General features: G+C 41.5%; 1 protein-coding gene and 2 long non-coding RNA genes across 4 annotated transcripts; all 3 read right to left on the bottom strand.

The window, feature by feature from the left end:
* Positions 1–251000: 251000 nt before the first annotated feature.
* Positions 251001–276983, bottom strand: LOC123365976. 2 transcript variants are annotated; one of them, XR_006577865.1, is made up of 3 exons: positions 276913–276983; positions 253715–253926; positions 251001–251122 (listed from the first exon to the last, which is right to left on the bottom strand). It is a non-coding gene; the product is annotated as an uncharacterized LOC123365976 (long non-coding RNA). The 2 variants fall into 2 exon arrangements; XR_006577866.1 differs by lacking the exon at positions 276913–276983 and adding an exon at positions 258029–258104.
* Positions 276984–390496: 113513 nt separating this feature from the next.
* Positions 390497–420149, bottom strand: LOC123367294. The gene is made up of 5 exons (XR_006578394.1): positions 419916–420149; positions 396810–396983; positions 394071–394169; positions 391836–391895; positions 390497–391294 (listed from the first exon to the last, which is right to left on the bottom strand). It is a non-coding gene; the product is annotated as an uncharacterized LOC123367294 (long non-coding RNA).
* Positions 420150–429294: 9145 nt separating this feature from the next.
* Positions 429295–964208, bottom strand: RYR2 (ryanodine receptor 2; the record flags this gene model as incomplete). The annotated part of the gene is made up of 105 exons (XM_045010317.1): positions 429295–430501; positions 433793–433844; positions 435264–435364; positions 436809–436873; positions 446324–446480; positions 451882–452016; positions 457091–457237; positions 459353–459413; positions 467445–467578; positions 469266–469308; positions 479137–479267; positions 482326–482544; positions 484524–484610; positions 487058–487205; positions 490342–490409; positions 491411–492714; positions 494208–494289; positions 497358–497462; positions 500599–500727; positions 503249–503337; positions 504867–504947; positions 516114–516187; positions 519797–519873; positions 522424–522503; positions 524173–524272; positions 536347–536370; positions 537125–537178; positions 537326–537377; positions 538121–538224; positions 545807–545903; positions 547583–547695; positions 558282–558416; positions 565431–565490; positions 570970–571140; positions 574234–574326; positions 580299–580386; positions 580817–581057; positions 583293–583613; positions 585323–585453; positions 589584–589665; positions 593579–593817; positions 595482–595542; positions 611141–611190; positions 614584–614705; positions 616451–616515; positions 621029–621144; positions 623082–623205; positions 629289–629364; positions 634549–634626; positions 638029–638166; positions 639712–639801; positions 640533–640611; positions 644895–645058; positions 646529–646669; positions 652441–652531; positions 654627–654847; positions 656911–657080; positions 662591–662711; positions 664390–664492; positions 665455–665641; positions 666669–666804; positions 668851–668954; positions 671623–671755; positions 672539–672653; positions 679828–680101; positions 680819–680962; positions 684793–684898; positions 685948–686148; positions 689077–689878; positions 691852–692078; positions 694438–694524; positions 694795–694954; positions 696582–696742; positions 697612–697726; positions 699098–699444; positions 701362–701570; positions 709985–710159; positions 712711–712919; positions 720117–720264; positions 732362–732521; positions 747901–747984; positions 753492–753595; positions 758006–758110; positions 761648–761864; positions 763966–764158; positions 766999–767240; positions 768225–768358; positions 768574–768692; positions 787988–788083; positions 794891–795026; positions 796032–796215; positions 797170–797291; positions 799409–799573; positions 817699–817855; positions 823498–823572; positions 853925–854021; positions 858091–858190; positions 873482–873594; positions 875360–875438; positions 876558–876632; positions 880579–880593; positions 891255–891275; positions 921856–921960; positions 959839–959958; positions 964143–964208. Coding segments are annotated over 105 exons (14904 nt in total), but the record flags the coding sequence as incomplete, so codon positions are not given.
* Positions 964209–1153433: the final 189225 nt, after the last annotated feature.

The raw sequence follows: 1153433 nt of genomic DNA, 5'->3' as shown, positions 1-1153433 counted from the left end.
GTATAACTAAAGAGATGAATTGGGCCTTTTGAGTTTTGTCATGAATATATTGCACAGCTCTGAGTACTACTGAATTAAAAAAAAAAGAGGCAGAGAAAACCGTGATATATTAATGTCAATAAAAGAAAATCAACGAACCCCCAAAGCTACAGCTCATCCCAACATCTCAGCAACTCCAAACAACTTGATTATTTATTACTCTTCTTTGACTTTAGCTCTCACAGTGGCACCATCCAGATTGGTGAACCAAGTTTAAACACCAAAATCTAGCATCCAAGCAATGGGTGGAAACTGAGGGGAACAGTCCAAGGTGTTTTGCACATGCATTGTATTCCTAGGATGAAGGGTCTGAGGCTCCTCTCACCTTGTGGAACAGGCATTAGTCACATGCCTCAACTTCTCAGCTGCTGTTTTCTGTTTTTCCTTCTCTTGGATATTCTCTATACAAAACATATGTAAATAGCATGTACATCTGTACGATAATTCACAGATAACATCTACAATAGCCCAGCTCTCTTACCGCTTTTGGCCCGACTCTGAATTTCTTACCCTTGAGAAGTTAAAGTAACCTGTTGCATTACATTAGCCTATGCTTTTCTTTGTCTCTACTAAATTGTTTATCCTGTTTTCCTGTTGAGCCCGAAGCAATCTGTTAGATGCACTTTAAATAGAAAGTTTGCAAAAGAAATGTCTAAATCATTAGGCTAGGGGAGCCAGTTGCAGGTACTCAAGAGAGAAGTCACATTCAGTGCAAGATCACTCCACTAAGAGTTCCCTCTGTAAAGTGAACTCTTATAATAATTTGAAATTACATAGTGCTCTATCATGTCAAGCCATCTTAAGGTGCTTTACAAAAGATGTACAACTATTTAATAACATAGTTTGCAATGAAAAGCTGACAGTTGAAAGTAGAGGGGAAACAACTGGGTCTTCAGTTTTATATGAAGAATGAAAGTGGAAGCTTCTTTAACATCTCTGTGGGTAAGGAGTTCTAGAAAGAGTGTTGGTACTAAATAAAAACACATGTACTGGTTTGGAAAGAAATAAGAACTGCACTGGTATAGTCAAAAACTTTCAACCATTTCTGGAACCACATCTTTATGATGATTTAAAATGTTCAGATATGTTTTTCAATTGTCCAAACTGCAGCCAAGAACTCAAATAACACACGAGGGAACTAGTTTCCTGGCACTTCTAGCCCAATTCCGCAGTCCTAAGACTTTTGAGTAAGCAAACAAAAATGATGATGTCCAACACTGTTAAATAGGAAGGTGTGTGAGCTAATTCAGACTAAGTACTCATTCTAAAAGTGGAAACTGGTCCAGATGAAGCCAAGAGAAAAGCACATAAGCTGTATTTGGAAAGGTTGCGAACCCTGGTTCTAGCAGGTTCCTGATTGCTCTGGGGCAGCCCCTGCTCTGGTCACTCAGGGAACAGAAAACTGTTCATCCAGTGACCAGTATATTTGCCTTCTACCAGACTCCTGTACCCCACTGGTCTGGGTCTGTCACAGTGCCTAAATACCTTTTAAAAATCTGGCCCATTGCCAACAAGCGAAATGATTTATATGCACAATTTCTGGTAATTTTTCAGCTACATAGTGCTTTTAAAAATAATTCTACATTTTTATTTCTGACTTTGTGATAGGGACCTGGAGACCTTTCAGTATGAGGAAGTATCTGAGCATGTATTGTTTTCTTTTTTCTGAAGTGGTTTTTCAAATATATTTTAGGTGAGATGCTGTTGCTTGTCAAGTTCCAGTCTGCAATGAATAATTGCTTGTCACTTTTAAGCCACTGAGTCCTGACACAATCTTAATTATAGTTAAAGAAATGCTAATTATATCATAATACCATATTTTCTCTCAGATGTGTAAAAATATATCTGATTTTCTTGTGTGACAAACTCTGATTCTAAAATAAGACTTCTAAGAACAGGAAACCTGTAAAACTTTGATATCACTTCCTAGCACCATTTTTGTGAGTCTCCTTTTTTTCATCACATAAGGAGGAAAAGGAACAGTTTTTTTCAATCATTTCCCAGTCTACTTTATTCACTGAGAACCCCTAGGAAACATTATGAAGATACTTTACAGTGTTAAATCAGAGATTTCACAATTGGAAACCAAATGTTGTTTTGTTAAAAAATGGTATTATATGAATATATTAAAAAACTCTTTTGAACAAATAAAGATAAGAATGATCAGTCCAGTGGTATTTTCAGAGGGATGTTTCTGAATCTGTTTCTGAGACTCCTCCCTCATTAGCTGATAAAATGCTTTCCACAAAAACACAGGAAATCATACCAGATCAATAATCCTCCTACTCTGGCAATTAGTTTGGTGTCCTAGTCTCTGCCTCACGCTTGAAAGTTAGGTGTTAAACCCTCTCATTGAACTGAACACCAGTTCACAATCCAATGTAATGGCTAAGGGCTTGTCGACACTAGAAACTTGCATTGGCACCGATACAGCCGCGCCGCTATAGCGCTTCTGGTGAAGACACTTTAAGCTGATGGTAGCTCTCCTGTCGTCTGAGTAACTCCACCTTCATGAGAGGCGGTAGCTATGTCTCCCACTGGCATAGCACTGTCTACACCAGCACTTAGGACAGTATAACGACATTTCTCAGGGATGTGAATTATTCACACATCTGAGTAGCGTAGTTCTACTATAGTAATTCTGTAGTGTAGATCAGGGCTCAGAGATCAAATACTATCTTTGGATGTATAAGTAAGGGAATTTAGAGCAGAAAATTAGAGAGGTGTTGTTACCACTTTCCACAGCATTAGTGAGACCATTACTGGAATATTGTGTTCAGTTCTGGTGTCCAAACTTTCAGTAGGATGTTGACAAATTGGAGAAGGTTCAGAGAAGAGCTACAAGAATATCTGGACGACTGGAAAACATGCCATATAATGAAAGACTAAAGAAACTCAGACTATTCTGTTTAGCTTTACAAAGAGAACGTAAGAAGTGAGTGGATCACAGCCCATTAGTACCTGGGGAGAAAAGTTTTGATAGTAGTAGAGGTCTCTTTAATCTAGCAGACAAAGACCTAACAAGATCCAATGGCTGGAAGCTGAAGCTAAACAAATTTAGACTAGAAATAAGCTGTATTTTTACTGTATTTATTATTATTTTTACAGTGAGGGTAATTAAGCATTGAAACATTAACTGGGGCGTGGTAGATTTTCCATCACTTGAAGTATTTAAATGAAGCCTGGATGTCTTTCTAAAATACATGCTTTATTTCACCCAGAAGTTATGGGCTTGATGCAGGAATTACTTGGTTGAATTCTATGGCGTGTGTTATGCAGGAGGTCAGACAAGATGATCATAATGGCCCTGCTGGCCTTAAAATCTGTGACTTTATGAATGTATATTTGACAATTATGCAATCCCATGCCTATCAGGAAAGTTTCTTCCTACTCGAAGCACTTCGTGGTTAGCATATGTTTGATCCTGAAGCGTGAGTGATGATATCCATTATACATTTTAGCTTAGCTAGTGTAATTATATATATTACAATTAGCCATATAAATCTCTAAGGTTTTTGGCAATATCTTCTGTCAGTGAATTTCCCAGGCTATTTATCCTACTGGGCAAAATGTGTATTTCTTTTTATCATTTTAAAATTTGGTGCTTTTAATTTCATTGTGTCCACTTGCTCTCATAAAACAATTTTTATTCCTTTTCAGTATTATCTGTTTAAAGTTTTAGGGCAACATTCTATATATTACTGAATAATCTTATTAGTGAATGGTAGAAATAGCATCCCTGGAATACCTGATGTACGTTATAGATGATAAGAGAGCCAAATTTAGTGAGACTGACATGTCCAACATTTTCCTACACTATTAACCCCCTAATTGTACCAATACAAGGAGACCAGTCAGTGCTGCAGTGAGGTGAAATTTTTCAATCAGAAAGCAATTTTTGAGACCAATATATTAAAAGAAAAAGAAAAATTACAAAAAGCATATAGATAACAGCAATTGTATCTGTCCCTTAGCAATCTGACAGTGTTACAAGCTAAGGAGCAATACAAGATTCAAAAAATATTGTATCAATGATTATAAAATAGCAATGCACAATATGTGAAAGCTTTACCTATAGCTGAAATGTAGGTCATAATAAAATAATATTTAGATCTTGTCCAGTGCTTTCCATCTGTAGCTCTCTCGATTTACAAGACAGGCCAAGTACCATCATCTCCATTTTACATAGGAGGAAAAATGAGGCACATAGAAGTAAAGCGACTTGCCCAAGGTGTGTCTCTCTTCTATAGCTAGGACCAAATCCTAGGTCTCACATTCCAGTGCCCTATCCATGTTGATCTACTGTTTCAACACTAGCCCTATATTCTCAAATCCTTCTTTGTAACATGTTCCTGAAAATTCAGTGCATAGGAATCATAAAAAGGTAGGGCCAGAAGGGACCTCAAGCAGTCCTCTAGTCCAGTCCCCTGCACTAAAGCAGGACCAAGTAAACCTAGATCATCCTTTATCGGTGTTTTTCCAACTTGTTTTTAAAAACCTCCAGTGATGGGGATTTCACAACCGGCAGCCTATTTCCAGTGCTTAACTACCCTGATAACTGAAAGATTTTCCCTCATAGCTAACCTAAATTTCCCTTGCTGCAGATTAAGCCCATTGCTTCTTGTCCTACCTTCAGTGGACTTGGAGAACAATTCCTCTGCATAAGAGCCCTTAACATATTTGAGATTATTATCAGGTTCCTCTTCAGTCTTCTTTTCTGAAGACTAAACATCCCCAATTTTTTTAACCTCGCCTCATCAGTCATGTATGCTAAACCTTTTATCATTTTTTGTAGTCCCTCCTCTGCCTGATGTAAAGCAAGGATTTGAACACAGCTCTCCCATAACTCAGGAGCGGGCCCTAACCATTGGCCTATTGGGTATTCTGGGACCATTCGGGTTTTTCCACTTTGTATAAATACTAATTCATTGGGCTGGGAGGTGGAGGGGGGGAGAGAGAATGATTCTATAGCCTGGTGGTTAGAACACTCACCTGGGGTCCAGTCCCTGCCCACAGCTGGGGTGAGTGCTCTAACTATTGGGCTATTGGGTAAAAAGAGGGCACCTCTTTCTCCTTTAATGGCAGTAAAGTCCACTTGTGAATCTAGACCCTCCCCCAAAATAATTTAAGCCAAAACTATCTGACAAATTCAATATGAGTTCATAAATAGTTTCAGGTTGAGCAAAACTGTATTTTTCAGTGAATAAAATATTTTTCTGAAAATTTCACCCAGTTCTACTCTCATTGGCATTATTCAACATTTACACTTGTGCAAATGAGAGAAGAATTTGGCCTTCAAAATCCCATAACCAAGATAAAGGTAATTAGGGACAGAATTATATGAATTAGAATATATTCTTAATGGCAACTTTGCTAGTTCATGGAAGGCACAAGATATTTCAATACACCAGAAATTGGATTGACAAAAATACCAGAGAAGGAAAACTGGGATAAGATAAAATCTATCAGAATAATGGAGACATACATTGTTATTTTAAAAAGGCTCGGTGAAATTATTGTAAGTAGAATAATTTTCTCGTAGGGATAAAATAATTTTTGGTGGCTTTGCTTATAAATGTCCTAAGAAAGAAATGTCTTATTTCAGTTTAGTCTAGAAAAGAAAAGAAAAAAGCCAAGCCAGTGGCATATATTAACTTTCTTATGTCTGATGCAACTTCTTTTCCTTTGGCTACACAGTAAGACACAAGAATGTGCTAACAGTAAAACATAAAAATGAGGAATGCAGCTCTGTTAGTGTCCAGTCCTACAAATCATATAAACCTCACTTATATGATTAGTCCCATTGATTTAGCAGGATTTTGGATTGAGGCCATAACCTTAAACATTTAGGGCCTAATTCTCATTTACACTAAGACTCTCTACACCATTCTACCAGTGTAAAGCGGCCTTAAATGCAATGCATGCCCACAATTAAGGCTATTTTACACTCCCAAAGTGGTGTAAAGGGGCCTTAATGTAAAATGACCTTACTATGAATAAGAAAAGGCTTATTTGAATACCTAAACTATGCCCAAGATAAAACACCAAAGCCTTACTTCACCTGTGGGAAATGTAACAAAAATTCATTGAAAAGAGTTAATTTTGTGACAAAAGCAGCTTGAATGGGATTTACATAAAATTACTTGTAGGCAGATTCTTCAACAATAGCATATCTCCTCATGTAGACTATTCAAATGAACCCAAAGCTGGAGACTTGTATTTATTTTGTTTATTTCAAATCAGGCATGGTATTTTACTGTCTTTAGATGCTGAAGCATTGTGTCTTATGCACCACTATTGTGAAATAGCTGCTTTTCCATAAGAAATTCTGTGTTCAGGTTGGAGGTCATAGACTGTATGTTGTAAGCAAATGTTCGAAGCTTAGGTGCTATTGTGGTGTGGATAATTTGAATACCTAGATAGATAAATAGATTCATGCACACTTACTGTATGTGTGTTTAATTTAAACATTAATATATTAGACCAAAATACAACAAACCCAGATGTAATGAAATGCCTCAACAACTTGGAAATTCCTCAGGGGTTTATTTACTTTTCTGTAAGACTGTACAACTCCCATTGACATTCCTTTGTGTACCAAAATTGAAGAGTTCTGGAGTATTTGAAATGGAGATATCTTTCTGGATTTATTTCACCTATTTAGTGTAGGATAGTGCCCCGTTAATAGGATTTAGAATTTTCCAAAAGTCCACCAGCTAAGGCCTGGTCTACACTACATAGTTAGGTCAACATAAGGCAGCTTATGTCAACCTAATTATGTCACTGTACACACTACAGCCTTGTCCCATCGATGTAAGTGCCCTACTACACTGACATAGTAACTCCACCTCCAGAAGAGGCATAGGGCTAAGGTCAGCATAGTTAGGGCGACGCAGTGTCTGTGACAAGAAAGCCAGGCAGCTACAGTCTGGCTGCCCTGGGCTCCCCATTCCCAGTCAGGCTGCTGCCTGGAGGCTCTCCACTCTCCTTTCATGGAGAAGCCTGGGCGGCTGCCCCCCACACCCAGCTGGGAGGGGGGAGCTGAGAGCTGGAGTTGGGGGACAGCTGGACTCCTGCAAGGAAGGCTCTAAGTGCCCCACACACTGCCCCTCTTCAGTCGGTGGAAGTGCTCCTGGTAAGGACGTGCACCACCAACAGATGGAGGGTAGTGTGGACATCAGCCACCACAGTAATTACTGCCGTGGCTGTAAGTTAACCTAACCTAAGTTGACTTAGGGCTATAGTGTAGACATGCCCTTTGGAAGTTTTGGGGTGTGTGGGTGTAGGCTGAGGGGAGAGAGAGAGTGTGCATGTGAACAAAACACTCAGATTTATAAACATGCTTAACATGCCAGAACTTGAAAGGTGATGAGAATCTCCAACAGTAGGAGGTGTTAGTACTTGGCAACTTTCACAGTCACACCCAAAAATGAGAAAATAGGTCAAAGTTTTGAAAATATTAAGAATTCAAGATGCCATAAAATGAGCAGGGTTGGGCTGAGTCAAGAGTTTTGAAAACAGATTTCTAAGGAAAACCTTAGTGCTGTCAGAAATGTTTGGGGTAATTTGGTAGCTCACGGTGGCATTATTTCCCTGAGTTGATACTGTTATATTGAACCAATGCCCTAGAGTAGTGTAGAAGAGGTCATATTGCAAAAGGAATCATATCAGCTCCCGAATGGTGTTTAAAACTGGAATAATAAAGTAGCAAATCTGGCCCAATATGTATAAACAAAGATTCTTATTCACAGCATCATTCTGGTGGAAGTTAGAGGAAATAGATATGAAAACTTCTTTTTTTGGTTAAGATTAAGAGAATCGCTAAACAGGAAAATACAAAAGTCAAATCTCCATGAGAAAGCACAGTGTAAGTCTCTTGTCTTATAATCTGTCCTGATGTGAATATTAAATGACTTCCAGACACTGTAAGCAGCAGAGCTCTTAAGAGATTTTAAAGGCAAACTACACAGAAAAGGAGACATAGCTACATTATTATTTTGAATTTACAATACAATAATTCAAAGAAGCCCCAATCAAGTTTAGAGGCGTGTACAAACATGTACCAATGCATGAGAAATCCACCATGTTGATGACATTTTAAAATATACTGTCCCTTTTTTGTGTGTGTGTGTGTCCTCTCTTGGGCTCTTTCTGGTGTATGCTAGGAGATTTTCAAAGAAAGAAAACCTATGGTTGCAAATCAAGCACCTTGGTGAAGGACTAACTTATTAGCAAAAGGGAAAACTCCTTTGCCAGCTTAGTTTATGGTCCAAACCTGTGTCTCTTATTCTGCATTCAGCTGAATTACTAAAGTTAAATAGCAAATCTAGGATTTTTTTTCTGCACTGCTGGATTTAGCTGATACCTCAAGACCGACAGTTCAGCAGATGGGCATGGAAATTCAAAGGATGTTGAAAACAAGTGTTATTCCCAGAAAAGTGTTTCTTTGGATAGAGGCTTTTTATAAACTCTCATTAGGAAACTGTGTGTGTGTATCTGTATGCACACACACATATTGGACCAGGGTAATGCAGAGTAACTTCGTTGGATTTAATGGGAATAATCCAGATTTATACCAGTTTAACTGAGAACAGAATCTGGCCAATTATGCATATACTTATTTGCTTAACGGGGACAAGTTTGGTCCTTTGGTGCATTTTTAGCAATGCAAAGAGGCCAGTAACTGAGCAAATCTTGCCATGTGAGAATTCACTAACATGGAGGAGTCCTCAGGTGACAGAGTATAGCTCATTTCTATGCCCTTTCCCATGTAAATGGTGTGCCTGGCAGAATGAGGTGGGCTGGAAAACTACCATGTCCTAACTATTCTCAGCTGATGGATGGTCCCTAAAGGGCCATTATCAGGTGGCATAGGATACAGCAGCACCTGGCATAGAACTAACCTGAGAATCAGGTAATCTGATGGTACACCCTCACTTTGAATACTCTGTGGCAAATAGAGGAGTTCTGACTGCCTCATCCAGAGACAATGCATAACTGTTTTGTTTTTGTTTTAGATGGGGCCAGAAGTGACATGTTGGGGGCACATGACCCCACTTTCCCCCCCCTCCATGCATTACCTCTGGCCCCATCTAAAACAAGAACAAAAAAAATGTAAGGCACAGCAGAAATAGAAGCAATCCAGAGATAGGAAATAAAAATTCTGAAGGCCTTTCTCTTCTTTGCTACAATGCATTGTAAAAATACTGGATGCACTCTCTTTGAAGTCTGCCTATACATTAATTTCCATGGAAATTTACCCAATTTAGTGGACTTCCATAGTGCTGACATTTTTTGAATTTTCATGAAAAGAATTGATTTTGCTGTGAAATTCACCAAGAAAAATCAGCATATTCCATACAATACTCTTCACAGCGCACAGTGAAGGTCAGATTTTCATTTTTTCCATTCATGTAGGAGACTATTAAAATATAACCCCCACTGTAAAGAAAGTAACATGTAACATCTTCATCAACCGCAGAATACTGGCAATGGGAAAAATTGATTTAAAACAGATTCCTTGATTACACTGGCTCACTTTCTATTGTAATTACCTTTTTGGCACAGTAGGAAATTAATTCTTTTAAGTGTATTATTTCTTTTAAAGTTAAATTGAAAAAACTCAGCACAGTAGTAAGTGAGTAATGCAAGTGAACTTATTTTTAAAGTTGACACATTCCACTGATGGTATTAGTTTTCAGGTTTTTTACTAAAATTTCGCTGTTCACCTTTTGTCTTATTTCATAATTCAAAAGACAATTCTGATATAGATCCTCTAAAAATTTCAGGATTAACTAATTACGATTACTTAGCTCTTTCTCAGATACAGTATTTGCACCTTTTTCCATTAACTTGGATGAGATAGGGTACTAAAAGCATCACTTATCAATATGCATGAAAACTTAATGTCCAATACCTTCTGCTCAGTATAATTAATTTCATAATTTAATCTAATTTCTCGTAAAGTTTACACATTATACACTTACCAAAGATAATTCCATATTCTGTTGGTGAGTTTGGTTACATCATAAGAAGGATCCCTTATCCATTCTTTCACCTTTGCAGTCCAATTAATGAGCATGCAATTTACATTTAGATTAATATATATTAATGGGGATTTAAATGGTTGGCCAAGTGGTGAAACATGAATATATAACTGAACACATATACACTTCTAAAATGCTGAGGTTTTCAAAGTGTTTTACAAATATTACCAAACTAAGCCTCAGACCCACCCTCCTGAGAGAGGGAAGTAATATTGTCCCTATTTGGATGAAGAAGCTGAGGATAAGTGATTTACCATCCATATGTTGTGCCTAAGAAATGCATTGAAAGGCCTTTTTTGTTTGTTTGTTTTTTCAATTAGAAAGAAATAAGGCTATTTAAAAAAGAAAGTTTTTGTTATTTGAAAATACGACCTTGAGTGTACACAGTGCAAAATGTTATGCAAATTTTAAGGGGCAGATCCTCAGCTAGTGTAAATTATCACTGCGACATTGAAGTAAATTTTTCACTGCCTGATAATCTGCCCCAAGCACCCTCAAAGACAAAGAGCCAAATTCTCTGATGGTGTAACTCCATTAACTTCAATGAAATTGCAAAAGCAGAGAATTTGACCCAACTAATGTTGATTTTAGAATGACAGAGATGTGCTGCTCTCAAGCTAACATTCTTGCACTGAGATACATAAACCAGTTTTATGACATAAAGTCAGAACTCAGTCTTAGGACAGTGGCACTGGGCTTTTATTGGACCCAGTTCTCCAACTCCATGGGACTTGAGGGTGCTCAGCATCTCATACATTCTCTAGTAATTTGCAATATTAGAACCATTTTTACTGTTTGTCCTTACAACTCAAATTGTATCAAAAACTTTCATCTTTCACTATCTAATCCGTGTGGGGGAACAGTTAGTAGATCTCCTCATGGAAGAGTCCTATAGAATTTAACAGGGATGAAACCAAGAGGGTTCTATAGACATTAATCTAAAAATCTATAGAAGTTAACAGAGGATGTGCTCCTTTCTGTAGGATTTTTGACCAGGGGTATAATTTTCTACTAATTCTAAATGATTGTTTTACAAAGAGCCTGTGGAAACGATATTATTTTCCATAAAGGTTTCCTGTGTGCATCTATACCACTGTACTTTCTTCCCCTTTTCTATTAGAAGAATTGTCCTGTCCAATTCTGTTTTAGACTTTCATGCTCTTTTTTATGTAATAATTCTCTTTGAATAAAAGCATTTTCCATTTAGCTTTACATAAATATTTCATAACCTCTTTTTCTTTTAATGGGATTGTTCAAGTCTCTGACATTCCATGTAATTATGTTTGCACCTTCTGTATTAAGGGAATACTGAACAAAATCCCCAGAATATTAGCTTTCCACAGTATTCTCTTGACTGATTCATCATTATCAAAACCTTTCATAAAAATCTAAAAAATCTATTCTAAATTTTTTACATTTATTGCTTTCTATCCTGTTTTCCACATTAACCTTTCTTTTCCTATGTAGTAAACTTTAGCTGGCAGCTAATATCGCACATAAGCTATAACATTAAAAGTGCCTTCCAAGCAATATTAGCTCCACCTGTACACTGAGGGTATGCCTACACTGCCGTGTAAGGCCAGGGTTAGTAGAACTCGAGTTAGCAGATGTTGCATTTGTTAACCTAGAGCTTGAGCATGTACACTCATTTGTAACCCCAGGTTAGAAATTGTTGAAACCTGGGTCCCAACCTGAGACCCCAGCATCTACACTGCATTGTGCAGGCCAGAGTTCAACCACCCATATCTCAGACTTCCTAGCACTGGCTCAAAATGCTCTAGCCCTTTGTTCATGGGGCAGTGTGATAAAACTTGACTGTTCATCAAATCTGACTGTCCAGAAGACAAAGAAAGCTGTCCCTTGGGATTGTGGAATACTTTTGGCAGACTGCTGGAGCACAAGTCCAGTGTGGCTGTATGATTCTATATGACTAAAATATGACCATTGATACCATTAATATTGCTACCCATAAACAATTGTAACCAATCTTGTACAAAGCATGTCATGTAAGGAGTCAATGGAAAAGTTATGATTTACTAAGTGTGATTATCCTGTTTATATGCATGTATCATTTTTTGTATCTGAAGTTATGAATATGAATATTGGCTCTGCACTGGTATCTTATGTATGTACTGTGACACCTACCAGATAAGATTTACATCAAGGATAGACACTTAGCTCTCACAATGGGCCATAGAAGAAACTTATTCAACCCAGGTCGATCTTAGTTCAGATGCCTCAGCCTCCAAGGGGCCAGTGGCTTCCGCCTGTGAGTCATCAAGCCATATAAGGGCATGTGATATGCTCATGTGACCCTGGACTCCATCTTGTGCCAGTAACTTTCCACTAACTGGCTTTGTTTGAAACAGAAAATTTCCAGGCACATTGCAAAGAATATAAAAGACCTTTTGGGTGACTCCATTTTGTCTCTTTCCTGCCCTTATTCTCTGGACTGTGAATTTACAACTAAAAGGAGCATATTGATCTATGGACTGAGGCCCTCCCAATCTTATGGAAGTTGCCAGAGAAACTTTATAAGACAGCAGTCTATCATATCACTGCTGAAAACCTCATATAAGGACATTGCAATTATTGTATGTATATGATCTATTAACCATTTTAATTCTCTTATTCTATTTTTTATTAGTAAACCTTTAGCTTTTAGTTACAAAAGGATTGGCACCAGCATGATTATTGGGTCAGATCTGAGTTATATATTGACCTGGCTATGTGGATGATCTCTTAAGGTTAGAAGGAGTCTATATGTGATGAAATTGGTTTTCAATAACCACTCATCATAGAGTCCAGTGTCTGGCTGGTGAGATAAGGACTGGAATGCATAAAAAGACTGCATATCCAACTTTTTGTTAACTAGTGTGGTGAAATAGAAGTTTATTTTTGTTACTGGCTTGGTATATCTAATGATAGAATAATCACTAGTTTGGGGGTAATCTGCCCTATTTCTCAGCTATTTGTCCTGAATATGGTAGTCTCAGATGTGACCCACTAAGGCACGGTGACGGGCTATGTCTACATTGCAAAGCAATAAGGCTTGAGCCCTGGGTCCTGGCTTGACTCAGGCTCATACTCTCCATCCCTTTGTGGTCCTGGGACTCTGGGTCTGAGCCATGGGTTAGCACTATTTGTCTATGGGTGGAAGGGATGTGTGTGGAGTTAGGCTTGAGCCTAAGTTCCAACCCTGGGTCTACATTGCAGTGTAGACATATCCAGAGGATCAAAGAATTGCAGCTTTTATATAGTGTAAAATTCACTACTACGCAGAGAGACAGCACGAGTCCTAGGCAGGCCTGATGTCACAGTTAAGCCGTGCATAGACTTGAGATACACAGGCCTTGCACTTGCCCTCTGCATAGGGAAGAATTTATCTATAGTGTCAATCACCATGTAATCTATGGTGTTCTTGCAAATGGCTTCCATGTTGTGATGCCACTGACAGCCAAACTCGTCATTTTAAAATCCCCTTTCTGTAGCAATGGGTCTGTTTCCAATGTGGTATAATGCAAACATATAGCACACCATTCCTTATTTAAATAAATAAAAGTACAGCTAGTAAACATTATAGATAAACATTCTTATCAGCAAGGTCTACCACTACACATACACAAATTAAAAATGCAAGGGATGCACAAAATATTCCATATCCCCAGATATAATAATGTTTCCCTTTCCTTTCATTAAAGGTTAGATTGTGTCCTAGGACCCAGCCCATAGTAAAAGATGCTACATTGCTACATATGTCCAGGAGCATCCAAGGGAAGGCTTTGTGGCTCAGAAAACCACATATACCTGATCTCTCCCCAGGCCCCACATCATCCCCTTCTTGCTGCAGGGGAGTAGTGATATGCTGCTGGCTTATACCAGCAACAAATTACTGCCCCTGTCCCCATTGCTGACTCAACTCTTCCAGCTGGGATGTTGGTGGAGAGGAGCCTGGACTCTCAGGGGCGGCTCTAGGTATTTTGCCACCCCAAGCACAGCAGGCAGGCTGCCTTCGGCGGCTTCCTGCGGGAGGTCCCCAGTCCCACGGATTCGGCGGCAGCCTGCGGGAGGTCCGCCGAAGCTGCGGGACCAGCAGACCCTCCGCAAGCATGCCACCAAAGGCAACCTGCCTGCCGGCCTCGCGACGACCGGCAGAACGCCCCGCATGGCTTGCCACCCCAAGAACGCACTTGGCGTGCTGGTGCCTGGAGCCGCCCCTGTGGACTCTGCCTTTTCCCCACACACCTGCTCTGGGGGCAGCATGTGCAGAGGAGTAAGGGTGAGAGGGGAGTCTTTCTCCCCCTTACCTCCTGGTGCAGGCACATAAGCCAAGGGACAAACTAGCACTAAAACAAATTACTATTCAATGAAAACCAATTAGGAAAAGGAAAACTATGGAGCTCTGATAAATGCTAATATAGCCTGGGACTTATTTTGCCTTTAAATCTTTTTTGTATAATGAAATCAATGTCATTATTGTGTTTACTTGTCACAGAAAGTTCTCAGATACAACAGTGATGGGTGATCTTATAAAAACCTAGCCGGATAGATAGAATTCTTTCTATATCTACCCAACACAGAACACAGCATGGAGGCAGCATTAAGGTTGGCTGGGCAATTATACTGTCATAGGGTGAAGAAGTGAAAGTGAAGAAGGGATATACAGATTGAGTGAAGAGGCTGCATCTCTTACCTGTTCATTTCCAGACTTTCATATTTTGAAAAAAAAAAGGACAATTGGAAGTAGAAGAATTATTCTGTGGAAACTCTAATACATTTTCTCTGTGTTAGGAACACATTGATGCACACTTTTATCAATTATTGCATAATGAAGTTTTTGGTTTCTAGATAGACAAATATCTAAATGCTACTATTGGGTAGCTCACTGAATAGTTCTGCTCCTTTTGCTAATAATTTTGCATCTGTAGCAAGGACAGGAAGTTCGAATCCTAGTGACTCCAGTTGCTATGATGTTAATGTAATTGGAACCAGAATTTATCATTGCTCAAGTTGAGTTTCTTATAGATGGGAAAGTTTGCATTTTGAAAGGAAAGTTGGGCAGCCATGACTGTGAAGCAAATGCCCTCAGAGCTCTGCCAGTTTAAATCACAAGCCCACTGGTTTCCAGGACTTTATTTATTCCTAAAAGCACTGATCTCAAGATGTTTTACCATGTGCAAACTATCCCAGACTAGTGTTCATTGTCTTTGCTGATCAAAGGACATTAGAAACCGCTCAAATTACTACAGTTCCTATTATTGAATTTCTTTGCAAGGAAAACAGGAATGAATTGAAATAGTAAAATAACCATAATACAGATCCATTTTGTGCCAAACTGTTCTGTGCTGCATTAAGATTGCTGAGGAAGCATGATGGTATACTTCATATAGTTTTAGTGACCTGGTTTCAAAGTGTTTCCCAGAATGCAAAAAGAATTAAAGATAATACTCATGATACCTTCCTCTTACATAGTACTTTTCATCCATAGAACCAAATGTGCTTTCTCAAGGAGGGTAAATGTCTATCCCACATTTTGCGGACAGAGAAAGTGAAGCATGTGAGACGAAGTTACTTGGTCACTATCATATAGCAGGTAACTGGCAGAAACAGGAACAGAAACCATTGGTAAAATGGCGCCAGAAATTTTACTTCAGGTTTCCTGATTCCTAGTCCAATGCCCTATCTAATATCCAAGAAATATTTTCTGAGGAAATCAACCACTAAAGTGACAATGAGCAATAATAATTAATAATAAATAAATAGAGAAAAAGAAAAAAGAACCACAATCATCACTGACTTATGGGGTTATACCGAATGAGAGCAAAATATGACCCAACATACCCTTTATTTGATTATGTTCACATCTAAAATAAAATGAAATTCAGATAGAGCAGTAAGAATAGAATTTATCACAATGGTATAATCTTCTGTCATGCCTCCTCCTCACCTCTCTAATTATAATCAATTTATTATCTCAAACCTGCTGGATCTCTGGCAAAGATAAATGAGGTAATTTATAATGGCTTGATTGTAACTGTATCTATCCATCCCGTGACCTGTAGAATAATGTAGTTTGTTTATTCTCTACACAACAATCACCATTCTGATGGTTCTTTTGTCTCCTGAACTTTTCAAGCATTTAAGAATGTATGGGCCAAATCCAGTAGTCACCACCTTTTTTCAGGCAGAAAGTCCAATTGACTTCTATGTGTCTATATATTATTTATTTACCAACTTAAATGAAGTCAGCATTTCACCACTTCTACTGGAAAAAATAACTTTTTGAGATTAAATATAATTCTAAATTTTTAAGACCAAATAATGAATTTACATAAATATCTACAAGTCATGTATCATTTTCACAGAGCTATCTCATCCTTTTCCTAGTGACATGTGCAAAGCTGGCAATCTATTTTCACAGCTCATCTGTAGAATTTTTAACAAATGTCATATGGTTACCCGGGTGATATTATCCTTCCGGAATACACAGAATTAATTCAAAGGAGCCTTTAAGGGAGGAACCAACAGAAAATGAAACAATGGCAAACATAAGCTAATAAAATTTGGCAAGAGTTCATGAGGAAACAATGGGGAAACTATTCACTGGGGGAATACACCCTGTCTGCATTCAGCTAGTCTGGCAAGGTGTATTCATCCCAGACCAAAAGCCCAGGATTAAAGAGAATACTAAAACTTTAAAGATGGGGGCATAAAGAAGACGGGCAGGTTGTCCGCAGATGGAGCCTGACACCTAGACTGGCTGAGGTCTTTGCAGGGCAGAGAGCCTGCTATGAGCAGGACTGCTCTGCTTCTCCCAGCCAGAGATGGGGGTTAGCCGGGTGGGGGGAACTTGTAAATGCTTGCAAGGAAAGAGTGAGGTGTATGTAATGTGTATAGGATGTTTTGCTGTTTTAACACTTTGCTCTGCCTGCTTTGTACCTTTGGGTGAAAGAATACATAGTGCTTTGTTTTGAAGAAGCTGGTTTTCAGTCCCTAATCAGTTGTTGTCCCAGGTTCCTGGGTGAAAAGGCTTACAAGTGCCAAACGCAGGGCCTGTCACATTAACACACTTGGGAAATGGGGCGATGGAGGCTTTGGCCCAGAGATCCTGTCCTGGAGTGACTAAAATGTGTGATTCCACCCAGAGTGAGCTGGAGAAAGGCAGGCGTATAACCTGAGAGGTGCAACTGAGAGGGCCAAAAAGAGGTCTAAGATGTTTCACCCATTAACCATGACAGGTCTATGGTGGTCACAACTTTGAGCTGTGGTAAATATATGAGCATCCTCTCTTTCTTTGTGCCGTGTTACAGACTTATAGTCACTTTTCCTTCAGAGTAAGGGAGCAGGTGGATCATTTGCTTATCTATCCAGGTGCTAGAAAGCAGACTAATGGAAACAGAAAGGCTTTGCAGATTTATATTGGGTAAAAGAGCTCTTATCTGTAAGACATTGGTTCACAGGCGGCCATAGTCAGTAGTGATGAAAAGCTAGGGCTGTTCACAGCCCTACGGAGACTGAATACAATATTCTTAATGCAGTTCCTAGTGGATATATCCACATTCTTTATGCCAATATTCCCCAAATTTCTGAAATCTGAACACCTGCTTTATGGATAATCTGAGAGCTTCAGTTTCCAGCGCTCCATTCCAGCATCTTTCCCGAACAATAAAATCATACACATAAACATTGGGTGTTTATGGAAACAAATCCTAAATATATAACAGAGAGATGAATGTCCTGGGGAAAACATTGCTCACTCCTCAATCTCATTTTCAGCTGCTTGTGAGATGTACACCTGGGAAGTTGTTGGCAATGTATTTAGTGATAATTTGGAAGGTTCCTACAGTCACAGCTACTCAAGTATCTTTGTTCACTCATGTAAGCTGTTTCCTGTATATTTTTGTTCCAATGTCACATAGACTTTCATGGCCTCATGTAAGTATTTTAATAGCATACTAGATGTATGTATTCAAACAGAACCAAATGCTATGTTTTGTACTTTTTTCAAGTAAAAGCAATTTGTTATACCTGCCAGTAACTGATTACTATTTCTACAGTTAATTACCTATGTGGACCTCACTTAAAAAAATGTACTTCAGGTCTTTTAGCAAATTGAAGTCTTATTCTTTGAATCAGAATGATATTACATTAAATCTTTTCTAGACATAGTACATTTAAAATTATTTTACTAGTGCTACACAATACAGTGATCTATTTTTTTAATCTTGTTCACCTGGAAAGCCTTGGGGGTAGAACTGGCCAAATTTTTTCACCAAACGTGTCTCTTTGACAAAATGGAAACTATTTCACTAAAATTTCTTTTGTTGAAATCGTTCAGGTTTTCATAAAAAACCTCAAACCAAAAGAAAATTAGATTAATTTCCCAACCAGCTCTAATTGTACAATGTTCATTTCACTTTTCCTAGTATTCCACCAGAGTATGCTGATGGCATTGAACTGGTGCAATCCTCTACAGTACCTGGACAACTGTGATTTGTGCCAATCAGCTTACCTCCCTCTTGAAAGGTCTGCACTAGGAATTTACATTTGTCTAGCTAAGCCAATGACTTAAAAACTGTAGTAGAGATAATGCCTCCTCTCTCTCCTACAGGTAGCCCCTACGGGTCATTATAGGAGCACAATGGGGGACAGTAACTGAAACGTGTAGTTCTGCTTCCTATGCTGTATCACTTATGTGGACAGATGTCAGTCTCCACATCTGCATATCTGAGGCCTTTTATGAGAATAAATGTTACTATAAAAATGTAATGATTCTTGGGGTCAGAATTAGAGTGCACCAGATTTCCCCCTGCACCCCCCTCCTCTTCCTGTAAATTTTAGACTTAGATTAAATATATTTAAGTCTCAATGTGTCAGATCCTCAATTCTGTACAAAGGGCCTGTTTCTGTATTACATGCAGGGTAAGATACTATTCAACCAGAGAATGGGGAGCAGAATCAGGCTGTGGCATTGCACTCTATATGATTTTATGAAAATATGCTAATGAGTGTGAATATAATGTAACTGAAATATGCTTCATGCAAAAGGTCTCTTGTATGATTACAAAGCTTATAATCTACTGAGTGTGGTCATCCTATTTGTATGTATGTAACATTCTTGTATCTGAAACTAGAAATATGAAATATAACTCTGAGCGTCTATTGTAATTATACAGAGTGTGGGCCATTAATGGTGGTTTGGAATCTTGATGGCTCCCATCACCCAGGACAATTGACTGTGGATGGCTCTGTTTGCGTGCAGGCCTTCCTGTGAGTCAGGCTGGGAGGAATGAAGGCTTGGGGTCTTACAGGGACATGTGATCATGTCACCTGAACTGGAATCCATCTTTAACCTGATGCTTTTCCATTTAGAAGTAGGGGTGGGAAGCCAGAGAGGGACAAAGGATTCCCGGCTTGTGCAAAGCTCCATAAGGGGGTTGAACAGAACAAAGGATGGTGCAGTCATGAGAAATCCCTCAGCTACCACCTGAGCTGGAACAAGGACTGTACCAGAGGAAAGGATTGTGCCCAGGCTAGGAAGTCGTCCAGTCTGTGATAGAGGGTGAGATTTTATCTGTATTCAGTTTTCTTACTGTACTAGGCTTAGATTTGCATGTTTTGTTTTATTTTGCTTGGTAATTCACTTTGTTCTGTCTGTTATTACTTGGAACCACTTAAATACTACGTTCTGTATTTAATAAAATCAGTTTTTACTTATTAATTAACCCAGAGTATGTATTAATACCTGGAGGGGTCTCTATCAGTGTTATAGAGGGCAAACAATTTATGAGTTTATCCTGTATAAGCTTTATACAGGGTAAAATTGATTTATTTGGGGTTTGGACCACATTGGGAGCTGGGCATCTGAGTGATGGAGACAGGAACACTTCTTAAGCTGTTTTCAGTTAAGCCTGCAGCTTTTGGGGGATGTTGTTCAGACCAGGATCTGGGTTTGTAGCAGGCTAGCGTGTCTGGCTCAAACAGGCAAGGTTCTGGAGTCCCAAGCTGTCAGGGAAAATGGGTTAGAAGTAGTCTCAGCACATCAGTTGGCAGTCCCAAGGGGGTTTCTGTGATCCAACTCGTCACACAGGCCCTTAGGTCTTAATAAAAAACAAACAAAAAAACCCCAAGTACTGAGTAAAAACACTGTAAGGATTCCAGGATATGGCCCAATAGTAATATAGGAAAAAGGTTGATTGGAACAAGCAAAAAAATCCACAATGACTACATGGACTGATGATTGTACATGGTGCATCATCTGTTCCAGAGAAGCCCAGTGTAAAACCTGGAACAGGAAATTGAAATGAATCTTATTTCAACACCTGATTTCCAATTCTCAGCTGAGATTGGAAAGGAACAACAAAATGTCCCTTAAGACTAGCATTGTCCCTAAGAAGCAGGCATATTTATTGAAGCAATGAGCCACTTGATGGCTGAATGAACAGCAGAAAATCCTGCAGATGTTCTTCTCAGCTGCAGCATAGAGACAAAGGTCATGGGATTACAAGTTTCAGGGGAGATCAATAATGGATTTTTTGCCATCTTCTATTCTGGCTCTGCAGCCAAATGAGTTGTTGTTGTTTTTTTCTGTTTTGTTTTATTTTCTCTTCTATTTACAAATGCTGTTATTAGGACAGTTACTGCATAATTAGTATTAAAATTATTTGTACTAAGCTTTTGATTCAGCAGTAAGATTAGTGGGCAAAAATGGACTAGCCTATAAATTCTTATCCTGAAAAACACTAATCTACGCAGGAGTAGGTCTTCAGAATTACACTGTAACACAGTAGATTTTATGCAATACCGTACTATGCAAAAGAACCCAAAAATATCAGATACATTTAACAGCCTATTAAAATAAATATCTCTCATGTTTATTTACAAGGATTCTTTAAGTTAGTGGATAACTGTGGCTTCAATCCAAGACACTTCAGAAATACTATAAAGTAATCTTCATAATACCCCTTTGTGGTACTATTATCCCAGTTTTGTAGAGGTGGAAACTGAAGCACCAAAAGATTAAGGTCAATATTTTCACATTTGGTTGTCTAAAATCAGCTACCTAAATCCATATTTAGGTTCCTAAATAAGTGGCCTAGTGTCGAGAGATGCTAAATATCTCTGAATTACTGTTGAATTTAATAGTTGCTAATGGTCAACCCCTCTGAAAATCAGGCCATGTCTAAATATGGATATATGGGCCTGAATTTATGATCACGGATGTGAACATTTTGGCCTAAGTGATTTGCCCAAGATCATAAGGAGTAGCATGGCATGGTCTTTAGAGTAATGTCACAATTACCATCTCTCTTTCATGCCTACGCTGGCATCCTGTCCACAAAACTATTATGGTAATCGAGTCAAGAGATGGCTGTATATAATTAGAATGACACTGATGTGCAAAATTGGAAAAACTTCTTTATAAAATATTTTTTCTAAAGAATCCATAGGCTACATGTTTAAACATCACACATCGTTGTCAGTATTGCCCTACACAATCTGTCATCTCTAAACTGTTGTGAGCCCTTGCTAGTGGAAGCTCTTTACATCAGACTATTGAGTTGCTGGTAAAATACCTAACTATGAGCTTTATCGAATTGCCTATGACTATTGATAAAGGTCTATTCCAGCATGCACTGGACAAGGTGTACAATTTAGGATTGATTCTATGGGGCAGTGTCTTCAGTTGTTCCAGTTACTAGGTCAGGAATCTGGGGAGGATGGCCTCATGTGGAAGGCCTAATGACCTAATGTAGCTATAGCAGTGTTGAGTGCTGAGTAATTCAATATAATTCAAATAGTGCTGAGTAATTCAAATCATTGGCTCCATTTTAGGGAGATGAAATGCCACTAGGTACTATGAACAGAGATAGTGAGACACAATAAAGTGACCTCTAGCAAGATCTTGCAGAAGCTGGGCAGTTTATATGACACAATTACTGTGACGTTGCACCCCATAATGCTTTATAGAAATATGCTTATGAGTATAAATATGACATAACTGGAATATGTTTTATGCTAGATATGCCATGTAACATATTTCTGCAAAGGTTATGATCTACTGGATATATGCAACCTATTTACATGCATGTATCATTTTTGTATTCGAAGTTATGAATATTGGCTATGTACTTGTTTGATTTTAAGTAGCCTCAGTGAAGCAGTTGGTCAGCTTCTTGAGAAAAGAGTATTCTCAGTAACTGCCCGATCTAGAAACACTTAAACTAACAATGAACTTTGAGAGACGTCAATCCACATCTGAGCTTTCCTGGGATTGTAGCTCAGCCTGTAAAGTTCTGAGTCATGCATGGACATGTGACTTGCCCATGTGACTCCAAAACTCCATCTTGCAACTGGATTCTGCATAGAAGAGGGGAAGGGGTTTCCACCCACAAGAGAGAGTCTATTTAAGCCCCTGGAAACCCCTCCATATGAGCTTCATCTGGCTCAAGAGGTAGCCTCTCCACCCCCAAAGGATATTGAAAGAAACTGGAACAAAGGACAGTAACTACAGGGGTGTGAGCGATTGCTGGATGCAGACTAGAAGCAGGCTAGTCTGTAAAAGACGCTTACTGGAACATCTCTGAGGGTGAGATTTCATCTGTAATCTCTTACTGTATTAGGCTTAGACTTGCGTGTTTTGTTTTATTTTGCTTGGTAATTCACTTTGTTCAGTCTGTTATTACTTGGAACCACTTAAATCCTATTTTTTGTATTTACTAAAATCACTTTTTACTTATTAATTAACCCAGAGTATGTATTAATATGTGTGTGTGTGGGAGGGGGGGAAGCTGTGCATATCTCTCTATCAGTGTTATAGAGGACAAACAATTTATGAGTTTACCCTGTATAACGGATTTATTTGGGATTTGTACCACATTGGGCGTTGGGTATCTGAGTGCTGGAGACAGGAGCACTTCTTAAATTGTTTTCAGTTAAGCCTGCAGCTTTTGGGGGATGTTGTTCAGACCTGGGTCTGTGTTTGTAGCAGGCTAGTATGTCTGGCTCAAACCAGGCAGGGCACTGAAGTCCCAAACTGGCAGGGAAAACAGGCTCAGGTAGTCTAAGAACATCAGTTTTGTTAAGTCTGCAATGTAACGTTCCATCAAAAGTAACATTCCTACCTATTCGAAAATTAAATCAGTCACTTATAGCAGATAAGCAGCTTCTCAGAATGTCCCCATTGGTTACCCCCATGAAACAGTGGCATCAGACAAATCCAGTAGGGCCAGGTAAACCAAAACTGGTGCAAGTTATGCACATGTATTTTTCCCAGCAAGTTGTCCATACATCAATGGATGTAGCCATAGTCACTGCCAGTTACTACAAATTGTTTTCTCTTCAGGACAATATAGCATTCGATCCATCTTCTTGGACAGCACTTGCGGTGTAAATATACAGATATGCAAACAAATGCAGCATTTAAAAATACCAGAAGTAAAAGAGATTAATATTCACTAGTTCCTATTTTTGCACCCATTTTTGTTATGTTTACTTTGAATTGAAATACAAGCTCTCTCCTAGAAGGAAATTAAAAAAAAAAGCTTTTGGCTGTTAAATTTCAGGTTCTGCTTTTCAGCAGCCAAAGGCATCAGTTACTGAGGCAGCAAAAAGTCTTACATAATGCAAATAGACCCTTACACAAAAATATGTAAACCCTCAAACAGAGCCCAATGGGAAGGAATGAAAAGCTCATGTTAATAGGGACAGTGAGAGCATAGTTAGATCACAATCGTGCTTTCAGATAAATGACTGGTCAATTAACCTACGTGATTGTGCTGTGACTGATGGAACTGACAGGACTGAGGAAAGTCACTGAGATGCTAGGAGGCATTGAACTTGAGGTAAGAAACAGCAACCTTCTGTTAAAACATAGGCATTCCTAGAGTTACATTTCCAGTGGACTAAGAAGTCAGTCACAGGTCACTCCTTACAGTCTGCAAGGTGAATTAACAGAGTGAACACAATTATACTTGTTTGACACTAGTGCAGAGTTTGCAAGCCACAGTGTTCTTTTCAACTGTGACAACTCCCAGATGGTCTATGTACATTCTTCGGCAGCAATGCTTTATTTTATTATATGCCATAAGCTTTATTGTATTTATTATGTGCCATAAACTCAAATACCCATTTTGTTAGAGCTTCAAAAATAACAGGCAGGGAAGTGTTTTGTGTGCTTTTGGTCAGATTTAAAATACTGTACAGTATGACCATGACCTGAGAGGGACACGCTACAGGAAGTCTGTGCAAGAGCAATATCCAAAGTCAGTACTTACAGTTTTCTGAATGCCTTTGCAGGACAGTGAAAGCTTTCCTTGGATCAATGCATACTGGATGTCCTGTTGCATGTCAGTTTCAGGCCTGGTTCTGGAATTGTCCCACCTTGACTCTGTTTGATGGGATCTGCTTATACTTGAGTTCTCCCAAGAAAAATAAGCGGGAACAGGGAATGTTACGGTATATCCATTAAAGTTGGCTTGGCTGTTCTCGGATCAATCACATTGGCAAGGTGCATAATAAATAAGGGCTTTGGATACTTCCCTGTAAATTGCACTGATGCTTTACAGGAAAAGTGGAATGAAATATTACCAATTATGCACTCAAGGGAGCCAAGTGCTTTTGCAATCCCTTTAGGGCAGGTATTCAAAGAACACTGTCTTCCTGCTACTTGAAAAACATCAGTTAAATGTCAGAAAGAAAAGAGTGTCCATGTCACCAGGAGAGGAGTGCTGATAGGCTCCCCAGCACCCTACCAAGGGCTTTTCTGTGCATGGTTCCTACCACCCCCACCACTGCGATCTGGGGATACCAGCCACAGAAGCAGGCCCATATAGGGCTTTGCCTAAAGCTCCAGACTGTCTTAATCCCACCATAGCCAATCTCGAGGAGTTACCTTGGACTGTCATCTTGCACCTGAATCTCCAGAAAAGCCCTGCACTGCACCGAAGGTTACCCCTTTCATACTTCCTCTACACCAGGAGCTCTCAGCCTTTTTCTTTCTCACCTCCTCCCCACACCATTATACTATTAAAAACTCCATGTCCCAACAGTTTTTTCTGCATATAAAAGCCAGGTCCAGCGTTAGGGGGTAGCAAGCAGGGGAATTGCCCAGGGCCCCATGCCACAGGGGGCCCTGTGAAGCTAAGTTGCTCAGGCTTCAGCTTTAACCCTGGGTGGTGGGGCTCGGGGCCCCAGGCTTCAACCCCATGCAGTGGGGCTTCAGTTTTCTGCCCTGGGCATCAGCAAGTCTAATGCCGGCCCTGCTTGGCAGACCCCCTGAAACCTGCTTTCGGCCTCCCCAGGGGGCCCAGGTCGCTGGTTGAGAACCACTTCTCTGTACTACCTACATCTAGACTATGAAGTTCTTCCACCTCATATTAGGCTAAGATGAGGGGATCGGTGGTTCTGCGCACACATTCTTTCTTTTTGTCCTATTTTAGCATCATCAGGGGATGCTGACAGGATTTTTGTTATGTTCAAAGTATACAATTACAAGTTAGATAAAAAACATAACATACTTTTTTCTGGACAGTTGCAACATAACATTACTTTGTCTTAAAATCCAGAATTTTAACACACAAGAACCAAAACCAGAAAGACACAAAGCAGGCTGCTCCCTAAGGCAGAGTGGCACAATTCAACCCACCTGGCTCTAGGCAGGCTCTTTTTGCAGATGGACAGCTGCTCAACCAGACTGTACATTTCCTTACAGAGACTCCTAGCCTGCAAGCTGGGGCAGGAAAAACCACATAGCATTTAACATGACAGCTTACAATTATAGCACAATTTTCAATATGTTGCCTTGGATTTGAGGGATGTGTATACCCCAGAATGTGATCAAGTTAATTGCAATCATATTATGTGCATTCAGCCACCCTGAAGTAATGAAAAAGAACATCACATAGTTAAGGGTTAATTTGGAGATAGGCTTTAGAAGCATGGTCATATCTAGCTGGCAGTTTCTGCTAATCAGAATGGGAGGAGGGGACAAACAAGAAAACAACTGAGACTGAAAACTTTTGTGCTTGGAAAACCTTGAGTCTAGACGCCTCCGATATTAAAAGTTTATTGAAAGTTAGACAAGTGATGATATCGTAGGGGTCATTATGCCCTATGTGTTTTGTAGAAGTTAGTTATAAAAGATTAGCTAATACAATCTTTGGAGCAATCCTCTGAAGCCATCTTGAGAGACGTTTTTCCTGACACCCTTTCTCCCCTGAGGGTGAGCAACTGGCTACTGTGAGCCTGCTGTTAATTACTCAATACCATTCCAGATGTTAGATAAATATCCGGGATGTTCTAAACCTATCACTTATGTTTGTGCATGCTTACATCTAATAAACTGCAGTGTTAGACGAGAGCATGCTTACTTGGATGAATCTTATCAGATGGAATTGCTGTGTTCCCGTTGATTTATTCCTTACATCACCTGGAGTGAAACAGTTGCCCCTGTTGGGGGTTCTGAAAACCCTGGGTAACATATACACCGCACCTCTCCAGCTTCTATAGATTTTCCCCCTTTCCACACCTGAAAAGAAATTGAGGAATGCTGGGATTAATAAACAGAGGGTTTTGTCACTATTATCCACATATTACGGATATAAACACAAGGAGGGGTTAAGGAACTTACCCAAGGCCACACATAAGAGATCTATGGCAACGTAGGGACTGACTAGCAATGCACATTTAAATAGGAGACAGTCACCCTTTATTGTTTTAATTATGTGTAAATGCAAGATTAAGCCTGGAGACACAAACTGGTATGAATCTTATATGAAACAGGAGTGGCACAGGGAGCAATATATTCTGTAGAAAAGCCAGCTGTACTGGTTTTTAAAACTACTTTTTCAGAGGTGGAAAATGGGAGGGAAATTGTCAGTTCAAGCCAACCAGAACCATCCATATCATAGCCAGATTCCTCTGGCTGTTAAACAAATGTTTTGATTAAGAAGAAAAATTCAGATAAATGTTATAAGAGTCTCATTAATCACTGAAACCACTGCTACGCAGCAATCCATAGTGAAATAAAAGACACCAAAGTCAAAGTCCATAAATGCCAACAGCCCAGCTATTAAATAGAATGCAAGGCTATTTTCAGGCCCCGAAAGGAAATAGATAAAACTTGTCATCTTGTTTATAAGTCGAAAAGTCTCTCTTTCCCCCGCTTCACTCTTCTGTGTGTGATCCAAGCCAGAACATGCACTTTAACATCCACTGCATTAAAATGAGCTGTAGAATCCCTCAGATTGACTGACTGTGTATGAACTGGGGTTCTTCTGAAAAAGCTGTAGGTTTACTATAACATAAATAATTATAAATAGCCTTTCTAAAGTTTTCCATTGTGTTTGAAATAGTTGGTAGAAAATATACACGAGCTAGCCTGCTTTAAAGCCTGGGATGGTGAAACTGCTCTAACACCAAGGCATTTCTGTAGAAAGCCTGCTCCAGTACTGCCACATACTGCTGAGATAGGATGATGCTTCAATCAGCACATTAAATCATGAATGGGCACAGCAGGCTTATGAGTAGCTTTTTTTTCTAAGCTGCTGAAGAAGAGGGAAGAAATAACAGAGTCCAAGCAATCTCAAACCCATTGAACCATGCTGTGTGCTACTGGAGTAATGCCCTGCATGCTTCTGCTGTAGTGGAGACACTGAACATATGTTATTCTGTCTTTGTTTCACATGTTTCATAAACTATTCATCTCTATCCTATTGTCATGAGCCAGCAATGAAGAGTGACTCAGACATTCTGGTATTGGAAAATGCGCACTTTGCAGTCACATTATTTCAATAGAATTCCCAAGTAAAAAATAAAGCTCCCCAATGTTATCCAGGGCCTAAGTTGTCCAGTCTTCCTCTGTCCCAATGATTTAGTCATAGAACTCCCATGTACAGGGATTCTCCCTTCCATTCTCCTCTCTCTGAACTTCTTACGAGCTGATACCAATATGAGACAGCTGTATGGTGCCTGCCACCACAGTGGAACCAGACAAACTAGGAAAGAACAGCTGCAATTATGGTACATTTGAATGCAAGAAAAGCCAGAGGTTAATTGAATCAAAGTGCAAAAGGAAGATGGGCAGAGGGTGGGGGTAAGAATTTTGTCTAAAAACAGTCAGTTAATTATTTACTTTGTACATTTATAAGTCACCATAATATCTGGACATATTTTACATAATTAGATGAGAATTCCAACCTGTTAGTTCAAAAGAGGGAACACCAGAATTTCTTTTAGTGGAACATTGCAACAGATGCATGTTATGGCATGATCCACCATTTACAATGACCTCCTTCTGGAACCCTGGTGGTCCACCCTTGAAGTAGACAGTGAAAGCCTTCTTACTTCATGCAGGTGGGTCACAGAAATATGTGTGTTCTGAGATAACTAGGATATAGATTATTTAGTGCTCTGGTGAACTTCAGGATGTTGAAATTCAATCAGAAAATAGGTAGACACTTCAGAATAGGGAACTCAGTTGTTTGTTCTGCACTACTTAAAAGGCAAACATCTGTCCTCTTCAGTAGCTGAGATGATTGGGGTGGACTCAAGTAGCCTTTAAAGAATGAAGGTATTAGGCGTGGATAACTTTGGTTAGGTCCACATGTGAAGAGAAAGGATGCAATCTGTTGGCCAACTAGATGAGACTGTGATAGGGTGAGTACCTCGTCACATTGGAGGTACTCCAACCGTCTATGGGGTGGAAATTAAGAATCAGGCCTGGTCTACACTACAGAGTTAGACTGAAGGAAGCCGCCTTAAGTCGACCTGTTAATGTATGTGTCTACACTACTGGGTACTTTACGTCTACCTAAGTCACCTCTGATGTAGACTTCTTTAATATACCTCTGCAAGAGGCATAGTGCTTAGTTCGATTTTGATGGGCCAACTGTGAGGTAGTGCAGACTCAGCGTTGTGTAATTCAACTTAATTGGCCTCCAGGTGGTGTCCCACAATGCTCATCCAGCAATGCCCCTCTGCCATGTACATTGGCCAAACTACACAGTCTCTACATAAAAGGCTAAATGGACACAAATCAGACATCAGGAATGGTAATATACAAAAGCCAGTAGGAGAACACATCAAGCTCCCTGGACATTCAATAACAGATTTAAAAATAGCCATTCTTCAACAAGAAAAAACTTCAAAAACAGACTTCAAAGAGAAACTGAAGAGCCACAATTCATTTGCAAACTTAACATCATCAATTTGGGCTTGAATAGGGACTGGGAGTGGCTGGCTCACTACAAAAGCAATTTTTCCTCTCTTGATATTGACACCTCTTCATGAATTATTGGGAATGGACCACAACCACCCTGACTGAATTGGCCTTCAACATTGGTTCTCCACTTATAAGTTTCAAAGGGGTAGCCGTGTTAGTCTGGATCTGTAAAAGCAGCAAAGAATCCTGTGGCACCTTATAGACTAACAGACGTTTTGGAGCATGAGCTTTCGTGGGTGAATACCCACTTCGTCGGATGCTCCAAAACATCTGTTAGTTTATAAGGTGCCACAGGATTCTTTACCACTTATAAGTTAACTCCCTTCTCTTCATGTGCCAATATATAGTTATGGCTGTATCTGTAATTTTCACTCCATGCATCTGAAGAAGTGGGTTTTTACCCACGAAAGCTTATGCTCAAATAAATCTGTTAGTCTTTAAGGTGCCACCGGACTCCTTTTTTGTGTGGATACAGACTAACACGGCTAGCCTTCTGATACATTTTTAACCAATTTCTTTAGTGAAACTAGTTTAGATTGTGTGTTTGGTTTCATTTGCTTAGTAATCTGCTTTGTTCTGTCTGTTATCTCTTATATTCACTTAAAATCCACCTTTGGTGATTAATAAACTTTATTTCTTGTTTACAATAAAACCCAGTTTATGCAACTTCTAACTGTGGGTGGGGACAAGAAGTGTGCACATCTCTCTTCACATTGAGGAAGAGGGTATATTTTTATGAGCTTGAGCTGTGCAGATTTTTCTATACAGTATAAGACAGTATCATTTTGGGTTTATCTCCCAAAAAGGGGTGCACACATGAGTCCTGGGGGGGAGTCCTCTCACACGGAGCTGACTTCAGTCTGTGTCTGCAGTGGGGTGTGGCTGTACCTGTGTGTGTGTGCTGCAAGACGCTGGAGAGCCTAATTCAGCAAAGCAGGGAGATGGAACCCAGGCTGATTGAGTAGGGGAGGCTCAGTGAAATCCCAGTACATCAGGTGGCATCCCAGAAGGGGCGTCCAACCCATCACACTCTGCATTTACCCTTAGTGTAAATAAGGGCATATTTGATTGTATTGATCCAATTTCTTATGAAAACAACGAGGTGTCCAGGTTTTTTACCCACAAAAGCTTATGCTCAAATAAATCTGTTAGTCTTTAAGGTGCCACTGGACTCCTCGTTTTTGTGGATACAGACTAACACGGCTACCCCTCTGATACTCAATTTCTTATGAAACAGCTTTTAGAAAAATATATCATTTAAACTCTGTGGAGCTGATTGTCTTCTCACTGACACTATTGTAAAGCAGCAGTAACTTCATGAAAGTTAATGGAATTACAAGTATGAACTCACATTTGATCACAGTTTTATCATTGTAAATCCAGAATAACTCCATGAGAGTAATCTGAGCATTCTGGATTTAAACAGATGTGAATGAAAGCAGAATTTGGCCCATTGTGTTTATGTGAGTGATAACATTTTAAGGCTTTCTCTCTATTTATGTAGAAAGTTCAGAGCTGTGTGTCAGTTTTTTCTCTCGAGCTGACTCCTGTTTCGCTTGAATGGATATCTGACATTGAGATATACACAACCTTTTTCATTTGCATTTGGATGCTGATCAAGATAATTGGAAGCTATGATATTGTAAATTTAACAGCATATGCCAAGCATACAATAGCAATATAAAAATATAGCTGTTAATTAACATTATGGCAAGGCTTCCAATATGGATAAAGGATAAATATGTAAATTAACTATGCTAATAAAATATATAAGTACAGGAACAGAACAAAAATTTAAAAAAATCTTATGGAAATTTGTCACTATGGTGTGGCATAAAGAAATGTAGAGTATATACGCTGTAGAGCTGTTTTGAGATTCAAGGTGAATGTGTTGGGTTTGTTTTCAAAATGCTGCTATGAGCTTTATCCTATAATGTTTCACATTTCTGTACAGAAATTAGAGACATTACATATAAGTATCAAGCATATTAAAAAGGCCTAAGTGTGGGGCACTTTCTGCAGAAGGTGTGAAAAAGACTTAACATTCTGTTAGTGGTGTCTGACATGATGTGATACAACTTAAATGAACCACAAAATCCTAATTGGCACTTGTTCTCCTCAGCTTATCTTACTGTTCTCTAAAACTGGGGAAAATTTACCTGGTTTAAGTTTCATATATAGTCCAAACTTGACTAGATTTTATCATGCTCAGTGGAACCGGAGCCAGAGGGCTTGTGCTCCCTGAAGGGACTGTAATCAAGGAGACACCAGCAGAACAGGAAGTGTGGGCAGTTAGGCTGGAAGCAACTCAGCCACATGGGCAAAGAAATGTGGGAAGGCAGTGAGACACTACACTGCTAAAAACAGCAGGGGAGGCACTGCTTGGGCACAGAGAAACCCCATGTATATACCCTGAGGGTTCAGGTTCAGGGTTGTAGGCACGCTACTCAACTTACCTACATTGAGCCTTACAGTCTACACTGCTATTTACACCGGTGCTAGCTGGGCATGCAGTGTCCATACTCCACATGCTGCCATAAGTGTACATGTATACCTTTTGTTGCACGTGCTCTGCTGGCAGTGTGAGCCATGGAACTATATCTGAAGTCCATCAGAGCCCTGCATTTTGCAGATACGAACGAAGCCGAGAGATGGATCCCCTGGAAGGAGAAGTTCGAGATGTACACAGACCTGGCCATGCAGGACGATGATGACGATAAATGATGATAACAACAACAACAGGAAAGTAAAATTATTATTCTACCTTATCGGGGGGACAAGGCAGAGAGGTCTGCAGATGTCTGAATCTCACCACTGCCTCAAGCCTCACAGCAGTCCTGGGAGTCTTATTGCTCCCCCAAAGCAGAGCAAAGCTAGAGTGACAGATTTTTCACTACAGACCAATCTGAAGTGGGAAGGGATAGACCATTGTTGCTACCTGACGCATGTTGGCTGCTACATGCAGGTTTGGGGACTTGACAGACTCACTAATTCTGGACAGGATAGTCTGTGGCACTTGGGATCACCACCTGCAGGAGCAACTGCTCTGGGAAGGTGATCTCACATTAGACAGATGCTTAGTCATAGGGCGTGCAGCAGAAGCCTCCAGAGAAAGGAGTCACAATACGCACAGAAGTATATGCAGTGACACAGTAGCACAGGAGAGCAGGAGGCCAGGGTTCCCTACCCAAAGTGAGATGCATTTATTGTGGGAGACAGCATGAGTGGGTAAAGAAGAAGTGCCCTGCACTAGGATGCATTATAAGGCACATTGAACCATTTTAGCAGCATGAGCAAAAGAAGAAGGAGGACTCAAAAAAATTCAGTCAGACTTGTACAAAGGGGGAGGGCACATCAGACAGTGGTGACGACATCATGACTCTCATCTTAAGAGCATATCAAGTTCAGACTGTCCAGACAGGAAAGCAGCAAGGGACAATACTTACCTCCGTGCAGGTAAACATCCTGTGCGATTTCAGCTGAGTAGCAGAGCTGAGATTCCTCTGTGTGAACTGGACTTCAACACACTTATTAAAGAGCAAATGCAGTCTAATAATGGACAATGAGTGCATAATGCCGCCTATAGGAAAATGTGACCTCAGAGTAACTAACCCAAAAGTTAACAGATGGTATCAACTGAAATTTGTGGTGGTGGGTGGTAAGCACCACATATCCCATTTAGGGAATACAACCATGCAGCCTTGGATCTGATCAGGGTGCAGAATCAGAATTTTACACCTTAAGTGTAAGATACAAAAAGGAGAGTCCCACCTGTAGAGGCCAGTACAGCCTTGGTAAGCAGCATCGTTGTCATAAAGAAGCCATTAGACAAATTACACATCTGCACAGGGGCGGCTCCAGGCCCCAGCACGCCAAGCGCATGCTTGGGGCGGCATGCCGCGGGGGGGCGCTCTGCCAGTCATCGGGAGGGCGGCAGGCGGCTCCGGTGGACCTCCCGCAGGCGTGCCTGCGGAGGGTCTGCTGGTCCCGCGGCTTCGGTGGAGCATCCGCAGGCACGCCTGCGGGAGGTCCACTGGAGCCGCGGGACCGGCGACCGGCAGAGCGCCCCCCGCGGCGTGCCGCTGTGCTTGGGGCGGCGAAATGGCTAGAGCCGCCCCTGCATCTGCATAAACAAAAAGACAACTAAGCAGGTATTAAAAAGGTGCCACTATCCACTGCTCAGTTGATTACATCTTGGCAGAACTCTCCAGTGCCAGATTCTTCTCAGTCTGTAATGGGAGGAATGGGCTTTGTACATAAGACTGGATGAATAGTCCCACATTCTGACAACCATTTGGTCACTACAGATGTGCATGCCAATGGGCATGCCCAGCACCGGAGAGGCTCCAGAGAAGAGTCACCGAAGCACAGGAAGGACTGCCTGGATGAAATAATTACAGATGACATACTCAGTGTAGATTAAGGTCATAATGATACAAGAGCTGACTGAGACAATGATAGAATAGCATTTCTATCACAATGCAGGGACCAGAACAAAAACTAAACACAGAAAAAAATGCAACTCAAACAGCACAAAATGACATATATTGAACATCTGCTCACATCTGAGAGACTGAAAGTGTCCTACTGTAAAGAGTGAAGCAGACATGCCAAACCCACGGAAAAAAACACATATATTGGGCTTGTTTTTGGCTTAATCGGCTTGTGAGTTGCTTGTTGGCTAGTTTTTGGCTTGTAACTTGTTGCTTGTTTGGCTTGTAGCTAGTTGCTTCTTTTCTTTGATCAGCTCCCGGCAAGCAGGGGCAAGTGGCAAGTAGGGGGCAAGGGGGGGAGAGAGTCAGGGGTGCACAGCGGGCCCACCACAGTCCCACGCTGAGGGGATCTAGTCACATAGAGTGTTGGGGTTCTTAGGGATTGGCTTGTTTAGCCTTGTTTGAAATGGGATTAGCTTGATTTTTGGCTTATTGTGAAAGTTGGGGTGCTTATTTACCGCATGAAATTTGGCAACTGTGGAGTGAAGCTGGTGGAAATCAAAGAGGCTACAGAACAGGACATCCAACTACAGGCAGTCAAAAGACTGATACCAGCAGTGTGGTCCAAAGACAAAGGCCAAGTACCAGTAGGAACACGACCATATTTTTAAATTAAAGATGTGCAGAGGAATCATATTCTGAGGACACAGTTGTTGTCCCCATCTCAGTATATAAAAGATATCATGCCAAAAAATATGCCTCACACCTGAGCATTGAGCGTTTACTGGCCAAGAATAAATGCACAACTCCACTCCTTGTTGAAGGTTGTTACACCTGCCAGTAGCATGATAACTGTTAGCAGAAACAGATTCTTATCACATGAACTGCCCACCTGACATTGGAAAAAGATGGGAGTAGACTCATTTACCTTAAGTGAAAAGCAGTGCTTGATTACAGTGCACTGCTATTCCAATTTTGGGGAGGTTGATGCCCTGCCTGATAGAAGAACCAAATAAGTGATTGGCAAATGGAGAGCCCCCTTTGTGAGATATGGCATTCTGGATGATGTATTCATTGACAACAGACCCCAGTTTGTCTCAGAAGAATTCAAGGAATGTTCAGGCATATTGGAGTTTGACCACCACACCACCTCCCCTGTATACTTACAGAATAATGGTAAGATGGAATCATGTGGGGAAACACCTAAAAACAGGGCTGCACAGAGGTTTTTGGGAGCTGGGGCAAACTGAGGCCCCTGCCCTTTTGAAATTGAGGCCCATCCCCCTTGAAAACCAAGTGTGCAAAAACATAGGAGGGTGTTGGGGGTGGAAAGGTTGAGAGGGAGCCTACCTTGCCCTCACCTTATAGCAGTGTCTCCTGTCCTGTGGTGTTGGGCCTGACTCCCTGCTTGTGGGTGTTGTGACCTGGTACACAGAGCTGCAGCACTACTCCAGTTTAGCCCTGCCACCCCTCCAACATGATGATGGAGCAGCTGGGACAAGCCTGAGTAGTTCTGTGATCCTTTGTGCCAGGTCAAAATATGACTCAGTTTCAGGACCATCTCAAACAAGAGTCTCTAGATAGACCTTATAATTTTCAGTGCATATACATAATTCCCTACATAACATCTGTGCATGTGTTTAGCAACAATATTGATGATCATTGTGACACCAGCTTTTATCTGAGATCTCACGTGACAGTCTTTGCTGAAGTAGAATGCACATACCAGAGTCAGAAGAGTCCTATAATTCCTATCTAGGCATTCAGAAAACCAACCTATTTCAGACTATGTAACCAGTTGAGTCTGTGGTAAAGACGAGGCTCCAACTTGGCTATGTGTTAATATCCTCTATCCAAAAAGGCACGAGATGGGTGTCTGGGCGTCAGTTATTTGTTTTTGTGTTTATATTAAAATGTTTGTAAAATAGGGAAAATATATCATGGTCAGTGTAACTGGAATCAGGGGCCCCATTTCCCTGGATGGATTGTTATCATAGGAATACCATCAGAACAGAGAATGTGTGGTTAGGCTAGAAGCAACTCAGCAACATGGACAGAGAAGTCCACAAGGTTTAATAAAGCTCTACTTGTTCGTCTTAACCTGTATCCAGCTGCACCCTTTGCTAACGAAACAAGTTTCACTTAAAGTGTCCTTAGCCTTTGAATTTTCCCATTTTGAACACTACCTCAATTCATTCAGCTATCTTTTTCCCCAACAACAGACTCCAGTACTCCACTGCTTTTGTGGGGAAAATCAGATAATCTGTAGCTCCTCCATCCTCTGATTTCTTTGGGTAGGTGTGGCAGGTGGCTCATTCCTTCCATTGCAGAGTACATCATTTAATAGAATATGCTGGGCCTTTAAAGGCACGTGTGGCTCAGCATACCTGTTATGGGCCATAGGCCCTTTTTAAGGACTGGCAGTCAGGGACTTCTAGTGCTCAAGGAACATGCAACAGAGTTGTGACTATACATAGCCATTATTTTTGGTGGGACGCAGCATTTGTGATAGTTGAGTTATCATGCAGTGTATAAAATTATGGACCCATGGATTTGCTGAAAAGTTGTAAAAACTAATAGTTACAGAACTAAGTAGTAAGGAAAACAAGGTTTTAAACACACAGTTCTTAGCTTTTTCTTCTCACTTTCCTTTCATTGCTAAATTCATCAGTAAACATTGCTCAGAGGTAGCATCACTAATAGTAGCTGGCATCAGTTTCCTGCTTCTCAAGGCTCTGCCGTGGCTGTCTCTAATAATTTAACCAGTTTGGCTTGATCATCAGGGTCACAAAGGAATAGTGAGGCTGTGTGAATACTGCAATAAGTTCTTACAAATATTCACTGGCATTTGTAAACAAGTTCACTTTGACTGTGTTCATGTCTTTTCTGTTTGCCTTCTGTGAGTCTTCAAACAAATGTGTTTAATGGCAAAAATGCTTGCAGAAAGAGAATTTAAAGCAAATATTGGAGAATATTCATAGACTGAATGTTGAACTTGTAAACATGAATATTTACACTAGATGTCTGGATTCTAAGAGTTAAGCTTATCTCATCAGGGAGCAGAAACATACCATGTGACCTATACATCCAATCAAAACTCACCCACACAACTTGGATTAAAATGAAAGAATATTGAATACTAACAACTGACTACTCTCAGACGCAACTTAGAAACCAAAACTCCTTTACCAAGCTCTAGTAAAAAGAGAGCTCTTTAAAGGCCTGATCCAAAGCCTTTGGAAATCAATCTGAATCTATTTATTGACCTAAATGGGCTGTGGATTGTTTTGGCATAAACAGTCAAACCAAACAGTTGAACTTCTAAAGTCTTCAAGTGGAAACTTAAACAATTACCATTGTAATGGCAATCTAAAACTGTAATTTGGAAATGATCCCATGTGATATCAGCTATCAAAATTCATTTATTTTCTCGTTCTTTTGGCTGTCTGTAATAACATCTCCAGCAGCAGAGAGAACGAAAGCTTCAGTCCCAGAAGGATTAGTGAGCTTGGCCTCCTCAGATAATAATGCACAATGAAAGCAAATTTGTAACACTTATATAACTCTCCAAAATGGGAATTTAACTTGCATCTCTATGATAGTGACTGCTCACATTCTGAATCTGAAATAATCCCTGGACAATTTCTTTTTATCCCTTATAATCTCAGCTTGTTGGAGGGAAAATTTGCTTTAAAAATCCTGCAATAACTGTATTGCAGTAAATAGGATTGCTAGAACTCATCAGAAAAAATGATTATTTTTTCCAAGGAAAATTGACTTTTCAGTGAAAAATGGAAAACCAAATTATTTTGATATGTTTGGTTTTGGGCTGAAATATTTCCATTTGGGAATACTGCCACAGTGCCTCATGGAATGTGTAGTTTAGTGCCTAAAGTTCTCATTCTCCTGTATGGGCCAACCTCACAGATTGGGCAACATCTCCCATGATGCACCACTCTCTTCCCCTCTTGGTGAAAGGAGGTGGTGTGTCATGGGAATCCCATAACCATGGTGCCTCATGAGAGACAAAGTCTGGCTGGGGAGCCTGGCTCTTAGAGGAGGCACCCAAACTACAATCCCTGTGAGGCTCCGCAGTGGCGTATCTTTCTGGATTTGGAGTTTTTTTTAAATGTAAAGTTGAAATTTTCTGCAGACACTTAACTAAATAAAATTTAAAATTTTTCACCATCCCTAATTATTGTGCCTTATTAATAAAATATCTATTTAACAAGCCTCTCATCAGGGGCGGCTCTAGACATTTCGCTGCCCCAAGCATGGTGGCACGCCGCAGGGGGCACTCTGCCGGTCGCCGGTCGCCGGTCCTGCGGCTCCAGTGGACCTCCCGCAGACGTGCCTGCGGAGGGTCCGCTGGTCCCGCGGCTCCACCGAAACCGCGGGACCAGCGGACCCTCCGCAGGCACGCCTGTGGGAGGTCCACCGGAGCCCTGCCTGCCGCCCTCCCGGCGATTGGCAGAGCGCCCCCCGTGGCATGCCACCCCAAGCACACGCTTGGGGTGCTGGGGCCTGGAGCCGCCCCTGCCTCTCATATTAGAGTGAGAGTTTTTTACCTTCTGTAAGAGCAGTCCTGTCATTCCCATATTATTCTTGCTTACAAACAGTTGCAGACAAACTAGTAAAACAAACAAAATATACTCTCATTTTTGTGTATTCTAAGCTGCAATTTAGTCCTCAGAGGTTTTCTGAGACAGGGTCAGACTTTCAGTGCCTTCTGGGAACAGAATTTTTCCCATGATTTCATTCCACTAAGAAGTGGAATGTTTGCCCAAATTATAGAAAGAAATATCTAAATGACGTATAACATTCATACCGACTGTGGTTAAAGAACAGCACTGGAAGTTAGGAGATTCATCCTTCTGTATCTCAGGTTCCCATTTGGAAAATGGGGTTACTAATACTTAAAGTTAATATGTACTTTGAGATCTCTGACAAAAGATATTATATAAGTGTAAATTATTCTATTATTGGCAGACACAATGATCAGGTACGTTATTGGGCAGAGAATTGTAATTTATTTGCCAAGGAATAAGCTGGTTTTTGGAATGGCCGCCCTATCACTGATAACTGTTTTGTCCTCTCTCATTTGATTCATAAATATTGTTCCCCTAAGCAGGGAAAATTGGATGCAGCCTTTCTTGACCTGAAATTGGCTTTTGATTCTACTGACAAAGGTCACCTCTGGGAGAAATTTGCAAGGGCCTGGCATAGACCGTCAGCTACTTTGTATCCTGAGAACCCTTCATAATCAAATGGGAGCTAAAGTTAGGACAGGACAGAACAATATGCTAATGGACCCTGTCCATCAGGGTTTCTTACTACTACAAGTTTTCTTTTATAATTTTTATATTAATAAGGCGGTGAAAGCTTTAGAAGGGGTGCGTTTCCCTCCAAATTTCTGAACCCATTTGTGTCAACCTTTCTTTATGCAGACACAATGGTTTTGCTGTCCTCAACTCCCCTGCGCTTGAAATACTTTAAAGGTCTTTAGCTCAGTTTATGGTCAGATAAAAATCAGAAAACTGAAGTAATTGTCTTTGGATGCAGACTAAGGCTGTATAAATGGATGATTGATGGCCATTATATTGAACAGGTAATTTTTTTCCCTTATGTGTGAATTTCTTCTATATGTAATAGCTAGTGGGATAATTATATAGAAGCAGTAAAGAAGAAAGCCTTAAATTCTATGGAAGCAGTGCTCTGTTTCACTCAGATCCATGGGGCGTAATCTAATCACTCAGGCTCTTAAATTTTCAAAGATAAAGTCTGCGTCCAGATATTACACAGTGCAGAAATTTTGGGCCGGGAGTATTTTAGCAAGTTAGAGGTTGTGCAAAACAAATCTATTCAGGAGACTGCTCAGCCTCCTAAATTATACAGCAGTTTTATTCAGGGCAGAGATAGGGGATTGTGCTAGTACAAACAAGGACCAATGCCTTTATATTAATTACTGACTCCATATTTGGCATATGAATCAACAGCACCTTCCAAGGTTATGTCTGGAGGAACATCTCAACAAGATATATACCCGAAAGTCCCCTTGGCTTTTGCAAGTATACTGTTCCACCATTCTTTGAGCTTTTCAGAAACTGACTTGGGTAGGACTGTAGGTAACAGTATGAAAATGTTAATTAAGCTGAGAGCACAAGATAGCTGCAAACAACTGGATATGGCAGATGTTCATACAGCAAATATGTCTCCTTGTCTTTCTGACTTAAAGAATGCCCATGGTTATAGGAAATAATTGGATTGTATGTTAAGACAGTCCTTTACAGGTCTCAGTTTCCAAACTAGGCAGACACCCTATTTAGAAGGGAGAAATGATGGTATTGAGACACAATTGTCTTTGTCTACATGGGTCCAGCCAGGTTGAAGACTTAACAGACTATTTATTGTTTTGTACTGCCACCCAATATATAAATGTTTACCTCCATTCCTGTCCCAGATGTATTTTACCAGACCACCTCAGAAATTAAAATACTTGCTACATAGTAAAAATGTTTCATTTATATGGACCGTTGTCCTATTTGCCTGGTCAGCCATAAAAATAAGAAAGAAGTATATGAAGGAGGGGCTACTTTTGACTGTCATTTTTATATCATTTTAGAAGTGGTGATTTTAAAGGTGTAACTGATTTTAGAGAAGGATTCATCTTGTGTTTTTATTTTTTTCTTAACATTTGTTTTTTTTTTCTGTTTGTTTTTGAGTTGTGTCAATTTAAAATTTGTATTTATTGTATTATATGCAATGGCCTATAGCTAAGATGCTGTATTAATAAACATCAGTGATCACATAGATTATCTTTCGGGTTGGTTAGGTGGTGAAGACAAAAGTAAGTACTGGGGTACCTGGCTATCCCCAGAAGAAGATCCCCAGTGGAGAGTGTAGAATCAGGACATTGGGCTGTTCCCTGAAGGAAAGACCAGACTGAAGAATGATGAGAATGGGCCAGCTGGTTGCCTCAGGAAGATTGCTTTCTCATACAGAATGGCAGGTTAAGGGGTGTTGGAACCTGTTGTGGGAGCAGATGTCATCTGTTCAAGTTCACTTTCTGCAAACATAGCACACTCAAATTTTACTAAATAAAAGTTACAGAAAAGCTGGTTTTTAGCTCCAGCACTTGAATATTGTGCTTGCCAAAGTGTATACTCAAGAATTCAAAATTTGCACTGTGTTGGATAGAGGATTAGTCACACGGTAATTATTATTCCCAGGCTTGATGACTTACATAGCTAACCAACAGAGTAGGAATTGCAAATCAAGAATAATACAACTTTATAACATATTCAGTGCATTAAGGGCTGCTTCTGTTCACCCTGAAGTCAATAGGAAAGCTTCCCACTGACTTCACTGAGAAGAGGATGAGACCCAAAATGGGTCAATGTTCCAGATGTATGTAGTTATATTAAAGAATAACTAAAACTTAAATGTGAGCTAGGCAAAGAAAATGGTCGCTCACCAGCTACTATCAGACTGTACATGCAAAAATGTGTATAAAATTAATAATATTTAATCAGATGTTTAATAATGCAACACGTTTCAAAGTTATTTAATAAAAAAAGCCTCACCCTGTAAGTTAAAACAGTGGTAATATAACCACATAAAATATTAAAACACTGCCTGAAATGATATTAAATAATTATAAATTGCAAAATGGTCATTATGTTTGTATGGAAATGACATTTATTAAATGCAACAAAGAGTCCTGTGGCACCTTATAGACTAACAGATGTATTGGAGCATAAGCTTTCGTGGGTGAATACCCACTTCGTCAGACCACGAAAGCTTATGCTCCAATACATCTGTCAGTCTATAAGGTGCCACAGGACTCTTTGTTGCTTATTACAGATCCAGACTAATATAGCTACCCCTCTGTTATTTGTTAAATGGTGATCCATTAAATGCTGCCCCCATTCCTTGGTCCCTCCTACAGAAGTTGACATCAAGTTATTGTTACATAATTAGGATGTAGAACTATATTTTCCTCTCAGTACCCTAGAGTTTTTCCCTCACCCCTCCAATTGTCTGTCATACCTGCTTATTGTATCTTGTCTTAATTTAAACTACATAGTATTCAGGACAAGTACTGTCTTTGACAGCTCGCCGGAGAACAACAATTCTGTTTCATGGAAGTGTGTGTTAGAGCACTCACGTTGGGAGATTTGGGATCTGGTCTTCCTTATTCAGAGCAGAGTTTTTCATCACAGACATTCTGAGTAAGGCAGGTAGAATAAGGATGTGAACTTGGGTCTCCCCCATCTCAGGCCTGGTCTACACTAGGACTTTAATTCGAATTTATCAGCGTTAATTCGAACTAACCGCTCAACCGTCCACACCAGGAAGCCATTTAATTCAAACTAGAGGGCTCTTTAGTTCGAATTTGGTACTCCACCTCGACAGGTGGAGTAGCGCTAAATTCGACATGGCTAGCTCGAATTAGGCTAGGTGTGGACGCTAATCGAACTTAGTAGCTCCGGGAGCTATCCCACAGTGCACCACTCTGTTGACGCTCTGGACAGCAGTCTGAGCTTGGATTCTCTGACCAGCCACACAGGAAATGACCCGGGAAAATTTGAATTCCTTTTCCTGTCTGGGCACTTTGAATCTGACGTCCTGGCTGGACATCGGGGCGAGCTCCGCAGCACCTGCAACGATGCAGAGCTCTCCAGCAGAGGAGTCCGGCCAATCCAAGAATAGAAAGAGGTCCCCAGCATGGACAGACCGGGAAGTCCTGGATCTGATCGCTGTGTGGGGCGAGGAGTCTGTGCTCTCGGAGCTGCGCTCCAACAAGCGGAATGCAAAGACCTTCGAGAAGGTCTCTAAAGCAATGATAGAGAAAGGATACAGCCGGGATGTGATGCAGTGCCGCGTGAAAGTCAAGGACCTGAGACAAGGTTACCAAAAAGTCAGAGCGGCAAACGGACGCTCCGGAGCAAAGCCCCAGACATGCCGCTTCTATGAGGCACTGCATGCCATTCTCGGTGGGTCTGCCACCACTGCCCCACCAGTGACCGTGGACTCTGAGGATGGCATAGTGTACCTGGACAGTTCCTCGGCGATGTTCGCCGATGGGGAAGATGAGGAAGGGTTTGTGGAGGACGGCGCAGGTGACAGCGAACACAATACCGCTTGCCCTGACAGCCAGGATCTCTTCATCACCCTCACAGAGATCCCCTACCAACCCTCCCCGCCCGTTAACCCGGACTCAGAATCAGGGGAAGGATCAGGCGGTAAGTGCTATAAACATGGAAACTTTTATTTTTTAAAAAACGGGTATAGAAAAAATAGAAATACTATATACAAAATTTTACATGTCAAACTATATAAATAGTAGGTCCACACATATAGGGATTGAACAATAATCCTCTTGGGACAGTTCAACAAAGCTCTCAGAGAGCAGCTCGAAAAGCCTCCGCAGGAGGTTCCTGGGGAGAGGTGCCTTATTCGGTGCTCCATGGAAGCACACTCTTCCGCGCCAGGAGATCCTAATGTAGAGAGGAATCATCGCCTCCACCAGCATTGCTGCATATGGTCCTGGTCTGTGCAGGGCTTCCAGTAGCATCCGCTCTCTCTGACTGCGAGTGACCCGCCTCAGGGTGATGTCGGTCTGGACAGGCTGCATCTAAGTCGGGCAATTAGTGTATTGTTACTATTGTTAATGGTTTACAATTAGGTTGCATAACAACGACCCTCGTTTAACAGCCACGTGCTGGAGGCCACAGAGAACAAGCAGACATTGATCTTTCCCGTGCACTGGCGGGAGGGGCTGGAAAAGGCTCAGCCTTTCTGCTTTCCAGATTGCCTTTAGCAGGAGAGCACAGCTATCCACTAACTGATAAGCATGATCTACTTTAAGGCTTACCAGGACTGTCTGCAAGACGGATTCAGCTGTATCTCCCCGCTTGTCCGCTCTCCTGTGCAATGGCGCCGCCAATGAGAGCATATTCCGAAATCTCGAACTTTTCCTGAGATCTCGTGAGACTTGGTGCCCTGTATGGTCTTGTTCAGAGAAACTGACTAGACTGTGTTCACTGTTCGCAAACATGTATCTGTTCAAGGAAATCATTTACTGTTTCCCATCACACAGCTTCTGCTCTTTCCCGGACTGCCCCGGCATCCCCCTCGCAGAGGCTGGCTCAGATTAGGCGGCGAAAGAAAAAGACTCGGGAAGAGATGTTCGCGGAACTGATGTCCTGCTCCAGAGCCGAAGCGGCAGAGCAGAGACAGTGGAGGGAGAGCCTATGTCAACAGCATCGCACACACATCGAACGGGAGGATAGGTGGCGGCAGGAAGACCATCAGGCGACTCAAACGCTGCTTGGGCTAATGAGGGAGCAAACGGACACGCTCCAGCGCCTTGTTGATGTGCTGCAGGACCGCAGGCAGGAGGAGAGAGCCCCCTGCACTGTATCTGCAACCACCCTCCAACGCCAAGAAGTCCTGTCCCCCCCTCACCGAAAATTACAAGACGGAGGGGCGGTAGGGGCCGTGAGAACTGTGACTGCACCACAGCTGAGCGCTAATGTTCCACACACCTCTGACGCTATAACTGTTTAGAAGCGCTTCCCTTACAGGATCACCCAGTCCCAAATCCAAGTTTCATCACCCCACTATGTAGTAGATTAATAAAAGCTGTTTGCTGTTGTTCACTCTTTCCGTCACGTCTTTCGTGTCAGAAGACTGTGTATGTAGGGGGGGGGCAGGGGATTTATAATTGCACGGGATAGCCTACATTAGCAGGGTACAGACTATCGGGGGCAGGATCAACTGCAGGTCACACACAGACTGCATTCAGTAGTCACCAGGGTCCCTCTGTGTGGTGTATGCTGCCCCGGGTCATTCTGTGATGTGTACGCTTGTCCACGGTCCTAGCGCCTGCCACCCCCTAATGTTAAGGCATGCTGCCCTTACCATGCACTTCCACCGTAGGCGCGATCCTCTCCGCTGCCCTGAGCCCCAACAAGAGCCCTCATCCACGGACAGATACTCACCCTTCCCCCACACCCCTCACCCCTTCCTACGCCCAAACCCACAGCCCAGAGTCTGCATCCAAATCCCTATGCAAAGACGGCACCACTCGCCCCTTCCTGCAAACCCACCCCTACATGCACAACCACTTGAAACCGTCCCCCACCCCAGAGACCTATGTAGGAGCAGGAGGCTGTCCGTCCTGTATTGTACAAGCGGTCTGTACATCAGTGCACACTGTACCCAGCACAGTATGCGTCCATGTTTCAAACCCTGAACAGAAATGCAAAGTAAAGGAAAGATTTATTAAAAATAAGTGTTCCATTTAATTTGTTTAAAAACGTGTTTTGGAAGTGGGGAAACTTGGAGAACGGGGTATGTAACTGCAGATCTCACTCAACACATAGAGACACAGGCCCAGGATCAGCTTCTCTTAAAATCAAGTGTAGAGTCATCGGTTACCCTGCTCTCCGAGGAAACTTGCTTTCAAAGCCTCCCGGATACACAGCGCTTCCCGCTGGGATAGTTTTTCGGCACGGGTGTCTGGCTGAGCGTAAACAGCAGCCAGGCGTTTTGCCTCAACCTCCCATCCGGCCAAAAAGGTCTCGCCCTTGCTCTCACAGACATTGTGGAGCACACAGCAAGCAGCAATAACTACGGGATATTCTTTTCGCTGATGTCCGAGCGAGTCAGTAAGCTCCGCCACCTCCCCTTAAGACGTCCGAAAGCACACTCCACCACCATTCTGCACTTGCTCAGCCGGTAGTTGAAGAGTTCCTTCTCACTGTCCAAGGCGCCTGTATAGGGCTTCATGAGCCAGGGCATTAGCGGGTAGGCTGGGTCCCCGAGGATCACTGTAGGCATCTGCACATCCCCAACCGTTATTTTGTGGTCCGGGAAGAAAGTTCCTGCCTGGAGGCGTCTAAACAGACCAGAGTTCCTGAACACACGCGCGTCATGAACCTTGCCCGCCCACCCGACGAAGATGTTGGTAAAACGTCCCCTATGGTCCAGCTGTGCTTGCAGCACCATTGAAAAGTAGCCCTTTCGGTTAATGTACTCGCTGGCCTGGTGGGCTGGTGCCAGGATAGGGATGTGAGTCCCATCTATAGCCCCACCGCAGTTTGGGAATCCCATCGCAGCGAAGCCATCTATGATGTCCTGGACGTTTCCGAGAGTCACTACCTTTGAGAGCAGTTGCTCAACGATTGCGTGGGCTACTTGCATCACAGCAACCCCCATGGTAGATTTGCCCACGCCAAAGTGGTTCGCTACTGACCGGTAGCTGTCTGGCGTTGCAAGTTTCCAGAGGGCTATGGCCACTCGCTTCTGCACAGTCAGGGCTGCTCGCATCCGTGTGTCCTGGCGCTTCAGGGCAGGGGCCAGCAAGTCACAGAGTTCAAGGAAAGTGCCCTTACGCATCCTGAAGTTTCGCAGCCACTGTGATTCATCCCAGACCTGCAGCACTATGCGGTCCCACCAGTCCGTGCTGGTTTACCAGGCCCAGAATCGCCGTTCCACACCATGAACTTGACCCATTGCCACCATGATCTCCACGGCGCGGCGTACCCTGCTTTGTGAGAGGTCTGTGCCACTCTGTGAATTCCTGTCCTCACCGCGCTGCCGGAGCCTCCTAGCCCGATTTCTCAGCAGCTGACTGTGGAAGAGGTGGACGATAAGGTGCGAGGAGTTGACAATGGCCATAAGTGCAGCGATGATTGCAGCGGGCTCCATGCTCGCAGTGCTGTGGCGTACGCGCTGTAACTGACAAGAGAAGGGCGTGAACAGATTTCCCGCCGGCGCTTTCAGGGAGAGAGGGCAGGAGTGACGGTTCAATAATGACAGTTACCCAAAACCACCATCGGCACATTTTTTCCCCCAGCAGGCATTGGGGGCTCTACCCAGCATTCCAATGGGCAGCGGGGAGTGCGGGAACTGTGGGATAGCTTCCCACAGTGCACCGCTTCCAAAGTCGACGCTGGCCCCGTGAATGTGGACTCAGAAATTCGAATTAGTGTATTTAGTATGGATACACAAATTCGACTTCATAAGGTCGAATCCACAAATTCGAACTAAGTTGATTCGAAATAGTCTTGTAGTGTAGACAAGGCCTCAGGCTAGTGACCTAACCACCAAGCTATACAGCTGTAGCCCCCATACTTTTCTTCTTGTGCCCCCCTTACCAGTAATGGAATGTATCCATGCCCCCACCCCAGTCCAGGAGTGGAGTTGCAGCCAGACTGGGGACCAGTGGCCAGGAGCAGGGGAGCCGGAAGCTCGGCTAGGGGGCTGTGGCTGGGGGTTGGGGACAGGGGTGAGGTCGGAGTGGAGCTGTGGGCAGAGCAGAGCTGGGTGGCCCCACCATACCTCCGCCGGATGTTCCTCTATGACCCCCTAAAGAGGCGCATCCCACAGTTTGGGGACTACTGCTATAGAGTTAGTCTCTTGTTCTGTCTGTGACAAACTGACATTATACCTCATTGAATTAGGGTGAATGCCTTTGGGGTACATTGTATTAAAATGCTGTTATGTATGCATTATTATGGCACTGTATGTACTTTTTCTAGTAGGAAGCGGCATGCTAATGTTCTTCCTCTGTTACCAGCCCTTTGAAGCCACCCTGAAGGGAGGGAGGGACACACACACACACATACACACACACACATACACGATTCTCCAGGGACCAACAGACAATGATACCATATTTTGGATAAATAGCCTGGTTTTTAACTGGCTCATGGCCTTCTTCCTGATCCAGCAAATGGCCTGTTTCATGTAAGGCCTCAGTGCTTTGGAAAGGGTAGGAAGTACTGGGCCTACTGAGGTGTCACAAGAAGGGGTGCTTGTTCTGAACTAAATCTGTTGTGAATTTGTGACCAAAAGGAATCCCTTGGGGTGGGCCTTTGAAGGATTGTTCCTGCCAGAATCCATGTTAGGGTTGGGGTGAAGTCTGGTAAGCTATTTAGCGTGTGTGCATATTCTTTTAATATCCTTTCTCTGTAGTTCTTTTACCTTAATAAGAAGTGCTGTTTGGTATTTATATCTGCAGCAATTACCCCTGTTACCCATTTCCAAAGAGGTAGCAAACAGATGTGCTTGGGCAACGTGTGTGTGCTGGGAATAACAAGGTGAAGGCAGGACCTGTGCAGCCTGGAGATACACCAGTCAGAAGGGAAAGAGATGCACATCTCCACCCAAGAGAGGTGATAGCCAGGGGAGCCAGAAGCCGGAGAGCAGGTGCCCTTGCTGAGGAGGAATACCAGGGCATTTCTCCTGAACTTTGACACTCATTTTGCTGAAATTTAATACATACCTGAATTAATTAATACAAATATATTAATAGTTATAACAGTATTTGTGTTAGCATCTGAGTTTATTATTAACCAATTTATTTTATCTTGTCATTTGACATTGGTTCAAGAACTGGACTGAAACTACTAACTCAACTCACATAGCCTCAACTAATTTGGGACGGTAGTGATTTGGGTCAGCAGTACCAACCTAGGCTAATTTGAGCCAATGAGATAAAGGTCCCCTATCCCATTACCAATCCTCTCAGCAATGCAGTCTCCTATGTCAAATTTACCTGTTTAACTGAAGTCCTAAGGATGAAAAATGTACCTGAGCCATGTAAGGTCTGAATCTTGATCAAACATCCTGAAGTCAATGGGAGTCTTTCCATTGACTTCAGTGGGCACTAAAACATGTAAGTTTTGGTGGGTGATAAACTCAATTATAAGACAAAATGTATTTTTCTGTTTAAGACAGACACAAATGGTAGCTTTGCATGCTAAGTTTCAGACAAAAGAAAATTTTATGTGACTGTCAGAATAATCCCAAAGAGTCTGAAACAATGAAAGTTACTGACAACTTCAACCCTGTGGACAAACAGTTCTATCGTTGTACACGGCTTTCAATTTTGAATTAAAGCTGTACTTGTGGAAGAATTTAACGTCAAAAGACTCCCCCTATTGATATGGCTTCCAGTGTCCTTTCTACAGTGTTTCCTAAACTTTTTGAAGTTACCAATCTAGCCACACTGGGGAGATGGGGCTTGGATACCCAATATGCCGTTGCGATTTTTAAACAATGCATGCCACTTACAGGTATTTGCATTGTCTGTTTTCTAAATGTCAGTAGCCTAATTAAAACTTTTATAATTATTAAACAGAGTTTATACATCTGCTGTTTTTGCCCTTGCCATTTGAAGCTACAGTATATCATCGTGTGCCTTGCTGGCAGCCAGATTAAATCCAAAACCTGTTTATTGCTTAGTGATGTAGAATATGTAATAAGACATTGCATTAGAGCAGAGTACTGTGACTGGTACTAGAGCATTGTGGTAAATGACAGAACCATGTAGAGTACCTATCTTCCATTTCACATCTGGCGTATCCTTAAAAAGAAATGTTGCACAATAAAGTTAAAATACTCAGTGTTGATTTTTGCCACTGATTCTTATTCTGTTTTCCAAGTGTTAAAATAAAAATAAAATGTACTCCTTATGATGTTTTGTGGGTTTTTTGTTTGTTAAATTTTAGCTTTAAAAGACCTTTTCTAATTATATACTTATTCATCTGTTTTTCTTCTCTTTTCTTTTTCCTTTTTCTGGTCCTTTGCCAGTTTTAAATACTAAATTAAGTTGGTATAGTGACCATCCCCGTGTAATCGACTTTATACAAAACAGCATTTGTTGCTAAGTGATGATGAGTGTGTAATGAGGCATCAAAAACAGCAGCAAGATTAGACAGATCATTAGGTGCTTATTTCGGATTGTTGACCCTATAGATTTGCTCTTTGCAGAGATGGTGCTCTCCTCATAGCTAGGTTGTGACTAAGAAACTCTTATTTCTGTCTCAGACCCTTGATGCCATTCTGAAGGCATAAAGAGATGACAAAGGGGCTGGAAATGGTACACGCTTTGGGTTCTAGGGTTGTTGTAAAGCTGCCATAACAGCTCTCACCCCCGACCTCTCTCACTGCTGGGTTGTTTCAAGGAGGTGTGGGAGGAGCATGCTGTGGGTCAGTTAGTCCCATTTTCCAGCTTCCCCCCCCTCCGCACATCAGAGGCAGCTGAGTAGAAGTTTGAGAAGCCCAGAGGCTGCTTCAAGTTATGCTAGAGGCCAGGCAGGCTGTCAACAGGACAGAGAATGGTAGAGGCATAGAGAACAAAAATATTAAATAACCATTAAAATAAAAATGTTGATGAAAGGTATTGATAAAAATGCTGCAGAAACGTCTGCACAAAGACATACAATGGGTCCATTTCAAACTCTGGTATATAAAGAGTTGTGAGATTTCCTTGTAAAACAGTTTTTCCTCTTTGTGCTCAGCTCTGGTTATAAGTCATTCTGTGTATGAATGTGCCAAAAACATTCTGACAAATGCCCTAATTCGGGAAAGTATCCCTATTCAGGAAAGCATTTAAGAGCATGATTGAATGTCACCCAAGTCAATGGGATTTAAGTGTATGCTTAAGTGCTTTCCTGAACAGGGGTCAAAAATTGTGTTACCTTCTGGATATGCTAAACAGTTGTAAGGATAAGTAAGACAATCAGCCAATATATTCAAGGTCCCTGCAGCAGTTTCCTTTCTAGACTCATCCACAGTGTTTACTGCTTCCTTTAGAAATTACTGTTCACATTTCCAGGAAGCTATCAGATAAACAACACTCATTTTATCTCCTGGAAAGTACAGCCAACTTAACCGCCTCTGTATTTCTAACAATTCCCAGAGCACATATGCAAACAATAAATATAGCTAGAGACAACTAGCTAGCAACATGTTCCAGAACCTCATATATCCACTCGTCTGTAGAAGGTGGGATTTGATAGCAGCCTTCAACTACCTGAAGGGGGTAGGGTTCCAAAGAGGATGGAGCTAAGCTGTTCTCAGTGGTGGCAGATGACAGAACAAGGAGTTATGGTCTCATGTTGTAGTGAGGGAGGTCTAAGTTGGATATTAGGAAAAACTATTTCACTAGGAGTGTGGTGAAGTACTGGAATGGGTTACCTAGGGAGGTGGTGGAATCTCCATCGTTGGAGGTTTTTAAGGCCCGGCTTGAAAAAGCCCTGGCTGGGATGATTTAGGCGGGGTTGGTCCTGCTTTGAGCAAGGGGTTGGTCTAGATGACCTCCTGAGGTCTCTTCCAACCCTAATCTTCTATGATTCTATATAGAAAGAAAATCAAAGGCCTTAACTTCAAAATAGCCTAACAGAATATACTGAAGCTCCCTTCACTAACTGGGTTTGTGCCATGGGAAATACCCATTTTCTCCTTTTTTAAGTACTGAATTACACATTAACAAGTATTTCTGGAAAAATCCTTATGGCAGAGAAAGAGAGAACAATTGCCCTAGATTTTTAATGTAAATAAGAACTTGTTTATAAGAATATCATACCCACATTCAGAAAGGTCAAACAAGATGACCTGGTTTATTGTAGGCTAATTAGCCTGATATCAATCCTGGGAAAATGAATGGAAAACTTGATATAGCAGTCAATCAATAAAGAATTAAAAGATGGTAATATAATTAATGCCAATCAACATGATTTATGGAGCCCAGACCTTGTCAAAGAAACAACTTTATTTTTTGATGAGATTTCAAATTTGGTTTGAAAGTTAACTGAACACAGGTAATATATTTAAACTTTTGTAAAGGGGTTGACTTAGTATTGCATGGCATTCTTATTAAATAATTAGCGCTACACAATATCATTAAAGCACATGTTAAATGGGCTAAGAATGTGCTAATTGGCACATATCAAAGTGGTTGTGAATGGGGAATCATCACTGAATGGAGGTATTTCTAGTGGGGTCCTGCAGTGCTATTCAACATTTTCATCGTGAATTGGAAAAATAGTGGGTGACAAAAGATTAGTGGAATGGTAAATAATGATGAGACCTGGGCAATCACACAGAGCAATCTGGATTGATTGATAAACTGGACCCAATAAGCAAAATGGAACAAGGAATGGAGGCCATAACAACAGAATGGGGGACTGTTTCTTATCTTAGAAAGCAGTGGCTCTGAAAAGGAGTTAGGGGTCATAGTGAACAAACAACTGTGGCAAAAAGGGCTAATGTGATCCTTAGCTGTATCAACAGGGGAGTAACGTCGTGAATAGGAATGGGTGGGGATTAAGTGTACCTCCATGGGGAAAAAATACCACGGACTCTTTAATCTATTGGAGAAAGGCATAACAAGAACCAATGCCTGCAAGTTAAAGGAAGACAAATGGAAATTAGAAATAAGGTACAAGCTGTTAAACAGTGAGGGTGTTTAACCATTGAAATAAACTGCCAAGGGAAGTGGTGGATTCTTTAGATTTCTCTTGAAATATTCAAATCAAAACTGGATGCCTTTATAGAAGATATGCTTTAGTCAAACACAAGTTGTTAGGCTCAGTTCAGGTATAACTGGATGAAATTTAATGGTTTATGTCAGTGGTTCTCAACCTGGGGTACATATACCCCCAGGGGTACACAGAGGTCTTCCAGGGGGGTACATCAATACATCTAGATATTTGCCTGGTTTACAACAGGATACATAAAAAGCTCTAGTAAAGTCAGTACAAACTAAAATTTAATACAGACAATAACTGGCTACTGTTCTATATACCATGTCAGTGGTTCTCAAACTGTGGTTGAGTTCATTTTAATGGGGTTGCCAAAGCCAGAGTTAGACCAAGAGAAGTTGGTCGAATAAATGTATTACCTCACCCACCTTGTCTCTCTAATGTCCCGGGAAATTATAACAGTTTGCAGATTTGGTCTGTTCGGGTCAGTCTTTGCTTTCACAGAAACCAACGGCAAACTTCCATTGATTTTAATAGGGCAAGATCAGTTCCTTCCCTTCAGTTACTATCCTACCATTGATGACTCTCCCACAAGTGGTCATTATTATGGCTAACATAAATGAAAGTGAACTTTAAAATAGCCAAACAAACAAGGTAATCTTCCAGATGTCATTTATTAACCTCTTTCTTTTTTCTAGCTTCAGCATATTATAAACTTCCCACTTAAATATGCACAAATGCATTTTATGGATTAGATAGTTCTTGGACTGAGACCTTGAAAATAAAGAGTATTCTCAGATTTATATCCTGGGGAAATAACTGATATGAGAAAGTGGGTGTAATGGGGGACGGGTTTGGGGGAGGTTATAGAAATGACAGCTTTACATTATTAAAATCTGGAAGATAAATATTTAATATCACTTATGTAATGTTTGAATTTTAATATCTATATTATAGAAGAATTCTAATTAGCAGTGCTTCTGATTCAAAATCTCCTGCTAATTTCAATATTAACCATAAATACATTTAAATAAAACAGATTGTAGTGCATGGAGTTTAGAAATTTCAGTGTGAAACATATATTTTATATAATTTCAATATGTATATATTTATCAGTGCTCCATCATTTAAAAAACAGCTGTTGACAGTAAATGGAAAATGAGAAATAAGTTGTATTTAGAGGTATTTCAGCGTATTTTATATTTTCAGCCATTCTTATTTGCCTTATTTTTAATGCTAGGGTCAATAGCACCATAGCTTTGTTTCATAAGATTCAGTGTTCATGCTGCTTATTCCTCACCTAATATGATTACTTTTCCCTCCATATCAACAGACCACGATTCACAAATGTGACTTTAATGAGTTATTAAATGAAAGAATCAGGTGGACTGTAGAAAAGGAAGGAGCAGTTTTCATGAAAATTTCTGTAATATAAATGGGAGAGAAATAGAGCAAAATCTGTAGACCAAATTCCAGACTCATTCACAGTACTTTAAAAGCAGAGCATTCCATTGTAATCAGAAGAGCCTCACTCTAGATTTGCACCACTATAAAGAGGATTGCAATCTGGTCCAATATATTTGAATAAAATTGTGTCCTAAATTTGTGCATGAAACATTGTCAGCAAAAGCGAGGAGATACTAAAATACACATCCCTTAAGAGGAAAGTGTTTAAAAGATGAGGGTTTGATGCTCAGTTTTGTTCCATGTGTGTTTATTGTCTTTACATTATAAGGTCCTAATTCTGTATTTCTTGTGCAATCACAACTCCCACAGACTTCCTTACCTGACCAATCCTATTCGTCTTCTATGGGTCCATAAGGCCCAATGGACAGTCAAATCTTGCAGGTCTGCTGCATGGAGAGAGGGGCAGAATGTCAGGGATCAGCACCCCCTGCATGCTGCACATTTTGCAGCACAGAGAGGTGTGGGGGGGGTAATGCAACTACAAGGACCAGCTGCTTGAGACCTTCCTTACAAAGTTTGCAATGCCTTCTCCCACCTCGACACCAATGGCTGGAGACCTTACTGCTTCCATGAGGGTGCAGCATCAGGTGCAGAGATTTTGCACCATTGCTCGGAAGCCTGGAGTAGAGAAGATTCACGCTCCTGCCACGTATCGGTGGAACTGTCTTGCAGAATGCTATAAGCAGGAACCAGGATTGTGCCCTAAATTTAGCTTTCCTTAATATCACTTTGAGGGAATCATGCTGTCTGCCACACAGAGGTGGCTTTAAAATGCCTCTGTGAGAGCTCCCATGAGCTGGGGATGAGGAGAGAATGAAAACAAAACAGTTGAGGCTAATTTATTTAATCTGACTGTTTACAGGGATAGTTAGTCTAGATAATTCATCCTTTGATTTTTATAATGGCTGAAAAGTTCCTTTGCAAACTTGCCTGTTAAGTCTGTATTCAGGCTACGCACACCATTGGACTATGTAAATTCATATTCATATCACTGTTAACCTCATTATCCTTCCCCTTTCCCAAGTCCTTTACACTTGCTTGTTGGGTCTTGTCTTAAGCAGACCCTGATCTTGCAAAAGGATATGGGTGGACCCCAGAGGGGCTCCATGTGCACACAAAGGTCACTGTTCTCTTTCCAGGATTCTGGCCCAGATTGTAAAATCCTCACGGCAGGTACCATGACTTAATAAGGCCTGGTGTATATGAGAAAATTAGGTTGGCATAACTAAGATGCTCAAGGGTGTGAAAAATCCACATCCTTAAGTGAGATAGTCAAGTTGACCAAAGTGCCCATGTAAACAGCGCTAGGTTGACAGAAGAATTCTTAGAATTAGAACCCCCTCCTGTCAGTGTGAGTAGTGTCCATATTGAAGCGCTACAGTGGCGCAGCTGTGCTGCTGCAGCGTTTTAAGTGTAAACAAGCCCTATGTCTTTTTGTAGCACTTAGCACAATGGAGTCCCAATCCTGAGTGGGGCTTGATTCTTCCTCTTCCAACACAGGCACATCATGCTGTCTGTTAAGGATTTCTGGTATGTAGTCCACTAAGCATATTTCTCTAATAAAAAGTGCTGTCATTAGACCTATAGATAGAGGAAATGAACACAGCAGAGTGAGAGTCACCCCTGTGCAATGGTCCAGTACAACACCCACTTGTACCTGTAAGTTCAGATCCTGAAAATATTAGCAAATGTGAGTAATTTTATGCAAATTAAGCATATGCCTTGTGCTAGCCCTTTGCCATGAATTTTTCTGTGTTCTCATATTACTATATGCACCACTGATGTCACAGAATATGCTAAAAAATAATGTCAAAAATTAATTGTAATAAAATAACTTTATTATATTTCCTTCCTTTCTACAAGATAAACAATATAAATAAATATTTAATTAAAATATCTACATTATGAAATAAACATATTCTAGTAATCTAGTTAGTACTTTGTAATAGAGACTGTCACATACATTATTTAACGGACATCTGATTCATTAGAGCATAAGAATGGCCATATTGGGTCAGACCAAAGGTCCATCTAGCCCAGCATCCTGCCTTCCGACAGTTGCCAATGCCAGGGGCCACAGAGGGAATGAACATAACAGGTAATCATCAAGTGATCCATCCCCTGTCGCCCATTCCCAGCTTCTGGCAAACAGAGGCTAGGGACTCCATCCCTGCCCATCCTGGCTAATAGCCATTGATGGACCCATCCTCCATGAACTTATTGAGTTCTTTTTTGAATCCTGTTATAGTCTTGGCCTTCACAACATCCTCTGGCAAGGAGTTCAACAGGTTAGCTGTATGTTGTATGAAAAAAATACTCCTTTTTGTTTGTTTTAAACCTATTGCCTATTAATTTCATTTGGTGACCTCTAGTTCCTGTGTTATGAGAAGGAGTAAATAACACTTCCCTATTTACTTTCTCAACATGAGTCATGATTTTATAGACCTCTATCATATCCCCCCCTAATCGTCTCTTTTCCAAGCTGAAAAGTCCCAGTCTTATTAATCGCTCCTCATTTGGAAGCCATTCCATATCCCTAATCATTTTTGTTGCCCTTTTCTAAATCTTTTCCAACTCCAATATATCTCTTTTGGGATGAGGCGACCACATCTGCACACAGTATTCAAGATGTGGGAGTACCATGGATTTATATAGAGGCAATATGCTATTTTCTGTCTCATTATCTATCCCTTTCTGTAAGCTTTTTTGACTGCTGCTGCACAATGACTCCAAGATCTCATTCAGCCAGTTTAGACTGCATTACTTTATATGTTTAGTTGGGATTATGTTTTCCAATGTGCATTACTTTACATTTTAAAAAAATTACATAAGTGATATTAAATATTTATCTTCCAGATTTTAATAATGTAAAGCTGTCATTTCTATAACCTCCCCCAAACCCATCCCCCATTACACCCACTTTCTCATATCAGTTATTTCCCCAGGATATAAATCTGAGAATAGTCTTTATTTTCAAGGTCTCAGTCCAAGAAATTTGAGTTAATCAGTTATGATCTGTTTCATAATTGCTGTAGAAAATACCACTGCATTTTTTTATATGTATTTTATCCTTGGTTCAGGAGTAAACACCCATTTTGTGCTAGTGCAGTGCTAGCAACCATTTCTTCTTCCTTTTTCCAGGGTTTCTTTAACTCAGAAAAGGCAGGTGCCTCAAAGACTTTTCAGTGATAAATCCTGTTGTTTTCAGAACACTTGTCACAAAAGAGAAATATACATTTTACAGATAGCAACTTGCATTTCTTTTAGAGCATGTATGGTAGTGTTCAGCAGAAGTGGTACCATTACAGAGTAATTCATGCATATCCATAGCATAACACACACTAAAGCCATAGCTACACTACAGAGCCTATGCTGGCATAGCCAGCCCCCCCGGTGTTGATGCAGCATATGCTAACAGAAGGAAGAGTTAGGAGGTGGTATTCAGCTGCAGAGGCCTCAAGTACCTGGCAGGAGAAGCAGCTCCAGACCATCCCCCTCTGCTTCCAGCCCGGGCCTTTGCTTGGGGAGAAAAGGGGGCAATGCCCCCACAAACTATGCCCATGGACTCCGGCCAACACTGCTCGGCCCAGTCCTGCAGGGGGCGGGTGAGACCGCTGGGCCCAATTCTATGCTTCCCATTTTTGCACCCCTGCCGGCTCTGAGCCCTGGGCGGCTGCCCCTCTAGCCCTGCCTTAGTTACAGCCCTGACCAGGCCTATGCTCCACTGAGGTCCCACTTAAGTTCTCAAGTTAAATAGAGAAGACAAAGAGTAGAATCCTATCCTCATTTTACAGATGATTACAGGAGTTTCATAGAGTTTAAGGCCAGAAAAGAAGCTTTACATCATCCAATCTGACCTCGTGTACATCACAGGCCATTAAACTTCACCCAGTTACAGGAGTAACTTAAGTCCAATAACTTGTTTGACTAAAGTCTATCCTCCAGACTTGCTAAAGGTCATGCAGATAGTTCGTTGCAGAGCTCCTGAATTCCAATCCAGTGCTTTAACAAGACAGCAATCCTTCCTCTTCCTGCTGCTTTTAAAAAAAAAAGCCAAAAAAATATTTCTAAAATATTTAATTGATTGATTACATGTATTGATTGATTGCCATGATCAAAAGCTTATTACTTTGGATACTGGCAATCAAGATAGTGCTTGGTGTTTACTCTCATTAGATTTTCAACTTTGAAATTTAGATGTACCGAGGTAAGTTCACTCAATTTTGGTTCCAAATAAATCATCCAACTAATTTAGCCTTTTTTTCCCCATTTACAGATTCTTCACAAATAGATCAATTTTTTAATCATCTACTCACTATTCAGAAATGTTTGACAGTTCACTTGAAAAAGTTGAGCCTAGGGATTGCTTATGAATTGTTAGCTTCATCCAGTTGCGGTTCCATATTCATGATGTGCGATTGTTCACTTAAATCACATGATATTAGTTATTCTCCCTGATTGGATATCATACCTTTTTAAGAGCAGCAAAGAGTCTTGTGGCACCTTATAGACTAACAGACATCTGTTAGTCTATAAGGTGCCACAGGACTCTTTGCTGCTTTTACAGATCCAGACTAACATGGCTACCCCTCTGATACTTGATACCTTTTTAAATGGGAGAACAATCATGACTAGTAAGTACCAAATAGCCTTGTTAAAAGAGCACCCATGTCCCAAACATGTATGGACTTAAAAGTATTGCTGAGAACAATTGATATGCAGATAAAAACATCTTGATGATGCTGTATAGGGCACTAATAAGACCAGTTATAGATTATGGATGCTAAACCTTTAACTCAGCCTCTAAATCAACACTCAAACAATTAGAGCTGATCCAAACCCAAGCTCTGAGAATCACGTGTGGTTCTATGTGGTATTATGACACTGTTCTGTGCGATGCAGGTAGCAACCAGAGAAATGCCTATAAATTTAAAAATGAAATTATTATGTTTAACCTTTTGGGCTAAGGTAAGTGGAAATAGTGAAGACAAGAGTACTAAACAAATGTACAAGGACTATGGGGAATTAAGTACGCAAGATGCAACTTGATGCAACAAACTCCCACATGCTATTAGGGTCAAAAGGTGAGTAAAAGACTTGAGTGAAAGGGCAGAACTGGAAGAGATTAAAATCTTTAGTCATGGGAAATCAAATTATAGCTGGACAGTTGTCTCTCTAATTGCGGGTTTAGAATTATACCATAAAACAAAGGGACGAACAGGACCATCAGATATGATGGATAAAAATGTATGAGTTTATACATGGCAAATTGGGTCAGCATTGCCAAATCTACACTGACAGATCTAAAGATGACAAGACAGGTAAAGTGAAAATGGCCTTTTGTATCCTTGAATTTGAAATTAGGAGATCTATCAGACTATCCAATTTTGTGACCATTTTAACAGACAAATTGGTGGACATGCTGTTGGCACTGACCTGGATAAGGGATGTACGCCCAACTATAGCTGCTATACTATCTGACTCTTTGTTGGGTATAATGGTGATCAGAAATAGAAGCTCGGAAAGCAGGAATGACTTAATTAATAAAATATTGCTCCTGACTATGCAGATAGTACAACTAGGTATACCACAGTAATAGCATGGATTACAACACACATCAGGATATCTGGCAGCCTTAATAAATGAGGAGGTTGATATAAAGATCCCGCTGAGTGCACAGAACTTCAAAAGTTTGGTTAAGAGAGAACTTAAAAAAGAATGAAAAGAAATATGGGCCAAAGAGAAAAAAGGACAAAGGTTCTATGAAATATGGCCTAAGCTTGAGGATAATGGCATACTTCACACCATGACAGAAGAAACAAGGCCCAGATGGGATGGGCCAAGATGGGATGTGCAAAACATGCAAAGTTAAAGAAACAGATGACCATCTGTTACGGCAATACAGAGACAATTATACAGAAAGAAAGATTATTTATGGAGAACTGTGATGCCTCAAAGTATAAGAATATGGTCTGAGAGGTATGGTGAAGGTACCAGGGAAGTGGGGTAGCATTAAAAAAGCATGAGTGCCTTTTTTTAAGGATACAGGGCAAGATGAGAGGATATAGATTTTGATTATGTGAAAATGGTGGTATGTGGTCATAGCTTCACATGCTGATGCTGATGCACCATAAAATGACAAGACAAGAAAGAAAGAAAGAAAGAAAGAAAGAAAGAAAGAAAATAAAAATTACCTCTATGCACCATGTAAGTCCCACTTAAACTTTCATGTTAAGTGGTGGATAGTTCTTGTGCTGCCCCTTCACACAGGAATGACTTTCAGCCTTAATACATCAATGACTTTTTCCCAAGGACTGCAGATGCAAACACCTTTCTGTGGGAGTTTGCTGCTTCTGCTATTTTTTTAATCCTGCATCTAAATAAGTCTCAGTCTGTGAACTTTGCCTCTTTTTGAAGTTTTATCACTCACGGGAATAACTGAGGGATGTTCAGTTATAGATTTGACAGATGGTTCACATCAAAAGGAAGTGATACTTTGTAGGAAATAAGCAAGTTCTATGATTTTCAGGTGTAACAGGATACTGTATTAACTTCACAGAAGTGGTCTGTATATAAAAATATAATGTTTTGAATGAGATAGTATAAAGTTCAGTGATGGAACTAAAAAGCACAGGACTGATGCATGTCTTATTTTGGGGTGACCACAATTAGTTGTATTGATAAGCTGTTCCTTGCCTGATGGTGAAGTTTTGTTTCCAGCACAGGGCTCTATCTTGCCCTCCTTACTCAGGCAAAACTTGTATTTGGAAGCTCAGGACTGAGCCCTAACACAATAAACACAATATAAGTGAATCTCCTTGAGGTGATTCCCTCCCCAAGAAATCTCTCCCATGGGGGGATGTAATCTGCCCTTCAGATTTCTGTGTGCAGTTTTCCACAACCCTTTATTAGTGATTCGAAAGGAAAGTTACATGAAAGCACAGAGAATATACCAGAGGAATTTTCCCAAAGAAGGAGAGGAAGTGGTGGTGTGAACCATTTGGAAGATATTTGTCCCAGCTGTTGTCTTCTGCAAGATTTTGGAAGTCTAATTCCTATTTCTCTTGTACAGCCAGTAACTTATCTGTTTCTTTATTGTTTAAGGTTGTATAATATCTGGCCATTAGTTGTTTAGTTCTTCCATGTTGTCTAAGTCTTCTCAACTCAGTTCCAAATTTGAACTTTGGTTGATGTATATTTTCCTAGTCAGCAATATTGTGAAGATATTACTGCAACTGGAGATAGTTATGAAGATCTGATCATTCTAGTTTAAAGAAATGATCCACATTTTAGAAGTGACTTGGGGAGGGGAGAAGATTATCAACCAAACCTCCAAATTAATAAGGTTTTGTATAACACCACAGCAAGAGGCTGTGTTTAAAGACAGTGCCACAGAAATAAAGGTGGAAGTGTGAATTTTTCAGATTTGCAACAAATTCTTCTGAAACAATATCCACCTAGTGTTTCTAGATCTAATACTTAGGCTGCTATGAAGTGTAATTTTAACATGTATGAATACAAAAGACCTAGCAAGTATCTATGGGGAATGGAACATAGATTAATGCTAACTGTCTGAAACTGAGCCCAGAGAAGACTGAATTCATACTTGCAGTTTGGGGAAGGCAAACAGAAGAAAACTGTGTGACACTGGCAGACCAGGTGCCAGCTCATGCGAAGGCTCCAGGCCTCACTGAACACTTACAAGACACCAGTCTTGCTTAACTGTATGTTAGCATTATCAAAAGAAGAATGTATTTAGTTTTTTATAAAATGCTTGTAGGATACTGCATGTATTGTTCTCCCATGTTATAACGTAACAGCAAACATTTGCATTGGATATATCCCTGTAACTAATTAACCTAACAAATGATAAAGAAGCCGTGTGTAATGCAAATGATGGTCTCTTACAAGAAGATGTTCAATCCTTTTCAATAAACACAAATGACTGTTTGGATTCTAACAGGGCAGAATAATCCAATGAGAATAAGGAGATCCCCAGAGTTACTCTGGATAGACCTAAAAGACTTTTGGGAAACAGGCAGATTACTACATCTCTGCTACCTTTTGAAATTATAGACTGTGACTCACTTGAATATATATTTTACTAGCTTTCACCTCTCAGTAATTATCATTCCTTTTTCTTAGAGAATAACCCTTTACTTAGTTTACTCTAGAATTGGCTATATTTGAAGTGAATGCAAATTGAGCTGGGTGAGTGACTGGTCTCTTGGGACTGAATATTTTATGATTTGTGGAGTGACAATCACATAGTCCAGCTTGTCTGTGTGACAAGATAGACTGGAGTGTCTAAGGGGACTGTCCAGGACTCCATTCTAAGACTATTGCAGTACTTTGAGAGTTCACATTTGGAACTGAGTTGGTGAAATCTAATTCTAGAACATACCACCTAGTATGTTCTGCTTTTGTCCTGCTTTTGAAAGTCTGCCCTGAGATAGGCACTTATGGTCATGAGCCACTCCAGACAGCCTGACAAACAGCAGTGATTATATATTTCACCCTTGATTGGAGTTGTCTGCCCATCACTTGTTACTTGTTTGCAGTTTGGGGGACTTAAATCTCTAGCTAAGATTTCCAAGTAGCAATGGTTGGAAAGACCACTTTTAGCATTTGCACCTGGCAAGAAGGTTGTAATTTTTTTTTAACAGCTGCAGACCTTGCCACAGTTATCTGCCTACAGCCTAGAAACTGAATTACTTTAATGTGCTCTACATGGAGCTTCATCTTAAAACTATTATGAAATTGCTGAATATGGATGCCTACTCATTAAGTGGTTTTTGTAATAGGGAGCACATTAGCATCCCAGTGCTCCATTATCTGCACTGGCTGCAATACCAACTTAATTTTAAGGATTTAAAAAGTCCTAAATCATTTTGGTCCTGGTTACCAACCATCTCTCTGCTCCTGTGACATTACATCATGTATGACCAGGGAGGCATTCATGCTAACAGACCCTGATTTAAATGGAACGGGGATGGTGACAGGGTGTACTTAGTGATGGCTCCAGGGTCCAAAATATTGGAACAAAGCCAGGATTTGGTGACCTTTAGGTCATGCTACCAGCTGCATTTATTCTCCTAGTAGTTTCCTGGGACAGGTGGAGTGAGAGAGAGAGAGAGAAATGTGATTGGGAAAGAGCTGAATGTGAGGAATAACATTGTGTAGGGTGGATGTGAGGATGTCCTTCTGAGCTAATGAGTTGTTTCTAACTTGCTTACAGCAGCCAGAACAGTGGAATCTATTATATCTGTCAATAAATAAATATCAAGGAGACAAAACCCATGCACCATGTAAGTCTCACTTAAGCCCTCAGATAAAAAGCCTTAGGAGTTTTTTTGCTTGGTGAAATTTAAGCTTAAATTTGACAAAAAAAATAAAGCTTCTGGTTCACAGATTGTGTGGGATTGGTCCTCCGGGTTTTGATTAACCAAATAGCAATTGGCATCCTACAAACCCAAGTCTTCTTCAGCTACAGTTGCTCTATTAGTAATTCTATTCTGCCAGTGGGAAATAATAAGTTATCCTTAACAGCAGGAATCCTGGGTGCACCAGAATCTAGGATAAATAATACTGTGTGTATAATTCAACAAGTTTTTCAGTGAAAATACTGGAATGAATGTTGATCCACATATTGCATGCTTCTTTCCCTAGTGTACATAACCACCTATTAGTTTTGCATCAAAGAACATATAAACTAGTTATGGCCCTGTTCATTAACCCAATGGAGGACAAAAAATGTCCATTTAAATTCTGATGAATTCATCAAAATAGTAACACTGCTTAGCATATCATACTTCTTTATATCTTTAATATACTATATAAACACTAGCTCTAGGGTGACCAGATACCAAGTGTGAAAAATCAGGATGCTTTTCTGGGGGAGGATATGATTGTGTATATAACACACAGTCCCTAATACTGGGACAGTCCCAATAATATTGGGATATCTGGTCACCCTAACTAGCTTCCAGTAACTAATCTTCATTGGTAGGGGAAGTAGAAGTGGGTGGCAACCTGGGCAGTGGTGACCATGAGATGGTTGAGTTCAGGATCCTGACACAAGAAAGAAAGGAGAGCAGCAGAATACGGACCCTGGACTTCAGAAAAGCAGACTTTGACTCCCTCAGTGAACTGATGGGTAGGATCCCCTGGAAGATTAATATGAGGGGAAAAGGAGTCCAGGAGAGCTGGCTGTATTTTAAAGAAGCCTTATTGAGGGCACAGGAACAAACCACCCTAATGTGCAGAAAGAGTAATGAATATGGCAGGCAGCTAGCTTGGCTTAACAGAGAAATCTTTGGTGGGTTTAAACACAAAAAGGAAGCTTACAAGAAGTGAAAACTTGGACAGATGACTACAGAGGAGTATAAAAATATTGCTCGAGCATGCAGAGGTGTAATCAGGAAGGCCAAAACACAGTTGGAGTTGCAGCTAGTAAGGGATGTGAAGGGTAACAAGAAGGGTTTCTACACTTACGTTAGCAACAAGAAGAAAGTCAGAGAAAGTGTTTGACCCTTACTGAATTGAGCAGCAAAGAATCCTGTGGCACCTTATAGACTAACAGATGTTTTGCAGCATGAGCTTTCGTGGGTGAATACCCACTTCTTCGGATGCAAGTAGTGGAAATTTCCAGGGGCAGGTATATATAAGCAAGCAAGAAGCAAGCTAGAGATAACGAGGTTAGATCAATCAGGGAGGATGAGGCCCTGTTCTAGCAGTTGAGGTGTGAAAACCAAGGGAGGAGAAGATCACATAGATTTGAACTTGGAAATGGTTCCTGATTTTGATTGTATTTTTTGTGTATTATATTATTGAAGATTGCCTCATCCAGGGGGCAGAAAAGGCATGGTTACACACACACACCCCAACAACCATAAGTGAAATTAACAAGGATTCCAGAAATAGGCCCTAATCCCGGTTCAGACCGCGGAGTGAATAGCTAAGTTTAAACTGTTCTTACGCAGGCACCAGGCTACTGGGAAGGCTTCTCCCTCAGCCAGTCCCCCTGCTCCCTGCTACAAGCTAGAGGGGAGTCCCTGCGTCCTCTGCTGAATGCGGGGGTTGCGGGAAGCACTGAGCCTAGCCCTGTCGGCAGCCTGGCTGGAGGAGCAGTGAGAGAAACGGATGTGACAGTGAGTTTTCCCCTTTCACTGGATTTTATTAGCTCTGGATTTAAGCTGTGCAGTCAAATGCCTATTGTATTCTGCCCCTGCCTTGGTCTCACACACACACCCTCCCCTGCTCCCACCAACAACCATGAGTGAAATTAACAAGGATGCCAGAAATAGCCCCCCTAAATTTAAACTGTTCCTATGCAGGCAGCAGGCTAACTGGGGAGGCTTCTCCCTCAGCCACTCCCCCTGCTACAAGCTAGAGGGGAACTCCTGCAGCCCCTGCTGAGTGGGAGGGTCGGGGGAACACGGAGCCAAGCCGCATCGGGCAGCCTGGCTGGAGGAGGAGAGGGAGAGAAACCACAAACAAATGTGACAGTGAGTTTTCCCTTTCCAAGCTTTTATTAGCTTTGAGTTTGAATTTTCGTTATGTAGCCAAAAGAGGTGAAAGTAAGCCAGTACTGAATGCTCCACTATTTGCCGGTACACTACTGCACCTTTTTTTACCGGTACTCCATACCAGGCCAGACCTGCTTACTTTCACCTCTGGCCCCGCACCCTAAAGAAGAGTGCCTAACTTTTTAATTTTTACTCACCCGGCGGCAGTCCAGGTCTTTGGCGGCACTTCGGCAGCGGGTCCTTAACTCACTCCGGGTCTTTGGCGGTATTTCGGTGGCGGGTCCTTCAGTGCTGCGGAAGACCTGGAGCAAGTGAAGGACCCGCCACCGAAGTGCTGCCAAAGACCCAGACCGCTGCCAGTATTCGAATCAGGCCCTGCACTTCCTAAAGCCTGCCCTGGGTCTAGGTTGGATATTAGGAAAACCTATTTCATTGGAATGGGTTACCTTGGCTTCTCCCTGGTTCATTCCTTCTGCCCCTAAAGTCAATGGGAGATTTACCCAATTAAGAACTGCTTTTTTGACCCATAGTTTGTAAAGAATTGGGGGATAAAAGGTGCTCTATGAGTGTGCAATAAATTCCAGCTTTACCCCACATCCACCCAGTGCCTGTTGCAGGACAGTCTTCCAGCTGAGGAAGGCTACTCCAAAGCACAAAAACCCTTTTGTCATTCAAAATAAATGTGTGAAAATTATACAGTTATAATTGTATTACTATTCATTGTATTAATTAGACATATGCAAAACACAAGGTTCATTTGTGGATACTTTACAACAATAACAGTTTCACTGACACCAGAGGCCTACAATGGGACACATTAAACCTCTAGCAAGTGCATAACTACACTTAGATTTTTTTTCCCAACTTACATTAGAACTAAAGAATAATAATAGCTAGTTGGCCTTCTTTATCTACATTTTAACTAGATAACTACTTACTTAAGTAGGCCTGAAATTATATCTAGGAAGTAGAAATAAAACAACTTTATAGTATTTTACTAGATGACTAAAAGACCAGCCACATAGCAAAGTTTGCAACCTGTCTGCTAATGCCAGTTCACTTGTGCTGCCACTGCTGTATATAATGATACAACACCATTTGTTTATATTTACACCGTGATTGTTAAATTGATAGGATAGATGCCCAGAACACTGGATGGGAACCTTACTTGTATTTTAAAAATTTGATCTGATAAATAAAATATAGAAATAGAATAGAATTAATGGAAGGATGATCTCATTTTTAAAGGCATAGACAAGACTGCAATCAGGAGAGTCTGGGGCTTGATTCTGATTTTCTTATGCCAGTATAAATCAGATGTACAGCTGGTCAAACTATTGATTATATAATCTAGATTATGACTGTAATCCCTTTTTAATACATGATTTGCTCACAAGCCATTCCTGATTTTCGTTGTATTTATTCATTATTAATAAGCATTAACTGATTAGTTTAGATGAATAATTATGAGCCTGTGGGTGGTTTGCCTTGATTACTTGCCATTTGGTATTTGTGTTGTGTGTTTGGTAACCTCAGATGCATGATAATGTTTATGCTCCATGACTGGATAAATAAAACATATTTAAAAACAAGAGAATGACAGACATGAAATAAGGGACAATGTACTTCAGGTACCATTATGGACAAATAGTCATTGAAGACAAAATCTGTGAAACTTTCCATAACATGTTCAAAAATTGCCAAAAGTTGACCAAATAATTGTGAATAACGAATAATATGATTCCTTCAAATCATAGTGTGCTAAACTCAGGAGTTTATTCACAAATCATTTTTAAAATCATTCAACCAGGTCTAATTAGAATTAACTCTGCTGATGTCATCCGAGGTGTCATGGTTCCTTGGTAGGCTGAGATCTTTTCCAGTCACCCAAGCACACCTCTTTCACGTAGCAGGCCTGTACCCTTTGCTTCTCTTTGGAGTGGGATCCCACAATCCACCGACTCTCCAAAAAGATCAGAGTTATTCCTCTCTGGGTGCCAACTGTGTCACCTAGCAGGCCAAACTGGGCTTAGACCCTGCCAGAGTGGCCCCTTCAGGAGCCTGTGGTCATTAAGAGTGGATAGTTAAATAGAAACAGTTTTTCCAATACAAAGTATGATTTATTTGCCCACATGGTATACAGAGCTTAGAGAAGTGGGTTTAAAAATAACAAAGAGCCCTATATGCTTCTTGACTTACCTATAAGCCTTGGGTAGCCAAGACTTAACCTTAGTGTCTCCCTCCCCTCCTATTCCTTCTCTCTGGGCACCAAGCTTGCTGCAGACACTGGTTCTCAGTCAGCCTGCTTGTGTTTCAGTCTCACGGCCTGCTGACACTTTCTTCTTTCCTTTTCTGCCAGGACCACTCTGCCAGACCCCTTCAGGGTCTTTTGATCTCAGGTTTAGCCTTGGAAAAGAAAAACATGTTAATCTGAATGGTGCCAGCTAGGTTGTCTCTTCCCATAACTGATGGCTCAGCCTTTGTTGGCTTAACTTCTTTGAAGCAGTGTACCTGAAAGGTTGTCTTATGTATGTCATTGTTTTACCCTTCCTGAGTTCCTTAGCAACGGCATTACTACAACCTCCTTTGATTTGGCTCTTTACATATAGGCAGGTAACAATCCCAAACTGAACAGGGAAACAGGATCATACATGATAGTAATAAGAAATAATACAAACGTTTCCTCGATTTCTCACAGGAGGTAAAGAGGCATACAACCGATGCGAGATCAGAATCAGGCCAGTAGACTACATTCCTGGCTTGTGTTCCATGTGCCAGAAGTTTATGGCATCACTAAACCTCCTTATGTCTCAGTTTTCCCACCTGTAAAAATGGGATAATGATATTTATCTACCTCATCAATTCCATATGTCACCTGAACCCCAAACACCAGAATGGTTTCACACTGCATAGTCACACTGGGAGTCAGTGACAGAGCTGGACATAGAATCCAGAAATTCTAACTTCTGGTCATGTACTTCATCCTTCCTCAGATGGGATTAAATTTATGTACTATACATTGACATATTTTTCATATATTGAAATTCTTGGCTAAATATGTAACCACTGACAACAATTTTGATCTTGATTGTCTTAACTCCCAGTTATATCTCCTTTGCTTATCACTTTATTAGGCCAAATATAGTAACTGGACATTACTTACCATATAGAATCTAGTTTTCATTGCATTTATTCTATAACTTGAATATGCTAATTATTATGCACATACATATCTGTGGATACATTATAATTATAATGAGGATGAAGTTGGGTTCTATGTAAAGCACTTTTACAGTGCAAAATTAACCCTAAGCGATAAATAGGTGCTTTTAAAAAAACTTGTCATTTAGCAATGTTAAAATGTAAGCCCAAGAAGCAACTGATTTCGAGAGAGCATCCAGACTTTTATTATAGAACCATTGTGCCAAAGGATAACATGAGGGCATAGCAAACTCAAACACACCAGGCTACTGTTCTGAATACTCCAGATATTTTCCATCCAGATCCCTGGCTGTCATAAAGATAGGAATTCAGCCTTTTCCTCTGTGACTGCCTGTTTGCCACCAAATTCATGCTCCTCCAGTAGCTGGTCCTTTAAATCTGGAAAAGACAAGCAGGTGCAGCACGAAGGTAGCCATTTTGTACCTGATTGCTGTTGCCTGCACCATCCTTCTTTTAAAATGGTAAGCTGTAAATTGGTTCTTTTTTCTTTCTGTTATACATGAGGACTTGGCACTTCTTCACACAATCAACTTACATTATGAGGTAATTCCTGTATTTGAGGTTACTGCTACCAAGCATAGCCTCCCTCCTGGGGCAACTTTGATCCCAAGGCTGGTAGGTTCCCTTATTCTTGCCTTCTTAATAACCCACTTTAGAATTAATGGGCCCTGGGTTCTTTGCACGTGATGCCTCCACCTTGCTCAAATCCATGCCTGGGCAGCCACTTGTAATGCGATGCCCATAGGCAGGTTATCAGCACTGAGGACTGAGGTCAGAAAACATAGGTTACACAAGTAATTCCCACACCATTGGTTAGACATGACTAAATAACTGGTAATTTATAATCTACTGAACAATTTGTGGACTTCATGGATTGCTGGCAACCAGGCCATGATTTTTCATTTTATTCATTATTTGTTGGTCTGTAGCTTGTTCATAGTGATTATTTATTTGAAATTTGAGCTGTTTTTGATTGGATACTTTGGTCACATTCTATTTTTCTGTTCCCTATTGAAAGTGGGGTTTTTTTTGGTTTCCCCCACCCCACCTTCCCATTGAGTTAAATGGGATTTTGATCAAGGATGATGGTAACTCTAAATGGAGGACAGCAAATATGCAATAATTTTGTCAAATTGTAGCATGGTGGAGCATGGAAAAAATATAGAGGAAGTTTAGTTGCTTGCTTCTCTGCATTCCAGCCTTTGGTGCTCTTTTTAATTTAGTGCAAATGGCTAATTATAGCATGTGTGTTGGGTGTGTGTTTGTGAGATTGAGCTGATAAACACTAAAAAAAACCTAACCACTAACACATTCTTAAAATATACTAAGGTCACAGCCATAAAAATTCTGGCTACAATGATGATAATTGTTCAAAATATAAAAAAACTTTTCTTAAGTTTCTCACCAGACATGAAATGATGAGAACAATAACACAATACTCTGGCATTAATACGTTGAAAAAAAAAAGTAATCTTGAAATAGAGGGGTTTGATTTTTTTTGTCTCTCTCTTTTATTTTTAACCTCTTGGGCTCCTGAGGGCTTCTAGGGAGAATGAGAGAAATGTTTTATCAAGTCCCTCTGAGCCTGGAAAAAGGATTAAAACTCAGAAGAGGAGTGTTTAAAATCATGAACAAGTGAATTTTACAGGATACCAAACAGTCAATCTGATGTCTTTCTTCCTTAACTGATCTCTGTAACAGTTCCATTCCCACTGGCCTCTTGAAGTCTCTGCAGTTAGGTCAGGATAAAAGATCTTACTGGTCTTGAAAAACAAAGTGCTCCTTTTTCTTACTTCTCTCAAAACTTGCTCCTTCTCCTGAAAATGCAGTGTTTTAATTATTAAAGCTCTAGATCATTTGTCTTTGATCTGAGGGCTTAGTGTACACTGTCAATTTTAATGACTGGTGAGTCTGCCTTTCTTCTGATGGGTGGTATTGCCAACCCCCAGAGTTCAAAAATCGTGAGACTGTTTTTAAAAAAATGAGATCTAAAAAATAATAAACCCTTTATGTTCTTTTCAATTTGCCTTCTCGTTTTGAGCCGTTAGGGGTCATGTTTTCAAGCTTTACTTGATTTCTAATAATCACCTTGTGACAGGTTGGATCCCCGTTTCCGGGATGCCACCAGATGTGCTGGGGTCCCATTGAGCCTGCCTGTCCTACCAGTCTGGGTTTCTCTTACTCTGTGCTGCTGTGACGGGCTCTCAAGCCCCTTTCCAGCACACACACAGGCAGGGACACACCCAGCTGTAGAATCACACAGAGTCTGTGATTAGCTCTCTATTGGAGAACTTAGCTAGGGGAATGACCCAAAATTATATTGTCTTCTGCTGTACAGAGATCTATATAGCATAAGCTGATAAAAATTGCCCCCTCCCTCAATGTGGAGGGAGATATGCACAGCTCTTTTACCCACACCTCCTCAGTTATGAATTGCACAAACTGGCTTTTGGAATAAACCACAAATAATTGAATAACTACAAAAGGTAAATTGTAAGTGATTATAAAATATAGCAAACAGAACAAAGCAGATTACTGAGCAAATAAAACAAAACAGGCACCCTAAACTTAATTCAGTAAAGAAACAAGTTACAAATAGTAATTTCTTATCCTAAATGTTGTTTTAGGCAGGTTTCAGAGTTTCTACAGAGTAGAGTTCCAGTTATTTCTCTTCACAGGCTACACCCCTATCTCAGCCTGCATCTGAAGAAGTGGGTATTCACCCACGAAAGCTCATGCTGCAAAACGTCTGTTAGTCTATAAGGTGCCACAGGACTCTTCGCTGCTATCTCAGCCTGGACTCAGCCCTTGCCTTTCCCAAACTTAGTTCCTTTGTTTCTTCAGGTGCTTTCAGCAGTCTTCCTTCTTGGGCGGGGAAGCAATGGAGAAAAGCCCTGATTGACTCACTTCCCAACCTTAAATAGGATTTACATAAGGTGGGAATCCTTTGTTTCCAGTGGAAAAATACCAGCAGTGACCAAGGTGGTACTCTGTACCAAGTGACATTATCACATGACTTTGCAGTGTTAGAGTGACCATAAGACAAGGAAGATGAGAGATCAGCATCTTCAAAGACCCATTCTATTGTCTTTCCTAATTTCCCATTCAGGCTGATTGCTTACTGTCTGGTGGGCATTCTCCAAGCACACACACAGTTGTAATTGTTATATAGTCAATAATCCTAACTTCAGATACAGAACTGATACATGCATACAAATTGGATAATCACATTCAGCAAATCATAATCTTTTCAATGATACCTCACATGACCCATCTTGCTGTAGTGAGGCAGTGTGGTTCCCCACTGCCCCAGAGAGAGATGAGTTCCTCTGGACACCAGAGTGGGCAGAGCCAGGGAGCTCTGATCCCGCCCCTCAGAGGGTCAGGCATTGCCCCAGAAGTATAAAGGCCCAACCTCAGGGCTCACTGAGAGAGTAGCTGCCAGGGAGGCCAGACTCCTCTGGCCTAGCTTGCAATTGGGAAACCTCAACGGCCTGCAGTAAACCCGAGGACTGGCCCGCCCTGTTCCGCACCAGCTATCCTGAGGAACCCATGCCGCTGGACCCCCCTGAGGACACCACCCTGACCCAGGAACCTCAAGAGTGGGAATCTGGAAGTAGCCCAGGGGCAGATGACCCTAGTCTGGCTGCAGCACTGCTAGAGCCCATGTCAGTGTGTTGTGGCCAGGATCCCCACTGACACAGCAGCGGGTCTTCTGCTGTTGCTAGGGCCCCAGGCTGGGATGCAGTGGAGTGTTTTATTCAACTCAAATTTTCTTTTTCATTTTGGCAAGAAATTGTTTTTAAAAAATCATTTTCAAATTGAAATTAACGAGCTCTGTTTTTATTATATATTATTGTTTGATTCAGCCACCAAACCAAAAAAAATCAATTATTTGCTCAGCTCTAATTACAATTAAAGGTGAGGGTTACAGGCAAGGTTACAAGCAACATGGCATCCACAAAACAAAATGGAGGTACAAGTTGACACAGACAAATGCCCCAGACAGTCACAACTTTCTCAGCATAAATCCTGATTATATTTCTTTCTGCGAATGAAATGAATTTTACCCCCTGGAAAACATTTGTATAAACAGGAATGCCAGTTTCTATTGTGATATTCAATGTTCCAAAGAAAAAAGTAATTTGGAACTCCCACATACATATGTATGAGAAAGTTTAAAGAAAAAATGGAATTTTGAATTCATTAATCTAAAAATGGAATCTGAAAAATACACTATACTTATAAATTGCGCAGTAGGGAACATGTAAATAATAAATTACACAAGGCTCCAAAATAGATGTTTAAGAAACTCATTTACTCAAATTTCAAGTAGATGGATTAAGCCATTAACATGAATAAAAAAATGAACTTTGAGTTAAGGTGAGATTCAGTCTTCATACAAACTTTTTTTAGAAAGCAGGCTAATAAATCTGAATGGCCAACTGCATCCATTTCTGTAGTGAGATTCAACAAAAGAAGTCTGCTCATATATTTAGACAAAATATTTGGCACACAACAGCTCCTATTGTAACAATCAGTGACAGATTTTCAAAACAGCTTAGTTTTAAACATGCTGAGCTCTTCTAAAAATCTGGCCACTTATTTTGGTGTTCAAATCGGAGTTGAGCTCTTTGGAAAATCTGGCCCTTACTTGTCTTTTTGCCCATGTCCACATGGAAAAATCTGTGGCTAAATCAGGTAGTAACCCCATATCTCCTATATCCTAATCTACCACTTAACTACAAGAATATCTTGTCTCAGTTATTGTCAGTTATGAAAACACCTTGCTGATCATTTAGAAGAATGGGATCAGTCACTTAGTGAAATTCCCCTATCAGGCTCTAACCAAAGGGGCAGCTTTTCCATTAATAAAGAAACTAAAATTTCTTCATTAAAGGAGAGGATTTTTTCAATAAAGCACCATTTTAAATTAAATAACAAGTCCTGTAATGACTCCATGATCCAGATTTTGTAGTTTCAACCACCCATATCTATTTTTTTGAAACGGACAGTTATTTAGTCCTCATTGCCCTCTAAAGTAATAAATGGGAGTTATGTTTAAATAATGAAGCTTGCATTACTATTCTGCCTTCCACTTGTTGGTCTCTAATTATACAAATATAAATTAAACCTGACAGCATACCTGTGAGTAGAACTGAGTGAAAATCAGAATTTCCATCCTATAGCTAGTGCCAATATTTCAATATTTTTGTCTGAACCTGGACAAAAAGTTGAAAATTTATTTTTGCATGTAATGAAAAGATCAGAAAAAATTTGATTTGGAAATAGCAAAACATTTCATTTTGCCATTTTCAGTCGAAATGAAATATCTCAGTATTCCTGATTCAAAAAATTTCAATTCAATTTGTTGAACTGATCCCAAACTTTTAATTTTTAGTCAGCTCAACATTACACTGCATTTTCCTGTAGTGTTATATTGCCTCAGGGGCACTGTAGTTTGGGTCCCTGATCCCTCCATTTTTCCATAGGATCCAGGCTTCCTACCCAGACTCTCATTATGTACCAGCAGTCATGTGACTCCCATGATGCACCATAAAGCTTGAGCAGAGGGAATACTGCATTGAATCAAGGGAGATTAATTTGGCCCATAAGAATCATGACATGAGACATCTGAATTACGATGCCCATGAGGCAATGTGGCCCTATAGGGAAATGCGATTTAATGTTGAATTGACCTGAAATAAAAATATCAGGTCTCTTCAAGACAGAGAAATATTTCAAATCTGCTCAAACAAAATATTTTGATTAGATTTTTCCCAAAAGAAAATTGAAAAACTTCACCAAAATCAAAATCTTCTTGTGGAAAATATTGATTTTTATAGAAACTGCATTTTCTGTCCAAAAAAATAAAATCATTTCAATGGAGAATTTATGACTGGCTCTACCTGTGAGGTAGATATTTGTAATCTCGGGGAAACTGACTTCATTGGGACCACAATTTCACCCCCTGTTTTTCCACAGATATAAACCAAGGCACAGAGAGGTTAAATTACTTGATCAAATCCTCACACAAACTTGTTGTATAGTCAGGAATAGGAGGCAGAGCCCTTAACTTGAAGGCCTGTGCTTGAACAATTATCCCATTCTTCCCACTGTGATAGTAATCTCAGCACATCATGATGCTTGCTGCCAGCCTTAGGGTTAACATGAGCCACACACAGAGGCAGGATGAATTCCCTGCCAACCCATGAGCATACTGTTAGGAAATGTTAGGATACAAAGGGTTTGCATTATCTTCTTGAGCACAACTGCTCAAATAGTAGAAAAAGACTATTTGTGAATATATTTCATCCCTTGGAAAAGGTCAGCAAATTGTTAGAAAAATAATTGTCTGACCATCTGTGGACATGCAGGATAATGGAAAAATGACTCAAGTACACTTATTCATCTGATGAAGGGGTGGGATGAAGGGAATCACTAAACTATTCAAGGATGTTATTTTAACAGCTTTAATCTAGAGGAATGAGCAGGGATCATACATCAGTAATAATAAAACAATGCCTAGGTTTTATATAGACCTTTACATCAAATTGCTTTACAAAGAAGGCATGCATCATTATCCACATTTTTACAGACAGTGAAACTGAGGCACAGGGAGGTAAAGTAACTTGTCCAAGGTCACCGACCAGGCCCCTGGCTGAGCTAGGAATAGAAATGAGGTCTCATTAAGATCGTCTCATCTCTTCTTTCTTTATGTTTCTGTGCCCTCTACACTTCAAATTATATTACAAATTACCATTTTAATGATATTGCAAACTATTTGCAAAACAGTTATTTAATTGCAAGGTTAAATAGACACAATTTGTCAGGAGGAATGCAAACAATTATCAGGAACTGGTAAAACAGGGTTATCTTGTACCTTTTCACTCTGACCTCATTATCCCTTGGATTTAGATAGATTTAGTGCCTCAGCGTCATTAAAAAGAGTGAAATGTTACACTTAGTGATTTATTTAGAGGACTTACAAATGACTTTGTACTAACATGTGTGAGGTATTTCCAATTAAATGTGGCAAAGAATGTACAGGTTGATTAAACTTCATTGATTAAACTACCCAGATAAATGAAATTAATTAATAGGGTTAATTTAATGCTGGTGTATATCTGTCATAGAGGTCAAAGTTTTCCTAAAGTTTATCTGGGATCTGGACAATAAAACCTCAATAAAGAGAACTTGTATACCAAAGCAAGAGAGAACTGGAAGACTAAATAGTATGTTTAAATGCCTGATGGTGTTCCTTATATTTTGAATAATAATCTCCTCCCACTGAATCCGTATTTATCTATTTAAAATGGCAAATAAATATAATCCAAATATTTCAGGGCATAAACTGGTCATAATTTGGGGTCAGGAAGAAAAACAAACAAATAATGTATTAGCAGAGTGCTTTAGCATTTGAAGTTGCTCATTTATCAGAATATTTAAAAAGGAAATGTCAGAGTTACAATGTCCAAAGTGTATTGTCCACGGAGAAAATTTTCACCAAGCTCATGGGGGAATGATGTGCATTCCTTTATGGCCGGCACACTTCCTGCCCCGTACCCTAACATAGATCCCTGGGCCGCTAAGGAGTCCTATGCAGAAGAAGTGGGAGAATGCTGTCATGGAAACAACTAAGCCCCTTTTCACATGGGAAAAGTGAGATCCACAGAGAGAGAGCATCACTTCTGGGCGTTTTATTTTTGTTTTGTTTTGTTGTGGCCCTTGACTATTAGCTCACATATCACCTCTTCAAAAAGGGTTGCACACGTGTTAAGCTCTGGTAGTGATTCACTCTGACCCCCCGCAACATGAACAGGCAAATAGCAAAGTAAGGGAACTAAGGAAAAAATAAACAGTGACAAATATTTTTATTCCAGTGCAAACAAGTAATTCTAATGTAATGTCAGAAAGACTGTGAGATGTTCATTTTAGGCACTGTGGGGAAATTGATGTATATTAAATAAAGGTCACATATTGGCAGAGGGAAAGCATTGCTATTGTGCCTCAGGAAAAGTGGAAGAATAAAAAAATGAATATAAAGGATGTAAAAATACATTTTAAAAAGTCATCTCATTTATCCATGCTACTCTTGTATGCTGAAAGTCATGGATTACTTGCGGTGGATCAGATTTCCAAAGGTGTTTTAATTAGTGGGCAGCAGCACAATCTTTCTTCTTAGATGACCCTGTACCCCATTAAAATTTACTCCATTGACAGAAGAGTTTTAGGAGAGAAACATCGGTGGCTCTACTGCCTAACAATTGCCACCACCATAAATATAACACTGTTGTAATGAAACTGAGTATCGGTTTGGGAGTATTAGTTATGATGGGTGAACATCAAGGGCCAGATTTTAAACCAGCTGGCCAGATTCTGATAACCTTACTCATGCTCTCTCGCTGTCTGACTACTGAAGTATTCATCCACATAGGATCAGTCATTGGGCCAGAGAGATAGAGAAAGAGAGAATGGTTCTGTAGTCCATCTGGTGGGGCAGGGGAGACTCCAGGGCCAGTTCACCTGCTCCAGTCACTCTTTATTTATTGATCCACAGTGCAAAAGCTTCAAATGGCGAGACTGAGGGAGCCCCACATCAAAATATCTCAGTGGTTAGAGCACTCACCTCAGAGGTGGGACACCCCTATTCAAAGACTCTGGCAGAGATGAGGTCTCCGACATCTCAGCCAAGTGTTCTAACCACTGGGATAAAACCCATTACATGGGCACCACCACTTCCTCCTCTGCCAACCTGATTTTGAAGGGGACAAAATCTGGCAGGCATCCTCTGAGCAAGTCTACCGGATCAGAGCCCACATGTGACTTAGGTTGCTGTCTTCCTCTGGTTCATTTATCACACTGGGGCATAGGCAGGAGATAGTCCTTCAAACATCTACAGGGAGGCAGGGGTGTGCATGCTCAGGGGAAGAAACCTAGGCACCTAGGGAGCTTTTACCCTGAAAATGTAGGTGCTGAGTGAGTTTAGGCAACTAGAGAGCTTAGTAAGAATTTTATGGCTCGCACTGGAGTCAGGACTGGGATAAAGGCTCCTAAACCCGAGACTTAGGTGCCCTAGTAGCCCTCAGATATTACAATAATGAGGGTGATATAAGAACCTGTATATAACAAAAAAGAATAGACTACCCTGTGCATTGTTTTGCATACATTTTGGGATAGTTTTGTTTGAAAAAAGATGAAAATGCCTCCTAAATCTAAACTTAGTTGTCAGCTGGGGCAAAAATATAAAACTGAATATGTTGTAGGAGTCCAGAGAGAAAACTATGTTTTGGTTTTTTTTCTTTTTGTTCAGCCATTGATTCCAGGAACTGTGAATCTCTAAGAAGAGAAATTCACTTATTGGTGGAAAGCACTTACAACATCCACAGTCCCCCTGTACAAGGGTACGGTACAGATGGAGAGGCAGTACATGGGCCTAGGCACAATCACATAGTAGGCTGTGGGCTTTGTGCCAACCCTGAATAAGACAGCATAGATAGAAGCATCGGGTGGGAGAAGGGAAGGCCGGCTGGATCTGCACGAACATGGATCCAGTTGTCAGAGACACCTCTTTAGGGTTGTGAAGGAGCAACAACTTCTACCACTGCTCACACACTGCAATAGCACCGATGTTCTGTGTTGTGGCCTCTCAGGCAGTTGCGTAGCCTCTCCCTGGGCTGGAGAACAGATTTAAATATCTCCAATGCCCACGGGGGAGAAAAGTGTAACGCTCAAGTGCCATATGTCTCCAACAGAGATGATACAAACAAAGGGAATTGGAGAATATTGCTTTGTCTCACAAACTAGGCTAGATGACTAATTAGGGACGGGCAAACCAGCTCAGAATGAATAAACCGGCCCAAATGTCACCCTAAATGAAAAACCAAAGCCAGAATGTTTGGGTAAATCTTTCCTCTACCTCTTCTAAAATCCCGTCCTGACATGTTGAGCATCTTCAACATCTATCGACTTAAATGGGAGTTTTGGGTGCCTTGCACCTCTCAACATTAGGTCCTTAATTAATACATTTGTGTTTTAAGGACATGGGAAACATACATATTTATCAGATACTCAACTCCCAGTGAACCTTAAATATATATTCTGAAAATTTTGTTTCGCAAGTAAAACTCAAGATCTGGTGACAGAAATAAATGTTGCATTTTCACATTTTTATGAGCTGAAGAGACAGATGCTGCCTAATTGCCCGAGTCTGTACAAAGTTGACTTAATTTGAGGGCCAATTTTGCAATAATTTTATCTAATGGATACACAGAGTGAACTGAAATCAATTAGCCTGTGTGGATCTAACCATACATTTGTTAATTTAGACTTAATTGGTGTTGAGTGCCTGTCAATTATTTAAGGTCCTTCAGAATACACAAGGAAAGGGATACTATAAATGTGACCTGGGGGGGTAAGTCCCACTCCACAAAGGTGCTTAGGTGCCTAAACCCCAGACGTAGGCACCCCTAACTCCCAGTTTTAGGTTCCACTGTGATCCACAAAACCCCCACTTAGCTGCCTAACCCTGTAGGTGCCTAAACTCATTCAGTGACTAAATTTCCAGGGTAAAAGTTCCCAAGGCACCTAAGTTTCTGCTTCTGGACATTCACACTACTGCCTCACTCTAGGTGTCCAGACACCTATCTATAGCCTAAACCCCAGTGTAACCCACAAACCAGGGGAAGGCAGGTGGAGAAGTGCCTATCTCACCCATGGCGCCCAATTTGTACAGAAGCCAGCTACCAAATCAGGTCTCATTCAACATCTGTGGTGGTGCCCACCTGATAACTTTTATCTCAATGGTTTGAGCACTCACCTGGGATGTCAGAAACCCAGGTTTAATTGCTCCCTCTGTCTGTAAGGGAAACAGGAGTCTCCCATATATCTCAGAAGAGTTTTCTACTCATTCAACTATGGGATATTCTAATCTGGAGATGGGCTCACTCATTTTCTCCGGTTGATGCTGTTACACTCTAGATGACACTTAAAGAGTTATTGTATCAGAGAGAGAGACTGTGTGAGTGAAAATGATTCCACGGACTGGTGATTAATGCACGCAGGTGGAAAATGCAGGATACAGTACAATGACTCTTTAATTATTTACACAGTGGTACTGCTGGGCTAAAAGTTTTAAGGTGGTTGGCACCCAGGGCCGGTGCAAGGATGTTTCACGCCCTAGGCAAAACTTCCACCTTGCCCCCCCACCGCAACCCCGCCCTGAGCCTCCCCCCCCGCCCGCGGCAGCTCCCTCTATCTGCGCTTAGGCATTGCAAGCCTGGGAGGCAGGAGAAGTGAAGCAGCCACGGCGTGCTGGGGAGGAGGCGGGGCAGGGGTGAGCTGGGGCAGGGAGTTCCCCTGGTGCTGCCTCATCCCCCTTACTTGCTGCAGGCAGCCCTCCCCACGCTCCCCTGCCCCAGTTCCCTCTGCCTAAATGCTGGCGGCGACAGGGGCAGCAGAAGATCTGGCTGTCGCGGTTGCTGCCGAAGAAAATGGCGCCCCCCAAATCCAGCGCCTTAGGCGACCGCCTAGGTTGCCTAAATGGTTGCACCGGCCCTGTTGGCACCACTACCACTTCCTCCTCTGTCCATTTTGTGTGGCATGAGGCAGGTGCTAATTCATTCTCACAAAAAATGACTTAGGGACCTAAGCCACATGCTTCCAGGAGCGGGATTCCCAGTTCATGGATCACAAGCAGAGATAGGTGCCATGGTGCAGCCTGGAGTTAGTCACCTATCTCCATGACAAAAGTCATTGGCATCTCCCATTGGCTCACTTAGGTAGCCTAGAGTGCTGGCTTTTGTGAATCCCATTCTTAGGTGCCTGTCTCTCCCCATGTATTGTATAGGAGCCTAGGCACCTAACTAAAGCTGTGTGGATGGCAATATTTTTCCTGTGATTTTTCTAGACACCTAAAAGATAGGTGTTGCAATTCTCAGGGTTTCAATGCCTACGTCCCTTGTGGATCCAAGCCTTAGTGTCCTGAGATGTCTGCTGGGAAAGGGAATGCTGCATCTCTAGAGGGAGGGTATCTCATTGCTCTCAAGTGACCACTTCATTCTTCCCAGTAGTGCAAATTGATGGACTCTGCTGAGAACTTTCACCATGTCACCTTGGCTGAAAGGATAGTCTTTGAAAATAGAAGGACTGGAGGTAAATAATAAGAGAGAACTTGGGAAAACTACTTCTACAACACAACAGTGAAATAGCTAATGCAGCCTTTGAGTAGGTTTGACTTGGCCCTTTATTTGTGTCAAGCAGTGTGCACTAGATTGGGTCTGTCTGGGTAACGAAGTAGCTATTCTAACCTTGTAAGTCTGCAGTTCTACATTCTCTAAAAATGCTGTCATTTAAAAGTTGTTTCAGTAAAAATGCCGTGGTTTTGGAGTAGCCATTGCTCAAGTCTGCCACAGATAGGCAGCTTGCTATGGCCAGAGATGCACATAAAAATATAAAATCCTGACTGTCTCAGGCAACTCCCCTCATCAAGAATTTGCAATAGCAAAATGTGGTTATCTATTTATCAGGTAAATATAGGAAAAGAGTAGTAAAAACTGAGCCAAATGGTTATTTTTATAGGCTAGATCATGTCCTGCCCTTGGATGAGTTCACACAGTATTTCCCCCACTGCCATCTCTCACAGGGGCCAGAGAGTGTTCAATCACTGAACTCTCCTGAGTGGAAGGGTTGCGTCTGTTGTAACCATCCCTAGGAGGCAGAGAGGAGACAGAACCCTATGCCCCTCCCTTTGCACCTGAGCAGAGCACATGCTGCATTATCTTTGAGGGTACCACCATGGCTGAACTGCTATCTGTCTAGGTAATAAGATGCCCCCCTTCACTGTAGTATGTCAGCATCTCACAAACATTCATGAATTTTCCTCACAACTCCTGTGTGAGGCAAGGAAACATTGTCTCCCTTTTACAGATGAAAAACAGAAGAGAGAGATTGATTTGCCTTATGGAAGTCTGTAACAGAATGAGAGATTGAGATCTCCTGCATCTCAGATCATTGTTCTGACAGCATGTGAGACCATCCTTCCTCTCTGGGAAATTCGGCTGGTATTATGTCTTCTAGTGATTCCACAATGCCCCCACTGTGGCACTGTGCCTAAAAGACATGATAGAACCTTCTACTCTATAATGATTTGATTCAAAACAAATTCTGTTTTCATGGTATTTGCATAACTAATATAAGGGAAATCAGTTCCTTTCTATACAAAATAATGTTACAATCAGAGGTCTCTAATTATAATTGACTTGCTTAGGGTCAACAAACTGTCACTTGGTTATTGTTAATCAGTACACTCATTTTCAAAGCTATTTGGCACTGAAGTTATATGAACATAGGTTATTTTTAAAAGCATTAGTGAGTTCAGCAATTTTTTTTTAAAACCTTATTGCTGCAGATCTGTTTGATTCTTTAAACCCCAGGTTCTTAAGGATGATTGCAACATGCCAAGAAAATCCCAACATCTTAACTATTATTGTTTGTATTCTGGTAGTGCCCATTATATGCTAGGCACTGAACACGGACAGAGAAATTACAGGGCACATATAGTCCTTGGTGTGAAGAGTTTGCACTCTAAGGAGACAAGCAACATATATAGGGTGGGGAAAATATGTACCATTTTTATAAAAATTATACACATTTGGTATAACGGTAAAAACACTGTGGGCTGTGGTAAGGACAACAACATACATGGATATTCACCGCAGGAATATAGTACACCTGGGAGATAGTACAAATACTGAAAGGGAATTGGGGATCTGAGGCTATGAAGAATGGGGATAATGATGCTTATCTGCCAGTGTAAAGTGTTTTGAGATCTGTGAATGGAAAAGCTCTATGTAAGAGTGAAGTTTTATATCCACGGCACAAAGATGCTGTAGAAAAATAGATGAATACATATGAGGTAATTCATGAACAGATATAATCATTTATATAAATATTTATACAAATATAATTCATTTTCCTGTGTCTTGCCTGGAGATGGTTTATTTAAATTTTTTCCTCCTTTTATTTTTTCAAATACATACACAAATAATCAATAAAAGCAAGAGAGAGTGGGATTTTCTCCACTATTTTGAAACAAACAAGATTTTTAAACAAATTCTTGGCTTTTTTTTAAATTTTGAAATTTAATTGGAAATAAAAGATTTCAATTAATTAAAATTTTGTGTGGAAAATGTCTCTCTCAAAATTGCTACAAAATTTTGATTGGCGCTAGTTTTTACATTGACTTAATAGGATTGCATGGGGGAGTAAGTCAGTGCAGCTTTTTCCTCAGTACCTATTTCGATGGAATGAACGTGTATTCATGCCATACGCACTATTGTAATAATCTTTGTACAAAATATGCCTTGTGGGGTATCATTTGTGAAGTTATGAAATTCCCCCTGTTTGATATTAAAGGCTCATATTCAAACTCACATAGCTCTGATTAGGTAGAACTGGTCATGCTGGCCTGTCTTCAACAAACAGATGTGTGTTTACCTGTGTTTTCATATAAACTATAAACAGAGTCCCCAGACAGTGGGAGGGTGAAGAAATAAGACAATGAAAATCTGCATTTACAGATTAAAAAAAACAGCATGAAGCCAGCTGGAAAGAATTTTTATCTCTGGGTCATTCGCAGGAAAATGCATTTCAAAGGGTGACTGAACTATAAAAACTGAGGGCCAGAAACAGCTCAAGTTCTCTCTCCCTGTCCATCTCTCTCTTCTTCACCTAAGAAGACAAAAGAAACAGCCATTGGATCCTTAGGAGAAGATCCTGACCTGAAACCTGATCAGCATTCTATTGAAAAACTGTGCTAATTATTTCACCTTGACTCATGGCTAATGTGTTTCGTTTAGTACTAGGAAGTGTTTTATCTTTTTTTTTTTTTAACCATTTCTGACTCTTAATACTTGCACTCATATAAAATGTATCTCTCTGTAGTTACATAAACTTGTTTTATTCTTTAATCAAAACTAATCCAGTTTTGTGAACGGTGTGGGTAATGCTGTTTGAGGTGGCAAGCTGCTGTATCTTGATCTCCTGAGAGGGGCAACAGATCTAATATATTTGAACTATCCATGAGAGGGTTAGACAGTGCAGAACACATGTTGTTGGGGAAAAATCTGGGACTGGGATTGCATTGGGGTCACCCTGCATGTAGTAACCAAGGCTGCTGGAAGTCAGCATGTGGCTGGTGTTTGCTGACAGGCAGCTTGCTTCAGAGTTGCTGGAGCAGGGCTCTGGCTTTGCACAGACACTGTGAGTGTGACCAACATGCTGGCAGGCTGATTGTGAGTGATCCACGTTGGAAGCTACAACAGCAAAGCATTGTAAGACACCCAAAGTTGCAGGGCAGGGATGACATACCCCAGAATGTCATACCTATATTATAGCTGCAGCAGCTTCTATATTGAAGACTACATTTGTTTTAAAACTTTGTGTCATCTTAAGTACCTACACTGTGTAAATCTCTGTGGAGTGTTTGTTTTGAGTTACCTGAATACATATCACATACATTTTCGATCTGTCTGATCTCAAAGTAAAACTCATCAAAATAAAACCCATCAAAGAACACCATTTTTGTACTGTTTCAAATAAAATCATCATTCCTTTCCCTAAACCCATAGAGTAGAAGGGGGACCACTCAAGACTTGGCCCAAGTTACTCAGAATGTTCCTGAATTCTGGTCCAAGTTTTAGGTGTGAAATATAACCTGTAACTAGGCAATGTGTATCACCATATCTTTTTCTGTCTTCTCTTTCAATAGCATAGGAAATGTGGAATAAATGAATTAAATGAAACAACTTTAAAAAACAAATACATGTTTTTGTATTTTCTTGTGACAACAGCCTCAAACATGTTAATAATGTTAATACTTTAGTTGGGGTGTTTTGAATGGCAAGATAAAAAGGAAACAAATACAAACAAAGCAAGATGTATTAATCCTGGCAGCTTCTTGGCAAGTATCTCTTATGCCAAGACTCTCTCCTTGTTTCTTTCTCTCTCTCTTTCTTCTATGTAGCTCAAACTGTTCTCTAGCCTGTTTTTAAATAGTAATTTAAATGTCTTTCAGTAATTAGTACTGACACAATTTAGAGTAACTAACCCTACTTTTCAACAGTTAAATAAACACTGAGTAGTCCATAAAAATTCCAGTAACATTTACCATTTGAAGGCAGTGATATTGCTTCTTGAGGACTTTTTGACATACTTAATGACATGGTGTTTCTATGGTCTTGACTAAAAGTACTTTGTGGAGTTCAGTATCACTATGTTTAGGGCCAGATCCAATGCCCATTGAGAGTTATTCTATTGACTTCAATGGGATTTGGACCAGGCCTTTAATTATTAAAATACCTTAAATTTAGAGACCAAGTCCAAGTGGAATCACAAATCCTACAGTGTTTTCCCTTTCCCCAAATTAGTGTGGGGCAGATGTGCCTGATGGTTTTGACTCAGGTCATATGTAAAATTAGAAGATGCCTGTGACAGGGCGGATTGGCCCCACGCTGGTACCGAGGGGGTTAATCCTTCCCGCCTAGCAGAGGAAGCCCCACCCCTAAGGCTCTGCTGGGCATGCTCCAACTTGAAGTCAGGTATAAAAGTGTGCAGAGCTGCTCAGTCAGGGCTGGCTGCCGAGGAAGAAGGACACTCAGCAGAGGCTCCAGCCCAGGAGCTGCTACAGCCCTTACCTATGAGAGCTGAAGAGCCAGAAACTTGGACCAGAGGCCTGACGCTATCAGAACCCCAGGGGATGTCGGGTGCTGAGGATCCTGGAGATCCCAGAGCTGAAGAGCCAGAAACCTGGACCAGAAGCTTGCAGCTATCAGAACCCCAGAGGATGTCTGGTGCTGGGGAACCTGGAGACCCCGATGCCATATGGACTACTGCTGCTGGAGAACTGGTAGGAAGTGACCCAGGGAAGGTAAGGGAGTGGTACTTCCCACCATTATGAGGTCAGTGTGTTTCAGTAGGATTCCCTGCTGACCCTGTGGTGGACCGCTTCGCCACTGGCAGGGCCCTGGGTCAGGCCCGGTAGAGTCAGGTGGGCCTGGGCCCCACTACCAGGGGCCACCGCCCCATTGCGACAGCCCCAGATACCTGACTTCTGTTTTGCCTTCAAAAGGGGGCAGCATGGACTCCAGCCGCTAGGACGCACTATCACACTCAGGGAGGGGGAGTTAGATGGACTCTGGCCATTAGGCCACACTGCCCTAGGGGCACATTGCATGGACTCTGGCTGCTAGGCCGCATTACCCCACTCGGGGAGAGGCAGTATACAGACCGTGGCCATTGGACCACACTTTGCTGACTACCGGGGGAGATGGGGGAAAAACACACGTAAGTGTAGAGAGGCGGGGTTACCACTCACCCCTCCATTGACTTGAGGGGTCGACAAGGTAGTAAACCTGGCCACAATGCCAGTATTTGGATCCAGTTCAGCTGAAGTCTCTCTAAAATGGTTGATCTGAGTAGAAGTCTAGCAACAACAGCTTGCAAGATTTTGGAGCCTTCGAACAGAAGCCCTTCTGGCTTTGAACAGAAACCAATTTGGGCATTCATTTGAACTCTGAATCCTAGCCCTTCTCCAAATCTGACCACCACCACCTTTATTTACACTTCATTGGTTAACTGGCAAGGAGTTACAGCAAGTCTGAATAAACAGAGAGAGTTTAAAAGATAGGAAGTATCAATTGATTCCAATTACAAAATATGTCTAATGAACTAATAATAATCTCTAGCCAAATGACGCTTGGGGCATAGCCTACCCTTACTCTTTGGTGGAAATGCCATTGATATATTAATTTTTAAAAATGATCTTTTGATTTTAGTGGCAGCCCTGGAGACTGAGACTACACTGCATACTCTCAGGAGAGGTAGAATATAGGGAGAAGTAGTGCAGACTTCCCTACGCCACCACACCTATGTGTCTTACCTTTGACTTGGAGGGGACCACTTGAGTTCACTCTCCATGTCCATTCAGCCCTCATCCTCCCTGTTAAGGCTGTGGATAAGGGTTCCAGTTAGTGCTCCAGCCTGTTTAGATCAGGATACTGTTAGCTTGACTGCCTGAGCTGAGCTAAACGGCTGCATTATTGCATGAGAAAAATGGTGTTCTCTCAATTTGGATATTATCGGTCAATACCAATGTGAGCAGCTCTCACCAGTTTCATGATATTTTGTGTTGCTCTTAAAGCCCTAATAGCTGGAACGACTAGATTGCACCCTAAAGGCTCAGAGACCAGAAGACATCAAGAAACCAAAATGTATTTTTTTTAAAAATAATCTCATGATTGTTAAGACAATCTCATGATCTGATTTAACGATTTTTGAACTCTTGGGGTTGGCAATAAAACAATACCAAGGCTCTGAATTGCACCTGGAAATAAAGTTGAAATCAGCATAGGTCATGGAGCAATGTTGTCTCGGCAGGTCATACCACAAAGCAAGCAAGAAGCGGCATCGTGTAATGGATGAAATGTTTGGATAGTCTCCAGGTCTAGACCCATGTACAGTAGATTATCAAAATTGAGTCTCTTGCCTTTAGAGCATTTCAGGGTGAACGATGCTAAATTGTGAAGTTAGTATAGTTACTATATCAGTTTGAGAATTTCACAGACTCTTCCTGCTTTGCCATTGCACTTCACATCTATATGTTTTAGGTGCGGGGAGAGGGGGGAGAGCATGTTTTGAAATGATAGCAGCTGAGCCATCTGAAATTAGGATACTTTTCATTTGCACAGAAGTTGCAGAAAATTTCCACTCTGTGAGCCAGCCTTGTCATTACAGGACACACAGCTGAGCAAGGAGTAAAACTGTAGATTTTTTAGAGCTCAGCAGCTGGAGTTCTAAAGAAACCAGAATCTAGTAATATTTTCTCTGGAATTCCAGTTCACAAACTCCTTGTGGATTCTGCAATGCAAGCTCCTAGGGATTTTGTCTTTTGTCACCAAAGCTCTTTTCTGTCTGTAGCAGAGACTGCACATAGCATTCTTTTCAAACCTAAATTTGCTCAATACCGCTCCCCACCCACAGATACTTAATGACTTGTTTGACAGGTATAGCAGAGAGAGAGCTAAAGAAGAAATGGATTTAACTTGCATTTTCATTACAGGAATTAAAACCTGTTTTGTTATCTAAATAATATAAAATGCTAAAGGATGGATAGTTCTGTGACTTTTAAAGCCAGAAGTTAATTTTTTTGTTAGCTAACAGCAACTTACGAGTGCTTACTAGAGATGAGTGATGAGTGAGGGTTTGGGTTAATTCAGTTTTCATGGCATCAAAAGCTCTTCTCTTGAAATCTTGGATCAAATTGGTGGAAACCTATTCAGTCAATAGCAAGTACAAATAGACATTGTTGAGATTTTTTCATAGGAATGATTTTCTGACGAAAAATGCACTTACAGCAAATTTCAGATTTGCTGAAAGAAAATTTCAGGTTTGCTGAAAATGTTCAATTTTTCCTTCAGATAAATCAGAATGCCAGCTCCCAGCTGCACAGGTCAAAAGTTTGTTGTCAATTTCACTTTCTGCCCATGGCATTGACAAAAGCTTTCCCAAAGGGGTGTGTGGTAGACAGCCCAGGGCACTCTGCCTCTCAGCTCTCGGAGCTGTGCAGGAAGGCTGAGCTGCTGAGCTTTCTGCCTCTATAGATGGGCAGCTGGGAAGCCAAAAAGATCCATTTCAGTTCTCCTGAAAGAGAATTTTCTTTGAAATCCCTCCTTGCAAAGAAATATCCTGGTTCAGGATAAATTTTTTTCCAAAACCATGAAATTTTTCACTGGAAAGGATTGGCATTTTTTGGCCAGCTTTAAATACAAATTCAACTACTGTGCGCCTGGGGCTAGTGTCTGCCACAACACTGCCGCTGCATCTTCATGGTCACAAAGTGGCTGCATCTGAACAGTATGATTATAAGGTGGATAGAAAGCTGGCTAGATCGTCAGGCTCAATGGGTAGTGATCAATGGCTCCATGTCTAGTTGGCAGTGGTATAAAGCGGAGTGCCCCAAGAGTCGGTCATGGAGCCAGTTTTGTTCAATATCTTCATTAATGATCTGGAGGATGCTGCGGACTGTGCCCTCAGCAAATTTGCAGATAATACTAAACTGGGAGGAGTGGTAGATACGCTGGAGGGTAGGGATAGGATATAGAGGGACCTAGACAAATTAGAGGATTGGGCCAAAAGAAATCTGCACGTAGGATGGAAGAATCCCATGCATTGCTACAGACTAGGGACTGAGTGGCTAGGCAGCAGTTCTGCAGAAAATGACCTAGGGGTTACAGTGGAAGAGAAGCTGGATATGAGTCAACAGTGTGCCCTTGTTGCCAAGAAGACTAATGGCATTTTGGGCTGTATAAGTAGGGGCATTGCCAGTGTTACCCGGGGTTCTTTCAACCCAAAGCTCTTGGTAACTTTTACTCTGTGCAAGGAGGTGTCAGGAAATAAATCAGGGGACACAGGCATCCGATCGATAGATGGCTGGCACAAACAAGACAACACGAGTGCTTTCACTTAAAGCTAATCTTTACTAGTCTCAAGCACTTACACATGTCCGCACAAGGCCGGCTCCAGGTTTCCTGCCACCCCAAGCGGCGCAAAAAAAAAAAAAGCCACGGCAGCGCAATTGTGCTGCTCCAATCTTTGGCAGCAAATCAGTGGCTGGTCCTTCGCTCCAAGAGGGACTGAGGAATCCGCTGCCAAATTGCCACCGAAGACCCGGACGTGCCACCCCAATAGCAGCTGGAGGGCCGCCCCTTGATATTGTCTGCCCCAAGCACCTGCTTCTTTAGCTGGTGCCGGGAGTTGGCCCTGCGTCCGCAACAAGATTAGTAAAATACCCCCAACCCTTGATAATTACCAAAGCTGAGTGTGGCTTTCGAGTGACACAGTGGCAGGCTTACGGTGGCCAAATCTTCCATCTGCCGGTGGGGACTGCAAGATGTATCCAGAGGGAGAGTCCAAAGAGAGTCCAAAAGAGTCCCCAAACAAGTCCAACTATCTCAAGCTTTTTCCCCTTATTTATACATGTCCCTTACACAAACTTTGTTAAGTAAACAATTTCAATGATCCAGCAAGAGGTTCCTTCTGATTATTGATTAACCAGGTGTGGGTCTTTCCAGGGTTTGCAGCCTTGAGACCTCAATAGAATTCCTGAGGGTACTTACTGCTCTTTTAAAATGCATGTATCAGCAACTTCAACACAATTCTTATCAGGAAGGACGTGGGGTCAAGCTGCCCTTGCTGTGACACCCCAAAATTCCCTCCTCTCCTGCCTTGGTCAAGCTGAGATTGCTGAATGGCCAATTTACAGCTTGCTGACTAGTCTGCCTTTAACAATAAGCCATAGTGGTTTTCAGCACTTTACTGGTTTGCCAGAGTCTCCCCGTACACCAGCAGATCGAGGGACATGATCATTCCCCTCTATTCGACATTGGTGAGGCCTCATCTGGAGTACTGTGTCCAGTTTTGGGCCCCACACCACAAGAAGGATGTGGAAAAATTGGAAAGAGTCCAGCGGAAGAAAACAAAAATGATTAGGGGGCTGGAGCATATGACTTATGAAGAGAGGCAGAGGGAACTGGGATTGTCTAGTCTGCAGAAGAGAAGAATGAGTGGGGATTTGATAGCTGCTTTCAACTACCTGAAAGGGGGTTCCAAAGAGGATGGATTTAGACTGTTCTCAGTGGTACCGGATGACAGAAAAAGGAGTAATGTTCTCAAGTTGCAGTGGTGGAGGTTTAGTTTGGATATTGGGGAAAAACTTTTTCACTAGGAGAGTGGTGAAGCACTGGAATGGGTTACCTAGGGAGGTGGCACATTTTGTGAAGCTTGGATAATTGAGTGATCAGCAGATGGACGAAGTTGTATGCTTGCCTGTGGTCCTTTATTGTCAGTGTCTTATCTGGAGTCATAAACACCCCCAAACTTTACCCAATAGGGCACTATGAAGAAAAAATTGATCAGAGAAGAATTAAGTGAGATACAGACTCTTGGTGCAAAGGGGCCAGAGAGCTGATCTTAGAGGGTAGCTGGGGATTCCCCTGATTTAATGAGAATTACTGGTGACATAAAATGAGTGTAGCAGATGGCTTCAATCCACCTGCTTCCCCATCCTTGAGTAGATGGGGTGTGAGAGGATGGAGAAGGGTGTGATGGGGCAAGACAGGATGGAACTAGAATGCAATGCACTCCAGCAATTCTCAGGAGCATTCCCTAGGAAACTGCTGTAGTTGGCTTCATTTAGAGCAGCCCTTAACATCATACTTTATTTACCTTAAATGTAAGTGGCCACCCAATGCTAGCAGTTCCATTTTTGCTGGACAGTTCTGATCTCTCCCCACTTTCTTGGCTATCTGAGATAAAGCAGTCCCACCTTTCCATTACTTGAAGTGGCTGTGAAGGCTGCAAAGACTGCTTGGTGTCCCTCTCACTCCCTTCTCTCCCACTACACAGGCTTTTTCACTTTAGTTTTGCAAAAAAATGGAGGGACTAGGCACCAACCAAAATCCTCTCCAGGCAGAAGATTTCTCCACTGCACCCCTTTGAGCAAATACAGAAGCAGGGAGGACATTCTTCAGGACAGGGGGGACAGAATGGGGCGAATGTCCCAGATAGACAGGGGGAAGTTGTGTCACTGAAAGTGTGTCTGGTGGAAGGTTAGGGACAAAGGTATAATTCAACAAAGGCAGATGTTGTAGGATACTTTTGAAGAGAAGTACCACACCTTGGACTAATATATCCTTCTCAGATAATAGTTTCCAGTGTGATCTGGTAAACTGAGTTTATGGCTCAGGATGCCTTGTACAACCTTGAATGTGAACAAAATTAATAAATTGTCTAGGTGTGGGTCACCTTTACTTTAAACTGTTACAATATCTAATATTTAAATAGCTACATTATGTTTTGTATAATAGGTTTTGTATTTCAGCATTAATCAGAATGGTACTGGACCGTACCTGCCTCAAATCACTCTTTAAAAAAAAAAAAAGCAAAAACAACATCAAAACCATTTTTGTTTGCTATTTCAAAATACTGAGAGTATTTTCCATGCTGTTTTTTGTAATTAATTTATCTAAAGAAATGAGGTACAGATCTTGGGACATCACAGACATTTGACCCACCAAGCACATAAGCATACCTGGAAAACAATTTTAAGAGACTGTAAATGTTAGAGTTCACCTTGTCAAAAATCAGCACACAAATTGGATACTCACATATTTGAAAATCCTAGTACTTGTGTTCCCTCTTGTTATGAAAATCAAGTTGACAGGATCAAAGTTGCAGCAGGCAGTCTGTGTTTTCCATTTAAACTTTACCTTTGTTCTTTGTACAATTGTTCTTTGAAGAATTTTCTGTAGTTTGTCACCAGGTACAGTATATGTTATCAAGATGCCATGTGATAGTATAGCTCTATGACCGCACATTACTTTATCCAAGTAAGGTATCAGTTTCTTCAGAGTTGAAATACAGTAATCTTCTATATGAGTGAGTCTTAAAATACAAAGAATACAGGAAGAGCTCCTGATGTTGCTCCCTTTGAATTCAGTGGAAGTGTTCCCATTTACTGACTGAAGAAGGAGCAGGCCCCAAAAGTGAATGATACTGACATTACAGGACATAATTTATTGACTTCAGAGATGATGTCTAATTGCTAGCCTGAGCGCAATGTAGACAAGTGTAATAAATACGGGGTGAAGAATCGTATGTTTTGGCTGACCATTTCTAAGAAACCTTCCAAAAATTTCAGACATGTGTACTGTAGTTCTTTTCACAGAAACAGATGTTTAATAGGATGTCAGGTATGCCTCTGATACTTAGTACAAAATGGTAAAGATATTATGCATAAACAGTAAATACAAATGCTGAAATCTGTAATGCTAATTCACTCAGTGCTGCGTTTAGTGCTACTGCTCTGCTTCTTTCTAAATACGTGCATATTAAAAGTAAATAAGATTCCATCTTCTGATCTGCTTGTTGGCATAATGCACTTAATGAGTATTAATGAGACTACTTGATGTGTGCACCGCCACCTCACCAAAACACACTATAATGGATAGAAGGGAAAGAAAACTTCAGCAAAATATGGCTGCCGTCAGGATGGGTATTTTTAAAAACTGTTCAGTAAAGATTACCTCTCTTGAGTTAGTTTTGTTTAAAAAGATAAAAGTTAAACTCCATGATTATTGGGCAATACACACTGCGGATGGGTCAACCACTTCAGCTAACATAAGCTTTTACCTCTCAAATTGCACCTGAATTGAATCATTTTAATTCAAAGTCAAAATATTTTGTTACATCTGCCCCCCCACACACATTTCTATGTCTATATGCACAACCATGCTCTTCCAAGGACCAAATGTAGAAGTGCCAAAATATCACATGAGAAGCTGTTCTTAGGACAGATTATTTCTGTCCCCAAGCAGAAGTACTTGAAATCATCGGGAAAATCTATTTGTAAGAGTATCTCAGTCTATTTTTGCAGGCCAAAGGGTTCAGGATAATTGAGATCAGGCCACTTTATGCAGCTGAATTGTGATGCATTTATCTGGACACCATTTGAAGTTGTCCCATCACTAGTATGTTGTAAGGGCCCAATTGCATGAATTCTTATTAACATTAGTAAGGAATGGTTGCAGGATCAGGCCCTAAACCAATGAGAGCATAAGAAAAAAATATCAGTTAAAATAGCCTGAGGATTTTTACCTTCCTACTCATCTTCCACTTAAATTGACATCTGGGAAGTCCCAAGAATTGGAAAAAGTTATGGATATGGGTGAGGGGACTTGATTGTTTTTACCAGTGTAAATCAGGGTAGCTCCACTGCAATCTGCAGAGATATGCTGGTGCAGTGTTGGTGAAAGTGGGGAGAGCATTGGTTCCCAGGACTCTCCTGCACAAGGAGAGTGGTAAGCTGATAAAAATATCAAAATAATATCAAAATAAAGTTTTACATTTCTAAATCATAGCTCCTAGATACGTCAGTGCCTGTCAATTAGTTTTAAAGTTTTTAAATTAACAGCATTTGTTCCCTACTGGCATTAAAATCTTGTTTTGCTAGTGGATTTTTTGTTTTTTTACAGACTGAGACTGATTCTGAACCCACCACTGTAAAAGCATAACTCAGCTGAGGCCATGGGAGTCACACTGGTTTGAAACAGGAGTAAGAATGTTAAGAATCTGGACCCTTGAATTCAAATAAAAATGGGAATTAACATTTCTGTTAAACCACTATTCTGTGTAAAATCCAGCATACAAAGGCAAATAGTCTCAAGTGGTTACACTTTTATATAATGTACTGCTGATAAAGATGATTAGTTAGCATCTGTGCATCTTTATCAAAGAAAGCAGCATATGGTGATTGTCTGACACCCAAGTGATAGCTATAATTTTGCAAAACGAAATGAACTCACTCTTGACTGTTCCATTAGTCAGGAGTGTTTTCCCTCAACCATGCTACAAGCATATTCTTTATGACTCTGTTTAATAATTCTAAAGATTCTTGGTGCTGTAGATTCTGAGATCTTCTGTTCACAATTCCAAATTCTTTGCATATTTGGTTGGCCTCTGTAATAACAGCTGCAGTGTACCTAGCTCATCACTTTGGAATATATGCTCTCTTTCGTATGCCTCTCTATTCTATGCTGAACATAGGACTTTCACCGATGCCTCTCATCTTTGCTGGTTTCCTGCTGTACTCTTAGTTTCTGCCAATGTCATCCTGATAGATTTTAGTTCTGCTTCTATTGTGCATTTCCATGTTATCCTTGGTCTACCTTAGGGGATCTCTTGCCTTAGGGGATCCAGTCTTATTCCTATCTTGCTATGTTATTTGAGTCTTTCCTCCATGTATGTCCTAGCCATCTCCATTTGTGTTCTGTAATTTCTTGCTGTATCAGTTTCTGTTTTGTCCTCCTCAAGAATTCTTCACTTGTGATTTTTTTCCAGCCATCTGATATTCAGGGTTTGTCTAAGGCAGCTGTTTATGAAAACGTGGAGTTTAGATAATAAGCTCTTAATGAGGCTCCAAGTTTCAATGCCATATAGTTAAGACCAACTTTACAACAGTGTTAAATATTCAAAGATTATTTTGGAAAACAAGATTTCCGTATCTCCAGATTGGCTTTAGAGTTACATAGGCATGTCCGGTTTTTGATCTTCTGGCTTCAATGTCCTTATCTGTTTCACCTGTTGTGCTTACAGTGTTGCCAAGATATGTGAAGTATAGGACCTCTTCTATGTGAGTCCCAGAAAATGTAATTGGTGTTTCTTTTTGCATGACAATTCTCATGGTTTTAGTTTTCTCTTTGTTGATTTTCAACCCTAATAATTGTGCATAGGCCTGGAGATCATTTGTTTTGGCTTGCATGACACTATAGGTATGGAATAGCTGATGTCATCTGTAAAGTCAAGATCCTCTAACTGTGTGAAAATCCATTGTATGCTCCTTTGTGTTGTATGGTTTTCTCATTATCCAATCCACTATCAGTAAAAAAAGATCATGGGTGACATAATAGTACACTAGGGTCACCTAAGTGTAGGAAGCTATCTGTCAACAGGTATGAAATCTCTGCTGCGTTTTTAAGTGACAGAAGCCACAGGGTACACATTGGATCAAATGTTCCTGCTATACACAGTGCATTTCTATGAGCCACTAACTTTCTTGCACCATTTACATACAATATTTATTTAACTTTTTTTTTAATCCTCTTTTGTCTGCCATGACCAGTGGCAACATAAGCTTGATTTATGATATCATGTATATCTTCAATGCTAACAAAGTACACTGATTGTTCATCTGGTCAATGCATCTTAGTGAGTTTTTTCTGTCACCACACTTTGGATCTCATTTCTGAAATAAATGCTATTTTAATTAAACTATGTATTACTGTCAGAGTGAAAAAAGATACTTAAAAGCAGATTACTTTTATGAAAATGTGATCATTTCCATATGAAAGTATTTGTTAGTTATACATGGGGAACAATAATTCCAAACAATATTAACACAACCTAGGCCTTAGTCTTCCAAACACTTATGCATGTGCTTAGCTTTGTGTGGGAATAGTCCCACTGAAGTCAAAAGGGACTACTCAACATGATTACCTTTAAGCATGTGCTTAAATGTTAGTATGACTGTTAGTTGTATTTGCAGTTACCTGCTCAGTACGGAGATCATTCAAAATGACAAAACCTGCTGTTTTATTTGATTGTGTTGTAAATATGTTTCTAACCGCTCTGTTATCTGAAGGATTATATGGAGTGTTCATATTCTGCTAAGGTATAAGCCTAATATAAATATTTAATATACATAATAACTACATTAAAGGACTTTATTAAGATTATAAAGTCAAACCATTCCAAACATGGAAACAAAAATGGAGGTTGCCTGTGCAACCTTAATTTGGCCACTTTTGTGCATATGCATTATGATACATTCTTTAATTACATGATCACATACTATTTGAATGAGAGTTACTTGAGAATGCACAGCTTGTGATAATAAGCAGACTTGGGCAAAACTGGTTGTTAAAAAAAGTGAAAATTCTTGCTACATTTGCCATTTTGTTTAGCCTTATATAAACTTGGCCACATTTGTTTGCATATTTGTTTATAGATTTAAGTGCTTAATTTTAGGCACTCATATTTAAAACTACTGGTACAGCAAACCTGTCTCAACCAGGATTAGAAATCAGATCGCCTAACTACTAAAACCATGATTAATTCGTTGGATTAGAGTGCCCATCTAGGCAAATAGTTCAACCTTAGACTTTTTTCATCTACAGAATGGGGATAATGATGCTATTTTGTAACTATTGTTTGCAAGGTGTTATGCAAATTCAAAGTATTATTTAAAGTCAGTCAGTAGTAAAAGTGGAATAAAACTATGGACCAAATGGCTCTCAGCCATGATCTTAATCTACTTGAGTATCAGATTTTATAAACCAGCAACCCCAATTTCTCTTTTCAAAATTCACAAGGGAGAATTTTCAAGAAACATGACCTTTTGAGGTTCACAGAAACAGCCTTTAAAATATTTTTCAAGAAATGTAGTAAAATTTCTCCAACTGTTTGGATATTTCATACATTGGAAAATTAGCAAACTCCATACCAAAGAAATTGTGATGACTATTTTGCCCAGCCTTGTGATGTAGCTGGTGTGTCTTGGGGAAAGGAGGTATACCCGGATTGTCTATCAGTCAACATGTTATTGTTGCCTGCCAACATGAGCACTTAGAGCTATGGGCAGCTGAATGTAAAATGTTTCTCAATAACCAGTCTGTGGAGACCTCCTGAGATCTCCCTGACACAGTTTAGGAAGGCAGCAAGCCAGTCCCTGGTATCAAAAAGCACGGTGTGAAAGAATCCTTAGCTATCCCTAAAACATATGTTTGGGGTTGAATCACCCATCAGATGACCCAAGAATATGGGAGGTGTAAAGGTGTTATAAACCTACGGTTTTCCTGCTTTTGAGCATTGCACCAAGCATTGGCCTGATCCAGTGAATGACCTAGACTCACTAGGTTAACTTTTGTCATTCATAATGTAACAGCTCTAAAGTGGAAGTTGAAAACTTAATGGTTACTTCTGTTGTGTCTGTGATGTTGAGAATATCCTACATGGGGGTGGGGGAATCTAGTGTTTGGATGGCATAGGGAAAAAAATTATAAAACCGCAGTGCCATGCAATACACAAATAATTCCACCTGACTAGAAGCAAAGACTGAAATAAGGTGGCAGTCTCTGACTCAGACAAAACTCCTCTTGAGTTCACTGGCAGTTTTGCCTGACTCAAGGCTGAAGGATTGGGCCTTTTGTTTGTATTCCTATCAGTCCTGATCCAGCAAAGAACTTAAGTATATGGAAAAACTTCAAGAACACAAGAGGTCACTTTAAAGTTAACAGTACTACTCAAGTGCTCAAACGTATGTACAATGTGCTTAAGTGCTTTGCTTGGGCAGGGCCACAGAAACCAAATCTATAACCCAGTTCTGCCCAGGTCAAATCACTCAGCACCTTTAATAGGAGATTTGGGAATGCACCACATTCTGGATCCAGCTTCTGATCTTTAGTTATTTTCAGACTTAAAACTAGAAATGAATGGAAGCATCAGGCAAAAGAAGATCTTTTTTTGAAAAGTTAGTGTTTCGTGAGCATGCATGGCTAGTTCAGGTAGTTGCCTACAAAACTAAATGTTACTGTGCTGTGGGGCGATTCCAGAGTGTGGACTGGGTTAATTTTAGAAACCAAAATAAATAAATTTAAAAATGAGATGCTAATTATTATATGTGACAGAACAACAGGAAAATGCATGAGAATAGGGAAGATCTCTAAAGAACAAAATGTGTTCCTTTGCTTCAGAAGCCACTCTCTTTTTGATGTAATACACAATGTCAACATGCTAGGCATGCAACAGGAAATATTTGCATACACCCAATGACCATAGGAAGGATGCATCTTTGAAAGTTTCAGCAGTGTAGTAGCATCAAAGCAGCCAGAGCCTGACTGTCTAGTATTTAAAAAAGAGTAGAATTATAAAAACAATTTAAAAGAACTATGTGTCTCTTAACTGTTCTGTGCCTCAATGTACCCTTCCATACATATAATAATATTTACTGATTGCTAGGGTATTGTGAAGGTTAGTTGTTTGTATAGCATGTTGATGTCCTGGGATTAAAGATACAGTATATAGCAAGAACAAAGTATTTCCACTTAATGGATAGGGAAGAATAGCATGAAAATGCAACTTGGTAGTGAGCATGTCTGGTTCTATGTCTCTAGGTACAATAAGCTTGTGTCTGTCTACTTTCAACACACATCTTAAAACTTCAATCCTGATTTGTTTTTTTGGCTAAAAAAGTAGAAGTTAGGATTACTTGCTAAACCTTGATCAACTATTTCCAGGCTTTCAACGGTTTGTTCTAGGAATGTTGTTTTCAAATTAGACGCAGTTCTCTCAAAGTGTTTTGTCTCAGTTCTTAACTTTTTATGTCTTAAAAGGGAACTATTTTAACCCTGCTATGAAAAGATTGCACAGTTTGTACTAGTGGAAAGGACAAAGAGTCTGGAATCTTAGCACTAGATCAAAATAAAACAGCAGGATGATTAAGGTCCATGTACATGGGAGAGAGAGAAGCTCTAATACAGTTTCAGTGGGTGATATTTTATTTAAACATAGGTAATTCTTAACAAGATCTTACAGATATCGATAATAGTCAAGAAAAGAAAATAAGGAATACATCTGTGGAAATGGTTAATTACATGATAAGTGGACATTCTGTATAGAATTCCCAGGTGATTTCAGAGCTTACATCCAACTAAAAGTAAATGAAGTTTAGGCTCCTCAGTCACCTAGGCACTTTTGAAATTTTTACCCTCTCAGTGTATTTTCTCTCTCTCAGATTCCTCCAAACACCTTGCTCTCTATCTTCAAGATTCCATTTTACCTTGCCAACTGCTTGTCAGGGATAGTGTAACTAGTAAGAATCCCATACTTGCTGTTTTACCCACAGACTGTTGTTTGCAGGCTGCTGCACTCTGTGAAAGAACCTTCATGTATTGAAATATTTCATTTAGCAAGACATAACACTTTGTGTCCATATTATCAGACTTCATTCTGTGCCATGTGATTCAATATAACCCAGTGGAACATGGTATATGGTTTGAGTCACAATGCACTGCAAATTGTATGGTCAGTCCACCTCCAACATAGACAGATGCAAGAAGCCACCAGTGTTGTATAAGTGCATAAACAGATTACTTACACTGTACCTGTTAAGCAGCTTAAAAGTGGTAATGATAGGTTCATAGCTCAAATTAAACTAATGTTTGGGGTGACCCTATGTCCCAATTTTATAGGGATAGTCCTGATTTTTTTTCTTATATAGGCTTCTATTACCCCCCATCCCCTGTCCCAATTTTTCACACGTGTTGTCTGGTCACCCTACTAATGTTCTTTGTGTGTTTGTAGGCACTGGTGTCAATTTCTGTCCATTACTTATATATTAAAACAATTCTTTGGCCCTTGGTATTGAACAATTCCATGTCTGCCAGATGAAAGGTTATTTTTTCCTGTTTAAAGTTCAAACAGGAACATATAGGCATAGAAACACATTTCTCCCGTGAGGCAGTAAAGCTATGATTCTGTCACAGAGCAACGTCATTTCACTCACCCACAAAAGTAGTTCATAGTCAAACAGTGAACTGTCCCCAGGGCTGACCAAATTGCCAATTTTCTCCAGCACAGATCAGAGTCCCTGTCCAAAGGAGTAAGGTTTGGAAAGCTGTAGACGTGGCCTTAATGCATGTTGGGAAATGGGTAGGGATATAACAGTGAGATGTGCTTTGCAGTAGAAGGCAGTGCTCCTGCTGCTGGTGGCCTAGAATACAACCCTTAAACAACAAGCAGGTCCCTGAGCTGAGGCTTCCAAGAAGACTTGGGAGGAAGCCCCCTTCACTCACCTGAATCAAAGGGGGAAGCTGCTCCCACCTGTGAGGGAAAACTGTGGCCCAGCAGGTGATGACAGGTTAGTTGGAGCCATGATTTAGTTTGGACATTTGTTACCCCAGGAATATGGAGGTTCCTTAATTTAGTCAGTGATCTGACTAAACTAACTGATCCAACTATAAGACATAAACTATCTAGGAGGAGGGCAAATTGAGGCAACAGACACATGATGCTGGATGAGGTAAATCACAGAGAACAAAGTACACAGGGTGATTTAATGTGGAAGCTAAGCACCTGCCTTAATACTGAATGAATGTTGTATATGTTTGTTTAAGTGTACGTCGTTATCCCCAAGTAAAAGGGGAGAGGACAAAATGTTCTCATTGTTGCTCCTTGGTTCAGATTAATTGCATTAGGTGGTGCTGTTTCTGTTCCCAGATGGAATGGATTTTGTAACTAATCACCACAGTGCAAACTGTGAAGTTGATAGCTGAGCATACAATTTGAAATTTGCTTTCTGCAAATGTTTGAGCTTAAAATTAGCTTTTCATAAGATTTCATGCTAGTAAATCCAAGCACTTAATGGTTTGTGGAAAGCAAATATGAAAGTGTTGGCAATATAATCAAAACCTGCTTTTGAATTGGGATACTTTTTCAAACTGTTTACCCAACTCTTTTCCTAGGAAGTTTTTGCCACTAAGGAGAAAAAATGAGGAAGTAGAGTGTGTAGGATTCTCTTCCCCAAGACCCTTAATGAGCTAAAGATTAATGATGGCGCCTCAGGCCCACGAAACAGCTATTATCAAGAAAGGAATCCACATAGGGAAATTATCATTTTTAGCATCAGGGAATTCAGGGGGTTTTATCAGTAATGCAAGAAGACATTCAAAATAACACTATGTTTTCCCTACAGTCCATCCTAGAGATCCCGTCACAGGAATAAAACATTTTTATTGTGGACATATTAATCTCTTTAGACATGAATATTACCCATTGTTCTGATTTTCATTCAATGAAATCTGACATTCGCCTGTAAAAAAGAATTGTCGTGCTACAAAGGTCCACAATGAGCATTTTGCATATGGAAAGCTGAGGGGATATGTATCTTCTACATAATCTACTGTGTGATATCTAGGAAATGTCAAAAGCGATTTCATATACATTTGTTCTGGTAAAAGATGGCAAAATAAAATGTGACAGTACTAATAAAAAAAAACCTGAGGAGTCCCAATCAAACACAGTCAGGCTGTCATGCTTTGCCTGCGTTTCTTGTTGAAAACTGGTTGAAAAACAAAAAACGTATTATTTTCTTGACAAGCCACATAAGTAATTAAATGCCTTTGCACTGGTTTGCCTAGAGTGCTTCAATAGTTTTGACTTCTCTCAGGTATCAGCTTGTCTGTTGTACCAGTCAGCTTTTATGTTTCTGTGTTAGCAGGGTGATAGTAAGCTGACAAATTACAATTAATCTTCTCTGCAAAGCACTGTGAGCCTTTCTCTCTTTGTTGCCTAGAGCTGCTGACTACCACTAACCTTGTGTTTTAGGTTTCAGAGAGGTAGCCGTGTTAGTCTGTATCAGCAAAAAAACCAAGGAGTCCTTGTGGCACTTTAGAGACTAACAAATTTATTTGGGCATAAGCTTTCGTGGGGTAAAACCCACTTCATTAGATGCATGGAGTGAGTTCAAAGCACTTACACAGAATGTAAGGTGTGGCTGTGAATTGAGCCTATGAAGTAGGGAATCCATGAACTATCTTGGAAAATTTAGGGCCCTTGTTAGAAGCCGAAGCCAATCCCAGTCTCTGCCCCAAACTGAAACTGAACCTGAAATTAATTATTTTCAAACTTGATAAAGTTCAGTTAAATTTTATTGTTTTGTCTTGTTTCCCAATGCAGTCTCTTGTTTCTGTCTGAAATGGACATGTCATCATAAAAGAGCCTGTTTTGGAAACTCTTCTGCCTGTTTTGGGAATCTTGGGATTTTCATATATAACCATACTTTGTGGTGTTCACCTGAACTCCTTACCCAGAGCTTTTGGGCTTCACCAATCAGTACTATAAAATAGTTCCAAGAGTTCCACACACAACAGTAACACTACAGAATTAACTTCCTCACATCTTCATTGCAACCCAATAAAACCAGTGATCATAGTACTTGACCATAGGGTGTCCATCTCTTGACAAGTCCTTATCGTAATAATAGTGTTCACTAGTAAAATGTGAGAATTTGCCACCAATTGCCAAACAGAGGTATCTAAGATAAAACCATCTTTTTCTGGCCCTCAAGTAGAAACCATTTGTGGCAATGGTTGGCAAATGCTCAATTTTTTAGTGGTAACCATTGTACATATGTGGCATGTGCCAGTTGTTTATCTGAATGAATCCAGGAGCCCTCCATTGCCAGAGTCAGTTTGCACAGTAAGCAACATTTCATTGATCTCCGAACAACTTGATACCAACCAGATGTACAGGTCGACTGTGAGTTTGTGGAGCTAGTGGATTTCTAGTGGCCCTAGAATTTTCAATTAATTATTCAATGTTCTTATATGAGAAATGATTCCTTCTCCATATTTACACTTGCCTACTGCAAATCAGCTGGACTATGTGAGGAAAATAGATATATCCTCTCCCCACAAGAAGAACGTATGTGCAACATCTCAAATGTTGCATCTTAATAAAAATGGGGCCAAGTTTTTATAACAAGACAGAAACGAGTGGCCAGAAGTGTACCAACTGACTTTGTGTTTACCTGTTTTTTGTTTAGAGTCATTCGCATATGTGCCCTTTCATCTCAAAGGGGTAGATGAGTTTTGCATTTTTTAAATATGTATCGGAAAAATATAAAAAAATGTTCATCACTGAAGCAATAAGGCAACAGTCTCTGTGTGTGTCTCTTGCCCACCCTCACATACCTTTGTAATCAACCATGCAGAAAGAATACAAATTCTGACAAAGGAAAATGTTGCCAAGCTTTCTTCTGATGCTTTTCAGCAATAGAGAAGGCAATTAGTAGAAATGTCCCAGGTGCAGGATCCAAACTCTGAACAGTGATATTGGTGGGGAAATAACTTGTTTATCCTCAAATACGAATGGTATTTTTTGCTTTTATTCTTAAATAAGATTCTGCTCAGTATCAGGAGTCACTCTGTGGCATAAGCATGGATACATTATTTAAAAGCCGGGAGGATGTGAAAACACTAGTAATTGTGATTTGCTGATATCCTGTTCAGACAAAGAGCTCTGCAGCTGCTATTCTAAGGACAGTCTGTAAGTAAAGCTACATATCTTGTGGCTAAAACACCTGCTACAGCATTCCAGTTTTCAGTGGAAAATGTTGTTAGCTCTTACAATTGAAAATACCTAACTTTCTAAACGGTTTCAATGCAATATGAACTGTTGGGAAGGTAGAAGAGCAGTTATCTATTATCAAATGGCTTGTTCCTGTTCTCACTGAAGTCAATAGCAAACCTCCCACTGTTCAAAAAAAACGTGTAGGATCAAGTGATATAATTCTTCTTCTTCTTCTTCTTCACTCCCTGTGGAGCATAAGGCGCCAACCACTCTCCTCCATTCATTTTGTTCTTGAGCGAGACAGCAGATTTCATCCCACTTCATTCCCATACCTTTCATTTCCTCTTCAATGGTCCTTCGCCACGTCCCCAATGGTCTACCTCTCCTCCTTCTTCCTTGTGGTGTCCATCGTAGGGCAATATGAGGGTGTCTGTCAGCATCCATTCTCAACACATGCCCCAGCCACCTCCATCTTCGTTGTTTGGCTTCATCCACTATATTGTTGATGCCCGTTAATCGGCTCACTTCAACATTGGTGATATGCTGCGGCCAATGTATGTTAAGAATTCGCCTAAGACACCTTCCTTCAAAGCCCCGAAGCCGACTTTCTATCTTCTTGTTGGTCCTCCATGTTTCCGCCACATAGAGCAACACAGAGCAGACGTTCGACCTGTAGGTCTCTACCTTGGTTTTCATTTGCAAGATGGTTGACCTCCAAATATTCTGAAGTCTATAGAATGCATTTGCTGCAAGACCGATTCTGGTAGATATCTCCTTCTGAATATTGCCATCAGCCGACATGTAACTACCAATATATTTGAAGTCGTTCACCTCCTCCAATTCTACGTCACATAACACTGTCTTCGTCGAGCTGGCTGTTTTTACTTTCATTATTTTGCTCTTACCGGCATGGATATTAAGTCCTACGCACCTTGCTACTCTACCTACTCTATCAGTCTTCTCTTGGAGGTCCATCTGAGAGCTTGAAATCAGGGCGATGTCATCTGCAAAGTCACAGTCTTCAATATGACCAGAGGGTCCCCATGCGATCCCTCTTGGCCTATCTTCAGTGGCTTTCCGCATCACCCAATCTGTGACCACAAGAAATAGAATGGGCAAAATAACACACCCTTGTCTAACTCCCGTTCTCACATGGAACCACTCGCTCTGCTGTCCTTCATGGCAAACACAACACTTATTGCCGGCATACATATCTTTGAAGATGTTAATCACTTTTGAAGGGAATCCATATATTTTTAAGATATTCCAGAGAGATGGATGGTGGACACTATCAAATGCCTTCTCGAAATCGAGATAATGAACAGTGGCGAGTTCCATTCAAGAGATTGTTCCATTATCGTACGTAGTACAAATATCTGATCAACACATCCTCTCCCACTCCTAAATCCTGTTTGTTCTTCCCTCAGGATCTCTTCTACTGCTTGTCTTATTCTCTGTAACAGAACTCTGCAGAAAACCTTCCCGAGCACTGATAACAAGTTTATACCTCTCTAATTACCACACAAAGACAAATCACCCTTCTTTGGTAATTTCACGATGATACCTTTCTTCCATGCTTCAGGTACCTTCTCTTCTTCCCACACCTTGTTGAATAGCTCCTTTAGAATCCCGGCACTCATATTCAGGTCGGCTTTTAGCATTTCTGCGGTTATTCTATCTTCATCTGGTGCCCTGTTTGCTTTTGTCTGTCTAATAGCCTCTTCTATCTCTCGCTCTATGATAGGCCCACATTCTACCTCCATCTGAAAACTCGTTTCCTCTATTTCAACTACCTCTTCAGGATTTGATCTATTTAAAGTCTCTCTAAAATGCTCTGCCCATCGATTGATTTGTTTGATATAATGCAAAAGTTTAATAGTGACTTTATACTCCCTTGTATTAACAGATCAACACAGGAAAGTATGAGGTTGCCATTAAGGTGTTGTGTATTTGGTTGTTATTTTTTTTGTTCCTGTGGCAACTGAGTTAGATTATTAGGGGATAGCCCAGCCGGTTTCGGCCGTTTGGGTGAGCTCTGTGTCTGTAAATAAAATGTTAGTTTTGTTAGCTGTCTGCTGTCTGGCTTCAAGTGATTTCTTCCTAAACCGGCTGCCCCCAAGGATATAACAAGTGGCGACGAGGGTGGGATTCCGGTGCTGCTCCAGTAACAGAAGGAAGTAGAAGTCAAGGTAAAGAACAAACAAACAAAAAAAGCTGCTTGTTTGCACTGACTGTGAAAGTGAAACTAAAAATCATGGCTACTCTGACCAGGCCACTGGAACCTTTTGATGAGAATACAGAGCAGTGGCATGTGTATACTGAGCATTTTGAGCTTTTTGTTATTGCAAATGACATTACAGAAGCGAAGAAGGTGCCAATATTCTTAAGTGTTGTAGGGGCTAAAACCTACTCCCTGCTACGCAGCTTACTACACCCTGTTAAGCCAGCGACTAAATCTTACAGTGACATTGTGGAAATCCTGGGGTCTCATTTTTCCCCAAAACCACTGGTAATTGCTGAAAGATATAAGTTCCACAAAAGAGACCAAAAGGAAGATGAAACAGTTGTACAATTTGTAGCAATTTTAAAAAAGCTAGCAGAACACTGTGAATTTAAGGAGATGTTAAATGATGCCCTGTGTGACAGGTTAGTGTGTGGCCTCTACAGTGAAGCTATACAGAAGCGCCTACTGACAGAGGCTCAGCTTACATTACAGAAGGCTGTTGATATTGCTGTCTCCATGTAACTGGCTACAAGGGAGTCGCAATACATCGGTGCATCCCCTAGGGTGCAAAAAGTGTCACAAGAACCGACCCACAAAACTGTGCAGAGTCAAGAATGTTACCGTTGTGGTAAGCCGGGTCACCAAGCATCAGAATGCTGGTGTAAGGACCTGGTGTGTCGACCCTGTGGCAAAAGGGGACACATTGAGTGTGCCTATAAACAAAAGAAAAAGAGGCCTGTTTTCTGGCCGACAAAAAGAGGAACCCTGCATACCCTAGAGCAGACCCAGGATGATCAAAGTGACACCTCATTGCAAGAGGAAGTGCCACTGCATGTTTTGTCTTTGGCAATGGGCTCACATGAATACTGGGTAACCCCGTTGTTGGATGGCAAACCTATACGCATGGAACTGGACACCGGTGCAGCCGTCTCGCTGGTCTCCGAGACTGTGTATAAAGAAAAGCTACAGCACCTTCCGCTTAAGGCAACAAAAACTGTTCTGAAGATGTATACGGGAGAAGCTGTGCCCATGTTGGGCACTATTGATGTTAAGGTGGAGCTCAATGGACAGGCTGCTAAATTGCCACTATTTGTGGTGAGAGGTAACTACCCAGCCTTAATGGGTAGGTCTTGGCTTGGGAAGATTCAACTGAACTGGACAGAAGTGCACCGGATGACTAAAGAAGAAACCAGTCTAACCCCTAGACTAAGGAAACATGCTGCTGTTTTTGGAGATGATTTGGGAAGTATGAAGGGAATCACTGTGACATTGAACATTAAACCTGACAGTCCACCAAAATATCTGAAAGCCCGAACTGTGCCATATGCCATCAGGCCAAAAGTCGAAGCGGACCTGGAGCGCCTGGTCACCAATGGAATCCTAATACCAGTTACCCATAGCTCATGGGCCACTCCTATCGTTCCAATAGTGAAGAAAGATGGCTCTCTCCGGATTTGCGGTGATTTTAAAGTCACTGTCAACCCAGTGTTGTGTGCAGAGCAATACCTGCTTCCCTGCATCGATGACCTCTTCGCAGGCCTGGCTGGGGGACAAAAGTTCAGTAAGATTGATCTGAGTCAAGCATATTTACAGATGCACGTCGATGAAAAGTCCCAAGAGCTGTTGACTATTGTGACTCATAAGGGGCTTTATCGATACTGTCGCCTACCCTTCGGAATAACGTCTGCTCCCGCCCTGTTCCAGAGGGCTATGGGCCAGATCTTGTGTGGCTTGTCAGGAGTTCAGTGCTATCTGTATGATATCCTGGTCACTGGAAGAAATGAAGAGGATCACTTAAAGAATTTAGAGGCTACCTTACAAAGACTGGAAGAGTATGGCCTACGAGTTCGCAAAGACAAGTGTGAATTCTTCAAGCCCTCTGTTGAATATTTGGGACACATCATTGATTCTGCAGGTCTTCATAAGGCCCCTGCAAAAGTTAAAGCTATTGTGGGGGCTCCCCCACCTCGAAATGTAAGCCAGCTGCACTCGTTTCTAGGACTACTGAACTAATATGGAAAGTTCATCTCACAGTTAGCCACACTGCTAAAACCACTTCATGAGCTCCTTGGGCAGAACAAGGCCTGGAAGTGGACTGAAGCCTGTGATGTTGCATTTAACAAAGCTAAGGATGCATTGCTAAATTCTGAAGTTCTAACGCACTTTGATCCATCCTTACCCCTACAATTGGCCTGTGATGCCTCCCCTTATGGAGTGGGAGCAGTCGTGTCACACATTATGCCTTCGGGAGAAGAGAGACCTATTGCTTTTGCTTCACGCACTCTAAGCAAAGCAGAAACTAACTACGCCCAAATCGAACGTGAGGCATTAGGAATTGTTTTTGGAATTCGGAAGTTTCATCAGTACCTGTTTGGGCGAAAGTTTACTCTTCTCACAGACCATCGACCTCTGACGTCAATTTTTGGACCCTACACAGGCATTCCCCCATTAGCTGCTAGTCGTATGCAACGTTGGGCATTGTTACTTTCAGCACACACATATGAAATCAAATATCGGAAATCCACTCTGCACGGCAATGCAGATGGCCTCTCAAGGTTGCCTTTGCCGGTCAAACATCAAGATAGTGCCCAAAAGGAAATCTTCTACTTTGACCAGGTAGAGAATACACCCATCACTGCTACTCAGATAAAGAAGGCAACTTGCATTGACCCAGTATTGTCCCAAGTTATGGACCTGGTGATGCATGGAAAATCTCGACAAACCTCTCCGGTCTCACCCGACCTTGTTACCTAAATGTCCAGGAGGACGGAGTTATCAGTCCAATCTGGTTGTTTGTTGTGGGGGAGACGTGTCATTATTCCACCACCACTGAGATCACAGATGTTAGAACAGCTACATTCCGGTCACTGTGGAATAGTGCACATGAAGGAAATTGCACGAAGCTATTTTTGGTGGCCTGGATTGGACAGTGCTATTGAAGAGAAGGCAAAAGCTTGTATGTCATGTCAGGGTGTGAGGAATGCACCCCAGTGGGCACCCCTACACCCATGGGACTGGTCTGAAAACCCCTGGCAACGTATTCACATTGACTTCGCTGGCCCCCTTGATGGAAGCATGTTCTTGGTGGCAGTAGATGCCCATTCTAAATGGCCAGAAGTCTCTATAATGCAGTCCACTACTGCAGAGAGTACTATCCAAAAACTATGAGGACTCTTTAGTCGTTTTGGTCTGCCAGAACAACTTGTGAGCGACAACGGACCGCAGTTCGTCTCTCAGGAGTTTCAAAATTTTATGAAGGCAAATGGGATACACCACATCACGTCAGCACCATATCATCCATCCACCAACGGATTAGCTGAAAGATTTGTGCAGACAATGAAACACGCTTTGAAATCAGCAAGGGGACAACACTCCATTCAAAAGCATCTGGATACCTTCTTACTTTCCTACAGAAACACACCTCATGCTACGACCAAGGCATCTCTGGCCTTTCTAATGATGGGACGACAGCTGCGCACTTGCTTTGATCTGCTGAAACCTTCTGAACCCCGACAAATTGTGCAACATCAGCAGCAAAATCAAGTTATCAGACGGGCACCCAGAGCAAAAGAGCGAACCTTTAGCCCGGGACAGCCAGTTTTGGCTCGGAATTATACTTCCAGAGCTAAATGGTCCCTGCCACAATCATCACTCAAACAGGGACCTGTTTCCTACACAGTCCGGACTGCAGAGAATCTTACCTGGTGGCGACATGTAGATCAGCTGTTGCCAGGTCATGCCAGTCCTCAGGACACATCTGCAGTTGAGTGGTCTGACTTCACCACTTCTGGTGAGACACCGAATCACAAATCACCTGTTTCTGACTGTTCTCCTCCATTACTGCCGGCAGCTGAGATACCCCTTTGCCCAGCACGAGCTGATACCACCTCCTCACCTGTTCGTGCTGCGGACCCAGAGCCCATGGTACTTTCGGGTGCAACAACACCAGAAGTTCGCTGTAATCCACCTAGAGACAGAAGGCCTCCTCATCGGCTGGATCTTTAGCTAGGGCGATCCCACGGTTATGGGGCAAAATAATCCCCAGGGTTTAGCCGGGAATGGAAGCAGTCTACCCTCCTTCTCTAGTCTAGTGTGTGTTTTATTTAGGGGATGTTCTTATTAGGGGGGGAGGAATATGTTGTGTATTTGGTTGTCATGGTTTTTGTTCCTGTGGCAACTGAGTTAGATTATTAGGGGATAGCCCAGCCGGTTTCGGCCAGTTGGGTGAACTCTGTGTCTGTAAATAAAATGGTAGTTTTGTTAGCTGTCTGCTGTCTGGCCTCAAGTGATTTCTTCCTAAACCGGCTGCCCCCAAGGATATAACATAAGGTTTTGTAGTAGAGTACAAGGTTCATTAAGCTGGGTCTCATATTGTTTTTTGGCATCTGTTGGAAGGATGGAAGTGAATGTCTTACGGAATGTGTAACTGACAATATTGTAGGAAATGTGAAAGTGGCAAGGAATTCTTGAGACTTTTCCCTTAACTGGGGGTAGGTGTGGTACATCTTAAGGCAGCAAAACTTCCCATTTATGAATGTAAATGTACCTGAAGCTGCCTCAGAACTCAACACTGAAGTGCCACAGCAATCAGGGGCATTGCCACAGAATTTTAATCCACTTTGTTACGTAGTACAAAAGACCTTGCATATGAGACTCCTTGGTCTTCATATTGACACAGCAAAGGAGGAGAGATGCAAATATGCTCTTTGCATTTTTCCAATCCTGGGGCTGCTCTGCATGGGTCCATTATCCTAGTGCAGGATAGAGCAGTCTGACAGCTGCTATAAACTGTGCCAGGTGCCAGAGGTCCCAAGGAGTCATTATAGCAGCCTGGATTACTGGAAAAAATGCGGGCCAAGATCATGCCCCGTTTTCCTAGCCACACACCTCAAACTGGCAGCCAGGAGATGGTGATGTAGGAACCACTACAGCAGCTCTACACCACCCAAAGAATCCCCAACAGAAAGGAGATCTTCCAGAAGCTGGCCCAGGACTGGAGAAGTGCAAAGCATCCAGGTGATGGCCCAAGATTGGTGCCTTAGGCCTGGTCTACACTACCGCTTAAGTTGATGTAAATTACATCACTCAGGGTTGTGAAAAAATCACCTCCCTGAGCAACGTAGCTATACTGACCTAATGTGGTGTCTGCCATCAACTTATTGCATCTTCACCAGAACCACTAAATCGACGCTGCTGCATTGATTGCAGCAGCGCCAATTTTGCATGCCAATGTAGACAACTCCCTGGAGTACAACATTTGGCACATGTCAATGGTGCAAACAGAACTTTATTGGGAATATTCAGAAATCCATATTGCATTTGTTGCAGGGTTGTATTTTAATTTGCTAATATAATTAGTTATAGAAGATTTCTTATGTGCATTCAGTAGTCTCATTCCAGAAACATACTTTTCTAGCTCTTAATAATCATATCTCCTCCAACCTTGCCATACTTCCATGATTGATTTTGTTTATTCAGAAACAGTTAGTCCCAGTGGATAAGCTTTAAGCTTTATGTACCCCTCCTACATACACACATTCACTTCTTTTCACAAACCAACACTTGAAACGTTGAGTACCACAATCTGTTTATTTTGAAAAACTCTAAAACTACTGTACTCTACACAATTCTGAATTGTTGGGATGAGTAAAAATACCTGGAGTGTAAGGACAAAAGAAGAAAGCACAAGGATTTATCAATAGCTGAAGATCAGCTAAATAGCACTTAAGCATGCACTTAAATCCTACTGAAGTCAATAGGATTATTCACATGCTTAAAGTTAAATATATTCTTAAGTGTTCTGCTGAATCTGTGACCAAAGTCCTTCGATATATTCCTTCTGCCAAACATATTATCAGCTTGTTCTGGTTTTGTTTTTTATTTAAGTGGAATATGTACATTCCTTGAATCTTCCTTTTTTCTTCCCTAATATACTCCCATCATTTGAGAGCCAAAACATGGGGAATTATCTAGAGAACTTAAATTTTAAACCAAACAACTCTGAAGAGACTAGACTCAACTTTAACAGTCATTAATAATGTGAGGTGCATACTAATTCATCATAACCTCAGTGAGATTTGCTTGCATTGCTCTATTTTGGTGCCATTTGGTTGGTACAATCTTGCCTTGAAATTGTTTTGAATTTGCTTGATCAATTAACCTTCTGAAGGAAACGGAAAGGCTTTTTTCACTTGTTTTAGTTGGCAGCAATTTCTTCAGATGTTACAGTAAAGCAAATAATTATGGTAGAGAGTCAATGGCTGAGTTTAAACAAAGGAAAAAAATGGTTTCTATGGAGTTAGGGGACCAAAGATGAATCCAGATAATGATGTGACTGAACAAACTAAAAACTGAACAAGCCCATAGTACATTAATAATGTCCAAAACTAATACTGGTAAAACACCATTTCAGAAACATCGACTATACTGATAATATCAATGCATAAGAATGAAAAGCTTTACAGGAATGCAGTGAATTTCTTCTTTCAGGACCTTTTAAGCTCTATGAAGTGGACAAATGTGTCCTTCAGATCTATTGGAACTCTGTGAAAAGAACATAGAATTGCTCTGCTGGAACAGATCAACAATGCATCTAATATATTATATACGTCTAATATATTATTATAGTCAGGTTTTACATAGATGGAGTTCCTTTGCGTTGGAAACTCTTTGGGGGCCTACAAAAATTGTGTCCTCACATGAAATAAAGGTGGGGGGAAAGGCTTAAAGAAAACCTTGTGGACTGAAACCATCAAGTTTTACATAGCTCTCTTTCCAAACACAGACAAGCTGCTTTATTTAGCCTGAATTACAAGAAGACTCTATTAAAAAGAAAATTCAGAGAAAAATTAATCAGTAAGAAGCTTTTCTCTTCTTATCTATTGTTCTTATCTTTGCTTATGTTTGCTTTATCTGTGTCCTTGTTTTTCCTTTGGCTCAGATCCTGGTCTCCTTAAATCAAACAGCTGAATAATCACCTTCTTTTCTTTGTATTGTGGGGCTGGGAAGGAGAACCAAAGGAGCTTGTTCCTCCCCAGCTGGTGCATGCTCAAGTCCTCTAAACTGCAATAGTACAACTGGTTGCTCTAATTTTAGACATCAGCATCTACAAGGAATGAATCCCTACAAAAGCACCAGCCAAAAATAGACTTGAGAGCATTGCTGACGAGGTTGAAATTCATCTGACCTTCAGCCTGCAAATTTGGATAAATCTAGCATTAATCTTGAGTGTCAAATTCTTTCCATCAGAAAGGCTGTGAATTCTATTAACCAGTAACATTTATTTAATCTCTTACTCCCTTGAACAAAAAATTGAACATTTTATTGTCTGAAAAGTGTATTTTCCAAGTAAACATTTGACTACATTCTTCTTTTTGAGGGTTTACTTTCATTTTTGATACACCTTTAAACTATATGGACCAGATCCTCAGCTATACTTCCATCATGTTCATATTGTTTTACACCAACTGAAGAGTTTCATGTTTTAAACTTCCCAACAATAGGGTTGTAATAGCAGCATTTCAGTTAATCTAAAAGTACTGTTTTTGCCCTTGATATTTCAGGCCCTGATTGGCAAGGTGCTTCCGCATGTTGAATAGTCCTATTAAAGTTAACAGAATTACCCACGTGCTTGAATGTCTTGCTGAATTGGGGCAACGATTTTCAAAGGGGTGTAATGGAGGTAGGCACACTTGAAATTTTTAGCACTATGACTGTTTTGATTAGGGATGTGATTTTTTTTTAAATTATACTAATAAAACCCCTAGTGTGGACACAGTTATGCCAGTATAAAAGGTGGCATATATTGGTATAGTTCCTTCTTTCCCATAGTGAAATACCTATGTCAGTATAAAGCACTTTTATACCACTATAACTGTGTGCACCCAAGGAGGCTGCACCACTTTAAATACATTGGTATAGTTAAAGCAATACAACTTTCTAGTGTACCCAAGGCTGTGGGTGCCTGACTCCCATTGACTGTCAACAGTTGAAAGTGTATTAATTAACAACTTGTATACTTCTTTCTTTTAGAACCAGAGTTCTAAATGTAAAGAAAATATATAGCAGTATGGATTGATTCATATCTGTTCCAGTCTTGAAAGGTGCTGAGACCCAAATACCATCCTGGGAATCAGGTGCCTGAATACTGCTGGGGATCTGGATCTTGAGTGCCTTCCACACTTACCTATTTGTATGAGAGCTGAGAGTGCTCAGGTTGTCTAATAGAAACTGGCTTCCCCTGTAGAAAACCAACTTCCAATCTCACTTTTCCTCTAAATACATCAATATCCGACCATTTGGTATGTGCATTATCTGTCTGAATTTATCTGTGAAGGAGAAATTTTTCTGTCATCAGAGGTCATGGTCTCCAAGACAATACAACATTAATGTCATATGGTGCTTGTGATGTTAAAAATGTAACTGTGCAACTGAATTCTGCATGTACTGAATTCAAGGACAGTGAGTTATATAAATATAGTTTCAATGCATTTTAAATTTTTTGGCTGTGTCCACTTACTTAATATAGTTGGTTAAACAGTTCCACATTGTGACTGCTGACTGAACTGCTGTCATTGTACCTAGATTTGACTTCGAAGTCTGCCTATGCTTTCTTCTTCTTCTCCTTGCATTATATATTAATAAATGTTCCCATCCTGTTTCTTTCTGCAATCATGGAAGTATGGTAGTACTTCTATAGATCATGTTGAAACACAGGATCAAATTTAGCTCTTGAGTTAACAGGCACATGTTCTCATGCTTGGCCTGAGCTTGGTACAAAGCTTTTATTGTATATCACACTGGGAACACATTCCTTTAAAAATAGTTTAGGCTAAGAGGTCTGCTATCTCATGTTTACTCTCAGGCCAGAGAGCACCCATGGAAAAAATTAGTGGGTGCTTAGCACCCACTAGCAGCCAGCTCCCCTCTTCCCTCCCAGCACCTCCCCTTGGCCAGTGGCCTCACCAATCAATTCCTCCCCCTCTCTCCCAGCACCTCCTGCCTGCCGTGGATGAGCTGTTCCATGGTGTGAAAGAGGTGCTGGAGGGGAGGGGGATGAGCAGGGACAGTGGGTTTTGAGGGGAGGAGGCAGAACTGGGCAGGAAGAGACCTAGTGGGGGCAAGAAGAGGCCGGATGGGGATAGGGGCTTGGAAGAAGGGGTGGGGTGGGTCGGGGTGGAGCCAGGGCCTGGGTGAGCAGGGGGCTTGAGCACCCTTGGGGCCCAGAGAAAGCCAGTGTCTGTGGTGCAAAGGACCAGTCTGCTAGATCAGTGGTTTTCAGTCTCTGGTCCACAGACCCCTGGGGTCCACAGACTATGTCTAAGATTTCCAAAGGGATCAGCAACTCCATTCAAAAATTTTTAAGATTTCACAAATGAAAAAAGATTGAAAACAGCTGTGCTAGATACTCTCATCAGATAATGAGATGACATCTCTATGGACAAAAAAAGTGTCAGAATGATCAGTCGGTCAAGCAATCTGCTTGGTTGAGTATTCATAGGAGCTTTACAATAATCCTTCAAATCTGTACATTTTTTGTTTTAATATCGGCCTGATCCTACATGCTGCTTGAAGTTTCTCTGATTTCAGGAGTTCTGTGCGTGAAGGGGGCCACAGGAAATTTGTATGAAATCATCTTCCACTATTAAGGTTTAAGGATTCATTTAAAATTAAATATTACAAATGTCTTTTTTGTTTTACTATTTTAATGATTTAATGCCTTCCATCCAATTCTATATGTAAGCAATCAGCATACATAGAAAGCCTTGGCAATACTTTTCAGGTTGGCATGCTTTAGAACATCAAATAATCCATTAAGATATAGTCTTACAAAAGAGAGGTGGGATGCCAGAGAATATTGGGTGTAGAGAAAAAATCATATCACCAAATCTTAAATAATGCTCACATTTTAAAAGATAATGTCATAACCAAGGTGTGGCAGTGTGTCCAACTGCTAGAAATCCTGCTGTAATTTACAGAATAAATCAGTAGACATCAAATCATATAGTGCATATTAAATTATTAAGCATGCAGCTATTATCACCAATATATTATAAACACAGTTAAGATTGCCTTACATTTTCCATTGAAAGACCTTGTTTTTGTGTGCTTATAACCTCGACAAGCATTGACAGTTTGACTTGAAATTTTTCATGCTGAATTTGTTTGGAATATTTCAACTAAAATGATTCAGCATTTTCTGAGAATGAGACTGGCAAAAAATACGTAGTCTTGCCCATGTTAAAAAAAAATGCAACCATTTCATTGAGAAACTCTACTGCCTCCATTCCATGGAGCAAAACTTCTAAATTTGGTGGTGGGTGATATGTCACCTTGGTATCCGAGATCTGCTCCTTTTGCTATCCCCATGAAAACTTGCCCAATTTAGCCAAGTTATAAGACTGAAAAAATCAGTTCTCATATGTTCAGTAGAGACTTTTTGGAGAGTTTAGCTGCCAAATTCTAAAGATTCCATCTGCACTGAGCATGCTCCAGCCCAAGGGTGCAGGGACTGAGTGGAACTTTCCCTGCAATTGCTCCTCAAGACTGCCAGAGAAAGCTGCAATACTGGTCACTGAAACTGTGAGGAAGAAGCCTGGCTCTTCTGTGCTCTTAATGCTCTCCCTGCTGGAACCCAGGGAGTGACGAAAAGGGGGAATCTGCCTGGCTGGAATGCAGAGGGGTGAGCAAATTTGGGTGTGGGAGAGGGATGCAACCTTAATTTTGTCATTTCCTAACTTCTGAGTGCTTGACTTTGCAAGCTTAACATTCTTTTAATTCATTGTTTTTATGGACTAATATAAAGAGAGTGGCCAGTGTGGGTACTCTAATAGTTTGTCTATTGAAGTAATGTACACTCGAATGTCCAACAGCTTAAATAAATCAGATCATATATTATTGTTCAAATGCTGCTCTCAGGTGCACACAGATTCTTTCACCACACCCATTACCCATGGTATCTGAGTCCCAGAATGTCCATTCCAACCATGCCTACAAATTTACTGAATGCTATCAAAACTTGAGTGAAACAGAGGTGTACAAGTGATGACCTGAATGGTAGTGTACCTAAAATGTCCTTTCCCCCATAGAAAGCTCTATAGCAGCTGAAAGTCATGGACTTGCAGCACCAGATAATGACAACTGATTGTTATGGGTAGCTTGGAGACCTAGTTTTATTTTTCACAAGGGCTAGCCAAATACAATTATTTTATTAGCTACAATATTGAAATATCCTGAGACTCGGGTGTTTACACCTGCACTTCCCTTCAAGCAGCTGTCTTTTCTAAAAGCTCATTTCTCTCACCTTGAATCTGATATAATAAAAGTCTGCCTGAGAGGCAGCATTGATGGAACTGATCTTTCATTCTGATGGGCAAAGTAAGAAGGAAAAACCTCATGAGTTATAAATTCCCTTCTCTGAAGTGAATTTCTTTAAGATGTTCTTCCAATGATATTCATTCTTCAGGCAAGGTTTCTTGGATCAGTTATTAGGTAATAGAAATATACAAAGACTTTGTGCCTCTTCTGAAAACAGTTAAGTACCAAAAAGCAGTAGTTCATCAGGCTATAGCTATTTAAATTAGATCAGAACAATTTAATAGTAGCATAAAATAGTGCAGTTATGAGTCATAAATTGCTGTGTAGAAAACCTTTTACATAAACTCTGAGTTGTATAAAATGCAGGTGGGGGTGAACAATATATGTATATATTTACCACAGAAATGAGTTTTCAAAATTTGTAGGATATTTCCTTAGAAATGTCAGGAACTAACAAAGCTGCATAGTACATCTCAGCTCATTATAAAGCTAAATTTGATGCAAACTAATTTAAATTCTTCTGTAGTTCAGGGCCTGAAGTTGGCAATTTCCATACAACATGAAAACATAGTTTGGCTTCCAGGTACATTACTGTTTTTAATCTTAAAACATCCAGTGCATGGAAAGGCAAGTGGCATACCCATCTGTTTATCTTACTTTAACCATCCTTAATTTCCATATACCTTAAGAACCAAATGGTTCATGCAGCTTTTTGCTTTGTAATCATGTTTAACACTAAGCTGTATCATTTGAAATGAGGTGGGTGTTTTATTAGCAAAGCAATAATAATCTGTGTGCTTAGTGACGTTCTAAAACTATTATTTCAGTTTCTCAGCCTGCTTCTTTACACACATAACTCTACACTTTGTCTAACTTTATGGGCAATTCAAGCTCTTTTTTTTCTTTGTTTTGTTTATTTTCATAGTTTATGAAACACAGATGTACAGTGTTCCCTTTTTGTGTTTGTTCATCATTTTCCTTAGTGTGATTCCTCCAAGAGCCATGTTTTTATAAGTTGTCCTACCACCCATTTCTTCTCAGCCATCCTTCTCGTGGGGGTTTCCCACATGGAGATAGCTTTAAATTACCTACTATCTTTCCAGTACTGTGTCCAGTTTTGGGCCCCACACTACAAGAAGGACGTGGAAAAATTGGAAAGAGTCCAGCGGAGGGCAACAAAAATGATTAGGGGGCTGGAGCACATGACTTATGAGGAGAGGCTGAGGGAACTGGGATTGTTTAGTCTGCAGAAGAGAAGAAAGCAGCTATCAAATTCCCCCTCATTCACCTACCTGAAAGGGGGTTCCAAAGACTAGATCTAGACTGTTCTCAGTGATACTAGATGACAGAATAAGGAGTAATGATCTCAAGTTGTAGTGGGGGAGGTTTAGGTTGGATATTAGAAAAAACTTTTTCACTAGGAGGGTGGTGAAGCAGTGGAATGGGTTACCTAGGGAGATGGTGGAATCTCCTTCCTTAGAGGTTTTTAAGGTCAGGCTTGACGAAGGCCTGGTTGGGATGATTTAGTTGGGGATTGGTCCTGCTTTGAGCAGGGGGTTGGACTAGATGACCTCCTGAGGTCCCTTCCAACCCTGATATTCTATGATTCATTAACTTTCCAGCTACAATCCTGCATACAGTAATCATCCCCACTTCCTGTTCTTTTTCCCCACTGTGGATCCTGACCCTGCACAGATGGTATTGTGGAAAGAGGCAAAAATGATTTTAAGCACCTGAGTTGTCCCATTGTCTTAATTTTAGGGGCTTAAAGTTAAGGCACATGCTTAAGTACCTTATTGAATCATAAGATCCAAAATAAGCCTACGCCACTCAACCAGTAATGAACCAGTTAACACTTTATTTCCAAATACATAAGTTACAGCCACTATCTTTCATGATACACATCAAAGCTTTTCTAAAGCAATGAATAGAGAAGACTTCAGGGTGAAATCACTTTGCAGAAAAGCTCACCCTGCTATTTTAATATTAAAACTCCATATGCGGAAATGAACAAAAGTGTGTTTGCTCTTTCCTCTGTTCTTCATTATGCGGTTTTAGCTGGTTGCTATTTTCTTTTCCTCTTCCTGTCCTGTGGATTACAGCAGAATTTTTACAAGGTCTGTTCAATCAAGCTGAATGCATCTTCACAAATCTCTCTTCTTCCCCTGTCACCTCAAGTAGAACAGAACACTAAGAAGCAGACGGCAGAGCAAGGCTGATCTCAGTAGCCACTGATTTCCTGGTTAAGATAAAGTATTTTTCATAGGAACTTGAGTTGCTAATCCTTTACTAAAAGAACATTTCCAAACATGCTTTTTTGCTCTCTATAGTCCTCAAACTTGCAATATGTTCCATGCAGACACAAGCCTGTGTTTACACAGAGTGCCACGGAAGTCAACATAGTGGACTTGAGAGTCAAGTCTGAAATCTCATTTTTTCTATATTGACATGAAAAATAAAATTAAATGGAGAAATGAGAGAGAAAATAAAAATGCTGAAAAATATACAATGAGGAGAATAGGAAAAGAGATTGAGAGAGCATGGATCTCATTTTCAGAATGCCTACTTCCCTTCTCCTGTTTCCAATGTTAAAACTTTCCACCATCCCTTTGGAATGTGACATAGCAAATCAATTGGGAAAGCATGACAGGCTTTTATTCAGCTGTGTGCCTTTCTGTGCCAATGGGAGGGAAAGGTTATTTGTAGGGGAAAAATGTACAAGCAGTTTGCCTGCGCATTACTCTTTTCAATCATGTCAACACACTGTTTTTCAAATCTTTCCTTGCCCCTCTGGCTCTTCTGCATCTACATAAATATCCCTGCATACTGGGCCAGACTGCAGAACATTCTGCTTTTCAAACAGTCAAAACAAACATTTTTAAGAGGGATATGCAAAGGACCAATTTGTCTTTTAAATGTCTTTCTGTAATAGTCAAGTACTATGTTTGCGGGGAGACGCCCTTTCAGCTGTATTTATATCCATGGCAAGTGAGAAAAGTTAAAGGCATTGTGATGGGGTATACAAACCCCACATTGGGCCAGAAAGGGTTAACAGTCAGTAATGGGCCCAGGTAGCTCTGCCCCTCCAGCCCTGCTGATTGTGCTCTGACTGGGGACAGGGCTGAAAAGGGAGCAACCCAGCTCAGAAAGGGGTGGCCAGGGAGAAGTACAGACCTACCCTGAGTGGGGCTGGAGAAGCCCCCGAGGGAACAGAACTCTGAGCGCAGTTTGGACTGAGGCTTGCATTCTGTTTCTTTCTCTTTTTCCTTTATCTGGGAGCAGAAGCTGAAGAAAGAAAGGAATGGTAGGAAGTTTGATACAGGGAGAGTAACTCAGAGTGCCTCCTTGGAGGCCAAATTCTGTTGCCCACCCTACGGCCCTGGGTTGTAGCCAGGTGGAGTGGGTGGGCTTGGGGTCCCCTACCACTGCCCCTACTACTGGGTACGTTCTAGCTATTAGGCCACTTAGCTGACCGAGGACCCTATTACAGGCATGCACTGAATATCCTCTGTCTTCTCAAGAAAGATTCCTCAGCAATTTCTATTATTCAGTAGTACTAGTTGTTAAGTTTTACTGTCACTTTATCTTCCCTTGTCCTCCATTATTTGACATTGGTTTCACCTGTTGTGTATTGTGTAAACCCTAGATTGTGACCACTCCTCAGGGGAGATGGGGTTTGTGTTATTTGCTGTGACAATGGGGCTCTGGTCCCTATTTGGCATCCTTCAGCACTACCACAATAGAAATAATTTAAAAAAATATTAAGAGTAGCAGATTAAATTTCAGTAGGAACAGCCATTTCAAATTACCATTTTACTTGGGAGAGTTCATAAAGGGGTAAGTGTTACCTAAAGAATTTAGTCCAAGACTGTATGGTCATATTACTTCCTAAGATGTAAATGCCTGTGCAAACAGAGGTGGCTGAATACTAAAGATATTGAATCAGCTCCACCTTACCAAAAAAAGTGCCACATTGACTAGCTGTGCTTCATGGGGTCATACTAGTTGTTAGTTTGACTAGATAGACTTATGTGTAGTGCTGGGGAGGAGCCGGTGGTCGTGGTACATGTAGGTACCAATGACATAGGGAAGGGTAGGAGAGAGGTCCTGGAAGCCAAATTTAGGCTGCTAGGGAAGAGACTGAAATCCAGGACCTCTATGGTGGCATTTTCAGAAATGCTCCCAGTTCCACGCACAGGGCCAGGTAGGCAGGCAGAGCTTCAGAGTCTCAATGCGTGGATGAGACGATGGTGTAGAGAGGAGGGGTTCACGTTCATTAGGAACTGGGGAAACTTCTGGGATGGGAGGAGCCTATACAGGAGAGATGGGCTCCACCTAAACCAAAGTGGAACCAGACTGCTGGCACTAAACATTAAAAAGGTTGTAGAGCAGTTTTTAAACTAGGAGATGGGGGAAAGCCGACTGCTGCAGAGGAGCGTGTGGATCGGACACAGACTTCTCTTAGGGGAGAGTCTGATGATAGAGAATCTCCAGGTTATAGTCAGGAGCAGAGGAATGAGAAGTATAATGTAAGGGCCGGATCAGATGATAAACAGTCACATAAAAAAGAATCTGGCACATCAGAAAAAGGCAGGCTAATAAACAGGGACAAGTTTTTAAAGTGCTTGTACACAAATGCCAGAAGTCTAAATAATAAGATGGGTGAACTAGAGTGCCTTGTGATAAAGGAGGATATAGATATAAGAGGCATCACAGAAACCTGGTGGACTGAGAGCAATCAATGGGACACAATCATTCCGGGGTACAAAATATATCGGAAGGACAGAACAGGCTGTGCAGGGGGAGGAGTGGCACTATATATTAAAGAAAGTGTAGATTCAAATGAAGTAAAAATCTTAAGCGAATCCACAGGTTCCGTAGAGTCTCTATGGATAGAAATTTCATGCTCTAGTAAAAATATAACAGTAGGGATCTATTATCGACCACCTGACCAGGACAGTAATAGTGATGATGAAATGCTAAGGGAAATTAGAGAGGCTATCAAAATTAAGAACCCAATAATAGTGGGGGATTTCAATTATCCCCATATTGACTGGGAACATTTCACTTCAGGACGAAATGCAGAGATAAAATTTCTCGATACTTTAAATGACTGCTTCATGGAGCAGCTGGTACGGGAACCCACAAGGGGAGAGGCGACTCTAGATTTAATCCTGAGTGGAGCGCAGGAGCTGGTCCAAGAGGTAACTATAGCAGGACCGCTTGGAAATAGTACAATAGCATTCATAATACAATAGCATTCAACATCCCTGTGGTGGGAAGAACATCTCAACTGCCCAACACTGTGGCCTTTAATTTCAAAAGGGGGAACTATACAAAAATGAGGGGGTTAGTTAGACAAAAGTTAAAAGGTACAGTGACTAAAGTGAAATCCCTGCAAGTTGCGTGGGCCCTTTTTAAAGACACCATAATAGAGGCCCAACTTCAATGTATACCCCAAATTAAGAAAAACAGTAAAAGAACTAAAAAAGAGCCACCGTGGCTTAACAAGCATGTAAAAGAAGCAGTGAGAGATAAAAAGACTTCCTTTAAAAAGTGGAAGTCAAATCCTAGTGAGGCAAATAGAAAGGAGCACAAACACTGCCAACTTAAGTGCAAGAGTGTAATAAGAAAAGCCAAAGAGGAGTTTGAAGAACGGCTAGCCAAAAACTCCAAAGGTAATAACAAAATGTTTTTTAAGTACATCAGAAGCAAGAAGCCTGCTAAACAACCAGTGGGGCCCATTGATGATCAAAATTCAAAAGGAGCGCTTAAAGAAGATAAAGTCATTGCGGAGAAACTAAATGGATTCTTTGCTTCAGTCTTCACGGCTGAGGATGTTAGGGAGATTCCCAAACCTGAGCTGGCTTTTGTAGGTGACAAATCTGAGGAACTGTCACAGATTGAAGTGTCACTAGAGGAGGTTTTGGAATTAATTGATAAACTCAACATTAACAAGTCACCGGGACCAGATGGCATTCACCCAAGAGTTCTGAAAGAACTCAAATGTGAAGTTGCGGAACTATTAACTAAGGTTTGTAACCTGTCCTTTAAATCGGCTTCGGTACCCAATGACTGGAAGTTAGCTAATGTAACGCCAATATTTAAAAAGGGCTCTAGGGGTGTCCCGGCAATTACAGACCGGTAAGTCTAACGTCGGTACCGGGCAAATTAGTTGAAACAATAGTAAAGAATAAAATTGTCAGACACATAGAAAAACATAAACTCTTGAGCAATAGTCAACATGGTTTCTGTAAAGGGAAATCGTGTCTTACTAATCTATTAGAGTTCTTTGAAGGGGTCAACAAACATGTGGACAAGGGGGATCCGGTGGACATAGTGTACTTAGATTTCCAGAAAGCCTTTGACAAGGTCCCTCACCAAAGGCTCTTACGTAAATTAAGCTGTCATGGGATAAAAGGAAAGGTCCTTTCATGGATTGAGAACTGGTTAAAGGACAGGGAACAAAGGGTAGGAATTAATGGTAAATTCTCAGAATGGAGAGGGGTAACTAGTGGTGTTCCCCAAGGGTCAGTCCTAGGACCAATCCTATTCAATTTATTCATAAATGATCTGGAGAAAGGGGTAAACAGTGAGGTGGCAAAGTTTGCAGATGATACTAAACTACTCAAGATAGTTAAGACCAAAGCAGATTGTGAAGAACTTCAAAAAGATCTCACAAAACTAAGTGATTGGGCAACAAAATGGCAAATGAAATTTAATGTGGATAAATGTAAAGTAATGCACATTGGAAAAAATAACCCCAACTATACATACAACATGATGGGGGCTAATTTAGCTACAACGAGTCAGGAAAAAGATCTTGGAGTTATCGTGGATAGTTCTCTGAAGATGTCCACGCAGTGTGCAGAGGCGGTCAAAAAAGCAAACAGGATGTTAGGAATCATTAAAAAGGGGATAGAGAATAAGACTGAGAATATATTATTGCCCTTATATAAATCCATGGTACGCCCACATCTCGAATACTGTGTACAGATGTGGTCTCCTCACCTCAAAAAAGATATTCTAGCACTAGAAAAGGTTCAGAAAAGAGCAACTAGAATGATTAGGGGTTTAGAGAGGGTCCCATATGGAGGAAAGATTAAAGAGGCTAGGACTCTTCAGTTTGGAAAAGAGAAGACTAAGGGGGGACATGATAGAGGTATATAAAATCATGAGTGATGTTGAGAAAGTGGATAAGGAAAAGTTATTTACTTATTCCCATAATACAAGAACTAGGGGTCACCAAATGAAATTAATAGGCAGCAGGTTTAAAACAAATAAAAGGAAGTTCTTCTTCACGCAGCGCACAGTCAACTTGTGGAACTCCTTACCTGAGGAGGTTGTGAAGGCTAGGACTATAACAATGTTTAAAAGGGGACTGGATAAATTCATGGTGGCTAAGTCCATAAATGGCTATTAGCCAGGATGGGTAAGAATGGTGTCCCTAGCCTCTGTTCGTCAGAGGATGGAGATGGATGGCAGGAGAGAGATCACTTGATCATTGCCTGTTAGGTTCACTCCCTCAGGGGCACCTGGCATTGGCCACTGTCGGTAGACAGATACTGGGCTAGATGGACCTTTGGTCTGACCCGGTACGGCCTTTCTTATGTTCTTATGTTCTTAGTTTCAAGCACCCTGCTATCCGACAGGGTTCATGAACACTATCTGCTGAAAGTTTCACAAATTTAAACACATGATTATTGGTCTGAAAAATTGTACCAGAAAAGTGCATTGACATTCCAGTCACCGAGGTAAGGAGCAGTCATAGTATCGGGGTTCTGCTCAGTGGTGCAAGGAGCAGTGGGAGACTTTAGTTAGCCTTTTATGCCTCCCAGTCTTTACCCTGGAGTAGATTACAGGGGCTACTGTAATTTATGCCACTTGACAATGTTCTAGAAGAAAGCATGTGCCTGCTGGGAAGAACCAGAGTAGATCATAGCTCAGCCACACCCCATGCCCAACATATCCCCTATGCTAGGAGCGCTGTACGTATGCTGTAGCATCTGAGCCATCTCCTACTCTGGGGATATATTCAGAGTCAGATGAATATATCCCCAGATGAATATATCCCCTTGACTATACCTTGACCAAGAAATTTGGACTTTTTTTCTGATCTTCATGAAGCTAAATTTTATGTATGGGATTTTCAAAAGCACGTAGGTAATTTAGGAGCAATAGTTACCTTGGAAGTCTATTGAATTTGGGCTCCTAAATCACATAAATGCTTTTGAAAACCTTATTCCCCTGTTTTTCTCTTAAATGCACTCAACCCAGTTTGTCTACATGGGAAAGTTATTACAGAAGATAGGGAGTAAATTTAAAGCATTATAGCTATTTCAGAATAACTCCATGTGCAGACACTGTCTCTTGTCCCTTAATAAGAGTGTCCACATGGGGAGTGTCATGGTCCCTTGGTGTGGGCTTTTGAAGGGCCCCAGCTTTTCCTGACTGATCCTCCTTAACTTGTCTTCAATCAGGTCAATTCCTGGACCCTCCCCTCTAATTAAGGCTAGAAGTCCTTCAGTTTTAGGCTTAAAGTCAGCTTTTGTTTCTTGGTTACTTTCCTGGAGGTTGCCTCCCCTTTGCTGTCCCAAGCCTTTGTACCTCCCCATTCTTTTCTCTACTCTCCTCTTTATAGCAAGCCTTGTTCCCTCTATTGGTTATAGCTGCGGGTGTCTGTCTCCTTGACCGGCAGCTGTGTGGGGCATGGTCAAACTACTTGCTTGTAAACACAAGAGGTTCTCCTTCCCTATCTGTCTATGCTCAGTATGGGTTTTTTAGACCCTATTACAGAAGTTATTCTTGACCAGCTCTAGTGGAATAGTTATTCCAGAATAGCTATTTTGGTCAATTTCTCTGTGTAGAAAAGCCTTTAGTTTCTCAGGAGACCTCATGTCTCCCTTACCCAACTCATTACCAGGTTGCTCTCTTCCCCCTACAGTGGGTGCAGTGAAGAAGGTTAGTTACCTGAACAGCAGAGGTCAGCTTCATCAGGCTCTCCTCTCTGCATAACACCCAGTGGAAGAAAGGAGATATTGTTGCAGCCCTCTCTCCCTCTCCCACTTCCCTTTCAGGATGGAAAATGCAAACCATTTAGTTTAATATTCCATTTTTCCTACAGGAATCTTTGCAGCCTTTTTTCATCCTGATTTAGAGAATACTTTATTTATTTTATTTACTCTGGTCAGCAAAGCAATAACCCTCATGTCATTTAAGTCCTTCCTCATTTCTGCAGTGCTGGCCACCATAGATTAGTCATTAAAACTCTCTCTCACTCTCATCTTAGTTACTTTGTTTTTGGTCTTTTAAAAAACCCCAAAAACAAATCCTCCAGAACCACCAAAACATGCACACCCAAAACTGAATAACCATGTGATCACATTACTGTAAACCTCATCCTCCTATCTTTTTTTCCCTTGTCTTTGCCATACATACTAATTGTGTCACATCTAAAATGCAGGCCCTGCTCCATTGACTTCACGGAGCTTGCATGGGTGTAAGTGTCTTCCCACTTGGACGAGACTGCCGTGTCAGAGTCCTGGACAGTAATCTTTCTGGGACAGGAGCTAGGCTTTTCATGTCTGATGTATAGCACTCAAACTGGTTTGGAAATGACTTTATGTGGCTTTGTCAACCAAAAGCAGAAAATCAATTTATTTTTACAAAAATTGATTTTTGATTTTTTTTAAAACATTTCTATTTTGTCTAAAGGCCATTTTCTATTTGAAAGAGGAAGAAAAGCTTTTAATGGAAAATTTTGACCGGTTTTATCTAACACACATTTTAGGAGTTTAAAATAATTAATATTGTTATCACCATTCTCTTTTTTTTAAGAGCAAGATTGTTTTATTGCTTTATTGGATTTTACTTATTTTTAAATGTTTGTATTTTACCTCTTATGTTGACTCTAATTACAATTTTAAGCATCAAATATTCTGTTTTCATGCACATAGATTTAATAATTCAGAATGAGGAATAGATACACCCCACTGGAAAACATATTTATGTATCTAAGCCAAATTCTTTCTAAATAGTCTGGTTCTCCAGGTTTCCTAGAGGCATCAGTGCATTTGTAAGCACAAATCAAATTGTTATTCACACTTTTTCTCCTCACTAGCAGCTCAAGTGTTTTTATTGAATTCTGTCATGGATAAATGACATATTATAAAAAGTAATTAAATATATTTTTATAAAAGTTTTTTGCTAGTGACTTAAATCACTTTAAGTTATGAATATATGCTTTTATGTAGAGCTGTTTGGCTAAGAATAAACTGAAAGTGTGTATTGAGTGAATCTGTTCTGGTTAACAACCAGCCAACAATGTTAACAAAGTTATTTGATATTCAAGTGGACAGTTGAACATAAGGCATTATAATTCTGACTGCTTAGGGGAAGGTGTATGTTATGAAGAAAGTATGCTTGAAATATAATTTGATTCTATTACATCCACAGTTTGTAACAAACCTTCTAAAAAAGATTTACCTTTTACCCTATAAAACCATAACACACCTTTTGGAATAGAAGCTGTGACTTAAAACGACCATTGGGATTCTAGGTTTTGTTTTCACAAAGAATTTGATGAGAGAAAAAGAACCAAATGGCAGCTGTTCCTTTCTTCCCTCTGATATGTTTGCAGTATCAGGTTCAAAGGATATTAGCTTTGGTGAAACTTTTGCCTGCGTAAGGACTGGAATATATGGTCTGTGATGGCAGAATTGTCAGTTGTACAATTGAATGGAAATTCCCTTGGAAAGATGGTTGGTGAGGTTTTTCTAAGTAACTACTTGGAACATGATATAAAAGATAGTATTTTATAATTTAAGAGGGTTCTAGAAATTGTATAAACTGGGGATGTTGATATTCTGTGAGTATCTTCCGCTCTCCTCCAAATACTTTGCCTTTCCATCAATACTGATGAGGAAACTACACCAAATTCTTCAGTCAGTTATGAATGTAAGTCTCATTAAAATATGTGAGGGTTGTATGTACATACAGCTGTAGGTAGAATTTGGCCCAGTGGTGATATATTATTCTCAAATGGCCAATAAATTGGTGTCAGCTGGAAAAGAAGTGATTTTGAGACTGTATCAAAAGTAAAAAGCAAAGCAAATTTAAAATTTAGGATTAGAAATGCAAAAACAAATATGAAATTCCACTTTCTCCAGGTAGCCTTAGAAGAATTAATGTTCTTCACACAAAATAATATACAAACACATTGCAACATATTAAGTTTCAAATGTTGAATAACATATGGAGGAAAAGACAAAGGGTCCTATTCAGGAAAGCAGCTAAGATGTGCTTAAGTCCCCATTGAAGCCAATGGGACTTAAACATGTGCTTAAGTGCTTCACTGAATTGGGGTCAAAATGAGAGGGACCTAAAAAGCTAATAAAGTGAAAGTCCCAGAATGATGTGGGATTACTATAGCACACAGCCAAAAGTCTTTTCTATAACCCCAGTTTCATGTTTATGGCTTTATGGTAGCAGTATTATTATAATATGTTGAGATAAAATCAAGATGTTGAAAGATGGAGATAAGTAAAAATCTAAAATAAGTTACAGAGCCTAAGTATAAATGTACTCAACAGGCTGTGTACAGAACTGAAAAAAGCACAAATGTATTTATTGTGTCTGGAAATACCAAAAAAAAGAAAGAGAAAAAAAAAGGTTGGGCAGCTGCATTCAACAGAGAGCATTAGAAACAAACAAACAAAAAAGACAATCCTGATGACCCAGATTATCATATTTCCCAGACTTTATCAGAAAATCAACAAAATCCCAATGTCTTGCCAGCAAATATTTCTATTTCTTTAATAAAATGAGTCTTCTGCTGAAGAGTGTGTATGAAGAGTGGTATCTGATTTTAAAATCTATGCAATTCTATGCTGGTTAATGTAATGACAGTATGTGGCATAATTTCTCAGTTAAAATTTTTTTGACGGTTTTTTTTGGTGTGTGTGTGTCAGCTGAGACATCTGCTATCATGTGAAATGGCAGCTGTCCAACCTGAACATTTGAAGCAGATTGGAGCATCATGCATCTTTGGTGTCTGACTGATGCAAATTTATACTGAAATATTTCTTCTGCCTTTTTTGGTTTTGGAAGGAACACGCTGAAGCAATGCAGTCACTATCTCTCAGAGCAAATAGATATTAAGCTGTGAACAACAACTGTGCTGCAATATCTTATGTCCATACATTATCATCATAATCTTGCTTATTATAATTGGGCACCAGCTGCAGGTGCTAGACATAAAATTGCAAAATATCTTCTATTGTAACCCGTTTACAATCTTATAGACTTGTAGACTTTAAGGTTAGAAGGGACCATTGTTATTATCTAGTCTGATCTCCTGCACATTGCAGGTCACAGAACCTCACCTACCCACTCCTGAAATAGACTCCTAACCTCTGGCTGAGTTACCGAAATCCTCAAATCATGGATTAAAGACATAACGTTACAGAGAATTCACCATTTACACTATTGTAAATCTGCAAATGATCCGTGACCCATGCTGCAGCGGAAGACAAACCCCCCAGGGTCTCAGCCAATCTGACCTGGGGGGAAAATTCCTTCCCAATCCCAAATATGGTGATCAGTTAGACCCTGAGCATGTGGGCAAGAGACCTGGCAGATACCTAGGAAAGAATTCTGTGTAGTAACTTAAAGACCTCACCATCTAGTGTCCCATCTCCAGCAATTGAGGATTTTTGAGTCACTCATAATTTATCTAACATTTCATCCTGTATGCTGAAATATTCCAGGTTTAGTTTCTATCTGAAGGGTTTTTCCCTTTTTAACTTCAAGCAAAAAAAGTTGAGCTGTTTTTCATCACAAGAAAAGAGTTTTGAAACAAAAACTTTTACTTAATAGCCCTAGAGCCAAAACCCCCAAGTTAAGCATCTGTTTAAGTGCCTTGCTGGAATGAGGCCAGAATTTGGACTGCGCCCTTTAAGTGAATACATGGTTTCTTAATGAGAAGGAAAATTGAGTAGCAGAAAAACATCAGTGGTTTTCTGCAATTATTTCAAATTACTCCCATGAATTATTATTTATTGGGATTGTGGTAGCACCTAGGAACTTTCAATCCAGAATCATTGTGCTGGGCATTGTACAAACAAGTCACAACAGAGACAATAGAGTTGAACAGAAGTCATAGATATATATCATTTCTTTTACTAGATTGACTACTAGAGCAACATACCTTGGGAGAGTCCCTAGTATTTTATGCTAATATATACCCCGCATCTCTTTGTTTTTTTAACATCACTGTAATTCTCACAACTGTGAGTGCCTACTTCACAAGCTGACAGTGTCTCTACCCGCATAGACTTTTAATTGATGATGGTGAGTGAAGAACGCACTTTGAGTCTCTGACCTCCAGTCCTCACACATAATGCCTATTTGTTTTGGAATTAGCATTTTTTCCTTCGTTAGCATTCCACAGGGCTTCTTTGATGTCTGATGAGTTATTCAGTTACAGGAGTATTTACAATGTAAATGTTTGCTATCATGTTAAGTCAGGACACAGATAAGTATAAACAATGTATGTAACATCCCATTAGTTTTATGAAGTTTAAACACCCAATACACTTATACATTTAACAATCGCTTTGTTCTATACTAATACACAAGTGAATTGACCTGATCTGCCAGCGTCACAATCATCACGATCTTTTATATGTCTTTTCATATGTTCTGTAGCTTCTTTTAATTTAGATTGAATTTAGTAATTTTGTATTAAATTATCATAGGTACACTCCTGTTTCTACAGTTTCAAACTTACCAGAGTGAAAATCACCATTGATGCTTTTCTTAAATTTGGAGACTCTAAGGACACACAGAGTCCAAGGATAGTGACCACAGACACAAACACAAGTATAAAGTCTTATCTGTATTAAAGATTTTATGAAAGCAATAAGAAAAGTTGCAATACCCAGGTATATAGAAATCCTACAAAAAGCCATGCAATGACTAAGACTGTGGTCATACTCACATCCTCAAAGATTTTCTAGGGTCTGGTGGATCTCTCAACAGACAATCATCCAAGAGGGATGGTTTCTGCTGGAGTTTCCCATGGGGTCATCCCATGTGGTTGTCCCGTGCGGTCTTCCCACTTCTACCCAACCAGAGAACCTCTTTTGTATTTTTTAAAAATAATTGGAGATATACCTATCTCTTAGAACTGGAAGAGACCTTGAAAGGTCATTGAGTCCAGCCCCCTGCCTTCACTAGCAGGACCAAGTACTGATTTTTGCCCCAGATCCCTAAGTGGCCTCCTCAAGGATTAAACTCACAACCCTGGGTTTAGCAGGCCAATACTCAAACCACTGAGCTATCCCTTCCCCCTATTGTTGTTTTGACCATACCTAATACCTTATGCATTTGCATGAGAGGTTCAACCCTCTTTTCCTTATGTGTACTTCCATAACCTATGAATGTTGGGGTGTCCCATTTTTCATAGGTTGTTTCTTAGTTCCACTTTTTCTCATTAGCAACTATGCATAACATGTACCCTGCAATCAGGACAGGATATTCCATTATGTTATAATCAGGTATCTCATGATCTTGGACAATACCTAGAGGCTTATTGCAATCTAGTTTTTTGTAACATTACCTATTGGCACATCTTTTACAGTAAACTTGTGACCTGACTGGCATAGGGTTATTTCTAGGTCATCCACTCATGTCAAGCATTCTTAAGCTTATGGCCTAATATGGCTAAGATAAAACCTTACAGGTTTCAGCCCTGCTTCACTTATATTTCTAATACACACTTGTCACTCCTAAATACTTGTAAATCTTATACACCTCTATCCCGATATAACGCAAATTCAGATATAACATGGTAAAGCAGCACTCTGGGGGGGCAGGGCTGCGTGCTCCGGTGGATCAAAGCAAGTTCAATATAACACGGTTTCATCTATAACGCGGTAAGATTTTTTGGCTCCCGAGGACAGCGTTATATCGGGGTAGAGGTGTAAGTTTATAACCCTAGAATTTAAATCTATTTATCATACATTAATTATATATGAAATAACATATGAATTGACCATGAGACTACATAACACATTGATAAATGGACAATAAAATCAATTAACTAGCTACTGTTCTTGTGTGAAAACTCACTGCACAGTGGATGCTCTAACCAAACAGAATAGCTCCCCTAAGTTCCCTGTGCTGCAGCCACCCAGCAGGCTATCAGTTGCAGCTATCCCTCCCCCCACTGCCATGTGCTGCTCCTGCCCTCTGCCTTGGAGCTGCTCCCAGAGCCTCCTGCTTGCTGTGCAGAGGGGGAAAGGGAGGGGGGCTAATGTCAGGGTGTTCCCCTCCCCCCTGCTCCTACACCACACTTACCCCTTCTTCTCCATATAGAGCAGGGTGGGGACAAAAAACGGAGAGAGAGAGAGAGAGCGTGGGGCAGCAGCTGCTGTCTCAACTTCCTGATCCAAGACAATGCACTTAAGAGTGGGTCAGCTTACTTAAAGGGGCAGTGTGCATTTCTCTCTCTCTCTCCCACATACACGGTGTCTGTCTGTCTCTGTCTGTATGCTGCCTCCCCTCCCCTCCATTCCTGCTGCCTTGTAGAGTGTGAGGCTACATTAACAACAATGTGTTAACCCTCGAGGGCTCAGTCAAGTGCTAGTTCATCACTAGCAGCCAGGCATTCCCTGGGAAATATCCCACCCTCTTCCACCCTCTAACTTCACCACCTCAACCAAGCTTCACAATCATGAACAGTATTAAATTGTTTGTTTAAAATGTATACTGTGTGTATATCTATATAATATGTAGTTTTTTTGTCTGATGGAAAAAATTTCTCTGGAACCTAAACCCCCCCATTTACATTAATTGTTATGGGGAAATTGGATTTGCTTAACATCATTTCACTTAAAGTTGCATTTTTCAGGAACATAACTACAACGTTAAGTGAGGAGTTACTGTATGTGGTTGTGAGGGGGAATAGACCTGATCTTTGAATTGTATATTTCTCTAGTGTAGACAAGGTCTGATTGTGTGGATGTTATCCACCAGCTCAGAATTTGTTTCTTTTTGTCCCAATTTCAAAGTTTTACATTTCAGACAAGGGTAGGACAAAGTCATACTAAGAATTGTAATATTTATTGATCCAAGCCTGAACATGTACTAGTTGATAGAGTTTAAGCATTTTACTGGCAGAAAATCAGAGATCACCTCACCAGTGACAACTTTCATAAATTCATAAGCATTCTCTTCTAGGGAATGTTCATCATGACTTCCTGGCAGGAAGGCTGTAGTGATGATCAAATAGATATAACATGTAATCTGGCTGCCCCTCTAACTGCTGCACCTGCCTCTACCACCGTGGATGGTGTCCTGGCAACAGACTTTGTGCGTTCCCCTGCACAATGGAGGAGGGCAGGCTTTAGAAGACAGCAATAAATTCATTAAACACTCTCCTAATATTACTCATTTGTGTGAGTCATTACTGTTAATGCCATACAGATGTTTTGCAGTCACAAGTGGGAGATGGCAGTGCTTGCAATTATAAATGATAAGAGCACAACAAAAGTTTCCTAGAGTTTATCACACAACAGAGACAGAAAAAAGAAATGTCATCACTGAGCGACATGAAAAAAATACTACTGTTTTAATATCTCCTCATTTCATTTTGTTCCCAGTAAAAGCTGGAGAATAGTGTGACATGTACTTTGGAGGATTTTCTGTTTCTCATTTTATTACAATTGCTACTTAGTAATTGGATAGCAAGATAGAAAGAGATATAAATATGACTATAAACACAGCTATAGCAAATGAACTTTAGCACTGCTATGATGACACAGAACAATAACAATCTCCTGTTATTTATGGCATCAGCACTGCATTATCCCTCTGGACTATTATTGCAATAATGGACTATACATTTTACTTCAGCTTCAGTTACTTGAGTAATACATCAATATTTGCTACGAATGCCAAGTTTTTCATAAAGACAAGCAGTGATAAATAAAGCACCCATTCCAGAAACATACATCAGGAGCATGGAGCTAAAAACAATGTGCTCCATTTCCAGCTGACTTAGGTGCACTTATTAAAAGGAATCCCAAAAGGAGGTGGTGCAAAAAAAATGATAAATGAATCAGAAGTTTAGGAACATGAGATATAATTAGAATGTTAAATCAGCTTGGGACTATGTCTTAATATATAACTGTGATTGTCTAGTGTGCTATATGCTGAGAAGTGGAATCTCAACACTTTCCCACACGAGCAGTGGGAATAATGCAGTAGGGTGGAAGAGGAGAAGTGGGCTTCAGTTTGCGAGTACAGACCTGTGGGGTTCTAAACTCAAACAACCTGTTTAAAGCCATAGCCCATCCTAAATCCACTACTTTTATCATATACTATGTGTCACAATCCCTTCTAACAGATACATAGTGTCTCAGTGTGTATTATATTAGTATATAAATATAGATGTTAGTAAGTGCAATTTTGCATGATTCATGAAGATGGTCAGAGTAATTCAAATTCCTCCACACATAGGGCTGGTTGTTTACCTGCAGATAGATTTAGAGCTGGTTCTACTCTGTGCTTAAAAGGTGGTGTGGAGGCAGAAGGGAATCATCCTGTTTCTGGCTTTGTCAAGCAGCACCCCCTATTGCTTTCCCTCCTTCTTGTCTGGTACAACAAAAGTTCTTCCTCCTGTTTCAATCTACTTTAACCACTGGCTCTACTATATGTAGTATATTTTATTGTCTAGGGACAGCTACATGTTTGATGAATGTTGCTGGTGTGAGTGACTGCAGGCTATTGAATGACAAACGTTTTCTGCTTTGCCTAAGGCATATAAGTCCCTAAAGCAACATTCCCTCAGCAAAATTCTCTCAGTAGCCTCCTTTAGTATTTTTCAGTAGGGTGCCACCATTCATTTGCTGAAGCATTGAGCAACTCACAGGTTGAACTACTACCAAAAAACTTTCAAAGAACCAATAGGAGCCTGTGTCAATTGCTAAGCTTTCCTTGGCTTTAAATATATTTCCCTTTAAATATATAGGCAAATAGCATAAAATGCTTTCTCATTCCATTTAGCATCTCTGACAACTCTCATTCCCTCTTTCCATATAAAGTAAAAATCCCATTTATTTCAATGTGGAGTTTCAGAGGAAAATTGCAAGGATCCGTGGGAAGGGGATGGAGCCCACATTACATTTGGGTAGAAACATTTTGACCTGCATTTGACCTGCAATTTGAGATGTCAGATCAAACATTACATTTTAATGGTACTTCTGGAAGAACTAAATATTTCAGTTCCTACAATCTGTATACCAACTGAGCCTAGCATATAATGCCTCTTCAGGCTTCTGGAAACTAAAATCCTGACCCTGCACTCATTAAGTCAATAGCAGTTTTGCCATTGGCTTCCTGGGGAGCAACATCAGACCCTAAATGCGGAAATCTTATTGTTAGTGCATTGCAGAGACTTTTTCCCCAGGCATGCCATCTCATGACGCTATAAATTGGTGTTACTCTGCTGTTCTGTTACTATCAAAACAGAAGGGAGAAATAGGGATAAAACTAAGAAGCTGATAATACATCAAGAGCAGTCTTTTATTTAAAAATGTATTAATCTCAAAAAGTTCAGGAGTTTTAGCCTGTTCTTATATATGGGACTATATTTATGGAAAGAGTCATATATTCATCAAATTCATACCCAAGGGACTGCTTCTCTGCAGGTACTACCAGAAATTAGAGATGAGCAACAATGCACAATCAATAATTTAGTCATCGCATTTAGTTTGTTGCTATGCTCATGGAATAGCCACAAATATCCAAATGAGAAACAGATTTGATCTATCTTTTAAAAATCTTTATCTGTGGATCAATCACAGAATATTCTAATTTTGAGCTAGATTAATAGGTTCAAAGATTATAAAACCCAAAGGTATCCTTGTGACCATCTAGTCTAACCTCCTCCATAACACAGGCCATAGGATTTCCCTGAATTCATTCCTGTTTGAACTAGAGCATATCTTTTAGACAAAGCATCCAATATTTCCAGTGACTGAGAATCCACCACACTCATGGGTCAATTCCAGTGGTTAATTACCATCACTGTTAAAAATGTGTGCCTTATTTCTAGTATAAATTTGTTTAGCTTCAACTACTAGGCTCTTGTTATATCTTTCTTTGCTAGATTGAAGAGCCCTCTATGATCAAATTTCTGTCCCCCCATGTAGGTTCTTATAGACAATAATCAATCACTTTTTAACCTTCTCTCTGATAAGCTAAATAGGTTGAGCTCCTTGTGTCTTTCACTAAAAGGCATGTTTTCCAATCCTTTAATCATTCTTGTGGCTCTTTTCTGAACCCTTTCAAATTTCTCAACATCCGTCTTGGAGTATGGACAGTATCCCAACAGCAGTCACATTAGTACCAAATACAGAAGTAATATAACTTCCGTACTCCTATTCTCCTGTTTATACATCCAAGGATTGCATTAGTCCTTTTGCCCACAATGTTTCACTGGGAGTTCATGCTCAGCTGATTATACCCCACATCTTTGTTCAGAGCCACTGCTTCCCAATACAGAGTCCCCCACCCTTCATTGCAATTGATCAGCTAAGTCACATGGTTTTGTCTGAGTTCCCTGAGGAAAGGTGCATGCAAGCATTTCTATACTGATTACTGAAATCCATTTTGAAATTTGTTTTCTGTGAACATCCTGTCAGAAAACCAGAAGAGTTGAATGTTTTGTCAGAGGCAAACACAAATGGTGTAAAAATGTCCAAGGTTAATTCGTTTTAAGTTAATATTTGTTCACGTTATTTGGCTTTATTAACTCAATGTGCAAATCTAGATGACATGGTGATAAGAGCAAATTACTTCTAATCATAGAATCATAGAATCTCAGGGTTGAAAGGGACCTCAGGAGGTCATCTAGTTCAACCCCCTGCTCAAAGCAGGACCAATCGCCCTAATCTCCTCAAGAAGGCAAACAAACTCAAGCCATCTCCGCTAAGTCCCAAAACACTGAGTCCACCCTGTCACACTAGTGTCCTCATGCCTTCCACTTACTTTTATAATGAACAAGTTGATGCAGAACTTAAATCCTTACTCATATAACCCACTTTGGGTACTTATTTGTTTATAAAAATCAGATTTCCTCGTCTTCCAAAAGTTTATAATTTAATAGGAAACAACTCAAGCAAGAGGAGAAAACACTCTAATTCAGTCTTTTTATATATAACAAGTACATCTCATATAAGTACTATTAATTGGTTGATAGTACAGATTTAGTTAGGTAACTATTACAAAATTATTTATTTCCCTCTCAGTATTCTCTCTAGAAAAAAATGCAAGGCCAGATTCTCAGCTGATATAAATCAGCATAGCTTCATTGAAGTAATTATGGCTACACCAGTACATACCAGCTGAGGATCTGATCCAAAGACTTCATAGCTTCTGGTTGCTGACTATGCTGTTGCAGAGTATGCTTGATACTTCTTTCTGTTTCCATTTGGCTGCAATTTCACAGTGAAGAGTTATTAATAGATAAGAAACGTACCTCCAATTTTTATTTTCATAGTTCTCTTTCTGTGGGTGCCCTGGTATCCAAAGCATATACAGCTTTGTGGCTTCTATTGTCAAGGCTAAAGTGGTAAGCTGCTGCAAAGTATGAATCAAGAAACACAATTTGATGGGCCTCTTCATCCAAACAGTGTGGACTCCTGTGGATTTTCCTTCTCCCTCCTTTCACTTTTCCTGACTATTCTGGAGTGTAAAGCCTGACTCCCTGCCTTTGCCCATAGAGATGACATACTGAGAAATGAATTAAATACATGCTGAGGCAAAATTTTCAGAGGCACATTTCACACAGAGATTTTTCTGGGAATATCTATCAGGTTTCTGCTGAAAGGCATTACTAGTCTTTGGATCATGAAGATCTTAATTCACTCGCTGCATTTTTACCATCTATTGCCTGCCTAGATGAAAAGGTCAGATAATTTATCTTCTGTATTCCCACCATCCCTTATCCTGTCAGATAATGGTAAGGGATCTCTCGCAGAAGCAGCAGCTGTAACATATCTGGAAGTAACTATAATCATGATACAGCCAGGTTCCTAACATATTGTCGTCGGGTTTTTTTAAGATTTGGGGCACAGCTGCAGTGCAGTTTGGGGAGAGCAAATAAACAGGACTGGGCATCTGATGTCAGGAAGACTAGAAGAATTTTGATAGTGAGGGACTTGAGAACAATGTTATGCAGGGATTGTGTCCTCCCATAGAGCAGCAATAGTTGCAAGAAAACCCCTGAATAAAGTGCAACACTTTTATGAGGGTAGGAGAAGAGCCAAATGTGTGGGAAGCCTACAGGGCAATGTTGCACCGGGAGTTCTCCCCTGATGCCAGATAAATGCCTCTAACAGGGGGATGAGGAGTAATGCATGATGCCACTATGGCCCTAATGGTGAGACCTAGCCTCACAGTGGCATCGTGAAAATAGATATTACACTGCATTGACTTCACTGGAGCTAGACTATTTTACATTAGCTGAGGATCTGGCCTATTATTTCTATTTAAATGGATATTGAGCAGGAGCAGCATGACCAATGCAGGTTCTGTTTTCAGGTGGTTACGCTTCTCAGAACAAATGTGAAACTTGGAGTTTAGCTCCATCATATCCCGGTCAGCAAGGGCAAAGTTCTGTTGGGCTTAACAGAACACAGTCCCTCCACATGAAAATATGACATGCTCATTTGCACAAAATTTAGCCCTAATCTTATCCTTGCGAGCAGTTTTAGGGGAAGCTGGAGTGCTGGCATATGCATACTGTGCTCCTCAAATCCTGCTTGTCTGGGCAAGATTCCATGCAAAAGAGAGAGAGAGAGAGGGGCAGATGAAGTGCAATGGTTTTGTTTACTCTGCTGCTACTTTGTGCCCTGGCTAATACATGCTGCGCACCACAGCATACAAGCTGGCTGGCTGGCTGTGAGTGTGTAAACTTACCACCATGCCACCAACCTGGCAGATTATATAACACGGAATCAAGGTTCATGGGCAAACAAGGGATTTGAGCTCTGAGAACTCTCTAGAGCACTAGATTGGGATCATGCCCTGTGTCTTTCAATGGGGAGAGAGGAATCCCTATACCCCGTTTTCCCCACTCCATCCATGCAGCATAAGGTAGACCCAGCTCTTGATCTTTTTCCATCCCTATCAATAAAGAAGTGGGGTGGGGAAAAGACACCTGAAATATAAAATGGCCCATGTATATATGTGTCCACAGGCATATCAAATGTTATTTTTGTTTCAAGAAATGTTTTTTGTCCACACAACCCTCATCCCACACTCAGATTTGCATCTCTTTTCTTTGGACAGAGCTTTTCACTGAGTGAAATGTTTCTGTCAATTTATCTCCCAGATCCACTAAAGAATAAACAAACTGAAAACACATGATTCAGACTTGCTCATTTTCACCACAGGTTTGGGCTGTAAACGCTATTCCCTGATGCAGCATGTGGTGAAGGCAAATAAAACGGGTCTATTTTAGTTTTACATGCTGCTTTCTGCAGGCTGTGTTACCAAAACAAACAAACAAAAAATTCAAAAACCTACTCATTTTGTTCAAGTGTAACACAGAGTACAAGCAAAACCAGTATTATTTAGAGTAATGCTTATTTTCATGAACTCTAAAGAAGAATTAGTAAGAACTTTGAAATTTTGACTATCTTGTTAAGAGTAAACACACAATTTAGATTCTAAAGACCTAATTAATAAATCCCTGATTGACACGTAATTGAAAGTGTGATCAGCTGAACATAGCTGCCGGTTGTGATACAGCTGAGCCATCCTAGTGGTACGGTACAATACATGGTATAAAACCGTCATCGTAATAGTTTAGTGGTTATATGAAATACAATTATGCAAGCAAATTCCCAATAGCACTGTCTGAAAGCAATTTCAAAGGTATTTTTTATAAAAAGCTATTTGTTTCCAACTTGCTCATGTTATGGTGGGAGAAGCTTTATGCCTTTAAGGATTTCTGAATGTAAGAGACAATTGTTGGGTATGTCGAGCTTTCCTCAATTATTAAGAGCACATCTGACACTTCAGTGAGCCGGTTCGCTCCTCACCTTCCCACTGAATAACCAAAAAATAAAAATAAACAAAGACTCAGGGGGATTTTTCTGTCTTTGATAACTGGAAAATATTGATCCATTTCACTTTCTGTGTAGACACCATGTTACTATTCTCAAGAGTGAACTGAACTGTATCTTCTGATCTCCAGTCTTACACCTTCTAATTAAAGGCCTGCTCCTGCCAGATGAATGGTGAGCCCTCGTCTAACTGAGTCCGGAACACTCAGCATCTATCAGGGAGCATTCAGAACCTTGCATGATCCAACCCTAAACAAATGGATGTTAGCAGACAAAATTAAAAGCATCAAATATTTTACTATTCTGATTAAAAAGTGGAGTTCATAGTTAAAGGACTGGGCTATCTTTCTATTTAGAATGTTCATCACTGTGATAGTCACAGGATCCTCTTCAAAATAAGTGCAAAGTAAGTTTAAAATGCTACAATTCTAATTTGGTGGCATTTTGCAGTCACTTTGCAGAGAAATCCATTCGTACATGGAGTGCAAGGCAGCAGAGAATCAGGCCCCAAACAGATATTTCTTGGAATGACTGGAATTGAATCATTATTTATTTGTATTGCAGTAAGCACCTAGAGACCTCACCTGAGAGTAGTTGCTAGGCACTGTACAAACACATAATGAGAAACAGGTCCTGCTCCAAAGCGCTTCCAATTTAAATGGATAAGACAGACAAAGGATGGGAGGGGAAACAGAGACACAGAGAGGTGAAGTGACTTGGTGAAGGTCACACAGAGAGTCAGCAGCAGAGTCAGAAACAGAATCCAGCTCGCCTGACTCCCAGTCCTGTGCCCTACCCACTAGAACACACGATCTCTCTCATAAGTTACAGGGGTAGATTGAAGGAGAGTCTTTAAAAATACAGATTATTGATTTTCTATAGCAAGTCTTATCAATGTACACAAAATAAGGGAAATAAATGTACGCAAAACAGCCTCCTGGGTTTCACAGCCCAAGCTCCAGCCTGAGCCTGAATGTCTGCACAGCTGTTCTTCGAACTGTAGCACAAGCCCCGCGAGTCCAAATCTGTAGACCCAGGCTCTGAGACTTGCTGCCGTGGGTTGTATAATGCAGTGTAGACATACCCTCAGAGCAACTGCATGTTTGCTCTAATTTAAGCCGTTATTGTAGGGTCCTTAAACCAGTGGAAGATAAGTATAGTGGAGCTCTGCTTTGTCATCTGCCCCCCCCAAACGTCATATACCACATCCTCTACACCCTCCAACCCTCCGTACATCAGAAGCATAGGAGTTGTCTGCCATGGGCAGTGTCACCTCTATCACTTTTGTACCATTCAGGGTTTTCCCTATGCCAAGAGAATTCCTTGCTGGCTGCTTATGCACCCCTTGAGTGGCTAGGGTTGACCACGTTCCATTATTACAAAGGACATCCCTTATTTCGTCGTCTCTGTACAAGACCAGGAGTTTCTGAGTGCTGCAAAAAGCAGCAAGAAATACCCCTGGCAAAGGTATGTGAATACTGCTTATTATAATTAATTATATCAGGAGACGGGGTGCTAAGAAAATAATCCCTTATTTTTGAAATACAATGTTGGCAACCCTAAGTGGCACAGAGGGATTTAATCAGTAAAGTATAGTAGAGGATCTGGCCCTAAGTTAATTTTAGAATTCCAAGGACTCAAATTATCACCTACCGGCAGTGAGGCAAACTCTACTTGCCTCTGGCTGTACTCAAGTCACTCTGATGGAAAAGCTGCACTTTCCGGGTTAATTGAAACCTTTTTCTCTGCCTGCGGATAGATGGCAAGTGACAGCATTGGGAATGTCGCGTGGCTGGACACTTGTTATAGCAATTATACTCTAGAGCAGTTTGGGTTTAAATAACTCTATCAGCCCTGAAAAGTCAGTCTGTTGTGTGTCAAGTAAACTGTAGAACAGGCATCCGCTTTGTAATCTTAAGCAAAGCCTTTGCATTTCTTTTTTCACATTATACACTACACACAAACACATTGGGTCAGGTTCCCTCATAGTCTCTGCTTGCTTTGTGGTGCTCTGGCAATGTAAATGAGCTGTAAACCCAGTTTAATGTCCAATTGAGCCAGGTTTATGATTGTGTGCCACTGACTCAGCACAAAGCAGCCAGAGCATACCAATGAATCTTGATCCATTGTCATCGTGTGTTATTCCAGACAAGATCTCATTTTCCATCAGCCTCGATTTGCAGAGTGAAAACTAAACAGTGATGAAGACAGAACCAAAACATTTTACCTTGGTCACAGTATGTTTAATCCTTTCTCAAACCTGGATCAGAAAGGTGTTTGCTTCTTCAGAGAAAACAGCGCCCCCAAATCCATCTTGCACCATCTGCACCTTCCCCAATGTGATTGTGTGATTTCCACAATAATATTTAGCATTATTATAGATTAGCAAATGCTTTAGATAATAGCTTGAACTCATTTTAATTACTGGGTCAAGATGATTCGTGCTTCAAATGCCTTTAGTCCTGAAGAATAAAAATCCAGCAAGACGACATGCCCATTTTTATGTCCTGTTTTATGTTTAGAATCTCCTAAATACAATTAGATAATAGCACAAAAGGCCTTGCTGACAGTACTTCAGCAGAGCTTTAGCTATATTGATGATTACCAAATGCTGTGCACAATGGTTTAATAAATCCATGTTCAGTAGAAAATAGGGCAATTTTTTGGCAGAGTTCTCTAGCTCATTTTGGGATTGTGAACAGGGAAGTTACACAGGGATTTCCAACCTATATATGCAGCAAAGAGTCCTGTGGCACCTTATAGACCAGGCCTGCACAACATACGGCCCGCGGGCCGCATGCGGCCCGCGGAGCCTCACTCTGCGGCCCGCGGGGGGATTCTAAATCCCCCGCACACGGCGCTCTGCGGGCAGTCCAGAGCCCTTTGAATCCCAGCCGCGGCAGGGAATCAAAGGGCTCTGGGCTGCCTGCAGGGGCAGGGAGCCCAGAGCCCTTTAAATCTCAGCCGCAGCTGGGAGTCAGAGGGCTCTGAGCTGCCAGCAGCCGTGGGGAGCCCAGAGCACTTTAAATCCCAGCCGCAGCCAGGAATCAGAGGGATCTGGGCTGCCCGCAGAGATTCCCAGCCGCAGCTGGGATTTAAAGGGCTCAGGGCTCCCTGCGGCTGCCAGGAGCCCAGAGCCCTTTGAATCCCAGCCTGCGGCCGCTTATTGCCCCCTCCCCGGACCCCTGCCCCAACTGCCCCCCAGGACCCCACCCCCTATGTAAATGCTGCTGCTCCTCAGGGCCGGCTCTAGACCCCAGCGCGCCAAGCAGGCGCGTGGGGCGGCATTTTGCCGGCAGGGTGGCATTTGGCTCCGGCGGACCTTCTGCAGTCATGCCTGTGGGAGGTCCACCGGAGCCCCGGGAGGAGCGGACATGCCGCAGACATGACTGCGGAGGGTCCCCTCTTCCCGCGGCTCTGGTCGAGCTCCCGCAGGCATGACTGCAGTGGGTGCGCTGGTCCCGCGGCTTGGACGGAGCTCCCGCAGGCATGCCTGCGGATGCTCCACCGGAGCCGCGGGACCACGGGACCATCCTCAGGCACTTCTGCCCCGGCCGTGGGACCGGGGAAGGGTGGCGCGAGCGGCGCGGCGCGCCACCCTGCTTGGGGTGGCGGATTTTCTAGAGCCGCCCCTGCTGCTCCTTATCCCCCGATTACCCCCTCCCAAGACCCCTGCCCCTAACTGCCCCTTGGGACCCCAGCCCCTATCTAAGCCTTCCTTCTCCCTGCCCCCTCCTGAGACACCCCCCAACTTCCCCCCAGGACCCCACCCCCTACCTGTCCCCTGATAAACCTCTGGGACTCCCATGCCTATCCAATTGCTGCCTGCCCCCTGACTGCCCCTCCGAACCTCTGCCCCATCCAACCCCCCCTGCTCCCTGTCCCTTGACTGCCCCCCGGGATCCCCTACCCCTTCTCCAATCCCCAAACCGCTTACTGTGCCACTCAGACCAGCGTGTCTGGCTCCTGCAGCTCCAGACAGTTGCTACCATGCTCCTCTGTGGAGCCCACAGCCCTCTCCCCCACCCCCCCACCACAGAACCTGCCTTCCAGATTTGAACACCTCAAAATTCAGGAGTGCTCAAGCTCAGTTTGGGCAGCTTTTCTTCATTTCTCCCAAATCAAATATACTGATCCACTGTAACTTGTTGTAGAAAAAGTAGGATAAAATTGAGCAAGAAATGCTTATTAGGACTGGAATTGCTATTTTCAACAGTCATTGCCTTTTCGTTTGTTTGAAAGGAAGACAGTGATATTGCATTGGCAAATCCCCCATAGAAAGAGAGAGTGGAACAAAAGAATAATAAAGGCACCTCAACTTTTCCTCATTTATGGAGGACAGTCTTATAATATGCATCCAGATATCCTCCAATCACACAAGCTGAAAATTGTTCCACTTTACTGCAGCTCTGTAACCATATGGGAACCAATCCTGTCTGTGTTTTGTGCACATCCAAAATTCCTGCTGAATGACCCACCCTGGGAGCGAGTTACCAGTGACCCAGGGCTGGGGCGGCAGGAGGTGTGGGGGGGCACTGGTGGGGGGGAGCCCAGGGCTGGGGCAGCAGCAGGGTGGAGGGAGGGCACTGGTGGGGAGGAAAGGGGGAAGCCCAGCGCTGGGGCGGCAGGGGGTGTGTGTGGGTGGGGGGAGAGCCCAGAACTGGGGCAGCAGGAGGGTACGGGGGGAGCCCAGGGCTGGGAAGGGGGGGCAGCCAAATTTTTTTTTGCTTGGGGCAGCAAAAAACCTAGAGCAGGCCCTGCTGGGTTCCCCCAGCCGCCAGAGCCCCGGGCCCTTTAATTTGACCCTGAGGGCTCCCAGCCACCTCTTTAGCTGGGAGCCCCTGGTTGATTTAAAATAAAGTATCACCTCCCCACCCCCAACCTTCCTTTTTGGCCCACAGCTGTTTTGGTGAGGTGGCGCTGGGGAAGGAGGGTTTGTTTCCGCAGGGCTGGGCGGCCCTGGGGCGGGGTGTTTCCGCAGGGCCGGGAGGTTTCGGCCCTCAGCTGTTTTCTTTGGAAGAATGTGGCCCTCGCCGCTTTACGAGTTGTGCAGGCCTGTTATAGACTAACAGACGTTTTGGAGCATGAGCTTTCGTGGGTGAATATATATGGAAGGTGGATGGGGTAGATTGGGCCTTTTAGCTCATAGTCTAATGTCAGTGTCATTTTTCTAATAGTGATTGGAAGAATGGTGTTCTTTTTGGATTACAAATGGAGAAGAATATGCAATATATCATGGGATTTTGATCATGGTGAGAAGTTGGTATGGGGAAAGATTGCCTTTCTGGTCTATACACATATAATAACAGGAAAGATATTGATCTTGATTTTCTGACACTCTGCACCAGATAAAGTGAGAGGGGTCAGAATCTTGAGCACCAAAGGCAGAAAACAAAGTTTTATACAGGCAGGCTGAAGCATAAATAATTTCTCCAAGACAATGCTGAGGTGCTGTATTACAGGCCTAGAGAACCTTCCTATTAGCCTCCATTGAACCTGTTCAATCCTGCCCTAAGGAGCCATCCAGGGTGATTAAACTTGAGTACCTACAGTCCACAAGAGAATCAAGCACTACAAGGAATTGTCATCCTCCTTCACTGAAAAGATCATGCACATTTGGGAAGGCTTCTCAAACTGCCTGGATTTGCCCAGAATCACATTCTGAGAGGTACAGAATGTCTGCAAAATTCAAGCTGTTTTTTTAAAGAAACATTAAGTTCCTAGCTTTTAGAGTTTCTGAAAAATCTTCTAGGTGTAAAATAGTAATAGTGTCTTCCTGTCTGTAGCCAAAGAGCCTGGAGCAATAACTCAAAGAGAGATGCAAACTTCGCATATTCATCTCAATGAGAATTTAACTTAAATGTCAACACTGCTCATAATTGTAGCACAAATAACTAATTAATGTGCTTATATCCATTGTGATTGGATACTACAGATGTTAGAAAAGAAAAAACCTATTGAATATTTTACTCAGAGCCCCCAGATTTGTTATCTCTCAGGAGAGACAGAGTATTCCTGAGACGGGGCAGAGTTGGAAAGGAAAGAACATCTGTGTGAGCTGATCAGTGGGTTGCTTCGGCAGCTGGGTGGGTTAGCTTGAGAAAGACATAGTTTGAGGGTAATGTTGCATGCCTCGCTTCTCTCTGAAAATGTGATTGAGGCTCTGCAAATCCTTTTCTTCACTTTTACCATCTGGTAAGCTGCTATTTTATGTAATTAAAAATATTAAACTTTGGAAGGAATTGAGAAATTGTGCTTACAGCTGCTAGAGAAGGAGAATGGATGAAAGGCCTTTGTGTGAGGTTGGGGCAGAATAGAGGTGAAAGGGAATTATGGCCTTTGTCTTTATGAAGGGACGGGCAATGTTGAAAGGAGGTTTGCGGAGAATGTTAGGAGAGGTTAGAAATTAATGGCAAGTGCTCTTGCCACAATAAGGCCCTGTTCAGAGCAAATTGAACTGGCGTGATGCAACATGATGATGACAACAATGTTGGTATCTGGCAGCCTGTCTGCACTAGCGCTCAGGTGAATTGGTTTTATCAATGGTGGAAAATGGTTGTGGGATGTCATTGTTTGCTTGACTTAGGATGGGTAAATCTATCCAAGTAAATTAAGAAATGAACCAAACCTTTTAAGTGACGAATATCACAGGTGTCCCCATAATTCAAAAATGTAGTGAGACCGAGGGGCTCTTATCCAGTTCCTCATAGTATTAACTTTGAGTTTGATGGAAGTGTCAACAGAGTGAAGTATGTAGATTTGGCCTACTACATAGATAGATAGTTATAAACATTTAAAACTTCACAGCAAACCTAGTAAAAGAAGCATACATGATTATGACTGCCTGTTTTATTGCTTTTGTTGCTACTGGTGTGTTCTTTCTCTTACACTACAGTTTCTCATCTTTGTATCTTTCTGCATCTTTTTTTATTTCTAAAAAGCAGTGACACACATAAGCAGTTACTTTCAGCATTGATTTAGCTTACCTAAATAGTGTCCAATTCTTTGAGTCTTTGAACAGTAATCGTAGTCTCTCACTTGATTTCATTACCCACAAGTGCTGGTACAGTAGCATACTTCCCATAGAGTAACAGCATGTGTGGACTGTAATTCAAACAATAAAAGTTATGGAAGTTTTATGCACATAGGAAAAGGGATTGTTAGACATAGATTGGCTCATAATTATAATCCATTTTTGTACAAAGTTGTTTTAAAATTAACTAAAACTTGGGTTTTAGCATAAAAATTGTATATGAGGGATGTTTTATTTTTAATTTGAAAAATATATGTTGATTGCAGAAAAAATGTTTTAAATGCTTCTTGGTTTTTGGTTTTGTTTTTGCTGCTATGTACTGAACAAAATCTTTGGAGGTTTCCAGTACCTAATCCTACTGTTGTTAAAATGTACAGGAGATTTTTTTACTGTCTGACCGTTTGATACAGAAGAGTTGTGTTTATAAAATTAAGAACTAGCACCATGAGGATTCATTGTGTACTATTCTTGGGGCAGTACAGCAAAATACAATGTGAAGAGGAACATGTGAAAGGGCTGCTATTTTTAATGGGATTGGAGCATGAAAATTAACCAGTAGGAGAGGCTTTGAAAATGTAATTTGGCCCCCTTATCATGAACACACATGCAAAGTTAAGAGTTTGGATCTGAGATCTTGATGCTGCCGTTGGGTGACCTGCGACTCCCTTATCATTTTCAATAAAGATGGTGCTTAATAATTTAAAGAAGGATGACCTTGGAAACCAAAGAAATCTTGATAGCTGTTAAAAACAAATTGCCGCATAATTTATTCTTCAGCAATAGAAAATCAAAAGTCAACTTAAATATTTAAAGACCTTATTCTTAAATGCATTTTAAAAATATTTGCACAGACAGGTCATGTTCTTTCTTCTGTGTGTTTATGTGTGTGTGTGTGTGTGTGTGTGTGTGTGTGTGTGTGTGTGTGTGTGTGTAATCCTGATGCAGACTATACAGAAAGAAAAAATAATGGTTTAGTTTGTACAGTTTCTAGAGAGGTACACCATGAATTTAATGTAGAAATAAAAAACAAGCATGGGGGAAATATATTTGCATGCAATTTGTGTTTTGTAGTTCAAACTGTTTCTATACATCAATGTATAAAACACTCTGTACACATCATTCACATTATTATTATTTATTATCTGTATTACCGTAACACCTTGGAGCACTAGTCATGGATCCCTTTATGCTAGGTGTTGCACAACACAGAACAAAAAGATGAAGGTCAGTTCAGGATCACAGATTTCTTACGAAACAAGCAGGACAACAAAATCATAGTAGGCGTCCCTCTCATCAAGATATATGGTGTCTGTCTTCTAAATATTCAGTTACACATTTCCCAGCATTTCTGTGGGTGTCGGAATGGCATGTCTCTGATTCAAATTTGTCATCCATTGCAGACTGTGACAGACATCTGGCATGCATTCTAAAGCATCTGTTACAAGTAGCCACTATATATATATATAATATATAAAAATCTTCTTTCTGGGGACCACTAAAATGTTAGCTGCACAGATGACAATTGGTGCATCATACATTCCAGGAGTCTTTTAAACAATTCCAGTACAGCATCAAATGTAATTCTTTAGAGGAAAGGTTTCATTCTTTCCACAGTTAATTTTGTAATGGAAATCAAGAATCAGACAATAGAGTAAGATAGTATATAATTCAAAGCGAATTGGTTAATACAAAAATATTTTTTTAAATGTTAGGAGGACTTGAACCGAGCTCTCCCACATCTTGAGTGTGTGCACTAACTACTGGCATAAGGAGCGGTAGGGGAAGGGAAAAAGCACCACCACCTCCTCTATGGTTGTGTTTGGCATCTCTCTCTCCTTCAAGGCCCAATCCTGTAGACATTCTCAGAGGCTGTCTCCTGGATCAGACCCTGCTGATGAGATAGGAAGCTAGCTGGAGGATCCTTCCAGATATTAGGCACTGAGCTGTTTAGTGACATCAACACTTAGACATGTCCACTGGCAGAAATTTTGGTGTCTAGGGAATTTAGGTACGTACAGTATAAGGTGGCAGCTGAGTAGGGGTTTTGAGGATCTAAATTTTTTTTGTTGGGATAGTAATTTTTCCCAGACTTAGAGTTGATATTTTAAAAGAAGATTGTATAATTGTACCAGCAGCTGAAAACCTAGAGTGCAGATAATAATTGAAATGAGCCTGATGTTCAATGTAGAACAAAACCCTAACTACTTACATCTAATGGGCAGCATTTATATTCTCTTCTCTGGCACCACACTCTGAAAATTACCATTGTCTAACACTTTAGGTATCATTACACTGCTTGCACCCACTTTTTTTAAAGTGTGAACCTCATTCCTAGGGGAACCGTCATTTGTTCCAGCTTAGGAGAAACTGCTGGTTTTCAGGAGAGTCCTGGGCTCCCGGTCAGGATGGCTAAAATAAAAATCAATTCTTGGTGTTTGCTCAGTCCAGGACATACAGTCGTGGAGATCCTGTTACAGCTGTGCTTTACATTGCCAGGGCCTAGCTCAGCAGTTCCCACACAACCTGCCATCTATTCCACTGCAGCACAGGGAAAGTGCCCTGTACCCTGCCTGCTACAATACAATTCATCCAGTGTCCACCTGGCACTGACTAAGCTGGGATCAACAGTTACTATTCTTCCCTTCTCAACTCAGCATCCCACACCTCTGATCTCAATTACCTCCTCCCTCCATTCATCTTCCTCCAGACCTCCCAACCAGCAGCATAAACTGCTTGTCACTACTGTGTAGACACCAGAAGACATCAGCCTGTATCCACCATGGCCAGAAAAAGCTGCAAAACACCCATGGACTACCCCTGTTGTTGCTTTGAGGAACAATTAAAAGGTAGGGGGACACTTAATGGAACTTCCATCAGGTGCTGGGGAAGGAAACTTGGTGACTCTAAAGGAGTTCAGTGGGAAAGGGTGAGGAATTTTGGAGAAGAAAGACTACGGAGTACATGTTTTTTTGGAGTAAGGAAGGGGAATATTTTACAGGGGGAATGTAACATGTATCACTGGAGGTGGAAAATGTTTGGAAGATTCTCTTGTTACACTTTTGCCAGTACATCATTAGTAGATACAAAAAGGTCCTTAATAACTGCCATAAACTTGTACCTGTCGCTTTTGCCTTCCTGCTTTCAGATGTCCCCTTCCTTTACTGTGTTAAAAAGGAAAGTTCCCATTGTTGGGCCCAGTTATGCAGGCCCTTGTAGTGTGGGGAAATTGCATTGATTTCAACACAGGGAGGGTTTGTAGCATGGGGCCCATCATTAGTATTTATATGGTGGCCAAATCTAGAATTGTTTGTTACTTGCATATGCATCTTAATCCTACCTTTTTAATCTTAAAAAAATGTCTATAGTAGCAAGCCTTCCCCTGCTGGCCAACTTTTCTGATCTATGGGCCAGGCTCTCACCCCCTGTTCCAGCCACTATGCATCACTTAGACAGTGCAGAGTGGCCAGTCTCTGGCCCCAACTGGTGTAAATGTCCACAGTGTTGGTGAGCTCTAAAATAAATTACCACTGTGCTTTGAAGCACTAGATTTGTATTGGTAAATGCCAGTAAACATTGTTTTCACTGTACACACACAAACTAATGAAAAGACATTCCCATCAATAATAACTGAGATTTACAGATAGGCAAAGTAAGCAAAAAGCTGCTTGAGAACTTATGAAAGTTTGATTAAGGATATTTACTTTGTAGATGTTGACATGTGATGTTGACAGTTTGTATTTCAAAGGCTCTAAAGCTTTAACTTTTTGAAGCTCAACATCTGTCATTAAATAATTATTGTCTGACTCCTCCCCATTGTCTGATAGCCACATAATTTCCCACAACTGTGAACATTTGAAGAGATACAAGTAATTTTAAAAATGTTTACAACTCATGATATTGCACAACTGTGAAAATGTAAATTGATAAAAATAGAAAAAAATGCTTAAAAATAAACAGCAACATTATCAGTCAAAATTATATTAAAAAAAAATTCAAATTCTGCCACACATAGTTACATCTGACAACTCCATTCCTGCAATGAGCCAGGAAACATGGCAAGAGCAGGAGAGAGCATTTCATGGAAGGGTGTGGGGCAGAATGTACCAATGGTGCACCAGTTCTCAATGGCATATGGTTCCTTGTGGGAGACCAATATCCAGCTGGCACAAATTAGATCAAAACTTCAGCTGCTTTAATTTATGCCAGGCCTGGGCAGTTTATGTTCCCTGATTGCTCCATCATTCTCCCTTTCTACTGTGTCGAGTGAATTTCTGTGTAGGGAAGAATCTGGGACTAAATATTTAGATTTTTCTAAACTGCTGATATTGTTTGTTAACATAAGAACTCATGGTTCTGCCTGAAAAGAGCTACAATCTCTGTTTTCAGTCCTGACACGCTGCCTCTTTCCCTCACATTGACAGGTAATTTAGAAAGCTTGCCCTACCTTTTCTCTGTCTGCCACATAAATGAACACAGTCAAGATGGATCAGAATGTCAGAACAACTAAACCAAGTGAGAGAAGGAAATGGCACTAGAAAAGGGAAGAGGTTTGAGGTTCTTTAGTCACCAAGGATGATCACCCGCAAGGCAAATCCCTAACTCGAGCGCTCTCCCCTCTCCTGCAATATGCTCTCTTATATACATCTCACACTTTACAGTTCCATTTTGGAGATCTGACAATCTTATAATTTTCTCATGAGTGTGATGTGCAAGAAACATTTATTTGTTTGAAAGTACATTTTCTACATTCAAAAGGAATATAACCCAGCCTGAGTAGACAGACCGCAGGATTTCATGACTTAGATTTTTTCCTTGAAATATTTATTCACCAAAAATCTATTTTTAAGAATGTGATTTTTATTTATTTTGATGCCCTGCCTCATCTTTTGTTTTTAGTTGCTGTCATGTTTTATGTTAACTTCTACAAGCAGGCAGCTGAAGTTATGTTAATGCAGAGCATGGGAACCAATATACTGCCTCTTCCTAATAAATATTGCAGATAGTTTGGGAATGGGGTAGTGATTAAATTATAATTCTATAAGAATTATAGGACCAGGCTATGGTCTATTTTAGCTGTCACACACCTCACAAAGATGTCTCCCTTGAGACAAGTTTCACAAAGGTGATTCTTTAGTAGTCTAATAAAAACCAGGAAGCAATAGAGCAGTACACAGCTGAAATACTCTACTAGTGTATGTTGCTGCAACACAGAGATTGAAACAGGCAGGGCGTTGCTGGGGTGGGGCCTCGGGGGAAGGGATGCAGTAGGGTTAGGGCTTGGGGCGGAGTAGGGGTCGAGCACCCCCCGGCACCTTAGGAAGTTGGTGCCTCTGCCATACAGCTAGCTGTACAGGTAGCTCTGTGACACAAACCATCTTGTTTCAGAAAACCTGACTTTCATTCATCTATATTTAGGCCAGGATTTGCTTGTACCTGACTAGGGCTGTCTATTTTAGTAATTATACTCACAACCGATAGGTAGGACAGAGTGACAAAAAGAGAGAGGGCCTAATTCTCTACTGCCTTCAACTATGTATAGTCTGACCTGTGGGTGTGGGTCACTACTGTTCAGATATGGTAACATTCTACACCCGCTTTCCATCGGTGTAAACAGCTGAGCGTCATATGGTACAGCTCAATGGGGAATCAGGCCCATGGCCACAGGCTGGAATGTGTTGAAGCTAGTGCACTGGTCTGGCAGTCAGCACGCCAGAATTCTATTCCTGACTCACGGTGTGACCTTGGTAGGTTGCTTGACCTCTCTACACCTTGGCGTACTCATCTGTAGTATGGGTCTAATAAAAATTATCTATCTTGCAAAAGTGGTGTGAGGCTTAATTAGCATTGATAAAGCACTTGGAGATGGTCTTGAATTAAAGGCACTATATTGACGCAAAGTATTATTCTTAAATGGCTAAGCAGGAACATCATAATTACCAAAAATATTCCACATTGATGAAATAGACTACATTTAAATTAACTGCCAAAAGTACTGAATGTTATGGTATCATCTTATATGCAAAGTAATTGATAGTTTACTATTATCTTCTTAGAAATCTACATATTCCTTTTAGTTTTGATATAAGAAGAGCCTAAGGACATATTTACACCTTATGTAATTGTAATACACAGCAGCTACTATAAATATGAGTTAAATTTCCTTTCAAATAATGTGGGACGTGGCAAAAGGAGTTCCTGTTGGCCCACGGCCCCCTCTCTACATGAAACTCCCTCGCCTTGAGCCCAGTGTTCCACTCCTTCCAACAGACTCAGGCTTAAGTCTTCTGAGGAGCTTTCTCAAAGATGTGTAATTTCCCCTCCTATTTTGATTTACTTTCTTCTGGGGTTGGTGGCTCCTTTCTTGCTCCTCTGGATCTTCAGGATGCACTTAGTCTCTGCTACCCATCTTGTGCCTTGAGGGTCAACCTGCTTATCTTATACTGTACCAGTACTGAAAAGTCTTTTGTGGTGGCTGTGAAAACTGTGGCCCACTATACAGCTGGCCAAAAATTTTGTCTGAAATTTATTTTTGTATCAGTTTGAACCTGCACTCCTCAAAATTCCAAAAATGTCCTAAAATATTGTTTTGACAGTGTCAAGATGAAATGTTCCAATTTTTCAGCTCAAAGTGGCTTTTTGTTTTGAAATTTTCTTCAAATTTATTTTTTAAAAATAACACAAGCTCAAAATTGAAACAAAAAATACTGTTTGACCCAAATCTACTTTTTTTTAATTTTTCAATTTGCCAAACGTTTTAAAAAATTCCATTTTCCATTTGACCCAAAACTATTTTTTTTCTCCAGAATTTACAGCATATTTAAAAATCCTTTATTCGCAGAGCTCTAACCTAGTGAGGCTAAATCACTTGCCTTGTGGTCTTGGGAATAAGCCTATTAACCAGAATACCTTGGTTCTAAACCCAGTCCTGATATTAGGTTGGTGATCAACACTGAGCGTGTCACTGAAATATCATTTTTTAAATGGAGTGTGATGCAGTGTAAATCCCACATAGGTCAACAAAAAAAAGGGTTAACAGGAGTCCCATTAGCTTACCTTGTTGCTCATGAAGGGTTTGTCAGGTTCAATTTAGATATCAGATACCACTGAGGAGAACTGGGGGACTGCCATAAAGGAAGGAGTTCAGAGCAGTACAAGGAGGAGATTCAGAGGTAAAGATGTCCTGTGTCCTTTCTGTATGGAGCAGGTCCTGAAGAGAAACTGGATAAAAATCTTCTTCTAAGTGGAGAGACTAAAGAAGGACCCAGGTGTGAGATGATATTTTTTTTTCACTTGATGTCACTTAGTGAAGACACAGGAAGAAAAGTAAAATCCCCTAGGTGGGGCAGAAACTTTTGTTGTTGTTCACTACCTGTGTTTTAACAGTGGTGAAGGACATTTTTCAAGACTTGGATGCCCTGGAAGGGCTAAGACACTAGGGGGACCTGGCTGGAGGAGATGGATAGCAATGCCACCAGGGGGTGCTCTGCGATGGTAAAACCATTATGTGGGGATAACGACACTTCAAAGAGGCATTGTGACAAGTAAGCTAAATAATATTTTAAAAGTGCCTGACAGAGGCAGGAACATAAGTCAGGAGTTCCTGGCTTCTAGCTGTCTGCTTGATCAAAAAGATCTGGTGCCCTCTAGGGGCCAGCTGTCATCATCGTGTAAATTCAGTTCTGCACATTTTCAAGCAAAAGTGGCTTCCCCGTTTTGCATCTTTCAATGTGAAGAAATTCCAGTCTTCTGATATTTTGCAAAAATAATTGGAACATTGTGGTTGAAAAACTCCATAGTATTTTTTTTCTCCACAGTGTTTCATTAATTTCATCCCACTGGAAACATATTGACTGGTCTGACAAGGGAGAGACACCTGAAAGCACAAAAGAAGTTAGGCAGCTAACTCCTGCTATAGGCACCTAACTCTCAGTTTTGGGACTACTGTGATACACCACAGAACCGCTGATCCTAGTAGGTGCCTAAATGCTCTAGGTGTCTACGTTTTTGCAGTAAAATTCCCTAAGTGCCTATGTTTCTGCCTCTGGGCAGGACTACTACTACCTCTCTAGACACCTAGTCACCTATCTCCTGCCTAAGCCACAGAGTGTGTCACAAAATGGGGATTGATAGGCATTTGACCACCTACTTTGCTTATGGGGCCCGATCCACAGAGCCCTGAAAATCTGCAGATATCCATGGACCATGGTTGTGGATCAGATGCAGATACTAATTTTGTATACACGCAGGGTTCTACTGATCCAGTAAGTGTTCTTGTGAGGAACCTACCAGATCAGACCCCCTCAGGAAAGCTCACACAAAGCAGATATGGGGAGGACTTTGTCATAACTCTTAGCCCATTTGTTAGTATACTCACATGGGATGAGGGAGACTCCTGGTTCAAGTCCTTCCACCCCCGGAAAATGATTTGACACCTCTCAGGTGAGTGCCCTAACCACTGGGCTCTGGGATAGTCCCATATGGAGTTCCCTCACTCTCTTGTGTTGAAGTTGTTACACTGTTTGGATAAATAATGGAAGACAAATTGGAACCAAGGGACTGGATCCTTGGCCTTCATTGCCTAGATGAGTGCCCTAATCACCAGGCTATCGAGTCATTTCCATCTTTCTCTATGGCCCAAGTGCCTCTTTAACAGTGTCCCACATCAGACTATCTCATAGCCCAGTGCTTAGAGCACTTATGTGAAAGGTGGCAAATCCCATTTCTCTCAAAGGAACGGGGGTGGGGTGGGTTTGAAAACTGGCTCTCCCGCAATCCAGCTGAGGAACCTAAACACTGGGCTACATGTATGAGGGATGCCTCCCTTCCCTGCTTCCCTCTCTTCACCCTGATTGTTGCTAAAATAGTGCAGGTGCCTAACACCAAGAGAGGGTTTGCAGCTGAGAATCCCAAGCAGAGATAAGTGCCTTTTTGCCACCCAAATTTGAGTATCTTACTCAAAGAGAGAAGCAGAGCTAAGCACAAACACGCCGCTGGTCAACATCTCCCATTGGGTAACTTAGGCAGTTCCCTGTTTTGTTTGCTGGCTTTTGTGACTTGCAGTCTAAGGCGCCTCTTTCTCCCCAGTCATCATACAGGAGCTTGGGCACCTAAACCCAGGCTCTGTGAATCCCAGTTCATCTTCCAGGTGCCTAAAAATTAGGCATGGTGACCTCAGCATTACAATGCCCAACTCCTTTTGTGCGTTCAGATCGAAGAGCCTAGTAACTGTGAAGACCTAGAGACAGATTCTGAATGTACATATACTAGTGTGAATCCAAGTAAATCTATTGACATCACCTGTCAATAGAGTTTACTGGTTTTACGTGAAAGAGAACGTAGGCTTTAGACTCTTGGCAAGAGAATTGTGTTTCAATGATGTGGCATGATGGAGTGCTTTTGAGACCTTGAAGTCAAGTGAAGTAAGTGAAGTAAGGCTTGAAATAATGGTCTCTGATTAAATAACCAGTGTTTGAATTGGAGTGTAGGTATTATAGCATATCCCTATCACTTGTTGAGAAAAAGTGAAAGCTGAAACACATGAGTGAAAAAAATAATAATTTGGGAGCTGGAGTATACTGGGCATAAGGAGTACAACTTTTGTGAAGTGTGTTTGTACTCATTAAATTAATTATTACAGCTTGGTGAAAAATTGTTAAAACGTTTGTATATGTTTTTTTCACTATTTCACACCCATGACATTTCTGTCTTTTGTAAAATGTCTCAGGATTGGCAATTTTCCTCATTTCAGTCTCGGAAACTGAACAACAGGGTGGACTGCTGGGTTAAGATAAAAGAAACAGGAACATCCTTGTGTGAATAGCTTTTAAATATCAGTATATTTAATCAGCAAATTGGGCTTTGCATTCTCCATTGGGTCCACAGGCAGTTCAGTATCTGAACAGGATTCTTTCCTGTAACTACTGATAAAACATGCCTTATTTTCACATATCTTTGGCCACAACATAGAAAACACCAAGCTAAAGCTTGAATTTTACCTGTTTTCCAGCTTGTATGTACTTTAAGCTCTTAACCTCCCTAGCCAGACTGGCATTAGCATTCTGCATTGGAACTTGATATCTGAATTACTTGAGTAAGTTCTCTTACAATGCTTGGGCACCGTATCAAGTTTAAATCTAAGAATGTGAGTATCCGAGCCAACCGACATGTCAGCAAATACTTAGAGGTTATCCTCATGTACAGCAGCACAGCTGGACCAGTGCATCTGCGCTACTGGAGCAATTTAGTGAAGATGCCACTATACCGACAGGACAGCTGCTCCCATCAGCAAAGTCAATCCACCTCCCCGAGAGGCGGTAGCTCTGTCGACGAGATAAGCTCTCCCATTGACATAGCTCTATCTAGACGGGGGGTTAGGTTGGTATAATTACGTCAGTGAAGGGTGTGAAAAATCCACACCCCTGAGCAGCGTAGTTATACCAATACAGGTCGGTTGTGTAGATCTGGGCTTAGTTTGTACATGCCTCGTTCCTTGTTTGAGCACAGTTGATTGTATCAATACAATATTCATCAGGATCAGAAACATTATCTTCTGCCTCCTAGCGAGCAATAATATAAATATATGCGGGATGGATCTGAACACATTTGGAAGTGATTGTATTAATTACACTTTCACATCAGTGACCTTTTGCAGGACCATTTTCTGCATCAACAGCTTTTTGTGTTTTGTGATTTAATAGGTTATAAAGATGTTCCCTGTGTTTTTCATCCCTGATTATTGCAAACAAGATGAACTTGATTTGGCTGAGCACCAGTGTTGTGTGATTCAATTTAAATTACTATAATCTACCAAAACTTATTTTAAACTTTCTCAGATAAGCATTCCTCTTAACCAAACATTCTAATTAGCACTTTGTGTTTAACAGCTGTTTTCCCTCCAGTCATCTTAAAAACCATAAGAGAAAACTCTTGTTTTCAAGGCCTTTTGTCTTCAGATTTCCAACATTTAATTGCCTCTCTCATATGTTCTTCCCTTTAGCAACAAGGCTACTTGCCTCTGCTTTCCTATTCCTTCTTAGCGTAGTTCTAAATAAGATTTAAGCATTTCATGTTATTTTTAAGCATACAGAACTTAGGGCACTTTTTTTTAGTCAAATCACCTCAGCTTGGCCATTACTCTATTCAAATGAACACATAAGCCTTGAAGGTGGCCATCGAGCATATCTATTGTGTTTCTCTTAGATTACCCAGAGGATATTGTTAATTAATTAAAAAATACTATACTACATTCCCGTACAATAATAGGTTCAAATGACAGGAACTGTTCAACAGCTCCTTAAAGCACTGAAGACAAATACAATTAACATGCCAAAATATGATTTTTTTTTCCAACAGAAAGTACTGGCCAGAAAATTGTCCTTGGTAGACTGCATTCTGTCCCAAAGGGGCGAGATGAGTGAATTCTTATTTTGAATATGCTAATATCCACTGGCTCCAATGAAGTTTGGGGAGCCGTTGTGTTAGGCACTCTTCAAACACATAGTAAGAGACAGTCCTTGCTAGAAAGAGATTACAAGCTATATAGACAGAGTAGACAAATGGTTAGAGGGGATACAGAAGCATAGAAAGGTGAAGTGACCCACCCAGGGTCAGATTGCATATCGGTGGCTGAATTAGAAATCAAATTTAAGTCTCCTGACTCCTAGTCCAGTTCCCTCTCCACTAGAGTTTTGACCTGGCTACCACTTCTATTTTATTTTGAAAGCACTGCAATATGCAGAATGATAGGATCCGATGAAGAGCGGCCTGAGGCTGTGCTGGTACTGAGTTGATTATTTCTTGGAGGAGAATAAAACTGCACTACCTCCATATTGGAACTGCCAGTTATTAAGAGTGAGGTCTTTAACTGGGACTGTCAGCAAATGAATTCCAGATATCACAGTATAGTAAGAATTGATTTACTATACCAGACACACTCATGCCGCAATGGGCATGTTTACACTGCAGTTGGGAGGTGTGATTTCAGCAGGCGCCGACAATACCTGAGCTAGCTTTGATCTAGCTGTTTGGAAGCAGGGTCTACAACACAACCAGTCTCTGGGCAACCTAACCAGCACAACTGGCTTGCAATAAGCTGCCTAATTGGCTATATCATCTGATTTGTTAGAAGGTTCGGCAGACCGGCCCTTAAGCACAGCATCGGTTCACTGGCTGCTCACAGCATTTGCCTGTGGCTGGGATAGCTCCTGCCTTGGACCCAGCTTTGCCCCATTCCAAGTAACTGGGTTCTGGCCCTCAAATCTGATTCCTCACTTCTGACCTTTGGCTAGTGATGTCTGCTCTAACCACTAGGCATGACCACCCACAACCCAGTCACTGAAAGTAGGGAGGATGGGACAAATTCATGCAGCCTCCTGTGCTGCTGCAGCTTTGGTGCTATTTCAAGAATCTGGCCTGAGTTTTTTGCGGGGGGAAACCCACACTAGACAAATTTCATGTAGTTTGGGATTTCATTGTGAATATTTCCCACTGCTTTACTAATCCAGCCAAGATTATTGAAAATGAAAGAACATTACAAATACTCATTTCATTTTCACCATTGACACTGTTTGTTTCTTGGGTATGCTTGGCTCATTTTGGACAGTGAAATAACTTGGATAGCTTCACTTTCCGGTTCTCATGTGCGGTGTGCTGTAAGACCCAGCTTTCTACATATGCCTTTCCCTAATATTTGCAGAATGGACCAACCACATTTCTCTGGTAAATAGACAACTGCAGAAAATATCCACTTGAGAAATCAATGGTGTGAGGATGGAGCCATGGAGAGCATGAAACTTTCAGACAGAAATTCTGCTTTTTCACTATAGAAGTTCAACAAGACATAAAGGCACAGAGGTTTGATTCAACACCACATTACTCCAGGTTTATGCCAACTATGATTATGGGTATATTATAAATATGTAGGGCCCGATTCTGCTCTCATTTACACCAGTGTAAATCTGAAATAATGTCATTGAGTTACCACAGCCTTACACAAGTGCAAATTAAAGGAAGAACTGGCTCATATTGCTAGTTGTAATAACAAAATGTTTTGTTTGTGTTTCCAGCAGCACAGGGTAACATTAAATAAAAAATATTTACACAAGCTCTTTAATTTACTTTTTACATTATTGGAACCATTGCAATTAATATTATTACTTTGGGGCAGAAGAATAGAAACAATGAACTACAATTTTTTAAAATAGTAAATAATGTTCCTACATGCTTAACAGTGTCTCTTTTAAAAGTTATCAAACACATAAGAAATCATTCAAAAAGACTACTCCTTTCTATAAGTAAATATGTCAAATTGTAGAACAAGTGCCTCGCCGCATTTTGGTAAAGTAGCTAAGGATTATTTTTATTGACTCGATTTAATATTTGAGCTGCTTTTGTAATTCATATAATTTATTCCACTAAGCTATTTTAATATATATAATGATTGGCATAAGAATTATTTAGCCAAAGGAAATGAAAATAGCATCTATTATGAAAGTAGACTTCTAACGTTCATTATTTTTTCTTTTGGTGTAATTTACTTTTTTATTTGTTTTGCTCAGTGCTGTAGTAGAGCTAGTAATGTAATAATGGTGCTGATACATGCTAGAATGTTTCTCTATAATGAAGCTAATTTAACATTTTGTGCATTAAGTAAATAGCATGTGACTATCTGTTTCTCATTGGTGTTAATAATATATTTCTGTCAACATCCTGGGCTAAATGCAGTGAATTCATTCAAGGAGTTATTCTTATTATCTGTCTGTGTTATTGTCTCACTATATTTTAAACGTTTGTCTAATTTCATATGAAGGCCCTGATCCAGCAAACACATATACATGCGCTTAGGTTTATACTTTGTGATTACTGTAATAGAAGTCAACGGTACTACTTCCAGTTCATAAAATTAAGCACGTGTATCACTTTGCAGATTCAGGGCCTACATTATTTTACAACAGTCCATCTTACTGTAACATAAGAGAGTGGCCATCCAGAGCACACTATAGACCAGATCTTGAAAACTCTCACACACATGCTTAGCTTTACTCATGTCGTGTAGACCTCAATGGAAATGTTTTCATGCCTAAAATTAAGCATGTGCATAAGTGTTTGCAGGGTTGAAGCCTTGACTGTGATACAAACAGCAAGACATATCTGCAGTTTGCATAGGTGTATCAGCCTCACAATGGCACTTGTATATGCAATGCATAGGTTAATAACACTTTAAAATAAGTATTAAATGTAGTTTTAATTTATTAAAACAAAAATTACATCCAGCAGTGAGGTCAGGCTGAATTCTGCAACATATGATATGATCAGAAGTCACGCAAGTCCTCTGATAGCCAGTGCTGTGTTCTGTCCGCTGGATCATGCTGTCAAAAAAAAATTATTCATGCTGGGAGGGCAGAGAAATCAACAACAGATGATGCATTCTGTTGAATTATAGTGAATAAATAGGAGAGGAATTTAAGAACAATCTCTGAACTGAGGAAGCTAATCTCTGATGCGTAGGTAGTACTCACTAATTAGTGTTTAATTTAGTAGACTGGTTTAGGAGTTAATCACTGATAAAGCCAACAAAACAGCAATTTAGGGAGCAATTATTAAACAAAATTTTTAAACAAAATATCCAACAAATTTTTTTTTCTCAAATTTGGATTATTTAGAAAAGCTGGATGAGCACAAGTCCATGGGGCCAGATGCGCTGCATCCGAGGGTGCTAAAGGAGTTGGCGGATGTGATTGCAGAGCCATTGGCCATTATCTTTGAAAACTCATGACAATCGGGCGAGGTCCGAGATGACTGGAAAAAGGCTAATGTAATGCCCAGCTTTAAAAAAGGGAAGAAGGAGGACCCGGGGAACTACAAGCCAGTCAGCCTCACCTCAGTCCCTGGAAAAAATCATGGAGCAGGTCCTCAGGGAATCAATTCTGAAGCACTTAGAGGAGAGGAAAGTGATCAGGAACAGTCAGCATGGATTCACCAAGGGTAAGTCATGCCTGACTAACCTAATTGCCTTCTATGAGGAGATAACTGGGTCTGTGGATGAGGGGAAAGCAGTGGATGTGTTATTCCTTGATTTTTGCAAAGCTTTTGATACAGTCTCCCACAGTATTCTTGCCGGCAAGATAAAGAAGTATGGGCTGGACGATTGGACTATAAGGTGAATAGAAAGCTGGCTAGATCGTCGGGCTCAACGAGTAGTGATCAATGGCTCCATGTCTAGTTGGCAGCCGGTTTCAAGTGGAGTGCCCCAAGGGTCGGTCCTGGGGCCGGTTTTGTTCAATATCTTCATTAATGATCTGGAGGATGACGTGGACTGCACTCTCAGCATGTTTGCAGATGACACTAAACTGGGAGGAATGGTAGATATGCTCAAGGGTAGGGATAGGATACAGAGGGACCTAGACAAATTAGAGGACTGGGCCAAAAGAAACCTGATGAGGTTCAACAAGGACAAGTGCAGAGTCCTGCACTTAGGGTGGAAGAATCCCAGACACTGTTACAGACTATGGACTGAATGGCTAGGGCAGCAGTTCTGCAGAAAAGGACCTAGGGATTACAGTGGACGAGAAGCTGGATATGAGTCGACAGTATGCCCTTGTTGCTAAGAAGGCCGACGGCATTTTGGGCTGTATAAATAGGGGCATTGCCAGCAGATCGAGGGACGTGATCATTCCCCTCTATTCGACATTGGTGAGGCCTCATCTGGAGTACTATGTCCAGTTTTGGGCCCCACACTCCAAGAAGGATATGGAAAAATTGGAAAGAGTCCAGCGAAGGGCAACAAAAATGATTAGAGGCTGGAGCACATAATTTATGAGGAGAGGTTGAGGGAACTGGGATTGTTTAATATGCAGAAGAGAAGAATGAGGGGGGATTTGATAGCTGCTTTCAACTACCTGAAAGGGGGTTCCAAAGATGGTGGATCTAGACTGTTCTCAGTGGTACCAGATGACAGAACAAGGAGTAATGGTCTCAAGTTTCAGTGAGAGAGGTTTAGTTTGGATATTAGGAAAAACTTTTTCACTAGGAGGAGGTGAAGCACTGGAATGGGTTACGTAGGGAGGTGGTGGAATCTCCTTCCTTAGAGGTTTTTAAGGTCACGCTTGACAAAGCCCTGGCTGGGATGATTTAGTTGGGAATTGGTCCTGCTTTGAGCAGGAGGTTGGACTAGATGACCTCCTGAGGTCCCTTCCAACCCTAATATTCTATGATTCTATGATTCTATTAAAAATGTCCATATTTCATTTTGACATTTTTTATTTAAAATAAAACATTTTGACATTTGGAAATCAAAAGATTTATTTTCATTTTGTGGAACTGACCTGAAATGCTGGACCTGAAATGGTTAATTACAGAAGACCCGAGCTGGCGCCTTCTTCCCCCTCATCCCCTCCCCCCTGCATGTGGGGCAGAAGCCCTGATTTCACACACACACACATGGTGGCTGAAGTCTAGAGCTCTGAGCCCCCTGCTCCAGCTGAAGCCCTGAGCCCCAAGATCCTAAACACCCCTCCACACACACACGGCAACCAAAGCCAGGAGCCCCGAGACCTCCCTGCTGGGCCCTGGAATTTTTTTAAACATTTTTAATACGAACCTCTGGATTAAACAATCTTAGTGAAAAATCAATGCAACTCAAACTCTCTATTTTTAAATAGCTAGGGCCCCATTGTCCTCTTATGTACACTACCATAAACAGGGTATAATACATTTAATGTCAACGCAGTTGGAATGGTGTAGAACTGCTTTGGCTGGAGAACTGGGCCTTTAGCTAAAGTGCTCCTTACAGCTCTATTAAATAACTTATGAGCCAAACATTTCTTCTTACAGAAAGATTCTCTATGAATTCTCTTTTCTTGCCTCTGAACCACTACAAGCCCTTTTCTATTTTGTAAACAGAATTAGATGGCTCAGGCAACAAGGGCTGGCCTACAAAGCCTTTGATAACCACTGTGGTTCAACAATTCAAACTGGCTGACAGGTTGGTTGTGTATGAAACTGTTATCATGTGGAGGCTGGTTCATGGCATATGTGAAATTAATTGATATGGTCTCACTTAGTTCCTAGTGAAAAGTTCTCTACATCATATGCTCTGCCATCAGAATTGATACTAACTGGCATCCTTATTGGAACTTTGGAAGTCTCAGAAGAGAACCCAAGGACTGAATGGATATAAAGTCTGAACTAAATTTTCACCCTTCAAGGTGCCCCTCCTGGGCATAGAATTGAGAATACATTGAAAGTGTACAGAGAGGGATCTCTGCATTACTGTAACCCAGGGGGAGGCAACCTATGGCACATGTGCCAAAGGCGGCACACGAGCTGATTTTCAGTGGCACTCACACTGCCCAAGTCCTGGCCACTGGTCCCGGGGGCTCTGCATTTTAATTTAATTTTAAATGAAGCTTCTTAAACATTTTAAAAACCCTATTTACTTTACATACAACAATAGTTTAGTTATATATTATAGATTTATAGAAAGAGACCTTCTAAAAATGTTAACATGTATTATTGGCACGCAAAACCTTAAATACGAGTGAATAAATGAAGACTCAGCACACCACTTCTGAAAGGTTGCCGACCCCTGTAACCTGTCCTATACGTTAGATGTGGATAAACAGAGAAGTTCAAACTACAGGGCTGTCAAGGCACTGTTCATCTGAACTAAACACACTATAGATTTTTTTTGGAGAGATTTTTGCCCTACCAATTGATAATTCCAGTCACTTCTGTCTAAATTAGAAATTGCTAAGGATCACAATACATCGGTGTTTGGACTTTTTACATAGGCCTCACAGAACTGCTTAGTAGACATTAAGTTACTGATTAAATCTAGCAATCTGATTAAGAGAGGTGGTCACAGAGCAGAATACGCTTTGTCTTTGAGTGAGTCTCTATTATTTAAGTGCTGACAGTGTGTTGGTGCTGTATGGAACAAGTAGAGACTCCTTGCTTTGAGGAGTTTACAGTCCAAGGATCATGGACTGCTCATGTATAAGTGTAAAAGGGGCTGAGGAAGTCATCAGGAACTCTCCTACTGTATTTTTGTCCAAGAGTCATTCAGATTTTTGGTGATTATGGTCCCAGGCTGCAAGTGCCAGGGGAATCGAAGCATGGCCTGTGACAGTAGAAGGTATGATGGGTTGCAGGTGGTGCAGTGGCCCACCTCCCCTCCATTTATTTATAGAATATGCATACAAACAAGTTGACCAAAAGTAACTTCAGCTATAACTACCCAGCCAAACTTGCCCTCAGACAATTTATTCAGCACTGGATAGCAGAGATGTGCTGGAGAATGTTCTTAGGAGTTCCTTTTTTCAATTCCACCAGCAAATTGAAATATTTTTTTATGTTCCAGAGATAAATCTTCTCTTGCAGGAATTATTTAGAGATACATAATTGGTGAACTTCATCAGAGTCAGTGAAATCACCCTACCCGAGGAGACTTATCTCTGGAGCTCATAAAAGTGCTTCTAAAGAGCATTTTTCTTTTGTCCTTAGAGTGGGTCAGATTTCACCAAATGGCAGACATTTTAAAAATTGTTGCTAATATTAACCATTATTTGTTAAATGACAACAATGTGTTGAGAGCTGTACAGAACGCAAAGGAAGACAGTCCCCTTCTGAGGACATGGGTGGCAAGTTTGTAAAAATTTTGGTGGGGCCCAGAACCCGCCCCCAACTCCGCCCCCCCCAACTCCGCCCCCACCTGCCTAAGGCTCTGGGAGGGGGCTCGGCGGGGGAGGTCTGGGGTGCAGATCCTGGGCTGGGGATTAGGATGCAGGAAGGGTGCTGAGTGCAGGCTCTGGGCTGAGGCAGGGGGTGGGTGTGCAGGAGGAGGTGAAGGGTGCAGGCTTTAGGATGGAGTTTGGGGTTGGGAAGGGGTGTGTGGGAAGGGGGAGGGAGTTTGGGGATAGGAGGGAGTGCAGGGTGAGGACTGTGGGGCTGAGGATGAGGGGTACATGATGCAGGAGGGGGCTCAGCGCTAGGGAAGAGGGTTGGGCTGTGGGGTGAGGGCTGTGGATGAGGGGTTCATGATGCAAGGGGGCTCAGGGCTAGGGAAGAGGGTTGGGCTGTGGGTGAGGGCTGTGGATGAGGGGTTCATGATGCAGGAGGGGGCTCAGGGCTAGGGCAGAGGTTTGGAGTGTGGGGTGAGAGCTGTGGATGAGGGGTTCATGATGTGGGGGCGCTCAGGGCTGGGGCAGAGGATTAGGGTGCGGGGGGATGAGGGGTTCATGATGTGGGGGCGCTCAGGGCTGGGGCAGAGGATTAGGGTGCGGGGGATGAGGGCTCTGGCTGGGGCTGAGGATTAGGGTGCAGGGGGATGAGGGGTTCATGATGTGGGGGCGCTCAGGGCTGGGGCAGAGGATTAGGGTGCGGGGGGATGAGGGGTTCATGATGTGGGGGCGCTCAGGGCTGGGGCAGAGGATTAGGGTGCAGGGGGATGAGGGGTTCATGATGTGGGGGTGCTCAGGGCTGGGGCAGAGGATTAGGGTGCGGGGGGATGAGGGCTCTGGCTGGGGCTGAGGATTAGGGTGCAGGGGGATGAGGGCTCTGGCTGGGGCTGAGGATTAGGGTGCGGGGGGATGAGGGGTTCATGATGTGGGGGTGCTCAGGGCTGGGGCTGAGGATTAGGGTGCAGGGGGATGAGGGCTCTGGCTGGGGCTGAGGATTAGGGTGCAGGGGGATGAGGGCTCTGGCTGGGGCTGAGGATTAGGGTGCGGGGGGATGAGGGGTTCATGATGTGGGGGTGCTCAGGGCTGGGGCTGAGGATTAGGGTGCAGGGGGATGAGGGGTTCATGATGTGGGGGTGCTCAGGGCTGGGGCTGAGAATTAGGGTGCGGGGGGAATGAGGGCTCTGGCTGGGGCTGAGGGTTTGGGGTTGGAGAGGCTCAGGGTAAGGGCAGCCTGCCTTGCCAGTACTGGCGGAGGGCAGGCACTAGGACCCTGCGGCAGCAGACAGCAAATCTGCTGGGAGCCCCCCGGGCAGCAGGCAGGGGAGAGGCGCGCTGCGTTCTGTCAGGCAGGGACGCAACACAACGCGGCGGAGGGGGGGGAACACGCGGAGGGGGGGTGGCAGGCGGGGGCTGGGGCCTGCTCCAGGCAGGGTCGCGGCGGCGGGGGGAGACCTGCGGTGGCCGGGGCCGATCCAGGCAGGACCGGGGGGGGGGGCCGGGAAGAGACCCAGCTCCAACTATTGCTGGAGCAGGGCGCCCAGCCCTGAATATTGCTGGGGCCCGGGCCTCACACAAATATATAACCTGCCGCCCATGTCTGAGGACACTTCTAAACTAAGCCCTTACACTGCAAACACTAAGGCATGTGTTTAGCTTTAAGCATGAAAGCTGATCTGCTACAAGATCATTGACATAATGGGCCATCAGGTGTGCAACTTCCTTAGTTACCATTTTTATGGTAATCAATATTGTATATTTCCAAACCTGAATTTTGCAATGAAGTCCAAATGATGGGTCTTATTTTAGCTTGATTTAAGTTATAAACATTTTTGGATAGGTGCAGTTAAGCTACCCAGAAAAAGGGCATTTTATCACTTATAAGGCTCCACCGCTGTGCTTGGAGGAGAGGTCTATAAAACAAGTGATCTGTTTAATGCCATTGAGACTGTTGCCATCAATCAATGAGAGAATCTGCCAGTTGCTCCATGTTATCAGGATGCATTCTTATGGGTAAATGTGGAACAAGCTCATCTGTAAAGATGCTTCTGCTACTTCAGAGGCTGATACATCTTTTGACACTGATGATGATGAATGGTGTGTACTGTCAATCAAAGAGGAGAGGCTACCAAGTCAGAGGCTCCCTGAACACCAATCAATCTCATGGCTCTGAAGCAGCCCTTTAAAGCCTTGACTTGTCTATCTAGCTAAAAGGCCACAGTATTAATTAATTACCATACTTTTGTTTTTACCATATATAATAGTATTCTGTTCTACTATCCCCTTTTCCCCCATATACATCACTTTTAAGTGACATTTATTTTGATATAGGGGATTATGATTCTGACGGATGGAATCCTGTGGAATATCATAATACCCGAGGGAGTCTATTTGCATGACATGGTCACATTGCTTGGAGGGGCTCACAACCGTGAAAGTCAGGGCAGACTGTTAGAAAACAAGGGCAGACCCCCCAAACTGGTGGTATGTGCTGTAATTAGATTTCCCCAAACCAGTAACAAATACGAACTCCTGGATCATTATAACAGACTTACCACAGAGTCAGATAGGCCCCTCGGACTCTCTGTTTATCTTGCCACCCACACAAACTGGACTTTCTGATAGAAGATCACTTAAACGAAAAATCACACCGCATCAGGTTTCTCTGGTACTCTGGATCTTACACCAAAGACAACGCTAGCAGTCAATTCTATAGTAAACTAACAAAATGTTTATTACCTAAGGAAAAAGAATGAGAGTTACTGGAAGGTTAAAGGTAGTAAAATATACGTACAAGTGAATCACAGTCACTAACTCCAAATGATGGCAATCATGTAATAAACTGCCAATTTCCCCCAAAGTCTTTCAAGGTACGCAGATTGTCTCTGGGGATCTCCACTTTCTATTGGTACACTTCCCTATAAGAGTCCAGACAGTTCAGAGATGAAGGATCTTTTTTGAATCCATTCTTACCTCTTCTTTTGACTGAAGACAAGTGCACAGTGTCTCTCTCTCTATGCACATGGACTTTTCTTTTGATGATGCTGAGTGAGGAATGCACTTTGATTTTTGACCTATGGTCACCCTAAACAAGGGCCATTCTGATAAAGTCCTTCATTAGAATTTCACAAGGTTTCTTTGATGTGTGATGAGTTTTTTAGTTACAGGAGTATTTGCAAAGTAAATGTTTGCTATTATGTTATGACAGGACACAGATAAGTAAAAACAATCCAAATAACACCTTCTGAACTTTAAATACCCAAAACACTTATACATTTAACAATTACTTTGATCTAATAAATGAGTGAATTGGCCTGAATACACTCTGACATGACCTGGTCTGCCAGCGTTGCAACCTGCTGATAATAGTGAGTAGCAAATTGTGCATGTCAACCGCACATATTCTTCTATCACAAGGTGAGTTGGCATCCGTTTCTAATGGGAATAGTAGAATCTGATTTCACAGAATCCCAAATGCCACCAAATTCTAGTGGTATTTGGGATTCTGTGGTATTTGGGATTCAGTGAAATCTTTAGAATTCCTCTAATGTTGTGGTTTCGTGAAACTATTGACTTCAGAATGAAAATGTTCATTATTTCATTCCATTACAGTTGCTATAGATATTACTATAATTTCTTATATTTTAAAAATAATAAAAACCGTCCACCTCTGCCTCAACTTATACACAATTTTTTTAACAAAATGACTTTAATTTAAAGTCTATAACAGAACCCTCACCTCACCCGAAATAAAATTGTTCACCAACTAAGACTTATACTCCTAAGTCACTTAAGTACAATTGGGTAGTTGTTGTTTAGAAAAGTATTTCTGCTAAAATGGAAGCCTATGCTGTGAAGACAAGGAGGCTTGGAAGTAACCTTTTGCTCAGATTCAGATATTACAAAGGGAGATACATATATTAAAATGGGGAGTGGCCAAGAATTTACATTCTCCAGAATCAAATGAAATTTGAAACTCTAATTTGTGGTTATGTTCTAAATCTAAAATCCACAATATAAAATAATGTTCTAAACATAATATTGCACTCTTATTTAGATTTCATTTTCTCTAGACCTTAAGGCACTTCACTGAGGAGGATAAGCATCACTGTCCTAATTTAACAGGTAGGGAATAGTTGGGAAAAGAGAGGTGACATAAAATGCAACAATTATAGGTTGGGATTAGCTCACAGCTATCTTGACTCCAAGTTTAGTGATCTAGCCACTGGCCCGCATTGACTTCCTAAAGCAGGCTGAGTATGTTGCTACATTGAATTTCTAACTTTTGACACTTAATAAAGTTGCAAAGTGGGTTTTGTTGCTGGTTGTTTTTTTCCAGCTACTAGTCTATACATCTTTATTTAAGGACCTTTAAAATGACAGAAAAACTTAAAAAACAAGGCAGATTTATGGAAATAAGTGAATCATGGGTGATATTTCAAATTCCAAAAGGGGTTACAAAATAGAATCACATTGTCAGTAGTTATTGCAAGCATTTCTGATAGCAGAAGGAAGAAGGAAGAAGTTTTGCTGAGATGTGGTATGTTTGTGTGTATTTAATCCATACTGGGAGTGGAATAATGATGATTTAATAGCTTAAAAGACAGACCAGTGGAGAATAGAATGAGAAAATGAGGGCAACGTGATAAATATACAGTAATTATAAACTCATGCAGTATTAAATTCAAGCTTCTGCTAGCCTCTTGACCATGTCTTCTGATCTTTCATTAGTACTGTAATGGGGCCAGCTTTTTTTTTATAGTAAGTACTATTGATTCATGACTCTGTGTGAGTGTGTGTGTGTGTGTAGTGGCCTATATTCCCTCATCATTTTTTCTCTCAAAAATAAAGAAAGATATGATTATCAGTACAAATTTAGGATGTAATATCATCCTCATCAGGTGGTGCGCTGGCACTATGACAAATGAGTATGCTTAAGAAAGCAATTATGATATAGCTTTTCATGTGGAATCTATAATGCTATACTGAATTCTCTCCATGTTAAGGGTTTAGTTTAAAGCAGCAGTTGTTTAGCTTCACCACATGACTGACTTTGAAATTATTTCAGCCAGATTAGTACTACAGGCTCCATTATCACCAGAAAAGATAAACCCTCACAAGCCAGATGGTGGCTTTTACTCTTGCTGACCTCATCCTGTGCTTCAGAAGCACCTCTTCTACATGTGAACCCCACAGATCAAATTTAGTGGGTAGAGATATTCCCTTTGTTACATTTTCCCCCCCTCTTTATGGATGATTCAGATCTCAGGAGGCAGGGCTGCCTGGGGGTGGGGCAAGTGGGGCAATTTGCCCCGGGCCCTGGGCCCCACAGGGGCCCCACGAGAGTTTTTCGGGGCCCCTGGAGTGGGGTCCTTCACTTGCTCTGGGGGCCCCGGAAAACTCTCGTGGGGCCCGAGGCCCCCAGAGCTTCTTCCGCTCTGGATCTTTGGCGGCAGGGGCCCCCCGCTGCAGGTCTTCAGGGCACTTCGCGGCGGGTCCCGGGGTGGAAGGCCCCCCCCCGCCGAATTATTGCCGAAGCGGGGGCCCCCTGCCGCCGAGGGCCCCAGGCCCCCTGAATCCTCTGGGCGGCCCTGTCAGGAGGACTGAAAGTAAAACCCTGCACAGACTCTTGACAGCTGAAGGTCAAACTACATTATTCATAATGTAGTGATTATATATATATATATATAAAAGCAGCAAAGAGTCCTGTGGCACCTTATAAACTAACAGACGTATTGGAGCATGAGCTTTCATGGGTGAATACCCACTTCGTTGGATGCATGCAGGCGCCACAGGACTCTTTGCTGTTTTTACAGATTCAGACTAACACGGCTATCCCTCTGATACTGTGTGTGTGTGTGTGTTTACAGGACACGTAAAGGCACACAGGTCAATTAATTGTGAGTTATTTCATTGTCAATGGGCGTGAGATGCCTAACTCCCACTTGTGCACTTGGAAGTCTCCCCCTACACCTTTTATATGGCATATAATGTTGACAACCTTAAAAGAATGACAGTTTTCAGGCCACATTCTCTCCTATTCTACTTGGAGTCAGTGTTTCTGACTGTGAGGTGTGCTAGGATAAATAAACCCCAAAGGGGGTTAATGGGCTGCTCTGGGCTCAGGAAGCTCCACCCCACCACAGCTGCAAGGCATGCATAGACTGGAGGAGGAGCTTAATAGGGGAGCACAGCAGTTTACTTGTTACTAGACTGGAAAGAGAATAGATCATGAGTCCTCAGCCCCTGAGGAAAAGGCTGACTGAAAGTGCTGCCCAAAGGCCCCTCCCTGAGGGAAGGGAGGACCAAATCCTTGATTTTCCCTGAGAGGGAATCAGTTCTCTCTGGTTCCTATTAACTTTGGGGGTTTTTATGTTAATTCCCCTTTCTTTTTGTTGGTGGACTACTGTGGAAATGGAGAGACTTAAAAGTGACCTGGATGGAGGGCCAATCACAGGAAGAGACAGATTAGCTATTGGCATCAGACACTCAGTCTGGGGAGCTGCAATGCCACACCCAGCCAGAAGATGGTACCAGAGGTGAGTTAATCCCATCACAGAGCTCAAAATGTAATGTACAAAATGTGAAAGTGGTTATTAATAAGCAATATTTCCCAACTTGGAATATTAAACAATGGTATCTAAGGTAATATTGTATATTAATTGTTAGTAAATATTGAATCTTTAATGGTGACCACTACAGCAAACACTAGATGATAATCATGCATTACATATGCCATTGAAAAAGCTGCATGAGGTTGTTAAGTTACATATGTTTCAAACTTGTATGTGTTAGTGTCGCAATGGGTCTTGATTACTGTGAAGAAGTTAGCTGCCATGCTTTCTTAATCATTTTTTCTTTTTCTGAAGTTGTTCAGTGTATGTATTCATTTTTCTAAGATTAGCACTTTCTCCCAGAAATGTAGAGTAGATTTTACTGACACCTCTTTTTTTGGTTAGTTATGCTTCAGACCAACTATAGGGCTTGATTTTTATAAGCATCTCCATTTCTGCAGATGTAGTCATTCAAGTAGTTAGGCATCCAAATGATAGTATTTATATCAACAATTAATTGTTTGCATAAAATTACAGGCACAGATATTGTAGGGGTAAAATCATGCCCATAAAATAGAATAATGGCCTGAATAAATCACATATTTTCAATGGTTATCACCCAGTTCAATGGGGTACATATCAAGTGATTTGTGAACCAATTCCAGGTATTACTTTTCATTTGTCAAAATTTCATCTGCCATCATGATGCCTCATTGCCTAGCATTATCTTAACTATCCTGAATAATTTTATCATCTGCAAATGTTGCCATCTCACTGTCCACCCCTTCTCAAACACTAATAAATATACTTTAACAAGTTGTCCTAGTATGGTACCTCATGGCTTCCTACTGTTAAAATTTTGTCAGAATACGTGTTCAATTTTCATTATTACTCTTAGATTTCTGTCTCTTAGGTGCTAGTCTAAACTGCTAAGTTAGGTCAGTTTAAATATATAGCTCAGGGCTATGGAAAATTTCATGAGACATAACGAAATTGGCTTAAGCCCCAGCGTAGATGCTGTTGGGTTGACAGAATAATTCTTCCATTGACCAAGTTGCCACCTTTTGGAGAGATGGATTTACTACCGCGCCGTAAGAACCCTTTCCATTACTGTAGTAACTGTCTACACTCCAGCAGTGCCATTGTAGCATTTCTAATGTAGACATACCCTTAGCCAGTATCTAATCCATAACAGAACTTCATCTCTATTTCTAGGACTACTTAGTTTCCTTCATAGCCTCTAGTAAGGTACTTTGTCAAAGGCTTTTAATTTGATTTACCAGTTTCTTTTACAACGTTTTTGTTGTCATGCTCAAGGAATGTTAGTAAATTGGATAGGCATGATTTACTTTTACAGAATCCTATGCTGGATTGTCCTAGTCATAGTGTTTTTATCTAGGCTGTTTAAAATGCTGTTTTTACTGGTCACACAACTTTCTCGCTACAGAAATAAGGCTCACTCCTCTGTTATTCCTAGGATCATCCATAGTGCCTCTTTAATGACTGGTAGATAAAACACTTGTTAGCTTCAATTATAGAACAGAAACTGATTTTTATAATCACTTCTTTGTTAAGTTCCTTCATTACACTGGGGTGTATATCACCCATTAGTGTTGATTGTTAACAGTGAATTTATCAGTTTATTCTGATATCTTCTCATATGACATTTAGTCTTCAATTATCCCAAAATTGGATTAATCTTAAATAAGGAAAGTGAATCCGCATAAATCCATCTAAGTCAACGTTACAGTAATTTACACCATCTGAGGATCTGGCCCTATATTAATAAAGCCGGATGAAAGGTAAATTTTATGTGTTATACAGACTTTTCCATATAATTGTAAAGAATCACAGTCAAGGAATCATTGGTACTCCAAATGACTTAATTAATATAGCTCTGCCATCCCAAAATATATGAACAGTGGAAATGAATTCTTAAACATGTTTGAAAGTGATTTGTATAAAACATCATCTAAAAGAAAACATCTGTGTTTTGCTAGAGGCAGATGCAACATTTCCTTGCTTTAATAATTATCTCTTGCAAGCCATTTATGAGGACGGGGGGAAGAATGATGTAAGAGTTTGGGGCATTTTGTTCCAGGTAAAAAGCTCTTTGCTTTCACTCTTATAAACTAAAGAATATAAAAGCCTCCATTGTATCCTCTTAAATTGCAGCTTAAAACCTACCTTTGTTGTGATGCCTACAAATCACTACCTTCTGACATTGGTTAGGAAAGCTGTGACTTCTGCTTTTGTGCTAAACAGTTCATTTTATTTTTACTTCATCTTTCCAGGTGACCAGTCTGTCTGCTTTGCCAACGTATTGCCTTATTGCTGATCAGAAGATAGCGAGCTCTTGGGGTAAGGACTGAGCTTTCATAAATTTTCTATGTAATGCCTGGCACAATAAGGTGGTTCCCAAGAGCTACCCTAATAGAAATAATTATCTTTAGGGAGACGATATGTACTTCACTGATATTGAGCAGACAGGTCTTGAACTGGAGCAATTATTAGTGATTGAGGGGACTCTGGTTAGATCCCAAATCAGTGTAAATTGGCATAGCTCCACTGAAATCAATGGAGTTTTGTGGATTACACCAGCTGAGTTTCTGGCCCCTCATTTTCAGTTAAGATAAATACGTCAGACCTCAGATCTCCATATCCAGTGCTTTTTCTGAAATCATGGTTCCAATTTTGATCCCAGTGAAGTCTACGGGACTCCTGATCATCTTCGTTCTGCATAATTATGTTGGCAATCTCTTAATAAGTAGGTTAACTCGTGAGACTTCCTGCCTCCGGTAACATCATGAATGTCAGGAGAACAGCCTTTCTCACAGTATGTCAGTACTTCTGGCACTGGGCTGAAGCTAGGAAGTATAGTGGTGTGAAAAATGAAAACTAATGGAGAGAAGGAAGTGTTACTCAATTTCTCAACTTCCAAGAAGGTTCTGGATAAAATCAGAAATGTCTTGCATCTTTCCCACAACTCAAACAGAACTTTTTTTTTAAGGTTGGAAGTCTTTTAATTTATCCAAACTAGCTTGCAGATCCCTAGCAATCGCCTTTTCTCCACTAATATTTCCTGCATGTTTTTTTTTAATTTGTTTTATAAATATGTTTCATGGTAGAATTCCAATTTATATGGGGTAAGGGGGAAATCAGAAAATGAATTTCCTCCAAATGTTCTCCCTTGTGTTTTTATTTTATTATTATTTTTGGGATGTGCTCTAATAGACATCTATTAAATGTTCCAGCTGAATACCTCATTTAATAGCATAAGTTTAAAAATATCCCCTTGATTGTCTTGTTTACACGGTACAGTTACACTGGATAAATGAAACAATAAGGGTCATGACTTTGACTTCCTTTGATATAGTTGTTGACAAGGCTGGAGTCACAAACGGAAGAATTGATTAGATAGCGTATAGATCTTGTTAAATGCATACAGTATCTATTGTACCACATCAGGTTGATTGTGATTTAATAACAATAACAGTTTGAAAGTCTACTTTCCACTTCAAAATATTTCCTTTGTTCTGGCTCTAACGGTGCTCTCCGAGAGGAATAATGCACGTCAAGATTTTAAATTAAATATGCATGAACTCGGCATGACAAAAGTCAAATACTTTAAAACTATTTGAGATTAATGTCTTAATGTCACCTATGTTCCCTAAAAGTCTTTGTAGCAAGAAAGCAGTTCCAGGCCAGCAAGTTGAACAGTGGTTCCCAACCTTTTTTGCTGGAGCCCCTGTATTGAGATTTATTGTTCTCCAGTTACTCTAGTTACCAACTTGCTTCCCCTGATCACCATTATACCCCTATGAGATAAGAGTGTTATTATCCCTCTATTGACACTGAGACAGAGTTCCTGATTCAGCAAAGTACAATAAGCATAAGTCAGAAATGTGCTTGAGTCATCCCATTGAAGTCAATGGGTCTACTCACATGCTTTGCTGACAGAAGGCCAGAGAGATTAAGTGATTTCACCATGGTCACAGAAGTCTAGACTAGCCAAAGTGTAATACTTTACATTCATACAGTGTCTTTCCTTTGAGGACTTCACACTGCTTTTAAAAGGCGGGTGGTATCATGTCCATTTTTCAGAGGAGACAACTCAGCTTTCCATTGATTTGCCAAAGGTCACACAGCAAACCAGTGCCCGAGTCAGGAATAGAGCCCCCAAACTGTCTTAGCTCAAACTTCATTCCTCTCAAATGCAGGTTAGCTAAAAATGACTGAAAGGCAAGGTCTGTGCGAAGGAGAGTATAACCAGGGGAGATGCCACAAGGAAGGAGGAAAGTGGCCATATATTGTATGTTCCTCTTTAGAACTGGCTTTCTCCCCTGCCAACAAATCAGTTTCATCATTTCTGCAGCAAATAGGGATGCAGCCTGTGGTAAGGAAAGGAACCATATTTTTTACTTTCTCCTCTAGGAATTTTGACCTAGAGCAAGTGGTGGGATGAAGGCATATAGATCTACTGCACTCTGATTTTTATCTTCCCATTTTGTCATTGAGAATGCTACAAATGTGCTGATAGTAGACTCTCCACTGCACACCACAGGGCATACTTTTCAAATGAACACAGCATACCCAATGGGGACCAGACTTCCAAAACAGCTTAGATGCAAGATAGTCATCAGAACAAGTGTGCTTCTTTCCCATAAGATCGCAGCATAATGGGGGCTTTTGGATGCTGAGCACTTCCGAAAATCTGTCTCTGAACTCTTTGGAAGTCTGGCCCTAAGAGGTCTGTTTCTACCCAACCACCACAGCTCGATGTGGTCATTCCCTCTCAGCTAGGTCACATGGTAACTGACCTCGCCATACTGCCATTGCTAATGGGAAGAAGGGAGTGAATGGGAGCATAGACTAAGAGTATCTCAACTGTGCATGTCTGTGGGGTTTGGAACTAAAAATCGGCAGTTCCCTGGCCTCTGCAGATTTTACTGGCCCTTCTCACCTTGGAATCCTTATGACAGCTGGAAGGCAAATGAAAACTCTGGCTTTTACAAAGTTGAACACCCTGCATGTAAGTTTCCCCTTTGCACAAAAAGAGAGTAAACAGGCCTGTGTATTGTTCTTGTAATTATAAAATATGTTGAGATGGCAGAGTAAATAATAAAGTTTGTCCAGTACCTGGGGCTATGGGGTCTTAGTCCATGACTAGGGCTCCTGGGTGCTACACTCAGACAAATAAATAATAAATACGGTAACTCTTTCTTGCCCAACAACTTACTCTAGAAGGTGTCTCTTGCTTATGAGAATCCGGCTGTCTCAGATTCTATCAGATCATTGAAGAACTCAGTCCTTCAAAACAAAACAACAAAAGACAGCTACCTAATAAAAATGCCTCCCTTGGAATTCTCGCTGACAAATCCAATCAATCATCCTACCCCTAGAGATTCAAGATGTGCTGCCAGTTCAGAAAGAGAAAATGTTGTGGGAAGAGAGAGGGTGAAGGCTTATAAGGGGAAAAACAAAACAGGGTTTTGCCCATGTGGGAGCTAAAATCAACTTCCTCTATTGTCTTCATATGACCTGCGAGACAGACTCTTCTGTAGATTCTCTAACTGTTTAGAGTCAGGCCATGAAAAATGTTGTTTCGTCGCTCTTTAAATAAAGCTCTGCCAGTTATCAGGAATGAGATGCAAAAATCAATTCCCCTTAGAGCCACTGTCTAATCAGTGTGTAATGGGAGAGAGTCCTGTGGATCGTCCCCAGGCCTTAGGGAAAGGGAAGCAATGAACACCTCTCATACCATTCTGGTACTTTGCCTCAGCAGTCACACAGATAGCGCAAAAGTTTTGTCTTCCACTAAGGCAGCCTATGAGGGGAGTGGAGCACAGAATACACAGAGATCCCACGATGTTCAGCAGCAAAAGCTCCTTTTACCTCTGGCCTGGTATTTTCTTGTCTACTGGCCTCTAATTTGACAGTTATTTTTAAAAAATGAACTAGCAATTTCTAACTTTTTTATACATCACCCTTACATTTTAAATAATGGAAGGGGGCTTGGGGGGGGGGGTTGGGGGTGGGAGGTTACCTGTGCTTTGCAAAGGCAGCTCTTAGTCTTAGGAATATATCTCTATAAACACACACTGCAACCATGTCACATTGTGAATCAATTCCATACCTTTATATATCCAAAATCACAAGCCTTGTTTAAAGCTGAAGGAGCAATACAACAAAAACAGATGCAATTACTATGGCATATAAATCAACATGCATGGAAAACAATGGCTAGAACTAGTTCTTCAACTCCAAGGGAAAAAATTCTTCCAGCTGAGCTAAAGGATGCCTCTAGCTGCTAGTAGTAATAACAAGAGAATAATACCTAGCTCTTATTTAGTGCTTGTCATCAGTAGATCTCAAAGAGCTTTATGAAAGAGGTCAGTCCTATCATCTCCATTTTACAGATGGGCACAGAGAAGTGAAGTGAGATGCTGAAAATCACCCAGCAGGCCAGTGGCAGAGCTAGTAAAATAATCCAGGTCTCCTGAGTCCCAGTCCAGTCCTCTACTCATAGATCCCTTGAATCTGTGGGCTAGCCACTAAAAAGCAGCCTTACATCTTCATCCATATTTGGCTTCTCATGGCTTCAAATGTGTGCAGGCAAAGACCTTGTGGAAAAACCCCACCAGTTGGGTAGGTTGATCATTATGTTGCTCAATAGCCTCTACACATTCTGAAATAAGTGTTTGAGTAGTTAAATTTTAAATACATATTAGTAACTAATACACACTCACAGATTTGCCAGCCATCTGACACTTTATTGCAACAAACTTTACAATGCATGACATATAATTTTACTGTTTCTTAAGACATTTTTGCAGCTCTTACTCCACAGCTTTAGGTATTTGACTGTTCCTGTACATCATGCATTATCATTAATGAACAAAAATCGAAGTGTAGCGGTGGATTCAACAAGCCTGGTCCTGTGGCAGAAATATACCAGTTAAATACCACACAGGAAAGAAGGGTCTGAGAATTATGTAAGGGGCATAGTAATTTATTAGAGCAATATGATTTTTAGAACTTCATTATAGAATACTTGGGAAAGTCATTCTCCCGTTGATGTGAAAAGACAGTTCTTTAGACAAATAGCTATGTCTCTGCATTTCAAATGGCTGAAGAGAGTTGGTTCTTTTACAGAGTAATTACTAGATAACAAAATTATAATCTCTGTCTGGACCATTGAACCTTGTTAAAGGTGACTTAAGTAATCTCATGGAAACTGAAAGCTTATTTAGAGAACAGATATTAAGCAGCAATAATTAAGTAACACAGTGGGAGTGCAAATCCCAGCAGAAAATGGTGTAATAACACCACCGTTTCAATTACTTGTGAGTAGCCCCTATAGCTTTCTTCAACAGAAATCTACTGTCATTTGTGATCTCCAAGAACAAATTGTGCCAAAGAATATATGGTCTGATTATGCTCTCTTGAAGTTAATGGAAGTTTTGCTATTGCCATCCATGGGAGCAGGATATGGGGCCTTAAAATGTTGCTTACACATAAGTGTGTGGAGGGATAGCTCAGTGGCTTGAGCATTAGCCTGCTAAACCCAGCATTGCAAGTTCAATCCTTGAGGGGGCCATTTAGGAGAGTGGGGTAAAAAAAACTGTCTGGGGATAGGTCCTGCTTTGAGCAGGGGTTAGACTAGATCACTTCCTGAGGTCCCTTTCAACCCTGATGTTGTTTGATAAGTGCATCCCTGAAATTCTGTGCTTGTTTTCTATATGAAAAACAAATAGAAACTGCTTTTTCATTTGTCTTATGTTAAAAAAAAGTTGGCACAGTGTTCTGTGTTCCAAACTTGAAGCTACATCTATACTAGGAGTATATTACCAGTATAGGAATACCAGCATTCTATACTGGCACACATCTCCCAGTGTAAGCACAGCTGAACCAGTATAATCAAACCACTTCCCATGAAAGAACATGCTATGTTGGTAAAAGTGAAGTTTTCCCAGCATAACTGCATCTACAGAAGGGGGTTCTGCTGGCCCAGGACAGCTACGTCAGTCAGGGATCACACCTCCTCACACCCCAGGCACAGCTTTAATAAGTATGTAGTGTATTCATAGACTGAGCCCCACTCCTTGGGGTAGGAACTCTATAAGATTCAAGAGAGGAATCTGCTCCAGCCACTTCTACAACCCGTAAGGCTACATTAGCTTCTGTCCTGCTGTGCCTTACTCTGTTTGGAGAGTGGGGATGAGGTCAGTGTATCCACATAATCCTACATCCATCATGCTTGTTCCAACCCCCTCCTCAGAATGACACCACATCAGCATGGGAGGAGCCTTTTGCTAGGGTGGGCTCAACATGTAGAGCACAAATTCCCTACAAGAAGGTTCCAAGCACCTTCCCTCCTTTCTGCTAACCAGAGGCTGTGGATAGGGCTCTCTGTGGCTCTACTAGTATTTCCTCAGTAAGAAAAAATTACAGACCAGATTCAACAGTATGTGATGCAAGTAGCCACAAACCTGGCTTAGCTAGACATTCTAATGGCAAATCTGGCCTGAAATAGGTTTAAGTGCAATAATTCACTGTTGCAGAAATAAATCAGAGCAGCAAACAGCAGATGAACTGAAAATAATCAGACAGTGTATTTACCATTTTGCTAGAAGCTACAGCCACTGGCAGTTTTCCCAGCACAAAAACAAATAAGTTTTGGACTCATTTGTACAGTTTTAATACAGGAAAACAGTTTCCTTCTGTCATTAATAGCATTAATTGTATTTCTTCCAATGCACATTACTTTTAGAGTCATACCAAAATAGATCTGATTAAAATAAATCAGTGTTTGGTGTATGGCTGTTTGCATGATGAAGTTGCTCAAGTGTGTTAGTGTATCAAGCAAATTCTGTTGTTTACTATTCAAGCATAAATTCTTTGCAATATAGACCACAAAACATACATAAACAGATATGAAGAAAATCTCATTATGGTAAGCTTAGCCTACAATTGCAGAGTCACACCTCACCCCATATTCTCCATAATGATATTATTATGATATGGTTATAACATAATTATGATGCATTTTATGCAATATGGGTTGTGTAAGGTGTCATTGGAAAAGTTATGATTTGTTGAATATGATTATCCTATTTATATGCATGTTTCATTTTTGTATCTAAATTTAGAAATATGGACTATGTAACTGTACTTCAAATGTTGTTATATTTGGGAAACACCCACTAGACAAGATGCTTTCAGTCTAGGTAGCTGATTGGGAAGGGCCTATTCAGGGCAATGAGCCATTAGGGAAAACAACAGGCCTTAGGAGAAGCTTATCACTCACCTGGTGAGCCTACCTGAGAACACGCTAGACAGCCTGTAAGTAATGGCTGCTATGACTATATACAAGGACATGTGACCAGGCCACATGATTCTAGACTCCATCTTGGGATGTCAGTATTTTTCCACAAACTGGTCTAGGAACCAAGTTTGAAACAAAGGGTTCCTGCCATATGCTAAAGCTATATGAGACAGGGAGTGGCATCATCTGTTGTTCTTCACTTTCCCACACAAGAAGACTCCTAGAAACACCTAAGGAAAAAAGACTGAACTGGAGGAAGTACTTAACCAGGCTAAAGGAATTTCTATCCTGTGTGTGAAAGACCTGGGAATTCCAAGCTGTAAAGCCAGTGCAGCCTGTCCCTTAAGAATCTGTAGCCTGCTTGTATCATCAGCCAGGGTGAGAATTTGCTAATTTCTATCCTATGTTTCTAATATCTTAGGCTCAGGTTGCATTTTTGATTATTTGCTAAGTAATGTGCTTTGATCTCTTTGCCATCACTTAAAATCTATCTCTTGCAGTTAATTTATTTTGTTTTAATCTAAACCTGTGAATTTGGAGTGAAGTGCATGGGAATTGTAGCTCAAGGGGCAAAGGCTTATGCATATTCCTTTCCACATTGAGGGGGAGGTGAACTGGATAACAAATTCATACTGGTTGGAGTTTGGACCAGGGCAGGACGGTACAGCTCTGGGGTCTGAGGCTAGGAAGCTGGTGATTATTTTGGCTGTACCCTCTGTATGGTTGGTTCACATGCAGTGGTTGGTCAGCTGGTGGAAGTGTGTGACTGGGAGTGGGTCTGCAGCTTGTCACAGCACCGCAGTAAGAGAAGGAGCCCAGGCTGGTGGGTCAGAGGGCTCAGTGAAACCCCAGTTCCAGGTGGCACTCCCCTCTCTCCCCTTTTTTTTCCTATGACAAATTCAGATCTTGGAAAACCTGCTCAGGGTAAACTTTGACAAACATTTTAATTTATGAGACAGTTGTGCATTTCTCTCTGCCACACCTGCGCAGACAGCTGAGTAATGTCATGGGAACAAGTATCAGAGGGGTAGCCGTGTTAGTCTGGTTCTGTAGAAGCAGCAAAGAATCCTGTGGCACCTTATAGACTAACAGACGTTTTGCAGCATGAGCTTTCGTGGGTGAATACCCACTTGTTCGGATGCAAGTGGTGGAAATTTCCTGGGGCAGGTATATATAAGCAAGCAAGAAGCAAGCTAGAGAAGAGTCTGTTGCTATGCTTATCTCAATTGATTAGACTCTTCCTGTTGGTGTGCATACTTCCACCTTTTCATGTTCTCTGTAAGTATAAATATCTCCTGTCTGTGTGTTCCATTATATGCATCCGAAGAAGTGAGCTGTAGCTCACAAAAGCTTATGCTGAAATAAATTTGTTAGTCTCTAAGGTGCCACAAGTACTCCTGTTCTTTTTGCGGGTACAGACTAACACGGCTGCTACTCTGAAACCTATAATACAGATGCTTCACCGGTTTATTTGAAGGTGTTTTTGGTGTGTGTAACTATTATGAGTCTGCTTTTATGTACTACACCTCAAAATGTTGAGGGACTCTGCTGTCTGCAAAGACAGGTAGCCATTTTGTGCAGTGGAGTGCAGACTGCAATAGCTGAAGACACAGCAGGTTCTTTCATAGAACCATCGCTTCTGTTCTTTCATGCACTCACAATATTTTCTGACTGGATATATCTGTGTCATTTTTGTATATGGAGAAACATAACTTAAACCAGGTAGACAGACATCTAAATGGCATCTGTTGTACCAACTTTTATTTGCACTTACAGATACTTGCTATTGCAACATGAGACTGGGTTGAGGTTCCCTTCAAATTCAGCAACAAGGCAGATTGAATTAAAGTTACAATAAATAATTTACCATTCATTACCCTTTCGACAAAAAGGTGACATTCGGTCTCAAACCTATGCATATTGTATATAATGTATTTCTTTACTATAAAGAGACCATTCATGATAGTACACCACAACACTTTATTTATAATATGCAAGCTTTCAAGGAAGCAGCAAAGAATCCTGTGGCACCTTATAGACTAACAGAAGTTTTGCAGCATGAGCTGGTGTGAAATCAGGATATGACTCTGTTTTGTGTTCTGCCACACATATAATCAGCCTCATTGCAACAATTTCACTTAAACATTTTGAAAATGCTTTTGAGGCTGGTGCATTAGGTAGAGTTCAGAGGAAACACTTCTTAATTTTCAGGTCATCACATTCCAACAATCAATATTTTAATTTATTTGCTTGATAAGTACCAGTATTTCCACTGATGTGATCATTCTACATGTTCTTATGTTGCTTTGGTGTTATTTTATTTATAATTTCTTTTAGAATAGAAATTAAGGGACAAATTCTGTCCTGATTTACATTGTATTCAATTCCATTGGAAAGATGTAAGGGCAAAATCTGTCTCAAAGGTTTACAGCATTTTTAATGCAGAACAAAATTTAGGATAAAGAAAAATGTATCTTCTAGTTGCACTATTGTTCAGTTTGGGGCAGCTCCATTTGTTAGGAACTGCATCCAAACCTACTTGAACAGACAAGGCTTTGCCACACTCTTCAAGCTCCCACTGGCCTCTCCCCCTTAAGCAACATGGGCTAGGTTTTTCTTTAACATGTCAGAGAAGAAGATGGAGAATTAACAGGAGAATAAAATAAACAGATCAGGCACATAATCCAAATCCAGGTGTTATAATGACCCGGGAATCCATTCCAGGACAAGAGGAGCTAAAAACCTCAACAAAAATAAGTACAAAGCCACTAAATTGGGAGGTGATGTAATCTATCTGACTCACAGCTATCCTGACACTGCTTTATCTTCCCCTTTAGTTACCTACTTCTAGTTATGGCCTGTAAGAATTCAAAACCTGGGACTTATCAGATAGTTAGAAGTACCTGTGAAGATTTTAATTATGTCAAACATAGGGTAGATGGTAGAATCAAAAGCCTCATAGGTGGATGCATTCATATTATTACTGCTACCAACATAATAATTAATATGGGTTATGCTCATTATATGGTGACCACATCTGGTGCCAGAACAATTGTTTCAAAAGAACTGAAATTACTGCACTGGAAATTCTGAGGATACCCAAGGGTAAATACAGGCATCTATAACTGAAATATCCATTTAATTTCGTGTGTGTGTGTGTGTGTGTGTGTGTGTGTGTGTGTGTGTATATATACTCTTTTTTTTAACTGATAAATACCCCCAAAACCAAAAATGTATGAAATTGGCATTTATTTAATAAACACCTGAAATGGTTATCCATATCTAAGGGATTGTCTACACAAAGCAGTAATGCAGCTGACAGGGAAGTGATTTCTAAAGTGCACTAATATTTTGCATGTTAATTCGTTCATGTAGACCAGGGGTAAGGACCTTTCAGAAGTGGTGTGCTGAGTCTTCATTTATTCACTCTAATTTAAGGTTTCGCATGCCAGTAATACATTTTAACGTTTTTAGAAGGTCTCTTTCTCTAAGTCTATAATATATAACTAAACTAGTGTTGTATATAAAGTAAATAAGGTTTTTAAAATGTTTAAGAAGCTTCATTTAAAATTAAATTAAAATGCAGAGCCCCCCGGACCGGTGGCCAGGACCCAGGCAGCGTGAGTACCACTGAAAATCAGCTCGCGTGCTGCCTTTGGCACACGTGTCATAGGTTGCCTACCCCGATGTAGACTCTGTTGGTGTCCCCTTAAATTTCCCTTGTGTGCTTGAACATAGTGCTGTTGAAAAGAGTTGTATGTTAAAGCTCACTAGGGAGCACTACAAAGAGATTATTCATTACAGGATATACTTCTGCAAGGAGTAATGTATATAAATTACTCATTACAGAATATTAAGAGCCCCCCCAAAAACTGCATGTAAAGTGTATTTTTGTACATGGCTAAAATGGTTTTTAACTATTTCCATGGCCAGCATAGGATTTTCCATGACTGCTCACCTGGCTGACTTTCTATGCAGCCACTATGCAGGGCCTTGTGCCGGCTCTCAGCACATGGGGTGGATTTCATACTCCTGTGAGTAGGCCTATTAAAGTCCTTGGCAGTTTTCAGTTGCTCGCCAATTAAAGTGTTCTTCCATCTTCCCCAAATTAATTAACAATTGCAAATAGCTTGGCAGAGGAAACAACTTTGCAAGTGCTGATTGAGATATAAAAAAGGGGAATCTCAATCCCATGGTAACTGGTTTTGGACTTGTGTGGCTGTAGTAAAGGTATGGCTTTGGTACTTAGTGGTAAGAGCAATTTGTATTGTGATGTTTTATGTGCCGTGAATAAAAATTCAATCAAATAACCCTATTGTAAGGCTAGTTTTCAGAATTCAGTTGGTATCTCACTAGTCATCTCTTTCAACTACTTCCTAAACTAATTGCCACATATTTTGGTAATAGCTGCACTAACCCAGACAGTGGTCAATTAACTAGGGACACCTGAGTCCAATTAAGGGCTGCCTGGGACCTTTAACACTACCCCACACTCCCACTTAGATAGGAAGAAGAGAGATAAGCTGCTGCAGGGCTAATTGTAGCAGTGAGAAGGGCTTCTCCAGGGTGGAAGGTAGCTTTCCTCCCTATAAGGGAAGCTATTTAACTGCCTGCCCCCTTAGGGGAAGGACCAGCATCTGGGGCTGATAACAAGGCCACCTCCCATCCCCAGAGAAAGAGGGGTAGAAAAAGGTATTTCAATTTGTTTTGTGTTTGTGACTTTATTTCTTTTTGTTCGGTGGAGGAGCTCTTCCTGGGCCTGCCCTGAGGCCCACCTGGGAAATATTGAGACATAAACCCCAAATGGGAAAGTAAACAGCATCTGGAGTGGGGCTACCTTACTCTACCCCCACCACCACCAGCAGAGGGAGAAGTACTGAGCCTGCTGAGGTGGTGCCTTGCTATGTGCTCTTATTCATATCTCCCCTGAAATCAAGATAAAAACACTAAACCCTTTCAAGTGGCAATTATCATATGCAGACCACTCATCTAATCTAATATGGTTAATATCCCCAATACAGCATCATTAAAATATTTGTGACAACAGACAGAGCTGAGAATACATGGAGTGAATGTAAGTTAATGGTAGTGCTGGTTAGAACCTGAAATTCCCTTTCTGCTAGGAATTCCTAAAAATAGTCATTGTTTTTTTTGTTCTGAATCTGAATTAAAAAATAGAAATTTCAAAATTTCCCCTGGAACAAAATTTGCTATAAAAAAAATCTAAGTAATACTTTTTGTTTTGACCTTACTGAAATGTTCTGAGCTGGGTTGGAATTGCAGATCTGAAAGTTCTAACCATGTTCACATCACATGTAGAGGGTTGTTACACTAGTTCTTTGCAAACATAGGACCAGATCCCCAGCTGGTGTAAGTTGGCCTATCACCACTGAAGTTAATGGCGCTAGGCAGATTTCAGCCTGCTGAATATCAGGCCTACACTCAGCATCTCTACTAAGCTGATAAATAAAGATAAGATGAAAGCCAAAAAAAACCTCAACACGATGTTATACCATAGCCCTTGTAAGGGAAGATGTTGACGAGAAGATTGGAGGGACTACTGGAAGGGCTGGGGTTTTTTAAGGAGAGAGGATGCTTTGTGGATGTCAGGAAGGCCATTCCAAATATAGGAGGCAACATAACAGAAGAAGTAAAACTGGGCATAGGAAAAGTGCCTGATTTTGATATGTTAGCTGAGCAACTGAGAATCTAATTACAGCACAGAATTCCCATGACCAGTCAGAGCAAAATGAGTCCCATTCATTTACTAAGCAGCCCTTCTGCTGGGGGGAAGGATGGTTGTAGAGGCTGGAAACAGCGGGTGGGAAGTGTGCTATGGCAGTAGCCACTATGGAAGCATCAGTGCAGTCAGAGAAGGAACTGCAGCCTGGGACACATGACCATCTTTGGGAAGAGCCTGGTAGGACAATTCATATTGAAATTGCATTAGTATTTTGGGAGTTTCTTTCATGGCTTTGGAGGGTAATGTTTGGCATTTCTTTCACAGGCTTTTGCGGGGCTTTACTATTTTTTTTAGTGATTTTTTTTTTCCCTTGAAGACTCTATTAGCGACACTGGATGATCTGATTTTATTCAGTGTATAAGGTGACTCTGAAAGCGATGCAATGACAGGAGAGGCGATTCTACTTTTCAAAGCAAGGAGAGCGAGAATAAGTATAGCTGACAAGGTCTGCAGTTTCATGCCCTAAATTACTTTAAATCATAAGTTTTCAAATTGTGGGGCATGTATGTCCCTACTCCCATGCAGGGACCCGATAACGTTATCGAGGGAAGAGGCACCTGATGTGAATTAGAACATTCCTACATCCTTGCTACTTTCTGAGGAGCAGAAGTCAGCAGGGGTAACACGTTTCTGTGGGCAGTGGCAACAGCCAGAACACAAAGGGAGGCTCCAGAAGGAGGGGCTGGAGAGTGAGCCCACCCCAACAGTGCTTGTTATTTCCCTGTCCCCTCACACCGAACCTGCATGTGCCATGGACACTGGGCTGGTAGCAGCGGATAGTGGCACAGGGAGCAGCAGTACAGAGGAAGCAACTGGAGCTAATGAGTGGAGTCAGCAGGTTCCTGATGGGGATTGTGGCCTGGCTGTGGGAAGAGTGGGGCTGCAGGAGGAGGCAACAGGCTGATATAATGAGAGAAAGGGGCCTGGGAGGAGCTAATCTGGAGGGTGGGGACAAGGAGATGGGGGGTGCACATGGGACATGAATCTCCAAAGGGGGATGCAGCAAAAAGGTTTATGAATCTCTTCCTTAAATACTTGCATGTAAATGGGTATCTATGGTTTTTGGGACACCCATATTTTTTTAAATAATTTGATCCCAATTACAGTGTGACAAATTCACAAGGGAACATAGATTTCATATGATCTATGGCCCAATCCTTCAAGTTTTGGAAGTCATAGCAGTAGAAGGGTGCTGAGAACCTCACAAGATTGAGCTGATAGATACTAGGATGATAGTCTACCATTGGGCTATTGCAGTTCAGCCAAAATCTGATTGAAGGATAAAAATGTATTAGAATGGAGCCTTGTACAAGTAAATATAAGTCTCTTTATATAAATGCAGTATTGCGGGCTGCATGGTATTGATTCTATGACTTAAATTAGTAAATACCCCTGACTTATTTTGTTCACTTGTCAAGTACATTTCTCTAGGCTGGGGAAGTGAGCTTTGTTTATCCTGTTTTATGAACTATACTCAAGGATGCAGACATAGATCTGACTTTGATGCTATTTCCTATATTTCCATCCTTTTTGTCTTAAAGTTCGAGCTCTTGTCTCTTGTTGTGACCTTTGGCTATGTTGTTTTTAAGCCCTATGAAGCTATGACTTTTTGAGAACAGTTCATATTTTATCCACACCCACACATGATGACTAATAAGTTGTTGTTTGATCCAAGCTTCAGTCACATTCTGTAAGCATTTGCAGCAGCAAAATTCTTGTTTTCTCTTTTAATATAACCTATTTGTCTAATTGCAAATTGTAACACTGAGAAGTTAAGGGTCACATTTAATTTTTTTTACTGAATTTGGACAAACAATCTATTTGCATCCCCAGAGTCTTTAGTGCAGCGTAACGGACCTATTCATACCTTGAAAATGCCTTAATAAATATCGAAGGTGCTAAAGACAAAGGACATTATTGTTAATCTGTTTTAAATTATATTTCATCACTGATTTTTAGTGGGAAGTTCTGATTTAAAAATGATGGCATAACATGGCCTCAGAGATGGTTTAAGTGACTAGGAGTAGAGGCATGGAATTAAGAAACCTAAATATGAGAAAATCTTCCTGCTAATGAGAATTGTTAAATTGTGGAACTGTCTTCCAAGAAAAGGGCATGGAAGCTGCTGCAACTTGGAAATTTCAGAAAAAAAACTGGACCACACTAGTCAATGTACAAGGTGGAATAGGGGCCCAACCTTGCAGCCAGGAAAAACACCTTTGACTTCATTGGGTACCATGTGTAAGAAGGAACTAATGGATTGGCAGAGAAGTACTAAATGACCAAATAGGTCTTTTCCATGTCCTCTGTATAGCCTGAACGTTATCTAATTCAGATACCCTTCCCAAAAAAGTTTTTTACCATGGATGTCTTGACCCTATTGTGACATGGGCAGACCAGATGCCAGGTCATGCCAAGGTCTCCATGTCTCAAATGGACACTGACAAATACATAGCTGGAATCAGTCTAGCTCACCTTTTTTAATATTGTTAAAAAGATATTAGAGTTAGAATATATTTAGTATTTAGACTTTATTGAATGCTGCTGGGCGGCTGCATGTATTCATCTCACTTATACTATCTGTATCCCATATTGTAAGGGAATATTTGAGCATTTGTATTATGGATCTTTGACTGTAAATCACCAGACAGGAAAGAGACGTTAACTTGACATTAAGTTGTTGGGCTCCAGCAGAAGGTGTTATTTCCTGCCCAAAAGGGATGGTTGGTTGACACCAGATGGGCTATTGTGGAACACTATAGAGGACAAAAGATGTTTGTTGCTTTTGCCTCCTCTCTTCCCCAATCCCTCGTAAAGATGAGTCATGCAAGTAAATTCCTCCCATTAGGTCAGAGCACAAGTGAGGAAGGGCATAAAATTGCTAAGATGGAACTGTATCTCTGCCGCTTGGACTCTGAGGGGCAAAGTTTCTAGACATAAGCAAGGGATCCTCAGGTACTTATGGACATATAGAGCTTGCTTATTATAGAAGCTTCTATTACCTTTTGAAATTTAAGATTGTAATTCTTTTTTTGTATATGTGTTGCCTGCTTTAATCTTGTAAATATCTTTCATTTCCTTTTCCTATTTAACAAATCTTTACATAGTTTACTATAGGATTGGCTACAAGTCTTTCATATAACTCAGGAAAAAAGCCCACTGACGTCTAATTGGACTGCAAAATCAAATCCACATTTAATCCATGTAGCTGGTAATGTGTATATGAAAAGGAAAAAAATATATTACAGACCTTATAAATGTAGCTTTTATCAAAAATAAAAGATCCTGTCCTGCAGTCCTTTATTCATTCCTTATTCAGGCAAAACGCCCATTGACTTACCCAAATCTGCAGAATTTGGCCCAAAGTTCCTACACTTAAATTATTTTAGTTTTATTATCACACAAAAGTGTATGAAGATCATTATATCCTGTTTCTCTTTTGCTCAGTTAACAAATGCAATACAAATGGGAAAAGCTTTATTCCAAAAATTACTAACATGATGGAAATATATTTTCAGCAAAAATATAAAGGAAAAGGTTGACATTTCAAGGTAGAAATTACTTCCTGTACAGATCAGAGTCTCAAATACCCTATTTATCATCTGTTAAAAGCTATCAATGTTCTACAGAGAAGTCGCATTAGCAGAATCCTTTCCCACATAATACTATTATTTCAGCAGAAATCCATACAGTAGTATACATTGTCTTTTCATTTGCCTATGCGAGAAATTCAGCTTGTTTCAGAACATAAACAAGATTATTTGAAAGAACTTTTTGGGACACTTGGCCTTGCAACAATGCATGCGTAGTTTTCTATTTAAAGTTCTGTGAGGAAATATGGAACCCTTTCATTCTTAATATCGATCATTCATCCCCAGAGATTCTCAAGGATCCATAACTGCCAGATTGCTTACATGACAAAAAATTCCCTCTTAGCATATATTCTTCACCACTGTCATTACTACATGACACATTTGGCTAATGTAAAAAGATTTACCTTTCTGGCATCACTTGAACATTTTGTAAATACTTGTTTGGGCATTGTATATCTTACATAGAACACATACAATACACATGATGAACCTGATGCATAGATGTATACTAATGAAGGAGCAAAAGAAAACTAAGTATTTAGTGGTGCCTAGAAAAGGATAGGAGATGACTAATTAATTTAGAAATGGGGTTGAAGAGATTTGTGGTTCCAGGCCAGGGGTAAAATTTTCAAATGTGCCAAAGTGATTTAGGATTGTTATTTCCATTGACTTTACATGAAATTTTGGCTTATGTTCATATGTTCCTAAGTAACTTAGGGCTAGAGCAGGGGTAGGCAACCTCTGGCACGGGTGCCGAAGGCGGCATGCGAGCTGATTTTCAGTGGCACTCACACTGCCCAGGTCCTGGCCACTGGTCCAGAGGGCTCTGCATTTTAATTTTATTTTAAATGAAGCTTCTTAAACATTTTAAAGACCTTATTTATTTTACATACAACAATAGTTTAGTTATATATTATAGACTTATAGAAAGAGACCTTCTAAAAATGTTAAAATGTATTACTGGCACGCGAAACCTTAAATTAGAGTGAATAAATGAAGACTCGGCACACCACTTCTGAAAGGTTGCCGACCCCTGGGCTAGATTCAGAAAGGGAGCATTGCAGCCTAACTTTTGGGCACCTTGAAAGTCACAGGAACAATATTTTCAAGATAGGTATGTAGGTTCCTATACATTTCTGGTGTGTGCGCGCGTGTGTGTTGCCTTCCTGCTTACTGAACACCGTGTTTTTGTTCTGGTGTGTGTGTGTGTGTATGCAGCATTAGGTGTATGCAGTTACTCAGAGCCTGCTGCTACATGCCATTTGGACTGTTATGTTTTGTTCAGAGTGTTGCTGACTTAACTGGTTTATGTGTATTGCAAGTTTCGATTAACCACCTAACTGCACGTCTTGCTTCAATTTCATTGTGCTTTGGGATTGCTGTTCTGGGGCAAGTCAGAGTGAAACAACAGTGAAGGGCTCCATGATTCATCAAAACCAGCAAGTTAAGCAGGCAATTACCTAAACTAGGCAATGTGAAATGAGGATCAGAGCCTCACCCCTCTGACAGAGATAGGGCCTAAGTCCAGAGAGGTGCCCGTCTCTGCTAGTCATTCACTGCCTGGAACCCCTCTCTTGGAACCAGATGGCTTAAGTCTATCTTATGAGAATAAGTTGGGCACCACCTCCAGCTGACTTTTTTGGGTGGAATGAAGCAGGCACCTATCTTTTAACTCTTAGCCAGTGATCAAAGCACTCAGCTGGGATGTAGAAGACCCAGGTTCAATTCCCCACTCTGTCAGATGGGGGAGAAGGGATTTGAGCAGGGCTCTCCCATCTCACACGGCAGTGCTCTAATTATTGAGTTATAGGTTTCAGAGTGATAACTGTGTTAGTCTGTATCTTCAAAAAGAATAAGGAGTACTTGTGGCACCTTAGAGACTAATATTTATCTGAGCATAAACTTTCGTGGGCTAAAACCCACTTCATTGGATGCATGCAGTGGAAAATATATATCTTACTACTGTATTTTCCACTGCATGCATCCGATGAAGTGGGTTTTAGCCCACAAAAGTTTATGCTCAGATAAATTTGTTAGTCTCTAAGGTGCCACAAGTACTCCTGTTCTTTTTACTGAGTTATACGACATTCTGATATAGGGCTTCCTCAGTCTCTCCTGTTGACGCTGTTCTACTTTGGATAACTAATTAAAGACTCACTAGAGCAGAGGGACTGGGTCCTGGCTCGCCCAGCTCCCAGGTGGGCTATAAATTCATCCTCTCTCTCTCTCTCTCTCTTTCTCACCCAGTGACTAGATTCATACCAGCACTTCTGTGACAAAAGTATTCAATCTAGGCAGTGTAACAGCCAGGAAAAAGGAAATTCTCTGTCTTAAACCAGAGACTGACCTTGCCTTGAAGTGAATATAAATTGTGAATATTTCCCCCCCCTCCCTTTCTAAATTAATATCACCACATCCTCCCGAGGAAACCAGTCTTGTTTGTATACTATAATTGAATTCAAAACAAACCCAGTTCTTGTGTCAAAACACACACCTCCTGAGAACAATCAGAAAGCAATTAAATTACAAGGTGAATGTTAGCTCATCAGAAACATGACAGGACTTCAGTATGGAATCTCACTGAAAAGCGCACAAACCATCAAAATCAATACAACCTTTTTTTCCCTTCACATTGAAATTGCCAAAGATGCCAATGCTCACATGGGGGGTTAATAAAATGACATATATAGGGTACAAATATACTGACTTTAGCAGTAACCCTAGAAAACAAAGAATAGTCCTTGCAGCAGCTGTCAGCTGCTGCTGAGCTCCCATGAATAGGACATACCTTATATTGCAAATGATAATAAGGAAAGTCAAAGATTCTCTCTGGCCTGATTAAGAACTCACTTAGCCATACCACCTATCCTGGCCTGTCCCCTGGCTTGGATCTTAAGCCAGCCAATGCTACACCATCATCATCATTAAGAAGGCTCAAGTAGCTTTGGAGCTACACCACAAGTCTCTTCTGGTGAATGTTACTATCCTGCAGTATCACAACCCCAAGCTCCCAATTGCCATAGTGGCAAACAAAGATAACCATGTCTCCTGGTGTTAATGAATCTGGCTTGGAAACCCCCTCCCCATCCCCAGTTCTTCCCCCTATGCTAGGAGCTGTGCACACCCTATTCCTCCCAATTTTCTTTCTCTTCTCTCTCCCTTTCCTGGTCCTACTGTGAGGATGGGCAGAACTGAGATGGGGGTGGGGATATTTTTATGTAAGCAGGGTCTGAATGAGCTCTCCAGTGCCATCCAGTGATGTACTGGGAGAAAAGACTTGGGAGTAGACTGTGTTTGCATAGATGTGTCTGCTCTGCCTAGGTGCACAGCATGATGGAGCTCCTTTGCAAAAATGATCAATTCTGGCTGACGTTACAAATCGCCCTAGTATTCGAGTGCAGGGTTAATGAAATGTTATCCTTATTGTATGAGTAAAGGGCAGCAGAACTGTGCTTTGCATGCCTTGATTGAGGGGGTCCTAGTGATAATGAGAAGGGGCATGGGTATGTATATGTACACCTACCCTGGATTCTGTCTGAAGAGGCCTGGACACCATTTGTCCTTCCCCTCTACTGTTTAGAGACAGAGCTGATTAGACTAAACTGAGTCATTTCTGTTCAGTAATTACCAGAGTTGACTCCCTGATAAGCAGCTCCCAGGGCTATGCCTTATACCTGGTGTAGGGACAGGGGTAAAATGAAAGACAATGCAGAGGCTGTACTTGCAGTAAGGTTCCCTGCTGCGCAGTGAAATCGTTAGGAGCTGAAATTACTGAAGACCTGGGTTAAGCAGTGGTGGAACTTCAGAACACTGCATCGCAGAAGTAGCAGTGAGTGTCCAACAGTGGCAGCCTGTGACCAGCAGCAGCAGGGGAAAGCAGCGGAGGCAGCAGCAAGCAGCAATTGCAGAAGCACAGTGACCCCAGAGACATTGCTCAACACCCCCGTCCCCCCACTTCTGGGGTGGGAGATGAACCCCTATAAACACATCTCTGAACTCTGGGTCTTTGCTAAACAAGAACAGCTAACTGTAAGTGGGGTGCAGTGGAGGAAGAGGGGAGTGATGTGTTAAAGTAAAGTTTGTTCATTGGACTTTGCTACCACAAGGTGGTAAACTGAGGCAGAGGACACTGCCCAACACATTGTGGGGTAGGGTTTTTGCTTATGGTTGCATGCTTTTGAATATGGTTGTGATGTTTTCCCAGACTAATGCTTGGTTTCCTTTCCCTTTTATTAAAAATTCTCTTTTGTTATACGCAGACTAGGTGCTTGTGAATGGTGTAGTATTGCTCTTAGAGGCGCGTGGGGTGGTAAATTTTCCCAGATTACAGGGTTGGGGCTTGAGCCAGTTCTGCTCTGTATTGTTAAAAAGAACCCCTAGATATTGAACCTGGCCCTTGTTGCTATCAACTCCAATGGAGCAGAGAGGTTACTTTTATGTGAGAAAGGGTTAATGACTGCCATCAATCAATACTCCTGAACTATAGACAACTACAGAAGTGCCTGAAGTTGTGGTCATGCTAATCGGATGCCAGAGACTCCATGTATCTTCACATTTGCCAATTTCTGTTTTTGGTGGAGGAAAAAAAATCAAGAGAGTTCTGTCCACTGATGCCTAGAACAGTCACTGAAATATTGGAATGGATAAGATGTGGCATTCAAAAATCATCATGTTATAAACTGACAAATGCCATCAAGGTGAGTTTTCTTTTCTAACACAGAAGGGAAAACAACAAAGCAGAACAAACAACAAATAGCAAGAAATTACGACTTGCAGAACCAGCTGAAATTAGAGAAACTCCCTTATCTCTCCCCCACAAAAACACACAAAAAAGAGCACTTCTCTTCACCTTCATTAAGAAGGGAGGCTGTACCTGAAAGTGTACACTGGCTCCTATTGGTCTGCACTTAAAGCAGGGCCAGCAAACAAAAAATCTGCTTGACAGGGAAACCAGCAGAGGGAAATATTTTGCCACTTGGAATGATCTGGCAGCCACAATAATACATGCTGGTAAAAATATCCCACTTGTTTCATTCAGAAGGAGTGAAAGTTTATTAAACCACGTAGTCTGCAGTGTCCATGTCACTGAGTTGCTTCTAGCCTAATTCCCCACCACATTCCATGCTCCTTCCGCTGGTGTCTTGTCCAGGGAACATTGGCTCTCTGACACCAGTTCGACTAATCAGGATATACCACGCTTTGAATGTACCATGGAGTTTTTGCAATCTTATTGTCTATAGTGATTTGAAGCAAAGCACCAAGGAAGCTGAGGTGTTACTTAGGGCATGTCTACACTGAAAGAGTTACAACACTGGGAGTTATAGCATCGCTCAGAGAGCATTGAAGGGAAACCACTGTTTTGTGTTCATACTGTCAACTGCCTGCGTAATAGCGTGTTCACACTTGCAGCACTTGAAGAGGTATTTGGAGCGGTGCACTCTGGGAAGCTATCCCAGAGAGCATTTCATCCTCTTCTGCTGCTAAGAGTTGTGGGAAGCCGGAGGGGGTTGCGGGGCAACCTGGGTCCAGTCCCAATGCCCCGTGATGCATTACTTCACATGCCAGCAACCCCTATGATTCCGTTTGCATTTGGCACCATCTTTCAACAGTTTGTGTACAGTGCACCCTGCCTCTTCGGATTGCAGGAATGGATCCCAAACTGTTGACGAGTATGCTGCTTGCTCTGACCAACACATCACAAGTGGCAGTGGAGTTATTCCTTAAACTACACAGGCAAGAGGAATGCAACATTGATCTTGGCACACATAGTAGCTACGACACGATATTGCTTGTGGCATTCACAGAGGTGTTGACCACAGTGGAACATCGCTTTGGGGCTTGGGACTGAGTGGTGGGAATCACATCATGATGCATGTCTGGGATGACGAGCAGTGGCTACAGAACTTTCGGATGAGGAAAGCCACATTCATGGGATTGTGTGATGAGCTCGCCCCAGCCCTGCAGTGCCAGGATACGAGAATGAGAGCTGCCCTGTCATTGGAGAAGCGCGTGGCGATTGCACTGTGGAAGCTGGCTACTCCAGACTGCTACCAATTGATTGCTAACCAGTTCGGAGTGGGAAAGTCGACCGTTGGCCTTATGTTGACGGAGGTATGCAGGGCCATTAATTGCATCCTGCTCCGAAAGACCATGACTCTGGGCAATGTGTGTGACATTGTGGATGGCTTTGCAAAAATGGGCTTCCCTAACTGCTGAGAGGCGCTAGATGGCACAGCCATTCCAATTCTGGCGCCTGACCACCTAGCCACCAAGTACATTAATCACAAGGGGTATTTATGGTTCTCGGGGCACTTGTAGCTCACCGGGCATTTCACAAACATTAATGCAGGCTCTTCCAGAAAGATGCATGACACACATCTTTGGGAACACTGGCCTGTTCAGGAAGCTGCAAGCAGGGACTTTCTCCCCGGACAAGAAGATGACTGTAGGGGAAATCGAAATGCCCATTGTGATCCTGAGAAACCCCGCCTACCCCTTAATGCCGTGGCTTATGAAGCCATACACGGGGTAACTTGACAGCAACGAGGAGAAGTTCAACAACAGGCTGAGCAAATGCAGAATGACTGAGTGTGCTTTTGGCCATTTAAAAGCCTGCTGATGCTGCCTGTATGGGACGTTGGACCTGGCCGATGACAATATTCCTAGGCTTATAGCCGCATGCTGTACACGCCATGATATTATGAAGGGAAGGGTGAAAGCTTCACTCAGGAATAGACCACTGAGGCTCAGTGCCTGGAGGCTGAGTTTGAATAACTAAAGACCAGGGCTTTTAGAGGGACACAGTGCAGTCCATAAAGTTCAGGGATGCCTTGAGGCAGCAATTTGATGCTGAAAGCCACTAATATTTGTTGCTATGCTTGTGAGTGTAGTGCTTGTAATGCTAGCAGGTGATTGGTGCAGACACTGAAGCATGTGGCTTTAACATCATAAAATGTTGCTTTGCAGGGCTCTTTTTGCTTTCAATTAATAGAATTGTGCTGGTTTGAAAGCAATCTTATTCTTTTATTAAAAAACAACAACCGGAGGAAAGAGTCAAACCAAAAAAAATCAGCAGTGAGGGGCATGGGGGAAGGGAAGGTCCCAGGAGGAGGAGGGGGTCCCGAGATGGCTAAAGATTGGTGTATGTCCAGGGATCATATCCAACCTTCTCCTCTGGAGTAAAATGCAGTGGGTACTGTACTTCAGCAGGGCCAAACTACAGAGGGATGGGTGTTGAGTGCGGTGGGTAATGGGAGTCAGCATTGCTGGACTGTGAGAGGGGAGGAGTGGAATGCCGCGGGTATAGACTGGAGCCAGGAGGTTGATAAGAGTGTGTTGGCGGTGTCTGGGGGGATCACGGGAAAGAGTTTTTTGTGATAGTGGCTGCAGGGGCGGGCAGGCGAGGAGCTGCTCGGTTTGAAGGGCTAGTGTCGCCTGGAGCACGTCCGCTTGGCACTCCATAACCCTTAAGAGCCACTCCGTGGCTTCATTCTGGCATGCAGCGTTCTCCTTTCGGTCCCTCTTCTCGCTGTCCTGCCACTCCTTCAATTCCAGGTTCTTGGCCGCACAGCATCATAACATTACTCTTTAGGTATTCTTGCTCGCTTTCTAATTCTGTGCAGCTGTTCAAACACCGATAACAAAGAGGGAGGCTGGGGTCCCAAGCTCATCTCTGTGAAGTTTTAAATGCAACATTTTACAGAAACAGTATTGTTGCAACACAGAGAACACTGAATCAGTGATTTAAAACACAGCCAGTACACTCTCACCTGTCACAGGGCAGTAGCGCTCAAACCGATGACCAGAGAGGTGAGAACAGGTGTTGTGGGACACCTCCTGGAGGCCAATCACAGCACTGTAATCGCCATGGTGTCTACACTGGCATTGCAGTGCTGTATACCCGGTGCGGACTCTCATTGGGGTAGGTTTTTTTACAGAGCTGCAACTGCACAGTTTCTGCACACTAAGTGGCCTTGCAGTGTGTTCACCTCAGGAGTTACAGCGCTTAAAGCTTCTTTACTGCACAGAAACTTGCCAGTGTAGACAGGGCCTTAGGCTCTGTCTATACTGCCACTTTCAGCACTAAAACTTTAGTCATTCAGGGGTGTGAAAAAACACACCCCTGCTCAACAAAAGTTTTAGGGCTGAAAAGCGCCAGTATAGACCGCTACCACCACTCGTTCGGGGTGCGGGGGGGGCGTTAATCGCCAGGCGAGCTCTCCCCCGGAGATAGTGTTACTACACTGCCCACATCACAGCACTGCCACAGCATCTCTGTAACATGGGCAGTGTAGACATCCCCTTATAGTTAAGTGTCATGGGATAAAATTAAACAGAGAACTCTCTGGCTGAACATACAGCTAAATGTTCTAACTGTGAGGACTATTAAGCTGACACTTAAAACTGCAAGGCCAGAGTACTATACACTCTATTGTAAGGAACACTCCTACACTGATTAGAGAAAGGAATAAGTGGGGAGACTGAATGAAGGGCAAAAATAGACATTGCATCAGATCCTCAATTTGTATAAATCTGTATAGCGCCAAGGATTTCTAGGCTGCCTTCAATGGAGCTACTGTGATTTACATTAGGTGAGGATGTGACTCACTGTGATTTCTTCTTCTTCTTCCAAAAACCATTTTATTTCACTTCGAGTTGTGGGTGCTTATTGTGACTAAGTGGAATACTTTGAGTCCTGGTTATGCCTCAGTTTCCCCTATGTGCTTCATTGTTACCCAATAAGTGGAAGGGGACTGTTTTCTCTCTGGGCATTCTGAGAGACATAGGCGTGGGTGTCGCCTAGCTGTCTGGACCTTAGTCTCCATATCAGCGGTGCATAAGACAATGGCAAATGCAATTGCCAGGACACTGAACAATCCCCAGCTTGAGCTCAAAGGACTGGAGGGGTATGAGGTGGGGGATAAGAGCTGGTTGCTGGAAAGAGGAGGGGCTCTCACTTGGAGTCTAACAAAGGAGGCCAGGCGGGAAGACAAAACTTGAACCAAGGGGTTCACTACAGTTTGGCAGGGCTCTGGGCTAACCAGAATGGGCTATGCTTTCACCTTCAGTTCTCTGTGCTAACAAAAGGGCTTCCTGTGCTGTGTTCTAGTTGACTAATAAATCCAACACTATCAGTTAGACTCACTGAATGGAGCTCATGGTGTGAAGCAAGAGTATTGAAGGCCTAGAGGTCCATTCTGAGGAGGCGGGGAAACAACATGGCTTAGTTTAGAGGAAGCATGAGCAGGGGTGGCTATAGCTTTTTTTGCTGCCCCAAGCACGGCAGTCAGGCAGCCTTCGGCGACATGCCTGTGGGAGGTCCACCGGTCCTGTGGCTTCGGCGTACCCGCCGCAGAATTGCCGCCGAATCCACAGGACCGGCAGACCTCCCGCAGGCAGGCTGCCTGACTGCTGCCCTCACAGGGACTGGCAGGGCACCCCCGTGGCTTGCTGCCCCAGGCACGCACTTGAAGCGCCGGTGCCTGGAGCTGCCGCTGAGCATGAGACACATGGAGGGCTCTGGCACACTGAAGGGGCTCTTCCCAGTGCAGTGGTTCTCAACCTACAGGCTGCTTGCGCCCAGTCAGCACATAGATGCTGCTCATGTGACACCCTCCGAGTCGTAACTAGGGCAGGGCAGGAGGGGCACTTGCTCCAGGTGCAGAGCCAGCCAGGCGGGTGTGTAAAAATGGGGTGTCACAGGATCAGGCCCAACAGCATCAGCCTTCCCCCAGCAGGATCAGGCCCAGCACATCTGCAAGAGGCTAGGGTGCTCTGTGCCCATGCCCCCCCTCTCCCCCCCACAGGATCATGGGTCCAGTGACCCCAGCTGGAGAAGGCTCCCTAGCACTAGGACAGCTGAGCTATGTGCAGCTGAGGTAGGAGACCAGCAGGCACAAGAAGGGGAGGTGCAGGTGGTTAGGACTGTGGGGAGGAGGGTGCAGCTGATGCATGGTGGGGACTGGGGGCATTCCCTGGATGGGGGGTAGTCCATAGGTAGGGGACTGGATGTTGGAGGGGGCAGTTGGGCATTCTGCCCTGTATGGGGCATCCTGATTCTGCAAGGCAGGCATGTTTTCCAGCCCAGTGTTGCAAAGGGGGGCAGTCTCAGGTAGTGTGGGTGATGGAGGGGGCAGTCTGGAGATGGGCTGAGGGGCAGGCCTTGGTTGGGGTGGTCTGGGTACATGGGGGGCAGTCTCTGGCTGGGGGGCAGTCTGGGGAGGAGCTGGCGGGCAGTCCCTGAGTAGGGGTTCTGGGTGCATGGGAGGCAGTCCCTGGGGACTCATCTTTGCAGACAGGCTCTGCAGCCACGCTCTGCAGCCACGCTCTCCAGGCACTCAGCCCAGCTGCTCTGCCATCGGTAGCGTAGAAGTGAGGGTGGCAATACACCATGCCATGCTACCCTTACAGTAAATTAATTAATTTTAGCAGTAAATGTGTCAACTTATTTTGCTAATTTAGAAAGCTCTTGATAGACATTTACCAGTGTTGAAATGAAAGGTGCTATATTGCTTTGAATCATATTTCTGTCATATAACACATACTAAACTTCCCTTCCCTTCTTTTTTTTTGGGGTAGATGTACAGGTAGTATATACATAGTGTGGATGCGGCCCAGATAACATACAGAGAGCCATATATGTGGCCCACAATGGTAACTAGGTTGAGAACCACTGTCCTAGATACTGTTCCAAAGCTGGGGCTCTGTGACACTCCACACTTGTGAAAACCAGCCTACTTATCTTAGTATCTAATTATGGATTTATTTTCTGAGTTTTAGGCACCTAAATGTGAAACTGTTGGCCTTATGGTAAAGATACATAGAACATCATCATGAGAGGAATGTATTTATGTAAGCTATTGCCTGTCCTTGCCACAGGGATGGTCAGTAGACCTGTGTGAAAGTCAATGGAAGAAGAGATTGTCCACATGACTGCAAATGACAGGGGAAGTGTCCACAGGACAATCTCTGTTACAGTGTGGGGCCAGATTTACAAAGGCGCTTGGGCTCCTAAAGAGTCAGAAGCCTAGTGAGATTTACAGATTCACCTAAGTGAGTTAGGTGCCTAACTCCCATTGACTTTCAATAGCTTTTTAAATAGCTGTGTAAGTCTGGCCCATAGTCCATACTATGAAAACATTTGAGAAACCCTGGACCAGACAACCAGTTGCATAGGTCTGTTCTTTCTTAACTTCTATGATTTTATACTTCATCTATTCAGTTTGACTATATGGCTGCCAGTATAACTCTTCTTTATATTGTAATGAGGTACATTGCTAGGGGACACGTGATTATACAAAAGAATCCCATATTGGATGGGGCACAAAAGGGAGGTAGCACAAACATGGGTATTGTTTGATGGAACTTCAGTCTGTGAAAGCAGAGAAAAGGATAAAGGGAATTTGAATGGAGATATCTTAACTTTTAGGGCTAAAGAAGAAGTTAGGCTAACACTAGCTCTAATAAGGTGAGATTTCAGGCAGGGCCTGGGCAAGTGGAAAGCAAGAAAAACAAAAACCTGTAAGAGATACTGTTTTTTGACCTTGTGTTAGATAAGAATGGAATACAGACTGTAGCAGGAACTACTGAGAAAAGTAAGATATCAGAAGGAATATGTATAAACAAAATGCAGCTGTTGATCATTATTGTCTGTAACAAAAGATACAAATGCTTGCCCTAATTGTTTATCTAACGGAGACCTGCCTGGGACAGGGGTAACCCCTGTCTGGGTGTACTCTTCCCTTGCAAGTGTCAGGAAAATAAACTGACTCTGACTTGTTGCAACCAACCTGAGAGTGAAGACTCTGTTTTCTTCCACAAGTCTGCAACGTGATCACTTTAGGGTGACCAGACAGCAAATGTGAAAAATCAGGATGGGGTGGAGGGTAATAGGAGCCTATATAAGAAAAAGACCCCAAAATTGGGACTGTCCCTATAAAATCAGGACATCTGGTCACCCTAAATGACTTTCAAAAGCACTATACTAACTGAATGTTTTTAAATTGGGGAAAATATGGAGGGATAAAAACCTACTGCCTATCAGCTAATTAAAATTTCTCCTAATTTCTGACAGCCTTCATCGCCAAATGAGCTTACCTTAAAAAATCTTGAGGAGGAAGGAAATATGCAAAGAGTGTCAATTATGAGGATTAAATATGTTCATTTGAGACCATTGGAATTAATTTCAAAAGTTTGAATGACAGACAGTGAAATACTATGAAGAGTGTAAGAGAAGAATTGATTAATCTGTGATCTGCATTCTTTAGTGAATATAAAAGGCTATGTGACGAGACAGATTAGTTTCCTTTGTCTGTCAGGGTAAAATCCCAAACTTTCCACACCACCCTTTTTTTTTTCCTGCCCAAAATCAATGTTAAGGGGGGAAAAAAGCCCACTCCCTAACTCCTTCCATATAACATTTCATTTAAAATTGATTTGCAATTAATGACTGAAATAGTAGATGTATCAGCCACCACCCCCAATAGCAGTAATCTTATGGCATTTACCAATTCCCTGGTCTGAAGTGTTTACATGGCAGGAGAATTCATTGATCATCCAGAGCTGGTTAGCTTGTGAACAAATCAGAGGATGAGTTAATTAAAAATGGGAACTCTTAAAATTCCCAGATTGTAGTTAGAAATCTCTCTAGCCTGAATTGTTCTTTTAAGGATGGGAGGTTATTAAAGATTATCTATAAATATGGTTACAGGTTTAGATAAAAAAGCAGTTTCCTCAAAGCAAGAAGTTGGCAAAAAATTAGATAACTTTGATATCAAACTGCTGATTAAAACACTGATGTCAAAGTTCTGGCTTTCACCCAGTTGCTTGTGTTTAAACAAAACCATCAGCTTCCCTGTGTAAAAGATGAACTTCAGGACTTCTGGAAAGGAAGATATTTGCATGATTGGAGCCAGATTCACTCCCTGATACACAGTGCACACTAGCAAGGAAACAAGGAAAAACCACTGTCAGGGTTCCTTCCCTACTCTGAACTCTAAGGTACAGATGTGGGGACCTGCATGAAAGCCCCCTAAGCTTATTTCTACCAGCTTAGGTTAAAACCTGATACGCTGCCACCACCAAGTGATTTAAGAAGAAACAGGGAAAGGACCACTTGGAGTTCCTCTTCCCCCAAAATATCCCCCCAAACCCATGCACCCCCTTTCCTGGGGAGGCTTGAGAATAACATCCTAACCAATTGGTTACAAAGTGATCAAAGACCCAAACCCCTGGGTCTTTGGACAATGGAAAAAATCAGTCAGGTTCTTAAAAGAAGGATTTTATTAAAAAGAAAATTTAAAAATCATCTCTGTAAAATCAGCATAAAAATAACTTTACAGGGTAATCAGATTCAAAGAGCCCAGAGGAACCCCCTCTAGCCTTAGTTTCAAAGTTACAACAAAACAGGGATACCTCCCTCTAGCAAAGGGAACTTTCACAAGTTGAGAAAACAAAGATAAACTAATACACCTTGCCTGGCTGTTACTTACAAGTTTGAAATATGAGAGACTTGTTCAGAAAGATTTGGAGAACATGGATTGATGTCCGGTCCCTCTTAGTCCCAAGAGTGAACACCACCACCAAAAAAGAACACAAACAAAAGCCTCTCTTCTCTCCCCCTCTCCCCCCAAAGATTTGAAAGTATCTTGTCCCCTTATTGGTCTTTTCGGTCAGGTGTCAGCCAGGTTACCTGAGCTTGTTAACCCTTTACAGATAAAAGGATTTTGGTGCCTCTGTCCAGCAAGGATTTTATAGTATTCTATACAGGAGGGTTGTTACCCTTCCCTTTATAGTTATGACAACCGCTAATAGCTACTCATCACATATCAGTCTGGCATGCTAATATTCCCCGATAGGATTCAGCACAGATAAAAAGGCCAGTTTTTCATAGGACCAGCATTAGAGGAAAGAAACTATTCCAGCTCCAAATACAGCATATGTTATCAGATGCTGAATGCTCCCTTTTGATGTTTAGATGGGTACTCAGTTTGCCATCACTCTTTTATCTCGTAACCTATAGAGGCCCAAATGAGATGTACAGGCAAGGTTGAAACTCCTGAAGTTCAAGGTTTTGCTAATTACTTTTGTATTTCAAAACTAGCTTCATTCAAGTCAGTGACATTTTTCAACCCATGTTTTTCTCCAGATGTAATGCATTTTATTTTTAGATTATTGTATTTAACTAAGGAGAAATCTTCACTATGTCCTAGTGTTAGGGACAGAAGAGCGGTCTGCAAAAGCTAGGCAGACACAAGTTTGTGTTTTATGAAATAGGTTTTTTTTTCTTTTTTTAAGAATTGTATATTAGCTGCTGACTTTTTTTGAAAAATTAGCCCTAAATGTCACAATGGGAGCTGGATACTGAACTCTTTTCGGCCACACACACGCGAGATGTTTTTATTTGTTTTGTTTTCTCTCTCCCTTTCTCTAATGCTCCCTTTTTTGTGGTTTTCATTTTACCTCCCACAGTTTTGTGAGTGGGATTTTTTTAGTTTCTGCTTTTTTTGTTGTTTGTTCTCCCAAAGGGACAGTGAACCTAACAATAACAACATTCTGTTTGACTTGAAGCTTGTGTGAGTAAGTGTGAAATTAGATAAAAGTAGTTGAACATGCCTACTTTTAAATCTATGACTACAGACAATAGGCCAGATCTTCACTTGGTGTAAATGGGTGGCAAATAATTCAATCTGTAAGAAGAATCTAACAAGCAAGAAAGTTCCTTCTGATCAGCGTTTAGGTAGAGACGTGTAGGAAGGTTTTACTCCTGCTTTGACACTTCTGTGGCTAAATAGTTTGCATCATTTTTCGCTGCTGTCTATCTGGCACAATGAATAAACATTACAAATAAAGTTCAAAGGGCTCATGCCCTTATACAACACTATTTCACATATGTCTACTAGAATATTGTCCCTTTTCAGATAGTTTCAGGACTAGATTCTGCTCCCACACTCACCCCTTTTACACTTGTGTAACTCCATGGAAGTCTGTGGAGTTCTATTAGTGACACTGAGGGCAGAATTTGCCATTATCACAATGGCTAATTATTAAGATTAGGCAATGCATTTTCTAAAACGTTTTCTAGAGAAGACAGGACTGTTGTGCAACACAGGCAGTGACTGCAGTCGATCTGATGGATGTGATGATTGTATATTGTTGCATGTCTAATTGTGTACAGCTTATTCTGAGCATGTTCCCAGGTATGAGTTGCCCATTTAAGTGCTTAAGTAGAATTTCAGAGCCAGAGATGGAAAGGTTCTTGCAGTTAAACTCCTTAAAGTAGTGGGAAGATTTGCACAAGGAATTACTCAGGATAGCTTTAAACATTCCATGTGCTTTTTTTGTGCCTAACAGCTCTGCACATAGCCCTTTTATGTAAGACATATAAGCACACAGCCAGTAGGCTATCTGAAAAACAGAGCATTAGAAAAATCAGACTTAAAGCTTTAAATCTTTGCCAGGTTTCAAACAAACAAGAAAGAGAAAATGTAAGTTAATGGCTACACTATCCATAATCTTGATGCTGAATTAAAAGTGGACCCAAAGTGCCAAGTGTATAATACTCCTGCTCAGTCAATTTGCCTATCTGTGTTCTTTGCTAAACCCATCACTGTGTTATCTGGTCTACCCAGGTGGTAACTGCCTGGGGATTCCTGGCAAAGGGACCCTCTGAAACAATGAGATCTCACAGGTACAATATTATCCAGTCAGCCATCTTTTACTCTATAAGGTATTTTTGGGTGATTCTTTAATCACTTTCCTACAATGCTTCTACTTTTCAGAGGCATAATGGGTAAAATCCTCAGCTGGTCTTAATGGAAGTCAAGGGAGCTATGCCGGTTTACATCAACTGAGGATGTGGCCTAATACCTCCAGACAATGACATACAGGAAGTGCAATTCCTTCTGCTCCACAGTAAGGCAGAGGGCCATAACTGAGCCCATATTCTATAATGTTGTATATCCAAATATAATGAATGGGTTACATAATTTTCATTACTAATGAGTGACAATCAGGTGGGAAAGAAATGAGACTCCTGAATTTCTGTGTAACCCCCACTTGGAGTTCTCCAGCTCCTAGAGTAACAGACTGAGACTCGAGGGGGTCCTACCCTATGGGCCACAACAATAATGGCTACCAAAGCTTCTGATGACATTGCCCAGGATACTTGGATTGAGATGAAGGAGAGGTTAGGTTCTGGAAGGGACAGATAAGTCTGTGATTCTATGATTGCAGTTGAATTGCCTCCCAGTCCTGTAAGTCTGTTTCAGCAAACTTCTGATATAGTAGAAATTCCAGCTGGGTCATGAGGTTTAACAGTGCAAATATGCTTGGTCCACATTTGTAGATGACCAAACACCTCAATTCAGCAATATATAGAAGGGCGACCATTTAGCAGAAAATCCAATTGGCACAGACTGCCAGGGCTCATCCACAACACTGGAAAGCCACCTTGCCTTTGTGTTCTGGTACCTTGAAAATCAGTATGTTCTCCAAATGTTGAATCTTTAAAGAAAAAAATGCAAAGTGGTTACAGAGCCCCTGAAAGGAACTGCATCCCTCTTTCCCCTCCCCTCCCCACATCCCTCCACATCCTCATTTGGGACACACTGAACATTTTAATTTTTAAAAACAATTAGTATGTGTCTCTTACCATCAATAGTCTCTGCTCCTTCCTCAGGGGCAGCAAAAGTTGTCTGAGAACCAGGGATTGTCCAACAGTGGAATCCTGTAATGCTGAAAAGTATCAATATTGTAACCTTCCACAGCAAAGTTATGTTATATAGGGGGATTTCTCAGCTTCTTCCAAAGGAAAAAAAAATGCTGCCCTTGCCTTTGAACTGGCAGGACCTTTGGCTCTGGAGACGAAAACCATTCTGCTGGAAGAGTAGGAGCAGCACCCCAGAAACTGCAGCGACCAACCGAGAAGGACCTGGAGGATCTGCTCCTGGGTGTGGTCAGGAGGAACCAGGAGCAGTTTGAGTTTCTCAGAGGGTGGGAGGATTGGGATCTTCAGCAGGAAGAGGCATGGAGGAACTGTTTCATGGAGTAGCAATCATAGGGAACAGGAGCATTCCCTGATGGAGAAGCTGATAGAACTAGTGGCTGAACGAGTGCAGGGTCTGCCTGCTGCCGTGGCCACTGCACCTCTCCATGCACTGACAACAACTCCTCTTCTTGCTCCCACCCAGTGTGCTGTTGAGGCAGAGGCCCCTACGCCTCCTTCCCCCATGTGACCAAGAGGACCCTGCAGGACTTCAAGGACACCGACCTCTTAAATTCCTCACAGGGGAACCCTCTGCCTGTCTAGAAGGGGAACGATGAGCCTGTGGCCCCCCTAAGTGCCTGCCCCCCAAACTGTGTGCAGGAGACATCCCCAGTTATCTCTAGTCATTCCCCCTTGGTAGGGGGCGTGCAAGGAGATGGGGTCAGAGATGTTAACATTAGGCCATTGTTCACAGATTCAGTCTTATGATGTTTTGTTGGGTTACATCAGGAGTCAGCAACCTATGGCACGCATGCAACCTATGGCATGTGTGAGCCGATTTTGCCTGGCACGTGGCTGCCAGCTGGGGTCTCGGCCGCTGGCCCCGCTCAGCGCACTGCCAGCTGCGTGAACGGAACCCCAGCCAGCAGCGGCTGAGCGGGGCTGGCAGCCAGGACCCCAGACGGGCAGCAGGCGTGACCCCCCTGGCACCCCGCTCACTGTGCTCAGGTTCTGCGGCTCCCGGGAGTGTGAGCCACTGCCGCCACTGCCCCTCCTGCAGCAGGCTCAGGGCCCCGCGCCCCCGTGGCTCACACTCCTGGGAGCCGCAGATCCTGAGCGCGGTGAGGGGGGAGCCGGGGCGCACATGGAGACTGCCATCCGCATGCATCCACTGCAGGAGCCCCCCCCCGGGGGGGCACCGGGCCGCAGCCCGGGCAGGAACTCCCTCCGGCTCCCTCCCTCACTGCACTCGGGGTCTGTGGCTCCTGGAAGTGTGAGCTGCCGCAGCCACTGCCCCTCCCACAACTCTTCCCCCTCCCGCCCCCCGCCGGCTGCCTCAGCACTCCACATGGAGTGTACTAAGTCTCTAATTTCAGTGCTGCACTGTAGGATTTTTCAGCATTGCATATTCAGAGTTTCAGCAGCTACTTGCAGTTAGGCAAGAACTCCATCTGCCTTTGGCCAATATTAAATAAGAGGAAAAAATACACCCAAGCAATTGTGGTGGAAAAATAGTCAATAGTTGGGGATGTAACTTTGTTGTTGGGAAGACAGGTGACTCATCTTTCTGTAGCTGAAAGCTAATGGTCTAATTTCCCTCTCACTTACTTTGCCACAAATCAAGAGTAATTCCATAAAGTTAATGGAATTACACCAGTGTAAAATGACAGTAGTTTTCTTGAGTTGCCAAGTAGCAATAACTCTCAACTGTTCTTTAAGATTTGTTCTTCTGATGGATACACCACCAGGACTAATCAATTGAGAGAGAGAAAATGCAGAATGTCTTAAAATGAGACCCATAGCATCAGCTGTGGCCAACTTTCCTTTGTGTGATTTAACCTTTTTATTTTAGACTAAGTGCTTCACTGCCTTGCACTTTGTGCAGTCATTAAAATTTGTGTAAAGGTTGTAAAAATGCTACTATTCTAAGTAGATACAGTTTTATATCTCCTTTGCACAGGTGTAAATTGTGACACTGGCAGACCAGGTGCCAGCACATGCCAAGACCCCTAAGCCTCAACTAAGATTTCACCAACCAATCATCATGTGTTAACTCCTCAAGCATGATAACAGTCTTAACTGGAGTCACAGACGGTCCCTTTGGGCTCTCCAGTCTATCTTGTCACACAGGTAATCTTGCATTTGTGTTAGATGGTCTCTTACACCGAAAATCACCACAATATTCAGGTTACTCCCAGTCTCAAAGGACCAGTCACCTACCCGAGGTCAATTGCACCTTCAGTCCCAAACCAAAGACAACACTTGTAACAAAGATTTATTCATTAAGAAAAAGTAATGAGTTATTTACAAGGTTAAAACAGGTAAACAAGCACACACAAATGAGCTGCAGTTTTAGGTTCTAAAAGGTAATAGAAGGATATATAATAAGCAAGCTCTGTATGTCCATTAGGGCTAAGCAGCTGAGGATCTCTTGTTTATGCATAGAAGTCTTTTGCCCCACAGAGTTCAAGCAGCATAAAAATGTAGTTTGTTTTTTTCCTGTCAGGGATTTTTATTTCCTTCCCCCAGAGTTCAAGCTGCTGGGACAAATCCCCTTGCCCGTCTCTTAGTGTGGCACTCAGAATCAGTTTGTGGTTTGCGCCCTGGTTTGTAACAGTCTGCCCTAAGGTTGATATTCACGCTCTTGAGCAACTCCACACAGATGAGCAGTGCAAACAGTACACATCAATAGGAACATTTACTGGTCAGGGCCAGTAACGAAGAGACTTCTTTGGAAAGCATTCAGATTTGGGAGGGTTTGAGTCCCACCCAAAGGCAGGAGATGCTGGCCCTTTTGAAACACCACAGCAGGTATTTTCGAAGAGAGGCAAGCCAGAGACCGATGAAAACTCACAGTACTGGAGCGGCAAAAGGAGCTTCCACAGCTAGGGCATTACCCCCCCCAATGAAATTTGTATGAATGGGATATAAAATATTCAGACTAGATAAAGTTTTCCACCTCCTTTGCACAGGTGTCCATGACTACCCCAGCTGCAACACTGCAGAGAAAAAATTCACAACTGTAGCAATACAGGCAAATGCTGCTCAGAATTCTGTGGTCATTTACCTTGCTGTAAATATGAAGTAACTCCACTTAAGTAAATGGAGTTACTACAGAGTCACACTGGCATATGAGCAAACTGTGAGAGTTACATAGCTTTCTAGTCACTACCAGACTATCTGAACGATGTGACAGGAATTCAGAATTGTTAGTTTTGGTAAAGAACAGAAGTGTATTGTGTCTAAGTGCAATTTATATCACAATTTTTACATTTACAGATTGATATTTTTTTCATGCTAGTACAGAACAAAATATATCTTCTATCTGTTGCTTTCTCCAGTTGTGCTTTCTGTACATTCTACTTCCAGTTTTATATTTCTACAGGTACACAAATAGTTGGGGAAACCCAGGGAAACAGCTGTGAGAATAAAATATTGTATACCAGGATAAACTGATTTTTTTAAACCAACACGATGCAGTTGTAATTACACAATTACGACGTTTGTGGGCCCGATTCTCATTTACATTACCTGAATCAGAGATACGTCTGATGCATACTGATGTAAATGAGATCAGAATGTGATACAGTGTCTTTCCTGGAGTTCACAAGACTTCATTAATTTGGGATCTGATTAATTTTGGCCTCATAGGACCTAAATTAACAAGGCTTCATTCTAAGAGTAATCTGTCTGCCTCTGCTAAATGTACTGGAGCTATTCCCTTTGTGAGCTATTAATGTTCTCATGGTTTGCCAACTCATGGCATTTTCATTTGGATGGTATTAAACAAAACACAGAGGCTTAATACCTATCACAGCATCCCCAGTGAAACCTGATGCCCACCCTCTGTTACACTGATGCACCTTTTGGCATTCACAATCAATATTTGTATTAATTTGTCAGCATGCGGATATCAAATTCACTCGATACATACCTCACTTTTATCGTGATTTCTATGTGACTGGATTTGTTCTAAGTCTTACCTGTGCTAATCATAACTCCTTAGAATCATTTCGAAAATCCAGTTTACAGTATTTTATGTGATTTTTTTATTTTATTTTATTTTTTTTTTGGTTGGTTGGTTCCTTTTTTCACATATCATCCAACTTGGAAAATCACACTAGAAAGATCAAGTTTGGGGAATGAGAGTGTTCAAACTACATGATCGTATCCCTTAAACCTATTTATTCTGTGGGGTTTGGGCACTTGGAAAGGTAAGACTGGCCCAATATTAAAACACACATGCAAGTAGGCATTAAGAAAACTAATGATAGAAAAATTGTTATTTGAAACAATAAGGTCAGATCCCAGCTGGTGTGAATCAACACTGTTCCATTGACTTCAATGCAGCTATGCCGATTTACATCAGCCAAAGATGATGGTCACCCATTCCACAGGTGTGGGGCCCTGGCTTTAAAAAGCACTCAGGCTCCCCCTGTCTGGTACGACAAAGGCAGCTGGGAGACTGGGGGAGTTTGCCAGCAGAAGACGGCAGGGAAGTAGGGATCTGTGTTGGTTTCTTTTCTTTTGCTTTCCTTTCCTTACCTTGCAGATACTCTACAAGGAAGAACCTGCAATGTGGGGGAAAATGGCGTGTTGCCAGCACCACCGCTAGCTCTTCCTCTACCTGCACCTGTGGGGCCCTTAGGCAGACAGGGGCATCCTGACCCTGGAGGCTTCTACCCAGGTTCTGGGCTTGACTTGCTGAGAATAAGGCCTGTCTCCCCCCAGCCAGGAGTGGTGAAAGCTTCCTAAAAGCATGTGGGGGGCCACCGGCACCAGAACCATCATTCCCCCCACACTGCCCATTCACTGCAACCTCTGCCCCCTCTTTCTCTGAGCTCCAACCCTGGTGCCACCCCTTCTCCCTGAGCTCCTGCCCCCGCACCACCCTCTCTCCCAAGGCCCCGTTCCTATGCCGCCTCTTCCCCCCACAAGACCTTGCCCCCGCTTGCTCCTCTGCCCCTCCCCCCATCACTCACCCTTAGGGCCCATAAAAAAGGGGGGGCATGAAAGCCAGATATGGGATACCACCTGGTGCAAGTGTCATCTGTTGGTGGAGTTGCTCAAGAAGCAGGGTTGAGAGCTGCAGGAGAGGGTGGCTTATCTGCGCAATCTGGAAGCACAAGGACTTCATCAACAGGACACATGAAGAAGCATCTGGGCTGGAGAATGCTAGTCAACTACAGATGACACAGCAGCATCCTCCACCCAGGTCCCCTGTCCATGGCAGTAAAGAACCAGTATGCTGTACTGGCCACAGAAGCAGACCCCAGTGGCTGAGAAGGAGACACCTTCCCCCAAAGCTGATAGGCTCCCAGCCACCACACCCAAGAGGAGGACTCAGAGGGTGATAATAGTCAGGGACTCCCTTGTGAGGGAAACAGCAGCATCCATCTGCCAAACTCACGTGCTATCCCGGAGGGTATGCTGCCTGCCTGGAGGAATGTAAAAGAATAAAACAAACATGAAGAGACAAAATCAGAAAGGCTAAGGAACAAAATGAGTTACACCTAGCACGAGACATAAAAGGCAACAGGAAGACATTCTTTAAATACATTCTAAGCAAGACAAAGATGAAAGAAAGTGTAGGTCCTCTACTTCGCAGGAAAGGAGCCCTAATAACGTATGACATCAAGGAGGCTCAGGTGTTCAATGCCTATTTTGCTTCATTCTTCTTTAAAAGGGATAATGGTGGCCAGATAGTCGACATAATTAATAATCACAACAAGGGGGAAGGAACACAAGCCAAAACAGAGAAAGAACTTGTTAAAGAATACTTAGATAATTCAGATGTATTCAAGTCAGAAGACCCTATTGTAATTCATCCTAGGGTACTTAAGAAACTAGCTGAAGCAATCGTGGAACTATTAGCAATTATTGTTGAGAACTCATGGAGGATGGGTGAAGTCCTAGAGGATTGGAGAAAGGCAAACATAACACCTATGTTTAACAAGGGAAACAAAGAGGTCGGCAGGAATTATAGATAAGGCTAAGTTTTTGTCACAAACATGTTTAGTAAAAGTCAGGGACAGGTTGCAGGCAATACACAAAATTTCACGGAAGGCTGGGACCTGTTCCTGACTTTCTCTAAATATATCCCTGAAAAAATTGGGAAGTGGGTTCAGCACCCACTGCTCCTGGGGCTCCCGTGTCCCCCACCATCACGGTCAGTGGGAGCTCTTCCCCAGCCCCAGGGAATGAGAGCTGCAGGGTCCTCCTGCCCACAGGGTTGCTCTGCTGCAGGATCCCCTTGCCCCCATGGCAGCTGGGCACTCACAGGGGTCCCCCACCTGCTCACCATGGCTGGGCAGCTGTGAGGGGTCCTACCCGCTGCTGCTGGGCAGCTTCGCAGGGTCCCCTACTGCCTGCCGTGCCTGGGCAGCTGCGGGGAGTCCCAACTGCTCCTGGCTGGACAGCTAAAGGGTTCCCCCACCAGTGTGGGGGATAGGAGCTGCAGACAGCCGAGGGAGGGGAGCTGGCTGAGAAGTAAGAAATTCCTCAGAAATGTGGAAGAAAATGTCACAGAAGTCAGTGGAAGTCATGGATTCTGTGACCTCTGTGACATAACCAGTCAGTCTATACCTGAAAAGATACTGGAACAAGTTATTAAACAATCAATTTGTAAGCATCTAGAGAATAATAAATTATTAGGAATATTCAACATGGATTAGTCAGGTATAAATTATGTCAACCCAATCTAATTTCCTTCTTTGACAGTGTTTCTGGGCTACTGGATGGGGCAGGGGGAAGCAGTAGACAGGATGTATCTTGATTTTAGTAAGGCTTTTGACACAGTCTCACATGACAGTTTCATAAGCAAACTGGAGAAAAGTGGTCTAGATAAGTTACTATAAGATATGTGCACAATTGGTTGAAAGACCATAGTCAAAGAGTAGTAATCAATGGTTTGATGTCAAACTGAGAGGATGTACCTAGTGGAGTCCCCCAAGAACAGGGGCAGCTCCAGGCCCCAACATGCCAAGCGCATGCTTGGGGCGGCAAGCCACGGGGGGCGCTCTGCCGGAGGGTCCGCTGCTCCCACGGCTTCGGCGGACCTCCCGCAGTGGTGCCTGCGGAGGGTCCGCTGGTCCCATGGCTTTGGCGGACCTCCCGCAGGCCCGCCGCCGAAGGCAGCCTGCTTGCCATGCTTGGGGCGGCAAAATTAGAGCCGCCCCTGCCCAAGAATCTGTTCTGGATCTGGTACTATTCAATATTTTCATTAATTACTTGAATAATTAACTTCGCAGATAACACCAAGATGGGAGGAGCTGAAAGTACTTTGCAGGACAGGATTAGAATTTAAAAGGGCCTTGAGAATGGATCTAAATTCAACAAGATGAAATTCAATAAAAAACAAGTGCTAAGTACTTCACTTAAAAGGAAAACTCAAATGCCCAACTCCAAAATGGGGAATAATTTGTTAAGTGGTAGTACTGCTGAATAGGATCTGGGTATATTGTGGATCGTAAACTGAATACGAGTCAACAATGTGATGCAGTTGAAAAAAAAAGCTAACATCACTCTCTGTGAATTAACAAAAGTGTCGTTTATAAAATATGGGCAGTAATTGTCCCGCTCTACTAGTTACTGTTGTGGCCACAGTTGGAGTCCAGTTTCCAATTCTGAGCGCCACACTTTAGGAAAGATGTGGACAAATTGGAGAGAGTCCAGAGAAGAACAACAAAAACAAAACAGGTTTACAGAACCTGACCTATAAGATCTTTTTCAATTATAATTACTACAGTTGCAAAATAAGAATACAAATATGTAAATCTTCTAGCTCTAGTTTAATTCATTAAAGCTAAATTAAATGAAGCCTTCATTTCTTCTGCATTTAGTTATAGCTACAGTACCTGCAACAATAAAATCAGATTTAATTCCACAAAACACACTGGATAATCTGAGGCTAAGCACAGTAATAAAGTAAATGATACACAGTGGGAACTTGGTTCCCAATACTGAATTAGCTATTAGCTATAAAATGCTAATGAATACGCACATTTCATTAGGACTCTAATGCTGATTCCCAACAATGGTGCCATTGAATTATACAACAAAAACAGCAGCGTTATCAGAAAGGACATATGGTAGACATGCAATTCCCAAGAAAGGTTGCCTCATTAGCAATATGTTGTTTCTATGGAAACACAATCATAACATTTTAAAAAAGGAAAGGCCGCTTTAGTGTTAAGTGCTGGCCATTCTACTATTTCTAGTACTGCATGAAGGTAAATATAAATAAAGCATCAAGGGTGTTACAGGTCAGTGAGTCATGCCAGGCTTTTTTGTTTGAATTGCATTTTTCCATTTTAAGTTTGGTAAATTTAGGGGATAGTTTTGTGCATTTTCCATCAGGCCGATTGTACCTTTGTTTTGTTTCACTAGTCGTGCCTATAGTTCTGTGCACAACTACATGTTTTTTGTCACTTGTGTTTCATCCTGAAACTGAAAAAATACCTTACACTCAAAGCTTTTTAGCTTCAAAAGTAAATTCTGATTCTGAATCAAATCATGTGTACATATCATCAATTGTCGCTGTCTGCAAAAAAACCCAAAACAGTTACTAATTACTAAAAATATCAAGAGGGTGAGAGATACAGTCTAATGTGAGTGCTTTATCTTACATACTTGAAGGTAAGTTAGCTATATTCCGGCACACTCACTGAATGCCACATTTCTGCAAATTACATGTCGCTGTACCCTTTTGATTCCTCATTAATCATACAGGTAGCTTAGGTCTGATGTACAGTAAAGAAATTCACACCTGTGAAACAATATCAGCATAGTTATACCAGTGCAAAACCATAATGTAGACATGCATCACTGGTGCAAAGTGAAGCTTACACTGCTATAGCTTACTTTGATACACTGATGCATCCCAAACTACACTGATATAGTTGCATACATGCAAATTTCCTTAATGTAGACCTGGCCTTACACTGTTTTTAAGCCACCATTAATTAGTTCCAGACCCTAGCATGGTAATTGTATTGGCTTGAAATTGGCCCCGTGTCTTCATCTTGTCACAGCTATCCTATAAGAACTAGACTGATTTCCATCCAGAGCCCAAATAAAGCTCTTCCTGATCAGCTAGACCTATGTACGAATGAAAGTACAATGCTATCTGTGGTTGGCAGGGGTGAAAGTAAGTTAGAGGACTTATCGGTACACCAGACTCCTGAGCAGGAGCGTGGCATCAACTGGAAGAGGCGGGGCCAGATTTAAAGGCCCGGAGCTACCAGCTGCAGAAGCAGCTGGGAGCCCTGGGGCGATTTAAAGGGCCCCGGGGTCTGGCTGCCACTACCGCAGCCCTTTAAATCACCACCAAAGCCCTGCCGCCACTACCCCAGGGTGGGCTCGGGAGGCGATATAAAGGGCCCTGGGCTTCAGCCCATGCCCTTTAAATCACCAGCCTGGAGAAGCTGGTCATACCAGCTCACTTTCACCTCTAGCGGTTGGTACAACTTCCTATGCTACTCTCATGCCTTAATGAAGCCCACTTTGTAACAGTAACTATATGCTGTAGTTAATACTCCATTCTGTCTTTGTTTTATAGAGTTACAGTTTACCTGGTTTTAGAGACCAATCCAATTCTGTTCAGCAGAAGTTGGATTGGGCATTTAAATCACAAGCTCTTTGGGCAGGGGGAGGGGAGCACTACGGCCCAGCCTCCTCTTGCCTATTATACCTGCCATCAGTAGATTTCCTCTTCCTCACTCTGTGCTTGAGAAGTGGCAACCTTGACACAGTCTCCCCTGTTACGTACACCAGCAAGACCAATATCAACACGGTGACAGACCGGCAATTGACCGCCTCACGGTCTAAAAGCAGCTCAGGCAACAATCATTGCTCTGTGCCTATCTGTGCAAACCTTACTCACATGAGTAGTCCTCTTGCCATATGAGCTTGGCATGATCTGTGGACTTTTTTTCCACATTTCTGAGGGATTTCTTACTTTTAAAAAGAAAAGGAAAAAAAATCTTTACATCTTCTCTCTATTTGCTAACAAACAAACGCCCACTTCTAAAAATACAGGTAGAATGGACAACAATACAGAGAACAGGTAATTTTTATCCCTCTGTAGTAAAATGCTGGCAGTTATTTCTCAACTTCTTTTCTCTGAAATGCACACACAAGCTCTTTGCTCCCCAATTTTTCTAATGGCAAATATGTGTGACAGATTGACAATATCCTGTAATATCCTGAACACATTTTATGGAATTAAGATAAACTTTATTGAATTAAGTTACATGTTATTGAATTAGATTTAATACCTTTGGGGTACGTTGTATTAAAAATGTAATTACATATGTGTTATTGGGGCATTATATGTACCTTCTCTAGTAGGAGGGGGACGATAATGTAATTATTTGGGTTATCAGCCTTTTGAAGACACCCCTGGGGACATATACATATACTAGTTCAAACTGGATTTTTCAGAGACCAGCAGCCAAAGAACAAATTTGTGGAAAAATAGCCTGGGTTTAAACTGACGCAGCACCTTGTTTCTCACCCAGCAAATGGACAGGACCCCTAGTCCATTGAGGGCCCCAATCCCTAGGATAGGATTGGAAGGACTGGGCCTACTGAGGTCTCATAAGACTGTGTTTTGTTCTAAGTTGAAGCTCTCTTGAACGTGTAACCACAACAAGCTTCTAGGCTGGGATATTGAAAAGCTGCTCCTGCCAGACCCATGTTAGGTTTGGGGTGGTCTCTGGTAAATTTATTAGCATGTGTGTAGGTTCTTTTACTGTTGTTAATTTGTTTTCTCTGTAATGTTTTTTACCTTAAGACTAAAATAGGCTTGCATAGGAAGTGCTGTGTGGTACTTATAACTGTAGCAATTACACTTGTTAACCATCTCTGAGGAAAAAGCAAGCATGTATGCTTGGGTAACCTGTCTGTGCCGGGAGTAACACAGTGAAGGCAGGGACGTGAGCAGCCTGGAAATACCCCAGTCAGAAGGGAGAGTGTCACAGGTCTCCACTCAAGCAAGGCAACAGCTGGGGAGCTGGAAGCCTGGCAGTGAGTGTCCCTTGCTGGATCACTGAGGGGAAATACAGGTGCAGTTGCCTTGAAATGTGACATATATGGTGGCAGAGTTTGTGGGATCTGTAACAGTGTGAATTGCATAAGTGCCAAGAGCAGCAAAAACATGCTGTAGACCGAAAAGCACAAAGGAAAAAGCCTCAATAGTCTGTTTATGGGGGGAAATAGCAGAAAGAGGGAAAGCGGAAAATGAATTATGACCAGCTGAATTAAAATCAGGTGGTTGAGTTATGCTGAGAAGGACAGATCAGCCCTGCGGATAGAACAAAATCACAGCTTGTAAACTTCCTGTATTTGAACAACCAGTCAAGAAACCAGGGCTTTGGAGCTGTGCTCTGGTTCCACTCCAGCTCCAGGCAAAAACCTGCAGCTCCACTGCTCCGGAGCTGCTCCGTGCTCCAGCTCCAGGCTCCGCGCCAAAGCCCTGTAAGAAACGATGGTCCAAGTTCACAAAGAACCTGCAGTCGGCTCTCTGAGAGTCCAGCACACAGGGGAAGTCTTGGAGCCAATGCCCTGGAGGGAAGCAGGGAAGGGGTTGACAGATGCAGCAATTATATTCCGTCCAGACAAAGCATATCACTGAAACAGGAATGGTGGACAGCTCAGTAGCTGGAGCAGAAACAGCTGTAGTTGGAGAGGATCAGTGTGCATCTGGAAATCCAATAGCTTGAAGACTAGGAACAAGAGAGAGCAGATCGGTTACCATGTGTTAGAACACACCTTTTTTTTCCTAATGAAGATGCAGACACAAGGACAGGACACAATCCAGGCATACAGTATGCATACAATATTTCTGAAACAGTCTCAGTGATCTCTTTCATATAATACACATCATTTTCTTTGCACTGCTATGATAGTGCGAAATAAGTAGTCTGGTGGCCTGAGCTCAAGAGAAGCATCTGTGTCTCCTGTTCTAATCCTACCTCCCACAATTACTCACACTCTGTGCTATGGGCAAGGCACTTAAATACTCACACAAAAGTCTTCCCCTCCGTAAAACAGGGATAATAATATTTACTTATCTGTAGGGAAGATGACTTACTTAATCCATGTCATGTTTGAAGTTCTAAATGCTAAAGAACATTTAATCAAACCCTGCAGTCCTTACTTCCATGGAACTGCCTTGGAAATCGGTGGGAGTTTTGCCAGAGGGACTGCAGAAGTTGGTCCATGTTTAGAAGCCCCAAAGCCATTGTCAGTAGCTAGTATAATCCAAAGGACTATAAGGCAAATGCAGTTTTTAAAAAGCCTTTCTTTCTCACCTGCCATGTTTAACATTCATGACATCCTAAAGAACAGAGATGTGTCACTATTCAGGCAGACAGCTAAGCTAGCAATGCAGTGAACCTTACACACATAAACAGAGCTTGACCTCAATTAATTAATTATGCTTTAGTCATTAGATAGTGCACCCCTCACTGTGAATCACCAAACTAATGAGGCGCAAAAGTGACAAACTCTTAATCATCCCAAGAGCTGTGGCAAACCTTAATGAGGCAAAATAAACCTAGAGGAGAAGAATGTGTCACGTTGCTTTTTTGTTTCTTTGGGAATTAACATTTTTAAAATATGGCATGAAAAGAATGATTGTACAGATTGTTATACTGTCAGGTTATATTGTCTATTCAAAGTCTGCGTTTGTATGCAATTAAATTAGATGTAAAAGAACCTAAATGATACTCATTAGGAAACTGCAGCTACCCAGGGCTTGTCTTGTCTTTCTGAACAGCACTGAAGCGGCGACAGTGAATTTTTCATACCCCTGAAAGATGTAATGATGCCGATATAGGGCTGTGATGTAGACCTGACTTTAGAGTCATTGGGAGTTAAGAGGAATGCGCAGTGTGTGTTTGTGCAGTGTGTCTGAGACCATCAAAGAAAGTCAAATGGGCAAAGCAGGGCTGTTGGGAGTTTTACAATCAGTAGCATTTTCTCACCTTACCAAAACTCTTCATTACTAGGCAGATGTTTCCCACACTGAGTAATACATACTCACATGAGGACATACCACGCAACAGCCCAGAGCCTCCCCTAATACAGCCCCCTTATACCACTCTGCTTTGAATGCCAGGATATACACCCATAAGGCTTTATGCAGACAAGCTTTGGAAAAATTGGCCCAAAGTGTTTAGTTCTGCTTTGTTTTTCCTCATCATACACCAGTCAGTTCACGGTGGTGTAAAGTGTGAATTACCAAAAATATAGGATGTGCAATGCATGTCCCGAAACAAGATAATCTGAACCAAATGTGTGGGCTGGTACCTTCTTCATTGGAGATGTATGGCACAGGAAAGGCAGCAGGGCAGCCGGGCTCTTCACAGGCACACAAGCTGGAAAGTTAGCTTGGTAAGCTTAATAGTAATCATGCCTAATGATGCCTGGTCCAGCTCTGCAACTTATCTCTGAGGCCCAGATTGCTATACGAATGCACTGTAAAGAAGGCTGAGACAGCTGTAACTCATGTATGAAGTATAAGTGCTCAGCACTTCTCCAGCACAGTTCAAAGAGATGTCCATGGACATGACCAATACTGCATCAGCCAAAAACCCCAGGGAGAGAGGCAGTGCAAAAAGGACCAGAGTCTGGCAACAGTATATATGAGTCTCCCTGGAACACGGCTAATGTACACATTTCTCTGCCTAAGGAATAAGGATATATTCCAGAATATCACTGCATGCTCCTGTACTTCCCAGGGCTAGAATTCTTAGAGGAATGGAACTCTCTGCTCCCCCAATAGAGGAAAAGAGCAATGGCCAGCATTAGCCAGCTTAATTTACATGAATTATAATATTGATTAGCCATAGCTCCACATACTGCCTTTAGCTGGAATTTATCTATGTTCCAATTATATAAATAATGGATTGTTACTGTGAATGCACTAATAAAAGGCAATAGGAGTTGTGCAAGATGTGCCTTGGAGTAAGTGGGTCACCAGGACTTTACAGGTAGTAGATCCTGATTTAGGAATGGGATTCAAGCTTACCGAGAGGGATATAGAGTGTTGTGTCCGAGGCACAAGGAATGCTATTTCATGGACTCTGGCAAAGGATCCGATTTTGCTCTGAGTTCCTCACATTTTGATTCTGAACTCTGTGTGGAGAGATTCTGTGGGACTGGACTAGGCTGATTGGGAGCAGTGGTGCAGAGGTGACTTTGCAATGAAGGCTAACTAGACCAGTAGCAGTGGCACAGATCTGACTTCCCAGTAACCTGACAGTGAAGTGGGGGTGGTGCAGAGCTGACATAGCAGTGAGGATCAGGCTAGCACCAGCAGAATTGATGTCATAGAATGGGACCAGGTAGCTGCACCTCAGAGCAGGACTTGCTAGTGCAGCTTCCTGTGGAGTGGAGAGGTCTTATCCTAGTGAAACAATCATGACATTTGGCTACTACCTCCACAATGAAAAAAGTTGTAGGACAAAGGAGTTACCTAACAGGGGTGAAGATCACCCATAATCAGCACACCTGACATATGAAATTTCCAATATCAGTCATGCTAGGCTAATTTGTTAATTTTATTGACACGTCCTAAGTTTTAAGGATAAACATAAATGTTTTCCCCACTACCAGGCCTCAGGACACAATTAACATCTATTTTTCTTGATCTATAATTATAGAGCTAGAGAGGAAGCATAATTTCAGTTTCTCAAAAATTGTGAGTTTCCTGAAAAATTTTCATCCCAAATTAGGACATAAAGCCAAACTTGAATTTCTTCACGGAATTGAAATTCCATGCTATTTTGTATCAGAAATACTGGGTAGCCCAGGAATCCAGCTAGCTGAGGAATAGAGTAGCCCAGGGAGCTGGCCAACTGGCTAGCTAGTCAGCCTATGGATACATGGCTCCCTGGAAGACTGCAGGCAGGGAGCAGGGGATTTCAGGAATCCTGGGATTCCACCCAATTGCCAGCCAGATGGTTGGAAAGCAGGAAAGCAGACAAGTAGGTAAGCTGGCTGGCCAGCCTGATTCCCTGCCTGGTTTCTGTCAAAAGTTTGGATGGAATTGATATGTTCCATCCTGTTGAACATGTATCAGAAGGGTAGCTGTGTTAGTCTGGATCTGTAAAAGCAGCAAAGAGTCCTGTGGCACCTTATAGACTAACAGACGTTTTGGAGCCTGAGCTTTCGTGGGTGAATACCCACTTCGTCGGATGCATGTCATGTATTCACCCACGAAAGCTCATGCTCCAGACCTGTTAGTCTATAAGGTGCCACAGGACTCTTTGCTCTAGTTGAACATTTCTCTCTTCCCATTGTATCTGCATCTGAGTGCTTGAGTTGTCATTAGGTTGGAATCGCCTCCTTTCAGTTCCACTGCTTTCTGGCAAAATCCTTTCAAATCACTGCAGAAGAGTGAAAATAACTCAGCCTTTAACAATAACAGAAAGGTCAATCTTATTGTTTGCAAAGATGACAGCGATCCTCTGATTGTCATTGAGAGAGCAGCACACCATTGAGCCCTAGTGAGAGTGGCATTTCACCTGCCTGAGATTGCCTCAGGTCAGGAGAATCCTCAACTGGCCTTTTAGAGCAGCTTTCCAGCTGCTTTCCACTGCCTCAGCAATGGGAAAATACAGAATGTGGCTGAAGATCTGGCCAATTTAATGCAATGAGTTACACCTGATCTATATCAGTGTGAGGCCAGAATTAGGTTCATCCCAGTACCTTCCAATTTGGGTGTCATTTCAATCAATGGGAGCTGCAGATATTCAGCAGCTTTAAAATTCAGATAATTTATTTAGGAGCCTAAATATGGATCTAGGTGCTGCACTTTCAGCTGCTAAAAAAATCTGCCTAGATAAGTGAATAAGGATCACAACTTCATCTTTCTGTGTTACGTAAGCAAACACATAGATCAGAGCAAACATGCAATCCATTTGTTAACATCTGACTACAGCTGTTGGATTTATGCACAAATCAAACTGAATATGTTGATCCATAAACTCTATTTCCAAATCACTGGAGCACAATATGAAACCATAGTTACAGCAATGGCAAACGTCAGCCTGTTTGCCTTTTTTCAGCCCTCAAAAATGTAATGGTGGCCCTTGAATTTACTTAGTATTTCATAATAATAAAATCAGAAATGAGAGAGACCTATTAGGTGACCTAGTCCATTCCTGTCTTAAGATTACTGGGCTAGCACATTGTCAGGACGATGTTTACCCACATTTGAAAAGCATTTGGAGCTTCTGGGATGAAGTGTGCTATATAAACACAAAGTATTATTATTTTATTATGATGATTACTATTGCCTAGTACCAACCAGTCTTGCTTCTCTTCTCTATAGCATCACGTGTTCTCAAGTGTGAGCTACACCAACACATCCCAAGGTGCTAAGTTCCAGACCTCAAGGGGTCTCTTATCCTGCACTGCTGCTTGGAGAGCTTCCCGCTTGCTTGGCTCCCTCAGTACATAGGTGTTGGCCATTTCACACAGCCAAACTAAACTGATCCAATAAAGAATGCGTGCTGTGCTCAATAAACGCTGAAATTGTTGCAAGTACTGGGGAATGAGATACAGGACTTTTCAGCATGAGGCATATGTGAGATAGGGAAGAAAACACATACTGAAAAGTCAATTCATAAAGATTAAATGGGTATTGTGGTAACTTAAATGCTTCTGATTTTTTGTCACTTCGGAAAAAAACCCCAAAATTATTAAAATATCTTCTATAGTTAATGAAAGACTTTTGCAGAAACACATACTTTCAGCAACACTTCATAACCAAGCTGAATCAACAAAATTATTTTAATAGGTAAGAATGTGTCTGGCAACACTTTCTTTCAACTCCATTTAAATGCATAGATGTGTGCTACAGTGCAGACTTCTATTTCTAGCAAGCAACAGTTCTTTTAGCTTTAAAGTTAATAGCTCTGATGCAGTTTGAGACAGTTTGCGTTAAATCCATTCTTATACTTTAACAGAACAAATAAAACACATCAAGGTCGTTTAGGACATGAGATTTGAGATGAGATTGCTTGGCATCTGGTTTACATGGGTTAAGATCAGACTTCCATTTAAAAGAAAAAGAAAAGGTACGATCTTGCTATGCTCAGGAAAATTAAATTGATTAGCGTGATTCATTTTATACACCAATAAGAGGATATAAATCATGTTGCATTGTTTAGCCACAGTTTCATTATAACTGCAACTTGCAGACTAGCTGTCATAAACAGATAGTTAAGGGTTAAGGTCTGTTTTACCTGTAAAGGGTTAACATGTAGTACCTGGTGACCACCTGACCAAAGGACCAATCAGAGATGAGATAATTTCAAATCTCTGTGGAGGGAAGCCTTTGTCTTGGTGAGAACTGTTTTTGGATTTAACAGAGGACAGTCATGTCTCCAAGTTCTCCTGGAGTAGTTTCTACTAATTAATAGTGAGTATTAATTAGAAAGGCGAATTAGTCTTATGGTTTGATTTCTATATTTGCAATTGTGTGTTTGCTAAAGGAAATGCTTTATTCCTGTTTGCTGATATTGCTTTTACTGAGAAAAGGGGGAGAGGGGATTCTCTCCAGAGATTGATAAGGTTATACCCTATGAGTGTCCAGCTTGGGCTCATAGAGATTCTGTATATTTTCTTTTGTTCTCTTAATAAATTCTCTCTTTTCTTTGGACTTGGTTAATTCCTTCCCTTGGGGAAATTCAGGGGAAGGGGAGGGGGAAGTGGGCTGCTTCCCTGTGTGTAGAGATTCAAGGCGTTTGAATCCAGGCAACTCTGTCTCCAGAGCAGGCTGGAGAGAGGGAAGAGGGGGGGAGGTTCCTCCTCTGTGAATTGATCTGTGTTCAAACAGGGGTGTCCCGGCCCACGGAATTGACCGGGTGGTGGCAGGCGAAGGGGAGACCTACCCTAGGATTTTGGGGTGGGGGAAGACATGCGGGTCCTCACTTTGAAACCGCCCAGTTTCAAGTGAGGGTAGACTCCTGACATGGTGGCAGTGGTGTTTCGGACCCAGAGAGAGAGGCAAGGCTTTTCTACCAGAGGCACTCTGAGGCAGTTTCAGGGTTACAAGTATTTTCAGTTTTTTGCAGGGCTTTCTGTTACAGTACTTGCGTCCATTGTGATACAAGGTACCACTCAGGATTCCTGAGGTGGGGGGAAGTGCTCGCCAAAGTACATTCCCATCCAACAGGAAAAGCAGGTTTGGGGGTTGGAGAGAGAAACCCTCCAGCCAGGTTTTTTTTCTCCCTGTGTCTTTTGAAAGGATCAGAAGACAGTAGAACAAATCCCTGAGGAATAGACCAGATTTTTCTCAGGGGTATTGTTAGCAGCAGCCTTTCAGCTGGGCTGCTGAGTACAGCAACTCAGAGCAGAGGCAGTTTACAGTTTCAGCCAGGTTGGCTGGAGGGAATTAAGTTTCCAGCAGGCTTTGTTGGGAAACAGATTTTCTTTCTTGAAGCAGTTTTCAGGGAGGAGTTTTTTTTTTCTCTGCTGGCTATGCTGAGGAAAAACTCTTCCCTAGAGGTGTGTCCTTCCTTTGTGATATCAGGTATCACTCAGGATTCCTAAGGTGGGGGGAAGTGCTCGACAAAGTACATTCCCATCCAACAGGGAAAACAGGTTTTGGGGGGGCAGACAGAAACCCTCCAGCCAGATTTTTTTTCCCTGTGTCTTTTCAAATCCTCTGGAGCCAGGGAATACAAATCTCTGAGAGGATTTACTACACTTTTCTGCAGGTACTAAGTAGCACCAGCCGGTCCGCTGGGCTTATTAGAAATATTGTTTTTTTGGAAACAGATTTTCAGCTGGGTTTAGCTGAGGCATAAGGTTTCTAACAGGCTGTGTTAGAAAAGGATTTTTTTCCTTCTTCTTTTCTTTTTTCTCCTTTTTTTCTTTCTGTCTGCTTAGAAACAGCTAGGAAAGAGGTGCAAGTTTTTCTAGGAGGCTTGTTAAAAAGGACCCCCACTGTGAGGTACTTAGCAAGTGCTAGAAACAGGACAAACCAGTTTTTTTGGTCTTCTCAGTATATCAGCAAACAGCAACTACACATTTGCAAATGAAAAGGTTTTGTTTCTTTTCTATTCAGTCTCTCGGGAATAGAAAGGGTTAGGAATTGGAGAAACCAGTTCACTTACTGCAGAGGGGTGTGGCCAGCACCAAAAAGCAACACCAGCAAGCCACACATAAAATTCACTGACTGCAGAGGGGTGTGGCCAGCACCAGAAGGCACTGTTCCCCATCCCAAGAAATTTCCCACCTACATGGCAGGTGAGGACACTAAGGCCTTCTTCAAAAAGGTTAAAAGGACCTGCCATGGGTACAGCATCCCTGAAGACCAGTACAAGGACTGGTCAGGAAAAAGGACTTTTGCTGTCTATTACAATTATTCCATCCCCATGCTACTGGGGGAAGACTTGGCCAACCATGTGCAGCTGGCCAAGAGGGGGGGAGTGGTCACCCGCAGCCAGGCCAAACAAGCAGGCACTCCCATCCCTGTTCCTGAGCCATCCACCAGGACCCTGTCTGTGTTACCAGAGACCCAGACAGAGGTGGTGGAACCGGATCTCATGCCAACAACTACAGCAGCCATAGTACATCCAGTCCCAGGACCGGAACTGGAAAAGCAACCAGCGGCAGAACCAGCGCCAGCACTGACGCCAGCGCTTGCAACTCCACCGCCAGGGGGCGCCAACGGGCCTAAACTGGCAGAAGCAGCAGACAACTCTACCCAAGAGGCTCAGCCAGAGCCTGAAATATCACCTTGTGCACCAGCGGAGAGCGGTCCACAGTCAATGGAAACAACCTCATCACCTACATCGCTCCCACAGGAACTGGTGTCTCCCGCCTCAAGGGAACAGTTCCAGACAGAGCAGGAAGCCGAGAACAGCCTTAAAAAAGCTTGGGCGGCGGCACGCAGCAACCCACCGCCTCTCAGCTCTTCTACCCAATTCCAGTTTGTTGTAAAACAAGGACTTTTATATAAGAACATTCTTTCTGGTGGACACCAGGAAGGCCAGCATCCTCAAAGACAGTTGGTAGTTCCAACTAAGTACTGGGACAAGCTCTTAAGCTTGGGCCCTAACATCCCAGTGGGCATTCTGGGGTCAACAAACCAAAGACAGCTTGGGGAAGTCCTTCCACTGGGAGGATGGGCAAGGACAATGCCAAGTATGTCCGCTCAAATGCATACAAAGTGTTCTTCAGTGTCAAATATCTTGTTGTTTACATACTTAGTAGTATATGTAATAGTGCATGTGTTTTGTTTATCTGTTTATTTTACAGTTCTAGGAGGAAATCACCACCAGTAGTTCCCACTGTTGGCGATTTGGGGGGCGTGTCATAAACAGATAGTTAAGGGTTAAGGTCTGTTTTACCTGTAAAGGGTTAACATGTAGTACCTGGTGACCACCTGACCAAAGGACCAATCAGAGATGAGATAATTTCAAATCTCTGTGGAGGGAAGCCTTTGTCTTGGTGAGAACTGTTTTTGGATTTAACAGAGGACAGTCATGTCTCCAAGTTCTCCTGGAGTAGTTTCTACTAATTAATAGTGAGTATTAATTAGAAAGGCGAATTAGTCTTATGATTTGATTTCTATATTTGCAATTGTGTGTTTGCTAAAGGAAATGCTTTATTCCTGTTTGCTGATATTGCTTTTACTGAGAAAAGGGGGAGAGGGGATTCTCTCCAGAGATTGATAAGGTTATACCCTATGAGTGTCCAGCTTGGGCTCATAGAGATTCTGTATATTTTCTTTTGTTCTCTTAATAAATTCTTTCTTTTCTTTGGACTTGGTTAATTCCTTCCCTTGGGGAAATTCAGGGGAAGGGGAGGGGGAAGTGGGCTGCTTCCCTGTGTGTAGAGATTCAAGGCGTTTGAATCCAGGCAACTCTGTCTCCAGAGCAGGCTGGAGAGAGGGAAGAGGGGGGGAGGTTCCTCCTCTGTGAATTGATCTGTGTTCCCAAGGGGGGAAACAGGGGTGTCCCGGCCCACGGAATTGACCGGGTGGTGGCAGGCGAAGGGGAGACCTACCCTAGGATTTTGGGGTGGGGGAAGACATGCGGGTCCTCACTTTGAAACCGCCCAGTTTCAAGTGAGGGTAGACTCCTGACACTAGCAGATTATCCTCATTCAAAAAGAAGTCATTCCAGGTTCAAATATTTGTTAAAAAAATTCTATCTTCATTATACTTTAATTTTGGATAGATTTTTGATTTATGGGGTTGTGACTTACAGTTAAATGCCTGATCCTAAAATGCGCAGAGCATCTAAACCCTGTCCCCCTGCCAACTCTCCAATGTCAGTGGGAGTTGCAGGTGCTCACTATTATCTTTCCATGCACAAGAAGAAAAATACTTTGTGACCAATCCTTGTTCATGCACCAACTGCTTTGTGCCACTTCAGCAGCTCAAAGTCCCCTAACCCAGGTCCCCTGATTATATCACTCGGTGTAGGGAGCACTGTCAGATAGTGTAGAGATACCATAGGGGATTCTACACCCCCACCTCTGCAACCAATATAAGCCGTGTGTACAGGGGGAAAGGGGCCATGCACCATAGCCCAGTAATCTACAGCCGCTGTAAAAAAACAGTGAACAGTTGGCCCATGAACCCTGCTCTGGGTGTGGTCTATACTTTCATTCTAAAATTAGTTTTTTAAAATTTTAGATTAAGCATTAGCAAAAAGAACTAATGTGAGAGAGCACAATGTGTCTCTTCTACACACCCTGAGAAAAAAGTGAGTGCTGTTTCTGCAGACAGGCTGAGTTCTTAAAAATGTAAAGAAGCAAGAGAAAGAAATCAAATGCAGAACAGTTTCAAGCTACACACACTCTTTGGAGCCCCTCTCAGTATCAGGCTCTGCACTGAGAATCAGTTCAGCAGATACAAAATCCTGCACAATAGCACCTATAGAGCCGTACACTGATTCTAAACATTCTATTCCCCTCCATCCACCCACCTGCATATACATCATTTCAAATGGCTTCTCCCAAAAGGTCATACATCACCGCATTAGTGGCATCAATAAATCTCACCGATTATGGTTAGGAATTTCCCTGATGTCACTGCAAATGATTCAGTCTCTAGGAAAGTTTGGTAGCCAAGTATTTGTTAGGCAGCTGCTGATTGCTGTTAACACACTAGAATAAGAAAAAAAATGGTAAGAAAAATTGTTAAAATAAATCTTAAGTGTCACGAACATATTTGGCCAATAGATAACAGTATTATGTACAGTAAGTAATAATTTAAGAGACCTTGCATTTATTGATCCAGAGCCTCAGCCCTGATACCATTTTCCATTTCTCTGGTGGTGCAGAGGGGAAAGCTGCCCTACGTGAGCAGCCAAGGGTGCCCTGACATTGGAGATCACTAGAGCTGATGTAAAGCCACCTTGACCCATTTGTTCAGCTTGGACAGACCCAAAGACTGGGCCATAGGGCTTGATTCTGATCTTAAATCAAGAGAAATTCAGTTAGGTCCTTATAGTCTAGCGCTATTCATGTGAGAATCTTGAAGAATTTTACACAGGTCAGTATAAATAGCCACATGTTATAGGCAGGGAATCTGAGACACAGGGCATTAAGTAACATTCCCATGGTCAAACAGTACATTAGGAACAGAACCCAAGTCTGCTGAAACCCAATACTCTCTCCTATTCTCCAATCAGCTACCTTAACTCTTCTCCAATCCAATATCAGTATGTTTCCAAAGTAACGTTAGATTCCAGACACCTATGGTTTGAAATAGTATGCCCCAAAGAGAGTAATTGGGGTGGGGATGATATGCCATTTAGCTATTTCACACAGGTAAGTTTACCATCCTCAGCATCTATATATAGCAGATCAGCTTGGTCCCATGGCTGCAAGTTATGTACCTAGTCAGCTTGGTCCTGTCACGGTTCCCAGATAGCGTTCCCCTTCCAAGACCCTGTTCCAGGCCCTGGAGCACAACCCTCTCAAGTGGCTAGGCCAGGCTCAACATCTCTTTGGGGTAGTATCCTGCAACCCAATCGCTCTTTGACAGGGTCCCCAGCCTACATCTCCCTGGGTGCCAATGGTGTTACCTAGCAGTCCCAAGTGGGCTTGGACCCTGACAGAGTTCCCCCCTTTGGGATCCTGCTCAATAACAGCATCCAGTGACACAGAAGCAGTTTCTCCAAAACAAGAGGCAATTTATGTAACCAAATGGGACACAGAGCTTAGAAAAGTAGATTCAACAAAGAACCCTATAGGCATATTGTCTTACCTACGCTTGGCATTCCCCTCAAGCCTTAGGTAGATATGACTTAGTCTTGATGTCCTCATTCTCTCTGGTCACCTCACCAAGTTGCAGCTTGCTTGCTGCGGGCCCCATATCTTCATTAAATATGTTCAACCCTTAAAGTTTAGACTCAAATTGGCCAGCTTCTACAAAAGAATTGTGCTCAATTAAATGAAGGTCGACAGTTGACAGCAAGAGCTTCCTTCTGTTTCTTTCCTCTGAGCCTAATTTCATTGCTCCTCAAGAGCCACCAGAGGAAGGGACCATCTGTGTGAGCGTCTCCTGTGGCAAGAGACAAAGGGGCTCCACTGCTGCTGCTGCACTGACCCCCAACCTTGGACCCAGGAGAGGATTTGTGTGCGGGGAGCAGTAAGGCCAGAAGGGATACACATTGTGCCCCCCATTGCAAACCCAGTGGTTAATTCATGCTGAAGTGGTACTGGGGTGTGTGTGTATACAAATATATATTTGGTAAGTACATGCAAAACCTGTTTTTGTTTTCATTTTGTGTTGTAATGGAAACCATGAGCTCTATAGGAAATCAAGGAACTCACTCCCAAATTTTTACCCAATATACTCCTCTCCTTCCAGATCTAGGTCATGGCTCCCTTTCTTTTGGGCAAGGAAAATTAAATGGGACTCCCTTCCTTTTTCTTTTATTTGCCAGAGAAGAACTTCCTCTTGCAATGGCTGAATGTACTAGCCCATGTTATTCTGGGGAGAATTAGAAATTGGACTCTACTAGTGTCTACAGGTTTATTGTGCAACAAAACAGAGCGCTAATGGCAGGAATAACAGAGACAGTGGGACCAACCTGGAAGACATCAATAAATATCAAATGTTTGATGTTCTGAGGGGAGGGCGTGTTTTCCCCCCAGAAGCAGTAGTTCTCTTGTGAAAGCAAGGTCTTGTCTCCACTGCCCCAGAGCGCAGACTACAGGGGTGCGAGTTGCAGCATGCACTATGGTATTGGTCTGTAACTGCCCCCCTGTAGACCCTGCTAGCACAGGGATACCTAATTCATATTAACATCGTCCCTGTAGACCATGCTAGCACAGGGATACCTAATTCATATTAATATAGTCCCATTTAAAACAAGACTACATTAATGCAAACTAGATACCTTTTAGTTCACACTAGCAGGGTTTACAGGGGGTCATTACAGCACAAATGTTAGTGTGCACTGCAAGTCATACACCCCCAGTCCATACTGTGGGGCCATATGGACAAGTCCTAAATTATGTGTGCTATGCTGCCTGCAGTCATGGGGTTGGTTATTTGTGTGAAAGAGGGAAAAGAAAAGATGAAAGCAGGGGCATGCCCTACTCCCTCGGAAAAACCCAGAGGAGAAGGTTTTGGAGAGGAAAATGCTCTAGGTTTCTCTTGAATCCTTCCATCAGGGATGTGGGGTTTGTTCCACCTATGAAGGATACAGGAACCCCTACCCACCTGAATTTGCAGAGATCTCTGTAGATTACTGGGATTTGCCAGGGGCCCAGGGCCACATAGTCAATGGCTCTCTGTGCTAATACACTGGCTACAGGGCACAGAATGTTCTTATGTCTATCACTAATCAGAATTAAGGGCTCAGACCTGTAGGTTGCTGGTCACTTCTATCTCCCACTGACTGACATTTTAAAAAAGTTTTAACAGGTGAGATGCCCATCACAGGTATGTTTATACATGTTCCCATGTTAAAGTGCCTTGTGAGACCCAAACAGAGAGCTGATCAGCTGACTAGCTGGTATCCACTAACGCAGGGATCGATAACCTTTGGCACGCGGCCCACCAGGGTGAGTACCCTGGCAGGCCAGGCTGGTTTGTTTACCTGCCGCGTCCACAGGTTTGGCCAATCACGGCTCTCACTGGCTAATGTTATATAACACTTGTATTCCCATAAAACTATTCTCTCACAGACTATATACATATTACATTGTGGGATTCCCTGCTTATACCTCCAGTAACTCCATCTGATATTTGCTCAGTTTATAAGTAATAAATAAATAAATAAATAAAATAACTCCTAACTGCTGTTGCTGCAAACTCAGCTTGAGATCTGGAAATGAAGTGTTTTCCTTTCTGTGCCTCACATCATCACTGGCACTATAGATATTGTTTTGTTCACAATTCGAGGAGATCAAAGATAACCTTACTCTCTGTGGCCTACATCCTGCATGCCTTTGCGTGGCGCAAAGCAGGCAATGCAAAGGTCTTGAGCTCCAATGCAAGCATGACTGGAGGCTGCGGATGGGAGCAGGTACGTTTAAATACTAGGAGCCATACTCTGCACTAAGAATTAAGTTCAAGTTCCTCCTATACTCCTCCCTTCTGTTCAAGAGTGCAAGGTATAAGGGTGATAGGATGGATGCACCAAGCAAGTCTGAATTCCTTTTCAGTCCTCACCATCAAATAAGGAAGTCCTTCCTATCTGAACACCTTCCCCTAGGTAGTAGAGCACAAGTATGTGTGTGGGGAGGGGGTGATGGAGCTTTAAACATCATTCTATACAATACCAAAGTTATGCACCAGTGATGCATCTACTGAATTGCTCTAAACTGTATTGAATTTAATTTGTTCTCTGTGGAGAACAGCTTTGAGATGTTAAATACACCATATAAAGAACTGTAGAGTGACTATAAAAGCTTACATTCATCTATGATCTTTATGAAGTTTGCCAGAGCATTAAACTAGAGGTGGTTTGAAAAGCCACTGACAACCCTGAAACTTAAATTATAACAATTAGTCTCTGCTGCCTTTTGAAAGGAATAGGAAATTAACAACATACAGTTTGAAGACATTTACAGCAATTGAGTTGTAATGGTCAATCATTTTTAATGCATCAAGATAGAATTTAAAATGCTTTATACTGAGCAGCTTTATAAATGTTATTCAGTCACTTTATAAATATTTATTTTACAGAGTATTATTTATTTTGCACAACTTATAAACCTATTTTGGGTACTAATCAGTGATGTGCCAACCAGTTCAGAGAAAATAAGAACCAACTCTACCCTCCTCCCTGCTCTCAAACTGCATTTGGTGCAAGATTTGTGATTATTTTAAAACTTTTTGTTTTGCAGTTCCGATCAAGAGTGGAAGGGAGGCTGTTTATGCTGTATTTCCAGCCTGTCTGGAGTAGGAAGTCACAGAGATAGCACAAGATCGCCCATTAGGGCCAGTTAATGTTTTTCAACAGAAAGGGACTTTAAAAAAAAATAATCAGGAAAAATTCTCTTTTCAGAAAAAAGCCAGTGATCAGCAGAGACAGCAGCATTCTAGCTCTATCCACCTCCCTGGCCATACCTCCAACACGCCAACTTCAATGCAAAGGGAGGAGGAAGTGGCATACACCTCTTGGAGAACTTGCCTGTACTGGGTACATTCTCAGCTGGTTGGTTAAGACAAGTTATGGCCTCTTATACCACCATAGTTGTGAAAAGAGGCAATATTAGGGGCCAGAATCTGGCCTCGAACCTCTCGTGATCATGGGATGGCTATAAGTCCCAATGATTTCAGTGGGCTCTACGCAGAGCAAGGTACTACTCAGAGTGAATAAGGGTGGCAGTACTGTGTCCCTCAAAAAGTTCAATGGGAACAGAATTGGGCCTTTCATGAGCCCAGAGAATAAGATAATACACAGGAAGATTTCTTTTGTTTCCCCTAGAATCCATGAATTGGGATAAAGAGTCAGAATTTCTAAACTCAGTCTGGAGATTTAATAAAAGCATTAAGTCAGTCTAATCAGATGGTGGCGATACTGAAAGTTATACTCACAGGCCTTTATCACTTTGAAGCTGATTACAAAGCCAATTGAGGTAAATGGGAATCTTTCCACTGACTTCAATTGGCTTTGGATCAAGCCCAAATTTAACAGCATCCCATAGGTCTGGTTTTATTTCCTTTTTATTACTGTAAAATGTTTACACCAGTAATGCTGGCTCATGAAGCAGAGAAGTGAAATGCTCTTTAAGAAAAAAAAATGATTCCCATACCATTTTAAGCTTCAGTTTTTGATCATCATTTGATGTGCGTGTGGCTCAGTGGGTACTTAAAACATTGCTTTTTGAATGTTTATTTAAAGTTACAGCAAGTTTATCATTTCACACACTTAGCTGCTGGAATGTCTTTAAAAGCTTGTATGGGATATTAGATTACTCCTAATTGATCAAGCTTGCAATATAGTTAAAACCTATTGGAGTAGTAAAAGAACTATTTAATATCCTGTCTTTTCAGAGTCGGCATGGTATTTATTCATCTACAGTGCCTGAATCAATATTTCCGTCCCATAAACTCGCTGAATTTGGCTCATCGTTTCTCCAGAATAAATATCCTTTGTTGATTTAGGAAATAACGATCCCCCTCTTTCTCTCCTTAAATACTTCAATATAAAATGGTTACCATGCTTTCCATTACCGTTGTTCTTTGAGATGTGCTGCACATGTCCTTTCCATTGTAGGTGACTTACAAGCAAACACACATGGAGTGGGTTTGCAGTCTGCCTGAGCAGAGATTGTAGGACAGCTCATCATCTCTGGACTGATGGGAAATAATATTACAAGAAGGAAAAATGTGGACCGAAGACCAAGTGTCTGTGATAGTCACTTGCACCAAGAAAGCTGCAGAAGATGCTCTGATAAAATGCTCTAACTGGCAGGGTTGTATTAGACAGTTGGTAGCATAAACAAATACATGAAGAGATCCAGCATGAGAGTCTCTGAGTGGAAGCTGGTGGGCCCTTAGCACTATATACAACCACTACAAACAACTAAGGTTTAAAAGATTTAGTCCAATCCAGGTAAAAAGCTAAAGCCCCTCTCACATCCAATGAGTAAAGGTTTTCCTCCTCTCTGTGCTCATGGTATTTCTGAAAGAATGTGGGAAGTAGATTGCTTGATTAACATGAAAATTAGAGACTACTTTCATGAGAAATTTTGGATGAGGGTGGAGATAAACTTTATCCTTATAGAAAACTGTGTAGAGGGCTCTGATAGCAGAGCTCTCAACTAGCCTACGCTTCTGGCTGAGATAACTGCCACCAGAAATGTTACCTTCGTGGAAAGGTGAAGGAGAATGGCAAGTTGCCAGAGGCTTGAAAGTAGGTCCCATCAATTTTGCTAGGACTAAATTCAGATCCCAAGGAGGAAGGGGTCTCATACATGAGGGTATAATTTGACTAAGCCCTTTAGGAATCGGGTGACAATGGGATTTGAAAAAAGGGATCTATTAAGCCCCAAGACATGGAAGGCCGAAATAGCCATGAGATGCATCCTTATAGGGCTAATGGCCAAACTCTGTTTTAGATCTAGAAGGAAGTCATGAGGTCCAAGGGTGCCCACTTTGGAGATACACCTTTCCTATAAGACCAGATGGAGAAGCGCTTCCACTTAGTCAGGTAAGTATTCCTAGTTGAGGGTTCTCTACTATTCAGAAGCACTTTCTGAATGTCCTTGTGACAGAGTGCTAGGTATAAAACCCTAAGTCAGCACTTTGTTCACAGCAGCTCCAATCAGGCATAGCAGATTGGATCTGAGGAGGCAGACCTGTGCCTAATTTGTGGATGGGGCAGAGCCCACAAATAGGCACAGGAAGGAAATGAAAATGGGGGGGAAGCAGGCAGTGAGAGGGATGGAGAGAGAGAGAGACAGACTCTGCTCCCCCCCTGCTTGTAAAGGTGCAAGATATGCTGTGAAGGTTGTAAGACTCAAGTATAAATAAACTGCACAGGGTGTTGAACCAGGACAAAGGTCTCTGCGTGGTTTGCCAACTGAGACAGAAGCAGGACCAAAGAGGCCCTGTTATAGTCCTTCAAACAGGACTTTTCAAAGACTGACAGCTATGAAGCATCCATGCTGTCAAACGGAGAGCTTGGAGGTTGGGATGGAGCAGGCACCCACGTTCCTGGGAAATTACATCCGGATCCAACGGGAGAGACAGGGGGAGGTTCGACCAACCAGGATAACAGGGTCGAGTATGAGTGTTGATGAGGCCATGCCAGTGCTATAAGAATGAGGTGAGCATTGTCTTGTTTCACTTTGAAGACAACTCTGGAAAATAAAGGAATCGGAGGGAAGGCTTACAGGAGGGATTTCTTCTAGGATAGGAAACAAACATCTGTCAGTGAGCCTGGGCTGAGCCATCCCCGGAAACAGAACTGATGACATTTTCTGTTGGTCCTTATTGCAAACAGGTCCACTTGGGGAGTCCCCCAGAGTTGGAACATGGACCTGCCTATGTCTGGGAATAGTGACAAGTCAGAGAGGACCTGCTCAGTTTAACCACTAATCTGTTCTGTTTTCTGGAAAGTAAGCAGCTCTGAGATTCATTGAGTCCGCTATACAGAAGTCCCAATGGCGAACTGCCTCCTGGCACAGTTAGTTCAACTGTGCCCCTCCTTATTTATGTAAAACATGGGTGTCGAATTGTCTGTCAGAATTAACAATTTTTTCCCCCACTATGTGGAGGAGGAATGCCAAGCAGACCAGATGTACCACTCAACTCCCTGACAATTATCTGAATCTCTAGATGTTAAGATGACCAAAGACCTTGAGTCTGCAGGGACCCCACCCCAGAGAAGATGTGTCTAGAGTGAGGTTGCTAGCAGGAGGGAGAAAGGGAACCTCCCACTCAAACTTTCAGACGGTCCATCCACCAGTCTAGAGATGACAAAACTAACATTGGCACTCTAGCCAGTTTGTCTAACTGGTGATGACTCAGGGCATACATTGATGATAGCCAGGCCCGCAGTTTTCTGAGGTGTAACTTGACCTGCTGAACTGCATAAATACATGCTGCTATGTGACTGAGAAAACTCAGGCAGCTGCATACCATTGTGAAAGGGTATCCTCCGAGTCACATCACTAAGGCTTGTAAAGTTTCAAACCTGACTTGTGGTAGAAAGGCCTTGACCTTCATGAAGTCTAAGACTGCCCCCAATGAATTCTATTGTCTGTACCAGCTTTAGGATTGATTTGTCTCGATTTACTGGGAGCCCCAGTGTGTCAAACGTTGACAAGAGAGTTCATATGCTGAATAGGACTTGAGCCTCAGACTGACCTCTGATCAACTAGTCATCTAGGTATGGGAACACATGGACACATTATTTTTGTAGATAAGCTGGTACAACTGTCATGAACATTGTGAACACTTGAGGAGCAGCTGACAGACCGAACAGAAGCACTGTGAACTGATAATGGCAGCCATTCGGCATGAATCTGAGAGATACTTCCAATGGTTGTGGTGTATTCTGACATGGAAGTAAGAATCCTTTAAGTCGAGGGCAGCATACCAGTCCCTCTGGGCCAGAGAAAAAATAATTGAAACTAGGGTTAACAGTGTGGAATTTTCTTTTCTTTAGGAATTCATTAAACTATCTTAGGTCCAAAATAGGCCTGAGACCTGCTTTTGCATTGGAGATCAGGAACTAGCAGGAACTGAAGTTCTTCCCATTGATGTACAAGACTTCCTCTATGGTCCCTGCCTGCACAAGAGATTGGACCTCTTATTGAAGAGCAATCTCATGAGACCAAGTATCAGAGGAAGGGTCTGAGGACTTGGACCATTGACTACATTTAAAAATGTCCAAAAGCTCCAGCTCTGCACAAATGTGACAAGAACATGAAGCAAGAGCTCTATTCAAATCTGTCTTTCCAGCAATTTTATTTAGCAGATTCTTTAACCTGGGTCCCCAATGAATCATCTTCCCTCTTGGGATCATACAGGATTTGTATTTTCTTGCAAAAATGAACTTGGCTGTCTCCTTGCCTGTAAGGCAGTAGGGATAAAACTCTTGTTACTGCAGCTTCAGTGTATGATCCACTTTCTTTGAAGGGGTGAAATCAGGGGAGAAAGACATTTGGGAATAAGAACGAGAGCTGCTGCCCTGCAGGTTGAGCCTGCTACTCCCTGCTGCAGTGTGTGATGTACCCAGGGCCAGCTGCAGCATTTTTGCCACCCCAAGCAGCAAAAGGGGGGTGCGGGAGGAAAGGATAAAGCCATGATCGGCAGAAGTTTGGCGGCAGCTCTACCGTGCCGCTTCATTCTTCAGTGGCAATTCAGTAGTGGATCCTTCGGTCTGAGAGGGACTGAGGGACCTGCCCCCGAATTGCTGCCGAAGTTCCGGACGTGCCGTCCCTTTCCATTGGCCGCCCCAAGCACCTGCTTCCTTTGCTGGTGCCTGGAGCCGGCCCTGGATGTGCCACAGTTCATAAACTGCATTATGTGATGTAGTTCAATCTGCCCATAGCTGATGAGTTGGACAAAATGACTGGAAGGGAAATAGGCCATTTCAGAACTGTGACATTATAAAAATAAAGCTCATCTACCTTTCAAGCAGCTTTCCCCTGGCTTGTGGTAATTTCATTTTACACAACCATTTAGGTGCGATTCTGGTCTTGCTTACATTGGTTTGACAACTGCATAACTCCATTGGACTCAGGGGTATCACTCCTGATTTACAATAGTGTAAAGGAGAAGAGAATCAGGTTTAGAGACTCCCAACTTCTAGAACATAGATGCTTTGTTATTGTTTTCATGCACCGATTTGAGTAGTCTCTGCATACATGAGTTTTCTTCCCTAATTTGGAATCTTGGGGTTCCTACTCTGGCACAAAATAGAGGGTGAATCTGCATCATACATTATGTCTCAAAAAACTAGGGCCAGATTCTGCAAAATGCGGAATGCCTCCTGAAGGCCCTCAATTCCCTCAGTACAATGGGAGTCAACAAGAGCTACTTTACATTCCCTACCACATCTGCGCAGCTGCACTCCTTGCATCAAAAGGAGTAATTGAAGCTTAAGTCCTTAAAGGTAATCATTTCCTATTTGGGTATATGAATTGTCACAAACTGTTAGAACAAAAACTCCCTATTGTATTTGGAAATAAATCACTTTCTGTTTAAAGGCTTTAAAAAAGAGCTTGCTTCAGAATCACTTCTAAAAGAAACTAAGTCTATGATCAACTGAATAAATTACTGTGTTATGTATACATCCTATTGTAATCTTGGACTTCTTTTCATGGTTTAAAGCAAAGATATTTTTGTGGGTCAATAAACTGAATCTGGTGTAAACTCAGACAAGCGCTACTAGAATATAGCTCATGTTACTGTTCTCTGTAGATAACCAAAGCACACACTGCTTCTCCAGTAACGATAACAACCATGCAGAAATACAATGTATTTACTTCATTTGGAAGAGGTACTTAACATACTATAACTAATGGTTCTTGGCTATAAACAACAGTGTTTATGAAGTAAAGGATACTATAAAACCCAATCCAACCCACTAAAATGAATGGGATCCTTTCCATAGACTTTAATAGGTTTTGGATCATGCTCATAATGTACAACAGAAGGTCATATCTAACCTGGTGTAGTTCCATTGACTTATTGAATGAATACAGCCCTTTGTTATAAGTAGGCTTGGCAGAACTTGATTTCTTTTCTTATTGCAACAATTTAATATTGATTTTTATTTTTAAGATTTTTTTTTCTATTTTTAATGATTTTTGTATTCCAGTTGCTGGAAATTATAGGGGAGTTAGGACAGCTCTGACAGCAAGGGGCTCACTGCATGGCTGAGGAGCCCAAGAAAGCCAGGCACAATGTGCAAGGCATGCTGTGGTCTTGGCCCAGCAGAGCAGAGACTCCCACCATGGCTGCAAGGAGGAGAACAAGCCCCTGGCCCTGGGGTTCTGCTGAAGAGTTCCTGCTGGTGAGTGCGTGGAGCTGCATAGGGCTCCCTGCACAGCCGGGGGGTCAATGACATCTGATCCTGCAGGCACAAGGTGAGGGGAAGGCTGCTGTCCTGGCTGGGCAGAGCAGAGCAGAGGCTTCTGGGACTCTTAGCTGATGAGCGAGAGAGCAGGTCCCTAATAGTAGGACTGCACAGGGCTCCCTGCACTGCCACAGGAGCCATTCAGCAGCGGGGTGACCTAACCTGCTGCTGGGGGGGCTTCATCCTCACCATGTCCCCATTGCACCTTGCACCTGCAGGGATTGGGTGTCACTGGCCCTGCGGCTGTGCAGGGAGCCCTCTGCCATCCCTCTAGGGTGACCAGATGTGCCAATATTATCGGGACCATTCCAATATTAGTGGCATTGTCTTATCTAGGCAACTATACCTCCTCCTCCTCCTCGCCCCACCCCCCCCAAAAATTTGTCCTGATTTTTCACACTTACTATATCTGGTCACCCTAAGTCCCACTGTCGCGCACCTGCTTGCTCACTTGCCAATTGGGGTTCGCACGCAGTCTCTGGGCAGCAGCCATTCAGCAGCAGGATGCCTTCCTCCATGGCAAGAGGCTCCTCCTCTTCTTTGCAGTTCTAGCTGGGAGTCTCTGTTCTGCCATGCCAGGACTGCAGCCTTCCCCATAACTTGCACCTGTGGGTATCAGGTGCCACCAGGCCTGCAGCAGTGCAGGGAGCCCTCTGCAGCCTGCTGTCACAGACCTGCTCCCTCCTTCCCTCTCTCCTGTGACAGGAGGGCTGCAGAGAGCTCCCTGCATTGCTGTGGGACTGGTGACACCCACTCCCTGCAGGCGCACTGATGCTTACTGATTGATTTTTTTGGGTTGATTTTAGTGTATCAGCTGAAATTTGTTTACTGACATTTATTGACTGAAATCAAATCCTACCAAGTCTAGTTATAAGGCTTTACTGCTTAAGCAAAACAAACTATATGAACAATCAGACATCTTTTTACTGGAAAAAGGGAGATGGTCTTACCCAATGGAGTCCCTCATACGTCTATTATATTTGGGAGCAGAGAGGATATCTTTCACGAGGATCCTTATTTCTTATTTTAAACATTCTGTGTAACACAGCAAGGGGTAGCCATTCTTCCAATACTTCTTATGCCCTCTATGATTAACCCCAGTGGAAAAAAAAAGACAATGATATATATATAAAAACATCATTAGTGTAAGCAGCTACTTGGAAAATAATTTGATCCTAAGTAGTCTGTTATTTCACCAATCCTGCCAAATGATATGAAGCAAAAAAACATGTGAAGAGGAAAACCCACAACCTAACACTTAGCATCTGCACCCTGCAACCTACAAAACTGTTGGTGTCAGAATATGGATGGGAGGTGAACAGTCAAGAGAGAAAAGTCATAAGAACAATGAACTTTTAGTAACAGAAACACAGTAAGTAATTTGTTTTCAAGTACTCAAATTATAGTAGGATAATGTTAATTAGTAAGATATTTGAGGTAGTCTCTCACCCCAGGGTCAGAGAAGACTGTATTTAACTCAAAGATGGAAAAAGACCAGTTAGGTTGTTTCCTCTTCCATCATTAGCACTTTTAAGGAAAATAAAATAAATGAAATGATTTAAGAAGGGGCTCGGCTCTGATAGCCACATTTTCTCAACATTATCTCATCTTGCATGTATTTGTTTCATTGTGAGAGAATGTGATAGATGTCTCTGTGGACACAAATATCGTCTGCAATCTACAAATGGCTAGAACCAATAGAAAACTCACTTCCACAGAAACCAAAATTTCATAATGGCAGAAAGGGGTGATCATTCACAAGCTCTCTCTCAACCTTACTGCAATATATCCATAAATCAATGCAACTTATAGAACAATGTTTAAATTAAATGAATTTATCATTTCAGATTGTAACAAAAATAGGTTACTTTTTCCATTCTCTTAACACTCAGTGACATGAGAAAAGGGATCCATTTTGTGATGCTTTATAACCTCATCTCATAATCCCAGTAGAACTACAAGCCACTCAGGATGCTCAACTACGAATGGCTTAAAAAAATCAGCTCCATCACCTGGATGGTTTGCCCCATTATATTTTGAATTTATTGAAAGAAAAAAAAACACCTCAGAAAAAGGTACTCTAGCCTTTGTCAATCTTCTATGCCTTATGGACAACAAGCATGTTCTGCTGACTGAGGACACAACAGATGTCAGTGTTCCCTCTCAAATAGTGGATACTACCAGATGTTTCAGAAGAAGATGCAAGGAAACCTTGTCTTGAATAAATATAGAATGACCTATCCACAGAGCAGTTTCTTCCTAGCCTTCATAAACTAGCATTTGGTTTATGCCTTGAAGAATGAGGGATGCTCTTCTATACTTACAGGTTTTATTTTGTCATTGTTTTTAATGCACTATAATTTAACTGTGGATGTTCCTTAAGGGGCCTAAATCCTTTTCTTCAAAGCCTAATACACACTTGACCTCAATAACTAATGTCAAGCAGTACTATGGCTTAATTGCAACACAGTGTATAAAAATCTTTGCTTTCAATGTGTTACCTTTCACGGGATGTGCTCTATTTTTTAATTTTTAAGAGGAAGCTTTCCGGTGTGAATAGCTGTTTGCAAGTATTTGTCAACAGAAACTTACTTGGCTTCAGTTTTAGCTTTTATCTCTCCTTTGTCTCTTAATAAACATTCTCTGTCCTTTTGCCCTATTTTCTCTCTGCAAGAGCACTATGGAAACATAGTACAAGTCATTACTCTGTCACACTCCTACACCTTCTTTTTCTTATCTTCAGCAAAGCGAGTTACTTTTTTATTTGACAAAAATTACTGCAAATTAGGCAATTTACCCTAATTAATTCAGATTTTTTTCTATTTCTCAGAGGTCTGACCTGAAGCTTCCCCCTGACCTTTCTCTGTGAGCTCTCATAGTTAAGAGTCAGCAAGGAAAACATGTCACAGTAAGCAAATTGCCCTTTAACATTCAACTCTGCTGTGATGCACAGGTTTCTTCTTTGCTAAGCAAAGAACCCTTTTCAAAAACACAAGCACACCAGTGAAAAGTGGTCTTTTTAGCTGCCTTTTAAAATTTGTTTTCCTGAAATTTCATAGTGAAAAATTAAACATACAGCACCATATAGTAAGGACTATATGTGTACATGCAGATACAAACTTGAATATATGCCTGAACTATACACACAATTAAGATTATCTATTGGGATTGATCCTGATCTCATTTATATCCGTGTAAATCTGGGGTCCACTGGAGTCAATGAGAACAAGGTCAGACACGAGTTTCTCTGATACACAGTGATTGATAATACAATTACGTGCAGGTAGATGCAATACAAGTGTTTGAAGCTTGAAAGTGCGAATTCGGGGTGGAAAGGAAATACTGCCTGGTGTATACTGGGGCATCTGCTACACCACCCCACCCCCCACCCCAGAATTATAGGGCCAGTGTCACTAGTGGGAACAACAGTATTTCATTCCTGTTTGCTGCTTTTGGTAAGAAGGAAATTCCAAAGTGGATCTAAGATAGGTGATAAAATGAGAGTGTTGGGGAAAATGGATCGGTTGGCCACCACCCAAAGAAGTCAGGAGAAAAGAAATGGCTTATCTGCAACTCCTCAGAGATATTGGATGAACTTGTAAAAGATCATGAAGCCGCACTTGCACCAAGAGAAACTGCAGGAAAATAAAAAGGGTTGTAGGACCTTTCACAGTGGCTTAGCTCCTCACGGGAATGGCCTATTCCCAAGTTTCCCCATCTTGCTGTGCTTCAGTTTCTCTTGTTCTTGGGTAGTTTAGCTTTCAGGCCAAACTGAAAAGTCCTTCTTTTTGGGGTAAATAGAGATCCAAACAAAAAAAAAAATCCAAACCTTCTCCTCTTGGGCAAGGGCTCCATTTATTTATGTTAACTCAGTACTATCATACCCATATTGCGACCTCCGCTCCAGCTTGGTTTTCATGAAATCAACATTCATGTTCAAAAAATTAAGCTTTACAAGAAAGAATAAATAAATGGCAAGTGGAGCATTTATTTTAAATAGACAATGCAAAAAAAAAAAGAGAAAGTTGAGCAAGGGAGCTGAGAAACAAATTAAAGAGTTCTGACCCCATGAAATTAAAGGCATGATCCTTGCCTGTTTTATATGCGATGCTTCACCCACCATGATAAGGAGCTATAATTCTAATCATATGAAAAAAATTAATCATATTTCAAGGGGAAAAAAGAGCAAAAAAGTTGAATACACTAGGGCTGTCTTGGTTTAAAATCCTCCTATGATAAATGTGTATTTTATAAGGCATGTACTATACCATAGTTAACTTTGTAATTAAGTGCTAATCTTTGCGGCTTTGTAGTAAACAAAGCAATAAACAGCTGCTGTGATTGATTAAATGCTGAAGCAATGCTGAGGCTTTAATCAACTTAAAAAAAACAATAGCTTTTTCATATACAGTTGAATGAACATTTAAAATTAAGAACAATATGGGTCAAATTAGAACCAAAAACAGTGGAAAATATTTGCCAATTTTTGGAAGCCAAAATCGGAGGAAAAGAGAAAAAGACAGAAAGAGAAAGCTAGAACATAATAAAAGGAAGATATATTTCATAATGAGAACAGGTAACTTTTTTCATTTGTGGAGAATATTTGACACTACAGTATTTTTCTACATATGAGTTAGTGTTTGGCACCTTTAACAGTAGGTCTATGCAATGTGGTAGGGTAGGTCTATGCAGTGTGTAGAGTAAAGACACTGCTCACCCAGCTAACACAGGTATAAATAGCAGTGTAGATGGCAAGCCACTGCCTATGTGAGGGTATGTATCCTAGGGCCTAGATGGCTCTCTACACACCCAAGCAGTGCCTCCCATATCTACACTGCTACTTTTAACACTATAGTGTCTCACTGCCTTGGGTCTGTGAGAGCCTTTTCCTGCCACAATGACAGACTTTGGCAACAGGGAAAGGTTCTGGAAGAGGGGAGGTAGTTCGGACAGACTCCAGCAGTGGGGAGCTGCTGGGCCTTCTTCCCATGCCTTCCCCCACCATATGTAGCTACAGATGGCAATGAGCGTGGACTCAACCTGCCTTTTATTACTGCATATAGCTACACGTATTTTAAACAATGCCAAACGCATAGACAAGACCTTTGAAGCATCAGGTGAGCATCCCTCACATCAACATTTGAAATTCACCACATCCTAGGAAAGGGGTCTTCTCTCCAGAGTAACAGACAACTCTCCAGAGTAACAATAAGACATGAATGACACAAGTTGCTCTAATACATGCAGGGCCAAAATCATGCCTCTATAACAAGATGCAATGGCTGGATACTGAGGCTAGACAAATTCAGATTGGAAATAAGGCATAAATTCTTAACAGTGAGGGTAATTAACCACTGGAACAATTTATTAAGAAATGTGGCAGAGTCTCCATCACTGGTCATTTTAAAATCAAGATTAGATAGATTTTTTAAAAAAAATATGCTCTAGTTCAAACAGGAATTAATTCAGGGAAGTTCTTTACAGGAAGTCAGACTAGATGATCACAGTGGCACCTTCTGGCTTTGGATTCTATGAAATTCTATTTGCCTCAACAATTTTAATATCCCCCAAATGAGAAAAAAGACCACCATCATACTACAAATTTGCATATATTTGGTCTTGTTATAAATATGAATATAATTTAATGTAGCCAATTCCTTTTACAAAATTAAAAAGAACAGTATATGTACAATAGGTCTGAACTTTTGTATGACTTCAAATGTTGGGCACTCAGGAAGAGACAGAGATTGAATACAGGGAAAATGAAAAATTTAAGATGGATGCTTGGAGTTACAGGGATAGACCATGTTTGGAGTGAAAGAATTAGGGAAAGTATGAAGGTGGTACCAAGTATAGAAAAGCTGAGGGAATCCAGGCTTAGATGGTTTGGGCCCATGAAGAGAAGATCAGAAGAATATATGGGAAACAGGATGTTAAACTTGGAGGGGAGTGTAAGAGAAGGATTTGGAGACCCAAAATTAGATAGATGATCAATGGATGGATGTCAAAATAAAGGATATGACAAGCTGTCTTGAAGCTGTTTCTCGGAAACTCTGCAGACTGTAATGGAGAAAACTCAAAGATCCAACCCTATATAAATGGGACCACAGCTAGAAGAAGAAGGTGCACAATAGGAATTTAGAGTGGTAGCCGTGTTAATCTTTACCAGCAAAAACAATGAGGAGTCCTTGTGGCACTTCAGAGACTAACAAATTTATTTGGGCATAAGTTTTCGTGGGCTAGAACCTACTTCATGAGATGCATGAAGTGAAAAATACAGGAACAGGTATAAATACATGAAAGGATGGGACCTCACACTTGGTAAAGCAACCCCCATCCTTTCATGTATTTATACCTGCTCCTGTATTTTTCACTTCATGCATCTCATGAAGTGGGTTCTAGCCTATGGAAGCTTACGCCCAAATAAATTTGTTAGTCTCTAAGGTGCCACAAGGACTCCTCATTGTTTTTGCTAATAGGAATTTACAATCACTAACCATCGCAGATATTCATATGTTTATACAAAGTCCTTCAAAATTTGTACCTAAGTACAATCAGAATGTATTACTCTAGAATTAAAAATTGCTAAAGTTACCCAATGTAGCAATAAGCCATGACACAGCCTGAATTAATAAGCTACTAGTCCACAGGAACTGGGTGACATGGAACATAACTTAGTAAGGGTGCTTAAAAAGCACTGCATAGCAAAACAAACCTTCTAGCTGAAAGAGCTACTTCTATCTAAGGGTACGGCCACACTACCCGCCGGATCGGCGGGTAGCGATTGTTCTATTTGGGAACGATTTATTGTGTCTCTTCTAGACGCGATAAATCGATCCCCACCACACTTCCCATCAACTCCGGAACTCCACGAGGGCGAGAGGCAGAAGCGGAGTCGATGGGGGAGCCGCGGCCATCGATCCCGCGCCGTGAGGACAGGAGGTAAGTTGAAATAAGATACGTCAACTTCAGCTACGCTATTCTCGTAGCTGAAGTTGCGTATCTTATATCGACACCCCCCTCCCCCAGGGTAGACCAGCCCTAAGGCATCTGGAAGAAGAAACATTGGGATGTCTAGTTAATCAAAATAAAGCTATGCATTGTGTATTTTGTCAACTGTCTGCAAAGTCCTTAGAAATCTTTTTGCTTTTGGGATATAGCACCCTGAATTAAGAGAAGCTATTTATACAAAGGAATTCAGTCTTGGTGTAAATCAAGCTCTAATGACTTCAGATGGTAAATAATAAAAAATTCTATATTAAAAGTATTTTGATTTTAACTCATTCCAAAACACCATAATAAGAATTTCACTGCATCCAGGTGAGACATACAGTAGAATATCTATGTGATGTCAGCACTAAAACAAATGTATTGTAAAATTGCTCTTGGTTTATGAAAGTGGCAGGCCAAAATTCATTTCAAACATTTTAATTTTGTCATCATAAATAATTTTGCCTTTTCCTTCTACATGTTTAGCACATGAAAAGCAAAATCCCAGATGAATTTGCCTCATGGCATATCTACCACCAGATATACAATAGAAGAACTGTACAATCTGGATGTTGCATATAGGCATATATTAAATACATACTTAAATCATATTTTGGAAACAAACTTTTGTGTAACAAAAATTATACTTAACTTACTATACTTTTCTCTTCCTCATTTCAGTGTTTTTTTCCTTTCATGTCTAGCTATTTATGTACGGAGTCTTTTGCAGCATGTATTTTCCATTCAATTGGCTGTTCTATTCCCTTTTCCTCTTCTTAGAAAATTTTTGCTTCCAATTTCTTTTAGCTCCCTTTTCTGTCAACCTTCACCACCAACCTCACTTTCTTGGAATCCCATTAGGTGCATGTCTGCATCTTTAGATATATTAATACTTTTAAAAAGTTGGCCCTTAGTCTCTGTATGCCTCAGGTCACCATCTGTAAAATGTGGTTATAGTACTTCCTTCCCTCACATGAGTGTTGGTGAAGCTAAATACATTCAAGACTGTGAAGTGCTAGGATAATTATTGGAAAGGCAACTATATACGGATTTTCATAAATTGTAAGGCCAGGAGAGACCAGAGGCCAGAAGATCATCTAGTCTGACCTCCTGTATTACACAGGCCATAGAATTTCACCCAGCTACCCCTGTATTGAGCCCAATAATTTATGTTTGGCTAAAGCGCATCTTCCACAAAGGCATCCATTGTTTACCCGATGACATCAAGAGATGGAGAATCTAGTACTTTCCAAGGGAGTTAGGCTCCTAGATGCTTCTGAAAATCCCACTAGGTGCCTATCTACATCTTTAGGTACCTAAATACCTTTTAAAATGTAGTCCATAGTGACTTATGAAAGTTACATAGGAAGTGTGTGGCAGTTGGTAATTGAAATTAGATCTCCAGAGTTCCAGGTAAGAACCCAAACCCCTGGACCAACCTTCCTCCACTTCCTGAGTCTTCTTCCCTAACTTCCCATAGCCAGATCTGAATGTGTGGCATGCCTTCACTACAGTGTTATGATAACCTATACATACAAGAATTCGTCTGCTAAAGCTTCCAACACCAACACCGTCTTCATTTACAAGAGAAAAAAATATCATCATACAGAGTGCACCATTTTAATAGAGCTGTTCATTTTGCATCAAGTATTTTACATCATGATGCCCTGGAGATGAGCTATTTCCAATAGGGCTCAATTAGGTTGACAGATATAACTTAATAGCTTCATGGGAATGGTAACCATGTATAACAACATCACAGACACACATCTTGAGTACTGAAGGTTTTCTAAGCATTTTAAATGCTTTGGTCCTCACTGAGTCCTTTTCTCATTTGCATTTGGACTTGATAGGTTTGGAAATATGCTAATCATTGGGAAGGTGTTCCTATTCATTAGGACTAGATCACAAATGAATTCAAATCATCATAGGTTATGTAGAGTATAGAAATAAGAAATAGGGCTAACTGTACTGCTGCAGATATATTTGGAAGATGATAAAATAACCGGATTTTTTTCACCTCGGGTAACTTGTTTACATAACATATTGATGGCAGTGCCCTCTCTCTCAGTGTATTTGGTGATGCACATGAATTTAGGAGTACTGCAGTATTTGGGGTTAAAGAATAGCTTGATTTCAACTGCAGATTCAAGGGCCAGGGTGGATGAGGATCTCAGCCTGGCACTCTTGCACTGGGGAGAAGGTGCAGGTCTCTGGAGGAGATGAGAGATGACAGACCCATCTTCCAAACACAACACCCTTTTGTTATGCAAAATGAATCAGAATTGCCATTCTATGTTCTGTCCTTGCTCATCCTACGTCATCAGCAGAAGATGGAATTATTTGCCTGAAGCCAGGCAAGTAAGAAAAGACCAAAATTCATCTGATGCTTCCCCAGGCCTTCCTAAATAACAAAGAATCACTGTACCGAGCAACGAAAACCCCAATACAGGCACGTTTAGTGTGCTATGGGAAAGGTTTCACCTTCCTCTGAACCATTAAGTTTAGCCCACTGCTGCAGGCACAATAGAAGATCCAAAGACTAGTGTTGGTATGGCCAATCCTATGAAAAAAAATGTAAATACCTGGTACAAGTTTTCATAGTTTCTTATATGTATATTCATTCTTGATCGTCCAAAAACAAAGCTTTTTAATACCATTAATTGCTACATAAAAAGACAGCCAGCACAAGAAGACATTAACATAGATTTTTATTGTTAATTAGGAGTTTGAGAAGTTGCCATCCAATTTACTACTAGTGGTCTTAGATGACTGGAACTCTCTCTATCCCATATGAAGTGTGTGTAGCACAGAATGAAGTATGTAATTATTTGTTGTGTTTAGCGTTTCTGGAATTTTAAGTTAACAACATAGCAACTGGCAAATGGCTTTCTTGCATGTAATTAAAATTTAGTGAGTTTTCTCTCATTCAGTGATTGTGTAATTAACATATAATGAGGCCTTATCATATCTAAATGAAGCATTATTGGGTTACAGCTTTACTGTTAATCAAACTAAATTAACTTGCCCACCTGGATCTGCAAATAGTTTAGTATACCATATTTTCCTCAAATCATTTTTTTCATTATTATTAGGTATAAGGAGTACAAAGGATACTCCCTCTTTTTCCTATAGTTTTAACTTCTCCACTTAGAATTTGCTGTCATCTAACTTCTTGCTATGCTGTCCCCATGGATTTATGTCTCCATAAAATTACGTTCACAAGCACTCCCTCTTCAGTAGGAACTGCTACATTCTCCCTCTGATTTTTCTACACTACTAAGCCTTAGACAACAGAATCCAGGACGCAAAAACATTGGACAGGCTTCTGGCAAAAAAAAAGGACTTGAAAAATCTGAATGTCCAAAGGAGGAGTTTTTAGAAATCTACTGTTATGGAGAGTAGCATTAATCTGCTAGGTATTGTAGGTAGTAGGTCATTGCATGACTGCTCATTGCCAACCAGAACCCCCTGCTGGCTAAGTAATTTGACACCTGTGGGCTCGGCTGGCGTGCCAGCTGACTTGGGCTCACAGGGCTTGGACCACAGGGCTCTTTAATCGCAGTGTAGATTTTCGAGCTCAGACTGTCCCACCTAACAGGGTCCTACAGCCCATGCTCCAGCCTGAGCCCAGAAGTCTACACTGCAATTAAACAGTCCCGTAGCCCAAGCCCCATGAGCCTATCAACTGGAAATGCAATGTAGATATACCCTCAGCATTGGAAGGAGGAAGCACTCAGTGTTACTTCAACCTCCACTTCTGGCTCAGAAGCTGATTTTTCTTCTCCTAACCCATCTCCATCTCCTTCAAACCAGCCTGAAAGCAGGAAGAGAGAAGGAAAGCATTATTGTTACCCCAACTAGAAATTGGAAGAAATTCCTCCTACTCAAAATTATGATTATTCATACATTATGATTTCAGCTATCATGTATACAGTAGAGCTGACTGAACAAAAATTGACAGAACAATTTTCAATAAAAAATGCAGTTTGGTCGAAATCAAAATGTTTTCTAGAAATGTTGATTCAAACAAAATTTCAAAAGGAAAAAGTTTGTGTTTCATTTTTTTACTGTTTTAATTAATTTCATTTTGATTTTTATATTATATATTAAATACTATGTATACTATATTATTTTAATGCAATGCAAACATTGAAAAAATTAATTGAAACAGAGTCAAAATGAAACATTTCCAACACTATCAAAATGAAACATTTTTGACACTATATAAACAAGCCAAGTTGATGGTTCCAAATGGACATTTTTGGGAATTTTCATTTTGAAATTTTGACTTTTTATTCCAATTCAGGGTGACTTTTTTTAAATGTCAGAATATCCCATGGAACAGAAATTCTGGTTCTCAACCAGCTGTAGTATACAGATTTGAGTTTGCTTAGCTCATAGATTTCTGAAGATTCATTTCCACTTTTGAGCATTGAGGACCCTGAATTTTTTAATTGTAGCAGGTTATTCTTGTCAGACTTGAAAAACAAGGCAGGGATGCATACTTTTCTTGATTAGATGGATGGTAGAGTAAATCCTAAGGAGGTCTCTGGAGGTAATCTGTATCCCTGAAGGATTTTTTATGTCAATCTGTTATTCAACCAAGATCAGTTGTATTCTATTGTAGTCTGTGCACTGTTACCCTAATTTGCACAATTACCCATGAACTACTGTCTTTTGCCTTCATTCCCACTCACCTGATCTGTTTTCGCTCTCTTTCTCCCCCCTCCACCTTTGCCTTCATGTTGTGGGGGTTTTTTTTGCTTCTTTTGCTACCCTGCCTTCCTTTTTTGAGCTATAATATTGTCTGCACCATTCAATTCTGGCTCCCAACACTTGCAGCCTATTAAAATGGACAGGCACCATTATTTTTTAAGTGCTGTCCATGTACCCAGTGCATTAAGACACAATACAGAAGATTTTACTTCACCAAGCTTTAACTTTCTGTATGGGGTAGACAAGCAGTTACTTCCTTCCTGTCTATTCTGTATGAAGAATTTGGAGATGATGCTTACGGAATAATTCTACCACCCTTACACTCAGGGCCGGCGCTTCCATTTAGGCAACCTAGGCAGTCGCCATGGGCGCCAGGATTTGGGGGGGGGGGTGGCATTTTGCCGGGAGGGCTGCAGGCGGCTCCGGTGGACCTCCCGCAGGCGTGCCTGCGGAGGGTCTGTTGGTCCCGCGACTCGGGTGGAGCATCCGCAGGCACGCCTGCGGGAGGTCCACCGGAGCAGCGGGACCGGCGGCGAAATGAGTAGAGCCGGCCCTGCGCCTAGGGCGCCAAAAACCCTGGTGCCGCTCCTGCTTACACTGAGTAGTACTTAAAATTTCAAGCAGTCTCAATGATTTCAATGGCCCTACATGTGGAATGAGGTACTACACAGCATGAAAGAGGAGAGCTGAAATCAGCCCTGATAGTCCATTGCCTTGCAACTTGCATAGGCGTTCTACCCCAGAGCAAAAGTGAAGGGGTGTTAAATGCTTTCATTCTGATTGAGTAGGCCTATAGATCCACTTTGCTCATATGACTACACAAGGTGCAGGGCAATGGCAAATCAAATGCCAGGATTCTAGTGGGCCAGATTCTGCTCTCATTTACATTGGAACAAATCAGGAGTAATTCCCAGTTTACACCAGTACAACTGAAAGCAGAATGTACCTAGCAGGTTTAAAATCAAGTAACTTCAAACTGTGCAGTCACCATGCACTGGGTTCATTTTTGTCATACTATTATTATTTATAAAGTTTTTGTTTGGTTGGTTATTTGGAGATACTGTCCCATAGAAAGGAGATTAAAAATTCTGGAGGGTAAAATTCTGCTCTCAGTTATGATAATGTAAATGGGAATAATGCCAACAGAAAATCTCCAACTGAAGGCAGAATTTGGCCCTAAATATATGTTTATACAGCTGGGTCAAATTCCTAAGCTACACAGAGGATGCAGATGGTTATCAGAGAACTTGGATTTCAACTTGTGAAAGAAAGAAATTCATTCTGTAACAGTATTTAACTTCTTGGCAGGCTCCTCAAGCCTTTGTGTTGAGAGCTAGGAGATTCCCGCCATCTGGACTGTCATGTGACTGAATCAGAAACAGCTCAGCTGTCTTGTCCTTTCTACAAGCCACACCCCCTACCTTTTCAGTCATGTTATGTCCTGAGACTTGGTTTACTTTAGCCTTTGGAAATAGAGTCCCTGTGTCATATCTATTTATGAATGGTGTATCAACTTTACTTTTACAGATCTAGGTGAAAAAGACCTCATTCACACATTGTGGTTTTCCCCAATCTTACGGAGCCCTACAGCTTCATTAACAGAATAGTTTGGGGCCTCAAATTTTACAGAAAATCTGATGCAAGGGAATGAAAATAGCAAAAGGAAAGAACAATCTCCAAATATTCCTACCTTCTTCCTCAGTAAGAGCCACAGAATCATTATCGGCTGAGCTATTCCAGATATTTGCAGTCAACCCAGCCTGCCTTCAAACCACCTCAGATCCAAGTGCATCCTGCTGTGATGAGCTGTTGTTGTACTTTACTACTGGAAAGATTAACATCTGAAATGACTTCACCAGTCCTGGTTCATTCTGTTCTCTGTCCCCAATCACATGATTACCTCTGAAAAATAATTATAATTCATCAGCACTTGGCCCAGACACACAGACACAAGCCGTAATTGGGGATACCACTGTTATCTCATTCAAGATAAATCCTTACCCTGAATGGCTGGTAAAAGTGAATGAAGAACTTCAATGCAACCTGAGAGTATAAATACCTCCCGCAAAGGGAATCTCCTAGTGGTCCCACAGCATGAAATAGTCAAACTGTTTCTCAAAAAACACATAATTAACAATTGCTATTTCCTGCCTCTTCTCTAATCTCACCTTCTTAGGATGTCATATAGAAAGTGATCGTGAATGAAATCGAGCAGTTCCTGATCTTGGCAACTGTGCTGGCCCACCCAAGCTGGGCTTCACATTTAGATGTGGCAGAGTCCAAGAGGTTGCTCTACTGAAGGTACTTCCTGAGTTACGGGACTAAGGAGAAACATCTATGCTACGAGGCAAAGCAGCAGCCTTTGGCATACTTATCAGGCTAATTGCTTTAAAAGTTGAAAAAAACTGAAAATAAATAATCCTACAGTATGTGATTTCATTAACATTAATTTCACTCTGCTTCTTCAGCTTTCAACAAGAGTAAATATAACAAAATCCTGCTTATCTTATTTACATCACACAATGAACAAGGTTGTATGACAGGGTTGCCTGCAATCACAGGGGACTGGACTTGATGTCCCAAAAGGTCCCTTCCAGTCCAATGTCCCTATGACTTCTGTGGGATTATTCATGGGTAAAGTCACCTATGGGTTAAATTCACACTTGTGCAAAGTGTCAACATGAGGTCTATAAACTAATGGCCTACACTGAGATCCTAAGTGGCTCTGATGTGATGGATAGTCCTTGTGCTGCCTTCCCCTTGGAACTATAGCCCATATGAATCTTCATTGAAGTAGAATTTGGTCACAGTTTGTAACAAAAATACCGTATTTCCACTTGCTCAAACTTGATTAAATATGTTCCCAGTCCAAATTCTGATCTCACTTTCACAGGTGAAAATTTAAAGTGATTCCATTGACCATGGAATTCTCTGGTTATCTGTGTCTGTTTTGTGTTGTCCCAGTGACACAAAGTGTTGTTGTACAGCTGCTAGCACAGTAGAGCTAGGATCTTGGAATGAGTCCTCTAGGCGCTACAATAATATACAATAAATAATCGAACTGGCTAGATGAGATGAGTTTACAGCTTCTCTGTTCATAAGAGTGGTGCACAGTAGCCAGAGTATACTGGTGAATCTGCCTCCAAATGTATTCGATGGGGGTCACTCCACAATTACACCAGTACAAGAGCCGATTGTGGTCCATTGTTTGGTTAATAATCATAGCAGCTCTTGGCACACTCTATGGTAATAGGACTTTAGGCTAAGGTCACTTGGGTCCCAGAAAAAGGCTCCTAAGGAACCACTCGGCTGGCCCAGATCACCAGAATGCATCACAACCTGACCCCACCTCCTCACAACCCTGACACATATGGGAGGGCTTGTCAGCTGTCTGAAGTTTCTGCTATGCTAAAAGAAATCCTCAATTGTTGATTTAAGGCAGCTTTAAATCCCCTGAAGTACAAAGGAGACTTCAGAGGAGCTGAAAATCTTGCCCCATACATTAATAAAGAAAACTGGCATTTTTTACCTGTTACAAATAGCACCTTGGACTATCAATCAGTAGGACATTTTTTAATGGTTTACTTTCACAATTAATTCTGTTTGTTTGCTATTTACATTTCACGTCACTAGAACAATTAAACCAAATTAGTACATGAGGTTTTGCTACAATCCCTTTTTAGTCTATTTTGCCTCTTGGTACTCATCAGTAGGGAGATGTTGCAAACACTCCTGGGATTGCTCATAGCCAAAAAATAAATGTATCACTTAAAATTTCCTTAAACATTTGTAATACATCTGATAAAGCTTTAAACACAGCAACAAATAATCCCCAACATCTAAATTTTGGGCGTAGTCTACTTGAAAATATCTGTTTCATTACAATTAATCTGTCCAATGCTATGTAGATGCCAGAATACAAAATCCTCCTAAACAACATGAGAACAAGTCTAGCAACAGTTCAGCTGTTTTTATGAGTATCATTACCATTTTGCCAGGTGTTTTTTCTTTACTGCAATCACGGCTTCAGAGTTTATTTATTATAGTCAGAGCTGGTAACATTACTTATAGTTAAGGTTTCCTGACGCTTCATTATAAGCCCCTGTTTTCAGTGCTTATAACTTTGCCACATTTTAGCTATTCAGACTGAAACTTTGCATGCTGGGCAGTCTGCCTAAGGCTGAATTTTTTGTGGAAAGTTTCAGCTAACATAGTTCATAGTTCAGCCATTTCTGAGAATGAGGTTAGAGAAAATAGCTGTTTATCCTTCATCTAAAAACCTTCCAACTGTTTCACTGAGTAACTCCAATGCCTCCCAGCTTTGGAGCAGGGTTCTAAAGTCTGGCACAGGGTTGTCATTGTGTTCCCTGTGGAAATTCACCCATATTTCACAAAGTTATAAGTCTCTGAACAATTTCAGTTTGCACATGCTTGGTAAAGACTCGATAGGGCTTGGCAGGTAAATTCTCTGAAGATTCAGTCTGCAATGAAAATGCTCCACTACTTCACAGCTCCTACTTGCAAACCAGACTGTGCACCTGCCATCCACAGATAGCAACTGAACTGTACATGCTTCATGTTAAGGCTGCAGGAATTGAGCAGGACTTTCCCTGCAATAATTCTTCCCAGCTGCAGGGCTCTACTGTGTCTCTGGGAACCACAACTGAGAATAGTGAGTGCTCTTAGTACTTACCCTGGCTGACATCCAAGCAGCAAGGAGAAGGAGGAAGCTTCTAATTTTAATACTGAAAGATGATAAAGAGAGTGGATATGCACTGGGTGATGTGTGTGGGGGGGGGTAGAGAATAGGGGGGTAGAGCCAGAAAATAGGGGGGGGGTAAGAACAAAAGGCATTAGGAGTTGGAATTGGGGCACTGAGGTAGAATGGTCTATACCAGAAGAGCACACTCCACTCCCAAATCTGAAATTGAACCCAGGAGCCCTGAGTCTCAACATCCCTCTGTTGTGAGCAAATAGCTATGAAACCCACAAAGTGAGAATCTCATCCCCCTCTACTGGCTAGTCTAGATAAAGGATAACACTGAACTATTGCTACCACTTACCGGTACTTGGTTAGCTAAAATGATAAAGATCTGTGCCGTGGATCTAAAGTTCTGAACCCATCCGATGACCCAAGATGGCAGTCAATATGGTTCCACGTGATAAAATTTATATTTTTCAGCTTACTTTTTTAAAATATGAAATTACATCCAAAAAACTATGCTGAAAGAATGTTAAGGTTGCATAGTCAAGCACCCAAAATTAGGAAACACCAGAATTAAAGTTGCCTGGGCATTAGCATACAGTTTTTTAATCACATGCTCACACATTTTTTCTACAGGACCCCTGCCTTATTTAATGCACAGGATGAACCAGCCCTGGGGTGAATCAGGTTGTGTAATGAAGGAGACTGCTGTCTATAGGACTCCTATCTCATTTGTTCCAGAAGTTGGGAAGCGTGTAGCAAAGGTGACAGGAAACTGAAGGAAGAGAAAGGCAGGGCCGCCCAGAGGATTCCGGGGGCCCGGGGTCTTCGGAGGCGGGGGGCCCTTCCGTTCCGGGACCCGCCACCGAATTACCGCTGAAGCGGGACCCGCCGCTGACGTGCAGCCCAGTCTTCGGCGGTAATTCGGCGGCGGGGGGCCCCGCCGCGAGTCTTCGGGGCACTTCGGCGGCGGGTCCCGGAACGGAAGGGCCCCCCGCCGCCAAATTACCGCCGAAGACCGGGCTGCACGTCGGCGGTGGGTCCTGCTTCGGCGGTAATTCGTCAGTGGGGGGTCCTTCCGCCCCGGAGCAGAAGGACCCCCCGCTGGCGAAGACCGGGAGCGAAGAAGCTCCTGCGCCCTCTTGCCCCGCCCCCTCTGGGCGGCCCTGACCCTATCCACCCCCCCCAGAACACCCACAATCCAACCCCCCCATTCCCTGCCCCCTCCCCCAACCTCTGCCCTGACTGTCTCCAGGGCTCCCTGCCCTTTAGCCAACCCCGCCGGCCCCAGCCTCTTACCCCCGGCTCCCTCCTCACGCGCAGCCTCAGCGCTTTGCTGGAACAGCTGCAGCGTGCCTCCGGCGGTGCCTGAGCTCCGTCCCGCTCAGAGCCGCGTGGGGAGCGGGTGGGGCTGGGAGCTCCGGGCCCAGCGGAGGGAGCAGAGCTCAGCCCGGAGCTCCCAGCCCCCCCCCTCACCACACGGATCTGAGCGGGGCGGGGCTCAGGGGCCCCGCTGGAGACAGGGCGCTTGATGCGCTAAGGCTCCAGGAGAGGGGCGGAGGCGGGAGCCTCCGCTCTTCTCTTGGGGGCCCCTGCGGAGGCCCCCAAATTGCCCCATTTGCCCCCCCCCTCTGGGCGGCCCTGGAGAAAGGATGGGGGAGGGATAGCTCAGTGGTTTGAGCATTGGTTTGCTAAACCCAGGGTTGTGAGTTCAATCTTTGAGGGGACCACTTAGGGATCTGGGGCAAAAATCAGTACTTGGTCCTGCTAGTGAAGGCAGGGGGTTAGACTTGATTACCTTTCAAGGTCCCTTCCAGTTCTAGGAGACTGGTATATCTCCTATTATTATTATAGTCTTGTGGTGAGGGAAGTTGAATGCAACCCTGGAATTTTATCCCTGCCTAGGCCACAGAGCTGTTGAGTGATAGCAGGCAAGTCACATAAGTCAAAATGTTCAGTTGGCCACTAATTGCATGTTCCTTATTATCTGATTATTGTGAGACATCTGGGGCTAGATTTGCAGAAGTGCTGAGGGTTCACAAATGCAACTGAAGTCAGCAGAAGCTGTACTTAGAACAAATAAAACACTATAGAAATGCAGAATCCTCTGAAAAATTAGGTCTGGAGTGTCTGAAGTTTGGCACTCAAAATTAGTGGATGCCTTTGACAACTTTAGCTTTAATCTCTCTGTGTCTCCGTTCCCCAGCTGAAAAATGGGGATAAATAGCACAACATAATTTCACTGAGGTGCTGTGAAGATCAATTAATTAATGTCTGTGAAGAACTCAGACACTATAGTGAGGATCACCATAGAAATGCCCAGGTGGAAATAAATAATTCTGTATTCAGTGTAAGGTGTTAAATAAGGGCTGGAGCCACACACTAAATGAGGAAGCTAAAAAAAAAAAACTGAATAGCACTAGAGACAGCTGGAAACTGGAATTCCCATTCCAGAGGAAATTCTGAAACCTTAAAACATTTTTCATCCCAAACCAGAACAAAAAATGACATTTCAAAATTTCCTATGGACCGCAAAATTCTGAACTTCTGTTTAGAAAACGTCAAAAGAACATTATGTTTCAACCATTTCAAAATGTTTCCAAAGCTCCCTGAGTTGCTCAAAACCTTGGCAGCCCACCAGGCAGGGAGCTGGGCAGCTTGTGAAACCTGGGAGCCAAGGTTGAGGAGCCACAGACCCCGGAATTCCTAGGAGCCCTGGCTCCTACGCAGTTTGCTTGGCAAGTGTCCCTAGAGTCAGGAACCCTTGGTGCCCAGGCTGTCAAGGAGCCAAGATCCTGGAAGTCTGGGCTGCAGGCAAACTGACGAGGAACCAGTCACAGTTCCATTGTAATTTTGTCAAAATCAACACACTCCTGTGCAACATTTCAATCTCAGCAAAATCAGCATTTTCCAACAGAAAAGCGTTCTGATGGAAAATTTCCAATGAGTTTTAATAACTAGCCTTTCACTTACTGAGACAGGGGCCCTGAGGAAAAAAACTGCATGTAATTCAAGACTGTCATAATGCACATGCAGAAGGCAGCTGAATTAAGGTTATACAGGCCTGTCAGGGGCAGGCTGTGTCTGGGGAGAAGAACCACAGGGGAGTGGAGTTAATTCTGGAGGTGGGTCCCTGGAACAAGGGGCTATGTGCTCAGGGAGGTAGCCCTGGGACTGGTGTTCCAAAAGAGGAACAGCACTAACTATGAGAAAGAACCTGGCTGAGAATGGAAACTGCAAGAAGCAGGATTATCAGAGATCCCTGGGAGAAGAGGCTGTGAAACTCTAAGGCCCAGCCTACACTACAGAGTTGGGTCAATATAAGGCAGTTTATGTTAACCTAATTATGTCAATGTCTTCACTTCAATGCTGCTTCTGCCAAAGTAAGTGGCCCGTTACACCAACATAATAACTCCATCGCCAGGAGAAGTGAAGCGCTTATGTCGATGTAGTTAGGGCGACACAGTGTCCATGCAGACACTGCATTATCTACCAAATGAGACTGACAGCTGGAGTCCTCCTCTCCCTCCTCTCTCTTCTCCTGCTCCAGCACTGATAGCCCTGGTGTCAGTGCTGGGGTGGGCTGTGGGGACTCCGCGTGGGGAGTCCCCACAGGGACTCCGCTGTGAAATCGTGCCTGTCAGACAGCTCCATCTGTCAGCATCAGGAAGCCACCTGTGAGCCCCAGGTGGGGCTGAGGCTGTCAGCTCCAGCTGTTAGTATCCCACAATGCTCCACTTCAGTCAGTGGAAGTGCTCCTGGTGAGGATGCAGACCACCAACAGAAGGAGCAACTGTGGATGTGAACCACCAACTTCATGACTGTGGTGGATTTATATTGACTTAAGTCAACTTAATTTTGTATTGTAGACAAGCCCCCAGACAAAGGGTGAGCTAATGAACTGTATTTTGTATGTTATGTGCTTATAGTTGGACAATAAACCCAGTTAAAATGAGACTAGGCATGGGGAGAAGCCCTGCCATTTTACAGCCCCATTGTCACTTGGCACTGTTCAAAAAACACTGAGGGATAGTCCCTGCACCAAAGAGTTTACACTTCAATAGACATGGCAGACAATGGGTGGGAGAGGAAGTGACTTGCCCAAGTCATCTTCCAGCTTACTGCCCTATCCAATGGGGGTGCTCTGCCTCTCATACACACTTCTTAAATCTTCATAGATTAATTTATTGAATTTTAAGCAGCAAAAAACACCTTATCCTTAATTAACCCTATTTCCCAAAACATCAAAGGGCCATATTCTAGCCTCATACACCTGGTTTCATTAAGAGTTTGCTCATTTATTAGAAGAGCTAATTTGACCCCTTTACTGTAATATCTGGTTCTGGATTACAAATTTTGGGTAAATTTTCCCCTTCAGATTCATGCACATTCTGTGTATTCATGTCATTAGGAATTGCACAGTGAGCGGGAGAACAGAAAGTGTACTAGAAAAGATCCATAGCACAGAATGGTCCCAATTAAGTAAACTTTAGTGATGGTTGTTTTTTTCCCCATGACTTGAACTGCCTTCAAGGACAAAAGCAAATTCATATTTATTGTAAACTAAAATATATGGCCAGATTCACAATTACATTCTGTCTGCTTTGTGCTACAAGGCAATCATTAACCCAGTGTAAGCATTTAAATAAGCTTATGGTTGCTAGCATCTCTGGAGTGGCAAAACTGGAATTTGCCAGTAAATGCGACTGTTAATTTTTTGTCACAATATTTCTAGTAAAAAGATTTAGCACTCTCAGACATAAAACTAGACATGATAAAAATAAGCCCTTTTCTTACTAGATTTTAATTTAGGCATTATGACTGGCGTGATTCTTTTAAACTCTCTGTATGTATTCATGTCTTCTGACATGCATAAAGCTTATTAGCAGACCCACCATGTCAGCCTAATAGAAGAATGCCCTCCATGTTTTATTTATGCTTTAGTACATAAAGACTTTGGGTCAGAGTCTCGGCTGATGTAAATGGTATCGTTTCTACCATTGCTTTACACCAGCTGAGGATCTGGCCTCTATATATATTTTTTTCAAATGGAGATTTTTATTTTTTTAAAGAAAGTTCTCTGTATCAGGGAAGCGTAACAGCTCCGTTGTTTAATGTTTTTTAGCCTATTGATCAGCCTGGATTTGTTGATATTTGCAATAATAATTTCTCAAAATGCCATAACCTCAGGTCAGGTACTGGATAGAGCCAAAAGAGCTTCAGTGATGAAATGGAAGGGAGTGTGGCTTATGTCTCCCAGTAGGCCTGGTTTGTGTCACATGATCCTTCTGTGACATGACTCTGGTACTCATCTGGTACTCACGCAAAGCCTGTGACAGCTATGAGCGATCCTGAACCCCGCGAAGAGTTAGCTCACCCTTTGACAGTGGGCTTCTTGGTAACAATTTGTTACTAGTTATTAAAGGGACATAACGTCAAAAAAATACACCTCTGTCTGATGACTTTTTACATACTATTGTTACAAGTGACAGATAAATTTACTATTAGAAAAAAATATTTTCTTTATTTATCCATTTGCTTACTTTGTGAAACCGATAGTGCTATGTGCCAGCTTTTCTTTTTCCCCCTGTAAAGCTGGTTAGTCAGTTTCCTTTGCTTTTTTGGGTCTCCCCTGTTTTTTTTCCCTTCCCCCTGTCGCACAACAAAGTGCTTACATTTCTCTCTCATATATCCCAATTTTGTTATAAATGTCCATATGGTGCCAGAATTACACACAGAATAAAGTGAAGTAATAAGATATTATAGAGGAATATAGAATATTTGGCTGCAAATGGATGCTAGAATATGCTGCCTAAGGGGCTTTGATTTCAGTTAGCCTGGAGATTAGAGGGATTGGAAACAGTAGATCATCCATGACAGGCTCGATATGAAGCTGAGCAAGGAGAATGGGAAATATACTCTTGGACAGAAAACCAGACGGCGTCAGGAGGCCTGACTAGAGCTGAGCAAATGTCAAAATTTTCATCCCAAGAAAATTTCTGATATTTCAACATTTGTTTTCATTCAAAATAGTTATGAAAAGTCAAAATATCAGTTATTTTCACAGAACAAAAAAGTTTCAAATAATTTTGATTCAGAAATGTCAAAACATTCTGTTTGATCAAAACAAAATGTTTCAACACTCTTGAATGGAAACCTTTCATTTTGCTTTGTTGAACTGAATCAAAATTTGTGTTTCAGGTCAGTTCATGATTAAACTGCATCTGCTAATGGAGCTTTAGTGCTTTATGGGAGTTATATTCAGGTACTTCATGCTTTCATTCTTCCTTTTAGTTACAACTTCTTGGCTGGACTATATTTCCCATGATACACCAGTCACCTGACTCAGCTTAGACAGTGAGGACACCATGGTGCATCATGGGAGATGTAGTACAGCCCAGAAGCCCAGCACAGAGGAAAGAATAAACTTTTACAGAAACTGGAGGTGGAATGTGACCTGATTTTAGAAAAGGTTTGACAGGCAGCACAAAATGCTCAGTGTGTGTAAAGCTAGCTAAATGATAAAGCAATGAAAGGACTGACTGTACGAAAAAAACTCAATAAAAGTGGCAGATCCTCCTCAAATTCAAAAGCAAGCCACTTAATGCATTCTTTATGGCATGAAATATGCACTTAATGCCCACTGCCTGCTCTGCCTAACAGAATGCTGTAAGTACATTAAAATGGCTTTGCTTTCATGATTCATGGGGCAACTTGCTTCAAGGGTCAGTTGCCAGCTCAGATTATTGTAATGCATCTTTGACAGTCCAGAGTGAAACTTGAATATAAGGTGCAGAGTGGTGCCCTGTCTATGCATGTCTGTGTTTTCATAGCACAGTGCACATTCAGAGGCTATATCCTTAGCTGGTGTAAATGGGGTTAGCTCTTTTGAAACCAGTGGAGCTCTGCTGATTTATGTGAGGCTTTAGCCTCTGATGTATATATCTGGCCACAGCTACAGTTAGTGCTGTTTTAGAAATGCTAATGGCCAATGCTGAAGACAAGAGTTTCAGGATAAGGTAGTCAAAGATGGAGGATGGATGTAACGCGGTTCATTCAGACTGACAACAAGGGGCAACTGGAACCAACTGTTATATCCACACATACCTAGATAGTAAGCTGTTTGAGATAGAGTCCATCTTTTTGCTTAGTGTTTGTACAGCTCATAGACCATTGCGTCTGACTGGTGCTCCTAGGCACTCCCATGATAAAATAAATAATAATGTACGTTATGCAACAATAATCAGACTTGTTTGGGTGTTCCAAGCCATGCATCATAGGCTTGCATATCAGTGTGGTGCAAATACTTTGCACACACAATTTGGTTCCTTTTGGATCCAAGTCAAGTTGTTCTTGCCCTGCACCTTCCTTTATGAATCTTCATTGCCTCTATTCACTCCTTCAACTTCTTTTCCCTATGGCACACCTCCCACTGGTTTTCAACTACACCCTACCTGATTCATGTGGTTGCCACCTGGAGCCATGGGTGGTGGTGGTTTAACAGATAAAGTCAGAGCCATTACAGACAGGCCAAAAATGTTAGCATGGCCCTTGATGCATCCATGTACAGGAGGGCCACCTACTGAGTTGTGCACAAACAAGTAAATTGAGTTTGTCATTTCCCCCTCACTTTTCAGAGTATTTGTAGATGATCAGTCATTTTTTTATTCCTCCACTCAGTCTGGAGAAGAGAGGCTGAAGAAGTCTGGTAAATGAAAAATCAGGAGAAAAAAAGAGAAAGGAGAAAGAAAATGTAGGCTCAATGCCTTAGTTCTGTGAAGGGGAAATTAGCTTCTTCTGTTATCTGGCAGCTGCTAAATGTCTACTATAAATCTCCATTTTAAGGCATATGTAACTTGTTCATAAAGAGTACTGCTTGCAGATATAAGAAAATGAACTCCTGAAAGGTTAGGGATGTGTTAACTCTCTTTTTAACTCATCTGCTCCAATTGCCAGAACATCCATCACATTTCCTGGTATCTTCGGGGATATGACATACTGGGGTGATCAGTAAGACTTGGCAGCAGGATGGGAAGAGAATGGATGCACCAGGAAACTAGAGGGACAGAGGAAAGGGCTGAAGAGACTAAAGAGCAATAGTCAAAAATTTGAAAAAATGTTTGAAAACTTTTTGAAAGTTTCTAATTGAAAGTGTTCTCAAAGAGCCAATTTTGAACATGTTCACAAAATGTTTTTTGTTTTTCCTTTTCATCTTCCCTTTTTTCCCCCTCTTATCTCTCCCCCACATTTTCTATTTTGTCACTATAAAAAGGAAAAGAGGAGGGGGGGATTATTGGGGGAGGAATGGAAATTTTCTAAAGACAAACAGTTTTTAAAAAAGTGTTTTGTTTCTGAAAAAAGGAAATTTTTCATTCAATAGTATTAGATCTTGTCAAAACCTAAGGGTCAAGAGGACAGCCAGAGAAGGCACGGGAGAGAATCTGATGCAAGGGAAAAGAAATAGTCAGTCAGTCATATTCTAGAGATCCAGAAAGGCAGGGGAAAGACTCCCACACACCAGGCTTTGGGAAGTCAGTGAATAGTGAGAGAAAGGAGGGAAGAGGATCTGATCCCCCAGGGGCTTGGAAAAGCAGCTAGCAGGGATAATAGAAAGAAGGTATTAAGACACACCGAGGATCAGGAAGGGCTGACAAATTCTATTAAGGTAAGGAAGACACAGGAATGGATGGATCATGGATGTGGAATGGCAGCTAGGAAAGGGAGAGGAGAGGGAGGGAAATCACATATTTGTCTGGTGCTGCCCCTAAGAGAAGAGAAAAGAGAGAGAAGAAGAAACAGACAGGAAGAAAAAGAAAGGAGGTGGACCCAGAAAACAAATACACTTTTTAAGTAGCATAGTAACCCAGCAACTCAGCTCAAGGGAGTGCTGCTAGGACATTAGAGTTAGAAAGGTTGAACTCCCTGGCTTAATACCATTGTGAATGGTGGAGTTGTGCATAAACGCAGGCATAATCAACAATTTTATCTTAATATGCCAAGTAACTGCTCCCCTGGATCAATCAATTAAAGAATCCCCAGATTCATATTACCATAATATACGCTAACTGCACCCAAGGAACCATTATCATGTAGCATACTGCAGTCTAAGGACTCCCCAAGTAGGCATTGTCAGGATACACCCTAAGGGCTTCATTCGAGCTATTATAGCATAGTGTCTAAAATCTATGGATTAAACACTCCCATAATAGGCACTGATGTGATAGAATGTAGCAGCTACTGCCTATAATGTCAGTCACCCATGGGTAATAGGAAAAACCAATACACTTCCAGTGAAATTGAAGAACCACAATCAAATCAAAGGAAGATACACAATCACTATCAGTGTCATTCGAAATTGTAATGGGAGCAAAATTTTCCTACTAGGATTTAAAATGACAATTTGTTTTATATTACCATAAAAAAACCTCTCAAAATAATGCAGACTGTGACAAAAGCTCACAAAACATTCATGTCTCTCTCAGTCCTCCCATTGTACAAACGTGTGAGAGCCAACATTTTTTATTTCTTGGGCAATTTTGCACCATTGTTCTACATTATCGTTAATTTCCTCACCCTGATTGTTAAACACATGAAAAATGTAACCTCCTCCACCCCAATTATGAAGCAATCCTCACTTGAAAACAGGTTCATTTTTAAATGGTTTTACTTTCAAAATTCTCTTCCATGTTTTGTTCAAAAAATTTGCCCCTAAAAGTGATTACTTATGCTAGTTCATAAATTGGGGGGGTGAGTAGAGATTGAACACGTTTGCATTTCATATTTTGTACTAATCTATACTGCTTTAAAAAAAACCCTGTACGTATGCAAGATTATATAATGGTCCCCAGTCCCTACAACAGGACACTGCACTACTTCAAGATGCTTTACGAATGGAATTATAATGAGCACCATTCTAGAAATCAACAATTAAATTTTAATATAAAACAGAACAAGACAATTTAGATGCAAGCACATAGTGATAGCCCCTCCCCCAATACAGACTGCATCTCCACAGGTCTAGGGTAGTAAATATGACTGTGCTCTGTCCACATTAACCCTCCCACCATTGCTACCAAGGGTGAAACAAACTGCATTGGTGTTACTGCAAAAGTGGAAGATTCCACAAAAATGCTTAGATAAGGCACTAGAGTGCAAATGTATTTCTAGCTTTCTTCCCCTGCTTTCCCTGACAGTCCTAGCAGCTACAGCACTAGCTTTTGCTTCTGTCACAAAAGACCATGACTTTGGCCAGGTCTACACTAAAAAGGTTTGCCAGCATAGCTATACCAACACTCTCCTCGTCTAGATGCAGCTTCAAAGGGCAAAAAAGTGTTTTTGCCAGTGTAGCTTATACCAATCCAGTGATCAAAAGGAGCTATACTGGCAAAAGACACTTTTATGTCCTTATAACTGTGCTGATGCTAGTGTGTTTGCTGGTATAGAAATGTCACAAAAGAGTCTGACCCCGAACAAAGTCACACCCCAACATTATTATACCAGCAAAAGTTTGGGTGGGTGCAGCCCTGGCCTTAGCAAAAGAAGAAAAGTGCTTCAGCCACAGTAGTGAATTCTCTTGAATGCCTCCAGCCACATCTGCTGGGGTGGGGTGAGTCTCACCCTCATCAGAGCCATCAGTAAGCCCTGAGTCTGCAAAAATAACCTAGAATTATATAAAGAAAAGTATCCACTGCTGAAAAAAGTACTGCTAACCCCAAGCATTCAGAGTTCATCCCCACTGTCTGCTCCTCTATTGTGCTGGCCTGTTCTCCTTTCCAGCTCCTTCTCCAAGCTTTGCAGGTGTGGTCAGGTAGGGCCACTTGGTCTTAGAGATACTGCTTAACCCCTTCTTTACCACAGCGGGGTTTGTATACCCTGTCACATCTCCGCAGCTAAGAGGGCTAGAAACTGACTTTAAAAAAAAATGAAAAAAAAAAAGAAAAGTATGTGATACTCTCAGCATTTAATACGTGCCTCCAGGAGTGGGGCCTCTAACCAAAACACCAAATATTATGAGACTTGTGATACATTCATGAAATATGGCAGTACTGAAAAGGACAAAGTCCATTTTCAAGTTCCTTGGTTCCTCGGAGATCTGGAGGGAATTTTTATTTCACTACATTATATTGCCCAGCAGGAAGCTCCCCTGCAGGACTCAAGGGACCTGCATGAATAGATGCTGCACTTTTCAGTGATTGCCTCAATAATTGTGGGTTCTTTTTTGTGTTAGTTTAATTATTTTTAAATTAAAGAGTTAACAGTGGAAAGAAATACATTTCTCTCGTGTTCTCTGCACTCTGAGCCAGAGTTTCATAGATTCCATGCTTCAGGACTTTGCCATCAAATGCCACTGGAAAGGTCTCTAAAAAAATGCAACACAGATTTTTATTTTGTTTCAATTTTAACCAACCTTGACCAGGAGTGCTCTGAATATTCTCAAGCCTCTTTAATCAGGTAAAGTCTGTGAAACATGTCACAGCCAGGATGGCCTCTGACACTTGTGGAGTTAAAGTGAGCCATGCTACTTGGTAAATTAAAGAAATATTTGGGTAGGAAGATACAGGTTGAACTTCTAACTTGAGCTGAATCACTGACTCGGGTCACTTGGGTGAATCACTTATTCACATTATGCCTCAATTAGCGGTAAATCTGACTAAAAGAAAGGAAGAATCTCCCTGGAATCACCATGCTCCATTCTTAGCTGATTATCCTACATAAATACATTTCATAATAAGAAAGCTCATCCAGAAACATTTGCTAATTGGCAAAAGGTGACATTTTCCAAAGTGCCTAAATGACGTAGGAGTCTAAGTCTTATATTGAAAAGTGACTTGGACAATTAAGCATCTTAGTCCCATTGACTTCATGTAGTGACTTAACAAAATTTTATCCTAAGCCCACATAAATAAATGTGTCAAAAAAAAACCCAAACTCTCTGACTAGTATTAGACAAAAATGTCTATGGACATGGCTACAAACCACAAAAATATCAAACAAGAGCTCTTCATATCATAGGAGGAGATAAACAGGCGAGGGAAAATTTTTAAACCAGACTGTGCTATAACAGTTGTAAAACGTCTGTTTACAGTGAAAGCAACAAAGAATCCTGTGGCACCTTATAGACTAACAGACGTTTTGCAGCATGAGCTTTCGTGGGTGAATACCCACTATTTGGTTCCTAGAAGGCAAGAAACAAATGCTTAGTACACAATGTGCTAATGTGGCTATCTGAACACCACAGAACAGAAATAGTGGGGGCAGAACCAAAGATCCAGACTAACACGGCTACCCCTCTGATACTGTTTACAGTGAGACTTTAACTGGGACTCCATATGCAAAAGAAGTAGCTCAATTACTTGAACTAAAGGAGAAACTTAAATCAGCTCTGGCACTCCTTTTCTCCCACGCATGCATGACTGCAGTAGGCAGCCTTTAGTGTATGCTTGGTCATGTCCCAGATATCATGCCTTGGCTGAGGTGTGAGCAGTCTGTGAGATCACCTGTCTGAGCAGGAAGATTGGTATTTACTCAAAAGTATTTTGTGAACCTGTATTTTTTTTTTTTTGGTAAAACCTCTTATGATTATCACTTCAGGTTCTATCAGTGCACACAAAGCTGCCCCTCACCAGTAGAAACCCTGGCTTCTTACTGGCTGGAGACCTAAAAAAGGGAGTGTGACTACTGTTTCTAATTAAGATACTCCCTTTCAGAATGAGATAGGGCTCGGTTTCAAAAGAAACAGCGGTCTTGGTTCAAGGGAAGTCAACTTCTATGGTCTTTCCCTTATTTGCCCAGCAGAACCATAGCAATGGTGGTTCTGCTTTTTGGACCATCAACTCCGTAGCAATATTTGGTTCCTAGAAGGCAAGAAACAAATGCTTAGTACACAATGTGCTAATGTGGCTATCTGAATACCACAGAACAGAAATAGTGGGGGCAGAACCAAAGAGAAAACTTTGCCATTCACTGAAAAGTGTGGCACACTTCGGGGCCACAGGTGAACATTTTTCCTAATAATCCCAGCGTCACTGATCCCTCACATCCAGTGCACAGAAGAGCTTGATTTCTGTCAGCAGTAACATGGTAATTGCCAGCAGCCAGTCCCATTCAGGGAAGGAAGGGGGGAAATTAGGGAAGAGAACCATGATCTTTCACACATATGACAGCATGCAACTAGAGATGGTCATACTTTTTTAGGGGGGTGGGGGGTGCAAAGTAAGATTTTTATCCAAAAATGAGGTTTTGGCAACACACTTTTTAGTGGTTTTATTTTGTGATGAAATTTCAAATGAAAATTCTCAGGATTTTTTTGGGGAGGAAACAAACCTGCTCTTACTCCCCTGCCCTCTTTCCACTGGAAAAGGTTGCAAAAGTTGAGAGAGAATTTGGAGGAACGTCTCCCCCTCCCACCCCACCTGTACTTTCCAGAAGGGAAATATTCAAAAGTGACAAGGTGGATTTCCCCACCCCCTCCTCATTTTCTTTTTTTCTCCTTTAAAGAAATGATGGAGGGAAACGGGTGGTGACTGGAATGAGACCCATGGAATGGGAATCAGGAGAACTGAATCAGTCTTCACTTTTGTCACTGACTTGCTATGTAACTGTGGGTCAATTGCTTATGACAATTCAAATCAGATCAAATTGATTTTAAAAGGAGCAGTGGGAAATGAAGCCATTATACTTCCTGTGGCCAGTTTCTTTAATTGTAAAATGGGGATAGTGTTGCTTATGCATCATGGTAATTTTGAGGCCAACAGATAAAAATGCTGAAGAGGAATGGAGGATGAGTTTGTGGTTTAACACACAGTGCGTGGACTCAGTTCTCAGCTCTGCCACAAACTCCCCATGCGACCATGGGCAAGTCATTTAGGAACTGATTTTCACAGCTCCCAGTGAAAGTAACTGAGGTTTTGGGCATATACACACACCTTTGAACATCAGGGCATTAGTTTTTCTGTGCTTTCATTACCCATCTGTAAAATGGGGATGATAATCTTCTCTTTCTCCAACCCGTTCTGTCTAGTCTATTTACATTTAAAGCTCTTCATGGCAGGGACTGCTCTTATTATGTGTTCCTACAGTTGTACAGTTTGCATACCATGGGGTTCTGATCATGTTTGGGACCTCTAGGTAGTAGTAATAATAAAAATGGTTACATGTTATTTGACTATTCTCCCAAATATGTGCATGATATTCAGTTTTCAATATTCAATCTTTGTAAAGGCATAAATTTAAAAAATTCCAAATCATGAAATGCTGGGTTTTGTTCAGTTAAATTATACTAAGTGTATAAGGCCTGGTCTACACTAGGACTTTAATTCGAATTTAGCAGCGTTAATTCGAACTAACCGCTCAACCGTCCACACCAGGAAGCCATTTAATTCGAACTAGAGGGCTCTTTAGTTCGAATTTGGTACTCCACCCCGACAGGTGGAGTAACGCTAAATTCGACATGGCTAGCTCGAATTAGGCTAGGTGTGGATGCAAATCGAACTTAGTAGCTCCGGGAGCTATCCCACAGTGCACCACTCTGTTGACGCTCTGGACAGCAGTCGGAGCTTGGATTCTCTGACCAGCCACACAGGAAATGACCCGGGAAAATTTGAATTCATTTTCCTGTCTGGGCACTTTGAATCTGACGTCCTGGCTGGACATCGGGGCGAGCTCCGCAGCACCGGCAGCGATGCAGAGCTCTCCAGCAGAGGAGTTCATGTTATCTCTGAATAGAAAGAGGGACCCAGCATAGACTGACTGGGAACTCTTCGATCTGATCGGTGTGTGGGGCGAGGAGTCTGTGCTTTCGGAGCTGCGCTCCAAAACACGGAATGCGAAGACCTACGAGAAAGTCTCCAAAGCCATGAGAGACAGAGGATACAGGCGGGATGCAACGCAGCGCCGCGTGAAAATCAAGGACCCCAGACAAGGCTACCAAAAAATCAAAGCGGCAAACGGACGCTACGGAGCCTGCCACCACTGCCCCACCAGTGACCATGGACTCTGACGATGGGACAGTGTCGACGGCCAGTTCCTCGGTGATGTTCGCGGACGGGGAAGATGAGGAAGGGTTTGTGGAGGACGAGGCAGGCGAGAGCGCTTACAACGCTGGTTTCCCCGACAGCCAGGATCTATTCATCACCGTCACGGAGATCCCCCAACAACCCTCCCCGGCCATTAACCCGGACCCTGAATCAGGGGAAGGAGCAGTCAGTAAGTGCTTTAACCATGTTAACTTTTATTCTTAATATAACAGGAATCTTAACTGTGTGAAAAGGAGGTCTGTCTAGATATGGGGATAGAACAGAAATCATCCTTGGAGATCTCCACGAAGCTCTCCTTGCGTTAATCGAAAAGCATCAGCAGGAGGTTCCTGGGGAGAGCTGCCTTATTGGGTGCTCCGTGGTAGCACAGTTTTCCGCGCAAGGCTTTCATGAGGTACTCAGGGAGCACTGCCTCCCCGAGCACGGCTGCATCGGGCCCTGGTTCGTGCTAGCTTTCACGCAGCATGCGCTCTCTATCTCCTTCAGTGACCCTCCTCAGGGTGATCTCGCTCGGAGACTCCTGCATCTAATTAGGGTAATTACTGTAATTTTACGCCTGGTCCAAAGTATTTTTAAAAAAATCTACGGACAGACGGCATAGCACAGACTCAGCACGCAGCTGCGTGACGAGCATAACGGAAAGCCAAAGAATATAATGGACGCTCATGGAGGGAGGGGGGAATGAGGACGCAAGGTATCCCACAGTTCCTGCTGTCTCCGAAAAGTATTTGCATTCTTGGATGAGCTCCAAATGCTTCTAGGGTCAAACACAGTGTCTGCGGTGGGTCAGGGCATAGTTCGGCAATTTGCGCACACACCCCACCCACCACCAGAAGTGAAAACAATCCTCTGTTGACTCTTTTACATGTCACCCTATCTTTACTGAATGCTGCAGATAGACGCAATGGTGCAGCACTCAACACCAACATCCTTGCTCCCCCCACGCTATGGATGCCTGATGGTACAGAAAGATGGAAATCCATCCTCATCATCAGCCTATTGGCACATGGGGCAGTGCAAAAGGGCTGGTAACCATGCCGACTAGCATCAGTAAGGTCGATCAAGGGCGCCTGTCCCTAATTTTTGATGGCAGATGGTGCAATATGGCTGGTAACCGTCCTCATCATTGCAACAGGGGGCCGAGCTCCATCAGCCCCCACCCTTCATTGTAAATAAAAGATTCAATTGCCCCTGGACTAGCAGAGGGATGATGGGCTCCTTCATCCACACTCCTTAATGTCCTGCCTGGACTATCATTGCAGCTGGAGGCTTCCTTCCACTCATTTCTCACAAACAAGTCACTGTGTCTTATTCCTGCATTCTTTATTACTTCATCACACAAGTGTTGGGACAATGGTATGGTAGCCCAGGAAGGCTGTGGGAAGGCCGGAATGAACAGGTGGTGTTGTTGCAGGAGCACCCCCTGTGAATAGCATACAGCTCATAATTTATGCAGGATCGGACACAGAGCAGCTGTGCTCTCTGGTTCTATGATACAGTGGTTCTCTAGTACCCTTGCCCATAATCTAGGCAGGACTGATTCTATTTTTAGATACCAAAAAGGAGGGATTGACTCGGAATCATTCCCAATTTTTGCTTTTGCGCCCCTGGCTGCTCGGCCAGGGGCACTTATGACAGCACCAAATGGGGCAGTGCAAAAGGACAGGTAACCATGCCCATCTTATTACCATCTTATTACCAATTTATGGTATGGTAGATGGTACAATATGGCTGGTAACCATCTCTGCTGTCATGCAAAAGCAAAAGCATGCTGCTGTGTAGTGCTGCTGGCCCGCCTCTGTCAGCGGCATCTAGTACACATACGGTGACATACACAAAAGGCAAAACAGTGTCCATGGTTGCCACGCTATGGCGTATGCCAGGGCAAATCTGGGAAAACGGGCTTGAAATGATTGTCTGCCGTTGCTTTCCCGGAGGAAGGAATGACTGGCGACATTTACCCAGAATCCACCGCGAAAATGATTTGTGCCCCAGCAGGCACAGGGGTTTCAACCCAGAATTCACAGAGACAGCCTAGACTCAGTTAATTGTTCGCAAAAATGTATCTTTGCAAGGAATTCACTCCCTGTTTCCCATCTCACAGCTTCCACTGTCTCCAGACCTGCCACAGCATCCCCCTCGCAGAGGCTGGCAAAGATTAGGCGGCGAAAGAAAAAGACAAGGGACAAGATGTTCGAGGAATGTATGGGCTGCTACCTAGCAGAGGCGGACCAGCAGAGCCAGTGGAGGGAGACCGTCTCTCTGTGCCAGCGCTCACACAGCGAACGGGAGGAGAGGTGGCGTGAGGAAGACAAGCAGGCGACTGAAACAATGCTTGGACTAGTGAAGGAGCAAACGGACACGCTCAGGCGCCTTGTGGATGTTCTGCAGGACCGCAGGAGGACAGAGACACCCTGCAGTGTATCTGCAACCGCACTCCCCCGCCACAAAGTCCCATACCCCCCTCACCGAAAATAATCAGGAGGAGGGGCAGCCGGGGACGTGAATACTGTCACTGCACCACAGCACAGTGCTCAAGTACCCAAAAGCTCTCATACCCTACATTTGCCGAAGTCCTTCACTTCCAGACTCACAGTAGTCCCAATCCCAGTCCCATCCCCTAACTGTCTACTTAATTAATAAAAATGCTTTGCTGTTAATTACTGTTTCCGTTATGTTTTTTCAAAGAAGACTGTGTTTGAATGGGGGGCGTGGGGAAGGGGGTGGTTAATTGCATAGGACAGTCACCTTTCCCAGGGTACAGACACGGGGGCAGGATCAGCAGCGGGTCACACACACGGTGCAGTCAGTAGGCACCCTGGTCGGTTTTTGGAGGTGGTTTCCAGGATCTGTGTGGGCGGGGGAGATGTGACTTTGCAGCGGGGGAGGGCGGTTACAGATCTTATACAGCGGTCCTTGTCCTGGACCGCTGAGTCATGCAGCTGAGGAATCTGTATCCGTCCTCCTCCACCACAAGGTCACATATCCGCCCGCACACAGAATTCCATAAAGAGGGATGGCAGGCTCCGTTGAAAGAAGCATTCCGGCACTGCGGACCGCTCTAGGAGCAGGAGCCTGTCATTCCTTGAGTTTAGAGGCGGTCTTTACATCACCGCACACCCTACCCAGCACAGCCTGCGTCCCAGTTTCAACCCTTTCACGCAAAGTCATGAATAAAGAAACCTTTGTTAAGTAATAATGGGACATGTATTTTATTTTTACACGTGTGCTGGAAGTGGGGGTAACAGGGTGAACGGGGTATGTAACCGAAGAGGAGAGTCAACAGTAACTGGGTAAAGAAACAGGGGCAGGTTCAGCTTCTCTGTAAAGAAACTGAACAGTCACAGGTCACGCTGCTCGCTGGTATTTGAAGAGTTCCTTGTCGCTGTCCCAGGCGCCTGTATAGGGCTTCATGAGCAAGTGCATTAGCGGGCAGGCTGGGTCCCCGAGGATGACTATAGGCATCTGCACATCCACAACAGTTATTTCGTGGTCCGGGAAGAAACTACCTTCCTGCAGGCGTCTGAGCAGCCCACAGTTCCTGAAAACACACGCATCATGAACCTTGCCCGGCCACCCGACGTTGATGTTTGTAAAACGTCCCCTATGGTCCCCCAGTGCTTGCAGCACCATTGAAAAGTAGCCCAATTTCTCAGCAGCTGACTGTGGAAGAGGTGGACGATAAAGTGCGAGGAGGAGAAAACGGCGATGATCGCAGCGGGCTCCGTGCTTGCAGTGCTGTGGCGTCCGCGCTGTCACTGACCAGAAAAGTGCACGAACAGATTGCCCGCAGGCGCTTTCAAGGAGGGAGGGAGGGAGGTTGTGATTGACGGTTCAATGACGACACTTACCCAAAACCACCCTCGACACATTTCTCCCCCCAGCAGGCATTGGGGGCTCTACCCAGCATTCCAATGGGCAGCGGGGACTGCGGGTACTGTGGGATAGCTTCCCACAGTGCACCGCTTCCAAAGTCGACGCTGGCCCCGTGAATGTGGACTCAGAAATTCGAATTAGTGTATTTAGTATGGATACACAAATTCGACTTCATAAGGTCGAATCCACAAATTCGAACTAAGTTGATTCGAAATAGTCTTGTAGTGTAGACAAGGCCTAAGTGAATTATGTCTTTGAGGCAGCTGCAAGACCTCCCTGTTAAAGGAGCTCAGGTATCCCTGTTGCATACAATTTACTCTTTGGCAAAGACAGAGTGTACATTTGTTTTGCAATCTACTAAATGTGCAGTCATTAAGTGGTTGTGCCCTGTTCCAATCTGAGAAATGTAATGGTGCACTGCCATTATGAAAATCACATCTTTTGGATGGATGGACAGAGACTGAAAGATAAGATTTCATTTCCTGTGTTACTAATAGTTATAAAAATCTAGGGTGAGATTTTCAACTGGACTCAGCATCAGTCTAGTTCTTCTCTCCTTGAAGTCAAATATCACCTTTGTAATAGTCATTAGTGTAGGCTACTTACAATGACTAGCTATCTGAATTAAACATGACTTCAGGACTTCACATAAACATCTTCTTGTGTGACTGTGCAAGGTTTGATTTCATGAGCCAATTTTAAAAAGAGACTAAAGAGCCTGATTCCCATTTGCATTAAGGTTCCTTTGCACTGTTCTGGAAATGTAGAGAGACCTTAACAAACAATAACCAACCTCAGACCACCTGATCACAGCCTGTGTGCCGAAGTCCAGGTACCACTGATCTTGTATACCCTGTAGTCCAAAGGCTCTCTACACTATGAGCTAGCCTGTAGTAAAAAGACAAAAGTAGCCTCCTTCCCCCAGACTCTGCTGCTGCATAAAGGCAGGTATAATTGCATTCCTTGTATTCCAGCAGTGCCCAAATCTAGCACCCACAACAACAATAGCTGGTGGAGAGGAGTGGGTAAGGAATGTACAGCTGCCCCCACACATGGAGGATCGTCTGCTGCACCCTTTCAAAAAGTGTATGGGAGCAGCCACTCTCACCCTGCACTGCAGGGGGCATTATATTGAGGGGATACGCCCACCCGCGATCAAAACTGAGCACACTACTGGCCCTTCTAGATCCTTCACTGATACTGTAACCAAGATGTCTGCCGCTGCTATAAATGTCTTCTTCCATATGGCAGGACAGGAGGCTATAAACTCACCTGACAGATAAGGATTCAGCCATGGTGGTCCATGCATTTGTCACCTTCAGGCTTCACTATTGCAACGCCCACTACCTGGCAATGAAAAGCTCCAATTAATTTAAAATGTATTAACCCGACTAGTAAGCATCACAAGCTTCCACAAATATATCAGCCCAGTGCTTCAGATCCTGCACTGGTTCTCCACTGAATAGCTCCTGGAACTCAGGTGCAAGCATTAGCAGGATACCCTAAACAGGAGCCACCTGAGCCTATATACGTGGGTAGTCTAATTTTAATGACTCCAGCAATGGTGCTGCCTCTTACTCACCTGAAGATTATTCCACAGCCGAACAGACCCCACCATCAGGAATAGTTAGCCTAAACTTTGCTTTTGTGCATTTCATTTCAGTACTCCAAGTTACGCCCCCTTAAGCCTTGCTAATGAACTCCTCCCTCCCTTTGGTTCCTCCTTTTCCAGTTCTCAGGCACTCACACAAGCACCCTGGAGCCGCAGATGAATGTTTCAATCTCCATGTAAAGAACACTTATTTTCATTGACTTTTTTAAATCATGCAAACATTTCAATGACATTTTTCAAACCCCTATTTTTAAACATACCATAAAAAATGGTGTCTCATGTCAGACTGGAGTTGTGAATGTTGTTTGTGAGTCATGGATGCCAAAAATATGGGCATGACAAAATATTGATATCCAGATCAAGTCTCCTTGATGGCGGTCCAATAATAGATGTAAGCATGTATGTGCTGAGAAGTGTCTAAGGCCAATGAATGTTGTACTGTTCATATTAACAATGTGAAACCACACAGAGAATTGTATGCTACTAAATCAGGTTTGTCAAATGGGTAAAGCAGAAATCATTTGTGGTGTGTCGATGGAGTTGTGCCACATACATGAGTTAAAGACCCAATTACCAATTACCTTGTAAGTTCCCTTATCCCTGTGCAAAGTATGTATACCACACTACCATTGTGATTTAGTAGCATATTATATATACTCTTTGCACAGATGTAAACACTGGTTGTTGCAAGGCCATGGGGAATCTGGCCCTATAAATTTGCCATTGGTTGTGCTTATGTAGTAATTCAGGCTCTACTGGTTAATTTCAAAAAGAAAAAAAATAAGCTGGCTCCTGGGCACTATAAACAGTATTTACGACACAGGTTGGCATCAGAAGCATGTAGGGACACAGCAACTTTAAAAAATACTGTGGGGAGGGGGAGGAAAGCAGACTGCTACTATTGTTACTCAGCTTAATTAACAACAAGAAAAGAAGACTGAATGAAATTCTCAAGGAAGGTGGCATCAAGGCAGTAACTTTGCAAAACCCAGCAGGCTCCAGATGGTTCTCACTTCACAGGGCTGCCTCAGCTGTTTGTGACATGAAGCACACACTTGTGCCAAGCTTTCAGAAATAAAGTTTGCAGCGGTCAACGGGAATCACAAATACTGTTTCTGAATGTACAGTATAGAGTGTCAAATGTGTTCTTAGCATTTTCTTTCTTGAGGCTACACTGCAAGATGTCAAAACACACATCTATCAAAATGCTTCCTGGGGGATTTAAGTGATACAAGAATTATTCACCCTACAGTATGATTCACACAGGAAAACTGACCTAACCTGCTTTCAGCAGAGTCTGTCAGGGGTGATCTCTCTCAAACACACAGTATTAAGAAGTCTTTCTAAGGATCTTGTTATTTTACATAGATTTCATGTACCATCCAAATATGTTAATGAGCAATTTTTAAAAGAAAATTCTTAGTATTGGTTTAAAAATTTCCCGACTGAGAGACATGGAAATTATCTACAGAATTTATACAGCATGGGCAGCAGCAAAACAAGTCTCCTTCAAATGATCTACCAGTACCTTTCATCCTGGACCCAAAAGGCCCAATCGGCAGGGTTAGAATAATTTCTCGCAGCTATGTGTGACAATAGCACTGAGTTGTGTCAGTCATAGCTGCAATTCTGTGATGGAAATAAGTACTCAAATGAACAGCACTGAGTCCCCAACTCGTTGCATGTAAGTCACCAAAATGGTAATCATATGATAATAAATTTTGGTCACTACCATTGCAGGATGGATTTAAACAAGTGACCTAGATAAAACTTCTTATAGTCTCTTTCCAAGCCCCTGTCTCATCTTATGTTCTTATATGTTCTAAGCATGGCCAATCACGTCGGACCAATAGTCCATCTTGCCCAGTATCCTGCCTCTGACAGTGGCCATGCCAGATGCTTCAGAGGGAATGAACAGAACAAAGTAATTTTGAGTGATCCATTCCCTGCCATTCAACCCCAGCTTCTGACAATCAGAGGTTTAGGGACACCCAATGCATGGAGTTGGATCCCTGATCATCTTCTATGGACTTATCTGATTCTTTTCTGAACCCACTTACTCTATTTGCCTTCACAACATCTATGATGGGGTGTTCACCAGAAACCAGCCCTGAAGGGGTTAAGGTGGCTCAGAAGGGGTCAATTAACTTGATAGGTATCACTGCTAAACCCTAATTGAAGTTGAAGTCCATCTGGGCAAGAAGCTGAGGTATAAAGCCAAGAACTTTGTCCCAGAAAGGACTGGGTGGGGTAAGCTAGAGTGAAAATGAAGGATTTTCTAACCTTCAAACGATGATATCAGCAAAAAAGGCAAAGCCAAAGAAGGAAATAAACCAAAAATCTTATAATTGTAAGATCACTAGTCAAAGTAACATGATGAAGTGGCGTTAACCCTATGAAAATAACAGACTGGATTAAAAAAGCATAGGGGATATAGTAAGAGCCATGAAGCTGCCAGATGAAAATCTTATAGTTGAATATAAAAACAAAGAGCAAGCTGATAAACTGCTAAAAAACTAAAACGCTAGGACAAATTAAAATAAGTTGCCAGCTACCATAGGGAAATGAAGGGAGAAGTCTTTGGAGTGCTGTTAAAATGGAACAATGATGAGATAACCAAAAGCAAAGGAGGAAAATAAAGTGTTAGCAGGTAAGCAACTAACTAAACAAGGAGGAGAAAGCTAGCCATCAGTAGCAGTGCTGATTACTTTAAGGGAGGGAACTCTACCTGGGAAAGGAACACTAGGGTGTCAGATGTTCAGAACCAAGCCATATACCCCTCCCCTAAGATGTTATATGCAGCTACTGCTTGCAAAGGGAACACAAGATGCAGTAAATGTGAAGGAGTGGGTTCCTATGAAAATTGTACAGAAGGGACATAGGTCAAATGTAGTAACTGTGATGGTAATCAAAGTCCAGCATATAGAGCGTATTGCAGAAAGACAAGCTAAAGAGATATGAAAGGCAAACATTGTTAAGAGATATTATGTGGAAGCTGTAAGGCGACTCTCAAAGTATCAGGCAGAGAAGGATGAGAAAATCAGCACAGAAAAAAATGGAACCACAGACAGATTCTCATTCTATAAAGAATATGATAAACACTGTGGAAGGAATAGGCAATAATATATTAGTGGTGGAAAAAACATTTATTGCATTTATGAGAGCAGTGATAAATTGTACATCACAAACGGGAAAAATCAGAAAAATGAAAATTATATCGAGGGCAGTGGAAAAATACTTGTATGTTAGCAATTTGTCAATGAACTGTATTCATGCAATTTTTAATGAGGTTAATGGTGAAATATGACTAGTATGGGAATCACAATCTTTTGCTGGAATGTGCACAGTTTGATAGCACATGGTCAAGTACTAAAAGAAAATATCTTGGAAATGAAAACAAATCAGATGTTATATTTATCCAGGAAACTTGGCTGGTTGAAAAGCTTGCTTATAAAATTCCAGGGGATATTGCCTTTAGGAAGAAGAGGAGGCATTTGTACTTTCATAAGGGTAATGTTAAACTACATAGCAGTAGAGCATGAAGATGTAAGCCTAGGATATAATGCTGTTGAGTTCCCAATGAAGAGAAATATTTCCTTAAGAATTTATAATATCTATAATCCATGTGGGAATTGAGAAAGCTTGGAGCTATATGAAATAGGAAAGACTGCTAAAAGACCATATATTATATGTGATGACCAAAACAGAATAAATTGTGGTGAAGTAAGACAACTGATTAAAATAGTGCATGCTTACAAAATAAATGTAGTGGTTTTAAATGGCGGCACTCCAACTAGATCTAGTGCAAGTAAAGTGTCGCAAGTAAAAACAACATGAACATATATAAGGAAAAAGGAATGAGGAGTGATCATTTCTCTATACTTATTACTTTTCAAAAGCAATAAGGTAATGGAAAATTGCCCACCTGTAATTTTAAGAAAGCCACCTGGGAGCTATTTACAAGTTAATGTACTGTATTTTTGAATAATCATGTGATGACATAGAAAATTTCAGTGATAATATAATAGGATTAATAGCAGTAGCTACTGTAGACACACTTAAGATATTGAAGTACCCCAAAACTAAAAAACTCACTTCCATGGTGGATGAGGTGTGCAAAATGGCAATTAGAAAAAGGAACAAAGCCTATAAAAAAAGCAAAAAAAATGCAATGAATACCAAAGATATCATGAAGTATACAAGTAGTAAGGAATAACAAAGAATTATTAAAAAAAAATCAGAGACAGAGTTGGAGAAAGTACTATGAGTGGATAAATAAAGATACCATGACATCAGAAATATACAAGCAAAAGGACTAATTCAAACGAACAGTAGTCAAGTCCTAGGTTTTCTTGGGAATGACAACAGTTAGAAGTTCTGATAAGGAAGCAGGAGTTCTAGCACAGACTTTCTGAAGGGTGAGTAATGATGAAATCAAAGTGACTTTTCCACCAGATTAAAAGACAATTCATTGAAGAGAGAGTCATGATCTACTATGTAGTTGGGATAAATTTGAAGCTACTATATTGAATGAATGGTTTTGTATGTGAGAACTTGAGAAAGCTATTGATATCAGCAAGAATATATCTGCAGGTAAAAATAACATACGGTGACAAAGTTCCTCATCTACCTTGGTGGGTCCTGCACTTATTTGTGGATTTGGTCGCTTCACAGATTTACCCTGTGGTCAGGAAACAGCCCAGAGACCTTCCCTTCTGGTAGAAGCCACAGCCCAGGTCAATTCCTCCTGTGTTTGATCAGGAGCTGGGAGGTTTTGGGGGAACCCAGGCCTGCCCTCTACTTCGGGTTCCAGCCCAGGGCCCTGTGGACTGCAGCTGTCTAGAGTGCCTCCTGGTACAGTTATACAACAGCTACAACTCCCTGGGCTACTTCCCCATGGCCTCCTCCAAACACCTTCTTTGTCCTCAACATCAGACCTTCCTCCTGATGTCTGATAACGCTTGTACTTCTCAGTCCTCCAGCAGTATGCCTGCTCACTCAGCTTCTTGCACACCTCTTGCTCCCAGTTCCCCACACACACACACACTCCCTCCCTCCTGGAGTGAGCCCTTTTACAGCATCAGAGGGACTTTAGAGTCAGGTGCTTAACAACCTCACCTGACTCTTAGCAGGTTAATTGGAGCCAGGTGTTCTCAGTAGCCTGGAGCAGCCCCCGCTCTGGTCACTCAGGGTATGGCTACACTGGCGAGTTGCAGCGCTGGAAAGCCTCCACCAGCGCTGCAATTAGTAAGTGGCCACACCTGCAGGGCACTTCCAGCGCTGCAACTCCCTGGCTGCAGCGCTGGCCGTACACCTCACTCAGCATGGGGAATAAGGATTCCAGCGCTGGTGCTGCAGTGCTGGTCATCAAGTGTGGCCACACACCAGCGCTGTGATTGGCCTCCAGGGTATAAGGTGTATCCCAGAATGCTTTTATAAATTACTCTCTTTGTTTTGTTATGCAGCCTCTCTTTGTTTTGTTATGAACGAGCTCCAATCGGAGCTCCGTTGCTTATCTAAAAAACAGAGCTCCTGTTTGCTGTGATCATATGTACCTGGCTGTAAACAATCAAATGAGAGGCAGGCAGGGAGTGAATGAAACAGCGGGGAGTCGTGTTGGCTGCAGGCTGTTTGCAATTAAGAGTTAAGACTAAGGGGTCAGAAACATGTTCTGATTTTTCAATGCAGGAAGCTAAACACACAGTGTTGGCTCCAAAAATCCCCTCTCTCTTTCCCCCCGCTCCCTGTCACACTAGACCCCACTCCACCCCCCTCTTTTGAAAAGCACGTTGCGGCCACTTGAATGCTGGGATAGCTGCCCATAATGCATCACTCCCAACAGCACTGCAAATGTGGCCACACACCAGCGCTGGCAGCTGTGAGTGTGGCCACACACCAGCGCTGGCCCTGCACAGCTGGATGACCAGCGCTGCAAACCGTAAGTGTAGCCATACCCTCAGGGAACAGAATACTGCTTATCCAGTGGCCAGTATATCTCTCTTCTACTACTCTGCTGTTCCCAGCTGGCCTGGGTCTATCACACATATTAAAATCTCCTTGAAAGCAGTTAGAGGGTTCTCTTGGAATTATATAACACTATATAGGAAAACTGAGTCATAGCATTAGGGTGGAAATATGAAGTAGTATCTCCATTAAGAAAATCAGGCAAACTATCCACCATAGTGGATGCCTAATTGCCCTTACACCCTGTCTGGGTAAAATTACAGAGAGAATGGTGAATGAAAGATTGGTTGCCTATTTGGAAAACAATGACACTACAGATAAGGTGCAGAGTGGCTTTAGGAGAGGAAGATGCATGGGGGACAGGGCTCCCACTGTCCATCATTTTCCCCTCTTTTCTCCCCAGCTGGCAGCCTTTGGGGAAATTCTCTGTGGGCTACTGCCCACTAACCAGGAGTCAGCTTCTCTTCTTCCCCTGCTCCCCTTTGCAAGAGGAGAGGGTCTGGCTGGAACAAGGACCAGTCTCTCAGAAAGCCCCCAGAGAGTCAGCTCTCAGGGCTTAGTCTCTGAGTCTATTGTCCCCTTTTGTGGGGTTTACCTTCAGCCCGTCTTCCTGGGGCATATTGCTTTACTGTCAGTCAGGGTGGTTTCGGAAGTGGTGCATCTCACAGCAGTCTCCTTCTTGGCTAGACTCCCTCTGTTGACAGCAGTCCCTGCGCAGAGCAAGCTTCTTCCTGTTCACCACTCCTGCCTGTGGTAAATTCCTCCCCCTTTAATCTCCTCCCACTCCAGGCTGAACAAGACTTGCAGGTGCATCTCATTAGCTTAGAAGAAGCCCAGAGGAGCTTATTGGCCTTCTCCATACCACCGTGAGTGTTTGTCCTTTCACAATACACCATTGTTCACATTATTAAATTAGAAACAGAAATACAAAAAAGTAGGAGGCACAAAGGTTTCACGATAACTAACATTCTAGATATTGAAAAGGCATATGACATGCTCTGGAGGGAAGGTTTGTTGGACAAAGTAAGTGCACTAGGGAAAGGGGAACAATGGATGGATGTATGGATGGATTAATTAGAGAATTTTTGTGTAAAAACATGAAAGTGAGAGTTGGGAAAGCTATGCTGAATATATATATATATAATATTAAAAATGGTGCACCACCGGGAAGTGCTACCATCATGACTTTATTTAATATTATGGTCTCCCAAAACAAATCAGTTAGGAGTCACTCTAATTCCCAGGTGATTGTAATCTGTGGGTTCAGAGTAGGAATATTGAGTAGCAGAAAGGAAAATCAACAAAGTGTTAGGAGAGACCTCTGACTGGGGAAATGTATGGGGTTTCAAGCTCTCCATTGCTAAATCCAAAGGATAGGCCTTTACAAAAAGGGGAGTTACAAAGAAATGCAAATTGTATCTATAGGGAGAACAAATAGACAAGGGTAATATCTGGGGTAATATTAGGGGTAATATCTGATACTATTTACTTTGGATAGATCATATAAATTACATTAAAGATAAATGTTCAGGAAGGATTAACCTGCATAAAAGCCTTGCTGAGATTAACGAGGGTGAGAGGCAGATAAGAAAAAAACTGCTGATAGCATACAAAGCCTTAATCAGACCAGTTATTGATTATGGATGCCAAGCCTTTGGGTCAGCATCAAAATCAGAACATAAAAAAATAGATTTAATACAAGCCCAGGCACTACAAATTGCATATGGTACATTTATTACAACACCTATATGTACTACAAATAGCTGCTAGTGAAATGCCAGTTATACTACAAATGAAACTACTGAACCTTACTTTCTGAGCCAAAGTTAATGAGAACTGCAATGATGAAAGGACCAAACAAATATATACCAATGGATCCAAAAAAGAAAAAAAAAGAGTGGTGACATAATGTATACCAAAACTGGGAATTAGTACATCTGATTATGTAGCTGTCACGACAGCCAAACTTGTAGCAATAATGCTGCCATTAAATTGGATCTGGGATATACACACAGCAGCATGGGTCATTTTTTTAGATTCAGTCTCAGGCCTGATAGCAATAAAAAGGGGTGTTTCGATATGCAGAAGTTATTTAATCAATGAAGTGATATTTCTAATAACAGAGTTGGTACTGATAGGGACACGTAGTATTAGCTTGGATCCCAGAGCATATTGGGATAACAAGGAATGAAACGGTGGATAAAGCAGCTAAAAACATTATAAGAAATGGAAGGGTTTTCACAGAAATACCCTTGAGTAAACAGGAATTCAAAAGGCAAGCACAGAAAAATGTAATAGAGGACTGACAGAAAATTAGGATTAATGAAAGAAGAGAGAGAAGATTTTTTTTCAGTTGTGCCCTACCGTTGAGGATAATGACATACTTCAGGGTCTGGTTAGGAAGAATGAAGTGCTTTGGTTTAGAGTAGTAACTGCCCATTGCGGCTTAAAAAATCATTTCCTAATAAACAGACACAAAACTAGACTATGTACACCCTGTAACATGGAAGAAACAATTGATCACTTTGTACAGGTGTGTGAGGGTTTTGGTAAAGAAAGGGATTCAAATGTCTTAAGGTAAAAAAAAAATACATTGTGTTATTCAGTAAAAACATTGGGGGAAATGAGGTGTCATTAAAAAGGGGTTGGTTACATTACCTGAAGGATACAGGGCAGAGTGAGAGGATATAAACTGCTAATTATTGAAGTTGGTGGTGGCTATAGACTATTCAGTCAAATCTGCTTTGCCATATAAACAAGAAAAGAGGAAAAAAGAAAGGTGCTCCAGGAAAAGTGTCTGCAGTTGCTCTCTGGGCACAGAGAAGTGAGTAGGAGGAAACCCAGGGGGAGCAAATACCCTGGGAGCCTGTCCCTGATGGAAGGAGTTTACCCAGAGGCATTGCAGGGAAGAAAGCCTGTGGAAGGCAGAGTAGGAAGGAGCCCAGGGAAAGAGCAGTGAATGGGTGAGACTGCATAGACCTTGGTTGCTGATGATTTGGTCCCTGGGCTGGAAACCAGAGCAGTGGATGGGCCCAGATTCCCCGGCCAGCTACAGGGGAAGTAACACAGACTGGGAATTGGCACAGAGGACAGCCTGGACTTGTGTATGGACATTTGGTCAGGAGGGACTTTGATACACTCAAAGGCGAGGACTATAGTGACCAGGCCGGAGGGCCGAACCAGGAAAAAGGAGGGAGGGCAACCACAGGGTGAGCAACTGATGGGAGGGCCAAACTGGGAGAAAGCTAATCCCCAGATGTAGCCACTTGGAGGTGCCACCTGCAGCGACGTGTCAACCAGTTTACAACATCCCATGGCAATAAGTTCCACAGGTTGACTGTGTTTTGAAAATCAGAAGTAGTTTTCTAATGGTCACTTAGGACTCAAGAAGGGTGCCATATGAATATCCCTAGAGACTGAAATCTTCATTTTAACTACCAAAAAATACATCAAGTTTAGTAAGAGCACACACTTCCCTGAACTGTGTATTCCTCACATGCTTCTCCATACTCCAATTCTGGCCCTCCAAGAGGGGATATTCTTTTTCATATGTACTCAGTGTTGATCAGTGGAATACACCCTACAGAAAATCCCGTGCAGGACAGATGGAATTTTAAGACATTTTGGAATTGTGTGGAAATCTCTATGCCTTAATGTCTCCCCAATTCTAGATAAAAGACAGGTCTCTACCCATGGCCCATTGGCTTCTCTGCTGAGGAGGATACCAATGCAATGGAAGTTTCATGAACACTTATCCATGAGGACCAGGAGCAAGATCACCAACTTATTTCACATAGGTTTCCAAAAGGATGTGTGTTTTCTTTTATGCAGGGAGAAGAATATGGAGGAAATCAATGCATATTTTGAAGAGGAAGTTAAAGCTGATGGGAGAGTATATCCTTCATTTATACAGGCTGCCACAGTTAAAGATGAGTACATGCAGTTTAAATCATTTTTTAAATGAATGCTACACCCTGGTATACATGACATATGCTACTGTCTCTTCTGTAATCAGTGAGTCCAAGAGATAGTTCCTGACATGGCCACTTCAGTTTAAAATAATGACAGGGATCCCTGCTGTATTCTCTGGGGAATGTTTCTTGCCAAAAAATCATCTGAAATTCAGCCTGAAGTATCCTGTAAGTAGAGCAGCACAGAATAAACTTGTGAGACTCCCCGGGCTCTCGATGACATGATGTGAATTGAGTTTCAGGAAAGGATTCTAACATAGATAAAGAAGACTGGAGTAATCTCTTGAAGTTTGCTGCCTTGAAGGATATCTAGCTAGACACTTGTACCAAGCTCATCACCATCCGACCTGTGCCTCTGACAATTTCTAAAAATAAATAAAGCCAGGCCTCACAGAATCCCACCAATCTCAGCATTCGAGATCTTTATTAAGCCATTGGGAAACTTGGGGGACAATAACAGACTAAAGTGCCAGTAGTTCCTGGATGACACCCAGTTTTATGTCTCCTTTATGTTGAATGTAAAGAGCACCATTGCCTAGGTTTCTGGTGCCTAGTTTAGATCAGCACATGGATGAAGAGCAGCTGCTAGAGCTGGATCCAGGAAAGACTGAGGTGATGTGGTAGGAAGAGGACCATGTTTCTAAGACCCCACTTCCTCTCTTAAATGCCCATCTGCCCTCAGCTTGTCAGTCTGCAGTCTTGAGATCCTGTTGGACTCCTCAGTGTTACTGAATGCCCAAATAGTCATAGCAACAAATAATGCCTGCTGCCATCTATGATCAGCCAAACTGTCTCTGGTTGGGCACAGATCTGGCCTTGGAGAGCCATGCAATTTATGACATCAAGATTTGATTACTGCTGCTTAGTATACCTAGGACTGATGGCCCACACCAGCTTATACAAAATGCAACAGCTCATCTACAGCAGTTGCACCTTAAAAGTTCCATCCACATTGAAAACTGTTGCCTTCTTGAGAGGTATTCCCCACACCAAAAGTACTAGTAGAACTGGCAATATGTCAAACAAGCGGAAAATTTTAAAGCAGACGCACAGTAGTCACCAGAAAAATTGTTGTGAAAACATCATTCTGATTGCTCCTCCCTCTGCACTGGCTCCATATTAAATATAAAATCCCTTTCAAGGTTTCTGGCTTGATAGCCAATTTTTTTCATGGGATTAGCTTCAGCTTCCTGAGAGACTGACTCTCCCTGCAGGACAACGGTCTCCAGTGATGGCTACATTCCACACTATGATGGAACTTGCTACCAGACAAGGTAAGAATTGCCATCAGCCTTACTACATTCACAACTAATGCAAAATTCATTTCTTCAAACTAGGGTTCTCACAATAAGTACTGGTACTACCTTCAGGGCTTAAATTCAGCTGAAGCTGTCCAGTAAATATTTTCAAACTTGCAGAGCTTCAGCCCAGCCCTGGTGACCCCTGCAGGGCTGAAGCCCCAAGTCCTGGGGCTCCAGGAAATAGTCTATGAAAATTTGAGCCCTGACTACTTTCTCTCCTCTGTCACACACACACACCAGAAAACCAACAGAACTTTAATTCTATTCAAGTATTTACTCCTAGCTGTGGGAAGGAAGGAAGGACGGGGTGTTATTGCTGTCTCTTTTAAATATTTGGATAGTGCCTAGAGAACACAGTGATGGGCAGCAATATAAGAACCCAGATAGATATTTGTTCTGTATTCTTTAGTAATCTTGTCTTACACCTGCTTTCACAGCATGAAACTTCCTCATTACGCTGACCTTCAGAGATCAGCCCTTGAATAGAAAAGAAGGCTGCATAATTTTTAGTGTGTATAGGTAAGATTATCTAAAGCACGTGAGTGACTTAGGAACCTAACTTGATTTTCAATGTAATTTGGGCTCTTATATCACCTAGATGCTTTCAAAAAGTTAAACTTATTAAACTATAGATTTTCATTTATTTACATATGGTCTGAAAATCTCTAGTTTGTTAATCAGTCTTCATGATGGGGCAGTTTCCGCCTCCCTTACTCACACAGGGCCTAATACAATGTCATTGATCAGACACACCAATTAAATTGGACAGTGATGGAGAGGAGATCAGTAAGGAATAACTAAACAAAAGCACTGAGTTCTAAGGAGAGATGTGAAAGAACACATGGAGATTGCTTGGAACATAAAATGAGAGTATTTTTCCAAACTGCTAGAGTAGCATGAAAAATGGTTCAGATGTGAGCAGAAGGAAACACAGGTTATTTACAAAAGCTTACTTGCTGAGAAAACAGTTACATTATACGTTTGCTGTGAAAATAACTTGTGCTCTTAAACCGTAGATATGAGCATAAATTGGAGAACTATGTAATACTGCAAACTAGTGATAAAAGTAGTGATCTAGCATTTATTTTGCATGTTTCAGGCAAACAGCTCCTAATAGTTTGAAATACTGTACTTATTGTACATAGTAAATATAAGCCAAATATATACACGTGTGCGTACATATACATACACACTACATAAAATATGAAATATGAGTATGTGTGTGGTATAAAGGTTTTATCAGCATAAATTCAGATTCCTGCCCAGTGGGGAATCCACTGAGTGATGCAATGAGTGATGCAAGTCTTCACAAACAAGTGCTGATAGAAACATCATACCCCCATCTATAAGATGCCGCAGGGCTCTTTGCTGCTTAAGCAGATCAACTCCTTTGGACATGTTCTAAAGAGTTTTACAGAACTATTGGGACTATTTTTATTTCCTCATATTCCTGGGGTACACAAAGGTTTTGATCCTGCAAGGTGCTGAGCACTGTGATCCAATCCAGCAAAACACTTAAAAAACCTGTGAGTGTTTAATCATCTGAGTAATCCCACAATGGAACAGTTTGTGTTCTGAAAATTAAGCAGGTGCCTAAATGCTCCACTGGATGGGGGCCAGAATGCTCCACATTTAAAGAGCACAGCGATTCTTTTAGTCTGAATGACTTTTCTTAAATTATGAGACATGCAAAGTATGAAAGAATAATAATAAAAGGGCATGTACAATGCCTGCCTCCTCTGAGACAATCTGCACTAAGCTAAATAAAAACAGGGTCCCTGTCTGTAGAGTCCTTGGAGGTTTAAAGAAACAATACACAGAAAACAGACATAATAGTGAGGTAGCTCAGCAATGTTTGTCCAGCACCTAGCACGTTGGGGCCCCAACCCTGAATGAAGCCTTTTGTTATTACTGCTGTTCAAACAATAATAAATACTTGACACTTCCCACTTGTAAAGCCACACTTCCTTCATTATTAAATGATCAAATGGGCAGTACTCATGGCATGATAAATATATGTAACTCCCCTACCACTGCTACAAGTGTTATAGGAGCTTTAAGGATCAGAGAGTCAGGAACTAAGGTTACATATCATCCCAAACTAGTTTACACTCTTTATTTTACTAGGCAAAACACTAGAAAATATACTGTAAGGAACAAACCTGCTTTGGCAATGGGATGGACTTGATGTAGGACTTTTCCCGTCAACGAGTCCTATGATTTATTATTCATTCAGTGTGTGAATTGCCTGATATGACAGTTCTGAATGCTATGCTGTCTGACTCCAGCAGATATAATTTACAATTAGACCTAGAACTCATAAAAAGCAAATTATTTCAAATAACTGTGCTTATTACAGTACACAAACAATGTTTCCAATGACTCCAGCTCCTAGATTTTTAGGATGAGAGTCCTAAAATGTTATTTAAGGTGGTGTGGGGGAATGGGAAATTTGGGAGTGCTCGTTATTTTTCATAATGAAAGCTCTGATATTTTCTTTTCTTTAGATGGATTTGGAGAAAAAAGCATCAGCAGTTTGGAGAATTTTAATTATAAAACCTTCCACCTTGGAATGTTTCCTGAATAGAGTCCTGTGATTAAAGAAGCCAGTTCAAAGAAAAGGTTTTTGCTTCAGGAAATGAAATTTTAAAATACAGAAAAGGGAAAAGAAACATAGGTGAAATTTGAGATAGCTTAACCTATGGAGCCAGTACAGGCGTACTCTCCTAAGAAATATAAAAGAGGAAAGAACCAAAAGATGAACCTCTAATTGGGAGCACTGCATTTGCTCTTTCTCAGCCAAAAGAATTCTTGTGCATGATAAAAATATTTCTGTATAGCAACTGAAACACAAGGAATGAGGAATTAACATTGAAGAGGATAGGAGATTCAGTATGGATAAGTGTCCCAAAGTACAAATGCTTATCAAGATCTCTAGATATCCATCTCTTCCCACTTCTAACCCATTTTATGTATCTCCCCCTTTCTTCCACTCCCTGCCACTCTAAGACGTCACTCCCTCCGTTAAAGGTTAGTAATCTTTATGGCTGACCCCTCTCCATCACTGGCCTAAACTCGGTGTCTCCCTTTCGGAGACTCCCAGTGTTACTTTTCTCTCTCACTCCTTCCTCCATCCATCCAATAATTCTGTACCAAACTCCCTTTATTGAAGCCAGTTTATGTCAGGTGGCAGTGTTACTATCTATGGTGATATAAAGTACCCCCTGCTATCCATAGGCTGAGCTAGTACAGTCCATTCCATCTACCCAGTGAGGATGAGAATGAAGTAGTAAATGAAATCTAGTTGCCCAAATGGCACCTCAGCCACTTCATATTGTCTTTTTTAATTTCCTTAACTCTCTTATGGTCCTTAAAGTCACTTTATTTTTGGACAATATTTTCAAAAATGTTCTAATGTTGTACTCACTGAAATCAGTAGGCGTTTTGCCATTAACTTCTATTGGAGCAATTACACCAACATCGGGTACTTTTGAAAATCTTACCCTTTAATTGTGTGTGTGTGTGTGTGTGTGTGTGTGTGTGTAAATCATAAGTTTAAACTGCATCACATTGTGGCTGAAGTCTTTGGCCCCATTGACATCAGGATTTCACCGTGTGTTTATTTGTCTTAAGTATAATTTACTTTAGGTTTCAATGCACCTCAGGAAGTTTGGGATCTAATTTGGGTGGGCCAGAAAGTTTTGCAGAATCAGAATTGGAAATCCAAATCTTGGTTTGCGTTTCACGGTGTCAGGGCCTCTGTGAAATGCCTTGGCCTCCTAAACTGCTTCCTACATCAAAACATTTTGCTAGGTCCTCAAAGCTTCCATAGAAAATCACCCCTGCTAACATGTCTCTTTCCTCTACCCCTAACAGTTTCAGAACTTCTCCTAATTGTTTCCTTGCAAATTCCTAAATTCCTTCTCCCACCCAATTCTTTTTGCCTGCAACTATCCTCAAGCTCCAAGGTTCAGTAGTCAGAATAAGGCTCTCCAATTGCACTCACATCTGCACCGTGGGTTTTTTTTCCCTACTTGCTTCTGAATTGAGTGTATAGGTTGGGGAGGAGGGCAACAGTCCCAGATTTCCTCAAGTCTGATCCATCCCTTAAAATTATTTTGGGGTCTCCTTGTGATTCAGTCAATTTCTGCCTTGATGAGTGAGGATGGATGAATTTGTTTGGGAAAACATAAGACTTTTATCTGATATTTCAACCTTCCCTGCGATTTAGAGCTGAACTAGAGCAAAACCATGTGTAGGATTCTGAAATTCTCTGATATGTTTACTTCACTTACAGTTTCTGAGTCCAAGATCAGAACTGCCCAACTTCTATTGTGGCATTTCCAGATGTGACTGGTAACAACATCACAGGAAACATCATGAAAAAGCTTGTTCTTACAAGAATTGCATTCCACTTTTGGATATCCAAATAGTCTGGATAGTGTGCATGAGCACGCAAGTTTTGGATGCACATCCAGTTGAAGGTGGCTTCCAAATCTTTTTGGCTCTCCTCTCTCTAAATGAGAGTCTGACTGATTTGTACCTGTGATTACATTATGTGATCAATACCGCTAGTTGATTCTGCATCGAGGCAATATCATTTCCAAACTCTTTTCTGCTTCCTGTAGTTCTAGTCCTTAGCGTGAACATATGAACTTCAAGTTTGGCTTAATAAACACAAATTTAATTTGTTTGGGTAGATGGTGAGTTTTCATCATACACTCCATTCACCCAGTCCTAGTCAATGATATGTTATTATCAGGCAGTTTCAAGATACCTGGCAAACTTTAAGTGAATTAGACTCCCCACTGGTTAATTCATATTTGCCAGCACTCCTCACTAATTGAGAATTTCAGAAGTCCAACAATAATTCTATCAGTGTGTCCCAGACTCCCTGAGATTTCTAACTATGGTGAGCGGTAAAGAGAAAATGAATCATTGGCTTGGAGGTTCAGTTTAGATAAACATCCAAAAGCGCACATGATTTTCCAAAGTTGGCCCAAATTATTAGGAACACTTTAAGTTTCCCAACTGGGCCCAAGTTGCCAGCTTCCACACACCTTCCCTTCTACAATCTCACTACTCCTGCCCCTGAAGATCTGCCACTCCAACAAAAGGTTCTGTCTGGGGAGTGGAGTGATGTGATTCCTGCCCTACCTCACCTGGAAAATTGTTGGTTTGTGGGGGTGTTTTCACGCCAGTCCTACCCTTGAATAGCAGGTCTTCTGGGAGATGATTCACTGGCTTTCTCCCCCTCCTTTTGTGGCAGCATGTAGGTGATGGGACATAGCATCTGCTCCTCTAGGTCCTATGCTTCTTCACCATTTATTCCTCTGCACTCTAAGGATTTCTTAGCATTTGGGCCATCCAACAGTCAATTTTTAACCTTAAAGAGGCAGTTTAACAAAAGATAAGAGGCTTGTTCACTGGTACCATATTTGACTTTAATTTCAGTGCAGGATAAATAGATGCTAAGCTGACTTCTGATGTATCATAATTAAGGCTCTACTTGGATTGTGGGATGATCTTCAAATAATTGCGGGTGAGTTGTAGACAAGAAATGGAAAATTGCAGAAATGTAATAATGGAGCTTTATTAATAGTGGTAATTTGGAAAAGCTAGAGTAGATCTATTTTGTTTAAGAAAAAAATTGCTGGAACAATATAAACACTCAAGTATTATGTTATGCCTGCTAATTTTTTTTTCCATAACCAGACATTTTACTGCAACTATATCATTTTGGGGGTGGGGGAAATGATTGGTACAATATAAAATTCAGAAGACTAAGTCTTAACACAATGGCTGTAGAAATTGAGTCCAGTCACTTTAGCCTTTTTCATTTGACAGGCATTGAATGTTAATGCAGTACTAATTGCATACTCAAAAATGTATGCAAAATTGTAGTCTGTGCAATGTAAGCTAATTATAATCACAATTGTGGTGGAAGCCTAATATTGCAGGAGCCACAATTTCTGCAATATTGCAAATGAAGTAGGGCCTTAAATATAATATATAAACTTCTAAAATACTGTACTTATGGTATAGAAAAACAACATTCAAAATGTTTAAGTTACATTATATATAAATTGTACTCTGATGGTCAAATTCTACCGTCAGTTACACCCATGTCAATCCAAAGAAGTCAATGGGACAAATTCAGAGCTGGTGTAAGCAATTGCAACTCCACTGAAATCACTGGACCAGATTTCCAGCTGGTGTCAGTAGGCATAGTTGTACCAAAGTCAATGAAGTTACACCAATCTACAGCCACTGAGTATCTGTCCCACAGTATCCAAGTCACACATCCTCTGCACTTTGATTTCAACCCTTTCACAGCTGCAATCTAAATGTTCAGTCCAAGTAAGAGTTAACATTCTAACACTTGAAAGGCAAGTTAGACAAAATTATTTACTTTAGCCTTCTGTGAACATGTATGCATATGCAGGGCCGGCTTTAGGAAGCACGGGGCCCAATTCGAACAGTTTCGACGGGGCCCCAGCAAGGATGATTTAAAAAAAAAAAAACACGTAAAAAAACACATGGGGCTTGTACTCACCAGGCGGTGGTCTGGGTCTTCGGCGCCACTTTGGCGGTGGGTCCTTCACTTGCTCCGGGACTTTGGCGACACTGAAGGACCTGCTGCCGAAGTGCCGCCGAAGACCCGTAGTGCTGCCAGGTGAGTAAAAATTAAAAAGGTGCCTCTAGCCAGGGAAGGGATTCTCACTGGGTGCGGGGCCCTCTTAGGTGCGGGGCCCGATTCAGGGGAATTGGTGGAATAGGCCTAAAGCCGGCCCTGTGCATATGCACACACATACACTGTGGTTTGGGTCCCTTAATCTGGTAGTGGTGAACATAGTTTAATTTCAGAACAAAAGATGATTAGAAGCAGTATTGTCTGAAGCTCATCAAATTAATGTAGCCAAATGTATATTTATTGGTATAGAGATTTTGTGACTCTGACGTCAGAAAAAGCTGAATAACCAACTTTATTCATTTGCTTATTTGGTGAGAATTCACACAAGAGACTAGAAACAAGTGCTCAGCACTATGTTTTGACACTATTTTATGTACCATAGTTAAAATCTCATCTCAAAGAAAAGTTATTGTGAAAGGCTCTAATTAAAAAAGAGGAATATATAATTCAATTTAGGAAAGTATTTAATTATTCTCAAACCTTCCCTAAGGCTTTCTTTTTTCAAATTGTGTTTGTGTAATGATGATTTCCAATGCAAAATAATAGACTCTTATTGATGTACTGTGCATAATTTATTTAGATGGAATATTTAGAATTTTCTCTTGATCACTTTGAATTGTATACAACACAGAATCCTCTGTGTATGTCTAAGCAAAGTACCTAACAATTTTTCACATTTTTACTGAAAAGCCTTTTTTCTTGATTCAAATACTACTCTAATATCATTAATTTCTTAATGCTTCTAGGCTATCATTCAAACAGACGGGTCTATTTTTGCCAGCAGCAGTTTGTGTTCATTTGATATAACATTTGTTAAGCTTGACAACTGTTTGTTTAGACACAAACACATAGCTGACCTTAAAGTCACTGTGACTTTTATGTTCATTACCCATTCCCCAATAGTTAGAAATGATTATCCCAGGTTAGAATATGAGCCTATAGAACTATTTTTTGTTGTTGTTCTGTCATCTGAGCTACTCCTGTTGTAAATTAAATAGTTTGAGCCTGATTTTATACCAGTTTAAGCCCCATTGGGCCAGATTTTCTGGGACATTTCAATTGCTTTGTTCTACTGCAGCAATGTGAAACAGCTTTAAACCTAGCTTTACTGAGGAGTTAAACTTGGTTTACAGCTGTTTTGTACCACCAGAATAACACAAACCAGCAGTAACATACTAGCCCCTGCTAGCCAAGGGAATGGAAACAGTCTAAGGGCAGGTCTACACTTGAAATGCTTCACTGATGCAGCTGTGCTGTGCCACTGTAGTGCTTTAATGAAGACGGGTTCTTTCATCAGCATAGTTAATCCACCTCCATGAGAGGCAGTAGCTATGCTGGTGGGAGGAGTTATCAGCTCTGTCTACACTGGTGCTTAGGTTGGTATAACTACATCACACAAGGGTGTGGATTTTTCACACCCCTGAGCGATGCAGTTATACCAGAGTAATTCTGTAATGCAGATCTGCTCTAATATTCAAACCCTTATAATAAAGATTAGCTATATTAGGAGGATTTACTAGGCAAGTTTTACGACTAGAAGAGTTTTAAATTATTTACTCCTGTGTAAATCACAAATTGGTATCTACTTTCCATGTGACATATTAAGTTTTCTATTAGTCATGTCTAGGCTATTAGGGTGACCTGAAAAGCTCAATCTAAAACAGCATCACATCTTGAGGTCTCTGAATCACCATTCTGACACTACATTGCATACATTCAGGGATGCACAAGCTTCATTAACCAGATTCTACACTACGCGTTTAAACTGGTTTTAGGAGTGTTAAACCGATTTAATGCCACACCCGTCCACACTAAGAGGCCCTTTATATCGATATAAAGGGCTCTTTAAACCGGTTTCTGTACTCCTCCCTAACGAGAGGAGTAGCGCTAATATCGGTATTACCATATCGGTTTAGGGTTAGTGTGGCCGCAAATCGACAGTATTGGCCTCCGGGCAGTATCCCACAGTGCACCACTGACCGCTCTGGACAGCAATCTGAACTCGGATGCAGTGGCCAGGTAGACAGGAAAAGCCCCGCGAACTTTTGAATATCATTTCCTGTTTGCCCAGCGTGGAGCTCCGATCAGCCCGGGTGGCGATGCAGTCCAAAATCAAAATCCAAAAAGAGCTCCAGCATGGACCGTATGGATGTGATCGCTGTATGGGCAGGCAAATCTGTTCTATCAGAGCTCCATTACAGAAGATGAAATTCCAAAGCATTTTTAAAAAATCTCCAGACAGACGTCATAGCAGGGACTCAGCGCACTGCTGCATGACAAGCGTAACGGAAAGCCAAAGAATCAAATGGACGCTCATGGAGGGAGGAGGGACTGAGGACTCAAGCTATCCCACAGTTCCTGCAGTCTCCGAAAAGCATTTGCATTCTTGGCTGAGCTCCAAATGCCTGTAGGGTCAAACACATTGTCCGCGGTGGTTCAGGGCATAGCTCGTCAATTTACAGCCCCCACCCATCCCCAGAAGTAAAAGGGAAAAAAATTGTCCCTTGACTCTTCTAAATGTCACCCTATGTCTACTGAATGCTGCTGGTACACGCGATGCTGCGGAACTCAATTGCAGTATCCTCTTTCCCCCTCACTGGTGGTAGATGGTGCAATATGACTGGTAACCGTCCTCATCATCAGCCTTGTGGCAGATGGTGCTGCACAATAGGACTGGTACCTGTCCTCATCATCAGCCCGTGAGTGCTCCTGGCTGGCCTCAGGTGAGGTTGGCCGGGGGCGCCTGGGTAAAAAGTTCCTGGTCATTCCCAGTAGATGGTACAGAACGGCTGGTAACCATCTTCATCATAGCAACAGGGGGCTGAGCTCCATCAGCCCCCGCCCTTCATGTGTAAAGAAAAGATTCTGTACTGCCTGGACTATCATAGCAGCGGGATGCTGGGCTCCTCTCCCCCACACTGCTTAATGTCCTGTCTGGACTATCATAGCAGCTGGAGGCTGCCTTCCCCTCATTTTATCTCACTAACAAGTCACTGTTTCTTATTCCTGCATTCTTTATTACTTCATCACACAAATGGGGGGACACTGCAACGGTAGCCCAGGAAGGCTGGGGGAGGAGGGAATCAACAGGTGGGGTTGTTGCAGGGGCACCCCCTGTGAATGGCATGCAGCTCATCATTTCGGCGGGATCTGACATGGAGGGGCTGTGCTCTCTGGTTCTCTGATACAATGCTTCTCTAGTACACTTGCCCCATATTCTAGGCAGGACTGATTCTATTTTTAGATACCATAAAGGAGGGATTGACTCAGAAAGTCATTCCCATTTTTGTCTTTTGCGCCCCCGGCCGATCTCAGCCAGGGGCACCCATGATAGCAGCAGATGGTGCAATATGACTGGTAACCGTCTCTGCTTGTCTTTTGCGCCCCCGGCCGATCTCAGCCAGGGGCACCTATGACAGCAGCAGAGGATACAGCACAAAAGGACTGGTAACCGTCATCTCATAGCCAATTTACAAGGGTATGGTAGATGGTACAGAACAGCTGATAACCATCTCTGCTATCATGCAAAAGCAAATGAATGCTGCTGTGTAGCGCTGCTGAATTGCCTCTGTCAGCGGCATCTATTACACATACGGTGACAGTGACAAGAGGCAAAACAGGCTCCATGGTTGCCATGCTATGGCGTCTGCCAGGGCAATCCAAGGAAAAAGGGAGCGAAATGATTGTCTGCCGTTGCTTTCCTGGAGGAAGGAATGAGTGACGACATTTACCCAGAACCACCCGCGACAATGATTTTTGCCCCCATCAGGCACTGGGATCTCAACCCAGAATTCCAAGGGGCAGGGGAGACTGCGGGAACTATGGGATAGCTCCGGAATAGCTACCCACAGTGCAATGCTCCAGAAATCGATGCTAGCCTCGGACCATGGATTCACACCATTAATGTGCTTAGTGCGGCCGCGTGCACTCGATTTTATACAATCTGTTTTATTAAACCGGTTTATGTACAATCGGAATAATCCCGTAGTGTAGACGTACCCTCAGAGGGGTAGCCATGTTAGTCTGGATCTGTAAAAGCAGCAAAGAGTCTTGTGGCACCTTATAGACTAACAGACATATTGGAGCATGAGCTTTCGTGGGTGAATACCCGCTTCATCGGATGCATGTAGTGGAAATTTCCAGGGGCAGGTATATATAAGCAAGCAAGAAGCAGGTTAGAGATAACGAAGTTAGTTAATCAGGGAGGATGAGGCCCTCTTCTAGCAGCTGAGGTGTGAAAACCAAGAGAGGAGAAACTGGTTTTGTAGTTTCTCCATTCACAGTCTTTGTTTAATCCTGAGCTGATGGTGTCAAATTTGCAGATGAACTGGAGCTCAGCAGTTTCTCTTTGAAGTCTGGTCCTGAAGTTTTTTTGCTGCAGGATGGCCACCTTAAAATCTGCTATTGTGTGGCCAGGGAGGTTGAAGTGTTCTCCTACAGGTTTTTGTATATTGCCATTCCTAATATCTGATTTGTGTCCATTTATCCTTTTCCGTAGAGACTGTCCAGTTTGGCCGATGTACATAGCAGAAGGGCATTGCTGGCATACGATGGCGTATATTACATTGGTGGACGTGCAGGTGAATGAACCGGTGATGGTGTGGCTGATCTGGTTAGGTCCCGTGATGGTGTCGCTGGTGTAGATATGTGGGCAGAGTTGGCATCAAGGTTTGTTGCATGGATTGGTTCCTGAGTTAGAGTTACTATAGTACAGTGTGCAGTTACTGGTGAGGTTGTCTGTGGTCGAGGACTGGCCTGCCACCCAAGGCCTGTGAAAGTTGGGATCATTGTCCAGGATGGGTTGTAGATCCCTGATGATGCGTTGGAGGGGTTTTAGCTGGGGACTGTATGTGATGGCCAGTGGAGTCCTGTTGGTTTCTTTCTTGGGTTTGTCTTGCAGTAGGAGGCTTCTGGGTACACGTCTGGCTCTGTTGATCTGTTTCCTTATTTCCTCGTGTGGGTGTTGTAGTTTTGAGAATGCTTGATGGAGATTTTGTAGGTGTTGGTCTCTGTCTGAGGGGTTAGAGCGGATACGGTTGTACCTCAGTGCTTGGCTGTAGACAATGGATCTTGTGGTGTGCCCGGGATGGAAGCTGGAGGCATGAAGGTAGGCATAGCGGTCGGTAGGTTTTCGGTATAGGGTGGTGTTAATGTGACCATCACTTATTTGCACCATGGTGTCTAGGAAGTGGACTTCCCGTGTAGATTGGTCCAGGCTGAGGTTGATGGTGGGGTGGAAGCTGTTGAAATCGTGGTGAAATTTTTCCAGAGTCTCCTTCCCATGGGTCCAGATGATGAAGATGTCATCAGTGTAGCGTAGGTAGTACGCTTCCATCCAGCTTCCATCCCGGGCACACCACACGATCCATTGTCTACAGCCAAGCACTGAGGTACAACCGTATCTGCTCTAAGCCCTCAGACAGAGACCAATACGTCTGTTAGTCTATAAGGTGCCATAAGACTCTTTGCTGCATTAACCAGATTGTTTATACCGGTATATGAAACCTAGATGTCATTATGCTTGTTTCCCATAGTTTTCCTATTTTAACAAGAAAAGAGAAGAGAGAAGAGAAGAGAAGCTAAATGAAACCACTCTTTGGTCTTGTTAGATTTTGGCTTATTTCTCCACATCCTGATGTGTTCTTTCCTCTTGCTGATCCACAATCTTCCTCTGTTGATGGGACGAATTGGCTGCTTTAAATAGTTCAGAAGAAATCGTGCAGTACACACCAGTCCAGACTAGTGTAGTACAAATATGGTATAAAGCTGCTGGTAAGGATCAGAGCCGAAAGTTTTCTTCTCACTTGGAAAACTGCCCTTTCAATCCTTTATCCTCTCTGTATTGTGTCATATCTAGGAGTTTTATTTCAGTTCAGTCTGAACACTTGCATAATCTTTTCCTTCTATGTGAAGATTTTCATCAACTTTTACAAATTCCTCTGATGATCAGAACTGATTGGAGAGCTATTTCTTAGCACTTATGTTCAGGGATTTTGTATTTCAGTACATTTCTGGATGTGGGTAGCTCATTAGCTTCCATATTCAGACATTTACAACTTGAAACAGACTCTCTTACTCTGGAGGGAGTATCAGTATTAAATTCTTAATTATCTGTCATCCTTGTCAATGTATTCCCACAAATTCTCAGCCTGTCCCTATAGCTTTTACTTCCTGATCTGTATAACCAGCTCAGTTTAAACTTTCATGATTGGGGGAACCAACATTCTTGCCCAAATTAAGTCACAAAGTCTTTCCTAGGACTCTCCCCTGCTTCTCTCTAACATATTACTCTGGCATGGTTAAAATCTAATGCTTCCTTTAAAAGTTCAGAGGTCTCGTATGAGTTTAGTCTTTGGGCTTCTCAAGCCAAATAATGTTGCCATATTTGGGTCTTCATGTCATGACATAGTATCCGAGTTATGATATTACAACATTTTGATGTAAATAAGGAGCAATGAATTGTGACAACCCCATGTCACCATAATGCTTAAGATAACATTTCAGAATGGGTAGAAATCTTGTCTGATTTACTGCTCAATTAAGTTAAAACCAACAAATATTAAACAATAATGAATTAACCAACACAAATTGAGTGCAGTTCTCCTCTGCACCAGTATAACCTCACTAAAACCAATGCAAAATGTCAGTGTATATCTCCAAATTGAATACAACTCAAAGACTTGTCTAAGACCTACCATGCACCGAGTACAACTGCACCATCCATCTAAAGTGACATCTTACAGTCATTCTTCAGAGTATAGCCATAATGTGGGATTGCATAAATAATTTCTCTCAGCAGCTTCCAGATCTGATTTCTTCAGTTATGAATAAAATTATGATTTTTGTAACTGTCAGCCCTGCAAAGTCACACTCGGTCTTATGAAAGTCAAGCATTGTCATTTCTGGCTGGTACACAGGCACCAATAATAACAGTTCTGCACTATGGGGATTAGATCAGAATTCCTTTGACTATGCAAGAGATTGGAGGCAATCCAGCTCACTCCTCTATAGCTGTACTGACTCTTCAGGGCTGCAAAAGTAATACAAATTTGCTTTTGTCAGTAGACTGAACAGATGGTACCTGGACTACAAACGGGGAGAAGATCTGTAAAATAAGGATGTGTCCTTCTTCATAGATTAATTTATGGTAATAACGCCACGTGAATACCCACAAGAGACTGATTTTCATAACAGGCCAGATTACATCTATCCTTAATGACAGTGTGCAGGGGAGAAAGAGGGCAAAAAGAGTCACAATCCCTCCCAGAGTTTCCCTGGGGTGTTTTAATTCCATGCCATTGGCAGATTCGTCTACACCGAAGGAAGCTTCAAGTGGCTATTTCTGCTGGCATTAGGACTGCTTTGAGTGATCTCTTGGCAAAAAAGTATTTGGAGAGCTAGGGCCATTGTGGACAGTGATGAGAGAGTTTTTTCTAGTAAATCAGGGAAACATCATTACAGGATGATTGAGGTTTATATATAAACATATAAATATGGCCACTTACAGTGCAGTTTGGGACATCTGAGGGCATCTGATAGGCAGACCCATTTACTTATGCAAGCAGTCTCACAGAAGTGAGTGGGAATAAGTGCCAGTATCACCCACACTGGATGTTCAAAAATCATGAGTCAGGCTCCCACAAAACCAAGGAGAATGGACTAAAAATCATGTGATTTTCAAAAAGTAATAAATGTTGAGTTCTTTTGATTTGCCTGCTGAGCCTTTAGGGTGCATTTGGGTCATATTTTCAGTCTCCTCAAATATGAGAAACTTTCACATTTTTGTGTGATTCTCATCTAATCACATGATTCCAGGAGCTGGGACTTTAAGTAAAGTATCAAATATCACAAGACTCTCAATAAATCATCCAGAACTGGCAACACTGAAATGTTCAGTAAAATAAATGGAGTTGCACAGTACAGTCTTTAGTTCATGTATGGTTTTTTCCCCCCTAAATATGTTGAACTTCCTTCTAGGAGATGCTGCCTTTCTTGTCAATAAAGTTCCTTCCATTTCACACTTGAGAAAACAAAAATGATTCTCTGAGCAGAAACAAATCCTGTTCCATGCCCAATATGTGGTGAAAGAATAGCTTTTGCCATAGTCTATGCTCCTAATACTAATAGTGCTATTTCTTTATATAACTTTTTCTTTTCCTATTTTGACTTTTAGACTTACAATGATGGTTCTGATTGCAATCACACTGTAGTTTGATATACTACTATTACAACATAATTATACGGTTGTTATGCTTTGGGATATTTGTAATTGCCACTAATTCATATTAGCAGAAGATTAACTATATGACTGAATAACTTAGTTTGGAATTCTAATTAATATATTACATTGTAATTACTCCGAAGTTATACTGTTTGACATGTGTACTTAGTACCATATCCTGAAACAAAAAAAGTCAATATACGGGTTTCATTTAATGGACCAAACTCTCTACAGATGTAAATTGTAAAGTTCCATTTAAGACAATAAACCAATTTACACTGACAGAATATTTGGTCCAATAAGCTCCGTGTGAATACAGCATAATGACAGTCATTATATTATGTTACTCTGACAACTGTACAGTTGTTATCCCATCCATTATTCTCATTTATGCAAGATGGCAAAGTTAATATGAATAAAACCATTTTACAGATTCTATCAGAGAAGCAGATAAGGACAACAGCAGGCCACACAGAAACACATATAAAGCCAAGCTCATGTCTACATAGTAAGACTCTGCATATCGACCAGGCTTTTGCCATAGTAAATAATTCAAAACACAAAGCTGGCTCTTAATCCCTTAGACAAGGAGGTAGAGGAAGTTGGATACTAGGTAACGTCTGTTATAGGTCATCTGTCTAAGAAATGTAATCCAACCCAAATTCCACAAATCTTGCCTTCATACTAAATTGGCAAATGAATGTCAGTATGTGTCCAGTTTCTGGGTTTACATCATCTCTGGGAAACATTGACTGTTTTATATTCTTTTTTATCACTTGCAATGAACAATTTAGTACAAAATGAAATAGTTTGATTAAATGTACACCTAGCAGGCTAGTTAATGTCTTACAGTAACTGACAAGAAAATTCTTAATTTCAGTTCCTATTTTTAATACATTTCCTCTGCCTGTCTTCTTTCTATTGAGCTGTATTTACTCCTCACAGAACTTTAAAATAAAATAAAATAAAAGGAAAGGCTGATCTTTCCCACAGGTTAAAAATAAAAAAAATAAAATTAATGGAGATATCCTATCTCCTAGAACGGACCCTGAAAGGTCATTGAGCCCTGCCTTCACTAGCAGGACTAAGTACTGATTTTCCCCCAGATCCCTAAGTGGCCCCCTCAGTTATTGAACTCACAATCCTGGGTTTAGCAGGCCAATGCTCAAACCACTGAGCTATATCCCTCCCCGAATCTTATGCTGACAACTTATATTTTGAGCACAGCTTGAATCAAAAAACATTTGGGATCTTACCCACCTTGGCATTAAAAATTTTCTTTGAATGAAGGAATGCAGCTCTAGGGGTGTTGAAATAATACAGTGGCAGAAATCCTAAATACAGAATCATTATTAAGATTTTTCTGCTCACTCACATCACTGTATTGCCATTCTTTAAAAATGAAACCCTATGCACAAAAAAATACATCAAACTTGCACTTGGGGGTGGGGAAAGGTATTCTCTCTCCAAATCAATAACCATGGTAATTTCAGACCTTACTGAGTACCCTTTGGTTATAAAAATGCTTTGTCTACTCTTTATGTGTTCTCTTCTTTTACAATTCAGCAAATAATACAGTAGGAAATTCAGGTCACCAAATCAGATACAAATGTATATTTAACAGTCCATATTTTTTTCAAATAAAATCCCAATCAATTAGAAAAAGCCTCCATCTATTATGTTATCCTCTCAGATGTTTCAACAATGAGCAACCTATTATATGGCATAAAAGGGCACCTAAACAAAGAAGAAAGTTAACCCTGTGTGTGCATTCTGTTTCACATCATTGAATTCTTTTAAGTCCTGATTCAGTGCTCATTGAATTCAATGGAAAGATTCCCACTGACTTCAGTGGGAATTTGATCAACCATTAAATGACTTCCTGAGGATTTCTTTAAAGAATCATTGTAGTAAATTGTACAGTAGATACAGAGGTCAGTAGATAAACTGCAAAGTCTACAGAGGGGCTCAAGCCTGCAAAATACAGGTGTGAATTTAAAAAATATATGCTTTTGAAGTATTCAAATTGGGAATTTTGATTCAGGTAAATCTCTGAGAAAGAAGTCTCAAAATATTTCCATAACCTGTGTTTCATCAATAATGGGCCTGCTAGCACAAGGCTTCAGAACAGTACACTTAGCCATTACTGCTCTAGCACAATGGCTTGTTTTCATTTTCTTTCCTGTGGCAAACATTTGGAGTAAAATCATAGCCCCATTTTGTACTCTTGGTGGTAGTTTTGTGAGTTTATATGTAATGTGTTACAGGCATAGTATGGAATTACAATGGTGGTTTTTAATACCCAAATTCTCTAGTGCAGAAAATGTGTTCTAGGAAGGTTTAATCCCATTCAGCCTGGCCAGCCAAATTGTGTTGGAAACTGATTTAGCTACAACAAAATTTAAACTGTGCATAAACATAGCAGATAAACTCACTTGAAAGCCTTGTGAAGAAGGGGCACCACATTGCCTGAAGAGCAACTGCAAGAGACCATTGCAAAGTAACTAAGCTGGTCTCTTCAGTGAAGTCTTTTAATCAGGATACATACTCTCCAACAGTAAACGTGTCATGACAACAAAGAAGAAAACTATTGTTCTGCTTTAGAATTTATTATACACTATGGCATCTTATACATATCCTTTTTAGTACATTAGCAACAGTTACTTATTTTTATTGCAACAAACAACCATATGTTGGTTGTGATGAACTGTTCCTTTACACACAGCTAGAGCAGGGTACAAACCAAAATCTGAATATCCCCAAACTTTGGGGGTATTTGGAATCCAAACCTGGATCCAGATCTGAATTTTGCCGCTAGGCTCTCTTTCTAAAATATGCTAAACTAAACCCAAGATTCACACACCCCTACATTTTGTAGGATTTGAAGTCTGGATCCTACTCTTGTAGCCTGGACCTGATTTTACTCTCAACAGCTGCAATTGCTTTCTTTATAAAATAATAATCAGCAGTTGGTTTTATATGCTTTGTTGCTAAACCTGTTTTTTTTAAAAAAGGCTAGTGCACTGATATTACCTTTGTAATTCCAGTGACTTTGAACCTGCTGGCTATGTTAGCTCTCAAAGAAACAGATTTTTTAAACTACAGCTGGTCTCCCTTAATCTGATGCATTCTAGAACTATTGGAATACCAGTTCCTTTGGTTTCTTTCATGCTTAGAAGGGAATACTACCAGAGGATTGAAACTCTTCATTGTCTTTTATCAGTCCTTGACTTTTATCTTAATCAGGCTATCAAGAGTTCTTTCTTAGAGATGATGATGTGGCCACTCAATGTATCGCTAGAACAGGAATATGAGCACTTCTGATTTTTTAGCTCAGGTGAGTTCATTGCTACTTTAAAGAAGACTGATGTGGAGTGGCGAAGTGAACAGAGAAGCTACTTCATGGATAAAATTGATTCTTATGACAGAGACATATATGAAAATAGGGCAAAAGCTTCTTCACCAAGGGCAGTAGACATAGCCCAGTGGGACCTAACAAGGTAACAGAACAGAGACAGGAAATACTGAGCTTAATGTAGACATCTCAAGGAGTTGGACAAAGACCGCAAAGATCTACACAGCTTAGCTATTAAAATTTCTCTTTCCACATGATTTTGATGGGATCAAGCTATTTTCAACCTCAAAAAGGTGCTGTGGCTTGAATTCTATATATTTTAAGGCATGGATACAATTTTTCAACCAACCATGTTACAATGAAACATTCTTATTGGTCCAAATCCTTACTCATTCTCTCTGTGGGCATGGAGCCTGGCCACAGCTCTATGTCCTGCCTCAGCTTGCCATGGAGCAGGACACATAACCAGAGGGCACAGGATTCCTCATCAGCCATGGCTCTGTGCTTACCCAAACCCCATCGCTCCTCCAGAGGAGGAATCCCAGACTGCTCCCTGCAGTGTCATATATTTATGGAGTGGCACTGAGGGAGGCAGTGCCTACTCAATGACCCTGTGGGAGGGGGAAAGCAAAAGTGACTATGTACAAAGTTCTGTCAGATACACCAGGTAAACAAACTGAGAAAATAATGTCTCCTCATCACAAGTTGGATTGGGATTCCCCTGCTGGTCACCAACCTGATGACTGTGAGGGGAATGCAAGCCTCTGGATCCACACGTGTTTTAAGCTTCCCTTGGTCTCAGGAGACTGTTGCATCCCTTGGCTTCTCTGGCACATTTCCTGGGCATCAATACTCAATCAGCTACCCCATCCTGGAAATGGAGACCCTCATCCAACTGGCCTTGGGGCCCAGGATCAGCAATCACCACAAAAATACCCTAGTATCTTAAAAAAAAACCCACCTTCCCCAGAATCCAGAGTGAGACTTCTGGATTCAGTTCAACTTGTTTCAAGGGGCACATGGGAGTTTTAGCATATAACACACAGAGAGACACTTTGCACAGAGTCTAACACATTCTTTGCTTGTTACTTAATCACATGAAAATTACACAGATCCATACAAAAAATAATAAACCCTAGGTGCATTTCCCTTCACTGTACTCACCCTTCCGTTGGAAGTCCTTGGGGGACCATCTGTGTTTGGGTAGGTTCCCCCCAGACATGGTTCATCCAGCTCCTGTAGCATCTTACCTCATCTTAACACAGTAGAAAATGTCCAAAGGAGAAAATAGAGAAGCTTCTGTCCTTTTATAACCTTCCAATCACTCAGTCAGGTGTATCCCTTGTCAGCCTCAACAGGTGACCACAGAGTTCTACCAGGTGTCTTCATTGCTAAGTGACCTCTCCACTGAAAAAACAGTTCCTCTGGACAGAAGCTAGCCTTTTGTCTAGGGTGCTTCCTTCTTGAATAGAGGACCATCATGATTTAATAACCATCTATTGTTAGACCTTTTCCACTAACACTGTTGCGATTTTAGTTCAACATGCAGGTGAAAAGAAAACAGAAAACAAGACTGAACAGAGTATGCAGCTTGGTAAAGATATATACAGAATCTCATAATCTCATACAGAATTCACAAACTGTACAGACAGATTCCCCAGTTCATCACACTCCTAACCTCTTTCAGGTATAATAAACTGAGGTACTACTAGCAACAACAGAATTTAGAGCAGAAGTGGCAAACTACAGCCCACGGGACCCTCCTGCCCGCCCCTGACCTGGGAGACTATCCCCTGGCCCTTCTCCCGATATCCCCCCTTCCCCGCAGGCTCAGCACGTCGCGCCACTGGCACAATGCTCTGGGCAACCGGGCAGCGCAGCTGCAGAGCCACAGCCTAAACTGGTGCTCTGTGCTGCGTGGTGGCATGGCTGGCTCCAGCCACAGCTGCACCACCAGCCACCAGTGCTCCAGGCAGCACGGTAAGGGAGCGGGGAGGTTGGATAGCGGGCAGGGGATTTCAGGGTGGTGGTTAGGGGTCGGGGCAGTCAGAGGGCGGGGAACGGGGGGATTGAATTGTTGCAGGGGTCCCGGGGGGCAGTCAGGAAGGAGGGGAGGTTAGGTGGGGCAGTGGAGGGCAGTCGGGGCAGGGGTTCTGAGGGCGGTCAGGGAGAAGGGGTGGTTGGAAGGGGCAAGGGTCCCAGGGGAGCATTCAGAAATGAGAGGATGGATTGGATGGGGGGCAGTCAGGGGTGGGGGTTCCAGGGGCAGGGGAGATGGGGGGACAGGGAGCGGGGGGGATGGGGCAGGGGTCCTGGGGGGTCCCCATCAGGCAACGAGGGGGTGGATGGGCAGGAGCCTTGGGAGGGACCATCAGGGGGCAAGAAGCGGGGGGGAGGGGGGGTAGAGGGCAGGGGCCGGGCCACACCTGGCTGTTTGGGGAGGCACAGCCTCCCCTAACTGGCCCTCCATACAATTTCCAAAACCCGATGTGGCCCTCAGGCCAAAAAGCTTGCCTGCCCCTGATTTAAAGCATTCTAAATATCGCCATGTGATTACAGAGTTGGCATTATCCCTTTAACAGAACATAATATGGCACTGGCAACTCAGATTAAATATTACCAATAAGTAGCAAGTAAAATTCCTGGTTATATTTTTGATTTTTCCATAATATTTTGGTCTAAGATTCCTAAAAACATGCAACTGGAATTTCAAAAGTTGCCAGTTGAGGATCCCCAGAATCTCCTATTACTATTTTTCTTGCCTCAAACAGAAGTTCACAGCTTCCCTGCTTTTGTTTGCTACAGGCATCACTAATAGTAATGCTTCTGCATGAGGAGATACATTATTAAGGAGAGAGAGAGACACACACACACACAGAGGTAATTTGTTAAGCATTTTTGTCCATAATTTTTTTTGTAATTAGACTTAACTGAAGAATGCGAAAGTGATAAGATAACAAAAGGAAGGGCTGTATTAGAGCTGAGTTGAAAGGTATATTCTGTAATCAAATATTCTTATCCATAGGGATGTGTACAGAAAGTTATATGCGCCCCTCAAACGTTGTTTGTCCACTGCCTGTGTAACTAGCATGCACTGTTTGTTTTTTTAACTATTACATAACAATTATAGGTCATCAGAGGATTTCCTGTTCAGAGCATTGTGAAATAAATTGCAAACTTATTAAATCAGTAGCTTTAATTATGATACACATTATATCTTTCTGGATTATTCTAAAAATCAGTAGCTGAACCTTAATGTTGTTTACTTATTGACATTTTCTGTTTATTTTACAATAGCATCCAGAGGCTCCATCTGAGATCAGTCCCCATTGTTCTAGTCACTCTACATACTCACTGTAACGCAATCCCCGGGTGATGCTCTGGAACTGCTCCCCACAAAGCCAGTCAGGACTTTGGGGAGCCTCCTCTCTCGGAGCAGACTGTCTTCAGGGCAAGAAGCTCACATGGCTTCACCTCCTGGGTCTGACCTTGGAGCATTCAGCATATGCCCCTCTGTGCGCTTCCCACAGCAAGTCCACCCAGGTGGGATCCTGGGGAAGCCAGAGGGTCCTGCACGCACCCCCAACTTCCCAGACGTGACTCTCAGCCAGCCAGTAAAACAGAGGTTTATGAGATGACAGGAACATGGTCTAAAACAGAGCTTGTAGGTACAGAGAACGGGTTCCCCCAGCCAGGTCCATTCTGGGGTCCAGCGAGCCAGACAGCCCTGTCTGCCCTCACTTCCCATCTCCAGCCAGCTCCAAACTGAACCCCCACCTCCAGCCCCTCCTTTCTGGCCTTTGTCTCTTTCCCGGGCCAGGAGGTCACCTGATCTCTTTGTTCACCTTTAGCTATTCCCTTGCAAGGGGGGAAGGGCCCTGGCCATTTGTTGCTAGGAGACAGATTGTCAGCCATTTACGCACACTGGAGACTTTTAATGCATTGGGGAAACTGAGGCACCTACACAGTATTCAGAGGAAACATTAAGAACCATCCCACTTCGTCACACTCACAATGAGAGACAGTGCATTGCCAAAAAAACACCTAAAACCCTAAAGAGAAAAAAGAGAAACAAAGGGTAGAAGAAAAGGGATCATTATTTTCCCAATTTTACAGAACGGGGTTTATCAGTGAGACATAGGCCCAGATTATTATGGACACCAAGGCCCTTCTTTTCCACCACTGTGGAAATGGAAAGTGGCTTTAATGGGGGAGTAAATTACATTTACATCCACTTTAAAACTGCTTTCCATTGCCTGAGTAGTGCAAAGTGACATTTGGAGTAAATGAGAATTCAAGCCTAAGGTTGTATCCTCTGAGGCATTTGAGCACTTAATTCCCACTGATTTCTTTTGAGAATATGGGCCAAAGTGACTTGCACAATATGACATGGGAAATCTGTGCAAGAGCTTAGTGGTGAACCCAGATCTCCTGTGTCCCAGACCAGGCCAGGCCAGCACCTGAACCACAAACCCATTCATCCCCATTCCCCATGGGTGCCCCCAAGATGGCTATATTTTACCTACGCAAATTACCAATACAACAGTCTAGCCCAGCCATGACAGATTAGTATGCTACAAATAAGAACTTTCACAAGTTCCTTGTAAGGTTTATAGTCAACCTTCTTCCAAAACATATTATTTTTCTAAAATAGGTTTTGTTGCATTAGCACCAGATAGTGTCTCAGAAGAAATGTTAACACACTTGGCATAAAAAACTTTTGAAGACTGAAGTTAAAAGCTGCCTTTCAAACAACTCAGTGAAAAACTGTCTGAAAGAAATCATAAAAAATATTAGTTTATCTTTTCAGGGTCATGATTAATGCCAGGCAGTATTTTATATTTGATGTATATAACCAAGGCTTACCCCAAATCAGAGGTCTAATCAGGTTCAGCGCTTACCTTCAGTTAAAGCTTTCTGAAGGTCAGGGTACATGTTGTTTCAATAAAGAACCTTCCATAGAAAAGTGGAAGAAAAGTTTTACAGTCAGGAAATGTAAGAACCTGTTACCCCAACCATCATTTCTCTTTCTCCTTATTAACACATTGCACACAATGAGAAGCCGGAACCATTTGGTAACCAAGGCTAGAAGTTTTTTGTACTGTGCATTCATAGTTTATTCATGTAATACAGAAATGAGTTCACACAAGTGTTCTGTACATTCACTCATTCCACTCACCTAGCCTTCTTGATACTGTAAGCACGTTCATCCTCTGGGTATTGAACTGAAGGTCAAGCTGAATTTACTTAGAACATTTCAAAATATCACTCCTTTCTTTTAAAAGAACATTTCCATCCTAGCTTGCCTACGGGACTTGGTCCAGCAAACAGCCTCAGAACACATCTAGTCTTTACAAAGGAAGGTGGAGTATGCTTTCCTTTGACCTTCATATGCAATAGCCCAATGTGTAGGGCCCTCATTGGACATTTGGGACACCCTGGTTCAAATCCCCACTCCATCTGATTTGGAGCAGGGAGCTGAAACCAGGCCTTTGACATCTGACATGAGTGTTCTAACCACTGGGCTATAGGATGTAAGGGGTCTTCCCCCAGCTCCACAGTTTCTGAATGCCTCCCAGTGGCCATACATCCCAAAGCCCTCCTTAGAGCACCACTGCCTGAGCCATTTCTTGATCATCATAATCTTGTCACACCTTTGTTGCCCTTCACTAAGAACAGGCAGAATCCACTGAAGATCACCTGAGCTTCGATTTCCATAAGCGTCTTCCCCAGCCTGGTATAGTCTCCCTTAATACATTCCAGTGAGAATCTAGCCATATCATTTGTTCCCACATGAAGGACAATCAGTGGATTCTTTCCCGCTCCCGTTAGGATCCTCTTCAGCCTCAGGTCAACATCCCGTATCTTAGCACCCAGCAGACAGCACACCCTTCTGTTCTCTGGATCAGCTCTGGTTACAGGCCTGTCTATTCTTCTCAGTAAGGAGTCCCCAATCACATAGACCTGCCTTTTCCTGGTGATGGTGCAATTCTCCGGTCTATCCCCTGTTCCCTCTGGCTGCAAGTCCTATTGATTTCTGTTGTTCCTTGCAATCCTCTGCAACCCATCCGGTATCCTCCTGGGGCTCATATTTGGTGTTATCTCCATTGACTCTTCCCCTCTTCCTATAGGACTAGCTGCTCTTCTCTTCTTCCTTGCCCTCTCACCTTCAGTGACCACCTGCTGTGCCCCGTCTTTATTTTCCAACTCCACAAACCTGTTCCTGAGCTCTATTTCTCCTTCACTAGCCCGTCTTTTCCTCTTACTTAGTCACATGCTTCCACTGTCCATTTTTCTTACCCAGCAGTCTCCCTTCAGAGTTCTTTGGTCCTGCTTCCATCTGCAAGTCTGAGCTTTTCCCTTCAGTCTCCTCATGTCTTTGCTCCATCACCTGCTCAAACCCCCTTCTAAATTCAACCAGAGTTTCCACCTGTATCTCCAGTCCTCAGATCTTTTCTTCCATCAGCTCTATCAGGCGGCACTTCATGCAGACAAAACTCTTTTCAGGTACCCCCTCCAGGATCATGTACATGCCGCAGCTTCCACATCCAGTCATCTTCCTTCTGTCTCCCACTGCTTGGGTCACTACAACTGCTGCCTCTGTATCTCTCTTAGCCTTTCCTAAATACTGTTAGTCCAGGAAACACAAACCAAACCAAAACATCACCACCCACAGCAAAACAAACCCCAAACGAGCACCAAAATACTGCCAGAGCACCACACACTCCCTTCACTAGCCTGTCTGTTCCTCTGCCTGCCTCCCTTAGTCTTCCCCCCAAAACTCCCCTTACAAACTCCTCTTAAAAACTCCCACTCAAATGCCCCCATTTACAGCTCTGTTTGCTGGCTCCTGTGCTGCTGCAGCTGTCTGTGCTGCTGCCTGACTGGCTGGCTACCTTTATAGGACCCTTAGTCAGAGAAGCCTTGTGCCCTAATCAGGGCTCAGCTTCTCTCCACACTGCCCCTACCAGCCTCTACACATACAAATAGCTACAAATATCTTCAGCAGTGTGCCCTTGTTGCCAAGAAGACTAATGGCATATTGGGCTGTATTAGTAAGAGCAATGCCAGCAGATCAAGGGAAGTGATTATTCCCCACTGTTCAGCACTGGTGAGGCCACACCTGGAGTATTGTGTCTAGTTTTGGTCCCCCCACTATAGAAGGGATGTGGACAAATTGGAGACAGTACAGGGGAGGGCAACAAAAATGATTTTGGGACTGGGGCACATGACTTATGAGGAGAGGCAGAAGGAACTGGGGTTATTTAGTATGCAGAAGAGAAGAGTGAGGGGGGATTTGATAGCAGCCTTCAACTACCTGAAGGGGGGTTCCAAAGAGGATGGAGCTCAGCTGTTCTTAGTGGTGGCAGATGACAGAACAAGGAGCAATGGTCTCAAGTTGCAGTGTGGGAGGTCTAGGTTGGATATTAGGAAACACTATTTCACTAGGAGGTTGGTGAAGCACTGGAATGGGTTACCTAGGGAGGTGGTAGAATCTCCATCCTTAGAGGGTTTTAATGTTCGGCTTGACAAAGCCCTGGCTGGGATGATTTAGTTGGGTTGGTCCTGCTTTGAGCAGAGGATTGAACTAGTTGACCTGTTGAGGTCTCTTCCAACTGTAATCGTCTATGATCATAATGGTCCCTTCTGACCTTAAAGTCTATGAGTCTATGATTAAAATTGTGTTTTTGGCAGTATAAGCTTTGCCAGTATAGTATACTGGTAAAGCTACACTGAATTGTTAAGGAAAAGGAGATTTGGTGGAGAGAGACACCACAGATGGGATCCGTTGAGTCTCCCTAAATCACTAAGTCTACACTGCAGTAAAACACTCATGGCTGGCCCATATCAGCAGACTCAGGCTCATGGGACAATGAAATTGCAGTGTAGACATCCAGGTTCACACTGGAACCTGGGCTCTGGGAACCCATGAGTAGGGATGGTCCCAGAGCCCAGGCTTTGGTGTCTACACTTAAGCTAAAGCCCCACATACCCAAGACAGCCAATGTGGGCTGGGCACGGGTGTTTTATTGCAGTGTAGACATACCCAAGGGTGTTCCTGGTACATTTTCTTCTTATTGGATGAGGTGATGGGAAAGTGCCACGCATAAACAGGAAAACTTCAGGTTACTAAGAAGACCTGGTGTCCTTCTCAGCCCTGTTTTGGGTCTATTGACATTTTTATACATTAAGGAAGACTTTTCCATCTCTTAATTTTTCAGAAAATAGCTAGGTATGTTGATGTTATAGTCCAGAAATTTTCATAAATCCTGTTGCAGAAATTTTAATCTGTACTGTACACAATATTTAATTTAGATGTAGTCTAAGAATGTGATGAAAATTACTTTTTGCTATTTGTTTGAATACCAAATAAGTAGTTCTTTGCAATGAATAACAACTGAGTAATGAATATGAAGCATTTATGAGCTAGTGACACCTTTTGACAACAGGAAGATTTGGCCAATGGGATTATGTTTCACCAACAGTGAGACACCAGACCATTTTATTTGTAGCTATGGCACTCATCACTCTAGTATCTGTGCATTTTTCAAACATATTTATCACACTTCTGTGAGGTAGGGAAGGGAAAACTCAGGCACAGAGTTTTGGTGACTTGCCCAGGGCTATATGGCACTCTGAGATAGGCAGGAACCAACGTCACCTCATTGCCAGTCCTGTTTGTAATTTACAAGGTAGTCCTCCCTCCTTTAAAATATAACAATGATCGGTGCATGATCCTCAGCAGAAGTATGGCTGAGGTAAATAGTGCTTAGTGGAAATCCCATTCAGGACTGTTGCAAGTAAAGGTTAAATTGGGACACTTTATTTTACAGTAGACATTTGACCCATAATTAGGTTACATATGTGTCCTACAAGGTTACCCCCAGCTTCTCTCTTCTTACTCCCCCACCATGCACAACTGAGGAAGAAGATACTTCAGGACCATACGAAGATGGCAGCCTGGACTGGCTGCTCACAGCATTAGCCAGCTGCAAAACAGTTTAAAGCAACAGTTCCCTGGGTGCAGGAAATGAGGAGCAGATGAATAGGCACTGGCTTCTAGTTTTCCCTAGGGGTGCTCCATCCCCACACCGCTCTGAGGCCCCACCCTAACCCCACCTCCTCAAGATGCTAAACACCTGTGGCTAGTGAGTGCTGAGCACCCACTATTTTTTTCCGTGGGTGCTCCAGCCTCAGAGTACCCATGAAGTCAGCGCCTATGAGCTGATGCAACCTACATCCAGCCGTAATTCATCACTTTGAGACCTCTTCCATCTCCTCACTCAGCAGCAACCACTCTCTCCATCCCTCTGTATACAGCACTCCTTCAACCAACAGCACCTTGTCCCTCCCGTCTGTCACTCCAACCAGCATCCCACAAACCACCCTCACCTACTAATTGCCAACAATCCTTCTGTCTTAAAAATTATAAGATAACACAGAGATCAAAATAATGTAGTCAAAACAAAATATTTTGACCTTATGGGATTTCACCTTTTTGTCCTTTTGAAATCTTGGCTGGTGAGAAAGTCACACATTCTTCACACATGTTCAGTCCTTGCACTCAAATGAGAAGAGGGTTGATTATCTAGGCGTCCTTCTTTTGGGAAATCCTGCATTTTCCTCATCCAACGTGTCCTCCAAATGCTGAATATTGTACTAGTGTGACATCTATTGGAATACTGTGTCCAGTTCTAGTATCCACACTTCAAGAAGGAGGGCTTGGATTTGGGGTCTAAATCCCATTCAGCACAGGGTTAATTAAATTGAAATCCATAAAGAACTTTCCAAGAATAAATAGATAATTCAGGAGTGCTATTTTGGTGCTGGGTTGCCAAAGTCACCTTCTGTCCCAAGTACCACAGACTTCAAGGAAACCTTGTAGGACCTGGCCCTCCCTGACTGATTTCACCCTCAGATGGAAGTGCTGAATTTAATCTGCAAATATTCCTTTTTGTCCTTTGCCTAACTAGAAAATAGCAATGAGTGGTGCCAACCTTTCCATGAGAGACAACTTAAAGGAGAGAGACTTCATTCATCATATTTCGAGCACTGTATCAGCCACACTGCAGCACTACAGAAAAGATTAATTTCTTTTATTTTGTCTTAAAACATGGCTCTAAGCTTTGTTGAAAGGAGCAGAGCAAGCCATCACAGCTCAGTATCTTTCACAGAGTAGCAATGGATTTTTCTTTTAGACTCATTCAGCTACTGCTGTACCTACTCTAAACATGTTTTGAAGTTGGCAGGCTCTTGCTTCCTGTAGGAGCATCACTGCTGTGCCTCTTTCTACCTCCAGACTTGACAGAACAGTTCAGGTAGTTTTTTTGAAAGAACGGGGCTTTGCTTTACTTTAAGTCAAGAAAGGAAGGGATGTGAGATCAGATCCTGGTTACATCCCCTTTGTGAATTTGGAGAGCTCCCCTACAATAGTTCGTGCAAACAGAATCCCCAGTGGCATAAAATTGACTTAGCCAGCTCTATGTGACCCAGCCAGAAGCAGTCTGAGGCAGGCAGGGGTATAGTAGCAGGGGTGGAGCCAGAGCACACTGCACTCTGCCTATTCCCAGCCCACAGAGGAGTCCCTAAGAGAACACTCTAGATAATGTAAATTAGAGCAGCACTTAGGCTGCTCTAAATTATTCTTGAGATTCAATTCAGCCCCCTCACTGGCCCAAGGATCAGCAGCTTAAAGCAGCTTAAAGACACCTTTCCCTCCCCATCCTTGAACCTGCACCAGGTGCAGTTCACCCAAGCCCAGGGTTCTGGCCCATGGATTTACCAGCATCCATCTTCCCCAAAAAGGTTAGGTACAGTTAATGACACTATAAAATAAATATTTCTTCTGCCCCTAACAGACATATTAAAATCTCACTAGACAAATTTATATAGTTTATGTTTCCTGGAGACAACTATTTTTCATTCACAGATTCATAGTTTTTAAGGCCCAAAGGGATGATTTTGATGTAATCATCAAATTATGTAATCTCCTACATAACACAGGCTTTGAACTCTCTCCAGTTGAGTTGTGGACACAGAACTGGACACGGTATTCAAATAGCAGTTGTACCAGTACCAAAACACAGAGGTAATATAACTTCCCTACTCAACTAATCCACTGTTTATACATACAAGGATTGCATAGTCCTTTTGACCACACTGGTTGCTCATGTTCAGCTCATTCCCAGGATCCTATAATTATGGCCTGCATTCTTGATTCCTAGATGTACAAACTTGCATTAGCCATACTGAAATGCATATTTAAAAACACATTTTAAAAAATGCGTATGCCTTAATCTCCAAGTAATTAAACACCGTTTTTTCTAATACTCTCAATAAATTCATTTAACAACCAACAGCAAACAAATCCTGCTTGACTGATCTCCTGATGGAATTTCTGCAAAAGCAGACAGAATTGAAAATCTACTACTCTAGTTTGCTTGTGCAGTTTAAATGTAGGCTAGTGAATCGGAATTTAATGAAGTTTAATATTTTACTAACTCACTTTTGCATTCTTTAATATCCTCAATACAATGAGACCCCTACGAGAGAGACTCAAGAGCAACATTTTAGGGCTTTGGAAGATGCCACATCTAGACCTTCTGAGACAGAAGAACACGTTACTCTGACCTTTAAAGATGAGGATGAGGTGAAAATAAAGGGAGAAAAAGGGAGTGATCTTCCGGGAGGGGCGTGGGGGGGAAGACAATTCATCCAATCAGATTTCAAGGTTGTGCTATTTGGAAGTTCCAAATGATGAGGAGTGACACACCTGGAAACTACTTGATTAAGCTTCACATGTGCCACCATTGGCTATATAAGAGGATGTCCACTGCAATCTGATTGTGCTTAGAAGAATGAGAAAGAGGTAGGTTGGGGATGAATTACACTAATTAAAAGTGGCTCTGACTGTATGAGATAACAGCTTCTCCAAGTTACATCTAAAAGAGTCTAGTGTGAAGGCTGCCAAGTTGCAGCATCATGTCTTCCTAAAGACGCTGATGGCAATAAATGAAGCTCCGGCTAGTTCATTTATTTTTATCAGATTTCTTCTAGGTGAGATATTTTGTTATCAAGCTGTTGCAGAAACATCCTAAAAGGCATCAAGATATTGACTTAGATAGACTGAGCAAAGATTTATACCTGACAGATGTTTGATTTAAAAAAAAAAACCCACACACAACCTTCTCCTCTCCCTAGAAATAGCTATAAAGGATGAGGCTTCCTGTGGTTAAATATTACAAAATGTACATAATATTCTGAAGACATCAAACAGAAGAGTATTAGCAGAGTCCTGATGATCTGTCAATGATATAATGGGGCAAAAAGTTGCTTCATCAGCAAACTAAGCCAGGCTCAAGGGCCACATTTTAATCTGTCATTCATATCTAATTCTGATTTCACACCAGCATAACTCCACTGACTGCAGTGGAGCTACTCTACAGTTCCCAAAACACAGATGGACCAAGCTTGTTGAAGTTGTTGAAGAATCACATTTTAAAAAGTGAATACATTTTGTCACTTCTGCAGAGACCTCTTGCCTCGCTCCAAATCAGATAACACAAACCTCAAGGATTTCTTGTGGGGAAGGGATTTAGAAATTGTGGAAAGGAAGAATAAAAGCAGAGAAGCCGACACTGCAATCCAGAGCCACAGAGGGATTTTTACACCTAAATCCTAGATTTAGAGCAACATTCTGACCCACAAAACCACCATTCAGCTGCCGCCTAGCCCTGCAGGTACCTAAACTCTCCCTTGGTCTCTCCTGCTGAAGCTGTTCCTCTTTGGATAAATAATTAAATAAACATTTGCGCAGGGGAATGTGGAATCTGGTCTTCCCTCCTCCCAGGTGAGTGCCCTACCCACCATGCCATAGTCATTCTCATAAACTCTCTCTTTCTGGCCCCATTACTATTTAAATATTTAATCCAAAGGGGAACAGCTTCAAAGGAGTGACTGAGGGAGCCTCCTCCCCATCAGAATATCCCACAGCTCAGTGGTTACAACGCTGTACTGAGAGGTTGGAGACCCCTGTTTAAATCCTTTCTCCCCATCAGACAGAACGGGAAATTGAAACCTGGTCTCCCACATTCCAGGTGAATGCACTAACCACTGGGATAAAAGTTAGAAGGGAGGCACTGATACCACCACTTTCTCCTCCTCTGGCATTTCTTGCATACACAGCCTAGGTGCTTAAGCCCAGGGCCGCCCAGAGGATTCCGGGGGCCCGGGGTCTTCGGCGGCGGGGCCCTTCCGTTCCTGGACCCGCCGCCGAAGTGCACCCTCGGCGGGCTCGGGGCCTGGGGCAAATTGCCCCTCTTGCCCCCCCCTCTGGGCGGCCCTGCTTAAGCCACATGACTTCAGGAAAGATCTTAGGCACCTATTTCTCCTCAGGCATTAAATAGCTTGGAAGCTTTGAAGATTCCAGTAATTGTCAAAGCACCAAAAAGTTAGGCATTGCAATGCTGAGTGCTGCCCCTTTGTAGATCTGGTCCCCCTTCCTTACGGCCAGTGCCAGCTTGTGTCTGGCCCTTACTCAGCTTTGCAGAAAGAGGGAGGACAAAGGAGTTAACATCTTTCTTCTGCCCACCTAAGAACTAGCCCTGGTCCCACCCACTCCCCCGCAAATTTAGTGCACCACAGAGAGAGGACTGCACTACTCTAAAAGGCCTTGCAAGATACTGCATACATGACTAGATGTGTGTAAAAAAAAATATTCATCTCTGTCTCTCAACAAAAAGGTCTAGCTTACAAATACAATTGAAACCCATTGTGTCTGCTTGGCATTAGAACAGGTTTTATTAGTGGAGTCTCCATCCCAAACCAGTGGCTGGAATAAACATTACTGGTGACAAACTCAAACTGGAACCTTCATAATCTCTTAAGCAAGAATTCTATTAAATGAGCCAAAAGGACTCTTCCTCCAGCTAAGCCCCCCAGGAGCTCCTTTAAACTTGTCCCAGCTGGAAATCGCTCTTTGCATATATTAATATGCCATGGCCACAGAGACTATTGTTTTTTAAAAAGTCACACACTGAGGGAAAAAAAACCCAACAGAGTTTAGTTTTACCTCAAGAAAGTCATCAACATAAAATCCCTTAAAGAAGAAACTGTAGGGAAGATCCTCAGCTGGTGTTAATCAAATAGCTCCATTGAAGTCAATGGTGTTACACTGATTTCCACCGCTGACGATCTAGCCCACTATATTCAAAATATAGTTGTGCCTACCAAATCTGAGCAGCACTGAAAGAAATAGGAGGCATGATCTCATTTTTGCATTTACATCCTAATTGCTCAGTATAGAGTTCTCTCATTACATGTGCCATGTCCCATGCTTTGCTCTAGTACTGCAAAGGGGCTAGAAAGCAGCTGGATCTCACTACATGATGATTCCCCTGGTGTGAGAGCGTCCCCAGTTGGCATATAGTCAGTGTGACCGGTTCTTATGCCACTTACCTGCATTCTTCAAAGGAGACGATATGTTCGAAGCTTCAGGGGACAGGGGCAAAAACCTACAGTCTATTGGAGACAATGGGAGGTGAGCAAGCTCAAACTGCCTTTGAAAATCAAGCCACTGATTTTGGTGTCCAAATTATTATTATTATTATTTAATTATTTGTATCACCATAGAACAAAGTATGGATCCTGGTGCCTAACTTCAGGGATTTATGTTTAAAAATTTTGGCCACAGTTCGCTAAAAATACTTTGCACAACTTACTCAGAATTTATATTACTTTTAGAGCTCCAGTAGGGAGCAGCTCTCCCTGCCAGACTGCTCATCATATACACCCACACGGTTCCCAAATGACAGAAACCTCTCTCTTCTAACTCCACTGTAAACACATTACAATTTCTTTTTAAGAACTTGTTTGTGGTTCTCTCAAAAATATACTCTACACATATTCCCAGCTAGGGTGAATGCAATTCAGTAATACTCTCCTGGTATAACAAACTGCACCAGTTTTACCAGCCACACAGGGATTTAATGTGGTTTAACCAATACACTTTAAATTCACACCTTTAGTTAATTTGGACAAACTTTTCTGAGACCCCCTTGAAGACAAGCCCCCAATTTCTTCTTCTTCACTGATTCTGTGCTTGGTAAGAATCTGCCTTAGCTTTGTGCAGTTCATCAACATGAAGTAGTCTGGTCATGTCTAAGTTCCTTACAGTCTAGCTTGTTGCTGGTTTTGATTTATTTCTCCTATTGCCTTTCATATTGGGATTTTAGATGTGGGCATAGTAGCTTAATCATTTGCGCTGCTTGTCTGGAGATTACTGTTGCCAAGACGAAGAAACTATGTTTTCATTTGGATTTAATTTTTGAAGTGAAGGCAGAATTTGCTGTTTTGGATGAGCTGGCACCAGGAGCTGAATGTTATTTTCCTATGTATGTTGAGTAGGAAGGGAGAATAGATGCATTTCTGCTGTTGTTGCTGGTGTTCCTGTGCACATGTATTATTTGTTTGGAGAGCTGAATATGTAGGGTTCGTGGAAAGAGACACACTGTATTCTAGTTATCCCTGGCTGCTGGAAAAGCCACCCCCCTGGCCCTCCTAGCAAGTGGAGCTCAGTCCCATTTGAGAATCAGGCTCTAAATTCAATAGCATATGGTCAGTCACACTGCTGTCCTTTGCTGAGCTAAAGGTTCATCAGCCTAGGAGGTCTGCTCTTGCTTTGCCAGACTTAGTCTGCCTACTTAGTAGTTTAATTCCACCCACCATGACAAAGCTGTGAAAGTTCTGTGCCTTTATTTCAATGGGCTGGTGTGGTAAGGTGCATCATCTCCAAATATATGCTTATTCTGCCTAGTGGGGGGTGGAAGCTGGTTCTCTGTCTGTGCACATATTCATGTCTCCACAGATCTTTCTAGTGCTGGAAAGCCAATACTTTCAATTTCAGGTATAACCTTGAACACAGCAGGGGGATTTTGTAGGTGGAAGATATCAGAGTGCAGAGAGTCTTAGGATAGTTTGACCCACAGGTGTGTGCTTGGCCCTTTTTTTCAGTAGCGAGGGAGCATGATGTATTTTGCAAGAGGCCACTGGAGCTGATGGCCCAAAGCTCTATGAAAGCTCTGTGAGTAGGGTAAGTGCAGCATTCTCCCTGTCTAGGGCTGTTCTCCAACATTAAACAAAACACCATTGAATTTAAGACAAATTATCCTCACTTTTAAACACAAGAGCTGAAGTGTTGGCTACTAATGGCCCATTAATCTCTCAAGTATCTATTGTCCTAATCAATTAAGTCTATTTGATATTGAGCTAAGCAGATCTGAGCTGCTTTTAACCCTTTTGTTGCAAGGGGAAGACATCACAAATAGGAGCTAATCTAACAAGTTTTATTATTTTAATGTTTTCCAGCTGCTCCCGTTACAGGGCCACTCCTTCCCCGTGCCACTCCCACATGGTGAACAAACATCAGCAGGTGGGAGGAGCTTGCTGTGGGTGGGCATAGTCCAGTGGATTGGGCCCTGCCCTACAACTGAACTAGATTCTGTTCCTGATTCTGCCACTGAATCGCTGTGACACCATTTCATTTAACGTCTCTGTGCTCAGTTTCCCCATCTAGAGAAATGGGGGTATCACTACTGACCTCTTCAAAGCACTTAGAGGCAGTGCATCCCACTGGACAGAACACTGGCCTGAGCTTTAGAGAACCTGGGTTCTAGACCAAGTTCTGCTACCGGTTTTCACGATGACATTGAACCAATCACTTCTAAGTCCTGTGCCTCAATTTTTCTATCTGTAAAATGGGAATAATTATAGCAACCTCCTGCGTAAAGTGCTTAGAAATATACTGATTAAAAAGTGCTACATAAGAGCTAAGTATTAGAGAGAGATGAAAAGTGCCTTCTTTCCCAAAGCACCTAGTGTCTACAGGTACATTTTGCCTGCTGGCAGCAGTAGATTCACTACAAACCTCTGTGGCCTTAAATTGAAGGAACCAATCTCAGAAATGTTGAAATAACCACTTATGATAATAATCCCATTTTGTTGACATGAGACCCTTTACCATCAACTTTTGCCCAGCCATTTATCTATTCAGTTCATGAATCTAACCATCATCTTGTGTAAAGTAAGATGAAATAGACCCAAGTGCACTAATCTCCATGCATTTTTGAGGCACATAAACGAAACTCCAGAAACGAATGTTTTTTCCCCCCACTCAGATTTATTTTTTAAGTAATAACATATATATACATTTGAGTGTTTATGAGAAACTTAGGGAAGATTATCTTAAATCTATAGAAAGGGATGTTATTAAATACTTATTACATAAGTAGGATTGCAACAGCAGCTAACCTCTCTCAAAATGTTACTAAATTATGAAGGTAATATTGGAAGATCTTTGAGGCAGGGACCCTCTTTCTGTTCTGTGTTTGTAAAGTACCACAGCCTAGCATAATGTGAACCTGGTCCATGACTGGGTATCTAACCACAATATAAATATAAATAATTATAATTAATAGTAATAAACTATAAAACATCAAAATATTCACCAAATCTTTACAAAGATTGTGGCAGAGGTATTGCTAAACCCTATAGTTTTTGTTGGCTGATACATTTTTTAAAAAGCTTTAAATTATGCATTAAAGCTATCTTTGTTGCACACATCGATAGGGCAGCTATCGCCATGTATCTGCTCGCACATTACATGGCTTAAAGCTGGGTCAATTAACATTTTTCCAAGTAAGAAGAGTAGACATACCACACTCCCCTGCAGGCCACAGCTTTAAAGAAAGACATGGCCAGTCTGCTGCGTTCCCAGGATTTCATGGTTATGTGAAAACCAGAACAAAGAGATGCATCTTGCCCAGGTTCATGTGAAAACCAGAACAAAGAGATGCATCTTGCCCTTTTAAAAGTTCTATGTGACCTCACTACAGGGTGCTACACTAGTGTGACACTTCGCCTTACTGGTAGCTACAAGTTTAAAGACAAGCATGGTCAGTGCTCCAAAAACCTATGGTTAACAAACTCCTGCCATTATTGAGTTCCCTTTTCAATATACCACTGAGTTTCACAGCACTCAAACGCAGTGGGTCTCAAGTTGTGTGCCTGTGGGAGCACTTGCTGGTGGTCCCTGGCAAGCTGGCTCCTCAGTGTCCAGCTGCTAAATCACATTCAAGGAAGCCCCAAAAGCATTAAGTTTTATTAAATTTATATCTGCATTTAAAGTTATTAATCTTCCATGGAAACAATTGGTGCAACTTTATAGGAATGTTATGCGAACACAAATGTGAGGGACCCTAGTCCATTAGAGAGTCAATTGGATGAGATATGTCCATGAAACATTCTATCCATTAACTTGTGGTCCATTCTATGAGGGGGAAAAATATACAAAAACTACTCCTGCTCTAATCATAAAGCTGAACTGATCACGTTATATTCACAGCTGTACCAACACATGATCTCACAAATGCAGAATGATGATTTTCATTGAAGAATCATGCAGCGGAGGCAGCTGGGCTGTGAAGGAGAAAGTTATTAAAAACTTGAACATCTGACATAGTAGCAAACAGAATAGAAACAATGACTGCTCTGAGGAAATGACTTTCTATAATGATATTTTCTTGTAGCAAGATTATTTCAGTATCAAAGTCTCCCTATAAAACTTTGAGCTTAACTCATTCCCTTCTATTTCCTTGAAAGCATGGGAAGCCACTCAGGTAGATCTTGCTGGGGCTGCAAAAGTAGAAGAGAAGTTCTACTTCAGTGTCATGATTCCGCATGCCCTGCCATAACCCTGCAAAATCCCTTCTGCTGGCAATCCACAGGGTCAGAGTTCTGCAGAGTTTTTGGTGGGGGGGGGGGGTAGAACAGATCCTCACAGAATTTGCCCTTACTTAGATAGCAGAGCTTTATGAGTCTACATTGCAATAGGAGGTATGATTGCAATTCATGTAGACATAAGCAAACTAATTTGAATCTACCTAGCTCAAGTACTGGACTCCACAACATAGGCTGGACAAGCCCATCTGAAAGCCTGGTTAATTACTTGAGTGGCCCACCCGCACTGAGCCTGTACTGGTGCAGCTTCATTCCTACTGGTACCCGAGATAGCTAGATAGTTAGCTCAGGTCTGTCTACACAAGCTGCAGTCATACCCCTGGGCTTGCAATGTAAGCATATCCCAAATGAATGCTTTTTAAAGTGGCATTAACGGTATTTGCACCCATCTCTGAGACAAGTATTGTGCACAGGAGGGGACTCAGCAGGTATGCAGGGAAGGAGGGGTGGAGAAGAGGAAAACAGGAAGGAGACAAGGATCAATTATGCAGGGGCCATCCTGGGAATTCCAGATGGCTCTGAGGAAGGATACCCTTTAGGCTGGTTGGCTGTTCTATCAGTGGTCCAGTAACATTTTATAATCTTTTGGCATCAGTACCGTAGCCCTTAAATACCCTTTTCCCTGGCTTTGCTCTCTTCATTCACTAAGTGCTTGTCTACATTTGAAATGCTACAGAGGCACTGCTGCAGCTGTGCTGCTGTAGCTCTTCAGGGCAGACACTACCTATGCCGATAGGAGGGGATCCCATCAGCACAAATAATACACCTCATTGAGAAGGGGTAGCTAGGTCGATGGAAGAATTCTTTCATCAACCTAGTTCTGTGTACACTGGGGGTTAGGTCGCTATAGCTTCATCTCTCAGGGGTGTGGAGACAGCTATGTCAATGTAAGTTCCAAGTGTGGACCACCCCTAAGTATCAGTGATGACCTGGGTGAAAGAAGCAACAGGAAAGATATCTACAATATCTATGGGGGAACTCTTGTGCTGAGTCTGATCATCAGCACCATCAAGAGGGGTTTCAAAATATTATAGCTAGATGATGCAGGAGGCTAAGCAAGGTTTTCCTGCCTTCACCATAGCATCCAAGAATGCTCATGCCAAGAAACAGTTCCAGGTGGTTGGTAGCTTGGTAAAGTTATGTTGCTTCCACTCATTTACCACGTAGAGTTCTTCCAATGACAAAGAAAATTTCAGTAACTTTGTAGTTATTTTATTTTGCTGAGTCCATTTGGTTATTTGCATGGGTGGTCAATTAAACGTGTAATAGCTAGTTTAGAAATAGTGTAAAGCTACCAAGGCTAAGTATGAGTATTAAGAAGAATCAAAAATAATTTAACTAAATAGAGCCTTTGCAGAACTGAGCAGCCTTTCTTCTTGGGGATCAATAGGATAAGGAAACTCAATCCTCTGAGGGGTGGACTTGCAGGAAAATTTCTGAGAGATGAACCTTGCAGTTTCTTATACTCCTCCTGTGGGTCTCTCTCCAGGAGGATACAATCTGGGCTTGGGCCTTGTTTTATTTTATTAAAAATCAGGAAACAAAATGTTCACTGTTTAGATATAATATAATCTACAGATAACAATATAGATGCACGATCTCGCTTTTTGTACTGCAGTAACTTTTTATCTTTCACATCTCCTTGCTTTCATTTTGCAAGATGTCTTCATTTCAACATGATCACTGAGGCCAGAACTTTAGCCTTAGCATTTCTAAAAAGATTTAAACATTATCGGCCATCTCGGAATGGTAAACCCACTACAGCACCAGGATCCTGGAAGATCATTTGAACTTGTGTGAAAAGTTTGTCTTCTATGCATTTTATTAAGTTTCTCATCATTGTTTTTATATTATCTTAGGTTATCCTCTTTATTTTCATTACAGTTCACAGAGCCTGGATGACAGTTGTTGGGGGCAGGGGAAGGCTTTACAGCTATTAGTCTAAAAAGGTTTTGTAGGCTTCTTAAGAACTGCCATTAAAAGGGTCTGGTTTTCTACTTGTTTTCACCTTGTAAGCCACAACTATGTGAAGTGAAACTAAATCGTTGCCATACAAGACTGATAGCACTGCTGTAAGTAGCTACACAACACAAGCTGCAAGGCAATGAAGAATTAAGCCTCTTGTATCTATGCTTAATGCTTCAGATCAAATTCCTCAGTAGTAATTCATACAAATGGCTAGTCTCATTCAATAACTAGAACTGTACAGCTATAGAGACAAAAAGGAAAGTTTTCAGAAGCATCTAAGAGTCTCAGGAGATTTTGAAAATTTTGCCCAAAGCAAGAGACTAGCACTTCTAGCAAAAGAAGAAAAATATCTGTCTACAAAAGCATAGCACCATTCCATCCCCAAAATTTAAGAAATACAACCCTTCAATACTTTTACAATTTGTACAGTGAGCTACTATCATAGCAGTTAATTTAATATTTTAGCAACCAACTAAACGTTTAATGATGCCATTAAGTCCCATGCATAGATGAAGCAGAACATTAGATAGAAAATGCTATACAGCAGGGGTGGGCAACCTATGGCACATGTGCCGAAGGTGGCACAAGAGCTGATTTTCGGTGGCACTCACACTGCCCGGGTCCTGGCCACTGGTCCGGGGGGCTCTGCATTTTAATTTAATTTTAAATGAAGCTTCTTAAACATTCTGAAACCTTATTTACTTTACACACAACAATACCTACAATACCCACCTGCTGAAGTGAAAAAACAGATTGACAGAGCCAGAAGAGTACCCAGAAGCCACCTACTACAGGACAGGCCTAAAAAAGAAAATAACAGAACACCACTAGCCATCACCTACAGCCCCCAACTAAAACCTCTCCAGCGCATCATCAAAGATTTACAACCTATCCTTAAAGATGATCCCTCACTCTCACAGATCTTGGGAGACAGGCCAGTCCTTGCTTATAGACAGCCTCCCAACCTGAAGCAAATACTCACCAGCAACCGCACACCATACAACATAAACACTAACCCAGGAACCTATCCTTGCAATAAAGCCCGATGCCAGCTCTGTCCACATATCCATTCAAGTGACACCATCACAGGACCTAATCACATCAGACACACCATCAGGGGCTCGTACACCTGCACATCTACCAACGTGATATATGCCATCATGTGCCAGCAATGCCCCTCTGCCATGTACATTGGCCAAACCGGACAGTCTCTACGCAAAAGAATAAATGGACACAAATCTGACATCAGGAATCATAACATTCAAAAACCAGTGGGAGAACACTTCAACCTTCCTAACCACTCAGTGACAGACTTGAAGGTGGCAATTTTGCAACAAAAAAACTTCAAAAACAGACTCCAAAGAGAGACTGCTGAACTTGAATTAATATGCAAACTAGATACCATTAACTGTGGTCTAAATAAAGACTGGGAATGGTTGGGTCATTACACCAATTGAATCTATTTCCCTATGTTAAGTTCTCCTCACACCTTCTATGGGCCATCTTAATTATCACTTCAAAAAGTTTTTTTTTTTTTTTTTTCCTCCTGCTAACGATAGCTCATCTCAATTGATTTGACTCTGCCTGTTGGTATGCATACTTCCACCTTTTCATGTTCTCTGTATGTATAAATATCTCCTGTCTGTGTGTTCCATTCTATGCATCCGAAGAAGTGAGCTTTAGCTCACGAAAGCTCATGCTACAATAAATTTGTTAGTCTTTAAGGTGCCACAAGTACTCCTGTTTTTTTTGCGGATACAGACTAACACGGCTGCTACTCTGAAACAATAGTTCAGTTATATATTATAGACTTAGAGAAAGAGACCTTCTAAAGAGGTTAAAATGTATTACTAGCACGCGAAACCTTAAATTAGAGTCAATAAATGAAGACTCGGCACACCACTTCTGAAAGGTTGCTGACCCCTGCTATACAGAAAAGGAAAAAGAATTTTTCCCCATAGATCAGAAGCCCTAAAAGTAAGACTTTTTCATATTGCTGTGGTTTTCTCAAATGCAAAAATCAGGCATGTACTTTCAAACTTTACTTTTGTTATTTCTTATTCTCTATATTAAATAAGGTCTTCAGCACTGAGAGCCCCCAATGTAAATCTCCTCTGTAGAAAGCTACATGTGATCTCAGAATGGCAGATGCCTCTGTAGCAGAAAGGGGATTCTTAATTTAACAGTGTTGATTGCAAACTCAAGTCATAATAGATTTAAGTTTCATATTCCACACAAATACACATGCTATATGTAAATTCCTAAAAGTAAAAAGCAGGTATAAAACAGTTAAGTTTGCTTAAGGAAACACCCACCAATACTAACCCCTCAAAACACAAGAAATGCCCAATTAAGATATCTTCTCACACACATTGACCCCTACACACCACAGTCACCATTTTTAGTGACAGTCCCCACCCTTATAAATAGCTCCCATACACTTCTAACCTGTTGTGACATATGAGTGCACAAACCAGACTGAGCAAGGAGTGTCACCCCTACCCTGTAACCTGGGGTGCCCTTCACAGTGCCTTGCGGTTGTAGCTTCCAACCTGGGCTGCTCACAAACAGCTTCCAACATGTAAGTCAATCCCAACTTTGTCTGTGTGTCTGCTGTAGCCAGCCAATGATACCTTGGCTCTTCCCAGCCCTAAACACACTTCCAGTCCCAGATTTTCCCCCAGAAAAAATATGTCCAGTACTGCCCAGTGCTCTCCTGGGCAGTGTAAATAGTCAAGTCCATTATTTCTTTAAGGGAATAATATGCACACAACTTGTTACCCAAATGGAGTCAACTTGAACACACTGGATTAGATAAAACAACAAAAGTTTATTAACTACCCTCCCACATAATTCACCTAATCAGACGTTAGGAAAGAATCTCACTCTGGCAATCTAAGTCCTCAGCTTATGCCCTGAGGCATGAGATTTGATTTCCCTTATGTTTCTCTGGATAATGTTGCTGGTAATAAAATTATTCTGTCATTTTTTCAAATCAAGCTCAAGTATTTGATTTGATGGCCTCCTGTGGCAATGTAGTCCAGAAACTGATGTCTTGTGTTAAAATGATATATTTGTAAGATGATATATTTGTTGTATATGCACCATAAAATTGGCTAGGGTATCCATGGAATAAACTGCTCAGCCATGTGATAAACTATTTATTATGCACCTTTGACCAGTGATGAGCTGCCAAAAAATTAACAACCGTTTCCCTCCTCCTCACCCTATGAGGGGGTCGTGGGCCCCCCCACCTGGGACCTCTGCCCCATCCACTCCCCTTCCCTGTCCCCTGTCTTCCCCCTGCCACCCCTACAATCTCTCCTCTCATTCCTGATGGCCCTCCGGGACCCCTGCCCCCATTCAATCCCCCTGTTCCCTGTCCTCTGACCGCCCCAACCCCTATCCACCCACCTCCAAACTCCCCTGCCCTCTTCCAACACCTGTTCCCTGCCCCCTTACCGCACTGGAGGCTGGGCCAGGGGTGTTGGGCCGGGCCAGTGCCGTTCGGCTAGGGGTGCCCAGTCAGAGTCAGGGCCGGAGCCACTCTACCCGACCAGCTGGAGTCAGGGCCGGGGCCAGAGCTGGGCCAGGAATGGGCTGCGCCGCCAGGACCAGAGCCATGCTGTGCAACTGGGACCAGAGCCGGGGTCGGGGCCGGGCCACACCGGGGCAGGGGTCGGGGCCGGGGCACGCCGCCCGGCCGGGACACCTGGCTGGGGCTGGGCCAGAGGTGGGCCAAGCCTCCAGGGCCAGAGGAAGCCGGGCCGCGCCGGGGCCAGGCCACACCACCCGGCCGGGACCGAAGCCAGAGCTGGGGCCGGGGCGCACCGCCCCTCCCCGGAGCCCTCCTCACTCCCCCCCCCACACACTCTCTTGCACAAAGCCGCCCTTCTCAGCCCTCCCAGGCTTCCCGCGTTCATGAGAGGAGGCAGAGGTGAACTGGGGCCGGGGGTGGGGCAGGGCGGGGAGCTGCTGGAGCTTTACAGGTTGTTAAATTTAAAAGCCCTTTTAGAACCAGTTGTCCCGCGTGGGACAACCGGTTCTAAAAGGGCTTCTAAATTTAACAACCGGTTCCCGCAAACTGGTGGGAACCGGCTCCAGCTCACCACTGCCTTTGATCATGTTTTCTTCTGCCCACCAATCAATCTGCTCCAGAGCTATTTCTAATATTCTAAACCACTGAGCAGTTTCAAAAAGCCACCATTTAGAAAAACCCTGCCATAAAAATGTTGCCCTCTTTCCCCCAAATATAGAATTACATACATGCCTAGAGACAGAGATTATATATTCTCCACATATAGCACACTACACACTTATATCAAAACCCGATGATCCGTTTAAGACAGCTGGTCTAATCTACTACCTCAGTTATCATGCACCATAAAGCCTACATTGCTATCATTCTAACTCAGAATTTGCTACTTTTATCTTAGTAAACCAGTTAAAAATATGTGGCTGACAGTAAATTTACTGAAAAAAAATGATCTTGTTCTTCACCTAGTGAGACTCTTAACTACCACTCATATTTTACAGCTGCACATCATTTTTCATCCAAGTATCACAAAGAGCTTTATGACCATGACTTGAGAAGCCTGAAATGAGAGGGAGTTTTTAGAGTGCAAGGAATGCAGTTACACCCCTGAATAAATTCAGCTTTTTGCCCCCTCAAAGAGATAGAGAGGGAAAGTTTTGACTGAGGTTTCTACAGGACTACGTAACCACTTACTGTTTGACTTTGTTTAGAGTATCTGCACTAAAAAACACAATTGTAATTGTAGTTCTTCCCATTCTGTAATTTTCTATGTAAATTAGACAAAAAGTTTCAAGTTGTGAACTGAAAGAGTCCTGAAATTATGTTTTTTTCAGTGAATTCATATGACATGTGTCATCCTTAATAACCAGAAAGAAACCAAGGTCTCTAAAGTTATAAATGTTTTGCCCTTATAGAGGAGGGTAAATATTCATTTTTTTCTTCTTGTGTTTACACTTTTATTCTCCCCCCCACCCATAGTTTATGAAGAAAAAGTGATGCCATCATCATGTTAACAAAATCAATTGATGGTTGATTTAGTGCATATGAAAAGAATAAATTAAAACAACTAATTGTTGTCAGAGACTGGGATGTGGGTGGCCATACCTAGGGACTGGAGCAGGAATCAGTAGCCAGGAATCACGGTCAGTGGTCAGAAACAGAGCTAGAGGCCAGATGCCAGAGTCAAGGGGCAGAGCCAAAGTCAGATGTCAGGAGTTGGAGCTGAGGGTCAAAGCTGGGTTACCTGGAGTGAGGCAAGGCAGGGTTGGGTCCAGGGCAGGAGCAGGAACTATTTCAGCTGTGGTCAAATGCTTTGAGCAGCCACCGAACTATTCCTGCAGCTGGGCTTAAGAGCTGGGCTGCTGACTCTTCCCACCAATCAGGCAGCCTGCTACAAACCAGCTGTGCTCATTCCGTTTCCCAGAGACTGGCTGTGCAGCAGGCCTGAGTCCTGATAATTGTTCTCCAAGGAGCAGTTAAAAATTTTGTTTTATAATTAAAAAAAAATCATTGTCGTTATCACACTCATTTTTGATTGTATGAAAATGATACTTGGGAGGTTTTTTACCCTGTAAAAGCTTTTTGAGCTGTAAAAATGCTAAACATAGTGGCAATACATTTCTCGCTTCCACACTATAAAACAAGATGCTATTTCCTCTTGGAGTAATAATAGTGTCTTTGTGATCTATAGAGATGCGCGAAATAAAATAGATGATTATGGACTTGGATAGGTCAGGAGCAATGGTACATTACTGGTTTTTATGTCAAAAGTAATTTTTAAACAGATCTCTATGTCTGGAGGCACTCTCTATCACTTCTGTTCCAAAGTGCTACAAGGGCATCCATCATCCAACAAAATTGTTATGATACGAAGAAGCCCATTCTTCCTGTTTACCCTGAAGAAAATAAGAAGCACTAGTGAATAATATGGAAAGAAACCCAGCTCCATACTAATAAAGTTTAATTAAAGCAACTTCTGGAGTGCCAAAAGACCATGTGTTCAGAGTTTTTCTTTAACAGTTTCTACAGCAGGTCACAAAATCTCAGTGAAACATGAAGACCTGTGGTGACCATTCAGTCAGACACATGGTGGCTGCTATTTTATAGGTGGGTAGAGGCTCTATGTTTATGTGGCAAGGAAGGAGTAAAATGTAATATTCATGCCTATAAGGATAAATGTAGCCATATAGCTTGAAATCAAAAGTTCAGAAAACAAATAATGGGAGACAATTTTAACAAATAGATAAACTATAGTGTCTTGGAAATGAGGAGAAAAAAGGGTATAACTAAAATAAAGTGAATAGGCCAAATTTACCCCTGGGTAACTACTGGCTGCAATGAAGTGACACTTGGGATGCCTTTTGCCTAGAAATTATAATATTGATTTTTAAAAAAATAATTAGTTATGAAAAGGTTTTGCAAAGAAAGAAATCACACCAAAGCCATTTTACCTGCTCTAAACTCTCCATGTGAAGGGGAGGGGATAAGAAAATATTAATATTTATATACATTTCCACAACAGAAAATAAGCTGAAATTTTTCATTGCTAATACCTAAATGTATAACATTTCCTATAGTTATGAATTGCAATATAATTGTATTACTATTTTAACTAATATTGAAAAACATATTCATTATCTTTGTAACCTATCTGGTAGGTGCTTCTCCCAACAGATGGACCAAGTTCACTAGAATATACCTGACTCATATCACCAAGATTTCATCCTAATGGAAACAACCCTGCAAGGCCCTGAATCTTGGCGAACTACTCAGGGCAAAGGGGCAACAATAGCAACACAGATTCTAATATAGGACTAATTGAGAAAAATCTAATATTCTGGACGTAAATTAGCAGTTCCAGCCTTTTCCAGTCTCACTGCCTGTGAAATCTGCCCACGGGGTACAGTGGCTGCTTCCCTTTGAAGTATCTGCCCTTCAAAAGGGAGACAGCCACCAACCTGTTCCAAAGACAGATATGGGAGGAAAAGATTCAGAGCCCGCCTGTGTTAAAACCAAGTCTAAAGAGACAAGAGCCTGGATTACACAGCTAGGACATCAGGCATTTAGTGAGCAGGCAGAAGTTCAAGTGACAGATCAGCTACCCAGGGCAAATCCTCTCCTGGTCTCAGGCCAGTTCCTTCTACTGGACATATTTACACATTGCAAAAAACACCATCAAAGTTGGCTGCCTGGACAGAGAGGGCAAATGAATGAATCGACATGGAAACTGAGGTATCCTGTCATGCCATCAGCATGATGACCTCTTTAGGTCCAAGTAATACAACTTGCACTGCTGCTGCCTGTGATTTACCTGTTATTTTGGTATAGGGAGATGTAAGTTTTTAGTGCTGCCAGTCACGCATTAAATTCCATTTCCCCAAAAATTCCCACCCCAATATCTCTGAACACAAATGTAGGCATTATAATTCTTCTTCTTCTGATCTTCTATTGAGAAAATAAAGTATAAGATGCGCTTTATCAGAGAAAAGCAATCTTTTAAACTTGTAGCTGTTCAGCAAATACAGATCCTTCTTTACCAAAGAACCAGAATCTTTTCCATTATTATAAATTAAATTTGGGGAGGAAAAGATAGATATGTTGTATGTAGAGGGAGGGGGTAAAATGTGGCCATACTGTCATGTTCTTAATTTTCTGTTCTGGGGGAAAATGGTATTTTGATTAACTTTAATTATTAAGACGAGCAGATTGTTTCACTCTGCCAGAAAGACACTGTAATATTCATTTTTCATTAACAGCATTTTTAATATAATGTGTGATATATCCCCCCCAAGATGTTTATCAAATCAGTGCCTATGTGGGGGATTTTAATAAGCCTGGCCGATAGTATCTCATAGATTACATCCATTCATTATCGAATGTCTTGGCCAATTTGAATCTCAGTTCCCTAAACAATCTGCCTCCAGCTGTTATTCAAATTTGTCCTTGCAAAAGGTTTTCATCAATCCTGACGAATTTCAGAAAACAGGCTAAATGTGTTGCGTGATTAGGATGGGCATAGATAGACAAGAGGAAGAAAGCATTTGTAGCAGAAATAGTAGCGACTTCAGTTCAGCTATATGTAAGGCTTTCCCTGTTCAGTAACCGAGTATCAGAGGGGTAGCTGTGTTAGGGCTTGGCTACACTTGCAGATGTGCAGCGCTGGGAGTTACAGCTGTCTTCGTACAGCTGTGTAGGGAAAGCGCTGGAGTGTGGCCACACTGACAGCTACCAGCGCTGCAATGTGGCCACATTTGTAGCATTTGCAGTGCTGTTGGGAGTAGTGCATTATGGGCAGCTATCCCACAGAGCACCTCGTCCCATTTTGGCGCCGTGGGTTGTGGGAAGGGGACGGAAGGGTGCGGGTCATTCCACTTCCTGTCCCAACGCCCCGTGATGCATCGCTTCACATCCCAGCAGTCACTGTTTTTCCGTCCACGTTTGGCGCCATTGTGACTCTCCCAGCGGTTTCTGTGCAGCGCGATTTCTGTGGGAAATGGAGCCCGAGCTGCTGAGGAATATGCTGATGAGTCTCGCCAGCACATCACGTTTGGCAGTTGAGCTATTCCTTCAGCTCCAAAGTGACAGTGAGGAGTCCAACGATGATGATATAGAGTTGCCTGACGCATATGACACTAAATTGCTTGTGGCATTCACGGAAATGCTCAGCACCATGGAACGCCGCTTTTGGGCTTGGGAAACAAGCACTGAGTGGTGGGATCACATCGTCATGGAAGTCTGGGATGATGAGCAGTGGCTGCAGAACTTTCGGATGAGAAAAGCCACTTTCATGGGACTGTGTGCTGAGCTCGCCCCCACCCTGCGGCGCAAGGACACGAGATTGAGAGCTGCCCTGCCAGTGGAGAAGCGGGTGGCTATTGCAATCTGGAAGCTGGCAACTCCAGACAGCTACCGATCGGTTGGGAACCAGTTTGGAGTTGGAAAGTCGACCGCTGGAATTGTGTTGATGCAAGTTTGCAGGGCCATTAATCGCATCCTGCTAAGAAGAACCGTGACTGTGGGGAACGTGCAAGACATTGTGGATGGCTTTGCACAAATGGGTTTCCCTAACTGTGGAGGGGCGATAGATGGGACGCATATTTCTATTGTGGCACCACCCCACCTAGCATCCGAGTACGTTAATCGGAAGGGGTATTTCTCTATGGTTCTCCAGGCACTTGTGGATCACCGTGGGTGTTTCATTGATGTTCACACAGGCTGTCCTGGAAAGGTGCATGATGCATGCATCTTTCGGAACAGTGGCCTGTTCAGGAAGATGCAGGCCGGAACTTTTTTCCCAGACCAGAAGATCACAGTAGGGGACGTTGAAATGTCCATTGTGATCCTTGGAGACCCAGCTTACCCGTTAATGCCTTGGCTCATGAAACCGTATACAGGGAAGCTTGACAGAAGCAAGGACCGGTTCAACTACAGGCTGAGCCGGTGCCGAATGACTGTAGAGTGTGCTTTTGGCCGTTTAAAAGGGCGCTGGCAATCTCTGTATGGGAAGCTAGACTTGGGGGAAAGCAGCGTCCCTGCGGTTATATCCGCGTGCTGTACCCTCCATAATATTTGTGAAGGGAAGGGTGAAACATTCAGTCAGGCATGGACCGCCGAGGTTCAACGCCTGGAGGCTGAATTTGCACAGCCAGAGAGCAGGGCTACTAGAGAGGCCCAGCAAAGGGCTACAAGGATTAGGGATGCCTTGAGGGAGGAATTTGAGCCTGAAAGCCAACAGTAATGTTTGTTGCCTTGCACGGGAGTGAAGTGCAGTGGTTACAATGTTAGTAGGAATCTGTTTTTCCTAAAATGATTTGCAGTCCCTGTTTCTTTCCTGGGCTATGGTATCTTTCAATTTCTGCAATAATAAAGACTGTTTTCAAAACCAAGAATTCATTTATTGAAAAGAAAATAACTTTATTGACAGACACCCAACATTTTGGGAACCTAAAAGGGCAGGGGGTTGGGGTGGTGGACTGTACAGTCACAGGTTTGAATATGTCCTGTCTGGAGTGCTGTGCAATGAGTGCTGCACTTCAGGATGAAAATACTGCATGGTGATGGGGGTTGAGTGCAGAGGGTAAGGGTCGTAGTTCTCAGGTCTGGTTGGTGAACGTACAGGTGTTGGAGGCAGCTGGTGGTGGTAAGAACCTTGATGCTGGGGAAGGGAGTTTGGAGCTGATATTGGGGCACAAGGGAAAGAGCTTTGGGATGGGGGGCGGGGCGGCACGGTAGTGCTCTGCCTGCATGGCTACGAGTGACTGGATAGAGTCCGCTTGGCACGCCAGGATGCTTATCAGCTGCTTTGTGCTTTTCTTCTTAGCCACTGCATTCTCTGGCAGATCCTGCTTTCCCTTTCTCTCCAGTCCTGCAGTTTTTTCCTCCAGTCCTGCTCTTTCTTACTCTCTCTGGCAGACTGATCCATAACTGCTTTCAGCATGTCTTCTTTGCTTTTTCGCGGCTTCTTCCTGAGGTTTTGTAGCCTCTGAGCAGTCGATGATACTGGTGGTCCAGTAGTCAAGGAAACTTTTTGAAAGGCAAAAATGGCAACAGTTAACAGAGGGAGCATTGTTTATAATCTCATCCAGACAGTTATTCCCACACAGTGAAGGAGTTTACAGTCTTCACTTTAGCATACTTTTCCCATACCAAACAGAGCGCACATAACCCACAGGAGCCACAAAATGGTGAGTAAGGGGGACTGATTGCTTCAGGGCTGTGCAGGGGTGTCATAAACAGATAGTTAAGGGTTAAGGTCTGTTTTTCCTGTAAAGGGTTAACATGTAGTACCTGGTGACCACCTGACCAAAGGACCAATCAGAGACGAGATAATTTCAAATCTCTGTGTCTGTGTTTTTCTTTGTTTGGGTGAGAACTGTTTTTGGATCTAACAGAGGACAGTCATGTCTCCAAGTTCTCCTGGAGTAGTTTCTACTAATTAATAGTGAGTATTAATTAGAAAGGCGAATTAGTCTTATGATTTGATTTCTATATTTGCAATTGTGTGTTTGCTAAAGGAAATGCTTTATTCCTGTTTGCTGATATTGCTTTTACTGAGAAAAGGGGGAGAGGGGATTCTCTCCAGAGATTGATAAGGTTATACCCTATGAGTGTCCAGCTTGGGCTCATAGAGATTCTGTATTTTCTTTTTATTCTTTAATAAATTCTTTTCTATTAAGGACTTGTTGGTCTTTCCTTGGGTGGTTTCTCAGGGAAAGGGGAGGGGGAGGTATCCCTCTGTAGTTGGATCCCGGTATCTCTCCTAGGAAAGGGGAGGGGGGAGGAAGCAGGGGGAATGGTTTGTTTCTCCTGGGTGTAAGAACTCCATGGATTTGGGGCTCTTGGAATCCCCTAGGATTTTGGGGAAGGACTGTGTCTCAATTCACATTTCCTAATTGAGTGGTGGCAGCGAGAAGGAACCCCACCCTAAGGGTTAGGGTGGTGGCAGAATACCTGCGGGTCCCCATCTTTGAACCCACAAGCTCAAAGTGGGGGTGAGATCCCATAGGACATGGTGGCAGAATACATGCGGGTCCCCATCTTTGAACCCACAAGCTCAAAGTGGGGGTGAGATCCCATAGGACATGGTGGCAGAATACATGCGGGTCCCCATCTTTGAACCCACAAGCTCAAAGTGGGGGTGAGATCCCATGACATGGTGGCAGCAAACAGCTACAGGGGGCATCTGCACTGAACACTCTCCCAACATTTTCCACAGGAGTTAATCCTGGAAGATATCTCGCTGCTGCGGGTCACCTGGGAAGAGCGGGAGGCTCTTCTACAGCAATGCAGATTCCGCCCTGGCCCCTATACAGCTTGCCTGTGTGCAGCAATGGTCCCCCCACCCCTCGTGGCACAGTGGCGCATACGCGTTAGCCTGACTGGGACAAGGACCACAGTGGCTCTCCCTATAAACTTGCGCAAGCGCATTGCCCACGCTCTGGCGGAAACTTTTGAAGAGATTACCGAGGCCGATTACTGCGATGTGATAGACCACATCAATGCGCTATTCCACATCTAGGCATGCATGCATGCAGCCTTAACCCCCCCCTCCTCTCCCGAAACATTTCCATCCTGAAAATAAAAGCCGCTTACCGGTAACCTGCTCCTCTGCTTCTCCTTCAGCAAGTACCGGCTGCTGCGACTGGCTACCTTCCTCCTGGCTTGAGAAGAGCTCCTGGCTGCATGCCTCCTGGGACTCCGGGGTGTCTCCCCCAACCCCAGTACCCTCACTCTTGGTTTCCTTCCCCCCTTTTCTTCCTCCCCGCCCCCGCTCTGAAGTGTCCATCGTGGTCGTCGGATTGGCAGTGGGGTCACCCCCAAGTATCGCGTCCAGCTCCTTGTAAAAACGGCAGGTCGTGGGGGCAGTGCCGGAGCGGCGGTTTCCCTCGCGGGCTTTGCAATAGACACTCCGCAGCTCCTTTACTTGAACCCTGCACTGCACCGCGTCCCGGTCATGGCCCCTTTCCAGCATGGCCTTTGATACCTGGCCAAAGGTATCGTAATTCCTACGGCTGGAGCACAGCTGGGACTGCACAGCTTCCTCCCCCCAAACACTGATGAGGTCCAGCAACTCGCCATTGCTCCATGCTGGGGCTCGTTTGGCGCGTGGAGGCATGGTCACCTGGAAAGATTCACTGATTGCACTCCACACCTGGCTGAGCAAACAGGAAGGGGATTTTTAAAATTCCCGGGGCATTTAAAGGGCGGGTCACCTGAGGCCAGGGCAGTAGAGTTCGAACTGATGAGCAGAGTGGCTGAACAGGCATTCTGGGATACCTCCAAATACCTCTGGAGGCCAATAACAGCGTTTTTGGTGGCCACACTGGCGGAGCAGCGCTGCATCACCAGCGCTGCAATAGTTATACCCGAGGCAGAGCAGGAGTGCAGCCAGGGAGATGCAGCGCTGTATGTGCCTTGCAAGTGTGGACGGTGTGTAAGTTGCAGCGCTGTAAAGCCTCCACCAGCGCTGCAGCTCTCCAGTGTAGCCAAGCCCTTAGTCTGGATCTGTAAAAGCAGCAAAGAGTCCTGTGGCACCTTATAGACTAACAGATGTATTGGAGCATGAGCTTTCGTGGGTGAATACCCACTTCGTCAGTTACTGCCTGTTCAGTAAATCACTTAAGCATGTGCTTAATTTTACACAGATAGTTAAGTCCCACTGAGGAACCTAGAGAGTGTTTAATTAATTTATTTTCCAAACAGGTCAGAATAGCAACATAATAATGATACTCTCTGGATTTTCCCCCAAAACTTAGTGAAGCTTGTACTTAGCCAATGCTTTCCAACCAGTACATTCACAGTCACAAAGCAATATTTTGGAAAGTCATTTAAATAACCGTTTTCAAAATGTAAAGGCTGAACCATTTAGTTTGTTGTGATTCAGGAGACGAATGCAACATCAGCTTATTGGAGAAATGGGATATGGGCAGTAATTGGAAACCATTATACTTTTAGAGTCCAGAAGTGCTAAAATAAGATTAATGGTATCACCTTAAAATGTAAAACATGGCACTTAATAATATGCTTGATAAAGTGCACTTATGTACATCATATTCCACTTGACTAGCTAGGAATGCAAAGAAGAGGGTTGCCAAGAATTCCATGCAACTGACAACAGGAATGACAAACTACTTAAAATAATGAGAATACTATAGTCCAAAATCCAAGGGAATTAAGCCATAAAATTGTAGATTCAGAAGATTTCTATTAGTCTCTTTGTTCCTATAGATAGCTACCAAATACCCTTACTTCCTCTCTAGGTCCCCGCAATCTCTTTCAGTATTCAGACAAACTAAAAGCTCAGTCCTTTCTATTCCAGAACAATTACCTGATCTCACATACTTCCTTCTCTCACCCCATTCACAAACTCTCTCCCAGGCTTAGTTTAAGTAGTTATTGGTGTTTTTGTCTCTTTAGAAAGAAACTATTTCACATTTAAAAAATTAGTTAAATGAAATGGAATGTTCTGCTTCTCCCAAAATAGAATATAGTTTAATATCCAACTAAATTTCCCTTTTACTGACAAGCATTCTTTGGCCACTAGGATTGGTGGATAGCAAGAGTGCCATGGGCGGCCATATTCTCAGTTACCCTGGCACAACCCCACTGCCTTCAAAAGGTTCTGAGAAACTCAGTGATTCACTGAATTCATATTGGTCCACCCCTTTAAATGAGATGAGAACTTGGCCCAGTGTCAATAGCAATATTCAGCAGTGATTAGAATGTGGTCATATTTGTTTATGGTGTATACTTATCACCTAACACACCAAATACTACTAAAGGGACTTGTTTAAAGCTTTAAGATTTTGATCTTGCAAGTCGCTGCACCACTATTATAGAAAGTCAACCAGTGTTCCACCCAGGTGCACCACTGTATCTGCATGAAATGAACTGAAGGATTAAAACTTAAGATCATATTTCATTTCCCCCTCCCCTCCCCACACACACACTTTAACTACATTGAACCAGTTCTAGGACCCTTGCTCCTTTGTAGAGCTCGTTGGATGATTGAGACCTTGAAATCAATGGGGTTGGGCACCTAAATCTTTGAGGATTTGAGCCTTAGATCCTACCATCTGTGACAGGCCCACAGGCTGATACTACTGGCATTGATAAGGGCTTCTCAGCTGACATGTACAAAGTGTAAAACTCTTGCCTGACGCCAACCAAGTGAAAAAGAGCATTTCAAGAGATTATTCAAACAAGCCAAATTGTACTGACTGCATGATTGAACGTATTCACTGGGACCTATCTAGACCTATTGAGATCTGTGGAAGTTTTGACATTAACTTCAAGGGGATCATGATTGTGCCATTAATCAGAAAGTAGCATGGCAATTTGTGGAACTTAATGAACATATAGATACGTTTATGTACCGGGGTAAAGTAAAGAGCCCTTTTCCCAGCCACTCATTAATTTGCAGGAAATACTTCACCTGGAGGTCACTGCTGTTGTTTGAAAAAGAAAAAGGAAGAGAAAAAAAATAATTACCTAGTTTTGAGAAAAATTAAAGGTTAAAAATTTAGTGAATGTTGCTATGAATATGGTTTAATACATTAGGACCCTGTTCTGCCTCCTGTTAAATGGGAGTTAATTCCCATAAACTTCACTTGCCATTTCATTAAGATAACTGAGGGCAGAATGGGACCATTAATCTATTAATGGTAAAAGTGTGAATCTTTTAACTACTATGAGAAAAGTAGAACTTCATTTTTAATGTTCCATTAGGTTCATAAATTGTATTATGCCCACCATTATTAACACCGTTATTACTGCCACTGTATGACTCAGTGCAGAAAAATATCGAGTTAACCTAGCCTATGAATACAACTGTTAAAAAACATTGATTTATTTAATTTCAAACTTTAATACTTTTGAAATGAAGGAAAACCAGCCTTAGAGTAAGCATTTAGATCAGAGGTGGGCAAACTACACGAGACCATCTTACCCAGCCCTTGAGCTCCTGGTAAGGGAGGCTAGCCCCCAGCCCCTCCCCTACTGTCCCCCCTCGCGCACAGCCTCAGCTCACCGTGCTGCCAGCGCTCTGGGCAGCAGGGCTGCAAGCTCTTACCAGGCAGCGTGGCTGGCTCCAGCTGGGCTGTGCGGCTGCCAGTCCTGGTGCTCTGAGCAGCATGGTAAGGGGGTGGGTACCAGGGGGGTTGGATAAGGGGCAGAGAGTCCCAGAGGGCAGTCAAGGGACAGGGAGCGGTTGGATAAGCATGGAGGCCTGTCAGGGGGCAGGGGTGTGGATAGGCAGTCAGGAGACAGGGAAGGGGGCTGTTGGATAAGGGGTGGGTTCCTGGGGGTGGTGGTAGGGGTGGGGGTCCTGGGAAGGGGCAGTCAGGAGACAAGGAGCAGGAGTCGTTGGATGGGTTGGGAGTTCTAAGGAGGACAGTCAGGGGTCAGGAAGTGGGAGGGAGCGGATAGAGGGCAGGAGCCAGGCTGTTTGGGGAGGCACAGCCTTCCCTACCCAGCCCTCCATACAGTTTCAGAACCCCTATGTGGCCCTCAGGCCAAAAAGTTTGCCCACCCCTGATTTAGATAATAGATTTTTTGCTTTTAAAATTGATGTATGCAATTATACCTCTGAATCTTAAAAATGCTGTTTCAAGTTGGACTCTGTTTTGTAATGATTCATTATTTGCAGATCTGCCAGACATCAAGGAGTTTAGAATACCTGCTTATTGGGACGATTTCTTAGCATTCAAACAAATATTGTTAGCAAATTAAATACATGACTTGACTCAGTGGCAGTTGCTGTTTCACAGTCTAGATTTTGAAATGAAAATATATGATTGACATTTCATAAAAAAACTTGGATACAGTGGGTTGTGTGACTGGGCATAATTCTAACAGTGTCTCATAAAGCAATACTCCTTATATTTTGTATTATCAACTTACACTCTACCCTTACTTAAGTCAGACAGCACTCATGGATCCCGGGTCTAAAACAAACCAGGCCCATTCTAATGAAACAATGCAGGGGAACCTGTCAGTTTTCCTCCACCCAGGACTTTGTTCTCCTGTGAATTTTTCATGGGTGGGTGCAGCCTGGCACTAAGCAAGCATTTTCTGATTTGCCTCCATTGGGTAGTGGATTTCATTTTTTTAAAAACTTAGTTTCAAAGAATTAATTATGAATCCAGAACCTGCTCAGTTGTTGTGAAATGATGTAGCTCCATTGACTTCCCAGGTGCTATGCCAATTTACGCCAGCTGCGGATTTGGCTCACTCACTTAGATATTGTTTCCAAGTCATTTTTTCTTAGTATACAAGGTCTCCAACTGGGTCCATATTAATTTGTATCAAATTTGACCAAAATTCAGCTTGACAATTTGTAATGCATGTATGGAAAGGAAGGAATTAAATTTGAGGCATACTAGTTGCAATCATAGCTCACATTAAAATGTTTTTATTTTAAAATATGTAGTTTCAGACACCCAGTCCAATAAAGAGATTCAAATTAGACTCAGTTATGCCTTGGCAATACTATTTAAGTCAGTATATTTGCATGCATGTAACTGATGACAATTTAAACTTTTTTAAATTGCCAAGCCACTTTATTAGTGTTTTAAAGCAGTTTACTGTGTATGCAGCAGTCACATTTATTGTGCAAAACCACAATTTTAGTGACAGCTCCATGTTAGAGTCTGATAAGATACTAAATACAAGATTTCATCTGATATCCATTGTTTTCCACATTAAAGTGTTGTTGTTTTTTTTTAAATGGTCTAAAACTGATGCAAAGCAGTGGCTCTAGACTATTGAATAATGCATGTTTCAAAAAGCCTGCCATAATATATTTACATGAGTAACAGTCCCAGTCAAGCAACTGCTCTAGATGTTTAAAGGTCTGTCATATGTAAACAGTCTGCAACAGTTTTGAAATTGCATTTGTGGTCAATTTTGTGACTTCAATTCTGTCATGTCACCACTTTTCCTTGGTTCTTTTTTTGGGAGGGGGGGGGGTTCCTCCATAGTTCAACTAATGTAAAAGCAACATAGTTAAACCAGATTTAAGTATCTTAAGGCTCTGATTTAAACCCAGAAAGGAACAATTTTTTTTTTTAAGCTATTGATCCAGATTGGTGATCCAGGCTCTTTCATTCATATTTTTTTAAAAGAGCACATTGACCATTAGAATTACATATCAATTTAAGTATATAACCATCATTTTGGTTGTTTCAATTTTCTAAATTTATGTCATACTCTGAATCGCATGGTAATAGCTTGAGCTGGCCAAAAAAGTGTGTGTCAGTTATGGGATTGACTGAACCTTCGACTCATCTCTGTCTTGACATGCACCCTCCTAAGATATCAGGCTCTGACCTTCACCCACTCTGGTGTGGAATCTCACTACTTTCCACTTTCTTACACTGAATCCCTAGGTTACAACACTCCTGTTTGCCAACCATGGTAAATCAACAGGCCCAATAGAATTTGGCTTCCCCTGCATGACTTCCCTTGGCTAGTGAGCCTGGGGTAACTTTGAACAGCTTCTGAGTCACAAAATAAAGTATTATTTAACCTTAACAGCAGGAACAAAGCATAACAAGAAACAGGGTTTTAACATACTAGGCAATATGCATCTCCTATCTAAAGCTTAGCATTTCCCTATAAACTTAGGCAGGTCTAGCTGCTTAGGATCCATACAGCAGGGCCTGTGTCTCTGTGTCATTCTGCTCCCCTCAAGTAATACCCAGGGTTGGCTCAGTGGTGGAGCCTCAGGGGGAAGGGGTGGCACTGGGGGTGGGGCCATGGTTCAGGCACCAGTGGTCCCCTCACTTTTAGGGACCTTCTGCCATTCCTGGTGATAGTAGCACCCCCACCAAGTCCCTCTCCCAGGTCTTTGGGAACAGTTTTTTTATCTGTTTCAAAGTTCTTTGTTTCAGTTTTCCTATCTGGAATGCCCCAAATGCCACCACCTTGTGCCATGCCAGATTGCTGAAACCAGCATGGATAGGGGTTAAACTTCAAAGACACTAAAACCTATATTGCCTTTTGAGCACTGCACTTAGGTTATCTATAGCCGTTGTCTGGTTACTTGCCAGATATTCAAAAACTACCCAGGTCTCAATGAACCCCTAGTAATCCTGTAGCAAACTAATAACATACAGAAATATACAAACAGAACATATAATATTCATTAATTAGTCATTTTCCAATTTCTTCTCATTATGTTTCATTATTTTTTTTTCATATATTTTTGTCCATTTTGTTCAAAATTTTTAATGAAACTTTTAATGAAATTTTGGTGGGGAAAATCCCCTGATTTCATTTTTTTTATTTCCCCTTCCTCCCCACTACAAAAATATTTTAAAAAGTAAAAAGGCATAGAAAGTGGGATTTCCCCCCACAGTTTTGAACATTTTGAAAAACAACGCATTTTTCTTGAAATTTTTCATTTCTAGATTCCCTTGAAAAATTCTGTGAAAAAAAGCTGTCATCAAAATCCCATTATTTTCAGTAAAAACAAACATATCCCAAAAAAATTTCAATATGTTCTAATAAATGAGTACCCTTTCGACCAGTGACAGTGCTAATAAATCAATACCCTTATTAACTATGGCCAAACTTTTGATGCCTATTTCATGTGAACACCCGAAATTTAAGGCAGTCAGAATTAAAAACCTATTTTTGAAAATGTATGTCTCTCTCTCCATGGCTATAATTGTTCTTATTTCTCGGAAGCAGGTAGGCCTCCCTTAGAAACAAATCTCAGAGGAAAATGTAACAGATAAAATGAAAAGCAGACATCCCCTTCAAATGAGAAGCGTTCTTCTTGTGGCCACCACTGCCACAGCAGAGACAGCAAAGAAAGACTTGGAGATGAGATGGTGGGAAGAAAATGAAGGGAGCAATGAGGCTTTGCAAGTGATTCACATTATTATAGTAATATGTTGTCTCGGTGGTTAAAATAGGTTGAAGCTGGAGGAGAAGTACTCATTACACCAGCTATAGGGGACAGTAAGCTGTGTACAAGTGCAATTTACCCAAGCCAGGGAGAGAAAGGGGAGATCCCTGTGCTTTAATCCCTAGGTATTCCTTACACTAACTACAAAGTAAGATAACACTATCTCCTTGCAAAGGCCAGTTTTTTTAAAAAAGAAAGGTTAATGTTAGCCATTTTACACACAAACATTGGGCTTAACTGTTGGCAATGACTGCTGTAATCACTGCCTTTGCAGGAGGACCAGGATTTTAACTTCTCTCTCCTCTGAGTACAAATGATTTAAAATGGTCTTATTGAATAGGGTCAGTTCAACTAATAATTTCCTTTATGTAACAGCTGATCCCTGAAATCACACCAATAGCCCATTAACAGAAAGTAATTAAATAAGTGTATCAATGAATTCTAAAGGGAATGAATCTGTTATAGAGAGTGTATTGTTCCAAAATAGATGGCTGAATGAGAATTTACATGCATCTTTGAAGGCAGGTGTTAGCATTTGTGATAGGTGAGCTGATATAAAAGCCATTTCCAATGCTGTGAAACTGATCATTGTGTCAATAATGGTGACTACCTTATTTTGGAGCTATGAATTTATTAACAGACGACTTGCCAGGCTAGATCAAACCAGTGCTCTTAAGTGTTTTGCTAGATCAGAAGCAATTTGGGGTATAATAATTTCAAATATTCTAAGTATTTGCGCAATATTTTTAAGCTACTGCAAATAAAATAAATATACAGAGATTGAGAAAAAGAGCTAAGTCTGATCACAAAAGAATCTAGAAATTCAGTAATCTGTCCTACAGAGAGTATTTAATTTCCAGATAGCAACTAGACCAGAGTTTTACAGTCATGTGGGCAATACAGAGCTTGATCATCTAAATAATGTCTTTATATTTCCTTTGATAGCATGAGGCCTGATGCTTTTTCCCTACTGTCAGGCAAACATAAGCAAATACCAATGAAACTGCACATCAAGCATAAAAGTTGAAGCCCAGCAGTTCAGCTGCATCCTTCCCTCTTCCCAAGAGCCTTCAGCGTCCCCCACACAACAACTTGGGATGGATGAGGCAACAAAGATTGGAAGGTGGCACACTTGGAGATCAGCACAATTCTCTGTGGCGTGCTTTCTTGGATTTCCTCTGGAAATTTCACAGGAGAATTAATGTTGCCAGAAACTGCATTAGTTTCCCTGTATAGTTTCCCCCATGCTGGGGATATTGTGTGTATCCTTAGTGCCAAGAATAATCTGGCTCCTGTAGTAGCCATGCTGCCACTGGGGAGGAGGGATATACAACCAGTGCAGAAGGTCACTGGAGCCATTTGGTTGCCCTGTGTATTACTGTAGATCCACTGGGTTTACAGGCCATCGTCCTCTCACTGCTCCATGAAAAGATCAAAGACTGAAATCTTTGTCTACGCACATTTGAAAATCCCACTAGGTGCCTAGCTGCATTTTTAGGTGCCTAAATACCTTTGAAAATCTGGTTGTGAGGCTATTTGCAGTGCATGGGGGTCAGTGAAGGAGGAGGGAGAATCAAGAAAGGAGGCTTGTGGCCTCCAGACAATTCTCATACATCCCAGCTAACTCTTCACTTAGGGAGGGATCCAAAGCCCAACTACGTCAGTGGAAAGATTCCCATTGACTTCAATAGCCTTTGGATCAGGCTCTTAGCAACTGCTTTGTAAAGAGATCTCTCGTCATAGTGGACAGCAGTTGACAGTTAAATGAAGGGGTTGAGAATAAACAAACAAAAGGCTATCCTACTGTAATAACTTCAGTGTCACCCTCAGACGTGTTCCTGTTAGAAGAAAATATATGTATTTTCTCTCATTCATACTGTTTATGAGGCAATGCCTCCTTCATGATGACAACGACAACCTTTCACCTAAGTGGATCTTAAATTACTTTACTGCTTGTACAGACTACATCCTGTGTTCAGAAATCAGTTTACTGACCATTGAAGTATAGTCACAAGAGGAAACTGAAGCAAATGGGAAAGCAAATTAAGTGACTTCTTGACACAACATGAGCTCAGTCTATTAAACCATTCTGTTTTCTTCCCTAAAGTAGCTGAAGTGTGCAATGCCTTCTGTGGGCCAGTTTCTTCAACTCAGCAAACTATACACTGAGATTTTTTTTTTAATTTCTTGAAGGCTGTCAGATAACCTGGCCCAGATTCTCAGCCTGGCCTCCTAGCATAATTTACAGCAGTTGAAATAGGGCTGGCCTGTCATCCATCAACACAGGAGGTAGAGGTCACTTGTAATTCAAGTGTTCAACTTTTCAAAAGTTTTATCAGAAGAAGGTTCACTTTTCCTTTTTGACCCAGGCCATTTCAAAACCTGCTTTCAGTTCCTTTACCTCGTTAGCACTGACCTGGAGCAGCCGCTGCTTCCAAATTCTACTACTTCTCATTTTTATTTGACAAGTTTTTATTTTGGGCTTCCTTTTCTATTACAGGATTCTAAGACAATCTAGGTATTTCAAGCTTATCTCAGCAAATCAGGATGAATTTTACTGTGCACACTCATTCTTTAATTTATTTGTTCAAATCAGCAATTTGTTGCTTCATGACTTGTTTCTTCTGCATTTTCCTACCTAAGAAATAGTCTGCCCATGCTATATGAACAATCAGATAATTCTTCACCTCTGTTACTCTTCTCACTGTGAGAGAGTCTCTTCCTTATACCTAGCAACTCTATTCTGTTACCATATTCCCATCTTCCAGCTTCTTTCTGCTGTATCCTTGACTATAAGCAGTCAAGGCTCCAGAAACATGATCTAGCTCCATAAAACAATGCAAAATATGACCATGACCTTCAAATAGTACCCATACAGGTATAATCTGCACACAACCGTGAATAGAATATACGGGCAGTTTTAAGTGGAGTCCTGGATTTTATCTTGTCTTGAAATTGTAAAAGGTCACTGTCATGGGGTTGGTTCCCCTAAGGTGCCCCCAAAGGGCGTGACAGCGTTCTGAGCTCACCTAGCCTTCAATGTTCAATCTCCAGGTGGCCAACAGCACAGATCCCGGTTATGGGAGACAACCCTCTGACTGAATCTGTGGAAGTCTACCCTTTCCCGGGCTATCAAAGGTCAGAAGCAAAACCAAACACAAATGAACACACATCGCATGGTAGGACTTTCTTCATTCAGAAAGCCTGTGGTATCCTATAGCTCCATTCAGTGCCCATTGGCAAACCTCTCGTCATAGTCCCAAAGTAATAGTTTAGCCTCAGGCCCTCCTTTCTCTTGAAACGGGTCACTTGAACAGCTCCTGCCCTCATGCAGTACCTCTCTAGGAGCTGAGGACTAAAGATCAGCTCTCCTACCAGGTCTGCCGCCAGTTGAGCTGGGCTTTTCTCTTTTAAAATTTCTCTCCAGGCCTGACACACTTTGCAGGTGTGTGTGTGTGTCGGACGAGGAGGGGGAGACAAGGGGAGCCTGCTTGATCCCAGAGCAGTTCATTAACTCTTGTCTGCTCAATGTGGGAATTATACACCCCATCATATTCACAGTGAATTTGACCTCTATCACAACAGGCAGCACTACAACATCTGGGCACTTCTTTTCAGGCCCTTGGGGAATTCCTTTCTTTCATCTCACTTCACCCTAAGTGGCAAAACTGTAGTTGAAAGGCTCACATAGTTGCCAACTAAGGTGTATTTAATGCAATTTTTGTAGTTGGACAAACAAAACAGGAAATGGTATTGGGCAAAGCTGAAGCGGATGCTGAATTTTAAATAGAGCAATCAAATGACACAATCACGTTTTATCTTTGATCACTGACTGCAGGAGGATTTTAATTAATAAAAACCCAGTAGCAATAGTCAACTGCATAACCTCACAAAGCAGAACACATTAGTTACATCATGGTTTTTGCTGCTTTATTGTGTTAATAATTTACAATTGTCCCCCAACACAATGGGCCTACTTCATCCTAGTCTCATTCCATGGAAGTCTATAAAATTAGAAAGGAAGTGAATTAGATTAATTGTGAATAAAGCACAAGAAAATGCAGACAGAACAACTATTTTTGATTAAAAATAGTCCTCTTAACTTCATTCATTACTGAACACCATCCAAGGTGTGCTATAATCTTCCAAAAATTGTACTAGTTAGCCTGTATTATTTCTTAAATAAGAATGTTCCTAAAACCTGAGAGTAACAGAGAGAACTTAATTAGTAGTACTTTTTTCTTCACAGAAATCAGCAAATGAGGTATGTGCACGACACACTCCATCTAAATTCCGAGGAAACCAAAAGAGAAAAAACAGAATGGAAATTTACACACTGTGCTATATGATACCCATGCAACTAAGGAACTGGCCACTGCAACCAACACAGAGGGGAGGGGAACATCATGCTAGTCTTTTGTTTTGTTATTCTTAAGGATGTGGACTACTTTTAGTGGAGAAGAATATTTAAGTTGGAACAAGCTATTGTAGGTATTGGACTGTGGGTCAACTCCTGCCATGAATTGGAGGATAGGCATTTAAACACAGAAACCACAACTAATGGGCAACATCAATCCTCATGATAGGCTGAAAGGCTTTTATTTAAGTCTGTGAAACTGCATTTTGCTGGCCTGAAGTCTATTAACCTTTATTAGTGCAGGGGCTAGATGACTCAAGTGATTGAATTTTAAAAGCATCCCTTAACACAGTAGCTGAGCTCTGAATGAAAGATGACCAGGTCAGTAAACTATATTTTCAAAATAATTTTGATCATGTACTTATTAAAATTCAGGAGGTGTGTTTAAACTGTCTAAAACTCACAATCTGCCATTTCCCTATTATGGCCATTATTCACCCTGAGCCTAGATTTGCCTAATATACAATCCAATAATACAATGTAATGTTTTTTTATACAAATCATGGAGACACTGTTGGAAAATAGGCTTTTAATAAGATAAAGTTTAAACTAATGGTCAGAGACTACTTAAGACAATCTGCCACCCTAGGCAAAATTTCACTGTCCCATCTCCCCCTACACCCTTAAAAGTAAATGGCAGACCCCTAGCACTTCTGCTGTCACCCCCCACGCCCCCCAAACTAAGTGCAGGTGGTTGGAGGCTGACAGGACAGAAAGGGGCCTGGGCTGCAGAGGGCCCTGGGCCCTGGTGACAGACTCCCTGCTCCCTCCAGAGTGGGAACAGTCTGAAACCCAGGTGGGCTGAGCCAGGCTATGATGAAAGTCACCTGGGCCTCAGCACTAGGCTTTGCAAGCTGCTGAGACCCACACCCTGATTGGGCAACCCTCCAGCTGTTTCTGCCCTTCTCAATGACCCTTTCCAGAAGAGTTGGCACAAGCTGCCCAGCGCTCGAGATGGGAGCACTCCCCACCCAGCTCAGCACCCCTGGACAGCAGTAGTTCCTTCCTCTGGAGGCACTCAGCCCAACCCCATGGGTCTTGGGCACTGGCAAGGGGCAGGTCCCAGCCTGTCAGGCCCATTTAATGGGCAGCACAGACCCCCTCACCTTGCATAAAGCCACCCAGGCTGGGGTCACTGAATCCCCTAACACAAGGGCAGGCTCCTTCCCAGTAGAAGAGTGGGGGTCAACAGACCTCAGCCCCCACACTTCTGGCCTGCACCTGGTTCTCCCAGCTCAGCCTCACATGTCAGCCTTTGCACCACCATGGCCTTTGTACCACCTATTCTGCCCCCTGCTCCTGGCCTGGTCCTCAGCAATACCCGCACCTCCCAGTCCACCCCACTGCACCTTTCCAGGTGAGCTCCTTGCTGATAGCCAGGGTGGTGGCAGTGCCTCCAGAGCCCAGACATAGTGAAGTTGAAGCAGCAGCTGCAGTTGCAGGCCAGAGGGGCACTAGCAGCTGGGGCAGGGTCCGAGGTCTATCCAGGCAGCAGGGCTTGCAAGGGCCAGGTGCAGAGAGGCATGGGCACCAACATGGAGCCCGGCAGGTCACTGGGCTTGTGGCTGAAATGTGAAATGCAACCTAGATGGAGGTACTACAAGGTGGGTGCAAAACTGGTTGGAAAACCATTCCCAGAGAGTAGTTATCAGTGGTTCACTGTCATGCTGGAAGGATATAACAAGTGGGGTTCCGCAGGGATCAGTTCTGGGTCCGGTTCTGTTCAATATCTTCAGCAATGATTTAGATAATGGCACAGAGTACATTTATAAAGTTTGCGAACGACACCAAGCTGGGAGAGGTTGCAAGTGCTTTGGAGGATAAGATTAAAATTCAAAATGATCTGGACAAACTGGAGAAACGGTCTGAAGTAAATAGAATGAAATTCAATAAGGACAAATGCAAAGTACTACACTTAGGAAGAACAATCAGTTGCACACATACAAAATGGGAAATTATTGCTGAGGAAGGATTATTGCTGAAAGGGATCTCAGGGTCATAGTGGACCACAAGCTAAATATGAGTCAACAATGTAACGCTGTTGCAAAAAAAGCGAACATCCTTTTGGAATATATTAGCTGGAGTGTTGTAAGCAAGACACAAGAAGTAATTCTTCTGCTCTACTCAGCGCTGATTAGGCCTCATTTGGAATATTGTGTCCAGTTCTGGGCGTCACATTTCAGGAAAGCTGTGGACAAATTGGAGAAAGTCCAGAGAACAACAACAAAAATGATTAAAGGTCTAGAAAACATGACCTATGACAGAAGATTGAAAAAACTGAGTTTGGGTAGTCTGGAAAAGAGAAGACTGAGAGGGGACATGATAACAGTTGTGATACAGCATGGCCAGAGGGCAGCAGGAGAGGGTTAGAAGGGAGCCTTATTGCCTGTAGAGGGAAGAAAGTTTGCTTTAGATTAATTAGAGCACCTGAAGCCAGTCACCTGATAAAACTCCCTGCTTCAATCAGACAGTGTGGGAGTTGGAGCAGAGAAGATTGGTGTTGGGACAGAGAACAGTTTGAAGGGAAATAGAGGACAGTTTGGAGAAGTACTGAGGTGAGCTAAGAAGCCCAAGACCCTAGGTAAAGGGGCACCTGGCTTGTGCAGAGGGAGGGCAGGAAGCCCCCCACAAGCTGAAGGGCAGGAAAGGGAAGTAGCCCAGGGGAAGGAACCGTCAGTTCAAGTGGTTCACCACTATCCTCAGGGCCCCTGGGCTGGGACCTGGAGTAGAGGGTGAGCCCAGGTCCCTCCCTCTCCACTCCCCTCCTCTAGGACACTAGTGGGGAAGTTAACATTCCACTGCAGGGGCAAGAAATGGCGCCCTGAACACCCCCCCCCAGAAGAGAAAGCGCGAGACCCATCATAATAGTGCTGGCAATTTGCCACACCGTTTTCAAGTGCATAAAAAGTTGTTACAAGGAGGAGGGAGAAGAATTGTTTTTCTTAACCGCTGAAGATAGGACAAGAAGCAATGGGCTTAAATTGCAGCAAGGGAGGTTTAGGTAGGACATCATGAAAAACTTCCTGTCAGGGTGGTTAAGCACTGGAATAAATTGCCTAGGGAGACTGTGGAATCCCCATCATTGCAGATTTTTTAAGAGCAAGTAAGACAAACATCTGTCAGGAATGGTCTAGATAATACTTAGTCCAGCCATGACTGGACTAGATGACTTCTCAAGGTCCCTTCCAGTCCTATGATTCTATATAGGCCCACTGACAGCAATTCCAGGCCCCAGGGCAGAACAGTCAATGGGTCCCCACGCACGCACAAGCCGCACCCGCGGTCCACCTGACATTTGGGCAGTGCTGTGCCTGCGCTGGCTGGTGCCCAGCGAGCTCTTCCGGCACTGCCAGGGCTTCCACATGCCTGCCCGGTAGGGTTGCCAACTGTCTAATTGTGCAAACCCAAAGACATTTGCCCCACCCCCATCCCTGAGACCACACCCCTGTCCCACCCCTTCTTCGATGCCTCACTCCTTGCTCACTCCATCCATATCCACAAAGTCTGGTTGAATTCCTCAGAAATGAGGAATCAAAAATTAGTGGCCACTATTGGAAAATCTGGGGCTAGAATCAACTTGAACTGAAATCGCTTAATGTTTCAGACTTAGGTATACAACAAATAATTTAAAATTATTAACATAACACTTCTGCAAAGATCGTGGTGTTAGAAAGAACAGATCCTAGATGTCTCAAGAGTTCGGCGGGATGGTCCAGTGGTTAAGGCGGGCAGAAAGCCTGCCTTAGCCCTGCTGCACTGCCAGTGATGGCTGGGGCCCCTGGCTGGGGCCCCGGGCCCTTTTAAATCATCTGGGCCCCATGGCAATTGATCCCTTTTCCCCTGCCGTTGGCAGGCCTGATTCTATGCCTGTCTCATGCCAGAAGCTGGTGCTGATGGCTGCAGCCAGGACCCAGGAGCAGGCCCGAGTTGCTTGACACTTGTGCCACACACACAGCCACCATGTTATCTATGCTGGGGGCAGGGAGCAGCCAGGGAGGGGCAGTAGCATTTCCCCAAAAGCCTGGATGGTAGCCACTTCCTGCTCCTCCGAGCCCCGAGAGTTGGTGGCAACTCTCTCTCAGGCAGCCCCACCAGCCTCATCCCCCACCACCATGGAGGGATCCAGAGTGGAAAGTTCAACTGGTGTGGGGGGTGGAGAAAGCCAGGGCACCTGAGGCTCTCACCTGGCTCTGAACTGGTGCTGGTTTCCCCAAGCCAGGCTGAGCCCCAATAGGGTGGTGATGGGCATCAGTCATTCCCAGTGCAACCCCTGCTCCAGACTTCAGCAACTATAATGCTGCCCAGAGCAGGGTAAAAGCCCCCAATATCAACTCTAAAGGGAGTCTGTGCCCAGGTTGAGGGGCCCCAAAAGCAGGAGGCCAGCCCCAGACAACAGGCTGGGTATAGGGGTCACAACATAGACCAACCTATGGGCAGCCCTAAAGGCGCACGTCTACAGTCCCAGAAAACTGCCATCCTCAGAAATCTGCTGTCATAGGCAGCTCCTTAGTTTGCCTATAGCTAGAGCAGCCTCTGTTAAGGACTGAAAATAGCAAAAGAGACTATGTCAGAAATTGATGCTAGATCTGAAAAGGAAATCTGGCATGAGTGCGAACAGAAACTTAAAACCATCAGCTCTATGTGGAGCAGTGATTTAGAAAGCAGAGACAACCAGGATGTACGTATAGGTAGGCAAAGCAAAAATCTGAAGAACACTATGGAACTCTGTGACAAGTAACAGGAAACTCATATTCAAATAAGAGCTAGAAAATGGAAGGGGGAAAATAGAGGATGAATTTGAGAGAGATATACAAGTATGTGATCTTGAAAAGCTTCAGTCTACTAAAAAACCTGAGAGAAAAAAAACAAAGTTAAAAATTATTTTTTCAAGTCATTTTGAAGAGAAGTAGCGATTCAGTGACTGCAGGTGACATCCAGAATAGCTGGAGCAGCATAAGTTAAAGAAATGTGAAGATTGAAAACCAACACTGCAGCCACAGGATAAGGTGGTTCAGGATAATTTAAATATGATCTCAAAGTGATATTATGTTATCTTTCTATGTTTAGTGTGAAGTATGTTGCTTATATGAAAGAAGTGAAAAAAACTCCTGTTTGTACAGCTCTGTAGGTACAAACACAATAGGCCTGATAGAAAAGAATGAGCACATATCCCTTTTTATGAGACGATAAACAACATTGTTTCCTGACATCAGACATCAGCCTATAAATATTAATAGGATTGCAAATAGCAAGGTATGGCAATTACCTGACATAATAGAATCCCTGTTTTATCAAGGCATTTAAGTGCTTGTGATGTCCCATTGAAGTCTACTCAAGTGTTTAAAGTTAGACGTGTGCATAGTTATCTTGCTGAACAGTACTATGGTCTTGACAGGCAACACAGAATTCTCATTGTTCAATCTGATTTCTTTTCTTTTCCTTTTTTGGTCTCTAGTTTCTTCCTAGAGTCTGATTCTCTTCTCACTCACAACAGTGTGAGTGAGGAGTAACTATTGGAGTTCATGGAGGTACACTAGTATAAAACTGATGTAAATAAAAGGAGAATCAGGCCCATCATGGACTTTTGTCCTTGCATTTCTTTCTGTTCCTTAATATAGAAGCTTCCACTATTTTATTAAATTTGGACAGTTAAACAGCTTATAACTCTTTGGGGCAGGGATCATCTTTTTATTCTGTGTTTGCACAAGACCTAGCACAATGGAGTCCTGGTCAAGGACTGGGGCTCTGAGGTGCTACAATAACACAAATAATAAAGGTTTCAGAGTAGCAGCCATGTTAGTCTGTATCTGCAAAAAGAACAGGAGTACTTGTGGCACCTTAGAGACTAACAAATTAATTTGATTATAAGCTTCCGTGGGCTACAGCCCACTTCATCGGCTGCATAGACTGGAACATACAGCAAGAAGATATTTATACATACAGAGAACATGAAAAGGTGGAAGAAGCCATACCAGCTTATGGCTCCTTCCATCTTTTCATGTTCTCTGTATGTATAAATATCTTCTTGCTGTATGTTCCAGTCTACGCAGCCGATGAAGTGAGCTGTAGCCCACGAACGCTTATGCTGAAATAAATTTGTTAGTCTCTAAGGTGCCACAAGTACTCCTGTTCTTTTTACAAATAATAAGAATAATAATATAGAGGAAGAATGAATGCCTAGAATTATTTCAATTCATTGCAATGTGCAAGTTGCAGTTCATGTTTGTGTCACAACCCAGACCAGTAAGGGATTGTGTCACTGCCTGCCCTGTACCTCTGGATGCCTGCAATACCATGCGTCAGTGGCTCACAGCACTGACACCAACAGCCAGCATACAAGCATGCAGGTCACTCCTTGGCTTCCACCACCCAGTTACTGTTTACAGGATGATCCCAACACCCTCCCAGTCCTGAATGTCCCCAAAACCATCTGCCCTGTAGTATCCAGCCCTCTTGCAGAACACTTACAGAAGTTAGTAAGTTCACTGCTACCTTAGAGAGAGAACCCAGCAGCTAATTACTTTAAGTGGGGTTAACACACTCAATTTCATTCAAGAGTAAAACAAGTTTATTAAACAAAAAGTCATAAATTTAAGCAATACCAAGTAAAAGAATTGAAGATAGAAAAGGGTTACAAGCAAACAAAAGTAAAAATAAGCTTTAAGACTAAAACCTGATTTAACAAACTAGAGTCTCTTCGTCTCATTAGTGCTGACCCCCCACTTGGTAAGGCAACTCCCATCTTTTCATGTACTGTCTATTTAAACTGTATTTTTCACTTCATGCAGCTGATGAAATAGGATTTAGCCCATGAAAGCTTATGCCCAAATAAATGTGTTAGTCTCTAAGGTGCTGCAAGTACGCCTTGTTGTTTTTATTCAAGGAAGTGTTTTTCACCAAGTATCTTTTCCAGCATGGCTGACCAGACTCTCCAGCCAAGACCCTTCACAGAGCTCAAATGCTCAGTTCCTTTGTTTCCTCAGGTGAATGATGCCAAAATGGCTTTTCCTCTCTCCTTATATCTTCCCAAAGTTCATTGACCCTGCTTCAAGAGGCAGAAAGGCTTCCTGGAAGTGCTGTCTTCCCCCTCCCCCATCAACATTACTTTCCTCACTTGCTCTCTTAATGGCTTTGTTTATATTGCATGTAAATGTGCTTTTCTTTGTCTTTCGTCACACCTAGTTTAATTTACATCAGGGATGCATTTAAGCAGGGGGAACCACCACATTCCTTTGTCTGGAATGTATTTAGCATGGCTTAGGCACTGTCTGTTAGACACATTTTAAGAACATATTTCCAGCACATGTCTATAAAGTCTTTTCTGGGTTTACTGTACATACATCATACAAGAATATTAATGATCAGTGAGTTATTAGTTTTCCAGCAATCAAATGCCACCTTTTGAGTATATATCATGACAACAGTGTGCCAGTTGGGATTGGCGTGCTCTTATGGTCACATAGTTATAATAGGAAGTTGTGTGAAATAAATGACATCACTAAGGGGAGTGTGTGCTATTGAATTTTATCTGTTTAACAGAAAACTAAAAATGCTAAAGGGACTGTTCAAATATTATGCTTCCCCCTGCACATGCTGACAAGTTATGTACTTTGTAGATCATTGCTCTGTGCTTATTATATCAATGGCATTTAAAGCTAAAGATTTATTAAATGTTCAGTACTTCACAATATGTTATAACTTACAGCAAAGTGATTGGAAAATACAAATTGTTATCCAAAAGCCCTTCGCCTAGCACAGATATTAGTTTGTGTGGAAAAACACAAGATAAAGTGTTTTGTACAATGCTTCTTCTGCACTACAGCTTCATCAATTTTATAACTACAGTGTTTATACACACTGACACTATGATTTTTAATGATGGAATTCACTTCACTCCCACAGGAAGCTTTCCTAGTGCTAGATTACTCTCATCAGCCACCATTTTCCCCTGAATTATAGGTCACCCAAAGGGAGAGACAAAGATCGTCTTCTCATACCAAAATGCTTACTGATGAAAGTTCTTGTTCACATGGCAGAGCCATGTGCTGTTTGACAAATATCGGAGCTAAATACCAGATACTAGGCACTGGGATATCAGGAGAACACTTTAGGCAACAGTGGCTCTAGGCTTGGGTCCTTTATTTATTTACACTAGGGACAAGAACCTACATGTTTCTCCTACTGAAGTTAATAGAAATTGAGTGTGCAAGGAATGTAGATTGAAGCCCTGACAGACAAATTTGTTCTTTGTTACCTTCATCTGTGCATCCCTATTGAACTCAGAGAGCGTCGTGGGTGCAACTGAGACTAAAATATAACCCACAGTTCCAAATTCTGTTTCCATTACAACCCGACATTTGGCAAATCTGAAGTGATGGAAGAGCACAGGTGACTTTCTGCCACCTTTCTTTCTGACCCTGGATACCACCTATGGACCATTCCACCCTGTATCCGTGCTATTTGTAGTAACTGTCCCCTAGAAGAAATCAATCAGCCTTGGTATTTGTATCATACCCAATGCCATGGCTCTGAGTGACCATATGGTTGTGCAGTGCCTTTGATTCCATCTCTGAGAATAGGATGGGGTTGGGCAGTATCATGTGGTCTGAAATAGGCCCAGTTTATTGATCTTAAAGGTAAACTGCAAAGCCCATCTTCTCTCCCTAAGCTTTTGAAGAGGCAAGAGAATTGTGTGAGCTGTTAGTAGTGGTAGGTGGGATTGTTTCACTCTTAAATATGCCTGGTTGCTGATGGTTGGGTTAGATCAGGGGTCGGCAACCTTTCAGACTTGGTGTGCCGAGTCTTCATTTATTCACTCTAATTTAAGGTTTTGCGTGCCAGTAATACATTTTAACATTTTTAGAAGGTCTCTTTCTATAAGTATAATATATAACTAAACTATTGTTGTATGTAAAGTAAAAAGGTTTTTAAAATGTTTAAGAAGCTTCACTTAAAATTAAATTAAAACGCAGAGCTAGGTGGCCAGGACCCGGGCAGTGTGAGTGCCACTGAAAATCAGCTTGCGTGCCGCCTTCGGCACCTGTGCCATAGGTTGCCTACCCGTGGATTAGATGGAATTGCTGGAGCAGCAGTGAGTGGTATTTTGATGATTGTATTGTAAATTATGTCAAGGGTGCCTAGAGCAAATGGAGAGGGGTTCTTGTTATAAATCTAAATACATAAATAACAAGCACTAGATGGCTGCCTTGGATTGTTGGGTTTTTTTCCTCTCTCTGCTGAGTGTTGCTTAAAGAAATAAAAATTGCAAATCTCTCTCTATAATTTAATATTCAGGGACTAAATCATCTCTTCTTGTGGAAAAAAAGCTATAAGAGGTGTAACATTGAGACAAAATATCAATAGTTTTTGAGGCTGCAGAAATTCCATTCAGAAGTCTTCCCTTCTGAGGAAGAGATTTGTGAGGACATTTCAAGAGAAGAAAGCATGACTAATTATACATGTGCAATAAACTCTAAGGAAATCCCACAAGAGCAACTAAATGAAGGGCCTGTCCTTCTGTGCTGCTTTTTGGGCCCCTTTCTGTGCCCTCAGAGCCCACTAATGAGCTGGAGAATAACTAATGCCCATGTAAGTTTTGAAGGTCTCAACCAGGAGACCCCAGCACCACCACCACTACTCAGTGACCTGCATGGAACTCAGTTTAATCACTTTGTGAGTATTAACAGCAGGAATTAAAATTGGTTCCATGGAATTAAGGGTTCTGATCTTGGTCTCACTTGCACTGGATTAATAGCAGTGCATTTTCACTGCCTTTAGTGAAGATACACTCTGTCAATCCAGAGCTAATTGAAATCAAAATCAGACTTGTATTTCAGACTTGATACTTGGACAGCAAGCCACTGTCTGCAATTTCTCCTAAACAGAAAAGGTAGAACATTAAAGAGAAAAGAATCAGTCACAGCTTTTGAATTCTTGAGTGTTGATAAAATTCTTATAATGGATTATCTCTGATTAAAAGGAGAGTTAAACCCTTTTTGTGCTTAATTTAAGTCTTAAAGAATTTTGGTATTTGTTGTTGTTATACTTGCATTGCTCATTTTTCTTTTGAGACATAATTGACTTGATTCTGACCTCACTGATACTGGTTTTACCATACTGTAGGCCTAAACTTCAAGCAGTGCAAATTGGTGTAGCATCATTTATTTTCATGGACCTACACTGATTTACACCAGCTGAAGACCTGGGACTGTAACTCCATTAATTTTAGTGGCGTTAAAACTCATTTTCATCTGCATAAGCACAATCAGAATCAGGAACTATATGAAAATTGATAAGATTATTTTTCCTTTTGTTGCTCTCTATTGTTTACAGTTTAGTAACAGGGTACTTTTTTGAAGTCTTTGATTCATCAATATTTATTTATGCAATATTTCAAAAATAACTAATACAATAAAGAAATGTCACTGTCTATTAACTACATTGATCTTTAGCCAGGTTAATGCTTTCACAATGAAAGCTCAGCTACAGAAGTCAAGCTTAAAACATTTCCACTGATCTGAGAGACATTTCCTTTTCATAAAGCATTTAAAAAAGTGCCTAAAAACTAGACCACAAAGGGACTTAGACTTTGCTATGCCCAACTTTTATGTGCCTAGTAACCCAGCGGAATCCATAGTCATGAGTTAGGCACCCAACCTCCCTATACAATGCATGAGGAGGGAGAGTCACCTAAGAATTGGATCCACAAAAGCCAGCACACTGGGCCAGGAGCCACCTAAGCTAGCCAGTAGGAAATGTTAAGGAGGAGGGTGGGTCCTAAGCCTTGTCCCTCAAAGGGACTTAGGTGCCTAAGTCCAAGTCAGACTTTCCACTTGGGATTCACACCTATAAATCCCTATGCTGGTTTTTGGCAAAAAAAAAAAAGTTGGAGAAGGAGGTGGTGCCCGTACCTGCCCTCCCCTTTATAACTTTTAGCCCAGTGGTTAGAGCACTCACATGGGATATGAGAGACCCAGGTTCATTTATCACCTCTGCCCAATGTGGAGAAGGGATTTGAACTTTGGTCTTGTCTCGTCCCAGGAAAGTACCCTAACTGGGCTCTCAATCTCTCCTTTTAGAGCTGTTCCACATGGTATAAATATTTAAACATACATGGGTTGGAGAGAAAGTGACAATGACTCTAGAGCTCACTCTTTAGGGCACCCAACAGGGACAGCCAGGATCCAGTCCTCTTAATCCAATTCATGCTTAATTATACATTAGACTACAGCATCTGTGCACATGTTCACTGTCAAAAACATAGGCTCCAAAGAGACTTTCAAGAGGAAATGTAGACACCTACTGAGTTAGCTGGTAACTAAGTGGAGGTTTTTATGCTGCCAGTGGCTCCTAAATGTTGGATTTAGGCACCTCAAGTGCTAGAGAGCTATGTTCTTGTGTGGCTCTAGAACTACGTGATTTATGTTCTTAAGTCCCATTTTCAAGAAAGACTTTGACCCTTAGGAGCTTAACTCATTGACAGTCAATGGGATTTAGCATCCTAAGTAGAGTGACCACATTTCCCTACACTGAAAACAGGACACCCGGAGTGGATATAGATCCTTCTGCCCTAGAAGATTTCCCCATCCCCTCCTCTCTGTCCCTCTCCCTGACTCACTGCTTCAATTTCCCTCATCCCTTGCCCTCTGCTCAACGCTCTGCACTGAGAGAATATGAGTTGCCTGGTGTAGCTACTGGCCCGAGCCCCAGCACCAGCAGCCGCTGCTCTCCAGCCGCCCAGACGGTGCTTAATTTGTGCTAGGGCTTAGCCTCAGCACCTCTTCCATTACATATTAAGCACCGCATGGACATCATTTTTTTTTTGTGTGGTGGGGGGAGGAAACTGGGCTTCTGTCCTGTTTGCTTTTGCTTGAATGTTCCTCTGCACCCCTGTAGGGCAAGAGCAAATAGGACAAATAACCAGTATTGCCAAAACATCATGACATCCAGGATAGAGCTTAAACAGGGGACTGTCCTGGACAAAACAGGACATATGGTCACTTTACTCCCAAGGGCCAGATTTTGAAAGGCATTTAGGCATGTAAATATGCAGATAAACACGTAGCAGGATTTTCAAAAGGGCTTATGTAAGGTTAGGCACTTAACTCTTTTTAGGATCATTTAAGAATTATTTGAAAATTCCACTAGTCACATATCTGCACCTTCAAGCATCTAAACACCTTTGACAATCTAGCCCTAAATATCTAAGTCACTTCAGAAAATACTGTGATTCCAGGTATATCCCACATTCCAGGTGAGTGGCCTTACAACTGGGCTATAAGCTATTTTGGCCTCTCTGGACATGTCTACGCTACAAATTAGTTTGATTTAATAGAAGTCAATTTTTTAGAAATTGATTTGAAGTCAGCGGTGTGTGTCCACAGTACCAAGGCTAGCGTCGACTTTCGGAGCATTGCACTGTGGTAGCTATCCCACAGTTCCCGCAGTCTCTGCCCCACATTGGAATTCTGGGTTGCACTCCCAATGCCTGATGGGGCAAAAACATTGTCACAGGTGGTTCTGGGTACATGTCATCAGGCCCCCGCTCCCTCCCTCCGTGAAAGCAATGGCAAAAAAATCGTTTCTCGCCTTTTTTCCTGGGTTACCCATGCAGACAACATACCACAGCAAGCATGGAGCCCGCTCAGCTCACTGTCACCGTACATCTCCTGGGTCCTGCTGACAGACATGGTACTGCAGTGCTACACAGCAGCAGCTCCTTGCCTTTGCAAGTTGGCAAAGACGGTTGCCAGTCATCCTGTACCATCTGCTGCTGTCATGGGTGCTCCTGGCTGGCCTCGGTGAGGTCGGTCAGGGGCGCCTGGACAAAAATGGGAATGACTCCCCAGGTCATTCTCTTCTTTAAGTTTTGTCTAATGGAGATTCAGTCTTGCCTGGAACAACAGGCAAGCCTACTAAAGAACCAGAGAGGCAAATGGCTGCTCTGGGTCAGAGTCCCAGACATCCCACAGAAATGATGAGCTGCATGCCATTCTAAGGGATGCCCCTACAACAACCCCACCCATTGCTTCCCTCCTCCCTCCCCCCTACCAGGCTACCTTGGCAGTTATCCCCCGCATTTGTGTGATGAAGTAATAAAGAATGCATGAATTTGAAACAACACTGACTTTATTGCCTCTACAAGCAGAGATCAAAGGGGGAGGGGAGGGCGTTTGGCTTACAGGGAAGTAGAGTGAACCACCATTCTGCACTTGCTCAGCCTATAGTTGGACTGTTCCTTACTACTGTCCCGGCTTCATGAGCCATGGGAGAAAGGGGTAGGCGCGACTGCATGGAGCTGCTGACTGGGAGAGCAGCCTGAGGCAGAAGCCTCCAGCTGGCATGATATTCCAGGCAGGACTGAATCTCCATTACACAAAACTTAGAGAGAGATTGACCTGAAGTCATTCACATTTTTGTCAAGGCACCCCTGACCGACCTCACAGAGGCCAGCCAGGAGCACCCATGTCTGCCCAGGTGCCCCCAACCGACCTCACCAAGGTCGGCCAGGAGCACTCACGGGACAACGATGACGGTTAGCAGTCGTATTGCACCATCTGCCATCCGCAAGGCAAGGCAAGGGGATGCTGCTGTGTAGCGCTGCAGTACCGTGTCTGTCAGCAGCACCCAGGAGACATATGGTGACAGTGAAAAAAGGCAAGAAATGATTTTTTGCCGTTGCCTTCACAGGGGGTGGGGAAGCTGATGACATATACCCAGAACCACCCACGACAATGTTTTTGACCCATCAGGCATTGGGAGCTCAACCCAGAATTCAAATGGTTGACGGAGACTGCGGGATAGCTAGTCAGTCAGTCACCCCTCCCTCCGTGAGAGCAACTGCAGACAATTGTTTTGCACCTTTTTTCCACGCAGACGCCATAGCATGGCAAGCATAGAGCCTGCTCAGATTGCCATGGCAGTTATGAGCACACTAAACACACACATTATTCTGCAGTATATGCAGCACTAGAACCTATAAAGGCAGGTGAGGAGGTGACGTCAGGGCGGTCACGAGAGAGATGAGGACATGGACACAGACTTCTCTAGAAGCACGGGCCATGGCAATTTGTCCAGCCTGGTGACAATGGGGCAGGCTCATGCCATGGAACACAGATTCCGGGCCTGGAAAACAAGCAGACTGGTGGGACTGCATAGTGTTGCAGGTCTGGGATACTCACAGTGCCTGTGAAACTTTCGCATGCGTAGGGGAACTTTCATGGAACTTTGTGATGTGCCTTCCCCTGCCCTGAAGCGCAAGAATACCAAGATGAGAGCTGCACAACCCCAACTACAGCCCTCCACCCCACCCTATTCTCTGGGCTGATCGCTTCACCCCTCCCCCCACCGCGTGGCTAACATTGGGGATGATTTCTGTTCAGCCACAGGCAAACAGCCTAGTAGGAGCGGCCACCTCTGAATGTCCCCTTAATAAAATTCCCCTATTTCAACCAGGTGACCATGAATTATATCACTCTCCTGAGGCTAACACAGAGAGATAAAGAACAGATGTTGCTTGAATGCCAGCAAACACCGGGACCATACGCTGCGATGCTTTGTTATGCAATGATTCCAGACTACATGCTACTGGTCTGGAGTGGTAATGGAGGATGGAATAAGGCTGCCCTCCCCAGAAACCTTTTGCAAAGGCTTTGGGAGAACATCCAGGAGAACTTCACTGAGATGTCCCTGGAGGATTTCTGCTCCATCTCCATTAACAGACTTTTCCAGTAGCTGTACTGGCTGCAAATGCATCCCAAGTCTTCAGGGCAAATTAATCATTAAACACGCTTGCTTTTAAACCATGTACAATATTTACAGAGGTACACTCACCAGAGGCGCCTTTGCTGCCTTCAAGGTCCATGAGCCCGCCTTGGGTGGGTTGGGAGGGTACTGGCTCCAGGGCGATAACAGTTCCTGGCTGTCGGGGAAAAGGTTTTCTCCACTTCCTTGCTGTGCGCTAACTTCAATGTCCTCCTCCTCATCTTCATTCCCTAAATCCACATCCCTGTTGCGTGAGAGTCCATTGACAGAGTCAAAGCACAGGGGTGTGGTAGTTGTAGGGGCAGCCCCTAGAATAGCATGCAGCTCATCATAGACTGGGAGACTGGGCATGTCTGGGGCTCTGCCCCAGAGTGGTCGTTTGCCTCTCTGGTTTTTTGGTAGGCTTGCCTCAGATCCCTAAGTTTCACGTGGCACTGCTGCGGGTCCCAGTTGTGGCCTCTGTCCTTCATGCCCTTTGAGATTTTTTCATATATTCCGGCATTTTGTCTTTTGGAACAGAGTTCAGATAACATGGATTCATCTCCCCATACTGCGATAAGATCCAGTACCTCCCGTTCAGTCCATGCTGGAGCTCTTTTGCAATTCTGGGACTCCATGGTCACCTGTGCTGATCAGCTCTCCATGCTGGGCAAACAGGAAATGAAATTCAAAAGTTTGTGGGGCTTTTCCTGTCTACCTGGCCAGAGCATAGGAGTTGAGAGTGCTGTCCAGAGTGGTCACAAATAGAGCTCTCTGGGATAGCTCCCAGAGGCCAATACCGTTGAATTGCGTCCACACTTCCCCAAATTAGACTCAACAAGGTCAATTTCAGCACTAATCCCCTCGTTGAGTAGGAGTACAGAAATCGATTTTAAGAGCCCTTTAAGTCGACAGAAATGGCTGTGTCGTGTGGATGAGTGCAGGGTAAAAATCGATCTAACACTGCTAAATTCGACCTAAACTCGTAGTGTAGACCAAGCCTCTGTCTCTAGAAATTCCATCCTGGACCTGAAAGAAGTTTTGTTTTTGACAAATCAGTATTTTCCAACCAAAAAAATTAGTCTAAAAGTATCCAAACAGCTCTAGCTGGCAATTCTGCATATCACAATAATGCTGCAATACTGCTGTTTCTACTCCAGGCACAAATTTATTTAATTACCAAGTGAAGACTGAGAAATGAAGTAGTTAGTACTGAGGTGTAGACCATGCCTCCTCGCGGTACTGCTAGAGTACTTCTCACAGAGAAAAGGCAAATTAGCGGTACTCAGTGTGCCCCAGCCTTCAAGCAGAGTGGAGCAGCAAATAAACAGGGCACTGGCCTGCAGTCAGGCAGGAATGAGCATGAAGCAGTTTATGGGGCTCAGGAAGGGGTGACTGAGGAGCACAGGCCTCCTGGCCTTTGGAGGAGGTGTACTGCCACCCCAGGGGTGGAGTGGTAGGGGGACACGGACCCACCCAACTCCACCACGTCCCAGCCCAGAGCCCTAACAGTGGCATCAGCATCCACTGCATCAGCAAGGAATCCACCTGCAACACACTGACCATGTTTCTGATTGTACCACAGCCAGACGATAGTCTGATTCCTCTGGGCTACTTTCTATTCTCGCCCTCAGGTGTACCTGCATCCAGGGCTTTTCCTCAGTCTACCTGGGATACACCACCAAGGATAGCAGTCAGTGCCAGGAGTAGCACAGTTCTCTGGAAGCTCATGCAGGTCCTCGGGGCAGCAGCCGTTCTCCTTGGCATCCCACTCCAGCAGTGGGGAAGAAGCATGTGTCTCCTTTGGAAGCTCCCTCTCACAACTGAGCTGCTGGGTCAGCCTTTTATACTTCCTCTTCCTGTCCCATCCCTCTGCTTCCGGCATGGGGGGTGGGGTGGCCCTCCTGGTTCCACCCACCTCCGAGAGATGCCATGCCTACTCACTACATCAGGTAATACAGATTTAAGGCTGACAGCCCAAATTTACCTCTGTCTCCCTATGTTTATGCCTTAAAAGAAATTATCCCCTTAGACTATTCCAAATTATTGGCAAAATTATAATTTCATATAAACGCCCATTTCAAATAGAACCTGTCACTCAGTGATTTACAGAATCATACACATTCCCCAAAAGTGGAATTTAATTGTGACTGTCTACCAACTCAGGGACAGATATATTTCTCTCTCACTCAGCTGTCAGTGGGAGGATTGATACTTGACATATTTATGAGCTCAAACATTGATTTTCCTCTCACAGGAGGAACTTCTTTGGATATGACTCCCTGCCCTCTATCCTTTTACTCCTCTTCAACTCAGTGAATTAAGCCAAGGTGCTCTTGGAGACAAAGAGCTAGCTTTTGCCACTCTTCTGTGACCTGGAAATCACAGGGCTAGATCCTTTATAGTACACAGCATGGTGACTCTCTAGCTGGTTGCCTTGAGAGACTAGGCACTGCTGTCTATCCTGCATCATGAGTATGCCCTGTTCCCCCCCAGTGTCGACCTGCTGGTACAGACTGGACAGTCACCAAAAGGTGAGTCCTGGTGTCTAGATTCAAAGCAGCAACGAGTTCCAGTGGGAAGCCTCAACCTGTTACTCTTATGGGGAATGTGAAGGAGGTTTTATTCAGCCCTCCCCATTATGGTTATATATAGGCTCTTTTGCATTACACTTGTGAGATTATGGGTTGTGAGCAATTCCAATCAGAAGAATTTTTTGTTTTCAGCTCATGATGATGTCACACTCACTATTAGAATTTGCATGGAATTGTTCTGCTATGTGACTTGGATATGCCTGGACTCTGAAGGTCCATCCCCTCCACTCCCTCAGGATCAACTCCTGATGGCTCTGTGAGGAATTAAGTTCTCTTTAGTTCAGAAGGTGCCCTAATTAAATACCAGTCTCATGGGTAAAGAAGCATGGCTTCTCACAGGCAGACTGGACGAAAGCTTAGCTCAAGAGTAGCAAATTGCCCAGACACCCTATAGGAACCCACCCTAAATCAAACTCTGTATGACATGAATCCCCAGCTCTTTCTGCTGTACTTTTACAGCCAACCTCACCAAGACGTTCACCTGAAGCCTCTTTTCCACTTTGCAGCAGAACAGGTGGAATACTGAATTTTCTAAATAATATCTTTTCACAAATCTGCCCTACAAAATATTTCCAACCCCCTCAATAAAGGAGAACTGCATTAAAAAAACAATTAAATCGAAACTTGTAAATAATGAAAATATACTGATATCTGAAAGAAAATAAATGTCCTAATTCTCTCCCATCAAATATGCCAGGACAATGGGCATAATTCCAAATTTATTAGCCCCACTGATATGCTATTAAGCACTCCAAAATTAAGGAGATAACTGATTCAAGTGTAGGACCTCAAACTAGTTCAGAAGTGCAATCACACTCGGGCTTTGCTGATTTGATATTCTTAGTAGAGCTGGGCTGAAGAGGAGAAGGAGCAGCTGTCAATCATTGTACCCAACTGACTGACATGTATCCTCAGAACATTCACTCTAACTGTAGGGGGACTGAATAATCTATCAGGAGGCCACCATCTCCTCTGAGAATCAATCCAGTAAACAGTGATTCCATGCTTCTCAGAATGGAGCACCCATGTTAATCAAATGGTGTGACACTGATGTGTCAACTTCTGCTACAAGCAAGTTTCTGTGGAGATAGATTTCAAAGTCTGTCACTGAGCTCAGATTGCCAACTTCTCAATCAGATCCCCTTATTTGAACCTGTATGCCACTGGCATAGTTAAAGAAACAGACTAAGTAAGACAAAACCTTAAGGCCTGATGCAAAGTCTGCTGGAGTCAGAGGTCTATAAAATCAGAAAGACTCCCATTGGATTCAATGAGCTTTGGATCTGGACCATAGTGTGTTTTTTCCCCCCCACTATCCTATGCAATCCTTGAGTCCGAGTGCATAAAACTGGCAGTGATTTTTTTCTGTCTGATTAGTCTCAAAAAGCAGAGAAAGAGAACACTAAAAGCCTTGTTGTTATATGTGTTTGTTTGCTATACTATTACCACACAATGAACTTAGTTAAATAAGGGTTAAGGTGGCTCACATGCAATTAACATTGACACAAACCCTCAAAATCCAGTAAAGAAACCATTAAATCCTGATATGCCTAAAAGACTAAACAAACAGATACACATACTCAGTATGATACATCAGCACTTGCTCACCAAACATCCACACATCACAAGTCACTCCCAGTCTTAACTGTGGTCACTGATAATGAGGTGGTTTTGGAACAAACTGATAAATTAAACAATCAAGTCTCCAGGACCATATGGTAATCCCCCAAGAGTTCTGAAGGAATTCAGATATGAAATTGCAGAACTACTAACTGTGGTATGTAACCTATCGCTTAAATCAATCAATCTCCGTACCAGATGACTGGAGGATAGCTAATGTAATGCCCATTTTAAAAAAAGGCTCCGGAGGCTATCCTGGTTAAAAGATAGGAAACAAAGGGTAGGACTAAATGGTCAGTTTTCAAAGCAGAGACAGATAAACAGAAGGATCCCTCAAGGATTTGTACTCTGACCAATGCTGTTCAACATATTCATAAATGATCTGGAAAAAGGAGTAAACACTGAGGCGGCAAAGTTTCCAGACAATAAATTACTCAAGATAATTCAGTCCAAAGCTGACTGCAAAGAGACCTCACAAAACTGGGTGACAAAATGACAGGTTAAATTCAATCTTGATAACTGTTAAGCAATGCACACTGAAAAATATAACCACAACTAAAAAAATGATGGGGCCTAAGTTAGCTGTTACCACTCAAGAAAGATCTTGAAGTCATTCTGGATAGTTCTCTGAATATATCTGTTCAATGTGTAGCAGCAGTTGAAAAACCAACAAAATGTTAGGAACCATTAGGAAAGGGGTAGATAATATCATAATTAATATATAAATCCAGTAAGCCTATGTCTTGAATATTGCATTAGAATTGGACAAAGTACAAAGAAGGGTAACAAAAATTATTAGGGGTATGGAACAGATTCCATATGAGGAGAGATTAAAAAACTGGGATTGTTCAGATAAGAAAAGAGATAACTAAAGGGAGATATCAGAGAGATCTATAAAATAATGAACATTGTAGAGAAAAAAGTGTTATTTACCCTTTCACGTAACACAAGAACCAGGGGTCACCCAATGAAATTAATAAGCAGCAGGTTTAAAAACCATAGGGAAGTACTTTTTTTATATACCACACAATCAACTTGTGAAACTCATTGCCGGGGATGTTGTGAAGGCCAAATGTATAACTGGGTTCAAAAAGGAATTAGATAAGTTCATGGAGATAAGTATTAGCCAGGATGGGCAGGGATGCAAAACCATGCTCTGAGTGTCCCTAAGCCTCTGACTGCCAAAAGGTGGGACTGGACAACAGGGTATGGATCACTCAAAAATTGCACAGTTCTGTTTGTTCCTTCTGAAGCATCTGGCACCAGCCACTGTCAGAAGGCAGGATACTGGGCTAGATGGACCACTAGTCTGATCCAGTATGGCCATTCTTATATCTTGGATTGATAGTTGTCTCACTTCTTTCAGCATGAAATCTCTGTTAAGCAGAGGTGGAAAACAATGCCACTCTGCTTACTGCGCTGGCTTCCCACAGAAAACCAGGTCAATTTCAAGGTCTTAGTCCTCTTTAAGGCTCTCTTTGGCATTGGCCCAACTATCTAAAGAATATCTTTCACCTAGAGATCACAAGCTCCCGCTTCAGCCATATTTCAGCACAGAAATAATTCAAACCTCAGCACCATGAGAAGGTTTGTACACTGCTGGCCCAAAAGTATGGACCTCCCTTCCAGAGGAAATGAGAATAATAAAATCTATAGTTACACTTAATTTGGAAAGTAAAACAATTCTTTAAGCTTTCCCACAATATAATCAGTGAGAGAAGATACGAGGAAGAGGAGCCATACAAACACAAACCCAATTTTTAAAAAAATCCAAAGTTTAGCTACCTCCTAAGGAGAAATCTAGCCTACTTGTTAGATTAATTCTGGCATTTGGTGCATTTGTGAGGTGTTCAGATACTATGGTGAGGAGAATTAAATAGATCTGGAGACAGGGTTTGAGTCCAGCCCCTCTGAAATGAAGGGGACAGGATAGAATAGTTTATAAACACAAGCAATGGCATATGAAGAAGAATGGCTTCTTCTTGTCACCCCATTCGCCTCACATTTTTTCTAAAACTATGACCTTGAGGCAGGCTGCAGCGAAACTAAATTGCATCAGCACTAGAAGCCCTACATAAATCACACAAGCCATCTAAGTAACAGCAACAGAAATAAAAAAAAAGAAAGAAAGAAATGAAAGCAGTGTTATTGATTATATCATCAAGATTTACATATGCTCCTGGGGCCCAATACTCGAGCAGACAGTTTTAAAACTAAACATTTCTCAGTCACACATTTCTACTAGGCTAAGCTAATTGGCTTTGTGGATAGGAGAATAATGGAACCTCAAATTAGCCTCCTCTGATAGCATGCCACATCTGTTTATCTGTCAGTGTGGTAATACACCAGGAGTGTTGAGTGATTTGTTTACAATAGAAGAACAATTCACTTAAAAGTTTTGCAACTAAAGAAGTGCATCAGGAGAATAGCAACTTTCCTCTGATTGTGTCACAACAGTAAGTGTGCAAACATCATTTGCAGACCATTAGTCAACATAATAGTAAAAACAATGATGCTCTTTCAAAATGATCACAAGCTAAAAAATGTGCTAACATTTACAATTGTTGGTTCTAGCAGTCCCAGCATGTCCTTCTGCCTAGCCCAATTCCTATCATTAAGGCAGTGGTTCTCAACCCATGGCGGGAGGCTGCTTGTGGCCCAATCAGCACACAGCAATGGTCTGTGTGACATCCTCAGGGCCATACAGTAGAGAGAGAGAGAGAGAGAGTGTGTGTGTGTGTTTGGATGCAGCCCACATAACACACAGAGCTGTATTTGGTGCCCAGAATAGTAAATAGGTTGAGAACCACAGCATTAAGAGGTTTACAGTGATGATCCATGCTCTGAATTGTCAAAAGAGCCAGCTTCTTTTGTCTCTCATTTTAAGCTATATTAAAATAGAGCTAGTTTCTACTAATATAGATCCATCTTATACTGGGAAAGTGTGTGTTTCCTGGTATAGCATATATCAGTTCCCCAACCAAAATAAACTATACAGGTGAGACAATTTCAGGAAATCTGTCTACATACAATTTATGGATTCAGTTTGAGACTATGAACTCTGTATGTTTAAGACTTTATGATTATTTGTGCTAAGAAAGAGGAGCACCTGAGTGTCTCTGACAGATGGTCATTAAAGACAAGCAATACATGAATAGATCTTGCAGAAACAGAACAGGGTGGCTGCATTCTAGGTGAAGCCAGTTTTCTCCAGTTTCTTCTGCAGAAAGCTAGGATTTTAAGGAATGGACAATCCCCAGAAGGCAACAAAGAAACGTGTGTCAGAGCTGGGATTTAAAGGCTGAGAAGTTGAGGAGTGACTCACAGAACGTGCCACAGAGGGACACAAAAGGACAGGTTTCCTGAGCAAGAGGGAACCATTATGTGTGGTAGATCAGCTGAAGGACACTGACTGCAGGTGTCAAAGAAAGATACTCCATGATTTGGAGGAGAAATCATGAGCTGGAGGAGTGCAGTCCAGAAGAGGAGACTTGGAACCCTGAAAGGACGTTGATCCAAATCCCAAAGAACACTGAGGCAGGGAATGACATAGATGTTTATTATTTTACCTATATCTGTATATCTCATGTGCCATCTAAAGTAAACAGTGATTGTTTTTGAAATCCTTCTGCAAAGTCTGTGTCTATTTGCTTCAACTGTTGTGTGTCCCTAAGGACTAAATGTAAACCCAAGTGCTCATCAGGGTGAAGCTCTGTGAAAGGGTGAGCTTAAACTATTGAGAAGTCTTGGGATTGTTCAGGTCTAGGGCTGCTGGGCCCCACTTCCAGATGGGGTATCAAACAGTCTGTGCCCAAGTATTGTGCTAAAGAGGCTGGAGTCTGACCAAGGAGTTGCCTGACTTAGGGTGTACTGATAATATTAATTTGGATAATGAGGATTTAATTTAATTTGTATTTAATTTAAATTTATTATTCATAATGATCATCATCATCATCATCAACAATATTAATTAGTATGGGTTTTAGGCTTGCCAGTCTGTTTGATCAGAAGATAAAAGTTCTTGTTCTGAATCAGGCTCCACAGAATTTACAAAGAATCCTCAGGGGTATGACAGGAAGCTGACACTGAGACAGATATAGCCTTAAAGACTTTTTATTAAAAACAATAATAGTAAGTAAATGGTAAAATAACCAGAGTTACAAAGTTACAATTACATTACTGCTATTCAGAAAATACATATGATAAAATAGTATTATATGCAACAAAGCTTTGGTTAATATACTCACACCCTTCCTTGATAATCTGGTGGTAAGAGACACAGGACCAGCCTTGCAGTTCAGGTTTCTCAATCCTTGAGTGAGGGATGCAGTGCTTAGAAAATGCTAAGAGCTATCAAAGCTGACTAGGGTTTACCTGACTAACTTAAACTTAAACCAAAACCTAACAAACAAACTAAGAATAAAACTTAGGGAAACCAAGCTTAGCCTAGTTCCCTTAAAACTTAAAGTTTAAGAAGAACAAATACAACCTACTAATAGTAGCAGTTATCGTAGATAGAATAGATAGAGTGGAAGTAGTAAGTGAGAATAGAGTAAAGTGAGAACTGGAGGAAAGTGAGAATCGAGATACTCTATTGAGGAGGGTTACCTCTTTTATAGGACAAATGCCAGAAATCCTTCCTCTTATGCCCAAATTTCATTCTTCATCCACAGAAGTGTTAGGGTACACTTACCCCATAGGCTAGTATGTATGTGTGTATTGATGACAGGTATATATGCACATCAGTCTCTTGTGATGGACTTGTTAAATCTGTGGGTACAACATTGAAAACCGCCTATGCCATTCTCCATTGTCTGTTCGTCTAGATCAAAGGTTTTAGACATAGGTGTGGGTACTCATCTATTTAGATAACAAGATATAAGTCAACTTTGCTTTTTGAGTAAAAGGTCTTAATATAGGTATGCTAACTTTGCCTTAGCTTAACATACAGGATACAGCCTGTAGGTCTCTTGCATTACAGCCAAACTTACTTTAATATAAATTTATAACCTGTTACAATAAACCAAATACATACATGCACACAAGCAGCTTAGTCCTATAGGCTACAAAGGGAAGCTTAAAAGCTCATGGGCCGAGTATGTGGTTCCAAACACAGCAGCCTAGCAAGTCTCCAACAAGGGGAGACTGTGACAACTGGTAAACGCAATTTTATGCTGGTATAACTGAGTCTACACTTGGTCTTTAGCCTGCCTTGAAATGTTGTTTAAAAAAAGTCACACACCTAACTGACATTACAATACCAGCAAAAGTTTCTAGTGCAGAATTGGCCTAATATTTAGATTGTAAGCTCTGGTGGAGAGGAATCACCCTGTTGTTACATGTCTAGTATACAATGGCTAGTACAATGAGGCCCTGACTGGGTCTCCTAAAGGTTACTAACTAATTATTAGCCTTTTCCACACTTGCAAAAAAGATATAGGGCTGTATTTCTCCTTTAAGATAAATATAAACTTTGAACTGGCTGAGTGACAAGTTCTACTGGAGGAAATCTGAGGACTTGATTCAGAAGCAGTTTCCTATATACAGTCATTTCCCAAATGAATAACTGGTTCCACATCACAAAACTACATGTTATGGAACTATCATGCAAGTATCCCTTCTAATTAAGCAGTAAGGAATCTGTTAGGAAAAGATAATTACAGATTCGCAACCATATTTTAGAATTAAACATTAAATTAGAGTTAAGGTTGAGTACATATCAGTAATTTAAGGGTAAAAGTATTACAAGATGTTCACAAAAATTATCAAAAATAAGTATTATGAGGATATTCAGAATCATTTTTTTTAAAAAAGAAAGCCAAACTCTTTAAGTATGGAAATGCACAGTTAAGGGACTTTAAGCAACCTTAATTCTGCTCAATAATGCCATGCAGCAACCACATGGTTCTGATTAGTGCATAAGAGTTTGTAGTACCAGATTAGATTAAACTAATTATCTAGAGACACATTTGATTTTCCCCCCTCATGACAACACTACAAGGCATAGTTAAATTTGTTAAAGTGGGACAGATATTGTATCTCTTTCATAGAGACTTACACTAGATCTATAATTCTCTCCATATCTGGCAAACTTAGTGGAATATTGGAGCAACAGCATGTGTGAAAGAGGAGGTGGTAAAACTCTGTCAAGAGCAGGCTTGTGTGCAGAAGAGGAAAAATAATACCAGGGACAAATTCATCTTTATTTGGCAAGTGTGCAAACATGCATATATATGCTGTGTCAAAGCTCCAATCTTGTCTCAGTGGATCCCACACTTCCAGGTGGATTACGCTAGCCTTAGAGACTCACTATGACCTTCCACATAGCCCTTCTCTCTCTAGAAGCCAGGGTCACAGTCTACTGAGCCATTTTTACTATAAGTGAGTAAGGGAGGTGGAAAGAAGCAACCCTCCCTCTCACAGTCTCTATTGTCTCATACTTTCTGTGATTAATCAGGGAAAGTGGGGGAGGGAGGGGGAAAGGGGAGCACAGGTCCCTCCACTCTGGGCTCCAGCCCAGGGACCTTAATAGCAGCAACTATTGGTAGCTGACTTTTTGAAACAGGATGAGTACAATTCCCTGGGCCACTTCCCCACAGCAGCCTCCACTTCCTCAACATCTACTTCACCCTTACCTCAGGGCATCCTTCCTTACACCTGATAGGGTTTGTTCTGCCCACTTTCCCCAACAGCACAGCTTTCTCCTACAACTCCTGATACACACCCAACTGACTAACTGGGAGGCTTTTAACTAGTTCCAGCCAGCCCTTGATTGGCTTCAGGTGTCCCAATCAACCTAGCTGTTTCCTCTGCTTTCTAGAAGGATCTTAATTAGCCCCAGCTGTCTTGATTAACCTGGAGCAATTGCTATTTGGTTACCATGGTAACAGAGATTTGTTTAGCCTGGGTCTAACGTAGCTGTTTCTTACTACTGTCCATCTGGCTTTGCCCCATCACAATACATGCACACATATCCTGTAAACAAATATCTACCATAAGAAAAAAGAAAAAATGAAGAAATATAGTTTTCATGCCACTGGAAGACAAAAAAGGATTTATACTTTAGAAAGGGTTGCTTCCTCCTTTGGAACAATAGGAATTCCCAGCAGTCTGACACTTTTCTGAGCTGCACTTTTAGCTTTTCTCAGCTGCTCCCTTAAGACTAACTGAATCTTTAGCTTTGAATTATTTGATTTTTTTTAAATCTCACTTGGGTCTAACAGACTAGAAAACCTTGCCTGGACAAGAAACTAAACTCTCTCTCTCACATACACATATACACACAGAATGAGAGCAATAACTCCTGCATCAGATACACAGCATGATCAAAGATTTGTTTCTGCACTAATACAAGAAACTGCCATTCAAGGAGATGTAGCCCTGCTGTGTTGTATGGTTTTGATTTTTGTTTCCTCCTGAGCTGGATAATACTCCCAGCTGCTCTTCCAATTGGCAAGGCAGAGGCTGTATAGACTGACTCCAGAAAACTGCTCCAGCCCCAAAACAGTGGTAGAATCGATTTGTTGCAAATATAGAAACCAAATGAAAATATCATGACTGGAATATGGTGTATGTACCAATTGCCTCACTTGCCCAGGATGGTCTGGCCCGTGAACCTGTGGGAACCGGCTCCAGCTCACCACTGTATGTATCCCACTCCCCAGCCGAGGGATCTTCCCTTAAATGAAGAGGAAATACTTGTTCTAACTCAAAAGGTGTATACAAACTAAGCTGTCACAGTTGGCAGGAAAGACCTGCATCTGGGCCTCATTAGAGATGCAGGCCTTTAAAAAGGAAGCATTTGATTCCAGGAGATAAAGTAAGGGCCCTATGTTCCAGAGAGGAACCCAGACCCTCCATGGGTCTCCTGGGCCAAGAAGAGAATGCAGAGAAAGTTAGAGATGTATTCATTCTACTTTGGACTTGAAAGACTGTTGGTGTAGTGCCCCCTGAGAGGCCAGGGACATTCACTATGAATTAACCCTTTCAAGGAGTCAGGAATAAAATCATTTTTCATGCTACAATTGTGCCATGCCTCACTATGTGAACCCAAAGATTAGCTGGGGCTGCTACAGCAGAGACCTAACTATTAGCAGTGTCAGTGCCTCATTTCTCCATCACTAATTTTACCTCAGGATATGACCATATAACGTCTTCTATTCCCCCCTCTTTTCCAATTTCAAGTTGGGGAACATTTTCTGTTTTTATTGTTTTAAATTCTGTGGTGTCAATATGCCAACTTTGATAACATCTACAAGTTCATGACTGCTACTGCGTGATGTAAGCATAATAGTTTTTAAGGCAATACATACTTTACTTTTTTTTTCCTAATGTTTTCAGGGTGTTTCATCTTGACAGGTTTTAAAGTAACTTTTCTCTGTGAAGATGAAGATTCCAGATAGAAAGTTTATTGCAAGTTGTCATGTTTGCAAGACTAATTATGGTATTGGCAATAAGTTGTTACAATTTATTATTTTGCTGATGGATGACTGTTGAGTGACTGGTTATTGAAAAAGAATCCTAGCAATTAGCTATTTTTATAGGATCAAACTTTCCACGAACTGGTGACATGTATCTCTAGATGTTTTCACCTGGAGAAGACCTTCCCAGTTTCCTCAAAAATGGTCTCATCCAGATTTTTGATAGTTTTGGGAGCTCACAGACTTACAGTCTCTGTAGTATGCAAAACCCCAAATATTTTTAAAATATTGGTTTAAATAGGAACAGTTCTCTAACCATAAAAATCAGGAGCAAGACTGATAAGCTTTGCCTTTTGGGTCAACAAGCCACCTGAGGGGAGGCTGACATTGAAGAATCTCCAAGACTAATCACAACAAGCACCACCAAGCCACTCCAGCCTCTCTATGAGCCTGAAGGAGGCCCATTAGTGAGAAGAGCTGTGCCAGCGGATCATTACTCTCTGGCTTATCTGCAATTCCAGTTCCTACTCTACATAGGTCCAGAAGATGGTGAGAGCTGAAGAGGTCACAAACTCCCTTTTATCTTAAGTTTCTTTTTTTCTGTTTTTGTCTTTTGTCTTGATTAGCTGGGAGATGTCCCAGACTATTTAGCCTTTTCAGTTTTGGGGTTTGGAAGTGAAAGTGTGGGTGTGTGCATGCATCTGTATGTATGTCTACCCATATACTCCATATAGGAAAGACACCTCAAAGAAAAGTTCCCCAGGTTTAAACAGCCCTAAATAGTGTCTGTAAAATTACTCAACATTGAGTATCCTCCATGTTCTCTGTTACAAGCCCTGAGAGATTTGAGACTGCCATCTGAAATTTCTGGTGGTTTTTTGTTGTTGTTGTTTTTGTTTTTCTAAAGGTGTAGGTGGGGGCTTGTCCATAGAGTTCTGTTAGAGTCTGTATTATAATCTCCCATCTTTTGGGGGGGATGGGAGGTGAGAGGAGGAGGGAGGGAAAGGGTTAGCTGCCACACAAGAATTGAAATCTAAGGAGGAAGCTCTATTATTGGCTCTGAGGTTGTTTCAGACATTAGATAACTTGTTTTTTAGTGGTACTGTATTTAATCATTCAAGCTGTACATTTGATTGACTTTGGTAAAATTCTTTAGTTAGGACAACCAACCAGACAGCTACCCTCTTTAGAATTTATAAGGACTGATTAGTTTTAGGATTAAGAGGATTATGGTATTTATTTGATGACAACTCCAATCCAATATTGAGGCTAACTTGTTAATTTGACCTTGATTTCATATTGAATTGATAGTTGTATTGTTTTGTATTTAGTTTAGTTCAATATAATTAATAGTAGATTAGCTTTGGTGATATATTTTCTTGATTTTATTTTTGTTTAATTAAGTGTTTTACTAAAATTTATAGAATTCACATTTCTGTCGATAAGCAATGTGGGTCCAAAAAACGTTGAGGATCTAGATGGATATCAGCCAATCAACTTAAAAGCCTGACTGGCTCCTGCTAATTAGTCTCTGTTGTAGCCATAGACTTTAGGGCCAGAAAGGACCAGCAAAACATCTTGTCTTATCTTCTAATTATCACAGGCATCTAAACACCACCCAGGACTTGCACATTAAATCCAACAACCAAAATTACAGCAAAGTATTAGAGCCATCAGGAAATGAAATTATTGTGTGACAGGCAGAGAACAATGTCCAAGTGTCCTGCAATGGTAGAGTATTGATTAAGTGAAAGAGAGCCTATCCTGGCAAGCACCCCACACTGCAGAGGAAGGAAAAAACCCCAAGGTCACAGCAGTCTGACCTGAGAGAAAATTCCTTCTCTACCCCATATATGAACATCAGTTTGACCCTAATCAGGTGAGCAAGAACCAGCCAGCCAAATACTGAGGGAAAATTCCCAGGTCTAGCTCAGTACCGTGCGACAGGGTAAATATCAGAAAGTTCGGATAAATATCAAAATGTTTGGGAGTGTTTATCTTTACCTCATCTAAACCTTTTGAACTGGGCTGAATATTTTGAGGAGAGATTTCCTTACAGTGTTTTGATACTTCTTCCAGGAAATACAGAATTCACAAACTGCAAAATATAATAAAAAGGAAAAATATTTTTTTTCCAAACCAGATTCTGATTGAGTCAAGAGGGGAGATTATTATTTTATCTCAAGATGGGTTCGCATCAAAATATTCAAATCCAAGTCCAAGTTTCCACCCAAACTTGCCCAAAATTCAGAGTATGTAGATTCAGAATTTTGCTTCAGTCTGAATTTTATCAAAGCCCCACTCCTATACTGAGATTTAAAATACAAGGACACAGACTTTCGTGAGCTACATGGTGAATCAGTAATTCCTCTCCACCCCCAATCCAGCTCCATTCTATCCCTATTCCATTTTGGCACTACAAGCCCTATTATAGAAGAAAAACTGTAATGCAGTGCAAAGGTTGTTTTTTTTTATTTTTATTTTGCAAGAGTCAACAAATGACTTAGGGGACAGGACTACAAGCCATGCACCTGTAGCACAGAAATAAGAGAGAATTATGACATTTTGACATTCTTTTCTTTGTGTCATACTTTACAGATAAAAACATAAGGATTAAATTCATAAACAGTCCTTCACTCGATAATACAGTAGCATAATACTTTAAATATGTTAATTAGTTAAAGCAATTTGTTTTTAAATAATGTGTTTTCTGCTTTGGGGAATTCTTTTTTTGATACATGCCCCCCCCATCCCATTTCATAATCAAGTTAAAGCAAATAGAACAAATCCTGAAGCCTTTACTAAGTTTTCACTGACTCCAGACTCTGTTAAAATGAATGTGACCTTTGCCTGAGTGCAGTATGAATAAAAAATGCATAAGAATTTGGTCCACTGTCAATCTATTAAAATGCTGCAGGTTTGTATGGATGAGTTAAGACACACTCAGGAATGTTAAGATTTCTACCTCAGTCTGGTACATATTGCACTAGTCAGAAACAAAACATTCCACAGTGTCACTCTCTGCCACCGAAGGTGGGCCGAGGAAAAAAAAATGGATTCCTATTTATCTCAGGCTTGGTTAATCATCAGGAAATTGAATCAAACCTAGCATGCTCACCAATCTCCCCTGGGCAGATTTCTAGATGCAGCAGAATAATTGTGTATAAGGGTACTTCTATAGAGATGGATGTACTACTAGAGACTATCAGCTTTAACTTCAATAGGAAATAATATTAAACTTGGAAAAAATACCTTAAACACAGAATAATAGTAATCCCTAGTGCAATGAGATCTTGAGGATGCTTCCTAATTATAAAATAATAATTGGGCTGAATAAACTTCAAGGAGAAAGGACAACTGCCTTGCTGACCTATAGGGAAATGAGGAATATCATGCCAAGAAAGGCCTGATACTGCCTTCCATTTGAGCAAAACTCCAATTCACTTTCATGGAGAACAACACTGGGGACTGAGGAAACTAATGAATCAAATCACCCTTAAAAGCTTTATTTAAATTTCTTTCCCTTTCAGCAGTTTGACAGCTTCACTTAGTTTTTCTAGTAGTTTCTTCCTCTCTCATTTAAAAATTATAACTTCCCAGCAACTACCCAGAGCGGTGCTGACTATCATATGAAAACTGATGAAGGGGCAGAAATCAAGACCCACCAAATCCACCATTATGCCCAAATATGTGGGTCTGACAGAGACTTACCCTCAGTCTGTACTATGCCTTGATCGTCTTCTATCTATGTCCCCAGAGCTCCTTAACCTGTTTGTTTTATTGTGTCTCTCTACTAACTGCAACGGCACTAACTCACATCCTACAGCTTTGATCACAGCTTCTACTGCTACTGACAGCAGGAAAGCTTTCTGGAGTGAAACAACACTGGCAAGCAGCAGGTGGAAATAAAAACAAAGAGGCTCAGGTGTTCTAGGGACATCAGTGACACTACAGGCCAGAAGACAGCAGCTGGAGTACAAACAGGATCAGATGCACCAGCAAGAGCAAGAAAACACACAAATTAGTGACCTGCAATTCCACATATATAGAACAAGAAATAAGAGGGCAAATTATACAAGGATGCCTGTCAAAATAATTTAGCAGACTAATCCACTAAGACCCTAAGATAACTTATCCAAATCCTGGATACTGCCAAAGCTCTTAATACTGAACAAACAGATCAAGGAAGCCTCTTTCCTACAATGCAGAGGCAGATAACACTTTCTGTAAACCAGTGCATCTTGGGAATGTCATCACTCATTGTGCCAGCTTATCATCAGCCTCATTCCCAGCAGTACCACAAAGAATAGAAATACAAATGAAGTGGGTACAATTGTTATGTAATTGTAGCATTCATTATGTGCTAGGCATTTTTTAAACATTCTAGAAGAAAGGATTCCTATTCTGATGAGTTCACAGTATAAAGGACAGGTAGACAAGCAGACACAGGTTGAGGTAAAATAATTGTCATTGTATACACAAGTCAATTTGATTCACTGTAAACAGCACAGCAGAAACAAAAGGGAGTTAAAGATGGATAGATTAGGGGCCTTGTAGATAAACTCAGGGAACAACACTGGAATAGAGGGGTCAGAAATGGTGGCTCAGGAAAGATAAGTAGGGAGAACAGTCATTTAGTGTTTTGAAGATAGTGACAAGTGCCTGGATCCACAAAGGCAGGTGTGAAAGTGAGCTGGTACTTCATACTGGTAAGAACCCACACTGGACCATACCCAGCTCACATTAAAGGGCCGGGAGCGGGGGAGGAGAGGCAGCAACGTTAAAACGCTGCGACGGCAGCCCTTTAAGGATGCTCCTTCGCCACGGCAGCGCTCTAACGTTGATGCCCCTTCCCTCTACCCCTCCCGACGGTGGCCCTGCCGGTTGGGTCCGTACCGTCAGAGCCGCCGACAGGGGAGGCAAAGGGGGCAGGGACATCAAAGCGCTGCCGCGATAGTGCTTTAAGGACGGTCCTTTGCCGCGGCAGTGCTTTAATGTTGCTGTGTTTCCCCAGGGGGGCAAAGGGAGCAGCTGCCCTGGGGCCGGCGATTTAAAAGGGCCCAGGGCTCCAGACGTTGCTGTTGCGGTAGCTCCGGGCCCTTTAAATCAACACAGGGGCCCTGGGCAGTGCGGGCCAAAGGCTGGCTGGGGGATGCTGACCCCCCAACCCCACCCCTTCCACCTGAGGCCCCGCCCCTTTCGGGGGCAAGAGCCACCACTACCCCCATACCAGTAAGTGTCCTCAGTTATTTTCACCCCTGCACAAAGGTATTTAGGTGCCTCAATCCCAGACTAAGGCACCTGAGTACCAATTTTGGCTCCATTACAAAGCACAAAACTCAAGCCTAACACCTGTAGGAGCCTTAACTCACTCAGCACCTACATTTTTGGAGTAAAAGGTCCCTCAGTGCCTATGTTTCTGCTTCTAAGACACGTGCATTGCAGCCTCCCTCTAAGCACTCAGGTGCCTATGTCCTACCAGAACCCTGGAGTGAGTCACACACCAGGCATTTGGCTGCCTAAGTGGCTTGTGGGGCCTGATCCAGTAGGCATGCTCAGAGGTGCCCGAACCATTGGACTACAGAGCCATTTATTCTCAATCTCTCCCACCCTGGCCCAATGACTATTCCACTGTGGAAAAAATACTTAAATAATCATTAGTTGAGAGAGAGAGAAATGACTCTGCAGTCCAGTGATCAGCCACCCACCTGGGAGGTGGGAGACCCAAGGTCTAGTCTCCCCTGCTCCAATCGCTCTTTCATTATTTATCCACAGTGCAACAGCTTCAACAAGCCCCACATCAGTTTATTGCATTCCGCTGAGAATTGGAAGAACCCTATTCAGATACTCTCTCCCACTTTGGCTGGGGCAGAAATTGAACCTGGGTCTCCCACAACCCAGGCAAGTGCTCTTACCTCTGGGCTAAAAGTTATAAGGTGGATACCACTGCGTCCTCTTCTAGCTTGTTGGAAAATAGCATAGGCACCTAACTCTAAAGAGGGCTCCCAACTGTGAATCACAAGCAGAGATAGGCAGAGATAAAAGAGTGAGTCTTAGCACACAGTCCTTTCATCAGCATCTCCTATTGGCTAGCTTAGGAGGCTCCCCACCTAGCATGCTGCTTTTTGTGAATCTCAGTATAAGGTTCCTATCTCTCCCTATTGATTTATAAAGACTTAGGTTCCTAACCCAGGATTTGTGGATCACAGTGATTTTCCAGACAGCTAAAAGTTACGAGCTGTGGTACTCAGCATCATAATGTCTAACACCTTTTGAGCCTGCAGGCAAAGAAGTTCTGATACAATGTGGATGACATCATTGGATGGATTTGTGGCAAACCCAGGCCAAATGGCTACAAAGGGAGGGGTAGGAATTAGTCCCAGGGGGGTTAAAAGGCCTCTCCCTATCCAGTGGGGAGAGATAGCCACGAGAAATTAGGTTCAGCTGGAGCAGGGGTTACCAGGGAACTAATTAGGTTCAGCTGGCCCCAATTGCTGGCGACCTTTTTAAACCCTCCCTGGTAGGGAAACAGGAGGGGAGTGAGAGAAGCAGAGAAGATGCCAGCGAGTAGGTGCAGCAAGACTCTGCCCTCTTCCAGCAAAGAAGACTGCACTCTGTCCCCAGAAGGGGAGAAAAACAGCAAGGGACTGACTGAGAGGAGGATCAGCCAGACCCTGCGTGACCGGGAAGGATTTTGCTTTGCCCAAGATTTATCTCTCATGGTGTTTCATGGGCTATGCAAGGTTCAGACTCAGTTTGGAGCCCAGTCTCTGGGACCCTGTGATGGGGTTAGGTCACAGATCCCAGGCTCCAGTCCTGCCTCAAATGTCTATACCACAAGTAAAGAGCCCCATAGCCCAAGCTCCATAAGCCCAAGCCAGGGGATGCAGGCCAGCCACGAGTGTTTAATTGCAGTACAGACATACTCAATATGGCCATCCAGATGAGTATGGACACATTAGGGCTAACTAAAGTGCAGTAGCAAGTGGAGATAACAGTATTGAAACAGGGGCTGCACATCAAATATGTCCATATTGCAGCAATTGGATAGGAAGGTTGTGGAGCCTCCACCACTATATGTCAACCAGCAGAGATGTTAAAGTCCAAAGCTGAGGGAAATAAGCTGCATTTGAAAAATGCAAGTGGTAAGCAGCAGAGGAAATATAAACAGGGTCATAGCTCTTTCCCAATGGTCCTCCTAGGGTGGTGCCTCTCCACACTGCCTAACACCTGGAGTAGAATCTAAAAGCCCTAACGTAATATGAAGTTTGAATATTTAGTAGTGAAAGCCGAGGAACTGATTGATTTCTGGGAGTCTTATGAGGTCGTCTTCATTGTTTCTGAGTGTAGCTTATGCCATTGTATTGTTTGTTTTCCCCCCATCTTCTGTGACATATTGAACTTCTCAGTAAGGGAAACGGGAATTTTAAAAACTTATCTGCATCATAAAATATGCTATCAAAAGCAGTAATCTCTTCTAGCCACTGAAAAGTTCTAGTGTGAAAGGACAATAATGATCAGACTAACTGGAGGTTAATGCAGCAACCAGAGTGGAACAAAAGAAAATCAGCTTTTTATTACTCCAGAAATAGCTTCCTTCCCTTCACCACTCAATAAGGACACATACAATGCTGAATGTTGTTGTCCTAGGCAAACTGGAAAATGTTCACTCTTCTTCCAAGCCCATAGTTACTCATATATTAAACATTCACTGAATATTTTCATGTTTCTAATATTTTGCTACACTAAGTGATCTCCTGCTCTGCCAATGAAATAGAGCTGGTGTGGACCACATGACCATTCCGTGTGTTTTAATTCAAAAGAAAACAGAATTATGTCTTTCAAATAAATTTCTAGCAGGGTAGGAAAATTCTCTCACCAAGACACTTGAGCCGCCACTATTTGCCTGATTGTGATGCAAGATAGAAACCCCACACTGGACAACAAAAGGTTAAGTAGCCGCCCTGGCCTCAAGGAGCTCCACCCCATCACACTTGCAAGGCATGCACAGGTGGGAAGAAGAGCTTAAAAGGGAATCAGGGCAGGTCACTTGTTGACAGACTAGGGAAGAGAACAGATCTTCAGCTCCTGTGGAAAGGGCTGACAACTGCACAAAGACCCTTCCCTGAGGGAAGGAAGGGCCAGTTTCTGACATACCCTGAGAAGGAATTATTCCTCTCTATTTCTTAATAACTCAGTTTGTGACCAGGGTCTCAGTAGGGGTTAGCTGTGGTCACTGAGTCAGGGTGAACTGCAAAGAATAGGGCAGATAATCCCCATAAAGATGGTGGCTATTCCAATACTTAGATTTGCCAACACAGCATAAAACAGCTTCTTTATTATCTTTCTGGCTACTCAGAAGTCCAAACAACACAGTTCCCTTAAAGTGATCCATCCAGATACCCACGTCAAATATGATGAAAATTTCTGTAAATCTTATTGCATCATATAAAAGAAAAGGTTCTACCAATCCCAAAGGATCGTACACATTACCTCCCAGGTTAATGAATGTTTCAGATCTTACCTAAATACACGCTACAGCCAATTCTTATTAATTAAACCACAATTTATTAAAAAACAAAAGAGACACGGTATGGTTAAAAGATCAATATACCTACAGACATGAGTTCAATTCACTGAGGTGAGGATTCACAGCAGAGATGCTGAGCTTCACAGTGTAAAATGTTCTTTCAGAAATAGTTAATAATCTATAGTTCAATGTCCAAATCTCATATTTAGGGTGTACCAGCATAACTGGGATCTCAGTCTTGCAACTCAAACTTCCCCTGATGAAGCCTAAGCAGATCTGAGATGACAGAATCAAGACCCAAGGATCTTTTATACAATTTCATGTCTTTTGACAAGTTGGAGTTCCTCAGGGAACAAAAGGTAATTAGGATGACTTTGAAGGAGGTCCATCACCAGTACTTAGCTCTACAAATTAACATAAGGACCTTTGCTTTTTCATCCACCATTCACAGTACATTTCAAAGAGAGATGAATAGGGACATATCCCATGTTTACAATTCATTTAAATGCTAGGATCTTCTTTTGACCTCTGAATTATCAGAATACAGCATAGACAGGGACTGTTGATTACATTGTCCACCCTACTCATACATATGTAAATACACAAAACCACAAACACATGGTTTTTTGAGGGTTATTTATTTTGCAGGATGTTTAATCCTTTCTAGCCATGCATCACACAGTTTATTTGTGTTAATTTCCCTTGCTTTTTGTTTATGGATTATGCTAAAAGGGAAGAGTCTTTAAAATGAGCTGGCTGGAGAGCCAAGTCACAGGAAGTCAAGTATCAGAGGGGTAGCCGTGTTAGTCTGGTTCTGTAAAAGCAGCAAAGAATCCTGTGGCACCTTATAGACTAACAGACGTTTTGCAGCATGAGCTTTCGTGGGTGAATACCCACTTCTTCAGATGCAAGTCCTGAAGTAGTGGGTATTCACCCACGAAAGCTCATGCTGCAAAACGTCTGTTAGTCTATAAGGTGCCACAGGATTCCAAGTCACAGGAAGAGGCTGGTCACCACACAGGCAGAGTTGCCATTGGCAAGAGACACCCAGTGGGGGGAGAGAGAGTATGCCGTGCCTGGCCAAAAGTAGGTGCCAGCGGTGAGTAAACCCATTCACACCAATCTACAATATAGAGGAATTAATTTAAGAAAATATCTAAATTTGTCTTTGTGAGGAAAGACTGAAGAGAGTCACTGGGCTTTAGAAGTCAGACACCGAACAATCACAACCTGAACAAGACCTGGGTCACCAGTATTCATAAACTAGCTTGAATGCAGAGTGCATGTAAGCAAGAATTGACAAAGGACTTCTAGCAGACATGAAACTCATCCTTGATCCTCTCAAAGAAATATAATGAAGCTATTTAATCAGAGCAACTGCAGTCAGTCAAAATTATAATACAGTCCCATCTTTAAACTTCCAGCTTTTCACAGGTTTCCTTAGTTTTCTTTGTATTCACCACTCTGTATCAAGAATCTTCCAGTTTTCAGTACTTCCAAGTTTCTGGACTTAGCGTGCCTAGAGTTCTCCAGTTCCTGAATCCTGTAGTTCTTCTCCGCTCCAAAAGTTATAGCCTCTGTATGTAAATGAGGGATACACAGGCGATTATTCTGATTAGCTTCTAAACCAGAGTTTCTCAAACAGGGGTCGCCACTTGTGTAGGGAAAGCCCCTGGTGGGCTGGGCCGGTGTCTTTACCTGCCCCATCCGCAAGTCTGGCCGATTGCGGCTCCCACTGGCCGCGGATCGCTGCTCCGGGCCAATGGGAGCTGCTGGAAGTGGCGTAGGCCAAGGAAGCAGCGATCCGCAGCCAGTGGGAGCCGCGATCAGCTGGACCTGCGGACGGGGCAGGTAAACACACCGGTCTGGCCCGCCAGGGGCTTTCCCTACACAAGCAGCGACCCCTGTTTGAGAAACCCTGTTCTAAACAACTCTATACCGGGTGTGTCTAGGGCATCTATTGCCATAACACTTATTTGCCAAATATAGTAATTGAGAGTCTCAAAGTTGTGCATAATGGACTCTGCTCTTTGCCTCTCTTGGATTTGGTAGCTTTTGTTTACTAGACTTAGTTTCTAGTCATGTGTTGTTAATCGTTCCTTGTCAAATCTTCTTAGTTCATGTTGTGGTTTCACTTTCAGATATCAGAGATAGTAAATGTTCTCTTCTTGTTTATATTTATGTTAGACAAACTTTTAAATAGATAGCGAGATAAAGAACTAAAACCCAAACCGTTGTATGTTAGCATAATTATATCCAACTAATGTGCCACAAATAAAACAAGGCTTAACCACACAAGAGTTGCATTTGCCCTGGACCAAAACGTAAATATTCTCTTGCTCCATCTAGTGACCTGGTGAGGTATACTTTAGACCTAAGCTTGCAGAGATTTCACCATAGCTCTTTTATGAGAGCCAAGAATCCAATGTATGGATTTATGATACTACTGCACCCATCAGTTCTTCTGATACAAGTCCCATGGCATTTTGATGTATATCCCATGTGATATTATTGACCTCCATATGGTTGTAGTCAGAGCTCAGTTTGGTCCCATGTCTGAGTTACAATTTGAATGGTGGTGTGTTTTGATGCATCTATCTTGGGGGGGGGGGGGAAATATATATATATATATATATACATACATACATACATACACACACACACTTATTTAAATAGGCTTCATCCTTTACACAACAGTAAAGAAATGTAGGGTATTCAGATGGATCAGGAAGGTGTCACATTCTAGGGTGCAATCCAGACCACTGATGGTTGACAACATCTGCCCTGTAACCTCGGGTGCCTCACAATGCTTTGCTGCTGTAGCTCCCAACCTGGGCTACTCACAACCAGCCTACAGGCATGCAGGTCACACCCTGAATCTGTATATAGTTGCAGCCCTGATCCAGCAGCCTGCCAGCAACACACCAGTCACCATCTGGCTCCCACCAGCCTTGGTTACAACCAGCAAGATAACCCCAACACACTCCCAGTCCCAAATTTCCCCAGAAATGTGTGCCCTGAAGGGTCCAGCCCTCTCCTGGACAGCTCAGAGAAATAACGTACGTTGCTCCTGTAAAGATATAAAACCACATAATAGTTTATTAACTTGACTGGGAGTAAAAACAGAATTCCCTTCAAACAGAGAATTGGTAAAAATTAAATAAATTTATTAACAAAACTTACATAGGATTAAGTGAGCTCAGGTATAAGGAATGAAGATAGAAAGAGTTACAACAAAACAAAATACACTTCTAAAATTCTAAAACTTAATCTAGTAAGGTAAAATCTTTGCCTAAGCAGGTCTCTCACCTATATTCAACCCAGGAGGGGTTGATGTCTCTGGGAACTGAAGGCAAGTGCTCTGTACCTTTTGTCTGTCTACTGAAGGATGCCAAAGATGGCTTCTGTCCTAGTATATATCTTCCAAAGTTCAATTAACTTGTTATAAGAGGCAGAATGGCCTCACACATTTCTTCCCTTCTTGTGGGTTTCCCATCCTCCTGTATGATTTCTATGTAAATGAGGCTTCCAGTTTTTTCCTGATTTCACTATGCTTATTTTACATAGAAGACAAGAAGATAGCAATGACATTTCCTCCTGTCTGGGCAGACTGTACATCCTAATATCAATGAGTATCCAGAATTCATTATAGAATGTTAATCCATACATTTCACTATATTAATTACCAGTTGTCATTAGCTTTCAGAAAAAAAACACACCTCACTTATGCATTCTTATAAAACAGCAATATTGTATACGATCATTTGATTCAATTGCTTATCACTTGAGGTTCAGCCCCTGTCTTCACAGACCAATAAACCATTGAAATGGATTCTTCTGAGGTTTATCCCTTAAAGTCAAGTTTATTCAAACCATGAGGAAGGAGACATGGAGTCTGGTGGTGAAGAAAGCTCCATGCTGTTTCTTCCCCCACTTGTTTGCTGAAAGGCAAATTGTTCTACTTCCTGCCATCTCCTTCCCTTGCTGTCTTGATGGTCCTGTCTATATATAAATACAGACCTTCACTGTCTTTGCCTGAATATTGGGCAGGTCAGAGAATCAAAGACACATTCCTTTATCTAAGATAGACCTATTTAACAACTCCCCCGGACATACTTGATTTACACACCTTAATGATAATTCCAGCATATATTCATAACTCTTAATACACATCACATACGTACATCACGAAATAATATTAATTATCATTGAGTTATAGTTGTCAGATGAAAACTGGCAAGGCATATTTTATGCAAAGATTATTATAACAGTTTGTAAGGTGTGAATACAGGGGCACTTAGTGTCACAGAAGATACCTTGAGTTTTATCCTTGGCTCTCCAACTATTTTATTGTGTTACCTTGGACAAATTTCTTAACTTTCATCACCTTTAGTTTTTCCAAGAAAAAAGTGAAGGTAATGATACTTAACCATTTTATAAAGTGCTTTTAAATCTACAAATGAAAGGCTAGTTGAGTGCCAAGTATTATTATTAGAGTCCAAAGTAATCTTACACATAAAATTGCATGCAAATTGAACCATACCTTCCAACAGACTGTCTCCTCCCACCTGACTGCTGAAATTCAATGTATCTCACTCACCAGCTGTTGAAAAATGCAAAGTTTAATAGAGAAAAATATGAGTATCTTTTTTATATTCCATTTAAGCAAAGAAAGCCGGTTATCTCTTGGAAAATAGGAACCTAGATGTGCATCTCCAAATTATGTTCTTGTCTTGCCAATGGCTGTGCTCTCCACCTGTACATGAATGTCTAAGGAATTAAACCAGTATTCTGAATATTTACAATCAATTATTCAATAGCAGTGATAATTAGAGCCAATGGGAAGTTTATAGAGATTGATTGCTGCTTTACAAAAATGATTTGCATTCTAACAGGTGTTTTATTATAATAGCTGTGCAGCTTTCAAATGCAGGCACCTGGAACATGCTCTGTGGCTCCATGCCATCAGATTCTTCTAAATAAATGTATATGATTACAAAGGAGTGTAATGAAGCCAGTGAAGCAGTGCAGCATGACCTCCATTTTGCCAGAGTACAAATCACTCATTCAGCAGTATCTTGGGCTGTGGTTGTCATGCCAAATGAGGTTAATGAACAACCCGCTGTGTTTCTTTGCCTTTGCTACCATATGGGACAGAACAATACAGCGCCACTTGGACGAGGCAAGTGCTGAAATGTGTCCAAGTGAATGAGTGTGTATACCTGAAATAGTATATCATCTATTATGCTCAGTCCACATTTCACTTCCTTTTTAATTCCATCTCTGAATATTTCTTCTTTGCTTCCTTTGGTGCTCAGAGATCATTTTCATTTTGCCAACAGATTGCAGTGGAAAATCTGTTTAATTTCTTACCTCTCTCATGTGATATCATTATAGTAACTCCTCACTTAACATTGTAGTTATGTTCCTGGAAAATGTGACTTTAAGCAAAACAATGTTAAGCAAATCCAATTTCCTGATAAGAATTAATGTAAATGGGAGGGTAGGTTCCAGGGATTTTTATTTCCACTATACATACACACACACACACACACACACAGACAGTATAAGTTTAATAACAATTTAATACTCTTCACAGCTATGATGATTGTGAAGCTTGGTTGAGGTGGTGTAGTTAGAGGGTGGAAGAGGGTGGGATATTTCCCAGGGAATGCCTTGCTGCTAAATGATGAACTAGCACTCGGCTGAGGCCTCAAGGGTTAACACATTGTTGTTAATGTAGCCTCTCACATTCTACCAGGCAGCAGGAATGGAGGGGATGGGAGACAGCATAGCAGACAGAGACAGACACACAGCTTGTGTGTGGGAGGGAGAGAGAGAGAAATGCACACTGCCCCTTTAAGTAAGCTGACCCACTCTTAAGTGCATTGTCTTTTTAAGTGGATCAGGAAGTTAAGATAGCAGCTGCTGCCCCAGGCTCTCTGTGTCTCTCTATCCGTGTCCCCTCCCTGCTCTATATGCAGAAGGGATGAGCAGGGTGTAGGAGCAGGGGGGAGGGGGACACCCTGACGTTAGCCCACCCCTCCCCCCCCGCACCACCACCTCCTGCCCCGCACAGCAAGTAGGAGGCTCAGGGAGCAGCTCCAAGGCAGAGGGCAGGAGCAGCACATGGCAGTGGGGGAAGGGACAGCTGAACTGCCCAGCAATTGATAGCCTGCTGGGCAGCTACTGCACAGGGAGTGGGGAGCTGATGGGGGGCTGCCAGTCCACTCTGGTTCCAAGCCCCCACCAGCTAGCTCCAATGGGCTGCTCTTCCTGCAAGCAATGGACAAAGCAGGAGGCTGCCAAATGATGTTAGAAGGGAGGCAGCGGAGGCATGATTGTGCTGGGCTGAGTGTATATCCACCAGTTTCAGGCAGGTTTGTACATGGCATGGCTTAGACATGCTCCGCTGCCACTACCAGTGTATAGACTCACTCTACCTCAATGAGAGCTAGTGCGATCATGTGTATGTGAGCAGGGGAATCAGATCCCTAGCTCCTAGTGTAGACTAATCTTAACTGATGCATAGGCCTTGCACTTCTGAATGAGGTGAATTTCACCCAGTTTGAGCAGCCAGGTATAACTGGAGAGTTCCTCCACCGCGAAGGAAGAAGAAGTCCTCCACCAGACCACTGAATGTCAGCTCTTTCGCAGTGACCAATCCATCGTCAGGGTTGAAGTAGCCTCACTAGTGATTCCCTTTCCTTTAAAACTCAACCACACATTGGGAAAGAGATGCTGGATCAATATAATGACAGGTCGGACTACAACTTACACCGGGTCCATGAATCCTGCTCGCATGAAGCAGAAATACTCCTGCTGCACCACAAGATGGTCTTTCTTGACTACTTGCGCCTCCTGGGAAACCTTGATGCTAAGAACAAGAAAAATAAACTTTTAAGATAAATTGAGCCTTTATATGACAGTACTGGCCTCAGTTTTTGACGAGGGCACCCCTAAGCTGTATGCACAATTTTTGTAATCTGACACACTATTTTTATATATGAAAAAGTTATTTCTGAAAGCCTGAATACTACCAAATAATCTAGATTTCTCTTCCCTTATTTAAAAGGCAACTAATGACTTCACTTCTTTCTATCTCACATATCTTCCACTAAAACTCAATTTGACTTCTATGGGAACAGAATCAGGGCCACTGTATATTATCTACACCCATGAAACCAGAAACCTGTAATTACATTTTTATTTACAAACCAAGTCAGAGAATGTGTGCCTAAATCATAAAAGATCCAGCTCTTATTGTAGATTATTTGTTGATTCATTTTGTAACATGAAATGCCCAACAGGGTGTACAAGACAAAGAGGAGAAAAATCACTGAAAGAAGAGGTGTGTGATGGTACCTCCCATAAGGCTTTATGGAAATATGCTTAGAATGTGTTTTATGCTACATATGCCATGTAACATATCTCCGTAAAGGTTATGATCTACTGAATGTATTAATCCTATTTCTATGCATGTATCATTTTTGTATTCAAAGTTATGAATGTTGGCTGTGTAGTGTCTTGATTGCTAAATAACCTTAGTAGAGCATTTGGTCAGTTCCTGGAGAAAGGAATGTTGAAATTAAGTACCTAATCATTGAGGGTATGGCTACACTGGCGATTTGCAGCGCTGGAAAGCCTCCACCAGCGCTGCAATTAGTAAGTGGCCACACCTGCAGGGCACTTCCAGCGCTGCAACTCCCTGGCTGCAGCGCTGGCCGTACACCTCACTCGGCATGGGGAATAAGGATTCCAGCGCTGGTGCTGCAGCGCTGGTCATCAAGTGTGGCCACACACCAGCACTGTGATTGGCCTCCAGGGTATAAGGTGTATCCCAGAATGCTTTTATAAATTACTCTCTTTGTTTTGTTATGCAGCCTCTCTTTGTTTTGTTGTGAACGAGCTCCGATCGGAGCTCCGAACAAACAGAGCTCCTGTTTGCTGTGATCATCTGTACCTGGCTGTAAACAATCAAATGAGAGGCAGGCAGGGAGAGTGAATGAAACAGAACGGAGGAGCTCCGTTGAACTGCTTATCTAAAAAAACAAACACTGATCACAGCAAACAGGAGCTATCTGTACCTGGCTGTGAACGATCAAATGAGAGGCAGGGGAAACAGCGTTGGATGCAGGGTTCACAAACATTTTGTGATTTTTCCAATCTCTCTCTTCCCCGCTCCCTGTCACAGTACGTGTTGGAGGCAGGCTGTTTGCAATTAAGAGTTAAGACTAAGGGGTCAGAAACATGTTCTGATTTTTCAATGCAGGAAGCTAAACACACAGTGTTGGCTCCAAAAATCCCCTCTCTCTTTCCCCCCGCTCCCTGTCACACTAGACCCCACTCCACCCCCCTCTTTTGAAAAGCACGTTGTGGCCACTGGAACGCTGGGATAGCTGCCCATAATGCATCACTCCCAACAGCGCTGCAAATACTGCAAATGTGGCCACACACCAGCGCTAGTAGCTGTGAGTGTGGCCACACACCAGCGCTGGCCCTGCACAGCTGGATGACCAGCGCTGCAAACTACCAGCGCTGCAAACCGTAAGTGTAACCATACAGTATAACCCCTATTGAAATCAATGAGGATCTTTCTATTGCTTTCAATGGGAGTTAAGTGCTTAACATGCTTAAGCACTTTTGAAAATCCCACTACTTGGCTATCTGCATCTCCAGGTGCCTAAATACCTTTGAAAATCTGACTCATTCTCTATCTTTCATTTTCCCTCTAAAAAGGGGGTTAATAATGTAGACTTACTCAGCATTGTAAAGTGATTTGATAGCCTCACATAAAGGGATCAGTGGAAATTATCATTATAATAAAAGGTAATTGTCTTTATGAGTTTGACATATCACCTACTGATGACTTCCTCATATGCTTCATCATATATCCAATTATGTTTTTAATCAACTTAATAAAAAACAGCATCAATTATAATGCAAGTGAGCCTGTGACTTAGGTGGAATCACCCATTTGATAGCAAAGAATAATTACTATTTATTAGGACTGCATTAAAATTTTAAGAGTAGTTTTATAAGGTCCCGTAAGGTCATGTATTGACTCCAATCATTAATCTTTTCCGGGCATCTTTAATCAATTACTCTGAAGGAGCCCCTAAGTAAAACATTTGCCCTCAGATCTTTAATTATAATGCCCAGATTAATTAAAAAAATAATCAACATGATTATTGAAGGATTCCTACATGCAAAGCTTCTCCCCGCTTCAAGTGAAGGATGACACATAAAATTCAAGTTCACCCTACACAAATTATAACATTTGGGAGACTGGGAGGAAAAGACCACGGGATTATAAAATGGTGCCTCTAGAATTTAAAATGAGGTTGTTGAAGTCAAGAAGTCATGAGATGGATAAAGGAGCTTCTTTTAAAGGTGAAGAAAAGCACCAGGACTCAAACTTGTAACATCTAAGTTTGTTAGCTAAATTGTAGGGAACAAAGAGATAGAATATAAATCCTTATTTAAAAACAAAACAGAGTGAAAAACTTTTAGATACCATAGTGATTGACAAATTGTAATTAGAGCTGGTGGCTTCACTTGAATTTGAAGAATCTCAGCCCCACTGAGGATCAAGGCTGATGATCGTAAACTCTTTGGCGCATGGCCTATCTTCATTTTGTCTTGTTCTGAGTTGACCATATTGTCAGCATTTAACGACTAATCACTCCCCCTTCCAGAAAAGAAAAAATGCGGAACAGTCATGGCAGAAAATCAGCACTGAATTCTTGCTCAAAAATGTATTAATCGTAAGATTTCTAGAACTCCCTGTTTGTTAGGTTGAAACTATAATAATCTCAGATTGTATTTCAGCCAAAACAAGTGCAGAAGAACTGAAAAAGTTAGTTCAAATTTGAGTAACTTTAGAGATTCACATGTGGGTCATTTTAAGGGCTGGGCAAATGTTTCTACAGGTCATTACTTTATTATTCAGACCAACTTTCTCACCTTTAAAAGAGTGACAGGATTATGTTTTGCTGCAGTATGTAACCAGGTGTGGTAACGAGCTCATACAAATGAGCTGCTGGCTCATTTGGGCAAGTTTCCAACCTGAATTCAACAGAGACAGGAATAGCTCTCTAGCAGGGGAAGCTAAGGACAGAAACACCTTCTTCACTGATTAAAAGGAATGACAAAATAGTTAATCAGTAACCAGTGTAATTCCCATTAGAATCCTACATTTGCCTATTCTAACTACAGGGAAATAATGTAGTACCTCCTACCACTTTGTGTTAGCTGTTGGCAAAGGGAGACCATTATACAGTACTTATACAACAAAGGAAAATGCAAATGACATTTCAGACAGTAATATGAGCTCATAGAGCCACTTGCAGCCCATTGCCTTATTCTGTATCACAGGTAGCACTAGTCTGATGCTTTAACTGAATTAAAAGCCATTGAGACTCTCAAAGACTCAGGCTGCAACACAATCAAAGTATTCCACGTGTCGCAATAGATGTTTGTCTCGCAGCACAATATGCATCATGCTGAAGGTTATCAAAGGTCCTGAATGTTTGACAGATAATATTACTGCTTGCTCATAGATCAGAGGATATGTCAAGTGAAGACTGCAGCAATTAGTAAGATCATGAAACCCAAGAGTCAAGCATCACTAGAGGGCTTAGAGGAATAGCATGTGGTTTTATACATTGCCCATAATAATTTTTTTCTGCTAGACATAATTCCCAAGCAGCATTACATGGAATCTTTTGCTACTAGTAATATGCTCTGCCTGTGTTAAGCCTTGTCCTACCATTATTCTCTGTCACCCACCACAGTGGACCTGCCATTCACCTTGGCAAAATTACTTTAGTACGATACTAATATAGCTAATATCATTGGTCGCATGCAATAAAGAAAAAAGTCAGGAGGAATTTCTCTCAGTAAAATGAATGCTAACATATGTGCTCTAGTTTACCTTCCTAGTGCATGGCCCCTGAGTGCAACGTTGTTGAAAAATTCCTTCTTTGTGGTCTCTACTTTCTTCCTCTTGCCAAAACATTGAAGAAATTTTAAAAAATTCAGTTTCTGTGTTTATCTTATTTTAAATGTTTCTCAATGAATTTAGTGCAAATGAAAGGCATGAATGGAGACTGACATCTTCTGTTCATCCATTGTATACTACAGGTACAGCATTGGCAGTAACTGTGCAAGCTTCCAACACAGGTCTGGCTTCAAGCCGTCTGTCCATAGCTGAAAGGCAATGAAAGTCAGTTGCTAATCGCTTGAGCCAACCGGTCTCTTCTAACCTTTACTTGCTCTTTTTTCCTGAGTTCTTTGCTGCCTTATGAAAAACATGCGGATCTGGCTCTGTGTGTACTTTGTTGTTCCATGGGGCAGATCATCAGTGGGTATAAGTTCTCTATGTTCACTTCAATGAAGTTATGACATTTTACATTAAATGAGACTATTCCCCCTTCAAGTTTAAGCTTGTGGTGGAATTTCAAAAGCTAAAATTAATTAATGAAATTTGGACCACTGAAGTCTATCACAAAATGCCCTTGACTTCAGGGCCCTAGGATTTCATCCTGCGGATGTATCATTCCCTCTTTCCAGATTGAGGGAAGAAGAGGGAGTTAAATAAGGCCTATTCAGCACATTCTAGCACTCAATTCTCTTCTATATTAGTATGTCATTAAGCATGGTGATTGCTTACACTAGGATGTCTCGAAAACTATCCATTTATTTTTCACAGTGGTTTACACACATCAGAGAGGTAATGACAGTATGTGATTAAGAAAAGGGAAACTTTTCTGAAAGAGGATTATTCATCTTTGGAACCATCAGGAACACCCCACTCAGTTATTCAATATTAGAGCTGGTCAAGCTTTATTTCAAAAAAGTTTTTGATCAAAAAAGGCTCCTGACAACAAAATCTTTCCCAAAAGTTTGTCATCGTTGTCAAAAAGATTTCATTTTCACAAAATAACATACTAATTTTTACATCTTTTTCAAAATATTTATCATAAAAGGGGTTTAAAAATGTTTCATTTACTGAGCACTAGTCCTCAGTCAAATATAATTCGTAAAAAGTTCAGTAACATTCAATAAAGCCTTTAAATGCCTTAACATTGTGTAACATTTGGGGGGAAAAGATGTCCATTTTGAAAATTTCAAAACAAAAACTTGAATTTTTCCCCTAAAACAGATTTTCATTATTTCTATTAGCTCAATCTGAAATTAAAGAAAACATATGGGCAGAGAAGTTTTCTAAAAGTTTGACTGTTTAGTGCTTCTGAAGGTGCTGGTCTATTTGAATCCTAGACAGCAGTGGGCGGAGCCCACCAAAGATCTGCCCCCTCTTGTGAGGGAGGATCCAAAAGATTCAAAGGTGGTGGTTTTATAGACTTAGGCCAGGTCTACACAAGAAACTTTTGATGATATGATAATACCATGTAAGAGTGTGATCTTTTGAGACACTTTTGTAGCAGAAAAAAGCCCGCTTGAAAATGCAGTTATATCAGCAAAAAGAGTTCTTTTGCTGACATAGCTTATTTCATTTGAGGTTTGGTATAAATTATACCAGCTAAAAGAAATGTTTTTAAAGTTATACACTATGTCTTTATCAGGGTGAGGGGTGGGTGTAAGGAGTGTTTGCTGGCATAGGTATACCAGCAAACCCTTTCTAATGTAGACAAGTCCCTGGAGACTGAAGTCAACTTTTCAAAGTGGTACAGCCAGAGCACCAATTCTACATGTTACCCCACATCACCTAGTGTGCCTTGAGTCTGTTCTTGAGGGCCATTTTATGACTGAAAGGACAGTTTAGTTTCTATGTTGAGGCAACCCAGTTTTCTGCTCTGATTGCTGTAAAGGGCAGCAATTAGTGCTGGGGTAAAGGAAGGTAATGTGGAAGGTTTGGGGGTATTGATGGTTAGGAGCTTATACAACAGATTAACTCTCTGGGTATGGTAAAAGCCACAAAGGGAAACCTAATATTTATCACTGGTGCTTACTCCCCCTTTCCTCTCTCTCACACACATGCCTTCCTTTTTATTTGTTTTTGCTAATTTCCTGTAATTAATTCCTTACTGATTAGTTGTCTAATTTTGTGTCTTTAAAAATTACATCATTGATCACCACACTTCTCTACATTACAAACAACAAATTTCAGATCACAATATTGTTTCACTTGGCAACAACTGGAAAGAAAAGGCGGGTAATTATACACTGCTGTTATCAAAATCCCTTAATTGGATTCTTTAATGTTCCTTGGATCGCTAGATGACTGAACTGTTTAGATTATACATTAATTTGACATTCTCCTATCTCCAGAGGTAATACATGCTCATCTTCTCCACCAGCATGTGCAATGTATATGTAGAAAACAATTCCTTCTAATTTTTAATAAACTCTTAATGGGCACAAGCTGGAGAGGCTGCCTGTCATCAACTTATATTTATTACACATTTACCTAAAGTGGTGGTGAATCATAAGAATAACTGTTTAAACTGCAGTGCCAACCAATTTCCATCATGTGTCATTACCTCCTGATTTCATTTGTAGCACGACTGTGTCCTATTGCATTAAATGGCATTAGTGTATGGATCTTCAGTAAAACATTTTGGCCTTTTGCAATGCCACAGATTTATTGTGTATTGATTCAAGATTTTAGCTTTAGAAATAGGCAGAGATCAAATGTTAAATCTGCATTTCCAAAGTCCAAGCTTGTGTAGAGAGTTTTAGCTCTGGGGTGAGAGGCCCTAGATGTCAGTAGCCAGTATGTGGTGGTCATGCCTAATGGTTGGAGCAAGATGCAGACTTACTAGTTAGCATAGGAGTCAGGAATTGGTAGTCAGAACCAGAGCCAAGGCCTAGGAATATATGAGTCATGAACCAAAGCCTGGGGTAAGAGCTGGAAAAGTGAAGTAGGGTTGGACCTACCGAGGCACTGGGTAAGTCAGAAGCAAGGCGGGGAACAAGGCAGGGACAGTAGAGATTGCAGCTGCAGGCATGTGCATGTGTTGCTGTTGGGATTCAAAGCAGCACCAAGGTGGAGTAATCAATCAGGTCACCCTGCTGTGGCTCAGCTGTGCTCATAGACTGCCTGGAGACTGGGTAGGCACAGCTGCAAGATCTCACTACTGATACTAGAAGCATGAGGAAAAATCTCAACTAGCAATAGTCATCGGATTTCATCCTGATTTTTAAAGCAGCCACAACAAAATAATCTCAACCCCAAATTAATTGCAGACATAAAATAACACAACATAAACTTACAAAACATAGACCATTTCTGAATATTAAGCCATAAGTGGCCTGTCCAGTATTGTGCTTCTCATGACCCTATCAATTTAAATATCTCATCCCAAAACATCAATGCACTAACCTTGAGGTCATCATTTCAGCTGTATTTGGTGGGTAAGGTGTAAGAAGTAACCAATTTTTTTTCTATGGAAGTGAAGTAATGTTTATCCTAATATTCAGTTGTACTTAGCTGCAGCTGCCTGTTGGGTCACTAATGACCCTTGATGAATCCTGAGCCTTTTTGTATTAAATATGATTACAGTTTTCAAGCACTGTGCAAACATTAACAAATTTATATTTCCAGGCTTTCTATAAGATTAGTATTTTTATCCTTGATTTACTAATGGGGAAATTTAGCAACAAAGATGTTATATGGCTTGCCTAACACAAATCAGTGGTAGCGTCAGGAGCAGAACTCAGGATGCATGGCTCCCAGCTCTGTGCTCTACCCAACACACGGTAATGTCTCTCCTGAACTGGCTACCACACAGCAACAGAGAACTCCTCTTGTGCTATCAATCAACAATCAAAAAAACAATCAAATGAACAAACCAACCAAAACCAGAGCACTAATAAACAGATAAGAATTTGAATGGAAATGCAAGGTGGATATGCAAAAACTGAAGGAAAAATTAAACAAGTGAAAAAGTACATTCTAAATGTCAAATGGCACTCTAGAGGAATTCAAAAGAGGGCTAACAACAGATAAATGAAAGAATCAGCTCCTTTATAGATAAAGTGTCATCAAAGGAGAAGAGGAACTGTGGCCATTCATAATATAATTTTTAAATTGAACAGTCAGTCCCTTTGAAGCAAATTGAGGAGCGCTAAATTAAGTTCTCATTCCATATTAAAGAAGTTGCTAGAGATCAGAACATCTAAAAGTCATTACAAAAAAGTCCTCCAAACACAGAGATGAGGCATCAATCCATTTTCTTTGGTGGGAGCCCCCTAGAAATTGCTAAATGAGTACACAAGCAGTCTCCTTTATTCAAGTATATCCCCTTGAAAGTGTAACTTCCTAAGCTGATGTGCAGGGGCAATGGAAGGGGTTAAGTACATTTCATTAGGGTCAGTGCTACTGCCTTATCCTTACACTGAACCTCTATCATCCCTCATTCACAGCCAATAAGTGTGGGTAGGAAGGAGGAGAGTATAAGAAATAGAGGAATAAGAAAAAAAGGCAGCAAGGGGGTGGATGAAATTCTCCCTTTTGCTTAACAGGAGCCTGGGGAGTTCTGAAAGGGAGAGAGGGGCTTTTGGATGGAATGCTGATGCCCAAAGATTCCATGGCAGTGGGTGCAGGTTGTTGTGGGGAGCTGTCAGATGGAATGCTGATGCCCAAAGATTCTATGGCAGTTATGAGTGACAGGTTAGCAGAGTGAGACAAGGGAGGAGAAACGATTAAGCTGTACTCTGGCCACTAGGGGGCTCTTCTTCTCCTAGCCTGAGCGAGTGAAATGAAGTCTCACAGCACCTATGAGCACTTAAGGCAGGTGTGCAATGGGGTGTGTGGACTCCACGTGGATGAGGAAGGTGCCAGAGAGGTCCTGGGGGTGGAGCTGGCCCTATCAATCATGTATGATAGGGAGGAAACTGCAGTCAGCATGAAGGGGTGTGTGGCAGTGATGGACCTAAGCAGCAAACTGCAAGAGTGACTCCTGGAGCCATGGCAGGAACTCTGAGCCCGGAGACCTTCAGCTGGACCCTACAGAGAGTGCAGCGAGCTCCCAGGGTGAGCCAGACAGACTAAACCTGACTCAGCAGCCTAGCAGGGCGAGACCTCAGAACACACTATGTGAGCACTGTATTGTTGGCAGCACTGTGAACTTCTCCCACGTACACACACATTTGATGGGTCCTGGGAAGAAGTTGAATGGATTGAGATTTGTGACTTTCGATCACTCCATCCAGAGGGACTTAATATGTCCCACAAAGGGCAGGGCCCCTTTGCCAGTAAGTAAGGAATTGAGGCCTGTGCTGGAGCCACCTAATGCAAATAACTGGGTGCAGTCAAGCTCTCTCACCATCTGGGGGAAGAACCACAGGGGACTCGGTTACAGAATGAATAAGGTCAGTGCCAGACAGCATATCCCATGCTCAAAGGGCAGGTGAGCAGAATTAGTAATTGTCCTGCATCAATAGATTTCTCCCCAGTGTTATCAAGGCCAGTGAATCCACTTCCCTTTCAGTGCAGAACAGAGAAGTGTTTTCCCACCTCACAGACACCTGCAGTCTCCCAGTAGAAGTAATTATCTTGCTATCACCCCATTATACAGGCACTTCTTGGGATACATTCACTCCTGCACTAGTGGGAGCAACTGCACCTCTTGTGGTGTGACAAAACACATGGCCTTTGTGCTACTTTCCTCTCCCCAGTTTCTACCAAGGCAGTTACAAAGCATTTTTTGGTCTCCCCAAGAAACTCAGTGCATCCTCCAGCCAACATTTGTGTGCGCCCTCACAAGTTAGCCCCATACATTTTTCTAGTTTATATTGTCCAACTCTGGGCTCCCATCAAAGCAGTGGTCACTGATGCATGGTGCTGATACACCCTCTTTCTTGCAGATTTTCTATCACTGGGGATTCAGTGTACAAAATGCTGTAACTTTTAGGATTTGTTTCGTGTGTACTGTACTTTTCCATTCTTTAGTAGTCTGTCAGTCTGCAGGGCCAGTGCCTCAGGAAGGCACATAAGTGTTACTCTAGCTATTTTATATACAGAGAAAACAGGCACAAAGAGCAATTCAAGAGACTTATCTAATGTCACACAAGTCAATTGTAGCGTCAAGAATAAGTTCCCTGGAGTCATAATGTGCTGCTCTAGATACACCACATTGCAAACCATCACTATGACATAGTCCAAGATTAAACCTAGTGTGGACTTACTGAAGTCCAAAGAAGGCATTATGTATAAACCTAACAAACAAAATGTTGATTTCCTAGAAGATCAAAATATAGGTTGAGCAAGTCATGAAAATGCTTTCATTTCAAACCAGAAAAGTTCTTATGTCATGTCAGTATTCAAAAAGGGCAAGCAGGATGAGCTGGAGCAACTGACCTCAATCCAAGGCAAAATAATGGAAAAGCTAATATGGGACTCAATTAATAAAGAAATTGAAGGACAGGAATATAATTGGTGCTGATCAACATGATTTTATAGAAAATAGGTCATTGCACGCAAACCAGATTTCATTTTTTGAGGTGCTTACAAGTTTAATTGGTAAAGGTAGTTGCACAGATGTAATAGACTTTTGAAGGCATTTGCATTGCTACCACACCACATTCTTATTTTAAAAAATAGCACTAGACAGTGTCAATAAACCATGTTAAATGGATTAGTAACTGGGTAACTGATAGATCTCAAAAAGTAGTTGTCAATGGGGAATCATGAATGAAAGGGGGTGTTTCTAGTGGTTTCTGCAAGGATTGATACTATGCCAGATGCTCTTCAATATCTGTATCAATGATCTGTAAAGTAAATATAAAATCACTGCTGATAAAATCTGTGGATAACCCAGGGCCGCCCAGAGGATTCCGGGGGCCCGGGGTCTTCGGCGGCGGGGGGCCCTTCCGTTCCGGGACCCGCCGCCGAAGTGCCCTGAAGACCCGCGGCGGGAGCCCCCCGCCGCCGAATTACCGCCGAAGCGGGACCCGTCGCTGAAGTGCAGCCCGGTCTTCGGCGGTAATTCGGCGGTGGGGGGGGCGGGGGTCCCCGCCGCGGGTCTTCGGGGCACTTCGGCGGCGGGTCCCGGAACGGAAGGGGCCCCCCGCCGCCGAAGACCGGGCTGCGCTTCGGCGGCGGGTCCCGCTTCCCCCCCCGCCCCGGCCCCAGCCTCTTACCCCCGGCTCCCTCCTCACCCGGAGTCTCAGCGCCTCGCCGGAACAGCCGCAGCGTGCGGCCGGCGGGGCCTGAGCTCCGTCCCGCTCAGAGCCGCGTGGGGAGGGGGCGGGGCTGGGAGCTCCACGCCGAGCGGAGGGAGCTGAGCGCAGCCCGGAGCTCCCGGCCCCGCCCCCTGACCACGCGGCTCTGAGGGGGCGGGGCTCAGGGGCCCCGGCGGAGACTCGGCGCTTGATGCGCTGAGGCTCCAGGAGCGGGGCGGAGGCGGGAGCCTCCGCTGTTCTCTTGGGGGCCCCTGCGGAGCCCGGAGCAAATTGCCCCCTTTGCCCCCCCCTCTGGGCAGCCCTGGGATAACCCTAAGATTGGTGGAGTGATAAATAATGAGGACGACAGGGCAGTCACAGAAAGAACTATCTGGATCTCTTGGTAACCTGGGCCCATTCAAACAAAATGCAAGGTCATATATCAAGATACAAAGAAAGCATGCAGGCCATACCACAGCATGGGGGGACTGTATCCTGGAAAGCAGAGATTCTGAAAAGGATTTAGGTGTCCTAATAGACAAACAACTCAACATGTGCTCCCAGTTCAATATTGTAGCAAAGTTAACATGAATGCTGGATGTATGAACAGAGGAGCAGGAAGTAGGAGTAAGGAGATGATTTTTACCCCTGTATGGGATACTGTGTCCACTTTTTATTTTTATTTTTTTATTTTACTTTCATTATATTATTTTAAATGGATGTTGAAAAATTGGAGTGGGTGCAGAGAAGAGTCACACAAATTATTTGAGAGCTGGAGAAAATGCCTTATGGTGAGAGACTGAATGAACAAAATCTATTTAGCTTATCAAAAAGATGATTCAGAGGTGGCTTGATTCAGAGGGAGAAACTACCAGGTACTAAAAGGCTCTTTAATCTAGGAGAGAAAGATATAACATGAAACAATGACTAGAAACCAGACATTCAAATTGGAAATAAGGCACAGATTTTTATAAGTGAGGGTGATTAACCACTGGAACAAACTACCAAGGGAAGCAGTGGATTCTACATGTCTGATGTCTTCAAATCAAGACCAGAAGATGTGCTTTAGTCAAACAAGGTATTGGGTTCAATACAGGGGTAGCTGGGTGAAATTCTACAGTCCTAGCATCCACTTTTACTGCCATTTCTTTGAGTACCTGTTCTAGAGTATGAGGAAGCTGAATTCTCATTCACCGGAGACAAGCTTGCACTCATGCATTCTGTCACAGCCACCTAGTATTGTGAAATGGGGATTTCAGATAGCAGATGTGATTATAGGAAAGTGCGTATGAAATTGACAACAGGCAGTGCTCCCAGTTTGAACTTATTATTAGAACTTTCCCCACTAAGAATTAGTATCTCAATTCCATACAGAAAGGAGACCAAATCTATTCTACTTCAACCCTTTTGGAGACTTTCCCAGAACATTTTATATGAACAGTGAATCAACTTACATCAGAATTATACTGCATAACCTTCAATATCTGGGAGTTAAATGAACCCTGAAAGGAGTTGTCTAAGTACAAATAGGTAAATTACGACTCGTTTGTTCTTTTCTCTCCTTGTGCTTTTTTCTGAAGTGTGGCAAGGACTCCTATAAATGTAAATAGGTTTAATTGGCTTACATTTGAAGGTTTAAGTGGAAAATGTTGGAAAAGACACTCTGCATACAGCTAACGTTAATAGGATGGCAAGGCTATACCATAGTCTGCTGAAGCTGCATGTTTATTGCAGCTGAAAGCACATGATAATATTCAGACTCCAGCGCTTGCTGGAATTAATATTGTACTGGGGAGGGAGGTGGGCTATTTGTTTTTAATTATTCATTTCTTCTTTGTCCAATATGCATTATACTGGCTATCAGTAGCACATATTTTTTCTTTGATGTTTTTGCTGTTAGGAGACTTTAATGTGTCCACATCTTAACTAAAAGATGTTGACTTTTGGCAATGAAGAAAAATACAATTGAAAACAATTTATTTTTATAGTAGCTATACAAACAATATCCCAAAATACAGAGTTTAATACATGATACAAAGAATTCACAGCAGTGAGAGAAACGCAATAAGAAGTATAGACAAAGGAGATGTCATCGTTTTCAGGTGGGATTTGAAAAGAGGTTGGCAGTCACCGTTGCAAAAAAGCAAAGGCAGGCTCTTTTAGATGGCAGGAATTGCAGAGGAGAAGGCTCTCTCAGCAAAAGTAGAAAAATTATATGACATGACAGAAAGGAGGTTGGTGTTTTAGAAAAGGGGATGGAACAGGAAGGGGAAAAGAGAACCTGCAAAGGAAATTGGTGGAAGTCCACTGAGGGCTCTTTAAAATAAGGAGAGGCAATTTTGATCTGGATCCTAATATGACTTAGAGAGCTAACAGAGTCATTTAACAATATGGTCAAGCTTGTTTTAACATGTTGAAAGCCAGGAAGCAGTAACCAATAAAATCTCTTGGCAGTAGACAGAGCTTGTATGCAGTAGAAGGACATTTTAATCAAAAATAATCAAGAGAGAAAATGGTAAATGTTGTATAGCAACCTAAACTGCACAGATACAGGTAACAATCACATATAGCCAGTTTTTCACACATGTTGAGATGTAATCTTCCATAAAGCTCTAGATAGGGTTCATATTACAGGCTCATGTGAAACCAATGTTATTGTAGAATGATAACTCTTATGGGATTCACAAATTGGTTTGAAACTGTTACTTCAGGTGTAAATACAGCCAGCCCCTCACACATGGCTTATTTCATAAATCTTGTGTCCCTAAAGACTGAAAATATAACGATGAGCATACAGAGGGTCTTGTGAGATGTCAGCACCAAAGTTAGCTAGGGAAGAACACTTACCCACAGAAAACAGAAGTGGTTGTTCAAGAGGTATATTATTAAAAAACAACAACTAAAATCTTCATCATGACCCTGCTTCAACAAAGCATTTAAGCCTATGCTTAACTTAAAGTGCTTAAGTTCTTGCTGAATAGCGATGCACTTAAGCACATGCTTAAGAGCTTTGCTGAATTGGGGCCTGTGTGATTATGTATAAAAAATTCAAAGAATGGTGTGTTTTGCCTATTTCTATCCCTTCTCTATTTTCATCCATCTCTTATTTGTTTCCATCTTCAACTCTTTTCCCATCATCCTTATGTTTTATTGTCCTTCCATACCTTCTGTCTCACTTTTTCAACTCTATCACCTCTCCCGCAATACTTTATAGAATGAAAAAAAAATGAGTGAAGGGTTAAAAGGGGAGTTGAAAAATACATTAGTAGCAGGGTGTCAGGTTGCATTACTCCATCTGATGTAGGCCAGGATATCAGCCAAAGGGATTCTTGTATTCTGAGTCAAGCAAGTCAGAAATGAGCCAGCTCAAGGCTCCAAGTCAGTGTTGGGGCAGGGGTTATTCAATTCTTTATTCTATGCTGCTATTTACCAAAAATCCCCCTTCAGTGGCAATAGGATACAGTATTCTTTACTGCTCATCCTTCACTGATTTTTTTAAATTGCTAAGCATTGTTATGCAATTGCCATCTTTCACCCCCTAGAGGAAGGATGTTAGAGGCAGTGTATGATCTGTTATATTGAAAGCGCTTTAGGATGAACCACAAGATGTTATGTAAATGTAAGAACATTATCAGCTCCATGACACTCCAGTCTGATCTGCAAGAGTTCAACATTATTTTGGAAACTCTCTTTCTGACATAGCAGAAGGAGGGTGCTGTTTGCTGAGCAATCATGCCCCTATTCGGGGCCAGATTCTACCACCTCACTCACAGTGAGTACCTTATTGTGCAATCAGATATACTCAGTGTGAGTAAGGGTGGAAGAATTTGGCTGTTGGTATTTACATGGCACCCATCAGAGTAGAATGAGAGTGCCTTCTAAATATTAAAGAATGTATCCTCAGCACAAAATTATCATTATCCCCCTTTTACAGATGAAGAATGAGACACAGAGGATAAGTGAACTGCCCGAGCTACCACAGGAAGGATGTGTAAAATCAAGGAAGAGAATCCAGATCTCCTGAGTCCTAGGGCAGTGCCTATACCACCAATCTTCCCACTCATATCTTTTTAAATAAGTAGCATATTTCTGTTTCAGACATCTCATTATGCATGTATGAAGAGAGCACTGATGTCTAACTCACTCTCCTTTTAAAGGTGATCACCATATAATAATCTCTGCATTGATAGTAACACAGATATGGCTCAAATGAACAACTGAACCATACCCACAATGTTTTTTTCTTTAAATGGGAATATTAGATACCTGGTGACTTCATGGTGTTTGTTCTTTTTACTAAGAAGTAGTTTTTTATGGTTGTCTTACTGGAGTAGTTATCAAACTAAAATCAGCTGATGAGGCTAAAAGGCTATCTGATGTCCAGTCATAACTATAAAAGCTATTCAGATATTCATATTTATATGGCCCCAATCATCCTCAAAGCTGGGAAAACACTCTTCATAGGGTATGGCTACACTTACGGTTTGCAGCGCTGGTAGTTTGCAGCGCTGGTCATCCAGCTGTGTAGGAGCAGCGCTGGTGTGTGGCCACACTCACAGCTACCAGCGCTGGTGTGTGGCCACATTTGCAGCATTAGCAGCGCTGCTTGGAGTGATGCATTATGGGCAGCTATCCCAGCATTCAAGTGGCCGCAACGTGCTTTTCAAAAGAGGGGGGTGGAGTGGGGTCTAGTGTGACAGGGAGCGGGGGGAGAGAGAGAGTGGATTTTTGGAGCCAACACTGTGTGTTTAGCTTCCTGACTTGAAAAATCAGAACATGTTTCCAACCCCTTAGTCTTAACTCTTAATTGCAAACAGCCTGCAGCCAACACGACTCCCCGCTGTTTCATTCCCTCCCTGCCTGCAATCTCATTTGATTGTTTACAGCCAGGTACAGATGATCACAGCAAACAGGAGCTCTGTTTGTTTTTTAGATAAGCGGCAACGGAGCTCTGATCGGAGCTCGTTCACAACAAAACAAAGAGAGTAATTTATAAAAGCATTCTGGGATACACCTTATACCCTGGAGGCCAATCACAGCGCTGGTGTGTGGCCACACTTGATGACCAGCGCTGCAGCATCAGCGCTGGAATCCTTATTCCCCATGCTGAGTGAGGTGTACGGCCAGCGCTGCAGCCAGGGAGTTGCAGCGCTGGAAGTGCCCTGCAGGTGTGGCCACTTACTAATTGCAGCGCTGGTGGAGGCTTTCCAGCACTGCAAATCGCCAGTGTAGCCATACCCATAGATTGGAATCTCTGGCTCATTCCTTCCCATGTTAAAACTCAAGAGAGGGAGCAGTTAGTAGGAAGTCTCTGCAAGGATTTCTTAATGGAGAAACCCAACATTTCCCTGTCGGGGAGAGAGGGAATGTTCCCCACATCTCTTCACACATGGTAAAAGCCATGGCCCTGCCTTAAAACTTGGCAGATCCGTAAAAGGTCTCCACTGCTTTGTCTGTTTTACCAGACCTGCATGTACCTGGCAGCGAGGCTCCATTTGAGCTGCTCTAGCATGGATTCATCCTGGCTACTGCAGCCTCTAGAGCTCCAAATGAGGAACTCTGCAGATAAATTAATCTGGCCTCGGTATGCATTAGGTCAGGAATGGGGCAATGTTGTCTTTTCTCTGTCTAACCCACTGGCACTGCCCATTTTTCTCTCTTTCATTGTGAAGAGCCTCAAACACTGTGACGGGCCTCTGTTGGGTCCAGGGTAGTGGCGAGGACAGTGGTACAGAAAAAGTTGTGTGCTCCTCTCTGCACAGATCAGATGAGGTACAGTTCAGTTTTTGCACTTCCTTATTTCAGCCAAAATCAGAAGTGGCACTGAAATTTCCCAACAAGAATGGAGTTCATGATATATCTTGCACTAACAAAACAGCTGGTACCAGAAATCTTGCAAGAAAATCTGTTCTCATCAGATTTCCAGTCCCATTTTGCAGGATCAGATTAGTGTGATTCATGTATCCTATGCTGCTTAGAGAAAGAGAATTCTAAAAGTTTGATACAAAGCCTTTATTTTAGTGTTTTCCTTAAGGCAGCAATTACATTTTAGAGCCTTAATTACTTTATAAATGAGCTTTGATCTCTCGGTTGTGACTGCCTTCCGTTCTGTAGAAGATGTCTAATTATCTTATCTAAGTCATTAAATATGTATTTGCTAAAGTAATTTTCGTTTTCCCAAAAAGATGCTATCATAATTATTGATTTTCTTTCCTTCACAGATTATGATTTGAGTATTGTTATGTTTTACTGACTGTCTATTTATTTTTGTGACCAAGTCAAGTCTTACCATCCTCCTTTAGAGACACTTTTCTTATAATGAAGAAGAAGTTCATGATTGCAAAACAAGAACAACATGACAATCAGTGAATTAACACCAAAGCAAGGTACCTTTCCATCAGCTTCTGAGCAGTACCCGCACCCTGGATTTTTTTTTTTAAAAGGGCTGGGTGGACTACATGTGCTTATAGAAATCATCTTAAAAGGGAGAGCCAAGATCTTTTACTGAAGAGCAATGCTGAACTTGTTTAAAAAAAAAAAAACACATGAAAGGGCCAAGTCAAAGTACTGAAAAGGAAAGAGTGTGTCACTGTGACAAGAGTTGTACTTTATGAATAGATAGCACTGAAAAGCCAGGATCCATTACTCACCTATTCGGACAGATTTTAAACGAGTCTGAGCTAAGCATAGTCAATAGCAGAAATTCCTATGGGAAAATACAGAAATGGCTAAACAGAGGAAAAATACAGAGCACTCCATATCTTGAAATACTGTATCGCCTACAGAATGACTGCTCCTTGCCAGGTTAGTTCATATTTTTCTTCACTGCAATTTCTCCTGATCAAGTCCTAGGCTGAAACAATGTCCCCAGGGAAAAAGCACATAATCAGCTCCTGGCAACACAATCTGAGTAGGTCCAGTTGTGCCACTGAAGATCCAAGGGAACTGCATGTCTAAGAATCACACACACGTCCAAGGTGGATACAGCACCATGGAATGATTCATAGAATTTTGTCGGCAGCACAGAAGTTAGTGTTTTGAGCAAACTCACTGCCCATCAGTGTCATGAGAGTAGTGTTAGATCAGATCTAGTGATCACATTTTTTAATGTGTGAGACATTCACACCCTTTATGGGATTTGAGAGATGGAACCTTGAAAACAAAAGTATCTGCTATATCCCTTGATCTTCAAGAGAATCTGTGAAAGCTGTCAGTAATACTAGGAATTATATCTTGTTTGCAGATATTGAGTCTTGGAGGGGCAGCCTCAAGGCAGTGTGTTGCATGCTGATTAACACATTGGGCCTGAGCAGCAGTTTCAGTCCCCCAGTCAACAAGAAGTCTGAGAGGTTCCATTCAGCAGTATTTTGCATAAAGCACCATGTCACACTGCAGCACTCTAGAGAATGGTGACATAGCACCTGAGCAGCTTTGTCACATCCCAAACGTATTCACAGCAGCCTCATGAAAGTCCCAGGGCTGCTGTAGCAGAACCTGTACAGCATTTATGAAGTCCTCCATGCTGTAAAGAAGTCTGCTGTCAGTGTCTCAATATGCCTTTAATAGTATGGGAATCCTTTGAAATGGGGTCTGCCTTTTGACTCGGTGGAAAGATTTTCAGCTCTTTTCAACTCAGGTATTGCTTAGGTGAAGAGGCAACCAATCCCAAAGGTGAAAGGTTGATACTTAGTAAAATATCTTTGAATCTCCTTACAAATTTGGTTTACTGGGGAAAAATACAGGTTGATGGGGAGGGGTTAAGAAGTTAATATTTTGAACATATAAAAATATAATAAATGCAATAATAATTTTATCTTCCATCCACATATCTTTTGGTGCTTTACAAATATTATGGAATCCACTGGAACTCATATGAATATTTCAAAATGAATACTTTGATGAGCTGTGTCTCTTTTGCTTTTTGCAAACTTTCTGCCCACAGCTAATGATTTTCTCACATTTTTTTCTTTATATGGACTGTGATTTAAAAAAAATTGTGTGAGCCTTTGTGCAAAGTTTAAGAAAAGAAGACTAAGAAGAAAAAGAGTAATACTATGTAAAGAAACAATGTGTGCACTTAGCAGCACCCACTGACCATTAGATCAATTCCTCTTCCATTGTGGAGAAAGTGATCTGCAAAAAACAATAGCTGACTCACTGACAGCTCAGATATAGCATAAAGGAAAACCATAAGTCTAAACTGAAGACCACTTTGAACTCTACCTCCCAAACCTTTCCACCTCTCATGGGCACAGGGAGCTGGAAGAAAATCTCAGGTTGAGTGCTGATCCCTGGAATGAGCTTAATGAATTCTCCTTCTCTGGACTTTTGTATGGAATTTATTCTTTCTGCAAATTGTATGTGTAGTGTTTTGGAAAAAATAATTAAAATGGTATTCAAAATTCTACCCTTGTTTATACCCTTGCAACTTCCACTGAAAAGTGCATCATTGTAACAGAGGGAAGAATTCAGCTAATTGATTCCTATTTATCTATATTCCTATCATTTATATGAGCACAAGTTAGTTAAAGTCCAATTTAACTTTATGGAAATATATGGTTTTGATTCTGATCTTATGCCAGTGTAAATAAGGAGTAACAACAGAGCAATAAATGGAGTTCCACTGATATCAAACCAGCGGAAAATCAGAATTTGGTTCTGTAATCTTATGATTTCAGACAATACCAACTTATTAGAGTTTTGAAGATTATTCCCTGTACTACATAAAGCCTGTCCTTCCTTAGGAATTTTATTCATGCTAGTGGTTTTTAATTGTATTATGCAATATCATTAACTGATGAGACTCTCTGTAATGTACCATGACTTGAGATGCTCACAATTTGCATTACTTTATTTATTTATTTACCATTTCAGCTGGTTGTCCATTTCAGATATAACTATTGAAAGGGCTACGATGAGATTGTGAAGTGATGGGTCATGGGATATTTCCTGGGAAACCAGAGTTAAAGGTTGTGACAGATGACACAAGATAACAAAAGAATTATAGATTGTTAGGCAAATGTGTCACATAATAGCATTCTGTTTTTTTCCTTTCAAAGGGTGCTGACAAAGGTGTAGCGAGAATCCCTTTTGAGACAGCAAGAACTGCAGTATAAACTTCAGCTGTGGCTGTCCTATGTAAAAAGTCATGTAAATTGCCCACTTCATTTTAAGTGGTATCCTGCAAAGCGTGTGAACCTCTTATGCATACAATCTGTTCCACCTTGTGTTTAGCTTGAATTATCTGATTTTCTTCTTCGGACCTGAAGAAGAGCTCTGTGAAGCCTGAAAATTTATCCTTACACCAACAGAAGTTGGTCCAATATGAGATATCACTTCATTTGCTTTGTCCCTCTCATATGAAAAGGTTGCAATGATAAATTACCTGATGAGAATAAGCAAGGCTTTTTTCCTGCATAGCTTTGGTGAAGATTTCATTTCCTTAACACAGGGGTCGGCAACCTTTCAGAAGTGGTGTGCCAAGTCTTCATTTATTCACTGTAATTTAAGGTTTCACGTGCCAGTAATACATTTTAACATTTTTAGAAGGCCTCTCTCTAAGTCTATATTATATAACTAAACTACTGATGTATGTAAAGTAAATAAGATTTTTAAAATGTTTAAGAAGCTTCATTTACAATTAAATTAAAATGCAGATCTTACCAGTTTAGTGTGATCCTTGCCCTTGCTTTTCCTTGCTGAGTTTTCCAATGTCTGGCACATTTGGATACTTTAAGCTGCACACAGGCTTCGGAGTGATCAGTTGTTAACTAGCTCCAAGAGGAACAGAGGACAGATTTCATGTGTGAAAATACCTGTTCACACAGGTATGTGGATCCAAATGCTGAAGGCATTGCAAACGCAATTTTCTTCAAATAGTTAAATTTCACTGGCAGACCGTCCAGCAGGTCAGAATAGAGGCCCCATGATCTCTCAGTAGCTTCAAGTGCATTCCGCAGATCTCCAAATTTTAATGCCCACAATTCTGAGCTTTTTAACGGAATGAGTTGCATTTCAAAATCTTCAATACCCATCCACTGAAATACAGACAAATGTAAGTCGCTTTCATTGAACTTTTCAGGTTTAATTAGAAAAGAAAGCATTGGGCCAAATCGCTGGAAATCTTGAAATCTGTCAGAAAATTCTGATTCCAATTCTTGCATGTACTTTCCAATCTCATCAACATTGACAGTGCAATGTGTCAATAGCTCTTTTGTGTGTTGGAAGTAGCGGAAAGTCGAAGTTCGAATATCCTGAGAAAAATTGCTAGTTTTACAACAAATGCCTTTCAGGCTTCATAAACATCCAGAACCATTTGCCTTGTACCCTGAAGACAGAGGTTGAGTTCGTTTAAGTGAGCAGAGATGTCAGTTAGAAACATGAGCTTACACAGCCATTTGTCATCATCCAGTTCAGGGTAGTTTTGTTCTCTTTCCGACAAGAAGGCCTTGATTGCATCAAAACAGTTTACAAAATGCACCAAAACCTTGCCACGACTTAGCCACCGAATGTTGCTGTAAAGTGGAATGTCTTTAAAAGCACTGTCCATCTCTTCTAGCAGTGCTTGAAATTGTCTGTGAATCAAAGCAGATTGAGCAACAAGGAAATTCACAATTTGCACCACTGTATTCATCACATTATTAAGCTCTGAATTAGAAATTTTAGCATACAGGTTTTCTTGATGGATGATACAGTGAAATTTGACTGTTGGGCAGCCAATTTGATCTTCAAGTAACTTTACAAATCCCTTCTGTTTTCTGACGATGGCAGGAACACCATCTGTTGTCACACAAAATATTTTTCTGATGTTAACTCCTCAATCTTCAAAATGGTTTATGAAACTTTCCACTATATCTTCCCCCTTTGTTGTGCCATGCAGGGGTTTTAGGCAACGAAGTTCCTCTTAGATTTCATCGGAAGCACAATATCTTGCAACAACTGCCAAATGTGGAACATTGTTTATATCCACACACTCATCAACTGCAATGCTAAACACTGTTGTGTCTTTTAATGCAGTCGTCTGCTTTTCGTTAATGTTTTCTGACATTTCGCTTATGCGTCTCTCAACTATTCTGGCAGAGACAGGAAGTTCTTTTATTCTAGATACGATTGTATCTTTATTTGGCAAATCATTGAACAAAACCTCCAAATTGCTGAGAAAAACTTCTTTTATATATTCCCCATCTATAAATGGCTGTCTGTTTTTTGGAGTGCACTGTGCAATCTTGTAACTTCCTTCTGTAGCTTGATTTTTACTTACACTTAAGCATTTAAAAACACCGCTTTGCTTCTCATATCCTGCTACTGCCTTTGTCTGCTTCGTCAAGTAAGTTTTCTTGAGCTTTGTTTCAAAATATCGTTGAACACCTGATGTGTGACAAACAACACTTTCACAACAGAAAGCACAAACAGCACGGTCCTTCTTTTGAATAATCCAAATGTGTCTGTCCAAGAAGGTCGAAATGAACAAACATCTAACTTTGCTTTCTTAGGAGCTGGCATTTTGTCAAATGTATCCCTCAACTCACAGCGGGGAAAAAAATTGTGACAGATGGCGCACACAACGTCAAACGCAGTGCGCTGTTCCACGTGGCATGGTATAAGCAGCAAATCAGGACTTAAAAATATCCCAGTGGTGCTGGTCAAGGTCAGAAATCTTTCTACAGACTCTATAATAAAAATAACTTGGAATTAAGGCATACTTTAATAGTAATTGTTGTGGGACATAAACATTTTAAGATAACACACTGAACTACTTAAAAACTATTCTCAGTAGGCATATCATATATATTAGGCCACTCACTGTAACGTGCTAGAGATGCCTAGAAACTAGTATTAGTTTTGGAAGTTAGTATTGGAAATCTTATCAGTTGCAATGAAGGAAGTCAGAATCTATTTACTACTACTACTACGCCTGCTATGTTTCCCATCGCAACTTCAGTATTTTTCCTAGTTATTAGTAAACTTTCTTCCTTCATTGATTTAACAGAATTGGTGAAATGGAGTCAATGGATTTATACTGAGGAAGAATATGGCTTATTGTCAACACTGAACAAATAATTGGCAGAAAAAGAATCGTGATGAACTTAGTCTTCTTCTTTTGCTCAGAAAGTGTTTGCAAGTATTTTAGTAATTTGTAGTCTGTTGCCAGGTAATAGACAAAAAACAAAATACAAATAGACTATTGTCATCCTTTCCCTTGCATTGAAGAGGGTAAGGAAAACATTCCTTCATAGCTGGCAGCATTCCATCTGACTGATGCCCACTACCACAACACAGAATAGCAGCCACATTAGAGGTCCCCGTGAAAGACAGCAGTACTCAACTATACCATTTCAATTTTGTATGGTACTACAGAGACTACATGTGTAAAAAATAAGTATGTTCATTAATCTGGTTCATAACAAACGATACCACCTTCTTCATACTTACTGCAAATAATCTCCTCAGTGATACTAGAATAGGTCATGCACCTATTCATCTTAAGCATATCCATGGCACATATTTTCTGAGATGGTATTTTATGCAAGATTTATAATAATTCTTCTCTTCCTTAAATAAACTATGCAAGAAACAAAGTAGTGGTGACCTTTTGAGAATATTCTATCAGATATTCATTTTATTACCAGAACACGCCAGTGAGTTTGATATTAATGGATGTTACCTAACTCCACTGTGTTTTACAGTAATGAGATTTTATAAACACTCAAAATTGAAATTAGCTACCTTAGAATACAATACCTACTTATCTGTAATATGTGCAAGACATCTCTAGACAGCTTTCACCAATCAAGTCATTTTCCTTTTAAATGTCTGTATTTCCATTAAAGATACTTTAATCTTTGTTTTCCATTGTTGTTGTTTAAGAATGCTATACAGGAAAAACTGCTGAGGGTACACAACAGCACAACAATATCAATATTTGTTAAGTACTGTGGTCATGCTTGATGGCATTAGGGATTTTCTGATTCAAATTTGAATGTGTGGATTTCATGCCTGGGTAGACTGGATCAATGCTGTAAATGAAAATTACTTTCAGAGTAAGTCAAAGCTGGATGAAGCAATCACCTAGTGAGAAACTGTACAAAAACCATCAGTTATTTTCATGAAGTGGTATATTTACATTTAACCCCTGGAAACAGGAGAAAAATCAATATGCGCATTTTCCAGTGGAATAAGACACTAAAGCCTTGTCTACACTGGCAAGTTTCTGCACAGTAAAGCAGCTTCTGAGCTGTAACTCCCAAGGTGAACACACTGCCATGCCACTTAGTGTGCAAAAACTGTGCAATTGCAGCACTGTAAAAAAACTACACCAACGAGAGGCATAAGCTTTCTGTGCCAGGGCTACAGTCCCACGGTGCCAGTGTAGACACCCTGGTAAATTACAGCACTGCGATTGGCCTCCAGGAGGTGTCCCACAATGCCTGTTCTCGCCTCTCTAGTCATCAGTTTGCACTCTACTGCCCTTCCTGTTTGCTCGGTGACACATGCAGTGGTCTTGGCGTATATTTCCAGATGGCCATGCTCCAGCCATAGGAATTATGATACCTACAGACAGATTTCACGATGCATGACAGAAAGGGGCCATGACCTGGACACACTGCAGTGCAGGATCAAACTGAAGGAGCTGTGGAATGCCTACCACAAGGCGCAGGAGGCAAACTGCCGCTCTGGTGCTGTGCCCACAAGCTGCCACTTCTACAAAGGCAACCCCACCTCCGCTGCGAAGACCACTGTGGATACTTCGGTGGCTCACATGCCTGTTGAGAGTAGACTTAGCCAAGGGGAAGAAATCTTGGACAAAGATGTGGAGGGGAAGGAGGACCCAGAGGCAGAGGATGACTCGGAGGTCAGAGATGCATGAAGCCAGGAGCTCTTTTCTACCCCAGAGGTGGCTAGCCAGTCACAGCTGTTGGAGCGTGGAGAAGCACAAACAAGAGAGGAGGCCCTGGTAAGTGGCTTTGATTTTGGGAATCACTGAAGCTAGTTTTGGGGGGCAGGAGGGCTGCAGAAAGCAGGCTTGTCTCCCACCGCATGCCTAGTCTGAGCGGCAGAACAGCGTGTTGATTGACTTCCTCACTTCACGGGAATCTGCCTCAGAGATCTCCAGGAAACTCTCATGGAGATACTGGGCAATCCACTGCCACAGGTTCTCTGGTGGAGCTGCTTTGTTTCTTGCCCCATTAAGGGTAACTTTCCCACACCACTCTGCCATCACGGAGTGGGGAGGAGGGACCATTGCTGCACACAGGCGAGCTGCATAGGGGCCAGGGTGGAAGCCGCAGGCTTGTAAAAGACCCTCCTTTGATTCCCTGCTCACCCTCAGCAGCAAGATACCTTCCATAATGAAAACAGCCTGTGGAAAATGTGGGGACAGTGATGATTATAAGGCCCCCCGCCCCTTACAGTGCTGGCTCTCCCCAAGAGCCATGTGCCCAGTATACAGTATGGTCCCAGAACACTAATTTCCCCTGCCCCTGTGGTTACTCACCATTTTGAGGGTCTTTTGGCTCATGTATGCTTGCCTGGAGTCAGCCAGTTAGGGACAGGTATGTGAATAGTGGCTATGTTTTAACTCACTGAATCAGTGGTCTGTGTGTTGCAAACAATACTGCTTCTGTAAAATGTTGCATTTTGGCTACACAGATTTGACCTAGGAAGCCCAGCCTCCCTGTAGTGGGGCGGATTGCCCCACTCCCTGTGAGAGGGGGCTGCGGCAGGCCAGGGTGCCTGCGCAGACAGTGAGCCAATCAGAGAGGGGCTTATTGTGAGCCAATCAGGGCCCAGTTTAGAGCCAGCCAATCAGGGCCAGGCTCAGGCATATAAAAAGGCTGCCCAGAGCAGGAGCAGTCAGTCTGTCCCAGGCCTTCGACAGGGGAAGGTCAGTCTCCAAGGGAGGAGACTAGCACCGCGGACAGCGCAGTGCTGGCCAGGCTCAGGGAGGCTAGGGAGCTTGAACCCGTAGCCTGCCAGGCTGCAGGCCCTGAAGGGAAGGGCCTAGCGGATGCAAGGGGCCGTAGGGGAAGCGGCCCAGGGAAATAGACAGCCGAAGAGGAGAGAAGGACAGCGAGGCTGACGCCAGAGGGTCCCTGGGCTGGGACCCAGAGTAGAGGGCGGGCCTGGGTCCCCCACCTTCACTCCTTGCAGTGCACCCAGCCATTGCCCGTAGGGAGCGGCCATATTGCTACACCAGATCCCTGACAAGAGGGATTGGACTCAAGGGTGGTTGGACATAGTGACTGAGGTGTGGGACTGCTGATCACCGACCCCCGGAAGGGGGCGTAGATGGACTAAGGGGCACTGCCGGAGGGCAGTGGCCTCGAAGAGGATGCCGCCGAGCACGCAGCAACGCGGGTCCAGAGATAACAACAGAGGACAGAACGACGGACGGGACATCACCAGCCTGCAGAAGGCGCTCCACTGGAAAGAGCTAATTCCCAGAGTCACCAGCAGGAGGCGCCGCAGGGGTGAGTCCAACCCGTTACACTCCCTCTTTGTTATCACCGGCTGAACAGCTGCGCAAAATTAGAAAGTGGCCATGAAGAACTGAAGAGGACTTTCTGTGTGATATCATGATGCACTCTGTGGCCAAAAACCAAGAATTAAAAGAGTGGCAGGACAGTGAGAAGGGGGATCAGAAAAAGAACATGGCACGCCACAGAGTGGCTCTTAATGAGCGGAAGGTGCTACTAGCATTGCAAACCGAGCAGCTCTGTGCCTGCCCTCCCCTGCAGCTGCTGTTGCAAAACTCTTTCCCATGCCTCCCCCGACTGCCCCCACCCCGACACCGCCAACACACTCTTTTCAACCTCCTGGCTCCAGTCTGCACCCACTGCATTCCACTCCTCCCCATCACAGTCCAGCACTACAGACTCCCAGTACCCACTGCACACTTGTCCTTCAGTTTAGCCCTGCTAAAGTACACTACCCGCTGCACTGTACTCCAAAGGAGAAGGTTGGATCTGATACCTGAACATACCAAAATCTTTAGCCATCCTGGGACCCCACCTTCTCCTGGGTCCCTCCCTTCCCCCATCCCCCTGTGCTGATATCTTTTTTTGTTTGTCTCTCCTCCAATTTGTGTTTTTTAATAAAAGAATCATTTTGGTTTGAAAGCAATCTTTATTCCATTAATTGAAAGCAAACAGAGCCCTGCAAAGCAATGGGCAATTTTCTTCAACCTTCATAGTGCATTGTCTGCACGAATCACAAATCATCTCCTAGCATTACAAGCACTGCACTCCTGAGCATAGCAATAAATATTAGTGGCTTTCAGCTTCAAATTGCTGCCTCAAGGCATCCCTGATCCTTATGGTGCTGTGCTGCACCCCTCTAGTAGCCATGGTCTCTGGCTATTCAAATTCAGCCTCCAGGCTCTGAGCTTCAGTGGTCCAACCCTGAGTGAAGCTTTCACACTTCCCTTCACAATTTTGATGGAGCGTAGAGCACGTGGCTATAAGCATAGGAATATTGTCAATGGCTAGGTCCAGTCTCCCATACAGGCAGTGCCAGGGGGCCTTAAAATGGCCAAAAAGTATACTCAACAATCATTCTGCACTTGCTCAGCCTATTGTTGAACCACTCCTTGCTGCTGTCAAGTTGCCCCATGCACGTCTTTATAAGCCACTGCAGTAAGGGGTAGACAGGGTCTGCCAGGATCACAATGGGCATTTCGATTTCCCCTACGGTGATTTTCTGGTCCGAGAAAAAAGTCATTGCTTGCAGCTTCCTGAACAGGCCAGTGTTCCAAAAGATGCGTGTGTCATGCACCTTTCCGGAACAGCCTGCATTAATGTCTGTGAAATGCCCACGGTGATCCACAAGCACCTGAAAAACCATTGAGAAATACTCCTTCCAATTAATGTACTCGATGGCTAGGTGATTTGGTGCCAGAATTGGAATATGTGTGCCATCTATCACCCCTTCGCAATTAGGGAAGCCCATTTGTGCAAAGCCATCCACAATGACATGCACGCTGCCCAGAGTCACGGTCTTTCGGATCAGGATTTGATTAGTGGCCCTGCACACTTCCGTCAATACGAGTCCAGTGGTCGATTTTCCCACTCTGAACTGGTTAGCAACCAAATGGTAGCAGTCTGGAGTAGCCAGCTTCTACAGTGTAATCATGACACACTTCTACAATGACAGAGCAGCTATCATTCTCATGTTCTTGCGCCGCAGGGCTGGGGCGAGCTCATCTCACAGTCCCATGAATATGGTTTTCCTCATCCAAAAGTTCTGAAGTCACTGTTTGTCATCCCAGACGTGCATGGTGATGTGATCTCACCACTCCGTGCTTGTTTCCCAAGCCCAGAAGTGGTGTTCCACTGTGGTCAGCACCTCCGTGAATGCCACAAGCAATCTCATGTCGTAGCTACTACGCGCGGCAAGATCAATGTTGAACTGCTCTTGCCTTTGTAGTTTAAGGAATAACTTACAAGTTTAAGGAAAAATTACAATGAAGATGACAAAGATGTGTGTCCAGTCCATGCTTATTGTATTTCAGTGATTTCCAAATCAAATGCAGATTACAATTAAAGTCCTTTCCTCCACATTACAGCCTTCAAAAAAACTTAGTTCTTAATCTCAATTGAGGCTCTTTCCATTTCAAATAATTACCGGTACTATAAATAAAGGCTATGCAGCTGAATTAGGACCTCAGTTGCACTTGTGCCCACTCCCAGTCTTCACAGTATCCTTCCAGTGCCATCTGTGTAAACCCAAGTCCTACAATGGATTGCACAGATGAAGTTTGCAAACTCAGTAAATAATTCTATTGTTAATGTAGAAGGAGGAATAGAGTCTGGCTTACTCTCTGTGTTGACTGCCCTAACCAAAAATACATAATTTTTATCATGGCAGTAGCTTAGACTCTGTATACAAACAGGCATAGAACTTTGAGTAAAATTATGTTATTTTTATCTTTTCACTTTTCAGAATAGGACCACACTTAATACCCACTGCAGTTCTCTACTCTGCCATCTGAGCTATCAAAGAGCCAGGCTGATATGCATGACAATGCAAGCCACAGCCAAGGAAATGAAAAGTATTCTCTTTTCACTAAATGGCACCTGTTTCACTTTCCCTTAGTTACTTCACCCAGCTAAGGACACAAGGACATGGGTGAGGCAGATTCAAAGAGGCCTGTACCTTCTCAGCAGCCCTGTAAAATTATTATTTATTTGTATTATCATAGGATCTAAGAGCCCCCTAGTCATGGACCAGAACCCCATAGGCGCTTTTCAGGTGGGGTCTCCCAGAGTTGGAGAAGGGGTTCCAGATCCCTGCCACATACCTCTGCAAAGACAACCACCTTACTTCCCAGGGGTGGAGGTGAGAGTTAGCTCCTGGAACAAGCACCACACTTAACAATAGCACAAAACTTTTATCTAGCCCAAGAAAAGTCAGGAGAACACCCAGATGAGGATCTCTAACAGGGGCAACACAGACTCTGTTGCCCTGGCACAGCATACAGCAAAACAGTTCTCCCTCTCTCCACCCCTCCGACCATGTTGGTTAGATACATAAGAACCCTTTGCCCCATGCATCCACTCACACCTATGCAGCTCTGATCTGATGTTGGCATGCGGTGCGAGCTGAGGATGGTGAGTCAGTTACGTGGTCTCTGCTCCTGTCAGCTCCAGGCTGTGGGTTTATAAGAGTCCCCTTTAGCCAGCAGCTGGCTCTCCTCCAATCAGCTTCCTCTTTGCCCTATCCCGGCTATAAGCTGTACAAAGAAGCCATGGTGATTCTTTTGGAGGAAATAGAAACAAGGCTGGGAAAAGAGCTAACTAAAAGGATCCTACCTCACCTTCCAAGGCTCATGCCAAGCCACCAGCCTTTCTAAGATCAATGGTTTGTTATTATTTGCCATGATGCTTACAAAGATCTTAACAATGGTTAGGCTCTTGGTGTGCTGAGGCTGTCAATCATGCTGCTCAGGTACTGTTTCATTGTTCACTTGTACATCCCTGTCTGTTTATCTCAGCATCTAGAGCTGGAGTTCCCAGGGTGGAGAAGAGAGCAGCTTCCTCTCTGCCACAGCTTATGATTCCAGCCTCCTGCCCTGGGTCCATGGTCTCCACTTCCAGTCTTCCCTGGCCGGGTTCATTCATATGGAGATCATTGCAAAACTGAGGCCCAAGAGTAGAATGTTAAATCCGAATTTATTATAGTGGAGCCCATCTCGTGGTCTTCACAATGAAACATTTTGAGAAAAAAAAACAGCAATTGGATCAGTGGCAGAGCTTATTGCAGGGTTTTAGTCTTACCTGTGATTCTCAACATACCAAGGAAATGGCTATTCCACAATGATTATTTTTCATATTAACATCTTCTATTTATTCTGCTAGCTCAAAATTTTCCATGTTCCTACTCTGCCCCTCATGGTTCTAATTTTTCCAACAACCAACTCATTCGAATCATACTGCTGCAATCCCATTCTGCTACCAATGTGAAAAAAATAAGTCTTTTATTCAGAACTTTTCATTCAATTTAGCTCCATACTACATGATCCAGCCCTATTGATTTACCTTCTTTTAAATTGTTCTTAAATCCACCTCATTTAATGTATTCCAGAGATGCACTCAGATTCAGATAATTGTGGTATCCACTTTGAGTATATAGTAGAACCTCAAAGTTAGGAACACCTCGGGAATGGAGGTTGTTTGTAACTCTGAACGAAACTTTATGGTTGCTCTTTCAAAAGTTTACAACTGAACACTGACTTAATACAGCTTTGAAACTTTACTTTGTAGAAGTAAAATGGTCCTTTCCCTTTTTTCAGTAGTTTACGTTTAACAGAATACAGTACTGTATTTGCTTTCTTTTTTTCCTGTCTCTGCTGCTGCTTTACTGTGTACTTCCAGTTCCAAATGAGGTGGTGGATTGGTCAGTTTGTAACTCTGGTGTTTGTAATTCTGTGGTTCTACTGTATTATATGCAGTAATTTACTTAACACAAATTTGCTTTGGAAAATAGAAAAGAAGAGATTACTCATCTTGTGCAGTAATTGCAGTTCTTAAAGATGTATCCCTAAGTGTGCTCCACTTCAGGTGAACATGCGCCTCTTGAGGTGTATGCACACCAGTAGTAGAGCACCCATAGGGACAGTACTCGAAGAAGGTGCCACGTCAGCAGACAGTTACATCTTTCAGTTAAATGAGATTTAACACCAGGGATTAGTTAGGTCCAATTTGGTTTTGTTTCTTTTTTTACTTTCAGGAAATGTAAAGGCTGATATGTGTATTTTGGCCCAGATCTTCCCATCCAATACCTGGTGATATAGCCCCAAGACCACGTCATTGTAGATCCACCCATGGTTGTACTGGTGTGCAGGAAGCTAAGCCCCACACTGTGCAGACTCCTGGCTTCCACTTGCACAACAGATACATGAAATTAGTCTGCCAGAGAACTTCAGCATTGATGGAGAAAGTTCCTTTGTCCATTTATGCCAGTCATGGCTTTTTTTTTGCCTGAAATAAGATTCCACACAACAAACCCCCATAAAGACAACCAGAAAGAATAGATAAATTGCACAGATAGGGGGACCAGATGTCCCGTTTTTAAAGGGACAGTCCCATTTTTTGGAACGTTTTCTTATATAGGCACCTATTACCCCCCACCCCCTGTCCCGTTTTTTCACAGTTATCTGGTAACCCTCACAGATACCATTAAAATATCACATGGACTACATAGAAAGATGCTAATTCAAGAAAGACATAGGGAGGAGACAGCAAAATAAATATGAGCTTTTAGTGCAAAGCTATTGTGAAAACCAGTATTATTCTTGGATATATTTGTAAATGATTACATGTAAAGTAAGAAGTACTAGTGATACTCTATTAGCCTGGTGTGGCTCCACATGAAATACTGTATGCAGCCTTGCCCCCAACTTTTTAGGAAGACTGTAGGAAAACTAAGGAAAATACAGAGAGAACCAAAAGCCAAACAAGGATAAGAGACTAGGAGACTATGAGGAGAGACTGAAGGAGCTACATTTATGAAAATTAAAGTTAGACATAATACAGTCAGCAAACAAATCTACCCCTGCTTTCTGAAATGCCAGCTACTGTTTCTTAATTGAAGTTGTACCAGATATTAAACTGATACTACATTTGGTTAGTTAAGAAAGAAGGAAATTCTTATCTTAGATATACTATAGTCTAGAAAACAAAGGACTGGAACATTATCACAGCCAAGAAATATTTCAAGGTAATAGTGTAAATGAAGGGAATTAGTCATAGTCTCGGAGGATCATAGCAGTTGTACCAGTGGCCTGGAGCTGAAAAATGAAAAAAATTATGAAAGGCAAAGAAAATGCTACATTAGTAAGAGTAACTTGATGGTGGGGATTCGCAATGCACCATACCTGCAAGCTCTTAAAAAATGGCTTAGACAAGACATGAGAGGCAAAGATATAGGGAGCAATCTGGTAAAATACAGAGGGTAAGAGCATCAGCCTTAAAGGACTAAGTGGCCTCTATTTGTTCTTTCTGTGATTCTCTCATGTCAAAATCACTAATAAAATGACAGATGGATGTTCGTGATTAATAAAAGGAGACTATTAGTGCTTGTGAAAGGAGCTACACTGATGACAAGTACAACATAGACAGGGGCCTCGTAAGGTTCCTGAATCCTGACCACAAAAGACTGGTCTGTATAGACAAATGGATATTTCAACCTCTATCCTCATTTATTTCCTATTTCATGTGTATTTTTTTACTTCTCCATCATCATTCATTCTTTGACTTATTTGCTAAAACTAACCAGAATACACAACCACCACATATACAATGTTGGTAGCTTCCTTGTACCCAGCATGCATCAGAAAGCAGCAGCAAATCCCCTCTAACATCTTATAAAGAGCGTGTCTTGAAATATTTTGTATAACTTGTTCATACCTTAACTACAAGGTAACGGCTGAAACATAAAAATGCAAATATTAATGTATGTACTTGTAAATGTAATTGGACCTTAAAAGATCTAACGGTACATTAGGTAAGTACTGTAATTGAATTTGTAGACATAATACAATAATGCTTTTTCAACTGGTGCATTGTCACATAGCCTTGTACTTCAGCCTGGAAGTAGTTCTCTCTCCTGGCACACTTCTAACTTCATTTTAAAGTTTAATTCTTTCCAGACAGTTGCAAAAGAATTAATTCTCTGCAGAATTTGGCAGCAGTCACGTGAATAAGCTATTAGTTATGCTGCATTCCTTTTTACAACATCCCATTTCAGAAGCTTGCCAACAAAGATCTTAGGAAATCAGTTTGATCAGTGGTAGTTAAAAGCTATAACATTTAACAAGTTCCCTTCCTTTTTGCATGAATCCAAAATGCAGTACTTGAATAGCTTTCCTCCCTTTTCAGTATTTGACAGATTTGCTTGAAGATTTCATACCTGAAGAACTGAATGTCACCATTAAAATCAGAACGAGTTACTGAAAATTCACAGGTTTCAGAGTAGCAGCCGTGTTAGTCTGTATCTGCAAAAAGAACAGGAGTACTTGTGGCACCTTAGAGACTAACAAATTTATTTGAAAGTTTATGCTCAAATCAATTTGTTAGTCTCTAAGGTGCCACAAGTACTCCTGTTCTTTTTGAAAAGTCATAGTTTAATAAGAAAAACATAATACTCTCATTACACGTGTTTTCATTCTCAACTTTTTGGAGTTTTCTTCTGAATCTTATGTTTTGAATACCACATCTAGGTCAGTATAGCGAACTGTGAGCTAGTATCTCGGTGGAGGGAGCAGGGGACGCAGAGTAGAAGACATTCACACCCATATTCCACAGCCACTCCATGAAGCATACCTCTACCCACTTCCAACAATGCCAGCCAAATCTTGCTCACATCAATGAACCCGTTATCAGCTGGGAGGAGGCATATGTCCCTGTGAAGGGGGGGGTGGGCACTTGGGCAGATTTATTCAGTAGGTGCAGATGTATATAATGAAATAGTAAGCATCTGTTCCACCACCAAAGATGGGCCCATTATTCTTTAACATGGTTTCACACATACTGGGTGCTACAGAGTCTTGGGCTCAAACAGTAGAGAATGAAGCAGCAGCTTTCTGATGTGGAAGGTCAAGATTAAGGAGACATCCCTCTTCTATTCATATATCTGTCTGCAAAGTCCATATTCTTCCTTCTGAATTTAGTTATTGAAACAAGTACTTCATTGACCTTTAAAACTAAGTCAACACCATCAGCCTGGTGCTCAGGAGCAAACTCTGTAACAAACCACTGCATGTGCATATGAGAGAGGGAAAACCTCTTCTGCTAACATCTCAGGGGGGTAGTGAATAAGAAAACAAATCAATTCCTGGCAGCTGTTTCCTATTTTTATAATCATAATTATAAACCAAAACTCTGGGTTCAAAAAGCCCTGGAAGTTACGGTATTTGAAATCTCAACCCTGCTCTGGACCCAAATTTCAGAATGGCACCTGTATTTCTGGTCAGCTGAACTGACAGCCTACATCTGAACAGCCCTGGAGGTTGGGAGGGATTGAAATATGATTTTTATGGCTTTTAAACACCATATTCATAACAATTATTTCCCACTTCTCTTAGCTACAACTGAGTGCTAGTGAAGCTACTAATTTGCCTTTGTGGCTAGATGAAGTTGTGGACTATGAGTGAAAAAGATGCAAAGTGGGATCACCACAGAGCACAGGAGGATAATAATTTCAACAAAAAGACAACAGAGTGATCCTGATTGTTAAATCAGGTATTAACTAGTAAACTCAGTAAGAAAAGGCTCAAATGTTAGCAAAACCACCTTGCTTCCATTCTGTATTTCTCTTTTTATTTGTAAAGACTGCCATTACAATTGAAAAGGACTCAAAATGGAGTGATGTACACATCATTGGTGCTTCATGATGGACCAAATGGAATCCCTGAATGGATATTGCTTCAGCTTTGATTTTAAAAAATGGTCTAACAAGAAAATTTTAAACTCCACTATTGATCACAGGTGGCAAAAATGAAAGAAAGAGAAAAAGGAATTAAACCAAAACTACCGTTAAGTTCATAACATATACATTGTTGGCTGATGACACTGATTCCAAATGTACAATAAAGCCCACAACACTTTATTACTATGAGTATAATTATTGTGATTGTTTTTCTCACGTTGATCAACTTGCTTTTGAAGGTTGTTATTTTTTGTTTCTTGGTTTTAAACTTGCATAATAAACATGCAATGAAATATTTCTTTTTAAATTGTTTTTCAGTCTGTTTTCATACAAAGATTTCATAAAGTTGCAGTGTTGCATCAGAGCATTACCAAAATAAGAGCGAGAGCAAAAGAGGAAGGTAAATGTGAATTTAGTTTGATGAGAATAACCTACTCTTGTCCTGAGACACGCCACAGTCTTATTAAAAAGGTGTGCACAGTCAAACCCCTCCCCCCCGCAACCTCACCAAAACACAAAATAAATATTAACTGGGAAGAAAGGGAGGGCACAAAGAAAAGATAAGATGTCATCATGCACTCATCTTCTGCATAGCTCAACCCACATATAGTAAGGCACTATTTCCCCACAACTTAGTGTCCAAAACAATCCTTTACAGTGCTCTGTGAACTATATAGTTTCTTCCAGGATGATGAAATAAATAGATTGAATGAATGCCACTACCACATTACCCCACGTGTGTTCTCAGAATCAAGGGATTCATCTGGCAGTCTCATAAAATAATTGCCTCTTTGTGTGTGTGCATGTTATGTATGGGGATTTATGTGTGGGTGTGTGGTTTTCCCCCCCCATGAGTTGCTTGTTTTAAGTTTTCATTGTTCTTTACTCCATTGTTCTCAAAGAAAATAAACAGGGAAAAAACCCAGCACAGTCAGGTAATGAGAAACATAGCTTTGGTGCTTCAAAAAGCACACAGCTTTGGAGAGTCGAGAAATCAGTTCTTCCCTAAAGAGTTGGGAGATGGATAGATATATTTTCAGTGGCGATCCTCATTCATATTTAGTTGAGCTGGTCTTCATACTGTTTTCGGAAGCAGTCACCAGCAGGGAAAAACTCCCAGCATCGTTCTTGATACATTTTCCATACATAGGATTCCTGCAAGACACAGGAGATTTAAATAATTAACCTGATTCAGTGAGAGTACATTAGCCATCTCTCATCTTTCAAAAAAGACTACATGCTGTTCTAAATTTTTTGATCCAATTCAAAATTGATCTGCTGTGTATGAACCTATACATGATGGAACACTCTAATAACTTAGTTCATTTTAGTCTAGGCTTTTGGGTTTCTGTCTCCTGGATGAAAGTATTATAGAAACACACATATGTTAAGGTAGGGAGTATTTTAAAGAGACTCTTGAAGAGCTCAGGAATTTTGACTTTCTTTCTGGTGAAATAAAAAATGGAGACAAAAGTACGTCTACACTACCCGCCGGATCGGTGGGTAGTGATCGATCTATCGGGGATCAATTTATCGTGTCTAGTGTAGACGCGATAAATTGATCCCCGATCACTCTGCCGTCGACTCCTGTACTCCACTGTGGCAAGAGGTGAAAGCGGAGTCGATGGGGGAGCAGCAGCAGTCAACCCCGCGCCGTGAGGATGCGAGGTAACTTGACCTAAGATACGTCAACTTCAGCTATGCTATTCTCAAAGCTGAAGTTCCGTATCTTAGGTTGATTCCCCCCCACCCCCACGTGTAGTACAGTTGCCTGCAGTACCAAACTGTAGCTAAGGATTAGTGTTTTAATGATCCTTAAAGGAACCTCAGCTGAATTTCTACATCAGCATTTCAAACATGCTTGTGTACAATATATAAAATAATACAATGGCTTTAATGATATCACTTTCTGGTAGTATTCAAAATGGGAGCAATTTCCCCTAACTCTAGGTTTTATCCCCACCTGTTTTAACAGATAGTATACTGTCCAAGGGATCTAGTCTTATCCTGATGTATAGCGCTTATGCCAAATATATCCCTACATTCATCAAATCTGGTGTATTGCACATTTTAAGGGTGACTCTTCAGCTTTTGAATAATACAGTAAAAACAAAACGAGACAGCATTTTATTGTAGCAAATACCAGTGATTCAGTTGATTAGATAGCTCAGAGGGCTCTCTCATTCCCCACATCTAAATGAAAGCATGGTATAACTAACCAGACTGGAGTGATCACTGGTAGTCACTGTCTGGACTCAGTGTATGCAGTGGGTCAACACACACAATAAGTAATGTCAAACAATGGAGCAAACATAAATGCAGCAGTATTTTTCCATAACAAATATTATCAATTTACAAAACAGAGGTAAACATTCTAGTCTAGTTTAACATGTCATTGTCAAAGGACAAAATAGATATTCAGAAATAGTGAAACAAGTTTATAAAATGTGCACTCAGTCAAGACTGACAGGCCGTATATAGACTGAACATGATTATAGTAGTTCAGTATATTTGTCAGATTTCAAAGAGAACAGCTTAAACAAACAGAGAAAAATGTGCGGTATCCCTGTGGTGTACTGTAATTTGTTGCTCTGTAAGCAATCTGTGTGTGTGTGGGACCTGCAACTACCAACCACTTTACCCATCACTCTTACACAGTTCTCAGTGGGAATTCCAGCTGTCTGAGCACATTTGGCACACTTTTTTCTGTTGACAATTGTAGCTAAAAGGCTTGAGGAAGTTTCAAAAGGTTTGGAAGAACATTTCAAAGAAAAGTAAAGGCAAGAAAAAAAAATCTTGGTAAAATCAATCTTTGGAGCTTCATTTTCCAAAGGGTTTACCTTTTATCTGCACCCAAAAACGCATGTAGCCACCTACATCTGGACTCAAAATGTGAATGATTGTTCAGAAAGCAGATCTTTACATTCCAGTTTATACAATTCATGCACATAGATGCTCATTCAAAAAAGGAAGCCACTGGAAGATGTGGCCTGTGAAGACTAACAGGCACCTTTGCCAAAAATATGGTTTAGTTCTGGTTGCCCTTGTGGAGGTGCAAAAGAAATGAGGGCAAGGAAAGTCTCTTCTCATCATGTGCACCTGTGCAAGATGCAACCCATCTCACGTTTGTGGGGTTTGAATGCAAGGAAGCATTAGTGCCAACATTGTTTCACGTAACAGGGGTGTTTTGAGGAATAATACATGAATGATTGCTACAGTGAGGTGAGCCTTATAAGTGTGTAGCTAGATAGAAAGACAACCCAAAGAGGGCATAGGCAGGGCGCCAACTCCCAGCAATGCAGCTGGTCAGTACTGTGGGAGAATCTATGATATACTTCCCAAAAAGAGAAGTAGGAGAAGGCTCTGAGTACACTTGCTTCAGAGAGCATTCTCTCTGGCCTCTGGTTACATCCCTCTGGTATGGTGCATCTGCTCACCACCCATGGCCGTGCCATCTAAAGCCCCTGCAGAGCCCACTGAAATTAACAAAAAATAAATGAGAGTCTGCAATTCTTATCTGTTCAAGAGTGATTTGGGGGTGGTATAGAGCAGTGCAGTGTCTCTAGGCTGCCCCTTGGGCTGGATTGTTCCATAGTCCTGCCTCCTTGCTCTCCAGGGAGGGGAGAGGAAAAGTGAGCATAGGGACTAATAGGCTGCGCTGAGCAAGTGGTTAGAATTTCATTTTGGATAAAATGTTGTGAAATTTAAGAAGCTTTAGTTTTATCTGTTCTTCTCTTAAATGAATGTCACCTGCCTGAATTTTATGTGTATCTGGGCTATATGTCATTAATGGACACGCTGTTACTCATTGTACATGATGAGAAAATTCTCTTCCCCTTGCCAAATTTGTGAATGCTTATTCCAATCTGAAAGTTAGAATCCAGTTTGATATCCTCATTAAAAGGTGCAAGCCTCGCTATAATTGTCCTTATGTCTAATAAGCCTGCCTCTTATGGAAATCACCAGCTTTCAGTATTGCTTATACAATACCATGGGAGAAAATGGTATTTTACAGAGATAGATGGCACTGTCCTGGCTTTGAAAAGAATACAATATAAATTACAAGTAACCAAGTAAGTAATAACAATAACAAAGGAAGCGAGGAAGATAGTCAATAGGAAAAAGTCAAGTGACTTGTTATTTTAATGGGATATACGTATCTTGTTAGTTGCAATTTTCCTTTCATGCTTATTTTGGGGAGACAAGTTTTAAGAGTACAAAATCAGGTACCAGAACAGATGCAAAGGTGCTGAAGAGGAGGTTAACAATTAAACTCTGGCCAAAGTAAGTGAGTTTTAAGGAATGTTTTGGATGAGGTCACTTGTTCCACAGGGAGAGCTTCACACGATTGGTTAGAATTCTCATCTAGTTGTGCCATACTGAATATTCCTGACTTTTATCACTAGCACTTTTTAAATAGTACTGGTGTAAACAGTGCTCACTTACCTGTCCTGTATGCTCTGTTTCATCTTTGTTAATGAGATACATCAGAAAAAATCTACAGAAAAAGACATTTTCATCAGAAACAAGCACATGGAAATATCAGAAAACCAAGGGGAAATACAAACAGATGGATGTTTGCCATTATGTTTTATAGAATAATTCTGTTAATGGATATACAATATACGCATTAGAATTTTAGATATATATTAAACCACACACAATCTCAACACTTCTGAGGCTCACCCATCATTCATTTTTACTAGCTGACTACAATTAATAATGGATGACCCTCAAAAGAATAAGAAATTCAAGTTTGGTTTACTATAACCATACAGCAGTTACGATGCTTAGATGAAGCTTGCCCAACCCTTCTAATAGGAAAATTACAACTGAAATTTTCTTGTCCCAAACTAGTGAATTAGGGCTTTATTGTACACACTTACATTGGAGAATAGTCAAGGAGACTGTTTCCATGAATATGCATTATTCAAGATGATTAAGGCTTTCAGAATCAGCTTATTAAACAGTTTATTAAAGAGGATGCTTTATTAGATCTTGTGGTTCAAACTAGACATTACAGATGAGAAAAATGTGACAGCAGAATATAACCCTGTGGTTTTATTAATACTCTAGGCTTGATACTTTGGCATATTTACACACATGGTGATTATTTCATAATCAGCTCATTTTTATATTAAAGGTATTCTAGACATGACATCTCTCTATAAATTATAAACGTAAAGCATAGCCACTAATTTTGGGTGCCCAATTTGAGGTACCTAGGACCAGATTTTTCAGAATACTTAGCATTAGATAGCACTTTATATATTCAAATGCAGCTTCCATTGACTTTAGTTGCAGCTGTGAGAACCAAGCACTTCCGTCTCAAGTTGGCCACCCAGATAATCAAGAATACATAATTAGTAGCCACTTGGGAAAAAAATGGTTTAAATGGCTTAATTAGCACCACACAGGAACTCTATAGCATAGACAGTGATAGAATCCAATTCTCCAGGGCAGCATTCAACAGCCTTAACTGTCCTTTTTTCCCCGCTATATGTTCCCTACTTCATTTGCTATACACCTTTCAATTTCTGCTACAAGTAACAGTTTCTTTCACTACACAGCACTAATTCATTCCCAGAGCAGGGCTCATTTTATGCACTGAATGAGACAGAGGGCCCATGGAACAAATACTATGCAATCATGTAATTAAAGTCTTCAGCATCATAATACATATGCATAGTGGGGCTGAATTAAGCTTGCACAGGCAACATTTAACCTGGCATTTCCTATCACACTGAGAAAAATGGAAAGGAATCTTTCTCTATACCTCTCTTGTTCACCCATACAGCATGAATGCATATAAAATCTATACAGTGGTCTTTCTCCCTTATTTTGTGGGACTGATTAGTTACTTGCAAGGGCAGATGGAAGTCATGAGTTATTGAAGTTTGTGTGGTTCTGTACTTACAGATAATTGGCCAAGTTGTGCTCCTGCAGGGTGTGTGTTTCAAAGCCATGGGGCACTGTGTCAAAGTAGTCATTGCCTATCCCACAGATAAAGCATTTGGTCTAAAAAAAATCCAGAAAATATGCACATTGTTGAAATGCTCTATAACAGTGCTAGCTTCTTTGAAAAAAATACCCAATAAGCACACAGCAATATATTTAGAAATTCTGAAACATGAAATATACTATGTGCTTAATAAAGGCTTTTGCTTTAAGGACTCAGCCTAAGCTTCAGCCAAGCACATGAACAGAAATTTAATTGCTGTCACAATCACTTCTTGCTGTTTGGTAAAAAATCTTTGGCATCAATAACTGAATGGGAATAGACCAGGAGAAAGGAGGGCATGAATTAATCAAGGCTGAAAAGCAATTTTTCCTTTTTGTTCTCGCCAGGCTTCTTAAATGAATATGAGTCACTGTAGTCCATAGCAATCTTTACCTCAAAGGTAGTTATGTTTACCCATCTGAAACTGAATATGCTTTCAGTTGAGTTACAGAACACAGCAGGTACCTGATACCCTTCTGAATTCTGACAGTCAGATTTAAACAAGAAAATGGCAACTCTGCAGGAACAGAATACTTTCACTTAGGATATCCAAAGAAAATACACAAGTGAGATTAACCATAACGGGGGACTGGACAAGATCACCTCTTCCAGTCCTATGATTCGTAATCTGATTTCATTAATGCTGTATATTGGGAACCTCCAAGCTAAACCCAAAAGGCCTTCACCAACCACTGAGGTCAGTTTTGTTCTATTCAGCCACAGCTGACAAAGTTAAAATAAAATAAAATCCTTAGCATTAACATAAAAAGAGACATGAAAATAAATTGGTAGGTGTTTTGGCTTAGTTTTGTTGGTTTATCACCTATAAGGAGCCAAATGTACCAAAGAACCAACTGAGACTGCAGGTAGTGGACAAATAGGTCTAAAATGTGTCAAGAGCAGAGTATCAGTTTTGATTAAATGTGACTGTATCCTGCGTGATTCTAATTGGTAGTGCCAAAGTGCAGTCAAAGATCTTGCTCTCCACTGTACCCCTTTCACAGGCAAAAGTGGGCAACAGCGAATGCTATTCTGTAACTTGTCTGTTAGCAGAGCACTTTGATTAAAAGGAACTGTACTAAGACTGTTCTAGTGAATGCTACAGAATTGTTTCTGTAGGCTTTCATGTGATATAGTAATATATTTGCTCTAAGAAGATATTTTAAAAGTCATTCAATCAAAAAAAGTCAGTCATGGAAAGTCATCTCAGCAGACCAGACTCTCAGTTTTATTTGTGAGACTTCAATATGGTTTTGCTGAGGGGTAACTGAGGACAGAATCTTGCCCAGTATGCTGTTTGATACTTAACCTTTTGTTGTACTGCTAACTGCATACTTTCCTGTCAGTTTAAAATTACGCTCTGATGAATCATCGCATTTGGATAATGAATGCACATTCTGGCAACCAGCACTTTACTTAAGTATGCTACGGTGAAGCAACTAGGAGCTTATCATTTCTTACCTCCATGTCTTCTTTAACTTGTTCTTGTTGGTCTCTTAATTCTCCAAAAGCATCAATAATTAAACCTGGTGTTTAAATAAAAATGATACTTAACATTCAAGAGTACAATATGGCGAAACGTGCATACCCATGGAAACCAAGGTTGAGCTCTGACGGAGTAAGATCAAATGAGAAGTTGTCTCCTTAAGTAGTAGAAACCTTCATATATTTTGAAAATCACTCTAGTGTCTAAATATGTGAAACAAAGCTGACTACACAGAAAGAAAACAAGTCCCTCCAACTAGGCTGGCTGGCAGAGATTTTGTAACATACTTTTTAATTGGGTGTTTTGGGATAACTGGCTTCTTGTTTTATATGTACAGCCCTAGCCTTTTCTTTTATACAGTAGGTAAAAGGTAGACACACATTTGTAGGGTAATGGAATCTTTATTTTAAAAAGATAACCCAATAAAAAGATACTACTATATACTTAGCAGAGTTCATAGCTTTATTATATGAATACCATGGAGATGGCCAGGGGCTATGTGCATCCTGCAGCTCCTGCACTCACTATGCTTGTCACTTAATAATGGAATTGCATTAACAGAGCTCCGAAGAAGTGATGGGGCATTTCTTAGAGAAACAGAAATGGAAAAAACATTCTAGGGTCAGAGACCTATATTATAAATACAAAGGGCCTGATTCTTCCCTCACTTGCACTGGTATAAATAAGACCAATGCCACTGAAGTTAATGGAGTTTACTGCTGTACAATTTGTGAAAGTGATACAAGAATTAGGTTCAAGTTTTACAGTTAAGACCTGTCAACTTATATTCAGTTACTCACAAACAGGGAAACCAAACTGGAAAAGCAAACAGCATGAGATACACTGCTTGAGGCTATCAAAACATGGAATTCTGTTTTTTACAAATGCCTTTTAAAAACAAAAGTTTGCTTGAATCTTTGAGACAACACATCAGAATTGTAAACAATTTGCCACACACTGAGAACTCTTATCTAAACACACCTATAAGAAAATAGGAGGATTCTCTCGGAGCAAAATTCATCATCTAACTACATGTTAGCTGGTACAAGGCAATCAAAGATCATTATTTATAAAAGCGGTAAAACCATCAAAGTCTTGACATGTGTTACTCCAAAAGGATATATATTGATTTGAATTTTTACAAACTATAACTGTAATAAAAGAGCATCCTCTCCAATGCTCTGGGCATCCTTGACAATTTTGCACCACCACACCTTCTCTGTTACTTTTAGCCTGAACCAGCTAGGTTAAAATTAGTGTGGGTATGCCTACACAAGCTGCAATCACAACTTAATTACATAGTGTGGTAAAGTTCCGACCTTGTCCCCGTGGGTCCCGTGCTTCTAGGCGGTATATGCTCACCTCAGTGGCTCACTACGACCCTCCATGTAGCCCGTCTCTCTCTCTAGGGCCAGGGTTACCGTCTACTGAGCCCTTTTCATCATAAGCCAGCAAGGAGGTTGGTGAGAGAACTCCACAGTCTCTGCTGTCCCTGGGGGCTTGTTTCAGAACAGTTTAGCCTCCTGTCCTGACAGGGGCCTGACTTCCCCTCCCAGGAGGTGTTCCTGTAGTGGTGGGTTGAGGGGAACCTGGGCCCGCCCTCTACTCCAGGTTCTGGCCCAGGGACCCTAACGGTAGCAGCTGTTGGCAGCTAACTTTTCACTGCCAGAGTTGCTACATTTCCCTGTGCCACTTCCCCACAGCTCTCCTGCTTCTCCCTTCTTCACCCTTACCTTAGGGCTCCCTTACCAATGACTTGAGGGTGTCTTCATTAACCAGCCCTTCAGCCACACTTCCTTTCCTCTGGCTCCCCGGCTCTTCTCTGCCTGACTGGAGTGAGCCCTTTTATAGTATCAGAGGGGCCTTAATTAGAATCAGGTGGTCACATTAGCTTAATGGCCTCACCTGACTCTTTGCAGGTTAATTGGAGTCTGGTGTTCTCATTAGCCTGGAGCAGCCCCTGCTCTGGTCAGTCAGGGAACAGAAAATTGTTAATCCAGTGGCCAGTATATCTGCCTTCTGCTACTCTGCTGTACCCAACTGGCCTGGGTCTATCAGATATCCCTCCCCCATGCTCAACACCATGGGGTTGGACAGCTTGGGACGCCAGACAGTGTACACATGATAAGCTATCGGCGTTGCCATGGTGACTCCCTACTCTGTGCAGTATGCGGAACTGGAAATATTGGAGGGATAAGAACCACCTGGTTACCCTTGTGTTCTTTTCCTTGTTCTGTTGCATCCATTGAAGAGGGGCATGGTCGGTCACAAGGATAAATCTGTGCCCCAGCAGGTAATAACGCAATGTTTCCATGGCCCATTTTACAGCTAGGCACTCTCTCTCTACTACTCCGTAATTCTGTTCCCTCGGAAGGAGTTTCCTACTGAGGTAGAGAATTGGGTGTTCCTCTTCCCCAACCATCTGTGACAGGACAGCGCCTAACCCCACCTTGGATACATCTGTCTGTAGGATGAACTCCTTTTAAATCTGAGGCTATCAATATGGGGTTACTGCAGAGGACAGTCCATAGGTCTGCGAATGCCCTCTCTGCTGCATCGGACCATCTGACTGGATCAGGACCATGGGCCTTTGCTATGTCCGTTAGGGGACTTGCCCTTGTAGCAAAAAGGGGGATGAAACGCCTGTAATATCCCACCACCCCTAGGAATGCTCAGACCTGCTTCTTATGACTCGGCCGTGACCAATTTTGGATGGCTTCTAACTTATTCAGTTGGGGTTTTACCAGACCTTTTTCTACCATGTAGCCAAGACATTTGACCTCCGTGAACCCTACGGCGCACTTAACAGGGTTTGCCGTAAGGCCGGCTCGCCTGAAGGTATCAAGGACTGCCCCCACTTTTTCCAAGTGGGTCTCCCAGTCTGAGGTATGAATCATCATGTCATCCTAGTAGGCTGCAGCATAACTGGTATGGGGGGTGTAATAACTTGTCCATGAGGCGCTGAAAGGTAGCTGGAGCCCCATGTAGTCCAAAAGGAAGGACCATATATTGGAAGAGACCCTCTGATGTAGAAAACGCCGTCTTTTCCTTTGCATCTTCGGCTAGGGGAATCTGCCAGTACCACTTTGTCAAGTCTAGGGTTATCAAGTACTGGGCATTCCCCAGACAGTCCACTAGTTCGTCTATGTGGGGTATAGGGCAGGCATCAAACTAGGATATCTTGTTTAGTCGATGGAAGTCGTTGCAGAACCTTGTGGTGCCATCAGGTTTGGGCACCAACACTATTGGGCTGGACCACTGACTGTGGGATTCTTCGATGATCCCCATCTCCAGCATTTTCCTGACTTCTGCTTTTATTTCCTCCCTTTTGGCTGATGGCACCCGGTAGGGCCTCATAGTTACTCTGGCACCAGGGTTCATGATGATGTGGTGATATATCCCGGTTGTGCAACCCGGCTGTGTCGAGAATACGTCTTGATATTGGGCAATCTCAGTTATCTCTTTCTTCTGGGCTGTCGTTAGATCAGGAGACACCCTCACCTGTTCAGGATTTTTGTTCCCTGGGTGCAGCTCTTCTCGAACCACTGTGCATGCCTCTCGCGCATGCCATGGTTTCTGAAGGTTGACATGGTATATCTGCTCTACTTTTTGACGTCCCGGTTGTCGCACCTTATAATTTACTTTCCCTATAGGTTTGACTATTTCATAGGGCCCTTGCCACTGGGCCAACAGCTTACTTTCGGCCGTGGGTACCAGTACCATTACTTGTCACCAGGTTGAAACTAATGAACCTTGGTTTGACGGTTGTAGTAGGTTCTTTAGGCGCTCCCTCGCTATGGGAGTGACTGGGGCTATCTGGTCCCTCATCCGTAGCACATGATCTATTACGTTCTTCCCCTCACTGGGTTCCTCCTCCCAAATTTCCTTGGCTATGTCCAGGATGCCTCGTGGGTTGTGTTCATACAACAGCTCAAAAGGGGAGAATCCGGTGGAAGCTTGGGGGAGGACCTCACGGATGGCGAACATGAGGTACGGTAGTAGGTTGTCCCAATCTTTCCCATCCTTGCTTACCACCTTTCTTATCATGGCCTGGAGGGTTCGGTTAAACCTTTCCACCAGACCATCAGTTTGTGGATGGTAAACCGAAGTCTGCAGGATCTGGACATGGAGCAGGGAACACAGGTCCTTCCTCAACTTGAACATGAATGGTGTTCCCTGGTCTGTGAGAATTTCTTTTGGTAGCCCTACCCGAGCAAAGATTGCCACTAATTCTTTGGCAATGCTCTTGGAAGCTGTGCTTCGTAAGGGGACAGCTTCTGGGTACCTGGTTGCATAGTCTAGGATGACAAGTACATACTGGTGGCCTCGGGTCGTTTTCTCTAGCGGCCCCACAAGATCCATGGCGATCTGCTCAAACAGAACTTTGATGATCGGCAGGGGTACCAGAGGAGCTCTTAGATGTGGATGAGGTTTGGGCACCAACCTTAGATGTGCAGTTGACATTATTAGTTAGCAAGACTTGCCTGACTGCCTCTGAATATAGTTCTTCCTCCTCGTTAACCATGTAGCATCCACTCTGTGAGATGGAGGGAGCTGAGCATTGGGTGCAAAACCTGACTGTGCAGCAGAGGACGGAGGTGGGGAGGAAGGGACATGGGAGGCTAAACTGATGATGCGAGGAGATCAGAGGACCAATACTGTCTCGGCCACACTACAGCAATGATAAAGAGCTTGGCATGGTCCAATTTCCTCTTGAGAATGACCTGCAGGATGATCAGGATTGGAGAAAAAGTGTATAGGAGTGCTGATTCCCAGCTCAGGTGAAAAACATCAATCAAGAAGCCCAGACTGAGACTCTCTCAGAAGCAAAACAACTAGCATTTCTTATTGTTTCTTGTGGCAAACAGGTCAATTGTCAGAATGCTCCAAACTGCAAAAATGGACCACCTGATGCTGGGATTCAGAGACTATTTGTCATTCAGTAAGAAATCTCTGCCTAGGTGATCCACCAGGTGATCCTAGATCCCAGGTAAGTGGTCAGCCATGGGAGTAATGTTTCCTCAATGAAAAACTGCCAGAGTTTGATCACCTCTTGGCACACCAGGTTGGAGTGTGCTCCCCCCCCTCTGGTCACATAATACACTGCAGTGGTATTGCTGGCACGGATGTGCACCACCCAGTCCCTGATGTGATCTTGAAGGGCCTGATTGGAATTGTAGATGGCATGAAGCTCCAGGACACAGATATGCAGAGAAGCTTCCTGTTGTGACCATTGTCCTTGAACTTTCAGTGACCCAAGATGCACTCCCCAACCTATTAAGGAGGCATTGGTGACAACAGTTTTGGTCAGTGGGGACCAAGCGAAGGGAATGCCCTGGCACACATTGCCCTGAACCACCCACTATCATAAGGCATCTGCCGATCCTGGATTAAGTCAGACTAGTCTGTCCAAGTGATGACGATTCAGATGATAGACCAACTTCAGCCACATTTGAAGAGAATGAAAGTGCATTCTGGCAAATTGGACTACCTGTGTGCATGCAGTCAGATCACCTAGTAACCTTAGGCATACATGGGCTGAGGTTTCAGACATAGGCGGCAAATAATGTGGCAGTCAGTCAGTCAGCAGAAATGCTCTTGAACTTGTAGAGTCTACCAGGGTCCCAATGAACTCAATTCTTTGAGTTGGAACCAATGTTGACTACCCATTGTTTAAGATGAACCAGACGATCAAGAAAAAGTAGCATGAAGCGAACACGAGAGAGGATTTCTTCCCTAGACCTGCTCTCAGGAACTAATAGTTCAGATATGGGAAGATATGAATGCCCTCTTCCTGAGATATGTAGTCTCTACAATCATGCATTTAGTGACAGTGCCAGTTCACCATGACGAACTGGAGAAGCCTCCTGTGGCTCAGAAGAATTGCTACATGGAAATAAGCATTCTGAAGGTCTAGGGCAGCAAACCAGGCATTATGATTTAAGGCAGGGAAGATATTTGCTAGGGTAACCATACAGAATCTCACATATCTGATGTATTTGTTGAGATCATAGAGTTCAAGGATAGGTCTCAACCCTCCTTTGGGCTTGGAGATCAGGAAACACTAAGCATAGAATCCTTGTCCCTGATGCTGCAGGGGGGGTCGACTCTACAGCTCCAAGCACCAGTAGAGACTGGACCTGCTTGAGGAGCAGTGTCTTGTGAGAGGTGTCCCTGAAGAAGATTGGGGTGGAGAGGAGGGATGGAGAGGAACTATATGGCATAATCCAATTTGATGGCGCTTAGGACCCAGATGTCTGTGGTATTCGAGTCCCAATATGGGGGCAGCATTGGGAATGAAGAGGAACTGAGGACTGGCACTGGTGGTATCGAATGAGACACACTCCCCTTTGGTAATTGGAGAGTTGCCAGTACTGAGGCAAACGTGGTACGAAGCTCAATGAAGGGATCTGCCGCCAAGACAACAATGGTGCTGAAATACGCACCAGTTTCTAGGGGGCCTTCAGTGCCAGGCCCAGTGTTGGCCTCCATTAAACAATCCGAGGCCTGGGCAGCTCTGTGACACAGCCAGGAGGTGTAAAGGGCACAACAAAGGATGAGGCAGTAGAAGTGATGGCACCAGAGCGCTCATGAATCAGTGGAGACTCTGGGACTGAGAGCAAAGGAGGTCTGATGCCACCCAGTATGCTGCCAGCATGGAAATAGTCACTGCTAGTATCAACATCATGGATACTGGACTCAACAGATGCCCTATGGCCAAAACTGGAGTTGATAGTACAGGCTCTCACTGATTTCAATCTGATACCAGAGAGAAGTTGGATAGACCTGCTCCATTCCACATGCCGGAGGGAGTATGGTGCAGATCAGCACTCTTCTTAGGAAATGAGGAGGAGTCTCCCCAAGCCCTAGAATGATCCAAGTTCATTTTATCAGACTTCTTTGTCACTGTACCAGAGGAGAGTGAATGACCCCTCTTTCTCTTGAGGGAAATTCCACAGCTGAACACAGAGTGGCATCACTTGTCAGATCCAAAAGTGACCACTTATCAGATGAAAAGATGAAGGCCTCAGTGCTGAAGCAGTCTTCACGATTTGCTCTACCTGGTGCCAATTCAGCTGCAAGTCTCTCGCCACCAGAGTCCTTTTTTTAAATGACTTGCAGATGGATCATAACTCTCTAATGTCTTCTTCATTGATACACAATAAATAGCTTGCGTGGGGATCACTGTTGGGGATGGCCCCCTTCCATGATGGACAATGCTTGAACCCGGCTGAAGGCACATCACAGGGCAGCTAACTACTCTAAAACGTATACTATCATGAAACTTAACCTAAGAAAAAGTTGTCAGAAACGGAGAACAAAAGTCTGAGGTGAAGATACCAACTCTAACCTTTGTTAGTAAGAAGGAACTTACTGAATGGGTCAGGGCAGCACTGCCCTTATATGGCCGGGGGAGGGGATAGGGGTAGCACTGCTCATACAGGTACTGCTGGGCAAATTTCTCCAGCTCCGGTGCACTGCTTTCACCCATGCCTAAGTGGAATACACCCTTGCATCTACTCAAAGAATGTATTTGATAGGATTCTTACTGAAAATTTGACGAAAGTCAAGTATTGGATACTAAAAGCCTTGATTTCATACTCCTTTTATGGGAGAGCCTCTGTTTTCATTGGAGAAAGACTGAAAAGCTTGTTTACTATGGGCCAAACACTCCCCTTTGTTCTTCAAAAAACACAGAAAAGGAGGGTAGATCTGTTGCCTCTGCTGCTCCTCCAGATCATCTCTTCTGTTGTATCAAACTTCTTTACTGCTAGTATATGAGTGCCTTGAAAGTGGGACAACTCATGGCACGGATCCAGAAGGGATAATGGCAAAAATGGATTGGAGGTCAAGTTGTACTGGAGAGAATCTCAAGAGTCACTAGTCTTTTGCACTACAGGATCCTCCCTACATGCATGTCCTACTTCATATCTGTGGCAGTGGTATGCGGTACACCCATCTTGTATGTGTAGCCCCATTCTCTGAAGAGAAAAGCCATGATGGAGGAGCTAATAGTGCTCTTAGCAGCAATAATGTATTGTGATTAAAGCACTGTAACTTGTCAGACTTAAAGAGAAGAATGCCCCATTGTGACTGTACCTCAGAATGACACCCTGTACCCACATATTCACCACTGTTATATGATTATGATATGTTTTGTCCAAAATATGCCTTTTGAGATATTATTTGAGAAGTCAGGATCCATTGAACATTACTATCCTATTGAATTGTATGTATTACCATTGTATGTGAAATTATGAAGTTTGCTATATGTTTATTATTGAAATATATTGTGAGTCTGGGAGATGCCCACAGCTGGCCTTCAAGTGGCAACAAAGGAACAACTAACATCTCCAAGACAGCTTTACATTAGGACTAGCCAGCCATGTATTGATGGCCCATTAAAAAGAATCCACTCTCCCAGTGGACCCCTCCTGAAGCACATAGACCATGCAGGCCCAATGTCTCAGCACAGTATCTAGAACACATGATCCCTGACTCCATGTTTGAGACACTGTCTTTCCATTTACATTGATTGGGGGTTAAAAATTGGAGACTGTGACATCAGCCCTGGGCCTCTCTCCTCCCCCAACTACTCTGAAGATAACAAGAACATTTGAAAGAAAAGACTTTGAACTGGGGAGATTGGCTCCAGGCTGAGCAGGGAATTCAGCCTATGAATTAAGAACTGTGAACTGCTTATAGCATCTAATGGGGTGAGAAAAACTGCTTGATTCAAATCTTGCTTAGTCCAATAAAGTTTAGAATTTAAACTGTGATTTTACTTTTATTTCTTATGTAAACAACTCTATGCCTAATGCTGATAATCACTTAAAATCTATCTTTCTGTAGTTAATAAACTTATTTTAATATTTTTTCTTTATCAGTGAGTTTGTCTAAAGTGTTTGGTGAATCTGCTCAGATTACAAAGGCTGGTGCATGTCCACTATCCTTTCATGAAACAGCAAACTAATCAATGAGCTTACATTGTTCAAGATAAGATCTTGAGCAGTGTAAGATGCTACATTTCTAGGGTGCAAGGCTGGGAAGTGTGGGGAATTTTCTGGTGTTTCCCTGTGTATGGTTCATGAGTGGCTCAAAGAATATTCATGCAATTTAGCTGGGGTATGTCCCTGCATGTTGTTGACTGAGTGATTACAGCACCTGGAGGGGTTTACTGCTTGTCACTAGCAAAGCATCATGAGAGACAGGCCAGGCTGGAGATTTAATTGGGCACAGCGGTCCCACAGTTCCAGGTTGTCACACGCATCAAACAGTTTTCTCTCTGAATCCCCCTCTCCTTGCCCTGTCCTCACTCCTGGGGTTATGTGGAGTTGGGGGAAACATCCTACCTAGCTATTATCATCCCTCTTTGGTGAAATTTTGGTCTTTTAGTTCCCATTAACATCATGTATGTGAAGGGATGACTGTGGCACTAAGATTCCAGTGGTTTCAAATATCACTGTGGTCACAAAGTATGAGCACATACCTTGTATGATGGCTAGCAGAATGACAATTACAAAGAAGAAGAAGGTAATGTCAAAGATGATCCGATAGATCTCATATTCATCTCCTGCTGGATCCTCAATTTCATCACCAATGCCTCCGCCTGCACGCACTCCGACATACATATGAAACATGTAGCACTGAAAAAGCGAGAAAAGGAAAGAACACATAACCATTTAAAAAACTCATTCTCCAAGACTTTGGCTACTTATTATTAGGTATTTGTATGACAGTAGTACCTAAAAGCCCTAACTGAGAATGAGATCCCATTGGGAGGTGCTGCAGAAACAGAGAGACTGTTCCTGAAATGAAAAGCTTTCAATCTAAATAAGCAAGGCAGAGAAAGGGCAAATTTGTCTCTCTTATTTATTTAGAGGCGAGGAAACAGAGGCACAGGGAGGTGAAATGCAATTGTCCAAGGTGACACAGCAAGTCAATGGCAGATCTACGAATAGAAATGAGGTTTCCTGATTCTCAGTCCAGCGCCTTATCTACTAGACCATGCTGTCTCTCTTCCCCCTCCCTTTTTTTTTTGAGGGGGGGTGTAATTTTACAGCAAGATTGGAAATGCTGCTGAGATTCAAGTGGCAAAATTTCATGTTTTCCAATTGCAGCTTAAAACAAAAAGGAAAGGGTGTTACAACAATTGTATCTAATTGAAAAGACTGCTAACTGCTTGTAAGTTATATGCTCGTATTGTTTGCATAGCATGGCCTGGTCAAGTAAGCATGAGGAGACAATGCAGGCACTGCTATATTCTAATTTTGGCTCTGCAGCTGAATTTCTGTGTCCGCCTTTGATACCAAAGAGTCTGACTCTGTATCTGCAGATATAAAGTGGAGATGATAATACCTATATCAAAAGGGTGTTACTATTTGCAAAGTTCTTTGAAATGTAAAGTGATAATTATTACTATTATTATAATCTCTTGTCTTTTAAATAAAATTGTATTTTTTTATTCTTTCCCCATCTTCAGTGCCTCAAAGGAAAAACAGCTCTTGAGAATCCTTCTTCAGAGGACGTGTTAGAGACGCATGAGATAATTAAAGTGCACTTCCATTCTGAAGAGTGACTAGTAATAGCAATGTGGGGCTCCTTGTTTATCACATCACAATGATCTCATATCAAATGTGCTCAGTTTAAGAGTTAAAATATTTTTTTCTGACTCTCAACCCTACAGCCCCACTCTGGGATCTTAGGATCAAGTTGGGCTCTTTTCCTTTCCACAACTTCACAAGTCATGATGATTCTACAGTGCGAATGATGTTCTCAGTTATACTTGCACAAGACCTTCCAGAGGCTTGTACAGGTAGTACTGAAGGCACCGTCTCTCTTGCAGGATCGTTATTGCTGCTGATAAGGCTATGTTAGAAAGAGAAAGCTTGTCTTTTCAGAGCCCAGGTTGAGTTTTAGAGGGGGTGTCATAAACATATAGCTAAGGGTAGCATAACATCCCTCTTTACCCTGTAAGGGGTTAATTCCTCTTTTACCTATAAAGAGTTAAGAAGTTCAGGTAACCTAGCTGACATCTGACCAAAAGGACCAATAAGGGGACAAGATACTTTCAAATCTGGGGGATGGGGGGGAGGCTTTGTCTGTCTGTTCTGTGTGCTTGCCGGAGACAGATCAAGAAAGCAAGCAATCCAACTCCATTAGTATTAGTAAGTACTAGCGAAGGAATGCGTTAGCTTACTTTTATTTTGGCTTGTGATTTCCTTTGTAGGAGGAGGGAGGTTTATCCCTGGTTTTGTACTTTAAGGTTTTGCCTAGAGGGGAGATCCTCTATGTTCTTGAGTTTTTTGTTATTCTGTAAAGTACTTACCATCCAGATATTACAGAGGTGATTGCCTTTTCTTTAATTAAAATTCTTTTTTTAAGAACTTGATTGATTTTTCATTGTTTTAAGATCCAAGGGTTTGGGTCTGTGTTCACCTGTACCAATTGACCTGTACCAAGTCGCCCTCCCTAAATGTTTGTTTAAATCACTTGGTGGTGGCAGAATAACTTAATCCAAGGTATAAGAAAAAAATTGTGCCTTGGGGAGTTTTTAACCTAAGCTGGTAGAAATAAGCTTAGGGGGTCTTCATGCGGGTCCCCACGTCTGTACCCTAAAGTTCAGAGTGGGAAGGGAACCCTGACAGGGGGTGGTAATTTTTATTTGTAAACTGAGTAAATGGGATATCAAATCGCTGATACATAATAAATATGGAACCCCAAATGTGCCACTGACATAAGAATTTGTTAGAGTACAAATCACACTTTAAGAGAACAAAATGAAAGTTTTAAGAATGAGAAATCTGGATTAAAATCCTGCATCTTTGAAAAGCAAATCAGGATGTAACACACTGATATTAACTCCTTTTGGTCCAGAGGAAGGGGCAACAATGAGAGGAGGTAGAAGAAGTATATGGAATTCTGCACTGTGCAGCCCCAAATGCACGTAGGCAGGTAAAGAACATAGCTAGCTGTGTGCAAAAGATCCAGCAGAGGGATTTCATGTCTGATTCTGTGACCATTGCTCCGACTGAGTATTATTTTGTTTCAGGAGTAGTCACATTTAGATCGGGGGGCTATATGCAGACTAAGTTCCTACTCAACACACGTAAGGGTAGCAGAATCTGACCCTTTCTGATTAAGGGCAGTGGAAGAAGCTGCAATTAAGGGCAATTACTGTATTTTTTTCACACCTCTTCAGAACCAGAAAGCTTTGTGGGCTTTTTATTAATTTGTATTAATGTGGGGATTTCTATTAATTCATAAAGGGATATAAATTCCCTACTAGATGACTTTTGATATTTTCTTCAGACTTTGATAAGGGAGTAGTCTGCAAGGAATGGGGAAGGAAGAAATCTATTCTGTTCAGGTTCATATACCACCTTTGTCATCCTAGTATCTGAGTGCCTTCCAGTCGTGCATTAAACAATGTCACTAACATCTGTCACATGTGGTTCAATTTCTTTCTCATCCTCCCCTCAGGGAGGAAATGTGCAGAGTAGGGTTTTATGTGCAGAGTAGGGTTTTGATAGCTTTTTGGTTTGGGGGGGGTTTATTGAGTCATTACTCTCTTCTGACGCTGAATAATAGGCTTACATGTGTCATGCCATCTTACACAAATTGTTCCAAATCAGAGTTTTTTCACTCTTTGGATTTTTCATTCTTTGGTTTGTTTTACACTTTCCCCGCCTCTTGTACTATGATCAGAATAGGATCACATCCATCTCCATGTTGCTATAATTAGAAATGTAATCTCAACACACATCTTAAAAAACATTCTTAATTTGATCCAATTAACAAATGTGGCAAGAAAACTAGGAGCCACTCTGCAAACTGCACAGTATTTCAGACAAATGAAACACCCTCGAACATTAGGGCTTTCCCAATCTGAAGCTCCATTTGTAACTTGGACATACTATTGTAGAAGAGCAACAAACTCTGCCTCCTTATAAACTAAATTAGGTCCAGAATTATGTTGTTGGGGTTTTTTTTTGGCAGGATGGGGGTGGAATGTTTTTTTTCTTTTGTGATGGACTGCTACTTGAGGCACCAGATTGTGTTTTTGCAGTCTTCCCTGTATAAATGCTGCATACGGTGCTGAAGAAAGACCAGCACAGTAAAGACGTCAGGCCTGAGAAAGTCATGTTTCCTTCCGTCAGCCCTGCTTTCTCCTCTGGCACTTTCCACTTGCAGATGACAATCTCATAGCACTTCCAGTTTAGCTGCATTGACCAGTGCATTAGGAGAGGTGAAGTCAATGTTCCAGCCATTTCCCACCTCTCCCCACCTACTTATATGGTCATGGGAGCATCAAGTCCACAGTACCTGTTTACTGCTATACATCTAGACCCAAGTTCTGGGAAGGCCAAGCAGTTTCTTACTCGCCCTTGAATCCCAGTATGGCCCTGTAGCACAGGCCACAATCTATCCCATTAGTAGTTTATCTTTATTCCTTTGATTTATCTTTATACAGAAAGTGTCCATTCATTGCATCTTGCCTTGCCTTCTTCCCATCCCTACAACCTCCACTCTCGATCGGATCAGAGGATTCTGAAATGCAATCAATTCATTTCTCTCTGAAATCAGTTGGAAATTCAAAATGGAATTAATTATGTCAAGCTACAAAAGTGCCAAGGAGATATTGTACTGTCAGCTATGGTGATTATACTTGCAAGTGGATGTTCTCTACTGACTAATTTACAAACATGCTAACGCCAAAAAGAAAACTCTTCCATTGCCTAATGAGTATTCCTAATGTATTTCACATCAAATGGACTTTAAAACACAGAGAAAGCTGACAGGTACTGTGGACTAAATTCTGATCTTGCACTCTTGTAAATCAGTAGGAGCTCAATGGAAATCAGTGGGATTACACTGGCATAACATAGAAGAATCTGGCCCTGTGTGTCATTGCTGTACAGCTAGTCAAATTCTGCTCTGGTTTGCACTGGTATAACTCTGCATTATTTCCACTAAGACAATTTTGTTCCTATAGTTTTCACTAGGTTTAAACCAGTGAAACCGGGAGCAGAAATTGGTTCTTAAAAAGTATCCTGTGGAGAGTGTAAGGCTACTTCATCTTAATAAAATACCTGTAGTATGCACCAATGCCAATAGCTAGGTGCTACGAAAAGGCATAATAAATCCAAGAGCCGTAATGCGATATACAGTAACAGGAATGATCTTATAAATATTTTGTTCACAAATAGTTCACAGCACAGCAATTTGAGACTTACAAAGCCAAGGCCAAAGGAGTAAAGTGAACTCCTGTGGAAAATACCATAGCATTTTATAATGTTATTTTCTTTTATGATTTGTCTGATAATTAGGATTTTTAAAATATGTGGTATTGGTTGTTAGGAAATGAGGTAAATAATATGTAAAAAATACATCAGAAAGTCACTACACTCCTGAGATTTTGTAATGATCTAGGGAACGTCTTTGAATCAGCAAAACCTGACACTAACAGACCCTTTCAAATGGCAATTTAAAACAATTGGATAAATAATTGTCAGGATACCAAGCACCAAAAAGTTTCCAGTGACAGAGATGTCAACGGAAGACATCAAATCAATCAATTGAGGTTAGTGGGAATCATTGGATATTCAGCACTTTTGAAAAACAGGCAGGTTTTAGAATCCTAACTTTAGGCTTCTATTTTTGAAAATATTGGTAACAGTTTACAATAACCACACAACTCTCTGTATGGCCTGTCAAACTGCAGCATTCAGAAGTACTTTCATGCAACTTTTGTGAAAGCCTCATGCAGTGAAACAACTTTCTGACTTTGATTTTTTTAGTCTCAGATAAATCATAGCACAGACTAATGTCACATTATTTCATCTCATTTGTGGCCACGTTCTCTAACTCCTGCAGATTTGTATTATATTTTTTATTCCTTCATGCTTCACTGATAATCTTCCTGTTGTGAGCAGCAAGCCTTCTGGCTATAGGTATTATTCAGGAACAGTTGCATGAATAGGAGACGGGGGACAGAAAATACAATAACTACTTAAGTAAAGATGAGCAAAAAGCAAATAAACTTACTGTTAGCATATCATCACATTTCATATCTGGCATATCTCCATCTTCACTCTTGTTGTAGAATTTACGGAAAAAATTGAATGCCACTACTGTGTACAAGTAGACTACCACTGCCAGTAATCCCACTGTTAACACAAGCTAGAAGAGAGAATTATATGATGGATGTATTAACATCTTGAAAGCATGCAGTGCAATTTTCTTATATGATGGGGAAAAGAGAGAAATAATAAATTTATTGGCGAAGATAAACTCACTTTATTCACTCCCATCTCTCTCCCTCCCGAATCTAGCATTTTAAAAAGGAATTTTTGTTCTATTTTAGTAAAATATCAGTGTATTTTATGCAATGTTAGAACATTTAAATTGGCTCATGAATGTTAAAATGTTTCTAGAACTTTGAGGCAAAAGAAAAAAAAATATAAATTAGCAAAAATGTAAATTCATATCCATACCGATATGTGCTTACATACAGACAGAAAAGAAGATACTGCTATTCCGTAAGCTTAAAAAATATATTCCTGTTTCCTTTTTATAATATCAGTGCAGGTCACAAGTACATTCCAATGCAACAATTATTAAATTAAATACCCACTGTCTGGGAAATTAAAATGGTTGTAAGTCAATTCTGTGTACATACAGCAGGTTTTGGGTTTGCTAGATACTCACTTTGAGCTTCTATCCAAGGATCTCAAAGTACTTTATGAACATCAATGATGTAAGCCTTATACCTATCTACCATGGATTTTAAATATTATTCCCATTACATAGAATGGGAAGCTGAGATAGAGAAAGCTTAAGTGACTTGCCCAAGGTCACAGAGCAAATATGCTGCAAAATAAGAAAAAGCCTCCAGAATCTTCTAATTTCCTTGGCTTTTAATAAATATGTGGAACAGTAGAAAATACGAGATCTTTGCTTTTGTTTTTGAAATTTTAAATGAGCAAATTTTTTAATGCATGTAGATTTAGAATGGAAGACAAAATTTTCTGGAGTCTAGAAGTTAAAACCAGCTTTAGATTTACTGACCAATTCGATTTAAGTGTATGCTTTGATCAATCTGTAAATCAATGACACTATCTGAAAGTGTTACTTCATCTCCATGCACTTTCACTTTGATGCAAAACTACACATCAGAAGCAAATTGCACAGACCCAACTTGGAAAATTTGGTGTTCGTGTAGAAAAGTGGCATTTAAAAAGTTTGCTATCTAGCTTGATGATAATTTTATAGTGACAGTTTCAGTTATACCTGAGGGATCCTAACAAAAACAGCACATTAATATTAGTATAATATCTCCTCTCATAAGTGGCAATAAATCCCCCCAAGTCCTCAATTGCTACAGCATTAAAATATTGCCTTGAGCCAGATGAAAAGTAGTTAGAAGTGAATTACAATTTCCTGCAGCAAATATTCGAAAAGAATGAATATTTTAACAAATAATTTTCATAACTACCTGACTTATGAAGTACTATATCACCTTACATTCCATGTACTTAACTTGTAAAGGCTTCATGTAAAAGCTACAGATCTGCTCAATCGTATCTGGACATTTAAAAGGCCATGTGGCTGGAAGGCTAAAATTTGACCAACCTAGAGTGCACATAACTCAGCTTTGCAAGTCTCTCCAAACATGCATGCATCAACCTTGCAAAATTCTACCTGCCCATTGGTCAAGGACAACTAATTTTTTTTTGATAGGCAAGTAAAAGATCATACTTTTTCTGTATCATTAGTTGTCATCGTAATGGGCAAACAAATAGATATTGTTCTTTCCTTGGTAAATATGAGTTATAGTGAATGAAAAAACTTAGCACTGGTTTATAATTCTCAAGTTGAAACCAGAACAGGGTTTGCTTTTCTAACATATAAATTATTGTTTGCAACCTTTAAAAAAAGCAATTTTCTAGGCCCTGCAAAGAGATTCATGCAATTTTTCAAATAGGTTAAACTTTAAGGTCTAGTAATCATGTCAATGAGTGGTCATTGATCGAGTGTGACCAAAATGTGCTTCCAGTTACCAGGCCAGGGCCGCCCAGAGAGGGGGGCAATTTGCCCCAAGCCCCACAGGGGCCTCCACGAGAGTTTTCTGGGGGCCCTGGAGTGGGGTCCTTCACTCACTCCGGGGGCCCCGGAAAACTCTCGCGGGGTCCGGGCCCCCAGAGCTTCTTCTGCTCCAGGTCTTTGGCGGTACTTCGGCGGCAGGGGGTCCTTCTGCTCTGGGACCCACCGCTGAAGTGCCCCGAAGACCTGCGGCAGGAGGTCCTTCTGCCCCAGGACCCACCGCCGAAGAGCTGGGTCTTCGGCAGTAATTCGGCGGCAGGGGCCCCCCACCGCGGGTCTTCAGGGCACTTCGGCAGCGGGTCCCAGAGCGGAAGGACTCCCTGCTGACGAATTACCGCCGAAGCGGGGGCCCCCCGCCGCTGAAGACCCCAGGCCCGCTGAATCCTCTGGGCAGCCCTGTACCAGGCTAATCCTGATTTAAATAGGATTGACAGAGTACTGGATTTGACTTTCTATGTACACTAGTTATACTCACTAGCTAACTGGGATGGGGCCTTTCTTAAATGATAGCAAGGGGTATCAATCCCTTGCATTCACTTTCCTATCTTAAATGCCACATCTCTGTGCATGTCCTGTCCCATGTATTTTTAAAAACCAGCAACTTGATGTTATCTATGCTGATATTACAGCAGAGGTATGTACAATGTATGTCCATGAGCCTGTAGGGGTTGTTACTTTCCAGGACATAACTTTAAGACCTCAGCCCTTCAGTAGTATCTGTATGAACACTCTTTTGCCCGCACAGATTTGACCTCACTATCAGGGCCTAAAGAGCTGCAATATAATGGCAACACAATTATAAGCTCCCCACCAGAAGCTAAGGTATAGGGTCATTTCATTTTATTCATGCTCACACTCTATTTTATTATTCTAAGAGCAAAAGATGCAGTAGGTCGGCTTGTACATCTGTGTGAGACTCACAATTTCTACTATACAAACCAAACTAATTTATTTAGTTACACTTTTAAAAAGCACATCTCCAGTGCTCTAGGCACTTGTTCAAACATTACAGTAAATAACTTATCCTTTTGGAGAGTTGCTTCAAAGTGTCCTACTGGATAGTCATCTGTCAGGGAGAGATTTCAACTCTCAGCAGCCACTGTAGCTGCTATGAAAATTTGCTTAAAACACTTGTTTAAACATTTGTTGAAACACATTTCACTGAAGTTGTAGAGGCTACTGAGAGTGTTAACCATCCCCTGCACAGATAATGGAATGGAGACACAATGGGGACAATCCACTGTGCTACAAATATTTGAGGGACTCCAGAAAGACAAAGCAGAGATTTGGGGTGGCCACTCGTGCCTTTGCCTTAAAACATATTCCCTTATATTTCCTTCATGTTTCAAGCACATAGAGCCTAACACACATGGGACCTACATAACTGTACATAGATCAGGCAAATAGATAGTTATGCCACACAAGTTTCCTAGAACAACAAATCTGAGATGAGGCAGAAAAAAGAGATTTTTCACTATGTATCCCAAACAACTATTGCGAGGGAAGTCCTGGAAAATGGAAATTGCAAGGGAAGTCCTGGAAAAGTCAACTGGAAAATGGCTTAAAACTTTTAATCTGACAACTTCATATAAAAGAATGAAATATTCTCAGCTCAGTCCTTAATATCACTTTATTACCATCCAATATTCTATATATACAGTCTCTGATTAGGAGTACTTGAATTTTATCCATCATTTCCCAATTAAAGCAGCATTTCCAGGTCAGTGTTCTCCAACCTTCTAATTCTGTTGACGAACCTCCCCTCCCAACATCCCAAGAACCCTATTGCTTCACTCTCAAAATATTTAGTTCTGCAGACAGACTTGGTGAGCTCCATAGAGTAGAGTTTGAAAATCCCTTTTTTAGGTAAGACACCTGATGAATAGCTTGTCAATGTGTGTGAATAAGCAGGACTCCCTCCTGCCCTTCAATATGGGAGGGGGTGCCTCACTGCATAATTTAGACTATAAGCAGTGCCTGTACAATTGGTGATATGGACAACATAGCTGAGGGCAGGATTCACCTTGCATCTAATAGCTACTCACATCACACTCATTCACACAGATGAAGAGCTTGCTAAAGACTCACATTTCGATTGCATTAATTTGCTAAAATAAAGCATAGTAGTCCATTTCTACAAATCACTCAGCAATTAAATTGGAGCCAGACAGATCTTGTTTAAATTGAAATTTTTGTGATGAAAACTGCAGTCTGCCAGCTGATGAGTTACTAATTACTAACAGCAAAATCATGGAATGCTGTTTTTGTGGTTTACATTGCTGTGGTCCAAATCACATCTAGCCAACTTGAACACTGTTGTGTTTTGTCAATGAAAAACAAAAAAAACCAAAACAGTGACTAATTTATCAGGATCTTTAATCCTAATGTGCATTGTAGGTGAAATTAACCCAAGCTCAAAGGGCCATATGTAAAGAATAAACCATGCTTAAACTCTGCATTAAGGTACAAAATTTCAGCCCAGCCCCCCAACCTGTTTAATTTAGCTCGGAGATGGATATATCCATGGCTGGGGAGGAAAAGAAGGCTACCCAGTAAATACATTGCCATTCTATGGCTATTAATACAGCTCAGAATGTAGTAGCCCCTGGAGTTCCAACACACCCTCTGCACAGGGAGGCATAATGGAAGGATCCATGTAGCAGCAGATCCTCTGGCCCTCTCTCTCTGCTTCACCCCTAACATGGTGGCACACAGGGTGACACTGCAGAGCAAGCTCCCAAATCCTATCCTATCCCGACTTGTGTAGCAGAACAGCATCAGCTGAGTTGCTAGGAGGGTGTCTGCACCCAGAGGATGACCTGTATTTGCCCTGAAGTAAGTGCTTGTGTGGGCCTTTTGTACTGGTTAGACTTTCAACCTTGAAGTATAGGAGTGCTGCTATAACAGAACTAAATTGACAGTAAAACTTGGTTATTTTCTTCAATATATGTCTGAAATATAACGTTGGATATCATGATTATCCTCCAGCCCAGCTTCCTCATCAATATAAGACTAAACTTTGCAGTGAAAGAACATTTCTCCTTTCAATCCTTGAGAAAAGTTTCCCCTAGTCAGTTTGAATTCAGGCATGGGATGAACCTAACTGTGCATTCCTTTAGCAAAAAAGGGAGAAGGAAATGAAGCTTGATACCTGTTTGCCATTGTGGGTTACTGATGACAGAATAGTTCGTAGTGTCTTGAATCCCATTGCAATGTCAAGGAGATGAGCAGCAAAGAAAAAGTTGTTGTAATGGCCAAGGATTGACATAGTCATGTACCAGGCTAGGTAAAGGAAAGACTATTAGAGAAAAAAAAAAGAGAGAGAGAGAGAATTGCATTAGGAAAACAGGAAATGAAATCTACAGCCTTTGAGTAATAACCAGTCTTACCTTAGTCACAAAGTAAAAGAGAGAATTATATTAGAGCCCAAACTCGCCTTTCTGTTGGGTATTCAGGTATGGTGGTTTACTACAGCAATGCTTGCTAGAGCTGGTTAGGAGTTTGCCGACAAAATGTTTTTTGTCGAAAATGCCAATTTGTCAAAACTCAAACCTATTCACAGGAAAGAGTAAGTTTTGACAAATTTTTCAACTTGAAATTTTTTTGAAGTGAATTTCAAAATTCCCCTAACATTTAGTTTCAACAGTCTCCAATAAAAAAAATCATTCTTCTGATTCCAAATTACTTTTCATTCAAAAAAGCAAACTATAGTAAAGAAAATATAGAAAAATTTAAAATGGTTGAAAGAGAAATGAAATATTTTGAAATTATCAAAACAAAAAGATTTGATTGACCCGAACCATTTATTTATTTATGGGTTTTCAGTTTGCAAAAATTTTGAGATTTTTGCTTTTCATCCCAATTTGGGACAGGACATTTTTTCAGTAACCTGAGAATTGTTATGGGACAGGAAAATCACTTCCCACATAGCTTTAATGTTTGGATCTCTGCTATTAAAGAAGGACTAACCTTAGAACAGGCTTGAAAACACGTGGATATTTATAAAATAAGTATCGGTTTGTCAGGGTTTTATTGTTATTCTGAATGCTGTTGTTGCAGATATTTATGAGGGAATAAGAGCTTATAACTCCACAACCCAACCATGTATGAGATCATAGCATTTTGCTCTGAAATGGTCAGGATTATAATTTCACCTTAGCATTCAGCAAGAGAAATAGATGGAATCTGAGGGAAGAAATATCTTTCATAGTTGGCAAAAGAGGTAAGAAAAAGTATGAGAAACATACAAGAAAATGGACGCGTAGGCAGGCTTACCTCCAATCCAGCACTGGTCATGCCACTGCTTTGGTTCACCTTCAATTTCACATCAAACAAACCACCACATCTGTTTTCTTCACAGTACTGCTCCCCTTCTAGAGTGTGGTTTATTACCATAAAATAACACTCCAAACCTTCCAGCCCTCTTCTCTGGGCTCATTTAGTTCTTTCAATTTATGATGGACTTTAGCATCCATATAACCCTCCTTCTTGACTCAAAAGTCTTTCCAGTCCTTAATCAGAGCTTCCTCTTACTTATAGTTCTCCCTTCAGGCTCACAGTCCCATGCACCCCTCTTACATCAGTGGTCTCTTGTTCCCTGCAGGTTCCTAAGCCTGGGATCGAAGGAGAACTGTCGCCTTCCCTTTCCCAGTAAGCTCCCACCCCAACCCCAGACCCAGCAGGTCTGCTTCTCAGTCACCAGTTCCCCAACCTTTGCATTAAATTCCCTTCATCTGGGGAGGTGACTAGGCCTGGGATGGGGGAGGCTGATCCCTAACCCTCAAAGGTCAAGCTCACACTGTGACAGGATATAATTTGGAGGTCTGGTATACTGAAAGGTTGGATATTATTTTAACATGGAAATGAAGAGGAACAGAGTTAATAAATCATATTCTGTGCCAAATCCTACTTCCAGATATACTAGTGTAAATCCAGAGTAACTCCACTGAAATCAACTATTGCTCTCTGTATTTGTTCTAGTAATTCTCAGTGGCTACACATATAAAATGGAAATCGATCTAAGCCTGGCCTGAGAAATTGTGTTTAAAGTTGAAAACCACACTAAAATAATTCAGATTCATTCTTTTCTTATTTTCACAAAATATCACACACAAATTGTTGCAAGTTTCTGTACACAACTGAGGTACACAAAAACAAATCAGAGAAAGACCCAACTGAACTCTACTGAAGTCAAGGAAGTTTCTGCAGATTTTTACCTGTGTAACTGAGAAGGGAGTTTGACTTCCTGTCCAAGTACATAGGTCAGGATTAAAAAGCAATATTACATCCTGTATCAGATTATTAAATTGTTACCAGTAGCATACAAAAGTAATCAGACCTCATACATTTCAACCAATTCCTCATGCTTAGAACTCTGTTTTATTTTATTATACATGTAGTAAAATGAACTTACATTATCAGTGAAAACAACTCCTAATTTCCACATCTGATACTTTACGTCAATGGAATTTAGCCTGCAAAAAAAGTAGATGCATATAAAAGCTCAGTGAGAAATCACACAGCATCTGTTCTACTATAAGTGCATTATCCTGTAGGTATAATAAGCTATAATTGTCCTGTTTCTCCTAAAGTTGGAAGGAATAGTAGAATTCATATAGAGAACATGCTGTTATTGTGGAATGTTCCTATCTGAAACAGAAGCAGGAAAATGTTTAGATAAACAAATCTCATGTGTCTTTGTCCTACTGAAACCAGGGATGAGGGCTATTGAAAGAAAGGGTTATAAAGATAGTAGAAATGAAGCTGGGAAATTGGTGAGGGAGGGAGATGAGAGGGTTTAATCATGGAGGAGAGCAAATGTAGTATGTTTAACAGCAGCAGCAGCAACAAAATAAATGTCAACTCTCTATGGATTAGACTGTGCCATTCTGGCATAGCCCTGCACTGGGGGCCGTGTGGAGCTCCATGCCTGCCAGAGAAGCATAACAGAAACTATCTCAGAGAGGCACAATGCCTCTCGGAGTTCCCCAGTACACAGGGGCATCACACAAACTGTTACGCACCACTTTAAGGGCTACAGCATGTAGCTTCTCTATCAGGCCAGTCAGTTCCACTGGCCAGCTCAGATTCCCATTACTCTCCACTCTCTGGTCTCTTAAGGCAACCAAAGCTATAAGGGAAGGAATTAGGCAACAGTTCCTTCATTGATTTGAGTGCCAGGGTTGTCATTTACAATTAGCATTCTATTACCAGTAAAAATTATTGTATACACACTGCAGTATTTACTCATTTGCTGTATTGCTACCAGTTCCTGGCCGTCTTCATGAGAATGGCCATACTGGGTCCATCTAGCCCAGTATCCTGCCAGGTGCTTCAGAGGGAATGAACAGCAGAGGTAATCATCAAGTGATCCATCCCCTCTCATGCTGTCCTTCTCCTACCATTCAACCCCTTCAGTGGCTCAGCATCACTTTCCCACGACCTCTATGCTTTCTCTCCTTCTTCCCCCTCAGAATGATTCTTACTCCAACAATCTCTTCCTCTCAACCCTGATGCTTCTTTACCACAAAAGACCCCAAAACTTAAAGCTACATTATTCATAATACAAATAAACCATTTTTTGTAAATAGGAGAGACAAGGAACTAACAAGAGTCATCACCATGGCTGCTTGCTTGGACATTAAGCCCTGTTACATGTTGAGATACTTTTTGATTCTTTATCTTTATGGAGTGGAAACTATTTGAGCTGTCTGTGAAGTGTTTAGCACAAATAGACCCTATTCCGATTGGGGACTTTGTGAACAATTATAATGTAGATAATTATATTAAAATATTATCCACCTTCCCTATGCAATTGTGAGTGAATTAAATGCTCCTTCAAATAAAGAGCAAATAACAATGATTAGTGATAATTATAGTGTAGACAGGTGTAGTGGCCTTGTCATCTCAAATTGTGTAGTGGTTCTCTGATGGGTGCTTATGAGAGTTTACCTAAGGCCACTAACATAATGTAATCTACTCAAGGCTTAAACCCAGGTCTCCCAAGGTTAGAGTAGGTTTTGTTAGATTCTCAATTTCATGGACAGAACAATTCACCAAAAATAAAAAAATATCTCTGCTTTGTTTAAATGTTTACCATTCAGAGAAGATTTTGCCATCAAATCAGTTGAACTTCCATTAGAAGTAGTAGTAATTATTATTTATATAGCACCATAAGTCTACAAGGAGATTTACAGGTCAATAAAAGGCAGAAGACCAAGTTCTATCTTACGTGCACTGGTATAAATCAGTAGTTAGTCCACTGAAGTTAATGAAGTAACAAGGATATGAAACCTGTGTTAAGTGTGAGCAGAATTAGGACAATAGTCTCTGTCCAAAGGAACTTACAACATATTTTAATTGTGATTGCGTTGATTTTACTTATAAAAATGCCAATTTACTTAACACAGAGGAACTGTAAAGTTGGTTGTTGTTTGGATTAGTGGAAAATTTGTCCTTTGCACTCATTCTCACACTATTATTATAATACATATTTTTCACTATATAAATTTCACTCTACCATAGAAATGATTTAGATGATACAGTAAATCATATACTGTATTAACACTCATTTAGTATCTTGGCACACGCAAACACACATTGATTTCCATAGGACTGCTCACTGTGAGAAGTGGCACCATTGGGTTTTTAATAAACAATCTCTGCTGACAGAAATAGAAATAGTTTTACACAGAGAGAAGTTTAGCCTAGTAGGCCACACATGGGGACTAAGAGTATTTGAGTCCTAACTCCCATTTTACTACTGATTTGGTGTGTGGTCTTAAGCAAGTTCATTGACCTATCTGTGATTCAGTTTCCCCACCTGTATACTATATATCCAGTGCACAGTACTCGAAATCATGTGAAAATCAATGTTTTTAAGCAAAATACAACTGTTATTAATGTTTTTAAAGACTATATTATTACTTATCTTCATACCCATAGCAATTTGTTTTCCATATCATCTCGTTACCCTATTTATTTCAAATTTGCACATTACTTGATAGAGTTGAGAAAATTAATAGAATGTTATCATATAAAAGTTACACAGGGCATGCTATTGCAGATGCAAATCAAAAGGACAAACTTGTATGGTTATTAATTCCCCTTGGAATATTATTGGCTAAGTTCACATTGTGTTCAATAGCCTTCTTGGCTAGAAAAGTTTTGTATGATGTAACTTTTTCTCCCCAGGACAAGCAAATTACGGCTTTGTATCAGATCACCTCCAAACTGCTTAATGAGATCTCAAGTGTCTGTCATACTTGAATGCACATTTGTTGTCTGAAACATTCAAAAAGAATAAGCAATTGTTGCACTCCTATGGGTTCGAGAGCATCCCTGAACAGTACTTCTGACACTGGCCTAGAAGCAGACAGCTTTAGATGACTACCTGGAGGGAAAAAATAGATTTCTCTGTGGACTAGTTATTTTGGGTCTTGAGTCCTTCAATTCAGATGACTGCCTGAGAGTAATCTGCGCCTTTGTACAGTGAGGCAACAATGGAAGAGTATTAGGCTAGATTCTGCTGCCATTTACCCTGGTGAAATCCTGAGCAACTCCATTAAATCTGCGCCATTGTTTTGAACATATCCTTCAAAACTGCAAGACTTGACCCCTGCAGAGGAGAAGAGCTGGGCCCTATCTTGACTGATCAAAATAACATATTGCAGTTTGTCTGCTGGGATGTGATCTTTTTTTCCTTTCATAGTTGAAATATAAAATCTAAGAGCCAATATTATGGTTCAAAGCTGTTCAACTGATATACAACCTGGTCTCTTCTATTTCCAGACCATGAACTGCACGGTGACTCTCTGACCCTAAACTGGATGAAAATATGGGAACAGAAGACCCTAAAAGGTACCACCACCATCTGAGGACAATGTATTTATGAATAACTTTCTTCACTGAGTGAAGATGATACAACAATATACCATGTAGGTATACTTGTAGGAGCTGCATTCTTAGCTTCACAAAAGGGGTGACAATGATATAGGAAGGCCATCAGAACCAGGGGCGGCTCTAGGTATTTTGCCATCCCAAGCACGGCAGGCAGGCTGCCTTCGGCGGCTTGCCTGCGGGTGGTCCCTGGTCCCACGGATTCAGCAGCACGCCTGCGGGAGGTCCGCCAAAGCCGCGGGACCAGCAGACCCTCCACAGGCATGCCACCGAAGGCAACCTGCCTGCCGCCCTTGCGGCGACCGGCAGAGAGCCCCCCGTGGCTTGCCGCCCCAGGCACGCGCTTGGCGTGCTGGTGTCTGGAGCCACCCCTGATCAGAACACATACTGTTATTTAAGATCTGACTATTCCTACTAGTTGACCTATTGCCTTGACAATGACTTTTCTTAAGCTCTCAAGTTATCTTGCTGAAGGAAAGCAGAATTCACTTTAGAGTCTCTAATTTCTCCCTGAAAAGTTAACACTTATGTTGTTTATCCTGATATCTAATTTCCTGAATAGAGACCAAGTATGTGAAGGACATGGATTATTCTTTGAGGCAAACAAGCTCTGATGATACAGATGTCAAAATAAGGGCATACCAGGAACTCGCTATGATAAAGATAAACTATTTTCAATTCCAGACACTTTGGGTTGGATTGTAACCTTACAATTCAGCTCAATTAAGGGGCAGCATGTAGTTGAGCAGGAGCAGGGCACAAACCAGACAGATTCATATTTCTAATCATCCCCTTCTTTTCTCTTGCTTGGCGCAGGAGGTGACATGGGGTGGAGTAAGCTGTGCTATTCCCCTTTCCACTCCATTCCACTCTGCATCAGTTCAGCTGTACATAGCCCCACCTACTCCCTGTAAAACTCTGAAGGAGTGGAAGTAGCAGCCTAGTGGCAAGGTGGGTAGCCTGAACAAGGGAGTAAGCAGCTCCTTACATTCCCCCTTACTTTTCTGCATCGGCATGCACCCACAGAGGGCATGCACCTCACTCCTGAGGCTCTGCAGATAAGGAACACTTAACTAAAAGAGTGTGAATCCTAACGGTTGGGCGCACTGAACCAGTAATAAAGGGGGGGGGGGATTATGCAGACCCTAGAAACACTATTCAGAACTGGATGCTTCTGATAACTTAGCGAGTACACCTCTCAAAATGCTCCTCATGTTAGTCCCAAAGTTACCTACATTTCAGAGAAATTTGGTGTCCTCTCACTTTTCACATTGACATTTTTTTTACATTAGAAGTAAAGAATCAAGAAATAGCACTTACAAAAGCATTATTTACACTACATGAATGAATCCTACAGCATTTTAGTTTACTGAGTGAATAATTTGGTTTCCCTCAATTTGGATTTTTTTTTTAAAACAAATTGCAACCTACATTTAGGCCTTGGCAGGTCAAGAGGCATTCTCTTTAATCTTGGAGGATCTAGTATTTTAAGATGACCCAGTTTTGGAGGATAAGGAAAGTAATGGCAGTAAAAACTTCCACTGCTTCAAGTCTTGTGTCCCTCTACTCTTCCTGCCTTGGATGTATCATTGGATTAACAGATACTAGACACTTTTCTTGTGCCCCTCTACTCTTCCTGCCTTGGATGTATCATTGGATTAACAGATACTAGACACTTTTCATGAGGAGAAGAGAACCCAGTCACTTTCTTGAGGTGCATGGGAGAAAAAGTGGAGACCAAGTAAGATCTTTCTGTCTGCTACCAACTTGGAAAGTCATTAGAGTTTTTTGGGCTCTGGATTAGGGTGGTTACTCTTTTTGGTTTGTATTAGGGGTGACCTATTTGTGCTTATTGGTTGTATGTATATTTGGGAACATACTTGGTTGCTCACAGTCTTTTCATTCATTAAAACACCTTACATTTTATAAAACAGATTAAGAGCTAATTCTTCTCCACAACTTTGCTTTTCTAAGAATCATTGTCACCACATTATCTAATAATTTCCTTAGTTAGAGAGTGAAATGGCATTATGAAATGATGGAAAAATAGTTCTAAAATCCTCTCAAATGCAGAAAAGTAGAAAGTAAGACTGGTTGTGATGGTAATTTTTAAAATATTCAAAATGCTTAGATTGGTGGCTAGTATGCAAATACCACCTGAACAATTAACTGCTTCAAAATAGTTGCAGGATTTCTAAGACACAATGTATAACTGAACAAATGCACAAATCTACAACTCCATTAAGAAAAAAGTTAAGTCTGGCGCTTTCACCTTGGTTTCAAGTGAACATTTGCCTAAACACTATGGAACACAAAAACACTATGGCATCAAAAGAGCCAAGTCTGCAATTGCGGGGATGTCACAGGTCATAGTACTGATGAACTGGCAGAATAGTGCCCTAGCAGTTGTACAGAACCTGTCTGCACCATGTTTGGCAACTGCCTGTGCTATTAGTCCACCACCTTCAAAAGCACCAATATAGTCACAGTTTCTTTAAAGATCCACTTCATTCAGCTACTACAAGCAAAAGATTTTTCTTTTCCAAATACTACATTTGTTTTCCTCCTCAGGAAGTCTACTGATGCTGTAATGTTAACTGGAATTAGAACTCTGAACTTTTCTGCCTGAATCATCTTAACATGCATATATAAAAACTGTTCAAAACACCTACAGGGAAGCACCAATTGCAGATTTATAAAAACAAATTAGATCAGGGGCGCCAGATCCTTCATAAAAGTGGAGGGTCCATGAGGCCCCGCTGCTTCTGTGGCCCCGCCTATACCCCCATGGCCCTACCCGCCAATCAGGCCAGAAGCCAGGTAAGGTAAGAGCCACCCAGGGGGCCTGGGCCATTGTGGGAAGCCCCAGACCCTCCACACGACGTGGGCAGGGAGCCCAAGAGCAGCCCCCGGCCCATGTTCCTCCCCCTTGCCCCCTAGGATGCACCACTCAGGGCAGGTGGAGGGTCCGGGACTCCCCACAGTGGCCCAGGCCCCCTGGGCTGCTCTTACCTTGGCCTGGCTGCTGCTCTGAGGCCCCACCCTCTGGCCAGGCCAGAAGCTGGAGCCTGGCTGGGGTAACGGCTACCGGGGCCACTGTGGGGAGCCCCAGACCCTTCACCTGCCTTGGCTGGGGGGCCCGAGAGCAGCTCCCAGGCCCATTTCTCCACCACCCGGGGCACTTGCCTTCCAGCCTGCTTGGGGGGCAAGGCCTCAGGTGAAAGAGGAGGGGCAGGGGCTTATTCCACCTCCACCCCCATGTTCCACTGGGTTAGACAAACACCTGCTAGGGATGGTCTAGATAATATTAGTCCTGCCTCACTGGAAAGGGACTGGACTAGATTGCTTATCGAGGTCCCTTCCAATCTTATATTTCTCTGATTCTATAAGTGGCAACAAGATACAGCAAGATACAGGCCCAAATCCACATTGATAGCCTTCGCTCTGCTAGGGCCATGAACAGTCTAAGTGTTTCCTAAAAGGTTTTGTTCTCTGAAGGGAGAACAGCAATCCTCAATATACAGCCAGAGAATGGAATCTCTGGTCCTTATTGATAATATGAGGTTCAGGAAAAAAATGCAGGTAAGTGTACAGTCTGATTTATGTGGAAGTCAGAGACTACTCTTGGGATAAACTTAGGTTATAGTCACAATGTCATAACTACTTCTGCTAAACAATCTGTTCCACCTTGCATTTTGCTAATATGCTGGGAGTACCGTTCCCAGACCTGAAGAAGAGCTCTGTGTGGCTCAAAGCTTTTGTCTCTCTCGTCAACAGAAGTTGGTCCAATAACAGATATTACCTCACCCACCTTGTCTCTTTAATATCCTGGGACTGACACGGCTACAACTACACTTCATAAAACCAATTAAGCAAAGTTTCCAAGACTACACATCTAATTTTCTAGATTATACAGCATTCATGGCATTGTCTATTAACCACATGTAATTTCTTTTCACTTGTTTTTAAAATTGGAATGTATGGTGTACCACACTGTCCATTTTTTTCTGGCTGATTAGTATTGCATGAAGCATCAAATGAAGATAATAAAATTTTCAGCACTGCTATCATTAGGCCTTATTAAAACAATGGTAATATTATGCATTCAAACAATAATATAACAAAATAAATTCACAGCCATAAAATAATGTGCTGTCCTATGACTTCCCTGTCTACTATAGTCTCTAACTTCTGTTTGTCCATGACATTCACTAAATCATAAAATCAAGAACATTTATCATGTACAGAATTAGCACAGCATAGGCGCAGACTTTTATTTCCTCATGGGGATGCTCCACCCCTGCTCCGCCTGAAGCCTCGCCCCCCAGGGCCCTGCCCTCACTCCGCCTACCCCCCCCCCAGACCCAACTCTCGCTCTGCCCCTACCCCTCGAGCCCCCCAAGCTGCCAAACACCTGATTGGGAGTGCTGCTAAACAGTTGTAGCTGGTGGATGCTCAGCACCCGCTACTTTTTTCCCTAGGTGCTCCAGCCCCACAGCACCCATGGAATCAGCGCCTATAAAGCATAGACACAATATTCAAAGCTAAATAACAAAATTCAAATGCTTGATTTTAATTTATACACAAAACCAGAAGGAAGTACTTACACAGCAGATAAGGAGCTATCTTTCTTTGGTTTCTTTTTTTCGCGGGCATCGCTAAAATCCAGAGCTGCCTTGTCCATTCCTAGTAACTCACTGATTCTGTCCCGGCCATAGAACTCCCCGTATTTATCCATAACCTAAAGATTAGAGGAATGTTTAACACAATCAGTTGGGTGGGAGCATGGTAATGTTTTCATTACTCTGATTATTCTTTAACATCTTATTAAATAAGACATTATTGTTTCCATCTTAAAATAAGTTACTGTAAATATGCTTAATATATCTGGTTAATAAACCTCGTTAACAGGACTAACAGTTGAAAGTGAATTTCAGCTAACACCCAAAAATAATATCATATCTATTCTTACATATATTCTGCCCCTTTCACAAAATATCTGCAAACATTAAAATAGCTGGACATGAACAATTACGGGATGTAACCAGTCCCCTATCAGTTTCAAATACTTCATTACTCACTCTTATCCCACAAGATTTACTTATTTTTAACCTTTGCAAAAATATACCCAAAGGAAAAAATTCAGATTACAGGCACATAACTGAATAAGAAATAGTCTTGCATAGTCTCCTAATAATTTGTGGTTTAGACCTCGGTGGATATTTTTTGTACATTTTGAGGCCTTTTTTGTGGGGGGTGGGGGAAGGTATGTGCATAAAAACAGTTCTGCATTATTGTGACTCAGGGAGTACCCTGGGGAGCAGAAAAAGCACGTAAAACAAAGAACCCTTCCTTAAAACACCACATTTTGCCTCTAAGACACTCACGTCTGTTCAGAATATATCTCAGCCCCAGCATACTAAACCAGGCATTCTACAGTCTGATTGAAAACATAATCCTTTCTTTTTCCCCTCAGCTTTCCATGGGCTACTTTTTAATACATTTTCATTTATGAGCCCCTGATTAGCCTTCCTAGACAACTTAAGTGCAGACTTCCGCTATCTATCTCCCAACAACCCCTTCAAATATACAAATGGCATCTTCCTCAGCAAGGCTAACAAAACATAATTTTTTAGCCAGGGTAATAATTATTACAAGCCAAAAAGTGAGAAATATTTTAAAAGTCAATTTCTGATAAATTTTCAATAAAAAACATTACTTCTCTGAAATCAGTGGAGTCACACTGGCATGAAGCCTGTGTGACAGGCAGGAAACTGACCCAATGACTTAAAAAGTCCTATTTTGATCTTTATCAAACTCCTTAGAAAGATTTTTTTACTGTGATGATATTGTGATCTATAAAATTGTCAGGAAGGTCAGGTTTTTTTGGTGGAAACTGGAGAAGTGGCTGACAGTAATATTTATAAGAAACTAGCATCAATGTTCATATTTAAGCAGCTTTCACAACTCCTTAATGTTATCTATTTGTTGATGGATAATCTTCTATTAATAGGTAGATATGTACGTACACAAAAAAACATATGGTTGCGTGTATGTAATATACACAGATACAAAATTTCACATGCATCTTACATTTCTGATTTTTATTTAAAAAGGCAAATAGACACACAAACTTATAGACTAAGGTCATAAGGGACCATCATGATATTTAAATTATGTGGAACAAATTTTCAAAATTAATTGCCCAACTTGTATGCAAAAAATGTGTAACTATATGCACAAAGTGGGTGAGGAATTTAAAATAGTGTAGAATGGTAAACACTGGAATCTACAGTACATAAGCATAGATATATATATATGAGAAATGTACCATCTTCTATTACTCCAAAAATCAGCACAAAATTCCAATAAACTTAAAAAACTGAAAAAAATAATAAAGCCTATTGAAAAACAATATATAGCATTACCTTTCTTTTAACAAACTTATCCCAATAGTTGTTAGGAAATGATCTGAAAAATATAAATGAGAAAAGATACTTTGGAGAATTATCAGTGGACCGAGTAGTATATAAAAAAAAAACAAGAACGAGAAAATGCACATACATTGGTCTGGTCTTGCAATCCATAGACAGACAATTCCTGTTGAAGGCAGTGAAGTTCTCCTATGTATGGGCTCCAGAAACATTGATGTAGAATTCCTATATCTGCAGGGTTAACTAAATGAAATACAGCGCGTACCTAGCTGGAAATTAAAATGTTGCCATAAAAATGATGGTGGTATTCACCCTGTCTAATGTGCAGAGTTTATAAGGCTTGATCTTTCCCCATCAACATCCACATTAAGCCATTAGAGAACACTGTGATATGCTATGGGCTCACTTATCATTATTATTCGTATCTATTATTTGTAATACCATAGCATCCCAGTCACTGTACAAACACTAAACAAAAAAACAGCTTTGCAGATGTTTATGGGGACAGGAGAAGTTTCTCCTAAGCATGAGGAGCAGCATGGGAGAAAGGACAAAGGTGCTTGTTTCAAAATTTAACAAGTGGGAATTAGAGGAATTATTAGAGTGGGAACTGACATTTCAGTATTGAATGACATAACAGGAATGTAAGGGATCAATGGTAAAGAGTCTTAAAAGTAAGAACCAGCAGCTTCTCTTTGATGTGATAGAGAAGGGGGAGAGCCAGTAGAGGGATTCAAAAAGGAAGGATGACATGGCCAATGCAATAGCAAAAGAGAATGATCCTTGCCAAATCATTCTGAATGGATATAAGCGGGCAAAGATTACATTTGTCAATTCCAGAGAAAAGGCTGTTGCAATTACTGAGATGTGAGATGAGAGCTTGGACAAGAGTTTCAGTTCTGTAAATGGATAAGAAAAGTCATATCTTACATATGTTATGCAGAAAGAATCAACAAGATGTAGACATCCTGGATGTGAGGACCTACAGAGAGGTCCAAATCAAAGATTATGCCCAGGTTATGGGCAGGGGTGACAGGCAAGGTGGGGATGATGTCCATGGCTAGACATCCACTAAGATATCTTGAAAGAAACCGGTGCAGAGAGAGCAGTGGAGGAGGGGAGGGTCTGAGGAGACTAAGGTAGCAAAAAGGTGGTTGGGATTGTGGACATGTAGTTCAATTAAGTTGGAGAAGTAGAGTTGTTTAGCTAGGAAGATGGCAGAAATAAGAGGAGGGAATGAATTTGTAGTGGAGGAAGTAAGTATGGTCACAAGATTTCTGGTAGTGATACTCTGTGGGAACAGGAGTGAAGGACATTCTTCATATGTAAATGAAACAGCTATACTAAATGCATCTGCCTCATCTGGAACAGAAATTTGTCACCACAAATATCATGGATCACTTCTAATTCAGGATACAAGTCAGAAGAGGAATTCACTCTGTAAATCTAGCAGAAATCATAACTGTCCCCTCAATCTAGGGCCCCAGCACATCATCTTGTCAATCAGTGGATAATCTTTGATTAACATTCAATTCAGTTCTATCTATGTATACATGCATTTAGAAGGTCAATCACTGTAGTATCTAGGTGACAAATACAAGAATTTAAGCTTCAGCATTCACTGTGTAGGACTGCATGTGCACCTAACCTGCTGATGGTGTTGTATGCCATGTGATGTCTTTTCTTTTGGGTGGAAATCTACTGGGAGTGGAGAGTACTTTGGTTCATGATAACAGTTAGGTTAAATGATGGGACTGCACTGCTCTGTAGGAAGTTCCACAGTTCGACTTTTTCTCTGAAAATGACTTGTCTCTAGATCATAGCAGCCGTGTTTTGGATATCAGTGTACAATATTTGTTGAATGAGAGAGGGAGAGGTGATCCATTAGGCAGTTGATCTCTCCCCCACAAGAGACTTTAAAGATGAGAACTAAGAAAAGCAACTACAAGAAAATAAAACAATATATATCAAATGGGAAAAAGGGTAAATTGACAGCAATGAATATAAATTAGAAGCTAGCAATTGTAGAAAATTGATAAGGGAAGGAAAAAGACACAAAGAGAAATCAATGACCATCAGATGCTGGGAATGGGTGATAGGGGATGGATCACTTGATGATTACCTGTTCTGTTAATTCCCTCTGGGGCACCTGGCATTGGCCACTGTTGGAAGACAGGATACTGGGGTAGATGGCCCTTTGGTCTGATGTTCTTATGTTCAGAGCAAGAAAAAGAAGAAGTTTAAGTACATTAAGAACAAAAACGAGCCTAACAATGATATTGATCCGTTGCTCTATGGAAATGGTTGAATTGTCAATAATATTTTAAAAGTGTTGAATAAATATTTCAGATTTGTGTTTGGGAAAAAGTCAGATTGTGTATTCAGAACATAAGAAGATGATGACATACTTTCCAGTCCATTGGTAACATAGGAGGATATTAAACAGCAGCTACTACTGTTAGACATTTTTAAGTCAGCACAGCCAGATAGCTTGCATCCAATAGCTTTAGAAGAACTGGCGGAAGAGCTCTCTGGACTGCTAATGGTTATTTTCAATGAGTCTTCGTACACTGAGGAAGTTCCAAAGGACTGTAGGAAAGCTAATGTTGTGCCAATATTTAAAAAGGGTAAGCAGGTAATTATAGGCCTGGCAATCTGACATCAATTCCAGGCAAGATAATGGAATGGCTGATATGGGACTCAATAAAGAATTAAAGGAGGGTTATAGAATCAATGCCAGTCCAACATGGGACTGGTTCTTGACCCTGGGCTATTTAACATTTTTATCAGGGACCTGAAAGAAAACATAAAATTATAACTGAGAAAGTCTGAAAATGACACAAGGATTGGGGGAGTCATAAATAATGAAGAAGACAAGTCACTAACACAGAGAATCTGGATTGTCAAGTAAGCTGAGTGCAAATAAACAATATGTAGTTCAATATGGTCAAAGGTAAAGTCATACCTCTAGGAACAAAGCCTGCAAGCTATACTTACAGGATGGAGGACTCTATCCTGGGAAGCAGCGACTGTGAAAAAGACTTCAGATTTATGGTGGATAATCAGCTTAACCTGAGCTCCTAGAGTGATGATGTGGCCAAAAGGGCTAATATAATTCTTGGGTGTATAAACAGGGGATATCAATTAGGAATAGAAAGATAATATTACGTCTGCATTTGGCACTGGTGTAACTGTGACAGGAACACGGTCCAATTTTGGTGTTCACAGTTCAAGAAGGAAGAGAAAAAATTAGTGGGGTTCAGTGAAAAGCCATATAAATTATTAAAGGTCTGGAAAACATTGCCTTATAGTGAAAGACCATAAGAAATCAATCTATTTAGTTTATCAATGAGATGGTTCTGAGGTGACTCCATCACAGTCTATGGGTATGTCTACTTTGTGATTAAAAAAAAAAAAGAAAAGAAAGGAAATGGACAGCACTGAGTTTCAGAGCCCAGGTCAGCTGTCTCGGGCTCACAGGGTCAGGCTGTAAGGCTATACAACTGCAGTGTAGACATTCGGGCTCAGGCTGGAGCCCAGGCGCTGAAACTCCACAAGGGGGGAAAGGGTCTCAGAGCCCAGGCTCCAGCCCAAGCTCAAATGTCTACATTGCAATTTTATAGCCCCGGACTCTGAGCCCTGTGAGCTTAAGTCAGCTGACCCAGGCCAGACACAGCCATGCCATAGATCTTTCATTGCACTGTAGACATATCTTATAAGCACCTACATGGAGAACAGAATTTGATAATAGAGGACTCTTCAATCTAGCAGACAAACATATAAAAGATCTTATAGCTGGATGCCGAAGCTAGGCAAATTCAGACTCAAAAGCACAGATTTTTAACAACAAGGTTCATTAACCTTTGGGATGAACCATGAGGGTTGTGGTGGATCCTCCACCACTGCAAATTTTAAGTCAAGATTAAACAGAAATAAATTCAGCGAAGTCCTTGGCCTGAGTTATGCAAGAGGTCAAACTAGATGATCACAATGATCACTTCTGGCCTCACAATTTATTAATAAGAACTTGAACTGGCCCTGATACTCAATGGGGAAACCAGCATATTAGGAAGAGCACTAGCATGACATGTTCTCAGTTACTATTATGCTTAGGAGACAGACAGCTGTATTTTGGACTAATTGCCATGTCAATGCAGCTTCCAACAGCTCTAGGAAACAGGTACTGCAGCACTGTAACCTTGAATTAGCAAAGGGGGTGATCTCTGTGATCAGGTTAACCAGGAGTGGGCTGGTATAAAAACAAGTTCCCAGGCTCTTTGTCAATTTGGATACCGTGGTGTAAAATTAGGTTAAGTGGGCCTTAACCTCTGAGCATCTCCGCCACAGTACTTGGCAGGGCCGGCTCCAGACCCCAGCGCGGCAAGCACGCACGTGGGTCGGCCCTTTCCCGGGGGGGAGGCAGGCTGGGCCGGTGGACCTGCCGGAGTCATGCCTGCGGGAGGTCCACCGGAGCCCCGGGACGACCGGACCTGCCGCAGGCATGACTGCGGACGGTTCGCTGGTCCCGCGGCTCGGCTGGACCTCCCGCAGGCATGCCTGCGGCAGCTCAAGCAGAGCCGCCGGACCTGCGAACCGTCTGCAGCTCCGGGAGGTCCAGCCGAGCTGCGCGACCAGCGGACCCTCCGCAGTCATGCCCGCGGGAGGTCCGCTGCTCCCGCGGCTCCGGGGCGCCTCCCGCGCATGACTGCTTGGGGCGGCCAAAAAGGTAGAGCCGCCCCTGGTACTTGGACTAGTGTTCTCAACTGAAGGTGCTGTCACAGCTATGAGCCTCTGCTAGATCTTTGAAATAATTTAATCTACTCACCACCATTGTCTTCCTCATCCACTTGGATGACTAGTTGCAGACATGGACAGAAACACTTTTCTACCTCTCACAAGCAAGAAGACGGTCAGTTATTGATCCATGTCTGTGTTACTTCCCTGCTGGATTACTGTAATGAGTCCTACACAGCAGAATCATAGGACTGGAAGGGACCTTGAGAGGTGATCTAGTCCAGTCCCCTGCACTCAAGGCAGGGCTAAGTATTATTTTCAAATGCCTGTCCTCTGAGTGAGATAGACACACAGGAATATATTACTGTACTTCAAGTCACTGTGTGCTGCTGCACATGGGTCCCATTGCATTTTAAGTATTTGGCTCTCATTTTCAAAGCCCTTAAAGAAACCAGGGGCCCAACCACCTCAAGAACTGCCCTTTCTTTGCTAAGACCTTCTCCTAAATAGAGGTAGCAATAAACTAACAGGTAAGCTCTCTCTTTCTCTCTGAAAAAAATTAACATAAAAAACCCACAAAGGAACAGAGAAGAGAGTCCTACTTGGATGACAAAGGGAATTTTAATTCTTCCATTGATGGCTACGTTTCATGATGATTGGCACATGACAAATAGATACACCACTGTATCTAACCTTCTGTTTATCACCATTCACCTTTCTATTTTCATATTCCTCAATTCCTTTTTCCTGTTATCATCTCTTTCCCCCACGTCATCCTCTTTCTGAACCCTTTTAAAATGTATTTTTCCCTTTGCTCACCTCCTCTCTTCACTCTTCCCTGCTTTTATATATTTTACCCTTTTCTTGCATCTTCCTACCACTTCCTTTCTTTTATTTTCTTTCATTCTTGACCTGCAGACTACTTAACACTGTTTGTAACCTAACAAGAGCCAGAAACTACTCTCCAGTTCTGGAGAGAGGCAGGCCACACCAGAGGAAGCTCTGTAGCTTTTTAATAACATCTGAACAATTTTATTATTAGATATCTGAGTTTTCCAGATACTGTATATGTCTTCAAGTGTTATTCTTATTCAGTTGAACAATGCAAATAAAGTTGCTATTATAACCATTTAATTATCTTTTTAAAAAACATAACGAGAAAATCAAGTATTCTGAGAAAGTAACATCTGTTTCTATTTCTCACTCTTTCTACTCTGCACCACAGTACATTGCAGTCTGAAGGCAGGCTTTAGCTAACTTCATTGTGCGTGTCAAATTTAAGGGTTTTTCCCCAACCTGAAAAAGCTTTATTTTGTGTGCATGTTTTTGCCCAATATTTTTCTACAGTTTTATGTCATGGTACAGTGTTAGCACAACTGTGATAAACTGGGAAATAACTTTTATGTTTCATGAATATGGTACATACCTCTGTGTCTGTGTTTATGATAAGTTACTTGTTATAGAATTAGCTAAAAAGAGGTTGTTAAAGCAACCAGGTGGGAAAGATAAAACCATGATAGAGCACTCAGAATAGCTAGTTTTATAGCTGTGAAGAGGTGACTCCTCAGCCCCTGATGAAATAGCTGTTTTGCCAAGGTTAAAAAGAGAGAGGTCCAAAAAAACCCACTAGCCAGTGTGGAAGCCAGTAAAGAATTAACAAGGATTTGAAGGGATCTTAATGCATGTTAGTTACTTAGCATGAGTTAGGCTAGCTGTGACCCTAATGATGTGAGATTTGTAGAAGTAAGATAATGTGAGACAGAGTGAACTGTGTGAAAAGTCATTACGACCTTGCAATGTGCAGTCTTGCTTTTTTCTAGTAGTGAGACAAATAAGATAGCAAAGAGGCTTATGTATAAACAAATGCAAATGTTTTCTTTTACTGTCTCCATTACAGTTAGCTATTGTCTGTAACAAAGGTATAAAGCTTGCTGTAATTGTTTACCAGTTGAGAGACCTGTCCGGGACTGGGGTGACCCTGTGTCCTATGGCACTCTCTCCCTCCATTGTAATTACTGGAGAAATAATAAAGTATTTGATTTTGCTGCACCCAAACAAAAAGCAAGAACTAAGTTTTTCTCCGACAATTTGGGGGCTCGTCCGGGATGGCAACGCCCACGGACCCACAGACGGCTACTACGGATCATTCCCCTTCGAAACCCATGGCACCACATGAGAGGTATGAGATCTTTTGAAATCTCTATTGGGGTATCGGAGGAGGACTGTCCGTGAGGACGTCTGTCTCTGTTGGGCTCACGCCATCTGAACTTATTGACTGTGCAGCAGGATCAAATGCAAAGTGGTATTGGGGAGAGGCCCCAATAAGGTTAGTTTATAGCAGTACTGGGAACTGCTGAGTTGGCCAAGGTAAATGCATAGGTAAATGCATAAGGTAATGCATAGGTAAATGCATTAGAATGCACTGGTGCTGAGGGGTTTTTACCGCCTCAAGAGGGGTTGTCATACCGCCTCATGGTATTGGTCCGGACCAAGTAAAGATGCATCGTGGTTAAAAAAAAAAAAATTAAAAAGAGATAAAAAGGTTAAAAAAGGGTTAACAAAAAAGGAAGAAAAGAGGCCTTGGTGTGTGTGTGTGTACACCAGTGTGAGTGATCGTTATCGGAAGACGCCCAGAGTACCCTGTGAAGCGGAAGCTAATGATCAGGACTGCTCTAACGCAAGCCCGGTAACTAGTGGATCTTTAGGAGATCCGACCCACAGTGGGCTGACTCGGCCTGGCATAGTCCGGCGAGGAAGCTACCTGGGTCTAGGAGTGTGTGAACCCATCTTCCCTCCCCTTTCCCTTCCGTGTGGGCTACTGACAGTCTGATCATCTCACCGGATGCAATCAGAGTAAGCGGCGCCGTCTCCCAGAGACTAGCCGACGCTCTTTGCTGAAGGGAGGTGTAGGAGAGTCGTAGTCTTCCTTATGAGTCTCTCCTGTGTGAGTACCCTGTAGGGAGAGATCCTTAGTTTCTGAGCCGCTAGCGCGGACAGGGCACCCTCTCCGGAATCGAACCCTGATTCCCCGTTACCCGTGGTCACCATGGTAGACACAGGTCATACCATCGAAAGTTGATAGGGCAGAAATTTGAAAGTTTCGTCGCCGCCACGCGGGCGTGCGATCGGCCCGAGGTTATCTAGAGTCACCAAAGCGGCCGGGTGAGCCCGGGTTGGTTTTGGTCTGATAAATGCACGGAAAAGGGAATTGACCAGATCCCTGTGGGCTGGGGCCGATAGTGTAGTAGCCATTTGGACTATTCTTAAAGGCCAAGAACATGATAAGAAATTGGGCCAACTAGAAAAGGCCACTAGCCTTATTTTTGAAGCTCAGCTATCTTAAGTACAGGCTGGAGTTGCTGAGTTACATGTCATTTCCACCCTTAGTTCTATGACCCAGAAGTTACTGACAGAGATGGTATTGAATATCACTGAGGCTGGGAAGGCATTGCAGTGGGATCTAGACCAGACTTGGCCCACTGCCCTTACAGATGCATCAGGAGTACCATCTGATCTGTGGTCATGCAGACATACTTGGACACTTTCTGGATGGAAGTGTGGACATTCACAGTGCTCCTTCCAAGCATATGGACCGGTTAAGGGGGTGTGGGCTCCCACATACCGAATCCTGCCAGGTCCATGGGGAGGATGCATGTGGGATTGGGTGATTCACCGGGATATCTGGGAAGTGAGACCGCCTGATTCTCCTAATCGATTTTTAGTTAGTGCTCCTGGGATTACAGCTGATATTTGGATGGGGTTAGGAAATCTATGGACATTTTGGCCGTTAGAACCACCACAGCTTCAGTGTGTACAGAAACTGAAGCCAGGGGAAGTTGTCACTGTTTATGCCAATATTTGCTGGGAGGGTAGAGGTCAAGGAACTACCCTGACAGCACACCCACTTTTTCAAGCTAATGATAGCTGTGTGTACGTTAAAGCCACCACTTTACAAGATATACATATTAATCTTACCACTGCTGCAGGCAATCATATCATTTACTGGCCTGCAGATAGAATGTTGCACGTAGCTTTTGGATTTCAGGTATATTTTGATTGGATTAGTGTAGTGCCTGATCGGTTTCAAAATTTGCTTTCATTGTTACCAGAGGTTTGAAGACTCTCTGAATTGCAAGGGCAAATTCATATGCTTCAGAATATATATCATGCTGAACAGAATGCCTTTCATACAGCTTATAGAGTGTCTACTTTATGTACTAAGTATGATGTATTGTGCTTTGTAACCAAAACTGTACAACAACCCCATTATTTTATTCCTATGGGAATGTTATTGTTTGTAGTGTTGTTAGTTAGTTTAGGATTGTGTTATTGTTGTTGTTGTTGTAAACAAGGCCTAGACAAGGGTGGGAGGTTAATGAGTGGCCCTGGAAGTGTGAGGAGAGCTGACAGGCTGGCAAGGGAACACAAGGAAACAGAGAAAGCCTGCTGTGAGCAGGACAGTCGGTTTTCTCCCAGCAAGAGTGGGGGATTAGCTGGGATGAAGACAGTTTACAAAAATCTGGTAAGGAGAGACTGATGTGTAATAGCCATGCCATTTATTGTTTCTACACTTTCCTCTGCACGCTTTGTGCCTTTGGGGGAATGAATAAACAATACTTTGTGTGGAAGGCATTGTTTCTGAGTTGCTTTGTTCAATATGACTAATCACAGGTCCCTGGAGCAAAAGGGCTTACAGGTGCCAAATTGAGTTGGGTGTCAACACAATTAGGATTGATGTCCAGAGACCCAGTCCCAGAGTGGATGGACCATGTGGTTCTACCCAGAATGAGGTGGAGGAACCTGGGCCTGTCACCTGAGGAGCACACTCAAGGCAGTCTAAAAGGTTCCAAAGTCCAGTTCACCCAGTATCTGTGGCAGTCGCATTTGTTAGTAAATATAATACTTACCAACGTCAACTTTATTGTGCCTTGTTTTTTTTGCAGGACAAAAGGCATAATTATGATATACAATAATTCCTACAGATGCTTACAGTCTATTGGATTATTTTGCTGGAAGCCTAATCCCCATCGCCATCGTCCACTTCTGAGAAACTTGAGAGCTAGCTATATACAATGTGTGTATTCCAGAAAATTCTGCACACAGCTATAAAAGCTAAAGTAAAAACACCCACTGTGTGTTGATGACGAGTCTGTCCCACTGCCCTTTAATATCATCTTCTGAAGGCTGTTCTGTAATGTACAGCCCATCAAATTCCAATTTCCTTGCAACTTCCTTTTCACGCTTAAAAATAACCAGTGGAACCTGCAGTAGAAAAAAAAACATATTAAAAATTAGTTCAAAATCAGTGACAGTTCTGGGAGCTGCTATCTTTTAAGAACAGCTAGCTGCTTATAAAAATTGAGTGCACAGATTGAATGAAGCTAAACCAGCAATCAGAAGGGAAAAATTGCATACTACACATAACCTACAGTAGTCTTTCAAGCAGTCAAGTATTTGACTAATGCCAGGAACCTGGGTATTGTGACAAAGTTCCTCCTCTACCTTGGTGGGTCCTGCGCTTATTGGCGGATTTGCTTGCCTCACAGATTCACCCTGTGGGTCAGGAAACAGCCGGAGACCTTCCTCTCTGGTAGAAGTCACAGTCCAGGTCAATTCCTCCTGTGTTTGATCAGGAGTTGGGAGGTTTGGGGGGAACCCGGGCCCGCCCTCTACTCTGGGTTCCAGCCCAGGGCTCTGTGGGCTGCAGCTGTCTAGAGTGCCTCCTGGTAGAGTTGTGCAACAGCTACAACTCTCTGGGCTACTTCCGCATGGTCTCCTCCCCACACCTTCTTTATCCTCACCACCAGACCTTCCTCCTGATGTCTGATAACACTTGTACTTCTCAGTCCTCCAGCAGTATGCCTGCTCACTCTCAGCTTCTTGCACACCTCTTGCTCCCAGTTCCTCACATGCGCTTCCTCTCCCCTGGCTCCCCCTTGGCCTGACTGGAGTGAGCCCTTTTATAGCATCAGAAGGGTCTTAATTAGAGTCAGGTGCTTAGCAGCCTCCCCTGACTCTTAGCAGGTTAATTGGAATCAGGTGTTCTCATTAGCCTGGAGCAGTAGTTCAAATCATTGCCTGTTAGGTTCACTCCCTCTGGGGCACCTGACATTGGCCACTGTCGGTAGACAGATACTGGGCTAGATGGACCTTTGGTCTGACCCGGTACGGCCGTTCTTACGGTCACTCAGGGAACAGAAAACTGCTTATCCAGTGGCCAGTATATCTCCCTTCTACTACTCTGCTGTTCCCAACTGGCCTGGGTCTACCACAGTATGTATTGATGAATGAGGCCCAGATCCTTCAGTGCCATACAATGACTTTGCACTGCGCTGTTTCAATACTGTGGCCATTAACCCAAGAAGGCTCAGACAAATGCAAGGGGGATCCTACGATGGCACAGAGCCAATATAAGGGTTTGTAGACTACACACCTTCCCTGCTGTCAGGATAGCAGGGTGAAAAGGGGCATGGCTAAAAAGTGAGCAGCACATTGGGCATGCTCCTATGTCAGGCTCATCTGGGGTTGCATTAAGGCACCTGGGGCTGTTACAGATTGGCATGAATTAAAGTAGTCCTGAGGCTGCTCTTAAGACACAGCAGGGGAAACAGCTGCACTGGGATGAGAATAATGCAAAAGACATTGTTAAACTACTTTTGCACACCACCTCCTTGAGTTGTGCTCAGTGCACTTTGCCTGACCCTGAGGATCTGGGCTGCAAGGCTCTGGAGGCTTTCCCTAGGACAGAACTCTCTGTAATGAGCTGGGTGACTGACATTCAAGAGAAGTGCCTCCCATTGGGGCTGGATGCAGCTGGCAGATCTTTAAGGTCCATTTGAATGGACTTTCCTTAGAAAACTGCTACTGACAGAAGAGTACATTCTGGTTGCACTAAAGCGTTAATTACATACAGAGGGCTGTTTTATTGGACTTTTATTTTGAAAAGTGATTCTATTAGGCTCCCAGCATTATTTCTGACTTTCCCCAAATTCACCTTTTATTTATCCACTCCACATCAGTGACTCTGCACCTAAACCACAGCCTACAGCTGGACAGAATTATATTGGAACAATAACAATTAAAACAATATTACTTGATAATAGGGTGGATATTACACTTGATATAATAACTGTAGTTCAAATATTATTTGAAGACAGCTTCATAAAAAGTGTTTAGTGGATTTTACTCATTCCCATTTTAACAGCAATTTACAGACACAAATCTTGCACACAAATAAAAAGCAATACAGTTTAAATGGATTTTTTTTTAAAGCAATGTGTGTCTACAGTGGGCACAGGCCGAGACTAGAACTGCTCCTTTTAAGGACAACATCTTCCATTCAGGGCATCAGGAACTGTGGGAAATCATTATGTCAAACAGTTACTTCAATAGTTTTTTAATTCATGTCTACCAAGAGGATAAATATAAAAAGTTATTTTTTTGAGAGACATTCCATAAAACTCGCACAGAAAAAAGAAAGCCATATCTCAAAAGACAGGACCTGGAGATGGTACTGCATATGCCACCTGACACTCAATCATGGAAAATGTGTTTCACTATTTATTGGTGTTGTGCAAGTATTTAAAGTGCATAAGGAAACCAGCCACTTGGTAACCATTTGCCTTCACTTGGAAAGCAGATCCTGTCTCTCTGGAAAAGAAAAGGTAACCGATTAAAGATAGGATGAAAAAATAACTAGAAACCAAATAATTTCCTACTGCATAAAAACCTGTGCAAAGAGAAATGCTATTCATGTGCCTCCTTTGACCAAGCTGCTGCTATGTTGCATTCCACTTCTGATAAAACAAGACTGACAGAGGTATAAAAGGGACAATAGGAAGGCCTTGTCAGAACATCACCCACGGGAGATCAGTCAGAAACTCTAGTCCAACTACCACACACCCTTGGCAATATACACTTCTTGTGCAGCACAGCCAGCTGATGTGCAATGCTGCCATTGTAATCTATCCTCCTCTGATCACATGCATCTCCCTCTACTTGTATTTGAAAGCCACAGGTGCCACCTCAGCCAGAACAGGGCTGCATTAATGTACATGGCAAATGGCCATGTGTTGAGTCTATGAGAACATGCCATATGGAGGGATTCCACCTCCCTCACGTGACAGGCCTCACTTTCTGAATTCTTGGAAGGTTCATCACATGAATGAATAGGGGGAGCCAGGAACATAGTAGCTCTTCATGGGGATCCCAACCCTGTTTGTGCAAACTTTCTGTGATTTTGCTCCACTGCACATCACTCAATGGAAAGGAGCAAAGGGGTCTAGAAAAACAAACAGTGTTAAATTCCTCGATCTCTTACTTTCAAACAGTAATATCCAATGATGCAGAAAAAGGAGATGACTGTGTGTAGGATGGCCAAAATCCGCAGTGTGGGTTCCATATAACCACTGCTTTCTTCAAGGACATAGTGCACAGCGATGATCCGATGGGAGCCGCTTTCCAGGCTGTTTAACTTGAAGTCTTCCTCAGCATTTACCACAAGAACTTCCTTCTCTTCTATCACAGCAGAGGTGGAGACCTGTTCAAATCACTCACAGTCAGTGGTAAAACTTTTAATTTGACAGGAGTTTTGCATTTCTACAGGCTATGTACTATAAATCACAAGAGACAAACAAAGGGTGATGTAAATGGGGGGAAGGAAACCTTTTTTTGTGAAGAAATCTCCACTAGAAATACCTCGCATAGATCCCTCTACTTTATTCCACTGGGATGACTGGTTTTGCCATTCCCTCACTATAGAAAAGCTACCATGAACGTGGCAGATCACTGAGGATTCATGGGAGGCCATGGCCATAGCGTCATAGACTTTAAGGTCAGAAGGGACCATTATAATCGTCTAGTCTGACCTCCTGCACAAAGCAGGCCACAGAATCTCACCCACCCACCCTAAGCGATGTCTAAACTGCTGAAGTCCTCAAATCATGGTTTAAAGACTTCAAGGTGCAGAGAATCCTCCAGCAAGTGACCCCTGCCCCACGCTGCAGAGGAAGACGAAAAATCCCCAGGGCCTCTGCCAATCTGCCCTGGAGGAAAATTCCTTCCTAACCCCAAATATGGTGATCAGCTAAGCCCTGAGCATGTGGGCAAGACTCACCAGCCAGACATCTAGGAAAGAATTCTCTGTAGTAACTCAGATCCCACCGCATCTAACATCCCATCACAGGCCATTGGGCATGTTTATCGCTAATAGTCAAAGATCAATTAATTGCCAAAATTAGGCTATCCTATCATACCATCCCCCCCATAAACTTATCAAGCTTAGTCTTGAAGCCAGATATGTCTTTTGCCCCCAGTGCTCCCCTTGGAAGGCTGTTCCAGAACTTCACTCCTCTGATGGTTAGAAACCTTCATCTAATTTCAAGTCTAAACTTCCTGGTGGCCAGTTTATATTCATTTGTTCTCGTGTCCATGTTGTACTGAGCTTAATTAATTCCTCTCCCTCCCTGGTATGTATCCCTCTGATATATTTATAGAAAGCAATCTTATCTCCACTCAGCCTTCTTTTGGCCAAGCTCTTTGAGTCTCCTTTCATAAGACAGGTTTTCCATTCCTCGGATCATACTAATAGCCCTTCTCTGTACCTGTTCCAGTTTGAATTCATCATTCTTAAACATGGGAGACCAGAATTGCACACAGTACTCCAGATGAGGTCTCCTCAGTGCCTTGTATAACGGTACTAACACCTCCTTATCTCTACTGGTAATACCTCGCCTGATGCATCCCAAGACCGCATTATCTTTTTTCACGGCCACATCACATTGGCAGCTCAGGCTCATCCTGTGGTGGAGGCCTTGTAACACACACTGCAGCACTGACCAACCCTGCTCTGAATTCCTGACAGCGCAGCTCTCCCAGGGATTCGCCTAGGTACGGAAGCTTCCAGGGATGGGAGAGAGCCATCAGTGGAAAAGCGAATATAGCTTGGAGCAGCATTAACTATCTTCTGCAGGATCGATTTATGCGCTCCCTCCACAAATTACACTCCCTCTGTTTATGAAGTCTCTGAACTATGCAGACCTATTGGGGCAGTGTCTAGTGTGGGGGAGGAGAAGGATTGTGCTCTGAGATGGTCTTCTACAATGAGGAAGGTGAAGACCCCCCAGTGTGCAGGCCCAGCAGGCTCTAATTAGCCTTGTTCCTTATTGAATTTTACTATTTAAATGGTTAACCCTTTCCAGCCATGACTGTGTGTAGAGAGGTCAAGCAAATAGATTTTTGGTATGTGTGGCATGTTTTACATAAGATTCTCTAATTTTTTAGAAAGGTACTGATGGAAAAAATACTAATGGAAATTTTAATAGAGGTATAACTTTAACAAGATAAGCACTCAATACATTTGAAATATTAAGCAGACCCTTCATCCATTAGGCTATGCAGTCTTTGGTTAGTTTTAACTGGAAGTTAGTGTGTTAATTTGGTTAGGCAGTCTCCCATGTTTTTCAAATTCATGCAATTAGGCAATACAAGGGTTGATTAGTAATAATACAACAAATTTACCTTATAGAAGAGCAGGATGAAATTGATGGCAAAAGCAACAAACAAAGCCAACATCCTCATGTTATAAAAATTGCGAGCAAAATAGTTCTGAAAATAAAAATAAAAAATACAGTTTATCTATACATTATTTTATATATTGATTTAGTCAACTTTGATGAACTCATAAAAATTACTTCTAAGAACCTTATGTTATAAAAAATATTCCAAGTATCCAAATTTAGAAAGCTTGTAGAGTTTTACTGTTAAGAACACCTCTTCCCACAATCTCCTCCAAAAATTGCTTGCATGTTTACCAAGGTTTTCAGTTAGAGTGGGAGAATCATAAAATGAAGCTGAATTTGGAACCAAATCTTAGACCTTGTGAAGAGTCATAAGCTTGGATAACTCGGTCTTGAAATTATTTTTCATGTTGTTAGGCCACTGTACTTTCAAGTTCCAACTGCAACAGGATTGAAAGTGGAAATATGGGAAATCCCATGGAAATACTGTTCCCCTAAGGTCTGTAGCCAGATGTGGTTACAGTTCAGGTAAGTTTCAGACGTGCAGCTAAACTTGTATCCTAACTAAATCTTTTGGATCCTTCTCATGGCTAATTTTTAAAACATTCACAGCTGCTGCTCTTATCTCTCTCTACATACATACATACATACACACACATATATATAAACTACAATAAAAAAATACTAAAGTTGCAAAGTGAATCACTCAAAAAGTCAGGGAAAGTTGAAGATAAGGCTGTATGCATAACGGTAACTCTCCACCCTCTTTTGTGAATGCATTACAATTTACAAGCTGGAATAAATTGAGGGGGAGGCAAATTGTATTATTTAAGAAACATGTTCCTTTAATTAGTCTTATTTTCCATAGATTATGGGCTTTCAAGACAGTTTCTAAAAAAGTAAATATTTCATGCAAAATGTATGACATCTCTTTTACGCAGATTTATATCTAGATATGAAATTTTACACTAAGTATTGGGTTTTCTAAAATTCTTTAAATTGGTTTGTCACATGCCATTTCTCTCTTTCCCTCAGTAAAGGTAAAATTCTGCAGTCCCATGTGCTGCTCTGAAGGGTCTCACATACAAGGGAAATTATTTATCATTGCTCTAGGGGCTAAAAAGCAGAGAAGCAGTGAAAGGTGACCCTGCAGCCTCTTGAACACTATGGCCTTAGCGGTAGCTCTTTTTACAGGAATGTGTGTGGTGGAGTTGTCATGCGGGCAGGTGCAGAGCCAATGGGTTAGAGAGTTGCTTGGATCCACTGGAGACAGCAGAGGAGCCCTGACTTGTGGTGGTTGTCATGGAGAGGCTCTTTAGCCACTACCACAGGTTTGAGACCAAGATTCCATTCTTCAGCCCTTGTGCCTTTCAGATATTGAGCAAAGCCTCTGAATGGTGCCTCAGCCTGAGAGACAAATGTAATTTACCTGTGAGAGAGCTTCTGAACTCACCACATTTTGCTCTCAGTTCTGAGATCTCTCCACTCTAATTTTCCCCTTCATAAATTCGAAGGCCAGAAGAGACCAGTGTGATCATCTAAGTCCAGGGGTCGGCAACCTTTCAGAAGCGGTGTGCCGAGTTTTCATTTATTCACTCTAATTTAAGGTTTTGCGTGCCAGTAATACATTTTAACGTTTTTAGAAGGTCTCTTTCTATAAGTCTATAATACATAACTAAACTATTGTTGTATGTAAAGTAAATAAGGTTTTTTTTAAATGTTTAAGAAGCTTCATTTAAAATTAAAATAAAATGCAGAGCCCCCTGGACCGGTGGCCAGGACCCGGGCAGTGTGAGTGCCACTGAAAATCAGTTTGTGTGCCGCCTTCGGCACACGTTCCATAGGTTGCCTACCCATGATCTAGTCTGACCTGTTGGATAACATCGGCCACAGAACATCCCCAAAATAATTCCTTTTGAATGTCAGCATATCTTTAAAAAAAAAATCCATCTTGATTTAGAAATTGCCAGTGATGGAGAGGCCATCGCGATCCTTAGTAAACTGTTCCAATGGTTAATTACCCCCATAGCAGGCTCAGGCTGCTTACTAATAGGATTTCACAGCCGCAATGCAGCTATGAACATTTGTGGCAAATTATTTAAGAATGCATATAATTCTTCCAGCCCCTTACAAATACAAAATACATGTGCATCCATTCCAGCCACAAACCCCCACATTTGCATTCACAAATTGGGTAACTGCATGTACAAGTACCAACTTGTGGGGAAAAAAAAAACCAAGCATGGTTTTGTGGTTATGAAGAGTGTACATGCTTATCTGAAGGCAAACATTACATGCAGCTTTGAAGAAGGCCCTTAATGGGGTTTTTTAATGATAATTTTGCCTAGCACATTGGTATTTTCACTGTCATGTTTTTTATGTCTTTTTGTGGGGTGGGTTAAGGGCAGAGAATGAGTGAAGGTTGTTACAGCTTTCTCAGATGCACAGACACTTTCTGCAGGCCTTTGTAACAAGTTCCTGGCTAACATGAAAGTACTGAGTCCAGTGTAGATAACATTGTAGATAAAGTCTTACAAGAAGTTTCTGCTGGTATGCTATGATTTTCTTCCAGAAGGCTGATTCCTGGACTTCTGGTTCTCCATATCTGTGTGCATGAAGCTGTCTCAGCTTCTGTTTCCCTTTGTCTTCTTTGGCTTTTTCTTCCTTTTCTCCATCTTCTCCCCTAAGAAAACAAATGAACCCATAATGTGTGCTGAGTCACTGAAGATAATCTAGAGATCTACTGTAAACTTTTTTCCCACCCAGATGTTTGCAGTCAGGGGTTGGCATCAGCACATTGTGTGACAGACACTTGACAAAATTACCATATTTAGTGATGGACATTGGGGGTAGGGGAGATTATATCATTCAGTCATTCAATGTTTTGAAATATTACCATGGATTTCAAAATTTTTACCATGGACACATTGCTGACCCCTGTTTACAGTCCCACCTCATTAATGGGGAAATCCTGTCCCCTCATGAAGTCACAATAGCCATGATTCATGCAGGGAAGAGACATGAAATGAAGAGGAATTCTCCCTCTCAGGCCACAAAGAAATGGCAAAAATGTTCTGTTGGTGATACTGCAGCCACTGCATTGCAGTAGCCTCCCTTAAATGAGGATATTTGACTGGTTAATCCAGGTAATTATGGATCCATCTGCTCCATCCTTCCTATTCCCAAGCCCCACTCCATATTTGTGTAGTTAGTACCAACAGAACTAAGCTCTGTAATGCACTTCAGGTAGCTCTCCTCCAGCCTCATGACTACACCATATCTGCTGTGATGAGGGCTCCAGGATGCAGAGAAAGCAGCAGGATTTGGCCATAACAGAAAATAGTTGACTTAAAACTTAAAATACATTTATGTTTTGAAACAGAATAACTGAAAAATCATTTCCTCCTCTATTTATGAACCAAGTCTTGAGTTCAGGATTCTGAATTTCCCCTCCAACAGTTGCGGATACCACAAGCACTTACTCAAATGGAGGAAGGAACAAGAATTGATTGTTGCAGTTTCAGGTGTTTGTGATGTATCAGCTATACAAAGGAAAACAAGGAATCCTGAACTCTGGGTTGTAACTGCACTCTATTTTACCAGTTAAAACCAAACACTGTATTTTGTATTCCATTAGATTTATTTGATTTTTAACTCGGTCCTTAATTCTATTACTAATATGGGACCTAAAACAGTGTTGCATTAATTTAGAAAACAAATAAAAAACAAAAACAAAGAGAAAGGCTGAGTTTCACATTGAAAAAACTGACATTAAAGTTTGTGCTGCATAAAAATCTAAAAGCACTGACTGTGATCCTGCAGCGAGCAATTCCCACACAGAATTTTGCTAAAGCCAAAACAATATTGGACTGACGAGGTTTGTAAAATCAAAATCGCCCTGGTTTACATACCTAGCAGCTGCACACAGTGCATTCAGTGAACCTGTAGCCAAAGACTTTGCCAAAGACCATACACCTTACTATAAAATTGCTCTCTGAAACCTATGTGGTGTGTGTGTCTGTGTCTGTGTGTATGTTCAATGCTTCTAGCCACTGTGTTTGCCAAGAAAACTTTAGACAAATGGACTAAATAATGCTGGTCAAACGTTTTCTGATGGAACCTTTTTTTCCATTGGAAACTTCTGATTAACGGAATCAATATGTGCTGTGGGAACATTTTGACTCTGTCAAAACTTTTGATGGAAACCAGGCAGGCAAGCAGATTGGCTAGTCCGTCTGGTTTCCTCTCAGCCTGCCTACAAGCTGACTGGAGGGTAGGCATGCAGACTGCTTGGGTCCCCAGCCTACCAGAATACTGAGAGGCCTGCCTGGTGATGGCTCCCTTAGTTGCTCGGCTTCCTGGGCTACCCGGCTCCCTGGGGTGCTCATCTGGCAGTTGGGCTGCCTGGCACCATAATTTACATCCAATAGAAAATTTTAATTTTCAACTTTTTATTCCAAGTCAAAAGGGAAAATATTTGGAAATGTGACATTTTTCATGGGACAGAAATTCTGGTTCCGGCACAGCTCTAGAGCTGAATGTAACTCAAAGCATTTTCTTTCTAAGGCCTGGTCTACCCTAAGTGGAGGGGATCGATCTAAGTTACGCAACTTCAGCTACATGAATAACATAGCTGAAGTCGACGTACTTAGACCTACTCACCGTGGTAGTCTAGATGAGATAAATTGACCCCTGCTGGATCAATCACTGCTCGCTGAATCGGCAGGCAGTGTAGACATACCATAAGGGGTTTTAACTCTGAACCTTAAAGATAACTATTAAATATCAGGGATCTTAGCTTTTGTACTGCTGGTCATTTTAATACAATCTTTCAGCTAAAGCTCTTGTCCCACAATCTCACTCTGCCTCTCAAACCTGTTCAAATGCCAAAGGCCCTAAATATTTTCTGCCCAGCTGCCAAAACCTCCAGGTTCCCCTTGGTGTGTGCATGATGATGTGTGTGGCAGATTGAAAAGTGAAATCTTTGGGACAGCATAAAATAAATTGCATTCAGTATCACAAACAAATGCATGCAGGGGCTACTTACATATTTAGACTTCTAGTTTTAAATTCAAATGTTCCTGTAACTAGGAGTTTGGTGGCACCTTAAACACTAACAGATTTATTTGGGCATAAGCGTTCGTGGGTAAATGGTGCCACCGGACTCCTCATTGTTTTTGTGGATACAGACGAACACAGCTACCCCTCTGATAAATGCTCCTGTGGAATTTTCCATTTTCTGCACCAGAATGCTATAGAAGCTGGGGTTGTTGAAGTAGACATTAGGTTCAGTTTTATGTGGAGTATGTGGGGCCTTGAACGCATGAGAACTCAGTTCCAAGTGATATTGGGAATTTGTCTGTTCAAGCAGCCCAGCCCCGGGCTGGACATACAGTGAAAGTATGTCTTAACTCTTAACTCTCCCGGGGAAGGGAGGGAGATAGTGAGAGACAGTGTGTAAATTCTAGTCGTCAGAAGACTTATCATAGAGCAGCACTGTAGAGAAGGCTGACTGTTATCCCAGGTGTCATGTAAATACAGGGATCACAGCTGGAAATGGGATTGGGAAGGATGGACTGGAATAAAGGAAGGCATAAAACCACCATAATGGCATCAATTTTATGTTGGTTTCACTGCACTGGGACTGTGAGGGGCTTCTTTTCCAGCGAGGATGATGTGTGACGGGGAACCTACATTCAGACATGTGAGATGTCTCTAAGACACAGAAATGAAGGAGTAAGGGATTACTTGTAAACAAAACTGATTTCTCAGAAAAACAAACTACAGTTCTTAGGAACAAGGTCTAGGGTTATACCTACTCTGCTTTTTCAAGTTCCGATTTAGTTTCTTCTTTCTCCTCCTTTTCATCTTCATTCACTTTCTGCTCCTTGAATGAGTCAGATAAAAAATGTCATAGCATTTAAGGTCAGAAGGAACCATTAGATCATCTAGTCTTACCTCCTCTATATCACAGCCCACCACACCACCTGTCACCCACACACTGAACCCAACAATTAAAGTGAGACCAAAGTATTACAACCTACATGAGAATAAATTGTTAGGTGAAACAGGCAGAGAATAGGAAGGGCTGAAATGCACCAGTGATCCAAGCCCTGCAATGGCAGGAAAATGATTAAGTGATACCCAGATAATCCTGGCAAGTGACCCACATCCACAGGTTGCAGAGGAAAGTGAAAAGAACCCAAGGTCACTGCCAATATGATCTGGGGAACAAATCCTTCCCAATCCCATGTATACTGATCAGTGAGACCTTGAGCACATGAGCAAGAACCAACCAGTCATGCACGTTGAGAAAGAGAATGCTCGGTGCCCTCCATGTCCAAAGTCCCATCTCCAGCTGTGTCCATTCCTGATGCTTCAGAGGAAGAAGATTAAAAAAAAATACCTTGCCCCTTGAAGATACCTGGATGAAACCCTGAAGCATGAACTTTAGGAACATAAGACAAAGTGAGCCCCAGGGCTGTTGAGCTCTGCCCCTTACCAACACAAGTAATGCCATCTACAAAGTCTAAGCAGCATTATACAGTATGCAGCCTTCAAAACATGGCTAAAAGGCAACAGTCATAGGGCTGAACATCAAGGCATTTTTATTAACCAACGCTACACTGAGGGAAAATGACATTTCCCTTTGCAGTTACAAAAGACAACTGAATTTTGAATTTAAAAATAAACCAAATAACATGTACTAGTCTGATCAGCTTCAAGCTCATGATCCCAGAAAGACTAAACTTTGTAATTCACTGTTATTCTTTAAAAAACATGCCACACTTAAGAAAAAAACTAAAATCACACAAACATAGCTGTAAGTTTTATTTCTGGTCCACACAGAACAGACTGAAACACGGTAGATAAAAATATAGTTTGTACCTGAATTTTTTCCTGCATCTCAGGTAATGGGAGTAAGGAAGATGTGCTCAACAAATCACTCAGACCAGCATTTGGATTATGAGGAATCAGCTTATACTGGCCTCCTTCTCTTTTCAAGTCCAAGCCAAATATGTCTGAGAGTAGGTCACCATCATCTGATAAAGCTGTCAGATCGGTCAGATCTTCTGCTGGCAATGCAGCTTCTGTGGGTTTCCTTTCTCCCTCTTCTCCTTCACCACGTACCTCATCCTGAGTGGGATCTGGCATATTGGCTAAAAGTTCCGCTACCTTGATCTTCTTAGCCCCTTCTACCAGGCTTCCTCCGAGTAGCAAACTGTACATGATGCGAAAGAAGCCCCGGAAAACACTACAGGTGAAATGCAGTAAGCCCATCAAGATGCTCCAGTAGGAAGAAAATAAAGCCATGAACATGTCCTTCATGGTCATTTTCTTCATTTTCTTCATCTGCTTCTTTAGACTCTTCATGCTGAGCATTTTTGTAAGAATCATTACATTATACTTGAGGGCTACCAAGGCTGTCTTGACAGTCACAAGAGAGAAGAAGCCCCTGCTAGGGTCCTGTTCCTCAGGCTTATCTTTTTCATTCTCTTCTTTATTTATGGACCTCTCATTCAAATCTGACTCAGAGATCTGGGCAGCTAGCTGCATTTCAAAGATGGTATCCTCACAGAAATTAACAAAAAGTTCCATCTTTTCCTTCTCCCCTCCTTCGTTTACTACATCAAAGATAAACTGCCTCTTTGACTCTTTAACCTGAGGTTTCTCCCACTGAGTCCGACTTGACTCACTTATTTCAAAGTAAACTCGCTCAATGCGCTTTGCACTACCCATGATTTCTATGCGTCCAAGGAAGGGCTGAAAATAATTCAGAACACTCTCTGCTAGCTCAAGAAAAGTCTGCAACCGAGTATCATGGCGCATGTGCTCTGAAAGGTTGGTCAGAAGAACAGCAACGTTGAAACCAATGTCTTTGGCAGGTTCATGGAATCGTTTCACAAATTCCTCATAATCCAGAGTCTCATTCTCATCTGTCTCAGCACAAGATAGTAGAAACTCAGTTTCAGACTGGGTGTAGTGCTTATGGCTTTCCATGGCCTTCTGAAAGTCCCTCTTTGAAATTATACCCTTACCATCAGGGTCATATTCCTTGAATGCATCAGATGAAGTTAAATCCTTCAACTTTAAGAACATATCAAAAAACTTCAGAATCATCTCCACGTTGTTGGAAGACTCCACTAGCATGTCAACCATCTGCTTGCCAATAGTTCCATTCACAACGTTACCTAAAGGTGGTGACATGCAATAACAAGTCATTGGTGACAATGAACATTTTGGCAAATAAAAGCATTTAATAATGACTACTGACACTGTAAATCTTACCATGTGATAAACTGCTAACTGATCTGGTTGCATGCAAGTCTTCAGTGTATAACGATACAGGTTATCATTTAAAAATACTATGCCAAATCAAGATCTATGAGGAAGGATTGAAAAAGCTGGGTTTGTTTAGTCTGAAGAAGTGAAGACTAAGGGGAGCCATAATGACAGATTTCAAGTACATAAAAGGTTGTTACAAGGAGGAGGGTGAAAAAAATTGTTCTTGTTAGCCTCTGAGGACAGGAAAAGAAGCAATGTGTTTAAATTGCAGCAAGGCCGATTTAGGTTGGACATTAGGAAAAACTTCCTGTCAGGGAAGTTAAGCACTGGGACAAATTGCCTAAGGAGGTTGTGAAATCTCGGTCACTGGAGGTTTTTAAGAGCAGGTTAGACAAACACCTCTCAGGAATGGTCTAGTTATTACTTAGTCCTGCCTTGAGTGCAGGGGAACTGGATTAGATAACCACTCAAGGTCCCTTCAGGACCTACACTTCTATGATTCTATAAAGATGCAATAACAGAAGTAATTATAAGCACTGCTTTTGAAAGAAGGAGATAAATGTCAGTATGTATACATCTAAGATTTCTTTCACATTTAATAGAGTGTTGAATGGGAGATATAATTTAGGAGTGACATTTTTCTAGCCACTCCTCTGAGGATCTTAGATATGCTGTGGAGATTAGGCTTTCTGGTTCTGAGGGAGAAAATAGGTATCCTTGGGATCATCTCTGTTCATTCAATGCCTAGCACAATGTGGTCCTGGCCCTTAACTGAAGGTCCCAGTGGCCACTGCAAATCAATAAATAATAACCATATTTTACAATAGCCACCTCCAACTGCGTGAAGTTGAGGTACAACGATAGCTGTTGCAAATGTTAAACAGGACAATCCCCCAGAGGCATGGTAGACCTACCCAGGTGAATTCAAAGCCCATTCTTTCATGTTTAAGTTAATTGTCCATACAAAAAGTGTGATGTTAAATGCAGCACACTGAAGTTGCTAACACACAGTAAATAAAACAACTGATAAATAATGAAGCTTCCTTCTGTAGCAAGAAACTTGGATTTTAGCTTCACCAGCAAACAGTATCTCATTTGAACCAAAATAGAAGCCAAACACATGGAAATAAGTAAATCTTTGTAATGATTCAAACTAAGGTAGCCTGTGCATAATTAACACTGATTTAATTAATTCTTACATTATTGCTCACCATGTAAATTATAGTTATAGTAATTCCCATGAGCCTTTAAAGATCAACATCTCTTCTGATAATAAACAAATTAACTTTAAAATACTAAAAAAGGAAGAGACATTGGTTTTGCTGTGAAAAAAATGTGCAGAGGATAAGACACGGTTATAATACTTGCAAAATAAACTTTTAAAATAAATTAAAATTACCTTCCAGCATAGACAGCAACATGACCACCATATCCTTCTGAAGATCCATTAACTCTTTCAGTAATTCAATTTGACTGGAATCCTGCAAACATGAATACATTGTAAATAAGACTATTTGGGGCCAATATTTCTATGAACCTCAACTCATCCTCTGATCTTGCATGCCCATATTTTGCACAAATAGGAACTTGCACTTGTAAAACAGGTATTTTACACATACAACTACCAGCTTGAACTAGTGTATGTGTGTGTGTGTGTGCACATGTAGGTTTCATTTAGGGAAAATCAGACTGAGAAGCTGAGAGGCCATTAGTGTATTTGGCCCTTTAGGTCAGATCTGAAAATAAAATGAAAACACATTTATCCAACTATTTACTCTTATACAGTAGCAAAACACACACACACACACACACTTATTTGTTTAGAAGAAACAGCAATTTAATACAGCCGTAGTGCAAGTTGAGCTACTATGGAGAATAAAGAAAAGGAAAGCTTTTCTGATAGTATGCAGCTATGTCAGAGTTGAAGAGATGATGCCTATATAATACTTTATGTCTGCTAAACTGATGTTCGTATTGGGATGATCAGGTTCCCACCCACACCGCCATAAAAAAAGTTTCATAACATCAATAACATTGAATTACAAAAAGCTCAAAGACGACAAAAAAAGGGACAGATCAGTCATAGTTGGGAATGTTTTATAAGAAGTAAAACAAAGTTATTAAACTTCAATTGCATAGAACTTTGTCAATCTTTAACTATTTAATCTGAAATTTCCCCATGTTCTGTGCCTCAGGCATATTTTTCTTTAAATTTCACCATAAAAAGTTCAGTGGCTTCAAATCTATTTCCAACCATTCTTGGAAGAGCTCTAGTGTCAGCCTTTATGATGTACACCAGAGAGGTGCCATTTGCCAACCCCAGTGAAATCCACCTAGATTTAGTCAATTCAGAAAAGACTCTGAAAATCAGTATTTACACTTGTTCAGAGGAATTTATTAAGTTTGCTATGAAAATACCTGAGCATCCATCTGAATTAGGCTTGTTCAAAGCCCCAAAGAGCTCCTGATATGTCAACTGTACTGAGATACTGAACATGCTTCCAGGCCCCAAGAGCTTGAACTCCAAATGGGAAAAAGACATTGCACTGTCCCATAGACTAGGAGGAAACCATCAGGTCTAATCTAGCAACTAATATTAATAATCCTATGAACTTCCCTCACCCTATTATTGAGCAAAGCCTCCTAGCTGTCTTAAGAGGCAGGCAAACAGTCTCTCATTTGACAGATGTAGTAAGAAAAAAACTGTGCAAGGTCACTTCCAACAGATCTGAGAATACAAACCTGCAATCCAGGGGTCGGCAACCTTTCAGAAGTGGTGTGCCGAATCTTCATTTATTTGCTCTAATTTAAGGTTTTGCGTGCCAGTGATACATTTTAACGTTTTTAGAATGTCTCTTTCTGTACGTCTATAATATATAACTAAACTATTGTTGTATATAAAGTAAATAAGGTTTTTAAAAATTTTAAGAAGCTTCAGTTAAAATTAAATTAAACTGCAGAGCCCCCCGGACCAGTGGCCAGGACCTGGGCAGTGAGAGTGCCACTGAAAATCAGCTCGCGTTCCACCTTTGGCACGCATGCCACCTTTGGCACGCATGCCATAGATTGCCTACCCCTGCTGTAATCGCAAACCCAAGTCTCATCCATAGCCATACTGCCTTTTATAATGAATGTGCCAAATCTATGCACTTAGGTGTGCTATCTCTAACCACTAGGCCCCATTTCCTTCATAAGCCAGGAACAGAACCCAGGAATCCTGAATACCAACATTACCCTACTGTCTAGCAAACAGTTGGCAAAGTGTGTGTCAAGTCCTCTCTAGCAGCTGATCCACATTCAGGATGAGAAGATATTACTGCTCTAACTCAAGTGGTAGAGGTCTGTGCTGTGGATTCAAAGGTCCTAGATTCAAACTCTGCTGATAACTCATGCTGAGAGTCAAAATGGCTCCATAAGATGGAGTATCTGGGGGTGGTGGGTTTTTATAGGTTTTTATAATTTATGAAATTACATACAAAAAAACTATCATACAAGATGAAGCAACCAAAAGTTAAGAAGTGCCAGAATTAAGGTTGCTCATGCACATTTAATTCTGTCTCCTCATACGGTTTTATGATGTAACATGATCACCTCTTTTTTTTTTTTTACCATAGGACTCCTGCCTCATTCGGTGCAAAGGATGAACAGTGAATAAAGCAGAAACTTTTAATAAGAGAAAAGCATGTCTTCTCATACTAAAAGCACTACACTGCGACCCAAGTGGATTTTACTTCTGGCTTGGCCACAGACTTTCCACATGTTGTTGAACAAGCCTACTTTTTCATTCTTAAAGTATATTTTGGTAACCATGACAATATGCATAGGCTATTTGTGCACCTCTATTTTCCTATGTGTCTCCTCTTCATCATTTAGGAAAGTCTGCATTCACTACAATGCTACCTGCTGTGAGAATATGCCTGTTCATGAACAAAAGATGTCTATAGCACTAAGAAGTTCAGCAGAACCAAGAAATCAACCTTCACTCAACACCACATCCCAACTTTCATCTCTGTGGCACACTCAAAGACTGGATTCTTGAATTATATCAAAATCTAAAATAATAATAAAAATCTCCATCTTCAGAGCTCTATAACTTTAAATATTATAAAAGTAACAACAGAGATTAAAAATAATAACAACAACAAAAAAGCATTTCCCACTTGTCTAGCACCTGTAACCTGAGTACATCAAATTATTTTTCAAATACTCCACCACACCCCCCTGAGACAGGTAAGAAGGTATATCTGACTCTGCTTTACAGATGGGGAAATTGAGGCACAGAATGTTTGACGTGCCCAAAGTTACAGAGGAAGTTGGTGTCAGAAGAAAGGGTTGGATCATAGGAGTTGCTGTGTCATTCTGTAATCATTTGACCAAGTTTCTCTCCCACTAGTTCACAGCCTATACTGCCTCAATTCTTCTGTATTCCCTTGCACTGTTGTTCTGGTCACCCTCTCTTAATATGAAAATAATTTGTTAGGGCAACAGTTCAGCTAATGTATTGTAAAAAGTTAGTAACTAAAAAATAAGAAAAAAAAGTGCATGGTACCTGAGATAGTTTCATCTGCATGTGGGCAAACACATGAAGAAAACCAACCACTGCATCCCACAGCCTGCTGTGTGCCAGACTCTGCTGGTTCCCTGTACATGGACCCTACCATGCAGATGACAAGAAAAGGAGAACAGGGTTTATATGCAAGAGAATTACATCAAACATTAGGATAAAATTAGAATCAGGGTACCTAAAATATGACCAGTTGAGAGCTGCTACACAAGCATGTTAAGGAAAGCTGAAACATAAATGGAATGACAATTTCATTTGATATCACATTAACAATTACTGTAGAATATCCCTACCACTTCCTTTGCTTTAAGGCAACTAAGGCCACAATTTTCAAAGCTCTGTATAAAGATGGAGTTGAAAAAAATGGATCTCAGTGTTCATGGAACAGTACCAATTTGCACCTTTAAATTGGAATCTCATGGGGGGCACAGATGTTTAGTCTAATTCTCCTCTACTTAAGCAAGTGTAAACCAGGAGTAACAATGATGAGGTTGAGGTAAAAATTTTTTAAGAAGAGATGAATCTCTTGGTTTTTGTTCAGCAAGTTTCACCTGTTGTAAAACACTGTCTGGTGTTACAATGCTATAATATTTTTACAAACATCAGATGATATTTCAAAGGACAACGAATAAGATAATTATTAACACTGTGAACAGAATAGTTTGGGTGTAGCAGGCCAAATCTGTAAGAGCTGTGTGTATACATTTGCATATCTCCAGCTTCTGCTAATACTTATTCAAGCCTGTACTTTCACAATTCACTACTATGAGCTCTAAAATAATTCAGATTTCCATAATGAGGATTTGAATGTGAATAAAAAAGTACAGTCTGTATGCTCAGTCTTTAAATAAATCCTTCCCAAGAGAAATTACAATGATTAGAGGCCTGAATCTTCACTCGTATAGGTTTCATATCTCTGTAAGTCCATTTACTTTCAGTGGAGTTACTCCTGACTTACAATGTGAAAAGAACCTGGCCCTATTTTTTTAAAACATTATTTTTTGAGATAATTTCTCAAAAATAGTTATCAGATAAAGCTACTTTTTGGCTTATCAAAATTATCCTTTGTCTGATTAACATAATTGCCATTATTTCATATAGTGGAGTTTTAAACAATCTCCTGACAGTTAAACCGCAACTTCCATAATGAAAATATTGTGTAATCAGAAAAAAAGGCACCAAATTATTTTTAATCACTTCATATTATCATAAGCAGCATTTCTCACTTGATTATTTTACATGAGGAAAGGCTAGTATATTGTAGCATACTGGTATGTAACATTCACGAAGATATGAATGAATTATATGGGACCTCAATCTGCAAGTAGAGTGCCCACTTATGGGGAAAGAAGTTCTGTATGTGGATAGAGGATCCAATATAGTATAGGATGAATGCTAGTGAACCATGTTAAGGCTGCCTAACATTTTCCCCTAATATTTATCACACTTCCTTTTTTAAGAGAACAATAAAGGGTACATTAAAATTAAAACACAGGAGAATTTTCTTTAAAAATTCTAGCTAGTTACATAGGAAAGAAAAACTACATTAAACAATGTTATGAAGATTGCAAAGTCAAGTACCCAAAAGTTAGGAAATGCCAGAATTCAACACCATTTGAAACACAATTTGACACCATCAGCTCAGGATTAAACAAAGACTGTGAATGGCTTGCCAACTACAAAACCAGTTTCTCCTCCCTTGGTTTTCACACCTCAGCTGCTAGAAGAGAACCTCATCCTCCCTGATTGAACTAACCTTGTTATCTCTAGCCTGCTTCTTGCTTGCATATTTATACCTGCCTCTGGAAATTTCCACTACTTGCATCCGATGAAGTGGGTATTCACCCACGAAAGCTCATGCTCCAGAACGTCTGTTAGTCTATAAGGTGTCATAGGACTCTTTGCTGCTTTTACAGATCCAGACTAACACGGCTACCCCTCTGATACTTGCCAGAATTCAAGTTTTTCCATAGGACCAAGCTTCCAAGGAAGTAGTAGTGACAAAAAAACCTAACTGGCTTCAAGACTGAGCTTGATAAGTTTATGGAGTAGAGGATATGATGAGACTGCCTACAATGGCATGAAGCCGATCTGCAACTGCTAGTAGCAAAGATCTCCAACGGTGGGTGATGGGATACTAGATGGGAAGGGCTCTGAGATACTACAGAAAATTATTTTCCAGATGTCTGGCTGCGGATCTTGCCCACATGTTCAAGGTCTAACTGATCACCATATATGGGGTCAGGAAGGAATTTTCCCCTGGGTCAGCCTGACAGAGACCATGCGATTTTTTCCTTCCTCTTCAGCATGGGGCATGGATCACTTGCAGGTTTAAACTAGTGTAAATGGTGGAGTCTCTTTAACTTGAAGTCTCTAAATCAAGATTTGAGGAATTCAGGAACTCACAGAGTTTATGGATCTTTTACAGGAGTGGGTGGGTGAGATTCTGTTGCCTGCAATAGGCAGAAGGTCAGACTAGATGAGCATGATAGTCCCTTCTGGCCTTAAAGTCTATGAGTCCCTTGCCTCAGTCAGTGCACAGAATGAATGGTTCTCACAGAATGACACAGCTATTCAGTTTTTTTCTTATCTTTCAATGTGTGGCTCCATATTTTATTTGTTGCACCCCTTCTAAGCCCTGCACTCAGTACACAATTATTAATATCTTCTAGAACTTTTCTATGGCACTCATTACATTCTGCCAGCAGTTTCTTCTTGTTTATTGCAAAGAGGGCCCAGATCAAGCAAGTCTCTGCACATCTGAAACGTGGCAATATGTCATGGGGAGAGAGTTTTCTCAAACAGTGTATTTAGAGCTTTATCGTCAGCCCTAGCACCTTACACTCCAGCCAGAAACTGACAAGAAGCCAGAGCTGATTGAATATGCCACATAATATTCCACTTACTAAGCACATAGCCACATTCTACATTAGTTTTACTTTTCAGATAAAGTAAATGTGAAGAATGCATTAGGATGCATTGCAGTAGTACAGTCGTGAGGTGCAAAACCAAATTATAATGGCAAGGTTCCTGTTGGAAAGAAAAGGACACAACGGGCTACATATTGGGACACAAGCAGTCTTGGTTAGAAAAGAGGAGATAATTCAATGATATCTGGGAATCTGCTAGATTCTTAGGTTGCAAAAAAATAACAAATGGCTACTACACATATTTCAAAACATTATTTCTTACTAATTTCATGCAAATGACAATGTGAGCAGCTTACCTGAATATACTCTGTGAGAGTATTGAAGACCTGTTTTGCAACTTGAATTGCTTTGGAGAAATTACGTTGTCCTTGCTCATCAATAACATCCTTCCCAGAATAATACCAGTAGAAATCACTAATTGATTCCTGTAAAACAGATGTAGGAAACAACATACACAGGTCAGATATTCAAACTGCCACTCCTGGGTTTGTCAGCATTTTCATAAAGTAGACTTAAAAAACAAACTTAGTTGTGAGCCAAAAATTTTTTTTCCATTCATTCATATGGATTTAAAATAATCTCAGAGATTTTCGGTATCATCAACATAATGCATTCTCTCTCTCATTGCCAGTGAAACTCACAGGGAAAAACAAAACAAAACCAAAAATTCCTTCAAAAATCTAACTTTTGTCTTGATTACCTGGGCTTTTTATTTATTTCAAGCTTTACACAAACATAAGGGTTCTTAAACTGAATAAATCATTAACACGGTGCTGTGTGCTGTTCATGTGAACTATTGTCTTTATACTGTCTTTATACTTTCTGCCTGTCAGCTAGCTAAATCAAGGAACTGAATATTCTTTGTGCACAGAATTCTTTTTTCCATCTCCTTTAAAGAATGCCAGTTGAAACTTCATCAAAATGAGCCAGAAAACATAAAAGGGTTTATTGTTGTTGTTACCACCGAGCCTCTAAAGAACTTGCAAGGTCACACAGTAATACTGACAACAGCAACGACAACTAGAAAAGGATTGATTTTCCACATACTGGAATTTTTAGAAACAACAACAAGAAAAAAAAATGCTAAAAGGAAATTGTATTGGTTAAATTAAAAAAAAAGATACAGGTGTGCAGTAATGTGGATTTTCAGACATATAGGTAAAATGATGAATATGTTTACTGCAGTACTCCTTCTATGTGCTTCATGCACATGATTCAGGAAAAGGAATGAGATGTTCTGCATTACCCTTTGATGGATTATGACAATGTGACACTTTCCCAGAGAAATGGGATTTTGATATTATCTCTTTGAACTAAAGCTAATTAGCACAAATTGTTCAGAGGCTCAGTTTGGATAGGAACCCCAGATCAGACTGAAGCCTCCAAATAGTACAGAACATTGCAGCACATCTCCTCAGCAACACAGACTATGATGAACACATGAAATCTGTCTTCCACTCTCTACACTGGCTCCTGATAGAACATCAAGTCAAGTTCAAAGTGTTAGTCCCTATTTTCAGGGCACTCTATGGCCTGGGCCTAGAGTATTTAAAAGATTCCCTAAAGCTCCAGGATGAAGACCATGGTTGACAACTATGCTCCTCTGGCACAATGAAACTCTCTACAATAAAGGTAAAGCTTGTTTGAAGGAGACAGAACTTTCTTGGTCTGTGTGTGTGGAATGAACTCCCCCAGGAACTAAGGATCATCACAAACCTCACCACATTTAGCTCCAAGTGCAAGGTGCAGTTCTTTGATCTTGCCTTCTCTAATATATATGCATAGCAATGTGTGTGTGTTCACACAAACACATGCACTCATTGCTAAGCGTTTGAATATACACATTAAAAAAAACCCTCCCCACTGTACAAGATGAGAGAACAAACAATATGTTGCCAGATGTGTACTCATGTCACTAAACACGGCTGGAAGGTGCTAAAATACTACAGTGCTGAACACAGCATAAAACCTATATGGAATAGAATAGGATTATGTACTTGAAATGGATAATCTCCAATATCCAGTAACCTGTGATAATTCCACATCATGATGCAAGGAAATGGGTCAAATGGTCACCATAGAGAATACTGAAAATGCATACTGTGATTGGGCAAAACCATAGGTTAGGGCTGAGCAGGTGCTGAGAACATATGAGCAGCAGAAAAACCTTTTCTTATTTTATGCAGTAGTACTCAATTTTTTTCATAGTAGGACCCCATACTATCTAGCCAAGAACTGCCTCCCATTTAACAATATGGAGTTTAAGTGTCTCCTTTTAGCCTGTCTCTTCTGTTGCTGCTGTGGCTGCGACTTCTGGTGAAGGAGGCATAAATGAAGTCAGATGAAGGGAATTGCTTCTGGAAACAGAGCATGAACCTCCATCTCTAGCTCGGCTGTAAGTCTGGTCTTTCCATCCAAGTTCTGTTGTCTCAACTTTTCCAACCTTGCTAATAATCTCTTGCTGTCAGAAAGGAGATCTTGCACCTTGGATTGAGCTTCCTGAAAGCTAGAATGTCAGTGGGGAGTGATGTCAGACATCACAGATCTCACCAGTGTATCCGATGTACCATAGGAAACACAGAGGCCTAACTGGGAACCCATGAAATGCCCAGTGAAAACGTCTTTTGCTGCCATCTTCTGCTCCCCAAGGAAATGATTTAGCAAACGGAAAACCCAGTCCCAAAACCTGGAATTGATATCAGACTATCTCCAAGAAGCAGCTCCAGATCCCTTTTTCAGTGTCTTCAAAAATGGAGTATGAGGGATATTCAAGTGCAACAGTATTGTGATGAATGTGTAATATACTGGTAAATGTAATGTAGGCTAGTTTACTCATAATCAAAGCAAAATAAAGCATCTCTATGTTAAGGCACACGAGGTATAGATGGAAATAGTAAAAGGAAGCTACCTGTATTTATTTGAAATTAGTATGTAAAATGGATTTACCTGAACTCTCAGTAAGTAATCCACAGTGGAGATGATAATATTGACAGTTGTGTTGTTACCAGTTTGAGTTCTCAAATAATTCTGAAAATCTAAAAATGAGAGGATGAGTTCAAGTTAAAATCTCAAATATTTTCAGAACTATTTATTAAAATAAATTCTGGTATAATCCATTGGTCAAAACCTACTTTAAAGATTTGAAACATCTTTTAAGTAATTTTCCTGTTTAAATCCATATTTTAATTCAATGAACCGTTTACCTCTTCCTGAATGGTATCATCTTATTGAGGAGATCATGTAACAGTTTACAAGTTCTAATATCTGCTTTCTCCTGTGAACATAGTATAAGTTTGACTTGATCTCACTTATCTCAATTTTACACTGATGTCACTACATTAACATCACGGGAATTATTCCTGATTTACACTAGTCTAAATGAGATCCGAATGAAATCTTATGCCATTACTGATGACAATGATATGAATATGTTTGACAGCTATAAACTGGAATCTTTTTTTATAAAGCCACAAAGTATATGAGTAAGTGAACTAATATTAAAAACACTTTAAAAGAAATTGCTAGTATTTCTTGCTTTTATATATGAAAAATTATTGTTCCTTCTTCAATGAAGATTTCCTGCATGCAGGGCCAGTGCAACCATTTAGGCGACCTAGGCGGTCGCCTAGGACACTAGGATTTGGGGGGCAGCATTTTCTTCGGCGGCAACTGCGGCGGCCAGCTCTTTGGCTGCCCCGGTCACGGCCGGCATTTAGGCGGAGGGAGTTGGGGCAGGGGGGCGCGGGGAGGGCCACCTGCAGCAAGTAACGGGGGGGAGAGGCATGCAAGGGAACTCCCCACCCCAGCTCACCCCTGCTCCGCCTCCTCCCCGAGCACGCTGTGGCTGCTTCACTTCTCCCGCCTCCCAGGCTTGCGGGCCAGGAGGGGGAGAGTTGCCATGGTGCGGGGGGTGCCTCAGGGCGGAGGGGGTGTGGGGAGCTGCCGCACGGCTCCCTGGGGTGGGGGAGCTTCCGCAGGGTGGGTGCCTCAGAGCAGATGGGGGGAGCTGCCATGGGGGAGAGGGGGAGGCTCAGGGCGGGGTGGGGGTGGGGAGCCACCGCAGGGCTCGGGGATGGGGGAGGGCGCAAGGTGGAAGTTTCGCCTAGGATGAGAAACATCCTTGCACCGGCCCTGCCCACATGCTCCTGGAATGACATTTAAGCCCCTTAACCACCTTCAGTGACAACCAGAACTCTAAAAATACTGTGCATGCCAACGTATAATATATTCACTGCAAAGCCCTCCATTGAGATTTTCCTCTCATTTAGTGATCAGGAGCTAAAACTAGAGAACACTTCATTTTCTATTTAATTTACCTTTCACATAGTTCTTGCTCCAGGAGTTATCATTTTGTAACCCTTTTTTTCCCCCTCCCAATGTTTAAATGAACAAGGAAACTTGACATTTTAACTCCACATAAATATTTTTTCTTTCATGTACAGTTCAGCTACTCAGGAACCTTTCATAATATTTCCTTAAAACTTGCCAAGCCTTCAGCACTGATGAGCTTTTATCCCTGGTTACCATCACCTTGGCTCAGCTGACTGGCAGCCTGCCCACAAACCTGAACTGTGTCCTTCACAAAGCAACTGGAGGAAGCGGAAGAGGTCACAGGTGAATTCGTCATCCTGCATTACCTTTTCTCCTGTGGAAAGCCAGATGGAGGTACAAATTATCACAGACTGTCAACTAGCTCACCACTCCCCCTTACCAAATCTCCGCATTTAATCTGTAGTCACCATTAACAAACAAACATACAAAATGCAATTTTATAGCCACTATTCTATCTGAAGCATGGCATGTGGCTGGCAGGTGGGTGCTATTTCTCTTCCATAAGAAAAGAACATTAACATTTCAAGACACAAATTTCTCTCTATAAAATGTGGCAGCATGGGCTTGGCAACATTTTAGAAAAACTCCGTCATTTATACTCTTCTTTTGTTTTTGTTGGCATGAAGTCTGCATCATGTACAAAGGTTAATACTGGATTTACTTTGTTCTAATGTCTGACAAATATTGACAGCCTGAAAAATTAATCAAGTATTGTAGAAAAGAGACCTATATATATATATTAAAGCAAAATAAGCCAACAACTTTATAGACATTTATGTTCTCAGAAAACACTTAACCTGGGATTTTCAAAGGAGTCTAAAAGAGCTAGGCAACCAATTCTCATTGAAAGCCAGTGGATATTAGGCACCTAATTCCCATAGTTCTGGTTAACCAAAGCACCAAGTATGTGCTTAAGTGTTTTTTCTGAATAGGGCTGGACTTCAGCATGTCCTTAAGGACTTTTGCAGAACTAGGCACTATGGCCTAGTTTTTCTGTAGATAGCAGTTATCCAGGTGTTTAGAGCTTAAAAGATCTCCAGACTTGCTTAAGAAAATCTGGTACATAACATGGTCTCCATTCAATTAATGCACCTCTACAATTGTATCAGTACAGAGAGTCAATCTGGAAGTTTAAATGAGAAAAGGAGAAGCATTAGTGGCTCTAGGAAAGATCAGGGATTAACAAAGTTGGACTGGAAGCTTGATAAATTGGCACAGAGGGAAGACATAAGAGCAAGCAAAACTACACTGGGGTATTAAAGGCAAATGATTTCATTATTAGGGCTTTATACAAATAGTTTGGGGACAAATGGTGTCTTGGCAAAAATGGAAACTTTTTTTTTAAATACAGAGAATTTTAATGTGCAATCATTTGTTACTTGATGATGGCATGAAACTAAACGACAAAAATGCAAGTAAATTGAAAAAGTACAGTATATTAATTCTGAGAGTTTTCTTAAAAATAGGAGGCATTTTGGACTGGTACCTGAACTTCCATATCCAATGTGATATTAAGAACATTATCCTTTTCAGTTGGTGAATAAAAGAAATAATGAGAGTTAAACAAAAATATAAAAATTCTCACAGACTGGAAGTGCTTGAATTAGACAGTATATATTCATATATATAAAATGTATAAACAGGAATATGGTTGGATGCTTACTGTACATAAAAAATATGAATGATTACAATTACAAATAGCCAATGGACTTACCAGTCCGCAGTCTGTGACTTTCAAAGTGAGAGGCTTCAGTATAATGGTAGGGTTAGGAAGCAAAACCATTTTGAAAACTAATGTGAACATTAAAAGAAGTATATAAAATCATTTCACTCTTTTCTCTGTTGGCCAGCAAGACACAATATTTGGTGACCAAACCAAGTATCACCAGGTATACATAAAAATGTGGCAAACATAGGGAGACTTAAAATGTTTTTTCCACCCCCTAGTTCTTGGTGCATTCTCACTGAAATGGCAAAAAGAAAAAAAAATTGCATAGTCTTCTCCCTGACAATGAACCAAGTACTACAGATGATCTTTAACACAATTTGTTTCTGGGTCAGACATTTATACCAGATACATAGCTTTTCAACTGTACAAGATTGAAAATCCTTACAACTAATTAAATAACGAAACACAAAAGACTAAAAGAGGATCCTGTGCACACAAGTAGTACATTAATCAACATGGGTTCAATTCTGCAAGATGCTTAAACACTTTGCTGGACTTGGAATGTTCAGCATCTTGCAATATCGAGCATTTTATTTTTATAACTCAATTGGATTCCTCATGTTTTAATATTAAGTATGTGCTTAAGTGCTTTGCTGGATAGGGGCCAGAATGCTAAGAACCTTGCAGAATCTCAATTACCTTTATGGAACCTGAGCCTGCAAAAACATAAGCATGTAAATGAGACTTCGATGACTTCAAGGGGATAACACATGTAAGGAAAATTAAACATACGTAAGTGTTTGCAGGATCAAGCCTACGAAAGGCCTAACTACACATTCCTTGATTATCCAAATCTCTCACCGACTTCAGTGGCAGTTTGGCATGAACAAAGAACACAAATCAAGACTATTATGGGAATGTTATAAAAAACTGCATTAATAATTTAGATTTCAATATTCCAGTAAAATTGATCTATGTTACTCTTACAGTTAAAGATTGTTTCAAGATAACTTTTTTTTCATAGAGCAAATATTTCACATGTATTTTATTTAGGTCCCTCCCACTCCCTATTTTAAAAAAAAATGTTTGTCAGGTGAATATTTTCTTTTCTTCTAAAGGAAATTTGACTCTGCCATACCGCTAGCTGACCACTTTCACTTGGAAAAGGTGTGTGTGGGGGGGGAGAGAAGCATAAAAAGTGACAGGAAAAATAAATTCAGTAGATGCAGCAAAATTAGGACCTCAATTGAGGAAAATATTTAAATATTTAAGCACAAGAACACTGCAGCATGCTTTCTTGAATTAAGGCCTAGGTGAGGTGAGAGTGTTAAAGTAGTATAGTCACAAGAAAAAATGGTTGCTTTTTTACACAAACTACTGCACAAAGCTTGGCAGGAGCTTTGAACAGCACTTAATCTGCACTGTTTTCTCACTTTCATTTCTCACTTTCATTCTCACACAAAAAGTTTCTCAGAAACAATTAATATTCATATTGAACTTGATAACACAAGGTTCTGAGCACTCCAGGCATGGATTTTAATGGAATACTCATGTGCTTAAATAGAGCACGTACTTAAGTCCCTATTTCAGCAAAGCACTTAAAAGCATATGCTTAGCTGAATCAAGGCCTAAGAACTTTGCTGGGTCGAGACCATAGTGCTTATTACCTGGCAATACTGAGTGTCCTGTGCCTGGCTTTTAAGTGGTTCTGTGTGTAGTGAATATTAAAAATATATATATTAAAAATATACATAAAATAACACTAGATAAAAATTTGGTGCTATTAAAAACTTCAGCATCACTTTGACTATGGTGAGAGGGAAAGTCCAAAGTAAGAGGAATGGTTGAGAAGGCCTTTAAAAATGTAAATCATTTGATAATGTCCTTTAAAGTGGCTGAAAATATTTATTTTTATTTCCTCTCCTACCATTTCACCTCCCTCTCAATGCCTCTCCACTTTTGCTTTTCTTTCTTTTCCCCTTCTCAGCTTTTGGAGACATTCAGGGAAGGTGGGGAGGGACAGGAAAGCCTTGAATTAAATGATAGCAATATTCCTTTATAATGAAATCATTTCCTGACACATCAACTTCACTATAAGAATCAGTTTGCTGTAAAAGAAATTGCAATTTGCACACTGCAAAGCATTTGGTTCTTTCATTCAATGTCTCTATAGAGATGGTTTCATAACCGCTGAATTACTGCAAGTGCGTTTTCATTGAGATAATGAAAGACTGTCTTTTGAGGTTTTGTTATTTCAGTTTTATCCTCCCTCCTAGTACATTGGATCTGATCATTCACAGTACCTCATGGAAAAATGTATTTACATCTGTGTAAAATGAGTACTAATCATACACAAAATTATACCAAGTCAGAAAGGTAGTGTTGTATGCCTCCTATCACAAGGAACAAAGGCAGGTGGATCAGACCCATAGATTCCTTTTTAAAAACAAATTATTTATATGTTTCAATGTTCATCACAAGCAGTTTTGAGCAGTATGCCTGTACTGATTACAGAGATCAAATTCTTCTGACCAATAAAATATCTGAATCTCTTTTATGACGACAAATCCTTGGCATTAAAAAAAATAGGCCATAATCTGACTCAGAAACTAATGCTGGTAATATTAGCATTTTTTCAGGATACAAACACTATTTAATGACTACAGAGAGGTGTCTCTTTGGAGACTACAAGTTACACATCTGGAATTCAGATCCATTTCTTTGCTTAAAATCTAAGCAAGCTACTTTTGGTGTCACGTACACAAATTTATGCCTCCACACACATACATTTATACATATAGTGTACTTACAAACATACATATTGCATATAGCATGACTTAGGGAAGTGAGTCACTGCTTAGGTTAGCTTCAATTGATGTGATGTATATACTATAGTACATTTGATTAAACATGTAACTATTTGGTTAAAATGCTGCCATTGCCCATGTTGCACGTAAATGGTATGGTTACACACATGAATGGCTTTATGCCTACAGTGTGTGCAGTTGTGAGTCTGATTCTGTGATGTATACAAACAGAAGCGATGTCTGCAGTAAAATAAAAATAAGATTGAATGTAACAAGCATACATATCGCCTTGAAAGTGTTTGAATCTTGGTTCATTAATTCTTTCCTAGTCTCCATTTTGAAATCCCCACTGCTATTAATATTTAAACAGATTTGTGGGACATTATATATTAAAAAATACTGACCATTCTAAAAGGCACAAGGGCCCAATTGTGATGAATGCACAACTGTCAAACAGCAAGGATCTGCCATAGTAACACCAATTAATATATTTCCACTAAAAGATCCAGAAATTGTTCCGCTGAGTTACCAGTGCCACAAGTCTGTCATTGTCTCTTTATTGCCCCTCAGTTGCAATAAATCTCATAGGAAACAGACCATTCAAGACCTCAAGCCAGATAAAGTCTCTTAAGCAAAGTAAGCTGTCATGGGATACGAGGGAAGGTTCTCTCATGGATCAGTGACTTGTTAAAAGATAGGAAACAAAGGGTAGGAATAAATGGTGAGTTTTCAGAATGAAAAAAGGTAACTAGAGTGTCCCTGAAAAAAGGTAACTATGGGACCAGTACTGTTCAACATATTCATAAATGATCTGGAAAAAGGGATAAACAGTAAGGTGGCAACATTTTCACATGATACCAAACTATTCAAGGTAGCTAAGTACAAAACAGACTGTAAAGAGTTACAAAGGGACCTCACAAAACTAGGCAACTGGCAACAAATGGCAACTGAAATTCAGTTTTGATAACTACAAAGTAATGCACATTGGAAAATATAATCCCAGCTATACATAAAAAATGACAGGGTCTAAATTAGCTGTTACCACTCAAGAAAGAGATCTTGGAGTCATTGTGGATAGTTCTCTGAAAATATCCACTCAAGGTGCAGTGGCAGTCAAAAACGCTAACAGTGTTGTGAATCATTAGGAAAGAGACAGATAATAACACAGAAAATATATTGCCTCTCTATGAATCCATGATATGCCCACATCTTGAATACTGTGTGCAGATGTGGTCACCTCATCTCAAAAATGATATACTAGAATTGTAAAAGGTTCAGAAAAGGGCAACAAAAATATTAGGGGTATGGAACAGCTTCCATATAAGGAGAGATTAATAAGGCTGGGACTTTTCAGCTTGGAAAAGAGACGACTAAAGGGGAAATATGATAGAGGTTGATAAAATCATGACTGGTGTGGAGAAAGCAAGTAAGGAGTAAAGTAAATGTTATTTACTTCTTCTCATAACACAAGAACTAGGGGTCATCAAATGAAATTAATAAGCAGCAGGTTTAAAACAAACAAAAGGATGCATTTCTTCACACAATGCTTTCAACCCATGGAACTCTTTGCCTGAGGATGCTGTCAAGGTCAAGGCTATAACAAGATTTTTAAAAGTACTAGATAAGTTCCTGGAGGATAGGTCTATCAATGACTATTAGCCAGGATGGGCAGGGATGCAAAACCATGCTGTGAAGAGTCCCTAGCCTTTGTTTCCCAGAAGCTGGGAATGGGCGACAGAGGATGGATCACTTGATGATTACCCGTTCTGTTCATTCCCTCTGGAGAACCTGGCATTGGCCACTGTCGGAAGACAGGATACTGGACTAGATGGACAGTTGGTCTGAATCAATATAGTCATTCTTATGTTCTTAAAGAACACCATTCTAAAAGTTAACAATTTTAACAATAAATCTCATTCCATTTTATAGCTTAAAAATGATTGGATTATTCAATACTGCTGAGAAAACAACTGTATATTGTGAGCTTCAATTATGAGTCTATAACAGGTTTCAGAGTAGCAGCCGTGTTAGTCTGTATCCGCAAAAAAAACCAGGAGTACTTGTGGCACCTTAAAAGACTAACAAATTTATTTTAGCATGAGCTTTCGTGAGCTAAAGCTCACTTCTTCGGATGCATAGAATGGAACACACAGACAGGAGATATTTATACATACAGAGAACATGAAAAGGTGGAAGTATGCATACCAACAGGCAGAGTCTAATCAATTGAGATGAGCTATCGTTAGCAGGAGGAAAAAAAACTTTTTTTTTTTTCCTCCTGCTAACGATAGCTCATCTCAATTGATTAGACTCTGCCTGTTGGTATGCATACTTCCACCTTTTCATGTTCTCTGTATGTATAAATATCTCCTGTCTGTGTGTTCCATTCTATGCATCCGAAGAAGTGAGCTTTAGCTCACGAAAGCTCATGCTAAAATAAATTTGTTCGTCTTTAAGGTGCCACAAGTACTCCTGAGTCTATACCAGAATGCTAGCACTGTGAGTTCAAGTAGAGTTTTGCCTGTGAAGCCCTCAACTACTGTTTAAGTGTCCTTTCTGTATAAATGCTGTTGTGGAAATTTGTGAATCTTCTGAAGATAAAAATCAACTGGTCTTGAACCAAAAGTGACATTGTAGCACATGGCAAATACTGTCAGGCATCAGAAATAAAGTACTGTTATTCTTTGTAATTTAAAATTCCATGGCACTATTCCAAAACTGTCTCTCAAGTGAGATCAGTCAAATGCAATTATAATATTCCTCTAATAAAGGGCAAGATTCACAAAAGGTTTAATGAAATGAAAAATGGATCTAAAAAATCTATTTTCAATTAGTAAAGAAGTTCTTCTAAATCTTAGTATTTTTTTTCAAACATACTAGTATTTAGTAGATTGTAGAGATTGTATTAAATGAAGAATATGAATATTAACTCCAATTAAAATGAAATCAATCTCAGATAATTGTAGTAATCCTATGTTTTTTAAGGAGACTGCTAATCAATCTTCTATTGAAACTCTTAACAAGATAGTTGCACAGTCTGATGGTTAAAGGAAGAAAGTGGAATTCAGAATTTCTGGGTTCTTTTCCCAACACGGTTAAATGAATTGCTATATCATCTTGGGGAAATCACTTAATTTCACTGTTTTATTTATCCATCTATAAAATGGGTATAATTATGGTTATCTATCTTGCAGGTTTGTGAGGCTTAATTATTTGTAAAGCAGTTTAAATTTTTAAAATAAAAGGTGTCAAGAGCATTATTGTTAATAATATCGACAGATTTTAAAGTGATTAGTATTTCAGGGATATTGTATTTGGCTAAAGCAGAACTCCAGTAGCCTGACCCAAACTCTCTTTTCCTTGCTGCATAGTAAGTTTGATCTATTTAACCAGACATCACAAACAACAATAATGATTTTATGCAAACCACACCAGTTATATATAGGAGGGTATGTGTTTCAAATGGTAAGTACCAGTAATTTTTACAGAAGTTGCCTCACCAACTAATTTAGGAAAAATCATTCTGACCCAAGGACATATTCAAGTTTCTTTTTGAAGTCTTGTTAAAAGAAAAAAATCCTGTACTAGAAGAGTGCCCAACACTAGCAAGATAATGCAAGTGTAGATTAAACAAATGCATTCCATTATCTGTCAACTAAAGTAAGGGCTTTGGGAGGAGAGAAAAAATCACTTTCAAGGTTATCATGATCATGGTGAGACAGCATAGACAGAGAGAGTTAAATGAAAAATGGAAAACCATCAGATGGGATAATGAACATTTGCGCAACTTTGATTTTGAACCTTTTTTTGGTAAAAGAAACATGACAATCAAAACAAATATCCATACAGAAAGGTACAACATTAAGTACATCACAAAAACAAGTAAGAAACACATTTGCTGAAGAACCATCAGTGTTTTTACCAGTGGGTGTTCCAGGATTTTGTACAGGAAGGTGGTACTAGTGAAAGGGGAATCAGGACAAGGAGCTTAGATGGGGATAGCACAAAGAGAAGGTTGGAAAAGGGCAATTAATCTTACATCCATCTTGACTCACTGCAGGGTTTTCTGCTAATGCCAATGTGGAGATGGGAAACGAAATCAAGTTTCATAGAACACCACCACTACTAAGAGGTCAAAGCCTACGTCCATTGAAGTCAACAGGATATTTACAACTGACTTGAGTAAAAACTGACTCAGGCTCATAGTCAGTAATAACAAGCTAACAACTCATTGATAAATTCCTGCATCAAATGTAGAAGTAGCAAGGAACAGGTTATATTGTGTACTCTGGACCTCACTCCATTCCCCTAACAATCAACCACATGTTCCTGAATCTTGGAGTAAGTATCTATCCTGTAAAATGGAATGAAAAAAATATATTCTCCCTGGGTCACCCAATCTAAACTTTGGTGCTCTCTTGGAATGACTTTTTAGATAGGTATTTGTAGGATTGCTAGCAGTTATGTGAGCTCAGCTATCCCATAAAATCTAGAATATCTAGCAGTCATTCACAGCAGGATCTATAATTTCTCCTCCAGACACAATGGCTGGGCTTTCATAATGCTATCAGGCATTAATACCAATGGCATTGGGCTGCCTATAACTCATATTCAGTGAATTAAAATGAGTGTGCTCAGTGACAGATTAATTATTGTTATCCTTTGCCTCTAAGGGATACACATTTTCTCTGTTGTATGAAAAAGCTCTCAAAGTGCCAAAATATCAGGAATAACTAGTAACATCCTGCTGTAACCCTGAAAAGAAACAGCAGAGGTGTTTTTTTTTATTATTATTATAATAAACTACCAGCTACTTTGGCAAGTACTGTAGTAGAAAATGAATTCTAACTACATAGTGTAAACCTGCCAGTGGCAGCTAACATCTCCTTTCTATCCCAACCTCCAGCCCTCTCTGGATCCACCACTGATTTCCTGTGATTGCACAAAATCAATGCAGCGATAAAGCCACATTAAATGCACAACAAAAATACTACAGGAGGACTACAGCACAAGGGTTTGTATATACAGATATATATATATATATTTTAAAAACATCCAACCATTGCAAATACTGGGCCCACTAAAAAGACGACAACCAAACAAAAAAAATTAAATAAATGAAAAAAAAGCTTGCTGCTCTTACATCTAGTGTGCCAGTTACTGTGCAAATCCTGAGAAAGGGAGGAAGAACAAAGAAGTGGGGAAAGTTGGCATAAAAACCGAAGAGTTTGGAGTACACAATTATGATAATAGAAAAGAATCCACTTGTTTAAAAGCCTCATAGGAACAAAAAAACCTCATGGTATTCAGGAGCTGTACAGTGCTGACACAAAGCTAACAACAGAAAAAAATTAATAAAAAGCAGCTTGTTTTTAATAATTACCACGCTCATGAGTGATGACTGAGGAAGGGAGGACAGGACATTTAGTTCAAAGAAAAGAAAACAGGAAAAAAGTAAAACAAAAAAGTTGAGAATTTGTTTTTAGCAGAAACAAAACATACTCAGTATTGGTTTTGGCAAATTAGTTCTGCACTAAAGAGAAAGATCAAATACAAACAAACAAACCAAAAAATTCTCAGATGAGGAAGCATGAAAATACCCTGATATGAGAAGAGTCATTTATGCAGTTGTCAAAGAGTCATTTATAGTTGCTTGCAAAATTTGTAATTTCTAATAACTTTGGTAGATGATTAAAAGAAAAATGATCCTGTATCAAAAAGCCCATTTCAAAAACCAAAATTATTAATAATAATTTTAAAAATATATATTAATGGAACTTATGCCCAGAATGTCCAAACATTCTGGAGAATAATTTGCAGAGAAACATGAAAGCAATGGTCAAGCCAGCCTATGCCTAATAAGACAGACAGCACTTGGTGAATGCACAATCCAGAGTAATGGAGCCAAAGTTTACTCATGTAAATTGACTTTAATGAGATTACTCAAATGAGTCAGGCAAGAAGGATATGACCTACAATTTATTAAGCTATGGGAGCACTTCTGATGAAAGAGAATAATTTTAGAAAAGTACTTGTAATCTGTCTTAAAGGCATTCAGTCAAATTAAACAATGTGATGCAAGCACCTGAACAATCAAGAAATATGTCATGTAAAACAGCTACAGGCACAGTAGCCAATGACATATGCAGTGAAGCAAGTATGAATTATGAACTCCAAAATACAATAATGAATATGCAGTCAAGCTTTTTTCCCTTGTTTTTAAGAATAAAAACATGTAAAAGGATTAGTTAGCTATAGGATTTAAACACACAAAAATATTATGAATGAAGAATGTAATTGGGAATAGAGAAAATGTGCTTTGGTAGCTCTATTAATCACATAAAAAAATAAACCTAATGGTTCCAGACAACCACACTAATAGGATGACAGAACACATTATGAGACAAAAGAAAGAAACTAACGATGAACTGACAACATAGGAGGTAGAAAACCCAAATTGTTTCAAAATCATAAGTAAACATAAAATATCATATTTCCCCAAAAGACAAATTACACAGAAATACTTGTAAAACAGAAACTTTCACAACAAATATCTTCCAAACAGCAGCTACTGTTCCCGTGACCTCTGATATTTAATTTATTGCTTACTAAATTGTCTATTTTTCATTCAACCAAAGACAATTTAACAAATCAGTTGGGAGCCCTTCGTTTTATTTTATGCTGAAACTGGTTAGGGATTTCTAAGTTGTTTGACATAAACACTGCTGTTTGTGATTGGAATCTCCTTTCAAATTTACTTTGCTACTTCAAAATGATATACTGCATTCCTCTGAGACATTCCCTCATTCTCAAACGTGCTCTAGTGATCTTTTATTGTCTAGTACAGTCTAAAGTAGGCCAGTTAAATTATAAACTATCTGAAGAAATATCATCTTAGCTTCACTCTTAAACATCTTGGTGCAGATTTACAAGGGTCCTTAACTATACAGTTTTGATGAAGAACAGTAAAAAGGAAAAGATTATTTTCATAAGATGATAATACCTGATCCTTCTTCTGTCACCATGCCAAGGCCCTCTGCTTTGTTTTGGCGTTCAAATGCATTTAGGTCAAGAACACTGGAATGAGAAAAGTAATATAGCATTTAGATTCTTTGATAAATCCAATATTTTATCTTGTTGATTTTCAAAATGATGGAATTAAACTTAGAAATATAATTATCACCTTAGCTGGAAGATGGAAAATAGTGTTTAGGAGATAACTGAAATGTAATGTCACTAAAGCAAGGTACACCATTTTTTTAAACAATGGGCCAAATTCAGCTCTAAGTTACACGGTTGCACATTTGGAGAAATTCCATTAAGTCAATTCAATTACACTGGATTTACTGTGTAAATGATAGCAGAATGTAGCTCATTATGATTTATTGAAAAAGAAAATACATGTATATTATCTCTATATCTCACATTTCATAAAAATAATACATTATTATTTGGATGTACACATATTCCCCCATTATCTACTGGGAAATTACATAGTTGTGTAAGCCCAAACAAAGGTCACTGTTTGGCCATACCGAAAGGAGGACAGGAACATTTTACATGGGTTTAATCAGGGTGCAACTTTATTATTGGATGTCTGGGACTACCCGGCAGATAAAAAAAAGTGTACAGTGCAGGTAACCCCATGTTTATGCCGTAATTACCTGGGGAGCTTCCCCCTTTCTTACTGTTCTGCTTCCAGCTGGAGCCATGCAGCTGAGACATGCTGAAGCGTTGTGTGCCCTCCTGCTTCAGCCTACTCCATGTAAAAGGGAGGGTTCAGGAAGAGGTGAAAGTAAGCCAGTGTGTCCTGGTACAGCATACTGGACCAGCTTCTCCAGGCAGCAATTTATAGGCCCTGGGGTTCCCAGCAGCGGCTGGAGCCCTGAGCCCTTTAAATTACTGCCAGAGCCTTGCTGCCAGATCCCCGGGGTTGCGGTGGCAGCTGAGACCCCCGGGGTTCCTTCAGCAATTTAAAGGGCCTGGGACTCTGCTGCAGTAGCAGCAGCTGGGAGCCCCAGGCCCTTTAAATCACTGCCCAAGCCCCCAGCCGCCCGCCACTACCCCGGGGCTCCAGCAGCAGGGCTCAGGCAGCGATTTAAAGGGCCCTGGGCTCCACTGTAGTAGCAGCAGCCGGAGCCCCGGGCCCTTTGAATGGCACCCAGGGCTCCCAGCCGCCTCTGCATCTGGTATCTCCGGCAGTGATGTAAAGGGCCCGGGGCTCCCAGCCACCACTACTGCAGATGGCCCTTTAAATCTCAATCTAAACACCAACCCCTTCTGGTTGAGGCCCCTCCCCATGCTCAGGACTCCAGCGAACCAGTAAGTCCTTTAAGTTACTTTCACCCCTGGCTTCAGGTGTAGATCTTCCCCTTTTAAATCCTACATTCCTAGGGAATGAGTCAGTAACCACATTGACCCTTTTGCAGCAGTTTTCATCCTCCCCCCAAGCCATAAATCACTATTCCCTTCATATCAACCAATGTATTTTCACATTTTCAATTTATTTTGGTTTATTAAGATGTTTAAAGGTCTGTAGTACCATGCAGCTGTACTCTGATGCACTGGGAAATCCAATGTTAACATCTCTATATTGTTGTGGTAGAGATGATTAAGTATATATTGTTTTACTGACATATTTTTCCATCAAAAATGGGGGGGTTGGTGGCGAAAATGTCATTTTCTATAGAATTTTGATTATTATTGATGGGAAATTAAACTTAAATTTGCATTTTGTTTCTGTTGTGTGTGGGGGGGTGGGGGGAATCAATATGAATGGAAAGAAAAAAAATATTTCATTTTGCCCAATCATTTTGAATGAAAATTTTCAAATAACTTTGAATTAAATATTTTTCAATGGGTTGGGGAAAGATGCCTGTTTTGCTGACAATCTCTATTCTCTAGGCTGCTTAATCTCAAGCAGCAAACTCCTAAGGGACATGTGCTACCACTAGCACCTCCACCCCACCATCTTCTGCAAAATAGACAAAGCCAATTGTAAGTTACGGTGGTTTTGGAAGTATTTACTATCATCAATCTGTAGAGACCTGAAGGAAACATTCAAGATAGAGAAGCTTTTCACTAGCTCCACCATTGCCCTCAGGGTGCAGAAAGTGCCATGGAATTCTGTAGGTTTGGGGAAGAGAGAGTTCATGTCATAATGGCTCCATCTCCTGCCTTCCCTGGATTTAGTTCACTGTGCCCTACTTCACAACCTGCTCTCCTCTGAGCCACACAGAGAAGAAATTATATGGCTCCATTTATCATAAGTCTATGGCTCATCTACCTCGGTGCAGGGATTCTCATTGTAACAACTATTTTGTTCTTTGGATAACGTAACAAAGGTGGTAATCTGCAATCCCAGATGGGTTGTAACTTTCTGATGAAAACTTCATATTTTATTTTTTTCTTTGCCAAATTGAGCTTTATATTTTTCAAAAACTTCATATCCATTGTTATCACCCCAAAATATTTTACTTTTAATGAAAAAATACGTAAACAGCTATTTTTGTTCAGGAAGAAAAAAATAATATAGTAGTTAGTCCAAGTCCTAGGACATCTGCCATGCAGCAGATGGTGCAAAAGGGAATCTTCCAGCAGCCAGATAAATCAGGATTAGGGATGTTTTTCACCAGCCTGGAACATAGCAGTCATACTGTAACAGTGAACTGGGCTCAATTTTAACTTTCTATGCAAGTGTCTTTATACTATTACAAACACATTCAGAAACATGAACCTGCAAAAAGACCACAGACTGTCCTCCTGTCCACTCCAAAACAAATGACTTAATTCCCTTCTCCGCCTTCCAAAATTCTATTAACTCTCTCCCCACACAGAGGCCTCCCTGGAATTCTTGAGGAAATGACCCTTGCAGAATTCCTTGAAGGTATTCAAATCTAGGCTCTGTTGGAGGATGGCAGTAGATGAGTTCCAGAGCCAAGAACCCCTCACTGACAATGCCTTACCACTAACTCTGCAGGCTGTTATCTTGGACACATCAGTTGATTACAAATGTCATATCATCATGTGAGGAGAGAGGTTGTGGCTAAAGTAGACAAGACCAAATCATGTGTCATTTATATGCCAGAACCACCACTTTAAATTTCACCCCCAAATCAAATCGAGTCCAATTCACATCATAGGCCACAGGTGCAGTGCACTCTTTGCACAAAACATCAAAAAATCCAATATCCTTAGACTGTAAACGTGAGTGGGAAATGGTGAGCAGACATTTCCAAATGTTTTCACAGCCTGTAAACATCAATGAGCTAAATCAGGAAGTAAGGTACTATTTGTTGTAAGGGAGGCAGAATTGGGTACACTGAAATCAGGGAATAAGTCATGGCAGCCTGCAAGGTAAGTAGCTGGGAAATTAGTCATAGGGGCTCAAAAGTGGGGTACAAATATTCAAAGACAATGGTTTATGTAATTCTGCCCGAGAGCTGGAGATAAGCATAGCCCCAGGACAGTCCCACTATCATAGCATCATAGAAGATTATTGTTATTGAAACCCTAGGAATATGAAAGGAAAACAATTTTGTGTGTGTGCGCATGTGCACACTCCTGGCATATTTACCCTTCCTGTCTCACCAGGTAATTCTTCCGACATTATACTGATATTACAAATCCTGTAGAAAAGAATCTAGATACAAAATAATAGATGCATTATAATAGATATTTTCTTACCTACATGACTGCATAAGACCAGCAAGGCTCTGAAAGAAGCCCACATCCTTTTTGTCCTTGAGATAGTCGAGCATTTTCTACAGCAAACAAACCACATAGTATAAATGTTAAATCATTGGGTATCTGTTATTCTATGCCAATTAGACAGTCTTGTGAAATAATTCTGATGGCATTTATAAATTAGATAGAACAGACCAGTTGACAAAAACCCTCATACCACAAGTCAGGCAGATTTTTTGTCACCGACCAAACTTCCAGAGGAGGCTGCCACCATGACGTGGACACTTTTTAATGAATTAGAGGAAATAACAACAATCACTAACCTCAGCACATTCAGAACTAAATGCAAAATCTAATCTTTGACTTAGCTTTCTGCTACTTCATTCTACACATGCACACACACAAACTATAAGTTAATCTATTTCTCTAACAAGCTGGAAGGGAAGAAAGAAGGAGAAATTGTTTTTTCTTTTTAAAAGTATTTGGAAGATTCTCTGGGATTTTGGTGATGACAGTTTAAATAGAATTACTGATATGAAAAAAATAATTTACATGGAATGATATTGCAGTGTTACAAATTCCGACTGAATAACTGTCACAGAATGTACCCCTCCGTCCACACCCTATTATAATAATCTTTGTACAAGGTATCTCTTGGAAGGTATCATTTGAGATCTCACAATCTGCTCGAACCATCTCCCTGCTACACTACTGTCCCCTACTCTTCTTGAAACACTACCACTCTCCGCTGAGGAGCCAGAAGAGCATCAGCAGATTCATCACACTACCCTTTGCTGACCTATTATTTTTCAGAAGATGTATTATAGGTGGTGCAGGAAACACTACCTCCATTAAGGTTGCCAAACACTTTCCTTTATCAGACCCTGTTTTTGGTTGCTTATAACTTCTCCAAACTAGAACAGTTCAGCATCTCAGAGAATGAGGTAGACTTAAAAATATCTTACCACTGTTTCTTTGAGAAGCTACTACATCTTAATTCCTTGAAATTTGGCAGCAGCCTCACAGAGGTATCAGGGACGTGTGTTTTGCCATCCATATGAAAATTCAACCAAATTTGACCAAATTATAAGCATTTGCTAAGTAGAAACTTATTATAGGATGCTAGATAAATCATGTGGATTTTGTCTGCACTGCGCATGCTCCATCCTCTCGCAGCTACTATGTGCCATCCCCACTATCAAAGTGTGTGTCTCCAAACCCCACTAGTGGCAGGTCCACACAGAGGATAACAAACTGTTATCCTACAAGTTACTCTGTTCACTCAAGTGGTAGAGGACTGTGCTGTGGTTCTGAACGTCCCAACCCTGCTGAGGATCCATGCTGGGGGGGACAATATGGTTCCCTAGGATGAAATGGTTATGTTTTTAATGTAGGTTTTTTGCACACACAACCTTAATTCTGGCATTTAATTAACTTCTGGGTGCTTGATTCTGCAACCTTAGTGTTCTTGTAACACAGTTTGTCTAGATGTAATTATAGCGCAGTACTAGACTGACCCATGCTTAAAGGCTTCCTGTTCAATCCCTTTTAGGGCTAAAGAACTTTAGATGCAAAGAGTATAGAATATAAGTGCACTTCCAGCTCAGACCTCCTCCTCACCTCGAACAGCACCAGGGGCCCAAACAGGGGAAAGCTGCAGGTGAAGGAGTAAGCAACTTGCCAGTCTGGGATTTCAAGGAGGCAGCAGGTAGGTGCCTGTGCCTGAAGAGGAAAGGCAAAGCAGAGGAGTCTCTGGCCTGGCAAAGTAGGATTGAAAAAGGAAGCAGGAGTCGGGGGGAAGGGTAAAAGGGAGGGGGCAGAGCAGAGAATGGCTGCTTGCTCATTTTCAAGAGGAGCAGGGGACCAGTGGTTGGAATGGTAGAAGAGAAATCATGGAGGGGATAGGGGGAGAATGTATGTATTGAGGGAGAGGGAAGAGATCTCAATTGTTTAGTTAGCTGATTTTATTTGGGAGGTGGCTGGTGAAGGACAGTGGAGGACAGTGTAACTAATGGTCAGCCCAGCCACAATCAAAACACCACTTATTTTGGGCACCAGATACCACTGCTCCAGTTTTTTTGCAAGGGTAACTCCACTTAAGTCAATTGGAACATCTGGGATTACACCAGCTGTAAGTGGAATAATACAGTGGTGAATCAAGCCAGTTAAGTGTAAAGGAGTCATGAAGTTCAGAGGCAAAAAGAAGCAAAATATAAATAAATATAAACTCTGTATAATAAAGGTAAAGCTCATCTGTGTGTGGGATAAAACTGTCTAAGGGGGCCAGTCTGAGACTGGTTAACTCCCCCAGGAGTTAAGGACCATCACAAACCTAATTGCCTTCAATTCCAAATGTTAGCTCCATTTCTTTCACTTGTCCTGCTTTCACATAAACACACAGCAACATGTATATTTAAAAAACAATCAAAACAAAAAAACAAGAAACGCCACTGTACACTTCTCCCCTTCAGGAGAGGAAGGCAGAACACATAACACATGACAAATGTTAGTCACATCACTTAATGGGATGCTGGAAGGCATTCAGATACTACAGTGACAAATGTCTATTAAGAACCTACATAGAATAGATTGGATAGAATGGAATGGTTTACACTCAAACACTTTACCTGTTGAACTGTAGAATTTCCTCCATTTAAGATGGCAATCCCAAGCTTTAAGGTGGCAGCAACCATGGGACCCATCTCACCTTGAAAACATTAAACTATTATTTTAGTTCATATTTAAAAAACAAACCAACCTATTCTACTAACTTACCCTGCCTTAGGATGTGCACAGCATGGAGTCATTTACATAGCAGTTTACAGGAGAGGATCATTTAAATAATCTCTTTTGTAAAAAAGACGCACACATTTTTCCTTCACCATATCTACTCTGTGCTTTCAGGCAGGTCTACACTACTGCTTGATGACACGTTGCTCAGGGGTGTGAAAAAGCCACCTCCCTGAGTGATGCAAGTTACACCAACCTAGGTACCGGTGTAGACAGCACTATGTCATGAGAGATGCTCTCCCACTGACACAGCTACCGCCTCTTACTGAGGTGGAGTAATTATACCAATGGGAGAGCTCTCTCCCATCAGCATAAAGCATCTTCACCAGACATGCGATAGTGGTGCAGCTGCATAGATGTAGCACATCTGGTGTAGACTAGCCCTCATACCCTCTAAGAATACATAGATAAAGACTATATAAAAAAAGGAAAGTAAAGATGAAAAACATGAAGAATTGTCATCAAAGAATATAAATTACTCTTCAGTCATGACAGCCTTGAGCAGCTGGTTCTGAGGTTGGATGCACAATTTAAAACTGACGTGTCAGTTTAACAATGTGTTCTTACTGTATGCCCACACAGACAAAACTTTGACAGTTCCTCAAGGACTAACTGTGAAGTGAAGAATTTAAATATAGTAGCTAGAGGAAATTGGTTAGTTCTGCTTATGAAGGAGAGAGTTGTTTAAGTAATAGTGCAGTAGACACAGCACAGAAAGGTAGAAAAAATGATTGGTGAAAGATGGGGCCTAATCGTAGGTGTAATTTGACTTGTATATTTGGTGAGGCAGCTCCAGTCAGCCAATGGGGCCACGCATGGGAGGGCAAATTCCACACCTGCCTGAGACTTGCAGTTGAGGGGGGGGGCAACACCCCCCACCCTCCTCCCAAACTGCAGCACCCATAGGCCTGATGAACAGAAGCCTAAAAAGTTATACTTCTTAGCAATATACAGTGAAAGGATATGGACAAGGCAGGGGATGAACAGATTATAAATGGGCATGGGTGAACTTGTTCAGAAAAAAAAAATTAGAGCCTGTGCTAAGTGCACAGACACACAAATCCTGGTAATTCTGGAGCCTTACTTTGTCATTACACATTCCCAGTGCACAGCTATGACCTCCCCACCAACTCTCAATCATCTCTACATCATCTGGGCTCCAGCCAGGGCCAGGAATGCAAAAATACCACAAGAAAATTTCTTCTGATTGGTTTTTTAGAAAACTTTTGCAGGATCAACTTCTAATGGCCACCTAAATTTGAGGTACACCTCTACCCCGATATAACGCGACCCGATATAACACGAATTTGGATACAACACGGTAAAGCAGTGCTCGGGGGGTGGGGGGCTGCACGCTCCGGCAGATCAAAGCAAGTTTGATATAACGCAGTTTCACCTATAATGTGGTAAGATTTTTTGGCTCCCTAGGACAGTGTTATATGGGGTTAGAGATGTATTTATTTGAAAATGAACCTAATTTAAGGTATAGCCACCAATAATTATAAGGAGCAAGTTCTAGAGCCAACAAATCTTTAAAAAATAATCCCAAAGAAGATTTTATATGTACGTAAGCGGTAGGTCTTTACCTTTGCTGGCGCTGATTGTTTGAAGCACCATCTCTGCAGCACCCCGATCATGCAGTCTTGCTTGCTGGTACAGAAGCTTCTGTTTTTCCATTTCTTTTTCCTGAACAGAAATTCCAATCATTTAAATTGAGGACTTCAATGACCATCAGCTCGCCAAAGATTTTTTGTTATCTCTTAGTATATGGGCTCTATTGCAACATCATAGACCTATTCAACGCACACACAATGCTACTGAACAAATATTTAACATGTTCAATATTTCCCTTTGTGTTTTTCTTTTTATCCTTTTAGTCCTTTGTTTATCGGGAAGGAGTTCTCTCAATTGTAAATCATTTGGTCCATATTCACAGTATATATGTACTGCATGTATCAAACTTGCACTTCTGTGCTATGTTTTTGTGCAACAGTTTATACTCTCTTAATAATCTTCTACAGCATGACCATAACTTGATACTGCTCAGCACACGGCTCTTGAGGTGGAAATTGTCCCTGAATGACAGAATAGCTTCGTTGGGAGTTTCATTCATCTGGGAAAATTTGTTTAAAAAAGAATAATAGGCAGTGTTGTATATTTCAAGTAAGATGCTGACTTATAATACAAGATAGGTTTCCCCAACCCACAACATATCCCAAAAGGATATTAGATAGAATACATTGTGCCTTTATATTTTGCATTCTCTAGTGGCAACGAACAGTACTGCATGGTGCTGCTTGAGCAATGGCTGAAGTTTGTTCTTCATTATTTAAACTACTGAAAACGTAAAGAGAAAACATAGAGGCACAGCTAATTCCAGGTGGATATGAGCTTTCACAAGCTTAACTGAAGTTTGCTGGAGAATTGAAAATGACTAAGCAGTGTAAGTTGCAAAATGGAAGTTGCATAGAGCCCTATGACTGCGAGTCCATCTGATGGCGTGGTAGAAAAGCATAGTCAATGGGGCATGACACCATCAATTAGTATCATGCCCAAAAACACAACGGCCAAAACATGTATGACCTAAGAGCAGGAACAGCTGCAGCAGAAGTAGCCAGAGTGACAGCTTTGCTGCCATAAACTTTCCATCCAAAGTACAGAAAATAGACACTGAAAGATGGAAGAGGTTTAAAAAATGAAGGCTTGCTAGATACAGACTATGAAAAATAAAAAATAAAAAGAGGTACAAAATAGAAATGGGTTCAAATGAATGAAAAAAGAAACCTTTAAATCAAAAGCAAACCAACACAGACATTTATGCTGTTACCAGAGAGGTCTCGCTGAGGCTGGCAAATTTGTTTCTTAAATCTTTGATAATATCGTGCTGCGGAAACAAAATTCATCAAGTTTTTTTTTTCATACTACAGTTTGAGCTCCTGTGGTTAAACTTTTCCCTTAAATTATGTGATAAGTTGAAATGGAGGCACAGAAAAGAAAAAGAAATATGGCAGCTTTGCTTTATGTGGAGCCATGCTAACGTCTGAAAGGTTTGCCTTCATGTTTAAACCTCTTCCTGTGAATTAAAAAACAGAACAAAACCATACACGTACACACAACCAAATAATCATTACACAAAACCAAATAATCATTACAACATAGTTTCAATAAAGCTGCAACAAAATATTTTCATCTGCTTCAGAGGTCATGGAAACTCGAACATTTGATTTTTCCTTTACATTTTCCTTTATTTATTTTTAGACCCAACAATCTTTTCTCTCTTCCATTGCAAGAGTCACTTATTTACTTTTGTCTTCAGGCCCAGGTTTATTATAAAAGGACATTTTGTTGACAGCCTGATGAGGAAAGCACAGTAACATGGAGCTTTCCCTCCATCTACAGACCAAGAGACCAAGAGAATGGGTAGGTATGACGCCTGCAGTTACACAACAAAAGAGAGTCAGGAAGAAGCCTGGTAAAAGGGTTTAAAACCAGGTTGGAGAGAAACGAACTTCAGGGATTTTGTACCTCTCTCTGGGAAACTCAGCCATTTAGATAGTTGCCAATGGCAGAGTGGTCCAGCAAAAACAAGATATGAAGATGATCAGTCCTTGGATAAGAGCTTCCAAAACTCACATTTCCCCTCTCAGCCTGGCTAAATTTTCTGGTGCACCTTTCTCTAGACAATGAAGGAGCATATGTGTACATGGGCTCAGGAGAGAAGGCAAACTGCCAGGAGGACAAAAAGTATGCTAGACCATTAGGTGTCCTATTTAGGTATTATCACTTCTCTGCGGTGTCCACATTCTTAGATGCAGTTGCTACTACCAAGCCAGCTATAAGGCTGGCAGCTGTGTTTAATTGTGTTCAGTCAGGCTGATCTGAAGGAAGCTTGATAAGGTATTAGCTTAATGAGTTAATTTGATCTCATTCATCACACCATCACAACCACACACAAAAAATCATGCTAAAAGAAAAGTCTGGTATAATAAAAAAAAATCAACATTTCACAGAAAGGATATTTTTAAAACTCTGACACTAAAAAAACAAATCAGTTGTTTGTTGTGTGATCTTAATTTTTATTGTATAAATGAATCTTGAACACTGAGAAGTGTACATATGTGGATTTTCACCCTGAAGGCTTTCCCCAGCAAGGCTGTGCATGAGCTAGGAGGCTCCTTCATCATTATCTTCATCAGAAGTAGAGTCTGTTCAAAACTTAGACATTTTTTTCTGTTTCATCCTCATATTTTAATAGGTAAAAAGCAATCATATGGCAAAGGTAGACATTATATCTGTCCTGTATTTGTATCACAACTAAAAATTAATTTACTTATAGTCATGCTACAGTGATGTCTGATATATTATACTTTTACCTATCTTAGAATATGTAATAATTACAGTACATCAAAATATTACAGGTTTGTAATTGCTGGCAAATGTTGACATTTTTAATGTTAACAACCAACTCTCCAGTACAGGAAGACAATTTGTATTGTCTAAACTTTACATGCCTATAAATATTTTCTGTGGGTAAGTGTATGCCCAAGATTTATGATGTTACTTGCTCATTTCTTTGGACTGTGTGCTTGGCTTGTTACTTTCTTGTACTGTGGACTATAGATATTCAGAAGACTAAGACAGTCCAAATGTTCTATTGCTTAGTGCAAGCAGTTTTCTTCATGTAGGTCTACATTTACACGTCAAAATATCAAGAGGAGTTTGCTCTTTTGTGAAGAAGCTAGTGATTTTGGATCCCTAATGAAGGAATTATATTTTTATTCACTGAGTTGGATGCTAGAAGAAAGAAGTCTTGTTTAAAGGCCGTTCTGGTCACATATTTCAAAATTAGGATGTGGCACTGCCATTAGTCTGTAAGAAGAATGGCTATTTGCAAATGCTTGGGACAGGCTGGTTTTAGAGTATAAGTTCTAGGTCCTTGCTGAAGAGGAGGTTGACCAGAATTATTAGAATGGAAGACTATTACTGAGAATGTTACTTTCATTTGACTTTCCCTGTTAGTAGTGGCATTGGTCATTGTAGGATAAGTGCCTCAGGAATCTGTGCAATCATCAATCAGCAGACCCAAGGTAAGAGGTCTGGATTCTATTTTCATTTCATTTTGTTCTCAGTCTCTCTTCCAAGGACCACAGATGTGACTGAAATTCCTAATTCATGGTTTATTAACTTTCCCATTTTCAGTAGTCATCTTTCAAGCCACTGACACTACATACTGACAAATGGTCTTGAAAAATCCCATAATTTCTCTGGTTACTTACCTATTATCTGAGAGGAAAGACTGTGATAGATGTTATGTTATTTACAGCAACTTGTGGGTTTCTAAGGGCTTTACAACTTTATTTTCTTCAGGAGGCATAAGACATTCATTTAAATGATAGTGTAGCTGACTGAGCCCAACAGGAAGATATACTTATGCTTCTCTCTCTGAATAAAGCATAATTTATTCTTTAGTAGTTCTATGACTGCTTAAGCCTAATTCTTTGTAGTTGTTATCAAGGGACTGAAAAGCAAATTTGATTTGATGCAGTTTATTGTAAATAAATCTATAAAGCCTCATAGATCTTTCAATCAAAGATCTGGGGTCATACCTGGGATTAATTTGGACCAAACTTTCATATTTGGCAAACAAAGGTGTGGTAAAATTTTAACTTAAATATTAAAGCAGGAAGGTACTGTAGGGAGCCAGGTGATATTACACGTGAGCAGGAACTGACAAGGGTGGCGCTCTGGAATATTATATACTAACACAGCATGGCTCTTTGTCTCTTTCTAGTAGCTACCTCGCATAGGAAGGTTGGAGTCTACTACTACTGCCTTTGAGCTAATGGAACTGGCCCGTTAGCTCAAGCAGTTGACACTTATGCTATTATATCCAGAGGCTTAGCTTTAAGTCCCAGAGATAGCCAACTAGGAATTTTGTTATAGTAGCAGGAGCCAAGTACCAATAATTCTATAATACTTTATAAAAAGTTATGAACACATTTTGAAAGTCTGAAATAACTGAAATACATAAATGGAAGATTAAAATAGAATAACCTGAGAGAAGACAAAAAGGAAAAGAAACAGTTACCTCCATCTCATTCTGCAATGATCACATCTCCTTTAATTTATCCTCATGTTATCTGCTTTCCAAGATTTCCTCTGCCATACAGCACTAAAGGTCTCCCCCATCTTGTATGGTGGAGACAAGCCAATGCAGAGAATAAATCCTACTGCAGTGCTTACACAAGCAAAATGTTCATTTATTTCAGGGGTTGCTACGCAGGGGGCGGGGTCTTAAAAAATCTTTATGTTAAACCTTTAAATTTGCTTCATTATACTTTATGTTCTCTGGAGTAAGTCTGTTTTTAATCCTAAATTACACATGTTGAAATATACACAGGGAAAGTAAATGGATTATAACACAGTGACTACTCAAAGCTTAAAATGTAGTCTTCAGAAGTGTGTGTGTGTGTGTGTGTGTGTGTGTGTGTGTGTGTGTGTATGCACGCATGTGTGAGATAAAAAACTTTTCCCGTTCTGCTTGACAAAAATAATTTAAGTATTGCAATCTCTTGCTGCTGGAAGTCTGGTCCCACCAGATTTAGCTTTTCTTCTTGTTAAAATATATTATTGAGATAATACTCAGCTGAGTTGAAACATCTTTTCTACATTGGAGTCCTGCTAGCATTATACAGAATAACATAACACAAAAGGAATTTTTCAAAGCACAGATGACAAAGAATGAGAACGAGGGAGGTAAAAGCAAATTCACAGACTATCTAATTAGCACCTCCAGGCAGGTACACATATCATTAAAGTACAGTAGATTCATCTTGAAAGAGAACTTCATAGTAAAAATATTCTCCGCAATTATAAAAAATGATGTCCTCCTCTACTTGCAGAGCTCTCTTTTTTATACTTTGTTTTTTCTATTTAAAAATTCTTCCCATCTTTCCTCCCCAGAAAGGCAAATTATTGGCAACTGCTCCATGATGTCGAAATCTTGATAGAACTGCGGGGTGGGGGGAATGTCACTAAACATGTAAGTTTCAAAATATTGGTACATGCACTATTTGTGAGTCAGTGACTGCCTCAAACTTTGAAAACGTTCCTTTGGGATTTTTAGTTTGATCTGGTGCACTGTATACAGTATAAATGTGGTAGGGTATTGGGTACTGTACACATATGTTTTGTGAACAATTCAATCATCATGACCGAGTGTATGTATATGGAAAAGAATGACAGAGTTATATGTGTAAAGTGGCGAGAACTCTTCAAGGTTATGAAGACCATTCTTATAAGCTTCTTGGAGCACAAACATGTCTTCCTTTGTATTTTTTGCCACACATGCTGACACTCAACAAATATTAATGATAAAACCAAAACGTGGCTAGTCGAGACATTTATGCTAAAAATGGCTACTTTTACCAGGCATGCTGAGAACGCCTATGTGCTTGCTTTCCTGGGTCCTAATCTGTGGTAGTTGCCAGGAGATGAAAAGGGAGAAAATGAAAGAGAATATTGGGTCACAGGATAGGAAGAAAATTGGGTTGGACTTTCTACTCCTGATTTTTTAAATTTTACACCTAAAATAGCAACAGAAAGATAATACTTCTTTTTATATAGTAGAGAAAGGAAAGAGACTACACTGCCAACTATTGTGTGTTAAAAAGTTATATGTTTTTAACATGTGTGTTGACAAGCATCAACCAGCAGTACTTTATGTGTCACTAGCATCATTGGCTCTGTCAATCCTATCCCACAAAAGATGCATTAATAGAAAAATGTTGTATCATATAGTTAGATTTTGAGAAATAGTATGTGATCATGCATGTATAGGTTGTATAGGAATGCACCTGAGGGAAGAATTAGGGTTGCATAATCAATCAAATCATTAGCATTTCTGGATTTTGAACAATTAAACTGAAAACTTTTTATTGCATAATGTTACATCTATACACACACACACACTATATATATATATATATATATATATATATATAATACTATAATGTGTGTGTTTGTGTAGATACTTGTAATTTAACAAAGAAGACATAATATTAAACAAAATACTATTCTGTGTTCAGTGAGCATTAAAGCAGAGCTAAAAATCTACAGGAACAAAGAAATTCAGAGTTAAGACTGCCACTGCACACTTAATTCAGTCCCATTGTGCTGTAATGTCTCCATGTAGATTTGTCTCAACATCTTTATTGCTTTCATTTTGATATTAGCATTGTCATGCCATTGCAACCTCATCCTCATAGACTTAAATTGATATTGTTTTGTTTCATGTTTCCTGCCTCCATATACTTGTTTGCAATGTTGTAGCAGTGTTATATTTGCAGTGTTGGTCTAATGAGATCACTCAAAACACTCAATTCCTATTCAAATAGATAGGAACGGACATGATTACAAGCATGCTCTAAAAAGAAAAGCACTTGGGCTAGCAATCTTGCAAAGCTATGTCTTCTCTGTTCCAATAATTTTTTCCTAAAATACCGAGAAAATAAATTCCCTTAAATAATGTATAAAATTATGCATTATTTCAATTAATCTCTTTGTTTACACCGTGGGGGTGTGGGGAGGGGAGTAGGAGTGACATCTTTGAAACAGTTGCAAATTATGTTTTTTGCAGCTGTATTATTAAAACAGTCCATTAAAAGATTTTTACAATCCAAGTTGAGAACCTATTTAGCAGATCTGGGTCTGCGGTAATTTGAAATGGTTAATATCTCAATCTCTGCTTCCAAGCTGGGGAAACGGAAAAAACTCAGAAAGTTGGGATATGCTCAGTAAGATAATTATGTAACTATTCTGTTAAAAATAATCAGGGGACAAATAAGGAAATTACCAAACTCATCACTTGATTATTATTGTGGCATGTTTGTTTGCATCATCATGGAGGGGCAAATTTTTCCTCTTTTCTTTGACCACTGAGGGCCTAGCCAGAACCAGTTTGGTTCTTTTGTGCTGCTGCAGGGGAAGTGCATAGAATTTGAGAGCCCATATAGAAGGTTTGAATCACCAATGCCCCGTGCAGCCCCGCTTCACAGGGGATCACTCCATGTCCCCTCACTCAGTGGCATGATGTAGTCAGGACTGGTGAATTTTGCATAGTCACTATCTGTTGCTCCCCATGCAGTAGACAAACAGCAACAATAGGCCTCAATATCAGCTTTGGAGTAGCTCCACTAATGTTGTCTAGCCTATGACAAAAGGATCTCTTCCCCTAGTACTCCTTCCCCCACCATTATTCAAGCATGTTGCTAGGGTTTGGGGATTGGGCTATGACAGAGTAAAACTATTTGTGTTTTTTGTCAGCTTGATCTTGCATTTGTTATTCAGGCAAAATATCCATTGGCTTCAGGAGTTTTTTCTAAGTGCCAGTATGCAACATGGGGTCCTTCGTTTAGAACAACTTAAGGATTAAACTGTGCATAAAGTTATGCAACAAACATATCCATTTTTCACTTAAAAATTTTTTCATGCAGACTCAGAATGCCAAATTCTGCCTTCTCCCTTTGACCGTAATAGGAGATGTGAACATTTAGTAGCAGATTTTTGGCTCTAGATTTATATAGGATTTATAGGGTGACATTTCATCATTTCTGTCAGTGAACACAACTTTGCTCAGAAATTCAAATCTCTTGCAACAAATTAAAAATTTGCCACACCATTTTTTCTTCAAGGAAAATTGATTGTTTTCACAGATCCATGTAACTCTAGAATTTGGTAGAGAGAGGTCCATCAGGAAACCCCCCTGAAACAGCTAACCACAGAGTGGAATCTTGAGCTGGAATTTGTGTTATGTTGATATTAGTTTCTCTCTTGATAAAGTCAAGTCCCCGCGAATTGGGTGCGTTTGACTCTATAAAGTGTGTGCAGACTTTATTTGGAACAGGGCTATTATCTAGAATGTGTATAAAGATGATGAATAAATCACTGAACCAAAATGAGAGATTTTAGAAAAATAAAATTGAATAGATAATAAAAATGACAACTGGGGATGTCTAAGTACCTTTAGTTTCTACAGACAAAGCCTCTGGCAAGAAATCAAATTCAATGTGTGGATCATTTTAATGGGACGAACCTTAGTTACATAAAATAAATTTGAGAGAGAACATCTTTTTAAACATGCCATACACAAGTCTCAGGATAATGTCTCCTTCAACTATCAAGATAATCAACACGGGAAACAAATTTTCCTCCAGATACGCATACTGGGCTCACACTGAAGTAGATGGAAGTTCATCATGCAACATGGGAAGGCAGAATTTGGCTATTAGTTCCCCATCTTTTTACAGCTTTTAACAAGGCAAGTTTTCTGCATCTTGCTCTGTTGGCCAAAAATCACCAACATTCTATTAACTAATTGTCAGAAACAATTTGAATTATTTTTGTCTTCATTTTTCTCTTTAAAAAATAAATTAAAAACTCTTAAAGGAGCCAAGCAACTGTGGTTTTGTAATGCGGGTCTAATAGGGTACTCAAAAATCTTTAACTTACCAACTAAGGACTAAATGTTGACAAAAGTGTCCTCTAAAATTGTGCCTGCAACAATGCAATAAAACAGTATTTGTACATGCAAACAGGGTAACTGAGCAGTTAACCATCCTGTTTGAGTGTGCAAATGAACATTTTGTTCTTGAACATATGCATCTAACGTTCTGCAGGTTCAGTTTTAGAGATTATTTTTGGAAATTTGGTAGTAACTATTAAATATGTAAAAATGACACTGTTTTTTCCATTTTTTTAAGTTTTATTTATTTATTTTTTAAATAGGAAGGCAATTCCATGTTGGTTTGGAAAACACAACCATTGTACCTCTAATCCTGAGCTGTTCCGGAGACTAATATGTATCATAGAATCATAGAAGATTAGGGTTGGAAGAGACCTCAGGAGGTCATCTAGTCTAACTCCCTGCTCAAAGCAGGATCAATCCCAACTAAATCAAGTCATTAAGTCAGAGCAGCCCCTGTGTTTGGAGAATTCTCTGATGGCTTTATCCATGCCCTTTAAGAAACCTTTACCCCTCTGGAGCAGAGGAACAGAATGTGCCCTCATATCTTCCAAGGATGACTTTTGCCTAAGCTTTCCCACTAAGGTCTGGAAGTGATGGAGGAGCAATTTCAGACTTGGATTCATGCCCCTCATGACCGGTGAAAGCCAATAACAAATACTGATTTAAATTTTTAACATATCTCTAAGAAATGGTTCTCGCTAGATGTCCTTGATTCTCGGGTTTCCTCTCATTGCTCTGACAGAACCCTAGTTTCTTGACTGTCAGGACACAAGATACAGCCACTCTATTTACATAAGCTATTCCAAAGGACCACAATATTGATGATCTCTAAAGAGCTGGATCCTAAGCTGAGAGTCTCACTGAATTATTAGATGTTATTAAACAATATAAGTTTCAGTATATGTGCCCAGCAACTGGGCGATGTGCACATTGTGAAATCTAATAGCTGAGTGGTGCCATCTTTTACTCTTCTTCTCTTTTCTCCTCTTCCCAGATTCAACTGATTTATTTTACGAAGTAGAACTGTGTTTTTGATCCTCCATTTGAGCACTGATCCTATCCATATTAATAGCACTAACATATAACATGCTTGGTGAAGACCACTTTGTATTCAATCCAGTGAGGCACTTTGATTGGAAGCACTTTTTATCATATAGAAGAATCAAGGACTCCACAGAGTTATTTCTATATCTTTGTCTCTACGTTTACGAACTACCCACTTATAATCAGCAAGGAGGAAAAAAATAATCTTACTAATGAAAAATAAGTACCAGGGGAGCAAATGCATGAGGTCTGCACCTCAATATTGCACTGCAGTGTAGCCAGGGACATACTAAGGCCTGAACATCATTCCTGTGGGCTTATATTCTGACCTGTGTGCTGCTCACATAGAGACCCCAATATGGATTATTCGTGCCAAAAAGCAAGAGTAAACTGCATAGGTCATGGGCTGACCGTGTCTCTTCACTTAAAGCCCTGCCAAAGAATGACCATTCTGAGGTTCTGATTGTGAAGGAGTTGCAGAAAGTTGATCATCATACACATTGGACTGTCACGATTTTTGCAGATCCACAGAACATGGAATAAGTGGATGGCATTCAACACTGGGATTCTAATCGGACAACTGTATTCCTGAAGCCTTAACATTTTCTCCTGTCCTGCAGGAAAGGAGTGTGGGTTTTTTAGAATTTACTGTTTCCTTGCTTTTGTGGGTTTGTGTCATGCATGTTGTATGTGTATCAACTGCACCTGCTTCCACACAATGTTTTTTGTGTATTAGTTTCCTAGGCTTTTTTAATGCTTCATTTAGTGGTGATTAGACAAAGGCCTTGCAGACTTGTGGGAGGAAGAAATGCAGCTCATCATGGAGTATATTTTATCTGTCAGCACCTATGAATAAACCTTCATGTATCAGCAGCTGCACAAAAAACTCCCTCTTTTGTAAGATAAAATCTGACAGAAAAACATAGCTCATGATGGAGCAAGTTATATGTGCTCTTAGTCCCATCATGTGGCTGGAGTCTTGTGCCTGTTGCCAGGAGCCCAGCCATGAGTCATGTGCATTCCTAGTCCCAATCAACCATCAGGTTTGTATGCACCGTGCATAAACTTGCAGTTATTAGGAGAACAGCAATTAAAAATGGCCCTAAATCCAACAATCAAACTACCTCTTGCACTAGCTCTATTCTGGGCACACTAATTTAGCAAGATTTTGTAGACAGACAATGGTGTTGTTTTTTTTAAAATAGATATCAGTCAACAATGAAAAGTAAGACTGCACAGCAAAAACTTCAGCTGGATCTGAAATTCAAAGGCTTCTGTTAAAAATGTATGAAGAGAAACCACACAAAGCTCATGTAGGAAATTCAATGGGCATAAAAACTAACTCTGTGGAGTTGCACACCACCTGGCTACATGCTTTTTGAGAAAAACAGAAATAAATGCCCCATTTTTAAGCCCATTTTAGATTGCAACCCTAACTATAGAGTTTCTACCTGGTGCCCCATAATGAAGGCTGAAGATAATAACAACCAACCATTTTCATTGAACATGTTACAAATATTTTAGATTAAATGACCAACGATCACTTAATCTACAATTCTAAATTTAGATCTTTAAATTAGTGGAAGACTTTGGAAAGAGTGTCAATCTACTCCAAAGAATTTAAATTGCAGAAAAGGTAACACACTTGATATTAGGCTGAAGAACACTGGAACTATGACTTTGTTGGATGGATCAGCAGCATGTTCCTGGATTAATAAGATGCCACACAAAGTTGGCTTGTTAAAAAAAAGCAAAAGTATGACTGTATTCCCTTCCGATCTGAAGAACAGGTTCAACTATAGAAATTAAAGAGTGATAACTGGAAATGATGGAAACTAACATTTCTTGGAAGAAGGCCAGCAATCAGTTTTTTTTAAAGTACCATTGGCAAGAATATTATGATAATATGAAAAAATAAAAAAATAAGTTAAAGGTTATTCCATTTTCCCTAGAAGGGAAAAATGTTTTTGTATTTAATGGGGTCAAAATGTTTCATATTATTAATCCTTGGAGTTTTAAGACGAATACATTTTTGTTCAGATGAAGGGTACTGTGAAGATAAATTATGCGAAAGCTGAAAATAGTTAGAAATATTTTAAAGACCCTTTACATGAACTTATCCAAGATGTTGGGTCTAAAAGCTAAAAGTCACAAAATTAGACCCAGACAAATACACACATTTTTTTTTTACCTTGCTGCGTTGCGATCCTGTGACCTTAAGAAAGGGTGAGGACAAGAAGTGAAACAGCAATAAGAAAAAATATCCAGAAATATTTTGCAGATAAGTGATTGATCAAAGACATATGTAGATCTCCTGTCTCTCATTTCTGTGCTTTAGTCACAAGACCATGTGCCCCCTCATATAGTGATCACTATTACAAAGTCAACATTAATCTACAGTAAATGTAGAGTAGTGTCTGAGTTACTGCAGTTATTTCCTATTCTAAACATCGGAAATAACGTGCTAACTGTGGATAAATATTGACCTTTTCTTAACAGTCATTGCTCTATAAACAGAGATGCAAATAATTGATTTATTACTGCTATTGTATATACAATATTATTGCAATAAACACTACTCTCTCAATATTTCTTACCCATCCAAACTCAGTCACCATTGGAAATCTTGTCAGCCTGTTCTCATCAGATTTTCAGAATGATTTGTGGTTTAGGATATCCATTGAACTGTTACATGTTTGTCCAAACTGGCTCTTTTAAGGTTCACTCATCAATTTTATATATACATGTGTGTGCATGTAAATATATAGTTATGTAACACTCTCTTTTCTCTTTCTGTTTTACTACTATGAATCTGAATACTCATATTTGTCAATCTAGCTTCTGACATGCAGTTCATTTACATAGTAAGTTGCAGGAAGCCATGAAGCAAGAAACATAAATGTCAGTTAGAAGCTATGGAATAATGTATAATATGAAACAAGAAACAAAAAAGAGGACTTCAAACTTACTTCAAAACTCTTCACTTCTTCTTCACCATCATCATCCTCTTCATCATGACAACTCTGAGACCATGTAAAAACAAAACATTCACAAATAAAGTTTGCTTTAAAAAAAAACCATGGCCCCAGCTCGATATACACCAAAACTCTTTCAATCTCCCTTACATTCTCTTATTAAAAGGTATATGCAAAAGATGGGGAAAAAGTTACCTTTGCCATAATGTCAGCATATGCCATATACAAGTAATCTTCCTCCAGTTTGCTAGGGAATAGAAGGGGAGAAACACTGTAACCATTAATGTAATACAGCATCTCCATAAACAATTGAAACCCTCAAATATTCAGAAGAGGATCAGAAAATTGAACATTTTTAATAATTCTAGTTTCCAACAGCACACCTTTTAAATAGGATGTCCTAAATTTTGTTTTTAACCTCCTTTAATTTTTTATAAGGGTATTTCTGTTCCCCTATTAATTATAAGGGTCTTTTCAGGAAGAGAAGGAACTAAAACTAATATAGGCTGAACGATGAAATTGACTACACACATAGAGCTGAACAAACTGAGAATAGATTTTTTTTCTAATTTCTTTCAGTTGTAGGATTGTTAGGAGTTACTTCTACCTATATTGTAAATCCAGCATTTTCAGATAATTTTCAAGCTGTGGGTGTCCCTTTCAATGTGGAATACGGACACTACTGAGGACACCACAGGGCAGATTTTCAACAGCAACCATAAACGTGGCATTGACGTTTGTAGGCAGATCTGTTTGCTGCAGAAAATTCCATGTACCTGCTTCCCAGTTATGGTAAGGCCCCTCTATGCCACTCTGCCAATGTAATTAAGAATCAGGCCCCACATGTGCAGGCACATGCTAATCCATTAGTGCTTGCTTAGCTACACTATTTGCATATGTGACATATTGCATGGCAAACCAATGCAATTTAAAAAATGGAAGCAGCTAGACAATTTGCAGAAATTTTACAGTCCCTCACAGCAACCTTACCATTTTTCAGTTAAGGCTGTTCGACTGAAAAGCAGAATAAGCTGATGCAGCGGATCAACTCTTTTAATGCCTTCATCCTCCTCTGGTGGCTCCTCTCCAGGTTTCTGTGGGGAAAGAAAATTGGAATAAAAAAAAATGCATTCTACATTATTTGTTGTGAAATCTGTCAGACTGTGAAACGTGTATTAGATACACTATAGTAATACATATCATTTGGGCTCTTTGAATGTCCTAGATAGCGAGGATTTAGAAGTCCAGCTCCACGGAGTACCTTTGGGAAAAGGTAGGCTAGAATCCTGAACACACTCAAACCATGAAAATTTACCCTGGATCACCCCATTCCTCATAAAAGCTACCCCACTCTTCCCTGGATAACACCCCAAACCCTACCACTACTGTCTTCAGGATTAAGTTGGGGGGTAGCCTGAACACAGTATGGGCTACCACCTTAAGGCTGACAAGTCACTAACTATCTGCTCCTACCTTACTGTAACAGCCTGCCTCAGCAGAGTGAAGAATTTCCCGTTTCTACTACTTTATAGTGATTATTGTGACTTGCCAACCATGCTGCTTCTTGCTCCCTAAAGAGCCTGATGCATTGTGCAGTGGGGGAGGGGCTGTAACCCAAACTTGCAACCCTCCTCCTCATTTTAAGATGGGGGATTTCATGTCTATCAATAACAGTGTTAAAGTTGGCAAGGGTGGATCCTTTGACCAGGCCACATTTTTACTGTTAATGTAGATTTTTTTTCTTCTCAGTTTAAAGCTCTACATTGGCCCAAGTTTTTTCCATGCTTAGAAAAGAGCATCTTTGCTTGGTTGGGTAATTTTTAATTTTAGGTCTACAATCCTCTAGTTAGGGCTGACTTTTCTTTTTATAATGATTAATAAAGTGGCAGTTGACAGAGCACCCCCTAAAGGTTTGGATTTGAAAGTATCTTCAAAGCATTATTTTTAACCTGGTCTTATGACCCTCCATGAATTAGTAGAAAGCCAACTTTCATATGACAGCATAGTACTTCAGATAGTTTCAGTCCGCAAACCAGGGGCCCCCAAAACTGTACTACGTTGACCATCAGTGTTTCAGAGAACATTTGGTGGTGGTTTCAGGAGAACTGCCTAAGCACGTGGTGCTGGCTCCTCCTCATTTCCACCTGCCCAAATACATTAAAGTACAGATAAAAATATGCCCAATGCATTGCTGAGATTAATATTCCATGTCAACAACTGTTGCCACAGGCATGTTATTTGATCACAATAGGAGGGGGTTGGCCACATGACAACTGCAAGGAGATTAGATGTTCAAAAGTCCTGTTAGTAAGTGGCACACATTATGAAAACGTTTGGGAATCCCTGCTTTAAACATCAGGAAAGAAACCCTCAGGAAAAATACACTGGAACCCTACTGTACTCTGAGATATACATGTGCAACTACCACTGAAGTCAAAGAGAGGTGAGTAGCACATTAGGGCAGAAAACAGTGAATTCTCTTTTAAACAACTTTGATTACATATGAGCACTTTCACATTTCCATTCCTTTGGTCTTTATTATTGAGGATATCTGCTGATAATTCATCTACTTCTGAGATTAATAAGAATTTATGTACCATAATTCTTTTTTGAACCCCGTTATACTTTTGGCTTTTACAACATCCCCTGGCAATGAGTTCCACAGGTTGACTGTACACACTGTGTGACGAAGTACTACTTTTTGCTTGTTTTAAACCTGCTGCTTATTAATTTTATTGGGTTACTCTGGTTCTTGTGTTATGTGAAGTAGTAAATAACACTTCCTTATTCACTTTATCCACATCATTCATGATTTTATAGATCTCTATCATATCCACCCTTAGTTGTGTCTCTCTTCAAGCTGAAAAGTCCCAATCTGTTTACTCTCTCCTCAAATGGAAGCAGTTTCATATCCTCAAACATTTTTATTGCCCTTCTCTGTACCTTTTCCAATTCTAATATATTTTCTGAGATGGGGCAACCAGAACTGCACACATATTTAAGGTGAACATTTATATAATGGCATTATGATTTCATATGATTATGATATTTTCTGTCTTATTATCTCCTTCCTAATGGTTTCAAATCCTTATTCCTTAGATCAGTGTTTCCCAAACTTGGGAAGATGCTTGTGTAGGGAAAGCCCCTGTTGGCCGGGCCACTTTGTTTACCTGCCGCATCTGCAGGTCCGGCTGATCGGGGCTCCCAGTGGCCGCAGTTCACTGCTCCAGGCCAATGGGAGTTGCTGGAAGCAGGGCGGGCTGAGAGACATACAGGCCACTGCTTCCAGCGGCTCTCATTGGGCTGGAGTGGCGAACCGCGGCCAGTGGGAGCTGCGATCGGCTGGACCTGCGGACACGGCAGGTAAACAAACTTGCCCGTCCCGACAGGGGCTTTCCCTAAACAAACGGCATCCCAAGTTTGGGAAACACTGCCTTAGATAATGTATAATCCTCTCTTTCTGACTGTAAAGCATGAATTCAAGTGGGGAATAAGGAACTGTAACCATTCTTATTTTTAAAACAAACACTGTTCCAGTTTTAAAATGTCTTTAGTCACAAAGCATAAGGAAGAGACACACAGAACACACAGGATACATAAGGAATTTAAATGTAATTAGAAAGTATTTCAAAGTTACTCACAAGGAATCAGTTGTTCACTTTTGACTTTTCAAAGAAAATGGGGACTTTCCCATACTTACAAATTAAAGCAGAAATTCACCTATGAAGAATTTTAGCTAGAGTCTTAAGGATCACTTAAGACCTCAAAATAAATGCTGGTCCTACACAGAAAGGTGAATTTCACTCAGAGAGCAATTTCGCTCACATAATAATAAAGTGAGTCACTAGTAGATATATTTTCTATAACTTTATTAAAAAGATAAGCATGCAGTATAAGTCTTCACTTCATTGAATTGCTTTTAAAAAGAGAATACATTTTGTAAATTCTCACAGATAATTCTATTTTTCTAAAAGGAAAAGAGATGTAGGATCTAAACTGCTTTGTGAATTTGTTCCTAAAGACCTTATTCAGGCAAAACATCAAATGACTTTCCATTATAAGGACTAAGGGTCAAATCACCCTCTCAGGAAAAGGCAGCTAAGCCTGAAAAAGGACACCATATTAAATCCACAAACAACAATTGTCATTTTTCACTCCAACAATCTCAAAGTACTTATCCATAAATGTATCCTCACTGTTTCTTTGTCATCCTCATTATTCCTGTTTTACAGATGAGGAAACTGAAATATTAAAAGATCCTCGGTCAGATGATCTGATCTGCTCCAGTCTCTTTGCAAAGGAGCTGGAAAGCCAGCTTTGAGGGCTAGCTGTGCATTCCATACTCATATGGCACAGAGATGGCTTCTAGGCTATCCACTTCTAGCCCTTCTGGTATAGACGTTGTGGCTAGAGTGCTGCTGCAACTCCTGCTATCCCTAGCCAGTGTACCAGGTCCTTTGGGCAATAGCTAGCAGGTGTAGTTTAGAGCAGATCTAATACTGCTCTGAATTGTGTGAGTGATTGGATCAATATTGAACTGGGCCAATCATCAGAGAGCTACAAACGGCTCATTCACCCCCTCACTCTCCATTCAGCTGTACCATATACTCACTGGATGAAGCTGGGGGTTTGACTCCTGTCAGATATGGCAGTGCCTGTCTCATAAAGCCTTTAAATTAGCCCATTTTCAGAGAAATAAGTCACCATTGTTATTATCCGGACCAGCAGTGTGCACAAACATTTAGGAATACAAGTCAGTGCTTACAACAGATAATTATGTCTGAATAATGCAAATTATAATTGCAGTCATATCTGATCATCATAGCAGGCCCTCCATGGGCTCTTTATTCTCTTTAATTAAATGACAACTTTCTATAACCCATGATTCCATCATCCACAATACTTGCCTAATGTTATAAAAACTGATCAAGCTAAAGAGTGGAAGTTGTGTTAATTTTTTAATCCATGATATTGGATTTCAAAGGTTTACTACAAATTAAATGTAGGAATCAATTTGCCAATGACTGTGTTAAGTGGACTTCATTGCATTATTATACTATAGCATGGCAATGAGAACAAATGGATTTTCTAGTGTTTCTGGAATGCAAGGGTTCTTAATTTTCAATGTATTAATTAATAAAGTTTTGATTTATATTTATTTAAATGTAAAATTCACTACCTGAACAAACTTAACAAAAGTGGGCAAAGCAAATGCTCTGGGAATTATTTTGGGGAAGTTTTATGGTCTGTGTTATACAGGAGGTCAGACTAGATGATCACAGTGGTGCCTTTCTGGCCTTGGAATGTATGAATCGATAAAAAAAATAATTGGGAACATTTTTAATTATAGTGTTTCTAAATATTGAAGTGCCACACAATATAAGTTGAGTTACACTAACATTAATTGATTCAGTATCATTCCTGTTAAATAACTGCACTCAGTAATAGTTTCTCAACATAGTTTACTGCCAGAAATCATATTATATCTAGTGTATCCATATGAACTCAGGTGCATATATAATCTGTGTCTTGTTCTTAAATATAGGAACAGTGTTTTTGGTAAGAGAAAATTTAAAAAAGGAAGGCATGATATGCCATCTGATTTAATTTCAGATAAACCCCCATTTATAGTAGAGCACCATAGTCAAAATGTTAAAAAAACAGATTAAAAATCTCAATTTATTGTTGTGATACTTTTCAATAAAAGTAAACTTTTCCATGGTACAGCGTGACCCTGGTGAGAGACTTCAGGCTGAAACCAACATTGTCCTTCTCTTTGTGAAGGGAGCGGCACCCTGAAATGTATTGATGTTAGTATCATCACCTCATACATTAAAATGTGACAATGTTGAAACATTCCCAAGAGGAGAAAATGCAGCTGTGGCAGAAACCCACCAAATTGCCTTTTCAATGTACCAGACTTGGTAGGGTTGTGCTTTCCTTTTGGGTTTAGCAGCTGTCAGACTGAAATAATCACACTTTGAATAGCAAAATGTTGGCCCATAGGTGGAATTTTGAGAAGCCAGGAAATAAGGGGCAGGAAAAGGTGAATTCCATTTCTATTATTGGAGGAAAGGGCAAATAAAGTAGAAATAACGATTTCCTTTCATGAGAAATTTTCCAGATTACTTTGGTTTGTACAGCAAGTGTCTGACACCCTTGGCTGTCCTTCTGTACATGAATAGGGCACTTGACCCTGCAAGGAGCTTCTCAGATTGGGAGACTGTATTGTAAGCTACGGTGCTAACTTCAATAGTTCCTTCCTCCTCCTACACCAGCCAGCAGAACGGAGCTCTATTAAAGGGCACTGCAGAAGCCAATCTGCTTTGTGTTCCCCAAAAGGCATACTGGTGTGAGACTTCTAGCCATCTGCTGCTACTGACTTTATTTTGATCTTCCCAGAACATACACACACATCATGCTCAGATGAGGAGGAAAGGCGGCTAGATAGTGAAGAGACAGCCCTTTGTGTTCTTTTAAGTTAGTTACTGTACCAGATGTTTGCATGAACACCCACACCCTGCTGCCACAAAATTGTCACTTCTTGCAATTTTGGGGAATGTCTCTGGGGTCACAAAGTAGTTCTAACAGTCAAGGTCAGTGTAAAGACTTTCTATTATATTTTGGTTAATTCATCTATGAACATTTTGTGTTTCCTTTTTCAAAGCCCTTACAGTTATTTTTTATTTTCCCCTTCTTTTCCCCAGGCCATTGAGCCCTGATTTTTTAATTTTTGAAGATACATGGGGGTGGATATCATAGAAATAAACTCATACATGAAATAAATATCACCAGAGTGTGTCTATTTTCGGTCTCTCTCTCGGTCAATGTATGAATGGTGCAGCAGGAGGCCCCCACTCTGCCCAAAGAGATGCGTTTTTGTGTGCTCTCCAAGATGAAAGGTTAGTTGCACATAAGTGGATTCTAGTTTTAAAGATTTTGCAGGAACAGTGAATGTCAGTGGACAGCATGTTCAGTAGTTCAGAAGTTGAGCAGTCTGAAATTAGGTTGTGCGTAGTGCTATAAACAACTATAATAATTTATCCACTGTTTACTTCCAAAGATCAGGAACAATTCTTTAAGTGTTCTTGTTAGAGGTTTCCACTTGTAAGCATTTTAAAGAGGCACTAGCTGCTATTAAATGCATTACCCTCTTAGTGTGTGAGAATTTATTAAGTTATATCTGCAATAAAAAGATTTTTTTTATGAACTCTTCTGTGCTCTCTTCTGTCTAGGGGATATAACTAATAGCATGAGGCCAAAATAGACAAGTGAAGTCACGTAACACTATACACACAAGGAAGAAAAAGCCCAAATAGGTGGAGGAAGCAAGGACCAATTATGCATGGAGAAGGGTCTAATTATGCTCTAATCACTCTAACATCTTCTACTCTTTAGTTTATGTCATTTTCCAACTTCTCATAGCCCCACTAGATCCTACCATTAAAAAAACAGGGAAAGAGAAATGCCAGACATTAAAGTGTTAAATTTGTGATACTTGAGCACATGACGTTATATAAGTATTTAGACTCCGAATAGACTGGCTGTCTAATCCTCACAAAATCATAGTTAATCACTTAATAAATTAAGGCTTTTTGGGGGTTTATATCTTATTATATGCTTCTATTTATTTCTCTTTATAACAATGTTTCTACAATATTCTGTTCATCAAATTCTGGATGATCTTCAGAAATCTTCAGAATTGCTCAAAGCTATTAAAGACAATATCGATAAAAATCATTGTTAAAATATGCTTTTCAACTGTATGTTATCTTCTGACTACATTACAAAAAATTGAGAAATGTAATTTATTATAAAGTTGCTGAAAGCTAGATTCTGAATTGATTATTTTTAAATAGCCTGGTGTAAACAATTATTGTAGACAAGCAATAACATTGTTAAATATTTTCTTGCTTTTATAACCGCTATCCAGTTAATTGAATTCTAATCTAATCAGGAAATTTTTATTTTACGCTGACAATGTAATGCATTGCACAAAAAGGGATCTACAGAAAACTGACTTCAACAAAACTAACTTGTTTTTAAAACTTAGGCAAAAAACAATTATCCTGCCTACTATTAGTAGAAATCTCATTGATATTTTGGCAATTTATTGATTGAATTCCCTCTTCTGTTTCAATCTTTGTCTGCTTCAAAACAGTTCCCAATCTGTCTCCTCATAAACTCAAACCAGTTAAAATCAAATTAAACATTTTATTTCTAATAGCAGCAGTCCAGTTTTCCTCCCCTACCTTTGTGTATGAAGGGGACCCTTCACAAAATGTTACGACTCATATCTGACTTCAGTCTGCACTGAACTGGGCCCGCAGTGTGAAAGGTGGGGCTGAACCATGTCCTCAGGACTGGTGCCCTTTACCCAGGCCCTACAGAGTGGGAGGAGGCTCAGCAGTGGACAAGAACACAGAGCTATTTGCCAATGGCTCCCAGGATCTCATGGGTTTGGAGTAGGAACCATGGGCTCAAGCTCTACCTCCCTAATAGATTTCTTCCTCCTAAGCAACTTCTGCAGGTGCTCCTCAGAGAAGGTCTGGTTTACTAATACTAAAACCCTGGTTTTAGATTTTGTTCTTTTTCCTTAAATTCCTGTCTGCTCATTATATAAGATTATCAATAAATATAATCTACAATCCCATTATCCTTGCATCCAGAACATACTGCTAAATCTTCTATCAGTTTATCTTCAAAGTAATGTTCTTCTGTTTCAATCCAAGACTTTTCATAACCTTGAAGAAATAGATTGACAGCTCGATGCCTAAAAAAAGAATATTTAAAACAAAACTATTAATCTATAAAAAGAACATTTGCTCAATATAAATTCATTTTATTCAGAGAAGTTTGCAGCTATTACAACAACCACTTGCACAGGGGAGCAATATTTCCTGGTAAGACCTGTCAAAAAATATCCATTTGTTTAATTAAGTCTGCCCTAGAATTTTTTCATTGATGTCCCCCTATTCAAAAGTGTCTGGCAATAAAAACATCTACACAAATGTGTGTCAGAGTTTAATAAATTATTCTAAGATCTAATCATTCAAGTATCTTTTGAAGCAATTAAAAATAGTAATAGAGAAATACAATCCTTTCAATGATGATGATCTTGTGGGATTACATTAGTGTGTTTCATCTTGACTGAAAATTTTCATTTAACACTATACTGCTGGGACCAGCAGCCATGGATGACTTTTTGTTTGGACTGATGGCCAAGTAATTGTATTTTTAATTTTCATGATTAAACTTGCATATTCAAAATCATAAATTAATTTATTCCAAAATAAGTAAAATTAAATCAATGCAGAGTAAAGTGAATTTAGGACCACATTTTTATTTCAGAGATACTTGCAAAATACTATGCAAAAACAAACTTTTCACATTTATAATTGAATCAGTGGAGTATACACCAATAGAATAATCTTATGAATCCTCATTCATTTCAGCAATCATTTTCAAATGTTTGGGGTGAATGAAGAGTGAAACAGAATTAATAAAAATATACAAGACCAGTAGGCATATATGCAGAAACACACTGAACCACTTTTAAAATGTACGAATAACTAGTGGCAAAGGTGTCTCAGTCCCTATATATAGCAGTAGTTTCCTTTTAGAAGCAGGTACATAAGGCCAAAATCAACCCAATGTGACAGCCCAAACCACTGCCACCTTCCCTGGGGCGGAATCACAGACTCAGCCTTGACAATTGTCATGGCTTTTGTGCTTGATACAGGATTCCCTTTTCCTGACTGAGCTTGGCAACAGGCCAGATGATCTCTTGGCGAGAGTAGCATGCTGTGCAACAGACACACACATTCTAGAAATACTTTTTGCTGGACTGGGCCAAACAGCAACGCATCTAAGGGCAAATCCAGCCCCTTCCTCCACAGCCACTGAGATTTCTCGGGTTGTGGATTCTGTACTTCTGCTGCACAAGAAGGAGCAGGGACTTCTTGTGCAGCATGGAGGAGCAGGATGCAGAGGGAAGACATGTAGAGAGCTTCCAGAGTGGAATTATGGGAAGATTAGGATCCATTATTATTTGAATAATCCCAGCCCTCTGTCCTGTGACGAGTGTGCACCTCGTAATTACTGTGGCCCCACAGCTGATTCATGGCCTGAGAGATTTACTTCCCCTCATGATCATGTAGTGGTTTCTGGGGTGCACAATTCTGGATTTGGGCCATGAGCTTGATCACTGCATTTGGATGTAAATGCAGACAAATAGGAAAGAAAATTTATACCAAGAGGAACGTAACAGAAGGGTTTACAGAGAAGAGAAAATACCATGATCAGCTTTTTTCACTTAGCACTTTTAGCAGCTCTTTTCAAAACACAGATAACAAGAATGTAACAAATCATTGTACCTTTTCATTGAAAACAACATTATAGAACCTTGGTATGTGTATTTCCTTCGTTTGAAGCTTGCCACACCATCCTTACCTGGGCAGATTATATAATGGAGCCATTCTAAAGCAGGCCACTACTGCTCTTTTTCTCTGTTTGGACAGCAGTTTGTGCCACACTGCCTTTTTAGATCTCTGAGGATGCTCAACCTGGTAGACAAATTACACAATGACAAATAAACAATGCGCCTTTTCCTTGACTGACTTTTAATAAAAAACTAACCGGGGCACAGTCAGAGAACAGATAACAGAAAGTAACTGGCAAAAATGTTTTCTACACATTATTCAAGTGACCAGACAAATATTATGTGACCCACATGATTCAGTGTCCCTTTTGGACTCTGCATGATTTTCCACCTTTACTCTAACCCTAACCCTAGGCCATTTGAACTAGAGATTAGTATGTCACTGAGACCATCTTTCATGTAGTACTGGAATTCAATGAAAAACAAATTATTTTTACTTTTGTTTAAAATGTCTCTTTTTATATGAGCCAGAACATACTTTTTAATTAAGTTATTTTAATACTACTAACTACACATGCTGTGGCTGGCAGCACTGAAAAGTGATGAACTTGTCTATCTATCCCAATAACCCTGTATCTCCTTCCTTAAGCATGAATGGTCAGGATGATCTAAACCACTTCAGTTGTGCCTGTGAATGCTGGAAATGAACATAGCTTTCTTTGTGACATATCAGTTAAAAATTTCTCCTAAAACAATCCTTTTATTCTACTCAAAACTATGTAATTCTTACTCAAGAATCGATTTTTTTCCCCCATGGACCACCAATTCGGCCAGAGTCATCATGCTGTTTGACTGTGCTCCAGTGTACTCAGATTCTCTACCTCCCCACATCATCAAAAAGGACAATGGAAGTTAAATGTCACCTTAATGAAAGGTTTGATGCTCTCATTCATTATAAAGGAAACCATAGTACTTTGAAATACATGACAACAATGAGAACATTTTTAAGGACACAAAATTGAATTTAGAGAATGCAGTTATCAAACAGTATTTTATTAGTTTAGTGACCCATTCAAAATAAATAAGACCCACAAACAACACACCTACGAGCCGTGAATGGAATCACTTAATTAAACAGGCAAAGAAATTACAGGGCATCCACAGCACAGTGGAGAAGAATTAATCTCAGTGAAAGACAGATTAAATGCCACAGCCCCTTCCAAAAGAATGAGTAAAAGTGAACCAAAGTTGTTATGAGAAAGGATATGAAATAAATCACTGTATAGCATTCATATTGAGAACCACAAAACAAAACGAAGCCATCAGAGCTATTAATACTCAGCCAAGCACATCCCAAAGTGAAACTCATTAATAATATATTTACAAACTACTATAAAACTCTCTATACTTCCCAAACAGAAAAAGCTCTGGCGCATTTTAGAAGATCTCTGGAAGTAATAAAAATAGAAAAAATTAGACATGCACAAAAGAGCAAAACCTGATGGCACCTCCCTGCAGATGCAATATGCAAAGCTTTCAGCATAATGACATCTGGAAAGCACTGGGATTTGCTGGGCTATAACAAAGTACCATAAAAATTAATGGAACTGATTGTTCCCATGGCTAGTATTTTTCACACAAGATTAAAGAAACGGAACTACCCGGTTCAATGAGGGAAGCAAACGTATATAAAATGCACAAGGCCATATAATGAAACATAATATGAATTTAAAGAGAAATATATTAGAAAATAAGAGAGCAGGGATGTATGCATACTGGTCAGATTAAAAAAAACCCACAGATTTCTTTTAGGGCTGAATGGTAAAGGGCAGCTACTGGTCTGAAGGAGAGAGAGGCTCAAATAACGATCTCAGCGGGTCCGAAATAGGATGTGGATTTGGGTTTTACAGTTACTTTAGTGTAGGAATGTTACAAAAATTTAGTAACAGAGAACTCCAATTCCTTAAGTCTCCATGGGACTATTCACTTGCTTAAAGTTAGGCATGTGTTTAAGGGCTTGTGTAAACAAACATTTAGTTTGCGGCAAGTTGCAGTATGAATCTACCATGCACTAGTTTGACATGGAATGTCCACATAGACCCTGCTGATACAACAGTTTGTTAGTGTGCTTTGATCTTCTGTTTAAAAGAGGACAAGATCAAAGTGAACTAACAGATCGTTAAAAGGCAGCAGCAGCAAAGTCCATGTGGACCACCAGTGCACAGCAAGCTAGTGTGAGGCAGGTTCACACCCAAGCTGGCCATGAATTAATTGTTTGTGTAGATAAACCCTGAGTAATTTGCTGAAGTGGGACCAGAATTCACATCAACTAGTAGAGTGTTTGCAGGATCAGGCCATACATGGATATAGATACTAAATCTAACGAATATGCATCATGAAACCAAACTCCTGAACAGAGAGAATTCGTTGCTAGACGTTTATGGCCAGTTCCAGTCAATGTTGTACAGACTGAGCTGTGCAATGTACATTCAATTAACCAGAGAATCTGACCATTTATATCTATTTTAAGCTGAGCATGGTAAATTAGGCGGAGGAAATAGACTCTCAAATATAATCCAGTGAATGAAAGATGTGTGAAGAGTCCATATTTAGAATTTTCAGTTACTCCTATTGCCTCAGCCAGGAATAGTGAGACTTCAGTGACCACCCAGTCCACCTCAAGATTGGGTGGATATAAAAGTGGTGGAAAACCACCTTTTCCTCCCTCTTTAGTGAGGTCATGCACAGCTTGACCTCACTAAAGAACCTGGGCTATTGTCTATTATCTATTACAATGTTAATAAAAGAGGTCACATGATCTTATAATATAAAGCAAAGTACTAGAAAACAAGAGAATATAAATACTGGCTGGATTCTAAGGTGGGAAGATCCCAATGGTGAATTGTGTGACTTTGCACATGTCGCTCAATCTCCAAAGGCACAATCAACTCAGCTAAAAACAGGAAGAAGACAAGACCTTGAAGAAAACCAAATGTGCATCTGTGATTATGTTTGCTGCAAAAATTTTAAAGTATTATTGAAACAACAAGGGAAAGTTATTGTGGTTAAATTTGAAATGATGAAAATTCCCAAACTTTCATGAGAAGTCACTGAGATAAGTCATCACAACTCATCATTTTGAATGACACTGTAATAAAGAAAACTACTTACCAGTAGTTGTTTCTAATAGCTGCCTCTATGATCTCGGAAATTAGTTACTATAGCAGATTCCCACCTTTGGGTCCAATTTGTAGAATAAAGCTACTGAATACTCTCCTAATTCTAATTTTAAAGCTACTACACTGCCTCATCAACAAGTAGTATCTACTGAGGAATGACAATGGTCCCAAATGCCTTTACTTTCCTCAGTAAATGAGCTGACTATTAATCAAAAATATTGTCAACACAGCAAGGAAAATAGATGGGTGAAATGGGTGAGTAAATTGGCACCTAATATAATAACTACAATAACTTCTGAGAATAAATATTACAGGTATTTTTCGTGTTTTCAAAGGTAATTTTTTTCTAATATAACCCTATTCCTGGGATCTAAAAAATGCAAGTAGTGCCCGAATAAATGTTGCTATTAAACATAATAATAATAAAACTGAAACCAGAAACAGACCTATTTTAATTGCATATCAACTTAATGAATATATCACTAACAGAAAAAATAACAAGAACAGAGGATTTTTATGAAGAGAATTATAAAACACTTCTTAACAGATGTAAAAGATCATAGAATCATAGAAATGTTGGACTAAAAGAGACCTCAATCGCTCATCTGCTCCAGTCCCCTGCACTGAGTGAGGACTAAGTATTATCTAAACCATCACTGACGTGTTTGTCTAACCTCCATGATGGAGATACCACAACCTCCCTAGGCAATTTGTTCCTGTGCTTAACTACTCTGACAGTTAGGAAGTTTTTTCTAATGTCCAACCTAAATTGCCCTTCCTGCAATTAAAGTCTGTTTCTTCTTGTCCTATTCTCAGCTGTTAAGGAGAACAATTTATCACCCTCCTCTTTAGAACCTCTTACATACTCGAAAACTGTTATGTCCACCCTCAGTCTTCTCTTCTCCAAACTAAATAAACCCAATTTTTCAGTCTTCCCTCATAGGTTATGTTTTCTAGACCTTTAATCATTTTTGTTGCTCTCCTTTGGATTTTCTCCAATTTGTCCACATATTTCCTAAAATGTGGTGCCAAGGACTGGACACAGCACTCCAGCTGAGGCTTTATCAATGCTGAGTAAAGTAGAAGAATTACTTCTTGTGTCTTGCTTACAACATTCTTGCTAATACATCCCAAAATAATGTTGGGGAGGAGTTGCAACAGAATTACATTGACGACTCATTTTTTGTGATCCACTATTACCCCCAGAACTTTTTTTGCAGTACTCCTTCCCATAAATATAAGTGTGGTATTTTGTATTTTTCCTGTGCTTTAGATGATTGCTATTTGTTTAAAAAAAGCTCTGTCCACCTCTTCTTCCTGGTTAGGTGGTGTATAGTAGGTCCCTACTGTTACATTACCATTGTTTTTTTACTCCTTTTGTCCTTACCCAGAGACTTTCAACAGGTCTGCCTTCCACTTCTATCTCAACCTCAGTGCAAATGTATACATCTTTGATATAAAAGGCAACTCTACCTCCAATATTCCAGTCATATGAATTACCCCACCCAAGTCTCTGTGATGACATTTATGTAATAATTGTGATTGTTCACTAATATTTCTAGTTTTTCCTGCTTATTCCCCATATTTCTTTATTCATATACAGACATCTAAGGGCTAGTCTACACTTACCAGCCGGGTCGACGCGGTGAGTTCGACTTCTCGGAGTTTGAACTATCGCGTCTAATCTGGATGTGATAGTTCGAACTCCGGAAGCGCCGCGGTCGACTCCGGTACTCCACCACTGCAAACGGCGGTGGCGGAGTCGACCTTGGAGCCGCGGACTTCGATTCCGCGGCGTCTGGACGGGTGAGTAGTTCGAACTAGGGTACTTCGAATTCAGCTACGCTATTCACGTAGCTGAATTTGCGTACCCTAGTTCGACCCCGCTTCTTAGTGTGGACCAGCCCTAAGACATTCATTAAATCTCCCCTCCAGATTCCCTCTGGTCGCTCCTTCGTCCCTGCTACAACTGTCCATGTTCCCAGATTCTGATCCTTCAACCAGGTCTCTAGGCCCTGGACTAACCTGTGGGCTTGTCTCCTGTTGAACCTAGTTTAAAGCCTACTTCACCAGATTAGACAGTCCGTATTTGAAGATTCTCTTCCCCTTTCTTGAGAGGTGGACCCCACTTCTGCTCGACAATCCTCGGAACTGCATCCCACAGTCAAGGAAGCCAAAGCCTTCCTGGCAACACCATCCGCACTCATCTCCAAGACATGTCTGTCTGCGCCTAGGCTCTTTGCCTGGAAGGATCATGTGAACACTGCTTGCACCTCCAACTCCCTTGCCCTCACTCCCGGAGCCTTGCAGTCACCTCTGATCTGCTCTGACTCATACCTCACAGTAACATTAGCGCCTGCAGGGATGAGCAGAATGGGGTAGTAGTCAGAGGGCTGGATGGTCCTCAGCAATCCTTCCATAATGTCTCAGATACATTCCCGTGGTAGGCAGCATACCTGGGAATCCAGGACTGGCCGGTAGAGGGATGCCTCCACCCCCCCTTAGAAGGGGTCACTGTTCACCACTCTCCTTCATTTCCTCTTGGGAATGGGGGCTACAATCCTCCCAGTCATAGGGGTACATAGCTTCTCCACCACCTTTGGGGAGAGTCCTCATTGCTCATTGGTAGGACAGCATATCAGTTTACTACCATTTTGGAAGGTGGGTTGGGTTCAAGATGGAGCACTGCCTGCTGCCAGAAGTACTAGGAGCCAGCTTTCTCCCTGTGAAGGAGCCGTATCCTCCTCCCTGGTGGTGCTACTGCAGTCTTCTCTAGCTAATGACTAATCACAGAAGCATCCTAAAAATGCATTAGCAGGGTATGATCTGAAAGAATTGACCTACTTCTGGAACCAGGATTCAAGCCACTATGCTATCCAAGCAATAATTCTTTGTAATTATATAGACAACTGTATGTGGTTTACCTGTAAATCTTCTGGACAGAAACAGATCTGAAACTAGCTACCAACTCTGACACACTTTTGTGTGTACATTAACATACCCCCTAGTTTCAGGCCTGCGAGGAAACTGCAATGACTGATGCAGTGAGACTGCTATTTAGACATGGTTTCCCTGTATGCAGCTTCACCTATTATAGAAGCAAAACAAAACACTATGTGGATTTTAGTGTAGGAAACTCAAATAATTTTTCAAAATCTAATTCATAAAGAAGGACCCGCCAGATTGTGCATGATGACTTGGCCAAACTGTTGGGGTTCGTAGGCTGATTAAGGTGAGATATCATCACTCTCTTGGGAAGGAATTTGAGATGAATCTGTAACACTACCTAACTTCTGAAATTTAGCATAAAATCTATCAACTTGCAGGAGAGAAGCCCTCCCTGCCCTTTCAGGGAGCTGTGAGATCCCACTCCTCCCACATCCACGAGATCAGCAAAGAAAGAAACTGCTGGGAGAGTACCATCAGGAGCAGACACAAGCAGCTGCAGGTGGTACGGCTGCACTATGGGGAAAAGAGGGCAGCTGAGACCCAGCCGGACTTACCAAGGTTATCTCAGGACCCAGATGCAAAACTGTGCAGGGAGATGCCCAGTTCTGGGACAACAAGGCCAAACTAGTCTCATTCCTTCTCGCTAGTCATGGGAGCTTGCAGAAGAAAGAATCTCCTGAGAGGGGCCTCCCAGAAACCTGGCCAGCAGGAGCAGAGACAAGCAGCAGCAGCACGGACCTTTGGACCCTGATCACCTCATCAGTGCCTGATTGATCATTTCAGTTTTCACTTTGGACATTCTTTTCCCCAAGTGGCTGTTAGGTACAACTCCTTCCCTTACAGCCTCCTCACTTTAGCCTCACTCCATCTGCCCTCCTTCTTCCCCAGCTCTTCTCTTTTCTCCTAGTCCCTTTACACCTCAGTTCCGTGAACCTTCTCCTCTCCTTTGCCTCTTTGTTTAGCGAACATTAAATTTGTCAACCATCATTGTTCATTCTGCTTGTATGGTATATTCCTTTCCTCTTGTCTACGTAGACTGCTCTCTCTTCAGGGCAGAAATTGTCTCTCACTATGTTGTGTACAGTGCTTCTCACAATTTGTGAAAAACCGACAGGGGAAGCCAAGTGACACAAGGAGAACTCTACAGCCTGCAGAGTTAAGGACAGTAGGAAGGAGTTTTCAAAATATTTTAGGAACAAAAAGAATCCTGACAATGGTATTGGTCTATTACTAGATGGAAATGATAGAATTATCAATAATAATGCAGAAGAGACAGAAGTGTTCAATAAATATTTCTGATCTGTATTTGGGAAAGAGATATTCTCATCATCATATGATGATGATAACAACACTCTTTGCATTCCACTAGCGTCTCCAGACAACAATAAACAGAAGCTACTAAAGTTAGCCATTTTTAAATAAGCAGGTCCAGATAGCTTGTATCCAAGAGTATTAAAAGAGCTGACTGATGAGCTCGCTGGACCATTAATGCTGAGTTTCAATATGGTTTGGAGCACCAGGGAAATTCCAGAAGACTAGAAGTAAGCTAATGTTGTGCGAATTTTTAAAAAGGGTAACCAGGATGACCCAGGTAATTATAGGCCTGTCAGTCTGATATTGACCCTGGGCAAGTTAATGGAGCAGCTGATACAGAAGTCGAGTAATAAAGAATTAAAGGAGGGTTATATAATTAATGCAAATTAACATGGTTTATGGAAAATAGTCATGTTAAACTAACTTGATTTTTTATGAGGTTACAAGTTTGATTGAGAAAGACAATAGTGTAGACATAATATACTTAGACTTCTGTAAGGCATTTGACTTAGTAACACACATGTTGATTAAAAAACAATTAAAAGTTGATTAAAAGTTGGGTTTGGTCCTGCTATGAGCAGGGGGTTGGACTAGATGACCTCCTGAGGTCCCTTCCAACCCTGAGATTCTATGATTCTATGATTCTATGAAATGGATTAAAAACTGGCTGATAGGTCTGTAAATGGGGAATCATCATCAAGGTGGTGTGTTTCCAGTGGGGTCCCACAAGGATTGGTTCTTGGTCCTATGCTATTTAACATTTTTATCCATGGCCTGGAAGAAAACATATCATCACTGAAAGTTTGTAGATGACACAAAAATTGGGGGAGTGGTAAATAATGAAGAAGATAGTCACAGATTCAGACTGACTTAAATTGCTTGGAAAACTGGGCACAAGCAAACACTATCTGTTTTAATATGGCTAAATGTAAAGCTATGCATCTCTGAACAAAAAATATAAGCCATACTTACAGAATGGCAGACTCTATCCTGGGAAGCAGTGACTCTCAAAAGAGTTGGGGGTTATAGTGGATAATCAGCTGAACATGAGCTCCCAGTGGGATGCTGTGGCCAAAAGAGCTAATACAATCCTGGGATGCATAAACAGGAGATTCTCAAGGAGGAGTAGAGAGGTTATTTTACCTCTGTATTTGGTGCTGATGCGACCACTGCTGGAATAGTGTGTCCAGTTCTGATGCCCACAATTCAAAAAGGATGTTGAAAAATTGGAGAGGGTTCAAAGAGCCATGAGAATGATTAAAGGATTAGAAAACATGCCTTATAGTCATTACAGTCAAAACATATCTACATGGGGAACAAATTTATAATAATGATGTCTTCAGTCTAGCAGTCTAGCAGAGAAAGGTATTGTAATGATCCTGGGATTCATTAAATAAGAAACTAGTGAATTAGTAAGGAATAAAACTTGTATTAAAAACCTGAAGAGCATCCATGTTGAACTGCTGTACACAGTTACGCTTTGTTCTCAACCCCCCTGCTTCCAGAGCAAATTTCAAAATTCCTATATTCATAATACTGCCCCTTCTGAGGGACCCTCTCCAAATTATGATATTTCACAAACATACCTCTAAAGATAGAACATGATCCAATGGCTGGAAGTTGAAGCTAAATAAATTCAGACTGGAAGTAAGGCATAAATGTTTAATGGTGAGAGCAATTTACCACTGAAACAATTTACCAAGGGTGATGGTGGATTCTCCACCTCTGATGATTTTTAAATCAAGACTTGATGTTTTTCTAAAAGATCTGCTTTAGGAATTATTTTGGGGAAGTTCTATGGCCTACGTTATACAGGAGGACAGACTAGATGATCACAATGGTCCCTTCTGGCTTTGGAATCTACAGTGGGCCCCAATCTCTGTTGGGTTCCCTCAGCACTAAAGTAATGCAAATAATAAAAAATAAATCAGTCAGTAAACCTTTAAACTCATTCACTATGCAAACTCATATTTTCATCTCTAAGTGTAAAGTCTTCCATATTACAAACTGGAAGCATACAGCTCAAAGGGAGGCTTCCTTTGCTGACCAAAAACTATGTGTAGTGTAAATTATCCACAACACCATCTACTAGCATTGAGGCCTCAGATACCTTTTTATTCTTCCATGTCCCATCATTTGAAGTTATGACCTAGGGGCATTGATTGGTACATCTGTCCAGCATATACCCTCATTCTATGGGCTTTCTGGACCAAACTCGCACAGAGATACAAGTGGCAAAAAGTCTACCAATGGTAGAGGGAGAAAAGACAGGTATGTAACTTAAGAAGCTCCCAAAATGGGAGGTACTGCAGTTAGGGCATAAGGGGAATGCACTCACTAAACACATCCCCTAGGCACTTTGCTAGTGGGCTTCTATGAAGACCCCGGCAGACATTCTCATTTGAATCCCCACTGGAGTGCAGCAGGCCAAACTGGCACTCAGCAGTTTAGTCTATACTCATTTCTGTACCAGCAAGAGTGAATCTGACTCCTGTCTATTTATTCACAGTTTGTTGAATTATTGATAATCAGAACATAGCTTGTGCTGCCAAGCAGTTTGGATAACCAAGAGTTTATTGTATTTTACAGGAAATTTAATTATTTTTAAATGTAGGTATATTTACCCAGATTCATTTTACCAGCAGCCCTCACCTGGATTTTGAAAGTTATAACAGATACCCTGTTGATAAAGTATCTCTTTTAAAAGCTATTTAAAAAACCAGTTTATAGTATTTAGTTCTTTAAGATTACAACATGACAAGAAATCTATTAATAATCTGAACAGCCAAATTTCATATTAATATACAGCTTGTTACCAGAGGTTTGGGAAGTTTGCGATTAAGGTTCCTACATAGAAAATCTATTGGGTCTAGGGAATACTAATGGGGAACAAAATGTACTGATCTTGAGAAAGTTGTATATTTTGTTATTTAACACAACGTTCCTTAAATCATGGCCCATAGACCATCAGAAGTCGGTGGAGCATTTATTGGTGGTGAACAGACAGCTGGCTGGTCCAATGGTGCCAGCTAAAAGGCACTAAGAAAGTTTAAAATATACTTTCCTAATAATACTTTTCCAGGCAAACAATTGCTGGAGTTGCTGCAAGGATCTAATGTGATCATGAATGGTGAAGATTGCCAGAAGTTAATCTGTCTATTAAGATATGGTATGGTCCATACTATAAAAACATTTGAGATCCTCTGGTCTAAGCAGAGAATTTTTTTTAAATCCACAGTTAAGAGTGTGAAACATTACTTGTGATTGCAAATACTTCCCATCATCTGCTTTTTAAAGTAGGATGTTATAGGACTGAAAACAATCTAACCTGTTCCAGGTGGAAAAGTACATTAGCTATATGCAGAACTCTTTCCACGGTCTTCTCTGGATCTGAAGTATCTTCGGTCCTGTTTGGTAAATCTTTGTAAAGTGCCATCTGCCACCTAATGGCAGGATCCTCAAGCTGCAAGAACAAGATATTTCACACATAATCTAAACAAATTTCGAAACACAAGGGTCAAACAGTTTATGAAGTATTATTAACACTGCTTCTAAGACAACAGAAGGTCTTTTTCTTTTGCTAAACCTTTCCTTTTGAGTGTCTAACTGTAGCAGCCGGTACTGCTGTAATGTGGCACTATTCCTTGAAAAGCAATGGGAGGATGTATGCAAATAGAACTACTTGGCTACTGATGTGCTGAAAGATTGTGAAGGGGTCTAAAGAGATAATATACCAAGGAGGATGCCCAGTCATTAGGAACAAATCATCACCAGCTGAAAAGGTAATAAGCATTGTTTATACGGGATGTACAGCAAAATACTATGTTGTAGAGAAACTTTTATATGTTTATATCTCAACATTAAATCAAAGAGTACTGACAATGCTGCTGTATTTGGCATTGCTTAGCGCTTCCAACTACATGGCTTTTCATTATGAATTTATTTATAGTCTTTGCACACTGGCAATGAACAAGAGTAAAGATTTTTGACTTACTTTTGATTGTTTTCTTGAATTTTACCTTTTATCCTTAATGGCAAATTTCTAACATGACAGTAGTAAAATTAAAAAGATTAAAAGATTAAAAATGTAGGCTGACGTATAAAGCAAAAGTGTTCTTTTCACTATTTATTTCTATTTTAGATGTAATTTTAAGGGAAATAAGTAGTTTTCTGCATTTCAATGATTTGCAACTTTATACCAAAATTAGCAATCTTTCACTTTAGTTCTTTTGTCACCCCAGTATTCATGCTAATAAACATTGATGCTTGAAACACTTCACATGCAGCTATCACTAATGTTTGTGTAAGTGACATTGGTGATAGCAAGGCAGCTTGGTACATCTAATAACAGATTTTACTGACAGTTATGAACCTGGGTTCTATTCCTAGCTCTACCATCAACTGTCTCTCACTTTGGGCAAGTCACTTTATTTGTCTATGCCTAAAATGAGGATAATAATGCTTACTCACCTTTACAACCCTTTTATGATGTCTGGATGAAAAGCGCTATAAGTGTGCTCAAATTATTATAAACTTATAGGATTGCTCAGTAATAGTTTATTATATCCTAGAATCTACCTTTAGATTTTTAGCATTTTTTAACAGCTGTCACATCCATCACAGTCTTTGTGTGAGCATTTGATTGGATCATCATGAATGCATAGTCCACCAAGGACTTATTAATCACAGGCAGAGTGGTCTTTTGAATTGAGGGCCTGCTGCTTTCTAGCAAGCTCTTTTGTTTAGGTAGTTTTCTATGGACACAAATGGCTGATATTTCAAGGATCGCATTAGCATGCTTGGAGTAAGACTTTGGTGACTTGATCTTCCTTCATGTCAAAATGAATAGGAGTCTTGTCAGCAGTTTCTTGAAATAAAGGCTTGGTACTGAGTAATAGCACGCAGGCATGCAAGGAAAGGGAAGACAGAAACAGCAAGGAGAGGGGAAGACAAATAAATGATATGGACAATGCAACATATAAAACAAAAGAGACAATTTATCTAACAGGGTTCTCAACCAATACAAACTAACACAGTGAAATTAAACAAACAGAACATTACATTTAAGCATAAGGAGAATTTGGGGACGGGAGGGATAGCTCAGTGGTTTGAGCACTGGCCTGCTAAACCTAGGGTTGTGAGTTCAATCCTTAAGGGGACCACTTAGGGATCTGGGGCAAAAATTGGCCCTGCTACTGAAGGCAGGGGGCTGGACTCAATGACCTTTCAAGGTCCCTTCCAGTTCTAGGAGATTGGTATATCTCCAATTATTACCTTTATTGCACAGAACAGGGTATCAAGTGAGAAGTGTAAGTGATACCAACTGGGCAACACTATAAAACATTTATTAATAAAATAATACTGCTATTATGGAGGAGCTTTCTGCAAGCAAGAAAACTAGCCTTCCCACAAGGAATGAGAGCCAGTTGAGACAAGCAACTTCACAAAAATAGGAATAAGTCCAAACATAAGAGATCCTGGATCACTAGGCTTATGTTTCTCACATGTGGATCTAAGTTGAGCAAGAAAAACAGGCAATTCTCTGAGGAAAAACAAGTAATCTGCCATCCCCTGTTATAACAGAAACATGATTTTTTTTGAAGGTGTCAGGGATACCTGAAACCTTAGTATAACTGAAGGTTAGTATACTCAGAGAAACATGAAGTTGCCTACAAAGATAGCTCTGCTCATTTTGAACATTGTAAATATGCTTTAGTGTAATTAATATCAGGGCAAGTCATTCAAATATAATATTTTAAAGTGTTAATTAATGCAAAGGAATCATACATTTTAAACTAAAATCTCCTTTTAAAATTTGACAGTGGTTATTGGTTTCAGAAAGAAAGGTCTTTAAGGCTATGAGACACAAAAGTGTTTAAGAACAAGTTTTGAAAATTAGGTTCTTCTTGTATTTTATATGAAGTTACAATTGTAACTACACATTTTTTACATGCAGTTTAAAGGAACAGTTGGAAAACATAGCTTCCACTGTCTAGTGAAGAGAGATACATATTGATTTAGAATAAACTTTATTCATTATGGTGAGCAAACACTGTGTAGTTCTATCTAATCTCTCCTCCTCATCCGCGAAACCATTTTGCAAATAGGAAAAGAAAAAAGCACATCCCTGAAGACTCCGTCAATGGAAAATCCATTCTTTTACTTTAGATTCACTGAGGTTATTCTCTCTTTTATCACCAAGACAAGCTTGGATTTCATTAATAGGAGAAATCAAGAAATCATTTTCTTTCAGTGGGTTTCAAACACAGGATACAGTATGCTAAACAGCAGCAGACTTTACGCTAAAAAAGGAAGTTTCCTGAGTGAAATCATAGGCTGATGTCAAGGTATTAGTAAGTGTCATTATCTTAAGTCAATAACAAATGCAAACTTCTTAATGGGGGCATACAGAATACATCCCAGAAGAAATGAACTGGAAATCGAACACACAAAAACTACTGGAAATGGTACACTCAGAGCTAGAAATCAGCATGAAATGAACAACACTTAGAACTGGGAAAATCATAGAATAGATTGAAAATGTCAGGATAGAAATACCTCTTCTCATTAGGGAAAAAACACTGCTGAACTTTATGCATGAAATTATGCAATAAACACGCCAATTTGAAATCTGCAGGGTTGTTTATTTAAAAGCCATTTTTCATGAGTTTTATCAAGGATCTTCACAACTCCCTTTTTCATTGCCCTTTTAGATTGCATATTCCTCTTTGCTCCTCAAAGTTAATTAGCTTTTCCATATCTAGAAGGGCCATTATCTCAGATACTTTCCAGCTTAGAAGATGGTACTGCTCCCTCTGGGGAAACTGGGAATCTTCTGTCTCAAATGGTATAAACTAGTCCTACAGAGTCAACAAGATATTGGACCTTAACATTTGGTGTGTTTTTAAATCCTACTAAGATATACACCTTAGTCTTGTGAGAGTCTCAGTATTCCCACCATCCATAAATCTTACATCATTGCACTTCAGTGCTATACAAACAACACAGGACAAGGTAACAATTATCATCAAGAAGATCTAAGGTAATTTCAAACTCACTTAAGTGATTTAGGAGCCTAACTCCCATTTTCAAAAGTGACATACCTATTTAGGTGCTTAAGTCCCATAGTCTTTTGTCAAGGCTGAATCCCCACTCTGTCACTCCGAGTGCAGAAGTGGGGGCCCTCAAGGATTCTAAAAATTAATACTTGCCACTCCAGGCTTGTATTATATTCCCAAGGTTACAGCTTCTCTCTGACCTTGGCTTGGTAAATGTTGCCACCATCCTACTACAAAAAAAACCCTTTGAACCCAGGAAGTAGCACTTGGGAATACCTCCCTATGGAGTACCCTCAAGCCCTTTCATCCTCGCCTCTGAGCTGAGAAAGAAAACAAAGGAAATTAGCTGTGGCTACCAGCTAATCAAACAACATGCACAAACCTCATAGGACACCAAAAATCCAATCCTGTTCTTAAAAAAGGTAAATTTTATTAAAAACAAAAAGAAAAAAAATACTACTGGAATTTAGGCTTTCTAGATTTTAAAAGAGCAATTCCAAAAATTAAGCACCCAAATTAGCTCCTTGGGGGTTCATCTTAAAGGTTACAAGCAAACACAAGCATCAGGGGGGTTAGCACACAGGAGATCCACAAGCCAAAATAAGAAATAAACCGGGTAGCATCTAACTAAACATTCCATATCCAAAATATTTCTTCTAAGTATGGAAGATACTTTTTCATACCTGGTTCAAACCTTACACAGCATTTCTGCTTATAGCATTGCTGCTCCGTGTCCCTGCAGCCCAGAGAACAACAGACAAAGGGAAAGTTTCTTTCCCATTTAAAAAAATTCTAGCCTTCCCCATTAGCTCTTTTAGTCAAGTGCCCACTTTTTTTCTTTACCTGGGGAATTTTTTAATCCTTTATAGGTAAAGCAAGTAAAGAACAGCCACCAAGAGGGATTTTACAGCTAACTGGCTGGCTGGGTGTCCATCAAAGAGAGCTATCCCCCCACTTTATTTATCAAACACACCCCAAATCACAGACGGTGCTGGCCAGCCTGGTTCAGGTTGGATCCACACCAGCTGGGATTTCTTCCTGGTGGTTTAGGAAACAGAGTTAAAAAGGTAAATGCACCTCTAATTTTACTAATAATTACATGAAGAACTAAACAGTACTTTTTACATTTCAAGGGCTACAATGACTTAGAATGCAGGCACATTTTTACCTGGCTGGTTCTGGGAAACCTTCCCAGGAGAGTGCATCAGACACTTTGTTAGAGGCTCATGAAATGTGTTATATTTCAAAATCAAAGTCTTGCAGAGCTAAACTCCACCGAAGAAGTTTTTTGTTATTCTCTTTGACTGTGTGAAGCCACTTCAGTGCAGCATGGTCAGTCTGCAGGTGGAACCGCTGTCCCCAAATCTACAGGTATAGCTTCTCCAGAGAACACACAATGGCATAACATTATTTTTCTGACATTGACCAGTGGCTTTCCCTCTCAAAATTTTTTGCTGAGAAACACGACAGGATGGAATTGTTGATCTGGTCCTTCCTGCACTAAAACTGCTCCTACACCACGCTTGGACGCATCTGTGGTTACAACAAACGGTTGGTTGAAGTCCAGGCCCCTCAGTACAGGACCACCTTAAGCTGGTTAAAGGCTTTCTGACACTTTTCAGTCCACTGAACTGCATTTGGCTGTTTTTTCCTGGCCAGGGCTGTCAGTGGGGTGGCAATTTGGCTGTGGTGTAGTACAAATCGTTGGTAATACCCAGCCAAGCCCAAGAAGGACTGGACCTGCTTCTTTGACTAAGGGACAGGCCAATTTTGGATAGCATTTACCTTAGCCTGTACGGGGTTGATAGTACCTTTACCCACCTGGTGTCCAAGGTACATTACCCTGTTTAGGCCTATTTGACATTTTTGGGCCTTAATGGTTAATCCTGCCTCCCTGATGCGCTGGAAGACAGCTTGGAGGGTGTTCCAGGTGTTCTGCCCATGAATCTGAGAATATAGCCACAGTGTCGAGGTAGGCAACTGCAAATTCCCCAAAGCCAGCCAGAAGGTTATCTACCAATCTTTGGAAGATGGTGGGTGCATTTCGCACTCTGAAAGGGAGCACATTAAATGCACACAGACCTACATGGGTGATGAAGGCTGACCATTCCTTGTCCGGGTTATTTAGCGGCACATGCCAGTACCCCTTAGTTAAGTCTAAGATGGAGATGAACTGGAGACGTCCCAGTTTCTCCAATAGCTCATCTGTGCGTGGCACTTTATTTATCACAGTTTTCAATAAGACAAGCTTCTTACATGACTTTGGTACATAAATGCCTAAATCCCATTGACTTCCAATGGGATTTAGGCTCCTAAGTGCGAAAGTTGTTTTAAAAATGAGACCTAGGCTCCCAAATCCCCGGGCTCTTGACTTTTTTCTTATGTGCTTAAGTTACTTTGAAAATGAGATTCTGGCTCCTAAGCCACATTTATGCTTTTGAAAATTCATTCCAATCATTTCACAAATGTGGCAAACACTGGTTCTTTCTCTGTGCCTGAGTTAATGTTAAAAAACCAAATCCTTCAACTCATCGGGCCAAATCTGCTATTCCTTGGGGAGGGAGGCAAAAGTGAGTTTAAATCAAATTTGAGCCTCCAGCCCTGGAAAATCTTAGAGCATCTCAGATCTACGGTATGTCGTGTCAGTTTGTAGCTTCTCCTGGGCCAATGTGCTGTAGCCGCACTTCCCTTCTACTATCACACCCTCTATTCCAGGGGCTGCAAAGCAGGGGCAGTGTAGCGTAGTGTCATTGTGGCAACACTTTACCAACTGAGGAACTCCTTTATACTGGGAGTACTCGCAAAGGGCTGGTTCCTCTTTCTTTATAGCCCAAAATGTCATAAAGAGGCCTCCGCATTCTGCAGATTCTGGCCCAGGTACCAGATTACAAATAGAGGAGCTTTTTCAATCTCGACTGTCACACTGCTATCTACTCTGAGCATATCACACTGCTCTACACTGCATCATTTAAGGCAGTGGGGCCCTAGGGGTCTGCAGACTATGTCTAAGATTTCCAAAGGGATCCACACCTCCATTCAAAATGTTTTAGGGGTCCACAAATAAAAAATGGCAGAAAACCAGTGATTTAAGGTGTCAGTGTGATGAAATAAGAGATTCACCGTAAAGGGCCATGCATTATTATATACCAGATACATACTGTTAATATAAATGTAGCAGCTACCAACTAATCTGAACTTCTGGCAGAACATTTGCAAATAGTCTCTGAGAAAACTAGCTGGATTTTTGGGTGCATAAATTAGGAGTAATATGTAGACAACATCAGACAAAGCTGAGACACTTGACAGCCTAGAGAAAGTGTATTCTAAATACACATTGGCTGGTCTTGAACAACTGAAGGGCTCCTGTTAGTTTTATGAAAAAAGAAAATGAGCATACTTAAATATTGCATTTAAATTACCTTGCCCTGCAGATGAAGATTACTGTGGATAATATCCCTAACTTCATCCTCAGTGTCTTTCTGTGAAGGAAAAATACATTGTATCACATACATCATATAGAACATGTACTTAAAGAAAGCAGGTTTCAGAGTGGTAGCCATGTTAGTCTGTATTAGCAAAAACAATGAGGAGTCCTTGTGGCACCTTAGAGACTAACAAATTTATTTGGGCATAAGCTTTTGTGGGCTAGAGCCCACTTCATCTGATGCATGAAGTGAAAAATACAGGAGCAGGTATAAATACATGAAGGGATCGGGGTTGCTTTACCACGTGTGAGGTCAGTCTAATGAGATATACTTACCTACATGCCTCCAGCTTTCATCCAGACCACATCACACGATCCATTGTCTACAGCCAAGCTCTAAGATACAACCGCATTTGCTCTGATCCCTCAGACAGAGACAAACACCTACAGAATCTCTATCAAGCGTTCTTAAAACTGCAATACCTACCTGGTGAAGTGAAGAAACAGACTGACAGAGCCAGAAGGGTACCGAGAAGTCACCTACCACCAGACAGGTCCAACAAAGAAAGTAACAGAACACCACTAGCCGTCACCTACAGTCCCCAACTAAAACCTCTCCAGCGCATCATCAAGGATCTACAACCTATCCTGAAGGACGATCCATCACTCTCACAGACCTTGGGAGATAGGCCAGTCCTTGCCTACAGACAGCCCCCACAACCTGAAACAAATACTCACCAGCAACTACACATCACACAACAAAAACACCAATGCAGGAACCAAACCCTGCTTACAAACCCCGGTGTCAACTCTGTCCACATATCTATTCAAGGGACACCATCATAGGACCTAACCCACATCAGCCAGGGCTTGTTCACCTACACATCTACCAATGTGATATATGCCATCATATGCCAGCAATGCCCCTCCGCCATGTACATTGGCCAAACCGGACAGTCTCTACACAAAAGAATAAATGACACAAATCTGACATCAGGAATCATAACATTAAAAAAACCAGTAGGAGAACACTTCAATCTCTCTAGTCATTCAATAACAGACCTAAAAGTGGCAATTCTTCAACAAAAAAACTTCAAAAACAGACTCCAACGTGAAACTGCAGAACTGGAATTATTTGCAAACTGGATGTGACGGGCTGGGTCACAGAAACCCTCCTGGGAACTGCCACCTGATGTGCCAAGACTACTTCTGCCCCCGCTTTCCCTGCCAGCTCAGGACTCCAGCACCGTGTCTTGTTGAGCCAGACATGCCCGTCTGCTCCAACACAGACCCAGAGTCTGAACCACATGCCCAAAAGCCGCAGACTTAACTGAAAGCAGCTGACAGAAGTGTTCCTGTTTTAAACACACAGATGCCCAACTCCCAATGGGGTCCAAACCCCAAATAAATCCGTTTTACCCCGCATAAAGTTTATACAGGGTGAACTCAAATTGTTCTCCCTCTATAACAGATATGCACAGCTGTTTGCGCCCCTCCCCCCAGGCATTAATGCATACTCTGGGTTAATTAATAAGTAAAAAGTGATTTTATTAAATATAGAAAGTCGGGTTTAAATGGTTCCAAGTAGTAACAGACAGAACAAAGTGAATTACCAAGTAAAATAAAATAGAACATGCAAGCCTATGTCTAAGAAACTGAATACAAATAAAAACCTCACCCAGTAAGCTTCCTTTTACAGACTAGTCTCCTTCTAGTCTAGGTCCAGCAATCACTCACATCCCCTGTGATTACTGTCCTTCATTCCAGTTCCTTTCAGGTATCCTTGGGGGTGGAAAGGCTCTCTCTTTAGCCAGCTGAAGACAAAATGGAAGGGTCTCCCAGAGGTGTAAGTAGACTGTCTCTTGTGGGTGGAGACCCCCTCCTCTCTCCCAGGGGCGGCTCTATAAATTACAGTGCCCCAAGCAGGGCGGCACGCTGCGCCGCCCTTCCCCGGTCCCGCGGCTGGGGCAGAAGTGTCTGCGGTGGGTGCGCTGGTTCGCGGCTCCGGTGGAGCATCCGCAGACATGCCTGCGGGAGCTCTGTCCAAGCCGCGGGACCAGCGCGCCCGCCGCAGTCATGCCTGTGGGAGCTTAAGCGGAGCCGCGGGAAGAGGGGACCCTCCGCAGTCATGCCTGCGGCAGGTCCGCTCGTCCCGGGCTCCGGTGGACCTCCCGCAGGCATGACTGTGGAAGGTCCGCCGGAGCCAAATGCCGCCCTGCCCCGACAATGCCGCCCCACGCGCCTGCTTGGCGCGCTGGGGTCTGGAGCCGGCCCTGCTCTCTCCTATGAAAAGTCCAGCTCCAAGATGGAGTTTTGGAGTCACATGGGCAAGTCGCATGTCCATGCATCACGGAGTTTCTTACCAGCCAAACCACATTCTTGGGAAAGCTCCGATGTGGATTGGCACATTCAAGTTCACTGTTGGTTTAAGTGTTTCTAGATTGGGCATTTAATTTGCACATTCCTTTCTCAATAGAAATCAAGCAAGTATACAGCCAATATTCCTAACTTCAAGTACAAAAATAATACATGCATACAAATGGGATTAATAGATTCAGTATATCATAACCTTTACAGAGATATGTTACATAGCATATGTAGCATAAAACATATTCTAGTTATGTCATATATACATTCATAAGCATATTCCATAAAGCCTTATGGGGGGGCACCGTCACCAGATACCAACAGATTAGGTCTGAATAAAGACTGGGAGTGGTTGGGTCATTACAAAACCTAAACTTAATTTCCCCAATACTAATTTCTCCCTACTGTTACTCACACCTTCTTGTTAACTGTCTGTATTGTGCCACTCTCTTACCACTTCAAAAGTTATTTTTCCTCCCTTGGTATCCTGCTGTTAATTGATTTATCTTGTTAGACTGACCTCACACTTGGTAAAGCAACCCCCACCCTTTCATGTATTTATACCTGCTCCTGTATTTTTCACTTCATGCATCTGATGAAGTGGGCTCTACCCCACGAAAGCTTATGCCCAAATAAATGTGTTAGTCTCTAAGATGCCACAAGGACTCCTCGTTGTTTTTAAATAAAGCAATTACTTGTGTCAAACAGGGACGTTCTAGGCTATGCATATCATGTTAAGGAGAACTCTCTGGGGATTAAGATAGGGGTCAGAACTCCAGGATTCTATTCCCAACTGTGCTGACCTAGGACGCAAACAGCCGCTATGTACCTCAGTTTAACAAATTGTACAATAACAATATCTGCCTATCCAGCAGGCAGGTGGTGAGGGTTAAGTATTATTCATATCAAGTACTTTGATATCCTCAGATGAAAAGCACTGTATAAATGCAAAGTATTATTTTGATGATGTGCAAAGATTATGACTTTCACCCTTCTCTAATGTAGGCAGTGACTTAAAGGGAGCTGCATACAAGCTGCAGCTCCTGAACATATTGTGTTGGAGACCGGTACAAAAACTGCAAGAATTTGGAAAGCAAGAGCATAAGGTGGTCCCTACATACACACTTTCACTGGCGTATGTTTTCTTTGCATCTGCACAGACCCAGCTATTCTTGTCAGTGTGGAGGAAGGAGAGGCATTGGACCCTCCTTGTCGTGACTCTCTTTGGGGTGTCTAGCACCACTGTCCACATTGGTCCCCTCTTCTCTTAATTCTTACACACTAAGAGTGGAAAGACCAGGCTTGTGTCTGGACCGTGCACCAAGGGAAACTGAAAATTGAGGTAAGGCTCCCGGGCCTACCTCTCAGGTATCTGGGGCATGTCTGACAACATTCTAGCTCTCTGGGAGTAGGTCTAGATGCCATCATTTATATCTGCAGCTACATTTGTATCTATCCATAGTCATTCAGCCCGTTGCACAATAATTTGCATTAAAATCATCATCATAAATACAGTCTGGAAACTTTTGCCCAAATCATAGAATCTCAGGGTTGGAAGGGACCTCAGGAGGTCATCTAGTCCAACCCCCTGCTCAAAGCAGGACCAAACCCAACTAAATCATCCCAGCCAGGGCTTTGTCAAGCCTGACCTTAAAAACCTCTAAGGAAGGAGATTCCACCACCTCCCTAGGTAACCCATTCCAGTTCTTCACCACCCTACTAGTGAAAAAGTTTTTCCTAATATCCAACCTAAACCTCCCCCTCTGCAACTTGAGACCATTACTCCTTGTTCTGTCATCTTCTACCACTGAGAACAGTCTAGATCCATCCTCTTTGGAACCCCCTTTCAGGTAGTTGAAAGCAGCTATCAAATCCCCCCTCATTCTTCTCTTCTGCAGACTAAACAATCCCAGTTCCCTCAGCCTCTCCTCATAAGTCATGTGCTCCAGCCCCCTAATCATTTTTGTTGCCCTCCGCTGGACTCTCTCCAATTTATCCACATCCTTCTTGTAGTGTGGGGCCCAAAACTGGACACAGTACTCCAGATGAGGCCTCACCAGTGCTGAATAGAGGGGAATGAGTGTTCTGTCTTTGCAACCCTGCAGACAAAAGAGTGTAAGCTGAAAATCAGTGTAATGAATGGTAACACAGGGAACTCTTTGTTGCCCACTCACCACTAAACAGAGGAGGGTCTTCTCAGACTTGAGTTCCCTTCCCCTCATTAAAAACCTGTAATTTTTAAACAGCATAGCTGTCTGAATGACATAAACGCATTGTAGCTTCACTAAACTGTGATCATACTGCCAAACAAGCTACATGACTGTGGAATCATTCCCAGAAGTACCATCTGTATGCCAGTGAAACCTCTAGGCGAATATAAAACTATGTAACCAACTGGCAGTGGCCTGGGAGTGGTGAAAGTAGTACTGTATTGGAGAACCGGTTATATTAGTACATTTATAGTTTCTATCTGTATTTCTAACTAACCAAAGTTTGTTAATATCTATTACTGGCAATTTTTCATGGAAAAAAAAAATCAAACACAAGAAATAACCCTAACCCTAACCTAGAAAAATACACTTAAAAAAGCAAAATATCCAAAAAACATTTTTTTCAGCAAATCATAATAAAATTAGGCAGTGTAAATAAATAACCATGGTGTTCATCCATGGTAGTTTTTTACATGACTGTACTGTACACTACTCAGTTATCACTGTAATCTTTACAATTATGTCCACAAATCAACATTAAAATAATAAAAAATATGTTAAAGACAGAACAGGTTTTAATGCTTTGCATTTAATTTTAGTCATAATTTCTTACTCTTTTGTCTGCAGGGTTGCAAAGACAGAACACTCAGCCCCAAGAAAAGAGTTTGAGAATGTCTCACATTTCTTACCGATCAATCCTGGAATGCTTTGATAGTTCTCTAAATTGAGTTCCATCTAATCCTTTTAAGCATGATCACTAGCGCCTGATCCAAACCCCACTGTGGTCAATCAAAAGACTCAATGGGCATTGGGGTCAGGCCCTGAGGGTAGAGGGGATTAAAGCAAGGAAAAGCAGGGAAATCTCACAGGACTCTGTTAGAGGAATAGTGTAATGTCACTTTTCCACTGCCCCAGATCGAGGTGGGGGTTGGGGGGGGAAGCATGAGGAGGACCTACCATGCTGAATCTGTTCTTGGCCAGTGCAATTAACTCTTGGTCTCCGGGTGCACAAATATTTAGACCAATAGGTAGTAATCTCTTCAGTGCTGCTACAATGAGAGATGTCTGTACAGAATACCGGTCCCCTTTTCGCTTCATTTTCTTTCTCTCCTGATCAGAAACAGCTGCCTAGAGCATATAACAAACAAATACGCTATTATTATTAAATATTTATGCCTGCAATGACATTTTAATTTACATTTTTCTACTGTTGCCTAGTTCTGATAATTTCATTACCACCTATCCAGCTCCATCCTCATCTGAAGGTATTGCTCACTATGCCACACTGCCTTGTGTTTCACGCAAATACTTCATAAATATGAATACTTTCTAGAACAACTGTCTTTTGACTTGATCCCACACACTTATTTCCCTTCCTATATGTGACTGGACGCTGTTCTTCAAGAGACATACTTGTCAATAGTCCTTTTATGTCTTTCCCCTTTGCAAACATGTGACATTTCCAAGTTCCAGTCTCTTAGTCCTGCCTTCTCTGTTTTTTTAAATATCACTACCTTTTGTAGGGGAATCACCTTAGTTTAGAACACCACTGAGTTCTGGCTGAAAAAATGGTGACAGTAAACAAAAGTGTCAGATGAACCAAGGAAAAAAGTGTCGGATGGAACCATGGAAAAAATTAAAGTAGCTGCAGCAGAATTTTCTGAACTGAACACTAAAAATCATAAGCACATTTCTTCATAAAACACAGCATTGTCTTCTGGACTGAACACAGTACTGAGAATCAGACATTCCAGTGCCAGTTCTGCCACCAGTTTACATGCTGTCTCAAAGGACTTACTTCGGTTTACATCAGTGTAAAGGAGACCAGAATGTGGCCTTCCTCAGCATGGAGGTGTTTTCAAAATGAATTAATTAACATTCATTTCATGCTTCAAGTATGTAAAGTGTTATATAAATGTTGAGTATTATTTTAATTATAAATCAAAAAGTGGAGTTGTGATTGGTTTTTGTTTGATGAGATTTTGCCATGTAGGAAACAGCAAGGACATGTGCAATTAGTAGGTCATAGAAGCTGGATTGCTTAGCTGTCTGGAATTTCAAAGAATCATGTGCATTTCAAAAGACCACATTCAATAGTTTTCTCCTGTTTGAAGACAAACACACATAAAGGGATACATGAAAAAATAAGCTAATGGGTGAAAAATAAGCATTTGTATGAAATGTTTGACTATATATATGTGAAAAATACAACTTGATTAATTAAATTCAATGTTTACTACTTGATATGCAGCTTTTTCAAAAAGAACCCTTTGAAGTGACACTTATTGAAGTAACTAAAAAGGAAATGGAGAATAAAATATACTGTTTCATCATAATAATGCCTTGTCTGAATCAGGGTTGACAGATGAAAAGCTGTGCATCCAGTTTTATGTACTCAGAGTATACTGCTACATTTAGAAACTTCTGACACTTCCATAGCAATTTAACTCTGCTGTAACTGAGAGAACCCGTTCACATTTACAGGTCTGACCACAATGTAGTCAATGGGGTGGCATGGGTACGACTGAGATCTGAAATTGACACAATTTCTGGGAAAACTTGTTCACATACATTAAGTTTTTCTGTTATAAAACAAAAACTGTAAAATACAGGATAAAACTGTAGAGTTATGCTTAACAATTAGACAGTAACAGTCAAATATTTCTACCTTACTAATTAAGGGGCATTAACACATACTGAGAATGGGAGACAAGAGGACAAAGTATGTAAAATATCCTGGAAACAGGAACTAGGTTTTAAAATATATTGACTGTGTGTCCAAGGAGATCTGACTGACCCAAGCAAGTAGATGCACATGCTGTCATATAGAGGTGATAGAGGGCACGCTATCAGCATTTCTCCAGAGAAGTCAGGGTATTTGGACATTTTATCTGATTAAGTGAGGAGAAAATATGAAGGAGGATCGCTAAAAGACATAGGAACACAGGACCATACAAATTGCCATATTGGATTGGACTAGCGGTCCATCTACTCTGGTGTCCTGTTTCTGACATTGGCAAATATTAGATGCTTGAACAAAAAATGCTAGAATCCAAGGCAAGGATAAATATGTAACGAACTACAGGGAGGAAAGGGGAAATTAAATGAAAAGTTAAGTTAAAAATGTTTTTTCTATTCTCTGTTCAGGTTCTGATGCAGCCCTCCTCACTGTCGTATCTCAGCACCTTGCAGAAGTGCATTAAGTGATGTGACTAGCAGTTGTTATATGCAACGCTTTCTGTCTTCCCCATATTTTCTCTCCCAGGGGAAAATTATGTGAGGTTTTATTGGATGGGGAAGAGTGTTCACGTGTTTTTTTTGTTTGTTTAATATTTAATGTCTACTGTGTTGTACGTTTGTTATTGAGGACCACATCAAAGTAGCGAACCTTGCACTTGGACCAGAAAGCTGGGATGTTTGTGGGAGTTCATTCCACAGCGTTGGATTGGCCCCAGAAAAATCTCTATCTCCTGCACAATGAGCTGATTTTCCTGATCCCCCTAGTTAGTGATTTGCTTATGCCTTTAAGGATGAGGGATTTGTCCTTTATGCTAGGGACGAAGAGTCTCGCTGAGTTCTGCTCAGCACAAGTCTCAAAGGCTGGGGAAGGTAAGGAGGCATTATACCATCTTTCTAAATCTCCCTCTCTCCCCTCTCCACACCGAGTCTGGCTGCTCCAAGCTGTAGCCAGCTGAAATGCCTGCTCTCTCTTACCTTCATCCTAGTAACTACAGATATTCCCTGTAATTATAGTGGGGAATAACTCTAGAAATGGAAGACGTACACACATACACACACTTTGACCACTGTAGTAGGCACAATTGCATTCCATCATGCACCAGTGGCCAGATCCTGCACTGTTTGCCTACCCAAAACTCCTGTGGACTTCCATAGGATGTTGGAGTGCAAAACAATTAAGGATCAGGTCCAACACCAGGAAAGAAGATGGTATGTGCAGCCAGTGATGATATAATCACATGGCCTTTAAGCACACCTGATATTTCCATCCACTCTAGCCAAAGCAAGTAGCAGCAGCACAGTGCATCTTCAGCACTACTGAAGGGACCATCATAAATGGCAGGACCCTGAAAGTTCACAGGAACATTGACTTTAAGGGGTTATAACTGCGGAAACTTGCCATTACAAACTACAAAACTAAAACACTAAGAGGAGAGAAAGCAAGATGGGATAACAACATTTAAACTTTGCAGCTTATTGTACCTTAGACATCTTGGATTTGGTGTCAGTAATAAGGAAAGACATGTTGTTGATTTCATTCTGTACCACAAAATTCTGCTCTTCCCTTTTGAAATTCTGAAATGTTACACAGGAGATTTCAGTTAAAAGCACTTATTACATGTGAGAAATCTGTCCATACAAGTCTTAAATAATAAATATGGGTTCACTGGAACTCTATAGAGTCCACAAAGTTACAGTATCTACATTTTTAATGGATTCTTGAGAATGTGTTAAATTCTGGCATTATTTACATTGCACAAATCTCAGATTTTTATCTACTCTGAACATAAAGTGGATCTACAAACAGACATCCTCTTTTAAATGAAAGATGTATTTTTATTCTCAGAAGAGTCTGATGCAGATTTGAAAATCTACTAGGGAAAAGAGGAGGAAGGCAAAGAACTACTAGGAACCAATGATGTCAAAAAATACGATCGAAATTTTAGCCACAGTGTTTAGAAAGCTCTTCAGAAACTATTGTTGTGCAGAAGAATCTGTGCAATATAATTAATTTGCATAAATGAAGTGAGCATTTTTATACCTGAAGTGAGCTTTGATTTCAATACTTTTCTCTAACACCTAAGGGAATATAATTTCCAACATGACATTAACATTTACATCTGAGCACGATATTTCAATAACATGACTCACTAAACTTGAATTTGCCCCTTTTCACATATGCAATAAGACTGCCATTACCAGCTTCTTGAACTGACAAATTCTGTTTTTTTGGTGGTGGTTGTTTTTTTAAATGCACTTTTCATTGTGAACAACAGCCCACTGTGGATATTTGAAATTCCAGCTGTTAATTGTGATGAATCACATAAACCAGCAGTTCTCAACCAGGATCCGCGAGCCCTTTCAAGGAGGCTGCAGGGCCCTGCAGCTGAAACCCAGAGTCTGATTCCTGGCGACCCATGCAGGGCTGAAGCCGGGAGACGTGGGGCTGAATCCCCGAGCCCTGGTACTCCCTGTGGGGCATAAGCCCTGAGCCCATGGGCAGAATTGGGAACATGGAGGGCATTGCCCTCCCCCAAACTGCAGCGCAAGAGCACGGCAGTCCCGGGGACAGCTCCACACCTCCCCTCCCCCCAATCTCCTCTCCCTGCTCCCTGGCTTTGTCAGAGGTGGGAAGCCGGAGCCAGGCAGTGCGGAACAGCTGCTGCTCTGCCTGGTGCCATGGAGCAGGCAACAGCAACATCCCCTTTTCTCCTGCTGGTGCTCCGGGTTGAAGCTGCTCCTCAGCTCTCAGCCCCCTTTGCTCCTGCAAAGGCAGCTGGTAAGAGCCACCTCGGGGGGGAGACCCGGCTCTGTGGCTGGCAGACCCCTCCAGGAACAGAGACCACAGGGGAGCCCTCCCTGCATGCAGCCCTTAGCTACTCCCCTCCCTGCCCCCTGCCTAGCTACCTCCTCTCTGCATCCACAGCCAGAGTTCCCTCTAATTTTTCCCACCCTTGTGCAGAATGAATTTTGTTGTGTACACCAATACGGAGGTGATGTGACACACATCACCTTCATATTGGTGCACATAACAAAATTCATGCGGTGGGGGTGGGGTTGGGGGGTTCTTGTGGGAGGAGGCTCAGGGCTGGGCCAGAGGGTTGGGGCTGCAGGATAGGTCCCAGCAGGTCTGGGCCAGGGGAGGGCTGGCTGGGCTGCGCCTGGGCCCAATCCAGCTGCGGCTGGGTCCGGGCCGCTCCAGGCTGTAGGAGTCGGGGTCAGAGGAGGGGCGTCCCTCCGCAGCAGGTCCCCAGGTGGGTTCCCTAAGCGCCTATGCAGTGCTAAATAGGCTGCTGTGTGGCCACACAGCTTACAGGGAACTTAGCCCACAGCTACCCGATGTGCATACTAGGTACCCTGTCCCTGCACCGTGTGTTACCCCCATGCCTGCACACAGCCCCTAGCTACCCCATCCCTGCACCCTAAGCTGTTTTCAAACTTTCTGAGCTAAGCCCCCCAACTTTGAATTATAATTTTTGGTTGTGTCTCCCCCCAACCCAGAAAGGCCAGGTGGCCTTTTGAGGTGAGTCAGGGGGTGGAGGTGGCGCTCCCTCCCTGGACCGCACCACGCGGAAGTGGCTCGAGCCCCACTGGCCCCTGCCCTCCCAAAACAGAAGTCAAACTACACCTATGCCCAAGGCCCCTGCCCTGAGGGCACCCCCACCCCCACTGGGCCCTGGAATTTTTATAGCATGTCAAGGGGGGCCTGAGCAAGAAAAAGGTTGAGAACCCCTGACATAAACCACATGGTTTTACTTCTGTCCTCTGGCTGAACTAGCGTAATTTTTATAATTTGGAAGAAGGTTTAAGGAAGTCGCTTTGTGTTTTAATCTCCTGTAGCAGTATCAGTTGATAGAGAGGCATCATCTAAACAGGATTAAGGAGTTTTGGAAAACTAAACACTTTCTACTCTTGCCAACACTAAATTTGGCTCCAAACATCCTGCCAAAAAAGTCTGATTACTGTAAAATATATAACCCGAGTGCAGAAATTAAATTAAATTTTGTCTTGTGACATTCACACAAAGTCATTGTGTTTCCTGATCTGTAATTCTATGTCACTAAATAAATGCATGTGTATACATGGTCCAAGCTGTGTAGGTTGCCATCAGATCTTTATCTAAATTATTTAATTAACTCTGTGCCATGGCTCTAGTGAGGGATATTTGGAACATTGGATACTATTTTGTACAACAGGGAGGCCATCTCACACATTAGTATGAATGCTAGAGTATGTAAGCTTCCAAATTCACTCTGTGAGCATTCATGAGAGAGAAACTTGATCACTCAAACATTCAAAGGAAGTGAGCACAAAAATGGATGCAAGCACAGTCAAAGTACATTCATTTTAAAGTTTGTGTGAATATTCACAAAATTGTTCTCTTTATTCTCTAAGCTCTAATGATATGACAGATTTGAACTATATAGATAGGAACATTGTAGATAGATATAAAATACGTTATTACTAGGGCTGGCTGGAAAACAGGAGTATTTTGTGGAAACTTTTCAGGTTTCAACAATTGCTTTTGTTCTACACCAGGACAACACCAAGACCCTTTGGAAAAACAGAGCAAGAAAGACAGGAATATTTAATTGCCCAGTGATTATGGCACAACCCTGAAATATGACACACCCAGGTTCAAGTCCCTTCTGTTCCTGATTGAGAACACACATCTTTGTGAAAAGTTTCAGTTTTTACAAATTAGCATTTTCCAACAAAAAAATTTTTCATTGAAAATTTCCCAACCAATTCTAGTAATTACACATGTACTGAATTCACATATTAGAAAGTGTTCATATTGAAAAAAATCATGTAGCCTTGATTAAGCACTATAAAATACTACAACAAAACTTCTATATATTTTACCTTAGCTATTTTTGTTCATTTTACATCAAATATTGTAGTCGAAAATAAAAAGATTTTACAAAATATGCTCTTCAGTTTGCACACCTTAAATGATTTTCCACATAATAAAATAACATGCTAACCTAGCTAAACTTTGATGCAAACCTCCAAGGCATAAAATCAATTACTGATGGCAATGACTTTGCTATACTCCACTGCTTACCTGCAGGCAAACAAACTTTCTAAACTCAATCAAAAGTCTTTACATTTGAAAACTCTGACAGATTACAATAAAGCGTAAACTTATCCAGTTTCCATTTCAAATATGAATTATATTAGATAAAGGATTGTTGCCTCACATTTACATAGTGGAATGGCATAAAATGCAAATAGCATCACAATTAGATAAAAAATAATTGCCTAGATATTATCAGACTGGTAATTCTGTCTATCTTAGGTTTTTCTACAATGAGCATCACTAGAGTACCACTATTTAAAATACTGATCCAGCAAAGCACTTAAATATGTGTGTAAGTTTAAGCATGTGAGCAATCCCTTTTAACTGGCATGTTTAAAGTTATTAACATACTTATATGTTTTGCTGACTCAGCGCCTAATTGTTGAACAGGTATTTAGGCTGTGCCTGGTGAGGTTCATAGATAATGTTAGTTAAAATACCTCTAAGTACAGAAATGCTACAACACTATCACTCAGACTTGCAGAACTGTGGTTATAGTGGGAAATGCAACTATGTAAAGATGACACTTCTTCACTCGCCTATTCCCTGTGAGTGTTCAGTCTCATCTTATTTTATTGGCAGTTTTCTTTTAGTAATTTTACTGCTTTTTACTCTTGCACACATCGTGAGCTGCATTCTATTCTAAAGCACATATCATCAGTGAAGTTCATAGCTTAATTCTTAATGCACAATCTTTGTTGCTGGTGCTGGTGTACAAGCCAGAAATAACCCAGGTTGAGATCCCAGGATGAGTTTTGCAGGAATGGCATTAAGAGGAAATTTCCTAACTTGCAAATTAGTGAATCTCAGCTAGAAGTCACCAAGAGCATGTCTATACTGCAGTTAGACACCCATGGCTGGCCCGTGCCGGCTGACTCGGGTTCACATGGCTTGGGCTGCAGGGCTGTTTAACTGCAGCGTAGATGTTCCAGCTCAAGCCGCAGCCTGAGCTCTGGAACCCTCCCCTCCCACCTTACAGGGTCCTAGAGGACCCCAAGCTCCTGCCTGAGCCCAGACACCTACACAGCAATTGAACAGCCTCGCAGCCTGAGCCTTGCAAGCCCAACTCAGCTGGCACAGGCCAGCCGCGGGTGTCTAGCTGCAGTGCAGACACACCCCAAGAGGCAAACATGGAATCCCAGGACTTCTTTTACAGAGCATAACCCTGATTTAAAACATGCTGAGCTATTTGTCTGTCTGCTCTGTGCACAGAACTCCCATTGGCTTCAGTGAGACACCTTCTCATGCAGAGCAGTTACCGAAATGGCAAAATAAGTGAAATGCTTTCCTTTGAATTCTGTTAAAGAAACAGAAATCTGCAATGCAGCGTTAAGTCAGTGGAAGTAAAGTTACACAGTCTCTTCAAAGAACTTCTAGATTTCAAGTCTGCCAGTCTCACTGAGGACTCTTCTATTACATACGTTGCATCATAACCAGGCCTATAGATTGAAGGAGGCTGGATATCCAGCTGTGGTGGGTAGATTTTACAATTCTGTGGTGAGTTACATCAATTTAAACTAATTGATTAGCTACATATTCAGACAAAGAAGGGAGTGCAGTGGGAAATAAAAATATAGGGCTGGTGGCAAGAACTCAGTAATGACCATCTGTACGGGAGCCTTATGAAAGAAATACGAGTTCTCATGAAGAAATACATATGGTCATAGAACTACAAGACATCACTGTATTTCTTCAACTTCACAGAACTTCAGGAGTGGCAGGAAATTAACAGCCATACACACCTCCTTGTCTACAGACCCCTCTCCATCATTATGTACGTTTTCTCATGCAACCATTCAAAGATCATTACTGGTAGCAAACCGGAGACCCGAATTAGGACTACTCGTAGGCCTCGCAGCTCTCAAGTGGAAGAGACTGGCTACAGGGGATGACATGTTTAGCATCTTACAAAAAAAAGAGGATGGCAAACTCCTCATGATGAAGCACTTTTATCTGATTAATGGGGAGAAAATAATGCCAGCCTGAACAGAGAAAGTATGATCCATCCCCATAGCCAGAAAAAAAGTGTCAATGGTGATTTATAAGCAAGGAGGATAAATTGTGTCTGAGTCTATCTTGGAACATTGCAAAAGGAAATCTCAAGTAAGGCAATCAGAATCGGCTTCCCCACACATTGTAGGATTGTTACAAATTATCCCATGATGGTCCCCACACAACCAGTTTTGCTTGAATGACGCACCCACCTGTATGATCCAATATACCTGATTTACTGTTTGGCTGATGCATCAGTAGAGCTATGTTGCATTGCACTGTATATCTATCGTTGTTGTGTCATATGGTTAAAGCAATCAGTATACTGTTAAAGAAAATGGAAATCTACCTGGGCAGGGGGCAATGCACACTTGCACCTCCTTCTCAAAGGATGGACATTGCTTTTAGTTAACTAACTGACCCATCTGCCAAGAAAACCACAGTAAAATAAAAATTGTAAGAATTTACTTACATGGGATTTTGACCAGTAAACGAATACTTCAGCCACCATGCGGAACAGTTCCTCTGCTTCTGGGTTGGGTTCTTTCAGCCATTTTGCCCTAAAATTAGATAACAACAAGGAAAAAAAAACTTGGCGATGATCCTTTCTGGCTTAGATAATGCAATTGTAACATTTTGCTTTGAAATCAATTTTTAACATAATATCACCAGGAAAAAAGTAGAACAACGTGCATGTGTTTTAATTTATATTAAAGTGGCCTTTTGATGCCCTACTTCAACATCTGAATACAGTTTCCCCATAATAATAGGTAAAATGCAACAGGAAATTATTTATTGTGATTTTTCTCCAAATCCCTTTCCTAAAATTGCAGTAAGTCTGCAATAAGGTACTGTTAATGTCACTTAAAATTGATTGTGTGAAGAAAAGTTATGTAAATTCAGTGTAGAATATAATCAAGACAAAAATGAAGTATCAAGAAACATAACTAGGTTTTGAAAGGATTCACTAATTTGTTTTTTTCCACATACCTGTTATAGTCCACAAATCTAATCAACAAAGGGTAGAAGGCATAGAGGTCCCGTGCCAAAATGGTGAACTCATCTAGGATAAGCAGTTCAGCCTCAGACATGTCACCTCTGCCTTCTGCTCTTAGATGGTCTTCATCTGATACAACCATTGCTGCTTTTTTCTTCAACTTATCCATCAGTGGCAGGAAGTGGGTCTTTAAAAGCTGGGGCTTCACTTTGCTTATGATAGGCTGGGAAAACACTATTTAAGGCAAATCAATACTATAATAAACACCTGACCACCAAGTGTAATCCAAAACCTTTACCTTTTCTCTCCTGTATTTTATTTTAAAGAAGGAGGGTGAAATCCTGGTCCCATTTAAAGTCAATGGGAGCTCTGCACTGACTTCAGTGGGGCCACAAGTTCATTTTGTTAGTGTGAAAACAGGGATTCAAATTAGCTAATACCATGCTAAACACTTAACACCATGAAACTTGTCTTATAATCTACTCCAGTATTTTGCCTTAAGAAAATTAAAAAGTTTCATAAAGTACGTAAATGTTGTGCAGTGATGTATGTGGGGGATAAATCATTCCTGAGCTCCTAGCTCTTCCTTCGCACAGTATTGTTTGGCTTGGTTGAAAGGAGGAAGTACTGGAAATCTCATTTGGGAGCGCTAGTAATTGCCAGACCCATTTTGCATTTGCACAAGCCTGGATAAGTTATGAATACACATTTGAACTTTTGGGATCTCACCTGGACTAAATGAGCCTCTGAAAATGTTGACAGGCACCCATCACTCAGCCACTTAAAGTATCTAGGGCAAATCCACTCATCCAAAGGGTAATCCTTAAGGAAGTATTTAGCCAGTGTTTGTTTAGATAACAAACACCTACAATACATTTAGTAGATTGCAAGTAATTTGCAGCAGGGAACATGTTTGCCTATGTTATTTTACAGTGACTATCAAAATGGGGGTCCAGACCTGTATGTTACCAAAAACGTAAGCATCAAAAACAACAGAAAGAAGACAATAAGCATTGAAAAGTCATGTGAAATTGAATCAGAGGACAGAAGTGACTTTTCCTGGAAGATGATAAAGTTTTACAAGGTGACAAATCAACAAATCCACTGTGTTTTCAGCCTTTCACCTTTGTGATTTTCAATAAGACCCAATGTAGTATCATCTTTCTTAAAAAAAACATCACCTAAAAGTGAGCTATGAACTGCCACCCATCTCAAAGGAGTGTATGCTGAAGTGGAAATTCTGATATTTTTTATGATTCCTATGAGGGCCTCACTTTTCCTGTGCTTTGCATTCCTATGCATGGAGTGTAAAAAGCTGCCCATGGGGCAAAGCAGAGGATATGAGGGTTGAGTCATGTCACTGTTTGGGGTGGTATGAATGGGTCATTAAAGGATTGGCTGGAACCAACCCGTATCAGTGGAGGATCCAGAAAGACAGTGGGAACCCCAATGGCCAGGACATTCACATCTAGCAACCAACAGCCAAGAAGAAGGAGATTCCCCCCAATATCTCTTCATGGAGAAGCAGAGCAAAGGCTACAGCTGGAGAACAAAGCAGAAAGGAGTCAGATGGCTGGGTTAAGAGCTGGCCTTTGGAGAGACACAGGAACACACACACCTGGGACTAGGAACCGAGCCAAAGAGAGAACCTAGATAGCTTTGATGGTAGCATGGCTCAAGGGAGCCCTGGCCTAACGTTGGCCATGCTGAACTCTTAACCTTTGCTTCTCTACCATAACCTAAGGACTCTGTACATCAGGTGACAAATAAATTGTTGCCTTGTTTGGAAAAGGCTGCCTGGAGTCGCTGCAAATAATCACTACGAGCACTGCACCCTGAAGGGACACAGCACAAGCCTTCCGCAGGCGTCTGGCTTTGGCTGGACTCACTGCAAGGAACCATAGAGACAGACAGGGTTTGTTGGTGCCTGAAGGCTCAGTTCTGGATCCTTGGAACTGTGTGCATCCTTGGGCCCCAAGCACACTAAAGGGATCACACTCCCAAGGGACTAGTTAGAAACTAGGGCATTGGACAGACCCTGTGGAATGGTGACAGGGTGTTAATCATAAAGCCTAATGTCAACACTTCAAAAACCAGATTTTGGAATAGCACACAACTGCCTTCTGTACATATAGATAAACTGGTGGCACAAATATAATTCTTTCAGTTCAGTAAATGGCATATTACATTGCAGGGATGGCCATGCTTTTGAAGGAGGGAAATTTATTATGAAGTTCAATACGATATATACCAATTATTTTAAAATATATCATCTCTCTTTCAAAGAACTGTTGTCTTATTGTTTCATTTAATTAGACTTTGTATTATTCAAAGAGGCTGTAAAATATGGGCTTGATTCTCTTCCAACTTCAAGTGGGGTAAATATAGAGTAAATCCATTGAAGTAAATGTGAACTGATGTAAGTGAGAAAAGAATCAGACCCAAATTATTCATATCTTCAAATCTTACCTGCTAATCTCTTCATCCAGGCTCCCTCATCAATACCTAGGTTGTTATAGATGATTTTCAGTATGTTACCCAACAGAGTGTTCATGTGCTCTGAGGTCAAGGCTGTGCAGCACATTTCAGCCTTGTCAGGATTGTTTTCTGGCCCATGTTCCCACCAGTGTGACATGTAGCTACACAGCATAGGCAGTATCACTTCCATTATATGTGGCATTTGTGTGTAACGAATACCAGACTCTGCCAATTCCACTATTTCTTCCATTAACTTCTCCAGGGAAGGAATTTTTGGACAAACCTCTTCTACACTGATTGGCAAATTAAGAGCTAGAAAATAAAAAAAATAAAATGTATCACAAAGAGAAGACACACACAAAATATTTATATCCAAATGTTTTTTCATTCTACTTTTATTTTCTCTTTCACAAGATGTCCATCTGGCTGATAAAGCTTTAGACACAAAGAATGAATGCTTTTATGGAACTGAGTAGAGAGTTATACATCAGCTCCAATGGAAGTGTCAACTTGTGTAGTAAGATTAGTGCCAGTACTGAAGTTGGAGCCAAGTTTTTTGTATCTGCCTATACTCTGGGCTTCTTTTCAAAATCAGGCTACGTCTCATTTTAACACTGAATACATCATACATATTTGTTCACAGAGCTGCATTAATGCTTGCTTAACTGAAGTTTGGAAAGCATTTTGAAATCCTCAATAAAAGTAAATTCAAATTATTATTATTACTATTAATACAAGGATATTTCTTTTCACAAGAGACAGTATAGGCTACGGTGGATGTACTACAATTACCAGAACATATTACTTATTAATATAGACACTGACATTTGCCAGACAGACTACTGTAGCTCTATAGAAGAATGAATTAGTTGCTCTTCTTTTAAAATTGAGTGGGTGAAGTTATACATAAGATGCCATTAAGTAATTGTTGTATACTATAGCATAGTGTTTTTCATTTTTTCAATACACCTCTACCTTGATAGAATGCTGTCTTCGGGAGCCAAAAAATCTTACCGCGTTATAGGTGAAACCGCATTATAGCGAACTTGCTTTGATCCGCCGGAGCATGCAGTCCCTCCCCCCCGCCCCCTGGAGCGCTGCTTTACCACGTTATATCCGAATTCATGTTATATCAGGTTGCGTTATATTGGGGTAGAGGTGTTTTTGTGGTATGCATTAAATTTAAAATGAGACATAACAAAATAAAATTATATTCTATAGGTAGCTGTCCAGTTTTTAATTTCACCCATGGTAGTTTAAAATAATACAAGTTAATCAGTAGAACCTCTAAAATATTTCCAATAGGGAACAGCATAAGGCACAGCATTAATTCCCCAACTATGTTTTTATTAAATAGCCCTCTGAAGGGGCATCTACATGAACAAATGTTTACTTATTTGTATTTGCCTTTGCTGTGGTATTTCCTACACTTAAAATACAGAGTACACCACAGCAAGCAATTTATGTTATGCTATCCTAAGTATTTACTTGTTAAGGGCATACAATGTATCAAAATATTTAGCCCCAATTAAAGATACAGATAAGTCCCAGAAAGAGTTGAGGCTGAAAATGAGAGATGAGGAACTAAAACTGTTCATTAAGATATGCTATTTTATCTATGATAATAGGCAGTATTAAAATCTCTACCTGTGTATGGCATATAAAATCTTATATAAAAGCACTTATTTATATACAATACAAATAGCTTCTGATATTACAAATTTATTCCATTTTGCAATGTATCAACATGATCAGAATGAGGTGGAACTAGGTTAGCAAGTTAATTCCAAAATAATAAAAATATCTCCATATGCAATATTGGGCAGCTCAAAAAGGAATGAAAAACATTGAGTTTTGCAAGATTTAACCTACCATTCTAGCAAATGAATACAACAGATCAGTAAATGAAAGGGAGGATTGTTGTAATAGAAAATGTATGTAAAAATGCAGTGAGTAAGACAACCACAACTGTATGTGAAATCCAGATGTTAAAATGCCTGCCTGTGAGGTTCTGGATGTACCTGCTCTGTCTCTTGCAGACTTGGTGTTGTAGATAGAGTAGGTATTATGTTTGTTCAGATGAGTTTCCAAAAAGGCCACAGGGAAGGCACCAGCAAAAGCAGCCAAACATTCTCCTAAGGCTGAGCGCTGCCTGTGAATTCACAAATGCTCATCGTTATATATACAGACACATTTTTTTTCTGATTGAATATACGCAGAGCTAGTTCAGTACCATCCTTCATTTTATTACAAACTATAATCTTCGCAAAGAGAGAATCCGCTACATGATTATAACTACAAACACAGTAACAGAAAAATACATTTAACAGATATCTGAGGACATTAACCTTCTGCCATTACACAAATAAAATGTTATATATAAAATGTCAAAGCTAGGCCTTCTTATATTTGCCGAGAGCTACCAAGGAGCATACAAGGAAAACACAGCACTAGTATAATAACAATAACGATAGTAATCCTATTATTTTCCTCTCAATTTCCAATAATACTGACTAAACTGTGTCTCCTACTGAGAGAATGCTACCGAATAAACTGATGGATCAAGAGGCCAAATGTTACCACCATTATATCTAAATGATAATGGGAGGGCATTTCTCCTTTTTGTGAAATAAGTAATAATCATCTCCTGGGCTTGCCCAAAAGCCAAAGTCTGATATAGACGGGATATTGTTATCACTGAATTATTCAGATATACTCTCAAGTTTTTATTATGCTAAAACTTTTGCTGTTTTCCCACCCCTGTAAATTATAACCACCCAGTCTGATTCCTTCTGATATAAAAGAAAATGTGTCAGTCTATGCTATCTGAGACATGTCTCCCCTCAACTTTGGAACCCCAAGGCTCACCGGTGTGGCTTATCACACAGAAAAAAAAATTGTCACAGAAAAGAAATTACTCCCATCTCAAGGAGGCAAAGAAATCCTGGTCCCACAGAATATCTTAAAACCAAAAGAGTTGACATAAAAACATGTAGGGAGTATGTTGTTGTAGAAAAAATGATATTGTTTAAATAAAAAAATCTTTGTGGTTACCAATTTTCCTATATAGAGGAGACATTAGGTCCCACAGTCAAGTCAATTTTATTGTAGTACGTGATTGTCAAAATGACTATCAGGTGGTGTACCATTCTGAAAAGCTTGTGGGCAGCTTTAAATAAAGATAGTATCAAGAGATGAACAAGCCATTTTTAATTTCTTTTGGACTAAAACATGCATGAGGAAGTAAGAATCAAACTGGAGAACTTGAGGAGATTCCTAGAAGTCACAGAGATTCTGCAGTTTGGTCAAAATCCTGCCTTCCTTTCTGACCCAGGAGAAAGGAGAAACCTGGAGTTTCTGCTGTAACAGAATGCCATTGAATTCCCAATCCATAATACCCACAATAAACACAGGAACTTCAGCTTCTGACTCCATCATATCTCTCATAGCTATTTCCCCTCCTGATTTCCTCCCTGACCTACATAATGTCCACATGAAAAGAACATGTTTCACATACATCTATAAGATAGCATGCTATCCGCTTTCTATATGCATTGATGTTTGTGGACTTTAATAGATGAGAGACCACTTCACTTTCACAATAGCTCTTGTGAGAGTCAATATATAATTTCATATAAGAACAATACGTAAAATATATGCCACTTGGACAGCATTCACTTGAAATTGTATATATTTTTATTCCACATTGGAGAGTAATTATTTTTAAATTTAATTCTATTCATGATTAGATGGGGTGACAAGTGGGGGTGATGTCAAAGGCTGAGGTGGCCATGTTTGTTGTGAGCACAGCGTTATAGATAGATAGCAGTTCTGAAGGCAGTAGCCATTTGGAGTACAGTGATTATGCATCTCTCTCTAGAGTTACACATCCTTCAACTCTTCTTAGCTAATAATGACTCTTTGATAGAATACAAGGTTTTCCAGACTAAGGGCTACTGAGAAATAACATCAGTCATCATGCAAATCCCCTTTTACCAGGATGCAGTGATTTGTAAAAGAAACAAGTTTACATAGTACAGAATCCCTGAATTTTGATAGCTGAAACAATGTAACTTATATTGACTTGTTGCAACCTTACATTCTGACTCCCAAACTGGTTGCCAGGCGTCCAGTTTTCTACCAGAACGCCCGGTCGAAAAGGGACCCTGGAGGCTCTGGTCAGCACTACTTACCTGTCCTTTAAAATTCCAGTTGGTGGCGCAGTGGGACTAAGGCAGGCTCCCTGCCTGCCCTGGCTCCATGCAGCTCCCAGAAGTGGCCAACATGTCCCTGCAACCCCTAGACACACAGGTGATCAGAGAAGCTTTGCGCACTGCCACCACCCTGAGTGCTGACTCCTCAGATCCCATTGGCCACAGGGGAGGTTCTAGACATTTCGCCGCCCCAAGCACGGCAGCATGCCGCGGGGGGCGCTCTGCCAGTCGCTGGTCCCGCGGCTCTGGTGGACCTCCTGCAGGCGTGCCTGTGGAGGGTCCGCTGGTCCCGCGGCTCCGGTGGACCTCCTGCAGGCGTGCCTGCGGAGGTTCCGCTGGTCCTATGGCTCCACCGAAGCCACGGGACCAGCGGACCCTCCGCAGGCATGCCGCTGAAGGCTGCCTGCCTGCCGTCCTCCCAGCGACCGGCAGAGCGCCCCTCGCGGCATGCCGCCTCAAGCACGCGCTTGGCGTGCTGGGGCCTGGAGCCGCCCCTGATTGGCCAGGAACTATGACCAATAGCAGCTGCAGGGGCGGCACCTGTGGGTGTAGGCAGCATTCACTGTGCCGAGCTGCCTGGCCGCCCCTGCAGACATACCATCCGCTTCCGGAAGCCACAGGGAGCCTGCCTTAATCCTGCTGCGCTGCTGACCAGGAGCTGCCCTAAGTCAGAACCCCCTCCTGCACCCTAACTCCCTCCCAGAGCCTGCACCCAATCCCCTACCCCAGCCCTGAGCCCCCTCCTGCACCCAAACCCCTCATCCCCCGCCCCACCCCAAAGCACCCCCCCCAGCCGGAGCACACACACGCTCCCACACCATTGCCCCAGTCCAGTGAAAGTGAGTGGGAGAGTGAGCAATGGAGGGAAGGGGGATGGAGTGAGTGGGGATGGGGCCTGGGTGGGGTCTGAGAGAAGGGTGGGGCAGGGGCAAGGCATTCAGTTTTGTGTGATTAGAATATTAGAAAGTTGGCAACCCTAACTGTGTACAAGGTATGAGAATTAATGGAAGGGGGTAGAGAACATACACCCTGGCAAGGAAGTGGTTGTTACACTCCTCAGTGCTATTCTGGGTCTGCTACTGCTTTACTGTGACCTTGAGCAAGTCACTTGATCTTCCCTATTTGTCAGTTTCCCCCTCTGCAGACTGTAGATAATTAATGAGATGCTGCAGAGTGTTGTAAGGTTTAATTAGTGTTTTGATGAAAGTGAGATATAAGTACAAAGGGTTATGAATAAAGTTCTCTCTCTGTCTTGCTTTATTTGACTGATTCTGTAGAATCACTGATTATTTTCAACAGTGATTTTTTGAGAATGAGTCCATCCAGACTGGATTCAAGATTCAGTCTTGAATTTTATAGCTCAGATCCACCTCTACTTGAAGTACAAATGCAAAAAGTACATTTTTGATGCATTATGATTTTTTCATTTGATTTGTTAATAGAATCGTGAATGACAAAATTCAGTAATTCTGACTGGATTTCTTACCCGTTAGAATATATTCATTTTACAATTTCATAACATTTTATTTACAAAATGTGAAAACACCAAGTTTTTAATATCAGTCATGAACAAAAATAAATGAGGGATAACCATAAAATATAGTACAGTTAATCAATCTACAAGCAACAATTATAAAACTAATTGTAATGAAAATTTGCAATTTCCCCTTCTGGAACTCATACATTGTCTAAGTTCCCCTTGCAATTAATACTGCTTGTATTATACAAAAAAGTCAGATCCTGCAGTCCCAACGGAAGCAAGAAATATCATATTTTAGACAAAGAACCTTTTCAGTTCTAACTGAAGACTATCTTTTTACACAGTTATATGCAAATATTTAAAAAAAGTTATAATAAATCCAGGACAGTTATTACCATAACTCCCTTTTCTATTAAGGGGTAATTGATTTTTTCCCTCCCCGCAACTTCTCCCCACACTCCTTTTTGTGCTTTATTAAAACTTTCACCTTGGAAAACAACATTCTAATAAAGAGTGCACATGATGTCTACGTATACAACTAATTGTCTATATGAAGATTACAATTATGTACATGATTTTTCATCTTACCGCTCCACATAGATACTCTTGCTGGTTCCTAGAGAGTACAAGCTGGCCAATATTCTGTAACAAGAGACCTGAACATCTTCCACTAAGGGAAAGGGGCAGAGAAGTAAGAGAAAAAGGTTTTACTGCATTCCATTTTAGTACTACATAGTGGGCTTAAAATATAGAGACAATCTAATTATATTTGACTTGACAACCTGCATACTAATGAGTACAAGCTACCAAACATCATCTATAGAAATCACTGTGTAAATACAAAAAGTAGTCCGATGGCCAGATGCTGACATAGCTTTTTATGAAAAATTTCCACTTAATTCAATAGAAAGCAAAGACAGAGAATAATATCATATTTAATGTACCATTAGCATGCTCTATTTTTCTGTGAAAAATAGCAAACCATCTTTGTTAGGATAATGCATAGTTATAGAAGCTGAGATTTGATTTATTAAATAATCTATGCAATACAGTGTACTGAATCTTTTCCAATTGTTAGCAGTACTTTAAAAGCAGGGAATTCCCACAGCAATTATCTAAAGTGTTAAATGAGTAAAAGGAAAAGATAATCAGGGAACTAACCAATTTAAGAATGCATTATGCTTTGTAAAATATACAACAGTGGGAAAATACTCTTGCTGAACAGATTTTTAATTTTGTAAATTATATTTAATGATATTACCTCATTTTTAGACAAAGCTACAGGTAAGTAGTATCTAAATGATGTATTCATTAGTCAGACAAGGGAACCAAAACAAAATGATCACCTGATCCCCCCAACAATTTTTCTCTTCATTGCTTGTTTTAGGAATAACAATCATCACATTATGAATTCTAGTGTAAAGAACAACATTGTTTTTCCATGTGCAGCTGTAAAAAACTGAATTGATCAAATTGGGGAGAAAAAATTGATGATATGGCTCCCTTCCCCCCTAAAAAGTGATTACATTACAACTTTTTCTCGGTTTTCCATATTCCTTTTTTCAATTCCCCTATGCTATTTTTTCAGCAAATAGCACTGAGAGATTGGGGTTATGTTTTTTTGAAATTTCCCATGAATGAGAAATTCCCCCCCAAATTGTTTTGGAAACACTAACATATGGTATTTCTGAAACAAAATATACTCCACAGACTGGCAAGAGTAGTGAAATGGACAAAGAAGCTAAATTTCAGTCAGCAGCAGCTGGGGGCCCCAGAGTCTGTGGCTCTGGCACAGCCCTGCCCTGCAGAGAGCCCTGGGCCAGGGACCACAGGGCTTCCAAAATCCTGGGTCAGCTGGCTCCACAGGCTGCCTGACTCTCAGGGAAGCTGGCTCAGCAGGCTTCGGGTTGCTCTGGAGCCCTGGACATTGGAAGAACATCCCAGGACCTCCACGCTCCCAGCTCTGCAGCAGGGAACCTAGAAGCCCTGAGAGGCCCAGCTACAGTCCAAGTTCTCAGGGCTTCCATGCTCTCTACTGCAGAGCCAGTTTTGCCAGGCTCCCAGTTCCATGGCAGGGAGCTTGGAAGCCCTGAGAGCCCCCAGCTCAGGGCTTTCAGGCAGGGCCGGCTCCAGGGTTTTTGCTGCCCCAAGCGGCGGGAAAAAAAAAAAGCCGCAATCGTGATCGGCGGCAGCTTCACTGTGCCACTTTCTTCTTTGGCAGCAATTTGGCAGCAGGTCCTTCCCTTCGAGAGAGACCAAGGGACCTGCCGCCGAATTGCCACCGAAGAGCCTGATGTGCCGCCCCTTCTCCTTAGCCACCCCAAGCATCTGCTTGCTGAGCTGGTGCCTGGAGCCGGCCCTGCTTTCGGGCTCCCAACTCTATGGCAGGGGGCCTGGAAACACTGGCATGGTGATGCTGCCCCATAGCCAAAGACCCTGGAAACTAGGGCTCCCCAGCTGCCCGGCAGTCAGAACTATGACTGTGATTCGACTACAGTTCACTCAACCCGATTCATGTTCATATTCACATTTCAGGTTCAATGAACCAGCAGTTTCTGAAAAAACTCTGTTTCACTAGACATTTTCCAACCAGCTCTAGCTACAACTGCCTGCTAAAGGGCCTGGGTTTTTTTTTTTAGCTCAAGCTGTAGAGATTCATGCTTTTAGCTCTGGGGTCCCCAGTTCAAGATGGTGTGTACATCACGTAAGTGGGAGCTCATCCAGGCGTTGAGCAGATGTGGGCCTCCGACACTCAGGATGAGCATATTCTGTCCAGAGGGAAGTACGTAACTCAATAGTCTCTGTGCTACATGCCCCTCACTGTGTCTGGTCTACAGACAATCTGAGATTGTTACCATCCCAGCTACAGACTGGCTTTTTAGTTCAAGTTACTTTCAGCTCTGCAGGTCTTCTGTTCAATACCCACTGTCAGCCAAGGTGATGGTCATTACACTAGTATAAATAATGTGATTGAGAAAATGTGTCTCATTCACCCAAATGTTTTTCATTCTGGTAGGGGGATGGGACCATAAATTCAGTAGTGATGGTTTTTCAATCTCTCACACTGAATGAGGGAGAGGCAGATATTTTTGATTGACTGGGCTGACACTCTAGTTAACTCTTCCCACTGAAGAGCTATTCCAGAGAGTCTCTTCTAAAGCCAATAATGGTCATATCTGAATAAAACACTTTTTCAAAATTTATTAACAACAACAGATAAAACTGCCCAGCGCTAAGAAGTAATTGTCCAACTGAGGGAAAAAATACACAAACTGGAATGACACTGCAGCGAAAAGGCTATTATTCCTAAAACACAATGTGAAGAGAAGTGGTGCTCTTGTGTATTGCGTAAAATAGGTAAGCACAGTTCAAATTAACCAACAATTCATACTATTAGTGGGTTTATAATAACTGAATAACAATCACATAGAATAGGTGATTAAAATCGTGTAAGTAATAAAGTATCAGAGGCTAATGATGAAATTCTATCTGGATCAGAAAACAAAAAGTAGTAGAAGGTGTATACCTGATCTTCTACAGATGGCATATAGTCCCACAGCTTTTTACTTTTGGATTATGTTTTTAGACACTGAAATTAAATGTCTTCAACCATAATTGATAAAGAAATAAAAATTATAGTATAGCATCACCCAGTCAAATTATAAATATCAGAAAACCATTTTTCACATAGCTATTTTATATTTTCTCAGACACAGAAAATGCAGATGGCTGAGTTTCAGTCTCTTTTTCTAGATCCTCCACGGGTGGACTCCTCTTTTAACAATTCTCCATTTCTGAGCTGGCCAGCTTTGAGGAAGAAGAATTGCTGCCCACGATAGAGGGGGAGCTGGGTATTAGAATTCCTGTGGGGCTTCTAAACAGCACAAGATTGAAACTCTGCTTTGTGGACTGTAAGAGGAACTGCAAGAGAACAGCTTTAGTCCCACCGAAATTAGGTGATTTACAAAATTTAGGCTCTGCATCAACTGTGCTCCTGCACTCCACAGAAATGGAGCTTCAGAAGTACCTCCCCACATCAGCCCCTTGCAGATGTCTTCAGCAGTTCCTCTTGCTCTGCCTCATGCACCCATTTGAACATCCCATCAATTGAAACAAGGTCATGTTCGTGGCTAAAGTCAGGTGGCATAACCTTGCTTGAAAGTTTGAATGAATGAGGTTGCATTACAACAGCTTTCATGAGAGAACTTCAAAGTTCTATATAAAATTAAGTTTGCGAAACGCCTGTGTTATAAATATTATTATTCCCATTTTACAGATTGATAAATTTATGCAGAGTGAGATTATGTGATTTATGCAAGATCACATAGCAAGTCTATGGCAAAACCAGAAATATAATCCAGATTTCTAATCCAATCTTATAACCACAAAAGCACACTCCCTCCCATATTTTTAAACAATGGGATAAAACCTGCAGACCTTATTCTAAGCTTAAAACTAATTCTCATTTAAATCAGTGAAAATTGTCAGGGTTTGTCCCCATATGTTAGAACCCAAACTGTAATAACCCTCAGTATAAAACAATAAAGATCATTAGCTGCTTGGCATTTCTAAATAATACCTACATATTATATCTTCTCCAAATTGATGCTGTCCAATATGTTCAAATAACGAAGAGAGCACTGGCAGGAGAGCCACTGTGGTGTAGTTAATTATTTGTGTCACCCCCTTTGGTTGATTTCTCGTGTGTGTAAACTGGCCTTGCTTAAGATTTTCCATTGTCATCTCCAGATCTTCTGCAGCATTATCCAAAAATGCTCTCAATGCCATTTTAACAGATTCCAGACCAGTCTTCATCACAGTCCTGTGCATTACATATAAAAGAATTAAAGATCATATTCTGTTAGAGAAACCACGAAACAAAGTCTACTCTTGGATGATATAAAAAGATACACAAGATCTTGGGAAAACATTCTGATTGGGTAAACTCTTCTTTCCCTAAAGAAAGCACCTTCCAATTGAAAAGCAGTGTCAGTGTGTCACTCTGCAGACCGGAAGAGATTTCAATTCTTTTTACATTGACAAGGTTTCTTAAGGAAAGGCTTAAATGCTTCATAAAAACAAGGAATGAGGAAGCCAACTAAATCATCAAAATAGGAATCTTATGGTTGTTTAAACTGCAACCCAAAATGCCTACCTAACCATCATAGCCAGATTTTGCTTCAGCAATTTTAAAAATCAGAGTGGGTTTTCTGAAAGCCACAGTTAAAATCTCTAGTAGAAAAAGAGCAACATGAACATGTTGGTTATAGAACTACAATCACTTGTATCCAATATTGTAATTCCGTGTCACTGCCTTCAAACAGAAACACAAGGCTAGCTGAGTTGACTGTAGAGGTCCTCTATTCATAGAAAAGTACAATTTCACAGAGTTTTCATTTTGATTGTGAGAGAGAAATCAGTCCAGGTGAAAAAGGCTTGACAGCCCAGGAGACTAAAGTAACCTATTTTATTCGCAGAATATGTACTACATAGGTGGCAGCAATGCAAGCTTCCATGTACAGCTATACATATGTGCCTCAATCCTGACCTAAAGGGACCTTTCCATGGGTATGTCTTCACTGCAGAGTTAACTTGGGTGACTGGCACCTGGGTTAACCTAGCCTAGGTGTGTGCAGCCATACTGCAAAGCCATACTCAAGTCACTATATCCTCACTGCTACTGCACTCGCCCATGTGTCACCAGGACGTCTGGGGGGCACATTCCATGGTTCTTAGCACTGCTGTAAGTGAGCTGCTCTGTGATTCTTCTACCTAGTGATTGTGGGAGAACTTGTCAGTGCTTCTGGACATGTTGGAGGGAACTGTGGGGAGGGCATCCGAGGACTATCAGCACTTGAGTGGTTTAGCCTGGATCTTCCTTGCAAAATGGGCACTTTACTGGCCTGAATGAATGCAACAGCCACACTTTAGTCTATAGACCCAGCTGAGTCAGCTAGCCTGGGCTGAAAACACCACTAAACTCAGATCAGAGTTTTTGTGTGTGAACAGGTGAGAGGTTAGAAGCAAATCTCAAATAACAGTCCAAGTTAGCTCAGCAGTGAAAACATACTCAAAGAGTGAAAGCACACCTCACTCAATGCCCATTCAATTCTTGGCTTCGCTGATCATGAGGTTGTAAGCAAAATAATGAATTATTTCCAATAGTTATGACAGTTTTTGAGACACTTATCCACTTGAGACAAAACCCATAAATAGCCAGCAGTTTTTGGTCACTACTGAACTGGCCTGGAGTTGAAACAGTGAATTAGAGATGAAAAGCTCTATATTGTATTACCAAAACCCCAGGTTATCAAGAATAATCATGAAGCAACAATCAGTATAGGAACTTTTTCAGCAGGACAACCCTTTTTTATTTTAGAAATTCTGTGGCCATGTACAGATAATCACCCCCCAAATCCTACTGTACATGTGCTATTTGGGTTTAAGTGATTTTTTTTATACTTTAGAAAATGTATTCAGCATTACCTTGCATCCAAAGTCTGGCCAAGTATATGAAGACAGTTGACTATTGATGTTGCATCATTTCCTAAACAGGAAGCAAAATGATCCACCAATTAAAATGAGTTTGCATTAAAGCAGTCCTATTTTTGTTATTTGTATTTTCAAAGAAGCAGACGCACAATTCAGCTTCTGCATGATTTTAACAGTCAAGTTAAAAACATGCGGTTTGTTGCATTAACTTTGTTTATACAGACAATAAAGCATCTCTCATCAAATAGCTGAGGCACTCAAAGCATCTCTCCCTCAAACATCTGAGGCACTCATGAAGCACTTAGATGTGAAGTTAATTAGAGCTGCAGTGTACTATTTGTATTTCACTTAAGGTGTTGAAAATTTCACTTCAATTGATTCCAGTTTATCTGAGCATTTATTTTCTCTCTCTCAGATAACAAAGGTTATCTGATGCTCTCAGTTTGGTGCTGCCTCACTGGTACAAGAGACAAGCATTCATATAAGATGACAAAGATGTTAGACCCTGAACAGCTGAAGTGATCTACTACGGGCTCTTTGAAATCAGATATCTCTACTTGAAAAGCAACATAAATACTTCTCACAATTCTTGCAGTTCTCCGCCTAACACTTTATAATAAGCTTTCTTATGATGAAGTATAAAGCACAAATTCAGACATTGGCATAAATGGATGTCATCCAATGAAATAAGGAGTCTCATTAGTTAACACACAGGGCAGAATTTGGCCATACATACATGATCCATATATATTATTTCACTGTTTTACAGTTAATTCCCCCACTTGTTTACAAAGGTGGAATTCTCTCTCTTTCCTTTCTACAATTCTAAAATTAGTTGGTCTTCAGTAACCAACGGTCAAGTAGTAGTATGTTTTTAAACACTGAGTTGTACATACAATGAAAAAAATTTTTTTCAGTGAAATAGAGATTTTCAAAAGGCAGACCGTAGAGAAGTAGAGACAATGGTGGCATTTGGGAGGGCTTCTTTACATTACTCATAATTAAGGTTACAATTTACTTATGGAGATCACAGCAGTCATGGATTCCATGACTTTACTGGACCTCCGTGATGTCTAGGTTTTCAGGAATAGTAGGCGGGACTGTGCACCCTTGTCCTGCAACTGGGGCTGGCTGGAACCAGGATCCTGCAAGCCCCAGCCCTGCTGCTTCCTCCAGGGGACTGCAGCTGGGATCGGGGGATGTAGCTGGGGCTGAGGGCCCAATACCCACGACTTCCACTGGGGGTTGCAGCCAGGGATGTGTGCCCCATGCCCGATGCATCCCGGGCTTGGCGGGGGACATGCGTCCCAGCCCTGACTCATCCTGGGCTTGGCAGGGGCCAGGATCGTGCGCCCCAGCCCTGCAGCTTCTGCCAGCAGCTGCAGCCAGGCCATGTGCCCCAGCCCCAACGCGTCCCGGGCAGGGTGGGGGCCAGGTGCACCAGGCCTGTGGTGCCTTGGGCTTGGCAGGGCTGCAGCCGGGCCGTGCAACGCAACCCCACAGCATCCTGGGCTTGGCAGGGTCCTGGCACAGCCCATGCGCCCCAGCTCCGCGGTGTCCCAGGCTTGGCGGGGCTGCAGCTGGGCCATGCACCCTAGCCCTGCGGCTTTCCCCAGGGGCTGAAGCTGGGGGCACATACTCCCCTTGCAGCTTCCCAGTGTCATGTGCCTCCCGCCACTGTGGCCAGGGCTTGGCAGGGCCTGCAGTGGGAGTCACTCACACTTATCCCACAGCTGAGCCAGCTCTGGAGCAGGGGCTGCGTGCCCCCCATGGCTGGGGGCTCAGCCTGTCAGTTTCCCCCCCCCAATAGGGCTCCATTCCAACCCCCCTACCTAGCCCTGCCCCCAATTATTTGTAGTAAAGTAACGGACAAGTCATGGGCTCCGTGAATTTTTGTTTACTGCCTGTGACCAGTTCATGATGTTTACTAAAAATAACCGTGAAAAAAATCTTAGCCTTACTCATAATCTCACAGCAGGAACTGGTTGATACAGTCTCTTATTTCCATTCACAGGAAGAGTCATGTGCTTTATCAGGGTCAGCTAGACTATATAGTGAGGGTCAGTAGGGTGGAGCCAGCAAGTAGTCTAAACATGCTGAAAACGAGCCAATTTTTAGGACTACCCCCACAGGAGATGTGTGCACGTGCTTTCTTTCTGATAGTAAAAACAGGATAAAACTTCACTGGGACATATAAGACTTATATAGAATAATGTTAAAAGATTGAGAAATTAAACAAAGTTTAAAAATTCCAAAAATTCTAAATTCTGAAAAAAAAAACTTATTAACAGGATTAATTTAGCTTCAGTGGGACCATTCACATGCACAAGTCTTTGCAGGAACTGAGACTTAGGTAGAAAAACCAACCTTAATTCACTACTCTTCATTTAGTTGTTGTAATATAATCACGATCCATTTGGAAACCTCTGCCCAACATGTATTCAACATGTTTAGATGAGAACAGTAGTTAGAACACTGATGATCTATCTACACTAGCACTTCCATTGTTCCTACTACTGGTGGGGCTGTATATTGTTGAGAAAGACATGTAGTGTAAACATAGTCCATGATAACTATATTTTTGGAACAGAAAGGGTGATTTTTTTTAAAGAAAGCTTAGTAATTGTGTAGAGAGCTAAAAATCACAAGATCCATATCTTTTTGACATCTATGATTTTTCCTATTCCTAATGGTAAGCAGAACATATTTTTGGAGGATTGTGGTGTATGTGCTTCAGTTCCTCTCCTATAATCTTCCTCATGCAAATTAGCACAGCAGCACCTGAAGGGTACAGCCTTCCTCCACAAGTATGTTTTACCAAATAGATCACAGCATCACCAATGTCTACTGATTTTTTAACTTCAAATAGTTGAGATATTTGGAAAAGCATCTGAAGTTCAGATCCTTATCTGAACCTCTTTGGCCTGGAAAAGAGCCTGGAAATTTTGCAAGAATGAGGTCCATTATGAGATTTCCAGTACTTCCTTATTTTATTTTGCCTGGAAACATTGTGAGAAGAAACTTTCATGAGGTATTTTCAAAGCACTGGTTCTGATTCTGGATGTAGCCAAGGAAAATTGAATTGTTAATACTGTAAAGAGCAAACTAAACATTTTTGAACTTCACATAGATGTTTTGTTTGGACCTAATTTGGAGAAAAGTATTCAAAATAACTCAGTCCTTATTACAATCAAAGTTATAGTAAAACTATTGCCAATGATTCAGAGACCATTATAAATCAGAGAATTTTGTGGATTAGCATGTATGCTCCTTTCCTCCTGGATTGTCTGCCCTAGATATGTCAGGAAAAATTATGCTCTTACTCAGATGGGTGAATTTGGCCCAACATCTTCACAGCACTATTGGCTTCTCAAACATGGGAGCAGGGACAGTGAGAATTCTGGGCTTTGCATTTCTTTAGATTTAGAGCATTTAGTTGTTTCCACTGTGTTTTCAACACACAGAAACACAAAAAAACAATTGGGGTGCCCTCGCTTTTAATTTATGTATATATGCCACTAAATTAATAAAGACTAGACCAATCTTTTTTATTTCAAAATGTGTGGAAACTATTTTGCTTCTAGGCTGAGAGCACCACATATCAATTTCAGATTACCATGATTTTTTTTAAAGGAGTTATAAATACCTGAAATTAGGAGTTTCTAAGTAAGTGAATTTTACTGATGCCACAAAAAGTTCTACAGCAGTAACACAGGTGTGGCAGGTCTGTCCAAACAGACCTGTAGCCAGAGCACAGCACTAGAACCTAATGCAGAACACGTTCTTCTAATCCAGAACATAGCCTTTCCATTATAAAACACTTTAAAACAACAGGGTACAAATCAAAACTAAGAAACCACTAGACCTTAAAGGAATTGTATACATAAGTAACTACTAAAAGAACAATAAAAATTGCAAGTACAAAAACATTTTTCATTAAAAGAGTTCAGGCTAAAAGCATCCTAGAAACTAGTGTGATCACTAGGTATCTGAATGGTTGTTCAACCCTGGGCTACAATCACAACAGGTCTCATAAGCAAAATGATTGGGTTTAATCAGCACTTGGATGGGAGACCTTGAAGAAAAAATCCTAGATACTTCAGGAACTGATGCTGGTGATTAAATTCAGTTTTAACACCCTGCACTCAAAATCTCATGGATACTCATCTCCAGGATGCCTTAATCGAGGGATTTCTACTAGTTCCCAGGAAGTGGCAAACAATCAGGCAGCATCCCCTCCCCCTTTATATCACCACAGAGTTTTCCTCCTGAGTAATATCCTCTCTGTTCATGAAAGTGAATGGGATAAATCTGGTCAGCTAGCTGCATGGCTAACATTTGTCTCAGACTGTATGTCACTTTGTCATCAATAGTGAGAATAAAGAATTGGGCTGATACACCGATAGCTCTGAAAATAATGAGTTAAACAATATTGAAATCTAATTTAAACTATTCATAGAAATTTTCATTTTAAACGAGGAAAATATAATTTCAAAGGCTCATTCCACTGCAAATAATTTGTGGAAAATTCAACCCATTAATAATAATGAAAGTGCAAACTGTACTCTCCTGAGTACACAAATACAGCTCTCAAACAGTAAATTATCATTGTTAAACCTCAGTTATCCAATAATCAGCATATAATAATTCCATGCTGAAGAATAACCTTAACAAAAATATTAGTAATTGTGACACTGGCAGACCAGCCAACCTGTGTATGACCCATACCAACTTAACGAGGCATTACAATTGTACCAGGACAATTCACTTGTATGTGAATTTCGAAGAGATGTACTAGACCAGCAATAATTAACCCATTCAAGGGTAGATGCTAAGTCTGTGTTTACCTATATCCTGGTAGAAATTTAACAACGTAACCAAATTGGCTTGTAGATTCTTATTCTTTTCATGTCTTAATTGCCTTTACATTATGTATGCAACTGTGTTCATTAGACCTTAACATCAAAGATGTGAGACACTGCGTGAAATTAACAATTACATATATTGTCGTTTTATTTATCCATGATATAATCTATGATCAGCATTCGCCTTACATTCATCAGTATAACTAGATTACCTCTGTATGCATAGTAAATAGAATGTTAACTTCAAGTGATGGGAAGTTGTGTACTCAACAAAGAAGAATCCTCAGTCACATGCTGTGCGCAAAGCACTTGAAAAACCAGCTATAAAGAGAAACCTCTGGCCTGATCCTTTCATCTCTAGTCTGCTCAATTTTGAACAGGGAAAGTTTAATCCGCGAGACTGAGATTTTCCAAGTAGTTACATGGAATACTCTGGAAAAGGCATGGAAAGACTCCAGCAGACTCTACATCTAAGCTTTTAGGATAGTTCCAAAGAGACTTTTGCAAGCCAGCAGATAGATCAGGATCACAACAGTGATGTTACATGAACACTGAAAATCACCTGTATGTATATGATTCCTTAACCATTTAATAACTCCCTTCTTTTCTTTTATTAATAAATCTTTAGTTAGTTTACAAAGGATTGGCTACAAGCGTACTATTTGAAGTATGTATTGACCTGAGGGTAACCTGATCTGGGATTGGCAGAACTTTTAAGTATGATTAATAGGGTTTTCAGTAACCTATCACTATATTAGACTAGACTGTCTAGATGGGAGCCAAGGGCTGGAATCCCTAATGGGGACTGTGTGTGGCTTCTTGTTAACCAGTGTGGTACTGCAGAAGCTCTTTGGTAAATCTAATTATAGAATAAAACCAGTTTGGGGGACTGTCGGTCCTATTTCTTGAAGTCTGCCCTGAGTGTGGTCCATCCAGGCACCCAGTCCCAGTAATCCAGTATGATTAACAAACTTCAGGCTCTTCTGTCTGGCAAAAAAACGGTTACCTACCTCTCGTAACTGTTGTTCTTCAAGATGTGTTGTTCATGTTCATTACACATTAGGTGTGCACGCGTCGCATGCACGGATGTTGGAAACTTTTTCCCTTAGCGGCTCCCATCAGGCTGGCAGGGGAGCCCCCGCCAGAGTGGCACCTCCACGCTGGTACATATATATCCCTGTTGACCCGACCCCCCTTCAGTTCCTTCTTGCTGATGACTCCAACAGAGGGGAGGAGAGTGGGAAGTGTAATGGACGTGAACAACACATCTCGAAGAACAACAGTTCCGAGAGGTAGGTAACCGGTTTTTCTTCTTCTTGTGATTGTTCACGTCCCTTACACATTAGGTGACTCACAAGCTTACCACAAGAGGAGGGTAGGAGACATAGAACAATTGATTGGAGAACAACCCTGCCGACTGCCGCATCATCTCTGGCCTGCTGATTGACTGCGTAGTGGGCTGTGAATGTGTGCACTGACGACCAGGTGGCTGCCTTGTCCTGGATCGGGACCTGCGCTAGGAAAGCTGTTGAGGATGCTTGGGCCCTAGTTGAGTGAGCCATGATCAGCGGGGCCGGCACCTTGGTGAGCTCGTAGCACACGTGGATGCAGTCCGCAATCCACAATGCTACACACTGCGTCGAGACTGAAAGCCTTTTCAGTCTCTCGGTGATAGCGACAAACAACTGTGTCGACTTGAGGAAAGGTCTAGTTCGCTCTAGATAGAATGCCAGGGCCCTTCGGACATCTAGAGTGTGCAGGCTACCGTGACTGGGGTCCATGTGTGGTTTAGGAAAGAACATTGGCAAACAATGTCCAGCCCCATATGAAATTGTGAGACTACCTTAGGGAGGAATTTAGGGTGTGGCCTGAGCTGCACTTTGTCCTTATAAAAAACTGTATACAAAGGCTCCGAGGTGAGGGCCCTCAACTCGGACACCCTCCTCGCAGACGTAATGGCCATCAGGAATGCCACCTTCCAGGAGAGGTGAAGGAGAGAGCAAGAGGTCAGGGGCTTGAAAGAGGGTCCCATAATTTTGGCCAGGACCAGATTAAGGTTCCAGGGAGGGACCGGTGGGCATGAGTAGGGAAACACCCTTTCTAGTCCCTTAAGGAATCAGGCTACCATGGGGTTAGAAAACACAGAATGTCCCAATACCCCCGGGTGGAATGCCAAAATGGCAGCTAGATGCACTCTGATTGATGAAGGAGCGAAACCCTGATGTCTGAGGTACAGGAGGTATTCTAGGATGACTGGAATGGTGGCCTGAAGAGGCTGTATTTGCTTTGGCTCATACCAGCAGGAGAATCTTTTCCACTTGGCTAAGTAGGTCGCCTTAGTGGAAGGTTTCCTACTGCCAAGGAGAATTTGCTGTACCGGAAGGGAGCACTGGCTCTCCACAGTGTTCAACCACAGAGTTTCCACGCCATGAGGTGCAGCAACTGTAGATCCGGGTGGAGCAGGCGCCTGCCATCCTGTGTGATGAGATCTCGGTGCGGGGCAGGGCAATCGGGGCAGCCACTGATAGCTCCATCAGGGCCATAAACCAGTGCTGGCGAGGTCAAGCTGGGGCAATCAGAATTATTACTTTGTCCCTATGAACTTTGATGAGGACTCTGTGGATGAGTGGGAGCAGTGGAAAGGCAGACTTCAGACTCCCGCTCCAAGGGATCACGAAGGCATCTGTGACCGAGCCCGGACTGTGGTTCTGGAAGGAGCAAAACAGTGGACATTGGCTGTTGTCCTTGGTGGCAAAGAGGTCCATTTGGGGAAACCCCCACTTTCGGAAGATCGATTGCAAGACATCCGATCTCATCGACCACTCATGCATGCGGTACGACCTGCTGAGGCGGTCTGCCAGCTCGTTTCTCTCTCCCGGGAGGTATGATGCTACGAGATGGATTGAGTAGGCTATACAAAAGTCCCACAGGAGAAGAGCCTCTCGGCAGAGGGGAGAGGAGCGGGCTCCGCCCTGCTTGTTTATATAAAATATGGCGGTGGTGTTGTCTGTCAGAACTGTCACGCTGTGCCCTTCTAAAGTAGGTTTGGCAGGCTAGGCGAACCGCCCTGAGCTCCTTCACACTGATGTGGAGCAGCCTTTCGTCTCTGGACCACAAGCCTTGCGTCCTTAGATCCCCTAAGTGGGGTCCCCAGCCAAGATCTGACACGTCTGTTACCAGTGTTGGAGCCGGCTGCGGTGCTAAGAAGGGGATACCCTCGCATAATACCAATTGGTTGAGCCACCATCGCAGGGAGTCCAATACTCGGGCAGGAACTGTCATGACAAGGTCTAGGGGATCTCTGCCTGGGCGATACAATTCGGCTCGCCACACCTGTAAAGTCCTGAGCCACAGTCGAACGTACTTGACTACATGAGTGCACGCCGCCATGTGTCCCAGGAGCTACAGGAAGCATCTGGCCGTGATTGTGAGGAACCTTAGTATGGAGTCTATGACATGCTGGATGGCCAGAAATCTGGATTGCAGGAGGCTCGCTCGTGCCTGTACCGAATCCAGCACTGCCCCGATGAACTCCAGCCTTTGCGTGGGTATCAAGGAGGACTTGGGCAGGTTGACTAGAAGACCCAGCCTGCAGAATATGTCCAGGGCCACCGTCACATGGGAAAGGACCTCCTCCTCAGACCAACCCGCAAGAAGCCAATCGTCGAGGTATGGGTATACTTGTATACTCCTTTTTTGCAGAAAGGCTGCCACTACTGACATGCATTCCGTGAATATGTGGGGGGCTGCCGCCAGGCCAAAAGGAATGACCATAAACTGGTAGTGGTGCTGGTTTATGGTGAATCGCAGGAACTGCCGGTGAGCGGGATGAATAGCGACATGAAAGTATGCATCTTTCATGTCGAGGGCAGTGTACCAATCCCCCGGATCCAGGTACGGAATGATAGTGCCAAGGGAGACCATGCAGAAGCGGACCTAGACTAAGAACTTGTTGAGCCCGTGCAGGTCTAAAATGGGTCCCTTTGCTTTGGGAATGAGAAAATAATGGGAATAAAATCCTTTTCCCCTTAGTTCCCAAGGGACTTCCTCCACCCCCACCCCACCTTGAGGAGCGACTGAATCTCCTGCATGAGGAGTGCTCATGAGAGGGGTCTCTGAAGAGGGACGGGAAGGGGTCTGGGAGTGGGGGAAGGAGGAGAAGTGAAGCGTGTATCCAGTGATGAGCTGCCAAAATCTTAACAACCGGTTCCCTATAAAAAGTTCTGATTTAAGGGGGGGGGGAGGGAGGGGCCGGAGAGACATACTCGTGGGGCCGGGGGCCCCTGCAGGGCCTGGGGCAAATTGCCCCACTTGCCTTTCCCCTCCCTGCGACCCCAGAGCTCGCAGCCCCCTGCCCCCTTACCTTGCCGGCAGCCCAGAGCTCAGCTGAGCTGCCCAGCTGCTGGCCATGCTGCGGCTCTGTGGGGTGGGGGAAGTGGGGGAGAGCCCAGGGGAGACATCCTCATGGGGCCGGGGGCCCCTGCAGGGCCTGGGCCAATTGCCCCACTTGCCCCCTCCCCTCCCCTCTGGCCAGCCCTGGAGCTTGCAGCAATCCCCTCCCACCTAGCCAGGCCACTCAAAAAGCGGCAGCAGGATGACTCCCGAGCTCAGCTCAGCTGCCCAGCTGGTGCCAGAGGCTGGCCACGCTGCAGCTGAGGGAAAGCGTGGCAGGGGTCCAGGGAGCCTCAGCCTCCCCAGCTGGGAATCCTGGGAGCAACAGGATGGTCCGGCCCGCGGACCGGAGTTCTTTGCCCACCTCCTGGCCCTTTAACAACCGGTTCTCCATGGAGGTCTAATTTTAGCAACCGGTTCTTGAGAACCTGTGGGAACCGGCTCCAGCTCACCACTGCGTGTATCCCACTTGTACCGTGCGTAAGACCCAACGGTCCGATGTTATGCGGGACAACGCATGGTATAAGTGGGACAAGCAGTTCAAGAAACATTTGGAAGGATCCGGAAGTTGGTTTGGTATGCTGTCATCGAGTGCACCTCCAAAACCCCTGCTTGTTGCCGGGTTGGGCTTTGTCCTGGCTCTGGCCTTGGCTAGGCGTGTTGTTCCACCTATGTCTGTTGTCTCTGCCCCTACTGTGATAAGGCTCCTGTCTAGGACGAGGCTGGTATTGCCGTTGCTGCGGTGGCTGGGGCTTGAAAGGCTTCCTCTGAGTCGCCGGGGTGTGCATCCCCAATGACTTGCGGGTTGCCCGGGAACCTTTGAGGCTATGCAGAGTGGCATCCGTTTGGTCCAAAAACGGACCCGACCCTTCAAAGGGGAGGTCTTGAAGGGTATTCTGGACCTCCTGTGGAAGGCCCGAAGCCTGGAGCCACTCTGAGCGCCTCATCACCACCACTGAGGCTATTGTTCTGGCTGCTGCATCTGCCGAGTCCAGAGAGGCTTGGCTACTGCCTTTCCCTCATCCATGAGGGCCGCAAACTCAGGCTGAGAGCCCTGGGGTAAGGCATCTTTAAATTTGGAAACTGCCACCCAGGAATTAAAATTGTGCCTGTTCAGGATCGCCTGCTGATTGGCAATCCTCAGTTGGAGGCTCCCAGAGGAATAGACGTTTCTCCCAAATAGCCTTTAGCTTCCTTGGCCTTGGGAGTGGGGGCTTGCTGACAATGGCGTTCCCGTTCATTGACAGCTGAGACAATCAGCGAACAGGGGGCTGAATGAAAAAAGAGAAAGTCATATCCCTTGCAAGGGGCAAAGTACTTCCTCTCCACCCTCTTTGCCATCAGCGCGCTAGAAGCTGGGGTCTGCCAGACTGTCTTGTAATTGGACTGGACTGTCTTTATGAAAGAGAGTGCAATTCTGGCGGATCCTTCGGGGCTTACGATGTCCACTATAGGATCCTCCTGCTCTACTGCTTCCTCCACCTGTAGGCCCAAATTTTGGGCAACTCTGTGGAGCAGCTCCTGGTGCCCTCTGTGGTCAATCGGGGGAGGCCTCGACACTGCTGTGCCCGCCACAGCTTCATCCGGGGATGATGAGAAGGTGAGGGCCTGCTGTAACTCCTCCGCCAGTCCTTCTTGCCCTTCCTCATATGCCGGCCGCTCGTTCGGGTCCTGTCTAATTGATTGACCCTGGGATGGCACCGGGCTCGGTACTGCTTCTGTTCTCCGGTGCTCTGGAGATGCGTCTGGTGGCCTCGATACCGTGGCCTCCTTGGGTGCGGAGGGGTGCCCGCTTGGGGACCGGGACCAATGCACCGAGTAGCCAGACTTGAGGCTCTGGAAGAGTGCCCTTGCTGCTGGTGATAGGCCCATGGTGTCCAAAAGTGCCACTGCCCTGGCAGGCCCACTGGGGATGCCACGCGGTCTGGGGCTCTCTGCTAGCCGGCGCTCTACAGGAATAGCTGGAGCGACCTGAGTCAACCTCGGATTCCGGAGGATGCCGACCTCGAAGGCCAAGGCAATGCCATGGAACGGTGCCGTCGGGGGGCTGGGGAATGGCTCCTTGCCGATCGGGACCAAGATCAGTACCAATGCTTCCGGGACCGGGGACTTTGACCTAGCATCTCCTTGGTGCGCTGACGGGGCCGATGCCGCATGCTGGCTCGGATCCAGTGCCCTCAAGTCCCGTTGTGTTAGGGGCAACTGGGAGTCCACGGAGGATGAGCTCGACCGGGAGCGGTGCTGGGAGTAGTGCTGGGGCGGTGACCTCAATCGGCGCATCACTGCTGGCTTGCCTCTGGATGGCACCCTTGGTGATGGTGACGGAGGCTTCTCTTTACAATGGAGGGGGCTTGCCACCGACAACTCGATGAGGTCCTTTGCCACCTCAAAGGTGTCCGGCATGGAGGGCTGTTCTAAGAGCTCCTCCAGTCCTTCCTCCAGTCCTTCCTCCACACTCAAAGTGCTTAGCCCGTGGCTTGAAAGGCCCTGCAGCGCCAGAGCCACCGGTGCCAAAGCGTGTCCTGAAGGCCGCACCAATTTGAGTGCTCGGTCCCTTCTTATGTGGGGAGCACCCTCTGCCTCTAAGTTGGCCCTTCGACTGTATTGGCGAGGTCAAATGGTGCCGGGGTCTGTCCTGCTGCCTCAGTGTCATATGATTGCAGTGCCCTTCCGGTGCCAGATCACGAATTGATGCCGGGGAACTCCGCAATGAGGACGCCGGCGCCGAAGCTGGATGGTCCGAGGCCGAAGGTTGCAGGGCGGCCTCCATGAGTAGCTGCTTGAGGTGAAAGTCTCTATCTTTCTTGGTTCTTGGCTTGAAAGCCTTACAGATCTTGCAGTGCTCAGTCTGGAGTGATTCCCCCAAGCAACGGAGACACGAGTCGTGGGGATCACTAATCGGCATAGGCTTGCGGCACGTGGCACAAGCCTTAAACCCCTGGGCCTGAGGCACACCCTGCAGCCCAGGGCTGGTGCTGGAAACAAATTCCAAACACCTAAAACAAAGGAAGCTTAACTATCTACTATTGAGAAGTGCTAACTACTGAGAACTATTAATGACTGGTAACTGCTGACTACAGATAACTATGCTAAGGGATCACATAAGGAGTTGTACCAACGTGGCCATGGACGGTAAGAAGGAACTGAAGGGGGATCGGGTCTGCAGGGGTATATATGCACCAGTGTGGAGGTGTCACTCTGGCAGGGGCTCCCCTGCCGGCCTGATGGGAGCCGCTAAGGGGAAAAGTTTCTGACATCTGTGCACATTACACTCGCACACCTAACGTGTAATGGATGTGAACAGTCACTCAAAGAACCACCATCATGCTTAGCTTCTCATTTTGTGTGGCCCTCTACACACAATTAAGACCAAATGTAGTAAGTGCAGGCCCTGATAAAGGCCCAGTATGAGGCCTGAGGCCTGAACTAAAGTAATGGTCAAGACTTTGCTAACATAAAGCAAAGTTAAGCTGTGAGCCAGAGGTAGGCCCTGCTCACAGAAGCTGGCACGAAAAGGGCTGATGCTGCATAAACATATATTCACCTAGCATAAACACAGCACTAGAACACACTATACTGAAACATTCCATAGATAACAGGAGGACAGGCCAACCCATCCCAATGACAGGGGCAAAAGGGTAAAATGATGGATAGAGTTGTTTTGTTTGAACCAACATGTACAAGGTAGAAGGCGGTACCTTAATACGTAGAAGGGTTGTAACCTCAATACGTCAGGTGTGATGTGTAACTTGTTTGTATTTGTGTATAAGAATGCACTCCTGGGGCGAAACCTTTGTCCGGCCATAGGGGGAGTGAAAAGTCCCGCCACTAAGCCGGGTCCTTGCCAAGAGGCACTCTTTCGCAGTACGCCCGGTAGACTAAGTAATCTACGGGGACCCTGCACGGGTGTCCAAGGTCGCAATAAACCTAGCCAACATGGCTTTGCATCTTACTGGACTCTGTGGTTATTGGGAATTCTCGTCGGGTCTGCTGTGTCAGCTACCTGCAGAGCTGGGGCAGCACACAGAGGGAACTCACGCATGCAGCCAAGTAATATCAACAAGAAAAAAACAGAGCACCATACCGGTACCGCTCTGACAACACCATACAGCTTTTACAAATGGCTTTTCTTTTACTATACACAATATGCTAATCTATCTTTGGGAGTAGTGTACAGATCCCATACCACTCATAAGAAAGGCCATACTGGATCAGATCAATGGTCCATCTAGCCCAGTATCTTGTCTTCAGACAGTGGCTGGTGCCAGATGCTTCAGAGGGAGTGAACAGAACAGGGCAATTTATCGAGTGCTCCATTCCCTGCTGTCCAGTCCCAGCTTCTAGCAGTTGGAGGTTCAGGAACACCACTGCAGCACATGTAGTTAATGTCCAGCCAGTAGCCATACTGAGGCTACATTTAAACTTGTTTTGTTCATCCAAACACACATTCCAAAACACATAAGAAGCAAAGTAAATTTCTAGGACCTGACTGTATCCCCTAGATCTTCATGGGAAGGATTCACCCTCATGTGGAGCTCTTCCTCTTTCAGACAGGTCTTGTCTTCACCAGAAAAAAACATGAGTTCTTAACTGAAGTTAGCTAACGTAAATTCACAAGAGAAGGCAGTTTGTTGTTTTCTCATGAGTTAGCAGTTCAAGGTGACACTCTAGGCTCCAAAAGTCTTTAATTCAACCAGCTAACACACATGAAAACTACAAAATGCCCTGTATAGTCATGAGGATTTTACTTTGTGGTAGTTATCATATGTTAGCTAACGCAGATTAAGAACAAACTGTTCTTCCTAATGAAGATGCACCCACAGTAGTTAGGCTCAGCTGCTTCTGTGGCACCTATACCCTCCATCGCATAGATTCAGCAAAGCCCTCTCCACACAATCCAAGAATGGAGGCTGGTTGAGCTGGGATGTACAGTACAAACTGTCCTCTGTCTAGCATCACAGACCTTGTATGAAGTTCACAATCTCAGTTTTTGCAGTTTGCCCATTATCAATCCTAAAAAAATAATCCAAGAGATTAATCCATGAAAGACTATTCCTGAAAATATTTCCCCAAAATGTCAAATAATATAATACTGAGCTGGACAATCTGTCAAATCATGCTCCACCGGAGCCGTGGGACCAGCGGACCCTCCGCAGGCATGCCTGCAGGAGGTCCACCGGAGCCGCGGGACCGGCAACCGCCAGAGCGCCCCCCTCAGCGTGCCGCCGTGCTTGGGGCGGCGAAATTGCTAGAGCCGCCCCTGACTGTCACAGACTTGGTAGGCACCAAAATAAATCAATAGAGTTGTAACATTTTGTGGAAAAACAGCCTACCATACATGAAGAGCAGTTGTGTGACATACTTTACACTTTACTGACATTATGCCACAAAAAGCTGAAACAATTTCCCACATTTTGGGCAAGTAATTTCGTTTCTCTCATGGTCTTGTAAAATGATTAACAGGTGAACTGTATCCACTTTGCTTATCCCAGAAGTCTGAAAGTTCAAAACGTGATGCCAAACTAATTTCCATATATTTTTCTCATTTTATTGATTACAAGAAGGGTTTATAAACTTTTGGAATATCACAGTGGTGCAGCAAACAGGTATTTCAAATAGAAAGAAATGGGTTAGAACTGTATTTTTTAAATCAAATTGGAATCATCCAGATAATTATCCAAATGGATAATGATGGATGCTGAAGTCCCCACTGCTCCCATTACAGAAGATATAATGGGAGGGACATAACATAAGGACATATTTTCAGCTAGCCATCCATCAGAATAATGTTATAAAAGGCTGCAGAGAGTGAATGATTGTACCATGGGTCTAGAATAGACATAAGTGATTTTCACTAGGCAGAAATTAAGAATGCACCCCACCACTTTTATAGTCAAGTGATATCTGAAACATGATAGACATGCAGATCTAGAGTTAAGCACATTTGGGAGTATGGAAGAATTCCATGGAATATCAGCTAAGCATTTCAGCCCACAACAGACTTTGCTTTAGTGACTTTCAGAGATAAAAAAAATGTGCAAATGCTAATCTGTTTTGACTTTAGCAGGCCAATACTGAGTAGGTATAAAGCAGCAAATACAGTACTTTTATAATGATCTTGTTTGAATTCTGTTCCTTGGTAGGACAATGAGCCTGGGAATTGATCTCCTCTTAATCAGATTTACACACACTTCTTTTTTATTACTACAAAAGTTCTTTACTCCATCTTAAAACTGCTGTGATCTAACAACCTAAAGGATCATTAGTAGCCTATGAAGACCATGCATTCAGCCATGCAGCCATGCAACATGCAACAAGGCAGTACATAACACAACGCAAAAATGGCAAAGAAAACCAAGTGATGGCCATGCTAGTATTTGTCAAGGGTCTCCTTACCAAACAGTGAAATCCTATGCCTGACAAGAACTCCAAGTTTGCAGAACAGGCTGAAGACAAAAGAAAAATAAAGAGAAGAAGGGGGGAAAAGAAAAAAAAGGAGAAGAAAGAAAAATAACAGCTGATATATGAGCAGGAAAAAGCAACATGATGTCACGCAGAAATTCTCTGAGCAGAATGTAGGACTGAGAGTACTAAAGAAAGAGATTTAAAGTGCATATCCTTAACAAACATGGTTAAATAAGCACATATTCTAATTAAAAAAACAAAAAACTGAAAGCAAAGCTAAGTAATATAAAAGCGTTCTATATGAAAAACCACAAGGAAATAATCATTGAAGTGTTACAAAATAAAATGCAGTCAGTGGGCTATTCAGAATATCATTGAAAAATTGGGGGAAAATGTAAGGAAATCAGATTAATTAAAATGTTTGATGATAAAGGTTTAATTAGTCCAATTTGGATCTCATCATATTTAATAGATTAGATAATTAAAAAGAAATCTTGTCTATTAAAACATTTAACTTAAATGATTTAAGACCGGAATTAAATAAACAATAGTTTAAGTGGTTAAAATCAAACAAAATATGGATATGACCAATGGTTTTGTTTAACGTGTTTAAATTAATTTTAGCATTGATGTAAGATGCCCAGTTGAGAGCAATGGATTTTTTTTAATGTTTTAAGTTTATTCATAGACAAAGGAACAGCTGTTCAAGCTTCCCCACACTGCCCCCCAACCATTGACTGAACCTTCATTTCCATCTCCACGGAGAGAGTAGTTCACTCTTCATCTTCTAATTCAGTTCTTTGCATCTCTTAGGAGAACATCACTCAGGGTGTATATTGGTGTCTACTGTGGTGTCATTTTCTGTGGCAAGGACCTTAGTCCATTAGAAACTGTATTAAGAATATCATCTCATTTTACTTCGACCACCAGCATCCTGGGCCTAATTCCAACCAGTGATGTCAAAGGGAAAGACACTATATGTCCCATTATCCAGCCCCTGACCCAGCTAATCCATCATGAAAAGTTTTTCAAAAGTATGTTATCATACATAATTTGTTTTGATTTAAACAGTAACACGTTAAATAGAGGTCAATCTATTTCTCCTGTCAGTATATGAGCACTACAGTCATCAACTTGAGTAGAAGCTGTGCTCACATAGTTGAGGGTGGAATTAAGTTCATGAAGCATGTCTAGCATGACCCAGCTGGCAACAAAGCCAAGGGCCCAATACTCGGGCTCATATCCAGAATCGATCCTACTGAACTGCAGTACTAAGAGGAGCTGCCTTGCTAAGTGGGCTGGTCTTAACAGAGAAGACATTAAATCAAAGCCTATTCTGTCAGACTCTGGTCACTAATCAGGTGGAAGTTAATAATTCCATGGTACTTTAGATAAAATGCTGGGGATAACCTTAATGTCTTGGCCCACATTCACTCAAAAAAAACACATCAAGATTTAATGTCCAAGGCCGCGTGTGTTTGCTGACCACCAAGTGGTTGTTGGATTTGCCTACACAATCTCTACATCACCATTATCAATTCAAAACTCGTCTACTTTACTGCCAAAAAGAAAATGTAGGTTTTGTTGGGTGTTTCAAAAGACAGACTGTCTTTCCATCCTGGGAAAAAACTACATGAAGCCACGGTCTAAAGGAAACTGAAAACAATTAAGAAATAAAAAAGAACAGCTTTGGTGAATCTCATACCCCTTCCTAAGCTCAATATTGAAATTAAACCTTCCCTTCTTGAGTTTTACCTTGCCTTTCTCAAGGCCCCTGAAATCTTTGGCAGGGGTGGCTCCAGACCCCAGCGCGCCTCCAGACCCCAGCGCGCCAAGCGCGTGCTTGGGGCGGCATGCCGCAGGGGGTGCTCTGCCGGTCGCCGGGAGGGCGGCAGGCGGCTCCGGTAGACCTCCTGCAGGCGTGCCTGCAGAGGGTCCGCAGGTCCCGCGGCTCCGGTGGACCTCCCGCAGGCATGCCTGAGGAGGGTCCGCTGGTCCTGCGTGGCTTCAATGGAGCCGCAGGACCAGCGGACCCTCCGCAGGCACGCCTGCGGGAGGTCCACCGGAGCCACGGGACTGGCGACCAGCAGAGCACCCCCCGCGGCATGACGCCGTGCTTGGGGTGGCGAAATGTCTAGAGCCGCCCCTGATATTTGGACAGCTAGTAGGATGGTTCATGGCAGAGGACTGTAAGATGGAGTTCCTATAGCCCTTGAACATTGAGCATCAAGAATTAATTTTACAGGCTAGTAATGGATGTTTGGTCAGGTGTGTTACTGTGTCTTTTAAATTCCTTGAAGAACCGCAGACAAAGCAATGTTAGAAATGAGATGTCATCAGTTTGCTCTAATATGCCAACTGTTATGAGTCATGTTCAATAAGGCTACCAGAGAATAGCCCTCATGTAAATATGTCAGCCCTCTGTATCTGTGTCACCAACTTGTGTTTGTGTATGTTACAGCCTTCCCTCTGTGCTAATCTGCAGAGATTATCAATCTGTGAAAGCCCTACCTAGTGAACCTTGGCTCAAACTGTAGCAGCTCATGCTTGCAGCTCCAGAGAGCCCCAGGTCGTTCTCTGGCATCAGCCAAGATGGTGGCTGGATATGCTGACTGATTCCTGCTGATTCACTGTGACTGGCTAGCGGCTGAGGGCTGGTGAGGGGATGGGAGCAGAGCCGCACTGAGTCTGGGGATGGGGCCAGGCACAGGTCCGGGAGCCAGGGACACAGAGGGGGGTGGGACTGGAGCAGAGCTGGGAGCAGGGAGCTGCTGGGTGGTGCTATCTCCCTGCCCCCTGTGCGGGCTGGCTTGGGCCTGCCACATCCCCCGGATATTCCTCCACACCCCCTAAGGGGTGTGTGCCCCACAGTTTGGGGACCTCTGGTTTAGAGGCGGTGGAAGTAACAATTTAGCAGGAGTTTACATAAGACAAACAGGTATCTGGAGGTAAGCCTAAGAAGAGAGAAGCTTGGGGTAAAGGGTTGGGCTGAGATTTATGTTGTGTTACTATTAATAAGAAAGTCCCAGAAAAGGTGTGAGTCTATATTATATACAGAACATCTTGACTCTTCTCAGAGCAGGGTCAGAATATGTTCTCACAATCTGCCATGGTTAAATTTTGTTCTTGAACATATTTGTGAAATTTTGCATGAATAGCAATTTTTGCACAGTCTTAGGACTTGTCTGTACTGTATGTGAAAGTAAATTTAGATTCCTGCCCACCCGAATAACAACCACTGCTTTTTAAAAGTAGTATTGGATTCAGAGTCTGAAACACACACATTTTTGTGTGAATTCTCCCTTCTAATGAATCATCTTAATACAAGAAAGAAAATGAAAAACGTTAGATCACTTGTGTTTCCATAAGGCTACTTTACCTCCCCTAACTAAGCTAAAACCTGCCTACAACTACTGTTCTTTATTTATTTTTACCTTGTCACCATTTCTTTCTCCTTGTTAGAGGCATGTCCCCCACTGCTGAGAGGCCTGCTTGCTGCAGATAGGAAATACAGCCGATGATTTTTGAAATACTGATCAATTAAAGGGAGCACAACCTGAAATACATCAGAGAAAAACAGGCATGGTCAGCTCAGGGCTTCTTGAGCTTGAGTTCATAATATTCATTTCACATCACAGTTTCATGGCAGGAGGAATTTCTTAACACAGAACATGTTTTTTTCTCTTTAAATTCTGTTTTATCTTTAAATTCCTCTTCTTTTTAAACAAGTCACTGAGAAAGGTGGAAGCACAGCCCCCTGGGACTCCATTGCTGTTGAAAGTGTTCGGATTCAACAAAACCAGACAACTCGCTGATACACACATTTACCAAAGTATAGGCCTGCTCCAAAACCCACAGACATCAGTGCGAGTCCTTCCACTGATGTCAATGGGCTTTGGGTCAGGCCCTATTTGCAGTTCCTATTTTAAGGTAGATGGGGCCAGCCTTAAGTGGACAAGCAAAGCAAGTGACTGCTAGGCATCCCAAACAGGCTTGTTGCCTCACTTGTCTTGTCCACCCCATCTGTTCCGCTAACAGTGAACCTCACAACCAGATCCCTCCCATCCTCTCTCTAGCTTTGGGCACCACAATTGGTAAGACCAGGGTAGCCCCAGTATTAAGTGGAACAACAGCAAACACTGAGCACTATCCAAAAGCATCACATTGAATAGAAAGTGACCTCTCACCCCACAAACAAATAAATAAGTGTCAAGCCCAGACATGCTGGCTCGTGCCAGTGTTTTCTCCTGGATTTTTAGGAGGGATATGAAGGGGGAAAGGTTATTTATTTATATTTCTAATAAAATATATCTATTATTACTCTGGATCTGTTTGACAGAGATTAAAAATATATCAAATCAAACAGCAGCCAGCCTGACAGCAGCTCCCTACAAAACTCAGTCTCCAGCAAAACTAACTGTTCTCCCCAACCAACATATTTTCCCATCATTATCTCTTCTCCCCCTAAAACCTCCCATGCCACCAAATGGAGTTTAACCCATGAACAGAGCCGACGGTTCAGTGCCTATGGCTGATCCATCACCCAGGCATGGATTAAAAAAAAATAAAAATAACAAATTCCAAACCTTATTTCATTTGGGAATAATTTTGAAAGGAAAAAGCGACATGAGTTCCCCAGTGGATGAAACTGCAGATGGTGATATATTTTGTGACAGTACTTTATAGCACAAAGACTATAATTTACTGTCAGGGAATCAGGGTCAGAGAATATTGCAACACCTGTCTGCTTATTCATTAATGGATTGAAAAGGCACCTTGAATGTGCACACACCAGGCAAGCTTATGAGAGCCAAAGGTGTAAGCAGAATTTCCTAATGTATAAAAAGATAAATCCTTTTTGGCACAACCAGACGTCAAGATAATTTTAAAACAAAGAAAGAAAGAGGGAAGGTGACATTGGGAAATATCTAGCTGTGTTTTCTCCAAGTATAGCTCACATTAACTGCCTAAAGATTATATAATAGAGACACAGTCTACCCTCCTTCACAACTGGGCTAAACCAGTACAGGGATAACATGAGGAGGTTATGAATACTTAGCATGATATGCAGTATACTGTAAAGAAAGGAGATAAAGGGAATTTAAAGGAGAAAAATATAATTTTTTTCATAGATGTATTTCATGTGTTAGTCTGTTCAAGCTGTGTGGCTTTTCATTTGTCAACAATATAACAAAATTCTGTACACATTTAATGTAGACAAATGCAAATATAACAAGAACACACATGCTTCTTAACAAGCAGTTTCTGCACTGAAAAGGGATAAGAAAAGATATACTGTACTTTGGCAAAGAACTTGATTTCTTGCTCATAAGGGAATTGTTCTCCTTTGCCTCTGCTGCCACCATCTGTGAGTAGGAAGAGTTTAAGATGCATACTGAATAAATAAAATTACATGCTGTTCTATATTTTAAAAATGCCCACTTCAGAGGAAGTAATTTGTTTCTCTTCTTTAGGGCTAGGTTTTAATATGCTTCAGATAATATATATTAGTTACATTTGTATTTTAAGACTGCTTCATCAGATATAAGATACATTATAAAAGGGGGTAAAATAAGGAGCCAAAACCTCAGGTGGCGTATATCAGTGTAGCACCCTGGAAGCCAATGGAGCTATGTCAGTCAAAAATCTGGCTCAGTGTTCTTATTTTTGTAAAAGTTGGTAATGTCTTATAAAGACCCTGCTAGCATATATAAATAAAGCTAAAAGTAACTAAAAAAGAAATCAGAGTAGCTTTTAATTGACTTCATTTGATACAAAAAATCCCAGCCAGAATTTGGGACCCCTACTTGATTTAGCCAACTTTTTCCCCATTATAAAAGCCTGTTTTGGGAGCCAATTAATGACTTTTTCTGTGAAAAGGCTGTGCCTAGGACAAGAGTACTAGGAAAGGAAATTTGACTGTGTTTCAATCACAGATCTAGCACTCAATTATCGTTGCCTGCTGTTGTGGTTCTCTTGTTCAGTAGCAGTGCTCAGTATGATGCATACTGAGTGTAAGCACAGACAAAAACCATAAGAAATCAAATGATAAAGGAGAGAAAAATCTCTCTCTCTGAAATCACATAACTGAATTCCACAGAAAGAATTAAAGTTAGATTAGGGAAGCTCAATACCTCAAAAGAGTAATTATATATATATGAACTACAAAGATTATGATTAAACCAACTTTCCCCTGTAATTTACAAAACTACTGGATTTAGATTGCATGGTTATGAATTTTCTGTCTAAAGAATGCAATTAATTAAGAGAAGTGCTCACTGGAGAGTAAACTTACTTCAATTGCCACACTACAATGAAACTCAGATACCAATTGATAAACACATCTGTTGCAATCTGCAAAATCCTGATAAGCAATTAGTGTTAGACACATGTCCAAGTGAAGCCAAAAAAACGTAAATTTTCCCACCCCATTTATTTTGTGTAGAGGAAGGGAAATAAATCATTCTTTTTTTCAAGGAGCTTGAAACATTTACCGTGATCAAATGAGCAACAACTGTTCATTACACAGAAATAAAACACATGCTGTTTTAGAAGGCTCTGAGCAGGTAAGAGTCTTCCTCACTTCAACAGTCCAGGAAGTTGAAAAAAATTTAACCATGGCCTTTGATGTTGCCCAACCAGTGTGGCAAATTACACTCACCAGGAGTAAAACCTGTGATAATTTAAGAAGTTATATGAATGAACTGAATCCTTTAAAAAATTTATTAGTGTGTTCTTTCCACACACGTTCAGGGTTGGAATGCATCTTATAGGCTCTGTCCTGTATAGGGAGCATTGAAGAGCTTCACTGTCCCAGTGGAAGCACAATTCCTCCCAGAACTCATCTAATTAAGCATTTTTCATCTAATTCTCCCAAACAGTGTGGTGTAGCTAAGCTGAGAGAAGAAATTATGGGAGCACTAGTGTAGACAGGGTACCTGGGGGCCTCTGGTATTTTAAACCACTGTGTCCTCCAGGCCTACTCTGACCATGGTTAAGACAACACAGCAGTGAAAATGCTAGCATTTACTACCCCTGATGGAACTGTGCTGGTGATATGTCGATGATGGGAAATTTGAAGAAAAATGCTAATGCAAAGAGGATGGATGACTGGGCACTAACCTGGGACATGGGAGACCTGGGTTCAATTCTCTACTCTGCCACAGACTTCCTGGGTGACCTTGGGCAAATTGTTTAATCTCTCAGTTCCCCATCTGTAAAATGGGGTCTACCTCACCGGCGAGTTGTGAAAATAATGCTAAAAACAGTGAGGGACTCATATACTATGGTAATGGGGGCCACTGAACTGCCTAATCTAGATAGCTGGATATCCCTAGAGCTCCTGGTGAACCAGGGGAGTGCCGAGGGGACGTATCACGAGAGGATACAACATGTGCTCTCCTGAATAGATGCCCCAAAACCAGGGGAACCTGTTCCACCCTCCCACTCTACAGACTTGTGCAGAAACCTCTATCTATGATCAAATTCACCCCAGTTAACTAACTGGGTAAAGTGAAATCAATGGGAAATCACCAGGACTGATTTGTTTCTAAGGCCTTGTCTACATAGCCGCGCGGTTCAGACTACGGGGGCCTGAACTACAGTGTGCACTAGCCTGTGGCACTGTAACTCCTCTGTGCGGACTCTATAGGCATAAACTAAAAGGTACCTATTTTACATTAACTTAGTGCTGTTTAAATAGGACTACATCATCATGAACTAGGTACCTTTTAGTTTGTGCCTACGTTGTCCACTAGTGTTTACTGCAATTCAGACCCCTATAGCCCAAATTGTGCCTAAATCTCAATGCCAGACTACCAATCATAAATTAATTTCCTTCTCTCTACTTGTCTACTAATGGAAATCTATTCCACAGAGGTGCATCTTAATCTGTCACTGTGCATTGTGCATCTTTCACTTACATTGTGCAAAAACTAGCATGAATTCTTTTTCTACTTAAATGATGTCAAACCTTTATTTTCCTGTCGGCATAACTCCATCTTGCTGGAAAGGCATGCTGAGCTGAGCTCACTTTTTATGGCATTTCTGGGGTTATGCATGCAGGGCTGAACACTCAATGCTTAGGGCAGGGTGATGGGGAGGAAGGACATTCTTTTCATAAGCTCATGTTTTGTGAATTGAGGAGGAGGGAGTTTACATTGAATGGAAATCGTATGTTCTTCATCCCAGCTGGCCAGCCCTCCCTCCCTCTCACCAATACTTGATTCCCTCTAGGTAAGCCCGAGAACTCTCTACTGGTGTCTTCAATGAGGGCCTGATGTCTCCTCCCTCTGCCATTGCCTCCCAAATGAATCTTCCCTGGCTTCTATGACTGCTAAATAGGGCCAATACACCTCCCTTATCTCCAAGGTTATTGTGGAAGAGAGAGAAACTGGCCAAACTCGATCAGGTATGGCATATGGCTCTGTAAGGCAAGTAGAGCCATGAAGAAATAGTGCAATACTGTAGCTAGCAAATCCTCAGAGGTTCCCTCACAATCAACGCTAGGAAGTGAAGCCCCATAATGTCCTTTGTGGTTTCTAGAGAAATCTTGAATTGGGATACTAACGCCATGTGGAAACTAAAGCTAGCCATGAATGTGGTGGCTTGCTTGTTTACTGGAATATATTGGCATAAGCACAAGGAATCCGAACTTCCATGATCTACGCTAGTTGCCTGTGGGGTTTTGGGTAGAGTGTAAAGTATTGGTTTTCATGTATAAAATTGTAAATACTCAAGAATGTGGTTCGCAGCATTTTCCATACTGGGCCCTTCCACACTCGCCAGAGCCTCCCCCTCACCTAGCTGGGATTCCTCTCACGTTTAGCAAGATGGAAGGTGCAGGGGAGTCATGACCTCCTGACATCTGGCTGTGACCCCCAGCTTGGCTTTGGACTTATCAACCAGAGAACCACTTCTCTTCCCTTATCTTACTTCACAGATGAGAACAGCAGAGCCACTTGAACCAAAGTCTCATTGGTGTAGATGAGAGGTGGACGCTGGTTCTCTGTGAGGGACCCATAGCTTTGGAGTTCACTCCTCCCCACATGCTCTTGGTATAAAATAGCCTGAATTGGATGGTCTGCAGAGCACATGAAAGAGCTCATTTTTTTCGAAGCTTTTGAAAAAGGGGGAGGGGATTGTGAGGGACAAGAACTGATGGAGAGAGAGGCAGTTTTCATTTTTATTTTGCCTGGTTCGCTGTTTGGGGATTACATGATTTAGAAGTAATATTACAAATCTTAAAGATGATATGATTCAAAGAATGTAAGTCACCATATGGGTAGGATGAGAGCCTTTTGTCTCAAACCTATATCTCAGGAGTGACAAGATCAGGGGTTGGCAACCTTTCAGAAGTGGTGTGCCGAGTCTTCATTTATTCACTCTAATTTAAGGTTTCATGTGCCAGTAATACATTTTAATGTTTTTAGAAGGACTCTTTCTATAAGTCTATAATATATAACTAAACTATTATTGTATGTAAAGTAAACAAGGCTTTTAAAATGTTTAAGAAGCTTCATTTAAAATTAAATTAAAATGCAGAGCCCCCCAGACCGGTGGCCAGGACCCAGGCAGCATGAGTGCCACTGAAAATCAGCTTGTGTGCCACCTTCGGCACCCGTGCCATAGGTTGCTTACCCCTGGACTAGATGAAGTTTGAAATAACTACCCGACAGATAAGACGTTAAATCAATGTCTACAATGCTAAGTTCTATATAGCCATTGTACTGACACTTTCCAAAAAACCAATGTCCTTCAGAAAAAAAACATACACTCTAAGAATATGGTATTTTTGGAAACTATACATTTGTTTTTAAGTTTTTCACTGCAAATTTCATGAGTTAAAATATTTAGTAAAAATGTAAGTAGGTATTATACCAAACTCCAGAATGTACTGATGGGCTTCATCCACATATCTTATCAACTGCTGAAGGAAACTGTAAGCAAATCGTTTCTCAATGGAAGGTGTGTCTAACTCCAGGTCCTTTAATCCTCTGAAATAAGAAATAAATAAATAATTTCCCACACACTGACTCAATGCAGTCTTAATTCACTAAACAGCCCAAAGCTACTTACTCTGGTACTTCTCAACTGTCTGTTAGGATGAGAAACATTTATTTGGAGCCAAATTTTCTTCTGTCACACAAATTTGTCTTATTTATACTTTTACTTATACTTTAGCCAGTTACATAAAAATACAGATTCCTCAAATAAGGCTTATAGAAAAAGGGTTTTGCTGAAGATATTGATCCCACATTTTAAGCATCTTTCTCAGTTATGCGTTACTGTCTTACATTGTTCCCCAAGCTTTGACTCCTCCAAGATGAGTAATTTTGAAGCTACCAAAATATTCATATTCACAGAAAAACATTCAGTAGTAATAGCACATCAAAACTCAAGTTTTATTTAATCTTTCTCGTCGAATTTTTGCCAAAATGGCACTAAAATTTTGTCAGCGGTTCACTCTTTTAAGTTAAAATCATAGGCTAAAATGTTCATAATTGGAAGTCTGAGGTTAGACACCCACATCCATTTTTATATTTTGGATGGTTTAGACACAACAAATCCTGCATGTAGGCAGAGAGTTAGACTAGATGACTCTTGCAGTCCCTTCTAACCCTATGATTCAAATAGCTAAATAATACCCTTAATTTTCAGAGGGAATTAAGTGAATAGGACATCTGAAGATCAGGGCCTCTTATTAAATTGTGATTCCCAATCTGTGGCACCCAATTTTGAATTGTTTTACCTTAGACCATCCTATACAGTATAGGACTACTTCCCAATTATTAACAACTACAATATAGCAGTAAATTTTATCTAAAATACCGTATATTCAACTACAATGGGGTTTGAATTTTAAATGCCTCTCCCCATCTCAATGGAGAGAAGTTTGGTTGGATCAGCAGGAAATGGCTAATTCCTAGAAAGGAAAAGGGAGAGCTCATGGAGCTTAGCTTCTTCGTACCTCAAAATGCATGTGGGAATGTGCCTCAAGGAGGGTGAGAGGTTTTTCTGCCTCTCATCCAGGGGAGATGAGGGGAGGTGACTGCCTCTCTCAGCCAACCACACCTCTATTTAAAGTCTTCTTGGGTCTCCAGAGACTGCTATTTCTGCAGAACAAACTGCAGCTGAGCAAAATGCAGCAATGTCTGGAATGAAAAACTGCAGGAGAGCTCACAGATGCATCAGCTAGGGACAATTCTGACATCCCCACGCCCACAGGAGAAGAAGAGGCAGGGAACCCCCACTCCACGAGTTAGGGACTGGGCAGCAGTAGTGGCAGCTACAGCAGAGGCCAGCCCTGAAGCAAGAGGTAGAAGATCAGCAGCAGCAGCTGGGGATGAGTGGAGACAACCTGGCGGAAGCAGGGTGTCATTTCACAGGATACTTCCAAGCCACAGAGGAATCTAACCAGGCTTTCCTAGAGCCAAAGAGAGCCCTGGCCAGCTGAGGTGGGCAGAAGCAATTCCTTGGTACTGGGGGGAATTGCAGGCTTGAGGCCTGTTCCCCCTCTCAACATCCCCAGGGCAGTGGAAGGGGCTGGGAGTCCTCCCCCGAGTGTGGAGTACAAAGTAGAAAGCAGGTGATGGAGCAGAGGAACCCAATGGAGCTGAGAGTACTCAGATATAGGGGAGCTTTCTGAGGAGCACAGAATAACTGATGCAGAATACCTCCCAGAATTCCCCAGTATACAGGGATTAGAATTCTGCCTGGGCTCTGTGAGCTAGTTTGAGGAAAGTTTCTGTTTCTGTTCCCCATCCTACCCTTACCATGTACTCATGTAAGAGCCAAGCAGAATTGTTCCCTCATTATCTTAAAAAAAAACCCTTAAGCTTAACACTCCTTTAGATCCTTTTATATTAAACAAGCTATTAAGGAGGGTTAATTATCAGCTGTGAAGCAAATTCTGCATTGGATGTCAATTTACCTGGAGACAACATATCCATTGATCTGTAGAAACTTGAAAATATCCTGTGCTTTCTCTCGGTCTTTGGCTTTTTCTTTGGCTGTCAGTGTGTCATAGGGAACCAGCAGAGGATGGTTGCCTCCTCCTACTACAAAATGTCAAGAAAATGACAAATTAGTTAGAAAACTTGTGGTCCTTGTTTGTAACAAGCCTGTGATAACATGCAGTGCTTTGTAGGTCACTCTAACAACTAGTAAAATACATGGTAGGTTCCTCTTTACTCTAAAGTACCAATAATATCATAGAATGTCAGGGTTGGAAGGTACCTCAGGACAGGGCCACCCAGAGGATTCAGGGGACCTGGGGTCTTCCCGCCGCCGAATTGCCACCGAAGACCTGGCACTTCGGTGGCGGGGGGTCCTTCCGCTCCGGGCCCCGCCGCGGAAGAAGCTCCAGAGGCCCGGGCTCCGCGAGAGTTTTCCGGGGCCTCATGAGCGAGTGAAGGACCCCGCTCCAGGGCCCCCGAAAAACTCTCATGGGGGCCCCTGCGGAGCCCGGGGCCTCGGGCAAATTGCCCCACTTGCCCCCCCGAGCAGCCCTGCCTCAGGAGGTCATCTAGTACAACCCCCTGCTCAAAGCAGGACCAATCCCCAGACAGATTTTTGCCCCAGATCCCTAAATGGCCCCCTCAAGGACTGAACTCAACCCTGGGTTTAGCAGGCCAATGCTCAAACCACTGAGCTATCTCTCCCCCCTATTTTTCTGTTTCACTAAGCACATTGTTTTTCCACACAGAGTATCTGAATATACATTTAAAGTATATTTATAGACCTGACTACACACATATTTGTAACTTAGTCAAATTATCCCAAGACCTGCAAATGTCATGATAGAAAGAAGCATCAACATCCTAGATAAAAAAAATTCTAGTAGGGAAAAAGCACTTAAAAAGTTACAGTTATGACTTGACATTATGCCAGTGATCACGCTTCACAGCACATTATCACTCCCTCACTGCTAAAACTTGTGTCTAGTTAGATTTTAACTCACATTTTTGCTTTTTTCTCCTTTCTACTCACTGTCCAAAAGAAAATGTCCAACATGGCAAGCTATAGTTATCTTTAAAAGCTCACTATAGTATAATTAGTATATAAATAGTATAATTTAAAAACACTGCTGCTAAATACTGTGTGTCATTGGCTAGTCATACTGAAGTCACTGGCAGAAACTTCTAGGGGGACCAGAATTTGCCCCTTTGAGAAGCAGAGTTCTTTGCTTTTTATAAATACAGTGGTAATAACAAAGGGCTCACATTTTTAGCGAAATAAAAGCGTATCAAGATAAATATCAAATTGTGATGATCTATTTTATAGTAATAAAAAAGTCAATACTACATGGAAAAATTTGAAAAGCATGATCTTCAGGGATAATTCAGACAACTGATCACTCTGACCAGCTTTCTGTGGTGGAGAGAGGAAAAAAAGATAATTAAGGAAATAAAATTTAAAATTTTCCAAAAAATATGGCTTTTTAATTTCTCACTGGTTGCAAATATAGCCAATTTTTCCTGAGGATAAATCCATAAGATTATTATTACTACTACCAGTGTGCATATTTGCATAAAAATATTATCTCTGAGTTTTTCTTTGGAGTTAAGTATCAGAGGGGTAGCCGTGTTTGTTGCTTTTTACAGATCCAGACTAAGAGTCCTGTGGCACCTTATAGACTAACAGACGCATTGGAGCATGAGCTTTCGTGGGTGAATACCCACTTCATCAGACGCAGGGTGGTATTCACTCACGAAAGCTTATGCTCCAATACATCTGCTAGTCTATAAGGTGCCACAGGACTCTCTGTTGCTTTCTTTGGAGTTAAGAATTCATCAGCTCTCAGTACTTATTTCTCACCTGAAGTCACCATTCTCTAACAGGCCACAATTAATTGCGGTGGAAATTACTATGAAGTCACAAAAAATGGTAACTTCGGGTAAGTATTTTGTTATCACATCAAGTCTCTGATAAAAATATAACATTAATGAAATCAATCCAATTCAGAAAACACTACAAATAAGAAGAGATGTTTTCAAAAAGGAGATTCTTTAGAATTTTCCAGGAGGTCTGAGTAAGCTCTTTAAAATCCATGAAAAAATAAACCCTGGCAGGCAAATGTATGTTTTCTCCATTAAAACAAATGGGTGCAGACACTACATTAATGTCAGGTATTTTTGGTTTTCGTGTCATGTTTCACACATGCTGCTGAGTTCTCAATGCTATGCCTTTAGATAGACATGAAAAACACATACAAAATAAATAGACATGACAATCGTATGTAAATCATAAGAAAGAAAAACAGCCCAACTGAGTTTTTCATTAGTAAGAAGAGCTTGTGCATTTGAGGGAGATTTGCATACGTGAAAATTGTTTAATAAAATATAAAAGTGTATTGTCTTTGACGAAAATGTGTCAACATTCATTATATAGCTGACTGCATGAATATCTATTATAGATCTCGGGTGAAATCCTGGCACCACTGAAGTCAATGGCAAAACTCCCATAGACGTCAACAGAGCAGGGTTCAACCTTTATATCTAAGGCCCCAATTTTGTAAACCCTTAGCCATGTGAGTGGTTCTTATTCACATGAGTATCTCCAGAGAAGCAAATGGGACACCTCACGTGAGTAATGGTTACTCATATTTATAAGAGTTTTATTTACATGTTACTACTTTTTTTTTTACTTTCTTACCATTTAGAGAGTCAAATCTCTAAAACAGATGTTTTGTAATTTATTATTAGTTTATTAATTGTTTGTAGATTTCATACAAACTTCTTACTTTAGATGAGCATTTTAAATGCTCACCTATACTTAAAAAAAACAAGCTTCATTAACACCCTTATTGTAAGAACAACTCAAACACTAAATTAATAAGAAAATACGCCATCCAGCACCATCTTTCTATATATTGAACTGCCACAAGTCAGGAAAAAATGAAATTCTTTGACCAAGTTCCATCAAGGTTTGCAGTTTGAAGTCAATGGGATTTGTGCTTCTAAGTCACTGAGGTGCTTTTGAAAAGCTCGCTCTTAGGTACCTAAATATGAGCTTAGAAGCCTCATTTTAGACTCCTGGGGGCAGATCCTCACCAAGTATAAACTGTACTGTGCCATGTACTGAAGCAGAGGATCTTTCCTTTATTTTTGAAAATTTTGAACTGTGTATAAAAAAGTTCACAAAAACTTAGCATACTGAAAGTATTGATAACTTTTCACATTAACACTGAAGCAATTTTGTTTTGAAGCGGCCAAGATTTTGTCTCACTAAGACAGAAGCTTTTAATGAAAATACAGTTTTGGCCCCTGATGCTGCAACACTTATGAACATGCTTAAAGTTTAGCAACATATGCAGTTGCACTGTAGTCAGTGAGTTGCACTGTAGTTCATGTGAGTAAAGTTTTGTACAAGCCTGAGTGGTTGAGTGTTGGTGCCTTCACTTTCAACATTTTTGTTTCCTACAGCAGTTTTGTAATATTCAAGGTAGGGACATTAAAAAAAAGAATCCAGCATTTATGATTTAGTTAACTATGAATTTATATCTACAGTTGCAATAGCACCCACTTGAATTAGGTTTATAAGGTCTCTATCTAATTTACATTAATTTTTCAGTCAATGATTTAAATTGCTCTACCTTGAATGAAATGCTACATATTCTGTATGCAATGCATGGAGAATCTCACTGGATAAAACACTCTATAAAATTAGCATTTTAAAGCCTCCCAGAAAAAGCCAGAAAACTACAGCTTGTTGGAATCATGCATTTTCCCTCTGTGAAATTGCAACCCACATAGATATGCCAACACATCAAAAAGACTCATATTTCATAATTAGAGACAGTGAAAAGATCCACATGTACAAGGAGAGAACTCTATAAAGAATATTATTGTACTGAATACACCTGACCATTAGGTGACAGCAGAGGATCATAATTTTTAATTCTTTTTGCAGAAAGATCTTTCAAAACTATACAATATAACCCTATGTATACACATGACCAGTATCAGATATCTAAATTATTATACTGCCATTTTCATCTGTGGGAAACCAGATATATTCACTATATCACAAAAAGGCAAATATACTGGAAAATCATAACCATTTTTCACCTGCCAAACCAATCCACACTTCTTACCAAGTAGCACCCAGCCTATCATTCATCATAACTCCCTGCAAGGTTTTCAATAAAAACACACCCCTCTTTATGCTGCCTTCCTTGCCTGTAAATCCCCCTATTTAATCAGTGCACAGCGGCAACACCTCTGCCTTTTCAGGAGCCAAATACACCTCCCTATTCCAAATGTCTAATCTTCCGGCAACATTCTTCAGAAGTCCAAATCCCCTCCCCACAAACTGGCTACTTAGGTTAGATAAATTTTATTTAAAAAAAAAATCACAAAGAAACTGAAATGAGGGGAAACAATGGAATATATGGAAATTCACTCTCTTATTCATCCAACACAAAGTCAACCAGATAAGGCCTTACTGCTCAGTAATACTAAGGCTTCATTTATACATTCACTGACAACGCTTTCAAAATTCTGCCTTCAGTCATACACATGCAACCCCATTTGAATCAGTAGGATTGTGCATGATTAACACAGTGCAATCTGGCAAATAGCCAATATCTATAGCGCTCTACTTTAAATACGTGTATAGTGGTATCAAGCCACCATTAAAACACTAGCTACCGCTGTACAGTATATATAAATTGAGATAAAAGGAAAAAAAATTCCATATTTGCTCTTTGCCTTGACATCTTTGGGTGAGAAAAAAAACCCTAAATTCCAGTCAGTGAAATGTACAATGCCATCACTATTTTTTCCCCATGAAGAAATTAAACGATTATAACATCTACAGCAGGGGTGGGCCGCATCCAGCCCTTCAGACCTTTTAATCCGGCCCTGGAGTTCCCGCCGGGGAGTAGAGTTGGGCTTGCCCCACTCCGGCACTCCAGTCAGGGAGTGGGGTGTGGGCTTGCCCTGTTTGGCGCATGCCATGACTCCACACAGCTCCTGCAAGCAGCGGCATGTCGCCCCTCGGGCTCCTACATCGGGAACTGTGGCCAATGGGACCTGCAGGGGCGGCACTTGCGCAGAGTGGAGAGCCGCCTGGCCACGCCTCCACATAGGAGCTGGAGAGGGGACATGCCGCTGCTTCTGGGAGCTGCTTAGGTAAGCACTGCCTGGAGCCTGCACCCTTGACCCCCTCCTGTGCCCCAACCCGCTGCCCCAGCCCTGATCCCCATCCCGCCCTTCAAACCCATCAGTCCCAGCCCAGAGCCCCCTCCCGCATCCTGAACTCCTCATTTCTGGCCTCACCCCAGAGCCTGCACCCGCAGCCAGAGCCCTCATCCCCTCCCACACACCAATCCCGAATTTCGTGAGCATTCATGGCCCCGCCATACAATTTCCATACCCAGATGTGGCCCTCAGGCCAAAAAGTTTGCCCACCCTGATCTACAGAATAAAATGTTAGCATTAAAGCAGAAAAAAATTAAAAAAAAACAACCCTTAACTTTCTTTAACACAGAAGAAAACATAACAGGTAACAACTATCATGTACAGTAATTTTTACTATCTGGACCAGAAGATATTAGACAGAGTACACTATTCTCCTTGTGAAGCCAAGGAACTAATCTAGGATTAATCGCATTTGTCAATTTAATGTGTAATGAATATAATTCTTGATTAATACACTGCTGGATAACTTGGCAATATGTTGAATAGTGTGAATGAAGTCTAACTCTTGTGACCAAGAGTCTGGTATCACAAGGGAAATAAAATAAATAGAAGAAACCAAATGCAACACAATCATCAAGATGTATACAAGTCTTAGTTAAACAAGCTCTTGTCCTCTCTTTTTCCTTATTGAATTAGTCTAAATTCTCTGGGGTATGGACTGTCTCACTCTGTATTTCCAAGAAGTCTTTAACACTCTTGTGGATGTTCAAAAATAATAAGGATCGTGATAATAAAGTAATTTGAAAATTGTGAACAATTGTTTTGTCGTGATGTCTGATTTTTGGGTCAATTTTAAACCAATGGTTTTATTTCTTTTTTAATTTGACTTTCTTTAATACTGCATCATAAACACATAAGCTAAATTGAGTCACTCTGAACTTAAAATACCTCAAAACCCCCCAAAAACAAACAAGCAGAAAAACCCAGAGGATTACCTTTTGCTTCTAGTTCCATTTTCTTTTTCTTTGCCCATATGTTATGGTAGTTTTCAGCCATCATTTCAGCCATTGCCTTAAGAAAATGGAGAAGTTAATGATTTATATTATAATGGCTCATCTCAAAGAAAGGTAATTTTTCAGTTTATACTTAATATCAAGATATTGTAATGTAGGTGATATATAAAATTACATTTAAATGTTCAATTGCAAACTGTCATTTTTATTGATTAGTCAAACTGACAAATCTGGAACTCAACAGCCAAACCCAATACAGTTATTTCTTCTGCACTGATTTTCTCCCTCAACCTTGCACAAAGACCAAAGAAACCAATTTTGTATGAAGTACTGCATCAGGCTGGGCAATGGAATCCATCCCCAAAGCTGCAGGTAAGCACAGAACCTTTCGCCCTATGCTCCTCCTGCTCCAGCACTTTGTCTGTAGTGGATCAGCAATGACTTTGCACCTCTTACATGGGTGTTTTCTATTCACTGGATCCAGGTAATTGTGGATCTACTGCCACAATCTCAATTGCACTTCTCATTCCTGTTAGGGGACTGGAGAGCTCCCATATAGGCTGTACCCTTAGATGCTCTTGTATCCCTGGGGTGAGGCAAATTTGCCCTTCTTGTTTTAATGTTCATCTCATCACTGTTTTAATATGTCTTGATTAATGTTGTAATACATGTTTGGGTTCCACATTTCTCAGCAGTAGAGGGAGCTATAATGCGGCTGTCCGGGCAGGCTCTGCATGTGACCATTACAAGCCAGGTGTATAACTTGAGAGAGATGGGGTGGGGTTAAGTGCTTTTACATGTTGAGAGATGACAGACTGAACAGAGAGGAAGGTTTGTCTGCTCGCATCTGGTACGCCTTGCCCAGCAGGAAGTGAGATTGCTTACTTTACTTATTGTATTGTAGCTTAAGAGCATTCATTTGGATTCTATTGTAGTTTTCAATAAATAGTTAAAACCTACCTGGGTCTCTCAAACGTAATTGAATTGCTCTAGGGGGAAGGGCAGTTTGTAATATTCCTTTTGTGCTATGGTATGTAGACGTGATGCGCAGTTCCTATTGCTTTCAATGCAATGTTTCATTGCTCATATTTGAAAACCAGTGCACTCATTTAGGGGACTAACTGTGAATTTAGATCAGGCCTGCACAAGTCGTAAAGCGGCAAGGGCTGAAACCCACCGGCCCCGCCAAAACACACCCTCACACACCACCCAGCCCCTCCGAAACACCCCGTCCCTATATTACTGCACACAGCAGTACCAAAAATTAAAATACTCGCCGCTCGCCTCCTCACCCCACCCTGAAGTATAAAGCCTCACCGCCACTGCCCACCCACCCACTCGGCTCGTCATTCCCCCATGAAATTAGGGGAGGGGAAAAGGGGGACAGTTTGAAGGGATTTTCTGGGGCTATGAAGGGGAGGGGAAAGGGGGGCAGTGTGAAGGGATTGGATGTGACTGTCCAACACACAAACACAGGGGCCACAGGGAGCCCGGGGGGAGAGGGGGGTAGCAGTGTGATAGGGGGCGGGGAGGGAGAAGGTCCCTGGATCAGGGAAGGGGGAGCAGTCGGGGCAGGGCAGGTGCAACACACACCCCTCTCCCCCTGGGATTTCCTGGCTGCCCACAGACAGTTCAACACCCCCCCCCAATCACTACGGAGGCTGCCCTGGGACCAATCAGTGCAGTAGCCACCCCACCCCCAACTGAAGGGGGCAGCTTGGGTGGGGTGTCTCGGCTCTGCCCCCCCCCCCAAGCTGCAGCTCGAGCCCAGGCACTTACCGGCTCCGCCTCGTGCCCAGCGCTTTCCGCCTCAGCGGGCACCGGAAGTGACACACCCACTGTACGCCAGGCGGGGGGAGCGGGAGACGGAGACATGTGCGGTTCTGGCCGTTAGGGCGGCTGGATCGTGGCACGCGCGGGGCTGTGAGACGGGCCCCCTCCCCCCGGGCACGGGGTGAACCCAGCAGCCCCACCCCACCGCTTGCCACACAGTGAGCCCACGCAGGTCACATGCAGCCTGGGGGCCGCATGTTGTGCGGGCCTGATTTAGATGCAAGCTTGAAAATTTTGGCCATAACCTGTCTTCATACTAAGACAATCTCTAGGAAAAGATGGGTATATTAGAGCACCTTCTTAGGACAAAAAACATCATTTATATATATTTAATTTAACAATTCCAAAAATCCAGACACCAACTTTTTACTACAGTCAAAGTAGTTGCCTTCCCAAAAGCCACCAACTTAAGTCAAAGTTGGAGTATGTAGGCTAAGTTCTTATTTAAGATACATTAAAACCTCAAAAAGAGTTACATCAAACCGAATCACAACTCATATTTACCCCTTATCTCTCTCAAATGCATTGCTCATGTGCCTGAAAATTACTAGAAAAATTGCAACCGGACATAATGATGCAAATGAGATTTTAGTTACATTTGTTTAGTTCTGGTGATATTATTGATTGCGGAACAAAAGTAGGCTTCTAACCAAAAGCTAGCTTCAAACATAACTGGTGAAACTAGCTACTCGCGATCATAAGGACAGTCAGCATTGAATTCTAACTCACTGGATGGCTGTAAACAAAGGGGAATTATCAGTGACAAATGGCAGATAATGTGGTGTAAAATAATGAGCATGGGATTGGTATTCCCAAAGTCCTGAATTCTAAATTTAGTTCTAGTTCTAATGCCAGTTATTTGCAGTTTGGCCATGGGTAAATCACTTAGCTTCTCTGCTTTAAGTTTCCCAAGCTGTAATCGTGCAATAAATGCTTATCTACATCCCAGCAGTAGTGTGAGGGTTAACTAATGTTTGTATGGCTTTTTTAATATGCAAAGTCCTGTATAAGTGCTAAGCATAGTTATAATAATGAAGATGCATCTATTTGGGGTAAGTCCCCAGTGGAATGCTGCAGGAACTAGTATGACTCAATTTTATTCAAATTCTTTAGAAACTATTCATAAGTTTAATGGCTTACTAGTTAAAAGATAGCAATGATACTTAATTGGGAGGAATTGCAAACTCCAGGCAAAGATACACAGAAACCTACAGTGGTTAGGAATAGAGACTGGAAACAACAAAATAATATTTAACCTGAGAAAATTCAGCTTGAGACATTGGGGAAAAATAAGCTAAAACACAAATATTCAAAGTGACAAAGATATTGAACTTGGAAAGCAGAAATGCCAAAAGACAGCTAGGATTGGTAGTGGACCTGAAACTAGATCTATTAGAACACTGCAATCCAATAGTTTATCCACTAAGTGATATTTTAGGATTGCATATGTAAAAAAAAAAAAAAAATCATCAGAGAGACCAGATAATAGTGCCACTTCATACAACTCTGTATTAATGCATTCAGTTCAAGCATCTCAATGCCAGAAATACACAGAAAATTCAGAGAATAATAATAAACATTATGAATAAGCCAGAGGGATATAACTAAAATACAGACAAAAACCTAATTATGTGTAGAGTGACCATATGACAGCCAAAGGAGAGATTATGATAATCTACCAGTGCTGTGTGTCTGACCTGTGTTCAGTAAACTCCAGAGCAGGAGAGAAAATACTTCCCGGAGTCACAGGGGATATTAATTAGAAGTAATTGCATGTAATTAAGGGGAAAAAATGAAATAGCAACAAATCATATATTTTAAGACTCCTGTGTCAATACTTATTATGAAACTTAGGGTACGTCTACACTACGGGTTTATTTCGAATTTACATAAACCGGTTTAGCAAAACAGATTGTATATATCGAGTGCGCGCGGCCACACTAAACACATTAAATCGGTGGTCTGCGTCCACGGTCCGAGGCTAGCGTCGATTTCTGGAGCATTGCACTCTGGGTAGCTATTCCGTAGCTATCCCACAGTTCCCGCAGCCTCCCCCGCCCCTTGGAATTTCCGGGTTGAGATCCCAGTGCCTGATGGGGCAAAAATCATTGTCGCGGGTGGTTCTGGGTAAATGTCGTCAGTCACTCCTTCCTCTGGGAAAGCAACGGCAGACAAGCATTTCATGCCTTTTTTCCCTGGATTGCCCTGGCAGATGCCATAGCATGGCAACCATGGATCCTGTTTTGCCTTTTGTGACTGTCACCGTATGTGTACTAGATGCCGCTGACAGAGGCGATTCAGCAGCGCTACACAGCAGCATGCTTTTGCATGACAACAGAGATGGTTACCAGCCATACGGTACCATCTACCATACCATAAATTGGTAATAAGATGATCATGGTTACCAGTCCTTTGGCACTGCACCATTTGCTGCTGTCATAAGTGCCCCTGGCTGAGATCAGCCAGGGGCACAAAAGCCAAAATTGGGAATGACTCCCTGAGTCAATCCCTCCTTTTTGGTATCTAAAAATAGAATCAGTCCTGCCTAGAATATGGGCAAGTGTACTAGAGAACCACTGTATCATAGAACCAGAGAGCACAGCTGCTCTGTGTCAGATCCTGCAGAAATTATGAGCTGTATGCTATTCACAGGGGGTGCTCCTGCAACAACCCCACCTGTTGATTCCGTTCTTCCCCCAGCCTTCCTGGGCTACCGTAGCATTGTCCCCCCACTTGTGTGATGAAGTAATAAAGAATGCAGGAATAAGACACAGTGACTTGTTAGTGAGAAATGAGTGGAAGGCAGCCTCCAGCTGCTATGATAGTCCAGACAGGACATTAAGCAGTGTGGAGGAGAGGAGCCCAGCATCCCACTGCTAGTCCAGGGGCAACTGAATCTTTTCTTTACACATGAAGGGTGGGGGCTGATGGAGCTCAGCCCCCTGTTGCTATGATGAAGACGGTTACCAGCCATACTGCACCATCTACCAGGAAAAATTAGGAGCAGGCGCCCTTGATCGACCTAACTGATGCTAGTCGGCATGGTTACCAGTCCTTTTGCACTGCCCCATGTGCCAATAGGCTGATGATGACAATGGATATCAGCCTTATTGTACCATCAGCCACCCACAGTGGGGAGGGAGCAAGGAAGTTGGTGTTGAGTGCTGCAGCATCACGTCTATCTGCAGCATTCAGTAAAGATAGGGTGACATGTAAAAGAGTCAAGAGAGGATTGTTTTCCCTTTCACTTCTGGGGGTGGGTGTGGGGGTGCGTAAATTGTCGAGCTATGCCCTGACCCACCGCGGACACTGTGTTTGACCCTAGAAGATAACTTTTATTTTACATAAATCCACAAAAGAAAATTTAATGCATTTATATTTTTTTAAACTTAACTACAATAAGACTTACATGCAGATCTCTGGAGAGGGTAACGTTGCTCATGTCGATAGCTCGAGGGCTGTAACCATGGGCAGCGTCTACAGACACCTGAATGATCGATGTGCAAAAAAGCAATGAAGTATTACAAATACTAGGTCCTAATAGATTCATGTCACCTAGATAGTCTAGGCAATCAACCAGCTAAAGAAAAAGGAAACTTGAGGTAGAAAGGAGCACTTACATATACATTGGCAGAAAAACGGAGCATTACATGAGAGTTACTTGAGTTTTCTTTTCTTTTTTTGCCTGACAGCAGTAATACTAAAAATGGAACAGATTAACTGGAACCAGGGGTAGATTTAAGAATGCAGATTAGTCAGATAGTTACAATGCAAACATTGCCAGTTATTTCCAGAGAAAGGTCACAATCAGGCAAAAATCTCTTTTGCTTAAATAGAAGTTTTGCCTGAACAAAGATTTCAGATTTGAGCTCAGTGTGAAAAATACTGTATTAAAGAATTATGACCAAACCACCAAGTTTTGTATAGAATTTATTCTAAAAAAGTAGAGATGGACCTGAATTAAAACCACAGATCCCAAACGCTGGGGGAAGTTCAGACACAGATCTGGGTTAAAACTTTGCAGTTCAACCCCATCGCTACAAAAGACAGTGAAACCCAAACAAGTAAACCCATTCTGTATTTCTCTACTCAGAAAACACTATCCTCTGGGAAATTCTCTCCCCTTTGTCACAGAATCTCCTATAGGACATCTTCAGAATACAATGGCTGGTGCAAGAGGTGTGGCTGGGATGTCCTATGTCTTGGCAATCCCTGGCAACCATATCAGCTCCTCGGAGCCGCCTAGGGTGACCAGACAGCAAGTGTGAAAAATTGGGACGTGGGTGGGGGGTAACAGGAGTCTATATAAGAAAAAAATCCCAAAATCAGGACTGTCCCTATAACATCTGGTCACTCTAGAGCTGCCACTAGTCAATGTAAATTACAGCAGCCTTAAAGGTACTCTAATATACCCCAAGAACTAGCTCGGCACTCAGTGGCCAGTACTGAGGGGGAAGACAAAGGACACATTTATATCACAACCCTGCCCCGAAGCTATGCCAAGCACTACTACAAAGCTGCCAAGGAGCCTAGCCTGTATGCAGAAATTGATATTGAAGCTATATTGTCATTTCTACAACCTTTTGTATTGACAAAATACTGAATCCATATTAACATTTCACAATGACAAAAGCCAAATACTTAAGCAGTATGTTTAACCAGAATTGAGTTCTCTCTGATTACCCAAGCATGACTTTAGAAATGGACTTCAAAATCCAGATGAATTCAACAATGTGTCAAAAAGCCATGATATTTTCTCTCAAACTTGTGTTCTAGGACAGTGTATTTGATTGTGAAAAGACCAGATTTTAGTATTGATAAGAGATTTGCTTTCTTGAATTTTCTTCAAGAACACACTAACACAAAGGGGATAAGGCCAGACAGTGAGATACCAGTAACTAGCTCCGTGACTATGCTTACTAAACAGGGCTTTGGAGCAGAGGCCAGAGCTGAAGCGCAGAGCAGCTCCGGAGCAGTGGAGCTGCAGGTTTTTGACTGGAGTTGGAGCGGAGCCGGAGCACAGCTCCAAAGCCCTGATTCCTAAAAGTACAGTATTGGCAAAAAAAGAAATCCTCAGTACTATTGTTAGAACCTTTAGATTAGGAATGATTGGAAATTTTGCCAAAAGTGTTTTTGATGGAAAACTGAGCACTGATTCAGATTTTCAAATGTGAAAGTTAAAAAACACAAAAAAACCCCCAAAAAAACCCCACAAAAAAACCCAGTCATTTCTGTGATTGGGTCTAAAATAGCATCAGTCTTCATAATGACACTTACGTCTTCTGAAAATATTTATATTTATGTACTGGAGAGTCAATGGACCCCTTTGAAAAATGCCTCCTGTTGATCCTTAAGAATATCTTTTAGGACAGTGTATTTAGAATGATACACACAACTTCTATGAACAACAGACTGAAAACATATTACTTCATTTCTCACTGACACAAAATAATGTTTTTCTAATGACAACAGTTCAAACAGCACTGTACGTAAGAATGGCCACACTGGGTCAGACCAATGATCAGTCTAGCCTATTATCCTGTCTTCTGACAGTGGACAGTGCCAGATACATCAGAGGGGATGAACAGAACAGGGCAATTATAGAGTGATCCATCCCCTGTCATCCAGTCCCAGCTCCTAGCAGTCAGAGGACACCCAGAGCATGAGGTTGCATCCCTGACCATCTTAGCTAATAGCCAATGATGGACCTATCCTTCATGAACTTATCTACGGTAATTGTTTTTTGAGGACAGTTATTATTTTGGCAACAGGTTAACTGTGCATTGTGTGAAGAAGTACTTCCTTATTTTTGTTTTAAACCTGCTACTATTTTCATTTGGGTGACCCCCTGTTTTTTGTATTATGTGAGAGGAATTAACATTTACTTTCTCCACACCATTTATTATTTTAAAGACCTCTCTCATATCCCCCCTTAGTCATCTCTTTGTGAAGCTGAACAATCCCAGTTTTTTTAATCTCTCCTCATATGAAAGCTGCTTCATGTCACTCATCATTTTTGTTGCCCTTCTCTGTACTTTTCCAATTCTAATATATCTCTTTTGAGATGGAGTGAGCAGAACAGCATGAGTATTCAAAGTGTGAGCATACCATGGATTTATATAGTGGCATTATGATATTTTCTGTCTGATTATCTATCCCTTTCCTCACATTCTTAGCTTTTTTGACTGTTGCTGCACATTGAGAAGTTGTTTTGAGAGAACTATCCACAATGACTTCAAGATCTCTTTCTATAGTGGTAACAGCACATTTAGATCCTATTGTTTTCTATGTGCAGTTGGGGTTATGTTTTCCAATGTGCCTTACTTTGCATTACATTACCATAAATAGTAACATAACTGACTCTAAACAAAGTGAAAAAAATAATAAATTGCATTAATTTTTCAATCTCAATTTTAAAAAAATGTTGAATACCAAATTACGTGGGAAATACTCTGTAGGGAGATCTAACCAACTGGACATTTTCAGCTTGTTAATTCAGTCTTTTTGAGATGTATTTTTTATTTACACAAAGTTTTCTTGTTTTTTTTTTAAACCACAAGCATTTTTTCACGCTGGCACAATTTGTAAGCATGGTAACAGATTTTGCTTAGACTTTCATGTTTGGGCTATGGCCGAACAGGGAACATTACAACTGAAAAGGAGAGTTTTCAGGAAGTTTTGAGCATGTGAAACAAGAGATTAATAGACATGTGAACTTTAGCTTCAAGCGAGTGCTATAATAAAGGCACATGGGGGATGCTCAAGAACATCCCAAGTAGATTTTGACACTTGCATTTTAAATACACGATCACAGTAAAAAGACAGGCACACACACAATATCAGTACATAGTCATTAATAAAATGGCTTGATGCCTAACACAGTACTCACCTGACTTGTCTGAGATATGCGACGTGTCCGATTATAAAGGGCCATACTATCTCCCTCCCTTGTCCTTTCAATCCGCCATCCCCAAGCTAGCATGGTTTTCAAAGATTCCTTGATTGGCCACCGATAAATTTCTTTTTCCTAGGGGAAGTACACATGGGAGTGACTGATGATTATATAACTGAGTGGAATAAAATCTGATGCATTATTACTAGCCCTCTGCCCTGTTGTGTAGCACTGCAAATTTACATCCATTGAGACAAATTGCAAACAGTCTGCAGTGGAATAGAAACAGCAAAGAAACCGTCTGTGCATAGATAAGGAGGCCAATTAAGAGAAATAGTAACGGCAACTATTTATTCCCAAATCACTTATGTGAACCAAATCATATGGACATGTGATATATGAACTTTTTCAGTCTCATGGATGAGTAAGGCTACGTTTCAGTCACGGGTATTTTTAGTAAAAGTCACGGACAGGTCATGGGCAGTAAACAAAAATTCATGGCCTGTGACCTGTCCATGACTTTTACTATATTCCCAACTAAAACTTCGGGAGGACTGCCCGGGGATGCCATGGGTGCTGGGGGAAGGTGGCCTGGGTGCTTGGGGTTGGGAGGGGGTGGGCGCCGGCCCACAGCCCGGGACCCCTGCTGGTGCTGGAGGGGGAAAGGGCGGCCGTGCATGGCCCAGGACCAGGTGATGGAAGGGGGGTTGGTGGGGCCGGCAGGCTTCCTAACTGGCTATGTGCCCTCCCCCCCACACACACTAGCAGAGTTTGGGTGTGGGAGGGGGCAGCGGGTTGGGGCCCAGGATAGGGTGAGGCAGGCTCTAGGCAGCGCTTACCCAGGGGGCTCTCCGAAAGTAGTGACATCCCCCACTCTTAGCTCCTAGGTGGAGGAATGGTCAGGCAGCTCTGCGTTCTGCCTCCACCTGCAGACACCATCCCTGCAGCTCCCACTCTCTGGGAACTGCCCCTGCAGTGGCCAGTGTCACTGGCGCAGGGGCTGCCTGAGCTGCCCCTGAGCCAGGCGCACCGGCCGCAGCATATGTCATGAAAAGTCATGGAGTCCGTGACAAACTTGCAGCCTTACGGATGAGTTATGCAGAAGAGGTTTGGCCCTGCCGTGGCCTCAGAATCAGAGGGCTGATGGTGATAATGACAGTGCATTGTGCTAGCACACTCTAATATGAATATAAAGGTGACAAGAATTGTTAATTATCATGTGTACCAAGGTACTTTTTCTAGTCCTTGAAATAAACACCAGACCAAACTAGACAAAGGCTATGTCTTCACTGATCGAAAAGGCATGTTTTTATTGTGGGATAACGAAAACACGTTTGCTATCACACATTGTAAAAACATAGTGGAGACAATGCACTTTAGTTTTACCACAAGGTAAACTCAGTGAGGTCAATTATGATTGGGGGCTATGGTGCTGACCTCACCTAGCTATCTTGCAAGAAAAACTACAAGTGTTTTGTCTCCACTTAGGATTGCACAGTGAGGTAACAATCACATTAGTTATCTTGCTGTGTAAAACAAAACAAAACAAAAAACATCTTTATGTCAGTGAAGACAAAGCCAAAATGCCAAATTTCACAAACAGCCAGTGGCCTCTTATCAAAGATAGAGAAACAAATGTTTAGAAACACCTGTGTAATGAAGAATGAACAAATTCCTCACCTTTTCTGATAATAGTTTATATTGTTTCATTAATGGCTGCACCCTGGAAGACTCAGAATATGTTTCACCATATATCCATCCATTTGCAAACTGAAAAAAGTGAAGGAAGAAAGGAAAAAGCAGCAGGAATATGAAGAAAGAATCATCAGAATTCTTATATTTATTTACTTATGAAAAGGAATGCTTCTGTAAGACTTTTTTTATTCAAGTCCAATTTTTTTGTACCCTTTCCCACCAGCCTCTCACAACCTAACCTCCTGCCCCCCCAACCCCCCCCCCCCCACGAATCAGTTAGGTACAGTGTCATTTTTACTTCTGAATGTCCAGACTTTTGTTATTTTATCACAACATTTATGTTAACTTAAAGTAAATACATTTGAATATACTTTCTTAGTTACTATTCTGCCAGGGTGTCTGTATGAAAAGAGACAACACTCTTTGAGGCATAGAGAGCAGATTTTAACACCAAGCCTGTGGTTTTTACAGAGATATAAAATATCTTTTGAAAAAGTAAAACAAAGTTTGAAGTAACAAAACGACTTAAAAATCTACCAATTACATTTTTCTCAAATGCTGTAAAAGTTAAAACACACACACACAAACACAAAATGCTGGTATGTTCAAGATCTGACCAGATGAGTGCAGTTATAGAATTCCTGAAAAACGCAACTCTAAGATAAAAATGATGATACAGTCTTAGCCAGACATCTGATGTAATGTGACAACAATCTCAAAAACTTGAGTAAAAACTTAAGTAGAATCCTCAGAAAATATCCATAATATTCTGAATGCATTTTGATATGAAAATAATATAACGTTACCTTTTCCATTGACCATTTATCATGAGAATGTTCTGCATATTTGTTAATGAAATATTCTAGCTTTTCAGGAATTGTAATACTGAAAAAGAAAAGAACATGTTTCAATACATTATATACGTTATAATTTGAAAGGGTTCTTTTTAAAGAAAATTTCTGAAAAACTATAGAGCACTATATATTTCCAGTTAGAGTGTACTGTTGTGCTGGCTTCCCCATACAGATTCTGATACAAAACCCACTGAAATCAGTGAAAAGTCTCCTATAGGCTGCAGACATATCAGTTGGAATAGACAGAGGAGGAGAAAGACCTGGGTGTATTAGTTGATCACAGGATGACTATGAGCCACCAATGTGATGAGGCCATGAAAAAGGCTAATTTAGCAATCCTAGGATGCACCAGTAGATACAAAAAAATCTTAGTACCATTATACAAGGCACTGATGAGACCACATCCGGAATACCATGTGCAATTCTGGTCTCCCATGTTTAAGAAAAATGAATTCAAACTGAAACAGGTGCAGAGAAGGGCTACTAGGATGATCCGAGGAAGGGAAAACCTACTTTATGAGAGGAAACTCAAAGAGCTTGGCCTGTTTAGCCTACCAACAGAAGGCTGAGGGGAAATATGATTGCTGTCTATAAATACATCAGAGGGATAAATGCCAGGGAAGGAGAGGAGTTATTTAAGGTAGGTGCCAATGTTGATAAAAGAACAAAGGGCAATAAACTGGCCATCAACAAGTTTAGGCTTTAAATTAGATGAAGGTTTCTAACCAACAAATGAGTGACATTTTGGAACAGCCTTCAAAGGGGAGCAGTGGGACAATAAACTTAACTGGCTTTGCGACCGAGCTTGATAAGTTTATGGAGGGGAGGTTGTGATGAGACTGCCTACAATGCCATGTGGCCTATCAGCAACTGCTAGCAGGAAATATCCCCAATGGCTGGAGATGGCACACTAGATGGGGAAGACTCTGAGTTACTACAGGGAATTCTTTCCCAGGTGTCTGACTGGTAGGTCTTGCCAATGTGCTCAGGGTCCAACTAATTGCCATATTTGGGGTGGGAAGGAATTTTCCCCTAGGCCATATTTTCAGAGACCCTGAGAGTTTTTTGCCTTCCTCTGCAGCATGAGTCACTTGCAGGATTAAACTAGAGTAAATGATGGATTCTCTGTAACCTGAAGTCTTTAAATCATGATTTGAGGACTTCAGTAACTCAGCCACAGGTTATGTGTCTATTACAGGAGTGGGTGGGTGAGGTTCTGTGGCTTGAGATGTGCAAGAGGACAGACTAGATGATCACAATAGTCCCTTTTGGCATTAAAATCTATGAGTATAATGACTTACAAAATGTACTGAAGTTTTCTGATATGGGTTTAGATTATTAACATCAACTTATTTGTGTTTTAAAATATATTTCAGTTCCTATTTTCCAGAAATACAGTGCATATTATATACATAATGTAAATTCACTGTCAACCACCTCTTGTTAAAGCATATTATAAACCTGTAAATTTCATTATGTAATTGAAATACGGGAGTTTATAGCCACTAAAAAAGGTACAAATTTCAGATCCCATTGAATACCTAAAAGCCAGTCAATATGAAAAATAAAAAAATCAATAAAATCAATACGCAAATAAACTAGCAATCTTTCAGGTGTGCAAGAGGGTACTGAAGTTGAAGTTGATTTACCACTACAGGAAGAGCAGTAATACTTTTCTTCCAAACAAAAACAAATACTGTAGAACAGTGGTCACCAACTGGTCAATCGTGATCGACTGGTTGATCCTAGAGGATCTCCCAGTCGATCGCGATCTCTGGCAACACAGTGGGGCTGCTGCTAAGACAGGCTCCCTACCTGCCCCGCCCCCACGCTGCTCCCGAAAGCAGCCACACAGCCCCACGAATGGGGTGCAGGGCTCTTGCAGAGAGGGGCAGTGCGCAGAGCCACGTGCCAAACACCCTCCCATCCAGAGGCCACAGGGGTGCATTGGTCCCTTCCAGGAGCGGCGTGGGGCCGAGGCAAGCAGGAAGCCTGCCTTAGCAGTAAGTGCTGCCCAGCAGAAGGCCGCACCCCAAACCCCAGCACTAAGCCCCTTCCCAGAGCTAGCACCCTAAAGCAGCCCTGAACCCTCTCCTGGAGCCAGCACCCCAAACCAGCCTGAGCCCTCTCCCAGAGCCAGCACCCTAAACCAGCCCTGAGCCTCCTCCTGGAGCCAGCACCCTGTACCCCCTCCTGCACCCTGACCCCTCCCAGCACCTCAACCCCAGCCCCGACCCCCCTCCCAGAGCCAGCACCCTGTACCCCCTCCTGCACCCCAACACTCTGCCCCAGCCCAGAGTTTCCTCCTGCACCCCAACCCCCAGCCCAAAGTCCCCTCCCATGCGAACCCCTTGGCTCCAGCCCAGAGCCAGCATGCCTTCCCAAACCCCAAACCCCCTACCCGAGCCCAGAGAAAGTGAGTGAGGTTGGAGGAGAATGAGTGATGGGGGGTGGGGGAACGGAGTTAGTGGGGTGGGAATTTGGGGATGGGGCAGGGCCGATCCAGGGTTGCCCTTAAATTCAAGAAGTGATCTTGGGCGTAAAAAGGTTGGAGACCACTGCTATAGAACATTTTCTAATGAACAATTTATCATACAAAGCAGTTTCCTACACTTGTGTTCTTACAAAAGAATAGGAAAATTGCTTATTGATAATTGTTTGTCCTAGTACCCTCTTCTCCCATTCTATGACAGCAAATTAAGGGATAGACAATGTTATAGTGCCATCTACTGGGAAGCAAGGAGAGTCTGTCCTTTAATCCTTTGTCATAGGATCAGAGAAAAGAGAGATGTACAACAGTAATTATTCCAAGTAGTTAACAATTAGTGTAGTACTGTGCAAAAATGTATCCAGGTACCAAATAGGAAGAAGCCACAAAAAAAATCATCATGTGCACTCAGCAGGGTGTTGGGTTTGGGTTTTGGGGGGGGGGATGGGGGGCACGATATAGTACTTTGTAAATATAACAAATTGCAGCTGCAGTTAAGGCTGCAGCAATATCACCTATAATCACTTCTGAAGAGGGTCAGAAATGGTTAGCACTTAGATGGGGGACTGGCAGGTAAACAGCTCATGACTGAGATGATATTGGTAAGGCAATACTTTTGAACCAATACTACACCAATGCCTTAATATGGCACTAAGGGGAAACTGTGATGCTTGAGATGATGTCTTTTGAAAGAGGTTAAAAACCAGTCTTGACAAATCTTGGTCCTTGAAAGTCCCATAACAACACTTTTTCACAGCCAGGATTGTGGCCACCAGGGAGTTGGGCAAACACTAATTATTTGGTTATTTATATTCTGTCTACCTAAAATTCACCTCCCCCCTCAATATCAACTGGATAAAGCTATCTTCATTTCATGTCCTAAATGGTTGTGTAAGGCTGTTATATAGTTAGACACTTAGCACACTACACCTCACAGGTGATTGTCCTTTAGTGGTGTGCAACATGATTCCTCTATTCAGGGCTAGATTGTGGCTTTTGCAGCCACCATCACCTTATGGGTGCATGTGTGCATAAGCCCAGTGCACCAGTGGCAGTGATTCGGGGTATTCTGCCTGTTGAGTGCTGAAATAGACAGAATGCCTATAAGGGTGCTTGCGAAGCCATGCCTAGAAGTGATCTTGTTGAAGAGGTAGTGTGTGGTCTTATTTCTGTCAGGCTTGTATTACCATTGTATGTGCAGAAGTATGGGGCTATGGCCACATCCAGGATGTTAAATCCACTTGAGCTTTGTGCACTTGGGGTGCATAGAATCACCGGCTCTTGCACTCATAGGACACATGGGTGGGATTCTGGCTGCCCATTGCAAAGATGTGGCAAGCTAAAGAGAGGGCTCCTTCTGCCCACTCCCCCCTTGGCACACCTGTGCAAAACAGCCAGAACGTGGCCTGTAGCTTGGAATCCTTCCAGATAAAAAGGCTTTACATAAATGTACAATCACCACCACATTTTGCAGAGTAAAATTTAAGCGTCAGTCGCAGGAGTTTAGTACTTGGCTCCCATTAACTATTAATTATTATTTACTTTTACAACTCCCAAAAGTGTGCTAGGTGCTTCCTAGAACAAATGGGTTCAGGTAGTTTAATTTCCAGGCTGAAAATTTATCTCACTTGTGGTAAGGTGCCCAAGGAATATATAGTGAACCACTTGTGGCTTTCATGTTTTACAACCAAATAAGCCCCCCATTTTATCTTAAGGATGGTAATTCAAGATGGGCATGTAGTTATGTGTTTTCTGTACTACCATATTTCAATTACAGGCTTAAACTGTTCATGGTAAAAATGAGCTGCAACAGAAAAAGTTCATACTTTGAGGTATCAACAGGTTGTGGGTTAAAGTTCCCATCTGAATCCATTGAAGCCTGTTTTTCCATCATACTGACATAATTGGATTCCATGTAGTCTGGGGGTAAAGCTCCTGCAACTGCACTCAGGCAGGGCAAAGCCAGTTTGAACAGTTCCTGTTCATACTTCTGTGGAGAAACATGAGATAAAAAGACACAGTGTTGAATGGAGATTGTTTCCATTATTGCTGAAACTGATTCATCATTATAGCCATACATGAAACCAAATTGTCATGGAACAACTTTTTTACTCAATGTGAAATAGAATCTCAGTTCTGAAAATAAAAGAAACTGACGTCTGAACTACAATGAAATACTACTGACTACTGAAGCTAGACTTAGGACCAAATCCTGCTTTCATTGAAGTCGATGGAAAAACAATTATTCACTTTGGTGGGAGCCAGACTGGTCCCTCACAGGGTGCCAGAACAGAGTAAAGCAGAGGAATATCCAACACTTGTCCAAGAACCTGGATTTTCTATACCAAATGGCTTCCCATCATGGTGAAATCCTCATCAGGTTGGGGAAAAAAAACACTGTATAATGTCCAAATGTATTATCTAGTCTTGTTGAGCTAAGGTATAGACGATATTTCAAAGAGAGTTTAGCTGATGTTTAAAATTTTTAAATAATCATGAAAAAAATAGCTGTAATAAACATTTGCGTGATTTAAATTTATTAAATTACCCAGTATTTTTTTCCTTCCAAGGAGGAAAAAAGCCCCGAAGAGATAATATGATGACACTTATAACAAATTAAACTTAATTTCTAGATGCATTTCATTAGTGCTACTATAGTGTATAAAATAGGGCCTGATCCTACAAGCTCGTACTCATATAAGTAGTCCTTATTACAGTGAGTGAGTCCATGGAACTGAAAGGTCCTATTGTGTCAGCAAGAATTAAGTATGCTTCCCCTCTTAGTCTATAATGGCCACTGCAAAGTTAACCTTTGTCTTGTTAACCTTCAGGACACACTACAAGGCCCAATTTTCCACATTACCTGTGATGAGATAGGTGATGGGAAGGACTGAATAGAGGTGGTGTAGGACTCTGGTGGGGATTTGGTGGAGAGGTGAATTAACATTTGTTATATTAATGCTGTTGCTGCATTAATTGATTTCATCTGTGGTAACAGATGGGTTTGTGTATCGGTGTGTTTTTTAAAGACTGTCAAGGGCAGATCATTGGAAGGGCTCTTTTACTGTACAGTAATAAGAAGTCATATAAACAAAAAGACAGATAAAATGTAAGGGTATGCAAGATTGGACCCACATAGGATTGCATGGATACCATTTTATTTTTTTTAATCATTATATTTATCAAGGAAGCAGCATATTCCTTGACAAATTGTTAAACCTAAGCATTTTGAGGATCTTATAAGTATACACTATTATTAGCTATTTGATTAAATAGTATTAAAACCACGTAGATTTAGCACATTCTGTTTGCCACATAATCTGTTGTGCATGTAATTGATGCAGAAGAATTTATAATAAAATTACATAATTTTGATGTCATTAACTCAAGTTTGAATAGAATACTTTGAATAGAAATGATCAGCCTACATTGTAATCATGGAGAACTACATAGAAATTACCTTTTGAGACAGGGCATCAAAAATACCCCAGAACAACTTTCTGGATAAATGAAGTTCTTCTTCTGATGCAGCACCAAAGTTGCCCCACCCACCTGACAGGCAATAATACTTCCAGCATCTTTCATAATGATTTGTCAGCAACTAGAACACAAAATATTTTGAAAGCATCCAAAATATATAACATAAACACAATCAATTATTTATCCTGACATTCAAACACTATACGATCCACACAATAATTACACGAGAACAATCTCTCAATTCATTCAAGGAGTTCATGTTCTAATCTACTATTTGCCTTTAGAATCCAATACAGCAGTGGTCCCCAACCTTTCTGTGACCAGTAGCACATTCATGTTTTCAGAAGAGTGTGGCAGGCGCCAACAATTTTTCAAGGCTTATTTTGTATTTGTACATTAAATAATACAAAAAACCATCATATTTAATATTACATAATATATGAATCCAGAGAGAAGCCGGAGAGAAGCCGCGAGAACAGAGAACACCGGTGCCCGCAGCCCCAGAGTACTCTGTCCCCAGCAGGTGCGGGGGCCCGGATTCTCTCCCCTGCGGGGCACTAGGCAGGCCCCGCACCTGCTGGGAACAGAGAACACTGCGCCCGCAGCCTGAGTTATCTGTCCCCAGCAGGCGCAGGGCTGCAGCTTCTCTCCCCTGCTGGGCACTAGGTGGGCACACATAAATGCCCCAGCGGGCGCCATGGTGCCCGCGGGCACCACGTTGGGGACCACTGCAATACAGAAAATTCTTAATAATTATTACAATTTTACAATGGAGGCTAAGCATTTTAAAGTTTTCCCAATTCTTAATATTCTGTAATTTTTTTATATTTCAGATGAATGTTACCGCTTAAGCATGAGAAAGAAGGTGAGGTCTTCACCCTATTGAAGTCAATGGCAAAGTTCCAACAGACTTCAACAGAGCCAAGATATCACCCCGAGTGTTTGCATCCTGCATTTTATTCTGGACTCTACCAATGACTGCTGCAGGAAGAAAAGACAAGACTTCAGGAATGAGATTTAACTAGGCAGCAAAATTATTAAGCAATAACTCATCCAGTGCAGGTCATCCTTCCTTCTGTAATCCATACAATTTGGTAAAAGGCTTCTGTCAACCTCCAACCCCTTTCTTCTGCCTGGTTCCAGAATCCTCTTGTATGAAGGATAAGTGGGTAGGGAAGAAGGGGTTGTCTCCTCACTATACTGGACATTAGGAGTCCCATCCCCAATCTCCACCTTCTTTAGAAGCTGCCTTCTCCTAACTGTCTAGTGAACAAGCATTTGCACTGGACACCTGCAAAATGGTGACAAAATGAATTTAAAAACCTAACCTCTTTCCACCAGATCCCTGGACTGCTGAGAGGAAACTGAAAAAAACCTACATTGCCCAGGCCAATTTGGCACCAAGGGAAAAATTCCATCCCAATTCCCAAAATACAGGAAGGCCCAAAAACCTGGTCTTCCTCTAATTCCAACTGGCAGAAATGGGGAGCTTTTTCTCAGGTCACAGAATGGTACCCTGGACAGGGGCGGGAAGGGTTTATAAGCCTTCTCTTGGGTGGACAGGGGCTAGTAAGTTTATGTTGCCTCCTTCTGACTCATCCATCAGCCAAAGGGTCCCCCTCTTCTCATCCTCAAGTCCACAAAGAGACTGAGTTCCCATGAGGAGGGGAAGAAAGGAGGAAGAAATCTTTAAAGGGGTCAAGAGATTTGTTTTCCTCCCTGCTGGTCCAGGCAAAGCCTTTCCACCTCTGAGGCTGAGGAACGGGGAGCATTTTGTGACCTCTGTCCAAACTGTTCACCTGTGAGGCACTGAGTTTACCCACCTGAAAAACAGGTATAAATAATACTTACACCTCGTGTATCTCAAAGATGTATTCTTAAACTTAATTGAGATAAAGTGCTTTGAGAATTTAGATGAAAGATGCTATACAAAGGATAAATAATTATTTTAATCCTTCATGATTCTCTTAAAAACTGAACATTAAAGCTGCTCAGAGAAATAAACTCCTTGAAACATGGCAATTTTTGCTTTTAACTTTAACATTGATAGTAAAAGTTGAAAACAGAAGTGTGATAAATAAACAAATAGTACAGAAATCTAGGAATGACAGTCAGGTGTACAGCCTGCCTTTCTGTTGGGTCACCTAGATGTGCACACTCCACTCCCAACAAACCTATACATTCACAGCGAAGGGAAAACAGAGTCTTTGTGTCAAAAATGGCAAGGGCTGCAGGGCTGTCACGGCAGTGGTCTTGGCCCAGCTCCCCAATCTGGGCATTGTGACCTGGGGCAGATTTGGCAGACTACTGAGGAGAGATTTGTGTCAATTGTATTTAAAGAGGTACAAATCATTGAATTTCCATACCCATGACTTTAACCACCTTTTCCCTGAACTTCACCCACCATTTCCCCTGAACTTCTAACTTTACTAAATTTACCATGGCAGTGCCGTGATTTTTTATAAAGAATGCTGTGACAAATCTGCAGCTCTAATAATGGCAACGTTATCATTAAATATTCCTAAGAGCATGTATGGGTGTGTTTTGGGAAGCAGTACTGTTAGAGATATGGTACAGTGAAAACTTAACTAAAATGTTGCAGTGTCAAAATGAGTTATGTGACAGATAGGAGGAGACTAAAAATAATTTGTATTAAATAATAAGTATTTTTTTATAAGTGGTCCAAAACATTACGTTCAACACAGGCTGCTGGAGATTATTTTATTTCTGCACATAATTTACTTTCTATACAATATTTTTGTTTCTCAGAAACCCTGGGGCAGTCTTAAATCTAAAGAAGTTATTTGAGAGCAGCATACCATTTATCATCCTGAAGGCATACTGATAGCGTTGTTCTATGACAGAAGTTCTTAACCTTTTCCATACCATGACCCTATCTTACAACAGCAAAGAGTTTCAGGACTCCCCTTTCCATCTGGCTATAAATGAAAGGAAGGGTGGTCAGAGTCCCTTGGACCTGTTTGCCCCACCCTGAAGGTCATAACCCCCAGACTGAGAATGTATGTTCTACGAAACTTTTCTGAAAAGCAACAAAAGTGAATTCTTGATATTTTGAAATTGCCTTCACGAGAAGGCAAGCACCTATAAAGTAAATTTTTTTGTCAGCTCTGCAAAAGTTGCTGTGTCAGACTCTTAAGAGCAATAACAGAGCATCAGGGCGCTGCATATTTTTTTTAAATTATCAGAAAGAAGAGAAGTGGCATTATAAAGGAATAATTCCATTGTGTCTGGAATACACCTTTTAGAAGGCTCTTGGTCCCTATTTTCATTCTATTTTAGGCCTGGTCTACAAGGGGGTGGGTGGGGGAGGAGGGCGGATCGATCTAAGATACGCAACTTTAGCTACAAGAATAGCGTAGCTGAAGTTGACGTATCTTAGATCAACTTAGATTGACTTCCTTCGCGTCCTCGTGGCGCGGGATCGACAGCCGCCGCTCCCTCATCGACTCTGCTTCTGCCTCTTGCCCTGGTGGAGTTCCAGAGTCAATGGGGAGCGTGTTCAGGAATCGATGTATCGCGTTTAGGCGAGACGCGATACATCGATCCCCTATAGATCGATCATTACCTGCCGATCCGGCGGGTAGTGTAGACATACCCTTAGTCTTCTGGGCTGAAATTCTGAGATTATTAGAGGTTCAAAATAATGTCACTCATGATGTATTGTCACTAAAGTGGAGGACTCTTTAGAATAGCTAAAGAATAGTTCTTGGCATGGAAGTTAAACAACAGATATATCATTCTCTCTTTACAGGAGAGTTCCAGGGCATAAAAGAAAAATACTAAGCTAGATTTTTTTTATTCAATTTCAACAATCCTGCAGAGAAGAAAAAAAAGTTCCATAGATAGATGACTCCACCTACCGGAAAGTAAACAAACAAAATATTCTGAATTACAGCCAGTATACAAGGCACCAGACCTTCATCTTCTCATAAGTCAGAACGAATCACAAGACACAAAACTGAAAATATATAGTACATTATAATAGAGATACTACATTCAAAGTTATAACTCCCTGGAATCTTCAGAAAGTCCTGCAGAGGAGGGAGGGAGGGAGGATTTTGACCACAACCAAAATGTAACTATATATTTGTAGCTGAGGTGTACTGCGCTCCCATGGATTTAAAAAGCAAACCCAATGTTGTATTTTCAGAACTAAACAAAGATCAAGATATGTAATGGGAAGCACCTAAATCTTCATCACACCTGTAGCTGAGACAGATATAACAATTTCCTGCCATATCTTTGGGACACCTTATTGAATTAAGTTTAAGTATCGTTGGCATCCATTCTATTAAATTAATGAATTAGTGTTATTGTGGGGCGAGACTGTATGTAACCTCTTGAGGAGGGGGATGTGACAGATGTGAGAACTGGGGATTCAAAGGACTACATTAAACAATGTGCCAGAAAAGAATGGACTTTTTGGAACAAAAAGCGTTAAGTGGTTTTCCTGGGGAATATCTAGGGGGAGGTGAATGCAAATCCCTCAACTCCAGTTATGCAAAACCCCAGTCTTTTGCAGCTATGCCCTGTCTGCTGCTGATCTAATTACTGAAGACCAAGATCAAAGGCTTCAGCTGTAAAAAGAAATGGCAGTCTGGCGGGCTGAGGATACCACAGTGTAGGCAAGAAACTCTGCAGCCTGGAAAACCCCCAGTCAAGAGGGAGAGAGGCATAAGTCTCTACCCAAGAGAGGTGACAGATGAAATTAAGCATGACCTGTTTCTTATAAAAGGAAGGAGAAAAGGCAAAATAAAAGGAGAATAGCTGAAATTTCTTGCTGAAAGCTGTGTTGGGAAATCATCAGAAGCAAGTTTTCATAGTTCACTAAAAAACAGTAGGATATAAGGTGGTGAATGATTCAGTTCTTGGCACGCTGAGGCTTTACTCTGTGTTGGGGATCTTGTCTAAGTCAGTATATAAGTATATCCCTTCATGGAGCAGAGCTGCAACCAGCATCAACAGGAGACAATAAAACCTTTGGAGCCTGAAGACAACTTGAATGGTAGGAAAAAGATCTGGATTCCTCAGACATCCCAGCTATCAGGCCTCATCCTCAAAGGAAACTTGCAAAACACTTCCAGAAGATGAGCCTGGGAGCTTAAATTCTTAACTTTGCTAGACATTAAAAATCATGATCTTAATTAAGACACTGGATTTATGCCTTATTACAAAATTCTATAACCCGCTAACCGCCCTTTTTGTCCTATGACTACAGGGATGTTAACAGGCCACTTCACCTTGAATGGTCCCCCCTTAGAGTATGTACTAGCTACTTATGCTAAACTATCTGCTCAATCTTGTATTTAGCGGTGACACTGAGTTCCTTTCCCAGACCCGAAGAAGAGCTCGGTAAGTTCAAAAGCTTCTCTCTCTCGCCAACAGAAGTTGGTTCAATAAAAGATATTACCTCACCCAGCTTTGTCTCTCTAATATCCTTGGACCAACACGGCTACAACACTGCATACAGAGAAAATGAGTCAGTTTTCTGGGAGGAGAGAGACTAAACAGGCAGAGCCCAAGCTGGAAATCCTGGGGAGCCACCCAGAAATTTACATGACCTTGCTCTATTTATGCCTTGGAATCATCTCTCTCACCCTCTCTCCATCTTGTTTCTTTTTTACAAGGGCTTGAAGAAAGGACAGAATTGGAAGGGGAGTCAGACATGAGTCATGAACTTTATGCTTCCGTGTGGATTGATCAGAAGTGAGCACTAGTGGCTGTCACAAAGAATACTCTTTCTTCTTGCTTCCTGCTAGAGTGATGACATGCTATGGTTTCCTCTATCGGATGGAGGCAAGGCAACATACAAGTAATAGTATATTGTATACAAGAAGATTAAAATATACCTTTACTGTGAACCACACATACCTTCAGAGGCATCTTTGCATGCTCATTTAATAGAGGAACATCAAACACTAATCTCCTCAGCAAGTGTTGCATCATGGAAGGCCTCAGTTGGCTGTAGGAAGACAGACAGTTTCAACAGAGCATACAATTAGCTTTTATGCAATAAATAGACAATGCATTAAAGTAATCACACACTCCAAGGATCTGTGCCAATTGTCCTACTCCTTCAGATATTCCCAAATCCATAAGTGATGTAATTTTGTTGGTGACACAGAAGATTAAAAATGTGTGGGAAGGAAATGGAGCGCAAACAATAACAGAGGCATTCTAAACAAAACTTCCAGAATATGCTACTTCCAGCTACGTTCCAGTGTGAACAATATAAATTACAAAAAAAAATAAAATTGTGAAACCACAAGCTCTGAAATAGAGAAGTGAAGGACATGCATACTGTAACACATAAAAAAAGCACATAAGAATAATCTTTTGCCAATATTCTTTCATTGAAGAAGCCATATAAGCTAAGTGTTGACACTGTGGACATACTATACTAGGGCCCAAAGAGTACTGGGCATCAGATGGAATGAGAACAAACAGGGATTTGTCTATATGCTACTCTATAATAGGCAGAGAATATACATATAAAAAGTCTCTCAATAACAGCAATCTGTGAACAGATATGATATTGACATTATCAAGATTAAAGTATTGTTATTAACTAATATGAACTAAGGTTTAGGAAATATAACCTTTGAGAAAAGGTTAAAAAAAACTGAGCATGTTTAGTCTCGAGAAAAAGACAATTGACGGGAGAACTTTTAACAGCCTTCAAATATGTTAAGGGCTATTAGAGGGAGGAAAGTGATCAATTGTTTTCAATGCTCACTGACAGTAGGATTGGATTTATATGGAGCAAGAGAGATTTAGGTTACAATATTAGGAAAAATCTTTCCAACTATAAGGTTAGTTAAGTACCAGAATAGGTTACCAAGGAGTGTTGTGGAATCCCCATCACCGGAGGTTTTTAAAAACAGATTAGACAAGCATCTGCCAGGGATTGTCTAGGTAAAATTGGTCCCACCTCAGCACTAGATGGACTAGATGATCTCTCATGGTCCCTTCCCACCCTATATTTCTATGATTCTATAATATATAGCATAAAGAATCCAGTACGGTGCTTTTATTTGCCCTGAACTTCAAAATTACCACCAACAATACAAGAAGGTGTGTCACTTTTGAACTGACTGGGTGGTTCATTAGGAAAAAATCATATGGGTTAAAATTTTCAAAAGTGAATAAGTGATGCAGGTGCCTAAGCCCCACTGACTTTCAGTGGGACTTAGGTTCCTGAATGCTTGCACATTTAAAAAATGGGACCTGGGCATGTTTGAAAATTCTGCACTTGGGCTGCTAGACGTGAGAAAGGAGAACATAGGCAAAAATTCCAAGATGGAAAGAGGATGGCACAAATGCAACTGATAGGTTGGAGAGTGTGCTGATCATGAACTACTATATAATTAAAGATCAGCTAGGATTTAAAATGTAACTGATAATTGAATAGCTTCAGCAAGCAATATAAGCTTCTATAATAAATCACTACACGGTCCTATCAGTTTGCAATGTTAAAAATGCTCTTAAAAATGATACTCTATTATGTTCCTAATTCCCTATTTATACAGAATTTTGTCCCCAATGCTGTGTGTTCTCTTAGATGCTTACTGTGGTTAAGTAAGAAGAATCTGTTAATAGAACAATAACTGAAAATTGCATCTACATGTAATTACCAACTGTGCAACTTGAATACAGTCCAGTATATATTTACACCTCTACCCCGATATAACACGACCCGATATAACACGAATTTGGATATAACATGGTAAAGCAGTACTCTCTGGGGGCGGGACTGCGCACTCCTGCGGTTCAAAGCAAGTTCGCTATAACGTGGTTTCACCTATAACGCGGTAAGATTTTTGGCTCCTGAGGACAGCGTTGTATCGGGGTAGAGGTGTATTTAATATGTCTTTCCCAGACTCCACAAAAAAGGAAAAATACAGTATCTGAAGAGTGACAGTGTATTAAATAAAATCCATAACCATGCTACTGATAAAAGGTGACATGTAGTTAGCTACTCGGCTTTCATGCTCTTGTATATATCACATCTCAATATAGCAACTCATCTTTCTATGGAGTCAGGGATATTCACTTACCCACAAATAGAGAGTAAACATTCTTCAATGGAATCCCGCTGAGCTTTGGTAAGAGAGCAGCCCTTGGAGAGTCTATACACAGTATGTAATAAGGAATCTATGAGGGAGGCATGGTGCTCTGTGCCAGCAAAAAGAGGAGCACATCTGGTCAACAAAGGCAAGACTGCAGTACAAAGGTATCGATTCAGAGCCAAGGCCATGTCTGTAGCACTCAGAGCAGCCTACGAAACAAATTAAACACTAACAATGAGACTTGTTTGATAAATATTGTTACAAAGGAAAATAATTACATTTTGCAATTTTTGCTTTCATAGTAGATACAAAAGGAATTAATTTTCGAAGGCACGAAGGGGAAACTCTCCTCCCTACATGCCACGTATGATACATTTACACACCATTTTTTCAAACATAGTATAATTATTTTGTGGAAAATGTCAAAGAAGAAGGTGAAATTTGGAAAAGCAATGAGACTTAATACACGGAGAGAGACAGACAGACAATATACATCTTACAGCATGGACATTCCATTCTAACCTCCCATATTCAGTCACTTGTTACTTTCCAAACATGTCACTTACTGTGCAGAGATTTTTCCAGATGAAAAATTGTATTTTAAAAAATCCAATGATATATACTATTTTTCACTGAAAAACAACAAGCTATAGAGAGATGCCAAAAACGGGGACCTACAAAATTTTTATGATTATTCTACTTATAAACTGTATGATACATAGATACACAGATATTATATGAATATATATATATATTCTCAAGCTGCAGAAATTATTTTGAACTGTCTAAAGTTCATGAAGCATTTGACATGGGGTTTTGGGTCAGCCATTAGAAAGACTGGTGCTGCTCACAAAATTCAGATGCATTTTTAGATTTTGAACACACCACATATTCAGGTCCAATACAAGGCTTGTTTCAAGTCCGTTCTCTTTCTTTTACACACACAAGGGAGTGTGTTTAAAGTATGACCTCTGGGTATTCACACCTCTGGCGATGTTGAGCTTTGGAACCTTCTGGAAAATGAAGGCAATTGAGGCACTGAACAGTCAAAGTTGAGGTTATAGTAGGGCTATGTGGCCTCCAGTTGCCTTGATTCCTTCTGCAAAACTCAAGCATCCTATGAAGTCAAAATTCCTGGAAAGGTTCACTTCTTGGAATTGATGTTCTTGGTGCTCATAATAAACTTGGGCCCTACAGCGCCAAACCATCCTGTACTGACTTGCCGGACATTTAAGTAAAAAGCAGCTTGCCTTGTTTCCTCACAAAAAAAATCACTGGTTTATATTTCATTCACATTTGCAAGTTCTTTTCCCATCACTCTGAGGACTAGAAACTTTTTTTTTTTATGAAAACAAACTCTACAAAATCTGATCATGTCAAATACACATCAAGTGGACTACGTTTCTGATACCTCTGCTCTAGGGTGAGCTCTTACTGTTGCCAGCACAATTGTATCTTCTCTGTTTTCGGTAATTATAGCATGATGATCTGTTTAAAAACAAGTTTAAAGTGCCTGAAAAGAGACAACTGACATATAGTACCTTCTCGTTCAAAGTATCTGCTCCGGATATAGAGATTATAACTTGCTGATTGATGACAAATATTTTCCCTTTTAGCTTTGCAGAACCAACACAGCCAAGAGTAATATGGATTTATTCCTTATCCTTCAAAAAAGGGCAAAAATTCTGTGCCACAGGCAGTAATGCCCACTTCTCTTCAAACTTTTTTGCCTCCTTCCATCTGGAATCTTGAAGCCCAAGTCTCAGCCCTCAGACTCCCTTTTTCCTTCTGGCCCATATAGGAAAAATTACAAGGGACAGATGACTTAAAATAGGAAACAGGTGATTCCAAGGCAGAAATAGGATAAATTCAAGAGAGTTCCAGAGGTAAGAGGCAGACTCAGATCACAGACTTCTAGAAAAGAAATCCTTTAGCCCGGTTCCCTAGGGAGAGGCCCTTAGTTATATCCACAGGCACCTGATCTGATTTTAGATCGAGGACTCAGGCTCTGAAAGTCTCTTTGCTGGGAAAGGCACTGGGCCTCTCCGGGTTGTGGACCTGGGTTGAGGTGTGAAGTCTCTATAAGACAAGCATTAATCTGGATAATATGCCTCTTTGCTTCTTATTGAGATGTTCTTAAAGGTCAGCAGCACCAGAGGGTGCATCCAGGAAGTGGGAATGGACAGAGGCCACCTTGAAAGAGAAGAATGTTATTTTGTGCAGTGCTTGACAAAGTGAGGGAATTCTCAAATCAAAGAATTTAAATCTTTACCGTGTCTAAGGAAGCAGCAGCACGGAGATCTGGCAGAAAGCCAACTTCAAGGAGATGCAGAAGGAAATCCTGGTCCTCAATTCCATAGACTCTGTCAAGGAACAAAACCATGGCTGCCTTGTGATCTGGGCAAAACCCCGCTGACATGTCAGGTTCCACCACAGTACCATCTAAAAGGAAGCAATAAGGCTTCAATAAAAAGGATCATTCTCCGTCGGCAAGGGTATTGAGCATCTGTTAATATCTGAACATTTTCCATGTGTTAATGTTACACAAAGGCAACCAGTTCATAGCTTGACTGAATAAAATGCATAAGGCAACCTAAATCCAGGTAAACCCTATAGTATAAGTAGGTGGTCTCATTCATACTCTGAGTGTCAAAGCAGTCACACTATCTGACTCTGTTATGCAACATAAGAAAAATACCCTATTATAGACTGTGTTAACTAAAAAGGTCCAATGAACAGTGAGCAGCAGAATGATTCTGACTTGTATAACCCTGGAATGCAGCATCAGTGAGAATACATGAAAGGCAGGCTCATTAACAAAAGGAACGAGAGCAAGAGATTACAAGAAGAAAAACTCAAAAAGGACCATTTACTAGAAGATCTTAGAAGGTGATGGAAATTCAGAGCTATTTTTTGAGCTTTAGGAAGTTTATACATGAAAACTATCCTTTGATGACACAACCAAGATGCTGTTAGTAAAGGATCTGTATAGTTATGTTTGAAAACATAACAGAAATGTTAATCCTTTTGATACTTTCTTTCCAAATAATAATTTTTATTCCTGTATTTCATAGAGTGCTGTTTCGTTATAACTTCTATCTATAATATGTTCTTATTTATAAGATAAATTAGCATTGCTGTGTTTGTAACACTGTATTAGAATCAGGATAGTCTTGTGCTGTAAGTGCTGTAAGTGCCGCAGTGAGCCACGCTGTACACATGCCTGCAAACGCAGTGGTAATTCTGTTAAATGCCAGCAACATGGGGCCGACCCTGCTCCTGCCATGAGCCCAATGCAGGCTGACTTGGAGTCCCATTTAATTTTATGGGACTCTGGAATAACAGAGACTTGGTGAGGTAACTCACATGACTGGAGCACTGTCATGGATGAGTATAAACTGTTCAGGAAGAAAAGTCGTGGGTGAAAAGGAGGAGTTGAACTGTATGTAAGAGAGCAGTATGATTGCTCAGAACTCAAGTATGAAACTGGAGAAAAGCCTGTTGAGAGCCTTTGGATTAAGTTTAGAGGTGAGAGCAACAAGGGTGATGTCGTGGTGAGCATCTGCTATAGACCACCAGACCAATAGGATGTGGTAGATGAGGCTTTCTTTGGACAACTAACAGCAGTTTCCAGACAACAGGCCCTGGTTCTCATGGGGGACTTTATCACCCTGATATCTGCTGGGAGAGCAATACATTTTTGGAGAGTGCTGGAGGAACTAACTAGGGGCCATGCTCCTCTTGACCTGCTGCTTACAAACACAGAAGAATTGGTATGGGAAGTAAAAGTGTGTGGCTACTTGGGCAGCAGTGATCATGAGATGGTCGAGTTCAGGATCCTGACAAAAGGAAGAAAGGAGAGCAGCAGAATAGAGACCCTGGATTTCAGACAAGCAGACTTTGACTCCTTCAGGGAACTGATGGGCAGGATCCCCTGGGAGGCTAATATGAGGGGAAAAGGAGTCCAGGACAACTGGCTGTATTTTAAAGAAGCCTTATTGAGGGCGCAAGAACAAACCATCCCGATGTGCAGAAAGAATAGCAAATATGGCAGGCGACCAGCTTGGCTTCACAGAGAAATCTTTGGTGAGCTTAAACACAAAAAGGAAGCTTACAAGAAGTGAAAACTTGGACAGATGACTAGGGAGGAGTATAAAAATATTGGTTGAGCATGCAGGGGTGTAATCAGGAAAGCCAAAGCACAATTGGAGTTGCAGCTAGCAAGGGATGTGAAGAGTAACCAGAATAGTTTCTACAGGTATGTTAGCAACAAGGTGGTGGTCAGGGAAAGTGTGGGACCTTTGCTGAATGGGGGAGACAACCTAGTGACAGATGATGTGGAAAAAGCTGAAGTACTCAATGCTTTTTTTTGCCTCGGTCTTCACAGACAAGGTCAGCTCCCAGACTGCTGCACTGGGCAGCACAGTATGGGGAGGAGGTGAGCAGCCCTCAGTGGTAAAAGAACAAGTTAAGGATATTTTAGAAAAGTTGGACCTGCACAAGTCCATGGGGCCAGATCTAATGCATCCAAGGGTGCTGAGGGAGTTGGCTGATGTGATTGCAGAGCCATTGGCCATTATCTTTGAAAACTCGTGGCAATCGGGGAAGGTCCTGGACAATTGGAAAAAGGCAAATATAGTGCCCATCTTTTAAAAAAGGGAAGAAGGAGAATCCGGGGAACTACAGACCAGTCAGTCTCGCCACAGTCCCTGGAAATGTCATGGAGAAGGTCCTCGAGGAATCCATTTTGAAGCACTTGGAGGAGAAGAAGGTGATCAGGAACTGTCAACATGGAGTCACCAAGGGCAAGTCATGCCTGACCAACCAGATTGCCTTTTAAGATGGGATAGCTGACTGTGGATATGGGGAAAGCAATGGATGTGGTATATCTTGACTTTAACAAAACTTTTGATACGATCTCCCACAGTATTCTTCCCAGCAAGTTAAAGAAGTATGGGTTAGATGAATGGACTATAAGGTGGATAGAAAGCTGGCTAGATCTTCGGGCTCAACAGGTAGTGATCAACAGCTTGATGTCTAGATGGCAGCCGGTATCAAGGAGTTGGTCCTGGGGCCAGTTTTGTTCAACATCTTCATTAATGATCTGGATGATGGGATGGATTGCACACTAAGCTGGGGGGAGAGGTAGATACGCTGGAAGGTAGGAATAGGGTCCAGAGTGACCTAGACAAATTGGAGGATTGGGCCGAAATAAATCTGATGAGGACAAGTGCAGGGTCCTGCACTTAGGATGAAGAATCCCATGCACTGTTACAGGCTGGGGACTGACTGACTAAGTGGCAGTTCTGCAGAAAAGAACCTGGGGATTACAGTGGACAAGAAGTGGATATGAGTCAATGGTGTGCCCTTGTTGCCAGAAGGCTAATGGCATATTGGGCTGCATTAGTAGGAGCACTGCCTGCAGATCGAGGCAAGTGATTATTTCCCTCTATTTGGCACTGGTGAGACCAATCTGGAGTATTGCATCCAGTTTTGGGCCCCCCACCACAAAAAGAATGTGGACAAATTGGAGAGAGTCCAGCAGAGGGCAAAGAAAATGATTTGGGGGCTAGGGCACATGACTTATGAGGGGAGGCTGTGGAAACTGGGCTTATTTAGTCTGAAGAAGAGTGAGGGGGTTCCAAAGAGAATGGAGCTAGACTGTTCTGAGTGGTGGCAGATGACAGAACAAGGAACAATGGTCTCAAGTTGCAGTGGCGGAGGTCTAGGTTGGATATAAGGAAACACTATTTCCCTAAGAGGGTGGTGAAGCACTGGAATGGGTTACCTAGGGAGGTGGTGGAATCTCCATCCTTAGAAGTTTTTAAGGCCCTGCTCGACAAAGCCCTGGCTGGGATGATTTAGTTCGGGTTGGTCCTGCTTTGAGCAGGGGGTTGGACTAGATGACCTCCTGAGGTCTCTTCCAACCCTAATCTTCTATGATTCTATGGTGGTCCCACATGTGGGTGCAGGGCTATGCCGATGAGGAGTTCATTGCAGGATCAGGATCATAGTGTACGTCTAAACTAGAGCTGAAAGGTGTAAATTCCAGTTTGAGGAGATATACCTGTTCTAGCTCAGATCAAGCTGGCACACTAAAAGTAGAAGTGTAGCCACTGTACACGAGCTATGGGAGGGACTAGCCGCCTCAAGTACAATCCGATCCGAGACCATAGGTACATACTCTGGGCAGCTAGTCCCTCCCACCTCGGTGGCTACACTTCTATTTTTAGTGTGGTACCTCAATCAGAGCTAGTGTGGGTATGTTAGAATTTTAACCTACCTTCCAGCTCTAGTGTAGGCATACTATATGTTAGTTCTGCTGGAGATAAAGAACAAACAACAAGATTGTAGTGCCATAACTAGGGATTAGATTACCAGTCTCTCAGGAAAAGAGATGGCAAGTTGGATTTAAAAAAAATTTTTTTTTAGAAAATTAGAGAAAATATATTTGTGGGTATAAAGGTCTGGATTGTCCCTACATACCCATTGTGAAACTGCCGATGTGCCACACATTAATTTTCCCTGATTGGGACAGCAGTACATTCACTTCAACAGCCCAGGGCAAGGACAATCCAACACACACTAACAAAATAGCATGTCCCTTCTAACAAGCTTTCTGGACAGGAGCCATCACAATAAACAGTTTGTAAGGTTCTCACCTCAGCACCCTGGTTCAGAGCTCCCAAATGACTGAAGTCGACAAAACAAAATCTGACTTTGGTGAGGTTAGTCTGCCATAGAAACCACCACCCACTGCAGCCTGCATGGCTCCTTGTCCCCCCACATCCTCCCTGGCTCAGTTAAGCTTTCTGTTGAATGCTGTTTAATACAGCCTCACCCTATTGCAGAGCAAGTCCTGATTACACCCCAGGCTGTCAGGGCCCTGTGCTCTAGTTTGTCCTTTAAGCAGCACACTCCATCACAGTGGGATTATTTTTTTAAAAAAGGTCTTAAGGGGTTCTTCATATCTATTTATTATTATTTTCCAGAAAAAAAGAAAAACTATCTGAAACCTACCAAAAAATGACAGGCTCTTAAAGGCTTAAAACAAAAACATTTCCTTAAAAAGCGAAGAGAATAAATAGTATGTGCTAAGTGGGGATCAAGTTCCAGTTTCTGGTGTCAGCATCACAACACTACTGTCACCCTTCCCCTCCAGCAACACTAACATGGAGGAGCAGGAACAGCCGTGTGATACTTGTGCCCAGTGCACATGCTTCAGGAGAGAAGGTGTTCCCAGTGCTATTATAGATTCAGAAATGGTAATATTGTGGCATAGTGATAAAAGTAGGGTTCTATAGTAAAAGCTGAGGGGCTTGTTCCATTCCCTGAGTGTCAATATATTCTGAAAATACAGAAATTGTGTGTTTAATTTGCCAAGAAGGAAAACAATAAATAACATCCATGATATTTTAAATGGAATGGTTTAAATAAAAAATATCAGATAGACTTTTTTTATAAAAGCCAGATATGAACAATGGAACCTGTCTTAAGTGGTACCACAAGAAGCCAGCTAAGTTTGCTTGCTGACTAAACTGCACTGGAAACCTTGAAGATACATTAAACTTGTTCCTTAAGAAAGATGGTGCGTAGAAGGTGATCTTTCATGGAACTTATCTTGTTCTATTCCCTGTAATTAGCCTTCTCTACTTTTCCTCATGAGCACTTTAAAAAATTCCCACTTTGTCTACCATTGTTAGATCTGATGGCCATTCTGGACCCAATGATGATCCCAATGAAATCAGTGGAGGTTTTACCACGGATTTAAAAAATGAACGTAGAATCACTATCTAGAAAATCAAAGGAAGTGGTATGACTTTTCTAGTTCACATCATGAATAATTAAATTCCCCACTGTGGGAAATATGGATATAAATATTCACATATTAATAGCCAAATTCAAAAGAATGAGTTGGTGGGGGAGAAAGAAATGCTCAGCAATCATCTTACCTTTAGCTATTGTTGGCATGTGGAAAGGAATGCTAATTACACCCACCAAATCTTCCAGGGGAATCAAAGACCGCAGAATTGACCTGATCCTAATGGCTTCCCCTTTGCCAGCATGGATTAGCTAATGAAAGAGTAACAAAAAATTAACAATAATATTTTTTTCCTGTAACTATATTTGTCTGCATACTTTAGAAACCTTCAGTAGTACATTTTACAAGAATGAGTGCTGAGTCAAATGATAATTAAATATACACATTTTACACAATATATATTTCATTTGTGGGACTTAGAGCTATGAAGATTTTGTTATTAATGTAGAATAACCATATTTTTATGGTGAAATGCTGAGACACCTGGGGAAGAGGGCAGGGTGTCAACATGTAGTAGGCTTGGTGAAAGAAAATCCATGAGATACTGATGAGTTCAGCTATTCTAGCATCATCAGCTTCACTGTCTTAATTGGCTTATGGCTCTTTCAGGGTGACCATGGGTTTATGAAAACTAAGTCAAAATAATGTTTATTCTCCAAACAAAACAACACAAAAACACATACAGAGAACTTATAATAATTGAGGATGCCTAACCCTGTATAAACCTGACATTTGGGGGACCCTGTGCAAGATAGTGTTATTTTAGAGAAACGAGGCCATAGTTTGAACTCCAATGAGCATAAGTGGTTCCTACCTCATACTTCCCACTCCCACTTGTTAGTTTGCCTTATCCATTTGTGGCATCTAGTCATAACCCAGGCCCCAGTCCTGAAAAAAATTACATCCATATTTAAGTATGGGAGTAGCTCTAATAAATTTGGTGAGACCACTGACATGCATCAAGTTAAGCATGTGCATAAGTCTTTGCAGGACTGGGGCCTAGACTGTAAACTCTCTGCTGTAGAGTCTGTCTATTTATCATATATCTGTTTAGCTCCTAGCACAAAGGTCCCTGATCACTGACTAGTATCCCTAGGTGATGCTAATACAGTACAGAGATCATGATGGAATACCACTGTGTATTTCTGGGTGTGGAATTGATTGTTCATGTTTTAATGGAAGGCAACATACTTTCTTTTATATGTGAGTTCAAATGGATGTAATCAGAGTACAAAAAATATTGCTTGTTGTTTAAGAAATAGTTTACAGCTGTGAAAAAAAAAGGGCAGTTTCATCTGGATAGTCTCACTACCACATGGGAGAACTTAGTTCAAGAGTATCTTTTTGACGCTGAAGGCAACTGTATGGGATATTTTCAGTCTCCTGGTAGGAAAGGAGGCAACCTGACATTTTGCTTTGTGCCTATTAGTGACTGCAGAAATGCACAATGGGTTACAGAGAGAGACAAAACACTAATTCAGGGGTTCTCCAAAATTTTTCTTTGATTAACCTTCTATTGTATTCGGGCAAAATGGTGATCTTCGAGCCATGTGGTATATCTTGACTGATTCTCTGATTTCCCTACAAGCCCAAACATACTGGTACACCCACTGGAAATTCTGCACATGTAAGAAGAGCAAATTACTGGAGCTCACATGTGCCACACAGATTCTGAAGGCAGAATTTTGCCTCTGCATAGGTTACATGGAAATCCTTAAAAAACTGGCAACTGGACATTGGTTTTAACTAACATCAAAATGATCCCACATACAGTTTATTTAAATCACATCTGCACATTTAAATATTATACTGGCATAACATTGTTTCAATACCTAAGGGATAACATGTATTGCAGTGAAAAGGCCAATGAACTAAAACACCGGACTATCAGTAAGAAAATAGCTGTACTTGCAGAGACAAAAAACTTACATGCATTTCAGGGGCACAGCGTCCTAAGAGGTCAATCAAAGCAGCGTAAAAGGTCATGATGGCATTTCCCATGTGGATAGTGTCATCTTCTTCTTCCATGTCACTTTTATTTATTTGTGAAAGGAAACAAAATATGAAAAAAGACTTGAGACTTTTTCATCAGCTATGAAATCAACACAAAGTTGGCGCCAAAGTCAGCTCACATTTACACTGGTTCAAATCCAGGGAGACTCCATCACCCTCAGAGAAGTTATTCTTGATTTACACCAAAGCAATTGAGAGCAGAATTTGGCTCTCAGTGATCATATTGACATCTCCATTCTTACTTTTTAACCTTTAAGTTTTCTACTGTGCAAGCTATGTAATACAATTTCAAGCACTCCTCTTTCAACAGGGACAGCACTGCATCATGAGTATAGTAACTAAGAAAGAGAATCTGTGTATATGGAGTAAAGAGGCATTTTTTTTAACCTGAAAGTATATAAGGCAGCCATGTTGAGGCTTGGGCTGCTGCCCTGGCTCTAGGACTCTGAGAAGTGGGAGGATCCCAGAGCTTGGGCTGCAGCCTGAGCCCAAATGTCTACACTGCATTTAAACAGCCCCTTAGTCTGAGTCCCGCAAACCCGAATCAGCTAGCATGGGCCAGCTGTGGGTGTCTAGCTCCAGTGCAAACATACCCTAAGACTCCGTCCAGCTCAAAGGTGTTTGAGGAGAACAACAGGGGAAGCACAAGCTACATGCAGTCTCTCCCTAACTTCACAACAGGAGACTGGTTCCAACCTACACCTGACTGAGGGGAACAAGAAGGAATCCTAAAGATGCTGTGCAAATTGAATATAGTCATCCAGGCTGACAGCTGTGAGTTCAGGGACAGAAGCAGGGGCCTCGCTTGGCTGAAGATGCACACCTAATGGAATTTTGGGAGGAGGAGAAAATACTTCCTGCCCCACACAGTCAGATTATGTGACAGTATTTTAAAAATATGGTCAAATGAAATACTGAATTCCATAAATAGGATTATAAAGCAAAAGGTGTAGGTAAACTGAACAGCCCCACTGCACCTACAGAGTTTTACTGGATCCATTACTTGGGGAAGGTCCATCTCTAGTAGAATCTTCTGATATTTTTATAGCTTCCTCCATGGCAGCAAGTAACCCGTTACCTCCTTCCCCTCTCAATGCTGGACCAAAGCACTCAGGACGACGAATAAGTAGCCTGACCACAACATTAGCATTCTCTTCAACACTCTCTCCTAGCATCATACAGAAAAAATATTGGTAAATGGATCCATTCAGTATACAGCTGAGATATTATCTGATATAAGGTGGGTGATGAAGACACATTACATGTGCATCAGTACAAGACAGACTGTACTTAAATATAAAAGACAAAATTCAACTTTATTCAGCTGTTCTTAAAAAAAAATCAGATGTATGAAGTTGTGTAATGCCAATAGAAGGAAGCAAAGAAGATTAGTGTTTACTTATTTAAATTCTTTCACTCTTCTGTGGTTCAATGCTGCCTTCAGAAATTTCATATAATTAACACTTACTTGATATTGTGAAATCAAAGAGACGGAAAGTGTTAGGCTGTGTGTGAATTTTATCAGCATATAGTCTAAAAGATTTATAAATGAAGCTCAACACATCTAGTAGCACGGTTATAAGCTATTAGCTCAATAGGATGAAGCTGAATTTTATATTACACACACACAAGCACACAACTTCTGATGATTATTGCAATGAAAGTTAAGTATACAGTAACAGAATATTTATTTGACTTAATTTTAAATTAAGTTATGGTCCAAAAACTGACTAACACACATGTCATTCACCTGTGGTAAAATTCATACCAGTGCCAGAGGGCCAGTGCAAGAATTAATGCACCAGTTAAACACTTAAACCAGATCTTATACAGGCTTCCTGAGTCACATAAGTTTACTTTGTTCACTATGTTGCATTTTAACTTTTTCTATGTCATGACCTTTGACTGTATCTGTAATTTAAGTGCCTGTCTATATGGCGATTTAGTGCCCAGCAAGCTGGGGCATGAACCTAGAGTACTCTAGTCTGCTGTGTACTAAGTGGCTGTGCAGACCCTGCTGCTATGCACTACAGAAAATTTCGTGTGCGATAGCAGTCCATATAGCAACGTAGTGCATGGCAAGCTAGAGCACTGTAGAGTCACACCTCAGCTTGCTGTGCAATAAATTGCCATGTAGACAAGCCCTCAATGACAAATTTTACATATACAATTATTTAAACATTACAGAACAGTACCATTGCAAAAAACTGCAAAGCGAAGAAAATCTAGATATCGCTCTCCTTCAACTGGATTCCATCCAATGTCTGGATATCCCTTAGAAACCAGCAAAGGGCAGCTTTGCAAACCACATCCAGCCAAATAGCGAACTACCTAAAAATAAGGTAAGATGAAAAAAGACAAACATTTATTGTCGAAAAGTTACTGTTTTTAAAAGGTAGTTTACTCAAACTCCCTCCAATCTGGCTTCCACCCTCTAAACTCCACTGAAATGTCTCTAAAGTCTTGAATGACCTCAGCTTGACCAAATCTAAGGACTAGTACTCCATCATCCTCCTCCTCCTCAACCTTTTGGCTCTGCCAAACATGATCTACATCATGAAGTCTTGTCCTCTCTATTCTCTTCCTTCTTCTCTCATCATTCCTTCAGCACTTTGTTCTGCACTTCCCATTTCTGCTCCAACTTTCAGTGTGCCCCCCAATGACTCCATTCTTAGTTCTCTCCTGTTCTCCCTCCACATTCTATGCTTATTCAAAAGTAGGTTTCCAACTCGTCTCTTTATGCTGACACCTTACAGATCTGCTCTTCCATTCTAAACAATCTCCTTCTGTCCAAACTAAACTGTTGGCCTGGGGGGTTTTTTGTTGTTGGTGGTGGTGGGGTTTTTTTTGTTTGTTTTTTTGACATCTCTTTACCAATATCCAGACATTAACTTACATTCAATGTACCCCAAAACGGGCTCTCAATTCCCTCCTGTCCCCCAACCCCAGCCTCTTTCCACTTCCTCATTTCTCACTCACCACGGACAACAATTCCGTCGTCCCTGGGACTCACGCCTGTCACCTTGATGTCATCTTTGATTTGGCCCTCCCTCTAGAAGCACAAATCCATGCTACACCTAAGAGATCTTGCTTCTTCGTGAACATCTCTAAGATCCAGCCTTTCTGTAAGTGTAGATAAAACTCCCATCTAAACCTTCTTCATCTCAGGTCTTGACTACTGCAATCGCCTCCTTGCTAGCCCTGGCAAATGCCATCTTACCCTTCTTAAACCCATTCTTGCTGCTGCAAAGATCATCCTCCTGACTTAGAGTTCCAGCTATCTTGCCCTTCTGCTTCTCTCCACTAGTCCCCCTCCTTCTCCACATAAAGCACAAATTACCTGTCTACACTTTTATGGCCCTTCAGAACTTAGCCCCATCCTACATTTTATGATATTGAGATGTCCTCTCTGCTTTATCACCAACCTTTAATGACCACTAGTTCAATCTTCCTTTAAACACATTTGCACTTTCTCTCAGGCTGCCCTCACACATGAGAGGAATGCCCCATAAAAATCTGCAAAACCTTTAACATTTTCTTCTTCAAGGGCAGATCTACCCTAGAAAATTTTGCTTGTTGAACTACACCAGAACACTTGAACCAACGAAACCCTCCCAGAGCAGACACTGTTATATCAATATAAAATTGCTTATACTCTTACGGCTTATGTCAATTCGGGGAACTGGCATAAGCACTTTTATACCAATATAACTATGCCTACACTAAAACAACGAGGAGTCTGGCGGCACCTTAAAGATTAACAGATTTATGTGGGCATAAGCTTTCATGGGTAAAAAACCCACTTCTTCAGATGCAAGGAGACTACACTGGAGCTTTTACTGATATAGCTATGTTGACAAAAAAATCACTGCCTTATCCAACATAACTACTATGCTGGTAAAACTTTTAAGTGTAGATTAAGTCCCAGTACCTCCTTAAAACTCACTTCTGTTGTGATGCCTACAAAACACTTAACAGCGGCTAGGCAGCTGAAGTGCTGTAATAGTTAATTGTTACTTTGTGCATCCCCACATGTGTTATCTTTTGTCTCGTACTTTAAAATGAAGCTCTTTGGGACAGGGACTGTATTTTTGCACTGTGCCTGTGTCATACTGACAAATCTGGTCTGCGCCAAGACTGGGGTCCTCTAGGTACTACTGCAAGGCACATCATAACATTTTTCCACTGAGTAAATTTAAAGTTTTCAAATTGAAAATGTTTGAAAGCCTAGCACAGATAATACAAATAGAAGTATAACATCTCCAGGAAATATATGGCTTCAGTTAATCCATTACTTTTAGTTATAAACGCACGTTGATTCATATTTTATGCACATACACACACCCTGGGAAAATGCTAGAAAATATTGTCATTAACCTTCTCCAGGTCAGGCTCCCTTAAAGCTAGTGCAAGTTCATTGTTATCCATCACAGATGCTGCTGCAACATCTAGAGGGGTTGATCCTCGCATAGAAGGGGAAGCTGTTAATAAAACAGTTACCAAAGTTAGTCGTTTAAATAAAAATAATAAAGATTCAATAGCTTATAAAAATACAAACATGCATCCAGAGGACAAATATATTTACCATTAAAGTTATAATAAACTATGGGGCAAACATTTGAGGTTTAAGGAATTAATAACCAACTAGTAGCTGAAAGCCCATGCAGTTGTCTGTGTATAATTTGTAATATCATGTGTGGAAAAAAAAAAAGAGATGTCTGATAATTCAAAAGTTTGATAACGGACCACGAACCCCAGTGATGACTGAACCTGGTGATATTCTAAACAAAAAGAGCTCTCAACCATGCCTGCGGTGAGGGGCTATGCATGCCTGTTGTATTATTTGCCTGTTTGTGTATGCTGGTTGTGGTGTTGTGTGCATGGTTGCATTTTGCTGAGAGGTTTTTATGGATGGCGAATGAAGCATGTGTGATGCCATGAGGGGCTGTGTGCATTTGGGGTGATTATGTGCTCTGGTTGTGTTCTTGGCTGGGTGGTTTTGAAGAACTGTGACTGTTGAGCCAAATAATGCACCTCTGTGCAGTCTCCTTCATACAACCAATGAAATAGTTGCATAAAATTAGCTGCAGAGTAAGGGTGGTGATTGGTTGACTTACCTCTGATATCACAATGGTCTAGGACTCTTGGCATGCACAGATACATGCCTTACTGTAGCTACACACTGAGTGAATATAATGAATAAAGACAAAATGACTCAACTTAAAAATTGGATAGTAACAAACTGTGAAACCCAGTGATGATACAGCCTAGTGATATTCTGAACTAACAGAGCTCTCAACAATGCTTGTAGCTGTTTCTGTCACTTCATACTGACAAACAGACATTCTAGACACGCTCAGGGGACAACCCCAGAATTTTATTACACAGATACCACTTCACTATTTTTTTTTTACCAATAACATTATTAACACTATAATATAAGTGTTCATGGTACTGAACTTTCCAAGTGTGAGCCTCATATCAAGTTCCCTTGTAACCTTGTGTTCATTCAATGAGAACTTTATGCAAAATTACCTTTTTAGTCTACAAATATAAATGCTTCATTTCAGGTAGAAGATGATTACTGTTTTAGAGGGGAGGGTGAGTGGAAAGTTTAAAGAAAATCCATTTGGACATTGTTTGAGTTCTGGATAACTGGAAGACATTTTTCAGCTTTAAAATAAAAGTTTTTTTCCCCTTGTCTTAAAAAATGGAAATTAAATGCAACTCCCCCAATGTTAACATAATATTAGCAAAAGTTCTCTCAGTAACATTAACTAACCCCAGTAGAAACACAATTTAACTATTTTCACTCTAAACATACTTCTGGGCTAGGCTTCTGACATGCAAAAATATGCTAAACACAAAAAATATGATAACTAAATTTTTGAGCATGAAAATAATCAGATACAACTATGCAGTCCAGAAGAAAAGCACCAAAATAAAACAAAAGTGGCATTTCACATTTCTGTGCCATTTCTGAGCCTCAGCATAAGCATCATGGATAAGTTAATGTTAGCATGAAAGCCTTAATTTAGGGTTCAGTTGTGAACTGCCTACCACACCCATGCAAGTGAACAAGCACTGGCTACTCTTCCATCCCCCTTGTACAGATGGGCAGACCCTTCACTCTGCCTCTTCCCTGGACCTCTCTGGCTTCAAGATTAAGCCTGATAAATTTATGGAGGGAATGGTTTGATAGGATAACGCGATTTAGTCAATAGGTCAATAACGTGCCGCCACTGGTAATTAGTACCAAGGGTCATTGTTGGGATATTGAAAGTCTTTTTCCCGAGTGCCAAGCTGGAGAGTCTTGCCCACATGCTCGGGGTTCAGCTGATCGCCATATTTGGGGTCAGGAAGGAATTTTCCTCCAAGGTAGATTGGCAGTGGCCCTGGAGGTTTTTCGCCTTCCTCCGCAGCATGGGGTGGGGGTCGCTTGCTGGAGGATTATCTGCTACTTGAAGTCTTTAAATCAGGATTTGGGGACTTCAACAGCTGAGTCAAGGGAGAGAATTATTTCAGGAGTGGGTGGGTCAGCTTTTGTGGCCTGCATTTTGCGGGAGGTCAGACTAGATGATCATAATGGTCCCTTCTGATCTTAAATTCTATGATTCTATACAACCCAGAGCATCTTGGCCTGCGTGCATAGGGAGAAAAGCTGTACCAGGAAAATCTCTGTAGAAAGGGGGAAGCAGGCACTGAACGGTTACTCTTACAGTTAAACTATTCTGTAAAAGACCTTCAGCTCCTGGAGCAGCACAAATAGACACTGCCCTTTACATGGGGGACAGGGGTAATTATAAGGTGCAATCCAACTCAAAGGCATGAAATGATATTCTTGCTGAAATTTATGTCCATAATTTTGAATTCATGTAGGGTGGGCCACTGTTTGTTTATGGGGCTTTCTGCATTTAATAATACAGTTGCATAAGATCTTTTTCACTATTAATAATATAGAAACCAAGTTTTGTTTGTTTTTTTTTAAATCATGCTGCCAAGCAGAATGTTGTGGGAAGGACTGTTTTAAACATGGGGTTTGGAGTTTTTTGTACAGTTTTTCTGTTTGTTCATAACTTATAAATCAATGAAAACGTTTAAAACTGTATTTTACACACAATTTAGGATAGATTTTATGTTTCTACTTACCAAGCCCAACACTGCTGTTTTCCAATAAGTAACTAAGATGATCAAACATAGCCTTTTGATTCTGCCTGCTGATGCGGCAGAAATAACATAGAAAACGACAGCAATTTGCCACCATCTTAGGAAAGGTGATTTCCTAGACAAACAAGATTAAGTTAGAGCTGCAAAAATGTATAAAAATCACCAAAAAAATCATTGTATGCTGGGTCCTTTTACATATTTGTCTTCAGGTATTTTTTTAAAAAACACAATTAGGTATCAATCCTGCAAAATGATCTTCCAAGGGCAGACCTCATTGAAATTAATGGGGTTCTGAGCAAGTGCATGGTTCATTAAGTTTATTTGCACAGATTGTGGCCTTAACAAGAAAGAGAACTGGATTCATACCTAAACCCTAGATTCAAACACTGAAGTATGGGAAAGTTCAGAAGTAGAGCCTGATGTTACGGCCATCTCTAATCAGATGTTTCCAGAAAAATGTCTTACTTTAAAACCCTCTTCATTTTGGAAATCCCTAAATATACCTATTGCTTATATATAAAGAATCTTTTCCACATATCATGCAGATCAAGAGTCCTTTGAAACCAATACCTATAAAATACAGTAGGCTATAAATGCTTTTGGCTGTCCTTCCATTCCCATGTGAGAATACAGTACTGCTCTTATTCTATTTTAAATTCACAAGCAAAAATGGATCCTTGTAATGTAATATTATTAGGATCATAATTAGAAGATATACAACTTTTTCTATAAAAGGTGATTTTACTCACTAAGAACTTGGCCCTATATTGTGCCAATGGGAAAAGAATGGAAGTTTAGGGCTCTCAGCACTTCCATGAGTTTCTGAGCACCTTTCAGGATCAAAGCTTTAAAACGCCACATTCTAAATTCCCTCTCTTCTGCCACTGAAATTCTTTACCTTGGATTCTCCTCCGCCAAGTACATTTACCATCACTTCCATGACAGTCTCATGCATTCCTAGAGCCCTCATAAGATTAGGATGTTGGTAAAACACTTTATTATTCATGATGTCTCTATAAAGAAACATAATAAGAAAAGAGATTAAAATGAACTGTTCAGGGAACATATATTAATTTCTCTGTCACATGATACTCACACAACTACCAGTCTGAAGAACAGCCCTGCTCTTGCAGTTCTTACTTAGGTATAACCCCCAGTGTTTGCACAGGGACAGAAGGACTGGGCACAAATAAAGTTAAGTGTTAGAACTTATTGAATTTTATTGATTGAGTTCAATCCTTGTAATTTAATGGAATGCTAGAAAATGCAGGATGGGTTGAATGCTTATTTCACTGTATATTACCAAACATGAAATGTTTTCAAAGCCACATGATGCAGAGATCATAAGTCAAGTTAGAGGCTGTCATGAATAGTTAGTAAAGGGTTAAAGCATAGTACCTGGTGGGCACCTGACCTGAGGACCAATCAGGGAAGAGAATTTGAAACTCCTAGGAGGGAACTTTTCCCTCTGTTTGGGGGGGTCTTTGTCTTTGGCCGTTTGGAATTACAAGAGTCCAGATGTTTTAATCAAGTCTACCAGCTTCCACCTTTCTGAACTAATTTCTTCTAGTCAAGATAGTGAGTATTAGAAAGATACTTTGTGTCCTTATCTAATAATCCTATGTTTGCAATTCTGTGTGTTTGTTATTGATTATTCTTAATTCTGCTTGTACTGGTTGTACTGAGAAAGAGAGAGGATTCTCTCCAGAACGTAGCAAGGTTATACCCTATGAGTGTCCAGCTTGGACTCATAGAGATTCTGTATTTTCTTGTTTTTCTTTTAATAAATTCTTTCTATAAAGATTTGATTAAATCCCTTCTACTGTGGATCGGGGAAGGGGCCGAGACACTCTCTCTCAGTGATTCACAGAGTTGAATCAGTGTATATCTCTCCAGAGTGGCTGGGAGAGAGAGAGAGGGGGGAGGGGGAAGGTTCCTCCTCTGTGAATTGATCTGTGTTCCCAGGGAGTGTCTTTGAAGGGAGACAGGGGGGAAACAGGGGTGTCCCGGCCCACGAAATTGACCGGGTGGTGGCAGCAAAAGGGGAGACCTACCCTAGGATTTTAGGGTGGGGGAATACATGCGGGTCCTCACTTTGAAACCGCCCAGTTTCAAGTGAGGGTAGACTCTGACAGAGGCCTTACTACAAACAGTGGAAAATAGCTCGTCATGATGATGGAATGACATTTTCATCTCCTAATAGGTTAGCTGGATTTCAGCACATTCATACAGTCCATGCATTCAGTGCACCTGAATTACATACATAGCAATCTGATAGAACAGAACTCCTAGGGCTGCGTTCAGCAAAAATGTCATGCGGCTTTCGTACCAGGTGCTCAAGATTCCCTCTTCAACCACATACACTGAACAATTTGGGAGATCTTGTCAGAGTTATAAAAGCCGCGACAGTGCAGAAGGTGGGTGGCATTGGATTTAGTCTGGTCCTCAGGATCATGCCATCCCCTTTACTATGTGTTGAAGAAGGTGAAAAAAATTGCAGGAAGGGTTTTCTTATGGCCCAAAATCTGTCAAGGCGAAGGAAGTAGAGCCAAGGAGGCATCATTCCACCAGCCTCTGACTGCTTGCTGGACACCATACAGTCCATGGGCTGAGGGGTAATGTGACTGGATGGCATAGAGGGGGTGACAAGGAGAGATATTCTCTGCAGCATCGTTCCATATAAAACCCACAAGGAAATTGGCCAAGGGGCAGGCAGACAGGCATTTGGTTCTGAGTGGGTGGAGGAAATACCCAAGGGGTCGTGCAAAGGTCTAGCACCTTTCACAAAAGCCGCAGGATTAGTAGCATTTCCTCATGGCTTTAGGACATCTATAGGGTTAGAGGGCCATGACCAAGGAAATGGTGGATTCTCCATCAATTGAAGTCTTGATTTAAACACTGGATGTCTGTCTAAAAGATATGCTTTAGCTCAGACAGAAGTTATGGGCTTGAAGCAAGAATTATTGAGTGAGGTTCTATGGCCTGTATCATGTAGGAGGTCAGACTATATCATCATAATGGTCCCTGCTGGCCTTGAAATCTGTGAATCTAACATTTCCCTAACATTCCCACCCCACAGGCATGTGCCACCTCCTTTTTTTAAGTTAACTAAAGCCTAAATCTGATATTTACTCTAATTTATTTTCCTGCCACATAAATATTGCTTAGTACTGTATACTAAGTAATTTACATAGATGTAACCAATATGATAATTCATAAATATAACATCCTGGATTACCCCTATAAAACTGGTCAGACTGCTAGACATGTTTTTTAATTAAAAAAAAAAGATGTTAATAAATAAGAGTCATAGTGAAATAAAAGCCCAATATGGTTCTCTCACAGAATAGCAATAAGATTTCCACAAAGAGGAAAACAGTGCAGCAAAACAGGAGCTGTGAGTAAATGATATTAATAAATTAACCAGTCTAAGCCCAGTCCTGCAGTCCTTACTCCCACTGAAGTCATTGTGAGCTCAGCCTGAGTAAAGAATGGAAAATGGAACCCAAAGTGATGTGACAATGTAAGCTTCAATTATCCATTAAATAACAATTATTCTGCAGTCAGAGTTTCTAAGATTCATTCTGTCTAATTAAAAGATTGTAGTATACATGACAGAAGTTAAGGATTTTTTTTTCCAGTAGCAGAATGCACCTTTGCAAACATTGTCCCAAATAACAGCACTAGCAGTACTGGTACTGTAGAAATGTGCCTGTTACATCTCCATGCGTCTTAGAGTCTGGGTAGCAAAGAGAATTTACAACACATCTACACTGCCTCAAAGTTTGGACTACAGAGATGTGAATAGCAGTACACACCAAAGTACTGTGCTGTAACATTCCCGTGTGGCTGCTGCAGGCATGAACAAAAAGGTTCCTAGTTCACATTGACGCAGTCCTCTTCAAACAGGACTACACTGATGCAAAATAGGAACCTTTCAGTTCATGCCTGCAGCAGCCACACACAGGAGTTACAGTGCTATTCACACCCCCAATAGCTCTAACTTCAGGGCAGTGTAGACATGTCTTTAGTTCCAGTTATCCTCTTGTCTTCAAGTATTAGCCACATAAAGAACAATAATCATAAGAACTTTACTGTTTTTCCAATAAATGTTAACCTAAGTGAATTACTGCTCAAGAGCACATTCTTTCCTTTCTACTGCATTTCAGCTGTGCAGCTTTAAACATGGGCACCAATTTTGAAAATTATGGTGACAATATTATTTTACATAAAGATGGAGATGTCTAATAAACATGAATATTTTTTAAAGTAATTACAATTTAAAAGCTGTAGCAAGCCTTCAAATTATACACAACCTAGAAATAAATTTGAAAGCAATGTGCCTCAGGTCAGAGGGAAAATAACTAGATAATTATAAATGAGGCAACAGTATTGTTAATTCTCCTGATAATATTGTGTCTTGTGATATTTGTTGTTGCTCTTTTAGCTTCTGCTCCTGGAGTTATTTGATTATGTAATTCAGCTTTAGTTAAAAAATGGTTGTGAAGAAAAGCTTGAAAACATGAACACTAAAATCTCATAAACCAGATGCATCAGCCACACTACATAATCTCTGTAGCGTAGCTGACAACTGTGTCATTACTGGTAGTGCTCAACTCTAATAGCCCCTAATGACTTAGGTGCTCCCTCTTCCTGTTCCCCAGACAAGCCTTCAGGTCAAAGTAACTATGGGATCTGTACCAGGAATCTCAACCCAGGAAAGCTGCTCATGCTATGTGCCACTCCCTGCACCTACTGTGTGTGCCATGGGCCATGACCTGTCAGAAAAGAGGGGCAAAGCAAATCTTTCAGGGAGGCCACAGGCAGGCTGGCTTGGCTGTGTTCAAGGATCTTAACTTGCTTACTCCTCTGAGTAGCCATAGACTCTTCTATCGCTACACCACATCGTGGCTTAGATTTTCCTCCTTTATTGGGACCTGAGTAGTCCTGAACATGTAAGAGGGATAGCTCAGTGGTTTGAGCATTGGCCTGCTAAACTCAGGGTTGTGAGTTCAATCCTTGAAGGGGCCACTTAGGGATCTGGGGCAAAAATTGGTCCTGCTAGTGAAGGCAGGGGGCTGGACTCAATGACCTTTCAAGGTCCCTTTCAGTTCTAGGAGATTGCTATATCTCCAATTATTACCTAAGAAACTTCAAGGACTGGCCAGTGGTATCAAGAACACAGGCTCTTTGAAAGCATAGCTCTTACAATACTTGGCATAATTACTGAGCATATTCTAAAGTGTGACACCTCAGAAAGACTCTGCAGTATTTTGTGAAATAACGTTATGATGAAAAAGACCTGAAGAAGAGCTCAAAAGCTTGTCTCTTTCACCAACCGAAGTTGATCCAATAGAATATATTACCCCATCCCCTTGTCTCTCTATTATGATGAACAAGAAAATTTTGACTTTAAATATGATTGAGCAATCCTCCCATTTATCCACAGTAAGAGAAAGATAATTGACACTGCATTCCTCACAACACTTGACACACTTATGAGAATGAAAGTGAGGCTTGAGCAAAGATTAAATATCATCAGCCTTTTCATTAAGCCAAATATCTTGGTCTGAGCTCTCAGATGGTCAAAAGCTATTTTACTACTAGCTGTACTCCCTGGATACAGGAATGGTTAGAGACAACAGAAACATATTTGTATCTTCTTTACTGGTGGAAAATAATGAATGGAATTGTTTTCCTTATTCCTTTTAAACATCTAGCTATGATGTATCTGCCTCATATTTATTTGAGATAAAATGTAATTGGTCACTGCACTTACAATAATTGATGCATTGCTTTCTTTTCAGTGAGCAGCTAGTATGCACTCTGCAAGTGTTGACTTCATGAATCAATTAAACTATTATCTCTGGTTTTCAATTGCGTAGTTTAGTTAAATACTAGCCATCTATCAATCCCACAGAAGTGCTATGTACATGGCCACACAGTTACCTCTGGAACTGTTAAGACAGGGTACTTTGAGCTCTTTGACATGAGAATAGATCACTTAAGGGCTATCTTATCAGTGTGTGTGGATTTAAGAATGGATATAAGGTGATACATAGAAAAAAATGTTTAGGGCAATTTGAAAATGTATACTCTGAGTTTTGGTAACATTAAACCAATCCATCAGATATGTAACAAGCTTAAACTTGTACTAGGATAGAACTTTTCTGAAGAGTTTGAGACAAGTCAGACACAACATTTCAAGAATATAAGAGTTCAAAATTGAGCTGATTTCATTTGAGGTGGGATCACCAAGGGCAGCCCAATAGGCCCTCATAGGAGACTCCTCAAACAAAGGTAGGTGGAAGAGTCAGAGGAGATCATGGCCTGCTCGTACCAGAAGATGATGGGCAAAGTATCAGACCCCTACACCAAATATAGAGAATGGAATGCTGCCTCCATGAGGTCTTGTTCAGAACCAGGACAACATATGGATACAGGAGAACTGCCAGGGTAAAGGGGGCAAAAATGACACATAGATCACTGACAACGAGATGAGGCATCCCCCAGTTCCAACCTTACTTGGATCTGGAGGCCTGCTTGGAGCAGATGAGTGCCTGGATCTGTGGCTTTTATGATACCTACAAGTTCCAGCATCTGGGCCTGAGAAGCATTCCTGGATCTGCCACATTTTTCTCTTATGGCAGAGGGGAATAGATCTGAGGACTCCCTATGGTTATTAATCATATACCTACAGGGAAAAGGTCAGAGTTTTAGTGGCTTACTTGGTAATTCAAATAATTAAAATAGTACTAGCTACATTACGAGAGTTAAAATGATTAAATTTTATATATATTATAGGATTTCATTATGAATAATGAAATGCAAGTATAAATAGACTTACACAGAATTACAAATTTCAGTGGAAGAAAATGTAGGGAAGTCCTAATTCAAGTAGACAGATGATATCTCATTAATTTAAAATCACTTTTGACCATACTTCTCCACTGACTGTCATACTCTGGAGGGAATATCACTGCTGCTCATAAAAGTACATTGTAATAAAATAATGCCACCAAATATATAATGCTTGAAGCCACATAAAAAGAGAGAAAATGTAAGAGGCAAGCTGACCAGCACTTCCTGTGAGGTACAGCGCATGCTCAGCTCATCATGCAGAATCAGAGTTAAGAGATGTGTACAGAGTGTAATTGCTACTGAAAAGTCAAATATATTTCAATAGTTACCACCAAAGGCATTTCTGAGGAACTAAAATGTTCCTGATGTGTCAAAACAATGGTGAAACTTCATACATAAAGTTGGGGTTATTTAATCAGGACTGAAAATGCTCTGGGTCCATAGTCAACATGAGGGGGAACATAAAAAGGGACTAGTTTTGGATGTGCCTTCTAGGTGTGCTCTGCTAGGTGCAAGGTCTAATAGTGCGCAAGCTATGGGACTGGTAGAGGAATCAGTGTGGGGATTAAGGCTGGGTAAAAACTTCTTTCTTGTTCTCCTACACAACTAATGGCCATTACATAGCATTCGGGGCTATGCTGCTTAAGAGGACAGAAAACACTGCCTCAAGCAACAATAAAAGAAGTGGAAAATCCAATTTTTCCCTTCTAGTGAATTCAGAAACATGAATTTGTGCTGGCAGTTAGAAGATTTATGGAATACACTGGGGTCTGAGTGCAATCATGACTCTCCTGGTAGCTGGTTCCAGCAACTACAAAGCCCATTAGCATCTCAGAAATAAATGTATTCTCCTTAAACTCAAGTGGATGGAACCTCTGGCTTTTGGTGTTGAAAGTCCCAGGGTGACCTTTACTGATGGCTGGGCTATTTATATGCGTATGCAGCCTCTATCCCTTCAATTTATAGAAAGGTCTAAATGCTGATCCTGATTGTATCCTTTAAAGTGAAGTTGACTGATAAATTACTGTAGGACTTTAAAGCTCTTCACTTTTGCTTCTCCCCTCTATGAATTTTCCAAAAAGATAAGACCTTATAGTGCAGTTTACTACTATTCAAAAGACATCTTTGTTAACAATGTTTCAAAGCCTAGATCTTAGAACTACTGAAGCTCCTATCGCAACCCAAAACTTCCTTTTTAGTCTCCTTAAACCAGACAGACATATTTATAGTCAAACAATATGCTTAACCCAAGTGATAACAATGAGACAAATAACTGGAAAAGTAAGAGATCTGTCAATCAAATGTTACTGTACTCCAGTGATTTACCCCAATCCACGAATCATAAGCTTCTCTTCCTCCTTGCCCATTCTGACACTGAGCAAGGAACGGATCTGGCCCAGGGATGCCAAGAGGTTGATTGTATCTTCCACTGATACACCATTTATGGTGTAGGTCTTTGGTAAGCTTCTAACCAGACCACCGATACCATCATACTGCCGATGCAGCAATACAAACATGGCCCTCACTAACTCCGGATCCTCTATTACTGACTCCTGAGCCCAGCGTACCATGGTCTCTGAAATCAATTGCTGAAGAGTGGCTAAAAAAGAGTGAAGAATGAAAAAAAATCAGAATTAATTTCTCATGTTTCTAACAGTATCTTTGAATGCATTATGCAGCATATTAGAATTAGCACAATCTAGAAAAAAAACTATTCTTGTTTTCTTAACAGGCTGAGGTACAATGTAATACATTGTGTCAAGTGGAAAATATGCCATTAGAGGAAAAACAAGTAGTAATATTTTGCTGCAAGAAGCTAGCTTTAAAATTATAGATATCACTACTGCATATGACAGTGTAAAAGAGCATGAAGATATACTGGATCCTCACTGGAGAGTGACTGTACAGCAGTGGCCAGCTCCACTTCCAGATACTTTTTCCATGAGTTTTGAAAGCATGAGATTTTATTATTATTTTTTATGGTGTAGTATCACCATTGTCAGCTGCTGTTTATTGGACCATTAATTTAGGATACAGAGATACATATCTCTTATTTAAAAAAATATAAGTGTTTTGGCTGACATTTCAGACAATACTTGGGCTGAAGTAAAGATCCCATTGAATAACCAATATTGTACATACCAAAAACTTCAGTTAACCTGCTTTGAGTTCAAGCCATAAGATAAAAGGTACACACAGACGCTTCCCTTAAAATCTAACTTCCTCTGACACACAACACATATGGAGCTGCCAGAACTTTCCACCCCCTTCCCCTTCAGACCAGGACTACACTGGACTTTAATTTAATTTTACTTACAGGGCTTCTTAGCATCATTATCAACTGGTTTCTCATTTTGTTTCTTCTTTAAATATGTGACTTTTTCTACTAGGTACATGAGGCGACCTCTAATGGTTAAATCACTGTTTCCATCCAGGGTTCCATCTTCATCTAATTCAATTCCTGAAAGCAACAAATATTAAATCACTAAAAAAGTACAATTAAACAGAGGAGAGCTGTGCTCAGTGTCCAAATGTGAAAATATAACCAAACTGATTTTGTTCTGCTCTGTTAGCCAAGTGTACTACAAACGAACAAATACACAGTACTGCTTCAAAAGTGTTATATCAGTTTAAAGGTTGGAGTAGAGGACTGGGAGCTAGGAATCCTGTAGTTACAGTCTGCTTCTGTCATTTATTCACTGTGTGACTGCGGGTCAGTCTCTTAGCTTGTGTGCACTTTAGTTTCCCCATCTGCAAAATGGGATCATGCCTGCATCCCAGGGGATTTCGTGACACTTGACTGAGGTTTGTAAAGTATTTTGAGATCCTCAGTGGAAAGGCATTATAGAAGTGAGAGTATTGGCATGGCTGTTAATTTATTTTTCAATGAGTAAGTATGAGCAAGTAACTCCATTCATTATATCCTGGCACATGTGACAGGCAGCTTATTAGGAAAACCAAGGTGTGAAAATCCAAAATATGTTGATTTGATGCAAGATTTGTTTTTCATTTTTATGGTTTCATCTAAAATACTGTCATTGAAACCTAAGGGTTTGGTTCAGGCTCATAACTAATATTAAAATGTTACGACTATATGAGTTCAAGATGACACAAAGTTGGGAGGTATTGCCAATTCGGAAAAGGATCGGGATATCCTCCAGGGAGATTTGGATGTATTAGTGTATTAAACTGGTGTATTAGTAACAGAATGAAATTCAATAGTGAGAAGTGTAAGGTTATGCATTTAGGGATGACTAACAAGAACTTTAGTTATAAGCTGGGGATGCACCAGTTGGAAGTAACGGAGGAGGAGAAGGACCTAGGAGTCCTGGTTGATCGTAGGATGACTATGAGTAGGCAATGTGATGTGGCCGTTAAAAAAGCTAATGCGGTCTTGGGATGCATTAGGCGAGGTATTTCTAGTAGAGATAAGGAGGCGCTAGTCCCGTTATATAAGGCGTTGGTGAGACCTCATTTGGAGTATTGTGTGCAGTTTTGGTCTCCCATGTTTAAGAAGGATGAACTCAAACTGGAATGGGTACAAAGAAGGGCCACTAGAACGATCCGAGGAATGGAAAGCCTGTCGTATGAAAGGAGACTTGAGGAGCTCGGTTTGTTTTCCTTAACCAAAAGAAGGATAAGAGGAGATATGATTGCACTCTTTAAATATATCAGAGGGATAAATACCAGGGAAGGAGAGGAATTATTTCAGCTCAGTGCTAATGTGGACACGAGGACAAATGGATACAAATTGTCAGTCAGGAAATTTAGGCTTGAAATTAGACGAAGGTTTCTAACCATCAGAGGAGTGCAATTCTGGAACAGCCTACCGAGGGAAACAGTGGGGGCGAAGGACCTCCATGACTTTAAGATTAAGCTGGATAAGTTTATGGAGGGGATGGTATGATAGGATAACGGGCTTAGTCAATAGGTCAATTAAGTGCCACATTGGTAATTAGTACAATGGGTCAATGATAGGATATTGTTAGCCTTTTTCCAGAGGGTATAGCTGGAGAGTCTTGCCCACATGCTCAGGGTTCAGCTGACCGCCATATTTGGGGTCGGGAAGGAATTTTCCTCCAGGGTAGATTGGCAGTGGCCCTGGAGGTTTTTCGCCTTCCTCCGAAGCATGGGGCAGGGGTCGCTTGCTTAAGGAGTGGGTGGATTGGCTTATGTGGCCTGCATTTTGCAGGAGGTCAGATTAGATTATCATAATGGTCCCTTCTGATCTTGAATTCTATGATTCTATGATTCTAAAATGCCATTTAGTATTTCTTTCAAATTCAGAATTATTCAACTTTTTAAAAATATGATGGTCACTTTTACAGCATGATTCTGCCTTACATTAGATCATTCCGCTTGCTCCTTTGGTATTTTTGATAAAGAAGTTGGGTTGTTTCTAACATTTATTTGCCTTTTTTCCATTAATCCTTATGTAGGATGTGATCTATTCCCTTTACAGGCTGTTTTATTGCATTTCACCGTATGGAAAATGTTAATGCATTGGTCATTGATAAGACTACAATTAAGTCATGGGTATTTTTTAGCAAAAGTCACCTGTCCATGACTTGTGCTATAAATACCCCTGACTAAATCTTAGCTGGGGGCTAGTGCTCTGGGGAACCCCTAGGAGGTTGCTGCCCTGAGGGGACCCTGGGGCCAGCCCCACTGGCCACTGCTCAAGCTGTCCACAGGGCCAGCAGCTTGTATGGCAATTGCAATCTGATTATTTAAAATCAAAGCAATTTCCACCAATTAACAATAATGTAACTGAATTGTCTAATCCATTTAGAGTACAGGAACACTCTATAGTTATTGATGGAAAAAATGCCAGTTCCATATGTCTGATTTGCAGAATATCAAAATGATTAGTTCTTAACCAATACAGAACATATGAATCCTCAAATTATGACTGGCTGACAGTCATCATTAGCCAGTCATCTACAACCTAGAGTTGCATAATCTGTTTGTTTCCTTTTGACTATATAAATCCCTGTATTCTGCCCTCCTATAATCTCTCTTCTCACTGGCTTCTGCACAGCGCTTTCATTTTTTTGTAGCTTGTCTTTTCCATTTAAAATTGAAATATTTAATTTGAAATGTCATAATAACAGTAAGAGTCCTAGAAGGTCCCTCCTGTTTAAGATGCAAACCCGGAAGGAACTCAAGGCAAAATAATCAATTGGGTTCTAGACAAGTCTGAAGGCCTGAGTTAGGGACCCCTTCCAGGATCAGGGCCTGAGTTAGAGAAAAAAAAATCACATGACTCAGCTCCAACTTTCTCCATGCGGGGGATGAGCGGGGAGAATTTAAATGTGGAACAGCTCAACTGCCACCTCCCTCTGCTGGTTGTCAACTGCTGATTCCTTTTACAAATTGAGCAGCTACATTTTCCTGTTTTCTTGTGATTTACAGAGGAAGAGGGCATAAATAACTTTAAATAGAGAAGTGGTGATTATCTACAGCTTTGTCTTATCAATCTCTAGGACACTGAAGCCAAATTTAAACAGAAAACTTCTTAACTGGATCTGCACTGTCCACAGATGCATGTTTAACATTTAAAAAAATATTTTGTTTCTGTTTTGGTTTCTTTGCATTTACTTTATTTTCTTACAATGTTCAACATTTTGACACCAAAGAGACTCTTGCATTTCATGTAATTATTGTAACAAAAATATCTGGACTGAGCTTAAGCACCATTTTTCCTATCTGTCTTCAACAAAACTCCAAGCCTCAAAGTTTTAGAAAGTGAACTAGCATGTTTTTTTTAGCATGTTCATTTTTAATTTTCATTTGTGTTTAGAGAACTGGAACAGCTGAAGTCCATCAGCCATTTTATTGTGGTTAATAGGACCATACTTATTTTGATAGAGTGAAATTCACCTATTGGTGAATGGGAGCAGTTTACCTATGGTACTGGGGGAAAAGAGGAGCAATAGTTGCTATTCTAGCCCCAGAATATTACTGAAGAGCTACAGAGCTTCCCAATACCGAGGGGAGCTAGACTTCATTCGCTAACCTCAGAGTACCACCACACAAGTTCCATTTATCTGGCGCTTGTACGAGAGGAATGAAATTTCCTCTTGTCGAATAAAATGTAACGTGTTTTCTTGTCTTCTGATCAGATGAGAGGGTGCACTTGTATTATAATGACTGAGGAATCCACACCCCCTTGTGTATTATCTAGCCACCTGTTGCTGACATAATTTAATGGGTCGCTTGGTTTTGCTAAAGTTATTGAATCTGGCTAATACAATTTCAGAGACAAAAACGTTCAAAAACAAGGTTTACCACAATGTGTCATTAAGTCCTCATGGAACTCCAAGAGTTGATCTCTAATTTCTTCAGAGCAAGGACAATCACTTTTATCATCCTTAAAATTCAGAAGCATGTTAATCTTAAAAAGAAAGAACACAAAAGAAAGTTTAAAGCTTTGGGAGCATCTTTTTGAACACTTTGCAGTAGGCTAGAAGGGAATATGTAAAGCCAAGGATGCCTGGAATCCAAATATGTACTTTGAAGACCAATAAAGTATCCACAAGGTTTACAGTTAATATGCAAATACTGCATTTTTTTTGCTCATTATCTCCATAAATATGTGCAAATAAATTTTAAAACAATTATAGAAATTCTTTAGGTAAACTGAAATACACAAATACCAGAAGAACTATGATTTCTGAAGAGGAAAAAATCAGGCATTTAAGTAGAGTAGGTAAAAAAGGTAATAAATGAGCATCAGTGTGAACTGGTGGCTAGAGCAAAGGCTAGGAGTCAGGACCCCGGGGTTCTGTTTCCAACTCTGCCACTAATTAGCTGTGTCACCTTGGTCAAATCACTTAATCTCTCTGAATATCAGTTTCTCTATGTTTAAAATAGGTTTAAAAGGGTGTTGTAAGATTTAATGAATGTTTATAAAGCATTCTGAAATCCAGAAACGTATGTCTATGCTAAGTTTTATTATTACTGCAGAACCTCATCTGAGAACTGCCTACTTTTCTATAATGTCATTGTATACATAGACATAAGAGCAGGCAAGGCTGTACTCTAAAAGCTTGTCTACACTGGGAAATTACACGGCACTAGACAACGTTATCGAATACATATTAATGAACACAACATATTACTCAGTGTAGATAAAGACTATCAAGTTTAACATCACATCCCGTGATGTCATGTCATGATTATCCCTAGTGTGGACCTTAGGGCTAACCACAACCAGCTGACTGACACAATGTTAAACATGACCTATCCTTGACTGCACTGAATGTTGTACATCATGTAAGTTTAAATACTTGATTTACCAGCATAGAGAAGGGTGAGAACCGAATGAAAATTTGAATGTTAGGACATAGCACTCTGACTGGGCTGGGATCCTACATCCCTGCTTTGGCTTCTCTACCACGCCCACAGACTAGTAAAAGAATAACTGCCCATTTTAAGTGGTACCTGCTCTTGAGGCGGAGACCGAAACTCTTTTGTTTTCCTGGCTGTCAGTGCGGCAGACATGTTTAAGGCCTGCATAACTTCATTATATCGGAATCGCTGATTCTCTTGAAGCTTAGCCACAAAATCATCAGAAAATGCTACAATGGCTTCTATTCGGTGACGTATCTGGCAGTCACAGAGGTACTGGAGTAGGTAACACATCTGAGAAAACACCAGAAAAAGGGCAACAAAAAGTAGACAAACTTTTAAAATATTCTCCACATATTCTGTTAACATATAACTGAGTGTGGATACTGTAGACTCCAAGTGATAAGGCAGAATCTGCTATCAGATGGATTGACGGTAATCTGCGATACAGTCACGCTTGAGTTAGTATTAGGTCTTATAAATTGCCATCTGCAGGAGATCCTTCTGCCTCAGAAACATATACAAGGACATGGGAATTGTGCTAGAGTAAAAAAAATAATAATATAGATTTAGACTTGTCTATACAGCAATTTAGTGCACAGCAAGCTGAGGTGTGAATCTACAGTGCCATGCACTAAATGACTGTTTGGGCCCACGCTCTTAGCCTCTATTTCCAGTGCATTTTGCATTTGTACCCAGAAGCTGCAGAATGCCCTATTAAATTAGCCCCTTTTAGAAGTTAATTCTGACCAAATAACACAGTTGTTGCTAGGCTGATGGCTAATAATAATAATACCATTTTATTAGCAGTTTAACTCCATGGTTTACTACCAGTAAAGATCCCCCTTAGGCCCAACTAATAACCACAGGGCAGCTCAAATGAAAGAGTGCAACTTACATGTCTGTTTTCTTGTATTTGGTTAAATGTTTCATCGGCACCCTCTCGTTTTTTGTTTTGGGAGAGAGTGTGTACAGCGCAAGTGAGAGATCATGCCAAAACTGTTGAAAATCCTGCTGTCTTTATGTAACATTTTTTGCTGATAGCACAGTAGATTTATAGGAAGAAGTGAACACACTATAACACAGCTTCACAAGCAATTGTTATAGTAAAGATTTATTTTATCACCCAGTGCATCCTCTGACACTACAGGATTATACTTTGTAATATTTTTTCTACTGAGTTGTCAATTCTACTTCTAAACTCTCTTTTTAAATATCTCCATTATAGTAAACCTCAGAGTTACAAACACCTTGAGAATTGAGGTTGTTCATAACTCTGAACAAAACCTTATGGTTGTTCTTTCAGAAGTTTACAACTGAACACTGACTTAATACAACTTTGATACTTTATTATGCAGAAGAAAAATGCTGTTTCCCTTTATTTTTTTAGTAGTTTATGTTTAACACAGTATTGTGTTTGGTTTTGTTGTTTGTCTCTGCTACTGCCAGGTTGTGTACTTCTGGTCCAAATGAGCTGTGTGGTTGACTGATCAGTTCATAACTCTGGTGTTCGTAACTCTGAGGTTCTACTGTACTTCCCTTGGGAGGCCACTCAACAGTCAACCAAATTTGTCTGTTAAAGTCTTTTCTTATACCATACTGAGCTTATATGTTCCTTTTATTCATTCATTTCATTCCATTCCCCTTTGTTAGATTTCCTGTAGCATGCTTCCTCGATGTTTATACCCTTCAACTCTTTGCCCCTCTTAAAGTTATTACTTACAAGAGCCAGGCTATATAATTCCTTTATCTTTCTTTATAAAATAATCACATCCATCTCTTATTCATTAAAGGTGAGGTCACCCAGATCAAAGCCTATGCACCACTTACATCCCAATTAATCTAATTTGATGGCTTCCAGTGATGTAATTGGTACCTAGGCCTTATGCTCTCTCTCTGCTCAGGGGTAAATTTCATCCTAGAAACTACATTGTGCCATTTAAGACAGCTTATAGAAAAGGGTATTGCACAGTCACATGGTTTCAGGGCAACAATGGGAGGCATTCTGCCTAAACTGACAAAATGACTCCCGCAACTTCTGGGCATGTAGAGGCAGAATGACTATGTCTGCTACTATTCCAGTGCTCGTTCAGCCTTTTGTTGTTGTTGTTATTTGGTTGGTCGGTTTTTTCTCTCTGCTCTGATTGGCCAGATTTTTTTTTTGGGCTTGGTCGCTCCAGCGGGCACCAAAAATGGCCAAATGCCTGGCTGTTCCTGAATAAGCTCCATGTAGACAAGTCCTTAGCCCAACCTCTCCCATGCCCCATTTGGGTCTCCTTGTGCCTAACTCCCCACACCCGGCCAGTCACTACTCAACTATGTAATAGCCAGGATGAAAATAGCTCTTAGAAGCTGCTCTCACTTGGTTATCTACTAATAGCCACAATTCTCCAAAGAAAGTTGAAAGGAAAATGTAATAAATTATATAGAAGTCGCTGCTTCTAAACTTATAAAACGATGATTTTATTTTTTTATTCAGAAGATATTTCCTACCTAATTCTGTTTTATTTATGTCAGATTTGGTTCAAAACACGTCTCACAACATCTACCAAGGCTACTGTTATATCATCAATAGTAATTATATTTTTAAAACACAATGTAAAAAAGCACTAAACATGCCCATGTGCCTGCAAAAAAGAGTGTGTGGCTTGAAATATGCTGCAAGACTGCTGTGTTCCTTGAAATATTTGACTGAAAGGAAGAAGGAAGTCTGAAATGGCTTTAAGATTAAGCTTGATAAGTTTATGGAGGGAATGGTTTGATAGGATAACGTGATTTAGTCAATAGGTCAACAACGTGCCACCACTGGTAATTAGTACCGAGGGTCAATGTTGGGATATTGAAAGTCTTTTTCCTGAGTGTCTGGCTCGAGAGTCTTGCCCGCATGCTCGGGGTTCAGCTGATTGCCATATTTGGGGTTGGGAAGGAATTTCCTCCAGGGTAGATTGGCAGTGGCCCTGGAGGTTTTTCGCCTTCCTCCGCAGCATGGGGCAGGGGTCGCTTGCTGGAGGATTATCTGCTACTTGAAGTCTTTAAATCAGGATTTGGGGACTTCAACATCTGAGTCAAGGGAGGGAATTATTTCAGGAGTGGGTGGGTCAGCTTTTGTGGCCTGCATCTTGCGGGAGGTCAGACTAGATGATCATAATGGTCCCTTCTGATCTTAAGTTCTATGATTCTATGAAATATACGAACAGCCACTTATACTGTCTCGGTCATTACCTGTAATTTTACTGGTTCAGGAAGTTTCATTTGAAGAAGACCTTCCTTCAGCACCCGTCCCCCTTTGACTTCTTCCTCTCCTCCTTCTGGCTTTAGATCCTCTGTACTCAACTCCTTCTCTGGCACTTCACTCTCATCCTCCTGGCTCATGCCTTCCTTGAAAACGCTGGGCTCAATCAGCTGTAAGATGTGTTTCAAATCCCCATTATGGAAGACTCCCATGATTAGCAGGGTGTAAAAAAGCTTGATGAGAGGGACAAACAGAAACTCTGTAGTACCCCCTACTGGATCTCTGACATGGAGGTTGCCCTCTTGAACAGCCTCTGTCAGCATCTCTATAGTTTTGGCCTTTAAGATATCCAGAGGAAATTCAGGGCTAAATTGATAGCACTCACTGCTAATGCTTACAAAACTGGGAGAGGAGAACTGGATTCTAGGTCGCAGTGAGGTGCTGAGTCCTATACCAGGGAGGCCATGTTTTTTGTTCTCATCAGGGAACAGAGTAATGCTCTTGGTCTCATCCGTCATTGGAACAATAAATTCATTATTCATCATTAACCTGGCTGTGGCGTAGGTGTTGAGGTGGATATCAATGAGTAAGTCATAATAGCCTGTGCGAAGTAAGCCTGGCATATACTTATTCTCAATGCCATAGAGAAGCTGAGATTCATCCACATGGCTGCACATAGCATGTGCCACCCGGTTGTTCCCTAGAGCACAAACAGCTGAATACAATCGGAGAGTATGATAGTGAAATTTCAGCAATTCTTCCTGTTCTGTCAGTTCTAAAATATCTATAGACCTGTAGAGAAGAAGGGAAAATAGAGGAAGTTCCACATCAGTGCAGTAGCTAGGAACATAGGACTCAAAAAGCAAAAAAGTTATTCAGAATTCTACAATTGTGCAACATGGGCAAATTAGCCATTGCTCTGGATCTTGACTTTTTGACTTCCTGGCTTTCAAATAATTAAACTTGCAATTTTATAGACAATGGACGGCTTAAAAATCATGACCCAAGCCTTGAAATTGTTTAGACTGAATAAAAACTATCACTTCAAAAAACTCCAATAGTCTTCAGTGGGAGCCAGATCAGGCTGATTCATTTAAAACAAATTTCCCTTTAGATTTAGATTAGAAAAAACAATTTAGATAATTGAGAACATAAAGACAACATTCAAATTTAAATTTTCACTATTCATGCTACTTATTTACTTTTCATTTCAGGTTGGACAATGAAAATAGACGACTCATTTTCACTTTTGGTTTCTCATCATCATTACTGTAATATTCTAGGCAATTTCACTTTCAGGTTCTTATACATTAGCACAATGATGCAATATTTGGGTCACAAATACTGCAGGGGAATGTATTACATTTGTTTTGAGGTTTTATTTAAATGTTTCCTTTAGAATTTAACATTAATAAAACCATGGAAATTCTTCTATTGGTCACAAGTTTTGTAAAAGCTCACTTTTACAAAAAGTAATGTTGGGGCTTTTCATAACATAAATGCAGGGTTTTGGGGTCTTTTTTTAACATTGCTTTCAATTTCCTTCTTTTAAAAAACAAAAACAAATAAAACCTATATGCATTGGAGTTGAGTAACAGTCTTGCAGAGTCTTTCAGCTTTGAAACAACAGCAGCAATGGAGATTTCAAAACCATCTAGTTCATGAATACCTCGTGCTCTGATCTGTACATTTTAAAAAGTGAGATCAGATCATAATACAAGCTGATCACTTTTAGGGCTAAATCCGCCTCTCAGTGCCAAGACCAAGGAGTCAGGCATGCACAGAGGCTGCCAGCATGCCCCTCCTCAAACTTGATTGGTATCTGAGCTAGCCTCTCTGGCACACACGGGGTGTGTCTGCTACTCTCCAGCTCCCCAACACCAGACCTGCTTCCTGTGCTGTGGAACCAAGTCAGTTCCACTCCCTCTGAGGCCCTTCATAGCCCTGGAAGGAGGAGCAGGATTTGCCCACAACATTTTTTTAACAAATATTCTCAAGCTGCACAGGCTATTTAGGTTTTTCACTAGGGACCACAATGCACTAATTCTCACTCTCCTCATATCCCATGCACAGGTCTGAAGATAATATATGTAAAACATAATCAAAACAGTCGGTTTATTCTACCAAGATTGGGTTTTGAAGAGCCTTAAAGCACACAACATGTCAGAGTTGTTTGATTATTGCTAACACAAAAATTCAAGTAAATTACTAGACTACAAAAAACACCGAAAGACATTGTACACATTCATAAGATACAACTAAGGCTCCCTCCCTTCTGACCTATCTAATACTTTGTAAGGATTAGTTTCAAGATGTTACCATCAGCTTTGTACATATTTCCCCTCTCAGCAAAATAATATACAAAACAAAATCAGGCATGCATTGTCTGCATCTCTATGTAGTGCTGGCATCCAAAGAAGCACGTGCTTCTCCCTGAGGAGAAAAGCCCCAAATCTGTCATAAATGCTAATTGGCAATGTCTCTTTAATTCAAGAGATCTCTTGTTGTTGAACATGACTAGTAACAGTTTAATAAAACCAGTGATGATATTTATGTGACCCAGTTAATAATTCACTAATTGAATTTAAATGCAGCCCACAAGAAGGGGTTCTTTTCTAAGTCCTAATATATTATTTGTATTTATATATATTATACACATGCAAGAGAGAAAGGGAACTATCTAGCAGACTATTTTCTTGCTACTTGTCTGATCCCATAAACCCACACCTACTCGCATTCAATTTATACATACAAACAAAGCCAACCTGTTCTCTTCTGGGATATGGAGAGACATGAACTGCAAAGGATCCAAGCACTGTACCATCCAGCCTTGACGTTCACTGACCCGTGAGATATCAACCTTCAGAAAGTGGTTTGGCATTCTGCTCCACAGCACATGGGTCAAAAACTGGACATGGAGACGGGGAGGGCATTGAGGGACTGGGTTTTTATGCTCGCTTTTGAACAAGCCAGCAGACAATGGCATTACATTCTGGAGACAGCAAGAGAGGAGACAGTCAGTTTTATAATCACTATAGGACAATGCGCTGTATGATAATACGCAAGACAAATGTGCTACAAACAGATATGAAATCAATGCAATGAAACAAGCATAGTATGGTAGGAATGTCGCATTTTATGCAGCTCCCACAAAACAGGCTGGGGACTGCTGGCTCTCAAAGCAAAACATAAAACACTTAATAGAGCTTGCCTAAGGGGATGTCTTAGAGGTTCAGTATCTAGCTGCCTTGAAACCACAGATATGAAAGCCAGTAATCTTTCACCCCCTCTGAAACCTCAGCCTTTCATTCCTCCAAGGCAGGGTTCAAGTTCTGTGCAATTCAAATTTGCTAGAAGCAGGCAGTTTGGGTGAATCCTTGAAAACTGAAGCCCAATCACTTCTCTAGGGACATTAATGATCCCATGGCCCAGTTTGTAAGAGTAAGGGTTTTCCCTGGCATTGAGACCAAAAATTGTACTCCCATCGCTACCATCACAAATTATTTATTATGTCCTCCTCCTAATTCAGAAGAAGCTAATTTCAACATGAAGAATAGGATTTAGAGGCTTCCTTAAAAACTCTGTGCTAGTTCTTCTAGGCTGCAACCCTTTTCATGAGACCACACAGTATCCCATACATATAAATTGACTCAGAGCTAAAACAGACATCAGTGCATTGGATATATTTAAAAATGAAAATCCTCACCTTTTTTTACCTATATAATTGTACATTCAAATTGTATTGGTTTTTGATATATTATTTATACTACCAATACTAATTGTTTATATTGTGATAAGATAGAGGTCTGGGTCAGGATCAGGGCCCCCTTCGGCTGTAAAAACACATAAGTGGCAGTTCCTTCTCCAAGAAGGCTTGGCACTCTCTTCTATTACAAAAAAATCACTTCTCAAGATTTGTTGCTGATTGTTGCTCATTATTAAAGCCAAACCAAGGCCTTAATAAAGGCATTTTGAGCTTCAGAAAAACAGGCACTGAAGGCTAAATTCAGCTCTGGTCCTCTATAGATACACAGGGCAGTAAGGCCTCTACCATTCCCTGCCCAGCCACCTAGGACATGCCCAGATCGTGCCTCTGAGCATGGGACGGGAGAGATAGCAGGGGCTGCACAACCTATACATCCAGCTACAAGTATATGGGCAGAGAATGGACATGGCATTACACCAGTTAGAGGAGCTGGCTGAGCAGACAGATATGGAGTATGCTACATCGCCAACAGTATTTTATTAAATTACTCCCTGCAACAAAAGAAAAGATGGAAGAAAAATCGTGCCTCTCCAAGACACAATTTGCTCCTGATGCTCCTCCTGAGAAGGCACAGCAACATGCTGCCTCAGAGTAAGCCTGGAGACTCAGGCCATGTCTACGCTAACACCTATGTCGGCCAAACTTTTGTCACTCTGGGGTGTGAAAAAATGCTCTCCCACCAACAGAGCTTGTTGAACTGGTTTTATTATGTTGATGGGAAAGCTCCCTCCCATCAGCATAAAGCGGCTACAAGAGCACTCTTACAGCAGCACAGTTGTATTGGTACAGCTGTGCCATTGTTAGCTTGTAAGTGTAAACATGGCCTCAATCCAGCACTAAATATCCCAAATCATTAAATTCAGCTAATACACACAGTAACTTTTGTGATACAAATATGTATATAATCATCATAAACTGTTCTTTACTACAGAATGACAAAATATAATCAGGTTTGGGGAGTGAAATAATGGAAGTTATAGAAATTGACTAAATTTGCAGTAGTGACAGATAAAATGAGCACAGAGTCCCTTTCACAATGTGAATAGCACCCCATGCATTCACACTGCAGGAACATGTGATTTTAGAATCTTATCACAAAGGGATGAGATTCTTCCACAATGTTCGCATTTATTTTAGCTGTGACTACCTTATATGTTCCTACCACATATGTGATGGCTTCAGATCTAATGAATAAATTAGATGATTCAATAGATGATACGATCTAATGAATAAATAGTGCATACTTTAAAATTGACCTAGTCATTTTATTCATTGCATGACATACAGCATGAAGGGTGACAAGCATAAGAAAGAAATATTGCATTTACAGTTTGGAAATATTTAAGTTCTCAGATGCAATCTTATCAAAATTGTTTTATCCTGTGCCATAAGATCAAATTTCCAAGCCTACTTGCAGGCAAGAACCAAAATATGTGCCTTATAAAATGTCATACTATACAATTGCACCAACAAAAATATCCCCAAGACCAGAAACATACTTAATTTAACAAAAGAGCAATAATTGGATGTTATCTGATATAACAATTAAGCTTATAGAGAAACGAGTAAGTGTGGTCTTATTTACCTTGATCCTTCCCAACTCAAACTGGAAAACATTGGGGCTTGTAGCTTGTGCAAATACTGCAGGAAATAACTTAGTACTTGGTTCAACCTGAATCACAAACAGAAATACACAGTAACTGAAGATAGCAAAATGCTATCAATGCTAAGAAATCTATCACTTGTGTCAACTGCTTATAGCCTGAAACTACTGCGTGAAACTCTAGAAGATCATAATTGGGGTTCAGAAGAGCGAGAAGATTACAATCGCATCAAAGGCGATAACTTTTCCTTTCATTTCTATTACTAAATAAGGCTAATAAAATTCAATCTACTAGCTTTTCTCATCTGGATGAGGTGACAAAACCAAATAAATATATACCTGATAATAGGTGCTCAGTTCCTTGCCATTAGCAGTGAAGGTTAGCAGACCACTGGCAGCATCGACCACGCAACCAATCTCCAGTCCATTGTTGTTGCGTCCTTGTCCGGGGCTCATGCTCTCTCCAGCGCACACCATATAGCAGTTACTGCGTTTGATACTGAATTTCAAGAGATACATTGGTGACTAGCATGTGAGTTTGTATGGGATGGTATTGTTGTAGTCTGTTTATTCAAATTAAAATATATTGTTGCAGCGATCAGGCTACTGCTGAAACTGGCATGTTGTATTAACACCATGGTTGGAATCTGGCCTTATTCATAGCAAAACTCCCACTGCTGGCAATGAAGCCAGAGTTCTGTAAAGATGGAAGAACTATTTCCAACAAAACAAGAACCAGGCCAAACCTTTACATGAACCAGACAAAAGAGATTCCAAGAGTTAACATTTTACATCGTTTATTTTTATGCACCCCTGAACTTATGGATTCTGACCTGCACCATAAGCAGAAATGCTGTGAAAGCATGAGAAGAGCCAGCCTAATTCTGGCCTGACTAGAAGCAGGAAGTACCAGAATTCTAACAAGAGACTGTTCTCACTTGATTTTGCAGACTCAAGATTTTGCAGGCTAAGGGCCTGAATGACTGAAATGGCACATAAAAGTGTTGCTGCTTCTATTTTTCAATATACATCATTTTGATCAGGCAATTATTCCATGTATTCTTCACAATGGAGATACAAAAAGGTAAACTATATCAGTGATGAAACTTTACTGCACCTTTACCTGTCATCAGTTATTTTACTTTCAATGACATGGTACTACATCCATGGATCTTGACTTCACATGTTTCCAAACAAGAAAATTAGAATAGCTATAATGGGTCAGACTGTTGGTCCATCCAGTGGTTCTCAACCTTTCCTGACTACTGTAGCTCTTTCAGGAGTCTGATTTGTCTTGCATGTCCCCAAGTTCTCCCCCACCTAAAAACTACTTGCTTACAAAATCAGACATAAAAATACAGAAGGGTCACAGCACACTATTACTGAAAAATTGCTAACTTTGATTTATTTTATAATTACATGATAAAAATGAGAATTGGAATATAAATATTGTACTTACATTTCAGTGTATAGTATATAACGCAGTATAAACAAGTCATTGTATGACATTTTAGTTTGTACTGACTTTGGTAGTGTTTTTTATTTACTTACCGTAATACTAGGCAAATATCTATAGATGAGTTAATATATGCCCTGGAAGACCTCTGCATACCCATTTGAAAACCACTGATCTAGCCCAGTATCCTGTCTTCCAACAGTGGCCAATGCCAGGTGCTTCAGAGGGAATGAACAGAACAGGTACTCATCAAGGGCCCCGTCCCATCATACACTCCCAGCTTCTGGCAGTCACAGGCTAGGGCTATCCAGAGCATGGAGTTGCATCTCTGACCATGTTGGCTATTAGCCATTGATGGACCTATCCTCCATAAATTTATCTAATTCTTTTTTGAAACCAATTATACTTTTGGCCTTTGCAGCATCCCCTGGCAATGAGTTCCACAGACTGATTGTGCATTGTGTGAAGAAGTACTTCCTTTTATTTGTTCCTGCTCCGTATTAATTTCATTGGTTGACTCCTCAACATTTAAGGGTCGGATTCTCCTCTATAAATCCCACTTTATACCAGTATAACTAAACATTACTCTCAATTTATACAGGTGCTAGATGTTTAAAAACATATTCAGTATAAAACAATTCAATGAAAAAGAAAAATAATTGGAACCAACCTCTCATGAACCTTTCCTTTTTCATCCCCTAGTGTCACTGTAACAGTGCGTACTCTGTCCAAGTCAAAGGTCATGTCATATTGATGGAAGTCAGATGTAATCCAGCCCACCCAGACATTAGCGGGTTCTTGCCCAGGAAATATTCTCACCGAGTAATAGTACTGTCAATAAATTAACAATATCCCATGGTGTTAATATTTGGTTTATATGTAATAATTTTGATTCAGAATTAATTTGTTGTTTTAAAATCTTGTCGTTTATTTTTCACAATCTAATTGGGATGAATCAGTTTTTGTGAACAGGTATAGTCTTGTTCAAGAGTAATTCGTTAGTAGAGCAATGAAAGAATGATGTCTTATTTTGCACTGACGTGTCCTGCAAAAAAGGGGTCTGATTTAAACTAAAAGGCAAGGAGGATAAAAAAAGATGCATATTTGTTTAACAAGATACACACAGAAACATTGGTGGTATGTTCACATTACAGCAAGTAGAGGATTAATAGACATACAGGTGCATTGTTATGCCTGCAAACACTGGAAACACAGTAAACTGAGCAGATTTAAGGGGCTGATCCTGTCACTGATTCATGCACAAAACTCCCATTAATTTCAATGGGAATTCCACATTTCATACTCTGAATCAGGATCATGTATTCAGTTGTTGACTCTTTAAATCTCTATGTTTGAGTAGCTCTGGGCTTGACTAGCTGTTTCAAAATAGGGCCATATTCTGCCCTTGCTCTGTTTGTTCTGTTGCCCATGGATGTTCTTTTAAGCACAGATCCAAGCTAAGTTACGGCTCTTCAAATAGGAGTTGGTTTGGATTTGTTGTTAAGTAGGGGGCATGTCAAAATGGAATGAGTGTGGTGATCTCAAGTTTTGCCACACAGTACTACCGCAGAAAATTGCATAAAAATATGGCGCTTGATAAAAGAGTGAAAAATTGAATGTGTTCACTGAGACTCTACTAGCAAAAGTAAGCACTTGTTAGAAAAGAAAACGGCAAAAATATGAACACTCTGTTGCCATACCGTAGAAGTATGCATCAAGTAATCATAGTCATCTCTGTCATCTGCCAGAACATCCTCTGTGAGCCGTGCAGAGTGGCTTGTGCTGTAATCTGGCTTTGTCCTTCTGAGCATAAACCTGTAATACATCAAAGTACTGAGGACGGAGTAAAATCACAATCTATATCAATTTTGAGCAAATCAATATACACATACAGGAATTCTGCAAATATAAATTAACTTAAAAGATTTAGTTGGGTCCAGATTGTTATTTATTGTTCACATTAGGTATGTGTGGAATAAGAGCTTTACAGAAGACACACGGTAAAATTTTCAAACTTGCCTAAGTGACTTAGAAGCTTAACTTCTATTCTCAAAAGTCATTTAGGAGCCTAAGTTCCCTTGACTTTAAGTGAGAGCTTGTCTCTTCAATACTTATGTCACTTATAAAAATGGATTTAGGCTTATCCATTGCCTCATTCCAAAAGTTTACAATTTAACATGACAAAACAAGCTAAGGGATGAGCAAAAGTAGGAAGGGAATGGAAGATGAAGGTTTCAGTAATATGTCTGGACAGTTACTAAGTTTGGGTATGAGTATCTGTTGTATCAAGCAGGCAAGGTACTAACAAACTTCAAAAGGACTTTATTTTTAAAGTGGAAACCTCTTTATCAAGCTGCTTGTGCACTCTCTGTAACTCTCACTCTGCCTCCTCAACTCCTCCTCGCTCCTTCCTGTTTCCTGTCCTTTCAGACTCCCAACATCCAGTGCTCCCAGTTCTAATAATCACAAGCAACATCTAAACACCACATTCCCTCCTCTCTTAAGAAACTCTCCCAATTAAAATAAACATTGTTGTTCAAACCACAGGAACAAATAGAAACAAGACACTATATTATTGGCAGAAATATTACACTGAAAACACTGTAGATACTACATAACATAGTCTCTAGTCCCAAAGACAAATCACAATGAAGTGTGGAAGGGGAGGGTTTGTTTGATTACCTATGAAAATGAGGAAGATATAACATAGTGAATATTCTTGCCTCACTTAATTGGGCATTGATGAAGACCATGAAAGTTCAGATATTCACCAAAGCTGATCTAAATATCTTTGGCCTTTGCTGGAAGTCTTGTGAGCATAATTTTCTGATGAAATTTCCAGTATTTCCTAGTTTTAACAGGATCAGAAAAAACCCTCTGGCACTCTGCCTTTCATCTGAGAATGTCAAAAGACTGCATTTAGCCTCACAATACCCTTAGAGGAAGGCTTCTTTTATAGATTTCTGTTTCTTCTATTTAACAGATGATGAAAGTGAGGCACAGTGTTACAAAACGATTCAGTGGCAGAGCTGGGAATAGAACCCAGGAGTCCCGACTGTCAGTTTAGTACTACAGAAAACTTTTACGGGTGATATGGGGAGGGATTTAAAATGAATTCTCTAGTAATGTTTAAAGTGAACCCAATCCACCATATTATGACAATAACAGATCAAATATGTTACTGACCTTTGTTTAAGACGTGAAGGTTTCTCTTGAGTGTAATCCTTGTGGTTATTGAACTCCAGTTTTGAAGCTTCTTTTTCTGCCCGATCAGGCACTAGGTGACCATGAGCGGTCTTCATCAGAACTTCAAAATCAGAATCAGCATCATAATCCTCCAAGTCACTTTTTGGGCCAAAAAGACCAGTGCCTGGCAACCCTCCTGCTGATGTTTTGGAGAATACTTCTGCACACTCAATAGGCATGCTCAAGCGAAAAAACATGATGCCTGTTTTGCTGTTCTGTGAGCCAAAGGACTTCTGTGTGACCTTCAAACAGGGGGAGCTGTCTGTGGTGCCATCTATTCTCGTCACCTATCAAATATAAAAGCTCATATATTATAAAAGTAAATGTCTTTCCTTCCTACACCCAAATGTTCCAGTTCTATTTTTAGTGTAATATATTTAATGTATTTAGAGTTACAAAATGATTAAATGTTACAATATGGCAGAGATATTTAATTAAACATCAGCGTGCACTATAGCAGCAAGTGCAGGTAAATACATTGACAAGTGAATGAAAATGCTTCCTTTTAGCACTTATAAACTGGATATACAGTCAAAGACTATGCCCGCTATTTTTTGCAATAGTACTCCAACCTTGGCCAGTATGATCCATAATAACTCAAACACAAGGCACAAATAAAGAGAAAGAACAATATTTGTTTTTACATATGCTTCCTGATATACTTCAGTAGAGACAGAGTTTCAATTTCATTCAGATATGGCTTTCATGCAGTTTGGTAGAAACTGATTGCAATTTTATAGAATCAGAGGGGTAGCCGTGTTAGTCTGGATCTGTAAAAGCAGCAAAAAGTCCTGTGGCACCTTATAGACTAACAGAAGTATTGGAGCATGAGCTTTCGTGGGTGAATACCCACTTCGTCGGATGCATGTGAGTGCATCTGACGAAGTGGGTATTCTCCCACGAAAGCTCATGCTCCAATACTTCTGTTAGCCTATAAGGTGCTACAGGACTCATTGCCAATTTTATAGAGTTATATGTATTTTGAAAATGTATGCATTTGTACAGATTTTTGTTATTAGATAAAACAAACAATCTGAAAACAGCCTATTGTCCATTCGCGTTCTATTCCATTGAACACATGGACTTAGAGTATTACATTGAATTTGTGCATGCAAGCATAAAAAGGTGACCGGAATTTCAGTTCCTGTATTTAAATGCCTGTGGAGTACTGTCAGCAACAGCACATGTAGAACTCTGAAGTGTCTTTATATATTACAGTCCATATTTTGAGAGGGAGAGAGAAATACTGTTAAGACCGCAAAGGTGAGGTCACAGAAGTTAGGAAACACCAGAAATGAAGATTACCAAGGCAATCTTAACTCTGCTCCCTTGTGCATATGCCTTATGATACAGGGTAACATTTTGAAAAGAACCTAAGTCATTTAGTACCTTAAGACTCAGATTTTTAGAAGTGTTTGGGTGTTGCTTTGCTCAGCATTGTAACACCTAGCTGACTTAGGAAGCTAAGTCCCTTTTGAAAATGAGACTTAGGAGACTAAGTATCATTAAAAGTCAATGAGAGACTCCGAAGTGCCTGCGTCACTTTTTAAAATGACATTTAGTCGTCGCAGTGCTGATTAGAGAAAGGTCTACATACCTCTTAAAAACTGAGCTTAAGTCATTTAGGTGCTTGTGAAAATGTTACTTTTTGAGGGTGGTGGGGGTGCAGAATCCTTGTCTCATTCAGTGTGGAGTTTGTATGGAGTGCAGTATAAAACTTTTGGGACAACAAGATACAAGCAAGTATTGAAAATATACCTCACACATGGAGCACTATCTGATCTACACTATTGATTGAAGCAGAAATCTTTACGTTAAAAACAATATAATTAAAGACTGTTTCATAACGTACTCATCAATGGAGTAGCGTTAAGGTTGTGGAAGCAACCTTAACTCTGGAATGTTCAGGCTTTTGACAGCTCAACCTGGCAAGCTTAACATATGATTTTATTTAGTATTTAGGAGTCTAATACATTCATACTCTTCCAAGAGATCACTCATTGGCTGACAGAATTAATTACCATGTTCTCAATGAGCTACAATCATAGTTTACCGGGTGAATGAGTGCATGTCAGATGCCAACACTGATATCCATATTCAAAGGAAAGGCTGAAATAGCAAAAGCGGCAAGTTAACTGTAAAGTTCATTTAATTAAAAAAAATTCCTGAAAAATTAACAGGAAACATTAATATAGAACGCAAACCTCAATGTGTTCGTGGTTTGGTGGCACCGGGAAAAACTGAGGGAGTCTCTTGCTCAGCCACATGGTGATGTCTCTGTTTGTATTAACAGCAAAGGGTTCATAGCCTTCTTGTAAGCCACAGATAGTAAAATATTTCAGGGAGCTGACATCTTTGCCAAAGTTCATTCTTCCCACTTGAGACAAGCCCAGGCTACACACAGGTATAAATCCTATAGCAAGAAAGCAAGCAAGAAAGAATTTATGCATCCCTATATTATAGAAGTGTTTTCTTGACATAACACAGGCAGAAATGGTTTGAGATAAAAATGCCTGAAACCCAAAAGGTACAAACTCCTGTATTAGTGTGTAGTATGCTACCTCCCAGGAATCAGCAAGCCCAGCATATCTCTTTTATTGTACTGAACACAAGCCTCTCTAAAAAGAGATGCAGCAAGAAATGCTATCACATACCAGATAATTAACTGTTCAGAAATATCAGACAGTAATTGCCATATTGAACATAGGGGCCAAATTCTCTGCTGGTGACCAGTGCTGCCAGTGCTCAGGATTTTACAAGTCTTACAGTATTTGATTTTGCTCATCAAGCTTCAGCTCACAGTTGTGGTTTTTTGTTTGTTTGTTTTGTTTTTAAAACAAGAACCTCACCTTTCCTGTTAAAAAAAAAAGTTTCTAGACCTAATGGCTGCAGAGAAAAACTTGAAAACATGTCCCAAAGGTAACCTAAAGGTTTGAAAACCAGAAGGGCAAATAAATCTCATTATTTTTACACCAATCTTATGATATTTTTGGGTCAGATTCGTGACTTACGAATGCGTAGGGTAGGCAATACTGTACTGTAACTTCCGTGAAGTTGATGGATGGGATTGTCCCTGTATAGCATCAGGTGCAAGTTTGGGGTACAAACCTAGAACAAGATTGGTCTCTCAGTACTTCACTTCTAAGAGAAGACCCTATTCATTAGAAAATGAAATTCACTCTTGTGCTAAGTCAACACAAGACCTATGCACCACTTCAAAAATTACATTAAGACATCTCTGGTTGTTAGGTTCAGTCTGTTATTTTAGAAAATGAAGAAAAAGTATTTTCTTCTCTTTCTTCTATTCATCCTTCTTGTTCCCCTTCCATCTAACAATACTATTGAAAACTTATTTGACTTGTCTGCTAAAAAAAATCAATTAACTTTTAAAAAAAGTGTCAAAAAGGTAATTCCCTCCTTCCCCCCCCCAAGAAATGTAAATCTCGATGCTCCACTCCATTACGCTGGTAGAGGTGAGTAGAATCTAATGGAAATGGGGGAGGAGAAATGGCAATGGTCAGCAGGCAGAGCAGCTGGGTCTTCCCATTCTTTGGGGCCCCTAAAATTAGGGGCTATGCAGGATGGGAAGGAGCAGAGCCTCCATTCATGACATGCTCTGCATACACAACAAGAAGAATGTCACAGCCAAAAGCCACAGTGGTTAATGCTGTTCTGCATTAACTTCCAGACTTCAAAACTTCCTTTGAATATTTTATTACAGATACGAAAGATTCACTGTCATTTACATGTGTGTTAAGGACGATCAACATAAGGCCAGAAACTACAAGCCGCAGACTCTAGTCTGTAAGATTAATGTCTGGATTTCTATCTTCATGGCCAGGCTTTTAGTAATGAGACATCAGTTTCACGCACAGATAGTGAGATTGCTCAGTCAGCATGATTTATGACTACTTTTTATTGCAAATCCATTGTTAAACTATAATACAAACCATTTGTCAGCAGAATACTAGAACTAAATGGGAAAAATCATATTAAACAATTTATAACAAGGGAAGTTATATTTGCATAAATCAATATATATTTAAATTAATATCTGCCTCACAGCTTAACTTACAGGGAAGCTAACATGCACCCTGCAGAGTTCAATGAACCATGAATGATTGCAAATGTTTTTAGGCAAAGCCAAAAATCACAGCTCTATCTGCAGTAGGATGACAAATCTTGATGCATCACTCAAGAAGTGTTGTTCTTGGGAGCAACTATCCCTGGGGGAAGCCGTTAGTGTAGTTAGAGGAAGGGTGTTCAGAGAAGACAGCCTGGACCTCTGTAATGCAACTCATCACTTGCAAGTTTGCACTTTATATATGGTGGGAGTAAGCCAACTAGATATAAATTTATCTGACACAAACCACATGCTTGCCTGACTAGCACCTTGTCTCCCTTTACCTCTGTTTCATATTGATGTAAAGCACTTTGAGAGTTCTTCAGGATGAAGGACAACATATGAATGTCAGTCATTCTTGGGTAGAACTGTCCAGCGCTGAGCAGACATTCAAGAGGAAGAAGAAACAAAATGCCTCCCCTCCCCTTACAAAATGGGGAAAGTACAATTGCAATTCTTGTGTTAAGGGAGCAAAAGGACTGTACAAAGGTAGCTACCACACAGCAGCATTAATCTTTCCATAGTGGGTGGTATTATAGCCCTGCCCCACACTCCACAATGACATGCTTGTAAAGAGGGGTGACAGGATTATGCTCCCCAGGCATTCTAAGGAAGTAGGTACTGTAGGAAGTGATGTGTCTGAGTGACTCAATGTCTCCAAGAGCTCTCAATGGAGTAGTACAGCCCTGCACCATCCTCAATATAAAAGAAGTCTTTAAGGAGCATTGATATAACATATACTTGACACAAATGACTCTGCAAACAACATGCAATATTCCACACAAACATTCTGACTTCATTTTTTTTAAATAGCATTATAGATGGGAAACGATGAGTGCATGCCATGTTTGTATGAGGAGTTTTGGAACAGTTAGAATGCTACTGAAGTTATTAGTGACAGTACAGAGGAGGCATTTAAGAAACTATAGGTGTATTTCTTTGATGCAGATAGGATTTTATCTCATAAAGGAAAATATATATACATTTAGAATGAAAAAAAGTGTACATGGAAAAAAAGAGCTAAAAAATGTACTCAAAAACAGGAAAGTGGAAGAATAAAATGCCGTCTGCATCAAATTCATGTGAATTTGCAATACAAGAGCAGCTAGTTAAGGTGGATTTTAACAAGGGTCAATGTTTCATGTAAGGAAGTGGCAATATTTTTACCAAATTCTGTATCTACAGCTATTGGAGATCCAACTCACATGAGCTAGCCCCTTACTACAACAATCAGCTCATATATGAAGGAGCTGAGTTATGCATAATACAGGTAGTGGCAGCTGCTGTGATGAGCAGAAGCAAGCAGCAAAACAGTAGGAGTGTAGAAGCTGAGTATATAACAAAAATGCAGTCCTGCATCTCAGGAAAAATCATCACCCCTAACAAGGAAGGGAAATGAGTGTGTACAAGATGACACACATACACTATCAATTCTACTACATGCATGCCTGTCTGTCAGATCTGGAGTAGTATTCTTACAGAGGCACACATTATTAGAAATATAGTATGCAGTTGCTTCTCATAACACATTCACTAACATGGTTAAATTATTAGGAATCATAACCTTAGCAGACATAGTACCTGCTTTCCAGAGATACAGATCTATTTATTGAACCAAGGTAAGCTGTCTTTAAGTTACACATATCTGACCAAGCAGCCTACATTGCAATGAATTTTGGACTAAATCCTTACCCAGGAAATTTTTTCACTTGACGTCAGTTGGCAAAATGCAGAAGGTTCTCATTAACTCAGTAACTAGTCAGTGTGACATAGAGATGACAATCCGTATCATCAGCCCAGTTCCACCAACCAGATTAATCACCAACTCATTCTGCAATAGCCAAAGTCCCCCAAAACCCCCACACTGGAATAGTATGGTGCCTCATACACTGAGTGAAAATGGCTGAAGATGGCTGTGGCAGCATTAATTTGCTAGGTAGGTCAAATCCTTCCCTGACTGACATGCAATGCAACCATACCAAAGTAGATGCAGTTGCACAGGGCATGAGTCAGGGTAGGATTTGCCCCTCCCCATACCCCTGGGTTGCTTTTGGCAGATGCATATTGAATAAGGGATATGGTCCTGAAAACAACTCCATCCACTTTTTCCACATCCAAGGTGAACCACATAATGCCACCCTTTGCTTAGGGCAAAAGGACAGGGCAGCATAATTTCCATGTAATTTATACTCTTTTGGAGAAGACTGGGTGCAACTTGTAACCTTTTTGTCAAATATACAGTGCAGCAGGGCCTCCCAGGGGGGGGGGGGCAAGTGGGGCAATTTATCCCAGGCCCTGGGCCCAACAGGGGCCCCCCCACAAGAGTTTTTCGGGGGGCCCGGAGTGGGGTCCTTCACTCGATCCGCGGGCCCCGGAAAACTCTCGCGGGGCCCGGGCCCCCGGAACTTCTTTGCTCCCGGTCTTCGCTGGCCGGGGGTCCTTCCTCTCCGGGACAGAAGGACCCCCCCGCCGCCGAATTACCGCCGAAGTGGGACCCGTCACCGAAGTCCCCGGGCCCCCGGAATCCTCTGGGCGGCCCTGCAGTGCAGACACAAAAATCATGCTCTAAAGTTGCACTGGTGTAACTGGGGACAGAATTTGAATCATACTATTTACTTGGCTGAATATTCAGAATTATGCATGAATATACCATACCTCCTGCATGAAATCTCTCGTGCACAATCATATATAATGTGCAATTATCTTTTAATAGTTATGTTTACTACTGACAAGAGTGATATCTCACAAGTGGTACCGTCTGTCATAATTCTGTGGAACTCGTCTTGTTGGCAGTAGACCCTAAAATAGGGGCCTGTGAGCCTGATTAGTAACTTGGCAGAGAGCCATATTCCCTTTTGCCTGTTCGTAAATATGTTATAACACCGGCACTGGCTTATAAGTAGGCTGCGTCCTCTGAAGCAGGGCAGATGGCTCTGACAAATTGTTATTTTTTTTCCTGAAGTGAAAAGCCTCATTCTGCAGCAACCTAAATCTCCAACTGTCTGAAGCTGGGAGTGGACAATAGGGGATGGATCACTCAAAATTTCCCTCTAAAGCATCCAGAACGGGCCACTGTCAACCTCTTAATTACCTTATTCATTCAATGGTTGGAGGGAGGGTTGAGAGATCATTCTTGCCTGCTTTCTGAGGGCAAGTCTACACTACAGCTGGGATCGATGCTCTGAGATCAATCCACCGGTGGATGATTTAGCAGGTCTAGTAAAGACCCACCAAATCGACTGCAGATATCTCTCCAGTTGACCCCTGTACTCTACCCCCGATGAGAAGAGTAAGGTGTAGACCCCATGATAACTCAACCTAAGGTTCATCAACTCCAGCTACGTTATTCACCTACCGTGACTTACCGCGGTAGTGTAGACATAGTCTGAGTTACAGCTATAACACCTTGCTCAGTAATTAGGGCTGTGAAGTTCACAGAATTGTGAACACTAGTAGGTTGAAGCACGAGTCTTCTACTCACACCCACCACACCTTCCCTGAGTGGGGAATGTAAATGAAACCAGGAGCAGCTCTGGGGCAGCACTGCTCTAGAAAGCAGGAGACACAAAAATGAGCACTTCCTCTTCTTGTAGCAGAGCTGGGGAAGCTGATGCAGGAGCAGCCATTTAACATTAATCAATTTTATTAACTCCACATCCTACTAAAATAGAGGCCAAAGAAAGTAAAATGTAACCTGTTATTAAAAGCTATAATTTTGAAAGCACAGTAACATACTCTAAGAGATGTGTGCTCATCGGTCAATGTAAGTGACCTTAGCATGTAGAGAGACATGCCATTTCAACTGACAAATGCACGTCCCACAATGTGCTGTTGCTCAATTACATCATCAACTTGCTTACACACTGTGAATATGGCACAGAAAATATTTACAGTAGGAATGAATGCACACCACAGTAGACTAGAAAACTGAAGCTTGTTTTTTTTAAATTAAGAGAGAGAAATAAGAATTTATTTTCATGACCCCATAAAAGTGCTGTTATATTCAGCATCAAGGCCCAAAAAGGAAAACCACTATGGCTCCATGACGAATATAGGACAGGCAGCAGGGAAGTCATACAATGAAGATTTGATTCAAAGCCAATTAAAGTGAATGGAAAGACTCCCAGTAGTTAACTGGTCATTTGATCAGATACCTCCTGCACTCGATGAACTGTTCCACAACAGTTCTATGACAATGTGGAGAGGAACTTGTGCACAGAATAGGACTCTCTCTTCTATATATGTTTCTACTGCAATGAGATCACACTCAGCGCTCTATAAATAATTAATATCAGGCAAGGCTTGAGGAAGCCCATTGTCTCTTGTATGTCTGCAGAAGCATCTCTCAGAGTTGCTTCAATGCCTTTTTGAAACTGGAAGCACAAATTCTGTCGCATAATACTGCAAATGCTGACCGAATGAAGCAAGTTTTTGTTCTACATTGAATATTTTGAGGGCGAAATTCTATTGGGCAATACAATCATGTTTCTGGCAAGCCATTTAGAGATTATTTACCAATATACACCTCTACCCCAATATAACGCTGTCCTCAGGAGCCAAAAAATCTTACCGCATTATAGGTGAAACTGCGTTATATCAAACTTGCTTTGATCCACCGGAGCACGCAGCCCCGCCCCCGCAGAGTGCTGCTTTACCGCGTTATATCCAAATTCATGTTATATGGGGTCGCATTATATTGGGTTAGAGGTGTATGTATCATTCAGAAAAAAACAGAATACAAACTTTCAAAATATGCAGTGAACAAACAAATCTCCATTAACAGGGACCTGTCGAGTCTGAGGGATTTAAAATTCCATCTAGCAGTTTTATTTTCATTTGTGGGTGTGTGCATTTTTCTGAGCAGAACATTGAATTATTCAAAACCACTTCTATCAGACATTTGCAGCCCTACAATAGTTCTGCAACTGTAGCTATTAAAATCAATTCTTAATTCTACATCCTGTCATTGAAGCAAACTTGAGATTTAGGCCTAAACCAAAGCCCATTGAAGTCAATGGAAAAACTTTCCATTGTAAAAATGAAAATCAGCGATCATCTTCTTTGCATCAACAGTTCATTTACCTTCATTTTTCTTTTGAGGGCCTGAAGATAAACCTCAGAAACAACCCCCCCAAGTGCAAGTATTGTGACTTTTCATTTCCTTGCTTTTGTGGGTTTGCCTCAAATATGTATGTAGCAACTAACTGCTTCGCAAAAAATGTTTTATATAATTAGATAATATATTACATAAATAATATACATAATTACAATAACTAGTTATTGAACTATCACCCTATGGCCGGATCAACACTAACATTTTTGCTGCCTTAATGAGCAGATGCTTAAACTGCAAGCAAAATGAAAGGTTATTCGAATATAGGACAATGGGTGAGGCAATGTAAACACAATATTCACAAGTGAAAAACATAGGAAAGAGAACAAACAGAGGCAAGGGGAGGCCGGTCAAAAAAAGTTTTTTGTGGGAATAGTTTAATTTAAGGTTTTTTAAACTAACTTTAAAAAAACATGGGATCTAGCTCATTAATAACAATTATCATTGTAAAATGATATAAAATGATTTCTGTTGTCTCAGCTAATACAAATCAGCCTGTCAGTATCTTGCTATTTTCTTTTATGCTGAATGTAACTATTAGCACTCAGACCAATCTTCTTTTAACCTACAATGGAGGTCACCAAAAAAAAAAAAGTGTGTAATATTTCTCTTGTGAATTTACCACTCGATTACTTGTAAACCAGTATTGTCGACCTTGAGGTCCCCCAATGTATTTATTGCATGACAATTAAACTTTTTGGTGACTTCCACTGTCCTTTCCTCATTCCAAAGTTGTGGAAAAAGTTCTGCATTGAAGATAAAGTTGATGATTTTTTTTAATCTTTCCCTTAAGGCTTTTTAAAACACATTTCTGACATTTAAAAAAATGACTCCCACACACACAACACATGATGGTAGTATTGGAAGGTAATATCTGAATTTTGAGTTGAATGATTCATTCCCAAACTCCCTGTTTCTTTCTTGAGATCAAATGAAAATATTTACACATTAAAAGGAGGAAGAACTTTCCCTCCTCAGCAGGAGGGACAATCCTTATTGTCCTTTAAAATATTTTGAAAAATTAATGAATTGGTGGTGAACGATTCCATATTGCATCCTCTGTTCGGCCACAGAACAGGCAGTAGCAGTATAAGCTTCCTGCATTTTGAGTGATGAGGTAGGTTGATTTTATTTACAGTCTTATTTCTGCAACTTCAGCCTTTCCTTGTTGATGTCATGGAGATAATCACAGAATCCCAGTAGTCTGTGAAAAACGAAGTACTTCAGCCATGACTACAAGTTCTGAAGAAGTGCCCCAGTACTGTAGCAAAGTGATGAAGCAAACTGTTCTAACTGCAATCACTAGTGCTCAAGATCTGCATCATACAGTAATTACTATTCTATTTCCACCGATGCGTACCTTTTTGCCTATGCAGTTCTCAGCTAAATGAGAGAAAGCAAAGTTACTATAAAGCAATGCCAAGTAACAAGTATTTTTCTGCCTACAAAAGGAGTGTGTCACACATGTGACAAAACTGCATTCTCATCTGCTCGTACACCCACAAAGAGCATGTTAAAAGGATGTCAACCCACAATAGGCACAATCTAGCAACAAAAGCAAGTTAACAGCACAAAGCGTGCAACCACTTACCATCACCAACCTCAAAGTCCTTGAATGCAAGCTCTGAACCTGAGTCATCGAGCAGGATTTCACCATTCAGGGTGAACATCATGGTGTGCTCATTCATGTCAACCATACATCCCACGACATCCCCTGCCAGCCAAGAGCGGCCAAAATGCTCATTACCCTGGTGCCACCGCTGGGCCTGAAAGGTATTTCAGAGAAGGATAAAAACAATGAAAGTATTTCTCTCCCTCTCAGTGATATGACTAATAATCATCCCCCTCAATTAACACAGCACTAGAATTAATACTTTTACAGCAACTCATTCTGAAACAATGCTCATGAGTATCACAATTACGCTTTGAGAATGGCAATCCTACAATTAATTTTGTCGAAGCACTCCCAAAATCAGCATTGTAAAATGAGGCCCAGTGAATAGACGGGATAAATTGATATTTCAGCATATATTAGTACACGTGTAAGAAAATATTTTATTTTTATTTGGAAGATCTACAAAAGGTCTGTCATGAAAATAATATGGTCTCAATTGCCAAGTGAAATAGCCGTTTTATAGTATTTTTTAAATTACTTTCATGCAATTGCTTGGCCTCTAAATTTTATGCTTCCAAACAATCTTCAAAATATGTTATTCTAAATGTATTTATTTAGATTTATGCAACATGCCTGCCATGCTCTCTAGGGGCCTGAACATGCACGGTGCTGAGTAATTTTTGGAAGTGATGAGTACCCTCAGTTCCCACTTGTTTCTATAGAAGAAGTTGAGGGCATTCATTACCTCAAGGAGTGGCTCAGCACCTTGCATGACTGACCTCTAGAGGAATAAATATTGCACGTTTGGATGGCTGCCCTTTGTTGTGGAGTTTGCATAAGAGCAGAATCTAAATAAATACATACAAATTCTTAGTAAATTTACAACAACAGAAAAACACACTATTAATGACTAACTCTTCCTAACACACCCATTCTATCAGGACTAAATTTCCATCCCTTATTCCCAACTCCTGAAAAGCCTGGGAGAACACGGGAGTCTTGTGGCATGCCCTGAAATACAACAATCTCAAGCTCTCTCTGATCAAGCGGGGGTGGGGGGAATGAATTCCAGAACTGAAGAACCTTCATCTAAAATCCCTCCTGTAAATAGCCTCCCACATTAACTGGAAACTGTTAGTTCCAGCACCTCAGCTGATCTCAGCTGCTGTGGTACAGTAAGAGGATAGAGCCATTCTTAAAAGGTAGTCACAGCTAAAATCCTTAAGAAATGTATCAGTCAAAACTAACATCTTATACAGCACCTTGAAATCAGATGGGAACCAGAATAGAGCACACATCAAGGGTAAAATGTGCTTCCTGCAAGAAATACAACTAGAAAGGGGGATAACATCCATTACATTAATCTTAGCAAAACAAAAAGTATTACTAAAATCCCATTATTGGCTTACAAGGACTGAGATTGTATTAGCTTGGAAAACTTGACTGATGACATGGTTTACACCTAAAACAAGGCAGGGACTGGCATTCTCACTGCTGCTTTAGGGGTTAGTGATCTTATACAGTTGCAAGGAAAGCATCAAGGCCTCAACTCAGGATTTAGCAGGACAATTGATTCTCAGCTTTTTATTATCATCATTTTCAAATATATTCAGTGCCCATCCTCTGCTAATGATAGGACACTGTGGTTATTTAATTTGATCAGTGATTTAAAAAATTCTGACTTTTCAGTTCAATGTTAAGGCATCTCAATTTGTATCATGCAACACTGTCAAATAAAAATCCAGTAACAACAATAATAGGGCTGACATAGGCTTGGCTTGACAATCTGCATTTCTGAAAATTGAGTTTGTGAAGAGTAATGGTAACTTCTGTCAAGTATTATAACAACAACAACAACATAACTGAATTCCAACACCAGACACATAATGCATTTAATATGCATTTTTGTACTAAGACATGAGTCACCACTAGCCTAGATAGCAACTGTTATCATGGCAGAAATTTTACATGCCTTCACACTAAAATGATGTTTTACTGCCACACTTTAATGAGTCATCTGACTCTTGTGAAGGATCAAAAACCAATGGCATAAAAAAAATGTTCTGCTTATCTATATATTATCCATACAATTAGATTTCAATCTCATTCTTTCTTTCACACTGAAGTTGGAGCTAGAATGACATGCTTTCTCATACTACATGCTATCAGAGATTTCCATTAAAAATTTAGTCTTCATTTTCATAACTTTTACATTCCTATATTCTTAATCAAATTCAGTCCAATGGAATTACTGCTGACAAAGAAAATTATGTTCACTTTCCTACAGATATTTCCTATAGGGAGACCACTGCACTAGGATTCAGGAGAAATGGGTTATAATCTCAGCTCTCCCAATGACTTGATTTAGGGTAAATTACTTAAGTGCTCTGTGCCTCAAATACTCACCCAATTTTGTACAGCGTTTTGAGATTTTCATACGAAAAGAGCTATATATGTGCCAAATGTTCTTACTGTATTTTTGCCAAGTAATACGGTTCTACATTCTAAAATATTATTTTACCTTTCATTTCACCCAGACCTTAAAGAGGATTCTTAATATTTTCAAACACTGAAACAAAAGCTAAGGCACAGAAGGATATTAAGCTGAAACAACTAGAATAGGAAGAAAAATTAAGTGATTTTTGTTAACAACTTACTCTCACTACTTGCAATCAATCCCGTCAAAACAAACCTATACAAACCTTGAAGCCATCAAAGACAAAAGCTTGCTCATCTGAGCCAAGTTCCTGGTCTGGCTGGCAGCCTGGCCAGGTCCAGCCAACTCTCATGTCTCCTGCAGTGACTGCCTCAAACTCAAAGTACCATTTTCCAGCCTTCACTGCGTAAGTCTTCTCAGTGCGAAATATCCGGAATCTTTCCATTATCCCAGTGCACATGTCTGATCTTGTAGCTGCAAAGTTAACAAAAAAAAACAAACCCACACCTTATGTTTATCTAATAACAAAATGAAAGCAATGAAAATAAAAGGGGATTACTGTATAGTATCCATACCTCTCAACCTTATTGAAAAATATTAGGAAGTAGATAATGGCATTTAGCAATGATTTACCATAGGCCATGATGCTGCATAGTCAAGAATTGAAGCCCCAAAAGCTCAGTTAATACAGTGAGCTAGTAATGCTACCAATGATTGGTAATGCACAAGAGAATATCATAGACTCAGATTTTAAAGGCCAGACAGTTCATTATGATCATCTACTCTGGCTTCCTGCGTAACACAAACTACAGAATTTTTACTCAGTATTCCTACTTCAAAGCCCATATTTTATGGTTGAAATAGAGCTCATATTTTTGAAAGACATCCCATCTCGATTTAAAGACTTCAAGAGATGGAGTTAACACCACATCCCTAGATAAATTGTTCCAAAGATTAATTATACCTCACTGTGGGGAAAAAAAGTGCTTTATTTTCAGTCTAAATTTTTCTAACTTCAACATCCAGTCTTTGAATCTTGCTATGACACTCCTTGCTAAATTAGAGTCCTCTACTATCAGAAATCTTCTTCCCTAGTTGGTACTTCTAACTGGGATCAAGTCACCACTTAATCTGATCTTTGATATGCTAATTAGATGGAGCTTCTTAAATCTCTCATTGTAACACTGCTATACAAATATTTACTTACTGTAATGAGGCCTACCCACAATTATGTGCATAGCTAAGAGTACTTGGATCATGTAATTTAAGCATCCTTTTTCTGCAGTGGGAGGAGTGGGCAGAAGGAAAGGATACATTCCTGCATGAGCCTCTAACAAATGTACGCATCAGATGACCACATTTCTCCATTAGAAAAAATATCAACTTCTGACAAGGAGAAAGGGCAGAGGGTTTGAAAAAACAGATGCCCTTTAAAATACAAGTGTAGGAAAAATAATGGGCATTTCTTATTATAATAAAACTGACTGATTTGAGGTTAAGTGGGTGAGGTCATGTCTTTTATTGGATCTACTTCTATTGGTGGGAGAGACAAGCTTTTGTGAATACACAGAGCTCAAGGCTGTAAACTGTTCAAGGGTAAAAGAAAAATCAATGTTTTTATGATGTTTGAAATCAGACCCAAAGAGATATTTAGAAAATATTGCTAAATACTGAAATAAAATATAAGATTCCAATTGAATAGACTATCCTTATTCACTTTCCATCCTAAACTTTTGTATAGATATTGTGTCCTATTAAACAGTTGACCTGATTGCAACAGCTAAAGAACAACATACAAGTTTACAGGCTAAAAGGTTACTTATAAGTATCACATTTTCTGCCTTGAACATACTTTTCCTTCAAGACTAATATGGCTACATAACAATTCACTCAAGAGGGGCTCAGCACGAAACACTATTTAAAAAATCTGAAGTAGAAGGACACATTAATCTTACTCTTACCACTGACATTATTATGCAAACAGTGTGTCATCTTGATCACAACAGATGTAAACTCCACAAAAAGATTAGTGGTACACTGCATAAGTGAACCATTACTGCCCCTAATGCACCAGAGAACAGTGGAATGGTTGGGAAATGCATGGGTTTAAAAAATAATCGAAGTCAGTAAATAATATGTATTTAGATTTTTAAAAGGAAAGAATGTGCATGTGTCACTTTGGAGTGCATGAATACATCTATTATTCTCTCCTCTTTTTCCCTTACAACTGACACTGAGGTTTCACACTTTATCTCTAACCTCTGACCCACTCCACCTACTCTCCTGAGCCCATATCTGTGTCCTGGCCTCCTGCTTTCATGCACTCCTCTTCCTTCCTCCTCAACCGCCTACTCTTCTCTGGCTCCATCTCCTCAGAATGTAAGTATATTATGGTTTCCTCCACAGGTGAAAAAAGGCAGCTGTTGATTTTGCCTCTCTCCCCCATTATGCCACCACTCCCTTCTTCCCCTCAGTTCCAACCTTATTGAGCATGTACCCTTCAACCATTGCCTCGAGTGCCTTATCCTCTCCAACTTCGTTTCTGTCCACTTCACTCTAATGAAACTGCGCTCACAGTTTTCTAATGCCCTCTTCTAGAAAATATCTCAAGATTTCTACTCCACCCAGAGCTTCCTTGATCTCTATCATGCTTTTCATACCTTCATTCATACCCTTCTTCTTGACATCTTATCCTGTCCTCTTCCTATCTCTCTGGCTGATCCATGGAAAGAGATAGAGAGCAGGAGAACCCAAAGGGCTCTCATGTTGGCTGCCTTCTTTTCTCACTTTACAATCTCTCTTTCATCCTCTTACACAGCTTCAACTACCACCTCTAAACTGATTACTTGCAAACCTTCACTATTCCTAACATCTTCCCCCATCCAGTCCTGCATTTTTCATAGATTCATAGACTCTAGGACTGGAAGGGACCTCGAGAGGTCATCGTTTTATCTGTTTCTGACATTTCCTTCCAAATGGCCTGTTCCCAACTTAAACTTAACACAGTTACCCTTGTGCAAACTGGGTGTAAATGGCAATGATCGCATTTTACAAAGATGTAAAGGACTACAAGGCACAAGGAAGAGAAGAAGAAGAAGGTGGACCCTTATTGCCTTCCCAATTCCCATATTCTCTGTCATTATAAACAATGTCACCATTTTACCAATCAGTCAGGCCCACAATCTGGGGCTCATCCTTTAATTCCTCCATTTCCCTTCTCCTGCACATCCAGACACAGTTGCCAACTTTCATGTGGTAAACAAGCATCCCGACTTTCACAATAAGGCAAAAATCAAGCTAATCCCATTTCAAATCATGGCCAAAACAAGCCAATCCCTAAGAACCCCTACACTCTATGTGACTAGATCCCCCCGGAATGCAGTCTGGGTCTGTGGTGGGCCTGCTGTGCACCCCTGACTCCCCCCCCTTGCCCTGCTTGCCCCCCCCTGTCCATGCTTGCCATGAGCCAATCAAAAAAAAGAAGCAACAAGCTACAACAAGCAACAAGCCAAACGCCAAAAACTAGCCAACAGGCAACTCACAAGCCAATTAAGCCAAAACCAAGCCCAATCACTGCATTTTTTTCACGGGTTTGGCATGTCTGCATCCAGACTATGTCTTCTTTCTCCACAAGATTTCTATAATTCATTCTTTTACATACAGCTAAAACTCCTATTCAGGGACTCGTTCTCTCATCTTGATTACTTGATCATCTCTGATCTTCCTGTTAGCTCCACTGATTCCCTTCAGTCTGTACAAGACATAGCTTCTAAAATCACCTTTCTTGCCTGCTGCTTTAACCACGTCAACAACCCACTCTCCATCTCACCCTTCCAATCCCTCCACTACCTCAAGTTCTAGCTACTTGTTTAAGCCTTGAAGATTCTATGCAACTCTCTTCTCAGTACTTATCTGTTCTTGTCTCTTTTCCTGCCTTCCATCCCCTCTCCTCCACCCTGCCAGTGATGCCAGCCTCAGCAAAACTGCCCCTGAGCTTTCTTCCATGCAGCTATTTATATATTGCATTTTCTATCTTGGCGGCTCTGCGTGCCCATTGCCCTCGCAGCATTCAAATGCTTCCTGAAAACCCCTAATGTCATAACTCTACGAGAAATTAGCTGACTACTAATAGCAAGGTTGAACAGCAGCTGGGAAAAGCATATATATCTAATTAAAAAAAACACGCTAAACATCACCCAACAACTTGTATGTTTCACCCACTGCCCCTACACTTTGTCTGATTCACTGTATTTTTAGATTCTAAATAGTTCTGTATCTTCTTCTTATGTTTGTACAGCACCTAGAACATTTGGGGGTGATACTGGAAGCAATAAATGACAATTAATATGGATACAGCTGAAGATACTCCATTTGGTTAACCAAGGCTTTAAAAAAAAATATCATGAACCAAAACCCAGAAAACCACTAGAGGTCTCTAAATCCTTTTACATACACTTTATGGAATTTGAATGATGAAGAGGGGCTTCCCAAAATGTTTCAAAGGAAAACATCCTATGTCAGACAAGAAAACCTTAGAAAGCAAAGATTCTGCAAAACAATCACTTTGTTTTTAAAGACAATAACTATAACATAGCAGTTTAACTATCAATTCATAGTATTGTTAGATTCTAAAAATGAATAAAAAAATCCTGCCACAAGCTTTTCAAATACCTTTGAACATATTACTTAGAAAAATGCAGGTTTATTCTTCGTTTGCATTCATTTAATATTATTATTCAAATTTTATTAAGTCTAGGCACTAAATTAAGCATTTAATACATTGACACAAAAGCTATGTAATACGCAACTGGAAACACCCCCAATTTAGTACAAACATAATAAAATAAATAAAAAAACAGGAGCCACTTCTGAGACACTTATGCATGAATGCTAGGGCTAAAACCATTTATTGTGCATGTGAACTGTATGCGAGTGTGTGTGTGTAACAATTGCAAAGTAGACCCCAAGAAGGAGAATCCATATCCCAACATACATCACAGGAGAGTCCTCCATGGCAATATAAATCTCCACACTACATTGCAGAGGATGCAATATCCAATGTACTTTAAATAAATAAAAGAGTAGAATATTGATAGGGTGAATTCAATATAAAATTACCTTATTTCACCTCATTTAGATAATTCCTAGAAAAACCTAGTGAATATGAAGGTTTTTGCATAATTTTCTCCATCCCAGCAGGCCCATATATTAATTGCAAAATAATTTTTATATGCATCCATAGTCTCTCTCACATTACCTTTATGCCCCCACCCTCTTGCAAATTTTATTCCTACTAAGAACAAGAATATTGTGTGTATTTCTGTGGGTAATGGCCATTCTTTCTTCTTGGCAGCCTCATATGTACTTTGACCTCACCCACTTTCCCAGCACAACACCCTATTAAGCTCCTCTGCAATGCCAGTCAAGGAGAAACCTCAAAGCAATTTCTCCCTGAATTCTCAGAGGAGAACAATGGAGGTAATCAGGAAATTTTTCTTGGGCATTACCATTTCTGCTCTTAAAATTTCTGGCCTACACCTATTTGAATCAGCACCCAAAATAGGGTTCTGAAAGTTTAAGTCTTATAAATTAGGTTTAAATAATGCTTTCTTTTCATGATTCTTTCCTTCAGGAATGTTGTAAACACAGAACACTCTTTTTAATAATACTGAGGAGAAGTTAATAACTGAGACTTGTGAGTTTCATTCTACAATTCTAACATAGAAACACAGGCCACACATCTTGAAAAATAATTACCTTTCGGCCCTAATGCAATCTACTACATAGCTGAGAGTATTGTTATTAAAACATATGAAGTCTTAAATATTTAAGTGTAGTGAAAAGCACAGTTGAATTTGACACCTGTTATTTAACAAGCATTGTTAGTGGGATAGTGGTGTACAGTACATACAGCAACTCTCAGTCCTTAGTTTGCCATCTAAAATGGACTAAAAACACATTTCAGACATCAGACATTTAGGGGTAATCTCAAAGTGGTACAGGTATACTGTCTTAATGATTTAATTATATACTTATGTTTTGATGAAGTTAGGGACGTCTTCTTAACTATCACGGAAGCACACAGAAGAGAACTATGCACCAACATGCAGACTCAAACCTATTAGTTTATTTCCAAAGCCATGTATCCTAGAGCAAGCTTTATAATACATAATAATGAAAGCTTCCCTAAGAAATAGTTTCTCTGTGTATATCCACATTATAATTTCTGATTTTTTCCCATAATATTTGTTCCCTGCAGCCAGTATCTATTTTATTTCTTTATACAGCTGATTTCTTTTAAGAAGCAATGATAAAATAACATCTCCTCTGAGAGGCAGGTTATCTCCGGAAGGTATCAAATGCCAACTAAGGAAACGATGCAGGAAGTGTCTTCACACTCTAGATGTTCTGTGATTAGAATACTCATGAGCAACACTGCACAGTCTGTTCATTATCTGTCACTATCAAACTGACTGGGAAAGTGACCATTTTCAAATGAGGACACTCACAAATTGATCAGAAGTCCTTTCTAATGGCTCCCTACCATTAGCGCTATCATTTAAAAACTATCATAAAAATGGTGTCACAATTTACAAGAATTTGTCACCTATTTTCTTGTCTTTGAGATTAGCCCTTGCATTGGACATTAACCAGTATGAAACACTGGACAACAGCTAGCTTGCTACTTGCATAAAAGTAGTTGAAAGAATATAAAGGGTCATTCTTTCTTGAACACGAGTGTAACATCTGGTACTGCAGCCTTTAGAAAAGTTATGCCCATACATTAAGAAAGTAAACAAATCCTCAGCTTTTAGAGAAAAGTATTTCAGAGCCAACGATTTCAAACAAACTAAGTTAAACTGATGTGTAGGAATAAAACAAAGTTGTCTAGAGCCACATGAAGTCTCATTGACATTCAGGTCCACACTAAAGGATCCTCTGAAGTACTGGGAATTACATTACTGTATTAAATTTCCTACATACAATATATGTAAATTGGTACTGAATCTGACTACAACCAAGCAAATTCACCAAATTCTGAGGTCCTTACGAAGTTTACACTGAGTTCTTTTACTCTGTTCTTCAATGGCTCTGCTGTGAGAGTTTGATATAGAGGTTGAGGCAATTCTTGATTCAGACACCAGTCCTTGGGGAACACTACCATAAGGCTGAAGGACTCAGACGACTGATTAGCATAACCCAATGGCCTGGGAAGACCTAGCAGAGTCTCTGCATGTGAGGTGTTTTCGGACACAGAGCCTTTCTGGGAACCCATTCCCATCTCTGGGAAATGAGACATGGACTGGATGCAGGGTCATCAGGCAGATCAGAGCTGGAAGACAATAACCTCATGCCACCTCTAAGAAATGAAGCTTAAGGCAATTTTCCTTGGCAATTCATGTGCTGCTAGTGTGTAACTTGAACGTAGAGCACTTCCCTGATTTGGAATAGACATTGTGCTTGTTCATCAATGAGAGATGGACACAGCTTCAAGCCAGTGGATTTGGTCATCCTCAGCAGCCCTGCAATGGCTCAGGAAACTGTTCAATGGGGCTAAAAAAAACCAACCCCCCCTAATAAACTTAACAACAAAGAGATATGCCTACATCATTACCAATACCTATTGAAAATTACATGGATTCTTGAGATTAAAAAAATTGAATTAAATACCGTGATCTTGATCAGGAGCCTCAAGGTTGTAACCGTAGCCAAGAAGGGTGCGGACGGCCTCCCGGAGGCTATCTTTGTTCGACTTCTTGGTACGATCATCCAAAAGGGCATACGGGACAAGGCGGGGGTTTCTTCGATTCTTCACATCCTACATAAGGATAAGTTATTAAAAATCATTACAGTTTCAGAGAGACCAAGCTAAAACAAAGCATTTTTTTTTTTACAAATAAAATTGGCAGGACAGATAAAATGTACAGTAGCATCCGTTTTAAAAATATGATTTGCACAAACTAAAATGAAGACCTGCATAACACCACACATACAACAAGCATCTTGCAGAGGAAACTGAAGTTCTTAAATCGACTTGGACACTGAATTCAAAAGAAGCAAGTTATTCACAAATATTGACATTTAATGGCATGGCAACAATTTTCTTTCATTTTCCACCAAATAATTTAATGGATATATGTTCGGGCAACACCAAGTGTGAAAATCAAGAACAGAAATGAATTGTTTACAATCTAAGATTTTGCACTCTCTTTAGAATGGGGATCAGTTTTTCTTCTGTTTGCACAGCAACTAGCACAATGGTGTCCTAGTCCATGCCTGAAACGCCTAGGAGCCGGCATAATATAAATACTTGATAAATAATAATACGGCCAATCTTGCAATACCCAAAGTGAATGGCTGGTTTGCCATTCATTTGAATGGCAACAGGATCAGTCCCAAGATTTTTATCTTTATGTAGAAGAACAGAAGTGCCACAACACCAAAATCTAAAACAACGGCTGCTTCTAACGTGAAATACTCAAGGCATATATTTTTCCAAAAGAAAATATTGGATTTTACAGTTCTAGTAAGAATCAACATATAAATGCCCTTCCCTCAGTGTGATTCTATACTGTGGAATTTTGTTAGCATAACATAAGATATATGCAGCTCTCTGCTCCCAGTAGAATGAAGCTATTAAGTGAGTTCAAGTTTGTTTTTAATATAAAATTCTTTTTTCCCCTTTGCTAAGGTAATTTCAATTGCAAATGTTGCTTATATGGTCTATTTACTATACATTATGATAATTCTATTAAGTATTATAATTTGCCTCTCTACATTTTCACTTCTGCACTTAAGATAATCTATTGGCAGTGGCAGAAGCAGTGCAATAGATCTCTCCATATCTTTGTTAGTTGTGTAGACACTACTTTTTAAAAGTTGAATCTGCCATAATAAGTTGACTATTGTATAGGAACAAAAAGCAAAGACATTGGGAACTTTCTACTAATGGGAGATACCAACAATTGTGCAAATGAAAATATCACAAAATATTGTCTTAGTATTTTATTTTATTATGGTTCTGATTTTCAGAATTTTTCAGCTTTGCCCCTCTACTCTCTCTCACACAATTTTGCCTCCTCAGACAGCAGATACATTTTGGTAGTACAAATACTTGTGGCTGTTTTCCTTCATTAGCTATGACATATCTAGCTATCTGATATAGTAGCATCCTGGTAACTAGACACTTGAGTGTACTAAAATGTGGTTTTTGCTTGCCAAAAGGTTCAATTAATTCCCAGTGCAAAAGGGAAATTTGATCTTTCATGTGGATTTTCTTACTAGGACAAGCCACAGCATAAAAATGACATAACCTGGATGTTAAATGTGCCATCAAGGGGATAACAGTATATGAAGCAGACACACAAAATGTCAGGTGCTGCTCTCCCCAAGAATGTTATAGGTCACTCAGCTGGAGGAGCAGTGACACTGTTGGTGTAGAGATGTTTTTTTATGATTAATTATAAAGAGCCCTTTTGTGGCTCTCTATCCACACATTCTCAAACCATTTTAAGGATGACATCCTCTCTTCGCTAGACACATCATTTGGTACATGAGTATTGCAGAACATGGCACCTCAATAACCTTTAAGTTCCTTTTCAATTTATACATAAATTCAACCCTCCTTACTCCCCTAAGGACTAATGTAATGTAAAGATTGCTGGGACAGAGAAGGGAAAATTTGGTCTAACCTGTGAATTTTCCAGATTTGACAGTCTGATTCTCCATTGGAGGACTGCATTACGTGCAGAGGTTTTCTAGTAATTACTTGCTTTTTAAATAATTTAAATGAGAAGAGTAGGTTTTCTTCAGGGAAACCACTAAATTTCTTGTCAACTCTCTGCTGCAAATGGTTTGAGTTAAACAACATTTGTTAATGTTTACATATAGTTAGTGTTTTTCAGCTTTGAAAAGTTATCATTCTATCAAACACAAGATTAGTAATTTACACCTGAATTCTGGCTTGCTTAAGGAAAAAAGCATGGGGACTAGAAAAGTACCTGCAAATATATGCAGGGAACAGAGAGATATAGGAGGACATGAATTAACATGTTTGAGCAAATATAGTGGAAATGTAGGTTCTAAAGACTCATATCAGGCAAGGAAAGCCAGTGACAGCTATCAGGAAATAGGCAGAAGGGATGGCTCAAAGAAATGCACACAAATGAGAGCAATGTTAAAACTCCTATTAGAAACAAAAGGATCAGGCCCATCAATCCTTCACAGTAGAAAGACACAGTAAGGTGTATATGTGCATACATGCATGTTATAGGTATGTGGCAGGCACACAGAATGGATAAATGATCCAGTGAGGGCCACATCATATATAAAGAGACTTGGTATGAGAAATGCCACATAAAAGATATTATGTGAGGGCATGAGGCCGCAGAAGCATCCATAGAACATTGCCCGCAGCAGCACAGAATAACAGTGTTAAATGGCCAGTTTGCACAAGCAGCTGTAAGGAAAGCAACTATTTAAAAGATCCAAAAGGAATCTCACAGTCAGAGTTGTGCACTTTAGAGGTAATTTAACAACAAAGTGCCATTTTCCTATATAATCCCCTACTAAACATCTTCTGTAATGACATACAATAATACAGCTTTCAATGCTACAAGGTATGAAACAACTTATGAGTATGGTATGCAACTAGGTTAATGAACCTATGCCTTGTTGTGCTTGGACACTGTTATGGAGTTCAACAGAAGTGCAGGTCATCATCTAAGTGGTTTAAGGAGAAGACAGACAACTAGTCACATATTACAGTGCTTCTCAAAGAAGAGGAAATAAAAGGAACCATAGAAAGCATGTAATAGGAGGAATATCGGAAAGACATGGATAAACAATTGACATGGTCACAAGTTAAGTGATTTAGAACATCAGGTATTCATAAATATGTTTTCCACAGAGGACCTAATTATTTCGTTCTCATAGCAACGGATGCTGACAACATATGGATCAATAAATGATTAGCAGTCACTTCTATCACTGAATTTAAAGAAAATTCTCTTGAAAGTGGATTCTATTTAGTATCAGAGGAGCTATTCCAATAAAGTACTATGCAATACCTCTTCATTTGGCACTGGTGCAACCACAGTTAGAGTACTGTTTCCAGTTCTGACACCCACAATTCAAGAAGGATGTTGGTAAATTAGAAAGGGTTCAGAGAAGAGCCATGAGAATGATTAAAAACTATTCCTTACAGTGATAGACTCAAGGAGCTCAATCTGTTCAACTTAACAAAGAGAAGGTTAAGGGGTGACTTGATTGCAGTCTGTAGGTACCTATATGTGGAACAAGTATTTAATAGTGGGCTCTTCATTATGTCAGAGAAAGGTAAAACATGATCCAATAACTGGAAGCTGAAGCTAGACAAATTCAGACTGGAAATAATGCAAATGTTTAACATTTTTAACTATTGGAACAATTTACCAAGGGTCATGGTGGATTCTCCATAACTGACAATTTTTAAATCAAGATTGGATTTTTCTTTTTAAAGATATGCTTTGGGAATTATCTGGGGGGAGTTCTATGATATGTATTACCCAGGAGGGAAGACTAGATGATCACAGTGGTCCCTTCTGGCCTTGGAATCTATTAATCTTGTGTTTAGCTCCCTACTAAAGACATTGTCTAAACTGCTCTTTCAATACCCTCATCCCTGTTGAAGAACACATTAAGGAAAGCCAGTGATTTTGGCTAACTGCAAGTGTAAGCAGTATGATAGATGCTATAGCAGTTTGGCTATTAAGCCTCTCCCCTTACTCATCACTAGTCATTGTAAATTGTGGCATGGGACTTGCAGGAGACAATGGCAAAATGGGGTATGATTGCATTCAGCTATTGCATAAATAGGATCCTGCTCCCAGATATCTTAAGTAATGTCCCCACGAATAGTCCTTTAGCAGGCAATATTAGTACTATAGAAGAGAAGTACTGGGGTAAATGATCCTACTCAGAAAATTAATTTATCCACATATGATCCAAAGAAACACAGTTGTACAGAAGGTGTGTAACCCAGTTACAAATTCACCCCAAGGGTTCACACAGAATAGTACCTTGAACCTGCACTCCATTACTGTGACATGATTATACAAGAGCTTCTCCCATGTGTCCTGCCTGTGGCACAAATGGTGTCTATGCAGGTTTCTATGCTAATCACCATTGCCATGATTGTCTGCAGTTCTATCACAACCATGGCACATTAGGCCTGTGCACAGCGCACCGAATGAAAACTGAGTAGTTTATTTGCACAGTACAAAAAAGCTTTCTGGTTCAGAGTAATACATGTGCCCTACACTCCACATTTAGAAATATTCTAGTTCACCATGTCAGTTTGTCCACAATGTATGGTGTCATGTAATTACTATATTGCCTTGGTTCTGAAATTTGTTTAGTCACATAATTCCTGTATATGGTATCTGTATACAAATGGTATTGTCACTGCCACCGTTGTCATGTTTGACCTTCAAATACCACTTTACACTTCCAAGACATGGCATATATGTCATCTGCGTGTTTATGATGCTATCTGGGCAATTCATTCCACTTCTGAGAGTTACCACTTTTTCTACTCTTACTAACATGAATTTACTGTTTTATATTGTAATCTTATGACAGAATTTGTCCCTTACAGAATGTCTTACTGATCTAACAAAACAGCAAAAAAGGAGCGTGAATACATTTGTATTTTTAGAAGATACGTAAGTATCAGCTGCATCATTTTTTCCCAGTAGAAGCCAATGACTGATTCTGTTCCTCTTGTGGTGTCACAGCACTAGAATTCTGTGTATCTCGGTATACGTCTAGCTAGTTATATATACCTCCTCCCCTCATCACCAAAATATCTGAACACCACATGAGGGAGGAGGATTTGATACTCCTATTCAAAGGAATTAATTAGCTTTTTGTCTTTTCAGTGCCTGTGCTATAAATACGACACATTGTTTAACGGTCTTGGGTATTGATATTTATCACGACCGTTTTCCTTTAACCATAAAGCATAAATTAAGATATGATTTTTTTCAAAGCCATGTAATTAAAGTCTTGCCAAAGTTGTAGCTAATTCTGTTGAAAAGTGCTCAGATGTATTCACCTCAAAAAAGAAATCCTATTCCTAAATTCCACTTTAGAGGCTAAATTCTGCTTTTGGAGCTATGTCTGCAGCTCCCATTCAGGGACAGCTCCAGAGTTTTTTCTGCCCCAAACAGGAATAAAAAAAAAAATTAAAAAAAATTAAAGCCACAATTGTGATCAGCTGTACCGCCGCCGCTTCAGTCTTCGGCGGCAATTTGGCGGCTGGTCCTTCGCTCCGAGAGGGAGTGAGGGACCCGCCGCCGAATTGCCGCCGAAGACCCGGACGCCCCTCACCGTTGGCCGCCCCAAGCAGCTGCTTGCTGGGCTGGTGCCTGGAGGTGGCCCTGCTCCCATTACCTTTAGTGGGAGATGCACATGAATACAGGATGCAGGACTAGTCCCCGTTGGTTTCTAACTAAAGTAATATAAAATGAAAAGTCATGCAATGCCAGTAATTTTTTTTACAAAACACACCTCTGTATACCTTAATAAAACAAAATCAATTTTCACAGTTTAAAAGAAAAATACATGACAAATTTTGAGTTGGAGGTTTTTTCCTACATTTCATTCACCTGTTTGTTCTGATCAATTCCCCCTTCTTGTCTCAACAGGAGGGAAGTTTGGTCAGACCAGCACAGGGTTGGCCAACTCCAGATCAAACAGAGGTTTCGAATATTTTATATACCGTATGTGACTGAAAATTGTTTGACCCTGTCTTCATACAAACCCACAGCTAACACCTGTTATCTACTATGGGTAATTTTTCCTACAATACACAGGGACATGGCAACCTATGCTTCATAGTAACTTTTAAAAAATGTCCTATCTACGTAAAGTAGCAAGAATTTATTTCATGAAAACTACTTTTTAATAACGGTTTTCTAGCACTCTCATTTTTGTGAAGTAGTGTCCTCAATATCTGGGGTCCTTCTGCAACAAAACATAACCATCCTGAAGAATGAGAAGGATGCCTTGCTGCAAAGTTATTAGATGAAGTAATGTACCATTTCTACTGTCTTTGAGGTCAAACTTTAAAAAAAAAAAAAAAAAGCTAGATGTACAACATAGTGTATATAACTGAACACAGTGACTCTAATTATAACATGAATATGGCCTAAATCCTACTTGTTATAGGCATATCTGCCCTGTACCCCCACCCCAGTGGCCATAAAGGGGGCTGTAGGTGTTCCCTGCCTCAGTTTCCCCTCACCAGAGTTTTTTCTCTCTCAGAGTTTCCCATGGCTCAAGCCCTCTGGCAGGGTCACTCTGAGTTTAATCCTATATTTGGGTAACAAAAATCCAAATAAAAATCCCAAAGAAACAAAAGGTTCTTCCTCCCTGCTTGGACTCCCCTTCAGCCTGCCCTCTGGGATCAGTTCTCAGTTCCTTCTATATTACCTTTGAGTGTCTCTGGCTCTGAGATAGAGCACTGACTCCCAGACTACTTCACTGGAGTACTTCCAGACCCTCCTCCCTATGGTTTCTCCTTCAAACTGAGTTGAGTTTTCTCAGCCCTTTCATGAGGCCCAGGTGTTTCAGGCTGTCATCTGGCCCTAAGTAATCCAGCCCCCTTAGGCTGGTAGGCAGCTAATTACAGCGCATAGGTAGGACCAAGTGAACGAACAGGGCTGGTGAGCTCCAGGTCTCTTGCACTCTAAAGTGGCAAGTAGCCTGGTAGGCCCAGAGGCACAAAAAGGGAGCAGAACTAGTATAGTACTGCTCCGCTAGGGCGTCAAGCTACAAAGAGCCAACACAGGAGCTATCAGCAGCCCCAAACATGCTACAGAGCTCTACGTCATGAGCATCCATTTGTGCTAGTGCAGAGAAAGGTCTTAGAGGTATGGTGTACTGGAGAAGGGTCAGGTCATAGCAAGTATACCCGTAAGTATGTGGCTAACCTATGTGGACCATGGAGCGGGAGAGAGTAACAACTGTGGAGGCTGTTATAGTTGACCTACAGTATGTTTACACTGCAATTAAAAGCCCATGATTGGCCTGTGCCCGCTGAATCAGGCTCGCAGGGCTCAAGGTTGTTGAATTGTGGTACAGATATTCAGGCTTGGGATGGAGCCTGAGCTCTAGGCTCCTATGAGGGAGGAGAGTTCCAGGGGTTGGGCTGCAGCCCGAGCTGAAACATCTACACTGCAATTAAACAGTCCCCGAGCAGAGGTGAAAGTAAGCCGATATGGTACAGCGTACCGGCAAGAGCCGGTACGCCGTGCTGGACCGCCGGCTTCCGCGGTGGGGATTTAAAGGGCTCTGGGCTGCCCACAGCTGCGGGCAGCCTAGAGCCCTTTAAATCTCAGCCGCAGCTCCAGCGGCTGGGGTGGCGCTGGGATTTAAAGGGCTCAGAGCTCCCCGCTGCTGCGGGCAGCCCAGAGCCCTTTGAATCCCATCCGCAGCTCTGGCGGCCGGGCTGGGGCCGGGATTTAAAGGGCTCTGGGCTCCCCGCAGCGGCAGGAGCTCTGGGCCCTTTAAATCCCGGCCCCAGCCTGGCAAAGCTCGGGGTTCCCCATGGAGGCCAGAGCCCTGGGCCCTTTAATTTGCCCCTGAGCCCTGGGGGGCTCCCAGTCACCTCTTCAGCTGGGAGTCCTGGTTGATTTAAAGGCCACAGCCGGTGCCCCAGGGCCTTTAAATCTTGAGAGGCCCCGCTTCTTCCAGATGAGGCCATGCTCCCCTCAGGACTCTGGCAGTACCGGTAAGTCCTGTAAGTTACTTTCACCCCTGTCCCCAAGTGTGAGACCAAGCCCTGCAAGCCCAAGTGTATAGCTGCAGTGTAGATATACCCTTCGAGCATAGCTTGGGGCTTTGCAGGATAGATTCTGCCTCCCACCCTCCAACTCCAGCAGAGAGAACACAATATTACAAACCCCAAGTGTTTGATAATCATGAGTCAGTCCTTAAAACACCATCAGACTGGCTTAAATATTGTGAGGTTTTAAAAATAATGTATTTTGAGTTCTTTTGCCCTCTGATGTTTGAACCATTAGGATACATGTTTTCTATCTAACCTCTGCAACAAGGGCTAGAAACCTATTCTTTTTTTTTAAATGAAAACTGAAGATCTTCTATATTCACATGACTCCAGAGTCTAAGAAGTTAGGAACAGCACCAAATATTGCAAGATTGGGGACAAAATTACAAGAGTTTGCAATAACGTAAACCCCATTTTTTCAGTAGGATTTAGACATAAATGCACCCTTACAAACTGAAATAAGTTTATTTTTAATCAGTTTCATCACAAATATGGTTTGAAGTTAGAGAGATGGTGAAGTACTTAAAGATGCTTGGGACAATGAATTATGACATCTCCTAGGTCAAACACCATAGACAGATAGGGATAAAATGACCCATAGTAGAATCTTAATTACTTTTACTGATTTTACCAGAGATATATTTCATCCTGTTTTCCTTACCTATTCAGGTCACAAAGAACTCCCTCAGTTCAGAGAAAATGATCAATCTGAGAGTAAAAATGTTCTTCCTTAAAGGGACACTGTCAAGTATGTTCATATTTTTATATAATATATATATGCACATTTGTTTTTCACTTACCATTGATATTCACTACCTTTCCATAAGATAAAAAGATTATATTTTCCTACTTGTTTTGTCCTTTTTCATTTCATAAACACTCATTTGTGCCTCCTGCCTTATTTATGAAGCACAAGCTAACGTGGCTCTGACTTATTTACAGTACTTACTTGTTTGTGATCAGTGTCAGCATTGATGTCAGCACAGTTCTGGGAACAGGATTTATTAGTTAACTTTTGCTCCCTCTGCTGGCTGGCTGGTTGGCTCTGCAGCAGCACAACAAAAATACTGGGTACAGTCATGCATAAACAGTGGCTATCATTTGTTAAAAATTTCCTTGTAAGCAGTGGTGAAGTTAGGAGACGATATGTAGAATCTGGAGGGCATTTCCCCTCCATATTATAATTAAAAATAGGTTATATTTGGAAAGTAAACTACTTGACAGTATCTCTTTAATTTGTAGGGGTTTTAGAATCACAGAATTTTAGAAATTAGAGATTGAAAAGACCTACTATATAATTTAGTCCATCTTCCAGGACAATTGTTCACTATAATAACTTTTCCAATGATTGGTCCAATTAACTTTCAAATCTCTCCAAGTAATGAGTTTTCTTTCCCCCGCCAGACTATTCCACAGAACTATTTGATCTCATTGTGTATAGTACTGAATAGCATACCATCACATTACCTTATGCAGTACTGTAACATGTCACAGTAACATGATGAGATGACAAAATGTAGCCCATGGTACAACCCCGTGCGGAAGCTAAGCAGAAGCACATATTAGCACAGATATCAGTTAGCAGCTATGTTATGTGTATGACAGAATTAAATGGGAAGGTTTTGTTTTTGTTCCAATCTGGAACAAAAACAATTTTTGAAACCTCTAAAGTTACTGCTAAATGAAATTGTCATCCTCCAGTCAGCTCTACTTATGAGGAATAAGTGCCGTACCACATCTATTCTTTACAAAGTGGAGCCTTCCATATCTACATACAGGCACAAAAACACACAGAAACTCTATACAAATGAATAATCTGAATAATGCAGAGAAACTGTATCTACCACCCAATTCCTGCTCTGCTTCTTTCCTCTCCTCCCCAACCCAGCTGATAACATTTAAGAAATTCTTAGCTGGCCTCACTTAGTTCCTTTATCACTAGGTATCTCAGTAATTCTAAGAGTATATAATTTGGTTGCAAAGTTCATTGTAATATGGTTGGCAAAATTAGTCATTCTACAGAAATTCAGATGTACAAAGTAAGCTAAATTGCTCTCAAGGAACCTCAGCCTTTACACCTAATTTACCTTGGACTGTGGGTCTATATTTTGCTAATACATTACAGTTTCAACCACTGTGTTAATTAGCAAATATACACACACAGTTTTGATCTACTGTGTTCTTCACGTGTTATTAACTGGTCCATTGTATATGCATTACTTACTACATTTGATTTTAGGCACAGCAAAACTACCAATGATTCTACCAAAGCTATAAGAATACCCCTATTTTTCACTGACTTTAAACCCTCTGAATTTCAAGGCCACAGACTGCAACCATTTGGATTCTGGCAGAAGATGAAATTATGGGATGCAACTGGAAATCATTAATAGCATTCTATAATTTGCCAGTGATATTGCAGTTGAGCATTAAGAAGCATTCCTTTATTCTAGGCAATGAACGCACTGCCTTCACGAAAACTACATGAGAAATTGTGGATAGAAAAGCCATGTGTCCGCTTCTCCTATATGGCAATGTAGGGAACTATTTCTCCCACAGTACATTAAGCTAACTTTCTATCAGAAACATAAAGGCACTTTAAAATGTCTGCATTAACACTGAAAGTACACGATGGAATTTCACCAATGCTGAATATGGCCCTGAATGTCTATAGAAAGAACATCAGAGCCCATATTAAAAATATCCAAATGTAAACAAATATATTTGTAGTTCATTCACAAGCTACTTAGGCCCAAATATGGAAGATAGGTTTATACAATGACTTGCAAAGCCCCCAAATGAAAGATATCTAATGAGATACACTAATTGAGGGTGCTGGAAATGATATGTGGCATATTTCTTCAACATAAACAGCCTGTCAAATGTGATGAATGAAATTTAGGGATTCACTTAAATAAAACTGTAAAAACAGCAGGTAGTTTATTGACAGGAAAGCATTGCACACAGAATTAGTTCTGTTCTTGCATGTCAAACAAAATTCAAGATGTACCAAACTGTACTGTACAACTTGAATTCTTGACAAAACCAAAATGCAGATTTTGCAGGCAGAAAACAGTTGTGTTCCTGCAAAAAAGCTGTTTTCCTTTTCAAAATGTCTTTTTTTCCCCCAGCACAAATCCATGAAAACTCCAACTTTTTCCCAGAGGGTGGATTTTTCTATAGTTTCACTGTGACATTCTTTGGCAAAAATACCTGTCCTAGTTTGAATTCACAAATAATCACTAAAGGGTTGGTGGATGTGGTCCACAATAGAAAACTGATACAGTGGTTGTCCTGAAAATGTTAATAGTTACCGCAACAGATTACATTGTACATCTATGGGATTTTTATATTTATTTATCTTTGTATAGAACAGCTAGAGATCTTGAATTTTGCTGCTAACAATCCACCATGCTTTATTTGTACTCACTCCTGACACATAGCAAAAACTCACCACCAGAACTGGCACTTGAAATGCAGGTTGCTAGCCTCAGTGAAGGAGCAAAAATTTGGATGGGCCATGGAGACTGAATTACCCTCCCACCCTTAATGGTGGTCTCCTAGACCAGAGATTATGCAGATTGCAGGGTAATTAGTAGAAGTTTACTCTGTTGCTACCTGGGGGCTTTAGCTGTTCAGTGGACAAGGAGAAAAATTGAGTCTCCCGGATGAGGATATGTAAATTATTTTCCTACTGTAAATGATTGCCTACACTTCCTAGAGGGCTCAGAGGACAGCATTTCAGAGGCAGAGGGGAGCGCAAGACTTAATCTGTATGCTTTAGACAACACACAAAGAAATGCCACATCCCTTCCCCCAAGCTAGCTGTCCAGAGTATGCAAAGACACTCCACACATTTCATTATGGCTACATAAAGATTACTCTACTTGTAGAGAGTAAATCATTTATTGCTGGCAAGCTTAGCTATATTTATTAACAATGTAAACCCAGATGCCAATGGCTTGCCCTATTGACTGAGAGGCTAACATTTCGTCAGTGGCTTCCTCTAACCTCATATCTCAAATTCAATTGTACAATACCTCAATATGTGGCTGAACTTTCAAGTGTCCAAGTTTGCGCTTACCTGCTGGATACCATATGTCCAACCCTGCCTGATACGGTCCCTTGCCCACACATTATGAGCATTCTCTGCTAGTTTATCCACCATGGCTTCTTGAGAGGGGGTCAGCTTGATAAAGCTCAGATCCATGGGAGCAGGCTTGTATCCACTTGACAACTGGTAACTGTCAAACAATGTAGAATTTGCAATTGGTGATTTAAAAAAAAATTATCACATTTCACTGAGAAAACACTAACAGACATTACATAGGAAAACTACTGCATCCACCGATAAAACCACAGAAACACAAATATTAATAATCCAGCTCAGATCTAGGTTATAAGAATAATTGACAGAAACTTAGCTTTGGTTTCTATTTAACTATACCTAGAGTGACTGAAGAAGTCCATTTCATTAGGTAGTAACATGTGTTTTTGGATGTGTAAGTGATTGAGAATTACCAACCTCCAAAAAAGCTTTAATATACATATTGTGGCATTTCTTCGCATGCTTAAAGCCATGCAGAGATTAAAGCTGATATCTATCTAGGTACTATATGCCCCCGCCCCCACACATCACAGTATCTAAGCACCTCACAATCATGAATAGATATCTACATCCTGGGAGGTAAGGAAGGATATCCTTGTTTTACAGATGAAGAACTGAGGCACAGTCAGGGGCGGCTCTACCTATTTGGCCGCCCCAAGCAGTCATGCGCGGGAGGTGCCCCGGAGCCCCGGGAGCAGCGGACCTCCCGCGGGCATGACTGCGGAGGGCCCGCTGGTCGCGCGGCTCGGCTGGACCTCCCGCGGCTGCGGACGGTTCGCAGGTCCGGCTGCTCCGCTTGAGCTGCCGCAGGCATGCCTGCGGGAGGTCCAGCCGAGCCCCGGGACCAGCGAACCGTCCGCAGTCATGCCTGCGGGAGGTCCACTGGAGCCGCGGGACGAGTGCCCCCTCCGCAGTCATGCCTGCGGCAGGTCCGGTCGTCCCGGAACTCCGGTGGACCTCCCGCAGGCATGACTGCGGCAGGTCCGCCAGCCCAGCCTGCCGCCCCCCCCGGGAAAGGGCTGCCCCACGCGCGTGCTTGCCGCGCTGGGGTCTGGAGCCGGCCCTGGGCACAGTGCAGATTAAGTGGTTTCCACAAAGAAACACGGAAAGTCTATAGCTGAGTATGGAACTGAACTCTGGACTCTCCTGGCCACTAGACTATCCTTCCAGCCCTCAGCTTCTTATGGCTTGAATAGGAAACACCATAAGTAGAGCTCTGAAAACTGGCAATATAATTAACCTTGAAGGGTTCTGTGTTATTTTATTGTTTCTCCATTAGCATTATTTCTATGCATTTCCTACTCTGTCAGTGTTTCCCAGGATTCCAATAACATTCAAAGTAGTATTGTGAGGCCCATGCTCAAGAACCAACTCTTGACATTGACAACCTGGCTAACGATCTATCATTTTTAGGGAAGGTCATCGAAAGTCTATGCTAGGCAAATTTGAAAGTTTCTTGACATTTCCGTGACCCTGGTCAATCCTGCTATAGGGCTAAAGAGGGGACAGAAATTGTATTGGTTGTATTAGTTGTGATTTCACTGACCGTTGCTAGGAGATCATCAAACTATTGAAGAAACTATTTCACTGAACTGTCTACCTTAGAGAGACTACAAATGATGTAAAAAATCATGAATGATAAAAAAAACACATTCATTAATCTAATCAAACTATGAGGACCTATTGCCAGGAAATGGGGGGGGGGAAATCACTTGTATTTTCAGTAAAAGCAAAAATGTAGAAGAAATTATTTGTCCCTACTACTTGATCAGTGTAAAAAAGAAGTTTATTGTAGACTTGGTAATAAAATCCAGAACTCCTAACTTTTAGTCCTGTGTCTTTATCTTTTTTTGTACCAGAGACACTATTACAGTCTATAGGGAGAATTGGCCCTCCTGTAAACTGCTATCACAAGATGAGCTAAGTTCATTCATTACGTCTTTCTTAAAAGCCTTTAACTGTGATTTCTGATATCAAAGTGTAACAGGCCTCCATGCAAAAACGAGTATCAGAGCATGTATTTAATTTGAATTCTACAGTAATCAGACCCTCAAAGGGCCAAACAGAACGCCCCCACATCTTTGTTTTAATCTTTAGTTCACTTCTGCTGATACTGCACAAGAAATCAATTTTCAGTGACAGCTATTCCAGATTGTTTTTACTGTGCCCTCTATGTCATAAAGATGCTTCAAAGCATTAATAAAGCATTATGCAAATCACTGAAATAGTGCTAGGAAAATCTCATACAGTAATTTTGGAACTGGTGACTTAAAAAAAGCAGCTAGTTAATATAGCCTGATTTAAAAAAAAACAAACAGTAAATTGAAATACTGCTATGCTGATGGTTAGAGTACAGAATAAATCACTTACCCAACATTAACAAGCTGTTGCTGCTTTTTTTTTTAACCTGTCATGTAACTCATAGCTCTTAAGATCTGCCAACAGACATAAAAGAGCTGAAACTGAGTCTTCATTCTAAATTTTTATTTTATGTGAATATTCTCACTGGTGGGCTGGTTAAGATTCTATCAGTACAGTCACTTGCTCTTCACTACTGTTGCCTGTAGTTCAGTTCACTTGTATGTGGGTAAACCATTAAATAAGATGCAGCACAGCAGATCTGGATCAGCCTATTATTTTGTTAAGACGTTCTTCCATAAGGAGTCTGTTAAACTGAACAGCCAGTTAAAGAGAGAGAGAAAACAGGCTGTTTAACAGGTGAGATTTTTTTCACCATGATAAAACATGTACCATTTTGGTCACAAAGGTATGTTGGTCTGTCAGAAAACAGAGGTCTGGTTTCACAGAAATTATACACATTAAAGACCTGCCAACTGACATGGGAAAACAACAAAAACACTGAATTTAGACAGCTTAACTAATCCGGATATTTTCTTGTATCTCCCTTGACCAGAGAGTGAGAATACAATATTAACTCACCCTTTTTATCCTAAGATCTTAAAATGCTCTGCAAACATTGAGCAAGTCTCATAATACCCTTGTGAGGTACCTACTGCATAATTCACTTAAGTAACAATTAGGGACATAAAGGGAAGAACCCTACAGTCTAACAAAGAAACCTAAACTCACATACTAATAATTATTTTGAAAATAATTTCTTGTTCAATTTATTGCCCATGATCTGTAGATGCTTTTCTAAACTCTGCTTGTAAATGCTGTAAAACAATAGATTGGAATTAAAATGTTTGAAACTTTGCAACTATTTTAAGTTGTATAAGCCCTAATCTATTTTCCCTCCATCTTCCCTTTTTGACCCTCCTTTAATTTCGCTATAGTCAACTGAAATCTTATTTTTTCAAATAATCATGACAAATAGGAGCTCAGAGGAAGGGTAAGTACAGCACGATTGCTGGATTATGAATGATAGAACCTTTTGAACACAGAGGTTTGTAAAGAAAACATCACACAATCTGAACTAATTTATAGGAGACATAAACAGCATCATGATGATGGTAAATGTAAAACACAAAATGTCCCAATCAGTTTTCTGTCCAACTATAAAAATACATTTTAATAACTTATCAGCAACATATACTCGTATGTAATTTACGTAGTCTCAACAGTTATCAAAATGGATTTTTTTTGTTAATTAATTAGCTTTGTCTGGCAACTGTATCAATTATATCTAATCACTGGCTTCTGTCAATCAATTTGTATTCATGAGATCAATTTACAGACTAACATTTCAATGTTCTACACACAAATCATCTTCTCAGCATGACTTACTAAAGAGCATTTTAACACTCCTGTTTGGAGGAATCAGTGAGGTGGCAAAATTTGCAGATGATACAAAACTACTCAAGATAGTTAAGTCCCAGGCAGACTATGAAGAGTTACAAACGGAACTCTCAGAACTAGGTGACTGGGCAACAAAATGGCAGATGAAATTCAATGTTGATAAATGCAAAGCAATGCACATTGGAAAACATAATCCCAACTATACATAAAAAATGAGGGGGTCTAAACTGGCTGTTGCCACACAAGAAAGATCTTGGTGTCATTGTGGATAGTTCTCTGAAAATACCCACTCAATGTGCAGCAGCATCAAAAAAAGCAAACAATGTTGGGAATCATTAAGAAAGGGATAGATAAGAAGACAGAAAATATCATATTGCCTGTATATTAATCCATGGTACATCCACCTCTTGAATACCGCGCAAAGACGTGGTTGTCCTATCTCAAAAAATACATACTGGAATTGGAAATGGTTCAGAAAAGGGCAACAAAAATTATTAGGGGTATGGAACGGCTGCCATATGAGGAGAGATTAATAAGACTGGGACTTTCTAGCATGGAAAAGAGACGACTAAAAGGGGATATGATAGAGGTCTATAAAATCATGAGTGGTGTGGAGAAAGTAAATAGGGAAGTGTTATTTACTCATTCTCATAACACAAAAACTAGGGGTCACCAAATGAAATTAATAGGCAGCAGATTGAAAACAAACAAAAGGAAGTATTTTTTCCACACAATGCACAGTCAGCCTGTGGAACTCTTTGCCAGAGGATGTTGTGAAGGCCAAGGCTATAACAGGGTTTAAAAAAGAACTAGATAAATTAATGGAGGATAGGTCCATCGATGGCTATTAGTCAGGATGGACAGGGATGGTGTCCCTAGCCTCTATTTGCCAGAAGCTGGGAATAGGCGACAGGGGATGGATCACTTGATGATTACCTGTTCTGTTCATTCCCTCTGGGGTATCTGGCATTGACCACTGTCAGAAGACAGGATACTAGACTAAATGGACCTTTTGTCTGACCCAGTATGACTGTTCTTATGTTCTTATAAAGCACAATTTCTTTTCAGAAAAGATTAATGCAATGGTAATTGACTACATAAAATTAAATATAAAAGAACTTTTGTGTTTTTCCACTGTCTTTCTATATTTTATACTTATTTTCTGATATAACGTATGTAACACACACACACACACACACCCCACAAGTGTAAGATATGATTGGTAGTATATTTTTAATTTAATTTCTATTTAATCTGTCTTTAGTCATACAAAAAATGAAATAGTATTCTGTTTATTTTCTCAGAAAAAACATAAATGTTGTTAATTGTGCCTATGAAAAAATGTTGTATATGTCAGTGAAAAAAAAATCTGTGTAGCTAAACATGACACAGTTTTTCTCCTTTGAGTTGTACCTGGAGCTTTAGCACGAATGAAGTTAAATGGAGCTGGAAAGTCATTACGTTGCAAATGATATCAGGCAAACATAAGCAGTTTATGACCAAGTTCAGTGGATGTTAGCTGTAAACTCCATTTCTAAATCTGCTATTCAAGCACCTCAGAACAAATGGGAAAATCTCAGTTGACTGTACAGAGAAATATTAAGAATGTGTTTTGTTGTGAGCATGTCTTTAGAAGCTGACAAGGGAGTGAATTTTCGAAGAATATCGTTCCTTTTGTCTTTCCTTTCAATTTGTCCTTGTCTTGTAAAGGACCAGGCATTTTCCCCTCATTGTGCATCTCAACAATGAAGTCTCAGTGATGACAACATGGTTAGGAAAATTGTAGCAATCATTTATAATATTTGTATACATATATTTATAATAGTCTACATATTTAATAGTGTACATAATTTATATATTTGATAGATTTACCCACTTTTTAGGAAAACAAATGACAAAATTATTCTCAGTGAGTAGTATTTAAAGAACCTGTGTTGCACTAAAAATGAATGTTCAAAATAAGATTTCAGGAATATTTGTCACTGTTTCACTAAATGCCGGCATAAATAATATTCATGTTGTTGCATCACTGCTTGCTGATGTACATCTTTGGCTCTTTTCTTGTGATACACTAAACCCCAATTGTCATGAGACCTTTTGCCTCCCAGCATTTCGCAAGCAGGCTGGCTAACCTAGTGAGGAGGGCTTTAAACTAGGTTCACCGGGGGAAGGAGACCAAAGCCTTGAGGTAAGTGGGGAAATGGGATACCGGGAGGAAGCACAAGCAGGAGAGTGCAAGAGGGGAGGACTCCTGTCTCAGACTGAGAAAGCAGGACAATCAGCGAGTTATCTTAAGTGCCTATACACAAATGCAAGAAGCCTGGGAAACAAGCAGTGAGAACTAGAAGTCCTGGCACAGTCAAGGAACTATGATGTGATTGGAATAACAAAGACTTGGTGGGATAACTCACGTGCACTTAGGACGGAAGAATCCCATTCACTGTTACAACTAGGGACCGAATGGCTAGGAAGCAGTTCTGCAGAAAAGAACCTAGGGGTTACCGTGGACGAGAAGCTGGATATGAGTCGACAGTGTGCCCTTGTTGCCAAGAAGGCTAACGGCATTTTGGGCTGTATAAGTAAGGGCATTGCCAGCAGATCGAGGGACATGATCATTCCCCTGTATTCGACATTGGTGAGGCCTCATCTGGAGTACTGTGTCCAGTTTTGGGCCCCACACTACAAGATGGATGTGGAAAAATTGGAAAGAGTCCAGTGGAGTGCAACAAAAATGATTAGGGGGCTGGAGCACATGACTTATGAGGAGAGGCTGAGGGAACTGGGATTGTTTAGTCTGCAGAAGAGAAGAATGAGGGGGGATCTGATAGCTGCTTTCAACTACCTGAAAGGGGGTTCTAAAGAGGATGGATCTAGATTGTTCTCAGTGGTACCAGATGACAGAACAAGGAGTAATGGTCTCAAGTTGCAGTGGGGGAGGTTAGGTTGGATATTAGGAAAAACTTTTTCACTAGGAGGGTGGTGAAGCACTGGAATGGGTTACCTAGGAAAGTGGTGGAATCGCCTTCCTTAGAGGTTTTTAAGGTCAGGCTTGACAAAGCCCTGGCTGTGGCTGGGATGATTTAGTTGGGAATTGGTCCTGCTTTGAGCAGGGGATTGGACTAGATGACCTCCTGAGGTCCCTTCCAACCCTGATAGTCTATGATTCTATGATCTCCAGAGATGGGGACTCATGGACCCTCCTGGATCTCCTGCCACTACTGTCTACCATTTTGGACTTGATGAATAAGCAGGCATTTGGGAAAACAGATTCGCCAAGCAGTGCTTTGCGGGGGCTCCCCAACATATTTGAAAATGCACACAACCTTGACTACAGAAGACTGAGTAGGACAAATGACAAATTTTATTTCACCAAGAAAAAGAGGTGGCTGATCATACGTTTCTCACAGTTTTCTGTAACTACTCAGAAAATAGATACTGTACCCTCATCAGGTAAAAATCATTACACAGATATTTGCAAGAATATTAAAGAATTTTCATAAATCTTGTGGTTACACTAGCTCTATATGAAAGAATAGAAGCTCTTTAATGTTACAGGAACATAAATTATCTACATATCACTTAAAAGTGAGAATATCAGCGGTATCGGTATGCCATTACTGATACTGCCCTCCAATAATGACATCACAGTGGGAAAGTCAGAAAACATGGGATCCAAATTCTGGCCCTCAAACTGATTTTAATGGGGTGTAAATGTTTTCACTGAGCGCAGGATTTGGCATGTGGGTTTTAAACCAACTCCAGAAGCTCAGGCCAGAGAGCAAATGGATATTTTAAAATGAAAACCGTGGAGCAAAGTCAAAGATACCTCACTAATGTCTAAAATCTTCCCTCAGGTATGCATGCAGTTTTGTGTTATGTGCACGCATTTGAATTGTACTAATTACATAAAAGAACAACAGTTTTGCCCCCTTTCCCACGTGGTTAGTCAATATTTGGGGCCTTGACGAAATCTTTCCATTAGGAGGAAAAATTTATAATACAAGTCAGGTATTTCTTTGGTGCAGTCCTGTTTATTTACAAAGAATGTATATAAAGTCCTGTTGTCCTGAATCCAGTAAGAACAAACAGGAGGCAGTTCCCTTGCTTGCCATTTGCAAGCCTGCCTTTCAAGTGAGCATTCTGCCCAAAAGAAATCCCCTCTGTTAGCTTCCTCACAGAGCCACCTTCACACTGCTTCTCCTGCTGTCCATTTGCTTCCCCGTTGCTTTCTGTTTCTGAAACATACACGCGCGCGCACACACACACACACCCCTCTACTAATCATTATCCGAGCCCCCGTGACGGCAATATGTCCCAGGGAAACCCCTCCTATTTTCCCTCAGTTGCTTCTTTGCTCAGGCCTTCCCAAGTGGCCCAGCACTTTGAGTGATTTCTACTATTTCAGCTATCCTACTCCATATGGAGATTCTTACTCCATAAAAGAGATTATTTGTTTCTTTGAATGATGGCTAGTACACCCACCAGTTTCAGTGAGGTATGTGATTGCCCACAGACCAAAGACATGCTTGCTGGCAGCCATCAATACCCTCTAGCACAACAATACATTCTTTAATTACACCTCTGACTCGTGCAGCATCTTCCATTAAAGGGACTCAAAAGTGGCTTATAAACATTAATGAATTAAGCTCACACCACCACTGAGAAGTATTTAGGCAGTTTTACAAAGGGGAATATTAAAGCATAGAGAATTAAGTAGCTGGTTTACAGAGTGGTTTGACCACACTCCTTAAAATGAAGTCAGCAGGAGCTTCTTGTGGTATAACAGGTTTTACTGCAACTTGTTTGTTACACCTCTCTGAAAAAAGCCCTAAGTAACTTGCTCAGGGTCACGCAGGAATTCTACAACAGAGCCAGCAATAGAACCCACCCCTCTTGGCTCCCACGTCTTCTGCTTTGGCCATAAGACAATGTGTGAGGAATGGGACCATTGCTGATAATCACCTACATCCCTGACTCAGTCTAAAAATCTTACAGTGGAGTAACTAGACAGCACATAGTGACTTTGGAATTAGAGAGAGAATAAAATAGGAGATGTGTATCTCTTCAAATGGTGACAAAATTGCTCATTCAACAAAACAACCATGGACACCATGGCCATAACTAAAGGCAAGTTTGACCCTGAAAGATAAGATAGGAAAAATACCCCAAAGATAAACAAACAAGTTACAATAAAACCTGGTAAACCACAAGGAGCTGACAGAAAATCACTACAGCACGTCCAATTATTATAATTTTCCTTTGACTTGAGTCTGGCCATTCTGGCAGGTTGACTATTCTGCGAGCATCCATCCACCTTCAAGCATAGATTACCACCCATGAGAACATATACTGAATGCCTACTCAACCTACATTGATCAAAATGTGAAACACTACCACCCTCCTGGATCATTATGAGATAGAAGTACGTGAAAAAGAAATAAGTTAAAAATAGTTAAATATGAAAAACAAAAATGAACAAAAAATAATATTAAAGTAGCAAGTTGAGTTTATTTTTCTTTGAGCCTCACAGGGGAATCTTGATATTTTTGTCATTAGTAGCCAAATGCACAAAATGTTACACTAATAGTACATCTCAGTATCCAAAACAGTTACAGAAGCCAACTTAACATTAATAATACTGTACCACTGATCTATTGGAATGAGTCTATTCGTGAAGTAAGCTAAGAAACCTAAAACGAGAAGACTGATGAGGTACAAATGAATAGTACAACAAAACAACCATTTAAAATGGGCCAAATTATATTCAGATCCAGTAAGACTTGTGTGCATTTAACTATTTCTGCTCTCAATCTCACTGTGTAACCCTACCAAGCCAATGGGCTTTCAGTAGTGTAAATGAAACCAATTTCAAATAGTCATCACAACAGAAATTTTAAATATGTACCTAAGGGGAGAGTCTGACCGAGTGTTACAAGTTTTTTATATGAGCTACCTTTGTTTTATAAAACAAGATATCATAAACCAGTTGGTTTGTGTTTTGTATCATTTCCTTGGTCAACATACAACAAATATACCCGAAAACCGTCTGCCCTGGACAATCACCAGTGAAATCAATGATAATTTTGTTTTGGGTCTAAGAGCAGAATCTAGGCCCTTAATTTTGAAATAACATTTTCAAGCTTGCAAGCACACAGAGAAATCTCTAATTGGGGAAGGTTCTTGTGGAATAACTAGCAAGCCTGACTGTTTCCCACTTAGAGATCAGTCCTACAATGTGCTGAGTATTGCCAACTCCCAGTTAATTCAATGGAAAGTAAGGACACTTTGGCATCTCACAGGATTGGAGCCATAAAGATTTCAGTCAACATGTCAAATGGACCATCTTTAAAAAGTTTTAGTTGGGAACACAGAAGCTTTTAGAGAGAAAATACTCAGTAATATGCATTATCTGGACTGGAGAGGAGACTGTTAGTTCACCAGTGAAGTGACATCTTTAGCTGAGATGTAAAGATTTACATTAATCTTACAGCCTCATAATATGCAACTTCATTTTGTCCCAATTATTTTTAAGAATTCTTGTACTAAAATGTTTACAGATTAATCATACTGATAAAGAAATAGTTTGGAAAATAATACAACTAACAGTTATGTACAAATGAAGAGATGAACATTTAGGATGCATACATTACACTTTCCAGGAAACTCCTCTTTGGAAGGCACATGTATGAGATGCTGGAATCATTTAAAAAGATTAAAATGAGGGCGAAAAACTGAAGAGAGGAAGAGTGACATAAGGATAAAGTGATATTAAAAAGGGCCAAAAGGATTCAATGGGCCAGATCCTATTCACCTCACACTCATGCAAGTGACTTCAGTGAGACTGCTCACAAGTGTATGGGTATGCAGGACTCGGCCCAACTGATCCAACTTCTGAATCACTTGTCATTTCTTTGAGTCTCATTTTGCACATCTAAGGGCTTGTCTCTCTGAGGAGTTATTCCAGAACAGCTATTCCTCATTAACTGCATGTTAGATGCTTTAATCCTGAATTCCACTTTCTGAGTTAAACCAATTCTGAATAATGCATATGTCCTACAGTAAGGGTGTCTTCACAGAGTGAATCAGGAATATTTAATCCATTTTAAATGTACACCCAACCTTATTCCAGATTAATTTACATGTCTAGATAAACTTTTAAATAGATCTCCCATTGAAACAAAGGGAAGTTATGCACAGGTAAAGTCAAAGCTCTTAAATACTGTAGCATTAATGGATGGTATTATCTTAGGCTGAATGTGAAAGTTGTGATACAGATGAAAGAAAATGCCTCAAACTTCTAGCTGTCATGCAATCTCTTACACTATAGCAGTAGTCTCCAACCTTTTTATGCACAAGATCACACTTTGAATTTAAGTACAACCCAGGATCTACCCCGCCCTTTCCCCAAAGACCCACCCCTTCTCCAAGGCCCCGCACACTCCATCCCCCTTTCCTCCATCGCTCACTCTCCCCCACCCTCACTCAGTTTCACCTGGCTGGGGCAGGGGATTGAGGTTCGGGATGGGGTACAGGCTCTGGACTGGGGGCAAGGGGTTCGCAGTGTGGGAGGGGGCTCTAGGCTGAGCCTGGGGCACAGGGTTGGGGTGCAGAAGGGGGTGCAGGGTGCAGGCTCTAGGAGAAAGTTTGGGTGAAGGAGTGGGCTCCAGACTAGGGCAGAGTGTTGGGGTGCAGGAGGGGATACGGGGTGCTAGATCTGGGAGAGGGCTCCAGGCTGGGGCAGGGGGTGCAGGCTCCCACTAGATGGCATTTACCTCGGGCAGCTCCCAGGCGGTGGCACAGCAGGGCTAAGGAAGGCTCCCTGCCTGCCCTGGCCCCATACCACTCCTGGAAGTGGCCAGTATGCCCCTGCAGTTCCTGGGGAGGCATATAGCTCCAGGTGCTGCCCCTGCAGCTCCCATTGGCCGGAGTTCCCCATTCCTGGCCAATGGGAGCTGCAGGGATGGTGCTTGCAGGCAGGAGCAGCAGGCGGAGATCCATGCGCTCCCCCTTCCCCCCCCCGGCTCCCATGGGCTGCAGGGGCATGCTGGCCACTTCTGGGAGCACCGTGGGGACAGGGCAGGCAGGGAGCCTGCCTTAGCCCCGCTGCACCACCGGACATTTAGTGGCCGGAGATCGCAACTGACTGTCAGAGGCTCCGGGATTGACCAGTTATTGCGATCTACCAGTTGGTGACCACTGCACTATAGTATTATCTTATAGGAAAATACAGTCAAACTGGCTTTTTCAGTCTACGTGGTGTGACCACACCATTGTTAGAAAGATGATTGAGCCAGCCAAGCAGAGTCTACAAACATACTAGTATTCCACTACATAGAAGAGAGCTTTATTAAAAATCACATTACTGTTGCTGTAGGAGTGCACTATTCTTGCTTCCACATAAACTTTATTCACAAAAACTAGCAGACAAATTTTATATCAAAATATTGAAGGTGGATAGCTTCCCGGTCATTACAGTTACAGAGACTACAATATGTCTTGGTTGGATACATTTGGAAAACAGTACAGGTTTAGCAAAAGCCTACCAAAACTGAGTTTACAAGTGCAATCAAGCTTTGACAGCATCACTGAGCAGAGCATATGTAATATTTCCTGCAATAGGCCACAAGCTTTCTGTTGTGGTGGCCACTGTTTCCCAGTAACAAAGTGGGTCCATATTGCAAGTGAGTAGTTGGACTGGGTTTAGTATTGTCTCGGTAGTGTGACTGTACTTGTCCAGAATTAATATTTGAGGTAATGGGAATTGGGTCCATGCTTCACACATTTATTTTCTGGACTCCGGAAACAAAATTAAAAGAAATATAAAAGAAATGTCATCATTCCAATACAAAAAGCAGAAGAACACAATCAGAATGCCACCATGTGCTGACACCTGTTGGCTTCATCTGGTGTCTTTGGGGCATGGTAGCTTCATGTTAAAATTGTGTTACTGCAGTAATTATAAAACCTTTAAAAGCATCCAGAACAGGTGAATGAATCTTCCTATCAGGCTTGATAATCGTAATCCAGCCATTCTAGCTATGGTAGCATGATTTTTCCAACATGGCTCAAGTCTCAGTGTATGATTCTGTTTTATATAGATTTTCACAGATTTCAGAATCACAACAACTTCACCAGGTATTACTTTTGTATCTAACCATATTTCATTGGCCATTTTTCATCCACGTATGTTCAGTGAACCCCACCAATTACGTATTACATTTCGATGCATTTCTCAACCAGTCAGATCAATCCAGAGTAGCAACTCATTTAATGTATTTTGCATGAAGTCTACACATTTTGAGTGCCTAATCGCCCATAACAAGTGGCAATTCATTACAAGCTTTTGTAACTGATCATGCTATTAACCTGATCTATTCATCCTGCAGCCACTGAAATCGTGGGAGTTCTGCATGTTGAATGGCTACGTGCTTGTGCCCTATAATGCCACATCTGCCAAACAAAAAAGTTACCAATGTACCACTCCAAGTGTTAAATTGGGTTCTCATTTAAAAAATTAATCTGGAAGACCTCTGACTTCATTGTGATTGCATGTTTATAACTGACAGAAGAATTCACTCATCTGTATTTTCTACCAGAAAGGCTGTCAGTAAGTCTAGGCACATATGAATTGATCCTTATTAATTCAAACCATCATAATACAGCAGTGACCTTCTCTCCCACTTTAATACAGAAATCCTTGTTGCTTAGTAGTAGCTCATAATGTTTTGGCAGAGTTTCAATTAATTCTACTAGCAGAGTACAGAAACCACACCTCTATCTCAACCGTTAGCATTCTCAAGTGTTATAGCAGGTAAATTAAAATGATGGCCAGATTAATTCAAGATTCTTTCAGAAGGCCCAAAATAAACCTGATATAGAGTGTAGTCCAACCCAACACCAACATAGCTAGCTCCTAATTCTGAAGTCCTTACTCAGTTCTTAGTCAGACACAACTGTCTCTTGATGTCAATGGGAACTGCCACAGTAATATTATTTTACTATTAATTTTCTTTAGAATATATATTTTAGTCCCCCCCCCCACCATCTCAATTTAAAGGGTCATTTGTTGGGACCTCAGTTTTTTTCAGAGGCAGTGAAGTTATGGTCTCCAGTCCAATGGAATTCAAAATCACTGAACATTGTCATGGATAGAGTGGCATAGTTCTTGTATTACCAAGTATGATTGCTTGTTACTTAGATATTGCATATGCACTTTAGTTAGTTTTAAATCCCCCTTTTTCAGAATACCATTACTGAAGAAGATTTTGGGGAAGTTTATTCCAATTCCTTATTTTTTTTTCTTTATTCTTGCAAAGAAACTAGATGTAGCCCACAGGAATCAGCAGATAGTGACATTCTAACTGTGATCATCTTTTTTGAGTTAGAAACGTATTACAGTCCTTCATCCCTTTTAATTTTATTTTCTTGACTCCAGAAAATAAGTATAAAAAATGCAGGCCCGAGTATTCAGTGGGCTGTATGTCATGCATGTTCATATTACTGAACATCATCCCATGACTTCCACTGGATCTTGTGCTCCTAACTCCTTAGATGCTTTTCAAAGTCCCACCCAGAGTGACTACAATACAAGCTCCATCTATAAAGGAGCCCAGCAACCATTGATCAATTGCAAACAAGTTGAATAAACTATAAAAGTCAGTATCCATTACAATTTTTACTGTTCGTCTAAACACCAGATCTTAGTTATTCACACAAAATCATATACAGTAAAAGCTGTGTTATCCAGCCCCGTACCAACCGGAAAGCTCTATAAACTGCCATTTCTAATCTTCATAGGAAGTCCAGTTTATAGTCCGGTTGGCATGGGGCCGGCAGGCTCCCTACCTCCTAAGTGGAGGAGCAGCCACAAGGGGTATGGTGTCTGGGAGGGTGTGCAGGGCTGGGGCATGGGAGGGGTGTGGGCTCTGGGAGGGAGTTTTGGTGCAGGAGGAAGCTCGAGGAAGTGGGTTGGGGTGTGGAGAGGGGAGGAGTTTGGGGTGCCGGATTCAGGGGGTGCTCACCTCAGGCAGCTCCCTGCAAGCATCAACCTGTCCCTGCAGTTCCTAGGTGGAGATGCGGTTAGGCGTCTCTGTGTGCTGCCTCCACCCGCATGCGCTGTCCCCACAGCTCCCATTCGCCACGGTTCCTGGCCAATAACAGTTGCAGAGCCAGTGCTTGGGGCAGGGTGGGGGCAGCACATAGAGCCACCTAATTGCACCTCCACCATCGAACAGCAGAGACAGATCACCATATGCGGGGAACCACGCGAGGTGAGCGCCCCTCGGATCCAGCACCCCGCACCCAAACTCCCTCCCTTTTAGCTAACCGGAATTTTTCACTTACTGGCACCCCACTTTCCATCAACATGCTGGATAAAAAAAGCTTTTACTGTATATGTATGTATATGAGGGGGATTTTGAAAACACCTAATGAGTTAGGAGCACAAGATCCAAAGAAAGTCATGTGATGCTTTTGGTAATATGAACATGCATGACTTACATACATGCAGTGGAATGGTATGTTTGGACCCATGTTTTATTCACTTATTTTCTGGATACCAAATACAAAATCAAAGCAGATGAAGGTGGTCTGGAATACATTTCCAACCCAAAAAGCTGAAGATCACAATCAGAATCTTTCTCCCTCTTCCTTCTCTCCCCTCCACACACACTTATTAGAACTCAGTCTCCTCAACTCTTCTTCCCTCATTAAACAATAAAATAAAATAAAAAGTATGCTTTTGAATTTTGACTTACTTCTTAGGAAGTTTCAGTTTTTTCACTTTTTCTTCAGCATATTCATCAGCAATTCCAACATGACAACCTAATGCCAACAGGGTTCTGGAAGGCAAAACCAGTGAGAAACTGTCACTTTTATATATTGGTTTCTGTTATCATATATACAGAACAGGACCCTTATGTCAACTTAGGTCTACAAGAACTACAACATAAAATTCCTTCTTTATGTAAAGATGCTTATCACACTTCTTTTGAGATATGTTATACACTTCTGTGTACTGTTGGGAAAATGCTCTCTTTTGAATTAAATGCAATATAAATATAATACACAAAGCTGTAAATTGACTCTGAATAGATTGGTATAGCCTTCTGAATTTTTCCAATATACCATCAAAAAAATCATGACTATAAACTGACATTCCTTTTGTATTTCCTGATATCTTAAGACAATTAGCAACTCTTATTTTCTCCCAACTCATGATCAAGGAGTCCATGCGACACAGATTTCACTTCCAAAAAGGAGGACTATAGGTGGTTTCCTCCAGGTTGTCAATACTGCTCCTTTGATAGGCCAGACTTTGGCCAAGCCAAACAGCGCACTGATGCTCTATTTTTTTCTTTCTTTCTTTAAGCACTACTCTCATTTTGGCTTTTAAAAAACAGTTGGCACCTTTGTCAGATCAAAGGATCAAATACTAGCAGGAGTCAAAGATCAGAAATTCTATGAAAGTGCATTCAGTTTATTTCTTTAGAAAATGTTTGATTTTTAAATGCTATTGTTTTGAAACAACACATTACACTTTTTTCAGCATGGAACCAAATAAACTTCTGCAGCAGTATGTTATAAAAATACATGAGTTTTCACTCAACCAATGAATCACAACCCCCAAGGGTATCACAAAAGGAAATTGGAGGGGTCATGAGTCATTGAAAATTTGAGTATGATCCAAAAACATGAAAACCTCACTACTCTCCCCCTGCCTTCTACACACCTTTCTCCTTGAAGATTAAATATTCTCCATCAGTCTCTCAAAATCTACACACAAGTAAATTATACAGGTTTGTCACTGATACATTTTTTACAATTACTTTTATCGTAAATTTAAAGGAGTCCTGACAATTTTTTATTTTAATGAATGGTCACTAACCTGAAAAGGATGGGCAACATTGTCCTACGCCATGACCATTTTATCTGATGTAATATAACATCAACTAAAGCATTTTACTGTCCTCTATCACAGGCTGAACAGACAGGTTATTCAAATACAAGGGTCTACAAATGATCATATGTTGGCTTGAGAGGGTAATGCGTACAATCTGAGGGTACACATTTTTTGTTCTGGTTTGCCAAAAACTGTGATTACATTTTCTTGTTATTATTGTTATCCTATAGCTATCAACTGAGGAAAGACCAACAAGTTTGTGATAGACTGAATGACTGTTGTTGTACATTATAATACGCTGTAAAAGTTCAGAGAGACATATTTTATTGACTTTTATCATGCAATCTGAGGGCAGGAACTTCTCCCTTTTAAGTACTGACAATTTACAAGTGGGATCACCGCTCTCAGTCAACATCTTTTTAGACTGTTGTTAATTTCTAAGATGATGAAAGGAAAAACATCAGAAAATGTCACCTGTCTTCTTTAAAATGTGATTCTTTTAGAAAGAAAGACTTCAAATATTTTAATTTGCAACCAGTGGGCTTATCTGTGCTAGAAAATATTTTAGTTGATATTAAAGGGGTAAGTGCCCGACCCTAATTTTTCCAGTGTCCGAGTTACAAATTTGCTGTTAGTAAGATGGCTGGATATGTTTTAGTTCTGTTAAAATTACAGAAGTGTATAAGTCCTCAAGTTTGGACCCAGATCAGAACTTTCCCCAAATTTAAGGGTGTTTTTATCCATAACTTTGGCTCAAACTGATTAAAAGAGAGACCCAAGAGATGAAATTTGGATTAAGATCCCAATTTTCCCATCACTCAAAAGGGTTGGGATGGAAGGTTTGATTTGAGCTGATTCTAGTTGTACCATTCTTTCTTGATTTTACTTTCTGGTGCATACTACTGCTCAGGTTGTTATGCAATCCCAAATTTACTTCTCCTTGCAGATGAATCATATGCTTCAACTGACTCTTAAATCTTATTTTTTCCACTGTATGTAAAATGAATAGTATTATCTATTATGAAGCCAGACTTTGTATTGCTTTTTTTTAAATAAGAAATTATGTTTGCTGGTCTATTTTTTAAAACTCATGCTCAGTCACATAAATTCTTATTTGTTTTTAGAAAGAAAAAATAAGCTTTGAAATAGAACTAATTAACACAATTTTCAATTGTTGATGCACAATACAAGACTAGATGATGAATCGAATTATACCACTGACCGTCAGAAAACAGAAATGTAATCCAGGACAAGGGGCTCAGTCTTTTACATTGCCTCCATCTTGCATATGCAAAAATATTCTGACATTGCACAGATAACTCTATGAAATACTGTATTGGTGATTGACAAGTAAATCTTCAGCTCTCAAAGGTGTATAAATGTGTATATTAGACAAGAGGCTCAATCCTTTAATCACGTCACTTTCACCTATCCAGGGTAAGACTAGACACTAAGACCCAGATTCTCCATGGGCTGGGATAATTTAGTTGGGGACTGGTCTGGGGATTCGACTAAATGACCTCCTGAGGTCCCTTCCAACCCTGATATTCTATTTAAAGGGGGCAGGGATAGCTCAGTAGTTTGAGCATTGGCCTGCTAAACCCACGGTTGAGAGTTGAATCCTTGAGGGGGCCATTTAGGGATCTGGGGCAAAAATCTGTCAAGGATGGTACTTGGTCCTTCTGTGAAGGCAGGGGACTGGACTCGATGACCTTTCAAGGTCCCTTCCAGTTCTATTAGCTAGGTATATCTCCATATAATAATAATAAAAATATAGGGAGCTCCATATAGGGAGCATCTGCTGGCTTACAGCTAGCAGTGTATCTGTCTCCTATGCCAGCACTCCCAACCACCACCAATGGGAGGGGAGGGGAGGTGTGTCATGGGAAGGAGGTGGCATTGGGAAGTTGAGTTCTGCTGCACCAAATCCTCCCTGGTATAAGAAGAACTCACACGAGCAGAGTAAATTAGAGCAGTAGCCTTCCTGCTCTAATTTGCATCTAGACCAAGTGGCACTGAATCAGGGAGCCAGAAAGGGAGAATTGGGGCCTTGAGTCAGACTATAATCACCCTTAAGTTTACAGTTCCAATAGACCCACTGAAATCACTTGGGCTTCTCACAGACTATGCTATGGCATGAAACCCAAGTAAACATATTTTAATATTATACCATTTTCAATGAAAACTCATTCTTGAATTTTGACATTTTGTAGTTTATATTATTTTTATACTTCATATTTGTGAAGTTGCACCATAATACTATCAAATATACTGAAATAGAAGCATAATGAAAAGAAAAGATGTGGCAGATGATATGATTCAAGACTTTTTTGGTTTCTGCATCTCTGATCTAGTAAGGCTGGTAGAAAACTGTCAACAACACAAAAATTAATTAAAGTGCAGAGCTATTCCTCAAACCTCAAGACAGTTGTTTCAAGTTTTGAACGAACGCTCTGGTGAAAAATGTGAAGAATATGACGTTGTGGAAAGGATTATAAGAAGCTTAAAAAGGGGGGAGGGGGTTTCCTTTCCCTCTTTCTCCCCCATTGAAGTTAAGTACTAATAGATTTAAAAACAGTTAAAAGACTATTCAAGCTACACTGAAAGTACCTTCAGATTCAAATCACCACAGGGGGCATTAAGAGTGGATTAATGCACTATTCTTCCACTTGTATAGACTAGCAGAAATGAAAGGAGTCTGACACTCTCATTCTAGTCCCTGGTGGATAAATGTCTACATGACAAAGTCACCATGATACTACACAACCACACTGTGTGCTTAAGAAAGGTCCAGTATTAGAAAAGTAAGGCTCTTGCAGGACTGTAATCAGATGCATTATTAAAGCTGCAGGGCAGGCGAACTGCTATACAGCGGCCCTCCATTCACTTAACTAGCAGATTCTATATATATTAGGAGTAATACAAATATTACAACAAAAACAACTCATTTCATATTATACATAAACAAAATGACTTATGTTTTTTCCCCAGGGTCAGATTTGAAGGCTATAAGGACCTGGGACTGTAAAAATGTCAGGACCCCATAAAAGCCATAATGGGACATTATTAGCATACATTAAATGTTATGAGAGACTGTGTCTTCCTATGTTTTTGGAACTGAGTCATGGTTCTGTAAGTGCAACAATTAATCTGGCCCTGAGACTGTAGCCAAAATTGATGGCATCACCTTATGTAGTTTCACAAACTGGACAGAGATTATTTTGGAAACCAAAACGACAGTGCTGTACTGATTGAGAATCCCATGAGCTGTTCTTGAAATGTTGCCACCTGATTTCCCTGCATTAGATGGAGTTCACCTTATAAGTGGATATAGCAAAAACATTCTTGCCAGAAAAAATGCATCACTAGTGCTCAGAGAAATGTTCCTGAAGAGCAATTCTTTTTAACCAAGTATCTGGTATTTCCAAAACCTGTCCTGGGGAGGACGCTCCAGGCCCTCTAAAAGTTCTTTGCACCTACACTCCATGAGTATACACTGAGTTATACTCTCAATATACACAGCATATTTTTCTTAGAGAAAAGTACAAACATTTCCATCTAAGTGCCACTTAAAAAGTATGTTGCTTCTGCAGTGTCGTCTCTTTTCTAAATTAAGGTTACAAAAAGAGCCATATATTTTAATTGGAAAACAAACTAATAGACTGCAGAGAAGAGTGAAACCGATATAAAAACCACATGACTAGGATGTGTTACAGGTAAGGAGAGAATTTTCAAGGAAGCCTCTTATTAATATATTGGCAGCATTACACTGCAGATGGAGGATGAGTAATAGTGACCAGCTGAAATATTCTAGCATTCCAAGTTGGGGGAGGGTCTGTAAAATCCACACATGCATGCGCTCATCGGCAGGTAGGAGGCGGTGGCAACCGTCCAGATAAAGAATGCTGAAGTAAATCTTATCCAGCTTCTCATGACCAAAAATCACTGTTTATTGAAAAACTGTGCCTAATGAATGAAAACTAAACAATGTTAAAAATAAAGGGTTCCTCCTAGTTCTGTGCGGTATTTTGGACCCACTTCTTACGCCTTCTGTCTAGGGGGAAAATAGCTCTCCTTGTCCTTTCGTCATTATCAAAATGTCGTTGTGTTGGTGTGATAATCTCAAACATACCAAAGCAGGCAGTGCTAGTCAGTACTAATATGAAGTTGCTTTAAGGCAGGTAGATAATTATTGTTTTAATACTCTGGAGAGTTTAAAATTCCCTGTAGACTGAGAAAGGGACTTTCAGAACCACAGTTTGTTTAGCTAGTATGGTTCTTTCTAATCTCAAGTCTAATATTCATCAATATACCGCAGTTTGTAATTTTTGTATTACCACTCTACACATTAACAAACTTCACAGATTGGATTAGAATTTCTGACACCACAGCTGCTTAGTTGCCTGAAAAAGACTTGCTGTAAGACTGTAGATGGTAGAAACTTACTTCAGCGTCTCAAGTGACATTTGTAAATTATAATTTCGTTCCTGCTCTGGCAACTTTGAAAACTCTACCAAGCACGGGTGTTGTCTTTTGTTGTCATCTCTAACCTGCAAGAGAATAAGGGAGTGAGTTTAAATGTGCCTTAAGAACTGTAGTAATGATTTAAAAAAAGACCCTCAAAACTTGGGGCTGATTGTCAGCCCTACTGAAACAGAGTATTTCTTTGATCCAAAAATAGCCCCAATTTCAGAGCATAAAACATTAATCATCTCAAGTAAGATTGACAGAATTTGGCTCTCAGTAAATAAGACAAATCCAAAATGTAATACATTTTAAACACGAGCATCAGTACACATTATTCAGTAGTTCACAACAGGTACACACTGAAACAAACATACTGAAATAGACTTAAAATATTATTCAAAGGTAACCAAGTCCTTGAGGATTGCATAGAACTCAGCATAATTTGACAGACTGCACCATAAAAAGTCAGTTCAGCTATCATTTAGGGATTGTCTGTTCCCATTTTCAGTGTAGTTTGTGCAAATTTGTGGATGGGACTTACATGGCCCAACTGATGTGCATAATACTGAAAAAATATTCCACACAAACAAGGATATTCAGTTAAGGCTAAACCTCCCCTTCTCTTAGATTCATAGATTGTAGGGCTGGAAGGGACCTTGAGAGGTCATCGAGTCCAGTCCCCTGCCCTCATGGCAGGACCAAATACTGTCTAGACCATCCCTGATAGACATTTATCTAACCTACTCTTAAATATCCTCAGAGATGGAGATTCCGCAACCTCCCTAGGCAGTTTATTCCAGTGTTTAACCACCCTGACAGTTAGGAACTTTTTCCTAATGTCCAACCTAAACCCTTCCTGCAGTTTAAGCCCACTGCTTCTTGTTCTATCCTTAGAGGCTAAGATGAACACGTTTTCTCCCTCCTCCTTATGACACCCTTTTGGATACCTGAAAACTGCTATCATGTCCCCTCTCAGTCTTCTCTTTTCCAAAATAAACAAACCCAATTCTTTCAGCCTTCCTTCATAGCTCATGTTCTCTAGACCTTTAATCATTCTTGTTGCTCTTCTCTGGACCCTCTCCAATTTCTCCCCATCTTTCTTGAAATGCGGTGCCCAGAACTGGACACAATACTCCAGTTGAGGCCTAACCATCGCAGAGTAGAGCGGAAGAATGACTTCTCGTGTCTTGCTCACAACACACCCGTTAATGCATCCCAGAATCATGTTTGCTTTTTTTGCAACAGCATCACACTGTTGACTCATATTTAGCTTGTGGTCCACTATAACCCCTAGATTTAGTCTTAATTCAGTCAATTTGTGTTTCAGAAAATGACTAAAAGATGGCCAGCAGCATACCAGCAGACAGAAATTGTATAGCTCACATACAAGATTGGCATAAATAATGTATTCTTATTAGTGGGAGGTACAGTCAAGAAGAGAGTCATTTACAAAACTCTTTCATTGCATCCAGTCATAGCTTTGCCAAAAATATTCCTTTCAGGCTGAAACTTTCCATTCTTAGCTTCATTCTGACATCAGCCTCAATCAGGGAATGGAGCCTAAGAGTTAGAACAATAGACAGGGTGACAGATGTTGTGGGTATTATTTCCAGCTTTGCCACTGAATTGAGAAAGCAATAGCCACTGTGGTCTCAATTACACCATCCATAAAAAGAATATAATACTTCACAGGGATGTTTCAAGGCTTGATTAATTAAAGTTTGCTCTGTAATTATTAGCTAAAAGGTGCTGTGTAAGTGAAAAGTATGATAATTGCTGAACTGAAAGTACTTTTAACTAAACAGATTTAGTTCAAATGTTTTTCAATAAAGGGCTAGAATGCTGGGGAAAATGGATGTATATTTTTTCCTTTGGCACTCATATAAGTTTGTGGTTGAAACGTGAATTAACTTTGCTTCTTGACAGATGCCAGTCTCTTAGTAAGCATAGTAAGCATGAGAATTTAGATCACCAGTTCTGCAGAAACATCCGGGGGAAGAGCTCAGGAGGAGAAAATCGCTGAACACAAGTTGAGGATTGTTCTCCTCTCTACTACCCTTGCACCAGTTGGAAAAAGCTGCAATACCTACCCCTAAACCCAACATATCCTTGGGAGGGCCAGGTGGCTCTCATTCTAAGGCCTTCCGTCCTTGCAGCAACTCAACCCCTTTCAATCCCTGGTAGCATGGCTTCAATGGATCCACACTACCAGTGACTCCCTTGGCTTCCTTCTGGCTCCATCCCAAACTACCAATCCTTGTGCACTTCTGTAGGATCTGGAATAGGGGTGATACCCTTAGAAGTAGATGGCTGAATGCTTTGTTCCATATGGAAGTTGGGGGATTCCCATGCAGAGGATCCCTTCTCTGTGCAGATACCAAGGAAGCAAAGTATGGTCCTTAGTAACTTTCTTTTGTTTGGTCGTCTAAATTTTGAGACTCTCAGAAGTATTGATTAACATTTTCCAGTTAGTCGTGTTAGCTTTTGTTAAATGGCTATAAGCAAACGAGGGTAGGGAAAGGGATATGTGGCAGTGCCTCCTCCAACTATACAACTCAACTGGCCAAAAGTTGAACAGAGATGTTTAATGAGATGCAGCTACCCTACAGGGAATATTTCTTCAGATTGGATGGGTTACATAATGTTCTTTGGCCAGACAATGGAAAGATTTACCCACTCCCATATGGAGCAAAATCATTGGAAATTGATTTGTACTGTTTAAGATAGAGAACACTGAGATAAGAATTGGGTGTTTTTTTTAAAAGGTATTACTGAAAGCATTCAATTTCAGAATTTGCTCAGGGTATATAGAGAACTACATGGGAAGAGGACTCAGTACAGTCATGTATTGAATTTAGTCTTGGATCACAGCTTCTCCCCCCCCCACCACACACTCTAGACTTGAAGTAAAATCAAAGATTCTTCTGCTCTACAAACTGTAAATATTATTTGATAATAAGATTGTGTATTCAAAATATGTTTGGAGGTTGTATGTATTTTTTTCTTTTTGAAAACAACAAAAACTTTTGCATTTTGAATACGTTGCTCTCCTCTGGACTTTCTCCAGTTTGTCCACATCTTTCCTGAGATGTGGTGCCCAGAACTGGGCACATTACTCCAGTTGAGACCTAATCAGCATGGAGTAGAGCAGAATAACTACTTCTCTTGCTTACAACACTCCTGTTAATACATCCTAGAATGATGTTTGACTTTTTTTTTTTTGGCACAAAAGTGTTACACTGTTAACTCATATTTGGCTTTTGATCCACTATGATCCCCAGATCCCTTTCCGCAGTACTCCTTGCTAGGTAGTCATTTCCCATTTTGCATGTGTGCAACTGATTGTTCCTTCCTAAGTGGGGTATTTTGCATTTGCCCTTATTGAATTTCATCCTATTTACTTCAGACCATTTCTCCACTTTGTCCAGATCATTTTGAATTTTAAACCTATCCTCCAAAGCACTTGCCACCTCTCTCAGCATGGCATCATCCACAAACTTTATAAGTGTACTCTCTATGCCATTATTGAAATCATTGATGAAGAACTGATCCCTGTGGGACCCCACTCAATATGTCCTTCCAGCTTGACTGTGAACCACTGATAACTACTCTCTGGGAACGGTTTTCCAACCAGTTATGCACCCACCTTATAGTAGCTCCATCTAGGCTGTATTTTCCTAGTGTGTTTAGGGAAATACACAAACAATAAAATGCATAGTTTAACATAGGGACAAAAAGAATATAACTCACATAAGGGGTTAAGGGACAGTTGGAGATTTCCTGGCAACTCTCTTTCCTTGAGAGTTCACAGAGTTATTTTTTCCATGAACACCCAGACTGGGACTCTAGCAGGTACATGTTGATCAAGGGAGGCAGGGCAAGCCGAGGAGCACCTGTTCTGTATGGCTCATTCCCTTGGCAACCCAGCGAGTTTCCCAAGAGAAGTCCATCCAAGACTTAATCCTGGTCTTTACTTCATTGACTCCATGACCATGATTTCTACTTCTCTTGGGTGCACAGCCATGGTGGGGGAGATAATGACAGCATGCCCCTGACATGTTAGAGGAGCCTTACGGCTGCTTTACATTGCTCTGAACTGCCCCCAAAAAGCTGTTTTGCAGCCAAGACAGACGTGGTGATCCAACTGCACTCCTTTCCTCTGACTCCTTTCCTGCCCAAGTGCAAGGTGAAAAGGAAGAGCCAGCTATGCTGTTTCTACACCAGCCTGGGAATCCACACCTAGACAGACTTAAAAACTAACCATAAAGCAGCCTTCATGGATACCAGGATTTGGCCCAATATCTTTGCTTTTTGGCTATATGAATACCGTTGGTTTCCAACTATTGGGAGGAAGGTTAAAATCTACCCCGTTTTAGCAATGGAGGATATCCAGTATGATCAGAGTGGTGTCAGCACACAGTACAATAAGATAGTTACTCTCTTAGATAGCAAAATTGTATCTAACAGAATGTGAAATTTAAAAAGGTACTTACTGGGCCATACTGCCAGCCAAGTTCAATTTTATTCATAACCCAGAGTTCATGGATGTTCTCTGCCAATTTTTCTCTAATTCTTTCCAGGTGAGGAGGCAAAACAATCTAAAGACAGAAGAGAGACAGACTATTACAAATATATTGTATTACTGTGCAATCCAGTTACTGTACTCTCATAACCAACATTGTTAACGTAGTCAGTCAGAATAAATTAGAGATCTCTCAAGCCAGCCATAATGAAGTTTGTGTGTTTTTCAAGTGTTCCTTTGACAGATACATGTTAATCTGTGCATTTATGAGTATTTTATGGCTCTAAAGATGGGCCAGAAAGGGCAAATGCAGAAAGAGATGTAGACACAACATGAAAAGAAAAATTCCTCCAAAATAGCTAAAAGCTGTCCAAATCTACAGTATTTCTTCAGTTACATGATAAAACACTAACACATATGTCCATTTTTCAGCAAAATGCTTTCCATAACAATTGGTGAAGGGAATATAAATACTTCAGCCTCCTCCACTGGTGCAGGAACCCCAGCCTGCCTCGGAATCAGAGAGGTTCTGATGAGTTGGTGATAGATAGGGCATGTGAAGCCTGGGGAGAGGGGAAGGTTCTCTCCCCAGTATCCCCCACAAAACTTCCCAGTGCACAGTGCAGCTGCTAAGGCAGTGAGTGCACTGGAGACAGAATTAGAGTCTAAAAGTTTACCAACAGGTTTTCCTGAGAAAGCACTTTGTCATTTTGTCATCTTGCCAACACTAACTTAAAAATTCAACAGTTTGTCTTCAAATGTATGGAATGCAAAGAAAAACTGCATTTTTAGGCAGAATTATGGGGCGTCTCTAACTCCTGCAACACATTCCAGATCATGAAAATAGGTCAGCTTTCACTTTTCATAAAAGCAGTGACTTACTCTTGACCAAAATGTCACCTCTCCTCAATGTTATTCAGTGAGCTTTGTGCAAGTTTCTGTCCTCAACTCCAGTCACATTGCTCTCATACCTGCCTGCTAGCTCCCCTCTCTACACTGAGTAGGGAAGCCAGTAAGGTCACACACACAATTTAAGTGCCTTGATGAGAAGTGCTGTATAAATATGTACAATGCATTTTCACTCTCTTCCAGAGCTTATACACTATTCTAACAGTGGCCTTATAAGAATCTAAATAAATGTATAGATAACTTGTGCTCACAAAATATATCTCACATTACCCACCAGCTTCAAATGAATCTAGAGAAAACAATTACAGATTCAATATGCTATATAATCATTGGTACTATTTCTCTATAAGGCAGGGGTAGGCAACCTATGGCACGTGTGCCAAAGGCGGCAGGCGAGCTGATTTTCAGTGGCACTCACACTGCCCGGGTCCTGGCCACCAGTCCGGGGAGCTCTGCATTTTAATTTAATTTTAAATGAAGCTTCTTAAACATTTTAAAACCTTATTTACTTTACATACAACAATAGTTTAGTTATATATTATAGACGTATAGAAAGAGACCTTCTAAAAACATTAAAATGTATTACTGGCACACAAAACTTTAAATTAGAGTGAATAAATGAAGGCTCAGCACACCACTTCTGAAAGGTTGCCGACCCCTGCTATAAGGCTTTCTTCTCCCATGTAGTTTTGCAAAAACAAGCTACTTTTTTGGGGACTGAAATCTTAGGATATCTTCTGTTACTGTAAAATAGAGGCAGTGGTAGTCTGGGGGTTGGAATTTAAATTTTTACCCCATCTCATTTAGATGTTAACACTGAAACCTAATGATAATGTCATCAATGTGAATATTGTTAACTATTTTACTGCTGATAATTTTAGTATAAGCTGCCAATGAATGTCCTGGTTTGGAACAGAAGCAGCCACCCTTTCACACCAAATACACCATTTTACAGGGCAATGCTATAAATGGTGGAGCCCTCACAAAGTTCCATGGCCTGTCCTTAAATTGCATTCTCTGCCCCCAGCTAGGAAAGGTCGGGGGAAGGGAGGAAGAAACAAACTGCCATTGGGCTTCTTTCCAAAAGTAGGGATTGGGTTGTGGGGGAAGGTTCCCCTTCAGTTTTGTGATTAGCAGGTAATTCTGGTTTGTCCTCCATTCTGCTGATCCACCTTGCTGCTACTTCTCTACTCAGTACAGAAAGGGGAGCTAGGAGGCAGATATGAGCGCAACTGGTGAGATTCAGAGCAGGAGCGGCACTGATCCAGGAGCCTGATGGAGGGATGCATGAGAAAAAGAATTTGCTGCTGAAACCATTCCAGTGTATCGGTGAGATGAAGCTGCCAAACAAACCTGCAGAAGATTACTCTTTTGGGGCCTACTTTGAAGAAAGAATAGGATTGGGAGGGGACTGTGTAAAAAAGCCCTGTAAGGGAAATCAAGAATACAAGTCACCCTAGCTATCCCCCAAATCAGCTCCACTCCTGCTGCAAAAAACAGACCCCAATACATAGTGCTTCATTATTAACAAACCTGATATTACATTACTCACCCTTATTACAAGACAGGACCACAAGACAGAAGAGCTATATTTATTAAACATACAATTCTCCAGCAAGCTGTCTCAGAGCCATTACTTTATAAAAGAGCACTGTCAAAATACGTATGCCTCAGCCTTAGTCTACCTTTAAAGCTGCATATCACATAGTTGGACATGTGCTGTCTGTTTCAGCAGAGGATTTGTTCTTTCTTGTTCTATCATTTTATGGCTGACAGTTCACTAAAAGTGAACATTTTTGGCCTGATCCTGTACACACTGAAGCCAATGGCAACATTCCCATTCATTTCAGTGGGAGCATGATCAACAGGCAGAGGCCACTCATCCAGTTTTAAGCCGGAGAGTCCTGTTTTTGGAAAGGTTTGTCCTTGCCTGGTGGTATTGTGGAGAATGCCATATTGCAGTACTCCATCCCCACTGCTGTGACCTCACATGTCTGGTGTGTGAGAGGTCATGGCAGTGGGGGAGAGCCCACATCATTCCAGAAGTGTAGCAATGGGCAGTATTCAGGGGATGCATCAGTGGCCACTCTAAGGATCAACCCAATTAAACAGACTACTTGTTATCTGTTGTCATAGGTGGAGCTAGAAGCACAACTCTCTTTAGTGTTAGCATTCATTTGTCAACTTTTCTATTTCTCTATGATAAATACAGATATGCAATAAAGCACAAGGATAATGCAAGTTTAATTTATACCATTTTCTGTCCATAATGAGCCAAACTCTGCTCTGGCAACCCCAGTAAATAAAACACGGTTAAATGTGGCCCAGTGCATCTAACATGATCACAAGCCTTCACCTTTAAAATATTATATCAATAAAAAGTACAATAATAGAATACTTGTATCATCTCCACAGTTACCACTAATTCAAAGGTCACTCTGTTTTACTCTAGTTCCATTCCAAGGATAAAACTACATGTGCTAAGGCTCATGAATGTGAAATAAATAAAATTTCTAATAAGTAGTAACAAGTTCTTTACTGTGCCTTTCATGTCCCAGTATTCTCAATGGTTAGCAATAAAATGTACCAAATCAGCACAGAAGGAAAACCCACGTTTGAGACAAGTTGCAAGCTCAAACATGAAGCTAACCTGGGCCTGCAATGTCTATGGTTGAGAAAGAATGTGGTTGTTTGGTTCCCTTACCTGGCTAGTATCTACGGGAACTGGTGTGAAGGCTGCTTGGGATAAAGAGATGGTTGGACCCAATAGGTCTCTTGTACGGTGGTGATCCTGTTTGTATTCTCGACTATGTTCCACTTTTAGCTTCTCTTTTGGTAGAACAGCTTCAAAGCAAGGCGCATACCCAGGTGGAGGCAGGAATTTGAACTCTCCATGGCGGCCTCCAAGCAGAAAACGTACCCTGTAAATAGCAGCAGCAATTTATGCAATCATAACACCGCCAGTACAAATCCGTGTTTAGTCTTTCACCCTCAATGGCAATCTAAAACCATCAGTGCTGCAACTTCTTCACTATATTAAATGCTTTCCTCTCAAATGTAACCTGCTAATAGGCACTGGAGATTGTGGGGAGGAAGAAGGAACAAGTATATAACCAGAAGAGATTTAGCCACCCCACAAGCTAATGTCCACCTTTTATCCAAGAGTTTTAGAGAGATGGAGGATAATGGAGAAGAAAGTGAGAGAACACCAGCTTGCTAAAGATGCCTAGAAGGCAATAACGTTCTTAGCATCCAAAGTTTGGCCACAACCCTGGACACAGACAGATTGCCAATCAGAGATAAAACCAGGCCCAGAAACTTTCCCTCTGACATCCTTGAAGTTCGGGTCTCATTTTTCAAATCTCCCTAAAACTCCATACTCTCTCCAGCAGCATATGAAACCTTCAGAACGCAACACAGAAAACTCATTTTACTTTCAACATTACAAGTTTTCCACATTTCCATGTTCTGCAGCTGTACAATGATGCTTGTAACTTTCATCCCTGCAAGGCTCTGAGTACAGAGATGAGCATAAATTAGTGATACAAAACTGAGAAAATAATCTCTGTGTAGTGTGATTTGGAAGATACAAAAAAAAGAAGTCAATTAATCCCTAGTGTAACTACAATGGCTTCAGCAGAGTTGCACAACAGGAGAATGTTGTGTATTCCATTCTATTCTATTCTGGTTCTTATAAGGCCCTCATCCCTGTAGTATCTCAACACCTTCCAGAAGTCCATTGAGCTATTTGACTAATATCACTCACATATGGTTCTTTCTTTTCTCCTTCTCCTCAAGAAGAAATTGTGGGGGGAGGTTTTTTAAATATAATTTGTTATATATACATTGTATTATGTGTATATATTAGCAGAAGTAATGTGGAAAAAAGTGAACTTTGCATTTGGAATGAAAGGTATGATCAGCGATGGTTAATTCCTGTAGGAGTTTGTCCCACAGTCTTGGAGCAGCTACCAGCAAAGCTTTGGGCCTGCATGGATGAGCTTTAGCCTTGCAGTATGTGGTTCCATTGTGCCTGGGCAATGGGTCTGCGGACAGTACTCTGGATCCCAAAATGTGAAGCAATCTTTTCAGTATCATGAGCCCAAACCATTGAGCACCCTTGAAGAAGAGGACTAAGACCCTGAATCTGAGTTGCTTTTCTATTGAAAAACTGCATTGTGAGCAGAGTACAGGTTTCATGGCTTAGCAGTAGCCTGTGTTGCTGAAGAGACACGCTACTGCATTTTGTGCTAGTTGATGTTCCTTGGGGCCCACAGCTGCATATGCAGGAAGATAGCATTGCTGTAGTACAGCCAGGAAGTGACATGAGCATGTATAACTGAGGCCAGATTACAGATGCTAGAACATTTTACTGGAAAGACAAGGTACATGAGGTAATATCTTTTTATCGGACCACCTTCAGTTGGAGACACACAAGCTTTTGAGCTTACACAGAGCTCTTTTTCAGGTCCCAAAAGAGCCAGCTTTTAGTTTTAGTTAGAATATTTTACTGGTAGACAATGCTATGAGAGCTTAGCATTAGCAAAAAATCCCAGAGTGCATCCAATTGGCAGACAGAATTGACCAATTGTGCTTGTGTATCTTCAACTAACAGAGACTACACTGCCACAGGCGCATTATGGAAAGTACATTATTTTGCATTGTAGAAATCAGAAAAATTCATGTACATAAATTGATGTTTTTCTTTTAGTTTGGTTTAAAAGCTGGCCTGGCAGTGAATGCTAGCAATGTGTGTTGTGTTGAAGAACAAGAAGGAGACAGAAAATGTTTTTAAATCCTAAGTGGAGTATATTAGTGAACTACCTGAACATGTTCGCATGCTGACAAATGCCAGGTGCACTATCCCTTCAGGACTCCTTTCGGCTCTTACCTCACTCCACCTTTATGGAACAGGCAATGTGCCAAGAAGGCAGATGTCAGAAAGGGAAATGAGGGGGAAGGTAGCAGAGAAATAACTGGACATGTTCACTGAAAACAGGAAAAACTACAATCAATGCTAACTTTATTCCTGCAGAGAAGCTGACGACTGGAAAGAAGAGGCCATCTATGTTGAAATTCTCAAACATCCCTTGAACTGGTTGACCATTTATCCGGAATGAGATGCTTGGGGCACTTAGATCCAAACAGCAGCTGATGACATCATCCGTTCTTAACAAATGCGGATTGGGAGAATTGACTGTCCGTGCAATACAGCCTATGGAAAAAAGGAAATACATTTCGAACAACTTGAGAGAGTCACATAGAAAAGGTTTCACTAAAACCTGAAAAATTTACTTAAAAAAAAAATAATGAGGTAAACAGATGGAGTACATGTGCCTGGATTCAGATACATCAATACTAGATTATCAAAGAATTAATAGTAAGATTGTAATAAAGTGCAGATATGCACCCAATGGCATCTGCAAAAACTATTTTAGTTATTGTGCTTAATGCATCTGGAAATAAATAATGGTCCCGTTTTAAGGCTCAAAAAACCTCATAAAACTGAAATTTTACTCCCATTTACACTACAATTCCAAATAGCAAAAAGTGGGTTAAAACCTGAAGGAGAAAAAATTACACCTTCTAAAAAAATGCCTACATTAGCTGGCCAGGGTCTTACCCAGGCTCTCTAAGGATGCTTCTGAGCCACTGACCAACAAAAGATCAGTATTTCTGACTTTCAGTGCTTGCTGCCAGTTTGGAAATAAAAGTCCTTCATCTCACTATTGAGCATCCAAATACCACAATCACAACAATAGGAGCTTGCATCAAAAATTCCTTCCCTTTATATTCTATGTAAATATTGTTTAATGTATACACTGAATGAACACAACTCCCCAGAACATTCATTGAAGATGCAACAATGCACGTCACACGCTTGCGTTAGAAATGTATATTATTTTGACTTTTGTTTCAGTTATCAAATTCTAAACGAAATATGAAGAGTGCTGAATACCTTAATCCTAAAAAAAAAAAAAAAAAGATCTTCTCTTCTATTATCAATGAGCCCATGATAGAGCGTGGAGTAAAATATATCAAAATGCTAATCTATAGTATGTCTCATCATCCAAGATAAACATAAATTTGTTTTTTGTAAAGTGATTTGAAGATGTAAAATCATGAATTATCATTATTAAGGGCCAGAGTGTTTTTACTTTGTGGAGTATTGTACTACTCAGCGTAAATAAAAGATCGCATAATCAAGCTCTAAAACAAAAAATAATAAAGATTAGTAAATACTTTTTCACCATATATGTGTCTGTTACTTTGCTCTGACTTCAATTAACCCTGGAATGTACCATTCTCCCCCCCCCAAAACCAATTTAAATAACACATCTCATTGTAGTACATATGAAATTCCTAATCCCCAAGAAAAGTCATCAACAGAAGAAATTGGAAGTAAGAAATAACACACTTCTGGCATTTCGTTTATCTATAATGTGAGATATAGGAAGAAATATGCAAGCGAAAAACCTATGGAAATGGATTCTAAAAATAAGACCTATAATTTTTGGAATATGTGGGGCAAATCAGAGTACGTATTAAGTACAGAACACCTACAGCTAAACTATATCACCCACGTAGGGTGTCAAAAAGGGCTAATGTGACCCTTAGTGACATAAACTGAGTAGTAAGTAATAGCAGAAAGGTGATTTGATCTCAGTATGCTTCATTGGTAAAACTGATATTAGAATACTACATACAGTTCTCATCAGAGGTGCAAGTGTAACCCATTCCTTACCAGTGGGGGGAGGGAGCAGATAACAGGAGGCACATGACCTCTCCACATGACCCTGCATGTGACTCCTCCCGGCCCCACTCCCAGCCTGAAGCCCCCACGATCCACCCTCCCCTTACCCTGGGAATAGGTGGGGCTCTGTCCTCCTCCCTCCCACTGGAGACTTCAGAACCACAGCGTCGAAAGGAGCAGAACGTGGGACTGCTGGGCGGCCCGAGGCCCGCAGCTCCTCCAGTGTGGCTGTACCACCCCAACCCTTCCACGCAGGGTCTCCTCCGTCTGTACAGCAGCTGTGCCAGAATATAGGGCTGGGGGCAGTACAGCTGCTGGCGTGAAGAGCTGTTGGTGTGGGGCCATCCGTTGGCCCCACTTTCTGCTCCTTTCCCCGCCTCAGTTCCTGAAAGAGCCCTGTGGTTCAAGGCTCTCCCGGGAACTGTAGCGGGGAAAGGAGCAGAAGGCCGGCAGCTCATCTGGTGGCTGTATCACTCCCCATCCCTGTCCTCCACCAGGGCTCCTGCTGTACAGACAAAGCTGGAGGAGACGCAGCTCCGTGGAAGGGCCCTGAATCACAGGGCTTTCCTGGGAACTACAGTGGGGAAAGGAGCAGAACATGGTGCCACTGGGCAGCCCCATGCCAGCAGCTCCTCCGGCACAACTGTACCGCCCCCAACCCTCTCACGCAGGCTCTCCTCCGTCTGTACAGCAGCCCCGCCGGAAGACAGGGTTGGACGTGGTACAGCTGCTCCTTTCCTTTTTACACAGAGAAGTACTTTTAAAATGTATGATACAAAAGTTTTCTTACTACATATTCAAACAAATTCAATATGCATCACATACAGAGATTGGATAGGCCGGTATGCTTACATAAGTTCCCATTGTCTGGCTTTAACTAAAATCAGTATCTCAAAGAAACCCTCCAAAAATCTATATGACTTAAATCTCTCATGTTGGTCTTATAACAACACAGAGGGATTAGAAATTCAGTCTACCACTGCGAGAATGCTTGTCAGACTTCATTTTCTGTACCTTTGAAGTTTTAAAGCAAAGCTTTGGAGTGCACTGTTTAAAAAAAAAAGCCTCAGGTGGAACCAAATTCCATCTATAAATTACATTGTTTTGAATAAAACCGTCTTTTAGATTAATCAACTTAAAAAAACCCAGGATGGAAATCTGATTCTGCATGTTACCCCAAATGGAATCCCCTCCTAGCATTCATCTACATACATGATTTATTTTGATGCTGCTAGATACCACAGACTTCCTGGAAATGGCTGTTCCACATCCCTTTATCGAGAAATTAAAAAATGCTTTACCTGACCACAGATGAAGACCATCAAATCCATAAGAATACAGGTCATCGCCAACACCATTTCCACCCCATTCTTCACCTCCCCCAGGGTAGGGTGAATAGCCCTCTGTTGAAGCCCAGCCCACTCGAAGATGAGTTGCTTCTGCTGTCACAAAGGGCTCCACGTAGTCCACCATAAGCTCATAGTACCATTTTCTGTATTGGGCGGAGCCTTCGCTGATCCCAAGGAAGATATTGGGTCTCATGCTTAAAACAAAGGGGAAAAATGGCTAGCCATAAAAACAGATCAGAAGAACATGTTACAGTAGTTAGACTTATTTTTCTCAGTTTGTGTTTACCACTTATTGTATGTCTTGTTTCATTAAAAGTGAAGAACAAAATTAAAGTTCCTCAAAATTTCTGGTGGAAAAGCTTCCCATACAGTTCAATCAAAATTGTAATTTCCAGCAATTAAACCAGCACAACTAATCAAATACCTGTAATAATACTTTGCACTTTTAAGTACAGTAGAATCTTGGGAATAGTGGTTGTTCGTAACTCTGAACAAAATATTATGGTGGTTCAGAAGTTCATTCATAGATTTTAAGGCCAGAAGGGACTCTTATGATCATCTAGTCTGACCTCCTCTGTAACACAGGCCATAGAACTTGACCCAATAATTTCATATCATGTCTATAAATTCTGTTTGAGCTAGAGCCTGTGGTGATGGGGTTTTTTTTGTTTTGTTTTGTTTTTTAAGGAAGGCATCCAATCTTGATTTTCAAAGTCTTTTTTAAAAAGTCTGTTATCACATTATCATCATTCACATTTTTATATTTACATTTTTCCTCCCAGTCAATGATTAAATAACTTACTTGCTGGGTATAGGACCCTTCACTTGAAAGGCCAAATTCTCTCCTGCACAAGCATATGCTCAGTGCAGGAATGGGGGTGTATCAGGGATCCATCTAGAGCACCCTTATTCTCAAGCTAACACTGCCCCAGAATTAACTTTAGGGTTGTTTTTACTTAAGACGGCTGGCTATCGTCCCTGTTCTAATTCTTATGGATATAATTTATCAAAGCCATAATATGCCAGTTAATGCGTTGTCTTCAGAAAAATTCACAGAGGATTCCTGTGGTGCGGTTAAATAGATTTTTCTCTTAATGACTGCAGATATCTTCTTAGCACAAGAACTCAAATTCCTTTTGCTTTGCTGATCTATATTTAAGTAAATATTTTTCATTTACCTGCTCACATGATTCACAAGGCGTGTCTGTAGAAGGAGATCTCTTCCTGGTAGGAGATTGTCACAGATTAGATGTTGATTAGACCGCACAGCTACTCCATGGCATACACAGAGAGAGCACAAGACATCTAAAACCTATAAAATAAATTAAGTTCTTTTCACTGTAATTTTCTTTTCATATTAGAACATTAATCATCAGCATGGACTACTGAAAGGAACTGTATTGATACCCCATCCCTTTGAATGAGATACACATTTTATACATTAAACCATTTGCAATTTCACTTTTACAGATAACATGCTTTTCTTATTCACTGCAGTTCAGCTATTCATAAAAGTATCTTGCGCACCTTATGGTTTCTTCCATGTTTGTCCAAAAGACAGATAATGGATTTAATATGTCCTTCCTTAATAATGTTTAGAGCTTCTGGACTTTCCACCAACACACAGTGCAAAACCTCCAGAATTCCTGAGAAAGTAAAAAATAGTAATCATGTATTGATTATATAATATCACTAGCTGAAAGCCTGTTCTATTGCCCCAGTGAAATCTGTAGAGTCATGTGATGCGGAAGTGACTGCTGGACAAAAATATTAGGCAACAAGCATATGAATGCAAAACATGTAAAAAATTTGATAATGTGCATGTGGCAACTTTGGTTCACTTCACCTAACTCAAACATACCAACCTCCCTTCCAGTTGTTTGGACCTGAAGCACCATTTCCCTGACTCCCCAACTCTCCAGCTGCTCTGGGGTTTCTCCTCTGCCCAGGTCCCAGTATCACAACTACCCAAATTCCTCCTCCCCCCGCCCACATCGTACTGCCCCAGACCCTCTCTCTCCTATGGGGTATTGCATGAAGGCAGGACTCAGTGACAGGGCAGGTCTGTATCCTCAGCCCCAGGGCTCTAGCACAGAGTTCTGCCAACATGGCCCCTTCTGAAGACTGTAGAAACAGAGAAGCTTTTTGAGTCATCACTAAAATCCTGTGATTTGTGATCAGTTTGTGAGAGCTGGCAACACTGCCTTCCCCTGGCTGCTTGGAGGGGACTCCCCTTACCCACCACTACTCCCAGGCTGGGGGAGCTGCTGTTCTACTCTCTCCATCTCCCATCCCCACCACTATCCTCTGTGCCCTCTCCTGCCCCCAAATAACAGCACCCCATTCCCCTGCAACATCATCAGCCTCCTGGTCCTCCCCAGCATCCCACTCCCCCTCATTATCCCCATTCACCTTTCACAGAGTCTCTACTGCTCCTCACTTTCCCTCTGTAGTACATCAATGATAGTGTGGCAGTCATTGTGTGTGTGTGGATGGCTTCAGTCCCATTGAAAACAGTGGGAGGAGGCACCCTACCTCATTAAGGGCAGCCTCATTTCCACATGCGGATAGACTGTAGGGAAACAGTGGGCACTTGCTGGCTTCAGGCCCATTGACCATAACAGGAGATGGGTAATCCACTGTCTGTCCAGTCACCCTCATACAACCAATAAAATTGCTGCATGCACGTCAGCTGTGAAGTAAGGGTGATAATTGGTTGATCTACTTCCAATATCACAAAGGTCTAGAACTCTCGGCATGGCGCAGATAAATACTTTATACCTGTGTGGTGTACGGTAATTCGTAAAGTCAAAGTGACTGAGAAATTAAAAAAATTGGACGGTAACAGACTGAAAGCCAGCTATGATTCAACCAGTTAATATTCTGAACAAAAGAGCGCTCAACCATGCTTGTAGCAGCTTCCATCACTTCACACTGACTTGGACAATTTAGGCTTCAGAGTGACAGAGTGACATCCCAGTAATCGTATTATATAGATTACTACAAATGGGCTTCACTGCACACTGCATTTCCCCAGTAATAGACAAAGTTTTAATATTGCTGCCTTCAACAGTATACAGTGAACAAATAAAATAAAAGAATATTATGTTGATATTGTTACTGGCAGGCTTAGCAGACAAGTGGATTTAGGGGAAAGGTTAACAGAACAGTAGTATATTGCAATTCACTTTGATCTCTGCAGATATATTTGATAATTATTGTTCACAAGCTTAAAATATGAGAGAAATCCTGGCCCCACTGAAGTCAATGGCAAAACTCCCACCAACTTCAAAAGGGCCAAGATTTCACCCTACGTATGTACTACATACATAACACACACACTCTCTCTCTCTCTGTGTTTATATTTCCCCTCAGGATAATATTGTCTGAAATATGTAAAAAATATATATGTATTTCAGTCACATTAACAATGCACTAAAACTGGAACTTTGAATCCTGCCCAATGCTGCAGGAGAGGCAGAGGTGGGATTCCTAACACAGTGACCCAGTGTATGTCACTGTTTTGGAGGGAACATTCTCACAGCCAGAGCAAAACATCCTGAAGCACTTCATACTCTCTGTGTATATCACAGCTAAACAGGGACTGAAAGCTGCTGTTGTTTAAGGAGCAAACAAATAGAATCAGCATGAAATTGAGACACACAAAGAACTAAGAACCACTAAATCACCTGCAGCCTCCCAATTAAATGTAATTATCATCCCAATAAACCAGCAGTCATTGTCATTACGAATCATTAGACTTAAATCGGTTCCCTACAATGGTGCAGTAAGACAAGATCCCATGTGTACTGGGTCCAGGCACCATTGCTTCAGGCGGCCTCCAAATTTGGCAGCCACAAGCATCACACATGCAGTTAATTGCTACCAACCGCTGCTGTTGCTGCCACCAGAAGAAACAAGTCACAGCAAAGAAAAGGAGGGCTGAGAAGCAGTTTTGACCTAGCAGTTACACAAGGTGCAGTGTTTGTCCTGTCATGTCTCTTGCGACCTTCTGCCTCTCCCACACCCCTTGTCTCCAAGAACACATCCTGACTCTCTGGGTGAGATACATGCTCCATGCCTTGCTCTTTTCCTGTAAGAGGGCAGTGGTAACACCACAGCATCTATTCCCTCTCTTCTATGGAAGGAAGTATCAGCCAGTACTTCTCTGCAACACTCACCTGCATTAGAGATGTCAGATCTTTCCTGTTAGTACATGGAGTGAAGGGAGGAATAAACCATCAACTACTACCTCAGAACCCAGAGCATCTATTACACCAAGCATCAGAGAGAAAAAGGACAGAAATCCCCCATCTTCTTGCAGATAGGAATGGAGGACATATTTGCTGACCTCCTAGAAACTAGAAATGAAGCATATTCTCATTCGCTAGTGTGTAAGGAAGAAGGGGAAATGCCTGCCACCACTCCTCCCTGCAGCTAAAAGGGCAGAGATACACTCTCACTCTTCTCAGCAGCTAGGATGAAGAATAGCAAAAACATCACTCCCATCAATCAGAACTCCTAACCCCACAAAGGTTGGGGTCCTCAGTGCACATGATAGACAGTGTGTAGTGAATGAGTTAGAGGACACTTGCTAAGGAATAAGGATAAAAATAAATACTGTTCATCTGACGTATTCATTACACTTCATCTGTCATGCACGCTGAGGTCCTGAAACAAATCCCATGCAAGTGAATGAGATTTTTAACACTGACTGCAGTGGGCCTAGGATCAGGCCCTGACTAAAGAAGAAATTATAGCATGTGACCATGACATTGAAGACTACAGCATGAGGGAGCAACTGAACAACTGTCCTCAGCATATAAAATCTAGAACAAGTTTCTGTCAAAACTCGGCAAGCTCGCTAGCGTTTGCCAGAGGGGTGTAGAGAGCTGTGACTTTATGAACATGTTTTTATTATTGAGTTCCAACTTACTCACAATAAAAACACAATCTGGACACACAAAAGAAGTATTCTTCAAGTGACAAAAGGTTTACTCTGATTTATTGATGTGAATTTTGTTGCTGTTGTGAGGAACAGAACATCCAGATGAGAGAAAAGAAGCAATTTAAAGCAAGGCTATTACACCAACCCTCCAGTAAGGATGGAGAGTGCAAAACAAATTGAATACAACATGCTGACATCTTTTAATGAGAAAAATAAATGCTTTGGTGGACAATTCAAGAAACAACAGAACATAGTCTGGCGTGCAATAAGCTGTTTGCGGGGACTCAAGGAATCTAAAAAATACTCTAAACTACCTAACAAAACAAAAAATAGCAAATATCTAAAGAGAACAAATCATGATAGGATTTACGGAATGCCACATTATGCAAAGTAATTAGTGTTTCTGAAAATAAAACGAAAAGAGGAAAAATTTAAATACAGCAGGCATGGAAAGAATTAATACTAATTAGTATATTTCAACTGACTTTAAAATGAACCCACTTGCATTAGCTAACCAACTTCTTCATGTATGAAACAAATATGGAATAATATAAGCATAATTCAGGAATCCATTATGATAAAGCTCTCTATAAAAATACCATAAAGTTCCCCTCTAAAGGAGTTGCAATAACTTCTCTAGAATGTTTGTATGGTTAAAGCTAAATAACTTAATGCTATTAATAGCTTTACTGTAGGAATAAGCCACAACAGGCATGTGTTGATAGGCTATTGATACATGCTTCTTTGTGACATATAAAATGGAAGTCCCAAAACCTCCGAGAAATCCATCAGTATCTAACTCCTGGTGTGGTTTATTGCTTTTAGAGAATGCTACAGTTTTAATTTTAAAATAAAACACTTTACATTAGTTTTATTGAGGGAAGATGTGTAGGTAGTGCAATATATCATGCTACTATGAAAAATAAATGCTAGTAGAAAGATAAAACAATTGCAAATAAATGATTATGGATACCTTTTATTCATTTTTTTTTAATAAAAAGGTTTTTTTGCTTCCACAGACTCCCAGCTCCACCAATTTATCCTCAATGAGCTAGGGCTGCTCTGTCTGTAGCAATCTATGGCGCAACAACCAATTTCAACTCATTTGATATTGAAAGCCCAGATTAGTTTATTCCACAATAAAATGTGAGCTAATAATTGTCACTGGGATTTTCACGGACTTCAGTGAGAACTGGATCAAGTCCATAGTGTCGCAATCCGTTGCACAGTTATGGCTATGTATGGCCACTTGTCGGTCCATGGCCATCTTGTCCTGTTAAAAGGACAAGGCAGCCTCCATCTTGGACCAGGTTCTTGTTGTATAGGAGAGGGCAGAGACTCAATCCTGCCCAGCAACACTGGCTGTGTATGCTGTCCTGGGTTTTTGTTTTTTTCTCTCTCCTGCTGGGCCATCTAAAGGTCAGGCTAGTTCTGTGTGTGAAGGCCTGATTCTGCCCAGCAACCTGTTTTTTTTGGGTCGGTCGTCTGGAGGTCAGGTTAATTCTGCCCAGAGACTCACTTTCCTGCTCTTTTTGGACCCAGTCATCTAAGGGTCAAGTTTGTTTACTTGTCAACTCCAGTGTGCCGTGTGCAAATCCTTCCGACGTGGGGTGGCAACAGCTCGAAGCCTGAAGGGAGGAGGGACCAGGGAGCCAATCAGATGCTGACACGAGGGAGTGAGACCTTTCTATAAAACTAGATTTCCCCCCAAAATTTGTGTGGAGCATCCGTGTGTTAGCTGAAGGACCTGATCACTCTTTCGGCCAGGGTCTCCTCCCGGTAAAGCACCCTCGTGTCGTATCGTTTGGATCCGTTGTCGTTTGGACCCGATCCCTGTCAGCTCGTCATGCTTCTGGTGTCTGTTCTGCTGGTCAGCTGCGCCTGGAGTGCGGTATTTGCTTTTTAATATCTGACAGTTAGCTTATTTAGCCTCTTACTTTTCCCCTCCCTAACTTGGTACCAAATATCTACTCAGGATATCAGGATTGTATTAGTGAGCTCAGAATTGCACAATTGTTTAGCTAGCTTGTATAATAGTTCTCGTTGTTATTCAATTGTTAATTGCAAACTGTTTATGTGTTTGAATCACTGCTCTGTCTTTGTCCAGAGTGAATGAATCTGGGAGCTGTCTCTACTTAGAGAGTAGCTGACCAAGGGGGTCCAGTCCCCGCGGTCTGAGTAACTGGAATCTGCCCAGCTGCAGCCGCAGCACACTCTGGGTTTACCCTCTGTGTGAAAGCAAGGGTGGCTGAGGCAGTGGCCCGTGGGTCTCTTTTCTGTGTTTGCACCGGGCACCGCCCTGACAAACCCGATTCCTATCTGTGTGATTGGTGTGTCTGCCTATTTGGTGTGGTGTGGTGAGCAGTATAAAGTGTATTATTACTGTGTTTTGGGGTGTGTTTGTACTTTTGATACCATCCCAGCCAAAGTTGCCTACTCCCCCGGCCCACGTTGTAATTATCCCCTAAATAAACGCAGCCACTTGGCTTTTCAGTGTTACCCTGGTCCTGCCTGTCTTTTCCTCACTCAATACCAAGCTTGAACGAACCCCCAGCTAATTCAGACACATAGTACTGCTGAACAGACAGCCAAGCTCACTGAATAGAGGAGGGTAAATCTTAGGGCCAAGAGCAACCACTCCGCTTAGAATGGAGTCCTAGTCAGTGCACTATTAAGCCTGGAAATTTCAAAGCACATAAGTCAGTACATTCCAACAGAGTATTAATTCGGACACATCTCACTGCCTCACTATAGTGTACATTTAACACCATGAACAGTAATCCAACAGTACTTCACACGTCATGAGATCCAGTATTACTAAGTTAGGGTTACTGTGGCAACCATAACTTTTGAATTTCCAGGCTTGTGTGATAGAACAACACTAAGATTATGGATTCAATCATAATATTTAGGGTTTATTTTCCAAGATTTTGGTTTGTTTTTAATATAGTAAAAAAAAGCCTATGCTGAAGAAGTAAACGATGTGGAAGGAGCAACTATTATCTCCTAGACTCCATTTCCAAACCAACCAGCCACCCCTCTATCTATTGCATGTTATCACTGTAGTAACTGAGCCCTGGGTATCAAACACAGAGAAAACCCTACAGATGCAGATGCTCTCCTGGCAGCCATATCCTCCCACGGACAAGTGCCCTGCATTCTTGGACAACACCTCTGAATGTGCAACTTGATCACACATTGATTGACATATACCTATTTGTTTATGGTAAACCAACTGGGCCTGTCCCTCTCTCCTTGGAGCTGCCTAACAGTGATCCAGTCAAGTAAAATGTGTTTACTGCTATGAGTTCCTCTAACAGAAACAATGGAAACAAAACATCACACAGATTTGAAACCAAAGATGTTTCTTCTTTTACATGATCTCTTCATCCACACAAGCAACAGTGGGATGTGGAGGGTTTTAATTATAAATGCTGGCAGGAGATTCTATCTTAGTGGGTCAACATGAAGTGGAAAAAGAAGCCTGAAGACTAGCAGATAATTTCAGTCAGATGCAGTAATCCCTAGTGTATGAAATTTGAGACACCAAGAATAAAAATAATTGTTTTTCATGTGTGTCTTTAAAAATGATTTCTCCCTTATTTACTCAAAAAATCATCTCTGCTGTTTCCTGGAGACCATCATTTAGAAGATTAACAGATTTTCAGTCATTTTCAGTTTGCACTTTACACGTTTATCCAGTATGCTACTGTTTCTTTAAAGTTTTACAAGGATTGGTTAATATCAGCTGGAGTTTATTCTAGAGTGAGACACTACACTTGTTTTAATTTATGCACTGAAGAGACAGAATATTTGCATTTTCTACTCTGTTTCTTCTGTGATGTCTCAGTGCTAAAAAGGTCCAATCCCAAACACCTTCTCACTCACACAAATTCTCATTTTATAATTTTGCTTCAGTAAAGAACTCCAGGTCAGGACAAAAATAAGGAATGGTTTCCCGGTACTGGTTTCTGTTTTCTTCAGTCCTGGTTTAATTTTTATCTAGTTTTAGCCTAGATATTTTTTTTACATACATGTTTGACTTACATAATCAGTTTCCAATTCTACAGCATTCAAGAATCTGAAAAAGTTTTAGAAACATTAATGAAGTAAGCTGCACAACACTCCCAAATGGCAGGTAAATAAGTATTATCATGGGGACACTGAGGCACAGAACAGTTACATGACCTTCCCATCATCCAAAGAAAATCACTGGCAGAGTGACTAAAGGCACTAGAAACTGCTGCCTCTCAGTCTTGCACTCTAACCACCAGTCCATAGTCCTAGCAGAAACACCCTCTTCCAGGGCTAATTGCCATCCAATGGAATTTTGCTAGCAGCATTATTTTGGATACAACAGGATTGTTTTTAGTATACAATTTTTCCATTTAAGACAATATTCAGACTAAAGATGGGACAGAATATGAAGGCTAGCTTATTAAGCAGTGTATGTCATCATAAGAACATGACACCAGCGCTCAATGATCTGCATTCCACACATGGAATTTAAGGTTTGTTTGTTTTTTAAATATCTATAAAGCTCTAAAATACTGGGTCGCAAGATGGACTGGAGTGCCCAAGGGGACAGTCTGTGACTCTATGGTAGGACTGTTACAGCGATCAGGAGTTCACATTTGTTACAGGGTTGGTGAAATCTAATTATAGAATGCACAACCAGTTTGGGGTGTCTGCTGTGATTTTGACCATCTTCCCTGAGGCTGGCTCTCATGATCATGAACCACTTCAGACAGCATGAAAGTTGGAATTTCTGTTTTTCCACTTTTCTATAAGTTTTAGAAGTATGATCAGGAGACTAAAAATTGGGTTTTCCAGGCTGGCTTCACCCTATATGTACAGATCATGTCCTTTATAAAAAGGTTTTTTTTATGTTTTTCTGGGGCTTTTCGGTAGGTTAGCTATTTTGTATGCACAATAAGGTCAGTTCAGATATAAGATGCTGTGTTTCATTTTAGCTGGTCACTTTCCTTAACAGAAGGCTGTGAAATCATAAAGCATGCATCTTATAGCACTGTAGGACAGAGGTTCTTAAACGGGGTGGCACAGAATATATTTAGGAGTGAGGGACAAACTTTAGGGAAAAAATTATATTATGCACATTCTGAGTTAGGTTGCCAGAGAGTGGCGGCTGCTGGCCGGGCGCCCCACTCTGAAGGCAGCACCACCACTGGCAGCAGTGGAGAAGTAAGGGTGGCATGGTATGGTATTACCACTCTGACTTCTCCGCTGCTGCTGGCAGCAGCCCTGACTTCAGAGCTGGGCACCCAGCCAGCAGCTGCCGCTCTCCCCTCTGCCTTCAGAGTTGGACAGCCAGAGAGTGGTGGCTGCTAGCCAGGAGCCCGAGAGAGCAGCATGGGTGTAAACCACTACAGACACAAAGAAAGTGGACGCGATGAAATAAGCTTGAGAACCATTGCTGTAGGACACACAGATCCATACACTCCACATCTCACACAAAGTCTGTTAAAGATAAATATTTGTCTGAAAGTGAAATTAACTTCTTTTCAGTTTTAAAGATTTCGATTACTTGTATTCCAGCCAAATTCTGTCTCATATCTACTTGGCTCCTCAAACTACATCCAGTAAGCCCGAGGGAATATAAATTACATATGGAAGTTTTAATATGACTTTTATATCATTTTTTTAAACTGAGAAGAAAGAATCTAAATGGTTTATCTTTAATTTGATTTTCAGCTCAAAACTCAAAGGCCAATTAGGATTCTAAGTGAGAGATTTGAGAATGACCTACTTCACATAGATATCTTAAATCTGGGGATAGCTAACATTAAAGTTTCCTAGCTTTCTAAATCATGATGGCACCAGCTTGTGATTTATAGATATTTACAAATTATTGCTAATCAGAACAAGATTAAAATATTTTATATATTGACAGATTTTCAAAAAATACTGTTTCTTATTATGAGAGATAGGAACACATTCTGTTAATCTTATTCACATGAACAAGTTTATTGTCTACCATGCAAATATGCAAATAAGCAAGCACAATTTTGCCCAAAGTGTAAGTCATTCTTAATAAGGAGACTGAAATGTAGAACTAAACAAAGCCAGGGTGATCTTGGCTCTGCAAAATCTCAACAGATACTCTTTTCCCCCCCCACAACCAAAATCAAAACAAGGGGTGATCTAAAACTGGATCCTCATTCTATTTAAACTCTAAAGTTTAGACAAATTATTCTGATTCCAGACTCTCTTTTCTGATAGTGTTTTGCCAAGTAAGGTGTTGTGGTGTTTTAAGTGTTACTGTTGTTATAATCGAACCGTCTGACATGAGAGAGGACAGACAATTCTATTTTAGAAAAGTTGCCTGATTTCCAGGCAGAAATGATCACATTCCCCTGACATATTTTCTAAGTGGTTTACTTGAAGAACAAAGAGTCCACGCTCGATTATAATTGACCTCAAATAGCTTCTTTCTTCTGAAATTTCCTTTGTAATGCAGTTGGGATTCAGATAGAAGTGCTGAAAGTGGCTTAAGTTTCAATTAGGTGAGCGAGAATACATCAGGGAATCACTGGAAATGTATTTATTATGGTCCCAAATGGTTTTATGCTATCATTTCATGTAGTGGTGCTTATAATGGGAATATTAACAGATTACCACCTGTGATGTTAGAAATGGTATTTTGTAGCCTAACTACTCTCCATTGAAAGGTATCACTGAAGAAATGGATGTTCTGCTTAGAACCATACACATCTTCAAGTCCTGTGTTCTTCTTCACACAGCGCACAGTCAACTTGTGGAACTCCTTGCCTGAGGAGGCTGTGAAGGCTAGGACTATAACAGCGTTAAAAGAGAACTGGATAAATTCATGGAGGTTAAGTCTGTTAATGGATATTAGCCAGGATGGGTAAGGAAAGATGTCCCTAGCCTCTGTTTGTCAGAGGGTGGAGATGAGCGGCAGGAGAGAGATCAATTGATCATTGCCTGTTGAGTTCACTCCCTCTGGGGCACCTGGCATTGGCCACTGTCGGTAGACAGGATACTGAGCTACGTGGACCTTTGGTCTGACCCAGTACAGCCAGTCTTATGTTCTTATTTTCACTGGAAGAAATTCAAGAAAACATTCACTCCAGGAACATAACTTAGAAAATTTCCATAGTGAAGCTGAAGTAAATTTCAATCTGTCCAAGAGAAATTGCTATTTTTCCTTTACATATGGTACTTTAGAAAAATAAATTGATTATTTTAGTGGAATACCTCATGTAATTATACTTTGGTTAAAAGATATAATTTCAAGAATCATTTATTCATTTTGTATACATATCATTACAAAGCATGCGGTATGTATACTTTCTGGCACACTCCAACAAACAAAGCTTAAAGTTAAGCACAGAAGTCCCTTTAATTTCAATCAAACTATTAACATGCTGAAAATTAAGCATATGCTTAATTGTCTCAGAGGTCAGAGCTCTTGGCAACTTGCAGAATTGAGCCCCAGACATTATTCAGGAAAGCTCAAACGTGAGAGTGAATTTGCAGATCATGTTGGAATCAGGCAGCCCGAACTAAAGTAACCTACTTTTTATAATTTTATAAGACCAATTCAGAACAACCTGCATCCAAACTCTTGTACCACAAATAACAATCTTCAAGACTTCTGTGGCCTAGCACAGAAGCTGGATGCATTTGATTGACTGATTGAAGGTGGGATTTTCAAAAGCACCTAAGTGATTTAGGAGTACAAGTCCCACTGAAAGTCTATTAGGTGTTTCTGAAAATCTCACCCTTAAACTTTTATACCGTGCTTATCACTAGCTCCAAGCATATCATAAAAGCACAAAAGTTAACATTTTAAAAACAAAGATTTCAAAAATCTTTCCAGCCTCTAATAAGCTCCTCAATAGAATGAGCCTCATTATGCAACAGAATTGCACAGGCAACTTTCTAATAAAGTCTCCTTTACAATTTATAATATACATCTGACCCTTTACTACATTACCATAAATATGAATTTTCAAAGCTAAATTTTCAAAAGTGGCTAGTGATCTTGGATCACAAAAACATGATTGGAGAGTGTCCAACTTGAGATAAATTAAAGGGACCCGATAGGTGTCAGATACTCAGGCCCCTTTAAGGGGATTCAAGTTGTTAGGTTAGTTCTCATACTGTCTTTTGGTCACCGAAACAGCCACCAAATGCATTGTGTGTCTTCTGATGTCCTGTCCTGAGCCAAATCTGGTATGTTACTAGGTAGGATGCCTGAGAGACACAGGTGTCCATTGATGACATCCAATGATTGTGGTTTAGGTCTTACGAGCGAATGGGGGATTCAGTGGGATTCAAACTGGACTCACCTCCCCACAAAAAAAAAATCAAGGGACCCAAAATCCTAACTTGTTTCTGAAAATCATAATCCCAGTATGTTACATAAAATGTGAAACAATCTTATAAAATTATTGCATTGTTGACTATTCAAAAATGCTTTCAAAAGAACAAATTGGCACTCAAATTCTATGCAATTTCTAAGTTGTGACAATATTTCCTGAAGGTGGAACATAGCTGGAAAGGGATCTTAACTATGGCTCTGTCAATTTTTAAATGATTGATTTTCTTTTCACCTCAAGTCTCAGACTCAAGTGTTCATGAAAGCAAGGCGCTGAAAGCACCAACCCAATAAGTATCCCCAAAATGGTGCCAACAACTTCCATCTTGTGGAAGTTCCACAAGTTCCAACTTCCAACATCTCCTACATATAAAGGACCTTGTCTTCCTTATGTGAAAACACCCATATTCTTCCAGTACTGCCAGCTCCAGTGAAGTTCTCCAACCCTTAACTGTAGCATCCCTCCACTGGGCATCAGCGCTCTGGGGAGCTACCTGTGCCCAGGCTGCAGCACAGACACAACAGTGCATCCTTAGCTCCATATATAGTTGCTACCTCAAATCCCCAGCTGACCAAAGAGGAGTGCCATGAAGAGCCAGGAGCCCAGCCATATAGGGGCTAGGTGAAATCAGCATTGCTGTGGGGGCAGCAGGCAAGTGTGGATGGAGACAGGTGTATATTAGCATTTGTGCTCCCCTCACCATGCTGCACGTTCAGATCTCCTGCCAGAACAGGATCTCTGTGTAGAAAGAGAGAGTGGAAGTCAGAGAGGGAAGGAACTGACATGTCGGGGGCAGGAACCGTCACAGTGGGGCTCTGTGCAGGGATGCACGTGAGAGGGAGGGTCAGCATTGGTGCCCTGGAAAATAGGTAAGAATTATTTTAAAATTATTAGGAGTAGGGGCAAACCTGACATCAGAAATGCACATTCCCAGCAAGGTCAGTGGTTCTTATGATATTTTAACCCTAAAATGGAGTGATGATGATACAAAAAGTCTTATTTTTTCCCATGAGGATATCGCCACTGTCCATTACCAGAAATAACCCCTGAAAAAGCTGTTTTCAAGATTTTGAGCCAGCTGTTCTCAGGGTGCAGTGGGATCAATGTAGGCAGATTTAGATTAGAGCTGTTAGGGACGAAGGTTGTCTTTTGCTATATCTGTAAAGTGTCCAGCACAAAGGAGCCCTGAACATAAATGGCACTGTGAATCAGAGAATCACAGAACTGTAGGACTGGAGGGGACCTTGAGAGGTCAACTAGTCCAGGCTCCTGCACTCATGGCAGGACTAAGTATTACCTAGACCATCCCTGACAGGTGTTTGTCTAACCTGCTCTTAAAAATCTCCAAAGGAGGAAATTCCACAACCTTCCTAGGAAATTTATTTCAGTGCTTAACCACCCTGACAGCAAGTTTTTCTTAATGCCAGCCTAAACAACCCTTGCTACAATTTAACCCCATTCCTTCTTGTCCTATCCTCAGAGGTTACCAAAAACATTTTTTCCTCCCTCCTCCTTGTAACAACCTTTTATGTACTTGAAAATTGTTATGTCCCCTGGGTCTTCTCTTCTCCAGACTAAACAAACCCAATTTTTTCAGTCTTCCCTTACAGGTCATGTTTTCTAGACCTTTAATAATTCCTGTTGCTCTTCTCTGGACTTTCTCCTATTTGCCTCATCTTTCCTGAAATGTGGCACCCAGAACTGGACACAATACTCCAGGTGAGTGGAGTAAAGTGGAAGAATTACTTCTTGTGTCTTGCTTACAACACTCCTGCTAATACATCCCAGAATGATGTTTGCTTTTTTCCAAGTGTTACACTGTTCACTCATATTTAGCTTGTGATCCACTATGACCCCCAGATCCATTTCTGCAGTATTCCTTCCTGGACAGTCATTTCCCATTTTGTATGTGTGCAACTGATCATTCCTTCCTACGTCGATTACTTAGCATTTGTCCTTATTGAATTCCATCCTATTTACTTCAGACCATTTCTCCACTTTGTCCAGATCATTTTTAATTTTAATCCTATCCTTCAAAGCACTTGCAACCCCCTCCCAGCTTGGTATTGTCCACAAACTTTATACGTGTGCTCTCTATACCATTATTTAAATCATTGATGAAGATATCGAACAGAACCAGACCCAGAACTGATCCCTGCGGGACTCCACTTCGTATGTCCTTCCAACTTGACTATGAATCACTAATAACTATTCTCTGGGAATGGTTTTCCAGCCAGTTATGCACCCACCTTATAGTAGTTCCATCAGTCCCAGTGCCAGCCCTAGCACCAATTTAGGGATGAATTTGCTCAAAGATTGTAGCAGAAAGACACAGACATTTTTTTCACAATGAAGAATTCCATCAAAGTAAAGAATTGCATATGAAACTGATTAAATTCCCAAAATGGATTGTGGGAAACCAAGACTATTTTTAAAAGCTGATGCTAAAAGACAGAGCAATAGAGGTGATTTTAACACAGGTGTCTGCTGCCTGGCACCAGGATTCCCCCTCTTTTGCGAGGTCCCCATCAAAGGCAGTGTTAGACATCACTGCATGAGGAGACCAGCATGGCTCAGGGTTCCAAAGTGACAACTCCACTTCCTTCACTAAAGAGAATCAGACTTCTAAACATTGGCATATACTGTCAGAATATCTAGTAAAATGGTGGAAGCATCCTTGCAGAATCATTCATATCAGTTGTAATCCACCACCTGCTGAGACATGTCACTACTTGGTAAACGTTGTGACAGCTGATCCCAGTTCCTATGGTGAGAGCAGTGCTTGCACTGACATTGATTGAATATTTTCCCTTGGCGTCTCAGGGACGGAGAGTAGTGGTGAGGGACAGGAATGTGTGTGTGTTTCTTATTACAAAGCTGGGGGGAAAACAGGCAAATCAGTTGCCTAGAGATATGTCTGCCTCCACGGCTGCTGCTGATCCTCTGAAGGCTACTGAGGCAACAAATTTAACAACTTATACCAAGTGATGATCCATGACTGACATAACCCACAGTATTAAGGAGGGCCATTCAGCAATGGAAATATGCTGTTTTGACATAGGAGTACCACAGAAAAAGGCTGAAGAGAACAATAATGTTGTGCCTGTGACATGGAAACATTACCTCCTGCTGTGTTTTCAAATTTCTATGAATCTGATGTATCTGATAAGCGTTGTGCAACATTCAGGGCACAAAGGAAAAGCACCCGTGCGCTGGTGGCACTTCTGCTTTAATATGTCAACTGAAAGTATATATTGGCATATGGGAGAGGCATAAGAAACTATTCATTGGTGGAAAGGAGGCAGCAGAGGATGGAGCAGAAGGTTAGAATTCGGATCATTCTTCTTACAAGACATTTAGAATCAATGTATGATGCAACTGAAAGGTGGCTGATGATGCTGCTGACAGTTCATAGAACGTGTTGCTGGTACCACAAATAGTGGCATTGTGTATTTTATACATTTTGTTGGAGCCCCCTGAAATGGTTTGCACCCCAGTACTGGGACAAATAAGATCAAGTTGCCCTGTACCCCAGAGAGAAACAATGTAACAACCAAATGACAAAACAACCAGGAATGAAATATGACTCAAATCATTCATTTAAAAATGCAACCAAGTAACTGTTATTGCTGTGATCACTCTAAACCTCTTCTGTTCTTAAAGCTCCTGACTTCAACAAGTTGCAGATTAATGCACAACAATACCAGAACTGCATGTAGATTTGTGTGAAAAAAGTGCACACCTTGATGACAAGTGCAGTTCCAGGTTTCCATATAACCACAGATTTGTGAACAAGTAGGCAGGGCAAACTGAAAACATGACATGACAATCACAGCACACTGAATGTTGTTCAGTTCCACTACCCTTCTGCTCCAGCCCAGAAGTCTTACACACCTCCCTCCCAGAGATACATTGCCTAAAAGCTATTGCTGATCTCACTCCTAATGGTCAACTCTCAGAGTGCTGCATATATTACTGTAAATGCCGTTATATCCATACTCATTGTGAAAAAATAAAGAACACACTCAAGAACACAGGAATTGCCATATTTTATCAGACCAATGTGTCACAACCAGGACATGAATGGTCTGACCTACTGACCAGAGCAGGAGTCAGAAGTCAGACAGGATTAGGTTCAGGGGTGCTGCCACACGCCCAGCTTGAAGTGGTTTCCACCATATACAGAGGTTACAATTTTGTTCAATGGCTTTCAAACCCGCACTGTACAAATTGTTCCAATGCCACTGGTCGGGTGTCCAGGATATCACAGTCCAAGATAGGCCAGAGGACAAATCAAGGTCAGGTGTCAGTCAGGGTCAAGTTACCAGGAGATCAACAGCAACCAGTAGGAGCAGGTATCTCAGTGGAAGCAATCCAAAGCAAGGACAACCTAGTTGCATGTACTTCTTCCTGTTTCTGTGCTAGGTTTATAGAGAAGCTGCCAACCAATCAGGACCCCCAGCATTCTGCCAATCAGATTCCAGGACTGGGGTCCTCTAGTTCCTATTCTGACAACAACTAGCAGGTCACTGAGTGGCAGGTTGGAGCTTACCAGTGCTAACAAGCCCTCTGGACCATGATGGTTCCTGATACAGTGGTTGTCAATTACAGTGGCTAGAATCAGATGTTTCAGAAAAAGTGCAAGAAATCCCAATACTAGACGATTATATAATAACCTGACTAAAAGAAAAGGTTTTTTTCCCCAACAAAAAATAGTTGTTGGTTAGTTTATGCCTTTAATAAGGTTAATACAACTTATACATTTTAACCTATGTTATATAACTGTGATGTTGTTATTATCCATATTACACCAAATAAGTGTTGTTAGAATAAGTTAAGACTGTTAATGTTGCAATGTCCGACAACCAAATGTAAGGAAATTCTAGAATTAAGACTTCCTGTACAACTGTAATTTGGCCCTCTTGTGTATATGCGTTATGATACAGTCTTTAATTACATGGTCACATACTATGCCATGCCACCCTTACTTTTCCACTGCTGTTGGTGGCAGCGGCACTTCCTTCAGAGCTGGGTGCCCAGCCAGCAGCTGCCACTCTGTGGCCACGCAGTTCTGAAGGCAGAGTGGCTTCTCACACCCCTCCCCCTCTCCAGAATACATTCCACACCACCTGCAGTTGGAAAACCTCTGTTCTAAGGTTTTAAAAGAATTACCCTGAATGCTGGTAAGTTAAAAACAAAAGTATGTTGAGCTGAAAGAGTAACTTTAATGATAATGTGAATCCCATGCTTAGTTTATTCCTTCCAGGGGAGGTAGAAGCAGGGATCTTTGGAAGCACAATTCAGCAATCAAAGGTGCCTAGGTCCATCATTAATAGCTTCTCTAGAGAGAGTGCCAGTTGGTCACCCCAGACATCAAGATGTCCTGGGCATCTGACACAGGGCCTAATCAAAATAGTAAGGAAATTAGGTAATTACGTGGGGAATAACTGAGATATACCTGCTTTGCTAGATTGTAAGCCCTGCAATTTATGACCCGCCCATGCTCCTTCCTGTTCACCTTGTACAAGGCTAACTGTGAGGGGTGGGAAAATGCTCAAAAACAGAAAGGGAAAGTAGAAGAAAATGTATGTATCCAAGATAATCCCAGTGGTTAATACTTACAATATCGCCTATGTCTGTGTTAATTTATTAATTCCATTTTGGTTCTGTAAATGCCATGTTACATTTCAACCTCCACTTTGAATATAAGCTTTAATGTGGCTTTGAACATTTATTTTTAAGCAGAAATTTAACATATTATGGAAAGACTATGTGGGAAGCTGTGACAGAGCAATCAAGAGCTATCAACACTGAATGTGCCTACCCTAGTGGAACAATGGATTTGCTACCAACAGAACCACTGACCGAACGATGCTCTGCCCAGAAGCCCTCAGTCATTTCACCACCAGAAGTAAGATAATCAGGCTAAGAAGGATGGGGAGGACACTCAGGAGGACTGCATTCAGCAGTTCACTGTTTTCCATACATCTGGAACTCAATTGTGCTTTTCAAGGCTAAAGTGTGTGTATAAGAAATTCCTTTGCTTAGCCTGTAATTCCTTGCTTTACTGCCACAGTGTCCATGAAGAGCATAACTAGGAAACCAGAGCTCCCACAGCGAGGTGGACTCTGAAGAACATATCTAAGCAACTGGGGCTCTGGGGAGCTGTGGAACTGGTTCCAGAGTCAGACTGTGGGCTCATACTGCTGAAGTATGGTGTCATGGAGTCTGTACTTGAGAGTGCACATGAGATTCCCTTAAAGCTAGGAACAATGATCAGTCATTGCCCAGACCAAGGGGGTATTAGACGTACATGGGATCAAATCACAACAGATAGGTGCTCATTCAGAAAGCGGGACAGGACCAGGTTGTGACACCATCCACTTCAACGACACTCAGGTTTACAAACACTTCGCATTAAGGATAAAATTAACCTCAGTGCAGTAGGCCACTATAAGGCGTATGCACCACTTAAGTCCCTCTTGGACTTTTACACTGTCTCTCTGCACTGGGGAAAGCTTCACCCAAAAAGATTTGAGCAAAGCAAACTCAACTTAAGTCACAGGTGCTTAAAGATAATTCTTAGATGCATGAGGGATTCAGTGGCTGTAGAAGAGTTAGACTTTTTATTAATGTTTTAATTATATTATTTTGTTATTTTGAAAAGCAATCAGCAGCTTTAAATCTGGAAATAAACAGTATAACAAAGACACACTCCTTTTAGACAAACTTACTTGAGGGCCATCTTTCATGATAGCATTCTGCACCCATACTCATTGCATTAACATCCGCCACTTTAAAGTTCTTTGGTAAACTCTTTCCCCACCCCCCTCTCCATCACCAAAATGACATGGATAATCTGACCAATACCAGCATTGTTGCCATTTACATAATACAACCAGATTTTGCATTGCCAAGATCTTTTGGAGCTGTAAAACCAGATAATTAAAATATAAAAATAAGAACTCTTCAATTTCACATTTAAGTATGCTGATAAAAGTAATATTCTCAATAACCAAAACCAGAGTTTCAAAACAGGCAAATGTATTTTATGCAGAAAAAAAAATGTAACCAATAGTTAGAGCCTTCTGACACCACACATTCAATGCACATACTAACCAATCTACCAATGAACTTTGAAGGTATGGTCCTACCTTAAAGCCAACACAAAGATTTGCTGGCAGGATATGCTGTTTGGGGGCTAGTCATGTGAGCAATCCTGCTTATGTATTTTGCGTCAGTTGGAAAATGGAGATGATAATATAACCAGGTAACCAAGGATGAGACCAAATTCAAATGTTACTCAAAACAGAAATAGAAATGAAAGAAAAAGGGAAAAAAACCAACCCTAATTCATTAATTCATTGCTTTCCATAGATTTGTAGATAGACCTCATTTTTATCACTATACAGTACTAAATACCAAAAGAGTATCAAAAGCATACCTAAAACTACAATGATGACCAGTGAAAGTTATGGGTCAAATCTTACTTTTCCCACTCCAATCTATTTTCCCATCAGCACAAAAAACTCAAAACAGCATGACTGAATGAGTGCTTGAACAATTCTTTATAAATTTTTGAAGAAGAAACTGGGAGGGGAAAAGAGAGATAGAATACTGAAAAACATACCAGAGGAAGCTTCCAATCTTTCCAATCTGCTGATCAACCAGTCAAGGGATCCAGAAAATTGAGCACAGTTTTTACGATTCCCCCTAATAAGTGCCGCTATTAAAAGAAGAAAAACAGAAAAAAGTTAATAAATGTGTCCAATTCACATTAACAGAAACCCCATAATTCCTGTGATAAACCATGATCCAACCAACCAGATGCAAAACAACTTGACAAATCATTATATTGAATAGTAAAATTTGTAGGATTTTCTCATCATCAAACTGCCCATTGCTGTAAAAAAAATTATCTAAAGCCAACAGTCATCTTCCTAGATCCATTCTTGAATATCAAAATAGCTCATTTTGAAGCAACAAAAAGTAAGTCCATTGGTATTCCTGAACAAATCCTGATATAGCATTACTGTTGGAGGAGCAGGAGGGTACTGGAAAGATCAGGAACAAAGGAACTTCTACATAAAATCTAAACGGAAGAATTAGGTTACCATCACTTATCTCTAAATTAAGGAGACCAGAAGAGGTCTCTGATGGTAACAAGGCTTCACTCTTCAAAATATCATATCTTAACACTGTAAATGCTTCTTGTAAGCTATCACAAGTAGGGTTAAAGTCATCCAAAAAAAACAAACAAACAAAAAAAAGCCACAAAAACACACCCTGGGCAAAATTCATCCTTGGACAGAAATGGAACTATAGGTAGAGAGAAGTACATAGTGATGATTTCAGGACTTGAAGAACCTCTCCTTCTTCCCAAGGGGGAAAAAGCCATCAGGGACTAACAATTCCATCTAGAGCAGGGGTAGGCAACCTATGGCATGTGTGCTGAAGGCGGCACACAAGCTGATTTTCAGTGGCACTCACACTGCCCGGGTCCTGGCCACCGGTCTGGGGGGCTCTGCATTTTAATTTTAATTTTAAATGAAGCTGCTTAAACATTTTAAAAACCTTATTTCCTTTATATACAACAATAGTTTAGTTATATAATTATAGACTTATAGAAAGAGCCCTTCTAAATGTGTTAAAATGTATCACCGACATGCAAAACCTTAACTTAGAGTGAATAAATGAAGACTTGGCACACCACTTCCAAAAGGTTGCCGACCCCTGATCTAGAGTGTGGAACAGTGCCAACTGCTGTTCTTATGTAAGTTTCACCTGCAGCTCTACCAAAGCATCAATCTTAATCAAAAACTTCCCCAGCCATTCTCTTCAACAGAGATTGCTGATCACACTGAGAGACAGAATGGTTCAAGGACTAAGGAGACCAGGTCTATACCTGGCTCTGCCACTAATTCACTGTGTGACTTTGGGCAGTCACCGAATCACCCTATACCTCAGTTTCCCCATCAGTAAAAGAGGCTAATAATGCTTGCATAACCTCCTAAAACAGTTTGTGAGCTACAGATGAAAAGCACTATATGAGGGCTAAATATTATTGTTTGGTTATTAGTTATGTTATATTGTTCTATGGTTTTGTGATATTGATTCACTTCCATTAGGAAACGCATTTACAGCCTTAAAATTGTGGCCTCAGTATGATTTGAAGCTGGATCTGCTGCAGACATGAAAGGCCAGGTTATGAATCCTTTACATCACTAAACCAGTGGGTTGACAGAGTAGTTTCAGGGAAGCAGAGGAAGAGAGGCTGAAAACCTAATGGTCTACGGCAAATCATCTTTCTCTGCTCCTATAGAACCACACTCTGAGTGGGAAATGGTGATCAGAGAACAGTTCCACTAATGCTTTATTTAGAGGCATTCAGCTGTAGCTGTAGATAATTCAGGTAACCAGCACAACTAATCACAAAGCACAGAGAATTCCTAAGGGCCTGTTATGGCAGAAGGGATGTAGAAGAGATGCATTCCTAAATCACACATTTGAGATATAAAATTCATCAAAATTACAAAAGCTCACATTTCACATAGAAGCTAACTCATTTAAATATTCTGTTTTCTTAAAGGGGTCATTCTTTGTAACAATGAATTATAAGACCATGTTCTGAGCTAGTATATTTAAGAGGCTATCAATCATTTTGATTACACATTTCATTTTTCAGAGTTCCTGAGCCATAGCATTTTTAATGTTACTTATGACTGAAAAGGAAACAAACTTTTCTCAGTATAAACCTATTTCTGGTTTATATGACTGGAGGCAACCATCACTCTGGATGGAAACATTTTATGAAAAATTATCTTTCAGGTACTTACAAGGCCCACATACCCATAATATCACAGTGCCTCACCATTTTTATACTCACACCACCACTACTGAAACGGATGCAAAACCCTTAGTCTCTGTACCTTATTTTGCCTCACATCTCCATCTGTAAAATGGAGACAATATTATAGTTCCCTGCCTCACTTGAGTGATGTGAGGATAAATTTCAGTAATATTTGTGAGGCACCAAGAAGGGTCTGCAAAAGTCCTTATACCATGCAGTGTAGTTTTTAAAAAAAGAAAACAAACCAACAAAAAAAACCCCAAAAACATGAGGCTACACTCCAGGGGAAAATAAAAGTATTGAACAACTGTTACTTTTCTTAGCACATGGTGCTGACTAAGACAGAATTCCTCTGCAAAAAGCACTATGTGATCATGTAATAAGATATTATAATGTGCACACACACAAAAGGGGGATGAATTAACCTTATTTTTGACATTTCCTAACTTCTCAGTGCTTCCTTTTGCAACCTTTTAATGTAGAATTTTTCTATGGACTATTACAATGAATTCCAATCAATCAACAATGCATATTGTATATTAGATTCAATTTTTATTTTATTATAAGTGGACCCAACCTTAATGCTGGCATTTCCTAACTTCTGAACACTTGTCTTTGCACCCTTATTTTGAGATATTTTAATGTAATATTATATACTTCATTCATATGTAAAGTTATGGTCATTTTAATATTTTTTCCATTTTATAATAAAAATGATGCTATCAAGGTGCCAAATAACCCTATTCAGCACGTACACAGGTTAAGTGTCTCCTAGCAGGCAACATATAGCAACTATAAAGAACTTCAACAATGACAGCAAGCAAAAAATAATAAAAATAACTATCTGAAATTCTACCATTGGCAGTCTCCGAGTCCTTCAAAGTTTCTCTTAGTCTGTTCCTCTTCTATGATGGTGGTGAAAGTGACAAACTGCATTTTAAAATTTACATTTTCAAGGTTGCCTTTTAAGGCTTATAACAAGGACAGAAAACTAACAGGATCGGTCAGAGTGGTATTATCAGGTAGTGAACAGATAATCAGTTAAAGAAATAAAAGCATAAAATAAAGATCCAACTTCTAGGTCCGTATTCTCTGGAACTTGCTGTGTCATTTTACCCTTCCCTTTATCCGAAACCATGTGCTCCCCCTCTACATTTCAGAACAGATACAAGTGATAATTGTACAATCACATTCATTTTACCATATAAGTTATTACCCTCATAGTAAAGAGCATAAGCTAAGGACATAAATGGCCACTGGGATTAAGTATTCCAAAGAGCTACTTGATAAGCATTCACTACAAGTAATACAAAGAAAAACAGAAATGCAAATATATGCAATAGCCACTCCATGCATTTACTAGTGATAGATCTGGTTTCTCTGATATTGCCACCATATACCCTATTTTGACACTTGATGCTCTCTCATTTCCTCATCACAATCTACCATTCACCCACATTCTCAGTGACCTTACGCTGATTTTCTGTCCAACCTGATAGACTTCTGTCCCCCCGCATCTTGTTCTTCTCATTCAACTTTTAGCCCTGTATCAACTCCCCAACTTACCAAAATGGCCACTCACGTCACCTTGTCTTCATTAAACAGCGCTCCTTCTCTGGTCACTCAATAATAGAGTTCCTTTTCTCTGAACACCACCCACTTCCTCCTTCTGTATTTCATATTTTCCCTCTGTCCGCTGCCTGCACCTGGCTCTTCTGTGACCGTCAGTCCATCGATATCCATGACTGCTCTGCCTCTCCCAGCCTCCACTTCTCCACTATTGATTCAGTATCCTCCCTACCTCCCAGGATGCATTTGCCTCTCTATTTTACACCACAAAATGCTTTCCATTTATTCCCAGCATCCAATTCCTTTGTTCCTGGCTGCCAAATGACTCTGAATAAAGTCAAGACGCTATGCAGACTTCCATCCATTACAACTTTGTACTCTCTCTTGTTAATTCGAACAGCAGCACTGTCTCTCCTCCCCACTGACTCATATACCTACAACCTTTGCTGCCTGTTCACGACCTTCCCCCTAAAGCCTTCCCTCCTCACACAATATCCCACCAGCTTTCTGCAAAAAGACTGATCAGAACTACTGTGATCTCCCTCTTTTCGCTACTCCTTTTCCCCCCTCATCCTCTGAAGTTTCCCACCTAATCTCTACCTCCAAAACCTCCCTTATGCCTCACTCACCCAGTTGAAGATGCTGTGTTATCATTCTACCAACAAAACATAGCCATGTGCTACCTCAGCCCCTTCACTTGTATGCAGTAACCCATCCCACTACTCTGTATGCTTATATTGACACATTACGATTGGGAGTTTCTGGGGACGGGCAGCATCCCTTCTAATATGTCTTTACCATGTACATTATAGATACAAAAAAAGAAACAACTATAACTAAATAAATAATAAACAAAGCAAAACTAACCATCCTACAGCTTAGCAAAAGTGAAGCTCTGGGGAAATGACTGCCTTTAACTAGTTTCAATAGAGGATTCCATTTTTATTCACTTTTCCTTGGTCTCTAATTCTGCATAAGAAGCTGTTAAAATCAGCATCTGGTCACTATTTTGCAACAAATCAAATGAGGAAAGATTAGTTTCTCATACCAATATATGACTGTATAACAAACCAAGACCACCAGAGGGTCTCACTCAGTCAAAGGAGTGCCCACCCTAATTGGTGATGCCCTAGTAACTGAATATATTTCTGATAGAGAATGCACACACATTCTGTAACTCCTCTGTCAGGAAATACACTGCAGTCATTTTTATGGATGAAACACAAGACAATCCCAGGTAGAGGTTTGTACATTTCCTCTCTCTTAAGGATGAACTATATGCCACAAACAACAACAAAAATCTCAGAAACCATGAATGATGACAATATCAACCACTTTGATTTACACACACACTCAATGTGAAACTATGGTTTGTGGAAACAAGGCAAAGTAAATGATATCTATCTATCTCCTAGGAAATTACCGAACAGCACCTTCATTGTTCAGTACAGCATAGTGAAAAAATCTACCATCCCCAGATCAAGACCAATGTGCTTAAAAATTACCTACCAAAAAAAGATATAGTAATTACATGTCAAGCCTGTTATATAATGGTAAAGATGTCAAAACAAAAACCTGCAAATGCATTTTGCTATGCAATTACAACATATGGAAACCAATCATGGGTCGTGGAGGAGAGACAGTGGGTGGGATGAGAGACTGAGATGGAATGAAAAGCTTGTGGGGAGGGGAAGAAAAAGAGGGGACAAGGAAATTGGAATTGGTAATAGCTCACAAGGAGACTGGGACTCTGGAGGGAGAGACAAGGACTGACTTGACAAACAGACTGGGACGAGGAGCCTGAGGAGTAGAGACTGGGACTGGTTAGGTGAGGAAAATGGGACTGTAACCAAGAGTCAGGGGTGGAGAAGAGACAGGATTCTCTGCACCTTGAGGTCTTCAAACCACAATCTGAGGACTTCAATAACTCAGACATAGGTTAAGGGTTTGTTACAGGAGTGGGTGGGTGAGATTCTGTGGCCTGCATTGTGCAGAAGGTCAGACTAGATGACCATAATGGTCCCTTCTGACCTTAAGTCTATGAATCTATGACTGTGGCAGGTAGGAAGGAATGATTTGGGCGTGGGGGAGATGGGCAGAAAGGTCTGTGCCCACTAGCGAACACTCCCCTGTGTAGCCTGAATGAGACCCAAGATATCCGAGTCTCACCATTCCTGTGTTGCCAGCAAATATCTGAAACCCACTGGCAAAATGTGTGCAACATCCCCCCTCCAGTGCTGGTCTACATATAATGCGACATGATTTCATGTAGCAAAATCTCTGCTTTTATCTGATCCACATTGCGAGGGAAAGAATGGAACAGTCCTGTGGCAGGTTTTGTCTGTTTTATTTGAAAAAAATGGCAGCTATTTGAAAGCTGCTCACAGGGTAAGGAATGTTTAATTAGTTCTGGCAGAGTATGTGTGAGGCAGGAAAATATAGCAAAATAAATGTAGTTTATGATGGTGATTTTGAAGTTTATTCCATTGTTTCAGAAGTGAAGGATTTATTTTTATAGTTGTTTTGCCCACAACTGAAGAGTAGCCACATCTGGGATCAAAAATCAGCCAATAGGAGCAGCATATAGTAACAGAACATACCTGTTATAGGCAGGAAGAAGAATACTGTATCCAATTGAAATCATTGCGGGAAATGTTCAGGGAAGAGAAAGCTACTACACAAGTGAAAGTTTGACCAGGACACCAAGACCCTTACAAAGAAGGTCATGGGAACTTTAATAACCACAAGTAGTCAAGATCTTAGTTTTATATCATCCAGAAAACAGCACTCCCCACATAGAGACTGCACTTTTATGCATGTTTATACAGAACCTGACAATGCTGACTGAGACTCTAGGCAACATACAATATAAATATTTTTTCCAACCATGTGAAAAACACAAATGCATAAATCATGGATTTGTCAAGATATCCATTTACTTTAATCAAGGCATACTCACTTCATTTTATTCATAATTATTCTTCCATACTCACTGAAATGGAAGGTCGTCTCCAATATCTAGATAATTTCAACAGCCTTTGGTTTCAGATTTTCATTTCAATTGAATAGATTAGTTTGCTGTCAAAAATCCCAGAGAACCACAATATGTCTTACCTAGTAATTCATACAAAGAATTCAGAATAGATTTCCAAGTCTCTCCTGCTTCCTTCCCAGCTACATCAGCAAAATGGGCTGCACTACTGTACACGTGCAAGCGATCAATGCATTCAAGGACAAGGTTGATCATACCCTAGAAAGAAAAATTTCAGGTTTTCAAAGAAGAAAGTATCTCTTCAGTACAAAGATGTCAATATAGATTAAAAGAAGACATGACAAAAAAGAAAAATAAATGTAAAACAGAAAGTAGATATGTAGCAGATGCAGCCAGCTATCTCTGGGGGGAAGTTATTAAGGGAAAATGATGAAGAATGTTTTACAGTGTTTTGCTACTAGCATATTTGCTCTATGAGTCTTCCAAAGTAAAATTAAATACCTGAGTTCCAAGATCAATTACTAGTGGCACTAGTAAAGTAAGTGGGATAACACATGCTTAAAGTAAAGCACGTGCTTAAGTACCCTGCTGCATCAGGGCATAATCCAGTATAAAGAGAGGGAGCTAGAGTCTTTTAATAACAATAATTACTAATTACATTTGAGAGGAGAACATAAGATCATAATTCAGGGATCCTGAATGGCACCTTAGTAATTCTGATGTTCAGAAAATGGTACTTTTTTTAAAAAGGGAAAGGAAATAAAACCTTTAATTTCCCCTCCAAAAAATCCAAATAAGTACAGATCACAGGCAGGAGCAGACCCTAAAAAACTAATGGATATCCCACATAAGCAAGGCTAGGATCAGATGTGCAGCCATCTCAAAATAACAATTTAAAAAAATTACTGAAATGATTTATCAGCTTAGATTCTAACAATTGATGTATTGCAACAGAAATTTACTAAAACTAGGCTCAGCATTACAGATTGCCAGTTACATGAATCCCATGAAACTCTCACAAAGAAATTAGATTTTCAAAATGATGCCATTAAAGCAGGTAGTTTAATATCAAAATGTCCTCCCAAAAGCTGTTTTCAAAATTGAAAGTGGCCCCTCTAGCATACTGAGCCCCATGGTTGCTCCTAAACCTGGGCTTCCCACAAGACACCCAATGTTATGTTATTGTTAGGTCAAATCAGTTAAAAACTCTACTGGTGTACACAATGTGGGAAGTACAGTAACAACGTAAAGAAAAAAATCTACCTCTTCCTGGAAGAGATTTTGTCGATTCTTCAGTGCTCTTAGTCTGTTCTGTTTGTCTTCATGTTCCAAATGTTCATCTGGCGGGTGAAAGTAGCCGATCAAGTCCTGAAGGCTCAGACTGACTGACTCAATGGGAAAGTCAACTGTGGAAGACTTCACTTTCTTGCTGAGAGCATCAAGGCCCCTAAAGTGAGTTGCAAACACTTCTCTAAGTTTTGGAAATGAATTGCTTTGTCATTGTCTTTTTTTTCTCTTCACTGCTTTAAAATCAGACCTGAGTTCTCTGCTCTAAGACACTGTCCTCTCAATATTTCCTCCTCACCAACAGTAAGTCAAATGCATTGAGAAAAGAGAGTTGGTAAAGGAGACATATCAGTTCCATTCAGCTTTTTTTAAATAACCAGAATAGATATTTCTTGGTGTTTCACCTCCATATTTGGAGTGATGAAGGAAATATCAGGGACAAAACAAAGGAAACACAACTTATACACCTACTCAGAGTGTTTCTGCGTTGTCACCTCACTTACATGCTAAATGAAGAGCTTCATAAGGCAATAAGAATATAAAAATATATCAGCCAAAATGCAGTCACACTCAGTATTTTATTACCCACAACCAGTACAAATAAACAAAATCATAAAAAGCTCTAAGCAGGAAGGATGAGTGTTATAATTGGTGCCCATCTACAACAGTTATTGTACTGTACGGCTACTATTTTATGCAGTGACACTATTGTTTCATTTTTCCTGGCAAAAGCATCAATTTGTTTGTTGATATTATCAAATTTTAACTACAGTTAGAAAATAAAGCAGTGTATGGCCTGCTTGATAGTCTCACAAATTCTGGCAGGTGAAATTTTTCTTTTATGTTTAATTTGAACCTTAATGTCAACATTCATGTTTATAAATTTATATCAAGGTTGAAGGAGAAGGGAAGATCAGAAATGGAGAAAATAAATGGACTGTAGTTCTGCAGATTCCCCTTTGCTGATTGTTGATAAAGAATTACAAGGACTGTTATTACAAATATTGGTCTATTTTTTTGCAAAGCTAAATTGCTCACTGTGATGTCAATGATCATTTGGGGTGGGACATGGGAAAGGAAAAGGACGACAAAAAAGGACCTCATTAAAACATACCTTATAAACCTGTTGAAAAGGAAGACTGTACTACGGATGACTCGTGCTGTATGAGATTCTTCATGCTGAGATCTGGACAAGGTCAACCCATCATCCATGTGGCCTTCATGGTGCATTATAGCCTGCAATACAAACACAAAGACCAGCCATTGCAAAGAAAAAAACATAAGGAAATTCCATGTTCCTTATCTGTAAAATATGTAGTGAGAGGGGAGAGGTGGAGTAAATACAAAAATACATACAGAGAAACCAAAGTTAATTAAAATCAGATTAGCCTGTATTTTACTGCCTGGTACCGTTATACACTAGTATTAATTAAAGCATGTCCAGTTCCATGACAATTTTAGTACTACCACTTCTGAAAGGCTTACTTACAAAGTCATCAGAAGTCAGCATTTTCCACATTAAGGTCATATCTGGAATGTATATGGCTTTACCTCCATAGGAAAGTAAATATATGGGCATAAATTAGGAATAAGAACCATGCTGAACATCAGCTCTTTCCCCTTATCCATCTGCACATAAAACCTTCTAAAATTCAGCCACCTCCAGAAATGAGCTTTTTGCTGACCCTGGCTGCCAACCCTTTTACTGGCCCTTTTTCTTAATACACCCAGGATCCCTAGAGAAAAGCCTAGATTTGCTCATGACTAACTACTATGTTTTTAAAGGTATTAAATCCCATACACACTAGTGTATTAAAGCATGTTAGTTAACACATTCTTAAACACCACCTATGTTCTACTGTAAATGTTTGGGGATACTTTTTATGTGAAAATTTTTTTTACATACTAACAACATAAATAAACCACACTTTTCTTAACAGAGCTGTGTTTATGTTGATCAATGCACTGTTGTGCTTAAGATTTTACATGCACAAGAATAAAAAAATCAAAGTTATGGTTGCCCATTACTTGGCTGCATTAGGCCTGATTAGGGTGATCAGATGTCCCGATTTTATAGGAACAGTCCCGATATTTGGGACTTTTTTTTTAATATGGGGTCCTATTACCCCCCACCCCCCGTCCTGATTTTTCACACTTGATATCTAGTCACCCTAGGCCTGATCCAATGTACACTGATTTCAGTAGTAGTCTTTCTACTGAGTTCAATGCATTCTGGATCAGGCGCTATGTCCAAGTTGCTGTGCAAATTATAACTTCAAAGTTCCTGAGTGTGTGAGAGTATAAAATCTTAATCATAATATTACATTGTTGTTGTTGCCACCTTCCTGGTTAAATATTTAAAGATGCATTTAAAAACAGAAAGACAAACTGCTGGTGCATTTATCTGATGAACTCATTCAAATAAAATGCTATTTCAGACAAACATTCAAAGTGAACGCAGAGTTTATTTTATCGCAGGCATTTTCTTCATTAAGAATTAATTTCATGCCATTTTAGAAATTTAAAAATTTAAAAAATGTCTTATATAGCATCTGAAACTTGGCTCAAGAGTGAAAAGCACCTTTTCCCTCCTTTTCAATGCTCAGATAATCACAAATAGATCATCATGCTTTAGGGGGGGAATACACCTCTGGGCTTAAAATAAGAATGAAAAATTTCTGCACAAAAGGTAACACTTTCAAAATATTGCCAACACCTGAAAGCATGGATGTTGAATGCAAGTGCTTTCTCAACCACAACTATAGAACATTGAAGAACTGAATTCTATATGGTACTGTGAGTATTCTCAAACTGTTATATGGTTCTTTCCTACAATGAGCTAAACAGTTTCCCTCTGAGCACCATCAAATTCAAGAACATTTGTAAGCTAACAGCTGTAGACTAACAGCAGTAGTTGGATTTAGTTTTAGTTTTGTTAGGAATTGATGCATGCTGCCATCTTGATTTTCGAGACATGACTACACACTCTTTAGGACAGATCTTCATTGCAAGAAATTACATCTTCTTAACTCAGGTTAGCTAACCCTACTTAGCTTACTCAGGTTAAAACAACAGTGAAGACACAGCAACTTGACTTTCAACACGGGTTAGCAGCTTGAGTTTAAAGCCTATAGGGGAGCCAAATTGCTCTGTCTTCACTGCTATTTTAACCTGAGTTAAGACCATACTTTTATTTTATTTTGCAGTGAAGACAATCCCTAATATTTGATATAAAGGATGGCTTAAAATATTTGAGATGTAGAAATTAACTGCAGCCTTTGATTTTCTTCACATTTTTCTCATGTCGCACACAGTTGTGAGTGAATGAAATGTACCTTTATTCACAGTCTTACCTTGCGTTGCACAGATCCCATTCTTACAGACTTTGCATCCACAGACTGGTACGTGAGCCACAGGCCTGTGTCTGCATGTTGTATGTAGCATACTGAGTCACCATACTTTATTTCAGGTGCTCCCATTCCATCAACCTCTTTTCTTATCCCTATATCCAGTTTTTCCTAAAGTGAAAAAAGGGTGCAAGCACAATTAATCAATAAACACAGCAACAAACATTGAATGCTGGATGTTATTTTCTTTGATTGAAGGAACTATAAGAACACTGTACACATTGATGTATTCCCTCATTGCTAAAATGATTAATAAAGGGGGAAGCAATAAAAAACACTAGCTTGTTAGCCAACTACTTGAGTGAAGAGAGAGAGATCTTTTCTACACAAAATCCAGCTGAGCATTACTGAAGAACATATTTTATATTCTATGATCTGATTTTCCAGTCAGTTTAATCCCAGTGAGCTAGCATAAAACCGGTATAAACAAAATGGAGAATCAGACCTTGTATTGGTTAATCAGATTTCAGTTTTACTAGCCTATGTTCTCTGCAGAGCATTCCTCAGAGGTACAAATTCTGCTCATCTCACTTAACCTTCAAACAGCAGGAGTTCTGCACAAGCAACACCAGTAGGACAGATCTCAAAGTAGTTCAGGTTAAGAAAACAAGAAAGTCTGCTCCAGTATACAACTGTCTCTGAAAACACTAGACATAATAGGCATACTGGGTCAGACCAATGGTCCATCCAACCCAGTAGCCTGTCTTCCGACAGTGGCCAATGCCAGATACTTCACAAGGAATGAACAGAACATGGCAATTTCCAGTGACCCATCCTGTCATCCACTCCCAGTTTCCGGCAGCTGGAGGTTTATATGTACCTGGTGCATGGGGTTGCATCCATGACCATCTCAGCTAATAGCCAATGATGAACCTATCCTTCATGAAAGTATCTAATTCTTTTTGAACCCACTTATACTTCTGGCCTTCACAACATCGCATGGCAACAAGTCCCACAGGCTAATACGCACCATGTGAAGAAGTAACTCCTTTTAAACCTGCTGCCTATTAATTTCATTGGGTGACCCCTGGTTCATGTGTTATGTGAAGGGGTAAATAACACTTCCATATTCACTTTCTCCACACCATTCATGATTTTATAAATCTTTCAAATCTCCTCCACCTTAGTCACCTCTTTTCTAAGTAGATCAGTCCACATCTTTTCAATGTCTCCTCGTATGGACGTTGTTCCAGACCCTAATGATTTTTGATGTCCTTCTCTGTACCTTTTCCAATTCTAATATATCTTTTTTGAGATATTGCATGCAGTCCTGGTTGTCCTATTTGAAGTGTGCTTGAACACAAAAGTGACATTATGATATATTCTGTCTTATCTTTCCCTTTCCTAATGGTTCCTAACATTAGTCTTTTTGACTGCCGCTGCACGTTGAGCGGATGTCTTCAGAGAACTATCTGCAATGATTCCAAGATCCCGAGTGCTAACAGCTAATATAAACCCTATCATTTTGTTTATATCATTAGGATTATGTTTTCCAGTGTGCATTCTGTTGTACTTAACATTGAATTTCACCTGCCATTTTGTTGCTATCACCCAGTTTTGTGAAATCCCTTTATGGACTTAATTATCTTGAATAATTTTGTATAGTCTGCAAACTTTACCACCTCACTGTTGCCCCTTTTTCCAGATCTTTTACGAATATGTTGAAGAGCCAGGTCCAAGTACAGATCCTTGAGGGACCTCACCATTTCCCTCTCTCCATTGTGAAAACTGACCCCTTTTTCCCACCTTTTGTTTTCTGTCTTTAACCAGTCACTGATCCATGAGAGGACCTTCCCTCTTACCCTGTGTTTGCTTACTTTGCTTAAAAGCCTTTGGTGAGGGACCTTGTCAAAGGCTTTCTGAAAGTCCAAGTACATTATGCCAATTGGATCACCCTTGTCCACATGCTTGATGATTCCCTCAAAGTATTCGAATACATTGGTGGGGAATTAATTCCCTTTACAAAAGCTGTGTTGATTCTTCCCCAACATATCGTGTTCATCTGTATCTCTGATCATTCTGCTCTTTACTATAGTTTCAACCAATTTGCCTGGACTGCCTCTGAAGCCTTTTAAAAAATATATCAGCATTACATTAGCTACCCTCCAATAATCTGATACAGAGGCTATTTAAGTGATAGGTTACATACCGCTGATCCCTCATATCCAGCCCAGCCCTGAGACCAGGGTCTGCCCCAGTCTTGACCACCCTGGCAGATTGTAAGCAGGCCCTGCAGCCCAGTGGGAGCCTTTCCAGTCTCAGTTTTGTTACCTCTGGCTATGCCCTCATAGCCCCAGCCACCGGTCTCAAGGAAGGAGCCTGTTTCAAAAGGTCTCTTAATAGTCCCACAGTCCCTAAACCCGACACCCGTCCACACGATGAAGCCATTTTTGTCGACTTAAAGGACTCTTAAAATTGATTTCTGTACTCCTCCCCGACAAGGGGATTAGCACTGAAATCGACCCTGCTGAGTCGAATTTGGGGTAGTGTGGATGCAATTCGATGGTATTGGGCTCCAGGAGCTATCCCAGAGTGCTCCATTGTGACCGCTCTGGACAGCACTCTCAACTCAGATGCACTGGCCACATAGACAGGAAAAGCCCCGCGAACTTTTGAATTTCAGTTCCTGTTTGCCCAGCACAGTGAGCTGATCAGCACAGGTGACCATGCAGAGCTCATCAGCACAGGTGACCATGGAGTCCCAGAATCGCAAAAGGGCACCAGCATGGACCGAAAGGGAGGTACTGCATCTGATTGCTGTATGGGGAGACGAATCTGTCCTATCCGAACTCCGTTCCAAAAGACAAAATGCCGGAATATTTGAAAAAATCTCCAAGGGCATGATGGATAGAGGTTATAACAGGGACTCGCAGTAGTGCCGCATGAAGCCTACCAAAGAACCAGAGAGGCAAACAGCCGCTCCGGGTCAGAGCCCCAGACATGCCACTTCTATGATGAGCTGCATGCCATTCTAGAGGGTGCCCCTACATCTACCCCACCCCTGTGCTTCCCTCCTCCCCCACCCCTCCCGGGCTACCTTGGCAGTTATCCCCCCATTTGTGTGACAAATTAATAAGGAATGCATGAATCTGAAACAACAATGACTTTATTGCCTCTGTAAATGGAGATCAAAGAGGGGAAGGGAGGGGAGGGCGGTTGGCTTACAGGGAAGTAGAGTGAACCAAGGGGGCAGGTTTTCATCAAGGAGAAACAAACAGAACTTTCACACTGTAGCCTGGCCAGTCATGAAACTGGTTTTCAAAGCTTCTCTGATGCACAGTGCTCTTCTAACCGCCCTGGTGTCTGGCTGCACGTAATCAGCGGCCAAGCCATTTGCCTCAACCTCCCACCCCGCCATAAACGTCTCCCCCTTACTCACAGATATTGTGGAGCACACAGCAAGCAGTAATAACAATGGGAATATTGGTTTCGCTGACGTCTAATCAAGTCAGTAAACTGCACCAGCAATCTTTTAAACGTCCAAAGGCACATTCTACCAACATTATGCACTTGCTCAGCCTATAGTTGAACTGCTCCTTACTACTGTCCAGGCTTCATGAGCCATGGGAGCAAGGGGTAGGCTGGGGTAGATGCTGCCAACTGGGAGAGCAGCCTGATGCAGAAGCCTCCAGCTGGCATGATATTCCAGGCAGGACTGAATCCCCATTAGACGAAACTTAAAGAAGAGAATGACCTGGAGTCATTCCCATTTTTGTCCAGGCACCCCCGACCGACCTCACCAAGCTCGGCCAGGAGCACTCACAGGACGACGATGACTGCTAGCAGTCGTATTGCACCATCTGCCATCCGCAAGGCAAGGCAAGGGGATGCTGCTGTGTAGCAATGCAGTACTGCGTCTGCCAGCAGCACCCAAGAGATATATGGTGACAGTGAGCTGAGTGGGCTCCATGCTTGCCGTGGTATGTCTTCTGCATGGCAACTCAGGAAAAAAAGGCGAGGAACAATTTTTTGCCGTTGCTTTCACGGAGGAGGGAGGAAAGGAGAGAGAGGGGCCTGACAACATGTACCCAGAACCACCTGCGACAATGTTTTTGCCCCATCAGGCATTGGGATCTCAACCCAGAATTCCAATGGGCAGCAGAGACTGCGGGAACTGTGGGATAGCTACCACAGTGCAATGCTCCGAAAGTCGATGCTAGCCTCGGTACTGTGGACACACACCACTGACTTAATGCGCTTAGTGGGGACACACACAATCGACTGTATCAAATCGATTTCTAAAAATCAACTTCTATTAAATCGACCTCATTTCGTAGTGTAGACATATCCTTAGTGAAGAAATCCTCCCCCACACAGAAGTAACCAAGGCATCACCCTCATCTGAGAGTTCCAGCAGTCTCTGAGTGGGCTATTGTTGCTGCTTGTACTTGTTGTGTTGTTGCTTCTGTACCAAGAGCTGCTGCAGCTACTACAGTGGTTGACATTGTTTCCCCAGCCATTTCAGCAGGGCCTTTCTATCTATTTCTGTCTTCAGGCTGTAGTAACTGTTTGTATGTATTCTCCACCAAGTGTAAGCTGGTGGGCACAACGTATTATTTAAACACAAAAACTTGAACAACACAGAACAACGTGATTCCCCTGACCAACACCAGCTGCAGTCTCCAAAGATCTTTCCCTAGCCTTGCTCAGCTACAAAGAGGACACGCCCCTTCCTTCAAGCCCCTGCAGAGTCCTGTGATAGGCTGGTAGCTGTTAACCTTTTCGTGGCTGTTCCACCCTTTCACACCAACACTTTGGGAATTACTAGAATGGTTCTAGCATAGCAACAACAGCAGTCTGGAAAGGCAGCTTGCTAGTGAAGGCTGTCAGGAGATGTTTGTCTTGAACTAAAGAGAAAAACCATCTCCAATTTAGTGAGGGATTTGCAATGCACTGCTTATGAAAATGGAGTAGTCATGAGTATTAGCAGAAAGTTCTTGTTCACAAATATGACTGGATTTCTTCCGCCTACAAAAATTATAAATACATTTTGAAGCACTTGAAATAAGTTCTAAATTATTGTTCACAGAGAATTCTTACACTTAAGTTTGGTAACATTAGGCATCCTAAGAAAATATATTCATTGATTCATTTTATTAAATTCCTTTTGATGCAGATGCTAATCCTGCTCTGTTTGAATTCTTGAGATGATTTAAATTATTTTCTTCTTCCAATTATTTGATATATTGTAATAATTGATTTGTTCATGCATCTGATACTGATTGTAGAAATATATTTCTAACTTGTTAATTCGTGGGTGTTTGCTATAGATATATTATTTGTTCATATCATTTATCTTAGTGTTGTACTACATTACATTATTTTAAAATGTAATACAAACACGTGGCAATAACAAACATGTAAAAATGCAAAAGCTTAGGAAGTTGTGTGCAAATACTGATGCAAGAATCACCACATTAGGTCCCATTGTTACGACTGCCTTGCATAGTAAGCAGGGGGGCCGTTGTCCAGGCTTGCTGGAGGAAGGCAGTAGTGCTTTATGGGGCTGGGGGGGAAACAAGGTCAGAAACTGCTACAAAAAGGTGGTGTTGGTCAGCTTTGCAGCACTGATTCACCCCCTTAGAATGTAAGGGTGGGAGGCTTTAAAGGTGCAAGCTCTGGCGCTGGAAACCCCTTTCTCCACGCAGCAGGCAAGGTAGCAAGTTGTGTGCAAACACTGATGCAATAATCACCACATTAGGTCCCACTGTTACTTGAACAAATAAAAAACTGATTTCAAGCTTCTGAATTGCCAAAAAGCACTTGTCTTTTTTAACTAGAGGCGTTTATCCATGTTAGTATTCTGTACTTCCACAGTCTAAGATTGTCTTTTTCAGTTCGGCCTCTCTAAGGGTATGTCTACACTACAAGACTATTTCGAATCAACTTAAGTCGAATTTGTGGAATCGACCTTATGAAGTCGAATTTGTGTATCCACACTAAAAACACTAATTCGACTGTGTGAGTCCACAGTAACGGGGCCAGTGTCGAATTTGGAAGCGGTGCACTGTGGGAAGCTATCCCACAGTTCCCGCACTCCCCGCTGCCCATTGGAATTCTGGGATTTCCCCCCAATGCATGCTGGGGGAAAAATGTGTCGAGGGTGGTTTTGGGTAACTGTCATCATTGAACCGTCAATCACGCCCTCCCTCCCTCCCCGAAAGCGCCTGCGGGCAATCTGTTCGTGCACTTTTCTGCTCAGTGACAGCGCGGGCGCCACAGCACTGCGAGCACGGAGCCCACGGCAGTTATGGCCGTTGTCAACTCCTCGCACTTTATCGTCCACCTCTTCCACAGTCAGCTGCTGAGAAATCGGGCTACTTTTCAATGGTGCTGCGAGCACTGGTGGACCATGGGGGATGTTTTACCAACATCAACGTCGGGTGGCCGGACAAGGTTCATGACGCGCGTGTTTTCAGGAACTCTCGTCTGTTTAGACGCCTGCAGGAAGGTAGTTTCTTCCCGGACCACAAAATAACTCTTGGGGATGTGCAGCTGCCTATAGTGATCCTCGGGGACCCAGCCTACCCACTAATGCCCTGGCTCGTGAAGCTCTGTGCAGGCGCCTTGCACAGCGACAAGGAACTCTTCAAGTACCAGCGAGTAGCGTGACCTGTGACTGTTCAGTTTCTTTACAGAGAAGCTGAACCTGCCCCTGTTTCTTTACCAAGTTACTGCTGACTAGCATCTGCAGTTACATACCCCATCCACCCCGCTTCCCCCACTTCCAACACACATTTAAAAATAAAACAGATGGTCCACTGTGACTTTACAAAGATTTCTTTATTGATGACTTTGCGTTAAAGGGTTGAAACTGGCATGCAGACTGTGCTGGGTAGGGTGTGCGGTGATGTAAAGACCGCCTCTAAACTCGAGGAATGACAGGCTCCTGCTCCCAGAGCGGTCCGCAGTGCCGGACTGGTTGTTTCAACGGAGCCTGCCATCCCTCCTTTTTGGGACTCTGTGTGCGGGGGCTATGTGGCCTTGCGGCACGGGAGGACGGATACAGATTCCTCTGCTGCGTGGCTCTGTGGTCCAGGACAGGGACCGTTGCATGAGATCTGTAACCCCCCTCCCCCGCTACAAAGTCACGTACCCCCCCCACACACACACACAGAACCTGCAAACCACCTCCCATACCGACCAGGGTGCCTACTGACTGCACTGTGTGTGTGACCTGCTGCTGATCCTGCCCCCGTCTCTGTACCCTGCTAAAGGTGACTGTCCTATGCAATACCCTACCCCCTTCCCCACCCACCCCTTCAAACGCAGCATTGTGTAAAAAAGCATGAGGGAAACAGTAATTAACAGCAAAGTATTTTTAATAATTAACCAGACAGTCAGGGGATGAAACTGGGATTGGGGCTACGGTGAGTCAGGAAGGGAAGGGTATGAGAGCTTTTGTGTACTTGAGCACTCTGCTGGGGTGCAGTGACAGTTTTCACGGCCCCTGGCGCCCCTCCTTCTGGTTACTTTGGGTGACGGGAGGTATGGGACTTTGTGGCGGGGGAGGGCGGTTGCAGATACACTGCGGGGGGGGCTCTGTCCTGCAGCGGTCCTGCAGAACATCAACAAGGCGCCGGAGCGTGTCCGTTTGCTCCCTCATTAGTCCAAGCAGCGTTTGAGTCGCCTGCTTGTCTTCCTCACGCCACCTCTCCTCCCGTTCGCTGTGTGTCTCCCTCCACTGGCTCTGCTGGTCCGCCTCGGCTCGGGAGCACCCCATAAATTCAGCGATCATCTCGTCCCATGTCTTTCTCTTTCGCCGCCTAATCTTTGCCAGCCTCTGTGAGGGGGATGCTGTGGCAGGTCTGGAGACAGTCGAAGCTGTGTGATGGGAAAGAGGGAGTGAATTCCTTGCAAAGATACATTTTTGCGAACAATGAACACAGTCTAGTCTGTGTCTGTGAACAACACCATGCACAGCACCTATCTCGTCCGCACTCCTGCAGCAGGCAATCCGGAAAGCATAAACTCTGCCCCTGTTCTACCCCATCGCAGTGTCCCCCGACCCTTGCACTTCTGGGTTGAGATCCCAGTGCCTGATGGTGCACCGGTTCTGGGTAAATGTAGTCAGTCATTCCTTCCTCCGGGAAAGCAATGCCAGACAATCATTTCGAGCCCGTTTTCCCTTGATTGCCCTGGCATACGCCATAGCGTGGCAACCATGGAGCCTGTTTTGTCTTTTGTCACTGTCACCGTATGTGTACTAGATGCCGCGGACAGAGGCGATTCAGCAGCGCTACACAGCAGCATTCATTTGCTTTTGCATGACAGCAGAGATGGTTATCAGCCATACTGCACCATCTACCACGCCAATGTAAATTGGCAAGGTGATGACGGGTAGCTGTCCTATTGCACTACACCTTCTGCTGCTGTCATAAGTGCCCCTGGCCGAGATCGGCCGGGGGCGCAAAAGACAAAACTGGGAATGACTCCCCGAGTCAATCCCTCCTTTATGGTATCTAAAAATAGAAACAGTCCCGCCTAGAATATGGGGCAACTATACTAGGGTTTTAGTGTATCAGAGAACTACAGAGCACAGCCGCTCTGTGTCAGATCCCACAGGAATGACGAGCTGCATGCCATTCACAGGGGGTGCCCCTGCAACAACCCTACCTGTTGCTTCCCTCCTCCTCCAGCCTTCCTGGGCTACCGTTGTAGTGTCCCCCCATTTGTATGCTGAAGTAATAAGGAATGCAGGAATAAGAAACAGTGACTTGTTAGGGAAATGGAATGAGGGTAAGGCAGCCTCCAGCTGCTATGATAGTCCAGGCATTACAGAATCTTTTCTTTACACATGAAGGGCGGGGGCTGATGGAGCTCAGCCCCCTGTTGCTATGATGAAGACGGTTAGCAGGCCGTCTACCTATGGGCTGATGATGAGGACAGGTAGCAGTCCTATTGCACTACATCATCTACCGCAAGGCTGATGATGAGGACGGGTACCAGTCGTATTGCACCATCAGTCACCCATGAGGCGGGGGAGGGGGGGCGAGGATGCTACCGTAGCGTGCCGCAGCATCGCATCTACCAGCAGCATTCAGTACACATAGGGTGACATTTACAAGAGTCAAGAGACGATTTCTTTCCCTTTTCCTTCTTGGGGTGGGGGGTGGCTGTACATTGACGAGCTATGCCCTGAACCACCGCGGACCCTGTGTTTGACCCTAGAAGCATCTGGACCTCAGCCAAGAATGCAAATGATTTTCGGACACAGCGGGAACTGGGGGATAGCTTGCATCCTCAGCCCCCCCTCCCTCCTTCCCTCCGTGAGCGTCCATTTGATTCTTTGGCTTCCCGTTACGCTTGTCACGCAGCAGCGTGCTGACTCTCTGCTACGCCATCTGTCCGGAGATTTTTTTAAAATACTTTGGACCGGGCGTAACATTACAGTAATTTTCCTAATTAGATGCAGGAGTCGCCGAGCAAGATCGCCCTGAGGAGGGTCACTGAAGGAGATAGAGAGCGCATGCTGCGTGAAAGCCAGCACAAACCAGGGCCCTATGCAGCCGTGCTCGGGGAGGCAATGCTCCCTGAGTACCTCATGAAAGCCTGGCATGGAAAGGTGTGCTACTACGGAGCACCCAATAAGGCAGCTCTCCCCAGGAACCTCCTGCGGAGGCTTTACGATTACCTCCAGGAGAGCTTCGTGGAGATCTCCCAGGAGGATTTCTGTTCTATCCCCATATATATATAGAGACCTCCTTTTCACATACTTCAGATTCCTGTTATATTAAGAATAAAAGTTTACATGTTTAAAGCACTTACCGAGTGATCCTTCCCCTGATTCAGGGTCCGGGTTAACGGCCGGGGAGGGTTCGTAGGGGCTCTCCGTGAGAGTGATGAAGAGATCCTGGCTGTCAGGGAAACCAGCGTTGTAAGCGCTGTCGCCTGCCTCGTCCTCCACAAACCCTTCCTCATCTTCCCCGTCCGCGAACATCGCCAAGGAACTGGCCGTCGACACTGTCCCATCGTCAGAGTCCACGGTCACTGGTGGGGCAGTGGTGGCAGGCTCCATAGCGTCCATTTGCCGCTTTTATTTTTTGGTAGCCTTGTCTGGGGTCCTTGATTTTCACGCAGCGCTGCGTTGCATCCCGGCTGTATCCTCTGTCTCTCATGGCTTTGGAGACCTTCTCGTAGGTCTTTGCATTCCGTTTTTTGGAGCGCAGCTCCGAAAGCACAGAGTCCTCGCCCCACACACCGATCAGATCCAAGAGTTCCCGGTCAGTCTATGCTGGGTCCCTCTTTCTATTCAGAGATTACATGAACTCCTCTGCTGGAGAGCTCTGCATCGCTGCCGGTGCTGCTGAGCTCGCCCCGATGTCCAACCACGAAATGAGATTCTAACTGTCCAGACAGGAAAAGGAATTCAAATTTTCCCGGGACTTTTCCTGTGTGGCTGGTCAGAGCATCCAAGCTCGGACTGCTGTCCAGAGCGTCAACAGAGTGGTGCAGTGTGGGATAGCTCCCGGAGCTACTAAGTTCGATTTGCATCCACACCTAGCCTAATTCGACATAGCCATGTCGAATTTAGCGCTACTCCCCTCGTCGGGGTGGAGTACCGAATTCGAACTAAAGAGCCCTCTAGGTCGAATTAAATGGCTTCCTGGTGTGGACGGGTGCGCGGTTAATTCAAATTAACGCTGCTAAATTCGAATTAAAGTCCTAGTGTAGACCAGGCCTAAGACTTTACTACAGACTTTAAGCATAGGAAGTTTTTGTCTCTCTCCTGTGGACAAGAGGTGGAACACTCCAACAAAAATACAATTTGAAAGAGTGGCTGTGTCAGGTTCTGATGTCCAGAAACAGATAAAAGCAGTACACCTCTACCTCAATATAATGCAATCCTTGGGAGCCAAAAAATCTCACCGCCTTATAGCTGAGACTGCGTTATATCGGGTTTGGTCTGGTATGGCGTACCGGCAAGAGCTGGTACGCCATGCCGGACTGGACCGGCTTCCCCAGCAGTGATTTAAAGGGTCCAGTGCTCCAGCCACTGCGGGGAGCACTGGGCCCTTTAAATTGCCACCGGCGCTCCATCAGCAGAGCTTGGATTGGGATTTAAAGGGCCCGGGGCTCCCCTCAGTGGCCAGAGCCCCAGGCCCTTTAAATCACCGCCCCAGCAAGGCTGTCAGAGCCCCGGTGGGGATTTAAAGGGCCTGGAGCTCCAGCTGCTGTGGGGAGCCGTGGGCTCTTTAAATCACCGCTGGAGCTCTGGCGGTGATTTAAAGGGCCCGTGGCTTCACACGAAATTTGGATATAATGCGGTAAAGCAGCGGGGCTCGGGTGGCGCTTTAAAGGGCCCGTGCTTTACTGCATTATATCCGAATTCGTGTTATATCGGGTCGCGTTCTATCAGGGTAGAGGTGTATTATAAAGAGGACAGGTCTCAACTGAACATGGGTAACTATGGTAGAAAAAAATAAATTTACATTTGTCCCTACAAATATAGGGCATTATAACACTCAGTGCATTGTTTTGTTAATTCAAAATGTGTATTAATAAATGTATTCTGTAAAGTATCATCTTAACATGATATATATGGAAAGGGAACGGAAAGTTTAAATTAAAATATTCAGAACTTTCTTTAACAAATATAAAATTGTTATAGAGAATAAAGACATGGCTAGAACATAGCTGAGGTGGAATGGAAGCTACAACTATGGTTAACATCATTCACTTACTCTATCAAGTTGCATGCTAACAATGTGAAAAGCAGGATCTCAGTCCCCACCCCAATCCAAAGAACATTCCTTGGCAACTAACAAGTCAAGTTTTTGTTTAGAATGAACTGAAACACATAAATTGTAATCAGTGTTACAAGGCACTCTGGGACCATCAGGTATTGCCCCATATAGGTCATTCCTATATCAATTGTATATTATTTTGAATTCTATAGACAGCATGATGTTGTGTGAAGAATATAGAGGCTAGGAAAGCAAGGGAGTGAAAGATGGATTGTGGTAGATGGGAAACTGGAAAGGAGGAGATAGTGAGAGGAGGCATACGTATAGGGGAAAGTGGAAGTAGCATGGAAAAAGGAGGAGGTAGTTGTGTGCTGGGCTGCACATGAGGGTAAGAGGAAACTGGAGGGTGCTCCAGGGAAAGTCAGAGCAGGACGATGCCTTCCTGGTAATACTTTAGGGTGACCAGACATCAAAAAATTGGGACAGGGGGGTGGGCAGTAATGGGAGACTATATAAGAAAAAGACCCAAAAATCAGGACTGTCCCTATAAAATCGGGACATCTGGTCACCCTATAATACATACGCAGACAGTTTAAACAGGTTCAGAGGACTCATCATATGATTTAATATAAACCAGCTCATCAGAGAGGATTGCTGTCTAAGAAAAGGCTGCAATTATCACACTATGATTTGGTAGTGGTATGATGCATGCTGGGATAATCTCCACATTGTGAAGGACCCCATGCCACGTTATCTGTAATGATACAGCCCTTAATTACATGATCACATGCTATTCCCCGCCTCCCCCCAATAACTGGACATTTTCCCCAGTGTGATTAACTTTATTACAGTTATAAAGCAAGAGCTCTGCATAGTTATATCTCCACCCTACTGAGATCACACTTGTGACATTGTCAGCACACCAACTTCTAAAGGACGCTAAAGTTCAGAATTCTTCACACTCCATTCATTAAATCAGAATACAAAGAACTGAATTCACTAGTATGCTCCACTCCAGTGAAGTAAAGCAACCACAAACCCATCTTAACTGGACAATTTTAGTTTGAACAATTCTAACAGAATCTTCCAAAATTGAGCCAGATGAACAACTCTCCTCAAAAGGACATAATCATAAATACAGGTCTTTTTCTGTGCACACCACTTTGTATTTTTAAAGGCTAACATAATAGAATTGTATCTTAATATCAGTGTTGAATGTGCATGATTCAACCTACTTAGACTTGAAAGTATGTTTTACTTCAATATTTCTAGATAGTGCCTGTACAATATGCATACTAAAAATTCACATAATTAAGTTTTACTCTTGGAATTTTACCCTTTATCATCATCCCCTTCCTGTAATTTTTGTGGCATTTCTTTGACATTGACATTCTATCAGATGTCAATGAATAAAAAGCTAAAGTATGACTTGTGTTTTCAAGTGACATTTTAATGGATTTCCTAAGCTTTTTTAAAAAGAGAGTCAGACTGGATGCGTAATACTTACAAGTGTATCATAATGCAGCATTTTATTAAAATTGACATATTTCAGCCCACTCAAAAATCTGGGGGTGTTTAAAAGTTAATGAGAGAAAAAGAAGAGACTTTTGTATGGGAAAAAAAATATGATTTTTAAAACATTTAAAATGTGCCCCCTCTGAAAACTTGAGATTATCCCTTTGACTATGTCTGTGCCCTTTGACTATGTCCATTGTACAGCTTCCCCAAGCCGGTGCTAAAAGCTACAGAATTGACCAACCTCACACAGTAAATAGGAGAAATTCCCATTAGTCTTGAATCTGTCATCCTTTGTTAGTAGAGGATAGTTACATATTCCCAAACTACATTAAAAGATACAGTTATGGCATTCAGCAGCCCATAAACAGATATGAAACAGTTGACGATTACTGAATTCTGCATCAGTATTGGTTTGAATTACTGACCTCAAACAATTGTTTGTGAGAAATATTAAAGAAAGAAAGAGAGGGAACTGACAAAAATGTAGATACATAAATGGGCATAAAACAAATCCACTGATCTGAATGCCTGCGAATTTTACATATGGATCAGAATTAAATGGCTTGGACAGTATCTCACATATATTGGTGGCCCGGGTATAGGAGGAGGAGAAATGGTTGTAAATTTAAAAGAAGAAATAAACTATTTTAAAAACCTAATGCATTTTATTTCTGTTTTATTTAACAATGATCATTATTATTCAAATGTATAATTGATCAAACACCTGCATTCTAGAAAATAATCCTTCCCATGTGAAAATGCTGTTTGCTGTTCACAATATCAATTTTCAAATTAAAATTCTAACTATTTAATGTGTGATGAAGTTTTGGGCATCACATTTCTTTATTTTGCTGAGATGTTTAAAGAACATTAATAGGAGAGAATATTCTGATCTGTTTATTCTTTTCTTCAGTTCCTTCTGTCAATCAAAACTGGATCCTGATGTCTAAACTGTAAATACTCCCATACATTTTGTGTTTATTTCATGACACAAGCCTTAACAGTGCTTTCTCAATTGTGCTTGCAATTAGTTATTACCCGCAGAGGCACAGATGTGTACCTCAGAGGTTGTGGAAGGAGGCATTATAACCAAAGAAACACTGGAGTGAGGGTGAACAGGACTTGCTGCACCTGTAGGAAAAATTAGTAGGCTCTCCTGACATATTCCTCCTGCTGATGTTTGTCAAGGCCATGCCCAGATACAAGTCAGCTCAGAAGGAATGTATTACAGGCCCATGAGCACAAAGCAAAATTACAGCTGCTTTCTCCATGGGCATTCGTCTTGCATCCGACGAAGAGGGTATTCACCCACGAAAGCTCATGCTGCAAAACGTCTGCTAGTCTATAAGGTGCCACAGGATTCTTTGTTGCTTTTACAGATCCAGACTAACACGGCTACCCCTCTGATTCAGGGGAAAGACACTCCAGACTTCCCTCCTCTAAAGAGCTCATTCTGGGACAGCTATGATTTGACCATACTTAAGTTTGTTACTGAAGAGCAAGATATCTGTAAACTTTGGGTTAATTTTTCCCCTACTGCTAAATCTGAGGCCTGACAACTCTATTTCACAGCAAAACATGACACTAATTTAACAAGTTCTGAGTTGCAAACTAAGTGTAATGAATTCATTTTCAGCAATTAAGTGCAGATGCCCTATGGTCTCTCCCCAAGCTCTTCCACAGTCTATCGTTAAAATGGTCTGATTTTGGTCTAAAATTTGATAATCACAAAATTAACATCAAGTCAGAGGTCATCTCCCAATGTGACTTTTCCAGCAGGTTGTTGGGCTATTCCTGAAGCAGCCCAAGAAGGAGACTGACTAGGAGAGTCACAATCGCCTTCTATTCATCCCACTGCTCCTGGGAAGGAGTAAATTGTGCCACGTCTATACTAGCTGGAGCATATGTTCCCCAATGGGCCACTATAATTAGACAGATTCCAGATTTTTCCTAGTTATGACTCCTTTCCACACACCTACATGAAGTGGTGGGGGATGTAAAATATGAGGAACTGATTTCCCCCTGCTGCCAGGAAGCAGTAATAGTCAACACAAGCACAAGAGAACATGTTACACCCCCACTGCTCTCTTCAGGCAGCACACAAAATGGGCCACAGTCTTGCCTTTCAGTAACAGTAATAATGATAAATGCTCCTCTTTAACAGATTATCAAAACGTTTGACCTGAGGCCTCCAAAGATTCTAAAACTTGGGTTGCCTCTCAAATAATAGCTTAAAAACCACTACTAACTGTTACCAGGCAGACTTTAAACTCTGCATTCATAACAATTGGTACAAGCTTACTGAACACTGGGATTAAAAATAAAGGAAGTAGCTCTCAAGAAATTGGATGGTATAAACTTTAGAAACTCAAAGATTAAAATGCCTCAATAAGCAGAGTACTTTAACTAATCAAGACACATGAAGTATTCCCTAGGCTGAAGCCTACCTACAGGTGTACCTTCTACTAAACTAAATGGAATTTCTGCCCATGTAAGGAATACAGGATCAGACCACAGGACCCTTTTCTCTGTCTAGAGTGGCAAAAAGGGGCAAGAGCAGAGATGAGGATCTCAAATTAGAGTGTAACTTTTTCAAAGCCCACAAGCTAGCTTCCCTTCCACCCAAATCATCATCATCATTTATCTGAAGCTTTTGAGCATAAACAGGATTTCACTGTTTTTCCTGCCATGTTTGAGGATTCTATGGTCACAGTACTCTTTTTCACAATGTTTTTTCTAATTGGGAGAGAGAAAGCCATTGTCAGAGGACCCAAACTATAGCCACCAGATCTAGCCACCAAAAATCCCCAACGCCAGATTACACACAAAAAAAATACCCGATTTCAGGTGCTTGATTGTTGTTTATGACCCTGAGTGTACAATGGAAGAAATTATACAATGTCTAAGGAAAATTCCCACAGAAATATTAATAAAATGGTTAAAATTTGTAACAAAACGCAAACATTGTAAAGGGTAACTAACAAAGTACTAATTTTGGAAAACTAAAATTTTCAGTGATATTAGGTTGCAACTGCAAACACAAATTGAGTCACAGCACATTTTAAAGTGTTGACCCACCATCAACCTCAGCCTAGACCAATCCACACAAGCGGTCCATTTCCTAGACACTACTGTGCTAATAAACGATGGTCACATAAATACCACCCTATACCGGAAACCCACTGACCGCTATACTTACTTACATGCCTCCAGCTTCCATCCCGGACACACCACACGATCCATTGTCTACAGCCAAGCTCTAAGATACAACCGTATTTGCTCCAATCCCTCGGACAGAGATAAACACCTACAAGATCTCTATCAAGCATTCTTAAACCTACAATACCCACCTGCTGAAGTGAAAAAACAGATTGACAGAGCCAGAAGAGTACCCAGAAGCCACCTACTACAGGACAGGCCTAAAAAAGAAAATAACAGAACACCACTAGCCATCACCTACAGCCCCCAACTAAAACCTCTCCAGCGCATCATCAAAGATTTACAACCTATCCTTAAAGATGATCCCTCACTCTCACAGATCTTGGGAGACAGGCCAGTCCTTGCTTATAGACAGCCTCCCAACCTGAAGCAAATACTCACCAGCAACCGCACACCATACAACATAAACACTAACCCAGGAACCTATCCTTGCAATAAAGCCCGATGCCAGCTCTGTCCACATATCCATTCAAGTGACACCATCACAGGACCTAATCACATCAGACACACCATCAGGGGCTCGTACACCTGCACATCTACCAACGTGATATATGCCATCATGTGCCAGCAATGCCCCTCTGCCATGTACATTGGCCAAACCGGACAGTCTCTACGCAAAAGAATAAATGGACACAAATCTGACATCAGGAATCATAACATTCAAAAACCAGTGGGAGAACACTTCAACCTTCCTAACCACTCAGTGACAGACTTGAAGGTGGCAATTTTGCAACAACAAAACTTCAAAAACAGACTCCAAAGAGAGACTGCTGAACTTGAATTAATATGCAAACTAGATACCATTAACTGTGGTCTAAATAAAGACTGGGAATGGTTGGGTCATTACACCAATTGAATCTATTTCCCTATGTTAAGTTCTCCTCACACCTTCTATGGGCCATCTTAATTATCACTTCAAAAAGTTTTTTTTCCTCCTGCTAACGATAGCTCATCTCAATTGATTAGACTCTGCCTGTTGGTATGCATACTTCCACCTTTTCATGTTCTCTGTATGTATAAATATCTCCTGTCTGTGTGTTCCATTCTATGCATCCGAAGAAGTGAGCTTTAGCTCACGAAAGCTCATGCTACAATAAATTTGTTAGTCTTTAAGGTGCCACAAGTACTCCTGTTTTTTTTACAAAAAAAATGTACACTTCCCTAATTTGAAGTACTTACAAAAATTTTTAAATGAAAATGCTGAATACATAATTTCAGCTATCCTAAATGTAGATTAGATTTACAGATAAATCGTTTAATTCAATAAAACTGATTTCTTCATTTAATTTAAAAGAAACAATCATGTAACTGCCTCTCATTTCACCCCATGAACTAAAAACAGTGAAAGAACTACTGAAGTTCCCAGAAAAATTGTTAGAGACACCTGGAGATTTTTCAAAATTGGGTAAGCAGAGTAACAAAACCACGCAGCAGCACTACCCAAGGCAAATAAAGTAATATAGCTTTTTGGAGTTAATTCTATTATTCTGAATTTTCTTATTTATAGTGAAAAAGTAGGAAAATAGGAGGGATTCAGCTAAGTCATGTAGTGGGAGAAGTATAAATGCCACAAGGAATGGTCAAATGTCATTCAGTTCATAGAAAGCCTAAGGTGCAGCACTGAGTCTGGGCTAACTAAAAGCTTGAACACAGAAGCAGGTAATAGAAGAGGCCCATAGGAATAAAAACACAATTGGATAGTAGGTAGCAGCTTCACTTCATTTCTCTATTTTTTCCCTAAATGTATTTGAATGTTCATTAAAAGAGAAATCAAACATTGCCAGGCACATTAATGCTGCATTTGTTTTGTACCTTGGAAGACCGAAAACAAAACGCTGTAGATTTCACGTCAGCTTTCTCTTTGTCCGTAAGAAGAAGACTCTTGTCATCCATGAGGCTTAAATATTTCCCTGTTGTTATATGTCTTAGTCTGAATAGCTGTCCCCATCTAATGTGGCTTCCACTCCACCTAATAAGGCAAGTTCAAAGGAGGATTCTTAAACAAAATGTTTACAATTTAATGTTCTAGACCACACATATTTAAAGAATCATTATTATTCAGATTAGTTGCAAAATCATTTTAATGTGTTCACACAGAATGTCAAAGTCCACCCTTCATAGTACAGTATTAACAGAAAAAGCTACAATGTTTTTGGCTATCTGATGTGGTATCACTCCAAAAGATACAATAAACTCATGTTTAAATTAGCTTGTTAAAAATATTGTGACAAAAGAAAAAGGTAAATGAATTATGATTTTTTCCAGTCTCAAAGAAGTGGAGACGGGGGCTTTGAATAGAACCAAGAACACCATCAGTACAGTTTAACAGTTTTTTGTTTTGTTTTTTAATCTTTTCACTGGTAGAAAAGATTACTTTGAGCTGTATTTTCTGCTCCAACAATAGGAAATACCAGCCGAACAGCTTGAAACCTGCATATGCAGTGCCTCTCCCCTATGCCACTCTGCCATAGCTCAAGTCCTCTCAGGTATAAAGAAAGGGAGCTGTCAGCGGGATATTTGACAGGAAGTTTAGTTCCCTTTGGTTATTAAAAAAAAATCAGCTGTTAAAGAAATGGCTGCTTACTGACAGAAAAACAGAAATTATCCAGAGATGAATTTCAATAACTAGAGAATTTTACAGACACCCTATTGCATTCAGGAGAGGAGATCTCAGCTCTAAAGTATGAGCCAAGACCAACCACTTCAACATTTTATCCACTTGTAGCTAAGTTCACCTACCTTCCCAGAGCACTCCTCTGCTCAGCTGTCTGTGCCCTCAGACACAGTGCTCACAAAATAATTATAAAACCAATCAACAAGAGCCTGCCCATATGCTTCACATTCCGTAGCAGATAAAGGGGAATAAGAAGGGATGCTCCCACTCTGGAGTTCCACTCACAGTGGACTTCAAATTGAGGCACAGAAAGAGCAGGGTTCCAACTCCCTGCTTCAGACTCAGCCCCCAGTACTAATATCCTGGCTGTACTCCAGATGTGTCGAGGTACTCCTCCATCAGTGGTCTCTCAGAGGAGCTCTCAGACTTTACTTAGCCTGGAAGCTTGGAGGGAAAGGACCACTCTTTTGTTCTGTGTTTGTACAGTGCCTAGCACAATGGGGTCCCGGTCCAGGACTGGGGCTCCTAGGTACTACCACAATACAAATAAAAAATATTCTATTTTTGTTTGAAACAGCCCAAACACATCATTTATGGGTCAAATATCACTGACTGGTATTGGTGAACCTACAGATATTCTATTTCAACTAAATCTAAACTATCCCACATAGCAGAAGCTTGTATTGCTGCCCCTTTTTGCTTATATGTAAATTCTTATGTACTTTTAGAATGAGCCCAAGCACAAAATTCCAAAACAAATTTAAAGTTTTTCCCTGTGTGTGTTTCATATGCATCTATACACTAGCCTAGGTCCTATTCGGGGCACATCACATGTGTCATTATCACTGTAGACTAGTGTAACAGATTTAGACTATTATCTGTACAATAAAAATATCCATTTGTTTAAGCACCTCTTCATAAGTACTAGGTATAAGGTGTAAATCTTGAAAACACAGTTGGCAGCCATTTTCACAATGTAAGATACCTCTTGGCTTCCATTTTCTTAAAGAAATTGGAGAGGTTCTTGGTTGGTTTATTTCTGTGGCCTATTCTTTTTTTTTTTTTTTTTTTAAATGACCGTAAAAATGTTGGACTCTGCTGTGGGAGTTTTTTGGTGGGGAGGGAAGGAGGATCTATATCTCATAAATGCATTCTCCGCCCCCTCCTCATTAAGTCTTTTATATGGCAAGGTGAGCACCCAGTACCAAAACACATCCAATACATACAACTGTCAGCTGGCATGAAGATTCCATCATTCAACCATATAAAGACCCAGGGCCTGATTCTCAGTGATCACGTTGCAGCACTTGGGCCAGGGAACACAAACGTGGCTGAATACCTTTGCACTCCTCATTATGGAGCCATGCAGGAGCCTACCTTAGTGCAGACTAGGGCTGCTCTAACTTATACTCTGCTTCACATGGCCCCCTGTAGACTATAGGAAGAGATAATATCTGAAGTGTAATTCATTCCATCCACACTTCCAATTTGTCCTTCATGGAGGGCAGCAGAGCATGCACTGCCCTTATACTAGCTCTAACCAGTCAAGGAAGCCTTCTGGGTAGTGAATATTCTGAGGAGGCTGTTTCTGACCACTTAAAGGCCCCTCTGCACAGCCAGAATGGCATAAAAGTGCTTTAGCGTAACAGACTCAAGCCCACAGACTACTGTGGGCAGAACAATGATAAACACTACCATCAGCTGCTCTGTAGCAAAAGATTCCTAACAGTTTGGTGTGAATTTACACTGAGACTGGCTACGGAATCAAAGCTGTGCAATGCTTCAGGGGGTTCTGTGCTAGTGAAGAGAATTCAAAAATAAGAAGCCTTTTGTCTGGAAAATTCCATCAGCACAGTCTGTGGGAGGAAGCTGCATAGTCAGAGCACAAGTTCCAGGTTGTAGTGGGGTAGAGAGGAGGAAAGACCGTGATTTTAAGAGAAAAGAGAAATTGGGAAAAGGAAGTAGGACTGGGGAACAGTGATGGGTAGATGACAGGGCATGCACAATTGTAAAAAAAATAGAGGGGGAGTTGATTTATGAAGCAACAGCAAGAACAGTTTTATAACCAATCTTATTAAGAAATATTCTTCTAAAGAAAAGATGAATAGCATAAAACAAGATCTTTCAAGAGCCCAAGATTCCATAAAATACACTAAGCTACTCCAATTCCAATGTATTTTCCTTGCAATTACTCAGGCCTTTGTCTCATTTCCATCCACCACTTGATCTTTCCTTTTCTAGTCATAGCCGTGCTATCCTTCCCCCTCTGATTATCCTTTGCCTAAACCCCATCTTTTTGCTCTGTCCAAGCCTTCCTCTTCTATTCTCTTCCCAGAGGAAATAATGAGTCCACTTTCTGTTGTCACAAGCTTCCTCCCCACTGGACTTTCAATATCCAGGTGCCTGTGCCAGGGTTTATATCAGTGGAAACACATATAGATCTGGGCTGTTGTATATTTTCTCTATGCTGAATCATAAAAACTCCCAGATTCAAGTAACCTTTCTGAAAGTTTCAAGAATGAGTAAGAGTGCACATGCGTATTATTTTACTCCATGTAATGTACCAGGAAACTCTGTGACCATATCTGCACACAAAACTGTGTAGTATACTCAAATGCTTACTAGAGCAAGCTTGCTCCCCCAAAAAACTTACAATCCAAGTCTGGAAAGACATTAATCTAAGTCATCCCATGACTTCTATGGGATAAAGCTAGGTATGTGCATAAATCTCTACAGCAGGGGTCCCCAACCTTTTTGGGTCCAGGGACCGCTTTCGTTTGCCGGACCCTCCGCAGGCGTGCCTGCGGGAGGTCCAGCTGAGCCGCGGGACGAGCGGTCCCTCCGCAGTCGTGCCTGCGGGAGGTCCGCTGCTCCCGGGGCTCAGCTGGAGCTTCCGCAGGTACGCCTGCGGGAGGTCCACCGGCTCCAGTGGAGCTTCCGCAGGCGTGCCTGCGGAAGCTCCAGCTGAGCCCCGGGAGCAGCGGACCTCCCGCAGGCACGACTGCGGAGGGAGCGCTCGTCCCGCGGCTCAGCTGGACCTCCCGCAGGCATGCCTGCGGAAGCTCCACTGGGTCGGTTCGCGGCCCGGTTTCTAAGAGGCCGCGGACCGGTATCGGGCCGCGGACCAGGGGTTGGGGACCCCTGCTCTACAGGACTAGAGTCCTAGAATGTAAAATATTGGGTTTACTCTCACTAATCAGCACTACTTATCAGGGTGCTTGCAAGTCTGAGTCATTAGATAGAGAGATTTTCAGGACAGGAAACAGATTTTAGTCTTTATTGTAAGTCAGGGGTCCCCAACGCAGTGCCCGTGGGGTGTCTAAGTGCGCCTGCGTACTGGCCGGCGGACGAGCATCGCCAGAAATGCTGCCGACAAGCTGCATCATACAGAGGTGTCAACGTCAAAATGCCACCGATTTTCGGCGGTATTTCAGCGGCGACACCTCTGGGTGACATTACTTGTCGGCAGCATTTCAGCAGCAACGCCTATTGATGTTGCTGCTTGTCGGCAGAATTTCAGCGGATGCTCGTCCACTGCCACACTCCTCCAAAAAATGTTGGGGACCATTGATGTAAGTGTTGCACAATATAGTGTTATCTAATAGTAATAACAAACATACATACTTATTAGACTGATTTGTCACAAACCATGTACCCAATTCAATACATTCAAAATTTACTTCTAATCACTGATGCACATAAATTTGACTATTTAGCAGTAAGCTTTAAGAGGTCATACATCTGAGCACCAGCTGGAAAGTTATAAGCTGACACCTTTGCTAAATAAAACATCGGAAATTTGACAATAATTGTGTCCCACCCAAAAGAAGTTTAACATTTTGATAGTAACAGTCATGTTCCTTGTAAAGGAAGGTTACTACTGTCAGAGCTGACTTGTATTGCAGATTCTTTTGACAAGTTCTCTAAACCTGCAGTCTGCACACATTGCCTGTCAAATTCCATAGATGGCATAAGACTATCAAATCGTTACATAACTCACTGTTCCTGTGCCATTATTTGCCAGGTGGTACACACTGATGGTAAAATACTACCCTGAAACATGTGAAGAAAAAGGTTTGGGAAACAAAAAGGCAGAGATTCTCATGCGGTTTCACTGCTGTCGCTCAAGCACAATTTAGTCCAAAAGTAACTAAAGGGGAGTGGAGGGAATCTCTCCATTTCCCTTATAGCTATCCAATGTCTTTTAACATCATCCCTTTAAGTGACATGCACACATTCAACAGCATCATTAGAGTGTAACATTTCCCCACAGCTATTGTCATTTAGTCTCTAAAATGATAATTTGTCACTTCACATTTTATCATAACTGCATACTTGTGAGTGAAATTTTAAGGCATGCTTGTATATTACAGTCACAGCTAAATAAGGCACAATTCCCAGCAAGCACTCCAACTTTACATCATCCTTTTGCAGATGTTTTCCTTTACAATAAAGGCTGTCTAATCATTTTTGTTCTTAACATAAAAGTGACTGTTTAATACCATTTTTAACAGTGCTATGTATTTGGGTAACAAAAGAACCTGAATACAAATACAACTATAGAACCAGAGTAAACCAGAGTTTTTCAGTTTATTTGCAGGGTTTAAAATGCATCAGAAAGCCATTTATGGGGACAAAGCATAGTAACATAAAATCTTATTGGACTATTACCACCATGCAGAAGCTGTCCATAACCATAAATGACTGGAAAAAGGAAAAATAAAACCACAAATATTTTAAATTAAAATATAATAATAGAACCTGGATGTGATTCAGCAACATTTTAAGCACACACCTATCTTTAAGCACAAGTATTCCCAGCGAAGACTGGGGAACTATTTATGTGCTTGAAGTTAAGTACACGCTTAAGTACCTTGCTGACTCAGGGCTTTCATGTTCACCTCTAGTTTTTACCTACTATGCTATTGATTTAGAGACAGCTGATCGTTTGATTATATTGTATATATTTTTTCTTAGTGTATTGTTACGGTACTTACGCAACTCTTAGAGTCTCTAGTCGCCAAAGGGAACGAGCATGAATCGACACGGCGCCACCTTCATAATGGACAGTTCTATAAATCAAACAAAGCAACATTCTGAGATGAAAATTCTGATATCTCTTCTTTAACTTGCAATTTGTTCTGTTAATTGAGGATTTTTAATTTCAAGGTCCCCAAGACAATACAGTTAACTGTTATTTAACAATTATGGTTATCAAACTGAAAAATAACTCGTCCCTTAAACGTTCTGATCCACTTGTTCATACACCTTATTTTGTTTTTAAAATGCATAATTTTATCAAGTCTTTCTTTCTACGATCACATTTATACCACATTCAAAAATTTAATCCTCAGTGTTTTTAAGGATCAATTTGCCAGGGGAAAAAATATATAATCTGAAGATTAAAACATTGCATAGTCCTAACAGCAAAATTCAACACTAAAATAGATATTTCAAAACCAGAAGTAAGACGGTGGTGTCCGAATTTCTCATTAAAAACAATAGAATAATACAAGAAGTTACAAATGTGCCTTATTTAAAGATAAGGAAGGACTAGTTCCAATTCTAAGGCATTAATGGGAGGCAAATAAAGCGTAAGAGGAGCAATGTTAAAATATTAATCCAGAGCTAAAAGATAAAACTAAAATGTTGGGGAAACAACTTAAACAGAGGAATCCACATTATTGACATCCTGGATGAACGAGGTTTCAAATTATGTGAGAAAAAAGTAAGTCAAAATAGAAGCAAAATATGCTTTGTGTCAATTTAAATAAAAATCATTGACCCAGATAACTCCCTCCAGGATCCAGGCAGTCCACTCTCTGTGTGCATCTACCTCAAGAAAAGCCATATGGGCAGTTCCTTAACACTGGGGGTAAAATCCTGGCTCTCTAGAGGTCAAAGAGAGTTCCACTGTTGACTTCAATAGGGCCAGGATTTCACACCGGGTTTTGGTTTTTGTTGTTAAATGGGATTTTAGCTAAATTAGAAATAGGCTTTTAACCATTTGCTTGTTCATCTGTTAGTATGATCTATGCAATATGTTAGGATGGCATTGCTGATGAGCCAAACAACCGACCTGATCTTGGGAGTTCTTACTCAAGCAAAACTCCCATTGACTATTTACATTGTAATTAGTGGATGGTTTGTCTGAGTAAGGATTGGGATGATATTTTTAAGTAGTCATGGCCAGCCTCTCAGATGGAGTACACAGTCAGCATTCCATTGACTGTAATAGATCTATGACAATATGCACAAGTTGAGATCTGGCCTTGATTTCTGGCAGGGGCGGAGGGGCTCCTTTTCTTTTTTTCCCCCCTCAAGTACAGGTTGGCATTGTTCCTTTCAACACTGTTCCATTTATGAGAACATATCAAGTATTTTAATAATTTGGATCATCCAAAAAGCTTCTCTCTTTATCAACTGTAGGTGCTAAAATAAAATTAAAGCTCATTTATGTCAAGGGCAGATTGCTTCTTAAATATTATGAACCAGATGACAAGCAAAAGAAACTTTTGCCCTATTGTATTTGAACTTAAATATTCAGAAGTTTATCTTTGTCAGTATGTGGCATTTTTCATACAGCTGTGGTTGGCTTAATACTTTTATACTGCATGAAAAAACAATATTACATCAAAGTAATATCACTGATCATGACTCCTGATGTAATGCCTGGAAAAGGTTATTGGCCTGGAAAGCATTTGCTCTGGATAAAGCCCAGTGCTGGTTTCTCACCATTAAAGTCTAATGTTTTCTATATTTAATTTCCTGGGTCTGTTGCAGGAATAGCTTATCAGTAACAGCATGAGGGGCCTCAAACAGCTCTGCAGAGGGAACAATAGTGCCAGTTAAATCTTAAACTTTTATTGAAAGCAACCCTCAAGAGCAAAATAAAAATTCTGAAAACCTGTGCTCCGAGTCAGGTATCATGGTTTCATACTTTGTTCTTTTGTATATGGCCTACCACAACAGAAGCTCGATTAAACAACATATAAGCAGCCACACATTGTTTAAAATAATAAAATTCTTAATTACCCTTTTGCTTATTTCCCTATAAAATTAGTTGACATTTCACAAAATACCAAAATTCAAGACTGATGCTATATGTGGTTGGAATTCTCTCTTTCAGATCGCATAAAAGTTTAAAGGTTGTTCTAGCAGTTCTAAGGCCATTAAAATGTGCGTGAACTCAGTGAAATGTGTGTGATATCCTGAAACCTACAGGGGAAAAAATTATTTCTAAAGTTGGAAAGCTTGAAACATGGCACTCATCTCATATTCTACAAGTACTTGTTTGGCAATGATCCAGTGCAATGTATAGCGAATATAGCGAATCCCAGACCAGTGCAATTTAAAATACCTTTAGAAATGCATGTAGTGAAACTGAAAGAATGGGTCCTTTCTGGTTGAACTGATTTCTTTTATGTCAACATACATCCTCTTTCGTTCTCAACATCATTCAGATATCCTAAGGGCCTAAACCACTGGCTGACCCACTAATGGGGAAGGATGAGTCCTGGAATGCTCACATGGGAGGAATTTGGAGGCTAATGGGAGAGGAAAGCAGGCTACAGGGAAAAAACTGGGAAATGTAAATACAGTATTTAGGAGCCTCCTACTGGAAAATAGCTTCTAGCACATTCTCACCCATTTTCTCTGAATGAATATGGTACCATGGAGTAATCTCTTTTTGTGCTGTAACTTGTCTATGAATGATGCTTTGCAGCACTGCAAAGTGAAACTGAGTGCTTCTACCTTGAATGAACTGTGAATGAGTAACTCCATAATACAAAGAGAGCTACCCTCAGGGAACCATTTGCATTTAATAAAAGAAAGCTACAAGATAGGCACAGACAAAAATAAATAATGGATTAGCCAAATAATGAAAGTTTATTTTATTAACATTATAAATATTATTTCTCTGCCCAACGTGAACTTCTAAACAAAGCACACACAAAAATCTCCCAAAGCCAGGAATACTTGTTCCACGGCCAGTCAATCCATTCAAGAGAAAGGGTGGCCTGCTATATGTACAATAATGAACACTCAAAGCCCTTATACAGTATCTGGGAGTTAGGAGGATATTTGTTTGGAGTGTGAGAGTGAGGAGTAGACAGAATTAATGAAAAATAAGTTCTCCACTAGTCCAGGCACAAGAAGAACAGATCCTATCCAACCTGTGGATCGTCTAATAAAATTACCTTGTGAATGTGGTGGTTGTCACCCCTAACTCCCGGTCAACAGAGAGGAGCAGAGATGTCACTACCTTCTCTGCTGTGGCAGAGGTCTCACTGAAACTCTACAGTCAGTCTCCCTCACCTCATAACTGCCTGCAGCGAGTTGCTACCCGAACCCACCCCATTGTGCCCAGATGTGGTGTTCTGGCAGCTGTGCCTCAATTTCCCCCCTCCCTGTCAGACAGTCCTTTGGCCTACTCCAGCCACAGGAGTACCTATCCCTTCTTTACAGGGTTCTACCCCTTCTGGGTCCAAGAGTCCTTTATTAAAGTACTAAAGTAATATATACAAAATCCAAACCATCAGCATGGCTGGGCTCAGCTGCCAGCCACCTCATCATAGGAATGCCTCTGTTGCTTTAAACTGTCCTTCTGTCCTTCAATCCACCACATGATCTAGGGGCTGGCCCACTTCTCCCCATAGTCATGTATTCAGGGAGGCTCCAACTAGGTTTCTAGCTAGCCCCTAGAGAAGCCTGTCTGGTCTTTTCATTCCTCAGCCTTCCAGGCAGTTCCTCAGAGAGAGTGGGAGGGAACTCCCTCACTTCCAACTTTCCGTCTCCCAACTGGGCTCACCCAGCTCTTTAGGGAAACAAGCCCTGATTTCCCCCAGCTGGACTTTGTTTCTAATTAGGCTAGGCCCACCTTCCAGGTGCAAGCAGGCAGATTAATTGGCCTCTCAGATCCATATTAATACTTTCACAGAATGTGTGAGGTAAAGTCCTCATCACATTGCTGTTTGGTTACAAAGAAAGGCAGAAGGAAATCTGTGGCCAAACAAATTTTATTTCTTCCAAAGTAGATTTAGCTTTTCTTAAACAAATTGTAGCATATATAAAACCTAAGAGGCTACTATCTTCAGTTACATCAATGCAACCTTGCTGAAGTCAACGAGGTTACACAGATACGCTGAATTTGGCTTGAAACTTAGAATATTAGACAGATAACAGATGTGTGTGTGTTAACATGAAGTCTAATCTTCATTTGTTACCTTCTTCCATCCCCAGAAAATAATTATTAGAATTTACTTTATATCAAAATGGCTTTCAGTGTTCCATTTGATGTACCCCATTTATACCATTTATCTAGTACTTCCAGCAGTTCAGAGTCCAAAATAAACCGTGTTTCATTACATTTTAATACTTACTGAAGGAGACCCAGCATTTTCACTACTAATCCTTAACAGCAGATGATATTACTGGGCTAAAACGCTTACTGCTTTCCGTTACACCTGTGCAAATCTGTAATAATTCCTTTGGCTACAAAGGAGTTATTTCAGATTCACACTGGAATAATGGGGAAAACAAAAATACAAGTTGTTAAGTGCAATAAATATTCATATTAATAAGTGAAGAGCAGTACAGAGAAACAAATCCTGCAGTAGTTTATATTATTCATATTTTCATTATAAATACAGACAAAAGTAATGGCAACAGAAAATGAAGAGGGGGCAGGAGCCCACACAACACGACAGGCTCCTACCCCTAAAAGAGGAGAAAGAGAGGATAGTCAAGGCCACAAAATACATTCCTCTTCCCCTGTGAGGCACTCCATAAAACACTCCTGACATTTTCCTTTTTCCAATACACCCTTCCAATATTTTTTCTAAGCTCACAGACCCATGCCATTAGGCACTTTTATTTCAAGAGAACATAGTTGTAATAAACTCAGAGTCCTCAAGAGTCTGACGTTCATCTTTACTACAGATCTTTAGCTTGTTCAGTTAGTCTGTATAACGAAGCTAGAAAGACAAGGTGGGTGAGGTAATATCTTTTATTGAACCAACTTCTGTTGGTGAGAGAGACAAGCTTTCATGCTTACACAGAGCTCTAGGAAGACCTGAAGAAGAGCTCTATGCAAGCTTGTAAGCGTGTCTCTCTCATCAACAGAAGTTGGTCCAATAATAGATATTATCTCACCCACCTTCTCTCTCTAATACCCTGGGACCAACACGACTACAACAATACTACACACTATAATGAAGCTGTCTTTTGTCTGACCTATGGATGTTTATTAAGCTTAACACAACCAGTGCTTCTTGATAATGACATTAATCTATTTAATTCCTCCTAATACAAAGTCACTGGGGCCCAGAATTTGCTAATTTGCTCACTAATTCCTTGGAGTTCACATACTGTAACTACAGCACCAAGGACAGCTCATCCTTTCCTCCATTCTTCAGCGCTCTGAACAATTCTTGGCACCACACTGCACAATTCTTGGCTCTATGTGACATTACTGGGACACAAAAGTAGGGGCTAACCAGAATTAATCATGTTCCCACTTGCTGATTCCTAACACACTTGTGCTTATCTTTGTGAGATGTACAGCAGGAGTTTGCAATGCATGACAATTGGTAAGTCTCAAAAAGGCAGCGAGACAACTAAATATCCAATTACAATAATGAATTAATTACAAGGGTTAAAAATAGATTACTGTATACCAACTTCCCCCAGAGAACCATTAGCCAATTCATATTCATATTACGATGTTGCAGAGCAGTGTGGGGAGACAGCAGCCACACCAATTAAATTCACTAACTGCAATGCAAGGCACTAAATGAGATAATCTATACCATTTTGATACTGTTGAAATTTACCTGACTCAATAAAGAGCAAATATTAAATTATATTGTGAGGAGATAATGAAGTACAACCAAATGCTTTGAAACAAATCTAGATGTCACACATGTTAAATGCTTTTCTTTTTATTTCTCTCTGTCAAAAATGTTGATGTCTTATCTAAATCTTTTTACTTAATATTTTAATTAACAATTCTTTTAGTTTTATATGCATAACAGCATGGTGCTTTGCATGGATTATAAATGGATTAATAAATAAAATAAACTTCAAGGGCTTAGTTATAGTTCTTAGAACAAGAACCATATTGGGGGTCACTAGGAGATGGGATACTGCCTAAGTAAAGGTGGCTCGAGGCTTTATGCCTCCAGAGATCAAGACCGCACATAATGACTCTGGAGACATTGGAGGAAGCAGGCTCACCTATGAGCTTTGCTATACTTTTGAGAAAAAATTAGCTTGTATCCTCCCAACACAAAAGTTCTACTGCACAGGGAGGTTGGAACTATGGCCATAACCTCGTTTCACTCTCTGGGGCATGGAGCACTGCCTGTGGCAATAGCTGCTCCTCTTCTTCTGGGAGTCAGGCAGCACAGACACCTACTGCCTCCTGCTCTGGAGCACTAGAAAGTGGAAGGAAAGCCCACATTGTGATCAAGGAGGCAGAACTTGCCCCAAATAAGAGATTAGTTATCTCAGTTTGAATTGGCAGTCATTCTATTTAAGAGTAACATGAGTTTATTGTAAGTGTCTAATCAAGTCAGTATCATTCAAAAGTTAATTTCTGGTGTCCTAGCACAAGTGTAGTTCAGATAATGACATTCAAAGTTACCCTTAAAAGCCAATTATATGAAGTCTCTTCATATCCTGCTCAAACCCTCTGTGTGTTTTCTCTATACTCAGATAGTGGTTGCATTTCACACACAGGTGGCTACACACTTCAGTGATGGACAACGTTGTTCTGTGTTTAGTTTATGAATCCACTGGTAAAGTGGGTAAAGAGCTTGGGATCCTTCTGAATGAATATATAAATGCAACACTGTTACCCTTTAATATTGTGGGATTGTTTTTTTGTTTTTTTGTTTTTTTTTTAAGAAATCAAAGAAATTGTCCCTTCTCAGTGTGAATTTTGAGAGCTCAGGCCTTAGTCAAATAATCCTTTCCTTGTGTCAGATATTCACCTTTTCTGGGTATAATACACATTTGTGCAGTTATTAATGCTGTATCTAAGAAAATGTTTACACTTTAAAGAGACTGATATAGGATCCATTACCTGTAACAAATAATTTGCCTTTTTGGATTGTTGACCCATATATGCTAGGCTAAGCTAGATATATTAATATATGTGGTGTGAATTTTATATATCTATATAACATTTCTATCAGTTACATAACCTGAATTGGCCTATGTTTCTCTATAATTCTGTTCACCTATGCTACATATGCCACAATACCTTGCATTAGCTGAAAAAGTAAATAGGAAAAATGTCAGGATCACAACATATGGGTGTTTACCATAGAAACAGGTAGGGAGTTACTTTCACAGTACTGGAATGTCCCAAGGCAAAGGAGAAGATACATGAGTGTTCTATGCTGGTACAAACCAAGGGGGTGCCTTCATCCCCTTGGTACTTGGAATGCATGTGTGCATAACACAGAGATAAAGGTAACGCTATGGTATCAGAAAAACAAAGCAGAAAGCCTCTCGTTTCAGATGACACACACAATGCACTTTACCTGTAAACATATTGACTAAAAAAAAAAAAAAAAGAATAGCTTTAGGGGTATAACTTCAGGAGCTCACCTTCTGTATAAGGTAAATTTAACAACACTGCATGAGACGGCATCCCAAAAACTGGTATCTTATTGAACCTTTCTTCGTATAGTATGGTATTATTGACTTTTAACAATAAACCTGAACAACATTGGTTATTTGGTCTTTTAAGTATATTTCATATTGAACCAAAGGGTGATCAAGCAATTGACTACACAATCAACAGAATCTAATCTCTGTTCAGCAACCCTGAATATGAGTTTCGTTACTTCACACTCTGCCTATCCAGTTCTGATTCTAGTAGAAAGCCCTAAACCTCATTTGCAAATCCTTAACTGAGCAGGGACCTAGAACACTTTAGCTGAAGTACCCCTCAAAGAGGAGGAGGCTGAGCTGTTGAACCAGCTTCCAGTGTAAATTAGGCTGAGCCTAATGCAACTCTTAATGCAATAATTTTCCTACTGGATAATTTAGGCACCTGACAAACTGAAGCCTGACCCCTATAATGAGATCCTATGTAAAAGTCAGGAGATCAATGATCCCGCCCAGGGGCATGTGTTATATATGACGACATTTGTGGAAGAATCCCATGGTGCAGGATACTTTAAAAATGCATGTAACAGTCAGAATAGTAAATTACTTGCCATCTGTAATATTTTCAGTCCCTAATCCTACACTGAGAACTGTATGAATAAACTTCTGCACCAGCACAGAATCAAACTCCCTGTGCTGGACTGGCATTCCATTTTATATTTCAGACTTCTAATAAAGACAGCTGTTCATTCTTTTCAGAGCATAATTATTATTGTTACAAAGAGTAACAATTCTAGGTCATGATGATGATCATGGTCTTTTGATGAGTCGGTGATTTTTTTTTTTATAATAAGCACCTTAGAATTGGGACCTAAAGAGGAGTTGGAGAATCCAGCATGGTGACCCATCTCACCGATAATGCTGCTTGTAGATTGGATCCCAAAATTCAAAGATGGGAAAAACAATTAAAATAGTAATAATATACACCTCTACCCCGATATAACACGACCCGATATAATGCGGGTTCTCATACAATGCAGTAAAGCTCTGACACGCTGCTCTGAGCAGTGTGTTAAGGGTGCCGGGCCAGGTCGGGGCCGAGGGGTTCAATAAGGGGCAGAGGGTCTCAGAGGTGGTCGGGGGCTCCCCCCCACCAGGGTCTGGGAGGGCACTTTTGGGGGCCCTGCAGTCCCAGAGTGGCTCAGGAGATTAGCAGGGGGCCGGGAGCAGCCCGCTCTGCTTCCCTCACCCCAGCCCCAGCTGTGTCGCTCGGGGGAAAGGGTTTGGGGGAAGGGATCCCCCCCGCACTCACCAGCAGCAGCGGAAGTGGAGCAGCCCAGCCCCAGCCCGCTCCACTCTGCCACCTCCCAGCCACAACGCTCTGCTTCCCACCTCAGGTGAGTGCGGGGGGGATGTCCTTTCCCCAACTTCCCCGCACTCACCTGCGGCGGGAAGCGAAGTGCCGCGGCTGGGAGGTGGCAGAGTGGAGCGGGCTGGGGCTGGGCTGTTCTGCTTCCCACCACTGCCGGTGAGTGCCTGTCAGGGGGCGGGTAGGGGGGGTGGATAGGGGTCAGAGCAGTCAGGGGGGTAGCGTATGGGGTGGGGTCCTGGGGGTGATTAGGGATGGGGGTCTCTGGAGGGGGCGATCAGGGAACAAGAAGCAGAGGGGGGCAAAGCAAGTTTGACATAACGCAATCTCACCTATAACGCAGTGAGATTTTGTCTCCCGAGGACCGCGTTATATCAGGGTAGAGGTGTAGCTATTGTAGGGCTGAAGCCCTCTATGCAAGTCCTTTCTGTTTCTCAGTCCAGTAGTGTATTTAGAGAGACCAGATATCCTGATTTTATAGGGACAGTCTCGAATGTTGGGTCTTTTTCTCATATAGGCTCCTATTACCCCCTACCCCGTCCCGATTTTTCAAATTTGCTGTCTGTTCATCCTAACTGTATTAAGTGTCCTCAACTTTGCTGACTGCTTTTAACTTTACTATCAGCCCTTGTTGCACTGACAAAAGACAGGTACAGGAGGAAATTTCTCTCTTAATTATTTACTTCCTTAGACAACATATGATTACCCAGACAGACTACAGGAAAAGTAATTATTTACCACTCAAAAGACAGATCATTTTTGGGTGGGTTTTTTTTTTTGGTTCCCCCACCCAAGACCTATAACATAGTGTCCCCTATAGAATTTTAGTTTTGAAGAAAAAGCAGTTATGATTTTGAAATTCAAGCTCACAGTGAAGAGATTTCCATATTTCTGAATAAACACTCAGTCGATTTACTGATTCATTTATTGGCTTCCTATCAAGATCAGTTGTCCTGAGAGAGATGTAAGTTAACTTTGTCCTTCACTCAGTGAATATTTGCCTGTTGAGGCAAACGAAAAACATTTATATTCATCTCAACAGAAACGGATATGACCACATCCAGCCTCTTTGAATTTTTTCACTTGCTTCTTTCTTTGTCTCCTGCATCAAATTCAGACTCCTCATCCTCACCCCCTCACTTCTCTTTCTGCTCCCTTTTTCAGTCTGCTGAAGTCACATATATAATTACTCACTTCATGTCCTTCAACTGCTCTTCATGCCTTGTTCCATGTGGCCGATCCCTCTAGCATATCCTCCCCTCTGCTACAGATTACTCTCCTCCTCAAAGTCCTGCCACAAAACACACCTTTTCCTACAAATCCTAAACCATGAAAGAAATGCTAACAAAAAGATAACAAATGCTTATTCAAAATTTAAAAAAAAGAAAAAAATGGAACTAACAACGCACATGATGAACTTCAATGCCCTTTCATTTTGTTTCTTGTATCTTGTATCCCATACATTAGTACATTACCTTTTTTTATAGATTGTTAATTTATTTTATTTTTAATGGGTGAATACGTAAATCACCTTGTACATTCTTGGTGCTATATAAACTAATATATTTTTTATTTGTTTGTTTTCCCTATTACAGGCTTTAACTGCTCTTGAGCTTCCCACATTTTCACCAGATAAATCACCCCTGCAAAAAAAAAAAAAAAAAAAATGTCTACCCTAGTTTCAAAGTGCTCATAGATTTAAGCCTACATACATTCTTCATATATTAAATACAAGTGCAAAGGAAGAATTTGATTCCTTCCTACAGAGATCTGCAAAGACAATTGTGCTTCTAACTACTGTGAAACTTTATGAACAATTACTAATTTTATAAGAGTAAATACTTGAAATTCAAGTGTCAGTTCCCATCCACGATATGAAGATAATTCCATGAAATCCTTGTGTTGTGGTAACACAAAATGAATACTTGCACCCCATAACTTTTGTTGGAATAAAATCGGTGTGTATGTATGTCATCTTCAACAAAATCTATCGCCTAGTCCATCTTATTCATTATTAATGTTTGTGCTTTAACAAACATATTTTAAGCTGATATTTGAATTGTTTCCTATCCTAATGTTCCTTTGGGGCTTTTGCCTTGGTCTGAAGCATAATGCAATTGGTGTGAAAGAGGCAGAATTGTTTACTAGATAAGCCACTGGTTTGATGAAGCATGGTAACTGTTGTTGATAAATTGTATAATCAATTGCGTGATCACACTTTGGTTTTTAATGAAATATGTTCAAGAGACAAAATAACCAATATCACTCAGATTTACTGCTAAATGCCAGTAAGCATATAGTACAGGAAAAGGGTTCAATATGATACCAGGCTCCAGGAAGTTGCCTCATGCAGTGTTGTTAGTCACCTTACACAGAAGGTGTGCTCCCAAAGTTACATGTTACAGCTGGCAGTATTTATAGGATAATTTTATCAGTTACACATCTCTTTACATGACAGTAAAAGGCAAGCCATCAGTTCATCACATCTCCTTAACTCGTTCAGTTCCTTTCCTTATCTCTGTTTTGGATACTAGCATTCAAGGTACTGGTGCATGAAAATACCTCCTATGTTTGTACCAGGGTAGAACAATCATATTTTGTCCTTTCCCTTTGGGACATTCCATACTGGCCTATGAAAGAAACTCCCTACCTGTTGCTAGGAGAAAACATTCATATGTACTGATCCTGGCAGTTTTCCTATCTACTTAAGCAAAAACGTACTTCAGCTAATGCAGGGTATTATGGCATAGTTAGCACAAATGAACAGAATTATAAAAGAAATAGGCCAATTTGGGCTATCTAATTGTTATTAATATTATGTGCTTAATACAGTCTCTCTCTCTCTCTGTATATATATAATATATATACAGACACACACGGTGCAAATAATACACATTATTACTATGACGAAGACATATGAATGTTTAAATACTTTGGGCCTTATAACAGCATTGTTATAACAGCATTGATCAATATATGCTGGGCATATAATGTTAAATTCCAGAGAGATGGGCCCTATACAAGAAACCAGGTAGATTAAATTTGACAAATACAGTACATAGAAAGAAGCTATAAAACTTATGCACAACATGATCAGGACTCAACATTTCTGACACTCCTTATCTCCCTTCACTCCCAAGCAGAATGTAATAAAACCATATGAACTTTAATTCATATGATTTCTGCTTTTAGATACGATAGCCTTTGACATCTCATCAGGGTTGTGAGCCATGTCAGATGAAATATGTCTCTAATTCTCAGAATACACATTTTTCCTACACTTTGGCCACTGTGTCCCAACTAAAACCATAGAGAAAAATAGTTACTATTTTCTTGCCACATTCCATTCATACTGTCAAAGTTGCTATTAGATTTTTTGTCCACTCCAACTATATTCTCCCCATCATTCCTTGATATTCTTCTCTACCTCAGCAGAGACGTTCAAAATAAAATGAATTTTCTTGGCAAGTATTGTTTGATGATATTTGATGTGGCATCTGTTTTTCCTTTAACAACTCGTTGCCCTCTGGATGTTCACTACACAACTAGAAATTATTTTAGCCATATGACAGAACATCCTCAAGTTCCATGCAACACAATAAGCAACATCAGAAGCTCCAAGGCCCTTCATGTGGAGCATGAAAGGGTTTACTCAGAGCACCTATTACTGCACCAAAATCTTTATTTCTAATAACAGTTATTAGCTGAGAAGCTGGTGTAGACTTGACTGGCTCTTCTGCAGCAGCCAATATCATTTTCAAGTCCTGTAATTTTTCAGTTGAGCAGCCTCTCATTTTCTAAATATACAAAGACACAAAAAAAGAGTCTGCAACACTATAGATGATTCCATCTTATCTAATAATGCTTTTAGAGAGACAGATTTGACAGATGGGGAGTGCCCAGAAACCCATAGACAAGATTAATTATTCTCCCTGCTTTTGTTGTGCTTTAGGATGAAAAGGTAGAAATCTGCTATCTTTTCCTGTTTTTCCTCCTGTTTCTTCCCATTTCCTTCCTTGTTTTCCTTTTTTCCCCTCTTGCTGGATATTACTTCATATTTTGTAACTTCCATCAAGCACATCTGACATGGAATGTCAGAAACATAAATCAGGAAAGTATTACAGCTTCAGAGGCAAGTGAAAGCTATAGCTAAGTTTGCAAACTTTTATTACAGCACACTATTTTATTTACTCATAGCTTTCTGAAAAAAAAATCCTATTGGGCTTTATTCTTAGCCTCAGCCCAAAGACAAATGTTCACAGAGAAGAAATTTGGTCCAGCAGTTAGGGCACAAACCCAGAACTTGGGAGACATCAGCTCAAGTCCCTCTTCCACTGCAGATTTCCTGAGTGACTTTGGGTAAGGCCTCAGCTTCCTATTTATAAAGTGGGGAAAATACTACTTCCCTATCTCCCATGAGGTATTGTGAAGATAAAGAACTCATTACATTTCTGAAGGTCATGCAAGTACCTAAGATAGACATAATTGAAGATGTGTTCATCCAGATGGGAAGAGGGGAATTAATATAGTTTGGAAAAGATGAAAAATAAATACTTCACATTATTATTTTAAGACATGGTTATTGCACACAGACCTGATGCTTGACAGTTGAAATGGTGCAGATAAATAGTCTGAATACTCAGTCGTACCCTTGCTTGGTTTGAGAAAGAAAAAGCATGTAAAAATACATAAAGATAACTGATTGAGGAGTTGCATATGAATGTGCTCATGGAGCAACTGCTAAAATTTCAGCAGTCTAATTAAGTCCCATACCCTTTTATACATTCCTGTTGCTTTAGTACTAAAAGGCTGGGGGCCAGCACAAGGGCTGCTCCTCTCCTGCTGATTCTGGGTACAGTTTTCAAGAGGGACTATTGGTTACTATTACAGTGAAACACTCACAAACCAAAAGTCCTCCAACAAATTGCCACAACATAGTATGCCACACTATGTTAAAGGCATGAAACACTATGTCTGCAGGTGTGAAAAAGTTACATATTCCCCCAGTTTTAAGGCCTCTAAATTCCTCCTGCATTCTCCAATATACTGAAAATGTCAAATAATCATTTGAAACAATGCAAATTTCTATTTTTTCCATTGCAACTATACAGCCAGCATAATGAAAATTGATACGTTGTTATTTTGTTAACCAAATCTTGCAGAAAACACTGCAACCGAAACAGAACAGGAGCAGGTAGGAACTCATCCTCTTTCCCTGCATCCCTCTTTACCTCTAGCCACGTAGCCTGCGGTATAAAGAAATTCCAGGGAAGGAGGAGCCAGCCCCAAGGGCCACGCCGACTCTTTAGCCAGCAGGGGCAAACATAAGCAATAGCCTTAGGAGATTCAAAAGCACAAAGAGGATATGGAGCACAGCCAGGATTACTCCTTCCCCTGGAAATTCCCAGAACTATACAGGATTGATTCCCCCCTACACTTGAGATACTAAGACCCAGGCACCACCTTCCCCCTGCTACTCCTAGCCATGTGGGCTCAAACAAAGAAATTCCAAGGAAGAGCCAACCCACAGGGCCACAGACACTCAAGCCAGCAGGAGAAAAGGCAAGAAGCAGGGACTGCTGAACAGTGATATCAGATCAGGCCACATTTCCACAGTTTTGACTCAGGACATTCCAATAAACTGATTGGACATTTGCTTCCCTGCTGCACCCTCCCTACAATCCCATCAGCTCAGACTTACTCAGGGGAGAAAGTAACTGAAAGGACTTACCGGTACGCCGGAGTCCTGTGTGGGGGCGTGGCCTCAACCAGAAGAGGCATTTAAAGGCCCTGGGGCTCCGGCTGTGGCTGGGAGCCCCAGGGCCTTTAAATCACCCCAGAGCTACCAGCTAGAGAGACGGCAGGGAGCCCCAGGGCTCAGGGGCGAAATAAAGGGCCCGGGGCTCCAGCCGCAGAGCTCCGGGCCCTTTAAAGCGCTGCCCGAGCCCGGCTGCCAGAGCTCCGGTGGTGATTTAAAATGCCTGAGGCTCCCCGCAGCAGCAGGCGCCCCGGGCCTTTTAAATCCCCACCTGAGCCTGGCTGCTGGGCTCCGGTGGGGATTTAAAGGGCCAGAGGCTCCAGCCGCTGTGGGGAGCCCCGGGCCCTTTAAAGTGCTGCCCAAGCCCCGCTGCCGGAGCTCTGGCGGCGTCACTTTAAAGGGCCCAGGGCTCCCCAGAGCGCTGGGCCCTTTACATTCCCACCCGAGCCCGGCAGCCAGACTCCGGTGGTGATTTAAAGGGCCAGAGGCTCCAGCCACTGTGGGGAGCCCCAGGCCTTTTAAATCCTCGCCCGAGCCCGGGTGCTGGACTCCGGTGGTGATTTAAAAGGCCAGAGGCTCCGACTGCTGTGGGGAGCCCCGGACCCTTTGAAGTGCCGCCTGAGCCCCAGTGCTGGAGCTCTGGCGGCAGCGCTTTAAAGGGCCCGGGGCTTCCCGCAGCGGCTGGAGCCCTGGGCCCTTTAAATCATCGCCCGGGAAGCCGGTCCAGTCCGGCACAGCATACCAGCTCTTGCCGGTATGCTGTACCGGACCGGCTTACTTTCACCTCTGGACTTACTCCACAGGTTCTCCATGCTCCTCACCTTCCTTCCCTGCTGAATGCCCTCTTTCTTTCCTCTCTCCCTTCTCTCTTCCTTTTTCTTTCTATTTACATAATCCCAGTTTAACAAAATCCACCTAAAGATTTTGAAAACAACGAAGAGATCCACCAAACTCTACTCCTGGAAAAAAGAATTGTGGCTCTAACATGATGTTTGCAAACTGTAACTCACTTCCTTCTGCGTGTTCTATCCTTTTCCTCGAGGTTGTGTCTGTTTCACCTAAATTTGAGCATGAACTATTACTCTAGGTTAACAGAGTTCCTAGCTGGGTTCTTGATTGGGCTTTACACTCTGTCAAAATACAAATAATGATACAGTCATAATGAGAACCCAATGTCAGAGCCTAATTGGAAATACCTTTACATACTAACAAACAAGAGCAATTTCAACATACACTTGTGGTATAAAGTTGGTTTGTTTTTAAAAAGGACAAATACAAAAAAGCCACCTTTACATTCATGCAAAGTTCCAAAACAAGGGAGTCAGGAAACACAAATTTTAAAGTTTCTACAGCAACACTAACTTGGCTGCATTGCATATCATGTGTATTTTATCACACACCTTCAAAAACATAAAATTAAATAATTAAATTGTACAGTTAACAAGAAAAATAGGAACATCTGTTATGTGGCTGAGTAACATTGCTGGAGGAATCTTAACACGTGTATTTCCTGACTTTAAAAAAAAAAAAAAAAAAAAAAAAGCTGTACAACCTTAATTTAGCATTAACACAGCATCTTGCTTTCAGCTGTTTAATTAAAAGAAAGAATTCTATGTAATTTCTCACATGCAGTTCAGTGCATGTCTCCTCTAGACACAACTCGCCCTCTAATTACAATAATTTTAGATATGCCCTTGATGTTTATGAATTCAGAAATAAAGCCTCAAAATTATAATCAACAAATAAAGAAAAAATGCAGTGCTACAATTTCAAGAGAAGACACAAAACACAGTGCAGGGACCATTTCAAGCTGCTTGGAATCCAATGATTTAAAGCTTCTGTGTCAGACAATTCTCCAAAACCAGGATTCAGAAAAGTTGTTAACAAATTACTCAAGTTTAAATAGGACGGAGATGAGAAGGAATTCCCTAGCCATTACTTGAGTTTATATTTTTTTCAAAAACACTGGTAAGGAAACCATTTAGCCACAGCAGATTCTTGTGAACATCATATTTAAATCATGCTGATTACTTGAATTAGACTGCAGGTTAAAAGGTCTATATGGTGATTGCACAAGAAAAGAATTCATGAAATCATGGCCCTGTTCAAGTCAATGGCAAAACTCTCATTGACTTCATTGGAACCAGGATTTCACCCATTCTTTTTCTTCTTTATTTCCATCAGTATATATTCACAGTGGATTCTGCGCCTCAAATACAGCTACAGTACAATATATTTCTGTTACCATACACTGTAGTACTCCCTAGGGATAAAGGCAAAGAAAGTCAGGGAAAAATCATACCTATAATCATGGGGGGAAATGCACATGGCAGGGGAAGGAAATAAATCAGAGGAAAGAGTTGAAATCATTGCAAGTTGCACGCTTCAACAAATTGCATTCAAGGAATGGCCCATTTTGTTGTGAGATGCATAAGTTCCACGGTAAAATTATGAATATGTGAAATATCTTGGATGCAAAACCAGACCTCTGCCCAAACATTCTGCTAAGGAAAGGGGAATAAGTAGCAGATAGCAAAGTGGGTCTAAAGTAAAACCAGGGCCACACAAGGAAATGGGATGAAATACGAATGGAAAAAGTAAAGGGCATTTAAGAGTGTGTTTCCTGGGACTATTTGGCCTTGAAAAGAATTGTAATCTATGGAGTGGAGGGTCAAATATGACCCAACGTTCAGGTTTTGTAAAATCAATATTTTACAAAAAACTTACATCTAATAGAAATGTTTCTGGAAATAAGTTTAAAAAATTGAATGAAAGCACTTTAAAAGATAGATAGATAGATAGATATTCTACTATTAGGGTTGCCAACCCTCCCGGATTGGCTGGGAGTCTCCCAGAATCGGAACTGATCTCCTGGTGGCTACTGAAACCAACCTGGGAGATTTTAATAGGCCGCTAAAAGTCCATTTGGCATGCTGCCCCCACCCAAGCTCCAATTCTGCAGCTCCCATTGGCCAGGAAACGTGGCCAATGGGAGCTGCAAGGCTGTGCCTGCAGGCAGGGGCAGCACACAGAGCCGCCTGGCCAACCCTGAGCCTAGGAGCTGGACATGCCGGCTATTCTGGGAGCCACCCGAGGTAAGCGACACCCAGTTGGAGCCCACACCCCAAACCCCCTCCTGTACCCCAACCTCCTCCTCCAGCCCTGAGCCCCTTCCTGCCCCCAAACTCCCTCCCAGAGCTCACAGCCCCTCCTGCACTCCAACCCCCTGCCCCAGGCTCAGCCCAGAGCCCCCTCCCACACTCTAAACCCCTCAGCCCCATCCCCCAGCCCAGAGCCCACATCCCCTCCTAGCCCTCTGCCCCAGCCCAGTGAAAGTGAGAGAGTGGGAGGAGAGCGAGCGACGGAGGGAGGGGGGAATGGAGTGAGCAGGGGCGGAGCCTCAGGGAAGGGGGTGGGACAAGGGTTTTTGGGTTTGTGCAGTTAGACAGTTGGCAACCCTATCTACTACATCATTATGCTTATGCATGAGAAACTAAACATGAAAACAACTAGAAGTAGGCCTTAAATAAAGAGAAATTACCATAATTAATTTGCATTGTTGTCCAAAGTTAGAGAAATGCAAAAGTATTTCAGCATAAACAAGTAGGAGTTTAAACTAGTGTAAATGGTGAATTCTCTGTAACTTGAAGACTTCAAATCATGATTTGAGGACTTCAGTAACTCAGCCACAGGTTATGGGTCTATTAAAAGAGTGGGTGGGTGAGGTTCTGTGACCTGAAATGTGCGGGAGGTCACACTACATGATCATGATAGCCTTTATGGCCAGAAGGGACTATGAGTCTATATCTGATATTAAAATTTGTTCCTATTGTAATAATCAAAGGAATTATCATTAACACAGAGATGAAGAAATGTGTTTTTAAAATGTATGATTTTTAACTGGGCATGCTGCCTTCAGCCATGGCAGTTATAAAGGATATTAGAGGAACAGGTTTTATTCCAAAGCAATATTCTTTTCAAGTTTTAAGAGAAAATAATACATCAAAGTGAGTTTGGTAAAGCTCTGTGGTTTTTCTTGGGAATAGACTGCTGGTAGCTACTGTGACATCTCGATCCCACTGACTTTTATAAATGAGATCAATTTGTATAACAATTGTCTTAATATTTTGCTTTCTTTCAGCTAATCTCATATCAATGATGTGTTCGTCTTTTGTGGAAACCAGCTAGCCTTGTTAGATCTTATTATATAATGTATTTTGGGTTTTTTAAACACACAGTAATTTGAATAGTAAAATCACTGATGTCTAAGTCCCATTAAGGCTACAACCTGCAAGGTGCTGAGCTACTCTTACAAGATGTGGGGCTCTGTCTGCTCTGACTTCGGGTGCTCAACATCACAATTAATATAATTAGTAATAACTTCTCTTTATTTATTTTTCTTTCTGCTTACCTTTGGATTCATTTCACCACTAGGGAAAAGCCAGCCATGCCTCATTTGTGTGTGATCATCTCAGGTTCAAAATTTAAACTTTAAATATATGCCCAAACTGCAAGCCTCCCTGTGCACTACTCAGAAGGGATTCCACTTACCATCACCCTGGATGTGAAAAGCTACCACTCTATTCCTCTGTATCCCTCACTAAATAAAGAGGATACATAGCTATCCTACTCATATTGTCCCTCCCAGAGTCTGCTGTCTCCCACCTGCCTCTTATATTCACTTGCCCCCCCCAGTTTATTCCCTTCCGCCGCCCCCTAGTCTCCTACTCAGGACATTCTTCTCTTTTATCTCACATTCTCTGTGTGACAGAATCCCCCCGGGGTGCAGCTTGGGACTGTAGGACGCTGTGCCCCCTTAACTCTCTCCAGCCTGGGCTCTCTCTCACAATGCCTTACTAGTGTCCAGCAGCAAACCCCTCCAGGCGCTGTGATCACTCAGCACAACAGCATGTGGAGCCCCGCACTCAACTGGATTGCATGAATGCTCCCAGAGCCACTCGAATTACACAGAGAAAGGCACCAGAGCCAAATCCCCCCCAGCTCCCAGCATTGTACCCCAGGAATATACCAGCTTGCACTGCTCAAGATGGGCAGTGCAGATTTATTAATTGGTTCACCACTTCAGCAATGGAAATTGGACATACATCAAACCTGAGCGGATTTGCCACACACTTCATACAAACTCACTGGTAAAGATAAACAGTAAAACAAATTTATTGCCTATAAAAGGTAGATTAAGTGATAGGCAAAAAGTCATTGTGAGCAAAAGAAGTAAAATATAACCCCACAGTCTAAACTCTCAACGCTATTAGACTGGGTAACAACTAGATTAAGCAGCTTTTCTCATCTCACTGGATATCGCAGTCCTTAATATACAGGTTTTTTCCTTAAACCTGGTCCAATCTCCTCTGTTGGAGTCTTGTCTTCTTCTCAGTGTCTTTATTGCTAAGTCCAAGCACGTCTCAGGGCATTGCTAAGTCTCCCCAAGCAAGGTTGAACAATTCCCCTGGTGTGGCCTAATGCAGATGAGTCACTGCATCCGAGCTCCCTTGTGGGACAATGGTTGTTGATGGGCTGATTGACACCCCGCCCAGGTGTTGGTTACTTTCCTTGCTGTTGCCTCTGAGGAGCTAATGTCTGGCTGATTCCCCAACTTATAGTATGTTTTAGTGACCACCATACAGCACAATTCTCATAACTTCATATACATTCATGATAAGAACATAAGAACGCTCATACTGGGTCAGACCAAAGGTCCATCCAGCCCAGTAACCTGTCTATCGACAGTGGCCAATGCCAGGTGCCCTAGAGGGAGTGAACCTAACAGGTAACGATCAAGTGATCTCTCTCCTGCCATTCATCTCCACTCTCTGACAAACAGAGGCTAGGGACACCATTCCTTACCCTTCCTGGCTAATAGCCATTAATGGACTTAACCTCCATGAATTTATCTAGTTCTCAATAATATGATATACATATATGGATCGAGAAATGACTTTCAGCAGGTCATAACCTTTCCTCTGATACCTTAGAAGGCATGCTTTATATGTAAGATCACAATTATGCAGGTTCCAGGATGTTCCCCCAAGGTATAGAATGTCACATCCTGCATCCCTTTCAATCTGCCTCCCACATTCCCTTGATTCCTCATAGTTTCCTAACATATCCCAACTCCCTACTGCCCCCATAGTCTTAATCCCCGCTCCTCCAGATTCTCTTGTGTCTTGTCTGGCCCTCACATGTCACAGCCTCACTTCAGCCACATTAGTTGGCAGCCATCTTGTTGACTTCAGTCACATTGCTCTATAATGAAAGATGGCAGCCATTTTGGTTAAGGATAAAACTTCACACGGGTGAAGGCAGAAATTAGATGTTCATGAGACTCCTTAAAACAAAAACTAAGTTTCACATGACTCAAAATGAAATCATGAGAGTTGGCAGTGCTGATGTTCCAAGATTAATCAGTCTTTTAAAAAACACATTAATATAGTCAATTGAATAGTGCTAAATAACTGCAAATTAATAATAATAAATACGGTCCAATAGTCCTGTCACCAGTATTTGAAAGAGCTGGCTGAGGGACTTGCTGATTGATTAATGTTGATTTTAAATAAGTCTTGAAACACAGGGGAAATTCTAGAAGCCTGGAGGAAAGCTAATGCTGTGCCAATATTTAAAAAGGCTAAATAGGATGACCCAGGTAATTATAGGCCTGTCAGCGATCACAGAGAAGATAATGAAGCAGCTGATATGGGACTTGATTAATGAAGAATTAAAGGAGGTTTGTGGAAAATAGATATATCAAACTAACTTGTAATCTCAAACAAAAAAAAGATATCAGGTTTGATTCATAAAGGTAATATTGTTGATGTAATATACTTAGGCTTTTGTAGGGCATTTGACTTGGTACTGCATGACATTTTGATTAGAAACTATAAAAAGATAAAATGAACATGGCACACAGTAAATGGTTAAAGACTGATAGGTCTCAAAATGTAATTGTAAACAGGGAATCTTCTAGTTTCTAGTGGAGTCCCACAGGGATCAGTTTTTGGCCATATGCTATTTAACATTTTTATTCATGACCTAGATGAAAACAAAGTCATCAGTGATAAACAGATGACACCCAAATTGGGGAAGTGGTAAATAATGAAGAGGACAGCTCACTGATTCAGAGTGATCTGGATCACTTGGTAAATTGGGTTCAAGCAAACAATATGCATTTTAATATGGCTAAGAGTGTGTGTGTGTGTGCGCACACACACACACACACACGCACGCGCGAACAAAGAATGTAGGCTATACTTACAGTATGGAAAATTCTACCTCGGCAAGCAATGACTCTGAAAAAGATTTCAGGGTCATGATGGATAATCAGCCATGGTGACTAATCAGCATGCCGCTATGGCCAAAAAAGCCACTGCAATCCTTGAATGCATGAACAGGATAATCTCAAGTAGGAGTAGAAAGGTTATTTTACCTCTGTATTTGGCATTGGATAACTGTGTCCATTTCTGGTGCCCACAATTCAAGAAGGATGTTGATAAACTGGGCCGGGTTGAGAAAATAGCCACGAGGATAATTAAAGAAAAGCTTGCCTTATAGAGACAGACTCAAGGAGCTCAATCTATTTAGCTTAAAGAGAAGGTCATGATTACAGTCTCTCACTACCATCATGTGGCACAAATATTCAATAACGGGCCACAGGTGCTGGCTTCCACTGGGCTCTGGGGGTGCTCAAACCCCCACCAGCTCCACCCCCACTCTGCCCCCCTAGTGCCTCTTGCACACCACTGAACAGGTGTTCCGCAGCATGCAGGAGGCACTGGGGGCGGGGGAATTGATCAGCGGGGCCTCTAGCGGACAGGAGGCGCTGGGGGGAGGAGGGGAGGAGCTGGCTGCCGATGGGTGCTAAGCACCCAGTAATTTTTTTCCCAGGATGCTCCAGACCTGGAGCACCCCCAGAGTCAGCGCCTCTGTAATGGGCTCTTCAGTCTAGCAGAGAAAGGTATAACATCATCCAGTGGCTGGAAGTTGAAGCTAAACACATTCAAACTGGAAATAAGCAGGAAGATTGAGAGTAACCATGGGAACAACTTACCATTGGTCATGGTAGGTTCTCCATCACTGACAATTTTTAAATCCAGATTGGATGTTTTTCTAATATACACGCTCTAGAAATTATTATGGGGAAGTTCTATGGCCTGTGTTACACAGAAGATCAGACTAGATCACACAATGATCCCATCTCACCTTGGAAACCATGAACAATCCCAACATTCACTTTTTCATTTATTTTATAGTGCACGCCACATTTTTGGTTCTTGTCATCAGGGTAAGTTAGCTTCCAAACGAGACCAGAAAATATTTGTATCTAAATTAACTTATTTAAAAAAAACAGCTTTAACCTCCTTTCCCACCACCCCCTAAACAAGCTTTTTGCTTACTATTAGTGCAACTGTAAACTTCATGCCAAATGCACAGCCATGCAATTGGCTGCAGAATCTGTCCTTAGCCACAGAAATGAACACAGAATCTAAGCTTTCATAATAAAAATGTTACAGGCCTGACTCGCCACTCTATAAATTTTTTACACCAGTGTAACTCCTTTGAGTAGGCAATAATATATTTTTGTGAAGAAAACCTTCCAAATGTGAACTGAGTGTAACCAGTGCAGTGATGTCTGACTTAGTCTACAGGCAGGCAACTGTGAAAGGTATAAACTCTCTCTCATTTTCCTTAAGTGTTAACTATGATCCTAATGATGGAAATGTAATGTCAGTATTGTTGACTGTTGTACTTCTGATCATTTAAGCAGACAAATTCAGCTAATATGCTTATTCATCACTGCTGAATGCAGTGGTCAATAGAGGGGAGGGAGACTAGGAGAAAGCTAGTTGCTGTCAAGAGTTGCTCAAGTGTGGAACTAGGCATTCAAGACCTGCCAAAAAAATATAGTCTCTTCCAATCCAGCTCACAAGGAGAATGAAAGAGAAGATGCATTTTCCTATCCCATGCCAAAAACCTCAGTCTCTTACTGTGACGTTTTCCTCAGGAACCCAGAACCATAAGCCACTGTGTTACCTTTCTGCCTCAGCAAGAGAGAATTGTGCTGGAAATTAGACTGTCTCCAGTTCCCTGCCACACCAGTCAGTACATCTCACCAGCAAACTCCTTGAGATTCTGACAGTCTATATCTTGCCCTTCAGATAACAAGGAGTGAATCCCAATTCCCAAATTCTTCAGACACACCTCTCCGCAGTGTCTAGTCCTTCTTACTGCGCACTCACAGAAATTATTAAGGTTGCTGCCTCCACACAGACAGAGCACACACCAGTCTGTTAGCTGAGGACATACACTTTACTAAATAACAGCACCGAGAAGGCTTATAGTAAAACTAAGAATAAGTTTATTAATAAAGAACAGAGACTTAATAAAAAATAAAAAATAATATAATAATATGATAATAAAAAAAACAGATTTGTTTACAAACAAAAACAGAACATGCTTTCTAATGACTAAAACTTAAACGTAAATAAGTTGCAATCATTGCCTAAGAAGTTTTCTCACTTACATCAAGTTACCAGCATCACTAGCCCTGTAGGCCGGAGGATCCAACTTTCACAGGCTCAGAAGGTGCTGTGCCTTATGTCCCCAAAGTGATGGATAACTAGAATGTCCTTTTCCTTTCCCTTATATTTTCCAAAGTCTACTATCTTTGTCTCTGTCTAAAGAGCCAGGAAGACTTCCTGGGATTGCACTCTGTCCCCTGATGTACTCACTGGTTTCCTCTGCCACTTATTAGGTTGGTGGGTTTGTTAACCTTCTATGTAAATGTACTTTCATTTACCTCTGCCTGTAATCAAGCTCGTCAGACAGGTAAATCCACATTCCTTTGTCTACAGCAGACTTGATTTATGCACTGCCTCCAAAACACATTTTAAGAACATATTTCCGGCACATATACATAACTCATTATACACAACCTGCACATATATTACGCTATAATATTCCTAACCAGCCCATCACCAGTTTACAAGATACCTTTTGGATATATATTACAACAACAATGTGTTGGAGGTAGAGAGGGTGTCAGGCCTGATATGAATTACATTACAGTGGGCCTTCTGCCAGTGGGCATTCGGGGACTCTTAGGGTCACACTTAGCTACCAACACCTCCACTTTAACCTTTAGCAATTTCTACAATTCGGTTACGTGTCATCACTACAAAAATCTGAAATATGAAAATTGGGGGCAGCATGAAACAATGAATTTAATAACTTGAGGGAAACAAGGACTTTTGAACTGGTTGTATTATTCCTTCTCTTATATAATTCTATAAAAACAACTTTTTTTTTTTTTTTACTTTACCCTGAAGCTGCTGCAAAATTTCCAGCCTGCCTCACTGGAGTACTACAAAAATCAACTCTACATACTTTAGGTCTAGCTTGCTACAGATTATACATAGCCTTGCTTAATATGCATATAGGTTGGGCGGGGAGGCGAAGAATAGTAAAATACAGCTTTAGGGCACCATCCCACTATGTGTTGTGCCATCTGACTTCAATCCAACACATGCTTAGATTATGTATGTGTGAAGCCCCATTTAAGTGCTCTTGCTGGATCAGGGTTGGAGTGCTCAGCACCCAGTAGGTCAAGTCACAGTATCTATGAAAAATAATATTGTTGCCTCTACCAGTTGAACGAAGGTATCATCACACACAACTTTTTCCATCTTCCTCACACACACACCCCCACTCTTCCACCCCATTCTGCCCTCCAACTAGTTGTTAATTATTAGATGGGTTAGGTATATACAAGTTCAAGATGAACCTGCTTAAAACTGCTCCCTCATTTGGATGTATTAAGGCAGACTAGTCTGTCTCCTATGACTACATTATTAAAGCTATTGAAGCCTATTTTGTAAGCCGTTGCTCCACCTGGCATTTATGGCAAAGATACTGGTCCCAGAAACTCTATCCTACTTTACTGCATTCATTTTTTTTTCTAAATTACTGAATATTGTCAGAACACTTAAATGAGCTCTCAGAGTTTCCTCCCTTCTCCACATCTTTACTTTTCAACAACCTACACACATTTTTAAATGGTTTTAAACAATTTTGAATAAGGGACATATATCACCACAAACAATTCAGCCAAATTCCAATGATACTACACTGAAGGATTGTAAGGGTTTGACAGAGTGCCACATGTTGCACACAGTGCTTGTATTATTATTGATTTTAGTAATCTTTAGAAACCTACTCAACCTACCTAGGTGTACATTCAAATAAATTTAACATGCACTAGAACACAACAGAAAAATAAACTATTTTAAAAAGCTGTCTAGTACAGAAGCCGTCATACTTAAATGATTTATTCATTACAGACATTTGATGCCAGGCAACAAAATCCAATAAAGTTGGTATTTTAGGACTATCTAATCTTTTGCCTATTTGAGAAAAAGGTTTAGGAGAAAAATATCTTTTTATTTGCTAACTGAGCAAATCTGATTCAGAAATCAGTGAGTCAGAATGGATATAGGATCCCGCAATGCAATTTTTATGCTGTCATTTTGCAAGGTAGAACTGGTCTTTGAAGACTTCCTGAAACAAAACACAATTCTATCTTTATGCCTAAAGCCTGCCTTCAGACAATTCCAAAAGTTACCAGCACAGATGATGCAGAATAAACATACCTCAAAACATAGCACAACTTTAGTATATACCGTATTTTCCGGCGTATAAGACGAATGGGCGTATAAGACGACCCCCTAATTTTCCACTTAAAACATAGGTTTTGGCCTATACTCGCCGTATAAGACTACCCCCCCTTCTGAGGCTGAAGGACCCACCACCGAAGACCCGGTAGGGAACCGTCCAGTGAGTACACCCCCCACCCACGTCCTGCCCCCCCCCTCAGAAACCACAACCCATAACCCCCCCTGCCCTGCTCCTTGTCCCCTGACCACTCCTTCCCAAGACCCCCAACCCTAACTCCCCCCCAGGACCCCACCCCCTGCCAAACTTGCCCCGCTCCCTGTCCCCTGACTGCCCCGACTCCATCCACCACCATCCCAACAGACCCCAGGAATTCCCATGCGGCGCCTACCCCTCCTCCCCCGCCCCAGTCCCAGCCCCGACCCTGGCCTCTTACCCCTGCCGGGGGCCAGGATCGGAGCCGCAGCCACGGGGCCCGGCTCCCCGGGCCCGGCCGACACCGGAGCCGGAGCCGCGGGGCCCGGCTCCCCGGGCCCGGCCGACACCGGGACAGGCGCCGCAGCCGCGGGGCCCGGCTCCCCGGGCCCGGCCGACACCGGAGCCGCAGCCGCGGGCCCTGGCTCCCCGGGCCGACACCGGGACCGGCGCCGCAGCCGCGGGGACCGGCTCCCCGGGCCGACACCGGGACCGGCGCCGCAGCCGCGGGCCCGGCTCCCCAGGCCGACACCGGGACCGGCGCCGCAGCACCGGCTCCCCGGGCCGACACCGGGACCGGCGCCGCAGCCGCGGGGCCCGACTCCCCGGGCCGACACCGGGACCAGCGCCGCAGCCGCGGGGCCCGACTCCCCGGGCCCGGCCGACACCGGAGCCGGAGCTGCAGCCGCAGCCGCGGGGCCCGGCTCCCCGGGCCGACACCGGGACCGGCGCCGCAGGTAAGCCGTCCCGCCCCCTCCCCCATACGCCCGGCTTACCTGCCCACTCCTTTTTTCAGGCTTCCCGCGAACATTTGATTCGCGGGAAGCCAGGGAAGGGGAGGAGAAGGAGGGCGGAGCGTTCAGGGGAGCGGTGTCATCTATTAAGCCTGCTCGGATTGGCTGAGTCAGAGAGGCAGGCTATTACAACCTTTGCCAATCCGAGCAGGCTTTGTATGCATTAATGGCATACACCAGAGAGACGCCTCCCAGGATTGGCTCAGCCGAAGCCTGTTTATACCCGGCGTATAAGACGACCCCCGATTTTTGGGGGTTGTTTTTTAGTTTCAAACGTCGTCTTATACGCCGGAAAATACGGTACATTGTGTACAAAATGTCCTATATCTAAGGCAGTGATACTCAGCCTGAGGCTCATGAATTGCAAGTGGTTCTTTAATGTGTCTCCTGCGACTCTTTGCAACACGTGATAGTAAAACACTGTGATTTAATTATTAACCAGTTTAAGTTATTAACCAATCAGGATGCTTTTACTACGTTGTTAACCAATTGTAGTTGATAAAATAATAATACTAGGTCAGCCATTTTTCTGTGAGAATGAGAGAGCGAGAGACACAATGAATTCACACAACAGTGGCTCTTTTGGATAATGTTGATCGCTAATTTGGCTCTTGAACCAAAGTCTCAGTATCACTGATCTAGGGAGATGAAATGCATGAGAAATAAGGGCAGAGCAATAAATGAATCCTACAAGGGAAATATTGAATCCTACAAGTTTACCACCCACCAAAATTGTCCAGACCTTTCTGATGTGTAGCTGTCAGTAGCCAAATGCAACACGTCAGATATAAAGTATGCATACATTTCTAACTGAAATTAGGCTCCACAGAAATCTCCCAGAGATGAGTGCATCCTCCTGTCAGACACAGGGGGTGGGGGTGGGAGTACTAGTCCGCAGTAAGATATAAAAAATTTTGTATGCAGTAGCTAAATTTGTAAATATTTCAAGAGGAGAAACATTTGAGACATGTTAATGTGTTTCCTAATTTCAGAATGGTGGACTTTGCACCCTTAAACTTCTTTTAATGTATGGGGTTTTTTATGTTGTAGATTAAGGTTAAGAATAAATGTTATTCCCTATTGTAAAGATACATCCCTATTTTCTTCTTTAATCTGTGTTTAATTTAAAGCTCATTAAATCAGTGCTTGATGCTGCAAGCCCTTATGTGTTATATCACTGCAGTTAAAGGAAGCTTTGCAGGATTTATACAAAAAGGTAGACAGGCAATATTCAAGATCCTCCCCCTACACCTCATTCCATTCACAACAGCACTTCTGGGGGGAAGCAGCTGTAGCAACAATAAATGCTACTCCATATGGGCCCATTATATAGTATCTAAATTTAATATATGCAGTCCTCACACTTCAAAAAGTTTCTCCATTTTGAAACCGTTCTAGGGTTCAAGACACATTCCATAAATTTTAAATGAGGAATACCACTGGAACTGGTAATATCTGCCAAAAAAACCCAAAAAAAAACCCTAAGTGCGACCACTGTAATTCTTTTCATTAGCCTAAAAAAAAAAGTGCTATATATTTTACACAACAAGGGCTATCTAATTTCTTTTAGCTATCTTAGAAAACAACTTGGAAGGGAAAAGTTCTTTTTAATGAGCAAACCTAATATGGAAATCAGTGAATCACAAGGAATATGGGGAGAAATATTTTTGAAACACTAAGATAAAAATAATTCTCTAATTATATGCTGTTTCTATTTTCCTATCTCTAAGCAGCATTTCACATCTGTATAAGTGTATATCCTATCCTGGCCTGCTTCTCTCAATAATTAATAGATTGCATTAATAGATTAAAAAAAAGTGTACATAAACATCTTCACTTTTCCAACTTGCCAACAAACCCCAAAAAATCAGTTATCTGCCCTGCTATAGTGCCTGAAACTAGACTCGCAAGTCAGTATTTAGCCACCTAAATATGAGCTCAGAAACCTAGTTCCAGTAACCCTTTTCTTTTAAAAAAATCTTTTTATTGTTTTTAAGTCCCAGGAGAGAGAACCCAGAAAAGTAAACATGAAAGGCACAAACCTTAAATCTGCAATGCTATAAGCAAGAAAGAAGAAAAACATAATCAAGGGATCTCTTGGCATAGAATAAAAGTTATCCAATTGGCATTTGGCCAGAAAATAAATTAATGCCATATTCTTGAGAAAAGTTTAATGGGCTCTTTAATTACCTCAAATGTACAGAATTTTGATTTTACCTCCCATTTCATTCATTCATATGACTGCTGATATGAGAGACAGCAACTCCCCAGTACTGTTCCCTATCACCATGCTGAGGTGGTGGTGAAATGTAACGATTTAGAAGAAAGATTCACATACTGAATCACCATTACAAATTCCTGCTGCATTCTAGATTTCCTTCAGAGTCTCCTATCAAACAAATAAACTATGCCCCCCAGCTTGTAAGATCTTGCTATATCACTTCCTGAGGCAGTGTGTATGCTTCGGAATGTGACAAAACTGATGAAGTTTGCATACAGGTCTTTGTGGACATTAAAGAACCAAATCAATCATTAGAAGAGTACACGGTCAGTCCTGCCATTCTGTCCATCACAACAGCTCAGTTTCTAGCACAGTGGGCGTGAAGGTCTCTTGGCATTTATGCTCCCAGATTTAGTTTTGGCTAAGGACACAAGCAAAAAGGTGACTCACAAGTCATTAATTTAAAAGTTGCTAAGTGGTTGAACTTGTTTCAGTTTTCTTCCAATTTCAGTTCACTTGCTTGATGTTCCTGGATTAAGTCCACTTCCAATAGAGTTTATTACTTTTGCAACTGTAAAGGAAGTAAGGTTAATGAAACTGAAAAAGGGAACTCCAGAGGAGGCTGTAAATTTCATACCAAGAGTTAATCCCAATGGGATCTCTCCTTAGGATGAGCGATGTCTGTATCAGTCTAACATGCTGAAATATTGTAATATCAGTGAGTGTCAAAATTAATTCAATAAAGCTTGTTACTCCTCTATGTGTTTTAGGCTTCAAGACCTACCTTCGCTGTTCTTCTCCATGTTCCCCTGAAGGGACAGTCAGGCATTCATCCATGTGACCATGCAATAGCCTCAGCACATCACCTCCTATCAGATATCCTTGAATGAAAGGAAGAAGAGAGAGTCATGTATATTTGTCTGAGCTGAACCACAAAAAACACATTCAAACAACGTTAAAGGCTCACTTTCTGGCTGGCCTCAAAACAGTCTCCAATTGTTCCACGTATCCACACCATGGATGCATATACAGATATGAGACCTGCAAGCACTCACAAGTGTGTGTGGTACACAGCACATGTGAAATTGAAGACAGCAGCTGGAAATAAAGACCGCACTTAAATCTCAGCAAGTGAGAACATCAGGAAATTGGAACCTTTTCTTTCAGCCCCATTTTGCTTGTGCATGTGGTACTAAAAACTGACTGAATGTTACGATAGCCTCACAATGCTTCCTATAATAGGATGAGCTAAGAGGACAGAGATTCAGTCCATTTCCAATTCAATTCAGTGAGATTTTATTAGCCTGAAAAGCTATACTAGTGTTGCCAAAATGTAATAAATTCAATGCCTAACCCTGAATTTCTCCTTGCTAGTATGGATTTATATCAGGATCTGCATCTGTACATGATCTGAGCGCTTAATTGCCTTGGTTTTACTATAGTACCAAAATGGAAAATAAAATTGTCATTGGCATCCTACTGGTATAAAATCTTTGTATCAGATATTTTGTCGTTGGATAGAAACAGATTTAGCCACATTATGGAGCCAATCCTGCCTTTATCTCCACAGGTGCAGTACTAGTGCCTGCTCTTTCATGAGAGAGGGAGCAGGAATTGGGTGCATGCGCCTCTGGTGCAGCACAGAGTCCAGCTCTTTGCATGGCCATGCTCCATGATCCTGGAGTAGCCTCCACAGAGCGGTTCTACTGCCACTATGCGACAGAGGTATGTGAATTCCTCGCCTCCTCTTGCATGGATCTTCCCAATGTCCTGCCAAGATCCTCAGCCTAGGCACTGCGGACTCAATTTGCCCCTTTGCAAACCATTCTTTATATGTATTTGATGCACTTATATGTTCATAACCCATTTGTTTTTCTCCCAGGTTTTTAATTCAAAGGACAGCTGAACAGCCAGATTCAGGTGATGGGAGCATTTTCCTTAACAGGAAAAAAAATGGTTTTTGTTTTATTTTTTAAATGAATGGGAGGGGGAAGGAGAATGTCTCATACTCAAAAACAGTTATTCTACTTTTGTTCAACTATTTGAAAAGACATTTATCTTTGGGTACAGAATTCAGCCTGAAAAGTCTTCATTCCAAAAAGTTATGAACATGTGAAAATGGGATGCTAGAAGGGAAATAGTTATGTAATCTTATAACAAGAAAGGCTGGATAATTTAGCTATATTGCAAAGCAATTACAGTGTACAGAATTTCAAATATAAATGTTAAAAGTAGCACATGTATGCATATTTGAAATCAAAATGTATGCTAAGAAAAAATCCTTTCAACCCTATATGCTCTTGAACAAATGCACTGCCTTCGTTTAAGCTTCAATATTGGATTAGCATTTGGCTTTCTTCTCTTATTTTGAAATATCACAAATTTATTTGGGGATTTTCAACAGTGAATTTTTGATTTGTATGTAAAGGATTTTGATATGATAGCTTATTATGATTCCTTTAGAGTCATTACCAGATACATTTTAACTTTGTAATATGGATCCATATTGGGGTTAATACAGATGCGTGTATTCAGACTTGTGCCCATCTTCAAAAGGCAAAACGCTGCCCAAAGCAACTCTTTTTAAACTGCCCCCGTGCAAGTTACTGTACAGTCTTTTTTTACTTGTAGTTAAAGACCCACTTCCACTAATCAACTTATGTTTGCTGATTCCTTAACACAGGTTTGTGAAAAATAATGCAACCAGGTTTTACATAGTAACAAATTAATTTAAGTTTTGGCTACGAATGCCGATTTCACATCACGGACTTATGATCTGTACATTTTTACTTAAATAAAAGCCATTGTTAACTTACTGAAATGTTTCAAAAATCTGACACAAATGTCTTGTTTGTTTCTACAAACTAATATAAAACAAAGGGCTAAAGTTATAACAGTATTAAAAAAAAAAGAGAGAGAATGGAAAATGCTGACCCAGAACAGGTGTTCTCTGGAATTACATACACCTAGAACCAATAACTTTGTGGTTTGCGTTCACCAATGTCAACGTATTTTATAGACATTAATTAAATTAATGTCATCCTGCACTCTGGGATAACAATTATCCATATTTTAATTAGAGATAAAATAAGGCACAGAGACCAAGGTGATTTGTCCAAGGTCATACATAAAATCAGTGCTTTAACTTCAAGATCATCCTTCCTTCACAAAGGACAGACCTAATTACAGTAGTGATTGCAGGCTTTGCTGTAATGAAGTCTTCACTAACACTAATTGTTCCTGACATTACCCAGATGATCACCTATGCAAGGGAAAATGCTGTTCCCAAAAATTAAGTCAGTTAGTTAAAAGCCTTGTATCTATAAAAGAGGCAAAAAGGAAAAATTGTATTGACTTGAGTTTCAATCAAATGCTCTGATACAAAAATTTAAAACTGGCATCATTTTCATATGATCTTCTGTGAGTATGAACACCTCATCTGCTACCACTTTTCAGTCATGCATTGATAATTGCCTAACAATTCACTGTAGCAGACACCATTTTATTCAAGCTCTGAATGTGTAAAATGGCTCTGTTCCCCTCACAGAACAAGGAAAAAGAAGAGAATTGGTGTTAATGACAGTGTTAATCAAATCAGAACAAAACCAACAGCAAAACCTGCCAGAAAAATCTGTCAGTTACAAAAATTTAAACTGGTGAGTGTTATTTTATTTTAAAAAAAAAACCCAATATGCATCCTGCAGTAGATTGGGAAAGTAAGGATGTTTGTGAGTTTGCTAAAATGCCTCTCAGTGCAGTATTTATAAAAGTAAATCACAAAATTTACTTTCTAAAGAATTACAAATTATTGAGTTTTCTACCATAAAAGATTATTTTGTAAGAAAGATCCCTCTTTCTCCTCCGCCTCCACCCACAGATGTACTAATGTGTCACGGTGTTGAAATTCAGGATCCTTTGCCCAAATTTAACAGTTGAATAAAAATCTTTCTAGACCCTAAATATAACAGACCCATTCTACAGCCTGTCCCGTCCTGGCTCTTCCTCATCCATGGTCCATCCCAATCCCATTCTCCTCACACAAGCAGTCCCATTCTCCTTGCCAGGGGCGGCTCCAGGCCCCAGCATGCCAAGCACGTGCTTGAGGCGGCATGCCGTGGGGGGCGCTCTGCCAGTTGCCGGGAGGGCGGCAGGCAGCTCCGGTGGACCTCCCGCAGGTGTGCCTGCGGAGGATCCCCTGGTCCTGGTGGAGCCGCGGGACCAGTGGACCCTCTGCAGGCACGCATGCGGGAGATCCACCGGAGCCGCGGGACCGGCGACCGGCAGAGCACCCCCCGCGGCATGCCACCGTGCTTGGGGCGGCGAAATGTCTAGAGCCGCCCCTGCTCCTTGCCCAGCAAGTCCTAGCTCATCCTTCAAGACAGATGCAGGGAATGAACCCAGGCCCTTTGGATTTATAAGCATGAACATCTACTGGCTGAGTTAAAGAACAAGGCCCTTAGCTAGAAGCAGTAGCAAACTCATAATCCTCTAAATGCGGTCTAACAATTAGAGGTGGACAAATAGCCTCACTGTTAGTGTGGGCTACACACATATATAGAAATTGTTTGGTAACCTAAATACAGGTGTCACTACCACTTCTCCCTATATGTATTGCAACCTTAAGATTGATATGGGAGAGTAATTTTAAATTTGGACTGTAAAATATTCTATCATTTATTTTCAATATTAATGTGACTTTAGGATAAAAATATTTACTTCATTTTTTTCCATTCCTTAGAAATAAGTGTGTAGAAAATCATTACTATACCCTTTGGCACAATTTTTATCCTTTGTTTTTGGAACATATTTTTTACATCCATTTGTGAGATCAAATGTTCATGCAAGAGAAACCCCGTTGCTACAGTACACAAATCACTGGCAGATTTTTAGGGGGATGTATTTAATTCACAGCCCGGGGGATTCTAATAACTAAAGTCAAGTCAATCTTACCTTGCGCTACTTCACTTCCTGAGCTGATTGGAGCTACACTCCAGAGTGTTTGCTGGAAGGCTGCATCAACATGTAAGCTACCGTTGCCATAAGACAGATGCTATACAAAGGAGAGAAATTAGATATTTATTACAGATTTTAAAAATTCCTATCAGATTTTAATTAAATCACGTGGAAACATTCATTCAGTATTAACACACAGTAATAGTCTCCATTGACTTTCACAGGCCAGGTTTACAGATTCAGTACATTATATCACAGGGACGCATGTACAGTAGCTACAAAAGAAAAATAAATCCTCTGACCCATCCAAAATTGTTATATAATCCAAATCGGATTAATTTAATTTGATCTCTATATATAAAGCCAATCAATATGTATCTAGGTCCTTAGTTCACAACCTACAAACATCTGCTCCTGTCCTATAACATTATCATTTTTATGTAGGGTCAAGCAAGACTCTGAAGTAAATCTATCCGCAGATCCTGAAGGATGGGCATTAGCAATTACCACAAATGAAATACCACACCCTATAAATGGCAGTTACAAGAGAAGTCCAATGAGGGGAGAATTACAATAATCTAGGCTAGAGGTGATAGAGGTGTGAGTGCCCCAGGCATAGTCCACATTAGAGAGAAAAGTATAATCTATCTAAACACCACAGAAATGGCAAAGTCAGCCATAAAGTTAGCCCATCTTAACTAAAAGCAAGGAGAAAACATCCCAGGTGGGAAGGATTAGTTTTATCAAAATGGAAATCTGCCCCTGTTTTTTATACATATTTTATATCACTTCCCCTTTGATACTCTCAAAATGATTTTTCAAGATATTCAAAAGTCTCTCGTAATTTTATTTAGCAGTATCCTGGACCATGAATCCATTTGATGACTTTCGGACACCTGAAAATGAAAGGTGGTTTAGCCCTACTCAGCATAGAACATCAATGGAACTTGCACTTGTTATAATTTACAAGTTGGCTATACTAGAATAGAGATTGTCTATGGCTTCTTCCTAAGAGGGAGGCAGAAACTCTGGTGCCAATTCATTGCCTCTATCACCACTACTAACATCTCCTCTGAGTGTTTAGACTCAGTGGTTGGCTATTCATTTCAATCTGGGAGCAGATTATGGATTTTCTAAATTTGGCCCTGGTTTATTCATCCTCCGTGCTTCTCAATGCACTTGGGGGAAGAGATATGCTTCAGGGTTTCCATCTCGTGAATTAACTGCATGTCTGAACTGCATTCACCATGCCAATCCAATCTGTATCTGCTGCACCAATCACCAAGATTACTCTGCAGAAGTATGATGCAGATACAGGTTCTCGCTGATCCAAGTAAGGTACGGGTTATATCAAGCCATTACAGAGGAGAAAATATATATGTGATGGGGAAGTAGGCAGAAAAGGGAGGAAAATACCCTCTGAAACAATTGAGTGAATAAGAGCATACCTAGTCACTGTTTCCAGGGAGTAGTGGAGGCAGCACTAGACTAAAACCCATAACAAGTCTCTATTTGCATTAGAAAGGAAGTCATATAAGTGATTATGCAGAACATAAAGGTTCTTGGTGCTTTGGAACAAAAAAACAGTTTCTAGCCAACCTTTTTGATGAGATCCAAAACCAAAAAAGTCTTTTAGCACTTCTGCCATTTCCACATTTTCTGTCATTGTTCCCCCTCTCCCCCCATTGAGTAACAGGCCTATGCGGTCCTTGATCTTCCTTTTGTTTCTTATGTATTAGTAGAATATTTTCTTGTTATTCTTTATATCTCTAGCTAGTTTAATGTCATTTTGTGCCTTGGCCTTTTTAACTTTGTCCCTACACACTTTTCCCTTTTTTAAAAAAGTGTAGTCTGTTTTGCCAATGTATTCTCTGCTATCTTGGAGTAAGTGCCTAATACATTTCCTCCTTCTCAGTTTCAGTTCTTTATGTACCCAATCAGCAACCATCATGTGGCTATCTTTTAAGTCTGTCTTCTTATCTGTTTTTCTAAGTAGTGTGAAGATATATTTTGCTGTCTCAGACATTCTACTATTAAAAGATGCAAAGCCTGCACTCTACACTGTCAGAATCAGTTCCATTAATATGTATTTGGGGACTTCTGATATACTGTAAAGACTACAGAGAAGCTACTGAGAACTGTCCGGTAAATAAGAACTTAGATTTTTAATTATTATTTATTTTACCAAATTAACAACTTTTCACATATAGTATCAAAAGTGTATTTTAAATTATTTGATTGTAACAGTGCTTAGATACCAAAGTAATGGGTGCTTTAGAAAATCCTAAACTAAGTAACCTAGATCAGACATGAGGAATGGCAGATCCTTGACACCAGTGACTTTAACACAGTATTTCAATTTTTTTTTATTATATCTGACATACACTCAGATGGCTGGGAGACAGTCTACAACAGGTAATGACTAAAATAATAGAGTGTCAACTACCAACAGCATAATGGCAGTATGTCATCCCAGCTTTCTGTTTCTTGCCTGGTCTCTCTCAGTGCATATCTTACTGCTATGGCATTATACAAGCATTGCAAATCTGCCCACTGACCTCCCAGCTCATTGAGATGGATCAGGTAATACCATTAATGTGAATAGAATGATATCTCCTAGTTACGCTATCTTTTTCCACAGGACACCTGCCTCATTCAGTGCATAGGATGGCTTGTGCTCACTGAACGAGCAGGTACTTTATATTTTGTTTTCTCTTCATTGTTCAGGGGGTGGCCCCATGTCTGGCATACCGCACACTATTCAAATCCTACTCTGAATACAGAATTATTAATTTCTTTATGGGCTTTTCTATACTGTTCATCACTGAATCACCTGAATGCTTCACCAACAATAATGAATTTATCTTTCCAACACCCTTGCGAGGGAAAGTGGAATAATTATTTCCACTTTACAGATGGGGAACTGAAGCACAGAGGCTATTATTAATCTGTATTACTGTAGTGCCTAAGAGTCAGAGGTGGATTACTGTTTTGTGGGGCCCTGGGCCAGAGCAAGTGGGGGGCCCCCTCCCCATACCTTCCACCTTCACTCTTGCCCCCATTCCGCCTCTTCCGCCTGCAGCCTGCCCACAACTGCACACCATTCTGCCCCTTTCCTCCACAGCCCCCATTTGCTCCTTTCTCCCCCCAACAGCACTGTGACCCAAGACCGGAGAAGCTTTGTCCCCCCTGCCAGGGCCTGGGACTGCAGCGGGGAGTGAGAGCTCCCCCTGCACTGAGGCTGCAGCACGGAGCCAGAGCTCCTCCAATCCCGGGGCTGCAGCTGCGGTCTGGGGGTCCAGGCTCTGGGGCTTCCCCTGCTGCCCCAAGCTTCTGCAGGGGACCGGGGTCAGGGCTTCTCCCGCTCCACCCACCTGGCGCTGCTTTCAGGGAGTGCAGCATGGCCTTGCCCCACCCTGGCACTAGTCTGCTGGGGGTGGGACACCCATATTTCTGAGACTCCTGATTGGCCAGGGCTCCTGAGCACAGGCCCTGTGGGCCCATTGGCTAATCTGCCACTACTAGGAGCCCTAGTCATGGACCAGAACCCCACTGTGGTAAGCAATGTACAAACACATGAATATGGCCTGATTTTTCAGAACACCTAGTATTTTATAGCATTTTATTTCAGCACTCACAACTTCTGCAGATCAGATCAAATGCATCTCAGGTTGGGTACCCAGAAATTTAGCAACATATCTTTACTGGCAACTTGTGAAAAATTTCATTTAATTGACTTGCCCAGTATCACATAGGAACTGTGTGGCAGAGATAGAATCCAGTTCTCCAGGGAAGCATTCAACTGCCTTAACCATGAAACCTTCTTTTATCTTCTTGCAGTACCCTGCCTCATCCACTACACACCTTTCAACTTCTCAACAAATGAAACAGATCCTACAGACAACAGCCTTAACTATCCAGCTTGATTCACCTCCTTAGCAGCATCCATCCAGTGCACTGAATGGATGCAGAGGGCCAGTGGAAAAAATAGAATGTGATCATGTAATTAAAGATTATATCATGCTGAACACACACAAGTGGATCAAATTAAAATTATGTAGGAAATCTTAATTCTGGCATTGCCTAAATTTAGAGGGCTTGACTTTGCAACTTTAATGTTGAACTTAGGATTCCTGAGTTCTATTCCAGGTTCTGAGGAAAACCCACCCTCTTCCACCTAGTCTGACCCTTTCCTGCCCCATGTCTTCCAGGCTGTCCTTGTCCCAGTTTCTCCACCCTCCCTATTTCTCTCCAGGTTCCAGTACCCCATCACCACTATTTCATCCCAGGCCACCCCACACCACCCTCCTTGGCTTCTTGTCCCACTCTCCTATCCAGCCCCAACCCTTTGTCCCTGTCTCCCCCACTGCCATCCCCTCATCACTCTGCATTCAAGGCTGGATGTTTTCTCCTTGCTACCTGAGAGCCATCAGGGAGACAACGACAGCGAAAGACAGAGAGTCTCCCAGCTCTCAGTTACTGCACCTGACACCGCAGCCCCAGCTCCCAGGTGGAGCAAATGCAGGTGAAGTTCTGCTCAGCACTTGCAGCTTCAGAATGGAGCATGCTCAGTATAGACAAAGCTTTGGAAAATGTATCAGTCAGACTAAGTCTCTACTGAGTATGTGAAAACATTTTCAAGGGCTAATAATTTGGATACATTCGGGCTGATTTTCGCAGAGATGGCAGAAGGAACATCCTTACAGTGAACTAGTTGTAGGAACTTTTTCAACAGGGGCAAAACTACATATTTTTCCCCTAACCTCATTCTGAGAAACAGCTGAACCATTTTCACTGAAATAAAAGAAAAAAAAACCCACCAGACTGAGGCAGACACCCAGCATGGAAAATTTCAGCCCAAATTCTTTGGCAAACTAAGCAGCAACTGCAAACAGGGTCTTGTAATGGAGAGCGTCATGCAATCTTAATTGCTAGCTGCACCCCCTCTAACAAGAAAGGAATCAGACCCTAAAACAGGTGTTAATCAGTCATAGTGTTTATATCAAAGGAGATTTAACACAATGTTTTATAAATATATGTAAACTCTGCAGCCTATCTAGGATTTCTGAAAAACTGAAATCTCCCCCAGCACAGTAGGTTTTCCAATCATTTGTAGCCTCATTTAACATAATATATATTGGCCTAAAGGAAAATAATCTCTCACAATCACAGCTCTGTTCATTGGTGTTCACTGCAGAATCTTATGCATTCTGATTTATTGAAATTCTTAAACAAGAGAAGCATATCTCTGCAAGAACCTTCAAGCCATGCCTCTAGTACCACAATTACATCCAGAAAACAATAGCTCCAAATGACTAGCTCATTTTATTTTAAATTCAGCACTCAAGGCATGCACAAACGCTGACACGAGAGAAATGCAGAGTGCACTGTGGAAACAGACAATATATTTCAATCCACACATTTCCGTCACTCAAGGAAAAACATACTTAAATGTATCTAATGTTTCTGTACTGAAGAACATGCTGGTGTGCAGAGAGCAAAATAGGAAGAAAACAAAAAGCCTGCTGGAGGCTTCCTTACAGCTAAGCCATGTCAGTGCCGATGTCTCAAGTAGTTGTAGCTGATAATTATGTGCTCTTTACATTTCTCAGCCTTTCCCAAGTAGCAAAAAAGGCTTCCTTTCTGGTGCAACTTGAGAAGTGTATGTTAAAGATTATACTACAGCCATTAAAGCCACTGCTCCACTGGAGGAGAGAAAAGGGTTCAGGGGACCACCGCACCAGTAGCAGTGTCTGGAAATATTCTGCCTGCAAACAATGCCTCCTAGGGTGCTTCAGGACTCTACATGAAACCAGCAATAGCAACATCATTGAAGCAGGTTCAATATCAGCTAGTGTAGGAAATGGAGGTTACAGATTTGCTCCAGCTTCTTCGGAGCATGTAGAACCTCCAGTGGGGCTAACACCTTTGCCCTTTTCTTCTCTTTGCTTAGAGCAAACTGGGGGGCATGCAACGCTGGTGGAGCACAACGAGATTATCAGGGGGCAGGAGGACCTGATAGGGTCACACTGAAGAGCCAGGGTCAGGAAGGGGCTCTGTTTGGCAAGGCTTTATGCAGTAGTATTAGCTGCTTGGACCAGGCTCCCTGCCCATCTTACTCCCCCACTGCTGCAGTTACCTTCCTCTGCTGGGGAGGCCGGTGGGGACACTGAGTGGGGAGCTGAAAGCTGCACCCCAGGAGTACTCATCCCCTGGAAGAGAGAGCCCCCTCCTGACCCCAGCCCTTCAGCACAGCCCCATTAGCTTCCCCTGCACAGGTGGGGAGCGAGATAGACAAGTAGTTGGGTCCCGGCAGCTGAAACTGCCTAACTGCTGCAGGGAGCAAAAGGCTTTATAAGGAGTTCCCCCTTATGAAGAGGGGGGCATGCATGGGGCATGAATCTCTGACGGAGGGCTCAGCAAAAAAATGTTGTGAAACCTCTGGGTGAGAGAACACAAGTAGCTGACTCTTGCCTTCCAGGTACCCTCTTTCTCCCCAACTCCTTGCACTCCACAGCAAGATCCAGAATATGGCTCTAAATGAGTATTGACCCTTTCAGCCTTGGGACAGAGGGTCATTTTTTATTTTGCAGATAATTATCCTTGCCAGCCAGCCAAGCAATACCAGTAGGTTCCAAATCATGTCTTGAAAGGACCTTCCTCACAAAAGCTATGCCTCTGAGAAGGAATTCAATGGAATAGAAAGGATGTCTTCACAATTTTGCTTAGTTCTCCTTACAGATACTCGGATCGGGCAAAGGGAAAGCCCAATGTGATGTAAAATAACCATATTATGGCCATTTTTATGCCAGGCAAGGAATCAAAATTCACATAACTGTACCTACAGCTAGTTAGCGTCATGCTAGTTTGTGTTCTCTTTATGCTGCAGGAGGGAAGAACATTTGATTTTAAGACTATTTTAAAGTAAGCAGTCTTCAGAAAAAGCATAAGGGAGAAAACTAGCACAGTGACTTCACAAACAAAAACACTGAACAGCATCCATCCTGCTAATTTGCCATGTACAACTTCACTTCTGACTCAACTGGTTTTGTCCAAGTCAGTGGACATACATGATACTGACAATGGAGGATTCTGTCAAAACAGCATTTAGAAATGATATTTGCTTACAGGAAGGAAGAGAGGAACAGGGAGGGGAAGTAAAACTCTTAAAATTGTAGCTGTGTAAAGTTTTCATAACACAGCTAAAAACTTGACAGGTTTGGATACAAAAATGAAATGGAACCCGGGATCACTAAAAGATCTCTGAAACTTTTGACCAAACCTGAGAAGTATTTTTTGAGGGTTGGGAGGGGGGGAGGGGAAACCAGCCCCTTGTATTCTGGGAAAAGAGCTGAAAATTCCAGGTTTTAATCCAAAATTAGGCAAAACCCAAGAAGTTTTAGTAGGATTGAACACTTTGCTAAACTCTAGTGCCTTTGCACCCATCTGATGAAGCAAAGCAGTGAGAAAGGTAGTGTAAACAGCCAGCCAGGGACCCATGGGGCCAGGGTAAGTCCTCAGCTGGTGTAGAGCTGGGACTGCTAGTTATACAGTACCCCTTTCCAGCCTCCCCCATCTACATATAGGGAGTGTCAAAGGGGGTGGAGGTTGTAGCCTGAGTCTACAGGCATATAGGAAATGTCACTGTACATCAGACACAAGGTCCAACTAATCTTGTATCATGATAGTGGCTATTTCCAGATGCTTTAATAGGCAGCAGGTTTAAAACAAACAAAAGGGAGTATTTTTGACACAACGCACAGTCAACCTGTGGAACTCCTTGCCAGAGGATGTTGTGAAGGCCAAGACTATAACAGGGTTCAAAAAAGAACTAGATAAATTCATGGAGGATAGGTCCTTGAATGGCTATTAGCCAGGATGGGCAGGGATGGTGTCCCTAGCCTCTGTTTGCAAGAACCTGCAAATGGGCGACAGGAGATGGATCACTTGATGATTACCTATTCGGTTCATTCCCCCTGGGGCATCAGGCACTGGCCACTGTCAGAAGACAGGATACTGGGCTAGATGGACCTTTGGTCTAACCCAGTATGGCCATTCTTATGCTCAGAGGAAGGAGAAAGAATGCCTCAGTAGGCAGATGTGGGATAATCATGATGGTATCAGCCTAATCTCTAACAGTTCGACAGTTTAATCCCTGAAGTATGAGGTTTAATATCCCTTCCAAATTTTCATCATAATTAATTATGATTACATAAAAACACTATCTTAAAAAGGAACACTATTAAGGTTGCAAGGTCAAACACCCAAAAATTAGGAAACCCCAGAATTGGGATTGCCTGTGCAACCGTTATCCAGCACATACAGTCTCTAATTACACAATCATATATTATGTTTTCCATGTAACTCCTGCTTTGTTCAGGATGGATTGTGTTCACTTAATCAACAGCTATTCAATATTCTGTTTTATTCTAATTGTTCAGTGTTTGGCCTCAGGACTTATTTACTGCATGCTATTCAAACCCTGCTCTGAATACATGGGCAACACTATGTGTTCTTCCCTATCCACATTCCCACAAACGGCTTCAGCCCAAAACTGTTAAAGTTTAGCCAAATCATAAGCAAGTAAAAATAGGGTCTCTCAATGGGAAGTGTAGGGCAAGCTTAATATTAAACTGCACTTCCAACCCCACCCATAACAACATTGGTTATTCCCTTGCACTCCAAAAGTCTCTGACTGCATGAAGGCTCTTGTATTCAAGTATCAGAGGGGTAGCCGTGTTAGTCTGGATCTGTAAAAGCAGCAAAGAGTCCTGTGGCACCTTATAGACTAACAGACGTTTTGGAGCATGAGCTTTCGTGGGTGAATACCCACTTCGTCGGATGCAAGACGAATACCCACCTCGTCGGATGCAAGACATCTGATGAAGTGGGTATTCACTCACGAAAGCTCATGCTCCAAAACGTCTGTTAGTCTATAAGGTGCCACAGGATTCTTTGCTTGTATTCAAGGCCCTCTTATGGCAGTGGTCCCCAACACGGTGACTGCAGGCGCCATGGTGCTCGCCGGGGCATTTATGTGCGCCCGCCTAGTGCACCCACCTGACGGGGACAAAGAGCTCAGGGTGCGGGCGGGGTGTTCTCTGTTCCCAGCAGGCGTGGGGCCTGCCTAGTGCCCAGCAGGGGAGAGAAGCTGCGGCCCTGCACCTGCCGGGGACAGAGAACTCCGGGGCTGCAGGCTGCGGGTGCTAGTGTTCTTGGTCCCAGGCAAGCGCGGAGCTGCGGCTTAAGCCAGAGAGAAGCCGCGGCCCCGCGCCTGCTGGGGACAGAGAACTCCGGGGCTGCAGGCACTGGTGTTCTCTGTCCCCGGCAGGCGCGGGACCTGCCTAGTGCCCAGGGCCGGTGCAAGGAAGTTTTGCGCCCTAGGAGAAACTTCCACCTTGCACCACCCAGCTAACCCCCGCCGCCGCAGCCCCCCATGGCAGCTAACCATGTCCACCCGGCCCTCCCACCAGAGGAGTCCCCCACATGGCAGTTAACCACACCCACCTGCCCCTCCCACCAGAGGAGCCCCCCACGGCAGCTAAACCTGCCCGACGCGGCAGCTAACCCAGCCTGCCACACCCCAACCCAGGGAGCACCCCCCAGCTAACCCTGCCCAAGGAGGCCTCCCCCTTTGCGGCAGCTAACCCCACCCGGGGAGCCCCGCTCCGCAGCAGCTAACACCGACCGGGGAGCCCACCCCAGCTCACCTCCGCTCCGCCTCCTCTGCTGAGCACGCCGGCACCGCTCTAAGTCTCCTCCCCTCCCAGGCTTGTGGTGCTGATTCCCCCACTCTAATTCTCCTCCAGTCGGTGCCACAAGCCTGGGAGGGGAGGAGACTTAGAGCGGGGGCTGTGTGCTCAGCAGAGGCAGATTGGAGGTGATCTGGGGCGGGGAGCGGTTCCCCTGTGCCCCCTCCCCCCCCCACTCCAGCTCACCTCCACTCCACCTCCTCGCCTGAGCAGGCTTTTAGGCGCTCTAGGCGGCCGCCTAGTTTGCCTAATGGTTGCACCAGCCCTGCTAGTGCCCGGCAAGGGAGAGAAGCCGGGGCCCCGCGCCTGCTGGGGACAGAGTACTCCGGGCGCCGGCTTCTCTCTGGCTTCATATATTATGTAATATTAAATATGATGTTTTTAATATTATTTAATGTACAAATACAAAATAAGCCTTGAAAAATTGTTGGCACCTGCCATGCTCTTCTGAAAACATGAATTTGCTACTGGCCACAAAAAGGTTGGAGACCACTGTCTTATGGCATAAATAAAGATTTAGAGTGAGTGCCTTTCCTATTTCACAAGCAGCTGTTCCTTTGTCCTGGGAGAGATTAAAGAGGCTAGGACTTTTCAGCTTGGAAAAGAGGAGACTAAGGGGGGATATGATAGATATGATGCACTGTTTTAGAAAATCTTCTTCCAGTTCAAGATACATAATCTTTTTAAAGGAATCTCTCCCTGCCCCAATCAGTCAACAATGCTGAAACAATTTCAAGAAGAAACTTCCATTTCTAATGATATCAGAGTATTAAGTTTCCTGTATTTTAAGTCGTCATCATGGATGTGAAAGAGAAGCAAACCTCAAGCCTTCTTAGATTTGCATAATGCAGTTGCAGACCAGCATTATAATCAGTACAGTAACTATATGTCTCTTATGATGTAGAAATTATTACACTGTATTGAACATCTCTGCACTGAAATAACTGCAGTTTTCAAGTTTTTAAATTAATTTTCTAACATGTTACTCAGTCTGAGCATCACTGACCTCATTGCTACTAATTCTCATTTTATCTTCATCATTCCTCTGGTATTTCATTTTCATATTTATGGAATTTGTTCTGAGGAATGTTTAAAAGACTAACAATTCATTGTTATCCAGATCCTTATTAACTTGAAATACGCAAAATGTTAATTGAATGTTAAAAGATAGCTTTCAAATATGCCAATCAGTGGTGAGCTCTGCTATCAACCATACATATTTGGCACAAATCAGTGCAGCAGCAGTTTTTAAAAATACACATTAGATGGTGACACATGCTGGCAACATTTGGACGTGTTCACAGAACTCTGTTGCCCCAACAGAGGAAACCAGTTGGTTATGGGTCCAATCTAATGGCCAGCAATATTTATAAGAGAACATCATTTTGATCTGATCTGATTGGGTTGGGCAGAGTCATACTCTGTCCTGGAAAGGAAGTGCTCACAGCCCAATGCAGATATTATAACACTTGGCTTTTATGGAATGTTTTTAATCAGTACGTCAAATCACTTTAAAAGAGATGCGACCCATGCCTGCCTATACTTGGGGGGAGGGGGCAACGAAGTGAGGGCAGCGGCTTCAGCAGAGTCACAGCACTTTGTGGGGGGGTGGAAAAAGGCAGGACTATAACTCAGGTCTCTTGATTTACAGCCCATTGCTCCACCTACTGGACCATGATGCCTCCCCTATCAATGCAGTAGTTTTTCTTTGGATTCGGGAGCAGACTGTTCAGTTGAGAAAGCTTGTCACATATTTTATTACTGCTGGTAAAGTTATTAACTCTCCACACATTTTTTACACTGCAAATAGAAAGCAGTCTATGGCAAAAGAGATCTGGCATTTACTACCCTCTTATATGGAAGACTATGCTCACTTCTGACCTAGTAGGAAGTAAGCAATCTATATGCATTGCTTTCCACCCCTTCCACCTAGCCCCAACAAATAGACAAGATGGCAGAATTGCAACACAATAATTTTCTTGTATTTTAGGATGTAGTATGCTCTCTTTTCTGCCCTGTATTACACGCATGATGGGATGATACAGTCAAAAAGATTTACACAGAACAGTAATAAATGGATGTTATGAAAAAAAATTACTCTAAATTATCATATTTACCAAAATGTATTTGGCCAAATAGGCTGTAATAGCCCCAAAGAGGTTATTTATAGATTACAGGAAAAAACCACACTTTACTTACGTATTTTTTTTAAATCTACACTTTTCTGAGTCTTAATTATATCTTATTTAAACCATAGATGGAATATATCTTTATATATTTCACACTTTTTCTTTAAAATACAATTTAACAATGAATTTCACAAATTGCAAATGGTACTTGAATACAATGAAGACTGTGATACAAACTAAAATAGCACTGAAATGCAAGGTCTGAGAAAGAAAAGAGGAGAGTTAGATTACAATTGTAATGATGTAATATTATTCCCCCCACAGTTAGATGAGTTTAGACTCAATATCTGTTTTTAACATAAGAATGGCTGTACTGGGTCAGACCAAACATCCATCTAGCCCAGTATCCTGTCTACTGACCGTGGCCAATGCCAGGTGCCCCAGAGGGAGTGAACCTAATAGGTAATGATCAAGTGATCTCTCTCCTGCCATCCATCTCCATCCTCTGACAAACAGAGGCTAGGGACACCATTCCTTACCCATCCTGGCTAATAGCCATTAATGGACTTAACCTCCATGAATTTATCCAGTTCTCTTTTAAATGCTGTTATAGTCCTAGCCTTCACAACGTCCTCAGGCAAGGAGTTCCACAAGTTGACTGTGTGCTGTGTGAAGAACTTCCTTTTATTTGTTTTAATCCTGCTACCCATTAATTTCATTTGGTGGCCCCTTGTTCTTGTATTTTGGGAATAAGTAAATAACTTTTCCTTATCTACTTTCGCCACATCACTCATGATTTTATATACCTCTATCATATCCCCCCTTAGTCTCCTCTTTTCCAGGCTGAAAAGTCCTAGCCTCTTTAATATCTCCTTATATGGGACCCGTTCCAAACCCATAATCATTTTAGTTACCCTTCTCTGAACCTTTTCTAATGTCAGTATATCTTTTTTGAAATGAGGAGACCACATATGTACGCAGTATTCAAGATGTAGGTGTACCATCGATTTATATAAGGGCAATAAGATATTCTCCATCTTATTCACTATCCCCTTTTTAATGATTCCTAACATCCTGTTTGCTTTTCTGACCGCCTCTGCACACTGCGTGGACGTCTTCAGAGAACTATCCACAATGACTCCAAGATCTTTTTCCTGATTCGCTGTAGCTAAATTAGCCCCCCATCAGATTGTATGTATAGTTGGGATTATTTTTTCCAATGTGCATTACTTTACATTTATCCACAATAAATTTCATTTGCCATTTTGTTTCCCAATCACTTAGTTTTGTGGGATCTTTTTGAAGTTCTTCACAGTCTGCTTTGGTCTTAACTATCTTGAGCAGTTTAGTATCATCTGCAAATTTTGCCACCTCACTTTTTACCCCTTTCTCCAGATCATTTATGAATAAATTGAATAGGATTGGTCCTAGGACTGACCCTTGGGGAACACCACTAGTTACCCCTCTCCATTCTGAGAATTTACCATTTATTCCTACCCTTTGTTCCCTGTCTTTTAACCAGTTCTCAATCCATGAAAGGACCTTCCCTTTTATCCCATGACAACATAATTTACATAAGAGCCTTTGGTGAGGGACCTTGTCAAAGGCTTTCTGGAAATCTAAGTATACTATGTCAACTACTGAATCCCCCTTGTCCACATGTTTGTTGACCCCTTCAAAGAACTCTAATAGATTAGTAAGACACGATTTCCCTTTACAGAAACCATTTTGACTTTTGCCCAACAATTTATGTTCTTCTATGTGTTTGACAATTTTATTCTTTACTATTGTTTCAACTAATTTGCCCAGTACTGATAGACTTACCAGTCTGTAATTGCCAGGATCACATCTAGAGCCCTTTTTAAATATTGGTGTTACATTAGCTAACTTCCAGTCATTGGGTACAGAAGCCGATTTAAAGGACAGGTTACAAACCACAGTTAATAGTTCCACAACTTCACATTTGAGTTCTTTCAGAACTCTTGGATAAATGCCATCTGGTCCCGGTGACTTGTTAATGTTGAGATCATCAATTAATTCCAAAACCTCCTCTAGTGACACTTCAATCTGTGACAGTTCCTCAGATTTGTCACCTACAAAAGCCGGCTCAGGTTTGGGATTCTCCCTAACATCCTCAGCCATGAAAACTGAAGCAAAGAATCCATTTAGTTTCTCCACAATGACTTTATCATCTTTTAGTGCTCCTTTTGTATCTCGATCATCCAGAGGCCCCACTGGTTGTTTAGCAGGCTTCCTGCTTCTGATGTACTTAAAAAACATTTTGTTATTACCTTTGGAGTTTTTGGCTAGCCGTTCTTCTTACATTTTTACACTTAATTTGGCAGTGTTTATGCTCCTTTCTATTTACCTCACTAGGATTTGACTTCCACTTTATAAAAGATGCCTTTTTATCTCTCACTGCTTCTTTTATATGGTTAAGCCAAGCCACAGTGGCTCATTTTTAGTTCTTTTACTGTGTTTCTTAATTTGGGGTATACATTTAAGTTGGGCCTCTATTATGGTGTCTTTAAAAAGCGTCCATGCAGCTTGCAAGGATTTCACTTTAGTCACTGTACTTTTTAATTTCTGTTTAACTAACCCCCTCATTTTTGCATAGTTCCTCTTTTCGAAATTAAATGTCACAGTGTTTGTCTGTTGAGATGTTCTTCCCACACAGGGATGTTAAATGTTGTTATGTTATGGTCACTATTTCCAAGCAGTTCTGTTATAGTTACCTCTTGGACCAGCTCCTGCGCTCCACTCAGGACTAAATCGAGTGTTGCCTCTCCCCTTGTGGGATCCCGTACCAGCTGCTCCAAGAAGCAGTCATTTAAAGTATCGAGAAATTTTGTCTCTGCATTTCGTCCTGAGGTGACATGTTCCCAGTCAATATGGGGATAACTGAAATCCCCCACTATTATTGAGTTCTTAATTTTGATAGCCTCTCTAATTTCCCTTAGCATTTCATCATAACTATCACTGATCATTGATTCATTTAGCAGTTTGTTTTACAACCTTAACCTTATGCAGGTAGATTTTTTTAAATTCTGATATAAAGTTTTATTTCATGTATAAAAAGGTCTGTTAATCTCAGCTCTATTATACAATTCCACAATTATGTTAGGATCTTCTATAGTATGAATTCATAATTACTATTTCATTTTCATATAATTAGTAAATTTATGCAAGAATGAATAATATCAATATCATTATTCTTGCAAGAACGAATAATATCAATATCATTATCCTATATACCCATGTCACTACTTCCAGACCTAGGATGTTTTGATTTATGTAATGATATCAGTGTTAGCTCTTATGCTCAAGCAGTATTAATATTTATTTATATCTTATCAAACACTGAGATTGTATTATTTAATCTATACTTTAGAGAAAAAATTGCAAATCAAGCTATAGAGCAATAGTTTTATTAATTTCTATGTCATTTTCTGGAACATCATTTCTATAAGAAAAGCACAATCTATATATTCTTACTGTAGCACTTACTAAGTATCTTTCTGAAGATATACTAACTAAGATGAGGTCATCTCCAACACGCACTTTTTCTCCCTCTGATCGCTGCTTGGAGGCAGGATGTATGGTCCACCAGCAGGCCTCACCTGTGTTGTCATGGATTAATGAAAGAGACATTAGAAAGGAAATGCTTGGGATTATTCTCATTTCTTCAGTTTTATTTGGATTTTGAAAAAAAAATCTTATTATTGTCTATATGTACTTTAATACTTTGTATATAGTTAAAACTTTGTTTGTCATACCTTCCAGAGTTATGATTCATGACAGCATATTCATTGGCTAAATCACTAGGGGAAGTCACTTAATCTCTCTGATCTTACTAACGCATCTATAAAATGTAGACAATATTTCCTCTCCCCTATCCTAGGAGATTGAGTTATAAAGATATTAAAACCTGTTATATCTGAATGTATTTCTTAACTTAAATACAAGTTCAAAGGGTTTATTTTTAATTATTCAAAAAGGTCTGAGCCCTGATGTCCTGACCTCATTTTTACTCACTCAGGCAACTCCTTCCCTCCCCACCTTCGCCCCCAGGCTTGAGAGTCTAAGCTCCAACCCAAGTCTCAATATCAAAGCACCGGCTACATAGCCAGTTGTACAGCACTGGCCCCACTAGCACAAGTCTGTGGACCCGGGCTCAGAGGCTCGCTCCCAGATGCAGTGCTGGCAGACCCAAAGTCTATGGCAGTTTTGACTAGGTAAGGACAGAACAAGCTGTCCTTGAGTTATCGTTCCTGCATTACCCCATTAAAAAAAATCTGTTATGGCTCAGAGGCTTGTATTCTCCTCTAGAAGAGATAGGAATACTGAAGAGGATATGTGCTCAGCCAACAGAGTATAGGAACAGCTCACGTGTTGGAATAACAGTCTGGTAATGATCAGTGATGACAAGATAGGACTAGCAATTCTAAACTCTTTAGGAAATGCAATCCAGTCTTCTTTCACTAAGGGACCTTCCTTGTCACTATGTCACAAGGTTTTGAGTAAGAATGGGGAAGAAGAAATTCTCCTCTGAGAATGAGGGCATAGATATTGAGGGGAAATCCACCTATGAGGACGCAAAAGAGATTATCAAAATTAACCTGTTAATTTAACGATGCTCTCTTTTACTAAGACTATAGTCAATTCTTTGGTCTAACGCCACTAGAAGGTACTGTACATGTAGCTTTCATTCATAACAAGAGTACTTGTTAATTTGTTTGCAAATTAGTTTCCATAATGAAGCCCGTTTTCAGATACTCACGGCGTTTGGAAAAAATTGTTCCTTTTCAAATAGATATTATAAAATCTTACTAATTAAACAATTTTGTAGTCCTGAGAGACTTGTAGGAAATTGTCTCCAGTCAGCAGAAGCAGCAAAGGAGAAACCTCATCCATACCCCTCACCTAACTTTAGTAAGCAGAGGTGATTTCTCTCTCCCCCTCTTTCAAAAGAAAAGAAAAAAGAAAAGAAAAGAAAAGAAAAGAAAAGAAAGTCGAGGAAAAGCCAAACCACCTACATTATTGCAATATTAATGATGTAGAATTAAAATTTTAAAATGTACAAGATAAGGATTTTACCGCAACAATAACTTGGGTATGTTCCATATCCTTAATATTCTACGTCATACATTTTACAGCCTAAAAGAGACCCAGTAAACTACATATTCAGTATGAAAAAATGGAATATAAAATATTGCATATGTGCAACACTGGCCATGGTAACATTGTAAGAATCTTTACTTCTGCACCTTTAACTTTGCAGTCACACCTTTTTATAGTAGTTTGCATTTATATCAATTTAATCTAATGATTAAACAAAAGGAATCCTCTGTGGCATGGGGGGTTCCTTAAGAGAAAAAGTTTTACCTGTTGTGTCTTCTTGCAATCCCACATCAAATGCCAATTTATCCATTGAAGACCGTGAGGTGGAGAGGCAGCAAAGATACTACCGAAAAAAAATTACACGTATCAGTAGTTTTTCTCATGCCTGATTCTTATTCTCAATGTTACAAGCCATCAGCCTGCTATTATAGAACTTTATATCACTTCTTGAACAATCCTAACTACTCTATTTTAAAGCACCAGGATTTTAACTGCCTGTTAATGAGAACAGCACTTGAGCTAAGATTAATGTTCTGATGTTGTCAGTCTTCATCTACATCAGCTTTTTTGCGAAAAACAGGGAGAGCAATGCTGGCAATAACAGAATGATTTCCACTTGAGTCTAATTTCTAAGATTTTGATGGGTCTTTTAGGAAGCTTTGAACCTGGACGCTCCAGAAGGGGATTGAAAATGGCAAGATTTCTGTCTGAAATATGTACAAGGTTCTGTCTCCTTGTCCATTCAATCTTTGGCTGGTATTCAAATTGTCAACCAGATGGCAGTTGTGGCGATACTGTAACTTATGTAATATGAACAACTATCCCATTGGGAAAGGAAATGAGTCTTGCCCACATGCTCAGGGTTTAACTAAATCGCCATATTTGGGGTCGGGAGGGAATTTTCCTCCGGGGCAGATTGGCAGAGCCCCTGGAGGTTTTTCGCCTTCCTCTGCAGCGTGGGGCATGGGTCACTTGCTGGAGGATTCTCTGCAGCTTGAGGTCTTCAAACCACAATTTGAAGACTTCAATAACTCAGACATACGTTAGGGGTTTGTTATAGAAGTGGATGGGTAAGATTCTGTGGCCTGCATTGTGCAGGAGGTCAGACTAGATGATCATAATGGTCCCTTCTGACCTTAAAGTCTATGAGAAGTCATGAACCCATTTAACATAGGTCAACAGACAGGAATCAGATGTTAATTATTTTTGGTCTGTATCAACATGGGCTGGATTTCAAAAGAGAACCTACAAGTGAAAGACATTGTTTCCTATTACCAGTCTCCTTACGCATTTTGTCTCCACAAGTTCAGTGGGAGAAACGCTTCTCTCGTGTGAATAATTCACAGGATCATTTTAAATGGCAATAGTTTGAGTGTTATCACTTGTAGCTACAAATACTGACAGAAAATAGATACCAACACTAGCATCAACACCTACACATAAAGGTAAAATTCATTCATACCATGCCACTGTAGGAATGGCGCAGCAATATTGCATGTCCATAGAGAAGCGTTCGATGACCACCACCTTGTGCAGTCTGTACAGATAAAGAAAAGTGGTTGATGAGCAGGTTAGATTAAAATTAGACCCTTCTACCAAACATAATCGGCTCCCAGGTAACATTTCCATTCAACACCCTCAAACCACAAATGTATCTGCCCCCTGCTAGTTAAATCAATTTTTTGATACAGATGATGTTTGATGATTTGACAGTAGTTAATATTGCCAATGTGTTCTCTTTAGCTGTGTAAACAAGTTAAGTAACCTTTGCTGCTTCTTACCATAGTGAAATTTTAATCAGAATGTATTACTTCAGTTGGACACTTCTCAGAAAAGACTTGGACAAGTGATTACTGAATTAAACTGTCATTTCATATCACATGTTCTTATTTGATTGATACAGGCAAATTATGGTCTTTGCATCCAACCATAAAACTCAATATAGAGATCTTCAGGGAGATAAAAATCTTTCCCCTTAGGCTGAAAATGGAAGTGAAGCCACTCTTCAGGCCTCAGGAGTGACGTGACTTTGATGTGTGTTGTGTTACCTTCCATATGGGAATGGCGAGGGGGAATGGCCAGTGAATCTGTGTAGCCACAGATCAACAGGTCCTATCAAGCCCCCTCCAGCCCCAGACTCCTGAAACATTGCCCCCCATTTCCCAAGCAGTATAATCACACTTCAACTGCATTCAGGAATGTCCAAACTCACAGGTGTTTGTCTCCTGGTGTTCAAATGATATCAGACAGCTTGCATTCTCTGACAGGACATTAAGGACAAAATGCTCAAAATTGCCCAATTTTTCATGCTCACCCTGAGAAACCATGAGCAAGTTTCTCAGAAGTATTGAGACCCAGAAACTCCAGTGAAAGTCAACAAGATCTATAAAGGGTCAGAATGTTCAGAAATCAGGCCCAAGGCATCTGAAGTTGGGCATACAAAACTGGGAATGATACACTTAAAAATGCCAACATGAGTGCACATGGTCTTGATGAAAATGAAACTAGCCGAGTAATAAAATCCATTTTAACACAAAGACTGCAGTAAATGATTTTTTACAACACTGAGATGTTTTGTTTTATATATAATGAGAATACTCACTGCCTGCCAACAAAACTAATAATTTTTGTTACAGCACTAGTCACGTTTTAATAGAGTGAGCTTCATTACAGTGCACGTTTATTTTCACTGCTTCATGTACATTAACTATCATCTATATGTAAATATGTTTCAAGTCTATAGCTACAATGGTTTTATATAAAGATCTAACAGATCTTAGACTTTGATATAAGAGTATTCCCATTTGAAAGCCCAAGGTTTTATTTTCCCATCTACAGCATTTCCCACTTCTCTTCCATCAAGGTGCAGTGAGCTCTTAATTGACTGGAGCTTCAGAATAAAAAAAGTGTACTGTGCCTAGCTAAAAAATGAATTGGCAGCAACAATACTGGCAGTTTGATAGCAATGCTGAAGCTCAATCTCACTGAACTGCTATGGTGACAACTCACAATTTTTCCTCAAATATCAGTTTTGCCTCTCCTAAGTTCTACCTACCACAATCAAACATTCTACCATGAAAGCAGACAGTTTTTGAAAGGACAAACAACTCAAAAGTAATAATTTTAGTGTCTTTAAGGAAGATCCATGGATCATGGCACATACCTTAATATCAAGTTTTTGTCAGAGTATCCTTTATTTTCAATAAAATACACACACTATATTGGGCTTATATAGAGGTACATTTGTAAAAATTCATGGAGGATTCTCACTCAGTAATATGTGTTTGGGACATCAAAGACCGTGAATTCTTATTACAATGAACCCCTAGTCATGGTTTCTCTCAAAAACACAGAGTCTTTATTATTATATGTAAAAACCTAGCTGGAGACATTAATTGTCCAAAGCCACATGATGACTGGATGGTTGGTACTTTAAGGATGTCACAGCTGTGTCTTTTCTACTCCATAGCCTTGCCTATAAACAGAAGTTGCACTGATATAAATTCCATCAGTTCAGTGAAACTGATACAGATATTTGGGTGGAAAGCATTCCCACAGTTGGGCTTACAATAGTGCATGCTGCAACACCTGTGTCCACGTAGCAGCACTGTCAAGGTTCCTTCCCCACTCTGAACTTTAGGGTACAGATGTGGGGACCTGCATGGACACTTCTAAGCTTAATTACCAGCTTAGATCTGGTATCGCCGCCACCACCCCCAAGCACTACCTTTTTTTTTTGGGTAGTCTTGAGGGACTTCACCAATTTCCTGGTGAACACAGATCCAAACCCCTTGGATCTTAAAACAAGGAGAAATTAACCATCCCCCCTCCTTTCTCCCACCAACTCCTGGTGGATCCAGATCCAACCCCCTTGGATCTAAAAACAAGGAAAAATCAATCAGGTATTAAGAAAAAGGCTTTTAATTAAAGAAAAGAAAGGTAAAAGAAAACCCTCTGGGAGAGATTAGCATACCAGCTACTCTCACAGACAACAGATTCAAAACAGAGGATGTTCCCCGGGCACAAATTTAGTTACACAAAAAATACCCAAATTTGATAATACCCTTAATGATACCAAGACAAGTTACAAAGAAAATAAACATAAACCTATTTATCCCTTTCTAAAACTTACTACTCTGATAAGAGGCTGGTTCCTTGATCTTTTTCACTCCGGCTGAAACTGAAACGCTAAACAAAGGAAAACTTCCCTCCTTCCTTTTGAAACATCTTGTTCCCCCATTGGTTCCTCTGGTCAGGTGTCAGCTAGGCTAGGTGGACTTTTTAGCCCTTTACATGTAAAAGAGGCATTAACCCTTACCTATCTGTTTATGACAAGCACACTGAACCGATGTAAGCCTAGTGGAGTATGGAATGATGTTCTTATTCCATGGACTCCTGAACTACCTGCAGGCTCACTGCTAGATGGGAAGTTTCACACCATAGTGCACAATACGACTGGCATCTAAGGGTAGGTCCATATCTACCCGCCGGGTCGACGCGGAGAGTTCGACTTCTCGGAGTTCGAACTATCGCGTCTAATCTAGACGCGATAGTTCGAACTCCGAACGCGCTCCCATCAACTCCGAAACTCCACCACCGCGAACAGCGGCGGCGGAGTCGACGGGGGAGCCGCAGAGTTCGATCCCGCGGCGTCTGGACAGGTAGGAAATTCGAACTAAGGTAGTTCGACTTCAGCTACGCTATTCGCGTAGCTGAAGTCGCGTACCTTAGTTCGACACCCCCCCCTGTAGTGTAGACCAGGCCTAAGAGAATTGAAGGGGTAGAGATCAGACACCCATAATCTCTTTCATTGTATCCTGGAAGGCATCTGTTGTCTGCCCCAGTCCAAGCTCTTCACTGCGCATGTGGATGAGGGACAGAGGAATGCAGCTCTCATATCCATTGTTAGATAGGAAAGCCAATCCTGTTATACTGGGGAGGATTCCAAAGGCAGATAGAATTGCCAGAGGATAACCGGAGTATTGATGCCATTGAGGAGTTCCTGGTTGCCAGACAGGTCAGTTCTTCATTGAGCAGTGCAGTGTCAGATAGGAATGGGAGGACTTCTTGCTCCGGTGTTACTACATCAGTGTAAGTGCATGACCATATTGCCACTACCTCAATTTAATTAGTGATGTAGAACTGTATGACTTCTCCTATCTAAATGAGGAGAGTTGTATCAGTGCAATTTTTCTATGTAGAATAAGTCGTAGTAACTTCTGATACTCTTTGGAGCATGACTACAGAACTGTCATGCTTGAACATCTGAACAGAAGTGTATGCCTCTGCCCATCCATGACCATAAAAAAGCCTTAAGCTAAATTAGTGTGGATTCTAAATCCAAAGCTTTCAGAAGTCCAAGTAGTAAAAATCTGGTGAAAGTTTGATATTTACTTTAAAAAATAAAAATAAGAGATAAATAATGAATTAAATGAAAGCCAAAAGTCATACACAGTACAATACTAAATTTTGAGCTTGCTTACCTTCATCATAAATTTCTGCAGAGCCATGGGGGGCAGGGGGAAAAAGAGAAAACATACAATGAATATTTGCTCTCAGTCACTTCAAAATGTGCTGTGTTTTCCTTAAAATAGTGAACAAGATGCACTGAAGTAAAATCATATTTAAAAGCAGAATTTACTGTAATTGTATAATAATTATGGTATGTGCTATAAAGCGTATCTGCTCAAAACAATTCTTCATAACTTCTGTACAATAATTTCCTCAACTTTAGAGTATTATATTAAAGCATACATCAAATTAAATAGTTTTTATTGTGTAAATCAAAATGGAGTGCAGTGAACACAGGGGTCACAGTTGAAATATTTTAATAATGTTCTCTGCAAATGCTTACTAACTTCACTTCAGGTTTTCACATTCAAAATGCAGTGATCCAGACAGCAACACAACTGATAGCAGTGACTGTTATAAATATGCACGTACATAGTAAACTAGGAAAACAGAATTGCTACTGCTATTTCTTGCATATTAATTCTAAAGAATTACTCCAATGCCATATGCACTAAGATGCCAAACAATTATGGAAATCTATAATATAGTTTTCAAATAACTCATATATAAATTAAGTCAGCAGAAGAATTCTTCTAGTTCTAAAGTAGTTAGAATATGTGATAACTACTTATGCTAAACTATTGTTCCATCTTGTACTTAGTTGTACTCTGAGTACCTTTCCCAGACCTGAAGAACAGCTCTGTGTAGCTTGAAAGCTTGTCTCTCACACCGACAGAATCTGGTCCAATAAAAGATTATCCCACCCACCTTGTCTCTCTAATATCCTGGGACCAACATGGCTACACCAACACCCAGTAAGGGCTAAGACTAGTACAAATTATTTCTCCCTATGTGCTTTACCTAGCTTTGTCAACATTTAATTTAATCTAGCATCATGTTGCCCTTTCCAACTAAGTCCTTCAAGAACCTCAGTTTCAGCCAGTTTGCATGGTACTGAAGTAAGGTTCATTAGTTTATAATTCCTAGGATCACTTCTGTGCCTTTTCTAAAGACAGCCCCACTGGCCGGTGGTGCTGGAAGCAGTCAGAGAAACAGGGAGCCCTGGATCACTCCCACACACACTATTACACACTCTGTGCACCAGAAATAACCAGAGAGAGGATAGCCCTCAAGACCTTTCCTCCAGTCAGTAGTAATGGAGGGGCAACTCAGCATGGCAGGCACCTATCTGCACACAGTAAGGGGCACAGCTGCACAGTGCAAGCCTTAGGGGGAACCTCTGGACACACCCACACAAATTGGTACCACCTCAGCTATTTACCTACTGCTAACTGAACAGAACTAGAGCATTCTAGATACATCTGCCCCTCCCTGGTGAGAAAAGGTTCTTTAAAAAAAAAAAGCATCTTTAGACTGCATCTCCTGTATCTCATTCACTGCAAGAGGAGAATGCTGACTTTCAACAGCATTAACACACAGCTGAAAAAAAGAAAGGGAAGTGTGCTATGTATAACAGTTCCACAGCTATCGCAACATCTCCCCATGCTGAGACTCAGAGGCCCCACGCTACTGAAATCTCTGAAAATGGCTTTGGTGGACTCCCAGGAAAGGGGGTATACATTGGAGGCACTACTCCATGTGTTCTGATGCTCAGGGGCAGAAGGCTGGAAGTGGGGACACTCTTCCGCTCCATTATATTTGTCCCTCTCTATGCCTCACAGTGGAGGCAAACACAGGCCTCTAGGCTAGGAAAAATAATCCTGAATTTATCTTTGGAAATTAACTACACAGAGTTATACTATGAGATATCTTAATGCCATCCTAAGCAAGGACTTCAATACTGACCTTGAGAGATATTGCTTAGAGACAGAATTATATTGAAGTTTTTAAAAAAATATGTAATATAGATTTATATACATGAATGAAGTCTAACAGGGGAACAGATATGAAAACATTGAGTAAAATAATATCATCCATAACTAATTCTCTTCTTTCATTTTGATTTTTAACAGTAGGGAAAAGTTTGTTATAAGTTACATGCAACTCCCTTGGCCTATCAGTGAAGTTGCAATCATGTAATTGAGATCATAGTTTGCCCAAACATGTTTAGTCATATACACCTGTGAAAAGTGACTATATGTTTCCAAGTCCATTAACATTAACAAACCTTACAAACAACATCCATTTTAAGGATGCCACAACAATAAGCTCTATATTACAGGCACTAAAGTTCTGAGGAGTTATTGATTTTCATTTTAGTCATTAAGGCACAAAATAATATTTTATTTACTCTGAAATTTCAGGATCCATTGTAGATTCTCCTAATATTTAGAGGCATGGACCAGAAGACAGACTCAGTTCTGATGATACTTTGAGTTCTGAGATATTTCCACAATGAGAATTAAAGACTTTAGGATAAAACCCGCCCCACTGAAGTCAATGGGAGTTTACCATTGACTTCAATGAAGCCAGTATTTCTCCCCCTAGATTCACATTGGAGTTCATCACCATGTGTTATAGTTTAGAACACATTCAACTGGTATCTCATCTAGTAACCAGTTTATTAAGAAGATTGCTATAGTTGTGACTGTAATTTATAATACAATATATTGGTCTGTAAAAAACCAGATCATTGTTAAAATGCCTCCCTCTAGCCAATGATGCTACACAGTTCTTTTTTATTCATCTTTACATTGAGACTGACTCATACGGCATTGAACTGTAGCTCTCAATACAAATTAAAATATTTTGAATATCTAACACATTGTTTTTTCTCTGAAGATTTGCACATATGGATTTCCATAGATGTGCTGCTTGGCAGAAGGGCAATACAACTGTATACAGAAGCTTTGACGTTTTAATGTTTTTCCAGATGCAGGATCACACCAAGGTCCTGACCACTTGAAAGAGATGAAGTATCCTGACCTGATTCCAGTTTGGATAATCCCAATATCCTGGCCTAAATTCCCTACATTCAACTGCATATGGTATTTAATCTCTTGGGGCCAAATCCTGGGAAGAGAATCAAAGCCTACGTAAAGGGTTTTGTTCCACATGAATAGTATCTTGCTCTGGGGAACAGAATCCTCAGCCTCAAGCAGCCAGGCTGTCCGTGCTGCTGGACCACAACAACAAAAAACACAAAACAGAGAGTTGAGCCTTATTCTCCCTATAATATGGATTTGGCCCACTCGATGGGTGCAGCATACTGAACCACTAAGACACAGTCCTCCCACAGAGAGCTTAAGGGAAATGCTATGCAAGTTTCTCTCTGGGGATTATAGGAAGTGTACAGACACTTCCGCTTCTGCTGCCCCCCTGTGAAGCAAACACAGAGCTTTACAGCTGGTTGGAGCATTCTTACCCCAATTGTGCCTGATTTTTTGGTGCTAGGTGAAGTGATTCCTGTATATGGTAATTTACAAAGTGCTCTGGGTTCCCCTGATGGATGAAAGGGGAGATATAATGTAAAACATTATTTGATATTATCTACTGAAGTAGTTGCCATTTTCATAATTTAGACCACATTTTAGTACAGAGAGTGTTTCCTTACAATACACCCCTTTTATTCTTTATTGTGACATGCCTGTGACAGCTATAGTTATTGCTTACATGAAAAACTAATATTAGGAATGTCTTCGGTGCATTTTTAGCTAGGTTTTATTGTGGTTTAGCTGCTGGGAATAAGTAGAAATAGGCAGTCCAATGGGAACAGAGTTTTCTGCAGTCCATTGGTGATGCACGGATGACAGTTCTACAGCATGATGTTGAATGGTAAAGGGGAAAGGATTCATAATAGAATATTAAAAAGATATTTCTACTGTTGCATACAAAAATTCAGACCTCACATCAATTCAGCCTTGGAGAGAGAAGTGCATTTAGGCAACCACCACATTAATTTCCCTTAAATGGAACTGAGCTACAATCCCAAAAGTAAAGAGCTTCATCAAATCACATAATCCATAATACTCTTAGATTAATTTAAAATAATTATTTTTATGCACGACTTTCAGCCCTAGATTAAATTATGCCTTTACGCATTAGTATGTAAAACAGTAATTCCATATTAAAGACAACTTTTAGTATAACTCTTCATTTGAACCTCATGTGGTTCTCTCTCCCACCCTTCTCTCAATTTTCACTTAAGTCATCAAGATGAGTATATGCCTAAATTGGCTGACCATGTGGTGACATGGCTGAGACCCTTGTTCTTCCTCCATTTGCCATCTTTATACTTCGGGTGATGTCCAAAATAGGAACGTAAGTTCTTCAAGCCAAGGGCCATGTCTTTGTATTTGTTCTGGAATGTTCCTAACACACTTCTGCCCATAATGACATAAAATATCTATATTTCTATAGATGTACTTAGTGATACAGTGCACACAAGAAAATTCTCACATAACGTTCACATTCCCAGATGACTCGTTAAAAACATTTGAAACTGTAGTAATTAGCCCTCCTAAGCTATACAACTAATTACTTTTAAATGATATTGCAGATGTATTATACCCTTTGCTATACTTTGCTTTTAGTTCCTCATTGCCATTTTAACCTCTGAGACACCACTAGCTTCTTTTTTCTACTCATCTCCAAACTGTATTTCCTAGAGGCCAGCTCTTCTGTTTTATTCTGTTCAACTCATTTCCTGTTCCTCTCAATCCAGATTCTCTGTTATCTAACCAAGCTCCATGTGGGATTTGAAAGTAAGTGTTTTACAAAATATCTAAAATATGTTCCTCTCTCACTCTAAAAGATTTACTTGCATACTGATATCGCCATGTGGGTTGACACCGCCCCAGTATCCCTCTTACCACTACGCAATGTAGCCCACAGCAGAGGGGATGAAGGGCAGGCATCAGAATCCAAATAGGGACCACATATCTCAAAGAACCTCCAGTTACAGATAAGTAACCTCCTCCTCTTCAAGTGATGGTCCCTATATGGATTTCAGACGTGGGTAATTAGCAAGCAGTGCTCAGCGTGGAGATGGGTGCGAGGACTTGCAAGAAGTTACAATCTGAAGGACAGTGTGGCTGACTGCCGCATCTGCTACTGCTGCTGGGGCAATAGCATAGTGAGTGGTAAAGGTGTAGACAGAGCGCCACGTGGCCGAATGCACCAGTTCCAGAGTTGGACAGCTTCTGCACATAGAGAGGAAGACATGGAGCCACTTTGCTTGTTGATATAGACAACTGCTACCATGTTGTTGGATAGCAAGAGTGGAAAGAATGCCTGACAGACAAGACAGGCAGTTCTCAATTCCAGGACATTAACATGCATGCTGGCCTCTCTCGGTGCCAGAGGCCTTGGTCTGTATGACCATCCAGTTGGGCACCCCAACCAGTAAGGCAGGAGTCTGTGGTGAAAGTAGCCCGGGGGCTGGGAGATGTAAACCAGGACCTTGCACGGGTTGGTACACCACCTGAGGGAGGCCAGGACGATCCGGGGGAGCAGGACAGGCTTGTCTAAGAGGTTTGTCTGCAGATCAACCTATCAGCTCTTTTAGCAAGCTAAGAGCACCAAGGAACAGGGGTTCTGACTCTGGCTATGCGGCAGCAAGAGGGGACTGGAGCAGTGTCGACCCGCATGTCCTCTTACAGCCTCAGATGCAAGCACACGGACAATGCAGGACAGAAATGTGGGCCAATGGACACTACAACAAAACTGTTCTGGCGCATGGCACACATGCGCATCCACTTTTGGAATTCAAATAGGGACCATCACTTGAAGAAGAATATATTATTTTCTTTCATCTCGTTCTGTCACTATTTATACTTCCTTTATCTTAAAGAAAACATACCAGGAAAATAAAGCTCCTACATATTCAAGTATGGCAATGATATTTTTCAAGCAGTGGCAAGCTCTTTGGGCCCTATCACTTGACCTGCTGTCCGCAATTACACAGAAGCTTGGTTTTTGTGAACTCCAAAAGCATAACTGGATTAAAAAATTAGACTGTTGATGGAGGATAGATCCATCAATAGCTATTAGCCAAGACTGTCAGGGACACCACCCCATGGTGTTTGTGTCCCTAAACCTCCAACTGCCAAAAGCTGGGACTGGATGACAGAGCCCGAATCACTTGAAATTGTCCTGTTCTGTTCATTCTCTCTGAAGCATCTGGCATTGGCCACTGTTGGAAGACAGGATACTGGGCTAGATGAACCATTGGTATGACCATTCTCATGTTCTAAGAGGAAAGATAAATCATGAAAAAAAATTGTTTTACGCTCTCTATTCCCTGGATTTATACATTGAATTATTTTTTTTTGATAGTTTGCATTTTCATTTGCATTATTACTGGTGGAATGCATAGCAACCTCTATAATAAGATAGTCCAAGCATTTCCATTCTGAAAAGGGCATTTTCAATTTCTTTTTAACTTTGCATCTTTTCAGTTGAAATTTAGTATACTTGTTCTCAGTTATCTTTTTCCTGAAAATTTCACCAAAAATAGTTGCGCTGTTTTCAAACATGAAGGAGTATGGGAAAAAAGAGGCTTTTGTATTATTAATCTTTCTGAACTTTTTATGAGATGCTCTTAGTGCCTCAGAGGATGGTGATGGAAAGACAACATTTTGCAGATACATAGACCCTGATCCAGCAAAGCATTTAAGCAAATTCCTGTTTCTCTGATCAGGGCCACAGAAAGCCTTTCTCTGATCAAAAGCCCACTTAAGACAATGGAAAGACTTCCACGGGCTTTGTATCAGCCCCATAGTTTCTAGATTACAGATATGACTTTCAGTGATCGAATAAAATCACACATATTTGGCAGAATAGAAATAGTTTTAAAAAATTCACACATGTGCACTGGTTTATGTTTTACAACAACAATTTATTGTTGTTCCATGACTATGCACACCTGCATAAATAAAATCAGTGGAAATTTTCCAACAAGTAAATGATCTCTCTGCATTCTATGATTTGTTCATACATAAGGAAGCTGAATGGAATTTCAGTTTCCTGTGAAAAGTCTGTGAATGGATATATGGAATGAGGCAAGGGGTCCAGCCTCAATGATCACGTATTCAGTATATTGAACAGCTTTCTGCTTCTGTCTAGCAAATAGTTGCACATTTCTCCTGTGATTTTCAAGTTGCTATGTTCCTTTAATATGAACTGAATTAATCCAAAGTAGAGCTGGGTTTAATTTTTTGGACAAATAATTTATTCGCCAAAAAAGTGTAGTTCCAGTTGAGTCAAAACTACTCATGAATTCACCAAATAGTTTAAACTCTAAAACATTTTTTGGGACTCAGATGCAATTGATACCCTTACAATTTTTACCCCAGTGGTTAGAGCACTCACTCAGGTTCAATTCCCTCCTCTGCTAGATGTGGAAAAGGGATTTGGACTTGGGTCACCCACATTGCAGGAGAGTGCCCTAAACTGATGCGTTATAGCATGGGTCTCTTGCTGTTTTTGCAAAGTGGAATAGCATCAACAGATCAGTGGAGGAGGGATTTGAACATGGATCTCCCAAGTCCTAGGTGACTCCCCTAACCACTACACTGTAGAGTAATTCTCTCACTCTAGCCCCATGACTATTCATTGTCATTATGAAAGACTATGAAATTGCCACTGTGCATGACAATCAACACTCATGGGGCCATAGAGAAAAAAGTTTTCCTTTGATTTTTTGGAACCAAACAACAAAAAAATCTGTTATTTACTCAGCTCTAATCCAAATAATATATACCAAAAAACATACTAAAGGCCAGATGCCCAGCCTTGGTTAAGTCCTCTTAACAACCTCCAGGAGCGCAAGGGCCACTTAAAACTACCCTAAAGTTGGGGATTTTTCTAAAGCTAGAGAAATTTCACAGTGATTTAAAGCTAGCACAGCTGGCTTTATACCACCTACTCCACACCCTCCAGACAGGAAGCTCTCCGAACGGGGCTACAGCAGAGATGGTCAAGACACTGGTATACTGAGTTAAGCACTGTGATTAATCTAACTTTCACCAGGGGTCAGTTCAATCCCAGTATCCTAGGAGGAGTAAGGTAGTTTAGAGTCATCTTTCCCACCCCAGCTACACATGCTTGGCACAATAAGGATCCAGCCCAAGATTTCTGATGTTATGAAAAACAGGACTTAGCAACTTAAACTTTTCTCCAAAGCAGAAATACAGAGAATGCTCAGATACCTGGCTTATTCTTATAATTGGATGAATATCTTCAAGAATTATTATTTTGGTTAAGCAGTAAACAGTGTCAGAATGTGCATTATTAGGCTTCCAATTCATATCTCAAGTGCTTTGTAAAGCACAAGGGCCAGGGCCAGATTGACTTGTCACTGAGTTCTAGGCCCCTACTTTCTTAAGGCTAACAACAAACAGCCATGCAAGTACACCCACCATGGCCAGGCGGCAGATTTGCTGGAACCAGCTTCTCATCCTGCTGCTGCTCAGGGCACTGCTCACCATGCCGGAGGGGCAGCCAAGCCAAATGTGAGTGAATGGTGTTATGACCTGGTGCACTGGATTGCAGAACAACGAGATCAGCTGCCCATCTGTCACAGTGAGCAACACCCTGAGCAGCAGCAGGATGAGCTGCCGGTCCCAACAGATCCATACCATAGCTAGCCCAGTCACAGTGAGTATGATGCTTGTTGCCACCGCTCCCTTTCCCACCACAAATTTGTGTCTTAGCCACATGCCGAGTTTTCCTATGTGTTAATCCGACCCTGACAAGGACAGGTGCTTCTACAGCCAAATACTGCATATCCTGGTGTGGCATATTACAAACAATGTATTTATCCCAAATCCCAAAATGTATTTTATGTTGAAAAAATACTATTTACTACTATGCCAGAAAAAAAATGCTAGAAGTTGGTGCAAAGTTGTGACATCACTAAGATTCCAATCAACTAATAAGAACTTGACTTTAGTCATGGCCCAAGTTACCTCTCAATTACACTGATGCACTGCCAATAAAAACAATGGAGTCACATGGGATAACCTGAGAGGAGCATTTGACCCTCGCTGTTTAAAAATACACTCCATTCTCTATCAACACATAGTTCACTAATGCTTTGTGACAGAGTTCCTCCTCTACTTTGGTGGGTCCTGTGCTTATTGACAGATTAGCTCACCTCAGTGATCTTCCCCTCTGGTGGAACCCACAGTCTGGGTCAACTCCTCCTGTGTCTGATCAGGAGTTGGGAGGTTTGGGGGGAACCTGGGCCCGCCCTCTACTCCGGGTTCCAGCCCAGGGCCCTGTGGATTGCAGCTGTCTATAGCGCCTCCTGTAACAGCTGCATGACAGCTACAACTCCCTGGGCTACTTCCCCATGGCCTCCTCCAAACACCTTCTTTATCCTCACCACAGGACCTTCCTCCTGGTGTCTGATAACGCTTGTACTCCTTAGTCCTCCAGCAGCGCACCCTCTCACTCTCAGCTCCTTGTGCCTCTTGCTCCCAGCTCCTCCCTCCCTCCCTCACACATACACACACACACACACCACAAACTGAAGTGAGCTCCTTTTTAAACCCAGGTGCCCTGATTAGCCTGCCTTGATTGGCTGCAAGTGTTCTAATCAGCCTGTCTGCCTTACTTAGTTCTAGCAGGTTCCTGATTACTCTGGTGCAGCCCCTGCTCTGGTCACTCAGGGAACAGAAAATTACTCATCCAGTGACCAGTATATTTGCCCTCTACCAGACTCCTGTACCCCACAGGTCTGGGTCTGTCACAGCTTGTATAAAGCATTTGAGATCCTCAGATATAAAAATTGTTCTGCTACCCTTATATTAAGCATACACTTACAATTAGAATGTAACAATCTATAACTGTTGAATTAATATTTATTAACTAGCTATTAAATATGTATTAATCCTCTATAACTGGAACCTTAATAAGACATGTAACTATAGAACTGCTATTGTTCCCATTTACATACAGAAACAGGATGCCACAGATTTTCCAGACTATTTGCAGATAAAATTAAGGACTGATGTATCATGAAGGTCTTTAGACTTTCCAGGCCAAATTTTCAAAAGGGCCTCTACCTTCTTTCCATTTGAATGTGCATAAGCACCTTCACCCATAGGTGGGCAGATGATAGAAATTACATAGGATAATTACACAGGAAAAAACTATTTGTGCAAATGGATTTTTTACATGGAAATTATATCACATGTTTGCACAGAGACCCCCGCCCTGCATCTCAAATCCTGATACAGGCTGCACATTTATAAACCATTTAAATTTATATATTCTGAGGCAGCTGTTCATCATTTTAAAATATTCAGCACACAGAGAATTTGGAGCTCCATAAAACGACACCTATCATTTACTAGTATTAACAATTATCTTATTGCCATGCATTGCGAAATTACAATGTGTGCACTGGAAAAAGACAGTGAGGTTTTACAGGATGGAGTTAAAACATTAGATAGCAAGGCTCAAAATTGTAAGGCAATAGTCAGAATTTTTTAGGGCTTAATATTACAATAGAAGTAATAATTACAAAAGATATAATAATGAAAATCATTTCTGTGTGTGATTTTTGATGGAAAAATTATTCCGAAATTACCAGGCCCTGCCTGATAATGTAATAGCCTCTCTTTTGAGCCCTGCAAGTTCAAGTGTTATGACACACACAGGATACCAAAACAGACAGATTAGAATTAATGGCAAACATGGAATATTTTTGATCAAGCAAATAAAAGAGAGAAGCACATACCCATTTTTCCACATCAACTAGCTGTAGAAAGAAAAAGCAAAAAAATCAGTCATCTATATCTTTGAATATAGTGAACCACAGTTTCACATTTTCAGAAATCTCTAACAGGGATGAGTAAAAAGAAGCCATTGCCTATTTATCTCCCCTCCTCCCCCATATGCCAACAGCTATCTTTTTCAGAATATTAATTTCTGCAAAGTACTTCAAATTTTGAAAGCCTAAAATGTCGACCATAAAGTCTGATAATTAACTATAAGGTTAACGCACATTTGGAGTTCAATTAATTCAATACTAAATTCTAGAACACAAATCTAACTGTATTCTGAAGTACGCTGCAGGCTTCCACACTAAAGAATCTGCCTGTTCTCCCCTCTGTGTGCTCAGCCACAACAGCAAACGTTTTGCTTCAGAGGGTATAATGGCTTCCCTCCAATATTTGTCATTTTAAGGGGATGCTATGAGATAGAAAACTAATATGGGAGGAGGGTATAACAACCCTCATCTCTGCACAGTCACCTGGAACATATAATTCCCAACATCAATGGACATTATGTGCAAAACAGTAGAAAACAACACACCAAAGTGTCATTTTATACACATTTGGGGAGGGGCAGGGAGATCTGTCTTAGTCAATCAGGTTCAATGTTTAATAAGGTAATTCATTTAAAAATTATCCCCTCGTAAAATGTTTGGGCCCTCTTTATAAAGTTTCAGAAAGACAAAGGACTGTCTACCGAAATACACTGGCTGCCACTAAAAAAAAATTAGTATTTCACCAAACTACCATGTCTAAGATAGCTCTGTATTTCCTTATACTTAGAATAAAAAAATACTGCAATAGAGTATATCATATGCTCTAGTGTTTTACTCCTAACTAATGCTGATCTTTTGTTAACGGAGACCACTGTAGTAGTTCTTTATAATTTTCACTTGATACTTTAGAGCAAAAAAAGAGTAATTTTAAAAAAATGTTTTGGTTTCTTATTACCCAAGGAATCCCTATGATATAATGATTGCTCCAGTCCCAAATGTAGGTTTTATTATAAAAGCTGTTTAATAAATATCAAATATTTTCTTTGTATTATATATAATTTCAATTATTAGAGAGTTTTGGATTTTCAACACTACCACATTCCACTAGTGGAGAAGAAAAACTGTTATACAACTTTCAACTTGTCATTCGTTCTTAGTTTTCTGGGATTTTGACTGTTTGGATTGAGATTCATTATGACAATTCTATGAATTGTCAATAACATGTATTACCTTAACCCTGGGTTTGTTATCTGCTGCAGTCAACATTAGAGAAGCCTTTCAAAATTATGCTATGTTTTTAAATAAATTAAGATGGATAAGAAATAACGACAAGCCATGCTATACAAAAACAGGTAAGACCTAAAGCCAAAAGAAAGCAGTAAGACAAAAGATGTCTTAGTAGATGAAAAGGAATAGTCAGGTTAATTTCACTTGAGAGTTTGCCATTCATCATCTTGTTTTCTTGACATCCCTTATACTGAAATTGCACGTGTGTGCTATTTTGCTTCACAATCAGATGGAAGGTTGATCCAAGAGAGCTAAATTAATTAAAGCTATATCATGTTGCCATGGTTCTTCAGGAAGTTTTCCTGCTAATCCAAATTTTACTTAAGTGAATTGGGCAGCGAGAATTGTTTTTGGGAAGGCTGTGAATCCACTTAAAGCTCAAGCTGCATTATTACTTGTATTAATCAATTGCCTCCTTATTGCTGACTTGTCTATTTGTTTTAGCAGACAGCAAAAACATTTTACAGTTTCAAGAGTCAAGCTTAATTTTAGACCACGTTCTGAGATGCTGCAGTACACATTGTACCCGTGTACTGGCGCTCGCAAAACCCTCCCTTTGCAAGTACTTACAGGCTTTTGAACATGTACAAAAAGGACATGTACAGACTGGTCTATGGGTGGAATTGCTTGAGCTGTACACATGTATATCAAGTTTTGCAAGCATAATGGCGCATGGGCAATTTTGTGGATGCACCCCTGGGGCCTACCTTTGAGGGAATGACCCTTAATCTAGTGTAAGAATATACACTGGCACATCAGAAAAAGGCAGGCTAATAAACAGGGACAAGTTTTTAAAGTGCTTGTACACAAATGCCAGAAGTCTAAATAATAAGATGGGTGAACTAGAGTGCCTTGTGATAAAGGAGGATATAGATATAATAGGCATCACAGAAACCTGGTGGACTGAGAGCAACCAATGGGACACAATCATTCCGGGGTACAAAATATATTGGAAGGACAGAACAGGTCGTGCAGGGGGAGGAGTGGCACTATATGTGAAAGAAAGTGTAGATTCAAATGAAATAAAAATCTTAAGCAAATCCACATGTTCCATAGAGTCTCTATGGATAGAAATTTCATGCTCTAGTAAAAATATAACATTAGGGATCTATTATCGACCACCTGACCAGGACAGTAATAGTGATGATGAAATGCTAAGGGAAATTACAGAGGCTATCAAAATTAAGAACACAATAATAGTGGGGGATTTCAATTATCCCCATATTGACTGGGAACATTTCACTTCAGGATGAAATGCAGAGATAAAATTTCTCGATACTTTAAATGACTGCTTCATGGAGCAGCTGGTACGGGAACCCACAAGGGGAGAGGCAACTCTAGATTTAATCCTGAGTGGAGCGCAGGAGCTGGTCCAAGAGGTAACTATAGCAGGACCGCTTGGAAATAGTGACCATAATACAATAGCATTCAACATCCCTGTGGTGGGAAGAACACAACTGCCCAACACTGTGGCATTTAATTTCAAAAGGGGGAACTATACAAAAATGAGGGGGTTAGTTAGACAAAAGTTAAAAGGTACAGTGACTAAAGTGAAATCCCTGCAAGTTGCATGGGCCCTTTTTAAAGACACCATAATAGAGGCCCAACTTCAATGTATACCCCAAATTAAGAAAAACAGTAAAAGAACTAAAAAAGAGCCACCGTGGCTTAACAACCATGTAAAAGAAGCAGTGAGAGATAAAAAGACTTCCTTTAAAAAGTGGAAGTCAAATCCTAGTGAGGCAAATAGAAAGGAGCACAAACACTTAAGTGCAAGAGTGTAATAAGAAAAGCCAAAGAGGAGTTTGAAGAACGGCTAGCCAAAAACTCCAAAGGTAATAACAAAATGTTTTTTAAGTACATCAGAAGCAGGAAGCCTGCTAAACAACCAGTGGGGCCCCTTGATGATCAAAATACAAAAGGACGATAAAGTCATTGCGGAGAAACTAAATGGATTCTTTGCTTCAGTCTTCACGGCTGAGGATGTTAGGGAGATTCCCAAACCTGAGCTGACTTTTGTAGGTGACAAATCTGAGGAACTGTCACAGATTGAAGTGTCACTAGAGGAGGTTTTGGAATTAATTGATAAACTTAACATTAACAAGTCACCGGGACCAGATGGCATTCACCCAAGAGTTCTGAAAGAACTCAAATGTGAAGTTGCGGAACTATTAACTGTGGTTTGTAACCTGTCCTTTAAATCGGCTTTGGTACCCAATGACTGGAAGTTAGCTAATGTAACGCCAATATTTAAAAAGGGCTCTAGGGGTGATCCCGGCAATTACAGACCGGTAAGTCTATCAGTACTGGGCAAATTAGTTGAAACAATAGTAAAGAATAAAATTGTCAGACACATAGAAAAACAAACTCTTGAGCAATAGTCAACATGGTTTCTGTAAAGGGAAATCGTGTCTTACTAATCTATTAGAATTCTTTGAAGGGGTCAACAAACATGTGGACAAGGGGGATCCGGTGGACATAGTGTACTTGGATTTCCACAAAGCCTTTGACAAGGTCCCTCACCAAAGGCTCTTACGTAAATTAAGCTGTCATGGGATAAAAGGGAAGGTCCTTTCATGCATTGAGAACTGGTTAAAGGACAGGGAACAAAGGGTAGGAATTAATGGTAAATTCTCAGAATGGAGAGGGGTAACTAGTGGTGTTCCCCAAGGGTCAGTCCTCGGACCAATCCTATTCAATTTATTCATAAATGATCTGGAGAAAGGGGTAAACAGTGAGGTGGCCCAGTTTGCAGATGATACTAAACTTCTCAAGATAGTTAAGACCAAAGCAGATTGTGAAAAACTTCAAAAAGATCTCACAAAACTAAGTGATTGGGCAACAAAATGGCAAATGAAATTTAATGTGGATAAATGTAAAGTAATGCACATTGGAAAAAATAACCCCAACTATACATACAACATGATGGGGGCTAATTTAGCTACAACGAGTCAGGAAAAAGATCTTGGCGTCATCGTGGATAGTTCTCTGAAGATGTCCACGCAGTGTGCAGAGGCGGTCAAAAAAGCAAACAGGATGTTAGGAATCATTAAAAAGGGGATAGAGAATAAGACTGAGAATATATTATTGCCCTTATATAAATCCATGGTACGCCCACATCTCGAATACTGTGTACAGATGTGGTCTCCTCACCTCAAAAAAGATATTCTAGCACTAGAAAAGTTTCAGAAAAGGGCAACTAAAATGATTAAGGGTTTAGAGACGGTTCCCATACGAGGAAAGATTAAAGAGGCTAGGACTCTTCAGCTTGGAAAAGAGAAGACTAAGGGGGGACACGATAGAGGTATATAAAATCATGAGTGATGTTGAGAAAGTGGATAAGGAAAAGTTATTTACTTATTCCCATAATACAAGAACTAGGGGTCACCAAATGAAATTAATAGGCAGCAGGTTTAAAACAAATAAACAAATAAAAGGAAGTTCTTCACGCAGCGCACAGTCAACTTGTGGAACTCCTTACCTGAGGAGGTTGTGAAGGCTAGGACTATAACAATGTTTAAAAGGGGACTGGATAAATTCATGGTGGCTAAGTCCATAAATGCCTATTAGCCAGAATGGGTAAGAATGATGTCCCTAGCCTCTGTTCGTCAGAGGATGGAGATGGATGGCAGGAGAGAGATCACTTGATCGTTGCCTGTTAGATTCACTCCCTCTGGGGCACCTGGCATTGGCCACTGTCGGTAGACAGATACTGGGCTAGATGGACCTTTGGTCTGACCCAGTACGGCCTTTCTTATGTTCTTATATTATGTTCTTATACTTCGACTGGAAATCCTTCCATTCTTAACTATGGCCAAATCCTGCAGCCTTTAGTCCTTCCTCAGGCAAAATCGTCACTAAAACCATATTACATACACTTATTATTCTAGGAAAGCCTCTCATTCTTGCTGTAAATAGTGAGAATGCTAGGGTGAAATCCTGGTCTTAATGAAGTCAATGGTCAAACTGCTATTAACTTCAATAGGGTCAGGAAATCACACTACTGTAGATATTGCAATATATTTTTCACAGCATGGTGATAAATACACCAGCAGCCATTCTGCATTAATGCTGCCATATTTCTAAGGCTGGTGATGTCAAGGGAAGCTGCTGCAGGCTCCGTACTTTTCAAAAATCAAGCCACTTATGTAAATGCCTCAGTACTGCCTTAAGATACTAACTTTTACAAACCTGGCCTGTAAATATTGCCATTTTCCTCTACCATTATTTATTACACAGGACAACAAAAGCCCAATGAAATATGGAAGGCAATATAAGTAGTGTTCATAGACTCTGATGTCTATATTAAAACTTTGGCCAAAAGAAAGAAAATAGCATTTGCTAAGACTGGATAACTAATATGCAAAATGCTTAACTGACGAAGGAATATTTCTTGAATGTATGTAGGGAATGAATGCTATTACAGTTATGAGGACATTCTGTCTGAATTAGAAGTACCGTACTAGTCCATTAGAGAACACTCCCATCTGCAAATTAAAAATAAACTCATCTAATTGGAGATAATCACCTTCAGGAGGCCTACTCTAAGGACAGGAGTATACGACCACCTCGTGCTGGGATTCAATATGTGTAGTGCTGTAAACAGCAGAATGAGGTTCCAGGGTTATATTCTTTGACTTTGTGGGGTTGGAATTAGAGCTAGACAACATTTTTTGTACAATTTTTTTTTTCCTGTGGAAAATAAAGATTCAGCGACACTAATGTTGAGCATGAGTCCGTTTTGCTGAGCTGTTTTGATTTAAAAAAAATTCAACATTTTTTAAATGAAACATTTTAATTTTTCAGTTCAAAGTGACTATTTCTAATGAAAAAATCAAAACCATTAACAATTATTAAAATTGAAAAAAAACCTTTCAATTTTGTCAAAATAAAATATTTCGTTCAACCCAAAAATAATTTTTGATTCACCAAAGAGTTAAAAGAATTCATTTTCAGTTCATCCCAAGTGATTTTTTTCACAACGGCCAACAAGGCAAAATATATGAGAGAGAGAGAGAGAGAGAGGTTTTTCCACACACCTGTAGCTGGAATAAGGTTGATATTCCCATGAAGCATATAACATTAGGATTTGTACAATACTTTCTTTTCATGACCATACTGACAACATACTACAGAGCATTCACCTTTTGCTTGGACACACTTGTACAAGCACACTAAAGCTCTCCTGAAGGAACTTAAGGCTGTTTCACTCGTTTAACATGGTAGTTAGCTGCGGACTTTGCACCAGCCAATGGAATAAGTTCTATTTCTTGGCTTTTCTTTTGGTGTCCATGAAAGAAATCATCATATTATCCAAGTATTCATTTTAAATCTGTCAGGTCTCAGATGAAGGACTGGTTTTGCAACAGCAGACCGCTGTGAAATCTCAAGATTCAATTCTAGGTTAATCAAGCCTGAAAGCAATAGTCTCTTCAGCCAGAAAGGCATAAACAGTATCACCGCTACTGTCTCATTCCTATCATATGTATTGCTGTGAATAGCAGCGGAAAAGGTAAAAAGACATACAGCAGGGACCTTGCCCATTTTGCAAGAGGTCATTCTCCATCTCACCTCCTGGGTCTTGAAACAGGGAAACAAAAGAGCACTTTATTGTACACTTTATCCAGATGCACACCAATAAAGAACCAGCCCACCAAACTGACTTCCCATGAGTGAGATATTTCTGGGTATAGGAGTCACTCTGCTAATCCAATTTTCTAGAATTTAAGTTGTGGTGTTCATCTTCTCCTCAGTGAGAAGTGTACATTCAGAGAGGAAAACTTTGCTCCACCCAAGATGGAACTTCGCTCTCAGAGATAAGGCTGATCACATTCTTCCTAGTGATTTATGAAAACTCTATCAGACATGTTGACTGCCATGACCTACACAGGTCTGTTATCTCTAGAAGGGATACTGCTTCAAGACCTCAATGTACCATTGTGCTATAGTGGGTGGATGTTGTGCTCTCTCTTTTTGGTATTCATTCCTTGATATGAATTGGGAAGATCCCTTAAAAAATGGGATTCTCTGCATTCACCAGCTGAGAGAATACAGAATATACAACTAGAGCTGGATCTCTTCTAATGGATGAGATAGGGTGGGATGCAGAGGAGAGACCTGGAATTATTGGACAGAACTCATCTGAACGCTAGAACAGTGGTTCTCAAACTAGGACCGCCGCTTGTTTAGGGAATGCCCCTGGCGGGCCGAGACGGTTTGTTTACCTGATACGTCCACAGGTTCGGCCGATCACGGCTCCCACTGGCCGCGGTTCACCGCTCCAGGCTAATGGGGGCTGTAGGACCTTCCCCTTGGCCTGGAGCGGTGAACCGTGGCCAGTGGGAGCCGCGATCAGCCGAACCTGTGGATGCAGCAGGTAAACAAACCGGCCCGGCGTGCCATGGGCTTTCTCTGAACAAGCAGCAGCCCTAGTTTGAGAACCTCTGATCTAGAATATTGAAGCATGCCTGTGTGTGGGATCAGAAGTCGCAACAGGCTCCAATAAGAATTAATTTTCTGTTTCTGTGACACTACTTGTTTTCCTTTATGGCCATCTTTATCTTCTGTTAACATTCTTCTGAGATGGGATCTGATACCTGATAGCATTCATCCTCAGCCCAAGCCTAGGATTGATTTCTCTGGCACAAGAAAGAAGTAGTTCGGGACTATTTAGAAAAGCTGGAGGAGCACAAGTCCATGGGGCCGGATGCACTGCATCCGAGGGTGCTAAAGGACCTGGCCGATGAGATTGCTGAGCCATTGGCCATTATCTTTGAAAAATCATGGCGATCGGGGGAGGTCCCGGATGACTGGAAAAAAGCTAATGTAGTGCCCATCTTTAAAAAAGGGAAGAAGGAAGATCCGGGGAACTACAGGCCAGTCGGTCTCACCTCAGTCCCTGGAAAAATCATGGAACAGGTCCTCAAGGAATCAATTCTGAACCACTTAAAGGAGGGGAAAGTGATCAGGAACAGTTAGCATGGATTCACCAAGGGCAAGTCATGCCTGACTAACCTAATTGCCTTCTATGATGAGATAACCGGCTCTGTGGATGAGGAGAAAGCAGTGGATGTGCTATTTCTGGACTTTAGCAAAGCTTTTGATACAGTCTCCCACAGTATTCTTGCCAGCAAGTTAAAGAAGTATGGGCTGGATGAATGGACGGTAAGGTGGATAGAAAACTGGCTAGATGGTCGGGCTCAACGGGTAGTGATCAATGGTTCCATGTCTAGTTGGCAGCCAGTATCAAGTGGAGTGCCCCAAGAGTCGGTGCTGGGGCCGGTTTTGTTCAATATCTTCATTAACGATCTGGAGGATGGTGTGGACTGCACCCTTAGCAAGTTTGCAGATGACACTAAACTGGGAGGAGTGGTTGATACTCTGGAGGGTAGGGATAGGATACAGAGGGACCTAGACAAATTAGAGGATTGGGCCAAAAGAAATATGATGAGGTTCAACAAGGACAAGTGCAGAGTCCTGCACTTAGGACGGAAGAATCCCATGCACTGCTACAGACTAGGGACCGAATGGCTGGGTAGCAGTTCTGCAGAAAAGGACCTAGGGGTTACGGTGGACGAAAAGCTGAATATGAGTCAATAGTGTGCCCTTGTTGCCAAGAAGGCTAATGGCATTTTGGGTTGTATAAGTAGGGGCATTTCCAGCAGATCAAGGGATGTGATCATTCTCCTCTATTCAGCACTGGTGAGGCCTCATTTGGAGTACTGTGTCCAGTTTTGGGCCCCACACTACAAGAAGGATGTGGATAAATTGGAGAGAGTCCAGCGGAGGGCAACAAAAATGATTAGGGGGCTGGAGCACATGACTTATGAGGAGAGGCTGAGGGAACTGGGATTGTTTAGTCTGCAGAAGAGAAGAATGAGGGGGGATTTGATAGCTGCTTTCAACTACCTGAAAGGGGGTTCCAAAGAGGATGGATCTAGACTGTTCTCAGTGGTAGAAGATGACAGAACAAGGAGTAATGGTCTCAAGTTGCAGAGGGGGAGGTTTAGGCTGGACATTAGGAAAAACTTTTTCACTAGTAGGGTGGTGAAGAACTGGAATGGGTTACCTAGGGAGGTGGTGGAATCTCCTTCCTTAGAGGTTTTTAAGGTCAGGCTTGACAAAGCCCTGGCTGGGATGATTTAGTTGGGTTTGGTCCTGCTTTGGAGCAGGGGGTTGGACTAGATGACCTCCTGAGGTCCCTTCCAACCCTGAGATTCTATGATGTGAGTGTTCATCCTGTATCCAAGAACTATATCACTGTATGTGTTTGTTTCAGCTTTGTCTCTGTACAGAACTCTGGTAAAAAAGATTGTCTGGGAAGAGATTGATAAATTTTCTTCTTCCCTAAAGCTAATATTTCTTGCTACCATGTTCCTGGATACCCCAGGAGCAAATGTAAGACCAAATGGCAATAATCAAAGCTCGGGGTGGGAAAAAAGAAAGGCTCCCATCCATCTGCAGAACAAAAATAATTGTCTGGAATGGTGACATGGGAATGCTTTGAAGGTAAGTCTCCACTGAGAATTTATTTTGCTGTTTCAGAGCGGGCCCTGCTCTGTTTGTCTCCAATTCTGAGGGTAGAAATAGGATGTGGAGTGGGTTGTAATGTTCTGATCTAAAGTAGATGATGGATGATTTTATTCATGTCATGAATAAAACCCCTTCCATAAGTTGCTGAGACTGGGGATGGGGTAATGCTGTTCCTGTAATTCTTCCACAGTTCCATAGGGAACCCTTCTTGGACATAAGAATGTAAGAACACCATACTGGGTCAGACCAAAGGTTCATCTAGCCCAGTACACTGTTTTCCAACAGTGGCCAATGCCAGGTGCTTCAGGGGCAATGAACAGAACAGGTAATCAAGTGATCCACTCCGTTACCCATTCCCAGCTTCTAGCAAACCTCTAGAGGTTAGTGACACCAACCCTGCCCATCCTGGCTAATAGCCATTGATGGACCTATCCTCCATGAATGTATTTAGTTCTTTTTTGAACCCTGTTATAGTCTTGGCCTTCACAACATCCTTTGGCAAAGAGTTCCACAGGTTGACTGCATTGTGTGAAGAAATACTTCTTTCGTTTTAAACCTGCTGCCTATTAATTTCATTGGGTGACCCCTAGTTTTTGTGTTATAAAAAGGAGCAAGTAACACTTCCTTATTTACTTTCTCCACACCAGTCATGATTTTACAGACCTCTATCATATCCCCCCCTTAGTCGTCTCTTTTCCAAGCTGAAAAGTCCCAGTCTTATTAATCTCTCCTCAAATGGAAGCTGTTCCATATCCCTAATCATTTTTGTTGTCCTTTACTTAACCTCTTCCAATTCCATATATCTTTTCTGAGATGGGGTGACCAGATCTGCACACAGTATTCAAGATGTGGGCATACCACGGATTCATATAGAGGCAACATGATATTTTCTGTCATCTTATCTATCCCTTTCCTAATGATTCTTACTCTCATTTGATCAAAGCTATACATAGTTATTTTTGTTCCCAGATTGAAAGGACTTGGCATTAATCTGAAGTCTAATTCTGACAGCTGCCCTCTATTGCCTCAGAGCTATTAGCGTTGCACTTTTTCTAGCTATTACTTGAAAAGAAGTATTTTTTTTCTTGTTGCAATTCATTGGAATGCTTCAGTCTGCCATACAACTGGATTCCTTTCTACGCTATCTTGCATAAGTCAGGATTGTATGTCAACTTTTCTGACTCTGAATAGCCTGAGTTTGCCATAATGTTTCCCAGTATATCACTAGCTAGAAACTGAGGTGTCTGCGTTTTGAATCCCAAGTACCAAACCCCATATACCTGCATGAAACAGGTTTGAATGCCACTTTCCCCTCTCCCCCGCACCCAGGGAGAAGGTCTTTACTATCATATGCTGTTTAGGTTAAGGGACCATACTTGTATCACTGTCCTGTCCACCCATATTAGTGTTCCTTGTGAAAGCATATGGGGGCACTTGTACTGTTAGGTGACAATTCATATTTGTTTATTTATTCCTGGCCTGATGCCACCTAAAAGTTTTCATGCTTGAAAAAGGGGGCTGACGTAATGCCTGCCTGGACTCAGCTGCCTGTGAACGGCCTGCATCGTGAAGAGTCCACTCTTTCAGGTAAAGCTCTCCCCCATTTAGAAATGCCAAAACCTTGACTACGGAAAACAGCCACATTTATGCTGGGTAGCAATACCAGTTAAATTTGGACTAGTGCAGAGGCCCATTACTGCTCTCTCTAATGTTGGCAGCATCTGTGCCATATCCTGTGCCCTCTCTCCATGGTGTGCAGGGAAATGAAGCACAGCTGAGCACCACAGTTCGAGGTGTGGTAGCTGGTGCAGGCTACAGGGAAATCTTCCATCTGGTGTGCTGCCCTTCTGGTTTCACTCCCCTAATGGAGACAGGAAGGAGCTGCTTAGCCCAGAGACAGCATCTTTCCAATCCCACCCACGTCTTTTCCTTCCCAAGGGAAGGAGGCTAAGGCAACCCCACCCAGACTGGGCTATGAGGGAAAACTTTGCCCACAGAACCAACTGAGCTCCCCAACAAGACACTCGATTAGTCAGGGGGAAGCAGGATATGCAGACCCTTGCTTTCGCTTCCCTCCTTCCTCAGCCCAGCTCACCCCTCAATGGGACATCAGCCTCTTCAAACACTTCACAACAGGAAGCGGACTGAGAAGACAATCTCCCCAAAAATCAAATGCAGCTCTGGGACACTAAAGTTTGGAATTTCTCTGAGAAAAGTTCTGCAGCAGGAAGGGCTGGCTGAGCTTCCAGCTGTTGTGATGGCATTAAAAATTGGAGGGAATTTCATGAGGCGGGACTTTCCCCTGCTGCTAATGGTTCTGGTCTGGTTCTGACCCCAAGGCTGAAATACCCATGGTAATAGAACTGTGGGCATTACCACAAAGAAGAATGGAGAGCAGATATAAATCCAACCTACTCCTATCCTCCACTGTTTTCAACTGAACATAGCAGCCTTGGAAACTGGGTACTGCATACTGCAAATAAAGTCTTCATATTCAATTAGTTTGCGGGCAGGGGCGGTTATCAAAAGAAAATTAGAAAACTCACTGTTTTCCATTCTGATAGTCATGGAAACTAGGATTTTTTCACACATTGAAACAATGAAAGACTGCCAGTTTTCTTCATATATTTACTAAAGATGGAGCTGATTCATGAAGTTCAAATGGGGTTAAGATATGAATCCAACCTTCTCCCAAAGGGTTTGGCTAGGTTTGATGCTTCAGTTCAGCTCTTTTTATAGACAGGCCCAAAATACAAAGTTCAGGGTCTTCTCTAATAATTAACTGTAAATGTTCTAATAATTGCATGACATCTTCTCAAAACACTCCTATTAAGAAGCCTGAAAATACAGGGGAAAGTCTATTCCTCTCACTGCTCAACCAACCCCTCAGAAGTCTCCTCTACAAAATCATTTTTGCGAAGACAATTATGAAGAGATGCAAAAGAGCAGACTTCTACACAGTGAAAGTGACAAAGTACATTTCAGAGAAGACATCTAGGTCTTTACCTGAGAAAGACCATACAGGCATATCCACTCCTTAAAATTTAGAGAGCTAGCCAAACACAGACAAGCACTGAGCTGCTATTATTCTGAGCACTATAATGGGATTTGATCACAGGATTGTTACCATTAGTAATGTGGCTAAATTCCGGCATACTAAACATGTACCCTTTAGACTTGATTACGAAAGAGTGGCTTTTAAAAAAAACAGAACACATTTGTGAAAAAAAGATTGATTTAAATTTAAATCAGACAGTCACAAAGTAAGAAGGCTATTTGTGGCGGCCCAGTAGGGTTGGGCAGAGGTGGGGTAACAGATCTAACCTCCTTCCCCTTGCTGCAGTAGCAGAGCTGTCCCATCCATGACCCCCTAAAGTCTGGGGTGGAGACAAGAGTTAGCAGACAGATATGAAATATTCATAAAATCATCAGCTACACTTGTACTCCTTCCTGAACCAATCATTTTCCTCCATTCTAAGGCTGTCAAGGCTGAATCCCCACTCTGTCACTTTGAGTACAGAAGATGGGGGTCTGCAAGGATTTTAAAAATTAATACTTGCCACTCCAGGCTTGTATTAAACTCCCAAGGTTACAGCTTTTCTCTGACCTTGGCTTGGTAAGCACTGCCACCACCCAAATGCATAAAACACCCTTGGATCCAGGAAGGAGCTGGGAATTCCTGCCTATAGGGTAACCTCAAGTCCTTTCACACACACACCCTCCCCCGAGGGAAGAGCTGAGAAAGAAAACAAAGGAAATTAGCTGCTGCTACAGCTAATCAAACAACATGCACAAACCTCTTAGGACACCAAAAATCCAATCCTGTTCTTATAAAAGGTAAATGTTATTAAAAACTAAACGGAAGAAAATACATCTGGAACTTAGGCTTTTGCTAGATTTTAAAAGAGCAATTCCAAAAATTAAGCACCCAAAACAGCTTTCTTGGGGGTTATCTTAAAGATTACAAGCAAACAAAAGCATCTGGGATTAGCACAGAGGAGTCCACAAGCCTTAAAAAATAAACAGAAATAAACTTAATCGTGTCTTCCTAAGCATTCCTAATTTACTTACATATTTGGGTTGTTAAAAGTAGTTCTAGATATGATCTGATGTTTTCATATCTGATTCAGACTTTACACAGCATTCCTGCTGCCTATTTGTTCAGCCCAGAGAGAACAACAGACAAAGGGAAAGTTTCTTTCCCAATTTTAAAAAGTTCTAGCCTTCCCACTGGCTCTTTTGGTCAGATGCCCACTTTTTTTTCTTCTTTACCTGGGGGACTTTTTAACCATTTACAGGTAAAGCAAGTAGAGAACAGCTACCAAGAGAGATTTTACAGCTAACTGGCTGGCTGTCCATCAAAGGGAGCTACCCCCCCCAGACTTCATTTATCACAAAGGCATAGAAAGCCATTGAACTGTTTCACTGCATACAGGGAGTTCACATAGATCTTCCTCAGATCTTTCCCCCTCAAACAAACGCAGAGGAATCCAACTGACTTGACTTCCTACTGAGCCATAAGTGACCAAGGAAGTGGGTCAGATTTTCCCCCTTTGTACACAGGCTACCCTGGAAATGAAATCAGACATTAGTTTCCTGTTCAGTGGTGTGAAAAACAAGTCTTTTTTTAAACAGGACAACCAGGAGATGTGATTAATTAGCCATGACTGGATGATTAGCTGGGAGTTAATAGGCTCATAATGCAATTAGGTTGGGACACAGTTTTAAATGATGGGTGGCCATATAAAGCATTTGCCTGAAAAACTAAATGCTCTAGGAGTTGTAGTGAAATCTGTGAAATTAAAATTTCAGTCCTCTCCCATGTTAGGAAAATAGGTTACATTTTGTATGCATGTCCATGTACACTGTGGGCAATCTGACTTTGACATTCTGTTAATAAGGCCTGACATGGATTAAAGAACGTGCAAGAAGAGTCTGCCAATATTACTCTCAGCATCAAAAAGACACAAGATATGCTCACACATTACAATTAGGACACCTTATTTAAAAAGTCACTACATGAGTCTATTCTATAGCTGGTTAGCTTCTCATGTAGAGAAGATAGTTTAATGCCCTGCTTTCAGAGCTCTGATTCTCAATATCTTTGGGGCATGAAAAAAGATGACAATTTGATTAGCATAGTTTACTACAAAATCATCATGCTTTTTACAGACCAAAACAATGGCATCCTGGAGATTGGAAACTGTTGCTATCAGAGGGGGAAATTCTGGTCTCAGATCCAGAGAGCAGACCCTGACTCAGCAGTTCTTAACATAGAACTGAGCAGAATAGCAATCAATAACAGTTACCATGTATCAATATCCAAAAGCTGTCAATTCCACTCGAGGCAGAGGGAATGTTACAAAAGGTATAACGAAAAATAATGGGATGAAATTAAGGAAAGCAAAATTTAAGCTTAACAAGGGAAACTTAGGTTTCAGAGTAGCAGCCGTGTTAGACTGTGTCCACAAAAAGAACAGGAGTACGTGTGGCACCTTAGTTAGTCTCTCAGGTGCCAAAAGGGAAACTTAGTTTTTCAGTGCTCTCCCCCCGCCCCCCGGAGTGCTGCTTTACCGTGTTATATCAGAATTCGCGTTATATCGGGTCGCGTTACATGGGGGTAGAGGTGTCGTACTTTTTTTCTGCTGACAAGAGTAATGGTGGGAGTCAAGCGATCTTGGGTTCCATTCTAGGCTCTAAAAGAAAGTGGGTTCTAGGGCAGATGAGTTTGTGCTCACATTCACCCCATTTCTTCCCAGTCCAATTCTCCTCACCTAGCCAGTCCTCGTCTCCACTCCTCAGGCTTTTCATCCCAGTCCCAGTTTCCTGGCCAAGCCATTCTCAGTCCTCGTACCGCCAACACGCCTCATCTGATCTGTCTCTCTCCCACCTTCCTTCTAGTCTCCCACCTTGCCACATTCCCTGTCTCCTGTAGTTCCCAATTCCAGGCTCCTTCCTGAGGTTCCTCATCCAAGTTCTGTCTCTCTCTCCCTCCACCAGTTTCTTGTCCCAATCTCTTTGCCCGGCCAGTTCCAGTTTTACCCCACACCCCAGCTCCTCATCAGATCAGTCTCCCCTCTCTCCTGACCTCCTTCTCCAGCCCCATTGATCCTCACTACTAGGCTACCTACCCAGCCAGTCCCAGTTTCAATCCCAACTCCTCATCCAATCTCAATCTACCCCTTGTCCCCATCTGCCTCCCCAGTCCCACACTTGTCCAGCCTCTCCCTCTGCCTGCCAGTACCAGACTCAGTCCCCTCTCCCTCCTACCAGACTCCAGTCCTAGTTTTTACTCCCCTCCGGCTGTTTATCCTAATCAGTTGCCCTTGCAGATCAAGATCTTGTCTCTAAGAGCATCCCAGTGACAGAGGATGGGGGGTGCTCAACATAGACCACTCAGTGCACGTTCATATATTGGCTGGGAGCATCAACAGACAGACAGACTACAGCCACAGAGCATTTTAAGGCACTCAGGGTTCCAGGGCAATAGGTGACAACCTCTCACTGGTTTAGGTTGGCCCCCAAAATATGACAGCCCTCTACCTTTTTGAATCAGGCAGCTTCTTCCTCCACATTACCCAACCCCAGCAGGAGACAGCACAGGAGAGACAGTTTCCCTGCTCTCAGTTTCTGTGTCCAGCTTTGGTTTGGCCCATAGCAGACCAGAGCTACAACTGCAAGGAAAGTCTTGCTCAACCATGCACGGGAGGATTTCAGTGAGGACAGAATCACCAGAGAAAATAGCTGCTGAAAGAAGTTGCTACTGATCATGTACATACTGCCATTTTTCAAAAGCTTACAACATAGTGAAACTGGGCCCGATTTTTATTGGGATGGAAAAAGCCACAGCCTTGACACAAAGGCCATCCCCCCAGCCAGATAGCAAGCCTCTGCTCCAAAGCAGGAGAGTACTAGTTATTTTCAAATAAAAGGTTCTCCAAATTCTTTAACATGAGCAAAACAATGTGTTTTTCCCTAGCCTCATTCTCAGGAACAGCAGAACCATTCTGACTAACGATTTTCCAAACAAGTTCTGCCTAAGACACATACAAGGCTTGGACAAATGCAGCCCAAACAGTTAAAGTTTGGAAAAATTATAAGCAACTGAAAAAAGAGTCATAACTGAAGGCGACAGGTAACCTTAACACTAGGCAAAGCTACCCTCAAGGCTTTCATGATAGCTCCTCTGTTGTCAATATATCAAATCATAAGATCAATTCAGAGATGAGTCTAAGAGTCTTGATTGGATCCATCAGTGTGTATGTTACACCATTTTAGCCTCCCTTAAACCTTATCCATTTACTAAAGTGTAACTTACTCACCCTTACCATATCCTCTCTGAATTTGTCCAGTGAGACAGTGTACAGGAGTCTAAATTGGGGTAACTCTCAGACCAATGGCCCAGAGGAAGGAAGTAGCAAGAAAAGCATCTAATAGGAGGTGTACAATTTTGTGGACTAAAGTAGGCCACCCCCATTCTGAATTTATGCCATCTCCTGGCTCCTCAGCAAGTAAATTACCTGCCTATAGACTCTTTTATATCTAACTTACACCATCTTACAAATCACCTCTGAATTTGACCTCTAAGCTTGTCAAGAAACTGGAGAAATCCAATAAACCAGGAAGAAACCAGTACTATTAAGCTGATGGAATCGCAAAAATCTGTTCTGAATTGAGAGACAAAAGGGCTGTAAATTCAACTCATAAAAACCCACTTTTACAACTCTGAGAGTTGGTCATGAATCCAAAACTCAAAACTGCTTTAAACACAGTAAAAAGACACAAGATAAGGCATTTGGGAAATTGTTCTTATTGCATAAAGCATTGGTTAATGTTTGCAGTCTCCAAATCCTCAGGAGGTTTGCATCCTGTGTTAAATCTAAAACCTCTAAACCCTTTGTTAAGTACAAAACCATTTCAAAGTGGTTTGTGGCAGATTTAAAAATGATACATTACACAGGAGATCTGTTGTTGGAAAGAGAGCGCCCTAATGCTTTCCTAAGTACACCAGTATATGACAACAGAAATTTCTTCTGCCTCACTGATGAAGAGAAATTGTATCAACTGGAAAGTGATTATCTTTAGATTGTGAATACTGCTCCCCCTTCCCCTCTAGTGGGTAAGTGTCCTGAAGAGTCTAGGTGACAGAGTGCAACTTTACCTATTGTACAAAAGAGTCTTCTGTTAGAGGATAATTTTTATAAAGAAGATTTGGTTTAAATCTAGCAACGTGTGAAAAGTCACTGGGATTTCAGACAACTGTGATAAACAGGGGCCTGACAGGCACAGAGAGTTTCTTGTGTGTACATTTCCCCACACAAACTCCACAATATGATGTGTGCTGTGCACTGTAGTCTGGATGGCAAGGAGCAGGGGCTTGAGCTACAGACAAGTGCGCGCGCACACACACACATACCTTGTCTACACTGGTGGTGGCAGCATGTAGGGTACATACAGCTACATGCCGCAGTGAAAAGCAGGCTGTAGATACCCGAGACCCCTTCCTCCCCCCTGCCAGAGCCTTTCTTCCACAGCTGGAGCCTTTCCTTCCAGTGGGGAAGCACTAAAAACAGCAGTGTAGACATGGGAAACACTAGTTGGATGTATAGAGAGCTGTACAGAGTATATATCCTAAGGTTCTAGCATGTCACTCCATACACACTGCTATTTATACCCGCGGTAGTTAGGTGTGTAGCGTCTGTATTCTACACATTGCCCAAAGCATAGATGGAACTTAACTGTTAAACTAAAAATCCCAGACTAAAACATTGCTTCCACTTCCCACCACCAGTTTTTCCTTTTACATATTCACACCTAGGCTATACTCTCCCCCTCTCTGTTGCTCCTGGATGCACCAACTTGGTGTTGATTACTGGGACCAACAGCAGATGTTGGGCACTGCCACCCTCTGGAGACACCTGGGGCACAATGCTGTAGGTGCAGGAAGCCGGTGAGTTCTCCACCTCCCCAGGGGCAGAGGAGTCCAGGCTTTGGGCTTCAGCCCTGGGGTAGAGGGGAGACAGGCTCTGGCTATAGGGCTTTGGGCTCCAGCCCCAGGCTCTGGCTGCACGGCGGCAGGCCCCAGGCTCTGGCCACATGGCTTTGGGCTCCATCCCTGGGTCCTGTCCTCTGGCCGTGAAGCTTTGGGTTATGGCACAAGGGCTTCAGGCTCTAGCCCCCTACTGCTTCCCCCGACCTCCATTCAGGGCTTAATTTGTTGCCAGGGCTGAGTAAGGCTGCTGTGAAAAGTGATACTTGTATGTTTGTTGATAGCACATGACATAATAGACTTACTAGCTAGAAATAAATAAATTACAATGATTTGGGCGTGTATATGTGTATAATTATTTGGTTTTCCTAAAGCTAATTAAGTACTTTAGGGGAAAAGAGTGTGAGCGGCCACCAGCAAGAGTTGGTGGCTGTATTCTGAGGCCACCAAAAAAAATTGTCCTGAGAACCCCTGGGCAGACTCATCACATTAAGTGCTGAACATGAAATACAAACCTAATATCTATTATTATTAGGTTTGTATTTCATGTTCAGCACTTAAAGATCAGCAATTCATTATTTTCAGAACTTTTTTTTAAGGCTTGAATTTGCAAGATGCTGATTTCAATGGGACATAGAGCGTTCAAGACCTTACAAGATTGGGCCCTTATGAGTAAAGTAGACAAACTTACTCAGCAATATGAAATACTGCTAGGATTTAGCAAGCAATAAAAACAGATCTAGGCAACCTACAGCCTTTTCTACTTAGACACCTCATTTACTTGTGGTAGGTTGGCAGCTAGATTACTCCCTTGTCTCCTCTCAACATCCTCTTGCACGGTTATGGTATCACCACCTCTTTTTTCCTGTCCATTTTCTCTCTTGTCCTGTTCTGTCCTTTTCTGTTTATTGAACTTCCTTTACAAAAAGAATTACTCTTTATTTGACTTCTTTTTCTCTTGTAATTCCCTTTCTCTGTTCCCCCACAATATACTGCGCAGAGTGGTCGCTTTCATGAGGTGGGGTCCCATTTGAACTCAGCTCAGCAGGAAGAACAAAAAGCTTAGGCCAGCGTGCTGCTGCTTGCGCCTCTAAGGGCTGGTCTACAGTACAAAGTTAATTTGACCTAATGACATTGCTGAGGGCTGTGAAAATTTTCATGCCCTGTGCAACACAGTTAAGCTAACCTAAGCCTCAGTGTAGAATTCTTCCATCAATTCTTCCTCAGAGAGGTGGATTTACTACACCGGTGGAAGAAACCATTGAAGCATTTCTAGTGTAGATGTACCCTAGCTCCTAACATATGAGTTGCTCCTATGACTGGCTGCCTTAAGTGGCTCCAGTGGGAGAATAATGAGATCATGGGCACCTTTCTACTGAGAGCCGAGACCCACACAGGACTCCAGATTAGGGAGCCAGCAAGCCTGGTAGGGGTCAGGAGAGGACCCTGCCACGCCCAAAGATGAAGATAAAGCAAGGGAACCATTCTCATTCCTTTGCTGGTGCTTTTGTTTACGTATTTTATTTATCCCTTGTGTACTGAGATTTATGCTCCTTGCCAGCTAGTTGTCCCTTGAGAAAATAAATACAACACCTTCTGTATGGCACAGCGAGGAGTCATCTTAGGTGGAGGCATCAGGAGCCAAAAAAGAACACAGGATCCAACCCATGAGAGGAGAAGGGAGAAGCGGCTCCTAATACTGGTGATACCAAGCTTCCAGGAGAGAGAAGGGAGGAGGCTTAAACCACGCCTCAGGGAGGGCTACATTTGTTATTCCTGTTATACATTCAGGGAATACCCGTATTCAAAGAATAAAAAAACTTTTTAACTGTACCCACTGTTGGTAGTAACATCAAAGGAAATTTTGTATCAACATCAGCACAGAGGGAAATTCTTACCACTAAGCCTATAGTGGGACTGCTATTATTTGAGGCACTCCAAAGGCCAAATTTTGCAGGGTCCTAAAATATCCACCACATCCTACCATGCAATGATTCTAAAATGGCTGTTTTGGATTTTCTTATCAGAATCATTTTAAAGGGTTTGCATACAGATTTTAAATCCTTCTTCCTTACTTTAATCTCCCTCCAAAAATATACCCTCCCACACACACTCTTTAAGGGTTGCCAACCCTCCAGGATTGCCCGGGAGTCTCCTGGAATTAAAGATTAATCTTTAATTAAAGATTGCCATGTGATGAAGTTTCCAGGAATACATCCAACCAGAATTGGCAAACCTATCTCTCTCTCTCTCTCCACACATACACATATTTAGCCAATTAAATGAAAAAAGAATTATAAAGTCATTCTGGTTGTGAAAATTAAAAACATTATCCTTCATCCTGCCATACTTCCTGTCTATCCTTAATAAAGCATTTAAACAATAAAACATCCACTCCTGTCTTGCAGGTTTGTGTGTTTATTCTTATTATTGGGTCAAATGAAAGAAAGTGGATAGCTCTCTAGGATTTCCCAAACAAATAAAAAAATGAGTATTAAAGAATAGCTACACATCAAAGAGTGCTCTCTGACCACACAAACCGTTGTTAAGCAGGGTATAACATATGTTCTCATTGGTCCTGTTATTTCATTTAAGATATTGTAGATTTAATCAAAGGTGAAGCTAGTATGGCTTCAAATTTCATGTTGCAGGTGGAAGCTGCATATCTGCTGTTTATATTACAAGTTTGTGTGTGCGATTGCGGCATGTCTTCCATCTTTAAGCTTTTAATAACACTTCAGAGCTGCTCAGTGACAAGTGCCTGGAATTCTTGCAGGTCTTTCAGATACTGTCAGACCCTACAAGCTGTGCAGGGATGGACTTCATTCCTTCCCAGATTCTCCTCCCTTCTGTTCACCAAACCAAAGGGATTGCCTTTGTCACACACACAGCTCTACACACAACAGACTCCAGTGCAGCTGACACAGCAACAGGCTGTATTCCAAGAATACCATACAACAACTAATGGATGAGGTCCCCGGCAGCTGTTGTGTTGAGTGGATGCTGGCTGGCGCTCGCAGAGTTCTTATATAGCTGGTTGGGAATCCTCTGGTGGGCCGCAACCAATACGGGGTAAGCTATACTAAATTCAATTACAAGTCCTGGATAGGATGCATGAGTTCCTTGCACAAAGTTAGTGTGAAGTAATACTTTGTAAAGCTAACAGCCTATAGCTGCAGGCATCACAAAATTATACTAAGTGTGCATATAACTGATCAATTTATATTTTAACTGCATATTTACTTACGTTATTGTCAAACATTTTCCTTAAGCTTATAAATATTTTGTTTTTATATTCTAAGAAGAATATTTAGCTATCTACTTCCCTGTTCACGATAAGCAACTTTTATAGTCTTCTTTCAAAACTCATGATCATATGCCAGGCTGTCATGCAGATTGCTCTCTCCAAGATCTGCCAATATCTGGTCCACATACTGAGCCTTTGGTCTCCCCATTGGGCATCTCTATCCACAATCATTGCAAGAGCAATCCTACCAATAGAACTCCCTGATCTCTGCTGGACACGCCTATACCAACATAGACTAGCGCCACCCCCACCCCACAGCTTGTCTTCAGTTGGAGCAACCTGCATTAGGTCCCTTACAAGCTCTTTTTGTTTCTTATCATGGAGTGTCCCTAACGTTCTTTTAATGTATTTTTATGTATTATAGGAATTATATGCACAATTCCTATTATACACTAAAAATACATTAAAAGAACATTCAGGTTATAAAGGCAAACTGTCAAAAGTTAGGAAATGTCTGAATTAAAGTTGCCTGTACAACCCGAATTTGATTCACTTGCACATATGCATTATGGTACTTTTTAAATGACATGAGCATACACCATATTTTCCACAGGACCCTTCCACATACAGTGCATAAGATGGGTAGTGCTCACTTAGCAAGCAAGCTACTAAATATTTTGTTTTCTCCTCATTGTTTAATGTATGACTCCATGTCTTATTTACTATAACTATTTAAACCCCTGCTTTGAAGACATGAATTTCCTCATAGGCTTTTCTATGGTACTCATTACTATAGTATCCACATGATTCAAAACAGTAATTAAATTTATTTTTACAACATCCCTGTATGACAAGGGGCTTGTAGTCTCCCAGCTGTCCAGATGGGGAACTGAGGCCCAAAAGCCCAAATTCACACAGGTACTTAGGTGTCTAAAGAGTCATTGAGCCAGAGAGGGAGAGAGAAAGCCTCTGCAACTGAGGAGCCACATGCGTCTCTTTTACAGTTAAAATGTGACTCACAGAGCCCCTCACGCTCCCCCACGCCCATTCTCCACTTACCAAACTGGAGGAGAGGAGCATAGGCAACGACTCCATGGGTGCTCCAGAAAAAAAATATTTGTGGGTGCTTAGCCTCCCCCTGCTCCACTTGTACTCAGTCCATGTCTGCTTAGCGAGCGAGTCCTTGTCTCCTGCCTGGCTCCCAGTTTCTTTGCCAGCCAGACTCCCTCCATCCCAACTACTAGTTCCAGTTTCCTACTTCCCACTGTCCTGCCAGCCTCCAGGGCCCATTCCTGCTTTCCCCTTCACTCTGCAGCCTTCCTGTCCCAAGGTCCAGCTTTTATCCTCTTTGCATTTGAATCAGACAGCTTCCTCCTCCACGTCGTCTGGGCCCAGCACAAGGATCAGAGTATAGGAGAGTCTCCCTGATCTCAGTTCCGGAACCAAGATGTGGACCTGACCTGTTCATCATCAAGCCAAAGATGCAGTTGCATGGAAAGTCTTGCTCAGTCCCAGGCAGTGGAAAGAAAGGCCACACCCACCAAGTTTCAAGTCCCTTCTCCAGAGCACAGGGACAATAGAGCTTTTCAAATAAAAAGCCCACCAGAATTTTTTTATGTGGAAAACACATTATTCTCTAGCCTTGTTCTCAGAAATAGCTGACATTCTCAAAAACAGAATTCAGCCTGAGGCAGATACCCCATATGGAAAATTTCAACCGAACCAGTTACAGTTTAACAAAGTTATAAGCAGCTGCAAACAGGGTCTTATAGTGTGAAGAGGAGTGAAGTTCTGGAACAGCCTTCCAAGGGGAGTAGTGGGGGCAAAAGAGATATCTGGCTTTAAGACTAAGCTTGATAAGTTTATGGAGGGGATGGTATGATGGGATTGCCTAATTTTGGCAATTGATCAAAGATCATTTGCCAAATTATCAGCAGGTAAGTATGCCCAGTGGTCTGGGATGGGATGTTAGATGGGGTGGGATCTGAGTTACTACAGAGAATTCTTTCTGGGGTGCTGGCTGGTGAGCTTTGCCCACATGCTCAGGGTTTAACTGATCGCCATATTTGGGGTCGGGAAGGAATTTTCCTCCAGGGCAGATTGGCAGAGGCCCTGGAGGTTTTTCGCCTTCCTCTGCAGCATGGGGCACGGGTCACTTGCTGGAGGATTCTCTGCAGCTTGAGGTCTTCAAACCACAATTTGAGGACTTCAATAACTCAGACATAGGTTAGGGGTTTGTTATAGAAGTGGATGGGTAAGATTCTGTGGCCTGCGTTGTGCAGGAGGTCAGACTAGATGATCATAATGGTCCCTTCTGACCTTAAAGTCTATGAGTCTATAAGTGTTGAGTAGCCTTAATAGATGGTGGTACCTGCCCCTATTATAATCACGTCTTCTTAATAGTGTCATTTTTACTCTATATAGTCCTCTCTGTGTAGAACTCTTCCATTACTCTAATCATCCTTGTCAACCTAATCTACACTGGATTTCATCTGTCACAGCAACTGCATAAGCTAGTTAGGGCCTTCTTCAGTTCTTCATAATCTTTCCTAGTCATGACAAACTCTGTCATCTGCAAATTTTGCTACTTAACTTTTCATCTTTTTCTTCAGAACATTAATGTTAACCATCTCTGTGTTAATGGTGCTAGTAGAAATCAATGGGGCTTCAGTTTCCCCAAATGTAAAGGTGTTCTTAAAACGAACATGTGCTGGGTCATCATCCGAGACTGCTATAACATGAAATATATGCAGAATGTGGGTAAAACAGAGCAGAAGACATACAATTCTCCCCCAAGGCGTACAATCACAAATTTAATTGATGCATTATTTTTTAATGAGCATCATCGGCATGGAAACAAGTCTTCTGGAATGGTGGTTGAAGCATGGAAGGGGAATATGAATGTTTAGCATATCTGGCATGCAATACCTTGCAACGCCGGCTATGTGAACACGTATTCTCACTTTCTGATGACATTGTAAATAAGGGCTTGTCTATACTGGCTGTATCTATTGGGTTATCCGGGAGAGGGGGCGGGCGGAAGCCCGCCCCATGCTAACGGATCCCCCCTCCCCCAGCCTAAGGGGAGGATCCACAGGGCCACGGAAACCCACTAACTGCGGGGGACAACTAATAAAAGAACAGGGACAGGAGTGAGGTCAAAGGGTCATAAGGAGGGAGCCTAATGGGGACACCGAGCAGAGAACCCCGGACAGCGCCCACTGCTCCTCGAAGGCGTCAAGGGAGCCAGCGGATGCCGCCCAGAGGAACTCCGCCCGGAGACGTGAGCGGACGAGGGACCGGAAACGGAGGGGAATCTACATCACACAGATGTTAGACTTCATTCATGGTAAGGAATTTGGAGATCTTTGTTTGAAACATGCTTTTTAAAGTATGATTCATTTTTAAAGGATTTTTTGTTGTTGGTTTTTTTTTGCTTTCAGAACAAGACACTGGCTACTGACAAATTTATTTGACAAGCAGCTAGTTTCATCTTTCATTCTACTGCAATGTATTTATTGTTTTAAAGAAAGATCAAATAAATATCTGATGAACAAAAAGTGGTACACAAAATTAAATTAACCTGGCAAGAAAAGATACTTTACCATAAGTGAACATGAGCAGAAATATAGCCTTTATGCTGGCTAGAACAAAAACCTGCTTCTCTTAGAGTCATATATTAAATGCCCCCCAAAACAAGTGTAACCAAAATATACACAGTGTAACTGACTTACAACTTGCCAGTATCTCTCTCACATTCATATAAAAAGAAAGATCAGTATGTACTATAGAGGTGATGTCTGTCCATCACAGATATCCATAAAAGTGATTCAGGACAGGAGTATTTTCTTTGACAGAAACATTAGCTATGTCTGTCACAACGACACAATACATTCTTTTCTCACTCTGGCCTGCAAGGAGGAGCACTGGCCCTGGTCACTTTTCTTATTTTGGTAAAACAGTAGTGCCTAGACTGGAGGCACCAATCATAATCCTATTGTCCTAGGATATGTAGAGTGCAACCAGAATGGGAGAGTCCCTGCTCTGAAGCAGGCTTATTTCAACACTTCTGGTATCCTCACCTGTTGAACTGGACCTAGTTCTGACAACCTGGGAGGGAGGGTAGGAGGAGTGTGTGTGGGGGGCATGAAAGTCTGTCATGGATTTGCTATTCTTATCAGAAAAACTGAAGAGACTCCTCCACAGCAGGATGTGGTCAGGTTTGGGTTTGCAAGTGACTTCTAAGTCAGATCAGCTGCATTGCTTGAGATCTGGCAGATGCTGTAATCATGGAGAGGGAAGGATAGGCCCATGTACATTCTTTATGCTGTGGCTAGTTGACTTTGGGGTGGGTTTCCTCATGACCAGCACTCCTGCCTTATATTTCAGATTTTTTACTTTATTAAAGAATCACAGTTACTAGTGTAAATGTAGGAGGGCTTCTGGGGGCTTGGGTACCACTTGTAGAGAGCAAGTAGTGTACATGTATACACACACCCACACGTATGTATTTATATATTTTGTACAAGATCATTGGCTAATGATGAGATAAGTTAGAATGATGTTGCAAAATCTCTGTCATGGTATATTAAGATGACCTTATACAAATACTCAGGAGTCCACACAGTATCTGCTTAGTATCTTCTGAATGAGACATATTGAGAGTGAACTTGAAGTACATTTGATAGATTTCCATATCTTCCCAGTCTTCATTACACAAATATTTTTATCTCAGTTTCTCATTGTCCTCAATTATGTGGCTCTAGGGATATGTTTGTTATAGTTAAAAAACAAACAAAATTTTGTAGACTTTAATTTAATGTTTCCTGTCAAGTGATCTTTGTTGCTAAATTTCCTAGTGAAATTTTCAAGTAACAAATAAGTAACAAATTATCTCTGGAACTGAAAACAGTTCCCTTTCCCAAATATAAGAAATTGAGTTATTACAATTAAATTCTTGCAACACTCTGGAAGATACAGTGTTTTATACGTAAACACAAAATTATCTCCTCTTGTAAAGCTTAAAGAAAGTATAGCAGTCACTAAAAGTTGAAACGTGCAGATTCTACAAACAGCTACTAACACCAGAAATTAAGTTTCTTAAATAAGGACCCATCCCATAGCATTCAAGTATCTAGAGGCTGAAAGGGGGCTTGGTAGGTTATGTAGAGTATATACGGATATTGAATATGCTCAAACTAATTATCAGGAAGTGTCACATGCATTTATTTTATCGTTATTGCACTTGGTTTCCAGAAATTTACTGAAAAGAAAATTAGTACCTTTTTTTTAGTGTTATAATAATTAACAAGTATATAGCACTGATTTACAATCAGGCTTAAGTTCTGCTTGGAGATTAAGATAGATTCTTCTCTGATCCCAATGTATCAATCTCCTGGATGGTGGTGAAGACCGCACAAGCATCATCATAAGGCACCTCTGCAGCCAAGAAAAATCCATCCCTAGTGGTCCACGGAATACCAGCATCATTACTAGGGCCCTACCAAATTCACGACCATGAAAAATGCATCACGGACCATGAAATTGGGTCCTGACCCCACATGGAATCTGATCTTGTGTGCTTTTATTCAATACTATGTAGATTTCACTGGGGAGACCAGTGTTTCTCAAATTGGGGGTCCTAACCCAAAAGGGAGTTGCAAGGGGGTCACAAGGCTGGGGGTCATGATATTGCCACCCTTACTTCTGCACAGCCTTCAGAGCTGGGTGGCCAGAGAACAGCAGATGTTGGATGGGCACCCAGCTCAAGTGGCTTTATTTCTGGACAGCAAGATCTGATTTCAGCCTTACTTTGCGTAAATCCCACACAGAGATGTCTGCCTAAGGTACACAATTCTCAATAAGGATGATGGACTTCTTACAATAGCTGGACAAGCCTTACACCTGATCTGGAATTCTTTGCGCACTCAAATCTGCAGCTAAAGTCCATGGCATTTTTCATGTGTAATGAATCCATAATCAGGCCTTTTTTTTTTTCAAGATAATGTATTGCTGATGTTTTTCTTACCCGTATCAGAAGTGGGGACACTGAAATGCTAACTACATTTCATAACCAACTGCAATACGACATGTGTCACCATAGCAAAGCCTTGCCTAATCCAGTCTCAGTCAGGCCCTCTCTCCTTCTTAAGGTCCCCAGTGATGGCACATAGACTTGCATTTCATTCAAGTATAATCCCTTCTTGAGGTTCTGGTTTATTAAAACAGATCAGTGTCATCTCAGATCAAACTCATCTTTCCCAGACTCGACAGTCTTTTAGGCCCTTGTTGGGCACAGTAGTTCCTTCCCAACACCCAGGCACTGCTGCCTGGTATTTCTTAAGCCTCCATTTTTGTATGGATGCCCCTCATGGCAATCAGCTCTTAACAAGCCTTTCCAACTCCCTGGTATAGCGAATCCCTCCCCAGGTCCTCAGTGACCCTGGATCTCCTGCACAAGCCTTCCCGTTCTTTGCATCTCTCAGATGCTCTGCCTACGCACTCTGGAGAGTTACCAATAACCTTCCCTCTTCCCAGAAGACTCAAACTCTCACTGACTGATCATAGGCTTGCCTTCTATTGCTTATCAGGCCTGATTCCTAATCATATGTTCTCATAATGTACCTCTGGACTGAGAGATAAACTAATCACAAGTGCTCCTTCAAAAGGCAGCTTGCCCTGTGACTGCCACTTATAACTAAAAAAATTATGGCTAGACAGAAAGTTTGCCAATAGAACAAAACATTGTAAAAATACTAAGATTAAGATCAAAAGAAAAAAACTTAATAATGGAATTAAAAACAATCCCTTCTAGTGTTCTGTTGTGGCCCTTCTGAAACCAGAATAGAGAAGCGAATCTTACTTTTTCCTCAGCGTAGTACAACATGTACATGCTCCCTTCCGCCGTGTGCTACAGCTCTGGATCCCTCTTGGATTCACCCCAATGGTACTCCTGCTATTGTTGGCCCACACCTATCCTTACTGGGGGCAGAATGAGAAGTCACAGAAACACAACAACTGAGTTCTTCAAACATTGTTGTGGGTATATTGCTATCACTATAGTTCCATTGTAACATCTCTGTACATCCTTTGCAATTGCACAGATTTTTGGGTTTGGGGGAGAGAGGGGAGGGTGCTGTTGACAGCTCATGCTTTTTTGGTGCATAACTGCAGTACGTGCTTGCACTTCTGGTGCATGTATCAGAGGGGTAGTCGTGTTAGTCTGGATCTGTAAAAGGAGGAAAGAGTCCTGTGGCACCTTATAGACTAACAGAAGTTTTGGAGCATGAGCTTTCGTGGGTGAATACCCACTTCGTTGGATGCATGCTTTCTCCATGGATTTGCTTGCTATCAGTTGCAGTATTTGCAAATTCCAGAAAGAGTGATCCCTGTCTGTAAGTATGTATTTGCTTATTCCAATATTACATGCAGATCTCAAACATACTACTCGGTGTGCTGCTGTTTCAGTTAGTCCTTAGAACAAATGCTCAGTGACACCACATGCTCTGAAGCATGCATGGGAATGTCCCTGGATTTCATATCCCAACTATCATTTTTTAGGCTCAGTGCCTGACATTTTCTGGGACTGACTACAGCATATTAGTTTGGAGCTTGCTTTCTCCCGGGAATTCTCAGAGCTTCCAGGGGGTCTGTTTCTCTCCTGCCAGCTTTCTTGAGTGACAGATTTGCTATTAATCCCTTCCTCTGTTTTGTCTCTGTATGTTACTCCAGTACCACAGCCACTCTTCCCTTGTCACTCTTCCTCAATTATAAGCAGTTTTCAGGATATGGTCCATGCAAAGGATGTGTGAAATCCTAAGCTATGTGACTGTAAGCTAAATGAACTACACCATATACACAAAATTAATCATACTACTATGATTTATTTGTAGATAGTTATTTGCTACTCAGAGTTGTTACTGTATTTCCCTCATCACTCATGAATGCAAGGATGCCTAATTTCCATATTCATCTAGCACCTCTGATTAATATCACATCTTCAATTTTAAATCTGAACTAGTGGACATTTTTGCTCAAGCCTCATAGAATAGTGTCATCTTTTAAAAAGAACTAAACATGCCTGATTCTGCATTTTAATATTACCGAGTATTTTGATTTGATACAGTGGTGTTTATATGCCACTAGGATGCTCTACAGTAACAAAGCATTTGGATGGGAGCCTTAACTCTTCTTAAGGCATGATTTAATTACGTTTCTAATCTGTGATTATTTTGTTATAGTGATAGTAAGAATGCATGTGCCCTCAGCCATCTTTAATCATAATTCCTACAGTCAGCTCACTAATTTAGGGCTTCTTCTTAAGAGGTGCTGGACTCCCACAACTCATTGACTTCAATGGAAGTTACAAGTGCTCAGCATTCCTCGGGATGAGGCCCTTTCTGTACTGGAGAATAAGACTACAGCTACACAAAAAGGAAGTCATCATGTTAGTACTGTGGAAGAAACGGTATATATCCCCAGTTGATCAAAAAAGTCTAGATCGGATTACTTACCCCTTCTGCTTTCTCTTCAGTGTTAGCCAGCATTTCCTGAAGAGCTCGCACTGACAAGGATTGTTCCAGCACAAACGTACAAATGGAGAGGTCCGGTGGAACATTCTAATTGAAGAAAGAATACAAGTTTACATTAATGATGTGGGTGCCACCAGCCAAAAGTTGCTATAAAAATCGCTTCCCCGTTTCACTCTTAATGTCTCATTGAATCCGAACGGATCTACTTGGAAAGCATGAACACAGGAAACGGAGTGATTACTGCCTATTTCTAAAACAGGTGTGTATACACAGATCTATTTTATCTTAAGAAAGGTTTATATATTGTACAGTATTCCACACAAACAGAGCTACACTGAGACATTAAGCTTGCAAAGTTAAACACTCAACAATCAGGAAACAACAAAGCCAAGGTTGCCTGTGTAACCCACTGAGTCAGAGTGTGTTATGCATCCCCCTCTGTTCCTGATCCACAGAGGATATGGGTCTGTTACAGGCTCACGCTATAGAGACTCGTGCATTTAGCTCTAGAAGTCCTTGGTCCAATACTCAATATATCAGCCAAGGTGGTGGCAACCAAACCTACATACCTTACCTTTCCTCTCTAGTGTGCATGCACTATGATGCAATCTTTAATATCACAAGCTGGATAGATAAAACAGATCAATAGCAATCTACAATATAGGCAGATACAAGTCCAAATGCAGTTTTGCAGGTTTCAGAGTGTTATTGCTTTGCACATCTTCACCAATAGTGGCTACTTTATTTACTGCTTATGGTAATGCTGGGGGTTTTTTTCCTTTAAACATATTTGCTCATAAAAAGATACCCTACACACAAATTAGGTTCTTTATCTACTGTCTTGACTACTGCAACCTCTTTCTCTCTGGCCTCTCTGAATCCCTACCTCACTCCACTCGGGTTTGCTTTTCTCACAAGTACTGTGTGCTTTCTTCTAAGCGACCCTTTACGTATGGAACATTATCTATTAGCATTACCGTAGCACCTAGGAGATCATGGGGCAGGACCCCATTGTGCTAGGCACTCACCCCAAACTACCTTATAAAGCCACTATCTTCTTTCAAATCCCTCCCTTCAGATCCACTTCTACTATGATTCCTAGGAGGAACTTCCAACTGTCTTCATAACACTGTAATGCCCTCAGCACAGGGACTATGCTTTCACGCTGTGTTTGTCCAGCACCTAGCATGAGGAGGCTCCAATGCTGACTGGGATCTCTGGACACGGCTATATGAATAATTAAAATAATGCATTTATTAATTATTAGATAATTATTAATAGAGAGATTGGGAAACTCAATTTTTCAGTGAAAAGCAGGAACATATTTTTCACAAAACATTCATGGGAAAATATTCCTATTTTTGGACCTATTCTAGTTGGTTAATTAAGAATAGTACAGGAAAGAGAAAACACACAAGTTTTGGGCTTGTGTATTCCATATAGATACCACTTGGGTAAAAAGGATCGATACAGGATATAATTAACTAACTCTTTAATACTCTAAGAAGCCTTAAAAATATTGCAAATATGCACTTAAAAGGCAGACCAACACATCTTCTCTATTTCCATTTTAAAAAACCATTCAGGAACATTTGCAAATACGCAGTAGGCTTGGCATAGGAGATTCAGGACTACAACGGTGAGAATCTGACTCAACTAGAAACTTGTAGACACGTGTTGGTGATGTCCCATTGCAAAATAAATATATATATTATCAATCTATACTAGATTAAAATGGCCAGAGTAAAAGTCATCAAATACCTGTCATTTCCTGTTTGTGTCCATGACCCTGATCCCATCAATTGGGGAATAAGAGCCTATATGTAAAGCCCTGGACCATCCTGTAAACTTTCCCAAATAACAAGAATCTGTCACAGGGAGAGAACATCCTGTCTGAGGGCGTCTATACTACAGCATAATAACAACGCTGCTGCACCGAAACAGCTGTGCCATTGTAGTGCATTTTCACCAGAAGCACTATGCCAATGGGAGAGAGCTCTCCTGTCAGCATAACTACTCCACCTCGGCGAGAAGTGTGACATAGTGCCAGTGAGGACAGCACAAAACTTGCGTCACTTCGGGGGCGGGGGGGGTTTCACACCCCTGAGGGACGTAAGTTAGATCAACTTAAGCGGTAGTGCAGACCTGCACTGAATGTGTTACATCTGTATTGCTGTTGTTCAGCTGAAATAGAGTGACAGTGGCCCATATAACTCTGATAACCTCAACCTTTGTGTTGCCAGGGAATGATTAATATAAACAGAAGGTGAACAAGCCACATATATTTATAATTATGTGACTAGATACATGCAACACCATGAGTGCAGGGGACTCGAGTAGATGACTTCCCGAGGTCCCTTCCAGTCCTATGATTCTATGTACACTATTTTTAAAAACTAAGCATGTTTATATCCACACCCCATTTTACTCTGGATGTATTTTATCTCCTAATCTGAGAAGACACCAGTCCTTTTTATAAACTCCTGATTAGATAACGAGGTTTACCTTTCCTTAATTGTATCAGATTCAGGAAGTAATCCAGCTGCTCTCTTTTTATTCCACCCACTCACTCCCATGGACCAGGGAATTTAGTTGTCAGTTTCCCATTTTTCTCAAGAAGCAGCAGTTCAGGTGGAATCCACAAAGGGCTTAGGCATTGCTATGCATCTCTCTCTGGCCTCATGACTGTTCCACTGTGTATAAATACTTAAACAGTTTATCTGGCCAGAGAGAGACAGAAGGCATGTGTGAGAATGACTCTGTAGTCCAGAGGTTGGCACACCACTGGGCTGAAAGTTTAAGGCAGGCACCATCCCAACCTCCACCTCCAGATACATTTTGAATGGGACCCAATCTGGGAATAGTGCTCAGAGGCTGCCTTCCAGACTGGGCCCTCCATGTGACTTAGGCAGCTAAATGCCTGTCTTTCTCCAGTTTGTGAATTGTTCTGGGGCTTAGGCAGGAGATAGGCATTCAGACACCTAGAGTTGGACATCAATGCACATACCCCAAGGCAGGGCCGCCCAGAGGATTCCGGGGGCCGGGGGTCTTCGGTGGCGGGGGGGCCCCCACTTCGTTGGTAATTCGGCGGCGGGCAGTCCTTCCGTTCCGGGACCTGCCGCCAAAGTGCCCCGCAGACCCGCGGCGGGGGCCCCCGCCGCCGAATTACTGCCGAAGTGTGACCCGCCGCCGAAGTACAGCCGGGTCTTCAGCGGTAATTCGGCAGCAGGGGGCCCCCGCAGCGGGTCTTTGGGGCACTTCGGCGGCGGGTCCCGGAATAGAAGGACCCCCCGCCGCCAAATTACTGCCGAAGACCCGGCTGCACTTCGGTGGCAATTCGGCGGCGGGGGGTCCTTCCATTCCGGAGCGGAAGGACCCTCTGCCGGCGAAGACCAGGAGCAGAAGAAGCTCCAGGGACCCCGAAAAACTCTCATGGGGGACCCTGCGGGGCCCGGGGCAAATTGTCCCACTTGCTCCCCCCTCTGGGCGGCCCTGCCCCAAGTCCTAACACATAGGTGCCTAAGGTACTTTTACAGTGGAAAGTTAGGTGCCAAGTGAGTTTAGGCACCGAGGAGATCAGGTTGCTGCCACGTGGGAGTTTTGTGTATTGTAGTGGTGCTGAAGAGGGGAAGTTAGGCATCTAAACTCCAGAATAGGGCACCCAAGTTGCTTTGTGGATAACACCCTTCATTTCTTAGGGCACTTCTAGTAGCCTGAACCTGTCTCTGTGCCACTGTCCAGGTCCGGGTGCATTCTCTTTAGTGGTGAAACAGTGATCATCAAGGCTAAGAAATCATTTCTTGGCACATAACGGACTTGTATGCTTTCTCACAGTCTATTGCTACTAAGCTTATCTAAAAGATATCTAATATAGATAATATAAGTTTTTATAATTGCAAAAAGCTGACATTAAAAAAATCATGTTCACAGGCTAGCATAAAAATGGATCACAAAATTAACTGAAACAGTTTTGTATGAAATAGTAATGCCTAAATTACAAGCTAAGAAAGAAGAATTTGATTGCATCTGGGGACTTTTCTTATGTTAATCAATGTACTTCTACTCATACTCCTACACCTTTCTTTCTTGTATCTAGCACCTCTCTTTTCCTTTGTTCCTGCTCTTTACTTCATACTGTATATTAGTTGTATAATTTAGTTTCAGGAATATTTTACTGAGTATTGTAAATCTATTTTACACCATATACTTTTTGCATTAAAAGACTGTGTTCACTGAAAATTCAGGGACTTTTTAAAAAAATAAACCCTTAAATATAAAAATTAAATGTCTGCAAATTCATTTTCCTTAAGTATCATTCCCTCTATGAAAAAAATGTTAGTGTATCTGTAATACACAATACTCGCTAAGAGCTAATTAAATGTTACTTATTATCCCAAAGCTTAGAGCAATCCTACTCTGTTTCATAACCAATACACATTTCATTACCCTCCAGGATTTTTTTAATTTTTTTAAAATAAACTAAAAGCAAGTTAGCAAGAGACATGGTAGATCCCCCATCACTGGCAATTTTTAAATCAAGATTGACTGTTTTGTAAAAGACCGGCTCTAGAAATTATTTTGGGAAAGTTCTATGGCCTGTGTTATACTGGAGGTCAGAGTAGATGATCACAGTTGTCCATTCTGCCTTGGAATCTATGAATCAAAATATTACTTGCATTTTAAAGTATTAGTCTTTGCTAAGAAACTCAAAGTTGAGCAAATGACACCTTGTTTTCTTACTTGGAAGTATAAAAATAATTTAAGTAAAAACATATCACCCTGGTCTATGGCATATATTAAAAACACACATTCAGTCAAACTTCCAACATTAAAAAAATATAAGTATGTATAAGTTTCATTACCACTCTCCTTACTATGGTTTCTCAATAGCTTCCTAGATATTAATATGGCCTATTTCATCATAGTGTTAGAACACCACACAAAACTTTAATTTGTCCTTACAATGCACCTGTGACAAACTGCACAGTGAGAGAACTGAGGCACAGAGAGTGAGGGCTCAAAATTAAAAGATGCTAAGAGGTCCGCTTTGTAAACACTTGAAGTTTTTCATTCTAATTTAATCTCATAGAATTGAGTTGTCTGTAACATTCCAATCCCCTCCACCAAATGTTTCCAGCCACGGTCAAATAAAAACTCAAAGTCTATTCCACTGTGCTCAGAAGTCAGCCATTCTGGACCTAATACACTACTCTTTTTACTGCTTGCTTTTCAACCTTTTATATATATATATATATATATATAAATATATTATATAGAGAAATAAAAATCAGGTTAATGGTTTTCAAACCTCTCTTTTTACTTTATCATCAACTCTTAAAAATAACTTCCCACTTGTTATCCTCACTTTTTCACATCTACCCGCATGGGAATTGCATTTCCTAGCTGCAATGTAGCCACACTCATTGCCTTCCATGGGAATTGGGGCTCTCAACTCAGAGGACGAGGCCCTTATTACATAAGGGCCCTATTCACATCCCACAGAAGCCAGTGGGAGTCTTAACACTGGCTTCAGTGGGCTGTGCATCAGGCACTAAATGAGCAAGTTTAGAGTTATATTAGGAACATTTTGCTACAAAACCATCACTACCCACCAACTCATCCCTGCAGGGCCACACAAAGTCACAAACACTAATAACCAGTTGAAAATTTACAACAGCTTAATAGTAACACTGAATTCTTTCTAAGTTCCATGAAGGATAATTGCTAAAGACACTGTATCAATTATTATCTTCTGTATTCAAGCCAGAAGTCAAATATCACTGTAAAATCTGCTATAGTAATTGTTGTATTCATATCAATTTCTTTGAAGGTTATTTCACATACATTTGCAGAATTGGATAATGTGCAAATAATGGCCTTTAACATGAAATATGGCTGATGACTTCAAAAGCAGCAAGTAACGTCTTATAATTTGTTTCTATCTGAAGCATTTTTAAAGTACTATTGATTTTCTTTGTTCTGGTTTGATTATGTACAATCTATATTATAGAAATGTCTGGAAAACTCAATCAGTTATAATCATACATAACATGCATATAAAAACTTAAACAAGTAGGTTTTCCAATGATCAGACTACGAATATATTACATTTCAAAAGAAGATGCAGTAGGGGAATGAAAAATAAACTATTTTGGAATAACTTTATTAAACTTTGAGTCATTGATTACGATATGTGAATCTTGAGGTCAGTAATGTTAACCAAATTCATATATTTTAACTCATTCAACTCTATTTGACATTTTAAGGGAAATATTATATAACCGTCTTTAATATTTACTACAATAGTTGGAGTTTGTTTTTTTTTAAGAGATAATTACCTACATTCTAGAGCTCTTTGTATAATAACCTTTCTAGGCATTTTATACTACGCTATTGCCACAGTATCTCTGTACTAAAACACTCCATGTTAATATTTATGTAGTAAAATGTGCTTCACTGGCACACCTCCATGGCAGCCTGATATGCCAGTTAAGCAACCAATCCCTTTATTAGAAGCCTACTGAACTAGGCTTTAGCACTATTGATCATGAATAAAAGACAATGGGTAAATTTTTTCCATATTATTTCAGGAACTCTAACTCTAATTCTGACTCATCACAGAAACAGCTCTGAAAGAAAATAGGCACATATTCAGGACCAGCTCTATTTAAAATAATGCCAAAGCCACACTAGCCTAGGCTGGCAATGAAGGCCATGGACTCAAAGCTGTCCCTTGGTATCATTATTTTTCTGGTCATTCAGTAAAAATTAGCCTCACAGATCTATGATCTTTTCATATGAAGGGGATTATGATCTTCTTGCACAAACAATGCTGACCTCAATGTCTCACGAATATGTGCGTAAAAATGAAGCACCATCATCCTCAGCTGTAAAGACGGTCGCTTTAGGGGGACTAGTAGATATATAAGGCACTCAGATGTTACCATGGAATGGGGAGTCAGTTTCTAGGATCCTGTATACAGGTGCATAGCTCTCTCTGGACTCAAACCTGTTATAAAGCACTCAGATTGTGAGCAGAAACACACAGCTCTGGCTGCTGGAGGAGTCAGTGGAAAATAATATATTAGATATAAATCCAGAAATATAAAATGTCGGAGTGTGTCTCTGCAGCAGAAGGAGCTAAGGGCAGGGTTAGAGGAGTCCTTAGCACACCAACCTGAGAAAAAGCAAGTTCAAGCAGCAGCAAAGGCTCAAGTTTAAAATTTGTTATTTAAGTTACCCAGGAATGGGGTAAGTTTGGACCTCATCAGTGCATATATACTGAATTAGGAGGAGGATGGTCTGACAGGAACCCATTGGGTATAATTAGAAATAAGTAAAATCATGGGAGGATCCAATGGCTTTACAGATACCACAGATACAAAGATCAGATTTATTAAATACTCTGCATTCAGAGGATGTTGGTTTAGTAATAGCCTAGTGACTGGATAACCACACAGTTTTCTATGGTGTCTCCTCCTCAGAAATGAAGTATCATAAATCAGATGCCTATTTAGCTCATGCCTAAAAATGCCCTTAGACTGTTTTGTTTCCACTCTTCAGTAGCTACCTAGATGATTACCATCTCAGCTTTCTGTAGCTGTTCTCACCGACTAAGAACACCATACACTCACAGGTGTCTTGTTGCCATTTGGAGACTAGTTAGCACGCCTATTTTTTAAATAAGTTGTTGCAGTTGTGATGGTCTAATGTCAGGGTCTCAATCAGCCTTCAATTAGCATAATGCTGCTGCATCTCTTTATTTATCATATCTCAAATGTAGTTCCTCTACATCCATAATGGGAAGGAATATCCTGAAGTGTGAGGGCTGTAATTTCAAAGCCCTATCCAGATCTAAATCACCCCAAGGCACATCAGCCTTAAGAAGAAGCATGTCTCAGGTTTAAGAAGGATCCATGTTCTCTGCGTCCCATCTCAGACAGTCTTCATAAAGTGTCTGGATTATTTTGACATTAGATTTGTGCTCTACAGACTTCCTATTCATTTCAGATCACTGAAGGAAACTTGTAGAGTTAAGTGGAGAAAAGACAAATAAGTGGATGTTTGAGTCTTTTCTTTGAGTTGACACTACAATTGTCAACTAAAAGCACCCTTGATTCCCAGTCTTCCACATTTTCTACTGCAGAATCCCCTCCTAAAACATCTAGCACTAGAAAAGTTTGAACACTGATGCATTAGCAAATGGTATACACAGAGAAAAATATAATATATTGTCCTGGAACAAGCAGTGCAGTAGTTTGTCTCAATTTATCACCAGAAATCACTCTTTCATTCCCAGAAAGATAGCATGACAGTAAAAAAAAAAAAAAAGACTGAAATCCTCTCCTTGTCTTAATTCCAGATGGTGAGCATCATCTTCTACCTCATGACAAGAATTGAATCAGGATGGGCAGTGGAAACATTCAGTTTGTTGACACTGAAAAATAGTATCTGCACTATAATCAGTGTATACTGCAAAAACGACAATGTATCAGGATACTTTGATCTTGATTTTCTTTCTCCTGATAATTCCCTTTAAAAGTCACATACTGTCTTTTGTCTCAATGGCATGGTCACATTAGTAAGAATTGTTTTTCCGCACATTTATAGACAGCTCCTAAGCCTTTACTGTAGTTTTTGTTGTTGTTACTTCCTCATTTCTACTTGGGTCTTGAAAACTTGCACCTTTGGCATGTTCACCTGTTAAAGCCACAGGTAAGGTGTATTTTCTTCTGACATTTCTCCCTGTCCTCCCCAATGGTACTCATGTTTTAACACTGGTGAGCCACTGAGACAGAATGATTTCCCTTTGGTGATTAGGTCTCTCAGTTTGTTCTCTGAATTGTTAAAACTCTTAGCAGTAGATAACAGCAACGTGGCTGGGGATTCACATGTCCAACATATTAACCTTTTAGACAAACTTGGGTCAGTCTGCTTGGCAGCCATAATAGCAGTAGGAACTGCCGATGAGGGAAAAATTCAAATGGACAATATCTTGTAGTACACCACCATAATTTTGCGAGTAATTAGGAAAACCCCATGCCAATTAATCAAAAATAGAATCCTGTACAGTGGTTCACAGGCACATATTCAAGTTAACAAACATCTTGTTTAACTGTATTCTACGAATCTCGTCTGAGCAATTCAATTTTTTGTACAAATACAGCTGACTTTGATTTTTAAAAAGTATTCGTTCGTTGGTGACTTGCCTCTGTCACATAATTTGCAGTCTAACATCTGAGAGGTCTGTAGATCCCTGATGCAGGAAATATAAGATTTTGCCTATGGATACAAAATCACATTGAATGTCTGAGTACTGTTTCATTTTGTAATGCTTTCAGTTATTTCTTAGACATTCAACACTTGTACCCCGCTTCAGTGTGAGTGTGATGATCATAATGTAACCTTGCTTGTTTTTAACCAAATAAATCAGATCAAAATACCTAAACAATCAACAAAAATTACATTTCTGTCAATGTCACACCTCATATAGGCATGCATCTGACGAAGTGGGTATTCACCCACGAAAGCTCATGCTCCAAAACGTCTGTTAGTCTATAAGGTTCCACTGGACTCTTTGCTGCTTTTACAGATCCAGACTAACACGGCTACCCCTCTGATACTTGACACCTCATATAGTAACAGGAAATGCTTAAAAATACTACAATGGCAAGAAATTAGCTGAAAAACAATATCCTAGAAAGTATCAGAGGGGTAGTCATGTTAGTCTGTATTCACAAAAACAGTGAGGAGTCCAATGGCACCTTAAAGACTAACATTTATTTGGGCATAAGCTTTCATGAGTAAAAAACCCGGTTTTTTACTCACAAAAAGCTTATGCCCAGAAAAATCTGTTAGTCTTTAAGGTGCCACCAGACTCCTCAATATCCTGCAACAATCCAGAAGGATGTTTGAGAGCTGTGTAATGTGGCCATAATGCAAATGAGAATAAGGCCACTGCACTTTGCTTCATTTAGACAATATGATTTGAGTGGCCTGCTAGTTGAGTTCTCCTCAGTATTTGACAAACATTAACATTTCATAACACGTGTTTTTCTCAACGGCAAAACAGAAAAACTGCATCATTTTGCAGCAAGCTACTAAATGTGCAAATCAGAGTTAAGTACAGACAAGCCAATAAATATGATAATTTAGGAGTCATTGCATTTCTGTGGTGTTTCTTTTTTTTTCTTGCCTCATCCTTTTTTTTTCTTGTCATCTCAAGTTAGCACACACATTTTATTTATCTGAAAAATCAGTGTGGCAGGAAAACAAAAGGCAATAACAAAGTTATCTTTTGTCAAATTTTTAAGTAGGTATTGGGTAGTGAATGTGAAAACAAACTATTTACTCACGCTTTTCCAATGTATAAAAAAAATGGAAAGGGGTGAAAAAACCCAACTGATTTTACTGCAGGAAGTGTTTAATCTTTCATGGTTTTTAACTGTTTTTGCTCACTAATGGCTCCAGACAGCCAAAAACTGCAGCCATGACTATTGGCCCATGAAAACGCCTGCTTCACAGCTGTGAAAATTAAGGATGATTCCTAGGGGAAAGTCTTGTCTCAGCAGAAGCATTTCATGTCTGAGCCAGTCTCTTGATCAGACTGTCAAGATGGAGGTTTTCCACATGACTAATTATTCTTTGATATTATGATTTTTAAAAGCTTTACTAAGTAACTGCTGTTGGCAATTAGAAATAGTGAGTGGAATATATTTTATGTAAAAGAAAATCGAAAGCTTTTGTGCCAACTTTTTTATTTTAAATTCTCAAATGAAATGACCATAACAGCACTTTTCAAATTAGGTTTTGCAACGGAGTGCTCTGTATTTGAGATGTAAGCAAAAAAAAACAAAACAAAAAATTTGGAAAACATATCAATACTTTATTTATTACTGTAATAAATTTAATCACTTTCATTTGCAGAGCAGCACTTCAGAACTTTTAGGAAATTAATTTCCGATATAGCACAAACAAAATATCTATTTTGTTTTCATGGTGATGAATTAGTTTTGTTTGTCACACTGGATATATTTTGCTGCTTGAAACATGAATGGAATCATTTCAGTCTATGCTGCCTACCTAAGAAGTCTTAATAAGGAAGAGTATAAATGGTCCACAAGAGCCAATATGAACAACTGAGTTAATAGTAGGGTTTTAAGAAGTCTAACTGAATATTTATGGCTCTGATCCAGTCTTTCAATTTCCATTCACTTTCTTAAAACAACAACATCAATGTAAGAATCACGCTATACAGTGTCTTTTCCTGGGTTTGGGGGGACAGATCTCTTAATAAACCACCAAAATGTATTTTGGTGGTTTATTACAGGATCACACTAGCAATCCTCTATTAGCTGTGCCTTAACTTCTCTCTAAATTACCTTTTTGGAGTTAACATTTCTCTTGCTTTTCCTCAACTCAGCAGCAAAGCATACTTTAATATGCACAATTCTCCTCTCAAATCTACAAAGTGGATTTTTATTCCAATTTTCTGCTCTCTGCACAGGTACAGAGTTCCCATTGACATCAGTGAGGCGATTCATTCCTGCAAGGAGAGTTGAGATGGAGATCTATTGTATGGAAAGGAGAATCTAGCCTTAAGCTTGAAGGAAATTTGTTTAGCTGATTTTAAGTTACGAGCATAAAAAAGTTGTTTCATCTATTACAACATTCTTTAGGCCCTTTTTATTTTTAGTTACTTTATACTGACTTTTACAGTGAGTCATTCACAGTTGGGTAGAAACACAGTAGGATAAAAAAAATTACCAAGTAACGTTTTCAGCTCAGTATATATGGACAGATGAAACTCAGCAGCTTCCCTATGAATGGAGAAAAGTCACTTCACACCAACCTATAAACTACACAGCAACTCACAACTGAAACAGATTTTTATAATCTAATATGCTAAACAAAAGTAGAACACAGATTTTTTTTTGCCCCAATATGTTTAAAATTAAAGGGCATAAACTGGTCCACTGAAGGAAAAAACCCCAAAGATTAAAGTACAGCAGAAGATACAGACAGTCCTATCCCCCATTCTGATTAGTTAGTTTGGCTCTCAATATCACCAACTTCCAAAAGAGAACAGCTGGGACCTCATCGCTGAAAGTCAAAGCAAAAATCTCTATCCCCTTTGACCAAGATCAGACTTGTTGCAAGCAGGTGCATTTCCAACTAAACTTTACAGGAGATGTAAAAAAGTACATCAGAGTTTAAATCAGGGGTCGGCAACCTTTCAGAAGTGGTGTGCCGAATCTTCATTTATTCACTCTAATTTAAGGTTTCACGTGCCGGTAATGCATTTTAACATTTTTTAGAAGGTCTCTCTCTATAAGTCTATAATATATAACTAAACTACTGTTGTATGTAAAGTAAATAAGGTTTTTAAAATGATTAAGAAGTTTTATTTAAAATTAAATTAAAATGCAGAGCCCCCTGGACCAGTGGCCAGGACCTAGGTAGTGTGAGTGCCACTGAAAATCAGCTTGTGTGCCACCTTCGGCACGTGTGCCAAAGGTTGCCTACCCCTGGTTTTAACTGTCTTAATATATTACATGTGGAAGAGAAAAAAAAAGTCAGGGGACAAAGCTAACAGAAGCAGGCTGGCTAAAGGGAAGGAAAGCAGATGAAAGGGCGAGAGGACTGCCCCAGGAACCCGAGAGCGGGGTGCCCTTGGGCTGGCAAGCAGAGCAAGAACAGATCTCAGCAGCATTGTGGAGCTGAGTGTACTAGAGTCTGAGTAGGATCTGTCTGTGCTGTGGAGGCACTACCTGGTTTGCTGCTGGAGAGAAGGCTTTTCAGTGTGATAGAGGCAGCTGGAGAGCAGAAAAGCAAAGCAAAGTTCACACTGCACCTGAGCTCTCGTTTTAATAAGGTATTGTTGTAGAGGATGGCCTTCTGCCAATTTCTTTAAAGTTTAACAGTGGGATGACAGCTTGTGGGATAGATAGATGGCTACAGCTAATAAGGGTACAAAGCCTAAAGTGGGTGGTGGGTCTGCTTCTCCAACAACCATCCTGTGGAAGGACCACACACCCATGTGCACTTTGATTAGAAGCTCCATGATTTGGTGTTCTTGGTCATCTAGGAGAAGGATGGAAACTTCTTAGTCCAGGTAGGATATCTGAAGATGCTGCTCAAATATGAAAATCACATTTCTTCTGCCTCCAGTGCCAAGACTCGGGAAGGATGTCTGTGCCATTCTCCTTCCAAATAGTAACCTTAAAGTGATTATCATCACACTAGTATCTGAAGGGTACAGTGCTAAGTGCAAGCACATTGCTCACAAAGAAGGGGTCCTGAAAGAGGAAATTATGCTATCTACGGAGACCAACAATGGTGTCTGAATCAAGATAGTCATTCAAGCCCAGATCATGGATCACTACCATGGTACATCCTTTCTATAAGGAGTCCAGTAGAGCAGAGAGACAGGCACAGGTTCAACTGGAGGCCATGGACCACATGTTGTCCTCTTAGTTTGTAAATTTAAGTTTGAAATTTAAGGGGGGAAAAAGTGTTCGCTGGTTGCAGGCTTCTGAATGTTCTAGTTTTGTGGTCACCAACAGAGCTCGTCTTGCAAGACCTGGGCACTGTGCTCTCCTCCCTCCTTCTCCCCTAACATTCAAATCAAACAATAGGCCACTAGTTGTAAAGGGTTTTGTGACTCTAGCTAAGAGCTGACAGCAAACCAAAGGCAGTGATAGATTAGGCCAGGGATTCTAGTCACCTCTTCATCCTTAAACTAAACTGCATGTGCATGGATGTACATGCTGGCATACAAAGGCATGTCCAATGTCCCAATTAAGTGTCACTTACTGCGCATACCAGATTTTTACTCATCATACAGGACTGATTACATCTTCCCTTCTCTTTGTGCCTCAGTGTCACGTTATTTACTTTTTCCAAAGTTTATACAACTGCCATTTAGAAACAAAAAATGGTGGATATTTGTTACAATCTCCAGTGTTGGGATTCAGGGTGGTGGTAAATATGCCAGGTGTGATGCTGTAAACTTTAGCTACTTAGTTAGTATTTAGTCTCAGAAGTATTTAAAAAAACAGGCACCTTTTGCCTTCCCTATGATACAGGAGCAATCTCTTGTTGCAAGCCATAAAGTATCTTGAATGGTGAAATCTGGTTCCCTCTGTTGCTGCTGCTGCAAACTTTCATGAAGAATGAAATGAAGAAGGATTCTGATCTCAGCTGCAAATCTAGAGTTGACTCCACTGTCTCAGTGCGTAGTTCCAGATAACTCCACAAAACCAAATGAAGTCAAACTCCAAATGTACACCACTCTAATAGAGCAAAATCTGTCCCATAAGGGTGAATTCTGTTTTGAGTTAGTTATGCAGATTTATGCACCTTTTTTAAAAAAGTGACAGGATTGGGTACATGTATCTGAGTGTAGAATTTTGCCTTTGGGTGTGGGGGTTCAGAGGCCTCTAGTGGAGTTGGGTGCTTGGTTCCAATGGGAGTTGGGTGCTTCACCCCCATAGATGCCTTTGGAAATACCACTCTGAATTTTCATTTCTTAACCACTGTCTTTTTGGTGTTATTGTTTTAAGACACATGATACCAGGACTAGGAATGTGGTTCAGTTTTGAAAGCAGCAGCAGGATTGAGCATTTGGCCGCTGTTGCTGAGGACAGGAGGATACAGAAACTCTAGGGCAGTTGGAAAAAAAATAGGTCAAAAATAGAAAAAAAATAAAATACATATTCAAAATAAATGGGACGGTTCTCTCATGTCTCTATAGGGAACTACTTGTCACTGAAGGATATAGTGCAAAAAAAAATCATCCAAAAAATGTAAGTTTAGTTAATGAGCCATTGTTCCAGTAGTGATCAGATCTGTCAGGAGGAATGCATATTACTATTAAAATGTTACTGATGCACAGCTCCAATGGCTGAATGCATTTGGCTTTCCTTCTCACACCACACATGCAACCAAGGCATGCAGCAATATCCAACTAATGCACTCTACCATGGCTCATTGCTAATCTACCATCTAACAAGCTAGCTTTGGGATGGCATCATCCTTGGGAAGTAAAAGTTGTTATGAGAGCACTTAACGGGCTTCATGCTAAGTCAGAGTTAAGACTGAGCTTCAGTGAAATGCAATGCCCGCTCCAGGCTTCCAGATGCAGGAGAGTAATTTGCTCATGAAAAGTAAATTTTAAATTGTCAATACCATTATCCCCGCACTGCCTAATTCCCCTACCTCGAACATATCTCAATTTGCTACAGAGCTAATTTCAGGCAGAGCTGAGGCTTTCAAAGGAATCCAAGCTTACTGATCATTAGCCATTCTTCCAGAGTCCATGGAAGGAACAGGAAGATTGCATTTCTATAAATTTGCTGATAGAGAAAATCTACATTGCAGCACTTTCCCGTTATTCATGCTTGTCTAACGAATATTTAAATGATTTTATAGGCAATCCCTTTCATACTTCATATTTCAGAAAGTATAATATTTTGTTTTATAAAACCTCATACAATCCTTTTCACATACCGGTAAGTTTTGTGCCCACGTGTTCTCTTGTTTTTATACTATACTTCTGCTCCAGCAGTCAAAATATTACAGACCTTGGTATAATAACTATTTGGCTCTGCTCTTTGCTAATGATCAATCCACCGCTTAGACATTTAATTCATCATAGCCTAGTTAATTTTAAATGGGTTTTGATAATTTATGTGGTTATCATCAATTTTGATTCACATCTCCCAGAATAATTGCCTCATTTATTTCCGGTTGCAAACATTCTACAGTTGTGTCATAACTTAGAGGAACACCAAGAAAAACTGACTTTTTCCAACCTTTGCTACCATTAAGTGACATTCAAATTGGGGTGGATGGCTCATAGGATTTGTATGGGAGCACAGATCAAAGCTGTCCTAAGTTCGTAAAGATTCAAAGTAATTGTTTCTTATGGTTATTTGGTCACATGTAACATAAGGTGGTCCTAATGGGAAGGTAATCACAGAATGTCCTTTTGTTTTCATATCAGCAAAGAGATGTAACAGCTTGAAGGCTGAACTACTCTCCCACCCCTAAACATCTTCCCTTCAGCAGAGGGCTAGGATATATGGATGGGGAAAGCTTTCAATTCTGCTACTAGGCTGGAGACTAACCCGCATTGGGGTTCATCCAGGACCTTCCACAAACACTCAATTTGTTTATGAGATTTTATTAGTAAAATAACAAAGCCTGTTGCAAAGTCAAACTGGCAGGGAAGATTGGATAGTAGCTATCGGAAAGGCATCACCATACTATAGTGACATTACACACTTCCATTCCTTTTAGTGACAAAAGCCCAATCTGCTGAATCGTCTGAACTTTCTGAAACTGCCAGGGGACTATCAGTTGGACGGACTTGCTGTGAATTTCATATCCACACTTACATAAAGCTCAGCAGCTCCAATGGCCTCCAGGTTACACCTGATTAATTTAATTTGGGCATTCTAAAGCTATGCACATAGCCACCCAATCAGTGTGCAAAACCAGGGCTCAGATAGAAAGGACTATGAAACTCACGTCAGCCTATAACTGAAATCTGGAAACTTTGGAGAAGACCCAAGAACTACAAAGATAAGAGATGAGAGAAAAGACCAGCCTGAGCTATCAATCAGGAGGAAATAAAATAGTATTTGGCATTTATATAGAATAATAGGACTGGAGGGGACCTTGAGAGGTCAACTAGTCCAGTCTCCTGCACTCATGGCAGGACTAAGTATTATCTAGACCATCTCTGACAGGTGTTTGTCTAACCTGCTCTTAAAAATCTCCAATGAAGGAGATTCCACAGCCTTTCTAGGAAATTTATTCCAGTGCTTAACTACCCTGAATATTAGGAAGTTTTTCCTAATGTCGAACGTAAATCTCCCTCACTGCAATTTAAGCCCATTGCTTCTTGTCCTATCCTCAAAAGGTTAAGAAAAACAATTTTCCTTCCTCCTCCTTGTAACAACCTTTTACATACTTGAAAAAGTATGTTCCCTCTCAGTCTTCTCCTCTCCAGATTAAACAAACCCATTTTTTTCAATCCTTCCTCACAGGTCATGTTTTCTAGACCTTTAATCATTTTTGTTGCTCTTCTCTGGACTCTCTCCAGTTTGTCCACATCTTTCCTGAAATGTGGCACCCAGAACTAGATACAATACTCCAGTTGAGGCCTAATCAGCGCAGAGTAGAGTAGAAGAATTTCTTCTCGTATCTTGCTTACAACACTCCTGCTAATATATCCCAGAATGATGTTTGCTTTTTTTGTAACAGCATTACACTGTTAACTCATATTTAGCTTGTGGTCCACTATGACCCCCAGATCCCTTACTGTAGTACTCCTTCCTAGGCAGTCACTTCCCATTATGTATGTGTGCAACTGATTGTTACTTCCTAAATGGAGTACTTTGCATTTGTTCTTATTGAATTTCAGCCTATTTACTTCAGACCATTTCTCCACTTTGTCCAGATCATTTTGAATTTTAATCCTATCCTCCGAAGCACTTGCTACCCCTCCCAGCTTGGTATCATCCACAAACTTTATAAGTGTACTCTCTATGCCATTAGCTAAATCATTGATGAAGATATTAAACAGAACCGGACCCAAAACTAATCCCTGTGGGACCCCACTTGTTATGCACTTGCAGCATGACTGTGAACCATTGATAACTACTCTCTAGGTATGGTTTTTCAACCAGTTTTGTACCCACCTTATAGTAGCTCCATCTAGGTTGCCTTTCCCTAGTTTATTAGGCGGTCATGCGAGACAAAAGCTTTACTAAAGTCAAGATATAGTGCATTGCAGCTATAGATTTCAAAATGGTTTTCTAAAGGCAGGTAAGCATTATTCCTATTTTACAGATGCGGTAGAGATGACAATTCTACAGGGCAAGAATGGTGGAGGTGTCAGTGTGGTTTGTGTGTCATGCACATCATGTATAAAATCTATATACACCTACACAGACAAAAAGCCCACTTTAAGTAATCATGCTGGTGGTAGACTCAAATAGTTTTTAGTTTTATAATCATACTATTTTTTCATCAATATCCTTAATTTTTGAATGCATATTTGTCCTCAGTGAGACAGCTATTTATTAATTGTGTGAACCCTAACAATATTATATTTTCGCTTGTGTATTTCAGCCCCTCTCCATCACAGTTGGGATATTGTTATTTAAAAACAGCTTGCATTTATTACTAAATTGTATACCCTCCTATCTCAGCCAAATCAAGGCCAATTTTCAAGGGAGCAATGAAACATCTTTCCAACCTAAGGAGATCTTTCCCTGCCCAATTTTAGGTTTCTACCCCAAACCACTGAAAACCCTGCACTGTCCAAAATATGGTCACAACCCTTTTCTTTGTGGTGGCAAAAGTGTATTGTCTTCATTCCCTTTGCTGTCAAAATAGGCAAAGGGGTCAGGGGAGGAGGATAAGGGAGGGAATAGTCTTTGGGAAAAACCCAGAATCTGGAAAATTTCAACTCAAAAAGTGAAAGTTTCAGAATGGTATAAGCAAATGTAAAAGAGTTTTTGGAATGGAAAAAAAATTAGGATTCATTACATGTAAAATGAAGACAATCTCAGAGGGATACTGGGAGAATTTATTAATTCATAGGCCACATGATTCATGCAAGTAGTTCCATTGGCTTGGGACTATTAACACAAGTCAGGTGAACAAGATTTAACCCAATACTTTTAGTGCTTTAAAAGTATTCAGTGCTAAGCATTAATCTCAGTTTTACCATGGCTACATAACCAAATGAAAGCTGTTACTTTACAGGACACTTGGGCCTTGTCTACACTACAAGACTATTTCGAATCAACTTAGTTCGAATTTGTGGATTCGACCTTATGAAGTCGAATTTGTGTATCCATACTAAATATACTAATTCGAATTTCTGAGTCCACATTCACGGGGCCAGCGTCGACTTTGGAAGCGGTGCACTGTGGGAAGCTATCCCACAGTTCCCGCAGTCCCCGCTGCCCATTGGAATGCTGGGTAGAGCCCCCAATGCCTGCTGGGGGGAGAAATGTGTCGAGGGTGGTTTTGGGTAAGTGTCGTCATTGAACCGTCAATCACAACCTCCCTCCCTCCCTCCTTGAAAGCGCCTGCGGGCAATCTGTTCGTGCACTTTTCTGGTCAGTGACAGCGCGGACGCCACAGCACTGCAAGCATGGAGCCCGCTGCGATTATCGCCGTTTTCTCCTCCTCGCACTTTATCGTCCACCTCTTCCACAGTCAGCTGATGAGAAATTGGGCTACTTTTCAATGGTGCTGCAAGCACTGGGGGACCATAGGGGACGTTTTACAAACATCAACGTCGGGTGGCCGGGCAAGGTTCATGATGCGTGTGTTTTCAGGAACTGTGGGCTGCTCAGACGCCTGCAGGAAGGTAGTTTCTTCCCGGACCACGAAATAACTGTTGTGGATGTGCAGATGCCTATAGTCATCCTCGGGGACCCAGCCTGCCCGCTAATGCACTTGCTCATGAAGCCCTATACAGGCGCCTGGGACAGCGACAAGGAACTCTTCAAATACCAGTGAGCAGCGTGACCTGTGACTGTTCAGTTTCTTTACAGAGAAGCTGAACCTGCCCCTGTTTCTTTACCCAGTTACTGTTGACTCTCCTCTTCGGTTACATACCCCGTTCACCCCGTTACCCCCACTTCCAGCACACGTGTAAAAATAAAATACATGTCCCATTATTACTTAACAAAGATTTCTTTATTCATGACTTTTCGTGAAAGGGTTGAAACTGGGACGCAGACTGTGCTGGGTAGGGTGTGCGGTGATGTAAAGACCGCCTCTAAACTCAAGGAATGACAGGCTCCTGCTCCTAGAGCGGTCCGCAGTGCCGGAATGCTTCTTTCAACGGAGCCTGCCATCCCTCTTTATGGAATTCTGTGTGCGGGGGGATATGTGACCTTGTGGTGGAGGAGGACGGATACAGATTCCTCAGCTGCGTGACTCAGGGGTCCAGGACAAGGACCGCAGTATAAGATCTGTAACCGCCCTCCCCCGCTGCAAAGTCACATCTCCCCCGCCCACACAGATCCTGGAAAACACCTCCCATACCGACCAGGGTGCCTACTGACTGCACCGTGTGTGTGACCCGCTGCTGATCCTGCCCCCGTGTCTGTACCCTGGGAAAGGTGACTGTCCTATGCAATTAACCACCCCCTTCCGCACGCCCCCCATTCAAACACAGTCTTCTTTGAAAAACATAACGGAAACAGTAATTAACAGCAAAGCATTTTTATTAATTAAGTAGACAGTTAGGGGATGGGACTGGGATTGGGACTACTGTGAGTCTGGAAGTGAAGGACTTCGGCAAATGTACGGTATGAGAGCTTTTGGGTACTTGAGCACTGTGCTGTGGTGCAGTGACAGTATTCACGTCCCCGGCCGCCCCTCCTCCTGATTATTTTCGGGGAGGGGGGTATGGGACTTTGTGGCGGGGGAGTGCGGTTGCAGATACACTGCAGGGTGTCTCTGTCCTCCTGCGGTCCTGCAGAACATCCACAAGGCGCCTGAGCGTGTCCGTTTGCTCCCTCACTAGTCCAAGCAGCGTTTCAGTCGCCTGCTTCTCTTCCTCACGCCACCTCTCCTCCCGTTCGCTGTGTGAGCGCTGCCACAGAGAGACGGTCTCCCTCCACTGGCTCTGCTGGTCCGCCTCTGCTAGGTAGCAGCCCATACGTTCCTCGAACATCTTGTCCCTTGTCTTTTTCTTTCGCCGCCTAATCTTTGCCAGCCTCTGTGAGGGGGATGCTGTGGCAGGTCTGGAGACAGTGGAAGCTGTGAGATGGGAAACAGGGAGTGAATTCCTTGCAAAGATACATTTTTGCTAACAATTAACTGAGTCTAGCCTGTGTCTGTGAATTCTGGGTTGAGACCCCTGTGCCTGCTGGGGCACAAATCATTTTCGCGGTGGATTCTGGGTAAATGTCGCCAGTCATTACTTCCTCCGGGAAAGCAACGGCAGACAATCATTTCAAGACCGTTTTCCCAGAATTGCCCTGGCATACGCCATAGCATGGCAACCATGGACACTGTTTTGCCTTTTGTGTATGTCACCGTATGTGTACTAGATGCCGCTGACAGAGGCGGGCCAGCAGCGCTACACAGCAGCATGCTTTTGCTTTTGCATGACAGCTGAGATGGTTACCAGCCATATTGTACCATCTACCATACCATAAATTGGTAATAAGATGGGCATGGTTACCTGTCCTTTTGCACTGCACCATTTGGTGCTGTCATAAGTGCCCCTGGCCGAGCAGCCAGGGGCGCAAAAGCAAAAATTGGGAATGACTCCCTGAGTCAATCCCTCCTTTTTGGTATCTAAAAATAGAATCAGTCCTGCCTAGATTATGGGCAAGTGTACTAGAGAACCACTGTATCATAGAACCAGAGAGCACAGCTGCTCTGTGTCCGATCCTGCATAAATTTGGAGCTGTATGCTATTCACAAGGGGGTGCTCCTGCAACAACACCACCTGTTCATTCCGGCCTTCCCACAGCCTTCCTGGGCTACCATACCATTGTCCCCACACTTGTGTGATGAAGTAATAAAGAATGCAGGAATAAGACACAGTGACTTGTTTGTGAGAAATGAGTGGAAGGAAGCCTCCAGCTGCAATGATAGTCCAGGCAGGACATTAATTACTGTGGATGAAGGAGCCCATCATCCCTCTGCTAGTCCAGGGGCAATTCAATCTTTTCTTTACACAGGAAGGGTGGGGGCTGATGGAGCTCAGCCCCCTGTTGCAATGATGAGGACGGTTAACAGCCATACTGCACCATCTACCATGAAAAATTAGGGCCAGGCGCCCTTGATCAACCTCACAGATGCTAGTACGCATGGTTACCAGTCCTTTTGCACTGCCCCATGTGCCAATAGGCTGATGATGAGGACGGATACCCATCTTTTTGTACCATCAGCCATCCATAGCGTGGGGGGAGCAAGGATGTTGGTGTTGAGTGCTGCACCATCGCGTCTATCTGCAGCATTCAGTAAAGATAGGGTGACATGTAAAAGAGTCAACAGAGGATTGTTTTCACTTCTGGTGGTGGGTGGGGTGTGTGCGCAAATTGCCGAACTATGCCCTGACCCACCGCAGACACTGTGTTTGACCCTAGAAGCATTTGGAGCTCATCCAAGAATGCAAATACTTTTCGGAGACAGCAGGAACTGTGGGATACCTTGCTGTCCTCATTCCCCCCTCCCTCCATGAGCGTCCATTATATTCTTTGGCTTTCCGTTATGCTCGTCACGCAGCTGCGTGCTGAGTCTGTGCTATGCCGTCTGTCCGTAGATTTTTTTAAAAATACTTTGGACCAGGCGTAAAATTACAGTAATTACCCTAATTAGAGGCAGGAGTCTCCGAGCGAGATCACCCTGAGGAGGGTCACTGAAGGAGATAGAGAGCGCATGCTGCGTGAAAGCTAGCACGAACCAGGGCCCGATGCAGCCGTGCTCGGGGAGGCAGTGCTCCCTGAGTACCTCATGAAAGCCTTGCGCGGAAAACTGTGCTACCACGGAGCACCCAATAAGGCAGCTCTCCCCAGGAACCTCCTGCTGATGCTTTTCGATTAACGCAAGGAGAGCTTCGTGGAGATCTCCAAGGATGATTTCTGTTCTATCCCCATATCTAGACAGACCTCCTTTTCACACAGTTAAGATTCCTGTTATATTAAGAATAAAAGTTAACATGGTTAAAGCACTTACCGACTGCTCCTTCCCCTGATTCAGGGTCCGGGTTAATGGCCGGGGAGGGTTGTTGGGGGATCTCTGTGACGGTGATGAATAGATCCTGGCTGTCGGGGAAACCAGCGTTGTAAGCGCTCTCGCCTGCCTCGTCCTCCACAAACCCCTCCTCATCTTCCCCGTCCGCGAACATCACCGAGGAACTGGCCGTCGACACTGTCCCATCGTCAGAGTCCACGGTCACTGGTGGGGCAGTGGTGGCAGGCTCCGTAGTGTCCGTTTGCCGCTTTGATTTTTTGGTAGCCTTGTCTGGGGTCCTTGATTTTCACGTGGCGCTGCGTTGCATCCCGCCTGTATCCTCTGTCTCTCATGGCTTTGGAGACCTTCTCGTAGGTCTTCGCATTCTGTGTTTTGGAGCGCAGCTCCGAAAGCACAGACTCCTCGCCCCACACACCGATCAGATCGAACAGTTCCCAGTCAGTCTATGCTGGGTCCCTCTTTCTATTCACAGATAACATGAACTCCTCTGCTGGAGAGCTCTGCATCGTTGCAGGTGCTGCGGAGCTCGCCCCGATGTCCAGCCAGGACGTCAGATTCAAAGTGCCCAGACAGGAAAATGAATTCAAATTTTCCCGGGTCATTTCCTGTGTGGCTGGTCAGAGAATCCAAGCTCCGACTGCTGTCCAGAGCGTCAACAGAGTGGTGCACTGTGGGATAGCTCCCGGAGCTACTAAGTTCGATTTGCATCCACACCTAGCCTAATTTGAGCTAGCCATGTCGAATTTAGCGTTACTCCACCTGTCGGGGTGGAGTACCAAATTCGAACTAAAGAGCCCTCTAGTTCGAATTAAATGGCTTCCTGGTGTGGACGGTTGAGCGGTTAGTTCGAATTAACGCTGCTAAATTCGAATTAAAGTCCTAGTGTAGACCAGGCCTTGGTTAAAGGGCTTACTGCAAGTTAAACACTTGTAATTTCATCTGTTCTGAGTTTAAAATATACAATATTATAAATCTGTCAGTGATTCAAGATCTACGATTTTCAGCTACATTATCAGCATAATTAAAATTTAAGAGTGTTTTTAGAACTACTGGACATGTAGTATTAAAATGTATTCTGCTCTAAGCCATTGAGAGAAAATTAAAATTTCTGAGCCCTACTGTGAGAACTTCGTAGCATGTGTCACTGCAACTTTTCATTAGCAGCTCTATGACAAAAAAAAATATTAAGCAGGACTACAGTGGTATTGTACTTAGAGGCAGCATCCACTATTTTGTTACTTTCATCAAACAACTGTCACAGAGCTGGGGAGGGAAATGTCTTGTCTAAAAAAAGCTCAGAATGTTCCTATAGTTACTGCACTATGCACAATCAAATCATCTATTGCCAGTCCCGCTGCACCCTGTCCCAAGACTTGGTGCTTGTGTACTAAAAAGACAAAAAAAAAAATCAACTGAATTTGCAAAGGTGCTGTTCTGAACAGGATTTTAAAGACTCCCTGCCATTGTTAAACAGATTAACTTGGTTAAAACAGAACATCACAAACTATAATGAAACAACAAACAATTGTTTCTAACAGGAGAATGACAACTCAACAGGAATGTAAATCAGAGCAAACAAGTGGATTCCAGAAACTAGGCGAATACTCACTAATGCCAGATTTGACCACTTGAAAATAGCAACCTGATGTAACAAAGTCATGGCAGTATCTCAGTCAAGATTCTCTAGGATCATAACTGATTTTCATTTTGACTGATCAGATCTATAGATGTACAAACAATAGCAGAGCTAAACAAATAGAACAATTTCCCACAAATATTTGTTCACATTGGAAAGTGAATTTTCATTTGACAGTATTTATGAACCTTTCATGTTTTGCCAAAATCTGAGTTCTCTAGATCTCCTCTAGTCCATTCAATTTGTGCATCACCATGCCATGTTACCAGAAATATTGCAGAAAAAGCATATTTTTAAACCATGAATACTCAAATATTTGCAAAAAATAAACTACAAATAGTAGATTATACTGAAAATTCACAATTCATGTAATACTGGTTAATTACATAAATTACATATTTTCCCCCCAACTGGATGACTTATGCAACTAACCAAAGAGTAACTTCAAATTAAAAGTATCACAATCAAATATGCAATTTGACTTGTATTCTGTGGTGGTTAGTTAGGTATACTACATAAATTAACAGATGAGAAATTGTCTATTTGATTGTAATATTTACGGTTCCAGTGGTATGCAGGCAAACAGTTATGCAAAATTTTGCAAATAACTTAAAATATCAAACTGTCCAGACACTTCAACAATGGGTGATGGGGGTGAATCAAAGAAAAATTATATGTTGTGAATTACTAGATATAAAGAAAATGCCTATTAGGTCTAGTCTGTTCTCCCTGTCACAGTCAGGATGGCTCTCTACATTAGATTTTCTGGTTTTGTCCAGTTTTTAATGTGTCACGCAATCTTTTAATGTTGCAGTGTTTCTAACACTTCACTTGGGAGGCTCTTCTATAGTAGCATTCCACAAGATTCCTGTAATTGCTTCTGCTTCAAACAGAACATTACACCATTCAGTGGAATTCAGCATTGGTTATAGGCATGCAATATTCCGAGTACTTGACTGCACAAAACCTTACTTTCAGTCCCTTATGTAATTCTTTATCCTATCTCGCCATCCATTAACATAGACTATCTTGTTCACATACCTTGTTATCAATGCCAGGATACAATGCCTGAATTTCTCTCTGATATGGAGATTATAATATCTTCAACCCAACAAAAGCACCTAAAGTATTTTAAAGGTACTTCATTAAAGTTCTGCAATTTATACATCACTGATCTGAACCTTAAAGGATTATTACTGAGAAATAGAGAAGATTCTTTTGAAAAATATGTCCTTGAAAGTGTCATATGAACTGACCTATAGCAACATAATATTTTAAAGTAATAGGGTAAGTGGTTGGGCTCTGAAAAGGAATTCCCATTCCTTTCTGAGTGTACACTTTGTGCCTTCATTTTTTTATTCAAAAAAAATAGTGACATTTATAGATAAACTTAAACACTTGTATGCTATTGACTAACAAGGTAAGCTCTCCCAGACAGCAGCCAGTCAGAGACTTCAGCCAAAGCAGGGACCTCTGGACAGTCCAGGCAAAACGGAACAGCGTTCTCTGACTTTCTCTGCCCTGTGCTGTTTGCTGTTTGCTCCAACACTCCCCTTTCTTCTCCCTCACAGTCTCTTCACTTCAGTTTCACTCCACACCTGCCCCTCTTACTTTACATAAAATCATGAGTGGTATAGAGAAAGTAAATAAAGAAGTGTTATTTACTCCTTCTCATAATACAAGAGCAAGGGGCCATCAAATGAAATTAATAGGTAGCAGGTTTAAAACAAAACAAGAAAGTATTTTTTTCATGCAACGCACTGTCAACCTTTGGAACTCCTTGCCAGAGGGTGCTGTAAAGGCCAATACTATAACAGGGTTCAAAAGGGAGCTAGATAGATTCATGGAAGATAGGTCGATCAATGGCTATTAGCCAGGATGGGCAGGAATGGTGTCCCAAGCCTCTGTTTGCCCAAAGCTGGGATTGGGTGACAGGGCATGGATTGCTTGATAACTCCCTTTGGGGCACCTGTCATTAGTCACTGTCAGAGGACAGGATACTGGGCTTGATGGACCTTTGGTCTGACCCAGTATAGCTGTTCTTATGGTTCTTCTTCACTGCCCTGTGCCCCTCACCTCCCTTTCCTTGTCTATTCTTTTTCCCTAAGTAAACCCACTCAAAAAAAAATCAAGAAATAATTGTGAACATGGCATTTGCTGCTACCACATTGTTCACTCTGCTTAGACCTTTCCCTCATTGAGAATCCGGCTCATCTACTCAGACAATATTTTCTCATTGTTGTTCCCTTGTATTCCCCCGTCTGCTTGTACCCATCTATCGCAGGGGTGGGTAACCTTTTTGGCCCAATGGCCACATCTGGGTATGGAAACTGTATGGCCATGAATGCTCACAAAATTAGAGGCTGGATGCGGAGAGGGTGAGGGCTCTGGCTGGGGGTTCCGGGCTCTGGTGTGGGGTCAGAAATGAGGATTTCAGGGTGGGGGAGGGTGCTCCAGGCTGGGACTGAAAGGTTCGGAGGGCAGGGGAGGGAACAGGGCTGGGGCAGGGGGTTGGGGCATGGGAGAGGGCAGGGGTGCAGGCTCCGGGTGGTGCTTATCTCAAGCAGCTTACAGAAGCAGCAGCACGTCCCTCCTCTGGCTCCTACACAGAGGCACGACCAGGTGGCTCTGCTTACTGCCCTGTCCGCAGGCGCCACCCCTGCAGCTCCCATTGGCTGCAGTTCCCGGCCAATGGGAGCTGCAGGGGCAGCATGCAGAGCCCCCTGGCTGCCCCTACATGCAGGAGCCGGAGTGGGGACATGCCGCTGCTTCTGGGAGCCAAGCAGAGTGGGGCAAGACCCTGACCCTGCTCCCCGGCTGGAGCACCAGAGCAGGGCAAGCCCCAGACCAGCTCCCTGGTAGGAGCTCGAGGGCCAGATTAAAAAGTCTGGAGGGCTGGATGCAGCCCCCAAGCCGTAGATTGCCCACCCCTAAACTAGACAATACCTTACTCACTGTTTTGTGAAGCAGGGGGAAAAGGCTAAAACTGTGGCAAGCCTGGGAAGTTCTGGAAAGAGTCTTTAGTGGTCTTCAAATAATTTTAATCAGCTAGAATGTGCTTTCTCTATATAATGCCCTTTATTATTTGGATTTTATATGCACCCATCATCAGCTCTAGTTGCATAAACAATTTACTCTTAACAGGACATTCAAGGAATTGTAATTAACCAATGGTAAAGGTTTAGAACACTTCACCATCCCCTCTAAACTAAAAACCAAACTCCTTGGATTAAGCAGTGTCACACTCAGCCATGCAGCAGGGGTCGTAGTGGACTCGGTGATGGGATTAAAGGTAGGGCTGCCAACTTTCTAATTTCTAATTTCAAGAGCTGCTTTTCACCCTTGCACCGCTCCGTTCCCCAAGGCCCCTGCCCTACCCTTTCCCCACGACCCCACCCCCACTCACTCCATCCCCCACCCTCACTCACTTTCACCAGACTGGGGTAGGCGGTTGGGGTGTGTGGGGGGGGGTGAGGGTTCTGGCTGGGGTGGGGCTGGGGTTGAGGGGTTCAGGGTGCAGGAGGATGCTTCAGGCTGGGGCCAAGGGGTTGAAGTGTGGGAAGGGGCTCCGGGCTTGGGGTGTGGGAGAGGGTGCAGACTTCGGCAGGGGGTGCAGGCTCTGAGGTGGGGCTGGGGAATGAGGGCTTGGGATGCATGAGGGGGCTCCAGAGTGTGGGAGGGGCATGTGGACTCATGGAAGGAGCTCGGATGCGGGAAGGAGTGTGGGGTACAAGCTCTGGAAGGGAATCAGTGTCTGAGGGGGCTCTGAGCTGGGGTCAGGGGTTGGGGCGCAGGCTCTGGGCCACTCTGGCTGGTGCAGTTTGCGGGTCTCCGGGAGGCACTGATGTCAGGCAGCCCCTTAAATAGCAGCTGCACCAGCACTGCCCTGGCATTTCCCGGGCCTCAGAGGCTGCTCCATCTGCCATTAATCCTGGATACGTGGCTCAGCCAGCGCACTGAGGACAAAAGATTTTTCCTGTTCTCTGGAATGCAGGGGGGAGAGAATTTCCCACAAGTGACAGACACCCCACTGCTGCCCCTAGCTTGCTGCTCCCTCAGCATAGCCCAAATCACAGCAGCTCTAGGGAGAGGGCTGCTGCAGGCACCCTTCTCCTCCCCACACCGTTTGCAGTGACCCCCAGCCCCACCACTGGCTGGGGCTTCCTCACCCAGCTGCTGCCCGACTCTGCTTGGACCCATTCCCAGGGAGAGCAGCCCAATGCTTCCGCATAGCCTATTCATCCCCGGGAGAAGACTGACCAGCCCACAGCCCTTTACCTGCTGGCTGCATGGTCCTGAGACAAGCCCAGTGCAGCAGGCCCTGGGGAGCAGGCTACAGGGTCTGGGGCAGGCGGCGGCAGTGGCTCGCCCTGGCCCCCTCCCCTGCTGCTGGTTGCATGCAGCCCCTGGGGAGCCGGGCCAGCTCCTCTCTCTGCTCCTGCCAGCCGAGGAGTGGTGGTCCAGGTAGGGAAGGGGCTGAAGGCACTTCTTAAAGGCCACAATGCCTGCTCTGCAGGGAGCCCCTGGCCACAGTGGAGGCTGCTGCCCCAGGTTAACTGAATGCCTTTCCCTGCCCCTCTGCTGTGATCCAGCCCCTGCCTGTTGGGGCTCACACCACCCCCAAGCTCCACACAGAGAGTTGCTGCAGACCCCCCGCCGACTGGAGCCACCAGGGTCCCTTTTCAACCGGGCGTCCAATCGAAAACCAGACACCTGGCAACCCTAATTAAAGGGTGGGAGGCAGACAGCATTCTGCAGCTGGGACAGAGTGGAATTTGACACACTCAGTGAGCAAAAGGGCAGAGATCAAGAGACATACAGTTGGGTGACTAAGGGGAAATAGAGGGAGTTGCCAGAAAAGAAGATTTTTGCTTTTCTTTGCCTGGTTGATTTCCTGCTGCCCCTGGCCTGTAGGATAAGGGTGGGCCTGCATTTGTTCTTGCTGCCCTTCAGTACCTGGTTATATAAAGACTATGAGCAATAACCCTAGAGGAAGCTAACAGCTTTACTTCAAATTATAAATGCCAAAAGTCAGGAGATCTATTCCCTAGGAAGCATGAGTGCAGTTTAGCAGACGAGTGTAATGTCTATGTACGCATACAGTCATGGATCATTACAACATGACTGAGCTGAAAGAGCACAGATCTTTCCTAATGATTAGCTGGGGCAGGAACAGAAACTGAGAGGGCTGCTGTTAGCAAAAAAGGCAAACAGTACAACACAGTAAGTTATCTCAGAGGATGGAGGGAGGCAGCATCTTAGCACTCTGCTCTGCACTCAGGGGTGAGCTGGAGCCGGTTCGCACGGGTTCACGCGAACCCGTTGTTAAATTTAGAAGCGGTTTTAGAACCGCTTGTTAATTGGCTTCCCTGCGAGGGAAGCTTTGATGGGCTCTGCCTGGGAAGCCTGTAATTCCTCCTCCCGGCCGCCGGGGGGCGCTGCGCTGTGCTGCGAGAGCCATGTGAGCTGCCTCCTGGCCCTGTTGCTGCTCCTGCTCTTTGGACCTCTGGCCCTGGTGAGTCCCTGGCTGCGTCCTGCTGCTCCCAGCCGCCCCCCCCCCCCCTCCGTGTGAGTATCTGCGCCCCTCCCCCGCCTTCCCTGCCCCCAGCCTCCCCCTGCCCACAGCCACCCCCTGCCCCCAGCTACCCTCTGCCCCCAGCCCCCCACTGCCCCAGCTACCCGCAGCCACCCTCTGCCCCCAGCCACCCTCTGCCCCCAGCCAGCCCCTGCCCCCAGCCAGCCACAGCCACCCCCTGCCCCCAGCCAGCCCCTGCCCCCAGCCACCCACAGCCAGCCCCTGCCCCCAGCCAGCCCCTGCCCCACCCCCTGCCCACAGCCACCCACAGCCAGCCCCTGCCCACAGCCGCACTCTGCCCGCAGCCAGCCCTTGCCACAGCCAGCCTCTGCCTGCAGCCCCTGCCACAGCCACCCCCTGCCTGCAGCCACCCCCTGCCCACAGCCGCCCGCAGCCACCCCCTGCCCACAGTCGCCCGCAGCCCGCCCGTCTGCATCACCTGCCCACAGCCAGCCCGTGTCACTCCCTGCCTCCAGCTAGCCCTGCCCCACGCCCCTATCTGCAGCCAGCCCCATGGCCACTGGTGCCCTGCAGTTCCCAGGGCAGTAACCCTGCACACCTGCTTTAATGAGGGGGGGGGCAGGGAGCAGCTGGGACCCACACATGTGCACACCCTAGAGTGACCAGACAGCAAGTGTGAAAAATCGGGACGGGGGTGAGGGGTAATAGGAGCCTATATAAGAAAAAGACCCAAAAATTGAGACTGTCCCTGATCACCACCCACACATGTGAAACGGAGCTCATTTCTAGTTCAGCCCCATCTTTTTAAAAAAGAACTTTAGGTAGGGTTAAAATACATCTGTATTTTCCTGGATATGTCAGGCTTTTCGGTTCTTAATCACCTCCTGGGAAAATATGGATGTATGGTAACCCTATTGGTACAAAAAATACATGCTGTCGCACATCCCTTAAATCAGAACTTTTTATAGGGAACCCGTTGTTAAATCAGAACTTTTTATAGGGAACCCGTTGTTAAGATTTTGGCAGCTCATCACTGTCTGCACTCACTCATAAACACAACATACGTGCATGAATCCTATTCATGAATATAATCCTTAATGCTCAGTTAAGGATAAACCAAACATCAGCACAATACAAAAAAGATGTCCCAGAAATATTAGGCTAAACCACTGTTAATGCACTGAACTCTGAAATATTTGGAAGCTTTCATGCTATGTTATTACTTCATTTACAACATCAAGAGCTGCTTTTCAAATCAGGCAAATATAGCAAATTCCTCCTACTCAAAACATACTTCACTGAGCAACTATCATGGCTAAAGAGTTATATGATGAGCTGAAAAAGAAACTCAGAAATTAGTGGAAGTCGGAGACTAAAATGGTAGTGGGATAGTGACCTGGCTGGCCTGTAGAAAAGAAAAAAGAAAAACCTACTGTGCATCAGTTTATGTGCAACTGATAGAAGATTAAATCCTAGGATGAATAAAGGGACATTTCACATTCACTGCTTGCTAAGACTACGTATTTAGCTCTTGTGGACATTATGGAGTGATTATTCATGTAACGCAAGCCACCCGAGCAACCCCACTCCAAAAGGAGGAGATTTTTTTTTTTTGCCATTCTCCTTCCCCTACAATCCTTAAAGTTATTCCAGAAAGCATGCACTGTCGGTTAAACTATGCTACATGGAACACTATTTCTGTAACCAGAAATCAGCCGCAAGAGGCCTCTGTTCATTCAGTTCCTGCTTAGTGAAACCTAAAGGTGATCCATGATTTTCCAAAACAAAGGTAGATCACTGGTAAGTGCTTTACATGACAGACACCTGTCCAGCTCCCCCAGCTACCACAGGAGTCATGTGTGTGCATTCATGGGCAGGATGTGGCCCTCACATTGTGAGATTATTATTATTATTTTGTAATGTCTGCCCTCAGTTTAAGGCGTCTGTCTTCATAACAAAGTAATTGGTTAACATTATGCAACAACAACAAAAATGCACTGCATCAATCCCACTCATTGCAGAAACAAGGACAGGCATCTGACATCAACTCTCAGCTCAAAGAGCAAATGGCTAAGAAAGACAACTCCAGTTACTGCAAAAATGTCAACAAATTAATAATTAAGAATCTAATTTTACTATACATATTTAGGAACATTAAATACTATGTTCCCTAAGAACAAATGATCAGCTTCTATTATGTCTACTTTAGTCACCTGACAAACGAGGCATTTTTCAATCTAAATGCTCTGACGAGAGCATTTTATGGGCTAAACCTAGTTATAAACGAACTTTTATATTACCTTAAATAAAGAAGATCTACCCACAGTGTTTTTATTTAGTACCATCCTTCTGCACTCTATAAGCTCCCAATATGGAAACAAAAATATGGAGAAGCCCACCCCAGAACACCAAATATTTTTCCAAATATGTGATTTTTGTCTGACAATTCAGTAATTGCTTCTGAAACCTTTCTAATCAACTCCTCTTCCTCCCTGCATTGCTACCATTGCTGGTGGATAAATGCAGAACACTAGCATGCACTGAATTTGTTGAAATATTTTCCCTTTGCATTATTAACACACCTATTTGCTCCACTTCAACTTGTAATTTACTCCACAAACTTAGACCACTTTCCTAGAAATTCACAAAACAATTTAAAGTTGCCATAAAATATTCAGAGCATTAAGTGTCAAAAACAAAACCAACAGATGGAGATGGCGGTGAAAGGGGACAGGAGTCAGGCAAGAAGCTAATATTCAGACTTTCCTCTTAACATTTGTATGACTCGCTCTTCAAGCTTTGCTGACATGAAGTAAGATCACCATTTATTTCTTCATTCTGTGATAATTACTGAGTTTACAGCACCATTTTATTCCCTTTATATGAATAATTCACAACTCTCAACGGGGTTCTACTGCATAAGGGTGTGTTTCCACCTTAAGGAATATGCACTAGAAGGCTGAATTTGGATACTTGTGAACACAAACAGGACAACCAGTGCAAAAACATTTACAGTGTATGCAGCTTGTCCAATTAAAATACAAAAGGGACATTGCTTTAGTTTGCTGTAAAGCAGAATATCAAATACACATTGGGTCAACTTAAAAAAAGTGCTGGTAAAATACGTTTACATATGCAAAAATAGATAACTGAGCATGCACACATACATTGCAGACTGAAAATGAGTTACATGCTGACCCAACTTCTGTATATTTGTGCTCCCAAGTGCTATTACAGTACTTATTTGCAAATAAAATAATCTGCAGACACAGCTTAGACTCTGGCTTTTTTGCCTCATAATGGCAATATTTTCATTGTATGCTAGTTTACTTAGGCCATGCTTGTCACTTGGCACAACACTGCAAGGAAGTAAGGAATAAGGACCCCACCACAGACCCTGTGCAGCTGTGCCAGGCTTACCCAGATTATGAGCCTCAGTATGAGAGGGCAACAAGGGTTATGCATCTGTTAGTTCCTCCATGAACAAGTGAGTGATGTAAGCTGGGGTGTAGGTGGACACATGGCTTCTATCTCCTTGTGCCGGTCACAAAATGTTAGTCTAGTGACAGATAGTCAAATCACGTAATGAACAACTGGAAGTGCATAGGTGAGGACCCAACAGAACAGAATAAGCTGGAAATGAGATGAGAAGGGAGTATGCTATATCTACTATTGGGCCAATAACGCCTTCTCTTCCCCTCCCAACACAAGACGGAAGCTCCAAAGGAACCACTCATGAGGTGCCTGAGGGAGAGATCTTTTCTAGAGCTCCTCCTGGCACAGCACAGCTACCCACCACCCCCTACAGAAGAGAACAGTATCTCTCACAATCTAGTCTTATAAATTTCATATACACAAAATTCGAAGAAATAGAATCAGCAAAGAGTCCTGTGGCACCTTATAGACTAACAGACGTTTTGGAGCATGAGCTTTCGTGGGTGTTAGTCTATAAGGTGCCACAGGACTATTTGCTGCTTTTACAGATCCAGACTAACACGGTTACCCCTCTGATACAAGAAATAGAATGTATCTGTTTGCATTTTAAAATGCTTTCCCTCATGGCAACATACTGGCCACTCAACATAACTGATGTATAACGCTGTACTGAAAATGGAATGTTGCCCAACTATTAAAAACTGTCTCTTCATAATATTACTGTATGTCTAAATGATAGCTGTAAAGTAAGGAAACAAATATACATGCAGCTATATGTAAATTTACTAAGTACAGGTTGAATCTCTCTAGTCCAACATCCTCAGGACCTGACCGGTGCCAAATCAGAGAATTTTCCAAACCACGGGAGGTCACTGAAGAGCGTCAGCATGTCTCCATAGGCACAGGAAGTAGGAGTGCGTAGAGTACTGCAACACCCCCAGGCTTTGCACCGAGCATGGCTCCCTGCACGGTGGCTCCAATGCCGGCCCCAGGTCCTCTCCCTCAGACCTTGAATGCTGTGAATCAGCTGTTCACAGTGCTCTGGAAGCGCTGGGAGGGAGGAGGAGTAGTTGGTAAGCGTGTGGCCACTCTGCACCCACTAATTTTTCCCCATGGGTGCTCCAGCCCCAGAGCACCCACGGAGTCAGCGCCTATGTCGGACCATGGATGTTGCCGGACCAGGAAGTGACAGATTAGAGAGATTCAACCTGTACTTTTTATTTAAATTATTAAATCAAATATTGCTCTAAATATCTCTGCTAAGTGGAGTCCTCTGACCACTTGCATTAGATTAAATGCTATGCTAGTATTTAAATATCAAGATTTACTTTGGCAATATGACACATACAGACAATTAAAATGGTTTTCAAGAAACACACAGGATAGTGGCCACAGCACAGCCATTCTTATCTTGTTGACACTTTCTTTTAAAAAAAAAAAGGGCCAGTAATGCAAGCATTAAGAAATATTCAACAATTGGTGCAAATCTCCAGAAAAAACTAGAAGAGATTGCCAACACAGATTTTGGATTCCATGAATTAATTTGCCGATGAAAGTCAAAGAAGAAAAAATTTTGGTTGGCTTCTAAACACAATGCGTGCGTGTGTGATGTTTTACAAAACCCCCTAATTTTAGACTGTTTTTGTAAATTTTTAAAATCTTTGAGACTATTTTTATATTTACTCACTATTTATAAAGCCAGGATATCTTAGTTCCATGAGTCCAAAATGCAGAGGGTTTAGAGGGATAGAAAAATTATAAACAGTACATTTTTAAAAACACTAAAAAGAGATATATAATAGTTATATAAATCATAATGTCATGATATTTAAGGTCTGCCAGCAAGAGGAAAAAAATCGCTTATGCCATTAGAAAAGAGGGGTTCTTAACTCTCTAGTGACAAAGCTGGCATTTCTAGCCCTGATGATTCACAAAACATCAAAAATCAAACCCAACAATAGTGGAGGGCTGAATATTTCCAATCCTGCACTCCCGACTACTGTAAGGTTGTGTTTGGGAAGGGGGAAAGGAGTTCCACATTTAGGATGAAAAATATTTTTGGAGGGCTAATATTGGAAAGGACTACTCCAGTACCATGCATTTAGATCTTAAGAAGATTGATTCACTTTAGAAAGCATTAAGTTTTTGATAAAAAAATTTCTGTATCAGTGAGATTTGTATATACAAATAACGACCTGGTTTTCAAAACAAAGAAACAGATCCTATTGGCAACAGAAGTGGATTAAATGTCCGTTGGTTCTATAAACCCTAACTAAGGTCTGGGTTTTCCAGACAAGGAATAGAACTGGTTAAAAATGTGCCGCCCCCCCAAAAAAGTGAAGTTTTTTTACCAAAATTTAGAAAAATTTCTACAAGCTCTACCACCATGAAAGTTACTTAAAATTGAATTCACCTACAAAAGAAAAAAATAGGTTTGTACCTTAGGTGTCACAAAGAAGCAACATAAAGTAGGATTGGAAGTTTTTCCATTTTCTCCTTGCTTGTTGAGTAAAAATTCAAGACTTGTCTATCCTAGGGTTTTTCCCTTTGGTCTCCTGTAAAACTCTGGGAAGCCTCTGGAGAACTAGAGGATGACATGAGTGCCAATAATGTGAACCTTGAGCAACTGAAGGCTTGTCTTGACTAGGGTGTTTTCCTCATGTTATTTGGTTGAGGGAGTTACCATGTTTTCAAATTTATTGGCAAACGCTAGTCTGGACACTCCTAAGCATTGGTTCAAAGACACAAATGTCTGTGCTGACTTGGATTGAGAATAAAATGTAGCTGTAAACATTTTTCACTTGAACTATTATACACCTATAGATGAGCTCCAGAGTGTGTTTTTCTGGCAAAACTGATTTACATTTACTGATAGTTGACTTCTAACTTATTTTTTTTATATAATCTACCTTGTCCAGTCTCTCAAAAGGTGATTATTATTTATATTACTGTAGTGACTAGGGACCTCAGTCATGGAGCAGGACCCTGTTGTGCTGGGTGGTGTACAAACAGAAAAAAAGAGTCCACAATATCCACAAAATCTTTTTAAATGCTCTTGCCTAAATAACAAAACATACTTAAGTATCGTAGAGATAATGTTTTTGCTTGCTCATAATGACTCTCTCATTTTCTCTTGTTTCACAGTCAGCTCTGTGTTGCTGGTCTCATAATTCTCTGGCTCTCTCAACTCTTCATTTCTCCAGATGTGGTTATTTTAGGATTCGTGAGCCTTTGAAAAATTAAAAATGATGGCTTTCGCTCTCCCTTTCACCCACTCCCCCAACTCTTACAGAGCTAACAGAGTAGATGGTGACTTATCAGGCACCTGGAAAAGATGGTATTGAAGAAGAAGAATTGGAACTGCTTTGAAATTTATACATTATCTTTATTTATACAGTTATAACATTTTATATGGGACTGGATGTTTACTATCCAAAATTACTGAATGATAATTCACTCATTAAATAAACTAGATTTTCTGGCCTTTGAGGCAGCTAATACTGCAGTTCCTTCCATCCTGAAGTATTTTTATAATTAAAAAGACTCACTTAAAATGGAACAGCATGAATGAATTCATCCTGATCATTGCTATTATAATGAATCATTAACATTTTAATAAAAAAATTTATGATGAATACTACAGTCAAATTGATGAGACATGGAAAATAAAGCATTACTCTGAAATATATGAGAGATGATGTATTTAATGATAAAGTGATGCTATGGAAGTTGGTAAGGCTAATTTTTTTAATTACCTCAATACTAATCCCTTCTGGAGATCTTACTTTCAAGATGCTTTTCATACATTTAATTCACTCACCAAACATTTATACTTGATCTGGAGAAAAATATTTATAAAAATAGAAACACATGCTACTTAATACCAATAAATAAACATTAGTTAACACAAATAAAGGTCTAATTTCTTCCTTTAGAAATGGCTCTTGTTGATTTCAGTGAGCGATACCCAAGTTTATGAATGCAGAACTGAATCTCGGTGTGTGAACACTCACTTGTTGAACAGCAACCTTCATTGTAAAAAATCTCTTCTCATCATTAGCATACTGTATGTACTATAATCTAGAAAACCATTACGTAGGTTGGATACAATTTATTTGATATTTGCACCAGGATTGTGTATCTTGTCACATCAGAGAGATTAAAACAATTATCCCAAAGCAAACAGCACAAAATAAACCCTTACTTTTATCACATATGCACGCTGGTGGGATAAATATCCTCTGGCAACAGCCTCAATGCCACACTAAAGAAATGCATCTTTGCACTGCACTAAGTTTGCTCTGTAGCACACCAAATTAGTGCACTGGTTAACTGGCAGTAAGGAGCAAAATCCCAAGATGAGCTCCCTTTGCCAGATGGGCTTCAAAGGGTAGCCCCCCATCCCACTACATTGCAGTAATCCAGCCTGCAAGTGATAAAGAATTCAGCCTGCAAGCATCATGAGAGTTTAAAACCTTCATTATGTATTTGGGGATTTATCTGACTTGCCCATGACTTTACTATATGTCACAGCAAGCAATATTGTACCAACAAGAAATCTTCCTCCTTGTTAATGACATTACAAACAGCACTACATTCAGACAGCTTGCTATACCTTAGAATTTGAAGTGGATTCCAAAAAACAGAGCCTGTTGCCAAATCCTTCTGCAGCAAGGCACAGTTTCTGTTGCTCCTTGTGAATGGTTGCAGTGCATTGCAGAACCACTTCATCATCCTACAAAAAAAAGACAAAAATTAAACATGGTTATGGGTTCGATCCTATAGGTCTTTGGGAAGCATTTACAAAGACGTAGCTAAAAATCAGAAGTAATCAGCCACACACAGCAACAGAAGTGAAACCCAGGGTAGCTTTCATTCATAGAAGGGAAAATTTGGATGATTCAGAGGGAATCATCACAATAACATGCTGAGATGTGCGATGTTTTGTTTGTTTTGAATTATATTGAACATCTCATCTATTAATATTGATTTTTGTTTCAAAGGATAGACACAACAATGATTGGGGCCCCTAATCCTACTGTTACTGTAGACAAAGGAAATATTGCCCTTGACTTTCACAGGCCCTAATTTAGACCCCAATCCTGCAAAGGAATCTGTTCCCAAAGTTTTTCAGATGGCTCCCTTTCCAGTTTTGGGGCCTTAGATCACCAAAAAACATTGCTACAATGTGTTTACATTCTAACACCACATTTCTTTTTAAGAACTACATCACAACAAAAATAATGTACTTATGTAATGTAATAAACACTAAACACTTTGCTGACTCTGATTTATGAAGCAAATGATAGTTTTTCCATAATAAATGTCATTCAGGTGACTATGAAAAGGTCACACCTAACATCAGGTGCATAAAATATTACCTAACAAAAATGTGGATTGATGAATGCAACCAGAAGCAGGTAGGAACCTGTAAATATGAATTTCATTTTTATGGTCATCAGTGCAGTTCTTAATTAAACACAAGCCGCTGCATTTCTTCTATGTCCCATGGCATTTTCATCAGATGCCAACAATAAATGACTGAGCTTCAAGTTGCTGGAGATAATGATGTATGGTAAAGTTAAGGGGTGTTAATTCCCAGGAAATGCTATGCATCACAATGACTCCTGTGAAATATTTTATCCACCCAAGAATCTCTTTACTTACTAAAGTGGCTCTTCGTAGCTAGACATGTGCTGCTTACAAGATAATTTTAATTAAGTATATAATATACCTGTATGTAACCATGTAACAACATCTGGGGAGGAGTCACTTAAATGTGTATTAAACTCACAAGGAGAGAAGAACTGGAGTGGGAAAAATTAAAATTCTTATCTACTCTGCTCATAATTTTTCACTTCTATGCAAAGGAAGGTTGTATACACTATGGGTATGTCTACACTACCCGCCAGATCAGCGGGTAGTGCTCGATCTATCAGGGATCAATGCATCGCGTCTCGTCGATCCCTGAACGTGCTCCCTGTTGACTCCGGAACTCCACCAGGGTGAGAGGCGGAAGCGGAGTCAACGGGGGAGCAGCAGCTGTCGATCCCGCACCGCAAGGACGCAAAGTCAGTCAATCTAAGTCGATCTAAGATACGTCGACTTCAGCTACGCTATTCTCGTAGCTCAAGTTGCATATCTTAGATCGATCCCCTCCCACCCACCCCCCAATGTAGACCAGGCCTACACTATGTGAACCAAGGGACTTTTCATTCTTGGCATCAGTCTGTGGATTTCCAGGACCCATTACTAATGCATTTTACATGCCTACTTGGCACTGAAAATTCAAGAATTTGCTGAAATATCTTACTGCCCAAAAATAAATAAAGTCTCACTACAGTAGTAAATTAACTTCACACATAAAGGAGCTGGGAGATCAAGTATCTAGAAACAAGTACCTCTCCTCTGGGTGAACTCTTCTTATACTCTGTATCTATCCACATGGGCCTCTTGAACACCAACTTTCAGTACTTCAGAGCTGCTTTGTTCATTGAGAGGCAAAAAAATCATTTCTAATAAAGCCTTAGTTGTATAATATTAAAATAAAAACGTTAATGTTAATTTTAGTTGTTACCAGACTGGAAACTTAAGTCCTCTCTTTCTCCACAGAACACATTCATAGAACCTTTTTCCTCTTCCTGTCCCCTAACCCTAACCAATCCAAACCCCACTAGAACAGCAGCCACTGTTACCAGCTGCTATTGGTTCACCCCACTGCCTGCAGGGTTTGCAAAGCACAGTGGCAGTGTAGCCTTGTGGCTACGCCAGAGGCAAGGAAGTGCAAGTTCTCTTCCTAGCTCCCTCATTGATTTGTGATCGATCTTTGCTCAAATAATTTAATCTCTCTGAATCTCACTGTCCCACTCTGTATAATGGGGCCAGCAATGACAATCCATCTTTGCATAGCACTTGGAGATAGAGTATGAAAAAAGTCGTGTGTTTGCGCACCATCTATTGTTATTACTTGCTTAAAGCAGCAACAACTAAAAGGATTCTTTGGCTTCAGAAATGCAGTTCCCTGAAACGCAGCACCACATTCCCAGATTACTGCTACTTCTACCTGACCATGCCCCCATTACTGGCATACATCCCAGAATACATGTTGGTATGGAGGAGATGCTGATAGTTACAAGGTAGGAGAAAGCATACACTGTAGCTGACTCACCCCTCCACACACTCCCTTAACCCATTTTATATAGATTTTCTCTGATTTTGCTATCTTGTGCAGTGGAACATGTTGCCCGTTGCCTTTAAATCTGTAGCTCAAAAAGAAAGTGTGCTCTCTTAAAAATAAATAAATAAAAATAAAAAAGGTTTGAATAGCCCCTTCCAAATGAACTTCCTATGATTCAATACATTGCCATGAGATTTTCACTATGACTAGAACGTGAATCAGACATGTTTTGCAATGTACACCGATTCTTATAAATTTGAAATACATGCTGTACAATCATCGAGTGGTTGAGCCTCTCATTTTAGTTAGCAGCTTGGACTTGATGGAACTCACATTATCCATATTGTCCAAAACATTTGATGTCTTTGTCAGAGTAAATCAGAGTCAGATTTAGCTAATTATAATGCTCAGTTGAGTTAATTTTCATTCTTGTGCACACCACTAGAGAAGCATCTAAACAGTAATACCCTGAATTCAATCTTCTGCTTTTGCTGGCTGTATATTTAGAGGAATCTGACATATTTGCACCATCACTGCACTGCAGAATTGGACTCAGCAAAAAAATCTCATTCTTTTTCTATAGACTTTAGAACAGTGGTTCTTAACCTTTACTGCAGCCCGCATCCCTTTGGTTCTCAAAATATGTTCTTGCACCCCTTATCAAAAATCATTGAAGTAGGTCAGTTCTTTAAACCTAGATATATTTTTGTTTGTATATTACAGTAAATGTTAAAACATGTATAATGTTAATACATACATAGGTTTGATGAAACAAAGTAGTTGTACTTACGTGCCTGTGCTTAATTTGTGTTTTTGATGATTTACCTTCTAAAGAATCTGGCATGTCTCGCACCCCCAGAAAGGGCATCTCACACCCCCAGGGGGTGCGTGCACCCCAGATTAAGAACCACTGCTTTAGAACATTAAGTAGACCATTTTCTGAGTATCAATGCATTTTTTTTAGATTTATAGATCAGGGTATGTTCTCCCATTAACATATTCCCATCACCATAGGTGTTAAAATACAGAATTTCCTTAATTATTGTAGTTATGAAATCACTACAAAAAGACCTTGTGACTTCATAACAGACCCAAGGCAGAGGGCTAGGGGCACCACCTGCTGGGGCCAGAGCTGCTGAACCAGGGCTGTCTAAGCAGACGGACACACAGGGTATGTCTTCACAGCAAAGAAAACCCACAGTTGGCCCGTGCCAATCAGTCAACTCAGGCTCATGGGGCTTGGACTGCCTGGCTGTTTCATTGCTGTGTAGGCTTCTGGGCTCATGCTGGAGCCCAGGCTCTAGGGCCCTGCAGAGCGGGAAGGTCCCAGAACTCAGGTTCCAGCCTTAGTCCAGAAGGCTGCACAGCAATGAAACAGCCCCATCCCCATGAGCCAGAGTCAGCTGGCACAGGCCAGCCATGGGGTTTTTCTTTGCTGGGTAAACATATCCTCAGGGTGTGACCTGCAAGCTTCTTGCTGATTGTATGCATCCCAGGCTGGAAGCTACAGTAGCACAGCACTGTAAGGCACCCAGGGTTGCAGGACAAGTGGAGACACCTCCGCACTAGACTGCACCCCCCAAACCCTGACTGGACAAAAAGACCTATTTCTAATTTCCTCTCAGCCCTCATGTAAGCAGGACTGCAGTATGCCTTATCCTTACTATTTAATGGGCACTTCCTGTATTTTCAAATATATTCTTAAATATTTAATTAGGAAGTTTCCTGAACTGGTTCCATACCTTCTTTAACCTTCTGAGCACTTTTACACCCCATCCATTATGTAGAAGAGGTTTTCTGTCATCACAATTTCAGTTGTCAGTCACCTGTCAAGTTCAAACTGATAAAAAGCACTTTATGTCTCAGATGGGTATAATTACATCCTTCTAAAAGTTAGATAATCACATTTTATTAGATATTCCTATTCCTAATCACTTTTCTCTTACCCTCCTGATTTGCTGTTTTAAAGTCCTTTGGCACAGTCAACAGTGGTTGACAAAACACCTTAATAACAATCATTTTAAGAATTCAATAATTCCAAATACCTTGTACACTCTCTAAGTTGTCCACAGTCATTTGAATGCCCCATGTCCTCTCTCCTCCTCGAGAGAATCTGCCCTAAAGGTCACAATACCCCCAGTGAGGTTGGGAAGTATTGTTATTTCCATTTTACACGTGGGAAACAATATCAGATTGAATCACCTACCCCAGGTCACACAGTATCTGTGGGATAATGGGAATTGTATCTAAATCTCTAGTATCCCTCATCACGGTCTTAACCACAAACCATCTTTCCTCCCAAGCTCACAAAGGAACCTGTACCCCTGCAGTACCCACCCACAAGTTCACATTTTAGAAAGTCATGAGCAGGTTGCAGTCTAATCCACTTATCCAGACTTGACCTCGAATGTCAGCCAGTATCTAAATAAATCATTAAATTATAATGTCTCTGCCAACAGAAAGATATCCTGCTTTGTATTACGGCAAACAACAACACTGTCCCAAAGAGAATGAAGAGGATGCAACAGCTGATTATGTAACAGTGTGACATTCCAGTAACTTCTTGCATCTTTCTGGACTATAACTGGATTGCTCATTTTTCAGTGTTTTCCTTAAAATAGCTTGTACTCTTCAAGCTGCATTTTTTGAAAAATGGATAGATACTGTGTACTCCAGAAAGTCACTCTTGTTTAAATATCCAACTCTGAAACAGCCAGGACTACTATTGAGGCAATAGCAACAAGTAATCTAAATAATAAGATTTCAGTAGTGTCACTCTGTGTGTCATCCTGAAGTCTAACATGTCTGAAGCAAGGGAAGCAGCTACAAGCATGGTTGAGAGCTCTCTGTTCAGAATGTCACGGTGTTGAATCATAACTGAGTTTTGTGGTCTGTTACCATCCAATTTTTAATTTCTCAGCTATTTCGATTAGGAATTACACCCATGCAATGTACAGATTCAGTAAGACATAGGTATGTCATGCCAAGAGTCCTAGATCACTGTGATATCAATGGTAACTCAGCCAATCACCACTCATACTCTACAGCTAATTTGCATGCAACACTTTCATTGATTGTAAAGGAAGACTGTAGAGACGCTGTCTATCTTTGCCCAACTGCCACAGTTCTTCAAAACCCAACCCCACACAACAATCCACACACACAACCACAAAACACCCTCTCCGTAGCACACCCTCCTCACTCACCACCTGCATAAATCTCTCAGCACAACTCGACAACACAAAACCCAACCAGCCCCAGCACACACAAATCAACACAGCCAACCCTCCTTCTCCACCTGCACAAAACACACAAAAACCCCAGACACAAAACACCATCGGCACACACAGTAATCTCTCACTGCAGCATAAGCATACACCCTGCATTAACCACCTACATAACTCAACACACGTCTCCCAGAACTACCTCAGCCACAACTCAACACAAATCTCTCAGCACACCACACACATTTGCTATAAAACAAACCAGAGCAGCAAAGCCATGGGTCATCACTTGTAGGATCTTAATATGCTACTTAATAAAACATTTCTACTTGGTGGAACTACACAGGCAACTAAATGATTCAGCAGAGAAAAGAACCCAGTATCCATACAACACTATTTTAAAAAAGGGTCCTAAAAAGAAAAGGTTGTCAGTTCACAGCACAAGACATGGCAAAACTACATGCTCAAAGTGACACACCAGAGGGCCAGATTAAGAGAAGAAACTGTTTGCTGTAGGTAGCAAAGTATTAAGAAAGCCAGCTAGCACAGCCTATAATAAATCTTTATTTCTTCTGCAGCACTCAAATAATTTCTGTTCTCCCACCTAGTCTCTCCTGAGAGGCACACATATCATGTAGAGTGGCTGATGGAACATTTTTAAATGTGGCCTGCTACCTTTTATCATCAGATCGTTTCTCTTATTGATCATTTTTAAGTCACAGTTGAGCATGAATGATTTCTTTGAAATAATCATACTATTTTGGTTTTGCCCCTTTAAGGCCATGAAAAGTAACACTATGAGTAATCAGACTTGACCAGGGCTTGAAATCAGCCAGAGCTGTCCAGAGCGGAACTCCAGTAATTATTTTCAAACCCCTGGAGTTTTTATAGCATGTTGGGGGCAGGGGGTGGCTCCAGGAAATACTCTGAGAATTTAAGCCCTGGACTTGACTAATCCTTAACCTCTTCAGTATATTACAACTATTTAAAGGATTACAGCTGGCTGACTGAATTCCCACAGATCATTGCTCAATAGGCTTAGTCTACACACGTACCCCACCAGCCCCACTACTGTCTTTCATAAATGCTCCATCAGCAGTGCGGTGGGGACCAGGACATTTGCATTCTGTGTATTTGTGACATATTGTTTGATAATAGTTTTTGAACAATCCTGCCTTGTTTTTAATTCTGCATTGAACTTTAAGCATTATACTTTTCAAAATGTTTATCAACCATGCCCTTTGCCTCTCACATCATTCATAGACTGACATTAATCTCATAGTGGCTAGATTCTACACAGCTTACCATACAGTGTCAATCATTTAGCATTGAAACAGTGTCAGTGATCCATCCAGATGTGTGTCTGATTTTTAAAATAATATGCACTTTAATAGCACATTTCACCCATGGATCTCAAAGCATTTTACATACATAAATTAAGCTTCACATCAACCTTCTGAGAAGGAAGGAATGTGGAGGAAGTGTTCACTAAACAAGTAAAATACAGTCTGCTCTTAAGTGAAATGCAGCTGTTTTTCCAAACCCCCAAGTTGTGTAGCTGGGTTGATCTAACTTTTTAGTTTAGGCCTGGCCTATGGTTAGTAAATTCCCTTGCTAAGCCAGTGTTTCTTGTCCCAACAATTTTCTCTGTAATTAACTAGCTCTCTTTATTACTGCACCCTTCCTTTCTCTCTGTCAATCTTTCTCCTTCCTGCATGCTACCTGCCCACCCAACTCAATTCTACTACCCATCTGTAAAATCTTCTTTATCTTTTTTGTCCTTCTCTGTGTTGATATCTCTACAGTTTAATGAAAAGAGTGGATTAAAATATCACACAGTCGGTTTGCAAGTCTGCTTTAAAAGGAGAATATCTTTAGTAGAATTTGAGTCTCACAAGGGTCTAACCACTGAAAAACTTCAAACCCAGGACACTTGATTGGGCTCAAAGCAATTGTTATTGCCACACTTCCTCTTTTTCAGATTATTTTCAGTCTGAACCCTTTTAACTGAAAGAGAACAGCTAACTATTGAATTGGTACGGTAACCATCAATGGTACAAAAGGAAAGAGAATGAGAGAGAAAATGCATGTCATACACATTGCATATGACATTTCCTGAAAATCCATTAAATTACATGCTTGTCAGATTAAAGTAGCTACATTTCAAATGTGAAAACCCAACATCGTTGATTAATACATATTTTCATAGTGCTTAATGACTATTCCATTTGTTCATCAGAATAGTTCAGTTAAGATAAAAACGAAAGGTATCAAATTGTTTATTCCTATATAAAGTTACCCTGGAAAATAAAGATAAGGGAAATAATGTTGTTATGCTGTATAAGCTACAATCCATCTGAGGATTTATTCTGTTTCTATAAAATGTAAAATAAACTTTTCTTCCCTATGTCCAACCCCTTCTGATTACTAGCTCCAAGTTTGTTGCTTTAACTATGCAAGAGAAAGAATACTGTAGCTTCTACTACTAAGGTTTTTGCATGAAAAGTTGATGATAGATAATCTAGAAGTTTGTTGCAAATGAACAGTTATTTACAGGCTATAGATATAAATATAGATATTACATTACACACACACAGCTGGCTACAAGGTGTTCCAACTACCTTACAACGCTGACACCGTGCTCTGTTTCCACTAAAAACAGGCCACATTTGTCAGATATTTTACTCAATGTACTACTTTTCCAGATGCTTCAATATTTACAGGATTTAATAGCCACAAGGACGATATAGTAAATAAACATGCAATATTACTGCTTTAAAAAGATTTAAAAAGTGGTTTAATGTAATTATGACATACTGATGTGGTAATCATGTTATCCAATACAAAACCCATCAAAATGAAAAATCTGATGCAACTTTAACTATGGTGCTGCTCATGCTCCATCACAGTACTACTTTATTCTGAAAATACCAAAGTATTTTATATGTTAAATCTGAAAAATTAAGCACCCAATGCTTGAAAATGTCAGAAGTTATGGCTCCACATGCTAACTTAGTTCTGCCCCTTTGTATTTATGCAGACAGGGCTTGATCCAGTTAGTATGTAGTCAATGGAACCTTTCCATTGATTTCAATAGGCAGAGAATCATGCCCACGGCACAACTTTTAATCACGTACCATTATTTCTGCAGAACTGTGTAACATTCTGCAGCTAGACAGTGTGCAATGAATGACAAAGGGGTTCACACATTTGTTTTAAATTAAGATATTACAACAGAAATTAAGACATCTGCACACCACACACTTATTTTCTGCCTAACAAAACTTTTGAATAATTTATGCTTTGCAAACTTTGAGTTAGCCTAACGCTACCAAGGGGAGGGAGGTATTAGCTCCATTAAAAGATTAAGTGACTTGCAAAGAAGGCCAAGGAAGTCTGTGGCAGAAGCAAGAAAATAACCCAGATTTCCTGAGTACTTTAGCCACAAGCCCACCCTTTTCCCCTTTAGCAGCACAAGGCTGCATATAATTAACACTAATAGTAAAATTCCATTTACACAATAAATATTAGTGTCTGAACTATACTGAGTGGAAACAATCCTAGAGATGTTGGAAATGCTAGAGCTAGAAAAAGAAGCTGTCATTGGCCTACCCAGGATATACATAGTGTTGATTCTTTAATAATTTGTCTTGTTCTGTATGAAGAGTCATTTTCATAGGCATTAGAGGTTATTCCACAGAAACCATCCCACAGGACAGGAAATCACCTGGAGTACAAGTAAAATTTTGAAGACTACTGTAGTAGATGGTAGTTTTGTTGCAGTAATCGATACAGCCTCTAGCAGCAGCATAAACCACTTGGTTCTACTCCCTTTCCCAAATTGCTTTCTCTAATTTAATCATTTTATTAATTTATAAGTTTACAGCTATATCATGCTGATCCACAACACCAGATTTATTTGGCAGTAGAGAAATTGACAGGACATTTAAATTCATAGTTAGTGCATGGCATGCAGGGCCGGCTCCAGACCCCAGCGCGCCAAGCGCGCGCTTGGGATGGCGTGCCTGCGGATGGTCTGCTGGTCCCGCGGCTCCGGTGGACCTGCCGCAGACATGCCTGTGGAGGGTCCACTGGTCCCGCGGCTTTGGTGGAGCATCCGCAGGCACGTCTGCAGGAGGTCCACCGGAGCCGCGGGACCGGCAACCGCCAGAGCGCACCCCGCGGCGTGCCGCCCTGCTTGGGGCAGCGCAATTCCTAGAGCCGCCCCTGACGGCATGAAACTTTTTTGGGCCAGAGCAAGGATACACTGGGCCTAAAACAAGCCATGAGTATGAGGCACCTCTTGAAGAGCAACATTACATGGCAGAGCAGAGAGTTTACCTAAGCATTGTATATTGACATAGCACAAGTTCTAACACATGTCAACGGACAGATTCTAGAGCTGCCAGAGCAAAATGAAGAGAAGCTTAGTAGGCTTCAGCACAGCACAGAACTGAGTAAAACTGGGCAAGTGGTTCAGCACATTTGGGTAACAAGATGATTACCTTCTGTGGTCAGCAGAGTGCTTTCTTTTGAAATCACATTGAGTTAAGTATCACCAGACCCTGCCAATGCAGATGCAAAGCCTGCAGACCTCTCTCCACTGCTACAAATGATCAATACTCCCCACAAAACACATCTTTCCAGATCCATGGGTCTGACATGCCCATCACAACAAGTGGTATACCTCATCCAATGCGCTAAACACCAACAACTATGTGGGTGAAACCAATCACTATGCTCTCGAATGAACTCGCACAGGAAAACGATTTTTAAAAAATCAAAGATTAAAACACCACAGCAGATGTGGGAGAACACTTTTCACAAAGCAATCACTATCTCTCACTTATCAGTCCTCATCAGTCCTCATCCTCAAAGAAAACCTGCACAACGCTTTCAAAAAGATAAGCTTAAGTTCATAACTTTGCTAGACACTAAAAATCATGGATTGAATAGACACACTGGTTTTATGGCTTATTACAACAATCTATAACCCACTAATGCCGCCACCATAGCTGCCTCTCCCCCTCTGCTTTCTTTTTCCCAGAGGAGTGTTAATGGGCCAGTTCACCTGAACAGTCCCTTGAAATATGAGTTAACTACTTATGCTAAATAAACTGTTCCATCTTGCATTTAGCTGTGACACTGGGAGTACGTTTCCCAGACCGGAAGAAGAGCTCTGTGTAAGCTCAAAAGCTTGTCTCTCTCACCAACAGAATTTGGTCCAGTAAAAGATATTACCTCACCCACCTTGTATCACTGAGTTAAAACTGACAGCATTGCTCTTCAATCACAGCTGTAACAAATCCACAGTTCTCTAGTGACACTAATGTGCATGGCAAACTGAAAACAGATCTCTGCATATGCGTATAGTCATGTTATACAGTTTCCTCCATAGACTATCATATTGAATCAATATGAATCAGTCTCAAATTTGGTTTCAGGATGCAATGAGCTTCTGTGTGCGAGTTCTTGATGGATTCCTAATATAAATATTCTTGGAAGTGATAAATGAGTCATCCCAAATGAAAATGTTATTACTTTTCCACTGATTATCTTTGTGGCCCTCAAACTTGGAAACGACAAGTTCAGTTGTCAGTTTCTAATGACAATTATTATATCTGTCTACAATCATTGTTAACAATGGCAACCCTGTTATCTAACTTTGTTGACAGATGTGGTGGAAGATATTTTCTATAAAATATGTTTATCAAATTATACATAAAACCAGCTGCAGGATTGATTTCAGCTATTGAACAGCCCTGCTCAAAACATACTGGGTCAAATTAATCACTAGCGTAACTCTGCTCATGACTTCAGTGGAGAACTCAGTTATTTACATGAGGAATTAATTTGACACACTAGCCTAAGGGCTTATCTACATGGTAGTGTAACATGCTGCACAGGCATGTGATTTCTGATGCACACTAACATGTTGTGTGTTAATTAGACAGTGCTAGGTGAAACAGTATTACTTTAAAGCACGCTAATGTGCACCAGCAGGGTGTACATGGACCAATATATAACATGTTAATGCAGTTTAGAAATCATATCCCCGTACAGCACATTTCCCCAGCGTGTAAACAAGCAACAAGTCTTGCTCCACCTCCACTGAAGTACTGTCAGACTGAAACCAGATGATCAGGTATTAGCAATGGTTGCTATTCTACTTCTAGAATAAAGCAAAAGAATAACAAACAGCCCACAAAATTATGGTTTTCTATTGGACTAAAAAATGCAATTAAAAGTAGACAAGATTTAGAGAATCACAGTCTTCATCTGGCTATGAAAAAGAAGACCAATTAGAATAAGTCAACTCTCAGAGTGCTGAATCAGATTTCACAATTAAGTTTTAGAGATGCAGCAGTCAAAGGGATGTAAAATACACAGTTACAAATGTGGATCAGAATTTCTCTTCTACATTGCAGTAACATGTTAGAGGGACATCTTGGGGTTCCTGGGTACCTCTTGCTAAAATCTGCCACAGCATTCAATGCAAGTTTGGAGTGATTTTCAAGCTTTTAAAAAATCACCATCTCTCCAGAATCTGTTGAATCATTCCTGTCAGAGATGGACTTATCCCCAAGGCTCATAAAATAATTTTAAGAGCCTTTGAAATGGGCCAGATTGTTCCAAAGTGTCACGTATTCCCTAAACATTTTCTAAGGGGAGGAACTTTATGAATTCTTCATCCCTTCCCTGCTTACCAGCAGCTTCAAACTACACCATCTATCTAGCAATGGCCTTCATTACTGTAGTGTCTGGGAGTCTCAACTACTGACGAGTTTTATCCTCAACATCTTTATGTAGGGTTGCCAGGTGTCCAGTTTTTGACCAGAACGCCCAGTCAAAAAGGGACCCTGATGGCTCCAGTTAGCACCACTGACCAGGGAACTAAAAGTCTGGTCAGCAGCACAGCAGGGCTAAGGCAGGCTCCCTGCCTGACCTGGCTTCACACAGCTCCCGGAACCTGCTGGCATGTCCCTCTGGCTCCTAGGTGCACGGACAGCCATGGGGGCTCTGCACGCTGCCCCCGCCCCCAGTGCCAGCTCCACACCTCCCATTGGGCAGGAACCATGGCCAATGGGAGCCGCGGGGGCGGCGTCTGCAGGTTCTGGCAGAGCCCCTGGTCCCTTCACCTAGGAACGGACATGCCGGCCACTTCCAGGAGCCACCTGAGGTAAGTGCCGCCCAGCCTGAGCCTGCACCCCTAACCATTTCCTGTACCCCAACCTCTGCCCCAGCCCAGAGCCCCCCACCAAACTCCCTCCTAGAGCCTGCATCCCCTCCTGCACCCCAATCCCCTTCCCCAGCCCTGAGCACCCACCTACATCCCAAACCCCTCATCCCCAGCCCCTCCCCAGAACTTGCACCCCCAGTGAGAGCCCATACCCCCTCGCCTGGTGAAAGCGAGTGAGGGTGGGGGAGAGCAAACGACGTAAGGAGCAGGGAAGGAGTAAGTGGGAGGTGTGGCCTTGGAGAAGGGGCAAGGCCTCAGGAAGGGCCGGGGTGTTCAGGGTTGCACAATTAGAAAGTTGGCAACCCTATCCTTGTGAGATATGGAACACTATCCCTATTTTACAGATGGGGAACTGAGGCACATAGTAGATCACCAAAAGAAAACATAGTCTGTGACTGAGTTAGGAATTGAACGTAGGTCTCTGGAATATCAGTTCAGGGTGCTACCTACTAGAATATCATTCCAGAAGTTGACACACTGTGCTTTGTTTTGATCATCATAAGTACAGTATAGTTTTCAGGAGCAAAATATAAATATTTCCAACCAAATTCACTCAATACAACTTTGTTTGGAAAATGGTGCGGCCTCCTCTCATGGCTATCACTTATTTTAATAGCAAAACTAAATTAGTAGATTCCATAATCTCTTAGTCCTCTGCCCTGTGGCGTTAGCACATACTAATTATTGTAATTTCCTGGAAATCCCTTCAGATCACTGCTATCTAGCTTTATCTAGATACAATGGCAGGAGTTTGTATTAATCATAATTTCAGGGGATGAGGAGCAAATAAAAGATATGTATACAATAGTGTGTGTTAAATTGATTAGCTTGCAGGAAAGTTTGTGTGTAGATATTCAGCTGTATGTTAGGAAAAAAATGTTACTATGGAGATCGGTCCTTTTGACTAAAAACTGGGATTATTTTGAATACAAACGACTAGAACAGTTTTAAAATTCCTTAAATAAAACTGAAATGGAATACTTTCCCCGTGAGACACTCATTCACTGTTGTGTGCATGCTCTCGTTTCTTAGAGTGAAATTAAAGTTAAGAGCTCTGTCTACACTTCAAAACCTATGCCAGCATAGCCATCTCGTGGAGACACATATAAACCGACAGAAGGCATTTTTATGCCAGTGTAGGAACACTACCACGCAGAATGACATTAGCTCTGTCAACAGAAGCACTCTGTTGGCATAGCTGTAGCTACACTGGGGTTTTGTTGGCATAACTGTCTCGGGCAGAGATGTGGGGTTTCATGCCAATATAAAAAAATGTAAGTGTAAACCAAGTCTTATTCTAATGTCCATCTGTTTTCAGCACTGTACTGCACTGTCAATATATTTACCCTTCTTTCAATCTGAAACTGCCTTATTTAATTAAATTAAGTGCTCCAGTTCATCCATTTCTCATCAGAGGCCTTCTCCTTGCTATGACAAAGCCACCATACCTTTGATGACCATTTCCTTCTTGGACTCTAGTTCCTTTGGAAAGTTTCTTTGGCTGGTTTCCTCAATTTCCTGTTACTATCTTTGACATGCAGTCCATTCTCTCCTCCAGAAATTAACAAAAAGATTACATACGAAAAGGTCAAGAAAGCCATACATGAATAATTCTACTAGGCATGTCAACAATTCAATTTCCAGCCAGCTTGAAAGGCCACAAAAATGCCATCAAATTTTAACAGCTTTCCCTCACTACATTCCTGGTCTGGATTTGAAATGCCAACCTAAAAGTGCACCCTATTACAAATCCCCAGAGCAATCTCAACCCTGATAACACAGTTCGTAAGCATTTCCACCATGAGAACAATTGAAAGAGATAACCCATTAAAAGGAACAGTTTCCAGGCCAAACCCACCCATCAGATGATTTCCCCCAACCCCCCGCCCAAAAAAAAATAAAATAAAACACACCAATTAATAGAACAAAGATTATGATGACTTGAAATCCTGGTTTGAAAACTTCATAACCAAAAACATAAGACCAAGAATCCATCTATCATGAAAATAACCACACACTATACAGCAGAGGTCTAGTGGTTAATAGCTCTCCCACTTACCTGCCATGTAACATTGGGCAAATCACCTCCCTGTACTTATGTTTCTCCTCCCTTTTCTGTTGAGACTGTACACTCTTGTGGAACAGGGGCTGTTTCTTACTATGTGTTTGCTGGTGCCTCGCACAGTGGGGCCCTGATCTCAGTTGGGGGTCCTAGGATATCCTAACAGTAGCAATAACACAGCACAGTACAAAAAGAAAGGACTAAACAGTGTGAAACATTTCCTTGTGCTGCATGAAGCACTTTAGCTGGAATTATAACAGCAGTTTGAGTGACCATAAAGGCTGAAACATTTATATCTCTGCCAAACTTGTACCTGTTGGGATTCAGATATGTGATTCACAATAAGCTGGATATTACAGCAAGAAATTAAGCTTGTGGGCTAAATTGTAGATTCCAGATAGTATGAACTAATATCTCATGGAGCATTTAGAGAAACATTTAATACCTCTTCTCCCTATCTTCCACACTGATGTGGATCCAGGCCAACCTGTGGATTAATGTGGACATGCAGTCCATTCCCCTTAAAAATCATATTGTTGATATTAAATCTGCTATTTGAGATTTACTGATAAAAGCACCATACGTACACACACACACACACTATTTCCCTGAAGCATTTTAGGGCTTCTGGTTTTGGGGGTTTAACAACTTAATTTGAGGGAGGGGTATTTTTAGCAATTTTTTAATTCTATGTAGGTATCCAAAAATCTGGGGTATTCAGGGCTTTCTTTGTATATTGTAATGAGTAGGGTAACAACATACATTACTCCTTATAATATATACTCCTTTACTGTACTGAGCAATGTCTTTGTAATGCTCCCTAGTGCACTTAAACGTAGTATTGTTTCAAAGAGCACCATGTTAAAGCACATTAGGGAAACTTTAGTGCGTTCCAGCAAGGTCTACGTGGACCAATTACTGCACAACCCTATAGTCTGCATTACTGCTCTGTGCAGACAAGTCCTTGGATACATGTAACCATTTCTGGTGTTTCTTAGATAAAGCACCAATTTAAAAAAAAAAAAAAGGATGTTTTATTGGTATTTATCAATTAATGAAAATCAGAAGCCCTAAGCATTGGCAACATGACACTCTGTTAATGCAGGAGATTCTCAAAGTGAAATGTATCAAACTATAAAGGAAGAAAATATACTAGTCTATTTCCAGTGTCTGAGCAGAGAGAAATTAAAAGAGCATAAACAGTAAAACTATTTAAAATTTTCAGGTTTAATAATCAGATGTTTTACTTGTAACAAAGGTAAAATATTTGTTTTAACCAATAACGTTAATCTTATTGCATCCCTTTGAGTGATTCCTTCTACAAGAAAAAAAATAGGTTATAGACTGTAGCAAGGTTCTGTGTGCCCTGCTCCTGTTGAATTTACCAGGTAATCCACTTTATTCCACCCTTTCCCACAGACATGTGCTCCAGAATCTAAGCTTTCAATTTAAATCAAAATGTTGCTAGTCATAGTGATTGTGAAGGTGATTCAAGTATGAGTCAATTAAAAAAAAAAGTTGTCTGTATAGCCTAAGAACTAGTAGCCATGAGAGGTGTGAACTGCATTTGTAAGTATTTTACCATTGTAGCAGATGTATCCACTTAGTGGACTATAATCCCCAAATACCACCCCAATGCCTCCAACTGTGCCATACCCAGCTTACTCCCTGGCAATTTCTATGATGCAGTTGTGCCCTGTCAAAAAAAAAAAATTGCATCACAAAATAAAGTACATACATTTAATATAAAAAACACTGGGATTACTATTTTGACTGCTTTATTCATTTTCACAAATGCTTTTTATAACAACTTCTTCTTATTTAATTAAGCTGCCACAGAATGTTCATTCTGCCAGAGTTCAGGATCTCTGCTGTAAAATTTAGGTCCAGCTTGTGAAGGAGTGCATGAGGCCATGGCTGTAAGTGTCAGGGAATCTCTGTTTCAAATAGTGCTGCAACTGGCATTCACTTAAGAATGCCAAATAAATAAACTAGAAATGAAATACAACTGTATAATGTCTGAATATTTTCTGTTCAAGTTTTATTTTTCAGTCTATGAAAGAATGTTAATAGTAAAAAAAAGAGCAATTCAGGATTAAAATATTCAAGCCACTAGCATTATATGCTGCTCTGCTCCGATATATGTAAGAAAACAAAGCAGGCTGCAGTAGAAGACTAGGTTATTTTATTCTGTGTATGTCCAATTATCAACAGAACATTTAATAAGCAGATCCCAATGCATTCTGTGCTAAAGCAGTCTTGTAAAATAGTAAAAATGTATGAGTTACTAAAAGATTATTTTTACTCCTCCCTGCAAGATACTTTTAATTTTTAATAATTTATCTGTAGTCCTTCATAGCATTACTGCAGAGCTGAATGCTTCACAGAAAGCTGCAAGACTCCACTAGCACACTGCATATTGCGGCAACTGCCAACCAAGAAAAATTAAGGGGCCTTCAGATACATAGTGAAATGGTTTCCTAACATGAGGTGCTCACACCTACAATAACCCTTTGCAGCTTCTAGTCAGGTACAGTATGCAGGCAAGCAAGCAGAAGCTGAGCACACCTAAATGCAAAAATCTTTCAAGCTCATGAACATGATGTAATTTTCAAACAATGTTTTCTACTTCTTCCCCAGAACAAAAATGCAGTGGCTATCATAAATGAGCCAGGGAATGGAAAATTGTCACTAGCAGGTATTCAAAACGGCAGGATATCTTTCATTTATTATTACTATAAACTGCATTGGAAATCTTCATGTACATAGTTAGGTAAAAGTACAAAAATCAAACCTTAATCACCTATTTTAACATATTTTCTTCTTCTGGCAATATTTACAGGATATGATACCCTTAACTTTCTACCCTCCCTCAAAAATAAAACACACACAATAGAAAAACTTTGCAATAGTCATATAAATGATTGCAAAGTGGACTTTCCAATGCTCTAAAATAAAAATCAGGCAAAGGTCAAGTTTGGACCAATCATAATCAGAATTGCAAAGTATCAAATGCAGGCATGTTAACATGTTGGCCTCAAATTATTTTCAGTATTACATATGGAAGGGAAATTTTGTCATCACTTCATGTGTGCTCTGACCACCGCAGCACTAAGAATGTCACTGTGGCATAAGTAGAACTTTAAGCTTCACTTAAACAAGCTTAAAGGAGTCTCATTCAAGGAGACAGTCCCTAGGAAGTTCTCACCTCTGCTGCTGAAGTAGACAGCTCCTTCTCTGTTTTATTAAAAAGTAAAAATTAAATCACTACTAAGATTAAAACATATGAATCAACCACTTTCCAGCGGCTTTTATTTCTGCCCTGCTTGCTCTGATTGCACTGGTACATGTATTAGATGCAAGAGATATCAGTGAAAAACTGAATGAACATTTTAACCAGGAAAAGTAGATTCAGAATAATGGTTTAATCAGAGGTGAGAAAACATTAGTCCAGGGCAAATTTAAAGTGCAGGCTTTCTATTAAATAAAGCTACAAGACTATTTTTGCTAGCTTTCCCAAATACTCTTGATGCCTGAACAGCTGTATTTTTCTAAAGATTAAAAATTGTAAAGTGTAGTGCTTAGTTTGAAAAAAAAAATTGTAGACAATCCAAATCAGACACTGAACATTAGTGTGCCTTCCACTTGCACTAACCTGTTTCATTCTTTCTTGCAAATCCACTGTTGTAACATTAAACATTCAGAAGTAGGAACAATACATGGCCCTGATCCTGCAAATGCTTATGCACGTGTTATTTAAACTATGCAAATAATCCCACTGAAGTTAAACACGTGTACAAAAGGTTTTGTTTGTAAAGGACTGAGGCCTGTGATTATATTCCAACACTTGACAACAGAAGTTTGAATTATTCTGTTTACAGCAAATGTTAGCCCCATTGCTTCCCAATTATCTAATATAAAAGGGAACGACAGCAGAATTCCATTCTTGACTATCCTACTGGCTCACTGTGTTACCTCAAGAAAGACCTTTAACATCTTAATGCCTCAGTTTGCCCAATGGTAAAATGGCAACCTACTTAGATTCTTCCCAAGACGGTTTCAAGGCTTCATTAAATAGCACTTATAATGGGATCCCTTCAATATAAATACTAATACAGCATAAATTCAGTTTTAAAGGAACTTCATGCAAAATTTGAGTAGCTACTGAAATTAGGTATGTTGTGAATGATGGAAATATCACATCTCGTCCATAATGAGCTTTTATCTTCCATTATTGCCCATTACCTTAGTCAAGGAACAGATAACTAAGGTTGAGGGAACAGTCTGGCAAACTCGCTTGAAGCTGAACTTGCTTGGCCCATGTGAACAGCTGTGTATTCAGATTAAACTGCTGAACAGTTATTCCAGTCCTACCTATAACCCAAAGATCTCCACATCCCCAACCATGACTTCAGAATTTGGTCTTTTATACAGGAGGTTTTGCGCTCTACCCCATTTCTTCCTTAATCTACATTGCTGTAGACACGCTGCATCTTCAGTCCCTGCTTGGATCATGGGATAGCAGACAGCTGCTGTGGACATCAAGTTAAAAGGGAAGTAGCAACAGACATTTAGAGCCAGGAACTGGGTTAACTGATGAACCATCTCTAAGGCCTGGTCCACACCTAAAACTTAGGTCAAGCTAGCAACATCTCTCAAGGCTGTGAAAAAATTTCACTCCCTGTATGACTTAGGTTAATCTAACCCTGGTATAGATGTAGGTAGGCTGACAGAATAATGCTGTAAAACCCAGCTACCACCTCAGAGAAGTAGATTACCTATATCAACAGAAAAACCCCTTTCCAGTGATGGAAGACCAGTCTACACTACCCCCCCAATGGCTTAATATAGAGACTATTACACCACGATTTAGGTTAGTACTAAAATTTTAATATCTGAACAGTTTCTCTGTTCAGAGTTCAGGTTTAAGACATAGGAACATTAAGAAATTGATCATGCTCACAGCAACATCACAGCAGAGAAAGGTGTTTATTATAGCAAGAACTTTGGAAATGTCTAAAGGGGTAGAACATATTGTTCACATTACAGTATACTGGCCAGAGTTAGTGCAAGACATTTACATATATATTTCAATATGAGATCACCACTGAGAATTAGAAGCTATAATTCAATGTTTCTGGTTTTACTAGGCCTCCATTCACCATTAATGCTACTTCAGCAGCAGTTAGATATAAAAAGTTCACCATTTCCCATCTGTTGCCATATATTTTAGCAGAATTCATGGTTACCTAGAGATTCTCATAACCCTTTTTCAACAACCCAGGGATCTTAATACCAGAGATAAAAAACAAAAATGAAACAACCCACTTTGGAAGGTAAAGGTGTATATATTCCATGCAATATTGGGAAAAGGTCAACATTTTACATCTGAACTTGGCTTACACATTATACTGCATTGTGCACAGCATCTATCGCAATATCATATAGTCTTGATATGTTCATTGTAATGCACATTCTTACAGCAAATGCTACAAAGGCAGTAAAAAACAAGTAGGAGCCAAATCTCAAGCTTGCACTTTGCCACACAGAGAGAAGGCAGCCCTTTTAGGGCATCATCACTGAAGTTACTGTAATATGCAGGAGTCAAACCAATTAAAATCAGAGAAGCTGCTGAGAATCAAGACATGACAGCAGTAATGAATAATCAATAGTCTCAATGCCTCAGAAATAACACTGGAGAGGTCAGGCAAGGAAACAATTAAAAAACTTGATCAGCAATGCCCATAGCAGGGAAATGTAACACAAATCTCGGAAAGAGGTATGGATATAGACATTAAAGGTGAATAGTAAGTTAATAACCAACTACTGGATTTTAACCTTCTTTAAGATTAATATTTACCTACAATCAAAATCACTACAAGGATAAACAATTTAGACAATTTAGTGGTTTAGGGCTTCGAGGTTTAGGGGCTTCGAGGACAGGATTAGATTAGAGACGCACACTAATGGCTTGATCCTCCAACACTAAGGGTATGTCTACACTACCCGCCGGATCGGCGGGCAGTGATCGATCCAGCAGGGGTCAATTTATCGCATCTAGTATAGACGTGATAAGTCAACCCCTGAGCACTCTCCCCTCGACTCCTGTACTCCACCGCCGCAAGACGCGCAGGCAGAGTCGACGGGGGAGCAGCAGCAGTCGACTCACCGCAGAGAAGACACTGCAATGAGTGGGTCTAAGTATGTGGACTTCAGCTACGCTATTCACGTAGCTGAAGTTGCATAACTTAGATCAATTCCCCCCCCCCTTAGTGTAAACCAGGCCTTAGACCAGTGAGTTTAGTGATTGACTTAAATGGGAGAAAGATCAACTACTACAAGTAGTTACTTGTGATCTTAGCAGAGCAACTACTCATTACTAATTAGATACCTGTTGTGGGTATCCTGTAGACAAATTCTACTTAAAGTGAATAATTTAAAAACCAATCAGAACAGAGTATGATAGTTTATTGGCAAATTAAATAAATGTTGTGCTTAATAACAGCTTGCTCCTGAAAGATGCTCAATACCCTCTACGTGAATTTCCACTGGCTTTGAATACAGGATCCCCAATAGTCATTTTGTACCCTCACCTCACTGATATCATAACAGGTTCCTCCTAGCTCACTTCCCCATTTCCACAGTAATCCTCTGGATGATGAGAACATACATATAATTGGTAGTGACTACTATAGTTAAGGATGCAAATACACAGTATTCACATGCTTGTAACGTCCCAAATAATTCACAATTTGAGCTAAAATATCCAGCTTCATCTCTACTCAAAGATTCACTTTTTTTTTGAAAGTTTTATTAAAATTTCTTCAGCCCTTTTTGAGTTCCATGAAAGTAAAAAAATACATATTCTCTCATTTTAAAATAATCTAAATTCACATGTGCATGGAAAGGGCTACAGTGAAAACAGCTGAAGTTTGAGATTTGAAATCTGGTGTGGAACAAGTCCTCACAGGATTAGCATTTTTGCTTGGCTTGAAACAGAAAACAAAAACAAAAACCCCTTTGCTTTGCTTCACTAAGTTGTAATAGTTTAAAATGTACATATTGAACGTATATCCCATAAAAAACATTCACGTGCAGAGATGCTCATCGCACATGGTTGATTCAAGAAATGTACACACCTCTTTGGCAAAGCTGATGGGCTTCTATGCTCCATAATGCTGCAAGCAGCCCTGCTCCAGTCTAAGAAACTTACAATAAAGCCACATAAGTTAGTAAGATGTGCAAGCCAAAAAGAGTTTAATTTCTTCTATTTCTAAACCTATCTGCTTTTTTTGGGGGTGGGGGGGGGAGACTTAGGAAATTAAAAACACCAATAACTGCAATGTTAAGCACGCAAAGGTAAAAGTTACAAAAGAAGTCAGGAAATGCAAAATTTAAGGTTCTAAACATAATTGGGCTGCAGTGCTCATATGCTCTATTTTTTTCGATAAATATCTAAATTAAGATATTGCTGCCTATGCCCAGTCCCTAAAGGTGCTAAGAGCCTGTGCAAGATGTTACTTCAAAGGAAAGAAACAGAATTCATCATACTGTAAGGAACACACAGCACCTGACAGGATCAGTCCTGGGTCATGACAGAAGGATCTGGGCCACATTGTGCTGAAGGTAGTTCCCCTAGTCAATCACAGAAGTAAGTCCTAGCAAAAACACCTTTAATTGATTATAATATGATTTTTTTCCATTCATTTTCAGAAGCACAGAAAATCCGCTCAGGTGACTACATCTGTTCCAGCTTCCCTGCATTGAGCTAGGCTTCCAATTAGCTCCATTCAGCAGCTTTAAAAATGAAAGGGGGTAAGGAGGGAAATCAAATACAAAACTAAAAATCTTGTAATCTATTTTGATGCTTGTGTTGGCTAATGGTTCAGGGACCACCAGTCACACATTTATAAGAATCCATCAAACCACTGATATACTCTTTGGCATGAAGCCTGTACACTGCCTAACTAATAAACATATTACTTTGTTTCCCCAAAGTGTCAATTTAAGCATAGTAGTGCATGCACTGCTGATGGGTAACACCAGCACACATGAAGTATACTACGGAAAAGAGACAGTCAAATATCTTTACCAAAAAAATATTTGGGAGATGGGGGAGGACAGTAAAGGGTAAAAGTAAAGAAGATGGTTATACAATGAGGGCTGTATATATATTTATATTTGTTACAAAGTTACCTGATCTTGCTGGTGGCTATTTGTAATTATTATTAAACATATTGCAGTGACACCTAAAAGCCACAACCAGGTTGGGCCCCATTGTGTTGGGCCCTAGGCACTGAATGAATATATTACACGAAAGCTGCAGTCTCCAAAAGCATAGCAGCATAGTCAGTGAGAGCCAAGAGCTGCTACTTATCTTCAGTGCCTTCTTTGCAGGCTGGAGCCAGAGGTCCCTTTATAATGGAAGCATAGCCCAAAATGCTGGGGTTTTCAATATCTGATGGAGCCATGTGAACTTTGACTTTCGTCTTGTGCCCTTTTGGGAAATGGAGTTTAGTAACTGGAAGCTGTTTAGTTGCAAGCAGTGTTGATTTTTTGCTTGAATTAACAGACTCTACTAACAGAGTTTTCGTATTGTATTAAAGATCAGGGAAGAATTACCTGGTCTGTTTGCAGCTCCTGGGAGATAAATGGTTTCTGGGGGCAAACATGGTGTTCTTTTTCAAACGGAGGAATTGATTTTAATTCTTTTGGGTGAAAGGTTAAGTAAGTTCATACTTTACTTACAACAGCAGCCTGTGGCTAGGTGTAAATTGGAAAGACTCCTGTTGACATCAGTGGGGCCAGGATTTCGCCTTAAGTGAGGCGCACAAGTAATTGGCTCCGGTAATTGTTTCTATGCAGCTGGATGCCTTGGCCCACACGGCGCTGAGTTGGCATCAGTGGGATCTACACAGGCACATGGGTTCTCTTACACAGATCCAGTTGTAAGGCCAATATAATAAAGTATAGTAAAATCTTGGTTTCGTGGGGAAAAGAAATTCTAATGTGATTCGATGGAATCACAATTTTGTCACAAATTAATAAGTCATCTTAAACTTAGTAGTAACTACATGTATTTTGACCATTTTTCTTCTTTATTTTTGAAATAAAAAGATTTATATAATGCTTTCCTAGTTTGCCACTGAGGGATCCCATCTGCTCATAATATTATATTTGGTTCTCTTGTATCAGTCACGTACTTGGATTCTGAAAATATGATGTATTTGTGTATGTAAATATATGCCATTTACACCTACGTGTGTCTTCTCCATCAGCAAAAGATTTTCTTTAAAGGCAGATCATCTACCTTTCCAATTGATCTAACTCAATCATTCTTTTAATACTTCCCCTTCACCACCACATAAAATTAAACCTTCATGTCCTTGTCGCCAAAGCCCTGCATAGCTCATCCCACTTCCTTCTTGTCCAGCCTAGTCTCTTAACAGGTTAACCCCTTCCACCCTCCTCTGAACAAACAATGTTCAAAAGCACAAGTACATCTTTGTCACAAGAAAAAGGTAAACATGATAAATACCAACTATTTTCAGAAAATGGAGCTAAAAGTATCTATTTAAGTTAGAGGTGCACTTAATTGTATTGAAGGAGGTAACTCAAAAAGACAACAAATCCCTCAGGACCAGATGGGTATAAGAAAGCAAAGGTAACAAAATAGCCTCTTTGCTAATTAGATTACACCAATTAATACTGAGTGTAGGACCCAAACATGCAGATGCTGAGCATCCTTTTCAGGATATGATTAACACTGTCTAGTAGCTGCAAAATAGTGTCTATGGAGCTACCAACTCCTGCACTGCTCCACGGAACATTTTATGTAAATTTGATTAAGTAATTGGCTTACTGTAAATAATTTGCCTATAACCACAAATTCAGCTATCATCTCTAAAAGCTGTGATTCACAGTTCTACCGCTTCACTCCTCCTTCAGGCCAAACAAAAATCTTGACTTGTCTTTCTGACATCTTCCCATGAATTTCCAGCTGTCAATTTAAGGTCAAAATAGCCAAAAACCAGAGCTCTTACACCCAAGCTCTCCAAACTCCCTATGGACAGCACCACCATCCTACCACTGACTCATGTCTAACCTGTGCACCAGCTCTGACTCTGCCCTCTCCCTATATCTTCACTTCCAGGCTATGTTTAAATCTTGCAGATTCTTCCTGCCTAACATCTTTAAGATATGCACAGCCTTTCCTCTCCATCCGCATAGCTAAAACCCTCATCCAAGCTCTCACCATCTAGAATCTTGATTATTGCAGCATCCTCTTCTCTGACCTTGACAAATATAATCCTGCCCTGCTCATGTCCATTCAGAATGCTGCTACAATGATCCTTTCCCTAGCTCATTGCTTTGATCAGGTCATTCCTCTTTACATTCCTCCTCTGGCTCTCTGCCTCTACCATACACTTTTGCTGATGATGCCACCTGCTCCTTCTCATGGCTCCAGCTGGTGGTGCAAGGAGGCCAGAGGCAAAGAGGCCATCTGGCTGCTTGCTCAGTAAGTAAGTAAAATAGTGGCTCCTGGTGGCTTCCAGCAGCCACCCTGAAGGCCATCCCTACAGATGAATGTGTGTCATCTCTGGAATGTCTCAGAGATGCTAAATTTGAGGTCAATATGGGGCTGCTATTACCATGCACCTACCATAGCTAATCTACACCAGTAGACCACAAAAACTCAATTGTGCAGACTTAAATCAGATATTAATTAGAGCAGATCACAAAATAGTTTTTCACCCATTAAATTTTTGATGAACAAAAATTAATTTTCATTTTCTTTGAATTTTTTCAAGTTTTTTTTTTTTAAAAAAAGCTAAAATTATTTGGGTAGTTGCCCAAAAGAACCCAATATTTTTCACTGTTCAGGCTTTGTTTTTCAAACACAAATGTGTATATTTTCAAAGAAGATGGAAATATTTGTGTAAAGATTTCTATTTTGTGGGAGAAAAAAAAGTCATTTTCTGCTGGAAAAATGATTTGACAAACTATTCAACTAGCTCTAATGCTAATATTATACCTAGAACATCGGCCTCCAGGCTAAATAAATTCATTCCTCATCTGGGTCTCGAACTAGAAAGGATTCATTTTTGGCTGCAGTTATCTTTTGGCACACTTTCCTACATGCTGAGCCCAGTCTACTGAATCCTTTTAATCGTTAGATACAGAAAATGCCTCTGCGTGATTGTTTTTCAATGTTTCGGTATTGCCAAGTTTTTATTTAGAATGTATTTTTAAATTGTGGAATGGGGTCCTTTAAAGTCTGAAAACAAACTGGACTTTTTAATTTGCAGATGTAAGTGAGGCAGGAGATCCTCTCACCATTTTTGTTTTCTATGACAGGTTGTAGGCACTGCTCTGAGTTAAGTGCTACCATGGACCAGCCACCAAGACATTCTCCCCCAAGAAGGGAAATGCTTTCTGCAGCTCTCTTGTGCATGAGGGACTGCACAAAATATTACAACAAGTTGGGTGCAGCACACTCACCCCCACATGAGCAACATAAGGGGAGGTAACTGACCTACTTTCCACCCATCTCTTGGGGCACCATGTAATCTCAGACATTATCAGGGAGCACAGAGGACTGCAGTGCAAGTCTGCCCAGACCTGATGAAGATGGAATACAGGGAGTAGACAGCTTCTTACTTCCTCCATTAACTGTGCACCCACAAAATGAAGTCCTATATTAATTGAGCTTTTGCCTGGCAGTGTGGTCTACATGTTTGCTATTTGCAGTATGTAACTGTATCTCTATTCACACCTTTCAGTCTCTAACTCAGGGGTGGGAAACCTACGGCCCAGATCTGGCCTTCTGCTTCATTTAATTCGGGCCGTGGCAAGTCTCCGTGCCCCAGGCCAGAAGCCCCAAGTGTCTGTGGCCCCTCACCCTCCCTGTGGCTGGAGCTGCAAGCACAGCTTGCTGGGTTGCCAGAAGTCTGGTTGGCTTCATGTAGTTCCCGGAAGTGACCAGCATGTCCCTATGGCCCCCAGGAGCAGGGGCAATAAAGGAGGATCCCCGCACTGCCCCTGACCCCAGCACCAGCTCCACAACTCCCATTGGCCAGGAACCATGGCCAATGGGAGCTGTGGGGGCGGCACCTACAGGCGCGAGCAGCATGCACTGTGTAGAGCCCCTTGGCCCCTCCGCCTATTTTGAAATCCTTTTCCCTTGGAATGGAATTGCTACTGCTTTCCCAGATTCCTTACATCACTCAGCATATTTGTTTTCATCAATTCTAATTACTTATCAAAAACTAGAGACCTAAAACTATACTAGTGGTGGTAGTGAGACATGGACTGCAAGATTACATTTTATATGATCAATTTATTACTAAAGTTAAAACTTTAATACTGAAGGTGAAATTTGAAGCAGCACCTACACAATCATCAACTTTTACTGGAAAAGGAGAATTAGTGGGATGAGCAGGAATAATGTACAAAATCCTCAGGAAAACAAAATGTATTCTTGGCTTAAATTGCACAGTTCTCATTGAGGCAAAACTCCCACTGAAGTTCACCTCAGTAAGGATTGCAAGATTTGGCAAATTGTAATTAAAATCATATGAATTATTGCACATCATCATCATGAGGGGTCTTAACTCCATGAGTTTGTAGCAAAGTGGCTATGTTTTAGGCTTATGCAAAAATGGAGCAAAAAAGTACTAATAAGCACTTAAACTGCACTTTACAAAGAGGCGTTCAGGAACTTATTACAACAGAACTATATTAAGTAACAAACAACCACAATTCTGTGTTGGCAGACCCCTACAATTGTTCAGAGCTCCACTGAATCCACCCACTAGATCCAATTGCAAGACTGGAGCTAACGTTATTACTAACATTCATGTACCTTTTTCACTCCTGTGATCTACTAATACAAAGTAGAATGAGACATGACTTTACCCACTAGTGAAATGTAACCACTTCAGAGTGGAACTCAGCTTTTTTAGGAGAAGGAATGAAAATGTCTCCAGTTGTTGCTAGAGGGGGAATTTAGGTAGGCAGGATGTAAACACATGACTTGAAATTAAACAAGGACTCAAGACCTACAATTCTACTCTTTCAAAATACCAGTGGACCCTTTATCCTCACACATTGTCATGATTTCTGTTGTATGACTTCTCCAAAAAGTAGCAGTACTAACAGCACAATACCCTCCCATTCCCACAAGCTCTGTGCTAAGGCACTTGCTAAGGACTTACTCAAAAGCAAAGATCTTGATCTACTGAATCACCTGTTATTACAGCAACTGCTGTTCCACACAGGTATCCCATTTAAGTACTGATCAACATTCAATCTGGCTTACTTTCTGAGAATAAAGGAGGACACACAAAGCCTGGCCACAGTCAAATAGCTGTCACAACCCTATCTGACTATATTTCTAAAGAGATATTCCCCTTGCATTCCCTTTCTTTTTATTTTGTTCTCTTTTTCATGGTTTATTTGCCTGCTTGAATGAATGAGAATGTTTGGTGGTATAACACTACTGTGGGTTTGATCCTACACAGCGCAGATGCTGTGTTTCAAATATAAGCATAAACTACAACATGATGATAAAAACCAGGGACAGAGGAGACATGATTCATCAGCAAGAATACTGCTGCATGGCTACCAAGATGAGAGAAACAGGTGATGTATTTTAGACATAGAACCATAGGATTAAAAGGGACCAGAAGGGTCATCTAGTCTAACCCCCAGCCAAGATGCAGGATTTCTTATATGCCAACCATCCAAGACAGATGGCTATCCAGTCTCTTTAAGACCTCCAGTGAAGTAGATTCCATGAACTCCCTAGGCAATCTGTTCCATAGTCCCACTGTTCTTACAGTTAGAAAGGTTTTTTCCTGAGATTTAGAATAAATCTTCTATGCTATAGTTTGAACCCGTTGCCACTGGTCCTGCCCTCTCTGGCAAGAGAGAACAATTTTTCCTCTATCTTTTTTATAGCAGCTACCATGTCCCCCCTTAATCTCCTCTTTTCCAAAAAAACACCCCCACATACCCAGTTCCTTCAGCCTTTGCTGATATATATGGCTTGCATTCCATCCCTTTGATTATCTTTGTCCTCTCCTCTGGATCCGTTCCAGTTTCTCTACATTCTTTCTATACAGCAGTGACCAAAAGTGGATACAGTACTCCAACTGAAACCTAACCAGCACTGAGTAGAGTGGTACTATCACCTCCCGTGACTTGCATGCTATGCCTCTGTTAAAGCAACCCAAAATTGCATTGGCTTTTGGGGGGGGGGGCGGGGGAGGACGCAACAGCACCACATCATTCTACACATGTTGAGGTTGTGAGATCCACCACAACTCCTAGATCCTTCTCAGCAGTGCTGCTGCCAAGCTACTTATTCCCCATTCTGTATTTGTGCATTTGGTTTTTCTTCCATAAACGTAGCATCTTACATTTGTCTTTGTTGAATGTCATTGTCTATAGCCCAGTTCTCCAATTTATCAAAATCCTTCTGAATGTTAGTTCTCTCCTCCAAAGTGTTTGCAACCCCTCCTAGCTTTGTCATTTGCAAATTTGATTAGTATGCTCTCTAGTCCGACATCCAGGTAATCAATAAGTCACACCAGACATAGACCTGATCCCAGTGGAACCCCACTTGAGACCTCTTTCCCATCTGACATCATAGAATGCCCTTATTCTACCCACACAAGCCCACTTCTTTAAGACTAAGGAAACTGGTTCACAAAGTTGTAACACTTCTACTTTGTGCAGAGAAACACCGTATTGCTTAATCTACACGGACATACATAGCCTCCGCTCACCCTCGCACAGGAGTATGAGATCCTTGCATTTCCTACTACGTTGTGCGAGTAGTTGCAAGGGTAGAGCTCTAAGTATTCTGATGAGAAAATATGGTATAAATTCTTTGTTCTAACAGGCAGAGATCCTGGCCAAAAACTTTTCAAACCTGGGTGCCTAATGCGAGTATTCTAAATCTATTTATAGTCACTAAATGTAAGTGGCCTCACAGTGGGCACCCAGTAATTCTTTTGAAGTAAAAAGGATCTGGGGCTGCTCAATTCCACCCTGGAAAAACCACCCACACAACCAGAATTTTACATGCCTGAATACGAATTTGGCGGCCCAACTTTAAGCACTCAGCACTGAAAACTTTGTCCTCTGCCTTGTCAATATATAAAATAAATGTATACTTAAAAACCAAAGTGATGTGCTATTTCCTTGTACCTATCTGGTGAGAGAAAGATCAAGTAAGATCAATTTGGAGAACTAGACGCTCTCCTGCACTGAGTGAAGAAATGCAAACTCATCACTGCCAATTAATTTGCTGACATGTAGCACTTCACACCTGTCTTAAGAATTCCAGAACATCCCAAAGAGACACTTTTCATAACAAACAAAGCCATGGCCTTGTTTCAGTTTCATCAGCAAAGACATGCCTCTGCCCCAGCATGTCACTGAGCTGCCTGCGACTCCAGAAGACATCATTGCTGCAACCACCACCCTAGTAATAATGTATCTGTCTGATCCAAACAGAAGGTGTTTAGAATATAGATTATTTTGGGAGGACTGGCTGGCTAAGGGTTTACCTGTAGGTGGTGGATTTCAATCAAAACCAGATCAGTAGCATGGGTCACTGATATTCGCAATCTGATAGCTCTTCTATTCTGTTGGCTAAGTAACAATGAGTCTGGTGAGCTATTCACATCACAAAACATCATTACAACTGTCTAACCGTGCTGGAAGTCCCAGCAGAGGTGCCATGGACTGAATTAGCATTGAAACTCAACTATGCTGACACCCTGCTACAGATCAGGGTTGAGGCAGGTGACAGGCAGGGGCATCATGGTGAATCTAGCACAAACACGTCCCTTTTCTTTTTCATACCTGTAATGTGCATGTACAGAGGAACTTGCATCTCAAGGACTCTAAAACACATTCCTTTCAATAACACTAAAAATGTTTATATTTGTGTGTGTGAATTAAGAGCATCAAACCCATTGTTAGCGTCCAGTTTGACTGTTACACTACATAAGGCCACACATGTGGACTGGGCTAAAATTTATAGAATTAAAGGGCATACTATGCAGAAACAGTCATCCCTCTTGCAGCATCACAACCATCTCCAATAGCCATCTGTTCTGAAATGGTTCCTTTGGATGTACTCACTCACACCTACATCCAAGGTGAAGTGGTCATAGGGACAGCAGTGACTGAGCTGGGGAGCCCTAAGAAGGGAAGCTACAGAGAGATGCATCTTTTGTTACATCTACCCTGACTCAGTCAAAAGCCTCCTTTATATACTCCAGTCCAAACTAAACCTGGGCCAGTAGAAGAAAAATAAAGAACGTCTCTAGAAACTTGATTTACTAACCGGTGGGGGGCGGGGACGACGGCAAATAGACCCAAATAAAAAAAAAACTGACAGTAAAACAAAAAGATGATTAAAAAGGTGAAAAAATGCCTTCCCCAAGGGAAGATTGATGGGAACATGCAGTCCACTGTATAGGATGAGGACTATTTTGTACAATAAGATGCAGTGGCCCTTGCTTTTTGAAGCTTTGCAGCAACACCCTGCTGAGTAGATAAGTTAGCACCAGAGCTATAAGCACACGTCAAACATATACCAATGAGCTAAAGATCGGGCAAACCCAAGGATAAAGTGCAGATCAACAAAAGAGGGATATGGAGATGCTGAAGAAGAGGCAGGAGATACAGAGGAAACTATATCGTAAGCCTGCCTATGAGATAAGAGCATCTGAAACCCACAGATTCCTTCTAGTCAAGGTTACCAGATGCTTCTAAGAATCTCTGTAAGGGAGACCAGATCAGTACAGAGTAAGGTGGCAGGACACATCCCCTAGAACAGAGGTGGGCAAACTACAGCTTGTGGGCCACATCCGGCCCGCGGGACCCTCCTGCCCAGCCCCTGAGCTCCTGTCCTGGGCGGTTAGCCCCCAGTCCCTCCCCTGCTGTTCCCCCTCCCCAGCAGCCTCAGCTCTCTGCACTGCCGGCACAATGCTCTGGGTGGCGGGGCTGTGAGCTCTTGCCCGGCAGCTTTGGGTGGCACGGCTGTAGCGCCGCCAGCCACCGGTGCTCCAGCCAGCAGCGTAAGGGGGCAGGGGAGTTGGATAGAGGGCAGGGGAGTTCGGGGTGGTCAGGTGATGGGGGTGCAGATAGGGGTCGGGGCAGTCAGAGGGCGGGGAATGGTGGGGTTGAATGGGGGCAGGGGTCCCGGGGGCAATCAGGAAGGAGCGGGGGTTGGATGGAGAGGCCGGGGGGCAGTCAGGGGCAGAGGTTCTGGGGGTGGTCAGGGAGAAAGGGTGGTTGGATGGGGCAGGGGTCCCCGGCGGGGCAGTCCGGAAGGAGAGGAGGGGTTGGATGGAGCGGCAGGGGGCAATCAGGGATGGGGGGTCTGGGGGTGGTTGGGGACAGGGAGGGGTGGATGGGGCAGAGGTCCTGGGGGTGGTGGCCGTCAGGGGACAGGGGGGTTGGATGGATCAGGAGTCCCGGGGGGGCTGTCAGGGGACGAGAAGCGGGGGTGGGGTTTGGATAGGGGGCAGGGTCCGGGCCACGCCTGGCTGTTTGGGGAGGCACAGCCTCCCCTAACTGGCCCCCATACAATTTCAGAAACCTGATGTGGCCCTCAGGCCAAAAAGTTTGCCCGCCCCTGCCCTAGAAGGATAAAAATGCCAAAGAATTATAATAGTGAAAATACACAATGTGAAAATGATAGAAGCAATTCCGAAAAAAAGGAGCAGTGTGAGAATACACATGACAGAATTTGTTGTCCAACACATTTCAGTCAGTTACAAAACAAGAAAGTATTGAATTCATAGAAGTAAAGAAGCTACAGCAAATGGGCATTAAGTATGTGAGGTATCAAACAAGCAGTGTTAGAAGTATATCATGGAAATGTACGGTAATTTATTCATTCTTCACAGAAAGTCAACAGCCCTGATAACTTTCCTGAATAATCTGTTGGTAAATGTGACACCTCATAGGAGAGATGCTGAGGTCTAAGCAGGAACACATATAAGTACTAGCTTGGCATGCAGAGAATTGGGTTTAGTATAAGTAGTTATGATTTGGACTGAGTTTTCTTCCTTCTTTTCAATACTGTTCTCCAGGGGTAGAGAAGGAAAAATCATGGTAAGGCCGTAAGGCTTTTATGGATTACTAATTTTAAGGGCAGATAGTGTGCTTGGTGCTGTACAAGACAGAAGGAAGATATATAATCATATTATTGTGGTCATAAGAGCAGGACCGGCTCCAGGTTTTTGCCGCCCCAAGCAAAAAAAAAAAAAAAAAGGGCTAGAATATCACCTCTTGACTGGTGCCTAGAGCTGGCCCTGCATAAGAGACAACTGACAGAAGCCCATTTGTGGTTCACTACTCTGTCAGCAACTCATCAGGCCTGACACTCGCACTACACCTCACACAGTGTTGTCATTATTTTAGAAGGTGACATGTAATATATCATTTGAAATCTTTACATGCTGGTCACTAATATCACTGTGAAAGGTTTGTAACAACTTTGTAGGTGAAATTAAGGATACGCTCCAATATGTCCTGGAGACTGTAAACAGACTATGGAGACAAGACAGGTTTCTTCTATATAAAGGGGAAACTAAATCTGGCAGCGAACGCCCTCTCCAGGAAAGAGGACTCTGACTTGCTGCCTTCAGTCAGCCAGTGGCTCCTGCAGCTTTGTAAAGTGGGAAATGTGACCCTAAGAGGATCCCAAGGCCAGAGGGCAGGGGGGTTCTTGATATCTAGCAGTGAGTTTCAGCTGGCTTGACCAATGTACCCTCACTCATTGGTGTCAAGATCTGTATCCAAAATGTTTTATGTAATACAACATTGGAAAATTAAATGACACTGGTGATAATACATACATTTCACAGTGACATTAAACACTATGAGAAATAATGAATACTCATCGATCTTATGCTTTAAAGTCTGTGACCAAACACAGAAACAAACTCTATTTACATAGAAATCAACAGGAGGATGGGAAATCCTCTAAACTTAACATGCTGCATCAGCACAGCTGCACCAATGCAGATACGCTACTGTAGGGCTTAAGAGAAGACACTCCTTGGCCAGTGGGAGAGCCTCCCCATCAGTGTAGTTGATTCACTTCCCCAAGAGGAGGTAGCTATGTCAGTGGGAGAAGCTCTCCTGTCGCCAGTGCTGTCTACATGGCGGGTTAGGTCAGTGTAACTACATCACTCAGGGGTGTGGATTTTTCACACCCCTGAGCAACATAGTTATAACAATATATGTCTGTAGTGTAGACTTGGCCTGAGTCTGGGAAGAGAAGGAGAGAGAAGAAGCCACCTTGGCATCCATCACTGAACAGACAAGGAGCCAGAGCTCTAGCAAGCTGAAAAAGATGGGTTGAAGTCTCCAGGAAGAAAAAGACTGGAAAGAAAGCTACTCTGAACCAAATCAGAGGACAAATTAGAGGATTGGGCCAAAAGAAATCTGATGAGGTTCAACAAGGACAAGTGCAGCGTCCAGCACTTAGGACGGAAGAATCCCATTCACTGTTACAGACTAGGGACCGAGTGGCTAGGCAGCAGTTCTGCAGAAAAGGACCTAGGGGTTACAGTGGACGAGAAGCTGGATATGAGTCAACAGTGTGCCCTTGTTGCCAAGAAGGCTAATGGCATTTTGGGCTGTATAAGTAGGAGCATTGCCAGCAGATCGAGGGACATGATCATTCCCCTCTATTCGACATTGGTGAGGCCTCATCTGGAGTACTGTGTCCAGTTTTGGGCCCCGCACTACAAGAAGGATGTGGAAAAATTGGAAAGAGTCCAGCGGAGGGCAACAAAAATGATTAGGGGGCTGGAGCACATGACTTACGAGGAGAGGCTGAGGGAACAGGGATTGTTTAATCTGCAGAAGAGAAGAATGAGGGGGGATTTGATAGCTGCTTCCAACTACCTGAAAGGAGGTTCCAAAGAGGATGGATCTAGACTGTTCTCAGTGGTAGCAGATGACAGAACAAGGAGTAATGGTCTCAAGTTGCAGTGGGGGGAGGTTTAGGTTGGATATTAGGGAAAAAAATTTCACTAGGAGGGTGGTGAAGCACTGGAATGGGTTACCTAGGAAAGTGGTGGAATCTCCTTCCTTAGAGGTTTTTAAGGTCAGGCTTGACAAAGCCCTGGCTGGGATGATTTAGTTGGGAATTGGTCCTGCTTTGAGCAGGGGGGTTGGACTAGATGACCTCCTGAGGTCCCTTCCAACCCTGAGATTCTATGATTCTATGAACCAAGGTTGTAGCTTGTTGAGTTAAGCCTTAACCATTAAAAAGTGTATTTTTATTTTTGTTTGTTTGTAGCCTTTTCTAACATTATTCTTTCTACTTGACATTACTTAACCTATTTAGTTTTTTACAACGAAAAACTCAGTGCTGTTCTTGAAGGGAAGGGTGTATTTACCCCAGTTAAGTTAATAAGCTGTAAGGTGCTTTTCTCTCTTTTAAGGAGCAAATTAACTAGCATTTCTTTGAGTGTTGCAGGAGAGGGCTGGACACATCAGGGCAAACAGTTTTGGGGGAAACTGGGAGTGCGTTCGGGTTCACTCCTGCATAAGGTGTTACCAGGCAAGCACACAACCCCTACTTCAGTTTGGATTGCACCCCAGAATGTGCCAACAACATCTAATCATAATAGTTGTGTTTAATATAGCAGCACTTCTTTCACCCCTCATCCTAGTGGAAGCACTAAGATCTCCACATAGTAGAAATGCAAACAACCACAAGTACCTCAACCACTTCAGTATTACTTGTATAAGGGCAAAACAAAATCATAGAACAGTCTAAAAATCCAGTACAATACTAACAAGACAAAATGATAGGGGAAGGGAAAGAGTCAAATAGGGAGGCTAGCAGTGGCTAAATCCAAACCTAAACTCTGAAAATGAAGTATGTTTAGCAGCCTTTATAGGCACAGAAGAATGAGCTGAGGCAGACTGTTAATAGGAAACAAGTTCAACACTATAGGAGGTAAGACAATAAAGGTTTAGTCACCTGCAGATCTAAAAGGTATAGTACGGAAAGTTAAAAGGCAAGTGGTATAAAAGCACAGATACCCACCAGGCTGAGGCTCTCAAGAAGGTCCCATTGTGTGACAATCCCCTGGCTGGGTCGTCTGTGGGCAACGAGCCCTACACTTCTGCATCTAAGTGTACAAGACTCTCTTGCTTGAGCTAAAGGACCAGATCCATTAGTTGAAAGGTAGTAGCAGACAAACCTCTTTATGTGGTCCATCTGCTAGAAGGAGACAAAGACCCACAATTGGATTATTGGGCTCTATATGGGGTGCAGGTTGCAATGGGGGCACAATTTGGCCCCACAAGGCTACTAGAACCTCATCCAATGTATTCTCCTGTGTTCTTGCTCCAGAATGTAAGTCGCTTTGGTTTTCATGAAATGTTATTGCCTGGCTCAAAGATAGAAGAGGGTTAGCTTTAAAGACTATTTCTAGCCATTTAGAGAGGTCCAGCAAATAGGGCACAGGACAATGAGTCAGGAGTCCTGTTCAAAGCACTACCACTGACCTGTTGTGTGTCCTTGGGCAACTCACTGTACCTCTGTTTGCCCATCTGTATAATAGGGATACTTACTCTCCTTTGTAAGACTTGATATCAATGGAATGTGTGTCCTTAACTCACAGTGCCCTTAACTAGACTAAATTAAAATTTTAAGACTTTCAGATGAAATACAACCCTCACAGCTCTGGCATAAGGGACAGGTAAAGGGAGAGTGACCGGAGCACAATGTGGCCACAGCAGCCAGAACATAAGTTAGAGCAACCCCAAGGAACAGAACAGATGAGAGGGGGAGATAAAATTGAAAGCAGAAGTAGGGTGTAAGATTAAAATTTTCAGAAATGTGTGTGTGTACACACACTAACTACATGGTATGAAAATGTTTGGTAATTAAGTCACTATTAGCAAAAAAGGTAAAGACATTTGTTTGCTTATATTATTTGATTTTCAAACAGGCAGTGTCTCTTTATAAGGGCAGTGGCCTGTGGGGTGATAAAGAATTTCTTCCAGAGAACTGGCAAATATTTTCAGTAATGAAGATTACATTTCTTCTCATAATTCTTTTGTAACAGCTGTAAAAATCAGATTGTTCAGTCAAATGATAAGGAGACACCTGCCAATGCTGCTCAGCTCCAAAGTTCAGCCAGTGCTTTGTTCCTACTGCTCTTCAAAGATGGCAATCCCTTGTGAGAGGAGATGCTCTCTCCAGAACATGCAGCTCTAGTCTCTGCATGCTCTCTGGATAGATTGTCTGAGCACACTAAAGACTATGAGACCCATTGTCAATTAATTACTTTTGCTGACTGAGTAAATGAAGAAACACTAAAAATAAAATCAAGGATAACGCAGTATCAGATATTTTATAGTATACAAATAGATGTTCAATATTTTTCTACTTAAATTTCAATAGTGAAACCTGATCACAGCAGTTGTTAGTAAATCTTGGCTTAGAAATGGGGCGAGTTTGTCTAGCGATAACTGTCAGTTTGGTGAATCAGTAAAAACGTGAGACTAAGGCCTGATTTATACTACAGGGCTAGGTTGAATTAAGCCACATAAGGTCGATTTAAAAATGAATGCGTCCACACAACCAACCCCGTCGACCTAAAGGGCTCTTAAAATCGACTTCTGTACTCCTCCCCGGTGAGGGGAGTAGCGCTAAAATTGATTTTGCCAAGTTGAATTTGAGGTAGTGCAGATGCAAATTGACGGTATAGGCCTCCGGGAGCTATCCCAGAGTGCTCCATTGTGACCGCTCTGGACAGCGCTTTGAACTCCGATGCACTAGCCAGGTACACAGGAAAAGCTCCGGGAACTTTTGAATTTCATTTCCTGTTTGGCGAACTCAGCAGCACAGGTGACCATGCAGTCCCCCCAGAATTGTAGAGCGTAGAATACTTCTATGCTCCCCCTCATCTCCGTCCCTGAGGTTATAGCAGATTAAAAGGCAAAAAAGAATGCACTCGCGATGACATGTTTGCCGAGCTCATGCAGTCCTCCCGCACTAATAGGGCACAGCTTAATGCATGGAGGCATTCAGTGGCAGAGGCCAGGAAAGAATTGAGTGAGTGTGAAGAGCAGAGGCAGGACACGATGCTGAGGCTAACGGGGGAGCAAACGGACATGACGAAGCATCTCTTGGGGGAGCAAACAGACATGATGAAGCATCTGTTGGAGCTTCAGGAAAGCCACACAGCACAGACCCTTGCTGCATCCACTGTATAACCACCTACCCTCCTCCCCATGTTCCATAGCCTCCTTTCCCAGACGCCCAAGAACACAGGGGTGGGGAAGGCTCCAGGCACCCAGCCACTCCACTGCAGAGGATGGCCCAAGCAACAGAAGTCGTCATTCAAACAGTTTGATTTTTAGTGTGGCTACAATAAGGAATGTGGCCTTGTCCTTCCCTCCTCCCCCACCCCACCCGGGCTACCTTGTCCATTATCTCATTTTTTTTTAATTAATAAAGAATGCATGGTTTCAAAACAATAGTTACTTAATTTCAAAGGGGGGGAGGGTGGCTGGCTTACAAAGAAGTGGGTGGTTCAACAAAGGGGGTGGTTTTGCATCAAGGAGAAACACACACAAAACTGTCACACCGAAGCCTAGCCCGTCATGAAACTGATTTTCAAAGCCTCTCTGATGTGCAGCATGCCTTGCTGTGCTCATCTAATCACCCTGGTGTCTGGCATGAAACGACTGTCTGCCATTGCTTTCACAGAGGGAGGGACGACTGATGACATATACCCAAAACCACCCGCGACAATGTTTTTGCCCCATCAGGCACTGGGAGCTTAAACCAGAATTCCAGCGGGTGGCAGAGACTGCAGGAACTGTGGGATAACTACCCACAGTGCACCGCTCCATAAGTCAATGCTAGCCAAGGTAGTGAGGACGCACTCTGCCGACTTAATGCGCTTAGTGTGGGCATATGCAATAGACTGTATAAAATCAATTTCTAAAAATCGACTTCTATAAAATCAACCTAATTTCGTAGTGTAGACATACCCTTAGTGAGGCTCTACTGCTCAGATGAGGAAAGGAAATAGCTCAGCTGTTCTAAATCAAACTCTCACTTCTTAATTGGCATCATTGTTTTTATGATTTGTTTCCATTAGAAATTATTTTCCTTAGCTGGTCTGGTAGCTTTCTGTGACAGTCTAGTGTACTGCAAACTGCCCTAGATTTGCAATAAATCTATGACCTTATTGCTCACCGAACAGCAGAAGCAGAATATGGTACCAAAGTCCCTATATCTTGAGTTCTAACGAAGTAGCAACATTGACAGGAGAGGATGTTTATAGACTTGATCCAGCATAACCATGGATCTTTAGGAAGTTGCTCATCCACCTTTTGTCTAAAGCTAATTTCATTCCCTCAGAGACAGATGGGTTCCTAATTTATCTAGCTTCTGATATGGCCCCAGTCACTGTATTATCTGAATGCCTGTGTGTTAAAGAATGAATTTATCCTCAAAACACACCTGTGAGGCAAGAAATTATCTCCATTCCCAGGTGGGGAAATGAAGCATGAAGAGGTTAAATGACTTGAAAAGAGTCACATAGGAAGCCTATGGCAGAGTCAGGAATTAAATCCATGTTTCCTGAGCCCATGTCCACAGTTTAAGATCTTATTTCCTCCCATATGGTTTACATCTTCCCCAAAGGGGGGGAAAAAACAAGTCCTAGAATAAGTGTTGGGGAAGCTTCAGACGCAAGACCCTTGGAATACTAAGGATGACACAAAAAATTTACGAATTCATAACTGCAGTATGAACCAGCTATTAATTGAAAATGTTCTGAGATTTGTATCTTAATTACATGCAGTAACAATTCTTGCCTTAATATTTAATATTCTACAATTAAGAAGCCAGATGAATTTCTTTGCAATTTTAATGAAAAAACTATTTTCAAGGTCTGGGGGCACTTGGCTGATGCTGCAGTGACATTCTATAGACCTGAGGATAGAGAATGGACTCAGGATACAAAAGTCGTGATAGCACTACAAAAGTCACTATTTTTTATGTACAGGGAAGGAAATTCTGAAGATAACCATTCAAACTAGATCCTCAGGTATGTAGAGATTTCAGGTCCCTAGGACAGGACAAAAATGGCAGTGTATGGAAAATCTAACAGCTCTGTTCAATCTGGTACTGGTTTAGTTCCCAGAGAAATACCTTTAAAAAAAATTTTTTTAAATCACATTTCATAGAAATAACAGTGTATCGAACCGATCAATCTGAACGTTGAAGGGAGATACCTATATTTTCCAGACATATCAAAGCAACACTACCATTGGTTTATTACTACAGATTTAGAATATTTTATTTAATTTTTCCCCTCATATCACAAGCTAGCTACAAAGCTGTTAAGCTCTTTGAATACTCCACTTCCTCCTTTTCTGGGGTTATTTCTACTTGGTCTTCTTGACAAAGGTTTGATTTGCTTAATATGCTTGACATGGCTTCTAGCATCACTCATGATGGTGAAAAGCATCTTTCTCAAGAAATGATCTCCTGACATTTTCCCAGTTTAACATAAGAACATAAGAACATAAGAAAGGCCGTACTGGGTCAGACCAAAGGTCCATCTAGCCCAGTATCTGTCTACCGACAGTGGCCAATGCCAGGTGCCCCAGAGGGAGTGAACCTAACAGGCAATGATCAAGTGATCTCTCTCCTGCCATCCATCTCCATCCTCTGACGAACAGAGGCTAGGGACACCATTCTTACCCATCCTGGCTAATAGCCATTTATGGACTTAGCCACCATGAATTTATCCAGTCCCCTTTTAAACATTGTTATAGTCCTAGCCTTCACAACCTCCTCAGGTAAGGAGTTCCACAAGTTGACTGTGCGCTGCGTGAAGAAGAACTTCCTTTTATTTGTTTTAAACCTGCTGCCTATTAATTTCATTTGGTGACCCCTAGTTCTTGTATTATGGGAATAAGTAAATAACTTTTCCTTATCCACTTTCTCAACATCACTCATGATTTTATATACCTCTATCATGTCCCCCCTTAGTCTTCTCTTTTCCAAACTGAAGAGTCCTAGCCTCTTTAATCTTTCCTCGTATGGGACCCTCTCTAAACCCCTAATCATTTTAGTTGCTCTTTTCTGAACCTTTTCTAGTGCTAGAATATCTTTTTTGAGGTGAGGAGACCACATCTGTACACAGTATTCGAGATGTGGGCGTACCATGGATTTATATAAGGGCAATAATATATTCTCAGTCTTATTCTCTATCCCCTTTTTAATGATTCCTAACATCCTGTTTGCTTTTTTGACCGCCTCTGCACACTGCGTGGACATCTTTAGAGAACTATCCACGATGACGCCAAGATCTTTTTCCTGACTCGTTGTAGCTAAATTAGCCCCCATCATGTTGTATGTATAGTTGGGGTTATTTTTTCCAATGTGCATTACTTTACATTTATCCACATTAAATTTCATTTGCCATTTTGTTGCCCAATCACTTAGTTTTGTGAGATCTTTTTGAAGTTCTTCACAATCTGCTTTGGTCTTAACTATCTTGAGTAGTTTAGTATCATCTGCAAACTTTGCCACCTCACTGTTTACCCCTTTCTCCAGATCATTTATGAATAAATTGAATAGGATTGGTCCTAGGACTGACCCTTGGGGAACACCACTAGTTACCCCTCTCCATTCTGAGAATTTACCATTAATTCCTACCCTTTGTTCCCTGTCCTTTAACCAGTTCTCAATCCATGAAAGGACCTTCCCTTTTATCCCATGACAGCTTAATTTACGTAAGAGCCTTTGGTGAGGGACCTTGTCAAAGGCTTTCTGAAAATCTAAGTACACTATGTCCACCGGATCCCCCTTGTCCACATGTTTGTTGACCCCTTCAAAGAACTCTAATAGATTAGTAAGACACGATTTCCCTTTACAGAAACCATGTTGACTATTGCTCAAGAGTTTATGTTTTTCTATGTGTCTGACAATTTTGTTCTTTACTATTGTTTCAACTAATTTGCCCGGTACCGACGTTAGACTTACCGGTCTGTAATTGCCGGGATCACCCCTAGAGCCCTTTTTAAATATTGGCGTTACATTAGCTAACTTCCAGTCATTGGGTACCGAAGCCGATTTAAAGGACAGGTTACAAACCTTAGTTAATAGTTCCACAACTTCACATTTGAGTTCTTTCAGAACTCTTGGGTGAATGCCATCTGGTCCCGGTGACTTGTTAATGTTGAGTTTATCAATTAATTCCAAAACCTCCTCTAGTGATACTTCAATCTGTGACAGTTCCTCAGATTTGTCACCTACAAAAGCCAGCTCAGGTTTGGGAATCTCCCTAACATCCTCAGCCGTGAAGACTGAAGCAAAGAATCCATTTAGTTTCTCCGCAATTACTTTATCATCTTTAAGCGCTCCTTTTGTATTTTCATCGTCAAGGGGCCCCACTGGTTGTTTAGCAGGCTTCCTGCTTCTGATGTACTTAAAAAACATTTTGTTATTACCTTTGGAGTTTTTGGCTAGCCGTTCTTCAAACTCCTCTTTGGCTTTTCTTATTACACTCTTGCACTTAAGTTGGCAGTGTTTGTGCTCCTTTCTATTTGCCTCACTAGGATTTGACTTCCACTTTTTAAAGGAAGTCTTTTTATCTCTCACTGCTTCTTTTACATGGTTGTTAAGCCACGGTGGCTCTTTTTTAGTTCTTTTACTGTTTTTCTTAATTTGGGGTATACATTGAAGTTGGGCCTCTATTATGGTGTCTTTAAAAAGGGCCCACGCAACTTGCAGGGATTTCACTTTAGTCACTGTACCTTTTAACTTTTGTCTAACTAACCCCGAACCCCAAACTATACCGAATAGCTTCCTGAACTAAACATGGAGCTTTTGAAGCAGACATGACTTGATTACATTACGTAGGAATTTTAGGTTTTTTTCCCTGTCCTAGGGAAATCCCTGAATCTCTCCTCTGTAGCAATAAGGGTTGCATAAGCTTCTAATCTCCACATTTCCTGACTCTACTCTCGTTTAATTATGTACATTTTCCCAATTTTGCACAATGGATGCCTTTGAAAATAAACCTTTACATTATGTATAAATGCTGCACTACAGTCTAAAGAGGAATTACTGCAGTGTATTTGTTTACTTAATTTTTTAAAAGTTACTGTGGGCACCATTTAAATGGGTGGGGGAAAAGATAAAATGTGAATAAAGTAAAATATGATATGTATGATTGCATGGCACCAATATGAATTTAAACAGAAACATGGGGGGGGAATCTAGATGCAATATAGCCCATTTGTTTTTAAATGTTATGATCTTCCACAAGACACTGTCAATTAATATGCATGACTGACAGAGACCACAGCAGAGTGTTAAATGGAAAACAACTATTACTCTAATTAAAAGCCGCACCTAAATAAAAGGCAATAAACACCACAATCTCTGTCCTTCTTGGCTATTGACGTGCTTTAGGCATACAAATAAGCTAAAAAATTCTATTACAAAGCATAGAGTTGTTTGTGAGTTCATAAATTATGCATTTTACTTCAATACTGGACGTAGAGAGCTTGCTGAGCTATTTCTCCTAAGACATATTATGAAGGAAACTGAAACTAGGCTGATGCTATCTGGTAAAATATAATTCAGAGTTTTAATTTGGAAAGGATTTGTGTTGATGTAGCAAACCTTATACCATCTCCCTAAAGGATATAAGTACATATTTAACACCACTAATAATGAGTAAATGAGGTACAGAACAGTACTCAACAGCACATGCATACACTAGAATAGAGATCAGCAACTTTTCTTTTTTATTTATTTTTAAGTTGAAGGAAACATTTTTGTACTACTGGGCTAGATTTTTAACTTGTTTGCATAACAAACCAACAACAAATTTGATTTCTAATTGTTCTTTTCTATACAAAGCCAGTCCTTAACAAAACACTTGATACTGACATGGAAATGCACAAACTAATCAATTATGCCTTACAACAACCCTGTAAAGAAGATACATTATAGCCATTTCAGAGAAAATGAAAACGTGGGAGAGAAAAATTAAGGCTAGCATTTTAAAAAATGACCTATGATTTAGGTGCCTCCGTTATTGAGTGCCCCATGTTAGACACCTCGAACCTTACTTTTGGAGACAATGGCAAAATGAAATCAGTTGCTGTAGGTACTCCGCACCTCTGAAATCAGGCCCCAGGTGTGTGTCTAGTTGAGCACACAAATCAGAAGCGACTCTTGAAAATTTTGTCCAATATGACTTACTTCACTGCACATCAATGACAGATATGACTTTTGGCACCATTTAACTCAGACAAGCTATTTAAAGAGTCACTTTCAAAGAACTGAAAAACAAGTCAAGAGAAATCTGTTATGAATAATGTAGCTGGAGTCGACGTAGCTTAGGTTGACTTATTGCAATGTCTACACCACGCTGGGTTGATGGGAGAAACTCTCCTGTTTACTTGTTTTATATTTGACTCCGGTACTCCACCGGAACGACGACAACAGGAGAGCGATCGGCAGTTGACTTAGCAGGTCTTCACCAGACCCACTAAATCAACCCCTGGTGGATTCATCGCCACAGTGTAGACATGCCCTAAGGGACTTGACCAAAGTCATAAGTCTATGGTGGAGCAGGAAATCTAGCCTGCATCTCCCAAGCCCTAGGCTATTGCCCCAACCACTTCCTCATGCTTAGCCCACTAGACTATTGTAAATAAAGAGATGAGGAATCAGAGAGGCAGAAAAAGAGGGGTAGACTCTTCCAGAAAGCTGGTGTAGTAGAAACAATGGAATCATGTCTAAAACAGGAGAGGAGAGAGAGCGGGAGACAGAGAGCCTAAATCTGGCAGAGCGAACAAAGCTAGTTGGAATATAGAGAGAAAGGACCGGCTTAGTAAAACTTTCTTACTAGTTTTTCCTCCCAGATGGAAGGGGGAAAAAAAACAGTAAAATCAAAGCCTTCATTTTAACCGCCAAGATCCAAATCCTGAAAACTGTACTCAGTTTCTACTCTGACCTTACACCAGTAAATCACATGTTGATGTCAGTAGGAGTTTTGTGGCATTCAGGACTCAAACAGAAACTGAGTAAGGAATTCAAGATTTGACACACCCACCCATCCCCCTCCAAGATACAAAGCATCTTTAAAAAGTGTAGCCAACATATTGTTTTCAACCTGACTCTAATCACCAGGATATGGAGGCACACAACTAAAATACATGCTTTTTAGTAACACAGCTGTGGCACCAAGCCATCAAGTAGTCAGAAGACATTTTTCATCAGGTTTTTAGATGGTTAGCACATCGTTTTAGGAAATTATTCACTGCATATGTTTTTGAAGTAAAAACATTTTGCACTAAAAATACTTCACAGTCAAATGCTTATTTTTACTTTTAAACCTGACCAAGTATGAGATATTGAGCAGATACTTCTCCCACCCCACCCCCCATACACCTTGTGTTATGCTTCTAGGAATATTTTCTTGTTATGATAAAGAGTTAAATTCATCCTGAGTATGTGTGTGAAATGATATTGCTACATTCTTGCCAAGTAAATCACAGTGCTTCTTCAAACCCAAATGTAAGTCTCTTGGCTACTCAAAACATAAGTTTACAAATCTTAGGTTCATAGATGAAAGTATGCAGCATTACGAACATTTAGTTTGACCTCCTGCATACCACAAGCGAAACAATTTCTTCTTGGTCTTCTTGACAAAGGTTTGATTTTCTTAATATGCTTGACATGGCTTCTAGCGTCACTCATGATGGTGAAAAGCATCTCTCTCAAGAAATTATGTACATTTTTACATCCCACAAACTAACTATTCATTGATTGTGATTTAGTTCCATCATTAATCCTGCCCATCCTATCCATTAGTTGTTATTTGAGATTTTGAGAGCCAAACAAACAGTCAAAACTGTACACTTAGAGGGCAGCAAAACATGCATGTACAAATCTTTGGTTCCTACATGGCTCACAGCTACAGGATCTGTGATTTGGGAGAAATTGAAATACGAAGTAGAATCTCAGCTCCAACTTCTAAAAATAAATAGCAACACTGGTTTTCTAGGCAATCTGATTCAAAAGTGCCAACACTGATTGCTAGTCTTGAAATCAATAAGAAGCCATGTTCTACTTCACAGGATGTAGCAGGAGAACTAAAAGAACCTTCCTTCTTGAGGCGCTCCCACTCATAATACACCTACATTTTGTAGGTGAAAATGAGTCAATTATGACTGGAATGTATCCAGAGGTGAAAGTGGGCCCGTACAGGTAAGAAGTGGCTGCCGGTAGGGACCCATACACAGTAACTACCAGTGTTGAGGCACATGAATGGGACAGTATAGGAAACTTACACTGCCTCTGGTTGTACTTGTGCAGACGGACTTCCATCTGTAAGGCTGTCTACCTGGCACCTTTCATGGGAACTAAATTCACTTTAAAAGTAAAATGAGCAAGTTAGTCAAGCAAGCTCTATCTATGCCTACCTATAGATTCCTCACAGCCTGACTTACGGATACAATAGGAAAAGTGAGTACAGATCAAAAAACATTAACTGTCAGCTACTGTGTCTTCTTCCAACAGTACCGGACACTGATGTATCAACTTATTCTGTGGACCACCATCTCTGTCCAGAATTATGTATAAGAAAACTAGCAGCTGTCACTACTAAGTTGTGTCAGTAAAATGAGGATTTCAGCAGGGGTAGTGTCAGGACCTTAAAGCGAAGCTAACAGACTGAGGTAGTGAACAGGCATGAAGTCAAATTCAACCTCATTCTGATGCTGAAAGGAGAAAAGATGGATGGGTCTGCACCCCGGCTGTCTACATCCCACACATTTCACTCTCCTGACCTAGTATGTTTTTCTGCTCCACACAACAAACAGCACTCATGGTTTAATGGTGTCCCCATTAAAAGTAGTCTAAACCAAATACACCAATGATTATCAGCACTTTCAGAGATCTAATCGTCAAAGTGCTTTATAAAACAAGAATTAATCCCCACAAAACACTTACTGGTAAGTTACATCAGTATTATCCACATTTTGAAAATGAGGAAACTGAGGCAGAGAGGAGTCAATTTCTGAGCAGAAATTTAAATATACAAACACGAGTTCCCAGCTCTCAATCCTGGGTGCAGATCTTTTTGTCTCTCCCCGTGACCCTGTCTGTCTCCCTCCCTCTCCCTTAACAGCCATAATATGGTGAGTTGGTCACTCTATGGTGCTAACTCTCCTGGTTTAACTACTTATTAAATCCCACTAGAAGATGGCTAAAAAAATATTATCGTAATGTGAATTTCCTACGAGAGGAATTACTATAGTTGCCAGGGCGCCTTGGACGGGATTATGCAAGGGAAGGGAGGTGATCCACCCAGTTGCAAATGGGAGAAGAGATGGCCCCACAGGACAAACGGTTGAAGTGTGATCCACACTATCAAAAGTCTTAGAATCCTTGTCACAAGACTATCACAGTCAATAGCCAACTAGTCATGACAAATCTATTAAGTTTCAGTATTCTGTTATTAATATGCAGCAAATACTGTATTTTTCTATTTTGCACTTGGAAGTAGCTATTTCAATTTACACTAAACTTGGCAAACTAGCACTGGAAGAGAGGGAGTCAAATCTTTCCTTTCAAAGATTCAAGTGAATCTTTAAAGCCCAGTTGTGCATGGCCATTGCCAATCTCACTCCTTAATATAGGTGATTCAGTAAAACATGTAGTTGTAGCTACACTGCTTATAGTGCAAAAATAATAGTAATGTGGTCAACGCAAAAAACAGAGGGAACAAATCTACCAAGTCAATGGCAGTATTCCCAAAACCATGTTCTAAATTAATTAGTGCATTATTGGTGAAAATGTAAGCACAAAATAAGTTTGAAATTACAGATTTGCATCAGATGCAACTCAGTCTACTTGTATGTATAATACTGTTTTTATGATTATGCAAGCCATTTATTCTATTAATTCTTTATTCTTTAATTACATGGGCAATGTAAGAGGTGTGCCTGCTATAGAAACTATGAGCCAAACTCATCCCTGGTATAATTTCATTGACTCTGATAAAGTTATAGGGTTAAATTCAAAACCTGCCTAACTTTAAAATGACTTGACTTGTGTCACTAAATACAACTATAATGTTGTTAACAGAGGTTTTATAATTGATTTTTTTTTGCTTTTTTCTAATAGTAAAAAGAAAACACTGAATGTCCTTACACTGGACATTTCAATGTACAATACAAGATTCAAATAATCATATACCGAAATAAATGCAGAGACTGCATGCTGGAGGGTTCAGATACATGAACACTTGTATACCCATCCCCTGGTTTTTAATAACTTGTGACTTTCCACATTTAACAAGATGCAGTATGTGATTTTTCAAACACTCAAGAGTCTTTACTTTTATTCTTAAAATATGTAAAAAAAACCAACAAGCTTGTGTGATGCATGTAGCTACAGAACTGTTATTCTTATAAGGGCAAGACACGCAGGAGTGCTGATAAATTCCTGGCATGGGTGAGTATCACAAAAGATTATCACACCCCTGTAACATAGCAGTTGTCAGTATCCAGTGGCTACTGTTAAAGGAGTAATAGTTATGACTCCTCTATCTAAACTTCTAAAGCTGACAGGCTCTCAATTTTAGAGTTTCAGTTCAAAATGTAAACTACCATAGAGTCACAATAGCCATAAAAAAAAACAACACTGCCCTCATGGAGACGTCATATTTGTTTTGTTTTTCCAATAAGCTGATATCAAAGTCATTCAGATTGAAGGCAGACAGTTGTTTTTTAGTTTAGATCAAGAAAAAAAAGAGACAAAAGTATGGTCTGATTTTCAGATGTTTTTTGCACTTGTAGCTGAAGGTGCTTGGCCAGGCCTACAGTCTCCATAAAGAGAGCGCTATGTATCAATCAAAGCACTGCTCGCTCGCTCTCGCGCTCTCTCTGTAAGCATCTAGATGCCATGGCATACTGACAAAAAGAAAATCTAGCTGAGATCCCCAAAAGGGTAGTAAATGAAACCTAAAAACATAGGTGTTAATCTTTTCCTTTTAACTAAATTTTCTACCAGCATTGTTTTTTAATTATTATTAAGATAACCTCCAGTTACTGAGATAATGGCAAATGGCTTAGTCCCTGGCTGGATTTGTAATGAGATAGCTTTCAGCACCAATTCAGCTGAACCCATTCTGGATTCTCCTTGTCAGTGCCTAGTTTAGCTATTGTAGGAGTCTGAACAGCGGTATTTCTGGCACACAATGGCTGCCTGGTTCCACTCCAAAGCCAGCTACATTTTTGGGATCCTTAATACTGTATACTGCACTTGTCACATGGCAGCTACTGCTGTAAAGAATGCACATCAATTTCCATCTAAATCTTTTTTCTAAACACAACTTATAAAAAAATAATCTTTGGGGTAAATTTTACATACTTGGTCTGACCTAAAATAAACTCTGAATAAAAACCATTTCGCTTTGAGTTGATAACAAAGAAAGGGGAAATACTTCCCTCTCCCACCCCCGTAGCTTAAATACATTATGACTTGGTTTTTTCCAGTGGCAGGAGAAATAACTTAAAATTGCTATACTTGACAATTCCTGTTTAGTATGTAGATAGTACTTAAAGAGAAGTGTGTACTTGCTAACTCAAAATTATTAACATAAGTGTTTACATTTTAATGAATATTGAACTGAAGTAGAAGGCTCTACATGGATGTAAGTGTGTTTTATTGTTTGTATTAGTTATCAAGTTAAGAGCAGCAACACCACTTCCTTCTTCAGTTACAGTTTAATAGGATTTAACTTTCTAGAATTTAATTTAGTTAAATTACATCTTCTTAAAACTAACATCCTGGTCCAACTGAAGAAAGTGGAAAAACTCCACTTATCTTCCATTAAGATCTGGAATAGTCCTTATATATATTTCTACCCAATAAAGGTGCTTCTAAAGAAAAGAAAAAAATACTTGCACTTACACAGCACTTCACATGTTCAAGACTCTATAGACATTATCTGACTAATTAAGATTGCACACAGTCAGCAGTTAATTGATGAGTAACAAATACATTTTATCAAGATTAGCTTCTTACTTTTCTGGAACAAATATGTATTTAAGCACTTATAAGTGGCTGAGAGCTTGATTCAACATGTAAAGATCCAGAGAACTAAAACCCAGTTCCACAGGGCCACAGGTGACTAATGCTTCCATGCCACAATCTGACATCTATAGCAGAGCTGCAGGCAATGTCTTATAACCTTGGGGGATTAAGCACCACAGGAAGTGCCTTCCATAGAAGACCTGTTTGGCATTATCCCCCTTTATCCCCATGACCTCCGATTGGTCCAGGAATACTATCTGAGCATGGAAAATGCTCCAGGAAGCTTTCTGTACAACCTGGCAGTAACCAGCCTGTGGCTACAATGGACCCTGCACTTGTTCATTGCTTCAGACTGACACTGCTCTTCATCTCTGATTCCTGGCTAGATATCCTGATTCTGGGTCTGACATTTGGCTTAACTCCCAGCTTCTGACTTTGGCACTGGCCTTTCGCTTGACTTCTGATTCCTGATTCTGGGTCTGACATTTCGTTTGACTCCTGGTTCTGGCTCCAGCTCTGACCCCAGGCTTGGCCACTGGCTCCTGCTCCAACCACTAGGCATGACTTCTGATCTTAATTGCTCGTCCTGATCGCCCACATCCTGGTTGTGACGAAGACCACTGAAGTCATTGGGAGTCTTTCCATTGATTTTTTGGTTGGCTTTGGATCAAGATCAGAATTCTTGCACTCATATCCCATTCTCCTTCTAGTTTTGTTAACAACCTTACTCTAATTTGATACCTTACCTACTACATCGAAGGCCTACTTGGGCAGAGAGGGGGAAATAGTCGTTATCCTCCACTGGCACAAAGGGGTTTGGAACTTGGATCTGAGCCTAATTAAGGATTTTTGTCTAAATGGAAATTGTGCCGTGTTCTTAATGCCACTTTACTCTGTAATAAAAGAGTTCCCCCTAGTTAAAAAAATTTAACTGGCTAAAATCTTCCAAACAGTGCAGGTCTAAATTCTGGGTTAGAATCCAGAAATTTAACAACTGGATTAAAGATTAAGAGATTTACTGTAGTTTCACTCTCTCTGTACTGTGATTACTTCAATGGAACATTATTTCCCAGAACAGATGGCTGAGAACATTATTCTCTCCCTATCCTTCCTCCTCTAAATCTTAACCAAAGCCTGGTATCAGTACATAAGCAGCCAAAGGACTTGAATTTATGCTCCTAAATCAACTAGGCACTTCAGAAAATCCCATCCAAAAAAAATTATGCCCTTTCTTCATAGTCTGCTGCAAAGCTATGGCTGAAACAACATACTTAAACACGTACTAAAACACCACATTATATGCTAAAGCTTTTGTTAGTGAGCCTCATATCTTTAAGGTTTCCCTGATGGAAGTGAGGTAGTCAGGAGTCTACCCCACAGTTCCAATGAAAACTTAAGTAATGTTGCATATAAAATGAAGTCAGAGTGAACACTTGTCTCCTGTTTCAGAGTGGTAGCTGTGCTAGTCTGTAGCAGCAAAACCAATGAGGGAGTCCTTGTGGCACCTTAGAGACTAACAAATTTATCTGGGCATAAGCTTTCATGGGCTAAAACCCATTTCATCAGATGCATGGAGTGAAAAATACAGTTAAGATGGGATTTGCCTTACCAAGTGGGGGGGTCAGTGCTAATGAGGCCAATTCAATTAAGGTGGAAGTGGCCTGTGCTCAACAGTTGACAAGAAGGTGTGAGTATCAGCAGAGGGAAAATTACTTTTTGTAGTGACCCCTCCATTCCCATTCTTTATTCAGGCCTAATTTGATGGTGTCCAGTTTGCAAATTAATTCCAGTTCTGCAGTTTCTCGTTGAAATCTGTTTTTGAAGGTTTTTTTGTTGCAAAATTGCCACTTTTAAGGCTGTTATTGAGTGTCCTGGGAGACTGAAGTGGTCTCCTACTGGTTTTGGAATGTTACAATTCTTGATGTCGGATTTGTGTCCATTTATTATTTTGCGTAGAGACTGTCCAGTTTGGCCAATGTACATGGCAGAGGGGCACTGCTGGAACATGATGGCATATATCACATTGGTAGATGTGCAGGTGAACAAGCCCCTGATGGTGTGGCTGATGTGGTTAGGTCCTATGATGGTGTCCCTTGAATAGATACGTAGACAGAGTTGGCAACGGGGTTCATTGCAGGGATTGATTCCTGAGTTAGTGTTTTTGTTGTGTGCTTGTTGCTGGTGAGTATTTGCTTCAGGTTCGGAGGCTGTCTGTAAGCGAGGAGTGGCCTTCTCCCAAGGTCTGTGAGAGTGAGGGACTGTCCTTCAGGATAGGTAGTAGATCCTTGATGATGAGCTGGAGAGCTTTTAGTGGGGGCTGTAGATGACGGCTAGTGGCGTTCTGTTATTTTCTTTGTTGGGCCTGTCCTGTAGTAGGTGACTTCTGGGTTTTTGGTATAGGGTGGTGTTTATGTGACCATCACTTATTTGCACTGTAGTATCCAGGAAGTGGATCTCTTGTGTGGACTGGTCCAGGTTGAGGTTGATGGCGGGGTGGAAATTGTGGAAATACTGGTGGAATTCCTCAAGGACCTCCTTCCCCTGGGCCCAGATGATGAAGATGTCATCAATGTAGCACAAGTAGAGTAGGGACGCTAGGAGATGAGAGCTGAGGAAGCGTTGTTCTAAGTCAGCCATAAAAATTTTGGTATATTTGTCTCCTGCTAATCTGATGATGAATACGACTTTTAAATGGTGAACAAGTCCCTCTGATTTACAAAATTCAGTAAATCAGGATTTCCTAGTGTAAGTACTAGAATTAGAATGAGCTACAAGTTTTGGAACCAATATTTCTACCACTGGAATAGATAACATAGTAGCTAACAACTGCACTGCTTTCTTTTAGAAATTCTCTAAATAGTTGTCAAACACTTTTTAGTCACTAATTTTGTTTAGTTACAGAAAACTTACACACTGAGTTTAAGATATATTGAAGAATTATGGCTTGATAAAAGTAAGCTCTTTCCAATATTTTAGTTGTATCTTAGAAACATTCCAAAGAGAGAGATCTTTGACTTTTGTTTTTACGTCAAACATCTCCTCTCTGAGAGGAGACATGCAGATATCAGCCAGAATATATGATCTAGCAGGTAACTTTTTCCCCCTTTTCCCCCCAAAATTGTGTGTGTTAACAGCTTTTAAATACACAATCCTTCTGCACAGATTTTTTTTTTATTATAAATTGAGGAAGATGTCATCAGAAAAATGTATTCAGAATGTAAAGCACTAAGCCATGTAAAACAGCACAAAACACTCCAAAGTTCATAGGTGTGTGCATCAGAGTTTTTGGTTCTGTCTGCTATAAAAGTAAAAGGTTGTTTTGAGCACCTGGAGCAGTGAGTGGAGTTCTATGACCTGTGCTAAGGAGAAGGTCAGAGTAGGTGACCACAACAGTGCCTTCTGACCTTGAAATCTGTGACTCAATCTGCTAATTTAGAACCAAGGCCATATTTCACACACTCCCAAATTTGCTGTGCCATCTCTAATTATGCTATAGTTCATTAGGATTAACAGATCACTTGTTTTATAGTACAAAGAGTAGTACAACAGGATCTCAATTAATAACTCAAATTACATCCCACTTCAGCAGGGCCGGCTCCAGGGGTTTGGCTGCCCCAAGCAGCCAAAACAAAAAACAAACAAAAAAGCCACGATCGTGATCGCGATCTGTGGCGATTCAGCGGGAGGTCCTTCGCTCCGAGTGGGAGTGAGGGACCCTCCGCCGAATTGCTGCAGAATACGTAAAAGTGCCGCCCCACTCCGGAGTTACCGCCCCAAGCACCTGCTTGATAAGCTGGTGCCTGGAGCCGGTCCTGCACTTCAGCTCAATATTTGAGCTGTTTTCCAGAAATCAGTTAAGTTTCTGTATAATTTGAAGTGACTGCTGATCTCACTGCTTCTTACACACATCCCACCTTTAATCTATCATAAACATAAAAGTTTTTCTTAACACTTCTTCATACAGACAGCCTGGCCAATGTCAACTCAAACAAAATTCTATGTACAGGGATAGTCAAATCCTGCATCTGCTTCTTTTTTAAAACTACATTTTGAAAATATTCCCCATTGATGATTATTGGTCTTCGCATATCTGTCTTAATTTTAGTTTGAAAAAGGCCAGATCTGATTCTAATGATATTTTTGTCTCTCACAGTCATTAAGTAAGGTACACTAACACCACATCTTCAGTGAAACGCTGCAGTCATATTTAAAGGTGAAGGGTTATAACTTTTTTCCACAAATCAGATAGACTCTTTTCTTCTTTCATTTCAACCAGCTCAGTGAACTATGATCCCCCTTCATGAAATGGATATCTAAATGGAATTCTAATCCAGTTATTCAGCAGCGAGCATCACTACACTATAGCTCTGGCTAGATTACAGAAGTGACACTGTGTTGAACATTGCTAAATTGTGTCTTTTGCTATGTCATTGACTTGGAATAATAGGTGTAGGGAGTGTACAGTGTATAATCCATGTGGCTATACAAATGTGTTTTAGTTGTACCAATCATTCACCCTCTCCATTACGCTAGTTTACCAACTCCACATATAGTGTTCCAAATAAGAACAAGTATCAGAGGGGTAGCTGTGTTAGTCTGGATCTGTAAAAAGCAACAGAGAGTCCTGTGGCACCTTATAGACTAACAGACGTATTGGACCATAAGCGTTCGTGGGTGAATACCCACTTCGTCATTCATCTGACAAAGTGGGTATTCACCCACGAAAGCTCATGCTCCAATACATCTGTTAGTCTATAAGGTGCCACCGGACTCTTTGTTGCAACTAAGAACAAACATGCTTTGTAGCTCACTTTTCTGCTTTGGACAGGGATATAGTTTCTCTTGTTGAAATGTGGAACAGTCATTATAAAGCTGTTGAGTGAGTTTGTAAAACAGATTGTCATCACATAGGTACTTAAGTTGTGGAAAATTTTTAAGAAAAAGAGATGGGTACCAAAGAAATCATCTTTTCATTTGAAATAGTATTATTACACTGCATGGGCAGATACCACAATTTTTTTCTAAAATGATGCAATAATATGCCACCAATTTAATAAGACTGACCATTTGCAATCTTTTTTTTTTTCCACGACATGAGCTAAATTCTGTTCTTAGTTATCCCAATAGAAATCCAAAGTAACAACTCCTTGTCTCACTGAAGTTGCTCTAGATTTACACCAGAGCAACTGAGAGCAGAATTTAGCCCTAGGTACTCAACATTACACACAATTTTAAAAAAGTCAATATGAATGTTGTATATAAAGCCGTATACTTTATTATATCATAAATTCTATTCTTAAGATTAAATATTAGTATTCAGAGTCTCTGAAGAAAATTATTCCACTGTTATAATGGAAGCACAACTGGACACAATTCCAAAGGCCAACATGGAAAACAGAGGCAGTGTACTTTTCTGTCAAGAGTTTTATAGGTATTACTGACAGTTTCTATTAGGCTTCATTTTAGGAAATCATTGTTTCTCTCTTGCATGGTCAAGCAGCACAATTCCTTTTAACAGGTTTTCTTTGCAGTGAAGTGCATCTCTGAAAGCTCCAGGTTGCTACATGTTTTTCTTAGGTACACTTTGTGTGATCCAGCTCTGCTAATAAAACTAAATATTCACAATACAATGAGGCAAGGGAGCAAAAGCAGCAGAAACATTAATATTTTACTTCTATTTTTTTCCCTCATGGCTGATAAGTTAATTTTCTAGCAAAGCATTTACAAACTAAGCACAATAGATTAATGCTTTCTACAAGAACAGTGAAGCAATACCAGTTCTTTCTCTTAGCATTTGCAAGAAGGGGGGAAATTCCACCCTTCCTCCATTTTTAAAGGTCAGTCACTGAAGGGGAGTGGAACTTGTTTTCTTACCTCTCCCTCCATTTGGCCTCGCAACTGATTATCTCAGATTCTGATGTTTGCTAATAATGTTTCACAGAGTTTGACCACACTGTAGGCACAAGTCTCTAAGGGTAAAAAGCATTAAGTGGCTACTAGAAATTCCTCCTTCCTGCCACACAAAAGTATCTGCGATGTAGTGCCCACACATACCACAGTGGCCAGCGTGTGGTAGGTATGCCTGGATAGGTTAGATAGCTGTTCTCCCAACACTGGCTCTCCAGCATGTTGGATCCATTGCCATATTAGAATATCGTTATGAAAGAGATGTTGATGGCTTTCTCTGATAACAAACACCCGTGTGTCATTAAAAAGTAAGATGCGGGTTAAAGCAATCTCCTTTGTCTGACATTTAAAAAAAAAAAAAAAAAAAACCACCACCACCCCCACTCACCCACCCAGAGCTTCCTGTGTGTTGAACAAGAGTTACACCAAAGGAATCCTCATAGCCAGGCACCTCTTCAGACAATGGAGGTAGGGCTGGAGCAAGGGTTTTGAGTTTAACACACAGTTTAACTACCCATGAGAAATTCTCACAAAGATAGCGTGAGGTTACGTCTACAATTGGAGCTGAAGGATGGAAGGTGATTCCTAAATTGAGGACACATGATTTTGAGCTAGCATGCTATAAATAGAGTGCCCAGACCAAAGGCACATACTTGGGGCTTATAGCCCGGGCAGTGCAAGTGGCAAGATGGTCTACACTCTATTTAGTATGCCAGCTCAGAGCTCACTGGAGTACGTCTCCTCAACCTGGAATTTACACACCCAGCTCTAAGTGGGTGTTAAGCTTCAAGCAGTCAATTTGTGGCTGGGAGTCTGTGGGAGGGTCCCTGGGGAGAGCCACAGGAAGAGAGCTGCTGCTTCCTTAGGCACGTGGCAGAATTGCTGGGCCCAAGGTCTCTACCAAAGGAAACTAGTTACCTGTGTGCTGTTTTTGCCATCCCCGCTTCAGAAAACAGGATAGAAAACAGGTCAGAGATAGTGGGGGATGGAGAGTGAGGGCAGCCAGTTTCAGCAGTGTTATTGAGAATGCTCAATACAAGCCAAGCAGCCAATCTGGGCAAGGCACAAGACCCATATGACCTGTTCCCATGTGTCGCCTCTGACTCTTGTAATTTTTGTAGTGCAATTTGTTTGTTTATACCATGAACACATCTATTTTTGCTCCAAAACCATGAACAGCCTTGTGAGGCTCCAAAATCTGATACTGCTTAGCAGAGGGGCAATCATAGAATCATAGAATCATAGAATCTCAGGGTTGGAAGGGACCTCAGGAGGTCATCTAGTCCAACCCCCTGCTCAAAGCAGGACCAAACCCAACTAAATCATCCCAGCCAGGGCTTTGTCAAGCCTGACCTTAAAAACCTCTAAGGAAGGAGATTCCACTACCTCCCTAGGTAACCCATTCCAGTGCTTCACCACCCTACTAGTGAAAAAGTTTTTCCTAATATCCAACCTAAACCTCCCCCTCTGCAACTTGAGACCATTACTCCTTGTTCTGTCATCTTCTACCACTGAGAACAGTCTAGATCCATCCTCTTTGGAACCCCCTTTCAGGTAGTTGAAAGCAGCTATCAAATCCCCCCTCATTCTTCTCTTCTGCAGACTAAACAATCCCAGTTCCCTCAGCCTCTCCTCATAAGTCATGTGCTCCAGCCCCCTAATCATTTTTGTTGCCCTCCGCTGGACTCTCTCCAATTTATCCACATCCTTCTTGTAGTGTGGGGCCCAAAACTGGACACAGTACTCCAAATGAGGCCTCACCAGTGCTGAGTAGAGGGGGATGATCACATCCCTCTATCTGCTGGAAATGCCCCTACTTATACAACCCAAAATGCCATTAGCCTTCTTGGCAACAAGGGCACACTGTTGACTCATATTCAGCTTTTCGTCCACCGTAACCCCTAGGTCCTTTTCTGCAGAACTGCTACCCAGCCATTCGGTCTGTTATCAATATTGTGAATATGTCATCGTTCCAGTTTCTTTTCCATCTGTAGCAGGAAGGGCACTGGGGAAGAATATAGACAAGCTGTCATGAATAGTTAGTAAAGGGTTAAAGCATAGTACCTGGTGGGCATCTGACCTGAGGACCAATCAGGGAAGAGAATTTGAAACTCCTAGGAGGGAACTTTTCCCTCTGTTTGGGGGGGTCTTTGTCTTTGGCCGTTTGGAGTTCAAGAGACCAGACGAGTTAATCAAGTCCCTACAAGTTCCACCTTTCTGAACTAATTTCTTCTAGTCAAGATAGTGAGTATTAGAAAGATACTTTGTGTCCTTATCTAATAATCCTATGTTTGCAATTCTGTGTGTTTGTTATTGATTATTCTTAATTCTGCTTGTACTGGTTGTACTGAGAAAGAGAGAGGATTCTCTCCAGAACTTAGCAAGGTTATACCCTATGAGTGCCCAGCTTGGATTCATAGAGATTCTATATTTTCTTTTGTTCTCTTAATAAATTCTTTTCTTTTCTTTGGACTTGGTTAATTCCTTCCCTTGGGGAAATTCAGGGGAAGGGGAGGGGGAAGTGGGCTGCTTCCCTGTGTGTGTGAGATTCAAGGAGTTGAATCAGGGGGGAGGGGGAAGGTTCCTCCTCTGTGAATTGATCTGTGTTCCCAAGGGGGGAAACAGGGGTGTCCCGGCCCACGGAATTGACCGGGTGGTGGCAGCCGAAGGGGAGACCTACCCTAGGATTTTGGGGTGGGGGGAAGACATGCGGGTCCTCACTTTGAAACCGCCCAGTTTCAAGTGAGGGTAGACTCTGACATGGTGGCAGCGGAGTTTCGAACCCATTGTTACAAGCAGTTTTTTTCAGCTGGGCTACGCTGAAGGGAGCTATTCTCTTCTTCTAGAGCAGGAAAGCAACCTGACAGAAGAGGGAGTTTACAGTTTCAGCCAGGTTGGCTGGAGGGAATTAAGTTCCAGCAGGCTTTGTTGGAAGCAGTTTTCTTCTGTTTGCTTGAGGCAGCTTGAGGAAAAGGCAAGTTTCAAGCAGTTTTCAGGGTTAGGAGGAGTTTTTTTCTCTGCTGGCTATGCTGAGGAAAAACTCTTCCCTAGAGGTGTGTCCTTCCTTTGTGATATCAGGTATCACTCAGGATTCCTAGGTGGGGGGAAGTGCTCGCCAAAGTACATTCCCATCCAACAGGAAAAACAGGTTTGGGGGGGGAAGAGACAAACCCTCCAGCCAGGTTTTTTTTTTTTTCTCCCTGTGTCTTTTGAAAGGATCAGAAGACAGGAGAACACAAATCCCTGAGGAATAGACCAGATTTTTCTCAGGGGTATTGTTAGCAGCAGCCTTTCAGCTGGGCTGCTGGGTACAGCAACTCAGAGCAGAGGGAGACAGAGGAATTTTTTTTTACTCTTTACCTCTTTCTCAGTACAAACCAGTAACATTACACAAACCACAATTTGCTATACAAAGGATTGATTTCTCTTTCTTTACTCAAGTTATCATAGCCAGGGTTAGGGACTGTCAAACACCACAGACAGTTCACTGACTGCATAGCGGTGTGGCCAGCACCAGAAGGCACACAATCATGAGTACTGGTGAAACAATTAGCAAACTTGACCTGGCCAGGCTGCAGGCTGAAGAAAAACAAAAAGAACATCAAAGACAGATGGAACTAATTATTGCAGAAAGGGCCAGGGAAGAAGCTAACCACAAGAGGGAGCTGGAGAAACAAGAGGCTGAGCACAAGAGACAAATGGAAATCCTGAGGGAGACCCACCAGCACGCTCTGGAATTAGCAAAGACTAAGCAGCAGGAGCCAACCAATCCAACCCCTTTTCAACCTACTGATCAACCTTCTCGGAGAAAATTTCCCGCCTACAGGGCAGGGGATGATGTTGAGGCCTTTTTAGAAAACTTTGAGAGGGCCTGTATTGGATACCATCTTCCTAAAGATCAATACATGCTGGAGCTGAGGTCACAGCTCAGCGGAGAATTATCCCTGGTGGCAGCTGAAATGCCTATGGGCCAGATGAACGACTTTCAACTATTCCTAACCAAGGCCAGACTCAGAATGGGCATCACCCCTGATCACGCCCGTCAGCGTTTCAGAAACCAGAAATGGACACCGGAGGAGTCATTTCCAAAACACGCCTCCTACATTGAAAAGCATTTTTCTTCGTGGTTAGCAGGAGCCAATGTTCAAACCATGGACGAGCTAACCCTCCTGATGATGATGGAGCAGTTCTTGGATGGTGTTCCTGAGAACATTAGACGCTACATCCAAGATGGTAAACCAAAAACTCTCACTGAGGCAGGAGAGATTGGAGCCAGATGGATGGCATCGGTAGACAACACGACAGCTACTGCCAAGGGGAGCGAATCCAACAGGGTACACACCGACACTAAACCCTACCGTCGCGGACCAATCAAACCCACACCTACAACCCACGGACAGTCACACTCTACCTCTTCTTCTACCTCACCAGTCTCCAGTAGACCAACACAAACCGGTGACCCATCAACTGGGCGATGTTTTCAATGCAATGAATTGGGGCATATCAAAGCCAAATGCCCAAAGAACCTAAACCGAGTGCAACTCCTTGCACCTTCACACCAAGGAAAGCCGGACATAGATGTCTCTCAAATACCCTTAGAACATAGGGAAACTTTGAGAGTGGACGAAAAGGAGATCATCGCATGGAGAGACACTGCAGCACATGTGTCAGCTATCCACCGAACCTTCGTGGACCCCAAATTCATCAACCAGAAAACCAAAGTGACAATTCGACCCTTCATGTCAAAACCTGTAACATTACCTACAGTGCGTTTACCTGTCCAGTACAAGGGCTGGTCAGGGAAGTGGACTTTTGCTGTCTATGACAACCATCCGATTCCCATGCTACTGGGGAACGACTTGGCCCGACACATTGAACAGCAAAAAACAGAGGGAGTGGTTACATGCAGCCAAGCCAGACGAGCTGCCGGACCCATCCCTGTTCCTGAGCCATCCACCGGGACCCCGTCTGTGTTACCAGAGACCCAGACAGAGGTGGTGGAACCGGATCCCAGGCCAACACCTACAGCAGCCATAGTACATCCAGTCCCAGAACCGGAACTGGAAGAGCAACCAGCGCCAGCACCGGCGCCAGCGCTTGCAACTCCACCGCCAGAGGGCGCCAACGGGCCTGAACTGGCAGAAGCAGCAAACAACCCTACCCAAGAGGCTCAGCCGGAGCCTGAAATGACACTTTGTGCACCAGCGGGGAACGGTCCACAGTCAACGGAAACAACCTCATCACCTACATCGCTTCCAGAGGAACTGGTGTCTCCCGCCTCAAGGGAACAGTTCCAGAGAGAGCAGGAAGCTGATGACAGCCTCAAGAAAGCATGGGCGGCGGCACGCAGCAACCCACCGCCTCTCAGCTCTACTACCCGATCCCGGTTCGTTGTGGAGAAAGGACTTTTATACAAGGAATGTCTTTCTGGTGGACACCAGGAGGGCTGGCATCCTCAAAAACGGTTGCTCGTTCCGACCAAGTACCGGGAAAAGCTCTTAAGTTTAGCCCATGATCACCCTAGTGGCCATTCTGGGGTGAAACGAAGCAAAGACAGGTTGGGAAGGTCCTTTGACTGGGAGGGGATGGGCAAGGCGGTAGCCACTTACGTCCGGTCTTGTAAGGTATGCCAAACGGTAGGAAAACCCCAAGACCAGATCAAGGCCCCTCTCCAACCACTTCCCATAATGGAGGTCCCATTTCAGCGAGTAGCTGTGGATATTATGGGTCCTTTCCCAAAGAAGACCCCCAGAGGAAAGCAGTACATACTGACTTTTGTGGACTTTGCTACCAGATGGCCGGAAGCAGTAGCTCTACGCAACACCAGGGCTAACACTGTGTGCCAGGCCTTAACTGACATTTTTACCAGGGTGGGTTGGCCCTCTGAAATTCTTACAGATTCGGGAACAAATTTCCTATCAGGGACCATGAAAGACCTGTGGGAAACTCATGGGGTGCATCACTTGGTTGCCACCCCGTACCATCACCAAACTAATGGCCTAGTGGAAAGGTTCAATGGAACTTTGGGGGCCATGATCCGCAAATTCGTCAATGAACACTCCAATAATTGGGATCTAGTGTTACAACAGTTGCTGTTTGCCTACAGGGCTGTTCCACATCCGAGTTTAGGATTCTCACCATTCGAGCTGGTGTATGGCCATGAGGTTAAGGGGCCATTACAGCTGGTAAAGCAGCAATGGGAGGGGTTTACACCTCCTCCAGGGACTAACATTCTGGACTTTGTAAGCAACCTTCAAAACACCCTCCGAGACTCTTGGGCCCTTGCTCGAGAGAACTTAAGAGATGCTCAAGCAGAGCAAAAGGTCTGGTATGATCGACATGCCAAGGAGCGGTCCTTCAAGGTAGGAGATCAGGTCATGGTCTTGAAGGCGCAACAGGCCCATAAGATGGAAGCGTCCTGGGAAGGACCATACATGGTCCAGGAGCGCCTGGGAGCTGTTAACTACCTCATAACATTCCCTGATTCCTCTTTAAAACCTAAAGTGTTCCATGTTAACTCTCTAAAGCCCTTTTATCCCAGAGAATTACAGGTCTGTCACTTTACAGTTCAGGAAGGAGATGACACCGAGTGGCCTGAAGGTGTCTACTACGAAGGTAAAAGAAATGGTGGTGTGGAAGAGGTGACCCTCTCCACAACCCTACAACGTCTACAGCGGCAACAGATCAAGGGACTGTGCACTGACTTCGACCCCTTGTTCTCAGCCATCCCAGGACGGACTGAGCAAACCTACCACTCCATTGACACAGGTAATGCTCACCCGATTAGAACACCACCCTACCGGGTGTCACCTCATGCCAAAGTTGCTATTAAACAGGAGATTGACAACATGTTGGAGATGGGTATCATCCGCCCTTCTACCAGTGCATGGGCATCTCCAGTGGTTCTGGTTCCCAAACCAGATGGGGAAATACGCTTTTGTGTGGACTACCGTAAGCTCAATGCTGTAACTCGTCCAGACAACTATCCAATGCCACGCACTGATGAGCTATTGGAAAAGTTGGGACGTGCCCAGTTCATCTCTACCATTGATTTAACCAAGGGATACTGGCAGGTACCACTAGATGAACCCGCCAGGGAAAAATCTGCCTTCATCACCCATGCAGGGGTGTATGAGTTTACTGTGCTTCCGTTCGGACTGCGGAATGCACCTGCCACCTTCCAAAGGCTGGTGGATGGTCTACTAGCAGGATTGGAAGACTGTGCAGTTGCATACCTCGATGATGTGGCCATTTTTTCTGATTCATGGCCCGAACACCTAGAACATTTGAAAATGGTTTTAGAGCGCATCAGGCAGGCAGGACTAACTGTTAAGGCCAAAAAGTGTCAAATAGGCCACAACAGAGTGACTTACCTAGGACACCAGGTGGGTCAAGGAACCATCAACCCCCTACAGGCCAAGGTGGAGGCTATCCAACAGTGGCCTGTCCCAAGGTCAAAGAAACAGGTCCAATCCTTCTTAGGTTTGGCCGGATATTACAGGCGATTTGTACCACACTACAGCCAAATCGCTGCCCCACTATCTGATCTGACCAGGAAAACCCAGCCAAATGCAGTTAAGTGGACTGATGAGTGTCAGAAAGCCTTTACCCAGCTTAAGGCGATGCTCATGTCGGACCCTGTATTAAGGGCCCCAGACTTTGACAAACCCTTCCTAGTTACCACCGATGCATCTGAACGTGGGGTAGGAGCGGTACTAATGCAGGAAGGACCGGATCACAACTTCCATCCTGTCGTGTTTCTCAGCAAGAAACTGTCTGAGAGGGAAAGCCACTGGTCCATCAGTGAAAAAGAATGTTACGCCATTGTGTATGCCTTGGAAAAGCTACGCCCATACGTTTGGGGCCGGCAGTTCCAGCTACAAACTGACCATGCTGCGCTAAAGTGGCTTCACACCAACAAGGGAAACAACAAGAAACTTCTCCGCTGGAGCTTAGCTCTCCAAGACTTTGACTTTGACATTCAACACATTTCAGGAGCTTCCAACAAAGTTGCTGATGCACTCTCTCGTGAAAGTTTCCCAGAATCAAGTGGCTAAAAACTGTTCTTAATATGTTTTCATGCTTAGTAGTCGATGTAATAGTGCATGTGTTTTATTACTCTGGTTGTTTTACAGTTCTAGGAGGAAATCGCCGCCAGTGGATCCCACTGTGACGATTTGGGGGGCGTGTCATGAATAGTTAGTAAAGGGTTAAAGCATAGTACCTGGTGGGCATCTGACCTGAGGACCAATCAGGGAAGAGAATTTGAAACTCCTAGGAGGGAACTTTTCCCTCTGTTTGGGGGGGTCTTTGTCTTTGGCCGTTTGGAGTTCAAGAGACCAGACGAGTTAATCAAGTCCCTACAAGTTCCACCTTTCTGAACTAATTTCTTCTAGTCAAGATAGTGAGTATTAGAAAGATACTTTGTGTCCTTATCTAATAATCCTATGTTTGCAATTCTGTGTGTTTGTTATTGATTATTCTTAATTCTGCTTGTACTGGTTGTACTGAGAAAGAGAGAGGATTCTCTCCAGAACTTAGCAAGGTTATACCCTATGAGTGCCCAGCTTGGATTCATAGAGATTCTATATTTTCTTTTGTTCTCTTAATAAATTCTTTTCTTTTCTTTGGACTTGGTTAATTCCTTCCCTTGGGGAAATTCAGGGGAAGGGGAGGGGGAAGTGGGCTGCTTCCCTGTGTGTGTGAGATTCAAGGAGTTGAATCAGGGGGGAGGGGGAAGGTTCCTCCTCTGTGAATTGATCTGTGTTCCCAAGGGGGGAAACAGGGGTGTCCCGGCCCACGGAATTGACCGGGTGGTGGCAGCCGAAGGGGAGACCTACCCTAGGATTTTGGGGTGGGGGGAAGACATGCGGGTCCTCACTTTGAAACCGCCCAGTTTCAAGTGAGGGTAGACTCTGACACAAGCTCTGCAATGAAACAGACAAATAAATAACTGTAGTGATAATACCTTTTCCTTATTCTAATAAAGTTTCTCATTCAATATTAGAAGAAACGAACTGTTCACTGTGATTCTTTTCCATTGTCATATGAAAATATCAGCTTTTTGCTTTAGCTTCTTTGCTCCCAGTCAGAGTTAGTGGTACATTCAATTGAAAGCGAGGAAAAGGAAAACAAGAAAATGGATCCATTTAACACTCCCCTCTCCATATCTCCAGGGACTCTGATCACTGGCCTGTGCCACCATGTCTACACGGCTATTGTTACCTGTGCTAGCTAGATAAAAGATAACACAGGTATGCCGACCCATGCTATAGTCACATCTTCATTTGCAGCATAGGCATGCCCTGAGTTTCGTCATCAAGTCAGGTAACTCTGCAAAAACACTGCACCTCTGATGCCACCAGCCCTGAGAGTCATGTTAACTAATGTTGCTAATTCAAGGTGAGGAAAGAGTATTAAGCCCAATTGGTACAAGTGAACTTAAAGTTATTTAAAAACTGTAAATGACTTTTTAAAAACAGCTTGTATAAATATTAGTTATTGTTGACACTGTGTTCATCGGTGTATACCTAGAGAAGTATAAAAAAAATTACACAGAAGAACTCTTAGCTACAACTCCCACACCCTCCTTAAGTCTCCGGGCACATCTTTCCAGATTAGTGAGATAGTGTAAATTTCTAAAATACACAGCAAAATAGGCAATTTCACCACAACAAATATTTTATTAACCTGCAAAGTAGTGTTGGGATTAAGAAGTTTGCGTGGCATTCTTTCCACTGGATCTTGATTAGAGTTACAGAAAACAAAGCAGGCAAAATAATATCCCTTATTTCCTGACACTGGCAATATGCACTGAAACACTGCTCAAATCACAGACATTTAGTGGTGGACCAATGAGCTCTTTTACACACACTGCTTCTCCCTACCCTCCTCTGAAAGCCATAAGCCTGCCCACTGCTGCTGTCTTTACTCTTTGGAATGCCGCAGTGGAACGAAGCTTGGCTTATCAGCGCAGAGCTCTCTGGAGACCTAAGGATGCAGGCTGCATCATCCGCAGCCTATTATCGCTGCAGCCATTTGACACAAGTACATTCAGATGCTGAACACTTGCTGCAGGCCTTGGCTACAATCACAATACATTGTGTATCAGGCACATTGGAGAAGGAGGGAAGCTTTCCTTATTTCTTTTCATAGGAGAACAGGGATATGGGGAGCTTCTGTGATAAATGCACATTGATACTTACTGCATGAATAATCTACTTGAATAAAGCTGTGGCTCTTGTTGCGATACAGCTATGAAAGTCATTTCAGTATTAATCTGAATACCTTTATTTATGACATGGATTGCGATAAAAGACATTTCCTGGGAACACAGTTGTACATTGGCAACAAATAAAACATCAAGTCACTCACATGTCAATACTGTATTTAGTTTGCCAGGTTCAGTCACAGGCAACTTAGTAGACTTAGAGGATATACAGTAAGTTTTTTCTGCTGATTTTTTACACTCCACAGTTTTATGGTGTAAATGTCTTTGGAGGTGACGATGAAGCACTTAGATTTTTCAGTTAATATTAGTAAAATGCAGTAGATGTCTGGTCCTGCAAACCACCCTGCACTCACTTGAGGCCTGAACCAAAGGCAATGAAAATATTCCTATAGGCTACAATGGATTTCGGATCAGACCCTTGAAGCCAATAGGACTACTTGCAAAATTTAAGTGTATGTTGCAGAATCAACCCTATAACTTGGAAAGGACAGTTAAACAAGTGCACCATTATTTCACACAGAATTTAGTAGCCCTTTTTTCAGAACAAAATAGAAAGACATCCCTGCACAAAGAACGTGCAATCTAGTTTTTAGTAATGCATGTCAGTAACAAACAGTAGGTTGGCTACAGAGTTAAGAGTGACAGTAACAAGCGCACAGCTTTAGGCATGAGCATTATCTTGATGGCTCAATAAAGAGTTGAGAGGGGGGTTAAATAAAAGTTACAAATCACACGTGAGCATAAATGAGAGCTATTGCATAAAGAGAGGGTAGCAGTTTAGCTAATCAGAATGAGGTGGAGATTCTATGTGTAAGAGTGCGGGGGGGGAGGGAACCAGAGGTGCTTGTGGAAGAAATGAACAAACTAGGCATCTTAAATGACAGATTGGAGTAAGAGGTTAGAGAGGAGTTACATGATAAAGTTCTGATCCTGTGAAATAGCCCCACTGAAGTCAGCGTGTAAAGTTAAACACCTGTTTATTTGCAAGATCAGAGCCTGGTCTACACTTAAAAATCCACACACCTGAGCAACACAGCTGTGCCAGCCTAAGCCCTCATGAAGACACGCTAGGTTCATAGATGAAGGCTTCTTTTAACCCAGATACTGTCGCTTAGGAAGGTGGAGTTCTTACATTGACAGGAAACCCCTTGCTGTTGGTGTATGCTGTGTCTAAACTATGGGGTGATGCCAGCATAGCTGTGGTGCTGTAGCTATGTCAGTATCCTTTCATAGAGTATGTCTTCACTATGGGGACAAAGACAAATGTAAGTCGGGATGAAGTAACTGGAGGGCCCTGATTAAGAGGATCTGCGATTAGAATGCTCGTTGACACTGCAGAGTAAACAAGTTCCTTTTGTCCTGATTCAGTAATCCTCAGCTACACATGGGTTTTGTACCAATGAGATGTGAATTTCTGCTGAAATTATTAAAGCATTACAACCCCAAAGTGTTAATGCAGTTATCTTAATTCCCTTACAGGAGAAAGTTGTAGTGGTATAAGCACCTTAATACCAGTATGTCTGCCTCCATACTACCTCATAAGATAACCTATCACTATAGTTAAAATGGGTTCAACTTTTGTGTTTAGACAAGCCCCAAGGACAGTTTAAGTTACTCTTAAACATGGAACAGAATATCATAATCGGGAGGAGAGAAGGAACGGAGAAGGAGATCACAAGTGCAAGACCATGTGAAATTTAATAGTTGATTTCTCACATAGATCTGAGTTGAGATTAATGTTAACTTACTTTGTTTTCAAAATCTCTTTTGAAACTATATTACAAGAGCTGACAAGCTTGTGATTTTAATTGGGTATTAAAAATGAACAATGATTTGACAATATGCTTCCAAGCAAGCTTTGCTTCTAGTTCATGAAGCCCACGTATGTCCTGTCCATACTACAGCAAATGCTAAGATACCAAAAGCATTTTAAAAAAGAAAACCAGTTTGATTGCAACTATCAACGTTTTGCCCTGAGCATTGACTATGCATAGTGGCATTAAAATTGGTATTGAAAACTGTTGTGAAGATAGGGGATCAAATCCTGCAACCTTTACTCATCTAATGAAGGGCAGCAAGAGTAGGTCCTTTTTATAGAAGTGGACTAAAACTTCAAGTGTATTCAATTTTATATTTGAGTTACTATTCAGGCTATGAAAGAAACTCATTGAATAGTTATTTTTACTGTTGTGTTCATAATTCAAGTGATAATTTTAAAAATTGTTTTCTACACTAAGGCTAACATTTTTTAATGTATCCACTGCTTCTGAGTGCCTTGATTTTGGGTGCCCCACCTAGGCCAGGATTTTAGAAAGGTTCTACACACACGATTGGGGCCAGATTTTTCAGAAGAGCTCAGCTTCCCCTGATGCAGCAAAATACATGGCCAGATTTCCAGAACAGGTCAGCAAATTATGTAACCGGGGGTGCTCAATTCTTTTGAAAATCTGTCACAATAGAAGCTGCTGGACATCAAGCCGCTCTGAAAAGCTGGCTGAAAACAAACCAACCACCGTCCAAGCACCCACCTGGGGACTGAGGTCACTCTGCAGGCACCCTGCCTCAGTTTCCTTTTTGAACCATAGGACCCTTCTATCAACCTACCAAACACCTCTTCTCTGGCCCAACCACACGCCTTCTTTGGGCCGGATTCATTAAAACAACAAAATCAATTCCACAGTAAAGTTCACAGATCTTCAACAAGTTCATACTCTCAGTCTTTCCCACTGGGGTTTTGCTGCCTGGGGTCTTTTTCCTGAACACTCAGGGTCCTCTACCAGAGCCTGACCAGTCACAGCAGCTACTCTCTGCATTAGCTGAAATCTTACTCCAGCTTCATACCGTCTCTCTAAGCACTCTCTTTCCCCCAGTATTCTTTATAGAGAAATCCTCTATTCAGTTCCCAGCTCATACCGCTAATTAAACCCATACCCCATTCCAGGTGTGGCAGGCAGAGAATTATGCAGGGTTGGCCAGCTCCAGCTCTTAAAGGGTCAAGACCACACGTTACAACTGGCTGTTATCTAGGTGCAAAAACTGGGAGCAGAGCGCTCTTTAAAATCTGGCTCATTGTGCCTGACCTTTGGGAATGCTGCAATGGCACCTCAGGGAAGCAGCTGTTCAGGTGCCTCATGTGCCCATTCTCCTCTATAGGCTACTTTGCCTGGTCAGACTACATCTCATCTGATCTACCATAGTCTCCCCTCACCATAATGTATCTGGCTGGTAGCCCAACACTTAGAGGAAATGGGGACACGAAGAAACAGCAGGCTTTCAAATCAAACTGAACAAATCAAAACATTTTGGTTTTCAAAAAATATCCATGGAAAGTAGACACTTCTTTGGGGGGGGGGGGGAAGCTTTATAAAAAAATCAAGTTTTCCACTGAAAAACAGTTTTGACAGAAAGTTTTCAACCAAACCTAGTGCTGCCCCAATTAGCCCTACATATGGATGTATCATACCAGCTTAAGTGGCTTGGCTATGCTCTGGCGACAACCATGGGCCTGGGAATCCTTCCTGCCAGGCCACAGAATGGCAGCAGATACACTCCACAGACATTACCCCAGCTAGTACAGCACTTCCCACCTGTGGAGGAGTATGGTGGGTGGATCCACAAAGTCACACTTCCACCAAGATGGCTATCATTTCCCTAAGGCCCATCTGTACCCAGAGCATGCTGAGGGGCTGAGAGCTCCTACAGAGCAGACTTTCACAGCACATAGGCAGTGCAGACTTCCTACACTGGGGGCTTGGCTACACTTACAAATTTGCAGCGCTGCAGCAGGGTGTGAAAACACACCCTCTCCAGCGCTGCAAATTGCGGCGCTGCAAAGCGCCAGTGTGGTCAAAGCCCCAGCGCTGGGAGCGCGGCTCCCAGCGCTGTCCGTTATTCCCCACAGGGAGGTGGAGTACGGACAGCGCTGGGAGAGCTCTCTCCCAGCGCTGGCGCTTTGACTACACTTAGCGCTTCAAAGCGCTGCCGCGGCAGCGCGTTGAAGTGTAAGTGTAGCCAAAGCCTGGGTCCTTAAATCCTGCCTTGTTCCTTTTCACAAAAAAAGCTCACTGATTCTGGAATTTCAGAGTCCTTTGCACTTGTAGAGGAGTGGGAAGGATATAATTCAGATATCCACAGTGAAGGGTTCAATATAAAAACCCTATAAAATAAGGCGAATATAAGTATTTATAAATAATGGTTTCAATATCTGGAGAGAATTAATAGGTACCTGAAGGGACACAAGAGGGGAACAAAGCAGCAGTTCTATAATGTAGCAAACAACCACCCTTATCTTTAATTAATGAGCACTAGGATCAAAACAGTGCATTTTAAGCTGGAACGTTTAATTGCTGTGCAGCCACAACTGCTGTATTTTGTCTTTTATGAAAGGTGTTGTCACCTTAAGACTCCTGGCAAGTTACAATGTGGCCCTCAATTGGGTAGACTTCTGGCAATCCTCAAGCATATATTCACTTCACACTACCATAATGTTTTCCTGTCTAATGCTATAGTCAATACTTATTACACTCTGGTGATGGAGGTAGGTGTTTCATATTTCAGAAAGGAAATGGATATGTTTCCTTTATATCTGTTTTGAATATGGTTTATATTGCTAACAACTTTGTAAAACCATACATTACACTGATCATTTAACAGAAAATAAAAATAAGGGCCTCTGTGGGTGAAAAACAATTTAAAAATACCCTCTCATTGGCTATATTAAGCTAAGCTAAAAGCAAATATTTTATTCATGGTGAGAATGATTTTTCCCCCCTCTGTACATTTTATCTTCAACAACAGCTGTCCTGAGGAAAAAATAATCAAATCATTTAGAACTCCTATTCTCTCCCATTTTGAAATAGGGTGTATTTATGAAATCTTCGTTGACTCAGCTATACCGTTTTACACCATTTGGGGATTAATTTTGTTTGTGTTTGTTAAAGTATTCAAAATCACCAGAGTCACTCAAAGTGAATTTGCCATTTGGAAGTGTTCTTTCTATTGTCAGAAATTAAAGAGATTCCAGAGAATTAAACAAGTAGCATCAAATCCTTATTTACAAACTCCCTGTAAACTTTGTTATTACAGCTGCTAAGGTGAAATTCAAAAGACAAAAGCAAAAGATATTGGGGAAATGATTTAAGGGCTACAAATCATCTCATGGATACAGACTTCCACATCTAGGGCAGCTCAAGTGATTCAAGTCTCTAAGCTTAAGTAGTTCAAACCCACTTAGTAATCATAACCTGATGACTTATTAACTATTCGGAATACTATATAGCTTCTTAGAGTGCTCTCTATTTTTTAATATAGTGACTTCCACCTGATGTTCATAAAGAGCAGTATAAAAATGTATTCAGCTTCATCTCCTCTATGAAGTAGGTGAATTTTATATTTTATAGATAAGAAACTAAGGCACAGAGAGTAAACAACTCATCCAAGGTCATATCGAAAGTATGATGTATAGCTGAGAATACAACCCAACTCTCCCAAGCTTTAATAGTTTCTCTCCCCCCCCCCCCCACCCATATCTCTCTAAAAGGTTTTATTCTGGTTTTAGAATAGTTCTAATGAGGCTCTGCAAGGCCCTCTCTCTGATGTTCTTGACCACACCTCACTGAAAATTTCTCAGAAGAATCAAGTATGCACTGTAGTTTGCAGCTGTGTCAGTCCCAGGAATTAGAGAGACAAGGTGGGTGAGGTAATGTCTTTTATTGGAACAACTTCTGTTGGTGAGAGGCAAGCTTTCATGCCACAGAGAGCTCTTCTTCTAGTCTGGGAAAGATAGTCCCAGCATCACAGCTAGGGGGCATGGATCAGCATTCACATCGCACTCACTGTCAATACAGGGCCCAGGCTGAGGAAACTAGCAAACCAACCAGTGGACCAAATTTGATGATGAATCCTGGTCACATAGTGTATGCACAGTGTGCCTCAGGTGCTAAGTAGTGTCACAGCTAAGTGCTAGGTAGAACAGATTGTTTAGTGGAAGTAGTTAGTTCATACTGTAAGGGACCATTCAAGAAAGAATGGCCCGTTAACACCTCTGCAGTTACAAGACAAAAAAAGAGGGAGGGAGGGTTAGAGGATTACAGGTTATTATAACAAACTATAAATCCAGAGTCTCTGTTCAGGCCATCATTTTTTTGTGTCTTGCAGCGTAATGAATTCAAGCTTCAAGGCTCGTCTTTTGAAAGTGTTATGCAGGTTTCCTTTGAGAATGAGGACTGATAGGTCAGATACAGAGTAATCGCTTTGTGAAAAGTGTCTGCCCACAGGTGATATAGTGTTTTTGTCTTAACATTTTCCTGTGCGATTGTCTAGTTTCACCCATGTAGTTGTTATTGGGGCATTTAATGCACCACGTGATGTTTCCCACATGTTGTGATACTCGACGGGGACCCCCTCTTGAAAGAAATCTTTCCTGAACCCCACACTTCTGGCCATCAAACAACCCCCCCAATCTCTCCAAGCTCACCAGCAGAAGCAAGCTCCCCACCAACTCAAAGCAGCACCAGACCCTGCCAGAACAAGAGAGATACAAAACCTGCAGACATGTCTCCACTGCTACAATCATCAACACCCCCTGCAACACACCCTTCAAGATCCAATGATCCTGCACATGCCTGTAATCACCCCATGTGGTATACCTCATCCAGAGCACTAAATGACCCAACAACAACAATGTAGGTGAAACCAATCACCATGCCCTCAAATGGACTTGCCCAGGAAAATCATAGACAAAAAAATACCTACCACCTGTGGATGAACACTAGGGTTGCCAACTTTCTAATTTCTAAAAACCAGACCCTCTGCCCCACCTCTTCCCTCCGAGGCCCCATCCTGCCGCGCTGCTTCTCCCGAGGCCCCATCCTGCCGCGCTGCTTCTCCCGAGGCCCTGCCCCTGTTTGCTCACTGCTTTCCCCTCTCAACTCCAGCATGAGCAGACCCAAGGGACTTGCAAACCCGCGCTCCAGCAGGCCACCTGGGAGTGTAGGTCAGAAGAGCGCTGCAGCTGCACAAGAGCAGCCAGCCCCAACTGACAAGCCAGGAAATGGCCCTCCTGCACAGCAGCCTCTCACCTCCCTCTGCACTGCCTGCCCAGAAGCCCCCTTCCCCGACTGCTCGAGCCCTTCGCACATTGGAGCTGCCTGAGACCCCAGCTGGGGGAAGTGCTGGCTGGTGGGGAAGCTTGTGTTCCTTCCCTCCCAGGGACCATTCCATGACCTGCCCTATGCCGCAGCCCTGCAAACTGTGCTACTCCAAGGGCATGCATGCTGCCTCGGGAGCTGCCTCTTCAGGGCCAGGCAACAGGCCGCTACTTCCCTTGGTAACCAGACTTTTAATGCCAGGTCCCCTTCCCTCTCCCCCATCACCTTCCGATATCTGAAGAGGTCATTGGGACAAAATCTCTCTCCAGTTATTGTTTAGTAAATTGTACTGTAGAGGTATAAGGTTTTCCCTATGATTTCTTTGTTAAACGTGGAATTTTGTACCAAAGTTCTGCAGCCATTTCATGGTATTGAACATATCTAGCTGTGCCTCCTAATGAGCTCTTTTTGGAATGTAGTTTATTTATGGTTTTCTATCAGTGCCAAAAGGATTTTTTGTAATGCTATGGAGGCAATAACTCCATATAATTAGTGCAATGACCAAAAATACAGAGATAAAAAGAGAAAGTTGGTTTTTATTTATTTATTAATGCATGCTTTGTGACAGCTAGGTACATTTGATGTGCCAAGACAAAAAGTATGGAATATGACCCTTATTCACATAAATTCATTTCACACACATTCTCTCATGCACACACTCCTCTCCCATGCACACAAAAGAGGGCTGAATAGATAATGGTCCTTATAAACCGTCAAGATAGAATGTAATGAACTGATATAATGTTCGTTTTTGATGTAAGACAATTAAATATAACATTTAGTAATTCTCTCACACCCACTCCTGAAGTTAGTTGAAAAAATTATTCAAATATTTTTAAACACCAATTTAATAAACATTGCCAGGAATATCCTTTTAAAAACATTTGCAGCCTGCACTTTCCAGTGCTCTTCAAGCAATGGATAAAAGTACCTTTGCACCTGATATAAAATTGTAAATGAAAATTAAGGGTTGTCACCAAGTGTTTGACAAATGTGTCAAGTTTTCTCATTGTGCTTCAAGTAAGATTTAACGCCTGCAGTGTCGATACTTTTTTCAATCTTTTTTATTTAAAAGCAGTTATTCTGTCAGTTCCTATTATTGCTGGGTCTCTAAACACAGGTTCAAATGCTGGCCAAAAATGAATTAGAAAGCATATAAAGTAAGGTATTCAGGACAGCAGCTAAAAACCATTAACTCAGTAATCATTGTATAAGCTATTTAGGAATCCTGGAGCCCCAGGACTGCAGCATGGGTATGCACCCTAAATACACACAACATGCAGAGGGTTACAGAATTGACACCCTAATAAAGACTACCAAGGCCATTTCAGCTAAACTCTTGTTTTCATTCTTAAGGTAAAACACAAACACACAGGCTGAAATTTCTCTTACTATCAAGCCAAAGAGGAATTTCTTTAACAAGCTTCTACAAAATATAATGATACTTTTGATTTATGCTGCCTTGAAGAAAATGTTTCTATTTTTAAAGTCTTCCCACATTTGTCATTTGAAGAGCTTTAAAAAAAAAGCTTTCTATGTACTTATTCCTCAGTGCAGGCATCTGAAATACTTTTAAAGAAAAATACTTCTACTATCAATTATTATTATTATGACATTGATACATAGGAACTCTGATCATGGATCAGGGTGACTTTATACTAGGCATGGTACAAACAAAAGAAAGACCTTTTTCCCAAGAGGAGGAAGAAACAGAAATGAGATGAGGTGGGTTGGAAGGATCAAGTAGCAATAAAACCAACAGAGGAGAGCAGAAAAGCAGTTTTCCCAGACAAACAATTTTCTCAACATATACCATACTGTGGATATACTGGAGTGTTTCCCAAACGGTGAGTCCCAACACACCAATGGGCTGCGGGAAGGGTCTAGATGGGTCACATGTGCCCAAAGGTGCTCCCTTTGCACTCTCACTTCCAATGCACAGCAGCAGGACAGAGTAAGCACTCAGAACCAGCGAGTGGTGGTCAGCAACCTAATAGCGAGCACCTCACCGGGGTCCAGCCACAAGGAAAGAGGAAGCAGCTAGGGCTGGGAGAGTGACAGCAAAGGGGTTGGGGGTGGAGATGTTAAGCTGCAAAGACAAGGAGGGAAGTAGGAGCAGGGGTAATGGTGGGACCTTAAAAAAGACAAAAGGCAGTTGGTTGGTCACCTTAGTAAAACATTTGGGAACCACTGATCTATTATGATGCACAAATTGAGAACAACAAAGACAGGCACCCAATAAAGCAGCCAAAGCCCAACGATAAACACAATTCATCTAGCTGTCAAGGCCCACAACTAATTCTGGCTGGGAATTTTCTGATGGAAAACACAGTTTCAGCAAAATTGAAGTTTTCCATGGCTCCCAAGACTCCTCAGGCTGCCCGGTTCCCTGGCTTCCCAGCAATGTACCTGGTGGGGAGTTTGGGAGCCAGGACTTCCCAGGCTCCACAACTCTCTGGCAGCCCCACCTAGCATATCCAATTTTTTGTTCCAATTCAGCATGAATTTTTTTCAGAAATGTAAAATTTTCTGCAGGATGGAAATTCCAGCTCCTGCATAGCTCTACCTTCTAAAACGCTTTTAAAAAACTTTGGATGAAAGGGGTTTTATACATGCAAAATTCTTGCCACAATTCCCAACCTCCAAGCTATGGCTACTAATACTGTCTCTGCTTTCTTGTACTCCCCTGTCTGTATCCATCTGTTGTCTCTTGTCTTATATGGAGATTGTAAGCTCACTTGTTCTGTGAGCTCTACAGCGCTTTGCACGGTGGGTTCCTGGTCCTAGATTGGGGCGCCGAGGCACTACAGTAATACAAATAATAAATAACCGAGTGTAGCCTACAATCTGGGTGCCTGCAATGGGGTGTTCACTCCCACACTAGCCCAGAAAGGGTGAAAGTGGCTCAGAAGGGGTTAAATAACCAGATAGGCCACACCTGAGGGAGAGTTGGGCTTGATAGGCAATCTCTGATTGAGAGTGGAGCCCAGCTGAGCAGCAGCGGTGGGGCTAGGATAACACCAGAAAGAAAGGGCAGAACAGGGGCGGCAGGGTGGATGCTTGCAGTCACTCTCTGGTCTAAGAGGGGGAAAAGGAAGACACCGGGGGGGAAGTAGAAATTCTGGAATCCTGGCCCATAGGGAAGGGTTTGGCCAAAAGGGTGATGTCTTGTTACAACACCTGTCTTGTAACGTTTCTTTTTTTACCTTTAAGTGGTTTTGATTGATTGTTGTTCCCTCTGATGGTTTCCCATTGAAAGTCTTAATATTGCACAAAGGTAATAATTGAGCCTTGTATTAGCTCGCCAGCCCAAAAACGCAGGGTGACCAATCACTCTTGGCCAAATGGGCCATCACTGAGACACATTATCTCCTGGTGACTAATTTTTACTCCAAGTTCATAAAGTATACTTTCAATATAAATACATTATTCCATAAATATTACCAATACTATGAATCTTGACAAGTTGTAAGCTTTCTGTAAATACCGTACATGTTACTCTTTATGGATAAATATCCTGTGAGGTGAGTTTGGTAGGTCTGAGATGAGGGATGTTTGCAAAGAACAGGGGACACTCTGCAACAGGGTGTCTGTGTCACAGTGAGCAGGGCTGGACTTAGGGAAAATGTTTCTCCCTGAGCAGCAGACGGCTGCTCAGGGGACAGAGCAGCAGGCGCAGCGGCGCTGCAAGTGTCATGCTGCTGGATGGCGGAAAGGGGATGCATGTGAGTGCCCCGCAGCCCCCTTTATCCCTTCCCCCCACCTCCTGGGTGGGCATGGCCCTTTTGCAGCCTATTGACCATGGTGCACACACCACAGCGCCCTAAGCGGTCACTCATGTTGCCCACCTGTAAGGCCGGCCCTGACAGTGACCAACAGTTCTGTCCCCTGTAAATTGATTCTGTGTGATATGTGACCAAAATACAGACTTTTTAGGGGTTATTTTAATATATTGGACAGGTGTTTTCCTTGTCTGTTTTGTGTAAGGTAGTTCTAACTCATAATCTTGTCTCTTTCTCCAGACAAAATTCTTTCGTTTGATTTTTTTTTATTGCAATCTTGAAAATCCATTTATCAGGGGAAACTTATCCATTAAACATGAGTTTACAGAAATTTCTTAAAACCAGTCTACCCAGACACATCAAGATGATTTTCCATATATGGAGCAGAATGCTAAACAAAGCAGCCTTGAAAAAGACTGTTAGTATCCATTATTAATGAACACAAAACAAACAGTGATGAAAACAGTAGTTGATATATACACACACACACACACACACTACAGTAACCCAAGCAGTTAAATCCATAAGGGGGGGGGAAGCTCGCTGCTTTCCTTTTGGCATTGTAGCATCTGCTCTTTTAATCACACCTACGTGTTCTGGCCTAATACTCTCCTCCATGTTGATGCACTGAGTGTGTCTCTCTCTATTGCACCCCCTCCCTTTTTATTTAATCTAGAAAAGATTATGAAAATAACCTTAAGACAAGATTGTACATCTTAATCCTTTTCCGGACAATATTGAAAGAAGGAAGGAGCTTAAAGATAATGTTTTTCACGGTGTCACAACACAGAAATGCTTTGCTCTGCTACAATCTTAGTATGGTGATTTCAGAACACCAGAATTCACCCTAGGGAGGACCGAACACATGATGTATTCATCCTAAATGTGCAACCTTGAGCTGTGATCTCCCCCAATCACACAGGGTATCCCTGCTCACTAACTGGAGGGAGACCTTTGAGGGGGAAAAACCACACTGGTGGTAGAGGTGACATTGACAAGCCAGTAAGTGGCACTGTTTCCTCTGAATCAATACTGACCCAATGCCCCAGGAGTGCTGGAGTGTCATTTTTTTAATTGAAACATAAAACAGAGATCCTAACCACTTGTGGTCAGAACAATCTCAAGGTACCTTTTGTCAGAGTACAAAATGCCGCTTGAGTAACTGTATTCGGTTTACCTAGATTTCCCCTGAAATTCAATAGGATATATTACTCTTCAGTCACTTCACTAAAAATGTTGAATAGTATTGCTGTGTGCTGAAAAAGAGCCCATATATTCCACCTCGGGAATTTTTGTGTAAGTTCAGCTAAATAAATCAGCTAGACCAGAGGTTCTCAAACTGTGGTCCGTGGACCACCTGTGGTCCACAAGCTCCATTCAGGTGGTCTGCGGATAGTTCCCTCTAAAGCTGTGCGCCTGGGTGGCCACCCACCTAATTAGTGAAGCTGCACAGGCGTGGCTCCACTAATTAGGTGTCTGGACCCTGTAGAAGATGCATATGTAAGGTGAGGTGGTGGCCTTGGGGGAAATAGGGGGTAGGTGGGAAGGGGCAGTGGGGTGAGAAGAGGGGTGGGAGCAATTTGGGATGTGCAGGGCTGCGGCGGCCAGAGAAAGAGGTGACTTTCCCCAGCTCCAGGGCTGCGGCTGCCAGGGAGGTCGGCCCTCCTTTCCAGGCTCAGTTCTGTGACTGCTGTGGCAGGGGAAGACCCCCCTCTTTTCCAGCCCCAGCTTGGGGGCTGCCATGGTGGGGGAGAGAGGGCACATCCATTGCATTAGAAAGGTAAGACTACTGATATTAAAATATGAGTTGTGTGCTTCTATTTGTAGAATAAAAAATGTTTATTATTAAGTTTTTTTTTTACTATAATTAGCTAACAGTACAAACAACATTTGGAAAGTGGTCCGCTGAGACCCTCAGCAATTTTCCAGTGGTCTGTGGGGGAAAAAAAAGCTTGAGAACCACTGAGCTAGACAACTAGCCATAGTTATAGATATGCATGCCCAACTGTGTAGTGAGTAAAACAATGTTACCACTTAAAGATTAATTAGCACCCTTGTGAGCAGGCTCAGAAGAGAGGTCAGATTTAGTTATCTGCTTTTGCCAACAAACTGATAGCTCAATTAACTTTTCTTACAGTCCATCACTAGGACTCACTCCAATGTAATTCCTCAGTTTTGATATGGAGGAGGAGCCTTGTTTTGTAGAAAGATGTTATACCAAAGTTACTGAGTGACAACTTCTCTGTTGGGAAAATTTTGATGATCTTGCGTAATACAACCCATTTTATACAAATCTGGCAATAACTCAAATTTAAGTAACCAGTTGCTAATCAAACTCATTTGAAAATGTCACAAGACAAAAGAACTTTTTTTAGCTTCAAACTTGACAATTCATCTGTTCAAGAAAATTAACCTCAGATACTCTGATTCAATATGTTTAAACTCTAATATGAAGCTCTTGGATACAGTGCGGGTGATACAGCTTCTGTAGCCACGTAGAATAAAGCACATCGCTCAACTGATTTGTAACAAAATAATTAAGTGACAAACATTACTGTACAAAGTTAAATCAAGAGTAAACAAAGTGACACTTATTACAGTACTTCATAGTCTGTTCCTCCCTCCTCCTCACTAGTATGTATACAAACATGGTTTAATATTTTAAATGCTTTGTTTGGTAGCAATATTTTGTCTTGATGCATTTTGATTTCTAAATCAAATGTCCAAACTGGTTTACACAGGATTTTCCAGTGGATACTAAATGCTCTAGACTATCATCATCCAAAATCTACTTTTTCAAATGATTAAAAGAAATACCATAATTCAGGTATTAAAGCCAAACTATGAAGCAGCTGAGGCAAAGATACACAGGGTACTGCACAAGTCAACACTTACCAAACTTCTGACCTATCAAAGGATTTAAAGGACTATGGAATCGCTGTGTCCTTATTTAATCCTTCGCCTCTGTTCAAAGGGACAAAGCGGGAGTTGGCTGTCCCATAAACTATTGGATTTCTCCATGGATTTTAGAGAATCCATAAGGATGGCAAGCTACTCTTCATTATTTTTTTAAGCAATCATCCCCAACCTCCATGGGCTCTGCATGACAACTGGTACACCAACACTGCAAAACAAACCCACTGGAGCAGGTCTTAGCACCTGGGTTAACTGACTGCAGCTAGTGGGGTTCACGCTATGAGGCTAAAAATAGCAGTGTAGACTTTCCCACTTGGGCAGCAGCCTGGGCTCTATGACCCTTGCTCCCGAGAATGTTTGATATCCGCAGAAGTTAGTGCTGACAGGGTCAGTTTGCTATATATAATTCTTATGAGTTTCTCAGGGACCGGTGCTCCATAGAATGGTTGTCCTTCCTGCTCCAATCCTCACATCTGTCTCACAAAACCGCAGCACCAAAGAAGTAGGTGTGTCTGATTTTCATTTGTTTCCTGGCCAGCAGGATCATATGCTAGGATAAATTTTTTCTAGAGCCTTTTAAAAAAAAATAATCCTAAATTCCTTGTGTGATTTGCCTTAACTAAGAGTTGATCTTCTACTTGAAACGACTTGATTTTTTCAGTCTATATGTACTGGCAAGGACTTGTACCTTTGATTATTGGGAGGTTTTCCTTGGTGGGATTTTTTTCAGTTATGAAAAGCAGTCAATAGAGCCCAAGTTATACTCGGAATCAACTCAGCGTATCAACTTTTACAGAGCTCAGGAAGTTCACAGCAGCTGGAGATGGACTTCCCAACTTGCCCAAAAGTAACACATGGGCTTTTAGAACTCCATGTGATGCAGCAGCTCTACTGCAAGCTTCCTACTGTGCCTCTTATAGCCATATGGAATTCCATGAATGTGTGCACTGGATACAGATATTCTTTAGGAAGCCAGCAACCAGCAGATGCAGGTTTCCTAAAGCACTTAGAAGATCACAGTAGAAAGAGGTGCTGCTTTCAGGAAAGACCTCATGATCTAGAACAGTTTTTCAACCTGGAGGTCACAACCCTGGGGAAGTCACAAATACGCATCAATGGGTTACAACTATTCTGTCCTTCTCACATTGCTAAATAGTATGGAGTCCCAGACAGCCAGAAGGGATGGTCACAATATGGAAAAGGTTGAGAAATCCTGATCTAAAGATTTAAGGAATATGCAGCAAGGACTAAGATTCTCAGATACCTTCCTGGCAAAGATTAAACCTCACTGGTGCTGGAAAGAGCAGAGAAGTTGTCCTCCACTATTCATTCTAGATCCTTCCCGCAACCAACCAGCATTAAGTCCATCTTACAAGGTTTGATCTTCAACTATCTTGTCTTCACCCAAGTCCCTGTTTGGGGAAGCCACTAAGAAAGCAAACACACTATCATCCAGATTATGAGAGAAAATGAAAGAGAACAGATAGTGAGGAAGTATGGCCAGATGTACTATCTCCCCCAGTAGCACCATGGAGTGCCGAAGGTGTGACAAAACAGAACCCTGCACAAGAGTTCCCCAGGACTAATGAGCAACTGCTCAACAATCATCTTCTGGGTGAAATTCAGGGTCTGTGCACCACTTAAGTAAAACTTAACCCCTCAAAATGGGTGGTGCACGTGACTTGTGCTAGAGCTCTGCAAAGCGAAAATTCCATCCCAAGAGAGAAAAGCACAGAACAATTGAAGAGTGATCCGTCTGAAAAAAAATCTATATTGATATCCATAATTAATAATTCCATAACATATATACATATACTTTAATATATAAAATATATGCTATGGAAATATTATTTAAATAAATACATATATAGCAATTCAGGATTGTTTTTTAATCAGGCAATACAATTACTAAAAATGATACGTTCATGTAATTCTCTGTGCAAGCACATTACTGTACTTTTCTACTAAAAATTTAAAAGTCTCACAGCCAGAATAAATTGAAATGTGTGCTTGAGAGAGCATTCACCGACTAGTCTGTGGCAAAGGGGAAAATAATTAGAGCTACCATCTTGAGCATAGTGATAAATTGAGCATGATTGGAGGTGCAGGGTCAAGTCCCTCTATAACTTCATGACTAAAAGCAGCAACTAAGGCTGTCGATTAATCGCAGTTAACTCACTTGATTAAAAAAATTAATCACGATTAATCACAGTTTTAGTCACACTGTTAAATAGAATATCAATTGAAATGTATTAAATATTTGTTGTTTTTCTACATTTTCAAATATATTGATTTCAATTACAACACAGAATACAAAGTGTACAGTGCTCATTTTATATCATTTTTATTACAAATATTTGCACTGTAAAAATGATAGAAATAGTGTTTTTCAATTCAGCTCATATAAGTAGTGTACTGCAATCTCTATTGTGAAAGTGCAATTTACAAATGTAGAATTTTTTTGTTACATAACTTCACTCAAAAACAAAACAATGCAAAACTTTAGAGCCTATAAGTCCACTCAGTCCTATTTCTTGTTAAGCCAATCACTCAGATAAACAAGTTTGTTTATCTCCCGTAAATGTAATGTTACCCACTTCTTATTTACAATGTCACTTGAATGTGAGAACAGGCGTTCGCATGGCACTTTTGTAGCCAGCATTGCAATGTATTTACATGCCAGATATGCTAAACATTCATATGCCCCTTCATTCTTCGGCCACCATTCCAGAGGGCGTGCTTCTATGCGGAAGATGCTCGTTGAAAAAAATAAAGCATTAATTAAATTTGCAACTGAACTCCTCAGTGGGAGAACTGTATGCCCCCTGCTCTGTTTTACCCACATTCTGCCATATATTTCATGTTATAGCAATCTCAGATGACACAGCACATGTTATTCATTTTAAGAACACTTTCACTACAGACTTGACAAAACGCAAAGAAGGTACCAATGTGAGATTACTAAAGATAGCTACAGCACTGGAACCAAGGTCTAAAAATCCGAAGTGCCTTCCAAAATCTGAGATGGATGAGGTGTGGAGCGTGCTTTCAGAAGTCTTATAAGAGCAACACTCTGATGCGGAAACTACAGAACCCAAACCACTAAAAAAGAAAATCAACCTTCTGCTGGTGGCATCTGACTCAGATGATGAAAATGAACATGAGTCAGTCCGCACTGCTTTGGATCGTTATCAAGCATCAGCATGGATGCATATCCTCTGGAATGGTTCTTGAACCATGATGGGATATATGAATCTTTACCATATTTGGCACAAATATCTTGCAACACCGGCTACAACAGTGCCATGCAAACACCTGTTCTCACTTTCAGGTGACATTGTAAATAAGAAGCGGGCAGCATTATCTCCCGCAAATGTAAACAAACTTGTTTGTCTGAGAGATTGGCTTAACAAGACATAGGACTGAGTGGACTTGTAGGCTTTAAAGTTTTGTATTGTTTTATTTTTGAATGCAATTTATTTTTGGACATAATTCTACATTTGTAAGTTCAACTTTGATGATAAAGAGATTGTACTACAGTATTTATATTAGGTGAATTGAAAAAATACTATTTATTTTGCTTTTTACAGTGCAAATATTTGTAATTAAAAAATGTAAAGTGAGTGCTGTATGCTTTGTATTCTGTGTTGCAATTGAAATCAATATATTTGAAAATGTAGAAAACATCCAAAAATATTTAAATAAATGGTATTCTTTTATTGTTTAACAGTGCAATTAATTGACAGCCCTATCAGCACTACCTTTAAAAAAGAGCAACAGCAACTAAATGAAAGGTAATACATATGCCTGCCCACTTTCATCAAACTGGCAATCTACAGTGATTAATCTTAAAACAGAATGTCACCAAAAAGTAATACCAACGGTGACACGGGCAGATCAGGTGCCAGCTCATGCCAAGATCCCCGTCTCAACTGAACACTGACAAATACATAGCTGGTATCAGTCTGGCTCACCTGTGTGTTAATATTGTTAAAATGGGGATTAGAATTACCCACCTTACAATTCTTGTACTGATCCCCATATTGTCCTTCTTAAGTAATGATGTCTCATATGGTACCATATCTAATGCTTTACCAAAGTTCAGATAGAGAAAGATAGATCTAATCTATCTAAAAATAAGTTATTAAAGAAAAATATCAGGTTAGTCTAGCATGACCTATCTTTGGTAAACCTATGTTGCATTTTATCCCATTTTCCATTTATACCTCTACCCCGATATAACGCTGTCCTCAGGAGCCAAAAAAAATCTTACCGATTATAGGTGAAACTGCATTGTATCGAACTTGCTTTGATCCACTGGAGCGCGCAGCCTCCTTCCCCTTTCCCCCCACCCTCCCAGAGTGCTGCTTTACCGCGTTATATCCAAATTCGTGTTAAATTGGGTCACATTATATCGGGTAGAGGTGTTCTTCCATGTTTTTAATTATTCTTTCCTTAAATTTTGTTCTAAAGCCTTGTATGCTACTAAGGTCAGACTAACAGATCTGTAGTTGTCCAGCTCACTTACCTCTGCTTTCTTAAATACAGGTACTACATGTGTTAGTCTTGTCACAGGGGCCCACCGTCCACTTGGTAGAGTTCTTAAAAATCTTTCCTACTGAACTTGCAATTTCATATGCCGGTTCTTCAGTTCTTACAATATCCTGGGATGATGATTATTCTGTCTCCCCAGCTCCCACTTCTGACTAGCATGCACGAAGCTCTGAGTTTTACTTCCACCTCTGATTTCCATTTCTATCAGCCATTCTGCCTTTGCAGAGGTATAAGTAGAGTAATGGCTTGGGCCATTGAATCAAAGATGAGGGAGCAGCAACTGTCCTCCCCCAAACAGCAATGCAAGGATGCTGGCTGAGGTCACTGAGAGCATGGTGAGAGAGAACAAATGAACACCACCTATTTTACCACAATATCCAAAATAAATAGACAATATTGACATAACAATGAGCCATCCCAAACTCCGAAAGAAATTTGGAAGTTTACCAGGGAAACACGATAAAAATATAGAAACAGCAAATAAAATGGCACTAACCCTAACCTAACCCTAAAATGGCACTAATTAAAAAGAAAAGAAAAAAACCCCACCTTCCATTTCTCTTCAGTTTCTCACCATCCTTGTCTTTCCCCCACACAATTGTTTTCTCTCATTTTATCCAAGCTTCACCACTTCTCTCCTAGTCTCTCTTCCTACCTTCTCTCAACACCTCCTTTCCTCTCATTCTCTATTGTTTTTCATTATTTCCCATCCCCACCACCTCCCCAACAGGATTGTCCACCCCCTCACTGTCTTCCCCAGTATGTTGTCCTTGCTTCCTTGCTCCCCTTCTTTCACGTAGCTGAACTTTATCCCCCTCAGCTCTTCTCTTTGTTCCTACTTCACAATCCACTGTCTCTGTCAACCTTCCACATCTCTTCCTCCCTCAAGACTGCCTTCTCAACACCTTTTTGGTCTCCAGCTTCTTCTCCTCTACCCATCTGAATCTTTCTTTTCCTCCCTGCATCTCACTTTTCTATGGCCCCTGCGGTGGGAATCTACCCCAACATGATCATTCCTTCCAGTCTCCCACTCCCCTTGAGATCCCTCCTCCTTCCTAAGTGTCCCCTTCCCCCTAGTCCTTGGGTCTCCTCCACATTAGCCATGCAATCTCTTGCCTTTCCCTAGGGTCTCCCATGCCCTTGAGTATCTGCCCCGTCTCGCTACCCCATCTCACTTTCCATCACCACTCTGAGGGTGTCATGGTCTTTACCATACACTCAAATTCTCGTGAGCATCAAGCCACCAAGAGAGGGCTGGAGGGCTGATATACTCCACTATCTGTTGGTTCTTTTGCTCCTCGTCTACAGTGAGTCATGGACAGAAGTATAATGAAAACGCAAATTCCCCAACTGTAATTCCATGTGGCTCCACTTCTCAATGAGGGTTTTTTAAAACAAAAATAGTGTAACTGCAATATAGAAGCTTTTATATTTTCTTTTGTCTTTTAAAATACAGCCAAAATGCAAATGTCTTAGAAGCAAAGAGAGTAAAGCCAAAAGAAAATATAACTTGCAACTTATCAAGATGTTAGTTTAAAAAAACACCCCCCCCCAAAAACTATTAGAAACTTAAACTACAGACAAGGCAAAACATAAAGCAGCATCACCATAACATCCTGAATCAGCCATTAGGCTATCTTCTCTTTCCTATCATTCCCTTATAGATAAAAATAGAGACCATCCATTCACATTTAAACCAAAACTGTATGTTTTTTTTTTAAAAGATATGCTCTCTGATTTATTTGGGGGGAAGTTCTATGGCCTGTGTTGTACAGGAGGTCAGACTAGATGATCACAATGATCTCTCCTGGCCTTGGAATCTATGAATCACATAAGTCTTCACAAACCCAATTGAGTTCTTCCCCTTGTAGTATCATCTCAATTTAGCACTCAGACATAAAATGGGCAGCACATCTCAGGATATCACTGTCGGCCTAAATGTGACCCTTTTTTGTAGCACTCCAACCTGTGAAATGAATGACACACTATGAAATGTGGGAAAGAAATTAGATGCTAGATTTAGTGAAAAAGAGATGCTAGAATGTACAGTGACTGCAGATGCCTCCCCCTGTAGTTTACGCAAGGCTAAACAACTTTCCTGTGATATTTGATGCCTAGTGTAGGAGAAGGTAAGTAACCACTTGGTTCTCTCAATCCTCATACACAGTTCTATTCCTCTACCACCACAATCTACATCATCTAATGACTGTACTCAGAATAACTAGCTCTCCCAGCTGTCCTTTTCTTTCTTGGAGTCCTCCTTCCACAATTTCTGCTTCTTTTGAAGAATCAGGGCATCTCTCAGTGTGTTTCTTTGTCGTGGGTACACAAGCACTTCTTGGATCATGGGATGCATAAATTGCTTTTTGACCTCTTAAGCTTAGTAATTTACAGTCTCAACTTAATACTGAATCCAAATATGAAGAAAATACTTATTCTTCCCATTGTACAATAAGGAAACAAATCCAAGGTCACCTTAGTTGGGGAGTAAATTTATAATTCTCAAGTCACCTTGCAGCTTTACAACTTCACCTGTATCCACCTCTTTATGCACCACACTGTCACATCATATTGAGCCAAAACCCTTTCTAATATTTTGCAGTAAAGTTAGTAAACTACTGGCTAGAAGATCTGATCATTCAGTTTTTAAGTTGGGGTAAGGAAGTTTGTCTATGCACTTAATCGCTCTCTGGAAACTGTTGAAACGTAATATTCTGGGGGGCACAATTCCCCCAAGTGCTGAATTTTCCCTGGCATGACCTGTGGTTACACAGACCTGTTAACTTTAACAGGAATTGAGGAAACAACTTGCCAATCACTGAAATAAAATTACAACCAGGGCTGTTTCCACTTTAGACTGTGTGTGATAAAATGCACAGCACAAGTCCATATGGCTATACAAGTATCTTTGTTGGAAATGTTTTATGATGCGTATAGCAAGGGCACTCTAGGCAGACTTTATAACAATTTCCTGAGAACTGTAATTTACTAAAAAAGTGGGGCATGTTGGCTGCCGTCTTGCTTAACCTTTTGAGCAAAGTAAGTAGAAACTGTTGTGTATTTGGTTGTCATGGGTTTTGTTACTATGGCAACTGAGTTAGACTATTAAGGGATAGCTCAGCCGGTTTCAACCGGCTGAGTGAGCTCTCTGTGTCTGTAAATAAAATGGAGGTTTTGGTTAGCTGTCTGCTCTCTGGCCTCAAGTGATTGCTTCCTACACCGGCTGCCCCAAGGATATAACACTGGCGACGAGGGTGGGATCCTGGTGCTGCTCCAGTAACAGAAGGAAGTAGAAGTCAAGGTAAAGACCAAACAAAGAAAAAAAGCTGCTTGTTTGCACTGACTGTGAAAGTGAAACTAAAAATCATGGCTACTCTGACCAGGCCCCTGGAACTTTTTGATGAGAATACAGAGCAGTGGCATGTGTATACTGAGCGTTTTGAGCTTTTGGGTATTGCAAATGACATTACAGAAGCGAAGAAGGTGCCAATATTCTTAACTGTTGTAGGGGCTAAAACCTACTCCCTGCTACGCAGCTTACTACACCCTGTTAAGCCTGAGACTAAATCTTACAGTGACATTGTGGAAATCCTGGGGTCTCATTTCTCCCCAAAACCACTGGTAATTGCTGAAAGATATAGGTTCCACAAAAGAGACCAAAAGGAAGATGAAACAGTTGTACAATTTGTAGCCATTTTAAAAAAGCTAGCAGAACACTGTGAATTTAAAGAGATGTTAAATGATGCCCTGCGTGACAGGTTAGTGTGTGGCCTCTGCAGTGAAGCTATACGGAAGCACCTACTGACAGAGGCTCAGCTTACATTACAGAAGGCTGTTGATATTGCTGTCTCCATGGAACTGGCTACAAGGGAGGCACAATACATCGGTGCACCCCCTAGGGTGCAAAAAGTGTCACAAGAACAGACCCACAAAACTGTGCAGAGTCAAGAATGTTACCGCTGTGGTAAGCCAGGACACCAGGCATCAGAATGCTGGTGTAAGGACCTGGTGTGTCGACACTGTGGCAAAAAGGGACACATTGAGTGTGCCTGTAAACAAAAGAAAAAGAGGCCTGTGGTCTGGCCGACAAAAAGAGGAACCTTGCATACCCTAGAGCAGACCCAGGATGATCAAGGTGACACCTCCTCACAAGAGGAAGTGCCACTGCATGTTTTGTCTTTGGCAGCGGGCTCACATGAATACTGGGTAACCCCCTTATTGGAGGGCAAACCTATACGCATGGAACTAGACACCGGTGCAGCTGTCTCGCTGGTTCCTGAGACTGTGTATAAGGAAAAGCTACAGCATCTTCCGCATAAGGCAACAAAAACTGTTCTGAAGACGTATACAGGTGAAGCTGTGCCCATGTTGGGCACTATTGATGTTAAGGTGGAGCTCAATGGATGGGCGGCTAAATTGCCACTGTTTGTGGTGAGAGGTAACTACCCAGCCTTAATGGGTAGGTCTTGGCTTGGGAAGATTCAGCTGAACTGGGCAGAAGTGCACCAGATGACTAAAGAAGAAACCAGTCTAACCCCTATACTAAGGAAACATGCTGCTGTTTTTGGAGATGATTTGGGAAGTATGAAGGGAATCACTGTGACATTGAACATTAAACCTGGCAGTCCACCAAAATATCTGAAAGCCCGAACTGTGCCATATGCCATCAGGCCAAAAGTTGAAGCACACCTGGAGCGCCTGGTCACCAATGGAGTCCTAATACCAGTTACCCATAGCTCATGGGCCACTCCTATCGTTCCAATCGTGAAGAAAGATGGCTCTCTCCGGATTTGCGGTGATTTTAAAGTCACTGTCAACCCAGTGTTGTGTGCAGAGCAATACCCGCTTCCCCGCATCGATGACCTCTTCGCAGGCCTGGCTGGGGGACAAAAGTTCAGTAAGATTGATCTGAGTCAAGCATATTTACAGATGCACGTCGATGAAAAGTCCCAAGAGCTGTTGACTATTGTGACTCATAAGGGGCTTTATCGATACTGTCGCCTACCCTTCGGAATCACATCGGCTCCCGCCCTGTTCCAGAGGGCTATGGACCAGATCTTGTGTGGCTTGTCAGGAGTTCAGTGCTATCTGGATGATATCCTGGTCACTGGAAGAAATGAAGAGGATCACTTAAAGAATTTAGAGGCTACCCTACAAAGACTGGAAGAGTATGGCCTACGAGTTCGCAAAGACAAGTGTGAATTCTTCAAGCCCTCTGTTGAATATTTGGGACACATCATCGATTCTGCAGGTCTTCATAAGGCCCCTGCAAAAGTTAAAGCTATTGTGGAGGCTCCCCCACCTCGAAATGTAAGCCAGCTGCGCTCATTTCTAGGACTACTGAACTATTATGGAAAGTTCATCTCAGTTAGCCACACTGCTAAAACCACTTCATGAGCTCCTTGGGCAGAACAAGGCCTGGAAGTGGACTGAAGCCTGTGATGTTGCATTTAACAAAGCTAAGGATGCATTGTTAAATTCTGAAGTTCTAACGCACTTTGATCCATCCTTACCCCTGCAATTGGCCTGCGATGCTTCCCCTTATGGAGTGGGAGCGGTCGTGTCACACATTATGCCTTCGGGAGAAGAAAGACCTATTGCTTTTGCTTCACGCACTCTAAGCAAAGCAGAAACTAACTACGCCCAAATCGAATGTGAGGCATTAGGAATTGTTTTTGGAATTAGGAAGTTTCATCAGTACCTGTTTGGGCGAAAGTTTACTCTTCTTACAGACCATCGACCTCTGACATCAATTTTTGGACCCTACACAGGCATTCCCCCATTAGCTGCTAGTCGTATGCAACGTTGGGCATTGATACTTTCTGCACACATATGAAATCAAATATCGGAAATCCACTCTGCACGGCAATGCAGATGGCCTCTCAAGGTTGCCTTTACCGGTCAAACATCAAGATAGTGCCCAAAAGGAAATCTTCTACTTTGAACAGGTAGAGAATACACCCATCACTGCTACTCAGATAAAGAAGGCAACCCGCGTTGACCCAGTATTATCCCAAGTTATGGACCTGGTGATGCATGGAAAATCTCGACAAACCTCTCCGGTCTCACCCGACCTTGTTCCCTACATGTCCAGGCGGACGGAGTTATCGGTCCAATCTGGTTGTTTGTTGTGGGGGAGGCGTGTCATTATTCCACCACCCCTGAGATCACAGATGTTAGAACAGCTACATTCCGGTCACTGTGGAATAGTGCGCATGAAGGAAATTGCACGAAGCTATTTTTGGTGGCCGAGATTGGACAGTGCTATTGAAGAGAAGGCAAAAGCTTGTATGTCATGTCAGGGTGTAAGAAATGCACCCCAGTTGGCACCCCTACACCCATGGGACTGGCCTGAAAACCCGTGGCAACATATTCACGTTGACTTTGCTGGCCCCCTTGAAGGAAGCATGTTCTTGGTGGCAGTAGATGCCCATTCTAAATGGCCAGAAGTCTCTCTACTGCAGAGAGTACTATTCAAAAACTACGAGGACTCTTTAGTCGTTTTGGTCTGCCAGAACAACTTGTGAGCGACAACGGACCGCAGTTCGTCTCTCAGGAGTTTCAAAATTTTATGAAGGCAAATGGGATACACCACATCACGTCAGCACCATATCATCCGTCCACCAACGGATTAGCTGAAAGATTTGTGCAGACAATGAAAAACGCTTTGAAATCAGCAAAGGGACAACACTCCATTCAAAAGCGTCTGGATACCTTCTTACTTTCCTATAGAAACACACCTCATGCTACGACCCAGGCTTCCCCAGCCTTTCTAATGATGGGACGACAGCTGCGCACTTGCTTTGATCTGCTGAAACCTTCTGAACCCAGACAAACTGTGCAACATCAGCAGCAATATCAAGTCATCAGACGGGCACCCAGAGCAAAAGACCGAACCTTTAACCCGGGACAGCCAGTTTTGGCTCGGAATTATAATCCAGAGCTAAATGGGTCCCGGCCACAGTCATCACTCAAACAGGACCTGTTTCCTATACAGTCCGGACTGCAGAGAATCTTACCTGGCGGCGACATGTAGATCAGCTGTTGCCAGGTCATGCCAGTCTTCAGGACGCATCTGCAGTTGAGGGGTCTGACTTCACCCCTCCTGGTGAGACACCAAATCATGAGTCACCTGTTCCTGACTGTTCTCCTCCATTACCGCCGGCAGTTGAGATACCCCTTTGCCCAGCACGAGCTGATACCACCTCCTCACCTATTCGTGCTGCGGACCCTGAGCCCCTAGTACTTTCGGGTGCAACAACACCAGAAGTTCGCCGTAATCCACCTAGAGACAGAAGGCCTCCTCATCAGCTGGATCTTTAGTTAGGGCGAACCCACGGTTATGGGGCAAAATAATCCCCAGGGTTTAGCCGGGAATGGAGGCAGTCTACCCTCCTTCTCTAGTTTAGTGTGTGTTTTATTTTGGGGATGTTCTTATTAGGGGGGGAGGAATATGTTGTGTATTTGGTTGTCATGGGTTTTGTTACTATGGCAACTGAGTTAGACTATTAAGGGATAGCTCAGCCGGTTTCAACCGGCTGAGTGAGCTCTGTGTCTGTAAATAAAATGGAGGTTTTGGTTAGCTGTCTGCTCTCTAGCCTCAAGTGATTGCTTCCTACACCGGCTGCCCCAAGGATATAACAGAAACATTAATTAAAAGATACATCATTAGATTATCATCTCTGCATTTCTACAGCAGTTCTTGCAAAGATAGTTCCCTGTCCCAAATAGCTTAGATGCAACCCTTTGATCCTATGGCCTTGTATAATGTTATACATTTATTTGACACACACCCTGGCTCCATATCCTTTTTAATAGGCATCCACAGTGCTAGTGCTTGTACATTTTCTTTAAAATTGCACAGTTTTTATCTCCTATGATTTTAAGACTAATCTATGTCATCTTGTCTTTTATTCTCCATTGTTTATAATTTCTTAGATGGAATTTAAAACTCTTTAAAAAAAAACTAATTGTCCTTTTCCATTTAACTGATATTGATTCCCTTTCCCCTTCCCCAGTCCCGCGCACGTGGCTTAAGTTAAATAAAGCCATCCACATTAACAACTTCATAAAGCTCATAGGTTGTCTTTATCTCTGTGCTGGCTTCATCAGGTATCAGAAGCCCAACTCTGGGAATGCTGTGAGGGAAAGGGGTAAAGTTCTGGTTACAGGGAGACACGGCTGCGTCAGGAGGACCCTTGGGAGTGGAGGCAGTATCAACACAACCCACCTCCTCTCCTCTCCTCCTCCAAATGGCAATTCTCACCTCCTTCCTCAGACAGGGAAGCAGCAAAGGAGAAGATGACTGCTGCAGCAGATGAGATTAGAGGCAGCAAGAAACCAGCACAGATCCTGTACTGAGCCGTGAAGTGGCATTAGATGTACAGAGGGTAGGGAGTGTGGGGCGTGCCACCTTCTGGGGTGGAAGATCTTTTGATCCACATTGGGGGAAGAGGTGAAGACTAGAGAGGTGGACGGAGTCTCTCCTGGGGAGTGAGAGGCAGCATGGTCTTATGGATAGGGCAGTGGACTGAGACTCAGGGAGGTTATATTCCACACTCCGCCACAGACCTACTGTGTGACCGTGATCAAAATCACCCCAGCCCAGGTCAACAAAGGTATTTAGACACCTAACGCCCATTGATTTCAAACATCTTTGAGAATCTGGGCCAGCTTCTCTCTGAGCTTGTTTCCTTACCTTTCCACCCTTTGTCTGTCTTGCCTATTTAGATTTTAAGCTCTTCAAAGTAGAGATTGTTCTCACTCCATAGAGTGCCTAGCATAATGGGGCCCCGATCTTTGTTGTGATTTCAAGCCACTACTGTAATACAAAGAATGAACAACTAGAGGTAGGAACAAGATGTAAGATGAGTTTATTCAGCTCTTTTCTATTACTTTAGTCCACTCAAAACAATTCAGCAGCCTTCTCTGCAGAAAAAAATTAGTAAGCTAATAATTTGCAAGTGTCTTTGCCAGTGCAACTCCTGGACCTACACTATACTGTGTGGAATATAAAACTGTTAAATAAAACAAAAAACTTAAGTAAAAATATGTCAAAATGATTTCTCATATACCAGAAAAAAAACAAACAAACACACACACACACACACCCCACCCCAGTGGTAAATTCTGCAGATTTCAAAGGCAATCATTGCCGTGTGTGAGAGAGAGAGAGAGACAGACAGTCAGTCTTTGGAGACTCCATACATTCCAAATTTCACACAGGAATGCTGTATATGTGGCTAGACTTCTCTTTTGAAATGAAGTGTTCTTAACTCTCATATTTTACGTCAGCACAGAGCAAGTAGAGGGAGCTGGTTCTACACTGAAGTAAAGGATCAGAGAGGTTTTGTTGAGGGGTTCCTTTTGCTTTGAAGTCATTGGAAAGGTCATAGTCTGCTGGACACAAATTCTATTTGCCTGAGAACAACAAAGAAGGTCAGAGCCTGCTGCAGATGAAATTTCTTCAACTAGACAATGAGGAACCCAGCTAACAAGTGGCAATTTGTTGCTATATGCAATCAAGCCTTTCAACCCAGCAATACCTTAACATAGGGCAACATTCCTGAGTTATTGCAATAAATAATATGGGAAGCTTTCAATGATGTAGGAATAGTTTATTTTAGCAGACCTAGTATAATATAAACTAAAGTTACATCATTCAGCGGGTTAGCTTCACAGAAATTGAGGGAAAGAGGTGTCATTGTGCCTCCCAGTGCCCAAGCTGGACCCCTATGCCCCAAAAGGGAGAACAGGTGGTATTGCAGCTGCTTGCTCTATTTTGGGACTTCTACTAGGGTTGAGCAGCTTTAAGATAAAATCCGAGTTTTGCAGGAATTCCAAAGACATGCACCTCCCCAGACATCACTATTTTTCTACTAGTTCCCTACAGTCTCCCAAGCAGAGGGGAGGTCGCAGCTGCTTTCCACTCTCACCGCCTCTCTGCCCAGTGGACTTACCAGTGCCAGAAACCTCCACTATAGTCTGTTCTGACAAAAGCAGACAGATTTGAGGCAAATATTTGCCAGTAATATTTCTCTTGTAGATTTATCAGAATTAAAGGAAATAAGATTACATGTGGTTTGAGGTAAATTTGAGGCAGAGAGAGACGTTTGAGAGTATACTGCATGGACCTCACTGCTGGACTGTTTTATACATTTGTGCACTTTTTTTGGACACAACAGGATTTTTCCCCCTATCTTCTGATCTTACTCCCTCAATGCAGTAACTTTGTCTTTGGCTGACCCTCAATGCAGTAACTTCTCTCTACCCTAAAGTACAGGAACAACCACATGTAACTATAGGGAATCTGTAGTGAATTTCCACTGCACTACCAGTAAGTTGTATCATACACATTATTGATACAGTGCATTGGTCTGAAAACCTAAGTCAACATTTTAGACTATGGAAAATTACTAAAAATAGTAACTAAAATAATTCTAAATTTATCTTCAAAACCGTGTCCATGATCCCACTGACTGATAGAAAAATGTAATTTTCAGACAAAAATATGAACAAGTTAATACAGTTCTAAAGTTATTGGAAAAAATAGGATAATTATTATTAATCTACTCCTATATCTCTTTCCATGTTCTCTCACACAAAGGCTAAAAGCACTTTAGTCAAGGTCTGAATCATGACCTGAGTTTGGAACACTTGCCATTTGCTATTTTAAGACTTATGTGTCACTGAGATATATTTTGTGGCTCACAATAGGATAAGGAGTTTTTAGTTCTACTTTTGGGCTTATTGTAATGATAGTGATGGTCTAAAACAAAAAAGAAATTCAGAAACAACACAAACTATTTGTTTCCAACCTTTCTTGGTGTTTCAGATTCCTTATCATTAGTCATTCTGACGCATAACACTTACCATCTCAAGCAAAGTTCAGTTAACAACTCAGATAATGTTCCCCCAGCAAATGCAGATAAACTATAATATGTCTGCTATTTGAGAGCCTGGAAATTGTCCAGAAGCACTTTCCATTTTAGAACTCCTACTTTCATTAGATGGTAAATATTTTCACACTATAATTTTACTCATAGTGGAAGCTTGTATGCAAACTTCTGAATTCTTTGGGACTCCCAAAGGAAATAGTCTTTTGTGATCATGAATGTGTCTCACGATTACAGTATATACTGTTGTGTCACATATGGTTTTTTGATAGGCTAGAGTACGAATGAACAAATTCAACATTTTTCTAAACCACTGCACTGCATAATTACAGGGAAAAATTACAAGAGCCGCTCTTGAATAGGAAGCTCTTGATGAGACTCAAATGCTATCTACGTTTGTTCTTTTCTCTAGATAGCTTAAAGCTTGTCTCTCTCATCAACAGAAGTTGGTACAATAAAAGATATTGTCTCAAATATTTAGGTATTTATAAATGGCTGATATCAATATCAGCAAGCAGGTTATAGATTGTTAAGAAATTCAACTTTAGATTGGTGATTTGTTTGGAGGTGGGTTTGGTTGATTGTCTTAGGGTTTGGATTTTTTGTTTTGCAATGTTCCCCATTAAACACAAGTTGGATGCATTCACAGAAAGATATAGCACATAACAAGCAGACCACCAAATTCTGCACCAGCTTCAGTTTCTGGTAAGCTGTAACCCCATGTAGAGTGCATTGCAGTAGTCCTGTTCTGAGTCAGAGTTTAAGGCCAGAATGTAACACCATATCCTCTAGTCTGACCTCCTGAGCACCACCACCACGCAGTACCCACACAGAAAACCCCAAAACTACAATTAGACCAAAGTATTATAACTCACAGGAGACTAAACTACTGTACCACAGGGAGAGAATAGGAGAGACCTGGGTGCATCAATGTCTGAGGCCCCTGAAATGGCCGGGAAATGATTACGTAAGATGTACCCAGATAATATGCCTGCAGTGAGATATACCCAGATATCTGCCTCCAGAGGAAGGTGAAAAATCCCCAAAGTTGCTGCCAGTCTGACCTGGAGTAAAATTCCTTCCCAACCCCACATACAGCAATCAGTTACACCCTGAGCATGAGGTCAAGAACCTTCCAGGCAAGCACCTGAAGGAGAGACTGCTTGGTACCACCTCAGAGCACTGGCCCTCCCCATCCAGTGTTCCATTTCCAGCTGTGCCCACCTCTCATGCTTCAGAGGAAGAAGATCAAACAGCCTCCAGAATACACTGGGCCCGGGGTGGGGGGGAGAAGAGAACCCTTCCTGACTCCTAGTGGTCAGTTGAAGCCCTGAAACATAAGATATAAACCAAAAGAGACCCTGCGGCTCCCACATCCTCCCCCCAGCATCATAAGAAGGGATTGTAGTTTTCCTGTGATATAAAAAAAAAAATCTATAAAAATCCACGGTTTTCCGCAATTAAAATGAAAGCTGAACTTTCATTTCCCTGACCATAAAATATATAGGTATCAGTTGAACACAACATTCTTTGAGATATTTATAATTTTTAAGCTAACAGCCGGAGCCTCAACCATTTTCCTGATTATCCAAATTTTTGATGATCTGGCCCCAGTCCCACTTAGATCAGATAATCAGGGTTCCACTGTATATATTTTTATTTTTTTCACAAAATGTGAAAAAAACACCCCACAAAATTCATGTTTTCCATGGCAAACAGATTTCTAGACTCCCCAATCATATGCAACCCTATTACACAATCCCACTCAAATTTGCCCAGCTCATGCTGAAAACTAATTAAGTTGTTTGTCCCCCACAACTCCTATTGGGAGGCTGTTCCAGAACGCCACTCCTCTGATGGACAGAAACCTAATTTCTCGCCTGAATGTGTTCATGGCCAATTTACACCCAAATTGTTCTTGTGTCAACATTATTGTTTAGTTTAAATAGTTCTTCACCCTCCCTGGTGTTTACTCCACAAGGTATTTATAGGCAGTAGTTATATCCCCTGCTTAGCCTTTGTTTGGTTAGTCTAAGCAAGCCAGGCTCCTCTAGTCTCCTCTTGTAAAATAGATCTTCTATTCCCCTGATCATCTTTGCAGCTCTTCTCTGCATCTTTTCTAGTTTGAATTCATCTTTCTTGAAAATGGGTGACCTGAACTGTACACAGTATTACAAATGAGGTCTTATCAGTGCCTTGTACAATGGCATTAATTCCCTGCCCCCTCTCTCTCTACTGGAAAAGCCTCATCTGATGCATCCTAAGATTGCATTTACCTTTTTCACAGCCACATCACCTTGGTGGCTCAGACATCCTGTGACTGACCTACACATCCATGTCTCTCTCTCTGTCACTTCCAACTGATGGCCTCCAGTTTGTAGCAGAAATTCTATTGGAGCCTAAGTGCATGACCCTACACTTTGTACTAAGGAATTTCATCACATTTGTCCCTCCAATCTTCAAGGACATCCAATTCTTCCTGTATACTATTCCGATCCTCCTCTGTATTAATGATACCTCCTACCTTTGTATCACCAGCAAATTTCACTAGTGCACTCCTACTTTAATAAATAGGACAATAGTCACTAATAAAAAACTGAACTGAATAAAAATATTGAATATTGAGGTGATGAAAGCATGGATGACAGCAGCAAGGTCCACACCTGAAAGAAATCATCCTAATTTGTTGGCCATATGAAGATGAAAAAAAGTAAATCCAGCTATTGCTACTACCTAATCATCTAATAACAGATTGAAGTCTAACCAGATTCCCAACTAGGGCCATGTCTATACTTACCGGAGGTCAACACTGCTGTGATCAATGCAGCAGGGGGCTCGATTTAGCGGGTCTTGTGAAGACCTGCTAAAAATCGATCGCAGAGCACTCTTCAATCGACTCTGGTACTCCACTAGAACAAGAAGAGTAAGGTAAATCAACGGGAGCGCGTCCCCCGGCAATGCAGTGCAGACACTGTGGTAAGTTAACCTGAGCTACGTCGATTCCACTTATGTTATTCATGTAATTTCAGTAATGTAACTTAGGTCGATTTACCATGGTAGTGTAGACAAGGCCTAAGCCAGAGCAGACATAACCACACCTAGAGGAGCTGATATTATGTGTACTGTTGCTTCTAGTTGCATCCTTCAAGCAACCAACATCACCTCAGTCTTATCCAGATTGAGTTATGCCCTGTTAGTTTTCATTCCTGCACCAATCTCATCCAAACACATTGATTTTTAATGACTGCTATGACCAGGTCAGAGTGGAGACAGAGCTGAGTGTCATCAGTGCTGCAATCTATGTCTTTTCCTAAACCACCCAACGGCCTTAGCTACTTTTAAACATGAGGGGTAACCACATGGGAGCACCCTCATGGAAGAAAAGCAATTGCCCACCAATTCTCTTTGGTAAGGCCAGCAAAGTAATAAGGAACTCTGCAGGCTGGGAAACGAATGGGTATCTCACTTTTTCCCCAGCTGACTGGCCACGCTGGGACACGAGGAGGCACTATGATGTATTCAGAGTTGTGTTTTAAAAGAAAACACCCAGAAACGTTTGAAAATGTATATTCTTATGTCTTTTTGACAGATTGTTTTCTGCCTATGGAGGTTGCTTGAAAGAGAACATTTATCGTACCAAAAGAGAAGAAACAGAAATGAAAACATTTCCAAGTTGGAAGGTGATGTTTTCTAGTTTAAAAAAAAAACGTTACTCACTGTTTTGTATTTTCTTCCTCACCCAAACAATCAGAAAGGAACAGTCCTCAATTCACACCTCTGGTTGATTAGGTATTTTAATCACCCATAGCCACACACACACACACACACACACACACACACACCTGCCTACTCCCTCAGAAAGGCCTGCTCATAATTTAGTCTGCTATGTGTCATTCCTAAGAGTGATAAGATTATTTTACGGGATAAAAGCAGTGTTGCATGAAGACATTTAAAGAGTGTTGTCATGTCTCTGCCTGCCATTATCTTTACCAAAACCTGGGGGGAGGGATTCTGCAAATAATCCATAAATAATTTTATGATGGGATTTCAAAAGGCAGTATATTACTGAAAAGAGATAATGGCCAGATAGTGATTTTATGTTATTATTTTAAACCTAAGGCTGGATGAAGTAATACATCACTGGAAATGTGAGTGCCTCCAACTGGTATTGTTTTCTGGGCTTTTATGTGGTTTCAGGAGCTAATAGAAATTAACTGTTCTATCTCTGACAAGCTGTATAATGCCATTTGGCACAGATGCAAGCTGCAAAAACAGAAGTTTGAAGATCGAGGCTCATTAATGGCTTCATTATATTAAGAGAAAGGAAGGCTGTAATTAGTCTGTCACCATTTTCACTTTTGAAAGCCAACAATGACATAATTTCAGTGTGATCAAATTGGAATCACTGGAGTATATCTACTAAGCCTTACAGTTGCCTATTGCTTAATCATGTTTCACATCACAAATGAAGTATCTTGTAGCCTTTGTAAAGATATTATTTTGCCATTACCATAAGATATTTTTCTGTTAAGGCCCTGATTCAGGAAAGCATTTAAACACATGCTTAAATCCATCCCTGTCCAGGAAAGCACTGAAGCAGGACTTAAATTCAGGCATATACTTAAATCTCATTTATTTAAATGAGACTTGAGTTAGATCTTAAATACTTTAACAATCGTGGGTCCAGATTCAGGAAAGTAAATATTGATTTAAAAATAGGTCTGTGCAACAGATCTAAGTGAATCTCTTACAGTGTATTTTATAGCTCCTCTTGACCTCTGGATTGTTCAGTACTTTCTCAAAATTAGGCAGATATCTAAATATGGTTTTAAGAGCCTAACTTTAGATGCCGTTTTTGGGAAATTTTGGCCTTAAAAAAAAATTAAAAAAATAAAATCTGTTTTCCACCAATAGAAAAGAACAGAATTAAATTTCTTTAGGAATACAAGATGCCTCTCATACAATAAAGAAAATTTAAAAAAAATTGAAATTGAAATTATAGAAGTTAATTGGAACATTTCATCTTGAATTAGGCATAATTTAGGTTATGCATAATGATTTTATATATGAGTGCTATGGATGTGATTAACTGAAATTATATGGTAACTGTATTTTGAAGTAAATGTTTGACGAGGGAGCAGGGAATCCAGTAAACTCCCTTGTATGCAACTGCATTTGCAATGTCTGCAGTGTTTAAAAGGATTGTTCAACAAATTTCCCTAAGTAGTAAAGTAATAGTAATTATTACTGGTAATTAATTTCACTCACGTAAAATCAAACCCATGAAATAAATCATTAGGATGTTTTAACTGTTAAGGTCCAAATTTTCAAAGGGAACTTCTAATTTTAGGTACCTTGAGAAACCTAGGGTCTGAATTTTAGAGGTGCTGGGAATCAACAACCACAGCTGAAGTCACTGGTAGCTGTGGGTACTAAGCACGTCTCAAAGGAAGACACTAAGTGTCAAGTTGGACACTCAGGAACCGGGGCAGCCAAAACTATAGGGTATTTAAAAAAAATTGATGCTAAATGTGGATTTACCTTAAAGTGCAGATGTTTTCTCATGAAATAAATCATACTCCTCAACCAATTATCATGAGGTTCTTTATTAATATGCTATCTAAAAAGTTATTTATTCAGAGAACCCATTGTAAAACTATAAAATTTATTTTAGCTTCTTCAACCTGTTGTATAAAGTCAGTTGGAAATGATATAAAAACCAAATAGCTACTTAACTTTTGATTACACATTTGGCCAAAAAATGAAAACAAAATAGAAGACACTGGATATTCAATCATACTCCAGCTCCAAAAGTACATACTTATGTGAGTGGCTGGGGATGACCCATAGTCATTTTGCAAACAACTTGCAATTCTTTAGCACTCATGCTTTTGTGTCTGTCTTTCACGAGACAGATAGTAAAAGAGAAACCCTTATATGTATTATTCGGGGCATCCCACAAGATGTTAGGAACTTTATAGAAAAGTTAAAACACAGTTCCTGCCCCAAAGAGCTTCAGACATAAGTTAGTGTATAAATTAGGTCAAAATGACCACTAGTGTCACTATGACAGTCACTATCTATCAAAAGAACACAGGCATGAGAAGCCTCACAACCCTTGCCAATGGCCAAATCAGACCACCCTGTCAGTGACAGAAATCAACCTCGGTTCAAAAGAGACTGCTTGCTAAGAGACGAGTTTAAATTAATATGCACATACACCTCCCATTGACTTCAATGGGAGCCCCTTATCGATGTCAGAGGACAAAGTATGTCACCATAGTTAGCATAGGACCAGTGCCACCCCTCCTGTGCAAAGCCTGGAAGGGAGCAAAGGAATAGCTGACAGGCAGTGCAACTAGCAGAATGAAGGGAGAGGAACCTAAGCAACTCACTCCCTTCCCTTCTAGGAGTTGTTCTTATGCAACCACCACGCAATTGTGGCTCTACCAGAGTTGAGAGCAACATGACTGATATGGGGAGGAGCCAGGGACAAGCCTCCACATCAGGGGCATGCACACTTTTTGGCCTGAGGGCCACATCGGGTTTCCAAAATTGTATGGAGGGCCGGTTAGCGGAGGCTGTGCCTCCCCAAACAGCCAGGCATGGCCCTGCCCTGGCCCTTATCCGACCCCTCCTGCTTCTCACCCCCTGACAGCCACCCTGGGACTCCTGCCCCATCCAATCCCCCCGTTCCCTGGTCAGGCCCGGGCTCTACAGCTGCACTGCTCGGCAAGAGCTTGCAGCCCCGCTGCCTAGAGCATTACGCCAGCAGCGCAATGCGCTGAGGCTGCCAGGGGCAAGCCTCCCAGGGAAGGAGCTCAGGGGCCAAGCAGGAGGGTCCCATGGGCCGTAGTTTTCCCGCCTCTGCTCTACATGGAATGAATGCCACTAAAAACTGGCATAAACCCTTGCAGAAGTTACTGATGCTTTGTGCTTTCCACTCACTTTGGGGAAGGGGCGGGGGGAGGGAGAAAAACTGTGCAAGCACAGCAGGGAAGCCAATAGCCGCGATGTTCAGGTGAGACATGCTACCAGGGGAGAAAGGGGAAAGGAAGCAGCAAGGTGAGACAGGCATTCTGTGTGGATGTCTCAGGAGGTGAGCTTGGGATTGGGTTCCCTGTGAACCTTCAGGCCCAGCGCTAAAAGCCATGCATTCTGCTTCTTCATGCAACCAATAATCTTTCTCCCTTCACTTTTAAGAGTCTTCCTGCGCCCAGGTGTTTTTCTGGAATAGGGGAGCATAAAGAGCTACTGCATTTATTCCCACTTACTGTACACTATTACTTCTGCTCTTACCAGTGTCTTCATAGAAATAGCCTCTTACAGAAGAACATGTGAAATTAAGAAGTGCTGATTAAGCACTTAGATATTTGTGGAGGCAGGGGTTGAGTCTTCCTTTAGTTTTGTGCTTTGTTGAACATGCTGTCAGTGCTTAACAAAAAAGATTATCTAGTTTAAAATAATCTAACGATCTATCGAAGACATAGCTTATCCCTATATTTATTCAATCATGAAATTCAAAACAACTGCCCTTACAGAAGCTCAGTCTATCTTCCTTAGTGATTTCATGTACAAGCAGAGCAATAACCAACAGATAATCCATATTTCCTATTTCTGAGTGTTCTTGTAAGTTATAAAGGCAGCAGCCTGCATTTCCCCAATGGTTCCATAGAGGTAGACAAGTACAACAGGAAGCAGTTTAGCAGGTTTTATGTAGACATAGCACAGTGTTTCTGACTAGACCAGGGTGGGCAAACTACAGCCTGGGGGCCACATCCGGCCCTTCAGATGTTTTAATCTGGCCCTCGAGCTCCTGCCAGGGAATAGGGTCCGTGGCTTGCCCCGCTCTGGTCCTCCAGCCAGGGATTTGCCCCACTCCATACATGCTTTGGTGCCGTGCAGCTCCTGGAAGCAGCGGCATGTCCGTCCTCCGGCTCCTATGCCTAGGGTCAGCCAAGGGGCTCCACAGCTCCCATTGGCCAGGAACCATGACCAATGGGAGCTGCAGGGGCGGCGCCTGCGGAAGGGGCAGCGCACCAAGCCACCTGGCTGTGCCTCCGCGTAGGAGCCAGAGGAAGGATGTGCCACTGCTTCCGGGAGATGCTTGAAGCAAGCGCCATCTGGAGCCTGCACCCCGATACCCTCCCGCACTGCAAATCCCCACCACTGCCCTGATCCCCTTCCCACCCTCCAAACTCCTAGGTTCCAGCCCAGAGCAACCTCCTACACCCCAACCCCTCATCCCCAGTGCCACCCCAGAACCTGTACCCCCAGCTGGAGCCCTCACCCCCCCTCCACACTCCAACTGCCTACCCGGAGCCCCCTCACGTACTCGGAGCTCCTCATTTCTGGGCCGCACCCCCAGCCGGATCCCTCAGCCTCTCTCACATCCCAACCCCCAATTTCATCAGCATTCATGGCCAGCCATACAATTTCCATACCCAGATGTGGCCCTTGGGCCAAAAAGTTTGCCCACCCCTGGACTAGACCTAGACTACATCTTGGCTGCAGTAATCACAAAAATGGTCCAGAATATTAAAGGCAGAGAAATACACAGGAAAAAGTTACAAGATGAGGTGACAAGTAATTGAAGCAATCTGAGGGATTTTAACTACTGACCTCTTGGTACTGAAGAAAAGTCCCTGGTTTACTAACAACTTTAGTACTGTATGACTTTCAGTGCATATTATTCTTATTAACTCTCCTTCTGTACATAACTAGTTTTGACCTCTGAAATGTCCTTAAGTCTTTCTTTATTACTGAAGTTACAAAAAACTCAATTTAGTACCGGCTAGATGAACCCAGAATGGCAGATTTTTTTTAAATGGGCTGTATAGCTAATCATCAGAACTGCTGGTTCACAGGTTACATTGTTTATCTGCAAGATTTGAATGTTCATACATGTTAACTCTACCTCTGAACACGAGTGGCCAAAACAGAAATGTAATTTTACAAGTAGCTATTGAAATTAAAATGTCTAGAATAGGGAATAGTCTGTAATATAAACAGGGAAATAGGATGCAAAAATTAATATTAGAAAAGGAAAACTTGTGTCAATGTCAATTATTGCTTTTACTAATGTTAATATGGCTTTACACAGTTCTGCATTTTTGTACAGCAGTTATAAAGTTAGAACAAATAATAAAAAAAGGTAGACATTAGTCTGGTACATTTTGTACCAGAAGAACGAATGAAATGACATTCAAGGAAAAGCTGAAAGGTTGTGTAGTCCATTAGCCTGGTTATGTTGAATGTTTCTCTGGAAGGCAAATACCACCATAATATATCTGGCCAGAGAACTGTACAATATTATTCTACCGTGTGTGAGATAGGAAAATGAAGGAATTCTTCCTGACCCTAGCTGGTGATAACTTCTAACCTGAAGAATAAAGTTTGATAGTCATTGTAATTTCCCTCCTAGCTTGTGATGCTTCAGATGCTGCTCTTATTCACATAAAAACACATTTTGTGATAAAAAAGGCCATGGTTGTCTATATGCTTGAAATACGTGTGCTCTTTTATAATGTAATATTATTTTATTTGTATTGCCATAGCACCTAGAGACCTGTCAGGGATCAAGGCTCCACTGTGCTGCGTGGTGTACACTGACGTATTGTACAAAAGACAGTCCCGGCCCCAAACAGCTTACAATAGTAGCATAGGACAAGAGACATATGGTGATAAACAAGCAAATGAGGAAGAGAAGGGAGAAAGGAGAAATGAACAGAGAGACTATTCATTACATTTGGTAAGCACTGACACACAATCGTCAGGGGTGGAGATGATTGATTGATTACTCATCAGTGATGGTGCCCCAACGACCAATGCGGTTATGGGAATGATGATGATGATGGAGGAGGAGGAGGAGGAGGAGGAGCCGCAGCCTACAAACTGCCTAGCCACTGTCAATATTTTGTAGACATCGTAAAGAGAAATCTGATGGACAACAATCTGGTGTTCTGGGATTCTTCAGCGATTTTCCTCTATTTTATGCCACTGTTTTATGTTCAGAATTCCCATTAACTTCAATGGAAATTTGATGCAGATCAATGAAATGGCCAGGCCATAACTGGATAGTGAAAATATTTTGTAAGGAGATTTTCGATTAACTTTCTCAGTAAACCCACTTCTCACCAACTCTACTACCCGATAAAAGTGTCACATTTGTGATACTAAAGGCAAGCCATTTTCAATCCCTCCATTTAAAAATCCCCATTTTAAAGAATTTATAACTTCACACATGCGATTAGTTCCAGGTTGAAAGTGCCAGAGAGTTCTCAACATAAAAAAATAAATGTCTTTATAAAATTTTAATAAAAATTGGTTTGGCCAACATTTTTTGTGTTTTTAGGTAGCTGAGAGTAGAAAAACTAAAGATCTCATTCTGATTCCACTTACACTGGAGTAGGTCAGGAATGATTCCATTAAACAATAAGTGAAAATGGCATAAAACAGAATAATTGAGATCCAAATCAAGGCCTCCACTTTTCAGTTTCTTAAATGACAAAAGAATATGAGAGAGATGGAGAGAGAAGGAGGGTGAGTTATAGAACATTAACTTGGAGCAGGCACTTAAGTATAAATATATTCAATGTGCTCTGCAAGTTCCCCAATATCCCAGCACATTGTGCTAATACCAGATGAATGGATATTGTGAAAAAAAATACGCACAGATTTGAGACCTTTTAAAATGTGACTATTCCACATGTGCAGCAAATTAATTTGAAGAAAATGTTCACTAAGGGTCCAATGCTGCTCCCATTGAACTCAATAGCAACATTTACACTGATTTCAATTATATAGAATTAGAACCTAAGCCTGTTATTTCAATGAATGAACTAACCATACTGTATATAAAACTCATGATTCGGTCAGCTGCAAAAGCAGCAAATGGGTCTAAATGCAAGAACATTAGCATATTGAGATACATCATTCTTGAGATGGCATCTGGATTTGATTACATTGGTGGAATGCCATCTATTATTAATGGCTTCTTTAATTTTCTTAGTTTTCAGAATAATGGGATGGGGAACAAAGTTAAATCTATCCTTATATACTTGTCACACACTAAAATGTATAGCTATGCCTCTGAACAATGCACAGTACAGGTAAGGTACAGTATATGCTGCAATTACTAGGCAGGGTGGGATGGAAAATGGAGTTTCACAATTGACTCATCTACCTGCTTTAGAATATTCAAGATGTTTTACAAAATTTTAAAAATAATTTCACTCACTCAATCTCCTTTCCATTATCTCATTGAAGATCAAAATCCAAATGTTTTCTTAATGGCTTAGTCTCTCTCTGTTTCGGGAACTGTTTGTGAATTGGTTGTTATGGTACTTCTATTTTTAAAAGAGCAGACTTTTGTCTTCTTCTAGATCTGGAAGCACAAGCTAAATGAGAATCAAAAGGTCTTTAAAAATCAATATAATGGGAAATTATGGAGCAGGAAAGTACTTTCAAAGTGTGCCTGTATCCCAAACTTGATTGTTAGACTAACAATAAATTCTGCCATTTAAAAAAAAGAAAGTATCAAGCTATGTTTGTTTTCAAAATGAAACAGGGTGTTTGCTATAACAAGTTCTGAAGTTATGTTCCTTTCTGGTCCTATACATCTTGAGGCATGAACATTGCTGTTATAACTTTTTAAATGGAGAAAAATATATTTAGTTACCAAAATTTTAAAAAAAGTATTCACGTTTCATCACTGGTTAAAATGATGACTGCTACAGAATTTCTGATGCATAACTTATATGTCAATCTCCAAAATCACAATGGGAAACCTTTCCCCTCCCCTAAACTCAAAACTTTATAAAAGTGTACCTTTTCAACCAATCACAGAAAGAATAAAAGTAAATCAATATAATTTCCTACATACATGTATAATTTCATACATTTGTATGTGCAGACAAATACAATTGATAGTATCATCTAAACACAGTACAGCACAATACTGTGCATTTCAGTCAATATGCTAAGTACATTTGGAAGCACTGGAACCACAAATTAAATCTTCAGCCCTAACTCTTAATAGCATGCTTTATTTTTCTGATATCATTGTGGTCAGCAAACACACACATTTTGTCTGTTTGCTTCATTTATAAGTAATGAGGCACCTGAATTTTTACTTGCAGTTCTTGAAAGTTGTAGAGGGGACTCTCAAGAGAAGTGCACAGTTGGACAGGATGAGAGGTATGGACTTAGTCCAGGGATTCCCAATTTTTTTCCTTCTGAGCCACACCTGTGCAGCTGCAATATGCACACGGCCCACTCTTAACACTTCTTGAGGAAGTTTATTACATACATATAAACAACAACACTGTAAATAAATATGTTTCCTTTTCATTTTAATGTATACAGTTGTAATGATAGACATCCCTAGCAATATCCACTCAAAGAAATGCTTCAGGATCTTTGAAACCAAAGAGTTTTAGTATAATTACATTTTAAAAAACACTGAGCCAAATGTGGTGTTCAAACAGGGAAAACACAATTTTGTATAAAAACGGAACAAGATTACATGAGTCACATGGATTTTAAGATTTACTAAGAGCTTGACTGGAGGATGCAGTTACAACTTGTCCCCATGAACCACCCGGGACTGTGTAGCAGACCACGGCCCATATTTGGGGATCCCCTGATTTAGACCACTCTTGGGGACAGTACCTCATATCAGAATGACAGACAATGCTGTTTCTGGCAAGTTAGACTGTATTTTTTCCTCTCTGAATACCTTTTCTTAATATTTTTTCCTACTTCTTCTTTCTCCTTATTTCTCTCCACTCCCCCCACATCTTCACTTCTCGCCTCTCGCTGCCTCATCTTCATCTCCCATCTGATCCCTCCTGATTCACTTTATATTTCTCTTCTCTCCAAGTATCAGGCTTTCCTCTCATCATCTCTTCCCCATCTCCCTGTCTTCCCTTCTTTAATCCCACTTTTCCCTTCCAGTCTCTGTGCCCTTTTTCTTTCTTGTCCCCACTCCATTCTGCATTTCCTTGGTTGTCTCCATATGGTTTTATCTACCTCTCCTTTTTGTTCTTTCCCTGTGCCCCTTCTAACCACCACTTTGTACAAAATCCCCTGTGCATCAACAATGGAACTCTGGGTCCCCACTTTTACACCTGTGGTTAGCACATTTGGCACCATGGACTAGTTCTAAAATTATACTCCATGGTCCCAAACAAGAAACTTGTAGATTTTATTATGAAAATGACTTCTAACAGAACAGTGGTCATTAAGCGTGGTGATGGTTCAAGTCTCCCACTGAATGAACAATGGACTTCCACAGGAATCTGTACTCACTCCAAAGCTCTTTAATTATATACATCCACATTATATATATATATATATACACATCCACACACACACACACACAGCTGACCTGCCACCCACCTCGGCAACTAAGTTCACATACACTGATGACATCTACCTGGCAATAGCTAGAAGCTATAAGGCGCTGGAATCCTGCCTGTTATCTGACCTTGACAAAACACTTTACGAAGTGGGGACTTAAACATACTGAAGATCTTGACATCTTGCCAACCTGTTAGCTCATCGACAGCTGCAGGGCCTTCTGAACAATCAGCCAGTCATTTCTGATCCATATCCTCCTTATTTAGGGATAAAGCTTGACTGCTCTTTTTGACAACATATCGAGAAGACACGCACCAAACTTCAGTCATAAGTTGCAATGCTCCGAAGGCTTGCTGGCAACTCATGGGGCAGTAGCACTGCAACCGTATAGATATATACCAATGCCCTAATTGCTGCACTTGCCAAATACTGCATGGCACCCCAAGTCTCCACTTGTCAATGTGGCAAGTTGGACTCAGCAATCAACTCTGCCCTTCGTATCATCACTGGGGAAACCCAGACAATTCCAGTTTCCAACCTTCTGCTCCTGGCTGGCATTGCTGCCTGAGCAATTAAGCATGAAGGCAGGTCCCTGGACACATGATTGTGTGTAGCCAACTATCAAGACAGCCTACTTCACAATTTCATCTCAAAGTCACATCAAAAATGCTGAATCATATCAAGACACCCATTTTCTGAAATAGTTGTGCATCAGATACAATCTTTCTAAGGAACAGTGGCAACAGGAGTGCAGGACTATATTTTGGATCGATGGTGCATTTCTTGGCAAATAGTCAACTCAGTCTGCATCCCCTAGTCTCATCCCAGATCACCTCTCGCATGCCCCTCAGAACAAACATGCGAATCAAAAGATTATTCTTTATTACAACATTGTAGTCACAGGAGGTTTAACTTACATCTTTACCTTTGGGGCTTCTTGAGCTTCCCATCCTGCCACTGTGGAGCTCAAGAATAAACAGCACACCATCTGGTTATGGACTGTCCTTTATCATCTTGATGGTGAATGGATGCACCTGACATCTCCAGATGATGCTGCCACAATGGATTGGCTACTTCACTTACCCAGCACCTAATTCATTGTTTGTGCTGCCACGCGGCGCAACACTCACTGCTGTCTGGTGTCTCCCCCTCGTCATTTTGAGGATTAGATCAAGTTAGAAGCTCTCCTTCCGCACTTGCTCCCCCCTCCCCCATCTTGATTCAATCCATTGCTCCACTCACTCCCAGATCTTCAGCTCTCCCCTCGTAGCTTGCCACTCCAGTGAGGTCCCTTCAAGGGAATCACAATCTTTCTAGACCCTGCTTCCTGGTTAACCTCTTCCACTCCCTTAGACACTACCGAGTGCCTGGGGGGAGAGAACCTGGGCCGACCCACTGCTCCGGGTACTGGCCCAGGGGCCATCTGTAGAGCACTACACAGATACAAATTTATATCCATGGATGCGGATCTCCGCGGATATAAATCGGTATCTGTGGAACTGCAGGGCTCTCCCAGGAACTGCAGGGGCAAAAGGAGCAGAATATGGGGCCGCCTCTCCCAGGAGCCAGCACCCCATGCCGGCAGCTCCTCCAACATGGCTGTACTGCCCCCAGCCCTGCCCACTGGGGCAGGCACAAGGCTCACCGGCAGCTGTCCCTGGTCATGCTCTTGTGTTCAAGCTGCACGCACATCCCCAGACAGAAGACGTAGACCGTTGTGTGGAAGGGGCAGGGCCAGAGGCAGGGCTGCGGGCAGTACAGCTGCACCAGAGGAGCTGCCAGCGCCCGGCATATGGCACTGGCTCCTGGAAGCAGCGACCCCATGTTCTGCTCCTTTCACTGCTGTGGTCCCCACTGCAGCGACCCCAGTTCTGCAGATACCAATTTATATCCGTGGACATCCGTATCCACAGATATAAATTTGTATCCGCACAGGGCTCTAGCCATCTGAACCACAACCACCTACTGCGTTCCTTTGCCTCGACTATTGCTTCACTTCCCTGAGGCCACAGCACCCTACTCAGTCCCAGCAATGGTCTAGAGCTCCTCCTCTACTCCCCGGATCCCTGCCTGCACTGCTCTGTCCAAGGTGCTACAGGGTTGCAGCCTACTAGGGACACACTCTTCTCTCCTTGAGCCCCTAGCAGCTACTGATCCTGCTCTGGCCCTGCAGTTCTTAGATGGGCCTGCCAGACTTAGACTGGCTGCTCCTCAGTCCCCCTCCTATTGGCCACTTCCCCACGCAGCCTCCCTAGGCCTCTTAATTCCTTAAATACCAGTGTAGGGCACATGCCCCATCACAGTGCCATCAGAAGACATACTCCAGAAGAAGGTTAACAGGACTGTAAATCACTACTGCACATCAACTTGTCAAAACAGCTGACTAATACATACATTAGGCACAAGATAAAATCTAAATCCTCTCTAAATAACTGTTGTACTAAAGGGAGGTTTCCCTGCCCTAATGCACCTAATTAACCTTATACACAATTTTAAAAGTTTAAAATAAAGATCAGAGGCCTCCGAGTTCTTAAGCTTCTTTCTAATGTTTCCTAAATCATACAAACCTTATTTCCTTCTTTACAGATAACAGAAGTTAAATCTCTTCCACAGCTTACCTGCCTGTCTTGGAGAGGAGAGTGGGAGGAGGCAAATGCTGTCAAGTCCTTTATAGCATTAAATTATTCCAAACAGCAAGGACCCTCGTGTAACAACGTTACACTTCAGAGCTCACTCGTTTATGTTCCAATACAGATATAAAGTGGGGTTCTGTTGCATGCAAAGTTGAGTTATACCGTTATACTGAGCTATTTATTCGGAATCAAAATATAAGGCGATTAAAACATCTAATGACTGTCTGTTACAGCTCCATTTTGTTTCTTAAAGCTGTCCCCTTACTCAATTTTGTTCTTGTTCTCCTCTGTGGCCGCCCCTCCCTGGCTGTTAAGTTGTTTACCAGGGCCTCTGCCCTTCTCAAAGGGAGGGCACCTTAAGTTGTTCAACAAGAGCCATTGCCCTTCTCAAAGGGATGGCCACTTGTGCTAAGTGGGACCACTGCCCTGTTCAAAGGGTTAGTCCTGTTATCACCTTGTTAAAACCTGGGCTCGGTGTAGGGTAGGCAAGGTCCAGAGCTGCAAGACCTATTGTGTTTTTAAGATCCTGGGCATGAGTCATAAACCTCATGTGCTTTTGAGTCACCTATTGCACAGGACTTTCCCAGACATGCCTGTGGCTGCCTGCAGCCTTCTCTCCTCCCTGTAAGAGGGAGAGCCAATCAGAGTTACTGGCGGGACGCTGCCCAGGTTTGCCTTTATAAACAGACATTTTCTGAACAGACTTTAGAAAGGTTCCTGCATTGCTGCCTGGTCTGATCAGCCAGGGGGTTCTGGGGGTCCTTTCTCCGCTCTCGTTTTATTTTTGAGCGTACCCCCGTTTTTTGAAAAAAAACCCACAAAGAACGAATTGCTGCCTGAGAGATCTCCTGATTATCTAGACTGTACCAAGCCTTTTGATGTTCTTGCTGCTTCTGCCTCTGCTGCTGCCTTGGGGGCTGGTAAGAATCCCTCTGTGAAACTTTCTGTACTTTTATTTTATTATTTTAGCTGCTAGCTCTGTCTCCCCAGCACACAGACTCAAGCTAAACCTTGGTCTGTGTTTTAAAACCTCTCTCTTAAACTCCGTGGCACTCTGCCACTAAAAGTAAGTTTGTGCTGCTGCTAAGCTCTGCTCCTGTGGGCTTTGCCTTGGACTCACTGTTTTCAGCTGTATCCACTGCTGCAGCCACCTCCCTTGGCTTCCTTGGGGGCTGCCTTGGGAGCTGTATTCTGGGCACATATCACTCTGCCCTCTGTAACTTCCCCATAGCATAAGGTGCACCATAGGTTTTGTTTCTTTAGTTTAATAAGTCATAGTTTGTTAAGATTATAAAGCTTGTAAGTCTCACCTGCCTTGCTATAGTTCATTGTTTTGTTGCTCCATATAGCTGCTTGTTGTAGTTTGCTTAGAATTGTGATATTTGTTGTTTTGCCTAGTCACTGGTTAAGATAGATTTAAAAAGTCATTGCCTGATTGTATTCTGTACCTGTTTTGTTACTTTGTAGAAGCTGCTTGTCTTTTTATGCAAGTTTAATTAAGTTAGAGGATAGATAAGGTTCTTGCTGCTCCAATCTCCCCTTCTGAACTTCCCAAACCCCTTGCTGTTTTTCCCCCGTGTCTGCATCACCCTCTGCATCACCCTCTGAACTTCCCAAACCCCTTGCTGCTTTCTCCCCATGTCTGCATCACCATCTGAACTTCCCAAATTACCCCCACACACACACTGCTCTGTTGTCCTTACTTCACAGGGCTTCAGAGTCTCTCGCTGCTTGCAGCTGCATCTCTCATCAGTTGCCACTATTATTCCACCCCCCTCCTGTTTCTTGACCCAGCCTTTGGGTACACTCTTGCTATCACAGCCTCACAAATTAAGTCTACACTGCATAATTTCACTTATCACCCATATTGTATTATTGCACTGTGATTCACATTCTACTTCCACCTTTCTGATATACTTTGTATTTGCATTAATACTATTGTGTTACATTGTGTATAAGGCCACCAACCACTTAATACATTCTATCTAAGATTGTTGACCATTCTGTATAGAAGCTACTATTTTATTTTGCATTTCCTTTTGGTATGTTTTACATTCCACACTGTATCTAGAGTATCAGAGGGGTAGCCGTGTTAGTCTGGTTCTGTAGAAGCAGCAAAGAGTCCTGTGGCACCTTATAGACTAACAGACGTTTTGCAGCATGAGCTTTCGTGGGTGAATACTTGCATCTGAAGAAGTGGGTATTCACCCACGAAAGCTCATGCTGCAAAACGTCTGTTAGTCTATAAGGTGCCACAGGACTCTTTGCTGCTTCTACTGTATCTAGAGTTGTTCCTATATAAAGTTGAGTTGCTTATTAACTGTACTGTATCCCATTGTGCTAAACCCCACTTACTGTACCCCACTGTTAGAACTCCCTACACTGTTCAATAAGAACCCCCCCACCATCATTGTCTATTGTAAACACCCTATACACCCCATCCCATCGTATTTCATTGTTAAATTCTCACCACTTCCTTTTTCCTTTAATAAAGAAATTAATTGGCACCCCACCCGTGTGGTAATTGCTCCCTAAGATCCCATATACCTGCTGGCAGGGACAATGACGAGGCAGAAGTCTATCTTGCACTACTTTTGAGATGGAATACCTGAACACTGAAAGGGTCTACACTCTGAAAGGTGGCTCTCTTTCCACTGGCGTTTATGCTCCCCACCCCCAGACAGCAGGACCGGCTCTAGGCACCAGCAAACCAAGCACATGCTTGGGGCGGCACAATTCCAGGGGTGGCATTCCGGACACTTTTTTTTTTGGCTTCGGCACTTGCACTCTCAGAGGTTTTGTTTTTTTGGCTTGGGGCCACAAAAACCTAGAGCCAGCCCTGCCAGACAGTGATGAGAGAGATTCAACCACTGCAATCCCCAGAAAGGACAGCCTACTCATAATTGCCAGCAGGGATTCAACTAGAACTGTACTGCAGAGATCTGCAGTCTGTTTCAAATATTCACTAATGCTTTCAAAGCCAAAGAAAGATCTTATTTGCTGCTTTCCCCACCACAACTATCCCCTTTTGTAGGTTTCCATGACCTTTATGTCAAAGATTTGTTGCCTAACCTGTACTTAGGAAAAAAATAATCTGTGGCCACATCTCATGTTATATAATATCATCTATGTACTCCAGTGACCAGTAATTTGCTCTTAGGACCTATAAGTAATTACCACTTAAAGGTAAGTGAACTGTCACAGTCAGAATCCAAGAACCAATAACAGTAAGAATGTAGTGATCTCTCCTCCCTTTCTGTGAACTGATGGAAAAGCAGTGAAATTGTCTCAAGCTAATGCCAACTTCTGCATTGCAGGTAAGTTCAAACCAGTACTGAATTAGCTATAGCAAATATGCTCCTAATGAAGATTTATTAGAAGGATACTATTGAGAAAAGAGGTATATTAGAGCAGAAACAACTTTTACCACTCAGTCATCATTGTTAGGTTGTTAAAACTGAAAGCGTTTTAAAAATGTAATGTTCACTGTTGATTGTTAGTTCACTCTTACATTTTATGTAATATTTTTAATTAGATGAAGAAAATTAGAAGTTAAATATGCCGTGCTCTAGAGGAGATGGCTCCCTTAGTCCTTTGTGGAATAGAGGGATTAACCATCCTCAATTGAGAGCCTTATGACTGATTAAGGAGTAGTATTGGTGGGTTCAGAAGCAGTCCTCTAACATAGGATATAGTGAGTTACTGACTGGCTGCAGCACATGATTTTGTAGTCCTCACTCATCACCAGGCTGGTTGTCACAGGCAGCCGGTAAAGACATTCTTCAGGGGCGGGGGGGGGGGGGGACTGCGCTTGCCCTGCACTCATCCCGCAACAGAGTCTCCTGTCCTGTAGGGCTGAGCCAAGCTCTGCATTCTGGTCAATTGGCTCTCACCACTCCGATTTGGACGAGCCTGCCACAAAGTTACTTGATGAGCACATCTGGATGCAGAACATCCCACCCCCCTCCCTTCCTGGCCCTAGTGCAGGAGCCTCGGGATCTTCTCTCCCCCTCCCCCATCACCTCAGTCTGCTCCCCCCATAATCACTTGAGGATCTTCTCCCTCCCCGGGACTACCCTTCCCCACCGCATCTCTCCTCTTCCCTGCGAGCCTCATCCTGATCCCCAGTGTGGGGACTCTAATCTCTGCTCCACACCAGCACCATCTCCTCCACTCAGACAGGCCTCTCCTACTCCTCTGCTGGCAGTCAACAAATGCCAGAGCTTTTCTTCCTCTGAGGCCCATTCTAGATCTGGCTGCCGAGCCTTCCTGCACAGTAGAGCCTGCTGCAACCAGCACTTTGCAAACTTCAGTCCTCCCAGGACTCAGGAATCTAGCTCCACCAATTGGGAATCCAGTGTATAGGCAGCCCACTCCCACCAATGAAGCCCTGCCCAATCCCATTCCTTGCCCTGCCACCAGCTGACACAGGACTTTGTGGAGCCAAGTGGAAAAGAACACAGGCAGTAAGGTGACCATATGTCCCGATTTTATAGGGTAAGTGCCAATTTTGGGGTCTTTTTCTTATATAGGCTCCTATTACTCCCCACCCCATCCCGATTTTTCACATTTGCTATCTGGTCACCCTAACAAGCAGCAAGGAGGCACAGAAAATAATGCAGAGAGAGATGAGGGCGGGGAGAAGAGAGGCTCTATCTTGTCACCTACTACCTATGCTAGTTATGTGTCCCATGTGCACATAGGATTTGTTTATTCACTCAGGCAGAATTTATTGAACTCAAAAGGCATTTGTGCATGTGTTATTTATGTAGGTATTGTTCATTTTCCTGATTGATTTCAAAATATCAAAGCAAATGTGCTTTGAACACCAAAGAGAAGAACTTTTTCAGGAGGCATTCTCAAACGATGAGTCATGCTCGCCATGAGTAATTACTGAACTCTACAGAAAGCATATAAATGAACTGTCACATTTCAGACTACATTTAATTTGATAAAGATTTACCTTGATTACACAAGAATACCTCCTTGTACTTTATAATCTGAGTTACTAAATACAGAGAATCTGATATTAGTAGATTAGAAGGCATTTTTTATTTCCCAAGTATGTGGAAATGTGTTGTTGATGTAACGTAATCACATACCGTTAAATTAACAGAATCATTAAAGCACTCTGAAAAATTACTATGGCCAGCTGAAATAATGATTAGAAGGTTTTATCTGTGCTTGTCCTTTTCCTAGCTCATCTCTCATTAACAAACAAACCATGTAATATTGTTTCCAATAATAGCCTCAGAAAGACTGCTTTGTTACAGATAACGATTCAGAAGCTATCAAACTAGGGTATCTTGTAATATAGCCTTTTATAAAAGAATCTCTGGAAGCCTATAACTGTTTGAACCCTGCCACACCACAGTAGAAGAGGAGAAATTTTTTAATTTTGATTAGCATTTGAATATCATTACACTCTAAATCCATTAAGAGAGTAATAATATAGATACAAGAGATCTTCTGTGTCCCTGTCAGAATCAAGATTGCCCCATTTTCTGCATTCACACTACACCAAAGCCATATTCACCATTCTTCTGGACAAGGAAAAAGAGGCTCCATTCAAAACTTGTCAATACTCAGCCCTTAATTACCCCAAGGAGTCACTGTAGTAGGACATAAGATACATACCTATAGACTTCTTCCTCTGATGAGCATATCATTCCTCCAATCCAAGGAATGAGAGCCTGGACTAAAAGTGAACCCAGATATCTCCATAGGATAGTTTAGTACACTACTGCTTGCCAACCTAATAACCAGAACCTTTTATAGAAAGTTCAATACAATTTAATAGGGAACATACCAATGGGGATTATAGAAAAGTAATAAGGGTCTATAGAAATTACTCTTAAGTCCATAGCAGAAGTATAGTGTGACAAAGTTCCTACTCTTCCTTGGTGGGTCCTGCACTTATTGGCAGATTTGCTCACCTCACAGATTCACCTTGTGGGTTGGGAAACAGCCCAGAGACCTTCCCCTCTGGTAGAAGCCACAGTCCACATCAATTCCTCCTGTGTTTGATCAGGAGTTGGGAGGTTTGGGGGGAACCCAGGCCTGCCCTCTACTCCAGGTTCCAGCCCAGGGCTCTGTGGACTGCAGCTGTCTAGAGTGTCTCCTAGTACAGTTGCACAACAATTACAACTCCCTGGGCTACTTCCCCATGGCCTCCTCCCAACACCTTCTTTATCCTCACCACTGGACCTTCCTCCTGATGTCTGATAACGCTTGTACTTCTCAGTCCTCCAGCAGTATGCCTGCTCACTCAGCTTCTTGCACACCTCTTGCTCCCGGTTCCTCACATGCACTTCCACTCCCTGGCTCCCTCTGGCCTGACTGGAGTCAGCCCTTTTATAGCATCAGAGGGGCCTTAATTAGAGTCAGGTGCTTAACTGCCTCACCTGACTCTTAGCAGGTTAATTGGAGTCAGGTGTTCTCATTAGCCTGGAGCAGCCCCTGCTCTGGTCACTCAGGGAACAGAAAACTGCTTATCCAGTGACCAGTATATCTCCCTTCTTCTACTCTGCTGTTCCCAACTGGACTGGGTCTATCACAATAGTTATTTATTACATTTTCTAGAATGTGTCAAAAACTTTAGAAAAGGTTGTTCGAGGATTTTTCAGTGTGGGTTGTCTTTACTTCACTTAACTTACAAATGCAAAGAGAAATCAAGTATCCTTTTTCTCCTCCTGCTCCCCACACTTGAAGAACCCCCATTTAAGCAATTTTTACTTGCTAGCATTTAGGATATATTACAATTTAGTACCACTTGAGAGATCCCAGTTCACATTTGTTTTTAAAAGCTGACTTATTGTTTATACTTATCATGCTGTATAGTTTTTCCCATTCAAACAATAATCCCAAACACTGTTTCTCTAACAAGACAAAGAACATGGTCTATTAAGGTGGCATGTATTTCCCACTAATGTAACTGGGAATTTTTAGTGTGACTTCATGGCAGATCAGACCTGTTTTATTTTATTAGAATATGTGCAAAGTTAGACAATGTAAACAAAGTAGGAAACAGGCTATTTCATCTATCAAAAGAAAATATATCAAAATTGTAAAGAATTAAACATTCCTACACTATTCTTGTGCTCAAAATATAACCATTCACTATAAAGACCTAAAACTACATTTCTCTGTAGTTAGGGGCGGGGTGAGAGGGGGTTCCCACTGATTTCAGAAGGCACTGGGCAAGCTAGGACTGCAGGATCCAGCCCAATTTAGAAATGAAACCTGGATTTAAAAAAAAAAAAAAAAGAGAGAGAGAGAGACAGAACATACTTAAATGTGTTATTCCAAAAAGGCTTTTCACTCACTTTTAAGAATTCAGTACTAATTGACAGTTCAGTCATACCTAAGCCACCCTCAGTGTAAGGTGGTACACTGAAGTGCACCATCCCAAAAGGAAGCTCAAGGAGGAAGTCCACCTACAGAAAGCAGAAATCTTTCTGCAGTTTCCCCGCATGTGGGGAAACACTCCCACTGCTACCCTGCTTCAGAGATTGTAGCTTCTCCATGGCCCAACATCCTCCCTGTCCCCTTTGTTGTGCCTTTCACTCTTGGAGCTACACAGGGAAAAGTACAGAGGCTACAACTGTGCCTGACTGCTGCAAAGGGGTAGAAGAAGGGACCCAACCTTGCATACCTGTGGAGGAACAGGCCACAATCTAATACTAAATCATGCCAGTAGCAGCTATAGCACTTATCAGTGGTTCTGTTGGACTTTTAAAACTCAGAAGATATCCATCCATATTTTGCTGTAGGTTTCCACAGATCCCAAATAATGGGGAAAGTGAGAAAACATCATTATTTGGGAATTCCTGAACTTTTAAACAACACTAGGAAAGAGAAGCAAAAGACATCTACCTAGACTCCTCCTGCTGGTGATTTAGAGATACCACATTTCTTTGAAAACATATACCAGCGAGAAGTCAGTCCAACACAAAAAAGTTACCGTGCTGTTTTTGACAAATACAACCAAACATGAAACTTTAGCATATTACATTGTCAAAATCATAATTCAACCTACCAGAAAATGAGAAAAATCATTTTGAAGTATTCTTGGAATGGTTCAGAACACTAAGTGCCTCTTATCCTCTACCTCATACTGCTCCCAGTATTAACTATAACAAAGCAGACTCCCATTAAAATAGCTGATGTGATTTCACACTTCCCAAAGCTTGCTGTGAAATCGTTACTGCCTCAACTTCTAAATCTCAAATGTATTGGCAGCTATAATTTTCATAGCAAAGCTAATGAAATGCGCATAATTTTTATAGATTGTGATTTCCCAGAATTCCCATCTATTAACCCAACTACAATTACAACTAATAACTAAGTTTTAGAAATCTGTGTAAGTCACCCTACATATGAATCACCCAACAAAAACCAATAATTTAACTGACCAAAGCCTAGCATAAAAAAAATGTATACAATAGATCAAAGGAATTAAATGCCATATTTACCTTAACTTTTTAACAGGCAGAGGCAAATATGAGTGAAAAGTTAGGGAAAATTCCCTTATTTATGATAGCTGAAAATAGATTGTAATGACCAGATAATGTTGGTGTCATATATAAATGATTATGATATTATTCATATTGAGCAATAAATCAGTAATTATTTGTTGTTTATAGCTTCCAAATGATCTCAAATACCGGTAAATTTGCAACTGTAACAGGGTACACTCCATTCCTATCCTCTGATGCCCCCGAAACCTCTCAGACTCTGTCCAGTAAGTAGCAACTTCAGGTGAATTTATTTATATTCCAAACACCGATATAGTCTCATGCAGCAAAGTATTTATGCTATTTCCTGAAGAACCAGGGAGGAACAGATGTCTCTCTTCCTTGACCTTTCAGATCACTCCTGACTCAGCTAGCCAGCTCCTCCCCCCATCCTTCCTGTGTCTTTTTTCTCTCTCAGGGGATGGTTAATTGGTTCATCAGCCTTCCCAGCCTGATCAGCTACATATCCCCAGCCAACCTTCTCCAGGGGAACTGATTGGTGCCTAAGTGATCAGAGTGCTGGCTCACCCAGCATCAACCCTAGAGCAAATGGCTCCCCAGATAAGAAGCATCTTCGGCACCCCCTCCATTTGTTAAACTTTTGAATACCTTATTTTTATTAGCCCATTTCATGACTTTGATGCACGATTCACATGCATGATTAATCCCTGTCATATAAGATGATAAATTTGCATGCTAGGATCTGTAAATCTGTATTTATTCATGCCAGATATAAGCAAATAAAAAAGGTTCTTCCCTCTAACTTTATAGAATTTTAATTTTAAGAATAACTGAAACGAAATAACTGAATTTATGCTTCACTCCTCAATTTCTTCTGCACTGGGATGATCGCTACTGCCTAAAGCCTGATCTATATTGTTCTGTTTCAAATATTTTCCCATCAAAATTTGCCCCTTGCTGCAAACGAGATTTCATCTGAAACTTTTGCTTCCTATACTGAGCTCCTGAAGGCTTTTTTGGGGCCATCTTTTATTTTCTACGGGGAACAACAAACAGTATTAGGGAGAGTAAAAGTCTATGTTCCACAGTCTTAGAAAGTCAAACATTACATGTTAAGCATGGCAAAAGTAGTAACAGTATTTACTTGTCAGACAAGGACAGCTCCCACACTGCTGTCCTGGGCAACACAACATTGGGAGGCGGTGAGCAGGCCTCAGTGGTGAAAGAACAGTTAAGGACTATTTAGAAAAGCTGGACATGCACAAAACCATGGGTCCAGATCTAATGCATTCGAGGGTGCTGAGGGAATTGGCTGATGTGATTATTACAGAGCCATTGGCCATTATCTTTGAAAATTCATGGCAATCGGGGAGGTCCCAGACAATTGGAAAAAGGAAAATATAGTGCCCATCTTTAAAAAAGGGAAGAACCACCATCTGGGGAACTACAGACCGGTCAGCCTCACCTCAATCCCTGGAAAAATCATGGAGCAGGTCCTCAAGGAAACTATTTTGAAGCACTTGGAGAAGAAGGTGGTGATCAGGAACAGTCAACATGGATTCACCAAGGGCAAGTCATGCCTGATCAACCTGATTATCTTCTATGAGGAGATAACTGGCTCTGTGGATATAGGGAAAGCAGTGGACATGATATATCTTGACTTTAGCAAAGCTTTTGATATGGTCTCCCACAGTATTCTTGCCAGCAAGTATGGATTGGATGAATGGACTATAAGGTGGATAGAAAGCTGGCTAGATTGTCGGTCTCAACAGGTAGTGATCAACGGCTCGATGTCCAGTTGGCAGCCAGTATCAAGCTGAGTGCCCCAGGGGTCAGTCCTGGGCCGGTTTTGTTCAACACCTTTATTAATGATCTGGATGATGGGATGAACTGCATCCTCAGCAAATCTGCAGATGACACTAAACTGGGGGGAGAGGTAGATATGCTGGAGGGTAAGGAAGGGTCCAGAGTGACCTAGACAAATTAGAGGATTGGGCCAAAATAAATCTGATGAGGTTCAACAAGGACAAGTGCAGAGTCCTGCACTTGGGATGGAAGAATCCCATGCACTGCTACAGGCTGGGGACCGACTGGCTAAGCGGCAGTTCTGCAGAAAAGGACCTGGAGATTACAGTGGATGAGAAGCTGAATATGAGTCAGCAGTGAGCCCTTGATGCCAAAAAAGGCTAACAGCATATTGGGCTGCATTAGTAGGAGCATTGCCAGCAGATCAAGGGAAGTGATTATTCCCCTCTATTCGGCACTTGTGAGGCCAGATCTGGAGTACTGAGTCCAGTTTTGGGCCCCCCCACTACAGAAAGGACAAATTGGAGAGAGTCCAGCGGAGGGCAACGAAAATGATCAGGGGGCTGGGACACATGACTTACGAGGAGCGGCTGAGGGAACTGGGGTTGTTTAGTGTTCAGAAAAGAGCGAGGGGGGATTACCTGAAGGAGGGTTCCAAAGAGGATGGAGCTTGGCTGTTCTCAGTGGTGGCAGATGACAGAACAAGGAGCAATGGTCTCAAATTGCAGTGCTGGAGGTCTAGGTTGGATATTAGGAAACACTATTTCACTAGGAAGGTGGTGAAGCATTGGAATGAGTTACCTAGGGAGGTGGTGGAATCTCCATCCTTAGAGGTTTTTAAGGCCCAGCTTGACAAAGCCCTGGCTGGGATAATTTAGTTGGTGCTGGTCCTGCTTTGAGCAGGGGGTTGGACTAGATGACCTTCTTTTATATTGTTGTGTAGAGAGGGGTTCAATAGATATCTCCGGTGTCTCATTAAATATGTCCTTTATTAGTCGCTACTTACACTCTTCAAGTCTTTAAACACAAGTACACTTTCACAATTACACAATAAAACAAGGTTCACAATGTTGCAGCTGGGCTTTAACTTTGTTCTTATATCTCACTGACTGACTGGTGATGCCCTACCCCTTATAATACTCGCAAGGGCATGGCTTACAACATTCTAGGAGGTTCGAGGAAAATGTAGTTCTCAGAAAGCCTACACAACATTCTACAAAGGTTCAGGACATTCTAGGAGGTTAGTGAAAAATGAATCCACATACAGAATACCTAAAACATTTTACTTCAAACATTCTATTTTCCCTTTTGTTGTTAACAACGAAAACAGTACCTTAAGCCTGGAGCTCCCCCAAGCCCAGCACCCCAGGCAGTCGCCTGCCCCTAAATCCGGCCCTGGGCTCACTTGTTAATTTCCCACACTCTGTCACAGCAACTAATCCTTAGCCCTCTCGTACAAAGTCATTTGGGACAGAGGTTTTATTTGGTGTTGCTACACAAGTTTGGAAAGGATGTGAACAGTGATATTGCTGCAAGTACAGAGCAGCATGCAAATGGGGTCCATTAATAATAAGGTACCGGGCAAAATGTAATGAGATCTGCTTCAGATTTCCCTCAACCCTCAGTTCCTATGCAGCCATTTCAGTGTAAGCACATTATAAAACAGTACCTACTCTGCCAGTAAGCATGTACAATCCTCAAGTGTTATGAAACACTATGTTACGAGCAGCAGCGATGGCAGCATTTCATGCCTCTCTCAGAGCAGTGGGGAATCAGTATAAACATATGAGGTGGTGATTTAGCTTCTTTGTGTGGAAATATTCCATTGTAATATTTCCACCAAGGGTGTTCTTACATTTAAATATGCTTCAATGCCTAGAACAACAACTATGGGAAGGAAACTGTATGATTTATAGTATATTAATGCTTCCCAATGGGGATACATATCAGTATAGCCTCACAAGTAGCACCTGCCACAATGGAGAAGTCTAGAGTAACCAAGGCAAGAGATGACAACAGGTAGACACAGTTATTGGTATTGGGAATAATGAAGGAAGAATGGATTCTAGAGAAATTATAAAGGAAAGAAATATGATTTAAGGAGAGTACATATATGTGAGGAAGACACTCAAAGATGACGGTGAGAAACAGGAAGAATGGTACAGCTGTCAAAGATCACAGAGAAGGGCAGATGTGGAGAAAGGACAGAAGGAAAAAGGACAAGATTTGTACAGACTGCGTTTGAGAGGGTGATGGAACATCCTGGATGAAATGTCCATAAGACATTTGGAGAAGGGAGATTAGACAGAGAGAGAGAGAGATTATGGTAGAGAAGTGATCTTGGGCCTCTCTCCTAAATGGAAGGTATTAAAATAGGACAGTGAGCAACACCAACAGATATGAGGCAAGGGCAAGAGGAGGAAACACCAAAGATGATACTGTGGTCAGCGAGGCAGGAGAAGAACCATGACCGTACAGAATCACAGCAGGATAGATGAAGGGAGGCAGGATGGTCATCAGTGTGGAAGGAAAAAAGGCAAATCAAAGAGATTAAGAACAGTAAGTGCCAGATAGTGTCTATTTAGTCATGGAGTCACATAATCAAATATTGTAGGGAAAACACAGAACTCTGAATGCTTTGCACGTAAAACTCATCTATATACTGTATGAAGGGATTTTTCATCTGTGACAGATATAAAACTGATCATTTTCTTTATGTATAAAAATAATGTTAGTTACTAACAAATTTGAAATGTTCACATTATTTAGCTACTTCATATTATCTAGGAGAGAACACAACAAAAATTTCTTATAAAAATGTAAGAAGGAATTGCATAGTTCTGTGATGCATAATATGGATCTGAAGTAAGAAGCATAACACACACTGGTTGGTCCATAAAAGGTATGCCATATCTGAGGACATACACAGGTATATTAAACAAGATTTATTTATTTATTTAAAAGAAGAGGGACAAAAAACAACCACTGACTGAGGGGGTTAGGAAACGGCTTCCCTGATGGGCAAGTTATTCTATAATTAACCAGTATGGGGATTCTATCACTTTCCTCTCAAGCATTCTCTCCAAATTCTGGACTAGATATACCACCAGTCTGATCCAATATGGCAATTCCTATGTTACTAAACTCCAGATGATATGCCTATACCTTCATTTATGAGGCATGTTAAAATATGCTACCACTGTGAAAGCAAAGTGTGGTCATACACAGGACTGAATTAACCATTAGGCTAATAAGGCTATAGCCTTAGGCCCTCCTCTTTTCAGGCCTTACTGGTCAGGCATGGGGTGTGGCTGGGGCCAGGTGAGGGAGGACAAGCTTGCTCACACAGCCCTGCTGGAGCGCTCCTGCCAGCAGGAAAGGCAAAGCAGCCCTCTGTAGCTTGGAAGGAGCTCAGCCTGCAGCTTCCGCACCCTCCTGTCTGCATCTCCCCATGCTGCAGGAACACACTGCAGGTATCCAGTTAACAATAGTGACCGGACACTAAAAATCACAGGAAACCGTGCCAGCTATGGGTATAGTTTGAGCAGGTATTGCCTCCATGCTCCCCACCGCTCTTCCCACCCCTGATTTCTCCAGAGCTCTGCTTAGCTGTCAGGGAGGGAAGAGGCTCCCTCTGTCCCTCTCCTCTGCTGAGGCTGGCACACAGCTCCTGAGTGACACCCCCCTGAGCAACATAGTTATACCAACCTAGCCCACCCCTGTAGCCAGTGCTTTGTTGACGGGAAAGCTTCTCTCATCAACATAGCTAACACCTCTCTGGGAGGTCTCCCATCTGCATACTCTCCCATCAGAGTAGGAGCATCTTCACTTAAGCAATACAGTGGCACAGCTGTACTGATACGGTGTTTTAAGTGTAGACCTGCCCTTTGCATTCCTTACAGCTGTAGTCCATCAGACCCATGCAAGGAAATAGCAATATTACAGGCAGAGCAACTTGAATTCAGCCCTCTTGTGCACATGCATTATGATGCAGCCTTTAACTACATAAGCACGTATTCTTTTTTCCACAAGACCCTGACCTCATTCAGTGCACAGTATTGACAGGGCTCACTTCATGAGCCCTTTTTCAATATTTTCTTTCATCCTCATTGTTCAATGTATGGTTCTGTATCTTATTTACTATATACCATTCAAACCCTGAAGACAGACTTGCTAATATCCTTATGCATTTTTCTATTGCTCTTATCATGTAGTATCTCCGTGCTTCACAAACATTAAAGAATTTCTTTAAAACTGCCATATGAGACAAAGTGGTGTTATTCTCATTTTTCAGATGGGGAAATAAGACAGAGATATAAATGTGTCCAAATATTTTGGGTGTCCAATTTGAAATGCCAAGGGCCTAATTTTTCACAGAGGACTTGGCATTATGTAGTACTTAATATATTCAAAGCACAGTTCCCATTGACTTCATTTGCAGCTATGAGTGCTCAGCACTTCTGCAAATCAGGCCCCATCATCTCAAGTGGGGCACTCAGAAAATGAGGATACACAATTAGTGATCACCTGTGAAAAGTTTGATTAAAGTGATTTGTCCAGCACCACATAGGAACACTGTGGCAGATGCAGTCACATACTTAAATTCTCCAGAGCAGCATTTATCTGCACTAACTGTGAGACTCTCTCTTCCTGCAGCCCCGTGGTTCATGTCCTACACAACTTCCATGTTCAGCAACAAATGAAGCAGGGACCCTACAGGCAACAGCCTCCTTCACTACACAACTTTGACGCACCCACAGAGCAGGTCCATCCTATGCACAAAAGAGCATGTGATCAAGTAAGTAAACACTTATCACAACGCATACACACAAGGGGGCCGAATTAAGGCTGCACAGGCAGTTTTATTGTGTTGCTTAGGCTATTAGTGCTCTAATCAGAAGCGTGGATTAGATCTGGGCTTTACAACTACAGCCAGATAGTTTTAAGTAGAGCTGGATGGAACAAAATGCAATTGGAGAGACCTTATGGCCTAGGATATTGGAGCTCTGACTCTGCTCTGACTGATTCAGAGTGATCTGTGATTTTAAAAAACCCTGCTTTCAACCTGGCAGAGCATAGGCTCAAACCTGAGTCTCCCCCAACAGCCCAGTGTCCTACCCATCAAGACATAGACAGTGGCATTGGAACAATTTTTATAGTGAGTGTGCTGAAAGCCACTGAACAGAACTATAAATCCTGTATATGATGGAAACCACTTCAAGCCAGGGGATGCTGCCACACCCCCAGTACTCTAGTTCCAGCACCCCTGCACATAGAGAGTGATATGCAGCAGCTAGGTAAGAGACAGTTTGGTCTGATTTGATTTTAAAAAGGAGAGTAAAATTTACAAGCTCTAGGCTGGAATCAGGCAGCCCAAAGACAGTAATCTTTCCCAGACAGGCAAGAGAGTTTAATTTGCCAACCAAACCAAAGTAGGCTTTGTAATAAACTGAGCTCCTGGATTATTGCTGCTGCAAAACAATTTTATTTGATTTTTGAAGAGAAGTAGTTTTTCTAATATTTTGTTTAAATCTTTGTTGCAAATTTTGCCGCTGCTGTCAGGAGCAGGAAGTTTAATTTGTAAATCAATTGTAGATTTTATACTATTTTAAACACATTTATACATAAACTACTTGGTTGATTATTTGATCTTTAAGATGGCCTTAATTCTGGCTCAGCCTACATTTGACACCCACAGAATGAAAGACTTTCTAAAGAAACTTGCAAAATTTCTTAGGGAAGTGTCCCAGGCTACATCTACACTACAGCACTTACAGCGGTGCATTTCCAGGGCTGCCCCGGTGGGGGGAGGGGGCAAGTGGGGCAATTTGCCCCAGGCCCCTAAGAGTTTTTCAGGGCCCCTGGAGCGGGGTCCTTCACTCGCTCTGGGGACCCCGGAGCTTCTTCCGCTCCGGGTCTTCGGCGGCAATTCAGCAGCGGGGGGTCCTTCCGCCCTGGGACCCGCCACCGAAGTGCCGGATCTTCAGCCGCAATTTGGTGGCGGAGGCCCCCCACTGCCAATGACCCCAGGCCCCCTGAATCCTCTGGGCAGCCCTGTGCATTTCCACCGCTTGTGGTGAAAATGCTCTCAGCTGACAGGAGAGAGCTCTCCTGTCAGCTTAGTAACTCCTGCCTCCACAAGAGGTGGTAGCTACATCAGCAGGAAAAGCTCTCCTGCCAACACAGCGCTGTCCACAGCGGTACTTAGGTTGATGTAATTTACGTTGCTCAGGGTGTTAATAATCGACACCCCTGAGAGACGTAAATTATACTGAAGTAACTTGTAGGGTAGACAAGGTCTCAGAAATGCATACAGAAAGCTACATTTATTACTGTACTTGTTGATGGATCCACTGACACTTCTGTAATTGAGCAAGCATTATCACGCATCAGATTTGTACAGGATGGAAAACCTTTATTATATCAACAAGAAGAGTACGATTTGGAATCTGGCATAGCTGATGGCTGACAACCGGGAATCAATAACTTTGGAAGTTGCACGAATCAAGGCGGAAAAGCTCAAATCAAAATTGCTTGGCCTGAATATAGATATTCACTGCTGCACTATGGGCTGTTCTAAAGTCATACGGGCCAAGTTTATTCAAGGCCAACTGCACCGCATCAACCACAACTCTGAGCTTGCTATCCTGGATCTCAGTAAATATTTCCCTTATCTTCAACATTTGTATTTATTTGGAAAGATTTTTGCAATTTTTACTTTCCAAGTCCTAAATAGCAATAGCAGATTCAAGTTCCTGCCAATGTCTTTGAGACAACTGTGAGTTATACTGGAGGTTTCCACCTTGTACTCTGGGTTGCTAGTCTAACCAGACTACTGAAGGCAATGTTCAGAAAATATCACTTGGTGGTCACCCATTTGGAATATATTTCAGAAACTAAGTCAGAAACTCCTGAGGCAACTCAGACAGGCAAATTTGTGGGGACATTGTATTTCAGGATGGACTTAATCAGCATGATGACTGAAGTGTCTCGCTTTTCAAGAAAAAGAGGTCTTGATAAGGCTTTGCAAACACTAGAGATTGCTATGCTGTAACTCTCAGCAATGAAGGACAATCTGGCCTTTGTCTCTAAACTGATTTTTACAGGCAGCAAATTTGAAGGGTGCTTAGGGGCCAGTTTCAGGACCTGAGGCAAATATAAGAAAGCACTAGAGGAGATGCTTTCCAGCTCCACCAGGGTAATCTTGACAGTCTCAAATGTCCAAAGACAAAGTCAACATAAGTATCCAACAGAAACAGTAGGCTGTATTAGTGGAGGATTAGAGTGGTGCTGTTTTGCATGATCAATTCTATATTTCAAACCAAATGGACATCACTTGAGCATTAATTTTTTTATTTGAATTTGAAATAAATTGCTGCATAGTCTCAATTAGCGCTTGCAATATGACTGGATGTGGCAATGGCATTTTAATTTGTGTTAAAGTAAATGCAAAGCTAAATAAGAATCAGATATGCCAACAAAAAGAGAATGGAAGTGATGAGCCCATCACAGCAGTTGAAAACAAAATAGTTTGATTCAGAGAATTTGGGGATTCACCCAAAAATTGGAACAGACGTGTTTTGTTTGTTTTTTTGACAGATAAGCACATTTGAAGTCTTAGCAGCCCAGGACTAGCGACTGAAAAAGTTTTAGCCTGGCACAATATTTACCTCTTAATCTCTTCAGTTTATCATTCTTTACTGGCCTACAGTCAGACAGTAACCAGCCAGAAAAATGTATTTCTTTAGACAGATCATTACTTGTATTGACGAAAGGAGCAAAGCAAATCTCTCAGTGTCACTAAGCTATCAGTGGCATCCAAATGAATGAATATATAGATTATTGTACAAGATAGTAGTAGTATGGGGCCGCAATGACAGCTAGCTTGATATTCTTTAAGGAACTCTGGGTCATTTTTGGTAGCTCTAAAAATCACTGTGATGTGCAGGCATCTTTAAACAATGCCAAGTTGGTCTGTTCCATCCACCTGTTCCCTTCTTTTAAGCAGGTGGGCTATTCTAAAAGGGAAAACTCCTGTTCTCAGACAAGTACATGTCAATATCATGCCCAAAGAATAGAGCATGGAGACAAAGCAAAGGGGCTCTGTTGTGCATACATATGGCAAACAAACCCAGTGTCTTGGGTTTATTGTTTGTAAATCACTTGGGTAGAAATACTGGCCCCGCCGAAGTTGGTGGGAAAATTTTCATTGACTTCAACAGAGCCAGGATTTCACACACAGTGTTTTAACAATATTGCAGCCCATATTTGGAAAGAGCAGAGTTACACAGCATGTCAAAAATCGTTTTTAGTGCCGGTTTGTGGCAACAGCGGAGCTGGTGTCCCTAAAGCAATAGTCCTGAAAATGAAGACCTGAATCTAGAGCTGGCTAGGGGCCAGATTTTTATTTAACCCAGTCAGGAAGAAGTCTAAACTGTGTTGGATAAGTCATTCACTAAAACCCACTGTGAACGGTACAAGGCCACTAGACAACACTGTCTCAATTAAGCAAACAAAAGCTTTCCCCCTACTGTAAAGAGGTAAGTCTTTGTTCTCCTAGTCAAAGTGTGTATCATCACTCTGAGCAAAGAGAATTCACTTGACAAATACATCACTACTCCTACAAACAAACATTGTTAAACACACAGGAAACTTTTCAAACTTAATGTAGCAATTTTATGTTTTAGCAGGCAAACTCAATACAGCAAGAAAAACAAAACGAACAAGCCACAGGCAGCAGGTAAGTATGAATAACCTAACAAGTGATAAAGAGAAAAAGGACCAGTCACATTTTGAGATGTGGTGTAAGGTTATTACACCAATTTAGATTTTTTAAACTTGAAATTGTCTGTAAATTTCTTGTTGTTTTTAAAGTGTATAAGTAACAGAACAGGGCTTTCTTTACATCAACACAGCTGCTTTCATCTCCACTACTGTATCAGCAGTGCCCAGAACTATGGAACACGGTTGGCAGTGTGCCTATAAACCCAATTAATCACACTGACAACTTAGTAAAAGGCAAGAAACCACAAAATTAAGATGAAACAAGTATGGTATACTCTGGTTGATGGTTATAATTAAGGGTATGGTTTTCAAAAATAAATGCATGTAGAAAAGTGCATGCAGTTACCACAATTTCACTCATAAATCAGATATTTGTGCATACAAATATCCTGAATTGTCCATTGTACACACAGATACTTTATTTGATTTGCATGTTCAGTCAAAGTAATTGCACATGCAGGTTCCATGTTCAAATGCATGTGCATTTTTTAAATTTGGCCCAGAGTGGGTATGCGTACATGTATATACATACGTTATCTATATCCTCCCTCCCTACCCACACACGCAGGTTCCTTGGCAGAGCTGCTTTCTTTCTTGCCCCATTAAGGGTAACTTTCCCGCACCACTGTGCTGTCACTGGGTGAGTGGGGACGACACCATTGCTGCACACAAGCGAACCACATAGGGGCCAGGGCGGAAGCCGCAGGCTTAGAGAAGACCCTTCCTTGATTCCCTGCTCACCCTCAGCAGTGAAATATCTTCCATAATGAACACATCCTGTGGAAAGTGTGGGGACAATTGAATGATTATCAGGCCCCACCTACAGTGCTGGCTTTCCCCAAGAGCCACATACCCAGTATACAGCAGGGTTCGGGAAAAGTGATTTATCCTGCCCCTCCGGCTACTCACCTTTTTCTTTGGTTGGGGGGGGAGTCTTATGGCTCATGTGTGCTTAACTGGGTTCAGCCAATTAGTGACAGGTGTGAGTACTGGCTGTGTTTAAAAGCACTGAGTCAGTGGTCTCTGTGTTGCAAACAATACTGCTTCTGTAAAATGTTGCATTTAAACTTCACAGAGATGACCTTGGGAGCACAGCCTCCCTCTTTGTGATTGGTGGAAGAACCGCTTCACAGAATTAGAAAGTGGCCAAGAAGAAGTAAGGAGGACTTTCTGTGAGGTTATGATGCTGAGAAACAGGAATCGAAGGAGTGGCAGGACAGTGAGAAGAGGGACTGAAAGGAGAAAGCAGCACATCAGAAAGAAGCCACTGAGTGGCTCTTAAACGTTATAGAGCACCAAGTGGACACGCTCCAGGCAATACTAGCTCTTCAAACCGAGCAGCTCCGCGCCTGCCCTCCCCTGCAGCCGCTGTCACGAAACTCTTTCCCATGTGCCCCCCAGACACCGCCAACACACTTATCAACCTCCTGACTCCAGTCTCAACCCACAGCATTCTACTCCTCCCTCCTCACAGTCCAGCACTGTGGACTCCCACTACCCACTGCACTCAAACACCCATCCCTCTGCAGTTTGGGCCTGCTGAAGTACAGCACCTGCTGCATTGTACTCCAAAGGAGAAGGTTGGGTATGATCCCTGGACATACACAAATCTGTAGCCATCCCAGGACCCCTCCTCCTCTTGAGACCTTCTCTTCCCCCATCCCCCTCCCTGCTGATGAATTTTTTTGTTTGACTCTCACCTCTGGTGGTTGTCTTTCAATAAAAGAATTGTGTTTGTTTGAAAGCAATCTTTATTCCATTAATTGAAATAAAACAGAGCACTGCAAAGCAACACACAATTATGTTAAGGCCCCTTCTTGCATCATGTGCACCAATCACCTCCTAGCATTACAAGCACTGCAGTCCCAAGCATAGCAACAAATTTTAGTGGCTTTCAGCTTCAAATTGCTGCCTCAAGGCATCCCTGATCCTTATGACCCCGTGCTGGGCCCCTCTAATAGCCCTGGTCTCTGGCTGTTCAAACTCAGCCTCCAGGCGCTGAGCATCTGTGGTCCAGCCCTGAGTGAAGCTTTCACCCTTCCCTTCACAAATATTATGGAGCGTACAGCACACAGCTATAAGCACAGGAATATTGTCATTGGCCATGTCTAGCTTCCCATACAGGCTTCGCCAACGGGCTTTTAAATGGCCAAATGCACACACAGTCATTCTGCACTTGCTCAGCCCCGTGTATGGCTTCAAAAGCCATGGCATTAAGGGCTAGGCGGGGGCTCCCAGGATCACAATGGGCATTTCATCCTCCCCTACGGTGATCTTCTGGTCCGGGAAGAAAGTCCCTGCTTGCAGCTTCTTGAACAGGCCAGTGTTCCAAAAGATGCGCCTTTCCGGACCAGCCTACGTTAATGTCTGTGAAATGCCCATGGTGATCCAAAGGTGCCTGAAGAACCACTGAGAAATACCCCTTGCAATTAATGTACTCAGTGGCTAGGTGGTCTGGTGCCAGAATTGGAATGTGTGTGCTGTCTATCGCCCCTCCACAGTTAGGAAGCCCATTTGTGCAAAGCCATTCACAGTGTCACGTGCGTTGCCCAGAGTCACGGTCTTTCGGAGCACGATGCGATTAATGGCCCTGCACACGTCCATCAACAGGACTCCAACGGTCAACTTTCCCACTCCGAACTGGTTAGCGACCAATTGATAGCAGTCTGGAGTAGCCAGCTTCCACAGTGCAATCACCACACACTTCTCCAGTGACAGGGCAGCTCTCATTGTTGTGTCCTTGCACCACAGGGCTGGGGCAAGCTCACACAGTCCCATGAATGTGGAGTTCCTCATCTGAAACTTCTGCAGCCACTGCTCATCATCCCAGATGTGCATCATGATGTGATCCCACCACTCAGTGCTTGTTTCCTGAGCCCAAGAGTGGCGTTACATCGTGGTCAGCACCTCCGTGAATGCCACAAGCAAACTTGTGTCATAGCTACTACGCATGGCGAGATCAATGTTGCACCACTCTTGCCTTTGCAGTTTAAGGAATAACTCCATTGCCATTCATGACGTGTTGGTCAGAATGACCAGCATACTGGTCAGCAGTTTGAGATCCATTCCTGCAGCCCGAGAGAGGCAGAGGACGCAGTACACAAACTGTTGAAAGATGGTGCCAAATGCGGACGGAAACGCAGGGATTGCTGGGATGTGAAGCAATGCATCACAGGGCATTGGGACTGGACCCTGGATGCCCCATGACCCCCTCCGCCTTCCCACAACTCTTAGCGGCAAGAGAGAAAGAGGTGCTCTGTGGGATAGCTGTCCAGAGTGCACCACTCCGAACAGCGCTGCAAGTGCCGCAAGTGTGAACACACAACAGCAGCTTTCCTTCTGCGCTCTCTGTGCGGTGCTGTAACTGCCAGCGCTTTAACTCTGCCAGTGTAGACCTGCCCTAAGGCAACATCTACACCAGAGATCTTACAGCAGCACAGCTGTACCAATGCAGCTGAGCCGCTGTAAGATCTCTCGTGTAGCCGCTCTATGCCAATGGGAAAGAGGTCTCCCCCCGACACAATTAAACCACCCCCAACAAGTGACAGTAGCTATGCTGGCAGGTGAAGCTCACCCACTGACATAGCGCTGTGCACACAACCACTTATGTTGGTGAAACTTATGTCACTCGGGGGGGTTATTTCACACCCCTGAGCAACGCAAGTTTTGCTGACAAGTGATAGTGTAGATGAGGCCTAACTGTAGTATGAACATTGTTGATACATATTAACTGTTCATTAATGTGTTCTGATTAGTCACATTTCAGAGAGGACTAGCGCAAAGTGAATTAATGAACTGTTAACACAAGCAGCTATGTCTACACTGACAGTGGGTAGCAAACTAGTGTGAGGTAGAGTCATACCCCAGCTTGCCATGAACTAATTTTGTTTGTGTAGAAAAGCCCTAAAGAGTACAATAATTTTACCATTGGTGGGGCCCATAAAAGTGATTTATGGATGAATTAAACAAAGATGGATGAAAAGGAGAATCTGGCTCTAGCACAAAATACGGAAGCAGAAAATATTAATTGAAAAACACGTTGAGAGTCTAGAACTACCCATGATGAACTTGACTGAATCTGTTCCAAGGTAACCTGTGGTATTGCATGTTTTATTAGAGTGGTTTCATCAATAAACAGACGTGGTGAAACTGAAGCTTGCATAAGTTAATATGCAAATTCAACTCTGAGATAGGACTGCTGGCACTTACCTTGTGTACAGTTATGGACCATTCTAAAACATTTTTTGATAATACATCACCATCAATATAATATTTGATGGCTGGAAGATGAAGTTGGGAAAAAGTCAAAGTAGAAATAGGATGCAACATTTTAACCCTGAGGACTATCAATCTTTGGGACACATTACCAAGGGAAATGGTTGATTCATCTTTACTTGGAATCTTCTAATAGAGATTGGATGTCTAGTCTAAGACACATGCTCTAGTTCAACCACAAGTTATTGGGCTTGATAAAGTTCACTTAGGACTTCAAACACCACCCATTGAAGTCAACGGACATTTGATCAGAGCCTTACATAGTAGGGAAGAATAATGCCCTCTAGTCCAGGAATCACTAGGTGAAATGCTATGGCCCACGTTATGCAGGAGATCAGACCAGATGATCACAATGGTCCCTTCTAGCCTGAATCTATGTCCCAGAGCTAAGTTTCTGATGTTTTGTAGTTGAAGGGCTACCTTTAGTGGTGCTACCTTTAGATAAAGAACTAAAAAATAGGCAGCGACCATAAATGTTACCAGTCTGCTCAACTGACGATGGGAGCTAAGTTCAAAAGCATATACAATTTTAGGTTTCTGGGCAGCAGCTATGTATTTAGGGTCCATCTCTACAAGGTGCCGAGTGCCCTCAGCTCCCATGAAAATCAGTGGAAGCTCTAGGTGTTGAGCACTTGCCAGAAGATGTTCAGCACGTCACAGATTTGACTCCTTGGAGCCCAACGGCTTTTATCAAAGTTGCCATAGATAAGTCTCGGCTGAGCACATCTGTTTGACTTCTTATCCAGCTCATACTTTGCTATGTTCAGAACAATGCTTTAGTAAGTAACTGAACTATTAGTGTCATGTGACAGGGCTAGTTTGGACACCACAAACAGGCTGGATAATGTGTTATTTATTAGATCCCCTCTACCAGTTTATCAGTACAGTGGCAGCCTTGTGCAGCAACATACAAGTGGACATAAACTTCCCCCTTAGCCATCATTCTGGGAAGGGACAGGATATGATCTCCTGATCCTGGGGCATTTAGCCCCTGCCAACCTCCTTCTCCCCTTGTACTTAATTTTTCTCCTTTAACTGTTTCCAGCTGATGGGTTGATAGTTCTCATTAGCTCATCAGCCTTCTGCCTAATTAAGCCATTAAGCACTCATCTCCCAAGACAGACCACTTGGGGTGGGGGGACAGCTAGTACCTTCGTGACCAGAGTGCTGGGTCAATTCTAGGCTTCTAGCACATCATAATAATAGAATATGCAATGCATATGGTATGGGGCATACCAGAAACAAAAAATTATAGCTAAAAACTGTCATTTTAGCAGTTTTATCTGAGCAGTCGAACTATCTATTGCCAAGTCATGCCGTGTACTTCCCATGAGCCCAGAAGATTTGAGTAACACCGATCCTCACACTCATACCACATTTCAGACTACGATTTCTTGAATTATTATTCAGAGAAGAAGGAAGGGGCTTTTCTGATCACTTCAGGAAGGGCATTCATTATAAGGGACAGCATGGAGGAAGGCAGGAATATGCTTGTGTAAGAAGATGCAACAGGGTGTGCTGAGTCATGAGCTGGCTCAGTACCCTATCACTGAAATCCCCACCGACAGCTTAATTGGGACCTACCTTGAAGATGAGTTAATGAGTGGAGATGCAGCTAAGGGGCTAATTAGAGGGGGTGACAACCCCAGCAGCTGGGAGCAGATAAATGGAGACGAAGCAAGCCATACAAGATGGGGGAGGCAGAGAACCTGAAAGAAAGCGGAGGCAGGCACTGCTCCCTTTCCTAGAATCAAATGGGAAAGCTAGGTATGGAATGTTACTAGCACTACAGGTTGTAGCCTGCTGGAACAAAATAAAGCACAGAGGTGGTGAAGGAGACCTGGAATGGGTGTGGTCTGTACTTAAGGTCACAGAGGACTCCCAGAGGGCCATTCTATGACAAATGACAAAAACAACAAGAATAATAGCAGTGCAAGAGCAGAGGATGCAGTGGAGTGACATAAGTGTTTCTAATAAAATCAGGCTGTGATAGGGAGTTTCTGTAGAATCCGTATTTACAATGATTTACTCTACAAGGAGATTTATTTTACCGACAGGGTTGAGAAAGTCACACACCAGTAATTTATACTTTACCTTTCAACTAAAAAAGGGGGACCAAAGCTCCTAGGACACTTGGGTGCTCATCTCTAAAGAATGTACAATGTCAAGCTGACCGTACTTCACCAATCAGGAAGACAACTGTGGTAACTAATAATATTGTTTACTGAACAGTAATACACCTCTACACCAATATAACACGACCTGATATAACATGAATTCGGATATAACGCAGTAAAGCAGTGCTCCGGGGGGGGAGGGGCTGTGCACTCCAGCGGAGCAAAGTATGTTGGATACAACGCGGTTTCACCTATAACGCGGCAAGATTCTTTGGCTCCCAAGGACAGCATTATATCGGGGTAGAGGTGTAATCTGTACTGTATACACTGCTAGCTCAGCATTTCAAAGTGTTTTACAACCTTCAGTTAATTAAATCTTACAACCACCCTGTGAGATGCATTTTGTTATCCCCATTTTACAAGTACAGCAAAGGTGCAAATAAGAAAATCCCTATATTTGTCTTTTTTAAATGTCATTATTTTTCAAACCGGACTCACGAATTTTGAATGCTTGGGCCTGGAAAAACTGAAAATGTAAACATTTCACTGGATCCCTAAGCATTCAGGATTTTCCTGTGGAAGGTGGGAATTAGGGGCCTTCATCTCAGTTTGTAAAGTGCTCAAAACTACTCGCTACTCATATCCATATAGCATATCCCCCTACTTACAGATGCTCACGTGCATTGCACAACTTCCCCCCACCTCCCCCCTGCAAAAAAAGCTCCTGTTTTTTCTCTCTTTTCTTTAAAATCTCTCCAGTGGGTGTCTCACTTGGTAGGATTATCTGTCCCATGATAGTGTAGTTAATTTTTCCCCAGGTCAGATTGGCAATGACCTTGGTAAAAGTTCATCTTCCTCTGCAGGAGGGGATCAGGTCATTTGGTACAATTATGTGGGTATTTTCAGTTCCCTGCCCTTGCAGGAGCCTCAGACATTGTGCACCTCTGCCTGTGGCCCACAACAGTTTAGTCTCCTGAGGGCTGTAATACTTTGGTCTAATTCTATAAAGCAGCATGGGCTGTGGAGGTGTGGGGGTGGCTTGATAGTGGTTAATGGCACCCCCATAATGGTTGATGTACAGGTGGTCAGATTAGATCATCTGGTGGTACCTCCTATATGACTATGATGCTATATACTGGAGCAGTGGGCTAATGTAAGTAAAACTTACTAGATCCAAAACTAACAGTCTATTTTCATTGTCCACACACCTTTATGTAGTACAAAAAGGGAACCAACACCATAAAACTTGAAAAATAAATTAGCTTTTTAAAAATCTTTCCTTACTAATACCTTGGATTATTTGTACAATAAATTGTTTAATACAAATATTTTTAACCTGACATTCTGATAAATTTGTTTTTCCATCACTGAATATAGTTCTTCATGAGAAATACACTAATACTGGGATGATTTATTAGGAATCATATTTCCCAAATTAAAAGACTGCCAAAATGGTACGAAAGGAACAATATGCCTAGGTAATGCTTTTTCTCTGGCTTAATCAGATAGACAGGTTATGCACCAGTAAATGTAGTTCTCCAATGTGGAATGAACTCCCACAAGAACTAAGGACCATTGAAAACCTCACCACTTTCCACTCCAAGTGTAAGGTGAATTTCTTTGACCTTGCCTTCTCCACTATAAACACACACACACACACACCCCACAAACAACTCTATGGAAACAAGACACTCCACAGCCCATGCTTCTTCCACTGAGCAGAGAATGAGAAGAAAAACACCACATGACACATATATAGTCATGTTATTTAATGCACTACTGGAAGGTGCCCACCTACTACACTGATGAGAACAATATAAAAGCCTATATAGAATAGAAAGTCTATTCTCTTTGCATAAGCACAGTCAAAGTATACGTACTGGTGCTGCAAAGATTCAGGAATCTTCTAGAAAGTAGTGCCCACTGAGGCCCACTTCCAAATTGAAATATTTGGACCTATGCCTGTAAAAGGACCAGAGATGCCTAAATTCCTCAGGACCTTCTGCAAAACTTCAGACTTTTGATAAAAGAACAATTTCCAAAGACAAGGGAAAGGCGAGTGAGGTGGGTGAAACTGCAGAGACAATACATACAGAACTAAATTGAAATTTTCAAAACTGAAAGGTTTCTAGAAATTATTTTGAATAAAGCTAAAAATAATTCCTTTGCAAAGTCTATGGAACAAACAATGACTGCAATGTTATTTGCAAATATCTAACGTTTTTCCAAGCAGTTCTACTCAAAAGAGGGGCACTTTCCATAAAAAATGTAATATATTCCTCTGACACAAAATTGTAAAAGCTGCAATTCAAAGATAAAAAGCATCACAGTTTATATCAGGGGTCGGCAACCTATGGCACGCGAGTCAATTTTTAATGGCACGCTGGGGCCTGCCAGGACAGTGCTCTGGGGGCCAGGGCTGCACGCTCCCGCGGGGCAGCGTTTGGCTCCGTGGGGAGGGAAAGACGCTCTCCGCTCATCCGGAGCCCCGCCACCACGCACAGCCCCGCCCCGCCCCTCAGAGCGCTGCACGCGTGGCGGTGGGGCTCCAGATCAGCGCGGAGCCTCATGGTTAGGGGTCCGGGACCGGGGGGGGTTTGGATAAGGGGTGGGGGCAGTCAGGGGACAGGGAGCAGGATGGGTTGGATGGGGGGTGGGATCTCGGGGGAGGTGGTTAGGGGCGGGGGTCTCTGGAGGGGGCAGTCAGGGAGCGGGGGGGGTTGGATGGGGCATGGGAATCCTGGGGTCTGTTTGGGGGGTGGATAGGGGTCAGGGCAGTCAGGGGACAGGGAGCAAGGAGGGTCCTGGGGGGGCAGTTAGGGTGGGGGGGTCTCTGGAGGGGATGGTCAGGGGACAAGGAGCTGGGGGGTTGTATGAGTTGGGCGTTCTGGGGGGTCCTGTCAGGGGGCAGTGAGCGGTTAGATAGGCATGGGAGTCTGGGGGGTTCTGTCTGGGTGCGGGGGTGTGGATAAGGGTTAGGGCAGTCAGGGGACAGGTAGGGGGTAGGGTTCTAGGGGGCAGTCAGGGGACAAGGGGCAGGGAGGCTTAGATAGGGGGTGGGGTCCCAGGAGGGGGTAGTTGGGACAAGGAGCGGGGGGGGCAGGGGTTGGGGTTCGGGGGAGGCAGTCACTCAGCCCTCTGCCCTGAGCCCTGAGCCCTCCCCCCACACACACCCAACCCTCTGCCCTGAGCCCTGCACCCCCACACGCACCCCAGGTCCCTGCCCTGAGCCCTGTACCACCCAGTCCTGTTGACTCCTTCACCACCCCGCATGACCCCAGCCCTGACTTTGGCACCCACACACATACCCAGCCCCCCTACCCTGACACCTGCACCCCCCTCACATGCGCCTAGCCCTCTGCCCTGACTCTTGCACCCCCCACATCCCCAGCCCCCCCCATATCCCATGCACCCCGCACATCCCCACCCCCACCCTGAGCACCAAATGGGAGCTCCTGCACCCCCACTCACATTCCCACCTGCACCCCTCACACCAAATGGGAGCTGCCCAGGTAAGTGCCCCCACACCCAAACCTCCTGCCCCAACCCTGAGCCCCCTCCATTCTAGCTCCTGGCCAGACCCTTCACCCCCAGCCCTGTGCTCGGTCCACTCCCACCCTCATCACAGTGCAGAGAGAGGAAGAGAATGGGCAAGAACCAGGGAGAAGGTAGGTACCCACTGTATGTGGGCAGGGCCAGGACCCCAGACCGGCAGCGGGCTGAGTGGGTCCGGCAGCTGGGATCTTGGCTGGCAGGAGCCGGCGGATGGAACCTCTGAGCGGCAGTGGGCTGAGCGGCTCAGCCCACTGTCGGTCTGGGGTCCTGGCTGCCAGACCCTTCCCAGCTGGGGTCCCGGCCGCACGCCCCACTCAGCCCACTGCTGGCCTAGATGAACAGAACCCCAAACCAGCAGCGGGCTGAGTGGGCCGACGGAGTAAGATCAACATTTTAATTTAATTTTAAATGAAGCTTCTTAAGCATTTTGAAAACCTTGTTTATTTTACAATACAACACTAGTTAATTATATAATATATAGACTTGTAGAGAGAGACCTTCTAAAAAACATTAAAATGTATTACCGGCACATGAAACCTTAAATTAGAGTGAATAAATGAAGACTCAGCACACCACTTCTGAAAGGTTGCCGACCCCTGGTTTATATTATCACAGGTATTAATGATAGACTGTACAGAAGGCTTATGAGTAATGATAACCAGGATGTCTTTCTAACAGGGGAAGTCCTACACAAGGAGTGCTCCTCCTTTTGGGACTCTCAGACAACTGCCCCAGCATGCTCCGTGTTTATACATCCGCTGAGAAAGTTATCCTTGTAACCTTGGTGTTAAGCAAAAGCTGTGTTCCTACTTAGCCTGTCTATAATTATAATTTAATCCTTTTACAGCTCATTAATTTGCACCTTCTTAGGGGCTGCAGGGAAAATAAACCTCTAATATTAGTCAACTGCTTAATTCTACAGCCCCCCCTCCACACACACAACCCATAACTGCAGTTAGATGGAATACAGCTTTTTGTTACTGTTTTTATGGGATCAACAGTGAACTAACAGTTGGGTAACCTTACATAGCACATTTTAAGTACGAGTCATCTGCAAGTGTGCTCTTGCATATTAAACACACTGCATAGAATGGATATTTTAAGATGAGAAACATCCCTGTTGGGGTTTAATCTTCAGATTCCACCTTCATTTGGTATTTTTGCTCTGGTTAGAAACATCGTAAATTTCAGACCTGGTAGCATGGCAGCCAACATTCCTCGAAGTGGCTTTGGTTGCTTTTTCTTGACTCCAAAATGTACCGTAGCTAGTTCACATTTCAGTTGGATCAGATATGCTGGGTGATAACCTCCGTGTTATTTCTGACAGTGAATAAAGCTGCCTATTGCAGACCCTTTCGGTTTTATTCTAGCCTAGTAAAATCTGATTAAATTCCTGGATATTGATTATGCTGGGGTGGGGAAGCGGAATTGATGAGAGGAGACTTTTGGAAAAGCATTCTCTCACTCTATTTCAACAGAATTAAAGAGTCTTGATCCATCTGAAAATTAATGAAGGTGGCCTCCAAGTGGCAAACAGAGAAATTCAATTTCAAATGCCTTAATCCAGCAGGAAGACCTCTTTTGATGAAAGCAGCAAAGAATCCTGTGGCACCTTATAGACTAACAGACGTTTTGCAGCATGAGCTTTCGTGGGTGAATACCCACTTCTTCGGATGCAAACCGAAGCTCATGCTGCAAAACGTCTGTTAGTCTATAATGTGCCACAGGATTCTTTGCTGCTTTTACAGAACCAGACTAACACGGCTACCCCTCTGATCTTTTGATGAAGTTTCAAAGCTATGAAGGTCACCTATAAGTTATACTAATTTACCACAACACATTTTAAGGTTGTATTAATACACCTCTACCTCAATATAACACTGTCCTCGGGAGCCAAAAAATTTTACAGCGTTATAGGTGAAACCGTGTTATATCGAACTTGCTTTGATCTACCGCAGTGCGCAGCCTCCCTCTCCCCCCGGAGCACTGCTTTACTGCATTATATCCGAATTTGTGTTATATCAGGCCGCATTATATCGAGGTAGAGGTGTACATTGCTCTAGGCTTTCATTATTTTCCACTGCTCAAAAAAGATGAAAAAAACCCACATGCAGCAAACACACTACATTTACCCTGTTTCATAGATTACCCATTGCTAACAGAATGATCACATTATAGGAATTATTGATACTGGAAATATTTCATCCAAAATCATCCACAATATATTAAGGCAGTTACTGTTTTAGAGACCCAGAATCTGATCATAACAAGGGAATTTGGTGTTTGACTTTTACCGTGAAAAACTCAGATTTAATTAGCTGTCACCAAATATCCTGCATTTCATTTAACTACTTCTTCAGGGGTAAGGTTTGTTGCCTTGATCCCGCTGTAATGTTTACAGATTATAGATTTCGTAGAGTTTAAAAGGCCAGATGGGACCATTAGATCATCTAGTCTGATCTCTTTATCACATTTCATATGGAGCCCAATAATTTTAGTTAGACTGAAGCATTTCAGTCCTCAGGAGACTAAACTGTTGTGTGTCATAGGCAGAGAACAGGAAAGACCAAGTTGCTATCAATGCTCAAGGCCCCTGTGATGGGAGGGAATTGATTAGATGAGATATGCCCAGATGTTACAGTAGTATGTTTTGAGTGTAATCAGGGCAGACTGCTTCCCAGCCTCCTTAAATTGGTGTTCCATATATTTACGGAATACAGATACACAAGCAGGAAGAAGGATTAAACAAGTTCATCTTTAGTCTAACAAAAAATTATAGGCTACCTTGATATACCTACACAGGAAACAGGGGCTAATAAAAACAGTTGACTGACTATTATGAAACAAAAATATTTTAGGCATATACAAACTATTGCCTATTCCAAAATTTACTTATTACCCAAAAAAAAAATCTTAGATCACCTTAGAAACATCTTCTGGGAATTTTTCCCATTTTTACTCTCTTAGGTATTCTTAGGACTAATAAATCCAATTATTAGACAACCCAGGATGTTTCATCTGCAGATATTTCCCTTACCCCAGATAACCAGACAACTCCTCAGTCTGGCTTTCACATCTAAACTGAAATTTGGGAGATGCTAGTTTCTAGTTAAATAGTGCATGGTATGTGCATCTATGTGTTTCCATGGAGATGCCATCTTCAGATTCTGCAGCATGCGGGTAGAGCCCTTCTGCATCCCACTCACCAACACTTAAAACTTGAATATGAATGTATCAATTAGCTCACCAATTTCCTTTGCTTTTTAATCAAATAATTTTGTTTCAACAATGATGCTACTTAAGGATCTACATGCTCCTGCCACCTCTCAGCAACCAGAGGCCAAACATTTCCCTCTGTATTGTAGATGTACATTTCATAAACCAAAGCGCCATAATAGCCATCCTTTTAGATCAGTTTTAGCAATTTTTTCTCTTTTTTTTTATTTTTATAAAACAGTGGCTTCCTGTAGTGAATCTTCTATTTCCCAGTTCTTTTGTTTTTTTCAAAAATGTCATGAATACAGGACAGTAATATGAATTTTATTGTTTTAAATTAAGTATTACAGCTCCATACTGTTGGGGTACCATTAAAAACCACTAAATACCAAGGCCCAAAAAGCAAAGCACCTCAAAATTGGTAGCAGAAATTTTTTTTACAAGATTTGGCAATATACAAATATAAGGTTTCTGCAAATTCCCCTGACAAACTTGTGTTTGCAGAAGATAAGCAATGTTTGCATTAAGAGTTGTAGTGTGCTCTTCAAGCCTCCTCTCCCTGCCTCCTAATAAATTAAGGGGGAAGATAGACAAATACCAATTTATAACCTTAAAAAACAAAGGCATGTGAATCATAAGCTTAAAAGCTATTAGCTATATTTTGAATAATTGGTAATTATGGATACTGAATAAGTATAAACTAACATGTAGGCTAAACCCTTTCCTGACATGAGTGTTTTTGCCAATTTTTCTTCGATATAATGATATTATTGCTGGCAATATAAGTTGTGTCATGTTGAAAGATGTAACCAAGAACATATATGCCCCTGCAATTCTTTGGGAATCATCCAGACCAATAAGGGGTTCTGTCACCACCTGCCTCATAACTTTCAGTGTCTTAATGATATGCTGCTGTGATTCAGCTCTCTGACACCAGTAACCAGACTTTTTCTCTCTGGTTCGTCACCCCCAAAGGTGTGAAATCTGCTCCCAATCATCAGTTCACTTTGGCACACACATTCTACACAAAGCAACAAAGAGTCCTGTGGCACCTTAAATGTATTAAGGTGCCACAGGACTCTTTGCTGCCATTTGGTGTGAGGGGTGCAGGTGGAGAGGCGAACCGCGGCCAGTGGGAGCCACGATCGGCCAAACCTGTGGACGCTGCAGGTAAATACACTGTCCCAGCCCGCCAGTGGATTTCCCTGATGGGTCGTGTGCCAAAGGTTGCCGATCCCTGCTCTAACTGTACTGGCAGTTCTGGGGCCTGACCCTTATTTCAGAAACAATTAACATTGGACTTCAATGGGAGTTTGGTTCAGTTTGGAGTGCAGGAGTAGGCCCAACATGTGGGGATATTGTTAGTTTCTCATTAATTAGGTTCAGAGTCACTCTGCTGTAGCTTATCATACAACAGCATAGCATTTGTTACTAGGGGAAAATTTCATACAGAGGAAGAAAATTCAGCTTTGTAATTTTCAAGTGTAACATTTCACCTAAGCAACCTAGTCACTTCTTAGCCAGAGGGACTGGTACATTTCTCCTTTTATTCTTAAATCAAAGCCTACTTTAGGCTTCCAAACTTTATAACTATTTATGGCTATTATCCCTGTACGTTTACTTTCCTTGAATTCAAAGTAGTGTACAAGTTATAATAATTTACATACTCTGCTAAAATGCAATAATCTAAAATAGAAAAGCTAACCAATTTCTGCAAACAGAATTTCTTCAATGCTAGTTGCCGCTCCACCAAATTTTAAAGGAATCATTCCAATTCTTAGAGAATCTATTTTAGATCTGTTATGCTATTGTTTCTAGAATGTGTAAAATTACCATAATAGAGCCACTAATGGTCAATTAGTATTTTCATTATTACCTCCCTCACACACACACACACACACCATTAAAAAAAATATGTACTTTATGTTGTGACCTTTTCAAAATACATCAAGTTTAACCTTGGGATTGTATTTGCTAGCCCCAAGACTTTACTGTGGAGCTCTATTCCAAAAACTGACTCTCTGAAAAATGACATCCTGGGTTCCATGTTTATTGCCTCTCAATGGCTCTACATCAGATGTGCCCATTTCACAACTAAAAATGCACTTTTTTTTCTTAACTGCCAGCCTTGCAAATCCAATTTATAATCCAAACATCAAAATGAGTTTTTTTCCTTCTTGTGCGTCTTCATCTCAAAAAAGATATACTGGCATTAGAAAAGGTTCAGAGAAGGGCAATTAAAATGATTAGGGGTTTGGATGAGGCGAGATTGAAGAGACTAGGACTTTTCAGCTTGGAAAAGAGGAGACTACAGGAGAATATGATAGAGATATATAAAATCATGAGTGATGTGGAGAAAGCGAATAAGGAAAAGTTATTTACTTGTTACCATAATATAAGAACTAGGGGACACCAAATGAAATTAATGGACAGCAGGTTTAAAACAAATAAAAGGATGTTTTTCTTCACAAAGCGCACAGTCAACCTGTGGAACTCCTTGCCTGAGGAGGTTGTGAAGGCTAGGACTATAACAGGGTTTAAAAGAGAACTAGATAAATTCATGGAGGTTAAGGGTATTAATGGCTATTAGCCAGGATGGGTAAGGAATAGTGTCCCTATCCTCTGTTTGTCAGAGGGTGGAGATGGATGGCAGGAGAGAGATCACTTGATCATTGCCTGTTAGGTTCACTCCCTCCGGGGCACCTGGCATTGGCCACTGTTGGCAGACAGAATACTGGGCTAGATGGACCTTTGGTCTGACCCAGTATGGCTGTTCTTATGTTCTTATTAAGAACAACAAAGGGTCTGGAGGCCTATTTATGCCATCAGTCCTACACAGGCAACTCCACTGTTTATGCTCTCAGTGATAACAATGCAATCCCATTCCCTTTTGTAGGTTTACTCAGATATTAGTAATTATAATTTAGTGAATAATTCCACTGATGGTACCAGAGGAATCCATCTCACTCTTAGCTGCTTTGTCATATAGTGTAATTAAAAAACAAACTAAAAACCCTTATTATGCTCACTAAAGCCACTTACCAGAGTAGAACCTCATTTTAACTTCTTTTTTTGGGGAAGTCCATTTTCTCCCACACCATATTCTTATAGATTGGAATGCTAAAATATTAAGTATTAGACCTTTCCCTCTCCCACATTTTATCAACAGTGTCCCCTTTTCAGTCCTCTCAGGGTATGTCTATGCAGGGATTAAAAACCCATGGCTGGCCCGGGTCAGCTGACTCAGGCTTCAGGACTGAAAAATTGCTGAGTAGACATTCAGGGTCGGTCTGGAGCCTGAGTTCTGGGACCCTGCAAGGATGGAGAGTCCCAGAGTTCAGGGTCCAGCCAGAGCCCAAACATCTACATGGCAATTTTCAGCCCTGAAAGCCCGAGTCAGCTGACCTAGGCCACTCGTGGTTATGCTGCAGGGCTTTTATCCCAGTGTAGATGTTCCTTCAGTTTCTCCTCCTTGGATGGATAGGAAAGGGTGCTCAGAAAACACCCTCCCCTCCCAGCAAGGATGCTCCCTTCCCTTTAGGGGCTACTCAGTTCAGTTCCCTGCCATTTCACTTAACAATGATGCCAGTTGTGGGGAAATTAGAACTACCCTGTAACTGCAGAAGGAGGGAAGGGGCGGGAGCCTTACATGCAGGCACTATCCTTCACTCAGCAGTTGATGACAAAGCTTAAGAGAGCTTCTGCCAGCAATAATTTGAGAAGTTTGCCCAAAACAAGGAATTCTTGTATGAAATCCTTCTGATTCAACAGTAAGTGCCTAGCCTTTCTTTGATTGCCCTTTCAGAGTCAGCGTAAAGTAGATGAATATAAATCTGCCTTAAAGGGAATCTAGCTGTTTAGCCTTTGAACAACAGATGTTTTCTCTTTGTTCAGATGTTTTCTGAGTGTGCTATAGAAGTCTGCTTAATTTGCCTCTGCATAATGTACAGTAGATATATTCAATTAATAAATTAGTAAATTCTATTCTTCATAATTGCAGATGTAATTTTCATCCCAAGAAGCTGGCAGTAAATAATATAATCTTGATTATGGTGGGCCTACTGTATCTTGAATAAAGGAGAGACAGTTGATATTATTTATTTAGACTTTCAAAAGATCTTTAATAAAGTCCCCCACAAGAGGTTATTAAGGAAACTAAGTAATCATGGGATGAGAAGTAAATCTCTCTCATGGCTTAGAAACTAGTTAAGAGGAAGAAAACAAAGACTGGGAATAAATGTTCGGGTTTTGTCCTGGACGGAATTTAGTAGTGGGGTGCTTCAAGAATCCCTGCTAGGAATTGTTTTACATATTTATTAATGATCTGGAAAAGAGAGTGAACAGTCATGTATCAAAATTTGCTCACAGGATAAAACATATGCTGTGTTGCTGTAGCTGTGAAGAAGAGCTCTGTGTAAGCTCAAAAGATTGTCTCTTTCACCAACAGAAGTTGGTCCAGTAAAAGATATTACATTACGCACAAAATAAAATGTAGATATTTAAAATAGCCAAGACTAGAGAAGACTATGAAGAACTGCAAAAGGACCTACCTTGTCAAACAAGATAATTGTACAACATTTCAATAGATAGTATATCAGTGTCGATAAATGCAGTGTTGCACAATGGAAGGAATAATATGAACCATTCATACTTTGCATACTACGTCTGTTAGTCTATAAGGTGCCACAAGACCCTTTGCTGCTTTTACAGATCCAGACTAACATAGCTACCCCTCTGATACATTCATACTTGTTGATTGCTTCTAAAATTAACTGTAATCACTGAGAAAATAGACCCAGGTTTCACTGCAGCCAATTTAATTAAAACACCTGCTTAGTACACAGCAGCGGTCAAAAACTAGCAGGAAAACAAAAATAACTAGTAATCAATGCCTAGTTCTTACATAACATTTGTGTCTATCAATCTCCAAGCAAGATTTTCATTTGTATTTTATAGATGGAAAAGACAGCATGCAAAGATTACAGTGATCTGATTAGGGCACACAGTATTGTTGTGGCAGAACCAGGGGTTATGGGGGTGCTGTTTGCAACTCCATAGTTAAGGTTGAATTCCATTTTTTACACTTAAAGCAGAGATTCAACTTATGTTATGTATGAAAAATACAGCACATCCTCCCCAGATTTACAACATTTACTCTTTTGAGTAGAGAATACATTTTCCTGAAAATAGAACTCAGCTCTCCTGACTCCACTGCCTTATCCATTTGACCACACTGCCACCCTGGCAAAAATAACATTCAGCATTCCGGAGTCTTATTTATCTTTACTCATACACATACAAGCAAACAGCTGTCACTCAGCCTACCTTCAGAAATAACTAGTATACGAAGAGCCTCCTACAATGATTCAAGCTTAGGATCAGTAACAGACAGGAAGCAGGCAGTCAAGGCTAACTGGCCTGCAGGATTGCCCAGAAAAATCAGGCGGCTCTACCTCAATGGTCCAAATTTCTTAAGTAGCAAGTGGGGTGGGATCCTTTTGCCTCACCCACAATTGATCCTCACAACTTACTTATAGCCTGCTGGGGGGAATTAATTTCTTGCAGCTGCCTGAGCTCCACTATCCTGCAAGACCCTACCTTCAGAGAAGGTCAATGTGGTCCTTCCCCTAATCAGAGGGAGAAGGTAAGCCCCTTTCTGACCGGCCTCTTGATAAATCCATACACCCCGCAACCAATCCAAGTGTATGCTTGGTTTGTCTGATTTTTTTATAAGGAGTGGATACTCTATTTTACTACTCACATCTTTTTAGCTTAAAAAGAAAAATTAATGCTGAGAATTCGCTGTTAAAAATTAATCTATATTCAAGTGCAGTAGTTTAGGAGCAGTCATTCATTAGTCATTACATTCTACATGTTTTACATTTCCCTCTTAGAAAAAGAAATTACCATTTTTATTCTTGATTTTGCAAGGTCTAAGACTATAAAATTAGATGATTCATCTCCTCTGAGTAGCCTGGTTAGCACTAACAAAGCAGTGCCAACTGAGCAGGGTAGCTGATGGCATAGAGCTATACCACATCAGTGCTGCAGAATCTCTAATTCCACCAATCCAAAGAGAAAGAAAAGAAGTCAAGTTACTGAAAACCCTTTGAAAGGCTCAACAAATAACAAAACTGTAAGCTTAAATAGGTTTAACAAGGAAAATAATAAATAAAAAATTTTGTAAATTCATTTTTCTGTAAGAAATAGCTTCTGTTTTAAAACAGTATTAAAGCCGACAATGGCTGGTTACACTGTGTAACTTCTTAGGTTTCACTTCGACCTCCCCTGTTATCACATCAGCTAGTCTTCAGTGATATCCTCTGACCCTGTCCACTAACCTGATCATTGTTGGTTTATTAGCTAGCTGGCTACAAGCTAGCTTTATTATTACAAGCTAGCTATGTGTACATTCATTACTATCACTTTTCACAGCACAATTAGTAGCTAGCTGGAAGGCTGTGATAAGTGATAGTAACAAACATACTAGGGTGACCAGACGTCCCGATTTTATCGGGACTGTCCCGATATTTGCTTGTTTGTCCCGCGTCCCGACCAATGTTAGGTCGGGACACTGGACAAACAAGCAAAGGCTCCGGAGCCCGAAGGGCTCGCGCCCTCCCCTGCCCCGACTCCGCCCCCTCCTTCCCCCATTGGATCCTTCCCCAAATCCTCGCCCCCATTCCCATCCCCGCCCCCCCTCACTGCCCCATTGTCTCCCTCCCCAAATCCCCGCCTCTTGCCAAGCATGCCATGCCCAGGAGACTCAGGGGAGTGCGGGGCCGGGGTGAGTGTGAGTCTGGCCTGGCCCCGAGCAGGCAGGACTCGGGCGCGGTACCTGGAGGAAGAGTAGGGGGGCGGCCCGTGGGGCTAGGTGGCGGCTGTTCTCCCCACCTGGGCAGGGGACTCGGGAGCAGCCGCTACTGCAGCTCCCACTGCTGCGGGGGGAGGAAGTGGCCAAGCACGTGGCGCTCGGCGGTTGCGGCTTTGGTGCCCGGGCCCGAACCCCCCGAGCCCGGGCCTGCTGCGGGGCAGCGCGCACACTGCGCTCAGCCCCTGGCCAGTCGCGTCTGGGCTGGCTGCCCAGCTGGTGCAATCCCGTGGCGGAGGCATCGGCAGCCCAGTCCCGTTCGTTCCCCTGCAGGACCCGAGCGGGATGCGGGGGGCTGGGGCCTGCTGCCCCCACTCCGAGGCCGCCCACAGGATTGCACCAGCTGGGCAGCCAGCCCAGACGCGAGTAGCCAGGGGCTGGGTATGCGCAGCGTGCGCGCTGGGTCCCCGCAGCAGGCCCGGGCTCGGGGGGTTCGTGGGCGCCAGAGCCGCAGCTGCCGAGCTTGGCCAGCGGCCGCTTCCTCCCCCCGCAGCAGTGGGAGCTGCAGCAGCGGCTGCTCCCGAGTCCTGCTGCCCAGGTGGGGAGAACAGCCGCTGCCTGGCCCCGCAGGCCACCCCGTACTCTCCCTCCAGATACCGCGCCTGAGTCCTGCCTGCTCGGGGCCAGGCCAGACTCACACTCACCCTGGCCCCGTGCTCCCCTGAGTCTCCCGGGCCTCCCTCCAGCGCTTGCGGAGGGAGGAGGAATCGGGGGTGGGGGAATTTTTTTTTTTTTTGCTCTGCCGCCATTTTTTCCCCCTCTGCCCCCGCCCCGCCCCCCCGCATCCCAATATTTGACCTGGGTGATCTGGTCACCCTACAAACATACAAATATCACTTTTTATAGCATAATTTTTATTACTGAGTCCACAAAAAAACCCTACATAAAGAAATTACAATGATTTGGATGTGTATATGTGCATATTTATTTGCTTTTCCTAAAGTTAACTAAGTATTTTAGAACAAAAGTGTCAGGGTGGTCACCAGTGAGAGTTGGTGGCCGCATTCTGAGGCCACCAAACATTTTGTTGTGAGAACCCCTGAATTCTAATCAACCATTCTAGGGATCAGCAGTACAGCTCCAGTGCCTTCAACTCCCACTGACTTCATAAAGCCATTTCTACACTACTACTTATGTTGGCAAAACTTATGTCGCTCAGGGGTGTGAAAAAACACACCCCTGAGCGACATGCGTTTTGCTGACATAAATAGTATTGCGCACAGCACTATGTCATCAGGAAAGCTTCTTCCCCCGACATAGCTACCACTGCTTGTTACCATGGTTTAATTATGTCGACAGGAGAGCTCTTCTGTGCCACTGTAAGCTTGCTAGAGTAGACATGACCAAAGACACTTAATACCACACAGGAGTGCTCAGCACCTTTCAGGATCAAGTCCTGACTGAGAAAAATGTCTTATTTTGAAAGCAGAACTGATGTTTTCTACAGTACTCAAAATAAATGCCCTGATCTAAAAATAATAGCACAGATACAAAACCAATCTCAGACTTTCAGATACAGCCAAAATGAACTTCCTCTGTTACGATAAAAATTAAAGGTAATCTGTGTATGTATGAAGCAGATAAGAAGCAATAATTCTCCTTAATGAAAAAAAAGCTTATTTATCCCTGAGAAAAAAAGTTTGCTTTTTTCATAGTGAAAAAGAATTGGGGGTCTAAAGTAACTCTTGAATAACTTTCATAATACTGAATCATACAGCTGATAACCTCTGTCCCAGTTAGTGGTAACTGGGATACCCTGTGGATGGCGCAGATAACATGATACAAATTATTTGGGCCATTTAAAAAATATAAAATTAAAACAAATGTTCTTACAGAAGAACAGTATTTTAGCATACAAATAGAGACAATGCAGTTCTTCGGGGAGATTCCTAGGATCACAGCAATTCTCCTTCCTTCCCAAAAAAGAGAACAATTATCCGAAGGGGTGTGCTACATAATCTTACACCGGCAGTCTATTAAGACCCAAGTACTGTGTGGCAAGTTCAAGCATCCAAGAAATAACTTAAAGATTTTTAAAGAAACCTTTAGCAGTGCAGTATAGGTCTTTGAAACTAACTGTGCAAAGCTGAGGACTATCTTTTTAGTTGCTTGCTCAGGGTAAATATTAATATTTGTAAAGGTTAATGCACCAATAGTACAGAAAATGGGCCTCTCCTGTTGTATGCATTTAGACTAAGTTCATTGTAGATAGCTGCAGTACAACATTCAGTGCTTTGTACTTTTAGGGCCTGGTTATGCCTCTGTTAAAGTCTGTGGGAGTACCACAATTAAGTGGGAACAGGATCAGAACCTTAGCATCCTCAGTGACCACACTGGGCCCTAGATGGTTTGCAGCTCTAATTGGCAAGAGGATGTGTGTGTTATAATCAAGGGCAGCTTTAAATTCCTTCGAAGGATCACCTCCAATTCATAAGTAAATAAAGCTGTACCCTAAATCGCTCAAAGTCACAGTCCATCAAACTGGGTCATATGTAATGCTTAGTGGATACAGAGTAGATTGTTTGACTAGATATTAAACTACAATCAATTAATTTCAGTTAGGACTGCTGGTAGAATTTAAGCCAAGAGGTGAAGAGCCAGTGTTTTACTTGCAACCAATGTGCACTATGACTTTGTTGGCCATAAGCCTGTAACAAATTCTGTTTTACAATTACATGGTTCACCTCTACTCCGATATAACACTGTTCACAGGAGCCAAAAAATCTTATCGTGTTATAGGTGAAACCACGTTATATCGAACTTGCTTTGATCTGCTGGAGTGCACAGCGCCCCCCCCCCCCGCCCCCTTCCCCCCGGAGCGCTGCTTTACTGTGTTATATCCAAATTCGTGTTATGTCGGGTCGCGTTATATCGGGGTAGAGGTGTATCATCAATATTTTTTCCTAGCCTTTTGCTAATGAAATATTGCCTACAATGTATTCAACATGTTACATAAACCTGCCTGTCTTCTACATTTTTGTTAAATTATCTCTTCTTAGTCAGTAAGAAACAGATCCAACTAGAAATTTCCAAAGGCATTTGATGGTTTTCTGTGGCAGATGATTCTATTTCAAGGCGTATGATGCTGCTATAAATCCAGCCTCACAGCTGTTCGTTCTCCCACTCCTCCCCAATAAAATAAATCATTGTGAAACAATACAGCTGCTAATATCTAACCCAGAGGTCAGCAACCTTTCAGAAGTGGTGTGCCAAGTCTTCATTTATTCACTCTAATTTAAGGTTTTCCGTGCCAGTAATACATTTTAACATTTTTAGAAGTTCTCTTTCTATAAGTCTAGAATATATAACTAAACTATTGTTGTATGTAAAGTAAATAAGATTTTTAAAATGTTTAAGAAGCTTCATTTAAAATTAAATTAAAATGCAGAGCCCCCCAGACCGGTGGCCAGGACCCAGGCAGTGTGAGTGCCACTGAAAATCAGCTCGCGTGCCACCTTCGGCATGCGTGCCATAGGTTGCCTACCCCTCATCTAGCCATAAATTTTTAATAAGAACTTACTACGGTAACGTGCGCTTCCCAAGCTCTAGATGTGGTTCCAATTCTGTAACAGATAAATCATCATAAAAAAGCCACTCACCAATAAGAAATCACACATGTACATAAAGATACGTCATTTTATTAACTTTCAAACTCCTACACTTGCCACCTAAATAAACACTCTGCTTTACTGATTGTTTATATTGATCCATGTTTATTTACTCCATAAGTAAATCAAAAAGTACAGCATGGCTTTCCTGTGTAAACAAGAATATGAATGCCATATGCAGAAAATAAATCAACCTTCCAAGTTCTAACAATTTCTAACCTACAGTATTAATTGGATTACTTTACAGGATTAGAGTTTTAGGAACACTGATACTTCTAACTTAAGAAGTTCTCAAAGTGGGTGAACTTCATTCCTATGGAGAAGGCCAGCACAAATTGTTCATAAAGCTTTGTGTTAGCCCTCTGCAGCGAGGTGAATTTACCCAGTATGAGGGGAACTACTGAATGTGGCTCTTAGTTTGGGGGTGAAGATTTTTACCTGTGTTTTTCTTAAAAGTTCTAGAACTACCACATGAAACACAAAGACATTGTAGCATATGAGACACAAATAATTCAGAAAATAAAGAAAATTAATATGTCCAACTTTGCTTCACTAATGGACCCATAAGGAGTTAATTGGAAAGAGGAAATCCAATAAAAGTGTTAGATATTCTGGACTACTACTACATGGATATACTAACAATAGACTAACTGACACCCTTAATGGTGCGTGGTGGCTTTGTGACCATTGAAACACTCAATGATTCCATCAGTCAAGACTTACAAATAAATTTATCTTAAAGAACCTTATTCAATTTCCATTGAAGCCAACGGACAGACTTCACATGGACTTCAGTGGAATTCCTAGCAGGCTGCAAAACCACAAGCCAGGCTTCAACCAGGATTTCAGAACAAAAAAGAATAATTCATATTCTCTGATAAACCAAAAGGTACTTTGCTATAATGTGCTCAATAAAAAAAATGCCAACTTTGCAGATTGATACTATATCTTGAAGTGACATATGCATAGACATTTCAGTGGATTAGAGTTGATGTTAGAATGTCAATCTAAAACAAAACAGCCCTCTCTGCCAATAAACCATTCAATTCCTAAATTCATATGTGGTTTACTCAAAGTATACATATATTAATTTTTAAATATTTTAAGTATACACTATACAATCTGATTCTCCCCATGCCACCTACCCATTTTTCTCCTTCCTCTCCAAAGATATCATTTACCTACCTCCACTTTTGCCTAAACTTCTGATGGCCCCCTACACTTTCCACCCCAAGCCAACTTTTCATTCAGGAAAAGGCCAGGAGGCATACTACACCATCCCAGAAGAAGGGAAAGTTCACCTGGTAGGACACAGTGTCTCTCCACACCCCACTGGGGCCCACCTGCCTCTGAATTAACATTCAGTGCTCCTTGGGACTACCTAAGTGTGCAGTGGGTACTCACTATCTCTTTCCCATAGAGAAGGTGGAGAGGGGGAGTGGAGGTTAAGGAAACAGGACTAGAAGAATTGACCTGATACACATTAACTAGCGAATAGCCTATTCAAAGCACGATGGAGTCTTCTGTTTGTGGGGAAGGAATTCAGTAATCTATCCCACTCCCAGTCTACAGGATGTAATATTTTTTTATTGCCGCGGAAGTGCTTTAATATGGCTTGTGTGGTCGCAGTAGAGCGCTGGGAGAGAGCTCTCTCAGTACTCTAAAAAACCCACCTCCACGAGGGCAATAGCTACCAGCACTGGGAGCGCGGCTTGCCCACAGCACTGGTGCACTGTTTATACTGGCGCTTTACAGCACTGAAACTTGCTGCACTCGGGGGGGGTGTTTTTTCACACCCATGATCAAGAAAGTCACAGCACTGCAAATTGTCAGTGTAGATAAGCCCAATGAGCAAGAAACCTTGCTGAATGCCATTGGAGTTTTTTTCGTACTGAATCTTCTAATCAATTTACAAAGGGAAGAGATAGAACCAAACTGCTACCAAACTCCAAAAAGCACTTTGAGTCCAAGGATAAGCACAGATTTGAGTTCATCCATAAAATTAACTCACACTTTTCAAATGCCTCTTCAGATTTATATTATAAAATCTGTATGGTTTAGGTTTCTTATAACTAGTGCAGAGAAGAATCAGATTTCCACCCAAATAATTGTATTGTTTGAAGTCTGCAGTTCAATCTTGTATAGCTGATTGCTCTGTTAAGCATTTCAATTTGCATACCACATTCCTGTTTCCACAACTCCACAGTATTCTTACATCTGGTCCCACATATCCTTACTTGTATGAGTAATCTTTATTTATGCAATTATTTCAAATGTTTAAGTGTGCTGTTTACCACTACATTCCAGGCACAAAAACAAACAAAATGTTAACAATCTTACAAAATGCATCAATAAGAAATTAAAGACTCTTTATTACCCAAATTAATCCACCAGGATTACGCATAATCAAGACTATCAACAAGTATCCCCGTAAGACCACATACCCGCTCCAACCATCTCCCTTCTGAAGAGCTGGGGGAAACTGATCAGCTTTGCAGCATGCTCTGGAGACTCAAGCTCTATCAGACCAACACATGGAGGGCAGTGCAGGAAAAGGTAATTCCAAACTTAATAATATCAATCTCTTATATAAAGCCCCCTCACTGAAAATGCCCAGGCACCAGCCCATTTAAGGGCTTGATCCTGTGCCATTAAAGTCAATGGGAGTTTTTCCATCGACTTTAATGGGTGCAGGATCAGACCCAAACCAGGGAACTCTAAGGGCAGGCCTATACTTAAAACACTGCGGCAGCACAATTGCTCTGATGTAGATGTGCCCCTGTAGCGCTTCAGTGAAGATGCTACCTACACCTACAGGAGGGCTTCTCCCATCGGCACAGGTGAGTACCACCTCTCAGAGGCTGTAGCTATATTGACGGGAGAATTCTCCCATTGACTCAGCAGTGTCTACAAAGGGGGAATAGTTCTGTGCCACTAAGGGGTGTGGTTTTTTTCACATCCCTGAGCGACGTAGTTATACTGACCTAATTTCCTAGTGTAAATCAAACCTAAGATGAGCACCTCATCTTATCTCAATGACTGTACCAACTCACAGGAAGAGGTAATCTCTCAGGTAGCCAGGAACTAAATCATTTAGGGTTCAATGGATGAAAGCCAAACACCCTGAAGAGCACCTAGAAATGAACTGGAAGCTAGCACAGATCTCACAGTACAAATATAATGTCCTTCCTGAATGGGGCACCATTCACCATTAGAATGGTGAATTGGGCATGTAGGTGTAGCCTCAAGGACACCACACTGCAGTTGTCTATTGAATTAAACAGGGCTACTTCTGTGAGTAAAGGTTTGCAGTATCACTCCCATACTAAAGAAAAAATTACAGGAGTTATATTAGAGGTATGTACAAGTGAAAAGGCATTAGCTCTAGATGTCTAAAATGTTTTCTTTTTGTCAGACTCCTAATATTAATTACAAATAGGGTTTTTTGTTGTTTTTCATTTAAAAAAAAAGACTATTTATTCAATATATACTATAAAGAACCACCTGTGTTGACAACTTGATTTACAGCCTTTTCTCTTTTCAACCTTTAGGCTGTTTCTACTTATTTACCAAATAATCTGTAATGGGTCTGCATATAATACATAATGACTTTTTGAAAATGCATAAGATTCACTGGCTCAGATTTAAAAAGTGAATAGGGAGTTAGTAAAGCTGAGATGCCTAACACAATGGATTACCTAACATGTTAAGACCGACTCAGAGCCATTTAGTTAGCAAACGATTAATTCAGTAGACTGTTTTTCAGAGCTATTACACTGTACTGGGTGAATGCCTACAGTATTTAGGGAATTTTCAGTTTCTGCCAGTATGGCCACCAATCATATGAAGTAAATTCAAGTGCTAGATTTAACAGCAATTCCCCCCCCCCACATTTTACATCAATGTATTGCTCATAAGCATTTCCAAGGATTAACCATGCTAGCTAAAGACAAGAATAGTGTGGGAAGGGGTTATGCAGACTTCCACAAACCTGTGTATAAATGCACCTCAACTCTGATTCATGTTATCCTTACTATTCCAATTCTGGGCTTCTCATGAGCACAGAGTGGTGTACTCTGGATCTTGCGTTTAAGCAGGCATACTCTATGAATGCCACTATGTGCTACTTTTAATTTCCTGGCAATAACATGTCTCATGGTGTAACTGGCAGGTTCTTTGTTCTCCATCAGGCTTTGTATTAATAGTGCTAGATCTCTCTCGTTGTACTATTTACTAGTTAATCATACGGTGTGTAACTTCAGCCCTGCTTTGAAATATTGTGGTTATACAGCATGTCTGTTGGAGAGCTAGTAGATGGACCAGCGTGTGCCACATCACTAGCAATATCTTGACTGTGGAAAATGTCAATTGGGGACAAAGATTAAGCTAAGATTTATTTAATGTGACCTTAAAAGAACTTGAATCCCAGTTTCTGAGATTAACGGTTATTGTACTACTTATGATGCTGATAGGAATATTTTTTGTGTCTCTCATCCCTATTGCACATTAAAGCCTGGATCAGATATAGCGAATTACAGTATTTATCTGCTGCTCCAACAGAGGGGAGTGTGTTCAGTCTTTTTGATACATTCCACAAGATTAATTGGTAAGTAAATGCATATAAGAATGGTTTAGGTCCTTGCACAAGGTCATTTTACTATAGATACATATTTAGATAATATATTCATACAATAAATATTAAGTCACATCATTTACGGCCATCTTTATTCTTCTTCCTATAAATAAAAACAAGCTGCAAAGAAAAAAAACTGGAACGTCCAGAGGATTGCTGTATGATCAAGAAGACGCATTCATTTATCTAGGTATTTAAATGGCCCCTTTCACCATAGTAACTGAGCACCTTATCTGGTACTGCTTCAGAGACAAATTCCTCATGCCCATATAAAGAGGTTTGATTATCTTGTGTCCAGCCTGTTCTTTCCAGTTGCACAATTATGTTGATTTTTAACCAGGACATGAACATGCAGCACACAAATCCATGAATTATTCTCAGTTTTATGCTAATGTTTATTAATACTGCCACAGTGTTCATAGATATTGAGGATCATATCAATCCAGTGTTTATCATGTTGGTTACATAGTCCAGTCAGAGTCTGGTATTATTCTTTGTACACCTTTCCAATTTCTTCCATTCTTCTACATTAAACATGCATATCAGGTCTTTGGCCAGCATTATCCCCTGGCAAGCCCATTGTTAAATTCACACAGAAGTTAATGCCAATTTATGCAGTTTCGCACAGTCAGATCACCTGAGGGAAGGGTTTCACCCAAGCATGGATGACCTCATTATACACAGAGCCCAGACTTCACAATGAATCCTCTGGAGGGGCTTCAATTGAGTCAAAGAGGGGGGTGAACCACTTCTCCCAACTTTGTTCTCCTGCAATAATTCTGATGGTCAAGATCTGACCAATTTTGCATCCTTTTCTGAAATTAGACGAGTGAAGGATAGGGCCCATGCTTTTGCGCTGCATCCATTAACGTGATGTCTTCTGAAAAGCTGAACTATAATGAAAACAGAAATGTCTGTAATCACCTGACCACTTACCGCTTTCCATGGTCTCACAGTGTTTAGAATATGAACACAAAGTTGTGCCATGATACTACAAAAAAATATTCTACACATAGAAACTCACTAATACACATTTCTTGAGTGGTCACCTTTATAATGTCAGCATTTACCAAGAGTTATCACACTGTGGTATCTAAAATATTGCAGTATCTCCATACTTATAACAAGAAGTAATTACAATATTTTAAATGTTACATTGTAGTAGGGTGACCAGATGTTCCAATAAAATTGGGACTGTCCCAATTTAGAAGAGTTTGTCCCGCGTCCCGACCAGAGTACGGTTGGGACACCATTTGTCCCAATATTTTGTTTCCTGGTCTTCGGCAGCAATTCAGCGGAGAGTCCTTCAGTCGCAGTCAGTCTTCGGCGGTATTTCGGCAGCGGGTGCTTCTGTCTTTGGCAGCAAGGTTTATTACCCGCCGCCGAAATACCGCCAAAGACTGTCCGTGACTGAAGGGCTCTCCACCGAATTCCCAGATGGGTTAGTGTAAAAAAAAAAAAAAAACACCCTCCCTGCGGCTCTCCCGATATTTTCCCCTTAACATCTGGTCACCCTACACTGTAGTAACCACTGGCTTTAGCAAACACTAATTCACATCACAAAACTGGAAGTCTCTTCCCACTTTTCATTAAATTTTCATTGGATAGTAGATGCTGTGTTGAGATCTAATATTACTAAGACTTTTTTAGCTTTATAAAAATCTACTACAGTTTATTAAATTAAAAGAAAATCTATAATTGTCAAAATAAACAGATACAGTATATTCTGTAGTGCATTATCCTTGTTACTCTTTGCTTCTTTCAAGTTTTGGTGCCAAAAATTATGAACTTAAATGCATAGTTAGGCACTAAAAAGTGCCCTGATTTTGAGAGGGGCTGAGCAACCAGCACTGCCATTCAAGTCTCCAATTCACAATTGATGCCTCAGTCTTAGTGTGAATTAACAACATTCTATCACATAGGCATTGCAATCATATGAAGGAACCACATCGTTAAGCTCTCTACCATTAGCAGCATATTTGAAAAATCTATTTACTTTACCCAAGAAGAAATAACACCATTATATAATAGTGAAAACGACAACACCTCACCCACCTTTTCTCTCTAACATAAGAAAAAGCAAGAGGTATCAAAATAAATGAATTATTCTACAATCATCAATTTACAGGCATTCAAGATTATTAATGGTTTTATAAAACAAATATATAAAATTACACTACTTCCAAAGATGCTTTTAATCACTGTTGGCATACACTATTTTTTTGGGTACTCATCATTTTTTCTGTTAAGACACACAGACAGTGACTTCCCATAAAAATGTTCTACTTGTGTTCTTGATATGATCACTGCGGTATTCCCTACAGGTAGAGAATACTGCAATAACTCTATTTTGTTATGATGGCAATTTTAAGGGCAATTAATTTAAATTACTGTAAATATTTCAGTTTGGGCAACTTAAGTTAGGTTGACGTACAGCCACCGCTGTAATTAAACCGCTGTTGCATGTCCACACTAAGCTCCTTGTGTCAGTGGAGTGTGTCCACAGTAGCAGCTCTTGCATCAATACAGAGAACAGTGCACCATGGGTAGCTATCCCACTATGCACCTCACCACCATCTGCCACAGGGGGTTTTGGGAAGGGTTTGCAATGCCTCCTGGGGGGCAGTTTCAGCATCCCAGTTGCAGTTTTCTCCATCCCCTCGTTCTATGGGCTTCCAATTTTGTACCACTTTTCAACAGCCCTCTATAACCCACATGCCCACTATCTCTGTCCTTCACTGCTCTCCAGTATTGTGGTGAGCATTATGAACACAATACACCTGATCCTGCAGTATTTTATGAGCTACGAGTCTGATGACGATGCCTTGGTGTCTGTCTTGCTGTGTGCCATGGAAAGAAACAATTCAAGATTGCTGTTAGCATTCACGGAGCAGCTGCACATTGTGTACCGTCAGTTCTGGGCTTGAGAAACAAGCACTGAGTGGTGGGATTGCATCATTATGCAGGTCTGGGCTGCAGAACTTTCAGATGCGCAAAGCCACCTTCCTGGAACTGTATGCGGAGCTCACACCTACCCTCCAAAATGATAGCTGCACTGGCAGTGGAGAAGTGAGTGGTAATCGCAGCATGGAATCTGACAATACCAGACTGCTACCAATCAGTGGCAAATCAGTTTGGAGTTGGGAAATCAACCAGGGGGGTTGCTGTGATGCATGTGTACAGGGACAGAGGACTGTGACTCTGGGCAATGTACACGAAATAGTGGATGGCTTTGCAGCAATGGGGTTCCCTAACTGTGGTGTGGCAATAGATGGCAGGCATATCCCTATTTTGGCCCCAGACCACCTTGTGATAGAGTATATCAACAGGAAGTGCTACTTTTCTATGGCATTGCAAGCATTGGTGAATCACCATGGTCATTTCACCAATATCTACATGGGCTGGTTAGGGAAGGTGCATGATGCACACATCTTTAGGAACACAGACCTGTACAGAAAGTTGCAAGCAGGGGATTTCTTTCTAGACCAGAGGATTACCACTGGGGATGTGGAAATGCCAACAGTGATCCTGGGAGACACAGCCTACCCTTTGCTCCCATGGCTCATGACTGGCTCAGCAGGTGCAGAATGACTGCTGAATGTGTCTTTGGCCACGAAGGGTCACTGGTGCTGTCTCCTCAGCAGGCTAGACCTCAGGGACGACAATATCCCCGGCTGCTTGCTGTGTACGTCATAGTATCTGTGAAGCAAAGACGTTTCCCCGGGGCTGGCGCGTGAAAATTGAATGGTTGTCTCCTGATTTTGAGCAGCTAGATACCAGGGCTATCAGAGGGGAGCTATTCAGATCAGAAAGGCTTTGAAGGAGCATTTTAACGAGGAACCACAGTAATGAGTGTTGCTGTAATGTGTTGAGTCTGACATTGGGTTTTTTGCACCATAGTACAAACCTTGTAATGATTGCTGTGTGTACACTACTATAACAATGCAAATGAACCTATTGCTACTGTCTGTGAATGTTAGTAGCAGTTACCATGTACTGGCAAATGGAGGGGGAAGGATAGCTTAGTGGTTTGAGCATTGGCCTGTTAAACCCAGGGTTGTGAGCTCAATCCTTGAGGGGGCCATTTAGGGATTGGTCCTGCTTTGAGCAGGAGGTTGGACTAGATGATCTCTTGAGGTCCCTAACAATCTATGATTTTTATTCCACACCCATCCAAACATACCAATGTCATGTTGAGGTACATGTCATACACACAGGGAAAAGTATCTTTAAAGGGGAAGGGACACTGAATTCTCAAGCACATATGCCAATGAGGCTCTCACAGCAGGGTGTCTGACCTGCTGTCATTGTGCATAACCTCCAAAGGGGTGGAGTGCCTGGGGTACTGCTGCAGCCACAGAGGATACGTGGAATGGGGGAGGAACATCGGGAGGTCCTGAAATGCAGTTCTCTATGGGTTACAGGAGGAGGCGAGCATGGATGTGTTCAGCCTGAAATTCAATCAGAGACCACAACATGTCTGCTTGCTCCCTGAGCAATGTTATCATCTGTCCCTGGCCCTGCTTCTTTTCCTCTGTATCCCTCCGCATTTCCTCACTGATTGCTCGCAATCTGACGCACCAGAGGATTGCAGCACCTCCTGGAACAAGTCTTCCTTAGACCTCTTCTTTCTTCTCCTTATTTAGCTAAGCTGCTCTGCCAGTGTGCATGAAGAGACCTTCAAGGCCACATCTGCAGCTGCTAAAGAAACAATGGACAGAGGTCTTATTGTCAGTGCACTTACACCACTGGATCCAAACAAGTTACAAGAACAACTTTCTCACTTTCTCTTGGAAGTCATACAGCACAGTGACAGCCTCAGCTGTGGTGAGTATGACCCATGGGGCGGGGATGGGAAGGGATGAATTGGGACAAATTGGAGCTGGGGGCGAGGGTAGCACTGGGTTATCAGTACAAGCGCATAGGGCTATTGTACTAAATACTGGCACTGGGGAGGAGTTGGGACAAGGAGGGGGATTGCCCTGGGTTATTGTACTGAATACTAGCACCGTTTTCCAGGGGCGGTGGTGATTGTAGCTAGTATCACACTCCTGAGGGTAACCAAGACTGCAAGGGAGCACCTTCTGCATTCACGTGGCTGCAGACTGGGTCCATATGCTGCTAGCCTGTGTGCTGCAATAATGCCTGCCGAAGTAATTGCCAAGTGGCACGGGAAAGTGCCCTACTGTGGAGGAAGAAACAAGACAGCCTTCCCAAGAAACCTTCAGCAGAGGATTGCAGATTACCTCCAAGAAAGTTTCCTAGAGATCTCTATGGAGGATTCACGGGACATCCCAGTGTGCATAAACAAACTTTTCTGCAGGGCCCCCTTTGCCTAGCTGTACGGGGGAATGAGAAGCAAATAGCAACTGTACCTGTATTGGTTATTTCACTACCTCTTCTACCCTGATGAAAAAAAAAGCAGTACACGAGCAGACATGTCCCTGCAGTATTGACGCAAACTGAATACTTACCAGAGGTTCCTTCCCCTGCATTAGGCTCAGCACAGCTGGACTGCTGGGAGTGGCTAGACTGCTCTGGAGTCAAAAGGAGGTCCTGGCTCCCCACACCATCAGATCTCCCTGTTGCCTGCCCCCCATCCTCTTCTGCCTCCACTTCCTCATCCAGCATGTCATCCTCAGGGTTCACTCCAGTGGCTAGGGACTCCAGTCACCCCCGAAGTATCCATGGGGCTCTTGGCAGTGGAGGTGGAGTCGTCACTGATGATGGTGTGCAGCTCCTTTTAGAAGCAGCATGTCTGTGGCTCCACACTAGAGTGACTATTTGTCTCCCTTGCCTTCTGGTATACCTGCCTCAGGTCCTTGATTTTTTACACAGCACTGCCACGTGCCCCTGTAATAGCCCTTCTTCTCCATGCCCAGAGCAATCTGGCCACAGATATCAAAGTTCCTGTGGCTGGAGCAGAGCTGTGATTGCACAGCCTCCTCTCCCCACACACCCAGGAGATCCACTGCCTCCAGTGCACTCCAGACAGGAGTGTGTTTGCTGCATGGAGCCGGCATGGTCAGCTGGGCAGTAATTATGTTAGTCCTCCACTTGAGCAAACAGAGAGAGCAATTTCAAAGCTTCCTGGGGCTTTAAAAGGGGAGAAACACGTCTGTACTTGGCTACAAGGCAGACAAGTTCAAAACGGTGGGCACCGTGTGACACCTTCTGGAGGCCACATAGGTCGATGCAAGCACACAGTGTCTACACTGAGACTGTGTCACTAACTACATTGTCCTAAGCACTATGCATCTCATCCAAGTGGTTTTATTAGGTCGGGGTAGCAGGTGAGTTAGAGCAGCGGAAGGAGCATTGTAGCATGTATGCCTCCATAGTTAAGTCGACATAAGCTACCTTACATCAACTAACTTTGTAGTGTAGAAAAGCCCTTGCCTTGGTGAGTACTTTTAAAAGATCAGCTATGAGCTAATTTCCTTGTACAGCTCTCCACTCCCACCCCACCCCAAAAATATAAGAAAATTAGTAGTGTCAGTGCCTCTCTTTTCTTTCCACCCTATTCTGTTCCTCAAAAAGTAGACCCCAAGGCCATGTCTACAATACCACTTATGTCAGCAAAACTTATGTCGCTCAGGGGTGTGAAAAAACACACCCCTGAGCACCATAAGTTTTGCCAGCATAAGTGACAGAGTGCACAGCGCTATGTTGGCAGGAGAGCTTCCCCTGCCAACAGAGCGACCAGCGCTCATTGGGGGTGGTTTAATTATATTGATGGGAGAGCCCTCTCACATTGGCAAACAGCAGCTACATGAGAGATCTTACAGCGGCACAGCTGCATCAGTACAGGAGGTACAAGGAAACCAAATCATGGCTGAACCACTCCAATACAGGGCCGCCCAGAGGATTCAGGGGGGTCTGGGGTCTTCAGCGGCGGGGGGCCCCCGCTGCTGAGTTGCCACCAAAGACCCGGCACTTCAGCGGCGGCTCCCGGGGCTGAAGGACACACACACACACACCCCGCGGATCTTCGGGGCACTTCGGCAGTGGGTCCCGGAGCGGAAGGACCCCCCACTGCCGAATTGCCGCGGAAGATGCTCCGGGGGCCTGGGCCCCGCGAGAGTTTTCCGGGGCCCCCGGAGCGAGTGAAGGACCCCGCTCCAGAGGCCCCGAAAAACTTTCATGGGGGCCCCTGCAGGACCTGGGGCAACTTGCCCCCCGCTCTGGGTGGCCCTGCTCCAATACTTGTGATTTTTTATTTCCATTCCACTCATTCTGAAAAGGGGAGCTGAACCTTTTTCCTCATGCTTAAAAACATCATCCTCTGCACAGAAACCACATCTGGAAAATATCAGCCCAAAAAGTTATTTATTACCTCCAGACAAGATTTAAGGGTCTGATCCTGCTTCCATTGTAGTCAACAGCAAAATTCCCATTGACTTTGATGGTACAGGATCAACCCCTTAACTTATTCAAAACACAAATAAAATTGCTCTGGTTTTACTTCCACTTTACCAGTGAAAGGGAAATCTATCTCAGGAAACATACACAGCTTAATTTTCCCAGAACTGCTGCACTAAGGGATTCATCAGATAAGCCATAAAAGAAATCTCATCAATCCATATTGGCAGATTTGGGGTCTTTCCATGGTGTGCTTATTGGATTTGCCAGAATTGAGATTATATTTACAGAACAGTAAGTACTATGAGTACATTTCTAGGCATTCTGCCTGCAAACAAGAGTGTTAGGTTGAAATCCTGGCTCTACTGAAGTCAATGAGCGTTTTGCCATTGACTTCAATTGAACCAGAATTTTACTGTTGATACATATAATAGGACGTCACTAACTCATGCTGACTGTAAGACCCACTGCAAATTAATGTATTTTACAAATTAGTAAGCAAAACAAACATTAAAAGCACTGACACTATATCACAAGGTGTATTTTGTTCATAGTGTAGGTTAGTGTTAAAGATTCATATCAATACCTCATAATAGACTAATAAATATACCATGGTGTATTTTTGTGGAAGTTAATGGATCTTCATAATATGAGACCTCATTATTGCATCTGCTATTAAATATTTGCTGAGTGAAGTGGAGAGAGACGGCTGGTTTTGTGTGCAAATCAGCAAAGTAAAATTTAGAGAGGCACAATTGCACACAGTGCAGGAAGAACACTACCAACTTGTTTCATCACCAGCCACACCAAGACAAATCTGAACTCCTCTCACGTATTTCATTAGGATGAATTCATTTTAAAGTTTAGCGAAAACTGCTCAATCATTAACACTATTGAAACAATGGACAAAAAAATCTAATTTGAGTCACTCCATTTTTATTAGAAATTGTAACAAAGTCCAGTTTTGAGTGATTGCAAAGATGCCATTCCCCCCCCCCCACACACACACACACGACACTCACACACCCCTCACAAAACCAAATCCCAAATGACAATCAATTCAGGAAATTTAAGCAATATTTTAGATGTAATTTGAAAGGGACACCATAAACTTACATTTCCTGCCTGACACCGTTTAACCTACTATTGTAACAAGTAACACCTGTAACTGAAAAATTATAGAAAAAAATCTGTATTTTTCAGTTTATTTAACTTGTATATTTGACATCACCTTGTGAAGAGTTATTTTCAATGTTTCCCCTCTTTGATCCTGATTCATAAAAGCACTTAAGCATATGCATAAATCTAATCCTTATGGAAAAAAGCACCTTAAGTACTTTTCTGAATCAGGACCTTTGTGTATACCTTTCATATAGCAACAGGGGTGAGAAAACCAACTTTTTAAAAACATGATAGGTAACTGTAAAACCACAAAATTTGGCAGGGGAACTCAGAAGCAGATGTAACACTGAAACTACATTAAGCTCATATTTTGAAACTGACTAATTTACAAGTTAGAAGAGTTCTTTTAAATCCTATAACTTTAACTCCTGTGCGCAGCCCCACTCAAGCCATTGATCCAACAATGAACTCCATACATGGCAGATTTTAAAATATATTTTTATATTAAAAGGAACAGAAATCCTCATGCTTCAGGACATTAGTCAACTAACTGATGAGGATTGGAAAGCAACTTTCTTGAACCTCTCTTTAAAGCAGCTGATAAAGTCAACTCTGACAAACAGGGCAGTGGACTAGATAGATGACTGGTATGGTCCAGTAAGAAAACTCCAATGTTCACATCAAGTGTTCAAATACTTGAACCAATTTGTAAAAAAATCAAGGTATTTTTTGCATATAGTTCACAAACAAAAGAGGGCTAAATTTGTTGGATAAGTTGTTCACTAAATATAGTCCATTCAGCTCTATTCCAAATCAGAATTTGAGCTCATATTCAGTGCTGACACTGCAGTGAAGTATCAGGAGGAAGAAGGTGGATACATTGCAATGCTAGCCATGCCATCCCTTTTATGAGATGCTGACCTGTGGTCCTTCGTATCAGTCTCCAGTGAATATCCAGTAGTCACATATTGAGAGTCATAAATGGTACCGTTTAAAAATTGACAAGAGCGTTCTGGTCAATGTACTCTCTCAGTAAAACTGGTTCAAACTCCCAAGGCTGTTTTTAAAAGGTTTGCTGAGTGTATATATGTGGCTTTGTTTTTATACATGGTCACTGCAACGACCAGAATCTAACTCATTATCATAAGCGACTTGAAGATACCTGGTATATGAAAAGCACTATAGAAAAATAATTCAGTACTATTGCTTTCTACTCTAGGATACGCTTTAGAATAAATTCAGCTTATGTTTATTTTCCTTTTTATTATCTGTAACAATTTACATGAAGACAAGATCTTGAAGATCTCATCAGCTCCTGTTGTTTATCTTCCCTGTATTTCCACAGTGTTAACTGTGAAAGATCTCAATTCAGGACAGCACTTCAGCACATAACTTAAGCATGTGCTTCACTTTAAATCTCATTTAATTGCTGTCCTGGAAAGGAATGGTTTCCTGAATAGAGGCCAATGTGATTTTGAAATACATGGTACTGTATCTCTCATATGTTACTGGGCATGGCACTCTTTTAGACTCAAACTTAAATCCCTCCTATATAAAACCTAGTGGTCTCTCACTGTCATGATGTTACAAATTGTTAAATTTTGACAGCAAAGTAATAAAGAACTTTATTCATGCTTAAAAAGTGAATCCTGCATCATGTCATGCTTCCGGTTGAAGTACTTTTTAAACTGTATCTCCGATTTTGCATCCGTGTCACACATTTTAAGGACCTATGGCACATTTTGGCACTGGCAGATTGAGAGCTATACTGGAGAACTATAAATTCAGGTGGGAAATTAGAAGGAACAGATTAATTTTTTTAAAAGACAAACATACTACTTAATTGCTAATTACCCTTTCAACAAAATGAAGAAAGGCTAAGTAAAGAGTGGAACACTGAATGGAACACCAAGTGGAACACACAGATTCCACTGACCAGCTTTACCGGAAGAAGGACAGGAGACACTTGATATGGATTTAATCAGGTCGCAACTTTATTATTAGATGTCTGGTACTACCCGTCAGATAAACGTGTACAATGCAGGTAACTCTCTATTTATTCTGTAATTACCCAGGGGACTTCCAACATTTCCCCCTCATTTTTCCATCCCGGTCCCTCCAGAAAATCCATTTCCGGAACCTTACCATCCACCTCCCACTCATAGCTATAAGGTGGGATATAAGAAAGGGGGGTTGGCTCATTGCTGTTCCAACCACAGGAGCCCCAAACCCCCCACCATTCCATTCCTTTAACCAGCACCTCCTTTTTAAGTCCTTTACCAGGCCATTTATCTGGTCACTGGATGCCTTCCCCATGGAGTACTTGCACTAGACATCCACCACAAGGAGATGCCAGCAATTACCTTGGCTGCCTCCCCCACAACCCAGTCGGGTTCCCAGACATCTTCCAATAGCCTTTTGTATAGCAGCCCAAAACATGACACCCCCACCAAGTTTGATAGGCGAACCCCCATCCTCACAAATGAACTCAGTTGCCCCTTGCACTATGCAAGGATCGTTGAGGACTCCTACAACTGAATTGCCAATGCCACGTACTGCAACACCTGCCCCTTCCTGATGGGCCGTACAGGTGACCAGCACTCCAGACCCTGAACTTGGAAGAACTTTTTACAACTTTCTTCATAGCTGAGCCATTTGTCCAGAGCCAAGGATCTGCATGCCACCACCAACCTGATATGCTCAAACTCAAGTTCATCGCTAGCTCCTGGTTCATCGCACTCTGTTGAACTAAAAACAAGACAGGGCATCCGCTATGCCATTATCCACCCCGGGCACGTGCTTGGAAGGAAAAGAGATGTTAAGGCTTAAACATTGTGGCACAAATGCCCTCCCTAAGTTCATAACCCTGCGATTCTCCAAAGAGATGATTCCGTTACATCTTGAGAAAGGAGAGTTGCTCAGGTCGTTATCTTTTTCTTTTAGGTATCACCGTTATTACAAGCATATTGAGCTTAGCTGCCTTTCAGCCTGGTGAGGGGTTGCAACACTGCTGGTTTAGTTTCCATGTGTTGTAATTGTGTCCCGTTACAAACATCTGAAAGAAGAACCTAGCTCAAACTTTAAAAAATGCTATAGAACTCGATATCCCACCAAAGTCATCCCTACTGTGTTTGGAGAGGCTCCTCGGAAACATTTAAATTACAACATAATTACCCCATACTTTAGACATATGATTGCTTCCAAATTTAGTTTACATCACAGGTTAAATCAAATTCAGGAGGTGATGCTGTTGGAAAACCTGAAAGCATCTTTATCCAATACAAAGGATACCATTACCTAGCGCCTTCTTGAAAGTTTAAGATTAGTTTAGTTCCATTGATAGTTTATAGCCCTGTTCCATAGGTCTTTCCTATGATGGTTTTAGAGAGTCTCCAGGAATTAAAGATTAATCTTTAATTAAAGCTTGTCATGTGATAAAACCTCCAGGAAAACGTCTAACCAAAACTGGCAACTCTAGTCCAAGTTTGTACCAGGAAGATCAGCCTTTTCACATATGTATTATGGAAGCAGTCTGATTGTTTAGATGAAAAGATTTCCTGTTCTTCTTACCTGGATGTCTGAATTGCTTTTATTTCAGACAAATTATACATCCTGGTAAAGAATTTCATGTTATTTCTAAATGTTATGAGCTACAAACAGTTTATATTCTTGAATGTAAAGACTGACACGTGGATGTTTATTTTGTCCTATGCATGCTCCTTTGTTTCTTAACATTAAAAAGGATTAATACAGAAGGGGGCTCTCCACCCACCCCATCAAATCCATGCAGGACACAAGCTCCCCCTGAGTCCCTCCCACTCACATGCATTCATTTGATGTGGGGGAGCCAGAAAAGAGGAGATTGTTTCTGGCTGAAAATTATATATCTAATATAAGATTATTACCAAATGGAATGTTAAACAAAGTTATGAGTTTGAACACTGTCCATGCTGAGGTGTGAAATTCATAGGGCTAAAAAACATTTCCTTGAGGACTAGCCTAATGATACAGAAGCAGCATTCTACTCCATGTCTCAAGGATTCTAAAGCAATTTTAGCATTGCTCTTCCAGAGACTCGAGGCAATAAAAGGTTACATCCTCCTCTCTAAATGGGATGTATCAGACTTGTTGCAAATGGAATCAAGAATCCACAACAGCAGCAGTTTTGCAGAGAGCCATGCATGCAGCCATCTTGTCCAAAGAAGAGGTAGCAAACAAACAAAGAAAAACAGGGAGATTAGACAAAGTAGGAGAGACTGGAGAGAAAAGGAACACAAAAATATCGCTCAATATAGGGGACACACACAAACTCAATTTACTAGTTAAATGTAAACAAATATTTTTTTAAAAAAATCAATGAGAAAAAATGTACTTGTAAAGAATAAACCCAAATTTTCTCTCTTTAAATATAAAATGTCTAACATATGATGCTGACATTCCAATGCAAAACTTCATTTATGCTGCAGAACCTTTCCAATTTCATCTAAAATAATGACTTTTAAAAGTGCAGCAGTATTGTATACAGCAGTGTACAAAGAATGCTAACTGAAGTGTAGTGGGATTTATAGATTATTATCCACTATGGAATTACCTGAACACAGGAAAGCATTTTACCCAGGGTCACAGAATAGGTCCTTCATGGTATGTTTTATCTACTAAGCCATTAATGCACCCCTCTAGCCCTAGGGATAACTAACTGATTAAAAATAAAGACACCCAAATTGTATTCGTTATCAGGAAATATTCAGTTTGCAAACTAAATATTTTATCAATGCCATGTAGAAAGTATTACACATGAAATATTGAGCCCTGGGAGGTTAGTCCAAAATTTCAAACAATTAACTAAGACTACATTAGGGTGAAAGTTGTTTAATCTTTAAAAAACAAGTTAGTTTTCCATCTCTTTTCAAACAAATGTTTCCAGCGCAGGTGTACAGGGGAGGGAAAGGGGTAGATTGAGGAATAAGGCAGGTCACCATATAGAAACAATTTTAGATTGGAAATTCAAAACTTCACAAATAAAGGAAATGTCTAAATCCCTACATCAAAAAACTTCCCACTGCTCCAATTTGCCACCTTCTTCAAGGTCATTTTATAACCAGACCAACATTCTAAGGATTTTTAAAGGATAATCCCAGGATAGGATTGCCTCCTTATTGCCAGCAGGACACCCGTTATCAGAAGTGTTCTTTTATATACTGAGCTGCTGCTGCCAGGGTCTGTAGTTTTAACATTACCCTATATGTACACAGTGTGACATTAGCATGCACATTGCTTCAGATTCCCCATTAAGCATTTCAGATAACAACACCTCCATGAGCTAAACTTAACATTTAAACCTGCAGTAAACCTGTAAGTGCACAACTCTCCCAAAATATTTGTATCAATTTTAGCACTAGGAAACAACAACCAAACTCTCACAAATTGTGAAGCCATATCTTCTTTCAGAGAAAGGTGAAAAGCAAACTAAAATCTATTTGCCAGGACTGCAGTATGTGCCACATAATATTAACAAGAAAAAAGTTGACAGTTTTGTATTCCCATTTTCAACGTTGCATAACAATTGTACTCTCAGCAAGACTGGATGTTTTGATGGATTCAAAAAATATTTAGAATAGATTATTCTTTTAATGAATCCAGTTTGAAGCAGACAATGTAATAAGAATTATCCAAACCAGCCTCCACAATGCTGCAAAATGATACAAACATGCTCTGCCATAAACCATCTACGTGAGTTGTTTCTCCTTTTTTTTCACACACCTTTTTCTCATTACTTATCACAAAATGTGACTGTACTAAATAAAAAGAAAAATGAAGTTTAAGCTCCACCATACCGTTTCAATGTCTGCACACACTCAAAATCTACACTGCTCTCAAAACTACCTACATATTTGCGTATAGCAATATTCAAAAACACCTATTTGTAAAACTTGCTGAGACTTTGTGTATAAATAGCACTTGGGAGATGATGCAGGAGGTGAATAAAGGCAGTGCTTGATGAGAAATAGTCCAAAATGAGCATAATCAGCACTCCTAATACAGAACCAAACTGAGGGAAGAAATGCTTGGGCACTTTAAAATGTACTACATTTAAAAAGCAAAAGAAGAAAAAAAATATGTCTGTAAAAAGATGTAAGTACTAATCCACCTTCAGTGATGATAATGCCTGCAGTTGTTGGGGGGGGTTTTGTGGGCAGGGGGTGTTTTTGTTTTAGTTGGTTTTTCATTTTGTTTTTGCAATAGGCACTACAGTTGTAGCTTTGAGGCTGAGCACTGCTGCTTGGTTAGTGTCTGCAGTGTACAGAACAAGTCGGAGGGTGGAAGGGGAGCGCTGAAAGATACTTAGGGGGAAATGGTGTTGCTGCTGAGCCTGTGATGCTGCTGGTACCACTCATTCTCCAATTGCCCGCTAGCAATAGCTTGCCCTGCCTCGGGGTCAATCCAGGAGCAACCAAAGCCACCGCGCACATTACTTTTAATTGTCACTGCATTGCTAACGCACAGCTGAGCGCCATGGCTGCATTCCCACGCAGGCACCGTGCCAGCCCCAACACTTCTCTCCTTCCACCCGCCTCGCAACACGGGCCGCGGCTGGCCGGAGCGAGCCCCCGGCTGCCCCACGCACGCATCCCGACACCGCGGGAGGCGCGGGGAGGCGCGGCGCGTGTGCGCGCGCCTGGGAGAGCGGGCGAGAAACGGGGCTGAAGAGGAGGAATTCCTGGCAAGCCTCTCCCACCCCCTCAGCTCCCCCCGGGGAGGGGGCTTCCCCGTCACCCCGGACGCAAGGCACAAGCGCCCCCCTCCCACCATCAGACGCCTGCAGCGCAGGGACACACGCTCCCCCTAGTCGCTCCCAGCCCCGGGCATGCCAGGCTCTTCCCCTCCCTTCCCACGCGCGCAGGGCACCGGCTCCCCCGCACAGGCAGGGTTCACGGAGCCCCCTCAAAGCGGCGCAAGCCGCGCTCTGCCCGGCCCGGGGAGCCCCACAGCCCCCCGGGCCGGGCCAGCTCTGCTGCCCCCCCCCCTACGCCCCGGCCCCCCGGGAGGGGGAAAAGCAGCGCGCGGCGCTTACAGTTCGCAGGAACTGAATCTCGTCCTCGCCCTCGCCCGCTTCGGCCATGGCTCCCCCGCGGGGCTGCCGCTGAGGGAGATGCTCAGGCGCGGCCCCGCGCCGGACTAGGGGAAGTGGGAGCGCCCCGCAGCCCGCCGCCCCAGCCCCGCCGTGCCGGGCTCGCTCGCTCGCTCTCTGCAGCGGGTTGACGGCGCTGCCCAATCTCCTCCGTGCCCGTGCCTGGCGGAGGAGCGATGTGATTCACTGGGGGGGAGGGAGGGCGGAGCTGCTCGGCTCCCCCGCTGCTGCAGGTGATCCGCAGCCGGCTCCCTCTGCAAAGCAAACCTGCGGCCCAGCGCCCCTTACTGGCTGCTCGACAGATAGACTGTGGCTACACACCCGGCCCCAACAGACAGTGTCACACGGCTGGTGTACCGCACTGGGCAGCGGGGCTGTGCTACAGACGGTGGGCAGAGGTTTCAAATGGCCACTAATTGTGGGTGCCCCACGTGGGAACCCCCCCCCCCCGGGACCTGATGTGCAGGGGTGCTGAAAACCCACAGCTCCATTGAGGAGCCCCTGAAAAATTAGGCCCGGCCTGTCTCAAGATGCACACCCAAAACTGAAGCACCCAGAAATAGTGGCTACTTTAGCAATTGGGACCTGTGGATGCATAGTTACACAAGTTTTACATATATTTCAGTACATACAATAGCTGCACAAAAAATGGAGGGTGTTTTGTGTGTGTATGCTACAGGGGTCGTACGACTAGTGACCACTATAGTTGAGAGTTTCCATTCTAACCTCCTGTTTTCAGTTGTTTCATAACTTTCAGAAACTTTCACCTTTCAGGCTGATATTTTTTAGTCTTCATCTCTGATTGACAATGATTTTTTTATAATTATGATCGAAAATTTATTTAGCCATTAGAGTAGGAGGATAGCCAAAGAAATACATTTTCCCTATTGTTAAAATATTTAAAAAAAAACAACAAAACTTTTTTTAAACAGCTCTAGCTACAAAATAGCTGTGTCAAATTGAAGTTGGTCAAGAACTACCCCTCATTTAATGGAGGTGCATTGTGATTCAGATGAGTTTTCAGTTTTTGCAAATCACACTTCATGCACATGCACTGAATTGAAATGATTTTGTAAACACACTTTAGACCAATAATAAGAATATGATTAGATTGCCTTACTACAAATTTTAACCATATTGTAACCAGGTCTTCTGTTTTAACTATATTATAATTGGGGCTGTTGACTAGGGACCCAATCCTCCAAATATACACATAAACGGCCACACTGGACTCAATGGGACTAATGTTTGTAAAGTTCTTCTCATGTGTAAATATTTCCAGGATTGGGGCCATGGCTAGACTGTGGTACATATAGGACCTTCCCTTGTATCTTTTAAGGTGAGCAGCTAATGGAGTAAGTGCTACACTTACTGCACATGTGATAAGCACTATAAGAAAAAATGGAAATTATATAAACAGTTCACAAAACCATCAAAAGGCTGAAATGTTTTGTATAATTTTCAGCAAAACATCATCAGGAAATGTATAAAGTAGCTAATAGCAAAGATTTTTCTGAATAAGTGTGGGCAAAGAGATTAATTGTAATTGAAAAAACTATTTCATGAATCATTCACCAAGCAGCAATGTACACACACACACATATAAATACACTGCATATATGTATAACAAACAGACCCAAAACAACTTATTAAGGCTGCTCAAGTGCATATAGTATATCACCAACACAAACATAAAAAACCCCCAAATCACTGAAGTCCTCAACCACCATAGTTTTTTCTTCTTCATATTACTTCCCCTCGCTCACACATACACACACACACCCCTCCTCTCTTCACATACACACAACATTTGCCACCTTTGACTCCAATTGAGTAGAAAGGTTAGAATTGTTTTCAAATTGTTAAATTGCACTGGTGTGTTGAAGCAGGAGATTAGTGTGTACAGTACTGTGTAAGGTTTTAGTCAATTGTGTTGTGTTGGAAGATTAAGAGAGGGAATTATTTGCTAAGTGGAAATAACTTGTGATAGTGTTAGGAAGTTACTGTAATGTCTGTAGCAGTGCTATTTAGGTGAGGTAATGGACAAAAAACACACATGCAATACCAGACTTTGTCAGTAATTGACATTTGTGGGTGGCAGTGAGGCTGCATGTTATGTGTGGAGCTGGAACACACCCACATATGTATTTTCCTCCTACAGCTGTCAAGGTGCTTCACTCCTGCTCTCCCTGGTGTGCTTGGTGAGCAGCTCCAGGGGCTCTTCACGCACTGCCATCCCAGACCTTACCGGGGGGGCAGTTCCAGGTGCTCTTCATCCCCCTCTCTGAGATATGAAGGGAATCAGCTGCAGGGTCTCTTCAACTCCTCACTTCTGTCCTGTGAGAACAGTGTTGGCTGCTCCTTCTACCCTAGCCTAAAACTTGTTAGCTCCTAGGGGGAAGAGAGCTCTGTCTGCCTCCTGCAGCAGCCCTCATAGACGCATAGATTTTAAGGCCAGAATAGACCATCATCAGCATTTGTTCTGCCTTCCCGCACATCGCAAGCCACATAACCTCACCCACCCACTCCCATAATAGGCCCATAACCTCTGGCTGAGTTACTAAAGTCCTCAAATCTTGATGTAAAAGACTTCAAGTTACCGAGAATCCACCATTTATTCTGATTGGGTGCCCATCCCCAAGAGGTAGGGAAGAGGGAAAAGGAGCCAGAAAGAGGGGGGGGGGTACAAAAAGGTTTCTAGGTAGAACTAAAGATCTCTGAAGCCTGGAGTTTCTCATGTTATCCCCAGACTGGCTCCAGCACATGCCCCAAAAGCCCATTAGTGGTGATGAAATCAAGAGAGTGACAACACTAGTATTTATAGATGGTGGGTGAAGGTGAGGTGATGTAGCAAAAGCAAAATCTTGGCTGACAGTTGCAAGATTGGGATGAGGCGTTAAGTAGTGAGTACCTGACTTTTAATGCTTATGGGGGTGGCTTTTTTAAAAGTTTGTTGTTTTTTGAATATATGTCTCCAATGTCATTACGAGTTTAATTGACAAGTTTCCATCAAAACATTTTTTCCATGGAAAATGTCCTGTTAACAAAAATAGAATTTTTTTATCTGAAAATAGAGTTTATAAAAAAATGGATTTTAATTGAAAAAACAAAAACCTGAATACCATTTTTTTCTTTTTGACACCTCAAAACAGTTTTTGTTTCTTTAAAAAAAAAAGAAAAGAAAAAAATTTATCAGTTTTGGATGTTTGTGGGGGTTTTTTGTTTGTTTTTTTTACAAAATTCCAAAAGATTTTTAAAAGTTCAACAAAAGTGGAGGAGGAGGGAATTCCTTTTAGTAAAACTTTTTCATAGGAAAAGTCATTTCCTGACCAACTCTAGTCTATGTCAATGCTGATAGTTACTCACATGGGTAGCTATCAAAATGGAGGTCTTATAATCTGTTTGTCATATATTGCTCTGTTCCTCCTACTAGACCCCCTACACAGCAGCACTCTTCTCCAAGTCCTGCCTCAGAGCCCTGATTTTGCCTTCCCATATATGACCCACGTCACCCTCCGACTGGTCCCTTCACAGCCCTATTCTTAGTGTTTCCCCTCCATAGCCCATTACAAAACATGTTTTTCTCTCTCACCCAACATTCCCAATCATGACCATACCACCCTATTCCCCTTTGTCAAATCATCACAGCAAGTTTCCTAAAGGGAGAAAGTGGCTCAGGAATAGAGTTGCTACCTTTACTCCTGAAGCAATTCAGCGGCAAGACTTCCACTCTCCCTTTCCCTTCTTCCACAACTTGAGTTAGAAAAGGAGCATCGGTGTGTGAAATGTTTCCTGATGCTGCTACCTTGACACACTGAGGCAGCAGAACTATAGAGAGCCCTTGGTCCGCCAGTGCTTGAAAGACAGGCCCTTGCCCCCACTGAACAGCTGCTGCGTGGTGCACTGGACAGCCAAGGCCACAGCACCCAAGCAACAGCATCTCTGTTGAGATACCTCAGTATAGAGACCCATCATACTGTTAGTGTATGTTATTAAATGTGCAGTGTGGCCAAGTTAACATTACTGTGAGAACCATAACATTTTCATTTCCTGGATTTTGAGCATATGAACTCATAACCTTAATATTATATTACCATAAGTCTTTTGAGTATGGGCCTAGATATGCATATCTCTCTAAAACAAATGTTCCAGTGCAGGGGAGCCACCACAGAGTTTCTGCTACAGTATTGGTCAAAGGCATTGTGCAGGCCACGTTGACAGCACAGCCTATAAGAAATTCACAAGTTTTTCTTCTTTATTTCCTGTCTCTAGTGGAATAATCTACTATATGCACCAAATAAAATATAAATATTTTCTTTTTCTCCCAGCAAAATGGTAAAATAACTCTGGATAATTTTATAACCCTGCCCTAATCTAAATAATCCTGATACAACCAAAAATACATCCAGCTTTACTATTGAAACTAACACATGCCTGAAAAATGCTTATGTTACAATGGCTATCACAGTACAGAACCCCTGATATATTTTTTAAGTTCTGTGTGTTTACACCTATATTAATTTCATGGTCTTAGAGGTAAGGAATCAAACAGACAGTACAAACAGACACAGTCCAGACCTTCTCACACTGCTCTGTCAACATACCTCAGAGCTGACTGACTGACAACAGTTCTGATAAATCCTGAGCAGAGAAACAGTTAAGTTGAATTGTATAAGACAGTGAGGGATTGTTTCTCCACTCACACCATTACAAATCAGAAGTATCTCCTCTGAACTCAATGGAGTATAAAATCTGTAAGATCAGACTCTTTTGTCCTGTGGACAAATGGTGACTAGGGAATAGGATGAGAGGACCAAACTCATTTCCAAACAAATTTAAAATAGGATTTTATTTCAGATTAGCAGAGGTTAAAGACTAGGGATGATTAGAGATCTAGAGCAAAAAAAAGTAATGTGCCTGTGTACCTAGTCAGATTTAATAATGTAGTGCATTTTTGTTTAGTGTGTTTGTACAGCGTCATGAAAATGGAAAGCACTATATAATAATATTACACTATCGTTTAAATGTTATATGTACAGGTGTAAGGCTCCAGATATACAACACATACACACAAGTATATTTACTTTAGTATGTTATCGTTGCAATAAAATAAAAGTGTGAGGTTCTTTTCTCTTTTTTTATGGGGATTCTGATGTTAACTCACACAAAAGCAAAGTAGTAGAGAATTAAGCTTGAAAAAGCACTCTTAGCCCACTGTAGTATCCTCAATTACAGGAAATATCTCCCAGTACTATGTTGTACAATGTGTAGCAGTGAATTAGAGGGATCCTGCTTCCTTTTGTGACAAATGAAGCTGGTGAGTCTGTTGCAAGGTATAATGTGGAGTGTACCTGAGGCAGGGCCTGAAACTCTGCAATTGATGTGGACAGACTGCTGAAATGAGGACAGACACATGAATGGAAATAGGATGAAATTCAATAAGGACAAATGCAAAGTACTCCATTTAGGAAGGAACAATCACTTGCACATATACAAATGAAAAATGACTGCCTAGCAAGGAGTACTGTGAAAAGGGATCTAGGGGTCATAGAGGATCACAAGCTAAATATGAGTCAACAATGTAACACTGTTGCAAAAAAAGCAAACATCATTCTGGGATGTACTAGCAAGAGTGTTGTAAGCAAGACATGAGAAGTAATTCTTCTGCTCTACTCCATACTGACTAGGCCTCAACTGGAGTATTGTGTCTAGTTCTGGGCACCACATTTCAGGAAAAATGTGGTCAAATGGGAGAAAGTCCAGAGAAGAGCAACAAAATTATTAAAGGTCTAGAAAACATGACCTATGAGAGAAGACTGAAAAAATTGAGTTTGTTTAGACTGGAGAAGAGATGACAGAGGAGATGTGATAACAGTTTTCAAGTACATAAAAGGTTGTTCCAAGGAAGAGGGAGAAAAATTGTTCTTGTTAACCTCTGAGGATAAGACAAGAAGCAATAGACTTAAATTGCAGCAAGGGAAGTTTAGGTTGGATATTAGGAAAAACTTCCCAACTACCAGGGTATTTAAGTACTGGAATAAATTGCCTAGGGAGGTTGTGGAATCTCCATCATTGGAGGTTTTTAAGAGTAGATTTGACAACCAGCTCTCTAGATGATGGTCTAGATAATACTTAGTCCTGCCTTAAGTGGAGGGAACTGGACTAGAAGACCTCTCAAGATCCCTTCCAGTCCTACGATTCTATGATCTACTCAACTAGCACTAGTATGAGCTGAAGAATGTTCAAAAAACATCTAAAAAGCCACAAATTTAATGTCATTGTTATACTCTTTTTTTCAGCAAGAGTCCAAAAAGATTGAACATCTTGAAAAAAAAGAAGATGCTCTGGGACTGAAGTTCAAATTAGTCCAACCTGGAAAAACCTGCTGGTTTTCTCATGAGCAATTCTGGGCTCTTTTCTTAAAATTACTCCAACCGTTATTACCGTCTTTGGAAAGTGTCTACCAAGATGGGACAGATCTAAATAGTCAGGCTGGTGGACTACTTTTGCTACTACATTCAGAGAAGACAAGCACCATTCTCTGTCTTGTAAGTCTACTATTGAAACCACTTGGGTCATTAAACAATGCCATCCAGGCATCTGCTACAACAGTAGTAGAGCTTTGTCCAGCCATTGAAGCTAAACTTGGATCAGTCAGAGAGATATCCATTGAAAATGTAATGGACGAAGCAAAGACTTCAGTCCAGAACTTGGCTAATGAAGGCACTTACATTGAATCTTTAAGTGAAGAGGAAAAAAGTGTTTGTTAAACCAGCTGAAAGAGTACACAGACTTGATTTTTACAAAGCTACAACAGCAACTTCTGGATTCTATTCAACCTCTATGTAGCTTTTACAGATGCCTGTCTTTTAAAACACTAACAGTTGAATAGAGTGAGTCACTACCAGCAATGGGGCTGCCATGTGACACGGAAGAATAGAGAATTTGAACAAGTGGATTGTCATACGACAAATGAATGAAGATTTGATTTCAACTTATTTTTTATCATCACTAGTGGCTCAACCCAATCTTTGTGCTATGTTTCCTGTGATAAAAGAAGTAAGAATTCATCTTTTGCTACTCCCAGTCACAACAGCTACAGCTGAGCTTTCTTTTTCATAATTGAATAGAATTGTGTTCTGAAAGAAATCACCTTCTGCCTGATCATGTGACTGAAGTAATGCGCAGATCAGTTGAAAGTACCACTCACACAAGAAACCACCAAAAATGAATGTACTGGATTAGAGAAGTTCATTAACAGAGTTGTGCAAAATTACAAGAAGAAACCAAGAAGGATATAGATGTAGTGCTTCATAGAAGGCTTGAGTAGCCAAATTTAATTTGTGTGATGACTTTAAAACATGAGTTAAATCTAATGAAATTGGCGTGAGACATTTTTCAGTTTTTACTATGGTGCCATACAGGCCACCTTTACCCTCATAGTCTTATCCCTTGGTCCTCACCCTCCACCCCTGTAAATTTGAATGCACCCCCTAATTTCAGTTCTTGGGGGAAAATACTGCTCTTATACATATGCATAACATGTTAGGCCTGGTAAGAACAAAAATATAAAAGAGGTTCCCTGGTGGGGCTAAAGTGGGAATACCCTGAGGAAAGATCCCAGCAGGAACCATTCCTTTATTGATGGCCACCTGTTGAGAGACTCTAACACATCTTTGGGTGTGTGAGTATGAATGTGGCATTGGCTATTACTTGGGCTCTCTCAGGTTGAGTAGATGTGTATGTGAGCATAACTTATAATACAAACAAGATTTTTTACTTGTAACTGTGGTTGTGGTCACTGTATTTGTTCTTCGTGTGCTCCTAAGAGTCTCCCAGTCTAAGATAACCTTAAAGGGTAACTTTCACACTATTGATTTGAAACTATGGCTGCACAAGAGCTCTAGGGACACTATAGTTTATCACAGTGCTATCAATCAATTCAATTTTTTCTAAAAGGCTACATCAACATTTAATTGGTTCCAGTGTGGAGGTCCTATCATATAACCTGTAACTCAGGGTAGGTTCTCCTCAGCCTAACCTCCAGAACTCAGCTCACTGAGGCCTACCACCCTACCCACCCCCCACATGCGGGACAGAGGGTGCAAAAGGCTGGAGCCCTTGACCCACAAAGGCCACAAGATCTCATCCTATCCTGTGAGCCCAAGGTCCATCACCAAAATTCCAGGTCTTTTACTCTGGGAACTATTCATGTTATCCTTGTAAACACACTGGAAACCAGCTGCAAATTGTGATGAATTAACAATTCCACCCAAGTACCTCAGTTAGGTACTAAGCACATTCCTACTTAACATTCTGTGGCTTGAAGGTGCTCTGAGGAAGGCAAAAAACTCCCAAGTCTTCTGCCAATTGGCTCCTGCTAGAAAAAAATCTTTCTTGATTCCCAAACAAGCAATTGGCTAGATCCACAGCATCTGTCAGCCCAGATTCCCATTCCTAGTTTGGGTGGGGCTGCTGGAATGGAGCCAAAAGAGGCTCCGCCTGGCCGCCATTCCAAGTTAAATCCTGGGAGCTGGGGAATGCTGGCTAATCAGGTCCCTCCTCTCCAGCTGGCCAATGGTTGCCTGGTGTCTCCTTCCCTGGCTGCTAGGACTTTCCCCTTTCACTAGGGTGACCAGACAGCAACTGAAAAATCGGGACAGGGGTGAGGGGTAATAGGCACCTATATAAGATAAAGCCCCAAATATTGGGACTGTACCTATAAAATTGGGACATCTGGTCTACCTAACTTTTACCTCCAGTCCCATCAAGTTCCCCCACCCACTGAGGCAGGTGGATGGCATTTATTTCTCCCTATATAGAAACCACAAGGTGTTCTTCAGGGCAAAGCTCAAAGCTTTTCATTTCCATTTTTAATGTCAGTGTGTGGCAATATTAATTGGCATGAAGGGAGAGTTAGATTCTTTTTTCCTACATTCTTTTGGAGGTTATATTGCCCTTTTAGATTTTTTTAAAGTTGTTTTCTGTTAAAACCCTCAGATGCCTTTGAGTCCTAGGTCCTGAAAACATTATTTTATTTTTATATGCTGTTTCTTAATGCATGTACAATATACATTAAAAGTGGAATACTAAGGGTGAAATTTCAGCCTTAACTCAGAATATCCTTGTATCTGTGGGTTTATGCTCTGCTTAGAGATTTATAGAACTTACTAAAACAATACACTGAATCCTGATGGGTGACTTTATTGTCACATGCATGTGTCTTTGTTCCACTCACCTTACTTACCTTTACATTCAAGTCATATTCCTGTTTGTTTAGGAAAATAATTATAAATCAGTCTTGAGAGCTGATTCCAATCTCCCTAACAGTTGGTGAAAATCAGGTGTAATTCCTTTAAAGTCTAAGAAGTTGCAATGGCATACCATTTTTGTAAGTGAGATCAGAATCAGGTCTTTAATGTTTTCAATAAGCAGCTGTATTTTTAATATTCCTGGTTTACTATGAATGATTGTATCCTTCAGTTCCTAGACACAGACCAAATTCTACTTCTATTACACCCAAGCAAATCAATTGCTAGATCTAGAAAAGAATTGGGAAGAATTCAACCTGTGATTTATATGAATCAATCTGGTTTCCATTCTACCCATGCCATAGTAGCTCGGTACCACATAAAGCCAGTAAAACTTCATTTCTGTCCAAAAAATGGCCCAGTGGAAGTCAGCTGGAGTGGCCAGTCTGCAATTGGTTTGACCATTTACAAAAATATTCTTCATGCAGTTGGTTGAAATGTACTTTTCTTACAGACTCTCTGGGAGATGCCTTTGTCAATATTCAAAAAATTGTCTGGAGAAGCTGAAATAATGAGTGTTGGTTTAAATTTGAATGAGTGGGAAGTTTGCCATAGACTTCAATCGGGCTCTTTGAAAGTAGCTTCTTGTTGACCGTGATCATCATTTTAGGCTAAAAATCTTGGATGGATTACACAGAAGATACATAAATGTGAAAGCTGATCCCCAGATGATTTTTATTTTATGTTTAACACTATCTTAAAATGTTATCTTTCTAGACTGTTTCATACATCCTCTAGGCTTGATAATGCATTCCTTATGTACCCAGAATCTCCCATTGCAATCAATACAAGTTTTAGCTGTGCAAGCTATGCTAACTTGTAAATCTATTACTGTACATGATGTAATTTAATATTAAATCATTTAGAGAATCATGGTGCTGCTAAGCCCATTAGAAAGCAACGAACAGTAGAAAGCAGCTGTCCTTTTGCTGTTGTTTCTCTAAAGTGAGTGCTTAGGTTCTTTACTGTCATTTTTTAGTTACTTACTATTATAGTGTTGTGCTGGAAATATTTTAGTGAAGGTTGACATGGTATTTATTTTTAAACTGTTATTTTCAGTTACTTACGCATTGTGGGGAGAAGGGGGAAGTTCTCCTTTCACATTAGCCACAAGCCGAAGAGTAATTTGATATTTTTTCCCCTATGTACACACCAAATTTGACAGTGACTGGCTACTTTGGAGTTCAGCTTGTTACATTTAGTTTTAAAAGAACTTCACTATTTGCTGACAATGATTTCTGAACACACAATACTAACAGACATCTTCTTCCAAAGGTTCTACAAAACTGAAGCTTTCATTTTAAATAGCTATTATATTTAGATTTATTATGGTTGCAAAGAAAACTTCTGGACCTGATTTACCACTGCATCATTCCAGTTTTATACCCATGGGGAATCAGGTCCTCTGAATGTGAATCAAGCTTAAGCTGATGCACTGTTTGCTTATCCCACCTTCAGGCAGCCAAAACAGTAAGTCTGAGACAGGTGTAAACTGCCCCAATTATCAAAGTGAATGGTTGATTCTGAAGTCTAATGATGATAATATAAACCTCAACATTGTTAAATACTTCAATGCTGATCATTTCAGCAGGAACATTCAGTTAACATGCTGTCACAAAATCCCAAACCACATGCTGTGCCTCCCCAGGTGACAAAAGCCCCACTATCCCCTAGTCAACTGCCACAGCCTCCATCCTGCCCTGGCAATTTCTACAATTAAGTTATGCATTGTTAATATCCACACACATTGGCACATGGAAAACTGAGTGGCAGACTGTAATAAATGACTCTGATACATCAAAATAAGTGAGTGGCACTGTACTGATTAAATTATACATTTTTATATTGAGTTCAATAAAAGCCTTCCTACCGGAATCTACCTGAAGTGGCTGCTGCATTGCCGGTCTGCCACACTAGTGTAGCAGAAACAGAGGGCTTTGGGGCCTTGCTTCTAATGAAGAGCTGAAGAGATGTGCCCAGCGTCAGAATGAAATACAGATTATACATAGATGCCCTGCTCCAAAGAGTTTGCATCTGAATTAGGATGAGAGCAAACAGAAGGACACTGTGATTGTGCAGTCACTTAGGAGGCTAGTGCACGTGTCCTAAAGGGAGTGACTTTTTTCTGTTTGTTTTTTTAATGTAAGATAATTAATTTTTTCCATCTATCAAAGGCAACAGTTTATCCACCTCTTTGAAGAAGTGGGGTTTGAGAAGGGAGGAGGCATGGCAGGCTGAGTCTGGAACTGCGCTCCAGTCCTAGGAAGAGAAGGTATGGAAACAAGCATGGGAGCCATTCAGATGATCACGAGAGGAACAAACAGGATTTTGGGGTAAAATAAGACAAAGGACCAAAAGATAGTGGAATTGGGAATAAACACACCACAAAACACTTCCATTTTGCACCACTGGTATGTTTATTCCCACTTTCAAAATACAGTAACTCCTCACTTAAAGTCATCCCGGTTAACGTTGATTCATTGTTACATTGCTGATCAATTAGAGAACATGCTCATTTAAAGTTGCACAATGCTCCCTTATAACACTGTTTGGCAGCCGCCTGCTTTGTCCACTGCTTGCAGGAAGAGCAGCCCATAGGAGCTAGCTGGTGGGGGATTGGAAGCAGGGTGGGCCAGCAGCCCCCCTTTGAGCTCCCTACTCCCCTGTTTCCTGTGCGGCACCGCCCAGCAGGCTATCAATTGCTGGACAGTTCAGCTGTCCCTCTCCCCACTGCCATGTGCTGCTCCTGCCCTCTGCCTTGGAGCTGCTCTTGGGAGCCTCCTGCTTGTTGTGCAGGAGCGGGGAGGCGGGGATGGAAGGAGGCTAATGTCAGGGTGTACCCCTCCCCCCTGCTCCTGCCCCCCACTTACCCCAACTCCATAGAATGTGTCTGGGGGGGACATGACAGGGCTCAAGACAGAGGGAGCTTGCAGGCAGCTGCTGTCTCAACTTGCTGATCTACTCCAAAAGGCAGTGTACTTAGAGTGGGGTCAGCGTACTTATAGGGGTAATGTGCATTTCTCACACACACACAGTGTGTGTCTCTGTCTGCCATGCTGTCTCCCCTCCCTCCATTTGTGCTGCCTTGTAGAGTGTGAGGCTACATTAACAACAATGGGTTAACCCTTGAGGGCTCAGCCAATTGCTAGTTCACATTTAGCAGTAAGGCATTCCCTGGGAAATATCCCACCCTCTGACTACACCACCTCAACCAAGCTTCACAATCATCATCGCTGTGTACCAGTATTAAATTGTTTGTTTAAAACTTATACTGTGTGTATGTGTATATAGTCTTTTGTCTGGTGAAAAAAATTTCCCTGGAACCTAACTCCCCTGCCCCCCCATTTACATTAATTCTTATGGGGAAATTAGATTCGCTTAACATTGTTTCACTTAAAGTTGCATTTTTCAGGAACATAACTACAACATTAAGGGAGGAGTTACTGTATCTGTAATTACTCGTGTTAACCCCTAATTTATACTAGGTGTGAATACACTTATCCCATTAAAATGAAGATGAAGAGTTGCTGTTTCTCTCTCTGTAATCTAACTGTTTGGAATAAAAGACTGCATCATTTCCTACATGTTCCCCCTCCAAATTCAGTACCCCATCTACATGTTAACCTCCGACTATCTCTTCAGTTAATTAACATGAGGGGGAGGTGAGTCCTAGAGCCCAGACATCTACACTGCATTTAAACAGCTCCTTAGCCCAAGCCCTAAAAGCCCAAATCATCTGGATCAGGCCAGCCACAGGTTTTTAATTGCAGTGTAGACATACCCTTACTTACACCAGGAGTGAGCTCTACAATAAGAAAAGCGCAAAAGTGGCTTAAAGCCAGTTTTGGTCCCATCCTGTTCCTATGCCAAGTATAGCTCAGCTGAAATAGAGAATTTAGGCCATTTAGGGTACCTCTACACTGCCCAAGGCAGTGAGCTTCCCAACATAAATGGATAAACTTGGGCTGCTGTGGCTCACATAGTGCTCTAAAAATAGCTGTGTACTCTGTGCTTTGAGTTGCAGCTTAGGCTGAAGCTCAGGCTCTGACGCCCAGGGCATGGAGTGGTCTTCATAAGCCAAGCTGCAACTTCAAAGCCCTGTCTGGCTACAGAGCTATTTTTAGAATGCTAACATGAGCCCCGCTAGCCCAAGTCTGCCAGCCCTGTCTAGGAGGCTCACTGCCGCAGGCTGTGTAAATGTACCCTAACTTTACCTCCTTCTCCTCCTCAGAGCCATCCCTAGGGGATAGTGAACCAGACCCCATGCTTTGGGGGGCCCTGCGGACCAGCGCGATTGGCCAGCGCTGCATGGACAGAGGGTGAACCGCTGGCTGGGGGAGCCCCGCCCCACCCAGCTCTGCCCAAGGGAGTCCTGGGAGGGAGAGGACATGGTGCCACCGCAGCTCCCCAGCCCCAGGAAGGCGGACACGGCCGAAGCGGGGCCCTGAGGAAGCGGAATGTGGGTGGGGCCACACCTGGCTGTTTGGGGATGCACCGCCTCCCCCAGCCTCCTCTACCCGCCCCTGATGCTGTCGGTCCCAGAAGTGACATCACTTCCACCCCGGGCCCCATACCCCTTAGGGACGGCCCTGCTCCTCCTTTTGATTGAACCCTGAAAGAGAAGAATGCGAAATACAAATATGGCATCATATTGTTAGTTATAACTCCATTGTCCTTTGCAACAATTTCTGCTAACAGTCTCAGCACCAAACCATTCAGAATATTCATACATCATGATGGTGCAGTCTCTGAGCATATCAACAGTGAGGGTAATGGCGGACATCAGCAATAAGCAGAATGGGAGAAAAAGGGTAGGTATAATCTACTTTAGGAGTCTCATTTGAATGTTTTGAAATCTGACCAGTGTTTACATAAATCTAATCTATTGTCTTTTTAAATACCCATTTGCTAATGCCAAATATTGCTGCTTTACAAAATTTGCCAACTTAGTTTCCTATTTGATCCTACATGAGCCTGAACCCAAAGCCTGTGATCAGAGGCGGCTTAAGGTTTCCCAGGGCCCTGGGCTATAACAAGTGGGGGGTGCCCTCCCCACCCCTTCTGCCTGCAGTCCTGTCCCTGTTCCGCTACTTCCACCTGCAGCCCTGCTCACAGCCCCACCCCTTTCTACCCCTCCTCCTCCTGGGGCCCCACCCTGTTCCACTCAGGGTCCTCATCCATTCTTCCCACCCCACAACCCATTTGCTCCTTTGTGCCTCCCACGAACCATGGCCACAAGACCAGAGAAGCTCTGTCCCCGCGCCACAGTCCCGGGGCTGTAGTGGGGAGTGAGAGCTCCTCCAGTCCCAGTGCCACAGTGAGGGTCTCGGTGCTGGGGCTTCCCCTGCTGCCCTGCACCTTCTGCCAGGGAGAGGGTCAGGAGTCGCTGAGGGTCTTCCCCTGTTCTGCGGCTTCTGCCGGGGTCAGGGGTTATTGTGGAGGAGCTTCCCCCATCCCACAGTTTCTGCCGGGGTGCGGGTGCTGCGGGGTTTTCCCCCAGCACTGGCCAGGTGGCCCCCAAGTTGGTTAGGGTCCTTGGGCACGGTCCCCGGGGGCCCAGTGGCTAAATCTGTCACTGCCTGTGATCCAAACACCCCACAAATCTTAGAGCACTAGGTGAGTGGAGTGTGGAGAACTGAAATTTAGATTTTGAATCCATCATTACTTATCATGCAAATATCTCACTCATTTTAATACCAATTGTGATAACAAGCACAGGATTGTCACTGGAGCTGGGCAAACTATTCAGAGCAAACAGAATGATTAATTTAGCCTTTTTTCAGTTAGAAAGTTATGTGCAAATAGACTCTTTTACTAATGTATTTGATATTCATAGTTGTTCAAATATGTTATACAAAAATATTTCAGGCACAATTTTGAGGATTATCTATTTGTATTCTGTCTTAGGTTATTCAATATTTGTTATTGTGGTGTTTACCTAAGTCACATGGGATTGTTTCTGCTTCCTGGATGACAAATATCAAAGGAGTGAGCAACAAATACCCTATGTGGACACAAATAACTGTCTGTGTGCCAGTACAGGTATCCGTGTAAAAAACAGCCAGACATTCTCAAAATATTTGCATGAAAAAATAAAGCATTCCACTATTTATTTTATCACAACTATTTCACCAGACAAATAAGAAGATAGCTCCCCAAGCTTCACTGTTAATTATTTTCATTTTTGTTATATTTCAGACAATTAAACAGGCAATTTACTTTTTTTTATAATTAGATTAACTGATGCCAAAAACCTAAATTTCATTTTTTGTCTAAGTCATTCTGATATCCTCGCTGTCAGTTACCTTCTTTCTAAAGGCATATGTGAGCTGTAATTTCCACTTGACACTAAAAGTTGTGACTCTTAACACTGCCGGAGAAATATAGGAAAAAATTACTCCTAAATAACAGTTAAGCTTTGCAGCAATAAAGTAGTGAAAGCCTCAAAGAGATAACAAAAAAAGTCTCAGAGATTTCATTCCAGTTGAAATAGAGCTCTTTATTATTATTATTATTATAGCTAAAGTATCTGGACAATGACATATAATTAATAAATAATCAACATTTTATTGCTTCTTTCAGTAATGTTTTAAAATAACAAAGCATAAACAAAACTATAAAAACAAAAGGCAAATATATTAAGCTATTGGACAAATAGTGGCTAATATAAGTCATTGTCCTTAGGATAATTCCTTAATTGGAGCCCTATATCAAGCACTACAGGAAAGCAAACAGTAGTATCAGAACTTCAGGCATTCTTATTGGAGCATCATATTTATAGTTACTATAACTCAGTTCTTTCTGCAATTAAATAGAAACCTCTTTTCTGAAGGCTTCTGAGGAAACTATATTCCACAAATATGTTATTGTTTTATTACTGGTAATTGTTCTTCCATCCTCTAAAATTAATAATATACACTTCACCTCTGGTACTTTTCCTGACAGTGAATGTTTACCTAACAACAAGAAGTACTGGGTGGGAGGGAGGGGAGTACAGATGGTTCTAAATCCAAATCCTACCTCTTCACACTCCAGAAGTTCCAGAAGACTGGGAGAAGTCTTAGCAACGTGGGAATTGCCAGACTGGATAGACCAGGGGTCGGCAAGCTTTCAGAAGCGGTGTGCCAAGTCTTCATTTATTCACTCTAGTTTAAGTTTTCGCGTGCCACTACTACATTTTAACGCTTTCAGAAGGTCTCTTTCTATAAGTCTATAATATATAACTAAACTATTGTTATATGTAAAGTAAATAAGGCTTTAAAAATGTTTAAGAAGCTTAATTTAAAATTAAATTAAAATGCAGAGCCTCCCGGACTGGTGGCCAGGACCCAGGCAGTGTGAGTGCCACTGAAAATCAGATCGCGTGCCACCTTCGGCACCCATGCCGTAGGTTGCCTACCCCTGGGATAGACCCTAGTCCCAACTAGTCCAGTAGCCTGCCTCTGACAATGACCAGCACCAGATGCTTCAGAGGAAGGTAGAAGAACCCTACAGTAGGCACACTAGGTCACATCCTGGTTTCTAATAGTTAGAGATTGGCTTAAGCACTGAAATAGGTGGTTTAATATCCCTTCCAAAATGTTTATCATTATTAGTTATAACGAGTCTGGATATCCTTGTAATATAAAGATCCCTTTTTGAATCCTAAATTGTTGGCCTCAATGACTTCTTGTGGCAATGAGTTGGACAATCTAATTTTGCATTGTGTAGGAGAATATTTCTTTTTAAGGGTTTAGAATTTGTCACCTTTAATGTTATTTAATGTCCCCCTTGTTATTGTAGCATGAGACAAGGACAGGAATTCCCAATCTACCTTTACTATACTATTCATTATTTTACATATGTCTATCATGTCCCCTCTTATTTGTCTCCTTTCTCAGATAAACAATTTCACTCTTTTCAATCTCACTTCATATGAGAGTTTTTCCAGGCCCCTAATCATTTTTATGCCCTCACCTGAATTTCCTTTAGTTCTGCATCCTTTCTGAGATGGGATCACTTCACAGTAGTCCAGTTGTGGGCACACCATTCATTTATATAATAAGATAATATTTTCCATCTTATTTATAATCTCATTCTTTATGCATCCTAATAATCTTGTTTTCCTTTTGGACTGCAGTCTCACACTGAGCAGAGGTTATACCCAGATCCCTTCCTGAGATGAGATTGTTAATTTAGAGCTATGTAAGGTGTATAAAGAGTTTAGGTTTTTGCCTCAAATGCAATTTACTGTGCATCAACACTGAATTTCATTTGCCATCATTTTGCCTATTTGCATAGCTGGTTTAGGTCTCTCTGAAGTTCCTCACAGTCCCCTCTGATCCTAACTAACCTAAATGATTTTGCCATCTGCAATTTTTCTACTGTATTATACACCCCCTTTCTAGGCCAGTAAGCATTAAACAACACTGTGCCACATATGGAACCTGGAGGGAACCAACTATAACTTTTTGTCATGATGAAAATTGACATTTAATCTTAATCCTTGATTTCTGCTTCCTAGCCAGTTTTTGATCCATGACAATACTTTGCCTCTCACCCATGACTGCATAGTTTCTTTAGCTACTTCTTGTGAGGGACCTTGCCAAAGTCCTTTGGGAAGTCTAAATGAATGTCAATTGGTTTCCCTTTATCCACTATTTTACTGACATGTTCAAGATCCTCAATAAATCTGTGTGCTTGTCCCCAGCCTCTGTAATGGTACAAAACAATAGCCTTTGTTCAGAAAGCCCCCAAAGTTTGAGCAAGTTAAAATCCAGATTGTGACTCAGGCTGATATTGATCTCTCCTCAAGTTCTGAGCAGCCACTTTCCAGAGAAACAGCAGGGCACCAAGCAGTTTTCCTCCGCTTTTTAGATCAAAGATATGCAAATTTACATCCATCCTAGGTTCTCTGAAGCATAGTTAATTTTACACTGTCACAAATTGTAGTTAGACCATTTAATCAGGTTACAAAACATGTTAAAGGCCCTGTCTACACTACAAATTGGAACCATATTTGTAACATGTCAGAACCATGTTCCCTGATCTGGTTGTATATGTGGTGGCGACAGGGCTTTAATGGGTGGAACTGACACTCTCCAAGTTGGATTCAGCTACAGAATCCTGAGTGCTTAGTCCACTGAGAATGAGCATAATCCAGCTGGCCAAGGCTCCAAGCCCAGTCCTGAACCCACCCCCCTCCAAGTCTCCCCAATAGACTAAGCACAACCCCTCCCAGAGCTCTATCCACCTGGATAGTCAGATTTATGGTTTAAACCTTTCAGAACAGAACAGGTACAGAAAGGCACTCAAACTGTACAAAGTAACTTCTTAAATGCATGCACTTTATTCATAGAGAAGGCATAGAGACTTACAGATCCATGCTAAAAACAACAAACCCTGCATGCAAAAACTCTCCCTCTCTTGTCCTCACTATTCAGGGCCTTTCAGGAATCCCAGGGTGCCCCAAACATCACTCCTCTGACTCAGTCTTCTCTTCCTGATCATAGATTCTCTTTTGACTCCTACAGCAAGCTCTCTTCAGCTTGAGCTGATCAGGCAGTCAAAAGATTCCTCAGCTCAGACAGCTTGCCACTTTATATTTCCTGAATTTCCTGAGTTTTTAAGAACCACTTCAAATACCTCTGTTTTTGTTCTCCTGCTGGGAAATTTCCATTGCTCC

The sequence above is a fragment of the Mauremys mutica genome, chromosome 3 (assembly GCF_020497125.1).
Source record: "Mauremys mutica isolate MM-2020 ecotype Southern chromosome 3, ASM2049712v1, whole genome shotgun sequence".
Classification (NCBI taxonomy): Eukaryota; Metazoa; Chordata; order Testudines; family Geoemydidae; genus Mauremys; species Mauremys mutica.
Note: the sequence above shows the minus strand (reverse complement) of the source record. Positions and strands in the feature narration are given on the sequence as shown.